Below are 1,053,050 nucleotides of genomic sequence, written 5' to 3'. Positions count from 1 at the left end.
GGCTGCTTTGCAGCCTTTCAAAAAGCGCCAAGAAAGCGCCGAACACCGAACCCGAACCCGGACTTTTACAGTTCGGGTTCGCTCAGTTCCCTTTCAGAGAACTGATGGCTTGTGCAAGCTGAGGTGGAGAGTCCCAAGCTGTCATTTCTTTGCCAAAAAGGCAGTGCCAGCCTTGCACACACATGTAGAACAGAAGGTGGGCCAGTCCTTGAGCCTGTTGGTGTCTGTCAAAGTGCATGGTAGCGCTGACATGTGGAGCTGTAACTAAGGTTAGGGACAATACATATCCTTTATGGCCCACTGGGTGAATGCGGTTCCTGCACAGCCACACCAGCAACTTGGCCAGGTGACGCTGCTACCACCTCCACGTTGCCACACCGTTGGTCCTGCGACAATGTCTGCCTTTATCTCGTCATCCTCCGCCGTGTACTCAGCCTCCAATTCAGGGACAATTCACAGTGCCCCTCCAGCATACCACATGTGCAGGGAACGGTGGTGTCACGCTGTTCTGCACATATTTTGCCTGGGCGAACAGAGTCACACAGGGGAGGAACTGCTCCAATGCCTTTAGCAAGAAATCGAATTCTGGCTTTCACCACACCAACTGAAATTCGGAACCATGGTGACCGACAACGGGAAAAACATGGTGTCGGCAATGTGTCAAGGAGGGCATACGTGTTCAATCTGGTTGTCAAGCAGTTCCTGAAGTCTTCCACCCATCTGCAACACATCCTAAAAATGGCCAGTAAACTTTGCATGCACTTCAGCCACTCATACACCGCAAACCACACCCTCCTTGAGCTGCTGCCGCAGAATGGCCTCCCCCAACATATGCTGAAATGCGACATTTCCACCCATTGGAATTCCCCCCTCCATATGTTGGACCGACTGTACGAACATAGAAAGGCCAAAAACGATTTCCTGATGATCCATGCAGACAGGAGTACTCCCCTGTCTAACTTCGATGTCAATGTGATGCCAATTGTAGCTCTTGTGTGACACCTGCCGTTTGCTCAAGCCCTTTGAGGAGGCCACGTTATTTGTCAGTCGCCTGGATTATGGGATGAACAATGTCATTCCACTGCTTCATGTCCTGGAACAGATGCTGGTAAATCTGGCTGGTTAAGGGACTGGAGATGTGGCGCCTAGATCTCATGGCCACATGAGCCCTGTGGTGGCTGAACTGGAGGAGGAGGACATTGGAGCACAAGCAATGTGTAGCGAATTGGGTGGTTTTTCTACACAGGTGACAGGAGAGGAGGAGCAGGAGGAGCAGGACCAGCCAGAGGAGCTACAGGGTGATGAGGCAGAGGACCCAGACACACCGTGGAAGTATGCAGTGGAGATGGAGGCAGGAAGTCCCTCCGAGTCACTGGTGCAAATGGCCTGCTGCATGGTCACTTGCTTGGGTAGTGACAGTCGAATTGTCACCATTCGGCAGAGGGATGACTTCTGGCTCTCCATCTTGTTGGACCCTCACTACCGGTCCAAAATGGGGGCCTTTTTTACACCCACTGAGAAGGAGGACAAACTGAACTACTTTAGAGACGTCCTATGTAGTTAGTTGGCCGCTGTCTATTTGAGCCATCCTCTAGCAGGTTTGACCGGGGTGACCCTCTGCGCTCACGTTCCACTGCCATGGCTGCTGGGGAGTAGAGGGGTGGGGTGGCGGGAGCAGTTCCAGCTCCATCAGCAGCAGGGCCATCTTTAATATTGATTGGACCCTCGGCAAGAATTTACTTAAGCCCCCTGGATCCCGCCTTCCCACACCCTAGCATTAGTGTTGAGCGAGCATGCTCGGCCGAACAGCAGTTCGGCTCGAGCATCGCTATTCTCGGCACATGGAAGTGTTTGTCCGAATACTGTGTATGCTTGAGAACAATGAAAATCAATGGGAGACCCGAGCATTAAACCAGGCACCCCCTGCTCTGAAGAAGAGAGTGTGTCTGGTTCACAAAAAAAGGTTAGAAATTGATGGAAACACCACCAAAATGGTTTGGAAACAGAATGGGGAGGATGTCTGGATGCATCTTGGAATCCCATTAACTATGACATACAATAGACAACCACACAAAGGCTATTCGCCAAAATCTAGGTATGTGCAAGCCAACAACCTATCCATGAAACAGATACAGTCAGCATACCTTACAATGGCAGCCTTGTGCACTATGAGACATTTAAAACCAGCTCTCATCTGACTAAGAACCAGTAAATATCAACGTTGCTTCATAACTGTTGGATGGCTTCAGTGGACCTGCGCACCTAGATCATTATCATTAGGGTGACAAAAAGTTTTCTGGTTGTCTTAACATAATATTCAATAACCTTTCTATACAGTTTTGTCATGTAAACTCATTTGCATAATCGTGTGCATATGCAAATTAGCTGAATCTGCTTGTTTTTCAACTGAAACACCATTTGCATGGAAAATTCGCAATAAAAATTCGCAATTAGAATATTTGCGATCAACACTACTCATGAACAGCGCCATTTATTTGATTCATAGTCTTATGAAAAGACTATGAATCCAATAGATGGCGCTGTTCATGACTCATGAACAGCACCATCTACTGGTTTCATATTCTTTATTTTTACATTCAAGGTACATATTGGATCAAATTACAGGTCACATTCCTTTTTTACAGATATGTGCAGTGAAAACAAAGATAAAACACATACAAACAGTGCAATAATCCTTTCCCTAAAAATTCTTTCCACCCCCCCCCCAACCCTCCACCCTTCTATACAAGTGATGTGGTTTAAAGTTTTCTTTTTATTATAGGTATTCCTGGAGGTGTACAGTGTCTCATTTCAGAGTTCATGGGGATTTATTGTCGTGTAGTCTTATGGTAGTGCATCTTTATGTAAGGATTGATTATGCTTTATATGTTATTGGTTACATAGTCTTATGACAAGACTATGAAACCAATAGATGGTGCTGTTCATGAGTAGTGTAGATGTCGAATATTCTAATCGCAAATTTTTATCTCAAACTTTCCATGCAAATGATTTTTCAGCTGAAAAATAAGGCAGATTTTGCTCATTTGCATGTCTTTCCCATATGCCCATGTTTATGCAAATGAGTTTACATGACAATCTATGAATATGCACAAGCCTGCTATTGTAAAGTGTGCTGACTGTATCTGTCGCATGGATAGATTGTTGGTTTGTACATACCCAGCTTTTGGCAAATAGCCTTTGTGTGGTTGTCTATTGTATGTGATAGGTAATAGGAGTCCAACATGCATCCAGACATCCTCCCCATGCTGCTTCCAAACCATTTTGGTGGTGTTTCCATCAATTTCTAACCTTTTTTTGTGAACCAGATGTCCTCTCCTCTTTAGAGCAGGGGGTGCCTTGTTTAATGCTTGGGTTCTCCCATTGATTTCCATTGTGCTTGAGTGCTCTGTAAAGCACCCGCGCACTTTGGTGCTCGATCAACACTACCTAGCATGCAATCACACCCTCCACCACAACACACATACCGAAAAAAAAAAGTCCACACACCACGTAGAGTAGTAAACTTTAACAATGATGAGTGGCCACTAGAGGTGTTCCTTGGCAGTGTTTACATTAAAAAGCTTGCAGAGACATGCTACAGACACCAGAACTACTATGTTTAGCTGTTTTGGTTATGGTGACTATAGTGTCCCTTAATATAGAGGGGAAAAAACAATCAACACAAAAGTATCAAATAAAATGGCTGTATCATTATTCAAAAAATTAAAAAAGTACAACTTCTGACAAAAATATAAAGTATCTTGCAGATTACTTTTTTTTTTTTTTTTACAATGTGCAGATACCGTAGTAATGTACTACTAACCCCTCCATCCACCCCTACATACAGGGTAATACAGCGCCACATACCTCTTACATCCAGTGACTAGAGTTGAGCGAACACCTGGATGTTCGGGTTCGACGAGTTCGGCCGAACTTTCGAAAAATGTTCGGGTTCGGGATCCGAACTCGACCCGAACTTCATCCCGAACCCGAACCCCATAGAAGTCAATGGGGACCCGAACTTTTGGGCACTAAAAAGGCTGTAAAACACACCCGGAAAGGGCTAGAGGGCTGCAAAAGGCAGCAAAATGTAGTTAAATCCCCTGCAAACAAATGTAGATAGGGAAATGATGAGTTAACATAAAATAAATAAAAATTAAACAATATTAATTGGAGTGAGGTCCCATAGCACAGAATCAGGCTTCAAGTCACCCACCAATGGAGAAGGTCACTTACTATTATTTTGACCACAGCACCCAGACAAAGGAGAGAGGTCCCAAAGCAGAGAACCAGGCATCATATCACCCACCACAGGAGTAGGCCACCATTTAGTTACTTTGACCCCTACACCCAGACGGAGGAGAGAGGTTACACAGCAGAGAATCAGGCATTTAGATCACCCACCACATGAGTAGGCCACCATTGAATCAGACCCCGGCAACCATGTCAGATGGCACAAGCATAAGCTTTATATCAATCAGCACAGGAGAAGGCGACTTTGACAGACTTTGACCCCTACACCCGGACGGAGGAGAGAGGTTTCAAAGCAGAGAATCAGGCATTTAGATCACCCACCACAGGAGTAGGCCCCAATTTAATGGGACCCCGGCAACCATGTCAGATGGCACAACCATCAGCTTCATATCAATCAGCACAGGAGAAGGCGACTTTGAAAGACTTTGACCCCTACACCCAGACGGAGGAGAGAGGTTTCACAGCAGAGAATCAGGCATTTAGATCACCCACCACAGGAGTAGGCCCCCATTGAATCAGACCCTGGCAACCATGTCAGATGGCACAACCATCAGCTTTATATCAATCAGCACAGGAGAAGGCGACTTTGAAAGACTTTGACCCCTACACCCAGATGGAGGAGAGAGGTTTCACAGCAGAGAATCAGGCATCATATCAACCACCACAGGAGAAGCCACCATTTAGTTACTTTGACCCCTGCACCCAGGAAGAGGAGAGAGGCACCACAGCACATATTCTGGCATCATATCAGCCACCACAGGAGAAGCCACCATTGAGTTACTTTGACCCCCGCACCCAGGAAGAGGAGAGAGGCACCACAGCACATATTCTGGCATCATATCAGCCACCACAGGAGAAGCCACCATTGAGTTACTTTGACCCCCGCACCCAGGAAGAGGAGAGAGGCACCACAGCACATATTCTGGCATCATATCAGCCACCACAGGAGAAGCCACCATTGAGTTACTTTGACCCCTGCACCCAGGAAGAGGAGAGAGGCCCCACAGCACATATTCTGGCATCATATCAGCCACCACAGGAGAAGCCACCATTTAGTTACTTTGACCCCTTCACCCAAACAGAGGAGAGAGGATCCACATCAGAGAATCAGGCATCATATCAACCACCACAGGAGTAGGCCACAATTTAATGGGACCCCGGCAACCATGTCAGATGGCACAACCATCAGCTTCATATCAATCAGCACAGGAGAAGGCGACTTTGAAAGACTTTGACCCCTACACCCAGACGGAGGAGAGAGGTTTCACAGCAGAGAATCAGGCATTTAGATCACCCACCACAGGAGTAGGCCCCCATTGAATCAGACCCTGGCAACCATGTCAGATGGCACAACCATCAGCTTTATATCAATCAGCACAGGAGAAGCCACCATTGAGTTACTTTGACCCCTGCACCCAGGAAGAGGAGAGAGGCCCCACAGCACATATTCTGGCATAATATCAGCCACCACAGGAGAAGCCACCATTGAGTTACTTTGACCCCCGCACCCAGGAAGAGGAGAGAGGCACCACAGCACATATTCTGGCATCATATCAGCCACCACAGGAGAAGCCACCATTGAGTTACTTTGACCCCTGCACCCAGGAAGAGGAGAGAGGCCCCACAGCACATATTCTGGCATCATACTAACCACCACAGGAGAAGCCACCATTGAGTTACTTTGACCCCTGCACCCAGGAAGAGGAGAGAGGCCCCACAGCACATATTCTGGCATCATATCAGCCACCACAGGAGAAGCCACCATTGAGTTACTTTGACCCCCGCACCCAGGAAGAGGAGAGAGGCACCACAGCACATATTCTGGCATCATATCAGCCACCACAGGAGATGCCACCATTGAGTTACTTTGACCCCTGCACCCAGGAAGAGGAGAGAGGCCCCACAGCACATATTCTGGCATCATACTAACCACCACAGGAGAAGCCACCATTGAGTTACTTTGACCCCTGCACCCAGGAAGAGGAGAGAGGCCCCACAGCACATATTCTGGCATCATATCAGCCACCACAGGAGAAGCCACCATTGAGTTACTTTGACCCCCGCACCCAGGAAGAGGAGAGAGGCACCACAGCACATATTCTGGCATCATATCAGCCACCACAGGAGAAGCCACCATTGAGTTACTTTGACCCCCGCACCCAGGAAGAGGAGAGAGGCACCACAGCACATATTCTGGCATCATATCAGCCACCACAGGAGAAGCCACCATTGAGTTACTTTGACCCCCGCTCCCAGGAAGAGGAGAGAGGCACCACAGCACATATTCAGGCATCATATCACACACCACAGGAGAAGGCCTCTTTCAGTGATTTAGGCCTTTGGACCCAGACAGAGGAGAGAGGCACCACAGCACATATTCTGGCATCATATCAGCCACCACAGGAGAAGCCACCATTGAGTTACTTTGACCCCTGCACCCAGGAAGAGGAGAGAGGCCCCACAGCACATATTCTGGCATCATATCAGCCACCACAGGAGAAGCCACCATTGAGTTTCTTTGACCCCCGCACCCAGGAAGAGGAGAGAGGCACCACAACACATATTCTGGCATCATATCAGCCACCACAGGAGAAGCCACCATTGAGTTACTTTGACCCCTGCACCCAGGAAGAGGAGAGAGGCCCCACAGCACATATTCTGGCATTATACTAACCACCACAGGAGAAGCCACCATTGAGTTACTTTGACCCCTGCACCCAGGAAGAGGAGAGAGGCCCCACAGCACATATTCTGGCATCATATCAGCCACCACAGGAGAAGCCACCATTGAGTTACTTTGACCCCCGCACCCAGGAAGAGGAGAGAGGCACCACAGCACATATTCTGGCATCATATCAGCCACCACAGGAGAAGCCACCATTGAGTTACTTTGACCCCCGCACCCAGGAAGAGGAGAGAGGCACCACAGCACATATTCAGGCATCATATCACACACCACAGGAGAAGGCCTCTTTCAGTGATTTAGGCCTTTGGACCCAGACAGAGGAGAGAGGCACCACAGCACATATTCTGGCATCATATCAGCCACCACAGGAGAAGCCACCATTGAGTTACTTTGACCCCTGCACCCAGGAAGAGGAGAGAGGCCCCATAGCACATATTCTGGCATCATATCAGCCACCACAGGAGAAGCCACCATTTAGTTACTTTGACCCCTGCACCCAGGAAGAGGAGAGAGGCACCACAGCACATATTCTGGCATCATATCAGCCACCACAGGAGAAGCCACCATTTAGTTACTTTGACCCCTTCACCCAAACAGAGGAGAGAGGTTCCACATCAGAGAATCAGGCATCATATCAACCACCACAGGAGTAGGCCACAATTTAGTTTATTTGACCCCTGCACCCAGGAAGAGGAGAGAGGCCCCACAGCACATATTCTGGCATCATATCACACACCACAGGAGAAGGCCTCTTTCAGTGATTTAGGCCTTTGGACCCAGACAGAGGAGAGAGGTCAGAGATTAGCTTCATATCCCCCAGCACAGCAGAAGACCGCTTTATTTGACTTAGGCCTCAGCACCCAGACAGAAGACAGAGGTAGCATGGCAGAGGTTATGGCTTCATGTCACCCGTTAGTTTAACCGGCCACTTTCATCTGGTTAGGCCCCGGCGCCCAGACAGAGAAGAGTTTCATTCAACTGTGGGTTTCATAAAATTTGTATCAAATAAAGAAGTGGCCCGTAGCACAACAAGACATGTTTTAGGCAGTTAATAAGGACTACTCTGCACAAGGGAGGGACAGGTCCTGTGGGATCCATGCCTGGTTCATCTTTATGAAGGTCAGCTTGTCCACGTTGGCTGTGGACAGGCGGCTGCGCTTGTCAGTAATGACGCCCCCTGCCGTGCTGAATACGCGTTCAGATAAAACGCTGGCCGCCGGGCAGGAAAGCACCTCCAAGGCATAACATGCTAACTCTGGCCACGTGGACAATTTCGAAACCCAGTAGTTGAATGGGGCCGAACCATCCGTCAGGATGTGGAGGGGTGTGCAGACATACTGTTCAACCATGTTAGTGAAATGCTGCCTCCTGCTAACACGTTCCGTATCAGGTGTCGGTGCAGATAGCTGTGGCGTGGAGACAAAACTTTTCCACATTTCTGCCATGCTAACCCTGCCCTCAGATGAGCTGGCCGTGACACAGCTGCGTTGGCGACCTCTTGCCACTCCTCTGCCTTCACCTTCCACCTGTTCCCCTGTGACATGTGGGAATGCTCTCAAGAGCGCCTCTATCAGCGTGCGCTTGTACTCGCGCATCTTACGGTCGCGCTCCAGTTCAGGAATTAAAGTGGGCACATTGTCTTTATACCGGGGATCCAGCAGGGTGGCCACCCAGTAGTCTGCACACGTTAAAACGTGGGCAACTCTGCTGTCGTTGCGCAGGCATTGGAGCATATATTCGCTCATGTGGGCCAGGCTACCCATGGGTAAGGACAAGCTGTCCTCTGTGGGAGGCGTATCGTCATCGTCCACCGTATCCCCCCAGCCACGCACCAGTGATGGGCCTGGGCTGCCACCCCGCTGTGAACTTGCGTCATCCTCGTCCCCCTCCACCTCCTCCTCCTCATCCTCCTCGTCCTCCAGTACAGTGCCTTGGCTGGCGACTTGTGAACCTGTCCTCTGCTGCTTAAACAAACCTCCCTCTGAGCCACTTCGAACAGACTGGCCCGAAAGTGTTAGAAACGAGCCCTCATCCTCCTCCTCCTCCTCCACCTGGGCCACCTCCTCTAACATCATTGCCCTAAGTGTTTTCTCAAGGAGACATAGAAGTGGTATTGTAACGCTGATAACAGTGTCATCGCCACTGGCCATGTTGGTGGAGTACTCGAAACAGCGCAGCAGGGCACACAGGTCTCGCATGGAGGCCCAATCATTGGTGGTGAAGTGGTGCTGTTCGGCAGTACGACTGACGCGAGCGTGCTGCAGCTGAAACTCCACTATGGCCTGCTGCTGCTCGCACAGTCTCTCCAGCATGTGCAAGGTGGAGTTCCACCGGGTGGGCACGTCGCATATGAGGCGGTGAGCGGGAAGGCCGAAGTTCCGCTGTAGCGCAGACAGGCGAGCAGCGGCAGGATGTGAACGGCGGAAGCGCGCACAGACGGCCCGCACTTTATGCAGCAGCTCTGACATGTTGGGGTAGTGGTGAATGAACCTCTGCACCACCAAGTTCAGCACATGCGCCAGGCAAGGGATGTGCGTCAAACCGGCTAGTCCCAGAGCTGCCACGAGATTTCGCCCATTATCGCATACCACCAGGCCTGGCTTGAGGCCCACCGGCAGAAACCACTCGTCGGTCTGTTGTTCAATACCCCGCCACAACTCCTTTGCGCTGTGGGGCCTGTCCCCCAAACATATGAGTTTCAGAATGGCCTGCTGACGTTTACCCCGGGCTGTGCTGAAGTTGGTGGTGAAGGTGTGTGGCTGACCGGATGAGCTGGTGGAACAGTGGAGGAGGAAGCCGAGTAGGAGGAGGAGGCTACAGGAGGCAGAGAATGATGCCCTGCGATCCTAGGGGGCGGAAGGACGTGCGCCAAGGAACTGTCCGCCGGGGGCCCAGCAGCCACTACATTCATCCAGTGTGCAGTTAGTGAGATATAGCGTCCCTGGCCGTGCCTACTGGTCCACGTATCTGTGGTTAGGTGGACCTTGCCACAAATGGCGTTGCGCAGTGCACACTTGATTTTATCGGACACTTGCATGTGCAGGGAAGGCACGGCTGTCTTGGAGAAGTAGTGGCGGCTGGGAACCACATACTGCGGGACAGCCATGGCCATCAGCTGTTTGAAGCTGTCTGTGTCCACCAGCCGGAATGACAGCATTTCAAAGGCCAGCAGTTTAGAAATGCTGGCGTTCAGGCCAAGGGCTCGAGGGTGACTCGGGGGGAATTTGCGCTTCCTCTCTAAGGTTTGAGATATTGAGAGCTGAACGCTGCTGTGTGATATAGTGGAGACGCTAGTTGACGGTGGCGGTGGTGGTGGTGTCGGTGGCACATCCTCTGTTTGCTGCTCGGCAGGTGGCAACATTCCTCTCGAGGCGGAAGCCGAGGCAGCAGCGGTAGAGGGAGCAGGGGGAGCCTCAGCGAGTGCCTGGTTTTTAAGGTGTGTACCCCACTGCAGTTCATGCTTTGCATGTAGATGCCTGGTCATGCAGGTTGTGCTGAGGTTCAGAACGTTAATGCCTCGCCTCAGGCTCTGATGGCAGAGCGTGCAAGTCACTCGGGTCTTGTCGGTAGGACATTGTTTAAAGAAGTGCCATGCCAGGGAACTCTTTGAAGCTGCCTTTGTGGGGCTGGGTCCCTGTTGGCGATGTCCAGTAGCAGGCGAACTCTGGGGGCGGCGGCTCGTCTGCTTTGGCCCCCTGCTCCCTCTTTGGCTTCGCTGTTGTCTCGGTCTCACCACTACCTCTTCCTCTGAACTGTGAAAGTCATCGCCACGACCTTCAGTCCATGTGGGGTCTAAGACCTCATCGTCCTCTGCATCGTCTTCCACCCAGTCTCCCTCCCTGACCTCCTCCTGTTCAGTCTGCACACTGCAAAAAGACGCGGCAGTGGGCACCTGTGTTTCGTCATCATCAGAGAGTCGGTGACTCTGCTGTGGTGGTATTCCCATGTCCTCTTCATCTGGAGACATAAGTGGTTGTGCGTCAGTGCATGGTATGTCTTCCTCCACTGGGGAAGGGCTAGGTGGACGCCCCTGGGAAACCCTGGAAGCAGAGTGTTCAAACAGAAGAAGAGACTGCTGCATAACTTGTGGCTCAGACCGTTTCCCTGATATGCTTGGGGGTGATGTGACAGACTGATGGGCTTGGTTTTCAGGTGCCACCTGTGCGCTTTCCGCAGAAGACTGGGTGGAAGACCATGTGGTGAACGTGCTGGAAGCACTGTCGGCCACCCAATCGATTAATGCCTGTACCTGCTCAGGCCTTACCATCCTAAGAGCGGCATTGGGCCCCACGAGATATTGCGGTACATTCTGCCGGCTAGTTGAGGGAGTTCGTTCCCTACTGTGTGCTCCTGGGGCCGAACGGCCACGTCCTCTACCAGCAACAGAGGCTCCACGGACACCACCACGACCGCGTCCTCGTCCCTTAATAGTATTTTTCTTCATTGTTGCGATTCAACTCGCACCACAATGAAATATATTATTTTTTATAAGCAAAATCCCCTCACTGGAATACTTTCAGTTTTTTGACTGTATGGATTACAGATGGAATGACTGTTATATGTGAGTACCGCTTTCTTTGACAGATTCTAGTATGGGTACATATATGTTTTCCCAACCCCAGCACATTAGTTTGCTAATTCCAGATGTATGAAACGCAGGCCTAACTGTATCTAGTATATTGAACGCCAGATAAACTAACTTGGCCTTTTTTAAATAAAAAAAGAATTCCCTCACTGGAATACTTTCAGTCTTTTGACTGTATGGATTACAGATGGAATGACTGTTATATGTGAGTACCGCTTTCTTTGACAGATTCTAGTATGGGTACATATATGTTTTCCCAACCCCAGCACATTAGTTTGCTAATTCCAGATGTATGAAACGCAGGCCTAACTGTATCTAGTATATTGAACGCCAGATAAACTAACTTGGCCTTTTTTAAATAAAAAAAATTCCCTCACTGGAATACTTTCAGTCTTTTGACTGTATGGATTACAGATGGAATGACTGTTATATGTGAGTACCGCTTTCTTTGACAGATTCTAGTATGGGTACATATATGTTTTCCCAACCCCAGCACATTAGTTTGCTAATTCCAGATGTATATAACGCAGGCCTAACTGTATCTAGTATATTGAACGCCAGATAAACTAACTTGGCCTTTTTTAAATAAATAAAAAATTCCCTCACTGGAATACTTTCAGTCTTTTGACTGTATGGATTACAGATGGAATGACTGTTATATGTGAGTACCGCTTTCTTTGACAGATTCTAGTATGGGTACATATATGTTTTCCCAACCCCAGCACATTAGTTTGCTAATTCCAGATGTATGAAACGCAGGCCTAACTGTATCTAGTATATTGAACGCCAGATAAACTAACTTGGCCTTTTTTAAATAAAAAAAATTCCCTCACTGGAATACTTTCAGTCTTTTGACTGTATGGATTACAGATGGAATGACTGTTATATGTGAGTACCGCTTTCTTTGACAGATTCTAGTATGGGTACATATATGTTTTCCCAACCCCAGCACATTAGTTTGCTAATTCCAGATGTATGAAACGCAGGCCTAACTGTATCTAGTATATTGAACGCCAGATAAACTAACTTGGCCTTTTTTAAATAAAAAAAATCCCCTCACTGGAATACTTTCAGTCTTTTGACTGTATGGATTACAGATGGAATGACTGTTATATGTGAGTACCGCTTTCTTTGACAGATTCTAGTATGGGTACATATATGTTTTCCCAACCCCAGCACATTAGTTTGCTAATTCCAGATGTATGAAACGCAGGCCTAACTGTATCTAGTATATTGAACGCCAGATAAACTAACTTGGCCTTTTTTAAATAAAAAAAAAATTCCCTCACTGGAATACTTTCAGTCTTTTGACTGTATGGATTACAGATGGAATGACTGTTATATGTGAGTACCGCTTTCTTTGACAGATTCTAGTATGGGTACATATATGTTTTCCCAACCCCAGCACATTAGTTTGCTAATTCCAGATGTATGAAACGCAGGCCTAACTGTATCTAGTATATTGAACGCCAGATAAACTAACTTGGCCTTTTTTAAATAAAAAAAATTCCCTCACTGGAATACTTTCAGTCTTTTGACTGTATGGATTACAGATGGAATGACTGTTATATGTGAGTACCGCTTTCTTTGACAGATTCTAGTATGGGTACATATATGTTTTCCCAACCCCAGCACATTAGTTTGCTAATTCCAGATGTATGAAACGCAGGCCTAACTGTATCTAGTATATTGAACGCCAGATAAACTAACTTGGCCTTTTTTAAATAAAAAAAAAATTCCCTCACTGGAATACTTTATGGCTTTTCACTGTATGGATTACAGGTGGACTGGTATTAGTAGGGGTGACACAAGCACACCCAAGTCCCTGATGTAGGATTTCTATGGCACAGACCACTATTACAAGTGATTAATGGACGTTGGGAGAGATTGTGCTGCAGCACTAGTCCCAAGATGGCCGCCGCCTATCAGCCCAGTAACATGTGCCACAAAATGGTCTGCACAACCTTTAAAAAAAATAGCCTTGGACTGTGCTGCTAAATCGCTATTGGTCTGAATCCCAGGTGTAGATGTCTGACTTGTTTGGAGCTTTGGAATGCACACTGTGGCAGCTTCTGCTGCAGCACTACAAGTCGCAAAATGGCGGCCGGCGGTCAGCCCAGGTACATGTGGATGGAAAAATCACTCTGGCCACTCTAAAAATAGCCAATCCCTATCAAAAAAGCAGCTCAGCTGCAGTTGTTCAGATGAATCACAGGTGGAGGAGAGAAATTTGCTTCCAGTTATTCAATTATCCCTGCCTATTCTCGCCCTAGCATCAGCTGCGTCTATCCCTGTTCTATTCACATCGGGAGTGAGCACGTCCCGACGTGCGCACAAGCTTATAAAGAGGCTGAGTCACATGCTGCACTTGGCCAATCACAGCCTTGCCAATAGTAGGCATGGCTGCGATGGCATCTTAGGGCAAGTAGTATGATGCATGTTGATTGGCTGCTTTGCAGCCTTTCAAAATGCGCCAAAATACATGCCGAACGACGAACCCGAACCCGAACTTTTACGAAAAAGTTCGGGTTCGGGTCCGTGTCACGAACACCCCAAAATTCGGTACGGACCCGAACTATGCTCGAACTGTTCGCTCAACACTACCAGTGACCTCTCTTTGATGTAGATGTTCTCTTACCTCATCTTCTCCTTTCAGACCTTCAGATCAGTACACCATTTGTCTGCCATTTCTCGTCTCTGCAGTTTGACAAACAAAATCTTAGTTTACTACTTTTCCATCATCCTTCCATCTTGTGGACAAATCATCCTACCACCCCCAATACTGTGCTCCCCAATACTATACTGCAGAAATAGATAAAACCCCTGATAATAGTAGTACCATGCAGATAGTGCCCTTCAATAATTATTGGCACAGAGTGCCCTAAAATAACTGTGCCCAGCAAATAGTGCCCCTGACACTAATAGTGTAAACATAACGTGCCCCAAAAATAATTGTGGTAAGCTAATACTGTGCCAAGGTGCCCCCACAGTAATAGTGCTCCCAAAAGTCCCACCAATAAGAATAATTTTTTGCTAGAGCACACATGGTAGTAATAGTGCTCCTACAGTGCCTCCAACATGTCCCCACTGTGCCCCAGAAGTAATAATGCTCCCAAAGTGCCCATACTAGTAATCATGTTCCCCATAGACCCCCAGTAGTGTTGATCACGAATATTCGAATTGCGAATTTCAATAGTGAATATTGGCACTTCGAGAATTCGCAAATATTTAGAATATTGCAAAATATATTCGTAATCGCGAATATTCATTTTTTTTTAAAAATACCAGTTCATGCGAATTTTATGCGAATTTTCGCAATCAAGAAAATAATCCCTGGAGATCATGAATTTGCGAATTCTCAAATATATGGCGAATATTCGCGAAATATTGCGAATTCGAATATTGCCCCTGCCGCTCATCACTAACCCCCAGTAGTAATAAAGCCCATCATAATGCCCCCCCAGTAGTAATTCTTTTTATGATGTGCCAGTGCAAAAAATACCCCCTTTTTATGCCCCCAGTTAAGCTAATGTCCCCATAGTGCCCCCATAATGTGCAAGTATAAAATACCCCTATATAGTGCCCCCAGTATATGCCCCCAAAGTGCTCCTCTCCCCCTTCTTCCTAGTGCCCCATAATGTACCAGTAAAAAATGCCCTATATATAGATGCCCTCAGTGTCCCCCATGATTTGCAAGTAAAAAATACCTCTTCTTAGTGCCCCCCATAGATGATCCCATAGTACTCCTCTCTCCCCTTCCCCATAGTACCCACCATAATGTGCCCCATTATAAAATGCCCCTATACAGAGCCCCCCATATAAAATACCCCTTCTTTGTGGCCTCAGTAGAAGGCCCCATAGTGTTCCTCTCCCCCTTTCCCCATATAAAATACTCCTTCTTTGTGGCCTTAGTAGATGCCTCCATAGTGCCCCCAATAATGTGCCAGTAAGAAGTGTCCCCACAGAGGCCCCCATAGTGCTACCCAATAATGTGCCAGTAAAAAGTGCCACCAATAATGTGCCAGTAATAAGTGACCCCATAGATGCCCCCACAGTGCCCCCCAATAATGTGCCAGTAAGATGTGCCCCCATAGATGCCCCCCAATAATGTGCCAGTAACAAGTGCCCTCATAGATGGCCCCCAATCACTTGCCAGTAACAAGTGCCCCCATAGATGCCCTCAGTCATGTGCCAGTAACAAGTACCCCATAGATAACCCCCAATCATGTGCCAGTAACAAGTACCTCCATAGGTGCCCCCAATCATGTGCCAGTAACAAGTACCCCAATAGATGCTCCCCAATAATCTGCCAATAACAAGTGCCCTCATAGATGCCCCCCCAATCGTGTGCCAGTAAAAAGTGCCCCCATAGATGGCCCCCAATCATGTGCCAGTAACAAGTGCCCCATAGATGCCCCCAATCATGTGCCAGTAACAAGTGCCCCCATAGATGCCCTCCAGTCATGTGCCAGTAACAAGTTCCCCCATAGATGCCCTCCAATCATGTGCCATTAACAAGTGCCCCCATAGATGCCCCCCCAATCATGTGCCAGTAACAGATGCCCTCATAGGTGCCTCCAATCATGTGCCAGTAACAAGTGCCCCCATAGATGCACCCCAATCATGTGCCAGTAACAAGTGCCCCCATAGATGTAACCCAATCATGTGCCAGTAAGTAGTACCATATAAAAAAATAGACACTTATACTTACCTCAATCAGGCTGGCAGCGATGCGGTGCAGGCCTCTTCCGGCCTGTGTCCCGCGATGTACGGCTCAGGCGGCTTGAGGAAGTCATCGCACCGCCTGCACCGGCCTCTGATAGGCTACAGGCTCTAGGCCTGCAGCCTATCAGAGGAACGGGGAAGCTAGATACCTCTCCCTCCCCCCCCACGCTATGCCCCCCATAGATGATCCCATAGTACTCCTCTCTCCCCTTCCCCATAGTACCCACCATAATGTGCCCCATTATAAAATGCCCCTATGCAGAGCCCCCCATATAAAATACCCCTTCTTTGTGGCCTCAGTAGAAGGCCCCATAGTGTTCCTCTCCCCCTTTCCCCATATAAAATGTGCCCCCATAGATGCCCCCCAATAATGTGCCAGTAACAAGTGCCCCCATAGATGGCCCCCAATCACTTGCCAGTAACAAGTGCCCTCATAGATGCCCTCGATCATGTGCCAGTAACAAGTACCCCATAGATAACCCCCAATCATGTGCCAGTAACAAGTACCTCCATAGATGCCCCCAATCATGTGCCAGTAACAAGTACCCCAATAGATGCTCCCCAATCATCTGCCAATTACAAGTGCCCTCATAGATGCCCCCCCAATCATGAGCCAGTAACAAGTGCCCCATAGATGGCCCCCAATCATGTGCCAGTAACAAGTGCCCCATAGATGCCCCCAATCATGTGCCAGTAACAGATGCCCTCATAGGTGCCTCCAATCATGTGCCATTAACAAGTGCCCCCATAGATGCCCCCCAATCATGTGCCAGTAACAGATGCCCTCATAGGTGCCTCCAATCATGTGCCAGTAACAAGTGCCCCCATAGATGCACCCCAATCATGTGCCAGTAACAAGTGCCCCCATAGATGTAACCCAATCATGTGCCAATAAGTAGTACCATATAAAAAAATAGACACTTATACTTACCTCCATCAGGCTGGCAGCGATGCGGTGCAGGCCTCTTCCGGCCTGTGTCCCGCGATGTACGGCTCAGGCGGCGTGATGAAGTCATCGCACCGCCTGCACCGGCCTCTGATAGGCTACAGGCACTAGGCCTGCAGCCTATCAGAGGAACGGGGAAGCTAGATGCCTCTCTTTCCCCCCCCCCCCACGCTATACCACTGGCCAGCGGGGCTCAAGAGGCAGCTGCCTTGGGCACCCCAGGGCAGCTGCTCCTTTTGCCCCGCATTAAAGACAGCCCTGATCAGCAGCAGCCTGAGTCTAGAGTCACTGATAAGCAGCTTGCTTCACCCCCATAGTGAAGAAACAACTCACCAGCAGCTAGATATAGAGCAGAACCTGAACCAGCAGGTGGTGGCATACTTGGAGTGAACCCTGCCACTCCACATTGAAGATCCGCTGGACTACTGGGCAGCCAAACTGGATTTGTGGCCGCAACTGGCCGAGTTTACCCTGCAAAAGATTTCCTGCCCGTCCAATAGTGTGGCATCAGATCGGGTGTTTAGTGCGGCGGGGGAGATAGTTACCCCAAGAAGAACTCGCCTGTCCACACAAAATGTGGAGAGACTGACCTTTGTCAAGATGAATCAGGCGTGGATCAGACAGGATTTCCACCCACCAATTCCTGATGCATCAGACTAGATCATACATGGTGCCACACCAACACTTTGACAAAAGACACCGGTTACTTCTGGCTACCTGCCTCAGCTACTATTCTGATGCTGCCACCCGCCTGAAGCCACACATCTGATGCCAAGTGCTCCTTATTTCACCCAGCATCTTCAGCTGCTACTGATATTACCACCCACCTCCACACTACAGTATGTCACCTTGCCACTCTGTGGCCTCTTGATGCTGCCGCCACCTCCACACTATGTCACGTTATCACTCTGTGGCCTCTTGATGCTGCCGCCACCTCCACACTATGTCACCTTGCCACTCTGTGGCCTCCTGATGCTGACACCACCTCCACACTGTCATTGTGCCACTCTGTGGCCTCCTCCTGATGCTGCCACCACCTCCAGACTCTGTCATTTGACCACTTTGTGGTCTCCTCATGCTGCTTCCACCTCACCACTATGTCATAGGGCCACTCTGTGGACTTCTCATGCTGTTCCCACCCACCCCACTTCATGACTGGGCCACTATTTTGCCTTTTGGCCTTGCTGACATCCTTATTTATTTGACCCGTCTTCTGATCTGTCAGAAGGAAGGAAAAATGAGACGCAGCTGTGTAGCGCTGTGAGGCCCATATGGTCCCAACAGAATTGGCTTGTGATTTGGTAGCCAAAAGCAGGAGTGGCTACAAAACACAGAAGACATGCAAATATTCCGTTCATGTGTCATCTCTTTTTTGCATCCACTCCTGTTTTTTTTTTTGGCTTTAGCAATACTGATGGATTACTGACCAAAAGCCGACCGAGTAAAGGCGGATGCTCCACAGACAGGATTGTTTTTTGCGGGTTATTGTTCTGACGGATCAGAGGAAGGGCAAATAATCAGTGACGTTGACACAAACTTACTGATGACACCCTCTCCACTCTGTCGGGGGACTCTACATGTATAAGTGTTTAATAGAACAGGTTCTGTTCACAACTATGTGGAATCAGCTGACGAGGGTGTAAAAGGAGTGCACTTTTGGCCCCGTGACTGCCCAAATAAGTGAAGTGTGCAGTGATTCTAAGAGCGACGCCTGTCACCTGCATGTTATACTGACTCACAGTATTATTTCACTACCACAGCAGACTCCCTATGCGTGTTACTGCAAGGCACAGTGTTCTACACCACTATAAAGGCTCTCAGCAGCCAGGAAATAACCATTTTAAACGCGATTCGCTGCAAATAAATTCGTATCGAACCGAATGTTTTTTTAAAAATTGGCGGACCGGCGAATCAAATTTTTTAAAAATTCGCTCATCTCTAGTCATTTTTTTTTAATGTCTGGACCGCACCACCGATAGGCTCAGGCGGCGTGGCCCTGGATCTATGTGGCGATGGGCAGTAGGAGATGAACGCTTCCATTGTGGAAGCACTCATCTCTATATTTATCTGTATCACCGTCCACAGGACGGCGATACAGATGTCTGCGCGGCGGTGGGGCTGGAGAGTGAGAGGCCGGCTTAGGTGGCGCGGGACACAGGCCGGAAGAGGCCTGCATCGCATCGCTGACAGCTGCATAGAGGTAAATCTTAGTTTTTTTTCAGTTTTTTTTATAGATTGCACAATATAGCAAAGAAGAACCATGAGGGCATCTAGGGGTATTTTTTTTACTGGCACATTATAGGGGGAACTTGGTGGCACTAAAGGGTCATTTCTTACTCCCTTATTTTGGGGGGACACTATGGGGGCATTTACTGGGGCACTATATATGGGTATTTTATACAGGCATGCGTTACGGGAACATTGGCTCAACTGCGGGGACTAAGAAGAGGTATTTCTTGTACTGTCATATTATAAGGAGAATTTTTACTATTAGGGGGTATTATGGTGGGCTTTACAACTACTGGGGGTTATGGGGAACATGATTACTAGTATGGGCACTATTATTACTACTAAGTGTGCTCTGGCAGAGAATTATTTCTATTGGTGGGATTTTGGGGAGCACTGTTACTGTGGGGGCACCCTGGCACAGTATCAGCTTAGCACAATTATTTTAGGGGGACATTATGTTTATACTATTAGTGTCAGGGTCACTATTTACTGGGCGTAGTTATTTTTTTTTAGAGCACTGTGTGCCAATAATTGTTGAAGGCGGCACTATCTGTGTGGTACTAGTATTTTCAGGGGGACTGTTTCTGCAGTAAAGTATTGGGGAGCACAGTATTGGGAGTGGCAGGATGGGGTGTTCGGAAGATGTGAAGATGATGGAAAAGTGGGAAACTAATGTCTGTTTGTCAATCTCTGTATGAAAAATCATCATGGTGGTCTGGTCTGAATGAAGAAGATGAGGAACGAGAACGTCTACATCAAAAGTAACCTCACTGGATGTAAGAGGTATGTGGTGCTATGTAGGAGAGGAGATGCGCTGGCTCCTCCCCTGCCATTTGCAGAAGGAGGATTCAGAGCTGGGCAGCTACAGTATAAGCATGTTGGTGGCTGCAAATGGGGCAGGGGCTTCGGCCTAGAAAGGATGGCCTATGGGTGCAGCAGGCCACGGGCAGGTGGCAGATGGTGCGGGGAACCATAGTATCCGGGGATGGAGGAGAGGGGAGGAGCTTCCTGGCTGTAGCCTGCTGTCGTCTATTGTATAATGTGAAGCAGGCAGTGCAGCCAAGGCGACCCTCCCCTCTCTGATGTGTAGAGACTCCACCCAGACCTACATACCTTAAATATCGTGCAGCTCCTCCTCCACTCTTCTTTTGGCGCCTCCAGGACTAGGAGGGAGGAAGTGAAGCTGCAACAGCTCCTACCACAGAGCTACATGGTGTGCAGTGTGTGAAACAGAACTGGATGGTGATTCCAGTCACAGGGAGGGAAGAAGAAGAGTTTGAGAACAGAAGCTTTATGTAGGAGGGGCGTATATCAATGGGCAGGGGCAAACATTTTTAAGACACATTTTTTTCCCTTGCACTCCCCCTAGACAAAATTGCTGGGTGCTCCCCTGCATGTGTGTCTGCTCCAGTAGGGCATTACCAATAGAGGCAGAACAGGCAGTCACTATGAGGCCCAAGAGGTTGGGGGTGTGGGTGACCTGCCTGCCTGTCTCTAAGGGGGCAGAAGTTTATGACAGGGCACGGGAACACCAATGAGACAGTAGAACGGTAAATGAGATTGCAATGACATCGGGTCTCACGGGATGACATGATGACATTGCAACACAGGTGTTTGTGACGTAATTATGTCACTGCGCGATACCCGATGCAGGAGGGCACAGGATGTATAAACTCAGGCCACTTCGCATTCACAGTGTTTATGCTATTAATCGGAAACAAATCCAAAATCTTTTGATTAATTTGTCAGATGAGTTTTTGTGAAATTGATGACGATTCTGATTCGTTTAGAATTGATTCACTCATCTTTAACCTATATAACCTGAATTAAAGTTTTTTTGTTTTGTTTTTTTGGTCAATGTACTGTAATCGATAAAATATTTTATATAAAAAATATTATCACAGTCAGTAGATTTTTAACCTAAGTATTCTGTTAAAGGTTTATGTGTCTTATGATCATCAAAACTGAAATTGCTGAATCGTTTGCAACGCTCTTTGTCTTGGCAAGTGTTTTGTTGTAACTATTTTTAGTATTCGTTCACTTCATTGAAGCTCTGACTTAGTATTCAACACAAGGAAATCCGCATGTATGTCTCATTTTTGTTTTAGTCATTAAGAGCTAAATAGAAATACTTATTCTGAATCATCTATTGGGCAGCACAGAAAATGATTTATAATGTCAATTTCCTATTAAAAATTGCATACAGATATATGTGCTGAATCATCACAGATAAGGAAAACGAAAGAAGTCCATGCTCATGTGAGTTATTTCGTTTTGATTATTTGGCCAGTCATATCACCATAATAAATCCAGTGACATCACAGAACAAGTATAATAGACACAGTGATGTCATTGTACTGCAATAAGAAATATTGTGATGTCACATGGATGATAAACAAAGTTAAAGGGGTTCTCCGGGAATTAATAAAATGAAAATACTTAAATATTACTTTATTATAAATATATTCCGAAATACATTTTATGTAGGTATGATGGCTCATTTTGTCTGGGAAGCAATCATTAGGGGAAATAAAATGGCTGCCACCCTATTAGTAGACACAAAACCTGTACTATTCTCACAGGAGGACAAGCTACTTCACAACACTGAGGTAAAGAGCTGCCTCAAACTCCTCTCTGCCATACTTGTCAGGGGTTATGGTCCTGAATACAGATGATAAGATCTTCAGCTGAATCTCTGTAGGAATGGAATTTATGAGGAGACATGAAGTACAGAGAGGATGGATAGGACAGACTGTGGTAATGGAGACTGCATACAAGTGCGGCTGCTCATTACCCCCACCTCCTCTCTGTACTTCATGTCTCCTCAAGAACTCCATTCCCACAGATTAATCTGAAGATCTTATCATCTGTATTCAGGACCATAATCCCTGAGAAACAGAGCAGAGAGGAGGATGAGGCAGCTCTTTAGCTCAATGTTGTGAAGTAGCTTGTCCTATTGTGTGATTAGGACAGGTTTTGTGTGTATTAATAGGACGGCGGCCATTTTATTTCCCCTGATGATTCTTCACTAGATAAAACGAGCCATTATAAATAATGAAAGGTATTTGGAAATATATTTACATTGAAGTAATATTTAAGTATTTTCATTTTCTTAATTCCTGGAGAACCCCCTTAAAGGGAATTCTGACAGTTTTCTATTGATGACCTATGCACCCTCATTGATCAACTGTTTTGGGAGGAGCACTCGGTGCTGGAGATGTGGTGTTTCAATGCCTGGTCCCAGCCACAGCTGCTCTATGTAACAGCTGATAAATGTGGATGCCAGGATTTAAAGCACCCAAATCTAATATTTATGACTCCTAAGGATTGGTCATCTGGAAAACCCCTTTAAGTAAATGCACTTTAATCGCAATGATGCTAGGATAGTCACAGTGATGTCACATCTAAGGGGTGTAGACTGAATGGCATTGGTTGGCACACTGGCAGTGGAAAAATAAAGGCTTCTATCTTAATGGTATTGAATTACATTACCAAGTTTACGGCTGATGTAGGAATAAGTAAATGTAGGAATAAATAAATAAAATTGATGCAGAATAAGTATCCCTACAATCTGCCTCCACTCTCCATGCCCTCTCCCTGCACTCTGCCTCCACTCTCTCTCTCCAATGTTCTTCTATTAATCATTTTCAGCAACACTGTCGCTAGCACATGAGCACTTGCCACGCCTCTCCCTATGCTCAGATCACAAGACAATGGCAGAAACCATGGGGGATGAAGCTTTTATAGGGCTGTGACATCACAGGGGATGGCTACCTGTGTATTGGCTTGCTGTATGGCATTATGGGTGATATTGCGTTCCCAGGCTTCTTACTTTCACTTTGCAACAGGTGCAGCAGCCATTTTAGTTACCATGAAGTGCGAGGAAATTTGGATTTGTTGCGAATCAAAGTTTTCCTAAACTTCGGACCGAATTCCGCTTTGAATGCTTCGCTTCACTCAGCACTATTGGAGAAGTCATGCAATAAGTATAATAGCCACAGCAATGTCACAGCTAATAGCAAAGAACCCAGCAGTGATTTCTCAGCACAAGGATAATATTATGTCCTAATATTTCATGTAACTTGGTTGGATTTTTCAGAATAGCTGTATACTGTTTTTGCTTCAAACTTGTTTTAAGTAAATAGTTTAGGCATCAGTGACGTACATACATATGAAGGGGACCTAAAGCAAATATTACATTGCGGCCCTATCTTTCAAGATAGAGTGAGTTATCTTGTCCCATCTCTTTCTCATGATCCTTGGGATAACTTCCCACACCTTGTTTGTAGGACCTATGCAGAATGGATCCCTTTACAGGTTTTCACCAGTCATGAGCGGCAGGGGCAATATTCTAATTTGCGATATTTCGCAAATATTTGGGCGAATATTCGTCATGTATTTGCAAATCCGTGATCTCCAGTCATTATTTTCTTGATTGCGAAAATCGGCAATCGGAAAATTTGCGATACGAAAAATTGCGATACGAAAATTCGTGATCAACACTACTCCTAAAGTCAACATTACTCCTAAAGTCAAATATAAGCAGTGAGGGATCATGAGTACTAATGAAAAAAAATCTAAAATATTCGCGATTACGAAGATATAGCACTATATTCTAGTGCCAATATTTGCGATAATAATTTGCGATTAGAATATTCGCGATCAACACTAGTTCTCACCACCCTTTAATAAAAGTAATTAAACAAACCTTACCTGGATCCCTTTTTCCATAATCCGCATGGTTCTTTTATAGGATTTACTCTATGCCGTTGATTAGAGATGAGCGAATATTTCAAAAATTCGATTAGGCCGGTTCGCCGAATTTTTGGAAAAAAAATTTCCTGGCTGCAGAGAGCCTTTATAGTAGTGTAAAACACTGTGTCTTGCAGTAACATGCATAGGGAGTCTGCTGTGGTAGCGAAATAATATTGAGTCAGAATGACATGCAGATGACATGCGTCACTCTTAGAATCACTACACACTTCACTTATTTGGGCAGTCACGGGGCCAAAACTGACCAAATAACTCAAGGATAAACTCAGCCATACAGGCCGATGTTAGCACCAAGAAGAAGTGCACTCCTTTTACACCCTAGACATAGATGTCTACAGAACCTGTTCTATTAAACGCTTATAGAAGTAGAGCCCCCCGACAGAGTGGAGAGGGTGTCAGCAGTAAGTTTGTGTTGACGTCACTGATTATTTTGCCCTTCCTCTGATCCATCAGAACAATAACCCCCAAAAAATGGATCCTGTCTGTTGAGCATCCGCTTTCACTTGGTCAGCAATCCATCAGTATTGCTAATGCCCAAAAAACAGGAGTGGATCCAAAACAGAGATAACCTCGTCAAGCATTCAAGAACCGCTGTGTTGCTGGTCAAGGCAGGACCGCTAGATGACACCGGGACCTCAGGCCTCTCGCTGCGACTCCTGCTGCCACACCTTCTTACTCTGCTGCTACCTGTGCCTATGCCAGAAACATTTAGGCCTCTGCTACTCCCCTGTGAAGGGCCTGGCACTTCTCTATCTGACATACTGTTAGATCAGATAAATAAATTAAAAGGAAATTAAAACACCCCAAAAAAAGTCTGTGGTGAAGTCTGTAATTTTCTCACTTCACCACACAACAGCTAATAAGCCCCTTTTTTCCCCACTAATACACGCAAAAAAGGGCTTTAGAAGATATAACTGCACTGCTGAACAGCAAATATATCTTTATTTTCCCACTAATACACGACAAAAGGGCTTTAGAACATATAACTGCACTGCTGAATAGCAAATATATTTTTATTTTGCCACTATTACACGCCAAAAAGGGCTTTAGAACATATAACTGCACCGCTGAACAGCAAATAGGCCATTATGTTTTTCCACTTATACACGCCACAGAAGGCTTTAGAACATATAACTGCACGGCTGAACGGCAAGAATATTTTACTCTTGCCACTAATACATGACAAAATAGGCTTTAGAAAATATAACTGCTCCGCTGAACGGCAAATGTATTTTTATTTTGCCACAATTTCACGCCAAAAAGGGCTTTAGAACATATAACTGCACCGCTGAACGGCAAGTATATTATACTTTTGCCACTAATACACGACAAAAAGGGCTTTAGAAAATATGACTGCTCCGCTGAACGGCAAATATATTTTTTTATTTTGCCACTATTACATGCCAAAAAGGGCTTTAGAACATATAACTGCACTGCTGAACAGCAAATAGGCCCTTATTTTCTTCTAGTTATACATGCCATAGAAGGTTTTAGAACATATAACTGCACCACTGAATGGCAAGTGTATTTTAAATTTTTCCACTTATACACTTCACAAAAGGGCTTTAGAAAAAATAACTGCACCGCTGAACGGCAAATATATTTTACTTTTGCCACTAATACACGCCAAAAAAGGCTTTAGAACATATAACTGTACCGCGGGCGTTACCGGAAGCTGAGGACTGAGGTTGGATTTCAGCACAGGTCTGCTAAGGATTTTTCACCCAACGCTGTCTACCCGATTGCATGTTTATTTCAACTCCATTTCACCTCTAAACCATTTAGCATACTCCCGGCTACATTTTGAGCCAACTCCGGTGAGTCTGCACATGCCCGACCCGGAGTTACGGCTCGGGCCTACTACCTGGGGCGAACCACGATCTATAGTACGCTCTTGTCTGAGGTTGCAAAAACATCTCCCGAGGCTACCCGACCACCTCCAGAGATCTCTATACTGCTAAGCACCTCCCGGGCTTTATCAAAGAACGCCGGCAAGACCTGCCAGAGGTACAGCCCCGGGCCTACCATACGCAAGACAAAGTGGACGCAGAGGCTCACCACTCAAGCAACCGGAACAATTCCATACCCGCTCCGGTCCAACAAGACCTCCAAACTTGTGCCAAAGACTCCCGTAGTGTCCTCACCGCTGCTGTGACCCTCCCGGTGAACGACACATCTGGCCTACCATCTTGCTCGGCCACATACTCCACCCGCTGCTAGCTCAACAAGATTTACAGACAAGTAAGCGGCACTAACAATAGAGTAAGCCCAATTCCGGTCGGGAAAGGAGGGGGGCCAGTCAAGAGGTCTCAAAACCACTACAGGCGCCATCCAGCCCCTCTCCATTAACCTCCACTTCATATGTTGGACTCTAATCCCCCGACCCCCCTTTTTTTATCCCTCAATAAGACACCCTTGATTATCCTGGGGTCTCTTACAAATACTCTCACTGTACTTATATAGGCACTGCCTAAATTTCTGAGGACCCACAGCTTGCAACTAAAGTCCTCATAAACCTCACCATTTAAAGGGCCATCAGCCCAATTTTTCTACTACTTACTATCTACTACCTACCAGGCAACTACCTGTCAACTCATCCACAGGGACCAACCCTGTCAGAGGAAGTCAGGGTGAAACCGAGCTGCCTCACTTGGGAACCAAGCCTGACAACCCCAGCAACTCTATAACAATAGATTTCTCGGGCTCAAGCAAGCAAACCCGGAGCATAAACATATGAGGATCCCATAGAAGTCTCCAGTTTAGACCCCCCCAGATTTGCCTAACTCCCGGGGGAACACTGGGGGCTAAGCCTCAAAATTAAAGGGCCACAGACCCAATTCTTTCAGTCTCTTCAATACCCATAAAAGAGGCGCAAACATGATGCTATAACTTTTACATCTTAGCTAATTGGGGCCATAATCAAGAAAAGATTCTAACCCCCATTTTCAACAGCCGCACAACATGTACAAAACCTCATCTTGGAATTACTAGATATGGTGAAAATTGGCCCCCACAAGTCCAATACAGGCTCTTTGGACTCTTTTGGACAGAAATATCGATCCTTCTCACTCTCTAAACCAATTTATTCAAACCAAACCTCCCGAGAGAGAGCCACAAATAGAGAACTCTCTCCCACTGATCAACAGGAGATGGAGAATGATGGAGAGGACATACAGACTGACAAAAGCCTCCCCATATCCAGAGCCTTCTAGGGGAAAGCCCTAGCTAAAGCCTTAGAACCAGTGATGAAGTAACTACAAGATATCAAACAGGATGTCAGAAACATAGGAGGTACAGTGGAGCAATTGGAAACCACACAGTCTCAACTAATTTTCTACAGGAACCTTTAGTTCCTGTCAGGTACATATAAATAAAAGAGTGAACTGGATGGAAGACCAGGAAAACAGAGCATGACGAAACAACCTACATCTAAAGGGTATCCCTGAATCAGTACCACCAGAAGCCCTACCTGATGCAGTCAAACAACTCTTCCTCTCCATCATCCACTCTTACTCGCTAGAGATCTCTGTTGAAAGGGCCCATAGAGCCCTAAGAGCTAAACCCCCACCATCCGATCCCCCGAGCGATGTAATTTGCCGCCTCTTCCATTCAAAAGTCAGAGATGACATCCTGCGCCTGGCTAGGACAAAACACCCCTGCCAAGATGGAGGGATCTACCATATCTATCTTCCAGGATCTAGCAAGAGTTACACTCTCTAAAATAAATATCCTGAGACCACTGACAGAGATTTTAAGAAGAAGTAACATCCCCTACAGATGGCTGTTCCCTTTTGGCCTCTCCTTGACACTAGAGGGAAAGAGACTAATCCTAAGAAATTACCTGAGATCCTACAACTACTAAAGATCACAGACTTGGGCATACCGGACTGGTCCCCGATACAAGACCTAACGGCACAGCCAACTATCCCGCCGCCGACACCATGGGAATTAGTGGGTGCAGAGAAGCACAGCAGAAACCGCAAATGTCAAGGAAAGCTGACACCTAGACGCATCGAAGTAGATCCCACGTGACCTCTTCAGCCGTAGAGTGATAAGTGCTATTTATCATATCAATAAGTTGTTATTAGGTTTATGCTTACATACCCTACAGTTACGCATATTATAATGTGTTGGAGTTGGCGGCGGGGGGGGCGCTTCAGCAAAGTAAGGGTCAATTCACCCTACATCAGACAGACCCTACCCTTTGAACTAGTTACTCCTCACCTGGGGAGGAAGATGTGTGCCTTGGCGTCACCTTGCCTCCAATCCCACTCTTACCCAGAGGGACAATAGACCAGACCCATTCTGCAGTACTAATCTAAAAGATTCCCAACATTCACTCAGATCCACCAGGACCATAGTCTGGCCGGTCACCCTCTCATCTCTAAATGGCTACACTTAAATTGAACTTGTTTAACACCAGAGGTCTTAATTTGGCAGTCAAATGCTCCCAAATTCTTCATAACTTTAAAAAAGCAAGAACAGACATCCTCTTCCTTCAGAAAAGATAAGACTCCATCATTCCATAAACATTATTTTTACAAGTGGTTCCATTCACACACTCCCACCAAAAACTCCAAAGGGGTATCAATTGCTGTGGCCAAACACGTCTCCTTCGACCTTATAAATTTACATATAGACCCAGACGGCAGGACACTTATCCTTATAGGGAGACTAGATGGAATAATGGTCACCTTAGCAAATATTTACGCCCCAAATACACAACAAGCCTCCTGGATCCGCACCACCCTAACTCTACTAGATAGCCTTAAGAAAGGGGAACTGATCAGAAGATAGATTTCAATGTAGCCCTAGACCCCCTATTAGATACCACATCTGGGAAATCCTCCCTCTCATACAAAACCCTCAAGCATATAAAAAAATCGTTACAACTTCTCTTGCTAAAAGACACATGGCGCTTCACCCAACCCACTGATAGGGACTGCACATTATACTCCGCCTCACATAACTCCTATCACAGGATAGATTTTTTTTTTATACAACAGACTCTCTCAACAAAGTGCAGTCTTCAGTAATAGGCTCAAGCAGTCACTCAGATCACTCTCCATTAGAACTGATCCTGAACATCCACACACACACGCAACCTCCAAACCATCCTGGCGCCTAAACGAAACTCTACTCTCCATGCCTTCGGTTCACTTTAAAATACTGGACCGCCTCAACCTCTTCTTCAAACAAAACCTGAACACAGGAACTTCCCTCCCGATGGTCTGGGAGGCCCATAAAGCTACAATCAGAGGGGAATTCATATCAACAGGCACATTTCATAAAAAACTAAGAGATTTACAAATAAAAAACATACAACTAGAGATTGGAAGGCTGGAAAAAACACACAAGCAATCGATCACCTCCAACATCTCACATCAGCATGTATGCAACTACGTGACTTACTAAACAAGAACGCCACAAAAGTCTACATGTCAGCAAAACACTCATTTTATGCACATGGAGAGAAGGCCTCAAAACACATGATGTCCCTTATTAAGAGACGAAAACCCTGCACACATATATCAGAAATCAAAACTAAAATAGGAGACATCACCAAGGACCCGGCAAACATAGAGGGAGAATTCATTGATTTTTTACTCCTCTCTGTATCAATTAAACTCCAAGGAACGAGGAGGAGATTCACAGGACCTCTCCATCACAAAGGTTCTATCACACATCACCTTACCCACACTTGCACCTTTAGCCCATGCAGAACTGCTTAAACCATTCACCCGGGAGGAGGTCCGGTCCACCCTGCGAAAGTGCCCAAAAAGCAAGGCTCCAGGCCCGAATGGTCTTCCTAGCTCGTACTATGAAGCTTTCTCCTCTGTCCTAATCCCACAGCTGACGGATACTTGCAACGCATATCTATCAGGGGTCCCCATGCCTCGTCAAGCTTTAGAAGCTTATATCACTTTAATTCATAAACAAGGAAAAGATCCTACCCAATGTGGCAGTTACAGACCAATACCATTGCTGGCAGGCAGGGAAGGGAAGGACAACACCATGAGAGTCTTGTCCTTAATACAGAACAGTAATAAATCCCCGTTAGTACTGTTGGGGACTGACGCAGTAAAGGCCTTTGACAGGGTGGGCTGGGCCTACATGAAGCAAATATTGAGCCATTTTAGCTTCCCACAAACTTTCATTGAAGCCATCTTTGTGATGTATTCCTGCCCCAACGCTAGACTACGCATTACAAGATCTTTATCAGCCCCGTTCAGGATATGTAACGGGACTAGGCAGGGATGCCCTCTATCCCCTGTCCTGTTAGTTTTGTCCCTTGAACCACTATTACAGTCAATTAGGGAACACTCAGACATCAGTGGGTACAACGATGGAAGTTTTGTACATAGTACAGCAGCTTATGCAGATGACATTCTAATGATCATAACAAGCCCAACCACAGCGCTACCCGCGTTACAGACGCTCCTGCACAATTACGGCCTTATTTCTAACTTCAAAATAAATGCTACCAAATGAAAGGCTATAGGGATAAACATCAGCAAGGAAGTAAGAAGCAGCTTACAATCTCGATACCCCATTTAATGGCCGTCCTCACACATTACATACCTCGGCCTTACGATTAGCCCAGCCTGAAAAGATATATATACTCTTAACTATGTCCCTATTCCACGAACATTCCAATCAATGCTGGAGTCATAGTCTCTCCCTTTCCTGTCTTGGATAGGACGTAAAAATCTTATTAAAGCAATACTACAGTACTTCCAAAATTACTATATTTATTTCAGACACTGCCAATTCTACTCCCAGTCTCATTTTTCGCCACAATTTAAAAACCTCATAAATAAGTTCTTATGGCTTGAAAAAAGACTCAGTTTAAACAATGCACTGCTCACTCAACATAAAACTAGAGGAGGTATGGCACTACCTTATTGGAGATTATATTATGAAGCAGTGCATTTGTCCAGGCTGATCCAATGGACGAGGACAGATAATAGCAAGCTTTGGGTTCCACTTGAAGAACAATTAGCAAACAGCCCATTGAGATCCCTTCTTTGGCATAGGGAGAAACAAACGCCTAGCCAACTTACACAAAACTCAATCACCCAGGCATCACTGAGAATTTGGTAGTCACACATGTGGAATCTCAGTCCCATCCTATCCCCACTCATGTCACTGGCAGACCTCGGAGAACTATACCTCGCAAAATACTCAAGCGTCGGTCTCAGAGTCTCGGAGTTAAAACTCATCCCGATTTACTCATTCTTAGACCCAGAAAATACAGAAGACCCACTAATCCAACTCGACTCAAACAGATGAACTGCTTAGTTCTGACAACTGCTGGAGATGCCTCCACTCAAAGGGATCATACCTACACATGTGGTGGATCCGCCCGGTAATTCAGCCTTTTTGGTCTGAGATACTAGAACTGACAAAACGCATTTGCACATTTGACAAACCCCATCGCCAATATCTGTACTGTTAAAGATTAGATTGAACGACATACCCCACACTAAACAAAGGCTCTTCCACTTTCTGAACGCAGCAGCGAAGTTGCTGATACCTCAATATTGGAATCAACAGACCTCACCTACTAAATATCAGTGGTTACACAAAGTAAACCACATTTATCATATGGAGGAACTTCCTGCATGGAAATCTAGAACACACACCAATTCCTAAAGATATGGAAGGACTGGTCAGCATACCGCTCAACTACACCCGCCCTATATGAGCTAACGGAGACAAACTGAATCTTCATTTGACCCCAATTCAACTCATTTGACCTCAGATTCTTCTCACTCTCGCCCTGGAGCCCTCACTACCCCAACCTTCTCCCCTCCCCAATTCACTCCGGATCGCTTGACACATTTGATACTAATATAGTTTGTTGAGCCATTGCATGTTATCCCTGCTCTATGTACTCTGTGATTATATTGTACTACAGTTATACTTGTTAAATCTTGAAAAATTCAATAAAAAGAGAATTGAAATGAAAAGAACATAACTGCACATCTGAACGGGAAATGTATTTTTATTTTTCCACTATTACACGCCAAAAAGGGCTTTAGAACATATAACTGCACCACTGAATGGCAAATAGGCCCTTATTTTTTTCCACTGCACCGCTCAAGGGCAATAAGACATAGAAATATTTCCTTGAAATAAACCCTATTAATGGCTGTATAAAACAGCACTTGCACTCTAATAAGAACGGGTTGCTGGAATTACAGAGCTATATAATGGATCTGCAGTCGGTGCAGCAAGGTGTAATAGGATTGTTCCTATTACCTAGGCTGTAATCTCCCCTACTGAACCCTGTTCAACGAAAATCCTGTGGAATGATTCCTCCCAATCCTTTCCCTACAGCTTGAATAAACTTTCCCTGCACTTGTAAATCACAATGAAGCACAATTAAGTTTTTTCTAGCACTGTCCCTAGCGCCTTCTGACATCTCTCCCTGCATTAAGTACACTGGAAAATGGCAGAATCCAAGATGGCTGAGGCTATTTATATGGCTGCGACATCACAGGGCTGGCTGCTGATTGGCTGCATGTATGACATTATGGGTGATCCCGCCTTCCTAGAGTTCCTTGCCCCATTTCCTCACACATACAGCAGACATTTTAGGAAAAAATGTGATTAGTTTTTTCCTGAAATTTTGATTGAGTTCCACTTCGTGAACTTCAATTCGCTAATCTCTACCTTTGATGTATATCCTCATTGAGACATCGATAAATGGGAAGGTATGGTAGACTCAGGAATGTGGGCCTAGATACTTTGCTGGCATTCTTTTTCAAATTTTGTATACATTTCACTAAATCTTTAGGAAAAAAAAACATGGGTATAGAGACTAAGCACTGATCTGGTCTGGGCAAGATTTTTGATTCACTAAAGTATGACAGCAAGTCAGTGATTTTGCGTGGTTTGGAATTTACGCGTTTTTCCAAATGTACCTTTCAGAGAACCTTTAGTCAGCATTTGTCATTGGCAAGCTTGGTGAAGGTCATTATTTTTGGATGAGCATTAAAACACATGAGCAATAATATTAATCTATCAAAACAACCAGAAGCCTTACGGAACCGAAATAACATTTTACCTACTTAAATTATAAGGTGTATTATAAAATAGCATGTCAAACTTTGTCTGTGCGATACAGTGTAAATAGTTTAGCTTTGAAATCTTTGACACATTTTCTTGCAGAAGATGAAATACTTTTGGTAAACCACTGTGGCTGAAGAGTGAACGCATAACATTACAACGAACTGGCAAACAAAGCTAATTTTCCAGATTCTTCGTAAAATATAGCTATATGTATTTATCTTAATATTTCAGAGTCTATGAAGGTGGAAATTTGTGGTTTTGGGAGCCAAGAAAAAATCAAGGTACATTAAACATTATACTTGTCCCATATGGGACAATGACAAAGTTCGGCCAAGATACTGTCATGTTGTGCATAGGAGAGCATACGGGTATGTATGGGAGAGGTCAGTGTTATGTGATGTTCTAGATCTTCTGTTGTTAAATTAACACAATGCAGAACAATCTATTATCCCTCGGTTTATGTGGATAATAACCAGGATATTATTTGATCAGAGGTGAACTTAGGACAAAAACATTTTGCCATTTTATGCATATAAATGTGTGTGCCTTACTGGTAATTGTTATAATTTGTGTAATATCTATCTATCTATCTATCTATCTATCTATCTATCTATCTATCTATCTATCTATCTATCTCTAATCTATCTATCCCTACCAATCCACTTGATTTAACATTAGTATGCATCTGTCCATGTAGAGCCATTTATGACATACAGATAGAATGAAAGGCTCTTTGTCATGTGTAGGAAGAAAGATATATCACAGGTATATTCCGTTTCCTGGCTATCAGGGAAGGAAGCAGAAGCAGCAGCATAGGCAACTTTTTTCCGGGACTTGGTACTGCATGCCTATCTGTTACAATGGGGACCTCTTGTCTGTTCCTCACTAACTCTGTTTCAGGCAGTTGCTATGTAACTGCATTGCCCCCGAATAATGTTCTGTTATTAACTTGCTTAGACCTGTTTCACATTTGCGGAAGGAGTTCCAGCAGAGAACAGTAATATTTGTCCAGCCAAATCCTGGCATATTTGCCAGATAGTGTCTGGATCTCTGCCAGACCCCATTCTAGTTAATGGGGCCAATGGGCATACCAATAACGGCCAGCAATTCTGGATCCAGAGAGCTCCAGAAGACTGTATTTTACCAGAACAGCCAGTTAGGCTTTAACATTTCTTTAGTTTCTGTGCCTCTTTGCAAGGTATAGCAAAAGCTGTATGCAGTTTGTTTCCAGAGTCATGAATCCTAGTTTGTATGTTTTGAGTACCCCCTAACATTTGGGGTTCTATGTTCTTATTGTTCTCTGTATTGCTGTGAATTCGGCTTTCTGTTTTCCATTTGAGTTTTGATTTTAAGTCTCTCTTGTTCACTTAGCAATTTCAGTTCAGTTTCTGCCAAATTTGATTATTTTTACCTACATGCATCGCTTTCCGCCTGTATGCCAGTGCCTTCTGCCTTCATTGCTGAACTCCATCTACCTCGTCCGTTGCCATCCTCATCCAGTTTTCTGTCATCTATCGGTAAGTTTAATATTCTGTATCTTATGCCTGTCAATCTACTTTGTGCTTTCTATATCTTTTCTTGTGACTGTTTGTTTATTCTGCTCTGGTCATATGACTCGCCATCAACGAGCATCATATGGACAGGCTCTCATTGTGGACAGCACAGAAGATTTGCCTAACAAGGGGACATGGCTTATGATATATAGCATACGGCACTGAATATTAACAAAAGCTGTATTAGTATCATATAATCCTTTTATATACACATCAATCTCAACTAGCCAGAAAGTGGCCAACTCTTTTTATAGTTTAGCGCTATAGTAGGGCCAGGCAGGGAATTCAGCCAGTTCCCTCCAATTCTCCAGATTCGGTTGTTAAAATAACTGGATCGGAGAACCGTGTTACCGGCTGAGTCCCAATCCGGTGCTCTGGCGGGAGCAGGGCAGCTGGAGATGTTCACTTCTATTGCTTCACGCACAGTTGATAGTTTAGCTCCTTAATTGGGTGGTATGTGTGTGTAGTGTATATATATAGTATATTTATGTATGTGTACCATGTATGTGGTGGTGTATTTATGTGAATGTTTGCTGCATATACAGTACAGACCAAAAGTTTGGACACACCTTCTCATTCAAAGAGTTTTCTTTATTTTCATGACTATGACTGAAAATTTGTAGATTCACACTGAAGGCATCAAAACTATGAATTAACACATGTGGAATTATATACATAACAAACAAGTGTGAAACTGAAAATATGTCATATTCTAGGTTCTTCAAAGTAGCCACCTTTTGCTTTGATTACTGCTTTGCACACTCTTGGCATTTTCTTGATGAGCTTCAAGAGGTAGTCCCCTGAAATGGTTTTCACTTCACAGGTGTGCCCTGTCAGGTTTAATAAGTGGGATTTCTTGCCTTATAAATGGGGTTGGGACCATCAGTTGCGTTGAGGAGAAGTCAGGTGGATACACAGCTGATAGTCCTATTGAATAGACTGTTAGAATTTGTATTATGGCAAGAAAAAAGCAGCTAAGTAAAGAAAAACAAGTGGCCATCATTACTTTAAGAAATGAAGGTCAGTCAGTCAGCCGAAAAATTGGGAAAACTTTGAAAATAAGGGCTATTTGACCATAAAGGAGAGTGACGGGGTGCTGCGCCAGATGACCTGGCCTCCACAGTCACCGGACCTGAACCCAATCGAGATGGTTTGGGGTGAGCTGGACCGCAGAGTGAAGGCAAAAGGGCCAACAAGTGCTAAGCATCTCTGGGAACTCCTTCAAGACTGTTGGAAGTCCATTTCAGGGGACTACCTCTTGAAGCTCATCAAGAGAATGCCAAGAGTGTGCAAAGCAGTAATCAAAGCAAAAGGTGGCTACTTTGAAGAACCTTAAATGTTATGTATATAATTCCACATGTGTTAATTCATAGTTTTGATGCCTTCATAGTCATGAAAATAAAGAAAATTCTTTGAATGAGAAGGTGTGTCCAAACTTTTGGTCTGTACTGTATATGGTGTATGTATATATGTATGGTGTATGTGCTGTCACGCACGTGTACGCCGTTGAGTAGGGAACCTGTTGTTAAAAAATTTGAATCCCAGCCCTGAGTAGGGCATAATTTAGTATCCATTAACATGCTTTTAACTTTCACACGCTTTTAAATGTTGCTGTCATGTTAAACATGGCAGATGCACAAAAAGCAGCAAATAAAGAATTACATGAGAATATCTTAAAAACAATATTAGTTACCATCTTTACACCAAAAGACTTGGTGTAGTCTTCATGGCAGAATGTGAGGATAAAAATAGCAGATAAATAGATGATGTATGTTGGAATGCATAGACTCAAAATAATATCAGCACATAATGTGGGAGTCCAGGTGCCCTGGCACAAGTTGAAAGGCTGACTCACTGTTGGTGTTGGCTATCCATTTTTCTCAATCTGCCTTCCAAACTAACCACATTGCCTGATTCAGTAACGCGTAGTTTAGAAATAAACACATGCTTGATGATATTATCATTCAAAGCTCGAGGATTAATGGCTTCATGACCTCTTTCTCTTGGACCACACCTAGGGTTGTCCAAAGTTCTGTCATCTTGGTTTGACTTCTCAAAATACACTGTATATTCCAGCAAGGAAGTATAATTATATTGTTCATAAATATTTGCTTGAAGTCAAAAAGCCTTTGAGCACATTGGATTCCCTAGTATCCTACAAGGTTCTTGCTAAATCATTATGACCATTTTTTATAATCTTAATTGGATTAGAATATGTAAATGTAGGTATACCTCAAGACAACTCTTCCCTTGCCAGTAGTACTAGACTCAGTTATTCAGCATAAATACCTTGGTGTTGCTTGATTAAAATACTCAATCCCTGAATGATTTGAGAAGCACTAGCGATGTCATCATGACAAAGATCTACATCTAACATGAATCGTTTGATATTCTTGAGTAGAAATTATTGCATTTTCCAAATTTTCTTTCAGGTCCCAATTGCTCTGAATAAATTTGGTCCTAATCGAAAGTGCTCCAATTGCCCTGAAAAGTTGTGAATGACATTCTGAGGTCTCCTGTATCCATCTCCTTTCATTAGTGATGATAAAGTGACAGCAACAAACAGTGTTTAATAACCCATGAAAGATGTCTTCTGACTTATAAAAATAATGGGCAAGAGGAATGTAAAAGATCAGGAAAATTTAACTAATTTGATTCATTTAGAATAAATTTGCTCATCTCTGTTTGCAGTACCCCAGACCTGGGGATATCTGCAATTGTTATGTTCTTATTGTTATGTAATGTACACCAGTAGATGGGGTATGGTTGGCAAGAATAGGGTTAACCACCCTGGTCCTCCTCTCTTGGTAGGAGTAGGCTGGTCTTACTTTCAGCCAAAAAGGGAGGTTCCAGCTAGGACAGTAACCAGCAAGACATAGCTTCACAGATCCTTCTGCAGGTGAGAGATATGGTTAAGAGACCCATCAACTATATAACATACAGGCGAGACCAACTCAAAGCCTGCATTACTCAGTGGACACATATATTCAAGTGCTTACAGCTTTTAGCCAGAAGTTTAAGGGAGAGTCATTTCCTATCAACAAGATAGCACATCAGAGGTGCCATTAACTGCCCCATCCAGCATCCATACCTCATCATGTGGGAAAAGAAATTGCACTTTGTAAAAACTACTGCTAGATGCCCTACAAGTTATATTTTGCACTGAGTAAAAGAATACTTTTATTCTTTTACTTCTGCATGAGTCTTTGAACCACCTTTCCACTGTACCTATGCCAAGGGAGCAACAGCCTGAGGGAATGCACCATGACAAAACATATCATCAGGGCCACTACCACTGCCATCCTCTGCACATAAGGAACTTATTGTATATTCTTAAGTTTAAAGTAGTTCAGTACTTAGCATTGAGAACCCCCAATTAATTAACATTCTAGAGTCTTTCTATCTTATCAAAGCTGTCTTTCCCTGCTTCATGAAGCATTTTTATTTTATTTACTTGGAGCATCTGATCTTGGCCTGCCCATGTAAACTGAACACTAATGGTAAATGTTCAGCAACCAGAAGTAGTCTACTGAATTTTTTGACTTGGTAGTGTGAATAGTAGTGTTGATCGAGCACCAAAGTGCTCGGGTGCTCTGGCCGAACACATCAGGATGCTTGGGTGCTCTACCGAGCACCCAAGTATAGTGGAAGTCAATAGGAGAACCCGAGCATTAAACCAGGCACCCCCTGCTCTTAAAAGTGTAGGGTGCCTGGTTCATAGGAAAAGGTCAGAAATTGATGGAAACACTACCAAAATGGTTCGGGAACAGCATGGGGAGGATGCCTGGATGCATCTTGGACTCTCAGGTCGCTGCTGGGAACGATGTTGTCCGAGTAGTACGCCACTTTTACAGACTGACAATAATTCGCACAAAACCGGAGATAAAACCGATTTAAGAGGAAAGTGAAAGGGCTGTCAAAAATTACAAGGAACCGGCAATCCAATACACCCTTTGTTACACATAAAGGAGGACATCATATTCAGCCTTGAAAAATTATGATTGATGGCCTGCTGTTGACCCTCAAAAACATTTGGAGCAAGGGCCTGCTGATCTGACCATCTAAAACATTATGGGCGAGGGCCTGCTGCCGCTTTGGTGACTCTAGATAACCTGGGGCCGATCACACGTCCCCCTGACGGCGACGATCCATTCGGATGTCTGCCCTATCAACTTTCGATGTTATTTTCAGCTCAAACCATGGTGACCACAGGTAACGATGAATCAGTGTTCGATTCCAGAGAGGGAGCCGAGAAACGTCTACGTCTACCACATCCAAGCAGGGCAGCATGCGTGCAAATTACCTATTAAAAAATTATATGTGAGAGCCTGCTGGTGAGCTTACTCTCTAAAAGGTTGTAGGTTAGGGCCTGCAGGTGAGCTAACTCTCTAAAAAGTTATATGCGAGGGGCTTCAGGTGACCTGACCCGGTAAAAGATTGTAGGTGAAGGCCTGCTGGTGAGCTGACCCTGTAAAACATTGTAGGTAAGGGCCTGCTGGTGAGTTTTAGTAGACCGCGCGTATTTCAGGTAACCACTCCAAATCAGAGTTTCCACTTCTGCATGTATGGGTAAAACATTAGTCTCCACAGGAATCCCTCTTCCTCCACTGACTCCTATAGGATACCAAAATCACACTGATAGTAAACGCATGGAACTGAGTGTGAATTGTACCCACATCACTTTCTGACCTGCTGCGGCTACTTATCCAGGCAACGTATCAGAAGATTTAGTTTTTTTGTTTTTGCCAAGGGCCTGCTGGTGAGCTGACCCTGTAAAACAATATTATATGTGAGGGCCTGCTGGTGAGCTGACCCTCTAAAAAATTATATGGGAGGACCTTCTGGTGAACTGACCCTGTAAAACATTGTAGGTAAGGGCCTGCTGGTGAAATGACACTGTAAAACATTATATGCAAGGGCCTGCTGGTGAGCTGACCCTGTAAAACATTTTAGGTGAGGGCCTGCAGCTGAGCTGACCCTGTAAAACATTATATGCGAAGGGCATATATGCGAGGGCATTATATGCGACAAATAAGCATGTTGATATGATGGAAGAGGAGAAGGAGGATGAGAAAAAGGAAGATTCAACCATATACCCTTGTGTGTGGTGGAATGGTTGCATGGGAATACAGTGTATTCAGTACATTATAAACAACACATTTAAAGTGCCTTTATGTTCATCAACTTTCCTCTGGTGAAGTCGAGAGGTCATGGTCAATCCAGGCCTTGATAATTTTTATAAAAGTCAACCTGTGAGCATTTTCAGTTGACAGTCGGATATGCTTATCTGTTATAATGCCACCAGCAGCACTAAATACCTGCTAAGACAAAAAGCTGGGGGCAGGGCAGGCCAGGTTGGGTCAGTGACTTTATCGTCCACCACCTACATCCATTGTACTCACCATCACCACCTCCTCAGACAGAGAGTACCATAGTCTCACTGCTCTTACCGTAAAGAATCCTTTTCTATGTTTGTGTACAAACCTTCTTTCCTCCAGACGCAGAGGATGTCCCCTCGTCACAGTCACAGTCCTGGGGATAAATAGATGATGGGATAGATCTCTGTACTGACCCCTGATATATTTATACATAATAATTAGATCTCCCCTCAGTCGTCTTTTTTCTAAAGTGAATAACCCTAATTTTGATCATCTTTCAGGGTACTGTAGTTGCCCCATTCACGTTATTAGTTTAGTTGCCCTCCTCTGGACCCTCTCCAGCTCTGCTATGTCTGCCTTGTTTACAGGAACCCAGAACTGTACACAGTACTCCATGTGTGGTCTGACTAGTGATTTGTAAAGTAGTAGGACTATGTTTTCATCACGGGCATCTATGCCCCTTTTGATGCAACCTATTATCTTATTGGCCTTGGCAGCAGCTGCCTGACACTGGTTTTTACAGATTAGCTTGCTGTTTACCGTGTTTCCCCGAAAATAAGACATCCCCCGAAAATAAGACCTACCTCTAGTTTTGCCTATCGCTGTAATATAAGGCATCCCCCCGAAAATAAGGCCTCCCCGATAATAAAGCATCCCCCGAAAATGATGCCTCCCCGATTATAAAGCATCGGCCGAACATAATGACTCCCCGATTATAAAGCATCGGCCGGACATAATGCCTCCCCGATTATAAAGCAAGCCACCCCAGAATGTAAGGAGCTCACTGATTGGCCGCAGCCGCCGCCAGGACAAGCTGCCGCCTTCTTCTGCTCGCTCTGCCCTGATGGAGTCTCACAACTTGGCTGGCACGGACACACAGGGGACGGGGTGATAGGTAGGGGGGGAATATCTGATGGAAGGTGGGGGATGTCTGGTGAAGATGGGGGGGGGACTAAAAACAGTAATTAAAATGACACAGGGTGATCAGAGGGGGGACTCAAAATGACACAGGGTGATCAGGGTGGGGAGGGGGATCATTTAAAATGACACAGGGGGATCAGAGGGGGGAATCAAAATGACACAGGAGGATCAGAAGGGGGTACTAAAATGCTATAGTAATCCCCCCCTCTGATTCTCCTGTACCATTTTGATTCCCCCTTCTGATCCCCCTGTATCATTTTAAGTGATCCCCCTCCCCACCCTGATACCCCTGTGTCATTTTGATTCCCTTCTCTGATCACCCTGTGCCATTTTAAGTGATCCCCCTCCCCACCCTGATTTCCTTTTTTTTTTGTTCAACAATAAATGTGTACCGTATTTTTCTTCATGGAAAAATAAGACATCCCCTGAAAATAAGACCTAGCACATCTTTTGGAGCAAAAATTAATATAAGACACTGTCTTATTTTCGGGGAAACAGGGGTATTAAAATTCCTAGATCCTTTTCCATGTCAGTGTTACCGAGTTTTTTTTACCATTTAGTATGTACGGGTGACTTGCATTATTCCTTCCCATGTGCATAACCTTACATTTGTCAGTGTTAAACCTCATCTGCCACTTATCTGCCCAAGCCTCCAATCTATCCAGATCCCTCTGTAGTAGTATACTGTCCTCTTCAGTGTTAATTACTTTACACAGTTTAGTGTCATCTGCAAAAATTGATACTTTACTATGCAAGCCTTCTACAAGATCATTAATAAATATATTGAAGAGAATAGGGCCCAATACTGACCCCTGAGGTACCCCACTAGTGACAGTGACCCAATCTGAGTGTGTACCATTAATAACCACCCTCTGTTTTCTATCATTGAGCCAGTTACTTACCCACATACAAACGTTTTCTCCCAGTCAGAGCATTCTCATTTAATATACTAACCTTTTATGTGGTACAGTGTCAAATGCTTTGGAGAAGTCCAGCTATACGACATCCATTGATTCACCGCTGTCAAGTCTAGAACTTACCTCCTCATAGAAACTGAATAAATTAGTTTGGCCTGACCGATCCCTCACGAAGCCATGCTGATATGGCGTTATTTGCTTATTTCCGTTGAGATGCTCTAAGATAGCCTCTCTTGGAAAACCTTCAAACAGTTTACCCACAACAGATGTTAAACTTACCGGCCTATAGTTTCCAGGCTCTGTTTTTGGACCCTTTTTTGAATATTGGCACCACATTTGCCATGCGCCAATCCTGTGGGACATTCCCTGTCAGTATAGAGTCCGCAAATATCAGAAATAAGGGTCTGGCTATGACATTACTTAATTCCCTTAGGATACGGGGGTGTATGCCATCTGGTCCTGGCGATTTGTCTATTTTAATCTTTTTAAGTAGCTGATGTACTTCTTCCTGGGTCAGACAGGACACTTTTAATGGGGAATTCATTTTTACATTCTGCATGTCATCTGACAGTTTATTTTCCTCATGTGGCGCAGCTAATTTCACTGTCCGCAGCGGACACAGTCTATGGAAAAAGTACACTGGATGTCAGATATTTTTTGGATGCGCACTCTTTACACTGGAGATGTGGCGCAGATAAGTATGTGAACCCTTTGGAATGATATGTATTTCTGCACAAATTGGTCATAAAATGTGATCTGATCTTCATCTAAGTCACAACAATAGACAATCACAGTCTGCTTAAACTAATAACACACAAAGAATTAAATGTTACCATGTTTTTATTGAACACACCATGTAAACATTCACAGTGCAGGTGGAAAAAGTATGTGAACACTTGGATTTAATAACTGGTTGAACCTCCTTTGGCAGCAATAACTTCAACAAAACATTTCCTGTAGTTGCAGATCAGACGTGCACAATGGTCAGGAGTAATTCTTGACCATTCCTCTTTACAGAACTGTTTCAGTTCAGCAATATTCTTGGGATGTCTGGTGTGAATCGCTTTCTTGAGGTAATGCCACAGTATCTCAATCGGGTTGAGGTCAGGACTCTAACTGGGCCACTCCAGAAGGCGTATTTTATTCTGTTTAAGCCATTCTGTTGTTGATTTACTTCTATGCTTTGGGTTGTTGTCCTGTTGCAACACCCATCTTCTGTTGAGCTTCAGCTGGTGGACAGATGGCCTTAAGTTCTCCTGCAAAATGTATTGATAAACTTGGGAATTCATTTTTCCTTCGATGATAGCAATCCGTCCAGGCCCTGACGCAGCAAAGCAGCCCCAAACCATGATACCCCCACCACCAGACTTCACAGTTGGGATGAGGTTTTTATGTTGGTAGCTGTGCCTCTTTTTCTCCACACATAGTGTTGTGGGTTTCTTCCAAACAACTCAACTTTGGTTTCATCTGTCCACAGAATATTTTGCCAGTACTGCTGTGGAACATCCAGGTGCTCTTGTGCAAACTGTAAACGTACAGCAATGTTTTTTTGGACAGCAGTGGCTTCCTCTGTGGTATCCTCCCATTCTTGTTTAGTGTTTTACGTATAGTAGATTCACTAACAGGGATGTTCGCATATGCCAGAGACTTTTGTAAGTCTTTAGCTGACACTCTAGGATTATTCTTCACCTCATTGAGCAGTCTGCGCTGTGCTCTTGCAGTCATCTTTACAGGACGGCCACTCCTAGGGAGAGTAGCAGCAGTGCTGAACTTTCTCAGTTTATAGACAATTTGTCTTACCATGGATTGATGAACAGCAAGGGTTTTGGAGATACTCTTATAACCCTTTCAAACTTTATGCAAGTCAACAATTCTTAATCGTAGGTCTTCTGAGAGCTCTTTTGTGTGAGGCATCATTCACATCAGGCAATGCTTCTTGTGAAAAGCAAACCCAGAACTGGTGTGTGTTTTTTATAGGGCAGGGCAGCTGTAACCAACACCTCCAATCTCATCTCATTGATATTTTTGCATCACCCTGATCGGGTGTCTGGGGTCCACAGCACACTCAGCTGTGTGACCCTAGACTCCCCCAGGGGTTCTGCAGCTTGACCCCCTGCACCCCCGCCATCACCCCACACCCTCCACACACATTTTTTTTTTTGTGCGCTGACTGTGGCCAGCACTTTTATTATCCGGCCACTGTTAACGCATCGCCCACCCCACCGCTGATCAGCTTCGAACCGCGGATAATGGAGTTTGAATCTTTATTTTTATTTTATTTTAAAAAATTTTAGGCTTTTTTTATTTATTAATTTTTTTCCTGTTAGGTTTAGGGTAACACCCGTGCCCCCACACGCACGCACATTAAATAAACTTTTACACACACGCACACACACACTCCCCTATGGCCCGCCAGATGTTCTCGGTCGAGGAGGCATACGCCCTGCTTGCATCCGACTCCAAGAGCCCCAGTGAGGACGAGGATGACCCCACTTTCCTCTTGTAATCTGCATCCTCCTCATCATCTAGTGATGATGATGAGCCCCCAAGGCGGCGGAGACAGTCAGAGCAAGGGGACCCCCATGCCAGGGACCCTGTGGCCCACACTAGTACGAGCAGTTCTTGGGCTCGTACTAGTTTTCCAGCCCACCAGATAAGTCTAAATGAGCCCCCTACTGGTGAACTTGCATTGTGTACCCCAGAGGATTTTGAGCCCGTGATTCCTGATTTTGTTGGCTAATCAGGAATCCAGATTCCCATAGTGGGCTTCACTGAATATGACTATTTTAGTTTTGTTTTTTTCAGTGATCACTTTGTGAATCTGATGGTGAAGCAAACTAACTTTTTCGCCCAACAGTTCATTGCTCAACACCCGGGCTCCTTTTTGGCTAGGTCCGATGGCTGGTCTCCGGTCAGTGCAGCGGAGATGAGGACGTTTTGGGGCCTCGTGCTGCACATGGGCCTAGTAAAAAAAAACTGTGTCAGGCAGAACTGGAGTGGGGATGTCCTCTACCAGACCCAACTCTACTGTATGGCCATGACACGTTCCCGTTTTGAGGCCATCTGGAAATACCTGCATGCAGTATGTAGTCCCCCCCCCCCCCCCCCCGGAGGTGATCCTGCCTATGACCGCCTGTACAAAATCAGGCCGGTCATCGATCACTTTAGGGCCAAATTTTTGGAGGCCTATGTACCTGGAAGGGAGGTCGCTGTTGATGAGTCTCTCATTGCTTTCAAGGGGAGACTCATTTTACAGCAGTATGTTCCCTCTAATCGGGCGAGGTATGGCATGAAGCTGTACAAACTTACAAGTTTTGTGTGTACGAGGGGGAAGATTCCTGTATTGAACCCCCAGAATGTCCCCCCACTCTGGGTGTTAGCGGGAAACTTGTGTGGGACCTTATGCACCCACTGCTAGATAAGGGTTACCACCTGTACGTGCATAACTTTTATACTAGTATCCCATTGTTCCAGTCCCTTGCTTCCAGATCCATGTCCGCTTGTAGGACCTTGCGGAAAAATCAACGCGGCCTCCCTACCCACCCCCTCCAGGTACCTATGCCAAGGGGTGAGACCCATGCCCTTACAAGTGGAAACCTGTTGCTGGTCAGATATAAGGACAAGAGGGATGTCCTTGTACTGTCCACAATTCACGGTAATGGCATCACCCCTTTCCCTGTGCGAGGTACTGCAGCAACGGTCCTCAAGCCCGATTGTATCGTCGACTGCAATCGGTATATGGGAGGAGTTGATCACTCTGATCAAGTCTTCAAGCCATATATAACGCCATGCGCAAAACCCAGGCATGGTACAAAAAAGTTGCAGTCTACTTGATACAGGTTGCCTTGTACACCTCTTTTTTGCTGTCCCAGAGCACTGGCAACATAGGGAAATTCCTGCAGTTCTATGAGGCAGTCCTCAAGGCCCTGATCTTTTCTGACCGGAAAAGAGCCGGTCAGAGTACCTCGGGAACTGGAGGTGCCTGGATCGTCCCTGGCCAACACTTTCTAGGTGTGGTCCCCCATACTGGAAAGAAGGGACGGTCCCCCCCAAAAAAAAAAAAAAGTGCAGAGTGTGTCACAGGAGGGGGATACGGAAGGACACCACCACTCAGTGTGACACGTGCCCTGATCATCCGGGTCTCGGCATTGACGTTTGCTTCAGGGAGTACCACACTTCCATGGAGTACTAAATTTATAATCCCCTTCCCCAATTTTATTTCTATTTGGACACAGACAATCGGCCAGAATTTTTTTTTATAAACTATGACTCTCATGACCTAACCCCTCAGATGAACACAGCCAAAAAAATAAAATAAAAACGGTGTAAAAAATTGCATTTTTATTTTATTTTTTTGACTGTGTTAATCTGAGGGGTTAGGTCATGTGTTATTTTTATAGAGCAGATTCTTACGGACGTGGCAATACCTAATATGTCTAATTTTTAAAATTTATTTAGGTTTTACACTATATTATCCCTTTTTAAACAAAAACAATAGTATCTCCATAGTCTGAGAGTCAGTTTTTTTAATTATTTTTAGCCAATTGTCTTAAGAAGAGGCTCATTTGTTGCGGGATGAGAGGACGGTTTTATTGGCACTATTTTGGGGTGCATATGACCTTTTGATCGCTTGCTATTACACTTTTTGTGATGTAAGGTGACAAAAAAATTGCTTTTTTTTTGTCACCTTACATCACAAAAAGTGTAATAGTAAGCAATCAAAAAGTCATATGCACCCCAAAATAGTGCCAATAAAACCATCTTCTTATCCCGCAAAAAATGAGCCCCTACTTAAGACAATAGGCTAAAAACTTAAAAAAAACTGACTCTCAAACTATGGAGATACTAAAATGTTGTTTTTTTGTTTAAAAAAGGTATTATAGTAAAAAACCTAAATAAATGTAAAAAAGTTGACATATTAGGTATTGCCGCATCCGTAAAAATCTGCTGTATAAAAATAACAGATGACCTAACCCCTCAAATGAACACAGTCCAAAAAAAAGGTGCCAAAACAGCTATTTTTTGCCATTTTTTTAATTTTAATCAATTTTTTACGTTAACAAAGCAAGGGTTAACAGTCAAACAAAACTCTATATTTATTGCCCTGATTCTGTAGTTTTCAAAAACACCCCATATGTTGTTCCAAACCATGTCCCAATTGAAGCCCCCCTGATGCACCCCTATAGTAGAAACTCCATAAAAGTGACCCCATCTAAGAAACTACACCCCTCAAGGTATTCAAAACTGATTTTACAAACTTTTTTAGCCCTTTAGGTGTTCTACAAGAGTTATTGGCAAATGGAAATAAAATTTCAGAATTTAAATTTTTTGTAATTTTGCATCAAATTTTTTTTTATATAGAGCAACCAAAAATCATATGTACCCTAAAAATAGTCCCAACTAAACTGCCACCTTATCCCTTTTTGGGAGTTTCTATTCTAGGGGTGCATTGGGGGGCTTCAAATAGGACATGGTGTAAATAAACCAGTCCAGCAAAATTTGCCTTCCAGAAGCCATATGGTGTTCCTTTGCTTCTGCGCCCTGTCGTGTGCCCGTACAGCAGTTTACAACCACATATAGGGTGTTTCTATAAACGACAGAATCAGGGCAATAAATATTGAGTTTGGTTTGGCCGTTAACCCTTGCTTTGTTACTGAAAAAAATTGATTAAAATGGAAAATTTGGCAAAAAATAGAAATTCTGATATTTCATCTTCATTTGCCAATAACTCTTGTGGAACACCTAAAGGGTTAACAAAGTTTGTAAAATTAGTTTTTAATATATTGAGGGGTGTAGTTTCCAAAATAGGGTCACTTTTGTGGAGTTTCTACTCTAGGGATGCATCAGGGGGGCTTCAAATGGGACATGGTGTAAATAAACCAGTCCAGCAAAATCTGCCTTCCAGAAACCATATGGTGTTCCTTTCCTTTTGCGCCCTGCCGTGTGCCCGTACAGTAGTTTACGACCACATATGGGGTGTTTCTATAAACTACAGATCAGGGCAATAAATATTGAGTTTTGTTTGGCTGTTAACCCTTTCTTTGCTACTGGAAAAGTTTATTAAAATGGAAAATTTGCCCAAAAATAAAAATTCAGAAATTTAATCTCCATTTGCCAATAACTCTTGTGGAACACCTAAAGGGTTAATAAAGTTTGTAAAATCAGTTTTTAATACCTTGAGGGGTGGTTTTTCAGACCTAAACTGGTTCTTAAAAAGTGGGTTTTGGAAAATTTCAGAAAAATTTCAAGATTTGCTTCTAAACTTCTAAGCCTTGTAACGTCCCCAAAACATAGAATGGCATTCCCAAAATGATCCAAACATGAAGTAGACATATGAGGAATGTAAATTAATAACTATTTTTGGAGGTATTACTATGTATTATAGAAGTAGAGAAATTGAAACTTGGAAATTTGCTAATTTTTCTAAATTTTTGGTAAATTTGGTATTTTTTTATAAATAAAAATGATTTTTTTGTTGACTCCATATTACCAGTGTCATGAAGTACAACATGTGACAAAAAAATAATCTCAGAATGGCCTGGATAAGTAAAAGCGTTTTAAAGTTATTCACACATAAAGTGACACTGGTCAGATTTGCAAAAAATGGCCTGGTCCTTAAGGTGAAAATGAGCCCGGTCCTTAAAGGGTTAAATCACACTGTCTGTCCCTTCCTCAGCACAGCTTTCCCTGACTAAGAATGAGCCGAACATGCATCATTGGCTGCTATATAGCACCCGATGATGCGTTCTGGACAGCCAATCACTGAAATGCCAGTAACCAAAATGGCTATGGCATTACAGTGAAGGCAGTACTTACCTGCACATTTATTGGCTGCATAGTAGCCAAGAAATGTGCGGGGTGGAGACTCGAGCATTGCGCTCGAGCATATGCGGTATTCGTCCGAATACCGCCATGTGCCGAGCATCGAGATGCTTGAGCCGAACTGGTGTTCGGCCGAGCATGCTCGATCATCATTAGTGAATAGTCTTATAAAGTTCCTTTTATAGATCTAAAGCCTATGGTATATAATAATCTCAACAGTTGGACAACCTGTGATCAGCTTATTTTTGGAAGACTTTAACAAAGTGGGGTTTAAAAAACAAAAGCTGAAGTCCCATCCATGGCAGGCAAGTTTTTTTTTTTCTTCAAAAAATTGTGTATGAGAATGTTAAGAAAGAGAGCCAGGATTAGATGGTACTCTGGGTCATTCAGGAGGGGAGGGATGGGTTGGGCAAAGGGTATTTCCTCTGCCTCCCCTCCCCGCCGGCAATTAACCCAAGTGATGGGTAGTGTATATGAACTTTTTTTTTTATGAGAATAATCTCATGGAATATTAGGGGATTGAGTAGGGGAATAAAGAGGGTGGCAGTCTTTGACGCAATACAAAGGTCTCTCCCCACCATAGTCTGCTTGCAAGAGACGCATCTGACAAGCGAGACTGTAGGAGGGATGAGTAGACCTTGGATGCAGTATTCCTTTCATTCAGTTTACTCATCATATGCGAGAGGTGTGAGTATACTAATACATCGAAATATAGATATCAAAGTAGTAAGAACTGAGATAGACAAGGAAGGCTGTTACATTTTTTTGGATTGCATACTAGAAGGGAAAGCATGGGTAATAGCAAACGTTTAAATACCGCCAACCTTTAAAACAGAGGTCCTACTTAAAATTAACGATCTTGCCCTCAAGGCGGGGGAAAAATCACTTTTGGTAATGGGAGATTTTAATAACATAATGGACGGTGAATTCGATAGATTAAGACTAGGGAATATGCAGGGGAAATGCACGGGATCTAAATTTAAAACTATTACAGAAGAACTGGGTTGGATCGATATTTGGAGAGCAATATATCCAAGGTTAAAGAGATATTCAAGTTTTTCTAAAACGCACAGGAGTTTATCACGGATTGATTTAGTTTTCACAAATAAAGGTTCATTGGATATTGAACGAGTTAGGTATGGAAAACGGGTAGAAGGGAAAGAAAAAGAGGGATGAACATAAGTATAGGATGGATAAACATAATGGGAATACACGATAGGATCTCGAGAGAGATTAGGGAATATTTTGATATAAACGAGGGTTCTGCTGAAACTAAGGTGGTTTGGGAGGCTGCCTTTATTAGAGGGATTTTCACAAAATATACAATAATACATAAGAAGGGCATAAGGAAGAAAATATTGGAACTAGAACAAGAGGTGGAGAGGTATGAAAAAAAATATGTTAAAGACCCCAAAGAACAAAAATATAAAGAATGACTAGATAAAGCAACCAAAATAGAAGATGAATTGTTTTTGCTGGCGGAACAACAAAAGGAAAACTACGTTAGGGATAATTACATCTATGCACATATACCCGGCAAAAAGCTAGCTGCCCTAGTAGCAGCCCAGACACAAAAAAATAACTATATACATTGTCTAGTAAATAATCAGGGGCAGAAAATTGTGGAGCAAACAGCTAAGTTAGATCTACTTAAGGAATATTTTGCAGATATATACTGTAGCAAGATAAAAGAAAATATGGCGCAAATACAGCAGTTTTTGGATAAAACCGCTATTACCTCATTAACCCCCAGAACAAAGGGAAGATTTGGAAACCCCCCTGGAACCCATAGAAGTGGATAAAATAATATCAAGCATAACTAAAAATAAGACCCCCGGTATAGATGGCATCCCGTTTGAAATTTACGCTCAATATAGAGAAATACTGATCCCAAAACTGCTAACAATGTGGGTAGCCTCCAGGGAGATGGGGAGATTGCCCGACTCCTTGAGGGAAGCCCTTATTACACTCATTTTGAAACCAGGGAAGCATCCCACCTTCCCGGATTCATATCGCCCAATTTCTCTGATCAACACCGATAATAAAATACTAGCACAGACTTTGGCAGCCAGACTTGGGGGAGTAGTGTCGACGTTAGTTGATGAGGATCAGTCGGGCTTCATGTCGGGGTAAACTACATCTGAAAATATCATCAGATATTTTATGAATGTCCAATTGGAGCCCACAAACAGGGGAGAACGCATGATTTTAACTATAGATGCTTTCAAAGCTTTTGATACCATAGAGTGGCCCTTCCTAATTGCAACATTGAAGAGGATGGGATTTGGAGACATATTTGTTTCTTGGATCAAATTGTTATACACCAAAATCTCTGCAAGGGTGATTTTGAACGGAGAACACTCGGATAATATAGCTGTTGGCAGGGGGGTTAGACAGGGATGTCCCCTCTCCCCCCTGCTATTCGCTATAGTCATGGAACCCTTAGCGGATATGATTAGACAAGATAAAGAAATTGTGGGTTTTAGGTTTGGATCCCATGAAGAAAAGATTGCATTATATGCAGATGATATTATGCTGCTTGTGGGCTCCCATGGATCACTAGCTAGGATTTTTCAGATATTTGATGATTATAGTAAATATGCTGGACTAAATATTAATTGGTCTAAATCGGCCTGTATCCCGATTGATCCCTTGAATAACTTAACACCGGGGCTATTGGAAATCAAGAGACCAGAGAAACCAGTAAAATATTTAGGAATCTGGATAACCCCCAATTCTAAGGATTATGTTCACCTAAATGTGCTCCCCAAAATTCAGGAAATTGGGAAGAAAATAGAGGTATGGAAAAAACTACATGTCTCAATGGCATGACGTATCTCCCTAGTGAAAATGTGCATTTTACCTTCCTTGAATTATATTTTGTGGAATGCGCCGGTATTAATTCCTAATAAAAATCTTTAAAGAAATAGCGTTGCTTTTGGCGGATCTGATATGGCGATGTAAAAAACCACGGATAAGAGCCCGAATACTATACGCCCGTGAGAGAGAGGGCGGGCTGTTGGTCCGAAACTTGGAACTTTATTTTTTCTCTGGCCATATCAGAAATATGCTAATATGGAGTAATACACAAAGATAAAAGACCATGATAGCAGGGATCAATAAAAAGTTGGACAAATGCAGCCTCTTCCAATTGGTGGAGGCTGACATTTTGTCACAACAGCTAATCACCAAAATACCGATATTTAGCCTGTGGGCTAATACCTGGAAAGAGGTAAGAGAATTGTGGCCACAGACCAGATTACATACTGATACCATATTGTGGGATAATACTCAACTTATAGAATTAAAGCGGATTGAACAGGGAATCTGGTGGAAATATGGAGTTTTTAGACTGGGTCAAATATGGAAGGAGGAAGATATTATTACATATCTGGACCTTAAAAACAAGTGTGGAATAGGAGATAGGGACATGAGCTTCTTCTATCTACAATTGAAACAAGCTTTAAGGAGGTGGTTGGGAGGGGGACACAAATTACCACCCTCCCACGCCCTCTAGCTAATATATCTAAATTAACTGTGGGGAAGAAACTGGTGTCTAGGATATATGAATCATTGTTACATCAAAAGACAGAAAAAAGAGCAATTAATTACCTAATGCACAAATGGCAGGATGTTCTTGAGTTTCAACGGGAAGAATTCTGGGAGAAGGCGATACAAGAAAAAAATAGGGTCTCAAATAATTTCTCTTATAGGATTACCCAATTCAATATATTATACAGTTTATATTACTCTCCCAAGAGCCTTATGAAATATTATAAACCCAAATAATTTAGTTGCAAAAAATGTGGCCAGATAGGGGTGGATGAAGTGCACTTATTGTGGACATGTATAAAGATCCAAGATTTCTGGCGGAAGGTAAATGAAAAAATAAAGGCATATCATGGGTTTAGTATCCCTAGGGAGTTTGAAATATGTATGTTGGGGGTAGTGGATAAGATAGATAATTTCAAACATCGTTCCATAGCCTCTAAACTTCTATTCCATGCTAGGAGGTGCATTGTTGGGCACTGGGGAGTTGGTGTGGTGCCTGTGGTCAGGTAATGGGAGAACCAGACTAGGGTCTCGCTTGTCAGAGAAGAATTCCACTTGGTGTCTATAAAAAAAAAACATAAATTTGCGGAATTATGGCAGAAATGGTTAAAAAACTAGATGAGGGGACACCCAGTGTAGGCGGGGGGATTTGGTGGTGGTGGGGGGATAGGGAGGATGGAGGCGGGGGGGAGATTTAAACGTATTTATTTATTTATTTTTCTTTCCAATCGGGGGGAAAGAGCAGCTGGAGAAGGGGGTTGGGCAATAAGTAAAGTTATGTATATATGTTTGTATGCATGCTGTTTTATAATACACTAATGTGATATGTTGTTTTATAATGTAATACAACTAAGTGATTGTTGAAGATGTATGGAATTTGAAACAACAATAAAGAAATTGTGTATGAGAATCAGTTGTGCATACTTCGGTGAAGGGGTTGTCCAGCCTTTACTAAATTATCTCAGCTGTTTATGTGTAGCTCACTGTGTATAGGACAGAGCTCAACACTGCAGCGCTGCTCCCAATGATTTCAATTGTGATGAGCTCTCTTCTGGTGTCGACCTCCAGCAACTGCGCTACACTAAACAGCAAATTGTCAGGGATGCAGGGTGTCAGACCACCACTGATTAGCTAGTGATGATAGAACTGCAATCAACTGTTTGTACATTGTACAGAGGAAGTGGGTCCTCCAGAGGGAGAGTTGCTTTATGCAGACACTATTATCATACTATCATTGGGTAAGGTGAGTCCAGATTAAGGGACCAACTCTATTACATTTATACGCCCTAAAAATACATATATAAAGTGATTGCCTAAAGTAAATAACATTTTTAATAGGCTGATATCTAAGAGCTACCATACTCTGCATAAAGCATCAGCAGGGCTTGTTGTACATGATCATACACATCACCCGTCATTTCACCCAGGACATTTCTAGATATATTTCCTTAATATCCAATTCTGGAGAGTGGGTTCTAAGCATTTTTGATCCTTAAGAAGGGACAGATGAACAAGCAAAACAGAACCAAGTCTTGTTTTCTTGTTTGCTGTAGTGAGAGGCACATGCATCTTAATACATTAGGCAAACCTCTGGCCCTTCATGAGTCGTAAACTTAAATCTACACAAGCTATGGTCTGGCGTAGACTTGAGGTATAATTTAATCCAAACTAAAATTGGTGTAATTTATAGTAAATAAGGGGGATTACAGCAGGCTCCATGCCTCACACTTTGTTCTATCCTCTTGCTACTTTAGTAAGGTGGTGAGAAACACAATAAGCTGTTTTTATGCCACAAAAGTTGCCACTTGTATGGTGAAAGAGCCTTTAATAAATCTCCTCCATAGTTTCCTGCCATGTGGTCACTAATGGGAATTACAAGTACTTGATTTGGATACTTGGGCAATTTATCAAGCTCCCTGTGCCTGAATTGTGAAGTCAAAACATTTTGCATAGGCCTCATTGTGGTAAAAAATTAGTGACTTTTTGCCCCTTGTCCACCATGCTCGCCACTTTTGTTAAAAAAATGCGTAGGGCGGGAGGGGTGGAGCTTAATCATATCAGCAAATTTACCATTTCTTGTGCCAGTTTTTTTGCACAATTAATGTTTATAACCTACGCCTGCTATCTGGCATAGATTTCATATTGTGGCACACAGACCTGACGAGAGACACCAAAAATATTAATAGGTGGTAATTGTGGCACATCTCATGCCATCGCAAACTAAATCAAGACTGACATTTCAAATATCAGTCTTAATAAATCCCCCCTTTGTTTCTTCCTGTCAATAATTCATGTAAAATGTAGACTCATGTGCTTTGAACTCTAGTTTAGGTGTGTCTGTGGAAAGTATTGTTGCCTTGCACTTGGGTTTAGATCTGACCATGGAAAGCATCTGCATAAAGTCTATATGTTCTCTCCATGTTTGTGTGGATTAGTCTGGTTTCCTTTCTCACTCCAAAAACATATTGAGAGGTGGAGGTACTGCAGTTCATGAGCCTCAATGGGGGCAGAGACTAATGGGAGTGGTGACTATCTCTGTACAGTGCTGTGGAATAGATTAGTGCTATAGAAAAAATAGTGTCATTAAATTACAAATACAGATGAGCAAATTGATTCTTTAGAACTAAAATTTGACAAATGGGGTGTTGAATTGAGAGAGAGAGAGAGAAAGAGAGAGAAAGAGAGAGAGAGAAAGAGAGAGAGAGAGAGAGAAAGAGAAAGAGAGAGAGAGAAAGAGAAAGAAAGAGAGAGAGAGAAAGAGAGAGAGAGAGAAAGAGAAAGAAAGAGAGAGAGAGAGAGAAAGAGAAAGAAAGAGAGATAAAGAGAGAGAGAGAAAGAGAGAGAGAGAAAGAGAAAGAGAGAGAGAGAGAAAGAGAGAGAGAGAGAAAGAGAAAGAAAGAGAGAGAGAGAAAGAGAGAGAGAGAGAGAGAAAGAGAGAGAGAGATTTTCCAGGCATTTAAAGCACTTTTGTTTAGGGTAGAATCGATTTGAACCAGATTAGAATTTCTAAGCTGATTCGGAGCATCTGACTCAATCTGAATTTTAGGAAATTTGCTCATCTCTAATTACAAATCATTCTAAAGTTGCATTATGTAGTTTAACAGAATGAGTTTAATTTTCTATAAATAAATACTCAGGTTGACTCCTGCACGTGTGCAGAAATCCTACGGTTTCCTCATAGATGCTGCAGAGCTGTATTCGCATAGCCTATACAGATAGACAGCAGGGAGCCATGCAGTATTCATGTGCAGCTGTACAGACTTTGTCATGGACAGTATGTTTGGAACTATTGTCCACTAGAAGTATTACTTCTTACATATGGTTTCTTTGAAGCATTCCACAATTTTTTTAAATCTTTAATGCACAGATTCCAACAGGAAAATGTAAGGCCAGTAGAAGCCCAATGCACTAGAATGGCAGTCCTATTATGGCTCTGTACAAAATTGGAGCTATAATATGGCCATGTCCATGGGCCTAAACCAAATTCTTGTTAGCTAACTATTGCACTTTATTAGATTAAAGTATCCCATTTAGCCGACCTCCCAAAATACCAAAGCATTATTCTGTTTAATCTATATTTAAATAGTAAATTAGTCACATATTTAACTTTTAGTGCAGGAAAAGCTAAATAATATCTATTAACTAGAAATATTTTTCCTCCTGCCTTTAATAACACAACCCCCAACTGACATATTTGGCTGTAGTGATCTTTTGGCAGCTCTTATGTCTGCTTAATTTGTTCTGTTGATGGGATTTCGCATCAGATCACAGTGAAAATGTACAAAGTCCGTCTATTAATGAGCCATTTTGTTTTTTGGCAATAGTCAAGTAAGCCCTTATGTGTGGACAGGATGCATATAAATGTTTAACTATGTTTAGACTGTGCAGAGTAAAATTGTAACTGTACGCCAAAACATACTCTAGTGTTGATAAATCATACATTATATATGTAGGAATTATATGGAATAATTCTTCAAGAGGCACTGATGTTTAGCTTGGTGGCACACAAAAGAAGAGGCTTTTAAGAATATAATTTGTTTCTTCAGGACCAATCCTCTAAAAGCAACATTAAAAAGTTGAATTGATTGCACAATATTAAAGGGGTTGTTTAGGATTTTCATATTAAAGGGCTATCCTCAGTATATGCAATCTTTATCAGATCAACAAGGTCTGATGCCCAGAAAATCAGCTGCTATGGGGGAGCGCTGGCTCCAGAAGTCAGTGCTGGAACTACACAGCGCCATTCATTGTGTAGTGGATGCAGTTGATAACTGTAGCACTGCTCCTATTCACTTCAGAGAGTTAAGTAGTTCCATCTCTAACTTCCAGCACTATAGCTACAAAGTGACAGGTGGCACTTATGACTAAATGAGAGTGAATAGTAGTCCATTATCATTCGTATGCTTTTAGAGAGTGGGAAATTCACTCACCTCCACTGAATGCACCAAACTCCATTTTGTAGTTTTTTCTAGCAAGGGGGGAACTAACTCTCCACCTTGCTCAGACACAGGCCTCCTACCCAGTTAAGCCAGTACTCTCTGCTCTGCACTGATGAGGGGCAATCACCCCGAAACAGCTGTCTGAAGATGAGGTGCTGGCTTATTTAATATCCAAGTTATGTCTCAAGGCTTATTCTAAGAGCTGAATATTGACTTATAGGATAGCTGCCTTACGTCTGGTGGCATTAGAGGCAAAGCTTGTTAACAGCTCATTTGCATTTCTTCCCTCCCGTAGTTTTTTCTTTAATGTTGGTAGAAATTCATTTAAATATCCTGTATAAGTGTTACTGGCAATGTTTGCGTAACCACTGTGCCAACCAACTGGTTTGACTTTGGGCTAGACCCAAGGGTGTTATCCTGGCAGTCCCCTGGTATTCATCCTTTAACTCAAGTACAAGAATCTGTACTTCACTGTAGGGGAGTCACTACCTCTTAGAACAGTACCAGTGTGGTTGGCTGCTGACCCATGGGAAGAGGTAATGGCTGACAAAGTTCATTTAAATCCGTGGACCAATCCAATGGTCAGGGCAGTCAGCACAGGAACAGAACAATGAACAGGCATAGGTCAGATATACAGGCAGGTAAAGGTATAAAAGCTTTTATGGCTGTAGCTAGATAGAAACCTATCAGATCTGTACAGACCATATGCATTGGCCAAGTCTGAAGGAATCAGCAAGGTTTAAATAGGAGCAGCTGATTAACAATTGGACACAGACATTCAAAAGATCAGAGAGCAGGAGAAGATTAACCCGAATGAAGCATGCCCACTGCAAGCTCCAAGGGACCAGTGACATACTGGATGGTCTCATAAAGAGCCTTTCTAGTGACAGAGGTCACCACCAAGGGCTTTTCCAGGAGGTGGATGGCTAACTGATAGTGTTGAGCAAAGTGAAGCATTCAAAGCAGAATTCGGTCCAAAGTTTAGGAAAACTTTGATTCGCAACAAAACCAAATCTCCTCGCGCTTCGTGGTAACTAATCAGGTTTTCCTAGAATGGTGGCTGCACGTGTTACAAAGTAAAAGTAAGAAGACCGGGAATGCAAGATCACCCATAATGCTGTTCAGCCAGCCAATCCACAGGTAGCCATCCCCTGTGATGTCACAGCCCTATAAAACCCTCATCCCGCACAGTCTCCCCAATTGTCCTGTGAGCTAAGCATAGAGAGAGACGTGGCAGACGCTAGGGACAGTGTTGCTACAATAATCCAGTGGCCATGTTTGATCCATCCACCAAGTTTGGCATCTCTTTTTAACCCTAATAGTTCCCTGTTGTGAATCCCTCACTTTTATTGCTTTGATGAAGGTTTTCCTCTTTAATATGAGTTGACAGGCTCTCCCAGAATGCTGCCACTAAAGCTTCTTTGTTCAAGGTCCCCTTACAGGACAGGGTACAGAATTTTGTGGCATAATGCCCAACATGCAGATCACCCTGGCAAAGTTGCAAAATGTAGGTAGGAGGTTGCAGAAGAGATACATCCAGGTTTGCCTCTCTCCCATAATGGATTAGCACAGACAAGGGCCGCGCAGGGCAGAAACAAGATCACAAAGATAATCTTGGCCAAATCAGAAGAAAACAGATGTGGTTGTAGTACAAAATGAGTAGGGCACTGATTAAGGAAGCCATGGTACAGCTTGGTATCTCAATCGTAACATGGAGGTAAAGTAGACTCTCCTGCAGACAAGACTTCAGGCGAAGATGAAGCTGCAGTATTGGTCAAGACTTTCTGGCGGGTAGACTTGTTGTGCACAAAATCCAACAGTCGTTTTTAGTGGTCAAGCTGTTGAGCTGGTTCCTGGCATACTTCGGGTAAGGTCAGTGGGATTGATGGCCTGTGCAAACTTTTACGGGCAATGGCTGTGAAAACAATGTGCCAACCAAATGATTTGGGCTGGTAAGGGTGTTATCCTGGCAGTCTCCTTGTATTCACCCTTTAACTCCTATACAGGAATCTGTACTCTACTGCAGGGGAGCCACAAGGCCGCTACCTCTTGAAATAGTCCCAGTGTGGTTGGCTGCAGACCCAAGGGCATCAGAGACACTGGTGCATGGCACTGAGGTAACAGAAAAACTCTTGTAGTCAGGAAACAGACAGAGGTCAAAACAAGAAAAGGTGCAAATCTGTGAAACAATCCAAAGATCAAGGCAGACAGCACAAGAATAGAACAATGAGCAGGTACAGGTCAGGTACAGAGGCAGGCAAATGGATAAAAGCTCTTACAGGCTCTGGATAACTAGAAAGAACTATTGGATCTGTAAAGACCAATTGCACAGGCCAAGACTAAAAGAAACAGCTAGGTATGTGCAGGAGCAGCTGACTGCAATTAGACAAAGCCATGCAGAAGCTTACAGAGCAAGAGAAGATTATTCCTAGCAGTGCCGAAGACATAGGTACAATGAATACAAGTTCTAATTCATACACAGGAAGCCAACACCTGTGCATGCAGGAAAGCAGCGACCGTTAACATCCAGTGTCACAACAAGTTACAGTCTGAAGAGGAAGATTAATTTGAAAGTTGGGGAAAATGGGCTTAGTTCCACCTCACTTCAATTAAAATGGAGCACGTGGAAGTATAAACTTGCCATTTCTCATTTGGCATCTTTTTCTTACACCACCTCATAGCTGCTATGCGTAGACACCAAAATGTGGTATATACAGTACAAGCCATGTTTGTTATTTTGAAGCAATTTGAGACAGGATCCAGGAGCACAATCTTACTCTCTATGGTTTTAAAGATGAAAATAAAATCACCAGTACCCTAATGAAATATGGTGAAATCTGACTGTTATCTTGCAGTCAATGGCATGATCAAATATGACTTCAAATATGAAGACAAGCGTTAAAGGTGGCCATACACAGATAGTTTTCAGCAATTTGTCCCAACTCCTCCGTACAAGCGCATGGTTTTCAGTGACATATCATTCACAGAAACACAGTCAGGACACCCCAAAACACTATAGATATGAGCACAGTCAGCCAACTTTAATCTAATGACACCCTTAATTTGATGATAGAGAACATGACAAGTGCTTTAGAAAATAGTGAACTTGAAAAATACACTGCACTTAAAATAACATTTGGAAAGTCACATTTTAAACTGACATCTAGACTATAAGAATGTGAGAAGTCAAAACTGTCATGAGTAGAACAAAAACTATAAATACCCAAAAGTGCACCTGTTGAGATTTCAGCATAGTCCTTCAATGATAGTGATGATTTACAAGTGTGTGAATGCACTGCTTCTGATTTATCAGCTACAGCGGCTGTCACAATGCCAACATAACCTCAAGTCCTCCAGTAAAAAAAAAGTAAGGAGAATGAATGTTCAGCTACTGGTGGTATTCTAAGCATTTAAATCAGTTGATCCTACAAGAACAGTGAATTTATTGTGCCTATTAAAAATGGTCTTTGGGGAGTCCTACCAGTCTCTTAGACATGCTTGATGGGCTGGTCTGTGGCTGACTGAGCTAACATCTAAGCAGCAGGGGAAGACTGTGTTCTGGAAACAGGCTGGTGTCTTTCTAATCCCTCCATGCCAACTGTATCCATCTCAGCCTGGTAGATTTAAAATTGGTTGATACGCTGATGGTCTGGGGACTGCAGTTGCCAAGAATACAGCACAGTAGAAAGTAACATGAGAGGGGATCAAGTAAGACATTGGGAGAAACATGTCAGCAAATTAAGTTCATTAGGTCAGGCCTGTTATAAATGGTGTAAAAAAAAAAAAAAAGAGCGACTCAGTGAATAAATTAATTCAACAGATGTTTTTTCAGTGACATTTGAGAATCATCAGGTCTGGCGAATACTAGATCATGTCCGGAAACCTATCAGTTCTCACAGTCTAAAATGAACAGTAATATTAATATGAATATTGGACCTCATGGGCCAAAACGTTTAGAAGAAATTACAACAATCAACAAAGACTTCATGAACAAAGCCTTTTTTATGATTAATGGCAGACTGATAATGATACCATCTGGCAACTGTCACATTTAGATCTTATAAACTTCTATATTCAAATATAATAGAATTTAGAGCTTGTTCAAAGTGTGGGTATTTTGTTTCTGGAATGACACGAAAGCTCAAAGCTCACCTTTAAGAATTTATTTTGGAAAATAGAATCCATTAGACTATGTTCACTAAACCTTCAGGAGATCCATCTTCCAATATTATCATATTCATTCCTGATTTTTATTACAAAAAAAATGGTATACGGGAGGAAACATTGCCTATACATTGTGTGAAACCAGCCTAGTCTGTAAAAATCCTACTCTCCATTAACTCAAAAATTTTAAAAGGGCACACCCATAAAAATGTTCTGAGTGCCACATGACTGCAGAACTTCTCTGGTCACATGCTGGTGCTGCTTGGGGCACATCACCATTGAGGTCAGAATGGCTTCAGTGTTCATCATCACTCCCAGGGACCAGAAGCAATAGGGATGGAAGCCTCAAAGCTGGAATGGAGGAGCTTTCAAAAAGTGTATTCTTTAAGCAGTTTTTTGGTGCTCTATAATTTTTGTTAAGGGTCAGACAACTGGGGAATTACCGCAATCTTGGACTACTAGCTACTGTAATACATAAGTAGTTCTGCAGATAAGGAGTCCAGATCAGAATGTTTTATTTTCATACTTCTCCTCGTCCCTGTGCTGTTACAGTTTAAAGCTGTGCTGAACTACATTGTCAGGACTGCTGTGCATTTACATATGTTTGCACAGCACAACAGTCCATACTTTGTATTTCAATGCAGCTGTGAGTGCTGAGTGCTGACAGTAGTGGCACAGGGAACAGTTGAATTTTTTTAAAAAAAAGTAGTGATCTTGAATTTTGGACTCCTTATTTGAGGACTTGTAATGTATTGCTGCAGATAATAGTCTAGAATCATGATGACAGATTCCCTTTAAGTCTAACAAATAATCTTATTCAGTATGACCAGAAATGCTTCAAAAGTGACATTCAGAATTCTAATACACTTGCTAAAAACAGCTAAAGACTTTGGAACTAAGACAATGGCCAACACAGCTCCTCAATAACTCACTGATGAGGAGACTAATGACAGCTAGATTGATAGGGTCACATAACAGATCTGCTCTGTCCACACTTTAGTTTCCGTTTTTTGTTTTTTGACTGATGATCTTTGTCATCAGTCTCAGTCCCATGGCAATGAATGGAATCCATGAACTGATAGTGTGGACTGAGCCTTTATGTCTCTCAATTGTCCAAATCCAAAACCATTTCCAAATACGCACAAAAATTGTAATAAATTAAGAAAATCAACTTTCCATCTATAATGTAGAATGTGATGCCTGAGCAACAAGACCTGGAGATACATCACTGAGATAATTCTGATGTTTCCACCAGCCTTCAGAATTGGACATCATCCGGCTTTGGTCTGTTATGATGGTAATTATATTCCGGATACTGAGAAAACAAGTGGTGCATGTCCACAATAATATTGCCAAGAGGCACAACATGTTTCAACAAATTCTTACACTGACACATAATACAGTTCATTGAATGAGAACCTTGCAAAAGAAACTGTAAGTAAACAGCTTAGGCAGTAATATAAATACATATTGAATACTGTATATGCATGTTCATGTTTACTTACTGCTCCTCATAAACACAATTCTGTACATGTCATTTACAGTGCCTTGCAAAAGTATTTACCCCCTTCACTTTTTTCGTGTTTTGTTACATTACAGCCTTAAGTTCAATGTTTTGTTAATCTGAATTTTATGTGATGGATCAGAACACAATAGTCTAAGTTGGTGAAGTGAAGTGAGAAAAATATATAAATAAAACTATTGTTTAGAAATAGAAAGCAGGAAATTGGCATGTGTGTATGTATTCACCCCCTTTGTTAGGAAGCCCATAAAAAGCTCTGGTGCAAACAATTAGCTTCAGAAGTCACATAATTAGTGAAATGATGTCCACCTGTGTGCAATCTAAGTGTCACATGATCTGTCATTACATATACACACCTTTTTCGAAAGGCCCCAGAGGCTGCAACACCTAAGCAAGAGGCATCACTAACCAAACATTGCCATGAAGATCAAGGAACTCTCCAAACAAGTAAGGGACAATGTTGTGGAGAAGTACAAGTCAGGGTTAGGTTATAAAAAAATATACAAATCTTTGATGATCCCCAGGAGCACCATCAAATCTATCATAACCAAATGGAAAGAACATGGCACAACAGCAAACCTGCCAAAAGACAGCCGCCCACCAAAACTCACGGACCGGGCAAGGAGGGCATTAATGAGAGAGGCAGCACAGAGACCTAAGGTAACCCTGGAGAAGCTGCAGAGTTCCACAGCAGAGACTGGAGTATCTGTACATAGGACTACAATAAGCCGTACGCCCCATAGAGTTGGGCTTAATGGCAGAGAAGAAAGCCATTACTTTCAGCTAAAAACAGTAAGGCACGTTGTGAGTTTGCGAAAAGGCATGTGGGAGACTCCCAAAATGTATGGAGGAAGGTGCTTTGGTCTGATAAAACTAAAATTGAACTTTTCGGCAATCAAAGAAAAAGCTATTTCTGGCGCAAACCCAACACATCACATCACTAGTGTTGATCAAGCATGCTCGGCCGAACACTAGTTCGGCTCGAGCATCGCGATGCTCGGCACATAGCGGTGTTCAGCCGAATACCGCGAGTGCTCGAGCGCAATGCTTGAGTCTGCTCCCCGCACGTTTGTTGGCTGCTACGCAGCCAATAAACGTGTGGGTAGATACTGCCACTCACTATAATGCCGTAGCCATGTTGGTTACTGGCATTACAGTGATTGGCTGGCCGGAACGCGTCATCGGGTGCTATAAAGTATCCGATGACAAGTGGTTCGGCTTAGTCTTAGTCAGGTAGAGCTGTGCTGTAGAAGGGACAGATAGTGTAGGGAATTGAATTAAATTTTTTTGTTAGGCAGGGTTGGTGTTAGAGACCCAAAAGTCCTTTTAAGGACTATTGTTGTGTCTGGCAGCAATATATTTTTTTTAGCGCAACCTGCGCTAAATTGCGTTCAATTGTAGAGACCCAAAAGTCCTTTTAAGGGTTATCTATTGTTGTATCTGGCAGCAACATATATTCTTAGCGCAACCTGCGCTAAATTGTGTGCAATTGTTAGAGACCCAAAAGTCCTTTTAAGGGCTATTGTTGTATCTGGCAGCAATATATATTTTTAGCGCAACCTGCGCTAAAAAGCTTGCAATTGTTTGGCCGCTGCAGACAGCGACATTATCTGCGCTACATCTCCTGTGTAACGTGTGTGCAGTCTAAAAATATCTGTGACATGCAGTGTACTTTTTCCGTAGACGGTCTCCTTTGCAGACAGTTATGTTACCAGTGCTACATCTCCTGTATAACGTTTGTGCATCCTAAAAATATCTGTGACATCCAGTGTACTTTTTCCGTAGATGCTGCAAACAGCAACATTATCTGCGCTACATCTCCTGTTTAACGTGTGCGCATACTAAAAATATCTGTGACATCCAGCGTACTTTTTCCGTAGATGCTGCGGACAGCGACATTATCTGCGCTACATCTGCTGTTTAACATGTGCGCATACTAAAAATATCTGTGACATGCAGTGTACTTTTTCCATAGATGGTGTCCACTGCTGACAGTTACATTACCTGCACTACATCTCCTGTATAACGTTTGCGCATCCTAAAAATATCTGTGACATCCAGCGTATTTTTTTCCGTAGACGCTGCGGACAGTGACATTACCTGCGCTACATCTCCTGTATAACATTTCCGCATCCCAAATATCTGTAACATTGACTGTCATTTTTTCTAAGCCGCTGGTGACAGCAGCGCAATTACCTGTGATACCTCTCCTGTATAACGTTTCTGCATCCCAAAAATCAGTGACATTGACTGTAATTTTTTTCTTAGCCGCTGGTGAGAGCAGCGACATTAGCTGCGCAACATCTCCTGTATAACATTAGCCGCTGGTGACAGCAGCGACATTACCTGCGCTACATCTCCTGTATTACGTTAGCCGCTGGTGACAGCAGCGACATTACCTGCGCTACATCTTCTGTATACAGTTAGCCGCTGGTGACAGCAGCAACATTACCTGCGCTACACCTCCTGTATAACGTTTGCGCATCCCAAATAGTTGTTACATTCCCTGTAATGTTTTATTAGCCGCTGGTGACAGCAGTGACATTACCTGCACTACATCTCCTGTATAACGTTTGTGCATCCCAAATAGCTGTTGCATTCCCTGTAACTTTTTATTAGCCGCTGGTGACAGCAGCAACCTTACCTGCGCTACATCTCCTGTATAACGTTTGTGCATCCCAAATAGTTGTTACATTCCCTGTAATGTTTTATTAGCCGCTGGTGACAGCAGCGACATTACCTGCGCTACATCTCCTGTATAACGTTTGCGCATCCCAAATAGCTGGGACATTCCCTGTAATTTTTTATTAGCCACTGGTGACAGCGACATTACCTGCGCTACATCTCCAATATAACGTTTGCACATCCTAAATATCAGTGACATTCAGTTTAATTTATTTGCGCATACACTTACAAAACTTGCGCTACTGTACATGTGACATACTTGCAAGCATATATTTAATATGCAGAAGGCGAGCAGTAAGGGACTGGGAAGTGGTCGTGCTGCTGATGGTGCACGCAGAGGCCATGGCCCTGGGCGCAGTGAAACTGTGCCTGCTGCCAGAGCACAAGAAACACACTCATCCACGATACCTAGATTCATGTCGGTTAAGCACCACCCTGTCTTCCACAAAGTCCTGTTTCAGTAGCCAAGAGTCTGGTCAACAGACTCCTCACCCTGATCCTCCTTCCTCCCACCATGGAGAGTCTTGCCAAACAAGTGATCCCATACTCGGATATTCCAAAAAGCTCTTTTCAGCACCATTCCTTCATTTGGGCCTCTCGACAAGCCCGCTTGAAGAGGGACATGAGGAAATCGTGTGCACTGATGCCCAAACTCTTTAGCATCCACAGTTACAAGAAGATGACGGTGGGAACTGCAATTATTGTTTCACAAGGTGGATGATGATGATGAGACACAGATGCCAATAAGTCAACGGCAATTAGTGTCTCAAGAGGTTGATGATGAGGATGAGACACAGTTGGCAATAAGTGAGGTTGTTGTTAGGTCAACAAGTCAGGAGGATGACGAGAGTGAGGAAGTGGAAGAGGAGGTGGTGAAAGATGAAATCACTGACCCAACCTGGGAAGGTGGCAAGCCGAGCGAGGATAGCAGTACAGAGGGGGAGGGATCCGAAGCACCACAACAGGCTGGAAGAGTCAGTGGGGTGACAAAAGGTAGAAGGAGGGCCACACCAAATAGGCCCACAACTGTTCCCCAGGGCACCCCCTTGTGGCAATCTCCCTTGCCAAGGGGTAGGTGTTCCACAATCTGGCGCTTTTTTTAGGAAAGTGCGGACGATAAAAGAATTGTCATTTGCAATATGTGCCGTACAAAAATGAGCAGGGGCGTGAACTCTAACAACCTCACCATGACCAGCATGATTCGCCACATGGCATCAAAGCACCCTAATAGGTGGGCCAAACGCCTGGGTCAACAATCAGTGTCTGCGGGTCACACCACTGCTTCCTATTCCCCTGTGTTACGTGCTGGCCAATCCCCTGTCCTGCAACTAGACCTTCGCAAGCACCATCAGCTAGCACATCCACTTCTGTATCCCAGCGCATCGTACAGATGTCCATATCCCAGGCCTTTGAACGAAAGCGCAAATTCCCAGCCACCCACCCACAGGACATAGCACTAAATGCGCACCTTTACAAATCACTGGCCCTGGAAATGTTGCCTTTTAGGCTTGTGGACACTGAGGCTTTCCGCAGTCTGATGGCGGCAGCCGTCCCTCGTTACTCAGTCCCCAGCTGCCACTATTTTTCAAGGTGTGCCATCTCCGCCTTACACCAGCATGTATCCCGTAACATCACCCTTGCCCTAACCAAAGCAGTTATTGGGAAGGTCCACTTAACGACTGACACATGGACAAGTGCTTTTGGCCAGGGACGCTACATTTCCCTGATGGCACACTGGATGAACGTTGTGGAGGCCGGGAGCGAGTCGTACCCTGGGATGGCACAGGTGCTACCGACGCCACGGATTGTGGGCCCTACTTCCATCAGGATTTCCGCCACCACCTACATTAGTGGCTGCAACCCCCTTCCCCTTCACCTCCTCCTCCACTTTCACCTTTGAATTATCATCTTGTAGCAACAGGCAGCCATCAGTCAGTAGCTGGAAGCAGTGTAGCACTGCAGTGGGGAAGCACCAACAGGCCGTGCTGTAACTAATTTGCTTAGGTGACAAACAGCACACCGCCGCAGAGCTGTGGCAGGGTATAGGGGACCAGACTGAGCTGTGGTTCTCGCCACTCAACCTAGACCCAGGCATGATTGTGTCTGATAATGGCCGTAGCTTGGTGGCAGCTTTGGAGCTCAGCAAGCTCACACACATACCGTGCCTAGCCCACGTGTTCAACTTAGTGGTTCAGCGGTTTCTCCAAACCTACCCCAATGTGCGCCGCGCGTGTGCCCATTTCCGAAAGTCATCTACAGCTGCCGCCGGTCTGGCAAAGCTGCAGCAGTGCTTGCAATTGCCAAATCATCAACTGTTGTGCGACGTGAGCACGCGCTAGAACTCCACGTTCCACATGTTGTCCAGGCAGCAGAGGGCAGCAGTGGAATACCAGCTGCAACACGGTCGTCATTTCTGTGGTAGAGAGAACTAGCAAAATAGTGCAATACCAGAAAGTACTTGTGGAAAAATTGCTCCAAAAATTGACAGCAGAGTACGTAGTTCCTTGGGCAACCAAGGAGGGGAGACGAGGGGAACACACAGCAGTTCCAACAGAGGCAAGACAACACTCTCCAAGGCCTGGGACAGTTTCATGACACCCAGCCAGCAACCTCACCCTGATGCGCTGCCTAGTGTCACAAGGAGAGAAAAGTTTTGGAAGATGGTGAAGGATACGTAGCAGACCGTGTCAGCGTCCTCAATGATCCCTCTGTGCCTTACAACTATTAGATGTCCAAGCTGGACACGTGGCACGAACTGTCTCTCTACGCCTTGGAGGTGCTGGCCTGCGTTTTGTCAGAGCGGGTATTTAGTGCTGCTGGGGGCATAATAACTGATAAGCGCATCTGCCTGTTAACTGAAAATGCTGACAGGTTGACTCTTATCAAAATGAACAAGGCCTGGATTGTCCCTGACTTCTCTACTCCACCAGAGGAAAGCAGCTGAACATAAAGGCACGTTAAATGTGGCTTTTATGGTGTATTGAATACACTGTATTCCCATGCACTAAATTCCCATGCACCTCTTCCACCACAAAAAAAGGGAATATGGTTCAAACTTCCTTTTTTTATCCTCCTCCTCCTCCTCCATCATATCAACATGCTAAGGGTACTTTCACACTAGCGTTATTCTTTTCCGGCATTGAGTTCCGTCCTAGGGGCTCAATACCGGAAAAGAACTGATCAGTTTTATCCCAATGCATTCTGAATGGAGAGCAATCTGTTCAGGATGCATCAGGATGTCTTCAGTTCAGTCTTTTTGACTTTTCAGGACGGAGATAATATCGCATCATGCTGCAGTTTTATCTCCGTCCAAAATTCCGGAACACTTCCCGGAATGATGGATTCGGCATTTTTTCCCATTGACATGCGTTAATGCCGGATCTGGCCCGAGTGTTCCGGCAAAACGGATCCGGTATTGCGGTCTGCGCATGCTCAGACCGTAAAAAATGTGAAAAAAATAAATGCCGGATCTGTTTTTCCGGATGACACTGCAGAGACGGAGCCGGCATTTCAATGCATTTGTCATATGGATCAGGATCCTGATCCGTCTGGCAAATGCCATCAGTTTGCATTTATTTTGATGGATTCGGCTCAGCAGCAGATGCTCACCCCTAATGTTTTAGATGGTCAGCTCAGCAGCAGACCCTCACTCCTAATGTTTTAGATGGTCAGCTCAGTAGCAGACCCTCACCCTTAATGTTTTAGATAGTAGGATCAGCAGCAGGCCTTCGCCCCTAATGTTTTAGAGGGTCACCAGCTGGCCCTTGCTCCTAATGTTTTTGAGGGTCACCAGCAGGCCAGCAATTATAATTTTTCAAGGGTGTGTAGATTTTATCTTCGGTTTAGTGCCAATTATTGTCAGCCTGTAAAAGTGGCGTACTACTTGGACAACATCATTCCCAGCAGCGACCTGGGAGTCCAAGATGCATCCAGACATCCTCCCCATGCTGTCCCCGAACCATTTCAGTGGTGTTTCCATCAATTTCTGACCTTTTCATGTGAACCAGACACCCTCCCCTCTTCAGAGCATGGAGTGCCTGGTTTAATGCTCAGGTTCTCCCATTGACTTCCCTTGTGCTCGGGTGCTCGGTAAACCTGATGGGTAACTGCCCCCGTCCCTTAATTAAAATACCTCTAAACGCCAGCTCAGAGGCAGAACCGGTAACCATGGGCAGATACCTGCCATATCAAACCCTAAAATTCAATCCCTGGGGAGTCCAGAGTCCCTTTGGCTCCCTTCCTAGCATGCCAGAGCCACCATAACCACCAACTCCAAGGACCCACCCCCGCCCACGACACAAGGGGGTGAAACCTCACCTCCTTGCGTCCCGCCACACCCGCAGAGCCAACTCAATTCCATCCTGTAAACCTGAACACCATAAATCAATACCCACCGCATTTAGATGTACCCTATCCCCCCTGAGGAACAACCCTTTTCCCGACTCCAGTTCCCTATGATGAACCGCAATACCGACATTCCTCACTACAAAACGGCCTACCGCCCTATTGACTTTTGTCTTCGCTTTATTCAGCCTCTCGACTGACCTAGCGTCCCTCCATTGCTTACGCGGCACCATATCCGACTAGACCGTCACCATTCCAGGACACTGAGCCCACAAATGCAGCAAATAGAATTTAATGTCCTTTGTGAGCTCTCGAAAGGGGAGCACCCCCAAACCGTTACCCCCTACATGTAAACACCAAGAACCCTGGTTACGTATCTAATCTTGCAAACTTGTGAAACTCCAGAAGAACCCGGCTTGACAACATTCCTCTCATCCCCAACCAGCGAATCACTGCAGAATCTCTTGGAAAACCCAACTGTCTACCATCTGGCCTGACCGCTGCTTGCAACGCTCCCCAGAACACGTAAGAGTGCCCCATAATCCACACCAAACATGCAGAACCACCTGGAAGAAGCACAAAATACCATACGTCAAAAGAAATGAAACAGCTCGCCACATGCTTCCAACCCCAATAACCATTACCCCCTTTTATAACAACGCCATCCTAACATAGGACCGGAACCGGATAAACTCCCATCGACTAATGCGACGAATAACTTCCTTATCCAACCCTCTCCTAGAATCTTCTGTGGCCGCGCCGATATGGAAGGATTGACCCCCAAACAATAAGGGGTCCCTATCCAGCCCTTATAGACAAGATTGGAATACTGCGATAAACTGGAAATGAGAAAGAAATGACCCGTCGTCATCAACCAACAACGGTCCAACCTCCCCAACCTCTTGCCCCCAAAACTCCCTAAGACACCGAACTGGGCATGCAGCCGACCCCACCACCTGATATAAAACCACCCAACAACCCTGACCCAACTGATCTGTTTTTGACCTCGTAATACAAAATTCCACCCTGTCATGAAATAAATCCACGTCCTCCCTCTGAAGCCCACCCGCTCTGCTCTTACTCGGACTAACCAATTCTCCAATGAGCAAAACCCCAAAGAAAGCAAAAGAAAATGCTAGCTTAAACAGCCTAACCTCACTAACTGACACACAAACCTTCCCCAACTGCTCCATCATATCCCCCAACAATGCAAATGAAACAGGCCTACACTGATCCACGCTGGCGACCGCCTCCTCCAACCCTTTAATGCCTGTAATAACCCAAATGATTTTGTCACATCCGATGTAGCCCGACACTTACAACCAAAAGCAACCCCTGCCATAAACGTAATCATTCTGGACACCGACCATCCCTCCTCTCTGCAGTGCCCCACAAAAAGCAACATCAAAGCCCCTTCTTCTAACCCACACCCCTGAAAACATCACCTCCATTCTTCCTATAAGCCCCATGCCTTCTTATACGCCACCCAACTCCCTGCTGACAAGGATCCCCTCACCAATTCTCTAACCGACCAAATGGCAGATTCCACACCTCCTGGGGATAGCTCGCTCCCTGCTCGTCTTCCTCCAGTGCCAGCACCCGAAATCGCTCCCACTGAAAACGAGAAAGCATCCGCAATTGAGTTCCTCACCCCTGACATGTGGGACGCAACTTTCCAAGCATTCAATGATAAACAACTCAAAACCAAATGCTGAAGCAATCACACAACCGGCGGTGACGAAGCCGAAACGAGATTAATGGCATCCACCACCCCCAAATTGTCACAATGGAATCGTACCTTCCTATTCCGAAAAAATTCCCCCCAAATGGACACTGCCACCACAATGGGAGTTCCAGCAACACCAGATTCTTCACCCAGTCTTCTTCCTGCCATCGCGTTGGCCACTCCCCTACACACCACCAACCCTGTAAGTATGCCCCAAAACCGTACCCCCCAGCTGCATCCATAAACAAGTCCAGATCCACCTGCATTTCAGCATCTTGACCACAAAAGGCCGCCATTTCCCCAGCTGAAGCCGACACTGAGCCAGCCCCAATCAGTGAACCCAGCATAGGGCCGCCATCTTGACCCCGCCGCCCCGTGGAAGGATCCTGGACTCCACTCCCGCGCCGGGCAAGGTGAGCCTGGCCTGTCCCACCTGCCGATCCTGGTCCCGATTCCCCGCCAGCTGAATCAGAGGCTGGGGTGCCCTATCTCCCCCGCCCAGGGTCCCGCCTTGCGATAGGATTCTTCCCGGCACGCGACCACCTGGCTCCACTGCTCCTACCTGCGGCGCGTGCCAGAGGGTCACTGGAGGGGCTCCTCACCTGGCATCGGACCCTCGGGGTTTCCTCCGGACTGAGGCGTGCCGGAGGCCTGGTCCTCCATGGCCACCCAAGGGGCCGTGGAGGCCGAGTTCCCTGACCCCGGAAGCAAGCAATGCACAGTCGCCTGGAGCCATTCGGGTCCCCTGATCTCCGCCGCCGCCCGGAGCTTTGCCAGCAGCACTTACACAGAGGCTGCACAAGAGGTACTTATGCAGAAACGGCCACACAAGAGGTACGCAACAGCTCTGACAGGGGCTGCTGCAAATCTGCTGTCCCCACAAGATGGCCCCTTTCCCGCACTTGCCACCCTTTATAAACCTTATACCCCTCCCCTGACGCACCGCGCACCCCCACACCACCAATTAACCCCATAAGTCCCAAAATCCACTCCCTCCAAGCCTCTCTCATGCCAGGGCTACCCCCAGGCTTGCAGCCCTGAGTCCGGCCTGTACTAGATCAGTGGGGTCCCAGCAGTCGGACCCCTATTAATCAGTTATTTATCCCCTATACTGGATTGGAGATAAATTTCATACTTTGCACAACCCCTTTCAATTAAGGGTTCTCTCCTGGTGACTCTGGATATAGTATACATTTTTTATGTATTGTTTGAGAAAATACATGACATCACAATTTTTTCCTATGGACATTACTAACCATAATTATTAACCAGAAGTTTCCCTGAAGACAACAAATTGAACAGAAATAAACCAGAAAACAATGACAATTAGTATAATTTTGTATAGTATAATTTTCTTGATGTCCTTGATGCAGACAGCTGTGGTAGGACACAGGTTTCCTGCCTGCCACCTCCTATCTGAACACTTTACTACTTGAAGCTACACAGACGAAGCTCCCATCCAATTTCCTTATTCATAATTTCCCATCCATCTATTCTCCCTGGTGAATATTAAACTTTAGGAGCAACTTGCTTGTCAGGCTGTGTATGGGATAAACAATACAAATGATTCAGATTGTAAATAATAGGGTTACAGAATGCAGGCCCTTGTTCAAGCCATTGAATGTAAAGCCAGAGGACATACTTTATGCTAACATGAGGTCTTGCTTAACCTTTTTGTCGTATCTTGACTTCAGTTGTGTATTGCCACGTTTCTAAGTTGTTCTGAGCATCTAATGAAGTTTTCCTGCAGCATTTCATCTATAACTTGCTTTCCTTTCAAAGACCATTGCAAAGGTCAAATCACCCTTGATATAATACAGGTCCAGACATTTCATGAGATATGTGTCCTGAGAAGCAGATGTAATATCTTGGTTGATGGGTAACTGCAATACTTTGAAATCTATTTAGGTAAGCTTTGGCTGTTAAGCCTCATTCACACGGATGCAACACAATGATGACAAAATAGAGCATGCATCCGTGCTAAAAACATGGACCCACGGACCGCGCTAAAGCACTAATGTGTCAATACACACATTAAAATGAATGGGGACGTGTGCTGTCCGTGGAGAACATGTACAGCACACGTCCGTGGAGCACTGAAGTGTGAATGATGCTTTATTGTGTAAGGAGATTATAAAGTAAATTCTTCAGCACCAAGCAGGATAATACCAGTAAACACTGCAGTGATTTGGTCAGTGTTTGGTCAGTGATTGTGAGTCATAACCAGGTGTGAGTCAAGAACACAAAACAGGTGCAAATCTTTTTGTTATACCGTATTTCTGTGTGGGCTCCACTTCTGGTTTTGACTCATAATGACTAATGGAAATTAGAGGCAAGCAAAGTTTTGAAAAATTCATTTCGGTCAATTCGCCAAATTTCTACAAGAAATTTGGTAAGTTAGGTTTATTCGTCACAAATAACAATAAATTGGGTGTACCCGTACATCACGGTGGCTGAGGAAATTTATGGAGCGGCAGCTCCATACGTGGCAGGTGTCGACTAGTATGTTAGTAGCTGCCATATAGTATGTTACAAGTACCCATCAAAAACTATCAGACTGCATGACGTATAAATACATTTTATTAACATAATTCATGGTTAACAATCCATACATAAAAACAAGTGCAGGGAAAAGGCGACACCCACAAGAGGAGACACAAATGAGGACTCAGTATATCTTTCACATATAGGCAATAATAAAGTGCATGTGCATGTGCATAGTGCAGAAGTCATCAGATACATGTAATACAGAGAATCAATTACCCATTATGTGTCTCCTCCAGGATGGCACCAACCCCGACGCGCGTTTCGGCGAACATTCATCTGGGGGGTGGCGTCATCTCCGAGGGACACACATTAAATACATCAACCGGCCAATCATAACCCACACCAAGCGATTAATAAATAGTGGACATCTGTGTACGTGGCACAAAAGAAAAAAGAAAGAAAAAGAAGGGGAAAAGCAGAGCTGCGTTACTGTGATGCGGTGTATCGTGTGGTGTCACGTGGTCGCACATCAGAAGACGAGATAGCCACGGCAAACCTGCGATACTTAGATCGCGAAAATGCCGATGGCATCAGACGCGGCATTGCGCATGCTTGGGCCCAACGCATCTCTATACACATATTATACATAGCAAAATTAATTAGAACAATGAATAGATGAGATACTGTTATAAACCGAAGCATGATCAAATACTGTGAATACATAATTAGACACATAACCTTAATACAATAAAATAGTTAAATTAAAGAAACATAAATAGATAAGTGACACAATTGTGAATGAAAGAGACAAATTACATAAATTAAAATTATTGTATACTAACCAACACAGTGAATATAATATGTAAAATACACTAAAAAAAATTAATACATGATTGGTGAACATAAATATTAATACATAATCAGCACATGGTATGTAAATAATGTGAGTGGTGCAAATCAAATGAATAAGTGTACATGATTCAAACAACAAAAACGTGTGAATTGTGATATACATATAATACCAATTATCTCATACATAGTGTAAGATCACAAAATTGTAAATAATTCAATACATAATTAATTAAACATAAATATTGACATGATCAAACAGTGCAGGATATATAAATAATATGTGCAATATAGGATTCAAGAAACATAAAAGTGTCTGCAGATAACTACTAATTATGGTATATATAGTGCTGCCCATAATTATTCATACCCCTGGCAAATTTTGACTCAAAGTTACTTTTATTCAACCAGCAAGTAATTTTTTGACGGGAAATGACATAGGTGTCTCCCAAAAGATAATAAGACGATGTACAAGAGGCATTATTGTGGGAAAAAAACATTTCTCAGCTTTTAGGCTACTTTCACACTTGCGTTCGGGGTTCCGCTTGTGAGTTCCGTTTGAAGGCTCTCGCAAGCGCCCCCGAACGGATCCGTACAGCCCCAATGCATTCTGAGTGGATGCGGATCCGCTCAGAATGCATCAGTTTGGCACCATTTGGCCTCCCTTCCGCTCAGCACGCGGACACCTGAACGCAGCTTGCAGCGTTTTGGTGTCCGCCTGGCCGTGCGGAGCCACAATGCGGCGCATTGCTTATAGCACAGACCTTTCACTTACCAGTAGGAGGAGCGCCCGGCCGGTCACAGACTTAGCAGGTAAGTATAATGCTTCTAAAATTGCTAAGTAACCATGGCAGCCAGGACTGCAGTAGCATCTGGTTGCCATAGTTACCGATCGGAGTCCTAGCGATTAAACTGGGACTCCGATCGGAACTCTCCGCTGCCACCAATGATGGGGGGTCGGTCATTTGAATTAGGGGGGGAGAAATGGGGGGGGGGCGGCCGCACTGGCCACCAATGAGTTAAATACAGGGGGGGAGGGATGGGGGGCCGGCCGCACTGACCACCAATGAGTTAAATACAGGGGAGGGAGGGAGTGGGGGCCGGCCGCACTGGCCACCAATAAGTTAAATACAAGGGAGGGAGGGGGGGCCGGCCGCACTGGCCACGAATGAGTTAAATACAGGGGAGGGAGGGGGGGCCGCACTGGCCACCAATGAGTTAAATACAGGGGAGGGAGGGGGGGCCGCACTGGCCACCAATGAGTTAAATACAGGGGAGGGAGGGAGGGTGTCACAGCCAGACAGCTGAGAAGCGCTCACAGGAGCTTCTCAGATCCTCCTCCTTGAATTTCTTTGTTTTGGTTTAGTTTCTCATCTCGTTAGTCTATCTCAGCTGTCATGCAGTTAGACTGATCGCTACCCTTTAAGTTCCTCCCCATAATGCAGTAGTGTGCGGCTGATACAACTTTCTGGAGTGTGTGTGCATGCTGTTCCCAGTTCCCACTTCCCACTTCCCACTTCCCTGTTCCCAGTCGTCAGTCGTCATTCGTTTGCAAGATAAGTGCGGTTTATGTATTTATGATTTTGTCTTTTCTGGATCCAGGTGACCCTGACTCCCTCCGTGTCAGTGTAGGGAGCCGGTGGTCGTGTCCCTTCACTATTGTAGGGTCTTCAGGTAATAGATAGCCGAGGAACGTGGATATGCGGCCATCCACCTTTGGGGTGTTCGCATAGGCTGAGCAGTGAGGGAGAGCGGCAGGTCTATTGCAGGGGTCTCCCTTTGTTCCTTAGTTGTGGATCCAGAGAGACATTGTTTATATGGTATTGTCTTGTTTCCTGTACACCATCCGTGACATTATCAGCCGCCAAAACCGTCTCAAGCATGGATCCGGTTTCACTTTTGGCTGAACGCTTTCAGGGTCTTTCTTTGGAGGTAGCTGATCTCCGTAAGACTTTTCCTCAGTTTCAAGTGACCGGTTCAGCTTGCGTTCATGGAGTTTGTGCTGAGCCTAAGATCTCGCTCCCGGATACGTTCTCCGGGGGTAGTGAGAATTTTGTGCGTTTTAGAGAGGCTTGCAAACTCCATTTTCGCCTTCTTCCCCATTCTTCTGGTGATGAAGAACGGAGGGTGGGGATCATTATATCGCTGCTCAGGGGTAACGCTCAGTCCTGGGCCTTTTCGCTGCCGGAGGGGGCATGGCCCCTTCGTTCAGTGGATGAATTCTTTTTAGCCCTGGGTCAGATATATGATGATCCGGATCGTATTGCTCTGGCTGAGTCCAGACTACGTCTGTTATGCCAGGGTAAACAATCCGCAGAGATATACTGTTCAGAATTTCGGAGATGGGCAGCAGATACGGGTTGGAATGATGCTGCACTCCGAAGTCAATTTTGCTATGGTCTTTCAGAGGGATTGAAAGATGCATTTGCCTTTCATGAAAGACCTACCTCCTTGGATTCTGCTATGTCTCAGGCTGTTCGTATTGACAGGCGTCTTAGAGAGAGAGGAGAGATCTCTCCTTCCTGTCATACTCAGTCCCGGGACAGTGCAGCGGTCTCATTCTGTGCACAGGGGTCTCAGTCGCTGTCAGCCCCTTCTGAGCAGGAGTCCATGCAGCTGGGGTTGATTGCCTCTGACAATAGAAGATTCAGCCCGCAGGGGAGGGTTTGTTTTTGTTGTGGAGGTATAAATCATCTGGCAAATGTTTGTCCCTCTAGGAGATTCAGGCAGTTTTCTGGGAGTAATAAAGAGACAAAAAGGAAAAAATCTTTTAAAAATGTTCCGTCTGTTACTATTGGCAGGGTTGAGGCGGAAATTGAAGGTTTTCCGTTTGCTTGTAGTTCCCGTTTTGTCCTGCCTGCTAGGATGGCGCTAGAGAGCAAGAGCATTTTTTGTGAGATTTTTGTGGATAGTGGAGCAGCTGTCAACCTCATTGATAATCAATTTGCAATAACTCATGGTTTCCAGGTATGCACTTTGGGAAAGGATATTCCTGTTTTTGCTATTGATTCAGCTCCACTTTCTCAGAAATCATTAAAGGGCATAGTTCACAATATCCGTTTAATTGTGAGTGATGCTCATGTTGAGGATGTGTCATGTTTCGTCCTTAGCGGTTTGCCTACTCCTCTAGTGTTGGGGCTACCCTGGCTCACTAAACATAACCCCACCATTGATTGGCAAGCGAGGCAAATAAATGGTTGGAGTAACTTTTGCAGAGAGAATTGCCTCATAACATCTGTTTCTGAGGTTTCTACTAAGACTGTACCACCTTTCCTCTCTGAATTTTTGGATGTCTTCTCTGAGAGTGGAGTTCAGGGTTTGCCTCCGCACAGGGAGTATGATTGCCCTATTAATCTCATCCCAGGCGCCAAGCTGCCTAAATCTCGTTTATACAATCTCTCCCAACCTGAGAGGGTCGCTATGCGGGCTTATATCTCTGAGAGTCTGAGAAAAGGACACATACGACCCTCGAAGTCACCTGTTGCCGCTGGTTTTTTCTTTGTTAAGAAAAAAGATGGTTCTTTAAGACCTTGTCTGGATTTCAGGGAGCTGAACAGTATCACTATTCGTGATCCTTATCCGCTTCCTCTGATCCCGGACCTGTTTAACCAGGTTGTTGGGGCTAAAGTCTTTTCCAAATTAGACCTAAGAGGGGCATACAACCTGGTTAGGGTCAGAGAAGGAGACGAATGGAAGACGGCTTTCAATACCCCTGAGGGCCATTTTGAGAATTTGGTTATGCCTTTTGGTTTGATGAATGCCCCAGCCGTTTTTCAGCATTTCGTCAACAGCATTTTTTATCATTTAATGGGAAAATTTGTATTAGTGTATTTGGATGACATTTTGATTTTTTCTCCTGATTTCAAGACTCATAAGGAACACTTACGTCAGGTCTTGCTCATCCTGCGGGAGAATAAATTATACGCGAAACTGGAAAAATGTGTGTTTGCGGTTCCAGAAATCCAATTTCTGGGGTTTCTTGTCTCCGCTTCTGGTTTTCGCATGGACCCCGAGAAGGTCCGCGCTGTGCTTGAGTGGGAGCTTCCTGAGAATCAGAAGGCGCTGATGCGTTTTTTGGGCTTTGCCAATTATTATAGGAAATTTATTTTGAATTATTCCTCTGTTGTTAAACCACTCACTGATATGACCAGAAAGGGGGTAGATTTTTCTTCCTGGTCGGTAGAGGCGCGTAAGGCCTTTTCTAATATCAAGGAGAGTTTTGCTTCCGCTCCCATCCAAGTACAACCTGATATTTCGTTACCCTTCATAGTTGAGGTTGATGCTTCTGAGGTAGGGGTGGGTTCGGTCTTGTCTCAGGGTTCCTCTCCTGCCAAATGGCAACCGTGTGCCTTTTTCTCAAAGAAACTCTCCTCCGCAGAGAGAAATTATGATGTGGGAGATAGGGAATTGTTGGCCATCAAGTTGGCTTTTGAGGAATGGCGCCATTGGCTAGAGGGAGCCAGACACCCTATTGCCGTGTTTACTGACCATAAAAATCTGGCCTACTTGGAGTCAGCCAAGCGTCTAAACCCGAGACAGGCCAGATGGTCTTTGTTCTTTTCAAGGTTTAATTTTGTTGTTACGTTCCGCCCTGGGGTTAAGAATGTGAAGGCAGATGCCCTCTCACGTTGTTTTCCGGGAGGTGGGAATTTTGAAGACCCGGGTCCCATTTTGGCTGAAGGTGTGGTTGTCTCTGCTCTTTTTCCTGAATTGGAGGCAGAGGTGCAGGCAGCCCAGTCAGAAGCTCCTGATCTTTGTCCTCCTGGGAGGTTGTTTGTGCCTCTCGCTTTGAGACACAAGATTTTTAAAGAACACCACGACACGGTCCTTGCTGGGCACCCGGGGGCAAGAGCCACACTGGATCTCATCGCTCAGAGATTCTGGTGGCCTGCGCTTTGTAAGTCGGTTGAGGGTTTTGTGGCAGCTTGCGAGACTTGCGCTCGTGCCAAGGTCCCTCATTCACGGCCATCAGGTCCTCTCCTTCCTTTGCCCATTCCTTCCCGTCCTTGGACACATCTGTCCATGGACTTCATAACGGACTTGCCTCGTTCCTCGGGGAAGTCTGTGATTCTGGTGGTGGTGGACCGTTTTAGCAAAATGGTGCATTTTATCCCTTTTCCTTGCTTGCCCAATGCTAAGACGCTGGCGCAGGCATTTATTGACCACATTGTCAAATTGCATGGGATTCCTTCCGACATAGTCTCTGATAGGGGCACGCAGTTTGTTTCCAGATTCTGGAAGGCCTTCTGTTCTCGCTTGGGGGTTCGGTTGTCATTCTCTTCTGCTTTCCATCCGCAGTCGAATGGCCAGACAGAGCGCGTCAATCAGAATCTGGAGACATATCTGCGCTGTTTTGTGGCGGAGAATCAGGAGGATTGGTGTTCTTTTTTGTCCCTTGCTGAGTTTGCTTTAAATAACCGTCGTCAGGAGTCCTCTGATAAGTCACCATTTTTTGGTGCATATGGGTTCTATCCGCAGTTTGGGACTTTCTCGGGAGAGGGCTCTTCTGGTTTGCCTGATGAGGACAGATTCTCCTCGTCTTTGTCATCTATTTGGCAAAAGATTCAGGATAATCTAAAGAGCATGAGTGAGAGATATAAGCGTGTGGCGGATAAGAGACGTGTGCCTGGTCCGGACCTGAATGTTGGTGATCTGGTGTGGTTGTCTACCAAGAATATCAAATTGAAGGTTCCCTCCTGGAAGTTGGGTCCTAGGTTTATTGGGCCTTACAAGATCCTGTCTGTCATCAATCCTGTTGCCTACCGTCTTGATCTTCCTCAGACTTGGAAGATCCATAATGTTTTTCATAAGTCCTTATTGAAACCTTATGTTCAACCTATTGTACCCTCGCCTTTGCCTCCTCCTCCGATTATGGTTGATGGAAATCTTGAATTTCAGGTCTCTAGGATTGTGGATTCTCGTCTTGTCCGCGGTTCCCTCCAGTACCTCGTTCATTGGGAGGGTTATGGTCCTGAGGAGAGGATGTGGGTCCCAGTGACGGACATTAAGGCCTCTCGTCTCATCAGGGCTTTCCATAGGTCCCATCCTGAGAAGGTGGGCCCTGAGTGTCCGGAGTCCACTCCTAGAGGGAGGGGTACTGTCACAGCCAGACAGCTGAGAAGCGCTCACAGGAGCTTCTCAGATCCTCCTCCTTGAATTTCTTTGTTTTGGTTTAGTTTCTCATCTCGTTAGTCTATCTCAGCTGTCATGCAGTTAGACTGATCGCTACCCTTTAAGTTCCTCCCCATAATGCAGTAGTGTGCCGCTGATACAACTTCCTGGAGTGTGTGTGCATGCTGTTCCCAGTTCCCACTTCCCACTTCCCTGTTCCCAGTCGTCAGTCGTCATTCGTTTGCAAGATAAGTGCGGTTTATGTATTTATGATTTTGTCTTTTCTGGATCCAGGTGACCCTGACTCCCTCCGTGTCAGTGTAGGGAGCCGGTGGTCGTGTCCCTTCACTATTGTAGGGTCTTCAGGTAATAGATAGCCGAGGAACGTGGATATGCGGCCATCCACCTTTGGGGTGTTCGCATAGGCTGAGCAGTGAGGGAGAGCGGCAGGTCTATTGCAGGGGTCTCCCTTTGTTCCTTAGTTGTGGATCCAGAGAGACATTGTTTATATGGTATTGTCTTGTTTCCTGTACACCATCCGTGACAGAGGGAGGGGGGGTCTGGGGTCTGCCCCCTGCTGCCTGGCAGCACCTGCCAGGCAGCAGGGGGCAATCATGTACACAGTTCTTTTAGTATATTCTAACTTGAAGCGTCCCCATCACCATGGGAACGCCTCTGTGTTAGAATATACTGTCGGATCTGAGTTTTCACGAAGTGAAAACTCAGATCTGAAAAAAAATAGTTATGCAGACGGATTCGTTCTGAACGGATGCAAACGTTTGCATTATAGGAGCGGATCCGTCTGTACAGACACCAGACGGATCCGCTCCGAACGCAAGTGTGAAAGTAGCCTATTTACATTTGAGCAAAAAGTGTCCGGTCCAAAATTATTCATACCCTTCTCAATAATCAATAGAAAAGCTTTTATTGGCTATTACAGCAATCAAACGCTTCCTATAATTGCAGACCAGCTTTTTGCATGTCTCCACAGGTATTTTTGCCCATTCATCTTTAGCAATGAGCTCCAAATCTTTCAGGTTGGAGGGTCTTTTTGCCATCACCCTGATCTTTAGCTCCCTCCACAGATTCTCAATTGGATTCAAGGCTGGACTCTGGCTGGGCCACTCCAAAACGTTAATGTTGTTGTCTGCTAACCATTTCTTCACCACTTTTGCTGTGTGTTTTGGGTCATTGTCATGCTGAAATGTCCACTGGTGCCCAAGGCCAAGTTTCTCTGCAGACTGCCTGTGTTGTGAGAATCCTCATGTATTGCTCTTTTTTCATGGTGCTGTTTACTGTGATTAGGTTCCCTGGTCCATTGGCTGAAAAAAAAAAACCAAAGCATTAGGTTCCCACCACCATGTTTGACAGTGGGGATGGTGTTCTTTGGGTTGAAGGCTTCTCCTTTTTTACGCCAAATGAAGGAAACATTATTGTGACTAACAATAAAATTTTTGTTTCATCTGACCATGACACAGAAGACCAGAAGTCTTCTTCTTTGTCCAGATGAGATTTTGCAAAGGCCAAGCAAGCTTTTGTGTGCCTTATCTGGAGAAGTGGCGTCCTCCTTGGTCTGCATTGTGCAGTGTCTGTTGGATTGTCTGCCTTGAGACATTACCACCAGCAGAGCCCAGATTCACCAGGATGGCCTTGGTGGTAATCCTTGGATTCTTTTTCACCTCTCTAACTATCCTCCTGGCCAGCACAGATGTCACTCTTGGCTTCCGACCACGTCCGCTGAGATTTTCCACAGTGCGAAACATCTTGTATTTTTTGCTCAAATGTAAATAAAATAAATCGTCTTATCTTTTGGTAGATAACTACAGTATGTCATTTCCCATAAAAAAAAATTACTTGCTGGTTGAATAAAAGTAACTTTAAGTCAATATTTGCCAGGGGTATGAATAATTATGGGCAGCACTGTATGTCATATGAATTATCACATACATAATGTGAAATCACAAAATAGTTTATATAAAAAAAGAGAATTGCAAAAGAAAATTGACGCACCAGTACAGAGATCAAAAGACTAAGCGACCGAACAATTAGAGATATAAAGAATAAAGTGATCCCAAGTGATACATCGAAGAATAAAAATAATAATAATAAAATTAAAAAAGTGTAATTAAAATATATTAAAATAAGGAGTATGCAGATCCAAGAAATGTCTATAAAAAAGACGAAAAGCCAGATGACTCATTAAGACCATTAGGACTTAGGCTACTTTCACACTCATGTTTTGTGCGGTTCTGTCATGGACTGATCCTTTTAGATAATACAACCGTCTGCATCTGTTCAGAACGGATCCGTTTGTATTATCTTTAACATAGCCAAGACGGATCCGTCTTGAACACCACTGAAAGTCAATGGAGAACGGATCCATTTTCTATTGTGCCAGATTGTGTCAGTGAAAACGGATCCGTCCTGGCACACAATGTAAGTCAGTGGGGACGGATCCGTTTTCGCTGACACAATAGAAAACTGATCCGTCCTCCATTGACTTCGGTTTGGCTCAGTTTCATCAGGTGGACACCAAAACGCTGCAAGCAGCATTTTGGTGTCCGCCTCCAGAGTGGAATGGAGACTGAACTGATGCAAACTGATGCATTCTGAGCGGATCCTTTTCTATTCAGAATGCATTAGGGCAAAAACTGATCCGTTTTGGACCGCTTGTGAGAACCCTGAATGGATTTCACAAACAGAAAGCCAAAACGTGAGTGTGAAAGTAGACTTAGCATGTTAAACTTCCAAATCCACTTACATTCCAATTGTGCCAATCTCCTTGGGATATCTCCACTACGCATATTCTTCAATACACAATATATGGCCCGAACTTTCAAGCCAGCCTGGTCACAGCAATGATGTAGTTTAAAATGCCTGGCAACTGGTTTCAACTTGGACTCATCTCTTTCATCTCTGTCAGATGTAATATCCCGAACGTGTTGCTGCACCCTAATCTTCAATTTTCTTGTGGTAAGGCCCACATACACTTTCGGACATGGACATATCGCATGGTAAACCACCGCTGTACTAGAACATGTCAAGCGGTGAGTGATTCGATAAATCTTCTCACCAGTAGCATCCGAAAAATCTACAGCCCTCACCATATTGGTGCAGGCTATACATTTACTGCACGGTACAAACCCCCACTTGGGCCTAGCAATCCCAGGGAAAATTGGAGGAATCCAATTGGTATAAAAGCTCTTTAACAGATAGTATTTTAAATTCTTAGATCTTCTTGCCACCAATGAAGGGCCCGAGGCGGCATATTTTGCCACAACTGGGTCCGTTAATAGAACCGGAAAATATTTTTTCAAACAGGCCCTCATTTCATGCCATCTAGAGTGGTAATTCGTTATAAACCTTGCTTTATCATCATCCAATTTCTCCTTCCTGGAGTAAAGTAGGCACAACTTTGCCATTTTATATGCAGTCTTGATGGATGGTTGACTGTACCCTGTATTCGAGAACCGTTGCCTCGGTTCTTCCGCACGTTCTTTAAATATTTTATCAGTAGAAAATATCCTGCGCGCTCGCAGGAACTGCCCGACTGGGATTGATCTGATCATCTGTGGAGGATGAGATGAGGAGGCATGTAACTGCAAGTTGACCGCTGTTGGCTTCCCAAAAACATTCGTCAGAATAAAGCAATCGGTCCCCCTCCGAAGTTGTACATCCAAGAAATGAATGACATCCCTATCAAACTTATAAATAAGTTTAATGTTCTTCATGTTATCATTCAAGGCTACAAGGCCAGATCAAGAACACATCATCGATGTACCGCGCACAAAAAATGGTGAGGTCCATCGATGGGTGCTGATCTGACAGAAAAAGGTCCCTCTCCAACAGTCCCAGGAACAGATTAGCATAAGAGGGCACACAAGGCACCCCCATCGCTGTCCCCTGGAGCTGTAGGTAGAAGGACCCATCAAAAATAAAAATAAATATGGGTTTAAACAAATTCCATTAGATCGACTAAAAATCTCCTCTTACCAATGTTCATATTTTCCCTCTCTAAAAAGTAGTCAGTGGCCTGAATACCATCCTGATGCCTGATGCTGGTATATAGTGACTAGTGATCGAATATCGGCCGGGACGGTTCGCGAACACGATCGCGCGAACGCGATCAAATGTTCGCGAACCGCAATTTCGCAACTCATATTTTCAGCCACCAAATACTTAGTAGAAGTGTACAAATAGTCCCACAACATGAACAGTGACATACTAGAGGGGGATAAATGACCAAAAAAATTAATCAGGGGACATTTGTATGCATCTTAAAGGGAAATTCTCTGAAATGTACCCTGTTGGAGCCTAGAAATTTTTTATTTTAGGCCATGGGAGTACGTTGTTCCAAAGTCGTTTGTCACTAAACCGCAAACCAATGCTGCACTACCCAAATGCACTATATAGAAAGTATATAATTGGTATTTAACCCCCCTGCTTCATTCAGTTTTTTTGGGGGGCAACTAGTAAATCTGTCGCTATCTGTAGCTGAGGTAACGCAGCAGAACCGCAAACAAATGCTGCACTACCCAAATGCACTACATAGAAAGTATATTATTGGTATATCACAACCCTGCTTCAATCAGTTTTTTTGTGGGGAAACTTGTATATCACACTAGTAGAAATTATTTGTTCCAATGCCGTTTGTCCCTATCTGTAGCTGCGGCAGTGCTTCTCAATTATTTTCTGTCATGCCCCCCCTAGGAAGAAGAAAACATTTCGCGCCCCCCGCGCGACTGTAAATAGTATCATTTGTCTATAAAATTGTTATAAGTACACCTCTGCATAACACTGTATCCTTATTAACGTATAAGAGAATAAAAAAAGAAAGAAATGTGGATCGGACACACACTTATGGGGGGATCTGTGGATAACGGACACTTATGGGGGGATCTGTGGATGACGGACACTTATGGGGGGATCTGTGGATGACGGACACTTATGGTGGGATCTGTGGATGACGGACACTTATGGGGGGGATCTGTGGCTGGCACTGTTACAGGGGGATCTGTGGCTGGCACTGTTATATATGTGCCATCCACAGACCCCCCACCCCATAACAGTGCCATGCACAGTGCCCCCCCCCCCAGGAAGAAGAAAACATTTTGCGCCCCCCGCGCGACTGTAAATAGTATAATTTGTCTATAAAATTGTTATAAGTACACCTCTGCATAACACTGTATCCTTATTAACGTATAAGAGAATAAAAAAAGAAAGAAATGTGGATCGGACACACACTTATGGGGGGATCTGTGGATAACGGACACTTATGGTGGGATCTGTGGATGACGGACACTTATGGGGGGGATCTGTGGCTGGCACTGTTACAGGGGGATCTGTGGCTGGCACTGTTATATATGTGCCATCCACAGACCCCCCACCCCATAACAGTGCCATCCACAGTGCCCCCCCAGCCCATAACAGTGCCATCCACAGACCCCCACCCCTTAACTGTGCCATCCACAGATTCCGTGTTCCCGCCGCCGCCGTTTAAAGTTATTAAACATGCCCCCCTCACTCCTAATAGTACCGTATATCCGAATTTCTTCTGTATAATGCCGGCAGGCAGGCCGGGTGGCCGGCGCGTCCCTCAGTGACGTCACTTGTCTGCGCCGCCTGCTTCATTCATATAGCAGGCGGCGCAGGCACGTGACATCACTGAGGGACGCGCCGGCCGCCCTGCCTGCCTGCATTATACAGAAGAAATTCGGATATACGGTACTATTAGGAGTGAGGGGGGCATGTTTAATAACTTTTAATTCAATAATACATTTTATATTAGTATACCGGAGGGAGCGGTGGGGCGGGGCTATAGTACAGTGACCGCACCGCCCCACCGCTATTGCCGGCCCCCAGCTCCTCCTCCCAGTCCCTCCCCCGGCCCCCGCTCCGTACATCGCGTCCAGCGCCTGCGCCGGCCTCTGATCCATTGTGGAAGCGCTCATCTCCCTGCCGCATATTACACTGCGAGCTGTCGGCCGCCCGGCGCCCCTGTTGCTATGGCGCCCTGTGCGGCCGCACAGCCCGCACACCCCAAAGGCCGGCCCTGAATGAGCCCCCCTTTACGGAGCCTGGCGCCCCCCCTGGGGGGCGCGCCCCACTATCTGAGAAGCACTGAGCTGCGGTAACGCAGCAAAACCGCAAACAAATGATGCACTACCTAAATGCACTATATAGAAAGTATATTATTGGTCTATAACACCCCTGCTTCAATCAGTTTTTTTGTGGGGCAACTGGTATATTACACCAGTAGAAATTATTTGTTCCAATAGCGTTTTGGCACTCTGTGTAGCTGCAGTATCGCAGCAGAACCGCACACCACTGCTGCACAATACAAATGCACTATAATATACTTTCTATGTTAGAAAGTATATTATAAGTATATTACACCCCTCAGTAAGTCAGAGGTTTATTTATAAAGCAGGGGGTATGTCCATGTTCTGAAACGTCTCAATTGTCCTGTACCACCTGATGGATGTGTCATGGGTCAAAGTTCTTCACAATGTAAAAGAATATGGCGCCGGCGAATATCACCATGTGTTCGCCCGTTCGGCGAACCACGAACGGGCAAAGTTCGCAGAGAAACGACCGCCGGGCGAACCGCAAGGCCATCTCTAAATGACTCAACGTCACATGTTACCAGGTTACCAGTACCATGTCTTCCTCCAAGTGTATCCCATCAACCTTTCTCAAAAAAATACCTGGGGTCCTGAATATAGGATGGTAAATTAACCATCATACCCTTGAGTTGTGAATCAAGGTAGTGCCCACCCCTCTCGGTTAAAGTACCACTACGAGAGATGATGGGTCTACCTGGAGGTACTTTGGCATTCTATATGCAACTATAGTATGTTAGCCAAACAGGGACTGTTGCTGGTATCGGGTTTGGCTGGTTAGGTGCATGGCACAATATGCAAATTATTGCTGTTGTGGCCTGCTATCTCCTGAAAATCCCCCTTTGTATAAATAATTACATAAAGGAACCAATAGTTGACCACTGTATACATTGTACCTAATAATTAAAGTTATACGTATCTTTAACCGTTGCATCCTGAAACTACATATGAAGAGTTTTTTCGTGGTGAAGCAGATGAACAGCAGTTGGATTCAGCAAACTGTTAAAAGAGGAGAGAAAAATGGTCAAGGGGCATTCTCAGAGTGACAGAAGAAGAAATCCCCCCCCCCCACCACACCCTCTAGTTGCAAACCCACTTCTCCAACCTCAATTGCTCTCCTGCCCTACAGGTGGAAGATCCTTCTTCTGCCATCTGATTTTCCCCCTTTTCCGCATCATCTAATGATGTCATCAGGAATATCCAGCTCCTCTGTCTGCATCTTGCTGACTTTTCTTGGATATGAAGACCGCAAAGGATGAGTTGGGGGAAGGAAAGTCAGCAAAAAATGAGGATGGTCATCATTGAGACATGGCCCCCCTAAGGGGTGCATAAAAAATTATTTCCATATTCTATTACATACTACTTCCATAGTTAACTACATGGAAAGGGAGGGACTGTAGTACCAGTAACGTGGCCAGATGCACATTCAGCTTCTGCACCATTGGATGAGTGTAAGCATACTGTTGTATTGTTGCAATCACTTCAGTGATCGAATGCTGTGGAAACAAGTGACAAGGAGAAGGAAAACTATCTGGAGCAAGAAACAACATTGAAGTCGATGGAAAGGAACAACAGCTTCCTTCTGCTGACATTGACGAGCCCTGACTGTTGGAGATGAGGTGTGGGCCACACTGACTAGTGATGAGCGGGCAATATTCAAATTCACGATATTTCGCGAATATTTGGATGAATATTCGTCATATATTCGAGAATTATTCGAGATTATTTTCTTGATTGCGAAAATCGACAATGTAATATGCGTGTATTGCGTGTGCGCAACACAGGTGTGGGTCACTGTTGCTACATTTTTCAAGCTGCTAGAAGTTTCCTGAGACTGGAGAAAATGGTTGGCATTTTAGAACATTACAATAGCTTTATATGCAGATAGAGTGCTCCAATATATTTGCGATTGCGAATATTGGCAATTAATGATGCGCATATTTTTGCGCAATATGTGCAACTTCACATTTTAGCAGGTCTGACTACATATTACTGATTGGTGCACTAAGTATTGTCACACTACCCAACACCCTGCACTGGAACCTATCAGCTACACTATATCACTATCTAACCTACACTGACTATCTCCCACTAACTATCTTTATTATATATATAAGCTAACTAACTAACTATCTAATGTAAATAAACAATATAGCACAGAGCACAGCAATGACACTGCTGTCTCTCTCAGAACTCTATAAAACTACAGAAAATGGCTGCTGGGGAGGTTCTTATATAGTAAGGGGTAGGAAATTTTCCTATTGGTTGCTAGGGATGTTGCTAAGCTCAGACAAAGACATTGCAGCCTTCTCATTGGCCCACAAGCAAGAAGGTAGGTTACTGATGAAAAAAAAATCTAGAATTTTTGAGAATACAAATATAAAGGACTATATTCTAAATATTTGCGAATTCTCGAAGTGGCGATATTCGCGATTAAAATTCACGATTCGAATATTCGCGCCCAACACTTACACTGACGTCCTCCAATGACTTGAAAAATTCCCACACTGGTGAGTATGGCATTTTTCCTCCACCACTGTGTAATGCCTGCCTGCTGCTGCTTTTATGAACCCGTGCACTTTTTGTGTGTTCCTCACAGGTAGTCACCCTAGTAGCAGACAGTGTACCCCTCCTGCGTTTGGCTGCAGATCTCCCAGTGGCAGCTCTGACCTGTTGATGTGGCTGCTTCCACCACCACCCTCCTTCTTCTGCTGCTACTTGTGCCCACTATAGAAACATTTTTGCTACTGACCATGCCTTTGAAGGTCCTAGGCAACTGTCTGTTGGTCATAGTGTACAGTAGTGATCGATATGTTAGACTACCCTTTAATACTGAGGCACAGTAAGTCTTTGTAAAAAATAACAGATTAACTATGAATGCTGCAGCAGTTGAACAAGATGCACATGGTGATATATTATACTTCCCTTTAATACTGAGGCACAGTAAGCTTATGTATAAAATAACAAATTAACTATGAATGTCACAGCAGTTAAACAACATGCATGCAGTGATTACACTTAACCTGCAGTGTCACTGCACTGTCCCTGCACTCTCCCTATCCAATATTCTTTTTAAACAGTTTTCAGCAACACTGTTCCTAGTGCATGAGCCCTATGCTCAGCTGACAGGGAAATGGAAGAGACAGCGCAGGGTTGTGACATCACTGGGATGGTTATCTGTGGATTGGCTTCTTACTTTCACCTTGTAACATGTTCAGCCGCCATTTTTGGAAAAACTGATTCGTTACCATGAAGGGCGAGGAAATTCAGATATGTGGCAAATTTTATTTTTCCTAAACTTTGGATTGAATTCCACTTTGAATGTTTTAATTCACTCAACACTAATAGAAATCAATGACCACACACTGTCCAAATCACTGAAATGTGAACTAGGCATAAATGGCACATTATATTACATAATTATGCTTGTTTAATTGTGGTCTTTCCCCATCATTGCATCCGCTTCATACAATGAAAAGCGATTCATGATTTAATTCATCATAAATTGAATTTCTTAACGAAGTTCGGCAAAACTTCGCTCATCGCTAAAATTAACTGAACTATGCACTTTTTGTCAGTTATACATTATGAAGACCAGTTATCAGCCTTCCATGAACTGACAAACAAACATCTTGGTGAGGAATTGTACACATTGTATATTAGAAGTGTTATCATTATACAGTGATAATAATTGATTTACACTTTGTTGGGACATGTGGGGTAATAGAACAAAAAATATTTTAATAGGTGGAATAAATTCTGTCTTCTTCTCTTTGAAAACATAAAGAGAGCCTTGCTATCAGAGCAATTATAAACATTAAAAGGGTTTTCTGAGCTCATAGAAAAAAATAGTACATAAATAGGTGTAAATATTCACTAGGTATTCCGCCATAGCTCATAATGAAAAATTTAGAATTTTCATTATCTTGCTCAGCATTGTGCACCACAGATGTTTTCATGCTGCCAGAGCTTGCTGTTTGTGAAATTTGTAAAGGACTACCATTTCCATAATTTCTCTCCCCTTTCAAGATATTGCCTTTATTTGGGTCTCATTTTAACAATAGAATACCAAAAAGTTAATGCTTAATAGGCCAGCTCCCATAGTGGCAGTGGTGTTTTTTTTTTTGGTTTGGAGTTTTTTACCTTTTTATTTTCAGTGATATTTGGGGATAAAGGGATAATAGTGTGGGATGGCATAATGTAAGGTAGCAAGACCCCTCTAGTTATTATTTCAGGTACTTTAACAGCTTTGCGTTACATTGATTTGGTCGTGGAACCATTGGTATGATAGTTTCTCCAAAGCATCCCAGGAGCTATTTTACAACAGGAAAATGCCAGGTTACATATTGTTTGTGCTACTGTGAGAAGCTTGCATGATCTAAATGTGCTACCATGGCCTGCAGCGTCTCTGAACTTGACTCTCATCGAGTACATCTGGGATGGTCATTGGTTGGCAATTGCAAAGGGAGCTGCCAGCAGAAGATCATGATGATTTTTGTGCCCTACTGTATTCATTGTGGCAGAACATACCTCTGATATCTATTAAAAACCTAACTGATAGCATGACAAGGTGTGTGAGTGTATGCATTTCTGCGTGTGGTGCTCATACTCGATATTTAACCCTCCTCTTATGTTAGCTTTCTGTTAGTATCCATGATGTTAATGGGTCGGTTTTGACCCGTGTCTTAAATCAGCCATAAAATACCCTCTGAACAATTATTTATCATCCAATTTGTTTCTTACCTCTTGGTTACCTTGTTAGGCTTCTTTATCCTTGAAAAGATTGGTTTCAATATTTTTGGTGTGACCCCTTAGACCTTTCTTTTGATAGCATACCTCTCATTTTCAAATTTAAAAAATGGTAAAATAAACCTCAATAGAATATTTACTTTATTTAGAGAAGCAGACAAGCAGGCAAAGAGATCGGCCCCTCCCTAACTACAGCTCACAGGGCTGAGAGGTGATTGGCTGTCAGTGTTACTAAGCAGAGAGAGTGTTTATGATTTCAGTTTTTGCACTTATTAGTGTCCTATAATCCTATATTATAACTGGGTCAGAATTGACCCTAACACCATAAACGTGTTAATTTTCACCACAGTATTTTATAATTTAGTGAAAAGGATTCTTTTTCTATTACATTGTTTAAATAGAGGTTCCTGACAAAGTAAAAAAAATCTTGATGCAATAAACAAATTTATGTGATACTTATAGATATTCAAAACCTGAAAACGGGTCGGTTCTGACCCTAACATAAGAGGAGGGTTAAGCAAATCGAGATGTTTTAAATATTTAGTTTCAATTTTTTTTGCATTTGCATATCATTAACATGTCTATTAATTTTGTGATTTTCATAACTCCATGACTTTTCCTTCTTGGTGTTGCAATTTCAATGTTGGGGAGTGTATGTACAGGAGTTTTGTGTTTTTGACATAAAAATTAGACAAATGCATCCTGTAAATGATCATTTCCAGTACATTTTGAGGGGCATTGTGGCATTAAAATGTTTATACTTTGTGTAAATTTTATGACTTTCTTGTCACTTTTCTAAAGTGGGAAGAAAAGTTGTGGTGCTTAGTGTGCAACTGGAGCCTGTCACCGCCTGCCAGATTTACTATAACTTGTGCTGTTTTTTTTGCTCACAGGGTGCCAGAGATGCGCATAATTTATTAAGAGGCATCTGCATCTTAATTAATTAGGCTTCTTACTCCAGAGCACAGGGAATCAAGTCTGGCATATGAGAACGACAGTCTTGATAATTGTCCCCTGATGTTTCCTTTATACACATCATTTATTTTCATTCATATTCGCTACCAGTTAAACAACATTAAACTACAGATATGTTTTGTTGCAAATTTTTGAAGCAGAAAACATTAGGAAATGTATATTCCAGAAGTAAATGTTCCATGAAATTTCAATACAATTTAGTAACATATTGTAATGGGCCATTGGCTGAGTAAATTATACGATGTACAACATAATTTGGTTACCTGTTATAGAAATCTAGAAAGATCTGCAGTAATTAGATGCTTCATTTCTATTTATAACATTGCTCACATAACATTAGTTTTTTTGCAGCAACTATGTTGGACTTTACTTGCTTGGTTTTAAAACCTTTTGTGTTATATTTTCACACAAAAAGCTAAAATGAATGCTTCAGCTTTATGACTAGAGGTTGTTCAACAGCTGTTTCAGTGTCTTTGATGGCAAGAATAGCATGGTCTGCAACAATATTCTTGCCTTCAGAAACACCAGAGTCCCAACCATTTTATGTCATAAATACCATGGTACTGTTACAAAGAAGAATGGGCTCAGACTGGTCCTCTGGGTAGCAGGTGTTTCTCCCAATGGAACCCTGAAATGAGAAGTGAGATCCTCTCTTTATAAAAGCTCCCTGCAGCCTACAGGTGGCAGCAATAATAATTAGTGTTTATTGTATTTATACGCCATGGGCACAGCCTAAAAAAGTATTGGTGGATTTTTTTTTTACTCGACTTTTCCCATTCACCTCCTCCCTTCAAAAACATTTTGATAAATCAATCAATAAATTATATGTACTCCAAAATTATTGTTATAAAAACTATGACTTAGGGCTCAAGCACACGACCATATGTATTTTGTGGCCCACAAAACGCGTATCCACAAAAAAACTGATAACATCCATATTGCATCCATTTTTTTTGCAGATCCCTTGTAACAATGCCTATCCTTGTCTGCAAAACGGACAAGAATAGAACATGTTCTACTTTTTTGCCGAATGGACATGCGGAAACGGAATGCACATGGAGTAATTTCTGTTTTTTATGCGGATCTGTTGAAGTGAATGGTTATGCATATGGACCTGTAATAAAAACGGAAACGAAACAGAAAAAATACTGTGAGCATATCCTCTGCATTCAAACTTCTAAATTTTGTCAAAAAGACCTGGGTTTTCTGTTGCAGAATCCAGATCAAATTCTGCAAACAAAAAACTCTGCCTGGATGAATCTTTACCTTAACTGCCGAATCTACACATAAACCTTGATTTTTCAGCTACCTCCACTCTGAAAAGAGACCTCTGGCAATGAGACCTTTTAAGGATTATTTGCTCCATCCATCCAGCGCTGTATGCGTTTCTTGCAACTGGAGTAAACTTTATTCATAAACCATCTGCACAAAAGTTAGTTGTCCGTTTCTTCCCAAGTTAAAAGGAACATTTGCAAAATATCTCCTTAATTTCTGAAAAATGCATGGGATAATTAAATTAAATTACGCATTTTTATCTTAGCAAAATCAAGAGTGTTTCCTTTCCCTTCCCTTTGTGTTTACTTTCCTGCAGTAGCTGACATCAAAATGTTTTCTGGAATGCTTGGGCTAAATAAGTTATGCTTAACTCAATATCTAATATAAATAGCCCCGGGCAGATCCAGCAGTACAATGATAAAAGCTAGAGTTTCTTTTAGTAGCTTGCCACACTTTACTGATATTGTATTTCTCTAATCACCAATCTTTATGTGCCTTCCTGACCCCGAGCTCTCTGTCCAAATAACTGTGTGCTGCTATCAAAGGCTTGTGTCACTGAAAGAGTGAATGGCTTTCATTTTTTCTTGCAAAACTTCCGGCACTTGGCATCTGCAAAGAATTAACCCAAGTAGACTTTTTTTTTTAATGCCGCCTCCTGGTCAGAGCCCTATCCAGGGGAAGTTGCATTTTCTGGAGTGAGGTCACTGTGGTCAGAAATAGCTGGACAGACACAATAATTTATGTGAATTTCAAACTGTTTTCTTAAATTAGCTTGGATTTAAGATCATGCTTTAATGCCCACACTGTGAATTTTCCGCAGGCAATTGTATGATTTATTAATGAAAATATGACACTGTAGCAGATGATAAATAAGTAAAATAGGCAAAAATAATAACATAACTGAAATATAATAAAGAGGAATATGTCGCACTAGAATGAGCAGGGAACAAGGTGAGGTGCACCCACTAACAGATCACCAAATCTGAAAGGGTTGTGATAAATAGATAAATAACAGTGGGGCACTCTCTAAAGTAATGGGAACAGTGGATGTTGATACATGAAAATTTTATTGATAGATCTAAAAATGCACGTTTCAGCGTTAATAATCAGTTATTCACAGTATTAATTAATTGTATATAGCAGCATGGATGGTAAAATAAGCATGCTAAAACATCATTATGAATAAGTATAAGTATAAAACACAATTAGCATTCAACAATAAAAGTCAATCTATAGAATCGATAGAAAATTTTGCCTCCAAAAATGTCTAAAAGTTCTTTTAAAAGCTCTGGATATCCACAAATGTTAATAACACTCCAGTTTCGATTATTAAAATTCCAATCTCAGGTCTCGATTAATAGCACCACTGATGAAGGGGTCAATCGCTCTAACCCCGAAACGCGTTTGGTAAATGGACCCCCATGTTTTGAACAGAGATTAAGACTTTCGATCGACTTTGGAGGTGAACAACTTAATGCTGTAACAATCCTGAGAACGCCGCAGGAGGTCTTTGCTGGACAAGGGAAGCTTACCTTCAGCGAGACTACGTGGACTTCCGGCGGTGGTGTGGGATTCTTTCGAGGAACAAGCAGCCCTCGGGACCGAAGCACCGACACATCCAGCAGGTGCAGCGAGACGAGGGTAGGAGATCTTTGTCAAAAATCCTCCACGTAAGATCGAATTGTCAGAATTAAGCGATCGCTTCTTGATAATTACAGCGGGACGCCGCTGTCTCAGGCTAAGGAGCGGGACACCGCTCTGTGCATAGCTACTGTTAATCGAGACTTAAAATCGGAGTGCTATTAATCGAGACCTGAGATTGGAATTTTAATAATCGAAACTGGAGTGTTATTAACATTTGTGGATATCCAGAGCTTTTAAAGGAACTTTTAGACATTTTTGGAGGCAAAATTTTCTATCGATTCTATAGATTGACTTTTATTGTTGAATGCTAATTGTGTTTTATACTTATACTTATTCATAATGATGTTTTAGCATGCTTATTTTACCATCCATGCTGCTATATACAATTAATTAACACTGTGAATAACTGAAATATAGTTTATCTGTCTGTCTATCTATATCACAAAAAAAATATAGATTTTCAGATTTATCTTTAAAACTAAGCATATGGAGATATTTAGTAAAATAATATAATAATCTTATTTAAAGGGCTAAACTGCAATAATATAAATGTAATGGAGATAAAATTAAATATTACAACTACAATAATGTATTGATAACTCTAAAAGTATGTTGCCTTAAAGAGGACCTGTTGTCACATTTATAAATGTATACAGAGAATTTTTCTGAATTGTCGGCTGCCCCACTATGTGTTAAATTTTTTTTATTCTAGCCTCTTTTTATTTCCAAGATCTGAGTCCTGATACTGTTATTGTCGAATACACGAATCCTTGGCTTTGCCAATCAGGCAGCAACCTGGAGTCTTCACTCAAAGAGGAGTGATTTTCAGCTCTTTGACACTGTCCTTGCAGGCCTCCTGTTCCTGATTGCTCCAGTCCAGTGATGCGGTGCAGTGCGTTCCCATGTCCAGATGATTCAAGGTGGATATAAGTGCAATGTGTGATCTTTTAATGGGAGATTCCACTGAGTATTTGCTTAAAAAGTGTTTTTTAGTCCACTGAGTATAATGGAGAGGAAAATTAGTCACAGAAGAAATCTGGAGGGGGTAGTCTTTTGAAGGGGTAGTCCTCTGGGAAGATTTCACTGTACTTACGAGCTTACAACTCACCATTTTGTCTGGTTTTATTTGCAGGGGAATAGTTTAAAGCTTCTGGGACAGGAGAAGAATCTGGTATTATTTTTTGTTTGCAGAGATACAGATGGATGAATGGATAGATAGATAGATAGATAGATAGATAGATAGATAGATAGATAGATAGATCAAATCTGAACCCGGACATATCCCCATTTTCACCCAGGCAGCCCTTTGATATGAGCATTGGAGCACTTCATGCTTTTTTATACTTCCATCCGCCTAACGGTGTTCCTGGTGACGTCACAGGCACTAATGGACGGGCTTTAGCGCTGACCTATCCGTTTTACAGGCTAGAGCAGCGCTAAAGCCTGCCCATTAGTGCTGGTGACATCACCAGGCTCACTTCTAGGCAAAAGTCTCCTGCTAGCTTATCCATAGAGAGCATGGCATGTCACCTGATCTCCAGAAAAAGCTGAATCGAGCAGGGAAAAGGAACGCATGAAATGCTCCGATCCTCATATTAGAGGGCCTGCCTGGGTGAAAATGTAGATATGTCCGGGTTCAACTCTGAACCCAGACAATTCCTTTAAGTACTGTAAGGCCTCTTTCACACGGGCGTTACAGATTGGGGCCGGATAGGATGCGGGTGCTAGTGCGCACACAATTTCAGTCAGTTTTGACTACGATTGCGTTGTGTGGTTCAGTTTTTTCCGCACGAGTGCAATGCGTTTTGCACGCGCGTGAGAAAAAACCTTATGCGGTACCCAGACCTGAACTTCTTCAATGAAGTTCGGGTTTGGATTAGTTATAGTGTAGATTTTATTATTTTCCCTTATAACATGGTTATAAGGGAAAATAATAGCATTCTTTAATACAAAATGCTTAGTAGAAGGTCAAATAACTCACCTCCTCCATAGCTGCCAGTCTCTGCTCTTTTTTCAGGACCTGTGGTGACGTCACTGATCTCATCACATGGTCCAATCACATTGTCAATCACCACGGTGATGGACCAAGTGATTGGATCATGTGATGTGACATCACCACAGGTCCTTGAGCCGGTAGCTCATGATTAAAGAAGTAAGAAGAGATCGGCAACTACGCGATCAAGAGGAGAAGGTGAGTTAATTTTTTTTTTTTTTTAATCCCTCAATCCACATTTTACTTAGCATTCTGTTTTAAGAATGCTATTATTTTCCCTTATAACCATGTTATATGGGAAAATAATAATGATCGGGTCCCCATCTCGATCGTCTCCTAGCAACCTTGCGCGAAAATCGCACCGCATCCGCACTTGGTTGCGGATGCTTGCGATTTTCATGCAAGCCCATTCACTTCTATGGGGCCTGCGTTGCGTGAAAAACGCACAAAATAGAGCATGCTGCAATTTTCACGCAACGCACAAGTGATGCGTGAAAATCACCGCTCATGGGCACAGCCCCATAGAAATGAATGGGTCCGGATTCAGTGCGATGCGTTCACCTCACGCATTGCACCCGCGTGGAAATCTCGCCCATGTGAAAGAAGCCTAAGGGTCCTGCTGTTATGGATAACTCTGTATCCATTGCAGTTATGACTTTGTGTCCAATTATCATAATATACCACCATACCCTGATAGAGCAGGGTAGTCTGCGGTCCCCATTTTTAGGTAACAGGACCATTTTATAAGCTTTGTACCTCCTTTAGCTCCATCCTTATTTCTATGCTTTCTGAAATGCTTGTAATTGAAGAATTTTCAGTAAATTTCTGTCCTAATAAATCTAACATTTCTTCATGTGAGTCAATTGTTACTAGAAACCAAGAGTTAAAGACATTCCTGTACAAGGCTAGGCATTTGGCTACTTACTTACTGTCCAGTCCTAGCTTTGATGAAACAGGGAAGCCCCATTTAAAGACTGCCAGAGAAGGCATCAGAACAGAAATTGACAGAGGAGTATCATAGTGAAACACAGTTATATGGGATTGAGATTTGCCACTAATCCAAAGTAATTTATCTTTATTATTAAAAGATAACAAGGCTTTGAAGGGCAAGCCCTGTTTATGCACACAGTAAGAGCTCCTCTAATGCAGTTTCCTCTATTACTTTTTCTTTTAATTAATTTATGTATGTCAAGATCAAGGGAGTCTATCATAGAAGATGAACTCCAGGACATGCACAAAATAAATCACCTCTTTCCAGCTCATATCCAGTACCCTGTAGATAGCTTACTGAGGAGATTTACTTTTACCTCTCTCTTTTTTTTTAAAAGGGAGGGAACTACTTGTCCTAGTCCTCCTTTAAAATGTTCTGTCATGTGCCTCTTAACACTTCTTATCAAGCCCCAGCATCAGAATCTGAAACAAACCAGCTCTTGACCAGTTCTTGACCTCTATATGCTGTAAGAGCACCTTTCTCTTCTGTCTTATATCTCATTAAAGTTTAAAAGAAAAATGAGGCAGAGGGGAAAAAAATCATTATAAAGCCCAAGTTAACAAGTACTCTCAAAGTCTGGGAGGGGAGTCTACTCTACCAGAAGACCATATAGGCATTTGAGAAGTTCAATTTTCTTAAGAGGGTTATTCCGAATTTTAAAACTGATGGCCCATCCTTAGTATAGGAAATCATAATTAGATAGTGGGGGGTCCAACTCTTGACACCCCCCACTGAACAGCTATTTGATGAGATTGCGGTGCTCCGATAAGCTGTCCTTGTGAGCTTTCCGTTCATTTCATTGCTCCATACTGTGTAATGTCATACTTTATACAGCAACTGTGTTGGGCACTGTAGCTTTTTTTTTTATTTTTATTTATATTTTTATTGTAAATTTTCAGTTGCAAACACAAACAGGGGGTAACAGGGTACCAAGTACATCACATCAGTTATGAGAGAGCAGCGGCAACACTTAGCAAGTGGTTCAAAAAGACTTATAAGATTGGATGAGGTGTGCAGGAAGAGTGTGCGGAAGAGAGAATTCAGATATACCCACATCCCTAGAAAAGGCGAATAGTGACTGTGCAAAAACTTTAGATATGTAGTCTCATTTATGGTGTGCTACGCAATGTAATCCAAATCTGTGAGACATTTGGCGTAATTCAGTGTACCCTAGAGCTGGTTGAATTCCCTAAGATCTTTGGAGCTCTGTAACTAGTCCAAAGGGACCACTTCTTGAGGAAAGACGTATGAGTACGTGCCTCCCACGAGGACATCTCCTCAAACCTATAAAGTTGATCCATTTTAAGGATCCACTGTTCCGTAGTGGGTACTGCGGGTTGTAGCCAGAGTTTAGGAAGCAAAAGACGGGCCGCTAACAATAATTGTGCGAAGATGAAGGGTATTTTTAAATGTTCCTTTCCTTGAGATAGGGATAAAAGAGCAGTCTGCGGGGATGGAAGAAGCAAGGTGCCACAGATCTTGTTAGCAATAGTGAAGATCTCACACCACCATTTATATATGAGTGGACATGACCACCAGATATGCAGGAAGGTCCCTTTCGCCCCGAGGCACCTCCAGCATATGTCCGAAGCAGATGCAGAGTATTTTGAGGTCTTATCTGGCGTGTTGTACCATCTAGTGAGGATCTTATAGTTATTTTCCTGGATTCGGACACAGCGAGAGGCACGATGGGGCGAAACCAGCAGTTTGGGTAGGAGTTCAAAAGGTATATTGGTATTCAAGTCTAACTCCCATTGTATCACAAATGATGGCTTGACTATCTGAGGTTGTAGCCATAGCTTACTATATAACTGTGAGGTAAGCCTTCTGGGAGCAGAGTGATGAGAAATCAATGCTTCAACCCATACCAGAGGGCGTATTAAATCACCTAGATTGATATGTTGTTTTAAGTAAGCTCTAAGATAAGCTACAGAAAGAAAATCTCTCGGGTGGGGGTTGAGATACGTGTTTGTGGCTTCTAGGTCCATCCACTCTCCCGTGGGTAAAGCCAGTGAGACTATAGAGATTGAGGAGGCCATCAGCCTTTGGGAAGTCGAGGTTCTCAAAGTGACTGGGGCCGTATTTAAGACATCCTTTACTGAAAGTAGAGGAGATGGGAATGGGATGGAGCAATGGGAGCATGTGAGCCACTTCCATGCCTCGATAGTAGCTTTAATAATTGGATAATAAAACAATGAACCAGAGAGGACCTGTTTGCGACCTAGAAGGAGTGCTCTGGCTGGGCTATTCAAGATATCTAGTTCTATTTTCACTGTTGGTGAAGATATAAAGGGGTGTAACCAGGCTACTGCTCGGGAAAGGAGGACAGCCTTACCATAAAGTTCTGGGTCTGGCAAGCCTATTCCCCCTGCGGATTTAGCCTTAGTGAGGAGGTTCAAGGAGAGTCTCGACTTCTTGTTGTTCCATATGAAGGATCTAAATTTTTTAATGATAGTGTTGTAGTAGTGTTTGGGGACGGGTATGGGTAGGACTTGTTGTAGGTACGTAAGGCGAGGGAGTATTAGGGAAGAGAGGAGGTTTTTGCGGCCAAACCAGGACAAAGTTGGGTTAGAGCGGGCCAAGTTGTCAATAGCTTCCAGTATTGATTTCTTTAAGGATATGTAGTTGAGGGCAAAAAGGTCAGTCGCTTCGGAACTAATCTTAACCCCTAAATAATTTATGGTGGGAGAGGACCAGTTGAAAGGGGAGTTCACCATCAGTTGCTGTTTAGTTTTGAGAGGAATGCCTACACAGAGGACTAGTGATTTATTGGCGTTGATTTTGAAGTCAGATATGTAGCTATATTTCTCAAGATGACCCTGAATAATAGGTAAAGAAATCTTTGGATTAACCGTCATCATAAGGACGTCATCAGCAAATGCTGCAATTTTTTGTTCCCTACCTCCCAAACATAGACCCACAATCTCCTGGTCCAATCTTATAATAGAAAGGAGTGGCTCTAAGGCTAGGATAAATAGGAGGGGTGATAAGGGGCATCCCTGTCGAGTCCCATTTCTAATAGGAAAAGGGGGGGATAAATTCCCATTGACCAGGACTGCGGCCGTGGCTTGTTTATACATGGAGAAGGTGGCTTGGACAAAGGAGTCAGGGAGGCCATATCTCAACAAAGCTAGTTTTAAATACAACCAGTTCACCCTATCGAATGCTTTTTCAGCATCCGTGCTGAGGAGAAGTAGAGGGGAAGATATCCGTTTGGCGTGACAAAGGGTGTTTATAACCCTAGTGGTGTTGTCCTTGCCTTCTCTGTTGCGGATAAAGCCCGCCTGATCTCCATGGACGAGTTGGGGTAAAAGGATAGCTAGCCTGTTAGCTAGCATTTTGGCCAGGAGTTTAAGGTCCATGTTCAGGAGGGATATGGGTCTATAATTTGAGCATAATTTGGTATCTTTTCCCTCTTTAGGTATGAGAGTGATGTGGGCCATAGTCATGTCTCTTGATAATGGAGTACCTAAAAGTGTCTGGTTGCAAACCTCTAGAAGATGAGGGAGAAGGAGCTCGTGGAAAGTTTTATAGTAAGATATCGGAAAACCGTCCGGACCCGGACATTTCCGGAAGGAATTTGATGCATAGCTTTTTTAAGATCATCTAAAGTGAAAGGAGCTTCTAGTGTTAATTTCTGCTTGGATGAGATGGTTGGGATGTTGGACGCCTCTAAGAAGGCTGAGATAGCAGAGGTATGTATTTCTGGGGCGTTTTTTGAAGGAAGATTATAAAGGTCATTGTAGAAGGATCTAAATTGGGCCGCAATCTGACTAGCAGAGAAAATAGGTTTCCCTTCATGTGAGGATAGTTGATGGACAAAATTTGAGGATCTTCTCCCTTTGATCCTATTCATTTAAAATTTTGTGGCTTTGTCTCCGTGTGCGTAAAATTTATGTTGGGAGTTCAAGTAAAATTTGGCCGCTCTAGATAAGAGTAGGGATCTAAGTTTAGCTCTAAGTTCTGAAAGGTCTCGTAGTTGGGAATCGTTGGAGTCTTTTTTATGGTTGGATTCAATTCTCTGTATGTTCTTTAGGATTTCATCTATTTCTTTTTCTCTCAGTTTTTTCTGGTGGGAGCCAATATTGATAAATTGTCCTCTGATTACAGGTTTGTGGGCGTCCCATAGGGTATTAACAGAAATATCTGAGCTTTTATTCAAGGCAAAGTATTCAGAGATGTGTTTGGAGATTATGTCTATTGACTCCTGGTAACCCAAAAGGGATTCATTCAGGCGCCAATTGAAGCATGATGGAGTTTCATTTGGGGCTGATATTGAGATAAATATGGGAGAGTGATCTGAGATATGTATGGAGCCTATAGATGAGTCCTTGCAAAGATGCAAGTGTTCTTTAGAAATAAACAGATAATCGAGTCTGTGGTAAGTGCCATGCATTGGGGAGAAGAAAGTAAAGTCTAGTGTATTAGGGTGATGAGAACGCCAAACGTCTATCATGTGTAGATTCCAGAAAGTGTTCCTGATGGTTTTAAGAGACTTATTAGAGTGGGACGATTTGTGTGAGGAGATGTCTATTTGCGGATTCATAGCTACGTTTAGATCACCCCCCAGAATTATTATCCCTTCTTTGAATGGTTCAATAATAGAGAAGATGTTGGATATCCAGCGAGAGTGATTAGAGTTGGGAGCATATAAATTAATAAAGGTATACGTTTGCGGACCTATAGTACCCTTAATTAGTATAAATCTACCTTCAGGATCTAATATTTGGTCTACGTATTTAAATGGAATTTTTCTCTGGAACCCTATACTAACTCCGCTAGAGGCTGAGGAGCTACCCCCACAGTGATACCAGTTGGAATAGTGAGAGAACCGCATATCAGGGTAGTGATTGAAGCGGAAGTGTGTCTCCTGAAGGAATACCACTCCAGCTTTAGCCTTCCTTAAAATGGCAAAGGCCTGACTCCGTTTAGAAGGGGAATGGAAGCCTTTAACATTGTAAGAAGCTACAAGTAAGTCAGCCATTGCATGTGAGATATGTGGCGTTACCTTGTAGCTGAAGAGGCACCCTCCAGGAGAGAGACATCACTTTTAGATGATCCGCCAGATGATATGATGTGAGAGTCATATGAAGGAGGAACTCATACTGCATTAGAGGAAGAGGCAGGTACCTTGGAAAGAAACAGGGGTAAGAAAACAACACAAAACAAATTAAATCATCAAATAAAAAGAGAACAGACATCATAAAATATGTCATAAGTAATAGGGGGGTAACTGGTCTATAGACCGAGATGGAGAACGTATAACGCCCAATAACGGGCTGCAAATGGGCCAGAATGGAAATTGCATACTGGAGTTATATACCAAACAATATATGGTGTGAAGCCGTAATAACAAGGAAAGAAAAGGTAAGCTAGATTATAACTATCAAGTAACAGCCTAGCTAAGCAGGTAAAAAGATAGGAGCACTTGACCGATTATTGCTCTTGAGAAAGGCTTCTAGGGGTGAGTTGGAGATTCCTTTTCTTGGAACGAGATGATTTCGGTGTACGCATCACTTCGAACTGAGCCACTTTAGGGAGGTCTGGCAGGTCTCTCAGATCTTGAAAAAGTTCCCAGTTCTCTATGGGTAGCGGTGAGATATTCAGAAGATCAAAGGCCGAGGTAAGATCCGTGTAGCAGGAAATATTAACTCTTTTCCCAGCAAATGAGAAGGAGATTCCGAAAGGAAAGGACCAACGGTACAGAACCTTATTGGACCGGAGCCAATCTGTCAACGGCTTGAGGGCCCTGCGCTTTTTGAGAGTTGAGGGAGCCAGGTCCTGGAATACTTCCAGCTTTGAATCTTCAAAAGCAAGATCAGGGTGATTTCGTGCAGCTTCTAGAATGGCGGTCTTTACTTGAAAATTCAGAAACTTACAGATGATGTCTCTGGGCGGTTCTGTTGGCTTAGGTTTGGGCCTCAGGGCTCTGTGCGCTCTTTCTATGATAACCTCTTGTGGGAAATCTGGGCCTAGTAGAGATCCGCATAAGGTGATTACAGTTGCTGTGATGTCTCCAGGGGTGACCGATTCAGGGATTCCTCTAAATCTCAAATTATTGCGGCGCCCCCTGTTATCTTGATCCTCAAGTGCGCAATGGAGATCATTAAGATAGGTAGAGCAGCGGTGAAGAGAGGCCGATACCGCGGTCTGGTGGTTCAGGGATGCCACTTGATAAGATTCCAGGGTCTCCACCCGCTCACCGATATGTCTCACCTCCTGTCTGCATGCTGCGAGCTCTGTCATAATCGGCTCCATTACCCTGCTGAGAGCCCGATCCAGATACCTTCTGGTAAGCGGTAGGTCGGAGCAGGCCTGAGTTTCCTCAGAATCACTTTCTCCCTCCGATTGCACCGGAGCGCGCTTCGGAGCATTGGGCTGCGGGGTCGGCGCCATCTTGGGTTCCCTGGAAGCGACCGTTGCTGCAGCTTTCTTCAAGAATTTCTCCATATCACCTCCAGATATCTGGCCTTTGGAGGTAGCAGGAGGGTCCCCTAGTCTGGGGTTACCGATTTTAACCATTCTCGCCTCTTTGTGCTAACAATAGCTGGCGTTAGGGACGTTTTCTCCTAGCAGAGCTCAGAGCTATGCGACCATCACTATCAGGCGCTAGCTCCGCCCCCCCGGCACTGTAGCTTTGTCCCATTCACTTGGGGGTTGACCCCTTAAATATTAACCCAAGTGTGTTTTTTTTTTTTTTTTTTGTATTATTATAGCCATAACTTTTAAATTTTTCACTTTACTTGGAAATTTGAGGTTCTTGTGCAATGAATTAACATTTTAAAGGGGTTTTATCATCTCAGACATTGGTGGCATGTTGCTAGGTTATTCCACTGATCTCAGATAGGTGCAAGTCCCACACCTATCTCCAGAACAGGCCACCAAAAGTGAAGGCCATTCATGTGCAGCATGCTCTCAATTCATTTCTAAGGAAGTTCTGAAAATAGCACACTATGCTTTTTTCATAGTGCGTTCTCCATTCATTTCTAAGAGACTTCTAAAGGTCCTGTTCTGGAGACAGAGATGGGACCTATCTGGCATTGGTGGCATATCCTGGTAATATACTACCAATGTCTGATTTGAGAAAAACACTTTAAGTATAATGTTGGGCTGCACAATTAAGTGTCAAAATTCTTGGAAAAAAAAAACATTTCTGCAAATTTAAAAAAAATGCAATTTCTTACACCATTTACAGTTCTCTGTAATTGCATTGATACATAGATTGAAGCTATTGTCTCTAATGGGATGATGTCAAATATATATTTTTGATTATTTAACATCTGTCTATTCTGTGAAACTGAGCAATTGTGTTTATTCATTTTCATATTTTTTCTATCTTGGAGCCTTAGAACTGAGGATGTAGGAAGCTTAATTGGTAAGAACAAGGGGTGTGGTTAGTGTCGCATGATCTGCTGATGTCAGGTCACATCCCGCTTCCCTAAGGCATGATAGGACAGTAGTCACATGATAAACCAGGAAGTTGTATTCAAACATGGGGTATAAGAGAAAAGTGCAAATGAGGTAAATTTAAAAAAACAAAAAAATCAATCCAAGGAGGAATGGGAACTAGATTAACTAATGAAAATATATGTTAGAGAAAAAGTATGTGAATTGCACAAACTCTTTAATTCCATTATAAGAAAATGAATATAATTCCCTTCTCATTTGTAAATATATTTTTTAAAACTGATGCAATTACATATTTTTACACAACATTATATTGCTACCTGTGCATATAAAATGCACAGGTATCTGTGCATTATTTGTGCCTGTTTTTGTCCATAAAATATTAGAATGGGCAACTCCAATGCTGGGTCTTTCTGGCAAGTAGAAAAGAGAGCCTTCTCCATTTTTCAGCACCATTATCAGAATTAAAAGGGATACTCATTAGTGATGAGCGGCAGGGGCAATATTAGAATTTGCGATATTTCGCGAATATTTTGCAGAATATTCGTCGAATATTCGCGAACTCGAATATTCGCTATATTCTACATTCTTTTTTTTAATACGAAAATCGGCAAGGAAATGATTGCGTAATATGCGAATATTACGCGATCAATACAGGCGTGGGTCAAAAACTAATATATAGCACTACAGAATATAGTGCTATATATTTGTTTTTATAATATTCATAATTTTCCCCATCTGAACACATGATTGGCCCAAAAGCAATTTAAGCAGGGAGGAATCATGACTTCAGATGAAAAAAAATGAAGAATATTCTAAAAAACTAATATATAGCACTATATTCAATATAGTGCTATATATTAGTTTTTTTTAGAATATTAGTCTTTTTTTTCCATCTGAAGTGAACAGTGTTCAGTGCTCACTTCAGATGGAAAAAAATGACAAATATTCTAAAAAATTAATATATAGCCCTATATTCAATATAGTGCTAAATATTAGTTTTTTTAGAATATTCATCATTTTTTTCCATCTGAAGTCATGATTCCTTCCTGCTTAAGTTGCTTGTGGGCCAATGACTCATTGGCCCACAAGCAATAAGCAGGGAGGAATCATGACTTCAGATGGAAAAAAATTCCAAATATTCAAAAAACGAATATATAGCACTATATTCAAAATATTCGCAAATTCTCAAAGTTGCGATATTCAAGATAAAAATTTGCTTTTTGAATATTTGCGCTCAATACTAATGCTCATGATGAACACAGGCTGGTAACCAAATATATTGACTTGGGTGTAACTCTGCAAGTGCAGAGGCTGATGTCTTCAGCTATAAGATCAGAAGAAGTAGGTAGTAGCACTGTGACACTGTGAGAGGTGGGACAGGAAGACGTGTATTCAAGTCCTTGTGGAACGTAGCATAATCTATTAGGATGGGAATAGTCAATGTTGTGATGGCAGGCTGAAAGGATGCTCCTGGTTGTGAATTACTTTTTAGAGATTGTCACAAATAATCAGCCCTGACAATGATAAGTACTACCAAAATCTGATAAGCAAATTGTGAAATTGTTTTACTTGTTAGGAACATGTGTGGGAAAAAACAATTGTCAATTATATATTTGATAAACTTTGTTAGGAATTTTACACTTTTACACTATGTAGAAAGAAAAAATGTCCTTATTATAGATTGGGTACTGACCATCACTTTTGTCACAGCTATACAATATCTTATTCCCCATTTTTAGATATGTCCTTATACCTTAGATGTACTATATGACGAATATAAGTCAATAAGGTCAACCCCGTTAAGAGTCGTCATAAAATGGATTAGGTACAGCTTTTATGACTGTCATAATTAAAACCTAAACAGGCCTAAACTTACTAGTTTTCATGGGGGCTATAATCTACTAAATTCTTCATTTAAAGGGGTTTGGTTTAGAAATCTTATTTTAAATGATCTGTAAGGGAATTCTGAGTTGATAGAGATTCCCTCTTTCGGATGCTCATCGATTAGCCAAAGTCTTACAAGGAGTGTTTCTAGAGGACCCATCACATCTATACATTACACAGACAGGCCATTGATTTCAGCTGTAAACCTTCATTTTACCAATGGTGGTGCGGAAAGATAAAGGAACACTTGCTGCCAAGTTCTCTAGAGATTGCATCTGATTTTTGGGAAACCCAGAAGCTTAACAATAAATGAACATCCTGTGATCAATACAACACAAGTTTTTCCCCTTTGACTTCATGTTCAAGTGAATTTTCTTAAAATGGATAACATAAAAAGAGAACTACAAGGCAGTTGATATCATGATTCAAGTGGATTTGAACCTGAAGTACCCAAGATCTGGGGATACTACTATTGTAAGTACAATTGATTTGCAATGTAATATTCATGTAATTTCACACTTCATGCTATAAACCTTGATTAAGAGGGACGGCCAGGGGCATCCGTATTGCGCCGCTAGAGGTAAAATTCTTGGACCTGCGCAAGACGAACCAAAACGAAAGCATTTGCAAAGAATGTTTTCATTAATCAAAAATGAAAGTTGGAGGTTCGAAGACGATCAGATACCGTCGTAGTTCCGACCATAAATGATGACATCTGGCGGCGTTATTCCCATGACCCGCCGAGCAGCTTCCGGGAAACCAAAGTCTTTGGGTTCAGGGGGAAGTATGGTTGCAAAGCTGAAACTTAAAGGAATTGACGGAAGGGCACCACCAGGAGTGGAACCTGTGGCTTAATTTGACTCAACATGGGAAACCTCACCCAACCCGGACATGGAAAGGATTGACAGATTGATAGCTCTTTCTCGATTCTGTGGGTGGTAGTGCATGGACGTTCTTAGTTGGTGAAGCGATTTGTCTGGTTAATTCCGATAACGAACGAGACACGTCCGTGATAACTAGATAACGCGGCCCCCGGCGGTGAGGATCGTGTTGACCAGACTCTTGGTTAGTGAGACTGGACCAGTAGGTGAAGGCCTGCTGGTGAGCTGACCCTCTAAAAAATGATATCCGAGGGCCTGCAGGTGAGATGACCCTGTAAAACATTATATGCGTGGGCCTACAGGTGATCTGACCCTGTAAAAGATTGTAGGTGAGGGCCTGCTGGTGAGCTGACCATGTAAAACATTATATGCAATGGCCAGCTTGTGAGCTGATCATCTAAAAAATTATAAACGAGGGCCTGCCGGTGAGCGAATGCTGTAATACATTGTAGATGAGGGCCTGCTGGTGAGCTGACCCTCTAAAAAATTATACAGTCCTGATCAAAAGTTTAAGACCACTTGAAAAATGGCAAAAAATCATATTTTACATTGTTGGATCTTAACAAGGTTCCAAGTAGAGCTTCAACATGCAACAAGAAGAAATGAGAGTAAGACAAAACATATTTTGAGCATTCAATTAATTGAAAATAATGATTAAACTGAAACAGGCTGTTTCTCAGCTGATCCAAATTTGAGGACCACATGCCTTTAAAAGGCCAAATCTGTGGAAAGATGTGGATTCATTGTCATTTTCTGTCAGGTAGTCACACGTTGTGATGGCAAAGGCAAAAAAACTCTGACTATTTGAACGTGGTCGGGTTGTTAAACTACATAAGCAGGGTCTCTCACAGAGCGCCATCGCTGCTGAGGTGGGACGCAGTAAGACAGTCATTTGGAATTTCTTAAATGATCCTGAGGGTTATTGAACAAAAAAGTCAAGTGGAAGGCCCTCGTCTGTGTGGTAACGACTGGGTTTTTCAACAGGACAACACTACAGTACACAATGCCCGCGGGACAAGGGACTTCTTCCAGGAGAATAACATCACTCTTTTGGCCCATCCTGCGTGTTCCCCTGATCTAAATCCAATTGAGAACCTTTAGGGATGGATAGCAAGGGAAGTTTACAAAAATGGACAACAGTTCCAGACAGTAGATGGCCTTCGTGCGGCCGTCTTCACCACTTGGAGAAATGTTCCCACTCACCTCATGGAAACGCTTGCATCAAGCACACCGAAACGAATTTTGGAAGTGATAAACAATAACGGCGGAGCTACTCATTACTGTGTTCATGTTTGGAAGTTGGATTTATGTTTTGGGGGGGTTTAGTTTTTTTTTGGCGGTGTGGTCCTAAACTTTTGATCATCTGAAAAACAGCCTGTTTCAGTTAAGGCTACTTTCACACTAGCGTTCGGGGCTCCGCTTGTGAGCTCCGTTTGAAGGCTCTCACAAGCGGCCCCGAACGGATCCGTCCAGCCCTAATGCATTCTCAGTGGAGGCGGATCCGCTGACAATGCATCAGTCTGGCTCCGTTTTGTCCTCCGCTCCGCTCAGCAGGCGGACACCTGAACGCAGCTTGCAGCGTTCGGGTGTCCGCCTGGCCGTGCGGAGGCAAACGGATCCGTCCAGACTTACAATGTAAGTCAATGGGGACGGATCCGTTTGAAGATGACACAGTATGGCTCAATTTTCAAACGGATCCGTCCCCCATTGACTTTCAATGTAAAGTCAAAACGGATCCGTTTGCATTATCATGAAAAAAAAAAATTAAATAAAATTTTTTTTTTGTTTTTTTTGTTCATGGTTATGCAAACGGATCCGTTCTGAACGGATGCAAGCGTTTGCATTATAGGAGCGGATCCGTCTGTGCAGACACCAGACGGATCCGCTCCTAACGCAAGTGTGAAAGTAGCCTTATTTGTTGTTTTCATTATTGAATGCTCAAAAAATGTTTTGTCTCACTCCCATTTCTTCTTGTTACATGTGGAAGCTATACTTGGAACCTTGTTAAGATCCAGCCATGCTAAATATGATTTTTTTGCCATTTTTCAAGTGGTCTTAAACTTTTGATCAGGACTGTATATGAGGGTCTGCAGCTGAGCTGACCCTGTAAAACATTATATGCGAAAGGCATATATGCGAGGGCATTATATGCAACGAATAAGCATGTTGATATAATGGAAGAGGAGACGGAGGATGAGAAAAGGAAGATTCAACTGTATTTAACTGTATGTCACAGATATGTTTTGGATGCGCACACTTTACACAGGAGATGTGGCGCAGCTAATGTCACTGTCCACAGCCGACACCGTCTACAGAAAAAGTACACTGTATGTCACAGATATTTTTTGGATGCGCAAACTTTACACAGGAGATGTGGCGCAGCTAATGTCACTGTCCGCAGCAGACACCGCCTACAGAAAAAGTACACTGGATGTCACAGATATTTTTTGGATGCGCACACTTTACACAGGAGATGTGGCGCAGCTAATGTCACTATCCGAAGTGGACACCGTCTACAGAAAAAGTACGCTGGATGTCAAATATTTTTGGATGCGCACACTTTACACTGGAGATGAGGTGCAGCTAATGTTGCTGTTTGCAGCAGCCTAACTATTGTACGCTATTTAGCGCAGAATGCGATAAAAATAGATATTGCTGCCACACACAATTGTCCTTAGAAGGGATTTTGGGTCTGTAAAGCTTTAGCTATTTAGCGCAGGTTGCGCTAAAAATATAGATTGCTGCAGCCACTCATATAGGTTTTGGTGGTAATAACAATTTTAAATCACTCCCTACACTGTCTGTCCCTTCCTCAGCACAGCTCTCCCTGACTAAGGCTAAGTTCACACGAACGTGTGTGATCCGTGGCCGTATTGCGGCCCGCAAATCGCGGGCCGCAATACACGGCCACAGTTCCGTGTGAATTCCGCATCACGGATGCGGACCCATTCACTTCAATGGGTCCGCTAATCCGGAATCGCGGAACGGCCGCACGGGACGGGACCCCTCGGAAGCACAACGGAGTGCCTCCTGGGGTTACGTCCCATTCTTCCGTTCCGCAAAAAGATAGAACAAGTCCTATCTTTTAGCGGAACGGCCGGATCGCGGACCCATTAAAGTGAATGGGTCCGCGATCCGATGCGGCTGACCTACGGCCGGCGAACGAGCATTGCGGCCCGCTATTTGCGGGCCGCTTCACAGGCACGGGTCACACACGTTCGCGTGAACCCGGCCTAAGAATGAGCCGAACATGCGTCATCGGGTGCTATATATACGCGTTCTGGCCAGCCAATCACTGTAATGCCATCAGCCAACATGGCTACGTCATTACAGTGAGGGTAGCATAGCAGCCAAAAAATGTGCGGGGCGGAGACTCGAGCATTGCACTCGAGCACATGCAGTATTCGGCCGAATACCATGTGCCGAGCATCGAGATGCTTGAGCCGAGCATGCTCGATCATCACTAGTGTGCACATCCAAAAAATATCAATGACATCCAGTGTACTTTTTCCGTAGACAGTGTCCGCTGCAGACATTACCTGGAGTACATCTCCTGTGTAATGTTTCCACATCCCAAATACCTGTGACATTCCCTGAAATTTTTTTCTTAGCCACTGGTGACATCAGCGACATTATCTGCGATATTTCTCCTGTGTAACGTTTCCACATCCCAAATATCTGTGACATTCCCTGTAATTTTATACTAGCCGCTGCTGACATCAGAGACATTATCTGCGGTATTTCTCCTGTGTAACATGTGCGCATCCCAAAAATATCTGTGACATCCAGTGTACTTTTTCGATAGACGTTGTCCGCTGCGGACAGTGACATTACCTGGGGTACAGCTCCTGTGTAACGTTTCCACTTCCCAAATAACTGTGACATTTCCTATAATTTTTTATTAGCCGCTAGTGACATCAGCGACATTATCTGCAGTATTTCTCCTGTGTAACGTTTACACATACCAAATACCTGTGACATTCCCTGCAATTTTATATTAGCTGCTGCTGACATCAGCGACATTATTTGCGGTATATCTCCTGTGTGACGTTTCCACATCACAAATATCTTTTTAAATTTTTTTGCGCATGCACTTACAAATCCTACGCTACTGTATGTGTGACATACTTTCAAGCATATATAACATTTAATATGAAGAAGGCGAGCAGTAAGGGACAGGGAAGTGGTCGTGATGCTGATGGTGCACGCAAACTGTGCCTGCTGCCAGAGCACAAGAAAAAAAAATCATCCACGAAATCAGACCAGTGCGACCAGGTGGTCGGTTGGATTGCAGCAGATAATGCTTCCAGTCGCTTAATCACCACCAAGTCCAGTCTCAGTAGCCAAGAGTCTGATCAAAACAATCCACACCGGATCCTCCTTCCTTCCACCATGGAGAGTCTTGCCAAACAAGTGTTCCCACACTTGGATATTCAGAGGAGCTCTTTTTAGCGCCATTCCTTCATTTGAGCCTCTTGACAAGCCGGCTTGAAGAGGGACATGAGATCTTGTGCCCTGATTCCCAAACTGTTGTGCATCCACAGTTACAAAAAATTTACGGAGGGAACAGCAATTAGTTTCTCACAAGGTGGATGATGATGATGAGACATAGTTGCCAATAAGTCAACCGCAATTAGTGTCTCAAGAGGTTGATGATGAGGATAAGACACAGTTGTCAATAACTGAGGTTGTTATTAGGTCAACAAGTCAGGAGGATGACCAGAGTAAGGAAGTGGAAGAGGAGGTGGTGGACGATGAAATCACTGACCCAGCCTAGGAAGGTGGCAAGCCGAGCGAGGACAGCAGTACAGAGGGGGAGGGATCCGCAGCACCGCAACAGGCTGGAAGAGGCAGTGTAGTGGCAAAAGGGAGAAGGCGGGCCACACCAAACAGGCCCGCAACTGTTCCAAGGAGCACCCCCTTGTGGCAATCTCCCTTGCCAAGGGGTACATGTTCCACAGTCTGGCGCCTTTTTGAGGAAAGTGCAGACAACAAAAAAATTGTAATTGGCAACCTGTGCCATACAAAAATGAGCAGGGGCGTGAACACTAGCAACCTCACCACCACCAGCATGATGCTACATGGCATCAAAGCACCGTAATAGGTGGGCCAAACGCCTGAGTCCACTATCTGTATCTGCGGGTCACAACACTGCCTCCCCTTCCCCTGTGTTACGTGCTGGCCAATCCCCTGTTGAAGGCGCAGACCCGGATGCCTCCTGCCCTGCACCTGGACCTTTGCAAGCACCATCAGCGACCACATCCACTTCCGTATCCCAGCGCAGCGCACAAATGTCCTTACCCCAGGCATTTGAATGCAAACGCAAATGCCCACCCACCCACAGGCGATAGCACTAAATGCGTCGCTTTCCAAATTACTGGCCCTGGAAATTTTGCCATTTAGGCTTGTGGACACTGAGGCCTTCCGCAGCCTGATGTCAGCGGCAGTCCCTTGTTACACAGTCCATGGTCGCCACTATTCTTCAAGGTGTGCCGTCCCCGCCTTACACCAGCAGGCCCTCACCCACAATCTTTTAGAGGGTCAGCTCACCTGCAGGCCCTCGCATATAATGTTTTTAAGGATCAGCTCACCAGCAGGCCCTCAACCATAATGTTTTACAGGGTCAGATCACCAGCAGGCCCTCACCTACATTCTTTGAGGGCCAGCTTATCTGCAGGCCCTCGCATGTAATGTTTTAGAGGGTCCGCTCACCAGCAGGCCCTCGCATGTAATATTTTAGAGGTTCAGCTCACCAGCAGGCCCTCACCTACAATCTTTTAGAGAGTCAGCTCATCTGTAGGCAAGACCTTAGGGGGAACCTCTGGGTGGGTACTATTTCTATTATGGAGACCAGTTGATACACTTGACAACTATTGTAGGCTAGGCAATGCTCCTATGGATTTCTGGGTAAAATATATGCAAATTATCAAGTCTAACATCTGCCAGCGTTAGATAGGTTTAGGAAAGCTAATTTGAATACCTTTCCCAGCAACCCAGAGGGGCATTGCCTGGACTACAATACTGCATACACATACTCTGCATAGTAGGGGCACTGACTAGTTTACAATACTGTGCATGCGTACGTGGCATACCATGGGCTCTCCATAATGAAAAAGAGTATATCTTAGACAATGCATATATATTGTTATGATTCAAATATCTCTCCTTGGTGAGAGTGGCTTAATCGGCACGAGAAGTCTTATACATGCTCTTCTAGAATTCTGGGAAGAATTGGATGCAAATGGGCTCTCAACAAGTTCTGCCTTTAATGTCACCATATATAGAGAAACACATGTCTCTGTACTAGTTTCTCTCTACTTGTAACCACATTTTTTGAACTTCAAATGAATCTTGTCTGGTTTACTCATCTTTAATATACAGGGTGGGCCATTTATATGGGTACACCTTAATAAAATGGGAATGGTTGGTGATATTAACTTCCTGTTTGTGGCACATTAGTATATGTGATGGGGGAAACTTTTCAAGATGGGTGGTGACCATGGTGGCCATTTTGAAGTCGGCCATTTTGAATCCAACTTTTGTTTTTTCAATAGGAAGAGGGTCATGTGACACATCAAACTTATTGGGAATTTCACAAGAAAAACAATGGTGTGCTTGGTTTTAACTTTATTCTTTCATGAGTTATTTACAAGTTTCTGACCACTTATAAAATGTGTTCATTGTGCTGTCCATTGTGTTGGATTGTCAATGCAACCCTCTTCTCCCACTCTTCACACACTGATAGCAACACCGCAGGAGAAATGCTAGCACAGGCTTCCAGTATCCGTAGTTTCAGGTGCTGCACATCTCGTATCTTCACAGCATAGACAATTGCCTTCAGATGACCCCAAAGATAAAAGTCTAAGGGGGTCAGATCGGGAGACCTTGGGGGCCATTCAACTGGCCCACGACGACCAATCCATTTTCCAGGAAACTGTTCATCTAGGAATGCTCGGAACTATATTGCTGGAAAAACTCAGGGAACGTGCCATCTTCAGTGCATAAAGAGGGAAACACATAATCATGTAGCAATTTTGCATATCCACTGGCCTTGAGGTTTCCATTGATGAAGAATGGCCCCACTATCTTTGTACCCCATATACCACACCATACCATCAATTTTTTTGTTCCAACAGTCTTGGAGGGATCTATCCAATGTGGTTTAGTGTCAGACCAATAGCGGTGGTTTTGTTTGTAAACTTCACCATTCACATAAAAGTTTGCCTCATCACTGAACAAAATCTTCTGCGTAAACTGAGGGTCCTGTTCCAATTTTTGTTTTGCCCATTCTGCAAATTCAGTGCGCCGATCTGGGTCATCTTCGTTGAGATGCTGCAGTAGCTGGAGTTTGTAAGGGTGCCATTTGTGAGTAGCTAATATCCGCCGAAGGGATGTTCGACTAATGCCACTCTCCAGTGACATGCGGCGAGTGCTACGCTGTGGGCTTTTGCTGAATGAAGCTAGGAAAGCCACTGATGTTTCTTCATTAGAGACAGATTTCATGCGTCCACATTTTGGCAAATCCAACAGTGAACCATCAACACAATTTCTATCCGCTCCTCATGTGTTAACCTCGGCAACATGTCAATTGCTGTAAACAAAGAGAAACTTGTAAATAACTCATGAAAGAATAAAGTTACGTTAAAACCAAGCACACCATTTTTTTCGTGTGAAATTCCCAATAAGATGACCCTCTTCCTATTGAAAAAACAAAAGTTGGATTCAAAATGGCCGACTTCAAAATGGCCGCCATGGTCACCACCCATCTTGAAAAGTTTCCCCCCCCTCACATATACTAATGTGCCACAAACAGGAAGTTAATATCACCAACCATTCCCATTTTATTAAGGTGTATCCATATAAATGGCCCACCCTGTATATCTTTCTAGGTGGTTTGTTAATTTCTTTTGGAGCTTAAATAATAAAGATGTCCCTGATTTTGCAAGTCTTCTGAAAAAAATGTTCAGCTGCTTTCCATTTTTACAGTATTCCCACCTATCAGCACTTTCCACCTCTCTGTTCTATCTCATTATAATGAAAAAGTCAGCATAGTCCAATTGGACATATGTTTCTAGTAATCAAATGTAGAGCTGTTCACCTTTTTAATCATGGACACAAAGTAAGCCATGGAATTGGTTTTGTAGGTCCCCAGTGGTCAGTGTGTTGTACAGTCTATTAGGATCCACCTCTAAGGTGATCCCAGAATAATTGTGTAACTGACACTTCTAAATGTAACCTAAAAGCCAAAAAGCCTCACTGATCTAAAATATGAGATGAGTCTGTAAAGTCCCAGCAAGCTTTACTGTTATATAACATGCTTTGGCTCTGTATTTTCTTTCTCACTGACTGCAGCACACTCAGAAATTCCACACATCTTGCATTAGAAATGCCATAACTCTGCTTCATTTTTGCAGTTTGACTGGTGAAATGTTTTTTTTCTTGAAAATGCAAAAGAGAACTCTATAATTTATTACAGCACCAGCAATTCAAGATGTTATGCTTGGATGATTTGCAAGCAGTTGGTTAACAACATTCCAGAACGTTTTGCTTTCATTGGCTACCAGGTTATTACCCTCAATTTCATTCTTTAAATCTGTGTTTAAAAACAGTTTAACAACACTTTGATTTTTTTTTAGAAGCAGTTGTGTGTTCTCCTCGGTAAGGTGCTGGGTAGCTTGAAAGAAAAAAAATCATATTTTTGGAAAGTCAAGTACATTGGTGACTAAACCAGATCTTCATGTTCATTTTTCATCTACTACATTGGCCACGAAACGTAAAAATGTAGTTAACACACACACCGGTTTAATAAGTAATTTTGTGCTAGTTAAAGAAGGATTTTTTAAATGTTCTTTTTATATTAAAAAGCATTTGACTACAGTGCAAAAAAAATATTGCCATCCATTCTGCAGAATCCTTTTTTATTAACTCATTCAGGATCAGGCCAAATTTTATTTTTCCATCTTAGGTTTTTTTTCTCCCTGCCTTCCAAAGAGCCATAACTTTTTAACTATTTTGTTTACATGTAGGGGGGGGGGGGGGGTATTCTTGGACAAGTTGTATTTTGTAATAGCACCATTTAATTTACCATATTTTGTATTTGAAAAAAAATCTGTAGGGTAAAAAAATGCATAAAAATAGGTAGGCACTTTTAGGTCACTTTCACACGAACGATACGGATTGTGTCAAGATGCATTCAGTTAAACTCATGCCATTTCACAAGCAAGTTCAATCAGTTTTGTCTGCATTTGTATTCAGTGTTTCAGACTCTTTCTGTGCAGATGCAATCAGTTTTGATGTGCTTTTCATGCGCGTGAAAAAAACTGAATGTTTACAGAGAACATCTCCTAGCAACCATCAGTGAAAAACACTTTGCATCCGGACTGTATCTGGATTACATCCGGATGCAATGTGTTTTTCACTGGGGCCAGGGCTGCGTGAAAAACGCTGAATATAAAAAAATGCAGCAATTCTCACGCAACGCACAGAGCCATTGAAATGAATGGGTCAGGATTCAGCGCAGGTGCTATGCATTCACTTAATGCACCGCACCCGCGCGGAAAAATCGCTTGTGTGAAAGGGGCCTTAGTAGTATAAGGTAGTCGCTTTGCCTTTCTTACCATTATGTTGACCGATGGTGGTTTTGGCGCATGTGCTGTTTAACTACTTGTGCTTGTGGTCATTGTGTACTGTCACATATGCTGCGGATGTGTACGTTACATCTTCTTTAACTTTGGCTATGGGCAACAGGTGCTCATGCGTTAACCACATTATCAAACTCATTTGTTATCACAAATCAGCACATATGTCCTTGAACTCTGTAAGCAAACAGAAACTTTTGTTTCACCATGGGACTGGGGGCACCACCATTGGACACATATAAGCTTACCTCTCTGCATCCAGTTTGCTATCTAGTTATATTACAAATACTACTGGTTGTATATAATGACGTTTGTTTTATATAAGTTTTGCAGCTAGTGTCAGACTGGGGTGTCTAGGGCCCACCAGTAAAATTTATTTAGGGTGCCCACCGTACAGATACATTCAAATATGACCTGCTCACACAGCAGCAAGATCCTACCAGATGATTGAATATGGGGATCCCTGCAGCGACTTTGAGAAGGTAGGTCCTGGGAAAGGAGGAGACTGGCAGCTTTCCTCTATACTAGAAGTCATCTCAGCTCTGATCGTGTCTATAATAATAAACTGGGGAGTTTCTCTAATAATCTATCAAATTTTTAGATGATCATATGTAGTGCAGTAAGTCTACTGTGTTACATGCCACTTGTGCAGGGGATGGGAGACTAGGGACCCAGCTTGCTCAGGGGCCCACTGGGGGATTCACCTGTACCCCTGTGGGCCAGTCCGAGCCTGTTTGCAGCCATATATTTGTTCACTGGCTACTGAGACAGCAGTAGACACAGGTAATACGCATGGTACAGAACACAATATGCAAGCCTCTAGACCTAGGACTGCAGTCACCTATATACTGGTCTATTTGTGGGTGATGCTAGGGATGCTTGTCCCTGTCCCCGCCTGCCATTGGCTGCTCCCCCCAAAACCGGATGTTTTTATCTGCACACATGGAGAAGCAGCAGTGGCGGTGCGCGGACCAGGAGCGGCGCAGGGAGTGGGGAGCCAGGTAAGTATATTCACTGTGAGGGGCCCAGGCATATGGGGGACATTTAATAGTCTTGGATAACCCCTTTCTTTAACATAGTGAAGGCGTGGATATTATATTGATCTTTTACATGGTATATTGTATACATAGTTTGTGGACTCGTTGTATATAAAGCCTATTGATGCAGGTTATACAATTTGGACCATTAGCCAGGTTCTATTTATTATGGGGATTTAATCCTTCATTTTTATTTCTTTTTTGCTCTAGTACAATAACAGGTTTGCATATATGAGAGGTTTCTGTATGGTTGTTTCTGTATACAGGATTCTAAAGAATGTTTTTTGACCCTACTTTGATTCTTGTATACAGGAAATTGAAAAAAATAGTTGTTTTTTTTATTATGCTCACTGTATGCTAAAAGAATGTCCTTGTATGGCAATAACAAATGTATATTGTTTTTATTTTGTTTTACTACTGTTTAAAAAATAAAAACCCTCAAAAAATGTTCTTTACATCGCCATATTGACACCCATAATTTTTTTTTACAGTTTTGTCTACACAACTGTGTGAGGATTTGATCTTTGTGGGACAAGCTGTAGTTTTCATTGGTACCATTTTGAACTACATATGAATTTTTGATCACTTTTTATAAAAAAATTTATGGGAGAGGCAGAATGACCAGTTTGATTTTCTTTTCTGTTGCAACGTTCACTATGCATGATAAATATTTTCATGCTATAATAGGGCAGTTTAAAATGCAGCAATACCATTTTTTATTGGTTATTTTTTATATTTAAAATTGGGAAAGGGAGATTTGAGTTTGTGTTTTTCTAAATATTTTTATTTCATTTTAGGGGACTGAAATATACAATATTCTGATTGCTTGTACCAAGGAATGCAATAGAATAATACTGCACCCTAGAGAGTTTTCACAGGCTTCATTTGTAGCCTTACCACAGGCAATGAGTATTTTGCTATGGTTTGGAAAGCCTTCCCTCAGATGTCTCGGTCACTATTGACCGGTGTACAATGACTGGGATTGGAGTCATCTCCTCTCTAGATCATTGCTAGAAGGTATCAGCTGTGTTGTACAGCTGGCACCCACTGTGTATGATGTGGGATCATCTTGTGAGCAGCTCCATACATCCCTTCTGCACCTTGTACATACAGTTATGCCTAGGCGTGGGAAGGGGTTAACAAATTCTAATTTACTTTACACTACATTGTACATTTCAAAATTGCTTGATTTATTAATAAGCGTTTCATGTCTCCCATAACATTGGTTTTGGAAGAACAGCCTCTTAGGCACTGAAAATGATTTTGTTATTTTTCATAGTTGTTTATTTTTGTTTTTAAAAATTTACTTTGTTTGTACTAATATAATGGTGTACAAAACAGATATGAGGGAATAAATACAATATAATGAGAGTTCTGGTAGGGAAAAAAAGAACAACACTAATCAAACACAGAACACAGACATTAAACCCCCAGATGATGTGGTCAATTGTGACCATGGTATCTAAGTGGTGAAAATCTGTAAGCGCTGCACTCACACTTGGAACAGATCCCCCTCACTGAGCCTGGGGAAGCTGTTCTATGGTAATATTAGGCCATAACCTGCAGGAGGCGGCATTACACTGGACTATACTAAATGCTCTATTTGACTATACATTTAATTATATTGCTAAATAGAAATTGCATGATGATTGCATGTTGTTAGACTTTTGGGGGGGGAGCTAAAAAAAAGTAAGAGTGAAAAAAAAAATGTAAAAAAATATATATAAATTCAAATTTCCCCCTTTCTCCTGCTTAAAAGTAATGATAAACAATCACAAAAAAATCAATATTACAGGCATCACCACATTCCAAAATGTCAGAATTATTAAAATATATATTTATTTATTTCATATGGTGGACGCCGTATCAGAAAAAATAAATAAAAATGGCCAATTTTCGTCAGTTCACTTCCCCAAAATTCTTTTACAAAAAGTGATCAAAAAGTCATCCACACTCCATTATAGGATCAACCACACAAAAATTTGCCTTCACACAGCTCCATAGACCTAACTAGAAAAAAGTTATTTCGTACACCATATAGCAATGTAAAAAAAAAAGTGGCATCTCTGTAATCATAGTTACCCAGAAAATAAAGATAGCTGGTCAGTTTTACCACATTTGGAATGCCATAAAAGCAAATCCCATATAATTGGTGGGATTGCATTTTGTTTCTTCCACCCTATTAGGAATTGTTTTTTCAGATTCCCACTACATTGTATGCAAATGGTGCCATTAGAAAGTACAAATTGTATAGAAAAAAACAAGCCCCTTACACAAACCAAAAAAAACAAATGCAAAATAGTTCGGTCTTTTAAGGGTTAAAATTTTACAAGATAAAAGATGCCACCAGAAATGCTTACAAAAATACTATAATAAACTGTTGAATTCCAAGCTTTTAAAAAGTCTAAAAAAAATAGCAGGTGTGAAGGAGACCTCACATAGCTTTCAGTGTCTAAACATAAGCCTGGGAGATGGTAGGATAATTCTAATTAGTCTGGTAAGAGCTCAGTTCCCAGTGTTGAGTCCTCATTTACATAGGAGTATTCAGACAGCATTTTGCATCAGTATTTGTAAGCCAATATACAGAAAAAGTACACATTTCACACATTGTTCCTGATGAATGCCTAGTCAGTTATCTTGCGTAAAGGGGCCTTTAGCATTCAGGGCAATTTGATTAGTAGTTTGGCACAAGCCAGCAAGTTATTGGCTTTTAGGTTATCAGTGAGTGGGCTTTTTTTTTTTTTTTTGCAAAAACACCACACACACAGAATCTGCTGAATCAAATAGGGAATTATGAAATGCATTGCAAACAGACCATTTTGGAGCATTTTTCTCACTTTTGTTGCATGTTCTGGATCCTCTACATTTTTATTTATTTTAATTTTTTTCTTGGTAGGGCATTTCTTCAAATTTTCTCATAGACTTCTCTATAGAGAAACAAACGGGGAAAAAAAATGTGCAACCAGAAAAATTACAAAAAAACATAAATATGATGGTGATTTTCGGGAGCTCCTAAAAACTGCCACAAAAATGATGTTTAAAGCAAGCCTTACGCTTATTTAATACGGTTAAAGAACAAATAGATTGTATTAAAGCAACTTTTAATGAAAGCTAAAACTGATTGCAAACATTTTTGGTATGAAATGTGTAAACGGAGCTAAAGTGTTTGTAAATCATGTGCACAGAGTGTTTTTCTTCCAAAAATAGCTGCATTCTTAAAGGGTTTTTCTCAAACGTTAAATATTGATGACCTATGCTTAGGTTAGGTGATCAATATCAGGTCATATGTGTTCAACTGTGAACACCCTCACCAATCAGCTTTTGGAAGGGGCCTTAGCATTTGACATCACATCTCTAAGGCCTCTTTCACACGGGCGTTGCGGGAAAATGTGCGGGTGCGTTGCGGGAACACGCACAATTTTTCCACGCGAGTGCAAAACATTGTAATGCGTTTTGCACTCGCGTGAGAAAAATCACGCATGTTTGGTACCCAAACCCGAACTTCTTCACAGAAGTTCGGGCTTGGGTTAGGTGTTGTGTAGATGTTATTATTTTCCCTTATAACATGGTTATGAGGGAAAATAATAGCATTCTGAATACAGAATGCTTAGTAGGTGATCAATTGAGGGTTAAAAACAAAATAAAAATATTAACTCACCTTCTCCTCTTGTTCGCGTAGTTCCCGGTCTCTTCTTTACTTCTTTAATGATGAGCTGTGGGCTAAAGGACCTTTGGTGACGTCAGATCACATGCTCCAATCACATGGTACATCACCATGGTGATGGACCATGTGATTGGAGCATGTGATCTGACGTCACCACAGGTCCTAGCCGATAGTTCATCTTTTGAGAAGTAAAGAAGAGATCGGGAACTACGCGAACAAGAGGAGAAGGTGAATTAATTTATTTTATTTTTTTTAACCCTCAATTGATCACCTACTAAGCATTCTGTATTCAGAATGCTATTATTTTCCCTTATAACCATGTTATAAGGGAAAATAATACAGTGAATAGACTGTCACCTAGCAACCATGCGTGAAAATCGCACTGCATCCGCACTTGCTTGCGGATGCTTGCGATTTTCACGCAACCCCATTCACTTCTATGGGGCCTGCGTTGCGTGAAAAACGCTGAATATAGAGCATGCTGCGATTTTCACGCAATGCACAAGTGATGCGTGAAAATCACCGCTCATGTGAACAGCCCCATAGAAATGAATGGGTCGGTATTCAGTGCGGGTGCAATGCGTTCACCTCACGCATCGCATCCGCGCGGAATACTCGCCCGTGTGAAAGGGGCCTAAGTTAAATGGCCTTTCTGCTGCTCTGTCCCATTGAAGTGAAAGGGACAGACCTATACTACAAAATACAATAGTTATATGATGTCCAAACACGTGGCCTCTTCAACCTGATCACCGGGTGTGCTTGGGAGCTATACCCCCAAAGTTCTGATATTGATAGTCTACCCTGGTACTTTATACATGTAAATTGTGTCCTCTACTATTAGTTATACTGATTTTCAAAGTCACCATAGAGTAGCCTGACCTCGTAAAAACACATGGCTGCAGGCCAAGTGCATTTATTCAGGTCATGAAATGTTAGGGAGATCTCTAATATCCATTTTCATTTTTAGTATAGAATACCATATTTACAATAATGCTACAGAACCTAAAGGTGGCCATAAACATTAGATGAACATCTGCCAAACCTTTTAATTTTGTCAAAACTGACCAACCATTTAATGTGTTTGAAGGTGGATTTCAACATGCTTGATACTTTGTTCTCACAGGAGATAAGCCACTATCAGAGGTGTCTTGCAGAGGCTTTCCTCTGTACCTTTTGAGAACATATGCACTTTTGGCCAAGCCATTGTGCATATCAGTGGGGGATGGGAAGACCTGTTGTAGGCTGAACCAGTATTTAGCAGACAGCCATGTTTGGGTTATGGAAAAAACAAATGGTGGCTCTCTCACTGTACCACTTCTGGATTGGTGCACAACCCCTCAGCACTCCCAATTGCTGATACGTAAGACTTTGGAAAAAACTTGGATAGGGGGTCACTCAAAATATCAGGCAAACACTTGGAGATGTATCCACACTCACTTTATAATACATAAATTACACAATAATAAATGCTACATAAAACATATCGTAAAATACAATATAAAAAACCGCTGGTATCCCAAATGTCTGTTGAGATTGTAACCACAATTAGGGGACCTATTTCAATCTAGCTGGAGGCTGACTGTGGGTCCCAAATAGCCACAATAGGGATAAGAGTTCCTCAAGTTGCCGTTTTGAAGAAAGTCACTCTTGCATTTGTGGGTATAAAAGTACTAGAAAAGTGGATCAATTGTACGTTACCATACCGGACCTTCGGTGAAGTCTCCCGCTTCCAAATGTGAGGCTGTGTGAAGCTCAGCAAGCTAGTACCGCACTATGGTAGTCGCTTCCTGCTGTGACCTTCCAGGACCTTACGTGGCGTCCCACGTGGTTCACTGTTTGGTCATGTGCTGGTGACGTCTTCTGCGCGGAGATTTCAAATCACCTGTGTCCGGTTTGTTGGTATATTTCGTAGATGCTGCTTGGATAATCCCTCACTGTTTCCCAAACGCGTTTCGGGGATGAGCCCCTTCTTCAGTGGTTAAACAGTGGAGATGAAATGTCCTCTTTATATAGTGTCCATGTTAAAGACATGTGGGTTGGGACATTGGATTAGCCGGGTGAGGGATATCTCAAAAAGCAGGAAGGAACCTGTATTCAGGGATCGGAGCTTATCATTAGACATTTGGGATACCAGCGGTTTTTTATATTGTATTTTACGATATGTTTTATGTAGCATTTATTATTGTGTAATTTATGTATTATAAAGTGAGTGTGGATACATCTCCAAGTGTTTGCCTGATATTTTGAGTGACCCCCTATCCAAGTTTTTTCCATGTTTGGGTTATGTCCATTTAAAGAAGTTGTCAGGGCATTACTAAGTGAAGTTGTGTAATTCCAGCGCTAACTTCCAGTGATGGAGCTAAATCTGAACAGCTGATCGATGGATGTGTGTGTAGGACCCCTGCTGATCAGCTAGTGATGGTCTATCTGAGGATAGGGCAAAGCTTAGTAAAGCCGAGACAAACCCTTTAAGGGCTACATTTCTGTCCATTATTGATTGAGTAAATGATTAACACATATGAAAGGTCATCATCCTGCTCATAAACAAGGTCTGCAGCATATGAGGTATGTATTATAGTGCTTTGCAGCACTTGAGACATAAACCTATATAAAACATATTTCAGCAGCTGCTGAAAAGTCACTAAACCACTAAAATACAGTGTCACTTTTTAATCAAAAAGGATCCAACCAAACAAAACATGTAGACATGTATGGCCAAGTCCTACAATATTAGTATCAGCAATGCTTCTCAAATAAATTATTTAAGCCAACATACACTATTGTCATTACAGAAATTGTGGTTCATGTTTTCAGTTAAAGGGGTTGTCTCACTTCGGCAAGTGTCATTTATTATGTAGAGAAAGTTAATACAAGGCACTTACTAATGTATTGTGATTGTCTATATTGGCTCCTTTGCTGGCTGGATTCATTTTTCCATCAAATTATACACTGCTTGTTTCCATGGTTACGACCACCCTGTAATCCATCAGTGATGCTTATGCTTTCAGGAGAAAATGCCAGCCTCTCTGGTGACCGGGACTGGGGGGGCTCACCTAAGCTGGTGCTTTTTTTTTTATAGCATGCAAGCATGGCCGCCGCTGATAAATTGCGGTGTGGTCGTAACATTGGAAACAAGCAGTGTTTAATGTGATGGAAAAATTAATCCAGCTAGCAAAGGAAGCAATATAGGTAATAAGTGCCTTGTAATAACTTTCTCTACATAATAAATGCCCCTTGCTAAAGTGAAACAACCCCCTTTAACTACAAATAGAAAAAGAATGGTCACTGTACTTTCAAGCAAACTTCATATAAATAAATAATCCAGGTGAATATAAGAAACTCTGTAATATAACAAATCAAGAGAAAAGTGCCCTTTTCTACCTCAAGCAGTCTACTCCTTCTCTCACCTCTCCATAGACTTCTATGGCCATCATGTGTCTGTGTCTATCTCACTGCAGCTCACTCCTCCTCACTCCTCCTCTCTATATAGACTTCTATGAGCATTAGACTTCTCTAGGCAGCATATAATATAATCCTTCAGTTAGCTGGCAGTCTGTCTTGTTGTTCAAGACGTATTCAGCAGAGAATGGTAATTAAGTATAGAGGAAAAAGAGACTTTATTTTCTGATTATATATTACAAAGTTTCTTATAATTACCTGTATTATTGATTTAAGCAGTGTTTTTACAGTGTCCATTTAAGGCTTTCTATCATGTATATGTTTAATGTGTTTTTTTCCCAAACACACTATATTATTTAAATGTTACAATGCATCAGCCTGTTGAAAATGTCTTCATAAAAAGATTTAAAAGTAAGCAACAATATTGTGCACTCGGCCAAACCAAGCTCATCTGCAGCCAAAACCATATTTTTCAGTAAAAGCCTTCTTTTACCCCTTTTACACGTCCTCCAAAAGCTCAGCTAAACACTAAAATGACCACAACCTTGTGTCACTAAATCTTATTTTCAAGGTGGCAAACCTCAAAACTTGCCCATGAATTGATCTATTTCACTTCATCATGGATTTTTTTGAATTTTTTTCCTTTTATGCAAGTACTTAATTCAAGACTCAGCTATTACTATGAATCTTTTAATGCTTCCCTCACCTCAAAAGAGTTGGCTATTCTATCAAGAGCTAATTTTTCTGTGTAGCCACAGAGCACATACCCCACCCACTAAAACAGAAGTAACATTTTCACCACAATTCTTACTTTACAAAACATTTGCTCTTTTCATGATAAGTACACACCAGAATTGTACACAGAATGGCATCTTGTGACACATTCTCTTTATTAGGAGTTACTGGGAATATTAACATTGAAGTGTAAAAACAAAGGAGCCAGCTATTAGTTAATGTACCAGACACTGGACAACCGGGGTTTCCTGGCTACCTCTTCTTCTCCTGTTTACTAACATTGCTTTAGGTTAGCAATGAGTGAATTGATTCAAACAAATCCATTTGTTCAGCATACTGGATCTTGTTCAAGAGGTTCCTCCCTCCCATTTGATTGACAGGACAGACATCTCGCCTGGCCCTGTCAATCTTGCGCCTGCTCTGAATAGCAGCACAAGCGCAAAGGTTCTGCTGCTGCTACCTATGTAGGGACTTGCATGTGCCGCTACCCAGAAGTGTAGCGGTTCATGAACAGTCACTGCTTCGGTATCAGCAGCAGAACCTCTGCATTTGTGCCACTACTCACAGCAGTGGCACAAGCGTGTGATTGACAGAGCCAGGCAAGATATCTAGCCTTGTCAATCAAGCAGGAAAGGGGGTGCCTCTTGCTACTTACAGTAAGAACTCTGTTTGCTGAATGAATCAATTTGTATGAATCAATTCACTCATCTCTATTTGGGGTAGTTGCTGTGCAATTGCTTTACACCTGAATCTGGGTCAGATTATCAATTTACTTCATCTGGTTGATTTAGGGGCAGTTTTTCATTGGTTAGCCTTCCTATAAATGTTCAGAGTTTCTTTTCTTCTGTACCAGTGATAGCATAAGCTTTGTGCATTTTTTTTATTCTTATTCTTAGTATCTTGTTCTAGTCCAGAGGTCAGCAACCTTCGTCACCCCAGCTGTTGTCAAACTACAATTCCCAGCATGCTCCATTCATTTCTATGGGAGTTCTGAGAAGAGCAGAGCAAATATGCATGCTGGGAGTTGTAGTTTCAAAACATAGAAACAGAAACATAGAATGTGTCGGCAGATAAGAACCATTTGGCGCATCTAGTCTGCCCAAAACATCTGGAGTGCCGGAGGTTGCCTACCCCTGTTCTAGTCTATTTAATTTGGGTCAGTGTGGTTCTCCTGCTTTTCATCGCTGCTACGAATAACATTTGCTGTTTGTCTCTTTGCTGAATTTTGTTTTTGATTTGTCTTGACTAGAGATGAGCAAATCATTTCCACTGAATCAAAATTCAACCCAAATTTTTGAAAAATGTGGAATCTGTAGAATCAGAATTTAATGTGATTCGATTCAGTAAATTTTGTGAGAGAGGGAGAGAAAGAACACCATAATGTAATTTATAGCTTTTCAAGAAGATTGAAGCATTTTCAATTTTGGGTTGAATCAATTTGAGTCAAAATCAAAACAGACAACTGATTTGGATGAATTGGACCTAATATTTCCAGAAATTCGTTAATTACTAGTCTTGACTGTCTTATTAGATTGTGTTGCAATGCAGGGTTAGTCTGTAATGGTTTTATTTCTACTCACTGTTATTCAGTATTCTCTACCCGTAATGTCATTACCATCTCCTGTTTGCCTCATTGCTGGACTGCTATCTCCTTTATTCATTGCCATCACCACTTGGTTCCTGGTGTCAATCAGTTAGTTTACTTCTGTATATTTATTTCCTGATAGAGTTAATATGTGCTTCATATATTTTCTATGTGACTCCCTAGTTGTTCTACAGTTATCAGAGTTATCTAAGGGGTATCTGAGTACCGGGGGACACAGTTAGTACTAGGGAAAGGCAACTGGAAAAGCTACCCACAGAGAACTATGGATCCATGTCGCGACATGACACCCCAGATCAAACTTAGGAGACCCAAGATATACTCATCATACACTATACTTCCCTAACTATACTGATTGTGAAATGGCCAGCTCCACCACTTAGTATTCTGAGCTATTTTTTCTAACTATTATTCAAGTTTTGGCTTATATTATGGGGCTTTATTGAACAAATTATTGATATTTTTCTATCACAAAGATGTGCAATGGTAGCTAATCAGTACAAAAAAGGGACTACCTTTATACACATGAGTTATATTTCTGTAAGACTGCTTCCCAGGAAGTACTTATCTTTCACAAAAGTTTTCTAAACTAAATTAGAGAAACCACTTTTCAATGTCAGGTTCCGAATATGATACTTATATATGATTAAAGCATTTATTGTTTCATTTGTCAATTTTTTGTAGATTTTTTATTTCTTTATTCCATATTGCTTTTTGTGTATAGCACATACATGAAATGCCAGTCTTGATAAAGTTCCCCCATATTTTGTAAACTGCAAAAGTGAATTAAAAAATTTGAGATTCCCACAATATGACACTGTAATCTGATCAAGAGTGTTAATATCAATGAAATTTGCTATATAAATACATGTACAATAGGTGAATAGCCTGTGTGCAAAATTCAATCTATAGAATACGATAGGCTCATGATAGAAGGAATATATATAGGCTTTGTGGTGATCAGCAGAGATCAACATAGGTCATAGAACTAAAATGACTTTAACACGAACATTTGCAATCAGTTTTAGCAAATAATTAGCTACTAAGTGGCCAGCTACCATTAATATTAGCAGTTTGGTCCTGAACTTAGCCAAATAAACAACATTTCAGCCACTTGTCCCTCAGAGAACTGCACCACTTTTGTTATAACATATAATACATACCATGCCCCAAGGATATTTAGCTTCCTGTTTAGGCTGCAGCATCCAAAGATGGTTAGCCACAAGGCAAGTATAAATAATACTGAAGAAGATAAATGTGGAATGAGATCTAAAACCAGTGATTCAAATGCCCAAATGTATTATTTATTTTATTCAATCTTATTATATCAACCATATAAAACACATAAATCAATTGCTGTTTGTTACTTTTGTATCAAAACTTTAGTGGAACTCAAAGAACCCACCTTTGGATTAATAAATATAAGTGCAGATGTGTTTTCTTTCCAAACTTTTAGAAAACCTACCCATAAAGACATCTATAGCCATCCAATTTTGTAAGAATGTCCCTTGTGTAGTTGTCCCAATCTTTCTTGTATCTATATAGTTATTGTGGTCCGCCAGCTTAAGAACCACTACCATAATGAAAACTATCTTATTTATTCATGCGAAAGTTTTGATCTCAAATGCCAACAGATGTTCCACTTTGGGTAACTGGTCAGTGAAGAGAGACCAAAGTCACAGGGGGTCTTCAAAAAGTCACAAAACAGGGTGTGTGTGTCTTTTTGAGGCCATTTACGTAACATTTTTGTCACTTTTTGCATTTTTATACTACTTTGTCCAGTTTTGAAAAGTGGTTGGGAAAATTAAAAATGCAAAATCCACTCCAGTAAGGGGATGGTGCAGGAAACTTGAATAGCATTTTTAGACAAAACTGTTCAATTTAAAGGGTAACTAATGGTGTTGAATGAAGCAAAGCATTCAAAGTGGAGTTCAGTCCAAAGTTTAGTAAAACATCGATTTGCAACTAATCTGAATTTCCTCATGCTTTTTCCTAAAATGGTGGCTATGACATGTTACAAAGTGAAAGTAAGAAGCCCAGGAATGCAAGATCACCCATAATGCCTTACAGCCAGCCACTTCACAGATAGCCATCCTATACACACACACACACACACACACACACACATATATACAGTTGCAAGAAAAAGTATGTGAACCCTTTGGAATGATATGGATTTCTGCACAAATTGGTCATAAAATGTGATTTGATCTTCATCTAAGTCACAACAATAGACAATGGCAGTCTGCTTAAACTAATAACACACAAAGAATTAAATGTTACCATGTTTTTATTGCACACACCATGGAAACATTCACAGTGCAGGTGGAAAAAGTATGTGAACCCCTAGACTAATGACATCTCCAAGAGCTAATTCGAGTAAGGTGTCAGTTAACTGGAGTCCAATCAATGAGATGAGATTGGAGGTGTTGGTTACAGCTGCCCTGCCCTGTAAAAAACACACACCAGTTCTGGGTTTGTTTTTCACAAGAAGCATTGCTTGATGTGAATGATGCCCCGCACAAAAGAGCTCTCAGAATACCTACGATTAAGAATTGTTGACTTGCATAAAGCTGGAAAGGGTCATAAAAATATCTCCAAAAGCCTTGCTGTTCATCAGTCCACGGTAAGACAAATTGTCTATAAATGGAGAAAGTTCAGCACTGCTGCTACTCTCCCTAGGAGTGGCCGTCCTGTAAAGATGACTGCAAGAGCACAGCGCAGACTGCTCAATGAGGTAAAGAAGAATCCTAGAGTGTCAGCTAAAGACTTACAAAAGTCTCTGGCACATGCTAACATCCCTGTTAGCGAATCTACGATACGTAAAACACTAAACAAGAATGGATTTAATGGGAGGATACCACAGAGGAAGCCACTTCTGTCCAAAAAAAACATTGCTACACATTTACAGTTTGCACAAAAGCACCTGGATGTTCCACAGCAGTACTGGCAAAATATTCTGTGGACAGATGAAACCAAAGTTGAGTTGTTAGGAAGAAACACACAATTCTATGTGTGGAGAAAAAGAGGCACAGCACACCAACATCAAAACCTCATCCCAACTGTGAAGTATGGTGGTGGGGGAATCATGGTTTGGGGCTGCTTTGCTGCATCAGGGCCTGGACGGATTATTACCATCGAAGGAAAAATTAATTCCCAAGTTTATCAAGACATTTTTCAGGAGAACTTAAGGCCATCTGTCCACCAGCTGAAGCTCAACAGAAGATGGGTGTTGCAACAGGACAACGACCCAAAGCATAAAAGTAAATCAACAACAGAATGGCTTAAACAGAAGAAAATACGCCTTCTGGAGTGGCCCAGTCAGAGTCCTGACCTCAACCCGATTTGAGATGCTGTGGCATGACCTCAAGAAAACGATTCACACCAGGCATCCCAAGAATATTGCTGAACTGAAACAGTTCTGTAAAGAGGAATGGTCAAGAATTACTCGTAACTGTTGTGCATGTCTGATCTGCAACTACAGGAAACGTTTGGTTGAAGTTATTGCTGCCAAAGGAGGTTCAACCAGTTATTAAATCCAAGGGTTCACATACTTTTTCCACCTGCACTGTGAATGTTTACATGGTGTGTTCAATAAAAACATGGTAACATTTAATTATTTGTTTATTATTAGTTTAAGCGGACTTTGATTGTCTATTGTTGTGACTTAGATGAAGATCAGATCACATTTTATGACCAATTTGTGCAGAAATCCATATCATTCCAAAGGGTTCACATACTTTTTCTTGCAACTGTATATATATATATATATATATATTTATATATAGTCTAGACTATTGATGGCTGAGTATCATCTGTCTATACCTCTATACAATGCCAACTCTTGAAAAACAATTCAGAATACACATCCATCGTTTTTTTATCACAACTTCAGTCCCCATTAGGATGTTATTTAAATGTAAAATAACATCTGGCTTGGACATCTGGCTATCCTGTGTCCTACTCTTTCTCCTCCTTTGCCCTGCTGGATCCAGGGTGGCCATGGGGTCCCTGCGCTGCTGTGACGGGGACACGATAGCAGGATCAGACCCCCAAAAGTGAGACAAAAAACAATGTGAAAAAATAAGTTAAAAAAAATAACGTTTTACAAAAAAAAATTAAGTTTCAAGTAAAAAAAAAAGCGTCCCAAAATAAAGTAAAATAAAAAATAAAAAAATTGGTGAAAGAATAAAAATAGATATATTAGGTATCGCCATGTCCATATCGACTGACTCTATAAAAATATCACATGACCTAACCCCTCAGATGAACACCGTAAAAAATAAAAAATAAAAACTGTGCTAAAAAAAAAAAATTGTCACCTTACATCGCTAAAAGTGCAACACCAAGCGATCAAAAAGGCATATGCCCCCCCAAAATAGTGCCAATCTAACCATCACCTCATCTTGCAAAAAATGAGCCCCTACCTAAGACAATCGCCCAAAAAATAAAAAAAACTATGGCTCTCAGACTATAGAGACACTAAAAAATGATTTTATTTGTTTCAAAAATGTTTAAATGTAAAAAATAAATAAAAAAATAGACATATTAGGTATCTCCGCGTTTGTAACGACCTGCTCTATAGATTATCACATGACCTAACCCATCATGTAAACACCGTAAAAAAAAATTATAAACAGTGTCAAAAAAGCCATTTTTTATCTCCTTACATCACAAAAAGTGTAATAGCAAGCAATCAAAAATTAATATCACCCTAAAATAGTTCTATTCAAACTGTAATCTCAGACAATTGCCCAAAAAATAAACTATGGCTCTCAGACTATGAAGACACTAAAACACGATTATTATTATTATTTTTTTTAAATGATATTATCGTGTAAAACTTAAATAAATGAAAAAGTATACATATTAGCTATTGCCACGTTTGTAATGACCTGCTCTATAAAAATATCACATGAACTAACCCCTCAGATGAACACCATAAAAAAAACATTGTCAAAAAAAGCAATTTTTTTGTCACCTTACATCACAAAAATTGTAATACCAAGCGATCAAAATCATATGCACCCTAAAATTGTACTAATCAAACCATCATCTTCTGCAAACATTTTTTATTTTTTTTACTTATGACAATTTTTTTTTATCTATGACAATTGCCCAAAAAAAAAAAAACTATGGCTCTCAGAATATGGAGACACTAAAACATGATTTTTTGTTTAAAAAATGCTGTTATTGTGTAAAACTTTAATAAATAAAAATTATACATATTAGGTATCTCTGCATCTATAAGAACCTGCTGTATAAAAATATCACATGACCTAACCCCTTGGGTGAACACCGTAAAAAAAAAAGTGTGTCAAAAAAGCCATTTTTTGTCACCTTACATAAAAAAAAGTGTAATACCAAGCGATCAAAAAGTCATATGCTCCCCAAAATAGTACCAACCAAACTTTCATCTCATACCAAAAAAAATGAGCCCCTACATAAGACAGTCGCCTAAAAAAATAAAAATAACCTATGACTTTCAGAATATGGAGACACTAAAAATTTGTCTTTTTCAAAAATGCTTTATTATGTAAAACTGAAACAAACAACCAAAAAAATTTGTCATATTTGGTATTGTCGCATCCGTAATAACCTGCTCTATAAAAATACCACATGATTTAACCTGTCAGATAAACTTTGTAAATAACAAAAAATATAAACAGTGCCAAAACAGCTATTTTTTTTGTTACCTTGCCTCACAAAATCATATGTACCCTAAAAGAGTAGCAACAAAACTGCCACCTTATCCCATAGTTTCCAAAATGGGGACTTTTTTTGGAGTTTCTACTCTAGGGGTGCATAAAGGAATCTTCAAATGCTTTCATGATAACTTAAAATTATCCCAGTAAAATCTGCCCTCCGAAAGCCATATGGCGTTTCTTTCCTTCTGCAGTCTTCCGTGTGCCCGTACAGCAGTTTACGACCACATATGGGGTGTTTCTGTAAACTACAGAATCAGGGCAATAAATATTAAGTTTTGTTTGACTGTCACCCTTGTTTTATTACTGAAAAAAATGGATTAAAGTGGAAAATCTGCCAAAAGAAAATAATTATGAAATTTTGTCTACATTTACCTTTAATTCCTGTGCAACACCGAAGGGTTACCAAAGTTTGTAATATCAGTTTTGAATATCTTAAAAGGTGTAATTTCCAAAATAAGGTAACTTTTTTGGAGTTTCTGCTCTAGGGGTACATCAGGGGGTCTTCAAATGTGAGATGGCAACCTAAAATTATCCCAGTGAAATCTGCCCTCCAAAAAACATATGGCGTTCCTTTCATTCTGCGCCCTGCCGTGTGCCCGTACAGCACTTTGCAACAACATATGGGGTGTTTCTGTAAACTACAGAATCAGGGTAATAAATATTGAGTTTTGTTTGGTTGTTAACCCTTGCTTTGTTACTGGAATTTTTTTTATTAAAGTGGAAAATTGGCCAAAAAAGTGAAATTTTGAAATTTCATATACATTTTCCTTTAATTTTTGTGGAACACCTAAAGGGTTACCAAAATTTGTAAAATCAGTTTTGAATACCTTGAGGGGTGTAGTTTCTAAAATGGGGTCATTTATGGGTGGTTTCTATTATGTAAGCTTTACAAAGTGACTTCAGACCTAAACTGGTCCTTAAAAAGTGGGTTTTGGAAATTTTCAGAAAAATTTCAACATTTGCTTCTAAACTTCTAACGTCTCAAAATAGAAAATGTCATTTACAAAATGATCCAAACATGAAGTAGACATATGGGAAATGTAAAGTAATAACTATTTTAGGAGGTATCACTATCTGTTTTAAAAGCAGAGAAATTTTGGGACAATTTAATATTTTTTTATAAATAAAAATGAAATATTTGGACTCAAATTTACCACTGTCATGAAGTACCAAATGTGACGAGAAAAGTATCTCAGAATTCCTTGGATAAGTAAAAGCGTTTTCAAAGTTATCACCACATAAAGTGACATATGTCAGATTAGCAAAAAATGGCCTGGTACTTAAGATGAAAAATGGCAGGTCCTGAAGGGGTTAATTGAGGCATCACATTTCACAATATAAATACTATAATCAATACAATCTATGTTGTATCGCATCACCTTTCTCTGAAGAGCCTCAAAAAAGTGCACAAAGGCAGTTTTCTTGCCCATCTGTCCCTAGGTATAAATATTTGACTTTATCTGTGGCTCAGACATACTTGAGCTAACCTTTCAGAAGTTGTGGTTAGCCACAGAGAGGGTGGGGAGTACTTTTTCTCTTCAAATTATCTTCAAAAGGATTTTCAGTTATATTTTATTTTTTTTAAAATCTCATGAGAATAAATTCAACTAAATCACTTAATTATATAGCTGAATGTTTGTATAAAGCACAGGAGAATGCAATGTAATTACTGAACAATATTTGAAGACTTTTAGAAAAGGAAAATTTTGGAATTCGGTTTGGGATCTTGGATGTAAAGAAATTATAGCTGTAATTATACAAGGTAATCTTATATGTTCCTACTATAAAAGAGAAATACTTTCAAATGTTCTGACCTGGTGAATTTATTGCTACAAAGTCCCAGAGACATGTGAAACGTGACATGTGAACTGAAAAGGAATACCAAATAGGAATAGCAAATGAGAATCATAGTTTAAAACATAAATACCAATTTCTTATTCAAATTGTGACTTGATTAGATAACTGAAACCCAGACTTCAGGACACAAGACATAGAATTCAAATGAGTAATTTTCTATCAGTTGTATTTTATAAAATGTGGATGGGTTTATTGATGTGTAATGTGGGTGGAACCAGATGTTTTCTTTGCAAGTTTACCTTAAAAAAAGAAGGCGAACACAGACCAAATTGCACAACATTGCATAAGCTTTTCCTTTTTGTCACTTCAAAGGGTACCATAGTTCAGATGGTTTTCACATTCTAAGGGGGCACCATTTTTTAAATATTGCAGTGATATGTACAGTTGTAAATTGTTCACACTCAGTGGCCCAGATTTAGTACTTCTCTTATTTGTAGCTAGTAAAATAAGTGGGTAAGGTATAAAATGCACTGCACCAGAAAAGTGGAGTGATATTACCTGTTTTATTTGGGGCGTAGGCATTTGCAACAAATTTATGACATATTTACACCATTTTAGGGTGATTTATGCCGTGCCCAGCAGTTTGTATTTTCTAAGAGTTGGCCCGATCTTTCGTGGGCAAAGTTACATTTTTGCAAGATTTATCATTGTAATAAATATAATTAGACTTTAGACTAAAAAATCTAAAGTTATTTGATGCAACAAATTTAGGCTACTTTCACACTAGTGTTAATATTTTCCGGTATTGAGATCCGTCATAGGGTCTCAATACCGGAAAAAAATGCTTCCATTTTGTCCCCATTCATTCTCAATGGAGAAAACTGAACCATCCCCCATTGACTTTTAATGGAGTTCATGACGGATCCGTCTTGGCTATGTTAAAGATAATACAACTGGATCAGTTTATAATGGATGCAGATGGTTGTATTATCAGTAAAGGAAGCTTTTTGTTGAACCCTGCCGGATCCAGCAAAAACGCTAGTGTGAAAGTAGCCTTAGCTAATGGTGTGTCACATTTTGAAAATTTGTCACAAAAATGGTTTTGAGCCAAGTATACACAAAAAAAAACTGCAAAAAGTGGAAAAGTGGCATATTAATACATTACCACTTTAGCCAGACAGTTTAGAAATGTGCCAAATTCATCACAGTGGCTGATGCTGGATGAAACATCTGGAGCATCTTTAGATTTTCTAGTCTAATGTTATACCATCTACTGTATATGTAGGCTTAGAGTATACTGAAAATCTATCCACATGACCTGAAAATATGTCTCTGAGTGCCAATCCTCTGTCCACCAAAATCTTTAGATAAGTTCTAAGTTTATTCAATCTGCGCCACATTTTTTGTGCCAGAATCATGGATTTCAGCCTCAAATGAATCTAAAAGCTTGACAAAAGTCATCCATGCCCACATTCTAATTTAAAATTGGGGAGCATTAGGGATATCAGGGAAAGCCATTCTTTTTGTGCATCTAAATAACAAAAGTGGCTAAAATCATATATAGCAAACTTTTGGCGCAAACAATGCCATAAAAATAAATGTGAGCCAGTGTGTATCTATGTGACACTCAGACTAGGTTACCTTACACAGTCTCTAGTGTTCAGCAAATCGAAGTGTCTGAAGTAGAATTCGATACGAAGTTTAGGCAAAATTTGATTTGCACCGATTTCGAATTTTCTGGCGACTTGTGTAACAAGTTGATTTTTAACTAAAATGGTGGCTACACGTGTTACAAAGTGAACGTAAGAAGTCTGGGAACATGAGATCACCCATAATGGCGCATGTATTTTATCTGGTTCTAAAGTGGTTCCTGAAGTCTTCCACCCAACTGCAAACATCTTGATAATGGCCAGGAAACTGTGCATGTTCTATAGCCACTCTTACATTGCAAAGCACGCCCTCCTTGAGCTGCAAAGGCAGAATAGCGTTCCCGAACATCACCTAATATGCAACGTTTCCACACGTTGGAACTCCACCCTCCACATGTTGGACCGACTATATGAGCAGAGGAAGGCCGTGAACGATCTCTTACTCCCCTGTTTAACTTCAATGTTAGCCAGTTGCAGCTCATGCGTGACACTTACCATTTCTAAGGCCCTTTGAAGAGGCCACTTTATTTGTCAGTCGCCAGGACTACGGGATGAATTATGTGATTCCACTCCTTCACGTCCTGGAGTAGATGCTGATAAAATCTTGCTGGCCAGGGGACAGGAGATATGGCGCCTACATCTCATGGCCACCTGAGCCATGTGGGGGCTGAACTGGTGAATATTAATGCACAAGCAATGCATACAGAAATAGGGGCGTTATCTGCACAAGTGACAGGAGAGGAGCAGGAGGAGTATGAGAAGCTGAAGGACAATGAGGAAGATCAGGCAAATGACCCCGCCACACCCGTGGCAGTATGCAGTGGAAATGGAGGCAGAGAGTCCCTTTGAGTCCCTTGTGCAAATGGGCAGATGCATGCTGAGTTGCTTGTGCAGTGACAGCCGCATTATCACCCGTCAGCAGAGGGATGACTACTGGCTCTCAATCATGTTAGATCCATGCTACCGGGTCAAAATCAGTGCCTTTTTTACACCTGCTGAGATATCCTATGTAGTCAGTTGGCTGCTGCCTATGTGCCCCATTGCCCCTCCTCATAAAGATATGACTGAGGGGCCCTCTTTGCTCACGCTCCTGGAAGTGGAGGGCAGGGACAGCACCAGCTCCGTCAGCAGTAAATTGAGTCTCCAGTCTCTGATGAGCGCGTTTCTTCACCTGTCTACTGAAGAAACCAGCCAGTAGAAGCAGGACATGGAGCAGAATCTTAACCAGCACGTGGTGGCATACTTGGACTGCACCCTGTGACCCATTATCCAAGATCCCCTGGACAACTGGGAAGCGAAACTTGAATTGTGGCTGCAGATGGCCGAGTTTGCCCTGGACAAGCTTTCCTCCCTGGCCAGTAGTGTGGCATTAGAGCGGGTGTTTATTGTGGCGGGGGCTATATTACCCCAAAAGATCTCACCTTTTAAGACAAAATGTTGAGAGACTACCTTTGTAAAGATGAATCAGCCAAGATTTTCATACACCGGTGCCTTATGCAACAGACTAGATCATTCTGGCAGTAATATTCTCTCTATATCTTTATAAATAGGAATCACGATCTCTGCTTCCTGTATTATTTTACACAACATTTGTGATACATACACAAAAAAAAAAACTTGGTTGAACATTTGTGACATAAGCACCTGGGTGACTTCTTCTAGTTTAAGTAAAAGATTAAATGGATTAAGGAAGATAGATATCCAGCCATACACCTGTTAGCAGTGTGCCTAAACCCTACATTGTAGATTTCTCCACAGAAGGATTACATAAATCCAATATGTCATGGAAATTATCAAGCAATTTATATGGAGCTAAAAGTTAAGATGTAAACTATTAAACTCTTATACTCGCAGCATCACTCAACAGGTCTTAAAGCATGTAGGACTTCTAAGACATTAACTCAGACATATATGACCTGGATAGAGCACATTTCATACAGCGCTAGTTATGAATGATCTTATATTTCCTGCTCATTTCGCTAATGGTGCTGATAAAGACACAATTCTATGGCTTAAACTGTTCTCATTCCAACCTGGCAAAACATATCTGTGTCAGAATCTGTTAATAGAATTTCACATCTCGCAAACTGTTTAGTCTCCCTATAAAAGATATACACCATGCTTATACAAGATGACCCAAGCTGCTTTGAAGTACACCTTTGCTAATTAACACTTCCAGAGGTGTAAGTTGAACCTCCTAAGGTCCCTAAACCTACTATGTGCCATTTATAATACTGGCGTCCTCTTATGTGGCAAAGGGAATTTTGGGCCTCCTTAGCATCAGGATTGGTGGTGGTACCTTTTCACCCCTTATAGCTACAACACTGAACCCAACATTAACAAACATTAGACCCAACATTAGCAAACTTGACTAAGGTTCAAAAAGCCAAGATTAGTGAGGGAAGTTAGGTAACCACCGCTATATTCCAGAAGATCATCTCTGTGAAGGTTCTCATTCATCCAGTTCATGGTATATCAGTAGTACTCAGAGCAACCAGACTTTTTCCACTTGTTTCGATAATCATCCAACTAGCTTCCTCAGTTATTTTGTCATAATTATTAGTGATGATTGAGCATGCTCGGCACATGGCGGTATTCGGCCGAATACCGTCTGTGCTCGAGCCCAATGCTCGAGTCTCCGCCCCACGCGTTTCTTGGCTGCTACACAGCCAATAAACGTGCAGGTAAGTACTGTCCTCACTGTAATGCCGCAGCCATGTTGGTTACTGGAATTACAGTGATTGGCTGGCCGGAACGCATCATTGGGATGATGCATGTTCAGCTCATTCTTAGTCAGGGAGAGCTGTGCTGAGGAAGGGACAGACGTTGTAAAGAGTGAAACTTTTCAGAGACCCAAAAGCCCTTTTATGGACTATTGTTGTGTGTGGCAGCAACAATATATATTTTCAGCACAACCTGAGCTAAATAGCTAAAATTTTACAGACCCAAAAGTCCTTCTAACGACTATTATGTGTGGCAGCAATATCTATTTTTAGTGCATCCTGCGTTAAATAGCGTACGATAGTTAGGCCGCTGCAGACAGCGACATTAGCTGCGCCACATGTTCAGTGTAAAGTGTGCGCATCCCAAAAAAATCTGTGACATCAGACTACTTTTTCCATAGATGGTGTCCGCTGCGGACAGTGACATTAGCATTGCCACATCTCCTGTGTAAAGTGTGCGCATCCAAAAAACATCTGTGACATCCAGTGTACTGTTTAAATAGACGGTGTCCGCTTCTGACAGTGACATTAGCTGCACCACATCTCCAGTGTAAAGTGTGCGCATCCAAAAAATATCTGTGACAACCAGTGTACTTTTTCCGTAGACTGTGTCAGCTGCAGACAGTGACATTAGCTGCGCCACATCTCCAGTGTAAAGTGTGCACATCCAAAAAATATCTGTGACATCCAGTGTACTTTTTCCGTAGACGTTGTCCGCTGCGGACAGTGATATTAGCTGCGCCACATCTCCAGTGTAAAGTGTGCGCATGTAAAAAATATCTGTGACAACCAGTGTACTTTTTCCGTAGACTGTGTCTGCTGCGGACAGTGACATTAGCTGCACCTCATCTCCAGTGTAAAGTGTGCGCATACAAAAAATATCTGTGACATGCAGTGTACTTTTTCAATAGACGGTGTCCGCTTCGGACAGTGACATTAGCTGCGCCACATCTGAAGTATAACGTGTGCGCTTAAAAAATGTATCTGTGACATAGAGTGTACTTTTTCCGTAGACGGTGTCCACTGTGGACAGTGATATTAGCTGCGCCACATCTCTAGTGTAAAGGGTGCGCATCCCAAAAATATCTGACATCTAGTGTACTTTTTCTGTAGACTGTGTCCGCTACGGACAGTGACATTAGCTGTGCCACATCTCCAGTGTAAAGTGTGCGCATCCAAAAAGTATCTGTGACATCCAGTGTACTTTTTCAATAAAAGGTGTCCGCTTCTGACAGTGACATAACCAGTGCCACATCTGCAGTGTAACGTGTGCGCTTAAAAAATGTATCTGTTACATAGAGTGTACTTTTTCCGTAGACGGTGTCTGCTGTGGGCAGTGACATTAGCTGCGCCACATCTCCAGTGTAAAGTGTCTGCATCTAAAAAATATCTGTGACATCCAGTGTCCTTTATCTGTAGACGGTGTCCGATGCGGACAGTGATATTAGCTGTGCCACATCTCCTGTGTAAAGTGTGCACATCCAAAAAATATCTGTGACATACAGTCTTCTTTTATAATAGACGGTGCCAGCTTCTGACAGTGACATAACCAGTGCCACATCTGCAGTGTAACGTGTGCACTGAAAAAATGTTTCTGTGACATACAGTGTACTTTTTCCATAGACGATGTCTGCTGCTGACAGTGAAATTACCAGCGCCACATCTGCACTGTAACGTGTGCGCTTCAAAAATGTATCTGTGACAGTGTACTTTGTCAATAGAGGGTGTCCGCTTCTGATAGTGACATTAGCTGCGCCACATCTCCAGTGTAATGTGTGCGTTTAAAAAATGTATCTGTGACATCCAGTGTACTTTTTTGCATAGACGCTGCAGACAGTGACATTACTGGTGGTACCTCTTGTGTATAACATTTCCTCATCCCAAATACCTGTGACATTCCCTGTAATTTTTTTATTAGCCGCTGGTGACAGCATTGATATTATCTGCAGGATGTCTCCTGTGTGACGTTTCCACATCCCAAATACCTTTTGAAATTTGTTTGCACATACACTTCCAAATCCTACGCTACTGTACGTGTGGCAGACTTTTAATCATAAATAACATTTAATATGAAGAAGGCGATCAGTAAGGGACGGGGCAGTGGCCGTGATGCTGATGGTGTACGCAGAGGCCGTGGCCCTGGGCGCTGTAAAACTGTGCCTGCTGCCAGAGCACAAGAAAAACTATCATCCACGATACCTAGCTTCATGTCCCAGTTTGCAGGGTGGTACAGGACACCACTCTTGAAGTCATACCAGTGCGACCAGGTGGTCGGTTGGATTGCAGCAGATAATGCTTCCAGTCGCTTTATCACCACCCTGTCTTCCACCAGGTCCAGTCTCAGTAGCCAAGAGTCTGCTGAACACAATCCTCACCCTGATCCTACTTCCTCCCACCATGGAGAGTCTGGGCAAACAAGTGATCCCACACTAGGATATTCTGAGGAGCTCTTTTCAGCACCATTCCTTGATTTGGCCCTCTCGCCAACCAGGCTTGAAGAGGAACAGATCTTATGCCCTGATTCCCAAACTCTTGAGAATCTCCAATCACAAGTAGTTGACAGTGGGAAACGGCATTTACTGTTTAATGAGGTGGATTATGATGAGACACAGTTGCCAATCACTAAGGTAGTGGTAGAAACTGTGCCTGCTGCCAGAGCACAAGAAACACACTCATCCACGATACCTAGCTTCATCTCCCAGCCTGCAGGGCGGCGCAGGACACTACTCTCGAAGTCAGACCAGTGCGACCAGGTGGTCGGTTGGATTGCAGCAGATAATGCTTCCAGTTGGTTAAGCACCACCCTTTCTTCCACAAAGTCTAGTCTCAGTAGCCAACAGAATCCTCATCCTGATCCTCCTTCCTCCCACCATGGAGAGTCTTGCCAAACAAGTGATCCTACATTCGGATATTCCGAGGAGCTCTTTAAGCGCCATTCCTTCATTTGGGCCTCTCGACAAGACCGCTTGAAGAGGGATATAAGGAGATCATGTGCAGTGATGCCCAAACTTTTGAGCATCCACAGTGACACGAAGATGACGGTGGGGAATGGCAATTAGTGTCTCAAGAGGTTGATAATGTGGATGAATTTCCTCAAAGAGGTTGATAATGTGGATGAGACACAGTTGTCAATAAGTGAGGTTGCTGTTAGGTCAAGAAGTCAGGAGGATGAGCAGAGTGAGGAAGTGGAAGAGGAGGGGGTGGACGATAAAGTCACTGACCCAACCTGGGAAGGTGGAAATCCGAGCGAGGACAGCAGTACAGAGTGGGAGGGATCTGCTGCACTGCAACAGGCTGGAAGAGGCAGTGGTGTGGCAAAAGGGAGTAGGCGGGCCACACTTAAAAGGCCCACAACTGTTCCCCAGAGCACCCTTTTGCGGCTATCTCCCTTGCCAAGGGCTATGTGTTCCGCAGTCTAGCGCTTTTTTTAAGAAAGTGCAGACGATAAAAGAATTGTCATTTGCAACCTGTGCCATACCAAAATGAGCTGCGCAGTGAACACTAGCAACTTCCCCACCACCAGCATGTTCCGCCACATGGCATCAAATCACCCTAATGGGTGGGCCGAACGCCTGGGTCCACAACTAATGTCTGCGGGTCACATCACTGCCTCCTCTTCCTCTGTGTTATGTCACATTCTGGCCAATCCCCTGTTCAAGATGCAGGCTCAAATGCCTCCCGCCCTGCACCTGGACCTTCACAAGCACCATCAGCGACCACATCCACTTCCGTGTCCTAGCGCAGCGTACAAATGTCCTTACCCCAGGCAATTTAATTCAAGCGCAAATACCCAGCCACCCACCCACAGGCTATAGCAATAAATGTGCAGCTTTCCAAATTACTGGCCCTGGAAATTGTAACGGTCGCGTACACACACACACAGGGGGGAGGGAAGTGACCACTGCGCTCCACCCTTACCCCTGGCCCTGCCTACTTGCCTCGCAAGTCCTAATGACAGGGGACAACTGGACGGCAATCCCTAGCTTGGAATAAGTGCAGGGACGACAGACAGACAAAAAACAGAACGAGAACGGACCGAGTCAATACCAGGAAAGCTACAAAGTACAAATGGAGCAAGCAGAGAATAGTCAGGAGAAGCCGGGGTCATAAATACCAGGAGAGTCGTGAAGTACCAAAGGAGTCAGCAAAGGATCATCAGGAGGAGGCCGGGGTCAGAATACCAGGAGAGCAGCAAAGTACACAAGGAGCAGGCAGAGGATCGTCAGGAATTCAGCAGGAGGTAAGTACGCCAGGAAAGACAAAATTGCAGGTGGAACCTAAATAACAGGCAATCTGTGGCCAGCAGATTGCCTGTTTAAATAGGGAGCTAGAGGGATCATGTGACGTGGCCAGCATCACATGACTCCACACAGACTACACAGCCGAGCACCGAGTGATCAGCTCGGTGCTCAGCCCTAAAACCATTAGCATGAATGCAGATAGATGCACGCATAGTATTATCAGGAGCGCGGGTGACGCTGGACGCACTGATGATGGGCGCGCGCGCGCTCCGGACGTGCCCACCTCGTAGACAGCGCCGTGACAGAAATGTTGCCATTTAGGCTTGTGGACACTAAAGCCTTCCGCAGCCTGCGTTATGCAGTCCCCAGCCGCCACTATTTCGAAAGGTGTGCAGTGCCTGCCTTACACCAACATATTTCCCGTAACATCTCACATGCCCTTACCAACGCAGTTATTGGGAAGGTCCACTTAACCACGGACACATGGACATGGTGAATCCGGCCAGAGACGATACATTTTCCTGACCGCACACTGGGTGAATGTTGTGGAGGCTGGAAGCGAGTCGTACCCTGGGATGACACAGGTGCTACCGACACCAATGATTGCGGGCCCTACGTTGACTAGGGTTTCCGCCAGCACCTACATTAGTGGCTCCAACCCCCACTTCTCCTCCTCCACTTCCACCTCCGAATTATCCACGTGCAGCACCAGTCAGTCATCAGTCGGTAGCTGGAAGCAGTGTAGCACTGCAGTGGGGAAGCGGCAACAGGCCGTGCTGAAGCTGATATGCTTAGGGGACAAACAGCACACCGCCGCAGAGCTGTGGCAGGGGATAAGAGACCAGACTGAGTTGTTTCTGATAATGGCCGTAACTTGGTGGCGGCTTTGGAGCTCGGCAAGCTCAGACACATCCCATGCCTAGCCCACGTCTTAAACTTAGTGGTTCAGCGGTCTCTCAAAACCTACCCTAATTTGACTGAGCTACTGGTGAAGATACGCCACGCGTGTGCACATTTCCGCAAGCCATCGGCTGTTTTGCGACGTGAGCACTCCACGTTCCACATGTTGTCCAAGCTTTGTGAGCAGCAGAGGGCAGTAGTGGAATACGAGCTGCAACATGATCATCGACTTTTTAGTCAGCTTCCGCTTTTCACAAGCGTGGAGTGGACATGGATGTCTGACCTCTGTGAGGTTTTAAGAAACTTTGAGGAATCAACACAGATGCTGAGCGGTGATAAGGCTATTATCAGCGTTACCATCCCACTTCTGTGTCTACTCAAATGCTCACTGCTCACAATTAAGGACGACTCTTTGCATGTGGAAGAGGTGGAAATGGGGGAAGACATTACACAGGGTGATAGCCATACCACCCTCAGTTCGTCTTCTAAGCACGAATTGGACAATGAAGAGGAGGAGGAGCAGGAGACGGTTGCCTCAGCTACAGAGGGTAGTACCCATGGAAGTTTAATTCCATCTGTTCAGTGTGGGTGGGCAGAAGAGGAGGAAGAGGATGAGGAGATTGAGAGTGAATTTTCTGATAACGACAGCAAAGTCTTGCCTGTTGGTACTCTGGCACACATGGCTGACTTCATGTTAGGCTGCGTTACCCGCGACCCGCGCGTTATACGCATTTTAGACAACACGGATTACTGGTTGTTCACCCTCCTTGACCCCCACTACAAAGAGAACTTCTCATCTCTCATTCCTGTGGTGGGGAGGACGAGCAAAACGGTGCAATACCAGAAGATCCTTGTTGAAAAATTGCCCCCAAAATTTAAATCTGACAACACTGGCGGCAGAGTCCGTAGTTCCTTGGCCAACCGAGGAGGGGAGACAAGGGGAACACACAGCAGTTCCAACAGAAGCAGGGCAACACTCTTCAAAGCCTAGGACAGTTTCATGACACCCCGCCAGCACCCTCACCCTGATGCACGGCCTAGTGTCACAAGGAGGGAAACTTTTGGAAGATGGTGAAGGAGTACATAGCAGACCGTGTCAGCATCCTCAATGATCCCTTAGTGCCTTACAACTACTGGCGCTCTACGCTTTGGAGGTGCTGGCCTGCCCTGGCGCCAGTGTTTTTTTTGAGCTGGTATTTAGTGCTGCTGGTGGCAATATAACAAATAAGTGTATCCGCCTGTCAACTGAAAATGCTGACAGATTGACAGGAAAGCTGATAAACATAAAAGCACTTTAAATGTGTTGTTTATAATGTACTGAATACACTGTATTCCCATGCACCCCTTCCACTACAAACAATGGTATATGGTTGAATCTTCCTTTTCTCATCCACCTTCTCTTCTTCCATCATATCAACATGCTTATTCGCCGCATATAATGCCCTTGCATATATACCCTTCCCATATGTTTTACAGGGTCAGCTCACCAGCAGGCCCTCGCTTATAATTTTTTAGAGGGTCAGCTAACCAGCAGGCCCTCACCTACAATGTTTTACAGTGTCAGCTCATCAGCAGGCCCTCACATATAATTTTTTAGAGGGTCGGCACACCAGCAGGCTCGCACCTAAAATCTTTTACAGGGTCACCTCATCTGCAGAACCGCACCTACAATCTTTCACAGGGTCAGCTCACCAACAGGCCTTCACCTACAATCTTTTACAGGGTCAGCTCACCTGAAGACCCTCGCAAATAATTTTTACAGGGTCTGCTCAACAGCAGGCCCTCAGCTAAAAGCTTTTACAGGGTCAGCTCACCAACAGGCCCACACCTCAAATCTTTTACAGGGTCAGCTCATCAGCTGTCACGATGGAGAGTGGGAGAAACTCCCCACTGTATTTTGCGGTCTGTTACTAATCCTTGACACAGGGAAAAGGTGCAGGTCACCTCCTACAGCCGCCCTAATCCTTACCCTGATCTCTTGACCGTATGAGCGCCCCCTAAAGGTGGGAGGGCTCATACACTGGAACCTGGATACTGCTGACCCTAATGGTCCCTTGCATAGGGGTAAGGAATAGGAGGCAACCGGTTCCTCAAGGACACAGACAAACCGGAGTCTCCAGTGGCCTAGTAACAGATGGAAGAAAGATAGATAGAGCAGCAACTGATTGGCTGGTAAGCACCAGGTAAAACACCAACACACCAGAACAACAAACACTTACCTGCTGCAGCAAAGATGGAACAATGACAACCAAACAACCTGGAACCTCCTGTGAACACCGGATGCAAGCTAGATCCAGGCAAGGCTGCTCCTAATCTTTTGTTCACACCTCCGGGAAACCAATGGGGCACCCTTCCAGCGGCATAGACAGACAAGGGGATGTCTAGCAACATGCCAGGCATAACACCAAACATGCCAGACAAGACATTACCACACACCCATAACATAAGCCCACACCAAACACAACAACAGGTAAGGGTAGGGGATAAAACATAGAAACAAGGGGGTGACATTGATGTTCAACTAGGATGGACCTAAGACTGGACAGATGGAATCCAGGAACATCAAGACTCCAACACACACACCAAGTCTAGAGACAAAACTAGATCTCAGGCTCAAAACACAAGGATAAATAAAGCCTAGAGACCACACCCAGTTCCACACAAAGGAAGACATTAATGCCACGACCACCAGACAGAAGGAGGAAACAACTTAAAGAGGAATTGCACACACAAGCTTAAAAGCAACACGTTGCCGCAGGCAACAGCATGCGTGGCAACCATGTCACGGCGCACACAACAAAGGCCGTGACACTGCCCCTGCATGCTATAACAACAACACATTTTCACAGGCAACTGCAAGCATGGCAACAGTGTCACGGCGCACACCAAAGGCCGTGACACCAGCAGGCCCTCGCATATAATGTTTTACAGGGTCAGCTCACCAGCAGGCCCTGGCATATAATTTTTAGCAGGGTCAGCTCACATGCAGGCTCGCACCTAAAATCTTTTTCAGGTTCAGCTCACCTGCAGGCCCTCACTTAATTATACCTAATAGGTAATTTGCGAGCATGCTGCCTTGCTTGGATGTGGTAGCCGTAGCCATTTCTCAGGCTCCCTCTCCAGAATCGAACCATGATTCCCCGTTATCCGTGGTCACCATGGTTTGCGCTGAAGATAACATCGAAAGTTGATAGGGCAGACATCTAAATGGATTGTCGCCGCCCAGGGGAACTTGCGATCGGCCCCAGGTTATCTAGAGTCACCAAAGCGGCAGCAGGCCCTCGACCCATAATGTTTTAGATGGTGAGATCCACAGGCCCTTGCTCCAAATGTTTTTGAGGGTCACCAGCAGGCCATCAATCATATTTTTTTTTAAGGCTGTGTATGATGACCTCCTTTATGTGTAACAAAGGGTGTATTGGAATGCCGGTTCCTTGTGATTTTTGGCAGCCCTTTCCCTTAGTGCATAGGCTTTATGAGTGTAGGAGTCCAACTACATGAACAATTGTACCACAATGTGAATGAGGCCCTCCTTTATGTGATATACAGGTTGCATCGGAGTGCCTCTTCCTTGTTATTTTTGGCAGCACTTCCACTTTATATACAAGTAAACATACAGGAAAGAATGTTTCCTAACAATTTTTCCTCTAAAATTGATTTTATCTTCGGTTTGGTGCGTATTATTGTCAGTCTGTAAAAGTGCCGTACTACTCGGACAATATCGTTCCCAGCAGCGACCTGGAAATCCAAGATGCATCCAGACATCCTCCCCATGCTGTTCCCGAACCATTTTGGTGGTGTTTCCATCAATTTCTGACCTTTTCCTATAAACCAGGCACCCTCCACTCTTCAGAGAAGGGCAGGGGGTGCCTGGTTTAATGCTCGGGTTCTCCCATTGACTTCCATTATACTAGGGTGCTCGGTAGAGCACCTGAGCATCCCGATGTGTTCGACCAGAGCACCCGAGCACCTTAGCACTTTGGTGCTCGATCAACACTAATTATTCTTTGCGTCACAGTAAAAAAAAAATTGCACCTTCAACGTAGAAGGCATATTGTGTGAATAAAATGATACAAAACCCCCATAAACTCAACATTAATTCCAGTTTGTAATGTAACAACCATGGACAACATCTGCATGGAGTTTGTATGTTCTCCCCTTCTTTGTGTGGCTTTCCTCCAGGTACTCCGGTTTCCTCCCACACTCCAAAGACATACTGATAGGGAGCTTAGATTGTGATCCCCATTTGGGACAACTTGATGCTATTTTCTGTAAAGCGCTGTGGAATATGTCAGCGCTATATAAGTGCGTAATAAATAAGTAATAAATAACAAGACAGGAAAGCAACAAGCCGAGGTGGGAATCACACTTTTGCAAGGAACTGTTTATCATAGATTTTCCACCTTTTGTATATATTTAACCATTTGTGGTCTCTCTGAACTTTCTTGCAAACAATATTCTTAACTACAAAGAATGAGGCACAGTTCAAAAGTGCAATATTGGTAAAAGTGGATTCATAATAATATCAAAGTGAACCTGTGTAATAAGAATAATGATGGAGATAGAGTTATAATATTACTTTTTGATCATCAGGATTTTCGGTTTTGTAAAGGCAAGTTATTAATTTAAAAAGCAATAAAAAGAATTTTTTTCCTGAAAACATAAACAAGGATTTGAAAGAGACCCTCTCAGTGCCCCTAGTCTGACATCCTGTTAACCCCCCCCCCCCCCCCGCCCCTCCGAAATGCCTTGAAGCACAGCTGCATAATTGACCTACGCTAGGTAGATATATTCGTCACAGGCTAATTCCTGTCTCCTTCTGCACCACTGCTTACATGCTCAGCAGTGATTTATTTCTATTTCATCCTGTGACACTACTATAGATACATATATATATATTATACTGTATGTATGTATATATATATATACATACATATACAGTACAGACCAAAAGTTTGGACACACCTTCTCATTCAAAGAGTTTTCTTTATTTTCATGACTATGAAAATTGTAGATGCACACTGAAGGCATCAAAACTATGAATTAACACATGTGGAATTATATACATAACAAACAAGTGTGAAACAACTGAAAATATGTCATATTCTAGGTTCTTCAAAGTAGCCACCTTTTGCTTTGATTACTGCTTTGCACACTCTTGGCATTCTCTTGATGAGCTTCAAGAGGTAGTCCCCTGAAAGGGTTTTCACTTCATAGGTATGCCCTGTCAGGTTTAATAAGTAGGATTTCTTGCCTTATAAATGGGGTTGGGACCATCAGTTGCGTTGAGGAGAAGTCAGGTGGATACACAGCTGATAGTCCTACTGAATAGACTGTTAGAATTTGTATTATGGCAAGAAAAAAGCAGCTAAGTAAAGAAAAACGAGTGGCCATCATTACTTTAAGAAATGAAGGTCAGTCAGTCAGCCGAAAAATTGGGAAAACTTTGAAAGTAAGGGCTATTTGACCATGAAGGAGAGTGATGGGGTGCTGCGCCAGATGACCTGGCCTCCACAGTCACCGGACCTGAACCCAATCGAGATGGTTTGGGGTGAGCTGGACCGCAGAGTGAAGGCAAAAGGGCCAACAAGTGCTAAGCATCTCTGGGAACTCCTTCAAGACTGTTGGAAGACCATTTCAGGTGACTACCTCTTGAAGCTCATCAAGAGAATGCCAAGAGTGTGCAAAGCAGTAATCAAAGCAAAAGGTGGCTAGAATATGACATATTTTCAGTTGTTTCACACTTGTTTGTTATGTATATAATTCCACATTTGTTAATTCATAGTTTTGATGCCTTCATAGTCATGAAAATAAAGAAAACTCTTTGAATGAGAAGGTGTGTCCAAACTTTTGGTCTGTACTGTATATATATATATATATATATTACACTATATATATATATATATATATATATATATATATCCCGGACCCAGCGACTTGTACCAACCAAACCCACCCGGGGTGTACCCTCTACGGGCCTGGCTCCGATATTCTGCTGGCGGTGTAAGGAGCTGGGCCATGTAAGATACTAACTATGGCTACAGTCAGTCGCTGTATGCCAGGAAGCTGTGTGCAGCAGGTACCCCAAAAACTCTAAACCACCTGTGCCAGGTGGAGGTAGGAGACACTCCAGCAGAGGCTCTGCTGGACTTAAGGAGTATGGTGTCCTTAGAAAGGGCTCCCCTGGTACAGTCAGCGGAGTATACTGGCCTGGAAAGTCGGGGTCATGTGCATCCATGGAGACTTTAAAGACTATCCCACCGACCTGGTGTCTCTAACCACAGGGGCTGGCATATGGGCTCACGAAGTGGCAGTTGCCCATAATTTACACTACAAACTTATAATAGGGAGAGACTTCCCGGGATTCCCGGCACTGTGGCCTGCTATGAGAGTGACTGATACCCATGAGACAGGGGTAACCCTAGCAGAGTGGCCTGGCTCAGGGTGGAGACCAGAACCCTGGGAACCTGAGACCGAAGGGCCAGCGGTAGGGGTGACTGCCACTTTGGTGGAAGAGGGGGAGACAACCCCGCTTAGTGTGATGGTGGGAGACGTTGAGGACTTGCCGCCGGGTCCTGAATTGGCAGACCTCAATGTCCCTGGGGATAATTTTAGTACAGCCCAATGTCGGGACCCAACCCTATCCCGAGCCTGGGAAAATGTGTTAATAGTAGATGGTGAACCGCAACATCCTGGGGCTGTGTTTCCCCGTTTTGTGGTTCATCAGGATATGTTGTATCAGGAAACCAACTACGGGGTAAGTAACATAGTAACATAGTACATAAGGCCGAAAAAAAGACAATTGTCCATCCAGTTCGGCCTGTTATCCTGCAAGTTGATCCAGAGGAAGGAAAAAAAAAAAAGTGAGGTAGAAGCCAATTTTCCCCACTTTAGGGGAATAAAAAATTCCTTCCCGACTCCAATCAGGTAATCAGACTAACTCCCTGGATCAACGTCCCCTCTCTAGTAGCTAAAGCCTGTAATATTATTACGCTCCAGAAATACATCCAGGCCCCTCTTGAATTCCTTTATTGTACTTACCATCACCACCTCCTCAGGCAGAGAGTTCCATAGTCTCACTGCTCTTACAGAATCCTTTTCTAAAGAATCCTTTTCTATGTTTGTGAACAAACCTTCTTTCCTCCAGACGCAGAGGATGGCCCCTCGTCACAGTCACAGTCCTGGGGATAAATAGATGATGGGATAGATCTCTGTACTGACCCCTGATATATTTATACATGTTAATTAGATCTCCCCTCAGTCGTCTTTTTTCTAAAGTGAATAACCCTAATTTTGATAATCTTTCAGGGTACTGTAGTTACCCCATTCCAGTTATTACTATAAGCCTAGTTTACAGTTGGTGGTCCCCAGGGTATATCGCAAGCTTGTGTTAGATCTAGCCCACCAACACGTTCTCGGGGCTCACCTGGGGCTGCAGAAAACTCAGGAACGTATTCTACAGCGGTTTTACTGTCCCAGCATATTCAAAGAAGTGGAAGAGTTTTGTAAGTCTTGCCCGATGTGCTTGATAACTAGCCCCCAGCCACATTTCCGTAGTCCCCTAGTACCTCTCCTGATTATCGAAGTACCGTTTGACCGAATAGCTATGGACCTCATAGGCCCAGTACCAAAGTCCGCCAGAGGGCATCAACACATCTTAGTCATGGTGGTGCCACTGCGACATACCTCAGCCAAGCTCATAGCTAAGGAGTTAATGGAGATGTTTTCCCGAGTAGGACTACCTAAAGAGGTTCTGACCGACCAAGGGACCCGTTTTATGTCCAAGGTGATGAGGGAACTCTGTAAGTTACTGCACATAAAACAACTACTGACGTCCATTTACCATCTGAAAACGGACGGTTTGGTAGAACGGTTTAACCAAACATTAAAAATATGTTGAAAAAGATAGTGTCTAAAGATGGGAAGCACTGGGACCTCCTTATGCCCTATCTCATGTTCGCAGTGCAAGAAGTACCCCAGGCCTCTACTGGGTTCTCACTTTTCGAACTGCTATATGGCAGACACCCTCACGGTCTCTTAGACGTGGCCAAAGAGTAGAGTTGAGTGAACCCGAACTATAAAGTTCGGGTTCGTACCGAACTTTAGGATTTTTGGACCCCGGACATTTCCGTAAAAGTTCGGGTTCGGTTTTCGGCGATTTCTTAGCGCTTTTTGAAAGGCTGCAGAGCAGCCAATCAACAAGCGTTTAACTGTGTGACCTTAGAAGCCATCACAGCCATGCCTACTAATGGCATGGCTGTGATTGGCCAGTGCAGCATGTGAACCAGCCTCTATATAAGCTGGAGTCACGTAGCGCTGAACGTCACTCTGCTGTGCTTAGTGTAGGGAGAGGATGATGCTGCTGCTGTGAGGAAGAGAATAGGACAGAATCTGTTATCATAACTCCAATTGAACTCAGCGATCTTCATAGATTTAGTTGTGTGGGTGCAGTGCACAATCTTTTTACCCTGCCCTGAGCTCAGTGACAGAGAAAAATAATTTTTATCCGTCTGTTAGTTAGGTGGGCGGCGGGGGCCATTTTATGCAAGCATCTGTGCTTTTGTGACATTCAAATCCAAGCTTGAAATACTGCAATAATAATCTTTTTTTTTTTTAAAACACCCTTTTTTGGCAATATCCTACATCTGGTGCCTTTGCAGGATTAGTCTGTGTGCAATTTAAGCTAGAAATACAGCTATCATTTTTTGGGTTTTTACAAACACCCTTTTTGGGCAAAATACACTATTTTACAGCCCTTGCTGCATCTGCACGTGTGAAATTTATGCATTATATACAGCTTTCATATTCTATTAGTAAAAAACACCCTTTTTTTTGCAAAATACTTAATATTCCAGCTGTTGCTGCATCTGTGATTGTTAAAAACAAGTTTTAAAAACTTCAATAATTTTCTGGCTTTGAAAAAACACCCATTTTTGTCAATATCCAACATCTGGTGCCTTTGCAGGATTAGTCAGTGTGCAATTTAAGCTAGAAATACAGCTCTAATTTTCTGGGTATTTAAAAACACCCTTTTTGGGCAAAATACACCACTAGATATTAGTGATTGTTGCACTAAGTATTCCTGGCTGTGACATCACACCCACTATGTTAGGTTACCCTGCAGAGTGGCCGAGCGCACGGCGTCATTGGTTGCTAATGCAAACTCGCTATGACGCCGTGCGCTTCTTGCCACCACCACTGTACAGTAATACACTTGTATAGATCATACAAGTGTATCACAGTACAGCGGTGGTGGCCTGTAAGCGCACGTCATCATAGTAACCAATGACGCCGTGCGCTTGTCCACTCTGCAGGACATCAGGACGGGTTTGTACGGTCCGTAGTTTTGAAAAAACACGCCCGTGTGCATGCGGTTTACTGTTACGGTTAGAAGGTGGGATTGTATTACGACTGTATGTGGGTGGGGTCTGAGCTATCAGATATTGTCCAACTAAGCAGAGATGTACCTGTCTAGTGAAGTGACGGTACGGTATGGGGTGTACAGCTGATTCGTGTCCCCAGGATGCACCCTGGGTAACTGTAAATGAACCATCAAATACTGGCGGTGCATGCGGCCTAAATCTAATATTTCCACCTCAAAGCATTAAATACTTTTTGCAGTTTACTTGAGTAAATTATTTTCAATACTATTATTGTTAAAAATGGGGCTTATATGCTTGCATTTTTCTCTTGCAGCGGATGTTGGTTCGGGGCTATGACCGCACCCGATCCCACGCCGAGAAACAAAGGATTGTGCGGTAGTTGGCCTATGAAATGTGGAGGAAAATGGGTCGCAAACACCGCCGTCTGGCCATTTTAAAAAAATGGTCAGACATGAAGAGAAGGCAGCCCCGTTTCATTAAAAGAATCCGGGACGAAAAATGCCCAGGTACATATGTAAATAACTTTTGTATGTTTTGCCAACACACAGTAATGTGTACAGTGCTAAGCAAAAGTATTCAACCCCCTTGAGTTCGTTCTTTTTTTTGTTGCCTTACCACTGGAATTAACATTGATTGTTTCAGGATTTCCATCATGTAATTTGTAGAACATGCCCACAACTTAGGCCTTCTTCTAACCACCTCCCGACCGCCGAACGCAGCGACGCGTCCTGGAGGTGGTTGATTGATTCCTCCTGGACGCGCCGGAGCGTCCTCTCGCGAGACGCGAGATTTCCTGAGAACGCGCGCACACAGGCGCGCACGTTCACAGGATCGGAAGGTGAGCGAGTGGATCTTCAGCCTGCCAGCGGCGATCGTTCGCTGGCAGGCTGGAGATGTGATTTTTTTAACCCCTAACAGGTATATTAGACGCTGTTTTGATAACAGCATCTAATATACCTGCTACCTGGTCCTCTGGTGGTCCCCTTTGTTTGGATCGACCACCAGAGGACACAGGTAGCTCAGTAATATGTAGCACCAAGCACCACACTACACTACACCCCCCCCGTCACTTATTAACCCCTTATTCACTCCTGATCACCCCAGATCACCCCATATAGACTCCCTGATCACCCCCCTGTCATTGATCACCCCCCTGTCATTGATAAACCCCTGTAAGGCTCCATTCAGACATCCGTATGATTTTTACGGATCCACTGATAGATGGATCGGATCCGCAAAACACATACGGACGTCTGAATGGAGCCTTACAGGGGAGTGATCAATGACGGAGGTGATCACCCCATATAGACTCCCTGATCACCCCCCTGTCATTGATCACCCCCCTGTCATTGATCACACCCCTGTAAGGCTCCATTCAGACGTCTGTATGATTTTTACGGATCCACTGATAGATGGATCGGATCCGCAAAACACATACGGACGTCTGAATGGAGCCTTACAGGGGAGTGATCAATGACGGAGGTGATCACCCCATATAGACTCCCTGATCACCCCCCTGTCATTGATCACCCCCCTGTCATTGATCACCCCCCTGTAAGGCTGCATTCAGATGTCCGTATGTTTTTTACGGATCCACGGATACATGGATTGGATCCGCAAAACACATACGGACATCTGAATGGAGCCTTATAGAGGGGATCAATGACAGGGGGGTGATCACCCCATATAGACTCCCTGGTCACCCCCCTGTCATTGATCACCCCCCTGTCATTGATCACCCCCCTGTAAGGCTGCATTCAGATGTCTGTATGTTTTTTACGGATCCACGGATACATGGATCGGATCCGTAAAACACATACGGACATCTGAATGGAGCCTTATAGGGGGGTGATCAATGACAGGGGGGTGATCACCCCATATACACTCCCTGGTCACCCCCCTGTCATTGATCACCCCCCTGTCATTGATCACCCCCCTGTAAGGCTGCATTCAGATGTCCGTAAGTTTTTTACGGATCCACGGATACATGGATCGGATCCGCAAAACACATACGGACATCTGAATGGAGCCTTATAGGGGGGTGATCAATGACAGGGGGGTGATCACCCCATATAGACTCCCTGGTCACCCCCCTGTCATTGATCACCCCCCTGTCATTGATCACACCCCTGTAAGGCTCCATTCAGACATTTTTTTGGCCCAAGTTAGCGGAAATTTTTTTTTTTCCTTACAAAGTCTCATATTTCACTAACTTGTGTCAAAAAATAAAATCTCACATGAACTTCCCATACCCCTCACGGAATCCAAATACGTAAAAATTTTTAGACATTTATATTCCAGACTTCTTCTCACGCTTTAGGGCCCCTAGAATGCCAGGGCAGTATAAATACCCCACATGTGACCCCATTTCGGAAAGAAGACACCCCAAGGTATTCCGTGAGGGGCATATTGAGTCCATGAAAGATTGACATTTTTTTCCCAAGTTAGCGGAAAGGGAGACTTTGTGAGAAAAAAAAATAAAAATAAAATTTCCGCTAACTTGTGCCAAAAAAAAATTAATTCTATGAACTCGACATGCCCATCATTGAATACCTTGGGGTGTCTTCTTTCCAAAATGGGGTCACATGTGCGATATTTATACTGCCCTGGCATTTTAGGGGCCCTAAAGCATGAGAAGAAGTCTGGGATCCAAATGTCTAAAAATGCCCTCATAAAAGGAATGTGGGCCCCTTTGCCCACCTAGGCTTCAAAAAAGTGTCACACATGTGGTATCGCCGTACTCAGGAGAAGTTGGGCAATGTGTTTTGGGGTGTCATTTTACATATACCCATGCTGGGTGAGAGAAATATCTTGGTCAATTGCCAACTTTGTATAAAAAAAATGGGAAAAGTTGTCTTTTGCCAAGATATTTCTCTCACCCAGCATGGGTATATGTAAAATGACACCCCAAAACACATTGCCCAACTTCTCCTGAGTACGGCGATATCACATGTGTGACACTTTTTTGCAGCCTAGGTGGGCAAAGGGGCCCACATTCCAAAGAGCACCTTTCGGATTTCACCAGCCATTTTTTACAAATTTTGATTTCAAACTACTTTGCACGCATTTGGGCCCCTAAAATGCCAGGGCAGTATAACTACCCCACAAGTGACCCCATTTTGGAAAGAAGACACCCCAAGGTATTTCGTGATGGGCATAGTGAGTTCATGGAAGTTTTTATTTTTTGTCACAAGTTAGTGGAATATGAGACGTTGTAAGAAAAAAAAAAATAATAATAAATCATCATTTTCCGCTAACTTGTGACAAAAAATAAAAAGTTCTATGAACTCACTATGCCCATCAGCGAATACCTTAGGGTGTCTACTTTCCGAAATGGGGTCATTTGTGGGGTGTTTGTACTGTCTGGCCATTGTAGAACCTCAGGAAACATGACAGGTGCTCAGAAAGTCAGAGCTGCTTCAAAAATCGGAAATTCACATTTTTGTACCATAGTTTGTAAACGCTATAACTTTTACCCAAACCATTTTTTTTTTACCCAAACATTTTTTTTTATCAAAGACATGTAGAACAATAAATTTAGAGAAAAATGTATATATGGATGTCGTTTTTTTTGCAAAATTTTACAACTGAAAGTGAAAAATGTCATTTTTTTTGCAAAAAAATCGTTAAATTTCGATTAATAACAAAAAAAGTAAAAATGGCAGCAGCAATGAAATATCACCAAATGAAAGCTCTATTAGTGAGAAGACAATGAGGTAAAATTAATTTGGGTGGTAAGTTGCATGACCGAGCAATAAATGGTGAAAGTAGTGTAGGTCAGAAGTGTAAAAAGTGGCCTGGTCATTAAAGGTGTTTAAGCTAAGGGGGCTGAGGTGGTTAAATTGGTTAATTGTAAAGCAAACAACTAATAGGACACAATAACAGAAAAGGTCAATGTGCATAACTATTCACCCCTCTAAAGTTAATACTTAGTAGAGCCACCTTTTGCGGCAATCACAGCTCCAAGTCGCTTTGGATAAGTCTCTATGAGCAACTTGCCACATCTTATGAGTGCTCGCTCATTACTCTATTACTACATTTGCCTTTAAGAGAGGGTGGGGTGATTCCCTCTATATGAGCTTGCAGCACCATACCTTAACTACTTGCTAGTGAGCCACCACAACCTACCACTATTTTTTGTACGCACTATTCACCCCTGTGTGTGAGCTCCTTTACAGTAGATTATGGACATTTGGCACCACATTGAAAGCAAAAAGGCGAAAGCAGAAAATTTTAAATTTGATGATATGCAGGATGATGTTTTTAGTAGCGATAAAGCTATGGCAGATGTCTTTAGAGAATTAGAGGGACTGCTACAGAAACAACTCAGACAGTATTGGGAGATAAGGTCCCTACAGCAGTATATAGAGCATGGTAAAATTCCTAAGGGGTTAATTTTGAATAAAACCCCAGCACAAGATCTCCTGGATGAGGAGTTTGAGGTGGAATGGAACAGATTACAATTTTCCTGTTCCATTTCACTCATGCAACTCATAATAAAAAGGAGAACAGCACTATTGGAAGTGCTGAATCAAGAAATTGGAAAATTAAAAGACCACCTTGAAAAATTCTCTAGAAATAGTGAATTTGAAATGTGGCAACAAAGACTCTGTAGTGGATTAGATAAAATTGAGAGTGAGATCATTAATAAAAAAAACTAAAAAACACCAGAATACACAGAGAAATCACCAGGGTGAAAGATCTGGGGAACAAATTCCCTTATCACAGAATGAGATCCCAAAAGGGAAGAAAAGGGAAGGGGATAGGGATCGGCAGGGCTTATCAGACAGCTACTCAATCTCTGTGACTAACAGATATGAGGAGCTGTCTGATCGGCATTTTTTCGATCATACCCCAGCACATCACAGAGCACGAATACGGCACAGAGAAAGGACACCTCCCAATCACAGTTTAGAATCACCGACACATCACTACAATTTAAGACCCAAGAGCACTTATCAATACCAGAACACAGGGAAGGGACAACATCACATATCACAGAGACAGGATCACCATGCACCCCAAAAGATGAACCACATAGAACAAGTAAGATACCAACACTCAAGACACAGAGGAGGGTCAGAAAGACAAGACGAAGTAAGAGGAAGAGACACATATCACAAAAGACATCACTAGCAACGGATCTCAGCGCAATAATTAACTTAAGTTCAACCACCCTGACTAAAACCCAAAATAATCTGTTAGAGAAAGGTCTGAAGTTTGCCCCCACCAATAAGATGGATAAATTCTCTACGTATATAGGAGTACAAAAACTAATAAGGAATATCTGCCTCAAAAAATATTTTATCAAAAATCCAATTGTGAGGAATGAGAAAGTGATAGTTGAAAAAAACGTAAAAAAGACAAAAAACCCTAACAAAAACCTCCTAAAAAATAAATCAAATATGTTCCCAAGGAGTGAAATCAGTAAAGAAATAGGAGCCTTTCAGAAGTGTGTAGAGGAAGATATTTGCAAACTAAAAGCTAGACCAAGAGCCACAAACAATCTTACCAGAGGAGAGTTTGAGGCATTGAAACTACTACAAAAAAACCACTCCATCACTATACGCCCCGCGGATAAGGGAGGTGCGGTAGTGGTGATGGACACAATTAATTATAATAGGGAATGTCTCCGACAACTCTCAGATGGGGAGACCTATCAAAAATTGGGGGGAGACCCCCTTGAGAGATTTGAGTTGGAGCTCAGGAGATACAGTATGGACGGATTGGATAATGGTACGATATCACAGCAGGAACTGGATTTCATTTTGGGCACACAGAGGAGGCTACCATGCTTCTACTGTCTGCCCAAAGTGCACAAAAATCCGAATGATCCCCCAGGACGCCCTATCGTCTCAGGGATTGGATCTATCACATCCAACCTGTCCAAATATATAGACGTACAGTTACAGCCAATAGTCAAGAAAACCAATTCCTATATTAAAGATACGACCCAAATCATACAGATTCTGGAAAACTTAGATGTCCAGACTGGATGGATTATGGGTACACTTGATGTTCAGTCACTTTATACTGTGATTGAACATCAGCAAGGAATTGATGCTGTAAAAATGCAATTAATAAGAGATGGCTCGTATGGAGCAATAAAAAAAGAGTTTATAACGAAAGGAATAGAGTATATCCTGAGCCACAACTACTTCTTTTTTGAGGGGGAATTCTTCCTGCAGAAGCGGGGTACCGCCATGGGGACCAGATTCGCCCCCAGCTATGCTAATTTATTCTTGGCCGAGTGGGAATATAACCACATCAAGCCAAGGCTGGGGACGGATCTGGCCCTGTGGCGCCGTTATATAGATGATGTGATCTTCATCTGGAAAAAGAGTAAAGAAGAATTGGAAAAATTCCTAGAAACAATCAATATTAATAATTTAAATCTGGTCTTTACCTCAAACATACAGGAGAGCACCGAATTCTTGGATTTATTAATCACACAATCTGATAATAAATATATATGTGAGACATTTTGTAAATCCACAGCTAGAAATAGTTATATCGATTTTTCTAGCTGTCACCTGCCGAAATGGCTGACAAATGTTCCCTCTGGTCAGTTCCGTAGGATTAAGCGGAACTGCACAGAGGGACATACTTTTGAGATGGAAGCCATTGAGATGAAAAGACAATTTATTGAGAAGGAATATCCTGAAAACTTAGTGGAGGAGTCACTCAACCAAATTAGGAAATTAGATAGAAGAGAGTTCTTTAATAAGGAGGACAATAAAGATAAAAATGAGATGGATAATGAGGAAGATAAAACACTAAATAAAGAAGCCATTAGAGTTGTTCTTCCATTTAATGAGAATTATAGGAAGATTCAGAAAATTATTAAAACCCATTGGCACCATGTGTTGAATGACAAAATTGTGGGACACTTACTCCCGACTGCTCCGACGATTACCTTCACTAGGGCACCCAATCTAGGTATCAAGGTGGCCCCTACCGTAAAACCGTGGAAACAGAATAAGTTGAGTTTTTCAGGAACTTGGCTGAGTTTGAAGGGTTTTTATAAATGTGGAAGGTGTATGGGTTGTAGAATGAATAAAAAACCCCGCCTGACGACTAATGTCCCCTCGACTCAGAACAACTATAATTGGGAGATAGAAGATTGTCTTACATGTGACTCCAGTGGAGTTATCTACCTTCTCCAGTGCCCCTGTAACAGACAATATATAGGACGTACCAAGAGGCCATTCAAAAAAAGAGTGGCCGAACATATTGCCAACATCAGGAAGGGGTACGATAAACATTCCCTATCTAAACATTATAAAGAGATGCATAATCAGGATCCATCAAGTCTGGTGTTTACGGCACTGGAGAAGGTGGAGAAACACTGGAGAGGCGGTGATTTTATCAGACAAATGTCTAGGATAGAATCCAGACGCATTTATGAATTTGGATCTCTACAACCGAAAGGCCTTAATTCGGAGTTGGAAATTTTTGGATTTATGTAGGTTGGATGTCTCGAGGCCGACGGCACGTCGCATGCTAGGCCGTCTATCGGCGCTGCGACGTGTCCTTGGCTCCGAGATACCCACCCTTCTTTCTCTATCAAATCCGAATAATTGTATCAAACTCTAGGATTCCTATGAAACTTTCAAGATTCCTCACATTTATTATTTATTGTTTTATATTCTTATATTGATATTTTAATCTTGAAAATTTGTTTAATAATATTTTATTATAAAAAGTCATTTTATAAGTGTTGGCAATCAGATATCAAGTTTATATTTCACATAATGATATATCACACCAATTGGGACATCTGGGCCAAAAAACGCATGTGTCCCCAAAAAACGCATAAAAAACGCATGGAAACTGCAAGAGGAAAGGGAAGGGAAAAAAAAAAAAAATTATATATTTTTTTTTTTTTTAAATCAAGGCTGTATAGAATTATCCCTTGATTATGTGGGAGGATTCCCTTGCAAACTGGGAGTAGCATGAACAACAGGTGTCCGAGATTTGGGAAGCAATCAAAGGAATGGATAAAAATGGAGGCAGAGCAGGCAGACACTTGACCACTGAGGAAGGGAGAGTGAATCTACCCGTAACGCGTATGGTGAAACAAGTGATGTACCTGCATTGAAAAGCCTCCGATAATACTGTATGGCCATACAGAAGAAAATCTCTACAGTAAAGGATTAACTATTCTTATCGTCGAAAGCTGCACCAAAGGAAATTGCGGAACAGAGTGGCAACTCCTGCGATCTTTGGAACTCCTGCGAAATTTAAACCAGCTTGCTGTATGGAGCGACTGAATAAGCCGGCAAATATTTAAAGCTCCATTGAAGCAATAGGGAGACAGCAGACGCTAGACGGTAAGCCAAACATCGATTTAAAGTTTTCTCCAATCCAAAGCTCATATCGAGCTTAAAAGGATCAGCTATAAGAGACTTTTCACATTATCAGGATTCCTGTGGACACTTTATGAACATATTGCGCTCCCAGTGAATACACCTACAACATTTTTAGTGACATTCAGTTTCCCAAATTGGGATAGAGCGCTAGAAGATAATACCCCCTCTTTCCCAAATAACAGCATATACTTGAAGTTTCTTGGTGTGATATATATTATTGAATTTATCGACACTATTGAGTCATATGAATATAGTGTTGATCATATCTACCACAATATATGTGATTGTAATGTATATTATTGCTACATTGTTCTTATAAATTTTATTACTTGTATTTTATGGGGATATAATAAATATTTTCTGCACATGTCAATTTGGTTGCCAAGTGTATGAGTGCTCGCTCATTACTCTATTACTACATTTGCCTTTAAGAGAGGGTGGGGTGATTCCCTCTATATGAGCTTGCAGCACCATACCTTAACTACTTGCTAGTGAGCCACCACAACCTACCACTATCTTACCACAGTCGTTTTTGCCCATTCCTCCTTGCGTTACCGATTCTGCTCCTTAAAATTTGATGGTTTGCGCTTGTGATTGTGAACAGCAATCTTTAAGTCTGAACACAGATTTTCTATTGGATTGAGATCTGGGCTTTGACTAGGCCATTCCAACACATTTACATGTTTCCCCTTAAACCACTCAAGTGTTGCTTTAGCAGTGTATTTGGGGTCATTGTCCTGCTGGAAGCTGAACCTACATCTTACCCTCAAATCACGCACACAGAGTGGTACAGGCAGTGGCGTACCAAGGGGGGGGCGGGGGGGGCGGCCCGCCCCGGGTGCCACTCACAAGGGGGGTGCCAGCCGCGACTGAGGATAAAAAAAAAATAAAAAAAAAAATAATAATAATAATATGTGGCGAGTGGGCCGGCCCAGGCGTGGCACTGTGATAGGGGCAGGGCTCCAGATGGTCTCTCCCTCCCCCTGTGCTGCTGCCGCCGCGGCGAATAAGAAGAGGGACAGGGCCGGGGGAGGGGCTGTGGCCACTGCGCCACCAATAAAGATAACTGAGCTGTTAATACAAATACAGGAGGCGGGTGCCGGAATCAAATAGCCGGCACCCGACCTCTATGACAGGGAGCTGCGATCAGCTGCAGTTAACCACTTAGGTGCCGCTCCCTGTCACAGAGGTCGGGTGCCGCTATTTGATTCCGGCACCCGCCTCCTGTATTTGTATTAACAGCTCAGTTATCTTCAGAGTGGCCCCCCCCCCCAGTATAATAAACATTGATTGTGGCGCCCCCCCCCATTATAATAAACATTGAGTGCGCCCCCCCCCCCCAGTATAATAAACATTGGTGGGCAGTGGGCAGTGCCAATGAGGGTTAAAAAATAAAAAATTAACTCACCTCCTCCAATTGATCGCGTAGCTGCTGCCGGTCTCCTTGTAATTTCTTCAGGACCTGTGGTGACGTCACTGAGCTCCAGCCTCTATCACATGGTACATTACCATGGTGATGTATCATGTGATGTATCATGTGATGAGCTCAGTGACATCACCACAGGTCCTGCGTCCTGAAGAAAAAGTACATGAGACCGGCTGCTACGCGATCAATTGGAGGTGGTGAGTTAATCTTTATTTATTTTTTTAACCCTCATTGGCACTGCCCACCAATGTTTATTATGTTGGGGGGGGGGGCGCACTGTGCCACCAATGTTTATTATACTGGGGTGTTGGGGGGGGCGCACTGCACCACCAATGTTTATATGTTTATTATGCTAGGGAGGGGGGGCGCACTGCCCACCAATGTTTATATGTTTATTATGCTAGGGAGGGGGGGGCGCACTGCCCACCAATGTTTATTATGTTGGGGGGGCACACTGCGCCATCAATGTTTATTATACTGGGGTGTTGGGGGGGGCGCACTGCACCACCAATGTTTATATGTTTATTATACTAGGGAGGGGGGCGCACTGCGCCACCAATGTTTATTATGTTGGGGGGGCACACTGCGCCACCAATGTTTATTATACTAGGGTGTTGGGGGGGGCGCACTGCACCACCACACCAATGTTTATATGTTTATTATACTAGGGAGGGGGGGCGCACTGCGCCACCAATGTTTATTATACTGGGGTTTAAGGGGGTGCATGTTTTTATTTTATTAAGGAAGGGTTAAGGGGTCTATTAAGGGGTGGTTAATGGGTTTTATTAAGGGGGGTTAATGGGTTTATTTCGTTAAGGGGGTGTGCAGAGGTTTATTATTTTATTAAGGGGTTTTATTTTTATTTATAAATATTATTGAAAACATTGAAAAAAGTTTGTGCATGTTTTCTTAACTTTCTTGGGGGGGGGGTGCCAAACAAAGGGTTCGCCCCGGGTGCCAAATGCTCTAGGTACGCCCCTGCGTACAGGTTTTGCTCAAGAATATCCCTGTCCATCTTTCCCTCAGCTCTGAGCAGTTTCCCAGTCCCGGCTGCTTGAAAACATTCCCGCAGCATGATGCTGCCACCACCATGTTTCATTGTGGGGATGATGTTCTTTGGGTGATGTGATGTGTTGTTGGCTTTGTGCCAGACAAGTGACAGACTGAACCATCACTGTGTCTGCAGTAGAAGCCTGAGGCCTGGCCTCCTTCCTACAGGCTTTGGACACAGGATTATGGAGACCCCCACTCTGACCTATTTGGTTGAGAGGGAACTATAAACCATGATTTTTTGGTTGAGTTTATAGGCCACATTTTTTGTATTCCCCATTAAAGTAGCATGGTGTGAATCCATAAACGCAATAAGGGTTAACTCTGCTCTGAGACTTCAAATTAATGTGTTGCTTTATTTGTCCCTTTGTCCTATTGTGTTAGTGATGGGATTAAGAAGTAGCCGACTCTGGTGTAGAGAATTAGATCATCCTATGATACACTGAGGAGATAATCCCATTCCATGGGTCTCCTCTCGCCCTATTGTTCCATCAAGACACTGTGAAGGGGATGTTTTTTTTCATACTGTTAATTTTGGATTGAGTTATGCGTCATAAAGCTGGCAGCCACTGCAATTATATATAGATCCATCCATATTGGAATATCTTTATAACAAATGTTCTTAAGATTTTGGAGTTGTTTATCTAAAATCTGAACATTTTGTGATCAAAAGACGTTCCTATTCCCTCCATTCGGAGAAGGCGACCGGCTGAGGTTGCGGAGGTAGAGGAGGAAGCGGAGGTGGAGGCCGGACCCTCCCAGCCTATTGAGCCACCCCCACCAGATGTAGGAGAAGTGAAGGAGGTGGAAAGTGCTGTACCCTCCAGCACCACCCCATCTCAGGACTCGGAGGACTCGGAGGTGATCACCAGCCCCCGGCAGGAGGGTAAATATGTGCACATAGCAACTGGACAATAACTCTTTAATCTACATTAAAACAATTGATTTAACAAATAAATAATATTCAACTCAATTGAACTATCATTAACTAACAAACAAAATAAATTTTAATGTACTGAAATATCACTAACTAATAAACCATATAACGATCATAAAGATCACTAACTAACGTATTGAGATTTAAATCGTCAATGTGTATAAAGACTTTAAATAAAAAAATTAAAAAAAGGTAAACAATAGACAAACAGACATATTTTGTACCGCCGTCTACATATCGACTGTCTCTATAAAAATATCCTATGATATAACCCCTCCGGTGAACAATTTAAATAAAAAAATTAAAACTAAACGAAAATATGAATTTATTCAACCTAACATCACTAAAAGTGCAACACCAAGCTATCAAAATAGGCAAATGCCCCCCAAAATAGTAATAGTCAGTGCATTCTGCTAAAAATGAGACCCAACCGTTAGACAATTGCCACATAAAATCAATAATTTGGCTCTCAAAATATGGAGACAGTAAAACATGAATTGTTTTTGGTTCAACAATGCTTTTATTGTGTAAAAGACCATTAACTATAAAATTAGGAAAAATAGTAGGTTTGGCCGCACCTGTAACAACCAGCTGTCTAAAAATATCATACCAAATAATCCCTTAGTTGGACACCTTTTTAAACAAAAATGTAAAACTGTTAAAAAAGGCAATTTTATGGACAGCTTTTCTCACAAAAAGGTGTAATAGCAAGCGATCATAAAGTCATATGCACCACAAATTAAAGGTTTAATAAGAGTTGCAAATAATGTTCATTTTTATTTTTTTTCAAACAGGAATGAAGACATGGAAGGCCAAATTGGCTAAAATGCAAAGAGCGCATCTCAATGATATGCGGGCCGTTCATGAGAGCTTGAAGGCCATGGAGGAGAGGCAACGCCAGGCCATGAAGATGATCATGCTTTTGGAAAAGTTGCCATAAATGACTTTTTTTTTTCTACTAAGTTATATAAATCGTTTGTACAGTTATAACGTGTATTGTATTTTTGTAATATTGCTCGGTTTTATTGTAATAGCTCGGCCTAAATCAGCCAGAACTGACAGCAGCCGGTAAATACATGTCAAATACATATAGGGTCCATTCACACGTCTGTTAAATGTGTCCACATACCACAATTGGGATGAACGTTTACAGACCCATTGATTTTAAATTCCAGTTCGAAAAATTAGGCATTCACAGGATACAGAAGTAAGTGTCAGCCATTACAGGCCACAAAAATTAGCCAACAGGCGTTCCCCTGACAGCAAATAACTTTGTATTCTGTTGCTGGTGGTACATTAGGCATTCACAGGACACAGAAGTAAGTGTCGGCCATATTATACCCCTGCAAAATTTGCCGACCGGCATTCTTCTGACAGCAAATAACTTTGTATTCTGTTGCTGGTGGTACATTAGGCATTCACAGGATACATAAGTAAGTGTCGGCCATTACAGGCCACAAATATTAGCCGACAGGCATTCCCCTGACAGCAAATAACTTTGTATTCTGTTGCTGGTGGTACATTAGGCATTCACAGGATACAGAAGTAAATTTCGGCCATTACAGGCCACAAAAATTAGGCATTCAATGGACATAAAAGGCATTTTATGCCGCTGTATTTACCGAAGACAGGGACCATAAATTGTTATGGGTGGTGGCGGATATGGGCTGTCATGAGGAATTTTAAACAAACATGGTCTACTGTTCACATGTGTTGAATTCCTCCGAGATCCATGCCTCATTCCGCTTATCGGTCATGATCCCCCCAGCTGCGCTGAACGTCCTTTCAGACAGGACACTTGATGAGGGGCAAGCCAACAGTTCCATTGCAAATTGTGCAAGTTCTGGCCAGAGGTCAAGCCTGCCCACCCAGTAGTCCAGGGGTTCGTCACTTCTCAGAGCGTCCAAATCGGCCGTTAACCTGATGTAGTCGGACACCTGCCGGTCTAGGCGTTCCCTGAGGCTGGATCCGGAGGACATCTGTCGATGGGTCGGCTGAAAGAATGTTCTCATATCAGAAGTGACCAACACATCTTTAAACCGCCCTCTTCTTGCAGTCGCTGTTGGATTGGTACCCACAACTGTTTCTCTGTGAGTTGAAACTCCTCTGCCAGCGCCAAAAAAAGCAGAATACAGCATTTCTCTAAGCAAGGCCTGGAAGTGCTGCATTCTGATAGCACTCTGTGATGGTGGTAACATTTCCACCATTTTTAGTTTGTACCGGGGGTCTAAATACGTTGCCACCCAGTACTGGTCCATGCCCTTGATGCCTTTTATACGGGGGTCCCTCTTAAAAGACTGGAGCATGAAGGCCCCCATTTGCACTAAACTGGAAGCGTTGTAGTGGCCTGGCTCCTGCTCATCTTCCAGGATAATGTCGTCCTCGTTCTCCTCCCACCATCCACGGACAACACCAGGGATCCCAGAAAGGTTTAAAGCATGCTCTTCTTGATACTCCTCCTCCCCGGCACCATCCTCCTCTGACTCCTCTTCAGACTCCTGTTGTTGACTTGTCTCAAATGGAGTAGCCCCCCCAGGGAATTCATCCAGCATTGCTACTTCTTCATCTTCCTGCTCCTGCTCCTCGACGGCTTGATAAATGACACAATGCAATGCACGCTCCAGAAAGAAGGCGTAAGGTACGATGTCACTGATGGCGCCCTGGCTGCAACTGACCATTTGGGTGATCTCTTCAAATGGCCCAGAAGTCTGCATGCATCGCGCATGAGCAGCCACTGGCCCGGTTAGAAAAAAAACAAGCTCCCAGAACCTGTCCTGCCGCAGAGTTCGTACAGGTAGACGTTAACTGCACGTTTATGCTGGAGCAGCCTATTGAGCATATACAAGGTTGAGTTCCATTGCGTCGGGCAGTCACAAATAAGACATCTTAAGGGCAGGTTGTGTCGCCGCTGGATTTCAGCAAGGCGAGCCATGGCCGTGTAAGACCTTCTAAAATGGCCCGCAATTTTCCTGGCCTGCCGCAAGACGTCCTGGACCCCGGGGTATTTGACAACGAATCGCTGCACGACCAAGTTCAGGATGTGTGCCATGCACAGCACGTGTGTCATTTTGCCCTGTTTCAGCGCGCTCAGCAGATTGGGACCGTTGTCGCACACCACATTACCAACTGTCAAATTGAGCGGTGTTAGCCACTGATCTGCCTGTGAACGCAAAGCTGAAAGGAGTGCAGGACCGGTGTGGCTCTTGGCTTCCAGGCCATAGGTTCTGGGGATCTTGGTTGGCGCAGCGGAAGAGACGGTAGCAGTGGAAAAGGAGGAGTCAGCCTTGGAGGAGAGGGAAGATGGAGTAGGAGGAGGAGAAGAAGAGGCAGGTCTGCATGCAATCCGTGGCGGTAAAACCAAATCTACACGGGTGCCACGGGTTACATGCTTGACGGCCGTCAGAAGGTTTACCCAGTGGGCAGTAAAAGTTATATACCTTCCCTGCCCGTGTTTGCTAGACCACGTGTCTGTGGTAAGATGTATCTTGGCACCGACACTGTGTGCCAGAGATACATTCACTTGCAGCTGAACGTGACCATATAGCTCTGGGATGCCTTTCTGCGAGAAATATTTCCTTCCTGAGACCTTCCATTGTGGTGTTCCAATGGCCACAAATTTTCGAAAGGCCTCCGAGTCCACAAGTTTATATGGCAGTAGTTGGCGGGCTATCAGTTCCGACAAGCCAGCGGTCAACCATTGGGCAAGAGGGTTATCCGGCGTCATCATTTTTTTACGCTCGAACATTTGGGCCATGGAAGCCTGCCTTTTTCCTGACAAACATCAGGTGATGGAAGGTGGAGTGGAGGACAATTGTGAGGAGAGAGGAGAAGGAGAAGAGCCTGGACGGTGAGAGCCTAGAGTGTGGCTTTGTGGGTTCTGACGGCGTTGCTCCCACTGGGCTCGGTGATGTAAAGCCAGGTGTCTTCTTAAGGCGGTCGTCCCTAGATGGGTGTTGGGCTTACCGCGACTTATGCGTTGACTGCAAAGGCTGCAGATGGCAACACTATTGTCAGCAGCTGACAAATTAAAAAAAGCCCACACTGCGGAGCCATGTGCCGGCGTCCTGGGAGCGCAAGATGTGACCGTACATGGTTGATGGCTCGCTCCTGATACATTAGCAGTCTGTTTTGTCCCTCCTGTGCAATGTAAGTTAGGCGTGCTTCTCCTCCCTATCTGCTGGTCCATTTCTCACTCTGAACTCCCCTCCTCTTCCTCTCCTGTGGGCACCCACTCAAGCGGAGGATATATGGTGGTGTTGGTGGTGGTGTCTTTGGGGGTGCACCCAGCAGAGAGTGAAGAGGGTGCAGATATAGAGGATGAGGAGGGTACAGAAGCGGAAGGCTGAGTGAGCCACTCAACCAAGTCTGGTGCGTCCTTTGACGTAATTGAACGCACCTTCTGAAACTTACCACTTTGGCTACGGCCTGGTGCTCCTGCCCTACCCCTACCACCCCTGCGGAAGGGCTCTTCCTCTGCCTGTCATTTTTTAAATGACCCGGCGACAAAAGTCTCTAGAGAAGCGCAGTGTATGTGGAAAAAGGTATATACAGTCCTGATCAAAAGTTTAAGACCACTTAAAAAATTGCAAAAAATCTTATTTTACATTGTTGGATCTTAACAAGGTTCCAAGTAGAGCTTTAACATGCAACAATGAGAGTGAGACAAAATATTTTTTGAGCATTCAATTAATTGAAAATAACGATAAAACTGAAACAGGCTGTTTTTCAGTTGATCCAAATTTTAGGATCACATGCCTTTAAAAGGCCAAATCGGTGCAAAGATGTGGATTCATTGTCATTTTCTGTCAGGTAGTCACACGTTGTGATGGCAAAGGCAAAAAAAACTCTCCCTTTTTGAACGAGGTCGGGATGTTGAACTGCATAAGCAGGGTCTCTCACAGCGCGCCATCGCTGCTGAGGTGAGAAGCAGTAAGATAGTCATTTGTAATTTCTTAAATGATCCTGAGGGTTATGGAACAAAAAAGTCAAGTTGAAGACCCGAAAAAACTTCATCAGCATTGAGCCGGAGGATCCAATTGGCTGTCCGTCAAGACACTAGACGATCCTCGACCCAAATTAAGGCCCTTACTGGTGCTGACTGCAGCCCCATAACCATCAGACGGCATCTGAGACTGAAGGGCTTCAAAAACAAAAAACGTCTTCAAAGACCTCGTCTCCTTGAATGCCACAGAACTCGTTTGGACTTTGCAAGAGAGCACCAAACATGGGACATTCAAAGGTGGAAGAAAGTTTTATTCTCTGATGAGAAAAAATTTAACCTTGATGGTCCTGAAGGTTTCCAACGTTACTGGCATGACAAGCAGATCCCACCTGAGATGTTTTCTACGCGCCACAGTGGAGGGGGCGACATAATGGTCTGGAGTGATTTTTACTTCAGTGGAACAATGGAGCTTCAGGAAGTGCAGGGGCGTCAAACGGCCGCTGACTATGTCCAGATGTTGCAGAGAGCATTCCTCATGACTGAGGGCCCTCGTCTGTGTGGTAACAACTGGGTTTTTCAACAGGACAACACTACAGTAAACAATGCCCGCAGGACAAAGGACTTCTTCCAGGAGAATAACATCACTCTTTTGGCCCATCCTGCGTGTTCCCCTGATCTAAATCCAATTGAGAACCTTTGGGAATGGATGGCAAGGGTAGTTCCAGACAGTAGATGGCCTTCGTGAGGCCATCTTCACCACTTGGAGAAATGTTCCCACTCACCTCACGCTTGCATCAAGCATGCCGAAACGAATTTTGGAAGTGATAAACAATAATGGCGGAGCTACTCATTACTGATTTCATGTTTGGAAGTTGGATTTCTGTTTTGGTGGGGGGTTTAGTTTTTTTTTTGGAGGTGTGGTCCTAAACTTTTGATCAGCTGAAAAACAGCCTGTTTCAGTTTATTCGTTGTTTTCATTAAATTGAATGCTCAAAAAATGTTTTGTCTCACTCCCATTTCTTCTTGTTGCATGTTGAAGCTCTACTTGGAACCTTGTTAAGATCCAGTCATGCTAAATATGATTTTTTGCAATTTTTCAAGTGGTCTTAAACTTTTGATCAGGACTGTAACACCCCGCTTCAATCTGTCGTTTTGGTGGCAACTGGTCTATAATCACACCAGTTTAAAAAAAAAAAAAATTGTTTACATTTTATCACTGTGTGTAGCAGAGGTAATGCAGTGAAAGCGGCTAAATTTCTTCAGTAGTGTATTCTTAGATAACACCCTGCTTCAATATGTCGTTTTGGTGGCAACTGGTCTATAATCACAACAGTTTAAAAAAAAAAAAGTTTTTTTTTTCCTGCAGCACCCAAATACACAATTTGAGTAGTATATTCTTAGATAACACCCCACTTCAATATGTTGTTTTGGGGGCCACTGGTATATCACACCAGTTCTAATACTTTTTTCTAATTGCGTTTGTCACTCTTTGTAGTTGCAGTATCGCTGCCGAACCGCTCACCAGTCACAATGCTGCACTATACAAATCCACTATAATATGCTTTCTATATTAGAAAGTATATTATAAGTGTATTACACCCCTATATACTGCACACCAATCAATAGCACACCTATACCAGTCCTTAAAAGGACTTTTGTGGACCTATCAGCTAGCAAATTGTGTCACTATTAACACTCTAACAGTCTGTCCCTGCTCCACACAGCAACCTCTCCCTACACTGACAAAAGACAGAATGTAAAATGGCAGCCAGATCCCGTCTATTTATAATGTAGGGGGTATGTCCATGTGCTGAAATGTCTCAATTGGCTGTCCTGTACCACCTGATGGATGTGTCATGGGTCAAAGTTCTCACAATGTAAAATGGCGCCGGCGAATATCTCCATATGTTCGCATGTTCGGCGAACCGCGAATCTGTAAAGTTCGCCGCGAACCGACCGCCGGGCGAACCGCAAGGCCACCTCTAGTAACGACTTTTGAAAACTTAACGAGGTTTCCAAATTCGATGCGTATCCCATGCGCCGGGTGGATGAGCTCATCGAGAGGTTAAGACAAGCCCGGTATCTTTCTGTTTTGGACCTCACGAAAGGGTACTGGCAGGTGCCCTTAACGGAGGCTGCCAAAGAGAAAACTGCCTTCATCACGCCTGAGGGGCTGTATTAATATAAGTTCTTACCCGTTAGTCTGCATGGCGCCCCCACCACTTTTCAGTGACTAATGGACATTGTGCTTCGTCCACACTGTCGATACGCTTCAGCTTGCCTGGACGATATTGTCATCCACAGTACCGACTGAGAAAGTCACCTACCCAAAGTGCAGGCTGTAGGGGACTCGCTTCGGAAAGCTGGCTATAACCCAAATGTGTGATAGGGTTAAGTACCTGGGGTATGTCATTGGCCGTGGAGTCATCAAACCCCAAGTGAACAAAATAGAGGCGATACGGAATTGGCCCCGACCTGTCACCACTAGGTAAATAAAGTCATTCCTGGGAATGGTGGGCTACTACATGAGGTTTGTTACCCACTTTGCTACTCTAGCCACGCCCTTGACAGGGCTCTTAAAGGGACAAAAATCAGTGATGGTTCGCTGGGATGATCGGGCGGAAGAGGATTTTGGCGTTTTGAAGTCGACCCTGTGTGAGTCACCGGTTTTAGTGACGCCTGACTTCAAGAGGGAGCTCGTGGTACAAACAGATGCCTCCGAAGTAGACCTCGGTGCTTTACTGTCTCAGGAAGTCAACGGGGAGGAGCATCCCATTGTCTTCCTAAGCCATAAGAGAGAGAGAGCGCCTGGCTATCAAGTGGGCACTCAAGTCCCCAAGATCTCAAGTGTATGAGCCAGGCCAAAGACAGGAATGCCTGAGTCACCAGATGGTTCTTGTCTCTACAGAACTTTAAGTTCTCGGTAGAACACAAAGCAGGCCGGTTGCAGGGAAACGTGGATTCCCTGTCCAGGGTGCATTGTCTGGTGTATGTCCACCTCCTCAGGGTTGAACAAAGGGGGGGGGGGGTATGTGACACAGTGAGGGGTTGTGTCTGGCAAGGCAGGTATTTTCCTCCAAGCATGTGTGGCTGGGCTGGTTTCCAGCCAGATTAGGTCAAATACCGGACCAGAGTTTAAGTGCCGGTTCGGGTTTTGGCAGCACCTGGCTGTCCTTAAATAGGCAGCTGGGCTCAGCAGAGATGTCTCTGTTTTGGGATCTGAGGCTTGGTGCCGTGCTGGAGGGCTGAGAGCCGCATGCTGGGGATACAGGGCCCCTAAAGCCTGCTGTGGACTACTGGAGGCAGAACTGCCAGCAAGATGACTTCTGTTATATGAACTTTCCATTGTGTGTGAATTAACACCAATACTGCAAAGTTACGTGCTGTTTTGTGCAATTGCCTCAAGTGTGAACTTGTATTTTGCCTCTGTACTGCACCCACATACCCTATCTACTAGAACGAAACCCCACAACATATATATATATATAGTATATCTACACTAGTGATGAGCGGCAGGTGCAATATTGGAATTTGCGATATTTCTCAAATATTTGGGCGAATATTCATCATATACTTGTGAATTTGAGAATTTGCAATTATTTTCTTGATTGCGAAAATTGGCAATGTAATATGCGTGTATTGCGCGCTCAATACAGGCGTGGGTCACTGTTGCTACATTTTTAAAGCTGCTAGAAGTTTTCTGAGACTGGAGAAAATGGTTGGCACAGCAGAACAATTACAATAGTTTTATATGCAGATAGAGAGTTCCAATATATTAGCGATAGCGAAAATCAGCAATTAATAATGCGCATATTTTTGTGCAATACGTGCAACTTCACCTTTTAGCAGGTCTGACTACATATTACTGATTGGTGCACTAAGTATTGTTGTGAACTTGTGACATCACAGCGCTATGTCTGTAGCATGTATGTATGGACAGCAGAACCTATCACACTACCTAACACCCTGCACTGCAACAGCTACACTATATCAGGATCTAACCTATACTGACTATCTCCCACTAACTATCTGTATTATATATATAAGCTAACTAACTATCTAATGTAATTAAACAATAAAGCACAGAGCACAGCAATGTCACTGCTCTCTCTCTCAGAACTCCATAAAACTACAGAAAATGGCTGCTGGGGGGTCCTTATATAGTAAGGGGTAGGCAACTTTCCTATTGGTTGCTAGGGATGTTGCTAAGCTCAGACAAAGACATTGCAGCCTTCTCATTGGCCCACAAGCAAGAAGCAGTGAGGGATCATGGATTCAGATGGAAAAAAAAATCTAGAATATTCGCGAATACGAATATATAGCACTATATTCTAAATCTTCGCAAATTCTCAAAGTGTCGATATTCGCGATTAAAATTCGCGATTCGAATATTCGCGCCCAACACTAATGGCCACCCCATCAAACCACACTAAAAATTGTGCCTCATAAATTTGTTGCAAATACCTAGTCCACTAATCCCCCTACAGTGCCCCCCTCCTTAAAATCTGACTTCCACAGCAGCCCACTCCATTAATTTTGACCTTCACAGCAGCCCACTCCTTTAACAGTGACCTCCACAACACAACACCCGCCCCCCTAACAAAGGCCTCCACAGCGGGGCATTATTGTCTTTAATTGACAGTATATAAAACCCCACAGAATTAGTATACACTTAAGGTCATGTAAGTTACATCAGCCTCTACAACAACATTGGCTAAGCGTCACAATCAAAATCATATTAATTCACACATAAGCTGTCTTATACTAAGAATGTCCTTCGTTGCCTATAGCAACCAATCAGAGCTCATAATAAGGACCTGTAGCAAAATAGAAGGTGATCTGTGATTGGTTGGTATATGCAACCTGATAAATATCCAGGCTAACTGCCACAACAGGCAATGGCTCCTGTGGTTTGGCGGTTAGGTTACTAAGCATATTTTTGGCAAATAATTGGAAAGTGCGGGGTGAAAATTTCCACTCAAAGCATAGTTTATGACGTTTCCCAAGTCACAGGGGGTGGCTGTGCAAAATATTGTGATTGTAAATGTGATGGTGCGGATTCCTTTAGCGGACAGACACACATACATACACTCAGATTTATATATTAGATATTTTTTTTAAATTGCCACCATATATGTCAAGAAATGTCTTCTAGAAACAATGAACATCTATTTTTATTCTTTAAGACCTTGATAGAAATGGATTGTTAGACAGGCCTTGGATACGTTTCTGTTATAATGACCTTTTGCTTGTACCATCAATTTATGCCATTGTGTTCAATGACGGTTCATTTTGTCATTTCTCTGTGTATCCTGATGTGAACTTTGTTTATGTGCTTGTATCCTTACTCAGTTCTGTTATTTTGAGTGTTACTCCTTCCCTGGCTGTGTGTGTCTACATCTGTTCAACTAATTGGTTCAGTAAGTCTGCTATATAGTCCTGAGTCCTGTGTCAGTTTGGTGGTTATCTATGACCTGCCCTGGTTGTGCAGTTATGTCATGTCTTTCTTTCATGTGTTGCAAAATGCCTTGCATTGGTTTGTTTTCTGTCTGCTTGTACCCTGTGTCCGCTCTATGCTTTCTATGTACTCTGCTTGACCTTGTCATGGATTGTATGTGCTCTTCACGATTCTGTATGGAGCTTAGTAGCCTTAGTAGGTCAGCTGCCAAGTACACCGGGACCATGCCAGGAGGTAGCGGTCTGGTCAGTGACCTGCAGCAAAGTTCTCATCACTGTACACGGGGTTAAAGGGTGAATATTGGAGAGGTGCCAGAAAAATGCCCTTAGAGTTTGACCCTACAACAAACCTGTTACTTGGCACAGTAGTTTTACAGTTACTGTCCGTACGCATGTACATAACAGTTTCTATGATGTAGATGACTTCCATAGTGTAGTTATTGTAATTTAAATAGTCTCATCTGCTTTAATATAACTTAGGTAGAACACTCATTTCATTGGATATGGTAGAAACAATTACAGGTATAACTTACAGTTGAGCAGGAGCTAAATGTAATGACCAGTTGACCACACTTTTCTTCTTCCTGGCTGGCCTCAATTACTGTTATGGTAGGGCGACATGGTCAGGTTTCCTGATGCAGTTTTGGAAGCCAAAATCAGAAGAGAATCATAGAAAGAGAAAAAGTATAAAAAAACAAATACAACTTCTCTTCGCTATTTTATTCATCCGGTATGAAACATCCTGATTTGGGATCATGATTACTGCAATCACAGAGATGAATACTGCTGGTCAATATGGATCCTTCTGATCTCCTCTACTCACATACACTGCTGATTCTGGCTGTTGCCTGTCCTTCTAACACAGAAATAAAAAAAACATTTTATGCTATAGGTTGAATTGCATAATTAATTTTTCAGACCAAGAATATTGGTTTCCTCCTCAATACTTTCTCATGAATCCCATCTCTTCCTTATTATGTAGTCCTGAACCCCTGACCTTAACTAAGGTATGGGAGGCCTGTACTTTTATGAAACGTTCTTCTGGGATGTTTTGTGGTTTTACGGATGAGTTAGTAGCTGTACCCCTGGAGTCATTTTGGCAGGCCAGCCACTCCTCAAACCTTCTCTATTTGGCTCTCACTGCAGTTTGATTGAGCCTCAAAAGCTTAGACATAGCTGTGTAACCCTTCGCAGACTTTACATATTTTAACAACTTTTTTTGATCACAATGACACTGTGTTCTTGAGAACATAATTTATAGACATCACAGATGAACAGTTTGTAATGGTCTTCAGCTTGTTTGTTGATCTGTCATAGAAGAAGCAAAAGGCCCCCATACACAATAGAATGTTGTTGGAGAAACTCAGCATGAATGTGTATGGTGAAGTTGTGAGAGTATAAACATTTGTCAACAGCTAATGAAAGAGTATGGGTACCTTAAAGGGAGTGTTTAACTTCAGATAATTTTTATAAATTAACTCTTCTCACCTAGCGGGACCATTTGAGGGAAGCATACATACCTTCTCCCTGACTTTGGGTTCAGCGCTGTTTGCACTGCACTTTGATCCTCCATGTAAACTTCTGGCATGGATTGGGGGTCATTTGCGTGGCTGCAGCCAATGACTGGCCACAGTGGTGACGTGTCCCACAAGTGGCACGTGACCCAGCAGTGGCATGTCACTTGAGGATCTAGGAATTTTAATAAACACCAAACTGAGCTGCAAAAACCAGTGTCAGGCAGCTGCTGCCAAGGCCAATAAGATAATGGGTTGCATCAAAAGGGGCATAGATGCCCGTGATAAGAACATAGTCCTACCACTTAACAAATCACTGGTCAGACCACACATGGAGTACTGTGTACAGTTCTGGGTTCCTGTAAACAAGGCAGACATAGCAGAGCTGGAGAAGGTCCAGAGGAGGGCAACTAAAGTAATAACTGGAATGGGACAACTACAGTACCCTGAAAGATTATCAAAATTAGGGTTATTCACTGTAGAAAAAAGACGACTGAGGGGAGATCTAATTACTATGTATAAATATATCAGGGGTCAGTACAGAGATCTCTGCCATCATCTATTTATCCCCAGGACTGTGACTGTGACGAGGGGACATCCTCTGCGTCTGGAGAACATAGAAGAGGATTCTTTACGGTAAGAGCAGTGAGACTATGGAACTCTCTGCCTGAGGAGGTGGTGATGGTGAGTACAATAAAGGAATTCAAGAGGGGCCTGGATGTATTTCTGGAGCGTAATAATATTACAGGCTATAGCTACTAGAGAGGGGTCGTTGATCCAGGGAGTTATTCTGATTGCCTGATTGGAGTCGGGAAGGAATTTTTATTCCCCTAAAGTGTGGAAAATTGGCTTCTACCTCACAGTTTTTTTTTTGCCTTCCTCTGGATCAACTTGCAGGATAACAGGCTGAAATGGATGGACAAATGTCTTTTTTCGGCCTTATGTACTATGTTACTATGACAAGTCACTGCTGCAGCCAGTCACTGACTACAGCAGCACATGTGACCACTGTCCAACCTGCATGCGGTGACAAAAAAGCAGTGAGATAATGGAGGACCCGTGGAGCCAGAACCAAGCTTTGAGGAGCAAGTAAGTATGCTTCACTCGACAAGTCCTGCTGGATGGGGAAGTAGAATGAAATTGAATCTGAGGTTGGACAACCCCTTTAAGGGTCATGAATGTGTTTTGAACTAATGCATGCTAAAGTTGAATGTTTTATTCATTTCAGATTTTGGTTGTCCTTTTTGAGGGGCATTAATCTTTTTATAGTACCAAAATGGAATAACCATTTCAACTTACAAAAGAAAATGGTTAAAAAAATAAATTTAAAAAAATGCAATGTGTATACTATAAAGTAGTTGGAACATCCAATGCAATTTACCACTTAAATATTCCTCTGTAATTCTAGTATAATTATATCAGCTGTGCACAGGTTACTAATTTACTGATGTAGCTCTTACTATCCAAAATAAAGATCTCCAATAAGCCCATGTGGATGAGCAACAGGAAACTTGTCCATGTTCAATGCGGAAACACAGCCAAGTGTTCAAATGGACAGCATATGGATTGAGTCCTTATGTGGTCATTTTTTCCCCCCACTGATTTGAATGAGTGAGTCTTGTGGAAAAAATGGATACAGATAGAACATGCTTCTATTTTCTCTGTATGGACCGATGGTCTGTAGGGAAAATAACCTATGTGAATATACCCTTACTGTTTAATGGGTGCTTGGCTATATTTGGCGCTCCCATAGTCATGAATGGAGGGCAGCCTCGAATCACGGTGCTTTGCGGGCTCTATTCTGAGTATAGGTGCGGGTCCCAGAGGTGGGACCCACACCTATCAGACATTGGGGTCATATCCTAGCGTTATGACCCCAATGTCCCAGATAAGAGTAACCTTTTAAGATTTTAAGCCTGTCTCTTTTACATGGCATCTGAATATGGCAGTAAATCAGTTGGGTGCAATATTTCAATTTTTGGTTAAATTTATGAGCAGAAGTCAGGAAGTGCAAAGCTGTAAGACAAGGATTAGTTTTGTGGTTTTGGGTAGGCTCTGCATCTTGTGGACACATTGTGGTTTTGATTTGAACACTGCCATTCTGGGTTTTTATTGCATTATTACAAGAAAATTTAGACTGGCATATTCTTATTCATAATCATAGTCATGGGTGCACATCCATAAGGCAAACATAATAAATAAAATAATAATGGCTGCACACACATATAAGCAGTAAAGCTGAGAAATGGGGATCATTCTAAATTCAAGTGGTACTATACCTACTATTGGAATCAATGGAAGCTCTTAGCGCACATTTTGATCAAACTTGTGTCGGGCCCATCCACCACGCGTCAAGGTGGCTTCCGCGGACGGGTCCCTATCACTAATATACCGCCTCTCTTGGACTTATCCAAGTCCACATTATCAGGGCAGTGAAGGAACCAGCTTCATTTGTACTTTGCTCAGAAGCTCCAGGCAGATGGGCATGTGCTCAGTCTAAAAGAGGCGCCACCCTCAGATAAATATTACAAGAAAGTTTAGACTGGCATATTCTTATTCATAATCATAGTCATGGGTGCACATCCATAAGGCAAACATAAATTAAAAAAATAATGGCTGCACACACATATAAGCAGTAAAGCTGAGAAATGGGGATCATTCTAAATTCAAGTGGTACTATACCTACTATTGGAATCAATGGAAGCTCTTAGCGCACATTTTGATCAAACTTGTGTCGGGCCCATCCACCACGCGTCAAGGTTTTTATTGCATGCAGAATGCATAATATAAATGTGTGCTTGCGCTGATAGGTGTAGAGCTTTGATTATTTTATTATTATTTTTATAGGAACACTCATATTTAGCACCACATTTGCTATTTAAGTATCATAGACACAATTATTTCAGTTCTTTGTCACCTTAAGAAAATAAAGTGGTACCCATTGACGAACTATTCAGGAACTTACAGCCTTCTATGAAAAGAAATCTACCATCAACCTTCCAACTTGAATTTACAGAATTTAGTCTCTAAGAACCTAGAACTTTTTTCACTTCTAAAAATAGAGCAATATGGCAGATTTACTAATAGTGCTGAAAATGTAGAAAGTGACAGATGCACCAGATTATTACAGTAGCTTTGGTGCATGACTTGAAATGTTTGACTAACTTTATATCAAGTATTGGTTTGCTTGCTTTGTAACTTTTTTTTTTATTATTGAAATGTAAGCACAAATGGTCACATTTCAGGCCATGCCCACTTTCCCACTAAGCCACTGCCCATTGGCAAGCTAGGTGCAATGGATTTTTCTGAAACTAAAGTACTCCAAATGCAGCAAAAGTACTCCAAATTGCAGCAACTTTACAAACAATAACATTAGTAAATGTGAGCCACTGTTGTCTTTGAACTGTAAGGAGTAGTATGGGGGGAATAGTCCAATGTAACCAGAATATATGTCTGTCTTTTAAGCTTGTTAAAATAAAAAAGGGAAAGGTATAAGTATTAAACTGAATTTATTGTATAAAATGGTTAAAATATGAGTAAACCATGTGACGCATTTTTGCAAAAAGCAGACTTACTCAGGCACACAGATAATAAAAATCCTGGTCTTATACCAAAACCTGGAAGTGAATCCTACTGAACACAAAGAAATTGAAAATACAAAAATTTACATTTCAAATTATAGCTAATGAAGGATAACTCCAGATTCGGAATAAGGGTAGTAAAATTCTTAGTATAATCTGTAATAATTAGTGGGGATAATGTATTAGGGAGCAATGCATTATAAAAATCTACAGCCTGTTAATGCTTAGGAAAGCAAAAAAAATCTGTCATAATAAAAAACTGTTAGTAAATAAGTGTCGTAAATAAATGAATGCATTGTGTTAAGAAATAAACTAAAATAATTAAATAGACAGTTTACATTAACAAATTAAGATAGGTGGAGGAAGAGGAATCGGTAGCGCCTCTGAAATCCAGTGCAAATTTAAGGGTGGAGGCTTAGCATGAAGGGGAACTAAACGATACTAGTGTTGTTTTGTGTGAAACCAGAGAAGTAAAAAAGGTAAAGGATAGAAAGACCGTTAAAGCAATCTGTTTACTATTCATATTCTGTATGATTAAAGCCTGTCAATGAAAAACAAACACCTGGAAATGTAATGTGATTTAGCTGAGAAAGTATAAACTGCTAGTGGTGCTTGGTCAAGGATCAAACAATCAAGGTGGTGCCCCATTTATTTTGGGTTCTGCAGCAAGGTATAGGTTGAGGCAGGGTCACATTAATACTGGATGGCATCTTCCTTTGCTGCATTACACACTACCACTCTGGCATGCTATTTGTCAAACAGATACTGGATATTCTCCTGTGGTCATTCCAAACTCTTTCAACGTATACCCATAGTTCAGCTAAGATGGCTGTTGGCTGCTGTGTATGGGAGATTTGTCATTCAATCCAGTCCCAGGCATTCTTGATAGAAGAGAGATCTGGTGATTGAGCAGGCCAGAGGAGCTGCTAGATACACTGAAGAGCATGTTGTGTTGCATGGCAATGTGTGGGCAGACATTATGTTGTTGGAACAACACATCTCCTAAGTAAAAAAAAGGCTGGTTCCACAATGTCTTTGACATATCGAAGGCTGGTCATTGTTCCCTCCACGAACATGGGAACAGCCATGGTAGCTAATAGAGCCCCAAACAATGACACCTGGTGCTGGTCCTGTGTGTCCCCATGCTATGCATGATGGCAGTAAGTGCTCTTCAGCCATCATGTGGACTCTGGGAGACGTTGCAGCTGGAGAACCAGCAAATATATGTAGTGTCCCACATATGTGTGTATGGTCCACTCCAAATTGTTATATATAGTATGATGTAATTTTTCACTATTCCTTTGTCTTTGCTGCTGAATTCCTATTACAGGCTGGTAACATGCATTACATATTTCCACTATTAGAGGTCTCCATCACACCATTTATATAGTGCAGCCACAGTAAGTGAAGGGGAGATTTAGCAGTTGGGAGTTAGGAGGAAGGAGAGGAGACAGTCTTGTCTCTGTTCTCCCGGGCCTAGCTAGGGGAACTAATTTACCTCAACATTTGATTCAAAGATTAGGACTATCTGATTCTACACTGTAGATTACCCTTCCAGGGTATAAAGTGGATTATCACTTAGAGGACCGCAACCTTTTAAAATAATGAAGCAGAGAGTTTGCCTGCCATGAGGGAGATCGCCCTTGGGTTGCTGGATCATTGAACTATAGACTATTGGCAAAGAAACATAACTGCCGTTTATCAGGTTTTAGTCACCTTTGCATTAGGTGGAGAGTTTCTAAGCTACAGGCTGCCCACCGCAATTAAGGACAGGAAGGTCATCTGTCAGAATACTTATTTACAGAGGATCTAAACTACTACTGAAAGGTTGAGTGATCAGAGCAAGATCAGGAACCAAGTACAAGTAAGGACATCACATCTACTAAAGTGAGCTGGAGATAACCTCTACACTTCACCTCTAGGAACCTGCTAATTTGGATTTGTAGCTTTACCCTTTTTGCCATCTGTATGCAAGACAAAGTGATGATATTGGATGCCTTACTACATCTGACAAGTAAAGTTCCTGTTTGGTTTAACTACTGCCTCACTTCTAATTCTTCTGCTCCATCTCTTAATTGCACCTTACGGTGCTGGCATCATGAACACAGGGGCCCAGCCACCAAAGCACCCTAAGCATACCCACTACCATCAAGGGCACCTCAATTTCCATCTGGCTGGTGTTCCCTGCAACCGAGAGTACCCCAGAGGATTTAGTGTTGTCTTCCCATCCACTGCACTGCCAACCCAGGGGACAACTTAACTGTGAGTAAATTAACTACTGCACCCACCGGCTCACCACCCCTACACTCACGATCCCCTGTGCCCCGGCACATTGCATATGCTTTGTAGTTGTTAGTGTTACGTAAACTGAAGTATCAGAAGTGAACTTCGATACAGATTTCAGGAAAAATTTGATTTGTCACAAAGCTGAATTTCCTTGCGCTTCGTGGTAACAAATCAATTTTCCCTAAGTAAACCTATATGAGGTGCCTGGGCATTAGGGGTTCATTATAAGGGTTGTATAACCCCTTTCAACTAGTTGTTTCTGTTGAGAACAGTAAAAGCCACTGTGCCTATTACATATGTATTCACTTGTATCCTACTGCCAACCTTGAGTAAGGGAGCCACATATATCTCTCATGAGCTAAAAAGATCCTTTGGCTTCCCTACGTGATAGAGGTAATAGAGGAATATGGTAAATTATCAGGTTATATGATTAACTGGACAAAGTCATCGCTCCTCCCGCTGAACCGGAAGGCTGTAGATGAAGGGAGGGGGATCAGCGTTCTGGCCCCTAAGGATACTTTGGAATATTTGGTAGTTAAGATTGGGGTACCCATAAATAGGTTTTACGAGCTGAATCTGGCCCCGGTATTGAATAAAGTTAAGATCAAGATAAGCGCTTGGCAGAAATTGATGTTGGCTCAGATAGATCGAATAGCATTGATTAAGATGATTATTTTGCCCATCGTCATCCGATATGTGCCTCCCGAATCTGGATTGACGATATATTTTTTCATAGATTGGAGACTCTGATAAACGATCTAATTTGGGGAAGGAAGAGGGTGCGTATAAAGCAGAGATACTTATGGTTGTTGGAGGAAGATGGTGGGTTGTCACTTCCTTTTTTTCAAGGTTATTATTTATGTGCACAGATACAGCGTTGTTGCTTTTTGAAAGAGAGTTTACTTCTACGCTATTTGACTAAAGTGATGGATAAACCAATAGAGAATATTTTTGCATGTTTGGAGACTGGGTATATGGGATTGGAGAAGTCCTTGCCGATCCCTTGTTCACTACAGAGGGTATGGAATAAGCTGAAGGATATCCTTAAAGTTTCTAGTCCCTTTGCCTTTACTCCTCTGTGGGAGAACAAGGGGCTGGCTGAATTCTTCAAAATTACAGATTTTGGTTATTGGTCACGTAAGGGTATTAATAAAGTGTCTCACCTTTTTTATTCGGGTCATTTTAAATCGCTTTGGGAATTTGGTGTCACTTATAGTTCACCACTAGACGTGTTTATGTATACACGCTTAAAACACACTTTTTTAGCCTCTAGGAATAGGGACTTCATTTTTCCACGAGAGAATTTATTTTTCGATTATTGTGATGCTCACAAGTACGAGAAGGTGAAGATCTCTGCATTGTACGCTAAACTCCGAACGGCATTGGCAACTGTTACTCCTTTTAATAGTCCAACTAAGTGGGAGCAAGAGTTGAATTGCTCTCCACTACAGTGGTCTTCCATCTATAAGAATGTGAAGAAGGCGTCAGTTTCCAATGCCCATAGATTAATCCAATTTAAGATTTTGCATCGATTATATTATACCCCAAAAATCCAAGGAATATTCCGTCAAAATAAAGCTAGGGAGTGTTGTTGCCCTAAATGTGGATATGTTAATGCCGACTATATACACTTGCTTTGGGGCTGTAGTAAAATCAAAAAATATTGGGAGCAAGTGTTCTCTTCCCTACAAAAGGAGTCCGCGTCGAATTACAACCCGGGCATTTTGACAGTGATTTTGGGATACTATCTCTCAGAAATGGAAACCCCCCTTCGGGTCAGACAGATATGGATGAGGGGTCTGATGGTCGCCAAAGCTATGTTGGTTAAGTATTGGGGCTCTGTCTCCCCGCCCTCGGTAAGCGAGTGGAGTTTATACCTTCAACAAATTAGAGTATATGAGGATATTGCAAGAAAGTAGGGGGTGTCACGCAAGACCTCTTAGGTATATTTAATGCTGTTTTATAGCTGATTGAATGGATTGGACGGCAGCCAATATGGGGGGGGGGGTATTATTAGTATAATTATTACTATATTGGGTGTAAACTTATATTGATCGGTACAACTTTGCCACAATGATGTTTATAATTATTGTGTTATGTATACTGACTTGATCAATATTGGACTTTGTACTAATTTGTAGTTTCTAAAATAAAATAAATATTCATAAAAAAAAAATAAAAAGATCCTTTGGTAAAGTCTGACCTTTTTACATACATCATCAGACTGCACTTTCCCTTAACTTAACTATAATGTAGGATATTCTCAGTTTTTTATGATTTAAGTATGATGAAATCTTTGAGACAAGTCTGCCAATATCCTGATAACTGGATGTGTATTGCCATTGAATGAATTCTATGTTGAGCTCTTTTCTGAACAGGCCACTTGTATAAGTTACTTGTCTGCCGCCTCATTTGTTTTGCTCCTTAAAATGCTTTGAAACTGCCCCAGAGAAAAATTGGCGCCGTCCACAATAAAAAGTATTATTCAAAATACAATCTAAGGTTAGTTGCTGCTCCCTGTCCAAGTGGTTAGCATTACCTCTTTAATCTTGATTTATGCTTGGCACAGAGAATGCATCTTATTTAACGCCATAATTTATATTGGACTTGATCAAGAAAGTATTTCCAATCTGAAAGCCTAAAATAATGGCGGAAACCGCCTATCTGATTATATTGTATGGGGAGATAAAGTGAACGTTCTATATTCTACAATGTAACACAACAGCAAATATTTTTATGCAAATCAATCAGTCTTGACGGAAGAGGAGATTTCACAAAATATGCCACAAAATCCAAGCTAGAAATCTGTCAGTGAGCTTTTTCCATAATTTTCTGTAGTTTTTCCAAAAGTGTGCAAATTTTTTGTAGTGTGAAATTAGAATTACATTGAAATCTATGAAAAAAATTGAAATCCACTAAAACACACATACTGTACAGTGCACAGCAGAAATATTACACAGATAATGTTTTCCCCATAAAATAAAATGCTGTAAATTTCCTCTTTAGCTTTTTTTCTAAATGAAAATATGCAGGTTTTACGTCATATTTAAACAGGTAGCTTTTATTGTATAAATTAGAATGCACACATTTTCATTTTTTATCCTGATTTTACACTTTACTTAAAGGGGTTGTGTCACAAAACATATTCTACAGTTTTCAAATCAGCACCTTGATCTGAATACTTTTGTAATTGCATGTAATTAAAATTTTTGCATATTCAATAAAATGAATCTGTATAGCGCCATCTGCCTTTGTTCTTTTACTTATTTTTTGTCCATTTCACTGAGCTGGTCGAACGTGCTCAGTTTAAATCTTAAATTGTCACCAATCATAGGTTCTGTTAGGGCTTGTTCACACGACCGTTGCCCCTCCGTGCCCGTGCTGTGGACCGCAAATTGCAGTCCGCAATGCACCGGCCGTGGGGCTGCCGCATGCAGATTGCGACCCCATTTGCGGACCCATTGTGAATGCCCCGTGTATTGCGGACCCGCCGTATGCGGGCTGCAATATGGCAACGGAGGGGCAACGGTCGTGTGAACAAGCCCTTAGGCTGCATTCACATCTCCGTTTTGAATATTAGCCTCCCTGATCCGGAGCAAATGCTAGGTTTCAGCCGGACATGCAACAGTTTTTGTCCAGCCCATGACCCGACTTTTATGCCAGAAATCAGATGGATCAACGCCGGACCTCATTGGAGTCGATAGGGATCTGGCGGTGAAGTAAGGGATCCGGCAACACTGAATCCTGTGAGATCCAGCAGGCTGCTCTCTGCTGGAACGGCCTGCCAGATCTCCTAATGGAGATGTGAACAAAGCCTTAGAAGCTGTGACAGTTACAGGGAGAGAGCTGCTGCAGAAAGGACATGCCCACTGAGCTGCCAGGCTAAAGAGAATCTAGCAGAACAATTGGAGCAATGAATCGGGAGATCTATTGATCCATATGAGGTACAGGGCTGGTTCTAGCTTTGTCAGAAATATATTGTCAGGTACTGTATGATGTCCTTTTTTACATCAATCATGGCACAACCTCTTTAATAGTACATATCTATATTTCAATACATTTATTTGTGGGATGAGCGCAATTCATCTTCTTAGAGTGTGACTCTACTTACGAATATACTTTAAAGAATGCCTGCCCAGTTGGGGTTAATGATATAATGGAGTTCCAGAAACGTTCTGGAACTTGTGGGCAGGTATAACTGATGGCCAGGGATAGTGACATTTCAAGGTATTTTACAGGTTCAGAGAAATGTCTGTTTTCTTCCAGTAACAGCGCCACATTTGTCCCATAGGTTGTGTGTGGTATTGCGCCTGAAACCCATTTACTCTAAAGGGGTTATGCCATGAATAACAGGAAGCAAAAATAAGGAGAATCAGACATCATATAGTACATGACATTCTCTTTCTAGCAAATCTATAACCAGCTCTTCATCTCACATGGACCCAAGATCTCCCCATTCATTGCTCCAATTATTGTTAGATTTTCTTTAGGCAAGCACCTCATGGTGTGTGTCCTTTCTCAGAAGGTGTGTCCTTTCTGCTAAGGTCTCTCCTTGTAACAATCACAGCTTCTAACGGTAGATACAGCTGGTGGCAGTTGATGGATGGAACTGAGCATGTGCGTCCACCTCAACCAGGTTGACAGAGAAATAAGGGTAAGAACAAACATCAGGCGGAGCTATACAGATAGATTTTATTGAATGACTCAGTGGCTGTACAACATTTTTAATTGCTTGCAATTACAAAAGCAATCTGATCCAATTGCTGGTTTGATGTAGAATATTTTTCAAGAGACTACCCTCTTTACTGGAACTGAGCTATGCTGCAAGACACAGCCACTGGACAAATGTAGTAGTGTTTGAGGGTTTTTGAAAAAACTGTCATATTTTTTAATCCTGCAAAGCCCTTTAAGCCTCAGGCCTCTCATCCATTAACAGGTATAATTAGCCTTTCATTTGTAAGAGTCCTAGGCTTTAGAGCCCACACTCCATACCTCATTTATTAACCAGAGACACAAAGCATCTCTATCTCCCTGAAGAACACAACACGTGTGCACTACATGAACAGACAATTGGTTCTTATGGGCATCATGCAAGGCTTTGTTTTCTCTGTGGTGCTCTCCAGGGGACTTGAACACTCACTGCTAGGTTCCCAGGCAGATCGCAGGGGGACAACTTGTGATCAGTTCATTTTGGTGGACCCTTGCAAAAAAAAAAAGAGATTGTCCAAAGGAAACCTCCTAGTTAGCAACAATGAGCCCAAAATTTCCCAAAGTAAAGGAGTCTTCTGAAACTTAGATATCGATGACCTATACTCCAGATAGATCATCAATTTCAGATTAGAGGGTATACAACTCCCGGAAACTCCAATGATGAGCTGTTGACAGCAGCCGGCGGTGCCAAAAACAACACGGTGGATAGTGCTGGAAGCAGAACCCAAGACTGTACAATTTGTGGCACCAGTGTATTGCTGCTCAGCTCCCATTCAATTAAATGGGATCTTAGCTGCAGTAGCCTGGCACGGCCTGGCTTCCAGCTCCGCACACTGTATAGTTTGCTATGCCAGTGGCTGCCCAAAACAGCTGATCAGTGGGGATGTAAAGTGTCGGACCCCATTTATTTGATATTGATGAACTATCCTGAGGAAAGGTCATCATTCTTTAGGCCTGGGGAAATGTCCTTAAAAATTTAAGATTTTCTATGTTTTTAGTTCCAATCTGGGCAAAATATCCTGACTTGTATGTGTTTTAAAGATAAATACTCCAAAATTTGGAAGATTTACCTGATTGCGGCCATTGTATTTCTTACATTCCTGTTTTCCCAACAAACCATTTCCAAATGAAAAATGTGGAGGTCAAAGTGACATCTTCCTCAGAGCCAAATCCTGAAAAATATGCAATTTTGGTAAAACAAACAGTGCGGATAGGAAAGGCTGCATAGGAAGATCGTGAGCGGCAAAACAAAGCCACAATATTGTCCATCTCTTGCCAGACAAAGAGCTTTAGAGGTTGAGAATGACATGCCTCAGGCTGGCACGTGATCCCAGTAATTAAATTAAATAACAGGAAACATGTTTTCCATACGACATTCCCTGGCCACACACAAACTGTAACAGTAAATCTTTTATGTTAAATTGGTCCGGTGAGAAGTCCCAGGCTTAAGAAATGTGCCAAAATTTGTGTTTATATAGTGCACATAAAAAGTAGCAAGTACACTAACTCCTTGACATTGCATAAGGCTACCTAAAGGACATCCAGATTTCATTTGTTTATGCCCTCTGGGCTTATTAAATTAAGCCATTTCAGCACTATGCAGAGGCTGCTCACACAGGCCGAGGGAAACCTGTTCATGCATCATATTCATTTTTCTTGTAATTAGAAAAGAAAATGTACTTTATTAAGTCCTATGAACACCCGGATAAGAGGGACATGAGAAAATGCTGAGGTGGGCCTGTCTGACCTTTTAACCTATGGCTCAGCACATTTGCCTGAGTAAATTGCCTGTCTCCTACCCCACACGCCCCCCAGGCTACTCTTCCGCTACCTAACCAATTGTACCTTTCATAAGACCCTAAACAAGCCATATATTTCTAATTGCTCTTATCACAGATATTGCTTGTCAATGAGGTCTAAAAGCCCCATGACACAGGCCAACACAGCAGGCAATTATCAAGAACAAACTGATCATTCCAGATAATTGCCTGCTTGTCAGAGGAAGTGAGAGCTGCAATTTCATGCAACTATCACCTCTGCTGAATAGACATGCAACAAATGAGCAGAAATGTGAAACACACGGTCAGGTTTCTTGATGCAGTTTTGGAAGTCAAAACCAGGAGAGGTAGTGTCTGTCCTTTATACTTTCTTTCATTTTATGACCACTCCTTATTTTGGCTTCCAAAACTGCATCAAGAAACAGGTGACAGTACCCTTAAAGTAAATCTGGAAAGGTTAATTTAATGGTCCTTCCACTTTCAGACTATTCACAACAGCTAAAGAAGCACCCCTGGATTTTTATTCTTTACCTATATGGCGCAGAACAGGCTATTATTAAAGAATAAGATAGAGGCTTTTGTGTAAGCCTTGTGTATACAGTCCACCTGTGTGCAATTTAAGTGTCCCATGATCTGTCGTTACATATACACTCCTTTTTTTTGAAAGGCCCCACAGGCTGCAACACCTAAGCAAGAGGTATCACTAACCAAACATTGCCATGAAGACCAAGGAACTCTCCAAACAAGTAAGGGACAATGCTGTTGGGAAGTACAAGTCAGGGTTATGTTACAAAAAATATCCAAATATTTGATGATCCCCAGGAGCACCATCAAATCTATCATAGGCAAATGGAAAGAACATGGCACAACAGCAAACCTGCCAAGAGACGGCCCCCATCAAAACTCACGGACCGGGCAAGGAGGGCATTAATCAGAGAGGCACCACAGAGACCTAAGGTAACCCTGGAGGAGCTGCAGAGTTCCACAGCAGAGACTGGAGTATCTGTACATAGGACGACAATAAGCCGTACGCTCCATAGAGTTGGGCATTATGGCAGAGACGCCAGAAGAAAGCCATTACTTTTATCTAAAAACAAAAAGGCACGTTGTGAGTTTGTGAAAAGGCATGTGTGAGACTCCAAAGATGTATGGAGTAAGGTGCTCTGGTCTGATGAGACAAAAATGTAACTTTTCGGCCATCAAAGAAAACGCTATGTCTGGCGCAAACCCAACACATCACATCACCCAAAGAACACAATCCCCACAGTGAAACATGGTGGTGGCAGCATCATGCTGTGAGGATGTTTTTCAGCAGCCGGGACTGGGAAAGTGGTCAGAGTTGAGGGAAAGATGGAAGGTGCTAAATACAGGGATATTCTTGAGCAAAACCTGCACCACTCTGATTTGAGGCTAGGACGGAGGTTCACCTTCCAGCAGGACAAAGACCCCAAACACACTGCTAAAGCAACACATGAGTGGTTTAAACAGGACCTTTCACTAGAATAAAAAATGTAAACTAAGTATACAGACATGGAGAGCGGCACCCAGGGATCTCCCTGCACTTACTATTATCCCTGGGCGCCGCTCCGTTCTCCCGGTATAGGCTCCGGGAGCTTCATATGTTCGGTTCAACTGGGTGGAGCCGGCGTCTCCTTCTTCTCCCAGGCTGTAGCGCTGGCCAATAGCAGCGCTCAGCTCATAGCCTGAGAGGTTTTTTTCTCTCTCAGGCTATGAGCTGAGCGCTGCGATTGGCCAGCGCTACAGCCTGGGAGAAGGAGACGCCGGCAGGCTCCACCCAGATGAACTGAACATATGAAGCTACCGGAGCCTATACCGGGAGAACGGAGCGGCGCCCAGGGATAATAGTAAGTGCAGGGAGATCCCTGGGCGCCACTCTCCATGTCTGTATACTTAGTTTACATTTTTTATTCTAGTGAAAGGTCCTCTTTAAGGGGAAACATGTAAATGTGTTGGAATGGCCTAGTCAAAGCCCAGATCTCAATCCAATAGAAAATCTGTGGTCAGACTTAAAGATTGCTGTTCACAAGCGCAAACATCCAACCTGAAGGAGCTGGAGCAGTTTTGCAAGGAATGGGCAAAAATCCCTGTGGTAAGATGTGGGAAGCTCATAGAGACTTATCCAAAGTGACGGAGCTGTGATTGTCGCAAAAGGTGGCTCTACAACGTATTGACTTTAGGGGGGTGAATAGTTATGCACATTTACTTTTTCTGTTATTTTGTCCTATTTGCTGTTTGCTTCACAATAAAAAAAATATCTTCAAAGTTGTGGGCATGTTCTGTAAATTAAATGATGCAAATCCATGTTAATTCCAGGTTGTGAGGCACCAAAATACAAAAAAAGTCAAGGGGGTGAATACTTATTTTATTTGATGTGTAATTTGTGGGTTGGCGGCCATCTTGGTTCCTTCTCCCGTCAGATATGGTTTTACAATTGAATCCTACATTTCCCATCATGCCTGGCTTTGCAGAGACAGAGGTGGGAGGGGGAGTCTCACCACAACACTGCTCCATGTCCTCTGAGACAGATTAGTGACACAGCTTCTGTCCCCTCACACTGCAAGGGCTCCATATTTTCCTGTGTGATGCAGCTTGAGCCTGTCTCCCCTCTCTTCCCTGTCATCTCTCTCCCCCTTACATGCAGGAGGCAGGAGACCACTGTGAAGCTATATCCCATAGATGTACAGTGGAGGGTCAGCACACACAGACCGGTTGTGAATGGAGCTGAGCGCCGTCTAGGCCACGCAACTGATAAATGATCATTTCACTGGCCTAGGGTAACCAGTGAGAAGGCAGCGGTGCTCACAGGAGCATCAGGCCTGCTCAAACAACTGATCGGCAAGGGTCCTAGGTGTCAGACCCCCACCTATCAGATGCTGATGAGCTATCCAAAGGATAGGCCATCAGTCATGAATAGTCGGATAACCCCTTTATGGTTCTGAAGATTGGAGTTGTAGTGAGTCAGTCATGTCACCTAAGTGACAAATTAGGTGACATAACTGATCAGCTGCTAACGACAAGGGCAGAATGAATGGGGGATATTAAAGATCAGTCAATTTAAAAAAAATTAAACTGGCAGGGCAGCTCAACAGAAAAAAAAACTACAGATAAGCCGAGTGTACTGGCAAAGGAAGCTGCAACCCGCGGTCCTCTTCCCTGTCTTCTGTGACACCCCCCCCCCCCTACAGGACAAGCAGCAAAAACATATTTACGCCTAGCCATGAAGTTTTGCGGGAGTGCGTTTGGAGCTCACATTGTACCAGGATGGAGACGAGCGCTCTAAGGTGCTAATTTACATATTATAGAACAGCTATTTTCTCAACATTGGAGCCACCTATGGAGATGGGACCAAGAGCATTACATTCAGCTGACAGGTGCACATCTTGCATGTCAGCTGGATTATTCCCTTTAAAGGGATATTGCAATCTTATAAAGTATTGCATCACTAGCATATGCCATCACTTTAGTCCTAAGGGAAGGGGCCACATTGCTGCCACTCTTTACTGTTCTTCCCTGCCAAGCAGCAATCCCAGCCACCCAGCTGTTTAGGACGTTGCAGTTGGCCACATTGGCAGTTTCTGCCAATCAATGCTCAATATCACACTCGTTCATGTTTTCATTTCAGGTTGAGAATGCTAACATGAACATGTACGTTTATCTTCTGTTTTTTTTTCATACTTTCTCTTTTATACATTCTTCTCTTCTTTATTGGATCTGAAAGTTTAGCACTGCTTTAGGTTTGTTATTCTCTTCCAAAGTAGCAATAGGCCCATTTTTTATTAATTTGTAGCTACCTTAAGTGAAACTGATATTAAATGAAATTATATTTGACCTACATTGTAGAAGCCATAACTATCACACATCTTCAGTTCAGATAGACTATTAATAGTAGTCTGTCACGTCATTTTCACCTATACAACTAAAAGCATTGCCCCACAAAAGATTGCAAACACATTCGAAACATACCTGTGTGTACTTTATGTCTTTATTCCATACCCAGAGAAATCAGCTTCCAAGTGCCCAGATAGGTAGGCCATGATGTTCCAAAGCAAACAAGACTAAAGAGGGGAGGGCTGCTTTGGCTGCTCATATCTCAGGATTGATAGCAGCTAGATTGGTAGCTAGCCTAGCTTTGTTCGAAAGCTGCAGGACATAAGGCAGTGATTCTGGTATTGTTTGAAAGCTTGGAATGCCCATATTTCTAGCTGCTACCAATCCCAAGATATGAGCAGCTAAAGTAGCCCTGCCCTCTTCAGTCTGGTTTGCTTTTGGAACTTGAAAAATCAAATCCCGCCCAGCTGGACACTCGGGAGCCAATTTCCAGCATAATAAAATCACTTTTTCTGGACATGGAATAAAGACACAGGTATGTTTGGAATGTGTTTGAAATCTTCTGTGGGGCAAAATTGTTAGTTATATTGGTGAAAATGATGTTACAGGCTCCCTTTAAGTTCGCACCACCATCACCAATCGGGCCACCAAACATAAGCTCCAGACATATGTAACCCTAAGCATAGACAAATGCCATTGACTGATCTTGAAAAAAAAAAAGGTAAACACAGATAGGATTTTTTTTATTTACTATAAATGTGAAGGTTTTTCCAATATCCGAAATGATTATTGCTATTTGTATACACTGTATGTGTCACGGCCTATGGTGTGTGCTGTGACACTGTTGCTACACTTGCGGTTGCCCGCGGCAACGTGTTGCTGTGTGAGCATGCGGTGGAAGTGTCTCCACCTTCTGGGTGATTGCCGTGACATGGTTGCCACGTATGCTGTTGCCGGTGTTAACGTGTAGCTTTCTATGCTTGTGCGTGCACTTCCCCTTTAAGTGGCTTCCTTCCCTTGTCTGGTGTTGGAATCGTTAACTCCCTTCCTAGTGTTTTGTTAACACTGGGTTTATGTGTGTGTGGGTGTTGCTGCTTGGGCTATTTAGCCTCTGCTGGATGCCTGAAGCTGGGGGGTACTCCAGCCATGGTGTATGCTGGAGCTATCCTCCTGGTCTTCATATTCCATCTGTCCAGTGAGGGCCACCCTTGTGGTCATTGATGTTCTTATGGTGTCTCACGTTTATTGCAGTTATGGGTGTCCTGGGTTCCTGTGTGGTTTGTGGTTTGTGCTGTGTCCTTTTAATGTTGGTGTGGACACCAGCACTTGTGCACGGGTTCCAGTCAGTGTGTCTGTGGCAGGTAAGGGTGTTACTGGTTTCACTTACCTGCCATCTTCTTATAGCTGTATGTGTTCCCCTCTCCTTGCAGCCTGGCCTCAGATAGAGACTCCTGTTCCTCCATTACTGGGATGAGCAGGTTGCCTCTCCCCTGCTCCTAAGTGAGGGATTACCAGGGCAACTTAGGCCTCTTTCAGACGGGCGTTGCGGGAAAATGTGCGGGTGCGTTACGGGAACACCCACAATTTTTCCGCGCGAGTGCAAAACATTGTAATGCGTTTTGCACTCGCGTGAGAAAAATCGCGCATGTTTGGTACCCAAACCCAAACTTCTTCACAGAAGTTCAGGCTTGGGATCGGTGTTCTGTAGATTGTATTATTTTCCCTTATAACATGGTTATAAGGGAAAATAATAGCATTCTGAATACAGAATGCATAGTAAAATAGCGCTGGAGGGGTTAAAGAAAAAGTAAAATAATTTAACTCACCTTAATCCACTTGCTGGCGCTGCTGGCATCTCGTCTGTCTCCTTCTTTGCTGAACAGGACCTGTGGTGAGCATTCATTCCAGGACCTGTGGTGACGTCACTCCGGTCATCACATGATCCATCACCATGGTAAAAGATCATGTGATGGATCATGTCATGACCGGAGTGACGTCACCACAGGTCCTGGAATGAATGCTCACCACAGGTCCTGTTCAGCAAAGAAGGAGACAGACGAGATGCCGGCAGCGCGAGCAAGTGGATTAAGGCGAGTTAAATAAAAATAAAAAATTTTATAACCCCTCCAGCGCTATTTTACTGTGCATTCTGTATTTAGAATGATATTATTTTCCCTTATAACCATGTTATAAGGGAAAATAATAATGATCGGGTCTCCATCCCGATCATCTCCTAGCAACTGTGCGTGAAAATCGCACCGCATCCGCACTTGCTTGCGGATGCTTGCGATTTTCACTCAACCCCATTCACTTCTATGGGGCATGCGTTGCGTGAAAAATGCAGAATATAGAGCATGCTACGATTTTCATGCAACGCACAAGTAATGCGTGAAAATCACCGCTCATGTGAACAGCCCCATAGAAATGAATGGGTCGGTATTCAGTGCAGGTGCAATGCGTTCAACTCACGCATCGCATCCGCGCGGAACACTCGCCCGTGTGAAAGGGGCCTTAGGGTTTCTAGGAATCCTGAGTATGAGTCATCCTACCATCGGGGTCCACTCATACAGTGAGGAGTCAGGGAGAGGATTAGGGACGCGGTAGGAGGTGACCTGCTCCCTTATTACTCCTTTTGGCCAGGCTGATCCCCCTTTACCCTCTGACACCGCACGGTGGGGGGTTTCCCCCACTCCCCGCCGGGACAATATGTTAGATTGTTGTTAAATTGTGTCAACAAAAGAAAAAAAAAAAAAAAACAATATTGTATTATAATCATTAACCGAAGAAAGAATATGGCTTTTAATCTGAGTACAAACACAAAAAAGAAACACAATAAAAAAGGAACAAAAACTTTATTTGTGAAAAGAATAGAATAACATAAAGTAAAATATAAACATACCAAGATAATTTATGTACAAAATAAAGCATAAAATCACCACTAGTGGTGAAAATAAATACATCGGATTAAACAGTAATATACACAAGTACCAAAGTAAAATATTATTTGAATTGTGCTAACCTTTAAATATGTTAATATTGTGTCTCTTTATTGATTCGGAGATTTTTTTTTTTATTGGATTTGAATCACATAAAAATAAATATAATTTTCAATTTTTTTTCGATGTACATGATTATTTAAACAAAATAAAAAATGGTAAATTAAACCCAAAATTCAAGCTTATTCAATATGAAAAAAAAAATTTGATTATGAATTTGATGAGCCAAATTGTTTTGGAAAAAAGTTTAACTTTTTCTCACGTCAAGGAGTTTGAAATCAGTGTTTTTTTATATTTTATTATTCTAGTATTTATCAGATCTTTTTAAAAAAAATCTGTTTAAATGTATGCAGTATATCTATCTGGGAGTGGCCAGGCTGCAGTGCTATAAGCAGCAACACACCATACACTGTGGAGCTGCCCATACACTGAGCCTGAAGCACTGCAGCCTGGCAGCCTGCCTTGGTGCACTGGTGGCATTGGCATTGCAACATTCCATTGATTAAATGTATTAACAGAAGAGTGTATTACCTCCTGTCCTCTATCCCCTACCTATATATCTGTCAGCAGTTTTGCATAGACAAAACTTCTGACAGACACCCTGTAAAATATTAGTAAACCTATTTAGCAGTGGTTTAAAACATTTGCTCATCTCTTTCATAATATATAAATATGTATGTCTATGTGTACCTTACCAGAACAAAAGATAGTTTTTGTAATCTACAAGCTAAATGTTTGCATACTATACATAAATTACTTCTGACATTAGCAGCTTTTTATTAAAAATACTTGTATTTTAGGTTTGAAGTCTTATCTACCACCATAGTCCCTCACATAACTGTTCATGGAGGAAAGTCGTTTTTAAAAACAATCCTCAACATGACAGTTAGCATCTATGCATGTATATAAATAAATCAAAATCCGCAGTACGTCACAAGGCATTTTTCTCTTCAGAAAATAAAGTATGCCTGTAAAAAGTAATATCTACTCATAAATGAGGTATACTGCAGATTTCAGGTGTTAATGCATTACAGAAAACAAAACAGATGCCATCTTAAGACACTCTGAAATATGTGGAAACCATGGGCCAGATTTATCATTCCTCTGACAGCTCACTCCACATTCACATATGGCTAAAGTCAGTTTTAGCCAGGTCAGATTTATGATCGGCCCTTTAAGACTGTAATAAATGTGGTTTGACGGTAGCAGTTTATCCGTCAGTAAGCAGCTTTACAAAAGTCGCGCATCTTTACCAAAAAGTCGCATGTTCTATTAAAAAGTCTCATAAGATAAGCATGGTCCTCGCATTTTTTTGCGACTTTTTTGCGACTTTTTAAATAGTCGCAATAGTAAATCTGTCTAGAGATTCATTTACATAGGAAAACACGCCCACTTTCAGAAAACTGGCGAGCATAGTGCAGAGCAGAAAAAAGTTGAAAATTGTTGCGTAGTTTTAGTGATTGCGCAAAAATTCGCGACATTTTCACTCCATTATTCTGACTTGAGCTAATGATAAATCTGGCCCCTTGTCTTCAATGGAACAGTGGTGGGAAAGTGATGGTCCAAGGAACGTATGCAGCCCCAGACCTGTTCTTCCATTGATGTACCATTCAGCAGGTATAATACACAGCTTGTTGCACAAATATATGGCTCTATCATATGGAGAATGTAGGTCTCATGTCTCTTGTTCACAACACAAGGGTGGTCGTGTATGCACAGACACCCTCCATGGTGAATGGGACAGATGAGAGAAGCACATGGGTGGCCACACTTGACTCTTCCAATTCAAACAAGGGCAAAAGACATTAGGGGGTCATTTACAACTCGTATGCTAGCTTTTGTTTTTAGGCAAACAAAGGGAAATTTGTACAAAAATATGCAACTTTTTGTGGGCATGGTCACCACTGTCCGTCACATTTACAATCATTTACCTCAGAAAAATAGCGTAAATTATAAATAAAATCTACACCAGCTCCTAGCTGGCATAGGTTTACGTTTCTGATGCACAGACACCAATGAAGCACCTCTTAATAAATTAGCCACATCTTACTCTGGCAGACATTTTACTGAGGTGGGAAACCTCAATCTAAGGGCTCATGCACACAAATGTATTTTGTTTCCGTGTCCATTCCATCTTTTTTGCGGACCGTATGTGGAACCATTCATTTCAATGGGTCGACAAAAAAAAAACGGAAGTTACTCCGTGTGCATTTCATTTCCTCATGTCCGTATTTCGGTTCCGCAAAAAAATAGAACATGACCTTTTATTGTCTGCATTACAGACAAGGATAGGACTGTTCTATTAGGGGCCAGCTGTTCCGTTCTGCAAAATACGGAATGCACACCGGTGCGTCATCCATATTTTTTGAGGACCTGTTTTTTTGCGGACCGCAAAATATATATACGGTCGTGTGCATGAGCCCTAAATGAGTAATTGAGCCATACTGACTTTAGAGAGCACCTGTTGCCTCTCCTGCCATGTCTGTTTGAGTAACTACTTGCATTCCTCACGTAGTAGCAATTCTACAGCATGTAATGACTCTATGCTGTGATATTGCACCGAAGGTACAGCTGGGTGTTACCAGTTAAGGTAACTATCTGCACTATCTAATCCGTGCTTCTATTGTCAGACTGTGCAGGGACATTTCCCCAACTAGTAACACCCGGCTGGTCTTTTACTGCAGACTGCTGGCAATTAATTTATAAATGTCTAATAGGAATAACAGAGGGATGGCACATCATAGAGTCATAAGAATAGATGCTCCAGCATTGTTATCACACAGGGAAAGCAAGTAGTAACTAAAACAGACATGTCAGGAAAGGTGACAGGTCCTCTTTAATATCAAGATTATTATAATTTAAAAAATCAGCATAGTTTTGAATGACTTAGCAGGACAGGTGAGCTTCTTCCACAAGGAGTCTGTACTACTTTATTTCCATGGTAGAAGCTGCGCCTTTATTTAACAAGCACCTTGTGTGCAGTCATTTTATGCAGTAAATCAAGAGCCAAAACATTAGAAATGAACGACTATTATTTATTTAGTCATGACGTGAATTTCTGTGGACACTGACCATAATCAGCCTTCATTGTGTAAAAGTACAAACATCAAGCCTAAAGCCAATAGATAGATCCTTGGCAGAACACGCTGAAATGTCCGAACTGGCACTTTGCTAATTAAAGTAATAAAACAGCTTATTTAATATGGATGTCTAAGTTATCAAGTCTTCTGACTCAATCAGATGGGCGTCCTCTGCTCAGTACTCTCATCTATCAGCCAGTGTAAAGAGAGGCTACAAAGCGTGTCCCTCACTTTGGAGGACCCGCCACAGCTCTGCATTATGTGGTCAGCCCATTGCTTTCTATAAGAACTGTTCAATGCTTTATTTCACCTTTGGTGGCGCTGTCGCAAAATTAACAAAGCCATGTTCATCTGATCTTGTGTCATCATGGGACAAGAGATCAGCGAACCTATTCATATAAATTGGTTCGTCTTATCAAGCACATCATGCAGAGTTCTGCAACGGTGACAGAGGTTCCTTGAAGCTGAGGACATTCCCCCTAACGCTTGATTGACGAGGCTGGACATTTCAGCCAGAGATGACAATCTTGCCCTTGTGCCGCTGCTCCAAGTAGAGGCGCAAGTGCAGAGGCTCTGCTTCAACTACTGGAAGTAGCGGCCTGGAAGTATAGCGGGACACGCATAGTCGTGGAGAGCCTCTACGCTTACACAGATACACAGAGTAGCGGTACAGGTGCGAGATAGTCAGGGTTGGTAGAGATGTCCATGTCTGTCAATCAAGCGGCAGGGGGCGCGTCCTCAGCTTTAGGGAGAACTTGTTGTAGGTGCAGAACTCTGCTTGATAAGCGGAAGCGATTCTTATAAATCAATTCACTCATCTCTACATGGGACCTTTCTAACAAAAAGGAACTGAGGACAACCCCTTTAATGAAGGTACAGTATATAGGTAACTCCCGGTATTAAGAGATATGTAAGAAAGCATGCGTTATAATGATGGCATACATGAAAAGTATCAGGAACATATGGTTTCCATGACAATAATAAATATAACTAAATCAATTTGTAATTGTCCTAGAAAAAGTCAAATATAATCTTTATTCTTTTGGTAGCATTGAAGAAAATAGGGTTTGTGACATACTCATACAGAATAAAACCATGTAAGGAGAGGGCTCTGTTCACATGTTGTAACCTTAAATGACTCTGTAACCTCAAATGACTTGATGGATGTCTCAAAAGAGGATATAAAATGTAAAGGAAATGTCAAGTCATGAAAATGTCAAGTCGTGCACAAATAGTCATCATGAAAACAGTAGATCCAAAATGAAGGCTTTTCGGGTTAAAGGTACAGGTGTAAGTGCTGGTAGAACAATCTTTTTGAAGTTCTTGGTTCTATAAAAAGAAGTCGTCTTTGTACTTGCTGCTGTCAGCAGGAGCTTGATGTCCCAAAGTAGCTGAGATCTTCAGAATAAGCAGAAGATTTGGGAAATAGGTTCCAAGGAGCACTGTGATTTTTAGTGAGTGGTCACAATATAAGACACTGAGAAAGAGTGTCCTCCACTTACAGAATGCGAGCAGGCTGCAAGTTCTCCTCTTGGGTGTGAAAAATATGTTGCTACACATACAAAAAAGTGAGAAGGGATGACACAGTTATTTCATTAGAATAAATATAAGGTGAAGATGTATTACAATTGTGCGTAGTTTTAAAAAAAAAATTGTAAGTAGCGGGTGCAATGACAGGGAGCTGCGATAGCGCAGCCCCTGTCATTGTACCCCTCAGATGCCGCGCTCATACATGAGCACAGCATCTGAGCGTACAAACAGTGTAAAATTAACATTAAAAAAAACAACATTGCATCAAACTTACCGCATCCATTTGCACGCGACGGGCCGGCCACCGCCATCTTGCTTGAAGATATCAGCCAAAATAACGTGCGGCGCGAGATTACGTCATCATGCCAGCTGGCTTGGGGACCGTCATCACGCCGGCCGGCGTGATGATGTAATCTCATGCCACATGGGATTTCAGACGAGATTTTCAAGCAAGATGGAGGCTGGCGGCCCTTCGCGCGGTAAGTTTGAATTTCAGGATTAATCGATTCGCTGACACGAAGCACAAGGAAATTTGGCTTCTAGGCGAATCGAATAATTCCTGAAATTCGGATCGAATTCCACTTCGTGGGATTCGATTCGCTCATCTCTACTCAGGGGGTTTGACACTTGATATAGGACTTTCTTTTAGCTGAGATTCTGACACATCACCAAGTCAAGGGGAGCATCAGGACCTCTATTCAAGTAATTTGTGGTAGGACCAACTCCATATTAACGGCTTCACCGGGTTACGATCTTTTGCTATGGCAGCCTGGGACCTTGTGAAGGCTCCCAGGCCTGCCATAGTAAACTACCTGTCAAAATTGTCACATAGACTGCAATAGTATTCTGTTGCAGTCTATGACATTATCAATCACAGCATTGCATGTTAAGTTTTTTCTATAATATCTATATAAATTCCCTAATATATAGTAACTTTATTTAAACATGACACTATATAAAATATACTGGTTTTTCCATCATTCACCTCCGTGTCATTAAATATAGCCATCAACTTTAAAGGGTAACTAAACCTTCACTGGGAAAGAAAAATGCTCCATGGGAAAAAATATGCAAAGAGGTATCTCCCAGGGAAAGAGAGCTCTTTTTAATATTCTTTAAATCCCTATGTGAGTCCCAAGTCAAAGCAGAAATGACAGATAAACAGATCTTGCAGTAAAACCTTTGCCTGTTACCTGTTGTACAAAGGCTGATTTTGGATTAGGCTCAGGATGTGTTTGAATGTCATCGTCACTGTCTGGCGGTTCTTCTTTCACCTTCACGGACTTTAGGAGTTCAGTTCTGAGATCAGTGCTGCTATGACTTCTTATGTTTCCAGTAGATAAAACCTTTTCTTCTCGCATTGTATAATCACTGTGATGTTCTTCTTCAGATTCGTCCAGTTGACTTCCGGGTTGGCGAAGTTGTTCAATAGATTTGGAAAGCAACTTTGAAAAAAAATGAAATAATGATATTAACTTCATCTAAGTAAATTGTTTCATAAAATATAGGGGGTCATTTATCATTTTAGGTTGTTTTTAGGTCAGTTTTAAGTCTGGCTTTGCTTTGTGTCCCTGCACCTAATTTATGAACTGGTGCAACTTAATAATATATGTGACGTGAGTGTAATGTGGTTTACTCCTTTAGGTGTAAATGTACACCAGGGGGTTGCCTGGTGTGGGTTGCGACTTTTTAGCGAATTTTGCAAAAGTCACACATAGTAAATGAGCCATAATCCAGAGCTAATCTCACTTTTAGCTCTTAAACATAGACCACTGTGGAAAATGGAGAGGATCGCGAAATGTCGCAAAAATGTCGCAGTTGCCATGGAAATGTTGCGGTTGCCATTCATTTATTACACCACAAAACGGACATATCTGATTTTATAAATGACCCCCACAAGGTTTTCAGAAATGATCATTATAAGCAGTGGAAGTAGATGATATGGAAGCATCAATGATAATCAGGAAAGCTTTGGGAATTTCAAATCCACTTGTTCTTTAGGAACTAAAGAGCAATATAAAGTCTGTAACCTAAAAAGTAAAACTTTTAAATGACATCATGTACTATATTTGTATATGACCTGTGGGGCCTCCACTGTATGGACAGCTTGTGCTTACTTAAATAACTGACATCACTGGTTAATCTTTAGCTTAGTCAACCTATGAACATATGTTTGAGGCAGGGTTGCCAACCAGAATTTTTCTTTTTTCTGGATTTTTTACGGGAAAATTGGAAGACCACATTGAATGATAGAAATTATAAGTAATACATGTCTATAGCTTAGGTGGATTCACATCACCGTTATGGATTACTTTTTTGTTTTCCATTATAACATGGTTATAACGGAAAATAACGGAATCCATAAGACGGAAGTCAAAACGGAAGCCTTTAAGAGGCATTCAGTTTTGATCCGTCATAATAGAAGTCTTGCTCTGCCCCACATCACGGACAAAAAAAATGCTGCTTGCAGCGTTATTCTGTCCGAGATGGGGACGCAACCAAACGGAACGGAATGCATTTCGGTACATTCCATTTCGTTCAGTTTTGTCCCCATTGACAATGAATGTTTTATTCCGCTATTGAGATCCTATGACGGATCTCAATAGCAGAATTGAAAAAGCTAGTGTGAAAGTAGCCTTAATATACTGATATGAAAGCATTAGCAGTCTATAGTGAGAGACGTAAGATGATGATAAGCACAATCACGATGATTGCTCAAGCACTGCTAGCCTCAAAAAATCACACACACAATTTTTTTTTAATGGACGCTGGAAAAAAGTGCCCTATTTTTATGGACTGTCCAGGAACTTCTGGACGGTTGGCAACACTGGGTGGAGGTATAAACTTGAGGATAAATAATCAATATCTACAACCCTTTTAGTGCAGTTTATATCAAGGCACAGACTATAATTACACAACTAATCATCTCTTTATGCCTACTTACTAGTTGGTAAATTTAGGGCATGTAAACCTTGTCCCAAGACTACCCAAACCAGGGACGACCCACTAGTGGCCAAGGCTGATACAAACACCATTGATTTTCAAACCGGGACTGTCTTTGAAGATTAGGGACAGTCTTTGCAAATTCGGAACAGCAGGCAAAAATGCTTTACGCAGCCAAAAACATTAGTGTTAGGGCTCATTGACACCAACATATATTTGAGTCAGCATCCGTTCTGCAATTTTGCGGAACGGATGCGGACCCATTTATTTTAATGGGGCCGCAGGAGAGGCAGACAGAACATTGTGTACTGTCTGCTTCCATAATTCCTTTCCAAGGCCCTGCAAAAAAGATAGAACATGTCCTATTCTTGTCCACAATTGCAGACAAGAATAGGCATTTCTATCATAGGTCTGCCCGTTCCGTTCTGCAAGATGTGGAACGCACATGGCCGTTATCCATGCTTTGCGGATGCGCAATATGCGGACCGTAAAAATGGATACGGTCGTCTGAATGAGCCCTTAAAGAGCACATTCAGGTACTGGTTGACCTTTTCGGAAGACACAGGCAACAGTAGAGACTTTACTTTTTTTAACTTTTGTCCTTTTTACCTGCTGGCAGCATCAGACATTTAACTAATACAATTATATAAGAGAAATACATATAAAGTAATGCCCTGATGTGTTAACTTAGTAAATTCAAGAAAAACACATTTATAATAAGTCTTTAAAATCTAGCCACAGCATAGAGGGTAAGAGTCCGACTTCTGGGACTCCTACCAATCACATGATCATTGATCGAGCATGCATGCTGCCATCTCCATGGGACCATCGAGGAGAATCCAGTGCTCAGCAGTGTCTGACAGCCCTATAGAAATGAACAGAGTGTCAGCATGCATGCTATACGGAAAGACACAGAATCGCCATTCCTGTGATAGGACTCTTATCACCTGAACTTGGCACAGCCCCTTTAAGCCTACAGTTCTAATGGTCCCGCCTCCTTTCCTCTACCCAAATATAAAAGCCTAGGGCAAATCTCTGAATGGCAGCACATATCTGGACATCTGCTAGATAGGTGGATCCAATTTATGAGGCCAGATAAGCAATATTTTAGATTATTTACTTACAGAATTGTCTTTTAAAGTGAACAAACAGCTTCAGAGCCAATGTGCAGATCATCTGTAAGAACTGCATAAACAGCAATTTATAAAATATAAGGGGTCATTTATCATTTTAGGTTGTTTTTAGGTCAGTTTTAAGTCTGGCTTTGCTTTGTGTCCCTGCACCTAATTTATGAACTGGTGCAACTTAATAATATATGTGACGTGAGTGTAATGTGGTTTACTCCTTTAGGTGCAAATGTACACCAGGGGGTTGCCTGGTGTGGGTTGCGAGTTTTTAGCGAATTTTGCAAAAGTCGCACATAGTAAATGAGCCATAATCCAGATCTACTCTCACTTTTAGCTCTTAAACATAGACCACTGTAAAAAAAAAAGGCGAGGATCGCGAAATGTCGCAAAAATGTCGCAGTTGCCATGGAATTGTTGTGGTTGCCATTACTTTTTTACACCACAAAACTGACATATCTGATTTTATAAATGACCCCCACAAGGTTTTCAGAAATGATCATTATAAGCAGTGGAAGTAGATGATATGGAAGCATCAATGATAATCAGGAAAGCTTTGGGAATTTCAAATCCACTTGTTCTTTAGGAACTAAAGAGCAATATAAAGTCTGTAACCTAAAAAGTAAAACTTTTAAATGACGTCATGTACTATATTTGTATATGACCTGTGGGGCCTCCACTGTATGGACAGCTTGTGCTTACTTAAATAACTGACATCACTGGTCTCCATATGCTGTAGGTGGCTTGTCAATATAGTGAGTAGTGTTGAGCAAATCGAAGTACACAAAGTGGACTTCGATCAGAATTACAGCAGAAATTTGATTCACCGCAAATCCAAATTTCCTCATGTTGCGAAACGATTTAACCTGAAATAGTGTAAAAAGACAAAAAAAATACTTACCTCATCCATTTTCTCGCGGACGGGCAAGCCGCTACCATCTTGCTTCAAGATCTCTCACAAAATTACGTGCGTGTCATCACGGGCTGATCAAGATTTCGCAACAGATCTTCAAGCAAGATGGCGGCTGGCCCATCGCGAGGTGAGTATGTTAATCTTTTTTCTCTTTTTACACTATTTCAGGTTAAATCGTTTTGCTACCATGAAGCATGAGGAAATTCAGATATCCGGTGAATCAAATTTCTCCTGTAATCCTGATCGAAGTCCATTTTACGCTGTGTCATCTATATCAGAATACGCCATCATGTATGCACCTACATTGCACCCACTACTTACAAAGAAATGTGCTTCGTGACAAAGTGATTTTTTTGTAAAATTTGCCGAAGCAGCCAAATCAAATTTTTTTATTCTTTGCTCATCACTAATAGTGAGGTATATGGCCAAGCTTACATGCAATCCTAAAATAAATACACTGCAAAGATACTTTAGTTTTAGTGTCAATTCACTGAGCACTAAATGATGCACTGATGGCAGGCCTTTATGTGCAGTGAAAGAGTTAACACAAGAGTCTCTGGAACCTGTAACAAAAAAAAACCTTTTAATAGGAAACAGCTATGCCAAGGGTTATCTGCTCAATTCTCACATAGCCGGCTTTGAAGTTAGTATTACAGTGCAGAACAGACGGTACTTAAGTGTGGTTTGTGGATGGACTGTGTTTTACTTTTGACATCTAAAAAGGAGTGGATTGTAATAATGATGGCTCGTAAAAAATTATACATTATTGCACTATATGCGTCTAATTGTTTCTAGCTGCATTTAAATATCAAATCTCTTTTAGAAATGTTATAAAATCAATGCATACCCATAACTTTGTCATGTTTATTACCTGTGTGCTGTGGCATAACTGCATTAATTAACCCAGTTTGTGTTTGCTTAATCTGTACTGTGACATCACTGCACGCTTTATTCTTGTATGATAATGCTCTATTTTCCTATTATGCCTATGCCGTGACATCACTGTGCAGATATTGCTGGGATTATTATCCCTGTACTGTGACATCACTGTGTACATTATCCCTGTACTGTGACATCACTGTTTACATTATCCCTGTACTGTGACATCACTGTGTACATTATCCCTGTACTGTGACATCACTGTGTACATTATCCCTGTACTGTGACATCACTGTGTACATTATCCCTGTACTGTGACATCACTGTGTACATTATCCCTGTACTGTGACATCACTGTGTACATTATCCCTGTACTGTGACATCACTGTTAGAGATGAGCGAATTTCATATTTTGAAATTCGTTCATGCTTCGTTTGGTAAAGCAGAATTGCGTTATGGATTCCGTTACCACAGACCATGACGCAATTCTATGATGGAATACATAACGGAATGCCTTTAGAGGCATTCCGTTATTCATTCCGTCATAATCGAAGTCTATGGCCTGCAAAACCGATCCATCCCGTTTCCGTTATGCAGGGGAGTCCTCTCTTGCATAAAGGAAACCGGACGGATCCGTTATGCAGGCCATAGACTTCTATTATGACGGAATGAATAACGGAATGCCTCTAAAGGCATTCCGTTATGTATTCCATCATAGAATTGCGTCATGGTCTGTGGTAACGGAATCCATAACGCAATTCTGCTTTACCAAACGAAGCGTGAACGAATTTCATAATATGAAATTTGCTCATCTCTAATCACTGTGTTTATTATCCCTGTACTGTGACATCACTGTATTTATTATCCTTGTACTGTGACATCACTGTATTTATTATCCTTGTACTGTGACATTCAAAAACAATAGGGGGCGCTCCCTTGTGAAATACCTTAGGATTCCCAGATAAGGACCCAACACTAGGAAATGACATGGTCTCTCCTGTTGAGAGGATAAGTCAGGCTGCTGCGCTTGTTCGCCGGGATCCTCCAGAGGGAGTCCGGAATACAAACAGGAACACGTTCGCTCAACATGGAGCAGAAAAATAAAAATAAAAGTGTCCTGCTCTGCTATCTATAAAATTATTTATTAAAAACATACATAAAACAGTAAAAATAAAAGGCTAGCTACTAGTCTCAGTGGCAGGCAATCACCCTTATCAGGCTGTAAAATAAAAATAAAAACCTGTGTATATTATCCCTGTACTGTGACATCACTGTTTATTATCTCTGTACTGTGACATCACTGTGTACATTATCCCTGTACTGTGACATCACTGTGTACATTATCCCTGTACTGTGACATCACTGTGTATATTATCCCTGTACTGTGACATCACTGTGTACATTATCCCTGTACTGTGACATCACTCTGTACATTATCCTTGTACTGTGACATCACTGTTTATTGTCCCTGTACTGTGACATCACTCTGTACATTATCCTTGTACTGTGACATCACTGTGTACATTATCCCTGTACTGTGACATCACTGTGTACATTATCCTTGTACTGTGACATCACTGTTTATTATCTCTGTACTGTGACATCACTATCTTTAATATCTCATCTCTATCTTTAATATCTAATGAGATACCACTGTGTTTATTATCAAGTTTCTGAGGTGTAGCAATGTACATTTTTAAGGGCCATAACCACTTGAGGTGCACAGGTTGCTGCTGCCTTAAGGCCCCTTTGTGTCACATCAGATGATACCTGTAGTATAAGTGTAAGGCCGATTCATTGGCCTGTATTTGTGGGAGGGGCTTGGCTGCCTACATCAGCGGCCGGCGCCCTCCCACACGTTTACGGCGTACAGAGTTCTAGAGTTCCGGAGCGTGCGTCGTACCTGACAATCCTGCCGAACAGGTCAGGTAAGTCGATGTCCGGTGGTGCGGTCGGCCCTGTTGGTAAGCGGGTCCCACGCTCCGGACCACTTCACATGCCCTCGTTCGTCCGACGGAGGTGGTGGAGCCGACGCGGCGCTCCCCCCTCCGCCACTTAGGTCGGGCGTGGTGGTCGCTCGCCGGCGGGGGGCGGGGCCATGGCCGGGAGAGACCGCCCCCGTCCACTTCTTCAGTCCACCTCCCACGCTCCATGTTCAGCCGATACTGCCCGCTCCCCCACGTGGTGGGCGTGCCCCTCAGCGGCGGGCCGGCCCCCTAGTTGGGGGGAGGCGCCCCTGCCATGAGCACTCCGTCGGGGAGCGGGGCGGCTCCATATGGCCCCTCCTTGCCACAATCGGGGTGGGGCAAGGCCACACAGGCCCCCCCTCCCGTCTCTGTCCAAGCCAGGAGGCACCACCGTGTCCCCACGCGGCGGAGATGCCCAGCCGGCGGTGGGTCGGCCCCTCTAAAAAGGGGGGCACCACCGCACTGAGCACTCCACCAGGGAGCGGTGGGCCTCCCACGCGGCACGTTGCAAATTGGTAAAGGGGGAAGGCTGCGCCAGGTTAAGCTTCCCCCGTTCCAAATCATGCCAGGGGGCAACGCCGTTTCCCCACGCGGTGGAGGCGCTCAGCCGGCGGAGGGTCGGCCCTCAGACGGCAGGAGGGCGCCCTCGCACTGAGCACTCCACCAGGGACCGGTGAGGCCCCCCACGCGGCATTCCGTTATCGGCAGGGATAGGCCCTCACCACCGGGGGCCCTCCCTGTGTCGGTTCATGCCTGAGGGCTGCGCGGCTCCCCACGCGGCAGGAGTGCTCAGCCGGCGGGCCAGCCATCGAAACGCAAGGGGCCCCCCCGCACTGCGCACCCTGCCAGGGACTCGCGTTAGCTCTCCACGTGGCACAAAAATTGTGTTGCGTGAGGCGCGAGCCGTTGCTCAAAGGTACCCCCCCCCACTTGGTCCTCGGTGCCAGGGAGCTCCGCGCTTCCCACGCGGCTCACGGTGGAGCACGGTGGGGGACGCAATGGCCCGCGCCTCACGCACACCTAAAGTCTGGCACGGGCCGCCGTGCTGCTTAGGTAGGTAGGGGTTCGTCACAAACGACAGACAGAGACGGGGGGTGGACAACGTCAATCAATGCCACCCCCATCCGTTGATCAAATCCACAGCCACAGCTTGTGCTCCATCAGTTGTACCCCGTGCATTGACTGGTTTCTTTGTGTTGTTTGTTTCCCAGGTCTGAGAGAAAAAAAAAAAAACACAAGAGAAGTCAGCCTAGGATTTCACTCGAGTTTTCTTTGGAACGAGGTAGTGGGGGTTCACACCAGTGGCGGGAGGTATTGATTGTTAGCAAGGGAGTGGTCTCATGCACTGTTTTACGTTCAGGTTGTTCCATTTCAAAAAAAAAAAAAAAAAAAACATCCGCGGGGTTTCAGAGCGCAGAGTTCCTGAGTTGGTAAGTAAGTTAGGTCTTCTAGTGTGTTCTTCCGGGTGGCGGTCCTGGCCACTCTTTCACGGCCGTTCTGGGGTTAGTGTGCGTGCTTCACAGGAACAGTGCACCTTTTCTACCACGTTGTCAAACAGCTTCACGGACACGGGTGGTCGCCCAGGGTAGTTGGTCACCTTGCGTTGTTGTTTCCACAGCTGCGATGTCGCACGCATCTGACATTATGGAAGCATCAGTGCATGAAAACGCTGCAGGGTCGTCCGAAGGGGGCAGTACGCTATCCCTGCGTGCATGGACTATTCCCAAGCTGATGGCGGAGCTGACGAGGCGGGGCGTTCCGTTCCCGGCGTCTGCCAGAAAAGCGGAGCTATACCGGCTATGGAAAGACTCCCTGGTGCCCAGCAGCAGTGATCCCCCCGCAACCACGATTCAAACGTCGCTGGCCCAATTACACCTCATGTTGAACAATTTGACGTCGGCCGTCACGTCCATACAGGCTAGACTAGAGTCAGTCGAGGCTCACAACTCAGCAGTATCGGTCTCTTCACCCGAGCCTCCGGTCGCCTCCACCTCTGCCGCGGCAGACATTCGTACTGCCCAGCCAGTCCCCAACGTGACTCCGTCTCATTTTGTCCCCATCAGCATCAGAAAGGACATCCTAGAGGGTAGGGACGTCAATCTCGCTTCTCTACTAATAGCCTCCAGGGACCTTTCTGACAACAAGGTCATAGCTTGCGGGGAAGTGTCGGTGGTCCTGAGAAGCCGCGACCACCGGCTCAATCGCAAATTGAACATACCAGAGTTCGTCATGGCTTTCAGCCTTTTCAGGGACGTCATTTGTACTGCCAGGCCGGACAGGAGGGAGGAACTAGACCTGTACCTCTTTCGGGTCACAGAATTGGGTCATAGGTATGGTGGGAACGCGTTCTATGATTACCACTGTTCGTTCTCAGCCAAAGCAGCTGCGGCCCTGTCCCAGTTTCAACATGTCACAGACTGGTCCGTCCTGGACACAGAGTTGTTCTGCAGACACTTTGCAGGCCTGAAAGCTCCCTCCTGTTCTGCCTGTCAGTCTATCTTTCACTCAGTAGAGTGGTGCCATAAGTCGGCTGTCAGCACGACATCATACCCCTCCGGCTCTTCAGCAGGACCACTCGACATCTTCAGACCCCCCAATTCGGTAGATAAACTAGGACGACCCATTGTCCAGTTAGGTAGGGCCCAGATATGCAACAATTTTAATTACGCGTCTTGTAATTTCGGGCAATGCCGTTTGTTGCATATCTGTACCAACTGCTTCAGGGCCCACCCCCGAGTAGCTTGCTCATTAAAATCGGTGAAGAATTACATGAGCGTGGTCAATACTAGTCGTCTACAGCTACAATTGCAAGGTCATCATAATCCAGGGTTTGCGCAGTTTCTGGTATCAGGGTTTCATGAGGGTTTCCACACGGGGTTAATCACGACCCCAGAGGTCACACACGAGTGTAGGAACCTTCAGTCAGCCGAAAGGAATCCTAGCTCAGTAGACACACTCATAGAGTCCGAGTTAGACAAAGGGTTCTTAATTGGTCCTTTCGAAGTGCCCCCATTTCAACGGTGGAGAGTCAGTCCCGTGGGGGTCGTCACAGGCAAGTTCAGTAAGAAGGAGAGACTCATCATTGACTTGTCTGCCCCACATGGTTCCCAGGTCCCCAGCCTCAACTCCCTCATTCCTTCGGAAGAAGTTGGTATGAGGTATTCTTCTATAGACCAGGCCATCGCCATCATCATGAAGACAGGTCCTGGGTCCGTGTTGTCCAAAGCAGATATATCGGACGCCTTTAAATTGCTCCCCATCATGCCAGCACTCTGGCAATGGCACGGTATCAGGTGGAGAGGCCTGTATTATTTCGCCACAAAACTCACCTTCGGTTCCAAGAGCAGCCCCTGGCTCTTCGATCAGCTGGCTCAAGCCCTTCACTGGGTTCTGGTACACAAGGTTGGCTGCGAATTCGTCATCCATTACTTAGATGACTTCCTACTGATTGAGAGGCCGGGGGCTGCTCCTCTGGGGCTAGGGAAGCTGCTAAGGTGTTTCTCCCAGTTGGGGGTACCAGTTTCTTCCAAGAAAGTGGAGGGCCCGTCCACCGTCATCACCTTTCTGGGCATCGAGTTAGACTCCCAACGCATGTTAGCCAGGTTGCCTGCGGACAAGCTAACGAGAGTCAGAGAAGTGATCCACAGGTTTTCAGTCACGTCAGTGGTCACTAAGACTGATCTTCAGTCGCTACTGGGCATGTTAAATTTTGCCATGCGCATCATTCCGCAGGGCAGAACGTTCATATCCCGCCTGCTGGCGCTCTTAAGCTCCGCCCCAGAACAGGACAGCCCAGTGCGTCTGGACAGTCAGGCTTTAGCGGATCTCTGTATGTGGGACCATTTTTTGGACCGGTGGAATGGGGTGTCCCTATTCGTTCCCGAGCTGTCGTGCCAGTCCCCCTTAGTCTTTTCAGACGCGGCGGCCGGCACAGGGTTTGCCGCTATATTTGGCACTCACTGGGTTGCAGACGGATGGCCTGCCGAGGTGGAACTAATCCCAGGGTTCCTCCAAACCTCGGCACTGTTCGAGCTGTACCCCATTGTGGTAGCTGCTCACATATGGGGCAGTCTTTGGGCGAATCAGTCCGTCCTGTTCGTGACTGACAACGCAGCCGTGGTAGACATCATAGACAGTGGGTCATCAAAGTCAAGTCATGTCATGTGCTTCCTTAGACGGTTAGTACAGCTCTCCCTACACCACCATTTCCACGTTCATAGCGCGCATATGCCAGGTGATCGAAACTTGGCTGCCGACGCCTTATCGAGAGCTAATTTTTCCCGTTTCTTTCAGGTCATGCCAGAGGCAGACGCGACAGGCGCCACCGTTCCTCCTCACGAGTCCTTAATGTTAGCGTAATCGACCACCTTGAGACGGCCCACGCTCTGATTCATAATTCCCTCTCGCCCAACACGACCAGAGCGTACCACACCGGGTGGAAGATGTTCCGCAGGTTCCAGGGGGAATGTCCTCAGGGGGAATCCAGTTTTCCAGATCACATCCTGGCGTTCATTGGCTATTGCCATTCAGTGCACAAGCTCTCCCACAAGCTCTCCCACAGTACGGTGAGGTCGTACCTAGCGGGTGTACAACATTTCCTCTCCGTTAGTCATCCCGAACGACCATCCGTGTTCGCCATGCACGCTGTCAAAGCCGCACTCAAGGGCTTAAGCAAATGCGGACATCAAGGCCAAGGGCGTAGGCAGGCGGTCACCGGGCCCCTTTTCCGCAGTCTATCCGACGTCCTGGACAGTAATCCTTTCGGGGTTTTGCCCAGCCTGGTACTCAAATCTATTTAGCCTTTTACGGCTTTCTGAGGCCTGGGGAGTTCACTTGTTCTTCCGGCAGTAGCAAGTTTCTCACGGTCAGCCAGCTGGTCCAGAACACCGAAGGGTTCACGTTACTGCTCAGGACGTCCAAGACCTCCCAGGTGGGCCCCCCTGTCCCGGTGTCCTTCTTTCCCACGTCACACCAATGGTGCCCCGTCACGGTGCTCCGTCAGCTACGGTCCGCCTTGTCGGGGTCTGGGCCTAACAGTCCACTGTTGCCCTTCGGGGTGGTTCCACTCACCACCCATCAGTTCGTATCCCACGTCAGGTCACTGGTGGCCAGCCTGGGCTGTGACCCCTCCACTATTTCAGGGCACTCGTTCCGCATAGGCGCTGCGTCAGCAGCATCCAAGAATCAAGTACCAGCACACGTCATTCAGAAATTAGGGCGTTGGCGCTCGGCATGTTTCGCCCGTTACATACCTCACCCCGATACTGAGATGTCAACAGCTTTTCAGAACCTGGCTTTGTAATAACCTCGCAATAAATTACTTTTGCCTATCAGTATGTTTTTTGCCCTCTTTCAGGTGTCCCTCCACGACGCGGTTGCGGCACAACTCTGACCGCTTGGGTTAGGTATCCCTGGTAGGGTCAGGTACGTACCTGGTGGCCACGACCACAAGTGTAAGGCCGATTCATTGGCCTGTATTTGTGGGAGGGGCTTGGCTGCCTACATCAGCGGCCGGCGCCCTCCCACACGTGTACGGCGTACAGAGTTCTCCCTCCCACCCAGCCCCCTTTTCCTGCTACTCTCAAAGGGGATGCCCTCTTTCAGGTGTCCCTCCACGACGCGGTTGCGGCACAACTCTGACCGCTTGGGTTAGGTATCCCTGGTAGGGTCAGGTACGTACCTGGTGGCCACGACCACAAATGGGAGCTGTTCTAGATTTTGCAGCATGACCCGGGATTGTTAGACTACACGTATGTTCCAATGTCATTTTATAAACAAGTATTAGTAATTTAACCCTGATGTATTATTATTATTTTTTTATAACCTTGTGTAAGTTTATTAATGAACGGAAACATTAAAAAGCTAGAAAAAGACTCCACAGGTGTCCATTCTTGCTATTCATACACAGTAACGTAGGACATTTTTAGGGGTGTAAATAGAAATGAGGGTACACGCCCAATCGATCCTGGTTCATGCTACCATCTTATATTTTTGTTCAGGTATTGTCCAAGAAGAACCTTGTGCTGCAGCCCCGTTTTCATAGTTCCCACAACAGCTGCACAGATTGCCTCCATTAACTGGACATCCTTAGGGCTCATGCAAGTTGTAGTTTTTGTCCGCATCCGATCTGTATTTTTTGCCGATTGGATGCGGACCCAGTTATTTCAATGAGGACGCAAAAGACGCGGTTAACACACCATGTGTTTTCTGCATTCGTAAACAGTGGTGGTCAGTTCGCAGTGTTCGCCAGCGAACACATGCGGGCTGCCATCTTTAGTAAGGTTAGACTCACCCGTCCGGCGATGCACAGGTAAGCCCTTACCTGTGACTGTGCCGCGAGCCGGTCTGAAATCAAATGCGGTCACCGGGAGCAGGCAGTTCCAAGAGCAGCCGCCGGGGGCCTTCATCGGGCTGTTCTCCGAACTGCCTGCTCCCGGTGACCGCATTTGATTTCAGACCGGCTCGCGGCACAGTCACAGGTAAGGGCTTACCTGTGCATCGCCGGACGGGTGAGTCTAACCTTACCAAAGATGGCAGCCCGCATGTGTTCGCTGGCAACACTGCGAACTGACCATCACTGTTCGTAAGTCCATTCAGCGACCTGCTAAAAAACTATAAAACTGTCCTATTTTTGTCTGTTTTGCGAACAAGGACAGGCCATTTCTACAGAAGTAAAAAAATAAATGGTGCCATGCACTTGGCCGATATATTCGTGTTTTGCGGATCCGCGATTTGCGAACCGCTAAAAATGGATACGGTCATGTGCAGGAAGCCTTAATTGATGCTTCATCAAGCACCTTTATCATACGTAAGGTAATATTTTTATCATTATTAATTTATTATTATTTAGTTAAAATATAAATCATTTATTATTAATAGAAAACAGAGACAATCATTGTTCTGATATATACGGCAGTATTAGAATAAAGGTTAGGAAAATGATCACTTAGGCCCCTTGCAGACGAGCGTGTCCGGATTATGTCCGGATCGGTTGCGGATGCTTTAAAATGAAAACTGCGCGATTTCGCAAAACAAAGCCATTCAGTTTTATTTTGTGATTGCGATCAGTTGTTCAGTTTTTATTGCGCGGGTGCAATGCGATTTACTGCGTTTTGCACGCGCGTGATAAAAAACGGAATGTTTACAAACAACATCTCTTAGCAACCATCCGTGAAAATGAAGCAAGCAAGTGTGGATGCGATGCGATTTTCACGCAGCCCCAATCACTTCTATAGGCACAGCGTTGCGTGAAAATTGCAAAATATAGAACATGCTGCGATTTTCACGCAACGCAAATGTGATGCGTGAAAACCAACGCTCATGTACACAGACTTATTTAAATGAATGTGTCCGGATTCCGTGCGGGCGCAATGGGTCCGGATTCTCGCTCGTGTGAAAGGGGCCTTAAAGAGGCAGCAGTTTGCTGCATAGAAATTAATTCGCTGTGACTGGAATCTACCTCCTTAATAGAAAAGCACAGTTCAGATTTCCAAACATTAATATTTCCACCCCCACTCAGATGGAATGTCACAATTTACATTGCAGGCACAGCTTCCGAGGTGTTTCACGTAGAGTGGGACCTATAGGTAAAATATCCACTGCGACCCTGTATGTCCCACATTGTCCATATCCTAAGTGACCCACTGTCAATGATGTCAGAAGGCCAAATAAAATTATCAAAATATTATTCTCAGAACTTTCCTAAAGTTATCAGGCATTCTTATCTGTTCATGTAAATATGTGATTGTTAAAAGACCACAAAGTACTGTTTATTTGTGTCCTGTTCAGTCTTGACTAAAAATGGATAGAAAACCTTTACTGATTAAACGTAAAATCTATTCATAAAACAATAGACTTGATATACATTCAGTCTGGGAAACAAACTAAAGAAGATTTCACTATAGATGTAGCAAATATTCAGCAAAGCGATGCAGGCTTATCAGGCTCCCTCTAGTGGTGAAACCAAGTTCTCCTTGTATATTAGGATTCAGATGAGTTTCAGAGTTAGAACTGCTGTCACATTTAGGTCTTTTTATGGTTAATATGTTAGAATATTTAAGCTCAATATTTCATTTCACAGAATGTAGACAACTGCAGGTGTAGACCAGGGGAGTTGTGGGCCTAAGGTGTTGCACCAATATAGATAGGATGCAGACATACCTTAAAGGGTTTCTGCCACCAGATTTAACCCGATTAAGCTAGCTGACATTAGCGATTTGTAATGTCCGCTAAACCTAACTAGCCTATTCCTACTTTTATCTATGCCCCCGTTACGCCAGAAATCTAACTTTTACAATATGCTAATTAGCCTCTAGGAGCAGCGGGGGGCGTTGTTCCTGCTCCTAGAGGCTCCGTTCTCCCACCTTTTGTTGCCTCCCTCCAAGTCCTGATTGACAGGGCCAGGCAGCGCTCGCATCTGTCTGCCAGCCCTGTGCTCTGGGGAAATCTCGTTCCGTTCGAGCAGTCGGCGCAGGCGCGGTGAGGGAAAGACGCTCGCAGGCTGCCAGCTTCCTCACCGTGCCTGCGCCGAATACTGAATGGCGCAAGATTTCCCCAGAGCACAGGGGTGGCAGACAGATGCAAGCGCTGCCTGGCCCTGTCAATCAGGATATGGAGGGAAGCGACAAAGGTGGGAGAACGGAGCCTCTAGGAGCAGGAACAACGCCCCCCGCTGCTCCTAGAGGCTAATTAGCATATTGTAAAAGTTAGATTTCTGGCGTAACGGGGGCACAGATAAAAGTATGAATAGGATAGTTAGGTTTAGCTGACAATAGCACATCGCTAATGTCAGCTAGCTTAATAGGGTTAAATCTGGTGACAGAATCCCTTTAAGTACAAAGCTATGAATGAAAGTAATGGGCCGCTATAAGCACTGGGTAGGTCGGGTTTTCAGGCTGTGATGGCAATAGTCAACACCAACAGGACCGCCACTTGCTATAAGACATGTGCTAGAGGTCCCTGGTGCGGCATCTTTTATCCCTGATGTAAGTGACTGTCATCCAGCATAACAATACAATAATAATGCACACATTTTTGTATATATTGTATTCATATTGCTCACTTTGTTCATCTGGATCTGCTGCTGATACTTTTTCTGCTTCTCCAGGAACTGCTGATGCTGCTGCTGAATGACGAGCTGCGCCAGGGTATTCTGAGGAAGGGGGGCAGACTGCGTCCTGTGCAGGGGTCTGTGGCGGGGAAGTTTGTGAACCACCCTCCCAGCCGGTGAAACTCTATCCTTTGATGTTAGTGGGGCCTGAAGAATCTGAGCTCCACCTGAGGAATCAATGAGAAAAAGAGTGTTTTTTAGCTGACGACATGGGAATTTCTAAAGATTATGTGAACATTTGCAATTAATTCTTAAGCATCTGATTATCTGATAATCAAATCACTGTGAAAGGGAAGAATTGTACAGAGTAGAGCTTTTTTTTTTATGAAGGTGGGTAAAAGAAAAACTGTTGGAGTCATTTATCAAACTGGTGTAAAGTAGAACTGGCTTAGGTGCCCATAGCAGCCAATCAGATTCCACCTTTCATTTTTCACAGCTCCTTAGGAAAATAAAAGGTGGAACCTGATTGGTTGCTATGGGCAACTAAGCCAGTTCTACTTTGCAGCAGTTTCATAAATGTTAGGCTACTTTCACACTGGCGTTTGGTGCGGATCCGTCTTGTATCTGCACAGACGGATCCGCACCGATAATGCAAACGCTTGTATCCATTCATAACTGATCCATTTGCATTATTCATTTAAAAAAAAGTCTAAGTCAAAACAGATCGTCCTGACTTACATTGAAAGTCAATGGGGGACGGATCCGTTCTCAGTTGCACCATATTGTGTCAGTGAAAAATGTATCCGTCCCCATTGACTTACATTGTAAGTCAGGACGGATCCGTTTGGATCTGCATTGTCAGAAGGTCACCAAAACGCTGCAAGCTGCATTTTAGTGACCATCTAAAAAACGCAACAGAGACCAAGCGCAGCCAAACTGATGCATTCTGAATAGATCCTTATCCATTCAGAATGCATTGGGGCTGAACTGATCCGTTTTGGGCCGCCTGTGAGAGCCCTGAAACGGATCCCACAAGCGGACCCAGAAACGCCAGTGTGAAAGTAGCCTTAGTTATATATACAATAAGGGCTCATGTACACAAATGTATTTTTTGTCTGTGTCCGTTCTCTTTCTTTTGCGGCCTGTATGCAGAACCATTAATTTAAAAAAACGGAAATGACTCTGTGTTCATTTCATGTCCGTATCTCCGTTCCGCAGCAAAAAAGAACGTGTCCTATTCTTGTCTGTTTTGCGGACAAGGACAGGCATAGTTACAATGGATCCACAAAAAAACAGATGCAACACGTCACACGGACGTCATCCTTTTTTTAGCAGATCCGTGTTTTTGCAGACTGCAAAACACATACGGTTGTGTGCATGAGCCCTAAAACCATAGAAATCCAAATCTGCTCAGATTAGAATACTTCAGATAAGCAGCATAACTTTTCTGAATGTATGGCCTGTTTCAGCACTGGTTAATAAACTGATGCCGAGATGATTTTTGGGACCAAATATACTTTATATTGGTCATTGCAGCTACTAAATTTGGAAACATCATCTGAAATCCCTCAGTGACCCTCGTCATTACCTGTGGCTAGAAGCTTCTGCTGCCGCATTTGTTCTTTGAGCAGTAGGTGCTGCAGTAAGGCCTGGTGGCTGCTGTTGGTCTTGCCCTCCAGCGGTGTGTGAGCTGAAGACACAGGGAGGGCTCCTGTGTAGGGTCCAGGGAGCGTTACCCCCTGCCTGGGCGCCTGAGGCTCATTCTTTTGTTTTTCTTTTAATGAAGATGAGGCCTGCAGCAAGAAAATCAGAGAATTATTCTAATCCCATTACATGGATGTTAGGGTACAAGTGTTGTACTATTCACCAGTAATGAATTGGTGACTGTATCTTAGGTGAAACACTTCAAAGGACATAGATGGTCAGTTGTAATAGAGCAGTGGAGCTCAGCTAACAGGAGTCTTCAATCTCTGATCGTCTTTGACCAAAGTGATCAAAGGTGACAATGTAGACAACCTGATATTAAATGAAAACATGAAGGATCCAGCATTTGTAGTGCTACAATGACTAAAGGGGCTTTCTAGGAATTACATATTGATGACCCATCATCTTCATTGTATACCAAAACAGCACAATGCACTGCACAAATCCAGTACTTAATAGTATCGCAGCTCAATCTTATTCTCTTGAATAGGACGAGGCTTCAGAAAGATCATGTGACTGATGGTGCGGGAGTCGGACCCCCACCAATCTGATATTGATGATCTAACCAGAGGGTGGATCATCAATATTCAATTTCCAGAAAACTTGTTTAATCTGATTCCACTAAGGGGAAAAGGATTAAGATAGATCATCAATTTTTCATTGATAGTGGTTCAGCTTCATTGACTCTGACGATGATCGCAATGAAGGGACCTGACCTCTAGTGCCGGGCAGAGCCGCTTGTGCAGATAAGTGGCTGTGTCTATGTAATTAAGGAAGAAATATCAATATTTAAGTTACAACACCCCATTAACATTGTATCATACACTTTAATGTTTCAATTTTAAGGGGTTGACCAGGATTTTTATACTGATGGCCTATCCTCTGAACAGCCCATCAATATATGATCTGTGGAGGTTCAACATCCAGGACCCCCGATGAACAACTGTTTGAAGAGACTGTGGTGCTCCGGTGAGTGCGGCGACCTTCTCACAACTTACCAAGCACAGAGCCATGTATTGTATAGTGGCTGTGCTTGGTATTGCAGCCCAGGCTTATTCACTTGAATGGGACTGAGCTGCGCCTAGGCCATGTGACCAATGTAGATGATGCCACTGACCTAGGAACAGGACGTAGCCCTCGCATGAGCGCCACAGTCTCTTCAAACAGCTGATTCATGGTAGCGCCAAGAGTTGGATCCCCATGTATCAGATATTGATGATCTACTCTGAAGATACAAAAATCCCAGGCAACCCCTTTAAGCTTATAACTATAATACCATAATTCTCTAGGTGCTCAAGTTGCATGGCTCTCGTATGAAGCTGTAAACCCCACTTTACAAATAGAAAGCGGCTTCTATATTATAGAAATGGAGCACCAACCGCTAAATAACTGTAGCGTTAAAGTAATAAGATTAAGTATAACTCCAAATTTGTATTTAACCAAAGAATAATATAATATATGTTCACTATAATTTACCAGGGTTTGAAGTAGCTCATTTTATATATATAAAAAATGGAATTATCATAAAACATGGCAGCAATACATGTACAACCCGGTCACAGACCAGAGAGGAATCTGTTGTTACTTAATGGCTCTTCACTTAGGATCATAGAAGAGTCCTATGCAAGAACTCCCTTTTAAAGATAACTATATACCTCCTCGTAATTACTTTATTGTCTCTAGGTGATGGAGTGAACACATTTAGGGGAATTTATCATGAGTCTGTGTTGGAGAACTTTATGCCATATTTATCAAATGTCTCATGTTACTTGATAAATTTGTCTTAGGGTCCATTCACACGTCCGCAATTTCGTTCCGCATTTTGCGGACCCATTCATTTCTATGGGGCAGCACGATGTGCTGCCCGGATCCGGAATTGCGGATCCGCACTTCCGGGTCAGCAATTCCGATCCCGAAAAAAATAGAACATGTCCTATTCTTGTACGCAATTGCGGACAAGAAAAGGCATTTTCTATGAGAATGCCGGTGATGTGCGGTCCGCAAAATACGGAACGCACATCGCTGATGTCCGTGTTTTGCAGATCCACGGATCCGTGGATCCGCAAAACACACACGGACGTGTGAATGGACCCTTATCCTTAGGCCTCATGCACACGACCGACCGTATGTGTTTTGCGGTCCGCAAATTGCGGATCCGCAAAAAAACGGATGACATTCTGCATGGCATCCGTTTTTTTTGCGGATCCGTTTTTTTTGCAGCTCCATTGTAATAATGCCTATCCTTGTCCGCAAACTAGAAAAAAATAGGACATGCACTATTTTTTTTGCGGAGCAACGGAACGGACATACTGATGCGGACAGCACACGGTGTGCTGTCTGCGTTTTTTGCGGACCTATTGAAATGAATGGGTCCGCATCCTATCTGCAAAAAAAACGGATCGGACACGGAAACAAAATACGGTCGTGTGCATGAGGCATTAGGCTGCAAAAAGGGATCCAAAAAAAATACGGATGACGTCCGTGTGCATTTTGTATTTTGCAGGACGGAACAGCTGGCCCCTAATAGAACAGTATTAGCCTTGTCTGTAATGCGGACAATAATAGGACATGTTAAATTTTTTTGCGGAACGGAAATACGGACATATGGACATACGAAAACGGAATGCACATGGAGTAACTTCTGTCTTTTTTGTGGACCCATTGAAATGAATGGTTCCTCATACGGTCTGCAGAAAAAAAATGGAACAGGCACAGAAAGAAAATGAGCCCTTAGGCTGGGTTCACACCTGAGCGTTTTACAGCGCGTTCCTACACGCTGTAAAACGCTCAACAGGCAAGAACCAATGTTTCCCTATGGGAATGGTTCTCACCTGAGCGTTTTACAGCGCGTACGATCGCGCTGTAAAATGCACGACGCCCCAAGAAGTACAGGAGCTTCTTTGGGGCGTCTTGTCGCGCGTTCCCGTACATAGACTTCCAGGATCGCGTATACAGAGTTCTCCATCCCGTACGCTCAGGTCTGAACGCAGCGTTAGACCTAACACTTTTGTCCAGAGAAGCTACTTCCGTTTTCCTACTCCACCCTCCTCCTGGAGTGAGATTGCGGCTATTTTGCGACTCAATGATAAACCTGGAGTGAAACTCATTACCATAGCTGACCACACCCATTTTTCCACCCACATTACATAACTGGAGTGAGTGGTGTAAAAATGCAAAAAAGTCGCAGAATTTGGTGCAATCGCTTGAAATCTTTGCATAAGCGAATGCAAAAAGTCACAAAAACCCTATTTTTGTTACTTTTTGGTACCAGAATTCTGGAGTGAGGCCTAGTTCACACGAACGTATGGCTTTTATAGTATTTTTCGGTCCGTTTTTCACGGATCCGTTGTTCCGTTTTTTGTTTCCGTTGTGTTTCCGTTTATGTTCCGTTTTTCCATTCCGTTTTTCCGTATGGCATATACAGTATACAGTAATTACATAGAAAAAAATTGGGCTGGGCATAACATTTTCAATAGATGGTTCAGCAAAAACGGAACAGATACGGAAGACATACGGATGCATTTCTCTATGCATTCCGTTTGTTTTGCGGACCCATTGACTTTAATGGAGCCACGACCCGTGATTTACGGCCAAATATAGGACAAGCTCTATATTTGTGCGGAACGGAAAAATGGAAATACGGAAACGGAATGCTTACAGAACACATTCCGTTTTTAATGCGGACCCATTGAAATGAATGGTTCCGTATACACTCCATACACTCGCAAAAAAAACGTTACTGTGAACTAGGCCTGAAGGTATGATAAATCAGGGCCATTCTCTTTACAATGCTGTGGAACACTGTTGAAATAATACATTGGCTTTGGCCTCCTATCAAATATATAATTTCCATACTGATGCCCCAATTGATAAATATGGAACTTTATTTAAGGGCATGCACAAGACCGTATTTTTGGTTTGCGTCCGATTCTCATTTTTTTGCGGATGCACACAGACCCATTCATTTTTAGGGGGCCGCAAATAATGCGGACAACACTCAGATGTCATCCGTGTGCTGTCCGTATCCGTGTGACCCTTTCTCAAATTATAGAACATGTCCTATCCTTGTCATGTCCTTATCCGTGTGACCCTTTCTCAAATTATTATCCGTTTGGTGGACAAGAATAGACAGTTCAATCAGGCAAATGTGACATGCACTATCCGTATTTTGGCCACTATCCGTATTTTGTGGGTCTGCGCTAGGCAGACAGCAAAATACATATGGTCATGTGCATGTAGCCAAAATGAGAAATAAACTGAGGAAGGCATTACTAACATAAAACTATCATTCGATATATAAAAACAAACCCTCACGTTATGTACTAAGGAATCAAAGTGCGATTTATTTTATAGGACTGAGGTCGGCTTTATGAATAAGGGCATTATGGATCAGGGAAACATATGGTTAAGGTACTTATTTTGTTTGGGGAGTAAATCAGATCTGGATATCATCACCCATTAATTGCTGTCACCGGGAGTTTAAGGATGAAGGAGAGATATTTTCTTGCTTTCACTCCCTTATACCTGGTTTCAGAGCGAGTGATAATAAATCCACAGTAGTTATTTAGTTTGGATGGGAGAACAACATGCATACAGTGGTATCACTCCAAGCTGACCTCTGCTGGGTTTTTTATGTTTGGGACTTCTAAGACAAACTCATGCATTGAAATGTACAATATATTGCCTGCCTAACAGCGCATTACCGGTCTGCTGTTCATACTGGCCGATGATGATTGTGTACTAGGTTCTGTTTATAACAGCCTTGTTTTAGATGTTTCACTGCTCTTTTTTTTTTTTTTTTACAAACACATCAATAAAATATAGAATAAAACACCAGTTTGTGACTATGTTAAAGTAAGGCACACCATACCTGTGGGCAACGACTAGCAGGAGAGGAACCATGACACATAGGTATTTTATACTATTTTTCCTACGTATATGTCTAAAAAAGTAATTGCAGAAACTGTTTAGTATAAAGAAAGGAAGAAGGAACTGGAATGCAGAGAGCACTTTACAGTGAGGCTCCGCCTTCTGGACACTTGCTGGCAGGGCTGGCGTCAGCACCCGGCATACCCAGGCAAGTGCCAGGGCCCACTGCTCCTGGGGGAGGGGGCACTGCACTGAGAACATGGCACATGCTGCCATCAGCGCGCACCATATTCTGAGCCAGCACAGTGTTGAAGGAGGGAGTCTCTCCCTCCTCACTGTGACACGGTTGCCCCTGCCACCAATAAGAAGAGCAGTGAGGAGGAGGGGAGGGGCCCATTGATCATAATAAAAGGGTTGGGGGGGCGCACTGCGCCATCAATGATTATAATTAAACTATTAATACAAATGTAGGATGCGGGGTTAATTGCCATGGATCGCCCTGCCCTGCTACATTTGTACCCTCCAACCCTAGTGTTAAAATCATTGGTGGCGCAGTGCGCCCCACTGCCCAGTATTATAATCATTGGTGTCACAGTGCGCCCCACCTCCCATTATTATAATCATTGATTGCACAGTGCGCCCCACCCTAGTATTTTAATCATAGGTGGCACAGTGCACCCCCCCACCCTAGTATTATAATCATTGGTGGTGCAGTGCGCCCCACCCCCCAGTATAAATCACTGGTGGCAGTGGCCACAGGGTCCCCTCCCCTCCTCCCCAGTATTCTCATTGGCGGCAGTGGCAGCTTCCGATCGGAGCCCAAGCAGTGAAATTGCAGGGCTTCAATCGGTTACCATGGCAGCCAGGACGCTACTGAAGCCTTGGCTGCCATGGTAAGCTGGAAGCACTGATTGGACAATGTCAAACTGTGCAAGGGCACACCCCAACTGGTGGCACCCACCTAGACCTTCATTGAAAACTGCCAGCAATTCACCTATATCTTCTAGCAGGATTAATACAGGAATTGTACAGCATAGAGCCATAAGAATAGATGCTCCAGAACCGTTATAACATGGGGAATGTCAGTAGTTACTAAAACAGACATGTCAGGAAAGGCGACGGGTGCTGTCTATGCAATCCTCTAATATATAGTAATATAGCAGCACTTTACAATTACAACAGTCCATCTGAAGGGTAAAGTAAATCGATACTAAAATAAATCAAATAAAAATAAGGTTATGTTCTAAATGCCTTTCTCTGTTTTTTTTTAGTAAACCCAATGGTAATTAAGAACTTCTGACCATCCATCATCTATTCTGCTCACGAATTTGAATTAGTCATTTGCATTAAATAGACCTTACGTCTAGCCCATAAAGCTCACTGAGCATCTGGAGACCTAGAACTGATCACATGGAATGTTAGGGAGCGGTGGCTGGAAGACACTGTCGGCCGGCCAGTTTATGGCGCTCCAATAACAGCACTGTCTTCCCACTAATATCACAGACACTATTAATAGGAGAACATAAAACACAATCCACATGTTTCATGTGATTTGCTGGCCATATTTCACAAAGCCTTTTAGGATCTGATTACCACTTCCCACATGAAAAGGTTTGTTTGGGACATTTCTGCGAAAAGCAATGTCAATTAGCATACAAATGCCGATGGATGATGGACAAGCCATAAATACTTTTTTATTGCAATGAGTTATTTCTCAATCCGGGAAAATGCTTTATAAAACAGTGTAATAAAATCTTAATGCAAGGACACATGCACACGATCATATCCGTTTTCACGGTCCACAAATTGAGGATCTGCAAAACTTAGATACCAGCTGTGTGCATCCCGCATTTTCCCCTGTGCTGTCCACATTAGAGATGAGAGAAGTTTTTGAAAATTTGATCCGGCTGCTTAGATAAATTTTACAAAAAAATTAGCTTTGTGACGAATTACTTTGTTACGAAGCGCATTTCTTTGTAAGTAGTGGGTGCAATGATAGGGAACAGCTATTACGCTGCCCCCCGTCATTGTACCCGTCAGATGCTGTGTTCGTACATGATCGCAGCATCTGATAGCAATAGTCTAGTGTCAAAAAAATATATATATATATATACCGTACTTACCTGATCCATTTGCTCGCGATGGGCCTACTGCCGCCATCTTGTTTGAAGATCTGGCGCGAAATCTCGCATGGCCTGAGGCGACATCACCGGGCATAGCATTTCGGCCAAGATCTTCAAGCAAGATAGCGGTGGGCGGCCCATCACAAGCAAATGGAGCGGGTAAGTATGATTTTTTTGTTTTTTGTACTATTTCATGTTAAGTCGATTTGCTACCATGAAGCACGAGGAAATTCGGCTTCATGGCAAATCGAAGTGGACTTCCATTCGCTCAACACTTGTCCACATCTTTTGCAGCTCCCTTAAAATATGCTCGTGTGCATAGGTTTTAGGCCCCTTTCAGACGAGCGTGAGTGTATTAGGTCCGGATGCGTTGCGGATGCGTTCAGTGAAAACTGTGCGATTTCGCAAGTTCATTCAGTTTTGTTTGCGATCGCGTTCAGTTGTTCAGTTTTTATCGCGCGGGTGCAATGCGATTCAATGCGTTTTTCACGTGCGTGATAAAAAACTAAATGTTTACAAACAACATCTCTTAGCAACCTTCCGTGAAATTGGGTGCGATTTTCACGCAGCCCCATTCACTTCTATGGGCCCAGCGTTGCGTGAAAATCGCTGAATATAGAACATGCTGTGATTTTCACGCAATGCACAAGTGAAGCGTGAAAACCAACGCTCATATACACAGACCCATTGAAATAAATGGGTCCCGATTCCGTGCGGGCACAATGCGTTCTCATCACGCATTGCACCCGCGCGAATACTCACTCGTGTGAATGGGGCCTAAAGCTGTATTGGAAAAACTGACAATGGAAACTGATTAATGAAAAAAATCTTGTATTTGAAATCTATGTATTTCAAATACCGTATGAGTTACAATTTTTCTTCTCTTTACTAGAGTTGAGCAAATTCATTCTAAGATAATTGAATTCAACCTCAACTTTCCCAAAACTCAGGTCGAATCTACATTTTTGGAGATTCAATTTGGGTGAGTTTCTCAAAATGAGATCAGTCATTTCTCAGATCAGAAGACAGGAAGGATGAAGAAAGAGGATCACAGGACCCCGGGAGGTGTCTGTATACACACCGGACGGGATTTCTCACCAAAAAGTGAAAAAATTTGGACCATTTGTTTCAACATAAAAAATCCTACAGTGCAGTTTATTTTTAAAGAGACTATTTGCTACCACCAGAAGCCATGCCTTTACCCATAGTCCAGGGGTCAGCAACCTCCGGCACTCCAGCTGTGGTGAAACTACAACTCCCAGCATGCTCCATTTACTTCTAGGAGAGTTCTGAGAACAGCCAAGCAAGTGTGCATGATGGGAGATGTAGTTTCACCACAGCTGGAGTGCCGAAGGTTGCTGACCCCTGCCATAGTCAAATATACTGGCCTGGCAATAAAGTGCTTGAAATTAGTTGCATACAGTTCTAGGAGAGAACTGGACCTTTTCTGGACCTTTGGAGCACTTTCAATTCTGGTCAAATCTTTTCAGACCCAAATCGAATCACTCAACTGATTTGGCCAAATAGAACATGATAGAATAGAATTAAAAAGAAATTCACTCTTCTCTACTCATTACTTTAAAATGCCCATAGATTAGTAAAATGAGCAGTTTATTTCTGGGGACAGGGAGTGCAGCCATAGTTGTAACTTTATTGATTACTGTTGAAAAAAGATGAGCAAATTGATCCTAAACTGATCAAATTCATCTAAAAATTATCCACATATTTGGATTCTGGACAAATGTTTTGTGATTCAATACAGACGAATTGCTCAAAATGATGCCTACAATTTTACAGGTCATAAGACAGAGAAGAAGGCATCTACAACAAATAGGGATCATTTGTGGGCTACAGGGGTCATTTATCAAACTGGTTGCCTATAGCAACCAATCAGATTCCTCCTTTCATTTTCCAAAGAAGCTGTCCAAAATTAAAGGTGGAATCTGATTGGTTGCTATGGACAACTAAGCCGGTTTTCTTTTACACCAGTTTGATAACTGACCCCCATTGTTTTAATTTACAAATGTGTTATTAAACAGGCAGCTCATCACCACCCTCTGCCATACATTTATCCATAGTCATATATGTTGCTGTCCCTTTGACATTACTAATGTGTTGTTGTTTTTTTGCATGATCATTAAAAAAAACTTTAAGGACCCATGACGTACATGTACGTCACAGATCCGGCCCCTAAACATGCATGTGCGAGCTGGCACCTTAGCCCCGGGGTTTCTGCCCCGCGGCACATGTATGCGATCCTACATCTTACCCTTCAGATGCCGTGGTGAAATGTGACCACGGCATCTGAGCAGACTGGAACCGGAAGTTGCACGCTTCCGGTCCGGTAACAGTGTTGCCCGGCTGAGATCGGGGAACCTGTTACCTTACACTAATTGACCGAAGCCTCAAGCAGGCTTCAGAGTCAATTAGATGTATATATCAATACAGGCCACTAGGTGGCAGCCTTGTATTGATATAGTGCAAATGAAGTCTTCAATGATGGCTATTTAGCCATCACTGAATACTATGGGCAATCAAATGATTGTCAGTTATTGTCACCCAAGGTGACTTAAAAAAAGAAAAAAAAAAGTTTTTACAAATATATATAAAAAAAACACCTAAACGTTCAAATCACCCCCCTTTCCTTAAAATAAACATAAAAGTACTTAACCAATAAAAAAAATAAACATTATGGGCATCGCCGCGTACGAAAATGCCCATACTATTAAAATATAACAATATTAATGGCATACGGCAAATGGCGTAGCGGTAAAAAAAATTAAAACAGCCAATTTGCCATTTTTTGTCACTTCAACTACCCAATAATTTTTTTATAAAAAGTGATCAAAAAGTCACACACTTAAAATTGGTATCACCGAAAAGAACAGATCGTCCCGCAAAAAATGAGCCCTCACACAGTCCCATACACATAACTACAAAAAGTTATAGGGGTCAGAATATGGTTCTGAAAAAAAAAATTTCCTCAAAGGTTTAAAAAAAATAATTCTGTATTAAAACGCAAGAAAAATTATACAAGTGTGGTATCGTTGGAACCGTACTGACCTGGAGAATGAAGATAACAATTTTACCGCATAATGTACAGTGTAATAAAAAATAAAAACCTTTATCAGAATTGCATTTTTCCCAACTCTACCCCATTTCGAATTTTTTTTCTGCTTCCTACTACATGGTATGCAACCGTAAATGGTGCCATTGGAAAGTACAACTTGTCCCGCAAAAAATAAGCCATCAAAAGGCTATGTGAATGGAAAAAATAAAAAATGTAAAAGTTTGGACTATGGGAAGGCGGGGAGTGAAAAACAAAAACTCAAAAATGGAAAATCCCAGGGTTCTTAAGGGGTTAAAAAGATTTGCACAAGAATTACTCATAGAAGTCTTATTTTCTGTCCATAGAAGCATTAAAGGCAAAATCTGTGCAATGTCCTTAAAGTGAATGGTGTGAGGTGCACTTACTTTATTGCTCTCTGTACATTTTTTTGTTGTCCAGTGAGAAAGGAATTTTAATGAGTATTTTGCAGCACATCATAATTACACATCTGTGTTTTTTCCTCAAATCTATCAGAGCTGACAACGAAAGGTTAAATGCTGGATGTGTGGTTCTGCCTGTGATATATCCTCTGTCCAGCCGCTTTTCTTTATAGATCTGTGGTTTTACTCCCACCACTGCCTGACCTGTCCCTTCCATTCATTACTGCCCTTCATCTCCTTTAGAATTAAATGCAGAATATATGAATAGATTTTTAAAACTTTACATTTTCTGAGTGGATGCTCATGAGGTCTCTGCTACATTTACTGTAGGACAACAGGGGCAATAGAGGTGTGGATGAGACTGGACTGAACAACAACAGAAGAAAAGTGCATTTTTTGTTTGCATTTTATTTTTGTTACTATTTCTCTAGGAAACCAAATGTCCATTATCTCATGTAAAAGCATCGTGAACGAGCTTTCAAATCTTTTAGTTAACAGCTTATTTTTTATCCCATTTTTTTGCCTTTATGGAAATGGGCTGCACTACAAATCACAGTTAGACAGTTTTACTATTCTAACTCATGGACCTACATATATTTGGACTGTGTTCAATCCTGAGCCAGATTTACACCAGAATTCTGTCGGTGCACCAAAACAGTCAGTGAGGAAACAGATTGGTAATAAAGATGAGCAAAAGTTGCTCAGCGTTTGCAGCAGAATGTATGCTATTGGGGTGCTGGCAATAAGCCTATAAAATGTAAAAACTTTTTTTTTTTTACAAAAAGAGCTGGCTGGCTGTTCATACATAGAAATATGTGTGTTTCTTTCAGGATTTTTGTAATGCAGAACCTGCCAGTAAGCCAACTGCCAACTGAGACAATGACCAGTTCCTCACTCACTCTCTACGCTAAGTTTTCCTTGATAAAAATTTACAATCTACCCAATTATATCTTCAACTCTCTCCATATAGTGCCCCTATATTGTCTTAAGTAACTGGCTCATGTCTGCACAGCTACAACACATCCTATCTCATCCAAGGCTGAGAACAAAATGTCATCTTGCTCATTCTCTCAGCCTCTGAACCAATCATGGCAAGCCCTTCACCCTCTCTTCCAACATCATATGATCCTCCATCTTCTTCTTTCTTGTCATTTTCCCCACCAGTGTTACCAGTAAAAGAGCACTGGCCACTGTTTTTGCATGATTCACCTTGAATTTATTTGGTTGATATACAAAAATGTATACGTTAAACGGATGCCTCAGACGGACGCTATACAGTGGCATCCGTTCAACATAGAGTTCCATTGTAAAAAATAAAAAAGGTACATTTTATTTTTTTACCGTTTTTTAACCTATACTTCAAACAGTTGCATCAAACGCAATGTGAACCCATCCTAACAGCTCCTACGGTCACTTCACTTAGGACATCAAGTCATTGTGGAGGCTGCAGTTGTCCACTGTGGAGGCTGTAGCTGTTCACCATGTTTATATGACATATCATAAGAGATGAGCAAATTGATTGAAACTAATCAAATTTGTCTTGAATTTACCAAGTATTTGGATTCCAGACAAATACAAATCTTTTGTTATTGGATTCAAACAAATCTCTCAAAAAGAAAGAATCAAGAAATCCATTTAATGAAGTTTACTTAATGCAAACATTTAGGGGTCATTTCAGGTGCATATGGCAGCGCAACAGTTATCTGTGACTTTTCCCCACTCACGCCAGGTCTAAAATTGTGGGCGTGTCGTGGGCGGGGAAGCGGGAAGTCTCATTCATCACTTTCTATGCCTGTTTTAGGCGTAGAAAATGGTCTAAATGTAAGACAACTAGGAAGCTGTCTTACATTTAGAGCTGGATGCGCCAAAGTTATGCAGAGGCCGGCGCCTCTTCATAATTTCCGAGGATCCACCGCGAGCTAATGGGCTTTATTAAGACCAGCATCTAAAATACCGGTCTTAATAAATATGCCCCTTAGACTGTTAAACATGCAAAATGGACCTTGAGATGTTAACACTTTACAGTAAAATGTAAGAAGATACTATAATTTAAAACTTTTTATATTCTTAGGTTCAAAGTGAAGGGTTAAATATACACTGGCGATCAAAATTAGAGAACAATTTATGAACACTTGATTTTTTCTGAAATAATGTAAATTACATTAATCATCATTTGAAGGATTTTTTGTAAGGGGTACAACATGCCATTAGAACAGTGTTTTCCAAAATAAAAAAAAGTATATCAACATAAAACCTTTATTTTTCCAAAAACCTGATGATCATAAGAGAAAAGCAATGACTGTAGCACAGAGAAAGATTCTAGCTAAATTTTCTGAAGGTTACAACAGTCACCAATCAGTAGAAGTGTACAGGCCCTTGCTTTGAATGACTTCAGCACATCTTCAGTCACAGGACATCACTAGTCTCTCACACTGCTCTGGTGTGATCTTGGTCCACTCTTCTTCCAGTCTCTTCAACAGTTCTGTGACTGTTGTGGGTTTCTTGACCATAACTTTGTCACCAAGCATTTTCCAGAGGTTTTCTATTGGGTTTAGATCAGGACTCTGGGCCGGCCATTTCATTGTTTTAATGTTTTCAGTTTCAAGGAACTGCTTTACACATTTTGCTGTGTGACAGGGGGCATTGTCCTGCATGAAAATTGCTGGCTGATTAAGTGATGAACGCAAGGAAGGAACCATGTGTTGGTAAAGAAGGTTCTGATACACACCTGCATTCACTCTGCCATGTAGCTATATGAGAGGTCCAACTCCTGCTGCAGAAAACATTCCCCAAACCATGACACTTCTTCCTCCACCTTTCACTGACTTCTTTACACACTTTGGGTTCAGTCTTTCCCCAGTTTGTCGATGAACATAATGTTTCCCATAAACCCAAATAAATTAAACTTGCTTTCATCACTAAAATGAACTCTGGAGCACTTCTCCTCCGTCCACACAACATGCTCCTCAGCAAAGGGGAGTTTAGCCTTTTGATTCTTTCTGCTAATGAGGTTTGGTCAGTGCAGAGTGGGCTCTCAGTCCAATGCCCTTAAACGTTGAGACCCTGTATGACTAGACAGATCCTTACCCTGTTCAGTGCTGAACTTGCGAGCAATTCCAGCTGCAGTGTTGAAACGATTACCCATGGAGATTCTCTGCATTATCCTGTCCTCTCTTGCATTTGTCTTTTGAGGGCGATCAGCCTTCTTGGGGGATTTGAATGAGTTTGTGATGTTGTAAAGATGCAATATTCTAGAAATCACAGACTTGGACCGACCAACTTCTCTTGCTATGGCTGATAGGGTCACCCCTTTCGCCTTCATCTGGTTTCAGTCACTTTGGAACAGCACGCCATTTTGGCAAAGTCAGTGAAAACTGGAAAGTTAGGCTGCCAGTTAAATAGGGTTTGTCAGATCATTAAGGAAATTAGCACCAGTTGCCAGATTAACACCAATAACGTGCTGGTATCTGAAAGTCTTCTCTAATTTTGATGAGTGTTTTTTTTCAATTATCTCATTTAAATTTTTATTCTGTGTTTTAGAATATATACAATTTATGAAATAATCTTTAAATACTGCTATTTTACTCATGTTAGGATATATTCACATGTAAATACTGGCGATCAAAATTAGAGAACAACACGCAATTTCTGAAATGTCAAGGTCATAGTGTAGTCCTACACTATGACCTTGACATTTCGGAAATTGCGTGTTGTTCTCTAATTTTGATCGCCACTGTATATTTACAGTTTGCATTTCTATACAAATTATATAAATTTATGCTCACTGGTGCAAAGGGACTTATATAAGCGCTGTGACTTGATGTATAGTTTTGCAATAGGGTTCCAAGGGGAATGCAGAAGTATACACTTAACAGCAATAGAAAAGATTGAACGACCTTTGGCTAATAGAGAAAACAAGATTGAAAGATTACTGGCTGATGGAGTACAAAATGATTGAAAGATTCCTGGCTGCAAAAGTACTGAATGCAGTCAAAAGAAGCAGAAAGTACATGACATGCTGAATATTAGATTACAAGATGTAGCATTTCATTGTAATACTCTTGAATGTTATAACAGAGCTATAGCTCTACAACCCCCCAACCCTTATCCAGGACATGAAGGACCCATTTCTTGGTCATCCATAAACCCTGTCCTCTGCTTTTTAGGAGTGAAAGGGAGTCTGACTCATCAGTTCTTTCTCCTTTCTTGCAATGCCTGTTGAGTGAAAGACTGGCTTAGGTTTCCACACCCCGTGTGGCCAACCAGATGTCCACCGTCTGCACTGACCCCATGGAAGTTGCATCAATAACCACAATGGTATGTACAACTGAATTTAGCATAGATTCCTAGATGGGTCTGTGGTGATCTACATACATTATGTTTAGCGGAACCACTGGAGGGCCATAATCTAGACATTAAAATCTGGCCCCATTGCACCTGTCTGAAGGCGGCCTAAAAGAGTTGTCCTTATTTCCACAATAAAGAAGTTATTAGATGTACTGAATATATTTATACTTCAGACAGAAGGGTGACCCTGTGTAAATGTTAGCTATGGTGGCAGCAGATAGAAAATATTATATCGTGAGAAAATAGGTTAGATGTAAAAAAAACACTTTCTCTTGAATCAATACAGTCTGACATATTTATATTAAATGTTCTACTTACACTGAGTTGAGGAGAAGCAGGAGGGAGTGCCAAGGTGATGTTGGGTAATGAAGGAGATGTGTATAAGCTTAGCAGATTCATTGACTTCTCATGATGTAGAATAAGTTGATGTGAGGTCAAATGCTGTAATAGAAGCAGTATAGAAACGGCATTAGTCTAACATCACATCGCTAGGTGAATAAAATCAAGTCAATGCAGCTGAAACTAAAATCTCTGGTTGGCTTTAAATACAGCAGATTCCCGAAATTGAATTCAACATATCCTACATATCTGTACATTGTATAGCGGCTGTGCTTGGTATCTCAGCTCAGCGCCATTCACTTAAATGAGACTGAGCTGCGCCTAGGCCTTTTGACTGATGAACATAACATCACATGGCCTAGGCTAATCTGTGAGAAGGCCATGGTGCTACTGCAAGCTCCGGTGCCTTCTCAAACAGCTAATCGGCGGGGGTGCCGGGTGTCAGACCCTCACCAACCCCCACCAATCAGACACTGATGACCTATCCTGAGCATAGGTAATCAGAGTAAAAAAAAAACAAAAAAAACTTTAATTCTAGCAATTGGTGAGGGTCACAGTAAGCTGGACTTTGGTGGCATACTGTACTTCTAAGACCTACTTTTTTGCTTTGATGACTCCTGTAATTATTGTCACAGCATGGCTCATGTATTGCCTGCTATTTTTATTTTTTTTCAAAGTTTATTCACAGTCATTTGTGAACATAAAAATGCTAATGATTTTCAGCTATCTGAAACCAACCTTAGTGGCACATGAAACCAGCCAACTGCCTAGATATGTTGAAATAGATGAGAGCACCTAAAAACTCACAGATACCTCCCTGGTTAGGTTTTCTCATAGTAAAACAGCAATATTGCCACTGTGTTTGTAATTTATCTTTGAGTTCCTGGAAATCAATTTAGCTCCACCATGTAAGATACTTCCATATTATTTCCACATGTGGCCTCACAATCTTCCTTGAATTACACTGTCTATTTTCGCCTTTTCTTCTGCATTACCACATAATAAGACCCACGTAGGCTCCATTAGCATTAGGAGCTATGGCATAATATTATCCCCAAGGGAGTCGCATCAATGAAAAAGAATACCCTGTGTAACAGTATGACAACAGTGACTGCTTTCTTCCCAAACAGAAAGCATATGGGTCTGCCCTAATAGACCACCTCCAAGAAGGATCCAGCACACATAGGATTCACTAAGTAAATATAATAACTTGTCAAGCATGTAGGGGTTGGAAGGGCTGCGAGTTGTGTAATGGATAAATCTGGGATATCAATTAACTTCAGAAAATAAATTTTGGTAATGTGTAACTGTCAGCGAAGAGCAAAGCAACACCAAAATACAGGATGTTAGTTACTCAAAAATGTAACCTTCATGGGCTAGTGTTGTTTTCAGATGCAGCCTATGGCTTGTCCCGGGGAGTAATGGGCCAGAGGAGATGGGACACATAAATTTCTGTTTGACATTTGTGTGCACCCAAGGGTGGAATGATAAACAAGAAAAGGTTGCACAGTAGTAAAAGGTGTTAAATGACTATATTTATAGTAAATCAAGGAACTAGTCATTCATTGTTCCATGTCACTAAACCACCTCCCCACCAGGATGGATGGTAGCTGTTAACCTTTTTATTAGTCTTAGGTGGCGCATCGTTATAACTAGAATGTAAAAGAAAAAGAGATGCTTCATGACTCCTAGAGGGGGCATTATTTTTATCAGCGGTCATAAGGGAAAATTCCTATATAGACAGAGTTAAAAATGAACATAGCTAAAGTAAACAGTTAAAAAAAGAAATACAGGAAATCAAATATGTAAAGTAGATATTGCGTACTACTGCATGTATATTAAAGGGGTTCTGTACTTAAAGGACATGTCCACCTTTGAACACCATTTTACAATACTTCTTGTATAAACATGTTATTTGGCAGTTGTATTACTTTTTCGATGAGTTATAATCTTGATTGGGTTAGCTCCTATAATGTGGTTGTGCTTTTCACTCTACTCAGATTACTATAGTGTGCCTCGTGTGAAGGATATACTTTCCACAGTAGGATGGTTCTGTGACATTTCAGCTCTGGAGCCTGCAATGCAGCATTGTGAATGCAGCTCTGGATTATAACACAGGTAAATGGAGTGGACTTTTCTTTCACAGACTTAGGCCTTTTTCACACGAGCGTGACGGATTAGGTCCGGATGCATTCAGTGAAACTCGCACCATTTTGCAAGCAAGTTCAGTCAGTTTTGTCTGCAATTGCGTTCAATTGTTCAGTTTTTTCCGCGCAGGTGCAATAGGTTTTGATGCGTTTTTCACGTGCGTGATAAAAAACTGAAGGTTTACAAACAACATCTCTTAGCAACCGTCAGTGAAAAACGCATTGCACCTGCACTTGCTTCCGGATACAATGCGTTTTTCACTGAAGACCCATTCACTTCTATAGGGTCAGGGCTGCGTGAAAAACGCTGACTATAGAACATGCTGCGTTTTTTCAGGCAACGCAGAACTGATGCGTGAAATAAAACGCTCATGTACACAAACTCATTGAAATTGATGGGTCAGGTATTCAGTGCGGGTGCTATGCGTTCACGTCACGCATTGCACCCGCGAGGAAAACTCGCTCATGTGAAAGGAGCCTTAAAGAGGTAGGCTTGTTTCCTATATCGATATCCTATCCTCAGAATAGGTCATCAATATAGGAAACTGACCATCCCCTGTAGTGGGATCTGCAGTCTGTGTTCACAAAGGGTGTGTTCACACTTGACCATTTAGCTGCATTTTTGGCACTTTTTTTGTTTTACTAATGTGTAAAATGTCATGAAAATGTTTTCCAGATTATAAGAAAAAATACACCTAAATATAGAAATAAAACCATGCATTAGTACAGCAAAGACCACACTTGTGAACAAGTCCTTGCAGGGGAAGATAAAAGTGGAACATAGTCACGTACACTCACCTAAAGAATTATTAGGAACACCTGTTCTATTTCTCATTAATGCAATTATCTAGTCAACCAATCACATGGCAGTTTCTTCAATGCATTTAGGGGGGTGGTCCTGGTCAAGACAATCTCCTGAACTCCAAACTGAATGTCAGAATGGGAAAGAAAGGTGTTGGTGCCAGATGGGCCGGTCTGAGTATTTCACAATCTGCTCAGTTACTGGGATTTTCACGCACAACCATTTCTAGGGTTTACAAAGAATGGTGTGAAAAGGGAAAAACATCCAGTATGTGGCAGTCCTGTGGGCAAAAATGCCTTGTGGATGCTAGAGGTCAGAGGAGAATGGGCCGACTGATTCAAGCTGATAGAAGAGCAACGTTGACTGAAATAACCACTCGTTACAACCGAGGTATGCAGCAAAGCATTTGTGAAGCCACAACACGCACAACCTTGAGGCGGATGGGCTTCAACAGCAGAAGACCCCACCGGGTACCACTCATCTCCACTACAAATAGGAAAAAGAGGCTACAATTTGCACGAGCTCACCAAAATTGGACTGTTGAAGACTGGAAAAATGTTGCCTGGTCTGATGAGTCTCGATTTCTGTTGAGACATTCGAGTCCGAATTTGGCGTAAACAGAATGAGAACATGTATCCATCATGCCTTGTTACCACTGTGCAGGCTGGTGGTGGTGGTGTAATGGTGTGGGGGATGTTTTCTGGGCACACTTTAGGCCCCTTAGTGCCAATTGGGCATAGTTTAAATGCCACGGGCTACCTGAGCATTGTTTCTGACCATGTCCATCCCTTCATGACCACCATGTACCCATCCTCTGATGGCTACTTCCAGCAGGATAATGCACCATGTCACAAAGCTCGAATCATTTCAAATTGGTTTCTTGAACATGACAATGAGTTCACTGTACTAAAATGGCCCCCACAGTCACCAGATCTCAACCCAATAGAGCATCTTTGGGATGTGGTGGAACGGGAGCTTCATGCCCTGGATGTGCATCCCTCAAATCTCCATCAACTGCAAGATGCTATCCTATCAATATGGGCCAACATTTCTAAAGAATGCTATCAGCACCTTGTTGAATCAATGCCACGTAGAATTAAGGCAGTTCTGAAGGCAAAAGGGGGTCCAACACCGTATTAGTATGGTGTTCCTAATAATTCTTTAGGTGAGTGTATATACCCATATTATATGGTTTAGTTTTAAATCACTGGGGAAGTAAGAATGATATATATTATTATTTTATTCATTTATTTTACTCATATATATATAATTGTGTACAGGGTTTACAAAATCCCATCCAGTTCAATGGAACATCTGATTATTATGGTAAATTACCACAGCAGAAAAACAGCAGCATCAACCCCTTCCTGAAGCATGTATTTTCCATTTTTCCGTTTTCGTTCTTCGCTTCCTGCCTTCCTGGAGCTATAACTTTTTTATTTTTCTATTCACATAGCCATATAAGGGCCTGTTTTTTATGGGACAAGTTGTGCTTTCTAATGCCACCATTTAATATGGCATACAATGTAGAGGGAAGCTGGAAAAAAATTTCCAAATGGTATGGAATTGGGGGGAAAAAACGCAATTTTGCCACAATTTTATGGGTGTTGTTTGACGGTGTTCATTATGCTGGAAAAATTGACTCATGATCTCCATTCTACGAGTCAGTATGATTATGATAATACCACACTTGTATAGTTTTTCTTGCGTTTTAATACAAAAAAATATATATTTTTACTTTTTTTTTTTTTTAAGTTTTCGTCATCACTGTATTCTGACCCCCATAACTTTTTTTTTTATAGTTGTTCCTATGGAGCTGTTTGAGGGCTCGTTTTTTTGCAGGACAATCTGTAGTGTTTGCTAATACCATTTTAGCGTGTGTATGACATTTTGATCACTTTTTATTCACATTTTTTGGGAAGTATACTGATAAAAAAAAGTCAAATTGGCCATTTTTATTTATTTTTCCGTTATGACATTCATTTTTTATATTTTAATACAGTTTAGTACAGTTTTCACACGCGGCTATGCCCATGGTGTTATTTTTTTTAATTGTTTACTTATTTTGATTTTGGGAAAATAATACGGTAATAGGTTTCTAAAAAAAAAAAATTTACTTTTTTTATGTCCCCAAGTGGACCCTAACTTGCAATCATCAGATTGCAATTTGTATAGAATAATGGAATTTGCTCCATTATTCTATAGAGAAATTGCTATATTACAATTCAGTGCTGCCACCTGCTGGCCTGAACTGTAATATACAATGCAGGCTCAAGCACAGGCCTAATACAGGCTGAGGCTCATTACCAGCAAAGAACGCTTTTCCCGATCTCCTCCAGGACAAAGCATTACTGCGCACGCTTCCGGGTTTCAGCCCTCTCAGACACCGTGGTCACATTTCACAATGACATCTGAGGGGTTAAATGACCACAGGTGTTTGCTGCATGAAACAGCAGGCACCCAGCAGCTATGGCGCCATCTTTAGAGACCCGACATCCCTCACAATGTTCAGTTTTCCTACTACAGAATATAAATCATGGCTACACGCGTCATATTACTCACTGCAGATTTATTGCACAGGAATCATATGCAGAAAATCTGCAACATTTTTAGTAGCAGCAAAGTGGATGATATTTTAAAAAATCTAGCGGATACCTACTGTGGATATTATCCTTTGCAATGTAAAGGCTGAAATCTAAAGGAAACTGGCATTTCCACAATGAATTCCAAAAAGGAATATGCACCATTTGGCGTAAAGTCCTCAGCATATACACCACTCATGGCCGTACCTTTTTCACATGGTCAGTGTTTGGTCAGTGATTTCCATCACTGATTGTGATCCAAAACTGTGGCAAATCTTTCCCTTACACCTTATGTCTGTGGAGGCTTCACTCCTGGTTCTGGCTCAAATACCTGATGGAAATCACTGACCAAAACACTGACGTGTAAAAGAGGCCTTAGGCTGGTTTCACACGGCATTGCGGGAAAAGGTGCGGGTGTGTTGCGGGAACATGCGTGATTTTTCCACGCGAGTGCAAAACATTGTAATGCTTTTTGCACTCGCGTGAGAAAAATCGCGCATGTTTGGTACCCAAAGCCGAACTTTTTCACAGAAGTTCGGGCTTGGGATCGGTGTTCTGTAGATTGTACTATTTTCCCTTATAACATGGTTATAAGGGAAAATAATAGCATTCTGAATACAGAATGCTAAGTAAAATAGGGCTGGAGGGGTTAAAAAAAAAACAACTTTTTTTAACTCACCTTAATCCACTTGTTCGCGCAGCCGGCATCTCTTCTGTCTTTATCTGTGAGCAATAGGACCTTTGATGACGTCACTACGCTCATCACATGATCTTTTACCATGGTGATGGATCATGTGATGGATCATGTGATGAATGCAGTGACATCATCAAAGGTCCTATTGCTCACAGTTAAAGACAGAAGAGATGCCGGCTGCGCGAACAAGTGGATTAAGGTGAGTTAATATTTTATTTTACTTTTTTAACCCCTCCAGCCCTATTATACTATGCATTCTGTATTCAGAATTCTATTATTTTCCCTTATAACCATGTTATAAGGGGAAATAATAATGATCGGGTCCCCATCCCGATCGTCACCTAGCAACCGTGCGTGAAAATCGCACCGCATCCGCACTTGCTTACGATTTTCACGCAACCCTATTCACTTCTATGGGGCCTGCGTTGCGTGAGAAACGCTGAATATAGAACATGCTGCGATTTTCACGCAACGCACAAGTGATGCGTGAAAATCACAGCTCGTGTGCACAGCCTCATAGAAATGAATAGGTGCGGGTGCAATGCGTTCAACTCACGCATCGCATCCGCGCGGAATACTCGCCCGTGTGAAAGGGGCCTTAGAGTGGTGATAGACATGTGGATATCATTCTTGATTAACTAAGATGGCCCCCATATCCTCCAGCTCTCAGCTAACGCCTTATTCACTTAAGTTCCAGGAGGACCCTCTTTCCTGATGTGTCATATAGGACGTATGCTGTACTGCTGCTAGTGTGGAGCCATTACAATATGGCGCTTGCACTTAGATGTTTACATAGTTCACATACCAGAGTTAGTAAAACAATGCACAATGCGCAGATGCCAAGTGTTATCTCTTTTCTTATTTTTACATTCTAGCCAATGGAACAATGCCACTAGCCTCAGGGGGGATGCAATCACGGACAAGAATAGGCATTTTCTATTATGGTATTATGGTTGCAGCCATGTGTGGTCTGCAAATTGCGGAACGCACATGGCTGGTATCCGTATTTTGCGGATCCGCTAATTGAGGACCCGCAAAGCACTGCGGCCGTCTGAATGGGCCCTAATGGTGATCAGATTTCTATGCCAATAATAATCTTTATATACTGCCAACATATTCCTCATTTTACTATGCTACAAAATATTTCATTTTATGTAAAACTTTTTACATTATTTTATTTTTACAGTTGTAAATTTTACGCTCTGGAAAGGGTCATGAAACCTCTCCAACCTATCACCTCTTTGAGATGATCATCCCTTCATCTACACTAGAATTTCTTTGGCCAATTTTCCATTCTATCGTATGCTACTGTCCATCTTCTTTGAAAGGACGATCCTTCTACAAAAAACAATTTTAATGCAATTGTGTGTGGCTGTCTCAAATAAGATTCACTGTATACATAGGTATATATACTTGAGCAACATTCATTGCAGATAAAATCCTGCTCAGCCTAGGATATAAGTGTGTTTTTGAGTAGATGGTATCAGCTAAGTTTGACTTCATCTGCCATCAAATGTCTTACATTCACGGATCCAAACCACAGAAAGAATGCTATATAAAAAAAATAAGACAAAAGATTTGGATCTTCATCGTGCAAGGCAGAAAAATATTTGGCTTCCTTTTGGCAGTGAAAATAAAATGAATTTCACCCAAAAGTAATGGAAAATGCAAAACCACAATCTCTAAGGCACTGTCAGGCTGAAATTTGATAAATGCAAGGATTGAAAACTTTTATTAATATCAAGCGTGACTATTATTGGATGTCCTACATGACGGTGAGCTCTACAATACAGAAATGTGTGTACCTGGAGCAGTAAGACCTTCATTATTGAACAATCACTTCCTAATTGACTAATTGTGGAGTAATGATGTCTTCATTCTTCTACCTCAATTTGACATCCCTGGTTCCTTATACAAAAGGGTTACAAGACGAAGCCACATGTTAGCTATCAGCGTAACATTATTTCTCTTCTGGCGTCCACAGGGGGCTACTAATCAGTGGGCAGGGGTCAAACACCTGCCCTCAGGATCACAGTTCACAAACCATTCATTTCTTTTGAATGGGAATGCTGGAAGTAGAAGTGTCTTAGGCTCAGGCTGTATGTCCTGCGTGTGACCTAAACTTTTCTGCTGTGCAAGCAATTTTATTTTTTACTGGAAGCAAAGATGTCGTAGAAACACAATGCCTGGAATTAGATTTTCTCTGGAAGAGTGATAAAATGGACTTCATCCATTCTGCAGCAAAACGGTATCTATATGGCGTTAACACTTTGATGATACATGAAGACTATCATTTGCCGATCATTATTCAACTTGTAAAAAATGAAATGAAATGCACTAAATTCATACAATGCTTACTAAAAAAAAAGGCCCATACAGTAGAATGTGTCCTAGACAGGACTCATTCTCTTTATCACACCAGACAGAAGGCATCTCTGGCACAACATTTTCGCCTATCGTAATTTTGCACAATCAAGAACCAAAAGCATGCTTGGGTTCTCTTCACATCTGCGTTGAAAAAGACAAACGCCATGAGACAACCTAGGGGGACGATTTATTTTTTGTGTGTGTGTTTCTATGACAGAATAGAAAAATTTAAATTAAAACTCAGGTGTGAACACAGCCTAACATCTCAAAACTCCATGAGTAATATTGGGTTTACACCGTTTATGGGTCTGTGGGAACACAGTGTGGGTCACCATCTGGTGCCTATATGTGGCACTTTATTTTCACCTAACAGTACCCATCTCCTTCAATAGCTGTCAGACGAACATTTGTTCAACCAACACCTATTTCTCCTGATTCTATCATACACATTCATGCTTGGATCAGCCCCAGCGAGCATATGTTTCCAAAGGCAAGAAAGCCACTGTCAGACACCTCTGGCAGCAGTTTATCACCTGGCAGAACAATAGGATCAACTTGCCTAATCCATCTTTCTCCCAACATCATCTGTCAAGGAGAGTTAGGAAGCACCGATACACGTTAGATTGTCGGCCAGCCCTGACAAACTTGGTGGGTTTTGCCGACGACTGTTAGAAGCACTGTAGAATATCTGAGTTATATGGCATGTGTTGGAACATGCCTTTGTAGTATATCTGAGATATACTCACGAATGGGCTTTGAGCAGTCTATGTTTGCCTATTTTAGATCTGTACAATAAGTCAGTGTGTTGAGGTATAAAAGAGAATTTGCCAAATTCAACATGCTCACATTTCAGATCTGCCCTCCACCGCAACCCACCTACTGTAAACTAAATTGGTTCTACACAGAATATTCCTTTCTCACATTCGAAGCTCCTCTGGACCCAGTCTGTTGGCTTGTATCAAACCTGACAATGAGATCCAGCAGTGATCACTGTCAGTAGACGATCAAACATTTCAACAGATATCATCTGCTGAAGTGATTTATTCCTCAATTTATATTCCCTTCTCAGAAACAAGGCATAGAAAAGGTGATGGGATATCTGAAATCATTTTCATTTTTTTGAATTTCATGCTTTATGTGCCACAGATTGCAGCAAATTCCACAAATGTGTTGTATGACAATTGAATTACTAATCTAAGGCTAGGTCTACACGACGACATTTGTCGCGCGACAATTTTTATAATGGCAGTCTATGGTGTCGCACTGCAACATGCAACATACTGCGACTGCGACAGTCGCAGAAAATCCATTCGAGATGGATTTTTCTGCGACTGTCACGTCGCAGTTGCAGCATGTCGCATGTTGCAGTGTGACACCATAGACTGCCATTATAAAAATTGTCGCGCGACATTGGTGCAACAAAATGTTGCGCGACAAATGTTGCAGTGTAGCTGTGCCCTATCTGTCGCGCGACTTATTGTCGTGCGACAAATGTTGTCGTGTAGACCTAGCCTAAGGCTGGATTCACAGCAGCGCTATTAGTTTCCACTGTTCTGTTTTAGGAGGAGAGCAATACAAATAATGAAAGAGCATTTGACACATAACTGAACCAAGGACCTACTGACTATAATTTGGTTTCTATTCAAGAGTCCGCTCCCTTAGTGGAAGGAGGCCTCGAATAAAGTGCAGCCTAAGCTTTAAACATTTCCACCAAAAAGTAAATCATAGGGCAAAAAATTATATATAAGTATAGATGTGATACAGATTATGGTACTAGGTTTCTGTCGTATCTACTCATCAGGGAAATCCATAGATTTATGTACAAATTATAACTCCTACCTCAGGATGAGGGTTAGTTGGCAAGACAGAGCTTTCGTTTTCCACACCCATGCTAACTGGACCATTACTTGGAGAACTGGGTCCTGATACTGGAGAGCTGCTACTGACTGAAGACTCTAAAGTACAAACAAAATGAACTAATAAATACATAGAATTGAGAAATATGCATCATAACATTGATTATGGGGTACAGACAGTATGTATTTGTCTATGTCTGGTATTGTCAATTTAGTAATGTGGACTGTCCACCTTGTCTTTTATGGTTTGCTAGTGTGCTACTGGCACAGTATAGGCCGCAAGCTAGAAGACTATATGAGGTCCCCATAGCAAAAATGTATTGTGGGTGGCTTTTGGTAGGTTGCATTGCTACACCCAATCTGGTACAGGCAGCCCTGGTGATTGTTTGCCCCTGACATAGGGTGTCTGCAACTAATATAAAAGTGATGAGGACATATGCTGAGCACCCTTTTTCCAAGGATCTCAGAGTAGTGTGCTTGCATATGAGTCCATAAGAATAAGCCTCCATATGCCTTTGTATAATATCAGCAGCTCACAGATATTTAGTATGGGTCCTTAGCATATCATAAGTGCCATCTTCAGATCCGTATAACACATATACATAATACAACAAAGTGTACGAGGCTGTAACTGTTAAGGAGTGTATCTCTTGCAACCAAACCATCTGCCAAGACTTCGCTGTTCAGCTGACATGGCTGCATTGTAAACAGAAAAGAAGGAAAGGCAGCCAGATATTCTTTTTCTCATCTCAAGCTGTGGTTTTTATCAGATTTTTCTTCAGTAGAGGCTCTATGACATAATAAGGATACCACCTCTATAAGCCTGGTGTAGGTAAAGCTCCTTTCACATATGTGCTCCCCGGCATTTGTACCTGGTATCGGCCATGCAGCGATATTTGTCCTGCCAAATCTTATCATAAATGCAGAGGAGCGGCTGGATTCCTACTGGATCCCATAATAGTTTGAAGAGTCCGGCGTAGCACTATCTGGCTGTGCCGAAACAACCTTGCCAGATTGCTCTGCTGCATATGTGGAAGCAGCCTTACCAAATGGCGCTACAATTGCATTGAACAAAGTCCTTCCCAGTGTTTTTGGTACAGAAGGTGCAGACATAGCAATAATAGTAGTGACTACTAGGTTCAGAGGACCACATGGCAGATGGGGCCCTGTTACACATTTTACATTAGGGCCAATAAGTTTCAAGTTATGGCTTTTGCATTTCCATACCACATCTTTCATAACAGAACACATTCAATAAATGGTCATGCCACAGTAACCTAGTTCTAAGTGAAGCACCAATGTTGCGTAATTATTTAAGAGAACCTGTCACCATGAAATGTAATGTAAGCTGCAGGCAGCATGTTGTAGAGCAGGAGGAGCTGAGCAGATTGATATATAGATTTATGGGAAAAGATTCAGCAAAACGCAGAATGTATTCCTGTAAATTCCTGCTCATTCTGGGCTGTGAAGTCCAGGAGGCGGTCCTATCAGTGATTGACAGCTCTCTCTGTATACACAGTCATATAGGGAAAGCTGTCAATCACTGATAGGACCGTCTCCTTGGGCTCCTGTTCAGACACCATGTTCAATGTGACAGGTTCCCTTTAAGGTACTGTCTTGACCACAAGAAGAACATTAGGAAAGGTCCAGCTACTAAAACAGCAACTAGCTCATGACGAAAACGTACTTAAAACACAACTTTAAATACCTACTGAATAAATAAAACTCCATGAAATAACAGACAGGATGAAAAAATTTAATAAATTATCTCTATATATGAACTGATGTACATAAACTATTAATATCAAAGATGAATGCTGCTGGCCATCTGGAATATCTGCAGCACCCAGCTTGTGGTCAGTCTGGTGCATAGAACTACTTATAACATATGGTGACCAGACGGTGGCAGGAAAAAAACATGGGAACCAGTAGTTTCATGCTTGACTTACTTTTCCTTACTACTGGGATTTTTGTGTCATGTTGATTTTGTATAGTTGTAGGTCTTGATAGATAGAGGACATTAGTGTACCTAGATGTGGAGAGTGGGAGCCTTTCATATTTTGTTTAATTGCTTTTAATCCCAACACCCCCCCAAAAAAAAAAAAAAAAAAGATTTTCCGCAAATTAAAAATAGTTACACCAAATACATAAGAGGTCACTGGAGGTTTGAGGGTTGTACAAGGAATTTTGTATTGTATCATTGTTTTACTGTGAATAAATGAACGACAGTTGAGGGAACTTAACTTTTTTACTGGATCCTGCGACCACAATAAAGCAAAAGGTCAAATTTTCAGACTGTAAAAAGATAATGGGTGTTCCAATAAAAAAAAAAAACTTGGAGCAATATTTGAACAGAGTCTTGTTTTTGCTATAGGACTAAGGACATTTGATTTGTTCTTGTGTCACCAAAGATAAACAAAGTAGATTTCCAAAGGTCATAATAACATGCTATCAATCTAGTGTGGAGGCTGCCACTGTGCTGCCCCTTTCTATGTCAACACATAAATAAAATGTCCATCCTGCCTCGATGTGAAAAAATGCATGGACTAAAGGACATTAACACTGCTTGCTTCACTAAGCCTAAAGTGTGTCTTCTTTAAATTTGGAGCACACAAAGAATATACTGTATATAAGTGTAGTGTCCTTTCATAAGATTACTGATAGGAAGTCCATGTATGTCCAAATAAAACTGGCTGAACTTTGAGATGTCCACTGGTCAGCTGAACGCCCGTATTGCCAAGAAAGCTGCTGTTTTATAATATGCAAATGAGCCCTTAGGAGCAACAAGGGCAAGGCTATTGCACCTTGTTGCTCCCATTGGCTCCTCTTACTGCCCTTCATGCTGTGCTCCCACCGCTAAGGGCGGGTTTGCATTACCGTTCCTAGTTCCGTTCTAGTGTTCCTTTATAACAGAGTTATAATGGAACATAACAGAAATTTAGGATGGAATGCAAAATGGAACCCTTTAACAGGCATTCCGTTACGCATGACGGTAAAAAAAAGTGCTGTCGACAGGACTTTTTTCCCGTCATGTATAATAGAAAAAAATGAACTGTTTTTGTGCCCATAGAAATGTATTAGGATGGAACAAAATGGAATGCCTCCTAAGGCCCGTTGCAGACGAGCGTGTCCGGATAAGGTCCGGATGCATTGCGGCAAACCCGCGCTAGTAGGGAAGAAAACTGCGATTGCGTTCCGTTATTCAGTTTTTATCGCGCGGGTGCAATGTGTTTTGCACGCGCGTGATAAAAAACTGAATGTGGTACCCAGACCCGAACTTCTTCACAGAAGTTCAGGTTTGGGTTCAAGGTTGTGTAGATTGTATTATTTTCTCTTATAACATGGTTATAAGGGAAAATAATAGCATTCTGAATACAGAATGCATTGTACAATAGGGCTGGAGGGGTTAAAAAAAATTATATATATTTAACTCACCTTAATCCACTTGTTTGCGCAGCTGGCATCTCTTCTGTCTTCTTCTTTGAGGAATAGGACCTTTGATGACGTCACTGCACTCATCACATGGTCCATCACATGATCTTTTACCATGGTGATGGATCATGTGACGGACCATGCGATGAGCGTAGTGACGTCATCAAAGGTCCTTTTCCTGTGCACAGCAAAGAAGAAGACAGAAGAGAAGCCGGGCTGCGCGATACAGTGGATTAAGGTGAGTTATATATATATTATTTTTTTTTTAACTCCTCCAGCCCTATTGTATTATGCATTCTGTATTAAGAATGCTATTATTTTCCCTTATAACCATGTTATAAGTTAAAATAATAATGATCGGGTCCCCATCCCGATCGTCTCCTAGCAACCGTGCGTGAAAATCGCACCGCATCCGCACTTGCTTGCGGATGCTTGCGATTTTCACGCAGCCCCATTCAATTCTATGGGCCCTGCGTTTCGTGAAAAACACAGAATATAGAACATGCTGCGATTTTCACGCAACGCACAAGTGATGCGTGAAAATCACCGCTCATGTGAACAGCCCCATAGAAATGAATGGGTCAGGATTCAGTGCGGGTGCAATGCGTTCACGTCACGCATTGCACCCGCGCGGAAAACTCGCTCATGTGAAAGGGGCCTAAAGGGTTTCATTTTGCATTCTGTCATAACCGAACACTATAACGGAATTAGGAACGCTAATGCGAACCCGCCCTAAGACTGACAGGCTAGGCAGTGAAAACATATTCACGCCTGGTCCTGAAGTCTCTTGGGAGGTGCAGTAAAGGGAGGGACACTGCTTATCTGCTCAGTGGTCTCCATTCCTTTACTGCGCATGTGCCAAATGTGCTCCTGTAAAACTTCAGCACCAAGAATGGATGTGTTTCAACTGCGTGGCTGGTTAGACTCAGCGGTGGGGGTGCAGCATGAAGGGCTGTGAGTGGAGCCTCTGGGAGCAACGAGGTGCAATGGCATCACTATTGTTGCTCCTAGGGGCTCATTAGCATGTTATGAAACATCAGTTTTCTTTGAAATGCAGGCACCAAGGAAGATGAGACCAAGACCGTGGCATTCAGCTAACCAGCGCATATCTCAAACGTCAGCCAGTTTTATTTGGACATATGTGGTGACAGATGACCTTTAATGCTTTATCTCACGTATCTCCAGCTCTGAAACTCTTCAGAAACACTCACATAGACATGTGTGACTGATATTAGTAAATCTGCTTATAATCTTCTCTTTTATAAGATGTTGCCTTGCCGTTAAGTGTTTTTTTTTTAATACCTTGGATATGGACATATCAATACAATATAAATTCTTACATAAATATACGGCAATATGGGAAATTTTAGAAACTAACCCTATAAAGCAGTTTCAGGACCAATATTATTTGTACAGTGATATAGACTTAGAGCATTGGTCTCCAACCTGTGATACTCCAGCTGTTGGGAAACTAATTCTCCCGCTGTGCTCTGGCAGCCTGTGGCTGTCAGACCATGATTTTGAAAATATAGGAAGTATTTTTGTTAAATTTATTATTATGGAGGTACTATAAAAACCAAATATGACGCAACATGATGGATGTTGGGAATAATAAAATTATTTGTATTCAATAATTTTTGTATACATTAGATCATACATACAATAAGCTGACTGTACCTGCCACCTCAAATATTCTCTTCTTATATGAACCTGTGACATTTCCATCTTTTCTTCTCAACAAAGGACTACTTCTTCTCTCTGCTACTTTTTGTTTTAACCGAGACCGAACCTTCAGGTTGGGTTCTGAAGCTGAAATTAATATAATTAAAAAAAATATTCAAATCGAATTACCAAATTCTGTTACATAAGGCAGACTTCTGACTGTACTGATAGGAAATGTGCCATCTGTTAATTGTGCAATTAATTATACAGCATTTTCAGTTACCCTAAACTTTGATTTATCCTTGAATTTGCCAAAAAGTTGACTAAAAGCAGAATAAGAGAACAAGTTCCAGCAATATAAAGACGGGTGTAACTATTGAACATGGCTATGCAAATATCAATACCAAAGTGTATCAAAATACAAATGGTTAAAGTTACCATAAAATATACTGAATTAAGTTGAATAGAACAGAGGATGACAATGAAGAAAAATATATGATAATGAAATAATTAAACTACTAAGATGTTTTAGCTATCACATAACAAACAGGATAAATGCATACAGGGAGATTTATCAGATCTGTCATTTTATATGTCACTTTTAATCTTTCCCTCCGTTTGCATCAGATGTGACACAAATATTAAGAGGTGCATGCCATTTGCAGGGGTTGTCTCACTTTAGCAACTTACATTTATCATGTAGATAAAGTTAATATAAGCCACTTACTAATGTATTGTAATTGTCCATATTGCCTCCTTTGCAGGCTAGATACATTTTTCTTCACATTATGCTTGTAATGACAGAATGTGGAGGTGGCGGCAGTATGAGGAGGCCACCGAGTGGCACAATGACAGAGTCAGGAGGTGGTGGCAGCAACATCAGTAGGAGGCCACTGAGTGGCACAATGACAGAGTGTGGAGGTGGCAGCAGTATGAGGAAGCCACCGAGTGGCACAATGACAGTCTAGAGGTGGCAGCAGCAGCAGCAGCAGTAGCAGCATCAGGAGAAAGCCAACGAGTGGCACAATGACAGAGTCTGGAGGTGGTGGCAGCATCATTAGGAGGCCACTGAGTGGCACAATGACAGAGTGTGGAGGTGGCAGCAGTATGAGGAGGCCACCGAGTGGCACAATGACCCAGTGTGGAGGTGGCAGCAGTATGAGGAAGCCACCGAGTGGCACAATGGAAGAGCCTGGAGGTGGCGGCGGCAGCAGTAGCAGCATCAGGAGAAGGCTACCGAGAGGCATAATGACAGAATGTGGAGGAGGAGGCCACCGAGTGGCACAATGACAGAGTCAGGAGGTGGTGGCTGCAGCAGCATCAGTAGGAGGCCACTGAGTGGCACAATGACAGATTCTGTAGTTTGCAGCAGTATAAGGAGGCCACCGAGTGGCACAATGACAGAGTGTGGAGGTGGCAGCAGCATAAAATTTGTTTTTCGACCGAAATACGTCCCAAATCTATTCGCCCCGCTGAAGGATTATTTTGAAAGTGTGTAGAAGTCACATGGGGTCCCCACACTGCAGATTTATCATTGAGAAATCATGGAGATTTGACCGCATATAACCGCAGCGCTGACCGCTGAATAAATTTAGTTTTTCGACCGAAATACTTCAATAAAGATTTTACCGCATATAACCGCCGCCGACGTGAACTGAGAATGTATTTGTCTTTTTTTACTGAAATAGGCCACTAAACGCTTTCAAGACACATAACCGCCGCCGACGTGAACTGAGAATGTATTTTTCTTTTGTACTGAAATAGGCCACTGAACGCTTTCAACACATATAACCGCCGATGACGTGAACTGAGAATGTATTTTTATGTTTGCACTGAAATAGGCCACTAAACGCTTTCAACTAAGGTTTAGCAAACCCGAACTGTAAAGTTCGGGTTCGTACCGAACTTTGCGGTGTTCGGCACCCGAACCCGAACATTTCAGTAAAAGTTTGGGTTCGGTGTTCGGGTAATATTAATATACCATCGGATCAGAGATTTCTCCAATCCCATGGTATATTTTAACTTTAAGCGTCCCCATCACCATGGGAACGCCTCTATGTTAGAATATACAATCGGATTTGAGTTAGATCGTGAAAACTCAGATCCGACAGTATATTCTAACACAGAGGCGTTCCCATAGTGATGGGGGCGCTTCAAGTTAGAATATACTGAGAACTGTGGACATAACGGCCCCCTGCTGCCTGGCAGCACCTGATCTCTTACAGGGGGCTGTAAGATCGTGAAAACTCAGATCTGAAAAAGCTAATACTATTATTTTCCGTTATAACCATGTTTTAACGGAAAATAAAAAAGTGAAGTTCGGGTCCCCATTGACTTTAATGGGGTTCGGGTTCGGGTCCAAGTTCGAATCAAGTTCGGGTCCCGAACCCGAACTTTTTTATAAAGTTCGGCCGAACTCCCCGAACATCTAGGTGTTCGCTCAACTCTACTTTCAACACATATCAACGCCGCCGACGTGAACTGAGAATGTATTTTTCTTTTTGTACTGAAATAGGCCACAAAACGCTTTCAAGACATATAACCGCCACCGACGTGAACTGAGAATGTATTTTTCTTTTTGTACTAAAATAGGCCACTAAACGCTTTCAACACATATAACCACCGCCGACGTGAACTGAGAATGTATTTTGCTTTTTGCACTGAAATACAAAATAACACATCTAACAGCCGCACTGACTGACTGCTACTGTCGCTACTTCCGTGAATCTCTGCACCACCACTTCCCGGGTAGGTAAACTGCGGCGAAGCAGGTGCTCTACCCCGGGCACGTTTGGCTCCCGACCTCCCACTGCTGCCACCCTGCTGACTCCCACCCATGCTTTCAACACATAAACCTCCGACATGAACTGAGAATATATTTTTATGTTTGCAACGAAATAGGCCAGTAAATGCTTTCAGCAGAAATAAATGCACCAGTGAAGTGCGTATATATTTTCCTTTCTGTACTGAAATAGGCCACTAAACGCTTTTGCCACAAATAACTGCACCAGTGAAGTGTGTATATTATTTTTATTTCTGTACGCTTTCAACACATATAACTGCCGACGTGAACTAAGAATAGTTTTTTTTGTACTGAAATAGGCCAGTAAACGATTTCAGCAGAAATAAATGCACCACTGAAGTGCGTATACACTCACCTAAAGAATTATTAGGAACACCTGTTCTATTTCTCATTAATACAAATATCTAGTCAACCAATCACATGGCAGTTGCTTCAATGCATTTAGGGGGGTGGTCCTGGTCAAGACAATCTCCTGAACTCCAAACTGAATGTCAGAATGGGAAAGAAAGGTGATTTAAGCAATTTTGAGCGTGGCATGGTTGTTGGTGCCAGACGGGCCGGTCTGAGTATTTCACAATCTGCTCAGTTACTGGGATTTTCACGCACAACCATTTCTAGGGTTTACAAAGAATGGTGTGAAAAGGGAAAAACATCCAGTATGCGGCAGTCCTGTGGGCGAAAATGCCTTGTGGATGCTAGAGGTCAGAGGAGAATGGGCCGACTGATTCAAGCTGATAGAAGAGCAACGTTGACTGAAATAACCACTCGTTACAACCGAGGTATGCAGCAAAGCATTTGTGAAGCCACAACACGCACAACCTTGAGGCGGATGGGCTACAACAGCAGAAGACCCCACCGGGTACCAGTCATCTCCACTACAAATAGGAAAAAGAGGCTGCAATTTGCACGAGCTCACCAAAATTGGACTGTTGAAGACTGGAAAAATGTTGCCTGGTCTGATGAGTCTCGATTTCTGTTGAGACATTCAAATGGTAGAGTCCGAATTTGGCGTAAACAGAATGAGAACATGTATCCATCATGCCTTGTTACCACTGTGCAGGCTGGTGGTGGTGGTGTAATGGTGTGGGGGATGTTTTCTGGGCACACTTTAGGCCCCTTAGTGCCAATTGGGCATCGTTTAAATGCCACGGGCTACCTGAGAATTGTTTATGACCATGTCCATCCCTTCATGACCACCATGTACCCATCCTCTGATGGCTACTTCCAGCAGGATAATGCACCATGTCACAAAGCTCGAATCATTTCAAATTTGTTTCTTGAACATGACAATGAGTTCACTGTATTAAAATGGCCCCCACAGTCACCAGATCTCAACCCAATAGAGCATCTTTGGGATGTGGTGGAACGGGAGCTTCGTGCCCTGGATGTGCATCCCTCAAATCTCCATCAACTGCAAGATGCTATCCTATCAATATGGGCCAACATTTCTAAAGAATGCTATCAGCACCTTGTTGAATCAATGCCACGTAGAATTAAGGCAGTTCTGAAGGCAAAAGGGGTCCAACACCGTATTAGTATGGTGTTCCTAATAATTCTTTAGGTGAGTGTATATTTTTCTTTCTGTACTGAAATAGGCCACTAAACCCTTTTGTCACAAATAATTGCACCAGTGAAGTGCGTATATATTTTACTTTCTATAATGAAATAGGCCACTAAAAGCTTTTGCCACAAATAAGTGCACCAGTGAAGTGTGTATATTTTTTTCTTTCTGTACGCTTTCAACACATATAACTGCAGAAGTTAATTGCGTATATATGTTTCTTGTTTGAAAAGATATAATCCACTAAAGGCTTTTTAACGTAGCACTTGCACCCCAAGAACAAATTGCTGGAATGACAGAGCTGTATAATGGCTATTTGGATCCCCAAATAATCTTTCCCTACATTTGTAAATCGCTTTTCTAGCAGTGTCCCTATAGCCTTCTGAAGTCTCTCCCTGCACTAAGATGCTGTGAAATGATTCCTCCCTATCTTTTCTTTGCACTTGTAAATTGCTTTTATGGCACTGTTCCTAGCGCTTTCTGACATCTCTCCCTGCACTAAGATGCTTGATGCTTGGTTTTTCCAATTGCTGTCCCTAGTGCCTTCTCACGTCTGTCCCTGCACTCAGAATGCTTGAAAATGTCTGACTCTAAGATGGCCGCCGTATATATAGGGCTGTGACATTACAGTGCTGGCTGCTGATTGGCTGCATGCATGGCATTATGGGTCAGCCAGTCTTCCCAGAGTTCCTTGCCCCATGTCCTCACACATGTAGACACCATGGTAGCTGCCATTTTAGGAAAAATTGCGATTCGTTACCACGAAGTGCAAGGAAATTTGCATTTGTTGCAAATCAAATTTTTCCTGAAATTCGGATAGAATTTCACTTCATCTGATTCGATTCGCTCATTTCTAGTCGTAACCATGGAAACGAGAAGTGTATAATGCGATGAAAAAATTAATCAAGGCAGCAAAGAAGACAATATGGACAATCACAATACATTAGTTAATGCCTTTTAGTAACTTTCTCTACATGATAAATGCCATTTGCTGAAGTGAGACAACCCCTTTCATTTTTATGGAGCAACTGTGCAGGTCTGTGTGGAAAAGGGTGCTAGTCTAGATTTAAGCTATAACTTATCGCAGGCATCTGATGTAGATTATGATAGATATGATGGGCCGCCTACTTCGGCCCCACACCACTTGCTGTTTTGAAAAGTGGCGAGGAATGCCTACAACCACCAAAAAGTAGCAAAATGTTGTGTAACTACAGTGTGTGCCACAACTACTACGTGTGTCACAACTTTTTGGTACCAGTTTTCTTGTGCAAAGGAAATGATACATTTCCTCCATTAGTTTCTAGAAAGGTTAACTGCAAACAAAGGCAGTTTCTGTCTCAATTCACAAACTCATCATATTTTATCTCACTTGAGGACCTGACCACTGACATAGGTAAAGTTTCTTCCCTGACTTGGTTCCCCTAGACATGTACAATCCAATTCTGTACTACTGGTTGGCTACCTTTCTCTGTAGAGTTAAAAAGAACTCTACAGAACTCTGTAGAGAGTCTCTTTTTTAGGTTTGACATTCCTACTCATTGTTATTTTTGTTGACAAAAGGGGGGCTAAATTTAATAATCAAAGTTACAAATTTATATGGTATATTTTATAAAACTTTACCATAAAATTTGATTTTTCTATTTTTACTTTATTTTTCAAAAACACTCCAAAAGATTGCCTCTTTAAAAAGACCACTGATAATTCAGGATAGAACTTCGTGTTCTGGATTTTCAATTATTTTATATACTACGGACATTGGCTTCTTCGAGTGAATAACCCCTCTTGACCATGTTTCCCAGTTTTTGGTAGTTGCCTTCATGAGGTTGGCCTGTATAAGAACAAAATTAGCTCTGGGCATAGAGTTCTGGTTTGTTATACTGTCCTGAAGACCATTGACTGAATTGCAAGACTAGTATACAGTAGGTGGTAGAAGGATTGACCTCAATGCAAGCTAATAAAGAGGAGCTAATGGTCTTTGCTGGTTATTTGTCATTTTGATTTGGTAAACCTTATCATCCAGAAATACTCTTTACATTTTTCAGTTAAAGAGAATTTCTCTGTATTATGCATAGAAAAAAATGGATAGAAATTAATTCTGAGAACAATATTTTACCGATAATATCAGACAAATAACCTGCATAACATATATATGGTTGTAAGTTGGTATGTTTACGAGTAAACAAGTGTCCCCTTTTCTCAAAGGAAATCTGTGCATTATCTTAATGTTTTCCTAAGATCAGTTTCATAGGAGATTTCCATACCAGTGACTGCCTAATGTGAGATGTAGTCCCTCAGCTCAGAGAAGAAAGCTGTTCAGTATTCACCAGAGGGATGTTGAACTTATGTGTCAATGTGTTTCATGCCCAGTGGCACTGATTGCCTTCCTATTTTTACCATACAGTTTTCACTTTGCATTTTAATCACATCAGCAGTAGGACTTTTTTTCATATCTCTGAATTTGCCTGCCTGCTGCGAAGGTAACCTTGCATAACATAAATTATTGAAATGAAAACATTCAATCTGGAATTGAAACAGAGGAAACATAAATATTCTGCAGACTTCTTTTTCTTCTGCAATTAACTCACAAGAAAATGAAATAATTAGTGCAAAAAAATACATTAATATTTGCAGATCTTTTTACACCACAAGGATGGAAAATCTATTTTTCTCATACTTAAAGAACGTTGGGTTACAGTTTGTCATACTTATAATCTCTGATTACATGTAACACCAGACAGTTGTTCTTTTTTTTTTTTTTTTAAATCTTATTTTATTGTTATGACAAACATGTTACAACAACAAGAAAAGAACAACATAGTACTCCAAATTCAAACATTGGTCGATAAGCAAGAATACAATAAAAAATATTGAGTGTTGAATATAATAAATTGGGTGCAATATGCAGGGTGACAACTTAGCATCATACATGTGTAAGCAGCTTCGATAGACTTAGTCTTGGTATCGCACATTTAGTTCCACAACTTTAGCTAACCAGACAATTTAACAATAAAGTAACTCCTTTTGTTCCTTAGAGTAACTCCTCTTGTTCCTTACCCCTAAAGCAACTTCTCTTAGTTATTGCGTTCCTTATGCCAATCCACCCATTTCACCCAAGTCAGCAAAAATTTGTCATGAGACAATGACTCCCAACTTGTCAACTCCTCTAGTTGGCATATCTCCTGAACCTTATTGACCCATTCTTGAAGACTAGGGGTTTCTTTGGATAGCCAATATTTAGGTATGAGCAGTTTCGCTGCAGCTATGAGGTGCGCCGACAATGAGTGTCTGGCAAGTGGGTAATTGCAATCTGGCAGGTTCAAGAGTGCTACGGACCAGACAGTTGTTCTAACATTGTGCCGCCATATTCGGTGACATAAGCAAAAGATACTAAAACTAGGCCCCAATGGTACTGGGGTATCCCACCCAGGATTAAAGGGCTTGATGTTTGCTTCACTCTCCACCCCCTTTTTATGACACTTGAGCTTAAATACTATGTACACATTTTGGAACAATTTGTTTTTTATTATTCCATTGTACTCATTATGAGGTAAATATTTTTTTTTCATTTAGTCTTTATTAAAAATATTGTGTCCTTTTTTCTGTACAGAGCTGAGATGTTCCACTAGCAGAATCTGAATTTTCTCTCTGCTCTGTCAAACAGGGAATGGATGGGCTCCTTATTTCTACTCTCAGACCTCATAAACACTCATCAAAGCCCAATCCTTATCTTACTGATAATTTGGCTTAAAAAGTGTTTATGACCTATTGGTAATTTAGAGATAAGGGTCATTAGATGACGGTACAAGGTGAAAGTGAAAGTAGAATTCACATAGCTAGAAAAACTGTTAAACCTTTGTGACATAACGGCTCAATATATTTAGTAAAGTTCAATTGAAAAAAATATTTTTAGCCCAAAATGAGTAAAATGCAATCATAAAAAAATTGACCCCAACAAGGTGTACATAGCCTTTAAAGTTGTATGTAGTATAGAGGCAGGACATGTAGATGGGGCCAGCTTTGGTTGTCCATTTCTACTTTTCTACTGGTTGGTGAGATCCTGTGCAGGACTCCCCTCTCCAGAGGAACAGTATTGTTAGCAAATCATGTGGTAGGGAATTTTCCAGGATTAAGAAACACCTACTGGGTGGGTGGTAAAAACTGACATCACGGGAGCCCATTTTGATATGACTTCTATATACACCACTGCTTGGGACAGTTCATTACCCTCTTGTTTGGTAACAGTGTCTTTTTCTGGTATGATAAATCCAATGTACATAGATTCTCGCCATTGAATAGAAAAATAGATGATACCAATGAGGGCTGAGTTATCTCTTTTCAAGGGCTCTTGACCAGCTGCATGGGCTGCCTTTATGGTGCATATGCCCTTGGCAATATTATCAAATCCCAATTTCAATCACACCAAGCTGTATTTTGCTTTATCAAATACATATTCAGCCAAGCAAATTCTCTTTACTGCTTGGTTCTGCACATCATGTTCCTAAAGAGTTTTCCTGCTGGTGAGGATGGTTGGCCCAAGCTTTGAAAAAAGTTAATTTTATTAATTATAAGGTTTTATACTGATCTTATTGGTTCTTTTCACATTACTTTAACTGTGAGGTGGTCAGGTGCTCCCCAGTTGGAGGTATGGTGCATTGAGCTGTGACAGAAAAGAATGCTCAACGGTTGCTCCTATCAGGTTTGTAAACACCACAAACTCATTGTGTGCTTATTTTAATGTTGTACTAGGCTCAGGAGACAACTTGCAAGATATATTGAGGTCATTTTTACGTATTTTTAAATAAATTATGACTAATGGTAAGGTTTAGGCATTACCATACTCTGACTAGTAAGGCAACATTAGAAAAAGATTAAAAGGGTTGTGCAATACTACAATATTGATGACATATAACCCTGATGGTGGGAATATACTTCCCGAGGGGATCACCAGGTCGCTATCTCTTGAGGAGGATTGGCACACAAAGCAGCTGGTCCAGGCAGACCAGGAGGTACCATAGCAGAGGTACCATAGCAGGGTACCAGAGGTATGGATGTAGTCAACAGGCCAAGTCGTAACCAGGAGTGACAGTGCAGGCCCGAGGATGAGGTAGAAGTGTAGTTGTACAAGCAATGGGTCAGGACAAGCAGCACAGATACAGGTCAGGCAATCGAGGTCAGCAAAAGGAGAGTTGAGTCGTAGCAGGTAAAGACCAGAAGCAGACAAGCGCGGGTCCGGAACACAGGAACTCAAGCACAGACAAATTCACCTTTTCAGGTCACAAGGACCTTCCTTTGACGCTCAGGCACCTGAGAAGGGTGCAGGATGACTGGGATTGGTCACACAGGTCACATGTGCAAGACCTTTAAAGAACAGGAAGGGACACACACCAGACCTTAATGAGGTGCTACAGGGAACAGGCATAAAGGAAACCATGGAATGAATTCCAGGAAGGACGTTACCTGCAAGGACAGATCCCAGATTGCGGCTGAGAATGGGAAGACACCTGCAACACATCAACGCAGCTACCTGCCCCATAATGCAGCCTAACACGGACAATAACAGGGAGGTGGCCAGGGAGGACAGTGCTCGCCGAAATACCAGAGCGGTGTATGGGATGAGCATCTGTAGTTACACTGCACTGCCTCTACAAGCAATATGATGAGCAGATAATAATGAAGCAGGATAGGTCATCAATATTGTAGCATTGCACAACCCTTTAAGAAACTTTACTATAAAGTGTTTTTTGAGATAGTGCTTTATCTATGGCCATGGGTTGTAGATAGTATTATGGATGTTTCCACCACGACTTCTCATGGGTCTTTTGAACCAAAAATTGGTCGACATAGAGTTCTCTGATGGGCCATATTATATCAATCTAAAACTAGTCTTAACAGTAACCACTGTTACTGGTGAAAGGCTGATTTTCATTGCTATATAATTGTCTTTTTTTTTTTTTTTTTTGCAGGTGCAGAATAGACTAGAGACGCTATCTGTCTTGGTGCACCTGATCTGAAGTATCTCTTCCAGCTCACATCCTGACATGTGGTATTCTTTATGCTAAAGTGTGCACATGTTTTTCCAATGAAAACTTCTATCTCAGTCTTTCCTTTTTATTTGCTGTGTACATATCTACTGAAATTAGTATCCCCCGCAGCAGCCCATGGTCAATTAGCTACAATGAAAACCTGCTGTTGCCAGAGACATTTTCCCTTGATGAATTTAAATAAACACAGTTCCTAGGTCCACATGATATTGGGAAGCACAGCACTTTCTTTCTGAGGACAAGAGCGACTAAAGTTACCTATGTAATGCTGAAAATAATATCTGTTTTTATCTATGTAGGAGTAGGCACTGTAAAGACGCAGCGCTGCGTGCTGACATGTAGACGCCACACTAGGAATAATCTGACTCTTTCTAAATTCAGAGAAATCACTCTTGCAAGAAGGAAAAGTTCATAGTCACAAAATGTGCAGAACTGAGCGGCACTGGATAAAAACTTGATTGGCAATGACTTTTATTACCACATATGGGTGTGTGGTCAAACTGCACTATAGAAAGGAATCTATTACATGTATGATCTATAGCAACTTCAAATTAAAAGGTTTGGGCAGTGGGTTTACTTGAATGGTCAGAGCAGTTGTAATTACACTGTGCCACCTCTACAAAGGAGAGGATGTGAGGGTAACTTTGAAGAGGAAGTGGCGCTTGCACAGCTGTCTGGCGAAGGTAGAAAAAAGGAATGCAAAAGTCACTCTACCAGCCTAGAGATCAAGTACATGGCTGTATTACAGCTTTGCAGAAGCTCAGAGTTGTATTAATCATTAGACCAGTGTTTCCCAACCAGTGTGCCTCCAGCTGTTGCAAAACTACAACTCCCAGCATGCCCGCACAGCCAAAGGCTGTCCGGGCATGCTGGGAGTTGTCGTTTTGCAACAGCTGGAGGCACACTGGTTGGGAAACACTGCATTAGACCCTTAGATCTTTAGAAAGCATATACGACAATGGGTCTTTACTGTATGACTGCATGACTCCTTTGAAAATTCAGACAGAATCCAACACGAAAATATATAGATGCTGATTCTAGAGTAAACATTATACAGCACTATACTATATACTGTGCTATGGCACTATATATCACAGCACTATAATATGGTGCTATATAGAGATACTATGGGGGAACTAAATTCTGTGGTAACCACAGGCTCCAAGCAGAGCTATGTGCATGAGCACTGACAGATTAAGTTACAGCCATAGGGATGAAAGAGTACAGCCAAACTCAAGAACCATGTCACGTAGATCTCAAATATGGCACCCAATAAAATCTATAGACTCTTATTGCACATCCATTAGCACAAAAGTTAAAAAAATCTTGGTAGCACCCAGTACCTAATTACAGAGGTATTATACCTTGTAGAATTGTTTCTAGGGGAGAAATGTGCATACCATACAATGTAATATAGACATCTAGCCACTCCACATGCATTAAACAAGTATGTACTAAAAACCCATAAACTATGGCACGTCATTAAGACCAAAAATACCTTGGTCTTTAAAGGGTTAAACCATAAAATGCAATACTTTGAAGATTTTCTGAAAACGAATTTGGGGGAAAATAATTGTTCGGCAATGAATCATTGAAACATTTTATCTTTTAGTTCATTTAAAGGGAATTTAGGAAAATATTTATTCAAAAATGTACAACTTTACTTACTGGTTGTAATAATACTCTTGACAAATAACTACCATTAGAACAAGTCTAATGAAAATATTTTCAGAAGTGTTCAGTACTATGGTGGATACTGGAATTTACACAAGAGACTTCTGAAATATTTGTCAAACATGACCTAATAACTGAGCGAGCTATGCGGGTAAAAAGGGGTCTTGTGGACTGGGTGCTGTTGAGTTGCTATGCACCAAAATGTGAATTATTTTATTGTGGGAGATTGTTGCTTCCTTTTCAATGAATTTGTTTATAGCACTCCTCCTCTGATTAACAACTGCTATAATTAAGGACATGTATCCCAAAGTGACAGCTATAGGCCCTTAGAGGGATTGGGCCCAGCCTTGGTTGATTCCATCAACTTTGGTGAGAACCTGTGCATGACTCCCCTATTCAGAGTAAAACTGTCCATACACTCAATAGTTCTTGGTCAAACAGCTATTCTGAATGATGTTGTGTATACTGCCATGCTTTGTTCAGCCTTAGGCCTCAAGCACACGACAGTATTTTTTCACGGTCCGCAAAACAGGGTTCCGTTGCTCCGTGATCCGTTTTTTTTCCCGTGTGTCTTCCTTGATTTTTGGAGGATCACCAGACATGAAAAGTGAAAATAAAAAATATAAGTCAAGTTTGCCTTGAAAATGATAGGAAAAAAACGGACACCCATTGACTTGAATGGGTCCGTGAACCGTTGTCCTTGAAAAAAATAGGACAGATCACGGACGCAGATGACAAACGGTGCATTTTACGAGTTTTCAGAAAATCACGGAAAACGGAACAACGGACACGGAACCCAACAACAGTCGTGTGCATGAGGCCTAACATACATTTATTTTAATGGGGAAAGGGTAACAAATCAGTGGCAGACACTTCTATCATCAATTTATGTTCCTTGAGAACAAAGAATCAGGCATGTTGAAATTCAAATGCAAATGACATATGCCCCTGACAAATGTCGGCCAAGCATTTCATACACAGGGGATGGCACACTGCTCCCACTCAAAATGGTACGTTGGCCAAGCTAAGTCGAATGTATTTGACCACCTTAAAGGGGTTTTCCGAGATATTTTAACTGATGGCCTGTGTTCTGAGAGATCATCAGTATCTGATCGGTGGGAATCTGACACCTGGGATGATCAGCTGTTTGAGAAGGCACAGGCCCTTCCAACTTTGCTTAGGCCATGTGAGGTCATGTTCATCAGTCACATGGCTTAGGCAAAACTCAGCACCATGGAAGTGAGTGGGGCTGAGCTGCGATATCAAGCCACTATACAATGTACGGCACTGTGCTAGATGAGGTGAGAGAAGGCCACGGTGCTACTGCAAGTGCGGGTGCCTTCCCCAACAGCTTCTTGGCAGTGGTCTCAGGTGTCTAACCCCCACCAATCAGATACTGATCAGCTATCCAGAGGATAGATCATCAGTTTAAATGTCTCCGAAAACCCCTCCAACTATGTTGTTAGTAAGTAAGGAGGTGAGGAAATCCCCAAGAGTTTAAAGAGTGAGACAGGTCATTGTCCTGAATAACCTCATACCATGATGGGGGCCTACTTGTAACTTCTGCTATAAGAACCTTTCTCTTCTATGTTCTAAATTGGCTCTAGTTGCTAAGTCTACTATCTTTCCATACATTTACCTTTACCATTACCTACTGTTTTCACTTTTGCTTACAAAAATCCAACTATGAAACCTATCATAGCTGCACTTGACAGATACAGGCATTCTGTTTTATTTTGGTGTCTCTCTTTAGTACTTTGAGTGCCAAATAGTGTACTTTGAATGGTCTTTTGCATTCGCTCATAAATACATGAGGAATTAGAAATTCACATGTTAAGACCTGCTTCACATATATCAGTTGTGGCCAGCCATTTTTTTATTTTTTATCCCGGAACCAGACACAACTGATATATGTGTAACGCACTGGTCCAGCATCTATAGACTGACAGCACCAGAACAAAAAATGTAGCATGCAGTGTTTTTTTTTTGTCCAGAGCAAATTGACATCTGTCATTGTAAGTGATGTGCCGGATGTAAGTGAACAATCCCATAGAAAACTATGGGATCGGTTTTGGCTTCGGTTCCCCTCTGATCACTGAATACAGGGAGTGCAGAATTATTAGGCAAGTTGTATTTTTATGGGATTAATTTTATTATTGAACAACAACCATGTTCTCAATGAACCCAAAAAACTCATTAATATCAAAGCTGAATATTTTTGGAAGTAGTTTTTAGTTTGTTTTTAGTTTTAGCTATTTTAGGGGGATATCTGTGTGTGCAGGTGACTATTACTGTGCATAATTATTAGGCAACTTAACAAAAAACAAATATATACCCATTTCAATTATTTATTTTTACCAGTGAAACCAATATAACATTTCAACATTCACAAATATACATTTCTGACATTCAAAAACAAAACAAAAACAAATCAGTGACCAATATAGCCACCTTTCTTTGCAAGGACACTCAAAAGCCTGCCATCCATGGATTCTGTCAGTGTTTTGATCTGTTCACCATCAACATTGCGTGCAGCAGCAACCACAGCCTCCCAGACACTGTTCAGAGAGGTGTACTGTTTTCCCTCCTTGTAAATCTCACATTTGATGATGGACCACAGGTTCTCAATGGGGTTCAGATCAGGTGAACAAGGAGGCCATGTCATTAGATTTTCTTCTTTTATACCCTTTCTTGCCAGCCACGCTGTGGAGTACTTGGACGCGTGTGATGGAGCATTGTCCTGCATGAAAATCATGTTTTTCTTGAAGGATGCAGACTTCTTCCTGTACCACTGCTTGAAGAAGGTGTCTTCCAGAAACTGGCAGTAGGACTGGGAGTTGAGCTTGACTCCATCCTCAACCCGAAAAGGCCCCACAAGCTCATCTTTGATGATACCAGCCCAAACCAGTACTCCACCTCCACCTTGCTGGCGTCTGAGTCGGACTGGAGCTCTCTGCCCTTTACCAATCCAGCCACGGGCCCATCCATCTGGCCCATCAAGACTCACTCTCATTTCATCAGTCCATAAAACCTTAGAAAAATCAGTCTTGAGATATTTCTTGGCCCAGTCTTGACGTTTCAGCTTGTGTGTCTTGTTCAGTGGTGGTCGTCTTTCAGCCTTTCTTAACTTGGCCATGTCTCTGAGTATTGCACACCTTGTGCTTTTGGGCACTCCAGTGATGTTGCAGCTCTGAAATATGGCCAAACTGGTGGCAAGTGGCATCTTGGCAGCTGCACGCTTGACTTTTCTCAGTTAATGGGCAGTTATTTTGCGCCTTGGTTTTTCCACACGCTTCTTGCGACCCTGTTGACTATTTTGAATGAAGCGCTTGATTGTTCGATGATCACGCTTCAGAAGCTTTGCAATTTTAAGAGTGCTGCATCCCTCTGCAAGATATCTCACTATTTTTGACTTTTCTGAGCCTGTCAAGTCCTTCTTTTGACCCATTTTGCCAAAGGAAAGGAAGTTGCCTAATAATTATGCACACCTAATATAGGGTGTTGATGTCATTAGACCACACCCCTTCTCATTACAGAGATGCACATCACCTAATATGCTTAATTGTTAGTAGGCTTTCGAGCCTATACAGCTTGGAGTAAGACAACATGCATAAAGAGGATGATGTGGTCAAAATACTCATTTGCCTAATAATTCTGCACTCCCTGTATATGTCAAGCGGCTCTAACAGATATTCATAAGTCCACGTAAATACTATCAGCATCCTATTTGATTTTTTAAACATTTCTAGTGTAAAACCATGTTGGGATGTACAATATTTGCTTTCCAAAATGGACACCGACCAACTCCTTTGAAGTGAACAGAGAGTAAGGAGCGGCTCAGCAGATTTCTTTTTAACAATCTGAGAAGAAATGAAGGAGTTACATTCACTGGTGATTGATTTATGGTGGGAAGACGTTTCTAATAAGGACATATTTATTTTATTAATATAGTGCTAACAAATTCTGCAGCGCTGTACAGAGATTGTCATCACTCACTGTTCCCATTGGGGCTCACAATTTGAAATTAATCAAGTATAAGTACAAGTATGTTTTTTGGAGTGTGGGAGGAAACCAGAGAATCGAGAGGAAACCATGCAAACACAGGGAGAACATACAGAATTCAAGCTATACTATGTATTGAATTACCTGTCCATCTGACCATTGGGAAAACTGTTCTTCATACATTATTTGGCTGCTGAGTACTTTAGTGTCAGGCTGCTTTATGTTAAACAATGTTTGTGGTCAGTTCCTGTGTTAGAGGCAGATGACACGGCGCTTCTGATGGTCTGTGGATGGAGAACAACTCCTACCTTTGTATCACTGTGATGTGTGCCAAGTGCAAATCAGGACTTAATGAAAAAAGACAGGAAGTGGGGGTAGAGGAGAAATCAGGACCTCTTGTAGAGTCTGCACTAGACATCGGTAACACGAGATTCAGGAAGTGCCATAGCTCTTCTTTGAAGATAGAATGAGGCCTTTTACAAATAGCTGATTTTATTACAGTTATTACTGTACATTCTTGAATGATGTTTATTTGACAAGCAGACTTTTTATATGAAACCTGATCAACTCAATGATGAACTTTCTAAACGCCATATTAATTACAAGGCTATGTGGAATTCTCTTCCTTGCTTTATTTCCTCCCTATCCATGAATTCTTCAAAATGAAACACTGGGATGCCGGGTTGACCAACCTGTGATTTCACTTGTAGCCACAGTGGTATACAAATAGAGTTTAGAGGTTCCAAATGCAATCAAATTCCTATGTCTAGAAGCTCATCTGCCATATAGGACAACAGTTCAAGTGGATGGTGCAGAGGTGCAATGTCCAAATTAATTGTATTGTAGGGTGACAGGGACTGTTGATGCAGTTGCAGTTTTGGTGCAATATTGAATTAAACGGGTTGTCCCACAAAAAAATATTCAACAGTTTTCAAACCAGCACCTGGTTTAATTTTGGAATTGCATGTAATTAAAAATTTAGCATAGCCACTAAGTTATTTAATAAAATGTATCCGTATAACGCCACCTGCTGTTTGTTTTTTCTTATTTCTTTGACCTGCTCACTGAGAAGGCCGCACATGCTCAGTTTCATCCTTGAACTTCCTGCTGAGCTGTGATAGGGAAAGCTGAGACACGCCCCCTGAGCTGCAGCAGAAAATACACTTCCCTTGAGCTGTCGGCTTGATATAAATCTAGCAGAACAATGAATATTGAGATCTCTGGATCCATATGAGGTACAGGACTGGTTCTAGCTTTGTTAGAAAGAGATTAATTTTTTTCATTAGTCATGGGATAACCCATTTAAAAAATACAAGAAGTGTACTTTGTGCCACCAGTAGAAACCCTCAGTAGAAATCTAATATATAAAGCTGAGTGTATGTGTGTGTGTATGTATGTTTGCTAAAGGAATCCATACCGTCACATTTACAATCACAAAATTTGGCACACAGGTACATCAGGTGTCCGGGAAGGTTTTAGACCAGGTCTCAGCTCCCTAGGACGTACTGTTCCTGAGATATTCCCAAAAAATGCATTAGCCAATAGAAGCTTGGTCACATAACCCTTATCAGCCAATAGAAGCTCGCAGGCGTTAGCCTCCACATACAAAGTTTTACTCAAGGTTTCAATAACAACCCAGCCATTTTTCTTCACTGCTGTAGGAGAGCTTTAAAGGAACTCTGTCACCAGGATAAACGTTATTGAAGTAAAGCCATGGCCTAATAGCACTTAGTACCTTATTTCAAGATGTGCCTTTGTTCCATCAATAGATGTTTTTATCCTCAGAAAATCCAGTTTATTTGGTATGCAAATGAGCCAGTAAGGTGCCCAAAGGGGCGTCACTCTTGCAGGAAGGAGCCCAGACACACCCCCTGCCACAATGTGTCCACCCTCAAAAGACGAACTTAAAACCCCTCCCCCAGGTCCCGCTAAGCCACTCCCCTGATACTGTTAGGCCATGCCCCCTCCCACTCCTCAGACAACAGGGATTGAAAAAATGAATGTAAAAATCAACTTCTGTCAGGTGCAGAGGTGGGAGGGAGGGTGACTTTCTCCCTGCAGCTCACACTCAGACACAGTGCTGCTGTCTTAGAGTGAGCCATTCAAAAGGATATGCATCCAGTTAGGCCACGTGTCCCCCCCCCCCCCACTCCTCAGCCGACAGGGATTGAAAAAATTAAGTTAAAAATCAACTTCTGTCAGCTGCAGGGGTGGGAGGGAGGGTGACTTTCTTCCTGCAGCTTACACTCAGACAGCACTGTGCCGCTGTCTGAGAGTGAGCTGTTCAAAAGGACATCCTTGTGTCTGTTCAGGTCCTGCACCAGATGGAGGACATGGAGTCTGACAGCCGGACTGTCCAGCCTAAAATTGGACCTCTGGCCACACTAGGGGCAGGCTGCTGTGGAGGTCACAGTTAAGGGGATGGTCCGCTATGGAGGTCAGTGTTAAGAGGCAGATTGCTTTAAAGGCCACTGTTAAGGGGCGGGTCCCTGTGGAGGTCACTGTCAAGGGGGTGGTGTGCTGTGAAACTCACTAATAAAGGGGAAGGCTGCTGTAAAGGTAAAAGTTAAGAGGGTGGGCTGCTGTGGAGGTCCAATTTTAAGGGATTGGGCACTGTGGGGGGTCAGTGTTAAGGGGTGGGGGCTGTGGAGGTCACTGTTAAGGGGGAGCCGTGCTGTAGATGTCACTGCTATAGTGGATAGTGTTGATATCTTTTAACGACACACACAAACATTAAATTAAATAGATTAAATATACCCAAGCGAAGCCGGGTCCTTCAGCTAGTACTAAATAAATAGCATAAGTTTATGGTTAAATGTATAGCACGCTGCAAATGTTATGGGATGAAGTGCTGGAGATCATAGCCACCTATATTTTTCAATACAGTTGTCAGAAAAGTATGCCAAGGCATATTAACCAGGTATATGCCAAACTGACAGTCTTTTCAATGTGTCTGGCCCATTATATGCCATGAGCATTTCCTATGGTATACACAATAAATGCAATGTGAACATATGCCAAAACAGACATCATATACCACATTCCTTTGCCATTTCTTTGAATGGTCTGAAGATAATCCAACAACAATGGCAAATGACAATGACAAATATTTGTAATTCGCTTTTCTTATAGTGACTCAAAGCACAGGGATGGTTGTGTGGCTGGGGCTACTCCCTGACAATTCATTGGCTGCCAGATAGGTACTGGAAACCACACAACGCACTCTAGGGTCAATTTGAGATCCTAAGTCTCCTTTATAAATGCTCTATGTGATGGCATCAGACACAATGGGGCAGATTTACAATTGAAAATGTGCCAGGTTTTTTTGTGCATTTTGCATCAGAAATCTGGCGTCCCTGCTTTGCATCACATTTACTGTTTTACACACTTTCTGAGCATTTTACACCTGATCCTACAAGGGATGACCTCCATGCCCAAAAATGTTCCAACATTTTGGCACACTTCTGAAGTGAAAGTATGCAAACTTGTAGATGGTGTGGCCTGCTTGATTAGGGGTGCCTTTAGGAAGATTTAACCACTTCTTGACATCAGCCTTATATGTACGGCAGATGCCTGGTGTTTAAAGATGATGCAACCGTGGACATTTAACCCCTCAGATGTTGTGGTTAAATCTGACGCTTATGGGTAAGGAACGCGGGCGAAGATCGAGGGAAACATTCATTCATAGTAATGAGCCCGAGCCTGTACTAAGCTTCCAGGCTCATTACTTGTATATTACAGTTTAGGCTAGCAGGTGGCAGCACTGAACTGTAATACAATGATAGTATATACTGTATAGAATAATGGAGCAAATTCCATTATTCAATACAAATTCATCATATACAAAATCCAAATGGCGACCAATAATGGAGCAAATTCCATTATTCAATACAAATTCATCATATACAAAATCCAAATGGCGACCTAACAAAATAAAGTTTTGAAAAATATAAAAAATATAAAAAAATATTTTAAAATTAACCCCCCCTTTCCGTAAAATCAAAATAAATTAACAATAAATAAAAAAATAACATCATGGGCATACCCATACCCAACTTATTCATCCTGAAGTTTTTGTGAGTAGTGTATATAATAGTTTACAAATCTAGGAAAGATCTATCAATAACAATGGACCAAGCTTAAGTTTATGGACTTACTTCAAATGTTTGATCATATTTAAATATTTTTGTGAAATTTTATTTTATATTGATAATACAGGTAAAACTCGAAAAATTTGAATATTGGGCAAAAGTTCATTTATTTCAGTAATGCAACTTAAAATGAGTTGCATTAAGGCAACTTAAAATTAAAATATTGTGCGAAGGTTCAATATTCTAGGCTCAGAGTGTCACACTCTAGTCAGCTAATTAATCCATACCCCCTGAGGAAAGGGTACCTCAAAATTGAGACTTTGGGGTTTCATAAGCTGTAAGCCATAATCATCCAAATTATAACAAATAAAGGCTTGAGATATCTCGCTTTGCATGTAATGAGTCTCATATATTAGTTTCACCTTTTAAGTTGCATTACTGAAATAAATGAACTTTGCACAATATTCTAATTTTTTGAGTTTCACCTGTATTGATGTTTCACAATAAAAAAAGGTAAAACAATGTAACAGAGTTTTTTTCCCCATATATCAGCGCCTCTTAAAATACATAATCTTTTTATAGTCAGTTGGTACATGAGTCAATAGTGATTAAAGCACAGCTGTGGTGAGTATTCCATGAGACATGTCCACCAGATGTTCTCTCTTATACTGAAACAGACAATTATAAATTCTACTTTAGTATTTCCTTGCGTTCACCAAAGAACATTTCTATGTCTTGAGGTATGTGACTATGCATGCTTTAGCTCTTAATATGACAGAATGCTATGGTCATTTCAGATTTTCAGTTTAATGGATCATCATACATCATTATTTTATAAGGAGGGTCAGACAAAGTGGATCTTCACTATCAAATGGGTATAACATTTATAGGCGCATTATAACATTACTGCCTTAGAAATGAAGGCTAGTTTCATAAAGGCTTTTATGTAATACATCATCTGGTCTTTGGTTGTGAGGTGCTCACAGTGAGTCCATGTACTGACTGGGTGTGCAACTTCACATCTGTATACAATGGTCACCAAGAACTTAACTCATTGACGACATTGAGACACATTACTAAAGTTTGGCTATTTCATTTCTGAGGTCACAGAAATTCCTGCAAACTGTCTATCTGCTAACAATAACCATTTTATAGTTTACATTTCCTTCAAAAGGAAGAAAATCAAGGCTCATATCAGATAGCCCTCTACCAGCTGAAAGAGAACAAATTTACATATTGTCCCACATAAACACACCTCAATACACCAGCTGCATCTCTTCAATGAGATCCAATGGTGTCCCCCCTTCCAGAACAGTTCACATTTAGAATTATTCATACACTACCATATATACACGGCATTGCCCTGTGTATCTCTATATAAATATTTTCTGATGATATTTATTACTTAGAAATACTCATCGTTGTCTTAGGCCAGATTATAGAAATAAAGAAAACATTCATTTTTGTAATAATGTTTTTTTCTCTCTCTACAGGCCCCCATGCACATTTAGTGCATTGCTGGCCAAACCTGTTATTTAGGCCAACAGTTTAATGTCTATGGGGAGCTCCCAATTCTCCCTCATCAGAGGATGTTGGGGGAGGGAAGGATCAGCTGAAATTAATATTTTTGTTCTTTGGCAGTGGCATTCTCCTCTCCCCCCATTACATCCACATTCAGCCAAGCAAAAAGTGTGTGTGTATGGGGGATCTGAGAAAAGTTGAGATAAATAGATTATTATTAAACAAACAGCTATTGAATGTGTATGACTGCTCGAACATGTTGGTTGTGCCTACAAACTTTACAAAACCCACTACTGCCCCAGGTTCCCATTCACAGAGGAAATATCTTTGCATCTGTTTTGGGAGTACCCATTTGCATAAAGTCTGTCGGATCTTACATCTCCTCTGCATTTAAGATTACCTCTCATCTCCCTACATGTGCTGTCTAAAAAATAAACTGTTGCCCATAGCAACCAATCACAGCACAGCTTTCATTTTATTGCATTGCTTCTTACAATACTGTAAACCAGTTTGTCTAGATTAGACAGCACATGAAGAGAGATGAGAGGTAATCTAAAATGCAGGGGAGATGAGAGGCAGAGTGTGAAGCAGTGCATCAGCAGTTACAATAACATTAGTGTATAAAATGCACACTGCATCATTGGTAGATTAACATTCTGAATCATAAAGGACCTTATGTATGAACAGAATGCAGGGAGAGGCAGATTGAAAAGAGATGTAGTAAAATGAAAGCTGTGCTGTGATTGGTTGCTATGGGCAAAACATGAAAGCTGTTCAGTGATTGGTTGCTATAGGCATCAGTTTGTCTTTTAGACAGCACATGCAGGGAGATAAGAGGCATACTTAAATGCAGGGAAAATGAGTGGCAGTGAGAAGCAGTTACATTGATTTGGATCATGAAGAGTATATGTACTAAATTTGGTTGAGATCCATCAAGAGCAAATAAACAATCCAATAAACTTTCACTTCTATATTTATAGATTACTTACAATTCATTTAGTTATTTATCTTCTAGAAATCTTGACCCTCAATTCTGCAGGCTTTTGAGCTCAAGCCTCCCTGCCTACAGTGCTGGTGCAATGTATGGACAAAGTTTGGTGAATCTAGTGATTTATATTCTGGGACTTTCAGTCTTTACACCATTCACAAAGCAGTTAGGGTAAGGGATCTGTCTGAAAATGAGTTTGCCAATAACCATATGCAGAATTGTGTATACAACTCTGAGTTATAATACAGGTTGTAAGTCAAAAATAGTAAAACATAAGTAATGCGACATAGTTACAAAGTTAATCAAAGTTTCTGTACATTGCATTTGTGTACTGTATATATACTATAAAATGATGTTCAAAGATGGACACACCCTTTACTGGGGCCTTATATCTAACTGTGAGCACACAAAACACACAACTATGTAATATCATAGTGTAATGATCACTGTTACAGTAAAGATGACCATGAACGATGGACAAACAGCCAAGAACAGCCGACTATCTCATTTGTATGGGGATATCCTGACTTTTCCTTGATGGCAGATGTTGACAGACAGAAACATACCCAACAGATTGTTCTCAAGTGCTCTCAAATCTACTAAACATCTCATCTCTCCTCAGCAGGAATAGCTTCTGCTGAATGAGTGTTCTGCATGAAAACTGTCTGACGTTATGGCCGGCTTCATAGTCTTTATAGTTTACAATGCTTATTGGCTAAAACTCTACTGAAAATATACCATGGATGCCTTAAATATTTTCCTTTTGATGGACAATATACTGTACAGTACACGAGCATCCATGATGACCCATGATGTTGGTTTCATGGATATGCACCTGTGATTCTGAAGGTTTTAGTCTACATTTTCTTGCAATATATTGGGGGTGGCATCCCTTTTAGACTGGACACGCCCATCTACCTGGGACTTCTGACCAGAGTACGTTTGTAGCTGGTTCCTACACTGCCCTGAATATTGTAGGCTTAAGGAAGTCCAAAGTGAGGCAGTTTCTTTAGTCATAGGGACCCATCTGCGGAAGCCACCTTGACGCCTGGTAGGTGGGCCCGACACGTATGTGCGCTAAGAGCTTCCATTCATTTATACTCATTTATAGTTGGTATTGTACCACTTTTATCTAGAATGACCCCCATTTCTTAGCTCTATTGTTTGTATATATAACGGTGTGCAGCCATTTTGTTTTTTGTAATGATGTTGGTTTAGAAATAATTAAACCCCATATATGTACAGATGTTCTTTTATCCAATTTTATTTCAGGAACAATAAATTGTATTGTAGACTGAAGATCTTAATTGCAATGGTTGACAGACACAATCCTACACGTTACCACTGCCATACAAAAATGATCATGGTTTAGTGTTTCTCCCTATATGACCAGCTTTCTCCAATTACTCGTGGTCTCTACCTCCAACTATGCATTTGAAAGTTGTGGACAAAATCTTCTCCACCACATTCTGTTTGTTCTATACATTCACACGGACACACTGTCAGGTTTTCATGGATGTTTTTCAACCTTTTTTGCAGCCATTCTCTGGACGTCTGTCTGTTTCTAATGGCCATTAAAAAATGGATTAATTAATTTGGCATTTTTTTAACTACCAGAACTGCAGGAACCTTGAAAGGCTCATTTAAGAGACAAGGGAGTGTTTAACTAATAATGTAAATGTGAAACCCTCAGTAACCACCCAGCCATTATCTGTAATGTGTGAATGTTACACAATGAAGGCATATGGTTCCTAGACAAAGACGCACATTTGTTCTTCATAAGTACAAATTACAGAAGTGCTGCTCCATCCCTGAGGGTATCTGATGCGTCTCTTTTCTTATCAAGGCCCTTTATTCTCGCCCTGGTAGTAAGATACATATGATGTAAAGAAAGTTCATTAAGAGTATAAGAAATAAATGAATTGTATGAACTCTACATACATTGGTAAACTACTACTTATGTTATGTAAGATATATATATTTAGCACAGTTTTAGGAATAGGGAATTAGAGTAGTACTCAACACAATGAGATTTAATTAATAGGATTCTATCTAAAACCAACTGGTTAAAATGTATTAGCATTAAACCAGCTTTTCTAGAAGTGATTTTGGACTTAAAGAGGACCTTTCACTAGTGTACAAACTAAAAACTAACTATATCTGTGGGCAGAGCGGCACCCAGGGGTCCCCCTGCACTTACTAGTATGTCTGGGCGCCGCTCCGTTCGCCCGGTATAGGCTCCGGTGTCTGCAGCTCCGTCTGTTGTACTGTACTGGCTATGAGCTGTGCGCTGCAATTGGCCAGCGCTGCAGCAAGGGACACGCCTCATACAAAAAATCAGTCCAGTACAACAGACGGAGCTGCAGACACCGGAGCCTATACCGGGCGAACGGAGCGGCGCCCAGACATACTAGTAAGTGCAGGGGACCCCTGGGTGCCGCTCTGCCCACAGATATAGTTAGTTTTTAGTTTGTACACTAGTGAAAGGTCCTCTTTAAGTTATTTATTTCAAGAGGTGAAGTTGGACATTTATTAGGATAAACCAAATTTAGCAACTTCTCCCCCTTTTTTAAATGTAGCAAAAAAGTGGGTAGGATTAGCAGGCAGGCATCTCTTAAAGGGCAGCATGGTGGCTCACTGGTTAGCACTGGTGCCTAGGTTCATATCTGACCAAGAACAACATATGCATGGAGTTTGTATGTTCTCCCTATGTTTGTGTTGGTTTCTTCACCCAGGTAGTATGGTTTCCTCTGACATTCCAAAAGACATACTGATAGGGACCTTGGATCCTGAGCCCCACAGGGGACATTGAGTGTCTGTAAAGCACTGTAGAATATGTCAGCACTATGTAAGTGAGTAAAATAAAAAGGGGTTAGAAAAACATGGTTGCCTTCTTCTAAAAACAGCGACAAACCTGTCCATAGGTTGTGTCTGGTATTGCACAGGCAATAATGTTTTTCTAATTCTAGACAACTTCTTTAATAATTCTGGCACAATTTACTCCAGTGGACTTTTGTTTAAGAATGGCATATGAACTTCTGATCATTTCTGATATTAGGTAAATTAATCAGTACTGAGCATTGTTAGCGTTTTACTATATATATATATATATATATATATATATATATATATAAAAAGAAAAAAGAATGGCGGCACCGTCCAAAAATGAACAGATGGGTGCAAAAAGCCCAATGGATGAAACAATCCCATACAGTATATATATTCCAAGAAAACGGGCAGCACTCCAGAAAAATAAAGTATAAAATTTTTATTCACCCATAAGGCAATGCAACGTTTCGGCTCAGTGCTAGAGCCATCCTTAAGCTTGAGGAAGGCTCTAGCACTGAGCTGAAACGTCGCATTGCCTTATGGGTGAATAAAACTTTTTTATACTTTATTTTTCTGGACTGCTGCCCGTTTTCTTGGAATATTATATATATATATATATATATATATATATATGTTATTCATACAATACACTGAAAATACATCATACAAAGCTATCCTCTAAATATAATAAAGCACAAATATCAATAGGAAAGTATAATAAATCATGTAGTGCTGACCGCTTTACTCCAGTTATTTGCATTAGAAAATAATATAACTTTCTAAAAAAAAGTTTCAAATTAGAAAGTTTATTTGTCTTATTAATTAAATTATAGATGACACCAGTTAAAAATTGTATTTAGAATGTAATTGGAAATTGATGTTAATTGGTCCTGTTTCTCTGATACGGTCGTTATGTTTGGGGATATTATTCCAGTCCCCTACAACTTAATTAGCCAAATATACAAGGCAGCCTTCCATCTGGTAGAGTCATTTAACAGGGATAATTTTGCAGCACCATAACTCAATGAGGCACAGAGGAAAAACTACTGAAATGCTATTTCCTTTGGAAGAGAATTATGTACAATTTCAGCGTGCTTAGAATTTCTAACAGCTAAACCCAACAGGGAGGTATCACTCTCATTTATATGACTTTCCCATGAGGACACCAACAGCAGAGAATAAAGCTTGTGCAATTTTTCAAGAACAACTAAAATATTTTGCTTTTGGACAGAAAATAATATTTTGCGTTAAGGTCTTTAAAATTTAGGAAAAAGTTTAATTAAAAGACATGAATTGCAAATTTCTATTTAATGAGCCAAAGCGAGTTGAATGTTGAAGCTATTGTTTAAAGCAGTTTTTAGCCGTTTTATTTTACTGTTTTTCCATTAGAAGATAATAATATAAAATTATAAACTGTATTTAGTGATAACCCTTTACAACCAGGTGAGGTAGTAAACATGCAAAATGATAAAAAATGAAAACAAACACAACTCAGCAAATAAATGATCTTTTTCCCTGACATTTTTAGTTCTTTTTTTATTTTTTTACTTTTTTAAATTGTTTTAACATTATTTATTTAGGATGTTGCTCTTTCGTGAAGCTCTGTTTTGAGGGATGTCATAAAGATACATGCCCACTATGAGCTACTGCATGTATGTAAACTATCAAGGAATCCCACCAACACTAAACACTAACCTACGAAGCTGTTCCTTCCGCCAGTCCCACCAAAAGAATGAGTATAATTGGATTTAGTGGGTTACCTTTACAATTTTCTACCAGCATTGTGGAACTATAGTGTCTAACTGATCCTTTTACTTGCTGGCAGTATCCACTGATTCACCAGGGTACCAGCTACTTCCTGCTGCCAGCTCCTAGTAGTTTTAGTCATTACATATTTATTGACACTTGCCTTTATGTCTTTAACAATTTGGGCACAAGTGGCATAGAAATTAAAGGAGCATTCCAGGATTTTGTTATTGATGAACTATCCTCATAAAAGGACATCAATATTGAATCAGAGGTGCCCACAGGCACTGGAAATATACAGTCATGCCCATTGTATAGTGGCTGGAGATGGTTACTGATTTCAGTGGGAGCAGCACTGCAGTAACCAGATCTGTCCCTTGCACAATGGATGGAGCTGTGTATTTCTGGTGCTGACTTCCAGCACTGGAGCTACACTGAAAAAGCAGAGGTTGGGGTATATGATCCCCGCCAATCAAATATTTATAGCTTATACCGAGGATAGGCCATCAATAACAAAATCATGCAATGCCTTATTAAGGTTCATTTTGAAGCAACATCATTTATCTAGTCTAAATGTATAGCCATTGATAAAGTGGAAGCCAACTTTTTGTGAGGACAGGGTATAAAAGCCACGTTACAAAAAGTCATCTGAACCCACTGGCTTGCAAATTATCTCAAGTTTATAGGGGCCTCCCAACTATCTCTCAACAGCAGATGTCATCATGCGGATTTAAAGTAGCCATTTTAGGAAAAATGATTTGTTACCACGAAACGCGAGGAAATTCGGTTTAGTTTAGAATCAAATTTTTCCTAAAATTCTGACTGAATTCCACTTCAGATGCTTCACTTAACTCAACACTAATGATTGCATTACCTTTAGTTATATACAATGAATCTGCTTTACATTCTATCATTTCTATTTCTTAGAAAGAATATTATTGAACTATTTCTATTTTATGCAGCATGTGTCAGTTCATCTTATATAGAAAAGCCAGGTTCCAGGGGTCACTGTTGTTTTCAACCAATCTTCATTGGTTTTCCTTATTTAAAAAGTAACAACGAACAAGCAGTTCTCATCATGAGCAAGATATTGAGATATGGAGAGCCCAGAGAAGCCGAAGTCTGCCAAGAGCAAAGCATTTAGCTGCATATGAAGGTTTCAGTGCTGAGTTTATTATTGTTCAGATGTAACATGCTTTACCTTCCAGTTTGTCTAGCAAAAAATGTTAAAAGCACAGAACATTATGAGGAGAACAATTATACAATGCAGCTTTCCTACTCTGATTGCAAGAAATTGGGTTAAAGGGAATCTGTCATCAGCGACCTCCCTATCCAACTGTTTGCATAGACACATAGCTGTGGTCCATCTGATAAAAGCGTGAATTTTAATTGTTGATCTGAGTCTCCATTCCAGAGTTTTCATACTTCTTCCTAATATGGAAAATAGACATTTGGTGCAACAAGAGCATCTCCTTTGCTCTCATTCCACCCAAACTTTACCCCCTTCTGTGGCCGCCAGGCAGTAGAAAAGCAGTGTGGGAGGGGCTGTCCACAGAAATGAGTGGAGGAGCGGTGCAACGAGAGCAACTGTGACGCTGCTGTTGAACCAAATGTTAGGAATGGACCCTCAGAGCAACAAATGTAAAACTGTGCTTTAATAGGGTGAACCACAGCTATGTGTCTAAACAAATGGTTGCATAGAGAGGCTGCTGGTGACTGTAGAAATATGTAAATATGTTGTGCCCCATGATGCATCATTTCCATTTGTAATTTTTCAAATAATCGTCTTAGTTACTCTTTTCTACGTACTCTTGGTGGTCACTATGCTTACAGTACTTGCCTGAGTAGGGATAGTGAGATAACATAAAGGACAAAGTGTCTGCTACAATGTAGAAACCATACTGTAGCCCAATATATATTTCTTTAAAATCAATACAGCAGAATACAGTAGTTTTATCTTGGTGAATGCACTCACAGATACACTATAGAGTTAAGATAAGGCTATGCAGAATATTATATGTATATCAAAGCTCATACTGTACTTATTTCTTTCATTGGTTGATCATTCAAAATCTGATATAATTTATACAAATATAAAAATCATTTAAAGCAGTTTTTGAGCCCAAGTCATTTTAAAAGGTCATTTCGTCTGATTCTTGGGAGCTCCCCACACACATTATAGTATTGGCTGAACCCGCTGTTTTTGGCAGGTTCGGCCAACAAAAAGACTATTGTGTATGGGCAACTTTAAAATCAAGAAAGTCCATAAACTTTACTAAGCCTGACACAAGTTTCAGTGTGTGTCTACTAGGCTTATTATATACTCATTACATATACCAATGGTGACAGAAAATGTGGCCTAAATTTTTTTATTGAATTTTATTTTTTATAATAAAAGGGGTTGTCTGGGCTTGGAGACCTCAGAGTTGACAATCCTTTGGGTCCTCCCCTGTCTCCCTTAACATAACAAACCACACTTACCTGCCCACTGTCCTGCCTCTACTCCATTTCCTCCTGCTTCCAGTCGTCGCAGGACCAGGAATTGGCTTGATCCCATGCCTGCTGTGGCTAATCACAGACCTCGTTAGTCTCAGTGGCTTAAATGGTACATCATTGCTGTGACATAGAGTTCATACTGCTGTGACTGCTGAGACCTGTGAATGGCCACAGTGGTCCTGCAGAAACTGGATGTATCCAGGAACACACCAGTAGCAGGACAGGTGAGAGGGGGTTGTAATATTTAGAAGATAGGTGAGGACCCCAGGAGTTGTTGGCTTTAAAGCTGGACAACCTCATTAACTACTGTATAAATTGAAGACCCCTATCCTGCATCGCCTATTGAATGATTCATAATTTCCAGCCCAATATGTAGGTATCTGCTCCTCCCTCTTCCAGTCTCCAGCTTGTTTTTTTCCAAACGGGGCATGGTCAGATGGAAAAATGGAAGGCAGCCTGCAGGACCGGAGCGACAGGAAGCAGGTAAGTATGGATGGGTCTTCAGTTAAAAGTTTTTTGTTTCAGGAAAACCCTTTTAAGATTTTTCTTATTTTTAAAAAAAATTACTATTAGTTTCTTGTAGAAAATGAAACTAAATCTTTTGACTGTACTTTAGATTTGATTTTGCAAGGCTCACTGTCAAAGTCCAGGGGCTTCAAAAACAACAACACAAAATGCTCTTGGCAGATAGTTGCCTTGCTCATGAAACAATGGCTGAGTACAAGTTCTGTACTTGATTTAAATAAATCATTATACTGCTTATTGGCTCTTGAGGTATTGTGTTATGTCAGCTTTGCTTAGCATACAAGGATCGAAAGCTCCAAGCTGTTTATAAGCAAAGTCTCAAATTATGTTGCACTTAATGTGCTGTTAAACCGTCTTTCACGATCTACAGAAAAGGTCAACTCATTGAAACGAACTAGGATGGAAACCATCAGGAAGAAGACATCTTTGTGGCACTGATTTAGAATCCTAAAGTAGTATTAAGTTTCTTGGGAAAGAAACGGATTAACATGTATAAAAAGGTCAAGAATTATTTTGTACTGTTGTTGTTTTGAGAAGGCTTGTCAGCAATGGGAACGGGGATTAAGTGCTCTTAGTTTTATTGTCCCCCTTTATGATTGGATATTTATTGCTCTATATCCTAATGCTTTTTGACCTTTCTCACAGATAGGACCTAGACAGCTAGGTGACATGGTCCACTGAAGCTCGTTAGGAATGTGATGTCTTCTGGACAATTCCTCCTTTAACGTCTAGGACTGCCAGACCTCTAGTGTCTAAAGGCTCCCTTGGGAACAAAAGGCAAAATGGAGCCACCAATGTCCTTTTATTATGTAAAGACTGTCTACTTCATGTAGGATGTGATATTGGACCGATAGATTCTTTAGAAATAGATGTCATAATATATTTTTCTTAATTATTATCAGATCTTAAAGGTAACTTTGTAGGGGACATATAGGGTCCGTTATCTCTGTGAGTCCCATAGACAGTGAATGATGCGCTGGTCACACATGCACACTGCTTCTCTAGTTACATAGGGGACTGAAATTCTCATTCAATCTTACATTTATCTCCTGTACTATGAATAGGTGATAAATATGGTTAATGGAAAACTCCTTTAAAGTAAGATCCCCAAGCACTGATCCCCAGAACTCTGTCTAATGGTGAACGTTTTTAAACATGTACCTTTCCATAGACATGCGATAAGCTGGTGGGGGGAGTGGTTTTCCAGTATTAGTGTGAATTTTGAAAAAAAGAAAAAAACTATTTGCAAAAATATTTTTTCTTTCAACACACTTATAGACTTGTTTCCATCACTGCTCACTCTGTTCCTCTAAAACCCTGATTAGTGATATAAAGTCCATTGAGTCATCACATCAAATAGTCATGGAGGACAATCATGGCATTGCACTGAGACGCTGCATTATATGATATCTCAGTGGATGCCATATTGCTACATAGTATTCTAAAAAGAGGCCTGGAGAGGGTCAAGAAGGCAATGGAAAGTCTGTAGACTGCAAGCATTTTTTCATTTTCTTACATAGAACACATTAAAAAAAAAGTTTCAAGGAGTAGAATATTGGTGACTCATCATCGGTATAGGTGATCAACATCTGATCGCTGGGGATACAACCATCGGCACCCACGCCAATCAGCTGTTTGAGGAGGTGGTGTGGTCTGGAGAGTACTTTGGCCTCTTCCTAAGCCTGTGACATCACACTCATCAGTCAAATGGCCTATGTGCAGCTCATTTCATGTGAATAGGCCTGGAATGTCTTACAAAGCACAGCTGCTATACAATGTATGGAGCTGTGCTTGATTTGCTGTGAGACGGCCGCAGCACTGGCAACTTCAAACAGCTGAGCAGTGGCAGGGAGTTACACCCCCGCAGATCAGATATTAATGACCTACAGTATTTTTCGCTTTATAAGACGCACCTGATGATAAGACGCACCTAGGTTTTTGAGGAGGAAAATAAGAAAAAAATATTTTGAACCAAAGGGTGTGCTTTTGGTAGGTTTTGAACTAATGGTGTCTGTGTATGCCGCACTGTTATGAGGGATCTGTGGATGACGCACTGTTATGGGGGATCTGTGGATGACGCACTGTTATGGGGGGATCTGTGAATGACGCACTGTTATGGGGGATCTGTGAATCACGCACTGTTATGGGGGATCTGTGGATGACGCACTGTTATGAGTGATCTGTGGATGATGCACTGTTATGGGGGGATCTGTGGATGACACTGATGGGGGATCTGTGGATGACACTGATGGGGGATCTGTGGATAACACTGATGGGGGATCTGTGGATTACACTTATGGTGCTCTGTGGATGACACTTATGTCATCCACAGATCCCCATAAGTGTCATCTACAGATCCCCCATCAGATGCATCAGTGTGGAGGGAGGAGGCGGAGACACTCATGGCGGGGTCCGGTGCAGTGATTCTACTCTAATACACCGGGCCCCGCAGCTGTTAAGTACATTCAATCCGATCCATATCTTAATGTATACCGTACTGTTCTGTACTTACTGTAGTACCGTATGTATAGCATTAAGACGGCGCAGACCGGCAGCTCCCTCGGTCATGCGCCGCCTGCCCGCCTGCCTGCTTATCTCACTTTATGAATGAACAGGCAGGCGGGGCAGGCGGCGCATGAGGAGAGAGCTGCTGGTCTGCGCCATCTTAATGCTATACATACGGTACTACAGTAAGTACAGAACAGTGCGGTATACATTAAGATATGGATCGGATTGAATGTACTTAAAGGGTTTCTATCACTTGGTATGACATAATTAGCTGTCAGACACTAGCGCTCTGCTAGTGTCTGCTCTGGCCAACCATCCTACTATAATCACTTGTGGGGCAGCGGTTTTGCTAAAAAACTAACTTTTATAAATATGCTAATGAGCCTCTAGGTGCTATGTGGGCGTCATTAGCACCTAGAGGCTCCGTCTACCTTCATACACAGCCACCGCCCAGCGCGTCCCTCCAGCCCGCCCATGTCCTCCTCCGTGTGACGCAGCGGCCGAATTCTCGCGCATGTGCCGTGCGCGGCTGTATTCGGCGCATTTGAGATGTGAGCTCAGAGCGGTCAGACATTCAATGCGCATGCGCCGAATACATCCGCGCATGCGCATTGAATGTCTGACCGCTCCGAGTTTAGACATCTCAAATGCGCCGAATACAGCCGCGCACGGCGCATGCGCAAGAACTCGGCCGCTGCGTCACACGGAGGAGGACATGGGCGGGCTGGAGGGACGCGCTGGGCGGTGGCTGTGTATGAAGGTAGACGGAGCCTCTAGGTGCTAATGACGCCCACATAGCACCTAGAGGCTCATTAGCATATTTATAAAAGTTAGTTTTTTAGCAAAACCGCTGCCCCACAAGTGATTATAGTAGGATGGTTGGCCAGAGCAGACACTAGCAGATCGCTAGTGTCTGACAGCTAAATATGTCATACGAAGTGATAGAAACCCTTTAACAGTTGCGGGGCCCGGTGTATTAGAGTAGAGTCACTGCATCGGGCCCCGCCATGAGTGTCCCCGCCTCCTCCCTCCACACTGATACTTCGCTGGCCGCGCTGTGCAGCATAGTGGCCAGTGCAGTATCTACTTTAAAAGACGCACGGCCATTTTCCCCCCACTTTTGGGGGGAAAAAGTGCGTCTTATAAAGCGAAAACAACGGTATATCTTTATTAAATACGGATGTGAAGTTTCTGTCAAGGATTCTGGCCATAAGGCTCTCTAAGGTTATCCCTTCTATTATTCATCCAGATCAGAATGGTTTTATCCCAAATAAGGGTACCTATTATAATCTTCATCAGTAAGGCTACTTTCACACTGGCATTTTGGTTTCCGTTTGTGAGATCCGTTCAGGGCTCTCACAAGCGGTCCAAAATGGTTTAGCTCTTAATGCATTCTGAATGGATAAGGATCCACTCAAAATGCATCAGTTTGCCTCCGTTCTATCCTTATTCCGCTTTGGAGGCAAACTGAGTCAAACGTCAATGGGGACGGATCCGTTTTCACTGACACAATCTGGCATAATAGAAAACGGATCCGTCCCCCATTGACCTTCAATCGTGTTCAAGATGAATCCGTTTTGGCTATGTTAAAGATAATACAAACAGATCCGTTCTGAATGGAGGCATGCGGTTGTATTATCTAAACGGAAGCGTTTGTGCAGATCCATGATGGATCTGCACCAAACGCGAGTGTGAAAGTAGCCTTATTTACGAACATTCAGTCCCCGAGGGAATCTCTCGCTCCATCCTGTCTTTGGATGCCTCTAAGGCCTTCGACAGGGTGGAGTGGAGCATCCTCTGGAAGGTTTTGGGTAGGATGGGTTTTGGAGATAGATTTATAGACATGATTAAATTATTATATAAATCTCGTTTTGGCAAGGTTGAATGTTAATGGGATCTTGACTTCTAGTTTTGGCTTGAATAGGGACACTCGACAAGGCTGACCACTATCTCCATTGCTATTTGATATTGATATCGAGCCTTTGGTTCTGGCCGTTAGACAGGATGTTAAAATCCGAGGGTTTGGAACATTAGGGATGGAAGATCGTGTCTCCCTATATGCAGATGATGTCTTATTTTTTTATAGAGTATACAAGTACCAAGTATAACTCTTCCAAGATTCATCTGCATGATTAACCATGGTTTCAGGTTTAGATATAAATTGGTCAAAAACTACCCTTATGCCACTGGACTTTGTACCCTCTAATGAAGATTTCTTGACTAAATTGAATGTTTATGACTCTTTCCATTATTTAGGCATGACTATATCCCCTAAGATTGAGGAGTTTTTACAGCTTAATTTGATTCCATTGGTAATTAAATTGAGGTAAAAAATCAGGATATGTCTTCGACTCCCCTTATCTAGAGCTGATAGAGTATCCCTGGTTAAGATGGTGGTTTTACCCCAACTTCTTTATATTCTTAGGAATTCACCTATATGGATAGAAGACAAGTTCTTTAAAATTATGGAGAGAATTATTAATGATTTGTTGTGGGTAAGGAAGCGTGTTAGGCTTAAATTGGAATATTTGTATAAACCATTGGAGCAGGGGGGCTTAAACTTCCCCTGCTTCAAGGGTTATTTTATTGCTGGCCAGTTATGGTGGTATCGTGAATGGCAGAAAAGTGCATTCTTCACGGCTCTGGTCAGGCGATCCTCTTATAATAACATATTTACCCTATTAGAATCCGGCCAATTGATTATACAGGATTATAGAGAGGCTAAAAAGTTATTATCCAAGTCTTGGGGTATCATTAGATCATGGTTGGGGGGTAAAGGGATCACTTCAACGCACCTCTCTTTGGTGTAACTCTTATTTGCATGTTTTAGGTGGAATAGCCGGGGATCAGTTTTGGCAAAAGAGTGGTATTTTATATCTCACACAAGTGGTGAAGAATAGAGAGATATTGCCGTTCTTAGATCTAGCACAATAGGTGGATAATTTATTGTGGTTTAGATATTTTCAGTTGCGATCGGCACTTTTTACTTTAAAGGACAAATCACTTTTAGAGATAGATACTTTTACCTTTTTAAATGAGTTGATTTCAGAGCAGAGTCTGAAGATTTCACATATTTACAAATTATTTCGTAAGGCACGATTTACTAAAATACAATCACTAGGACAAAGGGCCTGGGAAGTTGACTGTCCTAGTATTCAGCTAGAGGGATGGGGAAACATTTTCTCGAATTTAAAGGGACACTGACAGGCCCAATAAGCATATTTAGCTATATATATGACTGCACAGGTCTTCTAATGTGTATTAAAATCATATAAGTATACCCCCTGTCCACCTTATAAATACAGTAAACTCATGTTTTATAACCTGATAGAATTGCCTTCTTTCTGCCCAAGGGGCGGCGTTTCAGCTTCACTTTGCGCCCAGCCGCCCCCATCCGCCGTTTTGAAGCGCCGCCCGGCTCATCAATATTCACTTCGCTGGGCGGCTTCTGCTGTCCCCGACGTTACGAGATCCCGCGCATGCCCAGTAGAAAGCTATGGGATCTCTGAATGTCGGGGACAGCAGAAGCCGCCCAGCGAAGTGAATATTGATGAGCTGGGCGGCGCTTCAAAACGGCGGTTGGGGGGCGGCTGGCTGGGCGCAAAGTGAAGCTGAAACGCCGCCCCTTGGGCAGAAAGAAGGCAATTCTATCAGGTTATAAAACATGAGTTTACTGTATTTATAAGGTGGACAGGGGGTATACTATGATTTTAATACACATTAGAAGACCTGTGCAGTCATATATATAGCTAAATATGCTTATTGGGCCTGTCAGTGTCCCTTTAAGTTCACTGTCTCACAATTTTTATCACATTTTGGTACAATTTAATATTTTTTATAGATTATATGTCACGCCTTTATGGCTTAATAAATGTGGGCTAAGGGATAGTTCTAGATGTCCACGGTGTGATCTGCTACATGTTCTGTTCCTTCACAGAATTAAATCAATATTGGAATGGTATTTATAAATTTCTTATTTATAAATTAAAGCTACAGATCCCTTTTTAGGGTGGAATGTTTTACAGGTGAAACTCGAAAAATTAGAATATCGTGCAAAGTTCATTTATTTCAGTAATGCAACTTAAAAGGTGAAACTAACATATGAGACTCATTACATGCAAAGCGAGATATTTCAAGCCTTTATTTGTTATAATTTGGATGATTATGGTTTACAGCTTATAAAGACAATTTTGAGGTACCCTTTGCTCAGGGGGTATGGATTAATTTTCTGACTAGAGTGTGACACTTTGAGCCTAGAATGTTGAACCTTTTCAGAAAATTCTAATTTTAAGCTGCATTAATGCAATTCCTTTTAATTTGCATTACTGAAATAAATGGACTTTTGCACTATATTCTAATTTTTCGAGTTTCACCTGTATATTGAGTGATCTTTCTAAGCTAAGTAGTCATAAATATAAAAAGATTTTCATAGGTAGATTATTATTTCTGGCCAGACTCTTGATTACCGGGGTCTGGTTTTTACAATATACTCCTGATGTGAATACATTGATAAATCTGGTCAATAAGATTAAAAACTATGAGAATATTCTATATAAGCAAAGAAATGCTCAAGTGAAGTGGACCAAGATATAGGAGGCATGGAGTCTTTACATTTTGATGATATACCTCCCTTCCTATTATGCTCTTTCTTCTCTCCTGCTTTCTTTCTTTTGAGTGATAGTAAGATTTGAGATGCATCGCAAGGGTCTGGGGGGGGGGGATTGGTTTGGTTTATGGGGAAAGAAAAGTAGAATAATATTGTATTTTGAACCTGCACTAAAAAAATGAATTGTATTTGATTTATTCTAATAAAAAAAAAAAAATATATATATATACAGTGGGGGAAATAATTATTTGACCCCTCACTGATTTTGTAAGTTTGTCCAATGACAAAGAAATGAAAAGTCTCAGAACAGTATCATTTCAATGGTAGGTTTATTGTAACAGTGGCAGATAGCACATCAAAAGGAAAATCGAAAAAATAACTTTAAATAAAAGATAGCAACTGATTTGCATTTCATTGAGTGAAATAAGTATTTGAACCCCTACCAACCATTAAGAGTTCTGGCTCCCACAGAGTGGTTAGACACTTCTACTCAATTAGTCACCCTCATTAAGGACACCTGTCTTAACTAGTCACCTGTATAAAAGACACCTGTCCACAGAATCAATCAATCAAGCAGACTCCAAACTCTCCAACATGGGAAAGACCAAAGAGCTGTCCAAGGATGTCAGAGACAAAATTGTAGACCTGCACAAGGCTGGAATGGGCTACAAAACCATTAGCAAGAAGCTGGGAGAGAAGGTGACAACTGTTGGTGCGATTGTTCGAAAATGGAAGGAGCACAAAATGACCATCAATCGACCTCGCTCTGGGGCTCCACGCAAGATCTCACCTCGTGGGGTGTCAATGGTTCTGAGAAAGGTGAAAAAGCATCCTAGAACTACACGGGAGGAGTTAGTTAATGACCTCAAATTAGCAGGGACCACAGTCACCAAGAAAACCATTGGAAACACATTACACCGCAATGGATTAAAATCCTGCAGGGCTCGCAAGGTCCCCCTGCTCAGGAAGGCACATGTGCAGGCCCGTCTGAAGTTTGCCAATGAACACCTGAATGATTCAGAGAGTGACTGGGAGAAGGTGCTGTGGTCTGATGAGACCAAAATAGAGCTCTTTGGCATTAACTCAACTCGCTGTGTTTGGAGGAAGAAAAATGCTGCCTATGACCCCCAAAACACCGTCCCCACCGTCAAGCATGGGGGTGGAAACATTTTGCTTTGGGGGTGTTTTTCTGCTAAGGGCACAGGACAACTTATTCGCATAAACGGGAAAATGGACGGAGCCATGTATCGTGAAATCCTGAGCGACAACCTCCTTCCCTCTGCCAGGAAACTGAAAATGGGTCGTGGATGGGTGTTCCAGCACGACAATGACCCAAAACATACAGCAAAGGCAACAAAGGTGAGGCTCAAGAAGAAGCACATTAAGGTCATGGAGTGGCCTAGTCAGTCTCCGGACCTTAATCCAATCGAAAACCTATGGAGGGAGCTCAAGCTCAGAGTTGCACAGAGACAGCCTCGAAACCTTAGGGATTTAGAGATGATCTGCAAAGAGGAGTGGACCAACATTCCTCCTAAAATGTGCGCAAACTTGGTCATCAATTACAAGAAACGTTTGACCTCTGTGCTTGCAAACAAGGGTTTTTCCACCAAGTATTAAGTCTTTTTTTGTTAGAGGGTTCAAATACTTATTTCACTCAATGAAATGCAAATCAGTTGCTATCTTTTATTTAAAGTTATTTTTTCGATTTTCCTTTTGATGTGCTATCTGCCACTGTTACAATAAACCTACCATTGAAATGATACTGTTCTGAGACTTTTCATTTCTTTGTCATTGGAAAAACTTACAAAATCAGTGAGGGGTCAAATAATTATTTCCCCCACTGTATATATATATATATATATTTAAAAAAAAGACCTATCTTGAATGTAGGTCAACAATATTCTTATCCCGGAAAAACCCTTTTTGATTGGTCAAGATGAAAGATTTAGCAAGACTTGTGTCCACTTTTTATCGACTAATACCTTCGGTTTACATTTACAAGATAAGCATGATAATTAGTTATCTCCACACTGAGAGCTTCTATTATAGTAGATCATTAAAGCACCTACGTACGGTACTTCACCATTTTAGCAAGAGAAGTTTAATGCATCAGATCAACCCTATTTCCTAGGACTAGTTTCCCCTCTGACATTAACATTGAAGTGTGACCGTACTGCAAAATTGTACAGATTATCCACTTCCAAATAATTACCAGACACTAAGCAAACAACAAGTAACTGCTAATAGTCCTAAAACTGGATCCATATAAAGTTACTACATTGAACTGATGCCAGTTAAAATTAACATAACATTAAAGGGGTTGTGTCACTTCAGCAAGTGGCATTCATCATGAAGAGAAAGTTAATACAAGGCACATTATACACTGTTCGTTTCCATGGTTACGACCACCCTGTACTTTATTAGTGGTGGTCGTGCTTGCACACTACAGGAAAAAGCGCTGCCCTCTCTGGTGGCCGGGACCATGGAAACACACATAGGCTGTTTCTTTTCCTATAGTGTGTAAGTATGGCCGCTGCTGTATTGCAGAGTGGTCGTAACCACTGAAACGATCAGTGTATAATGTGATGGAAAAGTAAATCAAGACAGCAAAGGAAGCAATATGGAAAATCACAATACATTAGTAAGTGGTTTGTAAATGCTATTTGCTGAAGTGAGACAACCCCTTTAATGTAACATTGTATAATGCAAACACAATACACACATTAGTACACAGTTGTGTGTGATATGTTCCCAGGCTTTGGTTTAGCCCACTAGACCCGGTAGTCAACCATGGCCCAAGTTAACATGTCAGGATATTTAACCCAAAGGAGTTTCTGCTACTGGAAAAATTCCAGTGGTTCTGGAGTCCATACATTTACTCATCCATCAAAATGGCTAATATATTATTCCTCTAATAATTCACAGAATTATAATTAGTTGCGATCACTTGGTTCCCATAAATATACACAAGGCAGGGTCAATTAAACTATGCATGCATTTAGGATGTTAAGGCCCCCATAAACATGCGTGTATTGTCAGCTGATCCTACCTAGAATAGAGGGTTCAGCCGACACTGTAATGTATATAGGGAGCTTCCAAATCTTTCCCAATAGTTGATGTCAGGGGAGAGAAGGATTGGGAAAAATTAATAATATTAATAATATTTAGCCCAATACTTTTCTTCTCCCGGGACATAAGTGTCTGGCATAGGCTTTCTCTGCTCTCCCTATAGTATAGACATACACGTTTGGCAGAGATAGGCATGTATGTGTAAGGGGGAGATAACTGTCAGCTGAACAGCTAGTAAATGTTTATGGGGATCTTCAGATGTAACTGGAGCATTTTACCTCAAGAAAAAAAAAAAACAGTAACCTCAATGCTGTTAGAACCCATGGCACCAGTTCTTCAAAGCAGCCAAGCTAACCATTGGTCAATACTCAATAAGGCCAGGACAGTCATTTTGGAGACTAGAGCCCCTTGGTGTATGTGAAATGACAGACCTCTCAAAAACATTAATACATCTATTATGCACCTGGGGCGTAAAAACCCAAGGGCAGAATATAGAATATTTGACACAGTCCTGACCTCAGTATCTGAGGAAAGGGATTTAGGAGTAATTATTTCAGAAGACTTAAAGGTGGGAAGACAATGTAATAGAGCAGCACGAAATGCCAGCAGAATGCTTGGATGTATAGGGAGAGGTATAAGCAGTAGAAAGAGTGAAGTGCTTATGCCGCTGTACAGAACACTGGTGAGACCTCACTTGGAGTATTGTGCGCAGTACTGGAGGCCATATCTCCAGAAGGATATAGATACTCTAGAGAGAATTCAGAGAAGAGCTACTAAACTAGTACATGGATTGCAGGATAAAACTTACCAGGAAAGGTTAAAGGACCTTAATATGTATAGCTTGGAAGAAAGAAGAGACAGAGGGGATATGATAGAAACTTTTAAATACATAAAGGGAATCAACTCGGTAAAGGAAGAGAGCATATTTAAAAGAAGAAAAACTACCACAAGAGGACACAGTTTTAAATTAGAGGGGCAAAGGTTTAAAAGTAATATAAGGAAGTATTACTTTACTGAGAGAGTAGTGGATGCATGGAATAGCCTTCCTGCAGAAGTAGTAGCTGCAAATACAGTGAAGGGGTTTAAGCATGCATGGGATAGGCATAAGGCCATCCTTCATATAAGATAGGGCCGGGGGCTATCCATAGTATTCAGTATATTGGGCAGACTAGATGGGCCAAATGGTTCTTATCTGCCGACACATTCTATGTTTCTATGTTTCTATGTTTATTAGCTTGGAGGAGAAAGGTGCTCCTAATGAAGGGGTCCATAAGGCTGAACAGCCACAACCCACATCATTCAAGTGAAAAGCCTAATTTTATAGACTGGGAGCCTCAACTCTATTCACTCAACATTATCTACTCAGAAAAGACTGTGACGTACATGAGTACACTTTCACTCAAATTTCAAAACAAGAAAATTCATGGCTACCATTGTCCTCATGATTTATCATTAAGAGATAATTTTGTAAGAAATAAACTGAAAGTTATCCTATGAGATAACCACCAGTGGGAAAAATAAAAGATACATTTCAATGATGTCTACAGCTATGAGAGCCAAAGACAAGTCAGTGATAAAACTCTTGTCAAAAATGTAAGCATATGAAGTATTAAAATTTAAGCAAACATAAAATATAGAATTTAGTTTTTTAAATTCCCCTCCCAAACAGTGGTACCTGTGAAGAAATCCATACTTACCTGTTTCCAGCATTTCAGTTCCTGCTCCGTGGATCCCAAGCACTCGTCATTGGACTTCCAGTACTCGTCTGCCAACTGGCACTGCTGGGTCAAGATCCACCTCAATGGCAAAAAATCATATTTTACATTGTTGGATCTTAACAAGGTTCCAAGTAGAGCTTCAACATGCAACAAGAAGAAATGAGAGTGAGACAAAACATTTTTTGAGCATTCAATTAATTGAAAATAACGATTAAACTGAAATAGGCTGTTTTTCAGCTGATCCAAATTTTAGAACCACATGCCTTTAAAAGGCCAAATCTGTGCAAAGATGTGGATTCATTGTCATTTTCTGTCAGGTAGTCACACGTTGTGATGGCAAAGGCAAAAAAAACCTTCCTTTTTGAACGTGGTCTGGTTGTTGAACTGCATAAGCAGGGTCTCTGACAGCGCGCCATCACTGCTGAGGTAGGACGCAGTAAGACAGTCATTTGGAATTTCTTAAATGATCCTGAGGGTTATGGAACAAAAAAGTCAAGTGGAAGACCCCAAAAAATTTCATCAGCACTAAGCCGGAGGATCCATTTGGCTGTCCGTCAAGACACTGGACGATCCTCGACCCAAATTAAGGCCCTTACTGGTGCTGACTGCAGCCCCATAACCATCAGACGGCATCTGAGACTGAAGGGCTTCAAAAACAAAAAACGTCTTCAAAGACCTCGTCTCCTTGAACGCCACAGAACTGCTCGTTTGGACTTTGCAAGAGAGCACCAAACATGTTCAAAGGTGGAAGAAAGTTTTATTCTCTGATGAGAAAAAATTTAATCTTGATGGTCCTTATGGTTTCCAATGTTACTGGCATGACAAGCAGATCCCACCTGAGATGTTTTCTACGCGCCACAGTGGAGGGGGCGCCATAATGGTCTGGGGTGCTTTTTCCTTCAGTGGAACAATGGAGCTTCAGGAAGTGCAGGGGCGTCAAACGGCCGCTGGCTATGTCCAGATGTTGCAGAGAGCATTCCTCATGACTGAGGGCCCTCGTCTGTGTGGTAACGACTGGGTTTTTCAACAGGACACCGCTACAGTACACAATGCCCGCAGGACAAGGGACTTCTTCCAGGAGAATAGCATCACTTTTTTGGCCCATCCTGCGTGTTCCCCTGATCTAAATCCAATTGAGAACCTTTGGGGATGGATGGCAAGGGAAGTTTACAAAAATGGACAACAGTTCCAGACAGTAGATGGCCTTCGTGCGGCCGTCTTCACCACTTGGAGAAATGTTCCCACTCACCTCATGGAAACGCTTGCATCAAGCATGCCGAAACGAATTTTGGAAGTGATAAACAATAACGGCGGAGCTACTCATTACTGAGTTCATGTTTGGAAGTTGGATTTATGTTTTGGGGGGGGTTTGTTTTTTTTGGGAGGTGTGGTCCTAAACTTTTGATCAGCTGAAAAACAGCCTGTTTCAGTTTATTCGTTGTTTTCATTAAATTGAATGAAATTGAAAATGTTTTGTCTCACTCCCATTTCTTCTTGTTGCATGTTGAAGCTCTACTTGGAACCTTGTTAAGATCCAGCCATGCTAAATATGATTTTTTGCCATTTTTCAAGTGGTCTTAAACTTTTGATCAGGACTGTATGACTTGGGTGCTGGGTGCTATGATGGGGATTAATACCTGGGTATTTAGATACAGGGTTAAGGTAGTGAACTGAACCTTTATCCTGAGTAAAAAGTGTATCCACATTTAGAACATGCAGGAAGCTGAGTGACAACCAAGTATTAGCGAAATTAGTGGTTGTCCTCATAAACATCTAACATCAGCCAGAATGGACAATGCACATCCAGCTTTATGTGCAGACAGGGAATTGTGGACGTGATTGACTGGACTACACAAAACGGCCATCTAACCTATGCCCCATTAATGGTGCTCTACAAAATTGAGCAATAGCCAGCAGGGCATGTCTGGACCTAAAGTTGCAAAACAGACAAAAAGCTGCAAGCTCATAAAAAACACATTTTTGCATCTATAAAGACATTATTATTTTAAAAGCTAAACTGAGAAGAGGCCATTAAATGTGAATTAGCATGTCAGTAGCAGACAGGGATCAAAGTGACGCTGCTGTAGATAACCCATTAGGGAGGTGGTGTGAAATCTGATGTCCTGCAAGGGCAGTGAAGTTTCTTTGGCGGCACACAAACAAGCACACCCTTCCTGCAGCTACATTAATATATTAGGAAATGGCATAAATAGCAAATCAAGGCAAAATCTACCAATCCCAAGAGCCATGTGGTTTGACCAAGTCTCTTGATAGTGCCCAGGGCTGGCCAAAGTTGTTTGAGTCATGGACTGCACCCTTCTTGATTTCCATCAAGCCATTTTCACATCACTGTTTTGGCAATAACTGGATATTGGCGCATGGGGAAAAGGAAACATTCTCTTATGATCACAAAGGACGCGCAGGAAAGAAGACCTCCCAAAGTGATGTGAAGGAGGTTTATGTGTAAAGAGGTGCAACTTATGCAATTCTCTAATATATTTATGGAGAAGCTGAGCCTGCACTATAAACGGTATGCATTCACGTTCCATAGTGGGGGCTTCATTATAGCCAATGCACACTAATGATCTCTGAAGCCTGGAGGGGAAAGGGTTCAAAATGTCCCAATGTCCCCTCATGTCATAAGAGGAGACTAGATATAGTTGGGGGTCCAGTTTCCTACTTTTGCATTTGGGCCTACGAGCTTAAAAAGCAGTTGTCCCACAAAAAATAGTTTTTAAACCAGCACCTGGGTCAGAATATTTTATAAATGCATGTAATTAAAAAATGTATTATAACTATTGAGTTATTCACTGTAATCTAGCTGTATAGCGCCACCTGTTGTTTGCCCTTTTTCTAATCTCTCTGTCCTGCTCACTGAGATGGAAGCACATGCTCAGTTCCATTCTTCAACTGCCGCCAGCTGCAGCAGAAAGGACATGCCCTCTGAAAAAGGAGACAACGCCTGAGCTGCCAGCTTCAAATAAATCTAGCAGAACAGTTGGAGCAATGAATGAAGAGATCTCTGGATCCATGTGAGCTACTGGGCTGGTTCTAGCTTTGTTGGAAAGAGATTGTCATGTACTCGATTATGTGATTTTCGTTTTTTTTTCTACACCAATCATGAGATAACACCTTTAAGGTAAGCCTCTGACCACAGCCCGAGTTTTCTGATGGGATGTCAGCAAAGTTACGGAAAATGTTTACTTCCTTTTGCTTCTCTGTTGAAATGTAAGGCTACTTTCACACCTGCGTTAGGTGCAGATCTGTCTTGTATCTGCACAGACGGATCCGCACCTATAATGCAAACGCTTGTATCCGTTCTTAACGGATCCGTTTGCATTATTCATTAAAAAAAAAATCTAAGTCAAAACGGATCCGTCTTGACTTACATTTTGTGTCAGTGAAAAACGGATCCGTCCCCATTGACTTGCATTGTAAGTCAGGACGGATCCGTTTGGCTCCGCATTATCAGGCGGACACCAAAACGCTGCAAGCTGCGTTTTAGTGACCGTCTACAAAAAAAGCAACCGAGACCAAACGCAGCCAAATTGATGCATTCTGAACGGATCCTTATCCATTCAGAATGCATTGGGGCTGAACTGATCAGTTTTGGGCCGCATGTGAGAGCCCTGAAACGGATCTCATAAGCAGACCCAGAAACGCCAGTGAAAGTAGCCTAAAATGAACAAATCCAATAATGAAAATCTGTTAGGAAATTGCACTTTATGCCAAAGCCAATGTATCCTATATATTTTATAGGAATGAGCACTGGTGCCCATAGCTAAGGAAAAAGAGGCTTAACCTCAAGGGCAAAGGTGAAAGATTTCTGCCTGTCCATCACTGTAAGCATATACAGGGCGTCATTGTATGTCCAATGGACAGAGCAGGACAACAGTCCCTCATTGTCCCCAAGGCCTACAGCATAGCCTTGTGGCTACTTAAATGAGGCAAGGGTCATCTGACTCGTGTCGGGGTTCCTGTTTCTTTTCCTGATAAAACCAGCATAAAAACATAAGGGTTATGTGGCTGAGGGCTAGAATTAACTCTATTGTACTTATTCCTATCTAATAGGTAAACAGGGTGCTTCTGGATGTTGTTAAAATGTCATGTTAATGAATGAAATGTGGTGGAGCGAGTAAATCATCTACCCCATGGAAAATATACACCATACGCATAATGTTATCAAGGCCTGCAACCTATACATTTACCATCAATAGGAAAAATAGATAGATAGATAGATGTTAGATATTGTAGATAGATGATATATAATTGATAGATAGATGATAGATAGATAACTGTAGATAGATAGATAGACAGACAGACAGACAGACAGACAGACAGACAGACAGATAGATAGATAGATAGATAGATAGATAGATAGATAGATAGATAGATAGATAGATAGAAAGAAGATAGAAGATAGATAGATAGATACAGACAGATAGATAGATAGATAATAGATAGACAGATAGAAGATAGAAGATAGATAGATAGATAGATAGATAGATAGATAGACAGATAGAAGATAGAAGATAGATAGATAGATAGATAGATAGATAGATACAGACAGATAGATAGATAGATAGATGATAGATAGATAGATAGATAGATAGATAGATAGATAGATAGATAGATGATAGATAGATAGATAGATAGATAGATAGATAGATAGATAGATAGATAGATAGATACTGTAGATAGATGATAGATGATAATAGATAGATAGATAGATAGATAGATAGATAGATAGATAGATAGATGATAATAGATAGATGATAGATACTGTAGATAGATAACTGTTCTGGAAAAACGTATCTTGACGTGTATATATTGTTGACACTGATATTTTATTGCTCCAATTAATCTAAAATACAAAGCGCTGCACAGCTCCTGTGTAGACCCATGAGTTTCTATGGTAACAGACTACGGACAAACGCCGTGGGTCTCGTGTATGAGAATTAGTAGAGGCAAGGTGTTCATCACGATTTTGCATCTCTACCTAATTATGATCCATGACCAATCCGATCAAATAGCCGCACACTTCTCTATCCGATGTATTCCTTGAGATGAATCCCTCTTAAGCCATTTCTTTCCTATTCTCATCCTAGCAGCATTTACAGACACACAGATCTGCGACCACCACAGCGCAGAATTGTACTATTTGCTGGTTCATCCTATCGGGGCCTGTAGTGGGGGCTTACAATCTAATTTTCACATTTTTTTTGTCTTATTCCAACATTACGTGTGTTATTCTGTCTAGTAGGAAGAGCTGACTCTCGCTGCAGCGTTTTCCACTCTCGCTTGCAGGAAATCTTCAGTGTGACATGTATAATTGGTGGCCAATGATAACAAACCACACTCTACAGGAGCCTTTAAGGGAGCACCAGTTAATAGTGGGAGTATTTGCTAGGTATTCAGTCTCACAGCGGGAATGCAGGCTTTTCCCTGCCCACATGTTTACCCAGCTACACACATAATCATCCTTCAAGATTCATTTGCCATGTCTACATCTTTTCATCTGTTTAAGATATCTGCCCATTTACGTGTAATAGAAATGGACATAGGCTAAACCTGAAGGACAAATTCCCCACTCGGAGATTCTGATAAGGGAGGCATTTGGGACGTGTATTCCTTTCAAATGCCACTTCCATTAAACTTCAATAGAAGCCGTGCAGGACTTTTTCAGGGTACGGACATTTCTGCACCTATTCATGTTCTCAGCAGGGGTTCAGTAACTTTCACTTGATGCAAACACGATGTCCATCAGAAAATATAGAGCAGGACAGATCCTGAATCCCACTGGAACCAAAGGAAAACAGCAAGGATTTATCCTGGATTAGCCATCAAAGGGCGATGATATAAAGTGTTTACTATGGATGCTTGGAAAAGTGGAAAGACTTGGCTTATGTAAACTATTGTGTAGGTGAAATCCTTAAAAGCAGGACACTAAGCTAAGATTGTATTTCATTTACATGTGTGCATAAATTCTAATTTACTTAGGATCCTATTACATGTGCCCATGACGAGTCACTTGACGATATACAAATTAATCAATCAAAATTTAAAGGGCATCTGTCAGAAGATTTGTACCTATGACACTGGCTGACCTGTTACATGTGCGCTCAGCAGCTGAAGGCATATGTGTTGATCCCATGTTCATATGTGCCCGCATTGCAAAGAATAAAGTATTAATATATGCAAATGAGCCTCTAGGAGCAACAGGGGCGTTGCTGTTACACTTAGAAGCTCTGCTCTCTCTGCAACAGCTGCACCCTCTGCGCTCTTTAAAGATCCTTTAACATAGCCAGTGGCAAAGCAAAAGGGGAATGAATGATCATTATTATTTCCGTCCCCTACGGCAGCACATCTTCTGTTAAAGAGTTTGTCCACGAAAACTATTCTACATTTTTAACCCCTTAAGGACCCTGCCATTTTTCACCTTAAGGACCAGGCCATTTTTTGCAAATCTGACCAGTGTCACTTTATGTGGTGATAACTTTAAAACGCTTTGACTTATCCAGGCCGTACTGAGGTTGTTTTTCGTCACATATTGTACTTCATGACACTGGTAAAATGGAGTAAAAAAAAATTCATTTTTATTTATAAAAAAATACCAAATTTGCAAATTTCCAAGTTTCAATTTCTCTACTTCTATAATACATATTAATACCTGCAAAAATAGTTATTACTTTGCATTTCCCATATGTCTTCTTCATGTTAGGATCATTTTGGGAATGACATTTTATTTTTGGGGGACGTTACAAGGCTTAGAGGTTTAGAAGTAAATCTTGAAATCTCTCAGAAATTTTCAAAAACCAACTTTTTGAGGACCAGTTCAGGTCTGAAGTCACTTTGTGAAGCTTACATGATAGAAACCTCCCAAAAATGAACCCCTTCTAGAAACTACACCCCTCAAGGTATTCAAAACTGATTTTACAAACTGTGTTAACCCTTTAGGTGTTCCACAAGAATTAATGGAAAATAGAGATACAATTTCAAAATTTTACTTTTTTGGCAGATTTTCCATTTTAATATTTTTTTTCCAGTTACAAAGCAAGGGTTAACAGCCAAACAAAACTCATTATTTATGGCCCTGATTCTGTAGTTTACAGAAACAACCCATATGTGGTCATAAACTGCTGTACGGGCACACGGCAGGGCGCAGAAGGAAAGAATGCCATACGTTTTTTGGAAGGCAGGTTTTGCTAGACTGTTTTTTTGGACACCATGTCCCATTTGAAGCCCCCCTGATGCACCCCTAGAGTAGAAACTCCATAAAAGTGACCCCATCTAAGAAACTACACCCCTCAAGGTATTCAAAACTGAATTTACAAACATCGTTAACCCTTTAGGTGTTCCACAAGAGTTATTGGCAAATAGAGATGAAATTTCTGAATTTAAATTTTTGGGCAAATTTTCCATTTTTATATTTTTTTCCAGTTACAAAGCAAGGGTTAACAGCCAAACAAAACTCATTTATGGCCCCGATTCTGTAGTTTACAGAAACACCCCATATGTGGTCGTAAACTGCTGTACGGGCACACGGCAGGGCGCAGAAGGAAAGGAATGCCATACGGGTTTTGGAAGGCAGATTTTGCTAGACAGTTTTTTTGGACACCATGTCCCATTTGAAGCCCCACTGATGCACCCCTAGAGTAGAAACTCCCAAAAAAGTGACCCCATTTTAGAAACTAGGGGATAGGGTGAAAGTTTCGTTTGTACTAGTTTAGGGTACATATGATTTTTGGTTGCGCTATATTACATTTTTTGTTAGGCAAGGTAACAAGAAATAGCTTTTTTGGCACCGTTTTTTTTTTTTTTTTTTATTTACAACATTCATCTGACAGGTTAGATCATGTGGTATTTTTATAGAGCAGGTTGTCACGGATGCGGTGATACCTAATATGTATACAATTTTTTTTATTTATGTAAGTTTTACACAATGATTTCATTTTTGAAACAAAAAATATCATGTTTTAGTGTCTCCATAGTCTGAGAGCCATAGTTTTTTCAGTTTTTGGGCGATTATCTTAGGTAGGGTCTCATTTTTTGTGGGATGAGATGATGGTTTTATTGGCACTATTTTGGGGTGCATATGACTTTTTGATCGCTTGCTATTACACTTTTTGTGATGTAAGGTGACAAAAAAATGCTTATTTAGCACAGTTTTTTTTTATATTTTTTTACGCTGTTCATCTGAGGGGTTAGGTCATGTGATATTATTATAGAGCTGGTCGATACGGATGCGGCGATACCTAATATGTATACTTTTTTTTATTTATGTAAGTTTTACACAATAATATCATTTTTGAAACAAAAAAAATCATGTTTTAGTGTTTCCATAGTCTAAGAGCTGTTCACCTGAGGGGTTAGGTCATGTGATATTTTTATAGAGTCGGTCGATATGGACGCGGCGATACCCAATATGTATACTTTTTATTTTTAAACAAAAAAAATGATGTTTTAGTGTCTCCATATTCTGAGCCATAGTTTTTTTTATTTTTTGGGCGATTGTATCAGGTAGGGGCTCATTTTTTGCGGGATGAGGGCTTTAGTGCACCGAGGAATGGGCATAACCTCTCAGCTTTCCAGTGCTGGCCAAGCCCCTTATTTGTATAAAGAATAAAAATTTGGGAAATGCCTCGACAGGTGTCCACAGAACAGTTAACATTTTAATCAGCAGGATCAACCCTACCAGACAGCATGCCTGGCTTTATAGAGTTGATCCTGCTGACTGCAGTGGCATTTCATAATAGTAGTCATTATGCAAAATGTCAAAGGAGAGCTTAAGCTGATTTTCAGCGGCAGATATTCCTGCAATAAACCTGGCATGTGTGAGCACACCATAGGCCAAGCTGCTCTACAAGGTGTACCATACAGATATGAATATCTTAGTATTTAATAGCCATTAGGCCTTATTCACACAAAAGAAGGAAAAATGGCCGCCAATAGCAGTGCATAGATCCTTACTGTAACCGCCGCATGTCTCCTGTTTAATTCGGCATAGGCCTCATGCACACGACTGCTGTTTTGGTCCGCATCCGAGCCGCAGTATTTGCGGCTTGGATCCGGACCCATTCACTTTAATGGGGCCACAAAAGATGCGGACAGCACTCTGTGTGCTTTCTGCATCCATTGCTCCGTTCCGTGGTCCGCAAAAAAAAATATAACCTGTCCTATTCTTGTCCATTTTGCAGACAAGAATTGGCAGTTATATTAATGGCTGTCCGCGCCATTCCGCAAATTGCGGAACGTGCACGGACGCCATCTGTGTTTTGCGGATCCGAAATTTGCGGATCCGCAATTTGCGGACCGCAAAACACACAACGGTCGTGTGCATGAGGCCATATACAGATTTTTCTGTCTGACATGTTCCATCAGATGCCATTGGAGCATTGCTTCTAGGGGAGGATAGTTAAATAGAAATGGCATCTGACAATACATGGGGTGGTCTTGTATGACGCCTGGAAGACGAATGCCCCTACATCTCCCCGGTCTGCAGCTGCTGTACGAATGCCCCTACATCTCCCCGGTCTGCAGTCTGCATAATAAGGAACCATTGACTGTGTTAGCGCATATAACCAGAATTCAGATAATAAGCCTACCAGTTTTTCGTAATGGAAAATCGTCCTTGCAGTCTTGAGCCCCGGGTAAAGGATATTTGTAGGATGGAGAGGTCCCACTGAGAGGAGGAGAGCTTTGATCCAATGAAGTATGATGTGCTGCCCTGCAACATAAGTAACATAAGTAAGACTGGATTTTAGACATTAAAATCCTAAACTTTACTATCTTCCAGTATTTATTACTTGAATTATAGATGTAGTAAAGAAGTAAGAGGTAGATCTTGGCTACATGTCTGCCCATATAGTCACTACTCCTAGGAGCGCAGCTAAAGTCTCATGGGCCCTGATGCAAGAGTTCAGCTTTTGCCCCCCTTCCCTAAGTTCTTTGTGGCCAGGGGCAGGGAAGCACATACTGGCACATAGGGGCAAAAATTGAAATGACACCTCACCATGGCAAATTCTTGACCTAACCCCTTCCCTCCAGCCAGAGCTGTAACTTGACCAGCATGCACTTTCTATAATAATGGTGTTTTCTTATGCACCACAAGGGTCTTTGGGCCCCCTCAGGCTCCTGGGCCCGGTAGTGACTGCTACATCTGCACCCCCTATAGCTACACCCATGACTACTCCTTTATGTCACATGTCACTTCTAGACACTTTTGCATACACAGGTGTGAATAATATTACCAACTTTTTTATAATAGGTGGACATTTGATTAACTAGAGGGGTGCAGAATTTGTAGTCATATCAGGAATTTTGGCGCTTTTGATAGGTAAAAAAAGCATAAAGCACTCTGCTAGATAGGGAACAGATGTATTATAAATGGGTAGTATAGAGCAGGTAATAGTAAGAGGGCAGCACGGTGGCCTTGCAGTGCTGGGGTCCTAGGTTCAAATATGACCAAGGACAACATCTGTATGGAGTTTGTATGTTCTCCCCGTGTTTGCGTGGGTTTACTCCGGTTTACTCCCACACTCCAAAGACATACTGATAGGGAACTTAGATTGTGAGCCCCATTGGAGAAGGCTTGATGCCAATGTCTATAATGTGCTGTTGAATATAGTAGCGCTATATAAGTGCATACAATAAATAAACAGTACTAATGCTACTCACTATCTTCTCTTATAAATTGTATAGTAGATATAAACCCTACACTGGATTCCTTGCACTCAGTGGCACATGACCATTAGAGGTGCCTAGGACCTTGGCTGATGTTTAGTGCTCCTTTAATACATTGAGCTCGGCTATGATGCTGAAGCGAACAAGGCAAAATTATGAAGCGGCATGAAAAACATGCAACATGAAAAGAAAGCATTCAAGTGAATCAAATAGTTAAGAGGTAAGACTTTAGTTCAAAATATCTTCTATGATGAAAGGAACTGTGCTGTGTTGGACCATTAGTACATCATAAATTACCCCAAAGTTCCATAACATAGGCACTGGCTACTAAAGAGAAGTAGAAAGGCACAGTCCTATGATGTAATCGTACCGCTTCACATAAACCAGCTTCATAACCATAACCAGGCTTGTAAAATGAAACTACTGCTTTCAACACTACAATTTATTACAACTGAAGCCTTCTGAAACACGTAGAGCTTCTCCTCATGTATAGTCATTAATAATAATTTAGTTAATAATAATAATAATCATCAATGGAGAGTTTTGGGGAGGTTCTCACCACTGCCCTCCCACCTCTTCCAAGACCTGGAGTCACTTGACCCATATTCCTGTTAACTAGGTGGCTATTCATGCACAATGCCTCTCCACTAAAGTTTATGGAATATAGGGGAACTGTTGGCCGTACTGAGCACCTTCTTTATCTCCCAATGACTTTACTTGATTGACCTCTCGTTGATCAATCTTAGTGGCAAAACCTCAATTCATAATTCTGGAAAAGCTTAAGCTACATTCACATCTCAGCTAAAGGTAATCCGGTAGTCTTTTCTGCCAGAGGAACAGACTACCGGAGTTACTGTATCTGGCAGAGGCAGATACAGCCGCACAACGCCGGGTACTGCCAGACTCCCAGCAGTATTTCTCTGGCCGAAAGATGGCATTATTTTGGAAAGTGGGAGATCCCTGTTGGATCCCATGATAGTCATCGGGGATCCAGTAGTGTATGGTGGTATTTGGTTATGAAGGATACAGTAACTACAGTAGTCTGTTCCTCTGCTGGAACAGACTACCAGATTACCTTTAGCAGAGATGTGAAGTATTGTGAACCCAATAATTAAGATTTTATCAAATTTTATATCTAATAGTATAAACTGACATGAAACTGAGAAATTAATCATTACACAGTGCCCATTGGAATCAATGGGCATTCGGGTCTTGGACTTGATGAGTTCCCCAGGGATGCACATCATCCCTTGTCTTTTTTCAGTCCAGGTTCAACCTGAACTGAGAAGCTGAATAATCTGTTGCAGATTGATTGCCAGGTATGAGGCTACTACTAACAGATCGAAATTTGGGCTGGCAGGAGAGAAAAAACAGAATGGCTTAGCAATCAGATTTTTTTTTAAAGTGGACTGCAAAGGCCAAGGGTTTAAGTGTGATATAGGCAATAGGAGGTTGAGGTATTTGAAAATCACAATGCCTTCTCTACTACAAAGGATGGTGAGTTAGTGGTGGTGAGGTTCTTATGAGTTATGGGACATGCATCATGATCCAGCAACAGGAAGATCTTATTTTTTGTGTAACTCAAAGAACACCAGTGGTAAGGATTAGTGATGAGCAAGCACCAAAGTATTCGGGTGTTCGGCCCGAACACATTGCTATATTCGTGTGCTTGGCCGAGAATAATAGAAGTCAATGGGAGACAACCAGGCACCCCCTGTTCAGAAGACAAGAGAGTGTCTGGTTCATTAAAAAAGGTTAGAAATTGATAAAAACCCCATCAAAATGGTTTGGCAACAGAATTAAGAGGACAGCTAGATGCTTCTTTGACTCCTATTATGTACAACATACAATAGACAACCACATAAAGAGTATGTGCCCAATTGATCCATGACACAGATAACAGCCAGCATACCTTACAAAGGCAGCCTTGTGCACTATGAGATATTCCAAACCAGCTCTCATCTGACTGAGAACCAGTAAACCTCAAAGTTTTTTTGTACGTGTTGGATGGCTTGGGCGGACCTGCACACCTAGATCAATATCATTAGGGCGACAAAACGTTTTCTAATTGTCCTAACATAATATTCAATAACCTTTCTATACAGTTTTGTCATGTAAAAACTCATTTGCATAAACATGGGCTTATGGGAAAGACATGCAAATGAGCAGAATCTACCTTGTTTTTCAGCTGTCATAAGACTATGAAAACCAATAGATGGCGCTATGGAGTTATGAACAGCGCCCACTATTGGTTTTACAGTCTTATGACAAGTCTAATATTCTTGTCAGAAGACTATGAAACCAATAGAGGGCGCTGTTCATAACTTAATAACGCCCTCTATTGGTTTCATAGTCTTCTGACAAGAATATTAGACTGATTCCTATGGCAAGCTTACTAGCCTTTTGCATGGAAAATTCGCAATTAGAATATTCGCGATCTACACTAGGATGATATCTGACACTGGGAAAGCTGGGTAATAACTCAGTAATAAAATCTGAAACTGGGAAAGCTAGGTAATAACTCGCAATCTACACTGAGTTATTACCCAGCTTTTCCAGTATCAGATATTATCACTGACTTACTACATAATTATTAAATAATATTCGCTACATTGCTATATATTTGTTTTTTAGAATATTCGCAATATTCTAAAAAAATAATATTGTACATAATAGGAGTCTAAGACGCATCCAGCTATCCTCTTAATGCTGTTGCCAAACCATTTTGATGGGGTTTCCATCCATTTCTAACCTTTTTTTATGAACCAGACACCCTCTTATCTCTCGAGCCAGGGGTACCTAGTTGTCTCCCATTGACTTCCATTGTATTAAATTGTATTCGAGCACCGAATTATTCGGCTGAGAACTCGGATCTGCTGAGCATAGCGATGCTCGGGCCGAACAAGTATTTGGCCAAGCATGCTCACTCATCACTAGTAAGGATGTTAACATCCAGGAGTGTGCTTATACTAAGCTACGTTTGACCTATGTAAAAGTTATCTGAATCACTGTTTTTGTACTAAAACCCTAAAGGGGGTTTCCTCGTGTTTTCTGCTGATGACCTATTCTCAGGATAGACCATCAGTATGGGATCAATGGAGGTCTGACACCATTGCCAATCAACTGTTTGAAGAAGTCACGTGCTCTGGTGAGTACCATGGCTCCTTGCAGCTTACGAAGCATAGCGCTGTCCATTGGACAGTGGCTGTGCATGGTATAGCAGTTCAGCCCCATTCACATGTGACTTCACTGGTCTAGAAAAGGTTACTGGAACACCGCTGCCTCTTCAAACAGCTGAACGGCGGAGGTGCCAAGAGTCGAACCCCCACCAATCAGCTACTGATAAATTATCCTGAGGATTGGTAATCAGAATAAAACACTTGAAAAACCATTTTAACAAAACCTTAACACTACCTTTAAAATAACCCAAGTTCCTTGCAAAAATAAGACATTGAGATATGATGACATACGTGTACCAAAGCTTGGGGTGGCGGCCTATGGAATGATTGGTTCCGTTTGTAAAAATGTCTTTCGTTGCAGATTTGCTCAGGAGGAATTCTTGGAGCTTCAGCTTTACCTCGGTGCTGGCCACAGCTCCTGCAAACCCAAAAAAAAACACACCGCCAAACAGTGTTAATGATCAATGATAAAAGCAGGAGACTTCTCTACGCAAAACCAGAACACTTTGTGAGGCCCACAAGCCGGGATTCTAAAACTATAAATATGTAGTAATGGTAAAGGGGTTAAATGTGATTTAGGAAGTGTGACTTCATTTTGCTTGTTTCTAGGTAACAGCTTTGCACAGTATACACTCAGCGAGAAGGAAACTCCTATAAAAGTGACACTTTAATTTTGCTTCCCACACTATTTGTTTACCCATAGGGTAGTTGCGAAATGACTTACTGCCAGCATTTCAAATTAATATTGTAGCTGTGAAGACATAAAATACATTGAGTATGCTTTTGGAAAATGGATTAAATGCTCTCCCCTAAGGTCAATTAAACGTCAGTCTCAGTGCTAAATGAAAAACCTGCTGCACCTACATGGTGGGATGAGAGCAAGAAACTCAGCAATTAAAATAAAAAAATCGGTGTGGTTTCTAACAAAGTATTGGCCATTGTCGTCATTCCATTCTTGAACTTGTAAAAGGAAATTGTCACCATGACTGGCTCCTTTAAGGGTACTTTCACATTAGCAGCAGGGGACTCTGGCAGGCTGTTCCGGCGGGTGAACAGTCTGTCGGATCCGTCCTGCCGCTAGTTCACGTGTGCCCCCGAACTGTGCTCCGTCCCCATTGACTATAATGGGAGCGGAGTTCCGGCGGCAGCACTGCAGCGCGCGGCGAGAGGGAGCCGGACTAAAAGTACTGCCGCTAGTGTGAAACTAGTCTAAAAGGGTTGTCCGAAATTTTTAGATTGAAGACTTATCCTCAGGATAAGTCATCAATATCTGATCGGTGGGGGTCCGAGTCCCAGCATCCCTGCTGATCAGGTGTTTAAAGAAGCTATAATGCTCCTTTAAGTGCTGTGGCCTCTTCTTAAGCCAGTGATGTCATGTTCATCGGTCACATGGCCTAGGCACAGCTCAGTCTCATTCAAGTGAATGGGCCTGAGCTGCAACGGCAAGCACAGCCACTATCTAATGGACGGCGCTGTGCTTAGTAAGCTGTGAGAAGGCCACAGCATTGGCATTGATGACCTATGTTAAGAATAGGTCATCAACATCAGAATCTCAGAAAACTTAGTTAAAGGGGTTCTGCATTTTGTTTAAACTGATGAGCATATGAACTGATGAGCATATGATCGTTGGGGGTCCGACACCCGGGGCCCCCGCCGATCAGCTGTTTGAGAAGGCAGCAGTGCTCCAGCAGGGCCGTGGCCTTCTCACGGTTTACCGCTGGTCCAGGGACGTCACGACTAGTATCAACTGGCCTGGGCGTGGCTAAGCTCCGTTCACTTGAATGGAGCTCAGCCCCACCCACGCTAGTTGATACTAGTCGTGACGTCACTGGTCCGGCGGTAAACAGTGAGAAGGCCGCGGCCCTGCTGGAGCACTGCTGCCTTCTCAAACAGCTGATCTGTGGGGGTCCCGGGTGTCGGACCCCTGCCGATCAGAAGCTGATGATCTATCCAGAGGATAGATCATCAGTTAAAACAAAGTGCAGAACCCCTTTAATAATGGTATATTGTGACTGCAATGGCATCAAAGTCCCAAAAGTGTCTACCAAAATGAAGAACAACGTATGTGTGGTGGTTCCTATCTGCCAGGTTCTTTTCCTTTTATTGACATAAAATACACTCATTGGGATCTAGGACATATTTCCTCCATGTGAATGACCACATATAAGCAGTTCCATTTCCTCCAGTTACAGACCTCAAAATTAGGAGATTTTTTTTTATATGATTACGTTACTTTTTATTCATAGTTCTTATTTCAGACCAGCTCAGAGATATAGAAGAAACTAAGAGCACCATATACCATCTCCTGTAGCTGTCCACAAGTGGCTAGAAATCCCAGCGATGACAACATCTGCTTGTGCTTGACGCCTTTGCTGTGATCATAGAGTTGGCATCACAGTGGGGTGGTAATCCACTCCTTTCTTATAGAAAGGAAAAGGATATAAGGATTTAGGTTACTTTTACATTTGTGGCACAGCATTCAGTTCTCTGGATCCGGTATTGCCGGATGTTACCATACTGCCTACCAGCCCCATTAACTATATTGGGGTCTGGCAGAGAACCAGTTGCTACCCCGACAATATGCCAGTAATGCACACAATGGTTTTTGTCCAGCTGATTGCTGGAATTCTCTGCTGTAGGGCTATGCTGCAAATGTGAAAGGATAGTTATCCCTACCCTACATAGTCAATGGTGAGATGAGACACAAATATGTCACTGACTTTAGTTACTAGGTTTTCTTAACAAAGTGTAGTACTGTGTTAATCCCATAAATTAAAATAGTTTGACAAAAAATTAATTTCTCCTATTTAAATGGTAAAAAGTGTAACACAGCCTAGGTTTGCTATAACCAACCTATTAAGTATACAACAGCATGAATTACGTTCTCTGCTATTCTATAAGATAAGAAGTGTTCATCTTCAGAGAAAACTGCATGCATTTGTCTCCCTCTAGTGAGCAAGCACGTAAAGCACGGACTGTCAAAAATAGCTTCAGATCTTTTGGGTTCCTTTTCATTGAAACATCCTGCAGATATTTGTTAACCTCTAAAAATGTTCAAGGTTGATGAAGAGGGACGAAAAATGTTTGTTGTGTCTAAAGAAACCAGTACATCCTACTGAAGGAACATCTAAAAATACAAGTCATGTGAGGAAACAGTAGGACAAGGGCCTAAGGAAGTATCCAATAGTGCTAAAATTATCTGCATTTTCTTACTTGAGCCAATGATAACAACTAATAGATGGAAGCCACAGGTACATACTGTAACCAAAGAAACAATATTGTGATCTATCAATATTCTGTGTGTGCTGAGTTCCATAAGCTCAAAGTATCTACCACTGGGTTTCTTCTTTAATGAGTAGGTATCAAATTAAAAATAAAAAGTTTTCCAAATCTTCTTTCATCTCACTTGACTTTCTTAGCAGCCCCCATCATGGGAAGGATGCCCTCATAACCTGCCAAGAGAAGGAAGTGCTCTTCTGTGGGATCAGGAATTATTATCTTGGAAATCATTGTCATAGACCAGTCGTACAAACCTAAGTATTTTAAGAGAATGTCAGCTCAGAATGAACCCCCCCCCCCCCTCAAGACTACAGTAGGTGGTGTATAGTGTACAAAAAAACTGAGGTAAAATGCATTGAGAGGACTCCTCTTTGAGTCCTCTCCATTATATACATGATCTCGGGAGCAGGGTTGCCAACCGTCCAGAAATAGGCAACTTTTTTTTTTTTTCTTTTTCCTCCTGTGTCTGTGAAAAAAAATAGATGGGTCTGTGATTTTATGAGACTGATGGTACTTGACTAGATAATTTTGGTTGAAATTATAATTATTTTACGGCTCACAGTACATGGTGGTAATGAGTTCATATCAATATATTGAGCTATAGTCATGTATTACTATAATCTTTATCATTCCTTATGCTTTTTCCAATTTTTCCGCAAAAAATGCAGGCTGTCCAGAAAAAAAGAATAATTCTGGTTGGCAACTGTGCTAGGGAGTTCTCTCAATGCATTTTACTGCTGGTCTGTGGAAGCACTGCGTGGGAATGAAAGTGAGCATCAAGATAAAATTATATAATCGGAATCAGCATCAATTACACTATACACGGCTTACTCTAGTCCAGGCATGCTCAACCTGCGGCCCTCCGGCTGTTGTAAAACTACAACTCCCACAATTCCCTGCTGTAGGCTAATAGCTGTAGGCTGTTCGGGCATGCTGGGAGTTGTGGTTTTGCAACAGCTGGAGGGCCGCAGGTTAAGCATGCCTGCTCTAGTCTGTTGGGTGTTTCAGAGATGACAGACTCCCTTTAAAGAGGACCTGTCGCCTCTCCTGACAAGTCTGTGGTAGTAACCACTTGTATAATAACAATTCTGGAAAATCTCTTCTTATGATTCTATGTTGTGCTGTTCCTCTATTATACCTTCTAAACATTTATGAAATATTTGCCAGCTGTCTGCAATAAAGCTCCAACTTGGTGTTTCCAGTTGGGGGGGGGGGGTGTCGCTGCGCAGTCTGACACTATCCAATCAGTGCAAGGACATCTCCAACTGGTAACACCTAGCTGGAACTTTATTGATTGCAAATCATTCATAAACTTCTAGGTGGCATAAAAGACGCAGAGCATAACAGAGAGTCATAAGAATAGATGCTGATATTATATAGAGAATGCAGGTAGTTACTAAAAGATACATCCGGAGTGATGTTCAACCATATATCTATACAGTACAGACCAAAAGTTTGGACACACCTTCTCATTCAAAGAGTTTTCTTTATTTTCATGACTATGAAGGCATTAAAACTATGAATTAACACGTGGAATTATATACATAACAAACAAGTGTGAAACAACTGAAAATATGTCATATTCTAGGTTCTTCAAAGTAGCCACCTTTTGCTTTCATTACTGCTTTGCACACTCTTGGCATTCTATTGATGAGCTTCAAGAGGTAGTCCCCTGAAATGGTTTTCACTTCACAGGTGTGCCCTGTCAGGTTCAATAAGTGGGATTTCTTGCCTTATAAATGGGGTTGGAACCATCAGTGGCATTGAGGAGAAGTCAGGTGGATACACAGCTGATAGTCCTACTGAATAGACTGTTAGAATTTGTATTATGGCAAGAAAAAAGCAGCTAAGTAAAGAAAAACGAGTGGCCATCATTACTTTAAGAAATGAAGGTCAGTCAGTCAGCCGAAAAATTGGGAAAACTTTGAAAGTAAGGGCTATTTTACCATGAAGGAGAGTGATGGGGTGCTGCGCCAGATGACCTGGCCTCCACAGTCACCGGACCTGAACCAAATCGAGATGGTTTGGGGTGAGCTGGACCGCAGAGTGAAGGCAAAAGGGCCAACAAGTGCTAAGCATCTCTGGGAACTCCTTCAAGACTGTTGGAAGACCATTTCAGGGGACTACCTCTTGAAGCTCATCAAGAGAATGCCAAGAGTGTGCAAAGCAGTAATCAAAGCAAAAGGTGGCTACTTTGAAGAACCTAGAATATGACATATTTTCAGTTGTTTCACACTTGTTTGTTATGTATATAATTCCACATGTGTTAATTCATAGTTTTGATGCCTTCATAGTCATGGAAATAAAGAAAACTCTTTGAATGAGAAGGTGTGTCCAAACTTTTGGTCTGTACTGTATATATATATATATATATATATAGAAAGAAACCAAAAACGAAGCTCAGAAGCACAAGACCAAAAACAGTGGGTGCAAGTCCTCTCAGCCGCAGGCTAAGACGGCTATGAATAAGTATAGTTTCCAAAGATGAGGCAGCACTCCAATAGACGTAAAAAGTGGATCCTTTATTCCCCTCTGTGCAACGTTTCAACCGTCTCAATGCGGTCTTTCTCAAGCATAACAAAATGGTGTCATCTAGGGGTATATATACCCACAATACATTGCAAATAATAAACGTGACAATTATACAATCTTAAGACAATATAGCATAAACAGTACATTATATAGTGTAAAAAAACCCACATATTGTATAGCCAAGTGATCTATATTGCATAATATTTATCATAGTACAATACAGTGTGCAAACACATTTGATCATTGTGATAACAATCAAATAAGTTAGTTGACCAATATCCAATTCATCAAAGAAGTGTAACATCACCTGTGCATATAAATAAGTGCATATAGTTTAAAAACAAACTCACACCGGATCGTATGGGTCGGAGCGCCAAACTTCCGCGTCCTCACCGTCAAAGTGCGCATGTCCAAAGTCCCTGCCACGTCACCAGAAAGACGCCCCAAGCCGAGGAGCCAGGCGTCATCACCATGGAAACGTGTAAACACATGACCAGAGCGATAGACTCGTGACTCCTCAGGAGGGCGCGCCGGGTAGAACCACGCCCACAAGGCCGGACCCGCGTCGCCAGGCAACAGTGAAACACTGCTCCCCCGGCACCAGCAGTCCCGCAATGTGCATCGCGGTCCACCCACAGGTCACATGACAGGTACAGGCACCCGGGCACATAAAACGGCAGAAGAGGGGGAAATAACAGACGAGAGGAGAGAAAAAAGAGACACTGGCATCGCAACAATGAGCTATGTGGGTAGAAGGACCAAAAAAGGTCACTGTAATTTGTATATATATATATAAACCAGAGTGAACGTGGCTTGCATAAAGTATATCAGCACTGGAAAGAATAACCTGTGCCATACTTCCATAATAGGACAACAGGCCGGGGACCAAAAGGTCCCGCCGTTGTCACGGCAGAAACCCTGGTCCATGGAGGGCAAGGGATCAGAGACACGTCCATGCCACAGGTCCCAAACCCAAACACCGACCCTTCAGTCCAAGATAAGATAAACAGACCACCACTCCAGGTAGACAACATGATTATAGTAAACCCACACATCACATAGCAAAGCCAATATAGATGCGTCCAGAGATCTCTCCCATCATCATAATCCCAACATGGAGAAGCAGAAGAAGGCGCATACCGTCCACAAAAACCACCAGCGGAGCACCAATGATCTAGAGAAAGAAAAAGAGTAGTATATAAGCAATAAGACAGAGAACTATACATCTGTATGTAACTAATTGGTTATATATTAAATGACACCAATATAGAATTCACATACACCAGGACCTGACATAAAGAGGGACAACAGGGAATAGCAAAAGGCCCCATCCTATACTACACTCCACTTAAAATCAACATTGAGACCATGGGGTCTCAGTGTGTTGAGACGATGGATCCATCTAAGCTCACGTTGTTTGAGAGCCAATGTCCTGTCTCCTCCCCTTCTAGACAGAGTAATGTGGTCCACTAACATAAATTTCAAATCCTTCTCCCTGTGATTGGCCTCGACAAAGTGTTTAGGCACGGGCAGATCTTTTCTTTTTTGTCTGATGGAAAAACGATGATTGTTCAAACGTGCCTTCATGTCACAAGTGGTCTCCCCAACATAGAGGAGGCCACAAGGACAGGAGAGAACGTAGATCACATATGAACTATTGCATGTCAAGAAATGTCCAATCCCATACTGGGTCCCCGTGATAGGATGAGTAAACTCCTCCCCCTTGGTCATATAGGCGCAATTGACGCAGCCAAGGCAGGGATAGGAACCTACCCTACGAGGGCCAATATGAGACTGTACTAAAGTCTTGACAGGAATGTCCGCTCGGACCAACTTGTCCCGGAAGTTGGCAGGACGTCTATAGGAAAGCAGAGGTGGCACTGTCAAAGACATAACATTAGAAAAATTGCTCTTAAGTATTGCCCAGTGCTTACGGACAATCTGAGCAATCTGAACACTTTGTTCCGAATAGGTTGATATAAAAGGTATCCTCTCAACTTTATTTTGTGTAGCACCTAGAGATATCTGTGGATCTTTCACTTTATTGAGGTGTTTATTGATCACCCGAGTAGGGTAACCACGTTCCCTAAACTTGTGCATCATCTGAGAGAAACGAGTCGGGAGTAAATCTGGATCCTGCACCACCCTCTTAACCCTGAGTAGTTGACTGTAGGGTACAGAATTAATGATAGATCTTGGGTGACAGCTGCCATAATGCAGCAATGTATTACAATCGGTGGGCTTCGTGAAGATGTCAGTGGATAAATGGTCACCCACTATGGTAACTGTCATGTCTAGAAATTGGACATGTGAACTCGAGTGTACAAGGGTAAACCTGATATTTGGGTCCATGTGGTTCAAAAAGTCATGAAAGCTCCCGAGAGAGAGAGAGTCACCAGACCAGATGAGGAAGACGTCATCTATGTATCGCCACCACCCCAGCACATGGCTGAAGTGGTGGGACACATAGATAAGGTCCTCCTCGAGGGCCGCCATGAAGACATTGGCATAAGTCGGTGCCACATTAGACCCCATGGCGGTCCCTCGTAACTGGAGATAGAAGCTATCCATGAAAAGGAAATAGTTGTTCCTCAAAATCAAATCCAATAGCTGGACAAAAAAATCCTGACAAGATAGTGAATAGTTGCTGCCAGATAGCTGTCTCCGAACCGCAGCCAACCCCCTGTCATGGTCAATGGAGGTATATAGGCTAGTGACATCAAAGGATGCCAGGAGACAACCATCTGGCAGCACAATGTCAGAGATCTTGTCCAAAAAGTCGCCAGTGTCCCTAATGTAGGACCTGGCGCTTATCGCAAATTGTCGAAGTACTCGATCTAAGAAAATTGAGATGTTAGAAAAAATGGATCCGGTGCCCGCAACAATGGGGCGACCTGGTGGGTCCAACAATGACTTGTGAATTTTGGGAAGAACATATATAACTGGTGTGCGTGGCTAAGATACAGTTAGGAAGGAATAGAGCTCACCATCAATAATGTCCCGACTCAAAGCTGTGTCAAGGACACCCTTGATGCGTCTAACTATATCAAACCTGGGATCCCCAGTTAATACCCTGTATACACTCGAATCGCCCAATTGTCTTCTAATCTCCTGAATGTATTTGGGGGTGTCCATGACAACAACCTCACCACCCTTATCCGCCGGTTTGATGGTGAGGCTGCTGTCATGGCACAAACCCTCCAAAGTGACCATCTCAGAAGTAGTCATGTTAGGATGTCTAAGGGGCACATTGGTAACCTTATCACGTAGGGCGGCTATATCAATGGAGACAGCCTTCCTAAATGTGTCCAATGCAGATGAATTATTATGAGGTGAAAAATCACTCCTATTAAAAAGCCCAAAAGATTTAAGTCTCAATTCAGTGTCAATAGATCCTACAGTCGACTGCTCCACTGGAGGGCGACCTGCAAACCATACCTTAAGTTCGATGTTCCTGTATAGGCGCTGCAGGTCGACCTCCAGGTGGAACCAGTCAACCTTGGTAGATGGACAAAATGAAAGGCCCTTGGACAGTACATTAATTTGCACATCAGATAAAGGTACAGAAGAAATATTTACCACAGTAGAAACATTACTATTCATCATAGGGCCTGATTCCCCTTTCTGCGCAGTGCCATAGGTCTGGTCACTTTTGGAGACCTGGGATTTCCGCCATCTGTGGTGTCTTCTGCCACCCCGTCTGGTTCTCTGACTGTCACAGGGCCTATCCCTAAAAAAGACTTAGTAGATACCGGATTGTTGGTGGCCACTGGCCCAGGCTGTCCCGACTGGAGGTGTTTTTAGTTATTCGGACGGTGTGGAGGAAACTGTCTCTGAGGTGTATCATTTTGCCATGTATAGATTTTGCCTTTAGCATAATCATCGGCGTCCCGCTGCCATTTCTTCGTTTTAGTTGACTCCTGATCCTTGATGAATTTGGACAAGTGTTCCATGCAGTTATCATTATATTTAAGAAATTCATCCGGTCCCAACATCGCTTCCAAAGCGATCTTAGTCTGGTCCTGCCGTGTTCTGCTGTCAGCCAGTTCCTGTTGCAAATACTCCAAATTCAAAAGAATAATATCATATGCATATTTATTTGATATTTGAGTAAATTTCTGTGCATATGTAGAGTCACTAGGAAAGAGATTTGGTTTAAGCTGTGACCGAATCCCCCTAGGAATTCTGTGCTCCTTGAAATATTGACCGAGGGTCATCATATGAAGGTCAGTGGACGCTATTTTCTTGGCATCTGCCTCGAAGTTTCTTTTCAGGTCAATTAAAGTGGGTGTAGACAGAAATGCAGGCTCACTCACCAAACCCTGTAGAATCCTCTCCTCATCAGGATTCTCCTCACACCGTCCGAATAACAAAAAACACCTCCAGTCGGGACAGCCTGGGCCAGTGGCCACCAACAATCCGGTATCTACTAAGTCTTTTTTAGGGATAGGCCCTGTGACAGTCAGAGAACCAGACGGGGTGGCAGAAGACACCACAGATGGCGGAAATCCCAGGTCTCCAAAAGTGACCAAACCTATGGCACTGCGCAGAAAGGGGAATCAGGCGCTATGATGAATAGTAATGTTTCTACTGTGGTAAATATTTCTTCTGTACCTTTATCTGATGTGCAAATTAATGTACTGTCCAAGGGCCTTTCATTTTGTCCATCTACCAAGGTTGACTGGTTCCACCTGGAGGTCGACCTGCAGCGCCTATACAGGAACATCGAACTTAAGGTATGGTTTGCAGGTCGCCCTCCAGTGGAGCAGTCGACTGTAGGATCTATTGACACTGAATTGGGACTTAAATCTTTTGGGCTTTTTAATAGGAGTGATTTTTCACCTCATAATAATTCATCTGCATTGGACACATTTAGGAAGGCTGTCTCCATTGATATAGCCGCCCTACGTGATAAGGTTACCAATGTGCCCCTTAGACATCCTAACATGACTACTTCTGAGATGGTCACTTTGGAGGGTTTGTGCCATGACAGCAGCCTCACCATCAAACCGGCGGATAAGGGTGGTGAGGTTGTTGTCATGGACACCCCCAAATACATTCAGGAGATTAGAAGACAATTGGGCGATTCGAGTGTATACAGGGTATTAACTGGGGATCCCAGGTTTGATATAGTTAGACGCATCAAGGGTGTCCTTGACACAGCTTTGAGTCGGGACATTATTGATGGTGAGCTCTATTCCTTCCTAACTGTATCTTAGCCACGCACACCAGTTATATATGTTCTTCCCAAAATTCACAAGTCATTGTTGGACCCACCAGGTCGCCCCATTGTTGCGGGCACCGGATCCATTTTTTCTAACATCTCAATTTTCTTAGATCGAGTACTTCGACAATATGCGATAAGCGCCAGGTCCTACATTAGGGACACTGGCGACTTTTTGGACAAGATCTCTGACATTGTGCTGCCAGATGGTTGTCTCCTGGCATCCTTTGATGTCACTAGCCTATATACCTCCATTGACCATGACAGGGGGTTGGCTGCGGTTCGGAGACAGCTATCTGGCAGCAACTATTCACTATCTTGTCAGGATTTTTTTGTCCAGCTATTGGATTTGATTTTGAGGAACAACTATTTCCTTTTCATGGATAGCTTCTATCTCCAGTTACGAGGGACCGCCATGGGGTCTAATGTGGCACCGACTTATGCCAATGTCTTCATGGCGGCCCTCGAGGAGGACCTTATCTATGTGTCCCACCACTTCAGCCATGTGCTGGGGTGGTGGCGATACATAGATGACGTCTTCCTCATCTGGTCTGGTGACTCTCTCTCTCTCGGGAGCTTTCATGACTTTTTGAACCACATGGACCCAAATATCAGGTTTACCCTTGTACACTCAAGTTCACATGTCCAATTTCTAGACATGACAGTTACCATAGTGGGTGACCATTTATCCACTGACATCTTCACGAAGCCCACCGATTGTAATACATTGCTGCATTATGGCAGCTGTCACCCAAGATCTATCATTAATTCTGTACCCTACAGTCAACTACTCAGGGTTAAGAGGGTGGTGCAGGATCCAGATTTACTCCCGACTCGTTTCTCTCAGATGATGCACAAGTTTAGGGAACGTGGTTACCCTACTCGGGTGATCAATAAACACCTCAATAAAGTGAAAGATCCACAGATATCTCTAGGTGCGACACAAAATAAAGTTGAGAGGATACCTTTTATATCAACCTATTCGGAACAAAGTGTTCAGATTGCTCAGATTGTCCGTAAGCACTGGGCAATACTTAAGAGCAATTTTTCTAATGTTATGTCTTTGACAGTGCCACCTCTGCTTTCCTATAGACGTCCTGCCAACTTCCGGGACAAGTTGGTCCGAGCGGACATTCCTGTCAAGACTTTAGTACAGTCTCATATTGGCCCTCGTAGGGTAGGTTCCTATCCCTGCCTTGGCTGCGTCAATTGCGCCTATATGACCAAGGGGGAGAAGTTTACTCATCCTACTACGGGGACCCAGTATGGGATTGGACATTTCTTGACATGCAATAGTTCATATGTGTCACGGAACCATGAACCAGACGTACAACAAGAGATAAGTGAAAATAAGAAGGCTTTATTGAAAATAAAGCTGTAAAGCAAAAGTCCAAACGGATGGTGAAACCGAGCAGAGTCTTTGCGAAGCCAGGGGTCAGGAACCAGAAGGGTAGTCAGACGAAGCCAGGATCAGGAACCAGCAGGGTAGTCAGACGAAGCCAGGATCAGGAACCAGCAGGGTAGTCAGACGAAGCCAGGATCAGGAACCAGCAGGGTAGTCAGACGAAGCCAGGATCAGGAACCAGAAGCAGCAGCAGTCTTAGAAGCATGTGAACACAAGAGGACCAAGCAAGGAACTGAAGCCACAGACCTCCTATATATATGAGCTAGGCATCCAGCTCCTCCCAGGGGAAGGAGGAGCCGCAGGGTGGAAGGCTACAAGAAACCCAGGACCCAAGATGGCCGCCAGCACATGTCAAACGAAGGAGAGCAGCAAGCAGGTAAGACCATGACAGTACCTCCCCCTCAAGGGCCCCTCCTCCGCGGAGCACAAAACGGTTTCTGAGGGAAGCGTGCGTGGAAGGCTCGGAGCAAGGCAGGAGCATGGACATCTGCGGAGGGAACCCAGGAACGCTCCTCTGGACCATAACCACGCCAATGGACCAAAAACTGCAACCGACCGCGGACCAGGCGTGAGTCCAGGATATTGCTCACCTCATATTCCTCACGATTGCCCACTTGGACCGGACGAGGCCGAGGAACCGAGGAAGTGAAACGATTACACACCAGTGGTTTCAACAGGGAGACATGAAACACGTTGGAGATCCGCATGCCAGGAGGAAGCGCAAGGGCATAGGCTACCGGGTTTACCCTGCGAAGCACTCGGAAGGGACCAACAAAGCGAGGCGCCAGCTTGGGAGTGGGCACTCGAAGGTTGAGGTTGCGGGTGGACAACCATACACGGTCTCCGACCTGGTAGGAAGGAGCAGGCGCTCGTCTGCGATCAGCCTGGAATCTCTGGCGCTGCGCAGAGACCTCAAGGGACTTCTGGATCTGTACCCAAGAAGCACGTAGGACGGAAAGGTGATCCTCCACAGCCGGAATATCCTGGGGAGAGAATACCTCCGGTAACACGGCAGGTTGGAACCCATAATTGGCCATGAAGGGAGACGTCCCAGAGGAAGAGTTCACCGCCGTGTTCCTGGCAAACTCAGCCCAAGGCAGGAGGTCAACCCAATTGTCTTGGTGATCGGAGACATAGCAACGAAGGAATTGCTCCAAGGCCTGATTGGATCGTTCTGCGGCCCCATTGGACTGAGGGTGGTAGGCCGAGGAGAAGGATAGATGAATCCCCAACTGGGAGCAAAAGGCGCGCCAGAACCTGGACACAAACTGACTCCCCCGATCCGACACAATCTCCTTAGGCAAACCGTGCAACCGGAAGACCTCCCTGGCAAAAATCGTGGCCAACTCTTGTGCAGAGGGTAACTTCTTGAGAGGAACACAGTGGCACATTTTGGAAAACCGATCCACAATCATGAGAATGACCGTATGGCCTCGGGATGCAGGGAGGTCCACAATGAAATCCATCCCCAGGTGTGACCATGGGCGCTCCCCGGTGGCTATGGGTTGCAGAAGGCCCAACGGAAGGTGCCGAGGGGACTTACTCTGGGCACAAACGGAGCATGCCGCTACATATGCGGCGATGTCGGAACGTAGGGAAGGCCACCAGAACAGACGTGAAACAGCCCAGGACAGCTGATTCTTTCCAGGATGCCCCGCGGTCTTGGAGTTATGGTAGGTTCGCAACAACCGAGTGCGCAACTCCTCAGGCACAAAACATCTGCCGTTGGGTCTCCCAGAGGGAGCACCAGATTGAGCCGCCAAAATCTGCTCACCCAGGGGAGAGGTCAGGCTGGTGCGAATGGCGGCCAGGATCTGATTCGGAGGTATGACCGAAGTCGGAATCGACTCCTCCCTGGACAGCTCGGAGTACTGCCGTGATAAGGCATCCGCCCTGATGTTCTTGGAACCGGGTAGGTAGGAGACCACGTAATTAAAACGTGACAAGAACAGAGCCCATCTGGCCTGACGTGGTGTCAATCTCTTGGCCTCAGAAAGGTAGGTCAGATTCTTGTGGTCCGTCAGGATGAGAACCGGAACCACCGAACCCTCGAGCAAGTGCCTCCATTCTTTAAGGGCCTGCACGATGGCCAATAACTCCCTGTCACCAATCTGATAGTTGCACTCCGCGGAAGACAGTTTCCGGGAGTAAAACCCACAAGGAAGCAGAGGACCCTCTGGTGTTCTACGCTGAGACAGAAGGGCGCCTACTCCCGTCTCAGACGCGTCCACCTCGAGGACAAAGGGCAACCCAGGGTTGGGATGCGACAGAATCGGAGCCGACACAAAGGCGGACTTTAGGGCCTCAAAAGCTCGGATGGCCTCGAGCGGCCAGACCTGGGAATTACTGCCCTTCCTGGTCAGATCCGTGAGAGGCTTGGCCAGCATGGAAAAGTCCCTGATGAACTTCCGATAATAATTGGCGAAGCCCAAAAAGCGCTGCAGGGAACGAAGACCACTGGGCTGGGGCCACTGTAAGACAGCCGAAACCTTCTCAGGATCCATGGAGAACCCCTCAGCGGAAATGATGTAACCTAAGAAGGTTACCTGGGATCGGTGAAATTCGCATTTCTCAAGCTTACCGAACAGCTTGTTCTCTCGTAACCGTTGCAACACTCGTCTGACATCCAGAATGTGGGCCTCCATGGATTCAGAATATACCAAGATGTCATCCAAATAGACTACCACACACTGCTGCAACAGGTCACGGAAAACATCGTTGATGAATTCCTGAAAGACTGCGGGCGCATTGCACAACCCAAAGGGCATAACCAAGGATTCGTAATGACCGGTCCTGGTGTTAAACGCGGTCTTCCACTCATCGCCCGCCTTGATCCTTACCAGGTTATATGCCGCCCTCAGGTCGAGTTTGGTAAAGACCGTGGCCCCTTTAAGGCGATCGAACAGCTCGGAAATCAAGGGTATCGGGTAAGCGTTCTTGATCGTGATGCGATTGAGACCCCTGTAATCGATGCAAGGCCTCAACTCACCGCCCTTCTTTTTCACAAAGAAAAATCCAGCCCCTGCCGGGGACGAAGATTTGCGAATGTGTCCGCGTGAAAGCGCCTCCCTCACGTACTCCTCCATGGCCTCATTCTCCGCTACCGACAGTGGATAGACTTTGCCACGAGGAGGAACGGCACCAGATTGTAACTCTATGGCACAATCGTATGGGCGGTGCGGAGGTAGGGCAACCGCGCGCACCTTATCGAATACATCCCGGTACTCCTCGTATTCAGGAGGCAACAGAGAGTCCGAGGAAGTACACAGCAACTTGACAGACCCATGGATGCAACTAGCCCCACACTGCGGTGACCACGAGAGGATCTCGACCGATCTCCAATCGAAAGTCGGATTATGCTTCTGGAGCCAGGGGTACCCCAAGACCACCGAGTAGTGTGGAGACGAAATAACCTGGAGGCAGACCGACTCTCTGTGAACGGCACCAATGGCTATCCCCACTGGAAGGGTCTCATGAGTCACGTGTGGCGGCAGAAGGGGTCTGCCGTCTATCGCCTCAAGAGCCAGTGGGGAACCTCGAGCCTGCAGAGGAATGGAATTGGCGGCAGCGAACACACTATCAATGAACAAACCACCAGCACCAGAGTCCACCAACGCCTGGGTCGTCACCGAGCCCCCGACCCAGGAGAGGACAACAGTGATCAGTGGTTTGTCAACACGGGAAACCGGGGACGAGGAGACTCCACCCAAGATCTGCCCCCGACAGGATCTCACGGTACGAGCGTTTCCCGGACGGTTCGGACATGCCAACCGAAAATGCCCACCGAGACCACAGTACATGCATCGGCCCTCGCGTCTCCGGAGTGCCCTCTCCCCCTCGGACAGGCGAGCAAACCCCAGCTGCATGGGTTCACCCCCAGACAAGTCATCCCCAGGAGGCGTGGGAGGAGAGGGAGGCACGGGTGGGACAGCAAACGTAGGCACCAATCTGTTAGAAGACCTCCGCAGGTTCTCCTTAAAGGAAGGTCTCTCCCTGAGTCTGGTGTCAATCAAAATCAGGAAAGAAATAAGAGACTCGAGCTCAACTGGTAGGTCCTTAGCTGCAACCTCATCCTTCAAGGCATCCGAGAGACCATGAGAGAAAGCAGCGACCAGAGCCTCATTATTCCAGCCCACCTCTGCTGCCAGGGTACGAAACTCAATGGCGTATTCAGCTACGGATCGTGAACCCTGTCTGATGGACATAAGGAGCTTCGCAGCAGAGGCAGCACGAGCCGGCACATCGAATACCTTCCGAAGAGAAGCAACAAAACCGGAAAACTCGGCAACCACCGGATTGTTGTTCTCCCATAAAGGGCTGGCCCAGGCCAAGGCCTTGTCCGAGAGCAGCGAGATCAAGAAGCCCACCTTTGATCTCTCAGTAGGAAAGGCATGTGGCAGCAACTCGAAATAAATGCCCACCTGGTTAAGGAAACCTCGGCACTGAGTTGGCTCTCCCCCAAAGCGCTGTGGAAGAGGGGCAGAACCGGTCATACCCCGAAACACCGCAGGCGCAACAACAGGTGTCGGGGTAGACTCTGGCGCAACAACCGGAGCGGCAGTAGGAGCGAGCCCAGGAGCGACAACCGACCCATCGGCAACGGGAGCGAAATGAGCCGTGCGTTCAAGCAGGGTTTGCAACGCCACAGCGAACCGACCCAACAGGTGATCCTGCTGATCAAGTCTGGCAACCAGCGTGGGTAGCGAGGATGGCCCTGTACCGTCAGAATTCAGGGCTTGGTCCTAATGTCACGGAACCATGAACCAGACGTACAACAAGAGATAAGTGAAAATAAGAAGGCTTTATTGAAAATAAAGCTGTAAAGCAAAAGTCCAAACGGATGGTGAAACCGAGCAGAGTCTTTGCGAAGCCAGGGGTCAGGAACCAGAAGGGTAGTCAGACGAAGCCAGGATCAGGAACCAGCAGGGTAGTCAGACGAAGCCAGGATCAGGAACCAGCAGGGTAGTCAGACGAAGCCAGGATCAGGAACCAGCAGGGTAGTCAGACGAAGCCAGGATCAGGAACCAGAAGCAGCAGCAGTCTTAGAAGCATGTGAACACAAGAGGACCAAGCAAGGAACTGAAGCCACAGACCTCCTATATATATGAGCTAGGCATCCAGCTCCTCCCAGGGGAAGGAGGAGCCGCAGGGTGGAAGGCTACAAGAAACCCAGGACCCAAGATGGCCGCCAGCACATGTCAAACGAAGGAGAGCAGCAAGCAGGTAAGACCATGACAATATGTGATCTACGTTCTCTCCTGTCCTTGTGGCCTCCTCTATGTTGGGGAGACCACTTGTGACATGAAGGCACGTTTGAACAATCATCGTTTTTCCATCAGACAAAAAAGAAAAGATCTGCCCGTGCCTAAACACTTTGTCGAGGCCAATCACAGGGAGAAGGATTTGAAATTTATGTTAGTGGACCACATTACTCTGTCTAGAAGGGGAGGAGACAGGACATTGGCTCTCAAACAACGTGAGCTTAGATGGATCCATCGTCTCAACACACTGAGACCCCATGGTCTCAATGTTGATTTTAAGTGGAGTGTAGTATAGGATGGGGCCTTTTGCTATTCCCTGTTGTCCCTCTTTATGTCAGGTCCTGGTGTATGTGAATTCTATATTGGTGTCATTTAATATATAACCAATTTGTTACATACAGATGTATAGTTCTCTGTCTTATTGCTTATATACTACTCTTTTTCTTTCTCTAGATCATTGGTGCTCCGCTGGTGGTTTTTGTGGACGGTATGCGCCTTCTTCTGCTTCTCCATGTTGGGATTATGATGATGGGAGAGATCTCTGGACGCATCTATATTGGCTTTGCTATGTGATGTGTGGGTTTACTATAATCATGTTGTCTACCTGGAGTGGTGGTCTGTTTATCTTATCTTGGACTGAAGGGTCGGTGTTTGGGTTTGGGACCTGTGGCATGGACGTGTCTCTGATCCCTTGCCCTCCATGGACCGGGGTTTCTGCCGTGACAACGGCGGGACCTTTTGGTCCCCGGCCTGTTGTCCTATTATGGAAGTATGGCACAGGTTATTCTTTCCAGTGCTGATATACTTTATGCAAGCCACGTTCACTCTGGTTTATATATATATATACAAATTACAGTGACCTTTTTTGGTCCTTCTACCCACATAGCTCATTGTTGCGATGCCAGTGTCTATTTTTTCTCTCCTCTCGTCTGTTATTTCCCCCTCTTCTGCCGTTTTATGTGCCCGGGTGCCTGTACCTGTCATGTGACCTGTGGGTGGACCGCGATGCACATTGCGGGACTGCTGGTGCCGGGGGAGCAGTGTTTCACTGTTGCCTGGCGACGCGGGTCCGGCCTTGTGGGCGTGGTTCTACCCGGCGCGCCCTCCTGAGGAGTCACGAGTCTATCGCTCTGGTCATGTGTTTACACGTTTCCATGGTGATGACGCCTGGCTCCTCGGCTTGGGGCGTCTTTCTGGTGACGTGGCAGGGACTTTGGACATGCGCACTTTGACGGTGAGGACGCGGAAGTTTGGCGCTCCGACCCATACGATCCGGTGTGAGTTTGTTTTTAAACTATATGCACTTATTTATATGCACAGGTGATGTTACACTTCTTTGATGAATTGGATATTGGTCAATTAACTTATTTGATTGTTATCACAATGATCAAATGTGTTTGCACACTGTATTGTACTATGATAAATATTATGCAATATAGATCACTTGGCTATACTATATGTGGGGTTTTTTACACTATATAATGTACTGTTTATGCTATATTGTCTTAAGATTGTATAATTGTCACGTTTATTATTTGCAATGTATTGTGGGTATATATACCCCTAGATGACACCATTTTGCTATGCTTGAGAAAGACCGCATTGAGACGGTTGAAACGTTGCACAGAGGGGAATAAAGGATCCACTTTTTACGTCTATTGGACTGCTGCCTCATCTTTGGAAACTATATATATATATATATATATATATATATATATATATATATATAAATGCTTACAATGGTGTAAAATAAATTAAGGTAACTCACCACTTCCCAGATGCTCTCATGACGATGTCTGGCCAGTGACTGGCTACAGCAGTCACATGTCTATTGCATTGATTCCTTATTGATGGAGCTGAGGCAACAGAGACCAGAGGGGGGCCAGGGAGCAGCAGGGGAGCAGTAAGGTGAGCATTATTCTGTTTGTTATTTGACACCATTGTAAGCTGCTGGACAACCCTTTAAAGACTTTACCGTGTCCTCACAATCTGATGTTCCACAGGGCAATATGAAATCAGTGGGCACCATGCAGCCCTCCAATGTGTCTCTCAACCTGGTAGGGAACGGCCACACGGTCACGTTTCTGGATGCCGTTTTGGAAGTCAAAACCAGGAGTGAATTCAAAAAAAGAGAAGTCCTATCTGTCCTTTAAACTTTCTCTCTTTTTATGATCCAAAATATTTTTCAAAATATGAAAAGTAGCTGAGAATAATAAGAGAGAGAATAATATATTATTTTCTTGCCACTATCCCGTTGAAAGGAAAAGAGGAATGTGGATTTATGGGAAATTTGATCAATTGTGCGAAGGTCAAGTTGTCATATGTAGATTGTTTCGGTGTATAGTTCTTTGTGACAATCTGTCATGGACTGATTACAAATGCAAAGTGAAACTGGAGAAATGGATGACAAATGGAAGAATAATTTTGATGTTATAAAGTGAGTTCAGATTGGGCTTTTTTGCCTTTTTTTCTTGGTAATGAAAATGTATTACATCATAACGACCATATAAGGTGACTATAGCAACTTACTTTGGCATCCTTTATTTTTTTAGCAAGTATATATGTAGAGTTGCCCAAACTTTTGTAAAATTTTATTCAGCTGCTTCACCAAATTTTACAAGAATATCCACTTTGTGGCTTTTTAATTTCTTTGTAAGTAGAGGGTGCAATGACAGAGATCGACGATTGTGCCACTCCCCGTCATTGTACCCCTCAGATCCCGCTTTCAAACATGATCTCGGCATCTGATAGCAATAATCCGGTGTTAAATTTAAAAATGAAAAATAATAATAATAGCTGATCCATTTGCTTTTGACGGGCCAGCCGGCATGGTGATGTCATACGTCATCTTCAAGCAAGTCCTAAGCAAATAGATCAGGTAAGTATTATTATTTTTTTGTTTTTTACACTATTTCAGGTTAAATCGATTCACTACCCCGAAGCACGAGGAAATTCGGCTTCACGGTGAATCGAATGTATCCTGAAATTCAGATCGAATTCCACTTCATGGACTTCCATTCGCTCATCACTATATATATGGTTGCTGCTGACTAGAAATATTACCATTCATAGAGCTTTGAAGGATTTGCATACTCTAGATGTCCTGGAGAGCCATTGTTTGTGGCCCTCTTCACTAGCCCCCTTCCTGCTGACTGAAAACTACAGTATGGCAAGAGTGACATCTACAGGACACGAAAGAGTACTGCAAAATATATTATGCTTAGTGATGTCATTGATTTTAGTGATGTCATATATTGTTTTTTGTTTTTTTCTGCCACTAGTGTATTTAAAAAAAACAAACACCTAATGTGTTTCTCATCCTTAAAGGGGTTCAAGTAAAAATTTACATCACCAAGGGAACGTCCAGAACATTTATCTGGTGATCTCTTTTTCACCTTTCATCTACAGATCTGTTTATTCCTGGGTTCCTCTTCCCTCTTCCAAGATGGCTGCATCTTTTCTCAGAATACCTGATGCACACTATGCATCCGTAGTCCAAGACACGTCCTGCTTAGTTGCCCAGAGCAACCTTTAATTTTCCAAAGGAGCTGTCCAAAATGAAAGGTGGAATCTGATTGGTTGCTATGGGAAATTGAGCCAGTTCTATTTTACACCAGTTTGATAAAAGACCACATAGTTTTGTGAGAAAAGATTCAGTATAAAGAGTAATTTATATATCAAAAGGAGAAAAAAGGAACTGGATCGCACATCTACAATGCTATGCTTGGATCTAATTAAGCAGTACTGCGTGGTGGCCTTTGTTTCTGTGGCGCTGTGCTGGTGGGTTGGTGGGACCCAGTGCCATGGGTGGCATTGTCATACAGCAGAGGTGCTGTTTGACTCCTGGGTCCCGCCGCCTACTAGGGCAGTGCCGCTTTGTCACCGCATTGTGCTGCACCTTTTTGTCAGAGTAGGTCCCACTCAAAGAGGTGACCTTGGCGTGGTGAGTGGGCTTATGCCTTTTGATCAAAATGTACACTAATGCCTCTTGTACAGCATGCAGTATAGGGGGTTGTGCACTTAATTTTGCGCTGAGAAGCGAGTTTAATTAGATCTAAGCATAGCATTGTGGATGTGCGATCCAGTTCTGTTCTTCTCCCCTTGATATATAAAGAGTCATTTATGTATTTAAGGCCCCTTTCAGATGAGCAACTGTCTCGCTGCAGACTCGCAGCGCAGCACCCGGCCTGGACAGCCAGCATGGAATGTTTTAGATGACACTGACATAATGTCAGTTCATTCCAGAACTGTAAGTGTTACATATCATCATAAATCAATATAATGCTATGTGACCCCGGCAGTGCTGGAAGTCCTGGCCGGGTACTGCGCTGCGAGTCCGCAGCGAGACACTCGCTTGTCTGAAAGGGGCCTAAGTCTCTGCCCTTTCTGAGCTCAGTAGTCGGTCTTATCAGTGACTGACAGCTATCTCTGTAAACACACTACACACAGCTCAGAAAGAGCAGAGATTTAAATGTGTGAAGTCTTTTCCCACAAATCTATCTATAAATCAGCTCCGCTCAGCTCCTCCTGCTCTATAACATACTGCCTGCTATTGCAATATTTTCATGCCGACACTCGTCATTGTAAGCGTCCTCACAATAGCACAAATTTATCAAAATGTCGATTTGGCAACCATCTTTGTTGCCCATAGCAACCCCTTAAAATTCATCTTTTATTTCATGAATAGTTCTGGTACAGTGAAAGCAGCACTCTCATAGGTTGTCATGGGCGACTAGGCCAGTGTTTCAGAATTTTCAAGGACTGCAATATACTGTATATTCATTCTTAACTAATGACCATGAAAATGGCAGTACAAAACCCAGGATTCCTTGGGATCTATTTTACGCAAGTGTGAACAGCACCAAAGGCTAGTTTCACCCTCAAATTAAAATCTTCCTGCAGCCTATTATAGTTCATTGTATCCGGCATAGCCAGATACTGCCTTTCCCAACCATAGCCCATTGGCTACAATGGGACCTGGCGGGGATCCAGTCTGTTTCACTAATGCCGGAAACAGACTGGATCCCCATCCGGCTTCCATTACAGTCAAAGGGGCCTGGCAGTGCTCCGGGACCCTCTAGCTATGCCAGATACGATGAACTCCATCAGGCCATCCCTCTGTCGGAAGATTTTAACATTAGTGTGCAACTAGCCTAGGCCAGCCTCACACATTCATTAGATGGGAATGTCATTCAGCCAACAGATCTCTCTCCCATTTCCCTCCTGACTCCGCCATACGCATTTGGTTTGTCCGAGCATATATGTGTTGTCAATGGGGAGAGAGAAGAAAGACTCTGCCAGACACTTTTTCGGTGGCTTATGTCCTGGGAGATGAATGAGACTTCTCACTCCCAATACTATCTGTGGGTGGAGAGTCAGGAGCTCCTCATACACATTAGACTGTCGGCCGGACCCACTGTTCTTGGCTGGTTCGGACGACAATACACTAATGTGTATGGGTCCTTATAGGGGTTGTCCAACAAAAAATATTCAAAAGTTTTCAAACCAGCACCTGGATCTGAATACTTTTGTAATTGCATGTAATAAAAAATTTAGCTTAGCCACTGAGTTATTCAATAAAATGTATCTGTATAGCGCCACCTGCTGTTTGTTTTTTTCTTACTTCTTTGACCTGCTCACTGAGAAGGCCGCACATGCTCAGTTTCATCCTTCAACAGCCTCCTGAGCTGTGATAGGGAGAGCATGGACACGCCCCCTTAGCTGCAGCAGAAAAGACACTCCCCTGAGCTGTCAGCTTGATATAAATCTAGCAGAGCAATGAATGAGGAGATCTCTGGATCCATGTGAGGTACACGGCTGGTTCTAGCTTTGTTAGAAATAGATTGTCACATACATGATCTCTGTCATTTTTGTACATTAGTCATGGGAAAACCCCTTTAAATCTCCACAGCTTCAAACTGATTAAACGACATGTGTATAGAGGTGACATGACTGTTTCCTCTTACTTTCTTTGCCTCTCTCCTTTGGACGTGGGTGCATCATCTGCTGCTCCCGCCGGTGCCTCTCTGCTTCCTGCTCCTGTCTCTGCTGCTCCAATTTATGTTCTTTCTCTCTTTCTAAGATCTCCTGTTGTTGTTTCATCGCCAGTAATTCGTGCTGCAACTTGTAACCAAGAAAGGAGGGGAAAAAAAATCAATTTTAAAATGTTTTTTCTTTTTATACAAAGCAACAAGAATATAATAGATGAAGGAACTAAGAACGCTGTTAAGATTCAGTCCCAAATACTGTTCTCACTGGTCATCTGCGCCCCCTGCAGGACTGACTGGGTATGTTCACTTTATAGGAGTGATCTACAATTCTGGAGCATCTATGCTTATGGCTCAATGAAGTACCATTTCTGCTAGAAGTTATGATTGGATTACTAGCAGTTTGCAGTGAAGGTCCAGTTACCAGTTGGAGGTGTGTCCTTGCACAGTCTGACACTGACAGCACTGATTGGATAGCGTCAGATTGTGTAGGGACACCCCCCCAATTGGTAACGCCTATCTGGACCTTCATTGCAAACTTCTAGCAGGAATATTATAAGATGGCCACAACGTAAAGTCATAAGAATAGATGCTCCAGAATAGTTATTACAAGGAGAACGCAAGTAGTTGCTAAAAAAAGACATGTCAGGAGAGGTGACAGGTCCTCTTTAAATCAGCTTTCTTCACTCATGCTTTACACTGCAGGTCTGCTTCAAATTATTATAATTTTTTTTTTAAAGAAATGTATTTCTACTACACAATACAGAATAGTTATAAACTACTGTACCTGCATCTATACTACCAAATGAACCTTAATACAGGAGCTATACTAATAAGTAGAAGTACAGTATACAAGATATAACGTCAGAGAAGCGATGAAATGTGTAAGACTTGATTATACTGCATTCCCATCTGTGTGGACTCTATTATAAGTCAATGGGTTCTATCATCACTGGTGCCCTTTGCGGGACAGATACAGCGTCTTTCCTTTTATGATAGAAGCCATGATGCAGATGTAAACAGAGCCTGATAACTTTCATAACTTCTGATTATGAAGAAATGAACAACATCATCAGTAAATGACAGTCTGCATAGAGTCATTATACATTGAATAAAGTCAGGCAGCTCTGGTGGCACCTGCTACGAATTGGGACAGACTTTATTGGGTGGCGTCTGCAATATTTTCCCTAGAAACCCTCCGTGTCTACTGGAGCAGGGCTGTGAGAAATGGACAACAATTCTCATAACTTTTATTATCTCTGTATGTTTTATACCTGTCATGTGATCCCATATATGCTCATGCCATTCTGTGATTGTACGTGCCGTTCCGTCTGGGCCTGCAGGTGGAATACGCACTGACCTTGGAGGAAATCAGTTTATCACCTGAATGCAGAAAAACTTGCCCTTCGCAAGTGGTAATGAAGGTGGTTCCTGGAAATGCAGACAGACACTCAGACAGCACGGAACCTCGCCCAGCGGGGGTCCAGAAGCTTTTCAAATACAGTGCCAGAGGATGAAGAAAATATCTCATAAGCGATAACTCATCTCTGGTACAACTCACTGCATTGATCATTGCATTCTGTGTGATGTGGGCATCGTAGGGGGTCTAAACATCCCATCCCTGAAAGCCAGCATTCCCACATAACCAGTATCTCACCTCATGGGACAACCACAACCAGTCATGTGTGGTATCAGAACGATCGACCTGATAATATGTACATTATTAAAACATGTCCATTAGTGTGGACGGGAAGCCATGTTTTATTACTATTTCATGTCTACCAGCTGAATAGGAGACGTCCGTAGAATGGGTCCGCATCCGTTCCGCAAGTATCCGGAACGGGTGCAGACCTATTCATTCTCTATGGGGCCGGAAGAGATGCGGAGAGCACACTATGTGCTCTCCGCATCCGCATTTCCGGAGCGCGCCCCCCGATCTTCGGGTTCGCATGCCCTATTCTTCTTCGCAATTGCGGACAAAAATAGGCATTTCTATGGGGGTGCCGGCCGGATGTATTGCGGATCGCAATGCACTACGGACGTGTGAATGGACCCTAAAGCACATCTTTAATGGTTTTGCCTTGTGCCCTGAACGAGCCCAGTAACCTCCATTTTTTAAGTGTATGAGTGCGGTTTGCGTTACCATGTATTTGTTATATGTGTGGCCTGTGCCACTGTGAGCCTGCTTGCGAGTGGGGCGCTGTGAGGTTTTCTATGAGTCCTTAATTAATCGGTGTATTGATTTAAATGTCATAGATGGTGGCATCATTTTGGGGTGCATGAGAGGCTGTGTCAGGGTGTGATCGAGGCTCAATCTGAGGCCTATGTGTAGGGGCACGAGAGATTGAGTGCGTGACATAGATCGACCCTTGGCAGTCGCACCCGGGTCACGTGACAGGGCGGTTCCCGTACGTGACAAGGGCACTTTTTTTTGTCAGCATTAAAAAAAAAATGTTTTTTCAGACTGGTTCCATATGAGAACGTGTGGCATAGTAAGGGGTAGTTCACATTTTTGGCAGAAGCCATCTCTCATTGGTTTCAATGGGTAATTGCACTGCTATTAACCCTTTCACCCCCAGGGGTTTTTCATTTTTGTGTTTTCATTTTTCACTCCCTGCCTTTCCAGGGCCATAACTTTTTTCCGTTCACATAGCTGCATGAGGGCCTGTTTTTATTGCAGGACAAGTTGTACTTTCTAATAAGATCATTTAATATTGCATACGATGTAGCAGTAAAACTGACCTGTTATTTTCATTCTCCGGGTCAGTAACATTAAAGCGATACCACATTTGTATACTTTTTCTTGCGATTTAATATTGAAAAAAAAAAACCTTAGAAAATTTTTTTTTTCTTTTTATCTCCATATTCTGACCTTTATAACTTTTTTGTAGTTATGTGTATGGAGCTGTGTGAGAGCTGATTTCATGTGGGGCGATCTGTACTTTTTATTGGGGAGTGTGTGACTTTTTGACAGTGACAAATGAAAATCGTCCATTTTGAATTTTTTTTCCGTCTTGCGGTTTGGCATATGGGATAAATATTTTCATATTTTAATAGTAAATGCGTTTTCGCTCGCGGCGATGCCCATGGCGTTTTGTTTTGTTGTTTTGTGATTTGAATTTTTTTATATATTTAAAAGAACTATAACAAGCAATCATCAGATTACTTCTCTCATAGACACCAATACATTAGTATTCAAGTCTGTGAGGATTGCATTATGTTCCTATGGAGCCCTGCCACAGGCCTCCGAGGCCGCGGCACTCACCACCCAATCCCTGCTAGGGGGAGGCGTTGCACGCCTGGAAGTTCGTGCTTCCAGATTTTTGTGCTCCTAGGTTCCGTGGTCTGAGGGGTTAAATGTATGTGATCTATGTTATTGGGTGTTTACAACCATCTTTAAAGATCTGCCCTGCGCGATACATGTGCAGCAACCGGGTCCGCAGGGGAAACACCTGAGGCTATGGTAGGCTGATGGGGGTAGTAGTCGTTTGTACTCACGGTTAGCAGAGCCTCCCTGGGCCGGCAGTGCAGTGGATGGGAATACAGCACTAAATCCTCCGGGGCACTCTATATTGCAGGGATCACCAGCCAGATGGAAGTTGAGGTGCCCTGGATGGTTTAGGTGTTTAAGGTGCTTTGCTGGCTGGGCCCCTGTGTTCGTGACGCCAGCTCCGTAAGGTGCAAATGTTGAGTGTAGTAGTAGAAATGATGAGGAGTCGGTTGTAATCAAATAGTCGAACATTTACTGAATCAATTGTCTTCAGGTAGTTAGTACAGATACAGTTCATTTATATGGCATAAGTGATGAAATAGGTTCAGTAGTATTCCTTTTATCATGTTTAGGCAATTGTCAGTTGAGGAGTTCTCTTTAAGGCTGACACTTTAAAGGAAAGACTTCTGTAATTATTCTAAATCCAAACTATAGAACTCTGGTACTAAATATGCAGTTTTCTACTTATCTTGAGCTATCCAATAAGGGCGTTTCTCCCTCGAGGCAGGCAAACTCTTTGCAACATTATTTGCAGGATGCTCTCCTGAAGTATTCAGGTACACTATATTCCAGAAGGCTTCCAGTGAATAAGGATAATTATGGCCTTTAATCAGCCAGTCGTGTCCTGGAACTTGGAAAGTTACTCTTGGTCACTTGTGCTTGTGAAGTCCATAGGCCAGACTCAGCTCTAACCTTTACTAGGCTTGCTTCATATTTCGACGTAGACTTACTGTCCAGTGCTAAGCTGCTGTAACTACTCTTAGTTTGTCCTCTCCAGGATTGATCAGGTCCCAGAGGAAAGAAATTGCAGCTACATTGTGAATAAGGCCTGTTTCTCTCCTCCATACACTTGCTTTCCTCTTTACAACACACTACACTGGAATGCCCTGAGCTAGACACACCCCAAGCTATATATACTAGGTGGTGCAAACACCACCTAGGGGCAGATGGGTGTAATGACATTGCCAGCCTAATAAATAGGAAATACCATACATTGCAAATACATTAAATAAATATGCAGATGTTTAAAGTGTCCCTTTTACACACATATGTGGGATGCTGCACATGTATGGCGCTGGACGGGAAGGAGTTAAAGGACATGTTCCCACTTGTTACGGTTTCTGCATAGAAACTGCTGGAAACCATGCCAGGTGTCTGCATGGGGACTGAATATAGCCGCAGACAGATCCACAGCATGCAGATGAAAACCGCTGCAGAAACCTGAAAGTCAACAGGTCGAAAATCCTCCCTAGGCCTTATTCAGATGTCAGTGAATCACAGAATGTGCTGTCCATGTTCTCCATGCATAGCACACGTACCCATTGACTTTAATATGTTTATTCACACATCCGTGATTTTTCCACTGACCGTAAGTTAGTGGAGTAACCACGGAGACATGCACGATCTTGGTCCATGATGTGGACCAAACACAGCCATTGAAGTCTATGAAGCCATGAAAACCACTGACACAATATGGATGGCATCTGTGTTTGGTCAATGGTTTTCATGGCCCATTGGTAGAAGCTCTGGAAATTAATTTTCAGCCTAGCACTGTCTGTGGAATATGGATGACACATTGACTGCAAAAAACAGACGCAAGGACCAAACATGGATTCTTCACAGATATCTTCAGGGATAAACTACTGACCATCTTGTCATGGATGTCATCACGGACGTGTGAAAGAGGCCTTACAGTACAGCTCTGAGGTTGAACAGAGCTATGGTAGGGGCATGGACAAGGTAATAAGGATCAATTGCTGGCTTTCCCTATCTCTAAAACACCCTCCAGCTAGTTCCTGCGGCCCCACTGGTTATTCAGTGATTCTACTGGATATGGCTGGATTATATCTTGGAACATCGATGCACTTGTCCAAACCTATCTTAAAATACCCAGATTTTTTCCATTTTATTGACACAAACCTAGTGAATAATTTATTAATGTCTAGTTGTAACTTTCAGAATTACAGTCGTTAAAAAAAATGCAGCTTAAAGAATCAGAAGAAAATTGGGCAATTAAACAAATAAACTCTCTGCGTAATGCCTGTGTGGGAAAACAATGGGATCATTTCATCCTAAAAGAGAGCTTAGATCCTACCCAGGCATTAACCTGTCCCGTGCCAGGGCAATGGGTGGTACGCTGTGTCCCATACATCCCCAGCAGCTCATATTGCAAAACCTGAGCTTTCTTGGAAATCACATTTCTTTGTAAAGAACTTAATGGAAGCAATGCCCCGGGGAACCATTCACAGTCAGTTGTAAATGTTCTTGAGAGAAACATTCCTAGTCACTCTTTTCCTTTTTGGAAAACAGACAAGAAGAATGACAATGGAAGCCCTGTTAATATGAAAAATCTACTCAACTATGCAGGAAACAGATTTGCTGAATTAAAGAAAGCTGCTGCCCCATTGCTTGCTTAGAGGGGGTGGCCCTGGGACAATTTGACCAAAATCAAAAGCAATGTTAACCTTTCAGAAGTGGAGAGACATTAATCATGCACCGAGTGGCAACCTGTAATACTGCTAAACTGTGCGCGGGAATCATAGTGTATCACGGGAGCGCCACATTGTAGACACCAGATTGCACACAATATAATACATGGGTGGCCAACCTGGGGCTCTCCTTATGCCGCCGAACTACAACTCTCAACATGCACTGAAAGCCACACAACTATAACTAAAGTATCAGACATATCATCTTATGCGTAGCTGTAGACTGCAATAATACATAGTTTAATCGGCCTTCTGATATACCTGAATATAATATTGATACCGGTCTATTAATGCTAATCTAAGGCCCAGTACACACCATAGTATAAAATGCATGCGGTTCTAAAGGCCCAGAAAAATGTTGCATACTCTGAAAAATTTATGGAATCCACCTGACAAAGATGTGGAAACTTAAGGCTTAAGTTATCACCTATCCACATGAGTATTTGCCTTAACAGTGGGGGGTGGACAACTGTGGCCCTTATAATCATGAGACAGTGGGTACTGTGTCCCTTGGTATGAAGGAAGCAGTCATCGAGCCTATACTCTATTCATCTCTATGGAACTGGTGAAGAGAAGCCAAGTATAGCGCTCAGCTACTATAGCTCCATCAGTTCCATAGAGATAAATGGAGTTGCACATTCTGAACTGTTGCTCCATTCATGTGAGTGACACAGGACTCCCCTTCTTGTGATCAGTAGGGGCTCTCAGCAGGACTACTCCTTCAGTTGGACTGGAGTTGTAGCTTGATAGTTAAAATTGAAAAGTTGAGCTAAAAAAAAGTCTCTACACTAGGCTTACCCTGGTAATCTGCCCTAATGAGCAGATTCTCAGTAGGCTTGTGACATAGTGGGTCACCTGGCCTGTCTCTCTTAAAAAACTGTTTTGCTGCGATTTGTGCAAAATTGTGGCAAAACAAGAGAGCTTTCCTTCAACTTTGTGCAAATTGTGGCAAAAAGGGTGCAGGACCATAGTCACATTGCAAAAGTTCTACACCAGGACCACAAAGGAAGAAAAGAAGAAATAAAATGTAGATGACACAGACAAGAAGAAGGTGGAGGAAATCACAGAACCATAGGAACCATGTCCTTTAACGGGTTATTCACATGAGGGTTTTGCGGATGTATTAACCATCCGGATTACTTGCATGTGTCCCAGCCCAACCATTAGTTTAACTGACCTGAACTCACAGCTCACTCGTAGGGATTTCTGATGCTGTGAGCTTGGTTCAGTTAAACCAGTGGTCGGGGGGTCACCATGAGGAGCAGTATGTGAGAAAAGGGAGACTATAGAGAGCAGTATATGAGAAAGGGATCACCATGAGGAGCAGTATGTGAGAAAGGGGAGACCATGGGGAGCAGTATATAAGAAAAGGGGGAACATGGGGAGCGGTATGTGAGAAAGGGTGTACCATGTGGAGCAGTATGTGAGAAAGGGGAGACCATGTAGAGCAGTATGTGAGAAAGAGGGGACCATGGGAGCAGTATGTGAGAAAGGGGGGACCACAGAAAGCATTATGTGAAAAGGAAGGGCATGAGGAACAGTATGTGAGAAAGTGGAGACCATGGTCAGAAGTATATAAGAAAATGGGGACCATGGGGAGCAGTATGTGAGAAAGGGGGGACCATGGGGAGCAGTATGTGAGAAAGGGGGACCACAGAAAGCATTATGTGAAAAGGAAATGCATATGGAACAGTATGTGAGAAAGTGGAGACCATGGTGAGAAGTATATAAGAAAATGGGGGCCATGGGGAGCAGTATGTGAGAAGGGGGGGACCATGGGGAGCAGTATGTGAGAAAGAGGGGACCATGGGGAGCAGTATGTGAGAAAGGGGGGACCATGGGGAGCAGTATGTGAGAAAGAGGGGACCATGGGGAGCAGTATGTGAGAAAGGGGGGACCACAGAAAGCATTATGTGAAAAGGAAGGGCATGAGGAACAGTATGTGAGAAAGTGGAGACCATGGTGGGAAGTATGTAAAAAAAGGGGGACCATGGGGAGCAGTATGTGAGAAAGGGGAAACCATGGGGAGCAGTATATGAGAAAAGAGGGGCCATGGGGAGCAGTATGTTAGAAAGGGTGTACCATGGGGAGAACTATGTGAGAAAGGGGGGGAATCATGGGGAACAGTATGTGAGAAAGGGGACACCATGTTAAGCGGTATATGAGAAAGGGTGTACCATGTGGAGCAGTATGTGATATTGGAGAGACCATGGTGAGAAGTATGTGAGAATGGAAGCATTATGTGAAATGGAAGGGAATGAGGAACAGTATGTGAGAAAAGTACAGGGTGATTTGGTGTACCATGGGGAGCAGTATATGGGAAAATTTGGGAGGCAGTATGAGAGAAGGTAATTTGGTGAACCATGTTGAGCTGTATGTAAGAAATTTATTAGAAAGGTTCAGCAAAGATTGTCTAATCACAGGGTGTTCTGCTGCTAGGACACCCAGCAATTACTTTTTACTGTATGGGGCAAACCTGTCACGGCTGAGGATGGGGGAAATCCTCAGCCGTGTGGAGCCCGGTGATGTTTCGGCTGCTTGGCCATGTAGACAGGATTAGGGAGCAGGTCACCTCCTAAGGCATCCCTAACCTGACCCTAGCTCCTAGTTACATGGGCCAACCTTGATGGTAGGAGGGCCCATGCTCCGGAACCTAAAAGTCCCTGCTGGCCCTCAAGATGACCCTCACCTAGGAGCTGAGTAAGACAAGCCCACTCCTCCTAGACACGGAGGAGCAGGAGTCTCAACGGCCAAGCTGCAGGAAAAGGGGAGACATAAACAGCTCTATGGATATGGCAGGTGAACTAGAGTTCCACCTACCTGCCACAGCCTTGCTGACTGGATCCCTGTGTTAGCAGGGTGCAGATCATAAACGCATCCCCACACAGGGACCCAGATCCATAGCTGCACAAAGGGAGACATATAAAACATCACACAGACATCACACATAACTGGAAATAACTTAAGCACAATATGGTTATGACATTAAGGTTTATGACCACAGGGGTGGCTCTTACTGGCAGGTAATAAATACATGAGGCTGCTCTCAGCTAAGCATGGCTGAAGCAACCTGAAGGCCTGCAAAAGCAGTGAGGCTTTATAGGCCAAGAAGCCACACCCCACAGTCGGACACACCCAGTGATCACACACACTAGGAAGGGGATTAACCCTTCCAACACCAGGGAAGGGAAAACACCACTTAAAGGGAACGTGCACACAATAACATAAAACACAGTGCACACATCCACACATCACACACAAAACCGCATGCGCAGCGTAGCGAGCTGCATGGCACAGCTCAGCCCGCTACTCTGCCACATACATACTGTTGCCAGCGGCAACCACAGGTGAGGCCAATACCACAGCCCTCACCTGTGATTGAACACCAATGAAAACCGCTGACAACCGCATGCGGTTCAGGAGTCACGGTCATAGCCATGGCCGTGACAAAACCTGGCACAAGTGTTTGATTTCCCTGTAGTATCATCCAGGAGGGGGGACCCCCGCCAATCAGCTATATGAGAAGGCACTGGTTCTTGCAGCTTAGCCAAGGCCATGTAATGTCACGTGCATCGGTCACATGGCCTAGGCGCATGCTGCGCCGCTAATGGAAATGCCGCTGCCTTCTCAAACAGCTGATTAGTGGGAGTCCTGTGTGTCGGAACCCCACTGATCGGATACTGAAGACTTATCCAGAAGACAGATCATCAGTATTAGAATCTCAGAAAACCCCTTTAACTGCTCAGACAGTCTTATTCCCCTATGTCAGAGAGACCTAAGGTACTGCCGATGCTGATCGCCCTTTCGTCCTTCATTTATGAATAGAATACCAGAACTACAGCACTGTCATAAAACTGTGGTGCACAGGCAGATGAGTAAAAGGGATAGCAGAAGGAAGGAAATGTAATAATGCCGACTTCTACAGAATTTACTATCTGAAAAGTTAGGTGAAAACTCATGGAAAATTCTTATTATTATTACAATTATGTTTACTATTTATCACATTATTTTTATTATTATCCTCTAATAATAATCTCAGGTTTAGTACATATTTACTAGACATGAGGCTCAGAAAATCCAATGACGACCTGCACTCAAAAAAGGATATACTGAAATGTGAGCTTCTTGTGCTCCTAAGCCTAAACCTAGCGTTATCTAATAATGGGCTACGTCTTAGTCCTACGTCCACGTCGCTGAGTAAACACCACTTCACACCAAGACTTCCACAGACCACACAGCTCCTGGAAGGCCCTCGTCTCCCACAGACACCCAGTGTGTTTCCCTTTCCACTTTAATTTGCATTGGCTCCCAGCTGACATTAACAGGCTCCAAAACAGGCGGCGTTTGGAGGCTTAGGACGATTCCCTGACCGCTCAATGCCATTACTTTACAGCGTAAATATTGGCCTGCAATGAGATGTTAATTACTTTGATTTATACTTCATTCCTTCGGCTGGATTTTCCTGCCTCCGACCGCGGTCACGTGACTACTTTCAGTTTCACGGAGTGAATAAACATGGCTGTGGGATGATCTAGGGGTCAATATACAAGCATTTAGTCGGCTGCAGGATCTGATCCCTTTGCTTTGCTACTTGGAGAAGATTCAACTGAGTGACTCAAGGTTCAGATGAATAAATGTGCTCCGCTTTGTTACTGTGCAGATGGTCCACTTCTTATGAGACTGGGACTAAAGTTTTATGAAACAGCCATGATATCCAGGACCTAAGACAAAGATGTATATGTTTTACATCCTATCTAAGGCCTTATGCACATAAACCATGTCCGTATTTTGATCCGCAAACCACGAATCCACAAAATACGGACACCTTCCATGTGCACTCCGTATTTTTTATACTTCCATCACTAGAAAGGACTATTCTTGTCCTCAATACGGACAAGAATAGGAGATGTTTTACAATTTGCAGATCAGACATAAGATAGGGACAGCAAACTGATGATGGCTGTGTGCAATCCATTTTTTTTGCGGACCCATAGAAATGAATCGCCCTGTGTATAATTTGCAAAAAATACGGATCGGATACGGATGCAAAATACGGTCTTGTGCATTGGGCCTAAAAGTCTTGGTTGTTCAAGGAGACATTTCACAGGTCTAAAATTCTGACAAAGAAATAGCAAAATGTTCAGAAAAGTGGTAGTCCACATCACCAGTTTAAAAAAATATAACAATAGGGATGTCCAGTTCAGCCAAACTTGGCTCATTGGCAATCTGCGACTTCTCCCTGCTTATGTCAGTTCTAAAAAAGCGGACGCAGCATGGGCGGGGAAGGGCTGGTAGGCCCGTCTGACTTATCATTTTCTAGGCCTGTTTTAAGCCGTAGAAAATGGTTTAAATTTAAGCCAGCAAGGAAGCCGTCTTACATTTAGACCGGTGGTGGATGCCCAAAAAGTTATGTAGCCTCTTCATAACTTTGGAGGATCCACCGCCAGCGCACGGGGTCTAAAACGCCAGTCTTAATAAATGATCCCCATAGTTTGCAAGCTGAAAGAAGAAATACGGCCATCCAGTTCAGCCTGTTATCCTGCTGAGTTGATCCAAATAAATGGATCCCATGTTTAGTGTTGCTTGTATCAGTAGGAGAGCTGCGGCTTTCTGCTCCATCACAAACTGTCACTGCTGCCAACCAAAGTCCATGATTATTCTTCATCATATAGCAATTTTGAATTACCTTTGCCTAAAGCTCTGTGTTGTGCTGTTCTTCTTTTATTCCTCATACAAATAACTGGGTGTTACCATTTCTGTTCTGAAAGCGGTGTGTACTTGTGTTTGGACAGTGTCAGAGTTTGTAGGGAAAAAAACTCAACTGCTACCACTTACTTGTCAATTGATTCATACATTTCTAAGAGGAATAAGAGAGGAATGGCATCACACAGAGTTCTAAGAAAAGAAACTACAGAATTTTTATTTCATGTGGAATGAAGTAGTAGTAGTAGTACAGGCATGACAGAAGAGCTGACAAATCATCTTTAAAATGTAAATGTCATTTCAGTTTATTTTTTACTATAGTGCACGGACAGGGATTTTAAACAATTTAGTAATATACTTTATTAGGGAAAGGTGTTTCTTTTTACGATAAAACAGGGTGTAAAGAGTCTTCTTAGGAAAGCTCTAACTGTGATGCTAAGGAGAGTCTGTCTTCAGCGTTCTACTGAGTGCTGAAGACACCGGTGTGTAACAAGTCAGATAGGGGGTAAGGGACAGTGATAGTCAGGGGCCAGAAATTGGGGTAATGACAAGAGGCAAGCTGGAAGCCTCTGCATGTTACACACAGGAGTAGAATTTCTAGACAGTTTTAGGATGTGCCAAATTTATCAACCAAGCTGTGACTTTTGATACATTTGGCACACACTGCACAAAAAAAGGTATAAAAGATAAAAATGATACATTCCCCCAGTATCTCCTGATGTTCAAGAAGTTTTATAGCTGTCCGGAGTCTGGAGTGCACTGGGATCCTACAAGAAGCCCCTCAGCCTGCATGTGAATATCTGAACATACTCACTAGTCACTATGGGGTCAATTGTTAATTTTTTTAAAAAGTACTATTTCTTTGTCATTCCTTTACCTTGACTATTCCTTGGCTCCAAGCTTCAATTTTAGTCTGAATTAGAAATCTACCATTAAGCTTTAAAAAAATATTGATACTGGACTAAATAACCCTTAAACATAAGAGTAAACCCATCATTACAATTTCCATTCAGAGGTCTTTCAGGAGTAAAGTGAGCACTTATAGCTAACTAGAAAATGACACTATTTACGAGACAGATGAGGGAAACCATCGTTATGAACCAAAATGTCTAATTATCTTAGAAATATTGCACTTTCACATTTTCGAATGGAGCCACTTGGACAATGAAATCGCTACAAACCATCCCAGCGTCTTCCCAGAGGTAACACCAACAACACAGTCTTCTGAGATCATGGGGCACTAATATATAGCGTCCTGTGATCATGGAAGATTTCAGTGACGACTCTGTGGATAGCCATGAGTAGAAGCCAAGGCTGATGCTAACTTTATCATGGTGAGATAGATAGATAGATAGATAGATAGATAGATAGATAGATAGATACTGTAGATAGATGATAGATAGATAGATAGATAGATAGATAGATAGATAGATAGATAGATATATAGATAGATAAATAGATAGATAGATAGATAGATAGATAGATAGATAGATAGATAGATAGATAGATAGATTAAATAGATATAATATAGTGGCATCAAGTTTAGTAGCACTTTACATAGTACAAATAAGTGATCCAGTAGGCAGGAGTCCCATATGAGCTGATAATGTACAAGGAATAGGGAGTAGATGCAAGAGGTTTGGGGATGGAGTAAAATATAGAAGTTTTACAAATTTGAATGTAATCATTATCTTGTACACTCAAGTGTTAGACATTTTTCATATTGTACCAACTAATTACATCTACTTTACTATAGCCTTTAGTGTATATATGAGGCAATAACCACATAGTAAGGCACATAGGCGCAGGGAGCACATTTAATCCAAAACCAAACCAACTCCGTACAATGAAAGAAAAATATAACAGGCTTTATTTTAATTTTCATAAAAATCAACAGACTGGGCATATTTCAGGACATAGCTGTCACTTACACATTTCTGGTTCATTCTGCACCCTATGACAAAGGATTTTTATAAAGATTAAGTAAAGCCTGTTATATTTTACCTCTGGTGGCTAAAAGTGGTTAGATTTTTTGCAATAACCTGATTGTCCTATATTTTTCCCACTAGTGTTTTTGTTACTTTTTATAATCTTCCTTACTTATCAACGTTCCATTCACTTATTCCCTTATGTGCTTGTCCCTATACACATCTGAGCACATAAAGCTGTAGTATAAAGCATAAGAGAGGAAGAGAGCAGCCCAAAATTGTGTTTTTGCTGTTTTGTAGCTAAGTTGAAGTCACTGACCATGGCTGTGCTGTAACTGAGCAGAGCTAAAAAGTTGGCAATACCAAAATAAAATAAAAAATAATAACTCAGCTTTACCCCAGTGTAGTAATTTAATTTCATCCTAAAGCTTTACATTTTTCTATTGACAGAAGAGACCCTATTTAGGTTTACTTGGAATGGTAAAGTTTACATTGCTCATGTTCTTTTTTGGCTTGTGCCAACCCCACTTTGTAGAAAACCAGCCCCAATACCGGTATCACATCAGTTTGCGGTTTAGCACAATATAACTAACATGGATACCTTGAGGTGTTCCTGGAGCTGGGCCTGGTGTTGCCGGGTGAGGTTTTCATGCTGTTTCTGAAACTCAGCAATGAGCAGCTGCTTCTGAATTTGCTGTTGCTGCTGGATTAACAGGAGCTCCTGCTGCAGCTGCTTCTCCCGCAACATGGGATCTAAAATTGGCATCACTGTTCTCAGATCTGTCCTTAGATCCAGTGGTGTAACTGGGTCCAAACCTGTAGGAACTTCCGACTTGATATCTGAAATAAGAGCCAAACAGCAGATACTTTATTATTATTATCTTCTACAGAAAAGTCTAAAAACCAAGATAAGCGTTCAGAAGCTCAGATATCTGAAAATTGAGGTTAAGCACACTCTGATTAGCTGAGCAAAATCTAATACAGATCATATTCTGGCAGCCACAATTTAGTGTGCATATTACGTATATTACCTAGAACTCCCACACTTCAGCTTAACTGGATTTAGAACATCAAACGGTTCCATAGATATCTATGCTTGTATTCTAAAATGCTTTTACGTTAAAGGGGTTGGCTCATCTCAGACATGGATGGCATAGGATTGTTAGGATATTCCATGAATGTCAGATAGGAGCAGGTCCCAGAGGCTGGGCCTGAACCTATCTCCAGAACAGGTGGAAGGAGAGCATGCCACACATGTGGTGAGCTCTGTATTCATCATTAGTTCCATAGTGGTGAATGGATAGCGCACCGCATGGTCACTGTTCAATTAACCGCTATGGGGCTGCAGGAAATAGCAATCCTATAGTGGTGAACGGAGGGTGGCTGTGCTTGCGCAGCTGCTCTTCACTCGCTTCACGGGTCCAGTTATAGACATAGGAGCGGGTCCTAGAGGGTCCTCTGGGATCGCCACCTTTATGACATTGATGGCTTATCCAAGATGAGACGTCTCCTTTAAGTCTTCAAATTAGCTCTCCTCCCAAAGGAAGAAAACTCTCTCCAAAGCCACCTTTAGGTAGCTGATCTGTAAGTTAATGCCCAACCCACTAAAGAGCCTTGAAATATGAGGATGCCAAGCCAGAGTGTCCTCCAAACAGAAAATACACCCATCTGTAGACAGATGTTTCGGAGGTCTTACCCCTCGTCAGTACAGAGTAGGCTTCTGGTTGGCTGGGTTAGAAGCCTTTGATGTAGCTCTCTGGAGGGATGGGTGGTACAGTTTCACATTGAGGAGGTATAACAAAGCCTTCTTACCCAGCCAACCAGTACCCTGCTCTGTTCTGACTAGAAACAAGAACCCTGAAAAAGATGTTACAGGTGGCTGTATTCCTTTTTACATAGACTGTGCTTGGGTAAAATACCTAGTCAAGTATCAAAACTCTTTAATGGGTCAGATGTTGACTTTTGGGTTAAATACCTACAAGTAGCTTTATAGAGAGTTGTCTTCCTTCTAGGAGTGAGCTAATTTACATACATTTTCCCAAAGTGCAAAACTTGAAAAACTTCTTATGCCCGCAAGGAGAAGTAGAACCCCACTAGAGCTTCAAGCCTCTCACACCTTTATTGTTCTAAAATTTTAGCAGACTGCCAAGTACTGCCACAAGTAAAGCAACGCATCTCCGAAGAGGCTTGTCTGCATTCTGTCCACAGTCACTGGGAAGTGGTTAAATGCTATGAAGTCTAAGTATCCCATAAATATCTAATATGGGCCCAACTGTGGAGCAAGTTCATAAATAGGAATTACTGTAAGGGTCAATGTGACCACACGGGTTGATGACATTAAATGCATAATGTAAGACAAGATGACAGTAAAAATATGCATTGTTAATGGAAATGATCACTCTCCCTATAAATTGTGGTGATTATCTTCTGACCTATAATGCCGTACTGTTACTGGTACAGTCAAATAGACTAAATATACAGGTGAAACTCTAAAAATTAGAATATCGTGCAAAAGTCCATTTATTTCAGTAATGCAAATTAAAAGGAATTGCATTAATGCAACTTAAAATTTGAATTTTGTGAAAAGGTTAAATATTCTAGGCTCAAAGTGTCACACTCTTGTCAGCTAATTAATCCATATCCACTGAGGAAAGGGCACCTCAAAATTGTGACTTTGGGGATTTCATAAGCTATAAGCCATAATCATCCAAATTATAACAAATAAAGGCTTGAAACATCTCGCTTTGCATGTAATGAGTCTATCTCATATGTTAGTTTCACCTTTTGCATTACTGAAATAAATAAACTTTGCACGATATTGTAATTCTTCGAGTTTCACCTGTATTGGGGGAATTTGTGAAGTAAATTGCAACTTTTTGGGTTTTGCAACTTTTTGGGTTTATTTGAGCAAATATTTTGTAACATTTTGTATTTTACCCCACTTAGGAGGCACTTACACCGCATCCGTTTTGCAGTCCACAAATCACAGATCCGCAAAACATGGATTACGGCCATGTGCTTTCCACATTTTCATCTTCAGGCGACTCTTGCAATATGTAATGCATGGACAAATGACAAGAATAGGACATGTTCTATTTTTTTCGGAGGGGGCTGCGGAACGGACATAAGAATGTGGAGAGCACAAGGTGTGCTGTCCGCATCTTTTGCTGCTCCATTGAAATGAATGGGTCTGCATTCGATCCCCAAAAAATGCGTATTGGATGCGGAACAAAAATACAGAGGTGTTAATGCCTCCTAAGACTGTGTATACAGAGATAGCTGTCAATCACTGATAGGACTGCCTCCTTGACTTTAAAGCCATAAATGAGCAGGAATTTAAATGAATGAAATAAAAGTTTTGCTGAATCTTTTCCCATAAAACTATGGGACAGATTTATCATAAAGTTTTCTGGCATTTTTGCGCAAGAGGGACGGCCATACTGGACTTAGTATTAACCAATAGACCCGACAGAACAACAGATGTGCAGGTTGGGGGACACCTGGGAAATAGTGACCATAAAGTAATAACCTTCCAATTGTCATTGAAAAGAGTGTTTCTTCAGGGAGGAACAAAAATACCAAACTTCAAAAAAGCTAAATTTAGCCAACTAAGAGAGGCCATAGGCCTCAAAAATAAAAATACAGCCACAAAATGGGATATTTTTAAAACCATCCTAAAATCTAATTGTGAGAGGTACATACCTTATGGGAATAAAAGGTTAAGGAACAAGAAAAAAAAACTATGTGGATAAATAGAATTGTAAAGAAAGCAATAAATGACAAAAAGAAAACATTTAAATCACTAAAACAGGAGGGGAGCGAGGAAGCATTGAAAAACTATTAGGGAAAAAATAGAATATGTAAAAGACAAATAAAAGCAGCCAAACTAGAGACCGAGAGATTCATTGCCAAAGAGAGTAAAACTAACCCTAAAATGTTCTTCAATTATATAAATGGTAAAAAGTATAAATCTGAAGGTGTTGGTCCTTTACAGAGTAATGAGGAGGGAGTTGCAGACAGCAATGAGGAGAAAGCAAAGCTATTAAATACTTTTTTCTCCACTGTATTTACTGAAGAAAATAAACTGTCAGATGAAATGCATAATGTAAAAGTAAATTCCCCATTAAAAGTGCCCTGTCTGATCCATGAAGAAGTACAGCGGCGTCTTAAAAAGATTAAAATAGACAAATCGCCAGGGCCAGATGGCATACACCCCCGTATCCTAAGAGAATTAAGTAATGCCATAGCCAGACCCTTATTTCTAAAATTTAAGGACTCTATAATGACACGGAGTGTTCCACAGGATTGGCACATAGCAAATGTGGTGTCAATATTCAAAAAGGGTCCAAAAACAGAGCCCGGAAACTATAGGCCAGTAAGTTTAACATCTGTCATGGATAAACTGTTTGAAGGTTTTCTAAGAGATGCTATTTTGGAGTATCTGAATGAAAATAAGCAAATAACGCCATATCAGCATGGCTTCATGAGGGATCTGTCATGTCAAACTAATTTAATCAGTTTCTATGAGGAGGTAAGTTCTAGACTTGACTGCGGCGAATCAATGGATGTCGTATATATGGACTTCTCCAAAGCATTTGACACTGTACCGCATAAAAGGTTAGTATATAAAATGAGAATGCTTGGACTAGGGGAAAATGTCTATATGTGGGTAAGAAACTGGCTCAGTGATAGAAAACATAGGGTGGTTATTAATGGTACACACTTAGACTGGGTCACTGTCACTAGTAGGTTACCACAGGGGTCAGTATTGGGCCCTATTCTCTTCAATATATTTATTAATGATCTTGTAGAAGGCTTGCACAGTAAAATATAAATTTTTGCAGATGACACTAAACTGTGTAAAGTAATTAACATGGAAAAGGACAGTATACGGCTGCAGATGGATCTGGATAGATTGGAGGCTTGGGCAGAGAAGTGGCAGATCAGGTTTTAACACTGACACATGTAAGGTTATACACATGGGAAGGAATAATGCAAGTCACTAGTACATACTAAATGGTAAAACACTGGGTAACACTGACATGGAAAAGGACCTAGCAATTTTGGTGAACCGCAAAAAAAAACTGTGTTAGGCAGCTGCTGCCAAGGCCAATAAGATAATGGATTGCATCAAAAGGGGCATACATGCCCGTGATGAGAACATAGTCCTGCCACTTTACAAATCACTAGTCAGACCACACAGAGTACTGTGTACAGTTCTGGGCTCCTGTGAACAAGGCAGACATAGCAGAGCTGGAGAGGGTTCAGAGGAGGGCAACTAAAGTAATAACTGGAATGGGTGGACTACAGTACCCTGAAAGATTATCAAAATTAGGGTTATTCACTTTAGAAAAAAGACGACTGAGGGGAGATCTAATAACTATGTATAAATATATCAGGGGTCAGTACAGAGATCTATCCCATCATCTATTTATCCCCAGGACTGTGACTGTGACGAGGGGACACCCTCTGCGTCTGGAGGAAAGAAGGTTTGTACACAAACATAGAAGAGGATTCTTTAAAGGGAGTCTTTCACGCAGATTCACCCTGTTAACCTAATAACAGTGTTATGTCCACGGCATCCCCCCTATTAAAACTGTGCTTACCATTAGTTCCCTGCTAGCATAGTTGTGCAGAAAAACACTTTTAATCCGTATGCAAATGAGGCTGTGAAGGTGCCCAGGGGCGGCGTTACAAAGGCCGGTGCCCAGGCCCCTGGGTCATTTTCATACGAAGCCACTCCCCCTCCGCCGCGTCTGCCCGCCCTTAGTCTCTGCTCTAACCTCCCTCCTCCCGTCCGTAATCCCGCGCATGCGCCGATGAACGCGATAACGCACGGTAATCTGCGATGCCCCGGCCCGACTGTGCTCATTCAATGCACACGCTCCGATATCGCGTTCATCGGCGCATGCGCGGGATTACGGATGGGAGGTTAGAGCAGAGACTAAGGGCGGGCAGACGCGGCGGAGGGGGAGTGGCTTCGTATGAAAATGACCCAGGGGCCTGGGCACCAGCCGTTGTAACGCCGCCCCTGGGCACCTTCACAGCCTCATTTGCATACGGATTAAAAGTGTTTTTCTGCACAACGATGCTAGCAGGGAACTAACGGTAAGCACAGTTTTAATAGGGGGGATGCCGTGGACATCACTGTTATTAGGTTAATAGGGTGAATCTGCGTGAAAGACTCCCTTTAAGGTGAGAGCAGTGAGACTATGAAACTCTCTGCCTGAGGAGGTGGTGATGGTGAGTTCACTAAAAGAGTTCAAGAGGGGCCTAGATGTATTTATGGAGTGTAATAATATTACAGGTTATAGTTACTAGAGATGGGTCGTTGATCCAGGGAGTTATTATGATTGCCTGGAATTTGTTCCCCTAAAGTGAGAAAAATTGGCTTCTACCTCACAGTTTTTTTTTTGCCTTCCTCTGGATCAACTTGCAGGATAACAGGTTAAACTGGACAGATGAATTTTCAGCCTTATAAACTATGTTACTATGGTGTTTCTCCAATGCCTTGGTGAAGGAGGGGAGGGGGCAGGGTCAGTAGCCCAGCCATATTTATCATTTTCACCACCAATTTCTGTCATCAAATAACACTGAAATTTACTTCAGTCAGGGGCTGGTGTGAATATTACTGTTGATCGAGCACCAAAGTGCTCGGGTACTCGAGTAGAACAGTTTGGGATGCTTGGGTGCTCTACCTAGCACAATGGAAGTCAATGGGAGAACCCGAGCATTAAACCAGGCACCCCCTGCTCTGAAGAGGGGAGGGAGTCTGGTTCACATGAAAAGGTCAGAAATTGATGGAAACACCACTGAAATGGTTTAGGAACAGCATGGAGAGGATGTCTGGATGCATCTTGGACTCCCAGGTCGCTGCTGGGAACAATGTTGACCGGATAGTATGCCAAAGGCTGCCATTGTAAGGTATGCTGGCTGTTATAGTCTGAGTCAAAGATGCATCCAGCTATCCTCTTAATGCTGTTTCCAAACCATTTTGATGGGGTTTCCCTCAATTTCTAACCTTTTTTTATGAACCAGACATCCTTTTCTCTTCCGAGCGGGGGGTTCTCCTATTGACTTCCATTGTATGAAATTGTACTCGAGCACCAAAAGTATTCGGCCGAGCTCTCGGATCTTCCAGAATCTTCAGAGAATAGCGATGCTCGAGCCGAACAGCAGTTCGGCCCAGCATGCTCGCTCAACACTAGCCTTTATGTTCAGCCGCTTTCCTCTGGTGGAGTAGAGAAGTCAGGGGCAATCCAGGCCTTGTTCATTTTGATAAGAGTCAACCTGTCAGCATTCCCAGTTGACAGTCAGATAGTAGTTAAGCACAGAGGGATCATTGAGGACACTGACACGGTCTGCTGCATACTCCTTCACCATCTTCCAAAACTTTTCTCTCCTTGTGACACTAGGCCACGCATCAGGGTCAGGTTGCTGGCGGGGTGTCAGGAAACTGTCCTAGGCCTTGGAAAGTGTTACCTTGCCTCTGTTGGAACTGCTGTGTGTTCCCCTCGTCTCCCCTCTTCGGTTGCCCAAGGAACTATGTACTCTGCTGCCAGCGTTGTAAGCTGGAAATTTTTGGAGCAATTTTTCCACAAGGACCTTCTTGTATTGCACCATTTTGCTAGATCTTTCCACCGCAGGAATGAGAGATGAGAAGTTCTATTTGTAGCGGGGGTCGAGAAGAATAACCAACCAGTAATCGGTGTTGGCTAAAATGCGTATAACGTGAGGGTCACGCGAAAGGCAGCATAACATAAAGTCAGCCATGTGTGCCAGAGTATCAACAGACAAGAGGAGGATGACTCTCAATCTCCTCATCCTCTTCCTCCTCTTCGGCCCATCCACGCTGAACAGATGGAATAAACCTGCTGTGGTTTCTACCCTCTGTATCGAAGGCAACCGTCTTCTGCTCCTCCTCCTCCTCATCATCCAATTTGCGCTGAGAAGACGAACGGAGGGTGATCTGGTTATCACCCTGTGTACTGTCTTCCCCTCCTTCCTCCCGTCCTCCTTCATTGTGAGCAGCGAGTGTTTCAGTAAACACAGAAGTGGGATGGGTATGCTGATAATAGTGGCATCGCCGCTCAGCATCTGTGTTGATTCCTCAAAGTTTCCTAAAACCTCACAGAGGTAAGACATCCATGCCCACTTGTGAAGAGCGGAAGCTGACTGGAAAGGTGACGACCATGTTGCAGCTAGAAACCTCTGAACCACTAAGTTGAACACGTTGGCTAGGCATGGTATGTGTGTGAGCTTGTTGAGCTCCAAAGCTGCCACCAAGTTACATCCATTATCAGACACAACCGTGCCTGGTTCTAGGTTGAGTGGCGAGAGCCACAGCTCAGTCTGGCCCCTTATCCACTGCCACAGCTGTGCGGCGGTGTGGTGTTTGTCACCTAAGCAGATCAGTTTAAGCATGGCCTGTTGCCGCTTCCCCACTGCAGTGCTACACTGCTTCCAGCTACTGACTGATGGCTGACTGGTGCTGCAAGATGATAATTCAGAGGTGGAAGTGGAGAAGGAGGTGGAGGAGGAGAAGGGAGGGTTGTAGCCACTAATGTAGGTGGTGGAAAACCTGATGGAAGTAGGGCCCCAAATCCATGGCATAGGTAGCACTTGTGCCATCCTAGGGTACGACTCGCTCCCGGCCTCACCCAGTGTGCAGTCAGGGAAATATAGCGTCCCTGGCCACAAACACTTGTCCATGTGTCAGTCGTTAAGTTGACCTTCCCAATAACTGTGTTGGCCAGGGTCGTGACACATATTGGTGTAAGACAGGGACTGCACACCGTGAAAAATATTGGCGGCTGGGGACTGAGTAACAAGGGACCGCCGCCACCATCAGGCTGAGGAAAGCCTCAGTGTCTGCAAACCTAAATGGCAACATTTCCAGGGCCAGCAATTTGGAAAGGTGTGCATTTAGTGCTATGGCCTGTGGGTGAGTGGCTGGGGATTTTGTTCTAAGGCCTGGGGTATGGACATCTGTACGCAGAAGTGGATGTGTTAGCTGATGGTGTTTGCGAAGGTCCAGGTGCAGGGCAGGAGGCATCCGGGCCTGCGTCTTGGACAGGGGATTGGCCAGACTTTTGGCTACTGAGACTGGACTTTGTGGAAGACAGGGTGGTGCTTAACCGACCGGAAGCATTATCCGTTGCAATCCAACCGACCACCTGGTCACACTGGTCTGACTTCAAAAGTGGTGTCCTGCGCCGCCCTTCAAACTGGGACATGAAGCTAGGTATCGTGGATGAGTGTGTTTCTTGTGCTCTTGCAGCAGGCACAGTTTCACCGTGCCCAGGGCCACAGCCTCTGCGTGCACCATCAGCAGCACAGCCTCTTTCTCGTCCCTTACTGCTCGCCTTCTGCATATTAAATAGTATATATGCTTGCAAGAATGTCACACGTACACTAGCACAGGTTTTGTAAGTGTATGCGCAAATAAATTAAACTGAATGTCACTGATATTTAGGATGTGCAAATGTTATACAGGAGATGTAGCGCAGGTTATGTCGCTGCCACCAGCAGCAAAAAAATGAGACTGAATGTCACTGATATTTAGAATGCGCAAATGTTATAAGGAGATGTAGCGCAGGTAATGTCGCTGTGACCAGTGGCTAACAAAAAAATTACAGGGAATGTCACAGCTATTTGGGATGTGCAAACGTTATACAGGAGATGTAGGGCAGGTAATGTCGCTGCCACCAGCAGCAAAAAAAATTGACTGAATGTCTGAAAAATTTTACTCAAAATTGACTGAATGTCATTGATATTTAGAATGCGCAAACGTTATACAGGAGATGTAGCGCAGGTAATGTCACTAGCGCTAATAGAAAATTACAGGGAATATCACTGATATTTATGATGCGCAAACGTTATACAGGAGATGTAGCGCAGGAAATGTCACTGCTGTCACCAGCGGCTAATAAAAAATTACAGGGAATGTCACAGCTGTTTGGGATGCGCAAACGTTAAACAGGAGTGGTAGCGCAGATAATGTCGCTGTCCGCAGCATCTACGGAAAAAGTACACTGGATGTCACAGATATTTTTTGGATGCGCAAACGTTATACAGGAGATGTAGCGCAGATAATGTCGGTGTCTGCAGCGGCCAAACAATTGCAAGCTATTTAGCGCAGGTTGCACTAAAAATATATATTGCTGCCAGATGCAACAATAGTCCTTAAAAAGACTTTTGGGTCTCTAACAATTGCATGCAATTTAGCGCAGTTTGCGCTAATAATATATATTACTGCCAGTTACAACAATAGTCCTTAAAAGGACTTTTGGGTCTCTAATCGCACGCAATTTTGCGCAGGTTGCGCTAAAAATATATATTGCTTTGAGGCACAACAATAGTCCTTAAAAGGACTTTTGGGTCTCTAAAACCAACCCTGCCTAACAAAAAAATAAAATTCAATTTCCTACACTATCTGTCCCTTCTACAGCACAGCTCTCCCTGACTAAGACTGGCTGAACCGCGTGTCATCGGGTGCTTTATTGCATTCCGGCTAGCCAATCACTGTAATGCCAGTAACCAACATGGCTACGGCATTACAGTGAGTGCCAGTACTTACCTGCACGTTTATTGGCTGCGTAGCAGCCAACAAACGTGAGGGGAGGAGACTCGAGCATCGCGCTCGAGCACACGCGGTATTCGGGCCGAACACTAGTGGATATCAATACAGGTGCACGGACTGCTGGATGTTGCATCTAATTTATGAAGAAGCATAGGTCTCGTCATGAATTAGGTGCAGCCCACATCTGGTTATCATAGACCGGTGTACACCGTTGGGTTACGATAAATCTGCTTCAATGTATCAATCCGCTCAGGTTCTCCTCTATCATAATTATAATAATTAGTGTTAAGCGAATCGAAGTTCACAAAGTGGACTTTAATCCAAATTTCAGGGAAAATTTGATTCACCACGAAGCCGAATTTCCTTGTGCCTCGTAGTAACAAATTTTCTCTAAAATGGTGGTAAAAAAAAAATCATACTCACCTCATTCATTTGAAGAGTCTGCCGCGGCCACCTTGATTAAAGATCCCATGCGAAATCTTGTGCGCGGTGACGTAGAATTTCACCACACTGGCCAGCGTGATGACATCATGCACTGCACAAGATTGCTGGATCTTCAGTCAAGATGGCCATGGCAGATTGTTCGCGAGCAAATGGATAAGGTGAGCATTTTAATCATATATTTTTTTTTACAGATTAACCCCCTAACAGCCCTCAATGGTCATCTCAGATGGTGTGATCAGCGATGAATACGGCATTTGAGGGGTTCAATGACGGGGGGGGCGGAACCATCTCCGTTCCCCGTCATTGCACCCACTAATCACAAAGAAATTTGCTTTGTGACAAAGTAATTCATCAGGAAGCAAATACATTTTTTGAAATTCAGCGAAACAGCCGAATCAAAGTTTTGAAAGATAAGCGAAGAAATGCTACTGTACATCCAAAGCCGCTTCGATAGAAAAATTAGTCATAATACTGTACAGAGATTCGTCTCCGTACAGTATTAGAATGTATGGCCTCCGATGAGCCAAAGTAAGTTATTCACGAAGTTGCTTGAGACTTGAATAACTTCGGTAATTGATTATTACAGTGAAAAACCACTTTTTCACAGAAATAATCAATTACCGAAGTTATTCAACGAAGTCTCGCACGGCTTCGTGAATAACTTACTTTGGCTCATGGGAGCCCATACATTCTAATACTCTACGGGGATAAATTTTTTAGCTCATCTGTAATAATAATAATAATGATAATCTTTATTTATATAGCGCCAACATATTCCACAGCGCTTTACAATCATATATGACATGTTGCCGTCAGATTTCACTGTGTTTTTATGGCGACAGGTTCCCTTTAATTGCACCATATGAGCAGAACAATTTCATCATCATAAAAACAAACCAGTCAAGTGTTTTTTTTGTTTTTTGCAGCATTGCATCCTGGCACTTGTAGTTCAACAATTTTTTAATATTTGATAGGAAAAAAAATTACAACATTTAAAATTTTAATCTCCAGAAAACACAACGTTCTATTGTCCTATCATTTAAAAAGTAGAAGACAAATCGGTCAGCGTTTTTTTTTTTTTTTTACTTGGTGAAATAATTCCTCCTAAACTGTTTGGTTTGGTTTTCCAGACTAATCATTAAATTGTGAGAAATCGCTCTTAAGCTCACAAAAACTACTCTTGATTATAAATAATAGCCTTGAATTGGAAGCTAAAAGCAGGCGAGAGGCCGGCCCTCCATCCAATTCATTCAGCAGCAATCCACATTCCATTTGTCTAGACTAAATATAGCCCCGTTTACACAAGAAATCAATAGTATTTGCTGAGAGCACAGCAAAGGCATGAATATTTCATCAAAGGCAGGGAGTGCGGGAACGATGGCAATCAGTAAACTGACAGCTCTGTGCGGGCTTACTGCGGCCCCGCGGATGAGTCACACCAGGCTGGACAATGGTTTCCTCCCTGCAAGTCACAATCCGATTGAATGCCTCCTTCTATTTTTAACGGTAATTGTGTTGCGAGTGACAAAGCCTTATCATCTCGGAGCTCGGAGATAGATTTTCTTACATCTCCTATGACAGGATAATATGCCCTGCGAGAAGCAATAATAATAGCGGCGCGATGCCGCTCGCTGATCACATGCATCTTTTGTGTTTGTACCAGGCACCACATCACCAGATCCCAATTTTCAGACACGGCTTAATTACAGTCATTAACATGGCAACCTTTGCGTTAGCCAGAGGAGAAGCATCTGTCTGTATGTGAGAGTAGCCAAACGTTCAACCGTCGTCACTATCCTCCATCTGAAAACAGCATAATTAGGATGCAGATGTCACTCCTTCTTAAAGGGAACCTGTCACGTTGAACATGGTGTCTGAGATGAAGGAGCATGGTATAGAGCAGGAGAAGCTGAGCAGAATGATATATAGGTTTATGGGAAAATATTCAGGAAAAACTAGTGTTTTCTTCATTTAAAGGAAATGTGTCTGAAAAAAAGGTCTAGTTAAAACCAGATAGTAACACTTATCCTTTTTTCTCATCTGGTTTTATTTTCTGATTGCAGATTTTTTTTTTTTATTCTATTTCTTGGACATGATTATGGTGTCTGTTCTTAACAGCATTTAGAAAGCATTAAGAAAATCGCTTTATGGTAGCCCCATGGCCCACAGACACAGTTTTCTAGGAATGTTCTGTAACCTGTGCAGGAAAGAATGGATAAGCTCTGACAATCACATATTGTGAATGGAGGACTCTGTGTTATCTGTACACAGAGATTATATCATTACAGGCAGGATTAGAATGACAAATAAGCAGATAACTGCAGTAAAGTGATTTGTACAGAATTATTATTAGACCTAATGGCCAGTGAGAAAACTGAAGGATTATATGATTTTAGTTTAAATATACAGTGGATATAAAAAGTCTACACAGCCCTGTCAGGTTTCTGTGATCTAAAAAAAATGAGACAAAGATAAATCATTTCAGAACTTTTTCCACCTTTAATGGGACCTATAAACTGTGCAACTCAATTGAAAAACAAACTGAAATCTTTTAGGTGGAGGGAAGAAAAAATATAAAAATAAAATAATATGGTTGCATAAGTGTGCACACCCTTAAACTAATACTTTGTTGAAGCACCTTTTGATTTTATTACAGCTCTCAGTCTTTTTGGGTAGGAGTCTATATGCATGGCACATTTTGACTTGGCAAGATTTGCCCACTCTTTGCAAGAACACTCCAAATCTGTCAGATTGCGAGGGCATCTCCTGTGCACAGCCCTCTTCAGATCACCCCACAGATTTTCAATCGGATTCAGGTCTGGGCTCTGGCTGGGCCATTCCAAAACTTTAATCTTCTTCTGGTGAAGCCATTCCTTTGTTGATTTGGATGTATGCTTTGGGTCATTGTCATGCTGAAAGATGAAGTTCCTCTTCATCTTCAGCCTTCTAGCAGAAGCCTGAAGGTTTTGTGCCAATATTGACGGGTATTTGTAACTGTTCATAATTCCCTCTAGCTTAACTAAGGCCCCAGTTCCAGCTGAAGAAAAACAGCCCCAAAGCATGATGCTGCCACCACCATGCTTCACTGTGGGTATGGTGTTCTTTTGGTGATGTACAGTGTTGTTTCTGGGCCAAACATATCTTTTGGAATTATGACTAAAAAGTTCAACCTTGGTTTCATCAGACAATAACACCTTCCCACATGCTTTTAGGAGACTTCAGATGTGTTTTTGCTAAATGTAGCCTGGCTTGGATGTTTTTCTTCGTAAGAAAAGGCTTTCGTCTCGCCACTCTACCCCATAGCCCAGACATATGAAGAATACGGGAGATTGTTGTCACATGTACCACACAGCCAGTACTTGCCAGACATTCCTGCAACTCCTTTAATGTTGCTGTAGGCCTCTTGGTAGCCTCCCAGACAAGTTTTCTTCGCGTCTTTTCATAAATTTTGGAGGGACGTCCAGTTCTTGGTAATGTCACTGTTGTGCCATATTTTCTCCACTTGATGACTGTCTTCACTTTGTTCCATGGTATATCTAATGCCTTGGAAATTATTTTGTACCCTTCTCCTGACTGATACCTTTTAACAATGAGATCCCTCTGATGCTTTGGAAGCTCTCTGTGGACCATAGCTTTTGCTTTGGGATACGACTAAGAAAATTTCAGGAAAGACCAACTAGAACAGCTGAACTTTTATTCGGAGTTAATCGGAGGCACTTTAAATGATGGCAGGTGTATGCTGACTCCTATTTAACATAATTTTTAATGTGATTGCTTAATTCTGAACACAGCTACATCCCCAGTTATAAGAGGGTGTGCACACTTATGCAGCCACATTATATTCTTTTTTCTTTGTCTCTTTTTTTTACATCACAGAAACCTGACATTTTAACAGGGGTGTGTAGACTTTTTATATCCACTGTAGATATTGACATGCACAATTAAAAAATAACCATCCTATAACTCTTTTAAAATCTGTTAAACATAAAAATGCGATTTAAACAATAGGTCGTTTCTAATGAAACATTTCCCTTAAATTCCTGCTCATTCTGGGCTGTGAAGTCCAGGAGGTGGACCTATCAGTGAGTGACAGCGTTCCCTCTATGACTGTGTATACAGAGAGAGCTGTCAATCACTGATAGGACCGCCTCCTGGACTTCACAGCCCAGAATGAGCAGGAATTTACAGGAATGAAAAACAGATTTTACTGAATCTTTTCCATAAAACTATATATCACTCTGCTCAGCTTCTCCTGCTCTGTAAAATGCTGCCTGCAGATTAAGTTGCATTTGAATGGTGAGAGGTTCCCTTTAAAAGCACCTTTTTTTCATAGTACAATACATCTGTGAAATAGAAGAAATGAGACTTCATCAGCAATAATTCAGCTGGTAATAAGAGGAGACTTGTCACAGAGGGTGACATTAATTAATTAATTAATTAAAAGAGACTTAGGACTCATGCACATTAACGTGTGTTTCCCGTGCCTGTATTGCGACCCACATACAGCAGGTTTGAAATATATGGGCACTGGCAGTGTGCATTCCATATCACGCATGCGGACACATTGACTTGAATGGGTCCACATCTGCAAACAGGGTGCACACGGTGCCCGTGAATGGCGAACGGTGCACGTGAATTGCAGACCGCAATTTGCAGTTCACAGCATGGGCACAGGGCACACAAAGTTGTGTGAAGCAAACTATGCTGCACATTTATTAAGACCAGCATTTTAGACTGTGCATCCTGTGCCGGTCAAAATTTAAGCCAGATTCTGAGCTATCTTACAGTTAGACCATTTGCTACGCCTAAAACAGGTGTAGAACCATTAATCATGTAAGCACAATTCAAATATATGTCTCCAATTCACTAGGGCTGCAACATATAGGGGGTCATTTATGATCAGAGATACGTCTATATTAGGCCTATTACTGATGCAGATTACAGCGCAAAGGTTCTTTGCATCACAATCTCAGACTTTTCCCTACTCACGCCTGGTCTAAAAAAGTGGGCAAGACGTGGGAGGGGAAAGGGGCGGGACAGCAGGACCATTGATCATTGTTGATCATTCATCATTTTCTACGCCTGTTTTAGGTGTAGAAACTGGTCTAAATGTAAACCAGCAAGGAAGCTGTATTACATTTAGACTGGTGCTGGATACTCCGAAGTTATGTAGAGCCGATGCCTTTACATTACTTTTGCAGATCCACTGCCAGTTCTGGGGCTTATTAAGACCAGCGTCTAAAACGCCAATATTAATAAATGACCTCCATAGTACTTACACATATCATAATAAATAAATATGGAAAACAGAAAATCAAAAACAGGAATCGATTCATAAGCAATAAAGTGCAAGTGCAAATGTGAGGTCGACCAGGAGGTTAAAAAGATAAAGTGCATAGGAAATACAAAACAGTTAAGAAATCCAAAATGACACATACAGACCCATATTGCTGAAACACAAAGGGACAAATGGCTACCACACCACAAGGTTACCCCAATGCACGTTTCGCAGTCAGCTTCCTAAAGGGGTAATGAATAGTGTTGGTCGAGCACCAGAGTGCTCGGGTGCTTGAGTAGAACACCCAAACACAATGGAAGTCAATGGGAGAACCCGAGCATTAAACCAGGCACCCCCTGCTCTCAAGAGGGGAGGGTGTCTGGTCCACAGGAAAAGGTCAGAAATAGATTGAAACATCACTGAAATGGTTCGGGAACAGCATGGGGAGGATGTCTGGATGCATCTTGGACTCCCAGGTCGCTGCTGGGAACAATGCTGTCCAAATAGTACGGCACTTTTACAGACTGACAATAATACACACAAAACCAAAGATAAAATCGATTTTAGAGGAAAAAAATTGTAAGGAAACATTCTTTCCTGTATATTTACTTGGATATAAAGTGCAAGTGCTGCCAAAAATTGCAAGGAAGAGGCACTCCGATACAAGCTGTATATCACACAAAGGAGGGCCTCATTCACATTGTGGTACAATTGTTCAGGTAGTGGGGCTGCCAAAAATTACAACGAACCGGCACTCCAATACAACCTTTATTACACATAAAGGAGGGCATCATACACACCCTTCAAAAATTATGATTGCTGGCCTGCTGGTGACCATCAAAAACATTAGGAGCAAGGGCCTGCTACTGAGCTGACCATCTAAAAAAATTTGTGGACGAGTGCATGCTACCAAGCTGACCATCTAAAACATTTTGTGGGCGAGGGCCTGCTGCTGAGCTGACCTTCTAAAACATTATGGTTGAGGGCCTGCTGGTGACCCTCAAAAACATTATGGGTAAGGGCCTGCTGCTGAGCTGACCATCTAAAACATTTTGTGGGCGAGGGGCAGCTGCCAAGCTGACCATCTAATAAATTTTGTGGGCGAGTGCATGCTACCGAGCTGACCATCTAAAACATTTTGTGGGAGAGGGCCTGCTGCTGAGCTGACCTTCTAAAACATTATGGTTGAGGGCCTGCTGGTGACCCTCAAAAACATTATGGGTAAGGGCCTGCTGGTGACCCTCTAAAACATTATGGGTGAGGGCCCGTTGCTGAGCTGACCCTCTAAAACATTAGGAGCAAGGGCAGCCTAATAAGCATGTTGATATGATGGAGGAAGAGGAGGACGAGAAAAGGGAGATTGAACCATATACCCTTTTTAGTGATGGAAGGGGTGCATGGGAATACAGTGTATTCAATACACCATAAAAGCCACATTTAAAGTGCCTTTATTTTCAGCCGCTTTCCTCTGGTGGAGTTGAAAAGTCAGGGGCAATGCAGGCCTTGTTCATTTTTATAAGAGTCAACCGGTCAGCATTGTCAGTTGACAGGCGGATGCGCTTATCAGTTATTATGCCCCCAGCTGCACAAAATACACGCTATGACAAAACGCTGGTGGTATAGTGGGCCAGCACCTCCAAGGCATAGAGCGCCAGTTCATGCCACGTGTCCAGCTTGAACTACCAATAGTTGTAAGGCACACAGGGAACACTGAGTACGCTGACACGGTCTGCTACGTACTCCTTCACCATCTTCCAAAATGTTTCCCTCCTTGTGACACTAGGACGCGCATCAAGTTGAGGGTGCTGGCGTGGTGTCATAAAACTGTCCGAGGCCTTGGAGAGTGTTGCCCTTCCTCTGTTGGAACTGCTGTGTGTTCCCCTCATCTCCCTTCCTCGGTTGGCCAAGGAACTACTTACTCTGCAGCCAGCATTGAGAGCTGGAAATTTTTGGAGCAATTTTTCCACAAGGACCTTCCGGTATTGCAATATCTTGCTCATCCTCTCCACCACAGGAATGAGAGATGAGAAGTTCTCTTTGTAGCGGGGGTCGAGAAGGGTGAACAACCAGTAATCGTGTTGGCCAAAATGCGTACAACGCGAGGGTAAGGCAGCATAACTTAAAGTCACCCATGTGTGCCAGAGTCCCAACAGACAAGACTTCACTGTCCTCATCAGGAGGATGACTCTCAATCTCATCATCCTATTCCTCCTCTGAATCCACCCATCCACTCTGAACAGATGGAATAAAACTTCAAGGGGTACTACCCTCTGTAGCTGAGGCAACCGTCTCCTGCTCCTTTTCCTCCTCCTCATCATCCAATTTGCGCTGAGAAGACGAACTGAGGGTGATCTGGCTATCACCCTGTGTAATGTCTTCCCCCATTTCCACCTCTTTCACATACAAAGAGTCCTCCTTCATTGTGAGCAGCGAGCGTTTCAGTAGACACAGAAGTGGGATGGTTACGCTGATAATAGCGTTATCGCCGCTCACCATCTGTGTTGATTCCTCAAAGTTGCGTAAAACCTCACAGAGGTCAGACATCAATGCCCACTCGTCGCTTGTGAAGAGAGGAAGCTGACTGGAAAGGCGACGACCATGTTGCAGCTGGTATTCCACTACTGCCCTCTGCTGCTCACAAAGCCTGGCCAACATGTGGAACGTGGAGTTCCAGCGCATGCTCATGTCGCACAACAGTCGGTGAGCTGACAATTGCAAGCGCTGCTGCAGCATTGCCAGACCGGCGGCAGCTGTCGATGACTTGCGGAAATGGGCACACATGCGGTGCACCTTCAACATTAGCTCAGGCAAATTGGGGTAGGTTTTGAGAAACCGCTAAACCACTAGGTTGAACACGAGGGCTAGGCATGGGATGTGTGTGAGCTTGCTGAGCTCCAAAGCCGCCATCAAGTTACGTCCATTATCAGACACAACCATGCCTGGTCCCTTATCCCCTGCCACAGATCTGTGCTGTTTGTCACCTAAGCAGATCTGTTTAAGCACTGTCTGTTGCCGCTTCCCCACTGCAGGGCTTCACTGCTTCCAGCTACTGACTGATATGTGACTGGTGCTGCAAGATGATAATTCAGAGGTGGAAATGGAGGAGGAGGCAGAGGGGTTTGCAGCCACTAACGTAGGTGGCGGCAGAAACCCTGATAGAAGTAGGGCCTGCAATCGTTGACGTCGGTAGCACCTGTGCCATTCCAGGGTACGACTCGCTCCCGGCCTCCACAACATTCACCCAGTGTGCCGTCAGGGAAATGTAGCATCCCTGGCCAAAAGCACTTGTTTATGTGTCAGTCGTTAAGTGTACCTTCTCAATAACTGCGTTGGTCAGGGCACAGATGATGTTACGAGACACATGCTGATGTAAGGCTGGGACTTAACACCGTGAAAAATATTTGTGGCTGGGAACAGAGTACCGTGGGACAGCCGCCACCATCAGGCTGCGGAAGGCCTCAGTTTCCACAAGCCTAAATGGAAACATTGGAAAAGTACGCATTTTGTGCTATGGTCTGTGGGTGAGTGGCTTGGTATTTGCGCTTTCGTTCAAAGGCCTGGGGTATAGAAATCTGTACGCTGCGCTGGGACACAGAAGTGGATGTGCTAGCTGATGGTGCTTGCGAAGGTCCAGGTGCATGGCGGGAGTCATCTGGGCCTGCATCTCGGACAGGGGATTGGCCAGCACTTAACACAGCAGAAGAGGAGGCAGTGGTGTGACCCGCAGACACTGGTTGTGGACCCAGGCGTTCGGCCCACCTATTAGGGTGCTTTGATGCCATGTGGTGGATCATGCTGGTGGTGGTGAGGTTGCTAGTGTTCACGCCCCTGCTCATTTTGGTACGGCACAGGTTGTAAATGACAATTCTTTTATCGTCCGCACTTACCTCAAAAAAGCGCCAGACTGCGGAACACTTATCCCTTGGCAAGGGAGATTTCTGCAAGGGTGTGCTCCGGAGAACAGTTGTGGACCTGTTTGGTGTTACCTGCCTTTTGCCACCCCACTGCCTCTTCCAGCCTTTTGCGGTGCTGGGGATCCCTCACCCTCTGTACTGCTCGCTTGGCTTGCCACCTTCCCAGGTTGGGTCAGTGACTTCATCGTCCACCACCTCCTCTTCCACTTCCTCACTCTGGTCATCCTCCTGACTTGTTGACCTAAGAACTACCTCAGTTATTGACAACTGTGTCTCATCCTCATGATGAACCTCTTGAGACACCAATTGCGGTTGACTTACTGGCGACTGTGTCTCATCATCATCATCCACCTCGTGAAACACTAATTGCCATTCCCCGCCATCATCTTTTTCTGACTGTGGATGCTCCAGAGTTTGGGAATCAGGGCACAAAATCTCCTCATGTCCCTCTTCAAGCGGGTTTGGCGAGAGGCCCAAATTAAGGAATGGCGATGAAAACAGCTCCACGGAATATCCGAGTGTGGGATCACTTGTTTGCCAAGACTCTCCATGGTAGCTACTGAGACTGGACTTTGTGGAAGACAGGGTGGTGCTTAACTGACTGGTAGCATTATCTGCTGCAATCCAACCGACCACTTGGCCGCACTGATGTGACTTCGAGAGTGGTGTCCTGCGCTGCCCTGCAAACTGGGAAATGAAGCTAGATATTGTGGATGAGTGTGTTTCTTGTGCTCTGGCAGCAGGCACAGTTTCACCGCGCCCAGGGCCATGGCCTCTGTGTGCACCATCAGCAGCACGGCCACTTCCCCGTCCCTTACTGCTCGCCTTGCGCCAATTGAATGGTATATATGCTTGCAAGTATGTCACACGTACAGTAGCGCAGGTTTGGTAAGTGTATGCGCAAATAAAATACACAGAATGTCACAGATAGTTTTAGGATGCGCACACGTTAAACAAGATGTATAGCGCAAGTAATGTCGCTGTCACCACTGGCTAATAAAAAATTACACTGAATGAATGTTACTGATATTTCGGCTGCGCAAACGTTATACAGGAGATGTAGCGCAGGTAATGTAACGGTCCGCAGTGGACACCGTCTACAGAAAAAGTACACTGGATGTCACAGATATTTTTAGGCTGCGCACACGTTACACAGGAGATGTAGCGCAGATAATGTCGCTGTCACCAGCGGGAAAAAAATTTACACTGAATGTCACTGGTATTTTGGATGCGCTAATGTTATACAGGAGATGTAGCGCAGGTAATGTCGCTCCCACCAGCAGCAAAAAAATTTGACTGGATGTCACAGATATTTTTAGGATGCGCAAACATTATACAGGAGATGTGGCGCAGGTAATGTAACTGTCCGCAGCGGTCACCGTCTACGGAAAAAGTACACTGGATGTCACAGATATTTTTAGGCTGCGCACACGTTAGACAGGAGATGTAGCGCAGATAATGTCGCTGTCTGCAGCGGCCAAACAATTGAAAGCTATTTAGCGCAGGTTGCACTAAAAATATATATTGCTGCCAGATACAACTATAGTCCTTAAAAGGACCTTTGGGTCTATAACAAGTATAAAAACTAAAATATTGCTATTTCAATCCCATTATCTCTCCCTTATGCTCTCCAGCTCTCCCTGACTAATACTGAGCCGAACACGTGTCATCAGGTGTTATATAGCACCCGATGACGCGTTCCGGCTAGCCAATCACTGTAATGCCAGCAGCCAACATGGCTACGGCATTACAGTGAGGGCAGTACTTACCTGCACGTTTATTGGCTGCGTAGCAAACAAATGTGCAGGGAGGAGACTCGAGCGTCGCGCTCGAGCACACGCGGTATTCGGCCGAACACCACGATGTGCCGAGCATCGCGATGCTGGAGTAAAATTAGTGTTCGGCCGAGCATGCTCACCCAACACTAGTAATGAGCATGGGACTAACACAGATGTCTTCAGCTGCCAAGCGCACTTGTAACAGGTCAGCCAGTTCCATAGGTACAAATCTGCTGACAGATACCCTTTAAGTTTCCATGTGTAACCAAGAATGTGAGAGCAAGCAGAGATCTTGAAAACCATGAGGTATATTAAAAATCTAAAGAGGCTGTCATATTTTTAAGAAATTTCCCTAAGAGCATGTTTATATGGAAAGGTTTGCCGTGGACAGTCAGATTTTTACTGTGGATTACTGACACAACTTGTAGATTTCTTTCCACGCAGAATTCCTGTGATGCTACTGTACAAAGCAAATATCACACAGATTTTGGTGCAAATTCTGCAACAAAAATAACCGTCACTCGCTTGTCAAATCCTCCGCTTCTCCAGCACCTGTGCCCTGATGGACTGCACTGGTACTGCACATCACATGCGTTATTCAAGTGACTGCTGCCGCTGGTCACTTCCCTTAGAGGTGACGATAGCATGTACAGCCTGTGACTGACTGCGCCAGACACGTGAATGATAAAAAATCATGGAAACTCCTTTAAGTTTTAAAACCAGAAAACCCTTTAACTGCAAGCACATAAGGTACTGTATTTGCAGCGGCTAACTGACGTGTTCCCAAAACATATCACCAAGTACGGCATCAAAGCCCAGTCCTCACAAGGAATGTATGTCCTCAATAAGGCTTTATTACCTTAAAACAACATAGGCACTTTCTCCTGCCTGATTTTGTTCTAACGTTTAGTATTTTCTTTGCAAATTGAAAAAAAAAATCAGTGATTAAGACATTCTTTTAATATCGCTCTGACCGGAAAGGAAATGGGATGTGGTAAACAGTAGAATTCCTCCAGCTCCTTACTACTTCGCCATTACTAAAGCTCCGCTGTTTCCCAGTCACCTGGTGGTTGGTGCTTAGTCCCCTTTAGGCTTATGCACACGGCCGTTGTTTTGGTCCGCATCCGAGCCGTTTTGCGGCTCGGATGCGGACCCATTCAGTTCAATGGGGCCGCAAAAGATGCGGACAGCACTCAGTGTACTGTCCGCATCCGTTGCTCTGTTCCGTGGTCCGCAAAAAATATATAACCTGCCCTATTCTTGTACGCGTTTTGCGGACAAGAATAGGCAGTTTATCCATGGCTGTCCGTGCCGTTCCGCAAATTGCGGAACGCACACGGACGACATCCGTGTTTTGCGGATCCCCAATTTGCGGACCGCAAAATACTCAACAGTCGTGTGCATGAGGCCTTAAGAAGTAAAGACCCCTTTTAAGTATATACAATGGAAATTTGGCAAATAAATAGTAGCAATTTTACGTTTAACCCTTTATAGCTGCCTGATCTGATCACTTCAGGTCTGGCTCCTGTTATCACCTTATCACAGGGGAAAGCTACAGTTGGCGATATATTTCCCTTGGAGAGACTAATATTGTACATCAGCCACTGAAATGAATGACTGGCCTTGTCACCCATGGATGCGCCAGATCTACCAAAGCGGAGCTGCTGTGGATCATAAAAGGGTCAGTACGAGCCCAGGACTGCTCTCTGTAATGTCAGTGTGCCCTACAGCAGTGCTTCTAAGCCAAGTACCTTAAAGGGACCTTTTATTAAGTGATTGCCTATCCTCAGGGTAGACCATTACTAGCAGATTGGCAAGGGTCCAACACGTCCCACAACCCTGCCCTTAAGCTTTTGGGTAATATCTCAATATCTTCAATGGGACGAGCTCAGTCCACTACAAAATAGACAGAGCTGTCTGCTTTCAGTGCCGGACCCAATCAGCTAGTGATGACCTATTCTGAGGGTAGGTCATCACTTCATAAAAGGTGGACAACACCTTTAACAGAAAAAAAATCAAGTAACCCTAAATCTGTGATCATACACCATGGGGTACAATGAAAACCCTCTGGAGTACATAGATTATGGCTTGACAATCTAAGCCCTAGGGTATATGGATGCGGGATACCTTTATGAGACTTCCCCTTTAAAGGCTATGTACACCTTTGGGGGCATTTTTTTATTGCATTGGACTAATTTTGAGCTAAAAATCATTTTTTAAATTGGTCTTAATAAAAAATATGACGTCTTTTTTTCTGTACAGAGCTAACATGCCCTAGTAGCACCCATTGGATTTTCTGTCTTTTCCGTCAGACCAGGAGAAGACGGACTCCTTATCTCTGCTCTCTGACCTTATAAATACTCATTATAGCTAAGTTCTTATCTTACTGGAAAGAATGTGGCTTAAATAAGTGTTTATGGCCTCTTAGTTGTTTAGAGAAAAGGGTTATTAGATGATGGCACAAAGTGAAAGTACCAGTCACACCGCTAGAAAAACAGTTAACCCTTTGTGACAGAACAGCTCAATATTTTTTAACAATGGCCAATTGAAAAAAAAATATTTTTAACCAAAAATGACAAACATGCAATCAGAAAAAAATTGCCTCCGAAGGTGTACATAGCCTTTAACTAAAATAATACATCAGTGCAGGATGCATAAAAGTGTATATATTTGTTCAGTAATCATTTATATAGCACAACATGTTCTATGTAGTTATCACAGCCCCAGAGAAGCTTACATCACAAGAACCCATCCATAGCCTTAGTTAAAGCATGCAGAGAATAGTAGAGATATTTCAAATACAAGAAAAAAATCTTATGCGAATAATCAAAAAGATCAATTCTATTTAAGCGAAATATGAAAAATGAATCCCAAAACTCCCCTTTAAAGTACTCAGGATTTATTTAATTACAGGTTCATAGATTCTGCATTCACGGTATGTCTGATTGTAATTCTGATCTTGGACCACCCTCTGAAAAGCATGTTATTAAGACCAATGTAATGTAATATTAATGCACAGTTATTAGCGTTGGCATATACACAGTAATTCTATAAGATTTCTTCATAATTCTGTGTTTGACACACAAGACATTATGTGAAAGTGTACCCCACACCCGTCAGCAGCGCGGAGATTTAGCAGCACTCAGTTTCCACTAAGAAGGTATCCGTTTCTCAAGTAGTGTACTTTTTAAATTCACGCATTTTCAGAATGACAGACGTGATATATAATATCTTTATTCAAAGAAAAATTCACTTTGCATTTCCTTTGCTTCTATTCACCAAACAATATATATTTTGGGAACTGGAATGTCTCCCTGCCACTCAGTATATGGGACTGCCAGAAATAGCAGAGCGCTGTACTCTTGAGGATCACCCCTTTGGATAGGAGATAACTTCAAAAATTGGCACAACCTCTTTAACTGCAGATAAGATATCCTTAAAAAAAATGTTTTTTTAAATAATTATATAATTTCTCGCTCTCTAGGTCAAGAGATCTAAGATATAAAATAGATGATACAAATAGAAATATTAGATGAATAATGTTTATAATTTAATTATTCTATATAAGTGATTTTAAACAATATACACTCACCTAAAGAATTATTAGGAACCCCTGTTCTATTTCTCATTAATGCGATTATCTAGTCAACCAATCACATGGCAGTTGCTTCAATGCATGTAGGGTTGTGGTCCTTGTCAAGACAATCTCCTGAACTCCAAACTGAATGTCAGAATGGGAAAGAAAGGTGATTTAAGCAATTTTGAGTGTGGCATGGTTGTTGGTGCCAGACGGGCCGGTCTGAGTATTTCCCAATCTGCTCAGTTACTGGGATTTTAATGCACAACCATTGCTAGGATTTACAAAGAATGGTGTGAAAAGGGAAAAACATCCAGTATGCGGCAGTCCTGTGGGCAAAAATGCCTTGTTGATGCTAGAGGTCAGAGGAGAATGGGCCGACTGATTCAAGCTGATAGAAGAGCAACGTTGACGGAAATAACCACTCGTTACAACCGAAGTATGCAGCAAAGCATTTGTGAAGCCACAACATGCACAACCTTGAGGCGGATGGGCTACAACAGCAGAAGACCCCACCGGGTACCACTCATCTCCACTACAAATAGGAAAAAGAGGCTACAATTTGCACGAGCTCACCAAAATTGGACTGTTGAAGACTGGAAAAATGTTGCCTGGTCTGATGAGTCTCGATTTCTGTTGAGACATTCAAATGGTAGAGTCCGAATTTGGCGTAAACAGAATGAGAACATGTATCCATCATGCCTTGTTACCACTGTGCAGGCTGGTGGTGGTGGTGTAATGGTGTGGGGGATGTTTTCTGGGCACACTTTAGGCCCCTTAGTGCCAATTGGCCATCGTTTAAATGCCACGGGCTACCTGAGCATTGTTTCTGACCATGTCCATCCCTTCATGACCACCATGTACCCATCCTCTGATGGCTACTTCCAGCAGGATAATGCACCATGTCACAAAGCTCGAATCATTTCAAATTGGTTTCTTGAACATGACAATGAGTTCACTGTACTAAAATGGCCCCCACAGTCACCAGATCTCAACCCAATAGAGCATCTTTGGGATGTGGTGGAACGGGAGCTTCGTGCCCTGGATGTGCATCCCTCAAATCTCCATCAACTGCAAGATGCTATCCTATCAATATGGGCCAACATTTCTAAAGAATGCTATCAGCACCTTGTTGAATCAATGCCACGTAGAATTAAGGCAGTTCTGAAGGCAAAAGGGGGTCCAACACCGTATTAGTATGGTGTTCCTAATAATTATTTAGGTGAGTGTATATCAGAATTCAGCTTAAAGTGTAACTGTCATTCTTTTTTTATTTGTGTAATGTATAGGGGCAGTCATACTAACCATTTTTGTAATATACTTTAATTACTGCAATCGTACATTTCTATTAGAAAAATATCTCTAAAATTACCCATTTTGAGCCTTAGCGATGCTCCTCTGTCTTCTGTTTACATAACTGTGAAGACCTGCTCAGCATTGACTGTGTTATGTAAATGGAAGGCAGAGGCTCAAAATGGGCCACTTTAGAGCAATTTTTCTGATAGAAATGTATGATTTCAGTAATTAAAGTATATTACAAAAATGGTCAGTATCACAACCCCTACACATTACAAAAATAAAAAAAAGAATGACAGTTACACTTTAAATGAGCGTCTATGAGGGCTAAGGGGTGAAGAGAGAGGGGCTAAAGACTAATCCATATGGATTAAAGGGGACAAAAATTATTTTTATTAAATGAACCCCCCCCCCCCCCCCCCCCCCCCCAGTAAGAACCGTTGAGAGTTCTATGTCTACATACGCCCTGGCAGTCTATTTGGGACTTGTGGATCCTGAGCTATCTTCACCAGACTTCTGGTTCCTGCATGTAAACGTTCTGCATGGATAGGGTTACGTGTGCCGCTGAAGCCAATTATTGGTTCTGTGGTGATGTGTCCCCAAGTGGTACATCATCATTGGCGGCAGCGCGCAAGTGACCTGATCTGTGCAGGAAGTTTACATCCAAGGACCAGAAGTTTGGTAAAGACAACCTGGGAGCTATAGAGCCTGAAAAGAGCAGAGGGAAGCAGATAAGTATAGTTGCCTTTACAGGTCCTGCTAGGGGGAAGAACATTAAAAAAAACTTGGACAACTCTTTTAAGCACTGAATTTAACAAAACAGCAAGCAATGTATGTCAAAACATGTAGGTTTTTTTTCCCCTCCAATATCAGTACAATGCAATAAAAAATGTCTCACAAAGATGTCCATAGCATTTAACGCTAGGTTTTCATAAACCTAGGTTTCAATTAAATTGGCATAACTTAAAGTAGCTCTCCAACCCTTTACAAGTGATCGTCAGGGGTCTGACACTCTTCACCCCCCTACAAATCAGCTTTTCTGTTATAGCTCCAACACCGGAACTATACAGCTCCATCCAGGGCTGGACTGGGATTACAAAGCAGCCCGACACACAAACCTTACTAGCCCACATATGAGTGCATAAAGATAGCGGCACAGTGAATTTTGCTTTCCTTGGTCATACCCCTATATAAACCATCAATACCAGAAAGGAAATAAAAGTATAACAAAAAAATGACCAATCACATGGTCAGAGACATATTTTACCTCCCCTACATCTCCATATCTAATATATAAAGCTAAGTGTGTATGTGTGTGTGTGTCTGTATATCCGCTAAAGGAATCCACACTGTCGCATTTACAATCACAAAATTTGGCACACAGGTACATCAGGTGTCCGGGAAAGTTTTAGACCATGTCTCAGCTCTCTAGGACGTACCATTCCTGAGATATTCCCAAAAATGTATTAGCCAATAGAAGCTTGGTCACATGATCCTTATCAGCCAATAGAAGCTCGAAGACTGTTAGCCTCCACATACAGTTTTACTCCAGGTTTCCATAACAACCCAGCTATTTTTCTTCACTGCTGTAGGAGAGCTTTAAAGGAACTCTGTCACCAGGATAATCGCTATTGAAGTAAAGCCATGGCCTAATTGCACTTAGTACCTTATTTCAAGATGTGCCTTTGTTCCATCAATAGATGTTTTTATCCTCTGAAAATCCAGTTTATTTGGTATGCAAATGAGCCACTAAGGTGCCCAGGGGGGGCGTCACTCTTGCAGGAAGGAGCCCAGACACGCCCCCTGCCACAATGTGTCCACCCTCAAAAGACAAACTTAAAACCCCGCCTCCAGGTCCCGCTAAGCTACGCCCCTGATTTGGTTAGGCCACGCCCCCTTCAAAAATCAACTTCTGTCAGCTGCAGGGGTGGGAGGGAGGGTGACTTTCTCCCTGCAGCTCACACTCCGACAGCAAAGTGCTGCTGTCTTAGAGTGAGTTATTCAAAAGGACATGCCTCCGATCCGATTAGGCCACGCCCCGCCCACTCCTCAGTCGACAGAGATTGAGTGGTTGTTCATGTACACTAGCGCTCCACTAACACAGGCGACTCGGGGTCCCCATTCTCATAATCATGTAAATAGGCAATAAATGTTGTTTATAAGTAAATCTTTTTGATGTTCCACTAAAGAGAAAAAAGTCTTTTGATTACTAACAATTTCATATAAGTGTACTTAGCACACAAAATGTCATCTTGACCCAGCTCAATGCTTTTATAACCTAAAAGAAAAGCTTGTAGCCCACACTGTAAAATTAATAGGTTCTGTGAAACATACAGAATAGAAACATTCCAGTTCTACAGAATACAAATGTATGTAATTACTGTACAAAACCCATCGCTCCACATTTACTGGCTACTTAGGGTGAATATTTAAAGGATGCATGAGCCTTAATGACTGTAGGGCATTTCAGCTCTCAATCAAAGCTACACCTGCTGTATTTGTACATTTTTTTTGCCTTTTTCACTGACTTTTAAGCCCCACCAGGGACCAATGCAAAATTCTCAGGTACTTTTGCATAAACCCTGCAATTTCTCACCCTGTTTGTGATCTACACAGTCCCCAGAGACAAAGGTAGGCGTTCAGCTCGGGGGGGGGGGGGGGGGGGGGGGGGGGTAACACATCAAATCAGTGGGCCTCCCAATGCATTTTTACAACTGCAGAAGTGCATCCTAAGGCCTCATGCACACGACCGGTTTTTTTTCCGTTTACGGGCCGTTTTTTGCGTTCCGTATACGGTCCGTATACGGAACCATTCATTTCAATGGGTCTGCAAATGAAACGGAATGTACTCCGTATGCATTCCGTTTCCGTATTTCCGTTTTTCCATTCCTTTGAAAGATAGAACATGTCCTATTATTGCCCGCAAATCACGTTCCGTGGCTCCATTCAAGTCAATGGGTGTGCAAAAAAAAAGGAACACATACGGAAATGCATTCGTATGTCTTCCGTATCCGTTCCGTTTTTTGTGAAACCATCTATTGAAAATGTTATGCCCAGCCCAATTTTTTCTATGTAATTACTGTATATTGTATATGCCATAAGGAAAAACGAAACGGAAAAACGGAACAGAAACGGAAACACAACGGAAACAAAAAACGGAACAACGGATCCGTGAAAAACGGACTGCAAAACACTGAAAAAGCCATACGGTCGAGTGCAATAGGCCTAAGGCCGCATGCACACGACCGTGGTGTGTTTTGCGGTCCGCAAATCGCAGATCCGCAAAACAAGGATGGTGTCTGTGCGCGGATGCGGATAGCACACGGAGTGCTGTCTGCATCTTTGGCGGCCCCATTGCAGTTAATAGGTCCGCATCCGAGCCGCCAAAACGGCGGCTCGGATGCGGACCAAAACAACGGCCGTGTGCATGAGGCCTAAGGCCTCTTTCACACGGGCGTTGCGGAAAAATGTGCGGGTGCGTTGCGGGAACACCCGCGATTTTTCCGTGCGAGTGCAAAACATTGTAATGCGTTTTGCACTCGCGTGAGAAAAATCGCGCGTGTTTGGTACCCAAACCCGAACTTCTTCACAGAAGTTCGGGCTTGGGATCGGTGTTCTGTAAATAGTATTATTTTCCCTTATAACATGGTTATAAGGGAAAATAATAGCATTCTGAATACAGAATGCTAAGTAAAACAGGGCTGGAGGGGTTAAAAAAATAAATAAATCATTTAACTCACCTTAATCCACTTGCTCGCGATGCCCGTCATCTCCGTCTGACTCTTTTACTGTAAAGGACCTGTGGAGAGCATTAACTATAGTTTAAGGACCTGGGATGACGTCACTTTGGTCATCACATGGTACGTCACATGATCTTTTACCATGGTGAATCACCATGGTAAAAGATCATGTGACGTACCATGTGATGACCGGAGTGACGTCATCCCAGGTCCTTAAACTATAGTTAATGCTCTCCACAGGTCCTATACAGTAAAAGAGTCAGACGGAGATGACGGGCATCGCGAGCAAGTGGATTAAGGTGAGTTAAATGATTTTTTTATTTTTTTAACCCCTCCAGCCCTGTTTTACTATGCATTCTGTATTCAGAATGCTATTATTTTCCCTTATAACCATGTTATAAGGGAAAATAATAAGGTTAGGGTCTCCATCCCGATCGTCTCCTAGCAACCGTGCGTGAAAATCGCACCGCATCCGCACTTGCTTGCGGATGCTTGCGATTTTCACGCAACCCCATTCATTTCTATGGTGCCTGCGTTACGTGAAAAACGCACAAAGAGGAGCATGCTGCGATTTTCACGCAACGCAAAAGTGATGCGTGAAAATCACCGCTCGTGTGCACAGCCCCATAGAAATGAATGGGTCAGTATTCAGTGCGGGTGCAATGCGTTCACCTCCCGCATCGCATCCGCGCGGAATACTCGCTCGTGTGAAAGGGGCCTAAGGCTGAGTTTCCACACTGAAGTTTTGTTCAGGTTTTTTATTGAAGTTTTTTTTTAAGCCAAAACCAGATATGGGTCATAAAGGGGGAGAAAGCACTTTATATAGGACGGGTGCTACTACTTCTATTATACTCAGTGCAATCCTGGTTTTGGCTTAAAAAATGTCAACAAAAAATCTGAGTGTGGATCCCCAGCCATGTATTCCGAATGAGCAAGAGTGCCGTATACGCCGCTACTGTATATCTCAGATGTAATTTTCGTTAGTCACCATTAGGCTACTGCTGAGTTGATTTTGACCACAGATAACACAGTGATAACTCTCTGAGTACAAATAATGCAGTAGATGTCACCTGGAGTCCTATGTAACACCACAGGTAACACAGTGATAACTCTCTGAGTACAGATCATGTAGTAGATGTCACCTGCAGTCCTATGTAACACCACAGAAAACACAGTGACAACTCTCTGAGTACAGATAAGGCTACTTTCACACTGGCGTTTTGGTTTCCGTTTGTGATATCCGTTCAGGGCTCTCACACGCGGTCCAAAACGGATCAGTTTTGCCCTAATGCATTCTGAATGGAAAAGGATCCGCTCAGAATGCATCAGTTTGCCTCCGTTCCGCCTCCATTCTGCCCTGGAGGCTGACACCAAAAAGCTGCTTGCAGCGTTTTGCTGTCCGCTTGACGAAACTGAGCCAAATGTAAGTCAATGGGGACGGATCCGTTTTCACTGACACAATCTGGCACAATAGAAAACGGGTCCGTCCTCCATTGACTTTCAGTGGTGTTTAAGACGGATCCGTCTTGGCTATGTTACAGATAATACAAACAGATCCGTTCTGAATAAATCCAGATGGTTGTATTATCTAAACGGATCCTTCTGTGCAGATCCATGACGGATCCGCACCAAACGCGAGTGTGAAAGTAGCCTAATGTAGTAGATGTTACCTGCAGTCCTATGTAACACCACAGATAACACAGTGATAACTCTCTGAGTACAGATAATGTAGTAGATGTTACCTGCAGCCCTATGTAACACCACAGATATCACAGTGATAATTCTCTGAGTACAGATAATGTAGTAGATGTTACCTGCAGTCCTATGTAACACCACAGATAACACTGTGATAACTCTCTAAGTACAGATAATGTAGTAGATGTCACCTGCAGTCCTATGTAACACTACAGATAACACAGTGATAACTCTATGAGTACAGAAAATGTAGTAGATGTCACCTGCAGTCCTATGTAACACCACAGATAACACAGTGATAACTCTATGAGTACAGATAATGTAGTAGATGTTACCTGCAGTCCTATGTAACACCACAGATAACACTGTGATAACTCTCTGAGTACAGATAATGTAGTAGATGTCACCTGCAGTCCTATGTAACACTACAGATAACACAGTGATAAGTCTCTGAGTACAGAAAATGTAGTAGATGTTACCTGCAGTCCTATGTAACACCACAGATAACATAGTGATAGCTCTGTGAGGTTAGGTAATGTAGTAGATGTTACCTGCAGTCCTATGTAACACCACAGATAACATAGTGATAGCTCTGTGAGGTTAGGTAATGTAGTAGATGTTACCTGCAGTCCTATGTAACATCACAGATAACATAGTGATAGCTCTGTGAGGTTAGGTAATGTAGTAGATGTTACCTGCAGTCCTATGTAACACCACAGATAACATAGTGATAGCTCTGTGAGGTTAGGTAATGTAGTAGATGTTACCTGCAGTCCTATGTAACATCACAGATAACATAGTGATAGCTCTGTGAGGTTAGGTAATGTAGTAGATGGTACCTGCAGTCCTATGTAACACCACAGATAACATAGTGATAGCTCTGTGAGGTTAGGTAATGTAGTAGATGGTACCTGCAGTCCTATGTAACACCACAGATAACATAGTGATAGCTCTGTGAGGTTAGGTAATGTAGTAGATGGTACCTGTAGTGGCCTATGCCTGTTCCATGGGACTCCAAACTGCTGTCACCTCCTCCTCCTTGCCATGCTGCAGTTGTGTCGTCCTCCTCTTCTGGTGGCAGCAGGTTGGCAAAAGGAAGGAGGTGGTGCCAGGTGGGAGCCCCGCACAGAACTGTCTGAAGCTAGCTGGCATCAGGACATTAAGACTGAGCACTGTGGGCACTGTGGGCACTGTGGGCACTGCGGACTGGGCCTGCTCTATGTTCTGGGGCCCCCCACTCTGGCAATGCACACAGTGAAAATTGTGTGCATTGTCGGGGTGGGTGGCCCTACAAATTGGAGCAGGCCCAGTGCAACCTGGAGTCTGGGGCTGGGTCTGCAGCGGTAAGGGAACACGTCAGCATCTGTGTGCCCTTGGTAGCCTCCTCCTCGGTGGGCCCTTGGTGGTCCACCCCCCCCCCCCCACTCTGTCCCCTTTCAGCCTGTTTCCCAGGACTGTTGGTAACTATGCTTAAACTGTATGTCCAATTTTCTTGTTACTTGTCAAATTTACCAGGTCATGTGAAAAACTGACGGAAGCTCTTTAGTAAATGTGGGCTAATATGATTATATTATAAGAGAGAGGGGAGATACTGTACGTAACAAAGGGAAACAGTCTTTAGCACAGTAAGCAGATAAAGTGAAGAAGGAATGGAAATGTCACCCATATGCACAACATCTCATCCCTGCTCTGTGACTGTATGGAGAAGAATCCATGAAGCAGAGCTGGAACTGTGCATATGGGGGAATAATGCAGACTAACAGATACATAATAATAGATAGATAGATAGATAGATAGATAGATAGATAGATAGATAGATAGATATGAGATAGATAGATAGATAGATAGATAGATAGATAGACACAGATGAGATAAATAGATAGATAGACACAGATGAGATAAATAGATAGATAGATAGATAGATAGATAGATAGATAGATAGATACAGATAGATAGATAGATAGATAGATAGATAGATACAGATAGATAGATAGATAGATAGATAGATAGATAGATAGATAGATAGATAGATAGATAGATAGATAAATAGATAGATAGATACAGATAGATAGATAGATAGATAGATAGATAGATAGATAGATAGATAGATAGATAGAGATAGATAGATAGATAGATAGAGATAGATAGATAGATAGATAGATACAGATAATAGATAGATAGATAGATAGATAGAGATAGATAGATAGATAGATAGATACAGATAATAGATAGATAGATAGATAGATAGATAGATAGATAGATAGATAGATAGATAGATAAATAGATAGATAGATAGATACAGATAGATAGATAGATAGATAGATAGATAGATAGATAGATAGATAGAGATAGATAGATAGATAGAGATAGATAGATAGATAGATAGATAGATACAGATAATAGATAGATAGAGATAGATAGATAGATAGATAGATAGTAGATAGATAGATAATAGATAGATAGATATAGATGATAGATAGATAGATAGATAGATAGATAATAGATAGATAGATAGATAGATAGATAGATAGATAGATAGATATAGATGATAGATAGATAGATAGATAGATAGATAGATAGATAGATAATAGATAGATAGATAATAGATAGATAGATAATAGATAGATAGATATAGATGATAGATAGATAGATAGATAGATAGATAGATAGATAGATAATAGATAGATAGATAATAGATAGATAGATAGATATAGATAATAGATAGATAGATAGATAGATAGATAGATAGATAGATAGATATAGATGATAGATAGATAGATAGATAGATAGATAGATAGATAGATAGATAGATAGATAGATATAGATGATAGATAGATAGATAGATAGATAGATAGATAGATAGATAGATAGATAATAGATAGATAGATAATAGATAGATAGATAGATAGATAGATAGATATAGATGATAGATAGATAGATAGATAGATAGATAGATAGATAGATAGATAGATATAGATGATAGATAGATAGATAGATAGATAGATAGATAGATAGATAGATAGATAGATAGATACTGTAGATAGATAGATAGTAAAGTATAAAGGATGTTCTATGTTATTTATGTTATGTTTTCTATGTTCTGCCACAAGCTATATACTGTATATATTATATTATACAGCTGTTTATGGCTTTGTAACTTCCCTGTCTCCACGTAATGTATAGTTGTTGCCAGGTGATTAGCTGGAAGAATGTAGGGCCATAGTGTTAATTGTGCCCCTGCCGTCTCCTGCCCATCTCAGTAATGCACGGCGCTGCTCCTCATTGTATAACGCACCCTTCCTGTTAAATTACTGCAGCTCAGATTCACTGCCAACAAAGACCATCAGGAATTAAAACCACCTTCCACAGAGCACAAAGGTATAAACCCGCACTATGGCAGCAGCTAAGTACAATGATTAATGCTTTCATATACCTGTAATTTTTTGCACAGCATGTTCTTAATGGTTTGACTGTGAACTTAAGAGTCAAGAGGTTTTTATATTTTCTTTTCTTTTTTTTTCCTGATTTTTTTTTACATATTTATTTTCTCATGGCATGGGAAACGACAACTGCAATCCATGTCTCTTGTAAAGAACCGGTAATGATGGTATCAGGGATAGAGGATATAATAATTCATCCTTCTGATCATGTTATAAATGAGTTACTTTGATGGAGGTTGCAGACTGACGTTATATGTGTGTCTGGGATTTGTGTATCTGACTATTGGGATTCATTACACTGTAAACAACACAATCTCAGACTTTGTATTGAAATGTCCTGTTCCTCAATAAATCATTTAATGCTCATAATGTAATACCCCAGAGTGGTAATACCATTTCTGCACTCCACTACTGTCTCTAATGGTTAACATAAATGTCAGCTGTGTATAATATTATTTATGAAACTGTTATGTTCATGTAATATGCCTGGTTGACCAGCAGGTGGCAGCGCTTATGGCAGAGCTATCTTTAGACAGAATGGAACTTACCATTCCATCCGTTTGGGCAGAAGTGGGCCAGTCCTGTTTCCTACCAAAGGGAGGGGTTGCAGTTCTAGTCAATTCCAGTTTAGACTTAATAGTGGAGCTGAGAAGACATGAAATATGTAGCAGCAAGGGGTAAAAGTTCTCTGGCTGCAGCAGGAGTCTCTCCAAAGGGAAGTAGCTCATAGAGCACCCTGACTCCTTGCTAATTTACTTACTGTCAGGAGGGGGACAACAGCCAAATGCACCCCAATGTAGGGATGCCAGAACCGACCAAAAGTCGGGTAACTAGACCCAAGCAGAGTTTAGTACAGCTGAGAGAAAGCAAGCAAGCTAGCCTGCCAGCCCAGCAAAGAGAGAAAGCAGAGTTATCAAGTTTGCCTGCCAGTTTATGCCAAAACCTGGAACCAAGAGAAAGCCTGAATATTGTCTGGATGCAAGTTTACCCAGGTAAAGCTGCTGAACTTTATCAAGGTCTGGATTCAATATTTATTCTCCAACTCCACCATTAACTATGCCACACCACTCGGCATTCCTGAGACACGATCAGCCCTGGGGGGTGGCACGTTGCAAAAAAACATGTGAATATTAATCTTCAAAGTGGAAATTATTCTTGTCAAGTGTCCTTTTATAAAAGATTACCTAACGAGATAAGATGGCATTCTCCATACGGAAAGACCCCGATAAATAATCTTAGGACCATCGTACACAGGCCAATGATAGGCCAAGCGAGTGTTATGGGCTCCTTACACAGGCTGACAATTTAAACAATCACCCAGCAATGCTCGTTAGCGATGATCTGGCGGTGTAAATGCACCGCCAATCACCTGATATATGAGTAAAACGTTCGATCATCGGGAAATTGTATCTTTTGTGCAGCACAAAAGATCCTTGTTTCCCAGTGGTAGTTTTTGATGTGTAAACACGATCTGCTGCCGGGAAACAGAGAGACAGTATGGGGAAGAGCGATGTCATTAGCGATCGCACCTACCCATACTCTGGAGGAGCTGGAGGAGATCGGTGCATGTAAATGGACTGGTCTCCACCACCAGCAACAAGCAGATTGTTGGGAAGGAATGCTTCCTTCCCGGCAATCTGCTAGATCAGGGATCAGTAATCTTCAGCACTCCAGCTGCTTTGAAACTACAACGCACAGCATGCAAACATGCTCGGCTATTCTTCTAACTCCCACAGAATTGAATAAAGCATTCTGAGAGTTGTAGTTTCTGAACAGCTGGAGTGCCGGAGGTTGCTGATCCCTGTGCTAGATCGTCGTCCTGTGTAAAGGGACCATTACTAACATCGCTCATCCCCGATCATTGACCTGCATCAACATGGCAGCGATCATCTGTTGGAAGCTTGATAGCCCTTAGGAGGTATCCTACTAAACTACACCCACTTTTCTCACCACTTTTTTAAATGGTTGAGATAAGACAAAAATTGCAAATAGTAGGCACCAAAATGTGTGATTTTTTTATTTTCTTTTTTAACATCAAAATACTGTTGTAAATCCTTTGGTTATGGACATGAATCTAACGACTCCAGTCAGTGGGCAGAGCAGCAGTGGAGCAAATTTATCCTAAATATACGGATAAAAGAACATTTAAATTTTTGCCAGGCATAGATTTTCATAGACTGGCATACACCTATGTTCTAAGATAAATCTGCCTCATGTTTCTTTACAATAATGAGGGTCACCTACAAACATATATAAGCCAATTTTGGCGCATATTCTGTCGCACGCCATGTTGTGGCAGAATCTGAGACTTCTTTCCTGCTCACGCCAGGTCTAAAAAAGGGGGCATAGCATGGGTGGGGAAGGGGACAGGATGGCAGGCCCGTCTCATTCATCATTCTCTACACCTGTTTTAGGCAGAGAAAATGGTGTAAATCTACACCAGCAAATAAGCTGTCTTACATTTAGAATCGGTGGTGTATACGCTGGCACCTCTACATAACTTCGGCAATCCACCACCAGCACAAGGCCTTATTAAGACCAGAGTCTAAAATGCCGGTCTTAATAAATGTGCCCCAATGTGTACACCATGGAGAACCATGTCTTTTATTTCTCTTATAGAATATATGACAGCCATAACTGCATGTGGTGGGGTATGGGGGTTGTGGCAGAGAGGTAGTCATATTTAGAAAGCGTCCACTACTTTGGAAGGGCGAAATTAAGGCCCTCAGTTTGTAAGAATCTCTAAATGTATAAAGGCCTGATTGAGAGTTTCCCTTTAGGTGACAACTAAAAGCAATGGAGGAGATTTACCAAAACTGGTGTTACAATTTATTTCACCTTTCATATTTCAGAGCTCCTTTGGAAAATGAAAGGATCAATCTGATTGGTGGCTATGGGCAACTATGCCAGTTTTCTCTTGCACCAGTTTTGATAAATCTCTCCAAACATCTAGAATTCTGCCCTTGTCAAATGTCCATAATAATGTTTACACCAGACTGTGAGAATATCAGAGGATTTTCTGGTGGACCTGGTCTTGACACAATAACAACTCTCAAAGTTCCTGCAGAAGAGGACCCCATTTGAAGATGACTTTGGAGCCAATTGCTTGGCACTAGGCTCTATTTTTCATAAATCGGTTCACAAATAACCTATTTGACCTTATCGAGGGTAGAACATCAGAGAAGACTTGAAAGGAATGCTCTTCTCGGTACTAAGTATAGTATATAAAGTAGGAAAAATGACTTTCTATTTTTGTGGTTCTGCTGCACACTATGGTTCTTACTTCACCATAGGTTTGCCAAACATGAAGGCAAGGAGCCTAGAAACTTCCAAGCAATCTACGGGTGGATTCTTGGCATTGCTGGTTTACTTTTCGCTACCAACATTTTGATAAAGAGGTATCTGACTAAACTCTACAGAACCCTGAGTGAACAGAAAGTGCAGAGCTATTTCCAGAGCAATCATTTGATTTGATTTATAGTCCAGTGATTTCATATCCAGATTTTTCGTTTTCTTTACAAGGCTATTTGGTTATGATATTTTGAACATAGGAATATTAACCGTGCTTCACTCTGAACACACGTTGCCCTGCATGTTTAATGTACAGCAATTACCATCCAAATATAATGAAAATGAATTCTATAGGGAACTATTTATTTCTCTTTCAGCAGTTGAAGGGACTCTGGTCTTTCCAATACTCATGAATTGCAGGATTCCTGGAATGTTTTCCTTTTTTTTTTTTGTCTTCAATAAAATTTACCGCAGGCATATAAACAGAGCTGAGAGCCAAACCTGGAGAGGAATCAGGTTTTAGTGCTACAGTTAAACAGTCAAGAAAATTGAGTACAGCGTACAGATTTTGTCCTGGTATTCAGCATTATAGTGAGGGATTAGCGAGGATCAAAGACAAGGAACAAGTGACTGCTCACTACAGGTTACAGAGAGGCAGCCCCAATATATCAAGGTTATGTCTTGTGTACTCCAGAGTGCTCCATGGCTAACTTTTTTCATATCTAAAAAAATTCTATTATTTTACCTTGGTGGAGGTTTATAGCATCTTGGACCACATGACTGTCAGCTATATAGGAGAATGTGAGAGAACTGAGCTCCAAAAAAAATTACCACTCTCACATCAAAGTTTTTAAAACTAAAGATTCTAACGTTTTTTCCAAGATTTTTAGAATGAGGACCTATCCTCTGGATAGATCTTCAGTATCTGATCGGTGGGTGTGTGACACCCGGGACCCCCGACGATTAGTTATTTGAGAAGGCACTGGTGTTTGCAGTAGCGCTGCGGTCTTCTCTCAGCTTACTAAGCACAGTACTGTACATTATATGGTGGCTGTGATTGGTATCGCAGCTCAGCCCCATTCACTTCAATGGCCCTAGGCCACGTGACCAATGAATGTGACGTCACATGGCCTAAGCTAAGCTGTTAAAAGGCTATAGCGCAAATGTGAGCACCACTGCCTTCTGAAACAGCTGATTGCCGGGGTTCCTGGGTGTTAAACCCCCATCGATAAGACACTAAGGACATTGGTGGAGAAGGATAGGTCATCATTGGTAGAGTCCATGAGTACAGGCTAGAGGATAGGTCATCAGTATAAAAGTCTTTGAGAACCTCTTTAATGTTCCTTAATCCTTTAATAATAATTGTTTGTCTTAGTTTAACACAGCGATGAAGGGTTAGTAACAAAGTCAACACTTTCAACCACGAATGCCCCCCATTTACAGTCAACCTGATCACTTGCATTTATTTTATTTATATTTTTAAAGCTGGACATCTCGTAAAGTACCACACATATCGGGATATAAAAACTCTATTTAGGATACCGTGCTGATTCCCTGATGAAGGACAGCATACCTCCCTCCCCCCTCCTCCTGCTGTAAGATCTCGCGCGTGCGCACAGGGCTCTGCCTGATGCGTCCGTGCGGACTTCTCGATTTGGCTTCTTAAAGCGAAGTGCGCATGCGCCGGCACTTCGCTCAACCCAGGTATGACCTGCACTCTGGCGCCAGCCTCCCAGAGCCCTGTGCGCATGCGCGATATCTTACAGCAGGAGGAGGGGGGAGGGAGGGAGAGCAAGAGGCGGCACAGAGGATTAGGAGGCGTGCAGAAGTCTGGAAAGGCGGCGCTGGGCACGAACGGCGGTGGGTGCGGCCGGCACCTTGCATCCCTTGACATCCCCTTGGGCACCTTATTTCTTTGAGTGACAGGTTAGTAAAACCTGTTTTTTAGCAAAATAAGGCTACGGATCACATTTAGAAGCCCACATTAGGAATCCTGATGAGGCCCTGAACATCAGCATATGTTTAGCTGACAGGGGTGAAACCTGGTGACAGAATCCCTTTAACCACCTCCCGACCGCCTCCCATCCGGAAGGTGGTTGATTCATTCCTCCTGGACGCATCCGTGCGTCATCTCGCGAGACGCGAGATTTCGGTCAGAGCCGGCCAGCGCATGCGCATCGCGGGCCGGCAAAAGTTAAAGAACAAGTTCGCCACCAGCCTGCCAGCAACGATCATTGGCTGGCAGGCTGGCGATTTTCAAAAAATCCAATCACAAGCCATATAACAGATCATATTAGTAAATATGATCTGTTATATGGCTTGTCTGCTCCTCTGCTGGTCCTTTTCGTCGGTTGGATCCAGCAGAGGAGCAGACTGAACTGTGAGTACACCAACACTACACTGTAGCCCCAGATCACCCCCCTGCACCCCAATTAACCCTTTGATCACCCCTTTGATCGCCCCTGTCAATCACTAGTGAAAGGAAAAAAAGTGATCAGTGTAAACCAGGGGTGCACAACCTTTTTTGGTCTGGGGGCCGCATTGTCACATCGCTCTATTTCAAGGGGCCGCAAATAAAAAAATGTTGATCAGCGCTCATCTGCCTATTACACAAGCCAGTGCAAAGTGACTGGGGAGGAGTGATCACTGCCAGTCGTGCTGCAGATAATCGGACATCTTTCATCCTGATAAAATATGCAAATCAGCCGACAAATGAGCGATTCCTTGTTTATCGACTGATCAGCTGCACGATTATACTGGCCAGATATAAGCGCTCCTATGAACACTTGTTCCCAGTAATTGTCCCAAATATCGTGCTGCAGCATAGCCCCTGAAACCGAAGAGTTATACTTACCTGCTCCCCGCCTCTCCGGTTCTTCGAACTGCCCCCGCTGTTTACACCTGGCAGTGCATGGACATGGTCATACACCACTCCAGACAATGACTGGCTTAGGCGGTGATGTGGCCACAAGCAACGTGTCACTGCTGAAGCCAGTCATTGACTGGAGCCGTGCAAGTGACCATGGCCATGCACTGCCAGGTGTAAAAAGAGTAGGAACCGGAAGATGGAGGCAGCGCAGAGGACCAGAGCGGAGTGGAGCAGGTAATTATGAATTTTCTATTTCAGAGGCCATGCTCCAGGCCTCATTTTTACCAGAAAAGTGATGACATTTCCTTCCATCCTGCCTCCTATTTATAAATCAGCGGTTTCCTTCACTGCAGAGGACGGAGCTTACTGGTTATCACATCTCCTGCCAATCCAGTTATAGGCGTCCTGCAGTAACCAGTAAGCACATTACCTTGCTAGAGGGGAAGGCGCCTATTGGTTAACGCTTGAATGACCAGGCCCGAAAAGGCCTTAATGACCAGACACTTTTTTGTGATGTAGCACGCGTGGTGGTTCAAATGGTTGCAACTATCATATTTGTTGGACTACCAAGATAATTTTTGCAGCAATTTTTATTTGGGGGAAACTATACAAAACGTTTTTAAAAAGTATATATTTTTTCAAACTATGGCTCCTTATTCTTTAAATGCAAACTGCAAACTGACACCAAAATAAATTATTATAATTAGTTCTCTATTTTGTGTATTTTGCGATATAATATGAAAAGTTTCACGTGAATGGGGCGGTAATGGTGACGGTTTTGATTGGTGTGGGTGTCTTTTCTTTTATGTATGATTTATTTTTTTTACTTAATATATTTATGCTACATAATATGTCCCCCAAGAGGTCATAAAAAGACCTTGGGGGACACTGTCACTTTTTTAAATTTTGCACTTTTTCATAAAAAGACTGTGGTGGGACAGTGAACACTCTTTTATTAAGCACTTTTTCCTTTTTATTTTATTTTTTAATTTATTTAGTTTTCAGATTTTTTTTGTCTTTTTTTTTAAATATATTTTTACCACATATTTTGTCCCCAAGAGGTCACTGAAAGACCTTTGGGAGACAATAAGTGACTTTTTTTTGTACTATTTCCACTGTAACTGGAGCATCCAAAGGAGCCCCAGTTACAGGGAAAGCAGCCTGCTGCGGGGGCTTTGTACCAGGGCAGCGCTCCTCTGTTCCCGAGACACCCAGAGATCACGTGATCGCTGGGTCTACACTGCAGAGCGCTCATAGAGGAGAAGGCAGAAGCACTAATAAAGCGCTGTCTTCTCCTCGGCTTCCCCGCTCTCACTAATAGCCGGGGACCCTTTTCGCTCCTGCTACAGTGCACAAGCAAAACCTGTGATCCATCTGCTGTGCGGCGCTCTGTGCAGAAGCACAGCTGATTGCAGGATCAGCTGTGTTTCTGCCCAGCAGGGCGGGGGCCGCAAACCATGGCTCTGTTGTGCACCCCTGGTGTAAACTGTCACTTTTTTTTTTCACTGGTATTGACTGTTAGGTTTTAGGGATAGTTTAGGCCCCTTGGTTAGGTAGTTTAGCGTGGGTTAGCGCCCAGCCCACCGCACCGCAGTCACTTATTCGCTGTTTAGTGTATCGCTAATCAGCATTTGTACTTTTATAGTATCTGTAAGTGATCAAAACTGATCACGGTCAGATCTATAATAGTATTAGTGTCACCTTAGCTTGCCCTCCACCCAAAACGCAGTGTTTGCCCGATCAGGCCTGATCGGTCGCCCACACGTGCGTTCACCCACGCCCGCCCCTGCACATTCACTTTACACGCGCTGCGGCGATAAAAAAATCTGTTTTGATATTTTTTATCAACCGCAGCGGCCTCCGGTACTTCGCTAGCCTCCCCTTTGTAAGACAGGTTTGCTTTTTTTCTTGGGTAGTCTCAGGGAATACCCCTAAATTTAGTAGTCCAAAATGTCAAACAGGGGGTATTCTTCTGAAGAGGCCTACAGGATTCTGACCCAGTCGGATGAGGAATGGGAACCCTCATCTGACGAATCTAGCGGGTCAGAATATGAACCTGTAGAAAGCAGTGGCTCTCTGACCCAAAGTTCGGACGAGGAGGTGGAGGTCCCTGATAGCACCAGGCGTACCCGGCCCCGTGTCGCTAGACCACAGGTTACGCAGGATCCGCTTCAAGAGCAGCAGAGTGGGGCTGTCGCTGCCGGATCACATGGTGAGGCATACACCAGCAGAGCAGCCCTTCCTGGACCTAGTACCAGCACTGCCGTACAACATGGTGAAGTAGCGAGCACCAGAAGGGCAGTTGAAGCTGGTACGGTGGCACGTGCAGTAGTTACCCCGTCGCAGCCACCGCACAGACAGGCCCGTAGAGCCCCTAGAATCCCTGAGGTGCTGGCAAACCCTGATTGGCAGTCACCAACTTCAGCCGCACCAATAGTTCCCCCTTTTACCGCCCAGTCTGGAGTTCGGGTTGAGACGGCTCATATCGGTTCGGCCCTGGGATTTTTTGAGCTGTTCTTGACTGCGGAGCTCTTAGACTTAGTTGTGACAGAAACAAACCAGTATGCCACACAATTTATAACCGCAATCCCGGGAAGCTTTTATGCCCAGCCTTTCTGGTGGAAACCAGTCCAAGTTTCCGAAATTAAAATTTTTCTGGGCCTTCTCCTCAACATGGGTCTAACTAAAAAGCATGAATTGCGGTCATATTGGTCCACGAACCCAATTCATCACATGCCCATGTTCTCTGCTGCTATGTCCAGGACACGATTTGAGACCATCCTGCGTTTCCTGCATTTTAGCGACAACACCACCTCCCGTCCCAGAGGCCACCCAGCTTTTGACCGGCTCCACAAAATTCGGCCCCTCATAGACCATTTCAACCAGAAATTTGCAGATTTGTATACCCCCGAGCAAAACATCTGCATAGACGAGTTCCTTATACATTTTACCGGGCGCCTTGGCTTCAAACAATACATCCCAAGCAAGCGTGCCCGGTATGGGGTCAAATTGTATAAGCTCTGTGAAAGGGCCACAGGCTATACCCACAAATTTCGTGTCTATGAGGGAAAAGATCAGACCCTGGAGCCGGTCGGTTGCCCTGACTACCTGGGGAGCAGTGGGAAGACAGTCTGGGACTTGGTGTCACCCTTATTCGGCAAGGGGTACCATCTTTATGTGGACAATTTCTACACAAGTGTGGCCCTCTTTAGGCATTTGTTTCTAGAACGGATTTGCGCCTGTGGCACCGTGCGACCTAGTCGCCGGGGCTTCCCCCAACGGCTCGTTACCACCCGTCTTGCAAGGGGGGAGAGGGCTGCCTTGTGTAACGAAGAACTGCTCGCGGTGAAATGGAGAGACAAGCGTGACGTTTACATGCTCTCCTCCATTCACGCAGACACGACAATCCAAATTGAGCGAGCAACCCGTGTCATTGAAAAGCCCCTCTCAGTCCACGACTATAATTTGCTCATGGGAGGGGTGGAATTCAATGACCAGATGTTGTCTCCGTATTTAGTTTCCCGCAGAACCAGACGCTGGTATAAGAAGGTGTCTGTATATTTGATTCAATTGGCGCTGTATAATAGTTTTGTTCTCTACAGTAAGGCTGGGAGAACACGATCCTTCCTCAAATTCCAGGAAGAGATCATGAGAACCTCCTGTATCCAGAAGGTTCCGTGGCCCCATCCACCAGTGTAGTTAGCCGTCTACATGAGCGACATTTTCCCAATGTCGTTGCTGGTACCTCAACCCAACCGTCACCCCGAAAAAGATGTCGTGTCTGTAGCAGGAGTGGAATAGGGCGTGACACCCGCTATTTCTGTCCTGACTGTCCTGACCACCCTGCCCTATGCTTAGGAGAGTGTTTCCGGAAGTACCACACACAGGTACACCTAGCATAGGGATCACATCTCACCAGGACAGGCACACAGGGCTATTAGGGCCCATTCACTCACAGCTGCTGCAAACGTCTCCTTTCACATGGGACAAAGTGCATAACGTACTTCGCCACATCTTTGGGCTATTTGCGCTTTGCACATTGACCCATGGGGAAGGAGAGGTTTGTTCTATAAAGGTAAAAAAAACAAAAAAAAAAAAACACCAGTAAGCAAAAAGGTTAATGTTCAGTTCAAAAAGTTAAAGTTTATATGTTCTCTTCGAAAGTTAATAAAATTATTGTGTTGCGGCCTGGTTTTTTCTTTTTTTTTTTTTTTTTTTTTACCTTCCAGGTGGACCAACCGATCGACTAGCTGCAGCACTGATGTGCATTCTGACAGAAGCATTGCGCTGCTGTCAGATTACACGCAAGTCGGTGTATGCGGCGCTGCAAGACGAGATTTCTCCTCTGCAGTAAAAGATACGTTTGCCGAGGCTTGTGAGCTGAGGAGGTGGCGGTGTTCATATGCTTTGGCAAACACTTTGTATATAAAAAAATAAATAAAAATCCCGGCAATGATTTATTCATCCACATCGATTGATGTGAATGGAGAAATCTGGTTTGCCAGGGCATACGAGCTAAGTGGGTATGGATGTTGGGCGGAGCTCCTATGTCCTGGCAGACGCCTTTCCCCTCCTTTTTTTTTTGGCAGAGATTTTTTCATCCACATTGATCGATGCGAATGAAGAAATCTGTGCCGTTCATTTTTTTCTTTCAGCCCAGAGGCTGAACGGAAAAAAAAAATCTCATTACCCGTATGCTCAATATAAGGAGAATAGCAGAAACTCCTAATGCTGGCCATACATGTAATGATTGCGGAGACCCTCAAATGCCAGGGCAGTACAAACACCCCACAAATAACACCATTTTGGAAAGAAGACACCCCAAGGTATTCGCTGAGGGGCATATTGAGTCCATGAAAGATTGAAATTTTTGTCCCAAGTTAGCGGAAAGGGAGACTTTGTGAGAAAAAAAATCAAAAAAATCAATTTCCGCTAACTTGTGCCAATTTTTTTTTTTTCTATGAACTCGCCATGCCCCTCACGGAATACCTTGGGGTGTCTTCTTTCCAAAATGGGGTCACATGTGAGGTATTTATACTGCCCTGGCATTTTAGAGGCCCCAAAGCGTGAGAAGAAGTCTGGTATCCAAATGTCTGAAAATGCCCTCCTAAAAGGAATTTGGGCCCCTTTGCCCACCTAGGCTGCAAAAAAGTGTCACACATGTGGTATCTCCGTATTCAGGAGAAGTTGGGGAATGTGTTTTGGGGTGTCATTTTACATATACCCATGCTGGGTGAGATAAATATCTTGGTCAAATGCCAACTTTGTATAAAAAAATGGGAAAAGTTGTCTTTTGCCAAGATATTTCTCTCACCCAGCATGGGTATATGTAAAATGACACCCCAAAACACATTCCCCAACTTCTCCTGAATACGGAGATACCACATGTGTGACACTTTTTTGCAGCCTAGGTGGGCAAAGGGGCCCACATTCCAAAGAGCACCTTTCGGATTTCACAGGTCATTTACCTACTTACCACACATTTGGGCCCCTAGAATGCCAGGGCAGTATAACTACCCCACAAGTGACTCCATTTTGGAAGGAAGACACCCCAAGGTATTCCGTGAGGGGCATGGCGAGTTCCTAGAATTTTTTATTTTTTGTCACAAGTTAGTGGAAAATGATGATTTTTTTTTTTTTTTTCATACAAAGTCTCATATTCCACTAACTTGTGACAAAAAATAAAAACTTCCATGAACTCACTATGCCCATCAGCGAATACCTTGGGGTGTCTTCTTTCCAAAATGGGGTCACTTGTGGGGTAGTTATACTGCCCTGGCATTCTAGGGGCCCAACTTTTCCCATTTTTTTATACAAAGTTGGCATTTGACCAAGATATTTATCTCACCCAGCATGGGTATATGTAAAATGACACCCCAACTGAACACATGACTAAACAGGGCCTTTTCTGGGACGCAGCGAAAGCAGTACTGAGAGGCAGAATAATGTCGTACACGGCGGGAAAGAGAAGAGAGGAAAGGAATAAGTTTGAGGAAGCCACGATGCAGGTTCGGAAAACGTACACTGAGTTCCTTCTAAACCCCTCTGACTCTAATAAGTTACTCTGGGTAACAGCTAAGCATAACTTTGACTACTGTCAAGAAGGGAGGGAGAAGTGGGCCAGTGACTATCAGAGGGCTAAGTTCTTTCGCCTGGGTAATAAAGCGGGGCAGCTGCTGGCAAATTTAACACGCCCCTTTGCTAAGCAGCCATTACTACAGCCTCTTAAGGACGGGAGGGGGAAGTTATGTACTCAGCCGAAAGAGATAGTAGAAACCCTGGGGGACTTTTACCAGAAACTGTACCACAGTGACCCCTTTGAACCAAGTGATGCGAAGGGCCGATTGGACCAAGTTGATTTGCCGCAACTATCTAGGGACGCGGTAGAAAAGTTAAATGGTGAGATACGGGAGGAGGAGGTACAAGAGACCATAAAATCCCTGTCAAATGGCAAGGCACCAGGCCCCGACGGGTTCCCCGCGGAATTGTACAAAGCAATGCACCAAGAATTAGTCCCTACTTTGACCAGGTTGTTCAATAGCATTATGGAAGGGGGAAGCCTACCTGACACTGGAAAGATGGCCTATATCAAGGTCCTCCCGAAACCGGGAAAGGATTTGACCCAGCCAAGCGCGTATAGGCCTATATCCTTGATTAACCAGGACGTCAAGATCCTATCCAAAATCTTGGCTAATAGGCTGGCTACTTGCGTGCCTGATCTAATTGGCTCCCACCAAGTAGGTTTCATGAAAGGCAGGTCAGCGGTGACTAATGTCCGTAAAGTCTTGGCCGCCCTGAGCTCGAAGAAGGAAGGGAACAAGGGACCATGTCCAGCATTGCTTGCCATAGATGCCGAAAAGGCTTTTGACAGTGTTAGCTGGCAATGGCTGGACTTGGTACTGGATAGATTTAATATTAAAGGTCATTTTCGGAACTACCTTAAGGCACTTTATGAAAATCCCCAGGCAAGAGTGAATATACCAGGTTTCCTGTCCAAGTCCATTTCACTCAGCAAAGGTACGAGACAGGGATGCCCCCTATCCCCGTTGCTCTTTAATTTGGCCATGGAACCTATGGCTAGATGGCTATTGAAATCTGATGTCTTTGAGGGGATTAAAATAGGGAGCAGGGAGTTAAAGTTAAGCTGTTTTGCGGATGACATACTGTTATATCTGGGAGCCCCTGAAAGACAACTAGATAGAATATTAGAAGCCTTGGCCGAATACGGTAAGGTGACGGGATTCAGGATCAATATAGACAAGAGCCAGTTACTGTTTCTAGGACATGGACCTCACGGTGGGAGCCAATTGGACAATGGAGTGGAGATTAGGAAGGATTATCTGATTTACCTGGGCATTAAGATTGGACGTACTCCGAGCTCAATATATTCGCTCAATTATCCCCCTCTATTTTTGAAAATTGAAAAGGAGTTAGACAAATGGAGAGAGCTACCCTTATCCTTATGTGGGAGAGCGCATTTAATTAAAATGATGAGCTTACCAAAATTACTCTACCCGCTTCAAATTATCCCGCTATTGCTAAAACACGTAGATGTCATAAGGATCCAGAGAGCATTTAACCGCTTCCTGTGGAAAGCAAAAAGACCCCGTATTGCATATGCCAAGCTGACAATGCTAAAGTACGAAGGGGGGCTACAACTTCCAAATGTAAGACACTATAACTTGGCGTCGTTATTTAGGCATATACGAGACTGGGTGTGGGGGACAAGTCATTACTCGGCGACTATGTTCGAGAAGGAACTGGCTGGCAGGGAGAATTTGGAGGCCCTGCTACATTCCAAACTAAGGGACATCCCAACAAACATCAAGCAGGAGGTTTTACTAAAAGATACTTTAATGGCGTGGAAGGCGATTAGAAAGATATATGGGCTCCCCTATTATATTTCACCAAGGTTACCTTTGTGGTCATTGCCAGCGTTTCCCCAAGGTAGGGAAAATAGGCTATTCCAGACATGGAGAAGCAAGAACATTAGGAGACTTAGTGACCTGTTGCAGCATAACAGTTCTCAGTGGCTGTCCTGGGAGCAAGTGAAGGAGAAGTATGACCTTCCGGACACACAGTACCTGCCCTACCAGCAGATTAAAAGCTATTGCAGAGCGCAGGCGAATTCATTGGGCGAATCTGATAGGTTGGCATGGTTTGCGGCCCTACTGGGCAGTGATAGCTCCCCTATGTCTTTGTCAGACCTGCACCACAGGCTCCACAATATTCAAACAATAGGACTAGTTAAACAGGCCTATAAACCATGGGAAAGGGAACTCGCTGACCAAAACATTGGAAAAAAAATGAAAGAGGGACTGGAATGTCTGAGGCGAGCGACATATAATGAACAATGGAGGGAGTCGCAACTGAGACTAATGCACAGGGCAACTTATGCGTTCAATCTGTCCTATCAGGATGCGCCTACGCACTATTTGCGAGAATGCCCCAAGTGTGATCTCTCGAGGGCGGGGCTCCTGCATGCCATATGGGAGTGTTCAAAATTACAACCGCTGTGGCAGCAAGCAGTGGCGACAATAAAAGAGGTCTGGGGAGTGGTAGTGGGGCTAACTCCCCAACAATGCATCTTTCACTATATACCGAGGAACCAAGATGAGGAAATGGGATCAGTGGTTATTAAGGCAGGGGTGCATCTTTTGCTGATGTCTGTGAAAAAGTCTTTATTAAGACACTGGTTGGAAAGGGAGGTTCCATCATGGGATGAAGTGCTCGGAACGATGAAAGATATCCTCTATTTAGAAAGATTAGAAGTGGAACAGGACAAAGAAGTGTTAGTGGGGAAGTTCATGAGAAAATGGAAGAGTTTTGTCGAGAAGTTCTTATTCCCCTGTGAAATCAAAGAGCTGATGAGCCCATTCAAGCTGACCAAATGGTATTTGGAAGCGCAACTTGCTAACCGATTGGGGAAACTGGAGGTATAAGGAGATGCGAGTGATCTTAAGGAGGGGAAGAAGTAGCTCAAGAGGGTTATCCAATGACCAGACTAGGGTTCCAGGGGCGGGGAGATGGGGGTGGGGGGAAAAGTTTTATAAAATATAAGTGGGGGAATCGTACGGTGATGTATATTTGTGCAATTCCTATGTACTGCTTTATACCTGATAGGTTATCTGCTGGTGTGCTCATTGTATGATTCCTGCTACTTCAATAAAGCGATGTTTAAAAAAAAAAAATGACACCCCAAAACACATTCCCCAACTTCTCCTGAATACGGAGATACCACATGTATGACACTTTTTTGCAGCCTAGGTGGGCAAAGGGGCCCACATTCCAACGAGCACCTTTCGGATTTCACTGGCCATTTTTTACAGAATTTGATTTCAAACTCCTTACCACACATTTGGGCCCCTAGAATGCCAGGGCAGTATAACTACCCCACAAGTGACCCCATTTTGGAAAGAAGACACCCCAAGGTATTCCGTGAGGGGCATGGCGAGTTCCTAGAATTTTTTATTTTTTGTCACAAGTTAGTGGAAAATGATTATTTTTTTTTTTTTTTTTTTTTTCTTACAAAGTCTCATATTCCACTAACTTGTGACAAAAAATAAAAACTTCCATGAACTCACTATGCCCATCAGCGAATACCTTGGGGTGTCTTCTTTCCAAAATGGGGTCACTTGTGGGGTAGTTATACTGCCCTGGCATTCTAGGGGCCCAAATGTGTGGTAAGGAGTTTGAAATCAAATTCTGTAAAAAATGACCAGTGAAATCCGAAAGGTGCTCTTTGGAATATGGGCCCCTTTGCCCACCTAGGCTGCAAAAAAGTGTCACACATGTGGTATCTCCGTATTCAGGAGAAGTTGGGGAATGTGTTTTGGGGTGTAATTTTACATATACCCATGCTGGGTGAGAGAAATATCTTGGCAAAAGACAACTTTCCCCATTTTTTTATACAAAGTTGGCATTTGACCAAGATATTTATCTCACCCAGCATGGGTATATGTAAAAAGACACCCCAAAACACATTCCCCAACTTCTCCTGAATATGGAGATACCACATGTGTGACACTTTTTTGCAGCCTAGGTGGGCAAAGGGGCCCATATTCCAAAGAGCACCTTTCGGATTTCACTTTTTTGCAGCTTAGGTGGGCAAAGCGGCCCACATTCCAAAGAGCACCTTTCGGATTTCACCGGCCATTTATTACAGAATTTGATTTCAAACTCCTTACCACACATTTGGGCCCCTAGAATGCCAGGGCAGTATAACTACCCCACAAGTGACCCCATTTTGGAAAGAAGACACCCCAAGGTATTCGCTGATGGGCATAGTGAGTTCATAGAAGTTTTTATTTTTTGTCACAAGTTAGTGGAATATGAGACTTTGTAATAAGAAAAATAAATTAAAAAAATCATCATTTTCCACTAACTTGTGACAAAAAATAAAAAGTTATATGAACTCACTATGCCCATCAGCGAATACCTTAGGGTGTCTACTTTCCGAAATGGGGTCATTTGTGGGGTGTTTGTACTGTCTGGGCATTGTAGAACCTCAGGAAACATGACAGGTGCTCAGAAAGTCAGAGCTGCTTCAAAAAGCGGAAATTTAATTTTAGCCGTTTATACTTGTTACCTAAAGAAATACATTTTTTAGTGCAATTACTCAATGTGGATTTAAAACTCTCCCACTTATCCTCAATATTATTAAGTGACAGTAGCTGCTCCCAGTCTATGTCCTGAAATTCTGCCCTCAACCCAAAGAAATTAGCCTTTTTGAAATTTAGTTTCTTTGCTCTGCCTTTAGTTTCTTTGGTCTGAGCTTCTACAAACTGGCCCATAAAGTGGTCCTAAATCTTAAAAAAAAATATGATGAAGACAAGCAATAAAAATGTAAAGGAAACAGGATAGAAAACACAACTGACATTGACATAAGCAGAGAAACCATAATTACAGGTACCTAATAATGAAGTCTCCTATGTTCTAAAATCATCTTTTTGCAGTGCACCACAAAATATTAAAACTAACATGTTATCTAAATGTCTTCTGGACTGTCACGCTCTATTACCTATTGTCACAAGACTTAATAATGATACACTATTACAGCATGAATCACTGCTTCTAGAAATTAGTATAAGCATGGGCGGGAAGAATCATCTGAGATCTAGTATCTGCTCACGATCTACATGAGAGCCCACGTAGCACACCAATCCAACAAGCTCTGGGTGCGTCTTCCATAAAGGATTGTAGAACACATCATTTTTATTGAACATGTCTCCTTCAGGCCTCATGCACATGACCGTGTTTTTCACCTGTGTTCCTTCCACATTTATTGCACATAGCACCCTGGCCTATTCATTTCCATGGGGCCATGCACACATCTGTTTTTTTGCAGATCCATGTGATTGTTCCATTAATTATAGAATATGTCCTGTTCCAGTCCACATTGCAGACGAGAATAGTCATTTCTATTGATGGGGATGAGAAAAATACCCAAACTCTTTAATATCTACTAGATTTAATTGTAAAAAATTGTGTTGATTCCCATGACTCACAATTACAATTCACCAACTACACAAATTAGCAGACTAGTGGAAGGTTTGCCATAAAGGATCTCCTTGATGAGTGCTGCGCTCTTAGCAAACCAGTTATTAGGCAACAAGTGGTCACATACAGCACTTCTTCTGCACATTGGCCCTCTAGTGTATATGCCTGGACCAGTCCTTTGAGTATTTCTACCCATGCCTTGGTCATAGGCTCAATAGTTGGCAATTCCTATGCTACACGTCCCCCACACAGAAGTCTTTAGGGAATGTAAAGATCATTGAATTGTGATGAGAATTTTGTGACAGATTTGTATTCTTAGTCATTTACTGTTATTTATACTGGGGGTATCTGCAATTATTGTAATGTTATGCATTGTTCATGTTTTGGTCGTAATTTCAATTTATGGATATGGTTGGCAGGAACAGGGCTAACCACCCTGATCCTCCCCTTTTATTAGGAGTGGGCTGGATCTGCTTCTTGCCAGGAGGGGGAGTTCCAGTATAGAGACAGAGAGAATACACATGGCAGAGCTATTACTCTTGGAAGAGATTCCCCGGAGATAACAACTAAAGTCAGCCGCAAGAAAATACTTGAAAGACAAGACAGCAGAGTAAACAGATGAAAACCTGAATAATAGATACTGCTGTAAGGTGAGGGACTATGGCTCAGACACCCATCACCCAGACTACTACTAGGCCAATTACAATACAAGTTTAGACCTGATAGTAGACATCTACACCAACAAGTGCTAAGTTGCAGCCATCCAACCTGCCTCTATACTTCTTTACTGGTGTCCGAAATTGCACTTTGAATCCACTACTATTGAATGTACAGTAACTGAAGTTATACTTTGCACGTAGTATAAAGAGACTGTTATACGTTCACTTTGGGCCTCATTCTTCAAACTCCATTTCCACAGCACTGATCCCCAGGGAGCAATGACCTGAGAGAGTACACAGTGACACAACACTTCATCAGGGTCACTACCACTCCCATCCTCTGCACCAGCTTCTCTGGGGCTTGCTGCAGAGGCTGTCTGCATTTTTCCTTTTAATGCTGTTTAATTTAGCGATCTTCTACAATATACACGGAAATCCAATTATACAAATGTATGAGAAAGATCCATGTCTCTGGCTTTTATACGTTACACTGTTCATACACATTCAATAGCTGTCACAACCCCCTATAAACATACAAATACAACCTGTCAAGCATACATGTGTTCTGAATAGGGCGAGGGCAGTCAGACATTGTCAGTCTCCTAATTCACTGCCCCCCTCCTTCGTTAAGTTTTGTTATAAGTCCATGCACTTACACACAGCAATGGAGTCATGTTACTCACCTCTTCAGTTTTCTCCTCTGCCTTCTGCAGCAATAATAAAAAGCTTGCAGGTGATCAGGGCTTGTCACCTTGCAGCTTGCTAGGAGAATGGTTTAAGTCCTGTGCTTTCAATGTAAATTCTCTTAGCTATTTTAAGCTGCAGCTAAGAGCTAAAGCAGGAAACTGAAATTTATTCTAAGCTCTAGACATGTCAACGCTGCAAAACAAAGGTTCAATTTATAGGCTATCTCATTACGTAAAGTCAATCACTTGGTGTTAGGTGCAAGTTACCAGCATGATATTTGCACTGATGTGGCTGTTCTCAAGTAGACCTCCCTGTATTTAAATCCCCAGAGACGTACAATTTGTATTTGTCACACATGTCAAATATAGAGTCCTATCTTCTGAACTTGACTGGTGTATCTAAGGTAAGTGATGAAAATAGAGTTCTTGTACCCCAGCCACACAGGGGTTTCCCTGAAATAGGAAAAAAGGAATTACCATGTCTATTATGCATATTAATATTAATACATTCTGATAACATTAACCCATGAGATATTTGCCAACAGTTCTGATTTTCATAGGACAGTCACATGACCTAGCTGACCAAAAGGATGTTTATACTAATTGAATTTGAGTTGTGTATGCAGATAAGAAGGGGTGCAAATACCATGCAGTTTGGGGTTCATTAACTATATATATATATATGTTGAGACAATGAAGGGTATAGTCAAGGTGCGCAAGAAGTAGGTTCCTGTGCAGAGGCCACCCACCATCAGCTGATAGAGATACGTAGGGATATGTCGATGACTTTCCTTTCATCTGTGCCCCGTTGGACCTCACCTGCTTGGCTTTATCTTACACTTTTCATTAAAAGCTACATTTTACTCAGTGATATGATAAGAATTTGCATGGTCTGTTTTCTTCATTCATGTATTGATGTATGTTCAGTCCTATTTAGAGATGAGTGACGTTTTGAAAAATTTGATTTGGCAACATTGAAGTTAGCCAAGAAATTTGATTAGTTCCGAGTTAATTAATCACTAATCATTATAAATCAGGTATACCCAGGCCACTCTGCCTTAGGGTATAGCCACACAGCTCCCCATGAAGACTGCACTGTATAGACCTTCATCATTATTAATGGCCATGCGACACCTTTAAACAGAGGCTGTTGCTCGTATGGGGTCTGGCTGGTTAGCTGGGGGCACAATATGCCTATTATTGCTGTTCTGGCTTGCAATCTCCTGCAGGTTATTTGACAGTAAACACTGAATATTAATCTGCTCTGGCATACACACTTCTCCAACCCCAGCGGTCTCCTGCCCTACAGGTGGGAGCCCTTCTTCTGCCATCTGCTTTTCCTCTTTTTCCACATCATCTAATATCGATAAGAATATGTCATCAGGAACATCCAGCTCCTCCTCTCTCTACATCTTGCTAACTTTTCTAGGACATGGAGACTTTGAAGGATGATTTGGAAGAAGTAAAGTCTCCAAAAGATGAGGATGGTCATCATTAAGACCTGCCCCCCCTAAGGGATGCAGACTGGATGGTATTGGTTGGCACGCTGGCACTGGAAAAATAAAGGCTTCTATCTTATTGGTATTGAATTACATATGTTAGTTTACAGGTGATGTAGGAATAAATAAATAAAACTGACGCAGAATAAGTCTCCTTGCACTCTTCCTGCAGTATCCCTGCAGTCTCCTTGTACTCTACCTGCACTCTATCTCTATAATATTCTTCTATTAATCGTTTTCTGCAACACTGTCCCTAGTGCATGAGTGATTGACACGTCTCTCCCTATGCACAGCTCACAGTACATTGGCAAAGAAAACGCTCGGGATGAGGGTTTTATAAGACTGTGACATCACATCTGCGGACTGGCTGGCTGCACAGCATTATGGGTGATCTCACATTCCTGGGCTTGTCTCCTCTACAAAGTTTCGCTTTGTAACACATGCAGCCGCCATTTTAGGAAAAACTGATTCGTAACCACAAAGCGCGAGGAAATTTGGATTTGCTGCAAACCGAAATTTTCCTATACTTCAGACCGAATTGCAATTTGAATGCTTCGCTTCGCTCAACACTAGTCATATTCATACTCCTTTTTCTCCTCATAGACCTTTTAAGGAATATCTTGTCTAAAAACATACAGTACAGACCAAAAGTTTGGACACACCTTCTCATTCAAAGAGTTTTCTTTATTTTCATGACTATGAAAATTGTAGATTCACACTGAAGGCATCAAAACTATGAATTAACACATGTGGAATTATATACATAACAAACAAGTGTGAAACAACTGAAAATATGTCATATTCTAGGTTCTTCAAAGTAGCCACCTTTTGCTTTGATTACTGCTTTGCACACTCTTGACATTCTCTTGATGAGCTTCAAGAGGTAGTCCCCTGAAATGGTTTTCACTTCACAGGTGTGCCCTGTCAGGTTTAATAAGTGGGATTTCTTGCCTTATAAATGGGGTTGGGACCATCAGTTGCGTTGAGGAGAAGTCAGGTGGATACACAGCTGATAGTCCTACTGAATAGACTGTTAGAATTTGTATTATGGCAAGAAAAAAGCAGCTAAGTAAAGAAAAACGAGTGGCCATCATTACTTTAAGAAATGAAGGTCAGTCAGTCAGCCGAAAAATTGGGAAAACTTTGAAAGTAAGGGCTATTTGACCATGAAGGAGAGTGATGGGGTGCTGCGCCAGATGACCTGGCCTCCACAGTCACCGGACCTGAACCCAATCGAGATGGTTTGGGGTGAGCTGGACCGCAGAGTAAAGGCAAAAGGGCCAACAAGTGCTAAGCATCTCTGGGAACTCCTTCAAGACTGTTGGAAGACCATTTTAGGGGACTACCTCTTGAAGCTCATCAAGAGAATGCCAAGAGTGTGCAAAGCAGTAATCAAAGCAAAAGGTGGCTACTTTGAAGGACCTAGAATATGACATATTTTCAGTTGTTTCACACTTGTTTGTTATGTATATAATTCCACATGTGTTAATTCATAGTTTTGATGCCTTCATAGTCATGAAAATAAAGAAAACTGTTTGAATGAGAAGGTGTGTCCAAACTTTTGGTCTGTACTGTATATACCATTCAATGGATAACTGTTCTGACTCTTTCAACGCCTACAATCGGAATCCTCACCAATCTCAGAAACAGATGTTTTAGAGCTACCAGAGAGGATTTAATCGATTCTACACCAATCAAATTTTTACGAAATTTCCAAAAGATTCTGACATCAGCAAATCCAAAACTTTTGTGATTCGTCCTGCACTAATGACTCAAAGGGGTGGCCACCCTTTTATAGATCAGTCGGCAGAGAAAAAGGCATCTGCCACCAAAAAAAGGAAATTTTTTGTATATTTTCTAATGTTAGAAACTTTAGAAAGTATAAACAAATCCAAAACAGACTGTTTTACCACTGGCTACTATCCATTTACCCACAGACATATGTTGTCTTGGTGTTAATGGGCTTGAAAGGGGTGGGATACAGTCACAGGAGACCTCCGTGTCATACATTAATTTTCAGGGCTAACCAAATTAGACTTGAAATTAATTTTGTGAAATTTGCTGACCTCTACTCATAGTACACATAGTTCATCAAATTACCCCTTTAAGGAAAGAAACAACAGATAAAATGCTGGTTCTTGGAATCATAGATGTCCATCGATCATTCCATCCATTGTTTGCATTGTGGGTTCTAAATAACTACCTAAAAAAGATATTGTAATAAAAATTGGTGCTCAAATGTCTTTCTACAGTGGCAAGTAGTGTTGATCAAAGTTTTGAAAAATGTAATTTGGCTGCTTCATCGAACTTCACAAAGAAATTCGCTTTGTGACGAAATTCCTTCACCACGAAGCACATTTTTTTGTAGGTAGTAGGCGCAATGATAGGGAATTGCGATTGCGCCGCCCCCCTCCCCCCGTCATGGAACCCCTCAGCTGCTGCGTCCATCGCTGACCGCGGCATCGGAGAATAATAGTGAGGGCTTTGAGGGGTTACTCCATAAAAAAATATATATATAATACTCACCTTATGCATTTGAGTTTGAAGAGGCCGCCGTTGCCATATTGATTTAAGACACTGCGCGAAATCTTGCAAGGTGCATGATTACATCATCACGCTGGCTGGTGGAGTGACGTATAAGATTTTGAGTGGGATCTTCAATCAAGAAGGCCGTGGAGGCCTCTTCACAATCAAATGGATGAGGTGAGTATGAATTTTTTTTTTACTGCCATTTAAGGGAAAATTGATTTGTTACCACGAAGCACCAGGAAATTCGGCTCTGCAGCAAACCAAAAATTTTCCTGAAATTCGGATGGAAGTTCACTTCGTATACTTTCATTCGCTCAACCCTAGTGGCAGGTTTTATCAAAGTTGTAGGTGCTTAGATTTGCGGTCAGAATGTATCCCTGTGGGATTGTATGATATCTGGCATCAGAGCATGCCCTAAAGAAAGTGAAGACATCTCAGTGGTCCATTCAAGCTCCTCACAAAATAACTGGAGTCTGAACATACAAGGTACTGCAAGTCATACACAAGTTGTAGAACTTCAAAAGTAAAATAATAGATTCTGGGTGTGGATGGAGAAGATTTTACTGAACATCCCAGCATGGTGAGGTGGATTTACTGATCCAGTCTCATATTTAGACAGTGCTCCAGATTTATCCTAGTAGCTCACGCTGTATGATATGTGAGGTGCATCTTTAGGCACTTTTGTCTAACTTTACACCACCTATTACACTACATCCACATCTGGGGCAGACGTTGCGGCAGAGGAACAGAATACTAGACTTGCTGTATTTGACACAGCCAGACAACATCGGGGCAAACTGGATCTCTTTTCACTATAATGGGGTCTTTCTGGGTTCTGACATGAATGCCGGATTTCTGCCAGGAAAATACCTCTGCATATTAGGTGACGCTTTATATCCTATTCTGGATCGAGTGATTTAGACCTCCAGACCACTCTAGCGATGGACACTGTCTTCATAATTCAGAGCCCAACGATGATATCTGAGATTTGCCTTGTTTTTTTTCTATCCTCATGCAGCCACTGCCACTGTACACCTGGATATAACATTTATAGATTAACAAGGCTTACATGTAATTCCCATGAACCTGAAAAGATCACGTTTCATTGCATGTTCATGGATTTAGTCTCTGGTGAATAGATAAAATGAGTGAGCTGAAGGAGACATGCTCCTGTTAGGTGGAGGCAAAAGAGAAAAATAATAGGAATAGAATTCAGCCGGAAGAAAAATCGTAGTGCGCAATAAACATATTTAAGATGATGACTAATTTAAAATGCCTCCAATTTCAAATCTGAAATCTTCCTGATTTATTTATAGCCAGCGTAGTAAATTGATGGAAATGCACTTCTGACATTCTCATGTATCTCTGGTATATGCCGAAAGTTGTAGTGCAAGGTCTGGAGATGTCTTCAATCAGCAAAATGCAGCAGTTCTATACCTATATACTGTGTGTGCGTGTAGGTATATTCTATTTTTTATCTCATATTTATCTATCTACAGTATCTATCTACAGTATCTATCTACAGGGAGTGCAGAATTATTAGGCAAGTTGTATTTTTGAGGATTAATTTTATTATTGAACAACAACCATGTTCTCAATGAACCCAAAATACTAATTAATATCAAAGCTGAATATTTTTGGAAGCAGTTTTTAGTTTGTTTTTAGTTTTAGCTATTTTAGGGGGATATCTGTGTGTGCAGGTGACTATTACTGTGCATAATTATTAGGCAACTTAACAAAAAACAAATATATACCCATTTCAATTATTTATTTTTACCAGTGAAACCAATATAACATCTCAACATTCACAAATATACATTTCTGACATTCAAAAACAAAACAAAACAAATCAGTGACCAATATAGCCACCTTTCTTTGCAAGGACACTCAAAAGCCTGCCATCCATGGATTCTGTCAGTGTTTTGATCTGTTCACCATCAACATTGCGTGCAGCAGCAACCACAGCCTCCCAGACACTGGTCAGAGAGGTGTACTGTTTTCCCTCCTTGTAAATCTCACATTTGATGATGGACCACAGGTTCTCAATGGGGTTCAGATCAGGTGAACAAGGAGGCCATGTCATTAGATTTTCTTCTTTTATACCCTTTCTTGCCAGCCACGCTGTGGAGTACTTGGACGCGTGTGATGGAGCATTGTCCTGCATGAAAATCATGTTTTTCTTGAAGGATGCAGACTTCTTCCTGTACCACTGCTTGAAGAAGGTGTCTTCCAGAAACTGGCAGTAGGACTGGGAGTTGAGCTTGACTCCATCCTCAACCCGAAAAGGCCCCACAAGCTCATCTTTGATGATACCAGCCCAAACCAGTACTCCACCTCCACCTTGCTGGCGTCTGAGTCGGACTGGAGCTCTCTGCCCTTTACCAATCCAGCCACGGGCCCATCCATCTGGCCCATCAAGACTCACTCTCATTTCATCAGTCCATAAAACCTTAGAAAAATCAGTCTTGAGATATTTCTTGGCCCAGTCTTGACGTTTCAGCTTGTGTGTCTTGTTCAGTGGTGGTCGTCTTTCAGCCTTTCTTACCTTGGCCATGTCTCTGAGTATTGCACACCTTGTGCTTTTGGGCACTCCAGTGATGTTGCAGCTCTGAAATATGGCCAAACTGGTGGCAAGTGGCATCTTGGCAGCTGCACGCTTGACTTTTCTCAGTTCATGGGCAGTTATTTTGCGCCTTGGTTTTTCCACACGCTTCTTGCGACCCTGTTGACTATTTTGAATGAAACGCTTGATTGTTCGATGATCACGCTTCAGAAGCTTTGCAATTTTAAGAGTGCTGCATCCCTCTGCAAGATATATCACTATTTTTGACTTTTCTGAGCCTGTCAAGTCCTTCTTTTGACCCATTTTGCCAAAGGAAAGGAAGTTGCCTAATAATTATGCACACCTAATATAGGGTGTTGATGTCATTAGACCACACCCCTTTTCATTACAGAGATGCACATCCCCTAATATGCTTAATTGGTAGTAGGCTTTCTAGCCTATACAGCTTGGAGTAAGACAACATGCATAAAGAGGATGATGTGGTCAAAATACTCATTTGCCTAATAATTCTGCACGCAGTGTATAGTATGTATCTACAGTATCTATCAATCTATCTATATCTATCTACAGTATCTATCTACAGTCATTATATCACTGTAGTATAGAACGATATGAAAATTAGATAAAACTAATACTTTATTGTTTCCTTTCCTAGTGTCCTTTGATTCGTGCTCGTAGGGCCGGCACTCAGACATCTGGTTCATACCTTGAACAGATGGTTCTATGCAGGTCGGTCCCTATGGGCAGATGTTTATCAACGGATTAGCTTGTTAAATTTAGTCTAGGGCACACCAAGCTGGTTTTGCTGAGCATAGCACCTTGTCCGTACCACGGTGCATACATTGGTTGCATCAGTTCATTACGGCCGGATGGCCTAGTGGTGCATCCCTTTAGTAACGCACCAGTAGTGGACTTTCTAGTGACATATCCATATTGAGCGGTACCGCCCACTGCGGTTTTTCATGTGTCATCTTGATCCGTCTCACCACTATGAGTAGGTGGTCACCTAGAATTTTATATATAGGTTGTAGTTCCCCTTCCCCTTTCCCAATTTTTTTGAAACAATAAAGTATTAGTTTTATCTAATTTTCATAGCGTTCTATACTACAGTGATATAATTTTTGATGGTGGAACGCATACCCAACACTAGAAACTTGCCAGTGAATTGTCTATCTACAGTCAGGTCCATAACTATTGGGACATCGACACAATTATAAAATTTTTGGCTCTATACACCCCTACAATGGATTTGAAATGAAACAAACAGGATGGGCTTTAACTGCAGACTGTCAGCTTTAATTTGAGAGTATTTACATCCAAATCAGGTGAACGGTGTAGGAATTACAACAGTTTGCATATGTGCCTCCCACTTGTTAAGAAACCAAAAGTAATAATCATAAATCAAACTTTCACTTTTAAATACTTGGTTGCGAATCCTTTGCAGTCAATTACAGCCTGAAGTCTGGAACGCATAGACATCACCAGACGCTGGGTTTCATCCCTGGTGATGCTCTGCCAGGCCTCTACTGCAACTGTCTTCAGTTCCTGCTTGTTCTTGGGGCATTTTCCCTTCAGTTTTGTCTTCAGCAAGTGAAATGCATGCTCAATCGGATTCAGGTCAGGTGATTGACTTGGCCATTGCATAACATTCCACTTCTTTCCCTTAAAAAACTCTTTGGTTGCTTTTGCTTTGGGTCATTGTCCATCTGCACTGTGAAGCGCCGTCCAATGAGTTCTGAAGCATTTGGATGAATATGAGCAGATAATATTGCCCGAAACACTTCAGAATTCATCCTGCTGCTTTTGTCAGCAGTCACATCATCAATAAATACAAAAGAACCAGTTCCATTGGCAGCCATACATGCCCATGCCATGACATTACCACCACCATGCTTCACTGATGAGGTGGTATGCTTAGGATCATCAGCAGTTCCTTTCCTTCTCCATACTCTTCTCTTTCCATCACTCTGGTACAAGTTGATCTTGATCTCATCTGTCCATAGGATGCTGTTCCAGAACTGTGAAGGCTTTTTTAGATGTCATTTGGCAAACTCTAATCTGGCCTTCCTGTTTTTGAGGCTCACCAATGGTTTACATCTTGTGGTGAACCCTCTGTATTCACTCTAATGAAGTCTTCTCTTGATTGTTGACTTTGACACACATACACCTACCTCCTGGATAGTGTTCTTGATCTGGCCAAATGTTGTGAAGGGTGTTTTTTCTTCACCAGGGAAACAATTCTTCGGTCATCCACCACAGTTGTTTTCCGTGGTCTTCCAGGTCTTTTGGTGTTGCTGAGCTCACCGGTGCGTTCCTTCTTTTTAAGAATGTTCCAAACTGTTGTTTTGGCCACGCCTAATGTTTTTGCTATCTCTCTGATGGGTTTGTTGTGTTTTTTCAGCCTAATGATGGCTTGCTTCACTGATAGTGACAGTATTTTGGATCTCATCTTGAGAGTTGACAGCAACAGATTCCAAATGCAAATAGCACACTTGAAATGAACTCTAGATCTTTTATCTGCTCATTGTAATTGGGATAATGAGGGAATAACACACACCTGGCCATGGAACAGCTGAGAAGCCAATTGTCCCATTACTTTTGGTCCCTTAACAAGTGGGAGGCACATATGTAAACTGTTGTAATTCCTACACCGTTCACCTGATTTGGATGTAAATACCCTCAAATTAAAGCTGACAGTCTGCAGTTAAAGCACATCTTGTTTGTTTCATTTCAAATCCATTGTGGTGGTGTATAGAGCCAAACATTTTAGAATTGTGTCTATGTCCCAATATTTATGGACCCGGCTGTATATATCTACAGTATCTATCTATCTACAGTATCTATCTATCTATCTATCTATCTATCTATCTATCTATCTATCTATCTATCTACAGTATCTATCTATCTATCTATCTATCTACAGTATACAGTATATCTATCTATCCATTATCTATCTATCTTTCTATCTGTGCAAATGTTTAGAATCACTAAGCATGATTAAACTTTCATAGCCAATACAAACTATAATACAAATAGTTATATAGTCAATGCCATAACTTTGTATCTTTGTTTATTTATCAAACTTTACATTTCTCATAGAGTCCTTACATTCACCTAGATACTAGCATTTAAAAATATTCAGGGAAAGTTTCAACCCAGAACTTGTGATATCATGACTACTGTTCGATATTGCAGATGACCATGTAGAGCCACCAGCAGACACAATATAGTTTTATTTTGGGGCTAAAAGTGGATTTAATTAGTATAAGAACATTCATTACACCGTTTGGTGTCTACTTGCTTTGCTGGATTCATTCAGTCTGATGAGTTAGTTATTCACCTGACAGCTGCACTCAGGATTCCAATTGAGGTCCTCCCAATGATGTCCATAAAGCAGAAACCACCCCTCATAGAGGACTGCCCGTGCTGTACCCTAGTGGGGGCCCTGCAAAGGGTTAACTAGTAGGACTCAATGTTTGCCGTGTTAAATGTTTTAATTCATTGCTGTAATACTTCTCTTTCTATGCACTGTGTACGTTCATATCAATGGGCAACATAGGGTTAACTTTGGCTTACCAGGGTGATGGACTTGGTTTGCCCCCTGGTTAGTGAGTGTGTGAGAAGATCCATATGCGCCAGCTCCTGAGAGCTAGGCCCTAGGCCAGAGAACCTCTGACTCTGAGATAACAGCTGCCAGAGAAGTTGCTGTATTACTAGAGGACCCCTGAGAGAAAGAGACCAGTCATATTAGAAGGTCCAGAACCATCCAGGCCATGCATGCTTCAGACAGCAAGGTATTTGTTTTCTTGAGAGAAGATTGCACCTTGATATACTTTGGAACTATGCATTTTCCTGCTATATCCTATTATCAACTCAGTAAAGAGACTGTTATCTGTCAAAATGAACTGGACTGGTTATTCACTCCATTATCTGCTGGCCACTTCATCTGCAGTCCTGCCTTGCACCTAGGGTTGCCACCCGTACGGGAATGACCTGGACAGTCGGGGTTTGTAATCCTGTGCCCGGGTACAAGCCTTTCTCAGACCCGGGCACAGGATCAGCTGTGAATGATCATGATGGCGACAGGTGCAGGGCACAGGGAGATGAGCGCTTCCATTGTGGAAGCGCTCATCTCCATAGTCATCTGTATCGCAGTCCTCAGGACAGCGATACAGACGGCTGTGCTGCGGCAGGGGAGGGAGAGGCGTCTCCCTCCCCTGTTCCCCTGATAGGCTGCGGGCCTTGTGCCTGCAGCCTATCAGAAGCCGATGCAGGCGGCGCGATGACGTCATAACGCCGCCTGAGCCGTACAGCGCGATACACAGGCCGGGAAGAGGCCTGCATCGCATCATTGGAGGTAAGTAAAAGTTTTTTGTGTTTTTTTTTTTTTTTTAGAAGAGAGGCACCTGAAATTGGCACATATTGGGGAAGGGGTGGAAAGAGGCACCTTATACTGGCACATATTGTGGAGGAGGAGAAATGAGGCACTTGAAACTGGCACATATGGGGGAAGGGGGGGAGGCACCTTATACTGGCACATATTTGGGGGGGAGGAGAAAAGAGGCACTTGAAATTGGCACATATAGGGGAAGGGGTGGAGGGAGGCACCTTATACTGGCACATATTGGGGGGAAATGAGGCACTTGAAACTGCCCCATATGGGGGGAAGGGGGGGGGGAAGAGGGACCTTATACTGGCACATATTGGGAGGGGAGAGAAATTAGGCACTTGATACTGGCACATATAAGGGAAGGGGGGGAAGAGGCACTTTATACTGGCACATATTGGGGGGAGAAAAGAGGCACTTCTTACTGACACATGGGGGGCATCTATGGGGGCACTTCTTACTGGCACATTATTTGGGGGCTTCTACTGAGGCCACAAAGAAGGGGTATTTTATATGGGGGGCTCTGCATTGTACTAGTATTATCAGGGGATTTATCTGTTTCTGCAGTATAGTATTGGGGAGCACAGCGGAACAGTATTGGGGGTAGTAGGATGATTTGTGCAGAAGATGGGAGGATGATAGAAAAGTAGTAAACTAAGATTTTTTTTTGGTTGTTGTCAAACTGCAGAGACAAAAAATGGCGACAAAATGGTAGTCTGGTCTGAAGGTCTGAAAGGAGAAGATGAGGAAAGAGAACATCTACATCAAAGGAGACGTCACTGGATGTAAGAGGTATGGGGCGCTGTATTTCTGTAGTGACGGGATCAGGGGATCAGCGACCAGGGGTGGAGGCGGGGCATGGGCATGGCTGGAGGTGGGACATGGGTGGGGCCTGGAAGGGGGCCCTCTCTCCCTTCTGTTTGGGTTTGGCTTGAAGAAAAGGTGGCAACCCTACTTGCACCCAAACATCTAACATGAAGGGCACCACACCCAACACCAGGCAGGAGCCCCAACTCCAGAGGGAGATTGAAACTCTGAACTGTGACAAACTCTGAAGACAACAAGATACAGCAATCACTTGTATTAAAAAAGGACTGTATGTCAGATCTTGAGTTAACTAATTTGATCATTTTAGGCTGTATTCACATATGGCTTTTAATTAAAATTAAGATACTAAGCTGAATCTGTTGTATGATGGCGCTCACTGACTTGTCGCGCTTCCATTGAAGTATTTGTTCTTTTGACAGGAAGGAAAAAGCTGCATGCGGCACTCTCCTCACTGTTAACCATGGTGGAACCCCCTGTGGAGGCAATACGAACATAGCCTTATCTTCAAATAATACCTACAGATAAAAGAAGTACTTCTTATAATAGTTAATTCCAGAGATTTATGTCATTTCCAAAGGAAATGCCCAAAAGAAGAACAGGGCAAACCAAGGCAGCCATATGAGGTCACACATTTGAGGAGAGGATGTTATTCATGGTTGTGTCCATTGTATTTGACTGCAGATATGCCATAAACATCTAAAATGAGAATTCCCCTTTAAATGAAACATGTCATCAGTTTTATGCTGCCCGAACCAAGGGCAGCATGAACTACTGGCAGGGTCCCTCACAACAGACAGCAATGTTCTACTCCGTGGTTAGGTCTCTCCCTAAACACAAATAGAGAGAGACCTATTAACCATGCCAAGTAGGATAGGTAGGAGCCACACAAGAGACTCTTCTCCTTGGCCAAAGGTATCTAAAATACTTAACACTTGGTATCTTAACACTTCTTGGTTCAAGAAATGCAAGCCAGTTTGGATTAGCAAACTTTCACCTGTTTCCTCTGAAATGGAGCAGTGTTTCAGAGTAAAACTCTTCGTCATGAGGAACCCTAGGATTTCTTGCTGCCCATGGTGCGAGCAGCATGAATCTGATGACACGTTCCCTTTAAGAAATAATTCAATAGTCCTTTGGCGTGGCTCCAAAGCTTTGTTTGCTCCCTGTGTAGAGCCCTGCTCCACACGTTTTATATGAATAATGAGGACTCCTTACAATTACTCATGAATAGTAAAAAAGTCATTGTCAGAGCTTCGCTGTGTATAAGGACTACATGGAATAAATGGCACGTCCACAGTTGGCTGGCCCTTACAGCAGTTAAACAATTAGTTTGCATTAATCTATTTTCATAGTCCAATTAAAGCTGAACACAAACTCTGAATACAGTCTTGAATTGCACCAATCTCGACTAGGAGATAAACTGAAATTTACCATTTGAAAATCTTTATTCTTGCTGATGATTTCAATATTATTTTTCCTAATTAATTCAGTTGATGTGACTCCCATGTTTCTATTAATATTCCGGTAACACAAAAGCAGTAATTAGTTTTGGGCTTTGTGCCTAATGATGGTGCATGTCGAGAATAACAACTTTATTTTTAAACTGTCTTTCTCTGGTAAAATGTGAATCATCTTAGTCAAATATTTTTAGCAAGTGGTGAACAATTTGCTGAGGTTATTATTAACTATGTACCTATTATTCTACAATTATTAAACATGATTAAAGATGAAACGTAAGTACAAAGGGTTAATGCTTGCTCCTCCGTTGCGCTTGCCTATGTGCAGAGAGTATGCAGGACTTATCATTGCAAAACATTAAGCTGTTAATGTACATTAGAAGTAGAGCTGGCCGTAACTGTACAGTATGTTTAACCAGTGTTGTAGGGCTTTTTTAGGAATGAGCGAATCGATTCTACAAGAATTGAATTTGTTACAAATTTCCCAAAAGACTCTCATTTTGGCAAACCGAAACTGTTGTGCTTCATCCAGCATAAATCATTCAAAATGGCAGCAAACATTTTACAGAAGACTGAGAAGAAGGCATCTGCCACCAAATGGGATCATTTTTGGACTGTTTTTTAAATGTAAAAAAAAATCAAAATCAGACAGTGCAGTGTGTTATTAAACAGGCTACTATCCATTTAGCCATAGACATATATATCACTGTCACTTTGACATTACTAATGCTGTCTTGGTATCAAAGAGCTTGAAAGAGGTTGGATACAGTCCTAAGAGACCTCAGAGTGTTGTACACAATTTTTCAAGGCAGTTAGGGCACCTTTGATTCAGCCTGATTTTTTTCAGACTAGAGATAAATCAATTCTACCAATTTGAAATTTGTCCCAAACTTTTAAGATTAGTTTTGGGCAAAGTACAGATACCAGAAACACATAGGGGGTAGGGGGGTCATTTATTAAGACTGACATTTTAGTCTTAATAATCCCTATAGCTGGAAGTGATTCTGCCGGAGTTATGAAGAGGCTCTGGCCTCTACATAACTTCGGGGCATCCACCGCCAGTCTAAATGTAAGCCAGCTTCCTTGCTGGCTTAAATTTAGACCATTTTCTATGCCTAAAACTGGTGTAGAAAATTATAAATGAGACGGGCCTGCCGGCCCATCCCATTCTGCGCCAACACCATGCCCACTTTTTTAGACCTGGCGTGAACAGGGAAAAGTCGCAGATTGCTGCACAAATAACCTTTGCGCCTCAATCTGCGACAGATACGCCACAAAAAACTGGCGTATATCACTTGGTAAATGACCCACATAATGCTCCTTTGGAAAACGAAGATGCAAATTAGTCCTCTTCCAAAAACAAAATGTCTCTGCATAATGCTCCTTCAGAATAGGATGTGCAAACCAGTCTCCGTTCCAAAATGAAAAGAAAACTGAGTGTCTCGAGCAGCTATATTTTTAAATAGAGTTAGCTTAGTTGCCTGAGAGGTCTTGGTTGGGGGTCCTTATCGCAATGCTCCTCTGGATTTCTGGTAAAAAAAAAATGTAAATTAGCACATTCATATCTTCTGAAGCTTAGCTTTCTTTTCCTTTTTTGGGAAAGAGCTTAAAAAGCAAGTAACCACAGGGTGGAGGCTTAAACTCTGTATGTAGAGAGTATTGTCACCTGTACTTCTAAAAGGTGCTTTGCTCAGATCTTCCTTGAAATAACTGAGCAGGATTATTCAAATACATATATTTTTTAATTATTTACAGTGGTTGCCTCAGTACCGACTACGAAAATCAGGCTGTGATCGCTAGAAAGAAGTGACAGCCATACACCTAACAAGAAACACACTACAAAGAAATTTGAGAGAAGTGACAGCAGTGCTAGGAATATATGGTGGCAATTTTTCTCCTGACGGCTTTGCTCTATATTTCCAGAAGTTGTATGGATGAGTATTGACTACTACTTAAAAGGAGTTTCCCATCTTAAATATGCCACCTATGTGCGATATATATGCCAGGATATGCCATATATGTCTAATAAATGTGTACTCCACCAGTTGGGACCCAAACCTATCTTAAGGGCCCCCATAACTGCTGCGAACAGAGAGGTGGCTGTGCACGCTCCGCTCTCTCCATTCATTTCTGAGTGAGTTCCAAAAAGGTGAGCAAGTGTGCTTGGCTATTTTCTGATCTCCCATAAAAAGTGGATGGAGAGATTTTAGTATGCACTGCCACCTCTCCATCCATGGTGGCTGTGGGACTGGCGACAGGAGACCCCATTCCGGAAACAGACCAAGTCCCAGAGGTGGACATCTGTAGAACACTTATCCTCAAGATATACCATACAGCTGTTGGTGTGTTCTGGTGTGCACAGCCTATACAGTGGGTTCTTCACAACCAGCATCAAGCTCTACCCTACGCAAAACTGACTGATGAAGACTTTATATAGACTTGAGAAGCACTTACATTAAATGTTATATTACATAATGTCTGGCTGTGTTGCCTATCCATGTGATGCTTTTAGTAGCAATCTGGCGTATTAAAGGTTCCAGCTAATGCAATAAATGACAACGATAAACACTTTCCTCTCAGCTATTTGCGTCTGAGTGATCTTCTAGCACTGGGCGCAGATTATCATGAAACAAACCACCTATAAATAGTATCTCGTTGTCTGCTCTTGTTAATGTCACCCAAGTATTTGTATGCTGGGTGACAAGGTGGATCCCTTAGAAGACGAGTCAGAATTGCCCCAGAGCTTGCATCTTCACCCTGGCTTGTGAGAATGAGAATTTAAACATGATAATGTCCTCCCGTCCAAGCATCTTATCAGAGATGTTTTGGTAGCAGGCAGGAATTTGTGGTTTTCTTCATAGCGATCACATATAAACCAAATATGACAGAATGGCTGCTGGCTATAAATAGTCATTCCGGTGTACAGTTATATTAGGAGGTAGCTTAAATGGCATGATAATACCTAAGAGACTAATCTTAGACGTGCAATGGCATGAGATGAAAATAATTGTCTAAGAATAGCTGACCCAGGGGAGCCAGCCTGCTAAAGATATCCATAGACATAAGCTGCTTACGCTTTAATTTATTTAAGAATAAGCTTTAACAAGCTTTCCTTGAAAAGAATTTGTTGTTTTTCATTTTGCGAACGGTATTGATTGGTTACATCCATGTTCTTTTCTCAGGCCGTATTGTGTATAAATGTGAGAACAGTGATTAGCCATGTATAATGAATGACTTTCAGGGGAGCGTAATGGGCGAGATATCGTTTTTAATTGTAAGATCGATATATAATTGGACATTATTGTGTGTTGGCGTTTTTACGGCCCACATGCACACAGCCATTTCCTGTCAATGAAATATTGTATATTCTATAAAATAGGATATTCTATATTAAACTCTATTATTAGCAATATATCCAGTAAGGCCTCATGCACATGACTGCATACCGCGGATTCACAAAATACAGATGTGGTCCGTTTGCCGTCTGCATTTTTTTGGGCGAACCCATTGACTTCAGTTGGCCTCGGTCCACATTTTTCGGACATATTATTTTTGAGGAACGGATATACACATGTGGAAAGGGCACCAGTGATCCATGTGCTTTCTGCATTTGTATGTCTGTTCCTCAAAAGAATAGAACATGTCCCATACTTGGCCGCAAAATACGGACCACGGACCTATTGAAGTCAGTGGGTCCACAAATAATGCAGATGCAACACGGATCGCAAAATAAATACGGTTGTGTGCATGACGTCTAAAGCTAGATCTGGCAGGCTGTTCCCTGGATCCTGCATTGCCAGACACTACCTGAATGCACGCTGGCCCCATTATCTATAATGGGAACTGGAGGAGATCCAGCCACAACCCTTTAGATGTGCCGAAAATCAGGAAGAGAAATAACACTGTGCGCATTTGTCCTTTCAATTCCTGGCATGTTTGTGTGAAACTAGCCTAAGACATCATGATACCTCCATCCCCACGTACAATTTTCAGTGGGTTATTAGTATGTTATTGATAATAGTCCAGTTGACTTGGGAACTGTCATTGTGGTATATGTGGTCAGTGACCATTAATGATTACTCTTATCTGATGACTAAACTTTACAATATTGTTTGTTGATGTACGTATTTCACGTAGTTTTATACTCATTGCAGCTGATTGGCCAATGTAAATGGAACAAACAAGGGAATTTTCAAAGCCTAAATAATAAAGTAATATATTATGCTGTGTAGGTGACTACAGCATCAATAACAATCAGCTCATTGTCACTATTACATGCGTGTGATCTGTGGCATTCATGAGTGGGTGCAAGGAAAAAACCCTGGACCAGCAACCAGGTGGACATCCAAACAATGGAGATGTGGATCCAGCACTCCATGGAAAATTAAAAACAATATTTATTTCAGGCTATATTAAAAAACAGATATGAGTGCACTCAATCTGATTACAATTTCAAATCTATTATGGCTTCTAATCAGAGCATGCTTTAAATTTTCAGTCTATGATAACAGAGACACCAACCTACAAACCAGAGGGACCAACCTACAAATACTCCAGACACTTTACCGATGCTGAAGGTTTGAGCACCAAGTTGGAAGGCTTTGCTGCTTCAGCTCCAGGCTTATCTGTTCCAGCTGCTATATCCTGGAAGCCACTGTGCAAAATATGGGCACCACTCTCCATTTTGTATTTGGGGTTGCTTTTTCCAGCTTTTGGATGATAGCAAAAATAGAAAAAATGGCGGCAGATGCTAAACTATTAACACACCTCATAAAGTCACTGCACTACTGCACAATGATAGCATAATCCTTCTCTGTCCAGATATCTGGCTATATAACACAATGACAGCATAGTCCTTCTCTGTCCAGATACCTGGCTATATCACACGATGACAGCGTAGTCCTTCTCTGTCCGGATACCTGGCTATATCACACGATGACAGCATAGTCCTTCTCTGTCCAGATACCTGGCTATATTGCACAGTGACAGCATAGTCCTTCTCTGACCAGATATTTGGCTAAATTGTACAATGACAGCATAGTCATTTTATATCAAGATACCTAGCTATATTGCACAATTATAGCGTAGTCCTTCTCTGTCCAGACACCTGGCTATATCACACGATGACCGTGTAGACTTTCCCTATCCAGATACCTGGCTATATTGCACAATGACAGCGTAGTCCTTCTCTATCCAGATACCTGGCTATATTGCACGATGACAGCCTAGTCCTTCTCTGTCCATATACCTGGCTATATCACACGATGACAGTGTAGTCCTTATCTGTCCAGATACCCGGCTATATCACACGATGACAGTGTAGTCCTTTTCTGTCCAGATACCTGGCTATATCACACGATGACAGTGTAGACTTTCCCTGTCCAGAAACCTGGCTATTTCTCACAATGACAGCGTAGTCCTTCTCTGTCCAGACACCTGGCAATATCACACAATGACTGTGTAGTCCTTCTCTGTCTAGATACCTTCCTATATTGAACAATGATAGTGTAGTCCTTCTCTGTCCACTGTCCAGATACTTGGCTATATTGCAGCTCAAGAAAGATCTGGAGCTCATACTGGCAGTTACAGGAGTGTTAGATGGCATTGGCTATGTGTGGGAACTGGTAAACTACATGTATAATCCCCTTTGACTCGCTGTTAGAATACTTCATACTTCTTAATACAAGGGTAAAACTTTACATGGCTAATTATGACAACTCAACCAAAAAATATAGCAAAAATAACAGAAAATGTAACCATAGAATTACACTTCTGTATTAAATTAGTTCATAGAAATTGCAGAATACTCCTACGTAGAGGATACTGGAACTTAAAATAATCACTTTATTTATGAAAATGATGATTGCACGGAACAGTATGAGTGTGAGTAAGCACAACAGGGACTGAACAAAGGACGATTGTCCTCCTTTGTCTAGAGGAAGGTTAGCAAAAAGACTTTTATTATAGCAATGTCTTCATCTCAGAAATCATGCAGAAGCCACACTACATACTGTATATTAAATAGGATCTCCTATCCATATGAGATGAAGTTGGCTATTTACAATGCTAAACTCTTGTTTATTTTGGTGCATGCCGAGTTGTAAATTGTTACTAATGGGGTTTAGACTTGAAAATTCATGATGACCACTGGGGACCCCACTGACCCCCAGTAAATAAGAAGATCTGCAGAGCCAGGGCTGAATTCACTGCATTGTAAAGTTCCATTGTTATCTTTGCATATATGAATTAAATGGGTGTTTTGACAAGACAACTCCTTTAAGGCTCTCACTTTTTGTAGCACTTTTGATTTCTTGTCTTAAACTACATATAAGTCAATTTACTGCTTTGGACTACAGCTCAGTTAGTTACAATCAATCCAAAGTACCACACAAAGTCTAGATGTCCCTCCAAAACCAAGGCCATCCTGGCGGTAAGATGGTCGCTGGGGCTCTGGAACCTCTGGTAATCTGGTTTACCTCCAAGGTAGGCTGCTATAACTGAAAAGGAAATGTAGCAGACTAATGGGGTGTTAACATGGAGTCTGACAAAGCACAAACTGCTCTAGTGGATTTCCTCTCTGGATAACAGTGAGGAACTAATGTTTATGTCTCCTAGTAAGACCTATAGACGTGTCATCTTCTTGAGACAACACCTTTAGGGTATGAACACATGGTACGGTAGTGATCCGGTGGGGTTGTGGCTGCGCTGTGGTCAAGAACCGTGCAGCCAATTAGCCTGCAGCTGCCTTTCATTTAACTAATGAAGAACGCACTGTATAGTCGGTCTTCATTGCTAATGGCCGTGCGGCAACTTCAATACCATTACCAACGAAGACGGATTGTACAGTGCGGTCTTCATTAGTTAAATAAAAGGCAGCTGCAGGCTAATTGGCCAACGGTTCTTGACCGCAAAACAGCCGCAACCCTACCTGATCACTACCGTGCCGTGTGGTCATACCCTTATATTTATTCAGAATAGTCCAAGTCTCCAAGAATAGGCCTAGTGGGCCACCAAAATATTTTTGCGCTCCCATCAGATTTCTGTTGAAGTCACATAATTTTTGAGAAGAATTGTGCCATAGACCAGGATTCCTCAACTCCGGTCATCAGGGCCCCCTTGCCGGTCATGTTTTCAAGATTTCCTTAGTGTTGAGCAGGTGATATAATTAGTGTCCATCAGGACTTACCACAGGTATTCATTTTGTGGGATATTCTGAAATGATGACCGGTAGGTAGGCCCTGAGAACTGGAGTTGAAGAACACTGCCATAGACTATGCTGTTCCCGACATCAAAAATACCTCAACCTCGATGGAAAAGGGAAAAGTACTCATGTGAACGGAGCTTATTTGGCTCTGAAAGAATTAAGAGGTCTGGTATCTCATTTCTCACTAAAGAAATACTAAAACAGAACTAAAGAAAATAGGGAAGTTATGCATTACTATAATAAGAACGCTACTATATATACTGTGCATGCAAACCAGAAGTGATTGTATGTGGTCAGCATACTGCTCAAATCTTGTACATAGCTTACACAAAACGTAAGAGGAAGCTATCCAGACATCTGTATGTCCTTCTACAAATATGAGGACACTAAAAATACACTCTACCGCTCAGAGCTGCTAAGTACCAGTGGTAGATATGTTCAAAGTTACCTCTTAAATTTGCATGAGTTATTGTTTGCCTTATCTCGTTATTGAGAAATAAACATAAAACCCCGTCAAATTAGGTTAGGCTACAGTATAAAAACAATATACAGAATAGAAGCTAGTAGGATTTAATCACATAGAAAATGTACAGTTATAATACCTTTTAGAAGCCGGTGAATTCTGTAATGTTCCAGGTGAAATTAAACTACGATTAGAAGCCCTTTTAGGCTGCCTGTGCACAATGCGGTCCCGGCAGCAGGATCCATATGCTGTGCCGCATCTATAATTGTCGGACACCATCTGTACACGCTACTAAAAATATTTCAGGACCAAGGAGACTAGTGGTACTCCACTAAATTTTAGATAAAAACACAACATGGTGTGACTTGGGTTAAAGAGAGTCTGTCACCTCCCTTGAGTGCTATTAAGAGCAGCAATATATGAGTAGTATTACCCCTGAGTTGCTATTACTGTGCACTGGCACTGTAATACATTGAGACAATCTCTTGGCCCATGCTTAGGAGTCCTCTCTATTATGTGCTCACAGCTCAGAAGTCCTGGCAATTCATTACAACTCTGATTTGTGGGCGCACAGTGAGGGGAAGAGTAAGAGTGCACACATAAAAATTAACATTCTAGTCTCACAGGAGCAGTACTATTCATTTAAGTACAACTCCTAATAGTGTCTGAAGGAGGTGATAGTTTCCACTTAAATGCCCACAATAGCCATTTATTAAGTCTTAAGATTTGTGAAACATTTAGGAAAATGGCCTTGAGGCCAACCAAAAACATTGGGTCTGACACTTCTTAACATTCTATTGTCCTTCGAATTCACCTTAGAGTACGCGCTTTAGAAAATCCAGGCTTACCATTCTCTGTATCCTGACCTCTTTAGACCTTGACATCCTTATATGACCACTTCTCTCCCACCACTTGCCGCTATGACATCTCAAAACAAACTGAACTATTACTCGAGGCCAGGCAGGCTGGAATGACAATGAGGACAAAGAGGGGGCCGTACCCATCCTCCACCCATAAGAAGCCTAGGGTTCCGCGAACCCTTAACCTTACCCTAGCTTCGTTGACCACCCTAGTCGTGTTTCCTTACATCTAACTAGTAGACTCCATTCACTCTTTACATAGAAAGGAAAATGGCTGCTGCATATGTGAGGACATGGAGAAAGGAACTCTGGGAAGGCGGGATCACCCGAAATGCCATGCATGCAGCCAATCAGCAGCCAGCCAGCCCTGTGATGTCACAGCCCTATAAATAGCGTCAGCCATCTTGGATTCTGCCATTTACCAATGAACTTAGTGCAGGGACAGACGTCAGCAGGCGCCAGGGACAGTGGTAGAGAGAACACAAAATAATAATTTTCATAAGTCCCATAGTAGTGAGTGGAGAGCAAGCTGTAAAAGCTTGGGCAACCCTCCATTCACCATTATGGGACTTCCGAAGTTTTATAAAGGTGAATGGAAGGTGGCCGCACATGAGCGGTTTTCTTTCCCTCCACTTTGGGCCCCTTTCTGGAGAGGTGAGACCTGAACCTATCAGACATTTATAGCAGATGCTAGCAATATGCCATAAATGTTCCAGATGGGAATACCCCTTTAAGTGATGAATTCATAGGGCAAATACTATATAGTTCCACCATTTTACTTCCAATACATCAAAACGTGAGACTGTAACAGAGTATTTTACTCATTATGTGCACAATGCTAATCAGCTAATCTTATTTTTCAGATTAATTCTCTCTGTAACGATGTGTGGTAAGTTGTTCATTTTTACCTCAATTTATTGTAGCATTGACGTGTAGGTGTTTCTAATTATATGACTCCTAGATTACAGATTCTAACCACCCCGTTGATAGAAAAAGCCTTTTCAGGAAAAAAAAAAATGAGGGAGGCAAAGCAGTAATTATGGGAGCAGCATTAGGAGCGTATGTTGTCAAAATGTACAATGAGTAAATGTTAGGAAGCTTATCTGCGACACCCCTAACGGCTCCGAATATCATTTCTCAATGAAACCTTTTAAAAATGGTGATTTTTGGTCTTTACTGTCACCCACAATACAGTATGTGACAAAATTGTGCATTAATGGGTGAATGTTTATGGGAAGAAATTAAGAAATCTAACCTTTTCCATGTGTTTTATGCATTACCTTACACCTGCATGGCATTGTACTTTCATACACAGTCACATTTTAGTTATATGCAATCTAGGCTATCACCCTGGTACCACCATGGTGCACACCATATCTCTAGGGGGCACTCACACTTCCCTCATATTGTGTTGTTTAATCCGTCCAGCCCAGTCTATGGCAATAGCAATTTGTAATTATCATACAGAATACTACTATCCCCTCTCCCAAATCAGGGGTTCGGAGGGACCCTTAAAATGGACATGCCAACCTTTATGGCGTGTCTGTTAAAAAAAAGATTTGTATTCTTTATGGCATAACAATTCCAAAACATATTTTCTTAGAATTCTGTATTGTGCTATTCTTCATATTCCTCTGTTATTCCTTATATTAATGTGTAAGTAAACTGACAACTCAGTACTAGTATAGACTGTGTCCCAAAGTCAGTGTGTTGGTGGGAATCCACTCCTCTGACGAGGAAACTAGCAATGCCCAGTTGTCAATTCCTAATTTGATCCACAGCAGTTTACAAGTCTTTCCACCTGTGCTGGAGCTACAACTATACAGCTGATAGGCAAGGGTGGGGGTGTCGGACCCCCGCCGATCTGATATTGATGACCTATACAGAGGATAGGCCATCAATGTAAAAATCCTGGACAACACCTTTAAGATAAGTAAGATTGATTAAGAAAAAAAATTGACAAATCTGACAAATAGGAACTAGGGGACTGGGAGATAAAACTAAAGTAGAATCAAATATAACATTTCCAACAATTTAGACTTCTCTGGTCTTTTAAAGCTGCATTTTAGTCTATGGACTTTCTTTTATTAATGTATTTTAGTCTTTAGTCTTTCTTTTATTGGTATTTTAGTGTTTGGTCTTTTTTTATGAATGTGTTTTACCATTGTATTTTAGTCTATGGTCTTTCTTTTACTGGTATTTTAGTTTATGGACTTTCTTTTATTGGCATTTTAGTCTATGGAATTTCTTTTATTAATGTATTTTACCACTGTATTTTAGTCTATAGTCTTTCTTTAATTGGTATTTTAGTCTATGGACTTTCTTTCATTAATGCATTTTACCATGGTATTTTAGTCTATGGTCTTTCTTTTATTGGTATTTTAGTGTATGGTCTTTCAGTAATGTATTTTACCATGGTATTTTAGTCTATAGTCTGTCTTTTATTGGTATTTTAGTCTATGGTCTTTCTTTCACCACCGTTTTTTGTACATGTTTTGCAATAGCATCTTCAATGCATTGCTTGTCAGAGTAATTGCTGCTTATATACTGAATGTTTTAGAGTTGTCAAAATGGCAGCCCCCGGGCTATCCTTGGACAGCACTAATGTATGACAAGGTAATATAAGTAACCAAGCAGCTATGTTTGATCTACCTGCCATCTATCCATCATTAAAATAGCAATTCAGAAATAAAAATTTTAACAAACATTCAGAAAAACACAATAACACAAAGTCCTCATGAAGATATTGCTAATAAGGTAAAAGAAAGGACAAAGACACAACACGGTGGCAATAAGTGCGGTTACAATAACCTAGAACCTTTGTTTTTAGCTGGCCATGGATTAAATTAATACTTTTCCAAAGAGAATATGGTTTGAGGTAAGGGAAATTCAAGATGTATCATCATCATCATAGGAAGGCATGAAGATCTGCATGAGGAACATATAGATCTTTAGGGGTAGGGTCTATGTAAATGGTGAAGTGTTTTTTTTAGAGATCATCTAGACATGTGTTAAGGAAATGTCAAGTCAATAGAACAATCACATTGAAGCCCCACCATTCGTACATAATTTACAATGAATTTTAAAGAATGATTTTCCAGTCCACATGCTGTCCAAGTGTAGAATGGAGATCACCTGGACTGAGCACTGTCCCATTAAAGTTAGTGGGACAGTTCACACAAACGATTTTCCGCACGGACAATCAGCTCATGCACCACCCAGCTCCGATTTTCTCGCAATATTCAATCACTCAAGTGAATGGATCTGCGAGAAAAATGGATAGCACATGGACACCATCTGTCTGCGGTCACTTAAAAAAAAAACGAGTCTATGTTTTCCAGCCAAAACGTGGAGGAATTAACACTATTTGACTGAATTCACCTTAGACAAACAAAGGACACTTTAAAACAATCTTTAAACAAATTTCAAAAAATTCTTTTGGCGGCCCCCTGTAAACAAGCTAAACCCAGGGTAGAAGGGATAAGAAGTTGCCAAACCACTCTGGTGCTGCTTATCTCACCAAAAGGTTGTAGATATCAGAGTCAAGAAAATGAAAATGAACAGCCATGTTGAGAATACTGGACATACACACTTATAATTTATAACCTAAAGGACTCCATATTTTACATCTGCAATGCTCTGGTGAAGCTGGTGACGAGTGGGACTACAATGAAGAAATGAACAATGGGGTAAGGAGTGTATCACCATGACAGGAGATGGGGTATGTAAACTCGTTGCACGTTGTCACCACTGTGTCATGGCGCAGTTTACATTTATTATGTAACCATAATACCCCAAGCTATTCCCAAAAATATCCAGCTACAATAATGAAACACTACTCCATCTGCAATATGGAGCATCCAGAGAGGAAGCAGGATTTGTGAGTGGTTTCTGATATTAGACAGCAGGATGAAGGTATGTTATATTGCTGCACACCTGGACACTCTTGTATTATATTAGTCAGGCAATGAGGCTTTGGGCTTTCCATGTACTTCAATGACATATTATTAGAGGCAGGTGAAATAGGATGTATATGGCATGAATAATGTATGGGGTGACTATGTATTTTCCATATTCTATATACAATTGTCATGGACGCAGTGGTAGAGCTGTCCATTCTGATGAAGAAGTAGACAAAGACTATATTGTGATGAATTACTATTAAATCTCATTACCAAATGGTACGTACAGTACCTATGTCTATTAATATTAAAAGTATCCAAAAGTGAGGCCCATAACCTTGAACCCACATGCAGCCCTTCCATGGGCAACAGATAGAATTTAGGCATTCCTAGGCCTTTACCAAACTCTCAAAGTGTGTGGTAAGTGTACGTCTTACTGAACATCTCCCACACACTAGTAATGTCCTAATTAGTACTGTCCATCACATGAGGTAGACTGATGTACAGGTGGATTACGTGCTGCTGTGTTTACATAGATGTAGCAGGGCTGAGTAGTTTCACAGACTGTACTGTCTGCCATAATGTAGATGGCTTAGGCTGTGTTCACATCTCTGTCAGAGTTGATCCAGCTGCCTGATCTGGCATAAATGCCGGCTGTCGGCCGAACAAAAACCGCTGCATGCTGGGGTATTTGTCCGGCCGAAAACCGGCATTTATGCTAGAAAGGGGGCTGGATCACTGCCGGATCTCATTACATTCAAGGGGGATCTGGCGGTAAACTAGAGAATCTGTCAATAACGGAGATGTGAACGTGGCCTTAAATGCAGTCCTATGGAAATGATTTATTTCTTTTTCCCACTTATATAGTGCTGACATATTCCGCAGAGCTGTACAGACCTTATCATTGCTTTCTGTCTCCAAAGGAGCTGACAATCTAATTTCTCTTTGGAGTATGGGAGAAACCAGAGCACCCGGAGGAAACCCACGCAAACACTGGAAGAACATACAAACTCCATGCAGATGTTGTCCTTGGTCGGATTCAAACCTAGGACCCCAGCGCTGCCACCGTGCTGCCCACACGATAACACATGTTATCACATGAAATCACAGATAGCACATGATGATGTTATTAGATATATATCCACCTAGCGTCAAACCACCTGTGCATCAAATATCAATCTAAATATCCATATAATACATTATAGATAGAGAAGCACAGATTTCTATATATATATATATATATATATATATATGTGCATTAACAGCAACATTATATATGTGTATAAAGAAATGTATTAGATAGATGATAGATGGATTCTGATACATTGTCACATACAATATGAACTTAAATAATAGATATACATTTAAATGGAAAAGAAGACGAGAATCCAGAAATCCTCCATAAAGGAGAAGTTGTGAGATGCTGTGCGTTATAATGAGAGCATGCGGTTACGTCTTACCTGGGCTGATCATACTATGCATTCTGTGCTGTGCCAGGAGCTTGTCACGACCAGATACCCCATCTGAGGAAAAACAGGATTCACTCTCATAAATGGTCTGCAGCATATTCCAGTCACTGTGTGTAGTTCAGACACATGAAAGCTTCATCACTCTTCTGTATGGAAGCGACCCCCTCAGCAGTGTTAACTCCTCCACAGGGGGAGGAGGAGGCTCTCATACACTTTGACAATTATTCCATTTTTACACACATATTTACTGTGCTAACTACCCTCACGGATGCTGCTTCTGCAAGGAGCTGTCAGAGGCCAGGAGATGATACCTAGAATCTCTGGTTGTCCTGAGAGCAGGTGCAACAGGAGGCTGGAGCCTCAGGGTTTCCTCTGTCTCAGTAATGAAAGGCAGCATGAAATAAAAGGATGAAAAGCGTGAAAATAAAGCTGAGGACGGATAAATATGTCCGCTCTACTGAGAGAGGAACAAGGACACAGCCAGCAGCCCCCTGAGGAAGTGCGAGCCCTGTCCTGTATCTGTGGCTTTTCCTCCTTGCATGTGCTTCCTCCCTCTCGCCCTGTCTCGCTCCTTCTGCCTGGCTTTACAGTAAAGTTGGCTAAAGCTGGTGATAACTCATTTGCATGTGAATCAACAACAGCGTGGCCTACAGAGTCAAAAATAGAACAATGGCCAGCCCCAGCCAAAAATAGGTCAAGCAGGGCCGAGTGATCGGAGCCTACATTAATGGATTTAAAAATATCACAGCAAACACAGCTGTCCGGTCCCTGTCTCAGGAGGAACACAGCCAGTCCTCTAAGGTGCAATCATTAACATTTGACAAGTAGATAGACCTACTAGCCAAACCAGAACAGTACATGCTGACAAAGTATAGACCAATATGTAGAAAATAAAGAGGTGTAGCCTGAAGCCTCCTGAGATCCAAACCCTCTGAGAGGGCCCAAACTATTGGGAGTGTTTGTATAGGACTGTTGTCAGATGACCACCGTATATCTGAAGATCAGCTAGCTGGAGGTCTGGCTTCCAGACGCATGAAGACTGCGGTAGTTGTGAGGGTGAATAGGTTATAGTCCCATCTGAACCTTGATGTATGAGCTGGCCTAAAGGCCCTGTCCCTGTGGACCCTCTAACAGGGCACAAACTATTGGGACTCATTATGGGACTGCTGTGAGATGACCACTTTATGTGTGAAGATCAACCAGCTGGAGGTCTGGCATCCAGACATTTAAAAACTGTGGTAATTGTGAAGTGCATAGGTTATAGTCCCACCTGATCCCTGATGCATGAGTGGGCCTTAAGGGCCTGTCCCTCATGAACCTTCTAACAGGGCCCAAACTATTGGGACTGTTTATAGGACTGCTGTCAGATGACCACCGTATATCTGTAGATCAGCCAGCTAGAGGTGTGGCTTCCAGACAGTATGACGACTGTGGTAGCTGTGAGGGTACATAGGTTACAGTCTCATCTGAACCCTGATGCATGAGCGGGTCTAAAGGCCCTGTGCCCCATGAACCTTCTAACAGGGACCAAACTATTAGGACTGTTTATAGGACTGCTGTCAGATGACCACCGTATATCTGTAGATCAGCCAGCTGGAGGTCTGGCTTCCAGACAGTATGAAGACTGTGGTAGCTGTGAGGGTGCATAGGTTACAGTCTCATCTGAACCCTGATGCATAAGCAGGCCTAAAGGCCCTGTGCCCCATGAGGGCTAAGCAGCGTTATAAATGGACAATGCTGAGGTATCATGAAAACTATACCAAATACAGGAAACCAAATACCCATTCAATTGAAATGTTTTGTGTTGTATTTAACTCCTAGTTTGCTTCAATGGCTGAATCTGACAGTTAATAGGATTTGGATCCTCCTTTATACAGTGCTTCCCCTAATTCCTGTATTTGCATTTTGCTTCTTGATCTTCACTGTTTTTACATCATTTTTCTCTTCAATATATCATAAAGAAGCTTGAAACTTTTCTAGGAACCACATTAAAATGTCCCAAAAGAAGCCCACTTTCATGGTGGCAATAACCACACATATTAAAGGAGTTGTCCAGAATTAGACAAAGCTTTTTAATTCCAAAAAAACAGCGCCACATCTGTCCATGGGCTATTTCTGGTATTGCAGCTCAGCTTCCTTGAATTGAATGGGGATGAGCTGTAATACCACATGCAGTCTGTGGACAGGTGTGGGGCTGTTTTTAGAAAAAAAAATGCCAACTTTTTCTAGTCTTCAACAACCTCTTTAACTTTCATTTGTTTTTAAAATAGTTTTTATTGGGGGTGCAGAAGTAGCGATGCTGGGCTTTGTAGGCATGTCTGCCACATAAGAAGACACCAGTATTATAAATGGCACGTAGTAGGTGGGGGCTAATATAGATCTGGTATTTTGGTCCTGGAGCTATTTTTTTCCTTCTTGTTCACACAGTATTGTTTTTGCATGCATGTTTTTCTTTTTTTCTGAATTGGGAAAGGCCAGAATCACATACGTATTTTTGGTACAGATTCAGAAGTTAAACCAGTCTAAAGGGAGGTTACTACAGGGGAAATGTGGTGTTACATGGTAGCCAGTCAAATGAATGCCCAACCATGTAATCCATGGACAGACCAGGTCCACCACAGCAAAAATAAGCCTTTTTAGGAAACATTAAAGGGGTTTTCTGACATTGGACAAAATCTTACCAAAAGGATAAATGCCAAAACAAAATGCTCATTCTTAAAGTCCTGTCCTTCCCACTGAAGCCGGGGACTGACTGCGATATTCAGGCATTGTAAACAAAGCCTGGTGGGGAGGACATGAATGGGGGGGGGGGTGTAATATATTTTCCTGACCTGGCTACATTTTGTTTGATCTCTGACATCCACTTTAAGGGTATCAGTTCCATTCCTGGGGTTGTCCCTGTGGAATCTGTATGAATTTCTCCAAGCCCCGTTGAGATCAGTGGGTACAGTCGTAGGCATTTCTGCAACAAATTTGCCATGTTTGAATATACCCCATGACATCAGGCCGTAGTGCAGTACTGCAGTTTTTAAATTTTGACCAATAACAAGTTAGAGGCATAAAGAAGAGTAACGTAAAAAAGAATCTAAAAAGAAAATAGGGTTGTACACATCTCTTATAGTATACACATAAGGCTACTTTCAAACTCGCGTTTGGTGCGGATCCGTCTTGTATCTGCACAGACGGATTTGCACCAATAATGCAAACGCTTGTATCCGTTCATAACGGATCTGTTTGCATTATTCATTTTAAAAAAAGTCTAAGTCAAAACGGATCCGTCTTGACTTACATTGAAAGTCAATGGGGGACGGATCCGTTTTCATGTGCACCATATTGTGTCAGTGAAAAACGGATCCGTCCCCATTGACTTACATTGTAAGTCAGGACGGATCCGTTTGGATCTGCATCGTCAGGCGGTCACCAAAACGCTGCAAGCTGCATTTTAGTGACCGTCTAAAAAACGCAATGGAGACCAAACGCAGCCAAATTGATGCATTCTGAACGGATCCTTATCCATTCAGAATGCATTGGGGCTCAACTGATCCGTTTTGGGCCGCTTGTGAGAGCCCTGAAACGGATCTCACAAGCGGACCCAAAAACGGCAGTGTGAAAGTAGCCTAAAGAGGACCTTTCACCAGTTTTTACTTTATAAAAGCAATACCTCATTCTGTAGCCCATGTTCCCTAGATGTCATATCGCAAATTTTTTTCATGATATGCTCCTCCATTGCGCTGCTGTGTCCCTCGTTCTGTTTAGGCGCCCTGTATGCTAATTAATAGCATCGGAACAGGGAGGAGGAGACATCAGCTTTTCTCAGTGGGCGTCTCTTCTATCTGGCTGTGGCGCTGTCCAATCACAACGGAGCGCGTCACAGCCAGGTGAGCTGTTTTTTTTTCAATGGCTGTGATTGGACAGCGCCACAGCCAGATAGAAGAGACGCCCACTGAGAAAAGCTGATGTCTCCTCCTCCCTGTTCCGATGCTATTAATTAGCATACAGGGCGCCTAAACAGAACGAGGGACACAGCAGCGCAATGGAGGAGCATATCATGAAAAAAATTTGCGATATGACATCTAGGGAACACGGGCTACAGAATGAGGTATTGCTTTTATAAAGTAAAAACTGGTTAAGGCCCTTTTACACTGCCCAATATTCATACGAATGCTTGTTATAAAGGTGGAGCCGATTACCCAATGAATGAGCAAAACACTGGTGCGGTTGCCTAAATTATCATTTGTGGGCAGCAGAGCATGCCGTCTAAACAGCACTCTGCTGTCTCCAAACAATGATTGTACATGGGGACGAGCGATGACATTAACGATTCCTTCTCCCCATACTGTGGAGGAGATCTCCATGTAAATACAGATTTGTCCTCCAGGCGATTGTCCAGATGGAACTCTTCTTTCCCAACACTGTAATGCGGCCTTTATAGTATATTTCCAATTATTGTTGGTTCACCTGCACATTACAATAAAACAAAGATTGACGGGGGAGGGTTAAAACAAATCGGAAATGAGTTACCAAAGATAATGCTGTATAACTTTTTCTAGAAAGCCCAATTGTAATTCCCAGTTTGAACTCTGCAAGACTGAAGCCCCCAAACAACGCAAGTCTGTCAGCAAGTCACATTACAAATTATGGGTTGTGTGCATAAAACTATGGATGCGATGCTCTTCTCCCCCACACAAATTGCCTGCTAAGTACGTGATAAAAAAACCTATGGTTAGAACATGTCATCATCTTGTCTTCTCACTCACAGGCGGTCACCTCTAATAAGGTAGCGGTTAGAATCAAACCAAGTGCAGACCCCCACTTGAGATTTGGCCTCATATACAATCCCGTATAGTTAATGCTAATATTAGGTTTACTGTCTCTAGGAAATGATATGACAGTAGTTTCTTTTAAATGTATGCAGAATTTAAAGGGGCTGTTCCTCAACGATATGCTGATCACAGGGTGTAGGACCTTCAGCGAATAACTGTAATCCATTTGGGAATCCAGGAACAAGTGTTCATTTTCCCTGCAGTGCCTCCACAGGCAAAATGAAGGACTACACAGAGGTGGAAGATAACATATCCCTATCATCGCCTGAAGAGGCAGCCATCTTCCTATATGAGACACCAGTCTCTGGAACTGCAGATGGTACTTGTGAATGTGCACAACCAGCTCTTAACTACTACAAAGGGTGACTAGGATGTCAAACACCCCTGCGTCATTAGCTATATGAAATGTGTTTGAATATATAATGAATAGGACATTTCAAATGAAGTATTATTGCAAAATATACGCAATGAAAATATTGTTCAGTTTTTTTGTACATATATTTTCCTCTCTGGTAGCGCCCCCTGCTGTTTTTCATGTGGATGAAATATTGGTCCACCTTCTGCATTCAGTGGTGGACCAGACAAGCTCAGTAGCTTTCTTGCTCCCTTCCTCCTCTCAGTGCCAGGGTAGTGATCACATAGTGCAGCAGTGATGCCGCCCAAACAGCTTTCCTTAAGGCTTCATGCACACGAACGAATTTTGTTTCCGTGTCCTTTCAGTTTTTTTGCAGATAGGAGGTGGACCCATTCATTTCAATGGGTCCGCAAAAAATGCGGACAGCACACCGTGTGCTGTCCGCATCCATATGTCTGTTCGGTAGCCCCGCAAAAAATATAGAACATGTCCTATGGCATTGTTACAATAGATCTGGAAAAAAAAAATGATGCAACACGGATGTCACACAGACGTCATTCGTATTTTTTGCGGATTCGCATTTTGCGGACTGCAAAATACATACAGTCGTGTGCATGTAACAGATATTCCAGTTACATTAAGTTATCCCTTATCCACAGAGGATAGCTATTAGAAGATACCTATTAGATGGCAAATTTGTCCTGTCTCAATTGTTAATACCTTAACCAACCACCAGGGTTAGTATAGGCATCTGTCAGCAGATTTGTACCTATGAACCTGGCTGACCTGCTGCATGTGCGCTTAGCAGCAGAAGACATCTGTGTTGGTTCTATGTTCATATGTGCCCGAAATATGATGTTTTAAATTACATGCAAATGAGCCTCTAGGAGCAACAGGGGCGTTGCCTTTACACCTAGAGGCTCAGCTCTCTCTGCAACTGCTGCATCCTCTGCACTTTGATTGACAGGGCCAGGCAGTAAAAGCATCATCATGCCTGGCCCTTTAATCACTGAAAAGTAATGATGAAGCTAATAAATATAAGTCAAATATGTCCATAGCGCTGATACTAATCTGAATACAGTAGTAGCATTTACTATGAACTATAAAATCTAATAATTACAATAAAAAATAAAAAATAAAAATACTCCTTACCACCCTACTGCTGCGAATTATTGAAAAGTTTGATTGATTTATAAAAAAATTTGCTGGTGCAATGACAGGGAGCTGCAATAGCGCTGCTCTCCATCATTGTACCCCTCAGTGTAAAAACTGTGCAAAATTAACATAAAAAATAAATAAATCAAACTTACCGCCTCCATTTGCTCGCGACGGGCCGGCCGCCGCCATCTTGCTTGAAGATCTGGCACGAAATCTCGTGCAACACGAGATGATGTCATCACGTCGGCTGGCGTGGTGATGTCATACGTCACCATGAACAGGATCTTTAATGAAGATGGCGGCCCGTCGCAAGCAAGTAAGTTAGAATTTTTCAGTTTTTTACAATATTTCGGAATAAATCGATTCACTAACACGAAGCACGAGGAAATTCGGCTTTGAGGAAAATCTAATTTATCCTGAAATTCGGATCGAATTCCACTTCATAAGATTCGATTCGCTCGTCTCTACTGCTGACCCCAGCAAATCGGATCTACTGTATATACTGTAAGATATATATACTACAGAATATAGAAAAATTTATCTAGTCTACCATAAGTATCTCATTATCACATCATTGCTCTCTTATATAGGCACCGAGACTTATTGCCATTAAAACCTCTGAAATCTTTAGAACTGCATCTATAGAAAATTTTTGTCGATACAGACATTATGGGAGGTATAACAGTTTCTGGGCCTCAATGTAAAACCTGCAACTTAGGCTTTATTCACAGTTACGTTGGTATTCCAGTAGCTGATCCAACAGAGGGTCAGGAGTTCACCGTATCCGGCATTGTTGGATATGACCACATACCGTCAGATCCCCATTCACTATAATGGGATCTGGCAGGGTTCCAGACGCTTTTTCAGCATAAATGTGGGGTTTCTCCTGGATAAATACTGCTCCATGCAGAGGTTTTTGTCCAGCCAACAACCGGAATTTATGCCGGAACAGACTAAGGAAATGGTCTGCCGGAATGTCACCACAAGTGTAAACGGGGCCTTACTGAGTGCCAGTTATAATACTGGTGTCTTCTTAAAGGGAATGTGTCATCAGAAAAGGACCTGCTGTTCTAACCCAGGCCATTTTTTGCTAATCTGGCATGTGTCACTTTATGTGGTAATAACTTTGGAACACTTTTACTTATCCAAGCCATGAGATTGTTTTCTCATGACACATTCTACTTCATGACAGTCATAAATTTAAGTCAATATATTTCACCTTTATTTATGAAAAAATCCCAAATTTACACAAAATTTTTTAAAATTCGCAATTTTCAAAATGTTTATTTCTCTGTTTTTAAAACAGGAAGTGATACCTCATAAAATATTTATTACTCAACATTCCCAATGTCTACTTTATGTTGGCATCATTTTGAAAATATCATGTAATTTTTAAGGAAGTTAGAAATCTTAGAATTTTAGAAGCAATAACTTTTAAGAAAATTTCCAAAACCCCCTTTTTAAGGACCAGTTCAGTTATGAAGTCACTTTGTGGGGCTTAAATAGTAGAAACCACTCATAAACGAACCCATCTTAGAAACTACACCCCTCAAGTTATTCAAAACCGATTTTACAAACTTTGTTAACTCTTTAGGTATTCCACAAGAATTAAAGAAAAATGGAGATGAAATTTCTAAATTTAACTTTTTTGGCAGATTTTTATTTTAACAATTTTTTTCTTCTGCGCCCTGCTGTGTGCCCATACATCAGTTTATGACCACAAGTGGGGTGTTTCTGGTGTTTTGTTTGGCTGTTAACCCTTGATGGTTAACAGCCAAACAAAACACCAACAACACCCCACATGTGGTCATAAACTGATGTAAGGGCACACAGCAGGGCGCAGAAGAAAAGGAGCGCCGTATGGTTTTTGAAAGGCAGATTTTGCTGGACTGGTTTTTAGACACCATGTCCCATTTGAAGCCCCACTGATGCACCCCTACAGTAGAAACTCCCAAAAATGTACCCCATTTTGGAAGCTATGGGAAAAGGTGACAGTTTTATTGGTACTATTTTGGGATACATATGATTTTTAATCGCTCTATATTACGTTTTATGTGAGGCAAGTGTCACGAATAAAGGGGAGGAGAGGGACACAGAACTAGGCCTCAAGGCTAGGTAGAGAGGAAAGGTCACTTCGTAGGAAACCCCTAAACCTGGCCCTGACTCCTGTCAGTATGTATAGACCCCGAAGGTGGGAAAATACATATGCCGGAACCTAGACCCTAGGAGCCCTGAAATGCCCTTAAAGTAGTGAAAGATGAGGCTGCTGGTTCCTTCCCAGGTGAACGAACCAGCGTCTCCCTGAGGCCTAGTAACAACAAGCACAGGGGAACAACCAAATACAAAGAGCAGTACAACTTAACTTAAAGAAAATGGATGAGTAGGAACACAGGAAAGGTCCACACACCAACTCTTGCAAATCCAAGCAGAGAACATCAACCGCATGGTATGAAGTGTGAGACCAAACTAAATAGGGAATGCAGTAATGACCACAGCTGCAACTGACAAGAGGTGTGGTCATTACCAAGCAACAACACTGAGAATCATAAAACTGTCAGTTAACCCCGTGTGTAGCCAGTCTCTCAGATTTTCTAACCTCTGTCACAGGAGGTACCGTGACAGCAAGGTAACCAAAAAATGGCTGTTCTGGCACAGTTTTCATTTTTTGTTTTCATCTGATAGGTTAGATCTTGTGCAATTTTTAAAGAGCAGGTTGTTACAGACGCGATGATATCAGATATGTCTAGTTTCTTTGTTTGTTTGTTTCAGTTTTACATAATAAACATTTAAAAAAAAAAAAAGTTTTTGTGTCTCCATTTTCTGAACGCCATATTTTTTATATTTTTCAGCTGATTGTCTTGTGCAGGGGCTTGTTTTTTGCAGGAAGAGTTGAAGTTTTTATTGATACCACTTTTGGGTACATATGATTTTTTGATTATTCATTATTATACTTTATGGGGCAAGGTGACCAAAAAATTGGTTGTTTTGGCGCAGTTTTTATTTTTATTTTTTTACAGCGTTCACCTGAGGGGTTAGGTTATGTGATATTTTTATAGAACAGGTTGTTAAGGATGTGGCAATACCTAATATGTATAATTTTTTTTTTTTTTACACAATAATAGCATTTTTGAAACAAAAAAAATTATGTTTTAGTGTCTCCATAGTCTGAGAGACGTAGCTTTTTATTTTTTGGCCAATTATCTTAGGTAGGGTCTCATTTTTTGCGGGATTCGATGACGGTTTAATTGGTAATATTTTTGGGGCATACGCCTTTTTGATCGCCTGGTGTTGCACTTTTTCTGATGTTAGGTGACAAAAAATTGCTTTTTTGGCACGGTTTTTATTTTATTTTTGACTGTATTTATCGGCCGGGGTGATTCATTTGACATATTTATAGAGCCGGTCGTTACAGACGCGGCGATACCTAATATATGTGTTTTTTCTTTTTTTTTCTATTTTTTATTATAAAATCAGGGGAAAGGGGCATTTTTATCTTTTTTTACTTGAAACTTATTTAGTGTTTATTAAAAACCCATTTTTTTCCTTTTTTTTTTAAACTTAATTTCTGTCCCACTATGGAACTTAAACTTTTGGGGGTCTGATCCCCTCTGCAATGCATTACAATACATCTGTATTGTAATGCGTTGCCTGTCTACACAGAGTAATACACTAACAGGTTGCCTAAGAGACAAGCCTGGGGATGGATCTCGTGGGCTTCTGTAGAAGGCAGGTCCTGATGCCTTGCAAGGCATCTGGCTGCCTTCTCACCCATCGAGTCCCCACCACAGCAGCACGGGAACCTGATGGGCTCCCTCACCAGCCGCAAATACTTTCTATGCCGCGGTCGGGGTTAATCCGCCGACATCGTTGTAAAAGCCACAGCCGGGCTCCTGCAGTGATCGGGCGCGCACGCTCCAGTGCCCGCCCGATCACCATGACGTAATAGTACATCAAAATGCGGCAAGTCACCTGCCGCCATGACGTACTATTGCGCCATGTGTTGGGAAGGGGTTAAATTACTTTTTATGTTTAACATATTTTTAAATAATTTCTGATGCAGTCATTTTTTTTTAGCTTTTCATGTCACTTTTTATATTTAAACTAAAACCAAAAATCCTGCAGTTTTTGCACTGGCCACTATGTCTGATAATAGGCGCCACTTCTTGGTTTGTACAGATCACTTTACCGCAGTTTACTCATTCTAATCCTGCCTGTAATGATGAGGAGATATCACCTCTGTGTATAGATAAGTCAGGATCCTCCATTCCCAATACAGTAGGTGATTGTCAGAGCATATCTATTCTTTCCTTGTACAATGACCTCTGCACAGGTCACATAACATGCCTAGAAAACTGTCCCATAAAAGTCAATGGGGTCCCCCCTGACCATTGTGTCTATGGCCCATGCACCCTCCAGAACCATGTCCCAAACCAGTCTGCCACAAACTGTGACTAATCTGATATGATGAAGTTTCAAAAAACTCCAGCAAGTCATAAACTCATGAATACTTTCAGAAAACAATAGATATTGACAGTGACCTAAAGAATCCGATTCCTCACTACATCGGTCTATACTGTGTGAGGCCTTATTCTGAGTCATCAGAATCCAGACATGTGGTCATTCTCTAAAAATAATGTATATTCAAAAGCTAAATTAGACAATAGCTCATATGATAATGATGATGATGGTGATGATGATTATTATTATCTTCATCGAGTCCAGAATCTGGCATCTATTCTAATCTAATCCATTATCCCAACTAATGCAGATAAGCCTTCATTTACAATCCAGTAAAATGCCAGCGCATTGATAAATGTAGGAAAACTTGTGATTTTTCTGGAAAGTTGACAACTTCAGAACCAGGTTCATCTTATTGAGGTATGATTTAACAAGAGTTGGGTAAGTTTGACAGTCTTCTACTATTTTACAAAAATTAAATATGAGAAAGAATTTAGAGACCTGGATGTAGCAGAGCTAAGCTTAGAGAACGGTTTCTTTTTGCGAACATTGAGAACTTAAAGGATTCAAATTAATTCAGTAGGTTTTACTGAAAAAAAAAACAGATCCAAATATAAAGATCCAAATGAGCTAAACCGAACAACACTCAGCACTGCTACATACAGATAAATTAAATTCACACTGCTAATAATTAGAGATGAGCGAATTTTTCAAAAATTCAATTCGCCGGTTCACCGAATTTTTGGGGAAAAATTCGGTTCAATCTGAATTAATTCACGGCGAATCACGTTAAAAAACAGCTATTTCCTGGCTGCAAACATCCTTTATAGTGGTGTAGAACACTGTGCCTTGCAGTAACACGCATAGGGAGTCTGCTGTGGTAGTGAAATAATACTGAGTCAGTATGACTTGCAGATGACAGGCGTCGCACTTAGAATCACTGCACACTTCACTTATTTGGGCAATCACAGGGCCAAAACTGACCAAATAACTCAAGTATGAATTCAGCCTTACAGTTCGATGTACAATTCGATGTTAGCGCTGTGGGGATTCGCTCTGGTAGGCAGGTTAGCTGACGCAGTATAGAGGCAACCACAAAGTCTTCAACTTAAACAGTTCAGTGTTTATTTACACAGAAGGCAAAACAAAATGACAGTTCGCAGTCTTGTTGTTCACACCATGGAAAGTCCACAGAACAAAACATTAACCTTGTGAGCAGTTTTTCATCAGCGATCTCCAGCAGGCTTTAGGGGCCTGTGTTCCAGCATGCGGCTCTCAGCCATTTAGCACGGCACACAGCTTCAGATCCCAAAACACAGAGACTCCACAGCTTCATTGTTAGATGGAGGATACTCCACACCACCTGACAGTGCTGACTGCTTTCATAAGCCTCCCAAGATCCGGCCTGGAACGTGGGGAGTAAGAGCCGTCCCGGATCAGCTTTACAGCAATACTAAAGCCATACTAAACAGCTGAAGTTTTTAGACTGCAATAATGAAATTTCAGGAAAAAAACGTCTCTTACCTCACCAAGGCCAGGAACCTCGGTGACACAAACCATCCATCAATGACAACCCCTTGTTCCTTCCTACAGCGCCAAGAAGAAGTGCACTCCTTTTACACTGTCGTCAGCTGATTCCACATAGATGTCTACAGAACCTGTTCTATTAAACGATTATACAAGTAGAGCCCCTGACAGAGTGGAGAGGGTGTCAGCAGTAAGTTTGTGTTGATGTCACTGATTATTTTGCCCTTCCTCTGATCCGTCAGAACAATAAGCCACAAAAAACGGATCCTGTCTGTGGAGCACCCACCTTCACTCTGTCAGCATTTGGTCAGTAATCCATCAGTATTGCTAATGACCAAGAAACCAGGAGTGGATCCAAAACAGAGATAACACGTGAATGGAATATTTGCATGTCTTCTGCGTTTTGTACCCACTCCTGCTTTTGGCTACCAAATCACAAGCCAATTCTGATGGGACCATACAGGCGTTATAGCTGCTACACATAGAGGATCCGTTGTGCGTCTCATTTTTCCTTCCTTCTGACAGATCAGAAGAAGGGTCAACTACATGATGATGTCAGCCAGGCCGAAAGGCAAAATAGTGGCCCAGTCATGAAGTGGGGAGGGTGGGAACAGAATGAGAAGTCCACAGAGTGGCCCAATGACATAGTGGTGAGGTGGAAGCAGCATAAGGAGGCCACAGAGTGGCACAATGACAGAGTGTGGAGGTGGCAGCAGCATCAGGAGGAGGCCACAGAGTGGCACAATGAAAGTGTGGAGGTGGCGGCAGCATCAGGAGTCCACAGAGTGGCAAGGTGGCATAGTGTGGAGCTGGCAGCAGCATGAGGAGGCCACAGTGGTTAGGTGACATATTGTTGAGGTGGCAGCAGCATGAGGAGGCCACAGAGTGGCAAGGTGACATAGTGTGGAGGTGGCAGCCGCATGAGGAGGCCACAGAGTGGCAAGGTGACATAGTGTGGAGGTGGCAGCAGCATCAGGAGGCCACAGAGTGGCAAGGTGACATAGTGTAGAGGTGGCAGCAGTATGAGGAGACCACAGAGTGGCAAGGTGACATAGTGTGGAGGTGTCAGCAGCATGAGGATGCAACAGAGTGGCAAGGTTACATAGTGTGGAGGTGTCAGCAGCATGAGAAGACCACAGAGTGGCAAGGTGATATAGTGTGGAGGTGGCAGCAGAATCAGGAGGCCACAGAGTGGCAGGGTGACATAGTGTAGAGGTGGGTGGCATTACCAGTACCCGCTGAAGATGGTGGGTGAAAGAAGGAGCACTTGGCATCAGATGTGTGGCATCAGGCGGGTGACAGCATCAGAATAGTAGCTGAAGCAGGTAGCCAGAAGAAACCGGTCTCGTTTTTCAAATTGTTGGTGTGGCACCATGCATGATCTAGTCTGATGCATCAGCTATTGGTGGGTGGAAATCCTGGCTGATCCACGCCTGATTCATCTTGACAAAGGTCAGTCTCTCCACATTTTGGGTGGACAGGCGAATTTTTCTTGGGGTAACTATGGCCCCCCGCCGCACTAAACACCCGCTCTGATGCCACACTACTGGCCGGGCAGGACAGCTTTTCTAGGGCAAACTAGGCCAGTTGCGGCCACAAATAAAATTTGGCTGCCCAGTAGTCCAGCGGATCTTCAATGACGGCTGGATGTGCTTTGCGGTGTATGAGAGGCTGAAGTGCATGCAAAGTTTTCTGGCCATTTTTAGGATGTCTTGCAGATGGGTGGAATACTTCAGGAACCGCTTGACAACCAGATTGAACACGTGTGCCATGCACAGGGCCGGCGCAACCATATAGGCGAACTAGGCGTTCGCCTAGAGCACCGGCCTGCTGGGGGTGCCCTAGTGGGGTCCCCCTGACTGGGGCTGCAGCCCTGGGTGACAGGGCGTGCGGCTCCTGAGCCGCCCCCAGCGCCATTGCAGGAGGGCCAGGAGGTGGATGTTCTTTTTAAATATGGCAGAGCAGGCATCTGCTTACCCTGATGGCAGGTGCCTGCTCTGCCAGTAAATTACCAGAGGAGAGGAGGCGGGCGGCAAGGGAGGCTGTTCTAGCAGCTCCCCACTCCTCCCTCGTGCGCCCTCTGTGATGCCGGAATATGACGTCATTCCGGCCCCGGCATACTAAACGGCGCACTGGAGGACTGAGGAGCGGCACCACACTGGACCCCAGTGAGGTGAGTGTTTAAGTGTTTTACTGAGTGAGTGTATGCCTGTGTATTTATGTCAGTGAGTGAGTGAGTGTCTGTCTTTCTGTCAGTAAATGTATGTGTGTCTGTCATTGAGTGTCTGTGTGTGTATGTCAGTGAGTGAGTGTATGTCAGTTAGTGTGGATGTCTGTCAGTCAGTAAGTGTCTGTGTGTTTGTCAGTGAGTATGTGTATGTTTGTCAGTGAGTACATGTGTGTGTTTGTCTGCCAGTGAGTGAGTGTCTGTCAGTGAGTTTCCGTGTGTGTGTGTTTCAGTGGGTAGGTGTATGTCTGTCAGTGAGTGTCTGTCAGTGAGTGAGTGAGTGTGTGTGTCTGTCAGTGAGTATGTCTGCCAGTGAGTTTCTGTGTAAGTCATTCAGTGAGTGTCTGAGTGTGTGTCTGTCTGTCAGTGAGTGTATGTGTGTCTGTCAGTGAGTGTATGTGTATGTCATTCAGTGAGTGTCTGAGTGCGTGTCTGTCTGACAGTGTGTGTGTGTGTGTCTGTCAGTGAGTGAGTGACATGAGGGGGCTGCAAAATGGATCTTTGCCTAGGGCGGCAAAAATCCTTGCACGGCCCTGGCCATGCATGGCTAAGCCCTCCTTGACGCAGTGCCGACACCATGTTCTTCCCGTTGTCGGTAACCACGGTTCCGATTTTGATTTGTTGCGGAGAAAGCCAGGATTCGATTTCTTGCTGAAGGACACGAGCAGTTCCTCCCCTCTGTGACTCAGTTCGCCTAGGCAAATGAGGTGCAGAAAAGGGTGACAACGCCGCACATGTGGTATGCTGTAGGGGCACTGTGAATTATCCCTGCAGTGGAGGCTGAGTACACGGTGGAGGATGAGGAGGCAGAGGCGGACATTGTCGCAGGACCAACGGCGTGAGAATGTGGAGGCGGAAGCGGCGTCACCTGGCCAAGTTGCTGGTGTGGCTGTGCAGGAACCACATTCACCCAGTGGGCCGTAAAGGACATGTATTGTCCCTGACCGTAGTTACAGCTCCACACGTCGGTGCTGCCATGCACTTTGGCAGGGTCAAGGACTGGCCCAACTTCTGTTCTACATGTGTGTGCACTGGTGTGCTGGTACTGCCTTTTTGGCAAAGAAATGATGGCTTGGGACTCTCCACCTCGGCTTGGCACAAGCCATCAGTTCTCTGAAAGGTGCAGAGTCCACCACTTGGAAAGGGAGGGATTGCAGCACCAGCAACTTGGACAGGAGCGCGTTCAGCTTTTGCACAGTTGGATGAGTGCACGCATACTGTTGTCTCTTGACAATCGCTTCGGTGATTGATTGCTGACGGAATGAGTGATGAGGAGGAGCAGGCGCATCAGGACCAGCAGATGATGGAAAGGACAGACAGCTCCCTTCGGCTGAGGTGGTGGAGGTTTGACTGCCTGAAACCAGGTGTGTGCCACTGGGTGGTGCAGGTGTTGCTGCGGCAGGCTGGACTACCACATTGGAGCCACGGTTCTCCCAGGCCACTTTTAGGCGACGCTACATATGTTGACGCAGGGCCATAGTGACAACATTGGCACCCTGGCCACGCTTCACCTTCTGCCCACATATTCTACATATGGCCAGGTTCACCTCTTCCAGCTGCTTAACAGAAAACTGCCCAGTGGCGTAACTACCGGGGAAGCAGGGCCCGGGCTGCCAAGGGGGCATGGCGTCCCGGCAGCGTGTGTGAGAGACCTCCAAAGTCTGAGTGTATCAGAGGCAAAGCATTTACCCTCACAACCATAAAGGCTGCATTACAACTGAGTGAAAAAAAATGAGACTTCTACTGTTATAGCTGGCTAAGTGTACATCTATACACATGACAGCTGCCCCAACAGACCCAGCACTGCTATATCTCTATATGACAGCTGTCCCAGCACACTCAGCTCTACTATATCTCTATAAATGAGCAGCTGTCATGTGTATAGATGTACACTTAGCCAGCTATAACAGTAGAAGTCTCATTTTTTTTCAACCAGCAGCAAGGCATATCTTATGGTCTAGAGGTTAGGTGCTTTGCCTCTGATACAGAAGGTCGTGGGTTCGAATCCCAGCAGAAACCTTTTCTGAAATACAAGCACTGCCTCCATATATGGACATACAGGGCGGGACACAGGAAGAGGCTGCATTGCATCGCTGACATGGAGGTAAGTAGAAGTGTTTATTTTATTTTTTTAATACCCAACTGTTACTGCCATGGGGGGAGCGGGGGGCACTTGATACTGGCACATGGGGGGGGGGAGGCACCTGATACTGGCACATGGGGGGGGGAGGGGTTGGCACCTGGGGGGGAGGGGGGTTGGCACCTGATACTGGCACATGGGGGGGGAGAGAGGGGTTGGCACCTGATACTGGTACCTTGGGGGGGAGGGGTTGGCAGCTGATACTGGCACCTGGGGGGGGGGGGTTGGCACCTGATACTGGCACATGGGGGGGGGAGAGGCACCTGATACTGGCACATGGGGGAGGCACCTGATACTGGCACCTGGGGGGGGGAGAGGCACCTGATACTGGCACATGGGGGGAAGAGGGGTTGGCACCTGATACTGGCACATGCGGGGGGAGAGGGGTTGGCACCTGATACTGGCACCTGGGGGGGGGGTTGGCACCTGATACTGGCACATGGGGGGAGGCACCTGATACTGGCACCTGGGGGGGAGGGGGGGTTGGCACCTGATACTGGCACATGGGGGGGAGAGGGGTTGGCACCTGATACTGGCACATGGGGGGTGGAGAGAGGCACCTGATACTGGCACATGGGGGGGAGAGGGGTTGGCACCTGATACTGGCACCTGGGGAGGGGGGGGTTGGCACCTGATACTGGCACATGAGGGGGGGGGAGAGAGGCACTTGATACTGGCACTTTTTTTGTGGGGGGGGAGATGGCACTATGATACTGGGACATGTGGGGGGGGGAGGAGAGAGGCACTTGATACTGACACATGATGGGGGGGGCATTATGGGGGACACTAGGCCGGCAGCCTATCAGAGGCCGGACACTGAGGGGCATCTACTGGGGCACTATATATGGGGCATTTTATACTGGTACATTATGGGGGCACTAGCAGGAAGGGGGGAGAGGAGCACTATGGGGGAATTTACTGGGGGCACTATATAGGGGTATTTTATACTGGGACATTATGGGGGCACTATGGGGACATTAGCTGAACTGGGGGCATTACAAGGGGGTATTTTTGCACTGTCACATTATAAGGAGAATTATTACTACTGGGGGGGGGCATTATGGTGGGCTTTATTACTCCCCCATGGTATGACCCCCTAGTAGCAGCACCAGCCTCTCCCTGCTCTGCGACCCCACTGCCCCTTCTCCAAATCCTTATTATGAAATCTTTCTTATTAGGATAAAGCACAACATCAGCTCCGCCGAGCCCCCGACCAAGTGTGGAAGTGGTGTCCGAGATCCCCAAGGGTCAAGTAACTGTAAGTTTTCATGTGAAATATGTTTATGTTATACACATATAGCATCCACTGTGCCCCACAATATACAGTATACCGCTACACTGTGCCAAAGGAGTGGGGTTTACACAGGAGGAGGGAGGTGCGAAGCGCGCTGGGGGGGGGGGCCCTTACAAATATTTGCTGTGGGACCCAGTCACTTCTAGTTACGCCCCTGAAACTGCCACACCTCAGAGTAGGTGATTTTACCCCCAACACTACGCACTGACTGACTGCTGCCGCCGCTGCCTCCGTGAACGCGTGCACCGCTACTGCCCGGGCAGGTAGGCTCCCGCAAAGCGGGTGGTCTACCCCGGACACGTTTGGCTCCAGACCTCCCACTGCTGCCACCCTGCTGACTCCCGGCCACGCTAGCGACTTGCTGGCTCTGCTGCTGCCTCACGGGCAAGCTGCCATCCTCTTCTCCTGATGATTATGAAGCCCTTTCATCACCCGGCTCCCAAGTGCGATCAATTACATCATCATCATTGAGTACTGTCTGCACATCACTGATGTCCTCCTCAACTGTCTCTTGGTCAGGAGTCGGAGCCTGACCGCTCGCAACACCAGCTCCCATGCCACTCTCCTCATCACAACTTGCCCGCCTATCGGAGGAAGCGGCGGATATCTCCTCCAAATATTGGCTGGGCAGTAGATGCTGACTGTCCTCTAATAGCTCGTCGTTGCTGAAAAGTAGAGCCGAGCCTACGGCATATAATACTTCTCGCGGTGAGGGAACTGAAAATGACAGAGGAAGGTTCAGGACAGGTGGGGGCACAGGGCCTGCTCCCGGGCCATGCCAACTAAGCGTTGTGTCAGAGGAATACACCGACTCTTGGCTGTGGGTGTCTGATGTCACTTGAGAGGAAGTGGATGACCGAGTCAACTATTCAACAACTGCTGAGTTGCTGGTCAAGACACGACCGCTAGATGACACTGGGCGCTCAGGCCTCTCGTTGCGACCCCTGCTGCCACGCCCCCTTACTCTGCTGCGACCTCTGCCTGCGCAAGAAACATTTAGGCCTCTGACACTCCCCTGTGCAGGGTCTGGCACTTCTCTGTCTGACATACTGTTAGATCCAATCAATAAATAAAAAGGAAATTAAAACATCCTGTGACGGTCACGTACACTACACACAGGGGGGAGGATAGTGACCACTGCGCTCCACCCTCACCCCTGGCCCTGCCTACTTGCCTCGCAAGTCGTAATGACAGGGGACAACTAGACGGCAGTCCCTAACTTAGGATACGTGCTGGGAAGACAGACAAGACAAATAACGGAAAGTGAACGGACCGGGTCAATACCTAGAGAGCTATGCAGTACTAAGGAATGAGCAGAGAATAGTCAGGAAAAGCCGAGGTCAAATACCAGGAGAGAAACAAAGTACAACAGGAGTCCGCAAAGAATCGTCAGGTGGAAGCCGGGGTCAGGATACCAGGAGAGATGCGCAGTACAGGAGGAGCAGGCAAAGGATCGTCAGGGAACAGGATCAGGTAGTATTCAGTAGTCCAACAAATAGACAGGAACCTAGAATTAACAGGCAACCTGTGGCCAGCAGGCTGCGTCACATGACCGACAGACAGACAAGTCAAGCACTGAGTGATCAGCTCGGCGCTCAAGGCAGACCTAGGAGCAGGGAGCCTCCCAGCTAGCAAAGCCGCTCTGGGAATGAGGCCAAACACAGATCCTCGCTCCCAAAGCTAACCAGAGAGACCGAGTGCGCCTTTGGCGCCCCGTGACACAACCCAAAAAACTCTGTCATTTTTTTATTTCAGCACACAACAGCTAACAAGCCCTTTTTTTTACCACTAATACATGCCTGAAAGGGCTGTAATTTTCTCACTTCAACACACAATGGGAAATACTTTTTTTCCCCACTAATACACGCCAAAAAGGGCTTTAGAACATATAACTGCACCGCTGAACGGCAAATAGGTGCTTACTTTTTTCCTTTTATACACGCCACAAAAGGCTTTAAAACAGATAACTGCAACGCTGAGCAGCAAATATATATTTTCTTTTTCCGCTAATACACACCACAAAAGACTTTAAAACAGATAACTGCACTGCTGACCGGCAAATATATTTTTGGGTTTTTCACTAATACACGCCACAAAAGGCTTTAGAACAGATAACTGCACCGCTGAAGGGAAAATATATTTTTTCTTTTTCCGCTAATACACGCCACAAAAGGCTTTACAACAGACAACTGCACAGCTGAGCGGCAAATATATTTTTTTCTACCACTGTCCCTAGCACTGGCTGACGTCTCTCCCTGCACTAAGTACACTGGTAAACGGCAGAATCTAAGATGGCTGAGGCTATTTATAGGGCTGTGACATCACAGGGCTGGCTGCTGATTAATTGCATGCATGGCATTATGGGTGATCCCGCCTTCCGAGTGTTCCTTTCTCCATGTCCGCACATGTGCAGCAGCCATTTTAGGAAAAATTGCTACCATAAATTTGATACCATGAAGCGCGAGGAAATTCGTCTTCGGTGCAAATCAAATTTTTCCTGAAATTCAGAACAAATTCCACTTCGATTCGCTCATCTATACTAATAATCCCCCTATCACTTTCATTGATTGGAATGCATTTCTTTTCCAGTAATTCAAACAGATAGTAAGACCTGTTTCACAAAGGCTGTTGCAGCTTTCTGAATGTGGCAAAGGGGACAAAGGGGACGGACCCCTGAAACGTAGCTACCAGTGATGGCCAGTTCGCAGTGTTCGCCGACGAACACATGCGATCTGCCATCTTTATTCCCAAGCCCGGCGATGCAGAGGCAAGTCCTTACCTGTGCCTGCGCCGCGAGCCACTCTGAAACATATGCGGTCACCAGGAGCAGGCAGTTCCGAGAACAGCCTTCATCGGGCTATTCTCGGAACTGCCTGCTGCCGGTGATCGCATGTGTTTCAGAGTGGCTCGCGGCGCAGGCACGGGTAAGGACTTGCCTCTGCATCGCCGGGCTTGGGAATAAAGATGGCAGATCGCATGTGTTCCTCGGCGATCTGTGAACTGGCCATCACTGGTAGCTACATGCTTGCTAGGCACCACATGTGCTGAACCTCAGAAGGACCCTATGCACACAGGACTTTATCGATAAGTATAGACTTTGTGATACTATGTGCTTTTGACCATGAGTCATTCATGCATGCACTATAATGTGAAGTATTTTTGATAAAGAAACATAAAGAAGAAGCTTATTTGGTGCATTTTTAGTCTGAGTCTGATAATAAACTCATCATTGCTGAGGCGGTTGATTGGCTGTAGCGGTGATGTGATTAGATAAGGAATGTCATCGTCTCTGGTCCGGAAGAAACCAGAGATAGTGAAGATGGAGTAACGAGAACTGACTGAGCCCCAGAGCAATTTTTGAAAGGGGCCCCCTCCCAACCAGCAACTTTTGTGCAACCCTCTCCTCCCGTGCAACCAACACTCCTGTGGCTAATCAAGATTACTCTTTCAAACCAGGCCTGGTAGCAACACCATCCTTTTCTTACACGTATATACTGTATGTCATGTCATGTATATACTGTCACTGTATATAATGTCATCATGTAATACTGTTGCGGGGGCCCTGACAATAAATTTTTTTAGTCCTCCTCCCAGACGGGCCCCTTCTGAGTTCGGGCCCCATGGCAGCCGCTACCCCTGCTTCCATTATAGCTACACCCCTGGATGGAAGCCATTGTGCTGGAACAGCAGGACTTTTTGAAGGTGAGTAATGTTTATTGTTTTTTTTTTAACACTTTCCAGACGACCACTTTTATTTTTTGGATGTCTCTATGGAAATATATAATTAAGTTAATCTGCACATAATGTTGTGAAAAATCCTAAAATACAGTTACACTTTAACGACAGTACCTGAGTAGTTTCAGATCAGTAACAGCTTTTGGGGTAAAATAGAGGTAAGTCTTTGTTCCAAGAGGGAAGTGACTTTTTCTAAAAGTTTTAAATAACCTATATCACAAAAGTGAAAGAGGAACCTTCACAATGTATGTGCTAATATGTTGGATTATTAGGTAACACGCAGTACTCAGATTCAGGCTGTGGATTTTGAATATTCCTGTAGATAAATTTTATTTTTTATCTTTTATTTTATTGATTTATGATGTTGCAATTTGAGCAATTTCCTAAAAGGTTTTTCTGAGACTTTCCTACTGATGACCTATCCTCTAGAAAGGTCATCAGTATCTGATCAGCGGGGATCCGACAACCAGGACCCCTGCCGATCAGCTGTTTGAAAAAGCTCCGGCGCTGTGAGCGCCACTGCCTTCTCTCACCAAGCACAGCGCCGTACATTATATAACGGCTGTTCTTGGTATCGCAGCTCAGCCTCATTCACTTTGAGCTGCACCTAGGCCAGTGGTGGCGAACCTATGGTATGGGTGCCAGAGGCGGCACTCAGAGCCCTCTCTGTGGGCACCCTGGAAAACGTCTGTGGTGTACCAATATGCCTTAGACTTTTCCTGCCATTCATACTATATTGGACTGTAGTATTCAGGGTAAATTGCCATGTTGGCACTTTGCAATAAATAAGTGGTTTTGGGCACTTGGTCTGTAAAAGGTTCACCATCACTGACCTAGGCCATGTGACCCATGAACATGACATTTGAGAAAAAGGGAGGTCCCTCGAAACGTTGATACTGCACCCTGTCTTGAATGAACTTGCCCAGAGAAAGAGATACCAACTGAGTGCACAGGTGAATGCATGAAGAAGCCGGCACACTGAAACAAACCCGCAGCAAAGCGGAGCAAGCAAAATGGACTAAGGTATTTATAACTCGGTTTTTGATATGTGTTTTACCATTTTTCATCAAATAAAGGACAGTAATTTAATATATTGCTGGTTATATATATAACATATATGGACCCATGAACATGACGTCACATGTCCTAGGCAAAGCCGCGAGAAAGCCGTGGTGCTACTTCAAGCACCATTGACTTCTCAAACAGCTGATCAGTGGGGGTCCAGGGTGTTGGAGCCCCACTGATCCGATACTTACGGTAGAAAAGTCTCCCCTTTCACATCAAACTCAGGACAAAAGGCTATGGTGTGAAAGGCAGAGGCAATGCTGCTTCTACTCTCTTCTTGCTTGGATTCATAACATCGTGGGTGAGTTGGACCAAACCCCTGTTATCTTTTGGATACCTTGAAATGCTGTTCATCCCATACATTTGTTCAATTTTTCAGTTCGCCTTCTCGGGCTTTCCTTAATTGACTGCAGTGGTGACATGACAGTGCTATACCGCAAGTGATCGCTGCAGCCAATCACTGGCCTCACCAGTATATGACATAAGACTGTCAAGGCTAGTGATTGGCTGTAGCTGTCAAATGGGGTATACAGCGCGTCATCACTGCAGCCAATTAAACAAAGCCAAGCAGGGAGGACCAAATCAGCAGCACTAGAAGCAGAAGGGATTAGATGGGTGAGTATACCTTCCTTTATTATTTTATCACAATCCATGTTTTTGGGTGGGAAGCTTTATGAAATACTTAACCCCTTTAACCAGGGTATATAGGCCCCTGGAAAGAGCTGCTTCTGGACTACCATGTATATCATGGTTCCCCATTTGTTTTATAAGGTACCTTGTAGTACTACATTTCTTTTCTAGTGTGAAATGCAGAACAGTCAAGTTATCACCAGCATTTATAGAGGGGTTTGAAAAACCCCTTCAAGTCTATCATTTTTTTATTTGCTTAGGTAAAATGAGATTATGTATATAGTATATTTAAATACAGCATGATGATAGTAACCGAATTATATTAAATAAATACATAATAAATAATGACACATTTGCTCTGAATCTCTAAAAAGTGTTGCAGATGCTAAAATAAAAAACTTTTTTTTTTTTTTTGGGAAGTAAACTAACACTAAGTTGAGGGTAAAAAGTTATGTAAAGTATGAAGTATTATGTATGTAGGAATGAATGCTGTCTCCTGGGACTTGGCTTTCATATAAATATACATGTTCTCCTCCCAAAATAAGACTAGTAAATAGAGAAAAGGAACTGTCATCTATTCTATGTCAAGTCTAAAATATCACTGGAAGCTTTTGCTCATAAAGTGGTTTGAGTATCGCCCACGCACTGCCATCCTGGTATTCTATTTTCGTTGCTTGCTTCTCTAGCTGCGCTGCAGTTGGCTGATGCACTGTACGTTTGATATCTTGCAGTTTCAGTCCGTGGCTGAGAATAGATTACTGCTGCTGGTGTTTCTGTGTGTGTTTTCACTATGCCATTATTATTGCATTGAAGATTACACACTATAATTGCAGATGAGGTCATGGAAATTAATTGGAAACGTCTGCATTGACGAAATGTTGCAGTGGCGTAGGACGGCGTTGGGGTCGAAATTACAGCTCGTGGGATGACTTGTGCATGGTTCAGTGGCTGCCATTTTCATGTCATTTAGATTGCTACTCACGTTACCTCAGTGTGTCTTCTTTTAATTGCATTACAAATTATGTAATGTCTTTGCAGGGTGTAATTATAATGTCTGTCAATAAGCTTTAATTAGTCATCCTAGTGGTTCTGAAGAAAAGTGTGGAGCATAGAAAGTAAAAGGTAACTTAAACATGTGCATTGTGAAAGTTCTGAGATAAGTAACATGACTTTAAGAATTTTGTACATATTTTAGTTAAAGGAAAATGTGCCATCAGAGAATGACCACTTGTTTAAATAAAGTTTTCTGTTAAATATATATTTTTTAGGATTTTGGGTAATTTTTTTGTTTTAATTCATGTTGCAATAAAAAAAAAACACCTGGAATCCTGTTCTGTGAATGGGAAGGTCCCTTCAAGCAGTGTCGGACTGGGGTGCCTAGGGCCCACCAGTGGAATTAATTTTGGGGGCCCACCCTAACACTACTGTAAACAAATACGCATTACATGTATATTTTTCGGCCTCACGTGCATGAACATGTGCACTTTATCACACAACACAGCGTGCAGAACAGAATGCGTTGTGGATGCGTTCAGTGAAAACTGTGTGATTTTGCAAACAAAACCATTCAGTTTTGTTTGCGATCGCATTTAGTTCTTCAGTTTTTATCGCGCAGTGCAATGTGATTTACTGCTTTTTTGCGCACGTGTGATAAAAAACGGAATGTTTACAGACAACATCTCTTAGCAACCATCCGTGAAAATCTCATCGAATCCGCACTTGCTTGCGGATGTGATGCAATTTTCACGCAGCCCCATTCACTTCTATGGGGCCTGCGTTGCGTGAAAATTGCAGAATATAGAACATGCTGCAATTTTCACACAACGCAAAAGTGATGCGTGAAAACCACCGCTCATGTGCACAGACCCATTTAAATGAATGGGTTCGGATTCCGTGCGGGCGCAATGTGTTCGCATCACGCATTGCACCCGCGCGGAATTCTCGCTCGTGTGAAAGGGGCCTAAGAGCAGTGTCTAAAACACCGGTCTTAATAAATATGACCCTTTTTTTTAACTCCCTGCCTTCTGTGCCACTCACTCATGTACTTGCACACTTCTGTCAAAACGGCAGTTAAAAATTGGCCCATTGATTTCAAAGGGGTCCGTCTGGCTATCAAAATATCTAAATGTACAAAAAATAGGACATGTCCTATTTTTTGATGGCAGCTAAAAAAAACAACCAAGTGAATAGCCCCTATAGTCTGCAATGGTACTGAAAATGGCGGTCGTTTTCCATTATTGTGTGAATTGAACGTCATTCTTTTTTTTTTTTTTTACAAAGGAATGGGAAAGAAATTAAATCCATCGCTTTTCTTAGCTTTTTTATGCCATGCACTGTCCAGTGTAATGTACAGTGTGTAGCTCTCATTAGCACCATGTTACCATGATATATATAAAATACAGTTTGATTTTTATAACCTTTTTATTTTTTGGATGGAATGGAATTTCTTTTTGATCTTTGTGTTTTACTTGTGCCTGTGTTTCGTTCTAATACTGTACGGAGCAGGAGCTTCGTACAGTATTAGAATGTATTGGCTCCGATGAGTGGTACTTTGAAACCGAACAGGAAATGTTTTTTTACAGTACAAATTAATTTCTGAAGTTATTACATGAGACTTCCAAAAGCAACATCTTCGGCTCATTGGAGCCAATACATTCTAATACTGTACTGGGCTCCTGCTCCGTACAGTACAGTATTAGAACAAAGTTTTATGCGAATCGACTTCAGATGTTTCATCCGAAGTCAATTCGCTCATCCCTAATTCAGACCAATTTTTAAAGGGGTTCTCCAGGCATCCTGAGAAATACACGCATTCTGTGGACCTGTGGAAGAAATTTGGTTTCATTACTACTCACCTGTCCTTTGCTCTGTCAATACTCGATCAAAACTAATAGCCCAAACAAAATACACATAGAGTATGATATAAAATATATCAAAATTTGTTATAGACTATTCCAACTGATCCCCGTACTGTTTTTCACCTTTAATATTTATACATTTTATGTGATCATGTTTCAATAAATACATTTTGATACATTTTATATCATACTCTATGTGTATTTTGTTTGGGCTATTAGTTTTGATCGAGTATTGACAGAGCAAAGGACAGGTGAGTAGTAATGAAACCAAATTTCTTCCACAGGTCCACAGAATGCGTGTATTTCTCAGGATGCCTGGAGAACCCCTTTCATTTTTTTGCATACTGTATAGACTTTCAGTTGTCATACATGTATATACCGTAATATATTGATAATATATTGATAAACCTCATCACCAGCATTTACTGTGAGCGGTAAGGTGATGATAATTATCACCAAAATAATCTAGTCAAGTACCACAAGCCTTAAAAAAAAATCAATTTTTTTTTCATAGACACAGGAAAAAAAAACATCTATTTTTACTGACTGTCCAGAAAATTCTGGACGATTAGCAACCCTGTCCAGTGGCAATGTGGTGTCTGCTTCCCATTGTTTTCATGACTACACAGCTGCATCATTTACACCAGCCCTGGGAATGTCTGGCTGCTGGGTAAGAGGGTAAGGGTTAACAGGCACCACAGCTAGCCAAGGAATAAGAGATGGGAGGTGGAAGGGAGGCTCTAACTAGTAGTAATTCTTACAGCAGTGTCGGCTCCTCTGACCGGGAACAGGCTGGGAGGAGGAGCTTTCTTCTAGGCTGCTGTGTGCGGGACCACAGGGCTGGCAGCAGTGCTGCTCACAGTCTATCCAGCAAGCGCTGAGCTGCCCTGTAGTTCAAAACAGCTGATCACCGTCTGTGCCCTGATCTGCCTTGCGAGTCTGGAGTCCATGCAGAGGGAGGACTGTCACCCGCCCTGGCGCCCCCTCAGGAGTCGGACACATCTCTGTCTGCACCCCCAGGCTGCCTGATTATAAATATTAGCTTGCAAGCAAGGGGCCCACCGGGGATTTCACCGGCTCCCCGGTGGGCCAGTCCGAGCCTGCCTTCAAGTCTATTGTGTCTATGGCCTATGGCAGCTGCCATAAAGCATATCTCTATATGCTGTTAAAGAAGCACTCTCACAAAAATGTTTACTCTTTGACCTGTTAGACAGGTCTATGATATAAACTGTATTGAAGGTAATCTTCTTACCAGTGACTGTATTTGTGAGTTATAACCTCCCTTATGTTCCTCAGCTGTGACAACACTCTGACTTTCCAAATAACACAGCATCTTATATGTGGACAGGAAGTCAGTTTCTCTATGTATTCCTATGGGATCCCCAATGTCAGGAATGAATAGAGAGGCAACTGACTTCCTGTCCTGTGTTAGTTGGAGATCAGAGTGTTGGTCACATGACACAGCTGAGGATCAGAAGGGAGGGTATAACTCACAAATTCAGTTACTTTTAAAAAGATTACCATCACTACAGTTTACATCATATACCTTTCTAAAAGGTCAAAGAATAAAAAAATTTTGTGGGAGTGCTTCTCTAACAACAGCTCAGGCAGTATGGCAGCCCCCATAATCATGTTCAATTAATAGAATAAAATCAGAAAATAAAGAGAAGATAGAAAACAAGAATATATGTCACTATTTACGACTATTGGCAGTCCCAATTAGGATCATAAAAAAATATGCATTTATTTTATTTTTAATTGTAAATACTTGTGTGTCTGAATTTGTTAAATACAAAATTTTGAGCTGTCGCCATGTAAAGAATAAAGTGTGAGTGTGAGTATGGGTGGGGGGGAGTGACGTTGTCCTTTGCAATACAAAGGGGAAGCAATAAAGGCCCACTTTTCTCATGATGGAAGGCTGTGGTGGCACTAGAGGGAACCTGTGGAACACACTGTCCAATCTGTGGGTCTGGAGGAGCTGAAAAGACTGATATAACATTGTTATTAATTGATTGAAACCTCTACTAGCTCAGTGGAGGGTCATGTTCAGGATTGGCAGCTATTTCGCTATGAATGCACATACAAGGAAGGCTGTCAATTTGGGTTGACCAAACCCGAACTGTAAAGTTCAGGTTCGTACCGAACTTTACAGTGTTCGGCACCCGAACATTTTAGTAAAAGTTCGGGTTTGGTGTTCGGGTAATATTAAAGGGACACTAACAGGCCCAATAAGCATATTTAGCTATATATATGCATGCATAGGTCTTCTAATGTGTATTAAAAACATATAAGTTTAACCCCTGTCCACCTTATAAATACAGCAAAATCATGCTTGATAACCTAATGTAATCGCTCTTCTTTCTGCCCAAGGGGCGGCATTTCAGCTCCACATGGGCGCACACACGCACCCCAACCGCCGTTTTCAAGCGCCGCCCAGCTCATCAATATTCACTTCGCTGGGCGGCTTCTGCTGTCCCCGACATTCCGAGATCTTTCTATTTGGCATGCGCGGGATCTCGGAACGTCGGGGACGGCAGAAGCCGGTGAATATTGATGAGCTGGGCGGCGCTTGAAAACGGCGGTTGGGGCGCGTGTGTGAGCCCATGTGGAGCTGAAACGCCGCCCCTTGGGGGTTAATTGTGCGGATCACAGCCCCCTGTAAGAGATCAGGTGCTGCCAGGCAGCAGGGGGCCATACCCCCCTCCCTCCTCAGTATTAAAATCATTGGTGGCCAGTGCGGCCCCCCCCCCTCCCTATTAAAATCATTGGTGGACAACCCCCCTCCCCCCCATCATTGGTGGCAGCGGAGCGTCAGTTCCGCTCAGAGTCCCAGTTTAATCGCTGGGGCTCCCCTCAGCATTATACTTACATGCGCTGTCTGTGGCCGGCCAGCGCTCCTCCTACTGGTAAGTGACAGGTCTGTGCTATAAGCAATGCGCCGCACAGACCTTTCACTTACCAGTAGGAGGAGCGCCGGCCGGCCACAGACAGCGCACGTAAGTATAATGCTGCTAAAAGTGCTAAGTAACCATGGCAGCCAGGACTGCAGTAGCGTCCTGGCTGCCATGGTAACCAATCGGAGCCCCAGCTATTAAACTGGTACTCCGATCGGAACTGCCGCTCCGCTAGGGAGGGGGGTCTGGCCCCTGCTGCCTGGCAGCACCCGATCTCTTACAGGGGGCTGAGATCCGCACAATTAACCCGTCAGGTGCGGAACCTGAGGGGTTAATTGTGTGGATCACAGTCCCCTGGGGGCAGGTATGTACACAGTTCTTAGTATATTCTATCTTGAAGCGTCCCCATCACCATGGGAACGCCTCTGTGTTAGAATATACTGTCGGATCTGAGTTTTCACGATCGTGAAAACTCAGAACTGAAAAAGCTAATACTATTATTTTCCGTTATAACGGAAAATAATAAAGTGAAGTTCGGGTCCCCATTGACTTCAATAGGGTTCGGGTTCGGGTCCAAGCTCGGATCAAGTTCGGGTCCCGAACCCGAACTTTCTTTAAAAGTTCGGCCGAACTCCCCGAACATCTAGGTGTTCGCTCAACTCTACTGTCAATCATTGACTGAGATCACCCACTGGACTCATAAGCTAAGAGGGAGCAAGGATTTTGATCAATAAAATATAAGTTAACGTTTCCTGTTTAATTCATCTTCTTCATCTCCATCTACTCTATAGCATCCTACATGTGGATTGCACAGCATGTTCAACATGATAAGTTAACCATCAGCAGCTCCATGGTCCTCTTTCTCCTACAGAATGTTCACCCCTGCAACAATGAATGCCACTGCAGAATGTCTACTTTAGTCTAGCGCCAATTTACACAGCATCAGACTTGGCCATTACAGAGCCATATACATTACATAGAAGTTAGTAGATGGTTAAATAGCAGTTAAACAAACAATCCTCTGGTGAACAATTGTTTCACAGACACAGCCATACAGTCACCGCCAGTTCTGTGAGAAGGTCTGGCAGACGTTCTTCTCTTGTATGATGTTCTTTGTTTTGGTTTCACTTACTCATCTCCTTTCCTTCTGCCAGGTGTCACTTATTTAGACTAATCGTCTTCCTTTATATTCCCTCTCATACTGCCTCACTTTGCGGTTTATACTACTTCCTGGATGAAGTGTTCACTGCTGGAGGCTGCTTCTGCTGTTTGCTCAGATAAGTCCTTTACTTTATTGTGTTTCCTTGCTGGCTTGATTCTAGGTGACCCTGACTCCGTCCGTATTAAGTGCAGGGAGCCGGTGGTAGTGTCCCCTCACTATTATAGGATTTTCAGGTGTCACACAGACTTAGGTACGTGGGCATGCAATCGTCTACCATCGAGACCCTTGCATGTGCATAGCAGTCAGGGAGAGCTCTTAGGGTTTTATAGGGCTCACCTATAAGCTCCTTAGTTTGGGATCAAGCCAGTCGCTCGTTTATTCATAAGTTCCAGCTATCTGCAAACTTCACCTGTAACACATACGCATTGTAGTTTACATTGGGCGTTACAGTTGTTCAAACTGCCAATACATGTTCAATGAAACTGGGTAATGAACAAAAGATATTTCTGTGAATGTTCTTACAAAGAAACATCTTTTTCGTCTATCAGATGAAAATTTCACACATGGACAACTTCTTTTCAGACGATGATGGTCTGTCATCAGTCGACTAAAACTATCGTCCTTTCACCTGACGAGAGATTGTCAGTTTTGATCAACTTGAGACTCATGTGCACCTTTACCCAGTGATAGCATCAAGTTTCATCCAACTCAAGAGATTCCATTATAGATCCCCACATTGCCTGTCAGAATCCCACTAAACATTGCAGAAAGAATATAAGCTATGGTTAGGTCTGTAAGGTCTCTTCCATGGACCTTGGTTCTATGTAAGGTTTCAGACTTTGTTCCCATTCTGATTTTTTTCTAAGCTCTTTTTTTTTTCTTTTTTAGGTTGCTCTTCTTGGGTTGTCTTGGAAGACCATGCCTTCATGTATCTCCTTGGCTTTTATACAAGATTTTCTATGTTCACAAAGATATTTTAAGAATATTATAGTTTCTAAATCTTTATGTATTTGAATAATGGCTTCTTTTCCTTACTCTAACCTTCCTGTTATAATGATCTGATTCCTTTTTGTATATCATATTTTACCTTGTACATTAAAGCGCCTACAATACTGTGACATGTTATGTCAACTTTTTGTCTTCTTTTTCAAATGCTGGTTTTCAATAGAGTGCCTGAAAATGTTTCTATGCTTGAATTTTTGGATATTTTAGCTCTTGAAATGGAAATCTGTATGGAAATCTGTGCACTCAATAGTTCTGTTTCATCTAGATTATTAGGTATCTTTTTTGAAGGTTCCAAAACAGATAATAAAAAAAACATTTAAAAAAGTCTGCTGCTACAAGCAGGGGCGTAGTTAAAGTCTCTGGTTCAAGAGTTCAGCTTTTGCCCACCTTCCCTCAGTTCTTTATGGCCAGGGGCAGGGAAGCACATACTGGCACATAGGGGCAAAAATTGAAATAACACCTCACCATGGCAAATTCTTGACCTAACCCCTTCCCTCCAGCCAGAGGTGTAACTAGACCACCATGCACTTTCTATAATACCAGTTTCTTCTTATGTGGCACAAGGGTCTTTGGGCCTCCTCAGGCTCCTGGGCCCGGTAGTGACTGCTACCTCTGCACCCTCTATAGTATGGACTCACCTCTCTTCTATGCCAGCTTTTATGTAGTCAGTTTTAGTATTGATAAATGAAAAGAAGCCCTTATAACGTCTGTGTAGTTCTGCATGAGCTACTATGAGTCATATCGCCTGCATTACGCTGACTATCACCATCTTATTTATGATGTAAAGTAGAGTTGAAGAACAACAACTTATAACACTAATATATAATGTGTTGAATAGATGAATTTAAATTAAGAGTTTGCCTTGCCAGGGGTGTTCTGTTCCAATCTTGGCGTGCCGTGATTCCTATAGACACCAAAGCAAAAGATCCACAAGATGTGATTACTTAGGCTACTTTCACACTTGCGTTTTGGCTTTCCTTTTGTGAGATCCGGTCAGTGCTCTCACAAGCGGTCCAAAACGGATCCGTTTTGCCCTAATGCATTCTTAATGGAAAAGGATCCGCTCAGAATGCATCAGTTTGGCTCCGTTCCGCCTCCATTACGCTCTGGAGGCGGACACCAAAACGCTGCTTGAATAGTTTTGGTGTCCGCCTGACAATGCAGAGCCAAACTGATCCGTCCTGGCACACAATGTTAGTCAATGGGGACAGATCCGTTTTCACTGACACAATCTGACACAATAGAAAAACGGATCTGTCCCCCATTGACTTTCAATAGTGTTCAAGACGTTTTGGCTATGTTAAAGATAATAAAAACGGATCCGTTCTGAATGGATGCATGCGGTTGTATTATCGGTGCGGATCCGCACCAAACGTGAAAGTAGCATAAGGTTGGTTTCACACAACTTTACTGTGGATGCATTTCGCTCTTGTATTATACCGCATACGCCAGGCACCTGTGGGGTCTGAACACCCGGACTAACAATATTCCTCTGGAATAACATGTGCAGTTTTATTTTTGAACCAAAACAGGAGCGGATACATTGTAAAGGAGAAGTATCCATCTTTCTATTATATTTACTCTTCCTTGTGGATGCACTTCTGGCTTTGGTTAAAAAAAAACTGCCACAATAACTTCCTCTGTGATTCCAGCCTTATAGCAATACATGATACTGTTAGTTGGTGTCATGTCCAGATTAGCATCAGAATGGTGGCTTTGTGGTATGTGAAATAGTAACCAACAATGTACACTTTTGAGTTTGCATTAAAATTACATTTTAACTGCATTTAAAGGGGTTGTCCAAGTTTTTGTTTTTTTTTGCCTCCTAGTCAATGGGACCTGTGGAGAAATCCATACTCACCTGCTGCCACTACTCCGTGGCTCTCTTCAGTGGACCCTTGGTCCCGTCTGCACTGGCAGGGTCACACACACTGCTGCAGTCAATGACTGAATCCTGAAAGTCACTGCTGGGTTATGTGTTTCTCGGAAGCCAGTCATTGCGTGCAGCGGCGCTCATGAGTCCAGGGGCGTAGCTATAGGGGGTGCAGAGGTAGCAGTCTCTACCGGGCCCAGGAGCCTGAGGGGGCCCAAAGACCCTTGTGCCACATAAGAAGATACCAGTATTATAGAAAGTGCATGCTGGTCAAGTTATAGCTCTGGCTAGAGGGAAAGGGTTAGGTCAAAGATTTGGCATGGGAGGGTTGGGGGGGTCTACTGTTAAATTTTTTGCCACAGGCAGCATGAAGGCTATGTGCTTCCCTAGCCACAAAACACTGAGGGAAGGGGGGGCCCAAGTTGAACCCTTGGACCAGGGCCCATGAGCCTTTAGCTACCCCCCTGCATGAGTCCATCCATGCAGAGGTTGGCAGAAGGGGAATAGAAGTCCAGTGAAGAGAGCAGGGGGAGAGAGTTAGCAGGGATTTCTCCACTGGCATCAGAAATAACAGGAAAAGTTCCAGCGCCGCTGCCAAAGGATAAACCCAGGGGCGTAGCTAAAAGCTCATGGGCCCTGGTGCAAGAGTTCAGCTTGGGCCCCCGTCCCTCAGTGCTTGTTGGCAAGGGGCAGGGGAGCACATATCCTTCCTGCTGCCTGAGGCAAACATTGAAAGGGCACCCCCTCATGCCAAATTATTAACCTAACCCCTTCCCTCCAGCCAGAGGTGTAAATGGACCAGTATGCACTTTCTATAATGCCAGTGTCTTAGGTGGCACAAGGGTCTTTGGGCCCCCTTAGGCTCCTGGGCCCGGTAGCGACTGCTACCTCTGCACCCCCTATAGCTACGCCCCTGGATAAACCATCTTTTTATCAATCCAGAATAGATAAATAATTAAACTGGGAACACAGTAAGCACAGGTACAGCTGGGTGGGGGGCAAATACAAAAAAATCCTAGACAACCCCTTTAAGCATTAGGAACTAGTGTTATAGCTTATTATATGGGATATGCAATGATTGATGTAAAAAATGAAAATCCGACATGATTGATTTAGTACATGACAGTACTTTTTTTTTTTTTAACAAAGCTAGAACCAGCCCCATACTGCACATGGATCCAGAGATCTCCCCAATCTTTGCCTGGCAGTTTAGGGGATGTGTCCTTTCTGCTGCAGCTCTCTCTGTAATGGCTACAGCTTCTAACAGAACATATGGCTGGAGGCAATTGAAGATTTAAACTCGACCAGCTCATTTAGAGGGACAAAATAAAATAAAAGTGGCGCTATACAGATGCAGTTAATTGAATAGCCCACTGGCTATAATACATTTTTAATTACACGCAGCTACAAAAATATTCAGATCCAGTTGCTGGTTTGAAAAATGTAGAATGTTTCATGGCACAAACCCTTTAAGGGAGGCCTGTGGGGGCTGTTGTATTTCCTGTCAGCCCTCCCCCAGAGTAGAATAAACTTCCATCTAACTAAGGTTTAAAGTGTAATTGTCTTTTCAGTGTATTTTTAATATAGTATAGGAACAGGAATGTTAAACATTTTTTGTAATATACTTTATTAGGGCTCATGCACACGGCTGTTGCCCGGCCCTGCCTGTATTCGGCCATGTGCATGAGCCCTTAGGGAAAAGAAAGAATTGTGTTAGCAAAGCTCTAACTGAGCATTGCTAAACTGAATCCCCCATTTTACTTATCGCTGAAGACGCCTGGGTGCAGGGGTGGATTGGGGATCTTACAGAGAAACTTCCTGGTGGGCCGATGCCCAGTGGACCGGCCACTGGAAGTTTTTGGGGATGTATTTTGTGCTGCTGGCAGTAGTTTGGGATGGACTGTGGTATTTGGCTCTGTTGAGATGGTATAATGTGCCACCATATGGTATTGCTGGCCCTGCCTTCCATCAATTTAGACCCAAATATTTTTTCCAGGGCCACTTTAACCCCTTACAGACACATGACGTACCAGTACGGCATGTTTCCCGAGTCCTTAAGGACACATGACTTAGCGGTACGTCATGTGTTGTTCCGATCACCGCCGCCCGGTGGGCGGTGATCGGAACAAGGTGCCTGCTGAAATCATTGAGCAGGCACCTCGGCTAAATGCGCGGGGGGGTCCCGTGAACCCCCCGTGTCGGCGATTGCCGCAAACCGCAGGTCAATTCAGACATGCGGTTTGCGGCTTTTACCTGGTGCGGCAGTGGTGCCATCGGGTCCCCATGGGGCTGTGGGGGGGACCCGATGCCATGGAAGGCAGCGCGATGCCTTCCTGAGGCATCTGTGCTGCCTTCAGGTGAAGAGCCTGTGAGATCCAGCCCCCTGGATCTCACAGGCCCCGGAAGCTGTATGAGTAATACACACAGTATAACTCATACAGCCAATGAATTCCAATACAGAAGTATTGGAATGCATTGTAAAGGATTAGACCCCCAAAAGTTCAAGTCCCAAAGTGGGACAAAAAATAAAGTGAAAAAATAAGTTGAAAAAATAAAGTTTTCCCCCCAAAAAATTAAAAGTTTCAAGTAAAAATAAACAAAAACGTCATTTTCCCCAAATAAAATTAAAAAAAAATGGTAAAAAATAGGAAAAAAAAAAAGTATACATATTAGGTATCGCCGCGTCCGTATCGACCGGCTCTATAAACATGTCACATAACCTAACCCCTCAGATGAACACCGTAAAAAATAAAAACTGTTCTAAATAAACCATTTTGTTATCACCTTACATCACAAAAAGTACAACAGCAAGCGATCAAAAAGGCGTTTGCCCACCAAAATAGTACCAATCTAACCGTCACCTTATCCCTCAAAAAATGAGCCCTACCTGAGACAATCGCCCAATAAATAAAAAAACTATGGCTCAGAATATGGAGACACTAAAACATAATTTTTTTTGTTTGAAAAAAGTTGTTATTGTGTAAAACTTACATAAATAAAAAAAAAGTATACATATTAGGTATCGCCGCATTCGTATCGACTGGCTCTATAAAAATATCACATGACCTAACCTCTCAGATGAACACCGTAAAAAATTAAAAATAAAAACTGTGCTAAATAAACCATTTTTTGTCACCTTACATCACAAAAAGTGTAATAGCAAGCGATCAAAAAGTCATATGCACCCCAAAATAGTGCCAATCAAACCGTCATCTCATCCCGTAAAAAATGAGACCCTAACTAAGATAATCGCCCCAAAAACTGAAAAAACTATGTCTCTCAGAATATGGAGACACTAAAACATGATTTTTTTTTTGTTTCAAAAATTATATTATTGTGTAAAACTTATATAAATAAAAAGAAAATATCACATGACCTAACCCCTCAGATGAACACTGTAAAAAAATTTAAATAAAAACTGTGCTAAATAAACCATTTTTGGTCACCTTACATCACAAAAAGTGTAATAGCACTAGCGATCAAAAAGTCACACGCACCCCAAAATAGTGCCAATAAAACCGTCATCTCATCCCGCAAAAATCATAACCTACCCAAGGTAATCTCTCAGACTATGGAAACACTAACACATGACTTTTTTTGCTTCAAAAATTAAACTTACATAAATAAAAAAAAAGTATACATATTAGGTATCGCCACATCCGTGACAACCTGGTCTATAAAAATATCACATGATCTAACCTGTCAGATGAATGTTGTAAATAACAAAAAATAAAAACGGTGCCAAAACAGCTATTTCTTGTTATCTTGCCTCACAAAAAGTGTAATATAGAGCAACCAAAAATCATATGTACCTTAAACTAGTACCAACAATACTGCCACCCTATCCCTTAGTTTCTAAAATGGGGCCAGTTTTTTGGAGTTTCTACTCTAGGGGTGCATCAGGGGGCTTCAAATGGGACATGGTGTAAAAAAAACCAGTCCAGCAAAATCTGCCTTTTGAAAAACCGTATGGCATTCCTTTCCTTCTGCGCCCTGCCGTGTGCCCGTACAGCAGTTTACGACCACATATGGGGTGTTTCTGTAAACTACAGAATCAGGGCCATAAATATTGAGTTTGGTTTGGCTGTTAACCCTTGCTTTGTAACTGGAAAAAAATTATTAAAATGGAAAATCTGCCAAAAAAGTGAAATTTTGAAATTGTATCTCTATTTTCCATTAATTCTTGTGGAACACCTAAAGGGTTAACAAAGTTTGTAAAATCAGTTTTGAATACCTTGAGGGGTGTAGTTTATAGAATGGGGTCATTTTAGGGTGGTTTCTATTATGTAAGCTTCGCAAAGTGACTTCAGACCTGAACTGGTCCCTAAAAATTGGGTTTTTGAATATTTTTGAAAAATTTCAGGATTTGCTTCTAAACTTCTAAGCCTTATAACATCGCCCAAAAATAAAATATCATTCCCAAAATGATCCAAACATGAAGTAGACATATGGGGAATGTAAAGTAATAACTATTTTTGGAGGTATTACTATGTATTATAGAAGTAGAGAAATTGAAACTTGGAAATTTGCAATTTTTTACAAATTGTTTGTAAATTTTGTATTTTTTTTATAAAAAAAAATTTGACTTCATTTTACCAGTGTCATGAAGTACAATATGTGATGAAAAAACAATCTCAGAATGGCCTGGATTAGTCAAAGCGTTTTAAAGTTATCAGCACTTAAAGTGACACTGGTCAGATTTGCAAAAAATGTCCTTAAGGGGTTAAGTTCCCAGTCCGCCCCTGCCTGTTTGTAACATACAGCCTCTTGTCACTACCTCAGTCCCTGATTATGCCCATGTTCCCTATCCCTGCCCATCATCCCGCCTAACTTACTTGTGACACACAGACGTCTTCAGAGCTCGGTGGAACTGAAGACAGATTCTTCTTAGCAAGGCTCAGTTACAGCTTTGAGAAGAAGACATAAGAAACATCTTTCCTTAATAAAAATATATTACGAACATCTGTCGGGACAGTTCGCAAACGCGATCAAATGTTCGCGAACCGCAAGTTTGCGGCGGGTCCCATTCATTTTAATGGCAGGCGAACCTGAAAAACCTTCAGCTCATATTTGTAGGCAAGAAATAATTACTAGAAGTGCACAAATAGTCCCACAACATGGACAGTGACATACCAGATTTGAATTTGCGATCTCCATTCATTATTTTTTTCAATGCGAAATATCGGCCCTATAATTTTCGCGTTCGCGCATGTGCAAAATAGGCTCGACCTACTACAGCAACTGTTTCCACCAGACCGAAGTTGGATGCGATTAGAAAAGATGGTTGCCAACAATATAATATACAAGAAAGTATATAATTGGTATATAACACCCCGCTTCTATCAGTTTGTTTGGGGGGCGACTGGTATATCACACCAGTTATAATTATTTTTTCCAATACCGTTTGTCACTGTGTGTAGCAGAGGGAACGCAGCAAAACCACAAACAAATGCTGCAGTACACAAATGCACTATATAGAAAGTATATAATTGGTATATAACACCCCTGCTTCTATCAGTATTTTGGGGGGGGGGGGGGGGGACTAGTAAATCACACCAGTAGAAATTATTTGTTCTAATAGCGTTTGTCACTCTCTGTAGCTGCGGTATCGCAGCAGAACCTTACACAACTGCTGCACAATACAAATGCACTATAATATACTTTCTATGTTAGAAAGTATATTATAAGTATATTACACCCCTCAGTAAGTCACACCTATTGATAGCACACCTATACCAGTCCTTGAAAGGACTTTTGTAGCCCTATTAGCTAGGCGTTTGGTGTCCCTAACAGTCTGTCCCTGCTCCACACAGCAACCTCTCCCTACACTGGCAAAACACAGAATGTAAAATGGCGGCCAGATCGGGTTTATTTATAAGGTAGGGGGTGTGTCCATGTGCTGAAACATCTCAATTGGCTGTCTTGTACCACCTGATGGATGTGTCATGGGTCAAAGTTCTTCATAATGTAAAAGAATATGGCGGGCGCGAATATCGCCATATGTTCGCCCGTTCGGCGAATCGCGAACGCGCAAAGTTCACCGCGAAACGACCGCCGGGCGAACCGCAAGGCCATCTCTATCCGAATGTGCATAAAATCTCCATATCTGTATATTCCACTCAATTCACAACACAATAAATAGGATCGGACTATTTCATTTATCACAGAAAATAAACCGCTAAGCTGCTTTATTATAACCATTACATAAATTATAATCCCTGCTGGCGCAGATTTCATGAATAATAATAATTACTTGTAACTTGAAATACATAAAAATCCGACTTTACACGGAACAGTTGAGATTAGACTGACCATGGTCTGGACTGTGCATCAGCATACATGAATAGAAATACCTCCAGATAACGGACAGAGATAAAGCAGAAGACATGATTTATTTACCAAGGGGAATAGTAAACCACGCACAATGGCATTAAGTGTCAGCGCTCGGCTAATAGTCCGCACCTATAAATAGACTGCGCCTCGGAATTGTATTAAAAACCTAGAACAGAATGTCACCCGCTTTATAGCTCAATGTATTCATAGGCATAGCTTCAATGAATATTGCATAGTGCAAAAACACTGATCTGCTCCGGCTTCTGGCTGCACACGCAGGTTATGGATATGGGAGCATTTTACATGCAAAAATAGATTGCACAAAGGAAAAATAATCTCAAGAAACTATGAAGAAGTGAGTTACACGGTGTAAGCAAAGCGAGTATATAACGGAGAGGCAACCTCCGCTTAGGGTGACCACATTTCCAAACTGCCATTCAGGGACACCCGCCCCGGCCCCCCCGCACCCATGTCCACTCCCCAAAAAATATGATTTTTGATACTTTTAAAAAAAAATTAAGTCACTTAGTGACAGCGGCGTACTTTGTACTTACGCTGGCAAGTTCATTGCATCGAAGTTATGCTTGAGATTGCTATAAACATAACTGCCTGTGCATTGTTCAGTAATTTGTGATTGTGCCCTGCACACAATCACTGGCTACCTAAAACAGGTCATATTTTTAATGTGTTAGACATCTCTTAATCCCCTTTTATAGAGAGGGGGATCTGTGGATGACACTGCTATGGGGGGGATCTGTGGATGCCACATACCGTATATAGCATCTTATGCTATATGTGTCATCCCCAGATCCACCCCATGACAGTGTCATCCCCATTTCCCCCTCCATAACAGTGTCATCCACAGATCTCCCTCCCTATAACAGTGTCATCCACAGATCTCCATCCCCGCCTCTCACAGGAGTGTACATATATAAAAAAAGCATATTTCACATGAACACTTACAGTTACTTGGCTTGGCCCTTGGGGATCTCGGACGCCACTTCAACACTTGGTCGGGGGCTCGGCGGAGCTGATGTTGTGTTTTATCCTAATGAGAAAGATTTCATAATAAGGATTTGGAGAAGGGGCAGAGGGATAGCAGAGCCGGGAGAGGCTGGTGCTGCTACTAGGGGGTCATACCATGGGGGAGTAATAAAACCCACCATAATGCCCCCCAGTAGAAAGAATTCTCTTTATAATGTGCAAAACATACCCCCTTGTAATGCCCCCAGTTGAGCTAATGTCCCCCATAATGTGCCAGTATAAAATACCCCTATATAGTGCCCCAGTAAATGGCTCCATAGTGCTCCTCTCCCCCCTTCCTGCTAGTGCCCCCCATAATGTACCAGTATAAAATGCCCCATATATCGTGCCCCAGTAGATGCCCTCAGTGTCCCCCATAATTTGCAAGTATAAAATACCCCTTCTTAGTGCCCCCCGTAGATGACTCCATAGTACTCCTGTCAACCCTTCTCCATAGTACCCACCATAATGTGTTCCAGTATAAAATGCTACTGTACAGAGCCCCCCATATAAAACACCCCTTCTTTGTGGCCTCAGTAGATGCCCCTATAGTGCCCACCAATAATGTGCCAGTAATAAGTGCCCTCAATAACGTGCCACTGCCAGTAACAAGAGCCCCCCAATGTGCCAGTAACAAGAGTCCCATCACGTGCCAGTAATAAGCCCCCCATCACGTGCCAGTATTAAGCCCCCCATCACGTGCCAGTAATAAGCCCCCCATCACGTGCCAGTAATAAGCCCCCCATCACGTGCCAGTAACAAGAGCCCCATCACGTGCCAGTAATAAGCCCCCCATCACGTGCCAGTAATAAGCCCCCCATCACGTGCCAGTAATAAGCCCCCCATCACGTGCCAGTAATAAGCCCCCCATCACGTGCCAGTAATAAGCCCCCCATCACGTGCCAGTAATAGGCCCCCCCATTACGTGCCAGTAATAAGCCCCCCCATTACGTGCCAGTAATAAGCCCCCCATTACGTGCCAGTAATAAGCCCCCCATTACGTGTCAGTAATAAGCCCCCCCATTACGTGCCAGCAATAAGCCCCCCATTACGTGCTTGTAATAAGCCCCCCATTACGTGCCAGTATTAAGCCCCCCCATCACTTGCCAGTATTAAGCCATCATGTGCCAGTATTAAGCCATCATGTGCCAGTATTAAGTCCCCCCATCATCATGTGCCAGTATTAAGCCCCCCCATCATCATGTGCCAGTATTAAGCCCCCCCATCATGTGCCAGTATTAAGCCCCCCCATTGTAATAAGCCCCCCCATTGTAATAAGCCCCCCCATTGTAATAAGTCCCCCCATTGTAATAAGCCCCCCCAATGCCAGTAACACTATTGTAAAAAAAAAAAACAACAAAAAAAAACACTTATACTTACCTCAGTGTCAGCGATGCGATGCAGACTCTTCCTGTGTCCCGCGCTGTAAGGCTCGGGCGGTGCGATGACGTCATCGCCCCGCCTTCGCCGGCCTCTGATAGGCTGCCGGCCTAGTGCCTGCAGCCTATCAGAGGAAGGGGAAGGGACACGCCTCTCCCTCCCCTGCACCTCCGCTGGCACAGGCAGATTACTAAGGAGATGAGCGCAATGGAAGCGCTCATCTCCCTGTGCCCGGCGGCGGCGGCTCACTTGGGGGGGCATTTTAGTTGGGGGGGCACAGCATGATGTAGGGGGGGCCGTGGCCCCCTCTGGCCCCCCCCTGGCGACGCCACTGACTGGCAGGCAGTTGATTCCGGGACTCTCTATTGTCCCGGTTTGAAGGCTCCCGGGACACGGGACAAAAACGTAAATTACGGGACGATCCCGGGCAAACCGGGACACGTGGTCACCCTACCTCCGCTACTGCTGATGGGAACATATTCAGAGGTACCCTCCTCTTGGCAATTGCGTGGGTAGTTGAAGGGGTTTTCTGAGATATTTTTACTGATGACCTATCGTCAGTAGGGTTCCGACACCCGGGATCCCTGCCGATCAACTGTTTGAGAAGACACTGGCACTTGCAGCGTTCCCTAGGGCGGGTGACATCATGTTCATCAATCACAAGGCCTAGGCACAGCTCAGCCCCATTTAAGTGAATGAGTTTCGATACCAGGCGCTGTCAAATGGACGGTGCGATCAGGGAGAAGGCCGCAGCGCTACTGCGAGCACTGGTGCCTTCTCAAACAGCGGATCGGCGGGAATCCCAGGTGTTGGATCCCCACCAAACAGATACTGAGACCCAGGGCCGGTACAAGGCAGGGGCCGAAGGAGCGGGTGCCCTGGGCGCTACCATTTACGGACAGGAGGGGGGCGCAGGTGAAGTGCCAGCAGCAGTGGCGTCGCCAGGGGGGGGCCAGAGGGGGCCACGGCGGCGGCCCCCCCTACATCATGCTGTGCCCCCCCATGTGCCCCCCCAACTAAAATGACCCCCCCCCCCAAGTGAGCAGCCGCCGCCGGGCACAGGGAGATGAGCGCTTCCATTGCGCTCATCTCCATTGTAAACTGTCTGTGCCAGCGAAGGTGCAGGGGAGGGAGAGGCGTGTCCCTTCCCTTTCCTCTGATAGGCTGCAGGCAGGCACCGAAGTGGAGGAGAGGCCCCGCCCCCTAATTACTCCTGTTTACCTTTCTAAAGCTAAAGGACCTTTGATGATGTCATCACAGGTCCTGTAAGGGAACTGCACAGTGTAAAGTGTAGTTCCCAGGTTAGAACAGTGCATCTGCCAGGACCTGTGATGACATCATCTTCAACATCACAGGTCCTGCAGAATCTAGCAAAGGAACTGCACCAAAAATGGTGTAGTTCCTAGGTTTCAAAGGTACATCTGCCAGGACCTGTGATGACATCATCACAGGTCCTTCAACCCCTAACAGCAAGTATTAAAAGTTCACAAGCAGCTCTGTATTGATCCATACAGACTGGAATGGAGAGGTAAGAGGAGGTCCTCCACTTTTCATCATTTACCCCCCCCCCCCCTCCCTGCCCTGTTTTTACTCATTGCTCACTCATGTATACTACTTCAGACAGTTACCACTACCTCATGTACCTCACAGTGACTATAATGCATAACTGACCACATATTTCTATAAACACTGCATCTACAGTATTATACCTTCTATGTGTCACATCAATACACTGCTCTGTATATATATATATATATATATATATATACACACACATACATGCACACACACTGCATATATTACACAGTATTATACATGCAATATGTACAGATATATAGTATATACCGCAGTGCACTGATATGTGAGGTATGAGGTATAATAGATGCTGTGTGTACAGATATCAGTACACTTCTGTATATACTATATATGTGAGGTACGAGGTATAATAGATGCAGTGTGTACAGATATATAGTATATACAGCAGTGTACTGATATGTGAGGTACGAGGTGTCAATACACTGCTGTATTTACTATATACCTGTACACACTGCATCTATTATACCTGGTACCTCACATATTACACTACTGTATATACTGTATACACTGCATATATTATACCCCGTACCTCACATATCAGTACACTGCTGTATATACTATATACCTGTACACACTGCATCTATTATACCTCGTACCTCACATATTACACTACTGTATATACTGTATACACTGCATATATTATACCCCGTACCTCACATATCAGTACACTGCTGTATATACTATATACCTGTACACACTGCATCTATTATACCCTGTACCTCACATATCAGAACACTAGGGAATATACTATATACCTGTACACACTGCATCTATTATACCGCGTACCTCACATAACTGTACACTGCTGTATATAATATACATCTGCATCTATTATACCTCTTTTGTGTGCCAGGGCTGTTTTGTAATCCCATTCCGGCCCTGATGGCATAAATTATAAAACGCAGCAGCAAGAATAGTTCATGGAACAAAGGGAGGGGCTATAAAAGGGGAATGGGGGCCCAATTTAGATTCCTGCTATGGGGCCCAGTGATTTTTATGTACGCCCCTGGCTGCAGGCACTAGGCCGGCAGCCTATCAGAGGCCGGCGCAATGACGTCATCGTGCCGCCTGAGCCTTACATTACAGCGTGGGACACAGGAAGAGGCTGCATCGCATCGCTGACACTTAGGTAAGTATAAGTGTTTTTTTTTTGTTTTTTTTTACAATAGTGTTACTGGCACATTGGGGGGGCTTATTACAAAACTGGCACATGATGATGGGGGGGACTTTATACTGGCACATGATGATGGGGGGGAACTTTATAGTGTCTGTGACTTTCAAAGTCCCACAGTCCTTTGTTCTATTGCTTTAAGTATATTCTTGTTTTGAAACAACATTGATTCTTTCTTAAAACGGGGGGGGGCGCAGTTTGCCATCTTCGCCCTGGGCACCAAATGGCCTTGTCCCAGCCCTGCTGAGACCTATCCAGAGGATCGGTCGTGAGTGACTATAGATGGGAAGACCCTTTTGATTGGAGTCTGTCGACAGTTTTGATCATGCTCACCTGCAGACAGTGGCGGTCAGGGGTTGGAGAGAGCAGTACAAATATACTATTTAGTTCAGTGCTCAGTTATTTCTGGAACTCCCATAGAAATAAATGGAGCGGCTGTATGCATGCCAACTGACTGCTCTGTTATTTTTGGGGGCCTCCACTGGGTACGGAGTTCCCATTCTTGTGATTAGTGGGGGCCCCAGCCAGAGGTCGCAATAACGCCTGTACAAGCGTCAGAAAATAGGCTAATGTGTATGAATCCGCATTAAGGCTTTTCATGTAGTTAACCTGCAGGCTGTGAATCTCATGGGCAGCAAAGCAAGACTGCTGTTACCCAAAACATCCAATAGCTAAGCTCCTTACTGGCAGGTGTAGGGTTGGCAGCAAGTAAGGAGCTTGTTATTAGGGAGGGAGGCTGCTCATTGGCCAATATGGGCGCACTGCTTCTCCAGAGTCCCTGACTGTGTAGGCTAACTAGTGGCTGGCTGAGGAAAGATCCATGGAGATGGGAGAGCAGCCCCTGAGGAGGCCTACTGATGTCTGGGGACAAGCTGATAAGGAGCTGTGGACGGACAGAACACTGACCTTTGCTCTGCACCGGGGTAATGGGATCACTTAGAGTTCAGTGTGGCTGCGGAGCCAGCTGCCGACATCAGAGGTGGGGAGGTCGTCATCATACCTCTCGGAGTCTTAACACCGGAATGTAAAGTGCAATGCTAAACTCTCCTGTGTTCTAGCTGTGTTAGGTGCTCAGCCAGAGCCTGCTGGTGCAGTGATCAGTGAGTCAGAGGACTCACTGATCACTGCACCAGCAGGCTCCAGCTCAGGTGCTCAGCAAGAACGCTCTGGCTAAGTGCAAGGGTCTGCTAGTGCAAGCTCTGGCTCAGTTGCTCAGCCAGGGCCTGCTGGTGCAGTGATCAGTGAGTCAGTGTATTTGCCTCATATCAGTCTATATCATGTTAATGCAGTGCTTTGTGTATCCTGTATTTTTTTGCCCCATCAGCATCATCCCAGCATCGGTCAGCTCGGTCATCTCATATGTGGGCACTGGATCTACACAGCAGACCATTGTGGAGATAATCATGGTGCCGATGGGCCAATGTAACACTGGAGATGCAGAACACTGATAATTTGCCATTGTGGCTGCGTTATATTTTAAATATGATGGAGAAAACACGAGTTTTTGAATTTCACTAAATTCAGAAATGTAAAACTGTCTAAATGTACTATTTATGTATAGAAGACAATTCTAGAGTAGACTGGTAATGGTTCCTGCATAAATAGCACCATCCGAATGTTATTTAGACCTATGTATTCTATCTATTGATTACTTCAACTTTCGTACTCCTCTGCAGGCTAAAAATACTCCTCAAAAACGGTAAGGCTACTTTCACACTAGCGTTCGGGTGTCCGCTCGTGAGCTCCGTTTGAAGGGGCTCACGAGCGGCCCCGAACGCATCCGCCTGGCCCTAATGCATTCTCAGTGGAGGCGGATCCACTGAGAATGCATCCGCCTGCCAGCGCTCAGCCTCCGCTCCGCTCAGTGAGCGGACACCTGAACGCTGCTTGCAGCATTTGGGTGTCCGCCTGGCCGTGCGGAGGCGAGCGGATCCGTCCAGACTTATAATGGAAGTCAATGGGGACGGATCCGTTTGAAGATGACACCATATGGCTCAATCTTCAAGCGGATCCGTTCCCCATTGACTTTCAATGTAAAGTCTGAACGGATCCGCTCAGGCTACTTTCAGACTTAGAAAATTTTCTAAGTAATAATGCAGACGGATCCGTTCTGAACGGATGCAAACGTCTGCATTATCGGAGCGGATCCGTCTGATGAAACATCAGACGGATCCGCTCCGAACGCTAGTGTGAAAGTAGCCTAAGAGGAGTATTTTTACTCTTTCGGAAAAAAATGTAGTGCGACCTCTGGTCCCAGCAGTAGGACCCCCACCGATCTAATAGTTATCCCCTATCCCAGTGATGGCTAACCTCCGGCACTCCAGCTGTGGTGAAACTACAACTCCCAAGATGCACACTTGCTTGGCTGTTCTCAGAACTCCACAGTAATGAATGGAGCATGCTGGGAGTCGTAGTTTCACCTGTGGATAGGGCACAGCTTCACATAGCCAGAATACCTCTTTAAAAGCTGTAACTAGAGCCATAGATACATAGATGCATGTCAATCAGGGCCGGATTGGCCATAGACCCTACAGGGACATTTCCCGGTGGGCCGATGCCTAGGCGGGCCACTCAAGTCCTCCTCACAGCAGCCAGCTGGGTACACAATGGTGTTCTCTCCTACGCACCTGGTGCCCTCCTGAATTCAACTGTATTGACATCTTCAGGACAGCGATCCAGTTGAATACTGTGGTGCAGGTGGCGGTATTTTCTGCTGCACTTTGGTATTTGGTACAGCTGGGGTGGTATATTGCTCTGCATTATGGTATTGCTGGCCCTGCCTACATATGTTGCCTTGCTTTCTGTCAATTTGGACCAGCCTGCAACATGGGGCCACTTATGTTTTTTTTCCAGGGACACTTTTAGTTCCCAATCCGCTCCAGATGTCAATTGAACCTGCCCTTTTATATTATACAAATAAGAAAGTCATCATATTATTAATAATAATAGATTATAAATGCTTATGTACGACAAGAGGAACTCTGATACTGGAAACCCTTAGAACGTGCCACCTAAACCTCCCTTCCATACAAAGTCATTATCTTTATTCAATGTGCCCCTCGTGACAAGCTTTTCTATATGTGTTGATGCATTCATGAATATAGAAGAGCTGTACAATAAGTGCCTACTGGACACGATCCTTTATTAAAGACTTGATTTCCTATTCCAAAGTGATAATGAGTACCAGTTATCAGTCCGGCTAAAGCTCTGCATATGGCATATAGTAATTAGCCAGACAATTACAAACATAACATTGTCAGCTTTAATGCCTGTCTCTTAACTTCATACATGCGGCTGAAATGTATCATATGGTAATGCCTCCCATTCTCATTCACAAGGCATAGCCTGCCGCTTTTGTTTGCACAGCCCAACTAGCTGACGTCTATGGTGACCTTCTGCTTCCTGACAAGATGCAAGAGTCAATATCATTTGTTTGGAGAACTATAATACAATCATGGAATTGTATCGCTACTGAGATTGGAAAGCTGTCTCCTTTGTATAAAAGAATACTAATGCTAAGACGTGTTCAATCCTGCTTATTTAACAGATGTAGTAATTTGCTTGCTTGTTTTATGGAGTGATAGAGAATAGCTAATAAGGGAGGAAGGGATTCATCACAGTCTACTCCACTTTGGTCAGGTGCAGCAATGACTACTCCAGTACTGGCACACACATCCTGATGATAATCCATTCCAAAGAAGTGCATGTGCAGTGGATGCCTTCTGTTCAGATGCAAACCCACATAAAACCCTGGCGACTGATTCATCTTCACTCATTATGGATCTTCTGCCATGATCACTTTATTGTCCTTAAGTGCATTACTTTGTTGTCAGGCAGTAAAATAAAAAGGGTGATCTCATCAGCAATAACCCCTTACAAAATGCGGCCCCTGGGGCAATCAGCTGATCACCCCTGATCCTGCTCCCCTGGCAAACAGCCTATTTTCGCTGGGGGAAAGCTGCAATCAGCTAGGCATGTCTGCAAGTAAGTGTAATATTACATGGTGTCCATGAATGGCCATCGTTGTAATAAAAAGATGACTTGAGTCTGTCAGAAAGAGAAGAGTTTATACAGGACTCTCAGTTCTGGTTCATAGAGGGGGTCCCATCTATCATTTCCATGTGTTTTAATAAGGTATGTGGACAAAGGTGGTCGTTATAAGAAAACCCCTCTAAGCAGTATTTTTCTTTGCTATAATGGGACAGCATTATTTTTTGCACATAATGCTAGAGTCACAGAGGGTGGCTGGTGGACATATGCCCAGGTGCTGAGAGCCACAAGGGCATTAACAAGCCAAAATACCTTGACCAGGGTTCTTAGATACTTGGGCTAAGATAGGTAACTGAATATTTGCCCGCCACTATGTGAAAGAAAATATAGCTATATCTCTAGCTATAACTTCCAGATGAGCGAGTGTCGACCCACTGTGCCAAACCCCTTTGTATTCACTCTTTAAACCCTGTTAAAGGACCGGGTCTTTGCTGCAGGGAAACAACCGGACTGCTACCTCCTAGGATAGTCCTAGTGTAGCTGGTAACTGACCCACAGGGGCCAGGGACTCTGTTGCAAGCACTAGAAGCTCTGGATACAGAAAATTTACCAAAAATGCAGGAAAACAACAAGTATAGTCTGAACAGTCACTAAGACTTGAATGCAGGTTTCTGAGATTCAGGCAGCACACTTGAAGCAATGATGGTGGGAGACACTAGATACAGAGGAAGGCCGGGTGATGGTGAAGATACAGACGAGGCGGACAGGATGGCTACTTGGCAGGAACACAGAAGAGGCAGATGTACAGGGTTAACTTAAACACAGACAGAACTGAAACTGGAAATGCTGGAACACAAAGTACAAGCTGGAGCACAGACAGGAACAAACGCAGGGCAAGTACAAGCTGGAGCACAGACAGGAACAAACGCAGGATAAGTGCAGGTAAATCACAACAGCACTAGATTATCAGAACACCTTTTCTGGTCACCAGGGAACCTAAAGTTCAGACACCCTCCGGCTGGAGAGGGTGCCTTAAATAGCCAGCGGACCCCTACGCATTGGCTGGGGAAGAATTTGGAAGTGCACTGGCCCTTTCAGAGGCCAGAGGTTATCGTGCATGAACCCCAAGGAGATAGAGGCTGGAGCACAAGGCAGAAGTATGGAGGCAGCATCATTATGAGTAGCAGGGGTATCAAGCCCGCAGGGGAGACGCCCACATAGACAACTGACCTAACAATATTTATATGGTTAAAATATTAATGAAAGTTTCTCAAAATTCCCTTCAATTTGGGTGCAAATCAATTCTACCCAAATATGAGAGATATTTACCCACAGGAAGAGTCTTTCATGCCAAAAAGAACATAAAACTAAACTTCAGTTAGCTACCAGATGTTAGGTACCATGCTGCTATGTCAATGCTTAGCCTTTTGATCGGACCTCAAAGCCTGTCGTACATTGCCTCTCATCAGTGTAGAGCAGAAAGAACTGGATCAGACAAGAAGACTTGGTCTGGATCTGAGGGGGTACGATTTCTTCTTATGGAGAGCGCATAATAAGTGTGGGTGTAAGGAGTATCAGAGGCTGGACACTGCTCCTCTGGGTTTCTGGGAAAAAAGATTCAGAAATTAGCTTTCCTTCTTAAAGGAGAAGAAAGCTAAGGTTCTGTGCAGACTACATCCTTGTTGAAATGAATGGATGAATGAATGAATCCCGACCAAGACCTCTCACCTAGTTAAAGGGGTTGTCTCACTTCAGCAAGTGGCATTTATCATGTAGAGAAAGTTAATACAAGCCACTTTCTAATGTATTGTTATTATCCATATTGCTTCCTTTGCTGGCTGGAATCATTTTTCTATCACATTATACAATGCTTGTTTCCTTGGTTACAGACCACACTGCAATCCATCAGTGGTGGTCGTGCTTGCACAATATAGGAAAAAGCACCAGCCTATGTGTGCTCCCATGGTCACGGCAACCTGATAGGCTGATGCTTTTTCCTATAGTGTGTAAGCACGACCACCACTGATGGATTGCAGGGTGGTCTGTAACCATGGATACAAGCAGTGTATAATGTAATGGAAAAATGAATCCAGCCAGCAAAGTAAGTAATATAGATAATAGCAATACATTAGTAAGTGGCTTGTATTAACTTTCTCTACATTATAAATGCAACTTACTGAATTGAGACAACCCTTTTAAAGGGGTTGTCTCTAGTGATGATCGAGCATGCTCGGCACATGGCGGTATTCGGCCGAATACCGCATGTGCTCGAGCATAATGCTTGAGTCTCCACCCCGCATGTTTCTTGGCTGCTACGCAGCCAATAAATATGCAGGTAAGTACTGCCCTCACTGTAATGCCGTAGCCATGTTGGCTGCTGGCATTACAGTGATTGGCTGGCCGGAACGCGTCATCAGGTGCTATATAACACCCGATGATGCATGTTCGGCTCATTCTTGTGCTGAGGAAGGGACAGACAGTGTAGGGATTGATATACGAATATTTTTAGTAGAAAAACTTGTCAGAGTCCCAAAAGTCCTTTTAAGGACTATTGTTGTGTGTGGCAGCAGCAATATCTATTTTTAGCGCAAACTGTGCTAAATTGCTAAAACTTAACAGATCCAAAAGTCCTTTTAAGAACTATTGTGTGTGGCAACAGCAATATATTTTTTTTTGTGCAAATTGCGCAAAATAGCTAAAACTTTACAGACCCAAAAAGTCCTTCTAAAGACTATTGTGTGTGGCAGCAATATCTATTTTTAGCACATCCTGCGCTAAATAGCGTGCAATAGTTAGGCCACTGCAGACAGCGACATTAGCTGCGCCACATCTCCAGTGTAAAGTGTGCGTATCCCAAAAATATCTGTGACATCACTTTGTCAATACAGACGGTGTCCGCTTCTGACAGTGACATAACCAGTGCCACATCTGCAGTGTAACGTGTGCCCTGAAAAAATATATCTGTGCCATACAGTGTACTTTTTTGCATAGATGCTGCAGACAGTGACATTACCGGTGGTACCTCTCATGTATAACATTTCCTCATCCCAAATACCTGTGACATTCCATGTAATTTTTCATTAGCTGTTGGTGACAGCATTGACATTATCTGCGGGATGTCTCCTGTGTGACGTTTCCACATGCCTAATACCTTTTTTAATTTGTTTGCGCATACACTTCAAAATCCTACGCTACTGTACGTCTGACAGACTTTCAATCATATATAACATTTAATATGAAGAAGTCGAGCAGTAAGGGACGGGGCAGTGACCGTGATGCTGATGGTGCATGCAGAGGCCGTGGCCCTGGGCGCGGTGAAACTGTGCCTGCTGTCAGAGCACAAGAAAAACTATCATCCACGATACCTAATTTCATGTCCCAGTTTGCAGCGCAGGACACCACTCTTGAAGTCAGACCAGTGCGACTAGGTGGTCGGTTGGATTGCAGCAGATAATGCTTCCAGTCGGTTAAGCACCACCCTGTCTTCCACCAAGTCCAGTCTCAGTAGCCAAGAGTCTGCTCAACCCAATCCTCACCCTGATCCTCCTTCCTCCTGCCATGGAGAGTCTGGGCAAACAAGTGATCCCACACTTTTTAGCGCCATTCCTTGATTTGGCCCTCTCACCAAGCATGCTTGAAGAGTGACAGATCTTGTGCCCAGATTCCAAAACTCTTGAGCATCCACAATCACAAGAAATTAACTGTGGGAAATGGAAATTACTGTTTAATGAGGTGGATGATGATGAAACACAGTTGCCAATAACTCAACGGCAATTACTGTCTCAAGAGGTTGATGAAGAGGATGAGACACAGTTGTCAATCACTGAGGTAGTGGTTAGGTCAACAAGTCAGAAGGATGATCAGAGTGAGGAAGTGGAAGAGGAGGTGGTGGACGATGAAGTCACTGACCCAACCTGGGAAGGTGAAAAGCCAAGTGAGGACAGCAGTACAGATGGGGAGGGATCTGCTGCACCGCAACAGGCTGGAAGAGGCAGTGGGGTGTCAAAAGGGAGAAGGTGGGCCACTCCAAACTGGCCCGCAACTGTTCCCCGGAGCACACCCTTGCAGAAATCTCCCTTGCCAAGGGGAATGTGTTCTGCAGTCTGGCGCTTTTTTGAGGAAAGTGTGGACGACAAAATAATTGTAATTTGTAACCTGTGCCATACAAAAATGAGCAGGGGCGTGAACACTAGCAACCTCACCACCAGCAGCATGTTCGGTCAAATGGCATCAGAGCACCGTAATAGGTGGGCCGAATGCTTGGGTCCACAATCTGTGTCTACGGGTCACACCACTGCCTCCTCTTCCCCTGTGTTACGTGCTGGCCAATCCCTGTCCAAGACGCAGGCCCGGACACATGGACCTTCGCAAGCACCATCAGCGACAACATCCACTGCCGTGTCCCAGCGCAGTGTACAAATGTCCTTACCCCAGGCATTTGAATGCAAGCGCAAATACCCAGCCACCCACCCACAGGCCATAGCACTAAATGCGCAGCTTTCCAAATTACTGGCCCTGGAAATGTTGCCATTTAGGCTTGTGGACACTGAAGCCTTCCGCAGCCTGATGTCGGTGGCCATCCCGCGTTACACAGTCCCCAGCCACCACTATTTTTCAAGGTGTACCGTGCCAGCCTTACACCAACATCAAATGTGCCCTGACCAAGGCAGTTACTGGAAAAGTCCACTTAACCATGGACACATGGACAAGTGCATTTGGCCAGGGAAGCTACATTTCCCTGACAGCACAATGGGTGAATGTTGTGGAGGCCGTCAGCGAGTTGTACCCTGGGATGGCACAGGTGCTACCGATGCCAAGGATTGCGGGCCCGACGTTGATCAGGGTTTCTGCCAGCACCTACGTTAGTGGCTTTAATCCCCACTTCTCCTCTTCCGCCTCCTCCTCTACTTCCCCCTCCGAATTATCCACGTGCTGCACCAGTCAGTCATCAGTCGGTAGCTGGAAGCAGTGTAGCACTGCAGTAGGGAAGTGGCAAGAGGCCGTGCTGAAGCTGATATGCTTAGGTGACAAACAGCACACCGCTGCAGAGCAGTGGCAGGGGTTAAGAGACCAGACTGAGCTGTGGCTCTCGCTACTCAACCTAGAACAGGGCATGGTTGTGACTGATAATGGGCGTAACTTGGTGGCAGCTTTGGAGCTCGGCAAGCTCAGACACATCCCATGCCTAGCCTACGTCTTAAACTTAGTGGTTCAGCGGTTTCTCAAAACCTACCCTAATTTGCCTGAGCTACTGGTGAAGGTGCGCCGCGTGTATGCACATTTCTGCAAGTCATCAACAGCTTCCGCCGGTCTGTCATCGCTGCAGCAGCGCTTGAAATTGCCAGCTCACCAGCTGTTGTGCGACGTGAGCACGCGCTAGAACTCCATGTTCCACATGTTTGCCAGGTTTTGTGAGCAGCAGAGGGCAGTAGTGGAATGCCATCTGCAACATGGTCATCGCCTTTCCAGTCACAAGCGATGAGTAGGCATTGATGTCTGACCTCTGTGAGGTTTTAACTCCTTAAGGACCGGGCTCATTTTCACCTTAAAGGGAACCTGTCACCTGGATTTTGGGTATAGAGCTGAGGACATGGGCTGCTAGATGGCCACTAGCACATCTGCAATACCCAGTCCCCATAGCTCTGTGTGCTTTTATTGTGTATAAAAACCGATTTGATACATATGCAAATTAACCTAAGATGAGTCAGAGCTTGAAAATATGACTCTTCTCTGGTCACACAAGTAAGATATGACTCTTTTATGTTAATTTGCATATGTATCAAATCGTTTTTTTTACACAATAAAAGCACACAGAGCTATGGGGACTGGGTATTGCGGATGTGCTAGCGGCCATCTAGCAACCCATGTCCTCAGCTCTATACACAAAATCCAGGTGACAGGTTCCCTTTAAGGAACAAGCCATTTTTTGCAAATCTGACCAGTGGTGATAACTTTAAAATGCTTTGACTTATCCAGGCCATTCTGAGATGTTTTTTTCGTCACATATTGTACTTCATGACACTGGTAAAATGGAGTCAAAAAAATCATTTTTATTTATTAAAAAATACCAAATTTGCCAATTCTTTTTAAAAATTAGCAAATTTCCAAGTTTCAATTTCTCTACTTCTATAATACATAGTAATATCTACAAAAATAGTTATCACTTTACATTCCCCATATGTCTACTTCATGTTTGGATCATTTTGGGAATGACATTTTATTTTTTGGGGATGTTACAAGGCTTAGAAGTTTAGAAGCAAATCTTGAAATGTTTCAGAAATTTTCAAAAATCCACTTTTCAAGGACCAGTTCAGGTCTGAAATTACTTGAAGTCACTTTGGGAGGCTTACATAATAGAAACAACCCAAAAATGACCCCATTCTAGAAACTACACCCCTCAAGATATTCAAAACTGATTTTACAAACTTTGTTAACCCTTTAGGTTTTCCACAAGAATTAATGGGAAATACAGTAGTGCCTCCATCAGCCTAGTAATACTGCCTCATGTGCACAATATTTTAAAAAAGAGACAATTTAATTTTTTAATGCCCACTGCTTATTTTTATCCTACAGATCTTGCACATGGCTGTGGTTTTTTGTGTCTTGTGGAGAAAAAAACACTATACGGGATTGACACACAAAGCTAGTGGCAGCCGAGCTTGGCCTGCATTTGGCACCTTTCAAGTCTGCAGCCACAGTATCAGGGGTATGACCAGTTCCTGAGCTGACCACAATAGAAGCATATTTTGCCCTGTCAGTTCTTTTGGAGGTTTTGGCCATATTTTGCCTCCGCTATTTATTGCTGCTGAGACCACCACTCTTCTCCATCTCCTCAGCACTTCGATCTGGCTCTTGATCCTGTCCAATACACAGTAATCATCATACAGTCAGGTCCATAAATATTGGGACATCGATGCAATTCACCAATTTTTGGCTCTATAGACCACCACAATGGATTTGAAATGAAACAAACAAGATGTGCTTTAACTGCAGACTGTCAGCTTTAATTTGAGGGCATTTACATCCAAATCAGGTGAACGGTGTAGGAATTACAACAGTTTGCATATGTGCCTCCCACTTGTTAAGGGACCAAAGGTAATGGGACAATTGACTTCTCAGCTGTTCCATGGCCAGGTGTGTGTTATTCCCTCATTATCCCAATTACAATGAGCAGATAAAAGGTCCAGAGTTCATTTCAAGTGTGCTATTTGTATTTGGAATCTGTTGCTGTCAACTCTCAAGATGAGATCCAAAGAGCTGTCACTATCAGTGAAGCAAGCCATCATTAGGCTGAAAAAAAACAAAACAAACCCATCAGAGAGATAGCAAAAACATTAGATGTGGCCAAAACAACTGTTTGGAACATTCTTAAAAAGAAGGAACGCACTGGTGAGCTCAGCAACACCAAAAGACCCGGAAGACCACGTAAAACAACTGTGGTGGATGACCGAAGAATTCTTTATCTGGTTAAGAAAACACTCTTCACAACAGTTGGCCAGATCAAGCACATTCTCCAGGAGGTCGGTTGTATGTGTGTCAAAGTCAACAACATTTAAGAGAAGACTTCACCAGAGAGAATACACAGGGTTCACCACAAGATGTAAACCATTGGTGAGCCTCAAAAACAGGAAGGCCAGATTAGAGTTTGCCAAACGTCATATAAAAAAAACTTCACAGTTCTGGAACAACATCCTATGGACAGATGAGACCAAGATCAACTTGTACCAGAGTGATGGGAAGAGAAGAGTATGGAGAAGGAAAGGAACTGCTCATGATCCTAAGCATACCACCTCATCAGTGAAGCATGGTGGTAGTAGTGTCATGGTGTGGTCATGTATGGCTGCCAATAGACCTGGTTCTCTTGTATTTATTGATGATGCGACTGCTGACAAAAGCAGCAGGATGAATTCTGAAGTGTTTAGGGCAATATTATCTGCTCATATTCAGCCAAATGCTTCAGAACTCATTGGACGGCGCTTCACAGTGCAGATGGACAATGACCCAAAGCATACTGTAAAAGCAACCAAAGATTTTTTTAAAGGAAAGAAGTGGAATGTTATGCAATGACCAAGTCAATCACCTGACCTGAATCCGATTGAGCATGCATTTCACTTGCTGAAGACAAAACTTAAGGGAAAATGCCCCAAGAATAAGCAGGAATTGAAAACAGTTGCATTAGAGGCCGGGCAGAGCCTCACCAGGGATGAAACCCAGCGTCTGGTGATGTCTATGCGTTCCAGACTTCAGGCTTTAATTGACTGCAAAGGATTTGCAACTAAGAATTAAAAAGTGAAAGTTTGATTTATGATTATTATTATTCTGTCCCATTACTTTTGGTTCCATAACAAGTGGGAGGCACATATGCAAACTGTTGTAAATCCTACACCGTTGACCTGATTTGGATGTAAAATTAAAGCTGACAGTCTGCAGTTAAAGCACATCTTGTTCGTTTCATTTCAAATCCATTGTAGTGGTATATAGAGCCAAAAATGTTAGAATTGTGTCGATGTCCCAATAGTTATGGACCTGACTGTAGTCCTCACCCTATGTCACTGTGGGTTTCTTGGCCCCCTTCCCATTCCCTCCTCTATATTTGCCCTGAGTGTCACTCTCACAAGCCATCAACAGCGAGACTATCTTGAGTATCTTCTATAGCACAAGGGGTTTTGTTGCCTTCTTAGGAAAATAGGTGCCCCACTAAGGGGCAATGAAGACAGAGATGATGCAACTGAAAGGCAATTACTGGTGTTTTGTAGTAAAGCAGGGTGATGTAAGGGGATTAGTGTTGGTTGAGCACCAAAGTGCTCGGGTGCTCGAGTAGAACACTTCGGGATGCTCGGGTGCTCTACTGAGCACCCGAGCACAATGGAAGTAAATGGGAGAACCAGAGTATTAAACCAGGCACCCCCTGCTCTGAAGAGGGGAGGGTGTCTGGTTCACAGGAAAAGGTCAGAGATTGATGTAAACACCACTGAAATTGTACAGGAACAGCATGGGGAGGATGTCTGGATGCATCTTAAACTCACAGGTTGCTGCTGGGAACGATGTTTTTCGAGTAGTACACCACTTTTACAGACTGACAATAATACGCACAAAACCAAAAATAAAATCAATTTTAGAGGAAATATTGTTAGGAAACATTCTTTCCTGTATATTTACTTGTATATAAAGTGCAAGTGCTGCCAAAAATACAAGTAAGAGGCACTCCGATAAAACCGGTATATCACATAAAGGAGGGCCTCATTCACATTGTGGTACAATTGTTCAGGTAGTGGGACTCCTACACTCTTAAAGCTTATGCACTAAGTGAAAGGGCTGCCAAAAATTACAAGGAACCGGCACTACAATACACCCTTTATTACACATAAAGGATGGCATCTTACACACCCTTGAAAAATTATGATTGATGGCCTGCTGGTGGTCCTCAAAAACTATTGAAGAGAGGGCCTGCTGATCTGACCATCTAAAACATTAGGGGCGAATGCCTGCTGCTGATCTGACCTTCTAAAACATTTGGGGCGAGGGCCTGCTGCTGAGCTGACCCTCTAAAACATTAGGGGTGAGGGCCTGCTGCTGATCTGACCATCTAAAACATTAGGGGTGAGGGTTTGCAGCTGAGCTGACCTTATAAAACATTAGGGGTGAGGGTCTGCTGCTGAGCTGACTCTCTAAAACATTAGAGGCGAGTGTCTGCTGCTGATCTGACCATCTAAAACATTAGGGGTGAGGGCCTGCTGCTGATTTGGCCATCTAAAACAATAGGGGTTGTGGCTCTGCAGCTGAGCTGACCTTCTAAAACATTAGGGGTGAGGGTCTGCTGCTGAGCTGACCCTCTAAAACATTAGGGGCGAGTGCCTTCTGCTGATCTGACCATCTAAAATATTAGGGGTGATGGCCAACATTATGAACAAGGGCCTGCTGGTGACCCTCTAAAACATTATGGGCGAGGGCCTGCTAGTGACCCTAAAAAACATTATGGGTGAGGGCCTGCTGGTGACCCTCTAAAACATTATGGGTGAGGGCCTGCTGGTGACCCTCTAAAACATTATGGGCGAGGGCCTGCTGGTGACCCTCAAAAACATGGCGAGGGCCTGCTGGTGACCCTCTAAAACATTATGGGTGAGGGCCTGCTGCTGAGCTGACCCTCTAAAACACTAGGAGTGAGGGCAGCCTAATAAACATGTTGATATGATGGAGGAGGAGGAGGAGGACGAGAAAAGGGAGATTGAACAATATACCCTTTTTAGTGGTGGAAGGGGTGCATGGGAATATAGGGTATTCAATACACCATAAAAGCCACATTAAGAGTACTTTTATGTTCAGCTGCTTTCCTGGAGAAAGTCAGAGAAGTCAGGGGCAATCCAGGCCTTGTTCATTTTTATAAGAGTCAACTGGTCAGCATTTTCAGTTGACAGGAGGATACGCTTATCAGTTATTATGCCCCCAGCAGCACTAAATACACGTTCTGACAAAACGCTGGTGGTGGGGCAGGCCAGCACCTCCAAGGCGCAGTTCGTGCCACATGTCCAGCTTGGACACCCAATAGTTGTAAGGATCACTGAGGACACTGACACACACGGTCTTCTATGTACTTCTTCACCATCTTCCAAAAATGTTCCGTCCTTGTGACACTAGGCCGCGCATCAGGGTGAGGGTGCTGGCGGGGTGTCATGAAACTGTCCCAGGCCTTGGAGAGTGTTGCCCTGCCTCTGTTGGAACTGCTGTGTGTTCCCCTCGTCTCCCTTCCTCGGTTGGCCAAGGAACTATGGACTCTGCAGCCAGCATTGTTAGATGGAATTTTTTGGAGCAATTTTTCCACAAGGACCTTCTGGTATTGCACCATTTTGCTTGTCCTCTCCACCACAGGAATGAGAAATGAGAAGTTTTCTTTGTATCGGGGGTCAAGAAGGGTGAACAACCAGTAATCTTTGTTGGCCAAAATGCGTACAACGCGAGGGTGACGGGAAAGGCAGCCTAACATAAAGTCAGCCATGTGTGCTAGAGTCCAAACAGACAAGACTTTGCTGTCCTCATCAGGAGGATGACTCTCAATCTCCTTATCCTCTTCCTCCTTTTCTACCCATCCACGCTGAACAGATGGAATAAAACTTTCATGGGTACTACCTTCTGTAGCGGAGGCAACCGTCTTCTGCTCCTCCTCCTCCTCATCATCCAATTTGCGCTGAGAAGACGAACTGAGGGTGGTCTGGCTATAACCCTGTGAACTGTCTTACCCGATTTCTATCTCTTCCACATGCAAAGCTTCGTCCTTAATTGTGAGTTAAGTAGACACAGAAGTGGGATGGTTACTCTGATAATAGCGTTATCACCGCTAACATCTGTGTTGATTCCTCAAAGTTTCTTAAAACCTCACAGAGGTCAGACATCAATGCCCACTCGTCGTTTGTGAAGAGCGGAAGCTGACTGGAAAGGCAACGACCACGTTGCAGCTGGTATTCTACTACTGCCCTCTGCTGCTCACAAAGCCTGGCCAACATGTGGAACATGGAGTTCCAGTGTGTGCTCACGTCGCACAACAGTCGGTGAGCTGGCAATTGCAAGCGCTGCTGCAGCATTGACAGACCGGCTGAAGCTGTCGATGACTTGCGGAAATAGGCACACATGTGGCGCACCTTCACCAGAAGCTCAGGCAAATTGGGGTATGTTTTGAGAAACTGCTGAACCACTAGGTTTAACACGTGGGCTAGGCATGGTATGTGTGTGAGCTTGCCGAGCTCCAAAGCCACCATCAAGTTACGGCCATTATCAGACACAACCATGCCTGTTCCTAGGTTGAGTGGCGAGAGCCACAACTCAGTCTGGTCCCTTATCCCCTGTCACAGCTCTGCAGCGGTGTGCTGTTTGTCACCTAAGCAGATCAGTTTAAGCACGGCCTGTTGCCTCTTTCCCACTGCAGTGCTACACTGCTTCCAGCTACTGACTGATGGCTGACTGGTACTGCAAGATGATAATTCAGAGGTGGCAGTGGAGGAGGAGGCGGAGGAGGAGAAGGGGGGGTTGTAGCCACTAACGTAGGTGGTGGAAGAAAACACTGATGGAAGTAGGTCCTACAATCCTTGGCGTCGGTAGCACCTGTGCTCTGGCAGCAGGCACAGTTTCACTGCGCCCAGGGCCACGGCCATCAGCAGCACAGCCACTTTCCCGTCCCTTACTGCTCGCCTTGCACATATTAAATGGTATATATGCTTGCAAGTATGTCACATATACAGTAGCGCAGGTTTTGTAAGTGTATGCGCAAATAAAGTACACAGCATGTCACAGATATTTTTAGGGTGCTCACACTTTAAGCAGGAGATGTAGCACAGATAATGTCACTGTTCGCAGTGTCTATAAAAAAAGTACACTGAATGTCACTGATAATTTTAGGATGTGCAAACGTTATACAGGAGGTATAGCGCAAGTAATGTCACTGTCACTGTCACCAGCGGCTAATAAAAAATTACACTGAATGAATGTCACTGATATGTTAGGATCTGCAAACGTTATACAGGAGATGTCACCAGCGGCCAAATAATTGCGCTGAATGTCACAGATATTTAGGCTGGTCAAATGTAAAATAAGATGTAGCAGAGGTTGTGTCACTATCAGAAGCGGCACGCAATTTAGCGCAGGTTGCGCTAATAATATACATTGCAGCCAGATATAACTATAGTCCTTAACCGCCTCACGTCCGCCCATAGACTATAAACGTCCTATGGGTGGACGTCTATTTCTGACAGCACGTTTTAGAACGTCCTGTCAGAAATAGCAGCTGCACGCTAATCGTGCAGCTGCTGATCGGGTTGCCCGCTGTTAGTGACAGCAGGGCAACCCTAAGACAAGGCAGGGACAGTGCCCAGGTGTCCCTGCCTTCACGATCGCTGCAGACACAGCGCTCACCGAGCGCTGTGTCTGCAGAGAAGGAAGCGCTGTGCGCTTCCTGTTCCGGCCCGGCGGTCATGTGACCGCCGTGACCGGAGAGTGCAGGGGCTGTGTGAGGTCTCTCAGAGACCTCGATCAGCCCTGCTCTGAGGCTGTACAGCGCAGGATTGCTGCTGTACAGCCTCTCTAGGGGTGCATTTGTCCTGTAACTGGGGCTACTATGTCAGCCCCAGTTACAGGAGAAATCAACAGTGAAAAAAAAAAGAAAAAGTGAAGCAAATGTCCCCCAGAGGTCTTGTATGACCTTATGGGGGACGAAAAGTGTAAAAAAAAATAAAAAAAATAAAGGGTTGAAAAAATAAAATAAAATAAAGTTTGACATGTAAAAAAAAAAAAGTTCCCAAGTAAGGAATAAAAAAAATAAATTAAAAATAGAAAAAATAAAATAAAATAGACATATTAGGTATCGCCGCGTCCGTAAAAACCAGCTCTATAAAAGTATCACATGACCTAACCCCTCGGGTGAACACCGTAAAAAAAAAAAAAAAAAAACTGTCAAAACAAGCAATTTTTGTCACCTTGCATCACAAAAGGTGCAACACCAAGTGATCAAAAATGCGTATGTCCCACAAAATAGTACCAATAAAACCGTCACCTCATCCCGCAAAAAATGAGCCCCTACATAAGAAAATCTCTTAAAAAATAAAAAAAACTATAGCTCTTAGAACATGGAGACACTAAAACATAATTTTTTTGGTTTCAAAAATGCTATTATTGTGTTAAAGTGAAACAAATAAAAAAAAGTATACATATTAGGTATTGACGCGTCCGTAAAAACCAGCTCTATAAAAATATCACATGACCTAACCCCTCGGGTGAACACCGTAAAAAAAAAAAAAAAAAAACTGTGTCAAAACAAGCAATTTTTGTCACCTTGCATCACAAAAGGTGCAACACCAAGTGATCAAAAATGCGTATGTCCCACAAAATAGTACCAATAAAACCGTCACCTCATCCCGCAAAAAATGAGCCCATACATAAGAAAATCTCTCAAAAAATAAAAAAACTATAGCTCTCAGAACATGGACACATTAAAACATAATTTTTTTGTTTCAAAAATGCTATTATTGTGTAAAACTTTAATAAATGAGAAAAAGTATACATATTAGGTATCGCCACGTCCGTAACAATCTGCTCTATAAAAATGTCACTTGACTGAACCCCTCAGGTGAACGCTGTAAAAATAAATAAATAGAAACTGTGCTAAAACAACCAATTTTTTGGTCACCTTGCCCCATAAAGTGTTATAATGAATGATCAAAAAATCATATGTACCCAAAAATAGTACTAATAAAACTGGCACCTTATCCCCTAGTTTCCAAAATGGGGTCACTTCTTGGGAGTTTCTACTGTAAGGGTGCATCAGGGGGCTTCAAATGGGACATGGCATCTAAAAACCATGTGGAGTTCCTTTTCTTCTGCGCCCTGCCGTGTGCCCATACAGCAGTTTATGACCACATGTGGGGTGTTTCTGTAAACCGCAGAATCTGGGTAATAAATATTGAGTTTTGTTTGGCTGTTAACCATCGATGTGTTAAAGAAAAAAATTGATTAAAATGGAAAATCTGCCAAAAAAGTGAAATTTAAAAATTTGATCTCCATTTTCCTTTAATTCTTGTGGAACGCCTAAAAGGTTAACAAAGTTTGTAAAATCGGTTTTGAATACCTTGAGGGGTGTCGTTTCTACAATGGGGTCATTTATGGGGGTATCCACTATGTAGGCCCCACAAAGTGACTTCAGACCTGAACTGGTCCTTATAAAGTGGATTTTGGCAATTTTCTTAAAAATTTGAAGAATTCCTTCTAAACTTCTAAGCCTTCTAACGTCCTAAAAAAATAAAATGACATTTCCAAAATGATGCCAACATAAAGTAGACATATGGGGAATGTTAAATAATAAATATTTTATGAGGTATCACTTTCTGTTTTAAAAGCAGAGAAATTGAAATTTAGAAAATTGCGAATTTTTCAAATTTTTGGGTAAATTTGGGATTTTTTCATAAATAAAGGTGAAATATTTTGACTCAAATTTATGACTATCATGAAGTACAATGTTTCACGAGAAAACAATCTCTAAATGACTTGGATAAATAAAGGCGTTCCAAAGTTATTACCACATAAAGTGAGATATGTCAGTTTTGCAAAATTTGGCCTGGTCAGGAAGAGGGCAAAGGGCCCAGATGGGAAGTGGTTAAAAGGACTTTTGGGTCTCTAACAATTCCACGCAATTTAGCACAGGTTGCGCTAATAATTATATTGCTGCCAGATACAATAGTTGTAATATCACTACCTACACTATCTGTCCCTTCTTCAGCACAGCTCTCCCTGACTAAGACTGAGCCAATCACTGTAATGCCAGTAGCCAACATGGCTACGGCATTACAGTGAGTGCCAGTACCTCCGCGCACGTTTATTGGCTGCGTAGCAGCCAACAAATGTTCGGGGAGAAGACTGGAGCATCGCGCTCGAGCACACACGGTGTTCGGCCGAACACCGCGATGTGCCGAACATGGCGATGCTCGAGTAAAATTAGTGTTCGGCAGAGCATGCTCACCCAACACTACATGAAGTGTATAGTTGGATGTCATCAGCATAGAGATGGTACTGAAAGCCAAATCTACTGTCCGATGGGTACTGTGTAGAGAGAGAAGATGTAGAGGACCTAGGACAGAACCCTGAGGAACCCCATCATCAAGAGGAAGAGGAGAAGTAGAGCCAGAGAATGATACACTAAAAGAGCCGCCAGAGAGATAGGAAGAGAACCAGGAGAGAGCAGTGTCCTTAAGGCCAATTGAGTGGAGCATGGTGAGGAGGAGTTTGTGGTCTACCGTATCAAATGCTGTAGAGAGATCCAGAAGAATCAGTAGAGAATAGTTGCCATTCCATTTAGCTGTCGGAAGATCGTTAGACACTTTAGTAAGGGCAGTTTCTATAAAGTGAAGAGGGCGAAAGCCAGATTGTAAGGGGTCAAGAAGAGAATTAGCAGAGAAATAGCTTCTTTTTTTTTTTTGTAGTGGGGTTATAACAGAATATTTGAAAGAGGACATAAAGATACCAGAAGAGAGGTTGAATATTTTAGTAAAGTGAGTGATGATAGCTGGGGAGGGGCTGAAGAAGTTGTGAGGTAATAGGTTAGCTTGCAGTAACATACAATGCATTTAATAACAGATATAATAATTACATTATTGCAGTAAAATGCTTTTTCTGTAACAAAGAACGGTATCCTGCAATAATATGCAACACTTTCAATATAAAGGGTATGATGCACTGAAATGCTCTGAAATGCCCAATTACAAACAGCAAACAGAAAAAAGGGCCAATTCCTTAGTGTTTTCAGCAGAATTTATGCAATTCTGAAAATCTGAATTTCTTGCAGGACTTTGTAATGCAGAACTTGCCAGCAAGCTGTATGAAACAACTGAGACAGTGACCAGTCCCTCACTCTATATGTAGCTTTCCCTGATAAAACTCTAAAATCTGCCTGCATACTGCCCCTGATTGGCTGATCAGGCTTTCAGCCTCTAAGCCAATCAGGTATAGCCCCCCTCTTCCTCCCAGTGTCATATGATCCATTTGCTCCCTCCCTCCTATTTTGCCTTCCTGTTTTACAGTAAATTTCCACCATTCTCCGTTTTTACGCAATTCGTATGAAGCAAATCAAAAAACTTGGAATTAGTTTGACAGACGATTTTTTGTGAAATTTGTAATTAATCCAATTACTTTAGAATCAACTCGCTGATCTCTATATTTCAGATCTCTTACACTATTCTAAAACTGGTTAAAGCAGAACCTTTTTTTTGCCGTGAATTGTTGTCAACTGAACTGCAGGAACAGTAACGTAATGAAATCTACTCTCAATACAATTATACCTTTGTCTCCCACCCGCAGGCAGTAGTTGACAGTATAAGTGTTTACAAAATGAAGACTTCATTGTAAAGCTGCACTTTAAACAGAAATGCTACATGAATCAGGTGCTCTGCTTACTGGCGCTTAGCTGCGTAATCTGGCCATTAAAATCCTATTTTTATTTAGTAAAGTATGACGGCAGAGTGTTGAGCAAGTGCCGTATAATTAATGAGGGGGAGCCAAGCGCACAATGTAATAATACTTAGAGTCAATTTTAGCAACACTTATAAATCACATTAAAAGCAAACTTTCTGAGGATGAAAATATGCTATGATGAAGCATTTCTACTTCAAGACCACAAAATGGCAACATTATTAGTCCAAATCTAGATGTATAAAGCTATAAAGAGAGTTAATATGGAGTCATCAAATTGTAACGTGGCCTCATCCATAAAAATGTGTGGACAATAAGTGTCAGTGCTGCCCATAACAGCTAATCAGATTTAATTCATTCAGACTTTTGAAACATCTGCACAAGGTTCTCAATACTCTGTATAGTTAAATGGTTACAAGGTTGCAAACATATATGTCCATCAAGTTCAACTAAGGCATGGGTAGGGGTGCGACTTAGGGTAGTAGGAAACTTTTGGTTGTTCTCCCTTTTTTTTCTGACTTTTTGTTAGTTAAAAGTGACAGTTCAGCTCGTTTCTATGAGGTACACTTCCATCATAAAGGGATATTTTTCCAACTCAAAATTTATACAAGGTACCGTATTTTTCACTTTATAAGATGCACTTTTCCCCCCCAAAAGTGGAGGGGAAATGGCTGTGCGTCTTATAAAGCGATGGTGTCATTTTTACATGGCTGAGACTGATTTATCGCGGGCCGTTATGCTGCACAGCGTGGCAGTCTCTTTGTATGTAAAGTCTATTTCTTTAATGCTGAAGCAATCGCTCTCCTTTGATAAACTAGCCTAATTGCTTGAAACAGTACTCACTCTATGAATGCAGCGGTCTGGCGGGCTCGTGACGTCACACGCTGGCTGGACCGCTGCATTTATAGTGAGTACTGTTTCAAATGATTAGGCTAGTTTATCAAAGGAGGGAGATTGCTTCAGCATTAAAGAAATAGACTTTACATACAAATAGACTGCTGTGCGCAGAGTGTAATGGTACACATATTAATAAAGTAATGCTGTGAAACAAAGGGCCATCCATACATATAGCATCTTATGCTGGTCCCCCTCTTGCCCCTATGTGTCAAAACACACATCCACTATAACAGTGCATTATCCACAGATCCCCCATAACAGTGTGTCAGCCACAGATCCCCTATAACAGTGCATCATCCACAGATCCCCCATAACAGTGCGTCAGCCACAGATCCCCCATAACAGTGCGTCAGCCACAGGTCGCCCATAACAATGTCTTTCCCAGACCACCATTAGTTCAAAATCCTCCAAAAGCATACATTTTGATTCAAAATATTTTTTTTCTTATGTTCCTCCTCAAAAACCTAGGTGCGTCTTATAATCAGATGCGTCTTATAAAGCGAAAAATACAGTAATTTCTTAAATAATTTTGGGCTATTTTCATGTCACCGTTACTATATGTAAGAAGTTACCTGGAATCATCGTGGATGGAAGGTATGTGTCACCGAGGTTCCTGGCCTCGGTGAAGTAAGAGCCAGTATTTTATGTGTCAGCAGCAGCTATTGCTAATTGACACCTAAAGATTTAGCATGGCTGTTATAGCTGATCCGGGACGGCTCTTACTGGGAGTAGTCAAAAAGCTGGGTGGGTGACTACTCCCCATGTTCCAGGCCGAGTTTTGCGAGGCATAGAAACCAGCCATCACTGCCGTGTGTGGTTTTACCTCCCTCTGATAGTGGAGCTCAGGAGTCTGTGTGCTGTGAACTGAGGGCTGTGCTGGGATTTTAGGTTTGAATCGGGCTGGAGGACTCAGGGTCCTCTAAAAGCGAACAGGGTGTGACTTGATGAGGCTGAAAGGCTAACAGTGTGTGAATTAACACCCAGGAGAAAAGGTGACTTTTATTGTTTATGGACTTTTCTTGTGTGTGAACAAACACCAAGCCACCTGCGTTTTGTGATACACCTTATCTGCATTTTGTTATACACCAATGTGTGAATAAACACCGCTGTTTGATTCATGAACTGTGTACTTTGCCTCTATACTGCATCCGCTAGTCCTAACTACCAGAGCGAATCCCCACATATGCCATTGAAAATAAAATATAAAATATTGTCTTTCTGTAGCAGTCAACAAAAATATTAAAACCTCCTCTATAATTTGGTGATCAAATGTCAGTTTTTTGTTGCTGTGAGGGATAGGCCTAGATATAGATGTCCACAGAAGAGCATGGCATTGATTAGTGTAATGTGTGATGCACTAATTGAGTCTTTCTCTGGTCGCAGCGATAGTCTGATTAAAAAAGTTATGTTTGGACTTTTCTAAAAGTCCAAACAAATAGGAGTCAGGATGGGAAATAGAATAAATGGAGTGACTATTCCCCTGTTCAGGATCTTAATCTCTTGGTCAGAGCAGAAAGCAATTATAAAGAGCATTGCTTGCACATACTATGTGATTACCTTATTGCCAAGACACCCTTCTAACAAGCCATAAACATAAAGATACATTTTCTTCAGTTGGAAGGTAGTAAAAATTTCCCAATACTACAATACTACTCGTAGTCCAACTGACTCCAAGAACAACAAAGACCCTTGAACTATGTCATGCACTTTATGCCAGAAGTTAGCATTGATGGGATTATGAATGCTGTGAGATTAAAGGGGCCCATAGCACTCTACATATAACATTTGCCTCAATTTGGAGTTATATGTTGCCTTTAAAGGTGTTATCCAGCAAAACTATTCCTATGTAATGAACAGGGCCTATAAAATGAAGTATTATTTGCAATATACATGAAATAAAGGTTATTTTTTTTCTGTACTTCTGTATTTTCCTCTCTGGTAGTGCCCCCTGCGGCTTACCCTTCTGGTCCATATATATATTATTATATATATACAAGTCCTAATTGCAATGCATCCTGGTAGATGCAGGCACTTGAGCTTCTGCCCATCCACAGAAACGGAAGAAAGTCCTTTTAGATAAGTGAGTCAAATAGTTTTAAATTTCTGGGATATCCTCTTTTATTGGGGCTTTCAGTTGTTGTTGGCACAAGAAAAAAGAAAAATGTAAGAAGACTTGACAATAAAAAAAGAACATGCAGAGAAAGTACATAGAAGGAAAAGGCAGAACAGAAAATAAATTATTTTAGCATTATCAGATAATTAACCCTTGGCATGGTTATTTCCTACTAAAAAACAATATGGTTAGGAATGTATATTCTAATCAAATCAGTTCAGCTGACATTTCAAAGGTGCTGCAAAGAGCATTTTATGTACCTGCAAGCAATCAAAACTAATTAACTTCTGAGGAATCCAAATTGAAGTTGACCTGAACCCTACAATGAAAAAAGTCAATGGGATTACATATAATTGTATGTGGACACAGCAAATTTGATTGCCTTTGAAACAGGATCTCATCGAAAAGTTTTAAACCCACACAATCATTTCTACAAGGATCTACCTGTTTGTCTCCAAAGAATATGTGCAGAACTGGAAGTTGAATGATTAGTGTTATTGATCACCCACATCTAACCACCATAGAGGAAAACAATTACAAATGCATTTCTCAGAACTACTCAGACCTTATAAAAAGAGCAACATGATCTGACTTAGTTTTATGGGTCAAATGTTTGCCTCTGATCACAACTGTATTAACAATCTAAGACGTGGAAATAATTTTCAAGTACCTAATCCCTGTACCTTCAAGGGATTTAGACATATTTGTGTTCTTATTTCAGATTTTCAATGGACTGTAACAAAGTTTAAAAATGAAAATAACTTTGCTTCGAGTATCACATCTTCTAAACTGACAACATCATTCTTAGCCAAATAAATTATTATACACAATCCGGCCAAAACCTCCATTGTCAGTAGGACTAGATGACCATCTTTGTTCACCTCTCCATTGTGTACTTCGGTAGTCTGTTCCGGCAGAGAAACAGACTACCAGAGTTACAGTATCCAGCATAGCCAGACACCGCTGGACATTTAATAAAATGGGATCCAGTGGTTTTCCGGCAGCTTTCTGCAAAGGAAAGATGGCATTTATGTAAAAAAAAAACATTGGATCCCATCATAGCAAATGGGAATCCAGCAGTGTCCGATGGTGTCTGGCTTTGTCAGATCTTCAGATCTAGTAACTCCAGTAGCCTGTTTCTCTGCCGGAACATACTACTGGATTTACAATGGAGATGTGAACTTAGCCTAGTGTGTATTAGGTATTTGGCCAAAATCTGTTAGACATGAGAGTTTAAAAAGATTGAGTATATTTCATATCAATATGATCTATCTCTTGGTCTCAAGGAAGATAAGCTACTGTCAGAGATATATGAAAGTACGTAGCTTACTTCCTCTTCTCCTGAATTGAGTGTGCTGCATGGGTGGGTGAGGGGGGCTGGGAGGAATAGCTGAAGTTGAGCTATTCTTGCTATACAACTGCCCAAACATGCAGGACAAAAAGGCAATTATAATAAATGTAGGAAGAATGTTCATACAGAATATTCATTAAATGTGTAGAAATATGTAAAACGTAGCTGAAGTGGAGCCATTGCATCAAATTCAATTTGACTTAGGGCTACTCCTATGAGCATTATCTAAGGGATCCCTCTGGTTTTCACCCCTTCACCCCTGTACAGGTATCTGGACTCTACTGCAGGGGAACCACCAGGTTACTACCTTTTGAAGAAGTCTTTTTTAGTGAAAGCTGACACCGGTTGGTTAAGAGACACTGGTGAGTGACACCAAGAGAACAGGCAAAATTGTGAGTGACACCAAGAGAACAGGCAAAATTGTTAGTAGACAAGTTGAGGGTGGGCAGGGTGGGCAGCACAGTTTCAATATGATAAACAGATAGAACAAAGACTTAGCTCCATTAACAGCAAGCAGCTTGTTGCTTGCTGTTAATGGAGCTAAGTCTTTGATGTAGCTCTGGAGCCTAATAATAGGGAGGAGTGGTATCGCTTCATCTGCTTTTTCAAACTAACTAATTCGCAGATGTATTGGGACTCCCTCCTTGTATTTCACATGGAGGGTTTTCTAAAAAATACCACTTAATCCAATTGGGGTACCCTCGTGGATCTCTATTAGTAGCTCATTTTCTCTTCACTGTGCCAGTTTAACCTCAGGTGTGTGCATCAATCATACACTATATACACATATATACACATATACTTTTTCTTTCCCCTGACACATAGGGGAGTACATTGGCTCTGGCCGCAGTGAAACTTTATCTAACCCCTCTTGTGATAAGTAATTGGTGGTCAGTAATCTACATCATAATACATGTCCACCCCTGACGCTCAAGACCTACAGTGAGGAACAAAAGTATTTGAATACCCTGCGATTTTGCAAGTTCTCCCACTTAGAAATCATGGAGGGGTCTGAAATTCACATTGTAGGTGCATTCCCACTCTGACAGACAGAATAAATAAATAAAAATCAGGAAATCACATTGTATGATTTTTGAAGAATTTTTGAGAATTTATTTGTCTTGCACTGCTGAACATAAGTATTTGAATTCTGGCTCTCAAAGACCTGTTACTGTGCCTTTAAAAATTCCACCTATTAATCTAACTTAGTAGCACCTGCCTGAGCTCTTTAAAGACACCTGTCCACCCCACAGTCAGTCAGACGCCAACTACTACCATGAGCAAGCCCAAAGAGCTGTCAAAAGACACCAGAGACAAAATTGTAGACCTCCACAAGGCTGGAAAGGGCTACGGGGCAATTGCCAATCAGCTTGGTGAAAATAGATCAACTGTTGGAGCAATTTGTAGAAAATGAAAGAGGCTAAAGACTAGGGATCAACCGATATTGATTTTTTTTAGAGTTGATACCGATAATCGGTGAACTTTGAGGCCGATAGCCGATAATTTATACCGATATTTTATATATCATAATATATATTATATTAGTTGGTAGTCACTGAGGTGGTGGAAATTTACATTTGGCACTAGTATATTATAAATGTAAATTATACATTAATAAAGCCCTTAGTTGGTAATCAATTTATAATTTACATTTAGAATATATTAGTGCCAAATGCCAATTTCCACACCATCCCCCTCCTCACTGACTTTATTAACCCCTATCAGACCTCAGATCAGACCTTTATTAACCCCTATCAGACATCAGATGAATGATGAATAAAATAAAAAACTCCTCACCTCTCCTGTGCCGCGGCTCCTCTTCATCTTGTCTCGCTGTGTTCTCCGGTCCGTGCTGCAATGTCACCTGACAGCGTGCAGCGTCAGGTCATAGTGCGTGCACTACGTCCTGACGCTATTCGGGGTCAGGACAGTGCAGCGCGGGCACCATCAAAGAAGACCAGGGAGGGTGAGTATCAGAAGCGCTTGTTGCGCTTCTTCCCCACTCCCAGCACTCGGTGCATACTAGTGCGTGCTTCCATAATGGAAGCGCTCATTAGTGTTCGCTTTATACGCATTATCGGTATATCGGCAAGGTTAGATGCCGATACCGATAATGTACAAAATCCAGAATATTGGCCGATAATATCGGTACTTCCAATAATCGGTCGATCCCTACTAAAGACGACTGTCAGTCTCCCTCGGACTGGGGCTCCATGCAAGATCCCACCTCCTGGGGTATCACTGATGATAAGAAAGGTGAGGAACTACAAGGGAGGAGCTGGTCAATGACATGAAGAGAGCTGGGACCACAGTTTCAAAGGTCACTGTCGGTAGAACACTACGCCGTCATGGTTTCAAATCATGCATTGCACGGAAGGTTCCCCTGCTCAAGTCATCACATGTCCAGCGTCTGAAGTTTGCCAATGACCATCTGGATGATCCAGAGGAGGCATGGGAGAAAGTCATGTGGTCATATGAGACCAAAATAGAACTTTTTGGTCTAAACTTCAGGGCATTGTGATTGACAGGGCCAGGGAACGGAATCGTTCTCTGCTGGCCCTGCCTGGTAGCATTCAAAATCTGTCGCCTGCGCCGCGGCTGTACCTGTCTTCAATCGGCGCAGGCGCACTGAGAGCAGGACGCTCGCTCGGCCGCTCCATCCTCAATGCGCCTGCGCCGATGACGTCACATCTGCACCCGGCGCAGGCGCATTGAGGATGGAGCGGCCGCCTCTCAGTGCGCCTGCGCCGATTGAAGACAGGTACGGCCGCGGCGCAGGCGCCAGATTTTGAATGCTAACAGGCAGGGCCAGCAGAAAACGATTCCGTTCCCTGGCCCTGTCAATCACAATGCGGAGGGGGCGTCTTTAGGATCGGAGGATGCGGCTGCTACCAGCAAGTAGCCGCCCTACTTGCTGGTAGCAAAGTAATTTGCATATTTTAAAAGCATGTTTTAAACAAAATCTACAGGACCAAAATGATTAATTTGATTATGTAGGCATAAATCGCAGTGTGGGGATTATAAGTAAGCAAAAAAAAAAAAAAAGGTTTAGTGGGGTGAGGGAAGCCCTTTAAGGGTCACTAACTTTTCCAAAAATTTTTATGTTATAGAGACATATCAAAGGTTTAGATCAGTGGGCATCTGGGTGCTGAGACCCCCACCAATCACTAGAAAGAGGAGAGAGAAGCGTGCACAGCAAGCTGTCTCTCCTCACTGCTGAAGACAGAATCTAGAGGGGCCCATAGACTTCTGTAGAACCTGTCTCTAGCAGCGAGGAGAGAGAGCATGCAGTGTGTGCACTTCTCTCACCTTGTTCTAGAGATTGATGGGGGTCTCAGCACTTAGAACCCCACCAATCTAAACTTTTGATATGTCTCTATGACATATCAAAAGTTTTTGAAAAGTTAGTGACCCTTTAACAAACAACAGCAACATTGCAGTGTAAATGAATACTTACTTCAAGCCCTTGTGATAAATTAACCTTTATGGCTCTATAGTGTGGAGCAAGCATATCGTAGAACAAGTGCGAAAAGAAGCCAAAAAGCCATATAATGAAAGATTGAAGAACAGGATTAACATCTGAATTACTTTCTGCCAATCCTACAGCCACATATACATTCAGAGCTACTACAGCAGAGATAAGCCAAGATTATGAAAGTCTCCATGTTATCTGGTATTCAGCTGTTTGGAGCATATTACATTTTATTAGTTAAAGATAAGGAAACTATGGCTCTGTGGGTACTTTTACATAGGCAAATATTCTGCCTGTTAAGGAGCACCAGTCAATGATAACCGCATAACTAATTATCATTAGTATGGGGACAAACGATCTGCAATAAAATTGTTTGTACCCATACAGTTTTAATTTGTTGGCAGCACACCCCCTATTTACACAGGGCAATGTGTTGCTCACAAATAAGCATTTTTAATATGAGGTATCCCATGCAAAAAAGGTTGACTCCTTTTTTTGAACCCCAATAGTTAACCTATGGAGTAGTATTTTAAGAGTTACCAGACAGGGAGACAAAATGCTTTAGTACATCTGGAGTTTCCCAGAATCCTCTAGATCACTCCATGCACATCCATAGATTTCTATGGACTGGTATGATCAAATTTAATATACAGTACAGACCAAAAGTTTGGACACACCTTCTCATTCAAAGAGTTTTCTTTATTTTCATGACTATGAAGGCATCAAAACTATGAATTAACACATGTGGAATTATAAACATAACAAACAAGTGTGAAACAACTGAAAATATGTCATATTCTAGGTTCTTCAAAGTAGCCACCTTTTGCTTTGAACACTCTTGGCATTCTCTTGATGAGCTTCAAGAGGTAGTCACCTGAAATGGTCTTCCAACAGTCTTGAAGGAGTTCCCAGAGATGCTTAGCACTTGTTGGCCCTTTTGCCTTTACTCTGCGGTCCAGCTCACCCCAAACCATCTCGATTGGGTTCAGGTCCGGTGACTGTGGAGGCCAGGTCATCTGGCGCAGCACCCCATCACTCTCCTTCATGGTCAAATAGCCCTTACTTTCAAAGTTTTCCCAATTTTTCGGCTGACTGACTGACCTTCATTTCTTAAAGTAATGATGGCCACTCGTTTTTCTTTACTTAGCTGCTTTTTTCTTGCCATAATACAAATTCTAACAGTCTATTCAGTAGGACTATCAGCTGTGTATCCACCTGACTTCTCCTCAACGCAACTGATGGTCCCAACCCCATTTATAAGGCAAGAAATCCCACTTATTAAACCTGACAGGGCACATCTGTGAAGTGAAAAGATTTTCAGGGGACTACCTCTTGAAGCTCATCAAGAGAATGCCAAGAGTGTGCAAAGCAGTAATCAAAGCAAAAGGTGGCTACTTTGAAGAACCTAGAATATGACATATTTTAGTTGTTTCACAGTTGTTTGTTATGTATATAATTCCACATGTGTTAATTCAAAGTTTTGATGCCTTCAGTGTGAATCTACAATTTTCATAGTCATGAAAATAAAGAAAACTCTTTGAATGAGAAGGTGTGTCCAAACTTTTGGTCTGTACTGTATAATAATAATATAGGTCACCAAGCCTAACTAAAAGACCTGAGCAGGTTAAGATAAATTTAAAGGCTAGAAACACCTTCAGGGACAATTTATTAAATCATTTCATTTTACTAACTTTGGGCTAAAAAAAACTTTTTTCAATTGGTCTTTATTAAAACTTTTCAACAGTTTTTGTTCTACAGGATTAAGTCTATCTGTAGAATATCTTGCTTTCCGTAACACATTGAACCCGTCAGGTTGCTGCTCTGATAACTGGATGTATAGCCCTTATCTCCTAACTCCTGATATCTCATAAACTGTCACAGGTGAGGTATGGGAGGGAACACCACACTGACAACAGGAGGGAAGGGAAAAGCCACTAGGCCTCAATGCTAGGGAAAGGGGTAAGGGTCATCTCCTAAATAACCTTACTCCTTGCCATGTCTCCTATCCATATGGGCACACCCCCGAAGGTAGGAATGCCCATACACCGGAACCTGAGACCCTAAGGCGCCCTATAGATAAAGGCTGGGCATGAGGCGATCCACTCCTTCCCAGTTGAAGGAACCAGCGTCTCCCTGAGGCCTAGTAGCAGCAGACAAGGGGAGGGACAACAAAACACAAAGGAGCAAGACACTTAACTTCTGAAGAGATGGACGAGCATGGACTCCAGGGAGGACAACACACCAGCTCTTCCAAAACCCAAATGAAGCTATCAAATGCACAGCCAGAAGGGTGAGGTCAGACTATAAAGGGGAGGTGTGATTACCACTAAGTCACACCTGAAGCAAGGGGTGTGGTCAAGAGCAACAACAACAACTGAAGCAAGTAACCAAAGAGGCTGTTAGATTCCTTCACGTGTAGCCAGTCTCTTTGATCTCCTGACATCTGTCACAGAAGGGACCATGACATAAACTCTCATTAAGCCATATTCTTATTAGTTTATAAGCGTTTAGCTATAATGAGTGTTTATAAGCTGTTAGGAATTCAGAGATAAGGGCTACACATGAGCTTTAGGATCAGAAACCCAATGGTTCAGTGTGAAACTGAAAGCAAGATACTCTGCAGATAGTCTGAAACTTAACCCTGTAAAACATAAACTACAGAAAATTTTATTCCAATTAAAAATATATATTTGTAGCCCAAAATGAGCAAAATGCAATCATACAAAATTGCCCCAGAAAGTGTTCATAGCCTTTAAGAAATTATAAAATACTGGATTTACACCCAATACTTTGCAGCATTTTTGTAATGTTTTTGTTGAGGTCTTTTCTCTTAAATGTCCAAACTTCCTATAGCCAGAGGCTAATTGAAAGGCTGTAGTAAAACACAAAACACACAACATACAAAACATTTTGATTTGTGCCATTTTGTTGAATTTTCTTTTTATACGTGGTTAAAATGTTGAAAAAACATATATCTGAAAAAGCCAGTCACCGATTTACGATGTTTGTGCTATATTAAATGTTAATATATATATTTTTTTTAAATATAAGGTGGCTCTTTATTCCTAATAGATAAAATAGAATAATAACATAAAACGTCTGCAAATAAAGGAAGCATAGTCAACATTTAAATTAAGACAATAGCTCAAAATAGCATGCTAATATGCTTCTGTTACTTAATTGGATGATAGATAGATAGATAAATGAAACTGTATGTGGACGATTTATTACATTACCCGCCAGTGTAAATGGGCCCAGGAATTTTTTTAGTACATTTTCCCCATCTGTTAACTTTCAAATGGATGGGGTCACTGCAGCACTACAGCCAATGACTAGCCTGAGCAGTGAAGTGTCCCCAAGCGGCACGTGATCATGAAGCTTGGAAACACATCACCACTGAGACCAGTCAATGGTTGGAGCGGCATACCTGACCCCATCCATGCGGAAATTGACAGACTGGGACCAGAGTGGTAGGAAGAAGCCATCATTTGTTGTTTTGGTTGCAAACGCCTGTTCTAATTAGCTTTAGACTAATGTGTATGAGGACCTTAAAGCTGCTGTCATTTTGCAAACAGAGCAAGGGCAGTGTTCTGTAAAACTGTCATCAAAAACACGCAATATCAATGAAGCACAAGTGGTAAATAAAATAGTCTGATTTTTCCTGGTATTTTTGCACTGTTTCCTGCATTTCTATGTCTTTCATTAGCGGTAGTACTGTTTATTCACAGCTGGCTATCTTGTGGAATCTACTCTGATCAAAGCCCCACAGTCAGCCTGTTGTTTCCATTAGCAAAGACATCTAATACAAGATAAAGAGTGTGCAGGATGTTGCTATTTATTGGACACGTTGTGATTGTTCTTATGCAAAGTGCCATCATCAAGCTTTAATTCATCTGTGCGAGGAGAATAAAAAAGCAAACTAAACACTAAATATCAAACAGCTCGGCTGAAAACCCTGAGGCAGCTTTTATCATCAGTGTGTGGATAGTACATTGTACATGCAAGCTACTGCAGAGCTGGCGCCCAACAGGTGGCCCTTCAGTGCTTTACCTACTGTTACCCATGAGAAGAAACATGTGCTCACTGTATAGTTTACATTTAAAGGGAATGCGTCATCAGAAAATAAACCTTAACCAGCCGTCAGCTCCCTGCTCTACCTCTTACCCTGCGACTGGCAGTATGCTGGCAAGCTTGATAACTTGGCATCATTGCTAGTGTTGCTTAACCACTACTGCCTGCACGGCTACTAACCACTCTTGTCCCAGACTAATAAAACATAACTTTTACTTATTCATGTTTAAAACTGGTGAAATAATATATTGTGAGCTACCTAAAGGGTTAAAAACACTGTGCCCCATGAGACTTGCTGCGTGTAAGGGGTCAATACACCGCTCAACCATACACCATCATCCCAGCTGTATAAACAAGTTCAATACTGTGCCTGATATCTACTTGGCCCCCGTATCTGGGGTATATACACCAAAGTTAGATGAGCCTGATGGCAACATGTGTTATTGTATCAGGCACATAGATCACTGCAATAGCTCAATAGGGTCAGCAGATTAAAACCTAGATTCCGCCCCCCAACATGTTTCGCCAGCTATTCTGGCTTCATCAGGGGTATCGGGCAGACTTGAATACCTAACGCTGATGGGGGAATTTAACCTCTCATCTCTCACTTCCTGTGGGGGGAAGCACCAATCCAGAAGGTGTATGGATCGAACTAGTTAATTCTAACCTATCATTGCAATCCTTGTTGCAATGACAGGTTTGTGGCGTCACTTGAGGGGAAGGTCCAGAATGACCCGATGCGCAGTAGGAACCGCCGCACACACTTACCCTCCATGTGTGTCCTTTACCTCGTATTGCGCATGCGTTGGGACTTAGATGAAAAACCTCCCTACGCCAAGCCGATCGCCGCAAGAACTTATCTTCGGTTCGCACTCCCTGATTTTCTGCGCATGCGCCGGGACTGAAGGCTCAGAAAGAAGAGAGCGTACAGAGACTGCCTCTATCTCCATAATGCGCATGCGCTGGGACTTAGAGACCAGGAAAAACGGCAGTGGAAGGAGGCTCAAAACACTTAACCTCTAAACACCCCCACTAGTTGCTACTGTGCATGCGCCGGGACTTAGAGGGACCAAGCGAAGGAGGGTACTGCGGCTACTCCTATACTTTATTCATATTGCCACAAATTCATATGTACCTGCGCATTGCAAGGCAGGGACAATAAGGGCCATACCACAGGTATCTATGCTATTGAGCATGTACAGTCAGGTCCGTAAATATTGGGACATCGACACAAGTCTAAAATGTTTGGCTCTATACGCCACAACAATAGATTTGAAATGAAACAAACAAGATGTGCTTTAACTGCAGACTGTCAGCTTTTATTTGAGGGTATTTACATCCAAATCAGGTGAACGGTGTAGGAATTACAACAGTTTGCATATGTGCCTCCCACTTGTTAAGGGACCAAAAGTAATGGAACAGAATAATAATCATAAATCAAGCTTTCACTTTTTAATACTTGGTTGCAAATCCTTTGCAATCAATTACAGCTTGAAGTCTGGAATGCATAGACATCACCAGACGCTAGGTTTCATCCCTTGAGATGCTCTGCCAGGCCTCTACTGCAACTGTCTTCAGTTCCTGCTTGTTCTTGGGGCATTTCCCCTTCAGTTTTGTCTTCAGCAAGTGAAATGCATGCTCAATCGGATTCAGGTCAGGTGATTGACTTGGCCATTGCATAACATTCCACTTCTTTCCCTTAAAAAACTCTCTGGTTGCTTTTGCAGTATGCTTTGGGTCATTGTCCATCTGCACTGCGAAGCGCCGTCTAATGAGTTCTGAAGCATTTGGCTGAATATGAGCAGATAATATTGCCCGAAACACTTCAGAATTCATCCTGCTGCTTTTGTCAGCAGTCACATCATCAATAAATACAAAAAGAACCAGTTCCATTGGCAGCCATACATGTCCACACCATGACACTACCACCACCATGCTTCACTGATGAGGTGGTATGCTTAGGATCGTGACCAGTTCCTTTCCTTCTCCATACTCTTCTCTTCCCATCACTCTGGTACAAGTTGATCTTGGTGTCATCTGTCCATAGGATGTTGTTCCAGAACTGTGAAGACTGTTTTAGATGTCGTTTGGCAAACTCTAATGTGGCCTTCCTGTTTTTGAGGCTCACCAATGGTTTACATCTTGAGGTGAACCCTCTGTATTCACTCTGGTGAAGTCTTCTCTTGATTGTAGACTTTGACACACATACACCTACCTCCTGGAGAGTGTTCTTGATCTGGCCAACTGTTGTGAAGGGTGTTTTCTTCACCAGGGAAAGAATTCTTCGGTCATCCACCATAGTTGTTTTCCGTGGTCTCCCGGGTCTTTTGGTGTTGCTGAGCTTACCGGTGTGTTTCTTCTTTTTAAGAATGTTCCAAACAATAGTTTTGGTCATGCCTAATGTTTTTGCTATATCTCTGATGGGTTTGTTTTGTTTTTTCAGCCTAATGATGGCTTGCTTCACTGATAGTGACAGCTCTTTGGATCTCATCTTGAGATTTGACAGCAACAGATTCCAAATGCAAATAGCACACTTGAAATGAACTTTGGACCTTTTATCTGCTCATTGTAATTGGGATAATGAGGGGATAACACACACCTGACCATGGAACAACTGAGAAGCCAATTGACCCATTACTTTTGGTCCCTTAACAAGTGGGAGGCACATATGCCAACTGTTGTAATTTCTACACCGTTCACCTTATTTGAATGTAAATACCCTCAAATTAAGGCTGACAGTCTCCAGTTAAAGCACATCTTGTTCGTTTCATTTCAAATTTATTGTGGTGGTGTATAGAGCCAAAAATGTTAGAATTGTGTTGATGTCCCAATATTTACGGACCTGACTGTATATAATGCGAATTATACTAGTTTACAGACCCAGTATAAGAGACCCTTAGGGCTGCACAATTGTTCATAGTCCTCATATTATAGTGATGGTTATTTAGTATACAGTTTTCACACTATGTTACTATTACATTTGTAATGTTAGCCTGACAATCGCTTGTCACTTAAAAGTGACCTCAATGTATCATATATCTGTTGACTTCATAGCTTATAGCTGCTGTCAAACATAAATATGAGGAGATGTTGGCCCCATCTGGGAATACCTATATCCCGCTCTGTTTACTGCTCACCACAGAAGAAAGAATAGATATATTATTAGTACATTTAATAACCAAAATACATATATTATTAATAAGTTTAATAAATCAGCGTTTGTATCTGCTCACATTGGATTCTATTTTTTCAAAATATAGTGTGCTGTCTTCATCTTACAAAAATGATGTATAGGTGAAGACTTCATTTAGCCCATTAGGGCTGAGGCTATTTAGGCGGTAAATCCACCTTGTCTCTTCCTGTAGCAGGATTTTGTCTAAGTCCCCTCTCCGTGCCCCCAAGGTTTTTTTACAGACACCCCAAAACTTTAGGGATTTTGGGTCACCATTATGAAACGCTCTGACGTGTCTTGATATTGTTGTATCCGACTTGGTATTAATACTGCTTATGTGTTGGCAAATTCGTAGTCGGAATTCTTGAGATGTTTTGCCCACATACAGTTTGGGACACGGACAGAGTGCAATGTAAATAATGCCCGTTGTTTGACAGTTGATGAATTCCCTGATCTCATATTTTCTGTCATCCAGGGGGTTTGTAAACATGTTAAGTTTTTGTATGTATGGACAGAAGCTACATCTACCACATGGGTAGGTTCCTACTGTGCTGGACTTCAACCAGGTGGTTTTAGGTGGATCCGTGCTATGAAAACTATGCACTAAAAAGTCCTTTAGATTTTTACCTTTCCGGTATGTAATCTTGGGTTTAGATGACACAACCTCCCTAAGGTCATTGTCAGTACTTAGCACATGCCAATGCTTTTGTAAAATTTGGATCACCTTCCGGTGTTATGCATCAAAAGTGCCAATGCATCTTATTGGTGAGGTCTCAAATGTCATTTGTTTATTTTCTAGGAGATCTACTCGGTTGGTACACTTAGCCCTATGAAAGGCTTTATTTAGGGTCTTTTTTGGATACCCCCGTTGGTGAAAGCGATGCAACAAGGTGTTACATTCACTAGCCAACCCCAAATCGTCAGAACAGTTACGGGGTTTGCTAGTGAATGTAACACCTTGTTGCATCGCTTTCACCAACGGGGGTATCCAAAAAAGACCCTAAATAAAGCCTTTCATAGGGCTAAGTGTACCAACCGAGTAGATCTCCTAGTAAATAAACAAATGACATTTGAGACCTCACCAATAAGATGCATTGGCACTTTTGATGCATAACACCGGAAGGTGTTCCAAGTTTTACAAAAGCATTGGCATGTGCTAAGTACTGGCAATGACCTTAGGGAGGTTGTGTCATCTAAACCCAAGATTACATACCGGAAAGGTAAAAATCGAAAGGACTTTTTAGTGCATAGTTTTCATAGCACGGATCCACCTAAAACCACCTGGTTGAAGTCCAGCACAGTAGGAACCTACCCATGTGGTAGATGTAGCTTCTGTCCATACATACAAAAACTTAACATGTTTACAAACCCACTGGATGACAGAAAATATGAGATCAGGGAATTCATCAACTGTCAAACAACGGGCATTATTTACATTGCACTCTGTCCGTGTCCCAAACTGTATGTGGGCAAAACATCTCAAGAATTCCGACTACGAATTTGCCAACACATAAGCAGTATTAATACCAAGTCGGATACAACAATATCAAGACACATCAGAGCGTTTCATAATGGTGACCCAAAATCCATAAAGTTTTGGGGTGTCTGTAAAAAAAACCTTGGGGGCATGGAGAGGGGACTTAGACAAAATCCTGCTACAGGAAGAGACAAGGTGGATTTACCGCCTGAATAGCCTCAGCCCTAATGGGCTAAATGAAGGCTTCACCTATACATCATTTTTGTAAGATGAAGACACCACACTATATTTTGAAAAAATAGAATCCAATGTGAGCAGATACAAACGCTGGTTAATTAAACTTATTAATAATATATGTATTTTGGTTATTAAACGTACTAATAATATATCTATTCTTTCTTCTGTGGTGAGCAGTAAACAGAGCCGAATATAGGTATTCCCAGATGGGGCCAACATCTCCTCATATTTATGTTTGACAGCAGCTATAAGCTATGAAGTCAACAGATATATGATACATTGAGGTCACTTTTAAGTGACAAGCGATTGTCAGGCTAACATTACAAATGTAATAGTAACATAGTGTGAAAACTGTATACTAAATAACCATCACTATAATATGAGGACTATGAACAATTGTGCAGCCCTAAGGGTCTCTTATACTGGGTCTGTAAACTAGTATAATTCGCATTATATACATGCGCAATAGCATAGATACCTGTGGTAGGGCCCTTATTGTCCCTGCCTTGCAATGCGCAGGTACATATGTATTTGTGGCAATATGAATAAAGTATAGGAGTAGCCGCAGTACCCTCCTTAGCTTGGTCCCTCTAAGTCCCGGCGCATGCGCAGTAGCAACTAGTGGGGGTGTTTAGAGGTTAAGTGTTTTGAGCCTCCTTCCACTGCCGTTTTTCCTGGTCTCTAAGTCCCAGCGCATGCGCATTATGGAGATAGAGGCAGTCTCTGTACTCTCTCTTCTTTCTGTGCCTTCAGTCCCGGCGCATGCGCCGAAAATCAGGGAGAGCAAACCAAAGATTAGTTCTTGCGGCGATCGGCTTGGCGCAGGGAGGTCCTAAGTCCCAATGCATGCGCAATACGAGGTAAAGGACACACATGGAGGGTAAGTGTGTGCAGCGGTTCCTACTGCGCATCGGGTCATTCTGGACCTTCCCCTCAAGTGACGCCACAAACCTGTCATTGCAACAAGGATTGCAATGATAGGTTAGAATTAACTAGTTCGATCCATACACCTTCTGGATTGGTGATTCCCCTACAGGAAGTGAGAGATGAGAGGTTAAATTCCCCCACCAGCGTTAGGTATTCAAGTCTGCCCGATACCCCTGATGAAGCCAGAATAGCTGGCGAAACATGTTGGGGGGCGGAATCTAGGTTTTAATCTGCTGACCCTATTGAGCTATTGCAGTGATCTATGTGCCTGATACAATAACACATGTTGCCATCAGGCTCATCTAACTTTTGTGTATATACCCCAGATACGGGGGCCAAGTAGATATCAGGCACAGTATTGAACTTGTTTATACAGCTGGGATGATGGTGTATGGTTGAGCGGTGTTAGTGCACTCCCGCCAACCTATATACCCTATTGACCCCTTACACGCAGCAAGTCTCATGGGGCACAGTGTTTTTAACCCTTTAGGTAGCTCACAATATATTATTTCACAAGTTTTAAACATGAATAAGTAAAAGTTATGTTTTATTAGTCTGGGACAAGAGTGGTTAGTAGCCGTGCAGGCAGTAGTGGTTAAGTAACAAATAAACCCTTCCCAGATAGGGTCCTTTATAGGAAATAATTGCTAGTGTTGGGCACGAATATTCAAATAGCGAATATTAATCGCGAATATCGGCACTTCCAGAATTCGCAAATATTTAGAATAGAGAGATATATATTCGTATTTTCAAATATTCTAGATTTTGTTTTCATCAGTAACTTCCCTTCTTGCTTGTGGGCCAATGAGAAGGCTGCAATATCTTTGTCTGAGCTTAGCAACATCCTTAGCAACCATGCTGTGCCCTGTGCTTTCCACTCATTACATTACATAGATGGTTAGTTAGCTCATATATATTATACAGATAGTTAGTGGGAGATAGTCAGTGTAGGTTAGATCGTGATATAGTGTAGCTGATAGGTTCTGCTGTCCATACATACATGCTACAGACAGTGCTGTGATGTCACAAGTTCACAACAATACTTAGTGCACCAATCAGTAATATGTAGTCAGACCTGCTAAAATGTGAAGTTGCACGTATTGAGCCAAAATATGCGCATCATTAATTACCGATTAGAGCAATCGCTAATATATTTGAGCACTCTATCTGCATGTAAATCTATTGTAATGTTCTGCCATTGCAACCATTTTCTCCAGTCTCAGGAAACTTCTAGCAGCTTGGAAAATGTAGCAACAGTGACCCACGCCGGTCACTTTTTGCACAAAAAATCCCATCATTTTGCCTTTTTATGCCAAGTAAAAAGTGGGAAAGGTTCCAGAGGGATGAGGTAGGGCATGCTCTCCCCAATACCAAAATGCCTCAAAATTATTAACAGGTGTGCACCACTTGACGCATTTCACGCCACCACTAACTAGTCATGACTGACAGTAGAAATACTCACTAATACTACGATCTCTGTGTGCAAAATACAGTATGTGTTTTAGATTTGAGCCCCAGTAGTGACAGAGAATAATGTGAGCCATGACAATCTCTGCACAGCACTGATCTACACATACAGTGGATATAAAAAGTCTACACACCCCTGTTAAAATGTCAGGTTTCTGTGATGTAAAAAATTGAGACAAAGATAAATAATTTCAGAACTTTTTCCACCTTTAATGTGACCTATAAACTGTACCACTCAATTGAAAAACAAACTGAAATCTTTTAGGTGGAGAGAAGAAAACAAAAAAAAAACTTAAATAATGTGGTTGCATAAGTGTGCACACCCTCTTATAACTGGGAATGTAGCTGTGTTCAGAATTAAGCAATCACATTCAAAATCATGTTAAATAGGAGTCAGCATACACCTGCCATCATTTAAAGTGCCTCTGATTAACCCCAAATAAAGTTCAGCTGCTCTAGTTGTTCTTTCCTGAAATTTTCTTAGTCACATCCCACAACAAAAGCCATGGTCCACAGAGAGCTTCCAAAGCATCAGAGGGATCTCATTGTTAAAAGGTATCAGTCAGGAGAAGGGTACAAAAGAATTTCCAAGGCATTAGATATACCATGGAACACAGTGAAGTGGAGAAAATATGGGACAACAGTGACATTACCAAGAACTGGACGTCCCTCCAAAATTGATGAAAAGACGAGAAAAAAACGGTCTGGGAGGCTACCAAGAGGCCTACAGCAACATTAAAGGAGCTGCAGGAATATCTGACAAGTACTGGCTGTGTGGTACATGTGACAACAATCTCCCGTATTCTTCATATGTCTGGGCTATGGGGTAGAGTGGCAAGACGAAAGTCTTTTCTTACGAAGTAAAACATCCAAGCCAGGCTAGATTTTGCAAAAACACATCTGAAGTCTCCCAAAAGCATGTGGGAAAAGGTGTTATGGTTTGATGAAACCAAGGTTGAACTTTTTGGTCATAATTCCAAAAGATATGTTTGGCGCAAAAACAACACTGCACATCACCAAAAGAACACCATACCCACAGTGAAGCATGGTGGTGGCAGCATCATGCCAAGGGGCTGTTTTTCTTCAGCTGGACCTGGGGCCTTAATTAAGCTAGAGGGAATTTTGAACAGTTCCAAATACCAGTCAATATTGGCAGAAAACCTTCAGGCTTCTGTTAGAAAAGCTGAACATGAAGAGGAACTTCATCTTTCAGGATGACAATGACCAAAAGCATACATCCAAATCAACAAAGGAATGGCTTCACCAGAAGAAGATTAAAGTTTTGGAATGGCCTAGCCAGAGCCCAGACCTGAATCCGATTTGAAAATCTGTGGGGTGATCTGAAGAGGGCTGTGCACAGGAGATGCCCTCGCAATCTGACAGATTTGGAGTGTTTTTGCAAAGAAGCAGTGGGCAAATCTTGCCAAGTCAAAATGTGCCGTGCTGATAGACTCATACCCAAAAAGACTGAGTGCTGTAATAAAATCAAAAGGTGCTTCAACAAAGTATTAGTTTAAGGGTGTGCACACTTATGCAACCATATTATTATATTTTTATATTTTTTCTTCCCTCTACCAGTTTGTTTTTCAATTGAGTTGCACAGTTTATAGGTCCCATTAAAGGTGGAAAAGTTCTGAAATGATTTACATTTTTTTACATCACAGAAACCTGACATTTTAACAGGGGTGTGTAGACTTTTTATATCCACTGTATATTCACAATAGAAATAAATATGTTTTAATAATAATAATATAAAGCTGTTACCCCTATACTACAAGCCTAGGAGCCTAGCTGTTTCCAGTGGAAAGCAGAGGTAAGTCTTACTTGAGCCATTTTCAAGGGTGGACCTGAACGTGCTAAATTTCTTATAAAAAATGATACACAGTTGAGTCACATTATTATGACCACTTCCTACTTTCGATGTCGGCAGTGTGTAGTCCATGGAGGAAGTCACGTGTGGTGAGTTGACTTGGTGGGTATATAAAGTGTGTGATAGGCTGTCTGCACACATATCCCTGGTTGCAGTCATGGGTAAAAGGAACGATTTATCAGAGTTGTAAACACGGATGATTATTGGCTTTTGGGCCAAGAGTGGCAGTATTTCTGAAACTGAGCAGTTTGTGACCTGTTCTTGTACTGTGTGGTATAAGTGTATTGTGAGTGGACAAATTGCACCATTGTGAATAAGACATGTGGAAACTGTCTATGGCTGTGAAGGTGTGCAAGGGCAGACCAATATGCTATAATGGAGCACTTCACCCCGAAAATGAATCAGGGGGCTACCAAACATGTGTCTAAAACAGCATTTCAGTGAACTCTACTTCATATGAGGCTCCGATGCAGACAGATGGTCACTGCACCTCTGCTACCGAAGTTGCATCAGCAGAAAAGGCTTCACTTTTCGGATTGGAATTGGACTTCTGCTAATTGGCAAAAGATTGCCTTCTCCGATGAGTCATGTTTTCTGCTTCATTGAATGGATGGATGCGTTTCAGGCAAGAAACTTCACAGAACAAACACCTTGTAACTGTGAAGAACACAAGCTGGTGGTGGCAATGTTATGGTCTAGGGAATGTTTTCATGGCATTCTTTAGGCCCACTCATCCATGTGGAAGGCACTCTCAAGCAGCTTGGGTATGAATTCATCCTTGCAGATCACCTACAACAATACATGCTGATTGTTTTCCCTGCGGAGGATTGAATCTTCCAGTAAGACAATGCGACATGTCACATGGCTAGAAATGTCCAACTTTGGTTGGAAAAGCATGACCAAGACTTCCAAGTATAACCCTACCCCCCCCTAATTCCCCAGACTTGAACCCAATTGTACATCTGTGGGACCACTTTGATCATCTATGGATCCTCCTCTACACACTCCATCAGCGGTGGGATGCAGTCAGCATGGTTCCAGATACCTGTAACAACCTACCAGGACCTTACTGAGTCTTGCTGCCATCTGTTCTGCCCACAGCGGTTACTCTGGATATTAGCTGCTGGTCATAACAAATGTGACTTAGCTGTGTATATAAATAAAAATATAAAAAAATGATTATGAAACTATTCACAAAATAAGAACAGACTTTTCCGAAAGTTGAAACAAATGGTCTTTCTGAGCCGTGCATGTTAAGGAATGAGATAGAGGTTTTTTTTTTTTCGTTTTAAACAATTGCGATTGTTCTTTTCTGTTTGAAATTTTCTGAAAAGCATAAGGAAATCATTTGACCTTTTGATTTGCAAATGTTCAGCTGTAATACACAAATAATTATCCAGCGAAAAAAAGGAAAGAAAATAACAGCCCTGAAAAGACAGTCAGTATGCTAGCAGGACGCTACGCAGATAAGTGAACCAAAATAGGTTTAACAGTGTCACACCACTCACTCTTCCCTGCTGGGATATAAACAATGATCCCTTCACATGAAAAAATAATAAGTACAGTCTATTTAAAGAAAAGCCTTCACCTAATAGAAAGCCCAAATGTTTAAAAAAGATTTTGGCAGAACACTTCTGTTTTATATTGGCAAGACAGTAATAATGTATTATGTGTCACTGGCAATTTTCAGCTGCGCAGCAGTTTTATATGATAATTATCAAGCCACACAATTAAGAAACAACCGCAGAAATTTACTTAGAGATTTACTTTAAATTGCCTGGCTAAAATGTGACATTTTATTCTGCACGGAGTAAAATCCATAAAGGTAGAACTGTAGATTTCTAAGTAGATTGGACTGGATGTGCCAAGAATATAGGTATATCTCGAGCACTATAAATCTACTTCTACATGCATTCAGCATTTTAACAATTACCGTGCCTTTTTACGGAACAAATGGGTAATGTCCCATTATTTTTTAATTAGTTAGGGGTAAGGACTCTTCCACATGTCAGTGATTCACGTATGTGTTCTGTCCATGGTCTCTATTGACTTTAATATGTGTATTCACACAGTTACAGTGGTCCCTCAAGTTACAATATTAATTGGTTCCAGAACGACCATTGTATGTTGAAACCATTGTAACTTGAGTAATTGGTTCCAAAGCCCTAAAATGCCTTCAAAGATAAGAGAAAATGAAGATTTAAGAAAAATAAGCTGATAACTAAGACAGATAAATCAAGTCCTCACATATAACAGTCAGAGATAGATCCTAACTAGCAATAGTGTTGATTGCGAATATTCTAATCGCTAATTTTTATCGCGAATATTGGCACTTCGAGAATTTGCGAATATCTAGAATATAGTGCTATATCTTCGTAATCACGAATATTCAATATTTTTTTTCATCAGTACCAAAGATCCCTCATTGCTTTTTGCTTGTGGGCCAAGGAGAAGGCTGCAATATCTTTGACTTTAGGAGTAGTGTTGATCGCGAATTCTCGTATAGCAAATTTTTATTGCTAATTTTCCGATTGCCGATTTTCTCAATCAAGAAAATAATGACTGGAGATAACGGATTCTCGACTATATGACGAATATTCTCCCAAATATTTGCGAAATATCGCAAATTTGAATATTGCCCCTGCCGCACATCACTGAAGTCTAGCAACTAATACAGCTATTTACCAGAGAAGTGGCCTTGATTGGCTGGATCTGATCTGAGACATTGTATGTTGAATCTAGTTTCAATTTACGATGGGTCATAAAATACCATTGTATGTTGAAAATATTGCATCCTGAGGCCATTGTATCTTCAGGGACCATTGTATTTACCATGGACCATGGGTCAGTGGTAACACCATGGAAGCATGCCCTTTTTGGTCAGTGAAAATGGATCCTTCACGCACAATATAGTCTATGGGTGCCATGTTTCGGTGGGGGAGGGAAACACCACACCGAGCATAAGAGGGAAGGGGAGAACAGGGAGTCAGGCCTGAGAACTAGGGAAAGAAGATGGACACCTCCTAGTAAAACCCTAACCAAAATACTGACTATTAGTATGAAAAGACCCCAGAGGTAGGTGTGTTCATACACAGGAATACCTAAAGTCCTATCTAGCCCTATAGGAACCTGGTACTAATGGCAGGGATGAGACTACCTGTTCCTCCAAAAGGAAGGACGAACATGAGTCTCCTTCAAGCCTAATACAAACAATAGGGAAATGCAACACACAGAACCCAAACAAAATACAAAAGGGAAAGGAAAGACTTAACTTCAAAGGCGCAATGGAAGCACCAGGAACTCCGCCAAGATCCACACACCAGCAATCCACAACTGAAACTGAAGCGATAAACGCACAGCATTGTGATGGAAGAAGCAACAATAAATAAGAAAGGTTAAATGACCACATTAGCAACACCTGAGGCAAGAGGTGTGGCCATTACCAGAAACACAGACGCCTATTGATCCACAAGGAAAATCTGTCAGATCAAACCACGTGTTGCCAGTCTCACCGATCTCCTACCACCTGTCGCGGGAACGTCTTTGGAAATGGATCCATGAAAACCATAGACACAACAATGATGCCATCTGAGTTTTCACGGATCGTTGCTAGAAGATGCTCTGGAAACTAATTTTCACCCTAGCAGTGTCTGTGAAACACAGATGATGTACGGACTGGAAATCACGGCACCACAGGTTAAACACGGATGGATCATGGACAGGATCACAAATGAAGCACAGACCATGCAGTTACAGACATACCAGGGACACGTATGTTTGAATGAGGCCTAAGTAGCCCAGATAATTGTCATGTCAGTTATCAGTGCCCTTTTGTGTTGGCAGGATCAAATTACCACTGCTTGCTATGTGGCATCACACATCAAGAGCCTCCAATTTGGTAGGCTAGGAAAGAGACTGATGTACAGTAAGGAAATTAATAGTCGCATGTCCTGTGACCACAATAGGACATGATAGGGATTTAAAGTGGTTTTCCAGGATACATCAACATCCTTTAAAATAATAATTTATGAAGATAGCTGTAATTTTGTAATGTGCTTCTTTTTTATTGCTCCTATCTTCTGTTCTGAGCTGTAGTCACATGACCATGTCCATGCAGCTCTTTCTTATTTCCTATTATGTCCTGTCCATGTCAAAGCAGCAACAGGAGCAGTAGTGATAGGGGAGTGTTTATGTAACTATCTGAGTGGGAGGAGCTATAAACTAGCTGATGGTTGTTTGGGGCAGTGCTGGAGCTGTGGCAGAGAAAGAAAAAGTGCATCATGGGTTTGGTTGGCTAAAGCAACGGGAAGTGCCTCATACAGGATATAAACTAAAAAACCAACCAAAGCAGTGATCAGTTATTACACTAAAACATAACTTTTAATTCAACAATATTGAAAATAATAGGCCCTTAGGTGATATGATAGAACCCAGTAGCTCCTCATAGAGAGTCCCAAATGATAACTCAGCTAAAAAACTGAGTGCACGGCGGCACTTAATAAGGAAACCTTTGTTCCTACTGCTCTGTCATCAGGATCCATAAGGCAGCCAGTATCGAGGTAAGTAGGAATCAACTCCCTTGGAGGAAACTATATGCTGCAATAACTAATGGTATTATAGGGTCTAATATGTCCCTAATATGGCCCTGTGGTGGTATAACCCTAGCCACTAGATGTTAGAGCAGCCTCACCACAGGGCACTCGTCCTTAAAAGGGAGAGCCCGTCTGCAAAAGAACAATCATCAGGGGAATTAATCAGGATACAGATAAGAAAAACGAAGGAAGATTGTGGTGGGGATATTAATGATCCCAGCTCAAACCACTAACAATCAACAGTGTGATAAACTGTTCCCTCTATGAATGGCAAGGTGATACCAGTTATAACACACCTATATAACCATCCAAAAATTGTAAGGAGAAGAGGGAAAGGGAGCCTTAGATATAACTCCCTAGACTCTCATAAGGGCGTGATAGCAGCCGCAGGCAATGGATCACACCCACGCTGATAAAGGCACCAGCTTTTAAATGCTTACCAACTTCAGACCGAGGCCATGACTGCCGTGTACATCACGTTCTCACGTCATCATGCGAGCCGGACGTTGCCCGACTACGCATGCGCGAGGATGCAGGTGCCTGAGTGAGAAGCGTGATGACGTTAGTTTCAAATGATCACATCCTAACGTCAGAACGCACTAAATGACAGTGCGATCAGAGGCGAGTCAAGTTGCTGAGCAACCAGGGAACGTCCTCAGCAACCTACACCAATATGGTCCCAAATCAGGGCCGTGTTCCATAAAAAAGGCATTTATAGCGTCAGATAAAAATCAGAGACCAGGTCTGGGGAATAGAACAGTCAGCTTGTATATACACATTACTACAACTGATTATTAATGGAAGGTTGATTACTTCACAAGGAAAAAGAAAGAAGACAAAGGAATTTAAAGAGGAAAAAGGATTAACATACAGGGTGGGCCATTTATATGGATACACCTTAATAAAATTGGAATGGTTGGTGATATTAACTTCCTGTTTGTGGCACATTAGTATATGTGAGGGGGAAACTTTTCAAGATGGGTGGTGACCATGGCGGCCATTTTGAAGTCGGCCATTTTGAATCCAACTTTTGTTTTTTCAATAGGAAGAGGGTCATGTGACACATCAAACTTATTGGGAATTTCACAAGAAAAACAATGGTGTGCTTGGTTTTAATGTAACTTTATTATTTCATGAGTTATTTACAAGTTTCTGACCACTTATAAAATGTGTTCAATGTGCTGCCCATTGTGTTGGATTGTCAATGCAACCCTCTTCTCCCACTCTTCACACACTGATAGCAACACCGCAGGAGAAATGCTAGCACAGGCTTCCAGTATCCGTAGTTTCAGGTGCTGCACATCTCGTATCTTCACAGCATAGACAATTGCCTTCAGATGACCCCAAAGATAAAAGTCTAAGGGGGTCAGATCGGCAGACCTTGGGGGCCATTCAACTGGCCCACGACGACCAATCCACTTTCCAGGAAACTGTTCATCTAGGAATGCTCGGACCTGACACCCATAATGTGGTGGTGCACCATGTTGCTGGAAAAACTCAGGGAACGTTACAGCTTCAGTGCATAAAGAGGGAAACACATCATCATTTAGCAATTTCGCATATCCAGTGACCTCCAAAGACTTTTATCTTTGGGGTCATCTGAAGGCAATTGTCTATGCTGTGAAGATATGAGATGTGCAGCACCTGAAACTACGGATACTGGAAGCTGTGCTAGCATTTCTCCTGCGGTGTTGCTATCAGTGTGTGAAGAGTGGGAGAAGAGGGTTGCATTGACAATCCAACACGATGGGCAGCACATTAAACACATTTTATAAGTGGTCAGAAACTTGTAAATAACTCATGAAAGAATAAAGTTACGTTAAAACCAAGCACACCATTGTTTTTCTTGTGAAATTCCCAATAAGTTTGATGTGTCACTCTTCCTATTGAATAAACAAAAGTTGGATTCAAAATGTCCGACTTCAAAATGGCCGCCATGGTCACCACCCATCTTGAAAATATACATATACTAATGTGCCACAAACAGGAAGTTAATATCACCAAACATTCCCATTTTATTAAGGTGTATCCATATAAATGGCCCACCCTGTAGACCAATGAAAAACCGAGTTTGTAGAAGTGGGTTTTTTATAGATTGTGGTACATAGTTCATCCTATTGTCCCCTAGAAATACAGATGTCCAAGAATAGTAAGTGAGTTGGGTCCACCTCATAGGTAAATCTTAGGCTAATTTCATCACAGTTAAGTTTTTCAACAAACTGTGTGAAGGCAGAACTGGGGTCGTTCCAAATGATGAATATGTCGTCTATGTACCGGGCCCACAATAAAATGGCCCCAGTACTCGACGACATTCCCTCACCAAAAACAACGATGGATTCTCTCCAGCCCAGGAGTTGGTTGGCATAAGATAGTGCACAAGAACAAATCATCACTGTACCCCTGAACTGGTGGTAAATCCTACAGTAAAAAAGAAAGAAATTGTGCTTGAGCAAGTATAGTAATAATCTTAGCACAAAATTATTATGCTCAAAGTATTGTTGACCCCTCATACTCAAAAAGTGTTGGACTGCATTAAAACTAACTTCGTGGGGAATTTAGTAATACAACGCCTCCACGTCAATGCTGATAATAATGCCATCTAGCCTCTTGAGAAGATCCATTGTGTCCCTCGTGTATGATGGAAGCGATGTCATTAAGGGCATGAGGATCTGGTCGATATACAGTACAGACCAAAAGTTTGGACACACCTTCTCATTCAAAGAGTTTTCTTTATTTTCATGACTATGAAAATTGTAGATTCACATTGAAGGCATCAAAACTATGAATTAACACATGTGGAATTATATACATAACAAACAAGTGTGAAACAACAGAAAATATGTCATATTCTAGGTTCTTCAATGTAGCCACCTTTTGCTTTGATTACTGCTTTGCACACTCTTGGCATTCTCTTGATGAGCTTCAAGAGGTAGTCCCCTGAAATGATTTCACTTCACAGGTGTGCCCTGTCAGGTTTAATAAGTGGGATTTCTTGCCTTATAAATGGGGTTGGGACCATCAGTTGCGTTGAGGAGAAGTCAGGTGGATACACAGCTGATAGTCCTACTGAATAGACTGTTAGAATTTGTATTATGGCAAGAAAAAAGCAGCTAAGTAAAGAAAAACGAGTGGCCATCATTACTTTAAGAAATGAAGGTCAGTCAGTCAGCTGAAAAATTGGGAAAACTTTGAAAGTAAGGGCTAATTGACCATGAAGGAGAGTGATGGGGTGCTGCGCCAGATGACCTGGCCTCCACAGTCACTGGACCTGAACCCAATCGAGATAGTTTGGGGTGAGCTGGACCGCAGAGTGAAGGCAAAAGGGCCAACAAGTGCTAAGCATCTCTGGGAACTCCTTCAAGACTGTTGGAAGACCATTTCAGGGGACTACCTCTTGAAGCTCATCAAGAGAATGCCAAGAGTGTGCAAAGCAGTAATCAAAGCAAAAGGTGGCTACTTTGAAGAACCTAGAATATGACATATTTTCAGTTGTTTCACACTTGTTTGTTATGTATATAATTCCACATGTGTTAATTCATAGTTTTGTTGCCTTCATAGTCATGAAAATAAAGAAAACTCTTTGAATGAGAAGGTGTGTCCAAACCTTTGGTCTGTACTGTACATGCCTAGATTTTGACAGATACTCCCAACTCCTGACACGATAGGTCTACCTTTAATGGGTTTCGTCCCCTTATGAATTTTTGGCAGACTGTAAAATGTTGCTGCTATAGGGAAGCTGGGATAAAGAAAATCGTACTCTTCATCAGAGATCAGTTTTCTGTCTTTAGCGTCTACCAGTATCGCCTTGAGCTCCAGTAGGTATGAATCGGTGGGATTAGAGGCCAAAATTGCATAATTACCTCTGTCCCGAATAATTTGGGTACACATTGTTTGATAATCCGACCGATTCATAACCACGGTATTACCCCCTTTGTCAAAGGGTTTAATAATAATTGTGGGGTCGTCCCTCAAGGAGACAACTGCTCTCCATTCCTCCCTATTGTAGTTGGGGGCCCGATGGGGTGGGGATAGTGCCATAAGTTCTTCTGAGACTAGCTGTAAGAAAATATCTAGGCATGAAATATCTGTAACTGGGGGCAATTTTTTGCTCTTTTTTCTTAATGTGGTGAACGGGCCCTCCCCATCTAATTTAGTGGTCCTATCCGCTATGCTCTGTAGTAACTGTACATCTGGTAATAAATCTACTGGATTCCTAGGTCTTGGCACTTTCATCTATCATGGTTTTGAAAGAATTTGTGCCAACGTAATTTACAAACAAAAAGTTGTATATCTTGGACCCAGGTAAATAAATCAAAACGGCGTGTTGGGACAAACGGAAGGCCCTTACTAAGGACCGCCATCAATCTAGAGAATCTAACTAGCAAACTTAAAGCACATATTGAGGTAGCTAAGACGTTTGCACAAGATCCTGAGTTTAGTAATAAAGAACTCCAGTTACAAACATCAATTGAGAAGTTCCAGTATTTTCTGAGAGAAAGGAAACATAGGCAATTCAATAAGGATCTCCAGGAATTTAAAGAGAACAAATCCTACCTAGTCTTAAAAGATAGACCTCCAATTAGGGAGAACAACTCAGATATGTCCACCACTGAGACTGACGGTATCAGACAGCGAAGAACAACAAACGGGCCCAATGTTGAGTCAAAAAAGGAACCCCTCTAGGAGGGGTATAGGAAGAGGCAGGGGTGGAAGAGGTCGAGGCCATTCCACCAGGTCCGCCAATTCTTTTTTAGACCAGGGAGTGGCGTACCACCTCAGAAATCGTACGAACCCCCGAGAACAGATGGCCCAGAAGTAATTAATTTATCAGATAGGACTCTACTTGACATCAAAATGGCGGTCCTTAGTAAGGGCCTTTTGTTTGTCCCAACACGCCGTTTTGATTTATTTACCTGGGTCAAAGACTTACAACTTTTTGTTCGTAAATTACGCTGGCACAAATTCTTTAAAAACAGTGATAGACAAAAGTGCCAAGACCTAGGAATTCCAGTAGATTTATTACTGGATGTACAGTTACTTCAGAGCATAGCAGATAGGACCACTAAATTGGATGGGGAGGGCCCGTTCACCACATTAAGAAATAAGAGCAAAAAAATGCCCCCAGTTACAGATATTTCATGCCTGGATGTTTTCTTACAGCTAGTGTCAGAAGAAGTTATGGCACTTCCCCCACCCCATCGAGCCTACAACTACACAAGTGAGGAATGGAGAGTAGTTGTCTCCTTGAGGGACGACCCCACAATTATTATTAAACCCTCTGACAAAGGGGGTAATACCGTGGTTATGAATCAGTCGGATTATCAACATGTGTACCCAAATTCTTCGGGACACAGGTAATTATGCAATTTTGGCCTCAAATCCCACCGATTCATACCTACTGGATCTCAAGGTGATACTGGTAGACGCTAAAGACAGAAAACTGATCTCTGATGAAGAGTACGATTTTCTTTATCCCAGCTTCCGTATAACAGCGACATTTTACAGTCTGCCAAAAATTCATAAGGGGACGAAACCCATGAAAGGTAGACCTATCGTGTCAGGAGTTGGGAGTATCTGTAAAAATCTAGGCATGTATATCGACCAGATCCTTATGCCCTTCGTGACATCGCTTCCATCATACACGAGGGACGCAATGGATCTTCTCAAGGCTGGATCTTCTCGAGGCATTATTATCGATAAACATTCAATGCTGGCTAGCATTGACGTGGAGGCGTTGTATTACTAAATTCCCCACGAAGTTGGTTTTAATGCAGTCCAACACTTTCTGAGTATGAGGGGTCAACAATACTTTGAGCATAATAATTTTGTGCTAAGATTTTTACGATACTTGCTCACACACAATTTCTTTCTTTTTAACGGTAGGATTTACCACCAGCTCAGGGGTACAGCAATGGCGATGGGTTGCTCTTGTTCACCATCTTATGCCAACCTACTCTTGTTTTTGATGAGGGCATGTTGTCGAGTACCGGGGCCATTTTATTGTGGGCCCGGTACATCGACGACATATTCATCATTTGGAATGATTCCAGTTCTGCCTTCACACAGTTTGTTGAAAAACTTAACTGTGATGAAATTGGCCTAAGATTTACCTATGAGGTGGACCCAACTCACTTACCATTCTTGGACATCTGTATTTCTAGGGGACAATAGGACGAACTATGTACCACAATCTATAGAAAACCCACTTCTACAAACTCGGTTTTACATTGGTCTAGTAGCCACCCTACCCCTATCAAAAAGTGTATTCCAGGAGGGCAGTACCTATGTGTACGCCGGAACTGCTTTGAGAATAGTGAGTTTGCGAGACAGGCTCAGGATCTCTGGGAAAGGTTCCATTCTAAAGGTAATCCGGATAATGTGTTGCGACAGGCGTACCAGACGGTCAGATCGACACCTCATACTGAACTTCTGACCCATAAAGAGAAAAAGTTAGGGGATCACAAAATTCGTCTGATTGGTACATTTGATGGATGTCTGATATAGTGAGGAATATATTGAAAAAACACTGGCCAATTCTCCTTATGGACCCTGATATCCATGAGACTGTACATCATTACCCACGAATAACATTCAGGAATGGTCAAAGTCTCAGAGATATTTTTGTCCATAGCCACTACACCTCAGGACCCATATCCGGTACTTGGTTAGATTGAAAACCGGAGGGTTGTGTTAGGTGTGGTGGCTGTGTTGCCTGTGGTAAAATGAGGACCTCTAAGACATTTTTCCGCACCAACCTACAACGTACCTTCCATATTCGTGACTTTATTACCTGCCGAAGTCGTGGTGTGATCTATAAGATCACATGTGAGTGCAAAATGGAGTACATAGGCAAAATGAGAAGGGAGTTGCGAAGAAGTGTTGGAGAGCACTTTGGTGATATAGCCAATAAGAGAGACACGGCAGTGTCTAGAAATGTACATGAACATCATCAGGGAGACTCACGGTGCATTAGTGTTGTAGGTTTAGAACTGGCTAAACCACCCATCAGAGGGGGTGACTGGGACTGTGTCCTGTTGCAACGAGAGGCCTGGTGGACGTTTCTTTTGCGTACCGTTTCACCCACCGGATTAAATCACCAGCTGAATTTTAGCTGCTTCATTTGAACATTCTCCCTAAGATATATTACTCTAATTTAGGATTTAGGATTATTAACAGCGACCTTCCTTATATTTATCCTGTTGTGCTGGTTTATATGTTAATCCTTTTTCCTCTTTAAATTCCTTTGTCTTCTTTCTTTTTCCTTGTGAAGTAATCAACCTTCCATTAATAATCAGTTGTAGTAATGTGTATATACAAGCTGACTGTTCTATTCCCCAGACCTGGTCTCTGATTTTTATCTGATACTATAAATGCCTTTTTTATGGAACACGGCCCTGATTTGGGACCATGTTGGTGTAGGTTGCTGAGGAGGTACCCTGGTTGCTCAGCAACTTGACTCGCCTCTGATCGCACTGTCATTTAGTGCGTTCTGACGTTAGGACGTGATCATTTGATACTAACGTCATCACGTTTCTCACTTGGGCAGCTTCGTCCTCTCGCATGCATAGTCTGACAACGTCCGGCTCGCATGATGACGTGAGGACGTGGGGTACGCAGCAGTCATGGCCATGGTTTAAAGTTGGTAAGCATTTAAAAGCTGGTGCCTTTATCAGCGTGGGTGCGATCCATTGCCTGCGGCTGCTAACACGACCCTATGAGAGACTAGGGAGTTATATCTAAGGCTCCCTTTCCCTCTTCTCCTTACAATTTTTGGATGGTTATATAGATGCGTTATAACTGGTATCACCTTGCCATTCATAGAGGGAACAGTTTATCACACTGTTGATTGTTAGTGGTTTGAGCTGGGATCATTAATATCCCCACCACAATCTTCCCTCGTTTTTTTTTTTTTCTGCCTAAGTATCCTGATTAATTCCCCTGATGATTGTTCTTTTGGAATATGAAACGTGTAGGGACTGGGATTAGGATAGGGCCATATCAGGGCCAGCAAACAGGGAAAGGTTCCAGATGGCTCTCCCTTTTAAGGACGAGTGCCCTGTGGTGAGGCTGCTCTAAAATCTAGTGGCTAGGGTTATACCACCACAGAGACATATTAGGGACATATTAGACCCTATAATCCCATTAGTTATTGCAGCATATAGTCTCCTCCAAGGGAGTTGATTCCTACTTACCTGAATACTGGCTGCCTTCTGAATCCTGACGACAGAGCGGTAGGAACAAAGGTTTCCTTATTAAGTGCCGCCGTGTACTCAGTTTTTTTACCTGAGTTGTTATCATTTGTGAGTCTCTATGAGGAGCTACTGCGTTCTATCATATCACCTAAGTGCCTATTATTTTTTTATATTGTTGAATTGAAAGTTATGTTTACTGCATTAGTTGGTTTTCTGGATTTTTCAGTGATTTATGATATAGATATCGCATTACCTCTTTTCTTGTGTGATTTTTAAGGATATAAACTAACCTGAGGGATTTGTTAAGGCTGCGTTCATATCTCTGTTTTGGAGATCTGGTGTCACAAGGGTGTCACGACCTATCGCTGACCCTGTTGTGCCTGGGGTCAGAAGGTTGCAGCGGGTGGCTACCCGCTCGCTTTCAAGAGATCGCTCCATGACCTAGTGGTGGGAATGGATTCCGGTCCAGGTTTTGCTGCTTAGGTTTGCAATCCTTTTTGTCCCATTTAAGGATCTGTAGCTTTTACTTTCAGCTGTACTCTGTCAGCCACTCCCAGCTACTATATATTCTCCCTTTCTGCTTCCCTTGTTGCCAGATATAAGACCTTCATTCCAGATCTACTAATATGACCTTAGGTGGACAACTGTTGCTGTGGAGCCGTTGGAACTGGAGCTGTTGGATCTCCGGTTCACTCCTGTGGTTTGTCCTTTCCCTGTTGTTACCCTAGGTGTCAGTAGTGAGGATTAGTGCTCCCACTGCCCCATTTACTACCTAGGGCTTATTTCAGGGTAAGACAGGGACGAGGCACGTGATTGGCGTATGGGTTAGCAGCCCGTCTAGGGACATGAGGGCAGCCAGGTGCCTGATCACCGCCGGACCTCATTGCAGTCAAGAGGATCTGTCAACACCAGATCATGTGAGATCCGGCAGGCTGTTCCAGCACAGAATAGAGATATAAACAAAGCCTTGCATAGTTTACGGGAGAGTCCAAACTGAAAAAAAAAAGCATGGAGAAGATGTATCGGAGGTATGCAAATACATGAGCATGTCTGTATAATTCCATAGAAATCTGGAAAGCTCCTTTAGTTTTTTCTATGTCCTCTTGGTTGAGATGCAACAGACCACTACCTGCATCAAAAGCACTCACATGGATCACTGCCATAGGATCCTGCAGAGATATAAAATAACTGTGAGCAGTAACAAATTGGTCCTTTACAGGTCACTTTCTTTTGGATTTCATAGGAACATGGAGAAAGTGCATAGTCTTCCATGTGTATATGAGGACATGCCACAGTAGTGAATGTATATGCTGTATAAGGGCACTCTGGATGGGCACGCCCTAAATGGTACACTTCTTGTGTGGGAGGGGGCTCTGTATCGATTATAGTATATAGGGATAAAACTTTCTGGGTGGGGTGCTATTTATTGGAGCAATCTCTGGTAGACAAAACAGGGGCACACTTTGATTGTCACTGTATATACAGTGTATATGCAATTACTTATAATGGGGTAATTTCTGGCAGGTACTACTATATGGACACATAGGAAGCAGTTTATGGGAGGTAGGCTGTGTTTAATTCAGATGTTGTCAATGATTTTTTTAATTTGCTTATTCGTTATTAATTATGCAATTACCCTAATGTGCGTTACCGTATTTTTATCTGATACACTAGGGAGTGTCCTTACGACAGTGTTTCACATTAGGGAAGGAGTTCAGGAAAGTCCAGTCTTATTAAAGGGGTTCTCTAGGAATGATTTAAAATGGCAACCAGACACCTGTCCTGAAATAGGAGCAGGACTGGTTGTTTCTACTTGCAGAGCTGCAAGGGGGGTGAGAGGATGAAGCCTCAGTACACATCACACTCTGGTGCAAGGACAGAGAGCTGAGATTGTGCCACTCCAAGTAATTGTACCCCTCAGATGCCACATTCATACATGATCACGCATCTGATATAAATAACAGAGTGTACAAAAAAATAAAAAATTATACTTACCTGATCCATTTGTTCCTGACAGGCTGCCGGCTGCCATCATCTTCAAAGATCTGACGTGAAATCTCGGGTGGCCCGTGATGACATCATCACGCCTGGCGTGATGGCTGCAGCCGGCCCATCGCGAGCAAATGGATCAGGTAAGAAAGATTTTTTTTTTTTACACTGTTTCAGGTTAAACTGATTCGCTACCACAAATCACAAGAAAATTCGGCTTCGCGGCTAATCGAATTTATCTTGAAATTCAGATCGAAGTCCATTTTGTGGACTTCGGTTCGCTCAACACTAATTATCACCTATTGTTGAGCAGTGTAGTGTAGTGTGTGGTGAGACCTCATCCCCTAGACAGCTCTGCAAGTGGAGGCAACCAGTCCTACTCACATTCTATGGCAGGTGGCTGGCAGCCCTTTTAAATCATGCCCGGAGAACTCCTTTAAAGGGAACCTGTCATGTGGATATTTGATTATAATCTAACTCATTATATACAATCATTAACTACTAAAAAGTGCTTTAGATGTATTCACTTACTGGTGTGACAGATGGTTACCTCATAATATACACACTTTCTATTAACACAACAGGGACACTCTCTTCAGACCTTTTTCGAAAAACTACCGATAGAAACAATTTACTTCACTTTACCAGCTTTCATCCGCCAGCAACACTAAAATCACTTCCAATCTCTCAATTCAAAAGAATTGAAACAATTGTCCAGGATCCCCTTTTTTAAAAAAATTTGAGAAAAGAAGATGGAACAACGATTTAAAAACAGAGGGTATCCATAACACATCTTACATGAAACAAGAGATAGAAAGATTAGACGACCAGGTACTAACAACAAATAAATCCTGTTCGTACACACGTATCACCCTGCTACAAAAAAAGTCCTCAATGTCATTCGGGGACACTGGCCACTCTTACGGAAAGCTTTTCCACAAGTGGAGGAATTCCATAACTCTATCCTTCCATGCAACCGCAGACCAAGAAACATACGAGATAATTTAGTAAGGGCAGATATTGGTCCAGATACGCAATTACCAAAACAAATCTTTCTATCCACTCCCAAGAGGGGAACGTTTCCATGTTTACACTGTGCCCAGTGCACGCATATCCAAAAAGGTCCCACCATCTCACATCCACATTCTGGCAAAGCAATTGAAATTAGGGTTTCTTCACATGTGACTCCGATTACGTTATTTATATTATTAAATGCCCGTGCGGACTGGCATACGTAGGAGAAACATCACAGAAAATACGCAACAGAATCTGTCAGCACAAGTCTACTATACGACGAGAAAGCTTATTATTGCCAGTTCCCGCACACTTTCACAGCCATGGTCACTCAATTTCACAACTCAGATTTCAAGTGATTGAACATGTTCCACCACCACGCAGGGGAGGAAATAGAAGTAAAATCCTGAAGCTCAGAGAAGCGTACTGGATCCACTTACTACAGACCCTTAGCCCAAAGGGTATAAATAAAGAATATGAAATTCAGAGTTTCCTGTGAGAGATATTATCTGAATTGATATCCCATTCCATTTATCACCATGTAGAGATCTGTACTTTTAAGCATATTTTTGTATATACTAACATATATTTACTTTTCCTCCGTAGGCCCTATAAACCTCTTCCTGAATCCAAGTGCCGCATCTAGTATCCTTTCCCCCCCCCCCCCCCCCCCCCCCACAATTCACTGTTTATCACACTTTGATTGTCCTTATCTCTATTTTTTATATTTATTCTTCTTTTTCTTTTATTCTTCTTTTTCTTTCATATTTCTTACCCCATTTAATTATCTATATTACTTTTCCCTCATATTCATATTTTTATTTATTAATTTCCCCTCATATTCATATTTCATTTATTCTCCCCTGTTGTTATTATTAATCCCTTCTTAACTCTATATTATAGCTATATATAGCAATTTACTGCTTAAATCAGACTATATACTATATAATCCATGTAGGTATCCAATTTACTCTATCCTTAGGAGAGCTCAGAATCCACGGCCGGGCACTTCCGGCCTTTGGAACGCAACTTCCGGTCCGGATGCGTTCCATCGGCTGATGCACATCCGGCGGGTGGAACGCACGCTGTTTCACATGTTTAGAATAGGATCCGCCCACTTATTTGGGCGCGATCCTGTCCCCCCCTTTAAAACAAGCCATATGGAAATAGGATGTTACACCCATTATTGGTGTATTTGGAGCATAGCTCCGTTTCTACTGGTACAATTATCACCATTTTTTCACCATATCCACATCACTCTGCGGCACAAGTAAGGGATGGAAGGCCTTGTTTTTCTATGTTCTCTAATATTCACTTATGTCTCTTATGTTCTTATGAGGGGAAAAAAATGTATTGTATGGAAATGGGGTCAGGTTGTTGTCTGGATGTGAGAATATAGGAGTCATTAGGATAGCATGTAACCATATTAAATGCAGTGATATCTCATTAGGAGAAAATATGTACTAGACCTAAATATTGGGATTTGGAACTGGACATTTCCTCCTTAAATATACATTTTCAAGTTGACATGACGTCTCTGCGACATGTAATAGGCTGACGCAGTTTCCACCTTACATGGAAAAGTGACTTCTGACTATAGACGACCTCGAGATCCGGACAAGTATGTTCTACTAGATCGCATAGTCGGCATCTGTATCTTATATTATTATTATTTGCATTATTTTCATATTTTATTTTCGTATATTATTTATGTATTATTTTCTAGAACTATATGCTGTTTATCGAATATAGTATCTACATAGGGCTTGATTGTCATTTTTTTTGTAATCTCTTAGTGTCTGAGGAAGGCTTTGCATAGCCGAAAACGTTTACACGTATTGCCGTATGTTACTATGCTTCAATTTTGAAACAAAATAAAAGAAAAACACAAAGAACATTTCATTTATCTGCTGTGATCTTTGTAAAAATACACACAAAGATGCCACATGCCGCATGCTAATGAGCTGATTTGAGTCCAGCGTGATGTCAGTGAGTCAAGCGTTTTTTAAATTCAGAGCTATAGCCACTCCCCTGCCCACCTGCTGCTGATTCATATGGAAAATAACTGTCAATCAGCAGCAGGTAGGCGGGGAGAGTCAGGAGCTCATGAATATTCAGGACTCATCATTATCAGCTGGAGCATTTCAATACATGATGTTGGCAGATTGACTGGGTCAATTAAAGAAAGTGACCCAGCATTTTGCTAAGAGAATCAGTCACTTATTTATGTTGCCCTTAGTTAGGACACCATAAAACTGGTGACAGGTTCCCTTTAAGTTACATTTCTCCTATATTCAATTAATAAAACTTCCGAGACTTTTGAAAAGATGACAATTCTGCTGCAATATTTAAAAATGTGGATGTCAAAAGCAAAATATAATTGTACATTAATTCAATTAAGAAACCATCAGGCAGAGATTAGTAATCCAATTATATCATATGGGCTGGAATGAAAGAAAAACAAATGTTCCAAGATATTGTCAAGTAAAATATACACTAAATATTGATTCAGCTATCATTATTACACCAGCTCACAGAAATGGGATTTTTTTTTTAACCATTTAGATACTGAATTAATTATACCCATATCGCAGAAAACTAATGACAAACAATACACACATCAGTGCAGCATACTGCAGTGCAGCACATAATGCCCCCCAGCAGCACAACATACCACAGTGCAGTACAAAATATCTTACTAGCAGCACCAAACAAATAGGACTAAGCAGCACAACATACCTCCAAAGCAGCGCCAAACACCACATTGCAGCACAAAATACCAGTGTAGTAGCACCACATATTGAAGTGCAGCAGAAATACCTCCACAATAGCACCAGATACTACAGTTTAGCACAAAAAAACTCCCTGGCAGCACCAAATACTACATTGCAGCACAAAATACCTGTATGGTATAAGTTTACAGTCCATGCCACTTAGTAAATCTACAAGTGTGCACCCCACCTAGTATAAGACTGAATTCTCTTGGACCCACCAGAGGAAATGATTCTGAGGGCCCACCCTCTGTGTATATAGGACCCTATGGTCCCTGTTTTATTGAGGTCCATAATTGTCATTAATTATTATACTCGGTGGGCCAGTCCGACCTGTCCTAATCACACATTAGGATGGACAGGACAGACTGTGGTAATGTGGGGCTGTGGTAATGTAGACTGCATACAAGTGCTGCTGCTCATTAGCCACATCCCCACCCTCCTCTCTGTACTTCATGTCTCCTCATGACCTCCATTCCTACAGAGATTTAGTTGAAGATCATATTAAACTGTATTCAGGATCATAATCCATAAGTAGAGCAGAGAGGAGGATGATGCAGCTCTTTAGATTGCAGTATTGCAAAGTAACTTCTCCTCCTGTGTGATTAGGACAGGTTTTGTGAGTACTAATAGGATGGTAGCCATTTTATTTTTCCCAATGAGGGGTTGTCTATGGATTTTGTCCCTAAACAAAATGAGTCATTATAGCTAGAGATGAGCAAATTTCTAAAAAATTTAGTTCAGTCGGTTCGCCGAATTTTCCGAAAAGATTCGATACGAATTTATTAGTGGAGAATTGTGTTAAAAAACAGCTATTTTCTGGCTGCAGAGAGCCTGTATAGTGCTGTAGAACCCTGTGCCTTGCAGTAACATGCATGGGGAGTCTGCTGTGGTAGTGAAACAATACTGTGAGTCAGTATGACATGCAGATGACAGGCTAGAATCACTGCACACTTCACTTATTTGGGCAGTTACGGGGCAAAAACTGACCAACTAACTCAAGTGTGAACTCAGCCTTACAGGTCGATGTTAGCATCAAGAAGAAGCGCACTCCTTTTACACCGTCGTCAGCTGATTCCACGTAGATGTCTACAGAACCTGTTCTATTAAACGCTTATACAAGTAGAGCCCCCGACAAAGTGGAGAGGATGTCAGCAGTAAGGATTGTTGACGTCACAGATTATTTTGCCCTTCCTCTGATCCGTCAGGACAATAACCCCCCCAAAAAACGGATCCTGTCTGTTGAGCATCCATCTTCACTCGGTTAGCATTTGGTTAGTAATCCATCAGTATTTCTAAAGCCAAAAAATAATAGAAGTGGATCCAAAACAGAGATGACACGTGAATGGAATATTTGTATGTCTTCTGTGTTTTGTACCCACTCCTGCTTTTGGCTACCAAATCATAAGCCAATTCTGATGCAAAATAGTGACCATATCATACAGGACTTACAGCTGCTACATAGACCGGAATCGTTGTGCGTCTCATTTTTCCTTCCTTCTGACAGATCAGAAGAAGGGTCAAATAAATGATGATGTTAACCAGGCCAAAAAGGCAAAAATAGTGGCCTAGGGTAGGAACAGCATGAGAAGTCCACAGAGTGGCCCAATGACATAGTGGTGAGGTGGCAGCAACATGAGGATACCACAGAGTGGCCCAGTGACTGAGTGGGGAGGTGGCAGCAGCATGAGGAGACCACAGAGTAGTGATGTGGCAGCAGCATGAGGAGACCACAGAGGGACCCAGTGACATAGTGTTGACATGGCAGCAGCATGAGGAGACCACAGAGTAGTGTTGTGACAGCAGCATGAGGAGACCACAGAGTGGCCCAGTGACATAGTGTTGAGGTGGAAGCAGCATGAGGAGACCACAGAGCAGTCATGTGGTAACAGCATGAGGAGACCAAAGAGTGGCCCAGAGACATAGTGTTGATGTAGCAGCAGCATGAGGAGACCACAGAGTGGCCCAGTGACATAGTGTTGAGGTAGCAGCAACATGTGGAGACCACAAAGAGGCCCAGTGACATAGTGGTGAGGTGGCAGCAGCATGAGCAAACCACAGTGTGGCCCAGTGACATAGTGTTGAGGTAGCAGCAGCATGAGTAGACCACAGAGCGGCCCAGTGACATAGTGTTGAGGTAGCAGCAGCATGAGGAGACCACAGAGTGGCCCAGTGACATAGTGTTGAGGTAGCAGCAGCATGAGGAGACCACAGAGTAGTGATGTAGCAGAAGCGTGAGGAGGCCACAGAGTAGTGAGATGGCAGCCGCATGAGGAGACCACAGAGTGGCCCAGTGACATAGTGTTGAGGTAGCAGCAGCATGAGGAGACCACAGAGTGGTCAGATGGCAGCAGCATGAGGAGACCACAGAGTGGCCCAGAGACATAGTGTTGATGTAGCAACATCATGAGGAGACCACAGAGTGGCACAGTGACAGAGTGGGGAGGTGGGGGGAAATACCAGTACCAGCTGAATATGGTGGCTGCCAGTAGGAGCACCTGGCATCAGGTGTACAACAAACGGGTGGTAGCATCAGAATAGTAGCTGAAGAAAGTAGCCAGAAGAAACAGGCCTCTTTTGTCAAAGTGTAGGTGTGGCACCATGTATGATCTAGTCTGATGCATCAGGCACTGGTATTTAGAGATGGCCTTGCGGTTGGCCCGGTGGTAGTTTTACGGCGAACTTTGACCCATGTCACATCCATCAGATGGGACAGGACAGCAAGTTGAGATGTTTCAGCACATGGACACCCCCCCACCCTATCAAAGAACCCGATCTGGCAGCCAGTTTACATTCTTTTAAGGACTGGTATAAGCAGGGTGGTGTGATATAACAGTTGTGGCAAAAAAAATAATTGAGGGGTGTGATATCACTACTTCCACAAAATAATGATTAAGGAGTTCGATATACCTGCTTCCACCAAATATTGATTGAGGGGTGCGATATACCTGCTTCCACAAAATACTTATCAAGGGTCCATTCACACGTCCGTATGTGTTCTGCGGATCCGCAAAATACGGACACCGGCAATGTGCGTTCAGCATTTTGCGGACCGCACATCGCCGGCACTCTCATAGAAAATGCCTTTTCTTGTTCGCAATTGCGGACAATAATAGGACATGTTCTAGTTTTCGCAGATCCGAAAGTGCGGATACGCAAATGCGGATGCGGACAGCACATTCCAGCCCCATTGAAAATGAATGGGCCCGCACCTGATCCGCAAATTGCGGAACGGATGGGAACCCATTTTGCGGACATGTGAATATACCTGTTTCCATCAAATGTGAATTGAGTCCTGCGATATACCTGCTTCCACAAAATAATGATTAAGGGGTTTGATATACCAGCTTCCACAAAATACAGAGTAAGGGGTTTGATATTTCTGCTTCCACAAAATACTAATTGAGGGCTATGATATTCTTGCTTCCACAAAATACTAATTAAGGGGTTTGATATACCTGCTTCCACAGAATACTGATTGAGGGCTGTGATATACCTGCTTCCACAAAATACTGATTAAGGGGTTTGATATACCTGTTTCCACCAAAAATTTATTGAGGCCTGCGATATACCTACTTCCACAAAATACTGATTAAGGGGTTCGATATACCTGTTTCCACCAAATATTGATTGAGGCCTGCGATACACCTGCTTCCACAAAATACTGATTAAGGGGTTTTAGATACGAGCTTCCACCAAATATTAATTGATGCCTGCAATATATCTAATTCCACAAATACTGCTCTTCTCTAGGGACTTAGACACAGGGTCATTTTGAAAATGACAAGCAGAGGAAGAGGCAGGCCGTACCGCAGGGGTGGTAGGGGTCGGGGAGGTGCACCAGGCCATAGTCTAAGTGGGAAGTTAGAAAAGGCACGTGCGATTACTTCAAAGGGGGCACCAGAGTTGGTTGAGTGGCTCATTCACCCTCCCACTTCTGCACCCTCCTCATCCTCTGTATCTGCACCCTCCTCACTCTCAGCTGTGTGCACCTCCAAATACACCACCATCATAGCCACTCCACTCGAGTCAGAGGAATTATTTTCCCATCCATTCCCAGACCTTACCGATGCAGAGCCATTCTTGACATCCGATAAGGAAGAGGAGGTAGCAACGGCCACCACCCAGCGGTCTGACTACAGTACCCAGATCAGCCCAAGGAGGGAGGTACCCGCTGTTGCTGCCTACTCCGAGATCTTAATTGTTAGTGGTGGTGAAGGTGACGATGATGACGTGTCGATGGACGTCACGTGGGTGCCCACAGGAAAGGAAGAGTAGGGGAGTTCAGAGGGAGAGACGGAGCAGCAGATAGGGAGGAGAAGGAGGAGAAGCAGGCAGAGCTCGCAGGGCACAAGAGGCAAAAAGCAGACTGCAAACGTATCTGGAGCGAGCCATCTACCATGCACGGTCACTTCTGGCGCTCCCAGGACACCAGCACATGGCTCCGCAGTGTGGGCTTTTTTTAACATGTCAGCTGCTGACAATAATGTTGCCAATCTGCAGCCTGTGCTGTCAATGCATAAGTCACCGTAAGCCCAACCATCACTGAGCCCAGTGGGAGCAACACTGTCAGAACTCGTCAGAACTCATAAACTCACACTCCCAGCGCTCCACGTCCTGCCTCTTCATCTCCTCCTCTTACTCCATCCTCCGTCTCCTCCTCGGCTGACTCCTCCTTTTCCACTGCTACCGCTTCTTCCGCTGTGCCCCCCAAGCTTCCCAGAACCTATTCGACGTCCCAGGTGAGACATTGCCATGCTATACTGCGGCTGTTGTGCCTGGAAGCCAAGAGCCACACCGATCCTGTACTGATTTTAGCTCTGCGGTCACAGGCCGATTAGTAGCTAACCCTGCTCAATTTGACAGTTGGTAAAGTGGTGTGTGACAACGGTGCCAATTTGCTGAGCGCACTGAAACAGGGCAAAATGACACATGTGCCGTGCATGGCACACATCCTAAACTTAGTCATGCAATAATTAGTTGCTAAATACCCCGGAACCAGGACGTCTTGTGGCAGGCCAGGAAAATCTCTGGCAATTTTTGAAGATCATACACGGCCATGGCTCGCCTTGCTGATGTTCAGCAGCGACACCACTTGCCCGTCAGATGTCTGATTTGTGACAGCCCAACGCGCTGGAACTCCACCTTGTATATACTTGATAGGCTGCTCCATCAGGAATGTGCCGTTAACGACTACCTGTACGAACGCTGAGGCATGTCAGGTTCTGAGGAGCTTGGTTTCTTTTCACCGCGCCAATGGCTGCTCATGCGCAACGCATGCAGACCTCTGCGGCAATTTGATGACAAACTGGTCAGTCGCAGGCAGGGCGCCATCAGTGACATCGTACCTTACGCCTCCTTTCTGGAGCATGCATTGCGTCGTGTCATTGATCAAGCAGTCGAGGAGCAGGAGCAGGAAGATGAGGAAGTCGCAATGCTGAATTAATTCCCAGGGAGGGCTATCTGAGACAAGTCAGCAGGAGTCTGAAGAGGAGTCAGAGGAGGATGGTGGCTGGGCGGAGGAGGAGGACCAAGAAGAGCAAGCTTTGAGGGGGACTTTATACTTTTTGGGGATACTGGTGTTGTCCGTGGCTGGGGGAGGAGATCGAGGACGACATTATCCTGGGCGATGAGCAGGAGCCAGGGCGCTCCACCGCTTCCAATTTAGTGCAAATTGGGGGCCTTCATGCTCCAGTGTTTGAAGAGGGACCCTGTATAAAAAGCATAAAGGGCAAGGACCAGTACTGGGTGGCAAGACCCCCGGTACAAACACAAAATGGCGGACATGTTACCAGCATCACAGAGGGCTGGCAGAATGCAGCATTTCCAGGCCTTGCTGCGAGAGATGCTGCATTCTGCTGTTGCGGGTGCTGGCATAGGAATTTTCATCCACAGCAAAACACATGCGAGTACCAATCCTACCACGCCTGCAAGTAGAAGGCGGTTTGAAGATGTGTTGGTCACTTTGGATATGAGATCATTCTTGCAACCAACCCATCGACAGCCGCCCTCCGGATCCAGCCTCAGGGAACGCCTAGACCGACAGGTGTCTGACTACATCGGGTTAACGGCCAAAGTGGACACTGTGAGAAGCGAGGAACCCCTGGACTACTGGATGTGCAGGCTTGACCTGTGGCCAGGGCTGGCACAATTTGCCATGGAACTTTTGGCTTGCCCCACATTGAGTGTCCTATCCGAAAGGATGTTCAGCACAGCAGGGGGATCGTGACCGATAACCGCACTCGCCTAGCTCACGACAGTGTAGACTACCTAAATTTTCTAAAAATGAATGAGGCATGGATCGCTGAGGAATTTAACACATGTGATGACCACGTGTAATTGAATTTCCTCATGCCATTAAAGTGAACGGGGTCCGCCGCGAACGCGCGGTTCGCCAACATTTGATCGCGAACGCGTACTTTCCAGCCGATGTTAGTCCATCACTACTGGTGTTTGAAAATCCTGGCTGATCCACGCCTAATTCATCTTCACAAAGGTCAGTTTCTCCACATTTTGGGTGGACAGGCAAGTTCTCCTTGGGGAAACTATGGCCCCCGCCACACTAAACACCCGCTCTTTTGCCACACTGCTGGCAGGACAGGAAAGCTTGTCCAGAGCAAACTCAGCCAGTTGCAGCCACAAATCGAGTTTGGCTGCCCAGTAGTCCAGGGGATCTTCGATGTGGGGTGGCAGGGTGCACTCCAAGTATGCCACAACCTGCTGGTTCAGGTTCTGCTCTATGTCTACCTGCTGCTGCTGGTGAGTAGTTTCTTCAGTAGGCGACTCTAGACTTAAGTTGCTGCTGATGGAGTTGGTACTGCTCCTGCCCCCCCCCACCCCACACAGCAGCCATGGCAGTGGAAGGTGAGTGCAGCGGCCAACTGTCTACATAGGATGTCTTGATAGTAGTTCAGTTTGTCCTCCCTGTGTAAAAGGCCCCCATTTTGGACTGGTAGCGAGGGTCTAACATGGTGGAGAGCCAGTAGTCATCCCTCTGGCGAATGGCGACAATTCGGCTGTCACTACTACGCGATTAAATGTTCACGAACAGCAAGTTTGCGGCGGGCCCCATTCACTTTAATGGCAGGCGAACCTAAAAAACCTTTAGGTCATATTTGCAGCCACCAAATACTTATAAGAAGTGCAGAAATAGTCCCAGAACATGGAAAGTGACATACCAGAGGGGATCAATGGCAAAAATTCCCCCCAAAAATATATATCTTAATCAGGGGCCATTTTTATGCGTCTTAAAGGGAAATTCTCAGAAATGTGCCCTGCTGGAGCCTAGAAAATTTTTATTTTAGGCGACGGGAGTATGGTCCTTAAAAAATAGGCATTCACCTGACATAAAAGAAATTGTGATTATGTGGCTCAAGGTACATTATGCGGTCAATGGATAAAATTGTTACTGTAGGCCACTGGGGTACAGGCCCCAAACATTAGGCATTTACAGGAGAAAAAAGAACAAGTAATTATGTGGCTGGAGGTACAGTCAGGTCCATAAATATTGGGACATTGACACAATTCTAACATTTTTGGCTCTATACACCATCACAATGGATTTGAAATGAAACGAACAAGATGTGCTTTAACTGCAGACTGTCAGCTTTAATTTGAGGTATTTACATCCAAATCAGGTGAACGGTGTAGGAATTACAACAGTTTGCATATGTGCCTCCCACTTGTTAAGGAACTAAAAGTAATGGGACAAATGGCTTCTCAGCTGTTCCATGGCCAGGTGTGTGTTATTCCCTCATTATCCCAATTACAATGAGCAGAGAAAAGGTCCAGAGTTCATTTCAAGTGTGCTATTTGCATTTGGAATCTGTTAATGTCAACTCTCAAGATAAGACCCAAAGAGCTGTCACTATCAGTGAAGCAAGCCATCATTAGGCTGAAAAAACAAAACAAACCCATCAGAGAGATAGCAAAAACATTACGCATGGCCAAAACAACAGTTTGGAACATTCTTACAAAGAAGGAACGCACCGGTGAGCTCAGCAACACCAAAAGACCCGGAAGACCAAGGAAAACAACGGTGGGGGATGACCGAAGAATTATTTTCCTGGTGAAGAAAACACCATTCACAACAGTTGGCCAGATCAAGAACACTCTACAGGAGGTAGGTGTAAGTGTGTCAAAGTCAACGATCAAGAGAAGAATTCACCAGAGTGAATACAGAGGGTTCACCACAAGATGTAAACCATTGGTGAGCCTCAAATATAGGAAGGCCAGATTAGAGTTTGCCAAACGACATCTAAAAAAGCCTTCACAGTTCTGGGACAACATCCAATGGACAGATGAGACCAAGATCAACTTGTACCAGAGTGATGGGAAAAGAAGAGTATGGAGAAGGAAAGGAACTGCTCATGATCCTAAGCATACCACCTCATCAGTGAAGAATGGTGGCGGTAGTGTCATGGAGTGGGCATGTATTGCTGCCAATGGAACTGGTTCTATGGCAGCAGGATGAATTCTGAAGTGTTTTGGGCAATATTATCAGCAAAATGCTTCAGAACTCCTTGGACGGCGCTTCACAGTGCAGATGGACAATGACCCAAAGCATACTGCAAAAGCAACCAAAGAGTTTTTTAAGGGAAAGAAGTGGAATGTTATGCAATGGCCAACTCAATCACCTGACCTGAATCCAATTGAGCATGCATTTCACTTGCTGAAGACAAAAATGAAGGGAAAAGGCCCCAAGAACAAGCAGGAACTGAAGACAGTTGCAGTAAAGGCCTGGCAGAGCATCAGCAGGGATGAAACCCAGCGTCTGTGATGTCTATGCGTTCCAGACTTCAGGCTGTAATTGACTGCAAAGGATTTGCAACCAAGTATTAAAAAGTGAAAGTTTGATTTCTGATGATAATTATGTCCCATTACTTTTGGTCCCTTAACAAGTGAGAGGCACATATGCAAACTGTTGTAATTCCTACACCGTTCACCTGATTTGGATGTAAATACCCTCAAATTAAAGTTGACAGTCTGCAGTTAAAGCACATCTTGTTCGTTTCATTTCAAATCCATTGTGGTGGTGTATAGAGCCAAAAATGTTAGAATTGTGTCGATGTCCCAATATTTATGGACCTGACTGTATATTAGACGGTCATTGGATATCAATTTTACTGCAGGAAGTTGACTACAGTCCCCAAACATTAGGCATTCACAGGACAGAAAAGAACAAGTAATTATGTTGTGGCTGGAGGTACAGTTGCAAAAAAAAGTATATAAACCCTTTGGAATGATATGGATTTCTGCACAAATTGGTCATAAAATGTGATCTGATCTTCATCTAAGCCACAACAATAGACAATCACAGTCTGCTTAAACTAATAACACACAAAGAATTAAATGTTACCATGTTTTTATTGAACACACCATGTAAACATTCACAGTGCAGGTGGAAAAAGAATGTGAACCCCTAAACTAATGACATCTCCAAGAGCTAATTGGAGTGAGGTGTCAGCCAACTGGAGTTCAATCAATGAGATGAGTTCTGGGTTTGCTTTACACAAGAATCATTGCAGGATGTGAATGATGCCTCACATAAAAGAGCTCTCAGAAGACCTACGATTAAGAATTGTTGACTTGCATAAAGCTGGAAAGGGTTATAAAAGTATCACCAAAAGCCTTGCTGTTCATCAGTGCACGGTAAGACAAATTGTCTATAAATGGAGAAAGTTCAGCACTGCTGCTACTCTCCCTAGGAGTGGCCGTCCTGTAAAGATGACTGCAATAGCACAGCGCAGACTGCTCAATGAGGTGAAGAAGAATCCTAGAGTGTCAGCTAAAGACTTACAAAAGTCTCTGGCATATGCTAACATCCCTGTTAGCAAATCTACGATACGTAAAACACTAAACAAGAATGGATTTCATGGGAGGATACCAGAGAGGAAGCCACTACTGTCCAAAAAAAACATTGCTGCACGTTTACAGTTTGCACAAGAGCACCTGTATGTTCCACAGCAGTACTGGCAAAATATTCTGTGGACAGATGAAACCAAAGTTGAGCTGTTTGGAAGAAACACACAACACTATGTGTGGAGAAAAAGAGGCACAGCACACCAACATCAAAACCTCATCCCAACTGTGAAGTATGGTGGTGGGGGTATCATGGTTTGGGGCTACTTTGCTGAGTCAGGGCCTGGACGGATTGCTATCATCGAAGGAAAAATGAATTCCCAAGTTTATCAAGACATTTTGCCGGAGAACTTAAGGACATCTGTCCACCAGCTGAAGCTCAACAGAAGATGGGTGTTGCAACAGGACAACAACCCAAAGCATAGAAGTAAATCAACAACAGAATGGCTTAAACAGAAGAAAATACATCTTCTGGAGTGGCCCAGTTAGAGTCCTGACCTCAACCCGATTGGGATGCTGTGGCATGACCTCAAGAAAGCGATTCACACCAGACATCCCAAGAATATTGCTGAACTGAAACAGTTCTGTAAAGAGGAATGGTCAAGAATTACGCCTGACCGTTGTGCATGTCTGATCTGCAACAACAGGAAATGTTTGGTTGAAGTTATTGCTGCCAAAGGAGGTTCAACCAGTTATTAAATTCAAGGGTTCACATACTTTTTCCACCTGCACTGTGAATGTTTACATGTTGTGTTCAATAAAAACATGGAAACATTTAATTCTTTGTGTGTTATTAGTTTAAGCAGACTGTGATTGTCTATTGTTGTGACTTAGATGAAGATCAGATCACATTTTATGACCAATTTGTGCAGAAATCCATATCATGTCAAAGGGTTCACATATTTTGTCTTGCAACTGTATATTAGACGGTCATTGGATGTCAATTTCACTGCAGGCCAGTGGACTACATGCCCCAAAATGTATTCATTCACCGTACAGAAAAGAACAATTGATAATGTGGCTGGAGGTAAGTTAGGCGGTCACCGTATAAAAATTTTACTGTTGGCCAGTGGACTACATGCCCCAAAAATTATGCATTCACCATACATAAATGATCAAGTGATTATGTGGCTGGAGGTATAGTAGACGGTCATTGGATATCAATTTTACTGCAGGCCAGTACAAATAGATGTGAAATACATATGTTTAAAAGAACAACAAATATTAAATTGGATTAAAAACATGGCTAACGAAATCTTCCCTCTTGAAAAAACCCTACATGATAATAGTTGAAATTCGATAACACGTGGTCGTCACAGGTGTTGAGTTCCTCCGAGGTCCCAAACATTTGCCATTCACCGGACAGAAAAGAACAAGTAATTATGTGGCTGAAGGTATATTAGAAGGACATTCCATATCAGTTTTACTGCAGGCTAGTGTAGTACAGGCCCCAAACATTAGGCATTCACCGGACAGAAAAGAACAATTGATAATGTGGATGGAGGTACATTAGGCGGTCACCGTTTAACAATTTTACTGTTGGCCAGTTAGATTACAGACCCCAAAAATTATGCATTTAACGTACATAAATGATCAAGTGATTATGTAGCAGGAGGTATATTAGACGGTCAATGGATATCAATTTTACTGCAGGCCAGTGGACTACAGGCCCCAAAAATTATTCATTCACCGTACAGAAAAGCACAATTGATAATGTGGCTGGAGGTAAATTAGGCAGTCACCGTATAACAATTTTACTGTTGGCCAGTTAGATTACAGGCCCCAAAAATTATGCATTCCACCGTACAAAAAAGATCAAGTGATTATGTAGCCAGAGGTATATTATACAGTCAATGGATATAAATTTCACTGCAGGCCAGTGGACTACAGGCCACAAAATTTATTTATTCACCGTACAGAAAAGAACAATTGATAATGTGGCTGGAAGTACACTAGGCGGTCACCGTATAACAATTTTACTGTTGGCTAGTTAGATTACAGGCCCCAAAAATTATGCATTCACCGTACATAAATGATCAAGTGATTATGTGGCTGGAGGTATATTAGACGGTCAATGGATATAAATTTTACTGTAGGCCAGTGGAGTACAGGCCCCAAACATTAGGCATTCACCAGACAGAAAAGAACAAGTAATTATGTGGCTAGAGGTATATAAGACGGTCATTGGATATAAATTTTGCTGCAGGCCAGTACAAATAGATGTCAAATACATATGTTTAAAAGAACAAAAAATATAAAATTTGATTAAAAACATGGCTAACGAAATCCCCCCTCTTGAAAAAAAAACAAATGATAATAGTTGAAATTCGATAACACGTGGTCATCACAGGTGTTGATTTCCTCCGAGGCAACATTAGGCATTCACTGGACAGAAAAGGACTTTTATGCCGCTATATTTACCTAAGACAGGGATCATTATTTGTTCTGGGTGGTGGCAGATATTTGTCTGGCTGTCATAAGGAAATTCAATTAAACATGGTCATCACAGGTGTTGAATTCCGCCAAAATCCATGCCTCATTCATTTTTAGAAATGTGAGGTAGTCCACACTGTCGTGAGCTAGGCGAATGCGCTTATCGGTCACGATCCCCCCTGCTGCGCTCAACGTCCCTTTGGACAGGACACTCGACGAGGGGCAAGCCAAGAGTTCCATGGCAAATTGTGCTAGCTCTGGCCACAGGTCAAGCCTGCACACCCAGTAGTCAAGGGGTTCCTCGTTTCTCACAGCGTCCACATCGGCCGTTAACCCAATGTAGTCTGACACTTGTCGGTCTAGGCATTCCCTGAGGCTGGATCCGGAGGGCGGCTGTTGATGGGTTGGCTGCAAAAATTATCTCATATTCGAAGTGACCAACACATCTTCAAACCGCCCTCTTCTTGCAGGCGCGGTAGGATTGGTACTCGCAACTGTTTCTCTGTGGGTGCAAACTCCTCTGCCAGCGCCCGCAACAGCAGAATGCAGCATGTCTCGCAGCAAGGCCTGGAAATGCTGCATTCTGCCAGCCCTCTGTGATGCTGGTAACATGTCCGTCATTTTGTGTTTGTACCGGGGGTCTTGCCACCCAGTACTGGTCCTTGCCCTTTATGCTTTTTATACGGGGATCCCTCTTCAAACACTGGAGCATGAAGACCCCCATTTGCACTAAATTTGAATCGTTGGAGCACCCGGCTCCTGCTCATCGCCCAGGAGAATGTCGTCCTCGGTTTCCTCCCCCCATCCATGGACAACACCAGTGATCCCTGAAAAGTTTAAAGCCTGCTCTTCTTGGTCCTCCCCCCAGGCACCATCCTCCTCTCACTCCTCTTCAGACTCCTGCTGACTTTTCTCAGATGGAGTAGCCCCCCTGGGAATTCATTAAGCATTGCGACTTCCTCATCTTCCTGCTACTGCTCCTCGACGGCTTGATCAATGACACAACGCAATGCACCCTCCAGAAAGAAGGGGTAAGGTAAAATGTCACTGATGGCGCCCTGCCTGCGACTGACCAGTTTGGTGATCTCATCAAATGGCCGCAGAAGTCTGCATGCGTTGCGCATGAGCAGTCACTGGCGCGGTGAAAAAAAAACAAGCTCCCAAGAACCTGTCCTGCCGCAGAGTTCGTACAGGTAGTCGTTAATGGCACGTTTCTGCTGGAGCAGCCTATCAAGCATATACAAGGTGGAGTTCCAGCGCATCAGGCAGTCACAAATCAGACATCTGAAAGGCAAGTGGTGTCGCGGCTGAACGTCAGCAAGGTGAGCCATGGCCGTGTAAGATCTTCTAAAATGGCCAGAGATTTTCCTGGCCTGTCGCAAGACGCCCTTGACCCCGGGGTATTTGGCAACGAAACACTGCACGACTAAGTTCAGGACGTGTGCCATGCACGGCACGTGTGTCATTTTGCCCTGTTTCAGCTCGCTCAGCAGATTGGCACCGTTGTCGCACACCACTTTACCAACTGTCAAATTGAGGGGGGTTAGCCACTGATCGGCCTGTGACCACAGAGCTGAAAGCAGTGCAGGACCGGTGTGGCTCTTGGCTTCCAGGCACAACAGCTGCAGCACAGCATGGCAACATCTCATCTGGCACATCGAATAGGTTCTGGGAAACTTGGGGGATGCAGCGGAAGAGGCGGTAGCAGTGGAAAAGGAGGATTCAGCCGATGAGGAGACGAAGGATGGAGTAGGAGGAGGAGTAGAAGAGGCAGGCCTGCATGCAATACGTGGCAGTAACACCAAATCCACACAGGTGCCACGGGTTACATGCTTGACGGCCGTCAGAAGGTTCACCTAGTGGGCAGTAAAAGTTAGGTAACTTCTCTGCCCGTGTTTGCTAGACCACGTGTCTGTGGTCAGATGTATTTTGGCACAGACACTGTGTGCCTGAGATATATGAACTTGCCGCTGAACGTGGCCATATAGTTCAGAGATGCCCTTTTGGGAGAAATATTTCCTTCCGGGGACCTTCCATTGCGTTGTGCCAATGGCCACAAATTTTCGAAAGGCCTCAGAGTCTACCAATTTATATGGCAGTAGTTGGCGGACTAGCAGTTCCTAAAAGCCAGTGGTCAGCCATTGGGCAAGAGGATTATCCGGCGTCATCATCTTTTTACATTCGAACATTTGGGCCACGGAAGCCTGCCTTGTGTCCTAGGTGAGTTTTGGACTTACCACGACTTATGTATTGACAGCACAGGCTGCAGATGGTAGCACTATTATCAGCAGCTGACACGTTAAAAAAAAGCCCACACTGCGGAGCCATGTGCCGGTGTCCTGGGAGCGCAAGATGTGACCATGCATGGTGGATGGTTCGCTCCAGATACATTTGCAGTCTGCTTTTTGCCTCCTGTGCACTGTGAGTTCTGCCTGCTTGCCCTCCTTCTCCTCCCTATCTGCTGCTCAGTCTCTTCCTCTGAATACCCCTCCTCTTCCTCTCTTTTGGGCACCCACGTGACGTCCATCGACATGTCATCATCATCACCTTCACCACCATTGACATTAAAGATCTCGGAGTAAGCAGTAACAGTGGGGACTGATCTGGGTACTGTCTTCAGACTGCTGGGTGGCGGCCATTGCTACCTCCTTTTCCTCATCTGATGCCAAGAATGGCTGCACATCGGTAAGGTCTGGAAATTTATGGGAAAATAATTCCTCTGACTCGAGTGGAAGGGTTATGGTGGTGGTGGTCGTATTTTTGGGTGTGCACACAGCCGAGAGTGAGGAGTTGCTGATAAAGAGGATGAGGATGGTGCAGAAGCGGAAGGCTGAGTGAGCCACTCAACCAACTCTGGTGCGTCCTTTGACGTAATCGCTTGCACCTTCTCCGACTTCCCACTTAGGCGCCGGCTTGGTGCACCTGCCCGACCCCTACCACCTCAGCGCAACGGCTTGCCACCTCCAATGCCTGTCATTTTCAAAATAACCCTGTTCCAAAGTCCCACGAGAAGCGCAGTATTTGTGAAAGCAGGTATATGGATCCCCTTAATCAGTTTTTTGGGGGGCAACTATTATATCACACCAGTTGCAATTAGTTATTGCAATGGAATTTGTCCCTCTGTATAGCTGCGGTATCTCAGCAGAACTGCACACAAATGCTGCACAATACAAATGCACTATATATAAATTATTTTGTAGGTATATCGCACCCCTGCCTAATTCAGATTTTTTTGGGGGCAACTGGTATATTACACTCGTTGCAATTAGTTGTTGCAATAGCGTTTGTCTCCATGTATAGCTGCGGTATCTCAGCAGAACCGCACACAAATGCTGCACTATACAAATGCACTATATAGAAATTATATTATAGGTATATCGCACCCCTGCCTCAATCAGATTTTTTGGGGGGCAACTGTTATATCAAACCAGTTGCAATTAGTTGTTCCAATGGCGTTTGTCCCTCTGTATAGCTGCAGTATCTCAGCAGAACCGCACACAAATGCTGCACAATACAAATGCACTATATATAAATTATACTATAGGTATATAACACCCCTGCCACAATCAGATTTTTTGGGGGGCAACTGTTATATCAAACCAGTTCCAATTAGTTGTTCCAATGACTTTTGTTCCTCAGTATAGCTGCGATATTTCAGCAGAACCGCACACAAATGCTGCACAATACAAATGCACTATATATAAATTACATTATAGGTACACTGCTCAAAAAAATAAAGGGAACACTTAAACAACACAATGTAACTCCAAGTCAATCACACTTCTGTGAAATCAAACTGTCCACTTAGGAAGCAACACTGAGTGACAATCAATTTCACATGCTGTTGTGCAAATGGGATAGACAACAGGTGGAAATTATAGGCAATTAACAAGACACCCCCAATAAAGGAGTGGTTCTGCAGGTGGTGACCTGACCACTTCTCAGTTCCTATGCTTCCTGGCTGATGTTTTGGTCACTTTTGAATGCTGGCGGTGCTTTCACTCTAGTGGTAGCATGAGACGGAGTCTACAACCCACACAAGTGGCTCAGGTAGTGCAGCTTATCCAGGATGGCACATCAATGCGAGCTGTAGCAAGAAGGTTTGCTGTGTCTGTCAGCGTAGTGTCCAGAGCATGGAGGCGCTACCAGGAGACAGGCCAATACATCAGGAGACGTGGAGGAGGCCGTAGGAGGGCAACAACCCAGCAGCAGGACCGCTACCTCCGCCTTTGTTTAAGGAGGAACAGGAGGAGCTCTGCCAGAGCCCTGCAAAATGACCTCCAGCAGGCCACAAATGTGCATGTGTCTGCTCAAATGGTCAGAAACAGACTCCATGGGGGTGATATGAGGGCCCGACGTCCACAGGTGGGGGTTGTGCTTACATCCCAACACCGTGTAGGACGTTTGGCATTTGCCACAGAACACCAAGATTGGCAAATTCGCCACTGGCGCCCTGTGCTCTTCACAGATGAAAGCAAGTTCACACTGAGCACATGTGACAGACATGACAGAGTCTGGAGACGCCGCGGAGAATGTTCTGCTGCCTGCAACATCCTCCAGCATGACCGGTTTGGCATTGGGTCAGTAATGGTGTGGGGTGGCATTTCTTTGGAGGGCCGCACAGCCCTCCATGTGGTCGCCAGAGGTAGCCTGACTGCCATTAGGTACCGAGATGAGATCCTCAGACCCCTTGTGAGACCATATGCTGGTGCGGTTGGCCCTGGGTTCCTCCTAATGCAAGACAATGCTAACCTCATGTGGCTGAAGTGTGTCAGCAGTTCCTGCAAGACAAAGGCATTGATGCTATGGACTGGCCCGCCCGTTCCCCAGACCTGAATCCAATTGAGCAAATCTGGGCGTCACATCATGTCTCGCTCTATCCACCAACGTCACTTTGCACCACAGACTGTCCAGGAGTTGGCAGATGCTTTAGTCCAGGTTTGGGAGGAGATCCCTCAGGAGACCGTCCGCCACCTCATCAGGAGCATGCACAGGCGTTGTAGGGAGGTCATACAGGCACGTGGAGGCCACACACACTACTGAGCCTCATTTTGACTTGTTTTAAGGACATTACATCAAAGTTGGATCAGCCTGTAGTGTGTATTTCCACTTTAATTTTGAGTGTGACTCCAAATCCAGACCTCCATAGGTTGAAAAATTTGATTTCCATTTTTAATTTTTGTGTGATTTTGTTGTCAGCACATTCAACTATGTAAAGAACAAAGTATTTCAGAAGAATATTTAATTAATTCAGATCTAGGATGTGTTATTTTTGTGTTCCCTTTATTTTTTTGAGCAGTGTATATCGCACCCTTGCCTCAATCCGATTTTTTGGGCGGCAACTGGTATATCACACCAGTTGCAATTAGTTGTTCCAATGGCATTTGTCCCTCTGTTTAGCTGCAGTATCGCAGCAGAACCGCACACAACTGCTGCACAATACAAATGCACTATAATATACTTTCTATGTTAGAAAGTATATTATAAGTATATTACACCCCTCAGTATGTCACATCTATCGATAGCACACCTATACCAGTCCTTAAAAGTACTTTTGTGGCCCTATTAGCTAGCGTTTGGTGTCTCTATACTCTCTAACAGTCTGTCCCTGCACCACATAGCAACCTCTCCCTACACTGGCAAAAAACAGAATGTAAAATGGCGGCCAGATTGGGTTTATTTATAGGGTAGGGGGTGTGTCTATGTGATGAAACGTCTCAATTGGCTGTCCTGTCCCACTTGATGGATGTGTCATGGGTCAAATTTCTGCACAATTCAAAGAATATGGCGCCGGCGGACATCGGCATATATTCACCTGCTCGGCGAACAGCGAACATGCAAAGTTCACCACGAGACGACCGCCGGGCAAACCGCAAGGCCATCTCTAGTCCCTTCGCAAGCAAGTGAGCATGCATTGGGTCATTTGCGCAAGTGACTCGGAGGGACTCCCTCCCTCCATCTCCACTGCATACTGCCATGGTGTATCTGGGTCCTCTGTCTCCTCTTCCTCATCACCTTGTAGCTCCTCTGGCTGCTCCTGCTCCTCCTTTCCTGTCACCTGTGTATAAAAACCACCCATTTCTCTACACATTGCTTTTGCTCAAATGTCCTCCTCCTCCTCTAGTTCAGCCCCCACAGGGCTCATGTGGCCATGAGATGTAGTAGCCATGTCTCCTGTCCCCTGGCCAGCCAGATTTAGCAGCATCTGTTCCAGGACATGAATCAGTGGAATGATGTTGTTCATCCCATAGTCCTGATGACTGACAAATAAAGTGGCCTCCTCAAACAACCCGAGCAAACAGCAGGTGTCACACATGAGCTTCCACTGGCTAACACCGAAGTTACATGAGGGAGTACCTCTGTCCATCTGTATCATCAAGAAATCGTTTATGGCCTTTCTCTGTTCATATAATCGGTCCAACATATGGAGGGTGGAATTCCAACTTGTGAAAATGTCGCATATCAGCCTATGTTGGGGGATGTCGTTCTACCGTGGCAGCTCAAAGAGGGAGTGATTTGCTGTGTATGAGTGGCTAAAGTGCATGCAAAGTTTCCTGACCATTTTCAGGATCTCTTGCAGATAGGCGGAAGACTTCAGGTACAACCAGTGCAGTGCCGACACTATGTTCTTCCCGTTGTCGGTCACCATGGTTCCAATTTTGAGTTGTCGAGGAGCAAGCCAGGATTCAATTTCTTGATGAAGGACGCAGAGCAGTTCCTCCCCTGTGTGACTCTGTTCGTCCAGGAAAACTAAGTGCAGAACAGCGTGACACCGTCGTGCCCTGCACATGTGTTGTGCTGGTGGGACACTGTGAATTGTCCCTGCAGTGGAGGGTGAGGACACAGTGGAGGATGAGGAGGCAGAGGCAGACATTGTTGCAGGACCAACAGCGTAAGAACGTGGAAACGGAAGTGGTGTCACCTGCCCAAGTTGCTGGTGTGGCTGAGCAGAAACCACATTTACCCAGTGGGCCATAAAGGACATATATTGTCCTTGACCGTAGTTACAGTTCCACACGTTGGCACTGCCGTGCACTTTGGCAGACACCGACAGTCTCAAGGACTGGCCCACCTTCTGTTCTGCATATGTGTGCAGGGCTGGTACTTCGTTTTTGGCAAATAAATGACGGCTTGGGACTCTCCACCTCGGCTCGGCACAAGCCATCAGTTCTCTGAAAGGTGCAGAGTCCACCACTTGGAAAGGGAGGGACTGCAGCACCAGCAACTTGGCCAGGAGCACGTTCAGCTTCTGCACAATGGATGAGTGCACGCATACTGTTGTCTCTTGGCAATCGTTTCGGTGATCGATTGCTGATGGAATGAATGACGAGGAGTAGGAGGAGCAGGACCATCAGGACCAGCAGATGATTGGTAGGACAGACAGCTTCCTTTGGCTGAGGTAGTGGAGCCTTGACTGCATGAAATTGGGTGCGTGCCACTGGGTGACGTAGCAGTTGCTGCGGCAGGCTGGACCACCAATTCGGAGCCACGGTTCTCCCAGGCCACTTTATTGTGATGCTGCATGTATTGACGGAGGGCAGTGGTGCCAACATTGGCACCGTGCCCACGCTTCACCTTCTGCCCACAAATTCGGAAATTAGCCATGTTCACCTCCTCCTGCGGCCTAACAAAAATTTGCTACACCGCCAAGTATGGCGCCAACACTCCGTACTGACTGCCTGCTACCACTGCCTCCGTGAACCTCTGCACCACTACTTCCCGGGCAGATAGTCTCCTGCGAAGCGGGCGGACTACCCCGGGCACATTTGCCTCTCAACCTGACACTGCTGCCACCCTTCTGACTGGCGGCCACGCTACCACCTTGCTGGCTCAGCTGCTGCCTCATGCACAAGCTGCCACCCCCTTCTCCTGATGATGATGAAGCCACTTCTTCACTCGGCTCCCAAGTGCGATCGGCTTCATCATCATCCACTACTGTCTTTTTTACACTTATACACCCCAAAAAAGGCTGTAGTACAAAGTAACTGCACCGCAGAACGGCAAATAAGACGTACTTTTTTTACACTTATAAACCCCCAAAACGGTTGTATTACAAAGTAACTGCACCGCTGAAAGGCATTTAAGACGTACTTTTTTTTTTTACACTTATACACCCCATAAAAGTCTCTAGTACAAAGCAACTGCACCACAGAACGGCAAGTAAGATGTACTTTTTATTACACTTATACACCGCAAAAAAACCTGTAGAGCAATATAAATGCACCGCAGGACGGTAAATATGACGTACGTATATTTCCTATAAATACACCCTGCAAAACAGCACTTGAACCCCAATAATAAACAAGGTTTGCTGGAATTACAGAGGTATCATCTAATGCAAACCTAAAAACTCAAGAATAATAGCAATTTGGATCCCCAGTCAGTGCAGCAAGGTATAATAGAATTGCTCCTATTACCCACGCTGTACACTCTCCTTCTGCACTCTGTTCTGCTTTTATAGTGTGGATGATGCGTCCCTATGCTTTCCCTACACCTTGAACTGAACTTGCAAATCTTTTTTTCAGCACAATGAAGTTTTTTCTATCACTTCCCCTAGCTCCTGCTAACGTCTCTCCCTGCACTAAGCACACTGGAAAATGGCAGAATCCAAAATGGCTGAGGCTATTTATTGGGCTGTGACATCACAGGCGCTGGCTGGCTGCTGATTGGCTGCATGCATGGCATTGTGGGTGATCCCTTGTTCCCAGAGTTCTTTGCTCCATGTTCTAACAAGTGCAGCAGCCATTTTAGAAAAAATGTGATTCGTTACCACAAAGCGTGATGAAATTCGGCTTTGGTGCGAATCAAATTTTTCCTGAAATTTGGATCAAATTCCACTTTGTCAACTTTGATTCGCTCATCTCTAATTATAGCTAATAAAAGGTATTTGAGAATATATTTATAATAAAGTAATATTTACACATTTTTATTTTCCCAGAGAACCTCTTTAAGGAGAAATACTCCTATTTAACTTATCAAAGTAAAGCCTCTTCAGATAGCAGTGAATTTTAGTCAGGGATGAATTTGACATTTCTAGCCCCATCCCTCTCACACTTCAAAGTCCTGCACAAGAACCCCACTAAGCCCTCTGCCCCAGTCAACCAAATATGCTCCACCCCCATTCGCTTGCTAAGCTGCATTCTCAGCTTGAAACCTGGTCACTTCTGCTACTGCTCTATATCCCCCTACCCTCTGGACCACTGTGCAGCTGAACCAGATGTACAGGCAGTATGTCTGGCAGTTCTTGGCAGTGTGGGAATTTTTTATCAAGTCACAGGAGGACATTAGCGTTGCGGAATGCAGGATATGTGGGCAGAAGATGAAGCATGGGTAAGTGTCTTAATGTTGGCACCACAGCCCTTTGTCAACCCACAGGGCGTCACCATAAAGTGGCCTGGGAAAACCGTAGCACTAATGTAGTGGTGCAGACTGACGCAGCAACTGCTGTATCTCCCAGCAGCTCGCACGCCTTCTCAAGCAGTCAGGACTCCTCATCCTCAGCAGAAGGAAGCTGTCATTCCTTCCCTTCGTCTATTGCTACTGATGCTCCTCCTCCTCCTCCATGTCACATGTTTTGCCAGCAATCGATCACTGAGGCGATTGCAAAGAGAGCAGTGTGTGTGAACTTATCCAACGGTGCAGGAGCTGAACATACACCTGCCCAATTTGCTGGTACTACAGTCCCTTCCTTTGCATTATCATAGACTCTGAACATTTCAGAGAACTGATGGCTTGTGCCCACCCAAGGTGGAGATTTCCAAGCCTAAACAATCTGTACCAGCCCTGAACACATATGTTGACCAGTAGGTGCGCCAGTCCTTGAGCCTTTCGGTGTCTGCTACATGTCAGCGTTGACGTGTGGAGCTGTAACTATGGCCAAAGACAGTTTATGTCCTTTACAGCCCACTGGGTAAATGTGGTTCCTGCCCAGGCACACCAGCAACTTGGCCAGGTGGTTGCAATGCCGCCTACACATTGTAAACATCAGGATTTTAAACAGTTCAGAGTGGTCCTCCAGCATACCACCTATGCAAAGTACTGCGTTGTCACTGAGTACTTCTCTTCACCAGCCTACTGAAGAAACCACCCAGCAGCAGCAGGACATGGAGCAGAACCTGAACAATCAGGTGGTGGCAAACTTGGACTCCACCCTGTCACCCCAAATCCAAGATCCCTTGGACTACTGGGCAGCCAAACTTGAATCATGGCTGCAACTGGCTGTTTGCCCGTGGCAAGCTTTCCTGCCCAGCCAGTAGTGTGGCATCAGAGCGGGTGTTTAGTGTGGCGGGTGGCATAGTTACACCAAAGAGAACTTGCCTTTCAACACAAAATTTGAGAGATTAACCCTTATAAAGATGAATCAGGTCTGGATCAACCAGGATTTCCAGACACAGGTGCCTTATGCAACAAATTAGATCATTCCAACAGTAATGATCTGACTGTGATGTGCTGCCACACCAGGACATTGTGGCAAATGGACCGTTACTGCTGCCACTATTCTGCTGCTGTCACCGCCTGATGCCACACACCTGCTGCCTCTACTGCCACCTACCCCTACTGTGATCTGCTACTAACTTGTGAGGTTACTGCCACTGCTGACGCCCCCCCTCCATACTCTGTTCCGGGGCCACTATTGTGACTCTTCATGCGGTTGCCACCCTCAATAGTCTGTTAAGGAGCCACTAGTGTCCCTGTTTGGCCGTGTTGACATCACTGTTTATTTTTCCGTTCTTCTGATCCATCAGAAGAACCAAAAAATAACAAAAATAACAAAAACGGGTCCTGTCATTTGAGCGTCCAGAAGGCCTCTATCACATGGACAGTATTTTGCATCAGGATTTGAAAGCCAAAAGCAGGAGTGGGTCCAAAACACAGAAGACATGCAAATATTTCCATAACGTGTCATCTGTTTTGGACCCACTGATGTTTATGCCTTACCAATACTGATCAAATACTGATGCAAAAAAAACTGACCATATACTGACTGTGTGATAGGTCAGAAGAACAGAAAAATAAACAGTGATATGAATACAGCCTTACTGCTGACACCCTCCCCAGTGTCATGGGGCCACTACTTGAATTTTAAGCCACTGCACTGACATTGACATTGACCAGTAAGTCGGAGTTCACACTTCTGTTATTTGGTCAGTTAATTCCGTCACTTATTGTGAGGCAAATACGGGAGCCAAGACTACTCTCGGATTAGGTTTAATGAATAGATCTGCACCTGTTCTGTGGGTTTGGCACTCACCTGCATTGTGCTAACAATAACTGACCAAATAAGTGAAGTGTGAACTAAGCCTAGTAGTATATCTGTAAAGAATAAATCAAGGCAACTGGACTTACTGTAGATTTCTTGAAAACGTTTCACTCGTTCTTCAAACGAGCTTTCTCAATTCTGAGTGACTGTACAAGAATTCTCTGGGAATAAATATGTAACTGAATCAACATCTGGTAATTATACCCAGCATAGGGTCAAAGGTGTTGATTCCATTATCCTAATTGGAGTCAGTAGGTGATAATGACCTCCCAGAAAAAGGTGTCAAGACAGCATTGTATGTGGCAGACAATAGATGTCTAACCCCCCCGCCTCTATTCAAGCTTGGCTTCTCCATTTTTACGTAGATGGCCTCCTTCACACCTCGTTTGTACCAATCGGCCTCCTTATCCAAAACACGTACTTGACTGTCTTCAAAGGTGTGACCTGTTTCTTTTAGATGTAAGTACACGGCTGAATTTTGACCAGAGGCTTTGGCTCTTCTATCCTGAGCCATATGCTGATGTAGTTGTTGTTTTGTTTCGCCGATATACAGTTCTGAGCATTGCACTGGACTGCGTACACAATGTTGTCCATCTTGTGTTTAGGCATTGGGTCTTTTCGGTGAACCAGTTGTTGCCTCAGTGTGTTGCTGGGTTTAAAGCAGACAGGGATGTGATGTTTATTAAAAATCCTTTTGAGTTTCTCAGCTACATATGGGATAACCATATTCTTGCGTCTGTCATGCTTCTCGCCCTCACTGGTAGTCTTGGTGCCCTTTCTTCTCCTTCCTTCTGTTTTGACAAAGGCCCAATCTGGATACCCACAAGTTTTAAGTGGCCCTCTGAGGTGTTTGAATTCCTTCACCTTGGCCACTGTGCTGGTGGGGATTTTCTCTGCCCGGTGGTGAAGAGTCTGGATGACTCCGTGTTTGTGGTCTAGAGGATGGTGGGAATCAAATAGCAGGTATTGGTCTGTGTGTGTTGGTTTTCGATAGACCTCTATTCCCAGCTTCCTTCCCTCTTCCACTGTTCTAAGACGGTCCAGAAACACCAGTTTGTTGTTCTGCCTATCTTCCCGCGTGAAATTGATGTTATGATCCACTGAGTTGATGTGGTCGGTGAAAGCCTGTAACTCTTGTTTATGAATTTTAACCCAAGTGTCATCCACATATCTGAACCAATGACTCGGTGTAATTCCCATGAAAGTGGTCAGGGCTTTCTTTTCTACTTCCTCCATATACAGGTTCGCTACAATAGGTGAGGCTGGCGATCCCATAGCACAGCCATGTTTTTGCTTGTAGAACTTGTCCTTATACTTGAAGTAGGTGGTACTCAGACAAAGGTCCAGTAAGGCACACACTTGGTCTGGGCTAAGTTCTGTTCTGCAGCCTAAGGTGTTGTCTAGTAGCAACTGTTTCCTGACTGTTTCAATTGCCTCTGTAGTGGGTATGCAGGTGAAGAGGGATGTAACATCATAGGAGACCATTGTTTCTTCTGTGCCCAATACCAAGTTCTGGATTTTGATGGTGAAGTCCTGAGAGTTCTGTATATTTATTCTCTGGGAATAAATATGTAACTGAATCAACATCTGGTAATTATACCCAGCATGGGGTCAGAGGTCATTATACCCAATATAGGGTCAAAGGTGTTGATTCCATTATCCTAATTGGAGTCAGTAGGTGATAATGACCTCCCAAAAAAAGGTGTTAAGACAGCATTGTATGTGGCAGACAATAGATGTCTAACCCCCCCCCCCCACGCCTCTATTCAAGCTTGGCTTCTCCATTTTTACGTAGATGGCCTCCTTCACACCTCGTTTGTACCAATCGGCCTCCTTATCCACAACACGTACTTGACTGTCTTCAAAGGTGTGACCTGTTTCTTTTAGATGTAAGTACACGGCTGAATTTTGACCAGAGGTTTTGGCTCTTCTATGCTGAGCCATACGCTGATGTAGTTGTTGTTTTGTTTCGCCGATATACAGTCCTGAGCATTCCTCATTGCACTGGACTGCGTACACAATGTTGTGTTTAGGTGTAGGGTCTTTTCAGTGAACCAGTTGTTGCCTCAGTGTGTTGCTGGGTTTAAAGCACACAGGGATGTGATGTTTATTAAAAATCCTTTTGAGTTTCTCAGACACCCCAGCTACATATGGGATAACCATATTCTTGCGTCTGTCATGCTTCTCGCCCTCACTGGTAGTCTTGGTGCTCTTTCTTCTCCTTCCTTCTGTTTTGACAAAGGCCCAATCTGGATACCCACAAGTTTTAAGTGGCCCTCTGAGGTGTTTGAATTCCTTCACCTTGGCCTCTGTGCTGGTGGGGATTTTCTCTGCCCGGTGGTGTAGAGTCTGGATGACTCCGAGTTTGTGGTCTAGAGGATGGTGGGAATCAAATAGCAGGTACTGGTCTGTGTGTGTTGGTTTTCGATAGACCTCTATTCCCAGCTTCCTGCCCTCTTCCACTGTTATAAGACAGTCCAGAAACGCCAGTTTGTTGTTCTGCCTATCTTCCCGCGTGAAATTGATGTTATGATCCACTGAGTTGATGTGGTCGGTGAAAGCATGTAACTCTTGTTTATGAATTTTAACCCAAGTGTCATCCACATGAAGTCCTGAGAGTTCTGTATGTGATGTTGTGTGTTTCCAGTATTTTGCCACATTGTAGGTCACAGAGTTGATGCTGCTGACAATAGGCCTGAGAGGGGTTCCATCCTTATGTATCTTAGGAAGTCCATAAATACATGGAGGGGCTTCCCCAGGGTTGAGGCGATGATACATGGCCTGATCAATGATTTTGTCCTTTTCTAGTTGTTGTAGTAGTTCTATAACCTTCTTCTTGTAGCCACTGGTTGGGTCTCGTCCTAGGGCATCATATGTGTTGTTATCATCCAGGAGTGTGGTCACCTTGGCATCGTAGTCAGATGTATTAAGTACAACCGTGCATCCTCCTTTATCCACAGGCAGGATGGTAATGTTTGTGTCTTTCTTCAGGGATGTAACCGCCTTCCTTTCTTCTCTAGTCAAGTTTGAAGGAGGTGGTTTGGCACTGGCCAGAGCTGCAGACACTTTAAGGCGAAGTTGTTCAGCCGCACCCTGTGGTACTTTGTTGCTGTGGATTGAGGCTTCAGTGGCTGAAATAATATCAACTATTGGTATGGTTCTTGGTGTGGTTGCGAAATTCAACCCTATAGCAAGGACATCCATCTCAGGCTGGGTGAGAACCCGGTCTGAAAGATTCTGCACCCATTTCTCTTTGTTTTGCACTGTCCTTGTTTCCTCCTTTCGCCTCTATGTCAGTTCCTCACTGGTATGGCTGTTTGCAGTTCGGGATAACAAAATGCAGAACTTGTTCTTCTGCCTCTCCTTGCTCATAGCTGTGCATGTACTGTGAAATCTGCTACTTTCTTCCACGTTTCAGTGGGTAGCTGCAAAGTCAGCCATGACCTGGATAAATGAGAACCTTCACAGACATAAGCCTAGTAGTGACATACAGTCTTTCTACATCTAATAGAAGGGATTTAAATGCATGGGTTTGCACTGCCATAACATGGATTAAAAAAAACTTTTTTTTCTCCATTACTTTATTGGCGCTGTCCTTATTTTGTTCCGCTAAAGAGTCATTGGGACATCTGCAGGGATGCTTAACATTTATTATTATTTTTTCTTTACTAACGGAACTTGTATGCTTTTTTTGTGTTTAGCTAGGGGTTAGCTAGGAATGTTAATGGTCTGCACAATTATGCGCGCATCCATATATGTGACCTGCCTGTCATTCAGACACACAATTAGGCCCCTTGCAGACGAGCATGTCCGGATTAGGTCCGGATGCGTTGCGTCTGCGTTCAGGGAAAATCGTGTTAGTAGGTACGCAGTTGCAGTCAGTTTTGACTGCGATTGCATTCCGATGTTCAGTTTTTATCGGCGGGTGCAATGCGTTTTGCACGCGTTTTATAAAAAACTGACTGTGGTACCCAGACCCGAACCCGGACTTCTTCACTGAAGTTCGGGTTTGGGTTAGGTATTCTGTATATTTTATTATTTTCCCTTATAACATGGTTATAAGGGAAAATAATAGCATTCTTATTGTCCTTTGGCAGGTCCTGAAAGAAGAAAGAAGATGATGCCGGCTGCGCAAACAACAGGATGAGGTGAGTTTAATAAAAAAAATATATATATTTTAACCCCTAAAGCCCCATTTTAGTAAGCATTCTGTTTTAAGAATGCTATTATTTTCTCTTATAACCATGTTATAAGGGAAAATAATACTGAAAATTGACTTTTATCAATTTACTTACATTATCTCCTAGTAACCATGTGTGAAAATCGCACCGCATCAGCACTTGCTTGCGGATGCTTGCGATTTTCATGCAGACCCATTTATTTCTATGGGGCCTGCGTTGCGTGAAAAACAGAATATAGAACATGCTTTGATTTTCATGCAACGCACAAGTGATGCATGAAAATCAACGCTCATCTGAAAAGCCCCATTGAAGTGAATGGGTTCGAATTCAGTGCGGGTGCAATGCCTTCACCTCGCCCGTGTTAAAGGGGCCTTACTGTTTCGTTACCAAAAAGGACTAGCTATTTAATTTTCTGCGCTGCACAGTGATGTTCACCAAGATACATTCTCCCTAAAGTTTAACTGCAGGCTGGGATAGACCTGATTTTACGCACTTCATGACAAATTTGTTTGAATCAAAGCAAATTTTGGGGGAAAATTTGGCGAAGCGACTGAATTTAATTTGTGAAAACTTCGCTCATCTCTAATTACTACTCCTATTTTGCACTACAGTAAAGAGAAACGTCTATTCTTCTATTTTTGCCCTGGTTTCCTGACTCATACACCATACGTTCTACACACCATGCCTTGTACCCATCCAAACACCTACCATCAAGAGCATCCCAGCTACCATTAGACAGAAGCCCCAGAATCAGAGTCTGCCCTGAGGGAAGAAAGGGTACCCCCATTTTTCACTGCATGGCCCTAGAGAGCTACAGTGTGAGGACAGCCCCTGTGATCGAGACAGGCAGAGCCACTAGTCCTCTCCAATTTCTCATGGACTCGCTGCACATAGTCAAGAAATTACTCCTTTTTGGGGACAGGTGCCTTTTTTGTCTTCTGACCTGTAAAATGGTTGGTGCCATTTTGAGAGATTCATCTGAACCAAATCACAAGATATTCTTCAGCAAGCTTGTGTGTGCTACTATATCCATGCTCTAGATTTGGATCTGGCACCATATATATGCTGTAAGCTCATCTATGCATTATACTTATTTTGTTACCATATTTACAGGATGGGAGTGGTAGTGGCCCTGATGAGATGTTGTGTAAAGGTGTATTCCCTCAGGCCATTGCTTACTGGGGATAAGTGCAGTGGAAAGGTGATTTAAAGACTCAGTCAAGAAGTAAAAGGATTAAAGTCTCACTTTACTCAGTGCAAAAGATAATTTGTAGTACATTAAGCAGTAGTTTGTACAAAGTGCAATTTCTAGCAAAAGCTCATTAGGTATGGTGGTAGGCCAAGTTGCAATTAATGGCACCTCTGATTTTCTAGCTTGCTGATGACTCTCCCTTGAACTTCTAGTTGACTGCTGTAATTTGGCACTTGTTGATATACACTAACCTAAAGAATTATTATGAACACCATACTAATACGGTGTTGGACCCCCTTTTGCCTTCAGAACTGCCTTAATTCTACATGGCATTGATTCAACAAGGTGCTGATAGCATTCTTTAGAAATGTTGGCCCATATTAATAGGATAGCATCTTGCAGTTGATGAAGATTTGAGGGATGCACATCCATGGCACAAAGCTCCCGTTCCACCACATCCCAAAGATGCTCTATTGGGTTGAGATCTGGTGACTGTGGGGGCCATTTTAGTACAGTGAACTCATTGTCATGTTCAAGAAACCAATTTGAAATTATTCGAGCTTTGTGACATGGTGCATTATCCTGCTGGAAGTAGCCATCAGAGGATGGGTACATGTTCTCATTCTGTTTACGCCAAATTCGGACTCTACCATTTGAATGTCTCAACAGAAATCGAGACTCATCAGACCAGGCAACATTTTTCCAGTCTTCAACAGTCCAATTTTGGTGAGCTCGTGCAAATTGTAGCCTCTTTTTCCTATTTGTAGTGGAGATGAGTGGTACCCGGTGGGGTCTTCTGCTGTTGTAGCCCATCCGCCTCAAGGTTGTACATGTTGTGGCTTCACAAATGCTTTGCTGCATACCTCGTTTGTAACGAGTGGTTATTTCAGTCAACATTGATCTTCTATCAGCTTGAATCAGTCGGCCCATTCTCCTCTGACCTCTAGCATCCACAAGGCATTTTTGCCTACAGGACTGCCGCATACTGGATGTTTTTCCCTTTTCACACCATTCTTTGTAAACCCTAGAAATGGTTGTGCGTGAAAATCCCAGTAACTGAGCAGATTGTGAAATACTCAGACCAGCCCATTTGGCACCAACAACCATGCCACACTCAAAATTGCTTAAATCACCTTTCTTTCCCATTCTGACATTCAGTTTGGAGTTCAGGAGATTGTCTTGACCAGGACCACACCCCTAAATGCATTGAAGCAACTGCCATGTGATTGGTTGACTAGATAATTGCATTAATGAGAAATAGAACAGGTGTTCCTAATAATTCTTTAGGTGAGTGTAGCTGTCCAGTGTGTAATGCAGGCTTTGAAGTTGGTCTGGCTTGGGTGATATCTAGGTGATGGGTGTTTAAACCATAGTCCCTCACCTGCAGCAGGATCTGTAAAGCTGTGTCTTTGCTGACTGTAAATGCTGTAGCTTTTCAAGTATCTATTTTTGGTATTCTTGCAGTCTCTCTGAAGTAGTAGTCTCACAGGAGAATCGGATGTGAAGCTGATCCCTAAGACCCTTGGAATAGGAGCAGTTGGTCGTGCTTCCTTCCTCCTCGTTGTCCTAGATAGAACCCCCACCCCTTTTCCCTGGCAGAAGCTGTGGTTTGCTGGTCACTCTGCTATTTCACTCAGTAGATTTTGAGTTTTCCTGGTCTTCTTGCAGTCTCTCTGGAGCAATGGTCTCACAGGAGAGTAGAATCTCTTGCTCGTCCCTAAGACCCCTGGAGCAGGAGCAATTGGACATGCTTCCTTTCTCGACACTGTTCTAGCTAGAAATCCCCCTCCTGGCAGGAAGCAGGACCAGTCCACTCCTACCAAGAGGGAAGGAACAGGGTGGTTTATCCTGTCCCTCCCAACTATATATATTATCACGCTGGTTGTACATACATAACAATAAAATACATAACATAGCATAGCATGGCATTTGCAGATACCCCCAGGTCTGGGGTACTATTTGCCGCATGCCTACTTTATATTGGCATCATTTCTTAAACATCCTTTTATTTTAGAACATTAGATGTTCTAGAAGTTTAACAGCATTTTACAAAATGTTAAGACATTTTCTAAAATCTATTTTTAGGGAACAATTATAGTGCAGCAGATGGTGAAAAGTGGAAATTGCAATTTATAAGCAGATATGGCATTTCAAGGTCTATTATTTTATGCTTAGCTTGTGCGATCAGAGACACACACCTTTTAAATTGTTAGGTGGGTTTTCCCCAATATTAAAATGTGTATGTAAACTGCTGTTTGGCACAGCACAGGACTCAGAAGGGAAATATTACTTTTTGACATATGGAGCATAGATTTTGGTGGACTGGTTTGTCACTTTTTCAAGGACTCTAACATACCAGTAGTGTTTAAACCCCAAGAAATGACCCCATTATGGAAATGAATCCCCTTAGGGTATTTGTGTTTGGGGTTTACTGGTATTTCAGTTCATAATTTTGGGTCATATATACAGTAAACTCTGCAGAGTACATCCGGTATAATATTTTTGGAATGGATAATAAGCAGCAATTCCTCCACTGCTCTTCATTTTCACTGCGTCCACCATGTGGTAAAAATTATATATATTTTTTATTCTCCAGGTCGATATTATTACACAGTTCCAAATGTATACCTTTTTATGGTTTACCACATTTACACAGTAAAAGCAATAAATATTTTTAAAATAATGGCTTAGTTTTGCCATTTTTCAAAAACCTATTTTTTTTTATATTTTTCTCTATATGCAACTGTGTGGTACTATTTTTAGGTTCATAAAACTTTTTGGTCAATTTTTATTTAGCTTTAAGAGTTGGGAAGCAGAAGAAAGATAAAACAGCAATTCAGCCACTTTTTGGGGTTTTATTTTTTTTTACAGTATTTATGTGCGATATAAATGAAATGCTACTTTTAATCTGCTAGTCAGTATGATTACAGCAATACCAATTTTATATTGTTTTTTAAAAGTTTTACTATTTTTACACAATAAAAGCACTCAGTTAATAAAAAATCATGTTTTTGTGGTGTCATTTTCTTAAAGTTTTTTATTTTATTTATTTAAATTTATTTTATTTATTTTATTTAGTTTTATTTATTTTCTGAAGATAGTTATGTTAGAGTGTGGTTTTTAGCGCCATGTGTTGATATTTTTCGTTGGTACCATTTGGGATTACATATAGCTGTTTGGTCACATTTTGTTATGTTTCTTAGGAGGTAAGATGACCAACAACGACAGTTCTGGGATAATTTCTTATGTAGGATAAGGCTACATGCACACGAACGTTGTTTTTTTTTGCAGATAGGATGCAGAAGACCCATTCATTTCAATGGGTCCGCAAAAAATGCGGAAAGCACACAGTGTGCTGTCCGCATCAGTATGTCCGTTCTGTAGCCCCGCAAAAAAATAGAACATGTCCTATTCTTGTCCGTTTTAGGCATTGTTACAATGGATCCACAAAAAAAAGGGATGGCATACGGATCTCATCTGTTATTTTGGGCGGATCCGCAATTTGCGGACCGCAAAACACATACGGTCGTGTGCATGTAGCCTAAATAATATCATATTTTTATAGAATTTGTATTTAAAAAATTCACATGCGCTGCTGCAATTAGTTGTTTAAGGAGTTTCCCGTGCTGAATGGGTGATTAAACAACAGTAACCAGGATGTAATAAACAAAGTTAAACTATATGTCCATACCTATATGTTGTATGTAGGAAGTGCAGATGTACTTCCAATCGTGTTGATGTTTCTTTTCTTGAGATAACAGTCCTCCTTGGCGTCTTCTGCATCGACCCTCTGAGACTGCGCGGCTCCGGCCGGTAGCTAGCGCGCGCGGGGGAAGCTTACAGTTAGTAACTAGGAGCGTTCCTATGTGACGTCACACTCAACCAACGCATTTCGGAATATATGTATTCCTTAATCAGGAATAAGAAATCCTCCCAACCCACCTTGGTTAAATAGGCGTCTTGTCTCCATAGTAACAACCGCATCTCTTTTCTTCCTATTTGGAACCTCATTACTTCGGATTGGATTCATAGTTATCTCATGCATACAACATAAGGGTATAGGCTGGTTTTAAAATAAGGGCAAAAGTACATATATTCCAAAACGCGTTGGATTAATTCTAACCCTTACAGGCATCCGTACCTGAGTGTGACATCACATAGGAACGCTCCTAGTTACTAACCGCAAGTTTCCACTGTGCGCACCATCTACCGGCCGGAGCTGCACAGTCGCAGAGGGTTGATGCAGAAGTCGCCAAGGAGGACTGTTATCTCAAGAAAAGAAACATAAACATGATTGGAAGTACATCTACGCCTTCTACATACAACATATAGGTATGGGCATATAGTTTAACCTTGTTTATTACATCCTGGTTACTGTTGTTTAATCATATTTTTATAGTTCATGTACATACAGATGTGAAAATACCAATAGATTTTTTTAATTTCATTTAACTTTTTTTTAATTTTCCAGAAGTCAAGTAAATGTGTATAAAAGAGGTCTAGAGATTGGGACAAATGGATCAAAGATTTTGAAAACATTTAAATTATGACTGTGCCCACCTGCTCATGATGAAGCATCAATAGTCACCTGTCAAGTCTCTTATTTCAGCGGATATTTCCAGGAATTATGAACAAATGATATTACTGGTAATTGCTGGATAGGCAGAGATCTAATTGCCATTGCAGAACAATTCCCACTACACTATTTCTGAATTACTCATCATCACCATCCTGTGCTGTGATAGTACACTGGGTTCTCTGCGTTGGAGGCGTAAAATTTCCCATCCTGAATCAGTGCACTGAATCTGTCATGTAAAGTTTTATCTTTGCTTCTCTGTCAGATGCTAATTATTTCGTTTATCTGTGGACTCTTACAGGCGTTACAAATAGAATTGCTGAATACCAATTCAACTCAAAGGGGAAAGTGTGCTATCGATTGGGTTAATATTCATATAATACAGTCGAGTAATATTATTATGACCACCAGCTAATATCCAAAGTAACCACCATGGGCAGCACGGACATCAGATACACGGAAAGCAGCTATAAGGTCCCGGTAGGTTGTCACAGGTATCTGGAGCTATGCTGACTGCAGTGGATCCCACAGCTGCTGGATCAGGGTGGATCCATAGAGTAAACATGATGATTGAGGTGGTCTCACAGATGCCCAATTAGGTTCAAATATGGGGAATTAGGGGGCCAGGGTAGTACTTGGAAGTCTTGGTCTGGCTCTTTCAATCAATGTTGGACACTTTTTGCCATGGGAAATGTCTCATTGTCTTGCCAGAAGGTCACATCTGCCCCAGAGAAGACAATTAGCATGTATGGGTTGATGGATGGATTCATACCCAAATTGGTTGAGAGTGCCTTCCACATGGATGATTGGGCCCAGAGAATGCCAAAAAATATTAAAAGCAGAAACGTGACTATTCGGAGAAGGCAACCCTTTGCCAATCAGTGGAGGTCTGATACTGCCACAAATATTGAAGCCATTTCTGCTGATGAAACATCGTCCATCCGTCTTATTCAGAGCCCCATGCGCAGTAGAGTTCACTGAACTGTTCTTTTAGATGCATGTCTGGTAGCCCCTAGTTTATTTTGGCAGTGAGCTGCTCTACTGTAGCGTGTCAGTCCACCTTTGTTTACCTTCATGGCTGACATCTCTCACATCAATGGCACGTGGTGCTCTGCAGTTTCCACATCGCTTATTCACAGTGATGTCATTTGTCCGCTCACGTTCACCACACCACCATGTGAATAGTTTACAAACTGCGCAGTTTCAGAAATACTGCCATACTTGGCCCCAATGGCAATAATTATTCCTTTTTGCTGCTATTTCTCTTTTCATTTAGCAGTACTATGCCATTCAAACTTAAAAGGGTTGTCCCATGAAAAATATTCTACAGTTTTCAAACCAGCACCTGGATCTGAATACTTTTGTAACTGCATGTACTTAAAAATTTAGCCACTGAGTTATTCAATAAAATGTATCTGTATAGCGTCACCTGTAGAGTTGAGCGAACACCTGGATGTTCGGGTTCGAGAAGTTCGACCGAACTTCCCGGAAATGTTCGGGTTCGGGATCCGAACCCGACCCGAACTTCGTCCCGAACCCGAACCCCATTGAAGTCAATGGGGACCCGAACTTTTGGGCACTAAAAAGGCTGTAAAACAGCCCAGGAAAGAGCTAGAGGGCTGCAAAAGGCAGCAACATGTAGGTAAATCCCCTGCAAACAAATGTGGATAGGGAAATGAATTAAAAAAAAAAATAAAAAAATAAAAATGACCCAATATCAATTGGACAGAGGTCCCATAGCAGAGAATCTGGCTTCACGTCAGCAGAGAATCAGTCTCTTCATGCCATAGCAAAGAATCTGGCTTCATGTCAGCACAGAATCAGTCTCTTCATGCCATAGCAGAGAATCTGGCTTCATGTCAGCACAGAATCAGTGTCACGGCTGAGGATGGGGGAAATCCTCAGCCGTGTGGAGCCCGGTGATGTTACGGCTGCTTGGCCATGAAGACAGGATTAGGGAGCAGGTCACCTCCTAAACGCATCCCTAACCTGACCCTGGCTCCTAGCTACATGAGCCAACCTTGATGGTAGGAGGGCCCATGCTCCGGAACCTAAAAGTCCCTGCTAGCCCTCAAGATGACCCTCACCTAGGAGCTGAGTAAGACAAGCCCACTCCTCCTAGACACGGAGGAGCAGGAGTCTCAACGGCCAAGCTGCAGGAAAAGGGGAGACATAAACAGCTCTATGGATATGGCAGGTGAACAAAGAGTTCCACCTACCTGCCACATCCTTGCTGACTGGATCCCTGTGTTAGCAGGGTGCAGATCACAAACGCATCCCCACACAGGAACCCAGATCCATAGCTGCACAAAATCACATATAAAACATCACACGGACATCACACATAACTAGAAATAACTTAAAGCGACATTATGGTTATGACCACAGGGGTGGCTCTTACTGGCAGGTAATAAAGACATGAGGCTGCTCTCAGCTAAGCATGGCTGAAGCAACCTGCAGGCCTGCAAAAGCAGTGAGGCTTTATAGGCCAAGAAGCCACACCCCACAGTCGGACACACCCAGTGCACACACACACTAGGAAGGAGATTAACCCTTCCAACACCAGGGAAGGGAAAACACCACTTAAAGGAGATGTGCACACAATAACATAAAAAGGAAGTGCACACATACACACATAACACAAAACCGCATGCACAACGTAGCGAGCTGCAATGGCACAGCTCAGCCTGCTACGCTGCCACATACACACTGTTGCCAGCGGCAACCACAGGTGAGGCAAATACCACAGCCCTCACCTGTGATTGAACACCAAAGAAAACCGCTGACAACCGCATGCGGTTCAGGAGTCACGGTCATAGCCATGGCCGTGACAATCAGTCTTCATGTCATAGCAGAGAATCAGGCTTCACGTCACCCACCACTGGAACAGGCCACTGTCACACATTTAGGCCCAGGCACCCAGGCAGAGGAGAGAGGTCCCGTAACAGAGAATCTGGCCTTATGTCAGCACAGAATCAGTCTTCATGTCATAGCAGAGAATCAGGCTTCACGTCACCCACCACTGGAACAGGCCACTGTCACACATTTAGGCCCAGGCACCCAGACAGAGGAGAGAGGTCCCGTAACAGAGAATCAGGCCTTATGTCAGCACAGAATCTGTCTTCATGTCATAGCAGAGAATCAGGCTTCACGTCACCCACCACTGGAACAGGCCACTGTCACACATTTAGGCCCAGGCACCCAGGCAGAGGAGAGAGGTCCCGTAACAGAGAATCTGGCCTTATGTCAGCACAGAATCTGTCTTCATGGCATAGCAGAGAAGCAGGCTTCACGTCACCCACCACTGGAACAGGCCACTGTCACATATTTAGGCCCAGGCACCCAGGCAGAGGAGAGAGGTCGCGTAAAAGAGAATCTGGCTTCATGTCAGCACAGAATAAGTCTTCATGTCATAGCAGAGAATCAGGCATCACGTCACCCACCACTGGAACAGGCCACTGTCACACATTTAGGCCCCGGCACCCAGACAGAGGAGAGAGGTCCTGTAACAGAGAATCTGGCCTTATGTCAGCACAGAATCTGTCTTCATGTCATAGCAGAGAATCAGGCATCACGTCACCCACCACTGGAACAGGCCACTGTCACACATTTAGGCCCAGGCACCCAGGCAGAGGAGAGAGGTCCCGTAACAGAGAATCTGGCCTTATGTCAGCGCAGAATCAGTCTTCATGTCATAGCAGAGAATCAGGCTTCACGTCACCCACCACTGGAACAGGCCACTGTCACACATTTAGGCCCAGGCAGAGGAGAGAGGTCCCATAACAGAGAATCTGGCCTTATGTCAGCACAGAATCTGTCTTCATGTCATAGCAGAGAATCAGGCATCACGTCACCCACCACTGGAACAGGCCACTGTCACACATTTAGGCCCCGGCACCCAGACAGAGGAGAGAGGTCCTGTAACAGAGAATCTGGCCTTATGCCAGCACAGAATCTGTCTTCATGTCATAGCAGAGAATCAGGCTTCACGTCACCCACCACTGGAACAGGCCACTGTCACACATTTAGGCCCAGGCAGAGGAGAGAGGTCCCGTAACAGAGAATCTGGCCTTATGTCAGCACAGAATCTGTCTTCATGTCATAGCAGAGAATTATGCATCACGTCACCCACCACTGGAACAGGACACTGTCACACATTTAGGGCCCGGCACCCAGGCAGAGGAGAGAGGTCCCGTAACAGATAATCTGGCCTTATGTCAGCACAGAATCTGTCTTCATGTCATAGCAGAGAATCAGGCATCACGTCACCCACCACTGGAAAAGGCCACTGTCACATATTTAGGCCCAGGCACTCAGGCAGAGGAGAGAGGTTGCGTAAAAGAGAATCTGGCTTCATGTCAGCACAGAATAAGTCTTCATGTCATAGCAGAGAATCAGGCATCACGTCACCCACCACTGGAACAGGCCACTGTCACACATTTAGGCCCAGGCACCCAGACAGAGGAGAGAGGTCCCGTAACAGAGAATCTGGCCTTATGTCAGCACAGAATCTGTCTTCATGTCATAGCAGAGAATCAGGCATCACGTCACCCACCACTGGAACAGGCCACTGTCACACATTTAGGCCCCGGCACCCAGACAGAGGAGAGAGGTCCTGTAACAGAGAATCTGGCCTTATGTCAGCACAGAATCTGTCTTCATGTCATAGCAGAGAATCAGGCATCACGTCACCCACCACTGGAACAGGCCACTGTCACACATTTAGGCCCAGGCACCCAGGCAGAGGAGAGAGGTCCCGTAACAGAGAATCTGGCCTTATGTCAGCGCAGAATCTGTCTTCATGTCATAGCAGAGAATCAGGCATCACGTCACCCACCACTGGAACAGGCCACTGTCACACATTTAGGCCCCGGCACCCAGACAGAGGAGAGAGGTCCTGTAACAGAGAATCTGGCCTTATGTCAGCACAGAATCTGTCTTCATGTCATAGCAGAGAATCAGGCATCACGTCACCCACCACTGGAACAGGCCACTGTCACATATTTAGGCCCAGGCACCAAGTCAGTGGTGTAGTACAGTCGATATGAACCACATGAACTTTCACCAAATATCCAGTCTGCAGGTTTGCAATAGGGTCATACCAATATACAGGAGCTGCAGCAATGATCACTTGTTAAATATAGTTCCATATATTCATAAGCTGTTAGCAGAGAGTCAGGACATGCTAAATAAACCTCTTCAAATGTGCTATTAGATAACTGAGGAAAGTTTTAACAGACAGAGTCTTTACAGTGGACTCTTCCAGAAAGCCCCCTGTGTATTCTGCTACTTGGTTTGGTCTCCTCAGTGCAGATATTTACTGTGAAGGAGGTAGGATCTCTGTCTAAGTTCTCTAAAGCTAAAGTTCATATAATATATACCCATAATAGTTCTGTAGAATGTAAAGAGGTGACTGTATGTTTTTTAGCAGCCTTTAAACCCTGCAGCACATGCTAGGCTGAGTAGATGATGTACAGTTAGAGAGTCATGTGTTCTTCCTAAAATGGCTGCAAGACATGCTGTATTCCAGGTCACCCTGCTGCAATATCTTTGTAAATGATTTTCTCTTGTTCATTTTTCTGTATGCTTTGTTATATCCTGTAACATGTATGTGGGAATGTAATATAATGACTGCCTGTTATGATATAGGTGGGCTGGTGACCTGGCTGTATACCACATAGTGGCAGTGTTTCCCTGTTGTAATACAGGCTCCAGCCAAGTGCACTCCACCTCAATAAAGCTTTAAACCACTGAAGACCTGAGTGTCGTCCCTTAGAGTCCACTTAGAGTTTATGCCTGGAGGAGCTGGTGACCGAGTGAGTGTGAAAGCTGGAGGTGTCGCAGATGGTGCAAGGAAAAGAGGGTTACATTTGGTGCCGTGACTCGGATGTCATCATTCTGCTCAAAGTGACCAGTGAAGATACCTAAAGTCACCAGTGTGCGAGTTCTGAGGTGATTGTGCCACGGCGGAGCTGCTAGGCGGCAGATTGACCTTATTAGCGGTTTATATCCTCTCAGGAATAGAAGATAAGTGGACGAGCCAGAGCCCGCGGAAGAGCACGTGCCATGGGGCAGCCCAGCCAAGGACAGCCTGGACAGGAGCAAGAGGCTCAAGAACCTAGACGCATTGAAAGACCCCAGCAGCCACCAGCCGAGCCTTTGCTTGTGGGAAGAGGGCGCCAGAGAGGCCCGCCAGTAGTGGAGAGACCTCCGACTGATGTTCTGCAGCTTTCAGCTGGATTTCAGGACATATCCCTCGGAGAACGGGGTGGCCGCAGGCGTGACTTCCATGACCTTGGAGTGAACACCCGGCAGACCATTGAATAGAAATGTGAGACCTGTTTTTTTTTGCACTGTGTGACAGGTTAAGGTTTAATCTCAGAATCAGACTTCTATCTGCACGGTAGCGTGTGTCTTAGGTTTTTCTGAATGACACTATCAGTACCTTCAATGTAAGATATCCTTTTTGGGATAGATTTCAAGTAGGCCTCAAATACCAGAAACTAGTTATTTGGAGAATGGCAAATTTGGGAATAGTTTTTCAACCCAGAAAAAAAAGTGTGCTTTTACGGTCGCTACAAATAACTTGACCAGCTAAAACAGTACAGATTTGCTTGAATAGAAATGTGAGACCTGTTTTTTTTTTGCACTGTGTGACAGGTTAAGGTTTAATCTCAGAATCAGACTTCTATCTGCACGGTAGCGTGTGTCTTAGGTTTTTCTGAATGACACTATCAGTACCTTCAATGTAAGATATCCTTTTTGGGATAGATTTCAAGTAGGCCTCAAATACCAGAAACTAGTTATTTTGAGAATGGCAAATTTGGGAATAGTTTTTTAACCCAGAAAAAAAATAGGGCTTTTACGGTCGCTACAAATAACTTGACCAGCTAAAACAGTACAGATTTGCTTGAATAGAAATGTGAGACCTGTTTTTTTTTGCACTGTGTGACAGGTTAAGGTTTAATCTCAGAATCAGACTTCTATCTGCACGGTAGCGTGTGTCTTAGGTTTTTCTGAATGACACTATCAGTACCTTCAATGTAAGATATCCTTTTTGGGATAGATTTCAAGTAGGCCTCAAATACCAGAAACTAGTTATTTGGAGAATGGCAAATTTGGGAATAGTTTTTCAACCCAGAAAAAAATAGGGCTTTTACGGTCACTACAAATAACTTGACCAGATAAAACAGTACAAATTTGCTTGAATAGAAATGTGAGACCTGTTTTTTTTTGCACTGTGTGACAGGTTAAGGTTTAATCTCAGAATCAGACTTCTATCTGCACGGTAGCGCGTGTCTTAGGTTTTTCTGAATGACACTATCAGTACCTTCAATGTAAGATATCCTTTTTGGGATAGATTTCAAGTAGGCCTCAAATACCAGAAACTAGTTATTTTGAGAATGGCAAATTTGGGAATAGTTTTTCAACCCAGAAAAAAAATAGGGCTTTTACGGTCGCTACAAATAACTTGACCAGATAAAACAGTACAGATTTGCTTGAATAGAAATGTGAGACCTGTTTTTTTTTGCACTGTGTGACAGGTTAAGGTTTAATCTCAGAATCAGACTTCTATCTGCACGGTAGCGTGTGTCTTAGGTTTTTCTGTATGACACTATCAGTACCTTCAATGTAAGATATCCTTTTTGGGATAGATTTCAAGTAGGCCTCAAATACCAGAAACTAGTTATTTGGAGAATGGCAAATTTGGGAATAGTTTTAAATAACTTGACCAGCTAAAACAGTACAGATTTGCTTGAATAGAAATGTCAGGTCTATTTTTTAGGCGCTGGGTGACAGGCTCAACTTGCCCCTGATGTAGTATATGGCCAAAAAATAACCACACTATTGATGGTTAAATGCACTTGGGTGACACAGGCTCAGCCTGCAGCTGATGTAGTATATGGCCAAAAAATAACCAGACTGTTGATGGTTAAATGCACTTCGGTGACACAGGCTCAGCCTGCAGCTGATGTAGTATATGGCCAAAAAATAACCAGACTGTTGATGGTTAAATGCACTTCGGTGACACAGGCTCAGCCTGCAGCTGATGTAGGATATAGCACAAAATAACCACACTATTGATGGTTAAATACACTTGGTGATAGCTTGTGCTGGCGCACCACAAGTCACAAAATGGCCGCCGATCACCCCAGAAAAAAAGTGATCTAAAAACGCTCTGGGCAACCTCAAAAAAGTGAGCAAGTCAATACTAGCACTTCAATGATCCACAGCTGCAGATCGATCATAGAATGAAGTCTTTTGGAGGAGTTAATCACTGCCTAATCTCGCCCTAACGTCGCAGCTGCAACCTCTCCCTATGCTTGAATCAGCAGAGTGACGTGCAGCGCAACGTGACCCAAGCTTATATAGAGGCTGGGTCACATGCTGCACTGGCCAATCACAGCCATGCCAATAGTAGGCAAGGCTGTGATGGCCTCTTGGGGCAAGTAGTATGACGCTTGTTGATTGGCTGCTTTGCAGCCTTTCAAAAAGCGCCAAGAAAGCGCAGAACACCGAACCCGAACACAGACTTTTACGAAAATGTTCGGGTTCGGGTCTGAGTCACGGACACCCCAAAATTCGGTACGAACCCGAACTATACAGTTCGGGTTCGCTCATCCCTAGTCACCTGCTGTTTGTTTTTTATCTTATTTCTTTGTCCATGATCAGCGTGGGGGACGACGACTCCACACTGAACACAGGAGGGAAGGGGAACAGTAACTGGGCCTGGAAACTAGGGAAGAAACAGGTCACCTCCTAGACAACCCTAATGCGGGCTCTGACTGCCTATCAATATGAATAGACCTTGAAGGTATGAATATTCATAAGCAGGATACCTAGGCCCTGATTTCCCTATAAGGCCCTGGAATAAGTATAGCACCAGAGACAACCAATTCCAGCTGTAAGCTGTCCAGGCATGCGGGGAGTTGTAGTTTTGCAACAGTTTGATGGCCGTAGTTTGGGCATCCCCGTGCTATATGATGTCTGATTTTCATTGTTTACTTTAGTCATGGAATAACCCCTTTAAATACAAAATAACAAGACCTACAAGATAGATAAGTAACTGTTCTGTCTTCATACACGTTCACACAGTGTGCAGTCTGACATTCAGTATAAACCATTCCTGTCTTCCAAATAAGAGGACTATTCTCTGTAGTCTAACTTGTTTATTGGCAAAACAGGAGTAATGATATGGTAAAACTATAAGAATACAAATAGCTTGTATAAGTATAAAGCATACAAGATAGCATGTACAGCAGGAAGCATAGAACAGCATGTACAAAAACATTACATTAAGGGCTCATTCAGACGGCCGTATGCTGTCCGCAAAAATACTGAATGCTATCCGTTTTTTTGCGGATCCGCAAAAAAACGGGTCTGCAAAAAAACGGATAGCATTCAGTATTTTTGCGGACCCATAGACTTCAATGGGGCCATGTCCTGATTTTCACGGACAAGTATAGGACATGTTTCATTTTTTTTGCGGATCCGCAAAAAAACGGATAGCATTCAGTATTTTTGCGGACAGCATACGGCCGTCTGAATGAGCCCTAACTCTGAGCATATGTCCCAAAATGGCTGTCTATACATAGGATTACATATCCTATATCTAACAGCTACAACATGTTCCCTGAGTAACACTACAGCTAGCTAAACATCACAGCATAACATAATATCCCTGAGACAAGGTAGATCTCACTGACCAGATATACTTGCACAAAGATGCTGGGTTTTAAGAAGGAGAGCTGCATGGAACAGCTCTGCTGATGTCCTGTAAAATGGAGACTGGGATTCTCTTTCCCAGAATGCCTTGCACTACCCACAATGCTTAGCATCTCCCAACAATACAACAATCTTTATCAACAAGAAACACAAGTGTAATACATTTTTAATACAAAGATGCAACCAAAGCATATCAAAATGTCCTGTGTAAACGCAGCCTTAAAGGGGTGGTCCAGTGTTTTGGTCTTTATTACCTTTCAACCCCAACTTGCTATGCCTCCTGAAAAAATCACAGTCACCTGCTCCCTGTCACTCAAACCCATGGCTCCTTTCAACAGTGTTCTAGTACCCATCCAGTAAACTTCCAGAAGGACAGGGTCTTGAGGCAATGACTAACTTCAGTGGTGACATATCCCCCCAAGCAGCACATCACTGCTGGCTCACGTGCTGCTTGGAGACACATGAGTACGGCCAGTCATTAACTGCAGCTGCACATTTGAACCCATCTGTTCGTAAGACTGCTGAAGGGCGCCAGGGACTAAAGGAACCAGAGCAGAAAGGTAGGTAGCAGATAAGTGGCTTTCAATAGGTACAGAGGGCTGGGGTCGAAAAGTAAAAAAGTCCAAAGACAGACAACCCCTTAAATATACAGTAACTTTTGGACATTTATTGTTACTGCTGGCCAATTCTACATACAAATTAAACCAAAACTTCACCTACTGCTACAATTTTCACACAATTTGTTTTGTTATGTATTATGTATTCTACTGTTTATTTCTGGCTGTAGCTGCCAGGAAGGAATGGTTGGCAAGGAATAGGGCTAACCACCCTGTTCCTCTGCTCTTAGTAGAAGTGGGCTGGTCCTAGTCCCTGTCAAGAGAGGGGGGCTGTTATTAATACTGGCACATGGGGGGCTTTTAATACTGGCACATGATTGGGGGCACTATAGGGGCATCTACTGAGGCCACAAAGAAGGGGTATTTTATATGGGGCGCTCTGTACAGTACAATTTTATACTGGGACACATTATGGTGGGTACTATGGGGAAGGGGGAGAGGAGTACTATGGGGTTATCTATGGGGGGCACTAAGAAGGGGTATTTTATACTTGCAAATTATGGAGGACACTGAGGGCATCTACTGGAGCATTTTATACTGGTACATTATGGGGGGCACTAGGAGGAAGGAGGGTGTGGAGCACTATGGGGGCATTTACTGGGGGCACTATATAGGGGTATTTTATACTGGCACATTATGGGGGCACTATGGGGACATTAGCTCACCTGGGGGCATTGCAAGGGGGTATTTTTTGCACTGTCACATTATAAGGAGAATTATTTCTACTGGGGGGCATTATGGTGGGTTTTATTACTCCCCCATGGTATGACCCCTAGTAGCAGCACCACCCTCTCCCTGCTCTGCTATCCCTCTGCCCATTCTCCAAATCCTTATTATGAAATCTTTCTCATTAGGATAACACAACATAAGCTCCACCGAGCCCCCGGCCAAAGTGTTGAAGTGGTGTCCGAGATCCCCAAGGGCCAAGTCAAGTAATTGTAAGTTTTCATGGGAAATATGTTTGTTATACACATATAGCCTACACTGTGTAGTCTGTTCTATAAGCACCATTGTTTTGTTGCGGCGGACAGAAAATAATCTGAAAGTGCCCCTCCCGAGACCAGGCTCTGGATCCGCCACTGCAACAGACTACCACTAGGCAAGTAAGACCTAAGTGCTGAATTGCCACCAACCAACCTGCCTCCATATCCTTACTGGCGCCAGAGAGATTTGCATTTAAAGCCTGTTGCTACCGTATGCATTTAAAGTTCTACTTGCACTTAGTTAAAAGTTTGACCCTGGCCTCATTCTTTAGTACTACATTTCCACTGCACCAATCTCCAGGGAACAAAGGCCTGAGGGAGTACACCGCGACCCAACACATTATCATTGCCACTACTACTCTCATCCTCTACACCGACTCCTTAGGAGTTCACTCCATGGACAACAGAGTGTTAAATGGTAGTCGTGTCATAGCAAGACAATACATGGTTCAATGACATGTAATCACTTTGAGTAGATTTGATTTGATTTTGATCATTCTGAAATCTGTGCTGTTCATTGTTTTGCTCTGGCACCAGTGTGACCTAGAAAGTAGATGACATATTTATCACCCGAAAGCAACGACACTGTAATCCGGCCACTATCATAATGCATCCATTTCGAATCCATTTCTCATTTCTAAAAGACATAGCGGTATTTTTTTCCTTCTCTTGTCTCCTGTTTAATCACAGTATAAACCTGGGAAATGGATTGTTCTTGCATATTTCGTGCATGACCTAAGACGTGCCATCTTTATTTTTATTTCCCTTTCGTGACCTTTTGCTTTCCCTAAGGATCCAGTCGTGTGATGCATTGCTGCGCTTAAAATGGAAAAACATATATATTCCGTGAAGCTACTTACTATATGCATTATACATACCGCATTTATTACTTTATTTTGGATGTACCGTAAATAGTGAAGACGCTGCAAAAGATGGGTTTTCTTGGCTTGAGAAAATAATTCATTACCCTCAAGTCATCAGTTTTCAGTAATGCATGTGTCCGTCGTGAATAATGCCAACGCCTATTAACTCTACGGAATGGCAATAAAGGTTGAGTAAGAAAATAATTGTCGAGCAGATCAAAGAGAGGAGCCCCTACTGAGAGGTAAATGTATATACTGCCAATATTTCATCTTTCAGATCCATTCCGCCTCTTTAACCTAATATGAACGCTGTAAAGAAAAAAGGGCCCTGAAACTGTTATTGGGAAAGCCAAAAACTAATTAGTCAGAACTTCCCAATGTGTTCAGTGAAAAGTGACTTGGAATAATGGGCTACTTTCTGAAATTTTATAGGTTTACTGAGTCTAGTGTTCTCTGGTATTTCCTGTTGCTTTTGGTTGGGAAGATTGACAAAACTTTACAAGTCATCTTGAGTAACACACAAACCTTTCAATACAGGCAATAACTTGTGGTATCATAAAGTATAAAAGTGCACTTGAAGTTAAAATATGGGGGAGGAAAATATGTCAGCAAGGCAATAACTGTATATCACATGGCCATCAATATTCAGAGAGCTGGGCTTTCTCTGCTAGGCAATGTGCCAGAGGAACATACAAAAGAGGATATAAAATAAACTACAAAAAAAAAAGCAAACATGCCATACCATACACAGCGGATATATACGTACGGCTTGCTGCAGATACTTTAAACATTGACGACTGATATAATCTGATCTAAATGTGTATTCGAGGGGTGATATGAGGTGTGTGGGCTTTGTTTTCAGAAATATGAAGAATAAAATACTACTTAATAATCGCCGATTAATCGTACTCGTAAAAAATTGCTTTGCTCAAAAATGGCTCCCTTTGGACAAGATCACACAACTATAATAGTTAGAGCTGGAATATTAAAAGGATAGTCCGATCTGCATCGACATCCTTTAAAATAATCTTTTCTGAAGGTGGCTGCAATTTTCTAAAGTACTTATTTTACTTTTATTGCTCCTATCTCACATTCTGGGCTGTGGTCACATGACCACGTCCATGCAGTTTGTTCTTACTTCCTGTGATGTTGTGTCCATGTGTGTCTATGTAACTAGCTGGGTGGGAGGAGCTATAAGCTGTGCCTTGTTAGGGGTGGTGCTAGAGCTGTGGCAGAGAAAGGAGGAGTGCATCATGGGTTTGGTTGCATACAGCAAAAAGGAAGTTATATATACAGGATATTGCAAAATGATTTGTTTACATGGTGAAAACTGGGCAGGAGAGTCCAAATTTAAAAGTCTGGGGATATGTACATGAGGTGAGCAACTACATGAGCATATTTCTTAAAAACTATAGTAATCTTGGAAACTCTCTTTAAGACGGCTCATAATTCCAATGAACCAAACATACTATGTTTTTATGATGGCCTAAGTTTAGTTCAGCAGAACTGTGGTGGTGCCAGGTGTTGCTACCTTAAGCTTACATTAGAGGGGTAGATAATCTTGCAGATTATCAGTAACAAGCATTTGTATGAATGCTCATTAGCGATGATCTGGCAGTGTAATACTGCCGCCGATTACCAGTTGTTCATCAGAATCTTTCAGCAAGTCGCAGATCGTGCTGTCTAATCACAGTCTGCTGCAGGCAAATAATGATTTAGTATGGGGACGAGCGATGGCATTGTTGATCGCTTCTCCCCATACTGTGGAGGAGATTGCTGCCTGTAATAGCAGCATTAATATAAATGCTTAAAGGGAGTCTGTCACCACATTTCAGCATATTAGACCGATCAAATAGGGTTATATGATCCACCCAGAACTTAAAAACGGTACCTTTGTTGTAGAAAACGGACTTTTCTTTTAGCCGAAAATGAACTTATAAGGTTATGTTAATGAGCCCTCTCAAGTGCCCAGGGCGGTCTCTCAATCCTCGGAGCCCCAGGCAGCACCTCCTAAACGGCTCATAACCCCGCCCTCCGTGCGCCTCTGCCCGCCCGTTTACTCCCCTCCCCTGTCCTTTTCCACTGCGGCTGTGCGGTCCAAATCGTAGCGGGCGCATGCGCAATGAGATGCCCTCTCCTGGCAGGGCATCGCGATACCTACTGCGCATGCGCCCGCTACGATTTGGACCGCACAGCCGCAGTGGAAAAGGACAGGGGAGGGGAGTAAACGGGCGGGCAGAGGCGCACGGAGGGCGGGGTTATGAGCCGTTTAGGAGGTGCTGCCTGGGGCTCCGAGGATTGAGAGACCGCCCTGGGCACTTGAGAGGGCTCATTAACATAACCTTATAAGTTCATTTTCGGCTAAAAGAAAAGTCCGTTTTCTACAACAAAGGTACCGTTTTTAAGTTCTGGGTGGATCATATAACCCTATTTGATCGGTCTAATATGCTGAAATGTGGTGACAGACTCCCTTTAAATGTGACCTTAGGGCTCATGCATGTGACTGCATTAAGTCAATTTGTGACTTTTACAGAGCTATAATATGGCAACCATAGAAATCTATGGGATCAAACTGTACCTTCATATGCCTTTGATTGATTATAGCATAAAATAGCACACTCCAGAAATACATCCAGGCCCCTCTTGAATTCCTTTATTGTACTCACCATCACCACCTCCTCAGGTAGAGAGTTCCATAGTCTCACTGCTCTTACCGTAAAGAATCCTTTTCTATGTTTGTGTACAAACCTTCTTTCCTCCAGACGCAGAGGATGTCCCCTCGTCACAGTCACAGTCCTGGGGATAAATAGATGATGGGATAGATCTCTGTACTGACCCCTGATAAATTTATACATATTAATTAGATCTCCCCTCAGTCGTCTTTTTTCTAAAGTGAATAACCCTAATTTTGATAATCTTTCAGGGTACTGTAGTTGCCCCATTCCAGTTATTACTTAAGTTGCCCTTCTCCGAACTCTCTGCTCTTCAGTTCCCCCATGTAAACTAATGGCATGGCTGGGGGTCACTTTGGTCGCTGCTGTCAATCACTGGTTGCAGCATTGCACATGGCCCCCTTTAAGGGGCTCAAACATTATTAGACAGAATTGGCTTACTTGGATCACCATAGTATCGAATATGTATGGGGATATCTGACTCGTCACTGACAGCAGATTTTGGAAGAAATACGGATTGAGAACATTGGATTTCATCATGTCCATTCCTAGGTTCTTGAAAAAGATAAACCACCAGCAGAGATGTCTGATGGCAGCTTATTCCCTCTCCTAATTGAAATAAACATTCCTAAATCTTCATGTTTATGGGGAGTTGGGAGAACTGTCAGTTGCATGTTATTTAATGTGTATAGCCTTTAGTTACTATGTGCACTTTCCTTGCTGGGAGGTAGCTTAGGCGGGGTGCTGCCCAGGGCCGAACTGGGGATAAAAAACAGCCCTGGAAAAAGTTGCATACCAGCCCCACAGAGGGGGGGTGTCTTCACTATTTGGTGGAATAGAGGGGGGCCTGTACTATATTGTGGCACAAAGGGGAGTCTGTACTATCTGGGCGCACAGAGGGGGGGGTCTGTACTATATGGGGCACAGAGGTGCTGTACTATATGGGGGCACATGGGGGGGTGTACAATATGGGGGCACAGAGGAGGGAAATTTTAATAAATGTTATATTGTAGTATGACAGACTTGTATGACTTTAAAGGGGTTATCCAGTAATTAAAAATGTATCCCCTATCCACAGGATGGGACTCCCCCAGCGATCTCCAGAATGGGGCCCGTATTTGTCTTGGCAGACAGTGGTAGAACACTCAGCGCTGTCCCGCTATAGCCGGTGATTGGCTGAGCGGACTCCACACAGATGGGCACTGTAAGATTCATGAAGTCACTATAAACGCATAATGCAAGCAAGATGCAGCGTGTCCGAGCCTCCGCTACATAATGCACAAACATACAGCGCAGCCGGTTCCTACAGCCCTGACACAGCCGGTATTCTGCCAGATTCCTATACCTTAGCAGAATGCTATACCTGGAAGTGACGCAGCCGCAATGGAAGTGACGAGGCCGCACCGGAATCAGTTGGAGGAGGGTGTGTGTGAATCTGCGCAAGCGCAGATCCACTGGATTCGTAAAAATAATTGCACCACCGCGGGAGAAGCACTTACTTCATTTGCATGCGCGAAACCGCACCTACTTCATTTGCATGCGCAAAACCGTACTCCGCACTTGCGCACTCAGCTCTGCGGTGACCCCACCACCCTAATATCCTGCAATCACCTCTGCTATGTGGTGAGGCTGAACTGCTCCAGATGATGTGTCCGCGCGTGCGCACTCAGGGCTAGGGAGATCTGATGGAACATTTTGCACTGAAAAATCTACCTACCCCTGAGTGCGCACGCGCGGTGTACGGTTTTGCGCATGCAAATGATGTAGGTGCTTCTCCCACGGCGGTGCAATTATTTTTACGAATCCAGTGGATCTGCGCTTGCGCAGATCCACACACACCCTCCTCCAGCTGATCCTGGTGCGGCTGCGTCACTTCCGGGTATAGTATTCTGCCAGGTATAGGAATCTGGCAGAACACCGGGCCCAGTCATCAACCTTTTAAAGCTGTTGATAATTTTGTCTGGCTAGGGTTGAGAATTTATATGCGATCAGGATCATTTGTGATCAATGATAGAAAACTGTCTGCCAAAAGTTTGATCTCTCAGGTTGGATTTTTTTTCAGGCATTGTGAGTATGGCAGGACTGCTGAATGTGGCTGATCATTTGATTATATACTTGTGCCTCTAGCCTAAGACTGTGCTTCCTCAATGCTGCTATTGAAGTATTTTCATTAGAAGCATCAGTGTGGCTACTAGACCTGTCCTCAAGACCTCGTCACTTAGCCTCCTACCTGACAGCCCTGAACAGCCTGATGACAGCTCCACACAAGCAGCAGCTACCGGGCTAAAGGACCTTCTGTGATGTCATGATCACGTGATCAGTCACATGTGTGGGAGGAGTCAGGCTCCGGGCAATGTCTGTGCCAGAGCCTGCTGTTGGGGGGGTGGACTCCTCTGTTACTGCACCGGCCAAGGAGCTTAAGCCTCCTGCTGCCATGCAGCAGTCAGGGCTACCGGCCTAATGGGAATTTTCCCGGTATCCCGGTAGGCCAGTCCGGCTCTGGTGCTGCCTCTCCTTAAGGAGACCAGCTATCTGTGGAGACTTGGTGGCAATGCTTATTGGGAAAATATTATGCAAAGAGGTATCTCTCAGGCATAAAGAATGATATTGCTAGCACCACCTTTTGGAAGTGGCTCCCTATTGGTCAAAGTCTGACTTTTTAACAAGCCTTGGGCCATGACAAGGGAAAATAGACAAGCCAAATATCCTCCGGCAAGGCTTGTTAAAAAGCTGGACTTCGACTTATAGGGAGCCACTTCCAAAAAGTGGCGCTAGTGAGATGGTTCTTTTTGCCTCCAAGGTACCACTTTGCATTTGCTGGTAGGGGGAAGGGGAGCGTTAGGGAGCTGAAGTGGAGTTCAATAGTCTAAGTTAGACCAGATTCAGATGTCCATTTCAATTTCTGTCTACAAAACATAGGCATATTTGAAAGTCTGTACAGTGTCCTGGTATTTCTGTTCCTTTACCAGACCCATTCATTTGAATGAATATGTTTCAGACAGAAAAGAGACAAGAATTGTGTATGCTCGGCACAGACAGCACAAACTGAAGCATGAATAGCACCAATAACTTTAATGTTATGCGAGTGCAGTCTGTTTAGCACACGGATGGAAATTATTGCTATCTGAATTATGCCTATCCTTAGGACAGTTCAATATCAGATCATCGTGGGACCCAGTACCCCTTGCATTCAGCTTTTTGAACGGGTAGCGGCGCTTGTGTGAGCACTGATTTCTCTTCAATGTTTACCTGCCTGCCATCTCACTGCAGCAGCAGTGCAGAGTAATTACATTTTCCTCTCCATTCATGTTTATTATAGACAGTGGGCATGAAGCCGCTGTGCCAAGTAACTGATTTGCAGGTTTGCAGGTAGGCCAGTATGTGCTCCTGGCAGTCTCACTGCTGAGTTAGTTTTTGGAAAACCTTGGGCCGGGCGAGTGGTGTGACCGCACGGGCGTGTGTCTCCAGCAAGAAGAGGTGGGCGCCGTCGGCATCTATTTACAGGCTGGCAGCTCAGGCTAAGTTAAAACTGCTACTGTGCTTCATTGCTAATCTCTGGCTGCAGGCTCGGCTGTCCTGTAAGCTGTAAGGGGCAGGGCCTGGCAGCATGTCCGGAACCCCCCCAGACCAGTGTGCTGTGCAAGGTGACGTCATAGGCAGCGCTGCTGCGTGCGTCCATTGCTTCAGACGGGAGCAGAAGAGCACGGTGGGTGCCATTTTCTTAGTCTCTTCAGTCTCTCTGCTCACTCACTGCACTGGCACAGAATCCAGGGTGTCAGTCTCCTCAGCCTCCGGTCCTCCACCAGCAGATTCAGTCAGGAAGTGGCACTAGGCCAGCCCAGGGCCCAAGTTATGTACAGTTAGAGAAGTATTAGGTTAAAAATACAGACAGTATGACAGGCCTATACAGCTGCATAGTACATGTGCATATATATAATTATGCTCAGTGCTGTTACTGTATGTATAATTATACTCAGTCTCAAATAATACTATAGATAATATACTGAGTATAATTATAATTTATATGTACAGTAACAGTGCTGAGCATAATTGTACATATGTACTATGCAGCTGTATAAGCCTGCTATATATATATATATATATATATATATATACATACATGATGTTGCATAGCTGACACGTATATTGCCACATTAGTAAATATATATATCAGCTATGCAGCATACATACATGTCACATTATATAAATATATATTTATGGGAGAGGCTAAAGGCAAATGAAGAGGAGAAGCACCTACCCCTGCCCCTAAGCTGGCTGAGTTGTGCCGGGAGCCAGGAGCGAGGGTAAGCCTAGCAGTGGGCATACCCTAAAGGGAATTTGAAAAGAAAAGGGGGGGCGGGTGTGAACAGAAGCCCCCCGATGGGACAGGAATTGGCGCTTAAAAGGGGTCAGGCGCCCCTCCCTCAAATTCAGGCTGACTTTTTAGCCTTCCAACTTATGGGAGAGGCTAAAGGCAAATGACGAGGAGAAGTACCTACCCCTGCCCTAAGCTGGCTGAGTTGTGCCGGGAGCCAGGAGCAAGGGTAAGCCTAGCATTGGGCAAAAAGAATCGAGGAGACCGGAGCAGTGAAAAAATATTTAATTCCTCTCAGAGCACCAGGTTACAAAAAGCCTGGGAAATATCGACATTTGGGTTTGGAATGTACCTCGTAAAACAAGAGGAACGCCAACGACCCATGTTTTTAATCGCGTGAGCCGGGCAGGGCCGTCTTTAATATTGATTGGACCCTGGGCAAAAATTTACTAGGGCCCCCTGGATCCCACCTTAGCAGGCAATCACGCCCTCCACCACAACACACACACACAAAAATCCACACATCTGGTAGAGTACAGTAAATGACTGTAAATACTTCCAGTTCTGAAGACTCCAGCGGCTCAGGATCAGTGCTCTGGGCAGCTGGGCTCAGGCTGGAAGTGGGCACCGCTCTGCAGGAAGGAGACCAGGGCTCGGCTCACCCTAGTGTTACAATGCACCCCAGCACCCCACAGTATGCAGTATAGCACCCTATAGTATACAGCAACCCACAGTATGCAGTATATCACTCTATAGTATACAGCCCCACACAGTATGCAGTATAGCACCCCACACTATACAGTACCCCACAGTATATAGTAGAGCAGTATAGCAGCCCACAGTATACAACACCTCACAGTATACAGTAGAGCAGTATAGCACCTCACCGTATACAGCACCCCAAACTATACACGATACAGCACCCCACACTATACAGCCCCCCACACTATACAGTACAGCAGTATAGAACTCCACAATATACAGCACCCACAGTATACAGCCCCCCACAGTATACAGCCCCCACAGTATACAGTACAGCAGTATAGCACTCCACAATATACAGTATACAGCCCCCCCACAGTATACAGCCCCCCACAGTATACAGTACAGCAGTATAGCACTCCACAATATACAGTATACAGCCCCCCACAGTATACAGTCCCCCACAGTATACAGTCCCCCACAGTATACAGCCCCCCACAGTATACAGCCCCCCACAGTATACAGCCCCTCACACTATACAGCCCCCCACACTATACAGGCCCCCACAGTATACAGCCCCCCACAGTATACAGCCTCCCACAGTATACAGCCCACCACAGTATACAGCACCCACAGTATACAGGCCCCCACACTATACAGGCCCCCACACTATACAGCACCCCACTATACAGTAGTTTACAGTATATTAGCATAACAGCCCCTGTCACCTTTTTCTGAAGTAATCTTCACAAAAAAAGCTCCACCCATTATGACAATGTGAACTAAGTATACATACATGGAGAGCGGCGCCCGGGGATCTCACTGCACTTACTATTATCCCTGGGCGCCGCTCCGTTCTCCCATTATGCCCTCCGGTATCTTCGCTCACTAAGTTATGGTAGGCGGAGATTTCAGACACTAAGTTATGGTAGGCAGAGTCAGCCCTTGTTCTGCTGTAGCGCTGGCCAATCGCAGCGCGGAGCTCACAGCCTGGGAGGTTCTTTTCTCCCAGGCTGTGAGCTCTGCAATACAATTGGCCAGTGCTACAGCAGAACAAGGGCAGACTCCGCCTATCATAACTTTGTGAACGAAGATACCGGAGGGCATAGCGGGAGAACGGAACGGCGCCCGGGGATAATAGTAAGTGCAGTGAGATCTCCGGGCGCCGCTCTCCATCTCTGTATACTTAGTTCACATTGTCATAATGGGTGAAAGGTCCTCTTTAAGGCAAACTTCTGTCACAACACTCCTGGTAGGACCTTGAAGACCTCATAACCATGTGACCAGTAATATTGCTAGGTTACTGGTCACATGGTGATGATGTCATTTAAGGTCCTAGAGAATCACAGCTCACAGTACGCTGCCTGGAGTGCCGGCAGGCATGGCATGGCAGCACCCCCTGTGTAGCTGACAGCCTGACACCCGGGGCAGTGGCTAGCAGGGCTCAAGAGGCAGCTGCCTTGGGCCCCCCAGGAGCAACTGGGCCCGGGGCAGCTGCCCTTTTTGCCCCTTGGTAAAGACGACCCATTTGCCCCTTGGTAAAGACGGGACTCCATTTTTTGAAGCTGCAGATGCAGCCCCAATACGGAATGAATGCCCAGTGATGGCAAGCGGGTTATAACCGAGACCTGATGCCAGAGTCCTGATGTGACATATGAACTGGACAGAAGACAGGAAATTCCCATGGAAAGGCAACAGCGGGCCATCAGGGGGAGCATCTTGCAGCAGTGCTAGCAATTGTTGAAGGACCATGACCGGACACCAAACATTAGAAGTTCTGAAAAACATGACCTCGGTGGGAGGCCCATGTTGGTTGGACTTGATGGAAGGTAACCGGAGGACCAAATAGTCATGGACCCAGGACAATTGCCGCATCTGCAAAACCCTGATGCTTGGAGGTGGTACTAGTGAACTCGCCTGGCCTAAGGAAACCGTAAAATCCGAGGTACATAGCTGCCTTAATGACCAAGCTGAAAGAGTGCCCAAAAGGATGACCATCCAACGCGGAAGAAAGCCTCCTAAACATCTCGCCAGAGACAGGCTGTCTTCGGCCAGGAGGGGCATTCCCGCTCTTCTGGATTCCCCTAAGAGCAGCCTTGACTGCTTGTACCGAAAAAATAGAACCTCCGCTCGGACTGTGAAGCATGGGGCAGTGCTGTATTCCAGCTAAGTGCAGCTTAATAGTATTATAAAACAGCCTGAGGTTGCGATGACAATGGGCGATGAACGCCAGAATGTACAGTAGGTGAACCCGATTTTGTGTCAATCTCGCTGTATTTCTCGGCGAGATTGAGCACATACGAGCCCCATCGCGGGAGCCAGCGCCGAGCTGGCTTGCCGCGATGGAGACAGAGCCGTCATAGAAGCGACGGGAGATCCGACTTGGATTCCCGCCAATTCTACACGTGTGCGGCGTTTGTTATGAATCCTGAGGGGGAAGTCCCCGCCGGATTTTAAATAAAAATCCGGCCTGGGTCCCGCCCTCAGGAGCATACCGGGCCCTTAGGTCTGTTATGGGTTGTAAGGAGAGCCCCCCCTACGCCGAAAAAAACGGCGTAGGGGGTCCCCCTACAATCCATACCAGACCCGTATCCAAAGCACGCTACCCGGCCAGCCAGGAAGGGAGTGGGGACGAGCGAGCGCCCCCCCCCCCCCCCTCCTGAGCCGTACCAGGCTGCATGCCCTCAACATGGGGGGTTGGGTGCTCTGGGGCAGGGGGCGCACTGCGGCCCCCCCACCTCAGAGCACCCTGTCCCCATGTTGATGAGGACAGGGCCCCTTCCCGACAACCCTGGCCGTTGGTTGTCGGGGTATGCGGGCGGGAGGCTTATCGGAATCTGGGAGCCCCCTTTAATAAGGGGGCCCCCAGATACCGGCCCCCCACCCTAAGTGAATGAGTATGGGGTACATCGTACCCCTACCCATTCACCTGCAAGAAAAGTGGTAAAAACACAAATAAACCACACAGTGTATTAAAATATTTTATTTTTCTGCTCCGGAGGCCGCCCCCTGTCTTCTTTATTAGCTCTTTTACCAGGGGGGGGCTCTTCTTCTTCCGATATCCCGACGGGTCTTCTCCGCTATCCGGGGGGGTCTTCTCAACTCTCCGGGGTTCTCCTTCTGTCTTCTCCTTCTGTCTTGTTGTCTCCTTCTGTCTTCTGTCTCCGGGGTTCTCCTTCTGTCTTCTCCGCTATCCGGGGGGGTCTTCTCAACTCTCCGGGGTTCTCCTTCTGTCTTCTCCTTCTGTCTTGTTGTCTCCTTCTGTCTTCTCCTTCTGTCTTGTTGTCTCCTTCTGTCTTCTGTCTCCGGGGTTCTCCTTCTGTTTTCGCCTCTCTCTGTTGTTGACTCGGCGCACCCCGGTTCTTCGTCTCGCGAGACTCGGCGCACCCCGATTCTTCGTCTCGCGAGACGAAGAACCGGGGTGCGCCGAGTCAACAACAGAGAGAGGCGAAAACAGAAGGAGAACCCCGGAGACAGAAGACAGAAGGAGACAACAAGACAGAAGGAGAAGACAGAAGGAGACAACAAGACAGAAGGAGAAGACAGAAGGAGAACCCCGGAGAGTTGAGAAGACCCCCCGGATAGCGGAGAAGACCCGTTGGGATATCGGAAGAAGAAGAGCCCCCCCCTGGTAAAAGAGCTAATAAAGAAGACAGGGGGCGGCCTCCGGAGCAGAAAAATAAAATATTTTAATACACTGTGTGGTTTATTTGTGTTTTTACCACTTTTCTTGCAGGTGAATGGGTAGGGGTACGATGTACCCCATACTCATTCACTTAGGGTGGGGGGCCTGTATCTGGGGGCCCCCTTATTAAAGGGGGCTCCCAGATTCCGATAAGCCTCCCGCCCGCATACCCCGACAACCAACGGCCAGGGTTGTCGGGAAGGGGCCCTGTCCTCATCAACATGGGGACAGGGTGCTCTGAGGTGGGGGGGCCGCAGTGCGCCCCCTGCCCCAGAGCACCCAACCCCCCATGTTGAGGGCATGCAGCCTGGTACGGCTCAGGAGGGGGGGGGGGGCGCTCGCTCGTCCCCACTCCCTTCCTGGCTGGCCGGGTAGCGTGCTTTGGATACGGGTCTGGTATGGATTGTAGGGGGACCCCCTACGCCGTTTTTTTCGGCGTAGGGGGGGCTCTCCTTACAACCCATAACAGACCTAAGGGCCCGGTATGCTCCTGAGGGCGGGACCCAGGCCGGATTTTTATTTAAAATCCGGCGGGGACTTCCCCCTCAGGATTCATAACAAACGCCGCACACGTGTAGAATTGGCGGGAATCCAAGTCGGATCTCCCGTCGCTTCTATGACGCGCTTGCTGGGATGTGCTGTCACTATCCCAGTGAGTGCGAGATCTCGGCACCATGTTGCCGAGTATCAGCGCGACGCTGTCGTGCTAAAAACACAATGTCAGAAACACCTACTGTAGGAGATGTCGTCCAAGAAACCTTGCGGGTGAGACCTGGAGAATTCTTTATAAATTTTATAGCCGGCTTGATAATTCCTGGCAGTGTTGGAGGAGAGGGAATGTTGTATCAGGTTCCTGGAGTGAGAAAGGAGGGACTCTAATCCATCACATGGGAATTGAAGGCTGGGAGAGGGGACCCCGCGGGATCTGCTTCTGGCATCACCTGGAAAAAAAGGGGGTAATTAAAGCGGGACAGAACATCCGCAGCTACATTCTCGACTCCTGGGATGTGACTACAAAGCACATGAAAGTTATGGGTAAGGGAGAGCCAAACTAGTCTGCGGAGGAGGGACATGATCCTGAATGATTTCGCCCGGCCTTTCAAGACAATGTCAACCAATGCTTGATTATCGGTGACAAACATCACAGGCGCATTGGCTCACTGATGTCCCCACACTTGAGCAGCCACCACAATAGGGTAAAGTTCTAGGAGGGAAGAGGAGCTCAGACTTTCAGGGTCCGACCGGACTTCTACGTGCCACTGACCAGCCATCCAATGTGACCCAAAAATAGCTGCAAACCCGCGGGATGCAGCTGCATCCCAAAAAATGGTGGGGTATGACGGCCCCCATGAAAGCACAATAAGGGAAATGCCGTTCCATGAGGATAAGAACAGTGACCACATGGCCAAGTCCGCCCTGGCATGACTGTCCAGATGGACGATGCTGTCCTGGTCAGGAGCCGAAGGCAACAACTGGAGCAGCCTGGAGGTGAACACCCTGCCCTGTGGCATGATCCTGGAGGCGAAATGGAACTGCCCCAACAACGATTGAAGCTCGAGCCTGGAAAGATGGCCAGAGGACACGGCGTGGGAAATCACAGCCCGGCAACTAGCAAGTTTCTCCTCCCGCAGGCTGGCACCATCCGGATGGAATCCAGAATGATGCCTAGAAAAGTCACCCTATTGGCAGGGCCCTCTGTTTTGGCGTGGGCTACCGGGACCTGCAGGCTGAAAAAAAATTTGGAGCAGAGTAGCCAGATTGCCTGATCCGCCATGCGGACCCTCGATGATCAGGAAATCATCGAGGTAGTGGATGACCGTAGGCAAACCGCCATGATTGAGGAGGATCCAATGCAAAGCCTTGGCAAATTGTTCGAACAACCATGGATTACTCTTTGAACCAAATGTGAGTCTGTTCGCAAAATAGTAGCGACCAGCTCACCTAAGACCATAGTATCCCCATAAATGCGGTTGAATAGGAAGGAGCTTGAAGGCGTCTGCAATATCCGGCTTTGCCAACCAGGAACCCCTGCCAGAGATCACAACAGACTTAATCGCCTGATCAATAGAGGAATATTGCATGGAGAATTCCTCTGATGGGATGAGTGAGTTGAGGCTGGGTGTGGCAGAGGCATGAGGAGCGGACAGGTCATAAATTAACAGTTTTTTATTAGATAATTTTTTAGATACCAGGCCAATAGGATTAATGCGCCAGGAAGAAAAAGGAATAACCTCAAGCGGGCCAATGAGGAAACCCTTATCAACCTCAGACTGGAGCAACTCTTCAACTGCCGCCGGCTCCCCAGAGGCAGACCTCAAGTTACCACCTTCCCAAAACGTCTGAGGAAGAGCAATAAGGCCCATATGGAAGCCTTCCGCGAAACCAGACAGCAGGAATTGCACGAACCCTCTGTCATGATGATCCCGCAGAAGGACACCAAGCAGATCAAGATTAATGTCGGCGAGTCAGGACTGCTTGGCGGACCTCTTGGGACAGGCGGGACGAGGGTCAGACCTAAAGCACAATGAGCAAATGTGGAGAGCCCTGCAACCATTGAAGACACAATCGCTCGCATTAAAGTTGTTACAGACCTGGCTCCTACCCAGGTACACTATGGGGCGACCAAGCTTGTCAACCCCGGGGGCGCCCAGTTGGGAACCCGAGGGGCCGGGCAGGGACCTATCCTGAATGGGGTTGACAGAGTTAGGACACCAGTCTGAGGAGTAAAATATGGACTGGCACACTGTACATGAAGGGGCCCTAAGACCTGCAAAGTGGCGGCAAAAAAGCTCCATGTCAATGTTGGCCCAGTTGGTGGTAAACTGGAACTGAACCAGGGCAGCAGCAGCCTTAGCCGAAAAGGAGCGGTGGTAGTCGTAAAACGACGAGCCACCATACTTGTGCCCCAGATCAGTGACAAGGTAGAGGTAAGAGTCTAATTCCTCTCTCCTTCCAGGCTGAGCTGAACAAACGATGTCCCTAAAAATACTGAATGCCAACACAAATTCAGGGATGGAGAGCTTCCTGTTGAGCCTTGCGTCCTTGGCCTTTAGAACTAGAGAGACATCGCCACAGTTAATGACCCTGTTTTCAGGAAGGTCTTGTCAGGCGATAAGGATGGATGCCAAGTTCACATCCTTCCCAGCCAAAATATCTTTTTTGATACCATCCGGAATGAAATGGGAAGGAGCCACCTGGGGGGTGAGACTGGTAATACCTGGCAAAGACACCTGAGAAGCAATGGGCACTGCTGGAGTGTCTGACCCTTGGGTGGGCGCAGAGGCCCGAGACTCCGGCACCGTCACCCTGGACTGAACGTCCGCCACTGAGCAGACCAGGGAGTCAATAGTGGATTCAGTGGCATAGCTATAGGGGTCGCAACGGTCGCAATTGCCCCTAAGTCAAGCCAGGAGAACGCGGCCCGTAGGCGCAGCTGATAACTGTCTGAAATCAGATTCACAGGACAGGGGCGGAGCGGAGGCTGAGAGCCGAGCCCTGCGTGACGCACACTGTGCAGGGCAGGGCCAGGCGAAGTGATGAGGGGGAGCGGCTTCAGCCTTCAGTTGAGGTCGGAAGAGGAAGCTGCTGTGTGCAGAGTGCGGTGCTGCGAACTTGCGAGACGAGTGAGTGACTCACTGACTCTGACCTCTCTCCCTATCCTGCGAGACAGTCACTGACACTGACTGACTACTGACTTACTCAGGTGAGCGTGGCGCTGGCCCGGCGGCGTGATAAACTGCCCGAGCCCGACCATCCGACCGGGGTCCTGGTCCGGTCCAGACTCCAGTGAGTGACTGTCCCTGAGTGAGTCCGGGCCCCCCTGACCCGCCTGGTGGGAGCGCCAGTGGTAAATCCTGATAACTTAAGCAAGCCCAGACCAGTCAATACCCCCTTTAGGAAATCTCAGTCACTCTCGTCATCAGATGTGACTGCAGCAGGCCAGCAGCGATCGATCAGCCAGGTCTGCCAGGATTAATGTGCATAGCCTGCGAGGCCCCCCTTAGGCAACTGACAAACTGCCCCCCCTCAGTCTTAGGCAAGTGACAAACTGCCCCTCCCCTCAATCTTAGGCAAGTGACAAACTGCCCCCCCCCCTCAATCTTAGGCAAGTGATAAACTCAGCTCTGCTACATCTACAATGAGCAACTACAGCAAATGTAATGCCAAACTGCAGTTCCTTGTGATGCCTTGGATAGCTTCCACTGGACCCACAGCCTGTGGGTCCAGTGGAAGCTATCCAAGGCATCACATAGAATAGAGGAACTGCAGTTTGGCATTACATTTGTTGTAGTTGCTCATTGTAGATGTAGCAGATCTGAGTTTGTCACTTGCCTAAGAATGAGGGGGGGGGGGCAGTTTGTCACTTTCCTAAGGGGGGGCCTCCCACTGTGCACATTAATCCTGGCTGATCGATCGCTGCTGCTCTCACATCTGATGAGAGATTTCCTAAGGGGGTATTGACTGGCATTAGGGACGGGCTGGTGGATGAGGGCAGCCACCCGGTCCTGCCTATTGATCACCCAGTTTGCACTTAGCTATGCCCAGGCCCCATGCCAGGGGGTCCCTGATGTATTAACTGACCAATAACATGGATGGAGATCCCAGTGCCAGCTGCCTTGCTGGTGGACGATTGGCATATACGATCGTCCACCAGCAAGGCAGCTGGCACTGGGATCTCCATGTTCTTGGTCAGTTAATACATCATATTCAGGGATGTATTAACTGGCGGCGTGATAAACTAACACACCCCCCCCCCAGTCTGTGACTGTCCCTGCTGGCTGCTGCAGATGAGGAATCTCATCTGTCCCTCCCTCTTGACTGATTGACTGATAGGGCTGCAGGCTCTGGACATGTTGTGGGGCCCTAAAAAGTCTCCCTCCTGCACTGCTGCTACAATGGTAGAAGAGCAGAGTACATGTACTGCTACTTATGGGTTGCAGTGAATGCACAGTCTCTGTTCCAGCAGAGCCTCTGACTCTGAGCACATGCGCCACTAGGCGTGCAATTGTCCTGGTACGGCGAGATAGTGGCTGGGAGGAACAGACCGGTTCAGTCCTATCATATGTCTCACTGTCATAAAGCTAAACTAACAGGATTGTGCTCCACACCTGGTGATGACATACCGCCATATGTATGAAGTGTACTTCAATAAAAATAAAAAAAATTACTATTTTTAGATGGCATCCTTATCATCATTATTATTATGCACTTATTGGATTAAAATGTATTTTCTCTGTGAGATTTTAGTTCTGCAATTGGGCATGGTGGGCGTGCAGGGGTCTGGTGGTGTTAGGAAACGGTATTGAGGGTAGGGGGGGCCCAAATTGAACTCTTGCACCAGGGCCCATGAGCCTATAGCTACGCCCGAGTGGATTGTAATTGTGACAGCGACTGCTGAATGGACGTGATCCCTGACTGGACACCTGACGGGCTCGGGCTGGTCATCAGCAGTTTATACAATTCTGCCTTACGAGCAGAGGCCGGGTGAGGGATCCTTCTTCTGCTAAGTTCTGCGATGAGCTTGGGAATCGTCCAACTTCTCAGGGACATGATGCCAGACTGAGCTGAAACAGAAGTTTCAGGGACTGACATGGTGTCATCCACGTCTGAGGCTCGCGACATGCTCAACCTGAGGTTGCTGGATAAGACCTGTGAAGATGTCTTACTTAACCTGACCTAAGCCACGTGTCGGATGAATGGAACTGGCTAGAACCTGGAAGAAAAAGTAGGACATGCAGACCAACCAGAGCAATACCACTACCCGGCCGATAGGAAGAAAACGGAGCGAGCCGGGAAGTGAGTGAGTGCAGAGCATGGATGAGCGTGAGGTGGAGGAAAGAAACCGGCCCGTGAATGGGCAACCTCGAACCAGGTGACAAGAGTAACCGGACCTAAGCGGAGACACAAGGAGTAACCCAGAAATACCGCACCACGTGGCCCGGTGATGGACAGACCTGGCAGTGCCAGGAAAAAGTGAACCAGAAAGGAACAGGCTTGGGTGAAACAAGCGTGAAGGTGTAGATAGGGCCTGTGCGGATCAAGAGAAATATTGTGATGGATGGGAGGCCAAAGCCTGGACAGATCCGGCTGACAGCGGGAGACCCTGGAAAAACCCGGTATAGTAGACATGTAGGGAGACCAGACCTGAACGTACCAGGCAGAGAAGGAAGAACAGAGCCTGGGCGTACCAGGATTAAACTGACAGTGTGAAAGACAGGTCCTGGACGGACCCGGGGTAATGATACATAATAAATAAACCAAACGTACCCGTTCACAGGAGAACAAAATCTGGTTGAGTCAGAAGGAGGAATAACTGAGGAGATGACAGCCTGGGCGATCCAGGAGACAGAGGTAGGTACGAGCCTGGGCGATCCAGGAGACAGAGGTAGGTACGAGCCTGGGCGATCCAGGAGACAGAGGTAGGTATGAGCCTGGGCGATCCAGGAGACAGAGGTAGGTATGAACCTGGGCGATCCAGGAGACAGAGGTAGGTACGAACCTGGGCGATCCAGGAGACAGAGGTAGGTACGAACCTGGGCGATCCAGGAGACAGAGGTAGATATGAGCCTGGGCGATCCAGGAGACAGAGGTAGGTATGAGCCTGGGCATGCGCCCTATAATGCGGACTTTGAACACTGCCATGACCAACTCCTATAAATAACATAGAATGTGGGGCACATAGTTTATGCTGCATACCCCTACCCCGAGCAGCGTCATTATAACTATGAAATCTAACCAGCAAGCAGCCATAAAGCATGGAGAGGAGCAGGGGGGAGCGAGGACAGGGCAGGTAAAAACATGAAAGAACCAGGGCGCCACCTGTAAACTTAAGAGCACACATGCCTGATAGAGATTCACAGCGTGGAAGATTCTCAACGCTGGAATGCACGCCAACCTAGCGACCGGAAGCAGCGCTAATGAGGGGAAAATACATGAGCGCTGATCAGAGGTGCCTTGTGGTGGGGACGGGTACAGAGGAAAGATCTTACCCGTCTTAGAGACGCGTGCAGGCGTTGAATCGGATTGCAGGAAAGATTGTGAGGCGGCTCCTTATCCAGCGGATGTGAACAGAAGCGCCCCGATGGGACCGGAACCGGCGCTTAAAAGGGGTCAGACGCCCCTCCCACAAATTCAGGCTGACTTTTCAGCCTTCCAACATGTATATTTATGCTGCATAGCTGATACAAATATTTATATAATGTCTATGGCAGCCTTTCTATAATATATACAGAGTTGGAAGTCTGCCATGGGCAGTATAATGTATGTATATATATATATATATATATTACAGTGCCATGTAAATAACATCAGCCCCATCAATGCAGCCCCATGTAAATCACATTACCCCTCCCTCCCTTCAGCCCCTCCAACATACAGTCCCAGAAGCAAAGTGTACATGAATGAGATTTATCTAATCTCATACACATTTCTTGTACTGTATTTGGGCTCATGCATACGGCTGTTGACCAGTCGTTCTATTCATTCGGACCGCAATTTTCGTGCGGTTTCCACTGACTGATCCATCCACACCACAAAAAAATAGAACATGTTCCATTTTTTTATGGTGCGGAAGCACGGTGAGAAACCACACAGAAGCACTCCATGCTTCTGTGGGGTTCCGTGCCTCCATTCTGCACCACAACATTTATTCGTGATGCGGTGCACAAACGGCTGGGGTCCGTATACTGTGGACCCGCTGTTTGCGGCCTGCACACGTTCATGTGAATATGCCCTTAAAGAGGTTGTCTCACTTCAGTAAGTGGCATTTATCATGTAGAGAAAGTTAGTACAAGCACTTACTAATGTATTGTTATTACCCATGTTGCCTCCTTTGCTGGCTGGATTCATTTTTCTATCACATTATACACGGCTCGTTTCCATGGTTACAGACCACCCTGCAATCTATAAGTGGTGGTCGTGCTTGCACACTATAGGAAAAAGCACCAGCCTATGTGCGCTCCCATGGCCCCGGCCACCAGAGAGGCTAGTGCTTTTTCCTATAGTGTACAAGTACGACCACCACTGATGGATTGCAGGGTGGTCTGTAATCATGGAAACGAGCAGTGTATGATGTGATAGAAAAATGAATCCAGCCAGCAAAGGAAGCAATATCGATAATAACAATATATTAGTAAGTGGCTTGTGTTAACTTTCTCTACATGATAAATGCAACTTACTGAAGTAAGACAACCCCTTTGAGGAAGGGGGGGAGCTTTTTTTGTGTTCGCCCTGTTATTAAAATTCCCTAAAAACGGCCCTGCCCATATGAAGTGAGCCAGGAGGGTCCAAGGGCTGAGCTTGCTTTTATGGATAGGATTATGGATTATGGGCGCGTACTCACTGTGCTAACAGGTTTGACTTTGGGCTAATCCTAAGGACATTGTCCTGGTGGTGCCCTAGTATTCATTCTTTAACCCCTATTCAGGGATCTGGACTTCACTGCAGGGAACCAGCCAGCCGCTACCTCCTGGAGTAGTCAGGGTGCAGTTGTCACCTGACCCACAGAGATCCAAGACACTGTTGCGTAACATCAAAGGCTCATGCAGTACTCATAGTCAGAAAATAGGCTAAGGTCAGGGCTGGTAGGGTTCATGCATGTCCGTGAAAAATAGATCTGATGTTGAGATGGGGGCAATGGGGCAATTCGGTAAACAGGCTCAGGTCAGAACAGGAGGCATGGAACAGAATCGATCAGGCAGAAGTTTGGTACATGGGTAGTCAGACAGATAATAATCGCAGACAATTAACACGTCCAGCACTTTTTAGTTAGAAGATTTTTCTTTAGTTCCTTTATTGAATACGGTACAAAAAATGTGTTAAATTTAAAGATTAATTAAGATAATAATCGCACCTTCACTTGGTCAAATAGAGACTAGGAACCTAAAGCTCAGGCACCCTCCCACTTGGGAAGGGGCCTTAAGTACCCAGGAACAGCCAGCCATAGGTTGAGGAAGAATTTGGGTGTGCACGTGCTAGCCCTTTAGCAAGTTGGCAAAACCTGAATGTAAAAAATACTGCTATAATGCTGCTGTAATTGTAATTTGGTACATTCTTAAAGGGTTGTCTCACTTCAGCAAATGGCATTTATCATGTAGAGAAAGTTAATACAAGGCAGTTGCTAATGTATTGTGATTGTCCATATTGCCTCCTTTCCTGGCTTGATTAATTTTTCCATCACACTATACACTGCTCATATCCAGGGGTTTCGTGACCACCCTGCAATCCAGCAGTGGTGGTCGTGCTTGCACACTATAGGAATAAGTGCCAGCTTTTCTGGTGGCCAGGACCGTGGGAGTGCTCATAGACACGCATGCGCAGGAGCTCCTGTCTCATTCACTTTGTATCTGTCCTGCAGTAGTGCCCATAACCCCTGGAACTGAGCAGTCTTTAAGCACTACTGTAAATATCCTTAGATTATTTCAGTATCAGTGAGATTTGCAAGCTTTTTAGTCTTACTTTAGTGATTTTAGCAATAATGCTAATGGCCATTTTGCCCTACTATTTGTATATATATTCACCCCCTCCCTCTCCCGGAGATGTTGCCTCCATCCTTGCACACTCAGGTTTTATGTATCTATCTTGTCTCCATAAAGATTTGATGATTTTAGAATATTTGGTGATTACGTGTTTCTGGTGCAATATTTTGTGGGTTTATATGGTTATTATATGCACTCGGTACACTTTTGGTGTACATTAGTTATACAGCCGAAAGAATATGTGATATAATATACGGATAGAGATGCACTTTATATTGGATACATATATCTGTCTTGTTGACATTGTTGGTTTACCATACTAAGGCCTCTTTCTCACATGTGCGTCGCGGGTGAGGGCTGGATGCGTTCAGGGTGCATTGCGTGAAACCCGCGCGAGTAGGCACGCAATTTCAGTCAGTTTTGTCTGCGATTGCGTTCCGTTGTTCAGTTTTTTCCGCGCGAGTGCAATGCGTTTTGCACGCGTGTGAGAAAAAAATGAATGTGGTACCCAGACCTGAACCCGGACTTCTTCACTGAAGTTTGGGTTTGGGTTAGGAGTTCTGTTGATTATTTTCCCTTCTATCATGGTTATAAGGGAACATAATAGCATTCTTACTACAGAATGGAAACTAAAATGTCCATTGAGGGGTTAAAAAATAAAAAAAATAAGCTCACCTCATCCACTTGATCGCGCAGCCGGTATCGTCTTCTTTCTTCTTCCTGCAGTAACTGCAAAAGGACCTGCGATGACATCATCTCTCTCACCACGTGGTGAGCGCGGTGACGTCAGCGCAGGTCCTGCTGAATGAAGATAGAAGGATTTTCACGCAACCCCATTCACTTCTATGGGGCCTGCGTTGCGCGAAAAACGCAGAATACAGAACATGCTGCGATTTTCACGCAACGCACAAGTGATGCATGAAAATCACCGCTCATCTGCACAGCCCCATAGAAATGAATGGGTCCGGATTCAGTGCGGGTGCAATGCGTTCACCTCACGCATTGCACCCGAGCGGAATACTCGCCCCGTGTGAAAGGGGCCTAAGGGTATGGCCACACGTCAGGGTTCGGGATGCAGTTTTGGAAGCCAAAACCTTGAGTGAATTTGAAAAAGAGGAGAAGTTGCATCTGTCATTTAAACTTTCTCTCCTTTTATGATCCTCTCCTGATTCCGGCTTCCAAAACTGCATGCAGAAAACTGACTGTGTGGCCATACCATAAAAGTGAAGCATACACATTCATACTGAGCTGCATTGATTTTTCATGGGCTGCATACATTTTTTATGTACTTGACTAAAAATAAGCATAAATATAGGTTGCATATATATATATATATATATATATATATATATACTGTATATAATCCTACAGACTTTTTTGGGTTCTACTACAAGACATGCTGTCTCTTTGTAAGTCTAATATATCTGCTAGAAATATATTTGAACATTGAAATGCTAATTATAAGATGAGCATTTTACTTTGTAGCATCTCCTTTTAGCTTGTTTGCTTTTTCAGTGAGTAGACAGCAACTGTTGCTAGAAGGATGTTGATACACAAGGGAAGCATTTGACTGGAGTGAACGATTTGTTACTAATTTTTCAATATAGCATGAAAGCATAAACTGTGACGCAATGGGAACCTGCCTTCTGTCGGCTACAGTGCATGCTGCTATTTCCAGATTCCCAATGACTAAAATAGATGGCACCGCTTGTTTCTAACACACAGACATATCATCATAGATAAAATGGGGCTTGTGCAGGGTAACATTAAAAATAATGTACAATGCACCTACATAAAACAGACTAAAGTGCAGAAGTCAGAACAAATTCATCTCTAAAATGGGCTTTTAAAAATGTAGAGCTTCTATGTTAATAATGATCATTTATTTTAGTCTCCTATTATCGATTTATTTAGATATAGGTTAGCCTTGCGTGCTGAAAAATATAGATTCAAGAGAAAAAAGTATCTATTGTTATCCATCAGTTCAAGTCTATGAAGAGACTCAAGTTTTTGCCATCTCTGGCCTGGTGCCTTATGCATTAAAGGGGTTATCCCATGAATATCAGACATCATACAGTACATGACAATCTCTTTATAAGAAAGCTAGAACCTGCCCTGTACCTCACATGGATCCAGAGATCTCCCCATTCATTGATTTATATCCAGCTGACAGCTCAAGGGGGGTTTTGATGAAGTGATTCATCATTCACAATGCAATTTGTTTGTAAAATTTGGCGAAGCAGCCGAATCAAATTTTTAAGAACTTCGCTCATCTCTAGTCATGAATATGAGAAAGGCTCGGGTCTAACTTCCGGCACCTCCATTGATCAGCCGTTTGAGGAAGCCACGACACTCATTGGAGCTCTGATGAGCACCATGGCCTCCTCGCTGCTTACCAAGCATATCGCCATCTATTTGATACCGGCTGTGCTTGGTATTGCAGCTCAGTCCCATTCACTTGAATTGAATGGGACTGATCTGCATCTATGCCATGTGACCAATTAACATGTTGCCAAATGGCCTAGGAAGAGGCGTATGTACTCACAGAGCACCACAGCCTCTTGAAACAGCTGATCAGCAGAAGTGTTAGGAGTTGGACCGCCACCAATCTCATATTGATGGTAGGTCATCAATATGATAATCCCAGAAAATCCCTACTTGTCATTCCTGCTTTATGGCTACAAACCTGTAGGAGATATAGTCAGTGTCCCAGGTTTCTTTACCCCTTGGAAACTATCAATGGGTATAGATGTCTAGAAGATAGATCAAGCCCACTCAAACTCATAACTGGATGAAACTCTGCATTAATGGAACCATACAATGGGGGTGTCTAGGGGTCTCATTAAATATAGGAATAGCCCTTTATTGAAATAATGCAAAGTGGCTTATATTTGGGGTTCATAACATTCAAATGAGCTAAGGATTCTCTTAGGGCATGTTTACATGCTGTGGACCATGCACTACAAATCAGTGCTTGTTTTCTTTAGTAACAGGTAAGAGTTTACCAATCTCAAGCAAAAAAAGTACAAATTCAGGGGCTACAAAGAGATAACAGGTAACTAGAACATGGAGACAAGTTCATCTTGCCCCAGGTGGTCTATGTGTTTTCTGTGCTATGATGTAACAAATGTTTCACTGGAAATAGACTTTGTGTACTTCCACCATTTGACTTTATACCCTCCAACACTTTCCTGAACTTCTGACCCTGCAGAGCTATATCACAGTAAATTGTGTTCTCTTCATATTGTTGGTGTTTCATCCAGTTCTAGATGAGATTGGATTTGTCAGGTTTGCGCCTTCATTTTGGCAGATGACAGGACTAATTGTTAAAACTGACAACAAAAAATGAAACAGCCGCTGGGAACTTCGGATGCCTTTGAAAGAAGCAACGTCAATTACAGACTTAATTAGAAGGAGATGGCTGAATGACGGCTAATACTTAGCTGGTATCCACATTTGATGGAAGTAATGTTAATATAAGGTACAGTCGCTTTGATTTTATCTGTTCTGTTTTCTTTAGGGAAAGTAACACTTTAAAGGGCATCTGTCTGCAGATTTGTACCTATGACACTGGCTGACCTGTTACATGTGCGCTTGGCAGCTGAAGGCATATGTGTTGGTCCCATGTTCATATCTGCTTACATGGCTCAAATGAACTTTTAATATATACAAATGAACCTCTAGGAGCAACGGGGGCATTGCCCTTACACCTAGAGGCTCTGCTCTCTCTTCAACTGCTGCCCCCTCGGCACTTCAACCAATTTCATAGGTACAAAACTGCTAACAGATGCCCTTTAAAGTAAATATACATTTTTGGATGCAATTTTTGGGAAATCCTCATGCACATGGCACATCCCACAGCTCTGCATAGTCTACATTATATACAGCCCTATAATGTAAGTTATATGGCGCTGTAATATGGCACCCATAGCAGTGTATAGTGTCCATAGTGGACCTCTATATGTCTTTTATTTATGTTTTTACTTCTTTTTCTGACTTATTTTACATCAATGTAAAACGCACAGGGTGTTCCATCAGGTGCCGTATTATCCCCTGTGACCACTGCACCTGAAAGGCTACATATAATTTTCTGCTGTGAGCATGCCAACATGATCTGAATAGTGGACCAGCACCTATGATACCCAGATGGACATTCTGCCACCGATCAACTAAAGGCAAAGGGCTGAATGAAGAGAGTGAGCAAAAGGCAGTGTATGAATGTATCTGCATATATTTGGTATTGAGAATTGTGTAAGGGAGGGAGAGGTAATAATGAATTTATATCCAGTGCCTATCATGCTGAATAGAGATGAGCAAATTTCAAAAAAATTTGATTCAGCCGGTTAGCCGAACTCTCCGAAAAAATTTGCTTCCGGACTGCAGAGAGCCTGTTTATGGGTGTAGAACACTGTGCCTTGCAGTAACACGCATAGGGAGTGTGCTGGGGTAGTGAAATAATACTGTCAGTCAGTATGACATACAGATGACAGGCGTCGCTATTAGAATCACTGCACACTTCACTTCGGGGCCAAAACTGACCAAATAACTCAAGTATTAACTCAGCCTTACAGGTCGATGTTAGCGCCAAGAAGAAGCGCACTCCTTTTACACCGTCGGCAGCTGATTCCACATAGATGTCTACAGAACCTGTTTATTAAACACTTATACAAGTAGAGCCCCCTGACAGAGTGGAGAGGGTGTCAGCAGTAAGTTTGTGTTGACGTCACTGATTATTTTGCCCTTCCTCTGATCCGTCAGAATAATAACCCACAAAAAACAGATCCTGTCTGTGGAGCATACGCCTTCATTCGGTCAGTATTTGGTCAGTAATCCATCAGTATTGGTAATGCCCAAAAAAACAGAAGTGGATCTAAAACAGAGATGACACGTGAATGGAATATTTGCATGTCTTCTGTGTTTTCTACCCACTCCTGCTTTTGGCTACCAAATCATAAGCCAATTCTGATGCGACCATACAGGCCTTACAGCTACTACACAGACAGGATCCGTTGTGTGTCTCATTTTTCCTTCCTTTTGACCAATCAGAAGAAAGGTCAAATAAATGGTGATTTCAAGAAGGCCAAACAAGGACAATAGCGACCCTGTCATAGAGTGGGGAGGTTGGTAACAGCATGAGAAGTCCACAGAGTGGCCCTATGACAAAGTGGTGAGGTGGAAGAAGCATGATGAGACCACCAAGTGGCACCATGACAGGGTCTGGAGGTGGCAGCAGCATCAGGAGGCCACAGAGTGGCACAATGACAAAGGGTGGAGGTGACAGAAGTAGTATGATTAGGCCACAGAGTGTCACGGTGACATAGTGTGGAGATGGCAGCAACAGCAGCAGCATGATACCACAGAGTGGCAAGGTGAAATAGTGTGGAGATGGCAGCATCAGGAGGTCACAAAGTGGCAAGGTGACATAGTGTGGAGATGGCAGCAACAGGAGGCCACACAGTGGCATGGTGACATAGTGTGGAGATGGCAGCAACACCAGCAGCATGATACCACAGAGTGGCAAGGTGAAATAGTGTGGAGATGGCAGCATCAGGAGGTCACAAAGTGGCATGGTGCCATAGTGTGGACATAGCAGCAGCATGATACCACACAGTGGCATGGTGACATAGTGTACAGATGAAAGATCTGAAGTGATGCATCAAGCATTGGTGGGAGGAAATCCTGGCTGATCCACGCCTGATTCATCTTGACAATAGTAAGGGCCTGGCACTTCTCTGTCTGACATACTTTTAGCTGAACTAAATAAATTAAAAGCAAATTAAAACACCACTAAAAGCGGCAAATATATTTTTCATTTTTTTACTGAGATAGGCAACTAAAGGATTTGAAATTGGCAACGAAACGATTTCAGCGTAAATAACAGCAAAAGTGAACTGCATATATATTTCTCGTATTGGACTAAAATAGGCCACTAAACGATTTCTAAGTAAATAACAGAAAAAGAGAACTGCGAATATTTTTCTCTAGAAATATGACAAGAAACACTTTCAGCGCAAATAACACCAAATGTAAACTGCATCTATTTTTCTCGTATTGTAGTGAAATGTGACAAGAAACACTTTTAGCGCAAATAACAGCAAATATAACTTAATCCACTTGTTCGCGCAGCCGGCATCTCTTCTGTCTTGTTCTGTGAGGAATAGGACCTTTGATGACGTCACTACACTCATCACATGGTCCGTCACATGATCCATCACTATGGTGATGGATCATGTGACGGACCATGTGATGAACGCAGGGACGTCATCAAAGGTCCTATTGCTCACAGATGAAGACAGAAGGAGATGCCGGCTGCGCGAACAAGTGGATTAAGGTGAGTTAAATTATTTTTTATTTTTTTTAACCCCTCCAGCCCTATTTTACTATAACCTTGTTATAAGGGAAAATAATAATGATTGGGTCTCCATCCCGATCGTCTCCCAACCGCGTGTGAAAATCGCACCGCATCCGCACTTGCTTGCGGATGCTTGCGATTTTCACGCAACCCCATTCATTTCTATGGGGCCTGCGTTACGTGAAAAACGCACAAAGAGGAGCATGCTGTGATTTTCACGCAACGAACAAGTGATGCATGAAAATCACGGCTCATGTGCACAGCCCCATAGAAATTAATGAGTCCGGATTCAGTGCGGGTGCAATGCGTTCACCTCACACATTGCACCCGCGTGGAAAACTCGCCCGTGTGAAAGGGGCCTTACTTTTTTCTTTCACCCTCCCTAGTGCCTGCAAACACGTCGGTCCCTGAACAAAGTATGACAGTGAATAGCAGACTCTAAGATGGCCGCCGTATTTATAGTGCTGTGACATCACTGGGCTGGCTGCTGATTAGCTGCATGCATGGCATTATGGGTCATCCCGCCTTCCCAGAGTTCCTTGCCCCATGTCCTCACACGTGTAGCCACAATTTTAGCCACCATTGTAGCCGGCTAGCCGCCATGTTAGGAAAAATTGTGATTCGTTACCACAAAGCAAAAAGAAATTCGCATTCATTCACAATAAAAAAAAAAACGGAAATTCGGAACGAATTCGACTTCGTCTGCTTCGATTTGCTCATCTCTAATGCTGAACTTTAGCAGTCAGTGGTGTAGAGGGGGTCTCATTTGCATTCCTCAGCTTTTGGCACACACTACTTCGGATATTTCGTATTAGTAACACACATAGGCTGCTCCTGATTCATTATGAAATCACTTGTATTAACAATTCTGTGCTGCCTGCAACCCCTTTCCATAAAAGAATGTGTGACATTTCATCCATGGTGACTACTAGAGATGAGCGAATTTTCAAAAGTTTGATTCGGCTGATTCGCCGAATTGTACAAAAAATAAGCTTCATGACGAATTACTTCATCACGAAGCACATTTTTTTGTAAGTAGTGGGTGCAATGATAGTGTCACAGGGAGCCGGCGGTGCACTCTCTATTCGCAGCACCACCGGCATTCCGCACGCATAGCGGAGCGAGGATGCGGGCGGTGTACTCGTCTCCATGGGGACTAGGGAGGGGGCGGCGAGGATCCGGCTGCGCATGCCTCCTAGGCGTGGCCGGCGTCCTCTGTCCCTTAGACAACAAGCAGCAGGAGTGCTGAGCACCAATAATGATGATCAGCACTCGACTATGTTAGGCTGTGTTATGCGAGTCACGTGACGCTGGCCACGTGACTTAGTCTAGGCTATTTAAACTGGCAGCCTGCTGGCCACAGGTTGCCTGTGATTGGTCTTTCTACCTTCACCAGCGTTCCTATTTACCTTGCTATTGTGTTTGGAACTTGGCTTTGTTTCTGACCTAAACCTTGTTACCTCCTTGGAATTGACGTGACCTCTTCGCTTCTGACTTCGGTTTGTTTTGACCTTGCTATTGTGTTTTTCCCTTGTGTACCTGCGTAACCTCCTGGCTTTGACTTTTGCTTCCCTGACTGTTACATATTACTTTAGCACCCTTTAAGCCCCTGCATGTATCTAAGCTAGGGACCGCCGCCAAATTGTACGTTATCAGTTAGGACGGGCCGTGCAAGTAGGTAGGGACAGAGGTGCATGTGGAGATCAGGGCTGTCCTCTTCTCTCCCTATGTGACAGATAGGGAGCTGCGATAGCGCTGCCCCCGTCATTGTACCCCTCAGATGCTGCGTTCATACATGATCACAGCATCTGAGTTTAAAAACAGTGTTAAATTAACGTTAGAATTTTTTTTGATCAAACTTACCGCTTTCATTTGCTCGCGAGGGCAAGGTTACAAGGTTACATCATCACGCCAGCCGACGTGGTGACATCATACATCACCACGCATGGGATTTTGACCGAGATCTTCAATTAAGATGGCGGCTGGCGGCCCATTGCAGGCAAATGGAGGCGGTAAGAATTAATTTTTTTTTTTTTTATACTATTTCAGCTTAAATCGATTCGCTTACACGAAGCACGAGTAAATTCGGCTTCGAGGCGATTCTAATGTATCCTGAAATTCGGATCGAATTCCACTTTTTGGGATTCGATTCGCTCATCTCTAGTGACTACAACCCCCTCCAGACAGGGTCACATGCCAGAAGTAAATGATGGTGCTATGGATGAACCAATACCTAGATAACACTGCTTACTGTTATGTATGGGCAATGCTTTCTGTAAAATTCATTAAAGGGGTTTTCCAGTTTGATTCAGCATCATTTATAATAATCATTTAAAAAAGATAGCTGTAATTTTGGAATGTATTTCTTTTACCTTTATTTCCCCTATCTTCTGTTCTGGACTGTGGTCACATGACCATGTCCGTGCTGCTCTTTCTTATTTCCTGTGATGTTATGTCCATGGGCGCGTCAGTGATACGGGAGTGTCTATGTAACTTGCTTGGTGGGGGGGAGCTATAAACTAGGGGCGGTGTTGGAGGTGTGGCATAGAAAGGAGAAGTACATCATAGGTTTGGTTGGATACAGCAACAGGAAGTGCTACATACAGGATGTATCAAACCAGAGGGATTGGTTTACATGGTGAAAACGGGTCAGGAAAGTCCAAATTGAAAAATAGCATTTGGAAAATGTACAGGAAATAAGCAACTGCATGAGTATATCTGTTAAAAACCATAGTTATTCTAGAAAAGAAGTCTGCACCATCTTGCATCTACAGGGAAGTTTGCAATATGCTGGGGGGCTGTCCATGTGGAGCCTGGTCGTCATTGCTTACTGGAACGACATGTGGTGTATCCTTACCATTGCTAGTCTCTCCAACTATTCTAATTTCTTTAAAGTTACCCTGTGTTTAGCTTTATCTGCCTTAGGGTACTTTCACACTAGCGTTTTTCTTTTCCGGTATTGAGTTCCGTCACAGGGGTTCAATACCAGAAAAAAACTGGTCAGTTTTATCCCCATGCATTCTGAATAGAGCATTCCGTTCAGTTTGCATCAGGATGCATCAGTTCAGTCCCTCTTACATTTTTTGGCCGGAGAAAATACCGCAGCATGCTGCAGTTTTCTCTCCGGCCAAAAATCCTGAAGACTTGCCGGAATGCCGGCATTAATTTCCATTGAAATGCATTAATGCCGGATCCGGCCCCAAGTGTTTTGGCAAAACGGATCCGGTTTTGCGGTCTGCGCATGCGCAGACCTTTAAACATGAGAAATAAATAAATACCGGATCCGTTTTTCCGGATGATAATCGGAAAGACAGATCCGGTATTGCAATGCATTTGTGAGATTGCCGGATTCGGCAGGCAGTTGCGGCGAGTTCTGCCGCAAATGTGAAAGTACCCTTAGCTTATTTAGGCTGATCTTCGGACCCCCTGAAGAACCTAGTTTGGGTGTATAGGGGAAATAATTTTGATGAGTAATTCTAGAAAACCATAGTAATTCCCTCTGCATCTCCCCAAAAAACCTTTAACTCCCTATAAAAATGCACTTTTCTAAAGCAAGATGTATATACTATATACTGAAGCTGGTCTGCTGTATGTGGTATTTTCACAGATTATATAAGGCTGTTTTTTAAACCCCTTAATGTTCAGGCCTAAAATGATGGTGTTATTGATATAATTTTTGTGCTGCAGAAACATTTTTTGGTGTTGCTTGTTTTTTTTTTTTACGCTTTTTATGTTTACCACTAAATATAATATATAAATAAATAACGTGATAAATTAATTAATCTGCGAACAATAAAATGTATTTTAATGGTGGTATTTTGGTGGGAAATGTAAAAAAAAAAAATAATTACATTATGTACAATATTTTTAAAATACCATTATGGGATTACTATTTACAGCTTCTTTATTTCAGATTTATAATATATTACCACATTCCTGTATGCCAATACATTATACTCTGTGTCACTATGACATAGACTGCTGTTTGGGCAATACTAGTATACAGCCTGTTTACAGTATAAACAGCCCTGGGATCAATTATAGACCCTCAGGGATGATGTGGAAGACTCCCTCAAACTTCAGTTGGGTCATTGGGGAACTTCCTCTGACCCCCATCGGTGTAGCTGGAGCCTGTGGTAAGAACCAAGGCAGTTAGTGTGGCGAAACCAACCTCGCCACTGGGTGCTGGAGAAGCCTGGTTGCCAGCCTCTTGCCCCAGGATTATGGGCCCTCTCATCAGCCCATGCTAAACTTAAACCCCATGGCGATTTGACTGTGTTTGTTGCATCTGAGCGCTGTTTGGATATATTGAGCGCTCAGATCCAAGCCATCTGGGGGTATGTTAAATGTCTATATTTACTGTAATGGTTGGGACATTGTATATTTGAATAGTGATGTCTGTCCTTTTGTCCCCACGTGTGTATTGGCGATTTCCCATTGTCCTGAGAGATAATTGAATTACTCCTCGGTTGTCTCCAGGACAGAAGACATTGTTTAAAAATATGTATTCTCCTGCCTGTGATAATTACATCAACCCATTGTGTAAGGTAATTGTATCACAGGCAGAGGGGAGGATTTTGTATGGGAGTGTTTAAACTGTAAAGCTGTAAAGGATTGGCTGCTAGGTCATGTCCTCAGTTCCCAACCAGGTCCACGGGGGTGGTAACCTTGTTGGAAAATGTGTATAAGTCAATGCTTGTGTGTTCAATAAAGAGTTCCCGTTTTACATTCATCATAGAGCCTCGTCTCATGTGTATGGGGATTGCTATACGCTGTATACTCCCCTGGCTAAAACTCCTAGCTCTTGTAAGAGCTGTTCCTGCTCTCTGGATTTAGGAGAGGTTCACCCACTGGAGCCTGGAGCCTTGTTGTAGGTCCAGGGTGGGTAGGAGACGGTGAGACCTCAACCAAGCTTCGGCGGTTTGTGGGGTCTTCAGCGCTTACGGTGTCAAGTGGAGTGCTTGGAGTCCTCGGGAAGTACTAGGAGCATCATTCGACGGAGGTACCCTGTCGGGGTGCCAGGAGATCCGTTACAGTTAGTAACAGCCAGTTCTTATTGCTGGAGAGCTCCATTAGGCTCCATTCAGAAGTCCATAGAATGGATCCGCATCCATTCCGCAATTATCCGGAACGGGTGCGGACCCATTCATTCTCTATGGGGCCGGAAGAGATGCGGAGAGCACACTATGTGCTCTCCACATACTCATTTCCAGAACGTGGCCCTGATCTTCCGTAAAATAGAGCATGTCCTATTCTTGTCGGCAATTGCGGACAAGAATAAGCATTTCTTTGGGGTTGCCGGCTGGGTGTATTGCGGATCCCCAATGCACTACGGACGTCTGAATGGAGCCTTAAGCCGCTCAACTGCAGCAATGCCAAAAGACATTGCTGCAGACTGAGGTCCTGCATCAACTGGCCAAAGACAGTGGGTGGTCAGTAAGGAGTTAACAGACAATGTAGAATTCTTTCTTTCAAACCCTTCAACTAGTGTTCACCCACTTGATAAGCGCTTGAGTGTAATAATAACTGGGGCTTGATGCTTTACCAGCCTGGATTGGCACAAGGACTGCACATTTCTTTCCAAATTGATTATTGTATTGTTCTTGGATGTTCCAGATTATAATTTTTTTTCATTTCTTAAAAATATAAAAGATTTCGTAAGTAATGAATTCCATACACATTCCTTAATCAGCTAAAAAGGTAAAGCATTAAACTTTCCTCTGGCATTATTGGCAGGTGAAATATGCCTTTTTTATGATTTAGTAATAACTCTGAAACGAACTCCCCCAATCTTCACCCCTGCAAACCACCTGCACTTTTTAACAGCCCTGAATCCAGGATACCAGAAACTAATAAAACATTAACCTGCCAATTAACAACTAGGTAAAACTTCAACATTGGACAATATTTTGCTTGCTTTTATGAAGCTGCACACCTACATGAACTGCAAAGCACAACTACCCACGCTGAATTTAGATATTTTGTTATTACAGAAATTCGTCAGAAAAATAAAAAAAATCGATCCTGTATTTTAAGCATCCGTTCTGCTCATTTATGCACATTTGGCATCTGTTTTAGCCATTTCCGCCTGAGATCCGTTATGTTAGACAGAAAAAGGCCTGCATGCATACAGAATACAGGATCCATTTTCTGTTCTTCTGACGGATCAGAATGGAAACATAATTGGTGATGTGAACCCAGCCTTAATCCAATTTTTTTAAGTGGTTATCCCAAGGAGAGTGTCTTGTCTGCTGCAGCTCAGGGGGCGTGTCTCGGCTATCCCAATCACAGCTCAGGAGGCAGTTGAAGGATAACACTGAGCATGTGCGGCCATCTCAGTGAGCAGGTCAAAGAAATAATAAGAAAAGACAAACAGCAGGTGGGGCTTTACAGGTACATGTTATTAAATAGCTCACTGGCTATGCTAAAGTATTCAGATCCAGGTGCTGGTTTGAAAACTGTAGAATATTTTTCATGGGACAACCCTTTTAATAAAAAAATATTTAGGTCCATTAACACAAATTTGAAGATAGTTGCAAATTTCAGTTCAGACTTTTACACCACTTGTGATTATATTTCAAGTTACTGGATAAAACACAATCTGTCTGAGAAAATACAGATTTGTGTGCCTGTAGACAGAGGTGTTGATCGAGAAAGTATATTAAGGTATATCTGTGTACCGACATGCTCGGTAAATATGGGGTGCGGATCCAAAGATTCCAAAAAGTACTTTCCCATCCAGCACTATGGCCTCTTCATTTCTACCTGTTGGAGTTTTGCCAGTGCTATGGGATAGACTGAAAACTTCAGCTGAGTATGTTGACCTGAAAACAGAGTAGGTGTATTATTTGGATGCTTTTAACCCCTTCCAGCAAAAGCCAGTTTGGACCAAATGTGTCACTTTAACAGTAACTTTGGAACGCTTTTACTGATCTAAGCAATTCTAAGACTGTTTTCTTGTGACACTTAGTACTTTATGTTAATGGTGAATTTGCGTTGATATCTAAACTTTATGTATAAAAAAATCCCAAATTTACTGAAAATTTTAGGAAAAATTGAGATTTTTCGCAAAATAGTTATTAACATTACCCATATGTCTATTTTATGTTGGCATCATTTTGTAAATTTCATTTTTTTTTTTAGGATGTTAAAAGGCTTTTAATTTTAATTTTGGCCTTTTTAAGAATTTTATTTTTAGGACCAATTCAGTTCTGAAGTGACTTTGAGGGGCTTTCATAATAGAAACCACCCAAAAAGGGCCACATTTTGGAAAGTACACCCCTCAATTTATTCAAAACTGATGCTAGAAACTTTGTTAACCCTTTAGGTGTTCCACATGGAGGTGAAATTTAAACATGTCATGTTTTTGTGAAGATTTTCCATTTTAATAAATTTTTCTTAACACCAAAACAAAAACCAATATTTATTTCCCAGATTCTGCAGTTTACAGAAACACCCTCATGTGGTCGTAAATTTCTGTATGGGCACACGGCAGGGCGCAGAAGGAAAGGAGCGCCATATGGTTTTTGGATGGCAGATTTTGCTGGAATGGTTTTCAGGTGCCATGTCAAATTTGAAAAGAGGTACCCCTAGAAGGAAAGTGACCCCATTTTGGAAACTACACCACCCAAGGAATTGATTGAGCGGTGAAGTGAATGCTTTGACGTAACAAGCATAAATTTAGAAACACTTGCCTGTGAAAATGAAAAACTACATTTTATTTTCAATAAAATTATGCTTTAGCCCTAAATTTTGACAAGAAGTAACAGGAGAAAAAGCACACCACAGCTTGTTATAAAAAAAAAATTAAATAGGGCAACACTCCATATGTGGTCATAAACTGCTGTTTTGGGCACAGCAGCGTTCAGAAGGGAAGGAGCATTGGGATTTTCTAACATGGAATTTGCTAAAAATTTCTTTTACATGCCATGACATTTTTATTTTTTGTTGACTGAGCTGTGTGAGGGCTTTTTTTTGTAGGATGGGCTGCAGTGTTTATTTCTATCATTTTGTATTACATATTTTTTATCACTTTTTATACCATTTTTAAGGAGGTGAGATGGCCAAAAATTGCAATTCTGTCTGATTTATATATTTTATGCCGTTCCATATGCTATACATGATATGATGATTTTATTCAGTGGTTTGATATGGTTATGGAAATACCAAATTTATAGAGTTTATTTTATGTTTTATTACTTTTTCAGCATAAAATCACTTTAGTATTAAAAATTAATTATATTTTGCATAGCCATATACTAACATCCATAACGTTTTTATTTTTCAACCAATATAACTGTTTTAGGGCTTGTTTATTTCAGATAAGCTGTAGTTTTTATTGGTATCATTTTTTTAAATTACATTTTATAAAAAAAAATTGCCAGGCGAGGTGACAAAAACAGCAATTCCATCATTGTTTTTTTATTTATTTTTCTACGGCGTTCATCACACGGGATTAGTACCATGATCCTTTTATAGATCAGGTTGTTATAACAATACCAATTATGTGTAGTTAATTTTTTTTTCTTTTTTTTTTCAAGATCCAGTGGATTTAAATGATAGTGTACTGCAAATGCACTGTACTGTAAGTATTACACTGACACTAAGCCTGCTGATGGCGGTGGCTCTGTTCTTCTGTTTATTTATAAAAAAAAAAAATGTAATTCTACTTTTAGATTTTTACACTTTTTTATCAAGTTCCATTTGGATCTTCAAGTCTGATTGATGTACAGTGCACTGCAATAATAATCTATTGCAATGCACTGTACTGACACTTGCTGCTGATGGCGGCAGCTCCATTCCTGAGCCACCGCCATCACATACCGGGGGGCCGCACTTGGGACACTGGGAGAATGGAGGCATCTGGGACATGGGGACATAGATGATGGCTGATTTCAGGCTCTGATCTCCATAGTGGATTTTTACACTGCCGCACTCCCATTCTTTAATCTGCATAAACTAACCAATCAACATGATCACCGGCAAAAGACCACTCTGATTGGTCCCTTGCCTGCTTCTCCTGTGTCCCTGCTCTCGGTGAGAGAGGAGACTCCTGGGCTGTAACAATTTATTGTCACGGCTGTGTCATGGTTCAGTGGTAGTGGACCGCGACACTTTAGCCATGCATGCTTGTTGCCGGTGGCAACGTGTAGTTTTTAGCATGTTTACACACTTACCCTTTAACCCCTTAAGGGCTTATGACATACCGGTACGGCATGGTTCCCGAGTCCTTAAGGACCCATGATGTACCGGTACGTCTTGTGTATTTCCAATCACCGCCGCCCGGATCGTAACCTAGTGCCTGCTCAAATCATTGAGCAGGCACCTTGGCTAAATGCGCGGGGGGGTCCCGTGACCCCCCCCCCCCCGTGTCGGCGATCGCCGCAAACCGCAGGTCAATTCAGGTGATTGCAAAAATCATACCCTACCCAAGGTAATCGCCCAAAAACTTAAAAAATTATGTCTCTCAGACTATGGAAACACTAAAACATGATTTTTTTTGCTTCAAAAATGAAATCATTGTGTAAAACTTACATAAAATAAAAAAGTATACATATTGGGTATCGCCGCATCCGTGACAACCTGGTCTATAAAAATATCACATGATCTAACCTGTCAGATGAATGTTGTAAATAACAAAAAATTAAAACGGTGCCAAAACAGCTATTTCTTGTTATCTTGCCTCACAAAAAGTATAATATAGAGCAACCAAAAATCATATGTACCCTAAACTAGTACCAACAATACTGCTACCCTATCCATAGTTTCTAAAATGGGGCCACTTTGGAAATGGAAAATCTGCCAAAAAAGTGAAATTTTTAAATTGTATCTCTATTTTCCATTAATTCTTGTGCAACACCTAAAGGGTTAACAAAGTTAGTAAAATCAGTTTTGAATACGTTGAAGGGTGTAGTTTCTTAGATGTGGTCACTTTTATGGAGTTTCTACTCTAGGGGTGCATCAGGGGGGCTTCAAATGGGACATGGTGGCAAAAAACCAGTCCAGCAAAACCTGCCTTCCAAAAACCGTATGGCATTCCTTTCCTTCTGCGCCCTGCTGTGTGCCCGTACAGCAGTTTATGACCACATATGGGGTGTTTCTGTAAACTACAGAATCAGGGCCATAAATATTGAATGAATTTGGTTTGGTTGTTAATCCTTGCTTTGTAACTGGAAAAAAAATATTAAAATGGAAAATCTGCCAAAAAAGTGAAATTTTTAAATTGTATCTCTATTTTCCATTAATTCTTGTGGAACACCTAAAGGGTTAACAAAGTTTGTAAAATCAGTTTTGAATAGCTTGAGGGGTGTAGTTTATAGAATGGGGTCATTTTTTGGTGTTTTCTATTATGTAAGCCTCGCAAAGTGACTTCAGACCTGAACTGGTCCCTAAACATTTGCTTTTTGAAAATTTCTGAAAAATTTCAAGATTTGCTTCTAAACTTCTAAGCCTTGTAACATCCCCAAAAAATAAAATCATTCCCAAAATGATCCAAACATGAAGTAGACATATGGGCAATGTAAAGTAATAACAATTTTTGAAGGTATTACTATGTATTATAGAAGTAGAGAAATTGAAACTTGGAAATTTGCTATGTTTAAAAAAAAAGTACAATATGAAGTACAATATGTGACGAAAAAACAATCTCAGAATGGCCTGGATAAGTCAAAGTGTTTTAAAGTTATCACCACTTAACCCTTTAAGGACTTAGGACGTACCGGTACGGCATGGATCCCGAATCCTGAAGGACCCATGACGTACCGGTACGTCATGGCTTTAATTCCCGATTCCGGCGTCGCGGGGGTTAATCGGAACGGGATGCCGGCTGAAATCATTCAGCCGGCATCCCGTAACAACGCAGGGGGGGGTCATTTGACCCCCCCATATCGACGATCGCAGAAAACCGCAGGTCAATTCAGACCTGCGGTTTTCTGTGCTTTTAGACGATTCTGATCCCCGCGGTCTCTGACCGCGGTGATCAAACTTTTAAATGCCCGAAAAAAAGTTTTATTAACCCCCCTGCACTCCTGAATGATATTATGTGGGCGGGAGGTGCAGGGGGGGTGTCGCAGGCGGTGCGGGAGGCGGGCAGTGCGTCAGGCGGAATCCCCCGCCCGCCTCCCCTTGAATAATCGTTGGTGGTAAGTGGTTATACCAGGGTGTCAGCACATTGCTGACACCCTGGTATAAACAGCTGACATCGGTGATGCGATGTCAGCCGTTTAACCCTTTCCATACAGCGGTCCGTACGGACCGCTGTATGGAAAAGGTTAACAGCTCAGGGTGCTCCCTCCCTCTCCCATCGGGGGGCTGCTGTGCCTTTGCAGCCCCCCGATGGGAGAGGGAGAGAGCCCCCAGACAGCCCGTCGACAGCCCCGTCCTTACCCTTCCCCGTCTGCGAAGTTCTGACAACTGCTGAGCAGACGGGGAAGGTTCCCATGGCAACAGGACGCCATCTCAGGCATCCTGCTGTCCATGGTGCTGAACAGATCTGTGCTAAAGGCAGAGATCTGTTCAGACAAAGTGTAAGTAAAATACAGTGCAGTACAATATATATTGTACTGTACTGTATTATAGAGACATCAGACCCACTGGATCTTCAAGAACCAAGTGGGTCTGGGTCAAAAAAATGTAAAAAAAATGTGAAAAAAGTTAAGATGAAAAAAAAACACATTTATCACTGAATAAAAAAAAATTAAAAAAAATACACTACACATATTAGGTATCGCCGCGTCCGTAACGACCTGATCTATAAAACGGTCATGTTTCTTTCCCCGCACGGTGAACGCCATAAAAATAAAAAAATAAAAACTATGAGAAAATTGAAATTTTGCCCACCTTACTTCCCAAAAAAGGTAATAAAAGTGATCAAAAAAGTCGCATGTACGCCAAAATAGTACCAATCAAACCGTCATCTCATCCCGCAAAAATCATACCCTACCCAAGATAATCGCCCAAAAACTGAAAAAACTATGGCTCTTAGACTATGGAAACACTAAAACATGATTTTTTTTGTTTCAAAAATGAAATCATTGTGTAAAACTTAAATAAATAAAAAAAAAGTATACATATTAGGTATCGCCGCGTCCGTATCGACCGGCTCTATAAAAATATCACACGACCTAACCCCTCAGGTGACCACCGTAAAAAATAAAAAATAAAAACGGTGTAAAAAAAGCCATTTTTTGTCAACTTACATCACAAAAAGTGTAATAGCAAGCGATCAAAAAGTCATATGCACCCCAAAATAGTGCCAATCAAACCGTCATCTCATCCTGCAAAAAAATGAGACCCTACTTAAGATAATCGCCCGAAAACTGAAAAAACTATGGCTCTTAGACTATGGAGACACTAATCTAATCTGCCTTCCAAAAACCATATGGCATTCCTTTCCTTCTGCGCCCTGCCGTGTGCCCGTACAGCGGTTTATGACCACATATGGGGTGTTTCTGTAAACTACAGAATCAGGGGCATAAATACTGAGTTTTGTTTGGCTGTTAACCCTTGCTTTGTAACTGGAAAAAAATTATTAAAATGGAAAATCTGCCAAAAAAGTGAAATTTTGAAATTGTATCTCTATTTTCCATTAAATCTTGTGCAACACCTAAAGTGTTAACAAAGTTTGTAAAATCAGTTTTGAATACCTTGAGGGGTGTAGTTTCTTAGATGGGGTCACTTTTATGGAGTTTCTACTCTAGGGGTGCATCAGGGGGGCTTCAAATGGGACATGGTGTCAAAAAACCAGTCCAGCAAAATCTGGCTTCCAAAAACCATACGGCGCACCTTTCCCTCTACGCCCTACTGTGTGCCCGTACAGTAGTTTACAGCCACATATGGGGTGTTTCTGTAAACGGCAGAGTCAGGGCAATAAATATACACCCTTGCTTTGTTAGTGGAAAAAATGTGTTAAAATGGAAAATTAGGCAAAAAAATGAAATTCTCAAATTTCATCCCCATTTGCCAATAACTCTTGTGCAACACCTAAAGGATTAACGAAGTTTGTAAAATCAGTTTTGAATACCTTGAGGGGTGTAGTTTATAGAATGGGGTCATTTTTGGGCAGTTTCTATTATGTAAGCCTCGCAAAGTGACTTCAGACCTGTAGTGGTCCCTAGAAATTGGGTTTTTGTAAATTTCTGAAAAATGTAAAGATTTGCTTCTAAACTTCTAAGCCTTGTAACATCCCCAAAAAATAAAATATCATTCCCAAAATGCTACAAACATGAAGTAGACATATGGGGAATGTAAAGTCATCCCAATTTTTTGGGGTATTACTATGCATTACAGAAGTAGAGAAACTGAAACTTTGAAATTTGCAAATTTTTAAAAAATTTGGGTAAATATGGTATTTTTTTATGCCAAAAAATTTACTTTTTTGACCCAATTTAAGCAGTGTCATGAAGTACAATATGTGACGAAAAAACAGTTTTAGAACGGCCTGGATAAGTCAAAGCGTTTTAAAGTTATCAGCACTTTTGCAAAAAATGGCCGGGTCTTTAAGGTGTAATAGGGCTGAGTCCTTAAGGGGTTAAAGTTGTTGTCCCTTCCCATTCTGGTGGGAATGGGGTTAAAGTGTGAGCAAGGTGGAGCTGGGTGTGGGCCCTTATAGTACTTGGGCTTGGAGCCTGAGGTTAGTGGGACTTCAGCTTTTTTGAGGCATTATGCTGCCATCCTGGACCTTACCATGTGTCCAGTTTGAGGAAAACCTTGTTGGACATTGTCATCCCTTATGTATCCTTCATGTTCTCTACCTTACCTGTGTTGATGTTTGGTGTGGGTTTATGTTCAGGGTGTGGTGTACATCTTGTTGTAGTTTCATATCTGGTCTTTGGGGTGTTGTTCGTCCAGCAAGTATGCAAGGCGTTTCCCTGTGTGTTGTGCCTCCAGTGCGGGGGCTCCTGGGTTCCTCGGAGGGGGATCCGCGTTGACCACCTGCCTGCGGAAGTGGTCTCCAGGGTTTCCCGGAGGGGGAACCACTAGTCAGTAGCAGTTGTTGTTTCATCCAGTTGTTGTGGCAGGTAAGTGCTGTTGTTCCAGTGTGTGTTGTTTGCGCTGGGTGCTTACCTGCCAATCTAGTTTATGCTACTGTCTGCTCCTTTCTTGTTGCTAGGCCTGCTGGAGACTCCGGTTCATTCTTGTCGTAGGTCTCCTAGCCCTGACATTATTACCAGGGATCTCTAGGGTTAGTAGGGCCCGAGGTTCTGGGTATGAGCCCTCCCACTATTAGGGTTTGCTCATACAGTTAGTAGGTCAGATCTAGGATTTAGGAATGTGTTTATTCCTGTTTCCAGGCCTAGTGGCATATCCCACCAACCTACATTGTACTGGGTGGAGTTTCCCCCCACTCCACATCGTGACATTTAGTGTCTTAGCAACAGTTAACAGTATGGGCGTAATTGCAAGCCCAATTGCGTTAAATTACATGCAATCTGGACAATCTGGGTTCAAGGGGTTGGCTCATTTCAGACACTGATGGCATATCACTAGGATAAGCTATCAATGTCAGATGTGTGCAGGTCCCACCTCTGGGACTCCCTACTATCTTCAGAACAGGGCCTGCAAAGTAAGGGCTTAAGCACACGCACTTATTTTTTGTCCACATCCGATCTGCGTTGCAGGTCAGATGTGGACCCATTCACTTTAATGGGGCTGCAAAAGATGCTGACAGCACACCGTGTGCTGTCCACATCCGTATGTCCATTCCATGTCATCCGCAATAATACAGAACATGTCCTATTGTTGTCCTCAAAATGGATCGGGTTGTTCTATTATGGGCCGCTGCACACACGGCGGAACGCACATGGCCGGTGTCCCTGTTTTGCGGATCTGTAATTTGTGGACCCAAAACAACTATGGTCATGTGTATAAGCCCTAAACGAGAGCAAGTTGTGTATGGAAGTTCCAAAAACAGCCAATTTTGCTCGATCTGATATTTTCAGAAGTCCCACAGCTGTGAATGTAGAGGACACCGCACAACTGCAGCCACCACTCTGTTCACCACTATGAGACTGCCAGCTGGCACTCGCCTATTTTCTGAGCTTCCGTAGAGATGAATGGAGGGAGGCCACGCATTAATGCAAAATTTGCAACTTTTTGAGGGTTTTGTGCCCTGATTAACATTGTTCCAAAAAATGGTTGAGGCAGGAATAGTCAGTGCATAGCTGACCCAGCACATTTAATTATATTCTACACCAAGAAACTGTTGTAGATTATACATGAAATATACACTTTGCTGACGTAGATTTTAGTTCTGGTACACAGCCCTGCACAGATGCACCACAATAATTAAAAAGCATAAGCCTTAATAACTATGGCACATCTGATGTCATGGTAGATAGATTAAAGGGGTTGTCTCACCTTCATAATCCCCTTTCAGTCTATTCCTTCCCCCCCTTCGATATATTTATATTATCTAAACAAGATGTAAATCCTGTTATTGGCATATTTATACACCGATTTTACATGCTCATCTCTAGGGGTTACGGCCACCTCTACCATGTTAGTAGCGGTGGCCGCGCAAGCGATGTTACCGTCAAGTCTTCTGCTCCTCTCTGGCTGCCGAGGTGGCCGGGTTTCATGGGAGCGAGCGCACACAGACAATGGCGCATGCGCATTCACTCCCGGCCCCGGCCACCTCGCAGGGATGATTATCGCAGTTACAGGGCGTTCGCTACAGATGGGAGAGCATAATAATGACATGATCAGTGGGGAAGGGGGGAAGCATAATACAGACATGAATAATGGAGGAAGATGGGAGAGCATAATAATGACATGATCAGTGTAACGCTCCAAAGGGTGTGGACCCGCTGTGCCACTTACTGGTTTGGCTTTGGGCCAAACTTGGGAGCGGAATCTAAGTGTTCCCCTGGTCTTCACGCTTTATCCCACTCCAAGATGCAGAAGCTGGTCTTAGCTGCAGGGGATACACCAGGTCGCTACCGCAAGAGTGGTCCCGGTTAAGTGGCAGAATGCCACGGTGCAAGCACTGGGGATACAGGCAGGTGGAGCGAGCTGTCGCTGGAAGGAAGAAGCGCAGCAGCAGAGTCAGATGAAGCAGAGCTCAGTTAGTGATTTAGCAGAGCTGGAGCTGTTAGAACAGCAAAGCTGAATAGCACAGATGCAGCAGGTGTAACAAGCTGAACAGCAGACAGAGGCGTGGTTGACAATCCAAATCATACACCTTAGAGCAGCGAGGTACAGGAGGATCAGGCAGAGACGAGGTCAGGATACAGGCTAAGGTCGGAAGCAGGATAACAACACAGGAACTACGAGCTGGAACCTTCTCTGTAGAAAACTACAATATTGCTCAGGCATCACAGGAAGGGGGAACAGTGGCGTCGCCAGGGGGGGGGCCAGAGGGGGCCACGGCCCCCCCTACATCATGCTGTGCCCCCCCAACTAAAATGACCCCCCCCCCAAGTGAGCAGCCGCCGCCGGGCACAGGGAGATGAGCGCTTCCATTGCGCTCATCTCCATTGTAAACTGCCTGTGCCAGTGGAGGTGCAGGGGAGGGAGAGGCGTGTCCCTTCCCTTTCCTCTGATAGGCTGCAGGCAGTCACCGAAGTGGAGGAGAGGCCCCGCCCCCTAATTACTCCTGTTTACCTTTCTAAAGCTAAAGGACCTTTGATGATGTCATCACAGGTCCTGTAAGGGAACTGCACAGTGTAAAGTGTAGTTCCCAGGTTAGAACAGTGCATCTGCCAGGACCTGTGATGACATCATCTTCAACATCACAGGTCCTGCAGAATCTAGCAAAGGAACTGCACCAAAAATGGTGTAGTTCCTAGGTTTCAAAGGTACATCTGCCAGGACCTGTGATGACATCATCACAGGTCCTTCAACCCCTAACAGCAAGTATTAAAAGTTCACAAGCAGCAATGCATTGATCCATACAGACTGGAATGGAGAGGTAAGAGGAGGTCCTCCACTTTTCATCATTTACCTCCCCTCCATGCCCTGTTTTTACTCATTGCTCACTCATGTATACTACTTCAGACAGTTACCACTACCTCATGTACCTCACAGTGACTATAATGCATAACTGACCACATATTTCTATAAACACTGCATCTACAGTATTATACCTTCTATGTGTCACATCAATACACTGCTCTGTATATATATATATATATATATATATATATATATATATATATATAATCCCAAATATTGCAGCAGCACAGTCAGACGTTGTGCACTGGGTGCAATTCCTCACAGAGGCCGGCCCCTCCTCCAAGATATATACTTAACAAAATGACGAGGCAGCACTTCCAGCTTTAAGGTGACAGGGTGAAGCTTGATAAAGGCCTCATTGAGCAGGCCGAAACGTTGCCGGATTAAAGTCTATTGGGGTCTTCACCCTGTCACCTTAAAGCTGGAAGTGCTGCCTCGTCATTTTGTTAAGTATATATATATATATATATATATATATATAGATACACACACATACATGCACACACACTGCATATATTACACAGTATTATACATGCAATATGTACAGATATATAGTATATACCGCAGTGCACTGATATGTGAGGTACAAGGTATAATAGATGCTGTGTGTACAGATATCAGTACACTTCTGTATATACTATATATGTGAGGTACGAGGTATAATAGATGCAGTGTGTACAGATATATAGTATATACAGCAGTGTACTGATATGTGAGGTACAGGGTATAATATATGCAGTGTGTACAGATATATAGTATATACAGCAGTGTACTGATATGTGAGGTATGAGGTATAATAGATGCAGTGTGTACAGATATATAGTATATACAGCAGTGTACTGATATCTGAGGTACGAGGTGTCAATACACTGCTGTATTTACTATATATCTGTACACACTGCATCTATTATACCTCGTACCTCACATATTACACTACTGTATATACTGTATACACTGCATATATTATACCCCGTACCTCACATATCAGTACACTGCTGTATATACTATATACCTGTACACACTGCATCTATTATACCCTGTACCTCACATATCAGAACACTAGGGAATATACTATATACCTGTACACACTGCATCTATTATACCGCGTACCTCACATAACTGTACACTGCTGTATATAATATACATCTGCATCTATTATACCTCTTTTGTGTGCCAGGGCTGTTTTGTAATCCCATTCCGGCCCTGATGGCATAAATTATAAAACGCAGCAGCAAGAATAGTTCATGGAACAAAGGGAGGGGCTATAAAAGGGGAATGGGGGCCCAATTTAGATTCCTGCAATGGGGCCCAGTGATTTTTATGTACGCCCCTGCCTGCAGGCACTAGGCCGGCAGCCTATCAGAGGCCGGCGCAATGACGTCATCGTGTCGCCTGAGCCTTACATTACAGCGTGGGACACAGGAAGAGGCTGCATCGCATCGCTGACACTTAGGTAAGTATAAGTGTTTTTTTTTGTTTTTGTTTTTACAATAGTGTTACTGGCACATTGGGGGGGCTTATTACAAAACTGGCACATGATGATGGGGGGGACTTTATACTGGCACATGATGATGGGGGGGGACTTAATACTGGCACATGATGATGGGGGGGACTTAATACTGGCACATGATGATGGGGGGAGACTTAATACTGGCACATGATGATGGGGGACTTAATACTGGCACATGATGATGGGGGGGACTTTATACTGGCACATGATGATGGGGGGACTTAATACTGGCACATGATGATGGGGGGGACTTAATACTGGCACATGATGATGGGGGGACTTAATACTGGCACATGATGGGGGGGACTTAATACTGGCACATGATGGGGGGCTCATTACTGCCACGTGATGGGGGCTCTTGTTACTGCCACGTGATGGGGGCTTATTACTGGCAAATTGGGGGGCTCTTGTTACTGGCACTTTATTGAGGGCACTTATTACTGGCACATTATTGGTGGGCACTATAGGGGCATCTACTGAGGCCACAAAGAAGGGGTGTTTTATATGGGGGGCTCTGTACAGTAGCATTTTATACTGGGACACATTATGGTGGGTACTATGGAGAAGGGGAGAGAGGAGTACTATGGAGTCATCTACGGGGGGCACTAAGAAGGGGTATTTTATACTTGCAAATTATGGGGGACACTGAGGGCATCTGCTGGGGCACGATATATGGGACATTTTATACTGGTACATTATGGGGGGCACTAGCAGGAAGGGGGGAGAGGAGCACTATGGAGGCATTTACTGGTGCACTATATAGGGGTATTTTATACTGGCACATTATGGGGGAAATTAGCTCAACTGGGGGCATAAGGGGGTATGTTTTGCACATTATAAGGAGAATTATTTCTACTGGGGGGCATTATGGTGGGTTTTATTACTCCCCCATGGTATGACCCCCTAGTAGCAGCACCAGCCTCTCCCTGCTCTGCTATCCCTCTGCCCCTTCTCCAAATCCTTATTATGAAATCTTTCTCATTAGGATAAAACACAACATCAGCTCCGCCGAGCCCCCGGCCAAGTGTTGAAGTGGTGTCCGAGATCCCCAAGGGCCAAGCCAAGTAACTGTACGTTTTCATGTGAAATATGTTTATTTTATATATGTACACTCCTGTGAGAGGCAGGGAGGGAGATCTGTGGATGACACTGTTATAGGGAGGGAGATCTGTGGATGACGCTGTTATGGAGGGGGAAATGGATCTGTGGATGACACATATAGCATAAGATGCTATATACGGTATGTGGCATCCACAGATCCCCCCCATAACAGTGTCATCCACAGATCCCACTCTCTATAAAAGTGTCATCCACAGACAGCTGGACTTTTCTTCCCTGTTGTGGTTTTAGGTATTGGGTAAAGTATTGCAGCATTTCTAAGCGTACTTGTGTAAATGTATCGTTGTTATAGCTGCCCCCCCTACTTTTGTCCTGGCCCCCAGTGTGCCCCCCCAAAATTTGAAAGCTAGAGACGCCACTGAGGGGGAAGCACCCTTATAACTTTAAAACGCTTTGACTTATCCAGCCCATTCTGAGATTGTTTTTTCGTCACATATTGTACTTCATGACACTGGTAAAATGAAGTAAAAAAAATTCATTTTTATTTATAAAAAAATACCAAATTTACCAAAAATTTGTAAAGAATTGCAAATTTCCAAGTTTCAATTTCTCTACTTCTATAATACATAGTAATACCTCCAAAAAGTGTTATTACTTTACATTCCCCATATGTCTACTTCATGTTTGGATCATTTTGGGAATTATATTTTATATTTTGGGGATGTTACAAGGCTTAGAAGTTTGGAAGCAAATCTTGAAATTTTTCAGAAATTTTCAAAAACCCAATTTTTAGGGACCAGTTCAGGTCTGAAGTCACTTTATGAGGCTTATATAATAGAAACCACCAATGACCCCATTCTAGAAACTACACCCCTCAAGCTATTCAAAACTGATTTTACAAACTTTGTTAACCCTTTAGGTGTTGCACAAGAGTTATTGGCAAATGGGGATGAAATTTGAAAATTTCATTTTTTTGCCCCATTTTCCATTTTAACCCATTTTTTCCACTAACAAAGCAAGGGTTAACAGCCAAACAAGACTGTATCTTTATTGCCGTGACTCTGCCGTTTACAGAAACACCCCATATGTGGCCGTAAACTACTGTACGGGCACACAGTAGGGCGTAGAGGAAAAGGTGCGCCATATGGTTTTTGGAAGGCAGATTTTGCTGGACTGGTTTATTTATACCATGTCCGATTTGAAGCTCCCCTGATGCACCCCTAGAGTAGAAACTCCATAAAAGTGACCCCATCTAAGAAACTACACCCCTCAAGGTACTTAAAACTGATTTTACAAACTTTGTTAACCCTTCAGGTGTTGCACAAGAGTTATTGGCAAATGGGGAAGAAATTAGAAAATTTAATTTTTTGGCCAAATTTTCCATTTTAACCCATTTTTTCCACTAACAAAGCAACGGTTAACAGCCAAACAAGACTGTATATTTATTGCCCTGACTCTGCTGTTTACAGAAACACCCCATATGTGGTCGTACACTACTGTACGGCCACTCAGCGGGGCGTAGAGGGAAAGGAGCGCCGTGTGGTTTGTGGAGGGCTGATTTTTATGGACCGGTTTATTTACACCGTGTACTGTTTCAACCACCCTGATGCACCCCTGGAGTAGAAACTCCCTAAAAGTGAACCCATTTTGGAAACTGCAGGATAAGGTGGCGTTTTTTTTGGGACTATTTTTAGGGTACATATTATTTTTGGTTTCTCTATATTACATTTTTGTGAGGTAAGGTTGCCAAAAATTGAAATTCTGAAACTTCATCTCCATTTGCCATTAACTGTTGAGGAACATCTAAAGGGTTAGTAAAGTTTGTAAAATCAGTTTTGAATACCTTGTGGGGTGTAGTTTCTTAGATGGGGTCACTTTTAGGGAGTTTCTACTCTAGGGGTGCATCAGGGGGGCTTCAAAACTGACATGGTGTCAATAAAAAAGGCCATCAAAATCTGCCTTCCTGAAACCATGTCGGTCCTTTCCTTTTGCGCCCTGCCTTTTAGTGATACAGCAGTTTACGACCACAAATGTGGCGTTTCTGTAAACTGCAGTATCAGGGTAATAAATATTAAGTTTTGTTTGGTTGTTAACCCTTGCTTTGTTACCGGAAAAATCGGATTGAAATAGAAAAGTGCCAAAAATAGCTGTTTTGGCACCGTTTTTTGTTTTTTTTTGACCGTGTTAATCTGGGGGGTTAGGTCATGGAGTATTTTTATAGAGGAGATTCTTACGGACGCGGTGATACCTAATAAGTCTACTTTTTACAATTATTTAGGTTTTAGACTATATTATCCTTTTTGATACCAAATTTTTTTTTTGGTATCTCTAAAGTCTGAGTCATTTTTTTTGTTTGTTTTTTAGCTGATTATCTTATGTAGGGGCTCATTTTTGGCGGGATGAGAGGACGGTTTTATTGGCACTATTTTGGGGGCTATATGACTTTTTGATCGCTTGCTATTAAAAATTTTATGTAATCTAGGGGGTAAGGTCATGGGGTATTTTTATAGAGGAGATTATTACCGACGCAGCGATACCTAATTTGTATACTTTTTTAAAAAATTATTTTAGTTTTTAAAAAATTTTTGGGTGTCTCAAGTCTGAGAACCAGTTTTTTTATCCGATAGTCAGTGGCTAAATTGGGATATAAATTTAGTACTCCATGGAAGTGTGATACTCCCTGAAGCAACCGTCAATGCAGAGGCCCGGATGATCGGGGCACGTGTCGCACTGAGCAGTGGTGTCCTTCCGTATCGCCCCTCCTGCGACACACTCTGCACTTTTTGTCCGAAAAGATCAGGGCCTTGAGGACTGCCTCATAGAGCTGAAGGAATGTCCTTGTGTTGCCAGCGCTCCGGGACAGCACAAAAGAGTTGTACAAGGCAACCTGCACCAAGTAGACCGTGACTTTTTTGTACCATGCCCGGGATTTGCGCATGGCGTTATATGGCTTGAGGACTTGATCAGAGAGATCAACTCCTCCCATATACCGATTGTAGTCGACGATACAATCGGGCTTGAGGACCGTTGCCGCGGTACCTCGCACAGGGACAGGGGTGATGCCGTTACCATGAATTGGGGACAGTACAAGGACATCCCTCTTGTCCTTATATCTGACCAGCAACAGGTTTTCACTGGTAAGGGCACAGGTCTCACCCCTGGGGATAGGTACCTGGAGGGGGTGGGCAGGGAGGCCGCGTTGATTTTTCCGCACGGTCCCACAAGCGGACGTGGATCTGACAGCGAGGGACTGGAACAAGGGGGATACTAGTATAAAAGTTATCCACGTAAAGGTGGTAACCCTTATCTAGCAGTGGGTGCATAAGGTCCCACACAAGTTTCCCGCTAACACCCAGAGTGGGGGGACATTCTGGGGTTTGAATACGGGAATCTCGCCCCTCGTACACACAAAACTTGTAAGTGTACCCTGAGGTACTCTCACAAAGTTTGTACAGCTTCACGCCATACCTTGCCCGCTTTGAGGGAACATGCTGGCGGAAAATGAGTCTCCCCTTGAACGCAATGAGAGACTCATCAACCGCGACCTCCCTTCCAGGTACATAGGCCTGTACAAATTTGGCCCCAAAGTGATCGATGACCGGCCGTATCTTATACAGACGGTCATAGGCAGGATCACCTTGGGGGGGACATGCTGCATTATCTGAATAATGCAGACATTTCCGGATGGCCTCAAACCGGGAGCGTGTCATGGCCGTACTGTAAAGTGGGGTCTGGTAGAGGACGTCCCCACTCCAGTAATGCCTGACACTAGGTTTCTTGACTAGGCCCATATGCAGCACGAGGCCCCAAAATGTCCATCTCGGCTGCACTGACCGGGGTCCAGCCACCGGGCCTAGCCAAAAAGGAGCCCGGGTGTTGAGCAACGAACTGTTAGGCGTACAGGTTCGTCTGCTCCATCATTAGATTTACCAGTTGGTCACTGAAAAAATGACTAAAAAAGTCATATTAAGTGAAGCCCACTGTGGAAATCTGGATTCCTGATTGGCCTACAAACTCAGGAATCACAGGCTCAAATCGCTCTGGGGTACACCAGACAAGTTCACCGGCAGGGGGCTCGGATGGATTTAACTGGTGGGCCGGAAAACTAGTACGATCCCCAGAGCTGCTCGTACTAGGGTGGGCCACAGGGTCCCTAGCATGGCGGTCCCCTTGTTCCGCCTGGCGGCGTCTCCGCCGCCTTGGGGGCTCATCATCATTGCTAGATGATGAGGAGGACGCGGATGACAACAGGAAAGTGGGGTCATCCTCGTCCTCACTGGGACTCTCAGAGTCGGAGGCAAGCTGGGCGTATGCCTCCTCGGCTGAGAACGTCCGGCGGGCCATAGGGGAGTGTGTGTCTGCGTGTGCGTGTGTGTAAATCTTTATTTGGTGTGCGTGTGTGTGGGGGCACGGGTGTTCGCGTACTTATCCCTAAAACTAACAGAAAATAAAAAAGACTAACTAAAAAAAGGGGGGAAAAATGTGAAAAAAAAGTAAAGAAAAAAATCTAAACCGCTGATCAACCGTCCGAAGTTGATCAGCCGTGGGGTGTGCGATGCGCTAACAGTTGCCGGATGCTAAGAGTGCCGGCCACAGTCAGCGTACGCAAAAAAAAATAAAAAATGCCTGCGCCCCCAAAAAGTTGTGGGGGGGGGGGAGGGGCAAGCGGCAGGTGATGCAAAAAAACTTTTTTTACCACTAACTTTCCCTTTATTTTCCCTGTCTAGACCAACCTTTCCCTAATTACCTGCAGATACGATGGGGGGTGCTGGGGCACAGATCAGGTCCTGGGGCAAGGATGGGTTCTGGGGCACAGATGGGGTGATGCTGGCTCAGATCCGACACGTGCAGGCAGCGCTCCTCTCTCCTCGGGCTCCGGACACAAAAGGAGGAGGAGAGGAGCGCTGCTATCATTTGAATCTCCCACCGGCCCGCCCTCCTACCAATTAGAGGCGATCCTGAGAGGTGATGTCACCATCACCACTCAGGATCGCAGGATGGTGATTGGTGGGGTAAAATCACACCACCGATCACCATCCTGTTCTGGGTTATCGGGTCCTCAGAGACCCGAATAACCCGGAAGCGCAGCAAACCGCAGGTCTGAATTGACCTGCGGTTTGCTGCGATCGCCTATACGGGTGGGTCACAGGACCCCCCGGTGCATTTGCCCCAGGTGCCTGCTCAATGATTTGAGCAGGCACCGGATTCCGATCACCGCCCGCCGCGTGGCGTGATCGAAAATACACAGGGCGTACAGGTACGCCCTGTGTCCTTAAGTACCAGGACATAAGGGCGTACCTGTACGTCCTGTGTCCGGAAGAGGTTAAACAAACAGGACGCGTGCGGCTCCTACAAGGTGCAACTGAAGCTATCGCCGCCTGCGACAGTGCAGGAAAGCAGGTCCAGAGGCTGCAGCGGAGAGGAGGAGCCTTGTGTGCAGTTCGACTGAGGTACATAGCAGGGTGCGCTGCACGCTGGCGGGTGCCAACTGCCATTGTGACAATCAGTGAGGTGGGGGGGAGCCGAAAGCTGTTAGGAATAATGGAGGGAGATGAGAGAGCATAATAATGACATGATCAGTGGGGGAGGGGGGGAGAGCATAATACAGACATGAATAATGGAGGAGGGGGCCAATACATCTGAGCAGAAAGGACATAAAACTACATTGCAGGGAGGCAGTGACAGGGATAATAGAAAATAGGCAGAGTAAACTGTGTGTTGATGACAGGAGGGGGAACTTTTACACATCACACAGAACAGATCGTGACAAGCAACTTACCATTGGATGTCCCAATCAGCTGTGCAGCTCTCCCTGAGGCTGAATCTCCTCTCACAGCCTCGCGGTCGAGCACGCACAGACAAGGGGAGGGGTTACTTCCTCCCTGCCAGGCCTGCCTTGCTTTGCATCAGAGACTTCAGCCCCGCCCCCAGCAAGCAGGGAAGAGAGGCCCTGAGAGCAGCGAGGCAGCCAGCAACTAGGGAGGTGAGACAACCCCTTTAAGATTGGGGTCTCTTCCATATTTTGTGGTATTTTTCTCTACTTTATTTTTTTTGTAGGATATACTCTGTATGGTATTTCTTTGCATGGGTGTTCTATATCATTTCAAAACAATCAAGAAATGTGATTCCATAAAATGTAACTAATAGAGATGAGTGAATCGATTTGCTCATCTCTATTAGTTACATTTTATGGAATCACATTTCTTGATTGTTTTGAAATGATATAGAACACCCATGCAAAGAAATACAATGCAGAGTATATCCTACAAAAAAAGTAGTGAAAAATACCACAAAATATGGAAGACACACCAATCTTAATCTATCTCCCATGACATCAGATGTGCCATAGTTATTAAGGCTTATGCCTTTTAATAATTGTGGTGCATCTGTGCAGGGCTGTGTACCAGAACTGAAATCTACGCCAGCAAAGTGTATATTTCATGTATAATCTACACCAGTTTCTTGGTGTAGATTATAATTAAATGTGCTGGGTCAGCTATGCACTGACTATTCCTGCCTCAACCATTTTTTGGAACAATGTTAATCAGGGCACAAAACCCTCAAAAAGTTGCAAATTTAGCATCAATGCGTGGCCTCCCTCCAGTCATCTCTACGGAAGCTGAGAAAATAGGCAAGTGCCAGATTTTCTAAAAATTCAGGTCAAAACTGGATTTTTGGGGACTCAATTCGGGCAAATTTCTCAAAATGATGTCAGCCATTTTTCATCTCAAAATACAAAAAAAGATGAAGAAGGTGGATCACATGACCCCAGGTGGTGTATATGCCATTTGTCCCAAAAAAGCAAAAAACGTTTTCTCACTATTTAAAATATGACTGATTGGGCAGAATCAAATATGAATCAAATTTCAAGAAATTTGCTCATCACTAGTCACTAATTATTTTACATATTTGACATATATTGTAAAATAGAGGCAAAATGCATGAAGGAGGACTTTTGCATCAGTATTTCCAGTGTAAAACAATTCAAAGAGTGCCACCTAAAAACAGATGTGGAAATGTGGAGCACCAAGTGCCATTGATGTGAGATGTGGACATCAGCTACAAAGCTGCACAAGGGTGGACCGACTCGCTACAGTGGAGTAGCTCACTTACAGAATTAACTAAAGGGCTAGCTGTCATTTGTCTACTGGACTCTACTGCATATGGAGCCCCAAAGCAGATGGAAGGCCACTGCACCCCTACTAACAAAGTTGCATTTGCAGAAAAGACTTCCATTTTTGTGGCAGTATTGGTATTGGACTTCCTCTGATTGGCAAAAGGCTGCCTTCTCTGATGAGGCTGATCTTCTCTGATGAGTCTCATTTTCCGCTTCATCAAATGGATGGATGTTGGAACACAAGCTGGTGGTGACAGCGTTTTGGTCTGGGGAATATTTTTGTGGACTTCTTTGGGCCATCTCATCGATGTGGAAAGCACTGACAGCAAGTTCGGGCATGAATCCTTCCTTGCAGATCACATACACCCATACATGATTGTCTTCCTGAGGGGGGATGGGATTTTTCAGCAAGACAATGCGACATTTTCTTGCTGAAAACCTTAACATGTATAGCTTGGAAGAAAGACGAGACAGAGGGGATATGATAGAAACTTTTAAATACATAAAGGGAATCAACAAGGTAAAAGAGGAGAGAATATTTAAAAGAAGAAAAACTACCACAAGAGGACATCGTTTTAAATTAGAGGGGCAAAGGTTTAAAAGTAATATCAGGAAGTAATACTTTACTGAGAGAGTAGTGGATGCATGGAATAGCCTTCCTGCAGAAGTAGTAGCTGCAAATACAGTGAAGGAGTTTAAGCATACATGGGATAGGCATAAGGCCATCCTTCATATAAGATAGGGCCAGGGGCTATCCATAGTACTCAGTATATTGGGCAGACTAGATGGGCCAAATGGTTCTTATCTGCCGACACATTCTATGTTTCTATGTTTCTATGTTTCTATGACATGTCACATGACTAGAAATGTCTGACATTGGTCGGAAGAGTATGACCAAGACTTCCAAATACTACACTGGCTTCTTAATTCCCCAGACTTGAGCCCAATCTGTGGGACCACCTTGATCATCATGTTCACTCTATGGATCATTCTCCATTCACTGGAGCAGTGCAGACAGCATGGCTCCAGATACCTGTGACAACCTACCAGGATCTTAATGAGTCACTCACAGACTGTCTAGTGGCTTGTCCATGCTATACACTACGGTTACTCTGGATATTAGCTTGTGATCGTAATGATATTAGCTGGTGATGATAATGTGACACTACTGAATTTATGTGTATAGTCTATAGCGCTGCTCTCCTGCTTAATCAAGGCCATCAGTAGTACACCAGAGTGGTAATTTGTCATTAAATTCCCTGGTCTCTACTGATAATGAGATGACTCTTCTGACCCTATTCCAGAATATGCAGCAAAGCTAAAAAATCGATCATCAAAAGGAGAATTTTTTTTTGAAAGCCTCTATACCACTGGCTTAGAAAAGTCACACATTTTTTGCAAGCCCCATTTTGCAAAAAAAAATTGCAACATTTCCCCTGTTAAATAGTTCTTGCAACTTATGTACGTGGGTGAGGATAAGGAGGGATGCAGGAAATGTGTAGTCTGACAAATTTAACATTATCTATACCAGAAAATTGACATAAATTACAGTTGAAAGGCACACCAGCTTCCAGCTGGACTTCCCAAGATGCTGCATCTTGGGAAGTTGTGTATGTCTTAGTAAATTTGACGTATCTTATGTGAGCTGGCTTTTTACTAAGATTTGCAGATGAAGGGGCGATCTTACTAAATTTCCCTCAATGTGTGCTCCAGTGAGCCAGAATAAAAAAAATATGTTAATAATAATAATATAATTATGATTAAAGATAAAAAAAACTAAAACATTTGTGAAAATATTATTGTATTAAACAGCTGATTTAATAATATAGCACTTTCTGATGCTACATTCCCTTTAAAGGGGCATTCCCATCACAGACAATGGGGGTATATCACTAGGATATGCCCCCATTGTCTGATAGGTGCAGGTCCCACCTCTGGGACCCGCACCTACAACGAGAATGGAGCGGGGAGAGCTGTGGCTGGAGGACCCTGGATTTCCCGGGGTCTGTCCACCACCGAGCGCTGCTCCCTGCTGCTCCCATAGAAGTGAATGGGAGTGCAGACTCTACACAACCTTGTTCTTCAATAATTTTAACACCTTCCTGAGATCAGATGTACAGGTATACCATATGTTGCGTTTTTACATATGGCACCCACTCAGGAGCTGAGCGGGTTCCATAGCCACCTTGTGCCTGCTTTTTTACACAGCAGACATCCACTGACAGAATCCATGATTGCCAATAAATCCAGTCACATGCCTTCTGAAGGCTCTGAAGCCTGTCATAGCTGTTGGCAGAGCTTGATAGAAACGTAGTCAATCTCCCATGGCCTGAATTTTTTGGGAAATTTTTTCAAATATTAAAACAAAAGAAAACGCATAAAAATGTGGTATAGCTATAATCGTACTGACCCTTAGATTGAAAATAACCTGTCAGTTTTACTGCATTTTTACAGTGAAAATGAAACCCATAAAACTATGGCAGAATTGTGTTTTTTTTTCAAATTCACCCAATATGGAGTTGTTTTCCAACTTCTCCCTACATTTTATGCATTATTAATATTAATAATAGTATAACTAATATTAGAAACTACAACTTGTATAGTAAAAAAACAAGCTCTCATGCGGCTATGTGAATGAAAACATTTAAATATTATGGCTCCAGCAAGACCGTGGGAAGGGGTTAAATATATTTTTACATGTTTTGTAATAATCTTTCAACTTAAAGATTTTTCACATTTTCTTATTAAATTAAAGTATGACTAAACACTCATCAGTAGAAAATAAAAATTGTATTTTGTTTAAACAAACAAAAAAACTCGTATAACTGTCACAAGTCAGAATATTTTGCAACACTAATTTTTAAGATATTACATTACAGGAAAACAGTTGGGGGATCAAACATAGAGAGGTTTGGCTCATTTATTTAAATGTTAACCTTTCCAGCAATCCTTCAGGCGAAAGGGCGTAGTAGAGAGAGGCTATTGGAGTCAGAATAAGAAGTGGTCATTTTTCTTCATTAATAATGATTAGTATATAGCGCTGCATTCTCAGATGATGACTCAAAATGTTAGGAAGTTTGAATAAATATCCACTGAGTCCCATGAGTTTTGGTTTACTTTCAGCAAAGTTAGTCACTCTTAACTTAGGGAAATTCTCACTAGGAAAAGGGTTCCTTAATTTAATTCACAGCTATGGAAAAAAGGATTAACTATTTTATGACCCAATCATGCCAAAAATAATTGTTATTTTACCTTTTAAATACCAGTGTTCCTTTATATAACCTCTAGTTTTAAAAATGTAAGTCAAAAGGGCATTTAGAAACTGCCATATCTAAATAACTTGCCAACCTCTGTTTTTACCTATGTAAAAGCAGGCTTCTATTTTACCCTAAGTCCTCGAGGTCAAGCACTTAAATCATCACTTAGCAATATATATATATATATATATATATATATATATATATACCCTAGTGGTGGGAGTAATGTCTAATAAATTCTGGTAGGTGCAGCTCCCTTCTCCAACATTCACTATCTGAGCTGCTGTTCTCTTGTGCTGGACCCTGCACTGCTGTCTGCTGGTCCGTGTGATATCACTCCTGTCAGATTCAAACAGATCAGATGAGGATATTTTGGAGTCTGGAAAGATTGAGAACTGTTCATGGGATAATTTGATATTGGGTTCTTAGGCGGCACTAACTATATGGGTTTCCTAAAGACCATTATACTGTATATGCACAAGTTTAAATGAGGCTCTTAGGGTTCCACTTACAATTTTATGTGGGCCACTTTGGGAAACACTGTATTATGGGGTTATTTACTATGGGGTAATTTAAAGATCACCATCTGTATGCTGCTATTTATTAGGGATACAATATGTATAAAGCTATTTACTGTGGGGTACTTTAGAGGATAAACTATATGTAAGGCATTTTTTTTATTAGGGATCACTATATGGTGTTATTTATTGTAGAATATTTTAGGGGTTACTAGCTGCTACATGATGTTTTTTAATGTGAGTTACTGGGTGTCCCACTATTACACACTTTATGTCCCACTATTTCAGGGAGCAGTGTTTGCATGGCACTATTATTGGAGATGCTACCTGCATTGCAATGTCATTTGGGGGTACTATATTAATTTATGGAGTGCGGTGATTGTGGGCCAACGACAGCATGGCTGGCATAATCATGGGTGTTGGCACTACATTGAGTTTAAAAGCAAAGGGACAGCAGGACAACACTATTTTTTGCAATACAGTATCTGGGAACAAGCACACTACTGGGGTCAAGAAGTTTATTGGCAATGGAGGTAGCAATAGCATGAAAGTATTAAAGTGAATGTGGAGGTAGGAGAATAGCAGGTAGGGATGTGCTGTAAAAACAAGGAGCCAAATAAATCTGTGTACCAAGCCTAGCAGAGAGAAGTCACAACTGGAAGAATTCATCATGGCAGTCTGGACCATATGGAAAAAATTAACAATACTGTTACCTCAAAATAATTGCCTAGTGTAAATTGTCCTTTAATGGGACATATTCAGCCTAGTGCAGTGTAAGATGTAAACACAGCTCTGTGTTAAAAAAATAAAAATAATCTATATATATTGTAAGGGATCGCCTTTTATTCGGGGGTCATTCTCACAATGATCTTCATAACCACTGGGTTTTAGGTCCAAACAGTGCAATTTATTTTACACTCTTCATACACAACATGGCATAAAACAAAAGCCTGCCCGTCTGGGCTCTACCTAAACATAATAAACATCGTATCCCTAACTCGGCTATACGATAACGTTCCCACATGGAACCAGATGCGGCTTACCCCAGACATACAGTCCACCAGCCCTCAGGCTGTAACAAATGCAGTACCTTTGGAGGGGTTTGTGGTCTCCTGACTCTGACCTTTCAATGCTTGTTCCAGGGTGTCGCTGAGTCCCTCAAAGTCCAGGCTATTGCATAGCCTCGTGGCCCCTCAGCCTTGCCTAGCTGAGACCACACTGACAGAGCCTCACCAGGCCTCTGTCTGCACACTCTCCAGAGTGAGACACACCCAGGATCCAGTAGCAGGATTAAATAGGATCCCTGGACATGAGCATGTCTCAAGTCCCGGACTGGAACCTGGGGAAACAACACCTCAATGTTCACATTGCCACATATCCCCCCCCTCTGTTCAAACCTGTGAGGGTGAACACATGTACCAACTGGATGCTCGTGACAGGGCATCCGCATTATACTGCCATCTTCCGGCTCAACGTTCCCCCTGGAAGAGATGGCCAGCGTCACATGCTTCCCTTTATTTTGCCAGACCCAGGCCATCAGAGCTTGGTTTGTCATAAACACTGCCTTCCTACCTAGACTACAGTGTCTAAGGGCCTCTTCCATAATCTCTTCGCTGGAGAACTTAGCTTTCTGGCTTGCTTCTTTTCTAGATTTCTTCTTGGTCCCACAACCTTTAACTTCCGCAACCTTTACAGCCGCGGTTTCCACAGGGAGCTCCCGCCTCCTCCTTTTGTTGGAGATCCGGTTGGTCAGTTTTAAACCACCCTTCAGCTGCTCTAATGTCACCTGGATATCAGGCAGTAGATCCTTCAGCTCACTTATCTCCTTCTGATTGCAGCTGTACTGACACGTCTGGTCATCTAACACTGCCTGGGTATAGGTCTCAGTCACTAGGCTGACGTCTCCCCACTTAACTCTCGTCACGTCAGGTATAACTGTTGTCTGGTCGCTACTAGCAACTACTTTAATTTCGCAAGACCTTGACCTGGTAGCTTCTTTCTCTGAGTTGCCATCGGTCACAGCACATACGTCATATATACTGCTCTGGTCATTATCAATCCTGACCTCTAGGGGCACTGATGAGCTAACCCCCACCTGGGACACTTCCTTAATAACCAAAAAACACTGTGGCGACTGCATTTCCACCTCTGGTACGTGCGGTACACCCTCTAGCCCTATCATATTCTCCTGCACATTCAAACATTGAGCTGGAGCTGGGCTTTGCTCCACACTACTTATGTGCATTGCTTCAAATCTTTTGATCAAGTCATATAGATCTTCATGAAAAAGGACAGGTACAGGTTCTGCAGGAGTTTCGTCACTATCTGCAGAAGTATCTACCTTACCCCCCAGCAACAAAACGATATCACGGCCCAATAACACATTAGGTATACGTGAAACTGCATCACGAAGTTCACCAGTCCCAGATTGCACTGGAGTCTCACACTCAGGGAGAGCAACCGGACAGTCCATGCCAACTCCATGAAAGTCCTGCACATAGTTCTCAGACACCCGGCTGGCAGGTACCAGGATCACCTGGCTCTCTGCGTCCAACAACGCCTGGACTGGACTGCCCTTCTCCACAAGGTCACACATTGGTGTAGCAGTCTCTAGTCCTGGTGTTTTTACACCGACTGGCTCGGCAGATAGCAACTGCTGCCGGCTCATACCACAGCACAGGGCTTCTGAGGCATTAGGGCCCTGGTCAACAACATGCCCAACCTCCAGAGCCCTGCTGCCTGTCACTTTAACTGCTGTATACGAAACAACTGGAACGCTCTTACCCACAGCCGTCACGGGTTTGGTGCTTCCAAGTGCTGTACGCACTTTTCCCCAGCAGTCATCTTCCTTCTCCGGGATGTTGGGAACCTCCCATCTTTGATTCCTGGTCATAGGACAACCAGGTGCACACCTTCCCACTTGGCAACATCTCCAGCAGCACTCTCTCTGTTGCCGGACAGCTGCCTGCTGTCGTGGTTGGTTGCCCTTAGCAACAGCTTTACGGCATCTTCGCACATCCTCTCTAGGACTCTGTACACCTTGGCAGAAAACACTTGAACTCTTGAGAGCCGCACTGCTCTCTATCTCACTCTCTTCCCGTCGGTTGCCCTTGGCAACGGCATACACCACCTCTGCATCCAACCGCATCCCGAGAACCTGCAGTTCTTGGCTCCTAGTCAGGAGGTTACTGCCCAGTTCCTCTGCACAGCGGTTACCATGGGAAACACCCTGGGTTAGGACGTCTCTTTGTTTGTCCAACCCGCACATGAGCTTTTCCTGCTCCTGTTGCCACATCATTTGCCTTTGGCTAGCCTTCAGATTGGCCCGCATAAGCTGCTTGGTGAAATCCTCCATCCACCCCATAGCAACTGACAGTCCTCTAGCAACACACCAAAAAAAAAAAAAATATATATATTTTTTTCCAAACAGGTCAGTCTCTTTTCTGGTCTTCTGGCCCTTTAAATCTCTGCACCACAGCAAAAATAGTCCACAATAGCACGAGCAGCACCTGCTCCACCGAATAAACAGGCTTCCGGGCCTTTAAACTCCAGCACAGCAGGGTTCAGCAGCACCTGCTCTTTTTCTTGTTGTTGTCCCTAGCAACCGTCTGTTGCCCTTCTCTCATGGACAACTTGCCCGCATCCTCCACCAATTGTAAGGGATCGCCTTTTATTCGGGGGTCATTCTCACAATGATCTTCATAACCACTGGGTTTTAGGTCCAAACAGTGCAATTTATTTTACACTCTTCATACACAACATGGCATAAAACAAAAGCCTGCCCGTCTGGGCTCTACCTAAACATAATAAACATCGTATCCCTAACTCGGCTATACGATAACGTTCCCACATGGAACCAGATGCGGCTTACCCCAGACATACAGTCCACCAGCCCTCAGGCTGTAACAAATGCAGTACCTTTGGAGGGGTTTGTGGTCTCCTGACTCTGACCTTTCAATGCTTGTTCCAGGGTGTCGCTGAGTCCCTCAAAGTCCAGGCTATTGCATAGCCTCGTGGCCCCTCAGCCTTGCCTAGCTGAGACCACACTGACAGAGCCTCACCAGGCCTCTGTCTGCACACTCTCCAGAGTGAGACACACCCAGGATCCAGTAGCAGGATTAAATAGGATCCCTGGACATGAGCATGTCTCAAGTCCCGGACTGGAACCTGGGGAAACAACACCTCAATGTTCACATTGCCACATATCCCCCCCCTCTGTTCAAACCTGTGAGGGTGAACACATGTACCAACTGGATGCTCGTGACAGGGCATCCGCATTATACTGCCATCTTCCGGCTCAACGTTCCCCCTGGAAGAGATGGCCAGCGTCACATGCTTCCCTTTATTTTGCCAGACCCAGGCCATCAGAGCTTGGTTTGTCATAAACACTGCCTTCCTACCTAGACTACAGTGTCTAAGGGCCTCTTCCGTAATCTCTTCGCTGGAGAACTTAGCTTTCTGGCTTGCTTCTTTTCTAGATTTCTTCTTGGTCCCACAACCTTTAACTTCCGCAACCTTTACAGCCGCGGTTTCCACAGGGAGCTCCCGCCTCCTCCTTTTGTTGGAGATCCGGTTGGTCAGTTTTAAACCACCCTTCAGCTGCTCTAATGTCACCTGGATATCAGGCAGTAGATCCTTCAGCTCACTTATCTCCTTCTGATTGCAGCTGTACTGACACGTCTGGTCATCTAACACTGCCTGGGTATAGGTCTCAGTCAGTAGGCTGACGTCTCCCCACTTAACTCTCGTCACGTCAGGTATAACTGTTGTCTGGTCGCTACTAGCAACTACTTTAATTTCGCAAGACCTTGACCTGGTAGCTTCTTTCTCTGAGTTGCCATCGGTCACAGCACATACGTCATATATACTGCTCTGGTCATTATCAATCCTGACCTCTAGGGGCACTGATGAGCTAACCCCCACCTGGGACACTTCCTTAATAACCAAAAAACACTGTGGCGACTGCATTTCCACCTCTGGTACGTGCGGTACACCCTCTAGCCCTATCATATTCTCCTGCACATTCAAACATTGAGCTGGAGCTGGGCTTTGCTCCACACTACTTATATGCATTGCTTCAAATCTTTTGATCAAGTCATATAGATCTTCATGAAAAAGGACAGGTACAGGTTCTGCAGGAGTTTCGTCACTATCTGCAGAAGTGTCTACCTTACCCCCCAGCAACAAAACGATATCACGGCCCAATAACACATTAGGTATACGTGAAACTGCATCACGAAGTTCACCAGTCCCAGATTGCACTGGAGTCTCACACTCAGGGAGAGCAACCGGACAGTCCATGCCAACTCCATGAAAGTCCTGCACATAGTTCTCAGACACCCGGCTGGCAGGTACCAGGATCACCTGGCTCTCTGCGTCCAACAACGCCTGGACTGGACTGCCCTTCTCCACAAGGTCACACATTGGTGTAGCAGTCTCTAGTCCTGGTGTTTTTACACCGACTGGCTCGGCAGATAGCAACTGCTGCCGGCTCATACCACAGCACAGGGCTTCTGAGGCATTAGGGCCCTGGTCAACAACATGCCCAACCTCCAGAGCCCTGCTGCCTGTCACTTTAACTGCTGTATACGAAACAACTGGAACGCTCTTACCCACAGCCGTCACGGGTTTGGTGCTTCCAAGTGCTGTACGCACTTTTCCCCAGCAGTCATCTTCCTTCTCCGGGATGTTGGGAACCTCCCATCTTTGATTCCTGGTCATAGGACAACCAGGTGCACACCTTCCCACTTGGCAACATCTCCAGCAGCACTCTCTCTGTTGCCGGACAGCTGCCTGCTGTCGTGGTTGGTTGCCCTTAGCAACAGCTTTACGGCATCTTCTCACATCCTCTCTAGGACTCTGTACACCTTGGCAGAAAACACTTGAACTCTTGAGAGCCGCACTGCTCTCTATCTCACTCTCTTCCCGTCGGTTGCCCTTGGCAACGGCATACACCACCTCTGCATCCAACCGCATCCCGAGAACCTGCAGTTCTTGGCTCCTAGTCAGGAGGTTACTGCCCAGTTCCTCTGCACAGCGGTTACCATGGGAAACACCCTGGGTTAGGACGTCTCTTTGTTTGTCCAACCCGCACATGAGCTTTTCCTGCTCCTGTTGCCACATCATTTGCCTTTGGCTAGCCTTCAGATTGGCCCGCATAAGCTGCTTGGTGAAATCCTCCATCCACCCCATAGCAACTGACAGTCCTCTAGCAACACACCAAAAAAAAAAAAAATATATATATTTTTTTTCCAAACAGGTCAGTCTCTTTTCTGGTCTTCTGGCCCTTTAAATCTCTGCACCACAGCAAAAATAGTCCACAATAGCACGAGCAGCACCTGCTCCACCGAATAAACAGGCTTCCGGGCCTTTAAACTCCAGCACAGCAGGGTTCAGCAGCACCTGCTCTTTTTCTTGTTGTTGTCCCTAGCAACCGTCTGTTGCCCTTCTCTCATGGACAACTTGCCCGCATCCTCCACCAATTGTAAGGGATCGCCTTTTATTCGGGGGTCATTCTCACAATGATCTTCATAACCACTGGGTTTTAGGTCCAAACAGTGCAATTTATTTTACACTCTTCATACACGACATGGCATAAAACAAAAGCCTGCCCGTCTGGGCTCTACCTAAACATAATAAACATCGTATCCCTAACTCGGCTATACGATAACGTTCCCACATGGAACCAGATGCGGCTTACCCCAGACATACAGTCCACCAGCCCTCAGGCTGTAACAAATGCAGTACCTTTGGAGGGGTTTGTGGTCTCCTGACTCTGACCTTTCAATGCTTGTTCCAGGGTGTCGCTGAGTCCCTCAAAGTCCAGGCTATCGCATAGCCTCGTGGCCCCTCAGCCTTGCCTAGCTGAGACCACACTGACAGAGCCTCACCAGGCCTCTGTCTGCACACTCTCCAGAGTGAGACACACCCAGGATCCAGTAGCAGGATTAAATAGGATCCCTGGACATGAGCATGTCTCAAGTCCCGGACTGGAACCTGGGGAAACAACACCTCAATGTTCACATTGCCACAATATATATATATATATATATATATATATACACTCACCTAAAGAATTGTTAGGAACACCTGTTCTATTTCTCATTAATGCAATTATCTAGTCAACCAATCACATGGCAGTTGCTTCAATGCATTTAGGGGTGTGGTCCTGGTCAAGACAATCTCCTGAACTCCAAACTGAAGGTCAGAATGGGAAAGAAAGGTGATTTAAGCAATTTTGAGCGTGGCATGGTTGTCGGTGCGAGACGGGCCGGTCTGAGTATTTCACAATCTGCTCAGTTACTGGGATTTTCACGCACAACCATTTGTAGGGTTTACAAAGAATGGTGTGAAAAGGGAAAAACATCCAGTATGCGGCAGTCCTGTGGGCGAAAATGCCTTGTGGATGCTAGAGGTCAGAGGAGAATGGGCCGACTGATTCAAGCTTGATAGAAGAGCAACGTTGACTGAAATAACCACTCGTTACAACCGAGGTGTGCAGCAAAGCATTTGTGAAGCCACAACACGCACAACCTTGAAGCGGATTGGTTACAAAAGCAGAAGACCCCACCGGGTACCACTCATCTCCACTACAAATAGGAAAAAGAGGCTACAATTTGCACGAGCTCACCAAAATTGGACTGTTGAAGACTGGAAAAATGTTGCCTGGTCTGATGAGTCTTGATTTCTGTTGAGACATTCAAATGGTAGAGTCCGAATTTGGCGTAAACAGAATGAGAACATGTATCCATCATGCCTTGTTACCACTGTGAAGGCTGGTGGTGGTGTAATGATGTGGGGGATGTTTTCTGGGCACACTTTAGGCCCCTTAGTGCCAATTGGGCATCGTTTAAATGCCACAGGCTACCTGAGCATTGTTTCTGACCATGTCCATCCCTTCATGACTACCATGTACCCATCCTCTGATGGCTACTTCCAGCAGGATAATGCACCATGTCACAAAGCTCGAATCATTTCAAATTGGTTTCTTGAACATGACAATGAGTTCACTGTACTAAAATGGCCCCCCTCAGTCACCAGATCTCAACCCAATAGAGCATCTTTGGGATGTGGTGGAACGGGAGCTTCGTGCCCTGTATGTGCATCCCTCAAATCTCCATCAACTGCAAGATGCTATCCTATCAATATGGGCCAACATTTCTAAATAATGCTATCAGCACCTTGTTGAATCAATGCCACGTAGAATTAAGGCAGTTCTGAAGGCAAAAGGGGGTCCTACACCGTATTAGTATGGTGTTCCTAATAATTATTTAGGTGAGTGTATATATAGTCAGTAGAGATGAGCACATTGTTAAAGATTCTATTCTCCTGGAAACAAACCTTGCAAAACTTTAACCAGAGCGCTTAGGACACAAAGAGCCACTACTTCATCACTAGCTTACTAATTGATCTGGCCAAGAACATACGCTTGTGTGTCAAATAGTCCTATATAACCTCAATATTCTCTTTACACCATCTGATCCTGAGAACCTGATCCATAAGTCTTTCAACTGATCAGGTCTACCCAAACTCCCTCAAGATTATTACATACTTCTGGAATCACCTATTTCAGGAATTGAACTGAAAATGCTTCTCTCACATTCCCTCTCCTGTTAGCCAGAACTGCATAAACATCTGGTGCTGTTGGGATAATAGGAACAATAAAGGATACTCCAGAGTCCAGACATGTAGTTACATTGGAGTTCGATGTATTCATGAGTAGAGCAGCAACCCCTTCATCTGCATACATTGCAACCCGTCAATCACTGTGAGGAAAGTAAGAGTTGTTGGGGAGGCCTCATCTGAGTCATCTCCATTGCAAACCCTGATACATACAGGTTGTTACTCTTCTTGTTTGATGGATTCTTTTAAACACTCATCAATCCAATTCTGTATGGAATTCAAATCCTAGTAGGGAATCAATTCTGCCCCCTCTATAAATGATCACATTTTCAAAAACATCAGTAGGAAGATTGAAGTTCAGACAAAAGTGGACCTTGAACCTTGAGACATGACAATGGCCCTAGACATACCAGTAAATCCAGCAAAGTAATTCTGAATACAAAGAAATATCTCAGGAATATATAGACATGTTAGAAGGACACTATAGACACAGGTCATAAGATTATAGAAGTGTATAGACCTCTATCATGCGGTCTGAACATAGCCTTGCATAAATTATCTGCCAAACCTTTGCATATTAACATAACCAGGCTGTTTGTCTCTTATAACAGTATGGGATAAAAAGTTGATGGGTGATCAGACTAAAACACTTGAGGGAAAAATGTCTACCAATTGGCTTAACGGGACTCTGTCACCAGGAAACTCACTGATAAACTGGGCACATCGACCAGTAGGACTAGCACAGCAGAATGTAATCATAGCTTTTACTTCCATTCTGAAAATGCAAATGAGCGGTTAAAGGCGTATTCCTACCTGAGACATTTATGGCCCATAAATAAGATGTGCTATAAATTTCTGATTGGTGTAAGTCCAGTCACTCCTATCTCTTGAGCGGGGTCCCAAAATTAATGGAGAGTAAGCCACAAGTACACAACCATCCTCCATTCACAAGATGGCTTGGCTATTTTTGGATGTCCTGTAGAAGTAAATAGGATGCCGTGCATGCGTGATGCCTCTCCATTCACTTGATGTCTCTCCATTCAGTCTTGAAACAGGAGTAGATCTCAGAGGTGGGAACCTCACCTATCTGACAATTTTGGCATATCTTATCAATATTCCATATATGTCCCAAATGAAATAGTTATTTTATGTGCACCAAGGGTAACTCCAAGCCACTCTGTGCACCTTTGCTCCTCCTACTTCCTCTTCAACCCCCTCTCCTGACTGACAGGACCAGGTAAGACGGCTCTGCAGGAACCTGACTCCTCACTCAGTCAATCATGAAGAAGAGGGAGGGACTGACAGAGGAAGCAGGAGGAGCATAGAGCCAAAGTGGCTCAGGTCCAACCCCAGTGCACTTAACTGCTCAGTTGCTTATGGATTAAAAGCACTTCTTCTCCAGAATGAAAGAACGGATTGCCAAGTGACGAAATCATAACATTCAGCAGAGCTAGTCCTACAGCTAGTGAATTTCCTGGTGACTAGGGATGAGCGGCATAGGCTATATTCGAATTTGCGATATTTCGCGAACTTTTGGCCGAATATTCACAATAAATTTGCAAATTTAGTTATTGTTTACTTGATTGTGAAAATCGTCAATGTAATATAATCAATGTAATATATTAATATTCAAAACTATTCGCAAATACGAAATATATAGCACTATATTATAAATTTTCACGAATTCTTGAGTGGCGATATTCGCGATTCGAATATTCGCGCTCAACACTACTGGTGACCACACATCTATTCAGCAGTGATTGTTTTAAATCAAGTTGGAAATCCTTTTAGAGAGTTACGCCAGTGAGAAACATCTATTACTTCTTCACAAAATGGGCATAAATGGTAGAACAGTAGGGGTCCCCTATCACTGCGAAGCGTGGTGAGGAGGAATTTGTATGAAGCTACAGTTAACTCATTCAGGGGATGTCTCTTGCTCGAATTTACATGTTAAGTCACGTCTTCCATATTTTTTTTTTACCATAATCACTGTAGATATTGTGAAGTGATCCTGGTGTATAATTGTAAGGAGCGGCGCATGCACAGTAGCTCAGCGAATGAAGAAGAAATAGGATTTTATACTCTTCTGGCTCCTCATCACTGCAGGGAGATCCTAAACTATTTTTACCAATACCCAAGCCGTTCTAACACATTTCTTCCTCCAACATTTTGTCAGTTTCTTTCCCTGTCAAATGAAGCATTTTTTAAAACCCACACAACCAAATACAGGAAACACAGGACTCGTGCCAGAGGTTCCATCGAGCAGAGCCCAGTGTTATTATTGTTCACTTCTGCTCTAGAATTTTCCCATCATGACTTACTACTGGGCTTTGTCTCCCCGCTTGGAAAGGTTACCGCTGAAAACGTTTGCTTCATGTGAGGCCATGAATAAAATTAAGTGTAATTCCACTGAAGAGAAACCGCCAAGATTTTCAAAGAGATTGTGGTAAAATGTGACTGTCTGAAGCTATTTTCACTAAGGAAAGAATGTGTACAGATGCTGGCTCAGCAATTTCAATGACTTTTTTTTATGCACACACTTTAGAGTGATAATAATTACAAATGAGAGTGAGGAAAGAAAACGAAATCTTATATCTAATCTGGAAGATAAAATTGCAAAATGAAACATTTCAAAAATATGATGAGCCAGACAACACTTAAAGTGAAATTGTCACCACTTTTGTCCCCACTTTGAACAGAGTTGTGTACAGGTCATCCAGACAATGCCAAGGTTTGGGCTGGGGCTACACGGCGATCTTCGCTGCAATGTTACTCAGTGGGTGTGGACCCACTGTGTCACTTGAACAGATTTCACTTGGGGCAACTACCAAGAGCGTTATTTAAGTGACCCACCTGGACTTCACCCTTTAGCCTCCTTACAGGGATCTGACTGTAGGAAAAACAGCAGGCCACTAATTCTCAGAGTAGGCTCTTTCCAAGTAACAGCTGATCCATTGGGTTGAAGTGACACCAGTACCAAAACCATAGTCGGGGCAGGTTTAGTAAGTGCAATCAGATGCAGTATAAGGTCAGAGCGGGCAGTTTAGGGTGAAAACTGAGATCAGGCAGAGGTCAGGTCAGGCAGTGAAAGGTCAAATCTGTGAAACAAGCAGAAGTCGGTACACAGGCAGACAAATGTAGAAACAGCACACCTTTGCAGGCACCTAACGAACTGGATCAGGTAATCGGCAGCGCTTTGCACAGCAGATAATCGGTAACCAGCATTTCTATGAACGTTTGTTAGCGATTATCTGTCGGATTCTCGGCCTGTGTAAGGGGCCCTTTAAAGGAGTTATTCCTCGAAATGCATTACTATGCAATTTTTACCTTACATTACATGTTCTTGTCTGATAACACCCCCGGCTGTTTAAGCTTCAGGTCCACCTTCTCCTGTATTCAGAGATAGCCACATGCTTAGTAGCTTCCCTGCTCCCTTCCTCCCCTCAGTGCTGGTGTAGCAATGTTATAGAGAAGCAGGTGAAGCAGTCCAAACACCTTTGTGACGGTCACGTACACTACACACAAGGGGGAGGATAGTGACCACTGCGCTCCACCCTCACCCCTGGCCCTGCCTACTTGCCTCGCAAGTCCTAATGACAGGGGACAACTAGACGGCAGTCCCTAACTTAGGATACGTGCTGGGAAGACAGACAAGACAAATAACGGAATGTGAACGGATCGGGTCAGAACCAAGAGAACTACGCAGTACAAAGGGTTAAGCAAAGAATGGTCAGGAGAAGCCGGGGTCAAATACCAGGAGAGTAGAGAAGTACCACAGGAGTCCGCAAAGAGTAGTCAGGTGGGAGCCGAGGTCACAATACCAGGAGGGATGCGCAGTACAGGAGGAGCAGGCAAAGGATCATCAGGGAACAGGATCAGGTGAGTAATCAGTAGTCCAACAAATAGCCAGGAACCTAGAATTAACAGGCAACCTGTGGCCAGCAGGCTGCCTGTATTTATAGTGGGGTCTGAGGGTCATGTGATGTGGCCAGCGTCACATGACCGACAGACAGACAAGTCGAGCACTGAGTGATCAGCTCGGTGCTCAAGGCAGACCTAGGAGCAGGGAGCCTCCCAGCCAGCAAAGCCGTCCTGGGAACGAGGCCAAACACAGATCCTCGCTCCCGAAGCTAAGCAGCAGGTCTGCGGCTGATGGGAGACCGAGAGCGCCTTTGGCGCCCCGTGACAACCTTTCATTCATTCATCCCTACCTCTGAATTCATGGAAATATATAGCTATATTTCTCTCAAGACAGTGGAGAAGGAAAATGCAGGGGCTTGATCAGCTGCTGCCCACCCTCAGAAAGGGAAGAAAATCCTTGAAATATGTGAGTTAAAAACTGTTTTAAATCTGTGGGATAACTCTCTAATCAACATCAACCAAAAAGAGAGATTTTTTGGAGTGGTGGGTGAGGCATACAGCCACTTTTGCTATGTAAGGATGTCTATACTACTATTGCTTTATTAGATTTTTTGATTATCTACACTGTAAGCTGGCTCCTTATTCTTATATGTGTCTTTGACTTGTCTATTGTTGCTTTATTATATATATTTTTAACATGAATTTTCAGTAAAGATGGTATCTTGGATCTAGTACCTTTTGTTTGGTGAGATTACTCTAATCAAGCAGCCAGTGGGTGCCAAATGAAAGAGGGAGGGCGGGTCGGCCATCCGCCCTGGATGCCAGCTGTCAGGGGGTGTGCCAGATGCAATAAGTGCTTCCATCAATGCAAACGGAAGCACTCATTGCTAGAGCGCAGGGGAGCTGGTGGTCCTTTCACTTACTGACACCTCAGCTCCCCACTCTCCTTCCTTCCTCCAGACCAGCGCACTGAATGGTAAAGCTCCCTGCTTCATCAGTCATCCCTACAGGCACAGATCGCACTGCTGGACTGTGTAGAAGAAGCCCAGGAATCTGCCTGTGCACTCCTCCCACACAGTGCTGCAGCGCAACCTGTGCCTGCGGGAGATTGCTGGAAGGGGCACAATGTAAGCACAGAGGGGGAATTACTACGTGTGAAGGGGGCACAGAGAGGGCATTACTACTGTGACCTAGCATAATAAATGCTATGGGGCACAGAGAGGACATACTGTATCTACTGTGAGGGGGACACAGTGAGGGCATAACTACTCTGAAAGGGGCATAGAGAGAGCATAACTACTGTGAGGGGACACAGTGAGGGCATAACTACTCTGAAAGGGACATAGGGAGAGCATAACTACTGTGAGGGGGCACAGTGAGGGCATCACTACTGTGAAGGGGGCACAATGTGGGCACAACTACTGTGAAGGGGCACAGAGAGGACATAACTACTGTGATGGGGCATAATGTGGGCATAGATACCATGAAAGGGCACAATGAGGACATAACTACTGTGAAGGGGGCACAATGAAGGGATTACTACTGTGAGGGGGGCACAATATTTATAACTACTGTTATGGGGCACAGAGAGTGCATAACTACTATGAGGGGGCACAATGAGGGTATAAATACTGTTATGGGGCACATAGAGGACATTACTGTAAAGGAAGCACAATGAGGGCATAACTACTGTGAAGGCGGCATGAAGATGAAATAACTACCGTGAGGAGGGCAAAATGTGGACATAACTACTGTGAGATGGGCACAATGTTGGCATAAATACGTGAAGGTGTGCATTGACGGCATAACTACGGTGAAGGGGCACAATGAGGGCATAACTACTGTGAGGGGGCTCAATGTATTGGGGGGGGGGTCCAGAAAAAGGACCCACTCCTAGTGCCAAACATTTTAGGCCCTCCCACCACTGCAAGCAGCTGAAATGTTTTTCAGTGTTTCCAAGCCATGTGCTTCCATGAAAATAAATGGCACTTAATTATCTTTGAGGGTATACTGTGCTGTACATTGCAAAGCATGAAGAAAGATTCCTCCAAGAGACACGGGGGCACATTTATTAAGACCGGTGTTTCAGATGCCGGTCTAAATAAGCACCTGCGCTGGTGGCGGATCGCCGAAGCTATGTAGAGGAGCGGGCCTCTCCATAACTTTGGCAGATCCACCGCTGACGCTAAATGTAAAATAGCTTCCTTGTTGTCTTACATTTAAACAATTTTCTACGCCTAAACCAGGCACAGAAAATGATGAATGAGACAGGCATTTCCTAAAATGTGTTACCTTGTTAGTGCAACTATATCTGGTATATGTGAAGAATCAGATACACACAGACATTACATTACACACATTTGTAGCGTCTCTCATGCCTGGTAAAGAGCTGTCGGCAAACACAGGCTTTAATACATATTATGACATTGCATATAAAATAACACGGGGACCTAATACAGCTGTATTCCCACAATAAAAGCCGAAACGTCCACAGGATTTTGTCACAAACACCAGGTGCAAACGGAGAAAAACACAATGAGCTCAGGGGGGAAAGGAAGATAAATGATCGCTGTTATTGGTTTAAAATCCCCGTCACAAGTGAAGGCTCATTTATTATTAGGCAGCTCCATGTAACAGCCATGCTTGGTCCCCTGCCTGGAAGAATGTCAAGTTTGTCAAGCTGAAAATGTGCATTTAGAACATGGGCGCATTTTCCCTTTACTAATCCTAGGGTCAGTAGCATGAATGTCACTTTGAACATTTATGCGTTACCTTGTAGGAAAGCTTAGTTATAAATTTTAAAAGCATACCTAACCCTAACTTCCTGTTCACCTCCAATTTTAAGGTATTGAGGTTAGAAGTCAAAGGTCGTACCCCTCGTTCAATAAAAATCCTTTGCTGCCACAGTTATTACAAGTATTCCACATCCCTGCCAATTCCCCTGTGACATAAAGCACCATTTTCCTCTGCTTTTTTTGGGGCCCCTCTCTTCCTCTTTTATATAGTCGAAAAACAGCCTCCAAGATTCTTTCTTGTCCAGAAAGCCACGCTACGTCTTACTGAAATACGCAGACCATTAGCTAAAAACGAGAAAACAGGTTCACACACAAGACGTTTTCACAGAGCTGTGAATAGCATAACGTGTTTTCGACTCCCTCCCCCCCCCCCCCTTTCTTCTCTGAGAGTAACAGAGGTTTTATTCAGGGGGCGCACCTGTGGAAACCAAGCTTCCAGCACACACTGGATCATTAACAAAATGAGTTGTGTCAATAGGTTAGAGTCTCTAAGGGGAAGAAGGCCATATATCAAAAGAATAACATTATTTATTCTGTGGTAGATAAAGTGCTTGATTTAATGAGGCTGGCAATTGGTAAAAACAGTTAGAAAAAGAAAGCTTGTAAGAGAAGATAAAATATGCATTTCTGTTCAGCAAAAGAAAAAGTTAAGATTCTGATCACCAAAGGTAAAGATAGAATGTGCTGTATAATATATACCGCATTTGACAGGCAAAAGAAAAGTAAGTTATCATACACAGAGTCAGTGATAACTTGAATTTGTTACTTGCCGGGCAATTAAAAAAATGCTCTAAGGGCCTGTTCATACAGAGGATTTTGTTTCTGCGGCGGTTCTTCACTTTAGAAGCTGTGGACCCACTGGTGGCTTAGCTCCTATTATGTCCCTACCTTACCGACAGGCGCTCTCCAAAGCCGTCAGCATCTGTGTTCGGTCCCGTGTCCAGTGCCTCGTTGCCAGGTAACCAGGCGGGCCCTCTGTGTGCTGGAGCACAGACAAATCAGGAGTGATGTCATCATGTCACGGCCCATGTGACTTGGATATGTGATCAATGGTGCGTCCAATTTAAACAGGAAACTGCTGGCCACAGTTGCCTGTGATTAAAGGGGTTATCCAACCTCAGAAACCCCTTTAAGGAGTCTTTTCCACATATACCCTGCTATTTTTGCTTTGACCTCGGTGTGTTCTGTATACTAACCCTTTTGCCTGATGATTTGGATCTAATGATATTTCTTAGTGTGACCTTTTGGCTTGGTACGTTTCTGATTTGGCTTTAGATTAGATTGTCCTGGTATCAACTTTGGCTTGTACGAATCTGCTATCTTTAGTTTTGGTTCGGTTCTTGTTCTGTTTGTCCAAAACAACTAGTCTGTTATCTGCTCTGAGTATCTGTCACTACGTTTATTATTTTGGTCCTTTGTGCTGTTCCCTGTAGGTCCCTGGACCTAGTTAGGAAAGGACCACCATCCAGTTATGGGCCATCACCTATGGAGGATCAAGCAAGAAGGTAGGGATAGTGGTGTGGGTGAAGTTCAGGGCCTCACTGATCCCTTTAGTGACAGCTCCATTGAATGAGCTAACCCGTGAGTTGATAGCCAATGTGGCTTCAAGCAGTCATGTCCCTTTTTGGCATGGTCATGGCTTTAAACCACCGACCCGCAAACTGCAGCGCTGCCTCCCATTGAAAACATTGAGAGACAACAATTTCCAGTGTGATAGGATCCTAAAAAACCTTACGCTCCTGTAATTTGCCCACTGGCTCCTGGTATTGCCCATACGGCACAGGTAGGTGAGTGTTAGGTCCTGAGCTATTTGAGAGACCTTGGCGCGGTGCTCAGGCTCAGACATGTCCTCCACAGTAGGATATGTTGGCTAATCTCTCAATTTTAACATCAGTATGAGGGTTTAGTAAGACCGCAGAGTGCACCTGTCTTTGCAAATATTATTATATTGGTATATTGGTTATCACATCCACATAATTGCTATCTTGTGTAGGATGTCTATTGTGGTACTTGTGGTCCACTGCGGGCATCCTCCACTGTATGCATTTTTGCTGGGGATTGCCATTTGCAACGGGCCACAAGTGCAGGATTTGCTCCCCTGTATACACATGCACAACTGCATATGGGTTAGAGCGCTTCCTGCTTGTTTAACACCACACCATTTTTTCTGTTGGTATGTATATAGGATCCTAAAAATGTCTTGTAGTTTTTATTTTTTTATTTGCTCATATTTGGTAATTCGTTAAGAATCTTTAAAGCTATTCTCAGGACTGCTATTTGTTAAAATCGCAAAAGTGAATTTCATATCCTAAGGTTTTTAGATGGTGTCAACATCTAAACAGAAACTACGACATAGTACTGGGTCAGTCACATGACAGATACTGCTTGGGCCCTACGGACCCATTGACTTACATAGGATGGTCTATTGCAGGAATGCTCAATTTGCAGCCTACAGCTATTAGGGCATGCTGGGATTTGTAGTTTTGCAAATGGTTGGTTGAGCATCCCTGGACTCTATTGGGTTTCATTTCACTCCACATTTTATATGATGTCCTCTTTTCCAATACTATTTAGCTTTAAATCCTGTGTATAGAAATGTTGTTCTTGTTTTGGTACTAGGCCAGTTTCACATGGCTATAAGTTGGCTATATTTTAGCACCCCTATACTACTACTGAACTGATCACCTATGGGAAGTTCGACCACAGTATCAACAATAAAATGTGGCCATATTATAGGGCTGTGCAACCAGTTTAGACCAGATTAGTTAAATGCTGTTTTAGGTACATAAAAATATTTTTTAATTAAACAAAAACAGCCTATTTGTGAATTTTCCATGTAATTTGTAGTACAAAAATGGGTGGATGGTTTTCTGGATAGAAGTTTTTGAAGTCACTCCATGTATTCTACTTCCTGTCCTGGCTCTTTAAAGGGTTTCTGTCACCCCACAAAACTCTTTTTTTTTTTTTTTGGATAGTTAGATTCCGATGACATCATCGAAAGAGAAGACGTCATCGGCGCAGGCGCACTGAGGGAGTGCTGAGGAGACGAGCCTCCTCATCTCAGAGCGCCTGCGCCGAATGACCAGAGGCGCGCGATTTTTGAATTACTGACAGGGCCGGCCGGAGGAGGAGATCACGGCTGGCCCTGTCAATCAACACGGCGAGGGGGCGGTTTTCTGCTGCGGCTACCAGCAAGTAGACGCCCTACTTGCTGGTAGAGCCCTCATTTACATATTATAAAACTTCGTTTTATAAAGAATCGGCCGCATGAAAGTAAGTAAGACTATTATATTCTCCTATATCGCGCTATGAGGAATCTAACTATCCAAAAAAAAAAAAATGAGTTTTGTGGGGATCGCGTTCCGGAGGTGGCAGCCCTGCGCAGAGTCACGCATATATGCGTCATCTCGCGATGGCCGAGATTTCCTGTGAACGCGCGCACACAGGCGCGCGCGCTCACAGGAACGGAAGGTAAGAGAGTTGATCTCCAGCCTGCCAGCGGCGATCGTTCGCTGGCAGGCTGGAGATGTGTTTTTTTTAACCCCTAACAGGTATATTAGACGCTGTTTTGATAACAGCGTCTAATATACCTGCTACCTGGTCCTCTGGTGGTCCCCTTTGTTTGGATCGACCACCAGAGGACACAGGTAGCTCAGTAAAGTAGCACCAAGCACCACTACACTACACTACACCCACCCCCCGTCACTTATTAACCCCTTATTAGCCCCTGATCACCCCTGATCACCCCATATAGACTCCCTGATCACCCCCCTGTCATTGATTACCCCCCTGTCATTGATCAACCCCCTGTAAAGCTCCATTCAGATGTCCGCATGATTTTTACGGATCCACTGATAGATGGATCGGATCCGCAAAACGCATCCGGACGTCTGAATGAAGCCTTACAGGGGCATGATCAATGACTGTGGTGATCACCCCATATAGACTCCCTGATCACCCCCTGTCATTGATTACCCCCCTGTAAAGCTCCATTCAGATGTCCGCATGATTTTTACGGATGCACTGATAGATGGATCGGATCCGCAAAACGCATCCGGACGTCTGAATGAAGCCTTACAGGGGCATGATCAATGACTGTGGTGATCACCCCATATAGACTCCCTAATCACCCCCCTGTAAAGCTCCATTCAGATGTCCGCATGATTTTTACGGATGCACTGATAGATGGATCCGATCCGCAAAACGCATCCGGACGTCTGAATGAAGCCTTACAGGGGCATGATCAATGACTGTGGTGATCACCCCCCTGTCATTGATTACCCCCCTGTAAAGCTCCATTCAGATGTCCGCATGATTTTTACGGATGCACTGATAGATGGATCGGATCCGCAAAACGCATCCGGACGTCTGAATGAAGCCTTACAGGGGCATGATCAATGACTGTGGTGATCACCCCATATAGACTCCCTGATCACCCCCCTGTAAAGCTCCATTCAGATGTCCGCATGATTTTTACGGATGCACTGATAGATGGATCCGATCCGCAAAACGCATCCGGGCGTCTGAATGAAGCCTTACAGGGGCATGATCAATGACTGTGGTGATCACCCCCCTGTCATTGATTACCCCCCTGTAAAGCTCCATTCAGATGTCTGCATGATTTCTACGGATGCACTGATAGATGGATCGGATCCGCAAAACGCATCCGGACGTCTGAATGAAGCCTTACAGGGGCATGATCAATGACTGTGGTGATCACCCCATATAGACTCCCTGATCACCCCCCTGTAAAGCTCCATTCAGATGTCCGCATGATTTTTACGGATGCACTGATAGATGGATCCGATCCGCAAAACGCATCCGGACGTCTGAATGAAGCCTTACAGGGGCATGATCAATGACTGTGGTGATCACCCCCCTGTCATTGATTACCCCCCTGTAAAGCTCCATTCAGATGTCTGCATGATTTTTACGGATGCACTGATAGATGGATCGGATCCGCAAAACGCATCCGGACGTCTGAATGAAGCCTTACAGGGGCATGATCAATGACTGTGGTGATCACCCCATATAGACTCCCTGATCACCCCCCTGTAAAGCTCCATTCAGATGTCCGCATGATTTTTACGGATGCACTGATAGATGGATCCGATCCGCAAAACGCATCCGGACGTCTGAATGAAGCCTTACAGGGGCATGATCAATGACTGTGGTGATCACCCCATATAGACTCCCTGATCACCCCCCTGTCATTGATTACACCCCTGTCATTGATCAACCCCCTGTAAAGCTCCATTCAGATGTCCGCATGATTTTTACGGATGCACTGATAGATGGATCCGATCCGCAAAACGCATCCGGACGTCTGAATGAAGCCTTACAGGGGCGTGATCAATGACTGTGGTGATCACCCCATATAGACTCCCTGATCACCCCCCTGTAAAGCTCCATTCAGATGTCCGCATGATTTTTACGGATGCACTGATAGATGGATCCGATCCGCAAAACGCATACGGACGTCTGAATGAAGCCTTACAGGGGCGTGATCAATGACTGTGGTTATCACCCCATATAGACTCCCTGATCACCCACCTGTCATTGATTACACCCCTGTCATTGATCAACCCCCTGTAAAGCTCCATTCAGATGTCCGCATGATTTTTACGGATGCACTGATAGATGGATCGGATCCGCAAAACGCATCCGGACGTCTGAATGAAGCCTTACAGGGGCATGATCAATGACTGTGGTGATCACCCCATATAGACTCCCTGATCACCACCCCTGTCATTGATCACCACCCCTGTCATTGATCACCCCCCTGTCATTGATCACCCCCCTGTCATTGATCACCCCTCTGTAAGGCTCCATTCAGACATTTTTTTGGCCCAAGTTAGCGGAATTTTTTTTTTTTTTCTTACAAAGTCTCATATTCCACTAACTTGTGTCAAAAAATAAAATCTCACATGAACTCACCATACCCCTCACGGAAACCAAATGCGTAAAATTTTTTAGACATTTATATTCCAGACTTCTTCTCACGCTTTAGGGCCCCTAGAATGCCAGGGCAGTATAAATACCCCACATGTGACCCCATTTCGGAAAGAAGACACCCCCAGGTATTCCGTGAGGGCCATATTGAGTCCATGAAAGACTGAAATTTTTGTCCCAAGTTAGCGGAACGGGAGACTTTGTGAGAAAAAAATTAAAAATATCAATTTCCGCTAACTTGTGCAAAAAAAAAAATAATTTCTATGAACTCGCCATGCCCCTCATTGAATACCTTGGGGTGTCTTCTTTCCAAAATGGGGTCACATGTGGGGTATTTATACTGCCCTGGCATTCTAGGGGCCCCAAAGCGTGAGAAGAAGTCTGGTATCCAAATGTCTAAAAATGCCCTCCTAAAAGGAATTTGGGCACCTTTGCGCATCTAGGCTGCAAAAAAGTGTCACACATCTGGTATCGCCGTACTCAGGAGATGTTGGGGAATGTGTTTTGGGGTGTCATTTTACATATACCCATGCTGGGTGAGAGAAATATCTTGGTCAAATGCCAACTTTGTATAAAAAAATGGGAAAAGTTGTCTTTTGCCAAGATATTTCTCTCACCCAGCAAGGGTATATGTAAAATGACACCCCAAAACACATTCCCCAACTTCTCCTGAATACGGCGATACCACATGTGTGACACTTTTTTGCAGCCTAGGTGGGCAAAGGGGCCCATATTCCAAAGAGCACCTTTAGGATTTCACAGGTCATTTACCTGCTTACCACACATTAGGGCCCCTGGAAAATGCCAGGGCAGTATAACTACCCCACAAGTGACCCCATTTTGGAAAGAAGACACCCCAAGGTATTCCGTGAGGGGCATGGCGAGTTCCTAGAATTTTTTATTTTTTGTCACAAGTTAGTGGAAAATGATGATTTTTTATTTTTTATTTTTTTCATACAAAGTCTCATATTCCACTAACTTGTGACAAAAAATAAAAACTTCCATGAACTCACTATGCCCATCAGCGAATACCTTGGGGTCTCTTCTTTCCAAAATGGGGTCACTTGTGGGGTAGTTATACTGCCCTGGCATTCTAGGGGCCCAAATGTGTGGTAAGGAGTTTGAAATCAAATTCTGTAAAAAATGACCTGTGAAATCCGAAAGGTGCTCTTTGGAATATGGGCCCCTTTGCCCACCTAGGCTGCAAAAAAGTGTCACACATCTGGTATCTCCGTACTCAGGAGAAGGTGGGGAATGTGTTTTGGGGTGTCATTTTACATATACCCATGCTGGGTGAGAGAAATATCTTGGCAAAAGACAACTTTTCCCATTTTTTTATACAAAGTTGGCATTTGACCAAGATATTTATCTCACCCAGCATGGGTATATGTAAAAAGACACCCCAAAACACATTCCCCACCTTCTCCTGAGTACGGCAATACCAGATGTGTGACACTTTTTTGCAGCCTAGGTGGGCAAAGGGGCCCATATTCCAAAGAGCACCTTTCGGATTTCACAGGTCATTTTTTACAGAATTTGATTTCAAACTCCTTACCACACATTTGGGCCCCTAGAATGCCAGGGCAGTATAACTACCCCACAAGTGACCCCATTTTGGAAAGAAGAGACCCCAAGGTATTCGCTGATGGGCATAGTGAGTTCATGGAAGTTTTTATTTTTTGTCACAAGTTAGTGGAATATGAGACTTTGTATGAAAAAAATAAATAAAAAAAAATCATCATTTTCCACTAACTTGTGACAAAAAATAAAAAATTCTAGGAACTTGCCATGCCCCTCACGGAATACCTTGGGGTGTCTTCTTTCCAAAATGGGGTCACTTGTGGGGTAGTTATACTGCCCTGGCATTCTAGGGGCCCAAATGTGTGGTAGGGAGTTTGAAATCAAATTCTGTAAAAAATGACCTGTGAAATCCGAAAGGTGCTCTTTGGAATGTGGGCCCCTTTGCCCACCTAGGCTGCAAAAAAGTGTCACACATCTGGTATTGCCGTACTCAGGAGAAGGTGGGGAATGTGTTTTGGGGTGTCATTTTACATATACCCATGCTGGGTGAGAGAAATATCTTGGCAAAAGACAACTTTTCCCATTTATTTATACAAAGTTCGCATTTGACCAAGATATTTATCTCACCCAGCATGGGTATATGTAAAAAGACACCCCAAAACACATTCCCCACCTTCCCCTGAGTACGGAGATACCAGATGTGTGACACTTTTTTGCAGCCTAGGTGGGCAAAGGGGCCCATATTCCAAAGAGCACCTTTCGGATTTCACAGGTCATTTTTTACAGAATTTGATTTCAAACTCCTTACCAAACATTTGGGCCCCTAAAATGCCAGGGCAGTATAACTACCCCACAAGTGACCCCATTTTGGAAAGAAGAGACCCCAAGGTATTTCGTGATGGGCATAGTGAGTTCATAGAAGTTTTTATTTTTTGTCACAAGTTAGTGGAATATGAGACTTTGTAAGAAAAAAAAAAAAAAAAAAAAATCATCATTTTCCGCTAACTTGTGACAAAAAATAAAAAGTTCTATGAACTCACTATGCCCATCAGCGAATACCTTAGGGTGTGTACTTTCCGAAATGGGGTCATTTGTGGGGTGTTTGTACTGTCTGGCCATTGTAGAACCTCAGGAAACATGACAGGTGCTCAGAAAGTCAGAGCTGCTTCAAAAAGCGGAAATTCACATTTTTGTACCATAGTTTGTAAACGCTATAACTTTTACCCAAACCATTTTTTTTTTACCCAAACATTTTTTTTTATCAAAGACATGTAGAACAATAAATTTAGAGCAAAATTTCTATATGGATCTCGTTTTTTTTGCAAAATTTTACAACTGAAAGTGAAAAATGTCATTTTTTTGCAAAAAAAATCGTTAAATTTCGATTAATAACAAAAAAAGTAAAAATGTCAGCAGCAATGAAATACCACCAAATGAAAGCTCTATTAGTGAGAAGAAAAGGAGGTAAAATTCATTTGGGTGGTAAGTTGCATGACCGAGCAATAAACGGTGAAAGTAGTGTAGGTCAGAAGTGTAAAAAGTGGCCTGGTCTTTCAAGGTGTTTAAGCACTGGGGGCTGAAGTGGTTAACCTCCTCTTTGAACTTCTGGCATGTTATACAGTTTTGTTTAACTCACTCACTCATAGAAGATAAGGGGATGAGTGACTCAATTAGAGCATCAGACATTACATTGATAAGTGCAATGGTCTTCTGTGAGCATCTTTATGTACAGTAAGCCTAATGAGAACAACAGAGCTGTCATACTGTCAATCCAATTCTACATCTACTATTATACTGGCAGATAATATCTTCCTCTCACAACAGCAGTAAACTGACACAGGATTACCTATCTATATAGAAGGTCTTCCCATAAAACAGTCCTGATCTCCCTGCGCTGGAATAAAATGTGCCTAATTTATAAAGTGGCAGATGCTTCTTAATAATTTAGTTGCGTTTCTGGCCCTTCATGCGCCAGAAACTGAAGTCTATGCTAGCTAGGGACTGGTGTAGAATTCAGCAATATCTCATGCACACAAACATATTTTCTTTCCGCTTTCGTTCCGGTTTTTTTTGCAGACTATATGCGGAACCACTCACTTCAATGGGTCCGCAAAAACAACGGAAGGTACGTGTGCATTCCATTTCCGTATTTCAGTTCCGCAAAAAGGTAGTGCATGTCCTATTATTGTCTGCAAATCATGGTCCGAGGCCCCATTCAAGTCAATGGGTCCGCAAAAAATATGGAACACACACGGAACACATCCGTATGTCATCCGTATTTCATCCATATTTTGCGGATCCATACTGTAGAAATGCTATGCCCAGCCCATATTTCTCATGTGTTTGGTGATTAATAAGTTACTGTTTCAGTTTTTGACCCGCAAAAAATGGATCGCATACGGAAACCATACGGATATGTTTTGTGGAATAGCTGAACGGAAGAGGACTTAAATCTGAGAAAAATACCCCTCAAATACGGAACAACAGATCCTTGAAAAACGGACCGCAAAACGGTCGTGTGCATGAGCCGTAAGATATAGTAAATTTCGGCAAGCCATTCGAAGCCCCTCCCACTAATCCCAAAAAGTCACTAATTGTGCCACAAATATGGAGTGCACCATAATGTGTGACTATTTTTTACACAACTACTCTATTGTGGCATAAAGACATTGATAAATGTTCCCTAATATGTCGTATTGTATGGTATAGTACTGAGGAAGATAAAAGAAAACAGCCCAAAAAAAAAAAAAAGTGCTTTCTTTGAATATTGACTTAAAAAAATATCCTTTTCTGATAAAAGTATAGCTTTGAAAGACAAATCACTGCAGCAAACTTCACTGTATTAGGCCTCTTGCACACGACCATATGGCTTTTTCTGTATTTTACCATTCCGTTTTTCCGTTTGGTTTCCGTTTGTGATCCGTTTTTTGCAGATTGCAAACGGAAACAGAAGCATACAATAATGTTTAAACAGTAAGTACATAAAAAATTGGGCTGGGCATAAAATTTTCAATAGATGGTTCCGCAAAAACGGAACGGATACGGAAGACATACGGATGCATTCCGTATGCATTCGGTTTTTTTTTGCGGATCCATTGAAATGAATGGTTCTGTATATGGTCCGTATACGCTACGCAAAAAACAGAACCTCTTGCACATGAATGTATGGCTTTTTTTTGTATTTTGTGAAGGAGCCCAGCACTGCCTGCGTCCTCCGAATCTCCTCCTTGCTCACAGTTAGATTACCGTAATCTCGCGATGCGCGAGATCGCGCATGCGCAGTTCCTTCCCTGAGGCTGATGCCAGCACAGGGAAGGAACACTATACCGGCACTGTGCATGCGCGATCTCGCGCATCGCGAGATTACGGCAATCTAACTGTGAAGAAAGGAGGAGATTCGGAGGACGCAGGCGGTGCTGGGCTCCTTCACAGGGGGGGGCATGGCTGGGCACCAGGAAGGTTCGTACAGCCCCATGGGCTCCTTACCAGGGTCATTTACATACCTCTAAAATATTTTTTTTAACTAAATAAAAGGACACAGCCCTATAGGACATGTATATTGCGGACATTCTAGCGGCGATCTAGCCGTGCATGTCCGCAGCTCTATAACCGAAAACGAGGTGACAGAATCCCTTTAGATCTGACCTTTCTCAAGAACTGATAACTTTAAAGAATAACCACATAAATGTAATATTACAAGCAGACACTGCAAATGAATGTGATGCATGGATCAGTCAGGTCCACAAGAACGGCTCTTCATTCTGGCACAGAGAGGTTCAATCCCGATTGAGAGGCCACTTTTATGACACCCATATTCCCTAATACGCCATACAGACAGTGGTTCTTGTCATTTTAACCACCTCTTTTAACTCTCAAGTTTCAAGTTTTAAATGGAGCAGGGCTCTAACCCCTTCACCAACCAAGACAAGCATGTACATCACAGGTGCACGGGGAGTGTATGTAGTGAGTTCAAGAGCTGAGCCAAACAGGTTCAAGTGCCCTAGGGGGACTAAAAAAGTGTGAATAAAAAAGGTGCATTGAACCCCTTCCTGACATGTTTTTGCATTTAAATTTTTTTACTCACTGCCTTCCCAGACCCATGACTTTGTTACTTTTCTATTCACATGGCTATATGAGAACTTATTTTTTTGCGTGACAATTTGGAGTTTCTTATGGCACCATTTTATATTGCATACAATGTTATGCTGTGCTACCGCCAATTTTTCAAAGGGACTGAGGCTATCACGGTGATTGAACAGCCTTCACAATCTCAGTGCAGGGAAGCCATTTGGGTCCTGTGAGTGCAGCACTCCTGGTGAAAAGCCTCTCAGATGCCATGGTCACAAATGAACACAGTAGCTGAGGGGGTTAAATGTCGTGATCAGCGTTATCGCCAATCACAGACATTAGCTCTGGGTGTCTGCTGTTCAAAAATAGCAGAAACCCAGTGTCTATGGTGCCCGCTGCCCTCTGGAGTGGGCACAATTTTTAAAAACCTGACATCCGCCAAACATGTACAATGGAAGTTAAGAAGGGGTTAAAAAAATAAATTTTTGCCCTGCAAAAAAAAACAGCCTTCATAAGTCTACGTCAATAAAAAAAATATAAATAGTTATGGCTCTTGGAATGCACGGAGGAAAATGTCACTGGTCCTTGAAGGGCTAAATACTACATGTGTTGCATGTGTTTATAAAATGTGACATTCATACAAAAAATTTGTTTTTAATTTCTTTTGTCCAAAAATAAGGTAAAGTAAAGAGATTTGAATCCGCTTCCCTGTTTTGCATATTATAATTAGTGTTGAGCGAATCAGAGTTGATGAAGTGGAATTCAAACAGAATTTCAGGAAAAATTTGATTCGCCACAAATCCAAATTTCTTGCTGCTTAGTGGAAACAAATCAATTTTTCCTGAAATAGCGTTAAAAAAACCATACTCAGCTCATCCATTTGATCACGGAGTGAAAAACGCGGCAATTCTCGCGATCACTGATGACATCACCGCACCCGGCTAGCATGATGACATGGTGAAATCACACGACAGCGCACATGAGAATTGCCGCATTTCCTTCAATCAAGATGGCTGCTCTGGCCTCTCTGCAATCCAATGGATGAGGTGACTATGTCCTTTTTTGTTTTAACCCCTGAACGTGACTCTCAGATGCCACAATCAGCGCTGAACGCAGCATCTGAGGGGTTGAATGACGGGGCAGCAAGATTGCCGTTCCTCATCATTGCGTCCCCTCCATACAATGAAATGTGAATCGTAACAAAGTAATTTGTAACTAATCGAATTTCTTGTCGAAGTCCGGCGAAGCAGCCGAATCGAATTTTTGAAAACTTTGTTAATCACTAATTATAATACTTGCAGATGAAGAAATAATAGCTGTGCAATTATACAGGATGCCTCTCCGACTGTCCTGAAAAAAATAAAAAAGAGCACTTGGTTTCTAATACAACTGACACACCACTTAACACTTTACAGCATTTAGTGAAAATTGGTCTGTCAGGAATGTTCACAGAACATCATGTATTTAGCATCAAGGAAGTCTATGTTTTTACTCATAACACCGAAATGTCAATCTTTCTGCAAGGCTAATGAATCCTTCAAAGCTAGCCACATATTTGTGCCTGGAATGTCTTTTCTACAACATAGCATATCCAGTGTAGGGATATATTTACACTTAAATATGCATATTCACTAGTAGTATAAAGAATCCTTGGTTAACATTTGCAAGTTCTGTATTTTTGTATTTTTTGTTATTTTTTTATTTGGCATGCAATGTATTTGTGCTATGGTAATTCAGCTAAAATGATGGCGTCCCCTCTAATGACGAGTAGTGTAAATACTTAAATATTTTTTTTAAGGTATTGACATACATTTTTACATTTTGAAATACTGGTATCAAACATCTAGGAGCCAAGAAAGATCCTTACTACTTCACAGATTCGGGGCCATAACTTTTTTATTTTTCTGTTCACATAGGCATAGGAGAGCTTGTTTTTTTTTGCAGGACAAGTTATGCCTCGTTCACACAGTCCATGTTCGGTCAGTGATTTACATCAGTGATTTTGAGCCAAAATCAGGTGCAGCTCTAAACACAGAACAGGTGCAGATCTTTCCCTTATACCTCATGTCTGTAGAGGCTCCAGTCCTGGTTTTGGCTCACAATCACTGATGGAAATCACTGACCAAAACACTGGCATGTGAATAAGGCCTCATGCACACGACCGTATTTTTTTGCGGTCCGCAAAACGGGGTTCCGTTTTTCCGTGATCCGTGACCGTTTTTTCGTCCTTGGGTCTTCCTTGATTTTTGGAGGATCCACGGACATGAAAAAAAAGTCGTTTTGGTGTCCGCCTGGCCGTGCGGAGCCAAACGGATCCGTCCTGAATTACAATGCAAGTCAATGGGGACGGATCCGTTTGACGTTGACACAATATGGTGCAATTTCAAACGGATCCGTCCCCCATTGACTTTCAATGTAAAGTCAGGAGTTAATATACCAGGTTAGAATATACTAAAAGAACTGTGTACAAGACTGCCCCCTGCTGCCTGGCAGGTGCTGCCAGGCAGCAGGGGGCAGCCCCCCCCCGTAGTTAACACATTGGTGGCCAGTGTGGCCGGCCCCCCCCCCCCTCCCTCCCCTGTAGTTAACTCATTGGTGGCCAGTGCGGCCGCCCCCCCCCCCTCCGATGTAGTTAACTCATTGGTGGCCAGTGGGCCCCCCCCTCCCCTGTAGTTAACTCATTGGTGGCCAGTGCGGCCGGCCCCCCTCCCTCCCCTGTAGTTAACTCGTTGGTGGCCAGTGGGCCCCCCCCTCCCTCCCCTGTAGTTAACTCGTTGGTGGCCAGTGGGCCCCCCCTCCCTCCCCTGTAGTTAACTCGTTAGTGGCCAGTGGGCCTTCTCCCCTCCCTCCCCCTCCTAATTAAAATCTCCCCCCTATCATTGGTGGCAGCGGAGAGTACCGATCGGAGTCCCAGTTTAATTGCTGGGGCTCCGATCGGTAACCATGGCAACCAGGACGCTACTGCAGTCCCGGTTGCCATGGTTACTTAGCAATTTGTAGAACCATTATACTTACCTGCGAGCTGCGATGTCTGTGATGTCTGCGTCCGGCCGGGAGCTCCTCCTACTTGTAAGTGACAGGTCATATTTTTTTGACGGACAGGATACACGGATCACGGTCTCGGCTGCAAAACGGTGCATTTTCCGATTTTTCCACGGACCCATTGAAAGTCAATGGGTCCGCGAAAAAAAAACAGAAAATGGCACAACGGCCACGGGTGCACACAACGGTCGTGTGCAGGAGGCCTAAAGCCTTACACTTTCGAATTCCACCATACAATATTGCATACGATGTAGTGAAGTGCTTGAAAAAAATTCTAAACGGGATGAAATTGGGGGGAAAAGAATAAAATCCACAACATGGCGATACCACATACTGTATATATAGTTTTTCTTGCGTTTTAATACTGAAAAAATAAAAACCTTGAAAAAAAAAATTTTCTTTTCGTTGCCATATTCTGACCCCAATAATTTTTTTGGTGGTTATGTAGTTAAAGACTTATATTTTGTAGGGCGATCTGTACTTTTCATACATACCATTTTGTACCACTTTTTATCACATTTTTTTGTGGGAGGTGAAGTGACCAAAAATGGCAAATTGGCCTTTTATATTTTAATAGTATGGGCACTTTTGCACACGGCAATGCCCATGTGTATTTTTTTTTATTGTTTTTGTATTTTTGTTTTCATTTATTAGAAGGGGGAGTTATTTCAATTTTCATATTTTTTTTATTTTTAAACACATTTGTTTGTTTTTTTAACACTTTTTATAGAACTATAACAAGCAATCATCAGATTGCTTCTTTCACACACTTTAATGCAGTAGCATTGGGGTGAATGAGAAATACACTGTATTCCTGCAGAGCCCTGCCAAAGACAGGGGTTCCACAGGAACTAACGTGCGGCAACCTCATGTCACTGAGGAGGACAGAAGCTGCCACACACTGCATCTTCTCTATGGGGTAGCTGGAGCACACTCGTAAGCCCCCAGACTCCCTCTGTCTCCCATCGGCACCACGCAAATGTGTGTAAAGGCAGGCTGGGGTCCTATCAAGGCCCCAAGCCTACCTTGAGTAGTTTCCAGCAGGCTTCTCTTCTCTGGCGCAGCCTGCTGGTCAATGTCAGTATAGCACTGACGTTAAAATGCAATGCACTATAGCGACAATGCATTGCATTTTAAAATCCATCAGAATATTGTCTTTTATAGTCCCCTTGTGGGACTATTAAGTGATAAAAAAATTCTATTAAAAAATAAGTTTTTTTTCCGTTTTTCAATTTAAAAAAAATTGCAAAAAAAAAATCTCCCCCATATGTTTGGTATTGCCGCATCTGTAATGACACGGACTACATAAATATCATGTATCAATTATCCTCTACTGATTACACAGCATGATCTGCTGCCGGCAAACAATAATTTTTGTGTCTGCATGAATGTTCTTGTCACATCTGTGACAGGTCCCAGAAGGTCTGAAAGATTATCTATGCATTACTGATCTGACAGCCTCTTTTGGTTTCACTTTGTCTGTGTGTTGCTGGTATGTCCACACCTCTTGTTCAGGTGTGGATCATGTGACCTCTACCACACCCTATTTAGTCTGACTTTTCCCATCACTCCTTGCTTGGGATAGCTTAATTTGGTCTTGGAAGAGCTGGAGTGTGGTTCGTGTTAAAGTCCTGTTCATCCTTCATCCTCTGAAGTTAAGTGTTCCGCTTGTCGTGTTTTGTATATTCCCCCCCGGTTGTTTACTAGGCTTCAGTGAGACGCTAGTTCCTTCACCCGAGAAGGAACAGGTGGTCCCTGCCCTGTCATTATCTTTAGGGCATCTGAGGGTCACCGGGGTTTTCTAGGTTCCCGTGTATGGGTATCTCTACCATCAAGAGGTGCCCATACGGATAGGAGTTAGGGCCAGGAGCAGGGTTTTAAAAGTGGTGACCCTTTTCCTTCCCTAGCGGTGAGGCCTAGTGTCTTTCCCCTTCCTTCTTGATTGTCTTTTGGTGTTCTCCCCTACTACATCCGTGACAGTTCTATTACCCAATGAACAAGATAATAGTTAACGAACGTCTTCCCATGAGGGGATCCTGTGTTCACACATATAATGGAAAGGGACTCAAAGAGGAGTCCTCTCAATTAATTTTACTGCCGGTTTCTGGGAGCACAGTGTTTAAACACAAGTGAGTATGATGATAAACATTACATAACCGGACTTGGCATCATTTACAATATACCTTGTGTATATATACCATATTTATCACTTTATAAGATGCACTTTCCCCCAAAAGTGGGGGGAAATGTCTGTGCATCTTATAAAGTGAATTCTAGTGAGCGCTTCCATTACGGAAGCACTCGCTAGTATGCTGTAGGTGCGGGGAGTGGAGCACTGTGAGCGCTTCCTGCACTTACCCTTCCTGGTCTTCTTCCCTGGGGCCACCCTGCACTGAACATCCTGACCACGTCCTGCGCGCACTATGAGCCGACGCTGCAGTCAGATAACAGTGCAGCGCAAGTCCGGAGAAGACAGGGTAGCGCCACTTCTGCAGAGACCGCCTGACCTGGAAAGGAGCAGCGGATCAGGAGAGATAAGTGAAGTTATCTATTTTAAAAGTCTGATCTGAGGTCTGTTAGGGGTCTGGCATTGAAGTCTAATCTGAGGTCTGTTAGGGGCCTGACATGGAGGTCTGATAGGGGTCTGGTATGGAAGTCTGATCTGAGGTCTGATGGGAATCTGACATGGAGGTCTTATAGGGGTCTGGCATGGAAGTCTGATCTGAGGTCTGATGGGAGTCTGACATGGAGGTCTGATAGGGGTCTGGCATGGAAGTCTGATCTGAGGTCTTATGGGAGTCTGATAGGGGTCTGCCATGGAATTCTGATCTGAGGTCTGATGGGGATCTGACATAGAGGTCTGATGAAGTTCTGGCATGGAAGTCTGATGTGAGGTCCTGATATATGAGTCTGAACTGAGCTCCTGATATGGGGGTTTGATGTGAGGTCCCGATTTGGAGACGTTTTTTAAAGTGAAAAATACATTCTAGTTTCGCATTGTTTTGGAGCTGACAGATTACCTTCAACATGATTTTTAAAGGAAACTGTGACACCCAGTGTGTTACACTCACTGAGCACAGTCTAAACTAGTGTCAGACATACTGATTTCATTGGTGAAGAGTCACAGGCTGTCAGAGAAATCACGCTCCCTCCACGCACCCACCGATCGTTGACAGTTTTCTGCTGGGGAGAAAACCAATTAGAGATCATTGAATTGATTGCAAATGAGTTGGATTCAACCCAAGTTTTTGTTAATTTTTGGTGATTCAATTCGGGCAAACTATGCGAAGCAAAAGAAAATGATTTAATATAAATTTTTTTAAAAATGACTCTGCCAGCAATAAAGGGGATTTCAGCAGAAGTCATCAATATCAGACTGGAGGGCGTCTAACACCCAACTCACACCCGATCAGCAGTTTCTTGCGCTACAGGTGCCGGAACGAATACTTTAAACTGAGCCAGAAGCACAGCTCAGTTCACAGTACACTGCGTGCAGAATTATTAGGCAAATGAGTATTTTGACCACATCATCCTCTTTATGCATGTTGTCTTACATCAAGCTGTATAGGCTCGAAAGCCTACTACCAATTAAGCATATTAGGTGATGTGCATCTCTGTAATGAGAAGGGGTGTGGTCTAATGACATCAACACCCTATATTAGGTGTGCATAATTATTAGGCAACTTCCTTTCCTTTGGCAAAATGGGTCAAAAGAAGGACTTGACAGGCTCAAAAAAGTCAAAAATAGTGAGATATCTTGCAGAGGGATGCAGCACTCTTAAAATTGCAAAGCTTCTGAAGCGTGATCATCGAACAATCAAGCGTTTCATTCAAAATAGTCAACAGGGTCGCAAGAAGCGTGTGGAAAAACCAAGGCGCAAAATAACTGCCCATGAACTGAGAAAAGTCAAGCGTGCAGCTGCCAAGATGCCAATTGCCACCAGTTTGGCCATATTTCAGAGCTGCAACATCACTGGAGTGCCCAAAAGCACAAGGTGTGCAATACTCAGAGACATGGCCAAGGTAAGAAAGGCTGAAAGACGACCACCACTGAACAAGACACACAAGCTGAAACGTCAAGACTGGGCCAAGAAATATCTCAAGACTGATTTTTCTAAGGTTTTATGGACTGATGAAATAAGAGTGAGTCTTGATGGGCCAGATGGATGGGCCCGTGGCTGGATTGGTAAAGGGCAGAGAGCTCCAGTCCGACTCAGACGCCAGCAAGGTGGAGGTGGAGTACTGGTTTGGGCTGGTATCATCAAAGATGAGCTTGTGGGGCCTTTTCGGGTTGAGGATGGAGTCAAGCTCAACTCCCAGTCCTACTGCCAGTTTCTGGAAGACACCTTCTTCAAGCAGTGGTACAGGAAGAAGTCTGCATCCTTCAAGAAAAACATGATTTTCATGCAGGACAATGCTCCATCACACGCGTCCAAGTACTCCACGGCGTGGCTGGCAAGAAAGGGTATAAAAGAAGAAAATCTAATGACATGGCCTCCTTGTTCACCTGATCTGAACCCCATTGAGAACCTGTAGTCCATCATCAAATGTGAGATTTACAAGGAGGGAAAACCGTACACCTCTCTGAACAGTGTCTGGGAGGCTGTGGTTGCTGCTGCACGCAATGTTGATGGTGAACAGATCAAAACACTGACAGAATCCATGGATGGCAGGCTTTTGAGTGTCCTTGCAAAGAAAGGTGGCTATATTGGTCACTGATTTGTTTTTGTTTTGTTTTTGAATGTCAGAAATGTATATTTGTGAATGTTGAGATGTTATATTGGTTTCACTGGTAAAAATAAATAATTGAAATGGGTATATATTTGTTTTTTGTTAAGTTGCCTAATAATTATGCACAGTAATAGTCACCTGCACACACAGATATCCCCCTAAAATAGCTAAAACTAAAAACAAACTAAAAACTACTTCCAAAAATATTCAGCTTTGATATTAATGAGTTTTTTGGGTTCATTGAGAACATGGTTGTTGTTCAATAATAAAATTAATCCTCAAAAATACAACTTGCCTAATAATTCTGCACTCCCTGTATAGCGGTCGTGTCAGTTTACTGCTGCTTAGCTCCCATTCACACAGTCAATGTATTCCTGTAAGGTTCCTCTGTGAGGCACCGTATTCTCCCCTAGAAGCAATGCCCCAGAAGAGAACACCTCCATAATATGGCCCTTCTTATGGATTCCATATATATATATCTTTTAGATAGCTAAATTATTTACACAAAGCAAGCCATGCAATTGGTGCAGTCTCCATATTTTCAGTTGCACATAGTAAAAGAATGTAAGTATGCATCACTTTTATCACAAATATTACTGAAAAGCAGAATATCATGTTTATGCAAACAATGCAAGTAGTAGTAGTGCAGAACACCCAGCTCCCATTTTCAAGGCTGCTCTTAGCAGAGGGGCACTGGACCTGGACCCTGGGCTACAGCCATTAAATCCATTAAAATCCACTTAGCTAAACATGTCAAGCGTATAAATTGCTCTAAGTCAAAGAGCCAGATCTGCTTTCCTTTTCAACCTTGAAAAAATGGAAGGCAAGATTCGTCTAGTTGATGTGGCAAACACTGATTACTAGAAAATGTACCCGATGCTGGCCAGGTATAAAGTGTCGGTCTGCCTGTTTGTGTGTTCATTGAATTTAGTCCAAGTGCGCCCAGGAGGCCAATCCATGATTTTGTTTTCTTGTTTTAAAGGAAATCACAAGTATCCCTATATACCCCAGTAGTTATGATTTCATGTTTAACCTCCTAAATACCATGCAGCTAAAGTGTTATGAGAAGGAGTCAGAAGACCATGACAGAGCCTATACACTATGCACTACTCACAAAAAGTAAGAGATATTTGGATTGTGTGTGAAATTTCAGGATGAACCTAAAATGCACTCTAACGTTTACAGGTGAACTTAATGTGACCTTCTCTAAACTTGTGAATGCACATGTCCAACTGGTCAATGTTTCAGTACTTTTTGCACAACTTGCTGTTCTCTAACAAGGAGCTTAATGGAAAAATTCACAACAGGTGTTTGATCCATGAATCACCCAAAACATTTTCTGGTTCCATTAGAATAGGTATTTAAACAGTCCCCCTCATCATGCTGTTCATATTTTGACATCATGAGACCAAGAAAACACCTAACAATTGATCAACAGTACCTCACCACTGAACTTAGAGCGTCGACGTCCTTTGGCCACATCCCACACTGATGACCACTTCATTGTGAACAATGCCTTGCGGATCCAGATGATGAATGCAACACAACTCCAGGCACATTTAAGCGAGGTGAGAGCCACCCAAGTGTCATGTCAGACCATTCGAAACCCTCTGCATTATTTTTTGTGGTCTGCGTGCTAGGTGACCTGCAAGGGTACCTGACCACACCACATGGGCCAGAGAGCATCTACATTGGACAAGGGACCAATGGCCCTCAGTGCTGTTCACTGAGCAGAAATGATGGCCGCCAACTATGGTAGCCACAATGTTCTTGTGGTGCATGCGGTCCGTGCCAGCATCCTCCATTTTATGCGCCGGCATCCTTCATTGCCATTGTCTGCGGACCGCATGCGGGGGAATTGCTCACCCGGTTATAGACACGCTACAGTGTCTGGGTTTGGAGCATATTCAACCGTTTAGGCCACTTTTTTCAGTGAGTTTTTGTCTTTATGTGTATGGAATGTGCCACTTTATTTTATTGGTAACATACTTTTGCCCCTGGTAGCTTCTGTGTCACATGGTCTGTTGTGGGTGCGGCTCACAGCTTTATTTTACCTCACAATGCATTTGTGATACCACTATGGAGGCATGTGAGAGCCTGGCTGTGAGTTAATTGCATTGTTCAGACCCTGTTCACACACCACGGGCAAGTTAATTTAACTCACCTTAATCCACTTGTTCGCACAGCCGGCATCTCTTCTGTCTTCATCTGTGAGCAATAGGACCTTTGATGACGTCACTATGCTCATCACATGGTCCATCACCAAATTTGCCCATGTGAAAGGGGCCTAAGGCATTTGAATGCCTTTAGAGGAAAAGTGCAGTTGAAACCAGAAGTTTACATACACTATATAAAAAGACACATATGCATGTTTTTCTCAATATCTCACATGAAATCAGAATAAAGCTTTCCTGTTTTTGGTTAATTAGGATTACCATAATTATTATTATTTGCCAAATGCCAGAATAATGAGAGAGAATGTATTAAGGCATTTTTATTACTTTCTGCAAAGTCAAAAGTTTACATACATTTCATTAATATTTGGTACCATTGCCCTTAAACTGTATGAATTTGTTCAAACGTTTTGGATATCCTTCCACAAGCTTCTCACAATAGTTGGTCGGAATTTGGGCCCATTACTCCTGACAAAACTGGTGTAACTGAGCCATATTTGTTGGTTGCCTTGCTCGCACCTGCCTTTTCAGATTTGCCCATAAATTTTCAATAGGATTGAGATCAGGGCTTTCTGATGGCCACTCCAAAACATTGACTTTGTTATCCTTAAGCCACTTTGTAGCCAGTTTGGCAGCATGCTTCAGGTCATTGTACATTTAGAAGACCCATTTCCGCCCAAGCTTTAAAGGGACTCTGTCACCACTTTCTAACCCCCCCTTTTCAAAGTATTGTTATCTGCATGGCGCCCCTGTGATTATAAATGTGTTGTTAGAAGTTAAATTCGCCGTCTCCTTTTGATAAAAAGAGCTTTTATCTAACCTGTCAATCTTCTTGATAAGGTGCCCAGGGCGTTTCTTTTCGTCTCAATCTGCCGCCCGCCGCCGCCACCGTTGGTGCCCAGCTCCTCCCCTCATGCTTTCAGCGCCGCCTGAATGTAATCAAATACGCCTCCGGCTCTCTCTCAGTGCCCCCTCCTCCTTTTCAAAGATCCCGCGCGTGCGCACAGGCCTGTGCCTGATGCGCCCGTGCGGACATTTACAATCAGCCTCATTGAGCGAAGTGCGCATGCGCGCACTTCGCTCAACCTCCTCATCAGACGAGCACTGCAGCCGGCTGGCTGCAGTGCTCGTCTGATGAGGAGGTTGAGCGAAGTGCGCGCATGCGCACTTCGCTCAATGAGGCTGATTGTAAATGTCCGCACGGGCGCATCAGGCACAGCCCTGTGCGCACGCGCGGGATCTTTGAAAAGGAGGAGGGGGCACTGAGAGAGAGCCGGAGGCGTATTTGATTACATTCAGGCGGCGCTGAAAGCATGAGGGGAGGAGCTGGGCACCAACGGTGGCGGCGGCGGGCGGCAGATTGAGACGAAAAGAAACGCCCTGGGCACCTTATCAAGAAGATTGACAGGTTAGATAAAAGCTCTTTTTATCAAAAGGAGACGGCGAATTTAACTTCTAACAACACATTTATAATCACAGGGGCGCCATGCAGATAACAATACTTTGAAAAGGGGGGGTTAGAAAGTGGTGACAGAGTCCCTTTAACTTCCTGGCTGATGTCTTGAGACATTGCTTCAGTATTTCCACATAATCTTCTTTCCTCATGATGCCATCTATTTTGTGAAGTGCACCAGTCCCTCCTGCAGCAAAACAACTTCACAACATGATGCTGCCACCCCCGTGTTTCACAGTTGGGATGGTGTTATTAGGCTTCCAAGCTTCTCTCTTTTTCCTCCAAACGTAACGATGGTCATTATGGCCAAAAAGTTCCATTTTAGTTTTGTCAGACCACAGGACGTCTCCAAAAATGTAGGTCTTTGTTCCTGTGTGCATTTGCAAACATTAATCTGGCTTTTTTGTTTCTTTTGGAGTAATAGCTTTTTTCTGGCAGAGTGGTCTTTCAGCCCATGTTGATACAGTACTCATTTCACTGTGGATATTGACACAATCTTAACAGCTTCCACCGTCATCTTCACAAGGTCTTTTGCTTTTGTTCTTGGGTTGATATGCACATGTCGGACCAAAGCACGTTCATCTCTGGAACACAGAACCCATCTCCTTCCTGAGCGGTATGATCGCTGGACATTCCAATCTTTTGTACTTGCATATAACTGTTTGTACAGATGAACGAGGCACCTTCAGGTATCTTGAAATTGCACCAAAGGTTGAGCCAGACTTGTGCAAGTCCCCAATTCTCTTCTTGATATCTTGTCTGATTTCTTTAGACTTTTCCATGATGCTACACAAAGAAGCAGTGTGTTTCAGGTGTGCATTGAAATACATCCTTAGGTGTGTCTCTAATTAACTCAGATGTTGCCAAAAACCTAACAGAAGCTTTCAAACACATGACATCATATGGGCAATCCAGAATTGTTTAAAGGCATAGTAATCTTAGTGTATGTAAACTTTTGACATTGCAGAAAGTAATAAAAATGCCTTAAAACATTCTCTCTCTCATTATTCTGGCATTTGGCAAATAATAATAATTATGGTAAACCTAATTGACCAAAAACATGAAAAGGTTTATTCTGATTTCATGTCAGATATTGAGAAAAACCTGCATATATGTCTTTTTATATAGTGCAGGGCTCCAGACTAAAAAAAAATATCAAGGAGCCATTGGCTCTTAATCTGAAAAATTTAGGAGCCAAATTTAAATTTTTAGTTGCCAAATTTAAAATACATACAATTACGGTATAATAAAAAAAAAACACACGTCTTACCTAGGGTTGTCACGATACCAAAATTTGGACTCGATTTCGATGCCATAAAAAAGTATTGCGATACTCGATTCCACGTGAAAAAAATAAAAATAAAACACCAAAAAAGCCGCGTGCATTCCACATTTTATGGAATATCTGGACCATAATAGAACAGTCCTAACCTAATTTTTGTCGGGACAAGGTGACTAAAAAATGGCAAATTGCATGTTTTTTTTTTTTTTCTGTTACGGCGTTCACCGCATAGGAGATATTTTTTTATATTTTAATAGTTGCAACTTTTTCGGGCGTGGCGATATGTAATTTTTTTATTGTTTATATAACAATAAAACCTGGGTGCCAGGTATGGGATATGGCCGGCACCCGCAGCGCAACCTGCGTTTGTATTTAGCATAAACAATATTCATTGGTGGCGCAGTGGCCACAGCCTTTCCCCTCCTCCTCCCTGCTATCAGCCCATTGGTGGCAGTGGCAGCAGTGGTGCAGGGGGGAGGGACTACCTCCTTCTCCCCTGTGCTGCTGAGGAGAACATGGCACGCGCTGACAGCAGCGCGTGTCATGTCAGCTTGTGAAAGCGACAGAGCAGCGGCGGGTCTAGGCGCAAATGGCGACAAAACTACAAAGTCTTGTCGCCATTTAGCAATTCTAAGTCGCATTTGCGACCATTTTGGTCGCCATCTGGAGCCCTGTAGTGTATGTAAACTTCTGGTTTCAACTGCAGATGTCATATACACAATCATGCAAACACTTTGTCCAGACTGCTCTTGGGTGCCAAGGACCCAGGAACATATGCACATAGTGGGTCCTTTTTTCATAAGGAAACACTGTCAATGGGCTAGCTAGGGTTAGCATCACAGGTGTTTCATTTCAATCATTTGATTTCTTGTGTAAATGTTGTCTGTACTGACTGTGACATTCATGGGTAAACCAGTGGAGATTATAGCTATCTTTTATATCTTTTATATCTTTCCTATCCACGCCCCATTTATTTTTTGAAGATCCCAAGCAATTCCTTTACAGGGCATGTGCCATTATGAAAATGCAGTGTAATCTGCAGGAAGCATGTCCTATAGCAGGAGGAACTGAGCAGACAGATAGTTTTTCTTATTTTGAATCAAGGAGTAATTCCTATTAGTGACTGACAGCCGCCTATGAATTCACAGTCACAAAGGGAAGGCAATCGCTGAACAGCACTCCAAAGCCCAGAATGCACAGGCATTTAAGTAAATGAAATCCAAGTTATCTGGAACCTTTTCCCAAAAGAAATCAATTTGCTCAGCCTGTCCTGTAATATGCTGATAGTAGATCAGTTCAACATAACAGGTTCCCTTTAAATTATTATTTTAACCCGTAGGATACCAGCGCCGAACATGTACGGCGCTGGTATCAGGGTCACAAATCCCAGCGCCGTACAGCTACGGCGCTCTGATCAGGCGGGCGCAGGAGCTACGCCTGCCCCATTAGTTGCCGGGTTCCGACAGTCACTGATAACCTGACCCCTGCTGTATGCGGATAGTGGTGCGTGAAACACGCTAAAAAAGACCAAAGGAGAAGGCGGCCAAGTTCCCTAGGAGTTAATTAGGAAGAGGCTATGAAGTGGATCATAGAGACCCGTATAATGTAATCTATATAGACTTAGGTCTCAAAGAATAGAAATAGTCTTGCCATGTGCCCCCACAGCAGTTTACCACCACATATGGGGTGTTGCCGTATTCAGGAGAAAATGAGTAAAAAATTATGGGGTGATTTTTCTCCTGTTACCCCATGTGAAAATGAAAAATTTGGGGCTAAAGCAACATTTTATTGGAAGAAATTAAACATTTTATTTTTACAGCCAAGTGTTTCCAAATTCCGTAAAACGCTTAATATATTCTTTAAGGGGTGTAGTTTCCAAAATGAGGTCACTTTTTGAGGGTTTCCACTGTAGGGGTACATCAGGGTCTCTTCAAATACAAAATGGTGCCTAAAAACCATTCTAGTGAAATCTGTTCTTAAAATACATATGGCACTCCTTTCCTTCTGACCACTGCTACGTGCCCATAGAGCTGTTTACCACCACATATGGGGTATTTCTGTAAACTGCAGAATCAGAGCAATGTATATTGAGGTTTATTTTGTGTTGCAAGCAAAAATTGATTACCATAAAAAAAATCTACCAAAAAAGTGAAATTTTCAAATTTTAACTTCATTTTCCTTTAATTCTTTTGGAACACCTCAAGGGTTAACAAAGTTTTTTAACATCATTTTTGGAATAATTTGAGGGGTGTGGTTTCTAAAATGGGGTCATTTCTGGGTGGTTTCCATTACGTAAGCCTCTCAAAATCACTTTTTAACTGAATTGGTGCTTAAAAAAAATTAAAAAATTATATTTACAACATTATGCCAACATAAAGCAGACATATGGGGAATGTTGATTCATAACCATTTTATTAGATATTACTATCTGTCTTAAAAGTTGAGAAATTCAAATTTAGAAAATTGTGAATTTTTCCAAATTTTTAGTACATTTTGGATTATTTTATAAATAAAGGTGAAATATATTGACTTAAATTTAACACTGTCCTGAAGTACAATGTGTCACGATAAAACAATCTCAGAATGTCTTGGATAAGTAAAAGCGTTTCATAGTTATTACCACATAGTCACACATTTCAGATTCGTAAAAATCGGCCTGGGATTTAAGGTGAAAAGTGGCCCGGTATTGAAAGGGTTAAGCTATGCTGGGGGTCATCCAAGATTTTGAATTATCTCAGACCACCCCTTTAATGTTTGTTCTCTGCACAAAAACATAATGTAAAAACTCTGAATACAGTTTAATATGTTGTCCAAAGTTTATCATTATAATAAAACACACTGCGTGGTATGATTTTTTTTTGTGGTAGTGCAGTAGGTAGAAAACAGGTTATATTAAAGGGGTTGTGCAGCCAAAGGATTGACTCCAGGATATCCTAAGGATAGGTTATCAGTATCTGATCGGTGGGGCTCTCACTCCCGGAACTCCTGCTCCAGCTGTTTGAAGAGGAAGCGGTGCTTTCGTGATCGCTACTTCCTCTTCAAGATTACACTGCACATCGTCTCCCCTGCAGCAGCTGCGCAGTGAAACTACGAGTGCTCTTCCTATTCAAGTGTAGGGAAGAAGCACTTGTAATTACACCGTGCCTCCGAGGCGACACGTAGTGTGATCTCGAAGAGGAAGCAGTGCTTGTACGAGCGCTGCCTCCTCTTAAGATATCTGATCGGCGGGGGTGCCAGGAGTCGGACCCCCACTGATCAGATATTGATGACCTATCCTAAGGATAGGTCATCAATATGCACTGTCAGCACAACCCCTTTAATGTATACCTGTCCGGCGGATCCCAAAAGCACTCTCTGGCCCACATATACTAATCTTGTCTGAAATATAGGCAAAATATATGTAGAAAGTCTGAAAATGCATTAAATTTTGGCTGATGCTGGATGCTACATCTTGTGATCTTGTAGACTGTCTCGACTATAAATTAATACCAATTAGTTAGCTTGCACCGAAAATGTGTCCACATGCCCTAAAATTTTGACCCAATACACCAAAGTTCTGTTTTTGTGCCACAAAATCTGTCCCAAGGGTCACAATTTTTTCCAATCTAAATTGGTTTAATCTGCTCCACTTTTATGCACCAGGTTAGTGGATTTCAGCTTCAGAAATGTATATAGATTAGGCAGATAAGGGCTAAGATGCCCATATTCTAGTTAAAATTAAGAAATGTTGAGAATGTCTGGAAAAAAGTTATTTTTGGTGCATCTGAACAATAAATGTGTCTAAAATGAGGTGCACAAAAGTGCCAAAGGTGCAGTTTGCCACAAACCGTGCCAAAAAAGTGGCACAAGTGTAGTAAATGTAGTAAAACAAAGCTCTAAACTTCTGTAGACAATTTGGAGCAGTAGCTCATAGAAGATAACTGCCTCACAATTATAGACAGAGAATACAATGAAATGCATACACAGAGTAGAAAATATCTGCTGTAACTAATAAATAGTATATAGAGGATGCACTCCCTTAAGCAACCACAATATTTTCCATGTTTTGGAATAATTGTAAAATGTAAAAAAAATTAGGATCTAATCTAGGAGTGAAGAAGAGGGAGCTTCAGAAGATAGACACAGAACATCAAAGCTCACAGCCTAGTGGAGAAGTGATGTACAGCAAGAGTCAGAGGATTGGCAGGCGAGCTGGAAAACTGACAGTGACACCTGGCCGGCCGAAGAGTCTCTGTTTATGTAATTACAGCCTGAAAGATCCAGAATCTCAACACAACAAAGCCACCACAGAAACTGTGCAAAAGAGTGTAGAGGAGCCAATCTATCAGCGTCGCTCATCTGCTGACAGCTCATTATGAACTACTGATTATACTGTCATTTAATAGAAGAAAAGCCACTGCTATGAGGCTGTATGGTGGTTTCAATGTATAGATAGATAGATAGATAGATAGATAGATAGATAGATAGATAGATAGATAGATAGATAGATAGATAGATAGATAGAAAGAAAGAAAGAATGGTGGCTCAGTGGTTAGCACTGGTGCCTGGGTTCGAATCTGACCAAGGACAACAACTCCCTGTGTTTGTGTAGGTTTCCTCTGGATTCCTCCCACACTCCAAAGACATACTGATAGAGACCTTAGATTGTAATCCCCATTGGGGACAATGTGATGTTAATGTCTGTAAAGCGCTGTGGAATATAGTAGTGCTATAGAGGCCAGAGGAAGTGCAAGTGCACGAAACGGCCGTCGCCAGCTGATCACTCATCAGAAGCACGCTAATGTCCGCCCCAGCCCGCTGAACTTGTACTTGAAGTGTATGAATAAAGAAGGTTTTCGCAACACTTGGGTGAGTGCCGCTATCGTTATTCTATCTACTATACCATTTGCCACACTGTGGACTTTCTTGATAGCAGAGCACCACTGATTAGTGCAACCATCTGACTGAGTCGCACAGTTCCACGCTTGTGTACCTGATAGCGCTGGACATATCAGCAGTGCCGCCTCGTATTTCTTCAGATCCTTAATAGTAGTGCTACGTAAGTGCATAAAATAAATATTAGATAGATGTGAAATAGAAGTTGGGGGGGGGGGGCAGGAATGAAAAGAAATCTTGGTCAGCAACATGCAGTCTGTATTTATCGTTTAAAGGGGTTGTCCCATGGAAAATATTCCACAGTTTACAAACAAGCACCTGGATTTGAATACTTTGTAATTGCATTTAATAAAAATTTCTTCATAGCCACTGAGTTATTCAATAAAAAGTATATGTATAGTAGGGGTGGGCGATATAGACGATATGCGATATAAACTATATAAATTTGGCCAACGATAGAGATTTTGTTTATCGCCATATCGCGGTAGAACATGGCATGCGCCGCTCTCGGCTCGTACCATGTGATCCTGAGTCGGCACATGATTAAATCATTGGTGGCAGTGGCCCCAGGGTGGCAGCTTCTGATCGGAGCCCCAGCAGTGTAATCGCGGGGCTCCGATCGGTTACCATGGCAGCCAGGACGCTACTAAAGCCCTGGCTGCCATAGTCGGCTCCCTGCTGCTGTGTGTACTATGCACAGGGCAGCAAGGAGAGTGTGAAGTCCTATTTACCCTAATAGAGATCTATTAGGGCGAATAGGACAAGGGTTTTAGCCCCTAAGGAGGCTAATAGTTATTAAATAAAAAGTAAAAAAAAAAAGTTTAAACCCCCAAAATATAGAATATATTGCAATATATCGCACATGCTTAAAATTATATCACAATATAGATTTTAGGCCATATCGCCCACCCCTAATTAGCGCCACCTGCTTTTTATTCTTTTTATAATTTCTTTGTCCTGCTCACTGAGAAGGCCGCACATGCTCAGTTTCATCCTTCAACTGCCTCCTGAGCTGTGATAGGGAGAGAGGTCCAGCAGAAAGGACACGCCCCCCCTTACCAGCAGCAGAAAGGACACTCCCCTTGACCTTTCAGCTTGATATAAATCTAGCAGAGCAATGAATGGGGAGATCTCTGGATCCATGTGAGGTACAGGACTGGTTCTAGCTTTGTTAGAAAGAGATTGTCATGTACTATATGATGTCTGATTTTCATTTTTTACATTAATCATGGGATAACCCCTTTAACTCTATGTTCTATGCAGGGGATTTGGAGCTATGTACCAGTAAAACAGAGAAGATTTCACTATACAGATATATGCATACAGAATGGTGTTGAAGTGTGGACGTTATCTGCACACAACGTCTAGGAGAAAATGAGTAATGCAGCTTACAATATCTTTCCTGTTGTTTTGAATCTACAGAATGGAGCTTTATGTGTCAGTGAATCTCAGCCATATGTCACCCTATATAATCAAAGTCTCCTTCATTAAAAACCTGGCAAATAACTTGGAAAATTTCTGTTATTTAATTAAAAGTTATGTTTTTCACGAACAATTGAATGCAATGTACTTTTATATATATATGCCTAAAAGCAGAGAAAAAGTCTGATTCATATGAATTCATCAACATGGAAGTGGCCCTTAAGGCTACTTTCACACTTGCGGCAGAGTGATCCGGCAAGCAGTTCCGTCGCCCTGCCGGATCAGGCAATCTGCATGCAAACGGACAGGATTTGTAGACGGATCCGGATGTGGATCCGTCTCACAAATGCATTGCAAGAACGGATCCGTCTCTCCGTTTGTCATGCGGACAAACGGATCCATTTCAATTTTTTTCTCACATTTTTACCGGTCCTGCGAAGGATAGATCCTGCATTGCGGTATTTTTAATGCCGGATCCGGCACTAATACATTTCAATGTAAATTAATGCCGGATCCGGCATTCTGGCAACTGATCTGGAATTTTGAACGGAGATAATACCGCAGCATTTCCTTCGTCCAAAACGCCTTTCAGTGACTGAACTGATGACATCCTGATGCATCCTGAACGGATTTCTCTCCATTCAGAATGCATTAGGATAAAACTGATTATCCTACTGAGTTAAACTGAGAAAGCATTAGGATAAAACTGAGTTATTTTCCGGTATTGAGCCCCTATGACAGAACTTAGTGCCGGAAAATAAAAACGCTAGTGTGAAAGTACCCTAAGGCCTCATGCACACGACCGTTGTGTGCATCCGTGGCCGTTGTTCCGTTTTCCGTGATTTTCTGCGGACCCATTGACTTTCAATGGGTCCGTTGAAAACTCGGAAAATGCACCGTTGTTCATCCGCGGCCGTGATCAGTGTTTCCTGTCCGTCAAAAAAATATGACCTGTCCTATTTTTTTGACGGACAACGGTTTCAATGGGTCCGTGAAAAAACACGGATGCACACAAGATTGGCATCCGCGTCCATGATCCGTGGCCGTAGGCTACTTTCACACAGACGGATCTTCCCCCATCATTCCCCCAATCACCTTCCCCCATCATTGATGGCCAGTGTAAGTCAGGACGGATCCGTTTGGCTCCGCACGGCCAGTCGGACACCAAAACGACCCACGGATCACGGAACAACTGAAATCCGTTTTGCGGACCCCAAAAAAAAAGTCTGTGTGCATGAGGTCTAACTCTCACAGTCAAGCATTTTAGAGGATTACATTTGACACTGTTGGGGCGAGCAGTCCTCCTGAGATAATGACTGTTGACCTGTAATGTGCCTGTGACTTGCTGAACTACTGAAAAATACCCCAGTATGCTTATGTTATGCTATTATATGATATTATATCTCCCCACACGGGGTTGTATCACGAAACATATTCAAAATTTTTCACACCAGCACTTGAATATGAATACTTTGGAATTGCATGTAAAAAAAATCGAGTATAGACCGTGAGCTATTCAATAAAATGTATCTGTATAGCGCCACCTGCTGTTTGTTATTTTCCTTATTTTTTTTTATCTGTCTTACTGAGCTGATCACATGTGTTCAGTTTAAATCTCCAACTGCCACCAGCCATATTTTCTGTTAGAAGCTATGGCATATACAATGAGAGAGCTGCAGCAGAAAGGACACCCCCCCCCCTCCCCCCGAGCTACCAGGCTGATGATAATCTAGCAGACCAATTGGAGCAGTGAATGTGGAGATCTCTGGACCCATGTGAGGTACAAGGCTGGTTCTAGCTTCGGAAAGGTACTGTATGATTTTCATTTTGTACATAAATCACAGTATAACCCCTTTAATGGGAATCTGTCACCAGGGTATTGAACTATTATCTGCAGTAATATGTGAGCAGTATTGCAGGTAAGGAACGCAGATTGAAATTTTTTCATTTTCCTACTGCCCTCCATTCCAACAATGTCAGCGCTCAAAGCTGCGCTGAAATACACAGTGCAGACCACTGTGCCACACTGATATATTGGAGAGGACTCGTGTGCGCATGCACAGCCGTCCTAACAATATATTTCAGTGCAGCTTTAAACGCTGACAGCAGGAGAATGGGGGGGGGGGGGCAGTAGGGAAATAAAAAAAGAGATCAGAACTAGTTATTTGAAGTACTCCGCATGTATTACTACAGATGATAGTCCAAGACTGTGATGACAGATTCCCTTTAATACTTCCCATATTAGAGATTGGAGGCATATCGCTTCTACTGCTGGTAAAATGCCAGGTAGGGTACCTTAGAAAAAAAGTATTACACTAATATGGGTAAAGCAACCTGTGTGCCCGGGCCTAGGCAAGCCAAATCGAGATTGCTTACTCCTAGGGTGATGCTTCGTGCAACTCATAAACAAGGAAAAATATGAATGTTGCCTCTCAAAAGGACTGTGTTGTTTGACCATTCCAGCTTTTGGTGGGGGTATTGATTTAGGGTCCCGATCAGTAGGGGTCGGCACCCAGCACCCCCATTGATCAGCTGTTTCAGGCAGCTTTTCAAGCTTTGAAAAAGGCTCTGTCCATTGTGCTGTGGCCGGGCTTCATTACTGCAGCTCAGCTTCTATTAAACTAAATAGGAGACGAGCTGAGATATGCGGGTGCCAGAAACGACATAGTGGAAGGAGCCTTCTGCTTCCGGCTCTGTCTACTGTTTAAATTCCAGAGCCCGAAACAGAAGACTGGTGGGAGTACTGGGTGTCGGAACACCACCAATCCATTAGTGATGATCTATCCAGACAACAGGTTATCAATATCAAAAATATCTGAAGCTGCCCCTCCGTGGTGGCCAGCGCCGGCTGCCAGATTCTACCTTTAGCCCTACCTGCTGGCTTGGACCTGATGCTCCTAACCTTAACTAACACATAGAGCATCAAATCATTGTGTACCCAGCCAGCAGTACACCAGGAACTTTCCCTGCAGGGTCTTTAGCCAGTCCAACCCTGTTTAAGATTCATTCATGTCTTTGTCATTATTAAAAAACTGCATCAAACTGCTCTACACTAGATGTTAAAGGGGTTGTCCCATCATAACAACTTGTCCTCCATGCACACGATAGGAGATGGTGGTGGCCTGACTGCTGGGGCTAACATTAATCACAAAACGGAGGTGCCAGAGTTCCTGGAGTGAATGGAGCAGCAGTCACACATGTGCACTGCCAGTCCATTCAGCTCTAGGGGACTGCCAGAGATAGATGAGCAAGGTACTTAGCTTCTCTTTGGAAGTCCATTAAAGTTGAATGCATGCATGTGTTACCAATGCTCCATTTCAATTTAACATAGATAAAGCTTAATGGAAAAGCGTTACTAAAGCTGCGCGTGCACTTCAATAGCTTTGGCTGAAATCTATCCCTCCCAACTTCATCATACTTTGACTCAACCAAGCATTTATATATTCTCATTGGACAGTGGGGAGAAAACCTCTTATCTTCTGGGAATGCAAAAGGATTGGGAACTGAAGTTCAACAGGCTTGATCCGGCTCTTAACTGACAACATGTCGGTGGAGCTTCCCATAGACATACGATTGCTAGCTGGTCCTGTCAAAGACAGTGGCTTCAGCTTACCATAGTCCAACATCTAAGTTCATGCTTCCCTATGCTACCCAGTGGTATGAAGTGTAGTATAGTAATAGTAGAATAGGCAGTATGTTGTTTTTTTTTGCCTTTCTCAGCTTTCATACCTTATGCACCGGCTGACGACTGGTGTAATGTCCCGAGTGACAGAAGAGAGGCTCGTCACTGCCTTACCACCCTTCCCTTCCCCCTCCTCACTGTGATTGACATATTTCTCTCTACAAATTATGCAGTAGTGGACAGATCTTTCCTATCTCTATCCAGATGTCTTACCAATAAAGTCTCCATTACCTTTAGAACTTCCTCTCAACAACTTAGGTAGTGATAAATCTGTTGCTCTTGTATTTTTGCCTAACTGGAAGGATTTACCATTCCGAACCCCAAGAAACTTGGATGGTTGGCAATATTCCTTAAAAATGATATAAAATAAATAGTGAAAAGCACTATACGTTTATATACATGGCAAAAGAAAATGGTCCGGGTCCTTATAATTACAGGTGCTAGTTTGATTTTAAGTGGAAATGCATTTCAAGAAATACTAGAAAAACACTATAAAGATAAAGCTATGGTAAGGTAAACGAGCTCCAATAACCTATTTTCTCTACACTCGCCCAGGCACTGTTTATGATACACTGACTTAGACTCCAATGCACAATCCTAAATTAAACAAGGCTCGGAACGTATAAACATAAAATTAAATTACCGTTCTTGTTTCAGTCCACTTTATGCCATGGAAGAAAAACAGACGGTTTAGTCTCGTTCTCCCAACTATTACTTGGCAGGCTACGGGCCGTGACTTAAATGAATGCTTTCAACAAAATTGTAAACTCTAATACTAATTTTAAAGCATAGCATGACCTGCAGGAAAAAAAAAAGTCAAAAGAAAGTAGACGATTGTTTTTACAATTAAAGTAATATAAAAGGAAAGAAATTGTAATTAATGATAAGAGTGAGGTATGAGATTCAGAGAAATATCACAAAATGCCTCAGCTAGTATGACCGCTTACAGATCCATTAATTTTCAGGGTGTTGTACATATCAAATACAGAGGGGTGGATAGCATGAAAAAGATCCCATAGAATCCTATAGAAAGAGCATAGTACAATAAAGATGGGCTAAATGAGTGACGGACTGGTACAGAGGGAGAGAGGGCCCTGCCTGAGAGTGCTTGCAATCTATGAAGGAGGGTGAGAGGAAAGAGACGGCAGGAGAGGGTAGAAGCTGGTTATATGGTAGTGTTGTCGAGATGTTTTTTTACTGTGACTCTAGAAAAACCATAGCAAATTGCACCAATTTTGTGGTAGTCATTGTGAAAAGCCTTGACCGCTGCGTTTAAATATATCCTTATTGTAGGATCTCTAAGAAGGAGATAAAAACAAGCGATGCCAAATACTGACCCTCATAGGGAAGAGTGCAGGGGTCGGGTAGGTATACTGCTCAACTGATTTTGCTAGCGACTCTGGAAAGGGCATGTAGGATAGAGTCTGGCTACAGATAGGGGACCAGCAGGCAATATGCCAATCACTGCTAACAGGGTAGAATTCAAAACGGTCAAGAAGAAAGTCAAGCAATGCCAGGACATCAAGTGATTCATGACTTGTCGAAGATGCCATTTTTGCATTGGAACACTTTGCCTCTGAAAGTCTATGAATAAAAACCATCATTTTCTGATCTTGACCTTCCTCGTGGCCAATTTTATATTAATATTATTGTAGGATGTTAACTTGTAAGGGGGTTGTTATCAAGGGTATGTCTGAACTGAGCTTTTCACACAGAAACCTTAGATCTCCAACTCAGATCCCGCAGATTCAAGAGATTCTCAACCTGGAAATCACTTTTTCGAGCTGTTACCTGTTTAACTCATAGCTCGCTCATTCAAAGGTATCGCTTCTATGTTAAATGGATGTAAAGGCTGGCATCACTGTAAAAATGTCTATGCAGTATTAGAGCTGGAACATTTCAAGAAACCACATTATTCTTACTGTTCAACAAGAAGCCTGTTCTTGACAGTTGGAGTGCCTTATCAAAAAAAGGCCAATACCCAAGGACAGTGCATAAAAAGGCTTGACCCATTTATTGATGAGAGTGGTCTGTTAAGAGTGGGAGGATGATTTAAAGAAGCACAAATGGAGTTCAAATAGAAAGTCCTCTCATAATTCCTGGATGTTGTCATGTCACTTCTTTAATTGTGCAGCATTACCACAATAAAGTCAAATGTCAAGGAAGACTGTTTACTGAAGGAGCCTTCAGGGTAAAAAGGCTTATTAGCAGTGTCCTCTTCCAGTGCATCACTTGTCGCAAACTTCATGGGTCAACACAAACCCAAAAGATGGCTGAACTACCAGCAGACAGACTTAGTATAAAGCAGGGATGGCCAACCCGAGGCTCTCCAGCTGTTGCAAAACTACAACTCCCAGCATGCCCATACTACCTACAGCTATCACCCTACAGCAGGGCACGGTGGGAGTTGTAGTTTTACAACAGCTGGAGAGCCTCAGGTTGGCCATGCCTGGTGTAGAGCCTCCTTTCACCAATTTTGGACCTGAAGTTTTCGGACATTGGTCAGTCGACACACTACACACTAAAGGTGGCCAAGCCAACAGTAAACAGGCAGTCATATTTACATGCAGGGCCGGCGTTAGGGGGCAAACAGGGCAGTTGCCCAGGGCCCCCTTTCCAAAAGAGGCCCCCTGCTGTTAGATTCTTAAGTATCCCCCACACACCCCACGCACCAGAGCTCGGTGACAGGCCAGCATTATCCACAATCCTGATGCCACAGACTGGCATCAGGACTTGCAGTGTGGGCGCAGCTAACATAGCCCCGCCCCTATCTTTTGCCTGCACTTTCTCCATGCTGCAAGGCCCAAACGTCAGACTGGGATGACTGGGCCTTCTGCTGTGTCCAACCCACAGGCTCTGACCTCAGCTGCTGGACTGCAGGAGCTCCCAGGACCCTCCTATTAAAGCACCTGGTAAGTCCATCTAGTAAGAAGCATGCAGCAGTGTCTGTGGAGGGGGTGCAGAGCTGCTGGGGTCACACTCTCATTGTAGCAGCCCTGCACTGCCCTCAACTACTGATGGTCACTGATCTGTGAGTTCCCACTGTCATCTCTGTGTTTCCCCTGTGCCCCCTTCTGTGTGGTCCCTGTGCCCCCTCCTGTGTGGTCCCTGTGCCCCTCCTGTGTGGTCCTTGTGCCCCTCCTGTGTGCTCCCTGTGCCCCCTACTGTGTGCTCCCTGTGCGCTCCCTGTGCCCCCTCCTGTGCACTCCCTGTGCCCCCTCCTGTGCGCTCCCTGTGTCACCTCCTGTGCACATCCTGTGCGCTCCCTTTGCCCACTGTGTGTGATCCCTGTGCCCGCTGTATGAGCTCCCTGTGCTTCCTCTGTGTGTGATCCTTATGTGCGCTGTGTGTGCTCCCTGTGCCCCCTCATGCGTGCTCCCTGTGCCCCCTTCTGTGCACTCCCTTTGCCCCCTCCTGTGTGCTCCATGTGCCCCCTCCTGTGCGCTCCCGGTGCCCCTCCTGTGCACTCCCTGTGCCCACTGTGTGTGATCCCTGTGCCCCCTCTGTGTGTGATCCCTCTGCGCGCTGTGTGTGCTTCCTGTGCCCCCCCCCCCTGTGCAAGCTCCCTGTGCCTCTGTGTGAGCTCCCTGTGTTCTGTGGACTCCGTGTGACTCCAGGGCACAACCAAACTGCATGCTCTTGTGGTGCTTGTGACGTGGCCGTGTTGCGTTCAATTACCACATGGCTGTCTGGGCCATAGAGAGCTCTAGTTAAACTAATGAAGATGACATTGTTTAGGTGGTCTGCACTGTTAACGGGGTGGGGGGGGGCGTGGTGTTGGAGTATAGATTAAGAACCGGAGTACAAATTAGCAGTGTCTTTTTTTCCAGTAGTTAGGGGGAGCAGACCTGCTAATAAAGGAATCTGTAAAGCTATGTCACACATTGTAGCCGTATCACAGCCAGATACCCCTTAACAGTGTCCTCCACAGATTCCCCTATAACAGTGTGTCATCCACAGTAGGGTTGTTGCGATACCAAAATTTTGATTCGATTTCGATACCATAAAAAAGTATTGCGATACTTGATACCATTCAATACCACGCGGAAAAAATAAAACACCAAAAAAGCAGCATGCATTCCGCATTTTATGGAACGTCTGGCCCATAATCGAACAGTCCGATTCTATTTTTTGGGGGAACAAGGTGACAAAAAAAATTGTGAATCACGAGTTTTTAATTTATTTATTTTTCGGTTACGGCGTTCACCGCATAGGAGATTTTTATTTTATTTTAAATGTTTACCCTTTTTTGGGCGTGGCGATATGTAATATGTTTATCTATTTATTGTTTATATATTTTATATGTAAAATTGGGCAAGGGGGTGATTTAAACGTAATATTTTGGCGTTATTTTTTTTTTTACTTTTTATTTAATAACCATTTCCCCCTTAGGGGATAGAACCCAGGATCTTTTGATCCCTTGTCCTATTCACCCTTATAGAGCTATATTAGGGTGAATAGGATCTCACACTCTGCCTGCTGCCCTGTGCATAATACACACAGCAGCAGGGAGCTGTCACAACCCTTGGTTAAGTCGTGACTCTGTGTCTACACGTGCGGTTGCCGTTGGCAACGGTGTTTGCATGTGAGGCATTTTCCCTGGGTTGTGGTGTTTCCCGATTTTTGGTTTGCACAGGGTTAATGTTCTGTGATGGGTGTGACCTCTGGCCTCTTTATATGTTGGTGTGTTGCTGCCTGAGGTCAGAGTTTGCTTGTCAGCCTGTGTTGGAGCTTTGCTCCCTGGCTGTATGTTTGAGGTCTGTGTGAGCCACCCTTATTTGTGATTCTGTTTTCTTTGCTGTGTCTTTTGTCCCCTCCGGTGTGTTTCTGTCATTCCTCCCCCCACCTGGTGTATGTAGTTATGGTGTGGGTTTTGCTTGGAGGTTTGATTGTGGTGTGTGACGGCTCCGGAAGGGGCGTGCTTTCCCGGAGGGGTTAAGCGAAGGCAAGACTGTGGGTTTCCCAGCCTGGAGCCTCCGTCCATCTCGGCTGCGGCAGGTAAGTGTAGATAGCATTGTTATGTTGCTGTGTGAATTACCTGCCATACTGCTTAACCCATAACCTGGCATCCTGTCAGCTACTGGGCCTCTGAAGATGCCTGTCATCCGTGTCTCTGCCCTGTCAGGCCTAGGGCGTAGCAGGGATAGCAGGGTCCTAGGTTGGTGAGCATGAGCCCCCTTACCTTCTGAGGCGGCTCATGCGCTAGGAGTCTAGGGAGAGCTAAGGGTTACATTAGGAGGTGACCTGCTCCCTGTTCCTTGCTATCTGGCGTTGCAGCCACAGCTATTGCACGGTGGGGGGTTTTCCCCACTCCCCGCCGTGACAGGAGCTTACCATGGCAGCCACGGATTCATGCCATGGTAAACGATCTGAGCCCCAGGATTACACTGCTGGAGCTCCAATCACAACTGCCACTGCTACCAATGAGGAGGAGGGGAGACGACCCTGTGGCCACTGCCACCAATGATTATAATACTGGGGGGATTGGGAGGCACACTGTGCCACCCATGTTTTTAGTACTGGGGAAGGGGGGGCACTGCACCACCAATGAATATTTAGAATATAGTGCTATATATTCCTTATATCAAATATTTGGCATTTATTTTTCCATCTGAGCACATGATTCCTCTCTGCTTCTTGCTTGTGGGACAATGAGAAGGAAGCAATGTCAAGTTTACAACAATACTTAGTGCACCAATCAGTAATTTGTAGTCAGACCTGCTAAAATGTGAAGTTGCACGTAGTGCAAAAAAATATTCTAATCACTGCCGATTATCACAATCGCAAATATATTGGAGCATTTGACTCTATCTGCATATAAAGCTATTGTAATGTTCTGCCGTGCCAACCATTTTCTCCAGTCTCAGGAGAAACTCATGAACTTCTAGCAGCTTGAAAAATGTTGCCAAAGTGACCCACGCCTGTATTTTGCGTTACGAATTCGCATTACGCGAATTTTACATTTCAGATTTTTCGCATTCAATAAAATGATCTCTAAATTTGCGAATATATGACGAATATTCTACAAAATATTTGTGACATATCACGAATTTGAATATAGCCCCTGCCGCTCATCACTAGTCCCCCATAACAGTGTGTCCTCCACAGGTCCCCCATAATAGTGTCATCCACAGGTACCCCATAAAAGTGTCATCCATAAACCCCCCATAACAGTGTCATCCACAGATCCTCCATAACAGTGTGTCATCCACAGGTTCCCCCATAATAGTGTGTCATTCACAGGTCCCCCATTACAGTGTGACATCCAAAGGTCCTCCATAACAGTGTGTCATCCACAGGTCTCCCATAACAGTGTATCATCCACATGTCCCCCATAATAGTGTGACATCCACATGTCCCCCATAACAGTGTCATCCACAGGTCTCCCATAACAGTGTGACATCCACAGGTCCCCCATAACAGTGTGTCATCCACAGGTTTCCCATAAGAGTGTATCATCCACAGGTCCCCCATAATAGTGTGTCATTCACAGGTCCCCCATTACAGTGTGACATCCAAAGGTCCTCCATAACAGTGTGTCATCCACAGGTCTCCCATAACAGTGTATCATCCACAGGTCCCCCATAATAGTGTGACATCCACATGTCCCCCATAACAGTGTCATCCACAGGTCCCCCATAACAGTGTGTCATCCACAGGTTTCCCATAACAGTGTGTCATCCACAGGTCCCCCATAATAGTGTGTCATTCACAGGTCCCCCATTACAGTGTGACATCCAAAGGTCCTCCATAACAGTGTGTCATCCATAGGTCTCCCATAACAGTGTATCATACACAGGTCCCCCATAATAGTGTGACATCCACATGTCCCCCATAACAGTGTCATCCACAGGTCTCCCATAACAGTGTGACATCCACAGGTCCCCCATAACAGTGTGTCATCTATAGGTCCCCCATAACAGTGTGTCATCCAAAGGTCCCCCATAACAGTGCCATCCACAGATCCCCCATAACAGTGCCATACAAAGATCCCCCATAACAGTGCCATACACAGATCCCCCATAACAGTGCCATACACAGATCCCTAATAAGTGCCATCTATAGATCCCCTATAACAGTGCCATCCACAGATCCCCCTCATAACGGTGCCATCCACAGATCCCCCATAACAATGTGTCCTCCACAGATTCATAACAGTGCGTCATCCACAGATCCCCCATAATATTGTCATCCACAGACCACCATTAGTTCAAAACCCACCCATTTTGGTTCAAAATATTTTTTTTCTTATTTTTCTCATTACAAACCTAGGTGCGTCTTATGGGCAGGTGCGTCTGATAGGGCGAAAAATACGGGTACTATGTTTGTAGATGTATCAGGAAATTATAGAAGGTTTGGACCTTCTTGTATGTGATTGTGAATATGTTCAAATTAATTTGCTGGGTAATGGATATGTAGTGGAGGGACTGGTAGAGAATAAAGGTGGTACAGAAACAAGAGTAGAGTTTGATTACCCAGACAGCAAAGCTAAAGATGGATTGAATGGGGAGGGGGGGGGGGGGGCGAAATTGTTAAAAAAAAGAGGCCACAATGGAGTATGTTGCAATAGGTTATGTGAGATAATATGAGGGGATGGACAAGCATTTTGTAAATTGATTCGAGGTTGAGGAACAGGCAGATTCAATATGAACTATCAGATATATACTGCACTATTTACAGAATGATAAACACTACTAGAGGACATACATTATAGGTAGATATGAGAAAAACAATCAGATATGATGACAATTCCAAATTTTATTTAGTAGAGTTTAAAATAAGACCACATTTTATAGACTATTGACTCCTGTTGGAACAATGGGGATCCATGTTATGGATTGCTAGAAAAAGTAATCCAATATGCTATGCCACTATATATGAATCTAGTCTCTCATAATGGGCTGTTACTGAATTATAAATTGCAAACTTTTGTGGAAAAAGGCAAGCCAAGATCATGTTCAGAAAGTATTAACTGTAAGTGCCACTCCATATTTTCATGGTGTAGAAAGGAAATCTTGGCTTAGACACAATTAATTATGTTATCTACGTACTGGAACAGTTGGTCATAAACCAGGATTGTACAAATATATAAGAAAATAAATCAGTAATTCTGAGACTGTAACAGACTCAGCCACTGATGTGATAGGATAGATCTGTCACAGACACAGCAATTTGACACACAAGACAAGAGAAGCCAGTTTAACCGCTACAGCCCCAGTCCATTTTCCATTTTTGTTTTTCGTTTTTCACTCCCTTCCTTTCTGGATCTGTAACTTTATTTTCCCATTCACATAGCCATATGAGGGCTTGTTTTTTTGAGGGAAAAGTTGAAGTTTCCAATGGCACCATATTCTATTGCATAAAGTGTAGTGGGAAGCTGAAAAAAAAAAGAATGGGGTGGATTTGGAAAAAATGCAATTCTGCCACAGTTTTATAGGTTTTGTTTTTACAGTGTTCCCTACTGTATTGGGTAAAACTGACATGGGAAAGCTTCCTTAGTTTCTTTAGTCAAAATTGACCACAACATTCCAAAAACCTTTTGCAAAACTTCTATAGTGAAAAAGTGCACAATATGCATATTTTCCAGTGTCACCAGCAGCGTATATTTTGGCCTCAGACAATTGAGCCATTTTCTTCCAAAAAAATCTATAAAATCAGTAAGTTTGCAATAGATGTATTTTTCATCATCACTGTCAGCATATACTGTTGCCACATTCTGTGCCCAATATTTCCAATATGACTTTGTCTATAAACAAGGGCAGGCATTTGCCCTTATTAAGGCATTATTTTTAGACTGCTTGTTCAGAACAAGCAACTGGGAAAAGAATTCTAAAAAATAAAATAAAAAGATAGAAAGAGACCTCAGTGTCATACACAACTGATCAGGCCAATCTGAGCACTAGCGATTTGGATCAAATTTATTTGTACCCGAACTGAATCCTCTGACCGATTCCTTAGAATAAGACCTGAAATGACTTTAAAGCAATTATGTCGTCTCTAATGTATTCTTTTGTGATATCAAATGAAATCTAAAACAAATGTACTTAATGTTACAATTACAAAAAGAAAGCAACTATTTAAATATGTTTCTCATATTAAACATTATAAGGTTATAGTGCTCCATTTATATATGACAGCACTTCATTCCTCCTCTTTCCATAGATATGTTTGTAAAAATATCTGTTATCTTCACTAGGAGGTTGATCTGTATGCAAATTGCATTCAGGTCAATGTGTTTCTATCTGCACACTTACATATATACTGTGCAATAAAACCTATCCAAAAGTCCACCTCTTTCAGAAGCCACCTTTATCCAGATGAGATTTCCAGTGACCAATTTTCAGTTCCATCAAATATCATGTATACTGGAAATCTCTTTTGAGAGCAATATCCCCCTAGAAAACCATTTTTTATTCAATTTATGGTGGTCTTTTTAATATATATATATATACAGTACAGACCAAAAGTTTGGACACACCTTCTCATTCAAAGAGTTTTCTTAATTTTCATGACTATGAAAATTGTAGATTCACACTGAAGGCATCAAAACTATGAATTAACACATGTGGAATTTTATACATAACAAACAAGTGTGAAACAACTGAAAATATGTCATATTCTAGGTTCTTCAAAGTAGCCACCTTTTGGTTTGATTACTGCTTTGCACACTCTTGGCATTCTCTTGATGAGCTTCAAGAGGTAGTCCCCTGAAATGGTTTTCACTTCACAGGTGTGCCCTGTCAGGTTTAATAAGTGGGATTTCTTGCCTTATAAATGGGGATGGGACCATCAGTGGCGTTGAGGAGAAGTCAGGTGGATACACAGCTGATAGTCCTACTGAATAGACTGTTAGAATTTGTATTATGGCAAGAAAAAAGCAGCTAAGTAAAGAAAAACGAGTGGCCATCATTACTTTAAGAAATGAAGGTCAGTCAGTCAGCCGAAAAATTGGGAAAACTTTGAAAGTAAGGGCTATTTGACCATGAAGGAGAGTGATGGGGTGCTGCGCCAGATGACCTGGCCTCCACAGTCACCGGACCTGAACCCCTATCTGGATGGTTTGGGGTGAGCTGGACCGCAGAGTGAAGGCAAAAGGGCCAACAAGTGCTAAGCATCTCTGGGAACTCCTTCAAGACTGTTGGAAGACCATTTCAGGTGACTACCTCTTGAAGCTCATCAAGAGAATGCCAAGAGTGTGCAAAGCAGTAATCAAAGCAAAAGGTGGCTACTTTGAAGAACCTAGAATATGACATATTTTCAGTTGTTTCACACTTGTTTGTTATGTATATAATTCCAAATGTGTTAATTCATAGTTTTGATGCCTTCATAGTCATGAAAATAAAGAAAACTCTTTGAATGAGAAGGTGTGTCCAAACTTTTGGTCTGTACTGTATATATATATATATAGTAGGAAATGGACAGCACTTCCAATAAAAAATCGTGGTTTATTGACCCATGTGGGACAGTAAGGCAACGTTTCTGCTCGGACACAGAGCCTTTCTCAAGAGCCAAAACGTTGCCTCACTGTCCCACATGGGTCAATAAACCACGATTTTCTACTGGAAGTGCTGTCCGTTTCCTACTACATTTTTGGGTACGAAGTTACACCCTGGGACATAGCACCCGATGTACCTTTGTTAATTGGTGCTGCCATCCTTTCCTTATATATATATATATATATATATATATATATATATATATATATATATAAAAACGAAGAAAGGACAGCACTCCAAGTAAAAAAGTAGTGGTCTTTAATCACCCATGCAGATGGCAACGTTTCAGCTCAAACAAGAGCCTTTTTCAAGGCTTGAAAAAGGCTCTTGTTTGAGCTGAAACGTTGCCATCTGCATGGGTGATTAAAGACCACTACTTTTTTACTTGGAGTGCTGTCCTTTCTTCGTTTTTGTTCATCTGGGGTAAGCAGCGATATCCCTGGACGTAGCACCCATACTGCCTGTTTCCAGTGCCGCCATTACTCTTCCTTTTTTATATATATATATATATATATATATATATATGAGAAATAATTGATTATTTATACAAAATTATTTCTCTACTGTAGGGATCTGTACTCGCAGTGGGGTTGGCAATTGCAGATTTTCACGGAGACAGCAGGTTTTAAAGTCCAAACCGTGCTTTATTTGGTCAATTCAGCATAACCGATTAGCATCCAAGTTATAGCATTACTTAGTGAAGTAAAGTTACAGCACCAGCATAACATAACAAAGCAAAATAAATGCCTGCCCGTCTGGGCTCTACCTAATTCACATGTAATTCCTGTCTCACCTATAGATCACTGTTCACACCAGGGGAGATCCAGCTTCACACAGCTATACGGCCTCCTGGCTGTGACCAATATGACAACTTGGGGGGATCACGGTCCAACAGTCCTCCTAATTGTGACCACATGATGCCTCTCTCCAGGCTTCAATTGCCCTTTCGGTCTAACAGCCCTCCTGGCTGTGACCACACAAAGCCTCTCAGGCTTCCTTCTCTCCCAAACTGACATTCTAAGGTCTGCTTTATTCAACAGTGATGACCCAAGCAGGCCTCACCTGAGATCACCTCGGGCTAGGGGAGAAACCCGTGATGGAAGGGTGTGAACTGGGAAATTCCTCTGCTAAATCTATTTCCCATGCCAAAGAAATCCAGCCAATAGAAACCTAAACAAAGATCTCCAGCAGACTATGCTCTGCTGAAGCAAATGCATCTTTCTGGATTTTAGCAACCTCACCCAGCTAAGGAACCTGGGTGAGATATACACTCCCTTCACTAATTTACGATACACATCACCGCACTATATATGTAAAGATCTCAATTTCTGCTCATGTGTTCCATTGTATGCCGTGTGGGCTGGTTGCCGGGTACGTTTGGTGTGTATCTAGGGCCATGTGTCCGTATGGCAGTGCACACTCGCCTGTCTCGTGCATACTGACCTTGGCTACTTTGGTGTGAGCAAGTTCATTGTGCATGTCTCTCTCCTTCCGGTTCTGTTCAGCAAGGCAGGGGTAATTCCCTTGCTTGCTGTGTGCTCTGTATTCCAGGTAGGAGTTAACACCTCTTTCTGTTCGTGTGTACCTGTCTGACTAATGTGCTCATTATTGTCTGCTATATTAGTTTCTGAGTTCGGTGTCAGTCTTTGGATTTTGTCTTGTGAGTACTATGACCTGCCTAGGTTTTACATGTCTGCTATACCATGTGTTGCCGTGTTCCATTTGATATCTTTGTCTGTCCTTGTCTGAGTATTGACCTAGTCTGGGTGAAGTTTCTGTCTCAGTGTCCTAATCTATGTTTCTGCATGAACTTCTGTGTCTGAACTGTGACCAGGTTCTGAGCTTTGCAGTTCCCAACTGCTTCTGAGACTTTCCAATTCTGCCTTCGGTAGGAGTGTTTCACCGGAGGGAGGGCATAGTAACATAGTAACATAGTTTATAAGGCTGAAAAAAGACATCTGTCCATTTAGTTTGGCCTGTCATCCTGCAAGTTGATCCAGAGCAATGCAAAAAATACCCTTGTTAGGTAGAAGCCAATTTTCCCCACTTTAGGGGGAAATAATTCCTTCCTAACTCCAATCAAGGACTCAGAATAACTCCCTGGATCAACGCCCCATCTCTAGTAGCTATATATATTATTACACTCCAGAAATACATCTAGGCCCCTCTTGAACTCTTTTAGTGTACTCACCATCACCACCTCCTCAGGCAGAGAGTTCCATAGTCTCACTGCTCTTACCGTAAATGATCCTCTTCTATGTTTGTGTACAAACTTTCTTTCCTTCAGATGCAGAGAATGTCCCCTAGTCACAGTCACAGTCCTGGGGATAAATAGATGATGGGAGAGATCTCTGTACTGACCCCTGATATATTTATACAAAGTTATTAGATCTCCCCTCAGTCGTCTTTTTTCTAAAGTAAATAACCCTAATTTTGATAATCTATCAGGGTACTGTAGTTCCCCCATTCCAGTTATTACTTAAGTTGCCCTCTTCTGAACCCTCTCCAGCTCTGCTATGTCTGCCTTGTTCACAGGAGCCCAGAACTGTACACAGTACTCCATGTGTGGTCTGACTAATGATTTGTAAAGTGGTAGGACTATGTTCTCATCACGGGCATCTATGCCCCTTTTGATGCAACACATTATCTTATTGGCCTTGGCAGCTGCCTGACACTGGTTTTTACAGCTTACTTTGCTGTTCACAAAAATTCCTAGGTCCTTTTCCATGTCAGTGTTACCGAGTGTTTTACCATTTAGTATGTATGGGTTACTTGTATTATTCCTTCCCATGTGCATAACTTTACATTTGTGTTAAACCTCATCTGCCACTTCTCTGCCCAAGCCTCCAATCTATCCAGATCCATCTGTAGCAGTATACTGTCCTCTTCCATGTTAATTACTTTACATAGTTTAGTGTCATCTGCAGACATTGATATTTTACTGTGCAAGCCTTCTACGAGATCATTAATAAATGAGGAGAATGATGAATAGAATAGGACTCAATACTGACCCCTGAGGAACCCCACTAGTGACAGTGACCCAATCTGAGTGTGTACCATTGATAACCACCCTATGTTTTCTATCACTGAGCCAGTTACTTACCCACATACAGACATTTTCTCCCAGTCCGAGCATTCTCATTTTATATACTAACTTTTATGTGGTACAATGTCAAATGCTTTGGATAAGTCCAGATATACAACATGCATTGATTCACCGCTGTCAAGTCTAGAACTTACTTCCTCATAGAAACTGATTAAATTAGTTTGACATTACTGATCCCTTTTGAAGCCATGCTGATATGGCGTTATTTGCTTATTTTCATTGAGGTACTCCAAGATAGTATCTCTTAGAAAACCTTCAAAAAGTTTACTCACTATAGATGTTAAACTTACCGGGCTATAGTTTCCGGGCTCTGTTTTTGGACCCTTTTTGAATATTGGCATCACATTTGCTATGAGTCATTGCTTCCGTGTGGGCTGGTTGCCGTACACTGGAGGATGTGTAACTAGAGCCATGTGTTGGATTCACAGTGCTTGTCTTCCTCTGTTGTGTGTGTATTGACCATGGATTATTGTGGCTGTGAGCTGTACCTCTGTGACTTGTGTCTCTCTTCTGTCAGAATCTGTTCAGTCCTTGACATAAGTATTCAGACCCTGTACTCCATACTTAGTTGAAGTACATCTAACAGCTATTACAGCCTTCAGTCTTTGGTGTGATGCCACAGGGTTTGCACATCTGGCTTTGGGTATTTTCTGCCATTCTTCTCTGCAAATCCTCTCAAACTCTGTCATCTTGGACGGAGAGTTGGTGATTGTCCCTAAGCCACTCCTGTGTTGTCTTGGCAGTGTGATTAGGGTCATTGTCTTGTTGGAAAGTGAAACTTCAGCCCAGTCTGAGGTCCAGAACCTTTTTTATCAGGTTTTCATTAGGAATATCTGTGTTCTTTGCTCCATTCAACTTTCACTCAACCCTGACCAATATCCTTGTCCCATCCGTGAAAAACATCTCAACAGCATGATGCTGATTCCACCATGTTTTACTGTAGGGATGGTTTTGGGCAGTGCCTGGTTTCTGCCAAACATGATGCTTATAATTGAGGCTACAAAGTTTTGTCTTGGTTTTGCCAGACCAGAGAGTTTTGTTTCTCACAGTCTGAGTCCTTTCGATGCTTTTAACCTTCCATTAGATTCTTCTATCTGCACACAGAATCTCTAGATCTCATCCAGAATGACCATTGAGTTGTCACATCTGTTACCAAGGCTTTTTTCCCCAATTACTTAGTTTGGTGAGGCGGGCATCTCTAGATTAAGTCCAAGTTGTCGCAGACATCTTCCATTTAAGAATTATGTAGACCACTGTGCTCTTAGGAACTTTTAGTGGACAAAATCCTGTCTGTGAGCTTTACAGGCAGTTCTTTCATCCTCATGGCTTGATTTTTGCTCTGATATGCATTGTCAGCTGTAAGACCTTAAATAAACAGGGGTGTGTCTTTCTAAATCATGTCCAATCAACTGAATTTACCCTAGGTGGAATCCAATCATGTAGAAACATCTCAAAGATGATCGATAGAAATAAGAGACTCCCAGAGCTAAATTTCAAGTGTCATATTAAATTCTCTGAATACTTATGTCCAGGGAAAATGTACATTTTTTATAAATTTGCAAACATTTCTAAAATTACGTTTTTACTTTCTCATTATGGGATATTGACTGCAGATTGAAGGGGGGGGGGCGTGAAAGGGTCTGAAGACTGATTGAGAATGCATTTTAGTTCTCCATATGTAACTGCTATCTTATCTTTGATTCCAATATGTTGTGCCAAATAATATCCTATTAAACTGTGAATGTTGCAGAAAGTCTAATTAAAAGAGAATGTTGCCGCACTTAACCACTGATAATAAATTCTTTGCAAAATGTTATTATGCCAAACACTTAACTATTAATTCACCTCAAACTTTTAATTACTATTTTCCCCCATTAGGTAGTTTTATACATCTGTAAAGTAAGCTTTATTACTTTATGCTGCCAAAATTAGCTTTTTAGGTGTTGTCCAACTTTTTCCTGTAAAATATCATAAAAAACAATTCTATTCTCACCTATTTCTTTATTTTAATGGGGTTATTCCTGAAAAAGTATTGATATGCATTGAATATAGTATTTAAAATTAAGTATTATTGCAACATACATGCTGTTATCCCTCTGTTCCACCTTCTCCACATTCTCAGTAGCTTTCCTGCTCCCTTCCCCCTCCCCTAGTGATCACCTAGTGAAGCAGGTGAAGCAGCCCAGAAAGCTTTTATTCATTCATCCCTACTTCTGAATTCCTAGCTTTATCTCTCGAGACAGTGAATAAGAAATTGTGAGGCATTACATGCATGTGTATCTCTGGAGCTACATGTGAGCGACTATTTCCTATGTATTTTCCATCAAGAATTAATTGCAATGCATACTGGGAGATGCCGGCATTTAATAAACTGCTTCCCTCCAAGAAAAAAAGCAAGCAAGTCCTTAAGATTTTTTTTTTAATCCATGGGATAACTGCTTTAATCAAAACATGGAGTTTGACATTGACCAAATGACCAGGATGTTAGGAAGGTCAAAGGAGTTTTTTTGTTTATTTAATTGGAAAGTAAATTGAATAGGAGCTGTTTATTTTGGGATATCATATGGGGCATTTATCCAAGCTGTTGCATTGGATACATTAAAATGAACCAGAATAAGCACTGAGATTATTAGATCGTTGCACAGTGGACTGACGTTAGAACACTCTCAGACCTCATGGATAGGCTCTTATATATGGAGACTGTGCGATAGCTTCATAATATGCAGCTTAGGCACTTCTTTTAATGCTGTATGGTGCCTCCATACAGTATTATATTATGATGTTCCTCCTAACAGTTAATGCTTCAAGGTGGAATAGCTTCACAATGCAGCATCCCATGAAGTACAGAATGTCACAATATTTTTTCTCCCTACATACAGTGTATCATGGTGCATATCATGATTTGATTTATCTAACTTCTTTTTTTTTGGGAGGGGGATTTGTGGGATCAAGATGGAAGTTAGTTAGCTCCTGAGGCATAATTCATCACAGACCATTGCATCAGTGTTTTCTTTTTCTTTAGCCTAATGCCAACCTCAACATTTAGGCCATAAAGTTGTATGTATTAATTTCCTGTATCAATTTATGAGAGCAACCTATGGTATGTTGGAATCATCTGCTGAAACCCTGGCCTTCAAAGATCAAATACAATTATAAATATCCCTATTTGTTGTTTCTCAATTATAAGGAAAATAACCAAAAAACATGGTCACACACAGCAGCAGCATGTAATTTTGTCCGACACTCTCTGAAAGACTCTCTTTTTGGGACAGAATTTTTACAACATAGCTCTGGCCTCCATAATTTCATTTTTACACTGTGGGAGAGAATAGTATGTGGATCAGGAGATGTAGGCGAATTTCAATAACAACATTATTCATCTGGCTTTGTCACAGACTGCCTGCCAAGAAAGTCAAGTGATCTTTTCAGCTGTAAAATGTTCTAAAGACCAATATATAAAGGATACTTTAAAATATATTTGAAACAAAAAATATTAATAAGCCAACTTCCAGTCAACATGTAATGGACTATAGTGATTATCACACATTGAGATAAACCCTGAACCCCCAAAAAGTAAAAAGAATAAATAAATGTTAGAAACTTAAAAAGTTAAATTTTTGTTACTGGGCAACAGTGAAAATAGTTAACTTAAGACAGTTTTAAAAATCTTGGCAAGTGGTAACTATTTTTCCTATCTGATTATATTTATTTCTGTACTAAAATGTCACCATGAACAAATAATAACTCCCAGAAACTCCCTGATAAGATGATTACTAATTACCAATCAGGACATGGATATAAGAAAATATCCAAGTAACTAAATATCTTTTAAAGTCCAGTTAAAGTCCAATAAAATCTGAGAAAGGGATATTTTGCATACAAAATCTTGAAATCTAAGTCATAGTTTGTCAAACAGGATTTTGGAGACTCTGCAACAAAGTGGAATTAGTTTCTTAGGGCCCTTTTAAACTGGCCGAGGATCGGGTCATTGATTGAGAATGAAGATACCTACGAACACTTGTTCCCAGTAATTGGCCCATGTAAATGTGTTAATGATCACCAACCAGCATCAGGTGGGCCCACTGACAATTTCACCTGACCTTTTTGGGTGCTAGTGCCATGCTGCTTCTGTACTCTCTGCAATAAAGTAAGTTATGATAGTGAATGTGAAGACAGCCAGAAGAATGAACTGCTGTCTGGGGTTAGGGGAGCTCCACTGGTCTCAAAGCTCATTATCTCTACTCAGATCACTGTGTTATATGTGGTGTTAGGCTACTTTCACACTCACGTTTTGTGCGAATCCGTCATGGACAGATCCGTTCAGATAATACAAAAGTCTGCATCCATTCAGAACGGATCCGTTTGTATTATCTTTAACATAGCCAAGTTGGATCTGTCTTGAACACCACTGAAAGTCAATGGAGGACGGATCCGTTTTCTATTGTGCCAGATTGTGTCAGTGAAAACGGATCCATTCCCATTGACTTACATTGTGTGCAAGGACGAATCCGTTTGGCTCAGTTTCATTAGACGGACGCAAGCAGTGTTTTGGTGTCCGTCTCTAAAGCGGAATGGAGACTGAACTGATGCAAACTCATGCATTCTGAGCGGATCCTTTTCTATTCAGAATGCATTAGAATCCAAAATGATCCATTTTGGACCGCTTGTGAGAGCCCTGAACGGATCTCACAAACAGAAAGCCAAAACGCGAGTGTGAAAGTACTTACATAGGACTGCATGTAACATCTACTAAATATGTGCTCAGAGACTTACAGTATCACTATATTATCTGTGTTACACAGGACTGCAGGTCCCCTATATAAGAGTTGCTTTTCACTCTGGCATTTGCTGGGCACAAAATATTGGGCACAGAAACTGCATATCTGTATCATTTTTTGGGGCTGTATTTTTTTTTATTTCACCTCAGAGACTCTGCAGTTGTCGGTCAGTGCTGTATAAATCACCAAACTAAGCCTCAAAAACACATGGTGCTCTTTCTCTTCTGAACCCTGCACTGTGCCCAAACAGCAGTTTACGACCACATATGAGGTGGTTCCAAATTCAGAGAAAATTTGTAACAAATTATGGGGTGCATTTTCTCCTTTTATCCCTTGTGAAAATGAAAAATTTGGGCCTAAAATGATATTTTCGTGTAAAATATTTCACGGCATGTGTTTCTAAGTTCTATGAAACACTTGTGGGGGCAAAGTGCACACTACACCTCTTGAAAAATAAATTGGGGATGTAATTTCCAAAATAGGGTCATTTTTTGGGGGTTCCACTGGAGGGGTATGTTAGGGTATTCAAATATGACTTGGTGCCTGAAAATGAGTCCAGTGAAATCTGCCCTCCAAAAGCTATATGGCACTTCTTCTCTTCTAAACCCTGCTGTGTGCCCATACAGTACTTGATGAGCACAAATGGGGTGTTGCTTTATTCAAGAGAAAATGGGTTACAAATTATGCAGTGCATTTACTTCTTTTACCCCTTGTGACTATGGGGGCCTAAAGAGACAAGTTTCCTGTAAAATGCACACTACACCCTTTGGGAGTATGGTTTCAAAAATGGGGTCACTTCTTGTGGGTTTCCACTGTAGGGGTACATCAGGTTCTTCAAATGCAACATGGTGCCTAAAAATTGTTCGAGTGAAAAAACCATATGGCACATATGGGGTATTTCTGTAAACTTCAGAATCAGGGTAATAAATATTAAGCTTTGTTTGGCTGCTAATCCTTGCCATGTTACTGGAAAATGGAATAAAATGGAAAAGCTGCAAAAAAAGTAAAATTTAAAAAATTCCCCTCCCTTTTCCTTTAATTCTTGTGGAGCATCTAGAGGGATAACAAAGTTTGTAAAAATTGGTTTTGAATCATTTGAAGTGTTGTTTCAAAAAATTTAGTCATTTATGGATGGTTTCTGTTACGTAAGTCCCGCAAACTTACTTCATAACTGAATTGGTCCTTTAAAAAGTGGGTTTTGGAAACAATTTAAAAAATGTTAAAAATTGTTTAAAAAAATTCTAACATTTACAAAATGATGCCAACATAAAGTAGACATATGGTAAGTGAAAAGCAAGAACGATTTTATGAGGTACTAGCAGAAGATCCCGGCTTCACACGGGTATATTTAATCTATTTCATTTAATGTTTGTGTGTCGTTAACAGATATCAACAGTATCCACTATAACAGTGACATCTACAGTACCCCGCCTCTTTAACAGTGACCTCCACAGCAGCCTGCCCCTTTAACAGTAACATCCACAGCACTCTCCCCTTTAACAGTGACCTCCACAGCAGCCGCCCCTTTTTTTAGCGACCTCCACAGTCACTCTCATGAACAGCTCACTCTTTAGACAGCAGCACTGTGGTGTTTGAGTGTGAGCTTCATGGAGAAAGTCACCCTCCCTCCCACCCCTGCAGCTGACAGAAGTTTATCTTTACCATAATTTTTTAAATCCCTGTCAGCTGCAGAGTGGGAAGGGAGTGGCCTGACTGGGTCATGGGCGTGGCTTAGTGGTACCTGGGGGTGGGGTTTTTAAGTCTGTCTTTTGAGGGTGGCCTGAATGGCCACCTACCTTCCCCCATAACTGTGACCTCTATAGCACTCCGCTCCCTTAACAGTGTCTGGGTTGTTATGGAAACCTGGCGTAAAACTGTGTGTATGTGAAGACTAAGGACCTGAGAGCTTCTATTGGCTGATAAAAGTTATGTGACCAGGTTTCTATTAGCTAATGCATTTTTTGGGACTATCTCAGGAACGGTAAGTGCTAGAGAGCTGAGACCCGGTCTAAAACCTTCTTGGACACCTGATGTACCTGTGTGCCAAATTAGTGATTGTAAATGCGACAGTGCGGATTCCTTTAGCGGACAAACACACATACACTCAGCTTTATACACTGCCCTTGCAACAACAAAAAAGTCGCCACCAAAAATATTTTGCTGGACCGCCTTTAGCTTTGATTACGGCACTCATTCGCTGTGGCATTGTTTCGATAAGCAATGTCACAAGATTTATTTCCATGCAGTGTTGCATTAATTTTTCACCAAGATCTTGCATTGATGATGGTAGAGTCTGATTGCTGCGCAAAGCTTCCTCCACCACATCCCAAAGATTCTCAATGGGGTTAAGGTCTAGACATTGTGGTGGCCAATCCATTTGTGAAAAGGATGTCTTATGCTACCTGAACCACTCTTTCACAATTTGAGCCCAATGAATCCTGGCATTCTCATCTTGGAATATGCCTGTGCCATCAGGGAAGAAAAAATCCATTGATGGAATAACCTGATCATTCAGTATGTTCAGTTAGTCAGCTGACCTCATTCTTGGAGCACATACTGTTGCTGAACCTAGACGTGACCAACTGCAGCAACCCCAGATCATAGCACTGCCCCCACAGGCTTGTACAGTAGGCACTAGGCATGATGGGTGCATCACTTCATCTGCCTCTCTTCTTACTCTGATGCGCCCATCACTCTGGAACAGGGTAAATCTGGACTCATCAGACCACATGACCTTCTTCCATTGCTCCAGAGTCCAATCTTTATGCTCCCTAGCAAATGGAAGCCTTTTTTTCTGGTTTGCCTCACTGATTAGTGGTTTTCTTACGGCTAAACAGCTATTCAGCCCCAATCCCTTGAGTTCCCTTTGCATTGTGCGTGTGGAAATGCTCTTACTTTCACTATTAAACATAGCCCTGAGTTCTACTGTTGTTTTTCTTCGATTTGATTTCACCAAACGCCGATCACGATCATTCAGAATTTTTTTCCCGCCACATTTCTTCCTTGAATACGATGGGTCCCCACTATCCTTCCAGTTTTTAATAATGCGTTGGACAGTTCTTCACCCAATTTTAGTAGTTTCTGCTATCTCCTTAGATGTTTTCTCTGCTTGATGCATGCCAATGATTTGACCCTTCTCAAACAGACTAACATCTTTTCCATGACCACAAGATGTGTCTTTCGACATGGTTGTTTATGCAACTCATTGCACCAGTTTGGGTTAAATACCTTGTTGCCAGCTGAAAGATAATCGCCCATGCAGTAATTATTCAATAGGAGGCTCATAACTATTTGCTAAATCCAGGTGGCGACTTTTTTTTTTGCAGGCAGTGTATATTAGATCATTAACTATCATAAAAGCATAGAAATTCAAATTTCAAAAGTTTTTTTCTTAAATAAAGGTAAAACATATTGGATCAAATTTATCAATCTCATGAAGCACAATATGTCATGAGAATACAATCTCAGAATCACTTAGATAACTAAAAGCATTCCAAAGTTATTAGCACATAAATTCAGATTTACAAAAATCGCCTGGTCCTTAAGGTGAAAACTGGATTGGTACTGAAAGGGTAAAGCATAGTAGAGGCAAAATATTTCTGAGTAAAATACGAAAATGTTTCACTTATTGCATTTTGTTTCCATTTTAGTACTTCTGCTGTTCCCCAATTCAAGCAAAAGTAGGGTAAAAAACAATAAATATATATTATCCATTGTATGATGTAATACCAGAATATTATAAAAGGCATTTTCTAATTTCTATAGAGCATGTATATTTATAATAATTGGACCATTTAGGGGAAAAAAGCTTAAAGGAATGCTAGCGATAACTGACACAGCCTATATTATGTAGATGTAAACAAACTAAACTTCGTGGACAGAATTAAATTGCCAAAAAATGTACATGTGCATAGCTTATAATCAAGATCTTCTAGAAAGGCACAACACATACTTAAATGACATTAAAAAAAAATGTTTTCGAGCAACAGTGAACTTTTTACCACAGTTCATTGCAAAGCTGATTGCTTGGCTGCGCAGTGAAAAAAAGGGTCACATATGATCAAAGCAATTCTTTAAAAATTGTTAATGTTTGTTATAAACTAAAACTGGAAAACCAGAGATTAAATAATCAGCAGGCCTAAAACAAAGGCTTTTATTGTTTTCACTAGGTTTTGACCACAAGTACTTGGGTGCAGCACCTGGGGTATGTTATAGGGCAGGAGAAACATGCCTGGAGACTTAATAAGTGTTTTAATGATCAGTTAGAGTGCAGATTGCTGCAAAGCTCCATTGCACAACATATTTCATTGCATCAATTACAACTCAATTTGCTGCTTTCTGAATTCAGCACTGAGAGTTTTGAAACTGAATGACTGAACAATCATTAAAAGGGAAATGCAAATTGCAGTTTATGGAAGAGAAGCGAAAGAGAGAGTTTGTATCTTCATCTGTATTCCATCAGTCTAGTAAAGCAATGCATAAAATATCAAAGCAATGATTTTGATTGAGAAGTAGATTTTAAAGGACAATTTGTCTCCTATCTACAGGATAGAGGATAAGCAGCTTGAGGTCTGACTGCTCCAGATCATAAGAACCGGGTCCGTTCTCCATGTAATAATAAAGCTGTAGACACATATTCAAGTCCAAAATAGTGATGAGCGGCAGGGGCAATATTCGAATTCGAGATATTTCACGAATATGTGTGCAAAAATTCACAAATTCGTTATTATTTTCTTGATTGCGAAAATCGGCAATGTAATATGCGCGTATTGCGCACACAATACAGGCGTGGGTCCCTTTTGCTACATTTTTCAAGCTGCTAGAAGTTTCCTGAGACTGGAGAAAATGGTTGGCACGGCAGAACATTACAAAAGCTTTATATGCAGATAGAGTGCTCCAATATATTTGCGATTGCGCAAATCAGCAATTAATGATGAGCGTATTTTGACGCAATACGTGCAACTTCACCTTTTAGCAGGTCTGACTACAAATTGCTGATTGGTGCACTAAGTATTGTTGTGAACTTGTGACATCACAGCACTATGTCTGTATGTATGTATGGACAGCTACACTATATCACGATCTAACCTACACTGACTATCTCCCACTAACTATCTATATTATATACATAAACTAACTAACTGTCTATCTAATGTAATGACACAGGAAAGCACAGAGCACAGCAATAACACTGCTGTCTCTCTCAGAACTGCAAAAAACTACAGAAAATGGCTGCTAGGGAGGTTCTTATATAGTAAGGGGTAGGCAACTTTCCTATTGGTTGCTAGGGATGTTGCTAATCTCAGACAAAGACATTGTAGCCTTCTCATTGGCCCACAAGCAAGAAGCAGGGAGGGATCATGGGTTCAGATGAAAAAAAAATCTAGAATATTTGCAAATACGGATATATAGCGCTATATTCTAAATCTTCACAAATTCTCAAAGTTGCGATATTCGTGATTAAAATTCGCAATTCGAATATTCGTGTCCAACGCTAGTCCAAAACTCTATTAAACTGTATGGGACTGCCAGAAATAGTTGAGTACAAGTGCTTTGTGCTCACCAGCAGCCCGAGAAGTTTGAGCGGAGTGGCAGCACGCAATTCATTTTAGCATTTTTGTGGTGGTTTTTTTTGTGGCATTTTAAATGGTATTTTTACTTGTAACACTTTCAACGTGCATCGTTTTCTACATTGTTCAAATTCTATAGAGAAGCCTAGGAAAAAAATTATAGTAACAAAACTATGCATAGAGCAAGCTGCATTCTACAAAAAAATGTCCAAAGTACTACAATTGCCCAATTACAACTGGAGATGAGAAAATGAATTCTAGTTAATCGAATTTGCCACCAATATGGGCCAACATTTCTAAAGAATGTTATCAGCACCTTGATGAATCAATGCCACATAGAATTAAGGCAGTTCTGAAGGCAAAAGGGGTCCAACACCGCATTAGTATGGTGTTCCTAATAATTCTTTAGGTGAGTGTATATATATGTATATATATATATACATATATATACACTCACCTAAAGAATTATTAGGAACACCATAATAATACGGTGTTGGACCCCTTTTGCCTTCAGAACTGCCTTAATTCTATGTGGCATTGATTCAACAAGGTGCTGATAGCATTCTTTAGAAATGTTGGCCCATATTGATAGGATAGCATCTTGCAGTTGATGGAGATTTGAGGGATGCACATCCAGGGCACGAAGCTCCCGTTCCACCACATCCCAAAGATGCTCTATTGGGTTGAGATCTGGTGACTGTGGGGGCCATTTTAGTACAGTGAACTCATTGTCATGTCAGGTGCATTATCCTGCTGAAAGTAGCCATCAGAGGATGGATACATGTTCTCATTCTGTTTACGCCAAATTCGGACTCTACCACTTGAATGTCTCAACAGAAATCGAGACTCATTAGACCAGGCAACATTTCTCCAGTCTTCAACAGTCCAATTTTGGTGAGCTCGTCCAAATTGTAGCCTCTTTTTCCTATTTGTAGTGGAGATGAGTGGTACCCGGTGGGGTCTTCTGCTGTTGTAGCACATCCGCCTCAAGGTTGTGCGTGTTGTGGCTTCACAAATGCTTTGCTGCATACCTCGGTTGTAACGAGTGGTTATTTCAGTCAACGTTGCTCTTCTATCAGCTGGAATCAGTCAGCTCATTCTCCTCTTACCTCTAGCATCCACAAGGCATTTTTGCTCACAGGACTGCCGCATACTGGATGTTTTTCCCTTTTCACACCATTCTTTGTAAACCCTAGAAATGGTTGTGCGTGAAAATCACAGTAACTGAGCAGATTGTGAAATACTCAGACCGGCCCATCTGGCACCAACACCTTTCTTTCCCATTCTGACATTCAGTTTGGAGTTCAGGAGATTGTCTTGACCAGGACCACACCCCTAAATGCATTGAAGCAACTGCCATGTGATTGGTTGACTAGATAATTGCATTAATGAGAAATAGAAGAGGTGTTCCTAATAATTCTTTAGGTGAGTGTATATGTGTTCACAATACTGTTAAAAAATATCCAATTCACCAATTCATCAGGAGATCTCAATCTCTGAAAAAGTAACAGTCAACCAGACCTCTGATGGTATGGAATGTTCGCAATACAATGGTAACCCAAAAAAAATCTTCCAAGGGCCAAAGCAGTATTACCAGGTAGTTTTTAGTCTCAAGCGCAGGCAAGCGCTGATAACATGCAGAGCGGCGTCCCGCTCACTTGACACAAACAGCGGCATCCCGCTGTATAATCCACAGGATGCGATGGCTTATTGAAACAAACTGTCACAATCTTACCGGGAGGACCTCAGTGGACTTCGTTGCCCTCGACACGATAAGCCTCCTATGGAAATCGGGGTTCCGGTCTCAAAGGCTATTACTTGTGTTCAAATTCCGCGCCAACCTTTGAAGTACACGTGACCCCACGATGAGTCAGGGTTTCCTCCGTGTAGCGAAAGTTGTCTGAGCGGTTCGATATTTTTAGTAATAGGTTCCACGCCTTCTCGGCCGGTCGATGTGCGTTTTTTCTTCATTTCAGGATAAGGGGTAATACCAAACGCGTTTCGGGGTTTTAGAGAAATGACCCCTTCATCAGTGGCCAAATTTTATCCATTATTAATAATATCCCAATACTATAGAGAGTGCCCCACTATTATTAATATTATTATTATTATTTTTTTTCACTTGTCAGACTGGGTGTTGTCTGTCAGTGGGAGCACCTCTAAGTGATTCCCCGTCACCCGTATGCGACATATTCCCGATTTCATCTACACAAAACTGTCTCAGCAAACTACACTTTGCTGAAACCACTTCAGCTTTCTGGATTTCAGTTATCTCACCCAGCTGAGGTATCTGGGTGGGATATACATGCCTCCCAGCACTTATACTGTACACATCACTACATAGTATATATGTGTTTTCTGGGCTTTTACTTGCTGGTAGAGTTCAGCAAAGTTTTAAAAAAAACTTGATTCAGCTGCTTTGCAGAATTCTGTCAAGAAATTTGATTCATTCCGAATTGCTTTGTAATGAATCGCATTCCATTGTATGGAGCAGGCACAATGACGGGGAATGACGATTGCGCCGCCCCCTCCCCATCATTTAACCTGTCAGGTGACACGTTCAATGCTGATCATGGCATCAGAGAGTCGCATTCAGCTTATCAGGGGTTAATACAAAAAATATATGCGCTCACCTCCATTTGATTGCGGAGAGGCTGTCGCAGCCATCTTGTTTGAAGAAAATGCACCAATTGGGGCACATGCTTATGTGACGATGTCACCAAGCCTGCCTAGCGTGGTGATGTCACACATGAATGCGCAAGAGAATTCGTGCATTCCTTCAATCAAGGTGGTCGCAATGGCCATTTTGTGTTCAAATGTATGAGGTGTTTCAAGAGCTACTTCAAGAGCTACATAGAAACATAGAAACATAGAATGTGTCGGCAGATAAGAACCATTTGGCCCATCTAGTCTGCCCAATATATCTGAATCCTATGAATAGTCCCTGGCCCTATCTTATATGAAGGATAGCCTTATGCCTATCCCATGCATGCTTAAACCCCTTCACTGTATTTGCAGCTACCACTTCTGCAGGAAGGCTATTCCATGCATCCACTACTCTCTCAGTAAAGTAATACTTCCTTATATTACTTTTAAACCTTTGCCCCTCTAATTTAAAACTGTGTCCTCTTGTGGTAGTTTTTCTTCTTTTAAATATGCTCTTTACATTTACATTTACATTTACATTTAGCAATGTATTTGAATATTTTTTTCTGGTTCACTTTACCCTCAGAATCAGAAGAGTTCTATCAACAGTGGGACATTTGCACCATACTTTTCAAACATTTGTACCATCTACATCAGCTTGAAAAAGTACAATGAAAAGTGGCTGTGGCTTGCTGGTTAGAAGGATTTAGACATATTTTTGAATTGCGATTGGGAGGGGGGGGTGACTCAACCTTGTGTTGATTTTTCACATCAACAATGTCAGGTTCCCTTTAATAAATGTAGCACATCTTACTCCAGTGCACTTCATTTTAAGATTGACATATAAAATTTCACCAATGCTGCCTACAAATGAATATAATTGGCAGGTAAAAGTTCAACAATAAAAAATATTTTTAAATGTTTTAAATGTCATGTGTTTATTGTATGACCATAATCCAGCACATAGTTTTGAGCTGCAGTATCTGAGACCTAAAGCTGATATAACACAGTGACCGTACCTATAGTGCATTCATTATTTTGGGGGGCTTTAACTATCCAGATTGACTAGGGAACTGAAACCTGTAGATCTTGTAAAGGAAATAATAACCTTCCAATTGTCATTCAAAAGAGTGTTTCTTCAGGGAGGAACAAAAATATCAAACTTCCAAAAAGCTAAATTTGACCAGTTAAGAGAGGCCATAGGCCTAACTAACTGGGACAATGTCCTCAAAAATAAAAATTCAGCCACAAAATGGGATATTTTTAAAAGCATCTTCTACTCTAATTATGAGAGGTACTTACCTTATGGGAATAAAAGGGTAAGGAAAAAGAAAAGAAGAATGTGGATAAATGGAAATGTAAAGGAAGCAATACATTACAAAAAGAAAGCATTTAGATCACTAAAACAGGAGGGTAGTGCGGAAGAATTGAAAAACTATAAGGAGAAAAATAGCATATGTAAAAGACAAATAAAAGTAGCCAAACTGGTGACAGAAACATTAATTGCCAAAGAGAGTAAAACCAACCCTAAAATGTTCTTCAGATATGTAAATGGCAAACAGTTTAAACCTGAAATGAGGGTGGAGTTGCAGAGAGCGATGAGGAGAAAGAGAATCTATAAAAAAAAAAAAAAATATCCACTATATTTACTGAGGAAAATAAAATATCAGATGAAATGCAGAATGTAAAAGCAAATTCCCCATTAAAAGTGCCCTATCTGACCTAGGAAGAAGTACAGCAATGTCTTAAAAAGATTAAAATAGACAAATCGCCGGAACCAGATGGCATACTAAGAGAATTAAGTAACGTCATAGCCAGACCCTTATTTCTGATATAAGGACTCTATATTGACAGGGAGTGTTCCAAAGGATTGGCACTTAGCAAATGTGGTGCCAATATTCAAAAAGGGGTCAAAAATAAGAAAGCTTGGACTAGGTGAAAATGTGTGTATGTGGGTAAGTAATCAGTGACAGAAAACAGAGGGTGGTTATTAATAGTACACACTCAGATTGGGTCACTTTCACTAGTGGAGTACCACAGGGGTCAGTATTGGGCCATATTCTCTTTAATATATTTAGAAGGCTTGCACAGTAAAATATCAATCCAGTGCATCAGCAAGTGACATAATGTATAAAATCAAATTACACCTCCAAATTGCTACTCTAAAACCAATGTCCTCCTACCAGAGGAACTGATTCTGTTGGCTCACCCTATACTGTAGCTATATGAAGATGCTGCAGATTGGCCACATGCAAATGTATTGCTGTAAATCTACAGTGCAGATTGGACTGTAGTGCTGATTTTAAATTGGCAGCATGATTTGTGTTGGATTTTGTGTTGGATTTTATGGCGTTACCATGAACCTCAATTTGAAAAAAAAAAACCTGCATCAAAAGTTGCAACTACCTGTGTGACTCATTTTCCGTTTTTGGATGTTTTTTTAGGGCAATTTTTTATCTTAGAACAGTTTTCCAGGATTATAGACTTTTTTTTTTCTTCCAGTTCCTGGAACCTGCTGCACCTATTGAAAAACTCATACTGTACTCACCTGCCCTCCACAGCTCTGTTATGATACTTTGGCTCCTTCCGGCAATCTTCTGATCCCTGGCCTGTTTACTTTGGACCAGAATATAGACAGGGTCATGTGCACTGACCTCAGCAATGATGTTTCAATCAGCATGTCACCACTGCGTCACGTTCTGCTTGGGGACATTTCACTGCTGAGCCAGGGCACGAGAACGGTGCTGCAGGCAGCAGGTGAGTATGAGAACAGCAGAATCTGGGGCTAGAGAAAAAGGCCATGATCCTGGAAAGCACCTTTTTAAAACTGGAATCACACAAATACTGTAGTTTTTTGTGCAATTTTGGAGCCGTTTTTTAAGCAGTTTCTTGAGCCAAAACCAGTAGTAGATTGAAAAGGAATGGGAAATATAAAGAAAGGCCTGAGGGATCCGCAGCAGAAATCAAACACTCACCCACATTTTGCAGCTCTGCACATGGATTTAGCCCCATTCCAAGAAGCGGCAGAGTAAATTTCCCATTCCGACAATGGAGGTGGATGTTCAGCAAACTCCACTTGGATGTTAGTATGGAAGAGGCACTGAGATCTGGATGGAAAATCCACCGTGTGGACTGGATGAAACGCTAGCTGTGAGAATCCAGTTCAACCCTAGCGATTGCATTGAGCTGGAAATTACTGCCTCTTATTCACCTCCAATCTAGTAAATATGCCATTTTGCAAATGTAAGGAAAATATTAAGCCTCAACTTTCCTAATGTGATTATTAAAATACAATTTATCTGCAGTCAACTGATCCATAAAATGTATTAGTACAGCTAACATTTTCATTGTGTAATAATAGCTAACAGCCAGGGCTTGTATCTATGAAACTCAACATGAGTTAAATAACTGCATTCTAGCTGACTAAAGTAGTATAAATGCAACCATTAGCATCATCAGCTGTCAACATTATGGAAACAAATACAGCACCACTATTTTCTTTGGACAACATGCAGAGTGAAAAATAATTCGGACTGCTCAGCGCTGAGATGAAGTTCCATGAGATATTAAATCACTTTACAGTGTGCAATCATCCTTTTCTCATAAATTCAATTAACTTCACAAAATGTTATATTACTGAATTAAGCATTTTGGTGAAAAACAATGAACTGGATTAGCGAAGCTAGAGAAAATCCCACAAGACAAAATTACTTGCAATTATATTTTTATGTTCCATAAAATGTATGGTATGTTTTTAGGCTATAGGTAAGGTTTGCCAGTTAAACTTGAGCTGAATATGTTTATAAATTAGAAGTCAAAACTGCAATTCTAATTTTTACAATTAAAATCTGTATCAAGATTTCATTAAATTTGAAATCACTTTACCTTACTGTTTTAGTATAGAGTGAATGATTTTTCTTCCATTTACACACATAGAGAATATTAATGTGTTGAAAATTCTGCAGGTTGCCATTGGAAACAGATAGCAGTTTAGTTGCACACTGCAGTCAGATTGTATATAGAGAAAGTGCCTAGAATTTCAAAAAGAACTGAAGTGTGCTGAACTGCTATATAGTGTTCATTGCCTCCATACAACACTGCTTTCCACAGTGCTTTTAAGGGAGAATGAAACATCCCACAATTTGTGTCCAGGGGGGTTCAGAATTAGCCTTGATCTCAAATATTCTAATCACAAATTTTTATCGCGAATATTGGCACTTCGAAAATTCGCGAATATCTAGAATATAGTGCTATATCTTCGTAATCGCGAATATTCTAGATTTTTTTCCATCAGTACCCATGATCTCTCACTGCTTTTTGCTAGTGAGCCAATCAGAAGGCTGCAATATCTTTGACATCAGGAGTAGTGTTGATCGCAAATTTTCGTATCGGGGATTTTCCGATTGCCGATTTTCGCAATCAAGAAAATAATCACTGGAGATCTCGAATTCTCAAATTCGCAAATATATGACAAATTTTTACCCAAATATTTGCAAAATATCCCAAATTCAAATATTGCCTCTGCTGCTTATCACTGTTCAGTATGCCTTCAAATTATATTGGAGATGTACACAGGTAATGTACAGTATGAGCCCATAGCCTTCTATCGATACTGTATAGCATCACGCTATAGCCTTCGAATCAATTTGACATTGGGCTAGACCTGAGGGCTTTAACCCCTATACAGGGATCTGGAGTTCACGGCAGAGGAGCCGCCAAGCTGCTACCCCTTGGAATAGTCCTGGTGTAGTTAGCAGCTGACGGACAGGTCAGAAACGCCAAAGCAAGGCATCAGAAGCACAAGCGAGACAGAACCAGACAAAGAACTGGTTGGACACAAGAAAATCTAAAGCAAAACATGGACAGAACCAGACTGAGGACAAACGGGCAGAGAACATGCAAAATCTATAGAACAGACTTCAGGAAACAGTACAGTACTTGTGCAGAAACTTGACAAAACGGAACAGGTATGGAACTCTAGGAAACTGGTCAGGACAGAGTTCAGACCCAGCAGGTTCATACACAAAAACTTGGCAAGGCAGAACAGACAGGGACTAGAACTTGGGAATTCATTGGCAAACAGAACTAGGACAGAATTCAGACCATGCACGGGAACAGACTCACAAACATGGCAAACAACTGGATAACAGATAAAGTCAGCTGGCTGAAACACAGTAACCAAGGAACAGACTCACGGAATCCAGACACAGACAGAACATGGAAAGATCCAACAGAATCTGAGAGAATCTGAGATTGCACAGCCAGGGACAAGACACTAAGGGCATATATAGCAGATTTAACAAACTCATTAGTCAAATTAGATGCACACAAAAGACCAGAGAACATTAAATCATGCAATGCTGAACAGAGGAGAGATACAAGCACAATTCACACCCACATGTAGCCAAGGCCAGGTCCGACAGAACAGTGGCAACATGAATCGTCACTGAACAACGGCACAAAATGCAAACCCACAAGAAGCCAGCAGTACAGTGGCACAAGTGAAAGGCCATTAAAACAGAAAGAGAACATCTCCACTGTAAAGCAAGATGGTTACGATATTATATTAGGGAAAGACCAGGTAAACATAATAGAAGAGGGTACAACTAATTAATGAAAATACAGAGAAATCCCAGAGAAATACCTGCTGCAGTCCGCATGAGAACTGCAATTTGTGAGACTTTAAAATAGAAAATCAAGACTGGCTCAAATACATTGTTACTGTGTTGTAATTGCCAAATCAAAAACCAGATGTCACTCTGAGAATTTGTGGAAGGGCTGGAAATAGCTCTTTACTTATGACTTCAGCACATCATGACAGACTATGAATGGCTGTGCAAAGTAAAAAGGGGGGGAAATGAAGTCCCTATATGCCGAAAAATATAAAAAAATATAAGGGGCTATGAATACTTTTTATAAGTACTACTGTACATATTAAGTATTTCTTAACATTACTCAGTGGTGCTTGTAACCAATACTAGAAGACCTATGAACTAGCCATATCCCCAAGTCAGCGAATGCATATAGTGACTTGAGGAGGAGAATGCTTGCAGAGCTCCCATGAGTATGAAGGCCTCATCTCATGATTTAAAAGCTGAGAAATTACAAGTACAGTTCCTTAGAAGACAAAGAGGAATTCTTGTGCATCCACAAAAATGTCCAGCGGTTGTGAGCAGAAACAAAATGAATGGCATATTGTGTCCTGTCTGTTTTCTCTCTCACCCTCTCATGTCAAGGACAGCACATTCATTCCATTTCTTATATTCAGGCAGGGGGTTTCTTTGTATAACAATCAAAGAGAAATCCATTTACTACTATTTATTATATGTCGCTGACTGACCACAGCGTTTACATCCACCTAATATTGCTAATTTACCTGGTATCATCATCAGGACCATTCCAGTGCATTGTATAACACTTTATCTGAACTTATCATTGTTATCTTTTACTTTCATTGGAACATGTGGACAATTCCATAGTCTGTTCACAATGGCCAAGTAATAGCAAGTTGATCAGAGAAGTTCTCCCCATAACAGAAATGAAAGCAGAACTCTATCCTGTATTTCATATTCTTCTCCCTCTTAGTTCTGTGCCACGATCTGCACGATGATCTCATTTTGATAAGACATCATGAGCTGAGAGCTTCATACCTATAATACTACATTATATAGACACTTATTCAACTTTTAAATGACAATATCATTTAAGAATTTAAATCTGTTCAGAAAAACAAAAATAATTTAGAGGATAGTGACTGGCATGCCTCCCTAATGCTCAGATGGATTTTTTTTATTTAACTTTCAGGTTACTGTGAATTTTTAATCTTGTTGGGGTAGGCTGGTGGTTTTTAGGCATTAGTATGGCCACCTCACAGACAGTCTGAGTCCCTGGGGGAAGAGAACTGGCCTTCTGATTAAGTCACTTAAATCCTTTTATGGATATAGAGATTATTTTTATGTGTGGCAACTGCACCTCAGTATCCTATTTGCCCATGGAAGGATATAGAAGACAAAACTCATATTGCTCTTCATAAATGATAGCCTCTACTGTGGCAGTAATTCTACTGCTCCGATGTCTCTTTCTGTTAGACTCCATATCCCGCCTCATGACCAGTCTCGGCCTACTCTTTAACTTCATTTCCAGTAACAATGTTGGGTCTCCACTGGGCTCCTGACCACCTGCTCCACTTGCAGTCTTCTGGAACTTGCTCCTCCAAGGTACCACTCTTTCTCTAAGGCCTCTGGTACAACTATGACATTTCTTGTCTCATCATTCACCTGAGCTTTTGACATGGCTCCTCACACCCACTTGACCAGACCCTACTTGACTCCTGCTATATCTCTAATTTACGATATTGGGCTTTCATTAGGCACTTAAAAGCACCTCCCAAAGATGCCACAGCACATGTTATTGTTCTCAAACTACATTCCGTCACCGCAGGGTACCAAAACAGTTCCCACAGCCACCTTCTCTGTGATGGTGGACACAAGCAGTGCTCCCAGCATCATCTGCTCATTAAAAGAAGCAGTTAGCACAACTAAGACCACCCCCACCTCCTTGGGCACAAATGCCACACTTATGCACAAATACATTCAAAATACATATAACATAACAAAAAAGTGAAAGTGTTTTAACCTGGTTATACTAATGTTGCAAGCAGTGGACTACCCTTAATTAGAGATGTCCCGAACTATTAGCCGGCGAACAGTTCCCGGCGAACATAGCTTGTTCGCGTTCGCCGCAGCGGGCGAACATATGCGATGTTCGGTCCGCCCCCTATACATCATCATTGAGCAAACTTTGACCCTGTACCTTACAGTCAGCAGACACATTCCAGCCAATCAGCATACACTCCCTCCCAGACCCTCCCACCTCCTATCAAAAAGCAAGGACAGCATCCATCTTAGAATCATTCTGAAGCTGCAGTGTCACAAATTTGACTAAGTTGTAATCGCAATGCGATTAATACAGGTTATATTAATCGCATTGCGAATTCAACTTAGAGCTGGGTTCCTAATGGTTGTATTGCTAGAATATAACGAAGATTGAGAATATAGTGCTATATTCGTTATATTCGTCAATTCTAGCAATACAACCATTAGGAACTTAGCTCTAAGTTGAATTCGTAATGCGATTAATGCAGGTTATATTAATCGCATTGCGAATTCAACTTACCACACTCTGCGTCAACTACGTAATTTCCCATGGGAGTTTTGCCATGGATCCCCCTCCGGCATGCCACAGTCCAGGTGTTAGTTCCCTTGAAACAACTTTTCCATCACTATTGTGGCCAGAAAGGGTCCCTGTGGGTTTTATAATTCGCCTGTCTATTGAAGTCTATGGCTGTTCGCCCGTTCGCGAACATTCGCGGAAGTTCGCGTTTGCCAACGGAAAATTTTATGTTCGCGACCTCTCTACCCTTAATGGCCTTACCCTTACCATTGTTGTACATCAGATAAGGACCTATAAGCTGCTCCTATCTACTAGCTTCCAAGTCCTGATTAACAGGAGATACCGTACAGGTGAAAAGAAGGAGTTTGTGTTTCCTGTCATATACAGTACAATGAGTTATAAAGTACTGGGAGCAAGGTTGCCAACCATCCAGAGATTTCTGGACAGTCTGTAAAAATAGATTACTTTTTTCCTGCATCCATGTTGTTTTTTTTAGGTTGGTGGGACTTGACTAGGTTATTTTGGTGGTAATTATCATAATTTTACAGCTCACAGTACATGCTGGTAATGAGTTCTTATCAGTATATTGAGCTATAGATATTGTGGGATTTCGCTCTGGTAGACAGGATTAGCGGACGCAGTATAGAGGCAACAACAAGTTCTTTGGACCAAACAGTTCAGTGTTTTATTCACACTTTAGGCAAGTGACAAAACAAGCCGTCATAATCAAACAAAAAGTCACCTTGCGGTGTTGGTGTTAATTCACACCATATGGCAATTCTGCCTCAAAGAGTCCTTGACCATAGCAGCACCAACCTGTTTTCATACCGAACGGGTAGCAAGCCTTCATCCAGACACAAGGCTCCCAAATCCCAACACAGAACCCAGCTGCCTATTTAACCACTTGCCATCTGGGCCATTTACCCCCTTCCTGACCAGGCCTAATTTTGCAAAACTGACATATCTCACTTTATGTGGTAATAACTTTGGAACGCCTTTACTTATCCAAGTCATTCAGAGATTGTTTTCTCGTGACACATTGTACTTCATGACAGTCATAAATTTGAGTCAAAATATTTCACCTTTATTTATGAAAAAATCCCAAATTTACCCAAAAATTTGAAAAATTCGCAATTTTCAAAATTTCAATTTCTCTGCTTTTAAAACAGAAAGTGATACCTCATAAAATATTTATTACTTAACATTCCCCATATGTCTACTTTATGTTGGCATCATTTTGGAAATGTCATTTTATTTTTTTAGGACGTTAGAAGGCTTAGAAGTTTAGAAGCAATTCTTTAAATTTTTAAGAAAATTGCCAAAACCCACTTTTTAAGGACCAGTTCAGGTCTGAAGTCACTTTGTGGGGCCTACATAGTGGATACCCCCATAAATGACCCCATTGTAGAAACTACACCCCTCAAGGTATTCAAAACCGATTTTACAAACTTTATTAACCCTTTAGGCGTTCCACAAGAATTAAAGAAAAATGGAGATCAAATTTTTAAATTTCACTTTTTTGGCAGATTTTCCATTTTAATCAATTTTTTTCTTTAACACATCGATGGTTAACAGTCAAACAAAACAATATTTATTACCCAGATTCTGCGGTTTACAGAAACACCCCACATGTGGTCATAAACTGCTGTATGGGCACACGGCAGGGCACAGAATAAAAGGAACTCTACATGGTTTTTAGATTCCATGTCCCATTTGAAGCCCCCTGATGCACCCTTACAGTAGAAACTCCCAAGAATTGATCCCATTTTGGAAACTAGGGGATAAGGTGCCAGTTTAATTGCTACTATTTTTGGGTACGTATGATTTTTTGATCATTCATTATAACACTTTATGGGGCAAGGTGACCAAAAAATTGGTTGTTTTAGCACAGTTTCTATTTATTTATTTTTACAGCGTTCACCTGAGGGGTTCAGTCAAGTGACATTTTTATAGAGAAGATTGTTACGGACGTGGCGATACCTAATATGTATACTTTTTCTTATTTATTAAAGTTTTACACAATAATAGCATTTTTGAAACAAAAGAATAATGTTTTAATGTGTCCATATTCTGAGAGCTATAGTTTTTTTATTTTTTGAGAGATTTTCTTATGTAGGGGCTCATTTTTTGCGGGATGAGGTGACTGTTTTATTGGTACCATTTTGTGGGACATACGCGTTTTTGATCACTTGGTGTTGCACCTTTTGTGATGTAAGGTGACAAAAATTGCTTGTTTTGACACAGTTTTATATTTTATTTTTACGGTGTTCACCTGAGGGGTTAGCTCATGTGATATTTTTATAGAGCTGGTTTTTACGGACGTGGAAATACCAAATATGTCTATTTTATTTTATTAAATTTTTTCTATTTTTAACTTTTTTTTTTTATTCCTTACTTGGGGAATCGTCCCCCATAAGGTCATACAAGACCTCTGGGGGACATTTACTTCACTTTTTCTTTTTTTTTTTCACTGTTGATTTCTCCTGTAACTGGGGCTGACATAGTAGCCCCAGTTACAGGAGAAATACACCCCCCAGAGAGGCTGTACAGCATAATTCTGCGCTGTACAGCCTCAGAGCAGGGCTGATCGAGGTCTGTGAAAGACCTCACACAGCTCCTGCACTCTCCGGTCACGGCGGTTACATGACCGCCGGGCCAAAACAGGAAGCGCATAGCGCTTCCTGCTCTGCATACACAGCGCTCGGTGAGCGCTGTGTATACAGCGATCCAGAAGGCAGGGACACCTGGGCACTGTCCATGCCTTCTCTCTGGGTTGCCCTGCTGTCACTGACAGCGGGCAACCCGATCAGCAGCTGCACGATTAGCGTGCAGCTGCACTTTCTGAACTGATGTTCTGGAACGTCCATTCAGAAATAGAGAACCACCTCCCGGATGTTTATAGTCTATGGGCGGACGGGAGGTGGTTAAGGACAGCCGGCTGCTACCAAAACCCGGACCGGCACTTAAAATCCAGTCCGGTATTTGACCTCACCTGGCTGTAAATCAGCCCAGCAGCCTTTTGCTGGGAGGAAAATACCTGTTTTCCCAGACAAAATCTCTCACTGTGTCACTAAATGTATTACTTATAATCTCTATCATTCATTATGCTTGTCCAATTTGTCCATACAATATGTTGGCTGCCCTTGATTTTGGGATGAGTTGTCCAGAAAAAATAAAAATTATAGTTGGCAACCCAGACTGGGAGCTACCAAGAAAAGCACCTGGTAGCTCCTCATTTGATGTATAGCAGCCCGAAGAAAATGGCAGGATGGGATCACAAGTAGCAGGAACAATAGGTTATGTGTAGGTATATATGTGTGTTTGTAGTTTGTTAATATCTGTGCATATAGTGTGACAGGCATACCTCTCCATTACCATGTGTGAGTATATGAAAGCATGTCCGTGTGTACCAGCTTGAGCAAGTATGCAGTAAACCTGCTTTATTCTTTCAGGAATATTGGACATCACCAATGGACTTCCATTGAAGTCCTTAAACTAAAAATTCCCGGTCTTTTGCAAACAGATAAACCCTTTGGTTTCTATAAATAATTATTTCTGCCATTTAAATTAATGAGTGTTCCTGTGTGGCAAATTCAAGGTGCATTAAAGGCAAACCTAATATGGTCTGCCTAGAAGAAAGTCTGGAGATTCAAGTTCCTTTCGGGAAGGAATTTTTTTCCCCTTAAGTGAGAATAATTGGCTTCTACCTCACTTTTTTTTTTTTTTGCCTTCCTCTGGATCAACTTGCAGGATAACAGGCTGAACTGGATGGACAAATGTCTTTTTTCGGCCTCATATACTATGTTACTATAAATCCCTTTGTCATATATCGCCCTCTTAAGTGTAACCGCATCCTCTGTGCGACGCTGTCCCCCTGCTTACCGCCGCGCACCGTGCTCATCTGTGATCATAGTCTGTGCTTCCCTGTCTCTGCTGCAGCTTTGGGTTCTGTCTGTGTGGTTAGTATTACCTTTGAAGATTCCGCTCCACAACTTCCATTCAACCTGAACACTGCTTGAACTCGGCTTCGGTTGTGGCAGTACGCATCACTCTCTGGGCGGGGCTGAGTTGTGTCAGGTGATATCGTTAACCTATCCTGGCTCTCCTGCAGGTACTTTAGTAGCTCTGCCCTCTAGCAAGACGCCTCAGTGTCAAGGTCCTAATGTTGTGCTAAAGAGCTTGCTTACCACTCGTGTTCATAACTCCGTGCTTCGTTCCTGGACTTCTTTAACTCCTATCCCAGCCTGCTTACATCGCCTCTCCTGTTGCCAATCCGGATTGTCTGACCTTGCTCCTGTGCTGCCTGCCTTGACCCTTTGCTCGTCCTGACTTTGTCTCTGCATCATTCTCCGGTTTCTGTCTTGTTGCTCCTGGTCACGACCCTGCCTGGTTTACTATGTCTGTACTGTCGGTACCTTCACAGGTACCTCCTGGTCTGCCTTGACTAGCTGTCACTGACTGGTTTATGCTCCAGAGTAGCCCTTGGTAACTATCCTCACCATCAGAGGCTTTAGTGAAATCCGGGTAGTTGCTTAGTCACGCCCCTCTGGAGTATTACTAGTCAGTGGCACAGTGGGTTCACATCCGCTGTTCCGTGATATTAGGTTTTGCACTAGACCTATCATGGGCCATCAGTTTGCATGAAGGATTTCTTTAAGACATAGTGAGTGTCAAATAGTTCTAGCAGGTTTCTGAGTCTTGAGAACCCTTTATATGTGGGTTATATTCAGATGCCACTTCAGATACTTCCACTATTGCAAAATCCCTTGCATTGCATCATGTAGGAATTGAATGAAAATGTAAAGCTCTTATCTTGCAGTTTCCTTCTGCATATTTAAAGGTATTTAGTTTATATTTTGGATAAATCTTTGTGTACATTAGAAATGTTTGCATGAATTTTTCATTTGCTTGTTGTGACATACTATAATCACAAAAACTTTTGAAACTTTCATGGTCAAACTAGATCTAACAGATATCAATGTGTGTGGACTGCAGATGCTGACATCTAGCAGTATCGAATAGACCCCTTTCTACAAAATAATGCAGACATTAATTAACTGTCCTATGCAAACATATTTCAGCAAACCAGATGTAAGGCAACTCCAGTTGCTCTCATATTGTAAATTCCAAAAGACAGGAATGTTCTGGACTAAGATACTGTCTAGTTAATCAGCCTAAATTAGATTTTTGGAACTGCAAAGTTACTATATGGAAATATAAAATAAAATAAAACATAGCTAAACAAAAACATAATAAAAGAAAACAACAGCATTGTTAACGGTTGATAATGAAGTTTGCTGTACTTTTTGTGTATAGAAAAATCATCTCTAGAAATCTAGTACGTATTACCAGACCCATACACCAAAATATTTGGTATCTTATTGTCTATAAAGTGGTTTTCTGAAGGGAACATCCTGAGCCTGTGTCACTTCCTAAACTATTCATGCTTAAATTCTCTGGTCTTGTGCTGACTCCTATTCCTCTGTCTTCTGGTCCTTGGCTTGTTTTCTGGCCAGGGCGCATGGCCACATCCATGCTCTGGAAGAAAATAAGCCAAGGACCGTAAGATGGAGGTATGGGAGCCAGTTTGCAGGGCAACATGGGGAGGGAAAGTATGAATCGTACGGGAGTCAATGCCGGCTAGGAGTCTTTTCTTGATAGCTAATATTGTCCTTTAAGGCCTTTTATATTCTATAGTGACATACAGGGGCATAAAAAGTCACACAAAAATATATTCTAGTAGAACCTGTGACCACTGGGACCAATGATGTAAATGAGAACTAAAATAATTAGCTACCTCCCAGGCAATTGGCATTCCACATTATTATTCCTATGGGATTATTAGCATTTCTAGCATAATTTGCCAGTGTAGGATGTTTAGACTGTGTTCACATGCCTGGCTGTTGCTGAAGTTGGTCACAGGTTTTGCTACTTTGCTACAAATTTTTCTGTAAAAATTCTGCAAAAACTTGTAGAATGCCAAAGTATATAAAATGACAAAAGTACAGTAGGGTTCACAGAGGTCTATGGGAGCCATATTGCAGTTCTATACAACTCAGAGGCTGCATACAGCCAAGAAAAGCCACGTTCATGAGCCCTTGGGTAGTCCTGATGGTTTTTAATTTTTATTAGTACTGATTTAAAATTAAGCAATTTTCCATCAGATGCTATATTACAGAACTCAGCATTCCTTCTAGTGGCGAATATCTCCATCATACAGCACCACACAAAGAATCATATCATAGCACAATGATGTCCCAAATGGGTGCACATGGGCCTAAAGGTGTTGTAACGGTCGCGTACACACACACACAGGGGGGAGGGAAGTGACCACTGCGCTCCACCCTTACCCCTGGCCCTGCCTACTTGCCTCGCGAGTCCTAATGACAGGGGACAACTGGATGGCAATCCCTAACTTGGAATAAGTGCAGGGATGACAGACAGACAAACAACAGGACGTGAACGGACCGAGTCAATACCAGGAAAGCTACAAAGTACAAATGGAGCAAGCAGAGAATTGTCAGGAGAACCCGGGGTCATAAATACCAGGAGAGATGTGAAGTACCAAAGGAGTCAGCAGAGGATCGTCAGGAGGAGGCCGGGGTCAGAATACCAGGAGAGCAGAAAAGTACACAAGAAGCAGGCAGAGGATCGTCAGGAATTCAGCAGGAGGTAAGTACGCCAGGAAAGACCAAATCACAGGTGGAACCTAAAGTAACAGGCAACCTGTGGCCAGCAGGCTGCCTTTATTTATAGTGGGGAGTGAGGGTCATGTGACGTGGCCAGCGTCACATGACCGACAGACCAATCAGTCGAGCACGGCGTGATCAGCTCGGCGCTCAAGGCAGACTTAGGAGCAGGGAGCCACCCAGCTAGTAAAGCCGCCCTGGGAACAAGGTAAAACACAGATCCTCGTTCCCGAAGCTAAGCAGCAGGTCTGCGGCTAATGGGGGACCGAGTGCACCTTCGGAACCCCGTTACAGGTGTGCTCAGAAGGAGCAAATTTGTTGCATAAATTTCTGCAACTGAAAATTGGTTCTTTAAATCTCAACGTGGTTGTTTCTGAAGCATGTACATGATTGTTACAAATTCCATTCAGATATACAGATTTTATATTCCAGAAGGCAATGTAAATCAGATACACATAAACATACCCCTAAAAGGGGTTGACCACCTTCTACTGATTTATTAAAAATGTGCATAAACCGGCCATTTATTCTTCTAATTAATGTAATGTTATTACCAGAGCACTGGCAAGTCTTTATTTCTACAGTACCTTTCCTTCGTTGAGTACAGTCTAACTACAGTAAGTAGGTTGGGTTTCTGGTCCCAATATGACCGTTGATGAAGAGGCATATGATTAGACTTGCCTTCACTGAAGAACAATGTGCATGGCACTGTGCATATGCAATTCTCTAAAGCCTTGCACAATGTTATTCAGTAATCAGCGGCAATATTGGGACCAGAGCGCCATACGGAGACTGAGTTAGGGCTCATTCAGACGGCCGTATGCTGTCCGCAAAAATACGGAATGCTATCCGTTTTTTTGCGGATCCGCAAAAAAACGGATCTGCAAAAAAACGGATAGCATTCAGTATTTTTGCGGACCCATAGACTTCAATGGGGCCATGTCCTGATTTTCACGGACAAGTATAGGACATGTTTCATTTTTTTTGCGGATCCGCAAAAAAACGGATAGCATTCAGTATTTTTGCGGACAGCATACGGCCGTCTGAATGAGCCCTTAGACTGTACCTAACAAGGGGGTGGCACTATAGAAATGACTATAGAAATAATAACTTTATATTAGTAGGTGGATTACATGGCTGTTTCATGCACATTTGTAAAAATAAGTACAAAGAGGTCCAACCCCTTTAACGGTCAAATGTAATAATTTTTTTAGAGTGGTTGTAATTAAAATGTATAAAACTTTTATGTTATTACTATTAATATAACTCCTACGATAGGTAATAATAAAAGCAACACACAAAATAGATAACTTAGGACAATAAAAGAAAGAATGTTCTAAAGAGATTTCTAGCTTGGGAATATAGATTAGAGTTCTGTTTTTCTAACAAATCTGCGTTCTTTCAGACAGTACTGTCCATTTCTGTGGATATGCATCTTTATAGATAAATGGGCATATTAAGTAATTGTTATTCTAAATTGTCAGAATTTTGGTCCCATTTAGGAGAATAATAGGCTAAATTATTTGCACATGCGGAACATCAAAATCTTACAAAATGATAAGCGAGCATAGTTTTCTTCAAAGATGAGCTCAAAGCTACATGTGGAAAATGACAGAATTATTATTGTGATTATGCAGTATTTTTCTTTCTCTCTCTCTCTTTTTTTTTTTACAGACAATGAATCATTTCACACACCTGGCTAATGTATAAAAATGTACATTCGATTTTTTTTTACGGAAACGAAGAAAATTTATTTTCAGCAAAATCTATTGACTACTGCAGAGCTACAAGTTTTGTTCCAAGTAACAATTTACCGGCCGAATACTTGAGTTCTTGCATCATGTTTACCCTTTAACCCATGCACTTCTTGATCAATTTAAGGTTAGGCTAGGCAATGAGTAGTTACAAGCTGTGTTAAAATAATGCTAAAAGATTCTAGAACGTGTTTAATTTTTTTTATTGGAAGGGTGAAAGAAAACAACTGAGGGAATACAAGGACTTCTATATTATGAAACACAAAATTATTCCATATGTCTAAGTGAAAAATGCTTCGAAAATTATGAACTTGTCATTCAGAGAATGGCCCTCATGTACTGTAATACATTTTGGAAGTAATTTTCAGCGGATTTTGAGCAACACCTTCAACAAACTTTTTTTTCAGAAGCATGCGAACTGTAAAATTAGTGATGACACAAATGTTGGGAGTTGCTGATGAACTGTATCTTTACTGTATCTCACACTTAACGCAAATCTGTTGTTCAAAAAAGCCTTTTTTTATCAGGTTTTATTTCAAACATTTTAAATATTTTTGCAAATAGCTAATAATCTTTGATTTTCCATGACACTATCTATATTTAAAAAAATATCTGAAATCTCTCCATTTTCAAAAGGTTCACAATGGTTCTTATTATCATAGGGTAGGATTGCAAAGAAAGATGGCACCTAAAGCTGGAGGCAGATAACAGAGGACTACTGGCAATAGGTGACAGACAGTCCAGTCCCCATACTCTGAGCACAATGTCTACTGCACATATTACCCATAACACTCTCCCAGAGAAATAATTGGATTTTATTCTGATTGTGCTTCCTTATAAAAGTGCGAGCTGCAATGCAAATATGTGTATTGTTGTTGCAGGAATAATGGCTGTAGACCAGGGATACCCAACCTGTTGAAAAACTACAACTCCCACCATGCCCTGCTGTAGGAATATAGCTGTAGGCTGTCCAGGCATGCTGGGTGTTATAGTTTAGCAACACCTGGGGGCGGCCGCAGGTTGGGCATCCCTGCTGTAGACGATGGAATATATCATTATAATCAGTAATGTGAAACAATTGAGTAATGTCGCACTAGAATGGGGTGGAGAACCGCGTAGAGGTGCACCCACTAATCAGACAACACCCAGTCTGAAAATAGTGAATAATATAAATAATGGAAGTGGGGCACACTCTAAAAGTATAGGGATCTTTAATGACAATATTAATAATAACAATACATTACAATATCAGCAAGTATAAAATTGGATGTGAAGCAGCAGATAAAAATGGTACCGACAATAAAATGGGTAGTGAAATAAGATGGTTATAAAGGAATATACACTACAGCTATATAATAAACATTAAATCAGACAATATATTTAATAAATATAGATCCCAATCATAATTATACGAATATGTGCGTTAGATTCAAATATTCAATATAATAGTTCACTGGTTGTATTTTATATTCCATATAGGATTTGGGCAATAATATGGGTTATCCTCTCCCGTAGACAGTCCTCTATCACCACTATATATCAATGATCAAAGTCCCAAAGTCTCAGGCATATGCAGCTTAACTGTTTGATTATACAGCAGTCAGGCTGTTCATACGCACAGCGGCGTCCCGCTGTATTTGGAATAAGGAGCGATCGCTTGTTGGAGATATGCAAGTGCTTACCCGAGGGTCTTTAGGTGCTGGATCGTGGGCTCTCGACTCGGTAAGTCCGTGCTGTCTCCGGTCTATCTCCGGTCTCAAGAGCTAGTAACCAGATTTGAACTTTGGCGCCAGTGAGGTTTGTTTGCTCCACGTGGTGTAGTTACCTCTGGTATAATAGCAGTGGCTCACTTCGGCACCTCGCTGGTTAAAAGGCAATTTGTCCAGGCTTCCTCGGACTTGCAGGGTCTCTCCGCTTATTGGGGGGGATAGTACCAGACGCGTTTCGGGGATTTACAGAAATGACCCCTTCCTCAGTGGGTCTTGGCACTCTTTCACGGAGCGGATGCCACGCACGGCATCCGCTCGTGTGAACCCAGCCTAAGAGATCCTGAGAGAACCCATCGACCTTTAAGGGGTGTGTCAGGTTTCTGAGTTTTTTAAACCAAGCAGAATAGTGACATAGGTGATGGGGTCAGCTCTGATGATAAAATTCAGAGCATCAAAAAGCAACACAACTCTAATAGAACCTAACTATGACCTTAGGCTGCTTTCACACTCGCGTTTTGTGCGGATCCGTCTTGTATCTGCACAGACGGATCCGCACTGATAATGCAAACTCTTGTATCCGTTCATAACGGATCCATTCGCATTATTCATTAAAAAAAAGTCTAAGTCAAAACGGATCCGTCCTGACTTACATTGAAAGTCAATGGGGGACGGATCAGTTTTCAATTGCACCATATTGTGTCAGTGAAAAACTGATCCGTCCCTATTGACTTACATTGTAAGTCAGGACGGATCCGTTTGGCTCTGCATAGTCAGACGGCCACCAAAACGCTGCAAGCTGCGTTTTAGGGACCGTCTAAAAAACGCAACAGAGACCAAACGCAGCCAAATTGATGCATTCTGAACGGATCCTTATTTATTCAGAATGCATTGGGGCTAAACTGATCCGTTTTGGGCCGCTTGTGAGAGCCCTGAAACGGATCTGACAAGCGGACCCAGAAACGCCAGTGTGAAAGTAGCCTTACATTCAAAGACATGCCTAGGCTTTTCTTCATCGACAGCACAGATTCTGTTTGCTGTCCTTGGATTTTATCTAAATATCCAAGGTATGAGATGAGCAAATTGCTTAAACTTCTATTTGGATCCCACTTGGCTAAATTGCCCGTTCAATTTGAATAAATTCCATCGCGAATCTCCTTAATTCTCAAATAAAATAAAATTCTGATTCCAGCAAATCCAATTATTCTTTTTTAAATTCAGGTTGAATTTCACAATCAAATTTCATCTCTATACCTAAGTATGGCACCAACCCTGGCACTGAGCACCTGGGCACACTCCTATCTCCCTTAAATGGAACCTTTCATATTGAACATGGTGTCTGAGCTGCAGGCAGCATGTTATAGAGCAGGAGAAGATGAGCAGATTGATATATAGTTTTATGGGAAAAGATTAAGTAAAACTTACATATCTTTAACCTAAATTCCTGCTCATTCTAGATTTTGAAGTCTAGGAGGCGGTTCTATCAGTGATTGACAGCCTTCCCTCTATGAGAGAGCTGTCAGTCACTGATAGGACCGCCTCCTGGACTTCAACATCTAGAATGAAGGTGAATGAGATGCAAGTTTTACTGAATATTTTCACATAAAACTATATATCAATCTGCTCAGCTCCTCCTGCTCTATAACATGATGCCAGCAGCTCAGACACCATGTTCAATGTGACAGGTTCCCCTTAACTGTAACCCCTTAGCGACCAACCTGTTTTTGGCCTTACTGACCATGTGTTTTTCTTCCTTTTTTTCTCATCGTCTGTAACTTTTTATTTTTCCGTTTATATATCTGCATCAGAGATAGTTTTTCGCGGGAAAAGTTGTAGTTTTTAATGGCGCCATTTTTGGGGTACACATAACTTTCTGATTAACTTTTATTAACTCTTTCTGGGAGTGAGATGGGAAAAACAGCAATATTGCCTCTGCGTTTTTACATTATAAACTTTCCAGCGTTAATTTTCCGGTATAAATAACATAGTATCTTTATTCTCTGGATCAGTTTGATTACAGTGATACCAAATATATATCGTTTTTTATGTTTTAGTACTTTCTTTGCAATAAAACCCCCTTTTTTGAAAGGAAAAAAATCTTTTTGCATCGCTGGAGTTGTGTGAGGTCATGATTATTGCGGGACGACTTGTATTTTTCATTGGTATCATTTTGGAGTAAATGCCGCTTTTTGATCTCTTGTTATTACCGTATTTTTCGCCCTATAAGACACATCGGCCCATAAAGCGCACCTAGGTTTTTGGGGAGGAAAATATGAAAAAAAAAAATTTTAACCAAAAGGTGTGCTTTTGGTGGGTTTGGAACTAATGGTGGTCTGTGGATGGCACTATTACTGGGGATCTGTGGATGGCACTATTATGGGGGATCTGTAAAGGACACTGTTATAGGGGGATCTGTGAAGGACACTGTTATGGGGGATCTGTGAAGGACACTGTTATGGGGGATCTGTGGATGATGCACTGTTATGGGGGGATCTGTGGATGACGCACTGTTATGGGGGGATCTGTGGATGACGCACTGTTATGGGGGGATCTGTGGATGACGCACTGTTATGGGGGGATCTGTGACGGACACTGTTATGGGGGGGATCTGTGAAGGATACTGTTACAGGGGGATCTGTGGATGGCACTGTTATGGGGGATCTGTGGATGGCACTGTTATGGGAGATCTGTGGATGGCACTGTTATGGGGGATCTGTGGATGGCACTGTTATGGGGAATCTGTGGATGGCACTGTTATGGGGGATCTGTGGATGGCACTGTTATGGGGGATCTGTGGGTGGCACTGTTATGGGGGATCTGTGGATGGCACTGTTATATATGTGCCATCCACAGACCCCCCACCCCATAACAGTGCCATCCACAGACCCCCCAGCCCATAACAGTGCCATCCACAGACCTCCCACCCCTTAACAGTGCCATACACAGATGTCCCCCATTAAAATGTCACCCACAGATCCCCCCCCCCCCACCGCTCCAGTGCTGCAGTATACAAATATAAAATGTCTCATTCAATTAAAAGTGATTAAACATGCCCCCTCACTCCTAATATTACCGTACACCCTAACAGCTTCTGTACAACGCAGGCAGGCCGGGCGGCCGGCGCGTCACTCACTGACGTCACGTGCCTGCGCCGCCTGCTTCATTCATAAAGTAGGCAGCGCAGGCACGGGACATCAGGGAGTTACGCTTCCGCCCGCCCGGCCTGCCTGCATTCTACAGAAACTGTTAGGGTGTACGGTAATATTGAAAGTGGGGAGGCATGTTTAATCACTTTTAATTGAATGAGACATTTAATATTTGTATAGTGCAGCACTGGAGCGGCGGGGCCGGAGTACAGTGACTGCACCGGTCCCGCCGCAATTGCCGGCCCCCAGCTCCTCCTCCCAGTCCCTCCCTGCTCGCTCATACATCGCAGCCTGCGATGTAAAAATGCCAGCATTCGCCATATAAGACGCAGGGGCATTTTCCCCCCATTTTTTTTATTTTTTTATTTTTACAGCATTCACCGTAGGGGATAATTGACATTATATTTATGTAGTTCAGGTCGTTACAGACACGGCAATACCAAACATATGGGGGATATTTATTTTTTTGCAATTTTTTTCATTGAAAAGCGTATAACAGACAGTATTTTGATTGCATTTATAGTGCATAGCATTTTAATGGCAATGCTATTCTGACATTGACCAGCAGATTGCACCAGAGAAGCGCAGCCTGCTGGAAATTACTCAAGGCTGGTCTGGGGCCTACACGAGACCCCAGACAGCATTCACACACATTGTCATCCTGCGATGGCATTTGCGGGGTACCGATGGGAGACAGAGGGAGTCCGCTCCCTCTGTCAGCACTTTACATGCAGTGGGCGCCATTGCCCATGGCATGTAAAAGTGTTAAATAGCCCAGATTGGCACTCCTGTCAGCCCAGGCTGTTAGAGCAGGGCTGCGGCTCCCTGCTGCACAGGGGACCCGTGTAGCGCTTAGACTCGGCCGCTGTAAAAAAGCGGCGGCCCAGCCTAAGGCCCCTTAGTGACCGCCATAAAAACAAGTATGGGTGGTCACTAAGGGGTTAAGGTCTTCTTACACATACTTAAACCCTTTTCACCTCTTGGTCTAGACACAAGGACTTCTTAAGGCTACTTTCACACTAGTGTTTCTATTTTCCGGTATTGAGATCCGTCATAGGATCTCAATACCGGGGAAAAATGCTTCCATTTTGTCCCCATTCATTGTCAATGGGGACAAAACATAACTGAACAGAACGGAGTGCTCCAAAATGCATACCGTTACGTTTGGTTATGTTCCCATACCGGAGAGCAAACCGCAGCATGCTGCGGTTTTCTTTCCATCATGGGAAGCAGAGTAAGATGAATCCGGCATGACCACAATGCAAGTCAATAGGGACAGATCCGTTTTCTCTGCCACAATCTGCCACAATAGAAAACTGATCCATCCCCCATTGACTTTCAGTGGAGTTCATGACGGACCTGTGATCGCTATGTTACAGATAATACAACTGGATCCGTTCATAACGGATGCTGATGGTTGTATTATCAGTGATTTAAGCATTTTTGCTGAACCCTGCCGGGTGTGAAAGTAGCCTAAAAGAAAACAATTAGGCAGGATAAAGTTGTCATTGGCAGTAGATTAATTTAAAAGGGAACTAAACCCTGAAAAAACATAAATCATACACATAGATTTAATCCATAGCACACACACAGCTATGACTACAAGGTGCACCCCTCTGCTGTCATAAGAAGTTTAGGACAGAACAAGAACTTTTTCTATCCCCACTCTGTGCCATTTTCAGCTAAAGAACTGCTAGGTGAACATGCCTGACATCACACATACATACACACACATGCATACACACATACACATATACACACAGATACACAAACATATACACACACATACATATACATACATACACACACATACATACACACACATACATATACACACATACATATACACACATACATATACATACATACATATACACACATACATACACACACATACATACATACATACATACACACATACACATACATACACACACACACACATACATACACACACTCTTACATACACACTCTTACATACACACTCATACATACACACAAACACAGATACACACATACACACATACATACACACATACATACACACACACATACACACACATACATACACATACACACACATACATACATACACTCATACATACATACACACACATACAGTCGTGACCAAAAGTTTTGAGAATTACATAAATATTGGAAATTGGAAAAGTTGCTGCTTAAGTTTTTATAATAGCAATTTGCATATACTCCAGAATGTTATAAAGAGTGATCAGATGAATTGCATAGTCCTTCTTTGCCATGAAAATTAACTTAATCCCAAAAAAAACTTTCCACTGCATTTCATTGCTGTCATTAAAGGACCTGCTGAGATCATTTCAGTAATCGTCCTGTTAACTCAGGTGAGAATGTTGACTAGCACGAGGCTGGAGATCATTATGTCAGGTTGAATGGGTTAAAATGGCAGACTTGACATGTTAAAAGGAGGGTGATGCTTGAAATCATTGTTCTTCCATTGTTAACCATGGTGACCTGCAAAGAAACGCGTGCAGCCATCATTGCGTTGCATAAAAATGGCTTCACAGGCAAGGATATTGTGGCTACTAAGATTGCACCTCAATCAACAATTTATAGGATCATCAAGAACTTCAAGAAAAGAGGTTCAATTCTGGTTAAGAAGGCTTCAGGGCGTCCAAGAAAGTCCAGCAAGCGCCAGGATCGTCTCTTAAAGAGGATTCAGCTGCGGGATCGGAGTGCCACCAGTGCAGAGCTTGCTCAGGAATGGCAGCAGGCAGGTGTGAGCGCATCTGCACGCACAGTGAGGCAAAGACTTTTGGAAGATGGCCTGGTGTCAAGAAGGGCAGCAAAGAAGCCACTTCTCTCCAAAAAAAACATCAGGGACAGATTGACCAAGGGAGTGGGCTCACTCACAATTTTGCCCAAAAACACAGCCATGAATAAAGAATGGTACCAAAACACCCTCCAACAGCAACTTCTTCCAACAATCCAACAACAGTTTGGTGAAGAACAATGCATTTTCCAGCACGATGGAGCACCGTGCCATAAGGCAAAAGTGACAATTAAGTGGCTCGGGGATCAAAACTTTGACGTTTTGGGTCCATGGCCTGGAAACTCCCGAGATCTTAATCCCATTGAGAACTTGTGGTCAATCCTCAAGAGGCGGGTGGACAAACAAAAACCTATTAATTCTGACAAACTCCAAGAAGTGATTATGAAAGAATGGGTTGCTATCAGTCAGGAATTGGCCTAGAAGTTGATTGAGAGCATGCCCAGTCGAATTGCAGAGGTCCTGAAAAAGTAGGGCCAACACTGCAAATACTGACTCTTTGCATAAATGTCATGTAATTGTCGATAAAAGCCTTTGAAACGTATGAAGTGCGTGTAATTATATTTCACTACATCACAGAAACAACTGAAACAAAGATCTAAAAGCAGTTTAGCAGCAAACTTTGTGAAAACTAATATTTTTGTCATTCTCAAAACTTTTGGCCACGACTGTACACACATACACACACACATACACATACATATACACATACATACACATACACACATACACATACATACACACACATACACACATACACACACACATACACACATACACACACATACGGAACAGGAAGTTCAGGAAATGGGTGGGGCTTAATCAGCCGCACTGAAATGTAAGCCGATGAATCTGCCTGCACTGCCACAGCCACTTTCTCTCCCACTCCCCTGAGATCTATCACTTGCCTCTCAGCCTTTTCAACTTGCTTATTCCATCCCAGCCAATTTAATTTCACGCCATTTACCCATTGACACAGAGTGAAGCAAAGCTTAGAAGTGCTGAAGGACCTGTAAGGACCTGTGTGATGTCACAATTTGAGCGGAGCTCCTGTGCTGTGTGTGAGAGGTTATTGTTTCCATCTAATTTGTCAAATACTAGGAGTTGTAGTTCTTTCCTTATACTCACTGCCTACAATGTCCTCTGATAGCCTATAATAACATCCTAGATATTCTGGGAGTTGTAGTTCTTTTCTTTTATAACTCTATCCCTGTAATGTCCACTGTCGCCCCATAATAAGTCTGAACATGCTGGTAGTTGTAGTTTTCTCCTCTTATACCCCTCTCACTATAATGTTCCCAGATGCCCCATAATAACAGCCTTACACGCCTTAGTAAGAGCGACTATCACTAAAAGAAAGATGTAATAGATTTCTGACAGATATTCTGGCTTTAGTTCAGGATCTGTGGGTGTAAACTCTATGTGCGGATAAATGACAAAGGCTGATGCACAGCGCAACGATTATTAACAGAATACTGTGCGGATTCAGTTGTTCATGTAACAGATTGTGAAATTTTCCAACATTTCCAAGTGTAGATGACATTATTTCATTTGTGCTAGTTGCCTGTGAGCATAGCTTCATATCCATAATTAGTACTTTTGTTCCTAATGGGTAATCAAGGCAACCATTTTTACTTTTTAATTTTCCCAGTGCTTACAAAAGCAAAACTGAAGCAACTTGGCATTGGGTTTTAATTAAAAAAAATCCTATTAGTTTTTTTGACACCTCCTATGCAGACTTATGTGTTTCCACAGGAACAAACTATCAACAACCCCTGAGTTATCTGATTCTGCCCTTAAAATCCTTTCCACATGATCCCTAATGTCCCTAGCACACGTACAGTAGGTGAGTAAGAAATAAGTGTAACTGCAGGATCAGACTACTCAGGGTTTGTTTGTTGTCTGTTACCATGACGACACATAGGTCTGCACTGCACCTGTAGAAGGAAAGCAATAGGACATTTAGGACACATTTTTATTAACTCTATTAAATTGTTGATAATGATTCTTGCATGTTAACCTTCGGCCGAATGCTGATATTTGGCAATTTTGAACTTGTGAACGGCCTTACTAGTGTACAATATCATATGCTATTTGTTTTAGTTTAAAATAATTTTATTACAGAAAAACAAAGTTCTAACCCTTAATAGATGAAAATATTGTCCCCACACAGAGGGAATGGCTATAATGTTAAACTATATAATCGTAGGGAGGGGTACGGGTCACAGATACCATTTGCACATAATTATACACAGAAAGGCTGAATTCAACTTTTTAAAATCAATTTATTCACAGGAACAATCAAACCTTAAAATAATAGTCCATGTTGGGCGCAAAGGAGGAGAGCCATAGTTGTCAAACCATCAAAAACAGTTCCTTGGCGTCTGGAAAAATAGCAGTAAGCCTCTGAAAATCATTATTTTATTTGTATGGGCCACTACTATATTAAAGATAATATCTGGATTACACCATTGAAAAGTAATATGTTGCCAGTAGTATAAACTCTATCAGTTTGAGTTGAACATTAGGTCAGTTTTTGGTCTACTGCCTAAGGGGCATATTCTTAAAGGTCTGCAGAAGGAAATACCAAGAATCTCCTGAATTAAAGTGGTCTTCCAGGGGTGTAATACTGATTACCTATCCTTAGGAAAGGTCGTTAATATCAGATCGATGGCGCATGACTACCGGCGTCCCCCACAGATCAGCTGTTTGAATGGACAGGCACCGAACAACAGCACAGCCCTATACACTGAGAACTGTATGGTGGGGGAGCTAGGAGTCGGACCCCCTCCACTCTGATGACCTATCCTAAGTATACAGAAAGTCATCAATATTACAGTCACAGAAAACCCCTCAGGCTAGTAATTTGAGTCCAAATCGAGCTACTACAGAGCATAATACCAAATGTGGCATTTTGAGACCAGCAATTGACCATCCTTGCAAGCAATTGGGCGCAACACTTCGCCAGGCTAGGGATGCCTGACAACTACCTCTGCATAGAGTATCACAACAGGAAAACCAGATTTGTAATGGTTGGGCTCCAGCATCCTCCTCTCATCTTATCATAAGAGGCTTGGAATAGGGCTTAGGCTACTTTCACACTAGCGTTCGGAGCGGATCCGTCTGATGTTTTATCAGACGGATCCGCTCCGATAATGCAGACGTTTGCATCCGTTCAGAACGGATGCGTCTGCATTAAAACTTAGAAAATTTTCTAAGTCTGAAAGTAGCCTGAGTGGATCCGTTCAGACTTTACATTGAAAGTCAATGGGGAACGGATCCACTTGAAGATTGAGCCATATAGTGTCATCTTCAAGCGGATCCGTCCCCATTGACTTACATTGTAAGTGTGGACGGATCCGCTCGCCTCCGCACGGCCAGGCGGACACCCGAACGCTGCAAGCAGCGTTCAGGTGTCCGCTCACTGAGCGGAGCGGAGGCTGAACGCTGGCAGGCGGATGCATTCTCAGTGGATCCGCCTCCATTGAGAATGCATTGGGGCCAGACGGATGCGTTCGAGGCCGCTCGTGAGCCCCTTCAAACGGTGCGCACGAGCGGACACCCGAACGCTAGTGTGAAAGTAGCCTTAAAGGGGTATTCTCATCGTATTCATTAATGTCTGATAGATGTGGGTCTCATCTTTGGGACTTACACCCATCTCCAAGACAGATTTCCCCTGACCTCCATCATGCCTGGTGTCATGGCCGTGGTTGAGAATGGACAGGTGGTCTTGCAGCTGTGTCTCTCTCCATTTATTCCATGGGGCCCCCATTCTGGAGAGATGGAGCCTGCATCAATCACACATTTATAGCATGTCCTGTGTCTATGCCAAAAATGTCTAAGATGAGAATAGCCTTTAAAAGGATTACAAATTATGGAAATGATCCTGACCCTGCTCAGAGAATATAAGGCCAACCTTTCAAAGGTTGTGTAATGTGCGTGGCATTTAGATGGTCATAAATAGAGGTGGGACGAATCAAATTTTTTTTTAATCCGAATCCGAAAAGGTTCTCAATATATCGAATCTTTCAAATCTGGAATCCTAGGAATCCTGTACATAAGAATTGTGTAAACGGTGTAAGAAACAAAGTGATCCAAACACTTATGGGGGGGGGATGTGTGGATGACACTGCTATAGGGGGGATCTGTGGATGGCACTGTTATGGGGGGGATCTGTGGATGGCACTGTTATGGGGGGGATCTGTGGATGGCACTGTTATGGGAGGGATTTGTGGATGGCACTGTTATGGGGGGATCTGTGGATGGCACTGTTATGGGGGGGATCTGTGGATGGCACTGTTATGGGAGGGATTTGTGGATGGCACTGTTATGGGGGGATCTGTGGATGGCACTGTTATAGGGGGGATCTGTGGATGGCACTGTTATGGGGGGGATCTGTGGATGGCACTTTTATGGGGGGATCTGTGGATGGCACTGTTATGGAGGATCTCTTGATGGCACTCTTATGGGGATCTCTGGATGGCACTGTGATGGGGGGGATCTGTGGATGACACATATATAGCATCTTATGCTATGTGCCATCCACAGATCCCCCCCATAACAGTGTCCCTGCAGTTTGAATGACCCGCAATACTGGAGCTGGGGGCCGGCATCTGGATTAGGAATGACAGCGGGGACCGGTGCAGTCCTTGTATTCTAATGCACCGGCCCCGCTCACTGTAGTATAATCTTATCTAACCTGCATTGTTAAGATATAATAATCATGCATGTGTAATCCATCTATATTACTTATAACATTAAGTTCCGTAGCAGAGAGGAGGGAGAAGGCAGGCCGAGAGGGCTGGCGGGGCGTCACTCACTACGTCACACGCCCATGCAGCCTGCATCATTCATAAAGTGGGCGGCGCAGGCGCATGACGTAGTAAGTGACGCGCCGCCCGCCCTCCCGGCCTGCCTCCTCCCTCCTCTCTGCTACGGAACTTTATGTTGTAAGTAATACAGCTGGATTACACATAATTATTATATCTTAACACTGCAGGTTAGATAAGATTATGCTACAGTGATCGGGGCCGGTGCATTAGAATACAGGGACTGCACCGGTCCCTGCTGTCATTCCTAATCCAGATGCCAGCCCCAAGCCCCTCCTCCTTCTGTCGATACACCCGCCCACCGCGCTGAGCGGCATGGTGGCGGCCATGTATCATTAAGTTATATCGCGTCGCGGGATTCATCGGATTCGAATTTTACTAAATACGTCGGGATTTGAGTCCACGAATCCAACAAGATTCGAGGGATTCGTGGATTCAACGGATTCGTCGTCCCACCTCTAGTCATAAACTAATATTAATCAGCCATGGTGCAGTGCTTTGCTTTGAATGTGAGAAAAGCCTATAGTAAACCAATGTTCTGCATCTAAAAATGTTATTTTCCCGCCAACTTGGTACTTGTCAGGATCATTCCCTTCTGCTGTACATCCTTCAATACCTACTATATGGCAAATACCATAAAAAGCTTCCTCACTGGTACTGAGGGAATAAAATGCCGTGATGGAAGGAGGAGGGCAGTTGAATAACAGAATTGTAGAGTTTAATGGGTCCCCAGGCTACAAGAACTGAAGGGATAGTCAGGAAAGAGTGATTCCCGTAACATTCCTCAATCCTTTGTGGTATACAAAGAAAATATAATAATTTACATGGTGGAGCATGTCTGTTACAACCGAGACCCAGGAGGAAAAACATCCCCAGTTTTATTTTACGGGAATAGGTAATAATATGTCTGCTAGCAGCTGAAGACTTCCTCACACCTCGGCTGTCAGAGGGGCTGGTAAAAGGCTGCTTTTCAACACTATACAGCCCGTTCTGGTCGTACGTTTTACGAAATCTAAGCTGAAGGAGGTTGCATAGGGAGAAGCAAGATATTGTAAACTGTAACTCAAACCCGATCATTTACCTGTCTGTTGTTGTAGAAGGAAAGAATTCTAGCATTCAGGGAACCCCCCCCCGACATCCGCATGGAATAAGGGTAGGTGAACAACAAGACCCTCCGCGTATCCCACGGCAGAGACAGCTGTGCCGTGGTTACTGCTCTAGCTTAAGCTCAATTAAATGGAACTAAACAGCGAGCTCCCGCGACCTGTACAAAACAGCACATCAAAAACACTCGTCCACATGAACTGCAGCGTGGCCTCCGATTGAAAACTTCAATATCAGATCAGTGGGGATAGAACCGTCCCCCCAATCAGTTGACAATGGCGGAAACGTACCAGGGAACAGAGCTGGAAGCAGAAAGCTCCGTCCACTGTGTAGTGGCCACGCTGGGGTACTGCAGCTCACCTCCTGTTCAAGGGAATTAAAATGAATCAACAAAAAGCTGATCAGTGGGGGTGCCGGGTGTTTCATCCCCACCTATCTGATACTGATGACCTACCCTGAGGATAGCTCATCAATATGTAAAATCTCTTTAAAAATGCTTTTTCCTTAAACTGGTAATTTGCCAACACTGGCATATACTCATGGCAGTACACCATTATATACTCTCAGCACCAGCACAGAAAAATGAATCATTACACTAATCCCATTCAAATCATGGGGCTGCCCATATAATATACTGGTTTTCTGGGTCCTCCGAAGCAATAGCTCTGGATAATATCTAAGGGGCTTGATCAGAGACCCTCTCTATTAAAGGGGTTGTCCGGGTTCAGAGCTGAACCCAGACTTATTCCCTTCTCTCCCCACTCAGCTCCTCTAACATGAGCACCGGAGTCTTTCACGCTCCGATGCTCTCCCTTGCCTGTTTAGGTGACCTCTGCCTAGCAGTGTTTCTGATGATGTCACCGGCTCTGATCGGCGGGCTTTAGTGCTGCCCTAGCTGTTTTACAGGTTAGGGCAGCACTAAAGCCCACCGATCAGTGCGGGTGACGTCCCCGGGGTCACTGATAGGCAGAAGCCTCCGCCTAGCTTACCCTATGGAGAGCCCGGAACATCACCAGATCTCCATAGAAAGCTCTTGCCCAGTGCGATTCAGCCCAGGGCAAGGGAGAGCATTGGAGAATGAAATGCTCCGATGCTCATATCAGGAGGGCTACCTGGATGAAAACGAGGATATGTCCGGGTTCAGCTCTGAAGGCGGACAACCCCTTTAAGTCAAAGTTCTAGAACAGAGTATTTCAGAAAGTCAGAATAACCCTTTAAATATTTAAAAAAAATGTATTCTTCTTTCCAGCATCAGTCTCGTCTATGGGATGTGTCTTGTATGATACAGTAGCTGCAATACCAGACACAAACCATGAATAAGAGTGGCACTATTTTTGCATTCAAAAAAGCTTGCCTTTCTGTCTGATCTAATCCTATACAAACCCTTTATTTGCACCATACATTTAGAAGAATACATCCTATAGGGCCTTGGAATGATACAGTATTACTAGGGTCATACAATTCATAATTCACACTTTGTCTTCATTATCTTTCAGTAGACAATAACATTTTAGTTTGGAGGCGGAAATGACATTCAGTCGTTTTCTAGATAAAGAATAATAATGTCTCTAGATTGCCAATCTGAATAATGCAGATGTGAAGAACATTACACTAGCACCCTCTATTGGCAGCAATGTGTAATTTACTGATACCCAACCTGTTAAATCTTGGATTTTGTGGCAGTGCTGTTATTCTATTCTACATATTATTTTTACATATTTTACGTATTAGATCATATTATATTTTATTATATTAGCTTATTCAAATGCATTACATTTCTCATAGATCATAGAAAGACCTGTGTGCTATGCTAAAAAAATATAAAATATCATGTGTTTTATTGAATCATTTGTTCTTTTGTATTGTTTGGTTTTACTACTGTTTAGACTACTAGAAATTGACATTTATCAGCCCAGGGGCAGAGACCACTTTTGGCTCTTTAAAGAAGGACAAGTGATACCACTGTGCATGGCATTTGTGACATCACCAAGACAAAAAACAATGGGAAGCAATTCATTTTCTTAGGCTGGATTTACAGTTTTAGTGACGTTTTCGCACCTGCAGATATTAGCTGGAAGATTATGGAAATTCTGAAATGCAGAACACACGTGAATTTTTTAAAAAATTTTTTACTAGTGCCTTTTTTTTATCTGTGGCAATTTTTGTATCCCTGGTGTTTTTTTTTTTTTTAAGCAAAGCATTTTGAAGCAATGCCATATTTTCTGGCATTTTTTTTTCTCCTCTATAGGGAAAAAAACTGCCTAAAAACATCATCCACACATTTGTTTTGAACAAATAAAATGCCATAAAAACAAATGCAATATAAAAGAAAAATGTAAATGGCAAAAGATAAAAAAAAATGCCAGAGCAAATTTGTGTGTGTTGAGCCCCTAGGCAAAATGCACAGCAAGAACCAATCATGTATGATACCTTTCATGAATGCAAATATATTTGTATATTGACTTCTGAGCAGTATTGGGGTACTTTCACACTAGCGTTTTTGTTTCCCGGTATTGAGTTCCGCCACAGGAGCTCAATACCGGAAAAGAACTGATCAGTTTTATCCCCATGCATTCTGAATGGAGAGAAATCCGTTCAGTTTGCATCAGGATGTCTTCAGTTCAGTCACTGAACGGCGTTTTGGACGCAGGAAATACCGCAGCATGCCGCGGTATTATCTCCGTCCAAAATTCCTGATCAGATAGGATCAAATAGAAACAGATCCATTTGTCCTATGACAAACGGAGAGACGGATCTGTTCTTGCAATGCATTTCTGAGATGGATCCGCATCCGGATCCGTCTACAAATCCTGTCTGTTTGCATGCAGATTGCCTGATCCGACAGGCGACGGAACTGCTTGCCGGATCACTCTGCCGCAAGTGTGAAAGTAATCTTAGGCTGGTGTCAGGCTGTTTTTGTTTTTTTGCTTTTTTTAGTTGTTTTGTGGTTTATAGCACTTTTTTCCCCACAAGGTGTTTTCTGCAGCATTTTTTACACATAAAACGCCAGCTCCAGGGCAAAAGGCTTTTTTTGACATTTGAGATGCACTTTTGACATTTGAGATGCGCTTTTCGGTCAATGGCATTTTTAAATCACAGCATGATCTGGATATGGTGTTTTTTAATCTCTTTTTCTGGTATTTTTGTCCTATAAACATCCATTATTTTTTTATTTTATTTTTGTCTGCATGAAGCAAAGCAAAAGGAAATGTGTGTAGCATTTTTAATGCCGTTTTTGCCTGCTGTTTTTTTTTATAATGTATTTTCTAGTATTACTGTTCTAAAGAGGAAGCGATGTCAGAGGGTATACATGCTTTCCTACATAGAAATGCCAGCCATGCTAAAATCATGCCATTAAAAATGCTAGGTGCTTTGACAAAAACACAAGAAAACACAAGTCAGGCATTATTGGATGTCTTTTTTTGGGCCATAACAAAAACATAGTGTGGAAGCATACTTAGACAGATCATTTTTTTGCTGGTTTCCAATGTATGCAGCAAAATATGCAAAGAGGTATCTCCCTGAAAATATGTATCTCGCTTCCAGAAGGTGGCACCAGAGAGATGGTTCTCTTCCCCTAGGAGATACCTCTTTGCATACATTTTTCCCAAGGAGCATTGCCAATAAAGCTGGCCATACATTTGAGATAATGATCGGCTGCATCGTGGCTGATCAGTCATCCATTGGGATAGTTCATACGAATGATCCCACCAACTAAACTGCCCGACCAGGGAGTCATTTTTTTAAAATAAAAACAGACTCCCTGGTGCTTGAGCAAAATGGCAAGTGATTGGCTAAAATTAGCCGATCACACCATCAACATGCGGTTTCGGCCGATGAATGGCCAAAGTTTTCCAGTATTGTGAAAAACGTTTATGCTAGCTTTCTTAAGGCATTGCACTCTATACAGATGAGGGGTGCACTCTGAAACAGCTGTCTGCGGATGGATATTTGAGTTGGCTATTTTTCCTTATTGTGTCCCAAGGCTTGTTAAAAAAAAAAGTTGAGCTTTGATAAGGAGCCACTTTCAGAAGTTGGCGCTAGTGAGATAGTTATTTTGCTGTGACAGATTCCTCTTTACACATTTGAGCTTTGCAATGTACTATATTTGTTTTACCAATTCCTCTACAGACCCCATCTCTCCCCTCTGCTGCTATGGTGCCTTCAGGAATATTTGAAGTCCATAATAACAACAACATGGTTCGGTGACCACAATGGCCAATCACTGACTGCATCAATGACATTGACCATTGTGACATCTCCACTGGAACCAGCAATTGGCCGCTGCAGTCAACTGATGTGTTTTCCCTATCCATTACAGGCTATGTCTGGCATTGTAGGTCAGCCACATGGACAAGAGTGTCATTGCTCCTGGAAGAGAGAAGCCATGTTTTTCTAGTCCAGAACAACCATTTTAAAGGGATTCTCTAGGATTTTTAAATAATTTGCCTACCCACAGGATAGATCATTGATACAAGTTCAGCGGAGCTCCGACGTCCTTTAGTCCAGTACCTGAAATAGGCCTTGGAACTATCCATGGTGCAGTAGATGGACCAGGTTACTGCAGAGGTGCTTCCGATCACTTCAATGGAAGCAGCGCTGCAGTAACCAACTTTTTCCGCTATGTAAGGCCTCATGCACACAACCATATTGGGGGCCCAAAAGATGCAGACAACGCGCTGTGAGCTGTCTGCATCCACTTGTCCATTCCTTGGCCCTGCAAAAGAGATAGAGCATGTCCTAATCTTGTCCGTTTTGTGGACAAGGATGGGACATTTCCACAGGAGCAAAAAAGGGAATGGTGGAATGCACATGGCGGGGATCTGTGTTTTGTGGACTGCAAAACGGATACGTCATTTGCATGACACCTAATGGACAAAGCTGTAGTTCTGACACTGGAGCTGTTCCTGAACAGCTGATAGGCGGGGGTGTCGGATCTCCACCAATCGGATATTGATGGACTACCCTGGTCCCTGACAATAGGTCATCCATATAGAAATCCTGGTAAACCCCTTTAAAGCTCCTTTGCACATCATGTTGAGAAGATCTGTCATTTTCGATGAGAAGGAAGATTGGATCAAGGCCGGAGGGAGAATGGAAACATTCCTTATTACTTCCTTAGCAAATGTTCCTCTTCTCCCTTGTGCTGTGATCCGATCCTACTTTTTATGTAAAAGGCTGTATTATTGTATACAGCATATTTTATGAACCCGATTCATCATTCCCTACTCCTGCACACCATCTAACACAAGGATACGAGGAGTGCAATAACTCAGCATGGAGAAATTCCCTGTGACGACTCAGCCTACGTGACGGCATGTTAAAGCCCAGAGCAGGTGCTTCTCTCTTAGGAAGTTGAAGGCCCAATGTAAAGTAATTTACAATATGTGACCGTTACACACCATATGCGTTTGCTATGACTGATCCCAGCAAGATCTCATCCAGGGCAGGGCAAGCAATGAGGTATATATGACAGCTGAGCACAATGCAGCACATTCCACCCATCAGACCTGCAGCACACAGGCATTCCAGAGCTCCATCTCCAGGGAGAAGTCAGACTTCAAGTGTGAACATTCCTCATGTCATGGATGATTAACACCTCCAGGGAAAGTCGGCCCCTCTATGTGCAAAACAGGTTGCAAACCTGTGGGCTGATGTTGCTTTTTAGATTCATATAGATAACCATTTATCACAGCAGCCATCACATACCGCAGATACACGTAAAGCTGTATGGGACTGTGGTAAGATCATCACTGTAAAGATAAACGCCATTTACAGGAACCAAATCAAAAGATCAAATGGCGAGATCTGTTTTTACCATTTATCTGGTTTATGTGTCCGGGGGCAGGGGGTACATTCCCCACATGTCTGATATGCCTGTTATCTGAGCAATTGAACCTGAAATTGCTGTCAGTGTGCTCATTTACTTGGATTGATATAGATAAAATGGTAGAAGTACTGTATTATATAGTGACTTTGTGTTTTATTAGTGACCAGTGATGGTCAGTTCGCGGTGTTCGCCAGCGAACACATGCGGGCTGCCATCTTGACTCCCCCGTCCGGCGATGCACAGGTAAGCCCTTACCTGTGCCTGTGCCGATCTTAAATCAAATGTGGTCACCGGGAGCAGGCAGTTCCGAGAACAGCCGCCGGGGGCCTTCATCGGGCTGTTCTCGGAACTGCCTGCTCCCTTTGACCGTATTTGATTTCAGACCGGCTCCCGGCACAGGTAAGGGCTTACCTGTGCATCGCCGGACGGGTGAGTCAAGATGGCAGCCCGCCTGTGTTCGCTGGCGAACACTGCGTACTGAACATCACTGTTAGTGACACCAATCAAGATAAAGAAACCTCCATAACATCACCATCAGTGACTTTTATAGGCGCTAAATAATAATAATAATAATTAGAGATGAGCGAAATTCATATTTTGAAATTCGTTCACGCTTCGTTTGGTGGTAAAAGCAGAACTGCGTTACGGATTCCGTTACCACGGACCATGATGCAGTTCTATGACGGAATGCCTTTAGAGGCATTCCGTTATTCATTCCGTCATAATAGAAGTCTATGGGCTGCATAGCGGATCCGTCCCGTTTCCGTACATGCCTTCTTGTGGAAAACTGCATGGCTTCCCAAAAAAACGCCATAAAAACGCATGCACTAAAGTGCACTAGTTGCATCACATTATTATTATTATTATCGGCATGGTGGGGCTTTTGTGTAACTTTGGGTTGAAATAATGCAAATATTGATATAAATCATCAAATGATGTAAAAGTTTTCATTTGTCAGTGAAGAAGCTATTGTCAGATTACATACAGAATGCAAGGGGAGCTGAGACTACAAATCTGTCAGATGTGTGGACTGGGAATGTTAGAAGAGAGCGCTTTCGGCAACAACAAAGTCCCTTTCTATGCGCTCACTGTACTACTGGGGATTAGAACGGGGTCAGTATCCCATGACAGCACCTGCACAGTTATAAGCTAATATCCTGCATTAATCATATTCCATCTGAGTTTTAAAAGCAAATAAATAGCTGTGCGTGTCCTCTGACCCCTACTACAGAGAAGCCTGCACTTTATCTTCATGGCAAGCTAATCTTCCTCTCTGCAAGACAAAAAATATGATCAAGCATCCTGCAGCTGAAGTAAGAAGGCCAAGCCTAGGAATAAAATGCGTATTTCCAGGGAAGAAGGAGCAGTAAGTGAGGCCGGCAATCCAGTGTCTAGTTCAATTAAAGACGAACCAGAATAATCATATTTGATTCATAACATGTTGCCCAAGAATTTTAAATACTCATTAGGCCTCTTTTACACGGGCGTCGCGTGTCAGGGCCGGACAAGATGCGGGTGCGTTGCGGGAAAATGCGCGATATTTCCGTGCGAGTGCAAAGCGTTTCAATGCATTTGCACGCACGTGAGAAAAATCGGCATGTTTGGTACCCAGACCCGAACTTCTTCACAGAAGTTCGGGGATCGGTGTTGTGTAGATTTTATTATTTTTCCTTATAACATGGTTATAAGGGAAAATAATAGCATTCTTAATACAGAATGCTTAGTAAAATGTCCATTGAGGGGTTAAAAATAATAAACAAATTTAACTCACCCCATCCACTTGATCGCATAGCGGATCTCCACTTCTTTCTACTTTCTTCAGGACCTGGCTAAAAGACCTTTGATGATGTCACTGCGCTCATCACTGCACTCATCACATGGTCTATCATCATGGTGATTTTGGGAGTACATATAATAACTGGTATACATACATAATACAGACAATTGCACTAAGCACGAGTTACACGAGAACAAGACGAGTTACAAACTGGTACAGTAGGAGAGAGGGCTCTGCCTGTGAGGGCTTACAATCATCAAGGTATGGGAGAAGGACACAGTAGGAGAGGGTGAAGCTGGTCATTGCAGTATAGAGGCAGCAGGGTCACTAGTTGTAGGCTTGTCTGAAGAGGTGGGTTTTAGGTTTATTTTGAAGGATTCCACTGTAGGGGTGAGTCTGATATGTTGGGGTAGAAAGTTCAAGAGTGTGGGGGATGCACAGGAGAAATCTTGGAGGCGATTGTGGGAAGAGATGATAAGAGAGAAGGAGGTCTTGTGAGGATCGGAGATTGCGTGTGGGGATGTATCGGGAAAGTAGCTCAGAGATGTAGGGAGGCGACAGGTTGTGGACAGCCTTGTATGTATTTGTTAGTATTTTGAACTGAATTCGCTGGGCAATGGGGAGCCATTGAAGGGATTGGCAGAGGGCAGAGGCAGAGGAATAACAGGGTGAGAGTTGGATTAGTCGGGCAGCAGAGTTGAGGATAGATTAGAGGGGTGCGAGAGTGCTAGATGGAAGGCCACAGAGGAGGATGTTGCAGTATTCTAGGCGGGAGATGATGAGGACATGTACAAGCATTTTCGCAGACTCAAAGTTGAGGAAACTGCGGATGTGAGAGATGTTTTTGAGTTGAAGGCGGCAGGTAGTGGAAAGGGCTTGGATGTGCGGTCTGAAGGAGAGGGCATAATCCAAGTTTAAGTTTTAGAAAGCGAGAGGAGAAGAAGGAGGATATGGAAGATAGGCATTGTGGAATTTGTGTGTCGTCAGCATAAAAGTGATACTGTAAGCCATGGGACTCTATTAACTGCCCCAAGACGAAAGTGTAGATAGAGAAGAGTAGGGGTCCTAGGACACCAACAGAGAGATAATGAGACGAGGAGGAGGAGGTGGTGTGAGAGTGGGAGATGCTAAATGTCTGCTCCGTGAGGTATGATGTGATCCAGGAGAGGGCCAGGTCAATGATGCCAAGAGATAAGAGAGTTTGTTACAGAAGGGAGTGGTCGACAGTGTGAAAGGCAGAGGACTGGTCAAGGAGAAGGAGGACACAGTAATGTTTTTTGTTTTTGGCTGTTAGTAGGTCGTTGGTGACTTTGGTGAGGGCAGTCTCAGTTGAGTGGTGGGGTCGGAAGCCAGATTGTAGCCAGTCAAAGAGCGGGCAGGAGGAGAGATGAGAGGTCAGTTCAGAATGGGTATGTTGCTCAAGTAGCTTTGAGGCATATGGAAGAAGTGATATGGGGCGATAACTGGACAAGGAAGATGGGTCAAGTGAAGGCTTTTTGAGGATGGGTGTAATGGTAGCATGTTTAAATCCAGAGGGTCAGGTTGATGTACCAGTGTTGTCTGTTGATTTTTCGGGTTTTGTTGTGTGCGAGGAGGGCAACAGTGTCCAGAGCTGTACTTATTGTGGTGTTATTTAGGGTGGTGGCAGTATCTGGGTCTTGGAGGGAACAAATGGTAGAAAGTGGCAGAAGAGAGTCAAAGAGCAAGCGTAAGTCAAGATGTTTAAGGTTCCTGTGGGGGTGTGTTAGTGTGTGGACCGGGGGAGCAGCAGAAGAGATCAGTAAAGAGAAGGTGAGTAGGTTGTGGTCAGATAGGGGGAGAGGCGAATTGGAAAGGTTTGATAGGGAGCAGAGGCAGGTAAAGATAAGATCCAGAGTGTGACCATCTCTGTGGGTGGGAGCAGAAGACCACTGTGAGAGGCCAAAGGAGGAAGAGAGTGATAGGAGTTTAGAGGCAGCTGAGTGGCAGGTGTCAATAGGGATGTTGAATTCACCCATGATAATAGTGGGGATGTCGGCAGAAAGAAAGTGTAGGAGTCAGGTGTTAAAGTGGTCAAGAAAGATGGTCGCTGGGCCTGGGGGGTGGTAAATGATAGCTACTTGGAGGTTAGAGGGAGAGTAGATGCGAACAGAGTGTACTTCAAATGAAGTGAGTGTAATAGAGGGTGGCAGTGGAGTTGGGCTGTAGGAGCAGGTGTCTGATAGGAGAAGACCAACTCCTCCACCATGTTTGCTACCGGGGCAGGGAGAGTGAGTGAAATGAAATCCGCTATAAGAGGTGTCAGAGGGTGTCATCCATATTTCTGTGAGACCAAGAAAGGAAAGTTTTTGAGAGATGAAGAGGTCATGAATGTAGGACAGTTTGTTACAGACAGAGCGTGCGTTCCATAATGCTCCTGCAAGAGGAACCAAAAGAGCAGGGGTCAGAGGAATGGTTATTAGGTTGAAGGGGTTGCAGAAATTTGTAGAAGGAGATTTGTAGTAGGAGGTAGAGGTGATAGTGGGGATCTGCTGAGGGGGACCTGGATTTGGAGAGATATCACCAGCAATAAGAAAAAGCCGAGAAAGTGTTAGTAGGTGAGAATAAGAGAGGGCATGAGGTATCTGTGTGTGTTTGGGAAGGAAGTGTTTTACGTTGCCAAACAGGTTTGTGCAAGCGGTCAGATGAGAAGGTAAGATGGAGGGAGAGATGAATAGTTCCTATGCTGGGTGAATGGATGTGGGGGTATTTTAGGAGGTTTTAGAAAAGTGGGTAGAGTAAGATGAAAGATTGAAACATGGTTTGCATTTACTATTTCTGTAATTACCTTTGGTCCCCTTCTGGTGCAATTCTGGTATAATTCTGTATGTGCACTTAAAAAGTTGCACTTGAAAGATGTTGTATTGAAAAGACCAACGTCTGAAAGACCTAAGGACTTAGAGTTATACCACTCAGTGTTCAATCAAGTGTGAACAAGAGGTGAGGGGGCTACATTTGGCCTAATAAAGGGAGGACCAGATACAAGGCTGAAATAGTCAATGTAACCAAATACTCAATAAATCCAGCAGGAAAAGAAACATTAATAGTTCAATGCAGACATACCAGAGGATGAGAAGGAAAGATGAGGGGTGTGGACAATATCAGACTCTGGAAAAGTTGGGTGCAGCAGTTAGGTTCAAAGCTCAATGTTTTGGTAATCTGAATTTTATGTGATGGATCAGAACACAATAGTCTAAGTTGGTGAAGTGAAATGAGAAAAATATATAAATAAAACTATTGTTTAGAAATAGAAAACAGAAAATTGGCATGTGCATATGTATTCACCCCCTTTGTTAGGAAGCCCATAAAAAGCTCTGGTGCAACCAATTACCTTCAGAAGTCACATAATTAGTGAAATGATGTCCACCTGTGTGCAATCTAAGTGTCATTACATGATCTGTCATTACAGATACACTCCTTTTTTGAAAGGCCCCAGAGGCTGAAACACCTAAGCAAGAGGCATCACTAACCAAACACTGCCATGAAGACCAAGGAACTCTCCAAACAAGTAAGGGACAATGTTGTTGAGAAGTACAAGTCAGGGTTAGGTTATAAAACAATATCCAAATCTTTGATAATCCCCAGGAGCACCATCAAATCTATCATAACCAAATGGAAAGAACATGGCACAACAGCAAACCTGCTAGAGATGGCCGCCCACCAAAACTCACGGACTGGGCAAGGAGGGCATTAATCAGAGAGGCAGCACAGAGACCTAAGGTAACCCTGGAGGAGCTGCAGAGTTCCACAGCAGAGACTGGAGTATCTGTACATAGGACGACAATAAGCCGTACGCTCCATAGAGTTGGGCTTTATGGCAGAGTGGCCAGAAGAAAGCCATTACTTTCAGCAAAAAACAAAAAGGCACGTTGTGAGTTTGCGAAAAGGCATGTGGGAGACTCCCAAAATGTATGGAGGAAGGTGCTCTGGTCTGATGAGACTAAAATTGAACTTTTCAGCCAAAGAAAATGCTATGTCTGGCGCAAACCAAATACATCACATCACCCAAAGAACACCATCCCCACAGTGAAACATGGTTGTGGCAGCATCATGCTGTGGGGATGTTTTTCAGCAGCCAGGACTGGGAAACTGGTCAGAGTTGAGGGAAGGATGGATGGTGCTAAATACAGGGATATTCGTGAGCAAAACCTGTACCACTCTGTGCGTGATTTGAGGCTAAGACGGAGGTTCACCTTCCAGCAGGACAATGACCCCAAACACACTGCTAAAGCAACACTTGAGTGGTTTAAGGGGAAACATGTAAATGTGTTGGAATGGCCTAGTCAAAGGCCAGATCTCAATGCAATAGAAAATCTGTAGTCAGACTTAAAGATTGCTGTTCACAAGCGCAAACCATCCAACTTGAAGGAGCTGGAGCAGTTTTGCAAGGAGGAATGGGCAAAAATCCCAGTGGTAAGATGTGGCAAGGTCATAGAGACTTATCCAAAGCGACTTGGAGCTGTGATTGCCACAAAAAGTGGCTCTACAAAGTATTGACTTTAGGGGGGTGAATAGTTATGCACATTGACTTTTTCAGTTATTTTGTCCTATTTGTTGTTTGATTCACAATAAAAATTAAAAAAATCTTCAAATTTGTGGGCATGTTCTGTAAATTAAATGATGCAAATCCTCAAACAATCCATGTTATTTCCAGGTTGTGAGGCACCAAAACACAAAAAAAGTAAAGGGGAGTGAATACTTTTGAAAGGCACTGTACGATTTTTTTTTTTTTTAATGCCTTATTTTGCAAAAAATTATTTTATGTTTTTCAAACCAGCCCTTGGATTTAAATACTTTTGTAATTGCACGTGATTAAAAATTTTGTATAGCCACGAGTTATGCAATAAATTGTATCTGGGTGAGTGACCACTCAGGGGTCACTTAGCTCTCCTGGATGAACATCTTCTGGATAAGACGGTTGGCACACATCAAGAAGCCACTCCAATATAGATTCGGGTGCAAATTGGGCCAAACCAGCTTTATTATCTCTTGTCACAGCAAGGATACCCAGCAAATCTGAGGCAGGTCGTCTACACTTCACTTTGGGGCACTTATAATAAGACCAGTGTTTTAGACGGTCTCAATAAAGCCCTAAGCCGGCAGTGGATCCGCCAAAGTTATGAAGAGGTGCAGGCCTACAATAACTTTAGCGCATCCAGTGCCAGTTCTAAATGTAAGACAGCTTCCTAGTAGGGTTGAGCGAACCCAAACTGCAAAGTTCGGGTTCGTACCGAACTTTGCTAATTCGGGTACCCGGACCCGAACCCGAACTTTTTCACTGAAGTTTGGGTTCGGGTTTGGTGTTCAGGTGATTTTATTACTTTCCGTTATAACATGGTTATAACTGAAAATAATAGCATTCTTAAGATAGAATGCTAAATAAAATGGCCTTTGAGTCCCATAATCTAAGTTCCCTATCAGTATGTCTTTGGAGTGTAGGAGGAAACCAGAGTAAACCCACACAAACACAGTGAGAACATACAAACTCCATGCAGATGTTGTTCTTGGTTGGATTTGAACCTAGGACCCCAGTGCTGCAAAGCACCAGTGCTAACCACTAAGCCACCGTGCTGCCCATATCAAGTATAATCTGTTTTAAATCCAAGTAATACACCCTTAGTGGGGAGTGATTAGCTCCAAATCTTTGGGAACCACTATTGCAATAAAAGCATGGTCCCACCAGAGGATCCTCTAGTGGGACCATGCAGCAGCTGCATCCTTATCACTACAAACCCTTGTAATCTCCCTTCTCGTGATGTCATATAGTGATGAGCGGCAGGGGCAATATTTGAATTTGCGATATTTCGCAAATATTTTGTAGAATATTCGTCATATATTTGTGAATTCGCAAATTCGAGATGATATTTTTGATTGCGAAAATCAGCAATGTATTATTCCTGTAATAAGTGCGAAATATCGGTGTGGGGTAGGCAACTTTTCTATTGGTTGCTAGGGATGTTGTTAAGCTTTGACAAAGCCTTCTCATTGGCCCACAAGCTAGAAGAAAGGAGGGATGATCACCTGATGTGTACTGTGTTAAAAAAATATATATATATTCGTCATTACGAATATATAGCACTATATTTTAAATATTCGTGAATTCTCGAAGTGCCGATATTCGCCCAAAAAATTTGCTTTTTGATATTCGCGCTCAACACTAATGTCCTACCATATTCTCCACCGAAAGCTCTGTACTGTTCTGAAAGCCATCTATTTACTGCTCATTGTTCATATTCTGCGGCTCTGTTCACAGTGTGGAAAAAATAGGAGTACCCGCAGGAAACCTACAGAAACAAGTGGAAGCCATGCAAACACTACAGATGTATCCCCTGGACAGACTTCCACCTTGGACCCCCAGTACAGTGTGACTCACTGAGCGATCGTTCTGTCTGCATTATACATGGGACAATGTACCTCCTAGAAGGTTTTTTACCTTTCTCGGACACTCTTGCCACTTTTCCGAAAAAGCAGGCGGGGCGTAGGCGGGAGAAGGCAGATCTTGGGCAGGACCTCCATGGCCCTACTCATTTAACATGTGCCCCAGAAAACTGGCTGTACGTTACACCAGAAACCTACTCCAGCAACCGGCTACTGGATGGAGTAGATTTCTGTCCTGGTGCACAGTCAAACTGTCATGCGCCAAATTTATTAAGAACCATGTGCCTGGTAATAATTGTGGCGCATCTCACATCAGCGCTGGCCAAATCAAGAGCAACGTGCACAACAGCGATCTTGATAAATGTGTGGAACCACCCTATAGGCCAGGGGTGGCCAACCTGCGGCTCTCCAGCTGTTTCAAAACGACAACTCCCAGCATGCCCAGACAGCCTACAGCAGGGCATGCTGGGAATTGTAGTTTTACAACAGCTGGAGAGCCGCAGGTTGGCCATCCCTGCTAAAGGCTTTCACTGTGCTTAATATAAAGATACACATTAAAAATGTATTACACAAAAAATAACCATTGTTTCAAATGCAGATTTAGCAAATTCTAACTGGATTCTAATGTGTTAAATGTCCAAATAAAGTTAAAGTTTGCTACATCTGTACATTTAATTACCATATCGCAAAGGCTACCCGAAATTTATTTCAAACTACTGCCAACTTTGATGCTCAGTTCCGAGTCTTTGTTGTGAATGTCGATCTCCTGTTTCTCCAGTAGGGGGAGGTATAGCCCGCACTGCAGATTTCTTGAGTTACATTTAAAACCATATCAAAACAAGAGTAAATATTTCAACTCTGAAGGAGAATTTTTCTGAATCGATTAAACATGGACAGATCACATTAACCCTTTTGGGCTTGGTTTATAAAAAAGAAACACAATTGCTATAAAAGCACAGGCATTTTGAAAGTGAGTTCAGAGATAACAAGGACCTCCTTGAAATCTGTCCAAACAGTATAGTAGTTTAGGACCGCATTCATGGTGATAGATTCTCTTTCAATAGTTTATTTTTTTTAAAGGAAAATACTAAAATAAATCATAGAAAATCAGCATCTCTGCCTCAGTGTATAAAGTAGAATAAGAGAAGAAAAGCGCAGGTGATATTCAGGACAAAGATTCATAATGGGATCCAGACAGGCAAATCATAGTGAGGCCTCATGCACACGGCCGTTGCCCAGCCGTGCCCGTATTTCACCCCGCAAACAGCGGGTCTGCAATATGCGGGCACCGGCAACGTGCTCACTGAATCACCGCATTACATTTTTTTACCCACCCGTTTGGCGTTCTCCAAAATACCATTATTATTATAAAGCACAGAAATTTTTCGTACCTCTAGAAGTGTTTACAGTGTGAAAAGTGACTCCGGGCTCAGATCTAGTGCCTCTTCTGTCCATCGTAATGTGCTGCTGTTTGTACATATCATTTAGCTTCGGTTGGGATTTTGACCAATGTTCACATCTAACGTGCTGCCAAATGGAGAAGTGAAGAAAGGTCATAGAAAGAGCTAAAAATAAATGGAAGAAGTTGGAGAAGAGGCGCAGGAAAGGTGTTATATGTTCTGCTTCTAAAAAGCCGCACAGAAAAATAATTACGTTCTCGCCCTCCTTCCACTTCACTTGATAATGACCCTATATTTAGAAGGAAATGATGAGCGTATTTGAAGTAAATGGTTAGGGTTATGCAATATGCAGGCTGTGACTAAACTGGGAAAGTGCGTTATAACATTGTTAATGCCGGATTATCGCATGCTATAAAAATTGCTTTCTTTATCTGAAAATGCAATAAAAAGAAGTTTAACGAGTTCAACTGAAAAGGCGTGTTTTTTATTACATGAGTCTTTGAAAGCCATGACTTTTTTTTTTCTGTTCGGTTATGTGTATTTTTGTGACTTTTTTAGTGGGGCTTTATTTTTGTCATTTTTATTTTAGTATTTTTTATAGAAAAGGAAAAATGTAAAAAAAAAAAGGGAAATAATCAGTTTTTTTCACATTCTTTTTAATAGCATAACATGCATCTTAATTTTTTTTATTTATTATGGATCGTTTTGATATAAGGGATGCATGGTGGCAGGGTGTGTCGCTAGAACCTGCAGTATTAGGTGCGGTTGCATTTTTTTAATGATATTTTACTTTGTCTTTAGTTTTCATTTTTAAATTTTACACTTTTTGCCCCCCACAAGGTCATACAAAACCTCTGGGGGACATTTTTTAAAATTAATTGCTGATTTCTTTTGTAACTGGTGCTTACATATTAGCCTCAGTTACAGGCAGGCTCGGACTGGCCCACAGGGGAACAGGTAAATCCCCCGGTGGGCCCCTGAGCAAGGTGGGCCCCTAGTCCCCTATCCCCTGCTTAAGTGGCACATAGCACAGTATACTGACATATAGATTGGCTGGCTAAGATGCTATACAGTAGATTGCCTATATCTATATAAAAAACATTTAATGGTGGGTCCTAGAAACCCCAACCTGACACTGGTTGCAGGGAAGTGCGGCCCCCAGAGTGATTGTACACAGTGGCGTGTCTAGGGTGTTTGGCACCCAGGGCGGGTCCTTTCTCTGGCACCCCCCCCCCCCTCCAATACTTTAAAAAAATTGTAACCCCTCACAGTAGTATTGCCCTTATTGTACAACCTTCACAGTAGTTTTGTACAGATGTGTGCCCCCTCACAGTAGTTATGCCCACATTGTGCCCCCCTCAGAGTAGTTATGCCCTCTCTGTGCCCCTTTCACAGTTGTTATGCTCTCTTTGTGCCCCCTTCGCAGTAATAATCCCCATTGTGCCCCCTTCACAGTAATATTCCCCATTGTGTCCCCTTCATAGTAATAATGCCCATTGTGCCCACTTCATAGTAATAATGCCCATTGTGCCCCCTTAATAGTTATAATACCCATTGGGCCCCCTTCACAGCAATCTGACCCCCATTAGACCTCCAGACTCCCAATCAGACCTCCAGACCCCCCATTAGACCACTCCAGACCCCCAGTCAGACCTCCTGACCCCCCCAGTCAGACCTCCAGACCCCCCCAGTCAGACCTCCAGACTCCCATTAGACCTCCAGATATCAGACCTCAGATCAGACTGTAAAATAATACTTACACTCCCTGTCCTGGTTGTCACCTCTTCTCAGGGCCGGCGCAGCAGTCACCTGACCTCCTGCAGCGTCAGGTCAGAGTGCGCTCTGTATGTCCTGACTCTGCAGGCAGCCAGGACACAGCAGCGCAGGCCCTGAGAAGAGCGAGCAGGAGGACGGGTAGGTACTGGACAGCGCTCAGAGCGCTTCTCTCCCCATCCTCCTGCAGACTAGTGAGCGCATCCATTATGGAAGGGCTCACTACTAGTATTCCCTTTATAAGATGCAATGCATCTTATAAAGGGAAAAGCAATGAGCACTTCCATCTGTATTGAAGCGCTCATTGCTTTTGGCACCCCACTGAGAGCCGGCACCCAAGGCGGACCGCCTCCCTAGACACGCCACTGATTGTACAGTGCTGCCTCACTGCAGAGCTCATATAGGTCTGATAAGACCCAACAGCTCAAACAGACTCCCGACCCCCAGAGATCACGTGATCACGAGGACTGGAGCTGGAAGTGGCATTGTCACACTTGGTCAGTGCTGTGCTGTGTATAGAGCAATAGGGAAGGCAGGGATGGTAAAAAAAAAATGAAAGCCCTGCTGTAGTAGCTTCTGCAGCTGCGCAATTAGCCTCTGCACAGGCATTTTAAAACCTCCATGCAGAGACATGTGCCGACCACCCAGATGTATATAGTCAACGGGCAGTCGACAAATGGTTAAAAATACATCCTGCACTAAAAAAGAAATACAGTGCTAAAAATGGGCCAGATTTATCTCTAATGCTAAAAATAAAGCAGATCTGTCATCATAATATGGTGTCCTATTTCCGAGTAGCATATCACAATGACAGGACCATGAGACTATTTTACCAAAAAGGCACATAAAGCATATGTATAAGACAAAATACCGCTGGGCCTACATGCAGATCCATGGTAGGCTTCAGCATTGGTTGGGTGCAGGAGAAGGTGAGTTGAGGTCTCATAAATACAGCAGACGTATAACTATCAGCCCCGCTCTAAGGCTACTTTCACACTAGTGTTTTTCTTTTCTGGCACTGGGTTCCGTCAAAAGGACTCAATACCGGAAAAGAACTGATCAGGTATATCCCCATGCATTCTGAATGGAGAGCAATCTGTTCAGGATGTCTTCAGTTCAGTCTTTTTGACTGATCAGGACAGAGATAAAACTGCAGCATGCTACGGTTTTATCTCCGGCCAAAATACGGAGCACTTGCCTGAATGATCCGGCATTTTTTTCCATAGGAATGTATTAGTGCCGGATCTGGCATTCAAAATACCGGAATACCGGATCCGTCCTTCTGGTCTGAGCATGCGCAGACCGAAAAAAAGGTGAAAAAAATAAATGCCGGATCCGTTTTTCCAGATGACGGATTTCAATGCATTTGTAAGATGGATCAGGATCCTGATCAGTCGGCATACGTTTTAAACGGATCCAGCAGGCAGTTCCGGCGACGGAACTGCTTGCTGGATCACTCTGCCGCAAGTATGAAAGTAGCCTTACCTTAGTGACAATAATACAAATAGCTCATTAGTTTTTTTTTTTTTTATTCTGTTTAGTATAATAGCCGAGCATACCCCGTTCTGGTGACTAATGTGCTGCTTCGAAATATTGCAGAATATTGTTATGATGGAAACGGCAGATTTACAGAGAAACTTAATAACGAGTGCGGCAATTTTTTTTATGTGATTGCAAAATAAATCACTGTCTCTTAGAAAAAACATTTACTTTCAGGGGCCCAGATAAAAAGGTTCTAGGTCTATACATTTTAAAGCTAATCTCATCTTTGCACAAAGATTTTTTATTGTTTAAGTTGAGCACTTTTTAAATAGTCTAGAGCATGGATGCTCAACCTGCGGCCTTCCAGCTGTTGTAAAACTACATTTCCCATCATGCTAAGCCGTAGGCTGATAGTTGTAGGCTTTCCGGGCATGCTGTGAGTTGTAGTTTTGCAACAGCTGGAGGGCCGCAGGTTGGGCATCCCTGGTCTAGAGGTTTCCTAACATTATGCTGTTGTTGAGTCTGCCAGGAACAGTGTGCTGTCCAATCATTGTCAGCTCCCTTTGCTCTCCCCCGGCCATCTTAGATAGCAGTCGGGAGTAGAAAGGGGTTGGACATGACAGAGGGCATCTCACCCAGTCTGTACAGCATTTGGGTAGGTTCACATGGAGGATTTTATCCTCAACAAAATTCACTGCGTATCCCACGGAAGAAGCCGCTACGCTGTGCTGCAGGTTCTGCCAGAGGTTTTCATATGGAGCCACTGTGGGTTTAACTCCATTGAATGGAGATAAACCATGAGGTGGGTCCTGCTGCGGCTTTGCGAGGTAACCTGTACATTCTTGGCGCAGTCTTAAGAACCACGAGGGAAAACCCCTCAGCCGCATGAAATGCAACACAGCCACCCACTGACAACAATGGGAGGCGGTTTCAGTGCAGATTTGGCCCGGTTGCCCAAAAACTTCCCTTAGAGTGTAGAGAGGGATGAAAGCACACATGGTGGTCTGCAGGGGAGGGAGGCATGCCTTGTATCAGTGAACAGAGAGAGGAGAAAAACCAGACCACATCAGAAATCAGCGACCAAATCAGAATTTGTTCCAAATTTCTCAAAAAATGATTCACTAGATTCACTAACGATTCACCCACATGAGAAGTCCTACAAGTGCTACTTAGTGCACCAATCAGTAATATCTACTCAGACCTGATAAAATGTGAAGTTGCATGTATTGCGCAAAAAAATATGCGCATCATTAGGGTCAATTTGCGCAATTGCGAAAATAATGACTGGAGATCACGAATTCTAGAATTCACAAATTTATTGCAAATATTATATGAACAATTTGCGAAATATTGCGAAAACGATTATTGCCTATGACGCTCATCACTATTTATGAATAGGGCATGAGAAGGATGTGTCTTATCAATGAGACACATGGTCTGGTTGGTAGGAAGCTTTCTCAGATATCTTAAAAATAGATAATGTAGCAGCTGAGGTGTGTATTGGAAGGAATATTGTACCCCTATTGTAAGTGATTAAGAAATATTAGACGTCACCTTGGAGTTATGTGGCTAGTATAAATGGACTGTGCCTGTAGCCTCAGTAAAACAGATACAGTACACCTTAGCAGGAACTAGCACGCTTGCAAACCTATTGCTCAGGCACCCTCCCACTGGGAAAGGTGCCTGAAATACCTTGGGTTAGCCAGCCATTCGCTGGTGAAGAGTAGGTGTGCACTGGCCCTTTAAGAGCTGGAGGGAGTGCGCTTGCCCTACATGAAGAGGAAGAGAAGCCTTGCAAACATTCCTTAGCCTGTGTGGAGGGACAGAGCCATCCCGGCGGCCGGGCCCAACCAAAGCATGAGCAGGTCCAGCCTGCCAGGTAAGTTCAAAGGGGTTGTCTGGGTTCAGAGCTGAACCCGGACATACCCAGAATTTCCCCCAGGCAATTAGCATTGGAGCAGTTCATACTCTGATGCTCTCCTTTTCCCTGTGCTGAATCGTGCAGGGCAAAGGCATTTTGTGGAGTTCCGATGACAAACCGGGATCTCCTTCGAGCTGTCAAGGGAGGCTTCCGCCCAGCAGTGAGCCCGGTGACGTCACCGGCACTGATGGGCAGGCTTTAGCGCTGCCCTGGCCTATAAAACGGCTAGGGCAGCGCTAAAGTCCGCCCATCAGAGCCGTTGACGTCACCGAACACACTGCTGAGCGGAAGCCTCCGCTCGGCAGTGTGTTATAGTAAATAAAAGAGCTCCGATGCTCATGTCAGGGGGCTGCCTGGGTGAAATTATGGGCATGTCCGGGTTCAGCTCTGAACCCGGACAACCCCTTTAACAGAGTAGCAGCGACTCACAGCTGCTGCTGTGACATGAAAATTGCACAAGAGAACTGGGTTTCTTGCATTGATATAGATAAAATAATGGTGTATCTTACAATTGTTTTTATTTTAAGTTATGGAATAACTCCTTTAAGCAGTATGTGCCATTTGATAGTTGTAATACTCATACTACCCTTAAAGGGTGAAGACAAGGAGGCCACTTAGACTATGCCCTTGGGAGTAGCTCCAAGTCAAATCTGTTCAAGTGACACAGTGTTACAGCTAGCAATTCATTCATAATTTATAGCAGGAATAATAAGGGAATGGAACAAGAAAGAGTAATAACAATAGATGCTCCTGAATAGTTATTACAAGGGAGATGAAATTAGATGCTAAAACAGACATGTCAGGAGGGGTTACAGGTCCTCTTTAAACTTATTTGGATACATTTGGCAGAAATGCTCTGTTTTCTCTGAATTGCAAATTTATAGCAGACATTACAAAGCATAGCAGTGCGCTAATAAGAGGCGAAACATGTGTGGGTATATTCAACCTCAAGTGACAAGTGGTATCAGTAGCTGGAGGGGCTTCTATTCGCTGATAAGAATGATATTGCTAATATTAGCCAGCATTTCTTTTCTAAATCTCTCCCATATTTCCGTCCTATATTTCCTTTCTCCCATAGTCACGAATAGAGCAAACAGTTTATGAAAGACTAATTTTAGAGTCTTCACAGAATCTATCAGCGGGATGTGTGACTAAGGTCTCCTGCACACGACCGTAGGTGTCCCGTTGCCGTATTGCAGACCGCATTTGCGGATCCGCAATACACGGGCACCATTCCGTGTGCATTCCGCATCACGGATGCGGATCCATTCACTTCAATGGGTCCGCAAATCCGGAGATGTGTAATGGTGCGGAATGTAAGAACGGAACAGAACCCTACACAAGGACTACGGAGTGCCTCCGTGGGATTTCGTCCCGTACTTCCGTTCCGCAAAAAGATAGAACATGTCCTATCTTTTTGCGGAACGGCCGGATCGCGGACCCATTAAAGTGAATTGGTCCGCGATCTGCTGCGGCTGCCCCACTGCTCGTGCACAAATTGCGGGCCGCAGCACAGCCACGGGGCACACGATTTACATCTGTTTAATAGCTTCGCTGTTTCACTTTTTAAACTGAATTTCCTCCTTTCTGATACATATTTTTATAGGTTTATGCTGGGTTCACAGTGACTGAAAATCAACGAATCAACAAAAAAGGCAACAAAGCCGGTGGTGTCACCACGGACCCACGATTGGCGAAAAACCACTGATGTGGTTGAACATGGACGGCACACATCTATGATTCACTGACATATGAAAGAGGCCTAAGTCTATGGTGGTTAAATGGTTAACACTTGTTATATAGTTCGTTATTATTATATCGTTAAGATGGTGAAAGGGTTTTATGGTGTCGTCTAGGGCAGAAAAGTATACCTATAATTTAAATTTTATTTAAAGGGTTGTATTAGATCTAAAAACTTAAAAAAAATAATGATAATAATTTTGTCGGAAACTCATGGAATACCCCCAAAATAAACTATTACCAAAATTGTTTATTGTCATTAATGTTATTTGCTTCTATGTAATGTTCTGATGTATTGTATGGTATCCTTATAGTTTTGTATGGATAGGTCTAGGTTAACAATCCTGACTCTGCCCACCAGCATAGGGTCTAGTGTTAGCTGAGGAAGAGAGAGGAAGTCCATGTGCTCACTCCTTGGAGAACCAAGGCCTAAGTCCCAGAGAATCATTATCTCTGAGATATTTGGAGAAAGCAAGCCATCTGTACTTTACAGTACTCAAAAAAGAGAAATGGAAGAACTAGAAGGTCCAGAATCTGCATGGCCTAGCATTGAGGCCGTCAGTAAGGTGTTCGCTATTTAAGGCTGATAGAGACTTTACTGCTGTGAAAAGGAACATTGCTAATATGCACGTTCACACGTAGACACTGTCCTGGCCAGCTGTATCATAATCCTGCATCCCTCAGCCTGGAAATTACAGACACATTTTGCGAGATTCTTCTTACCAGCCTAAGGTTCTGCAGAGAGAGACTTTGGAAAGGAGAGGAGTACTACAACCCCACCATTGCTTATAGTCATACATTGCTATTGGGGAAGATTTGAACTGTGAATTGTTTTGAATTGTGTTTTGATACCATTGGATGTACTACAACTCGCATTCTGCAGTTTAGTAAAGACAGACTTACCTATTTTCTACTGCAGGCCTGGTTACTGACTCGGGCAGCAGAAAAGAAAGGTTTCACCCTCCTGTCACTGCCTGGCCCCAGGTAGGATTGGTATGAGGGCTGCCACTGGGATTTATGCGAAAAAGCTGTTGTAGCAAGAGCCACTACCACTCCCATCCTCCGCTTCGCTCCTCCTGGGCTTGTGGCACTGCTTTCTACAAGCATATTACTCCTGTCCTCGTTGGTAACATGTGCAGGAACGGCATGTAGCCCCTATTGAACAGTACTACAAAAATAAAAGCGTATGGCAATCGATTTAACGTTGCTCTACTGGGAACTCTTCCGAACAGCAGCAGGCCACTTTTTGAACAATTTAAAGGGAATCTGTAATCAGGAAATTCACTGTTAAACCAGACACAATGGGGCAGATTTCTAAAACCTGTAGATGGCGTAAACTTAGACAGGCTGGCTTGCCATGTACCAGATTTATCACTGGGGACAGGCACTTTTGTCTAATTCTACTATTGTCTAGAGCATTATGAGACAGCATTTTATGATAGATTTGTGGTGACAATCTGATGCAAAAGGCACATCTTGAGCCACTTCCACACCACTTTTCCTCTGTCAGAGGAAGACAGAGGAACAAGGGTGCACCGAGTGGCTTGAGCCTGTCCACAGTGCACTTAACTTCTCATTTGCATGTGTCTTCAGCTGAGGCCACCTTTGGTAGACAGGAATGTGACCATCTTTTGCTGCTCCGCAGACGCTCATTACAGGAAAGAACAGTGTATTTCTCCATGGTTAACTCTTAGAGAACTGGGCGAATTTCCGCTTTTGCATTTTCGTTTTTCAACCCGCACTCCCAGAGCCATAACTTTTATATTTTTCCGTTCACAAAGCCTTATGAGGGCTTATTTTTGGGGGGACAAGTTGTACTGTCTAATGGCACCATTTACGGTTGCATGCAATGTAGTGGCGTTCACTATGATGTAAAATTTGCCTGTTACCTTCATACTCCAGGTCAGTACGATTACAATACCGCACTTGTATAGTTTTTCTTGAGTTTTAATACTGAAAAAAAAAATTAAAACCTTGAAAAGAAAATTTTATTTTTTTTAACACCAAATTCTGACCCCTATAACTTTTTTGTAGTTATACGTATGGAGCGGTGTGAGGGCTCATTTTTAGGGGAGTTGAAGTGACAAAAAAAGGCAAATTGGCCTTTTTTCTTTTTTTTTTTTCATCACGCCATTTGCAGTGCGGGATTAATATTGTTATATTTTAATAGTAGGGGTAAAAACATGCAGTGATGCCCATGATGTGTATTTTTTTTATTGGTTAAGTATTTTTATTTTGGGGAAAGGGGGTGATTTGAACTTTTATTTTTTTTTATATTTGTTAATACTTTTTTTTAAGTCACCCTGGGTGACTATAACTGGCAATCATTAGATAATTTTATTTTTAATATATTTTATATAATTTTATTATTTATTTTATTAATTATAATTTTCAATATAACAATACAGTGCTGCCACCTAGAGGCCTATATTGGTTTTTCCACTAATAGCTGTCAAAGCCTGCCTGAGGAATGCTGTTACAGGAGCCATAGCTCCAACTTCCAAGCTGCTCAGATGCCATGGTCCCATTTGACCACGGCATCTGAGGGGTGAAATGTATATAATCAGCCTTATGGCTGATCGCATACATGTGCCGCAGGTCTCTGCTGTTTGAAACAGCAGAAACCAGGTGGCTATGGCACCCGTTGCATGTGCGGACGGGTGCTATGTTTAAAGACCCGGGGTTAAAAGATGGCCAAACCTGGTATTGGCCACCAACCTCATATGTAATGCAGGACTTTCCAACTATCCCCCAATCACAGTTGTCAGAGAAAGTGGGATCAGGCATGTTGAATTTCAACAATCCAGATCTTTTGTTCCCTTGAGAATACAAATTAGCCCCATATCAGCCAAACCAGAGATTTATCCAGAAGGAAAACACACTCACCTGTAGACAGCTGGTCTGTAGTTCTTGCAACTAATTGTACAGTAGGGTACTGGTTGGTTGGATGAGATTCCCTTGAAGCAGTTTGGGTGGGGTGGTCCTGGTTTTCACTGAAAAGATCCTGATGGTGTATGGAGACTTACGTACAGGCAATGTTCCATGGGAAAAAGTATGCCCATATCATAAATAGTGCCCTGCGTTTTACTGGCAAGGGTCAAGAGACCCGAAACAGCTGTCTACATATGAATGTCTCTTCCTTTTGCAAGAGTCTCTAGTATGGCTAATATTAGATAGTTTTCTTTCTTCTGGAGGAGAGCTAATGTGAATATTTTTACTCCAAAAAGTCTCTATGCACCACCTGGATCTACTCAATGATAAACAGAACCCATCCAGCCCCTAGAGCTTCATCAAAAGCATCTCATTTAACCAGCCAGTACCGTTGTGTCAATGACGAGGAGAAATGACACCAAGGACCGATTTCTGTCAAAAATGAATCCTTATTCTGTGATACAATTTTCAAGATCGGTGCACAAACAAGAAGGGATGTTAATTGCAGCATTTCAGCTCCCATCTGGAGCTATTCTCAAGCAAAGCACTAGGTGGGAGCTGAAATGTCACAATGGACATGAGTGTGTAGCTGTGGCTGAAGATCTGAGCCTGGAAAGAGTGCACTAGCTTTCCTTCCTTACAGGACTGCATGCTGCTTTCATCCCTTAGTTCATTTAAAGTTGAATTTTAATGAGGGAAACTTATCATAGTAAAAAAATAAAAAATAGATAACTGCACAATGTTTAAAGGGGTATTACATTCATTTAAAAAATATTTTCCAAGGGCTGAAATGGTTTTTAAAAATAAAAGAGCCTCGGCAGTTCCTCACTTGTTCCAGCAGTGCCTGGGTCCCCACTGAGATCTACTTCCTGCTAAAAGTCAGGCACAGCAGGAAGTGGCTGGGAATGCTGCTCAGCCAATCAGAACTACCTTGGCCAGTGATTGGCGGAGCAGCTTTCCCAGACACTTCTTGCTGTGTCGGGACATCATCAGGTAGTGGATGGTACCTTCTGAAATACAATGGCGGGGAACCAGCCCATCTTTTTTTATACTCCTGGAAAATGCGTTTAAACCAAACAACGGTCAATTGTGATGAGCTGCACGTAAAAGTGTGTTTCTACTCTAAATATGACAAAAAAAATTGGTTCAGCTTCTGATTATTCTACATTGTTGGACAGGTATCTTGTATAGTTTAGGAGTGTGGTTCTGTAAAATATGAAACAGGAGGTTATTTTTTTACCTTGCACACAATACACAAAAATACAATCATTAGAAGTCCTCTACATTCTGCAAAAGTGGAGCGCACAACCTAAGGAGAGCCATGCTACTTCCTCAAATGTATCAACGTTGAATCATAGAGAGGAAGGTTCACCTTTACCTGACCATAGCCCATTGTTTGACAACAATAGTGCCCCCATCGCAGTGCCACACTATCAGTTCCTCGCAACATTTCAAAGCAGAACTGTGCCAGCCACATGAGTGTCTGATAGCAGTCTCAATCACAGCAGTTCCTCAATGCAGTGCCAGCCACAGAAGTGCTTGCTTTTGCACTGCCATCCACAACAGTGCCCCCATTTAAACCTTCAGATGTGCCCATAGGCTGTCCTTCACCTCGACAAATGCCAAAAGAATGCCCATTTGGCCTCCATCAGTCTGGTATGTGCTGGTTTGCTATTTTTCTGTATGGCATAACTCAGCCTACTGCACTGTTCCATACATAAGCATCCAGTATATATTCTTTATATGGGTCTATGGATGACAGATGCCACTGTATGCCTCTAAGGAGTCAAGTCACAGTCTGTATTATAGTCTACAGCTACATTTACAATTCTGTTATTTATTACCAGTTGTTTATTACCACTTTTTGCAGGGGGGCAGTGACCTAACCAGAAAAGGTCATGTCTTATCTGGGAAGGGCTTGTTTCTGGTTTTCATCACCATCTTTTAAAATAACTATTTATGAAGGTCGCTGTAATTTTGTAATGTATTTATTTTATCCTTACTGCTCCTATCTTCTGTTCTGGGCTGTGGTCACATGACCATGTCCATGCCCTTCTTTCTTATTTCCTGTGATGTCGCGTCCATGAGCGTGTCAAAGCAGCAACACGGCCCAGTGATAGGTTGGCAGAGCTATAAACTAGCTGGGTATTGTTAGGGGTGGTGCTAAAGATGTGGCAGAGGAAGGAGAAGTGCACCATGGGTTTGGTTGGATACAGCAACAGGAAGTGCTACATCCAGGATGTAGACAAACCAGAGGGATTAGTTTACATGTTAAAATGGGTCAGAAAGGTCCAAATCTAAAAAAAAAAACATGGGGAAGATGTACAGGAGGTAAGCAATTACATGAGCATATCTGTAAAAAAAAAAAACATAGTAATTCCAGAAAACCTCTTTAATGTGCACCAATGTGCTTCAAAATTGTATACAAAAGTTAGCCAACCGGTAGTTTAGACAAAAGTGTCTAAAGATGCATATTTACATTGTCTAAATATTAACAGGATTAGTAAATTTGCCCAATATATTTAAGTAACTTATTCTATAAAATGTAGTTCAATGTTTAGTTTGAGGAGCAATTTTTAGGGTCCTTTTACACATGGCAAATACAGAACAGCTTTGAACGAGCACCAATCAATGATATTTAATGATATTCGGTGTGATACAAAGTGAATAGGGAATGAATGATTACATTACGGTTGTTCGTTCTCCTTTCATTGCATATTGTTGGCAGCACATCTCCTGTTTACGATCACCCAACGAATGAGAGTTTGGCCTTTTGTCTGGTGATCGACAGCACACCGGTGTGTTCCCAATAATTTGCCTGAAAGGGCACCCTTAGAGATCCTGCTTACACATGGCTCCATTACAATACTGAAGCTGAATGTCCTGTTAAATAGAGCCCACTAGGAAATTTGGTTTTGTATAGTTTGCATGAGTAGAAAATACATGAATGTTAAAAATGTGGCGTCAATTAAAACTTTTTCAAAGTAGGTCAAATTTGTTCTAAAAAGATTTAGATTCTATATTCAGTGTTAAAGAAAGGAGAGGGTGGCCGTGAACTAAAGGTGCTAATCACTTTTTGAGGGGGGGGGGGAAACAACATATTCTTCCATAAGTACTAATAGAAATCTATCACTTAAAATACACAGTCACACCTGTAGGTGTCTAACATTTAGTTTAGTCTTATTATCTCTCACAGTATGTTACAAAATGTTCTGTTTTATATACTTCATATACTTTTACCTGTTATGTAAGTTCTTCTAATTAAAGGGGTTAGCCACCCATGAAAAAATCATTTTGAAAACAGTTTAGAATGATGCAAAAGAGCAAATGAAGTCATACTCATCTTACCAAATCTCTGCCACTCTGGTATCCAAAGCTTCTCTGCTCTCCTGCAGGTCTTTACTTCCTGCACCTTCTAGACACATCTGACTACTACAGTCAATCACTGCCTGTAGAAGGTTGGCTTCAATGGTCACATGTTTGCGTCCAAAAGAAGAATGAGATCAAGACTGGTGGGGGACTAGTAAAGGGTCACACAATCATCTTCATAAGGCCATAGTCTAATAATACCTGTATGGCTAGGAGAACATCTAGATCAATGCCTGCTGTCCAGGAGATGACATCAGCAAACTACAGGTACCAGGAATATTATTATTGTTAGCATTATTTTCTGACTTTACAGTAGCTACCATGATGATTCTTTATTGTCCCAATGCAGATTTCAGCTCAAAATGCTCTAATTTTTCAAGCATTTGAGTTGAAATATTACATTGGGTCAATTAATAATCATCACTAGGGTGCTGCCTGTAGTATTGGATGATCTAAGGATTGGTGGACCAGGGTCTGAGAGAACCTTGTACCCTATATTGTTCTGGGTTCTGTGTACTATACATTTGTATTTCAGCATTGTGTTGACTCCTTGGATTCATCAATTATTCTCAACAAATGAAGCAAAAGATTTGGTTAAAAAGTCCCGGTCCTTGTTTTTTAAAGTTCTGTCTTCGGAAGTGATCATCCAGGGTTTTCTGATTGTTAGAAAGCTATCAATGATGGAGTATTCCCATCTCAGACATGTATGGCATATACACAGGATATCTCATAGATGCATGTTCCATACCATGTTGAGAAGGCAGGGGATATGGACCTGGCATAAGATTTATTTTAGGCTTGTGACCTCTGTTAAGCACGAGTCCCTATGGTTCTATACAGTGGAGCTGTGGACACTTTGGAGCACATTTATTAAGACCGGTGATTTTGACGCCGGTCTTAATTGTGCATCTGCTGCTGGAGGAAGAGCCAAAGTTATGTCGAGGCGCAACAAAAGTAAATTTTTGTTTTTTTATGCTCCCAAAAACCTTGTATACGTCCATATTAAGTCTGAAAAAAATAAAAATGTACAGTATGACCCCAAAGATTTCTATGGGTGCCATATTATGGTGTAAAGCAGTGAACAGCCATAATAAATTCATACAGATGAGTCCTTAGAGGAGTCAAACCCCAACACCCATGATGTCAGAAGGATCACATAACACAATAACAGGTCCATCTCGTGGGACCAAGACAGGCTGCCTGGTCACTGAAGGATCAGATTATATCATCCCACAGAAATCAATAGAGATGGGATTGCAGAGAGATAGCACATGAATGATTCAGAAGCTAGTAGTAAGTGTTATATGTCACCCCAACTGCTTTATTCACATCTATACTGCTCAGAACATCTCTATATGGTAGTTCTGAGCCTACTGACTGATTCTCAGTGAGTGAGAGCGAGTCAGGGAGCAGAATCTTCTGCCTCCATATGGGCAGACATAATGAGCAGCTAGTCTTCATCCACCAGTTCAGACCCCTGAGAATTAGAGACACAGAGCAGAATAAAAAGGGTAAGGCTAGGTCTACACGACGACAATAAGTCACGCGACAGATAGGGCACAACTACACTGCAACATTTGTAGCGCAACATTTTGTTGCACTAATGTCGCGCAACAATTTTTATATTGGCAGTCTATGGTGTCGCACTGCAACATGCTGCGACTGCGACGCAACAGTCGCAGAAAAATCCATCTTGAATAGACTGCCATTATAAAAATTGACGCGCGACATTAGTACAACTTAAATGTAGCGCGACAAATGTCGTCGTGTAGACGTAGCCTAAAACTTGCTAAAAATGACAAATACAAGTCATAGAATGGTCACCAGGGATAAGCGAATTTCATATTTTGAAGTTCATGTCCGGGTTCGTGTTGTGGTATTTACTGAATTGCGTTATGGATTCCTTTACCACAGACCATAGCGCAATTCCATGATGGAATGCATAATGGAATACCTTTAGAGGCATTCCGTTATTCATTCTGTCATAATAGAAGTTATGCTGGAGTCCTCTCCTGCATAACGTAAACCGGACGGATCCGTTATGCAGGCCATAGACTTCTATTATGACGGAATGAATAACAGAATGCCTCTAAAGGCATTCAGTTATGCATTCAGTCATGGAATTGTGTTATGGTCCATGGTAACGGAATCCATAACGCAATTCAGTAAATACCACAACACGAACCCGCACACGAACTTCAAAATATGAAATTCGCTCATCCCTTATGGTCACATATAGTGTTATTACTCCTGTATACACAGTTTATTCTGAAATGTTATCTGGAAGTACACGTGCACATTAAATCTTCACAAGATACATTAGAATTTACGATCTTAGATTATACATTAATTTATTATATTCATCTAAGTCCAAAGCAATTTTGTTATATCGCTTTTAGTAGAGGCTTTTTACAGACACCATTAATATATTGAACTGTTTCCTATAATTGACATAACCTAATGGCTGCATTTAGCTGAAAACAAGGAAATACCAATAAAAATTCATGAAAACAATCTGGCTGTTCCCAGGATTCGGCCATTTGGAGCAGCGTTGTGGTGTTCACACCTTGTTACAATAACAGAGGTGTTATTCACTGCTTAATCACTTCAGAACTGGCTGCACTCGAGTCCTATTAACGCTGCGACATTTATCATAGAGCCAATAAAAAACATTATTGCTGGACGTAAAATGTTACTGAGGGTCCTGCCTCACAAAACGCTGGGCCATTTTATTAGTCCTCAATGGAAACACGGAGTGTGAAAACACATGTTCAAAACTGAATAAAAGATAAGGAGTCCAACGTGTATCAAAGTATCTCCCATAGGTGAATTTCTGCATCAGGAAACCCAGCATCGTCAACAGCTTTATGAAATATTGTGAGGGAATCTATTTTGAATGTAATTGTTTGCGTTTTATAATTTACCTAACTTTGTATTTATAGCAGTCTACAGGTCCTGCTGTATCCCTGTGTATCCTTGACTTTACAACTAAACATCTGGAGGTGTTTTCTGTTGCATTTCATGAAATGTGGCATGCTCTATCCAATGTCGTATTACAGGTTTTTTCTCCCCTAGCAATATAGCTTATATACAAAGAATATATGGAGGTCCTATAGCAAATGGAGGTCCTATAGCTCTGTACTACTCCCTATACTCTACAGTGTGCCTGAGGCCTTAGGTCTCATTCTCACTTAGGGCTCATGCACACGGGCGTTGTGCATCCGTTCCGTGCATTGGGGACCGCAATTTTGCGGTCCCCAATGCAATGGCAACGTCCGTGCGGCGGCCAGGATGGATCAAGACCCATTCAACTTGAATGGGTCCGTGATCTGTCCGCACCGCAAAAAAATAGAGCAAGTTCTATTTTTTTGCAGTGCGGAGGCACGGACAGAAACACTACGGAAGCACTCCGTAGAGCTTCTGTGGGGTTCCAATCCGTACTTCCGTTCCGCATCTCCGTGATTGCGGACCCATTCAAGTGAATGTACAAGAGGCCTTACTGTGTGGAACATGAAGCCAATATAATTTTAAATTCACACCATAAGAACTGCCTACATACAAATATACAGCCTTTTCTAGTGGATGCTACAGAGAGTCCATTGCTTCATGGAAATTATATACAGTGATCTCTCGAGATACAATGACCTCAGGATACAATATTTTCAGCTTACAATGTTCTTTCCTGGGCCATCATAAGTTGAAACTAGACTCAACATACAATGCCTCAGACTCGTATCCAACCAATCAACATGAACATTTCTCTGGTAAAACCCCTGTATTAGTCCTTAGCGCCTCCTTACAGTACAGTGCGGTACTACATGTCTTGTACCACCCTCTGTCTGCATCAGGATGAGCAGCTCTTTTGGATGTCGGGGGAGCACAATATACAGGACCACCATTGCCCTGCTGTAGGCTGATACCTGTAAGCAGTCTAGGCATGCTGGGAGTTGTAGTTTTGCAACAGCTGGAGAGCCACAGGTTGGCCATTCCCGTCCTAATGGAACGCTCGGAATGGGAACTGAATGTGAAGGAAAAGACTTGATAGATAAAAAGGTGAGCAGTAAATAATAGAGAACATAGCTGGTGAAAAGTTTTCCTTCCCATCAGGCAGATTCGGCTCACCAGGCTTGGACGGGGGTTCTTTAGTCCTACCAGAGGAAATTACTCTCAGGGCCCAACCCTTATATCATCAACACAGTCTAATAAGATGTGACTCAAAGAAATAGGCCCTGGTGGCAAGTTATTAGCTCCAAAGTCAGCTCCAAACATTGTCTTTCTCCTGGCCTTGGAAGCCTGTGCCCACCGGAAGATCTTCTGGTACATTGAAGGGCCAGTCTGCCCTGGCCCTGTATCTAAATACCCTGACCAAGGCAACGTGGATGGTTAGCAAACCTCTTTGAGCACCCAGTAACGTGGATCACATGCCAATCAGCCGCCTGATTATGGCCTCAGGATTGTCTATGTAATTAGATTGTTAGTAGAAGGCTAAGCGAAGATAAGAGGTGTGAAATGTAATAAAAGGAGATGAGAATGAAGTAAACTTACCTTTGTTTTGCAAGTTCCAGATTTTGTCAGCCATCAGGTCTGCGCAGATAATGACTAGCTGAGCACCGGTATACGGGGGTGAACCTATGTAGTCTACAACTCCTGAGCAGTCCCACAATGTCCCACAATATAACACAGGATCATTTCTTCACTCCCATAACACGGAGCCTCCTATTCTGATTTACATACGGTGTAATTCAGGTGTTATATTTCTGGGAAATTTAAGTGTAAGATGTACAATACTGAATAAAATAATTATTAGAAAAAGAAAATCTTTATATTGCAGGCGCATTGAAGATGGTGTTAAATATGCAGTGAAAATAGATAAAAATATAACATTTCTACAATAACGCAGTGCTACAGTATAATTCAAGGGGTTGTCTAGGAGTAGAAAAGCATGACTGCTTTCTTCCAAAAACAGCGCCACCCCTGTCTATGGGTTCTGTCTGTTATTACAGCTAGGCTACATTAGAGTCAATAGGGCAAAGCTGCAATACCACACACAACCTGTAGACAGGGGTGGTGCTGTTTTTGGAAGTGATCAGCCATGTTTTTCTATTAATGGACAACCTCTTTAAAGGGTTTCTACCACCACATTTTGACCTAATTAGCTGTCAGACACTAGCGATCTGCTAGTGTCTGCTCTACCTAACCATGCTATTGTAATTCCTTTCTCTGCAGCGGTTACCCTAAAAAACTAACTTTTATTGCTATGCAAATGAGCCTCTAGGTGCTTTGGGGGCGTCTTTTCAGCACCTAGAGGCTCCGTCCACTCACCATGTCTGCCGTCCAGCTCGTCCCTCCAGCCCCCTAATCTCCTCTAGATTGACAGCCTCCATCGCGGCCGAATTCTCGCGCCTGCGCCGTGTGCATCTGTATTAGGCGCAGTGACTGTCAGACCGCTCCCTGCGCCGGCATCTCCACTGCTTGAGGCCGGGCGTCGTCTGTTCCTGGGAGCACTCTGATGTCATCGGCGCAGTGGAGATGCCGGCGCAGGGAGCGGTCCGACAGTTACTGCGCCTGCGCCGAATACAGACGCACACGGCGCAGGCGCGAGAATTCGGCCGCGATGGATGCGATGGAGGCTGTCAATCTAGAGGAGAGGGGCGGGCTGGAGGGACGAGCTGGGCGGCAGACATGGTGAGTGGACGGAGCCTCTAGGTGCTGAAAAGACGCCCCCATTGCACCTAGAGGCTCATTTGCATAGCAATAAAAGTTCGTTTTTTAGGGTAACCGCTGCAGAGAAAGGAATTACAATAGCATGGTTAGGTAGAGCAGACACTAGCAGATCGCTAGTGTCTGACAGCTAATTAGGTCAAAATGTGGTGGTAGAAACTCTTTAAAGGAAATTGATCTGATAGGTTTGATATATATAGAAATCTCCTATTACTCAATGGATATTTATATCATATCGTCCTCGCCTGATCCCACACTTGACTAAGAGATGATAGACAATGAGGGGAGTTGTGCATCCATAGAAGGTACTGCACAGGGCACCAGCCATCCTAAGGCCAGTCCTGCTTTGTCTGAGCTACAGATATTGACCTATACTTAGGTCGGTGGGGTCCAACATCTGGGCAATCGGCGATCAATTGTTTAAAGGGGCCGCAGCCCTCATGTCAACACTGCATCGTCTTTGATATTTACCTGCATGCCATCCCAAAAAAAATTTGCTTTGTGAAGATTTTTTGTAGCTTTTTGTAGCCTCTGGGCTCATGCACACAAATGTATATTTTGTCTGTATCTGATCTGCATTTTTTGCGGGTCAGATGCGGACCCATTCACTTTAATAGGGCTGCAAAGGATGTCTGTTCCGTGGCCCCGTAACAATGTAGAACATGTCCTATTATTGTCTGCGGACAAGGATAGTACTGTTCTATTAGGGGCCAGCCGTTCTGCAAAATGTGGAACGCACGCCACTGGTATCCATGTTTTTGCTGATCCACAATTTGTAGACCTCAAAACAGGCAATGGTTGTGTGCATGAGCCCTTTTTTTCCTTTTTGGCCAAATAATATATGTGAGCTCTAGCATTTTTTTTTTTTTTTTTTTTTTTTTTTTTTTTCATGCCTTGGATTTTTCTCCCCCCTTCTGATATCACTTTCTCTTAGCACAGTCTGTATTCTCCCATACTGCACTAAGAGGAAGTGATATCAGAATTTAAAAAAACACCACACACATTGCCACTTTGCCAGGCAAAAATATTAATGTAAACGGAAATGGCAGAAAATGAATTGAGGGCACAAACATCTACATCTGCCATTTCAAAAACATGCTATTGACCCAAAAATGTACCTCACATGTGATAAAATGCCATTACGAAAAAACTCTTGTTTGTGCTGTCTTTCTGCCCCATAAACTGCCAGGTATCTAGAGCTGGTGCTTTTTTTGCTTAAAATAATCACTGCAAAAAAAAGGCCAGTAAACAAAAGCAAAAAAAAAGCAAAATGCCAAAAAAGTGCCAAAAATAATCTGTATGTGACACAAGCCTTAAAAACAACTGTGTAAATGTATTATGTGTACTTTCCACTTCAAAGCTTATTGAACAATAAATGAAACAAAATAACAATACACCTAAAAACAAGTCCTCAGGCAGTAACATCAGTGAGAAAAGCCAGACCTTTAAAGGGTTAAATCCTTTTTTTCCCCCCATAAATATGGAAATTAGTTGCAGAAAAGCATCCTGGGTATGAGCTGCAACTTGAAGCCCTCTCACCTTAAGTGAAAAGAGACATGCTCATGGGGCACTCCTGGTCATTCAGTGTTAGGGACCAACCATCCTTTTCTTGGGGTTGAGCTACTGATCAATGAATGTTTAATGAGGTCAGTACTGCTAACACCACAGACAACACATGAGCATCACTAGTGTGCAAGCACTGGACTGGTGCAATTTTTGGAAACCCTTATTCTGTGTTTAAAAATAGGTTTATGTTTTTTGATAAACATTTCTTCTAAAGAATGTAGGTCCAGGTCTGCCCATGACTGGTGGTTTTTGGCTTATGCTTCTTTAACAGAATAGCCTGCTGGATGTTACCTTGTGCCTGCTGGCCTAATTACCTAGAATGGGAATCGGCTGCTACCTGGTAGCTTCTCTGCATTTTAACTAAGATCAAGTGTTGTATCGAGAGGTGCCCCGGGTACCCGGACCCTCGGCCTCTGGTGGAAGCTGTAGTTTATAGCTGCAGTAGAAGCCAGTGCTGCTATTGGGGGGACGGCTTAGGGCTCTTTCACACCTGCGTTGTTGTCTTCCGGCATAGAGTTCCGTCGTCGGGGCTCTATGCCGGAAGAATCCTGATCAGGATTATCCCAATGCATTCTGAATGGAGAGAAATCCGTTCAGGATGTCTTCAGTTCCGGAACGGAACGTTTGTTGGCCGGAGAAAATACCGCAGCATGCTGCGCTTTTTGCTCCGGCCAAAAATCCGGAACACTTGCCGCAAGGCCGGATCCGGAATTAATGCCCATTGGAAGGCATTGATCCAGATCCGGCCTTAAGCTAAACGTCGTTTCGGCGCATTGCCGGAGCCGACATTTAGCTTTTTCAGAGTGGTTACCATGGCTGCCGGGACGCTAAAGTCCTGACAGCCATGGTAAAGTGTAGCGGGGAGCGGGGGAGCAGTATACTTACCGTCCGTGCGGCTCCCCGGGCGCTCCAGAGTGACGTCAGGGCGCCCCAAGCGCATGGATCACGTCATCCATGCGCATGGAGCGCTCTGACGTCATTCTGGAGCGCCCCGGGAGCCGCACGGACTGTAAGTATACTGCTCCCCGCTCCTACTATGGCAACCAGGACTTTAATAGCGTCCTGGGTGCCATAGTAACACTGAAAGCATTTGGAAGACGGTTCCGTCTTCAAATGCTTTCAGTACACTTGCGTTTTTACGGATCCGGCGGGCACCTCCGGCAACGGAAGTGCATGCCGGATCCCAACAACGCAAGTGTGAAAGAGGCCTTAGTCCAGTGCTGCTATTTGGGGGACTGCTATTGGGGGGGGCGGGGGTGCTAATTCTCCTTTAAGAAATTGGAAGAAAACACCCATAGTCTTTACACACATGAATTTTATTAGATTGAATTTTTTTACAAACAGTGGCCAGACTTAAGCCTCATCCACATGTCCGTGTCCACGCTTAAATCCGTAAAGATGCCGATGATGGATCCGTGTAGGGTCCGCGTGTCATTTTTTGCTGTCTGTGTCTCATCCGTGTTTCACTGACCCTGCACAGCTGAAAAATAATTTTCAAAGCATCTCTTCCTAGTGATCCGTGAAACACGGATGGTATCCATGTTGCATCCGTGGTTTTCACGGACCCATAGACTATAATGGGCATGATGGATCCCTAAACATGCATCTGTGCTAAAAACACGGACCATAGTAAAAAACTGATGTGTGAATACACACATTAAAATAAATAGGGCGTGTGCTGTCCATGGAGAACACGGACAGCACACCTCCATGGAACACTGACGTGTGAATGAGGCTTTACTATTCCTATAGATGGTGTAAGCTTAGACAGACTGTCTAGACCTGCACCAGATTCATCACGGGGGTTCACACTCATACCAACTATTGGTTGCATTATTTGAGATAGATTTTAATGCTAGAATTTTGGCACAACTTAGGCAATGCCCGCTTTCTGCTCAGCCCAATTTGCACCACTTTTTAGATGGATTATTGTCCCAGACACATTAGTAAATCTGCCCTAGTGTGTTGGTTCACTAGCATTTTTTCCTTGTGTATATTCTCCTATAGAGAAGTTGATGTGTAAATGCGTGAACGTCAGCATTCTGTGTTTTTGAAAAAAAGCCAAAAAACTCCACTTGTTTCTGTCCAAAATAACGGAACCGCGACGGAATGCTGGTTTCTGTTTTATTTTATGAGGACAGATTAAAACGGAATGCCTTTTAAAGTGTTGCATTTGGCTTTCCATTATAGCAATTCCGTTATTTTCCATTTTAATTGCAGTTGAACAAAATACTATAAGGCCCCTTTCACACGAGCGAGTTTTCCGCGCGGGAGCAATGCGTGACGTGAACGCATTGCACCCGCACTGAATCCGGACCCATTCATTTCAATGGGTCTGTGTACATGAGCGTTGTTTTTCCCGCATCAGTTCTGCGTTGCGTGAAAATCGCAGCATGTTCTATATTCTGCGTTTTTCACGCAGCCCTGGCGCTATAGAAGTGAATGGGGCTGCGTGAAAAACGCATTGCATCTGCAAGCAAGTGCGGGTGCGATGCGTTTTTCACTGATGGCTGCTAAGAGATGTTGTTTGTAAACCTTCAGTTTTTTATCACAAGCGTGAAAAACGCATCAAAATGCATTGCACCCGCACAGAAAAAACTGAACAACTGAACGCAATCGCAGACAAAACTGACTGAATTTGCTTGCAAAATAGTGCGAGTTTCACTGAACGCACCCTGAACGCATCCCGACCTAATCTGTCACGCTCGTGTGAAAGGGGCCTAACAGAAACACCAGTACTGAAAATAAAAATGCTTGTGTGTCACTGTCAAGCATTCCATATTTCCCATAAACCTTCCGCTAACATCTGGAGCTGAGTGTTTTGCCTACAAAAAATTATTCACCAAGAAACAAAAAGTAGGAAAAAAATTTCTCTAAATACACTAATGCGCAAAAAAACGCAAGAAGAAAACTTATGTGTAAAAGCACATTAAAAGGGCTCATTCACACTTGCATGTTCTGGTCAGTATTTTGTAGCAGAATTTTGCGGGTCCAAAACAGGAGTGAAACAAAGTATAATAGAAAATATTTGTGCCTCTTCTGTATATTGAATCAACTCCTTATTTTGATTCTGAAGGAAAATACTGACCAATATATTGCCATGTGAAACCCATGAATGTGCGCTGCCGGCCGGTGCACTCTGCTCTCTGCCCTGCACCCCACCCCACATTTACATGTGTATAGACTAGAGTTTTCGCATGCACATGGTTGACAATAGAAGAGGCCCTTACATACAGGTAAATGAAATGAATAAGGCTTTGTTCACATCACCGTTCAGCCTTTCCGTTCTCCTGCCCCGTTTAGGTGCAGGAAAACGGAAAAGATGGATTTGGCACATAACTGAGCCGAACGGAGCCCACGGGCCCCATAAACTATAAACTCGACCTATAAAGCACTCGGCTGTTGCCCGACCGTTTCGTTCATTGGGGATCGCAATTTGCAGTCCCTAATGCACGGGTAACATCCGTGTGGTTTCCGCACGGTTTCCGAACCGCAAAAAAAAATAGAAGATGAACATTCAAGTGAATGTGGCGGACAAATAGCGCCACATTTATCAAGCTCGTCTGTTTTTAGGCATAAAATTAGATTGGTGTATTTCACTCGTCTGTCTCTCTTTTGCCGAGTATTTATGAAAAGTCACACAGCCGTTAATGTTATTAGTATTGTTATTAGTCTGACCTCTGGAGGTTTTTTTTCAACTAGACAGGTTCATATTCATTTAGACTGGTCTAATTTATTTGCGCATGAAAAAAGTTGCATCTGTGTGGAGAAAAGTCACATGTCACACGACTGAAAACACGAAGAAAAGTATGCCAGCCCTGAAGTGGAGTAGAAATTAGACTTTTCTTTCGACAAATTCAGGCACACCTACATAAATAGTATAAAAAAAAGTCGCAAAAGTTAGAAAACTTCTGAATTAGTGCAAAAAATCAAAATAGGCAAAAAAGGCAAAAAAGCCTCCAAAACAGGCGCAATTTCAGTAGAAAATGCGACAAAAAAAATAAGACTGTCTAAGGGCTCATTCAGACGAATGTACCTGTGTTGGAGACCGCAAATAGCAGTCCGCCATACATGGGCACCAACAAAGTGAACTTCGTGCTGTGGTGCGGACCCATCGGCTTGAATAGGTCCACTATCCGCATGTGCGGAGGCATGGACCCATGGAAGCTCTTCCAAGTGCTTCTATGGGCTTCTGATCCATGCCTCCACACTGCAAAAGACAGGACATGTCCTATCTTTTTCTGTATCTTGCAGGTTTCGGGCCTATTCAAGTCGATGGGTCCGCACCGCAGGACAGAGTTCACATGGCCAGTGCCCGTGTATTGTGGACCACAACACAGACATGGTGGCCATACATTCGCCTGAATGTGTGGTCAGTGATTTCCATCGGTGATTGTGAGCCAGAACCAGGTGCCGGTCAAAAACACAGAACCACTCCCGATTTTTGGCTCAAGTCACAAATGAAAATCACTGATCAAAACATTGAGGTGTGAATTAGGTCTTAGGCCTTAGAGTGTTACATCTTCCCCCCCCCTGTAATATGCTAATTAATTGCAGGAAAGCATCATGGGTATGATCACCAACTTGAAGTCCTCTCACCTTCAGGACTGTTTAATGCATTTTTTTGATTGAAAACGCCTTTATTACAATCAAATTGTCAAAACGTACATACTTAGTACTGCGACGCAGCACAGGCCACGAGAACTGTTTAACGCATAGGTTTTTAGTAGGTGAGTGTCTACAACCTGAAATGCCAATACAAGACTTCACATAGTAAAATTATAGTGAAAAGCCACATCTTAGGTACGGCTACATGGTGACACCATTCATTTCTATGGGATCACTGCTACACTGCGATCCTGGCTGCAACAGCTGTACCCTTAGAGTTAAATATTTACTTGTAATATGCAAATTATTAGCAGAACAGCATTCTGGGAATTGGGCCTAATTTGAAGTCCTCCCACCTTAACTGAAGTTAAAGTCCAAAACAAGACCTCCCAGCAGCATCAGTGAGAAAAGCCTTATTGTAAGAGGGCACATACAGTGGTCTTTTCCTTGGAATATGCAAATTGTTTGCAGAAAAGCATCCTGGGTATGAGCTGCAACTTGAAGCCCTCTCACCTTAAGTGAAAAGAGACATGCTCATGGGGCACTCCTGGTCATTCAGTGTCAGGGGCCAACCATCCTTTTCTTGGGGTTGAGCTACTGATCAATGAATGTTTAATGAGGTCAGTACTGCTAACACCACAGACAACACATGAGCATCACTAGTGCGCAAGCACTGGACTGGTGCAATTTTTGGAAACCCTTATTCTGTGTTTAAAAATAGATTTATGATTTTTGATAAACATTTCTATTAAAGAATATAGGTCCAGGTCTGCCCAAGTGCCCAAGACTGGTGGTTTTTGACTTATGCTTCTTTAACAAAGAATAGCCTGCCGGATGTTACCTTGTGCCAGCTTGCCTAATTGCCTAGAAAGGAATCCGGCTGCTACCCGATGAACGTGCTTGGAATCGGCTAGATAAAAACTGTTGCGTGCAGTGCTTTCTTTTTGTCCTGAATAAAAGGGGTGGGGCTTCACACGTTCCACTGGATTTACTAAAACTTACCCCAGAAACTAGCATAAGGTAGAGCTGAAGTCTACCACAGCCCCTGCCTGGCATAGATTTCAGTTTCTGGCGCACGGAGTGCCAGAGATGCAACTAATTTATTAAGAGGTATCTGCCTCCTAATAAAAGTGGCCCTAAAAATGCCAGACTAAGGCTACATGCACACGGCCGTATTTGTTTTGTGGTCCGCAAAAAAAAATGGATGACGTTCCGTATGGCATCCTTTTTTTTGCAGATCTGTGGGTTTTTTTTGTCAGTCCATTGTAATAATGACTATCCTTGTCTGCAAACTTGAAAAAAAATAGGACATGCACAATTTATTTTGCGGGGCAACTGAACAGACAAACTGATGCGGACAGCACACGTTTTTTGCGAACCCTTTGAAATGAATGGGTCCACATCGTATCCGCAAAAAAAACGGAGAGGACCAAACGCTGCAAGCAACATTTTGGTGTCCATCTCCAAAGTGTAACGGAGCCAAACTGGTGTATTCTGAGCGGATCCCTATCCATTCAGAATGCGTTAGGGCAAAACTGATCCGTTTTGGAACTGAAACCAAAATGCCAGTGTAAAAGTAGCCTAAATGACAAAAGGCTGTTTTCATTTTTGTCACATATTTAGAGTTAAAAATGAAATTGCAAATTAAAGTATTACATTTTTTAAAATTTTGGCACAAAATTAGCACACATGGGTGGCAAATGAAATGTCAAAAAGTTTTTTTTTGCTTTTTTCATTTTATTTTTGGAAGCCTTCACCTCCCATGATACTGAAGCTCCTGGAATGCAATGGTAAATCTACAACCAAGCCCCAACTTATACCAGTGTTCTTGTCAAAATAAGCAGGGTTTCAGAGATCGACTCATTTATCAATGATTCCTGATTAGAGATGAGCAAATGAATTCATATGACTCGAATTTGTTCCACAATCAGCTTTGGGCTGGCCCTGCTGCCCAAGAGACTCTCCCCTCCCACATGACTGACAGGACCAGACATCTTGCGACGTTGCTCGGAGTAGTGGCACAAGTGCAGAGGCTTTACTGTTGCTTCCTGAGCAGTGCAGATACTGACTGTGCATGCGCTGCTATGCTTTTTAGTATACCCAGACATGAGCAGTGCATGCACAGTTGGAGTCTGATTCGCAAGCAAAATCGATTTGGTCATCACTATGCCTGACACTTTGCTACTTGGACAGTATCGGAAAACATAGACATCTTTTTGTTTTTGCTGTACACCTATTGCAGAAACTGTATCTTGCAATGCCGTACCTTGCATGGATGCAGATCATGTAACCGTGGCCGGCTCCAGGGTCATGTGGGCCCTTGGGCGACAAATCTCAGTGGGCCCCCTTGTTGCATTTTTTTACATTTACATGTTCCCCTGTGGCTCCCACACCGTATAATGACCCCCAGTTCACCCCAGAAAGTATAGTGACCCCCAGTGGCCCCCATACAGTATAATGACTCCCCCAATGCCCCCCCACACAGTATAATGAGCTCCAGTCGTCCCCCACACAGTATAATGACCCACCAGTGACTCTCCATTCAGAATAATGACCTCCAGTGGCCTCCCATTCAGAAAAATGGCCCCCAGTGGCCCCCACACAGTATAATGACCTCCTGTGGCCCCCCATATAGAATAACAACCCCAGTGGCCCCCTCAGTGGGGTCATACTGTATGGAGGGGGCTCTGGTGGTCATTATACTGAATGGAGAGTCATTGGGGATCATTATACTAAATAGGGTGCACTGGAGGTCATTATACTGTGGGGGGGGGGGGGGGGCACTGGGAGTCATAGGGCTCATGGCAGCCGGACCAGCACCCGCATGAGAGCTGGCACCCAGAATGGACTGACCCCCCCTTCCCTCCTTGGCATGCCAATACACAGTGGGCCCCCCTCCATGAGCAGCAGGCCGTGGCACTTGATCAGGTATGCTGGGTGCTGATGCCGGACCTGCATGTAACTGCTAGGAGCCCTTAGGGTAAGTATTACCTGCACTGAGCTGCTTTCACTGCCTACCAACATAGTTGAACTTCCTGCAGTTGTCACTAGGGGGAGCTCACTGCATAGCGCCTACTGAGTTCTATTGTTGCTGTATAAATTCATATGTACTGAGCTCCCCCTAGTGGGAGCTGGCGTAGATTTCCACTTTAATTCTTGCCAGTTTCCTGGTGTAGTTTATATCAAATGTGATGATCTGGCTATGCCAGCTCTGCACTGCCCACTCACAACACCACTCTGCCCACTTTTTGGAAAATTGGCGACCAGGGCTCTAAACCCCCTAAAAGTAACAAAATTTAGTGCAGGTAAGACATGAACTTGGCACATTTGGTTCTCTGGCATGCAGGGGATAATAAATGCCCCTATGAGTGAAGGAAACTCACAGAAAACAGAGGTCCCATTATCAGGTGTTAATTTGGGAGAGTGGGGTCCATTCTAAATTTTGCCAGGGGGCCCTCTTATTTTGGAAACACCCTTGGCATCTTGTTGATAAATCTGGTGCACTGTGCCCCAAAGTTGGTGCACACGCATTAGTAGAACTCCTCTACTGTGTATTTTCCTCTGTAATGTGTCTATGTATAAAATGCAAAAATACAGGGTCATAAATGCAGATCAGTGAAAGCAGGAAGAACGGATATTAAGAAGGAGAAAGCTGGTGATCTACTAATATTACTGTTAGTATAATGTGCAGGATATAAGACATTTCAGCATATCCTGGGTATGACGTGTGTATGGAAGCATCTGAGATTTAACCCTTTAAGGACCCATGACTTAGCTGTACGTCATGGGTCCAATCCCTAAACATGGCGACTGCTCGCACGTGCAGCGGGCGCCTTAGCCACGGGGTTTCTGCTATTTTAAATAGCAGAGACCCGCGGCACATGTATGTGATCAGCGATAAGGCTGATCGCATACATCTTACCCTTCAGATATGCCGTGGTCAAATGTGACCACGGCATCTGCGCAGGCCGGAACCGGAAGTCGCGCACTTCAGAGTCAATTAGATGTATATATCAATACAGGCCACTAGGTGGCAGCCTTGTATTGATATAGTGCAAATGAAGACTTTAATGATGGCTATTTAGCCATCACTGAATACTATGGGCAATCGAATGATTGGCAGTTATTGTCGCCCAAGATGACTTAAAAAAAGTAAAAAAAAAAGTTTTTACTAATATTAAAAAAATTAAAATAAAAGTTCAAATCATCACCCTTTCCTTAAAATAAAAATAAAAATACTTAACTAATAAAAAAAAATAAACATCATGGGCATCGCCACGTGTGAAAATACCCATACTATTAAATATAACAATATTAATGGCATACGGCAAATGGCGTAGCGGGAAAAAAAAATAAAAACAGCCAATTTGCCATTTTTTGTCACTTCAACTACCCAATAATTTTTTTATATAGTGATCAAAAAGTCACACACACTTAAAATTGGTATCACTAAAAAGAACAGACCGTCCCGCAAAAAAATGAGCCCTCACACAGCTATAAAAAAGTTATAGGGGTCAGAATATGGTTATTTAAAAAAATCTTTTTTTCCTCAAAGATTTTTTATTTTTTTTCAGCATTAAAACGCAAGAAACATTAAACAATTGTGGTATCGTTGGAACCGTACTGACCTGGAGAATGAAGATAACAGGTCAATTTTACCGTATAGTGTACAGTGCAAAAAAAAAAAAAAAAACTTTATCAGAATTGTGTTTTTTCCAAATTCTACCCCATTTGGAATTTGTTTCCTGCTTCCTACTACATGGTATGCAACCGTAAATGGTGCCATTAGAAAGTAAAACTTGTCCCGCAAAAAATAAGCCCTCATAAGGCTATGCGAATGAAGCAGTAAAAAAGTTAGGACTACGGGAAGGTGGGGAGTGAAAAATGAAAACGCAAATATGGAAAATCCCAGGGTCCTTAAGGGGTTAATGATATGCATTTTTAAATATTTAACTGTTCTCTTTATTGTTTTCTTTGAACATTTTCTGTAGTTAAAGCCATTACACAGGCTCTAAACTACTTTTAATGAGGCCATTGTATCATCATTTTATTGTAATTAAAATGGAATAGGATGCGAGAGAGGAAACAAGCTAAGATTTCATTAATTCACACCATGAGCGCTATTTCAGATTTGCTGGCGCTGTATCCTCCCATCAAGTAACGTGTGTTTCCTGCTGGTAGAATGCCAGAGATGTACTGCAGGACTCTGTGCAATGAATCCTAGAAGTTACCTGTGTCTCCTGCGCAACAGAACTTTCCCCTTAGAATAATACTGTAAAATAAAATTACACGCACGGACTATAAACCAATTTAAATTAAATTAGCCCTAATATAGGCCCTTGTGGAAATGATGGCCGATGAAAGTAGTAGCGACAAGAACAGACCAACCAGGTAATTTCCTTGTCTTACTGTATAGTGCATTATGCACCATGTTTAAAGGGGGCCTGTCACTTTTTCAGACATGTAGTACATATTTGAATTACTTGTATCCCCCACTAATAATACTTCTACAGCATATTTCCTTAGGAACCCCATTCCACTGTTATTCCTAATGGCAATGTTACCATTGTGTTACCATTCCCCTTGTCAATGTCCCTACAGCCTGGTACAGCACTGACTGAGTGAGCAGGGACCCACGCCCAACTATTGACAACCGGCTGAGTGAGCAGGGACCCACGCCCAACTATTGACAACCGGCTGAGTGAGCAGGGACCCACACCCAACTATTGACAACCGGCTGAGTGAGCAGGGACCCACGCCCAACTATTGACAACCGGCTGTCAATGTACACTGCTCAAAAAAATAAAGGGAACACAAAAATAACACATCCTAGATCAGAGTTAATTAAATATTCTTCTGAAATACTTTGTTCTTTACATAGTTGAATGTGCTGACAACAAAATCACACAAAAATTTAAAAATGGAAATCAAATTTTTCAACCCATGGAGGTCTGGATTTGGAGTCACACTCAAATATAAAGTGGAAAAACACACTACAGGCTGATCCAACAGTCTGTGGTGCAATGTGAAGTTGGTGGATAGAGCGAGACATGATGTCCCAGATGTGCTCAATTGGATTCAGGTCTGGGGAACGGGCGGGCCAGTCCATAGCATCAATGCCTTCGTCTTGCAGGAACTGCTGACACACTCCAGCCACATGAGGTCTAGCATTGTCTTGCATTAGGAGGAACCCAGCGCCAACCGTACCAGCATATGGTCTCAAAAGGAGTCAGGCTACCTCTGGCGAGCACATGGAGGGCTGTGTGGCCCTCCAAAGAAATGCCACCCCACACCATTACTGACCCAATGCCAAACCGGTCATGCTGGAGGATGTTGCAGGCAGCAGAACGTTCTCCACGGCGTCTCCAGACTCTGTCACGTCTGTCACATGTGCTCAGTGTGAACCTGCTTTCATCTGTGAAGAGCACAGGGCGCCAGTGGAGAATTTGCCAATCTTGGTGTTTTCTGGCAAATGCCAAATGTCCTGCACGGTGTTGGGCTGTAAGCACAACCCCCACCTATGGATGTCGGGTCCTCATATCACCCTCATGGAGTCTGTTTCTGACCGTTTGAACAGACACATGCACATTTGTGGCCTGCTGGAGGTCATTTTGCAGGGCTCTGGCAGTGCTCCTCCTGTTCCTCCTTGCACAAAGGCGGAGGTAGCGGTACTGCTGCTGGGTTGTTGCCCTCCTACGGCCTCCTCCACGTCTCCTGATGTACTGGCCTGTCTCCTGGTAGTGCCTCCATGCTCTGGACACTACGCTGACAGACACAGCAAACCTTCTTGCCACAGCTCGCATTGATGTGCCATCCTGGATAAGCTGCACTACCTGAGCCACTTGTGTGGGTTGTAGACTCTGTCTCATGCTACCACTAGAGTGAAAGCACCGCCAGCATTCAAAAGTGACCAAAACATCAGCCAGGAAGCATAGGAACTAAGAAGTGGTCTGTTGTCACCACCTGCAGAACCACTCCTTTATTGGGGGTGTCTTGCTAATTGCCTATAATTTCCACCTGTTGTCTATCCCATTTTCACAACAGCATGTGAAATTGATTGTCGCTCAGTGTTGCTTCCTAAGTGGACAGTTTGATTTCACAGAAGTGTGATTGACTTGGAGTTACATTGTGTTGTTTAAGTGTTCCCTTTATTTTTTTGAGCAGTGTATTTATAACGTTGTACTCCACTTTCTCCACTTTTAATTATCAGGGCTAGGTATGATGCCATATTCACTGCCTGGGCTTGTCAATTAAAGTGCAGAGGGTGCGGCAGTTGCAGAGAGAGCTGAGCCTCTAGGAGTAACGGCAACGCCCCCGTTGCTCCTAGAGGCTCATTTGCATATATTAAAACATAATTTTTCTCAGCAATGCGGGCACATATGAACATGGGGCCAACACAGATGCCTTCAGCTGCCAAGTGCACATGTTACAGGTCAGCCTGTGTCATAGGTACATGTCTGCTGACAGATGGCCTTCAAAGAGGTTCTCTGGGATTATAATATTGATAGTGACACGCCCCCTTTCTTTGTCCTCAGGCTCAGACTGGTGAACAGGTGAATCCCCTGGTGGGCCCCAGCCTCCCCCCTGCACAAGTAGACTGTACTTCATACAGAAAGGCAACATACAGCATCTCAACCCACCTATGCATCAATATAAGAACTGGAGAGATTATTTAAAGGGGTTGGGCCATCTCGCACATTGGCTATGCTATTTACAGCAGTCCCATAAAAATTAATGGAGGGCGGCTGCAGATGTGCGGTCTTCTCTCTCTCATGTTGCAGGCTCCATTCTAGAAATGGTTGAGGGTCCCAGCTATCCTAGCAGTGTGCGAGATGGGCCAACCCCTTTAACAAACTACCCAGTTTGCAATTATAGATGCATACGGTGCCTGAGAGGTCTTCTAGGCACAGAGGAAGACCAGCCAAAATCCTCTTTCCCCGAGGACCCACTTTCTTGAAGTTGCTAAAGGAGACCCCATGATCAGACATCTTGCAGCGCCTTTCTGCTACCTGCCACTGTGCGAGCATGTGTTCAAGGCAAAAGCCCTAATTCTAGGCAGGAGGCAGTCAGCAGGATACTGACGGGATCCCCAGGAAAGAATAGAGGCACAGGCTAGACAGCAGGCTAGTAAAAAATGGTTTGCTGCCATTTTAGGGATTTGGGAAGAGGCTCAGGTAATATTGACATGTAGCTGTACAGTGGACCCCAGAATGAATTTTACTGGTGGGCCCTAGACACCCTTATCTGACACTGTTTGCCATGATTAGTGGGGGTCCTAATAATAATCTTTATTTATATAGCGCCAACATATTCCACAGGGCTTTACAAATCAGGGGTTCATGTAGAAACAGTCATAAATAACAGCAACAAACAAGTCAGTAATTATAACAAGAGGAATGAGGTCCCTGCTCGCAAGAGCTTATAATCTATGAAGAAATGGGGGTGACACAGAGGGTAACATGTGTATGTTTTGTGCAGTGGTCCGGCCATCTTAACACAATGGGGGACTAGATATAAGGCTACACCAGCCAGTCACCAGCGGTATCTGTAGTGCTTCTGCATGCATGGGGTGTGGTAGATACTGATAGATCAGGAGGAATCATTCTGAAGAGGGGGCGGTGAATGGAAAAGGGCAGGGGCGTAGCTAAAAGCTCATGGGCCCTGGTGCAAGAGTTCAGTTTGGGCCCCCCTTTCCTCAGGGCTTTGTGGCCAGGGGCAGGGAAGCACATAGCCTTCATGCTGCCTGAAGAAAAGATTAAACAGGACCCCTTCCCAATGCCAAATTCTTGACCTACCTCCTTCCCTCCAGCCAGAGGTGTAACTTGACCAGCATGCACTTTCTGTAATACCAGTGTCTTCCTATGCGGCACAAGGGTCCCCTCAGGCTCCTGGGCCCGGTAGCAACTGCACCCCCTATAGCTACGCCCATGGAGACGGGCAGGGGATGCGATACGCTAATCTAAAAATACGTGTTTTTAGGGAGCGTCTAAACTGCAGATGTTATGGATTAACCTAATTGCTTGGGGTAAGGCATTCCAGAGAATTGGTGCAGCTCAGGAGAAGTCTTGGAGATGAAAGTGAGAGGTTCGGATTATGGTGGATGCTAGTCATAAGTCATTAGCTGAACAGAGGGCAAGGGTAGGATGGTAGACAGAAATCTTGTACTGTATGGGCAACCAGTGCAATGACTGGCACAGGGTGGTGGAGGCATCAGAGTAGCGGTTAGACAGACAGATAAGCCTGGCTGCTGCATTCAGGATAGATTGGAGAGGGGGTAATCTGGTGAGGGGGGGAAATTAGTAATGTGTCACAGTAATGGAGATGAGAATGGATCAAGGCAACAATGATAGTTTCTGTTGTTTCCACAGTAAGAAAGGGTCGGATTCTAGAGATGTTTTTGAGGTGGCAGCATGAACGGGCAAGGGATTGAAAATAGGGGGTAAAGGAAAGATTAGTGTGCTGCCTAGGTGTTATGATAGTACCACACACAGAGAGGGCGATACCAGCCAGGTTTAGGTACAGTAGGTTAGTGAAAGGAGAAATTTAAGTGTGGCTTATTGTTGTCCTAGAAGTCAGAAGGTCCTAGAAGTCAGACCACCACAAATTTAAGATTGAGGCCCATCCTGGAACGTCTTCATCATGAAATGCTCTCTCCAGGTTCTAGAGATGTGGGAACAATAAGCTGCGCTTACAGTAAATCACAATGCAACCGTAACGCCTACTGGAAATAAGGTTGCCACGTTTGCAAGGTTACATGTGACAAGGTTTTCATTGAGTTGGTGTTGTGTTTGCAATTTTTCCATGACTTACCTGGTCAAATATTGCTGAACTAAATCTTTAGTACAATCTCTAATTTAAAGTATTACTCCCATTAAAAATATCATTTTGTACAGTGGTAATGTAGATGGGGTAAAAGGCCGTTCAGGTAGTTTTCTCACCAGGCACTTTATTCTTGAATTGCGCAATCCGTTCTGCTCCTCCATTGTGACACGTGACCCCCACTCACAATTTCCTTTTCACACAGAAACAATCAATATACCTGTATACGGCAATCCATTTTCAGCCCCTGAACTGTATCAACTAAAATGCAAAGAAAGTTTGTGTACTAGTGTTGAGCGAATTGAAGTGAAATGAATTGACTTCGATCTGAATTTTAGGAAAAATTTGATTCGCAATAAATCCGAATTTCCCTGTGGTAACGATTATTTTATTTTTTTCATAAAATGGCGATTATATGTGTTACAAAGTGAAAGTAGCCCTATAAAAGCCTCATCTTGAGTGGTCGTCTCCATTTCACTGTCAATTGAGCATAGGGAGAGATGTGGCAAGTGCTAGGGACAGTGTTTTAGAAAACTTTTAATTGTATATACACTGCTCAAAAAAATAAAGGGAACACTTAAACAACACACTGTAACTCCAAGTCAATCACACTTCTGTGAAATCAAACACTGAGCAACACTGAGTGACAATCAATTTCACATACTGTTGTGCAAATGGGATAGACAACAGGTGGAAATTATAGGCAATTAGCAAGACACCCCCAATAAAGGAGTGGTTCTGCAGGTGGTGACCTGACCACTTCTCAGTTCCTATGCTTCCTGGCTGATGTTTTGGTCACTTTTGAATGCTGGCGGTGCTTTCACTCTAGTGGTAGCATGAGATGGAGTCTACAACCCACACAAGTGGCTCAGGTAGTGCAGCTTATCCAGGATGGCACATCAATGCGAGCTGTGGCAAGAAGGTTTGCTGTGTCTGTCAGCGTAGTGTCCAGAGCATGGAGGCGCTACCAGGAGACAGGCCAGTACATCAGGAGACGTGGAGGAGACCGTAGGAGGGCAACAACCCAGCAGCAGGACTGCTACCTCCGCCTTTGTGCAAGAAGGAACAGGAGGAGCACTGCCAGAGCCCTGCAAAATGACCTCCAGCAGGCCACAAATGTGCATGTGTCTGCTCAAACGGTCAGAAACAGACTCCATGAGGGTGATATGAGGGCCCGACGTCCACAGGTGGGGGTTTTGCTTGCAGCCCAACACCGTGCAGGACGTTTGGCATTTGCCAGAAAACACCAAGATTGGCAAATTCGCCACTGGCGCCCTGTGCTCTTCACAGATGAAAGCAGGTTCACACTGAGCACATGTGACAGACGTGACAGAGTCTGGAGACGCTGTGGAGAACGTTCTGCTGCCTGCAATATCCTCCAGCATGACCGGTTTGGCATTAGGTCAGTAATGGTGTGGGATGGCATTTCTTTGGAGGGCCGCACAGCCCTCCATGTGCTCGCCAGAGGTAGCCTGACTGCCATTAGGTACCGAGATGAGATCCTCAGACCCCTTGTGAGACCATATGCTGGTGCGGTTGGCCCTGGGTTCCTCCTAATGCAAGACAATGCTAGACCTCATGTGGCTGGAGTGTGTCAGCAGTTCCTGCAAGACAAAGGCATTGATGCTATGGACTGGCCCACCCGTTCCCCAGACCTGAATCCAATTGAGCACATCTGGGACATCACGTCTCGCTCTATCCACCAACGTGACGTTGCACCACAGACTGTGCAGGAGTTGGCAGATGCTTTAGTTCAGGTCTGGGAGGAGATCCCTCAGGAGACTGTCCGCCACCTCATCAGGAGCATGCACAGGCATTGTAGGGAGGTCATACAGGCACGTGGAGGCCACACACACTACTGAGCCTCATTTTGACTTGTTTTAAGGACATTACATCAAAGTTGGATCAGCCTGTAGTGTGTTTTTCCACTTTAATTTTGAGGGTGACTCCAAATCCAGACCTCCATGGGTTAAAAAATGTGATTTACATTTTTTTTTTTGGTGTGATTTTGTTGTCAGCACATTCAACTATGTAAAGAACAAAGTATTTCAGAAGAATATTTAATTAATTCAGATCTAGGATGTGTTATTTTTGTGTTCCCTTTATTTTTTTGAGCAGTGTATATATAATATATAGGCGTATTTACCTAGTTTATCTGCTGCGCCATTTATACTTAATCTGTTCTGTTATATATAGACTTACTGTACATCAGACTCATTGTCAATAGTGTTAGGCGCGAATATTCAAATAGCGAAAATTAATCGTGAATATCGGAACTTTGAGTATTCGTGAATATTTAGAATATAGTGATATATATTCATAAATTCGAATATTCTACATTTTCTTTTTCATCAGTAACTTCCCTTCTTGCTTGTGGGCCAATAAGAAGGCTGCAATGTTTTTGTCTGATCTTAGCAACATCCCTAGCAACCAATAGGAAAGTTCCCCCCCCCCCTTATTATATAAGAACCTCCCCAGAAGCCCTTGTATGCAGTATTTTGCAGATCTGAGAGATATAGCAGTGTTATTGCTGTGCTCTCTGCTTTTCTGTGTCATTACATTAATTAGTTAATTAGTTAGTTGCATTGCTTGTTTTGTTTAACAGTCTTGTTCTCAGCCATAGCAACGTGCCCCTGCACTTTGGGATGTGCTGACTGACCCCCTTTTTCTTTGCAGTTTGTACTGGAGGTGTGGCTGCCTCCCCAGTCGTGCACTCCTTCCAGCTCGTCTGTCCCACAGGTTGATTTTAATTAGTGTTAGTATTTAGCTTGGCCTGCTCCCCCCCACTCACTGAAGCCATCTAGCACCAGGAGAGAGATAGTGTGTGGACTCTCATTGCAGTCCTTGGTGACCATGTGGCGCCAGGGGTGGTGTGGAGTGGGCCCGGCGTGCATGCTGGTAACTGCTTTCCCTGGATATAATGGATGCCATTTTGGCACCGAAAATGACGGAAATTCAGGCGGATCCAGCATGCAAGTGGAACCTACACTTTCTGAATTTTATGATAGCCGCTATGGCACATAACAGGTATATTTAGTGTTAGGAACCCGTCTAACTAGAAATTGCCTTGACGCTCGGCAGACGGGCTCGAATAATTTTGTACAAAACGATTTGCCAAGTATCTCTAACTTATTAGTTCAGCATTTGCTATTATGATGCAATTTTGTACCTTATTTGATTTGCAGTGAGCTGTTGCATTGCTTGTTTTGTTTAACAGTCTTGTTCTCAGCCATAGCAACGTGCCCCTGCGCTTTGGGATGTGCTGACTGACCCCCTTTTTCTTTGCAGTTTGTACTGGAGGTGTGGCTGCCTCCCCAGTCGTGCACTCCTTCCAGCTCGTCTGTCCCACAGGTTGATTTTAATTAGTGTTAGTATTTAGCTTGGCCTGCTCCCCCCCACTCACTGAAGCCATCTGGCACCAGGAGAGAGATAGTGTGTGGACTCTCATTGCAGTCCTTGGTGACCATGTGGCGCCAGGGGTGGTGTGGAGTGGGCCCGGCGTGCATGCTGGTAACTGCTTTCCCTGGATATAATGGATGCCATTTTGGCACCGAAAATGACGGAAATTCAGGCGGATCCAGCATGCAAGTGGAACCTACACTTTCTGAATTTTATGATAGCCGCTATGGCACATAACAGGTATATTTAGTGTTAGGAACCCGTCTAACTAGAGATTGCCTTGATGTTCGGCAGACGGGCTCAAATAATTTTGTACAAAACGATTTGCCAAGTATCTCTAACTTATTAGTTCAGCATTTGCTATTATGATGCAATTTTGTACCTTATTTGATTTGCAGTGAGCTGTTGCATTGCTTGTTTTGTTTAACAGTCTTGTTCTCAGCCATAGCAACGTGCCCCTGCGCTTTGGGATGTGCTGACTGACCCCCTTTTTCTTTGTAGTTAGTTAGTTAGTTAGCTATCTTATATACACTGCTCAAAAAAATAAAGGGAACACTTAAACAACACAATGTAACTCCAAGTCAATCACACTTCTGTGAAATCAAACTGTCCACTTAGGAAGCAACACTGAGTGACAATCAATTTCACATGCTGTTGTGCAAATGGATAGACAACAGGTGGAAATTATAGGCAATTAGCAAGACACCACCAATAAAGGAGTGGTTCTGCAGGTGGTGACCACAGACCGCTTCTCAGTTCCTATGCTTCCTGGCTGATGTTTTGGTCACTTTTGAATGCTGGCGGTGCTTTCACTCTAGTGGTAGCATGAGACAGAGTCTACAACCCACACAAGTGGCTCAGGTAGTGCAGCTTATCCAGGATGGCACATCAATGCGAGCTGTGGCAAGAAGGTTTGCTGTGTCTGTCAGCGTAGTGTCCAGAGCATGGAGGTGCTACCAGGAGACAGGCCAGTACATCAGGAGACGTGGAGGAGGCCGTAGGAGGGCAACAACCCAGCAGCAGGACCGCTACCTCCGCCTTTGTGCAAGGAGGAACAAGAGGAGCACTGCCAGAGCCCTGCAAAATGACCTCCAGCAGGCCACAAATGTGCATGTGTCTGCTCAAACGGTCAGAAACAGACTCCATGAGGGGGATATGAGGGCCCGACATCCACAGGTGGGGGTTGTGCTTACAGCCCAACACCGTGCAGGACGTTTGGCATTTGCCAGAGAACACCAAGATTGGCAAATTTGCCACTGGCGCCCTGGGCTCTTCACAGATGAAAGCAGGTTCACACTGAGCACATGTGACAGACGTGACAGAGTCTGGAGATGCCGTGGAGAACGTTTTGCTGCCTGCAACATCCTCCAGCATGACCGGTTTGGCATTGGGTCAATAATGGTGTGGGGTGGCATTTCTTTGGAGGGCCGCACAGCCCTCCATGTGCTCGCCAGAGGTAGCCTGACTGCCATTAGGTACCGAGATGAGATCCTTAGACCCCTTGTGAGACCATATGCTGGTGCGGTTGGCCCTGGGTTCCTCCTAATGCAAGACAGTGCTAGACCTCATGTGGCTGGAGTGTGTCAGCAGTTCCTGCAAGCCGAAGGCATTGATGCTATGGACTGGCCTGCCCGTTCCCCAGACCTGAATCCAATTGAGCACATCTGGGACATCATGTCTCGCTCTATCCACCAACAGACTGCACAACAGTTGCACCACAGACTGTCCAGGAGTTGGCAGATGCTTTAGTCCAGGTCTGGGAGGAGATCCCTCAGGAGACCATCCGCCACCTCATCAGGAGCATGCACAGGCGTTGTAGGGAGGTCATACAGGCACGTGGAGGCCACACACACTACTGAGCCTCATTTTGACTTGTTTTAAGGACATTACATCAAAGTTGGATCAGCCTGTAGTGTGTTTTTCCACTTTAATTTTGAGGGTGACTCTAAATCCAGACCTCCATGGGTTAAAAAATTTGATTTCCATTTTTACATTTTTGTGTGATTTTGTTGTCAGCACATTCAACTATGTAAAGAACAAAGTATTTCAGAAGAATATTTAATTAATTCAGATCTAGGATGTGTTATTTTTGTGTTCCCTTTATTTTTTTGAGCAGTGTATATAATACAGATAGTTAGTGGGAGATAGTCAGTGTAGGTTAGATAGTGATATAGTGTAGCTGACCATACATGCATGATACAAACATAGTGCTGTGATGTCACAAGTTCACAACAATACTTAGTTCACACAATCACTAATAAGTAGTCAGACCTGTTAAAATGTGAAGTTGCACGTATTGCGCCTAAATATTCGCATCATTAGTGCCAATTTCGCAATCGCAAATATATTGGAGCACTCTATCTGCATATAAAGCTATTGTAATGTTCTGCCTTGCCAACCATTTTCTCCATTCTCAGGAAACTTCTAGCAGCTTAAAAAATTTAGCTATAGTGACTCACGCCTGTATTTCGCACGCATTACGCGAATATTACATTGCCGATTTTTCGCGATCAAGAAAATAAATTTGAATATTGCCCCTGCCGCTCATCACTAATTGTCAACAGGCGGTCTAATATATACGTGCGTTTACCTAGTTCACCTTCTGAGCCATTAATTAATTTGTTGTGTTATACTTACACTAACTGTGCATCAGACTCATTGTCAACAGGCGGTCTAATATATAGGGGTGCTTATTTAGTTCATCTGCTGCGCCATTTATACTTTTAATCTGTTATACATAGATTCACTGTGCATCAGACTCATTGTGAACAGGAGGTCTAATATATAGGCGTATTTATCTAGTTCATTTATACTTAATCTCTTCTGTTATACATAGACCTACTGTACATCAGACTCTGTGTCAATAGGTGGTCTGATATAGGCGCATTTATCTAGTTCACCTGCTGCGCCGTTCATACTTAGTTACATGGTTAGATTACTGATTTAGTTACTGTACAATATAACCAACATACAGTTGCCTGGGCCCTCAAAAGAAAGGGCAGTAGCTAAAAGTAGCAGCAGAAGAAGGGGTAGTGGAAGCAGCAGCCGTAGCAACAGGCCAGAGCTGCCACTGTCATCCAGCTGTACTGGAATGGTTGACTCGCTCTTCAACATAATCTCAGGTGACAACAGATACACATAGCCAGGAATAAGTGGGTACCTCTGACACCACACTTAGTTGGCATGGCCCAGGAACAACCTCTGTGCCCTCACCTGTCCTGAAACTGCCTCTTTCTTTTGCTGCTCTTTCTGCTCAGTAAGTGATGTATGCTGCCAGCTCTGCTCCACTTTTCAACGAGGACGAGCTTAGTGAGGACAGTCAGCACCTACATACCAGCACAGACTTGGAGGAGAGGTACGCTGTGTACTCCCTTGGGGCGTGAAACTAGCGATGATGACAGTGGGGTGGAAGCATGTGTTGCAAGCAGTCAGGGACATGGCCATGAGACTGGTGAGGGTGACAAAATTGATAAACACAAGAGTAGTGGATGATGATGTAGTCAATTTTATGTTGGAGCCGGGTGAAGAGGGGGAATCATCATCATCATCAGGGGTGAGGTTGGCAGCACGCCCATGAGACAGTAGCAGGGTGGCAGTGTGCCGATGAGCCATCAGGGTGGAAACAGTGGAAGATCTGGAGACAAAAACGTGCCCGGGTTAGACCGGATGCTACTCAGGACTCAGGAGCCTACCTTTCAGGAAACAACTAGCGGTGCATGGGTTCATAAAGGCAGCAGGAGGCAGTCAGCACGGAGTGGTGGGAGTAAAATGCCACATTTGGCAGTGTGGAAATTTTTTATCAAGTCGCTGGCACCACGACCCTGATTCAACATATAGAGTGTCCATCAAGTGGCCTGGTTAAACCATGGCACTAATGTAGTGGTAGAGCCTGATGCAGCAACCGCTGCATCTCCCAGTGGCCAACATGCCTTCCACAGCAGTCAGAGCTCCTCATCCAGAAGGAAGACGTCGTCCTTTCCCTTTGATTAGTGCTCCTGATGCACCACCTCCTACTCCTACTCCTAGTCACATGTTTCGCCAGCCATTGCTCACAGAGGCAATTGCAAAGAGACAACAGTATGCGTGAACTCATTCAATGGCGCAGAAGCTGAACGTGCACCTGGCCAAATTTCTAGTACTACAGTCCCTTCCTATCCATGTAGTGGACATTGAACATTTCAGAGAACTGATGGCTTATGAGTCCCAAGCCGTCATTACTTTTCTGTACCAGCCCTGCACATGTATGTTGAGCAGAAGGTGGGCCAGTCCTTGAGCCAGTCCGCATCTGGTACAGTCCATTCCAACACTGATGTGTGGTGCTATAACTATGGTCAAGGACAACATATGTCCATTACAGCACACTGGGTAAATGTGTTTCCGGTCCAGGCACACCAGCAACGTGGCCAGGTGATGGCAATGCCACTCCACATTGGAATCGTGGGATTTCTGCACCAATGACCTATTCAGCCTCCACCTTGTCCTTAGCCTCCACTATAGGCACCATTCTGAGTGGTCCTCCAGCACACCACCTATGCAAAGCACAGCGTTGTCACGCGGTTCCGCACCTTGTCAGCCTGGGCGAACTGAGTCACACCGAGGAGGAACTGCTCCGCATCATCAACCAAGAAATCGAATCCTGGATGTCTCCTCGCCAATTGTAGATAGGAACTATGGTCACCAATAACTGGAAGAACATTCTGTCTGTGCTGCATCAGGGAGGACTGAGCCATGTGCGCTGCATGTCGCACGTCTTCAATCTGGTTATCACCCGGTTCCTATAGTCTTCCACCCAACTGCAAAATGTCTTGAAAATGTCAAGAAAACTGTGAATGCACTTCAGCCATTTTTACAGTGCAAAAAACACCCTCCTTGAGCTGCAAAGGCAGAATGGTGTTCCCCTAAAATCGCCTCATATGTAACGTTTACACACGTTGGACCTCCAGGCTCCACATGTTGGACCAACTGTATGAGCATAGGAAATCCGATTTCTTGATGATGCAGATGGATAGGACTACTCCCCGTTATAACTTTGACTTAGTGGCAGCTCATGCGTGACACCTGCCGTTTGCTCAGGCCCTTTGAGGAGGCCATTTTAATTGTCAATCGCCAGGACTATGGGATGAATGATGTCATTCCATTCCTTCATGTCTTGGAGGGGATGCTGATAAATCTAACTGGCGAGGGGACAGTCGCGGCCACCTGAGTCCTGTGGAGGCTGAACTGGCACACGAGGAGGATGAGAAGGAGCACATAAACCCCCAGGAATTCTATACAGAACTAGGTGGTTTATCTGCCCAAGTAACAGGAGAGGAGCAGGAGGAACTAGAGGGCGACAATTAAGACAACACAGATGACCCGACAGACTGTGGCAGTATGCAGTGGAGATGGAGGTAGGGAGTCCCTCCGAGTCCCTTGCACAAATGGCCCGATGCATGCTCACTTGCTTGAGTAGTGCCAGCTAAATTGTCACCATTTGGCAGAGGGATGACTTCTGGCTCTCCACCTTGTTGGACCCTCGCTACCTGTCCAAAATGGGGCCTTTTTTACACCCACTGAGAGGGATGACTACTGGCGCTCCACAATGTGATACCCTCACTACCGGTCCAAAAGGGTGCCCTTTTTTACACCTTCTGATGAAAAACTCAACTACAATTGAGACATCCTTTGTAGTCGATTGGTCGCTATTGCCCATCCTCATGAAGATCTAACCAGGAGAACCCTATGAGTTCACACTCCACTGCCATGACTGCTGGATGAAAGGGTACGAGCAGCACCAGCTCCATCAGCAGCAAATTAAGTCTTGAGTCTCTGATGAGCACTTTTCTTCATCTTCAGGTTTCATAGTTACCCAAAAGAGAACTCGCCTTTTAATACAAGATATTCAGAGACTAAACTTTATAAAGATGAATCACGTGTGGATCGACCAGGATTTCCTGACACCGGTGCCTGATGCAACAGATTAGATTATTCTGGCAATAATGATCTGACTGTAGTGTGCTGCCACATCATCAAGAAATTGGTCACGGGTTTCCTCTGCTCATACAGTCGGTCCAATATGTGGAGCATGGAGGTCCAAATTGTGGAAAAATTGCATATAAGGCGATTTAGGGGAACACCATTCTGCCTTTGCAGCTCAAGGAGGGTGTTTTTTGCACAGTAAGAGTGGCTGAAGTGCATGAACAGTTTCCTTGACATTTTCAAGACATTTTGCAGTTGCGTGGAAGACTATAAGAACCGGGTGACAACCAGATTGAAAAGAGCGCCATGCAGGGCCCGGCCAGTAGTGTGGTATCACAGCGGGTGTTTAGTGCGGCGGGTGGCATAGTTACCCCAAAGAGAAATCGCCTTTCAACACAAGATGTTGAGGACTAACCTTTTATAAAGATGAATCAGGCGTGGATCAACCAGGATTTCCAGACACCGGTGCCTGATGCAACAGACTAGATCATTCTGGCAATAAAAATCTGACTGTAGTGCGCTGCCACACCAGAACATTGTGAGAAATGGCCCGTTACTTCTTGCCACGTGCTGCTGCCACTATTCTGATGCTGCCACCCGCCAAATGCCACACGCCTGCTGCCTCTACTGCAATCTGCTCCTACTGTGAACTTCCACCATCTTGTGCTGTTACTGCCACTACTGTTGCCCCACTCACTCTGTTCTGGAGCCACTATTGTGACTCTTTATGCTGTTGCCATCCTCCTAATTCTGTTCCGGGGCCACTATTGGGACTCTTCATGATGTTGCCATCCTCCTCACTCTGTTCCGGGGCCACTATTGTGACTCTTCATGATGTTGCCATCCTCACCACTCTGCTCCGGGGGTACTATAGTGACTCTTTATGCTGTTGCCAACCTCACCACTCTGTTCCAGGGCCACAATTGTGACTCTTCATGCTGTTGCCACCCTCACCAGTCTGTTAAAGGGCCACTAGTGTCCCTGTTTGGTCGTGTTGACATCTCCGTTTATTTTTCCGTTCTTATGATCCGTCAGAAGAACAGAAAAATAGCAAAAAAACATAGGTCCTGTCGTTTGAGCGTTCATAAGTCCTCTATCACACGGTCAGTATTTTGCATTAGGATTTGATCATGATTTGGAAGCAAAAAGCAGGAGCAGGTCCAAAACACAGAAGACATGCAAATACTCCTGTTTTTGCCTTACCAATACTGATCAAATAGTGATGCAAAAAACTGACCAAATACTGAAAGTGTGATAGAGGCCATTGAAGTCCTGCATGCAGAACTTCTTTTCCATCCGAATAAAACCGATTTCAGTTGCAAATGGCCAAAACTCATGCAAATTGAGCATGAGGCCTGTATCACATGGTCAGTACTTTGCTTCAGGATTGGATCATGATTTGGAAGCCAAAAGCAGGAGTGGGTCCAAAACACAGAGCAGATGCAAATATTATTACAAATAATTATCAAATACTGATGGTTTGAAGGTGGACTCTCAAAATACAGGATCTGATTCTTTTTTTTCCGGGCTGTTCTTCTGATAGATCAGAAGACCGGAAAAATAAACAGTTATGTGAACAGAGCCTTACTGATGACAACCTCCCCATTGTCATGGGGCCACTACTTGAATCGTGAGCCACTGCATGGTTAAGTCCACACCGATAAGGCTGAGTTCACACTTCTGTTATTTAGTCAGTCATTTCCATCACTTATTGTGAGCCAAATTCAGGAGCCAAGCCTCTCAGATTAGGTATCATTAACCCCTTAAGGACACAGCCTTTTTTCACCTTAGGACCAGGCCATTTTTTGCAAATCTGACCAGTGTCACTTTAAGTGCTAATAACTTTAAAACGCTTTGACTTATCCAGGCCATTCTGAGATTGTTTTTTCGTCACATATTGTACTTCATGACACTGGTAAAATGAAGTCAAAAATTATTTTTTTTTTGCACAAACAAAATACCTAATTTACCAAAAATTTGAAAAAATTTGCAAATTTCAAAGTTTCAGTTTCTCTACTTCTGTAATACATAGTAATACCCCCAAGAATTGTGATGACTTTACATTCCCCATATGTCTACTTCATGTTTGAATTGTTTTGGGAATGATATTTTATTTTTTGGGGATGTTATAAGGCTTAGAAGTTTAGAAGCAAATCTTGAAATTTTTCAGAAATTTACAAAAACTCAATTTTTAGGGACCAGTTTAGGTCTCAAGTCACTTTGCGAGGCTTACATAATAGAAACCACCCAAAAATGACCCCATCTAAGAAACTACACCCCTCAAGGTATTCAAAACTGATTTTGCATACGTTGTTAACCCTTTAGGTGTTGCACAAGAGTTATTGGCAAATGGGGAGGAAATTTGAGAATTTAATTTTTTTGTCTCATTTTTCATTTTAACCCATTTTTTCCACTAACAAAGCAAGGGTTAACAGTCAAACAAGACTGTATCTTTATTGCCCTGACTCTGCCGTTTACAGAAACACCCAATATGTGGCCATAAACTACTGTACGGCCACACAGCGGGGCGTAGAGTGAAAGGTGCGCCGTTTGGTTTTTGGAAGGCTGATTTTTATGGACTGGTTTATTTACACCATGTCCCATTTGAAGCCCCCCTGATGCACCCCTAGAGGAGAAACTCCTTAAAAATGACCCCATCTAAGAAACTACACCCCTCAAGGTATTCAAAACTGATTTTACATGCGTCGTTAACCCTTTAGGTGTTGCACAAGAGTTATTGGCAAATGGCGATGAAATTTGAGAATTTCATTTTTTTGCCTAATTTTCCATTTTAACCCATTTTTTCCACTAACAAAGCAAGGGTTAACAGCCAAACAAGACTGTATCTTTATTGCCCTGACTCTGCTGTTTACAGAAACACCCCATATGTGGCCGTAAACTACTGTACGGCCACACAGCGGGGCGTAGAGTGAAAGGTGCGCCGTTTGGTTTTTGGAGGGCTGATTTTGCTGGACAGTTTTTTTTTACACCATGTCCCATTTGAAGCCCCCCTGATGCACCCCTAGAGTAGAAACTCCAAAAAATTACCCCATCTAAGAAACTACACCCCTCAAGGTATTCAAAACTGATTTTACAAACTTTGTTAACCCTTCAGGTGTTGCACAAGATTTAATGGAAAATAGAGATACAATTTCAAAATTTCACTTTTTTGGCAGATTTTCCATTTTAATATTTTTTTTCCAGTTACAAAGCAAGGGTTAACAGCCAAACAAAACTCATTATTTATGGCCCTGATTCTGTAGTTTACAGAAACACCCCATATAAGGTCGTAAACCGCTGTACGGGCACACGGCAGGGCGCAGAAGGAAAGGAATGCCATACGGTTTTTGGAAGGCAGGTTTTGCTGGACTGTTTTTTTTTACACCATGTCCCATTTGAAGCCCCCCTGATGCAACCCTAGAGTAGAAACTCCAAAAAAATGACCCCATTTTAGAAACTACGGGATAGGTTGGAAGTTTTGTTGGTACTAGTTTAGGGTACATATGATTTTTGGTTGCTCTATATTACACTTTTTGTGTGGCAAGGTAACAAGAAATAGCTTTTTTGGCACAGTTTTTTTTTTTGTTATTTACAGCATTCATCTGACAAGTTAGATCATGTGATATTTTTATAGAGCAGGTTGTCACGGACGCGGCGATACCTAATATGTATACAATTTTTTTTATTTATGTAAGTTTTACACAATGATTTCATTTAAAAAAAAAAAATAATGTTTTAGTGTCTCCATAGTCTAAGAGCCATAGTTTTTTCAGTTTTTGGGCGATTATCTTAAGTAGGGTCTCATTTTTTGAGGGATGAGATGACGGTTTGATTGGCATCTATTTTGGGGTGCATATGACTTTTTGATTGCTTGCTATTACACTTTTTGAGACGTAAGATGACAAAAAATGGCTTTTTTTACACCATTTTTATTTTTATTTTTTTACGGTGGTCACCTGAGGGGTTAGATCATGTGATATTTTTATAGAGCCGGTCGATACGGATGCGGCGATACCTAATATGTATACTTTTTTTTTATTTATGTAAGTTTTACACAATGATTTCATTTTTGAAACAAAAAAATCATGTTTTAGTGTTTCCATAGTCTAAGAGCCATAGTTTTTTCAGTTTTTGGGCGATTATCTTGGGTAGGGTATGATTTTTGCGGGATGAGATGACGGTTTGATTTTTACAATTTTGGAGTACATGTGACTTTTTTGATCACTTTTATTACCTTTTTTGGGAAGTAAGGTGGGCAAAATTTCTATTTTATCATAGTTTTTTATTTTTTATTTTTATGGCGTTCACCGTTCAGGTAAAGTAACATGACCGTTTTATAGATCAGGTCGTTACGGACGCGGCGATACCAAACATGTGTAGGGAATTTTATTTTTTTCATTTTTAATCAGTGATAAATGTGTTTTTTGATTTTTGCTTTATTTTCACTTTTATTCACTTTTTTTTTTACCCAGACCCACTTGGTTCTTGAAGATCCAGTGGGTCTGATGTCTGTATAATACAGTACAGTACAATATATATTGTACTGTACTGTATTTTACACTTTTTCTGAACAGATCTATGCCTTTTAGCACAGATCTGTTCAGCACCATGGACAGCAGGACTCCTGAGACGGCGTCCTGTTGCCATGGGAACCTTCCCCGTCTGCTCAGTACTGCTCAGAACTGCGCAGACGGGGAAGGGTAAGGAGGGGATCTGTCGGGGGGCTGTCTGGGTGCTCTCTCCCTCTCCATCGGGGGGCTGCAAAGGCACAGCAGCCCCCCGATGGGAGAGGGAGGGAGCTCCCTGAGCTGTTAACTTTTTCCATACAGCGGTCCGTACGGACCGCTGTATGGAAAGGGTTAAACAGCTGACATCGCATCGCAGATGTCAGCCGTTTATACCAGGGTGCCAGCAATGTGCTGGCACCCTGGTATACCCACTAGATGCCAACGATTATTCAAGGGGAGGCGGGCGGGGGATCGCGATCCTGCCTGCCGCACCGCCCGCCTCCCGCACCGCCCGCACCGCCCGCAACCCTCCCCCTGCACCTCCCACCGGGCTAAAATCACTCGGGGGTGCAGGGGGAGGGATACAGATCTATCTTAGGAATACTAAAGTTTCTGATCCCCGCGGTCAGGGACCGCGGGGATCAGAAACTGCAGAAATCGCAGCAAACCGCAGGTCTGAATTGACCTGCGGTTTGCCGCGATCGCCGACATGGGGGGGTCACGGGACCCCCCCGCGCATTTAGCCTAGGTGCCTGCTCAATGATTTGAGCAGGCACTGGGTTCCGACCACTGCCAGCCGCACGGCAGTGATTGAAAATACACAGGGCGTACATGTACGCCCTGTGTCCTTAAGTACCAGGGCACAAGGGCGTACCTGTACGCCCTATGTCCTTAAGAGGTTAAAGAATCTGCATCTGTTCTGTGGTTTTGACCCGCACCTGCTTTGGGCTGATAATAACTGATGAAAATAACTGACCAAATAAGTGAAGTGTGAACTAAGCCTAAGGGCTCATGCACACGACCGTATGTATTTTGCGGTCCGCAAAAAATACGGATGACATCCGTGTGCATTCCGTATTTTGTGGAACAGAACAGCTGGCCCTTTATAGAATTGTACTATCCTTGTCCATAATGCGGACAATAATAGGACATGTTATATTTTTTGGCGGAACGGAAATACGGACATACGGAAACGGAATGCACACAGAGTAACTTCAGTTTTTTTGCGGACCCATTGAAGTGAATGGTTCCGCATACGGTCCGCAAAAAAAACGGACAGACACGGAAAGAAAATACGTTTGTGTGCATGAGCCCATAGTGATGCACATTCATTCTACAGCTAACAGAATGGATTCAAAAGCCTGTGTTTGAACTGCCTCAACATGGATTAAAAGAACCTTTTTGTTCTCCACTACTTTATTGGTGCTGCCTCCATGTCCTTATTTTGTTGCACTAAAGACAGTCATTGAGACACCTGCAGGGGCACAGATCATTTTTTTTATTGTTTTACTGAAGACTGCTGTATGCTTTTCTTTTGGTTTAGCTAGGAATGTTAAGGGGCAGCACGATGATGCGCACGTCCATATATGTGACCTGCCTTTCATTCTGATGCACAATAACTGTTTCGCTACCAGAAAGGACTAGCTATGCATGTTGCTGCATGCTGCAATGCACAGTGATGTACTGTACACTGAGATACATTCTCCCTAAAGTTTAACTGCAGGCCAGGATAAAGCTGATTTAAAACGCTTTGTGACTAATTAATTCATAACTAAGCAAATTTTTGGGAGAAATATGGTGAAGCAACCAAATCGCATTTTTAAAAACTTCACTCCTCTAGTGTGTACTGCCAAACAAGAACAGCACAAACATTGTGGTTACTTATGGCACAGACGTTTTGCACATAGAAACCCAGAAGCCATAAGAAAGCTAGTTCGAAACCAGTTTGCTGAAAGTGTTAAAATAGACCAATGCAATCAGATGATGAAATGTAGAAGCTGCCTAAGGCTACTTTCACACTCGCGTTTGGTGCGGATCCGTCACGGATCTGCACAAACGCATCCTTTCAAATTATACAACCGCATGCATCCGTTCAGAACGAATCCGTTTGTATTATCTTTAACATAGCCAAAACGGATCCGTCCTGACACACAATGTAAGTCAATGGGGAAGGATCTGTTTTCACTGACACAATATGGCACAATAGAAAACGGATCCGCCCCCATTGACTTTCAATAGTGTTCAAGACGGATCCGCACCAAACGCGAGTGTGAAAGTAGCCTTAGGCAGCTTCTACATTTCATCATCTGATTGCATTGGTCTATTTTAACACCTTCAGCAAACGTGTGGCTCAGTTTCGTCTCCGCCTCCAAAGTGGAATGGAGGCGGAACGGAGGAAAACTGAGGCAAACTGATGCATTCTGAGCGGATCCTTTTCCATTCAGAATGCATTAAGGGCAAAATGTATCCGTTTTGGACCACTTGTGAGAGCCCTGAACAGATCTCACAAACAGGAACCAAAACGCCAGTGTGAAAGTAGCCTTAAAGGGTTTCTACCACTAGAAATACCGTTATGTAGCTGACTGATATAGCGATGCGCTAATGTCCGCACTACATAACAGTATGTTTCTAACATTAGTCCCTGCAGCCGTCCTAATAAAATAACCATTTTTATAATATTCTAATGAGCCTCCAGGTGCTATGTGGGCGTAAAATCAGCACCTAGAGGCTCGGTCTACTCACCCTTTATCCCACCCAGGTCCTCTGTTCTGTCCGCCCCGCTCCTCTTGATTGATGTCACGGTTCGCAGGCACAGTGAGTGAATGATGCGCTCCTGGTGCCGGATTCCTCACTGCATCTGCGCCGACTACGTCACAGTGAGGAAACCGGCATCAGGAGAGCGGCCTTCACTCACTGCGCCTGCGCCGAATACAGAAGTGAACAGCGCAGAAGCGGGATTTCGTCAGCGATGCTGCGAAACGTGACATCAATCAAAAGGAGCGGGGCGGGCAGAAGGCATAGCACCTAGAGGCTCATTAGCATATTATAAAAGTGCTTGTTTTATCAGAACGGCTGCAGGGAGAAATGTAACAAACATACTGTTATGTAGTGCTGACATTAGCGCATCGCTATATCAGTCAGCTACATAACGGTATTTCTGATGGTAGAAACCCTTTAAAGGGAAAATGTCCAGAAAAACATTTCCTAAAAATAGTGCCACAAGATCAGAGCAGCCACTTTATTTAAGAAAGAATCAAACTGTCTGTGAAAGCGGAAGCAGTATGCTGTTGCAGATCTACCAACAACATATTAGGCTGAAGCAATCACAATAGCTTGGTATACTCAAAATAGATTACCAAGTAAAGCTACTGAGAAAACTCCATATGAGTAGTGGAACAACAATAAACCCAAACTACACCATATACGAGTATTTGGAAGGAAGGCATTTGTATATGTTACCAAAGAAAAGTGTATCAAATGGGAATCCCATTCCAAGGACGATATCCTGGAAGGCTACAGTAAAACTCAAAAGGCTTACAGAATCCTTCACCCAGAGACCAGCAAGATAACAATAAGTAGAGATGTAGAGATTGATGAGAGTCATGTGTCATTCAAGTTTCATGACGTGACACCAATAGTTCAACCTAAACAAGAGCATCTTCAGTCACAATACAAAGGCAATCAGAAAGAACCTACAGAAATCTGGTTGGAGTAAACTACTGAATAAACAACAGAAGTACCAGATCAACCTCAAGTCAGAAGATCAACTAGATCAAACAAAGGCATCCCTGCTCAACACACAGTAGTCTTATATGGTCAAGACACTTCTGGAGTCAGAACCACGATCATGGGAAGAGATGCAACGATTACCTACACATGAAAGACAGAAATAGATTAAAGCCACTGATGAGGAAATGGAATCCCTTCAACAACTTCAAACATGGAAACTCACCGAGTTACCACAAGGCAAGAAAGCAATCAAATGTAAATGGGTTTTCAAGACCAAGTGTGATTCTGAAGGTAAAGCTCACAGATTTAAAGAAAGATTAGTTGCAAAAGGATATTTACAAAAATATGCTAAAGATATGATGCCACTTTTTCTTCAGTTGCCAAGCAGACCACATTCAGGACTCTAATGGCTGTAGCTGCTGTACACAAAATGACCATTAGACATTTATACATCAAAACCACGTTTCTGAATGGTGACATTGAAGAAGAGTTGCATATGACTCAACCTGAAGATTATGTCATCAAGGGTAAGGAGAATGTTGTTTGTAAGTTACAAAAGCTTCTATATGGCCTCAAACAATCAGCAAGAGCATGGAATACCAAAATAAAGAAAGTTCTGTTGGAAGAATGATTTAAAGGGAACCTGTCACCAGTTTTATGGTGTCCTAACTAAGGGCAACATAAATAAGTGACTGATTCTCTTAGCACAATGCTGGGTCACTTTCTTTAATTGACCCAGTCAATCTGCCAACATCTTGTATTGAAAAGCTCCAGCTGATAATGATGAGTCATGAATATTCATGAGCTCCTGACTCTCCCCGCCCACCTGCTGCTGAATGACAGTTTGTTTCCATAGGAACCAGCAGCAGTTGGGCAGGGGAGTGGCTATAGCTCTGAATTAAATATACGCTGGACTCAATGACATCACGCTGAACTCAAATCAGCTCATTAGCATGCGGCATCTTTGTGTGTATATTATGAGGTAACCATCTGTCACACCAGTAAGTGAATACATCTAAGGTACTTTTTAGTAGTTAATGATTGTATATAATTAGTTAGATTATAATCAAATATCCACATGACAGGTTCCCTTTAAAAGAGGTCAAGCAGATCCATGTTTGTACACAAGATGTGTGGATGGAAAATGGATGTACATTCTCCTCTATGTGGATGACATGATTATAGCTCAAGTTGAGAAAATAAATAAAATTCTCAATCAACATTTTGAAACAAAGGATCTTGGAAATGTATTATCAAAGAATTTAGATCCAAAGAGAAGAAGATGGAAGCTTTCTTCTTGGTCAGGGTGCTAAAATCACTGCAATTCTGAAACAGTTTGTAATGTTGGATGCTAAAGGTGTTTCTACTGCATCCTACTTGAAATTAGATAAGATGATCTGTTACCTGAAAATGAAGGTTACAGACAAGCAGTGAGGGCACTATTGTATGTAGCAAACACGACTCCCCCAGATATCACAGCAACAGTTGGAATTCTCTGCAGACACCTAAGCAAACCATGTCAAAGAGATTGGAACGCTGTTAAGAGTTCTTAGATCTCTAAAAGCAACTGTAAATATAAGTTTAAAGATATCTGCCTCAGGAGATCTTAAACTCATAGGCTATGTAGATGCAGATTAGGCTGGTGATTCAGAGGACTGTAAATCCACAGGTGGTTACATACTCAGGTTAGGTGAAAGTTCGATTTCCTGGTCTAGCAGAAAACAGGTTTCTGTTGCTTTGCCTTCTACAGAAGTGGAATATGTATCTGCAGCCTATGCAAGTTAAGAAATAATCTGGTTGAATCAACTCTTGCGAAAAATTATTTTATTGAATTTTAAAGTTCAAACAAATAGAAAGGGAAAACAATAATACAAAGTGTATTCACGGTCATGGATATTACAGTATGCATTAAACTTGCAAGCAGTGAGAAAATTAGCTAGAGAACCAAGCACATTGATGTAAAATATCATCACCTACTTAATTTGGTGGAACGAGGCATAATTGAGTTTGCTTGCTGTGAAACTGAAAAAATGGTAGCTGATACTACAGTATGACGAAACCACTACAAGTTTAACCACCTCAACCCCTATAGCTTAAACACCCTGAAAGACCAGGCCACTTTTTACACTTCTGCACTACACTACTTTCACCGTTTATTGCTCGGTCATGCAACTTACCACCCAAATGAATTTTACCTCCTTTTCTTCTCACTAATAGAGCTTTCATTTGGTGGTATTTCATTGCTGCTGACATTTTTACTTTTTTTGTTATTAATCGAAATTTAACGTTTTTTTTTGCAAAAAAATGACATTTTTCACTTTCAGTTGTAAAATTTTGCAAAAAAAACGACATCCATATATAAATTTTGCTCTAAATTTATTGTTCTACATGTCTTTGATAAAAAAAAAAGTTTGGGTAAAAAAAAAAATGGTTTGGGTAAAAGTTATAGCGTTTACAAACTATGGTACAAAAATGTGAATTTCCGCTTTTTGAAGCAGCTCTGACTTTCTGAGCACCTGTCATGTTTCCTGAGGTTCTACAATGCCCAGACAGTACAAACACCCCACAAATAACCCCATTTCGGAAAGTACACACCCTAAGGTATTCGCTGATGGGCATAGTGAGTTCATAGAACTTTTTATTTTTTGTCACAAGTTAGCGGAAAATGATGATTTTTTTTTTTTTTTTTTTCTTACAAAGTCTCATATTCCACTAACTTGTGACAAAAAATAAAAACTTCTATGAACTCACTATGCCCATCACGAAATACCTTGGGGTCTCTTCTTTCCAAAATGGGGTCACTTGTGGGGTAGTTATACTGTCCTGGCATTCTAGGGGCCCAAATGTGTGGTAAGGAGTTTGAAATCAAATTCTGTAAAAAATGACCAGTGAAATCCGAAAGGTGCTCTTTGGAATATGGGCCCCTAGGCTGCAAAAAAGTGTCACACATCTGGTATCTCTGTATTCAGGAGAAGTTGAGGAATGTGTTTTGGGGTGTCTTTTTACATATACCCATGCTGGGTGAGATAAATATCTTGGTCAAATGCCAACTTTGTATAAAAAAATGGGAAAAGTTGTCTTTTGCCAAGATATTTCTCTTACCCAGCATGGGTATATGTAAAATGACACCCCAAAACACATTCCTCAACTTCTCCTGAGTACGGAAATACCAGATGTGTGACACTTTTTTGCAGCCTAGGTGGGCAAAGGGGCCCATATTCCAAAGAGCACCTTTCGGATTTCACAGGTCATTTTTTACAGAATTTGATTTCAAACTCCTTACCACACATTTGGGCCCCTAGAATGCCAGGGAAGTATAACTACCCCACAAGTGACCCCATTTTGGAAAGAAGACACCCCAAGGTATTCCGTGAGGGGCATGGCGAGTTCCTAAAATTTTTTATTTTTTGTCACAAGTTAGTGGAAAATGATGATTTTTTTTTTCATACAAAGTCTCATATTCCACTAACTTGTGACAAAAAATAAAAACTTCCATGAACTCACTATGCCCATCAGCGAATACCTTGGGGTCTCTTCTTTCCAAAATGGGGTCACTTGTGGGGTAGTTATACTGCCCTGGCATTCTAGGGGCCCAAATGTGTGGTAAGGAGTTTGAAATCAAATTCTGTAAAAAATGACCTGTGAAATCCGAAAGGTGCTCTTTGGAATATGGGCCCCTTTGCCCACCTAGGCTGCAAAAAAGTGTCAGACATCTGGTATCTCTGTATTCAGGAGAAGTTGAGGAATGTGTTTTGGGGTGTCTTTTTACATATACCCATGCTGGGTGAGATAAATATCTTGGTCAAATGCCAACTTTGTATAAAAAAATGGGAAAAGTTGTCTTTTGCCAAGATATTTCTCTCACCCAGCATGGGTATATGTAAAATGACACCCCAAAACACATTCCCCAACTTCTCCTGAGTACGGAGATACCAGATGTGTGACACTTTTTTGCAGCCTAGGTGGGCAAAGGGGCCCATATTCCAAAGAGCACCTTTCGGATTTCACAGGTCATTTTTTACAGAATTTGATTTCAAACTCCTTACCACACATTTGGGCCCCTAGAATGCCAGGGAAGTATAACTACCCCACAAGTGACCCCATTTTGGAAAGAAGACACCCCAAGGTATTCCGTGAGGGGCATGGCGAGTTCCTAGAATTTTTTATTTTTTGTCACAAGTTAGTGGAAAATGATGATTTTTTTTTTTTTTTCATACAAAGTCTCATATTCCACTAACTTGTGACAAAAAATAAAAACTTCCATGAACTCACTATGCCCATCAGCGAATACCTTGGGGTCTCTTCTTTCCAAAATGGGGTCACTTGTGGGGTAGTTATACTGCCCTGGCATTCTAGGGGCCCAAATGTGTGGTAAGGAGTTTGAAATCAAATTCTGTAAAAAATGACCTGTGAAATCCGAAAGGTGCTCTTTGGAATATGGGCCCCTTTGCCCACCTAGGCTGCAAAAAAGTGTCTTACATCTGGTATCTCCGTACTCAGGAGAAGTTGGGGAATGTGTTTTGGGGTGTCATTTTACATATACCCATGCTGGGTGAGAGAAATATCTTGGCAAAGGACAACTTTTCCCATTTTTTTATACAAAGTTGGCATTTGACCAAGATATTTATCTCACCCAGCATGGGTATATGTAAAAAGACACCCCAAAACACATTCCTCAACTTCTCCTGAATACAGAGATACCAGATGTCTGACACTTTTTTGCAGCCTAGGTGGGCAAAGGCGCCCATATTCCAAAGAGCACCTTTCGGATTTCACAGGTCATTTTTTACAGAATTTGATTTCAAACTCGTTACCACACATTTGGGCCCCTAGAATGCCAGGACAGTATAACTACCCCACAAGTGACCCCATTTTGGAAAGAAGAGACCCCAAGGTATTCGCTGATGGGCATAGTGAGTTCATGGAAGTTTTTATTTTTTGTCACAAGTTAGTGGAATATGAGACTTTGTATGAAAAAAAAAATAAAAAAAAATCATCATTTTCCACTAACTTGTGACAAAAAATAAAAAATTCTAGGAACTTGCCATGCCCCTCACGGAATACCTTGGGGTGTCTTATTTCCAAAATGGGGTTACTTGTGGGGTAGTTATACTGCCCTGGCATTTTCCAGGGGCCCAAATGTGTGTAAGTAGGTAAATGACCTGTGAAATCCGAAAGGTGCTCTTTGGAATGTGGGCCCCTTTGCCCACCTAGGCTGCAAAAAAGTGTCACACATGTGGTATCGCCGTATTTAGGAGAAGTTGGGGAATGTGTTTTGTGGTGTCATTTTACATATACCCATGCTGGGTGAGAGAAATATCTTGGCAAAACACAACTTTTCCCATTTTTTTATACAAAGTTGGCATTTGACCAAGATATTTATCTCACCCAGCATGGGTATATGTAAAATGACACCCCAAAACACATTCCCCAACTTCTCCTGAATACGGAGATACCACATGTGTGACACTTTTTTGCAGCCTAGGTGGGCAAAGGTGCCCAAATTCCTTTTAGGAGGGCATTTTTAGACATTTGGATACCAGACTTCTTCTCACGCTTTGGGGCCCCTAAAATGCCAGGGCAGTATAAATACCCCACATGTGACCCCATTTTGGAAAGAAGACACCCCAAGGTATTCAATGAGGGGCATGGCGAGTTCATAGAAAAAAAAAATTTGGCACAAGTTAGCGGAAATTGATTTTTTTGATTTTGTTCTCACAAAGTCTCCCTTTCCGCTAACTTGGGACAAAAATTTCAATCTTTCATGGACTCAATATGCCCCTCAGCGAATACCTTGGGGTGTCTTCTTTCCAAAATAGTGTTATTTGTGGGGTGTTTGTACTGCCCTGGCATTTGAGGGTCTCCGCAATCATTACATGTATGCCCAGCATTAGGAGTTTCTGCTATTCTCCTTATATTGAGCATACAGGTAATGAGATTTTTTTTTTCCGTTCAGCCTCTGGCCTGAAAGAAAAAAATGAACGGCACAGATTTCTTCATTCGCATCGATCAATGTGGATGAAAAAATCTCTGCCAAAAAAAGAAAAAGGAGGGGAAAGGCGTCTGCCAGGACATAGGAGCTCCGCCCAACATCCATACCCACTTAGCTCGTATGCCCTGGCAAACCCGATTTCTCCATTCACATCAATCGATGTGGATGAATAAATCATTGCCGGGATTTTTTTTTTTATATATACAAAGTGTTTGCCAAAGTATATGAACACCGTCACCTCCTCAGCTCATATGCCTCGGCAAACGTATCTTTTACTGCAGAGGAGAAATCTCGTCTTGCAGCGCCGCATACACCGACTTGCGTGTAATCTGACAGCAGCGCAATGCTTCTGTCCGAATGCACATCAGTGCTGCAGCTAGTCGATCGGTTGGTCCACCTGGAAGGTAAAAAAAACAAAACAAAAAAGAAAAAACCAGGCCGCAAAGCAATAACTTTATTAACTTTAGAACAGAACATATTAACTTTTTTTAACTTTTTTAACTTTTTTACTTACCGGTAATTTTTTTTTGTTTAGTTTTTTTTACCTTTATAGAACAAACCTCTCCTTCCCCATGGGACAATGTGCAAAGCGCAAATCGCCCAAAGATGTGGCAAAGTACGTTATGCACTTTATCCCAGGTGAAAGGAGAGGTTTGCAGCAGCTGAGAGTAAAAGGGCCCTAATAGCCCTGTGTGCCTGTCCTGTGAGATGCAATCCCTATGCTAAGTGTACCTGTGTGTGGTACTTCCGGAAACACTCTCCATAGCATAGGGCAGGGTGGTCAGCACAGTCAGGACAGAAATAGCGGGTGTCACGCCTTATTCCACTCCTGCTACAGACACGACATCTTTTTCGGGGTGACGGTTGGGTTGAGGTACCAGGAACGACACTGGGGAAATGTCGCTCGTGTAGACGGCTAACTACACTGGTGGATGGGGCCACAGAACCTCCTGGGTAAAGGAGGTTCTCGATGATCTCTTCCTGGAATTTGAGGAAAGATCGTGTTCTTCCAGCCTTACTGTAGAGAACAAAACTATTATACAGCGCCAATTGAATTAAATATACAGACACCTTCTTATACCAGCGTCTGGTTCTGCAGGAAACTAAATACGGAGACAACATCTGGTCATTGAAGTCCACCCCTCCCATGAGCGCATTATAGTCGTGGACACAGAGGGGCTTTTCAATGACACGGGTTGCTCGCTCAATTTGGATTGTCGTGTCTGCGTGAATGGAGGAGAGCATGTAAACGTCACGCTTGTCTCTCCATTTCACCGCGAGCAGTTCTTCGCTACACAAGGCAGCCCTCTCCCCCCTTGCAAGACGGGTGGTTACAAGCCGTTGGGGGAAGCCCACGCGACTAGTTCGCGCGGTGCCACAGGCGCAAATCCGTTCTAGAAACAAATGCCTAAAGAGGGCCACACTTGTGTAGAAATTGTCCACATAAAGATGGTACCCCTTGCCGAATAAGGGTGACACCAAGTCCCAGACTGTCTTCCCACTGCTCCCCAGGTAGTCAGGGCAACCGACCGGCTCCAGGGTCTGATCTTTTCCCTCATAGATCCGAAATTTGTGGGTATAGCCTGTGGCCCTTTCACAGAGCTTATACAATTTGACCCCATACCGGGCACGCTTGCTTGGGATGTATTGTTTGAAGCCAAGGCGCCCGGTAAAATGTATTAGGGACTCGTCTACGCAGATGTTTTGCTCAGGGGTATACAAATTTGCAAATTTCTGGTTGAAATGGTCTATGAGGGGCCGAATTTTGTGGAGCCGGTCAAAAGCAGGGTGGCCTCTGGGACGGGAGGTGGTGTTGTCGCTAAAATGCAGAAAACGCAGGATGGTCTCAAATCGTGTCCTGGACATAGCAGCAGAGAACATGGGCATGTGATGAATCGGGTGCGTGGACCAATATGACCGCAATTCATGCTTTTTTGTCAGGCCCATGTTGAGGAGAAGGCCCAGAAAAATTTTAAGTTCGGAAACTTGGACTGGTTTCAACCGGAAAGGCTGGGCATAATAGCTTCCCGGGCTTGCGGTTATAAATTGTGTGGCATACCGGTTTGTCTCTGCCACGACTAAGTCCAAGAGCTCCGCAGTCAAGAACAGCTCAAAAAATCCCAGGGCCGAACCGATTTGAGCCGTCTCAACCCGAACTCCAGACTGGGCGGTGAAAGGGGGAACTACTGGTGCGGCTGAAGTTGGTGACTGCCAATCAGGGTTTGCCAGCACCTCAGGGATTCTAGGGGCTCTACGGGCCTGTCTGTGCGGTGGCTGCGACGGGGTAACTATTGCACGTTCCACCGTACCAGCTTCAACTGCCCTTCTGGTGCTCGCTACTTCACCATGTTGTACGGCAGTGCTGGTACTAGGTCCAGGAAGGGCTGCGCTGCTGGTGTATGCCTCACCACGTGATCCGGCAGCGACAGCCCCACTCTGCTGCTCTTGAAGCGGATCCTGCGCAACCTGTGGTCTAGCGACATGGGGCCGGGTACGCCTGGTGCTGCCAGGGACCTCCACCTCCTCGTCCGAACTTTGGGTCAGAGAGCCACTGCTTTCCACAGGTTCATATTCTGACCCGCTAGATTCGTCAGATGAGGGTTTCCACTCCTCATCCGACTGGGTCAGAATCCTGTAGGCCTCTTCAGAAGAATACCCCCTGTTTGACATTTGGACTACTAAATTTAGGGGTATTCCCTGAGACTACCAAAGAAAAAAAGCAAGCCTGTCTTACAAAGGGGAGGCTAGCGAAGTACCGGAGGCCGCTGCGGTTGATAAAAAATATCAAAACTGATTTTTTTATCGCCGCAGTGCGTGTAAAGTGAATGTGCAGTGATCAAAAAAAAATATTTTTTTGTCACTGCGGTGGGGCGGGCGTGGGTGAACGCACGTGTGGGCGACCGATCAGGCCTGATCGGGCAAACACTGCGTTTTGAGTGGAGGGCGAACTAAAGTGACACTAATACTATTATAGATCTGACCGTGATCAGTTTTGATCACTTACAGATGCTATAAAAGTACAAATGCTGATTAGCGATACGCTAAACAGCGAATAAAAGTGACTGCGGTGCGGTGGGGTGGGCGCTAACTGACGCTAACTACCTAACCAAGGGGCCTAAACTATCCCTAAAACCTAACAGCCAATACTAGTGAAAAAAAAAAGTGACAGTTTACACTGATCACTTTTTGTCTTTCACTAGTGATTGACAGGGGCGATCAAAGGGGTGATCAAAGGGTTAATTGGGGTGCAGGGGGGTGATCAGGGGCTACAGTGAAGTGTTTGGTGCTACTCACAGTTCAGTCTGCTTCTCTGCTGGATCCAACCGACGAAAAGGACCAGCAGAGAAGCAGAGAAGCCATATAACAGATCATATTTACTAATATGATCTGTTATATGGCTTGTGATTGGATTTTTTAAAAATCGCCAGCCTGCCAGCCAATGATCGTGGCTGGCAGGCTGGTGACGAACTTCTTCTTTAACTTTTGCCGGCCCGCGATGCGCATGCGCGGGCCGGCTTTGAGCGAAATCTCGCGTCTCGCGAGATGACGCGTATATGCGTGACTCTGCGCAGCGCTGCCTCCACCGGAACGCGATCCTGCGTTAGGCGGTCCGGAGGTGGTTAAAAAACTCAATCCAGCTCAGCTATGGGACTAACATGATGAGTAGTTGTTGAGTGTGGGTGTTGGAATCATGCTTATTGTTGTGTGACTGCCTGTTCCAGAAACAGTGTTATGTTGTTAATAAAATACTGCAAAAAAAAAAAAGGCAGGAAGGGGCGGAGACTCGCTGCACATGTACTGAGAGAGAGAGAGCTGAGAGGGAAAGGTAGCCAGAAGCAGATGTGCTGAGATTCTGATGTTACTGCAAGTTATATTCATATATTGCACTGTTATTTCAGAATAAAACCTTGTTGTTCCTCGTGCTACGCCTGATGGAGACCCGATTAATGCAAAATCAATCCTGTAAATAATCCTGTAATCTCCACCTCAATTGTTGTCTGCTTCTTAGTGCCCTGGAGCAATGCTACTATGCAAAGTCATCAAATCCCTACTTTATTGCACTTTGAAGGGTTGACTTACACTGATTTATCCTGTTGTGTGCACTTATACTGTTTCATATTGTTGAACAGCATTTGTATATTTAATGTAATATATCCTATTCATTTGCACTGTTATTACACTATAGCCGCACTGTGGAAAGGTTTAATGCCCAGCCAGTTAATACTGAGAGAGTTTATGACTTTTTATCTATGCAATGTTTTGGAGGGGGAAAAAACAGACACACTAACCTTTTGACTGTATGGTTTAGCTCTGTTGTTTAGGTCTGAAGATTTGTTTATGTCTGGAAAAGCTTAGTCATTCCCATATATTTGCATTGAAACTCTATACAAGTCTATCACAGACTAAGATTGTGAAAATTTTTCTGTTTAGGCTGTGCTTCTCCACGTCACCCACTCCACTTTGAAAATTGAGCAGTATGAAAATGGCCTAGGGCAGGGGTCAGCAAACTCTGGCACTCCAGCTATGGTGAAACTACAAATGCCAGCATGCACATTTGCTTGGCTGATCTCAGAACTTTTATAAAAGTTAATGGAGTATGCCTGGAGTTGTAGTTTTACAATAGCTGGAGTGCCCAATGTTGCTGACCTCTGGCTTATGGCAAAGAGTTTATTATATAGAGGAATACAAGTCACTTACTAATGTATTGTTATTATCCAAATTGCTTCCTGCTTTCTGCTGGATTCATTTTTCCATCACAGTATACACTGCTTGTTTCCAGAGTTATGACCACCATGCAATCCATCAGTGGTGGTTGTTCTTGCACACTACTAGAAAAAGCACTAGCCTATGTGCGTTCCCAGCCACCAAATATTCCACCACTTTTTTTCTATAGTGTGCAATCATGTGAAGGGGCAGTGTATAAAGTGATGGAAAAATGAATGAATTCACCCCATGGCTGAATTGGGATTGCTCAGATTAACTCTGAGAGAAGCACCTAAAAAACTGTCTATGCAGCTTGTAAAAAATTTGCCTACTTTTGCAAATGCCTATGTGTACCATCTGCTGAGTCACTTCATTAAAGTACATTTGACTTGTTTTCACCTAAAACTGGCCTCATGATTGTACTGCATCATGACCTACATGGCTACTGCCCTGCATCTCCAGGGACCTCGCCTTGCACCCCAAAACCCACCGACATCAACAGCACCCCACCTACCACCAGGCAGGAGACTCTAAACCAGGGTTTGCCCTAAGGGTAAGGGTGCACTCCTCTTTTCACTACACGATCCAAGGAGAGCCAGTGTGAGGACCACTTCCATGACTGACTACTTTTACTCCTATCCTCACCATCCCCACCATTCTGTCCTGTCCCTTCCTGGGCTTGCTGCGAATAGGTAGTGCTTTTTGGGTTTCTGGCACTTTTTGAAAAACTCAGCATGTTGAAGAGTGTGGCATTTTTTTTTTTTTCTGACATTTCGACATCTCTTTCTCTGTATGAGAAAAAGGCCAGAAAAAATGTGGTTCACGCAGTAATTTAGAAAACAAATACTGCAAAAAAAGCTGTTTCTATGGTCTTTCTTTAGTGCCTGAAAAATTCCAGACCACATACATGTAAGGACCCTAATTCAAGCAATTTACTGAACATAAATGCATTTCTTAAATTGACTACAAAACACTATAAAGCAAATGTCCAGGCCTACGCCTCATGCTTTGAGACAGAACGAGCAGCAGGTTGCTTTATTATTTGATTCTCTGAATTATGCTGTAGCTAACATTTTATTTTAAGATTTTTCTTTTTAGACTGAAGATAATCTTGAAACAGATAAAGCCATTAAAGTGAATTTTGACTGGCAGAACATGTGAAACATGACTCATTTACTATTCTTAGATCTCCAGTCCTTGTTCTTTTAGACAATATTGTACACTTATTACGTAAAGCATTATAGAAAAGAACAATGAAGAAATGTGTTTTCTAATGTGAAAAGCACATTTATAGAGATCCGCCACACGACTCAAGTTTAAGAAAATGTAACTTTGGGCCAGTCACATGTTTCTGTGCAAGTCAAGAGTAGCAAGATGTCCAAAATGCAGCTCACACGACTGAGAGTTTAGTGTACTTTTCCGCAAGTGAAATAGACCCCCACCAGGTTGTTGTTATAAGAGCAGATCATAAATGCCCTAATTTGAGGGGATCTCAGTGTTAAAGGGCTGTAGTAATCTACAAGTGAAAGGAACTGAAATGTAATACCAGATACAGAATATGAAGAGATATGACCCTTAGGATACATGCATACCATTTTTAATGGACATTTTTTTCACTGTTGCCTTTCTGAGAAACGGATGTTAAAAACCGACCCCATTCAATTGGGTCACTGCAATTTTTCACTGCAGTCAGGCAATGAAAAACGGACAAGATAGAACATGTTCTATTTTTTGACGTCTGTTATTCACTGGCCATCACAAAAAACTGCTGTGTGAATAACCCCATAGATCATCATTGGTCCTAAAACAAACGCGTGATGGCCGTTAAAAAAATATACATCACATGTCCGTTTTTCACTGTCATGTGCATGTAGCCTTAGGCTGTGTACATATCACCGTTTTTTTTTTCCGTTCTTCTGATCCGTCAGAAGAACAGAAAAGTAAACAAATAAACGGAGCCTGTATTTTAAGCATCCATTATGCTCAGTTATGCACATTTTGCCTCTGTTTTAGCCATTTCCATCTGAGATCCATGCGGGAATTTTTGGGGGCTTTTGGCTGGCTAAAATAACCAATCTCAGAGAGAAATGGCTAAAACAGATGCCAAATGTGCTTAACAGAGCATAATGGATGACGAATCAGAAGTACGAAAAAATAGACAGTGATGTAAACCCGGCCTAAGCTATTTTTTTTTACACAATTTTTGATAAATCTCCCCCATTGTTTGCAAAAAAAAAAAATACCATATAGAGAAGAAGCTGGAAAAAAAACATTGATCTAATAATATGCTGGTATTTTTCTTAGAAAAAACACACACAATAAAATGCATGTGCAAAAGATGGCTGCAATGCAAGCAGGACTTTTTTCCGTCTAAAATAACGGATCTCAGACTGAAATGGCTAAAAACAGATGCCAAATGTGCATAATGGATGCTCTAAATACAGGATCCATTTTTTTCTTTTTTTTTTCTGTTCTTCTGACAGATCAGAATGAAAAAATTTACGGTGATGTGAACCTGGCCTTAGTTGTCTATAGTAACCAATCAGATTCCACCTTTCATTTTACAAAGAAGCTTGAAAATGAAAGGTGGGATTTGACTGGTTGCTATGGGCCACTAAGCCAGTTTCCCTTTTTTCATTTTAATGCATCTCCCCCTGTATGTTTGCCCACAGTGTTTTTGGTGTTTTACTATAGAGAAGGAGATGTGAAAAAACTAAAATACAGCCAGAAAGATGAAAAAATTCCACCTACACCAGCAAAAATATACAGTATATACACACAGTTATGTGCAAAATAATAGCAGTCTAAGGGTACTTTCACACTTGCGGCAGGACGGATCCGACAGGCTGTTCACCCTGTCGGATCCGTCCTGCGGCTGTTTCGCCGTGCCCCCGGGCCGCCGCTCCGTCCCCATTGACTATAATGGGGATGGGGGGCGGAGCTCCGGCGCAGCACGGCGGTGCACGGCTTAAGGCCGCCGGACTAAAATTACTGCATGTCAGGTTTTTTAGTCCGGCGGCTTTCTCCGTGCACCGCCGTGCTGCGCCGGAGCTCCGCCCCCATCCCCATTATAGTCAATGGGGACGGAGCGGGGGCACGGCGAAACAGCCACAGGACGGATCCGACAGGGTGAACAGCATGTCGGATCCGTCCTGCCGCAAGTGTGAAACTAGCCTAACATCACTAATGTATTTAACTACTGTTTTTATTAGAAAAGATAATACAACATTGGAAAAAAGGAATGACTAGGTGTAGCCGAGTAATGGGCAACCAACAGAATCAACTGTCATGACATGCACACTGCCAATTGGGTGTAATTGACTCCTCCATACCGTAGAGGAAACCGCAGCAAGCTGCAGTTTTCTTTCTGTCATGGTATGCGGAGCAAGACGAATCCGTCATGACCCACAATGCAAGTCAATGGGGACCGATCCGTTTAACTCTATCACTATCTGACACAATAGAAATCGGATCCGTCCCTAAGGACTCGGCAAACGTCCTAAGTCCTTAAGGGGTTAAAATGGCAAACAAAACCCGAAACACGTGGTAGGAAAAGAAATACCACCATCTGTGTAGATCATAGAATAACAAGAATGGAGCAAAGAAGCATCCAATGATCAGCTCCAGGAAAATCAAAGAAAATCTTCAGTTACCTGTGAGTACTGCAACAATCAGAAGACGCCTACGTGAAGCCAAACTATTTGCAAGAAACCCTTGTAAAGTACCATTGCTGAGAAAAAGACATGTGCTGAAAAGGTTACAGTTTGCCAAAGAACATATTGGCTGGCCTAAAGATAAGAGGAGCAACATTCTATGGACAGATGAGAGCAAGATTGTTCTTATTGGGTCTAAAGGCCGCAGACAGTTTGTGAGACGACCAATAAACACTGAATTCAAGTCACAGTACACTGTGAAGACTGTAAACCATGGAGGTGCAAGCATAAGGCCCCTTTCACACGGGCGAGTATTCCGCGCGGATGCAATGCGGGAGGTGAACGCATTGCACCCGCACTGAATACCGACCCATTCATTTCTATGGGGCTGTGCACATGAGCGGTGATTTTCACGCATCACTTGTGCCTTGCGTGAAAATCGCAGCATGCTCCTCTTTGTGCGTTTTTCACGTAACGCAGGCCCCATAGAAATGAATGGGGTTGCGTGAAAATCGCAAGCATCCGCAAGCAAGTGCGGATGCGGTGCGATTTTCACGCACAGCCGCTAGGAGACGATCGGGATGGGGACCCGATCATTATTATTTTCCCTTATAACGTGGTTATAAGGGAAAATAATAGCATTCTGAATACAGAATGCATAGTAAAACATCGCTGGAGGGGGTAAAAAAATAAAAATAAAAATTTAACTCACCTTAGTCCACTTGTTCGCGTACCCGGCATCTCCTTCTGGCTTCATCTGATCTCTGTGCAGCAACAGGACCTTTGGTGACGTCATTCCGGTCATCACATGATCCATCACCATGGTAAAAGATCATGTGACGGACCATGTGATGACCAGAATGACGTCACCAAAGGTCCTGTTGCTGCACAGAGATCAGATGAAGACACAAGAGATGCCGGGCCGCGAACAAGTGGACTAAGGTGAGTTAAAAAAATTATAATTTTTTTTTAACCCCTCCAGCGATGTTTTACTATGCATTCTGTATTCAGAATGCTATTATTTTCCCTTATAACCATGTTAAAAGGGAAAATAATACTATTTACAGAACACCGATCCCAAGCCCGAACTTCTGTGAAGAAGTTCGGGTTTGGGTACCAAACACGCGCGATTTTTCTCATGCGAGTGCAAAACGCATTACAATGTTTTGCACTCGTGCGGAAAAATCGCGGGTGTTCCCGTAACGCACCCGCACATTTTCCCGCAACGCCCGTGTGAAAGGGGCCTAAGGGTTTGGGGATGTTTCTCATACCCTGGAGTCAGGCCCATTGATCGCATACCAGGCAGCATGGACCAGTTTGAATACATCAAAATATTGGAAGAGGTCATGTTGTTTTGGTTTTATACTGTATTGCTGCTTAATGTCTGTTCTTTATCCATATTTTATATATTCAGAAGTGTACAAATATAATACATTTTAGATATTAATACGTACTCCATTTGTAAGTGTGCCTGCTACTATTCGTTCATTTGTACATTTCAGACTGGGTGAGTCTATAGCAGCTGCACCTACCCATCTGGACTCTCGGTTGAGCAACCCAATACGATATTTTTGTTCATGTTGTTTTATGCTATAGAAGAAATGCCATTGAAATGGGTGATTCAGCAGGACAACGACCCCAAACACACCAGCAAGCGGGCAACATCCTGGTTCCACACCAGCTCGTGTGAAGTGGCCAGCCCAATCCTCAGACCTCAATTTATGAAGTGACATAAAAATGCTGTTTTTGATGCCAAACCCAAGAATGCAGAAGAACTTAGGAATGTAGTCCAGTCAGCTTGGGCTGGAATATCTGTTCGCAGGTGTCAGATGTTAGTTGACTCCATGCCACACTGATGTATAAATCAGAAATAAAGGTTATACAACTAAGCATTAGTTCAGGGATTATCAGAAAAGCTAAATCTGTAAACAATTTATAGTGGAAATATTCACATTCATAACTGAAAATGCAAACTGCTATTTTTTTAACAGTCTATTATTACTTATTGATAATGTGTTTAAGGTTTCATTTGGAATTGAATGTGCAGTGCTCCCAGTGACTTTGTGCCTATGGAAATAAATGCTATTATGAGGAATAAGCTTTTTCTTAGTTGTTTTAAACACACTGCTCTTATTTTGCACATAACTGTATGTCTATCTATCTATATACTATATATCGGTATACACTGATCGGTATAAACGCAACACTTTCGGTTTTTCTCCAATTTTGCATGAGCTGAACTCAAAGATCTGAAACATTTTCTACATACACAAAAGACCCATTACTCTTAAATTTTGTTCATAAAACTGTCTAAATCGGTGTTAGTGAGCACTTCTCCTTTACCGAGATAATCTATCCCACCTCACATGTGTGGCATATCAAGGAGCTGATTAGACAGGATTAATATTGCACAGGTGTGCCTTAGACTTCCCACAATTGCACGCTCCCTCAAACATTGCGACATCTGTGGCATTGTGCTGTGTGACCCAACTGCACATTTCAGAGTGGCCTTTTATGTCCATCCTAGTGTTTTCACACATAGCATATTTTTTTTTTAAACACCACAGTTTTTTGAGCCAAAGAAATGTCTCAATAGGGTGTGCTGACTGCAGAATTAACTACAGTCAGATGAACAAAACGGTCATGTGTGAATACACCCTAAGGTCTCTTTCACACGGGCGTCGTGCGATTTGGGGTGAGTTTTGTATGCAATTGCGTTTTGTATGCGATTGCATGGTTATAAGGGAAAATAAATTATGGATGGAGGGGTTAAAAAAAAAATAAAAAATTAAACTCACCTCATCCACTTGTTCGCACTGCACGGCTTGTCTTCTTACTTCTTCTTTGAGGATCTGGGAGGAAAAGGACCTTTGGTGACGTCACTGCGCTCATCACATGGTCCATCACATGGTCCGTCACATGGTCCATCGCCATGGTGATGGACCATGTGATGAGCGCAGTGACATCACCAAAGGTCTTGTGTAGCATGAATTCTAGTAATAAAAAGCTTTCTGTATCGCAAAAAACTGTTGCCATGATCTTTCCAGCTGACTGCTGCTCACATAATTTCTTTGGAGTTGGTGACACATTGTGCTTCCACTTGAATGGACTTTTTTTGGTCTCAGGATCATGGTGGTGGACCCATGTTTCATCACCCATAATAATTTGAGAATAGAAGTCTCCTGGATTTTATGGTATGTCTAAATTCTGGAGTTTTTTGCTCAGGCATTGACATTCTTGGCACCCACCGAGAACTGACTTTTGACATCATCAAAACATCATGAATGATCCTGGAAACTGTGCTAGCTGAAATGCCTAATTCATGAGCTATAACACTGACTTTGACCCCCAGATCTTCCAAAATCATGGCCTCCCCTTAACAGTACATTTCCTCTAAAGATGTCTTGATGGGTCTCCATGAAATGGGGTCATCTTCAATTGATTCCCAACCCCATTTAAATTGCTTGACCCAAAACTTTACTTGGTAGTAGGAATGTGCATCATCACCATATATAGCTGTGATGGCTAACCTCTGGCAATCCAGCTGTGGTAAAACTACAACTCTACTTGCTTGGCTGTTCTCAGAACTCCATAGAAATAAATGGAGCATGCTGGGAGACGTAGTTTCACCACAGCTGGAGTGCCGGAGGTTCGCCATCACTGATATATAGTAATCATCCTTCCATGGATTTCTTTAGGCTTCTTTTCTTCCTTTGTAAGGAATTTAATCATGGGAAAAAGCTTCAAATCGCTCACTTTCTTTGAAGACCCGCACTGTATTGCACTTGCCATCCTGTCACTTCCAGTGCTTTCATCTAACTGTACTACTACTGTGTATGTTGCATGTCTCAACCTGCACAGACAAGCTCAGCTCTCTAACACTGACAGAACATGCTGGGGTAGATAACTTATCGAACATCCCTCATAACTAGTTTAGTAACCCGCTCTCCTCTCTGCCCTCCTCCACAGCGCTGACTCTATCAGTACAGTTGCAGTGATAGTCAGTGAAGTGTGCTGCTTTCCAAATGTCCCTTGTGCTTCCTAGCAGGTCTCTCCCAGGTCTAAGCTGCTAGGGTGGGCAGTTGAACTCTGTTCCATAATGAAGCACTGTGTACTGTGCATAGAGGGTACTCAGCTAAGAGAGCACAGCCCTTCAGGAAGAATCTGCTTCCTAGCGAGTTATGTGATGATGCACATCTTCTGATCATAGGAAGTCATGAAGGGAAAAACAAACAGCTTCTTGGTGATTTATCTGAACAAGTGCTGTCTTCTGAGTAGTGATGAGCGGCAGGGGCAATATTCAAATTTGCAATATTTCGAGATTATTTGGGTGAATATTCATCATATATTCGCGAATGCAAGAATTTGTGATTATTTTCTTGATTGCGAAAATCGGCAATGTAATATGCGCGTATTGCGTGCGCAATACAGGCGTGGGTCACTGTTGCTACATTTTTCAAGCTGCTGGAAGTTTCCTGATACTGGAGAAAATGGTTGGCACGGCAGAACATTACAATAGCTTTATATGCAGATAGAGTGCTCCAATATATTCGCGATTGTGCAAACGGCAATTAATGATGCGCATATTTTTGCGCAATACGTGCAACTTTACATTTTAGCAGGTCTGACTACAAATTACTGATTGGTGCACTAAGTATTGTCACACTACCCAACACCCTGGACTGGAACCTATCAGCTACACTATATCACTATCTAACCTACACTGACTATCTCCCACTAACTATCTGTATTATATATATAAGCTAATTAACTAACTATCTAATGTAATGACACAGGAAAGCACAGAGCACAGCAATAACACTGCTGTCTCTCTCAGAACTGCATATAACTACAAAAAATGGCTGCTGGGGAGGCTCTTATATAGTAAGGGGTAGGCACCTTTCGTATTGGTTGCTAGGGATGTTTCTAAGCTTAAACAAAGACATTGCAGCCTTCTCATTGGCCCACAAGCAAGAAGGGAGGTTACTGATGGAAAAAAAAATCTAGAATATTCAAGAATACAAATATATAGCACTATATTCTAAATATTAGCGAATTCTCGAAGTGGCGATATTCGCGATTAAAATTTGCGATTCGAATATTTGCGCCTAACACTACTTCTGAGCACAGGGCTTGTGGGAGACGAGCTTCAACTCTGCAATCTCAGTTACATAATAAAGCTATAGTGTGCGATCCCGTGTGGTAATGGGAAGGGTTTACAGAAAGCCCGTCAGATGATGGATTCTCTTTAACACCACACAGGGCATTGGAAGCACGTGCAGGCTGTATAACAAGAATGAAGCAAAAAAATAAACACAACCAATTGGAGAAATAATTTTTTCACATAATAAACTAATCAGTAAATAAAAAATTGCAAAGGTGTTCATAACTTTTTTAACTGCAGTTGTAATGTAACCTGACATCATTTGCCACAAAACCCAACCCATTTTGCTTAATTTGTTTAAAAAGATATTCTCACAGAACCAGTATATTTCACACATGTCTTATTTCTCAATCCTGCACTGACATCCTGATTAAATACTTTAATGTTTTGCTATGCTTGAAATTTCTCATACTTCTGATGTGCTAATTAAAACACTTACAGAAATTCTCAGTATATACGACAGCTGAGATGACTGTATGATCAGTTTAATGTGTATGTGTTTAGATCCACAAAACAGCATTTAGAAGCTATGTTCATTTTAGGGGCTCCTGCATGCGACTGTATCCGTTTTTTTGCGGTCTGCAAATTTGGAAGCCGCAAAACACGGATACTGGCAGAGAGCCTGCCCCCATTTTTTTTTATTCTGCAGAAATGTCCTATCCTTGTCCACAAAAATAGGACATGTTCTGTTTTTTGCGGGGCCACGGATTGGACTTATGGATGCAGACAGAATTTGTTGTTGGTGTGTTGTCCGAATATTTTGCGGCCCCATTGAGCTGAATGGGTCCGCATCTGATCTGGAAAAAATGTGGATTGGATGTGGAGCAAAACTATGGCTGTGTGCATGAGCCCTAAGGCTGGTGTCACATGTGACTGATTAGCTGTGGATTTGCGTGGCAAATGCGTTGTACAGAACCAACAAAGTGGATGCGTACAAAAGATGCAACAGAAAGAGGTGGAGCATTGCATATTTGAAATCCACAGCTTGTCAATTTATACTCCCTTTGAAATGGGGCGGGTGAAATATGATGGCTTAGTCGCAATAAAAAATATATGTAATACATGCCATTTTGTTGCGTTCTTGCTGCGGAAGCACAGCTAAATCTGTAGATTGCACTTGTGAACCCAGCCTAAAGGAAGAGACATGTAGCAGCAGCCGCATGTGGCTGAAAACCACGTCCATGGTGGGCACAGTTGTGAAATTGTCACAGATACCAGTTTTACCTGTAAAACCGCACAACTATTAACAATCAAGAACGAGAAGTAAATATATGTATGTATGTGGCTTTTAAAAAAAATAAGTATTCATTGGCCCAGATTGACTAATCCTAAAGAAAGCGTTAGCTTAGACCGACTGTCTAGACCTGAACCAGATTTATCACAGGAGTTCAGGCTGGATGATGAATCTAGTGCCAGGATAGACACTTTTCTCTGACTCAATACCAACTATTGGTTGGCTTTGAGGCAGATTTTTACTTAAGAATTGTGGTGCAAATTTTGGCGCATCTTAGGCCCTGCTCACTTTCAGTCGGAAAAAAGTGTAGAAACCCTACATGCACCAAATTGCAGTAATATGGACCGATTTTTGGTGCAGACACGTTAGTAAATCTGGGCCATAGAGTGTACCACTGGGGACTTCATTCTCATAGAATTAGGCCTCATGCACACGACCGTTGTTTTATTCCGTTCCGCAAAATGGGGTTCCGTTGTTCCGTGATCCGTTTCCATTTTTGTTTCCGTGTGTTTTCCTTTATTTTTGGAGGACCGCCAGACATAAAGGAAAGTAAAAAAAAGTCTAAGACAAGTTTGCCATGCAAATGATAGGAAAAAAAAGGACGCGGACGCGGATGACAATCTTGTGTGCCTCCGCGTTTTTTAGCGGTCCCATTGACTTGAATGGGTCCGCGAACTGTTTTCCGCAAAAATAATAGGACAGGTTATTTTTTTTGACGGACTGGAACCACGGATCACGGACGCGGATGGCAAACGGTGCATTAGCCGAGTTTTCAACTGACCCAGGTGACATTGCAGGTGACATTGCAGCGCGGGCCGGAGAACACAGGGGAGCGCGACACCGGACCCGGAGATGAAGAGGAGCCGCAGCACAGGAGAGGTGAGGATTTTTTTTATTTTATTCATCTGAGGTCTGCTAGGGGTTAAATAAAGTCTGATCTAAGGTTTGATAGGAGTTAAAGTCTGATCTGAGGTCTGATAGGGGTTAATTAAAGTCTGATCTGAAGACTGATAGGGGTTAATTAAAGTCTGATCTGAAGACTGATAGGGGTTAATTAAAGTCTGATCTGAGGTCTGATAGGGGTTAAAAAAGTCATTGAGAAGGGGGATGGTGTGGAAATTGGCATTTGGCACCAGTATATTATAAATGTAAATTATAAATTGACTATCAACTAAGGGCTTTATTAATTTATAATTTACCGTACATTTATAATATTCGAGTGCCAACCACCTCAGTGACTACCAACTAATATAATATATAAAATATCAGTATAAATTATCCGCTATCGGCCTCAAAGTTCACCGATTATCAGTATCTGTATCAGCTCTAAAAAATCAATATCGGTCGATCCCTACACACAGGACGGATATCCTTAGAGGGTTTTGCTGCAGTTCAACAGCAGAATTTCCTCTGCAGATTTTGCTGTGGATTTGCTATTCATTGCGAAGAGTCTCAATGAGACCATTGAATGAGTCAGGTAGTAAACTAAAATCCATCTGGTCCACATCTTTTTATTTTTATAAAAAATGTTTCCGGTCCATCATATATTTTCTACTTTTTATGGTGTTATTTGCTGATTTTTAACATTTATCCTATTTGTGTTTATTATTTATGTTATTATTGAGTGTAAAAATTGTTTTATATATTTTTTTATTGTCCGTTTCCGGATTTTATCCTGTCTGGGTTTTGTATGTAGCCGGAACCTTGTGTCTGATGAAGAAAGCGTTACGCTTCCAAAATGTGTTACATGAATAAAGCAACTCTGTGGTATCCTGCGCTCCTCAGCTTGCTTCTTTTGGACATTTTTCTGCTATCTATATAGGAGGTATTATCATTTGTGTTGACTGCTACACAACAACATTTTTTTGTATTGTTTTAGTGATATAGTACTGCTACAGTTCTACAAAAATTTGTTTGCTATGAATATTCAGTAAAAAAGAAATACCCCTTTCTGCTGTCCCTTTAAATCTCAACCACTTTGTAGAATGCTGAACATTTTCCACATGCAATTCCGCACCACCCTACCTGCATCTTAAGGCCTCCTGCACACGACCGTATGGCTTTTTCTGTGATTTGCGGTCCGTTTTTCACGGATCCGTTGTTCCGTTTCTTGTTTCCGTTGTGTTTCCGTATGGCATATACAGTATACAGTAATTACGTAGATAAAATTGGGCTGGGCATTACATTTTCAATAGATGGTTCCGTTTTTTTGCGGACCCTATGACTTGAATGGAGCCACGGAACGTGATTTGCAGGCAATAATAGGACATGTTCTATCTTTAAACGGAACGGAAAAACGGAAATACGGAAACGGAATGCATACGGAGTACATTTCGTTTTTTTTTTGCGGAACCATTGAAATGAATGGTTCCGTATACGGACCGTATACGGAACGCAAAAAACGGCCAGTAAACGGGGAAAAAAACGGTCGTGTGCAGGAGGCCTAAGGCCTCTTTCACACTACCGTCTTTTTTTCCGTTTTGCGGGTCGTTTTTTGCGTTCCGTATACGGTCCATATACGGAACCATTCATTTTAATGGTTCCGCTAAAAAAAAGGAATGTACTCCGTATGCATTCCGTTTCCATATTCCCGTTTTTCCATTCCTTTGAAAGACAGAACATGTCCTATTATTGCCCGAAAATCACGTTCCGTGGCTCCATTCAAGTCAATGGGTCCGCAAAAAAAACAGAACACATATGGAAATGCATCCGTATGTCTTCCGTATCCGTTCCGTTTTTTCGGAACCATCTATTGAAAATGTTATGCCCAGCCCAATTTTTTCTATGTAATTACCATATACTGTATATGCCATACGGAAAAATGGAACGGAAAAACGGAACAGAAACGGAAACACAACGGAAACAAAAAAACGGAACAACGGATGCGTGAAAAACGGACCGCAAAACACTGAAATAGCCATACGGTCGTGTGAAAGAGGCCTAAGGCTGGGTTTACATGTGACTGATAGCTGCGGATTTGATGTTGCAGATTTAAGTGCGGCAAATCCACAGCGTTGTATGGCACCGGCAAAGTGTGTGAGATTTTAGGAAACCTCATCCATGCGCTGCATACAAGAATGTAATGTAAATTGCAGTGCAGATTTGAAATCCACAGAGTATCAATTTATGCTGCAGATCTCCCCAGGGGATTTCACCCTTTGTAATGGAGAGAGTGAAGTTCACCTGCTTTTCCGTAACATGCTATTTTTGTTGTGGTTTTTGCTGCGGAAACGCAACCAAAGCCGCAGCGTAGTTTTGAGCTGTATTTTCAGCCACGTGTGAACTTAGTTTTAGGGCTCATACACACGACCGTTGTTGTTTTGCGGTCCGTTTTTCAAGGATCCATTGTTCCGTATCTCATTTTTTTTTCTCTGATTTAAGTCCTCTTCCGTTATTCCACAAAACATATCCGTATGGTTTCCGTATGCGATCCGTTTTTTTTGCAGATCAGAAACGGAAACAGTAACTTTTAATTAATGACCAAACACATGAGCAATATGGGCTGGGCATAGAATTTGTGTGCGTTCCGTATTTTTTGCTGACCCATTGACTTGAATGGCGCCTCGGACCGTGGTTTGTGGACAATAAGGCTACATGCACACGACTGTGCCGTTTTTTGCGGTCCGCAAACCGTGGATCCGCCAAAAAAACGGAAGCCACCCGTGTGCCTTCCGCAATTTACGGAAAGAAACGGGCGGCTCATTGTAGACATGCCTATTATTGTTGTCCGCAAAACGGACAAGAATAGGACATGCTATATTTTTTTTTGCGGGGCCTCGGAACGAAGTGCCGTCCGCATCTTTTGCGGCCCCATTGAAGTGAATGGGTCCGAACCCGAGCCGCAAAAACTGCGGCTCAGATGCGGACCCGAAAAACGGTCGTGTGCATGAGGCCTAATAGGACGTGCACTACTTTTTTGTGGAACGGAAATACGGAAATGGAACGCACACGGAGTACCTTCCGTTGTTTTTGCGGACCCATTTGAGTGAAAGGTTCCGCATTCGGTCCGCAAAAAATATGGAACGGAAGCGGAAAGAAAATACGTTTGTGTGCATGAGCCCTAAATCTTTTTGAAGAAATACACCACAGCACTATTGTCTCCTAATACCGTTAAACCGTCAGCTGACAGTAATGTTACATATACAAACAAACACTTTCAATGTGTGATTCAGAATAAATTAACTCACAGAAGTAAAAATAGACGGGTAATGGTTTTAAGAGTCCGTGTGACTGAAACTAGCTGCGAACAGTCAAGAAAAAGAAATTACATAAACCAGATGGTTTTTGTTCTTTCGAGTGACATTCACATCTGATAAGAGGTACAGCTGTAAAACTGCATTAAGCAGGATGGGATGTTTGCTAAACATGTTTGATGATATCACACTGCATATTCACAAGGGTAAATGAAAAGGTAGATTTCAAATTGTACATTTAGCTTAGTGACTATGGTAGGGAAATGCAGATAGGAAATGACTTAAAGGCAGAGGTGGATTGGTCATAGACCTTAGAGGGAAATTTCCCGGCGGGCCGATGCCCTGGGGGCCGCCCAAGCGCCCCTCTATGCCATTGGCCAGGTACATAATGAGATCTCAGCGGTATTGGATGTTGTGAGAATCAGAAACTCATGTACCCGGCCAGCGACATGCCCTCCTGAGTGTCCCGCATCTCACCACCTAAGTCCCTGCTCAATAACTTAATCAGAGACAAGTGGAGAAGCACGGAAATTGATGGGCTCAAAAGAAGGACAGCTTTTGGGGGAGCCGTATATTGTGCTATGGTATTGCTGGCCCTGCCTATTTGTGTTGCCCCGCCTTCTGTCAATTTGGACTCCGCTACAACATGGGGCCACTTTTAGAAGTTTCTTTTTCAGGGCCACTATAAGCTCCCAGTCCGTCCCTGCTTAAAGGGGTTGTCCTCAAGATAGGTCATCAATATCAGATCAGCGGGGGTCCGACTCCCGACACTCTTCGTCTCAACCGCAGCAGTGATCAGGTGTAATTACATCTCGCTGTCCCATTCACTTCTATGGGACAGCTCCTTCCTGTCCAAGTGAATAGGAGGGAGCTGTGCCATTGAAGTGACTAGGATGGCTTAGTTGTAATCAGGGGCGTAGCTAGAACTAACTGGGCCCCATAGCAAATTTTTGGATGGGCCCCCCCAACTTAATGTACACACTCATACACGTACTCACCACATACATGGACGCACTCATACATACGCTCACCACATACATGGACGACCTTCATACACGCGGTCACCACATACATTGACGCACTCATACATGCGCTCACCACATACATGGACACACTTATACATACGCTCACCACATACATGGACGCCTTCATACATGCGGTCACCACATACATTGACGCACTCATACATGCGCTCACCACATACATGGACACACTTATACATACGCTCACCACATACATGGACGCCTTCATACATGCGGTCACCACATACATTGACGCACTCATACATGCGCTCACCACATACATGGATGCATTCATAAACATGCTAACCACCAGTGTCGGACTGGGGTACCTAGGGCCCACCAGTAAAATTTATTTTGGGGGCCCACCGTACGCATACATTCAAATATAATAAATAATCTAACAAGTTTTTATATTAACATAGGCTAGTTGAGGTGCTGTACGATGAATATATGTATGTAGTGCAGTAAGTCTACAGTGTTATGTGCCACTTGTGCAGGGGGTGGGAGACTAGGGGCCCACTTTGCTCAGGAGCCCACCGGGGGATTCCCCTGTACCCCTGTGGGCCAGTCCGAGCCTGCTCACCACATACATAGACGCACTAATACATGCGGTCACCACATACAAAGACGCACTCATACACGAAGTCACCACATACATAGAGGCACTCATACACGTAGTCACCACATACATGGATGCACTCATACATGCAATCACCACATACATCGACGCACTCATAAACACACTCACCACATACATGGACACGCTGATACATGCACTCACCACATACATAGATGCGTTCACCACATACATGGACACACTCATACACAGTCACCACATGCATGGATAAATTCATACACGTGCTCACTACATATATAGACGCACTCATACACGCGGTGACCACATACATAGACGCACTCATACACGCGGTAACCACATGCATACAGCCAGTCTTCTCTACACTAGCTTCGTGCTGGGGTGAGGATTGATTCCATGACGCTCTGCTATTGGCTGGTAGCAAGTGTCATAGTAGGCTGCCAGCCAATAGAAAATAAAAAGCAGTACTGGCAAGAGCTCTGCCAGTACTACGGATACCAGAGTAAAAACGGGCCAAAGGAGGAGGAGACAGCAATTTGCTGCGGGTGAGGGAGCCCATCGAGTCCCCGCGCTGCTGTGGAGGGGACCCGATGGGTGACAAGGTAGCCCGATGCCGTGCAGAGTCTGCCCAATGCCTTGCACGGCATCGGGACCTGCCTTCTACGGGTGCTGAGGAGATCCAGCCTCAGGCTGGGTCTCCTAGGCAACCTGTTAGTGTATGACTCAGTGTCATACACTAACAGGCAATGCATTACAGTACAGATGTAATAGAGGATATCAGACCTCCAAAAGTTGAAGTCCTAGAGTGGGACATAAATAAAGTTTTTAAAAAAAATGTTTTTAATAAAAAAAAATTGTTTCAAGTAAATAAAAAGAAAATAAACGGCCCTTTCCCCAGATTTCATAATAAAAAATAGAAAAAAAAGGAAAAAACACACATATTAGGTATCGCTGCATCCGCAATAACCGGCTCTATAAATATATCATATGATCCACCCTGTTCGATAAACACCATAAAAAAATTAGATAAAAACTGTGTAAAAAAAAAGCCATTTTTGTCACCTTACATCACAAAAAGTGCAACACCAAGCGATCAAAAAGGCGTATGTCGAACAAAATTGTACCAATAAAACCGTCACCTCAACCCGCAAAAAATGAGACCCTACATAAGAAAATCTCTCAAAAACAAAACTATAGCTCTCAGAACATGGAGACACTAAAACATATTTTTTTCCAAATATGCTATTGTGTTAGAATGAAATAAATAAAAAAAAGTATACATATTAGGTATCTCCGCATCCGTAACAACCAGCTCTATAAAAATATCACATGACCTAACCCCTCAGATGAACACTGTAAAAAAAATTAAATAAAAACTGTGTCAAAAAAAGCCATTTTTGTCACCTTACATCACAAAAAGTGCAACAAGTGATCAAAAAGGCGTATGTCCCTCAAAATGGTACCAATAAAACCGTCACCTCAGACCCTACCTAAGACAATCGGTCAAAAAATAAAAAAGCTATGGCTCTCAGACTATGGAGACACTAAAACATCATTTTTTGGTTTCAAAAATTCTATTATTGTGTAAAACTTAAAGAAAAAGTATACATATTAGGTATTACCATGTTCGTAACGATCTGTTCTATAAAAATATCACATGACCTAACCCCTCAGGTGAACTCTGTAAAAATAAATTTTTGTACCCAAAAATGGTACCAATAAAACTTGCACCTTATCCCCTAGTTTCCAAAATGGGGTCACTTTTTGGGAGTTTCTACTGTAAGGGGGCTTCAAATTGGACATGGCATCTAAAAACCAGTTCAGCAAAATATGCCTTACAAAAACCATATGGCGTTTCTTTTCTTCTGCACCCTGCTGTGTGCTCTTACATCAGTTTACAACCACATGTGGTGTGTTTCTGTAAACCACAGAATCAGGGTAATAAATATTGAGTTTTGTTTGGCTGTTAACCCTTGATGTGTTAAAGAAAAAAATGGATTAAAATGGAAAATCTGCTAAAAATGTGAAATTTAGAAATGTCATCTCCATTTTCCTTTAATTCTTTTGGAACACCTAAAAGGTTAACAAAGTTTGTAAAATCAGGTTTGAGTAACTTGAGGTGTGTAGTTTCTACAATGGGGTCATTTATGGGGGGTTTATACTATGTAAGCCTCACAAAGTGACTTCAGACCTGAAGTGGTCCTTAAAAAGTGGGTTTTGGAAATGTTCTTAAAAATTTTAAGAATTGCTTCTAATTTTCTAAGCCTTCTAATGTCCTAAAAAAATAAAATGACATTTACAAAATGATGCAAACATAAAGTAGACATATGGGGAATGTTAAGTAATAAATATTATAATTTTATGAGGTATCACTTTCTGTTTTAAAGGCAGAGAAATAGAAATGTAGAAAATTGCAAATTTTAAAAATGTTTGGGTAAATTTGGGATTTTTTAATAAATAAAGGTAAAATATATTGACTCAAATTTATGACTATCATGAAGTACAATGTGTCATGAGAAACAATCTCAGATTGGCTTGGATAAATAAAAGTGTTTCAAAGCTATTACCACATAAAGTGACACATGTCAGATTTGCAAAAAATGACCTGGGCAGAAGAGCGAAAACTGGCCCGGGGTAGAAGGGGTTACTATATCAACTTACTTGAATAATGATATTATTTTATTATTTGGAGCAGTGCACGAACAGTTGCTGATCCGGAAACTGAGCCTCCGTGCTTCTGCCACTACTGGGAGCACAGTCACAGGTACGAGTTTATCAGGGCTGGCCGAGATTTCTGGCCCTGTCAATCAAGTGTCGAGGGTAGGGCCCTCAGCTTCGGGGACACCCTCTTGCACATGTATAACTCTGGTTGATGAAACGCATCGATTTATATGAATCTATTTGCTCATTACTATTATCAAATAATACCACTGTACCAGGACTAAATATTACCACTATACAGTCGTCAAATATTATCTTCATACTGCTGCCGAACAAAACACATTATACCAGGGGTCAGTAACCTCCGGCACTCTAGGTGTTGTAAAACTACAACTACCAGAATGCACACTTGCTTGTCTGTTTTCGGAACTCCCAAAGAAGTTAATTACGCATGCTGGGTGTGGCAATTTCTCCTCTTATCAGGTCCCCCCCCAAACTAACATTCCCTATCTTGAGAGACTTCCATGGGCAGCATGTAATCTGATCCTTTACTTAGCTGACAGTCCATCTTGATCACTTACAGTAAGTAGGAGAATGTTAGTTTGGGGGGTTGAGGAAAAGAGCCTAATAAATGGAGAAAGAGACAAAAAGTTTCTTATATTCACCTGCACTATTAATTAATGCAAAGTTGTGTGACAAGTTAGAAAACCCTTTTAAATCCCATAATTAACAGGTGATATTTCTCTGATTGTAGCCATTCACTTTTCCTACCTTTTCCGTTTGACACAGACCGTCATGAAATCTTCTTAATGCCAGAGTTTGATGCCCAGCCATCTTTAGCGCCTCACTTTTCTAGCACCCTTTCCACCTTTCACCACCTACACAAACTCCCCATCCTGCGGCCCCCCACTTCTGTGCTTATTGCTGTCCATTTGACCATATCACTGTACCTGCTGTGTTGCTCAGTGCCCCAAAATACTGTTCTTCAGTAATAATATAGTCAGATCTAAAGTTACCCCAAGAAATAGTGCCACACCAGCAATACCCCTGAAAGTACAGTTCAAACCTGTTGATTGACAAAGTGGTTCCACACATATTACCGCAAGTGGCCCAGGAAGTTTTTTCCCAATCCAAAGGCAAATTCTTCAAGTAAGCAACTTTTTATTTTTATCTGTATGTAGTTACAAATGTTACTGTTCTCTGCCATGTAAGAACATGATGCCTTATCACGAGGAAAAAACATAGCTTAGTTAACCCCAGTTTATTCAGAAAAACTCCTATAAGGTTAGTTGCACATTTGTGGCGGAGGTTCCACTAAGGTCCTCCATTCCAGATTCCTGTAAAATAGCAGGTAGGATGGTGGAATCATAAAAGAAATCCAATGGACCCCATTACAGTCAATAGGACCCATTGAGTGCCATTGCTGTCCGACATATGAAAAATTTAGGACTTCTTTATTTTTCTTGTAAAGGAACAGCAAAATAGAAAAAGGGGTTGTCCGAGTTATATAACAAAAATAAAGCACTGTAAATCTCATGGTCAGCAATATCTGCATAAGCTAATTTTAAGCAAAGGAAATTATATTTACTCATTTACCTAGTTCGGTTCTGGCCCTTTGTTGACATGCAGTTGCATAGCTGGGGGGTGTAGCAATAATCTCTGAGGTTTTCCTCATGAATATTTGTGGGTGTCAACAAAGACTGCTTTTTCCCCTCACCCTGTTCTGCAAAGGAAGTGAATAAAAATGATGCCCTGCCTGATGGGATACTTGTGTAGGACCTCAAGTCCCAGCTGTACAGTACAATGTAATTGCTGATACACATGGAATATTCCCCCTACCTGTTCTTGTGCAATGCTCTGCAGACGCCTTCCTCACAGCCAGCAGAAGAATACAGCAGAAGTACAGTACAGTCTTTGTCAGCTCTGTGTTTGCAGGGAGAAGAGTAAGGGAGGATCCTGTGCACACTATTTGTCACTTCGGTGCCTGGAGAAAAGGAAACTCTGAAGCTGCTCAGCACCTGAGGCAGAGCCTCCAGCCCTCAACCTGTGCTGCTGATGGTAAAAGGGGTTAAACTTTGCTGAAGAATCTAGTGGGAGGGCGGGACACAGGGCAGACAGCTCAGCCAGCAGATTGAGCAAGTGCAGGGGTCATGGCTTATCTCTCCAACCAGCACAGCCTTCAAAGTGACATCATTAGAGCAGGGAAAGTAGCTGACATCATAGTGACACAGAGTCATGTGACACTCTAGCGCTAACACACTAACTAGGAGCAGGGGTGCACCACCAATGAGGCCAGGTGAGGCGATCACCTCAGGCAGCACCAGGTAGAGGCAAGAGAGGGGCAGCAAAAAGGCCATGGGCTGAAGGGAAGGGGTTAGGTTAAGAAATTGGCATTGGGGAGGGAGGGGCGTTGTTTCAGTTTTCGCCTCAGGCAGCAGAAAGGGTAGATGAACCCTGGAGAACAGGGCCACTGAAGATGAATTAAGTGAATTGAAAACCCCTTACATTTGCTTAGTTAGAAACATACAAAGAACAAAAAAAATAACTTGGACAACCTCTTTAATATAATGCATGATTTACAGACAATTCTATTCCCTATGTTATTTCTTTAATGAATAATCTACTTTTGGTACTTTTCATGCATAAATGTTTTCAGTAAATCCATTTGAGAGGAAATAGTTATTATGTTCTTAACCAAATCACCAGCACAAAAACATAATTTTGATTGAACAGCCCCTATTAGAAGAAAGTCAGCTGAGGCAACACGACATATAACGCATGCTATTATTGGAATAATGAATCACATAATGCTTCCTGTAAGAAACAGCCTCTTTCAAATTACCTTTGTGCATTTTTGTAATCAGCAAATGGCAGAGCTTAGTAAATAAATGTTCATGAAAAAAAGACTTGTATTTTATAACTTGACTGGAAAAACATTAACCTCTTTATCTTACACACATCCTGTATATAATTCACACAGAGAAAAGCATGGCTTGTGTAAGCTACAATACACAATTCTGACAATCATAAAAATGGAAAAGTTTATCCACTTTACAAAATCAATTTTCATATGCTCTATCAGGGAACTGTTACATAGTTACATTGTATGCTTGAAAAAATGTCTATAAGTTCAACCAAAGGATGGTTGGGGATATGAATTAATGGGAGAGGGTATTCTCTGATGGTATTCACCTATCAACCCCCATTTTCCTAATGGCACACCTACAAATGATCTGAGGTTGGACTTCAAGGGGTATCCCATCTCAGAAACTGGGGGCATATCACTAGGATATCCCCCCAAAGTCTGACAGGTGTGGGTCCCACCTATAGGGCCCACACCTATACTTAGAATGGAGCCCACAAAGCACTGGCTTGGCTATTTCCAGCAGTCCCATAGAAGTGAATAGAGAGGTGGCCGCGCTTGCACAGTACGCTTCCCATTCATTTCAATGGGATTTCTGAAAATAGCTGATCCTGCTGCTCTGCTATTTTCAGTGCTCCTATAGGAATGAATCGAGGACAGCCACGCACGTGGGCTCCGTTCTAAGTTCTGGTCTCAGCGGTGGGACCCACACGTATCAGACATTGGGGGTATATCCTAGCAATAGGCTCTCAATGTTGGAGATAGGAATACTCCTTTAAAGGGCACCAGGCTACCATAGCAACCCATCAGAACCCCACAATTTCACCACAGAGGGTCTGATCAGTATCTAATTTCTCAGATGACAAGATTGCTATTGACCACGGCATCTGAGGGGTTAAATGACTGGAATTGGTGTTATACCAGTCATTACCAGGGGTTGTCTGCTGCATTAAACACCTGGCACCCGTCATTTATGCAGTGGGCTCAGTTTGTGAACTCGCTCCATACATATACCATGTGCGTATGATGGATATATCCATCACATAGAGAGGTTAATGTTCTTTTCAAAGGGCTTCTGTCATCAGAAAGATCCTTATTAAACTGGACTTTAGATATGTGCTAATGCCAACTTAATCTTTGTCCCATCCTTCTATGCGAAGAATTAACTTTTATTTTATGCAAATGAGCCTCTAGGAGCAATGGGGGTGTTGCCACTGCTCCTAGAGGCTCTGTTCTCCCTCCTCTCGCTGCACCTTCATCATGTTGATTGACAGGGCCAGGCAGTGTTCAAATTATGTTTATGAATAATGACCCCAAATATCAGCACATGCCTCAATTTAAGGGGACAAGCCAAAATTATCGGTAGCACTTAATCATTAGCAATTACCGTATTTTTCGCTTTATAAGACCCTTTTTTCCCCCAAAAGTGGGGGGAAATGGCAGTATATCTTATAAAGCGAATACAAATTCCATTATGGAACTGCTCATGTATGCAGGAGGCAAGCACTACTAGCGCTGGCCGTACTCACCGCTCCCTGGTGTTCTTCTGGGCCTCGTGCTGCACTGCATACAGTGTCAGGACGTAGTGCATGTAGGCGCGCACACGTCCTGACGCTGTGCGTTGTCGGGTCCCTGTGCAGAGCAGGGCCTGAAAGAAGAGCAGGAAGCAGTGGGTACCACAGAGGTCAGTATTGGGCCCTATTCTCTTCAATATATTTATTAATGATCTTGTAGAAGGCTTGCATAGTAAAGTATCAATTTTTGCAAATGACACTAAACTGTGTAAAGTAATTAACACTGAAGAGGACAGTATACTACTACAGAGCGATCTGGATAGACTGGAAGCTTGGGCAGATAAGTGGCAGATGAGGTTTAACACTGACAAATGTAAAGTTATGCACATGGTAAGGGAAGTCCAATAAGATAATGGGTTGCATCAGAAGGGGCATAGATGCCCGTGATAAGAACATAGTCCTACCACTTTACAAATCACTAGTTAGACCACACATGGAGTACTGTGTACATTTCTGGGCTCCTGTGAACAAGGCAGACATAGCAGAGCTGGAGAGGGTCCAGAGGAGGGCAACTAAAGTAATAACTGGAATGGGGGGACTACAGTACCCTGAAAGATTATCAAAATTAGGGTTATTCACTTTAGAAAAAAGACAACTGAGGGGAGATATAATTACTATGTATAAATATATCAGGGGTCAGTACAGAGATCTCTCCCATCATCTATTTATCCCCAGGACTGTGACTGTGATGAGGGGACATCCTCTGCGTCTGGAGGAAAGAAGGTTTGTACACAAACATAGAAGAGGATTCTTTACGGTAAGAGCAGTGAGACTATGGAGCTCTCTGCCTGAGGAGGTGGTGATGGTGAGTACAATAAAGGAATTCAAGAGGGGCCTGGATGTATTTCTGGAGTGTAATAATATTACAGGCTATTGACTAGAGGGGGGTCATTGATCCAGGGAGTTATTCTGATTGCCTGATTGGAGTCAGGAAGGAATTCATTTTTCCCCTAAAGTGAGGAAAATTGTCTTCTACCTCACAGGTTTTTTATTTTTGCCTTCCTCTGGATCAACTTGCAGGATGACAGGCCGAACTGGATGGACACATGTCTTTTTTCAGCCTTATGTACTATGTTACTATGTTACAGTAAGTACAGGAAAAGCACGCCGTCAGAGCAGGAGAGGTACAGATGCAGCCGAGCTAAAGTTGATAGTTAACGCATTAAGTAAAGAATGTCAAGAAAAATAACTAACTTTTCAATGGATTTCAAGGGCTTTTGTCACAAAATAACCAAAATAACACTGTGCCATGTGTTACCAGAGTCAAGTTTAGCTTGGCTACATCTGTAAGTTTATTTATTTATTTTAAGTCTGATCTGAGTTCTGATACAGATTGAGGGGTCTGATCTGAGTTCTGATACAGATTGAGGGGTCTGATCTGAGTTCTGATACAGATTGAGGGGTCTGATCTGAGTTCTGATAGAGATTGAGGGGTCTGATCTGAGGTCTGATACAGATTGAGGGGTCTGATCTGAGTTCTGATACAGATTGAGGGGTCTGATCTGAGTTCTGATACAGATTGAGGGGTCTGATCTGAGTTCTGATACAGATTGAGGGGTCTGATCTGAGGTCTGATAAAGATTGTGGATCTGATTTGGGGGTGTGATTAAGACTGGGGGGTCTGAACTGAGGTCTTATGAAGATTGGAGTTCTGATCTGAAGTCTGATTTAAAAATATTTTTCCTCCTCTAAACCCTAGGTGTATCTTACAATCAGAAGTGGGACACCCACCTATCTGACATTGATGGTATGTCCCAGATGGGCCAACCCGTTTAAAATAAAATACAGCCCCTATTGCAATCTTAGAAAAAACAGCTTCCGTCTCCACCTGAAAATGGTTCTTTACAGAAAGAGGTCTGAAGCCATGGAATGCTTTACTTCAGTATATGGTCTTATAAAAAAAGAAAAAAAGAAAACTGCTTTACATATCCATTGAATAATGATCCAGCATAATCACCACTGGGATTCAATAAGAATCTTTCACTTTTAGAGGACACTACATGATACAAAATATTACAACAATATTACCCTTGCTTGTTGGGAGCATATGACATAATCAGGATGTGAACATTTCCTTAATGACCTCACTGTTTTATTAAGCAAATAACAATGCCCCGATCCATTCTCCCTTGCTGAAACTTGGCATTAGGTTTTTTGCTGTGGGAATTAATAAGTCCTTTAGAAAACCCATTTCTCTGGGGTGAAGTGCGGTTGTTTTCTTCATGGAAGTGTTGTGCTGGAAGTCCTTGTTGCCACACAAGGGCCTTCACTTTGCATCATTCATCATTAAGAAACATTTGAGATACATTACTGTAGGGAAAGAAGGAATGATGGAAGGGAACTATACCACTCAAATGCTTGTAGAAAATTTTAGCAAATGTAACCAAATTATTAGCAAATCTCTAGGGGTAAATTAACACAAGGATCATTATACAAATGAAGCAACATATCCAGCTGCTAGTCAGCGATGAGGCCAAACACGGGAAGTAACATAAAATGAAATGCAATCGTGAAAGTCTATAGGAATTTTCTCTAATGACTAATTGCCCGTGGTATCCATAGGCTAGGTATCAGGCAGAGCAACGCCAATAAAGGGGGTCCATTTCCACTCAGACATAGGTGCAATTAGAGATGATGTGGATGCCTCAAGGGGAGGTTTTATCCTTGCTGGGTTCTTTATCCTCTTTCTGCAGCATTACTGTACTGTGGCATCACGTGTTTCTCTTCCGATTCTGTGATCTCACAGTGTATATGATGACCTTTCTTGTTGGCAATATTCCTGTGCTACGATATCATGGTTTAATGTTCACTGTACTGTGACATCACAGTATGTATAGTCACTGTGCTGTAACTTCACTGATTAGATTATGCCTGGGCTGTAACATCTCTGTACACATTACCCCACTATTATAACATCACTGTGTGCATTATTCCTATGCATTATGGACTCTTTACACAAACCAACTTTGGAGACAATTATTGTGAGAAAACTTTTTGTTTCCGATAATTGCCTGTTTGTCAGAGTGGTGAAAGCTGCATTTACATGCTGCAATCATCTCCTCTGTATGGGGACGAGCGATCACTACAGTGATTGCTTGTCCCCATAAAGACTTGTTGTTTCTGGGCATCTTATCATTATTTCCATAGGATGATCTGCCCCCTAGAAAAAATGATTTTGGTGTCTACATTCTTACACCCAGTCAACAAACGTTTACTCATTCATTGAGTAATCGGTGGCACTTTTACACAGGCCAGTTATGTGGAACCAGTGTTCATAAGAAAGTTGATTCCCTAAAATAAGCCCAAAAAAACAGCCCTGGGGCCTTTAGGCAAACTAAGCCCAAACATCATAAAGGGTCCTTTAGGCAAACTTAAATAATACACTGCTGATAATTTTTCAGCACCTGCTTAACCTTCAGGTGCCTCTGATTTTCACACAGGTGCAGTACCACAAAGATATTCTCCCCTAGAGACATTGCTTCTCTGGAATGTTACAATACACGGACAAGGAGGCACAGTGAGCCAAACAGACTACAATACTAGATCATACTGCAGATCTGATTTGCAGTCCATGTGTAATATCACAGACTTGGGGATACTACAGTTGTAAATCGTTCTGTATTATAATGTTATGCATTGTTTTTTATGTATACAGTGGGATGCGAAAGTTTGGGCAACCTTGTTAATCGTCATGATTTTCCTGTATAAATCGTTGGTTGTTACGATAAAAAATGGCAGTTAAATATATAGGAGACACACACAGTGATATTTGAGAAGTGAAAAGAAGTTTATTGGATCTACAGAAAGTGTGCTATAATTGTTGAAACAAAATTAGGCAGGTGCATAAATTTGGGCACTGTTGTCATTTTATTGATTCCAAAAACTTTAGAACTAATTATTGGAACTCAAATTGGCTTGGTAAGCTCAGTGACCCCTGACCTACATACACAGGTGAATCCAATTATGAGAAAGAGTATTTAAGGGGGTCAATTGTAAGTTTCCCTCCTCTTTTAATTTTCTCTGAAGAGTAGCAACATGGGGGTCTCAAAACAACTCTCAAATGACCTGAAGACAAAGATTGTTCACCATCATGGTTTAGGGGAAGGATACAGAAAGCTGTCTCAGAGATTTCAGCTTTCTGTTTCCACAGTTAGGAACATATTGAGGAAATGGAAGACCACAGGCTCAGTTCAAGTTAAGGCTCGAAGTGGCAGACCAAGAAAAATCTCGGATAGACAGAAGCGACGAATGGTGAGAACAGTCAGAGTCAACCCACAGACCAGCACCAAAGACCTACAACATCATCTTGCTGCAGATGGAGTCACTGTGCATCGTTCAACCATTCGGCGCACTTTCCACAAGGAGATGCTGTATGCGAGAGTGATGCAGAGGAAGCCTTTTCTCCGCCCACAGCACAAAAAGTGCCGCTTGAGGTGGGCTAAAGCACATTTGGACAAGCCAGCTTCATTTTGGAATAAGGTGCTGTGGACTGATGAAACTAAAATTTAGTTATTTGGACATAACAAGGGGCATTATGCATGGAGGAAAAAGAACACAGCATTCCAAGAAAAACACCTGCTACCTACAGTAAAATATGGTGGTGGTTCCATCATGCTGTGGGGCTGTGTGGCCAGTGCAGGGACTGGGAATCTTGTCAAAGTTGAGGGACGCATGGATTCCACTCAGTATCAGCAGATTCTGGAGACCAATGTCCAGGAATCAGTGACAAAGCTGAAGCTGCGCCGAGGCTGGATCTTTCAACAAGACAACGACCCTAAACACTGTTCAAAATCCACTAAGGCCTTTATGCAGAGGAACAAGTACAACGTTCTGGAATGGCCATCTCAGTCCCCAGACCTGAATATAATTGAAAATCTGTGGTGTGACTTAAAGAGCGCTGTCCATGCTCGGAAGTCATCAAACCTGAATGAACTAAAGATGTTTTGTAAAGAGGAATGGTCCAAAATACCTTCAACCAGAATCCAGACTCTCATTGGAACCTACAGGAAGCGTTTAGAGGCTGTAATTTCTGCAAAAGGAGGATCTACTAAATATTGATTTAATTTCTTTTTTGTGGTGCCCAAATTTATGCACCTGCCTAATTTTGTTTAAACAATTATAGCACACTTTCTGTAAATCCAATAAACTTCTTTTCACTTCTCAAATATCACTGTGTCTGTCTCCTATATGATATATTTAACTGACATTTTTTATCCTAACAACCAACGATTTATACAGGAAAATCATGACGATTAACAAGGTTGCCCAAACTTTCGCATCCCACTGTATGGCCGTTTGTACCAGTAAGTATGTGGATAGCAAATGTTGGCACAGAACAGGGTCAACGACCCTGTTCCTCCCCTCTTGGTAGGAGTGGGCTGGTCCTGCTTCCTGCCAGGAGGGTGGAGTTCCTGTTGAGAGACAGAGGAGAGAGGACGCTTACTGCAGAGCTCCTGCTCCTAAATAGGATTTTTCACAGAGCTCTGCTTACTCCAAGCCTCAAGTGAAGTATTGAGATGCTAGACAGCAGAGTCAACTGCTACAACCAGCATTAAAGACACTGCTGAAAGGTGAAGGACTATTCCTAAGACACCCATCACCAAGGACGTTACTAGGCAAGTACCTAAATTGCCACCACCCAACCTGCCTCCATAAACTTTACTGGTGCTAGAGAAGATTTGCACTTAAGATTTGCTGCTATTGAATGTATTAGTATGTTGCCCTTCGTTACCCTTGTTTTTTTGCCTCATTCTTCAATACTACTCTTCACCGATCCACAAGGAGCAATGGCCTGACACTGACACAAAACTTCATCAGGGACACTACCACTCCCATCCTCTGCACAGGCCCCTCTGGAGCTCGCAGCACATGTGCCTCCATACATTATAGGTGTTTACAAATAGGTATGTGATATTTATTGTGCAGTTTTACAGCCTATTCGACAAATGATCAGTAGTCAGTAATTGGGGCCATTGCTAATGGATGGATATACAATATACATAAGGAGGTTTGGAACTAAGTGAATGCAGGCTGGCCTAATGACTCCCTATACACAACCCTGGGACAATATAGGAACAAAGGGGAACCATTTAAAAAAAATATATAGCATAAACTTGCATTAGCACTTTTATTCGAATGTGGTCCTGTAATGAGACACCACTTATGTAACAAGTCAGTTGTTGAAAGATTTCCCTCCTAGATACAGTATTCTACCTTCAACTGTGAGTGATATTATTGCATAGTGGAAGCATTTAAGAACTACAGCAGCTCAGCCATGAATGAAGACCACATAAAGTTACAGAGCGGGGCCACCGAGTGCTGAGGAGCATAGTGCATAATTGTTCCCAATGCTCTGCTGGTTCTATAACTGGAGAGTCCAAACTGCCTCTGGCATTAACATCAGTACAATAACTGTTCACTGGGAGCTTCATGACATTGGGTCTAGTGACCGAGCAGCTGCATGCAAGCACAATGCCAGGTGTAGGATGGAGTGGTGTAAAGCACCACAGCACAATCTGCCACCCAGAAATGATGATTTAGGTGACTGCATCAGTGATCCTTTAAGTGAGGCAAACAATTGTTCATTGGGTGATTGACAGCACCTTTACAAGGAATGTTTCTTCCCAATAATTGCCCGCATTGTAAAGGAGCCACTAGTTCTCCCTTAGACCATATGCTCTCCTTGTCTTATAGGGCCGTGGCAAACTGCCCCACGCTATCTTCCTCAAGCTGTACTTGGCACTGGAGTCACCAACGTCCAGTAGGTCCAGATACGGACTGTTTGCTGTGTTTGGTGTCTTAATGCCGCAGTGCACCCTGACCCCAAGGTCACAGTTTTTTATACAGTGGCAAAATGGACACTCTAAGGGTCCATTCACACATCCGTGTGTGTTTTGTGGATCCACAGATCCGCAAAACACGGACAACGCATTTTGCAGACCGCACATCGCCGGCACTTAATAGAAAATGCCTAATCTAATAGAAAATTCCGGACAAGAATAGGACATGTTACTTTTTTTTCGGGATCGCAATTGCGGACCCGTAAGTACGGGTCCGCATTTCCGGATCCAGGCAGCACATTGTGCGACCCCCTAGAAATGAATGGGTCCGCAATTCCGTTCCGCAAAATGTGAATGAAGCCTAAGAATGAGCCTTTTCTGCAGGCTGCACTCATATACAATGCAAAGAATGAAATGGGGGGTTAGTAAGCACATCCCAGTGCACAGGTGCACGTCGCCCATTCCCTGAATTTAATGGAGGCCAGTATGGCACCAGCGGAGGTAATTTAACATAGGATCCTGTCCTAAAAAGGTTGCCTTGCCAGTGGTGGACAGGCACAAGTAATTTTGTACAAAATGTATGTGCCAAGAGCTTTACATTTATAATGTAGCATTAGTATATTTCCTATGGTGAGTATGGTATCATTGTACGTATTTACTTTATTATTTGTGTTTGCAGAGAGCTATTGCATTTTGTTTTTTCTCTCATATACAACTCACACTCACACAGCCCAAAACACACTTCCTGTTCACTTCCAAACCTAAGCAAGTCTCCTTTTCTGGCGCAGTATGCGTGGGTGGGAGGGGGGAGAGGGGTATAGCATTCAATATTTACCCTAGATTAAGACAAACCAAGCTACAGCACCAACTATTGACCATGGGGTTTGTCATTTTACCATAAAATTTCCTAATGTATGCCTCACAATTTTTTCTGCTAGCTGAGCCTCGAATGCAGATGTGAACCTGAAACTTGTAAAAGAGGGATCACATCACGTTTTATGCCTCTGTTTGACGTATACGTTAGAAAAAAAAGAAACAAAAACGGAGCACACCATGTTCTTGTATCCTGCAGAGTCCAGTTAAAAAAGTATACTTTTTTTTTTTTTTTTTACAATGGAACTCTATGGTGAATGGATGCTACTGTATGACAGTCAGTCTGAGGCATCCGTTTAACGCATACATTTTTTGTATACGTTAAACGGATGGGAAAAACATGATGTGAACCCACCCTTAACCTGGAAACCAAGAATTGGAAATAGTGACCACCATGGGGCAACCATTTGTCGCTGCTGTAAGAAATTTATTGCATGGTATGATCAGTCATTTATGTGTCATGCACCCACAGAAAGTACAGGATGACGGTACCTTACCGTACCTAGAACCTGCTGATTGTACTAACAAAATGCAAATCCAAGCAGTTATCCGAGCCGTGAGATATTTTTTATCTTAGCAAATAACAAAGTCGGCTGGCATAATGCACCAAGCAGGTCTATTTCCTGCACTGCAGTTCTGATGACACAAAGGGCCCTGGAGAATCAGTCGCAAGAGAATAAAGGTACAAAAATATTGTCTCAAATAGCAGGTCCAAAACCCCAGTGGTGATTAAACCAGATGGTTCTATTTTAGAAAAGCACGCCTTGTGAGACATGAAAGAACAATCAAAAGCAATGCCCACCCTTTGGCACCGCAAGACAACTAAGGACAAGACATACACCCTGTGTAACTGTATGAATGACTTATCTACGGTGGGGGCATACCATGTACAAGGAGCTACTGCCGAGCCGATATTAGAAGTACTGTATTACAGCACTATTTCAAAGACGGTTTCTGAAAGGCAGGAGTCATTCGGATTCTGTAATAAGAAACATTAAAGCTCCCAGGTTGTATATATATTCCTACTGTTCATGATCTAGGTTAACTTTTATGAGGTTATTATATTAGAGGAGATGTATCTGCTACGGCACTACGAGCAGCGTAATTATAATACTACGGATAATAACTTCAGCAATAATGGAATGACACACCACATCTATTATTTCAGCAGTTTACAGCTCTGCATATCCTCTTCCAGTTGGATGTCATTGCCAGCTGTCACAATATACATTATTTTCACACTAGAACATAAAATACTCAAGCGCTGTAGTGATTTCATGCCGTGGGAAGCAATTTCAACAACATCACAATTTTAGATATTTTGTGCAATCGACTGGTGAAAAGATTTTATCAAATTCACATCATACGTTTTACTGATCTAGGGAATAATATATTTCTGTATCTAGGGGGGAAATGTTCTTCTGTTATGTTATAGATACCTGTGAGAAAATTACATTAGTAAATTATCTCAGACCAGCAGTGACTTACAAACTGAAATTGCGCCGTATAGGGAGGTCAACTTACTTTGGCACTGCTTAGAGATTTCTGTTACTGGAAATACAGTACGACATAACAGTTTAAGAAAACTGCTACTGCTTATAAATCAGAAATGTGTAAGCAGTGCCAAAGGTGCCCCATAGAGTCCTTTTATTCTGGTGATCTAAGATCGCAGACTCCAATAGTTTGATATCTAGGACATAACAATCATTTTGAAATCCCTCTTTAAACTAGACAACAAAAGGGCTTTGGTGGTCTTTAGAATGCTACGCCCCATTGCCTTCTAACTTAGAGATCCAAGTCTCTCTGTCAGAAGACTAACTTTAAGGCCACTTTCACCTGGCCAGTATTTGGTCAGTATTTCTCATCAGTATTTGTAAGCCAAAATCAGGAGTGGAACCTACAGTGAAAAAGTATAATGGAACGTTTTGTACCCCTTCCGTGTTTTGCATCCACTTCTGGTTTTGGCTTCCAAATACTGATGAGAAATACCGACCAAATACTGACCGTGTGAAAGTGACCTAAAGCTTAGATCACACGTCAGCATACTGACCGTATGAAAGTGACCTAAAGCTTAGATCACACGTCAGCGTTTGGTCATTGATTTCCATCAAAACCAGGAGTGGGGCCACCAAAGAGATATGGTGTAATGGAAAGGTTTACTTAACTTGGTTCTGGCTCACAACCACTGAAGAAATCCCTGACAACTAGGCCTAAAGGCCTTTTTACACAGGCTGAGAATGCGCCAGATAATCACTAACTAGCTGTAACGGATCTCCTGGCACCCCGACCGGGTACCTCCATTGATGGATGCTCCTAGCGCTTCCCGAGGACTCCAGGCACTCCACTTGACACCGTAAGCACTGCAGACCCCACAAACCGCTGAAGCTTGGTTGAGGTCTCGCCGTCTCCTACCCACCCTGGACCTACGACAAGGCTCCAGTGGGTGAACCTCTCCTAAATCCAGAGTGCAGGAACAGCTCTTACAAGAACTAGTAGTATAGCCAGGGGAGTATAGCAAATCTTCAGCGTATAGCAATCCCCAGTGTCGATCAGTTACCCAAACACCAGCCTCAACATGATGAAGGGTAAAATAGGAACTCTCTTTATTGAAGATCAACTCAGTATATATACAGTTCAAGAAGTCTAAAAACATAACGCAATCAACCATGAACAACATGCAAACAGACATCTTCACCCCCTCCATAATGAATGAATGGGAAGAGGAGACACATGTGATGGGATTATCTCTTGAGTGTGTCATAGGAGTCGGCTGCTATTATAATCAACTATCCTAATCCCATCACTAACACAATCGGTGGGAGTCTCAGTGCAGAGTTAACCCTTTTTGTGTTGCTGAATCCACACCATGCCTTTTTAATGGGCAATAGGAAATATGTGGCATATAAATTACACACATAAATCAGGGTTCATAGTTCCTTGTAACCCCAAAAGGTCTGAGGGGGTCTCTTTAGTTCTGGGTCCATAGTCTGTAGGAAGGAGGCTGGCCCTCAGGCTTCTCCAGCAGCCCCAGTGACGGTTCAGTCCGTCACACTAGCATTCATAGGAACACTCGTTAGGAATTATATGGCGGTGTAAAGATGTAATCGATTACCTAATGAAAGAGTGAAATGCTCGTTAAGTGGGTAATAGGATAGTTAGTGCGGACACCTAAATCATTGTTTTATGTGTCTGGCAGCAGATCATTCTCTCTTCAGCACTCTGCCGCCAGCAAACAATGATTCTGTATGTGGATAGGCGATGGCATTAACCATACTGTGTAGGAGATTGGTTCCTTCCCAACAATCGCCTCCTAAATTGTCCCATGTAAAGGGACCTTAACAGAGCATGGACTTGAAGTAAAAGCCACAAGATGCTCACACCATCTTACGAACCGCTCATAATTTATCTGACAACTGGTAAGATGTACGGTATAGAGGTTTTTCTTAACTCTAGTATTACCTAGTGATTGCAGCTGTAGGCTAAAATAGGATCTGACATTTCTCCCAACTTGTCCCCTTTATTAAATACTTGTATCCCTATGAAATGACAAATTTGGAGCATCTTTCCTTACAGCTCTGAATTATGCCATTCTTTATTGCGGAGATGAACTTAGAAAAAAGAGAGATGGACCATTTGTAAAATCCCATTTATAGATAATACAAAGATGAATAAGAAACTCAGCCACTTAGGTGATCAGCCGCAGTGGGATTACAGGCTTGTACCATCTGTATCAGTCTTTTATTCCAGATTTCAGCAGTAATTCTGCATCAAATAAACCCGCTAATTAAAGGATTGCTTTTCTTTTTCTCTCTAACAAACAAAATTGCTGTTTTGAATACTTGGTTAGATTTTTCTAACAGGAAATACACAAATACTCGTAGGTCCAACAGCCTGACAAATCCAGAGAAACTACTATATATAAAAATTCCAGACTCCTGTCCTTCATAGTCTTACTTGACTTGAAGTAATATATAAGCATATGTGTAGATTGTAAGCCCTAGCAGGCATAGTCTTCTCTGCCTCTGTGCTGGTCCCTCTCTCAGTTCATTCATGGTTATTGCACTTGTGTTTGTATTAAATGATGTATGTTAACACTGTTAACATGCTTGGCATATACGTGTACGTTGTAAAAGCATCCAGCGTATATATGCCGAACATATCCATAGGCTCCCATTCACCAGAGGCCAAAAGAGTGTCGGCATACTTTTTTTTCACTATGTATAGGGAAGTATGCATACGGATTTTTTATCACTGTGGCCAATGAGCGATGCCTACCACTGTAAGGCTTTCATCGGATGTATACATCAGAGAATACTTATCTGAATAGAGCCTAGAGTATATACCATATTAACAATTCTACTATTTGTGCTTTATACAGCTCTTAATATGCCTGAAAAGTCCCTCAAGAAATATGACACAATTAGAGGGAATCTGTCACCCGGAAATTCACTGGTAAACCAGGTGCAATGCACTGTAGGACTAGCTCTGCTGAATATAATGATACCTTTCACTTAGTGATCTGCTGCTTCATTCTGGAGAAAAAGTACTTTTAATCCATATGTAAATGAGTAGTTAAGTGCACTGAGGGCGGGCCTGAGCCTTCCTTCCTCTGCCAGCCCTCCCTCTCTGTTTTGCATAGCAGGAATAGGTAAGAGCACTATGTAGGAACCGTTCCATGTCAATCAAGGAGGAACGGGAGGGTCTAACTTGGGTCTGGCTTGGGCCTACCCTCGGTGCACTTAACTGATCATTTGCAATATAAAGAATTCTACAGAATGAAGCAACAGATTGCTCAGTGACAGGTATCATTACATTCAGATAAGCTAGCTGTACAAGCCTTGTGTGGGGTTTAATAGTGAATTTTCAGGGGAAAGATTTCCATTAAAGAAGAATTAATGCAAATCTCATCTCAATATTCGAATCTACTGCTCTTTACACTTTCACAGTCTAGGGGGAGAGGGGAATTTTTAAAGACAGTTTTGTACCAAATTAATCAAATGTCATGTTGATGTTTGTTACATTTGGTGCATTTTTAAGTGTAAATGTTCTGTTGTTAGATGTTACTGCGCTTCCTATACAACCCCATTAATTAAGATTGCAACAAGGAGGCCATGATAAATCCCCCTTATGTGTTCCACATGTTGTACTTGTTTCAGTACATATATATGCAGTGCCTTCAAAAAAGGTAGTCATACCTTTAACTTTTTCACATTTTTCACTTTACATCCACAAACTTAAATGTATTTTATTGGGATTGTATGTGATAGACCAACACAAAGTAACAAGTACCCTGTATGTGTGAGGTAAAAAGAAAATGATACATGGTTTTCAAAAAATTTTATAAACAAAAATCTGAAAAGTGTGACGTGCATTTGTATTCAGCCTCCTGTACTCTGATACTCCTAAATAAAATTTAATCACAGCTAAGACGATATCCCGTCAGAGGGAATAATAACCACAGGTGGTGTATAATCCAATAAATGTAATCACAGGGAACGACCTGTTTAAAACGTAGCCTTTAATCTAATTTAGATATAAAATAACAAAAACTCCCACAAAACATACATAGAAAAGAACAAAAAGAAGATATATCCTTGATGACATGGAAGATGATACTTGTGATCGTCCAGAATAATACGGGTCAGAGATGGACGGTATGGACAGAGGTGGAGTCTAATCTGTCCCTATTCCTGGCCCTGGGCTAAATAGCCCTGCCTGAAAACGGAATAGCCGCCCTGATAAGGACGATCCCGTATTCTGGAACCTCCTTGTAACACCTGAATAGACCCTGTAATCCTGATGGTTCCCTACTGTGGGGTCTGCTCTAGGCACACAAAACAAAAAAACAAGTATAGATAACCAGTAAAGAGAGCAGCGAACCAGCCACATTCATAGATGCTCAGTGGTGTGGGTGGAAGGCCGCCATCAATAAATATGTCATAAAGGATGCACAGGCAGCCCAAGATATGGCTATCTGTGACTGTGCATCATCAAATGGACGAAATCACTGTGCAGACCCCACACACCACTATCGATGTGCGACGTCAAAACACAATGAGTCGCCGTTCACATTTGTACATATCAGTGTATACTAAAGATATGTATACACGTACGGCACCAGAAGCACTACATATATCAGTATGCAATCAGGTGCCAGTGTCCCTACGGCACCAGAAGCACTACATATATCAGTATGCAATCAGGTGCCAGTGTCCCAGTGCTCTCTTTACTGGTTATCTATACTTGTTTTTTTGTTTTGTGTGCCTAGAGCAGACCCCACAGTAGGGAACCATCAGGATTACAGGGTCTATTCAGGTGTTACAAGAAGGTTCCAGAATACGGGATCGTCCTTATCAGGGCGGCTATTCCGTTTTCAGGCAGGGCTATTTAGCCCAGGGCCAGGAATAGGGACAGATTAGACTCCACCTCTGTCCATACCGTCCATCTCTGACCCGTATTATTCTGGACGATCACAAGTATCATCTTCCATGTCATCAAGGATATATCTTCTTTTTGTTCTTTTCTATGTATGTTTTGTGGGAGTTTTTGTTATTTTATATCTAAATTAGATTAAAGGCTACGTTTTAAACAGGTCGTTCCCTGTGATTACATATACTCCTAAATAAAATCCAGTTTGAACAATTGCCCTCAGAAGTCACCTAGTTAGTAAATAGACCCCATCTATGTATAAGTTATTTTCAGTATAATTATAGCTGTTCTGTGAGGGCCTCAGAGTTTGTTTAGAGAACATTAGTGATCAAACAGCATCACGTAAACCAAGGAACACACCAGACAGGTGAGGATTAAAATTGTGGAGAAGTGTAAAGCAGGGTTAGGTTATAAAAAATATTCCAAGCTCAGAACATCTCACAGAGCACTGTTCAATCCATCATCTGAAAATTCAAGGAGTATGGCACAACTGCAAACCTACCATGCCATCGCCATCCACCTAAAATGACAGCCCAGGTAAGGAGATAACAAAATAGAGAAACAGCCAGCCCAGGACACTCTGGAAGAGCAGCAGAGATCCACAGCTCAAGTGGGAGAATCTGTCCACAGGACAACTATTAGTTGTGTACTCCACAAATCCTGCCTTTATGGAAGCGTGACAAGAAGAAAGACATTTTTCAAAGCAATTTATAAGAAGTCCCATTTGCAATTTGCCACAAGCCATTTACAGGACACAAGGTTAAACTTTTTTGCCTAAATGGTAAACTCTATGTGTGGAGGAAAACTAACACTGCACATCACCCTGAACACACCATGCCTTTCTTCAGCAGGGACAAGAAAGCTAGTCAGAATTGGTACGAAGATGAATGGAGCTTTCTTGGAGGGAAACCTGGTAGAGGCTGCAAAAGACTTGAGACTGGGGCAGAGGTTCACTTTCCAGCTGGCCAACAACCCTAATCATGCAGCCAGAGCTACAATAGAATGGTTCAGATCAAAGCATGAGATAGAGAGATGTTTCTTAATATATACGTGTTGTCTAAGGGTACCCTTTCTCATTATGGAGACCCCCTAGTATGCTGAGTACATGTGCTCATAAGCTCCTCTGGGTTTCTGTAAAAGAAAATCAAATTTCAGGTCAATAGTCGCACATATTGTTATGGCGGCAAAACTAGTCATAACGAGACATTGGAAATCGGTGGACACTCCCCATATAAAAGAAGTCTGGCAGGCTGTGAATAACACTTGTTCATTCGAACAAACTATTGCAAGGGTCCAGGACAAACTTCATACATACCACTATAGATGGGATGAGTGGTTGAACAGTACCTACTATTGCTCTCAGTCTTGAGGGCTGTTTCTGCATTGTTTTGATGTGTTATTTGTCTTTATATTATTGTTAGACTTTTCTATGTTACTATTCAACTCACTTATCATTTTTGTTCACTTCGGTGATATAAGTTTATTATGCGACTGTAATCAAGTCTGAACTCCTATATTTGATATTTTCTCTGTATCATGGAAAAGTATTTTTTGTTTTATTTGTTTTAAAAAACTTTAATAAAAAGAATTTTACAAGAAAATCAAATTAGCTTTCCTAAACCTATCCGATGCCAGCAGATGTATCCTCATTTATAGGATAGACAATGCTCCTCTTGATTTCTGTGGAAAATATATGCAAATTATCATGTCTAATATTTGGCAGCATCAGGAATTAGGAAAGCTAATTTGAATACCTTTCCCAGAAACTCAGAGGGGCTTCTGCGCATACGTACTTGGCATGCTAGGGTCATCGCTCTCTTTCAACAAATTCATTTAAAAAAAATAATAATAATTTGGTGAACTTTAAACAAAACGAATCTTGCCTTATTCACTCATCTCTACTCCAGATCATGTACATATTTCAAATAATTTGTCTTTGTGTCACTAACAATTATATATTGTTTAATAAGTATATGTAAAGCAACGGTAAAAAACCCCATCTCTGTGCTTAGGTTTTAGTGTAATATAATGGTTGCTTTGTTTGGAGCAACAGCAAGTCCATTTGTCTATAAAATTATGTATCTTCCTATAACTGATGAAGGTTGAGACAGTACTACCACCTTATCTCTCCATGCACAGTGAGTTTTACTCCTGGTGTCTGTCTCATTCGACACAAAGAAAGGAGAGCAGAACATTCTTGAAAGAGAAGCCTGTGACATCCCTGGGACCACTAGTTATCTACATGTACCACCATGACAATCTGCCATATACTGTTCATCAGCTGCCACAGTGACACAACCGAGAAAATAAAGTATTGTGTCTAAAATTCACAACACCGTTAAACATGTCATAGCATAACATTAATCACTTTACAGGTTTGAACAGTCCAGAAATGTGTAAATTGATATTTAATTATATCAGAAGTCTGACCTGGATGTGCTGTGGAGCTCACGGTTGGAGAAGACATGCTGCCCAAGTGTGATAGAGATCAAATCCAAGATCTTGTAGTGACAGTGAAAGTGGTTTCAATGATTGGTAATTCAAATGAAGGATCTGCAAACCAGAAAGCAAAATTTGATCTGAACTATCATAATTATAATCAACTCCAGTATAAGGTATATAACCATATTTCGGCAGCACAGTTAAAGGGCATCTGTCTGCAGATTTGTACCTATGACACTGGCTGACCTGTTACATGTGCGCTTGGCAGCTGAAGGTATCTGTGTTGGTCCCATGTTCATATTTGCCCACATTGCTGAGAAAAATGAAATTCTAATATATACAAATGAGCCTCTAGGAGTATTGGGAGAGTTGCCGTTACACCTAGAGGCTCTTCCCTGTCTGCAACTGCCGCATCCTCTCCACTTTACTTGACAGGGCCAGGCAGCGAAAAAGTCATCACGCCTGGCCCTGACTTCTCTTGAAGTCAATCAAATTGGAGCAGGCACAGCAATTGCAGAGAGACCAGAGCCTCTAGGTGTAACAGCAATGCCCCCATTGCTCCTAGAGGCTAATTTTCATATATTAAAATGTAATTTTTCTCAGCAATGCAGGCACGTATGAACATAGGAGCAACACAGATGCCTTCAGCTGCTAAGTGCACATGCAACAGGTCAGCCAGTGTCATAGCTAGAAATCTGCTGACAGATACCATTACAGACCCTTTAAAACTGAGGATATCACTGTTACAAGGCTATTTGTACGATAACACACATTTTCTTCTGCTAGAGAGAGGGAAAACAATAAAAAGCCCAAATTTACAACCTACTTACTGAAGTATTTATTGATATGATGCCTGCTAAGGCCTCTTCAGACCAGTAGACCAGTGGTAGGGCATGGATTTGCATCTACTATAACACAAACATGGAAAAAATACTAAGAAGGCAAAGTTATCATTTCCTGTGTGTTTTATGTCAGTTTTAAGCCTGTCTTTGATTTTTTTGTTTTTTGCTGTGCCAAAGTTTTATTAAAGTGGCGCATATTAAAAATAAATTTGGAAGTAGTGGTTTCACCTCGGTCAGTAAAAGCATGCCAGGGAGTTCCCTAGCAGAGATGCAACTTTTTTGTGAGGTTTTTTGTGAGGTTGTTGCTAAACAAAAAGCCGGCCGGGGACGCGGTATGAGATCCCCATGACAACTAACCACTCCCAAACACCACGTCACTTCCGCATCAGAGCGGAGCATAGCCAGACCGTCCGACGCAATAAGCAGGATCTGTCTGCGCATGTCCCCGCTGCGAGGTAGACAGGTGATAGACAAGGGGGGAGTGTCAAGAATGCGCCTGGCCCTCACCAGCCTACTGGTCAATTCCATGCAGGGGAGGAGCGAGACGCACAAAAAGAGACGCACAGCTCCACAACGCCGCCACTGCCGCATGATCGATACAGGTGAGAGCTACTGCCTTCATCACCTGAACATCCTCGTCATTCCCTGAAGAGCCACACCTGGCGAAACGCGTCGGATGAAAAAGGACAACAACCGATAGAGAGGTAAGAGCATAGGGACTCTTAGTACAGGCCCGAGGTTCCTGAGGCTGGGGGTCGTCTTTTTCAAGACGAGTGCTCCGACTACAGCCATTAAGGCTATCACCCCGACTAGACTAGGTCAAGTAGGGTAAGGGCATAGGGACTTCTAGTGAAACTAACTAGGTTCTCCCCCTATATTCTAATTAGCCTTCTAGACAGATAAGCTTAAACCACTACTGTGTAACTGGTCCCTCTGCTCCCTCTCTCTAATACAAATAGCGCAGTAGTTTCATTAAACTCAGCCGTCTCATCATTATTTTAAAATGATAAAAATAAAAGATTATTCTTAATAAAAATAAAACAAGGCATACTCAGTCAATTAACAATATTTATTTGAGACCACTGAGAACACTTTATAGTGGGTCTATTCTATAGACACCTACTATAAACATATGACATAGCTCTAATTTATGGTAAACGCAAATGGCAGGCTTTTTGTCCGCAAGCCCTAACCTGGAAGCCTGGGCTACAGAGGCTAGAAGTGTTTTTTCTGACACTGATTACATTCAAACCAACTCAATCACTAGTATAAAAAACGTATTCAAAGACCTCACAGGGGCATATAAAGATTTGATTGTATCCTGGTGGGAAATACAATCCCTGGACCACTATCTTAAGGAAAAAATTGTCCCAAAAGGCCTCAGAATTAATCTAACCCCGGCAGACAGACTGAGAAGCACAAACCTGATTAAAAAGTGGGAAGAAGAAGCTACAGCCAGCTCTCACAGATTCATGCGCTTATTACTAGAAGAAGAAAGACTGAATCTTGAGTGCAAACAGAAAAAAGTGGATAACCTCAGGGAGCAGGCACTTAGATTTAAAGACGAGGCTCAATTTTCTTTAAAGGAGGAACAACTACAAAACACCATTGAGAGGTTTCACTATACGTTCAGAGAACGCAAACATCAACAGTACGTACGAGACTCCACAGAATTTAAAGAGAATAGAGCCTATCTTTTTGTAAATAAAATACAACAAAAAGAATCAGCTAGTGAAATCTCCTCCTCAGAAGCAGAGGGATCTGAAATTGAACAGGTTAGAACAAAAGGAGGCAGGGGACAGAAATATAAAGGAAAAGGAGGCAGGGGGAGACCAAGAACAGCATATAGGAATACCTATAACGAGGGATACTCAACATGCAATATTCAGGGACCTATACCCACCTCCTCATCATCAGCTGGTTCATCAACTTTTTTGGCCCAGGCCCCCACACAAATGCCTTATCATCTAAGGAACAAAGTGTAGGGGGGCACACAGAATATACTAATTCATGCAGTAAAATGCAAATCATAAATCTGTCTTCATACAACCTATCCCGTAATGATACATCTCTGTTGAGTAAAGGCTTGTCATTTGTCCCCACAGTCCAATATGACACTTTTGAGTGGAGTAAGGATCTAGCGTTATTTACACGTAAACTGCTTTGGCACAAACACTTCCGCCTGCAGGATCGTAAAAAATATGAACAACTGAATATGAATCCCAGGGAACTAGAGGCCACACTGACCCTAGTTGGGCTATTGGAGGAGGGGGAGAGAGATAGAGCAGAGGGTCCCTTTACAGAACTCAAACTGAAAAGCACCCAAATGCCACCACCCCTACCAGACTCCAGCATATCAATATTCCACAAACTAGTATCCAGGGACCTGGAACTAATCAAAACAACTAAGGGACTCTCAAACTTGAGTAAGGAAGAACACCAAGCATTAATAACGCTGGAAAAAGACCGGAACTTAACAATTAAACCGTCAGACAAGGGAGGAAACTTGGTCATAATGGACCAAGATGCATACAAATCGATGTGTCTAGACATCCTGAAAGACAGGGATACCTATGAAATCTTACTAAAAGACCCCGGCCCCACATTTACTCTGGAACTTCGGCAAATACTACTCAAGGCACTAAATGACAAACTAATTGACCAGTCAGAAATAGACTTCCTTCTGCCAAAATACCCGGTCCTAGCCACTTTCTATTCCACACCCAAGATCCACAAAGGGACAACACCACTTAAGGGACGCCCAATAGTGTCAGGTGTGGGCAGTCTAGGACAGAATGTAGGTATCTACATAGATAAAATCATCAAACCCTTTGTAGAAACACTACCGTCGTACATACGTGACACCTCTGATCTCCTACTGAGACTCAGTGGTGTAAGTATGGACGATCAAACCATGCTGGTGTCAATAGACGTCGAGGCCTTATATAGCTCGATCAAACATGATCTAGGAATAAAGGCAGTAGAAAGCTACCTGAGTATGAGAGACATCAGACAATCTCGACACAATCAGTTCTTACTTGATTTATTGAACTTCAGCCTCACTAGGAACTATTTTGTCTTCAATGGCCACTTCTACCACCAGCTCAGGGGCACCGCGATGGGCAGTTCTTGTGCGCCATCGTATGCTAATCTGCTCCTGGGCTGGTGGGAAGCCAATATCATTGGCTCAGAAGAGATGGAAAGATGGCAAGACAGGATAGTACTATGGCTGAGGTTCATCGACGATGTCTTTATAATGTGGCGAGGAACGGCAGAGGAGTTTGGGGAATTCATGGAGATAATCAATGACAATACTATGGGCCTGAGATTCACATCTGAATATAGCCGTGATACTCTAGCTTTTCTGGATGTGCTCATTGAAAGAGGCCCTAATAACAACATTATCACTTCGGTATACCGTAAAAAGACAGCAACAAACAGTCTACTCCGTTGGGAAAGTGCCCATCCCTATGCTCTGAGGAAAGGCATACCAAAGGGTCAGTACCTTAGACTCCGGCGTAACTGCTCCACTTTTAAAAAATTCAAGAGTGAGGCAAAGGAGCTAAGGTACAGATTCAGAGACAGAGGATACCCGGATGGTGTACTCAGAGTGGCCTACGAGGCAGCTGCCTCAGAGAAGAGGGATGGGCTGCTTATTCCAAAGAATAAAAGGACAGACTACACTGCCCCCGCCAGGAATACCCGCATTATAGGGACCTTTGATAATGCCCACCAACAAGTTAGGCAGATTTTAACTAAACACTGGGACATACTAAAAACTGATCCTGATTTGGAGGATATAGTAGGACCATATCCACAAATAACTTATAGGAAGGGGAGAAGCCTGAAAGACAGATTGGTTAATAGCCACTACCTACCCCCTACTAACCCTGAGAACTGGCTATCCAGGAAACCTACAGGCACTTTTAAATGTGGTAGGTGTCTGGCTTGTAGCCAGATAAAGAAAACCAAAACATTCACGTGCTCACAAACGGAGAGAGAATATACCATCCGTGACTACGTGAATTGTTTAACCATGGGGGTGGTATATCTGGCACAGTGCTCCTGTCCCCTAGACTATGTAGGGAAGACAAAGAGAGAATTTAGGAGACGCATCAGAGACCACTACAATGATGTTCAAAACAAAAAAGATACATCAGTGGCACGGCATATCAACCAATGCCACGATGGTAATACGGCATGCCTTCAGTTTATAGGTATCCAACATGTCCCTAAACCCAGGAGGGGGGGGGACTGGGACAAACTAATCCTGAAGGCAGAAGCCAGGTGGATTTATAGACTGAAGTCAGTTACACCTAATGGCCTCAATGAATACCTCTCCTACAAACCCTTCCTATAAATATACATTATACGTATGGAGGAGAATCCCAATTGGCCCTCTATGGTATATATAGGTATTAAAATGACAAGCAAGAATGTGTCCATGTATTTATGCATTAAACTATAACCAAAAATGTAAATATGTCTGCGATAAAAATATCAATATGACAGCAATCAAACAATTCACAAAATATAATATAAGGTTAAAGATATGATAGTACTCTATAAGCAATGCCCATTTAGAGTGTATTTTTCTAATTTTGAACAAATTTACCCTAACTATCAATACCTTTCAGGCAAAAGTAATCTTGCTAAACAAAAAGCCGGCCGGGGACGCGGTATGAGATCCCCATGACAACTAACCACTCCCAAACACCACGTCACTTCCGCATCAGAGCGGAGCATAGCCAGACCGTCCGACGCAATAAGCAGGATCTGTCTGCGCATGTCCCCGCTGCGAGGTAGACAGGTGATAGACAAGGGGGGAGTGTCAAGAATGCGCCTGGCCCTCACCAGCCTACTGGTCAATTCCATGCAGGGGAGGAGCGAGACGCACAAAAAGAGACGCACAGCTCCACAACGCCGCCACTGCCGCATGATCGATACAGGTGAGAGCTACTGCCTTCATCACCTGAACATCCTCGTCATTCCCTGAAGAGCCACACCTGGCGAAACGCGTCGGATGAAAAAGGACAACAACCGATAGAGAGGTAAGAGCATAGGGACTCTTAGTACAGGCCCGAGGTTCCTGAGGCTGGGGGTCGTCTTTTTCAAGACGAGTGCTCCGACTACAGCCATTAAGGCTATCACCCCGACTAGACTAGGTCAAGTAGGGTAAGGGCATAGGGACTTCTAGTGAAACTAACTAGGTTCTCCCCCTATATTCTAATTAGCCTTCTAGACAGATAAGCTTAAACCACTACTGTGTAACTGGTCCCTCTGCTCCCTCTCTCTAATACAAATAGCGCAGTAGTTTCATTAAACTCAGCCGTCTCATCATTATTTTAAAATGATAAAAATAAAAGATTATTCTTAATAAAAATAAAACAAGGCATACTCAGTCAATTAACAATATTTATTTGAGACCACTGAGAACACTTTATAGTGGGTCTATTCTATAGACACCTACTATAAACATATGACAAAGTTTTATTAAAGTGGCGCATATTAAAAATAAATTTGGAAGTAGTGGTTTCACCTCGGTCAGTAAAAGCATGCCAGGGAGTTCCCTAGCAGAGATGCAACTTTTTTGTGAGGTTTTGAATGAGTCATAAAAGTAATCTACTCAGCTAACTTGACCTTAAAAAAGACTCTACTTTTGAAAGTGGCAAAGTATGGCGCAGGGGATCAAATGTCGCCAAATTTTGCACAAATAAAAACTGCGCCAAAAAATCTAACAATTTTTTTACACCACAAAAGTGGCACACCACATTGGATAAATGTCCCCCTAAATGTAATGTACTGTAGAACTCAGGGACTGCAATGTGGTTTGATGTTCTGATCATAGGCTTGCTTAAAGAAAATGTAGACTATAATATACCGTAAATAGGGATTGAACTCCCTTGTGTAAACCTTTGATGGTAATTTACTAATGCACAGTGTGCTTTACAAAATGTATCTCTATAATGCAGAAGCACTTTACAAAAGGAGACTGTAAATGAAAGGCAGACAGGAAGAGCACAGACTGGATGGAAAGGGGTGACAACTCTCTATTTTTTGGAAAATTACAAAGTATGTGGTGTAGTATAAAAAGACCAAGTTAAGAGGCTGTTTGTGCCCCTTAAAGCTAGGACTCCAAACACACAATCAGCGCCCTATCCACTGACTTCTTGATGAAGGTGAGCTTGTGCTGATACATAGAAGCCAACCTGACCATGCAGAGCTTCTGAAATATGAACTATTAAAAAGAAATAAAATGGTAATAAAAATATTCACAAATAAGAAAAATCACTGGCGGATAAACTCTGAATGCAATCCAACGTGAATCATACCAAAGAATTTTTCAGTTTTTGGTATTTATGTTTTTAGTGATTTTTATTACAATTCTGTTTATTTTGCAATTATAACATGTTTTAACTTTAAGTTTTCAGTATCAGACATTATGGGGTTTTAGTATATATTAATTAGATTAGACCTCTTCACAGAAAGAGAAATCTATTAGCCTGTAACGGACATTTTCCATCTGGTGAAGATAGACCAATGGATTTTTCCATTCTTTTTTTAAGACAATGGTAAATAGAAAAATATCCCCTCGGACTTAATTTTTATTATTTAATACACTTGTGTTATAATGGATGGATAATCTAGATGGAATCCCATGAGAAAAGCTTCCTGGCAGAACTGAAATTCACCTCTTGACTATATTTCATGAAAAGAAAATAATTGAACACATTGTTCTCACCTCAATATGCAGAGTAAAGCTCAGACACTCATTCTCATTCAGTTCTCTAGCATTATATATATATATATCGACTTTTGGGAAGTTTCTATATTACAAAAACACACTTGAAACATTTACAATTAAAGATTAAAGGGGTTGTCCCATGACAACCCGTTCTGTGCATTTTAAAACTGTCAATCAGGTTATAAAAGTAAGTTGGATGAGGATCCAACGTTTGGGACCCTCACTGCTGCTAATAACAAAGGGCCCTAAACCCCCCATTCCTGGCCAAAACCACGTTGTACACATACTAGTATTACCACTGGTATTTAATATCAACACATAAATTGCAACAAGTAAAACATATTCTTTATTAAATTACTACGGGGCCCTTCTTCACTTAGGGGGCCCTATTCTGGAGACAGGAGAAGGTCCTGTATCCTAACAATATGCCATAAATGTTAGAATGGGACAACACTTTAAGCCCATTTAAACCCATTCTATTAGATGTGCTAGCTTAGTCTTAGTGACTCCTCTCCACACCTCTTTCGCTGAAGTTAATAGGTCTTCCTTCAGCCAAGTCTACATCCAGGACTGTGGCCCTAACCTCACATGAAGGCTGCAACCAGGGTGCCACGTGGCAGCCTCCTATCAGTGTAGCTTTAGGTCATGTGCTGTATACAGCTACATCACCGATGCAGGCTGTCAACCCAAACCGGAGGTGAGAACCGGGCATCAGTGCTGAAAACGGCAGGAGATTTGGTGGTGAGTAATTTTACCACATGGGGCACCGAGGGCGTTTTCTTATACATACACCCTTGAGCAGGGATGGCCAACCTGCGGCTCTCCAGCTGTTGTAAAACTACAACTCCCACCAGGCTGATAGCTGTGGGCCTGCTGGGAGTTGCATTTTTGAAACAGCTGGAGAGCCTCAGTTTGGCCATTCCTGCCCTAGAGCCTAATGCGTAAAAACTGTTCATGTTGCGTGTAACAGACAATCAGATTCAAGCTTTCATTTTTTTTCTGGAAAAGTGAATTTGATTAGTTGTTATGGACAAGACTGACACTTTTTTTGTTAGAAATGTTAGCTTTTTGTTACTGGGACCCAAGGAATTAAAGGTGATATTGATGATGATGACCTATCCTCAGGATACAATAAAATGGGCAGTAAAATGTCAATGATATATGTTCTACTTATATAAGTACTGTACTGTTTATATGTTTTAGAGGCAGTGTGAGCTTCTAAGCTATTCACAGCTGCGGTGAGTTATCTAGAGGATTAAAAGATTAATAATGAGCTTTAGCCAATTGGTTAAAATAAAAAATGATGTTACATCCACCGTTCTCCAGTGCCCATCCAGTCCTCCTGACGGTATACAGCACATGACCACTGCAGCGGTCATGTGCCGTACACCTGCGCACCAATGTGCACATCACTGACACATAGACCTCTGATGTCAGTGAGTGGCTGCAGTGGTCACGTGCCATATTCCAGTACATCAGAGCTGCAGTCTGTAAACAGGAGGACTGGTGGAGCAGAGAACAGCACTGGAAAAAAATAAGTATAACATCATTGTTTTCGTTTAAGCCAATTGGAGGGGGGGCTTGCCCAGAATTTTAAATTTATCTCGAAAAACCTTTAAGACAAAAGAAGTTTTCATTATACATAACAATATTGCCATTTCTAGTAGATAATGCTTGCTGGTGATAATGACTAAGCAATGCACTTTCTGTATAGAGATGGAAGGAAATACATCCAGATAAGGAAACTTTTTCTACACAAAGATGTTGCTGTCAAAATCTTTACTTATAAATAGCTTTATTCTCTCTGGGCAGTGGCTGTGCATGAATAATTCTAGGCTGTGAAGTTTATGAATATTATATCCATATTTCTTTCTGATCCCATCATCAAGGTCAACACACTTTCCTGCATTCTGGATTGCATGTCTAATTTATCTCTCAGGGAATATCACGATTCAATTCTTATTTTTAGTAACATCTACAAAGATAAAAATTTCAAAACTTTATGAATTATGCACCGCTTTATATTCTCGTGTGGGTGGCTAATGACTGAAGTGACGGGAATCAATAATCTATGCACCTAAAAATGTGACAAAGCAGGAAATTAGGAAATTTCTTCATTGCCATGTGTATGCTTCATATCAGTGGCATAACTAGAGTTCTATGGGCGCCAGGGGAAACTTTGGATCACCACCCCTCCCCCCATCTGTGGTGACCGTGATCGTTACACCCCTCGTCTTCTGTAATAATACCCCCCCACACTAATGTACCTATAGTGCCCACAGTAATATCCCTATAGTGCCCTTCCATGGACCCCAGTAATGTTCCTTACTGCCCCTAGTAATGTCCTTTTCCTGCCCCCAATAATGTCCCCCACTGCCCCCAGTAATGTCCCTCACTGCCTTTAGGTAATGTCCCCCACTGCCCCCAGTAATGTCCCTCACTGCCTCAGGTAATGTCCCCCACTGCCCCCAGTAATGTCCCTCACTGCCTCAGGTAATGTCCCCCACTGCCACAGGTAATGTCCCCCATGGCCCCCGGTAATGTCCCCCACTGCCCCCAGTAATGTCCCTCACTGCCTCAGGTAATGTCCCCCACTGCCACAGGAAATGTCCCCCATTGCCCCCAGTAATGTCGCCCGCTGAACCAAGTAATGTCCGTCAATGACCCAAGTAATGTCCTTCGACTTCCCCAGTAATGTCCTTTCACTGTCCATGGTAATGTCCCCCACTGCCCCATGTAATGTCCCCCACTGTCCCCAGTAATGTCCCCCACTGCCCTAAGTAATGTCCTTCCACTTCCCCAGTAATGTCCCCCACTGCCCTAAGTAATGTCCTTCCACTTCCCCAGTAATGTCCCCCACTACCACCGGTAATGTCCCTCACTGCCCCAGGTAATGTCCCCCACTGCCCCTAGTAATGTCCCCCACTGCCCCTAGTAATGTCCTTCCACTTCCCCAGTAATTTTCCCCACTGCCACCGGTAATGTCCCTCACTGCCCCGGTAATGTCCCTCACTGCCCCCGAGTAATGTTCCCCACTGCCCCTAGTAATGTCCCCCACTGCCCCAAGTCTTCACTCACATATAACGGAACCCAGCACTGTACTTCAGTCTGGGCACTATCAGAGTGCTCAAATCAGCTGCATCACATGTAGTACAGCATCTATCAGACCCCAGCACTTCCCTACTAGAATGATTCACAAATTAAGGGAGTGGGCGAAGCCTAACCAATGGTAGTCAAGCCCCACCCACCCTGAGTGATGCTGTACTACATGTTATGCAAGTGAGTTAAGTGCTCTGACGGGGCCCGGCATGAGGTACAGTGACAGTGCTGGGCCCGTTGTACATGTGAGCACAGCAGGCCCCCTCCCCCCACTTCGTATGGACTGTCATTGCTCTAATCATAAATGAAATAAGGTTAGTCAAGGCCACAATCCTGTCTCAGGGATCAGACCTCCACCTGACCTCTATCACTTCCACACAGGGAAGATGTAGCTGTATTTGCACATGGGGCCCTCCACTGAAGTCTGTTGGAGTCATGGAGACCCTTAGACTTCAATGAAGAGAGCCACACAGGGGTGAACTGACCATAGACCCCAAGGGGAAAATTCCTGAGGGGTTGATGCCCAGGAGCCACTAGCTGGGTATATAAGGAGCTGAAGATCTCAGCTTTAATTAATTCTAAGAGCATCAAGTACTTATACATCTGGCTGACAACCGCCGGTGCCCGCCTGAATTTAACTGTATCACCATCCTCAGGATCATGACCCAGTTGAACAGGGCAGTGAGGGTGTCAGTATTTTGTGCTGCATTGTTGTATTTGGTTATGCTGGGGCGGTGTTTTGTGCTGCACTACAGTACTGCTGGCCCTGCCTCACATTCTGTCAGTCTGGATCTGCTTACAAAATGGAGCCATTTTTTTACTTCCAGGGCCACTTTAAGTTTCCAATCTCTCCATGGAGCCATATACAGTCGTGGCCAAAAGTTTTGAGAATGACACAAATATTAGTTTTCACAAAGTTTGCTGCTAAACTGCTTTTAGATCTTTGTTTCAGTTGTTTCTGTGATGTAGTGAAATATAATTACACGCACTTCATACGTTTCAAAGGCTTTTATCGACAATTACATGACATTTATGCAAAGAGTCAGTATTTGTAGTGTTGGCCCTTCTTTTTCAGGACCTCTGCAATCCGACTGGGCATGCTCTCAATCAACTTCTGGGCCAATTCCTGACTGATAGCAACCCATTCTTTCATAATCACTTCTTGGAGTTTGTCAGAATTAGGGTCCATTCACATGTCCGTAATTTGGGTCCGCATTTGTTCCGCAATTTGCGGACCCATTCACTTTCAATGGGGCTGGAACGGATGCAAATCCACATTTCCTGGATCCGCATCCGTTTTTTCGGGATCCGCATCCGTTTTTTCGGGATCCGTTTTTTCGGGATCCGCAACTTCATTCCTGTAAGAAATAGAACATGTCCTATTCTTGTCCGCAATTGCGGACCAGAAAAGGCATTTTCTATTATAGTGTCTGTGATGTGCAGTCCGCAAATTGCGGATCGCACATTGCAGGTGTCCGTGTTTTGCGGATCCGCAAAACACTTACGGACGTGTGAATGGACCCTTAGTGGGTTTTTGTTTGTCCACCCGCCTCTTGAGGATTGACCACAAGTTCTCAATGGGATTAAGATCTGGGGAGTTTCCAGGCCATGGACCCAAAATGTCAACGTTTTGGTCCCCGAGCCACTTAGGTATCACTTTTGCCTTATGGCACGGTGCTCCATCGTGCTGGAAAATGCATTGTTCTTCACCAAACTGTTGTTGGATTGTTGGAAGAAGTTGCTGTTGGAGGGTGTTTTGGTACCATTCTTTATTCATGGCTGTGTTTTTGGGCAAAATTGTGAGTGAGCCCACTCCCTTGGATGAGAAGCAACCCCACACATGAATGGTCTCAGGATGCTTTACTGCTGGCATGACACAGGACTGATGGTAGCGCTCACCTTTTCTTCTCCAGACAAGCCTTTTTCCAGATGCCCCAAACAATCGGAAAGAGGCTTCATCGGAGAATATGACTTTGCCCCAGTCCTCAGCAGTCCATTCACCATACTTTCTGCAGAAGATCAATCTGTCCCTGATGTTTTTTTTGGAGAGAAGTGGCTTCTTTGCTGCCCTTCTTGACACAGGCCATGTTCCAAAAGTCTTCACCTCACTGTGTGTGCAGATGCGCTCACACCTGCCTGCTGCCATTCCTGAGCAAGCTCTGCACTGGTGGCACTCCGATCCCGCAGCTGAATCCTCTTTAGGAGACAATCCTGGCGCTTGCTGGACTTTCTTGGACGCCCTGAAGCCTTCTTAACAAGAATTGAACCTCTTTCCTTGAAGTTCTTGATGATCCTATAAATTGTTGATTGAGGTGCAATCTTAGTAGCCACAATATCCTTGCCTGTGAAGCCATTTTTATGCAATGCAATGATGGCTGCACGCGTTTCTTTGCAGGTCACCATGGTTAACAATGGAAGAACCGGACCAAGGAGCCTGAGGGGGCCCAAAGACCCTTGTGGTGCATAAGAAGACACCAGTATTATAGAAAGTGCATGCTGGTCAAGTTACACCTCTAGCTGGAGGGAAGGGGTTAGGTCAAGAATTTGGTATAGGGAGGGTGCCGTTTCAATTTTTCCTTCAGGCAGCACAAAGGCTATGTGCCTCCCTGCCCCTGGCTACAAAGCACTGAGGGAAGGGGGGCCCAATCTGAACTCTTGCACCAGGGCACATGAGCCTTTAGCTATGCCATAGTGATTGTCAAAGTAGTCTTTGTTGCCCATAGCAGCCAATCAGAGCTCAGCTTTTATTTCTTAAATTGTTCTGGTAAAATGAAAGCTGCCCTGTGATTGGCTGCTATGGGCAACAGGGATAGTATTGCTGAATCTGCCCCACAAGGCTTCATCTGCAGTTCCTCTACACGGCGTACAGTACCACCAGATTGTTATTTACTGCAAACATGTAATAACCGCTTCCTCAGAAGTCGTGCTCACTGTCTGAATATGAAATATTCATTGCAAATGTAATAATGCCATCTCTCCAAACCAGTATAAATCACAGCATGCCCAGACAGAGGCCTGGTATTGACAGGCATCTATAAATAAAAGCTTTTCAGAACAGATGGCGGCACTTATAATGTGATATATAATGGCACATTCACCAACAGTGCATCCGTTCAATCCCTCTTCAATATTATATATTATTTTTGTAGAAAGAATTATTGTACTCCATTAGTTACACAACTTCAATATATTCATGCCGCATTTGTTACTAATGTGCTTACAGAATAAAGGAACATTTGACTCCATCCCATGTGTATTGAATGGGAGATCTGAAGCTGCTTAAAGGGGAATTCCACCTAAATGTATCCACTCACATCAGTATCAACAGATCTCTACTGTGAAACCTTGAAGCCAAGCTGAAGAGGTTCTGATGTGCTACAGGGTGATCCCTGGTCCTAAATCCACCAGATCCACAGTGATCCAGGCTTCTCATATGACTAAATGACATACCGACAGAGCGTGCACAAGCATCACATCCACCACTTGGATTGACAACAATGATTACATTACTATCATAGTGTTTGCTTTACAGGGGTGATTGTTTTACAATGGAAGCCCCTGCCCATTACGTACATTTTGAACCCTCAGGCAATGTGGGCAACAACAAGGAACCAAGGGCTACTACTGAAATATCCATAGTCAGAATTTAGATGTTAAGTTACCGAACCCAAGACGTCTTTTGGCGCTGGTAGGCGGACACAGATGTGTTTTGATCAAAATATATCGGCTGAGAGTCTCGGACTATATCATATCAGAGTGGGGGTTTAGTCCATATATAATCTTTGCATCTATTGCATTATTTATTTATTTTTATATTTTAATAAATGTAGCCATGCACATCCGCATATTCATTTATTACATCACACAGGATTTATTTTTTCTCTTTTTCTGTGATTTTTGTTTGGTCTGTACTATATACTTGAAGGAGTGGGACCTTCAAGTGTGAATGCACTTCTATTTTACCCTGGGAGTAGCATTTTTGTGCACTTTTGCCCCACCTATCTTAAACGTGACCTTGATTAGGTGGTACATATAGCTGTGTGTGCTCCTCCTCTCATCGGTTGCTGGATGCACATAGACTAGGAGCAGCACACCATATGTGCAGGGTCTGCTCTCCTGAACATAGATGGCCAACAGTATAGGTAGGTGTAGAGTAGGCTCTGCCTGAATGAGACCACCTTGGCGCTGGTAGGTGGGCATAGATGTGTTTTGATCAAAATGTATCGGCTGAGAGTTTCAGATTTTATCATATCAGATTGAGGGCTTAGTCCATTATAATGCTTGCATCTGTTGTGTTTGTTGTTTTCTGTGGTGATTCTTTTTCATAAATGTAGCCATGGACATCCGCATATTTATTTATCATATCGTGCAAGATGTTTTTATCTTTGTTTTTTATCTATTCTCTGTGATTTTTGCTTAGTTTGTAGTATACACTTGAGGAAGTGGCACCTTCCAGTGTGTATGCGCTTCTATTTCATCAAAGGAGTAGTATTTTTGTGCACTTTTGCCCCGTCTATCTCATAAGCGAATTTGATTAGGTGGTACATATAGGTGTGTGTGCTCCTCCTCTCATCGGTTGCTGGATTCACATAGAGGTAACTAGAAGCAGCACACTATATGTGCAGGGTCTGCTCTCCTGAATATAGATGTGCCACGGCATAGATAGGTTTAGAGTAGTTCCTGCCTGACTGAGACTACCTGGGCAGGGGTAGGTGGGCACAGATGTGTTTTGATCAAAATATATTAGCTGAGAGTCTTGGATTTTATCATATCAGAGTGAGGGCTTAGTCCATGTTTGTATAAATTGTGTTAGTGCATAATTTTCTGTGATTTTTCTTTTACAAAAATTCTTTTCAGCCTACATTTAAGGCTTTGTTCACACTGCCCAAGAGAACTTCCAGTTGGTTTCCATCAGAGGTTCCTCTACTTAGAACAGCAAGAAAAGTGCAGTATACATTAATTTTCTTACCATCAACATGACGACAATCTCGCTGAGCCCTTTATAAGTCTATAGGGTCCAATGTAGTGTTGATCGAGCACCAAAGTGTTTGGGTGTTCTGGTGCTCGAGTAGAACACTTTGCGATGCTCGGGTGCTCTACAGAGCACCCGAGCACAATGGAAGTCAATGGGAGAAACCGAGCATTAAACCAGGCACCCCCTGCTCTGAAGAGAGGAGGGTGCTGAGTCCCACTGAGGTCTATGCAGAAGATTGCTGTACAGTGAGGGAATCCCCCAGTGTAAGTCCGCAGCTTAGGAGTCCCTGCTTTGACTCCATATATAGCTATGTCCATATATGGAGTCAGTGCTGGGGGACACCCAGTGTATTTAAATCTAATTTAGCCTCTATTTCTGAAAAGTTTCTGCCAGGATTTGAACTCACAACCTTCTACATTAGAGGCAAGGACTTTAACCACTCAGCCTCAAAGCTGAATGATAAACTACGCCAGAAAAACCTCAGAGTAGTTTGTCGTGTAGTAAGTATTCCTATATAGCAAAAGTATCATTTCAGATTTCAGTGCAGGTTAACATGTAGCTGTATAGCGTAGTGGTTAATGTAGAAGGTTGTGCGTTCAAATCCTGGCAGAAATGTTTCAAAAATAGAGGCTAAACTAAATTGATATAGTTTATATATTTTTTTGTAATTGTAAAAAATGTATGGCACAAAATAAATGTGTAAATACTAAATATATATATATATATATAAATATATATATATATATATATATATATATATATATATATATATAAAATCATACTTCTGATATATCTGAATGCATAATATGTGGGAAACTACTACTGATGTTTTTAGCCATAATATATTTACATATATTATAATATATTATATATTCTAAATATATAATAATATATATAAACATTGTTGATTTTGTAGTTACATAAGGAACACATTTATATTTCACAGTAATAAAATAAACTATCCTGTTCTCTATGTGTACCCTTCCAGGGAATCAGAAGGGCTCCAAATCAGCCAAGTTATAAAATGGCACAGTATGGAAAATATCAGCATACCAGGACATATTTACAACTGAAAATGGGGCGTGTTTTTTTTTTTTGTGCCATGGTGTACATGTTTTACACTGCATTTATCAAGTGTTTTAGACACTTTTCTAACCTTTTTACGCCTCATCTGACAGGGGGTGCAGTTAGCAGAATAGTGTGTGTTTGAATGTGATAGGGGTGTGCCCTAAATACAGTTGTGAACCCTTTGGAATGATATGGATTTCTGCACAAATTGGTCATAAAATGTGATCTGATCTTTATCTAAATCACAACAATAGACAATCACAGTCTGCTTAAACTAATAACACACAAAGAATTAAATGTTACCATGTTTTTATTGAACACACCATGTAAACATTCACAGTGCAGGTGGAAAAAGTATATGAACCCCTAGACTAATGACATCTCCAAGAGCTAATTGGAGTGAGGTGTCAGCCAACTGGAGTCCAATCAATGAAATGAGATTGGAGGTGTTGGTTACAGCTGCCCTACCCAAATAAAAAAATCACACACCAGTTCTGGGTTTGCTTTTCACAAGAAGCATTGCCTGATGTGAATGATGCCTCGCACAAAAGAGCTCTCAGAAGACCTATGATTAAGAATTGTTTACTTGCATAAAGCTGGAAAGGGTTATAAAAGTATCTCCAAAAGCCTTGCTGTTCATCAGTCCACGGTAAGACAAATTGTCTATTAATGGAGAAAGTTCAGCACTGCTGCTACTCTCCCTATGAGTGGCCGTCCTGTAAAGATGACTGCAAGATCACAGCGCAGACTGCTCAATGAGGTGAAGAAGAATCCTAGAGTGTCAGTTAAAGACTTACAAAAGTCTCTGGCATATGCTAACATCCCTGTTAGCGAATCTACGATATGTAAAACACAAAACAAGAATGGATTTCATGGGAGGATACCACAGGGGAAACCACTGCTGTCCAAAAAAAAACATTGCTGCACATTTACAGTTTGCACAAGAGCACCTGGATGTTCCACAGCAGTACTGGCAAAATATTCTGTGGACAGATGAAACCAAAGTTGAGTTGTTTGGAAGAAACACACAACACTATGTGTGGAGAAAAAGAGGCACAGCACACCAACATCAAAACCTCATCCCAACTGTGAAGTATGGTGGTGGAGGCATCATGGTTTGAGGCTGCTTTGCTGCGTCAGGGCCTGGACGGATTGCTATCATCAAAGGAAAAATCAATTCCCAAGTTTATCAAGACATTTTGCAGGAGAACTTAAGGCCATCTGTCCACCAGCTGAAGCTCAACAGAAGATAGGTGTTTCAACAGGACAACAACCCAAAGCATAGAAGTAAATCAACAACAGAATGACTTAAACAGAAGACAATATGCCTTCTGGAGTGGCCCAGTCAGAGTCTTGACCTCAACCCAATTGAGATGCTTTGGCATGACCTCAAGAAAGCGATTCACACCAAACATCCCAAGAATATTTCTGAACTGAAACAGTTCTGTAAAGAGGAATGGTCAAGAATTACTCCTGACCGTTGTGCACGTCTGATCTGCAACTACAGGAAACATTTGGTTCAAGTTATTGCAAGTGAATGTTTACATGGTGTGTTCAATAAAAACATGTTAACATTTAATTCTTTGTGTGTTATTAGTTTAGGCAGACTGTGATTGTCTACACTGCGTGCAGAATTATTAGGCAAATGAGTATTTTGACCACATCATCCTCTTTATGCATGTTGTCTTACTCCAAGCTGTATAGGCTCGAAAGCCTACTACCAATTAAGCATATTAGGTGATGTGCATCTCTGTAATGAGAAGGGGTGTGGTCTAATGACATCAACACCCTATATTAGGTGTGCATAATTATTAGGCAACTTCCTTTCCTTTGGCAAAATGGGTCAAAAGAAGGACTTGACAGGCTCAGAAAAGTCAAAAATAGTGAGATATCTTGCAGAGGGATGCAGCACAAAAACCAAGGCGCAAAATAACTGCCCATAAACTGAGAAAAGTCAAGCGTGCAGCTGCCAAGATGCCACTTGCCACCAGTTTGGCCATATTTCAGAGCTGCAACATCACTGGAGTGCCCAAAAGCACAAGGTGTGCAATACTCAGAGACATGGCCAAGGTAAGAAAGGCTGAAAGACGACCACCACTGAACAAGACACACAAGCTGAAACGTCAAGACTAGGGATGAGCGAACCCGAACTGTATAGTTCGGGTTCGTACCGAATTTTGGGGTGTCCGTGACACGGACCCGAACCCGAACATTTTCGTAAAAGTCCGGGTTCGGGTTCGGTGTTCGGCGCTTTCTTGGCGCTTTTTGAAAGGCTGCAAAGCAGCCAATCAACAAGCGTCATACTACTTGGCCCAAGAGGCCATCACAGCCATGCCTACTATTGGCATGGCTGTGATTGGCCAGTGCACCATGTGACCCAGCCTCTATTTAAGCTGGAGTCACGTAGCGCCGCACGTCACTCTGCTATGATCAGTATAGGGAGAGGTTGCAGCTGCGACGTTAGGGCGAGATTAGGCAGATTAACTCCTCCAAAAGACTTCATTCTGTGATTGATCTGCAGCTGTGGATCATTGAAGTGCTATTATTGACTTGCTCACTTTTTTGAGGCTGCCCAGATCGTTTTTAGATCACTTTTTTTCTGGGGTGATCGGCGGCCATTTTGTGACTTGTGGTGCGCCAGCACGAGCTATCACCAAGTGTATTTAACCATCGATAGTGTGGTTATTTTGTGCTATATCCTACATCAGCTGCAGGCTGAGCCTGTGTCACCGAAGTGCATTTAACCATCAACAGTCTGGTTATTTTTTGGCCATATACTACATCAGCTGCAGGCTGAGCCTGTGTCACCCAAGTGCATTTAACCATCAACAGTCTGATTATTTTTTGGCCATATACTACATCAGCTGCAGGCTGAGCCTGTGTCACCCAAGTGTATTTAACCATCGATAGTGTGGTTATTTTGTGCTATATCCTACATCAGCTGCAGGCTGAGCCTGTGTCACCCAAGTGCATTTAACCATCAACAGTCTGATTATTTTTTGGCCATATACTACATCTGGTGCAGGCTGAGCCTGTGTCACCCAAGTGCATTTAACCATCAACAGTCTGATTATTTTTTGGCCATATACTACATCTGGTGCAGGCTGAGCCTGTGTCACCCAAGTGCATTTAACCATCAACAGTGTGGTTATTTTTTGGCCATATATTACATCAGGGGCAAGTTGAGCCTGTCACCCAGCGCCTAAAAAATAGACCTGACATTTCTATTCAACCAAATCTGCACAGTTTTAGCTGGTCAAGTTATTTGTAGTGACCGTAAAAGCAGACTTTTTGTTCTGGGTTGAAAAAGCATTCCCAAATTTGCCATTCTGAAAATAACTAGTTTGTGGTATTTGAGGCCTACTTGAAATCTATCCCAAAAAGAAAATCTTACATTGAAGGTATTGATAGTGTCATTCAGAAAAACCTAAGACACACGCTAGCGTGCTGATAGAAGTGTCATTCTGTGATTAAACCTATAACTGTCACACAGCGCAAAAAAAAACAGGTCTCACATCTCTATTCAACCAAATCTGCACAGTTTTAGCTGGTCAAGTTATTTGTAGTGACCGTAAAAGCAGACTTTTTGTTCTGGGTTGAAAAAGCATTCCCAAATTTGCCATTCTGAAAATAACTAGTTTGTGGTATTTGAGGCCTACTTGAAATCTATCCCAAAAAGAAAATCTTACATTGAAGGTATTGATAGTGTCATTCAGAAAAACCTAAGACACACGCTAGCGTGCTGATAGAAGTGTCATTCTGTGATTAAACCTATAACTGTCACACAGCGCAAAAAAAAACAGGTCTCACATCTCTATTCAACCAAATCTGCACAGTTTTAGCTGGTCAAGTTATTTGTAGTGACCGTAAAAGCAGACTTTTTGTTCTGGGTTGAAAAAGCATTCCCAAATTAGCCATTCTGAAAATAACTAGTTTGTGGTATTTGAGGCCTACTTGAAATCTATCCCAAAAAGAAAATTTTACATTGAAGGTATTGATAGTGTCATTCAGAAAAACCTAAGACACACGCTAGCGTGCTGGTAGAAGTGTCATTCTATGATTAAACCTATAACTGTCCCACAGCGCAAAAAAAAAACAGGTCTCACATCTCTATTCAACCAAATCTGCACAGTTTTAGCTTGTCAAGTTATTTGTAGTGACCGTAAAAGCAGACTTTTTGTTCTGGGTTGAAAAAGCATTCCCAAATTTGCCATTCTCAAAATTGTGGTGAACGGGAACAATGAGGAAAACATCTAATAAGGGACGCGGACGCGGACGTGGACATGGTCGTGGTGGTGTTAGTGGACCCTCTGGTGCTGGGAGAGGACGTGGCCGTTCTGCCACAGCCACACGTCCTAGTGAACCAACTACCTCAGGTCCCAGTAGCCAGCAGAATTTACAGCGATATTTGGTGGGGCCCAATGCCGTTCTAAGGATGGTAAGGCCTGAGCAGGTACAGGCATTAGTCAATTGGGTGGCCGACAGTGGATCCAGCACATTCACATTATCTCCCACCCAGTCTTCTGCAGAAAGCGCACAGATGGCGCATGAAAACCAAGCCCATCGGTCTGTCACATCACCCCCATGCATATCAGGGAAACTGTCTGAGCCTCAAGTTATGCAGCAGTCTCTTATGCTGTTTGAAGACTCTGCTGCCAGGGTTTCCCAAGGGCATCCACCTAGCCCTTCCCCAGGGGTGGAAGAGATAGAATGCACTAACGCACAACCACAAATTTTTCCTGATGATGAGGACATGGGAATACCACCTCAGCACGTCTCTGATGATGACGAAACACAGGTGCCAACTGCTGCGTCTTTCTGCAGTGTGCAGACTGAACAGGAGGTCAGGGATCAAGACTGGGTGGAAGACGATGCAGGGGACAATGAGGTCCTAGACCCCACATGGAATGAAGGTCGTGCCACTGACTTTTACAGTTCGGAGGAAGAGGCAGTGGTGAGACCGAGCCAACAGCGTAGCAAAAGAGGGAGCAGTGGGCAAAATCAGAACACCCGCCGCCAAGAGACTCAGCCTGCTACTGACCGCCGCCATCTGGGACCGAGCACCCCAAAGGCAGCTTCAAGGAGTTCCCTGGCATGGCACTTCTTCAAACAATGTGCTGACGACAAGACCCGAGTGGTTTGCACGCTGTGCCATCAGAGCCTGAAGCGAGGCATTAACGTTCTGAACCTTAGCACAACCTGCATGACCAGGCACCTGCATGCAAAGCATGAACTGCAGTGGAGTAAACACCTTAAAAACAAGGAAGTCACTCAGGCTCCCCCTGCTACATCTTCTGCTGCTGCCGCCTCGGCCTCTTCTGCTGCTGCTGCCGCCGCCTCGGCCTCTTCCTCCGCCTCTGGAGGAACGTTGGCACCTGCCGCCCAGCAAACATGGGATGTACCACCAACACCACCACCTGCGTCACCAAGCATCTCAACCATGTCACACGGCAGCGTTCAGCTCTCCATCTCACAAACATTTGAGAGAAAGCGTAAATTCCCACCTAGCCACCCTCGATCCCTGGCCCTCAATGCCAGCATTTCTAAACTACTGGCCTATGAAATGCTGTCATTTAGGCTGGCGGACACACACAGCTTCAAACAGCTCATGTCGCTTGCTGTCCCACAGTATGTTGCTCCCAGCCGCCACTACTTCTCCAAGAGAGCCGTGCCTTCCCTGCACAAACAAGTGTCCGATAAAATCAAGTGTGCACTGCGCAACGCCATCTGTGGCAAGGTCCACCTAACCACAGATACGTGGACCAGTAAGCACGGCCAGGGACGCTATATCTCCCTAACTGCACACTGGGTAAATGTAGTGGCGGCTGGGCCCCAGGCGGAGAGCTATTTGGCGCACGTCCTTCCGCCGCCAAGGATCGCAGGGCAACATTCTTTGCCTCCTGTCTCCTCCTCCTCCTACTCAGCTTCCTCCTCCTCTTCTTCCACCTGCTCATCCAGTCAGCCACACACCTTCACCACCAACTTCAGCACAGCACGGGGTAAACGTCAGCAGGCCATTCTGAAACTCATATGTTTGGGGGACAGGCCCCACACCGCACAGGAGTTGTGGCGGGGTATAGAACGACAGACCGACGAGTGGTTGCTGCCGGTGAGCCTCAAGCCCGGCCTGGTGGTGTGCGATAATGGGCGAAATCTCGTTGCAGCTCTGGGACTAGCCGGTTTGACGCACATCCCTTGCCTGGCGCATGTGCTGAATTTGGTGGTGCAGAAGTTCATTCGCAACTACCCCGACATGTCAGAGCTGCTGCATAAAGTGCGGGCCGTCTGTTCGCGCTTCCGGCGTTCACACCCTGCCGCTGCTCGCCTGTCTGCGCTACAGCGTAACTTCGGCCTTCCCGCTCACCGCCTCATATGCGACGTGCCCACCAGGTGGAACTCCACCTTGCATATGCTGGACAGACTGTGCGAGCAGCAGCAGGCCATAGTGGAGTTTCAGCTGCAGCACGCACGGGTCAGTCGCACTGCGGATCAGACCCACTTCACCACCAATGACTGGGCCTCCATGCGAGACCTGTGTGCCCTGTTGCGCTGTTTCAAGTACTCCACCAACATGGCCAGTGGCGATGACGCCGTTATCAGCGTTACAATACCACTTCTATGTCTCCTTGAGAAAACACTTAGGACGATGATGGAAGAGGAGGTGGCCCAGGAGGAAGAGGAGGAAGAGGGGTCATTTTTAGCACTTTCAGGCCAGTCTCTTCAAAGTGACTCAGAGGGAGGTTTTTTGCAACACCAGAGGCCAGGTACAAATGTGGCCAGACAGGGCCCACTACTGGAGGACGAGGAGGACGAGGATGAGGAGGAGGTGGAGGAGGATGAGGATGAAGCATGTTCACAGCGGGGTGGCACCCAAAGCAGCTCGGGCCCATCACTGGTGCGTGGCTGGGGGGAAACACAGGACGATGACGATACGCCTCCCACAGAGGACAGCTTGTCCTTACCTCTGGGCAGCCTGGCACACATGAGCGACTACATGCTGCAGTGCCTGCGCAACGACAGCAGAGTTGCCCACATTTTAACGTGTGCGGACTACTGGGTTGCCACCCTGCTGGATCCCCGGTACAAAGACAATGTGCCCACCTTAATTCCTACACTGGAGCGTGATAGGAAGATGCGCGAGTACAAGCGCACGTTGGTAGACGCGCTACTGAGAGCATTCCCAAATGTCACAGGGGAACCAGTGGAAGCCCAAGGCGAAGGCAGAGAAGGAGCAAGAGGTCGCCAACGCAGCTGTGTCACGCCCAGCTCCTCTGAGGGCAGGGTTAGCATGGCAGAGATGTGGAAAAGTTTTGTCAACACGCCACAGCTAAGTGCACCACCACCTGATACGGAACGTGTTAGCAGGAGGCAACATTTCACTAACATGGTGGAACAGTACCTGTGCACACCCCTCCACGTACTGACTGATGGTTCGGCCCCATTCAACTTCTGGGTCTCCAAATTGTCCACGTGGCCAGAGCTAGCCTTTTATGCCTTGGAGGTGCTGGCCTGCCCGGCGGCCAGCGTTTTGTCTGAACGTGTATTCAGCACAGCAGGGGGCGTCATTACAGACAAACGCAGCCACCTGTCTACAGCCAATGTGGACAAGCTGACGTTCATAAAAATGAACCAGGCATGGATCCCACAGGACCTGTCCATCCCTTGTGCAGATTAGATATTAACTACCTCCCCTTAACAATATATTATTCTACTCCAGGGCACTTCCTCATTCAATACTATTTTTAATTTCATTTTACCATTATATTGCGGGGCAACCCAAAGTTGAATGAACCTCTCCTCTGTCTGGGTGCCGGGGCCTAAATGTGTGACAGTGGCCTGTTCCAGTGGTGGGTGACGTGAAGCCTGATTCTCTGCTATGACATGAATACAGATTCTGCGCTGACATAAGGCCAGATTCTCTGTTACGGGACCGCTCTCCTCTGCCTGGGTGCCTGGGCATAAATGTGTGACAGTGGCCTGTTCCAGTGGTGGCTGACGTGAAGCCTGATTCTCTGCTATGACATGAAGACAGATTCTGCGCTGACATAAGGCCAGATTCTCTGTTACGGGACCGCTCTCCTCTGTCTGGGTGCCGGGGCCTAAATGTGTGACAGTGGCCTGTTCCAGTGGTGGTTGACGTGAAGCCTGATTCTCTGCTATGACATGAATACAGATTCTGCGCTGACATAAGGCCAGATTCTCTGTTACGGGACCTTTCTCCTCTGCCTGGGTGCCTAGGCCTAAATGTGTGACAGTGGCCTGTTCCAGTGGTGGGTGACGTGAAGCCTGATTCTCTGCTATGACATGAATACAGATTCTGCGCTGACATAAGGCCAGATTCTCTGTTACAGGATCGCTCTCCTCTGTTTGGGTGCCGGGGCCTAAATGTGTGACAGTGGCCTGTTCCAGTGGTGGGTGACGTGAAGCCTGATTCTCTGCTATGACATGAATACAGATTCTGCGCTGACATAAGGCCAGATTCTCTGTTACGGGACCTCTCTCCTCTGCCTGGGTGCCTGGGCCTAAATGTGTGACAGTGGCCTGTTCCAGTGGTGGGTGACGTGAAGCCTGATTCTCTGCTATGACATGAATACAGATTCTGCGCTGACATAAGGCCAGATTCTCTGTTACGGGACCTCTCTCCTCTGCCTGGGTGCCTGGGCCTAAATGTGTGACAGTGGCCTGTTCCAGTGGTGGGTGACGTGAAGCCTGATTCTCTGCTATGACATGAATACAGATTCTGCGCTGACAGAAGGCCAGATTCTCTGTTACGGGACCTCTCTCCTCTGCCTGGGTGCCTGGGCCTAAATGTGTGACAGTGGCCTGTTCCAGTGGTGGGTGACGTGAAGCCTGATTCTCTGCTATGACATGAAGACAGATTCTGTGCTGACATAAGGCCAGATTCTCTGTTACGGGACCTCTCTCCTCTGCCTGGGTGCCTGGGCCTAAATGTGTGACAGTGGCCTGTTCCAGTGGTGGGTGACGTGAAGCCTGATTCTCTGCTATGACATGAAGACAGATTCTGCGCTGACATAAGGCCAGATTTTCTGTTACGGGACAGCTCTCCTCTGTCTGGGTGCCGGGGCCTAAATGTGTGACAGTGGCCTGTTCCAGTGGTGGGTGACGTGAAGCCTGATTCTCTGCTATGACATGAAGAGACTGATTCTCTGCTGACAAGAAGCCAGATTCTTTGCTATGGCATGAAGAGACTGATTCTCTGCTGACGTGAAGCCAGATTCTCTGCTATGGGACCTCTGTCCAATTGATATTGGTTCATTTTTATTTTTTTTATTTTAATTTTAATTCATTTCCCTATCCACATTTGTTTGCAGGGGATTTACCTACATGTTGCTGCCTTTTGCAGCCCTCTAGCTCTTTCCTGGGCTGTTTTACAGCCTTTTTAGTGCCCAAAAGTTCGGGTCCCTATTGACTTCAATGGGGTTCGGGTTCGGGACGAAGTTCGGTTCGGGTTCGGATCCCGAACCCGAACATTTACGGGAAGTTCGGCCGAACTTCTCGAACCCGAACATCCAGGTGTTCGCTCAACTCTAGTCAAGACTGGGCCAAGAAATATCTCAAGGTTTTATGGACTGATGAAATGAGAGTGAGTCTTGATGGGCCAGATGGATGGGCCCATGGCTGGATTGGTAAAGGGCAGAGAGCTCCAGTCTGACTCAGACGCCAGCAAGGTGGAGGTGGAGTACTGGTTTGGGCTGTTATCATCAAAGATGAGCTTGTGGGGCCTTTTCGGGTTGAGGATGGAGTCAAGCTTAACTCCCAGTCCTACTGCCAGTTTCTGGAAGACACCTTCGTCAAGCAGTGGTACAGGAAGAAGTCTGCATCCTTCAAGAAAAACATGATTTTCATGCAGGACAATGCTCCATCACACGCATCCAAGTACTCCACAGCGTGGCTGGCAAGAAAGGGTATAAAAGAAGAAAATCTAATGACATGGCCTCCTTGTTCACCTGATCTGAACCCCATTGAGAACCTGTGGTCCATCATCAAATGTGAGATTTACAAGGAGGGAAAACAGTACACCTCTCTGAACAGTGTCTGGGAGGCTGTGGTTGCTGCTGCACGCAATGTTGATGGTGAACAGATCAAAACACTGACAGAATCCATGTGTCACGGGGTTCCGAAGGTGCACTCGGTCCCTCATTGCCCGCAGAACTGTTGCTTAGCTTTTGGAATGAGGTTCTGTGTTTGACCTCATTCCCAGGGCGGCTTTACTAGCTGGGTGGCTCTTTGCTCCTAAGTCTGCCTTGAGCGCCGAGCTGATCACTCGGTGCTCGACTGGTTGGTCTGTCGGTCATGTGACGCTGGCCACGTCACATGACCCTCACTCCCCACTATAAATACAGGCAGCCTGCTGGCTACAGGTTGTCTGTTAATTTCTAGGTTCCTGGTATTTGTTGGACTGCTGAATACTTACCTGATCCTGTTCCTTGACTATCCTTTTGCCTGATCCTCCTGTACTGCGCATCCGTCCTGGTATTGTGACCTCGGCTCCCACCTGACTACTCTCTTAGGACTCCTCTTGTACTTCTCTGCTCTCCTGGTATTTATGACCCCGGCTTCTCCTGACAATTCTCTGCTTGCTCCATTTGTACTTTGCAGCTTTCCTGGTATTGACTCGGTCCGTTCACGTCCTGTTGTTTGTCTGTCTGTCATCCCTGCACTTACTCCAAGTTAGGGATTGCCGTCCAGTTGTCCCCTGTCATTAGGACTCGCGAGGCAAGTAGGCAGGGCCAGGGGTAAGGGTGGAGCGCAGTGGTCACTTCCCTCCCCCCCTGTGTGTGTGTGTACGCACGCGACGGTTACAGATTAGCAGGCCCAATAACCACTGTATTATGAATCCTCTGGTGACCCTGACTGACTATGTCTCTAATCTGACGCAGATGGTGCAGGAGTTAGGGGAAAAACTCTGCTCTTTTGAGTTAGGGCAAGGCTCTTCCACTCCTCAGGCCTCCAGTCCGCATTTTGAGCCCCAGATTAAGCTCCCAGAAACCTTTTCTGGAGACCGGAAGAAGTTTCTCTCTTTTAAGGAGAGTTGTAAACTTTACTTCCGTTTGCGCCCCGTGTCCTCTGGCCCCGAGAGTCAACGCGTGGGCATTATCATTTCCCGATTACAGGGTGATCCCCAGGACTGGGCGTTCTCTTTACCTGCTGGCGCCAGTTGTTTATATTCTGTGGAGGGGTTCTTTCAGGCCCTAGGTACCCTCTATGATGAACCAGACAGGGCTCTAGTAGCCGAGACGGCTCTAAAGGCACTGGTTCAGGGCAATTTACCAGCGGAGGATTATTGCACCCAATTCAGAAGGTGGTGTGTCCCCTCAGGATGGAACGAACCAGCCCTGAAGAGTCAGTTCAGGTCAGGTCTGTCTGATAAATTAAAGGATCTTCTGGTCAGTTATCAACTTCCAGAGACCTTAGAGGAGATGATGACCCTTGTTGTCCGACTTGACCGACGGGTTAGAGAGAGACGACAGGAACAACAGTTCTCTTCCCAGATGGTGGTCCAGCCAGAGGCCTATCCCAGAGACAATGCTGAGGTCTCCACCGAGGAACCCATGCAGGTTGGCATGACCCGAGGGAATCTTCGCCGCAGACGTGGAGAATGCTTTTACTGTGGAGATTCTGACCATTGGATCAACCAGTGTCCTAAGAAGGTCCTCTCTGTCAAGTCTCCTAAGGCAAGGCAACCTAAAGACCAGGTACACCCTGAATTTTCTAAATGTAAGCTTTCGGTACCCATTACGATTTCTCTGGGAGTAGATAAATGGGCGGGTAAGGCCTTTATTGATTCTGGCTCAGCGGCTAGCTTTATTGACTCTGAGTATGCTGTTAGATTGGGTATTCCTATGTTTGCCTTACCAACTCCTATCCATGTCATGGCTATTGATGCTACTCCTCTTATTGGTGGTACGGTGAGCTTATGTACCTCGGAGATTTCTCTAACCGTGGGTGTGTGCCACTCAGAGAGATGTTCGCTTCTAGTCCTGGAGAACCTACCTGCTGAGGTGGTACTAGGGTTGCCTTGGCTCCGACTACATAACCCCACTATAGATTGGTCCAATGGGGAGTTGGTGAGATGGGGGCCCTAAGTGTGACTCGTGCCTGTCCGTGGTACAGGCTGGGGTCTCAGTAAAGTCTGATACTTTACCCTCTGTTGTTAGAGAATATTCTGATGTATTCTCATCACCAACCCCAGAAGTTCTACCCCCCCATAGACCTTATGATTGTACCATAGAGCTAGTAGAGGGGGCCAAGTTTCCTAAAGGACGAATTTATAATCTTTCTATGCCCGAACGCAAGGCCATGGAAGATTATATTAAGGAGAGCCTTGGTAAAGGGCATATTAGACCTTCTGTCTCTCCTATGGGGGCGGGGTTTTTCTTCGTTAAGAAAAATGATGGTGGTCTTAGGCCATGTATCGATTACCGGAGATTAAATAAAATCACTGTCCAGAATAGATACTCCCTCCCATTGATTCCGGATTTATTTAACCAGGTCCTGGGGGCAACCTGGTTTTCCAAAATTGACCTGAAAGGGGCATACAATCTAATCCGAATCAAGGAGGGAGACGAATGGAAGACGGCGTTCAATACTCCGGTAGGACACTTTGAATATCAGGTGATGCCTTTTGGACTCAGCAATGCCCCAGCTGTGTTCCAAAACTTCATGAATGACATTCTTAGGGAATTCTTAGGTAAATTTGTTATTGTCTATCTTGACGACATTTTGATATTCTCTCCTGACTTCGAATCCCATGTGTCTCATGTTAGACAAGTATTAGAGGTGTTGAGGGAGAATCAGCAATCCGCTAAACAAGAGAAATGTGTCTTTGGTGTGCAGGAGATTCTGTTTCTAGGGCATGTTCTGACTCCTCACGCCTTCAAGATGGATCCTGGTAAGGTACTAGCAATTAAGGAATGGGTAAGACCTACATCCTTAAAGGCCTTACAACGGTTCTTAGGTTTCGCCAATTACTATCGTAAATTTATTATGAATTTTTCCGTAATTGCTAAACCGTTGACCGACCTTACTAAGAAAGGGGCGGATTTGGAGAATTGGTCTACTGAGGCCATTTCTTCATTTAAAAAATTAAAAAAGGCATTCAGTAGCGCTCCCATTCTGATCCAGCCTGATCAGGAGAAACCTTTTATTGTGGAGGTGGATGCGTCCGAGGACGGCGCAGGAGCAGTCTTTTCACAAGGTCCTGCCAGCCTCACTAATCTGAGACCATGTGCCTTCTTCTCCAGGAAATTCTCTCCCACAGAGAGAAACTACGACATAGGGAATAGGGAGCTGCTGGCCATTAAATGGGCATTTGAGGAGTGGAGGCATTTTCTGGAGGGGGCAAGGCATTGTGTAACTGTTGTCACTGACCATAAAAACCTTATGTTTCTCGAGTCTGCTAAGAGGTTGAATCCCCGTCAAGCCAGATGGGCTCTGTTTTTTACTCGTTTTGATTTTTCCATCACGTTCAGGCCGGGAAGTAAAAATGTGAAGGCGGACGCATTATCTCGGAGCTTCCAGGCTTTTCAACCGACTGAGGTACCACCTGAATCCATCCTACCAGCAAAAATCTTCTTAGCAGCTCTTACCCAGGATATCTCGGCTCGCATTAGGTCGGAACAACATCTGGCACCGGTATCCACCCCAACAGATAAGTTGTTTGTTCCCGTACAATTTCGTCTCCAGCTGTTGGGTGAGTGTCACGATTCTGCCTTTTGTGGACATCCGGGTGTTGAGGGCACTAAGGATCTGGTTTCTAGATCTTATTGGTGGCCCACTCTAACTAGGGATGTCAAGTCCTATGTGTCAGCCTGTGAGGTTTGTGCCAGGTCCAAGACACCTAGGACTCGCCCTGCTGGTAACCTACGACCCCTACCCATTCCCAGTAGACCCTGGTCCCATATCTCGATGGACTTTATAACTGACCTACCGCTGGCGGAGGGTAAGACTGTAGTGTGGGTAGTGGTGGATAGGTTTAGCAAGATGGTCCATTTCATTCCCCTGTCTAAACTCCCGAATGCCAAAACCCTGGCGTCTATTTTTGTGAAAGAAATTGTTCGATTGCATGGTATCCCGGAAAATATTGTTTCGGACAGGGGTGTGCAGTTTGTGTCCAAATTCTGGAGAGCCTTCTGTCAAAGATGTAAAATTTCGTTGTCTTTTTCTTCCGCCTACCATCCTGAGAGTAATGGGCAGACTGAACGCCTTAATCAGTCTGTGGAACAATTCCTGAGGTTGTATGTTGCTGATGACCAGCAATTATGGGTCAAATTCCTTCCATTGGCTGAATTTGCTCTGAATAACCGTGTCAATTCTTCTGCTGGGGTCTCCCCTTTCTTTTGTAACCATGGTTTTCATCCCCGTTTTCATTCTGGGTCGTCCGTCTCCTCCTCTAACCCTGAAGCTGATAAACTCTCCTCCGAACTGTGCACAGTTTGGGCCCGGGTTCAATCGAACCTAGAAAAGGCTCAATGTTCTCAAAAACTCAAGGCCGATAGGAGACGTTCAAGGGGGGTAAACTTTCAGGTTGGGGATAAAGTATGGTTGTCCTCCAAGAATCTATCTCTCAAGGTAACTTCTAAAAAATTTGCTCCTCGTTTTATTGGACCATATAAGATCACGGAAGTGATTAACCCGGTATCTTTTAGGTTGGAGCTGCCCGAGTCATTCCACATTCATAATGTGTTCCATAAATCTCTGCTTAAAAAATATTTTGAACCGGTAGTACCATCAAAAGCCTCGCCTCCGCCAGTTCTTGTTAATGATGCTGTCGAGTATGTGGTGTCTAAAATAGTGGATGTCAGGAAGGTGCGTAATTCCTTGCAGTACCTGATTCACTGGAAGGGGTATGGACCTGAAGAGAGATCTTGGGTACCTGCCAGGGAGGTTCATGCTCCTAGACTTGTTCGTAAATTTCATTTAGAACACCCTGAAAAGCCATCGCCTGAAGTCTTGGGTCCGGTGGCCCCTCGTAAAAGGGGGGGTACTGTCACGGGGTTCCGAAGGTGCACTCGGTCCCTCATTGCCCGCAGAACTGTTGCTTAGCTTTTGGAATGAGGTTCTGTGTTTGACCTCATTCCCAGGGCGGCTTTACTAGCTGGGTGGCTCCTTGCTCCTAAGTCTGCCTTGAGCGCCGAGCTGATCACTCGGTGCTCGACTGGTTGGCCTGTCGGTCATGTGACGCTGGCCACGTCACATGACCCTCACTCCCCACTATAAATACAGGCAGCCTGCTGGCTACAGGTTGCCTGTTAATTTCTAGGTTCCTGGTATTTGTTGGACTGCTGAATACTTACCTGATCCTGTTCCTTGACTATCCTTTTGCCTGATCCTCCTGTACTGCGCATCCGTCCTGGTATTGTGACCTCGGCTCCCACCTGACTACTCTCTTAGGACTCCTCTTGTACTTCTCTGCTCTCCTGGTATTTATGACCCCGGCTTCTCCTGACAATTCTCTGCTTGCTCCATTTGTACTTTGCAGCTTTCCTGGTATTGACTCGGTCCGTTCACGTCCTGTTGTTTGTCTGTCTGTCATCCCTGCACTTACTCCAAGTTAGGGATTGCCGTCCAGTTGTCCCCTGTCATTAGGACTCGCGAGGCAAGTAGGCAGGGCCAGGGGTAAGGGTGGAGCGCAGTGGTCACTTCCCTCCCCCCCTGTGTGTGTGTGTACGCGACCGTTACACCATGGATGGCAGGCTTTTGAGTGTCCTTGCAAAGAAAGGTGGCTATATTGGTCACTGATTTGTTTTTGTTTTGTTTTTGAATGTCAGAAATGTATATTTGTGAATGTTGAGATGTTATATTGGTTTCACTGGTAAAAATAAATAATTTAAATGGGTATATATTTGTTTTTTGTTAAGTTGCCTAATAATTATGCACAGTAATATTCACCTGCACACACAGATATCCCCCTAAAATAGCTAAAACTAAAAACTACTTCCAAAAATATTCAGCTTTGATATTAATGAGTTTTTTGGGTTCATTGAGAACATGGTTGTTGTTCGATAATAAAATGAATCCTCAAAAATACATGCCTAATAATTCTGCACGCCCTGTATTGTTGTGACTTAGATGAAGATCAGATCACATTTTATGACCAATTTGTGCAGAAATCCATATAATTCCAAAGGGTTCACATACTTTTTCTTGCAACTGTATGTGCACCAAAAAATGTGGCGTAACGCTAAGCTAAATTGTAGTGGTGTAAACTTAGACTAGACGTTCTAAAAATGCAGCAGATTTACCATCCAGCATCATCCACTGTGATACGTCTGGCGCAGTTTAAAGGGAATTTGTCACCAGAGACCTCCCTATCAAAGTGCATAGACCACATAGCTGTAGTTCACCCGATTAAAACACAGTTTTTCTCCAGTTGATCCCAAACTCCGTTCCTGAGTTACGATACGTTTTACTAATATGCAAATTAGGCCTTTGGTGCAATGAAGGCGTCACCATTGCTCTTGTTGCACCCAAGTGCCACTCATTTTTATGGCCAGTCCTTCCCTGTCTGCTTTAATTGACTGGGCCAGGCAATAGCAAATTAGCGGTGGTGGGGCTGGCCACAGAAAGGAGTGGAGTTTGGGTGCAACAAGAAAAATACTGATCATGCCCTCATTGCACCAAAGGCCTAATTTTCATGTTAGAAAAATGTATCATAACTTGGGAATGAAGACTCAGATCAGAAACAGAAAATCAATGGTTTAATCAGGTGAACTACAGCTATGTGTCTATTCAAACAATTTGATAGGATGGTCGCTGCTGACAGGTTTCCTTTAAGACTGTCTATTTACAGTCTCTTACTTTTAGAGAGTATTAGTAAATCTGCCTCATTATGTCGGTTCTCTAATGCTATTTAGTTATTACTTTTTCCTATATTAAATTACTGGAAATGTTATGAATTATATATAATTTTTAAGACTATACTTTCCATTATGCAAATGAAGCGCAAGTTTTAAACAGACACCAAACAATCAAGGGCATGTTAGGATATCCGAGCTCAGAAATCTGCAGACATACACTCACCTAAATAATTATTAGGAACACCATACTAATACGGTGTTGGACCCCCTTTTGCCTTCAGAACTACCTTAATTCTACGTGGCATTGATTCAACAAGGTGCTGATAGCATTCTTTAGAAATGTTGTCCCATATTGATAGGATAGCATCTTGCAGTTGATGGAGATTTGAGGGATGCACATCCAGGGCACGAAGCTCCCGTTCCACCACATCCCAAAGATGCTCTATTGGGTTGAGATCTGGTGACTGTGGGGGCCATTTTAGTACAGTGAACTCATTGTCATGTTCAAGAAACCAATTTGAAATGATTCGAGCTTTGTGACATGGTGCATTATCCTGCTGGAAGTAGCCATCAGAGGATGGGTACATGGTGGTCATGAAGGGATGGACATGGTCAGAAACAATGCTCAGGTAGCCTGTGGCATTTAAACAATGCCCAATTGGCACTAAGGGGCCTAAAGTGTGCCCAGAAAACATCCCCCACACCATTACACCACCACCACCAGCCTGCACAGTGTTAACAAGGCATGATGGATACATGTTCTCATTCTGTTTACGCCAAATTCGGACTCTACCATTTGAATGTCTCAACAGAAATAGACACTCATCAGACCAGGCAACATTTTTCCAGTCTTCAACAGTCCAATTTTGGTGAGCTCGTGCAAATTGTAGCCTCTTTTTCCTATTTGTAGTGGAGATGAGTGGTACCCGGTGGGGTCTTCTGCTGTTGTAGCCCATCCGCCTCAAGGTTGTGCGTGTTGTGGCTTCACAAATGCTTTGCTGCATACCTCGGTTGTAACGAGTGGTTATTTCAGTCAACGTTGCTCTTCTATCAGCTTATATCAGTCAGCCCATTCTCCTCTGACCTCTAGCATCCACAAGGCATTTTTGCCCACAGGACTGCCGCATACTGGATGTTTTTCCCTTTTCACACCATTCTTTGTAAACCCTAGAAATGGTTGTGCGTGAAAATCCCAGTAACTGAGCAGATTGTGAAATACTCAGACCGGCCCGTCTGGCAGCAACAACCATGCCACGCTCAAAATTGCTTAAATCACCTTTCTTTCCCATTCTGACATTCAGTTTGGAGTTCAGGAGATTGTCTTCACCAGGACCACACCCCTAAATGCATTGAAGCAACTGCCATGTGATTGGTTGACTAGATAATTACATTAATGAGAAATAGAACAGGTGTTCCTAATAATTCTTTAGTGAGTGTACAAGCTAAATAATACAATTTACAAAGTTCGTGATTCACCAAACATGCGAACATATGGCGATATTCTTTTGCTTTGTGCCGAACTTTTACCCATGACACATCCATCAGGTGGGACAGGACAGCCAATTGAGACATTTCAGCACATGGACACATCCCCACCCTATAAAAGAACCTGATCTGGCAGCCATTTTACATTGTGTGTTTTGCCAGTGTAGGGAGAGGTTGAATTGTGGAGCAGGGACAGGCGGTTAGGGACACCAAACGCTAGCTAATAGGGCCACAAAAGTCCTTTTAAGGACTGGTATAGGTGTGCTATCAATAGGTGTGATATACTGAGGGGTTTGATATACTTATAATATACTTTCTAGCATAGAAAGTATATTATAGTGCATTTGTATTGTGCAGCAGTTCTGTGCGGTTCTGCTGTGATACCGCAGCTATATAGAGGGACAAGCGCTATTGAAACAACTATTTGCAACAGGTGTGATATACCTGTTGCCCCAAAAAAAACTGATTGAGGGGTGTGATATACCTTCTTCCACAAAATACTGACTGAGGGCTGCGATATACCTGTTGCCCTAAATAAAAAGGGTGGTGTGATTTAACTGTTGTGGCAAAAAAAAAAATTGAGGGGTGTGATATACCTGCTTCCACAAAATACTGATTAAGCGGTTTGATATACCTGCTTCCACCAAATATTGATTATGGTCTGCGATATACCTGCTTCCACAAAATACTGATTAAGGGGTTTGATATACCTGCTTCCACCAAATATTTATTAAGGGCTGGGATATACCTACTTCAACAAAATACTGATTAAGGCCTCTTGCACACGACCGTATGGCTTTTTCAATATTTTGCGGTCCACATAAAACGGATCCGCAAAAAATACAGATGACGTCCGTGTGCATTGTTTTTTGCGGAACGGAACAGCTGGCCCCTGATAGAACAGTACCATCCTTGTCCGTGATGTGGACAATAAAAGGACATGTTCTATCTTTGAACGGAACGTAAAAACGGAAATACGGAAACAAAAGGCATACGGAGTAACTTCCGTTTTCTTTGCGGATCCTTTGAAATTAATGGTTCCTTATACAGTCCGTATACGGAATGCAAAAAATGGAACGTATACGGAAAAAAAAAGGTTTGTGTGCAAGAGGCCTAAGGGGTTCAATATACCTATTTCCACCAAATATTGATTAAGGCCTACCATATACCTGCTTCCACAAAATACTGATTAAGGGTGTCTTCTTTCCAAAATGGGGTCACTTGTGGGGTATTTATACTGCCCTGGTACTTTAGGGGCCCTAAAGCGTGAGAAGTAGTTTGGAATCCAAATGCGTAAAAAATGCCCTGTGAAATCCTAAAAGTACTCATTGGAATTTGGGCCCCTTTGCGCACCTAGGCTGCAAAAAAGTGTCACACATGTGGTATCGCCATACTCAGAAGAAGTGTTTTGGGGTGTATTTTTACATATACCCATGCTGGGTGAGAGAAATATCTTTATATATTTTTTATACAAAGTTGTCAATTTACAGAGATATTTCTCTCACCCAGCATGGGTATATGTAAAAAGACACCCCAAAACACATTGCCCTACTTCTCCTGAGTACGGCCATACCACATGTGTGACACTTTTTTTCAGCCAAGATGCGCAAAGGGGCCGAAAGTCCAACTAGTACCTTTTAGGAGAGCATTTTTTACGCATTTGGATTCCAGACTTCTTCTCACGCTTTAGGGCCCCTAAAATTCCAGGGCAGTATAACAACCCCACATGTGACCCCATTTTGGAAAGAAGACACTCCAAGGAATTCCTTGAGGGGCATGGCGAGTTCATAGATTTTTTTTTTGGCACAAGTTAGCGGAAATTGATTTTTTTTTTTTCTCACAAAGTCTCCCTTTCCGCTAACTTGTGACAAAAAGTTCAATCTTTCATGGACTCAATATGCCCCTCAGCGAATACCTTGGGGTGTCTTCTTTCCAAAATGGGGTCATTTGTGGGGTGTTTGTACTGCCCTGGCATTTGAGGGTCTCCGCAATTATTACATGTATGGCCAGCATTAGGAGTTTCTGCTATTCTCCTTAGGCCTCATGCACACGACCGTTGTTTGGGTCCGCATCCGAGCCCGCGCTTTGCGGACAAGAATAGGCCTTTATATTGCCGGCAAATTGCGGAAGTCAACACGGCGCCTTAAGTTTTTTGCGCATCCGCAGTTTGCGGACCGCAAAAGACGGCACAGTCGTGTGTATGAGGCCTTATATTGAGCATACGGGTAATGAGATTTTTTTTTTTCGTTCAGCCTCTGGGCTGAAAGAAAAAATTAACGCCACAGATTTCTTCATTCGCATCGATCAATGTGGATGAAAAAATCTTTGCCAAAAAATGTGAAAAAAAAAAAAAAGCTGCGATCGCTAATAAAGATCCAAAAAGCTCAAAAGTGATCTTTATAGCGCCGCAGCGATTTTACGGTGTTTTTGCAGTGATCAGAAAAAAAAACATTTCTGTCACTGCGGTGGGGCGGACTGAACGCAAGTGTGCGCACAAGATCAGGCCTGATCGGGCGAACACTGCGTTTTTTGTAGAGCCTAAGGTGACCCTAATGTACTGATATAGATCTGATTGCGATCAGTCTTGATCACTTACAGATACTATATAGTACTAGTGCTGATTAGCGACAGCGATGACGCTAATCAGCGACTAATCAGTGACTGCGGTGCGGTGGGCGCTAACTACCTAACAAGTGGCTAACTAACTGGCGTTGATAAGGGACCCTTAGGCCCTATTCACATGTCCGCAATTCTGTTCCGCATTTTGCGGAATGGAATTGCGGACCCATTCATTTCTATGGGGACAGACTTTGTCCCGCTCAGGTCCGGAATTGCGGATCTGCACTTCCGGGTCCGCACTTCCGTTCCGCAAAAATATAGAACATGTCCTATTCTTGTCCGCAATTGCGGACAAGAAAAGGCATTTTCTATATAGTTCTGGCAATGTGCGGATCCGCAAAATGTGGAAAGCACATTGCCAGTGTCCGTGTTTTGCGGATCCGCGGATCCGTGGATCCGCAAAACACATACGGACGTCTGAATGGAGCCTTACAGGGAGGTGATCAATGACAGGGAGTCTATATGGGGTGATCAGGGGTTAATAAGTGACAGGGAGGGAAGTGTAGTGTAGTGTGGTGCTTGGTGCTACTTACAGAGCTGCCTGTGTCCTCTGGTGGTCGATCCAAGTAAAAGGGACCACCAGAGGACCAGGTAGCAGGTATATCAGACGCTGTTAACAAAACAGCGTCTAATATACCTTTCTGATGTAAAAAAAATCGCATCTACAGCCTGCCAGCGAATAATCGCCGCTGGCAGGCTGTGGATCAACTTGTTTAGCTCACGATCCTGTGAGCGCGCGTTCACAGGAAATCTCGCATCTCGCGAGATGACGCGTATATGCGTCCTGGAGGAATAACCCGGCCGCCTGCAGGACGCATCCCTGCGTTAGGCGGTCGGGAGGTGGTTAAGGGGTTTGATATCACCACCACCACCACCATAGCCCTTCCACTCGAGTCAGAGAAATTGTTTTCCTATCCATTCCCAGACCTTACCGATGCGCAGCCATTCTTGGCATCGGATGAGGAAGAGGCGGTAGCAACGGCCACCACCCAGCGGTCTGACGACAGTACCCAGATCAGCCCAAGGAGGGAGGTCCCCACTGTTGCTGCCTACTCCGAGATCTCAAATGTCAGTGGTGGTGAAGGTGACGATGACGTTTCGATGGACATCACGTGGGTGCCCATAAGAGAGGAAGAGGAGGGGAGTTCAGAGGTAGAGACAGAGCAGCAGAGAGGGAGGAGAAGGAGGAGAAGCAGGCAGAGCTCGCAGGGCACAGGAGGCAAAAAGCAGAGTGCAAATGTATCTGGAGCGAGCCATCCACCATGCAAGGTCACTTCTGGTGCTCCCAGTACACCGGCACATTGCTCTGAAGTGTGGGCTTTTTTTAATGTGTCAGCTGCTGAAAATAGTGTTGCCATCTGCAGCCTGTGCTGTCAACGCATAAGTCGCGGTAAGCCCAACACTCACCTATGGACGACCGCCTTAAGAAGGCACCTGGCCTCCCATGACCGAGTCCAGTGGTAGCAATGCCGTCAGAAGCCACAAAGCCACACTCCCGGCGCTCCACGTCTTGCCTCTTCTCCTTCTCCTCCCATTTGTCCTCCACTCCACCTTCCACCGTGCCGTCGTCATGTTCATCTGGCACAAGGCAGGCTTCCGTGACCCAAATGTTCGAGCGTAAAAAGTTGATGATGCCAGATAACCCTCTGGCCCAACGGCTGACCGCTGGCTTGTCGGTTAGCCCACCAACTACTGCCATATAAACTGTTGGACTCGAAGGCCTTTAGAAAATTTGTGGCCATTGGCACACCGCAAGGGAAGGTCCCCGGAAGGAAATATTTCTTCCAGAAGGGGATCCCTGAGCTATATGGCCACGTTCAGCGGCAAGTGTATATATCTGGCACACAGTGTCGGTGCCAAAATACATCTGACCACAGACTTTTACTGCCAATTGGGTGAACCTTCTGACGGCCGTCAAGCATTTAACCCGTGGCTCCCGTGTGGATTTGGTGTTACCGCCAAGGATTGCATGCAGGCCTGCCTCTTCTTCTCCTCCTCCTACCCCATCCTCCGTCTCCTCCTCAGCTAACTCCTCCTTTCCACTGCTACCGCCTCTTCTGCTGCGCCTCCCCAAGCTCCCCAGAACTTATTCGACATCCCAGGTGAGACTTTGCCAGGCTGTGCTGCGGCTGTTGTGCCTGGAAGCCAAGAGCCACACCGGTCCTGCACTGCTTTCAGCTCTGCGGTCACAGGCCGATCAGTGGCTAAACCTGCTCAATTTGACAGTTGGTAAAGTGGTGTGCGACAACGGTGCCAATCTGCTGAGCGTGCTAAAGCAGGGCAAAATGACACACGTGCCGTGCATGGCACACGTCCTGAACTTAGTTGTGCAGGAATTCGTTGCCAAATACCCTGGGGTCCAGGACGTCTTGCGGCAGGCCAGAAAAATCTCTGGCCATTTTAGAAGATCTTTCACGACCATGGCTCGCCTTGCTGACGTTCAGCGGCGACACCACCTGCCCGTCAGACGTCTGATTTGTGACAGCCCGACACGCTGGAACTCCACCTTGTATATGCTTGATAGGCTTCTTCAGCAGCAACATGCTGTTAACGACTACCTGTATGAACTCTGCAGCAGGACAGGTTCTGGGGAGCTTGGTTTCTTTTCACCGTTCCAGTGGCTGCTCATGCGCAACGCATACAGACTTCTGCAGCCATTTTATGAGATCACCAAACTGGTCAGTCACAGCCAGGGTACCATCAGTGACATCGTACCTTACGCCTTCTTTCTGGAGCGTGCATTGCGTTGTGTCATTGATCAAGCTGTTGAGGAGCAGGAGCTGGAAGATGAGGAAGTTGCCATGCTGAATGAATTCCCGGGGGGGCTACTCCATCTGAAACAAGTCAGCAGGAGTCTAAAGAGAAGTCAGAGGAGGATGGTGACTAGGGGGAGGAGGAGCAGCAAGAAGAGCAGGCTTTGAGGGGAACTTTAAACTTTTCGGGGATCCCTGGTGTTGTCCGTGGCTGGCGGGAGGACGACATTCTCCTGGGCGATGAGCAGAAGCCAAGGCGCTCCACTGCTTCCAATTTAGTGCAAATTGGGGCCTTCATGCTCCAGTGTTTGAAGAGGGACCCCCGTATAAAAGGCATAAAGGGCAAGGACCAGTACTGGGTGTCAATGTACTTAGACCTCCGGTACAAACACAAAATGGAAGACATGTTACCAGCATCATAGAGGGCTGGCAAAATGCAGCATTTACAGGCTTTGCTGCGAGAGATGCTGCATTCTGCTGTTGCGGACGCTGGCAGAGGAATTTCCACCCACAGCAAAACAGGTGCGGGTACCAATCCTGCCGCGCCTGCAAGAAGAGCGCGGTTTGAAGATGTGTTGGCCACTTCGGATATGAGATCATTCTTGAAGCCAACCCATCGACAGCCGCCCTCCGGATCCAGCCTCAGGGAATGCCTAGACCAACAAGTGTCTGACTACATCGTGTTATCGGCCGATGTGAACGCTCTGAGAAGCTAGGAACCCCTGGACTACTGGGTGTGCAGGCTTGACCTGTGGCCAGAGCTGGCACAATTTGCCATGGAACTCTTGGCTTGCTCCTCGTCGAGTGTCCTGTCCGAAAGGACGTTCAGCGCAGCAGGGGATCGTGACTGATAAGTGCACTCGCCTAGCTCACGACAGTGTGGACTACCATTTCTAAAAATGAATGAGGCATGGATCTCGGAGGAATTTAACACCTGTGACGACCACGTGTAATTGAATTTCCTCATGCCAGCTCACACATATCCGCCACCACCCAGAACAAAGAATGGTCCTTGTCTTATGTATATACAGCGGCATAAAAAGCCTTTTCTGTCAGGTGAATGCCTAATTTTTGGGGCCTCTACTCCAGTGGCCTACAGTAAAATTTTTATCCAGTGACCGCCTAATGTACCTTCAGCCACATCATCACAAGTTCTTTTCTGTCAGGTGAATGCCTAATTTTTGGGGCCTGTACTCCAGTGGCCTACAGTAAAAATTTTATCCAGTGACCGCCTAATGTACCTCCAGCCACATCATCACAAGTTCTTTTCTGTCAGGTGAATGCCTAATTTTTAGGTCCTGTACTCCAGTGGCCTACAGTAAAATTTCTAACCAGTGACCGCCTAATGTACCTCCAGCCACATCATCGCAAGTTCTTTTCTGTCAGGGTAATGCCTAATTTTTGGGTCCTGTACTGGCCTACAGTAAAATTTTTAGCCAGTGACCGCCTAATGTACCTCCAGTCACATAATCACAAGTTTTTTTCTGTCAGGTGAATGCCTAATTTTTGGGGCCTGTAATGGCCTACAGTAACATTTTTAGCCAGTGACTGCCTAATGTACCTCCAGCCACATAATCACAAGTTATTTTATGTCAGATGAATGCCTAATTTTTGGGGCCTGTACTCCCGTGGCCTAAAATAAAAATTTTCTAGGCTCCAGCAGGGCACATTTTTGAGCGTTTCCCTTTAAGACGCATAAAAATGGCCCCTGATTAAAATACATATTTTTTGTGGGAATTGTTGCCAATGATCCCCCTCTGGTATGTCACTGTCCATGTTGTGGGACTATTTGTGCACTTCTAGTAAGTATTTGGTGGCTTCAAATATGACCTGAAGGTTTTTCAGGTTCACCTGGGGCCCACCGCGAACGCACGGTTCGCCAACATTTGATCGCGAACGCGCGGTCGTGTTCGCGAACCGTCCCGGCCAATGTTTGTCCATCACTACTCAAGATAAGCAGATAAGTGAGCAAAAATAGTTTTCCGTTTGTGGGATGGCCCCTTTATGTACAAGAGGCTAGAGTTGTCATACAACTTTTTCAGAAGTTCATAGACTTGTCCACACTTAGGCTACTTTTACACTAGCGTTTTTGCTGAATCCGGCAGGGTTCAGCAAAAACGCTTCCGTTACTGATAATACAACCATCTGCATCTGTTATAAACGGATCAGTTTGTATTATCTTTAAAATAGCCAAGACGGATCCGTCATGAACTCCATTGAAAGTCAATAGGGAAAGGTTCCATTTTCTATTGTGTTAGAGAAAACGGATCCATCCCCATTGACTTGCATTTTGGGTCATGACGGATCTGTCTTGCTCTGCATCCCAGGACGGAGAGCAAACCTTACCATGCTGCGGTTTGTTCTCCGGTATGAGAAGGGAACGAAATGTATTTTGGAGCATTCCGTTCTGTACAGTTAGGTTTTGTCACTATTGACAATGAATGGGGACAAAACAGAAGCGTTTTGTTTTTTTTCGGTATTGAGACCGTATGACGGATCTCAATACCGGAAAATATTAACGCTAGTGTGAAAGTAGCCTTAGACAGCCATTTAAAAAATTCTTAGTCATCCTATGCAATGCTTCATAATGGGCCCTATCTGCCATGTTCTCCTAGAAGTACCCATCTAATAAAAAAGACTGCCTAAACCCCTTTATAACAGACGTGCTGTAGAAATCTTCATACAAAACCATGAGAAAATGTTGTAGGCATCCACATGCAAACCAGTAATTCAAACCTTTCATGAAGGTAGAGAACTCTTTAGAAGAGATGGAGAAAGCTAAACATAATAAAAAGTAGTATTTGTATATTTTTATATGGACTGGTTTTCATCAACTTATTCCTATAATATTGTAATATAGAATATTTGGGATATTCTCACTCTGTTCTAACTTTGTAACAGGTGCTCTTGTCTCCATACTGCTACCCAAGCAACCTAGTTTTATTTGAGTCAAATAGGATGATGCAGCTGTTCTGTAATGGGTCACGACTTCAGTTTTCTTTATTTCAGCATACTAAAAATGTACCGTATTTCTGAAAAGGGAGTAAGATTAATGTAATATCATTCTAGCCACATATGAGTCGACATAAAAAGTGATGATGGTGCAGATAAATGTAATTCACCAGGTTTTGCAGCTTTTTGCTTTTGCTTTTATAAACAAGGCACCTGTAAAATATTTTTTCATGACTCATATTTTACAATAATATACTACTGAACTGAAATATCAACCTCCTGTATCATATGAGAGTAGGGTTGAGCCAAACGAGCTTCGGATCATAGATCCGAAGTTGCTTCAGTCAAAAGTTCATTTGAATGCTATATGGAGATCCGTCTCCGTACAGCATTCAAACGTATGGTCTTTGGCGAAGTGAAATTCTTTATCTCTGAAGTCTCGCAAGACTTCAGTGAATAACTTTAGGCATCAATTTTTAAACTTGAAAACCATTTTAAAACTTGATTCCGAAGTCGGCTTCGGTACGGCTGATACCTTGGTACGAAAGCCGACTTCAGATTCAGGTTTTAGAATGGTTTTCAAGTTTAAAAATCAAAGTCTGAAGTTATCCAGCAAATTTCACCTCGCCAGAGACCATACATTTGAATTCTGTTCGGAGATGGATCTCCATACAACATTCAAACAATGGCCGAAGCGACTTTGGATCTTGGATCCGAAGCTCACTTCGCTCAACACTATATGAGACTAAAAATGTCCAGACACTCAATTTATGTCTTTTTAATAACACAGTAAGAAAAATGCAGAAAACATGAATATTGTCATGTCCTGTTATAGTCAATGGTTCTCTAATATTTTATTGTCTCTGTCATCTCCGTAGTGGAGTCCTATTTAAAAAGGTTGTTCCATTACAACAACTTATTCCCCATACACAGGACAGGGGAGAAGTGACAGTTTGGTGAGGTTCGACTGCTGCAGCCTTCGCTGGTCACTAGAATGGGGGCCAGTTTTCCCCCATTTAACTACAGCAGTGAACATACAGATGTAGCAGGGTTAGCACTCAAACTCTTAAGTCAAATTTCTTAAATCATCGTGTTATCTTGAAACAAAAGCCATTGAAAAGCAATTGAAGGTGTTTGCTTAGTTTAGATAACACATCTCAGAAATCTCAGAAAGCATGATTGTTAACTCTACTACATCGATACATGCGGGTTGACACTAGGCCCCATTGTAGTAATCAGCAGGTGATCCAACAGTCAGACCTCCCCCAATCTAACACTTATCTCTTGTGGATAGTATTCAAAATAGAAAAATGTCCACATGCAAATAGATCACACCTGATTGCAGTAAAATACCAAAATCAATTTATTTAGTACTACAAACTCAGGAGGACACAAACTACAAACAAAAACACTTAAAATTCCTGAAGATTATTGGAAGTGCTATAAAGGAATAGTAAGGCACCCCCCAAATACCACAGCAATGGAAACCCTGATAGGATAAGATCTTCCCCAGTAAAATATATCAATAAAGTGGAAGTGCAAAATCAAAAAAGATCACAAAACAAAGCAACAATATTGTGGTATCAAAGTGCAAAAATAAGTCAAAATGAACATACAGTGTATTTGGAAAGTCTTTAGACCCATTAACTTTTTTACATTTTGTTATGTTGCAGCTTTGTGCTAAAATTATAAAAATATTCATCCCCCTCCAAATCAATCTGTACTCACTACCCCATAATGAGAAAGTGAAAACAAAATTTTAGCAAACAAAACAAACAAACAACATTTTGCATGGATATAAGCATTCTCTTGATTCACATTTTTCTTGATCATCTTTGAGAAGTTTCGACATCTTGATTGGAGTCCACTTGTAGTAAATTCAGTTAAGTGGACATGATTTGGAAAGATACACCCCTGTCCATGTACAGAGCAAAGCATAATAGAGCCAAACACAAACCATGGGGAGGACAAAACTGATTGTAGAGCTCAGAGACAGGAGAGTGTGGAGGCACAAACTCCCCACCAAACTACGTAATCGGGGAAGAAGGGCTTTGGTATGAGAGGTGACCAAGAACCCAATGGCTGAGCTCTAAAGATCCTGTGTGCATATGAGAGAAATTTCTATAAGGGCAACCATCACTGCAGTACTCCACTAATCTAGGTTTTATGGCAGATGGTTAAGAAAGAAACCTCTCCTCCTTAAAAATCTTATGAAAGCCTGCCTGGCGTTTGCAAAAAAGCACCTAAATGATCTGAGAAACAAGATTCTCTTGTCTGATATGTCTGGAGGAAACCAGGCTCTGCTCACCTGCCCAATACCATCCCTACAGTGAAGTATAGTGGTGGCAGTATCATGCTGTGGGGTGTTTTTTTTAGCAGCTGGGACACAGAGACTGGCCAGGGATGGAGGAAAGCTGAATGGAGCAATGTGCAAAGAAATATTTAATGAAAATGTGATCCAGAATGCTCTGGACCTCAGACTGGGCTGACGGTTAACTTTTCAACAAGACAATGACCCTAAGTACACAGCCAAGACAACATTCGAGTCGCTTAGAGACAACTCTCTGAATGTCCTTGAGTGGCCCAGAAAGACTCCTGACTTGAACCCAAATGAAAATCTCTGGAGAGACCTGAAAATGACTGCGCACTGACGCTCTCCATCCAACCTGACACAGCTTGAGATGATTTGAAGAGAAGAATAGCAAACCTTATGGTATCATACTCAAGAAGACTGGAGGCTGTAATCGCTGCCAAAGGTGCTTCAACTAAGTTCTGAGTAAAGGGTCTAAATACTTATGTCAATGCAAGAATATAATGTTTCCTTTTCAATACATTAATAAAGATTTCAAAGATTCTATTTCCACTTTGTCATTATGGGGTATTGAGCGCAGAATGATGGGGAAAACCTTGAGGCTGCAACATAACAAAAAGTTAATAAAGTGAAAAGGGTCTGAAGACTTTTCGAATGTATTGTACGCATGAAACAAAAAGACTAAAAAAGGTATAAAAAAAACATGGTGCTAAACATACAACCGATTACACCAAAGTGACAATGGGGGGAGGGTCTCACAGTAAATGTACAGTAAATGTACCGCCACTCACCCAATTAACGAGCAAAGTGCTTGTTCATCAGATAATTGTATTTTTTGTGCAGCACAAAAGATAATCGTTTCTTATTGGCAGATTGTGCTGTGTAAATACGATCTGCTGCCGGGAAACAACAAGATAGTATGGGGAAGAGAGATGGCATTAGCGATTGCTCCTCCCCATACTCTGGAGGAGATCGGTGCATGCAAATGCACCTCTCCTCTCCGCTAGCAATCAGTAGATTATCGGGAAGGAACCCTTACTTCCTGACAATCTACTAGATTGCCGTCTCGTGTAAAGGGACCATAAGAGTGCTGTGGGCAAAACCCCACGCATATCACTGCTCAGAGAGGAAGGACTTGTGCTGAATCTACTGCAAAATAAGCCAGCCAATAGATGATATTAAGTTAGACAAAAATGTCGAACCATGCACCAAAGATAAGTAGATAGGTAGAGATGATGGACATAGATAGATAGATGCTCCTAGAACCTGCTATATGGTAACATAAGTTGTAAATGTTACCTAGTAACAGTAATTTGAAACTTTCACAACTTTCAAAAATTACTCTATTATATCTGTACTAAAAAATTCCCGTCAGTCCCATTGAGTTTGGATGGAGCGGCAACACGCATGTCCGACCACCACTCCACACAAACATATAACCAAATGCAACAGCATTCTGCAAACACTGAATTTTACTAATACTATACTCACTATATAAATTAATATGACAGACTTAACAGATACATTTTGAACAAAATCATTTGTGCGCATCCACTACAGGAAGGTGACCACTTTCTATGATGACTTCTCTCCTATTTTTTTTTAATTTGTCCCACAGCCAGCAGTACCTGGGAAGAAATCCATACTCATCCTCAGAACTCAATTCTGGCTCCATAACTCTATTCACTGGAAGAGAGTGAAGAAAGTCTGGGAGCTAGGGAGCTGGAACAGAGTGGCGGGAATAGGTGAGTATGGATTTCTCCACAGGTACTGGCGGCCTGGGGGAAGGGGGGAGCAAATTTTTAAAAAGTTAATAAGAAATGTACTTAAATTATATGATGGGCATACCTTTTTATCTTTACATTTATATTTAAAATTGTCCATACCACTCCCTCATCAGACTTCTACAGAAACTTTACTACAGAAACTAAAAGGCTGCTGCAAGACTGCTTTCCGCCTGGGGAAAAAATGCCTGGTTGACACTCAGGGGGATAGATCCCTATTGACATATAGAAAAGAATATTAGTGATGAATCATTGAATGCCACCCCTTAATGTAAAGGATACACTTATTTAACATACATTTTAAGATATCTCCATACATACTGTTCCAAGTATAGGTCTCACTGTCTACCATAAAACAGATTAATTTGTTCATTAAAATCCCATGTTTTGCCATCCAGCTCTCCTCCAGAAGGCAGAAATATCTCTCTAAAGCCATCTATAGGAGTTACCCTGTAAGTCAGTGTTCAGCTCATTAAAGAGCCTTGAAACATGACTTGGGTTATCAGCCAAACCACAGTCTCCTCAGACAGCAATTCCAGGGTTCTTGCCCATCATCAGAACAGAGCACGGTACTGGTTGGCTGGATGAGGGCCCTTTGAAGTAGCTCTCATGGGGATGGGGTAAGTATTATTTTTCCTTGCAGAGACACCAATCTTAACACACAGTCATGTCATGAAGGACAAGTAAACTTAGTTCTACTAAACTCTATTTGGAGAGGAAGCTAGTTACTTTCTTCCTCACTGATGTCATCATTGTCCTACATTTCTTAACACTCTTTGTTTTTTGACTGATCGAGGTAAACCTACAGGAAGTAAATTATTCCAAGAGCTGTGTGCTGAGCTGTGAGCTTTCATAGACAAATGCATTTTAAAGGAAGTCTGTCACCAACATATTCACTGTGAAACCATGCATCATTTCTTGTAGGGCTAGCTTAGCTTAAAGTAATCCTACCTTTGACTTAATGATCCATTGCTTCATACTTGAGACAAAGGACTTTAAGTCTGCAGTATATGGAAGCAAGCAGGTAATACACTCAGGGTGGGCCCAAGCCACTCTGTGCGCCCTTGCTCCCCCTGCTTGGTCTGCCAGACCCTCTCTCTTCTTCTTGATTGACAAATCCAAGGTCCTGCATTGAACTTTTCATCCTTACTCTGTCAATCAAGAAGGTAAGGGATGGCTGGAAAAAGAAGCAGAAGGAACAAGGAAGCACAGAGTGACTTGAGCACACCCTCAGTGCACTTAACTGCTCATTTGCATATGTTTTAAAAGTACTTTTCTTCCGAATAAAGCAACAAATTGCTAAGTGAGGAGTATTATTATGGTGAGTTGAGTCATAGAAAGCATTGTGCCTGGTTTAACAGTCAATTTTCCGATGACTGACTTTCTTTAACTCACTGATTTCAAGACAGGTCTCGCACTCTGTGCCCATTGACTCCACAGTTTGGGAAAGGAAGGTTCTCCCCGATAAAAACTAAAAGGGGTCACAAAAGGCAAAGTGGGAAGGATTATCAGGGTGCACAAGGAATGTAAATAGCAACTCCTTGAGAGCTAATATGGCTGACAATCATAACTACTTCCTGTCTCCAGAAAGTGAGGGCAAGGGATGTCTAGAGAACACATGGTTGACCTCACATGAGAAAAACCTTACATTTATGGAAAATAAATGAAGGTAGATGTAAATGCTTTGTTAATGTTAATATTGTATAACTTCATATTTCTGGGCTTTTCCAAGGGAATTTGTCTGCCACAATTAGTGATATTTACAGTTTTGATCCAGAACGGTTTTTGCTATTCTTTGATCTATTCTATCCAGAAAAACTGGATACTTTATAATGAATCATTACAGATGTGTCACAGATTCTGTAAACACAGAAGTCAAATTGCCTTATAACGAAATCTATACATTTTTTAATGTTATCAACAAACAATATATTATACCCCAAAAAAGAAGAAAATTGTGGGTAAAATTAGGTTTTAATTCATAGTAAAAAGTTATCCTATGTGGTCAAAAATGTGGGACTGGTTGTTGATTACAGAGTAAAAAGGAAACAAAGGGGGGCATTTACTATCCAGAAATATGCCTATATTAGGTGTATTTCTGGCACAGATTGCTGCGCAAAGGTTATCTGCGTCGCAATCTGCAACTTTTGCCCGCTCATGCCAGGTCTAAAAAAGGGGGCGTAAGGTGGGTGGGGAAAGGGGAGGAGCCAGAAGACTCGTCTCAGTCATCATTTTCTATGCCTTTCTTAGGAAGCTGTCTTACATTTAGAACTGGCACTGGATGTGCCGAAGTTATGTAGAGGCCTCGGCCTCTAAGACCGGCATTTTAGACGCCTGTCTTAATAGCCCCTTTAGGTGGTGGTGGATCTGCCAAAGTTATGTAGAGGTGCCTGCCTCTACATACCTTTGGTGAATCCACCACCAGCTAAAAGGGCTATTAAGACTGGTGTCTAAAATGCCAGTCTTAATAAATGACCCCCAATATGTTTAAAACCACTCTGCATGGTATAAACACATAAAAAGGCGTTATCACCTCACTGACCTCCTGCTGCTCACTTTCAGAGGCTGCTCATTCTACTACATTATCCTCTGTTTCCTGCTGCGGCAATAATGTCCCAACACAGGGATATGTGACCATTGCAGCCAATCACTAGGCTATTTTTAAAATGGGATTGCAAACAACACAAACACTTTAAATGTTTTATGACTAACATAGGTCTGCCCATTGCTTCAAGTTCACCTAAGTACTAAATTTGCATCTGAATCTGGGTTGCCAGATTGCCCAGCTTTGCCTGATTAATTAGGGTGGAGTGCTGATTCTTGAGACTATTTAGGCCTCTTTCACACGGGCGTTGCGAGAAAATGTGCGGGTGCATTGCGGGAACACCCGCGATTTTTCCGCGCGAGTGCAAAACATTGTAATGCGTTTTGCACTCGCGTGAGAAAAATCGCGCATGTTTGGTACCCAAACCCGAACTGCTTGGGATCGGTGTTCTGTAGATTGTATTATTTTCCCTTATAACATGGTTATAAGGGAAAATAATAGCATTCTGAATACAGAATGCATAGTAAAACAGCACTGGAGGGGTTAAAAATAAATAAATAATAATTTAACTCACCTTAGTCCACTTGATCGCGGCCCGGCATCTCCTTCTGTCTCCTTTGTTGAATAGGACCTGTGGTGAGCATTAATTACAGGAACACGACCTTTGATGACGTCACTCCGGTCATCACATGGTACGTCACATGATCTTTTACCATGGTGATTCACCATGGTAAAAGATCATGTGACGTACCATGTGATGACCGGAGTGACGTCACCACAGGTCCTTTACCCAGGTCCTGAAGAAAGGAGACAGAAGGAGATGCCGGCAGCGCAAACAAGTGGACTAAGGTGAGTTAAATTATTTTTTATTTTATTTTTTAGCCCCTCCAGCGCTATTTTACTATGCATTCTGTATTCAGAATGCTATTATTTTCCCTTATAATCATGTTATAAGGGGAAATAATAATGATCGGGTCTCCATCCCAATCGTCTCCTAGCAACCGTGCGTGAAAATCGCACCGCATCCGCACTTGCTTGCAGATGCTTGCGATTTTCACGCAACCCCATTCACTTCTATAGGGCCTGCGTTGCGTGAAAAACGCAGAATATAGAGCATGCTGCGATTTTCACGCAACGCACAAGTGATGCGTGAAAATCACCGCTCATGTGAACAGCCCCATAGAAATGAATGGGTCGGTATTCAGTGCGGGTGCAATGCGTTCAACTCACGCATCGCATCCGCGCAGAATACTCGCCCGTGTGAAAGGGGCCTTATAGGAAGGCCTCATTCCACTCTGGTTGTTGGGTATATTGTTTGCCATGTGCATGTCCTCACACATTGTTATTCAGATCTTGTTCTAGTTTAGTGTGTATTCTGGAATCTGTAGTTCCATTAAGTCTAATGTGTTTTCTGTGTATTTTGGAGTATGTAGTTTCACAGAGTTTTGTGTGTTGCTGTGTTTGTGGTCGGTCTGTTGCTGTGTTGTTTATGTGGTTTATGAAACCATCTGGTTGTTGTGCAATTTAGCCCTACTGTAAGTCCTGGGGGTAAATGGTGACTGCTATAAGTGAGGTCCAGTTTTGAGGTCCTGTGTACAACTTCATACGTCATTACAAAAGGATATGAAAACCTTTAGATGAAAATTTATGACCAAATTCATAAATTAGCTTAGTTGACCATTCATGAGAGGAAGGGCTAAAGACCAAACTAGAACAGGCCAGTGTGACAGATTTGCTAGTGAATGGCATTCTGCGCCTGCTATGTACTGAAATAAATGTAGTCTGCATAAGCCAAATGGTCCAAAGTTCTTGTACTGCAATGGCTGATAATCAATATAAGCATCATGTTGATCCTACAGGTGGACCTCTACCTATCATGTTGGCACTTAGAATGGTGGGAAACCAACTTAATGTCATGGTAATCATAATGATAACGATAATAGTTTACTTGCTATATGGGCCTTCAGAAATGTAAGTATTTTATGTCTTAAGTTGAGTAATGTGCTTTGCTTTATAGTTTTTGAACCAGATTTAAGTATGTTTATGTTGTTTGCTGTATCTGCGTTTCTAACGTTTGTGGTTGCTCTAGAAAACAGTTGACCTTATTCACAGATCTGTGTCGATTTTCTGTCCATGATGTTTTTCATTTGTGACGATGTGCGTGTTATGCTCACTTTTGTTCCATGTGACTTTTTTTTCCCTCTGTGTGTCATCCATGTGAAAAAAAAAGGAATGTGGCCCATTTACCATGACCTGAATCCTGCAGTGAACTGATTGGCTGAAATAGGGATTTCCTGAGCGTCTCCTAGCAACAGTCCATGCAAAATAAACAGGACAATAGGTTTCAGCGAATCGAGCTTAGGATCATAGCTTAGTTTAAAATGCTGTTTCCATACAGCATTAAAATGTATTGGCTCTGTGGAGGAAACCTTTGTCTCGCCTGAAGTTGCGCAAGACTTCGGCGAATAACTTCAGTATTCCTATCTGCTTAGTTAAAAACATTTTAAAATAGGAATCTGAAGTCGTGTTTAGTACTTGCTGGTACCTACGTGCCAACCCCGACTTTGGATTCCTATTTTAAAATGTTTTTAAATAAGCAGATATGAATGCCGAAGTTATTTAACAAAGTCTCAAGCAACTTTGGGGCCTCCACTAAGCTAATCCATTTTAATACTGTACAGTATCGCTCAATCCTACCAGACACGAATGGCATCCGTGGACCCATAGACAGGAATGGGTGTGTTTAGTGCATGCTCCTGTCTTTTTTTCTGCAGATCAAAGGTCTAACTATGCCCATTGAATTCAACAGATCCAAGCTCCATCCATGGAGAAGACAGACAGCACATGTCCATGATTCAATGATGTGTGAATAAGGCCTGTCGTCAGCTCCCACAATACACTGCTCCCTTGTTACAGAAAGCCAGCAGAATATCTGAATATGACAAAATGCATAAACCCTATCACATACTGTAACTTAGGACTAACAAAAGATAAGCAGAGCAAACTAATTTCCATGTTATGTGGAATTTATCCTTAGAAGTGTGAATGCATAGTTTTCGGCTAAGGGTGGTTGTCTAGGAAGATATGTAAATCCTTTACTTTGCATTCAAATCTTCATCATTTTGTAGGATTGGGTGGAAAGTTTTCATTTTAGATGTCAAAGTCGTTTCTGCATAAATCAACTAAGCAGTTTAATTAAATTCCAAAACTCAGAGATTCATCCATCGTTTCTGTAGCAACTTCATTTACATTCATTTGCTTTATATCTGGTGGCTAATACCTAGAAACTCTCTGTTTCTGGTTGACACACAGGTTTTTAGTGGTGTTTTTAGAGCCATTTTTGCCCATGCGGTTTTAGGTGCAATTTTTGCTCTAAGCACACCACCTGGATTCAATCAGAAATATAAACGGACGACTTTACTTCTTCTTCCTGCTGGATCAACTACTGGGTTTGGCTAAAAAATGCTGCATCAAAACCCGCTGTGGCATTTAAAAAAATAATAATTTAAAACTGCTGTGTGTGAAACTGCCTTTGCTATGGCACAAAATCTTTTGCTTTCTTCCTGATGAGTAGATGTTATCCAAAAATTCATGCAAATGGGGCTTAGCCTAAATACCAGATACAGCCCATAGGTAAGAATGGCACTGTTTTTTGGGGAAAAAATTTATAATGAGGCAATCCTATAGATCAGGGATGCCCAGCCTGTGGCCCTCCAGCTGTTGTAAAACTACAAATCCCACCATGCCCTTCTGTAGGCTTATAACTACAGGCTGTCCGAGCATGCTGGGAGTTGTAGTTTTGCAACAGTTAGAGGCCTGCAGGTTGGGCATCCCTGCTATAGATGGTGCAAACTTAGGTTGTCTAGACCTGTGCTAGATTCATCACAGGTGCTTAGGCTGGATGATAAATGTGGTGCACGGCCAGACACATTTGTTTGATTTTATACCAACTTCGGTTGGCATAAAACATTGAGTAAAATGTTGCATTTTAGGCCACACCCCTTTGCCACAAACCATGCCCAGCTTCTGGTAAGACACGCCCTTTTTTCTGATGGTGCAGAAAGTTTTTCTGAACCTAAGGCCCCTTTCACACAGGCAAGTATTCAGCGCGGGTGCAACGCACTGAATATGAACACATTGCACCCGCACTGAATCCTGACCCATTCATTTCAATGGGACTGTGCACATGAGCGATGTTGTTCACACATCACTTGTGCGTTGCATGAAAATTTCAGCATGTTCTACAGTACAGACCAAAAGTTTGGACACACCTTCTCATTCAAAGAGTTTTCTTTATTTTCATGACTATGAAAATTGTAGATTCACACTGAAGGTATCAAAACTATGAATTAACACATGTGGAATTATATACATAACAAACAAGTGTGAAACAACTGAAAATATTTCATATTCTAGGTTCTTCAAAGTAGCCACCTTTTGCTTTGATTACTGCTTTGCACACTCTTGGTGTCACGAGGGTGTCGAGGACCACGCCTGACTCCGTTATACCCGGGGTCAGGAAGTCGCAGCGGTTGGCTGCACGCTCTATTTAAAATAAGGCTGTTTTCCTTTTGGTAGCTTTCTGGGTTTGCTTAGCAAACCCTTTTGGCTCACTCAGGGATCCGTAGCTCCTTCTCCTCAGCTGTTCCTTGTCCAGCACTCCCAGACCTCCTTATATTTCTCTCTCACACTTCTCTGGTTGCCAGAGATAGAGCTTCCTGCCTCGACATCTATTCTGACCTTCTGGAGCTGTGTTGCTGCGTTCGCTGGTAGTTGGTCCAGTACGCTACCCTCCAGATCCCTGTTGGACCTTTTTGGTTTATTGTGGTCGCCCACCTGGGTGTATGTGTTTGCATGTTTTGTCTGTCCTCTCCCTGGTGTTTCCCTCTTAGTGATAGTGGTGTGGACTAGCGATCCCACCGGCCTGTTCACTATCCAGGGCTCATATTAGGGAAAGCCAGGGTTTAGGCACGCGATCGCCGCACGGGTGAGGAACCCGTCTAGGGACGTCAGGGCAGTCAGGTGCCAGCCGCAAGGTGAGTTAGGGGTCACCACCTTTCCCTCTCCCTTGGGCAGGGCTTTCCCTGTTTTCCTCCCTGTGCGTGTCGTCAGTCATTACATTATCTCTGGCCATTATTTTGTGTAGGTAAAAAAAAAAAAAAAAAAAAAATTTTTTTACCTACTTAGAATCCAGTATGGATCAAATTGCTGCTCTGTCCAAACAATTTCATGGCCTGTCTTTGGAGGTGGTAGGATTGAAGGCGTCGGTCCTCCAGCAACAGCAGCAATTACAACTGACTGCAAGCCCAGCGGTTGCTACTGGTAACCAGGTTGTTGCGGAACCCAAGGTCCCTCTCCCTGACAAATTTTCTGGGGGAAGGGACAAGTTTTTGACATTCCGTGAGGCCTGTAAGTTATATTTTAAACTGTGCCCTTACTCCTCTGGTAATGAAGATGTCACGGCCATGGCTATGACCGTGACTCCTGAACCGCATGCGGTTGTCAGCGGTTTTCATTGGTGTTCAATCACAGGTGAGGGCTGTGGTATTGGCCTCACCTGTGGTTGCCGCTGGCAACAGTATGTATGTGGCAGCGTAGCAGGCTGAGCTGTGCCATGCAGCTCGCTACGCTGCGCATGCGGTTTTGTGTGTGATGTGTGGATGTGTGCACTGTGTTTTATGTTATTGTGTGCACGTTCCCTTTAAGTGGTGTTTTCCCTTCCCTGGTGTTGGAAGGGTTAATCCCCTTCCTAGTGTGTGTGATCACTGGGTGTGTCCGACTGTGGGGTGTGGCTTCTTGGCCTATAAAGCCTCACTGCTTTTGCAGGCCTTCAGGTTGCTTCAGCCATGCTTAGCTGAGAGCAGCCTCATGTATTTATTACCTGCCAGTAAGAGCCACCCCTGTGGTCATAAACCTTAATGTCATAACCATAATGTCGCTTTAAGTTATTTCTAGTTATGTGTGATGTCCGTGTGATGTTTTATATGTGATTTTGTGCAGCTATGGATCTGGGTCCCTGTGTGGGGATGCCTTTGTGATCTGCACCCTGCTAACACAGGGATCCAGTCAGCAAGGCTGTGGCAGGTAGGTGGAACTCTTTGTTCACCTGCCATATCCATAGAGCTGTTTATGTCTCCCCTTTTCCTGCAGCTTGGCCGTTGAGACTCCTGCTCCTCCGTGTCTAGGAGGAGTGGGCTTGTCTTACTCAGCTCCTAGGTGAGGGTCATCTTGAGGGCTAGCAGGGACTTTTAGGTTCCGGAGCATGGGCCCTCCTACCATCAAGGTTGGCTCATGTAGCTAGGAGCCAGGGTCAGGTTAGGGATGCGTTTAGGAGGTGACCTGCTCCCTAATCCTGTCTTCATGGCCAAGCAGCCGTAACATCACCGGGCTCCACACGGCTGAGGATTTCCCCCATCCTCAGCCGTGACAGAAGATCAGCGGGTGGGGGTTGTTATTTCCCTGCTGCAGGGGGATCCGCAGTCTTGGGCGTTCTCTTTACCTACTGATTCCCAGGCTCTTCGGTCAGTGGATGAGTTTTTTGGGGCCTTGGGTCTCATATATGATGACCCTGACCGAGTCGCCCTGGCTGAATCAAGATTACGGAGACTCTTACAAGGAGAGCGGCCGGTAGAGGAGTATTGCTCTGAATTCCGTAGGTGGGCTACGGATACCCAATGGAACGACCCGGCTCTCAGGAGTCAGTTCTGCTCTGGGTTATCCAAAAGGGTTAAGGATGCGCTTGCATTATATGAGACCCCCTTTTCCCTTGATGCGGTTATGTCCCTTTCTATCCGAATAGATAGACGCCTTAGGGTCAGGTTGAAAAAACCGGAGCAATTGGTAACCCCTCCCAAGCAGCAGTTAGTCTGTACAGACTTAGACGAGCCTATGCAGCTAGGAGGAACTACTCGTCAGGTCCGTCCTCCTGAGGCTCGCCGTAGGCGTGGGGTTTGTTTTTTTTGTGGGGAGAGGGGTCATTTCATTAATGTCTGTCCTTCTTTCCTCAGAAACAAAAGACCGTCGGAAAAACTACTAACTTCAGGCTGTGTGGAGGATGTCAGCCGGGGGGTATACGTTTCCTCCATACGTACATCGCAATTTGTGTTGCCAGCGGTTATTATTTTTGGTGATAAGACGGAGACTATTTCTTTCTTTCTAGACAGTGGAGCAGGGGTAAATTTGATAGATGCCCATTTTGCCCGCACTTTGGGTTTGTCTCTCTGTACTTTACAGAGACCCATTCCCATATTCGCTATTGATTCTGCTCCCCTGTCTCAGAGAAACCTCACGCACATGGTTCATAATTTACACCTTCGGGTAGGGGACCACCATGACGAGATGCTTTCAGGTTATGTTCTGGAGGGGCTTCCCACTCCGGTAGTGCTGGGTCTTCCCTGGTTGGTAGCGCACAATCCAGTGGTGGATTGGCAGGCCAGGGAGATATTGGAGTGGAGTGAGCAGTGCAGAGAAAATTGCTTAAATAGCAATTGCTTAGTCGCCTCCATAACTACCCTACCTACATTTATTTCGGACTTTGAGGATGTTTTTTCTGAAAAGGGTTGTCAGAAGTTACCACCTCATCGTCCTTATGATTGCCCGGTTAACCTTATTCCCGGCGCAAAATTACCCAAGACCAGGTTATATAATCTTTCGGGTCCAGAGAGACAAGCCATGAAAGATTATATCTCCGAGAGCTTGGCTAAGGGACACATCAGACCCTCTTCTTCACCCGTGGCTGCCGGGTTTTTCTTCGTTAAAAAGAAAGATGGGGGCCTGCGTCCTTGCTTAGATTTTCGCGAATTAAATCAGATAACCATCCGAGACCCATACCCTCTTCCTCTCATTCCTGACCTGTTTAATCAGATTGCGGGTGCTAGGTGGTTCTCCAAACTTGATCTTAGGGGTGCCTACAATCTGATTCGTATTAAGGAGGGGGATGAGTGGAAGACAGCGTTTAACACCCCTGAGGGGCATTATGAAAATCTAGTTATGCCTTTCGGTCTGACCAATGCTCCTGCCGTCTTTCAACATTTCGTTAATGACATTTTTAGTCATCTAATCGGCAGGTTTGTGGTAATATACCTAGATGATATTTTAATTTATTTGTCCGATCTGAAAACACATGAGGTGCATGTCAGACAAGTACTGCAGGTCCTACGGACGAATGAATTATATGCTAAAATTGAAAAATGTGTCTTCGCCGTTCAGGAGATACAATTCCTGGGTTATTTTTTATCTGCGTCAGGTTTCCGTATGGATCCTAGGAAGGTCCAGGCAATTTTAGATTGGGATCTTCCTGAGAACCTCAAAGCACTACAACGGTTCTTGGGCTTCGCGAATTTCTATAGGAAATTCATTAAAAATTATTCACTTATTGTAAAACCGCTTACTGACATGACTAGGAAGGGGACTGATTTTTCTAAATGGTCTGACGCCGCTAAAGTTGCTTTTTCCTCTCTAAAAGAGAGGTTTACCTCAGCACCTGTACTGGTCCAACCTGATGTCTCTCAGCCTTTTATTGTTGAAGTCGATGCGTCAGAGGTGGGAGTGGGGGCGGTGCTGTCTCAGGGTCCGTCTCCTGGCAAATGGCGTCCTTGTGCTTTCTTTTCTAAAAAACTATCTGCAGCAGAAAAGAACTACGATATTGGCAATAGGGAACTATTAGCTATTAAACTTGCGTTTGAGGAGTGGCGTCATTTCTTAGAGGGGGCAGTCCACCCTGTCACTGTAATTACGGACCACAAAAATCTTCTGTACCTCGAATCAGCTAAGCGTCTCACCCCTAGACAGGCTAGGTGGTCGCTATTTTTTACCAGGTTTAACTTTGTGATTACCTATCGTCCTGGGGCAAAGAACACCAAGGCTGATGCACTATCTCGTTGTTTCCCTGGAGGGGGTAATGTGAGTGATCCGGTACCCATTCTTCAAAGAGGAGTGGTTGTTTCTGCGGTACACTCTGTTTTGGAGGGGAAGGTGTTAGAGGCCCAGGGGGACGCCCCGGTCTCTTGCCCCTCAGAGAAATTGTTTGTACCGTTGAACTTACGTTTCGAATTATTAAAGGAACATCATAATTCGGCACTTGCTGGGCACCCGGGTAGTAAAGCAACCTTGGAACTATTGTCTCGTCGTTTTTGGTGGCCAAGGTTGCGTCAGGATGTATTGGATTTTGTGTCTTCTTGTTCTACCTGTGCGCGCGCAAAAGTTTCACATACACGTCCTGCAGGGTCTCTATTACCACTCGTCATTCCCAATAGACCGTGGACACATCTGTCAATGGATTTTATCACTGACTTACCTTTGTCTGCGGGTAAAACAGTTATTTTGGTAGTAGTGGACAGGTTTAGCAAAATGGTACACTTCATTGCGTTACCCGCACTACCTAATGCTAAGACTCTTGCTCAGGTATTCGTCAGTGAAATCGTGAAGCTTCACGGGGTCCCCTCCGATGTTGTTTCGGATCGGGGTACCCAGTTTATTTCTAAATTTTGGAAAGCTTTTTGTTCTCGTTTGGGGGTACACTTGTCCTTTTCCTCTGCTTTCCATCCTCAGTCGAATGGACAGACTGAGCGTACCAACCAAAACCTTGAGACATATCTAAGATGTTTTATGTCTGAAAACCAAGAGTTGTGGTCATCATATTTACCGTTAGCTGAGTTTGCCATAAATAATCGTCGTCAGGAATCCACTGGCAAGTCACCATTTCTTGGTGCATATGGTTTTCATCCCCAATTCTGTACTTTCAAAGAGGGGGGGTCTTCTGGGGTTCCCGAAGAGGAACGGTTTTCGTCATCTCTTTCATCGGTATGGCAGAAGGTGCAAGCTAACTTGAAAAATATGGGAGGTAAATACAAATGCATGGCTGATAAGAGACGGTTGCCAGGTCCAGACCTAGGAGTGAATGACTGTGTGGTTGTCTACTAGGAATATTAAATTGAAGGTTCCCTCTTGGAAACTGGGTCCTAGGTTTATTGGCCCTTACAAAATTGTAGCCATCATCAACCCCGTGGCTTTTCGCCTGGAGTTACCTCAGACTTTTAAAATTCATAATGTTTTTCATAAGTCGTTACTCAAAAAATATGTTCCACCTCTAGAACCATCACCGCTGCCACCCCCTCCTGTTGTCGTGGATGGTAACCTAGAATTTCAGATATCCAAAATTGTTAATTCTCGTCGGGTCCGCCGCTCTCTTCAATATCTAGTGCATTGGAGAGGTTACGGTCCCGAGGAAAGAATGTGGGTTCCTGCGTCTGAGGTAAACGTCGACAGGTTAGTTCGGGTTTTTCATGCCTCTCATCCTGGGAGACATGGTCCTGAGTGTCCGGAGGCCCCTCGTAGAGAGGGGGGTACTGTCACGAGGGTGTCGAGGACCACGCCTGACTCCGTTATACCCGGGGTCAGGAAGTCGCAGCGGTTGGCTGCACGCTCTATTTAAAATAAGGCTGTTTTCCTTTTGGTAGCTTTCTGGGTTTGCTTAGCAAACCCTTTTGGCTCACTCAGGGATCCGTAGCTCCTTCTCCTCAGCTGTTCCTTGTCCAGCACTCCCAGACCTCCTTATATTTCTCTCTCACACTTCTCTGGTTGCCAGAGATAGAGCTTCCTGCCTGGACATCTATTCTGACCTTCTGGAGCTGTGTTGCTGCGTTCGCTGGTAGTTGGTCCAGTACGCTACCCTCCAGATCCCTGTTGGACCTTTTTGGTTTATTGTGGTCGCCCACCTGGGTGTATGTGTTTGCATGTTTTGTCTGTCCTCTCCCTGGTGTTTCCCTCTTAGTGATAGTGGTGTGGACTAGCGATCCCACCGGCCTGTTCACTATCCAGGGCTCATATTAGGGAAAGCCAGGGTTTAGGCACGCGATCGCCGCACGGGTGAGGAACCCGTCTAGGGACGTCAGGGCAGTCAGGTGCCAGCCGCAAGGTGAGTTAGGGGTCACCACCTTTCCCTCTCCCTTGGGCAGGGCTTTCCCTGTTTTCCTCCCTGTGCGTGTCGTCGGTCATTACACTTGGCATTCTCTTGATGAGCTTCAAGAGGTAGTCCCCTGAAATGGTTTTCACTTCACAGGTGTGCCCTGTCAGGTTTAATAAGTGGGATTTCTTGCCTTATAAATGGGGTTGGGACCATCAGTTGCGTTGAGGAGAAGTCAGGTGGATACACAGCTGATAGTCCTACTGAATAGACTGTTAGAATTTGTATTATGGCAAGAAAAAAGCAGCTAAGTAAAGAAAAACGAGTGGCCATCATTACTTTAAGAAATGAAGGTCAGTCAGTCAGCCGAAAAATTGGGAAAACTTTGAAAGTAAGGGCTATTTGACCATGAAGGAGAGTGATGGGGTGCTGCGCCAGATGACCTGGCCTCCACAGTCCCCGGACCTGAACCCAATCGAGATGGTTTGGGGTGAGCTGGACCGCAGAGTGAAGGCAAAAGGGCCAACAAGTGCTAAGCATCTCTGGGAACTCCTTCAAGACTGTTGGAAGACCATTTCAGCGGACTACCTCTTGAAGCTCATCAAGAGAATGCCAAGAGTGTGCAAAGCAGTAATCAAAGCAAAAGGTGGCTACTTTGAAGAACCTAGAATATGACATACTTTCAGTTGTTTCACACTTGTTTGTTATGTATATAATTCCACATGTGTTAATTCATAGTTTTAATGCCTTCATAGTCATGAAAATAAAGAAAACTCTTTGAATGAGAAGGTGTGTCCAAACTTTTGATCTGTACTGTATATTCTGCGTTTTTCAAACAATGCTTGTGGATGCTTGCGATTTTCATGCAGCCCCATTCATTTCTATGGGGCATAGAAATGAATGGGGCTGCGTGAAAATCGCAAGCATCCACAAGCAAGTGCGGATGCGATGCGATTTTCACGCATGGTTGCTAAGGAGACGAGGGATGAGCGACCCGGGACCCCATTTGCTTTATTATTTTCCATTATAACATGGTTATAATGGAAAATATTAGCATTCTTTAATACAGAATGCAAAGTCAAATGTCAATTGAGGGTTAAAAAATAATACAAACATTACTCACCCCATCCACTTGATCGCGCAGCCGGGATCCTCTTCTTTGTTCTTATTGAAGGACCTGCAAAAGGACCTTCGCTGACGTCACCGCGCTCACCACCTATCCTTTCCCAGCCTCCCTTTCACCATAACCCCCCTCCTTAGAAACCTCTTTCAAGCAGTTAATTCCCAGAGACACCCTCTCTAGTTTTATACCAGGTTGAGAGAGTGCCTTATTTATCGTGTCCACTTTACTAGTCCCTTAGGCATGTTTCACCGTATGTTCCTTTTGGTGTATAGAGCCTTCTTTATGATGCCAGTGATCTGGGTCTGGGGACAGGGCCGTTCGGTCCTTGTCTTTAGTTCCAGGTCCAACAATCATACGCTTTTAACAAGTAAAGTTACACTCAAACACGGTTAAAATACCCAACTTTCCCCCCTTATGTCTTTGCAGTCATTCTGCTCACTATGTTTGTTTTCTCATTATTGTTATGTTACTTTTGTTAAAAATAGGTCACCAGTACAGTACATCTTCTGGAGCGGGTCACGATCTGCAGGGTAGTCTACAGGACACACCAATACTTGCCTTTGATGGATGAGTACCTTTATCAAAATATACACATCTTGATTTGTAGCACACTCCTGGCTCTCTTGATGACCCAAAAGGCTGACATAAGAATAGCTTTCTACAATGTACGGGGCCTAAATGCTCCTTCTAAACGGACAGATATTCAGAACATTAAAGAGATACAGAGCTACGGTATTATTTCTATAGGAGACGCACTTAAAATTGAACCACTTTCCTAAACTCACATATTCATACTTGTCTCAATGGTACCACTGTGGATCCCCTCCTCCAATTCCAGAGGAGTTAGCATAGGCTTCCAAAAGAAAGTCCCCTTTCAACTGATAGACCGAAATACAGACACTGAAGGTAGATATATAATGATTAAAGGGAAGATACATCAGCACCTATATACATTAATAAATGTATACGCCCCTAACAACAAGCAAATCTCGTGGCTGAAAGATGTCTTGGAGGTGGTGGACTCAGTGGCGTGCCCAGGGGGGCAGTCCGCCCCGGGTGCCGGCTCTCACGGGGGTGCCAGGCCCAGAAGCAATGAGCGCTTCCATCAATATAGCACATAGTTCCCTGCCTGCCCTTCGCCAATCACCGCCATAGGCTTCAGGCCTAGTGGGCCTGAGGCCTATACGTTAGTGAAATCCCGGCGCAGGCGTGCACGATGACTTTGACTGTGCCGGGACGCGCCTTCCTCTGTGAGCAAGCACCTGGACATAGGTGAGTATTTAGCTTTTATTTATTTTTTATTTTATTTTTTTCTTTTATGTGCCAACTTTAGGGGGAAAAATATTATGGTGGGATACTTTGTGGGGGCAAATTATTATGGGATGGATTACTATGTGGGGGCAATAATTATGGGAGTGATTACTATGTGGGGGGTAAATTACTATATGGGGCAATGTGGGGGAAACTACTGTGTGGGGCAAATTACTATATGGTGGAAGTGGGGGGCAGTGTGGGGAAAATTATTGTGTGGGGCAGTGTGGGGGAATTTACTGGGTGGGGGCAGTGTGAGGGACACTACTGTATGGGGTCAGTGTGGGGGAAATTACTGTGTGGGGCAGTGTGGGGGAAATTACTATATGGGGACAGTGTGGGGGAAATTACTATATGGGGACAGTGTGGGGCAAATTACTATATGGGGAAGTGTGGGGCAAATTACTATATGGGGAAGTGTGGGGCAAATTACTATATGGGGCAGCTTGGGGGAAATTATGATATGGGGCAGTGTGGGGGAAATTACTGTGTGGGGGCAATGTGGGGAAAAAATTACTGTGTGGGGGCAGTGTGGGGGAAATTACTGTGGGGGGGCAGTGTGGGGGAAATGATTGTGTAGGGGCAGTGTTGGGCAAATTACTATATGGGGGCAGTGTGGGGCAAATTACTATATGGGGGCAGTGTGGGGAAAATTACTATATGGGACAGTGTGGGGGAAATTACTGTGTGGGAGCAGTGTGGGGGAAATTACTATATGGGGGCAGTGTGGGGGAAATTACTATGTGGGGGCAGTGTGGGGGAAATTACTATATGGGGCAGTTTAGGGCAAATTATTATATGGGGGCAGTGTGGGGAAAATTACTGTGTGGGGGAAATTACCGTATTGGGGCAGCGTGGGGGGCTTTGCTATTGGGGAGGCACTATAGGGGCAATTCTATTATTTCTGGGGACACTATACAGGGATTATTGCCTGGAGCACAATCTAGGGTGTCATTATTACTGGGGGAATTCTAGGGGACATTAAAGCTGCTGTGGACACTATAGGGACATTTGGGGTAATTTATCAAACTGGTGTAAAGTAGAACTGGCTTAGTTGCCATAACAGCTAATCAGATTCTACCTTTCATTTTTGACAGCTCTTTTAGAAATCCAGTTCAACTTTACACCAGATTGATAAATTACCCCAATTATGTCTACTGGGGTCACAATTTTTTTTTAGCAGTATAGTACCTGGGACATTGGGGAGCACAACAGGCACAGTATTAGCGGTGGCAGCAGGACGACACTGAGGGGACACCAGGATGAGGAGGTTAATGGAAAAATTGAGAAATCTAGCGTTTCTGTGTTACAAACTCTGTAGAGACGAGATGTGCTTCTTCATGGCGGTCTAACGGAGGAGAAGAGGAAAGAGAAGGTCTACATGTCAGGAGATGTCCCTGGATGTAAGAGGTATGTGGTCAAGTATTGGGGGAGGGGGTGCCAGAGAAAGTACCCACCCCGGGTGCCAAACAGGGAGTCACAATACTCAGAGGGGACTTCAACTTAATAATAAACCCATTACTAGATTCCTCCTCACGTAAATCCGCACATTCCCAAACTTCCCTTCGCTCCCTAACTTCCAAGCTTTGGAGAGCCCATCTTGTAGATGTGTGGCGAACCATGCATCCAGACACCATAAATTATACATTCTCTTTTTCAGTACATGGCTCTTATCAACGCCTGGACTACCTCTTTGTCTCAAAAGAGCATCTCCAGCAGTGCACGGAGGCGGACATAGGTTCTTTTCTTCTGTCCGATCATTCCCCAATCTACATTTCTTTATCTGCTCCCAAAAAACAACATACCTTCCTGACATGGCGTCTAAATGAACAATTGTTGGGAAACCCCAACACTAAATCTCGCCTACAGCAGCTGTTGGAGGATTATTTTTCTCTGAACAAACCCCAGAAATCTCTCCACAAACACTTTGGGAAGCTCATAGGGCCTTTATCCGTGGTCATTGTATTAGCATAGGTGCACATATTAAGAAAGACAGAAATAAGAAGATAGATGCTTTATACAATAAAATTAGACGCCTGGAGGTAGTTCATAAACAATCCTTATTACAAACACAGCTGACTGATTTGAATAATTATAGACACACTCTTAAGAAACTTCTGAACACCAAATCATCAAAATTTTATCTTCACTCTCAGCAGAAGATTTTTGTTATTTAGAGGGTTAAGAAGAGAAAACTGAACAACTATGTGCACAAACTCAGTAATCCCTACAGCTCTTTAACATTTAACTCTAATCAAATAGCCGCCCAATTTAGGGACTTTTACGAAACATTATATAATCTGGATTCCACACAACAGACACAAAGTGCAACTGGGTTTATTCCCCCCACTAACCTTTTTCTGGAAGGTCTTGACCTCCCGACACTTTCTGATACAGACAAACAACATCTGACATCTCCTTTTACTTTGGAAGAACTCAAAGAGGTTATTCAAAAGTCTCCAAAAGAAAAGAGCCCAGGACCTGACGGACTACCAATCCCCTATAACTTTTCATTCCAAAACACCCTTATTCCACACTTACTTCCCATTTATAATCTAGCTCTAGCAGATAAACCTCTATCTAGGGAAATGACCAAAGCGCATATATAACCCTTATCCCGAAGGAGGGCAAAGACCATACTCTTTATCCAAATTATAAGCCCATTTCCCTTCTCAATATTGACTTAAAAATTCTAGCCAAGATGTTGGCTAGATGCCAAGATTAGCAAATAGATTGGCAAAAATCCTTCCAAAGCTGATCCATAGGGACCAGACCGGTTTTATTAAAGGAAGAGAGGGAAAGATACTAAACATTCTACATTATGCAAAAAGGAAATCTATGCCCCTAGTCCTTCGATAGAGTCAAATGGTCCTTCATGAAACAGGTCCTCACAACACAGAAATTTCCAGACCCCTTCCTTCATGCGATTGATGCCATGTATACTAACGCTTCCGCTTCAATCTCGGTTAACGGTACCCTCTCCAGTCCCTTTCAAATCCAAAATGGTACCCGTCAGGAGTGCCCTCTCTCTCCCCTACTATTTGTCCTGACTATAGAGCCACTTTTACAAACAATCAGATTAGACAAAGAATTAAAGGGAGTAATGCTAGGTGACCAGGAGCACAAAACTGCCGTATTTGCGGATGATTTTTCTGATCATGATACAGCTCTTCCCAAAATCTATCAACACCTAGAAAACTTCAGCAGACATTCCAATTTTAAGGTGAACCACAACAAGTCCCTAGTCATTAGTACCGGCCTCTCCATATGCCATAAAAACCAGTTGGAACAAAACTCCCCCTTCAATTAGTCTTCCTCTCACTTAACAGATTTAGGTGTGAAAATTAGCAATGAACCCAATCAACTATTCTCGTTAAACTACGTTCCCCTAATGAAACATATCTCTGATACTCTTAAAAACTTAGATTTGCCTATACTATCTTGGTTTGGTAGGAAAATATCCTTATGTCATTGGTTTTACGTAAACTGACTTATCTATTACAAGTACTTCCCATTTCTGTCCCGACTTCATACTATATTTCTCTAAGGTCACTTTTTAGATCATTCATTTGGAATAAAAAGAAAGCTCGCCTCTCATACAAGTCCCTCAGCCATTCTAAGAAAACAGGCGGGATCGCTCTCCCGGACCCTGAACTTTATGGTAAAGCAGTTCTTCTTTCTAGGGTTGTAGACTGGCTGAGAGCCCCACCCCATAAATCCTGGGTCTCCATAGAACAGTCATTAATCGATTCCACATTCAGGGCCCTTTTACTTGGACACGGATCCCTCTTACCTCTCCCCCCTAGCGCCACTCCTATAACTAAAGCTACTATAGCAGCCTGGAAATGGCTACAGGAAACACATTATTCTGTCCCACACCCCTCCCCGATCCTTCAAGTTAGGGATATATTTTATCTTGCCCCTAAAGCTCTCTTCGAAGGTTAGCCCAGGTCATCCAGAGACTCCCTCATCTGGCTGCGTGACCTTTTTAGGACACTCAGATACCATCCTTGGCTGATTTGAGCAGCAAATTATGAATCCCTACATCACATAACAACTCTCTATACTTCCTCCGAGCATACTTATCACAACATATCAATCTGGGTGACTTATACCGACCTCAGGTCTGATCAGCAACTCTCAAAGCCCTCCTAAACTTAGATCACAATTATACAACAGATTGAGAACCCCAGCGACAAATTCAACCCCGGCATAAATCATATTATGGGAATGGGACCTGAACCACTCATTCTCCATCTCCGAGATAAACACTATCCTAATTTCCCCTCCAGATGTGTTAGACTCTAAGAGAATGGCTACAAAGTCATTACGAGATGGTATAAGACCAATTGTCCCATTACTTAACAAGTGGGAGGCACATATGCAAACTGTTGTAATTCCTACACCGTTCACGTGATTTGAATGTAAATACCCTCAAATTAAAGCTGACAGTCTGCAGTTAAAGCACATCTTGTTTGTTTCATTTCAAATCCATTGTGGTGGTGTATAGAGCCAAAAATGTTAGAATTGTGTCGATGTCCCAATATTTTTGGACCTGACTGTATGTGGTGCAGCGTCCATCTCATGAACTAGCGCTCTTAAATATGTACCCCCCAAATCAATGAGCTACTAATTTGGGCTTATTTAAACACCTAATATGCACAGCTAGATTCCTCATCCCGAAATACTGGTTCTCGGCTGAAGTCCCTTCATTAGAACAATGGTCGCTTAAAGTAGACCATATCCATAGATTTGAAGAAATCTCTTCTTGGGAATTGAGGACATACCAGAGTTTTATTAAATTATGGCATGAATGGAAAATACACAGAGGTTTTGGAAACTGAGTCCGGACCTCGGATATTAGAAGTTAAACACTCAACATACGTAATGGATCTACTTGAGATAGATCAGACATCCATATCTCCCTCTATCCATCCATCCTTGTGACCCCCTCAGACCAGACCTTAAAAAGATATAGATTATCCTTTGTTCCGAACATGTAATAATTTTCTTTCATAAGAAATATGACTTACCTATGACCATGTTACAATGTTTTATTACCTTTATCTGGAGGACTGTTTTTCTTCTCAACTGTATGTAAATTACTTTTTGTAGTCAAATATATATTTTTTAAAAAAGGCACAAAATAGAGTTTTGTGACCTTTTTGGGCTTATTTACACAAAAATTTTACAACATTTAGAATTTTCACACCATTCAGTCCAGTTTTGAACAGTGGGTGAGGAAGTGGTTATGATTAGCTATGTTAATCAGTTTCACTCCAGATTTACCAACTACAACTTTGTAAAAAGTCACAAAAATTGTCCTAATTTTACTTCAGCAAAGGGGTTATGATATCTCAAGATGTTAGACTTGATAACGCACCAAATTTATCAAACATTGTGCAATGCTTGATAATTTTTGCGCAAAATACAGCAACGCAGACACCTTAAAACTCACTTTACAAATTTCCCTTATGGTAAATCTCTCCCTAATCATTTAAATGTTTTTATGTTTTTATAGCTTTTTTTTTTAGCCAAAGCAAAAAATCGATTCAAAAGGATGGAGAAATATGAAGGCAGGATTCATACTTTTTCCTTCCTGCTGGATCCACTTCTGGCTTAGGCTAAGTTCACATTTGCATTGGAGGCTCCATTTTCAGATTCAGTCAAAAAGACCGGACGAAAAAGTTCTGCGGGACATTTTTCTCTAGTACAAAAACAGGATTCCGAACAGAAACTCAACAGACTCCATTCGTGTCAATTTGGGTCAGTAATGTGCATTATCCAGCACATCCATTATTTTTGCTGTTCTGCTCTTCTAACGGAACAGAACAATGGAAACATAAAACCATGGTGTGAAAACATCATTAAAAACGGCAATGAAGCTTTGAAAAAAATACTATGTGTGAAACCACCTGAAAGATGCATTCCAGCTCAAATCATTTATCACCTTTCCATGGACAGATGATAAATGTAGCATCAGGTACAAGAGTGAATTTATTCTATGGCCTAATAACATTTGTTATTTTTCTGTCTACTTCTTTAGTTCTTTGGCAAATAGTTGTAGATTTTTTAAATGGCATACATATATTTATATTATTTTAGTACAGAGAAAATGTATGAAAGTACATGAAAAAAATTATTACAAGAAACAATTTATTTATGAAAAAAAAGTGTTTTTTAAAATAGTTATGCTATTTATTATTGGAGAGCATAACAACTTTCCTATTTATTTATAGTAAAGGCACTAACCCTTAACATAAAGGATAGTCAATGGACATCCCATTGATTTGGTAAGTGATCACCTACCAAATATTTTTACATATAGACCTACAGAAATGAGCAGTTAAGACACTGGCATTATAAAACGCACCTAACAATTATGTACAATAGATGATAAAGATGGTCCATATAAGACCTTTTTGAATCTATATTGTGAAGAATTGGTGGTGGTCCATTTAATTTTCTGGGCTATATTTTAAATGAGTTGTCCACAGGACAAGAGATAATGTCTGATCGGTGGGGGTCTGACAGATGAGGCCCACCACAGTTATGAAAACAGGGGCCAAGTTCCCCCATTTGAATGCAATGGCAGACACTCATGCATGTAAGCCGCTCTATCCGACTCTATGGGACTGCTGAAGATAGTCAGGTTCAAGTACTCAGCTGTCTCCGGCAGCCCCACAAACTTGAATGGAGTGGCATGTATGTCTGCCACTTCATTCAATGGGGGAACATAGACCCCCATTCTCGTGAATGGTGGAGGCCCCAGCAGCCGGAAACCCACTGATCAGACACTGGTTTACCCCTTTAATGTTTACAATTAATACTCTCCAGAGCGTTTGAGCCGTTTCATCTATAGATAGATAGTTAGATAGACAGACAGACAGACAGATATGAAATAGAAAAGATAGATAGATATGAAATAGAATGAAGATAGATAGATAGATAGATACAGATAGATAGATAGATAGATAGATAGATAGATAGATAATTAGATAGATACATACAGTATATACATACAAATAGATAGATAATAGAAAGATAGATAGATAATAGATAGATATGAAATAGATAGATAGATAAATAAATAGATAGATAGATAGATAGATAGATAGATAGATAGATAGGAGATAGATAGATACAGACAGATAGATAGATAGATAGATAGATAGATGGATAGATAGATAGATAGATAGATAGATAGATAGATAGATAGATAGATAGATAGTAGAAAGACAGATAATTTACTATTACTGAACATGTGACCTTTTTCTATCGGATGGGCTGGTATTAATACATCATAGAAAACACTTCAAATTTCAATCCTTTAGGGTCACAGTCTATAAAACCAGCTACAAAAAACATGTTGCATGGTAATTAAACTCAGCATGGCATAAAGTAATATTTTCGTACATGACAAATATAGCAAGTTGAAAGCCAGAAACACAGGCGGCCTCCTCAGCACCAGTTATTTTACTTGTAAGATAATAGCAGAAATTACATGTTGAGGGGAAGGTGCTCCACCTGTTTCCTACCTACTGGTCCCTCTGAGACTCCCGAGTGGAAGATTTAATTACATGTGATCACATATCCCTTACTGCTGCCTTCCTTTGACCTAAACATTGATTTGTTTTTCACTAAACCAACAAGCTGGGGTATTATGTCATCGAACAACAAGTGGTTATTAATCCCTTGCGCCGCTGCTCCTCATTTCCATTCTCACTATTCTGCTATTAAATTGAGTTCCTGTAGCAGAGCGCGATGGCAGCTGTATGGCGGTACCTGACTGCAGAAATCCATTGTCAGACAATAGAAAGAAGCATCTTTGAACTCCTTGATCCCCAGAGTGCATGACTTAGACTAAGAATCCTACTCTCATTCATCAGGATTTCTACCCTGCCCTATCCATACAAACAGGGGTATCAGACGTTAAGTGTAAGCAGGTTAACTTTTCTGCAAAAAAAAAAAAAAAAAAGCACATCAGTAAAAATGATATAAAACATATAACCTAGGGACATTTTGCCAAAAAAAAAACTTATTGAGCAAAAATCCTCCAAGGTAATAGATTCTTTTCATTCCATGGGATGCAGAAATTGATGCAACTGCTATCAAAACTTGGCGAATCCGTCTCTCACTAGCAATTAACCATCCATGCAGTGACTCAGCACCGTCTACTCACAAGGGGTTAATAAACAGTTCTAGTGCCTGCACTGTGCTATATACCATAGAACAACTTACCTTTCTGGTTATTCAGTAGCTTGATAATGAACTTCCTAATGCATCTGCATCATCCATCTTCACCAAGGAGACAAGGGATATGGGAGGGAGTAGGCAGAAGACGTAAAGTAGTTTTGGGCGCTGCAACTTCCCAGGTTACAGGAGCATTGCAGAGCTGGAGACCAGACTTGATGAGGTTTTGAAATCTGCAGATAGAGAGGGAAAGGATGGGTGAGGATGGGAGGGAGAGAAAGATCTGATCACAGCCCGTGGCGACACGAGTAGGATTTGCTAAAAATAGCAGCTCAATAGAGAGAGGGAGAGGCCGGCTGAGCCAACAATCGTGGATCAGTTTCACAACACGGGCATTGATACCGGCAGCATCCACATTATTAAGCACGCACGGGTGCAGGCGAGCTCCTTGTACACTAACGTGTCAGCGTTAACGGCCATTTTTTTTTATTTGCCAGTCAATCTGGGTAGCTGATGGCTTACATAAGGTTTCATTAAGGGGGTCAAGTGTCACTCACCTGCACAGGTGGAGGTGTCACTTACTTATACCATGCTGCATTAATATGCACATATGAAGAGCAGCATATTTCTATCAGGACTGTCTAGCAGTAGAAATACAGCAGCTCTGGGTGAATTGATTTCCATTCACAACTACAACTGACAGGAAGCTAATGCCTGTATACGATAAACATATGATCTTCCTCCTGCCTGCCGTTTACTGCGTGTGGTCAGCTAGTAGTAGAGGTAGCGCAGTATAGAGTGCGGTATCATGTATGTACTTCTCACATTCATCAGATCCAGTACTAGTCACCATTCTAAGAGGATAACCACTCACTAAAGAAAAAACTATCACGTCTGATACATGTTATTAGTATGTGAACAGATTTCAGGTGGTTGGACCAGACTGTTTTGGTACCGGTCACAGATTATGATCTTGGATGGCCCGTTGTATGATAAAAAAAATATGTAATTTCACTGGAACAATAGTCTATCAAGATCATGCCTCATATTCCCATATTTTAAATGAAAAGGGAACCTGTCAGCAGTGTGAAGCTGCCATAACCACGGGGAGAGAAAACAGAGGCCAACAATTGCTAACGTGAATGTGGCTAGAATTTGGCTCAAATACACCAAATATGGCTCAATTTGGCACATTTTAGTTTTAGACCTATTTTTATGAATCTGTACCAAAATTTGCTGCAACATTTCGCCAGAATGTTAGTGCAAATTATGATTAGTAAGTCGTGTAAAGTTAGACAAAAGTGTCTAACCATGTAGACAATTTATCATCCAGATGAGCTACTGCGATAATTTTGGCATATCTTTAGACTAAGTTTACACTGTCCATATTGTTTTTTAGAATAGCCTGGTGGCTTAGTGGTTAGGATTGGGGTTCAAGGTTTGAATCTGACCAAGGACAATATCTGCATGGAGTTTGTAAGTTCTCCCCATGTTTGCGTGGGTATCCTCTACTTTCCTCCCACACTTCAAAGACATATAGAATTTAGATTGTGAGCTCCACTGGGGAGACCAAGTGATGATAAATTCTGTAAAGCACTGTGGAACATGTTGGTGCTATGTAAGTAAAATAAATAGAGTGCATGACTTGGGGAGAAGCGTCCACTGGACAGCACGCTCCCCTCACTATCCCTGCTTGGTTTCATAGACAGGTCTCTCCTTATTGGTATATAGGAAGAGTCTTGGCAATCAAGCTTAGTTTACAGGGAAGAAGTTGGGGAAAAGCTGTCCAGCAGACACTTCTCCCTGGGCCAAGCACTATATAACTATGCTCAATGTTTTAAAGTAAAACATAGCTTATTGTTATGAGACAGCCTGTTGCTGTTACATGCTATCCATAGCTGCCAACTGTCCCAAATTCCCCTGGACTGTCCTTGATTTTTAGAGACAGTCCTGGCAAATGTGCGCTGTCCCAGGCTGAAATGGGCGGGGATAATGCAAACCCTGTCCACAAGTGGGTGTTTCAGGTCGGTGTTGGGGCATTTACCAGATAGATGGATCAACCGCGATGCTAGGGAGGCTCCCCCCCGTCCCCGCCTGCCATTGGCTGCTCCCCCCCGACACCTGATGTTTTCATCTGTGTACAGGGAGAAGCAGCAGCGTGGTGCAGGGACCAGGAGAGGCGCAGGGAGCGGGGAGCGAGGTAAGTATATTCCCTCTGAGTAGCCCGGCACATGGGGGGGCTGTTTGTGAAATTGGATAACCCCTTTAAGGGACTTGTGACTATTTAAAGGGTTTCTGTCATCAGAAAAATGGGTATTAACCTGGCTGACATTAGCGATGTGGAAATGTCAGCTGAACATAACTATATTTGTCCCATGTCCCTATGTGCCGCCATTATTTAGAAAAAAACGAACTTTTATAATATGCAAATTAGCGTCTAAGAGAGGGTTGGTCTCCTGTCTGCCGGGGAAATCTCACGCCTGCACCGTTCCGTTCAGTATTCAGCGCAGACGCAGTGAGGGAAGGACGTTCGCAGACAGCTGGCTTCCTCACTGCGCCTGCGCTGAATACGTCGCAGTGAGGAAGCAGTTTGTCAGCGAACGTCCTTCCCTCACTGCTCCTGCACCGAATACTGAACGGGACGGGGCAGGTGCGAGATTTCCCCGGCAGACAGGAGACTAACGCTGCCCTGGCCCTGTCAATCAAGTGTAGAAGTGCGTGGAAAGAGGTAAGCGAACAGAGCCTCTAAGAGCAGGTGCAACGCCCCCTCTGCTCCTAGAGACTCATTTGCATATTATAAAAAATTGTTTTTCTAAAAACCGGCGGCACATAGTGACATGGGACTAATATAGTTATGTTCAGCTGACATTAGCACATCGCTAATGTCAGCCAGGTTAATACCCATTTTTCTGATGACAGAAACCCTTTAAGTGGAAAAAATTGTTGCAAGTCCCCTTTTTAACCAGCCATGCTATTATTTAGTCGCACGGCCGGTTTTACTCTGTGTTTGCCAGTTGGGCGGGGCAAGGGAGGACCTGGGGCATGCCAGAGGACTGTGACGGGGCTGGGACTCCGGCCCTGGCAATTTTACTAACATTTACACCAGGCGTAAATGTTGGCAAAAGCATATGCCAGTCAGAGGCTGCTGTAGTTTTATCATCAGGCGCAAGGACTGCCATAGAGTTATGATGAGGCACACGCATTGTCATAAATTAGACAAATCTTAGGGCAGTGCAGAGGGTAAACGAAGACCGGCGTAAAAATCTAGCCTTATTAAATATGCCTCCTGTATAAGCCTACGCCATCTTTAAGATTAGTAAATCTGGGCCACTGTGTCCACACTATCTTATGCACATGCTGTAGGTGCAGCCAGGGTTGGGCTTGGCATTTCAGGGGCCCCAAGCAAAGTCTGGGGGCCTGAATCAAAGATACTTTTGTATAGCAAAATACTGTATTTTTAGTACATCCACCATGTATCTCCATATACAAGACAATGTATAACTTATACCAGGTGTACATATATAATTATTTATAGGAGATGCCCAGGCTAGAACAGTATGGTCCATACCACTATATACAAGAAGATGTATAACTTATACCAGCTGTACATATATCATTTTATACAGGAGATGCCCAGGTTATACCAGCAAGGTCCATATCACTACATACAAGAAGGTGTATAACTTATTCCAGCTGTGTGTATATATATATATATATATATATATATATTATATTAGACCCCTGCTACAATAATGGTCTATATACAGTATGTAGACCATATATAGACACTGCAGTGATATTATATCATGTAAGTAAGGCATTTAAGTAGAGGCAGGAAATTGTGATTTCCTCATCTCAAACAATTTGTTGAAACAAAAGGTCAATGTCTTAATAACTTGTCATGTGGCTTTGAGCATTAATTACAGCTTGACGACGTCTCATGCTGTTCACAAGTCGACTTATTGTCTGCTGAGGCATGGCATCCCACTCTTCTTGAAGGGCAGCCCTTAGGTCACTGAGGTTCTGGGGTACAGAGGTACGAGCCTCTATACGGCGACTCAGCTGATCCCATAGGTTTTCAATCGGATTCAGATCTGGAGAAAGTGCAGGCCACCCTATTTGAGGTACCCCAGGCTCCAGCAGCCGTTCCCTAATGATTTGACCTCGATGAGCTGGCGCATTGTTTTCCATGAAGATGAAATTAGGCCTGTGTGGTTCATACAGAGGCACAATGACTGGATTAGTGATGTTATTCAAGTAGTATGGGCTTGTTATTGTACCATTCACAAAGGGTAGGGCAGTTCTGTATTGACTAGACACACCTGCCCAGACTGTAACACCACCATTAGAGTTGAGCGGGCACCTGGATGTTCGGCTTCGACGGGTTCGGCCGAACTTCACAAAAAAGGTAGAGTTCGGGACCCGAACTTGACCCAAACTTAACCCCGAACCCGAACCCCATTGAAGTCAATGGGGACCCGAACTTTGGAGCACTAAAATAGCTCTAAAAAAGTAATGGAAAGGGCTAGAGGGCAGCAAATGGCAGCAAAATGTGGTTAAGAGCATGGCAAGTGCTCTGCAAACAAATGTGGATAGGGAAATGACTTAAAATAACATAAAATACATAAAAATAAAAAATAATAATCTTGATCTAGGAGGACGAGGTCCATATGGAGTAGGAGGTTGAGGAGGCGGTGGATGTGGCAGTGTAGGTGGAAGCGGCGGTGGAGGAGGAGGAGGTAGCCAACACTGGTTTTTGGTTTTAATTTTTATTTATTTATTTTTGTTTAAATTAGGGTACACCCCAAAACATTGGGAAATATAACCTGTGATAACCCCCTCCAGCCGTGCTAAACAAACGTTCAGACAATACACTGGCTGCAGGGCAGGCCAGCACCTCCAAGGTGTAAAGGGCAAGCTCAGGCCATGTGCCCAATTTGGAGACCCAGAAGTTGAAGGGGGCAGACCCATCAGTCAGTACGTGTAGGTGTGTGCACACATACTGCTCCACCATTTTGCACGTCCCAATGATGTCCACGATCCAATTGGATACCTGCTCTATCAACTTTCGATGTTCTTTTCTGCGCCTACCATGTTGATCACGGTTAGCGGCGAATCAGGGTTCCACGGCGGAGAGGCAGCGTGAGATAGGGATACCACATCCAAGGGAGGTCAATGTATGAAATTAAATGTAATCGAGCGGAAATGTGGGACAAATTATTGAAGCCGAAGCTTCCAAATAAAGGAGGGGGCGCGTGGCAATTACCCATTCCCGACTCGGGGAGGTAGTGACGATAAATAACAATACAGGACTCTTAAGATGCCCTGTTATGATTAATAAAAAATTATAGGGAATGTCACTGGGTTATTTTGGATTTGGAAACGTTAGACAGGAGAGGCACTGCTGCCGCTTTGTTGACTCTAGATAACTTCTGCCTGATCGCACATCCCCGTGACGTCCACGATCCAATTGGATATCTTCTCTATCAACTTTCGATGTTCTTTTCTGCGCCTACCATGTGGATCACGGTTAGCGGCGAATCAGGGTTCCACGCCAGAGAGGAAGCGTAAGAAAGGGATACCACATCCAAGGGAGGTCAATGGCTGAAATGTAATCGAGCGGAAATGTGGGACAAGTTGTTAAAGCGGAAGGATCGAATGAAAGGAGGTGGCGCGTGTCAATTAAAGGTAAATTTTAGAAATTTAAGTCCCTGTCACCTATGCAGAGCAGGGGCTTTTCATCGGCAAAAATGGGTTAATGTCACCCACCAATGGAACAGACGATTTTTAAAAATTTCGGGCCCTGTCAACTATGCAGAGCAGGGGTTTATTCACAGAAAAACTGGGTTCATGTCACCCACCAGCTGAACAGACGATTTTACAAAAATTAGGTCCCTGTCACCTATGCAGAGCAGGGGTTTGTATACGGCAAAATTGGTAAAATGTCACCTGACAATGTAATAGACGATTGTTCGAAATTTTTTGTCCCTGTCATCTATGCAGAGCAGGGGTTTATTCACGGCAAAAATTGTAAAATATCACCCAAGAATGTAACAGCCACTTTTGCACCCTGCTCCCTCTTTTGCTGTGCTGGTGCCTCTGTGCAACCACCGCCTCTTCCTCCGAAATAGACAGGTCACTCGCATGACTTTGATTCCATGTGGGGTCTAGTATCTCATCATCCTCCACATCATCTTCCACCCACTCTTTACCCCTGCCCTCCTTGTAGGTCTGAAAGCCACAGCAGTTGGCACCTGTGTTTTGTCATCATCAGAGACGTGCTGCGGTTGTCTTCCCATGTCCTCATCCTGAAACATAAGTGGTTGGGCATCAGTGCACTCAATCTCTTCCACTTCTGGTGCAGGGCTATGTGGATGGTCCATGGAAAGCCTGGCAGCAGAGTCATCAAAAAGCATCAGTGCACTCAATCTCTTCCACTTCTGGTGCAGGGCTATGTGGATGGTCCATGGAAAGCCTGGCAGCAGAGTCATCAAAAAGCATAACAGACCGCTGCATGACTTGGGTCTCAGACTGCTTGCCTGATTTGCAAGGGGGTGAGTTGAAAGACAGATGCCCATGGGCTGTAGGTGCCAACTCTGATCTTTCAGCAGGGCACTGGGTGGGAGACAATGCGAAGGAACTGTAGGCACTGTCAGCCCCCTAATCTACTATAGTCTGTACTTGTTCTGGCCTCACCTGATTCGTACTGTCCTAAATGCAGCAAAGGCCCCAAATGTAGGGTCTTGCCAAAAATGGGAGGTTTTTTAAACCCAGAATATAATTGCAGTATTTAAAGCTTGCATTTCACTGTGACAAATGCAGCAAAGGCCCCAATTGTAGGGTCTTGCCAAAAATGGATGGTTTTTTAAACCCAGAATATAATTGCAGTATTTAAAGTTTGTATGTGACTGTCACAAATGCAACAAGGGCCGCAAATGTATTATCTTGCCCAAAATGGATGTTTTTTTAAAACCAGAATATAACAGCAGTATCTAACACTTGTATTGGACTGCCAGAAATGCAGCAAAGGCCACAAATTTATTATCTTGCCCAAAGTGGGTGATTTTTTAAACCCAGTATATAATTGCAGTATTTAAAGCTTGTATTTCACTGTTAGAAATGCAGCAAAGGCCCCAGATGTAGGGTCTTGCCAAAAAATGGGTGTTTTTTTTAAACCCAGTATATAATTGCAGTATATAAAGCTTGTACTTCACTGTGACAAATGCCGCAAAGGCCCCAGATGTAGGGTATTGCAAAAAATTGGTGTTTTTTTAAACCCAGAATATAACTGCAGTATTTAAAGTTTACATTTGACTGTCACAAATTCAGCAAAGGACCTAAAATGTATTATCTTGCAAAAAAATGGGTGTTCTTTTAAACCCAGTATATAATTGCAGTATTTAAAGCTTGTATTTCACTGTGACAAATGCAGCAAAGGCCCCAGATGTAGGGTCTTGCCGAAAATGGGTGTTTTTTTTAAACCCAGAATATAACTGCAGTATTTAAACCTTGTATTTGACTGTCACAAATGCACATCTGCTGTGCTGGTGCACTGAACTTCCTCAAAATGACCGCCGACGCCCACCTAACTAACAGACGGATAAAAGTTATTTTTCTGTGTCACTGGGCTCAGGGCAGGGTAAAAAAAATGGTGCACTGCACCCACAAAACAAAATCGCTGTAGATCGCTGAGTTAACAAGCACTTCTGATAACAGATTCTTTCCTATTCTCTCCCTCACAGCAGCAGCATCCTATCCCTAAACTAGTAAGAGCAGAGTGACGTGCAGCACTACGTGACTCCAGCTTATATAGAGGCTGGGTCACATGCTGCACTGGCCAATCACAGCCATGCCATTAGTAGGCATGGCTGTGATGGCATCTAAGGGCACACGAGTTAAACGCTTGTTGATTGGCTCCTCTGCAGCCTTTCAAAAAGCGATATTAACTCACTGAATACCGAACTCGAACCCTAACTTTTACTAAAAAGTTTGTGTTCGGGTCAGGTTCGCTCAACCCTAACCACCACCAAATGCTGATCTGGTGACAACAGTGGCTGATGCATAGAGCTCTCCTTGACGTCTCCAACATCGTTGAAGGCCATCATGTCTGCTCAGCGTAAATCGACTTTCATCACTGAACAGTACTGAGGCCCACTGGTCCCTCGTCCGTAGATGCCCCCTGGCCCATGCCAGGGACAAAACGGAAGCGTTTTTCTCCTCTGTCAGATCTCAATACCGGAAAAGTTAAACACAAGTGTGAAAGTAGCCTAAACCACTGATTGACCAGCATGTAGTAAGTTCAAACCTTGTAATAAGTTATGTGTTCCATATCAGACCACTACATCCTTGTCCATACATATGCTGTATATAAACAAGCACTGTAGAATCGTCTGTACTCATGGTCCAGACTCAGGCCCGATAGTATATTAAAGCACATGTTCTTCTCTGTCTTGTGGGTCAGAATCTAGGAGAGTGCATTCAAGACCCTTGCTACATGGGGTGCAATGACACCCAAGCCTGGTGCCAAAAACCCATCTGCCTTATAAGAAGACACCAGTAATATAATGGCCATGGTAGGTGTGGGCCTCATTGCAGATTTTATATTGGAGCCCAGGAACTTTAAAGGGTATGAACACCTTTGGAGAAAATTTTTGTTGATGATTGCATTTTACTCATTTTTGGCTAAAAATAATATTTTCAATTGGCCTTTATTAAAAATATCGAGCCTTTCTGTCACGAAGGGTTAACTGTTTTTCTAACTGTGTAACTACACCTTGTAAAGCCCTATGGGGGAGATTTATCAAAACTGGTGTAAAGAAAAACCGGCTTAGTTCCCCATAGCAACCAATCAGATTACACCTTTCATTTTCCAAAGGAGCTCTGAAAAACGAAAGGTAAAATATGATTGGCTGCTATGGGCAACTAAGCCAGTTCTACTTTACACCAGTTTTGATACATCTCCCCCTATGTGTTGGTTGATGTCTCCAGGAAGATGTTAAAATCATTGACCACATATGACCAACACACTGACACACATCCTGTTAAGATTTTGGGAAGACATTTGTAACACCCCAGAGTTGTGTTACTACACGCCTCTACCCCGCTACTGTCTTCTAAGAGCCTATACATTGTCATCTGATGTAATTTACGTCTTCGCAAATGTGCATGAAAAACCTATGTTAAATTCCATTTTCTTTGTATTTTCACCAGCAAGTGGCAGCAATGAATTGGTAAGGAACTAGTTACAGTTTAGTACATCTAGGCTGGAATGGTTCATTCCAGCTTAGCTCTCCCTCTGTGGAGGTGTGGACTGGTCCCACATCCTGCAGCTTGGTGTCACGGATGTAGTAGGGGAGAACACCAAAAGACAATCAAGAAGGAAGGGGAAAGACACTAGGCTTCACCGCTAGGGAAGGAAAAGGGTCACCACCTATAAAACCCTACTCCTGGCCCTAACTCCTATCCGTATGGGCACCTCTCGATGGTAGAGATACCCACACATGGGAACCTAGAAAACCCTGGTGACCCTCAGATGCCCTAAAGATAATGACAGGGCAGAGACCACCTGTTCCTTCCCTGGTGAAGGAACTAGCGTCTCACTGAGGCCTAGTAAACAACCGGGGGGGGGGGGGGGGGGATACAAAACACGACAAGCGGAACACTTAACTTCAGAGGATGAAGGAAGAACAGGAGTTCAACACGAACCACACTCCAGCTCTTCCAAGACCAAATTAAGCTATCCCAAGCAAGGAGTGATGGGAAAAGTCAGACTAAATAGGGTGTGGTAGAGGTATGTGGACATACCAGCAACACTAATGCATAGATAATCTTTCAGACCTTCTGGGACCTTTCACAGATGTGACAGTACCCCCCCTTCTACGGGTAACCTCCGGGCACCCAGGACCGACCATATCAGGATGAGCTCTGTGGAATGCTCTCACCAGACGACTAGCATTAACATCGGTCGCTGGAACCCACATCCTCTCCTCTGGTCCGTACCCTCTCCAATGAACGAGATACTGGAGGGATCTCCGGAGAACTCGGGAGTCCATAATCCTGCTGATCTGAAATTCTAAATTGCCGTCCACCATGACAGGAGCGGGAGGCAAGGAGGACGGCTCAACAGGTTCGACACATTTCTTTAGCAACGATTTAGGAAATACGTTATGGATTTTCAATGCCTGAAGAAGTTCAAGACGGAAGGCTACAGGGTTAACAATGGCAGTGATCTTATATGGACCAATAAATCTTGGGCCCAACTTCCAAGAAGGTAAGTTAAGTTTAATGTTTCTTGTAGACAACCACACAGAATCACCCACTTTCAGGTCCGGACCACTCATACGTCTCCTGTAAGCCACACGCTTATACCTGTTGCCCATCTTTTTCAGGTTATTTTGGATTTTCCGATAAATAAAAGACAAAAGGAAAATCGTTCCTCCTCAGAAATGCCGGAAATTTGAGCACCAGAAAATGTACCAAACTGTGGATGGAACCCATGTGCCCCAAAAAACTGTGACTTATCAGTGGATTCCTGTCTACGGTTATTTATAGCAAACTCAGCTAACGACAAAAATGAAGACCACTCTTCCTGATTCTCTGAAACAAAACATCTCAAGTAAGTCTCCAGATTCTGATTAGTGCGCTCCGTCTGTCCGTTCGACTGAGGATGAAAAGCCAAAAGAAGGACAATTGTACACCCAGACGAGTACAGAACGCTTTAGAGAATCTGGAAACAAACTGAGTCCCTCTATCGGACACCACATCAGAGGGAATGCCATGTAGTTTCACGATGTTGTCGACAAACACCTGTGCAAGAGTTTTAGCATTGGGTAGACTAGGTAATGAAATAAAGTGTGCCATTTTACTAAAACGATCTACAACCGCCAGAATCACAGTTTTTCCCGAAGAATTCGGTAAATCCGTGATAAAATCCATGGATAAATGGGTCCAAGGTCTGGACGGGATGGGCAATGGAAGCAGAGAGCACGTGCACAGGTACCACAGGCTGACACATAGTCCTCAACACACTTAAGCAACCCCGGCCACCAAAATTTGCGAGAGATGAGATCGACAGTCGATCTACTCCCAGGGTGCCCAGTAAGCACCGTACAGTGATGTTCCTCGAACACCTTGTGACGTAATTCGGAGGGAACAAACAACTTCCCCGGAGGACAAGAGTCCGGAGCATCCTCCTGTGCCTCCAACACCCTGGCCTCAAGATCAGGATAAAGAGCGGATATGACTACCCCTTCAGATAAAATGGGACTAGGGTCATTAGACTCACCCCCCCCCCCCAGGAAAGCTATGCGACAAAGCATCCGCCTTGACGTTCTTAACCCTGCCTTGGGTTCAGTCGCTTAACCGACTCCAGGTAGGCCAGATTCTTGTGATCCGTAATTACTGTAATAGGGTGAATTGCTCCTTCCAACCAATGCCGCCATTCCTCGAACGCCAACTTAATGGCCAGCAATTCCCTATTCCCCACATCATAATTTCTTTCAGCAGTAGAGAGTTTTTTAGAGAAAAATGCACATAAGCGCCATTTACTAGGTGAAGGACCTTGCGACAAGATTGCTCCTACCCCTACCGCGGACGTGTCAACCTCAACAATAAATGGGTCACGTCCGGTTGCATCAGAATAGGAGCCGAAGCAAATCATTCTTTCACAGCAGAAAAGGCCTGTAATGCCGCATCAGACCAGACAGAAATATCCGCACCCTTCCTAGTCATGTCTGTTAAAGGTTTAACCACCGATGAATAGTTCAAGATAAATTTATGGTAGTAGTTGGTAAACCCCAAAAAACGCATAAGCGCTTTCAGATTTTCGGGTCGATCCCAGTCCAACACGGCACAGACCTTCTCGGGATCCATACGAAAACCTGAGGATGAGAGCAGGTAACCCAGAAATTGCACTTCCTGTACAGCAAATACACTTTTCCATCTTAGCATAGCAGGTTTTCAAAATGACCCTCAGGGGTATTAAATGCGATCTTCCACTCATCCCCCTCCTTGATCCTTACCAGATTATATGTCCCCCTCAGATCCAACTTAGAGAACACCTTGGAACCGACAATCTGACTAAACAAATCCGGAATCAAAGGAAGGGGGTAAGGATCACGGACGGTAATACGATTGAGCTCACGGAAGTCCAGGCATGTTCTCAGGGTACCATCTTTTTTCTTTGCAAAGAAAAACCCAGCAGCCACTGGGGACTTGGATGGTCTAATATGTCCCTTTGCCAAACTCTCGGTAATATTCTCTCGCATGGCCTTTCTTTTGGGTTCCGAAAGATTATACAACCGAGATTTGGGCAATTTATCTCCGGGAATAAGATTGACGGGACAGTCATACTCCCGGTGCGGAGGCAACTCCTGATTACCACTCTCAGAGAAAACATCAGAAAATTCTGAAATTAACGAGGGTACAGTTTTAGTGGTCACCATGAAGAATGATGTATTAAGACAGTTGTCCATGCAAAAATCACTCCAATCGAGAATCTGTATCGCTTGCCAGTCGATGTTAGGGTTAAGTTTGCTTAACCACCTCCGGACCGCCTAACGCACGGATGCGTCCGGAAGGTGGTTGATTCATTCCTCCTGGACGCATCCGTGCGTCATCTCGCGAGATGCGAGATTTCCTGTGAACGCGCACACACAGGCGCGCGCGTTCACAGGAACGGAAGGTAATCGAGTGGATCGTTCGCTGGCAGGCTGGAGATGTGATTTTTTTTAACCCCTAACAGGTATATTAGACGCTGTTATGATAACAGCGTCTAATATACCTGCTACCTGGTCCTCTGGTGGTCCCTTTTGTTTGGATCGACCACCAGAGGACACAGGCAGCTCAGTAAACTAGCACCAAACACCACTACACTACACTACACCCCCCCCCCGTCACTTATTAACTCCTTATGAACCACTGATCACCCCTGATCACCCCTGATCACCCCATATAGGCTCCCTGATCACCCCCCTGTCATTGATCACCCCCCTGTCATTGATCACCCCCCTGTAAGGCTCTATTCAGAGGTCCGTATGATTTTTACGGATCCACTGATACATGGATCGGATCTGCAAAACACGTACAGACATCTGAATGGAGCCTTACAGGGGGGTGATCAATGACGGAGGTGATCACCCCATATAGACTCCCTGATCACCCCCCCTTGTCATTGATCACCCCCCTGTCATTGATCACTCCCCTGTAAGGCTCCATTCAGACGTCCGTATGTTTTTTACGGATCCACGGATACATGGATCGGATCCGCAAAACACATACAGACGTCTGAATGGAGCCTTACAGGGGGGTGATCACCCCATATAGACTCCCTGATCACCCCCCTGTCATTGATCACCCCCCTGTAAGACTGCATTCAGATGTCCGTATGTTTTTTACGGATCCACGGATACATGGATCGGATCCGCAAAACACATACGGACATCTGAATGGAGCCTTATAGGGGGGTGATCAATGACGGGGGGTGATCACCCCATATAGACTCCCTGATCACCCCCCTGTCATTGATCACCCCCTGTCATTGATCACCCCCCTGTAAGGCTGCATTCAGATGTCCGTATGTTTTTTACGGATCCACGGATACATGGATCGGATCCGCAAAACACATACGGACATCTGAATGGAGCCTTATAGGGGGGTGATCAATGACAGGGGGGTGATCACCCCATATAGACTCCCTCATCACCCCCCTGTCATTGATCACCCCCCTGTCATTGATCACCCCCCCTGTAAGGCTGCATTCAGATGTCCGTATGTTTTTTACGGATCCACGGATACATGGATCGGTAAAAAACATACGGACATCTGAATGGAGCCTTATAGGGCGGTGATCAATGACAGGGGGGTGATCACCCCATATAGACTCCCTGATCACCCCCCTGTCATTGATCACCCCCCTGTCATTGATCACCCCCCCTGTCATTGATCACCCCCCTGTCAGGCTCCATTCAGACATTTTTTTTGCCCAAGTTAGCGGAAATATTTTTTTTTTCTTACAAAGTCTCATATTCCACTAACTTGTGTCAAAAAATAAAATCTCACATGAACTCACCATACCCCTCACGGAATCCAAATGCATAAAAAATTTTAGATGTTTATATTACAGACTTCTTCTCACGCTTTAGGACCCATAGAATGCCAGGGCAGTATAAATACCCCACATGTGACCCATTTCGGAAAGAAGACACCCCAAGGTATTCCGTGAGGGGCATATTGAGTCCATGAAAGATTGAAATTTTTGTCCTAAGTTAGCGGAAAGGGAGACTTTGTGAGAAAAAAAAAATTAAAAAATCTATTTCCGCTAACTTGTGCAAAAAAAAAAAAATTCTATGAACTCGCCATGCCCCTCATTGAATACCTTGGGGTGTCTTCTTTCCAAAATGGGGTCACATGTGGGGTAATTATACTGCCCTGACATTTTAAGGGCCCTAAAGCGTGAGAAGAAGTCTGGGATCCAAATGTCTAATAATGCCCTCATAAAAGGAATGTGGGCCCCTTTGCGCATCTATGCTGCAAAAAAGTGTCACATCTGGTATCGCCATACTCAGGAGAAGTTGGGCAATGTGTTTTGGGGTGTCATTTTACATATACCCATGCTGGGTGAGATAAATATCCTTGTCAAATGCCAACTTTGTATAAAAAATGGGAAAGGTTGTCTTTTGCCTAGATATTTCTCTCACGCAGCATGAGTATATGTAAAAAGACACCCCAAAACACATTGCCCAACTTCTCCTGAGTACGGCGATACCACATGTGTGACACTTTTTTGCAGCCTATGTGGGCAAAGGGGCCCACATTCCAAAGAGCACCTTTCGGATTTCACAGGTCATTTACTACTTACCACACATTAGGGCCCCTAGAATGCCAGGGCAGTATAACTACCCCACAAGTGACCCCCATTTTGGAAAGAAGACACCCCCAAGGTATTTCGTGAGGGGCATGGCAAGTTCCTAGAATTTTTTATTTTTTGTCTCAAGTTAGCGGAAAATGAGACTTTGTAAGAAAAAAAAAAAATTTAAAAAAATCATCATTTTCCGCTAACTTGTGACAAAAAATAAAAAATTCTAGAACTCGCCATGCCCCTCACGGAATACCTTGGGTGTCTTCTTTCCAAAATGGGGTCACTTGTGGGGTAGTTATACTGCCCTGGCATTCTAGGGGCCCTAATGTGTGGTAAGTAGTTTGAAATCAGAATCTGTAAAAAATGGCCGGTGAAATCCCGGAATGTGGGCCCCTTTGCCCACCCAGGCTGCAAAAAAGTGTCACACATGGGGTATCGCCGTACTCAGGAGAAGTTGGGCAATGTGTTTTGGGGTGTCATTTTACATATACCCATGCTGGGTGACATAAATATCTTGGTCAAATGCCAACTTTGTTAAAAAAAATGGAAAAGTTGTCTTTTGCCAAGATATTCTCTCACCCAGCATGGGTATATGTAAAATGACACCCCAAAACACATTGCCCAACTTCTCCTGAGTACGGCAATACCACATGTGTGACACTTTTTTGCAGCCTAAGTGGGCAAAGGGGCCCACATTCCAAAGAGCACCTTTCGGATTTCACCGGCCATTTTTTACAGATTTTGATTTCAAACTACTTTGCACGCATTTGGGCCCCTAAAATGCCAGGGCAGTATAACTACCCCACAAGTGACCCCATTTTGGAAAGAAGACACCCCAAGGTATTTCGTGATGGGCATAGTGAGTTCATGGAAGTTTTTCCACTAACTTGTGACAAAAAATAAAAAGTTCTATGAACTCACTATGCCCATCAGCGAATACCTTAGGGTGTCTACTTTCCGAAATGGGGTCATTTGTGGGGTGTTTGTACTGTCTGGCCATTGTAGAACCTCAGGAAACATGACAGGTGCTCAGAAAGTCAGAGCTGCTTCAAAAAGCGGAAATTCACATTTTTGTACCATAGTTTGTAAACGCTATAACTTTTACCCAAACCATTTTTTTTTACCCAAACAGTCTTTTTTTATCAAAGACATGTAGAACAATAAATTTAGAGAAAAATTTATATATGGATGTCGTTTTTTTTGCAAAATTTTACAACTGAAAGTGAAAAATGTCATTGTTTTGCAAAAAAATTGTTAAATTTCGATTAATAACAAAAAAAGTTAAAATGTCAGCAGCAATGAAATACCACCAAATGAAAGATCTATTAGTGAGATGAAAAGGAGGTAAAATTCATTTGGGTGGTAAGTTGCATGACCGAGCAATAAACGGTGAAAGTACTGTAGGTCAGAAGTGTAAAAAGTGGCCTGGTCATTAAGGGTGTTTAAGCTAAGGGGGCTGAGGTGGTTAACCATGGTAAGCCCAACACCAACGGAGCAGGCAGACCCTCCAATACATAACAGGAGATAGATTCCTGATGCAAATCACCCACTCTTAAATGAATGTCATTCACTACCTGCGACAGACATTTTTGGGTGAGAGGTGCTGAGTCAATTGCAAAGACAGAAATACTTTTCTCTAATGCATTAGTAGTCACCCATGAATGCGTACAAACTCTCCATCAATCAAGTTAACTCCTGCCCCACTGTCGATAAATGCTTCGATTTTCACAGTTTTGGACTCTAGCGCCACCGTCGGCAGTCAGGAGGAAAACGGGTACTACCAGTAAAAGACAAATGTAGGTTTTCTTGCTCCCCATCCACACCACCAATAGTAATTTGAGGATTAAAAGGTTTTTTTCTTTTTGTTTACACCTGATGCTGCAAGTACGAACAAATGTTTCACAAAATGTCCCTTCTTGCCACAATAAAAGCAGACTCCTTTCACATGACCCAAGCTTTTGCCAGGAGTAGCTCCTCCTAACTGCATAGGCTCATCACAAGGCGCAACTACCAGTGTCTCTCCACCATAAGTGTCAAAGGAAGCAGTACCCTTATTGGACAGTACCTCCTGAAGGTGAGGACCCCTAGATCTCTCCCTCAGGCGTCTATCTAGATGTACAGCAAGGGACATAGCTGCCTCCAATGACACAGGATTTTCATGAAAGGCCAACGCGTCCTGCAGTCTCTCAGAGAGATCCTGACAGAATTGACTGCGGAGAGCAGGATCGTTCTACTCAGTATCGGTAGCCTATCTCCTAAATTCAGAGCAATAGGTCTCCGCGGAACGATCTCCCTGCCGCAAACTCCGTAACTTGATCTTCGGCCTGAGAGATCCGATCCGGGTCATCGTAGATGAGACCCAAGGCTCTGAAGAATTCATCTACCGACCGGAGGGAAAGTGATCCGGTCGGCAGAGAAAAAGCCCAAGATTGGGCGTCCTCTTTAAGCAATGAAATAATCATACCCACTACGTTGACACTCATCCCCAGAAGAGTATGGACGCAGCTTTAAGTATAATTTAAAAGACTCCCTGAACCGTATGAAATTGTCACTACCCCTGGAAAACCTGTCCGGGAGAGCCACCTTGGTTCAGGACAGGCCTGGGACCCACCACCGTAACCAGCAGCCTGTGGACTCTGAATCTGCAAGACAGTTGCGTGGAGGTCTGCTACCTCCAAAGTCAGATTCTGCATCTGTTTGACCAGTGCAGACATAGTATCCATAGCTGCACAGATCAGAACACAAATAACAGTATGGGCTTGGGATAATGTCACGGATGTAGTAGGGGAGAACACCAAAAGACAATCAAGAAAGAAGGGTCTCACTGAGGCCTAGTAAACAACCGGGGGGGGGGGGGGGGGGGAAGGATACAAAACTACAAAACACGACAAGCGGAACACTTAACTTCAGAGGATGAAGGATGATTAGGACACTTCAATACAAACCACACTCCAGCTTTTCAAGAATTAATGAAGCTATCCCAAGCAAGGAGTGATGGGAAAAGTCAGACTAAATAGGGTGTGGTAGAGGTCACATGATCCACACCTGAACAGGACGTGTGGACATACCAGCAACACACAGACAAAGTGAAACCAAAAGAGGCTGTCAGATCAGTAATGCATAGATAATCTTTCAGACCTTGGGTGGGGAAGGAAGTTAGGTCAGTGTGCCAGCCACCCCTGTTGGGGAAGGCTGTGTGATAGAGTTCAGGAGTCCCCCTGCATAGGGAAAAAATCCAGGATTTTGTCTTGGCTGAGACATTGATCATATTCCCAGTCTGAGCACTGCAGCCTCAGCTGGATGACAAGAAAGCAGAAAACCTCTAAAGTTCCAGGACGAAAGCATTCCCTGAGAATATATCTGTGAGTAAAGTCCAAAGACCTAGGAGAAGCCATATTCCTCCTCAGCTAGTCAGTCCCCACAAAGCAGAAGATATAGAGAAGCGCAGAAGATAAATTCCTGCCACAGTTACAGAGCTACTAAGCAGACGTCTTATCCTGCAAGCTCCAGATTTATAGTGCAGAAGATTTATTCCTGCCAACCATTGCCAAAACCTGCTGGGACCAAAGACCAAAGCTGTATTCTGTTTGGATTCAAGTTATCTTCAGTAAAGAAAAGTTTGAACTTCATCTAAAGGTCTGGACATCATTTCTGCTGCAAGATTCCTCTATTACTCCTACTATCACTAAACTAAAATGTGTTGCAAGTGAGCCAGGAGTCCAGCAGTACCCAGGTAGGAGAAACCGTTGACACAATTATCACCACCCATAGAGACATTATAGGCCATTACACTACTCTGGCATTCCTAACCTGGGACGTGCGTTATAACACCTTGGGAGGGCCCTGCAATTGGCATCACGAACAAACTACAAACTATTATCCACCCATATCCTGACCCACTGCATAAGTGGCGTCAGCATACCCCGTTCCTGGTCACTGCACATTAAAGAGTAACTAAACTTTTGTAAAACTTTCATTAAAAATGTTCTAAATAGCCCCAAATTTTTCTAATTTACAGTCAGGTCCATAAATATTGGAACATCAACACAATTCTAAGATTTTTGGCTCTATACACCGCCACAATGGATTTGAAATTAAACTAACTAGATGTGCTTTAACTGCAGACTGAGATTTAATTTGAGGGTATTTACATCCAAATCAGGTGAACGGTGTAGGAATTACAACAGTTTGCATATGTGCCTCCCACTTGTTAAGGGACCAAAAGTAATGGGACAATTGGCTTCTCAGCTGTTCCATGGCCAGGTGTGTGTTATACCCTCATTATCCCAATTACAATGAGCAGATAAAAGGTCCAGAGTAAATTTTAAGTGTGCTATTTGCATTTGGAATCTGTTGCTGTCAACTCTCAAGATGAGATCCAAAGAGCTGTCACTATCAGTGAAGCAAGCCATCATTATGCTGAAGAAACAAAACAAACCCATCAGAGAGATAGCAAAAACATTAGGCGTGGCCAAAACAACAGTTTGGAACATTCTTAAAAATAAGGAACGCACCGGTGCGCTCAGCAACACCAAAACAACTGTGGTGGATGACCGAAGAATTCTTTCCCTGGTGAAGAAAACACCATTCACAACAGTTGGCCAGATCAAGAACACTCTCCAGGAGGTAGGTGTATGTGTGTCAAAGTCAACAATCAAGAGAAGACTTCATCAGAGTGAATACAGAGGGTTCACCACAAGATGTAAACCATTGGTGAGCCTCAAAAACATGAAGGCCAGATTAGAGTTTGCCAAACAACATCTAAAAAAGCCTTCACAGTTCTGGAACAACATCCTATGTACAGATGAGACCAAGATCAACTTGTACCAGAGTGATGGGAAGAGAAGAGTATAGAAAAGGGAAGGAACTGCTCATGATCCTAAGTATACCACCTCATCAGTAAAGCATGGTGGTGGTAGTGTCATGGTGTGGGCATGTATGGCTGCCAATGGAACTGGTTATCTTGTATTTATTGATGATGTGACTGCTGACAAAAGCAGCAGGATGAATTCTCATGTGTTTCAGGCAATATTATCTGCTCATTTTCAGCCAAATGCTTCAGAACTCATTGGACAGCGCTTCACAGTGCAGATGGACAATGACCCAAAGCATACTGCAAAAGCAACCAAAGAGTTTTTTAAGGGAAAGAAGTGGAATGTTATGCAATGGCCAAGTCAATCACATGACCTGAATCCAATTGAGCATGCAATTCACTTGCTGAAAACAAAACTGAAGGGAAAATGCCCCAAGAACAAGCAGGAACTGAAGACAGTTGCAGTAGAGGCCTGGCAGAGCATCACCAGGGATGAAACCCAGCGTCTGGTGATGTCTATGCGTTCCAGACTTCAGGCTGTAATTGACTGCAAAGGATTTGCAACCAAGTATTAAAAATTGAAAGTTTGATTTATGATTATTATTCTGTCCCATTACTTTTGGTCCCTTAACAAGTGAGATGCACATATGCAAACTGCTGTAATTCCTACACCGTTCACCTGATTTGGATGTAAATGCCCTCAAATTAAAGCTGACAGTTAAAGCACATCTTGTTTGTTTCATTTCAAATCCATTGTGGTGGTGTATAGAGCCAAAAATGTTACAATTGTGTTGATGTCCCAATATTTATGGACCTGACTGTACCTTATCAAACATTATTGTTCCTTAAAATCATTATTGTAGTATAGCACATTGCTAGTCCTGTACCAATGTGCTATAGAGAGCCTTGATCTGAGTGGAGTGGGCTCAGGCTGGAGCCTGCTCCATTAAATCCTGGCATAGAACATCTGTACAGGTTACCGAAGTGCTGTGTCAGAATTCACCCTAGCTTGAGAGGGTGCACAGGCAGGAGCAGCGATGTTTGCTCAAGCCTGTGCAGCGTTCGCTGAAGCCACTAGTGAAATCCGTATTCGTCTAACATGGCAGTACTGTACTATAAACCATGTAAGGACCCAGAGCGCAACATGTAAACCTAAAAATCCCAGCACACCACTGTAAGTATAAATTAAAAAAGGTCTCTACATTGGTAGTAAAGGTCAGCAGTGCAGTCAATGTCAAAACACCTGCTTTAATCCAAAAGAGTGATCTTCTCACCAACAAGGGTGCCTTAACACTGCAGATTGCAGAATTGTCCACGACCAAAAATCTGTTCCATTCACTTGAATGGGACAGCAACATGGATTTCTGCAAGTCCCATTTAGGTGAATGGAACTGATTTTCAGTTGCAGAAAATTCTGCAAAAAAAATCTGCAGCATGTAGAGGCAGTTCTGTTAGTGTTAGGTACCCATCTGAAGAAGCCACCTTGATGCCTGGTAGATGGGCTCGACACACGTTTGATCAAAAATGTGCCCAATTTTTTTCATGTATAGTGTAGGTATAATACCACTTTAATTCAGAATAATCCCTATTCCCCAGTTTTACTGTTTGTATGTTTAATGTTGTGCTGCCATACCTTTTTTTTTTTTTGCTTTCTGCATGCTAGCTTCATGGATGTGCATCTGTGACTATGAATGTGCTAGTCTAAATTTTCTTGTGGCACCCCAATGGAGGCACTGTCCTCTTAATGGTCTCCTCATAGCGTCCTCATTGACGGTCCCTCTTGTTAGACTAGTATGGATCACCATAAGTTGCTGTAGATGGCCACACTGCAGCTCCTCACACTTTCAGAACACTGTTTACCAGCTGGAGCTGTGTATCTTGGATCATGATCCGCCAACAGTCACAGAGTCCACTTCACTTACAAACCATCACTTAACAACATCATAAGGCCTCTTTCACACTACCGTTTCATTATTTATTTTTTTCGTTTTGGGGGCCGTTTTTTGCGTTCCGTATACGGTCCGTATACGGAACCATTCATTTCAATGGGTCCCCAAAAAAACGGAACACATACGGAAATGCATCCGTATGTCTTCCGTATCCGTTCCGTTTTTTTAGGAACCATCTATTGAAAATGTTATGCCCAGCCCAATTTTTTCTATGTTATTACTGTATACTGTATATGCCATATGGAAAAACGGAACGGAAAAACGGAACGGAAACGGAAACACAACGGAAACAAAAAAACGGAACAACGGATCCCTGAAAAACGGACCGCAAAACACTGAAATAGCCATAGTGTGAAAGAGGCCTAAGGGTGCATTCACACAGTGCAGCTCCAGCGCAGCCTCTGACTGCAGTAGCAACTCGCCAGTATGCATTAAACACCCAGCATTTCATGTGATGGGTTAATTTATATTCTGTTTGCAGAGAGAAACAATAACCGTTTGAGCAGCTTGTTTGCTCTCTGTTTTTACCATATTTATGTTTTTTTTAGCACTGTACTAGATTCATGATTTTACACCCAGGACTTTGGGTGCCTATTTGAGCAGGAAAACAGCATAATTGATTGTAGTATACAGTATATTCGAATTAAGTATTAGAAACATCATTTGTGGGCTATTTAGAACATTTGAAAAGAAAGTTTTACAAAAGATTAATTACTCTTTAATATACAGTATATTGCAATACAATGCAGTGTGGCTATTTTAAAACATGTTGTGTACCCCAGCTAGCTTCAGTGAGTGCAGTGTTCCCAACAACACTAAGGCCCCTTTCACACGGGCGAGTTTTCCGCGCGGATGCGATGCGTGAGTTGAACGCATTGCACCCGCACTGAATCAGGACCCCATTCATTTCTCATGGGGCTGTTCACATGAGCGGTGATTTTCACGCATCACTTGTGCGTTGTGTGTGAAATCGCCAGCAAGCTCTATTTTGTGCATTTTCACGCAACGCATGCCCCATAGAAGTGAATGGGGTTGCGTGAAAATCGCAAGCATCCGCAAGCAAGTGCGGATGCAGTGCGATTTTCACGCACGGTTGCTAGGAGACTATCGGGATGGGGACCCGATCTTTATTATTTTCCCTTATAACATGGTACCACTGATGAAGGGGTCAATTTCCTAAACCCGAAATGCGTTTGGTATTAACCCCCATGATTGGATTACAGACACACAACTTTTCGATCGATTTAGGAGGAGCAGGACTTATTATTTTATAGATCTGATAATGCCAGCCGCACGAGGTTCCCTGCTGCACAAGGAAAACCTGTACTTCCAGCGAACCTACGTGGACTCCCGGTGTTGGCGTGGGATCTTCTGAAGACTAACAGCCCTCGAGACCGGAGCACCGATACATACAGGAGGCGCACCATGTAGACGGTAGGCGATTCCATTGAAGCCCTCCGGGTAAGATCGATGTGTCTGCAACAATAAGCGATCGCTTTTCGAAATATACAGCGGGACGCCGCTGTTTCAGTTTAGGAGCGGGACGCCGTTCTGAATATAACCAGCGCTGACTTGCACTTTAGATTGGAGATCAGTTGATACAATTTTAAAACTGGAAGCTATCTGATTTTATTACAAGACCCGGAGGCTCGCATTGCAATTCTCCTTCTTTACTTCTGACCAATAGCAGCAAAGAAAATAGAAAAATATTGAAACATGTGATCAACCCCTCCCCATAGTCCCCCTATAACAGGCCACACCGCCTGCAAAACCTCCTCTTTCTTTGCTGCTGACCGCATATAAGTAGTGTGATTTATTGATCTGTCTTTGTGACCCACATATCTAGTGTTTTATTTTGGGGGTTTTAGTTTTTATCTGTACTTGTTTTCCCCCTTTTGGGGCTATTCCAGAGTGTATATTATATATATGTATTCTTGCCCCTGTGTTTTATTAGGTTTTCCCTCTCATCGCCTGTTTTGGTTATCTAGGAGTTAATTTGGCGCCTTCCCTCTCTTTATGTGGAGCGCTTTCATCCTTATCTTCCCTTGTTCAGCCTTACTGTGACCTCTTCTGTTCCTCCCCCCCTCGTCGGACGGACCATTTTCCCGCCGCTTCTTACCTCAGTGCGGCTGTGGCGGCTCTCCCTCTCATACTTGCAGGCGCGCCCGTGATCTCGCGAGATCTCGGGCGCTTCCGCTGTACGTCTGTGCTGATCGGAGCTGCCTGCTGCCTCGGCTCGTTCCTCGGCTTTTTCTTTCTTTCAGGTTTTCGGCTTTATCCCCTTTTCTTACTGGCCTGGGGCAAATCCCCATCGCCAGTATATATTAACCTCAACTAGCATATTAACCCTCAACTCCCCGATCGCCAGCATATAGCAGAGCTGGTTCAGTGTTACATATTATATAGAATTTTCACCAGTCTCAGTCATATCTTACCAACAGGTCAATATGCCAAAAAATGTGCATAGTGGCCAGGGCCCTGCAGAAGAGGACGTTCCTCTAGCTGAATTAACCCCTTCGGGGGAGGATGGTCATGCTCTGGCCCCTGGTGATCAATCCTTTGATTTTCAGGCGTCACTGTCAAACGCCATTGCTGCGGCCATGGGGTCTATGACTTCGGTCATTTCCCAAACAATTGCTCAGGCCCTTGCTGCCCATCCTGCTACCTCCCAAACCCCGCAGCCCGTCATGGTGTCCTCACCCACCGGGCCAGGGCCATCTGCCTCCAGAAAAAGAAGTAAGGGTGATGATGTTTCCACCAATGTTGGCGCGCTTGGTCCGCGCAAGAGAGCCTGTACGCGTCAGGCAGAACGCACGCGCAACTGGAAATGTGCTAGAGCACAGCAGGATTTGGATTCCGACTCTGATGTCGGATCCGAGGAGGAGGCCATGGATGACGCCTTTGAGGAGGCAGAGGAGGACCCATCAGGGGTCATAGATGATAACCCCCTACCCGGGTGTAGCTCCCTAATGTCCACTGCAGAAGGAATGCCTGCATCTTTAACGGACCCCTCTGGGGAACCCTTGTTCGACCCAGATTCGCTCCACCACCCCCGCTCGGCTGAGTGGTTACCGTTGGAGCACGTTTCCAAATATTTGGAGGCTAGAGTGCGCTGCCCTCTTTCCAAAGAGGCTCGCAATAAGCTTAGGGCGGAATGCCCCAGACCTGTCATCCCTAATAGGGTATGCGAGACTCCTGCTGTCGACCCCAAAATGACGCAGTTCCTCGCAAAATCCGGCTGGAACCCGCGTAGGGGTCTGGAGTCGGCGTTAAGGTCTTGTCAGGATAAGCTCCTTGACATCTTTGGGCCGTTAGCTAAACTTTTTGACCTGGCGGAGGTAGCAAAAGCAGAGAATAAGCAGGTTGACCCTGTCGAATTGCGCGAATGGGTACAACGTGCCATTTGCATAGCAGGAAACGTAAATACGTCCCTGGCTATAGAAAGGCGTAAAGCCATTCTTTTCAAAATCGAACCCAAACTATCCAACCTAGCTCTTACGGAGGCCGGTAAAGAGGCCCAGGGCCTATTATTTTTGAGAACCTTTCATTAAGGACCTTGGGAGGTTTGTGGGGGCTTTCACTGCCCTAGACAAGGCCCAAAGCTCTATGAAGAGAGTCTTTCACGGTAGGGTCTCTACCAGGGCCGGCAGCTTCAGGGGCCGCCTGTCCGGCCGTGCCCAGTTTCAGTCCCGTGGTTCGGGCCGAGGCTCCTTCTCTCAGAGATCTACCTTCCAGGAGCATAGACGGGAGCCGTCATCTTTCTTCCCTTCACGAGGAAGTTCCTGGCGTCCAAGAGGATACAGAGGAAATCCTAATTCCAGACGTCCCTACGGTGAGTCTACCAACTCATTTCAATTCTTTAAATGCTTGTGTAGGGGGCAGACTACGTTTTTTTTCTCCAGCTTGGTCCCGTATCACCTCAGACCAATGGGTCTTATCCACGGTCAGGGGTTTCCACATCGAGCTGACGTCTTCCCCGCTGTCCATCCCACATCCACACCCTGTAGTGCTGTCAGCGGAGAGCCGCATACTGGTCGACTCAGAACTGTCGGATCTTGACCGCAAAGGAGCCATAGAACCGGCTCCTGTGTCCCCTTGCGTGGTGATCAGAAACATATTTCTAGTGGCAAAGAAGGGGGGCCAACTTCGGCCCGTTATCAATTTACGCGCCCTCAACGCGTTTGTCAGATACCGCCATTTCAAGATGGAGGGCATCCATCTCCTTCGGGACCTTCTACAGATGGGCGATTGGATGGTCAAGTTGGACTTGAAGGACGCTTATCTTACTGTCCCAGTAGAGGACGCGTCCAGAAATCTTCTCTGTTTCTCTTGGCAGGACAGGATTTGGCGGTTCACGTGCCTCCCATTCGGCCTCTCTTCAGCTCCCTGGTGCTTCACCAAGCTGATGCGCCCGGCTATGGCATGGTTACGCAGTCGAGGAGTTCGTCTCATCGTATATCTGGACGACATTCTGATCATGGCCCAGGATCGATCGGTACCGCTGAATCATCTGCACTGGACCATGGATCTTCTGGCGGATCTGGGTTTCCTCATCAATCAGGAGAAATCTTGCCTCACCCCGTCTCGCGAGATGGAGTTCTTGGGTTTTCTGGTGGATTCCACGGCGGGAACACTCAGCCTACGTCCGGCCAAGGTTCGATCAATACGGAAGGAATTGTGCAAAGCCAGGTCATCTGCCCAGATCCCTTTGCGCCAACTAGCCAGGATCATAGGTCTTCTGGCCTCATCTACCCAGGCGGTTTTTCCGGCTCCGCTTCACTATCGGGCTCTTCAGCGCCTGAAAATTTCCCACCTACGGGCGGGAGTTTCCTATGCGGATTGGATCTCTCTGGACGAGGAGACCAAGGAGGAGCTATCCTGGTGGATCCACAATTTGCAAGCTTGGAATGGCAAGGCTATCTTCGGCCATCGTCTGGATTTCGTGGTGGATTCGGATGCCAGCCTGTCGGGCTGGGGAGCTCACTGCGAGGGGATCACAACTGGAGGCGGTTGGTCAGAGGCCGAGGCAGGATTCCATATCAATGCGCTGGAACTGTTGGCTGGATCATTTGCGATCAAGAGCTTCACGAGGGACACGGCCAGATCCTGCATCCAACTACGCATGGACAATGTGTCAGCGGTGAGGTACATCAACGGCATGGGCGGAACCCGTTCCACCATCTTGTCTCGTTTGGCGAAGGATTTCTGGGACTACTGCCTAGACAAGGAGTTGGTTGTTTTGGCGGAATATCTTCCAGGAGTCCAGAACATTCATGCGGATTGGAGTTCTCGGTATCTTTCCGATTCCAGCGACTGGCAGTTAGATTCAAGGGTGTTCCGTTCCTTAATGTCAGTTTGGGTCCTTTCTGCATCTACCTGTTTGCTTCCCGTCTGAACTCGCAACTACAACGCATTTACAGCTGGCGCCCGGACCCGGAAGCCGAAGCGGTGGACGCGTTCCTGCAGGATTGGTCCAGAGATCTGCTCATACGCATTTCCTCCATTCCAGCTGATTCCCAGGACCCCTGATTCAAGTAACGACGTTATTCGGCGGATCTGTGCTGCTGCTGGTCCCGTTTTGGAACTCCCAGTCGTGGTTTCTCCCACCTTTTGGAGATGTTGATAGAGATCCCGTACCTGCTCCCGACATCTCAGACTCTCCTCCGAGGTCCGAATCACCAACTACATCCTCTTCTATTAGACGGATCCCTGCGCGTGCTGGGCATGTCGGGGTTTTCGGTCAGGAACCTGGGAGGTCCCAGGTGTTTCGGGAACAGCTAGAGTCCTTTGGAAAATGCATGGGCCCCAGGCACCAGAAGATCTTACAGAGTGCCCCACTGTTATTCACTATTTATTTTCTCCTCTTTCAGATTGGGTGTTGTCTGTTGGTGGGTGCACCTCGCGTTGTTCCCTAGTCACTCTTGTGCGACATATCCCTGTTATTTACCAAGTTTTTATTTATCCTGTTTCTTTCACTGTTTATTCAGCTTGTATAACTATGTTGATGACTTGTTGAATTTATTTTGTCTCTACCTTTAGAGGGTATCTGTCAGCAGATTTGTACCTATGACAGTGGCTGACCTGTTACTTGTGCACTTGGCAGCTCAAGGCATCTGTATTGGTCCCATGTTCATATGTGCCCACATTGCTGAGAAAAATGATGTTTTAATATATGCAAATGAGCCTCTAGGAGCAACGGGGGCGTTGTCATTACACCTAGAGGCTCTGCTCTCTCTGCAACTGCTGCACCCTCTCCACTGTGAATGACAGGGCCTGGCATCATCACACCTGGCCCTGTCAATCAAAGTTCAGAGGACGTCGCAGTTGCAGAGAGAGTGGAGCCTCTAGGTGTAACAGTAATGCCTCATTTACATATCTTAAAACATCATTTTTCTCAGCAATCGGGCCACATATGAACATGGGACCAACACAGGTGCCTTCAGCTGCCAAGTGCACATGCAACAGGTCAGTCAGCTTCATAGGTACAAATTAGAGATGAGCGAATCGAATCCCACAAAGTGGAATTCGATCCGAATTTCAGGATAAATTCCATTTGCCTGGAAGACGAATTTCCTTGTGCTTCGTGTCAGCGAATCGTTTTAACCTGAAATAGTATAAAAAACTAAAAAATTCAAACTTACCTCCTCCATTTGCTCGCGACAGGCCGCCAGCCTCCATCTTGCTTGACGATTTCGGCCGAAATCCCATGCGGTTCGAGATTACATCATCACCCTGGCTGCCGTGATGACGTCATATGTCACCACGACAGCTGGCGTGATGGCGTAATCTCGCACCGCACATGAGTAGGGTATTGTCCATTCCTCGTGTGCCTCTTACCAAACCCCTTTCAAACCCCCTTTTACCAATTCAAGCTAACAATAACTCACTGAGACCAGTTTGGATTTAAATGGCCACAGCAGCCGTTTATTAATAAATACATAACATAAATAAACATAACACCAGTTGTTTAATTCCCAGCGAGGGAGTCCTTGAAGCCCCAGAACTCGTTATCACAACTCTCCAAACAGGCCCATCCATCTTGCCTCCAGCCGTAAAACACCAGCTCGGAGACCATCTGACGGACCGCCTTTTACACAGCCAACCGTCCAACCATGGGAGTCCAGCCCCACCATTGAGGCCCTCCCATTTTTTCCGAAGTATCCGTACCACCAACTTCGAGGACCTCCCACCGCCAACGACTCGCAAACTGACACCTCCCTCAGGCTTGCGCGTTCCTCCACGACCTCAAAGGCCCTCTCAATCCCTTCTTGCAGACCAAGCGGACCACAGATCAATCCCCACAGCATTTAAATGTACTCCATCCACCCTCCAAAAAGCCCCCACACCCGGCTCAAGCTCAATATGACGCACTGCCACTGCCCCATTCCTTGCCATGAATTTCCCAAAATCCTATTGACCTTCACCTCGCCTTGTTAAGGACGCTCCACCGACCTCGCCCCACGCCACACCGGCGAGGCACTATGTCCGACCAAACTGTTTACCATGGCAGGGAACATAATTATTGCATCCCCTAATCAACTCCCTAACCGGCTTACCCCCCAAGTCATTCCCCCGCCGCATGTAACACCAATACATCCGGAGGACTACCCAACCGCGCATACCGGTGAACCTCCTTCATAACCCCTTCCCACAACATACCCCTTACCCCATCCAACGAACAACTGCAACATCCGATCAAACCCTAACTGCCTTCCATCCGGACGAACATCCGCCCTCAGCGCCCCCCAAAACACAAAGGAATGTCCGAGTATCCACACCAACGCGGGCCTATCACTGCAGATATATACAAAGAAACACAAGACTCCATCATTCAACATGCATCATTAACCAACAAACCCACCTACACATAAGACCTAAACTCGCTGATTCCCATCTCCCAATCGTTTAATCACTCATCACTCATCCCTGCCTCTTGCCGCTCATGTGGCGGCACCTACCTGAACGAATGCCCAGTAAAGTCCTCCGCTGCAATACTCACTCTACATAGGTCAGCGCTTAAACAAACCGCCACGAACTGATATCGCGACAGTAGACCGTCCCTCATGCCTAGCAATGGACCCGTTGATGTCATAACCCCCAAAATCTTACTCCGCAAGCACTGCACAGGGCACATAGCACAGCCCGGGACCTCAAAGCAACCGGACAAAACTGCCATTCCCTCCCTGTCCGTCGTAGACCATACGATCCTAATGACAACCCTGTCCCCCGCTAGCCCAACATCCTCCTTCAACAAACCACAACCAACAGACCGAACACTGCCACACACCAATTCCCCCAAACGAAATGACCCAAAAAACGCTAAAGAAAAAGCAACCCTGAACAGTTTTACCTCCCAAACTGATCGACAACACACCTCCACTTGCACACCCAATTTTACCAACAATTCAAAAGAGACTGGCCTCCTCCTGTCCTCCGCCCGCTTCCCACGCCTCCAACCCAAAAAAGTCTTTGTCACATCCGGTAACCCCTTCAACTTGAAGCCAAAAAGCAAGTCCCGCCATCCATCTATTAATTTTTGCAACAGACCATCCCTGCTCTTTTACATGCCCCAAGAACAACAACAGAGGAGTCTCCCCCTCATCCACTACCACCCCCAAATCCTCACACCACTTCTGCCATTCACTCCACGCTTTACCGTAAGCTACCCACGTCCCAGCACTCATTGAGTCCTGCAGCAACCTTCCTATGGTACCTCCAACAGCTCCCACATCGAATCCGGGCACACCAACCCCTCGCTGTCCGCTCCCGGCGCCAACTGCCGAAACCGCTCCCACTGCGAACGAGAAAGGGCATCAGCAATATCATTAGACACACCCGGCACATGAACAGCCACAATCCAAGCATTCAGTGATAAACAAACTAAAACCAAATGCTGCAACAAACGAACTACAGGCGGCGATGACGCTGTCATGGTATTAATGGCCTGTACAACCCCCAAATTATCACAATGGAATCTAATCTTCTTATTCCTAAAACAATCCCCCCATAAAACTACCGCAAGCACAATTGGGAAAAGCTCCAATAACGCCAGGTTCTTAACCCAACCCCGCTCCACCCAAGAAATAGGCCAACTCCCCGCACTCCACTGCCCATGACAATATACCCCAAAACCTGAACCCCCAGCCGCATCTGAAAACAAATCAAAATCGAAACTATCCACCGTCTCCCCCAAAACCAACGCCCTACCATTAAAATGCAGCAGAATTTCCGCCCAAACCGCCAAATCCCTTTTAAGCTCCTTACCCAACCTGACAAAATGATGCAGGGCCGTAACACCCGCCGTAGCCCCCGCCAACCGTCGACAAAAGATCCTCCCCATCGGCATAATCCTGCATGCAAAATTGAGCTTGCCCAACAAAGATTGCAAATCCTTCAGCCTAATCTTCACTGCCCTCCGCGCCTGCTCCACCACCAGCTGCAGATCCTGTACCTTCTCCTCAGGCAAACGACACTCCATCCTGTCCGTGTTAATCATAATGCCCAGAAAACTCAACTCCGAAGTAGGACCCACAGTCTTCTCTTTTGCCAATGGTACCCCAAACCTCCCAAAAACCGACTCTACCGTGCTCAACAACACCAAGCAAACCTTAGACCCTGCCGGGCCCAAACAAAGGAAATCATCCAAATAATGAATTATGGATGAACAACCCGAAACGTCCTTAACAACCCACTCCAAAAACGAACAAAACGCTTCGAAATATGCACAAGACACAGAACACCCCATCGGTAAGCATCTGTCCACAAAGTACTGTCCATCCCAGTAGCACCCTAACAAATGCAAACTGTCTGGATTCACAGGCAGGAGCCGGAACGCCGCCTCGATGTCTGTCTTAGCTAACAGCGTCCCCACCCCTAACTTCCGTACCCAACCTACCGCCGCGTCAAATGAAGTGTATGCCACCGAACAAAGCTCCGGATCAATACTCTCATTGACTGATGCACCCTTCGGGTATGACAAATGATGAATGAGCCGAAACTTATTCGGCTCTTTCTTAGGTACAATCCCCAAAGGTGATACACGCAAACCAGCCAGCGGAAGCTCTGAATAAGGACCGCCCATTCTCCCTAAAGCAACTTCCCTGGCCAACTTATCCGCCACCACCTCCGGGTGTTCCAATGCCGAGCGCAAATTCCTCTTCCTCATAACCACAGGCAACGGTGCCGATGGTATAGAAAAACCCTTATTAAACCCGTCCCTCAAAAATTCTGCCACCCCTCCTTTTGGATACCTACTTAAGTAGGGCTCCATCCTTTCCACCTGCACTGGAGTCAGGCCCTTTTCCAGCCGCATCCCCACCTCTCTGTCTGTTAGCTCTAAAACACCTGTTGGCCCCATGGGAACCTCCACACCCTGAACACTCGTGCTTAAATCTGCACTTTGACCCAAACTTACAATTCCCTTCATTAAAAAGGAAACAGAGCCCTTTGGCGGAGGCGACCGAGAATGCCGACTGCCCAGATCCCCCCGACTCACTCCGAAAGGACTGCCCCGCCCGTACAGGAGCCATCACCCTCATCCATAACCCAATATCCTTATGATCCCACCTTATGCTGCTACGAACCGCCATCCTCTGCCGAAATTGCTCGTCATACCGCAGCCAGCCAGTCCCCCCATATACCCGCCAGGCCTCCCCAATCGCATCCATGTAACAAAAGAGAGACGAACAACACTCCGGCTTTCGCTCCCCAACCACGCTAGCCAAAATAGCAAAGGCCTGAAGCCAATTAGAAAAAGTCCGCGGGATCAGACGAAACCTCCGTTTTTCTTCCTCCTCCTTTTTTCCCTCATCTCTTTTTACCTTATCCAAGTTAAACCTCTCCAAAGGGAGCAAGGAAAATATTTCTACATATTCCCCCCTCCAAATCCTCTCCCGCAACTCCTGCTTTAAATGCGCCCCTAGTGGCCCCTCAAAGCATACATATACCTCGCCACGCGCCCCGTCCTCAACTACCTGCTTATCCGCCTCCCCCCCACCTGTGTCTGCACCGACACCGAATCACACGCTCTGCCAGCCGCCTCACCAACCGCCCTGCCACCCCCGGCCCCCATCCCCCACGCCTGCATCGGGGAAACACCAGCCCCACCAAAACCTGACATCCACCCCGCCAAACTCTGAAAAAACTGCCCCAAACCTTTTCCCAGGTCCCCTTGTGACCCTCCCATCCCCCCTGGGCAACCCGCCCATGGATTAAGTGCCCCCCCAACCCCCTCACCTGGCTGCCGGGGGGCTGTGAACCCCGCAGCCGAAGATCCTGCCTCCTGATGATCTTCTGGCACGCTCCCATCCTCCTCTCTTCTTGCCAGGGACTCCTCACTTGTCGCCGCAGACATCCCAGCCAGCCGGCTGGATGCGTCCTGACCCGACCTTCCTCCGTGGGCGGAGCCTCCGCCATGATGTCCGTCCACCGCCTCCGGCCTGTGCACCACCACCGGCTCCATGCGCACAGCCGCGATTAAACCGACCTCACTCCCTCGCTGAGCGGCCTCCCCTGGATTAGGGGCACCCGCCGAACCTGGTCCCGATCCCACATCTCGCGATGCTGAAGGCGGGGGAGGGATCCCACCGCCTGAAACTGGGCCCCGCCGTGCATTCTGATTCCTCCCGCTCCGGGCGGCACTGGCAACCGACACCTTGCCAGTCCCCGGTCGCGGAGGGTCCCCGGAGGGGCTCCGCACCCGGCGCCGGGCCCTGGGGATCACCTCTGGACTAAGGCGCGCCGGCGGCCGTACCCGCCGCGGCCGTCTCGCCCGTGGCGGTGAGCTGACAGTACTCACCGCTGCCCCCTGGAGCAGGCCGGACACCTGCTCCTGCAGCCATTCGGGTCCCCGGACCTCAGCCGCTGTCCGCAACTGCTGGATAATCTGATCCACCGCCTGCATGATGTGAGTGATAGTTTCTCTCCTCAACTGACTGATCTAAAATGGCGCCGGTTACCTCCCCCTCTTATAACCTAACCTAACAGCCCACCCACTCTACTCTCCACCCACCATCCTTTCAAACTCCTTAACATGTCGGCCTCCCCTCAACTGCGTCCCCAGTACGGCCTCACTGGATTTCGGCCGAGAGCTTCAAGCAAGATAGAGGCGACCGACCCGTCGCGAGCAAATGGAGGCAGTAAGTTTGATTAAAAAAAATTATTATTGTTAATTTTACACTCAGAGGGGTACAATGACGGGGGCGGCACTATCGCAGCTCCCTGTCACTGCACCCGCTACTTTTAAAAAAATGCGCTTCGTGACTAAGTAATTTGAATGAGGGTACGTGACCTACTTCAATGGCACAAAAAGAAGAATGGGACTGTTGGGAGAATGATATTGATTGTACTCATAGGAACGAAGCCTTGCATCTGGCAGCAGCTTTTTCCCCATTTAAAACGTATGCACGCTCAGCCGAGCAGGCAAGTCTATGAAGGAAGGTGTCTGCAGGGTTAGCTGGAGGCTGAGTGTTTGGCATGTGTATGGCCAGCTATACCCAAAAATTATTAACCCCTTCACACAAAATACCATATATGTACAGCATTTGCATGCAGGGGAAGTATGGAGCAGGCTCATGAGAAAAGCCTACTCCATATGCTGCAGGTGCTGGCTGTATAAGGGTACGACCACATGGCATGGTCGTGATCCGGTCAGGTAGTGGCTGCGACGACCAGGCCACAAGGGGGTGTAGTGAGTGCACGGTAAGAGTGGTGGTGGATGTGCCGAGTGGGTGCAGCAGTTGTTGTACTCCCTTTTCTGTATCTCCCTGGGCCGGCGTGCAGTGGAGGGGAAGACAGCACCAAATCCTCCGGGGCACTCTCCACTGCAGGGAATACCAGCCAGATGGAAGTTAAGGTGCCCTTGATGGTAATTGTGTGACGCTTTGGTGGCTGGGCCCCTGTGTTCGTGACGCCAGCACTGTTAGGTGCATTTAGGAGATGGAGTAGATGAGAGAGGCAGTAGTTGAACCAAACAGGAACTTTACTTATAGTTTGTAATCTTTCAATTAGTAGCATTCAAAAGCAGTACTTTGTCTTACATGAAGTTGGTAAAGATGATAAAGCTGCAAATCCCAATTATCAGGCTCTGTGTGGTGACAAATGTAGGTTCCAGGTCAACTTATGCAGGAGTGATGATGATGCTTTACTTGGTTCCTGATCTTGCTCTGGCTATTCAGTCTTGCAATTAATATGGATCCTCTGGTACTAAGTATACAACCTAAGGGCGGTCTACCTCATGGCAAGCAAACTCTCTGCTCCATTCTTAGAACAGGTTGTCTGAACTATAGTCCTAGTAGTGCCTGGCCTTGACTCTGCTTCTGGATTCCAAAAGTTCAAGTTGCTTACCTCCTGGGCAAGGCCTAGGAGAACAGAGACAAGTCTGTCTCCTCTCCTCCTCCTAACTCCTCACTCCTAATCTCCTACTCTAACTTCCTGTGGCTGACCAATATAAATGGTGTTATAGTGACCTCTAGTGTTGGTAGTGTGTAATGCATTTTCACCAGCCTGTAATAGGAATTAGCAGCATTGACCAAGAAAATACAGTGATTAGTGCAAGATGACATGAAAGGGCATATAACAATTTGGAGTGGGCCCATATACACATAAGTGGGAGACTACATGGCCAGCTGCGATCAAAAACACTGCGGGCCAATTAGTCTGCAGCTGCCTGATATTTAACTAACCGCACTGTATAGGAGGTACAAATTCTTAATGGAAGAGCAGCACCTTCAATACCGAGCGGCCATTAAGAGTCCCCCTAATCAGAGTCCCTATGGCAAAATCGCAGCGCTCAGATTAGTTGCTATGACAGTCTGGATTCTGCTTGACAGGCACCCAGTAAAAATCCCATAGACTATAATACTATAGCACTGCATTCAATCAGGGGAGCTCATATTCAATTATGTTTAAAAAAAACACACACACAAAAACATTAAAAAAAATTCCAATCACTTGCTTACCCAATTTTAGACATAAAAATAACAATAAAAAAATTTAAACATAGTTGGTATCCCCATGATGAAAAATGTCATAAGCATTAAAATCTAAAAATATTTTAAATGCATAATGAAAAGAAAGGCGCAATTCACCTTTTTTAGCTACCTTGCCTACCCCCAAAAACGGTAAAAAAAATATCAAAAAGCCATCTGTACCACAAATTGGCACAATAAAACTACAGTTTGCACACAAAAAAACAAACTCTCAACATTTTTGTAGACTGAAAGAAAGGATGTGGGCGATACAAAGCAAATGTAAATTTTTTACAAGGCTTTCTTTTTAAGTAGTGAAACATAAGAAAAACGTTATAAATGTAGCATTACCATAATCGTACTGATGCACAGAAATACAGGGAGTGCAGAATTATTAGGCAAGTTGTATTTTTGAGGATTAATTTTATTATTTGAACAACAACCATGTTCTCAATGAACCCAAAAAACTCATTAATATCAAAGCTGAATATTTTTGGAAGTAGTTTTTAGTTTGTTTTTATTTTAGCTATTTTAGGGGAATATCTGTGTGTGCAGGTGACTATTACTGTGCATAATTATTAGGCAACTAACAAAAAACAAATATATACCCATTTCAATTATTTATTTTTACCAGTGAAACCATATAAACATCTCAACATTCACAAATATACATTTCTGACATTCAAAAACAAAACAAAAACAAATCAGTGACCAATATAGCCACCTTCTTTGCAAGGGACACTCAAAATAGCCTGCCCATCCATGGATTCTGTCAGTGTTTTGATCTGATCACCAATCAAAACTTTGCGTGCAGCAAGCAACACAGCCTCCCAGACACTGTTCAGAGAGGTGTACTGTTTCTCCCTCCTTGTAAATCTCACATTTGATGATGGACCACAGGTTCTCAATGGGGTTCAGATCAGGTGAAAAAGGAGGCCATGTCATTAGATTTTCTTCTTTTATACCCTTCCTTGCCACCACGCTGTTGGAGTACTTGGACGCGTGTGATGTGGAGCATTTCCTGCATGAAAATCATGTTTTTCTGATGGATGCTGACTTCTCCTGTACCACTGCTTGAAGAAGGTGTCTTCCAGATAACTCAGTAGGACTGGGAGTTGAGCTTGACTCCATCCTCAACCGCCCAAAGGCCCCACAAAGCTCATCTTTGATGATACCAGCCCAAACCAGTACTCCACCTCCACCTTGCTGGCGTCTGAGTCGGACATGGAGCTCTCTGCCCTTTACCAATCCAGCCACGGGCCCATCCATCTGGCCCATCAAGACTCACTCTCATTTCATCAGTCCATAAAACCTTAGAAAAATCAGTCTTGAGATATTTCTTGGCCAGTCATGACGTTTCAGCTTGTGTGTCTTGTTCAGTGGTGGTCATCTTTCAGCCTTTCTTACTTGGCCATGTCTCTGAGTATTGCACACCTTGTGCTTTTGGGCACTCCAGTGATGTTGCAGCTCTGAAAATATGGCCAAACTTGTGCAAGTGGCATCTTGGCAGCTGCACGCTTGACTTTTCTCAGTTCATGGGCAGTTATTTTGCGCCTTGGTTTTTCCACACACTTCTTGCGACCCTGTTGACTATTTTGAATGAAACGCTTGATTGTTGGATGATCACGCTTCAGAAGCTTTGCAATTTTAAGAGTGCTGCATCCCTCTGCAAGATATCTCTCTATTTTTGACTTTTCTGAGCCTGTCAAGTCCTTCTTTTGACCCATTTGCCAAAGGAAAGGAAGTTGCCTAATAATTATGCACACCTAATATAGGGTGTTGATGTCATTAGACCACACCCCTTCTCATTACAGAGATGCACATCACCTAATATGCTTAATTGGTAGTAGGCTTTCGAGCCTATACAGCTTGGAGTAAGACAACATGCATAAAGAGGATGATGTGGTCAAAATACTCATTTGCCTAATAATTCTGCACGCAGTGTAAGATCTTAATGTACAGTGAATACCGTACACACAAAACCCTCCCAAATAATTGCAGAATTGTGTTTACTTTTCAATTGTACCCCACAAAGTATTTATTCGCGTTTTGCAATAAAAGATATGGAAATACAACTTGCCCCACAAAAATAAGCCCTCAAATGGCTATGCAAACTGAAAAGTAAAAAAGTTATTGCGGGGGACGAAAATATTAAAATGCAATGAAAAGTGGCACAAACAGTCGATTTGAAAACCGCGGAAATTTAATCCATGCCTCACCATTTGGTGATGTCCAGAATATAAGCTTGAATGAACCTTATCAAGTAGCGTTGTACAGTAAACAGCACTCAAGTACATCAAGGATGTTACGTGTGGGGTTGACAAGTCAGCGAGGTCTGCAAGGGGCAGAACTATGGCTGAAAAATGGTCTCCATTTTTTTTTTTCTTTAGACATTTATGAATGGGATATAAAATATGCATTCCAAATATTAACTAAATAGTTAAACATGCTCGGCGAGCTGTAATTGTAGACTCGGAGTACTTCGAAAAAGCCATTTAACAATCTTAAAACCTTTTAGTACCAAACACTACTGGAAATTGAAAGATCACAGTAATATCATGATTACAATAAACAAATTAATATTGCATGGGATTTAATATGAGCAGGCCAATTTCCTGAATAATAAACTATGGACTAATCTGAACGCTCATTTGAAGCTCATGGAGGAATCAGTTAAAAAAGTACAAAGTGCATTTGAGAACACAACATAAAATACAATCATACATAGAAATACACTGTAGTATAATAACCAATCATGTCAGTGTAATTATCCTAAACTTATGCTATTGAGCTTGTGTATGGAATGATAAACACTTTATCAAATCACATTTCATAAATCATTTTATCCTCTATGGTGGTCTTACCCACTAAACCAGGCAACCACAATTCTATCACAGTATAAAGTAACACATAAGAACAATCTATGCATGTTTATATGTGAATTCATTGTCCCATGTCTACTAATCTGAGTGTGCCTAATGTCATAATTTGCGCTGGCTACACAATTAGTAAATCTGCATTGATTTTTAAAGGGAGTCTGTCAGCAGTTTTGACAACACTAAACTGCTAACAGCACTATGTAGGGGTTGGGGAGACAAACTTACCTTTTGTGGAACCTTTTTCATCAGGAGTAGTGACCATATGAATTTTAAATGATGCCAGATTCTGCCAGTGCACTGGAGGTAGAGATTCACTATGGGGAAAAAAAAAGTTATGGGTGCCAGAATATGGTGACACAAAGGAGCACGAAAAAAACAGCCTTCTATGTTTTTTTTTTAAGTAGTAAACATGCTAATAAATTACTAGTTATTATTTGGTATCTCCATAATCGTAGCAAAACCGCAGAATAAAATTCTAAAGATAATGAAAACCTTGGAAAATATTTCTGTGCAGTGGTCACTGTAAAAATGAAATTCTAAAAACAATGGTGTATTTGCAGTTTTTTCACAGTCACTTCGAAAATGTCTAAAAAAAAATGTTACATTAGGTGTAATCCAACAAGGTGCTCTTAAAAAAAACTAGTCATTCTGCAAAAAAAAAAATGCATTCTGCATGCCAACTGAAAAATAAAAAAGTTACGGTTTTTGAAATGTGGAGAAAAAGAATTGCTGCATGTCTGCCTGACCCCCATGGTAAAGTCAGCTAAGGCCTGGAATACATTTAAGGTTAAAAAAAGAAAAACACCCTCCTGTTTACTGGAGCTATGTTCCAGCGATGAGGGTCCCACACCCCTGATTCAGGTCTTCTGTGGACTGGAAGTGTGACATCCTGTCTGTGGTTACGTGTGCCACTGCAGCCATGTACTGGCCTCTGTGGTGGCATGGCCCCTAATAGTGAATGTGATGACACTTTCGGACCACAGGAGACCTAAGGCGGCAGGGATAGTACTCTCAGAGCTGGAACACATCCTTAGGGATCGGACAACCTATGAAACTATGTTGTGTACTAAGGGGCTATGTGGTTTCTAGGATGAGGTAAAAGAATTTAGGGGGTCATTTATCAAACAGAGATACACCTAAATTAGGCGTATTTCTGGTGCAGATTGAAGCACAAAGGTCCTTTGCACCACAATCTGCGACTTTTCCTCGCTCATGCCAAGTCTAAAAAAGTAGGCGTCGTGTGGGTGGGGAAGGGGTAGGAGTAGAAACTGGTCTAAATGTAAGACTGCTAGGAAGCTAGTGATACTAGTCATGACATCACTGGGCCTGCGGTAAACAGCGAGAAGGCCACGGCGCTGCTGGAGAGCTGCTGCCTTCTCAAACAGCTGATCGGTGGGGGTCCCGGGTGTCGGACCCCCGCCGGTCAGAAGCTGATCTATCCAGAGGATAGATCATCAGTTTAAACAAAGTGCAGAACCCCTTTAAGACTGGCATTTTTAGACCTGGCATGATCAGGAAAAAGTTGCAGATTGCGGCGCAAAGGGCCTTTGTGCTGCAACCTGCACCATAAATACACTTAATATAGGCGGATTTCTGATAGTAAATGACCCCCAATATGCTTATAGTCCCAGAACAGCTAATAGTAGTGTCTTCAAATAAAAATGTCAGTTGTCTCATGGTTACCCTGCAAGGAGTTTTCGGCAATCTGACCAGAAAGTAATATAGAAATTATTATTGGGTGGTTTTATGTAGTTGTAAATGGAGCGTATACATCGTTTACATCTCGCTTTATGTTCAGATATGAATATGAACCATGGTAAATCTGAGCTTAAGCTGGCCAAAGACCCGCATGGACATGGTCACGTGACCACAACCTAGAAAGCAAAAGAGGAACAATAATGCTAAAAGAAATACATGACAAAAGTACAGCTACCTTCCTAGATGATTATAAAGGATGCTGATGCCAACTGAAAAGAGGGGTTGTCCAAGGTTAGAAAAAGATATTTGCATCCTTCTAGTGCGACACCTGTCCGTGTTACCTTTAGGGCTCATGCACACGGCCGTGGCCATATTGCATACAGTTTTTTATTATTATTATTATTATTATTATTATTATTATTATTTCTAAACTTTTATTTTTTTGATCAATAACAATATTTTTTTTTAAAGTCATTTGTTTTTGTGTTTCCACATTCTGAGAACTGTTCCTTTTTTTTTTTTTTTTTTACTATTGTCAAATCATTATGAAGTCTTGTTTTTTGTAGAATAAGCTATACTTTTCATTAGTACAATTCTGGTGTATATACTACTGTATCGCAGTGCATTATAGCTATAAGCATATGACTGCCAGCCAAACTATTAGGCCCTCCTCTAAGGGGTTAAACATCTGGGACTGGAGTTATCTCTGATCCTGGATGTTGCAGCAGAGTGCCATATATATATATATCTGTTATAGCTGACACCCACTGCTGATGCTCATCACTGCATCGTACATGTATGGCAGAGAGAATGCTGTGCTATACATGTACAACACAGAGCAAGAAAGGGTTAATGTTAATAGTCACTGATGCCAGTCACTGCACTGGTTAGCCATACAGTATATCATATTGTCACCCACAAAGCTCTCCACAGTGCTGCACCCCTATATCTTCTCCCTCATCTGTCTGCCACCTTACTGTGCTCTCCATTCTACCAATGATCCAAGACCAACATCTTCCATAATCCGAATTTTTCACTCCCGTCTCTTGAACTCTGGAGTTCTGGACATCTGGAATGCAGACCCCAGACAATTAGGTTAAGTCCCAATGACCAGTTTTAAGCATTCCCTAAAAACACAAAATCATTTTAGGGTGCCCTATCACATTCCCTAATATAATCCTCCCTCCCCTCAACATTATTCTTTATCAGAACCAGCAGCAGTATCTCTGTCTCTCTCTCTCTCTCTGCAGCTGCCCCCCCAACTTGTAGATGTCAAGTCAACAGCATTGACAGAACTTCCAGAAACATGAATCAAATTTTTATAAAAATAAAATAAAATAAATAAAAACGATGTGGTTCTGTGGCCAAAACAATACAGGGTTAAATACAGGGTAAATGCACACAAAAAAGTGATTTTATAAAAAAAAAATGAACTGAATTCTGTACTGATTAACCCTTTCTACCCCTGAGGTTTTTGCGTTTTCGTTTTGCACTCCCTGCCTTCCCAGAGCCATAACTTTTTTATTTATTTTTGTTCACATAGTCGTATGAGGGCTTCTTTTTAGCGAAACAATTGTACTTGCCAACCCCACTTTTTAAAATTGCATATGATATAGTAGGAAGCAGGAAAAAAAATCTCAAATAGGGTGGAATTGGAAAAAAAAACTATTTATGGATTTTTTATTTTCGACATTCGATGCTATAAAATGACCGGTTACATTCATTCTACAGGTCAGTTCGAATCCAGCGATACCTTATATGTATATATTTTTTTTTGCATTTTGATACTGATAAAATAAAAACCTTGGGAAAAAAATCTGTTTTATTTTTTCGTCACCATATTCTGACCCCTATAACTTTTTGGAATATAAATTGTGCAGTTAGTCAGTACAACTTGTGCCGCACAAAGGAAGTCCTCATACAGCTATGGGAATAGAAAAAAAAAGTTATGGTTCTTGGAAGGCAAAGAGGAAATATCTATAGCAAAAAAATTTAAACTGGAAAGGTCATCATTAGGCCTCCTGCACACGACCGTATACGTTTTGCGGTCCATAAACTGCAGACAAGCATATAGGAATAGGACATGTTCTATAATTTGTGGAATGGATATATGGAAGACATCCGAGTGGTGTCTTTTTTTTTTTTTTGCAAACCCATAGAAATGAATGGGTCCGTGTGCGATCTGCAAAAAAATTTGGTTGTGTGCATGAGGCCTTAGCAGATTGATGGGGGTCCAACGCCAAGCACTTCTACCGATGAACTGTTTTTGGCAGCCGGCAGTTGCACTTCCAATTTGCAACGAGTAACTGTAAGGCCCCTTGCAGATGAGCGTGTCCGGATTATTTCTGGATGCGTTACGAATGCGTTTAGTGAAAAATGCGCGATTTCGGAGGCAAAGTCATTCAGTTTTGCCTGCGATGGCGTTCAGTTGTTAATTTTTTATCGCGTTTTGCACGCGTGTGATAAAAAACGTTGCATCCGCACTTGCTTGTGGATGCGATGCGATTTTCACGCAGCTCCATTCACTTCTATGGGGCCAGTTTTGCATGAAAATCTCAGAATATAGAACAAGCTGCGATTTTCACGCAACGCACAAGTAATGCGTTAAAACCAATGCACATGTACACAGACCCATTGAAATGAATAGGTCCAGATTCCGTGCGGGCGCAATGCGTTCGCATCACGCATTGCATCCGCGCTGAATACTCGCTCGTCTGCAAGGAGCCTAAGGCCTCTTTCACACGGGTGTTGCGGGAAAAGGTGTGTTTTGCATGCGCGTGAGAAAAATCGGCATGTTTGGTACCCAAACCCGAACTTCTTCACAGAAGTTCGCGCTTGGGATCGGTGTTCTGTAGATTGTATTATTTTCCCTTATAACATGGTTATAAGGGAAAATAATAGCATTCTGAATACAGAATGCATAGTACAATAGCGCTGGAGGGGTTAAATTTAAAAAAATAATAATTTAACTCACCTTAATCCACTTGATCGCGCAGCCCAGCATCTCTTCTGTCTTCTTCTTTGCTGTGTGCAGGAAAAGGACCTGTGGTGACGTCACTCCGGTCATCACATGGTTCGTCACATCTTTTACCATGGTGATGGATCATGTCATGACCGGAGTGACATCACCACAGGTCCTTTTCCTGCACACAGCAAAGAAGAAGACAGAAGAGATGCCGGCTGCGCGATCAAGTGGATTAAGGTGAGTTACATTTTTTTTTTTTTTTTTTTAACCCCTCCAGCGCTATTGTACTATGCATTCTGTATTCAGAATGCTATTATTTTCCCTTATAACCATGTTATAAGGGAAAATAATAATGATCGGGTCTCCATCCCGATCGTCTCCTAGCAACCATGCGTGAAAATCGCACCGCATCCGCACTTGCTTGTGGATGCGATGCGATTTTCACGCAGCTCCATTCACTTCTATGGGGCCTGCGTTGCGTGGAAAACGCACAAAGAGGAGCATGCTGCGATTTTCACGCAACGCACAAGTGATGCGTGAAAATCACCGCTCATGTGCACAGCCCCATAGAAATGAATGGGTCAGGATTCAATGCGGGTGCAATGCGTTCACATCACGCATCGCATCCGCGCGGAAAACTCGCCCGTGTGAAAGGGGCCTAACAGTACAGCAAGGGTTTGAAACAAATGTCCGGATTGTACAAATGGGAAATATTTGCACTGGTACAGTACAAAGGTGGTAACTGGAATATGTTATTTAGGTGCAATGGCAATTAGTACAAATGCTGCCATGATTCATACTTCCACCAACCATAAACTGAAATCCTGTCTAGGTTCCTTACTTCTACAACACTTTCAATCATTTTCACATATCACAAGCGTAAAAAACATTTGAATCCACCTAGGACTTGAAATATCACAATGCTTATAAATAGAGAGGTGCTTTCTTTCATGTGTTAAAAGGATTTTTGTTGAATATCGTCGTTTCACTAATGTTCTTCTGTTCTATTTATCAATTTCCATTACTATGAAAATTTGATAGTATGGAGCTATTTGTCTCCAAGGTAACTCAAAATGTAGATGACGTTCGCAAAACCCCTATAATCGAGCATTAACCTGGAAGGGTTTGATGCTCAGATACAATGCCTCTTTAATGTTTTAATGCAAGAAGTATATGTGGTTCTTAAGATATAACTAGTCAGATATGGCACATAGAATGGTGTAGTTAGTACTTTGTATTGTTTAAGACTCTGTTTAGACACTTATTTTATTACAATTGGCGTATGCATATTTATGCAGAACTGTAGCTAGCACATCTTCACCTAGGGCAAAGATTCGGTGCATTCGGTGCCCAATCCCCTATACACACACACATACACTTAAAACGTATATAAATTTGCCCGCCCCATAAAATGTTATTTGTGGTCAGGGCGACGGCCCCTGGACGTAGGAACTAGAGCTAACCTCAGGCTGGGAAATGCCGGGAGCCCGTAGCGAGGATAGGCCTAAAAGGGGGCCTATCCTTAAGGAAGAGCTAAGAAAAGGGAAGGGAGGGAGGGGTACCTGGCCGTACGTCCCGTCCCCTGACCTGCGAGGGGGTTAATATAGCCAAGGGGCGCGGCCTCTGCCCCTCCCACAAATACAGGCTGCACGGCAGCCTTAACTACTTGTGGTCAGGGCGACGGCCCCTGGACGTAGTAACTAGAGCTAACCCCAGGCTGGGAAATGCCGGGAGCCCGTAGCGAGGATAGGCCTAAAAGGGGCCAAAAAGGAGACCCAACCATACCATCAAACACTCATTGCACCGTACAGGGCAAGTGAACCGAAAGCATCACGGATCTCCGAACGGAGGACTTGGACCATATCTGGAGAACACGACTACCTCCAGCGTCCCATGCACGGGGGGCACTTGATACTGGCACATGGGGGGAGGGGGGTTGGCACCTGACCTGATACTGGCACCTGGGGGGGGTGGGGGAGAGAAGCACCTGATACTGTGGATGGCACTGTTTAGGGGAGGGGGATCTGTGTATGGCACTATTTAGGGGAGGGGGATCTGTGGATGGCACTATTTAGGGGAGGGGGATCTGTGTATGGCACTATTTAGGGGAGGGGGATCTGTGGATGGCACTATTTAGGGGAGGGGAATCTGTGGATGGCACTATTTAGGGGAAGGGGGTCTGTTGATGGCACTATTTAGGGGAGGGGGATCTGTGGATGGCACTATTTAGGGGAGGGGGATCTGTGGATGGCACTATTTAGGGGAGGGGGATCTGTGGATGGCACTATTTAGGGGAGGGGGATCTGTGGATGGCACTATTTAGGGGAGGAGGATCTGTGGATGGCACTATTTAGGGGAGGGGGATCTGTGGATGGCACTATTTAGGGGAGGGGGATCTGTGGATGGCACTATTTAGGGGAGAGGGATCTGTGGATGGCACTATTTAGGGGAGGGGGATCTGTGGATGGCACTATTTAGGGGAGGGGGATCTGTGGATGGCACTATTTAGGGGAGGGGGATCTGTGGATGGCACTATTTAGGGGAGGGGGATCTGTGGATGGCACTATTTAGGGGAGGGGGATCTGTTGATGGCACTATTTAGGGGAGGGGGATCTGTGGATGGCACTATTTAGGGGAGGGGGATCTGTTGATGGCACTATTTAGGGGAGGGGGATCTGTGGGTGGCACAGAGGGGGGGGGCATAATTTTTTTTTGCTATGGGGCCCATGCATTTCTAGCTACGCCCCTGCCTAGCTCTGATTAATGAGAAGTTGGTAGAAAACAAAGCTGTTGTATTCCTGCAGAACCCCAGCTATTGTGTGTGTATTTTGCATGTGAATGTTATTTTGTTAATTTTTGATTGCCTATATAGCACCAACATATTTCACAGCTACCTGCAGAGATTCCAAAATAGAAGGTTTCTGACCATGCAGTCCTTAGCCATAGCATACTGTATGTAATGTGCATCTATCAGACCTGTGACTAAGGACCACATGGTTAAAACATGTTACATATGGAAGTCTTTTAATCTCTCAAAGGGGTTCCTATTCACTTGAATAGGAAGGAGCCGTACCATAGAAGTGAATAGATGGCTTTTTGTAATTACATCTGCTCACTGCAACGGTGTCGACAGTGAGCAAGGTAAAAAAGAAAGGGACAGCAACTTTAAAAAAAGAAAAAAATTGATGAGCGAATTTAGAAAAAATTCGATTCGGCCAGTTTGCTGAATTTTTAGAAAAAATTTGGTTTGATCCGAATTTATTAGTCGCAAATAGCGTTAAAAAACAGCTATTTCCTGGCTGCAGAGAGCCTTTATAGTGGTGTAGAACACTGTGCCTTGCAGTAAGAAGCATAGGGAGTCTGCTGTGGTAGTGAAATAATACTGTGAGTCAGTGTGACATGCAGATGACAGGCGTCGCTCTTAGAATCACCGCACACTTCACTTATTTGGGCAGTCATGGGGCCAAAACTGACCAAATAACTCAAGTGTGAACTCAGCCTTACAGGTCAACGTTAGCGTCAAGAAGAAGCACACTCCTTTTATACCGTCGGCAGCTGATTCCACCTAGATGTCTACAGAACCTGTTCTATTAAAAGCTTATACAAGTAGAGCCCCCCGACAGAGTGGAGAGGGTGTCAGCAGTAAGTTTGTGTTGACGTCACTGATTATTTTGTCCTTCTTCTGATCCATTAGAACAATAACCCCCAAAAAACGGATCCTGTCTGTGGAGCATCTGTCTTCATTCGTTCAGCATTTGGTCAGTAATCCATCAGTATTGCTAAAGCCTAAAAAAAACAGGAGTGGATCCAAAACAGAGATGACACGTGAATGGAATATTTGCATGTCTTCTGTGTTTTGTACCCACTCCTGCTTTTGGCTACCAAATCATCAGCCAATTCTGATGCAAAATAGGGACCATGTCATGCAGGCATTACAGCTGTTACATAGACAGGATCTATTGTGTGTCTCATTTTTCATTCCTTCTGACAGATCAGAAGAAGGGTCAAATAAATGATGATGTCAGCCAGACCGAAAGGCAAAATAGTTGCCCAGTCATGAAGTGGGGAGGGTGGGAACAGCATGAGAAGTCAACAAAGTGGCACAATGACATAGTGGTGAGGTGGAAGCAGCATGAGGAGATCACAGAGTGGCCCAATGACAGAGTCTGGAGGTAAAAGCAGCATCAGGAGGAGGCCACAGGGTGGCATAATGAGTGTGGAGGTGGCAGCAGCATCAGGAGGCCACAGAGTGGAACAATGACAGAGTGTGGAGGTGGCAGCAGCATCAGGATGAGGCCAAAGAGTGGCACAATGACAGTGTGGAGGTGGCAGCAGCAGCAGCATGAGGAGACAACAGAATGGCACAATGACAGAGTGTGGAGGTGGCAGCAGCAGCAGCTTTAGGGGGAGCTCACAGAGTGGCACAATGACAGAGTGTGGAGGTGGCGGCAGCAACATCAGGAGGAGGCCACAGGGTGGCACAGTGACAGTGTGGAGGTGGCAGCAGCATCAGCAGGCCACAGAGTGGCAAGGTGACATAGTGTTGAGGTAGCAGCAGCATCAGAAGGCCACAGAGTGACAAGGTGACATAGTGTGGAGGTGGCAGCAGCATCAGGAGACCACAGAGTGACCCGGTGACAGAGTGGGGAGGTGGGTGGCAATACCAGTACCAGCTTAAGATGGTGGGTGAAAGAAGGAGCACTTGGCTTCAGATGTGTGGCATCAGGCAGGTGGCAGCATCAGAATAGTAGCTGAGGCCAGTAGCCAGAAGAAACCAGTCTCTTTTGTCAAAGTGTTGGTGTGGCACCATGGATGATCTAGTCTGATGCATCAGGAATTGGTGGGTGGAAATCCTGGCTGACCCACGCCTGATTCATCTTGACAAAGGTCAGTCTCTCCACATTTTGGGTGCATAGGTGAGTTCTTCTTGGGGTAACTATGGCCCCAGCCACACTAAACACCCGCTCTGATGCCATACTACTGGCTGGGCAGAACAGCTTTTCCAGGGCAAACTCTGTCAGTTGCGGCCATGAATACAGTTTGGCTGCCCGGTAGTCCAGCGGATCTTTAATGTGGGGTGGCAGGGTGCTGTCCAAGTATACCACCACCTCAGCCATGGCAGAGGAACGTGAGCACAGAGGGCCTCCCTGGTCAGACCTGCGAGAGGATGGATGATGGAGCAGATAGGCAGCAGCCAACTGACTACATAGAATGTCTTTATAGTAGATCAGTTTGTCCTCCATCTCAGCGGGTGTAAAAAAAGGCCCCCATTTTGGACAGGTAGCAAGGGTCCAACAAGGTGGAGAGCCAGAAGTTATCCCTCTGCCGAATGGAGACAATTCTGCTGTCACTACGCAAGCAAGTGAGCATGCATCGGGCCATTTGTGCAAGTGACTCGGAGGGACTCCCTGTCTCCATCTTCACTGCATACTGCCACAGTATGTCTGGGTCCTCTGCCGTGTCTTCCTCATCGCCCTGTAGCTCCTCTGGCGGCCCCAGCTCCTCCTCTCCTGTCACCTGTGTGTAAAAACCACCAATTTCGCTACACACTGCTTGTGCTCCAATGTCCTCCTCCTCCAGTTCAGCCCCCACAGGGCTCATGTGGCTGTGAGATCTAGGCGCCACGTCTCCAGGCGCCTGACCAGCCAGATTTACTAGCATCTGTTCCAGGACATGAAGCAGTGGAATAACAGTGTTCATCCCGTAGTCCTGTCGACTGACAAATAATGTGGCCTCCTCAAAGGGCCTGAGCAAACGGCAGGTGTCACGCATGAGCTGCTACTGGCTGACAGCAACGTTACACAAGGTAGTACTCCCGTCCGCTTGGATCATCAGGAAATTGTTTATGGCCTTTCTCTGTTCATACAGTCGGAGCAATATATGGAAGGTGGAATTCCAAAGGGTAGAAATGTCGCATATCAGCCTATGTTGGGGGATGCCGTTCTGCCGCTGCAGCTCAAGGAGGGTGTGCTTTGCGGTGTACGAGTGGCTGAACCGCTTGACAACCAGATTGAACACGTGTGCCATGGCTCAGACCTCCTTGACGCAGCGCAACACAATGTTGGCCCTAAAAACAGGTTTTATGCAAACCCAAATTGCAGAGACCTCTCCTGAACATTTCCCTGGTTGCTTTTAAATGACAGAAGTGAGGAATCTTGGGCACACATAGACCCCGTCCACTACTTCTCCAGACACTCTGTCACAGTTGCTTGTATGTCCACACCTCCTGTTCAGGTGTGGATCATGTGACCTTTACCTCCCCCTATTTAGTCTGACTTTACCCATCACTCCTTGCTCTGGATAGCTTCATTTGGTTTTTGGAAGAGCTGGAGTGTGGTTCTAGTTGAAGTCCTGTTCATCCATCATCCATCAGCCTCAGAAGTTAAGTGTTCCGTTTGTTGTATTTTGTATTCCCCCCCACCTTTGTTGTTTACTAGACCTCAGCGAGACGCTGGTTCCTTCACCAGGGAAGGAGCGAGTAGTCTCTGCCCTGTCATTACCATTAGGGCATCCGAGGGCCACCAGGGTTTTCTAGGTTCCTGTGTATGGGCATCTCTACCATCAAGAGGTGCCCATACGGACAGGAGTTAGGGCCAGGAGCAGGGTTGTATAGGGGGTGACCCTTTTCCTTCCCTAGCGGTGAGGCCTCTGATACAGAAGGTCGTGGGTTCGAATCCAGCAGAAACCTTTTCTGAAATACAAGCACTGACTCCATATATGGACATACAGGGCGGGACACAGGAAGAGGCTGACATGGAGGTAAATTAAAGTTGTTTTTTTTTTTTTTTTTTTTTAATACCCGACTGTTACTGCCATGGGGGGAGCGGGGGGCACTTGATACTGGCACATGGGGGGAGGGGGGTTGGCACCTGACCTGATACTGGCACCTGGGGGGGGTGGGGGAGAGAGGCACCTGATACTGTGGATGGCACTGTTTAGGGGAGGGGGATCTGTGGATGGCACTATTTAGGGGAGGGGGATCTGTGGATGGCACTATTTAGGGGAGGGGGATCTGTTGATGGCACTATTTAGGGGAGGGGGATCTGTGGATGGCACTATTTAGGGGAGGGGGATCTGTGGATGGCACTATTTAGGGGAGGGGGATCTGTTGATGGCACTATTTAGGGGAGGGGGATCTGTGGATGGCACTATTTAGGGGAGGGGGATCTGTTGGTGGCACTATTTAGGGGAGGGGGATATGTGGGTGGCACAGAGGGGGGGGGGGCCATAATTTTTTTTTGCTATGGGGCCCATGCATTTCTAGCTACGCCCCTGCCTAGCTCTGATTAATGAGAAGTTGGTAGAAAACAAAGCTGTTGTATTCCTGCAGAACCCCAGCTATTGTGTGTGTATTTTGCATGTGAATGTTATTTTGTTAATTTTTGATTGCCTATATAGCACCAACATATTTCACAGCTACCTGCAGAGATTCCAAAATAGAAGGTTTCTGACCATGCAGTCCTTAGCCATAGCATACTGTATGTAATGTGCATCTATCAGACCTGTGACTAAGGACCACATGGTTAAAACATGTTACATATGGAAGTCTTTTAATCTCTCAAAGGGGTTCCTATTCACTTGAATAGGAAGGAGCCGTACCATAGAAGTGAATAGATGGCTTTTTGTAATTACATCTGCTCACTGCAACGGTGTCGACAGTGAGCAAGGTAAAAAAGAAAGGGACAGCAACTTTAAAAAAAGAAAAAAATTGATGAGCGAATTTAGAAAAAATTCGATTCGGCCAGTTTGCTGAATTTTTAGAAAAAATTTGGTTTGATCCGAATTTATTAGTCGCAAATAGCGTTAAAAAAACAGCTATTTCCTGGCTGCAGAGAGCCTTTAGAGTGGTGTAGAACACTGTGGCTTGCAGTAAGAAGCATAGGGAGTCTGCTGTGGTAGTGAAATAATACTGTGAGTCAGTATGACATGCAGATGACAGGCGTCGCTCTTAGAATCACCGCACACTTCACTTATTTGGGCAGTCATGGGGCCAAAACTGACCAAATAACTCAAGTGTGAACTCAGCCTTACAGGTCAACGTTAGCGTCAAGAAGAAGCACACTCCTTTTATACCGTCGGCAGCTGATTCCACCTAGATGTCTACAGAACCTGTTCTATTAAAAGCTTATACAAGTAGAGCCCCCCGACAGAGTGGAGAGGGTGTCAGCAGTAAGTTTGTGTTGACGTCACTGATTATTTTGTCCTTCTTCTGATCCATTAGAACAATAACCCCCAAAAAACGGATCCTGTCTGTGGAGCATCTGTCTTCATTCGTTCAGCATTTGGTCAGTAATCCATCAGTATTGCTAAAGCCTAAAAAAAACAGGAGTGGATCCAAAACAGAGATGACACGTGAATGGAATATTTGCATGTCTTCTGTGTTTTGTACCCACTCCTGCTTTTGGCTACCAAATCATCAGCCAATTCTGATGCAAAATAGGGACCATGTCATGCAGGCATTACAGCTGTTACATAGACAGGATCTATTGTGTGTCTCATTTTTCATTCCTTCTGACAGATCAGAAGAAGGGTCAAATAAATGATGATGTCAGCCAGACCGAAAGGCAAAATAGTTGCCCAGTCATGAAGTGGGGAGGGTGGGAACAGCATGAGAAGTCAACAAAGTGGCACAATGACATAGTGGTGAGGTGGAAGCAGCATGAGGAGATCACAGAGTGGCCCAATGACAGAGTCTGGAGGTAAAAGCAGCATCAGGAGGAGGCCACAGGGTGGCATAATGAGTGTGGAGGTGGCAGCAGCATCAGGAGGCCACAGAGTGGAACAATGACAGAGTGTGGAGGTGGCAGCAGCATCAGGATGAGGCCAAAGAGTGGCACAATGACAGTGTGGAGGTGGCAGCAGCAGCAGCATGAGGAGACAACAGAATGGCACAATGACAGAGTGTGGAGGTGGCAGCAGCAGCAGCTTTAGGGGGAGCTCACAGAGTGGCACAATGACAGAGTGTGGAGGTGGCAGCAGCAACATCAGGAGGAGGCCACAGGGTGGCACAGTGACAGTGTGGAGGTGGCAGCAGCATCAGCAGGCCACAGAGTGGCAAGGTGACATAGTGTTGAGGTAGCAGCAGCATCAGAAGGCCACAGAGTGACAAGGTGACATAGTGTGGAGGTGGCAGCAGCATCAGGAGACCACAGAGTGACCCGGTGACAGAGTGGGGAGGTGGGTGGCAATACCAGTACCAGCTTAAGATGGTGGGTGAAAGAAGGAGCACTTGGCTTCAGATGTGTGGCATCAGGCAGGTGGCAGCATCAGAATAGTAGCTGAGGCCAGTAGCCAGAAGAAACCAGTCTCTTTTGTCAAAGTGTTGGTGTGGCACCATGGATGATCTAGTCTGATGCATCAGGAATTGGTGGGTGGAAATCCTGGCTGACCCACGCCTGATTCATCTTGACAAAGGTCAGTCTCTCCACATTTTGGGTGCATAGGTGAGTTCTTCTTGGGGTAACTATGGCCCCAGCCACACTAAACACCCGCTCTGATGCCATACTACTGGCTGGGCAGAACAGCTTTTCCAGGGCAAACTCTGTCAGTTGCGGCCATGAATACAGTTTGGCTGCCCGGTAGTCCAGCGGATCTTTAATGTGGGGTGGCAGGGTGCTGTCCAAGTATACCACCACCTCAGCCATGGCAGAGGAACGTGAGCACAGAGGGCCTCCCTGGTCAGACCTGCGAGAGGATGGATGATGGAGCAGATAGGCAGCAGCCAACTGACTACATAGAATGTCTTTATAGTAGATCAGTTTGTCCTCCATCTCAGCGGGTGTAAAAAAAGGCCCCCATTTTGGACAGGTAGCAAGGGTCCAACAAGGTGGAGAGCCAGAAGTTATCCCTCTGCCGAATGGAGACAATTCTGCTGTCACTACGCAAGCAAGTGAGCATGCATCGGGCCATTTGTGCAAGTGACTCGGAGGGACTCCCTGTCTCCATCTTCACTGCATACTGCCACAGTATGTCTGGGTCCTCTGCCGTGTCTTCCTCATCGCCCTGTAGCTCCTCTGGCGGCCCCAGCTCCTCCTCTCCTGTCACCTGTGTGTAAAAACCACCAATTTCGCTACACACTGCTTGTGCTCCAATGTCCTCCTCCTCCAGTTCAGCCCCCACAGGGCTCATGTGGCTGTGAGATCTAGGCGCCACGTCTCCAGGCGCCTGACCAGCCAGATTTACTAGCATCTGTTCCAGGACATGAAGCAGTGGAATAACAGTGTTCATCCCGTAGTCCTGTCGACTGACAAATAATGTGGCCTCCTCAAAGGGCCTGAGCAAACGGCAGGTGTCACGCATGAGCTGCTACTGGCTGACAGCAACGTTACACAAGGTAGTACTCCCGTCCGCTTGGATCATCAGGAAATTGTTTATGGCCTTTCTCTGTTCATACAGTCGGAGCAATATATGGAAGGTGGAATTCCAAAGGGTAGAAATGTCGCATATCAGCCTATGTTGGGGGATGCCGTTCTGCCGCTGCAGCTCAAGGAGGGTGTGCTTTGCGGTGTACGAGTGGCTGAACCGCTTGACAACCAGATTGAACACGTGTGCCATGGCTCAGACCTCCTTGACGCAGCGCAACACAATGTTGGCCCTAAAAACAGGTTTTATGCAAACCCAAATTGCAGAGACCTCTCCTGAACATTTCCCTGGTTGCTTTTAAATGACAGAAGTGAGGAATCTTGGGCACACATAGACCCCGTCCACTACTTCTCCAGACACTCTGTCACAGTTGCTTGTATGTCCACACCTCCTGTTCAGGTGTGGATCATGTGACCTTTACCTCCCCCTATTTAGTCTGACTTTACCCATCACTCCTTGCTCTGGATAGCTTCATTTGGTTTTTGGAAGAGCTGGAGTGTGGTTCTAGTTGAAGTCCTGTTCATCCATCATCCATCAGCCTCAGAAGTTAAGTGTTCCGTTTGTTGTATTTTGTATTCCCCCCCACCTTTGTTGTTTACTAGACCTCAGCGAGACGCTGGTTCCTTCACCAGGGAAGGAGCGGGTAGTCTCTGCCCTGTCATTACCATTAGGGCATCCGAGGGCCACCAGGGTTTTCTAGGTTCCTGTGTATGGGCATCTCTACCATCAAGAGGTGCCCATACGGACAGGAGTTAGGGCCAGGAGCAGGGTTGTATAGGGGGTGACCCTTTTCCTTCCCTAGCGGTGAGGCCTCTGATACAGAAGGTCGTGGGTTCGAATCCCAGCAGAAACCTTTTCTGAAATACAAGCACTGACTCCATATATGGACATACAGGGCGGGACACAGGAAGAGGCTGACATGGAGGTAAATTAAAGTTGTTTTTTTTTTTTTTTTTTTTAATACCCGACTGTTACTGCCATGGGGGGAGCGGGGGGCACTTGATACTGGCACATGGGGGGAGGGGGGTTGGCACCTGACCTGATACTGGCACCTGGGGGGGGTGGGGGAGAGAGGCACCTGATACTGTGGATGGCACTGTTTAGGGGAGGGGGATCTGTGGATGGCACTATTTAGGGGAGGGGGATCTGTGGATGGCACTATTTAGGGGAGGGGGATCTGTTGATGGCACTATTTAGGGGAGGGGGATCTGTGGATGGCACTATTTAGGGGAGGGGGATCTGTGGATGGCACTATTTAGGGGAGGGGGATCTGTTGATGGCACTATTTAGGGGAGGGGGATCTGTGGATGGCACTATTTAGGGGAGGGGGATCTGTTGGTGGCACTATTTAGGGGAGGGGGATATGTGGGTGGCACAGAGGGGGGGGGGGCCATAATTTTTTTTTGCTATGGGGCCCATGCATTTCTAGCTACGCCCCTGCCTAGCTCTGATTAATGAGAAGTTGGTAGAAAACAAAGCTGTTGTATTCCTGCAGAACCCCAGCTATTGTGTGTGTATTTTGCATGTGAATGTTATTTTGTTAATTTTTGATTGCCTATATAGCACCAACATATTTCACAGCTACCTGCAGAGATTCCAAAATAGAAGGTTTCTGACCATGCAGTCCTTAGCCATAGCATACTGTATGTAATGTGCATCTATCAGACCTGTGACTAAGGACCACATGGTTAAAACATGTTACATATGGAAGTCTTTTAATCTCTCAAAGGGGTTCCTATTCACTTGAATAGGAAGGAGCCGTACCATAGAAGTGAATAGATGGCTTTTTGTAATTACATCTGCTCACTGCAACGGTGTCGACAGTGAGCAAGGTAAAAAAGAAAGGGACAGCAACTTTAAAAAAAGAAAAAAATTGATGAGCGAATTTAGAAAAAATTCGATTCGGCCAGTTTGCTGAATTTTTAGAAAAAATTTGGTTTGATCCGAATTTATTAGTCGCAAATAGCGTTAAAAAAACAGCTATTTCCTGGCTGCAGAGAGCCTTTAGAGTGGTGTAGAACACTGTGGCTTGCAGTAAGAAGCATAGGGAGTCTGCTGAGGTAGTGAAATAATACTGTGAGTCAGTATGACATGCAGATGACAGGCGTCGCTCTTAGAATCACCGCACACTTCACTTATTTGGGCAGTCATGGGGCCAAAACTGACCAAATAACTCAAGTGTGAACTCAGCCTTACAGGTCAACGTTAGCGTCAAGAAGAAGCACACTCCTTTTATACCGTCGGCAGCTGATTCCACCTAGATGTCTACAGAACCTGTTCTATTAAAAGCTTATACAAGTAGAGCCCCCCGACAGAGTGGAGAGGGTGTCAGCAGTAAGTTTGTGTTGACGTCAATGATTATTTTGTCCTTCTTCTGATCCATTAGAACAATAACCCCCAAAAAACGGATCCTGTCTGTGGAGCATCTGTCTTCATTCGTTCAGCATTTGGTCAGTAATCCATCAGTATTGCTAAAGCCTAAAAAAAACAGGAGTGGATCCAAAACAGAGATGACACGTGAATGGAATATTTGCATGTCTTCTGTGTTTTGTACCCACTCCTGCTTTTGGCTACCAAATCATCAGCCAATTCTGATGCAAAATAGGGACCATGTCATGCAGGCATTACAGCTGTTACATAGACAGGGTCTATTGTGTGTCTCATTTTTCATTCCTTCTGACAGATCAGAAGAAGGGTCAAATAAATGATGATGTCAGCCAGACCGAAAGGCAAAATAGTTGCCCAGTCATGAAGTGGGGAGGGTGGGAACAGCATGAGAAGTCAACAAAGTGGCACAATGACATAGTGGTGAGGTGGAAGCAGCATGAGGAGATCACAGAGTGGCCCAATGACAGAGTCTGGAGGTAAAAGCAGCATCAGGAGGAGGCCACAGGGTGGCATAATGAGTGTGGAGGTGGCAGCAGCATCAGGAGGCCACAGAGTGGAACAATGACAGAGTGTGGAGGTGGCAGCAGCATCAGGATGAGGCCAAAGAGTGGCACAATGACAGTGTGGAGGTGGCAGCAGCAGCAGCATGAGGAGACAACAGAATGGCACAATGACAGAGTGTGGAGGTGGCAGCAGCAGCAGCTTTAGGGGGAGCTCACAGAGTGGCACAATGACAGAGTGTGGAGGTGGCGGCAGCAACATCAGGAGGAGGCCACAGGGTGGCACAGTGACAGTGTGGAGGTGGCAGCAGCATCAGCAGGCCACAGAGTGGCAAGGTGACATAGTGTGGAGGTGGCAGCAGCATCAGGAGACCACAGAGTGACCCGGTGACAGAGTGGGGAGGTGGGTGGCAATACCAGTACCAGCTTAAGATGGTGGGTGAAAGAAGGAGCACTTGGCTTCAGATGTGTGGCATCAGGCAGGTGGCAGCATCAGAATAGTAGCTGAGGCCAGTAGCCAGAAGAAACCAGTCTCTTTTGTCAAAGTGTTGGTGTGGCACCATGGATGATCTAGTCTGATGCATCAGGAATTGGTGGGTGGAAATCCTGGCTGACCCACGCCTGATTCATCTTGACAAAGGTCAGTCTCTCCACATTTTGGGTGCATAGGTGAGTTCTTCTTGGGGTAACTATGGCCCCAGCCACACTAAACACCCGCTCTGATGCCATACTACTGGCTGGGCAGAACAGCTTTTCCAGGGCAAACTCTGTCAGTTGCGGCCATGAATACAGTTTGGCTGCCCGGTAGTCCAGCGGATCTTTAATGTGGGGTGGCAGGGTGCTGTCCAAGTATACCACCACCTCAGCCATGGCAGAGGAACGTGAGCACAGAGGGCCTCCCTGGTCAGACCTGCGAGAGGATGGATGATGGAGCAGATAGGCAGCAGCCAACTGACTACATAGAATGTCTTTATAGTAGATCAGTTTGTCCTCCATCTCAGCGGGTGTAAAAAAAGGCCCCCATTTTGGACAGGTAGCAAGGGTCCAACAAGGTGGAGAGCCAGAAGTTATCCCTCTGCGGAATGGAGACAATTCTGCTGTCACTACGCAAGCAAGTGAGCATGCATCGGGCCATTTGTGCAAGTGACTCGGAGGGACTCCCTGTCTCCATCTTCACTGCATACTGCCACAGTATGTCTGGGTCCTCTGCCGTGTCTTCCTCATCGCCCTGTAGCTCCTCTGGCGGCCCCAGCTCCTCCTCTCCTGTCACCTGTGTGTAAAAACCACCAATTTCGCTACACACTGCTTGTGCTCCAATGTCCTCCTCCTCCTCCTCCAGTTCAGCCCCCACAGGGCTCATGTGGCTGTGAGATCTAGGCGCCACGTCTCCAGGCGCCTGACCAGCCAGATTTACTAGCATCTGTTCCAGGACATGAAGCAGTGGAATAACAGTGTTCATCCCGTAGTCCTGTCGACTGACAAATAATGTGGCCTCCTCAAAGGGCCTGAGCAAACGGCAGGTGTCACGCATGAGCTGCTACTGGCTGACAGCAACGTTACACAAGGTAGTACTCCCGTCCGCTTGGATCATCAGGAAATTGTTTATGGCCTTTCTCTGTTCATACAGTCGGAGCAATATATGGAAGCTGGAATTCCAACGGGTAGAAACGTTGCATATCAGCCTATGTTGGGGGATGCCGTTCTGCCGCTGCAGCTCAAGGAGGGTGTGCTTTGCGGTGTACGAGTGGCTGAACCGCTTGACAACCAGATTGAACACGTGTGCCATGGCTCAGACCTCCTTGACGCAGCGCAACACAATGTTCTTCCCAAAGAACTTTAATGTCACACCGGTGACAGGTTTTAGAAGGTCTAAAAGATTATCTGCACATTAGTGATCTGACAGCCTCTTTTGGTTTTAGTTTCACTTTGTCTGTGTGTTGTGTAAGGGATTAGGTAGCGGGGCTGTTGTCTCCTGGGTAGACAGGCACAGTTTAGCAGGCACACCGAAGAAGTTGCAGTCCACACGGCAGGAACTTCTTTAAACTGACCTCAGCCAGTTTTATTGTCAGGTTGATGTACAGAACATAAAATATAACAAACAAAAATCCTAAGCCTGTCCGGCTCTAACTATACAGCATGAAGCCTCCCTGACCAAGTGCCGGCCTTATACCAAGCACCTAAACAAAATAGCAAAGTCCATACCTCTCGAAGTGCTCTCACAGGCTCCATGCAGGTAACCTGTTCCCAGGCTAAGAGAGCTGTGGAAAATGGGTAAAATTAGACTCCAGCACTCACTTTTTTTCGAAGTATCAAGTTCTCCATTTATTCAGTTACACACGGACAGTACAGGGCTCAAGAATTCTCTTGGTACAGGCTGTTTTTGACGCGTTTCGAAAAGTCTTATTCGTAAAAGTGGAGTGCAGTTGGCGCTCTCAGGTTTAAATAAGAAGTCAAGTGTGCTTGGTAGACTCTATAATTGCTCCCACCTGTGACTGTGCACTGGGTGGAGAGAAGGAATAGCACGGGGCAATCATAGTTACTCCCCTTTGCGCAACACTTGTTCTAAATAGTTGCCACCTGGAGCGTCAAAATCATTCCAGTCAAGTATCTAACATACATAGAGTTACATAACATTTCATTAAAACCAAAATTGTTTCAATATGTACAGATATCTCTTTCAGCATATTGAAATTTCATAGCTAAGAAAAAGAAAAAACTGAAAAAAAAAAAAAAAAAAAAAAAAAAAAAAAAAAAAAAAAAAAAAAGAAACAGATAGATGAAAGGAAGAAAAGAAAACTCTGCTAGGAAAAATCATTGCATTGAGTAGGGATCCATTCACATTGTATGTGCGTTATTTCTCGATTTATCTTTCAAAAGAAATTATTGAGAAAAATGTTCATAGTTGTGTGCACTAACATGGTACATGCATAATATGAATGCAGACAGTGAGAGGGAAGGACAACAAAAAGGAGCATAAGTACATACACACATCAAACCATCTGCCGCCGCAAATTAATAAAAATGCATAATCTCCCTTCTCAAATTGAGGCCCTTTGGATATCTTGTCTCCAACTTAAAAATCCAATAGGCCTCTCTCAGATTAACTTGATGTTTTATGTCTCCTCCTCTGATGGATACTTTTACATGTTCTATAGCATATGTTTTGAAGTATTTTAAGCTACGGTTATGTCTGTCAATGAAATGTCTGGCAGCGTTTGATATATTGGTATAGGAGGGATTGTTTATATAATTAAGGTGTTCTAAAATACGGTTTTTAAATTTCCTTATGGTACATCCTATATACATTTTATTGCAATGTTCGCAGAGAATCACATAAACTACTGCCTTTGTATTGCAGTTAATGTAGGACTTTATGTTATAAGTCTGTGTCTGATCTGCATTACAAAAGGTTTTTATATTTTGTACATAGTTGCAGGTTCGGCAGCGCTGGCTGCCACAACGTGTAAAGCCCTTGTATGTCAACCATGTATCTGCTTGTGGACAAGATTCACGTATAAACATGGATGGAGACAGGGAATTCCCTATTGTTTGTGGTCTTTTAGAAACGATCCTACAACCCTCTTTGAGCACCGTGTCAAGTATATTGTCCTCATGTAGAACTGGAAGATATTTTCTAACAATGTTGCGGATTAAATTGTATTGACGACTATATGTCAGTACTAAAGTGGGTTGTATAGTTTTCTTTTCATTTGTGTTATTTTCTTTTAGCTCCTCTTTTGTACTTTTTAATTCCGCACACTTGTGATTTGTACTTCCAGTATAAACTGCTTGTTTTTGAATTCTTTCCTTTCTGCATTTTTCTCTGTCAGATTTATCTTTGGTTATTTTGTTGTGTTCGTTTGTATTTTTGAAGAGCAGTGTTTCCCTGCACTTATTTTTAGCTATTTGTAATCCTCTTGAAACCATCCACTCTGGATATTTTCTTTCCAATAGGCGTCTCCATATTATATGGCATTCACGTCTGAAGGCCTCCAGTGTATTGCAGTTTCTCCTGGCCCGTATAAATTCTCCTACTGGAATAGATTTAATGGTATGGTGGCAGTGATGACTGTCAGCTCTTAGAATTGTATTCCCCGCAATTTCTTTGCGGTACGTTTCCGTCTGGATGACTTTATTGGGAATACCTGTGAGTTTTAAATCCAAAAAATTCACCATACTGGAATCCTCATTATATGTAAATTTGAGGTTGTAGGTGTTATTTTGTATGTACTGTATGAACTTATGTATGGCAGGTACATCGCCACTCCATATTATGAGCAGATCGTCGATGTACCTGCCATACCAGTTCAGACAGTGGGCAAAGGGATTATTAACATTGTATATGTATTTTAGCTCCCAGTAAATCATGGTTAAATTAGCAAGGGCTGGGGAATATTTAGCCCCCATTGAAACACCTTTTGTTTGAAGGTAGAACACATTGTCAAATAAAAAGTAATTATGGCACATAAGGAAACGGGTTACATCCAGGACATAATTTATGAAGTCATCCCCATAGCCACTGCACTTGTGGAGATGATACTCCAACGCTTCAAGTGCAATGGAATGTGGGATAGAGGGATATAATGCGACCACATCTACCGTCAACCATTTATATTCAGAATTCCATTTTTTATTATAAAATGATCGCAGAACTTCTGATGTGTCCCTGATGTAACCCGGTGTCCTTTTAACCATAGGTTGGATTATGCAATCCAACCAATTGCCTAGTCTTTCAGTTAAAGACCCTATGCCACTAACTATAGGGCGGAGCGGTGGTGGATTAATCTTTTTATGCATTTTAGGGACTGCATGCATGATTGGGGTGATAGGGTATTTTACATTCATGTAGTCATGCTGTTTTTGTGTAATATGTGAATGATTTAGACCTGTTTTCAGGATATTTACATATTCCATTTGATATTTTGTAACGGGGTTAGACACAAGTTTAACATATGTATCATCCTCTCTCAAAATTTGTATCATCTGTTCATAATATACATCCTTATCTAAGACAACAACGGATCCCCCTTTGTCTGCCATTTTTACAATTATTTTTGAATTATCAGCTAGCTCTTTAAGAGCTTGTTTTTGTTCTCTGGAGACATTGTGGGATACGCTGGCATCTTTGAGAGTGTCATGCACCTGTTTCAGCTCCTTCTCAACCAATTCCTGAAATAAATCCATATTAGGAGTACGAGACATAAGTGGATAAAAGGAAGGATTTGAAGTTTTGAAACTATACATGTTGAGAGGACCAATAGGATTAACAGGATTAATTCCATGTTCTTGTTCCCCCTGGAGATCCTCCAGGCATGTCAGAGTCAACTGCTCCTGGAATTCCATTCCAACATATTGGTTATACATGGTTGGAGTATCCGACACGCTTGGAGGATATCCAGGGGGAGGAACATCAAAGAAATGTCTAGCTACCGTAAGTTGTCTGATAAATCTATTAATATCCAGCAGTGTCATAAATAGATCAAAGTTTACACTAGGTACGAAATTTAAACCCAATCTTAATACATTGATTTGTTCTTTTGTTAAAGTCTCTTTGGACAAATTGATTACATCGTTATTGCAGGTGTATATTTCATCAGCTTTTGGTACATTAATTACCTCCTCTTTTGCCGGGTTGCCATTGAGTGTCCTTTTTCTATGTTTGCGCCCCGCTCTCCGGATTCGTTTTTTGCCGGAGCTGATTGGTAATTTCTATTTGGTTTATTTTTTTTGTAGTAAGAGGTTTTGGGTCTCATTGTTTCGTTTGTTCTTTCTTGAATGGAATCCTGTGTTGAATCAAGGGACAGATCACTGAGTTCCATGGTATCCAATTCTGATGAGAAATTCACTTTAGGTGAATACCCCTGTCCTTTATTTCTTTTATTGGTTCTGTTCTTTTTTAGAATCGATTTGGGGGTGGTGGAGTAGGGGTTTTCCCTTCTACCCCATTCATATATCTGGTCATGCTTGTAGTCATATAAATCCCTTTGGAATTTTTTGTGCTTCATTTCAACAATATGTTCTTCCATTACTTTTATATTAGCAATTATATCTTTTTGTAACATTTCATATTCCATAGTATTTTCCGGTCTATTTAGTTTCAATTTCAATGCATTTATTTCCGTTTGTAAATCCTGCAATTTTTCCCCCTCATACCTGACAATGAGTGTCATAAGTTTCGTGGAGCAGTCTGTCAGTATTAGGTTCCATTCAAGTACAAATTGCTGTGAGAAAACAGTGGTGGGAATTTTCTTTATGCGTAGTCCTCTTGGGATCATATTTTTTTCCAAATATTTAACCAGTGTGGTATGGTCCCACCAAAGTCTGGTTTCCTGATTGAGAGCTCTTTCAAATTGATTTATATCCGTAGCATTGGATGCATTTTGCGGTGCATAATTATCAGTGTCCGAAAAAACTTGATTTGCTTTAGATCTCCTTTCCGGTGATGCACAAAAAGCCATAGCAGAGTTCGCACTAATCAGCCTTACCAGATGATATACTGAGAAAAAGGAGCCCCTTATCCGTTGAATTGTGTTTTTTTTTGTTGTGGAGGCAGCTTACTTCTTTGCGGATCGGTGAGTCACGGTATAAAAAGTCCTTTTTGAGGTTAAAATGTATACTGTGGGATACCAGCTCACTATATCTGCGGTAGGAATGTATCCGCGTGCTCGGTGTCCTGGTTTTTCAACCTCCTTGTTCAGGTACATAGAAAATGGGTAAAATTAGACTCCAGCACTCACTTTTTTTCGAAGTATCAAGTTCTCCATTTATTCAGTTACACACGGACAGTACAGGGCTCAAGAATTCTCTTGGTACAGGCTGTTTTTGACGCGTTTCGAAAAGTCTTATTCGTAAAAGTGGAGTGCAGTTGGCGCTCTCAGGTTTAAATAAGAAGTCAAGTGTGCTTGGTAGACTCTATAATTGCTCCCACCTGTGACTGTGCACTGGGTGGAGAGAAGGAATAGCACGGGGCAATCATAGTTACTCCCCTTTGCGCAACACTTGTTCTAAATAGTTGCCACCTGGAGCGTCAAAATCATTCCAGTCAAGTATCTAACATACATAGAGTTACATAACATTTCATTAAAACCAAAATTGTTTCAATATGTACAGATATCTCTTTCAGCATATTGAAATTTCATAGCTAAGAAAAAGAAAAAACTGAAAAAAAAAAAAAAAAGAAACAGATAGATGAAAGGAAGAAAAGAAAACTCTGCTAGGAAAAATCATTGCATTGAGTAGGGATCCATTCACATTGTATGTGCGTTATTTCTCGATTTATCTTTCAAAAGAAATTATTGAGAAAAATGTTCATAGTTGTGTGCACTAACATGGTACATGCATAATATGAATGCAGACAGTGAGAGGGAAGGACAACAAAAAGGAGCATAAGTACATACACACATCAAACCATCTGCCGCCGCAAATTAATAAAAATGCATAATCTCCCTTCTCAAATTGAGGCCCTTTGGATATCTTGTCTCCAACTTAAAAATCCAATAGGCCTCTCTCAGATTAACTTGATGTTTTATGTCTCCTCCTCTGATGGATACTTTTACATGTTCTATAGCATATGTTTTGAAGTATTTTAAGCTACGGTTATGTCTGTCAATGAAATGTCTGGCAGCGTTTGATATATTGGTATAGGAGGGATTGTTTATATAATTAAGGTGTTCTAAAATACGGTTTTTAAATTTCCTTATGGTACATCCTATATACATTTTATTGCAATGTTCGCAGAGAATCACATAAACTACTGCCTTTGTATTGCAGTTAATGTAGGACTTTATGTTGTAAGTCTGTGTCTGATCTGCATTACAAAAGGTTTTTATATTTTGTACATAGTTGCAGGTTCGGCAGCGCTGGCTGCCACAACGTGTAAAGCCCTTGTATGTCAACCATGTATCTGCTTGTGGACAAGATTCACGTATAAACATGGATGGAGACAGGGAATTCCCTATTGTTTGTGGTCTTTTAGAAACGATCCTACAACCCTCTTTGAGCACCGTGTCAAGTATATTGTCCTCATGTAGAACTGGAAGATATTTTCTAACAATGTTGCGGATTAAATTGTATTGACGACTATATGTCAGTACTAAAGTGGGTTGTATAGTTTTCTTTTCATTTGTGTTATTTTCTTTTAGCTCCTCTTTTGTACTTTTTAATTCCGCACACTTGTGATTTGTACTTCCAGTATAAACTGCTTGTTTTTGAATTCTTTCCTTTCTGCATTTTTCTCTGTCAGATTTATCTTTGGTTATTTTGTTGTGTTCGTTTGTATTTTTGAAGAGCAGTGTTTCCCTGCACTTATTTTTAGCTATTTGTAATCCTCTTGAAACCATCCACTCTGGATATTTTCTTTCCAATAGGCGTCTCCATATTATATGGCATTCACGTCTGAAGGCCTCCAGTGTATTGCAGTTTCTCCTGGCCCGTATAAATTCTCCTACTGGAATAGATTTAATGGTATGGTGGCAGTGATGACTGTCAGCTCTTAGAATTGTATTCCCCGCAATTTCTTTGCGGTACGTTTCCGTCTGGATGACTTTATTGGGAATACCTGTGAGTTTTAAATCCAAAAAATTCACCATACTGGAATCCTCATTATATGTAAATTTGAGGTTGTAGGTGTTATTTTGTATGTACTGTATGAACTTATGTATGGCAGGTACATCGCCACTCCATATTATGAGCAGATCGTCGATGTACCTGCCATACCAGTTCAGACAGTGGGCAAAGGGATTATTAACATTGTATATGTATTTTAGCTCCCAGTAAATCATGGTTAAATTAGCAAGGGCTGGGGAATATTTAGCCCCCATTGAAACACCTTTTGTTTGAAGGTAGAACACATTGTCAAATAAAAAGTAATTATGGCACATAAGGAAACGGGTTACATCCAGGACATAATTTATGAAGTCATCCCCATAGCCACTGCACTTGTGGAGATGATACTCCAACGCTTCAAGTGCAATGGAATGTGGGATAGAGGGATATAATGCGACCACATCTACCGTCAACCATTTATATTCAGAATTCCATTTTTTATTATAAAATGGTCGCAGAACTTCTGATGTGTCCCTGATGTAACCCGGTGTCCTTTTAACCATAGGTTGGATTATGCAATCCAACCAATTGCCTAGTCTTTCAGTTAAAGACCCTATGCCACTAACTATAGGGCGGAGCGGTGGTGGATTAATCTTTTTATGCATTTTAGGGACTGCATGCATGATTGGGGTGATAGGGTATTTTACATTCATGTAGTCAGCACGCGGATACATTCCTACCGCAGATATAGTGAGCTGGTATCCCACAGTATACTAAGAGAGCTGTGTCTGCATTCTCAGCCTTATATCAGGCTAGCACACCTGAGGAGTAATTACCTGACAGCCCAAAACCCGGACTGTCCGGATGGAGTGGGGCCCACCCTTCTCTCCCCACTCCAGCAACACAGGCCCTAAAAACAGGTTTTATGCAAACCCAAATTGCAGAGACCTCTCCTGAACATTTCCCTGGTTGCTTTTAAATGACAGAAGTGAGGAATCTTGGGCACACATAGACCCCGTCCACTACTTCTCCAGACACTCTGTCACAGTTGCTTGTATGTCCACACCTCCTGTTCAGGTGTGGATCATGTGACCTTTACCTCCCCCTATTTAGTCTGACTTTACCCATCACTCCTTGCTCTGGATAGCTTCATTTGGTTTTTGGAAGAGCTGGAGTGTGGTTCTAGTTGAAGTCCTGTTCATCCATCATCCATCAGCCTCAGAAGTTAAGTGTTCCGTTTGTTGTATTTTGTATTCCCCCCCACCTTTGTTGTTTACTAGGCCTCAGCGAGACGCTGGTTCCTTCACCAGGGAAGGAGTGGGTAGTCTCTGCCCTGTCATTACCATTAGGGCATCCGAGGGCCACCAGGGTTTTCTAGGTTCCTGTGTATGGGCATCTCTACCATCAAGAGGTGCCCATACGGACAGGAGTTAGGGCCAGGAGCAGGGTTTTATAGGTGGTGACCCTTTTCCTTCCCTAGCGGTGAGGCCTAGTGTCTTTTCCCTTCCTTCTTGTTGTCTTTTGGTGTTCTCCCCTACTACATCCGTGACATTATCCAGAACCAATACCGCCATTTTTTGTTCTGATCTGTGCAGCTATGGATGCTATGCCTGCACTGGTCGAACAGCAGCAGAATCTGACTTTGGAGGTAGCAGACCTCTGTGCGATGGTTTTGCAGATTCAGAGTCCACAGGCTGCTGGTTCCGGTGGTGGGTTCCAGGCCTGCCCTGAACCGAAGGTAGCTCTCCCGAACAGGTTTTCCGGGGGTAGTGACAATTTCATCCGGTTCAGGGAGTCATGTACATTATAGTTTAGGCTGCGTCCATACTCTTCTGGTGAAGATCGTGTGGGTATAATTATTTAATTGCTTACAGAGGACGCCCAATCTTGGGCTTTTTCTATGCCGACCGGATCAATGTCCCTCCGGTCGGTAGATGAATTCTTTAGAGCCTTGGGTCTTATCTGTGATGACCCAGATCAGATCTCTCAGGCCGAGACCAAGTTACAGGGTTTGCGGCAGGGAGAATGTTCTGCGGAGACCTATTGCTCTGAATTTAAGAGATGGGCTACAGATACAGAGTGGAACAATTCTGCTCTCCGTAGCCAATTTTGCCAGGGTCTCTCTGAGAGACTGCAGGACGCATTGGCTTTTCATGAAAATCCTGAGTCATTGGAAGCAGCTATGTCCCTTGCTGTACGTCTTGATAGATGCCTGAGGGAGAGATGTAGGGGTCCTCACCTCCAGGACGTACTGTCCAATAAGGGTACTGCTTCCTCTGACACTTATGGTGGAGAGACACGGGTGGTTGTGCCTTGTGATGAGCCTATGCAGTGAGGAGGAGCTACTTCTGGAACTACTGGCAAAAGCTTGGGTCATGTGAAAGGAGTCTGCTTTTGTTGTGGCAAGAAGGGACATTTTGTGAATATTTGTCCGTACTTGCAGCATTAAGGTGTAAACAAAAAGAAAATAAAGTTTAATCCCCAAATTACTATTGGTAGTGTGGGTGAGGAGCAAGAAAACCTACTTTTGTCTTTTACCGGTAGTACCCGTTTTCTCCTGTCTGCCGAGGTGGGGCTAGAGTCCAAAACTGTGAAAATCGAAGCATTTATCGACAGTGGGGCAGGAGTTAACTTGATTGATGGACAGTTTGTACGCATTCACGGGTTGACTACTAATGCATTCGAGAATAGTATTTCTGTCTTTGCAATTGACTCAGCACCTCTCGCCCAACAATGCCTGTCGCAGGTAGTAAATGACATTCATTTAAGAGTAGGTGATTTGCATCAGGAATCTATCTCCCATTATGTGTTGGAGCGTCTGCCTAATCCGTTGGTGTTGGGCTTACCATGGTTAAGCAAACATAACCCTAACATCGATTGGCAAACGAAACAGATTCTCGATTGGAGTGATTTTTGCATGGACAACAGTCTTAATGCATCGTTCTCTATGGTTACCACTAAAACTGTACCCTTGTTCATTTCTGAATTTTCTGATCTGTTTTCTGAGAGTGGTAATCAGGAGTTGCCTCCGCACCGGGAGTATGACTGTCCCGTCAATCTTATTCCTGGAGCTAAATTGCCCAAATCTTGGTTGTATATACTTTCGGAACCCGAAAGAAAGGCTATGCGAGAGTATATCACCGAGAGTTTGGCAAAGGGACATATTAGACCATCCAAGTCACCAGTGGCTGCTGGATTTTTCTTTGTAAAGAAAAAAGATGGTACCCTGAGATCATGTCTGGACTTCCGTGAGCTCAATCGTATTACCGTCGGTGATCCTTACCCCCTTCCTTTGATTCCGGATTTGTTTAGTCAGATTGTCGGTGCCAAGGTGTTCTCTAAATTGGATCTGAGGGGACATATAATCTGGTAAGGATCAAGGAGGGGGATGAGTGGAAGACTGCATTTATTACCCCTGAGGGTCATTTTGAAAACCTGGTCATGCCCTTTGCGTTAACCAATGCTTCTGCGGTTTTTCAACACTTTGTCAATTACATCTTTCATCATCTGGTGGGGAGGTTTGTCGTCTTATACCTTGATGACATACTAATTTATTCGCCTAATATGGAGACTCATCAGGATCATGTGAGACAGGTGTTACAGATCCTAAGAGAGAATAAGTTGTATGCTAAGATGGAAAAGTGTGTATTTGCTGTACAGGAAGTGCAATTTCTGCGTTACCTGCTCTCATCCTCAGGTTTTCGTATGGATCCTGAGAAGGTCCGTGCCGTGTTGTACTGGGATCGACCCGAAAATCAGAAAGCGCTTATGCGGTTTTGGGGTTTACCAACTACTACCGTAAATTTATCTTGAACTATTCATCGGTGGTTAAACCTTTAATAGACATGACTAGGAAGGGTGCTGATATTTCTATCTGGTCTGATGCGGCATTACAGGCCTTTTCTGCTGTGAAAGAATGTTTCGCTTCTGCCCCTATTCTGGTGCAACCGGACGTGTCTCAGCCATTGATTGTTGAGGTTGACGCGTCTGAGGTAGCGGTAGGAGCAATATTGTCGCAGGGTCCTTCACCCAGTAAATGGTACCCATGTGCATTTTTCTCTAAAAAACTCTCCACTGCTGAAAAGAATTATGATGTGGGGAATAGAGAATTGCTGGCCATTAAGTTGGCGTTCGAGGAATGGCGGCATTGGTTGGAAGGAGCAATTCATCCTATTACGGTAATTACGGATCACAAGAATCTGGCCTACTTGGAGTCGGCTAAGCGACTGAACCCAAGGCAGGCCAGATGGTCATTGTTTTTCACCAGATTTAACTTCATCGTCACTTACCGCCCTGGCGTTAAGAACGTCAAGGCGGATGCTTTGTCATGTAGCTTTCCTGGGGGGGTGAGTCTAATGACCCTAGTCCCATTTAATCTGAAGGGGTGGTTATATCCGCTCTTTATCCTGATCTTGAGGCCAGGGTGTTTGAGGCACAGGAGGATGCTCCGGACTCTTGTCCTCAGGAGAAGTTGTTTGTTCCCTCCGAATTACGTCACAAGGTGTTTGAGGAACATCACTGTACGGTGCTTGCTGGGCACCCTGGGAGTAGATCGATTGTCGATCTCATCTCTCGCAGATTCTGGTGGCCGGGGTTGCGTAAGTGTATTGAGTACTATGTGTCAGTCTGTGGTACCTGTGCACGTGCTAAGGTGACACATACTCGGCCTTCCGGATCTCTGCTTCCATTGCCCATCCCGTCCAGACCTTGGACCCATTTGTCCATGGATTTTATCACGGCTTTACCGAATTCTTAGGGAAAGACCGTGATTCTGGTGGTTGTCGATCGTTTTAGTAAAATGGCACACTTTATTGCATTACCTAGTCTACCCAATGCTAAAACTCTTGCGCAGGTGTTTGTCGACAACATCTTGAAACTACATGGCATTCCCTCTGATGTGGTGTCCGATAGAGGGACTCAGTTTGCTTCCAGATTCTGGAGAGCGTTCTGTACTCGTCTGGGTGTACAATTGTCCTTCTCTTCGGCTTTTCATCCTCAGTCGAACGGACAGACGGAGCGCACTAATCAGAATCTGGAGACTTACTTGAGATGTTTTGTTTCAGAGAATCAGGAAGAGTGGTCTTCATTTTTGTCGTTAGCTGAGTTTGCTATAAATAACCGTAGACAGGAATCCACTGATAAGTTGCAGTTTTTTGGGGCATATGGGTTTCATCCACAGTTTGGTACATTTTCTGGTGCTCATAATTCTGGCATTCCTGAGGAGGAACGATTTTCTTCTTCTTTGTCTTCTATTTGGCGGAAAATCCCAAATAACCTGGAAAAGATGGGCAACAGGTATAAGCGTGCGGCTAACAGGAGACGTATGAGTGGTCCGGACCTGAGATTCTGTGTGGCTGTCTACAAGAAACATTAAACTTAAGGTACCTTCTTGAAAGTTGGGACCAAGATTTATTAGTTCATATAAGATCACTGCCACTGTTAACCGTGTTGCCTTCCGTCTTGAACTTCCTCAGGCATTGAAAATCCATAACATTTTTCATAAATCGTTGTTAAAGAAATGTGTTGAACCTGTTGAGCCGTCCTCCTTGCCTCCCGCTCCTGTCATGGTGGACGGCAATTTAGAATTTCAGATCAGCAGGATTGTGGACTCCCGAGTTCTCCGGAGATCCCTCCAGTATCTCGTTCATTAGGGAGGGTACGGACCAGAGAGAGGATGTGGGTTCCAGCAACCGATGTTAATGCTAGTCGTCTGGTGAGAGCATTCCACAGATCTCATCCTGATAAGGTCGGTCCTGGGTGCCCGGAGGTCACCCGTAGAAGGGGGGGGGGGTACTGTCACACCGGTGACAGGTTTTAGAAGGTCTGAAAGATTATCTGCACATTAGTGATCTGACAGCCTCTTTTGGTTTTAGTTTCACTTTGTCTGTGTGTTGCTTGTATGTCCACACCTCCTGTTCAGGTGTGGATCATGTGACCTTTACCTCCCCCTATTTAGTCTGACTTTACCCATCACTCCTTGCTCTGGATAGCTTCATTTGTTTTTTGGAAGAGCTGGAGTGTGGTTCTAGTTGAAGTCCTGTTCATCCATCATCCATCAGCCTCAGAAGTTAAGTGTTCCGTTTGTTGTATTTTGTATTCCCCCCCCCCCACCTTTGTTGTTTACTAGGCCTCAGCGAAACGCTGGTTCCTTCACCAGGGAAGGAGCGGGTAGTCTCTGCCCTGTCATTACCATTAGGGCATCCGAGGGCCACCAGGGTTTTCTAGGTTCCTGTGTATGGGCATCTCTACCATCGAGAGGTGCCTATACGGACAGGAGTTAGGGCCAGGAGCAGGGTTTTATAGGTGGTGACCCTTTTCCTTCCCTAGCGGTGAGGCCTAGTGTCTTTTCCCTTCCTTCTTATTGTCTTTTAGTGTTCTCCCCTACTACATCTGTGACATTTAAGTTCTCGGTAGAACACAGAGCAGGCCGGTTGCAGGGAAATGCGGATGTCCTGTCCCGGGTGCACTGTTTGGCATGTGATCCCCCTCTCAAGGTTGAACAAAGGGGGAGGGTTATGTGACACAGTAAAGGGAGTTGTATGGGGAGACAGGTATTTTCCTCCCAGTGTGTGGTGCTGGACTGATTAGCGGCCAGGTGGGGTCAAACACCGTACTGGACACAGGTGCCAGTCTGGGATTTGACAACACCTAGCTGCCTTTAAAAGACAGCTGGGTTCAGCAGAAAGGATCTCTGTATTGGGATCTGAGGCTTGTGCTGGGCTTGGACGTCTGATACCAGTGTGAGGGGAAACAGGCCGCCTAAAGTCTGTTCATGGACTCTTTGAGGCAGAACTGCCAGCTGGGTGTAAACTAACACTAATGTGACTTTTTGTTTATAAACTTGCCAAGAGTGTAAATAAACACTGAACTGTTTGATTTAAGAACTGGTTGGTGCCTGTATACTGCGTACGCTTATCCTGTCTACCAGAGCGAATCCCCACAATGCCAAAAAAGGGCTTTAGAACATATAACTGCATCGCTGAACGGCAAATAATATATATTTTTTGCCACTAATACACGCCAAAAAGGTATTTAGAACATGTAACTGCACCGCTCAACGACAAATATTTATTTTTTTGCCACTAATACACGCCAAAAAAGGCTGTAATTTTCTCACTTCACAACACAACGTCAAATACTTTTTTTGCCACTAATACACGGAAAAAAAAGGGCTTTAGAACAAATAACTGCACCGCTGAACGGCAAATAATATATATTTTTTGTTGCCACTAATACAAGCCAAAAGGGCTTTAGAACTTATAACTGCACCGCTGAACGCCAAATATATATTTTTTGCCACTAATACACGCCAAAAAGGGCTGTCATTTTCTAATTTCACCACACAACGGCTAATAAGCACTTTTTTTCCCACTAATACAAGCCAAAAAATGCTTTAGAACATATAACTGCACGGTACAAGGGAAAATAAAGCTCCTTTCACACGAGCGAGTATTCCACACGGGTGCAATGCGTGATGCGAACGCATTCCACCTGCACAGAATCCGGACCCATTCATTTCAATGGGGCTGTGTACATGTGCGTTGGTTCATTGCATGAAAATCGCAGCATGTTCTATATTCTGCGATTATCAAGCAACGCTTGCCCCATAGAAGTGAATGGAGCTGCGTGAAAATCGCATCCGAAAGCAAGTGCGGATGCAATGCGTTTTTCACTGATGATTGCTAGGAGATGTTTGAAAACCTTCAGTTTTTTATCACGCGCATGAAAAACGCATCAAAACGCATTGCACTCGCACGGAAAAAACTGAACAACTGAACGCATTTGCAGACAAAACTGACTGAACTTGCTTGCAAAATGGTGTGAGTTTCACTGACCGCACCCTGAACGCATCCGGACCTAATCCGGCAAAAGGTGAATGGGGCCTAAGATGTAGAAATATTTCCTTGTAATAAACCCTGTTAATGGCTGTATCAAACAGCACTTGCACCCCAATAACAAGAACGGTTTGCTGGAATTACAGGGCTGTATAATGGCAATTTGGATCCGCAGTCAGTGCAGGAAGGTGTAATAGGATTGTTCCTATCACTCAGGCTGTAAACTCCTCTACTGAACCCTGTTCTGCTTCAATACTGTGGAATGATTCCTCCCTATCCTTTCCCTGAACTTCTATACAGCAAAATAAAAGTTTTAAAGTCTTTCCTAGCATTGTCCCTAGCGCCTGCTGACGTCTCTCCCTGCACTAAGTACACTAGAAAATGGCTAAATCCAAGATGGCTGAGGCTATTTATAGAGCTGTGACATCACAGGGCTGGCTGGCTGCTGATTGGCTGCATGAATGGCATTGTGGGTGATCCCTCGTTCCCAGAGTTCCATGTCCTAACACGTGCAGCAGCCATTTTAGGAAAAAATGTGATTCGTTCCCACAAAGCGTGAGGAAATTCGGATTCGTTGTGAATCAAATTTTTCCTGAAATTCGGATCAAATTCCACTTCGTCAACTTCGATTCGCTCATCTCTAATCTCCATATTCTGACCCCCATAACTTTTTTATAGTTATGTCTACCAAGCTTTGTAGAGGCTCATTTTTTTGCAGGACGATTTGTAGTTTTTATTCATACCATTTTGGAGTGTGTGTGGCTTTTTGATCACATTATATTACATTTTTGGGGGGAAAGTGAAGTGTTGAAAAAATAGCAAATCAGCCAATAGTATGGGCATTTTTGGACACAGAGATGCCCATGATGTTTATCTTTTTATTGTTTATGCATTTATTTTTTATTGTAGGGAAAGGGGGGTGATACATTTTTTTTTTTTTTTTTAAAGAATGTTTTATTTTTTTTTAGCCTGTCTAGAAGGCTACAATATTCACTAATTAGATTTATTTTAGCTTATACTGTAGTTCTATAGAACTACAGTATAAGTTCAATTTGCAGTTATCCTATGTTGACCTGCCACCTGCAGGCCTCCATAGTAACTGCAGCTCTAAAACACCGATACTCACCCGGAAGTGTGCTTCTGGGTTTGTCTCCACTTAGATGCCATGGTCACGCTTGACCACAGGATCTAAAAGGTTAAATGCCTGCGATCAGCATTATTGCCAGTCGCAGACATTAGCCACAGGCGTCTGTTGTTTGAAACAAAGACCCGCTGATTATGGCGCTTGCTGCGCTCGCGAGTGGGCACGATATTTCTAAAGACCCTGGGAGTCTAAGGGTTAATACATAACATGTAAAACAATTGCCTAGAAATGAAAGAACCCAGCTATACATTTGCGCTTCCAGCGACCTTGACGATTTTTAGTCGCCTCTTGAGATCCAAGCATCATAATTTGAAACACAGTGCAGATAATACCCAAGGTTATTGAACATATTGCAGAATAATTGTGAATAATTCACTGGTCTTGTACTCAACAATGTAGATTCTCACTTGTAATAAATGTATTAAAAAGGATAACCTTGAAATGTGTTCCAGATAAAACGCAAATAACAATTAGCAAAGTGCGTTATTTGCACGGTGCATTAAATTATGATTGGGTTGCAGGTTCTCTTGCTGGGCATTAATTGCATTACATCAGACGGCGCTCTGCTACGCGCTCTGCTTACATATTGGTACAGAGTTTAGCTTTTACAGAATCCTTTTACCCTGCACCAAAAATATATATTTACTGTAACTACATTGCATATTTTATTCTTTGGTTTATTGAAATTGTAAAATAAATTGCAGTCACCATGATGACTGGGAAATACATGTTGCAAATATATTAGATAAATGTCAGCATCAGTGTTGCTCGCAAATATTCGAATCGCAAATTTTTATCGCGAATATCGGCACTTCGAGAATTCGCGAAGATGTAAAATATAGTGCTATATCTTCTTAATCTCAAATATTCTAGATTTTTTTTCTTCAGTACTACTGATCCCTGTTTGCTTCTTGCTTGTGGGCCAATGAGAAGGCTGCAATATCTCTGTCAGAGCTTAGCAACATCTCTATCAACCAATAGGAAAGTTGCCTACCCCTTACTATATAAGAACCTCCCCAGCAGCCATTTTCTGCTGTTTTTTGCAGTTCTGAGAGAGAGAGCAGTGACATTGCTGTGCTCTGTGCTTTGCTGAGTCATCTGGAGCCTTATTCAATACATTAGATAGTTAGTTAGCTCATATATATAATACAGATAGGGGGAGATAGTCAGTGTAGGTTAGATAGTGATATAGTGTAGCTGGTTCCAGTGCAGGGTGTTGGGTAGTGTGATAGGAATTACTGTTTCTCTGCTGTCCATACATACATGCTACAGACATAGTGCTGTGATGTCACAACAATACTTAGTGCACCAATCAGTAATATCTACTCAGAACTGCTAAAAAGTGAAGTTCCATGTATTGCGCCAAAAAATATGCGCATCTTGCCGATTTGCGCAATCGCTAATATATTGGAACACTCTATCTGCATATAAAGCTTTTGTTCTTCCTCACAGTCACGAGAGTTGCTGCCAACCATTTTCTCGAGTCTGAGGAAACTTCTGGCAGCTTGAAAAATGCAAAAGTGAGCCACGCCTGAATTGAGCGCGCAATATTACATTGCTGATTTTCACAATCAAGAAAATAATGATGAATTCTCGAATTTGCGAATATATGGCGAATATTAAGCCTTGAATTCGCGAAATATCGCAAATTCAAATATTGCCTATGCCGCTCATCACTAGTCAGCATCTGTCAGCAGATTTGTACCTATGAAACTGGTTGACCTGTTGCTTGGAAGTTGAAGGCATCTGTGTTGGTCCCATGTTCATATGGGCCCTAATTGCTGAGAAAAGTGATGTTTTAGTATATGCAAATTACCCTCGGAGCAACGGGAGCGTTGCTGTTACACGTAGAGGCTCACCTCGCTCTGCAACTCCTGCACTCCCTGCATATCGATTGACAGGGTCAGGCATAATAATGTTTACATTGCCTGGCCTTGTCATAGTGTGGAGGGCGCGACAGTTGCAGAATGAACAGAGTCTCTAGGTGTAATAGCAACGCCTCTGTTGCTCCTAGGGGGTCATTTGCATATATTAAAACATCATTTTTCTCAGCAATGTGGGCACATATGAACATGGGGCCAACTCAGATGCCTTCAGTGGCCAAGCGCACATGTAACAGGTCAGCCAGTTTTACAGGTACAAATCTACTGACAGATGTCCTTTATGGCATATCGTTAGGATAGATAGATGCAGGTCCCACCTCTGGGACCCACTCCTATTTCCAGAATGGGGCTGCCATAGTGAGGGGGAGCATGTCGCGCATATGCAGCGTGCTTTCCATTCACTGCTATGAGAGTTCTAAAAATAGCTGAGCAAGCTTATGCATGGCTACCTCTCCATTCACCTACAGTATATGGAACTGCTAGAATTAGCTGAGCCAGGACACTGCTATTTTCAGAACAGCCATAGCGGTGAACAGAGGGTGGCAGCCCATACTTGGCTACTCTCCCTTCACTTCAGAAGGACTGTTCTGGAGACAGGGTCAGACTTTTCTGACATTGATTGCATATCCTAGCAATATTATTATTACTACAGGGAGTGCAGAATTATTAGGCAAGTTGTATTTTTGAGGATTAATTTTATTATTGAACAACAACCATGTTCTCAATGAACCCAAAAAACTCATTAATATCAAAGCTGAATATTTTTGGAAGTAGTTTTTAGTTTGTTTTTAGTTTTAGCTATTTTAGGGGGATATCTGTGTGTGCAGGTGACTATTACTGTGCATAATTATTAGGCAACTTAACAAAAAACAAATATATACCCATTTCAATTATTTATTTTTACCAGTGAAACCAATATAACATCTTAACATTCACAAATATACATTTCTGACATTCAAAAACAAAACAAAAACAAATCAGTGACCAATATAGCCACCTTTCTTTGCAAGGACACTCAAAAGCCTGCCATCCATGGATTCTGTCAGTGTTTTGATCTGTTCACCATCAACATTGCGTGCAGCAGCAACCACAGCCTCCCAGACACTGTTCAGAGAGGTGTACTGTTTTCCCTCCTTGTAAATCTCACATTTGATGATGGACCACAGGTTCTCAATGGGGTTCAGATCAGGTGAACAAGGAGGCCATGTCATTAGATTTTCTTCTTTTATACCCTTTCTTGCCAGCCACGCTGTGGAGTACTTGGACGCGTGTGATGGAGCATTGTCCTGCATGAAAATCATGTTTTTCTTGAAGGATGCAGACTTCTTCCTGTACCACTGCTTGAAGAAGGTGTCTTCCAGAAACTGGCAGTAGGACTGGGAGTTGAGCTTGACTCCATCCTCAACCCGAAAAGGCCCCACAAGCTCATCTTTGATGATACCAGCCCAAACCAGTACTCCACCTCCACCTTGCTGGCGTCTGAGTCGGACTAGAGCTCTCTGCCCTTTACCAATCCAGCCACGGGCCCATCCATCTGGCCCATCAAGACTCACTCTCATTTCATCAGTCCATAAAACCTTAGAAAAATCAGTCTTGACGTTTCAGCTTGTGTGTCTTGTTCAGTGGTGGTCGTCTTTCAGCCTTTCTTACCTTGACCATGTCTCTGAGTATTGCACACCTTGTGCTTTTGGGCACTCCAGTGATGTTGCAGCTCTGAAATATGGCCAAACTGGTGGCAAGTGGCATCTTGGCAGCTGCACGCTTGACTTTTCTCAGTTCATGGGCAGTTATTTTGCGCCTTGGTTTTTCCACACGCTTCTTGCTACCCTGTTGACTATTTTGAATGAAACGCTTGATTGTGCTGCATCCCTCTGCAAGATATCTCACTATTTTTGACTTTTCTGAGCCTGTCAAGTCCTTCTTTTGACCCATTTTGCCAAAGGAAAGGAAGTTGCCTAATAATTATGCACACCTAATATAGGGTGTTGATGTCATTAGACCACACCCCTTCTCATTACAGAGATGCACATCACGTAATATGCTTAATTGGTAGTAGGCTTTCGAGCTTATACAGCTTGGAGTAAGACAACATGCATAAAGAGGATGATGTGGTCAAAATACTCATTTGCCTAATAATTCTGCACTCCCTGTATCATTTATTATAGCGCCATTTATTCCATGGCACTGTACATATGAAAAAGGGGTGTATAAATAATATAAAACAAGTACAATAAGCATGAGCAAGATAATTTACAAACTAGTACATAAGGAGAGACGTCCCTGCCCGCGAAGGATTACAATTTACAAGGCATAGGAGAAAGATACAGTAGGTAAGGGTAGAAGCTACTTATAAGGCAGTATAGTGGCAGCAGGGATACTGTAGGTTGTAGGCTTGTCTGAAGAGATGGGTTTACAGGTTCTATTTGAAGGTTTCCATGGTAGGCGAGAGTCTGATATGTTGGGTTAGGAAGTTACAAAGTATAAGGAAAGCACTGGAGAAATCTTGGAGGTGAATATGGTAAATGCTGATAAGAAGAGAATAGAGAAGGAGGTCTTCTGAGGATCTGAGATTCTATGTGAGAAGGTACTTGGCGATAAGGTCACAAATACATGGAGGGTACAGGTTGTAGATTGCCTTCTATGTCATAGATTATGTTTTGTACTAAATTATCTGGGCAATAGTAAGTCAGTGAAGGGATTGGCAGAGAGAAGAGACAGAGGAGTAATGGGGGGAGAGGTGGATTTATCAGGCAGTAGAGTTTGAAATGTATTGGAGAGTGCTAGATGGGAGGCCACAGAAGAGGATGTTGCAGTAATCCAGGCAGGAGATGATGCGGGCATTTACTAGCATTTTTGCAGAGTCCTGGTTAAGGAATGTGCGGATTCGAGAGATATTTTTGAGTTGGGGCGGCAGGAGGTAGAAAGGTCTTGGATGGGTGGTTTAAAGGAAAGAGCATAATCATAGGTTATCCCCAGGCAGCGGACTTGTGGAACCATCAAACATATACACTTACTATTTGTTCATAATTGGGGTTACAGAACAGCAGTAGGATGTAATAGCACACACTGTTCATCATGCAGGAATAGAAGCTATGCCAGACTCCCACTTCACCGGCGGGGATCAAAGAACGCTACAGTCTGGAGAACAAACTTAAAATGTTATTTATTTGACAATGTAAAAAGCGTAAAAATATAGCAACTGCATTTTATCCCTTCACTGCTCCAAAAAGCAATTAAATAATTTTTGAGGCAACAATTAAAATTATTATAAAAAATTATTTACATTTCACTCTGCAGTCATATGTGTGAACATACAGTATGAAACATTATTATATATTAGCGGCTCACCACCCTGCTCACTGTGAAAAAAGGTGCTCTGTCTATATGACTCACCCTGTCAAACTTAATGGTACGTATAATATATTATGGAAGGCAGGCACTCTTCACTTGGAATTATCCAGAAACAATGGGTACATATAATAATGGTATTTATTAGTACAACTTATATATACAGTACAGACCAAAAGTTTGGACACACCTTCTCATTCAAAAAGCAGTAATCAAAGCAAAAGGTGGCTACTTTGAAGAACCTAGAATATTACATATTTTCAGTTGTTTCACACTTTTTTGTTATGTATATAATTCCACATGTGTTAATTCATAGTTTTGATGCCTTCAGTGTGAATCTACAATTTTCATAGTCATGAAAATAAAGAAAACTCTTTGAATGAGAAGGTGTGTCCAAACTTTTGGTCTGTACTATATATATATATATATTAAAAGGAAATAAGATACAATAAAATAAAAATGACAAGCCACAATTACTGTGGATAGATGTGACACTTCAGCTACACTAGAGGAGCTATATAATTGATAGCTTATCACATACATGGCAAAATGTGGACTATAAATAGTATAATGCTAATGATAGATTTCTATTTACTCTTATTATGTATACATAATGTATATCATTATACCAAAAATGTCATAGATAGCATTGATTATAAAGTTGCACATGTGATAGATCAAATAATCCAGAATGGTATGGTCTGTAATTGATGTCTGTCACATGTACAGTAAGATCAATATTATTGTTCAATTAATCATTTCTGTGTTTATCACCAAAATCACACATATGTAAAAGTAAAGATATAATTGAACTTATCGCTGATATCGCACATATATGAGCATGAGGGTACAAGTATTATCTTAAGAATAAGATTTGAAACTTTGTAACTAGGGTTAAGCGAACCCGAACTGTAAAGTTCCGGTTCGTACTGAACTTTACGGTGTTCGGCACCCGAACCCGAACATTTCAGTAAAAGTTTGGGTTCGGTTTTCGGGTAATATTAATATACCATCGGATCAGAGTTTTCTCCAATCCGATGGTATATTTTAACTTGAAGCATCCCCATCAACATGGTAACGCCTCTATGTTAGAATATACCATCGGATTTGAGTTAGATCGTGAAAACTCAGATCCGACAGTATATTCTAACACAGAGGCGTTCCATAGTGATGGGGACACTTCAAGTTATAATATACTGAGAACTGTGGACATAACGGACCCCTGCTGCCTGGCAGCACCTGATCTCTTACAGGGGGCTGTGATCCGCACAATTAACCCCGCAGGTGCCGCACCTGAGGGGTTAATTGTGTGGATCACAGCCCCCTGTAAGAGATCAGGTGCTGCCAGGCAGCAGGGGGCAGTTATGTACACAGTTCTTAGTATATTCTAACTTGAAGCGGCCCCATCACCATGGGAATGCCTCTGTGTTAGAATATACTGTCGGATCTGAGTTTTCACGATCGTGAAAACTCAGATCTGAAAAAGCTAATACTATTATTTTCCGTTATAACCATGTTATAACAGAAAATAATAAAGTGAAGTTTGGGTCCCCATTGACTTCAATGGGGTTTGGGTTCGGGTCCAAGTTCGGATCAAGTTCGGGTCCCAAACCCAAACTTTTTTTTAAAGTTTGGCCGAACTCCCCGAACATCTAGGTGTTCACTTAACTCTATTTGTAACACATCTTAGAGAAAAGTGCTATCGTCCCCACCTTCCAGAAGCCTTCCGTCCCCTTAGCCCGCCTGGAACATCTCTGTAAATATTCAGAAACTTCCCCAGTCACCAAAAAGTATAACTAGTATACAAAGGACGGTAGAAGACTGTGTGGGGGTCATGTTAGAGCCTCACTACCTGACATCTGCCTGTCACAGAGCACAGCTCTTACACCACAAGGAGAAGAGCCTGCTATCTCTAAAAGCATGGCTAGAGGACATTTTTTTAAAAATTGCAAAGGGAACAAAAAAAATTCAAAATCTATACAGTAGGTTTGGTTTTTGTAAGAATACTGTACATTGGTACACTGAAAAATAAACAATAGTTACCTAGAAATTTTGGGTGGAAATACTGTTTAAAGGTTGGGAATAAATGATGAAGATATAGCAGGACGCAGGGTTCCATCATATTTTTTCATTGTGTTTCCATTGTGGAGCACTAAGTGCTATTGTGGCTGAAGGGACTTATTTCTGCATCCTAGGATGAATAATGTATTTATTGTGATCCATAGATGCATTGTTCGTCTATATGTACTGTACATTAATGGACTTTTAGGGTAGTGTCTAATGCAAACAGTAATGCAATCAACGTACACTGAGGATTGTATGAGGAACCGATGCAATTTCACAGAGTGATGATCGCTATCACAACCTTTATGTTTGTTGAGGTGCAAGCGCCGATCAAGCAGGCAATAATCGATAAGGGACCGTTCCTTCCTGATAACTGCTTGCTCGTCAGTGGAAGAAAGAGCAGCATTTACATGCAGCAATCATCTCTACAAGCGATGGCTGCTGCCATGAGGTTGAGGTTATATGCACCGACCAAGCAGGCAATTATCGGGAAGGGATCTGAAAACTGCCTGCATGTCAGTGAAGGTAAGACCTGCATTTACATGCAGCAATAATCTCTACTGTACTGGGATGTAGCAGTAGCCATTACTCATCCTCATAGAGATTCTATATTTTTGGCCAGCAGATTGTTGTTCACACAGCACAGGTCTGCTTTCCAGAAACAATGATTTAGGCGTCTGCAGAAATTATAATTTCACCCTATGAACAAGCATTTTGCTTGTTTGTTGTGTGATCAGCGGCACCTTTACACAGGTCAGTTATCGGGAACGAATGTCTATACAAATGTTCCTTTTTGATTGTCGCTGAACAATTGCCCTGTGTAAACCCGCCAGTAGAGTTCCCCTTTGGAGGTTCCTCCATCAGGTCCACATTCCAACAGGTCTCCTCTGATCATGTAAGGCATGAACTCTGTGTTCTTTTTATATGCACATTTGTATGGAATAAAACCTATACCAAAGAGCACCAGGGAAAACAAACAGACATATTCAAAGGAAATTAGCACTGATAAAGGCTAAGCTTGGGAACCATGCATGGGTGCTGTCTGACAAGCATTTCCTCTTAGTAAGGGCTCATGCATAAGACCGTATGTATTTTGCGGTCCGCAAAAAAATGGATCCGCAAAAAATACGGATGACGTTCGTGTGCCTTCCGTATTTTGCGAAACGGAACAGCTGGCCCCTAATAAAACAGTACTATCCTTCTCCGTAATGCGGACAATAATAGGACATGTTCTATTCTTTTGTGGAACGGAAATACGGACACACGGAATGCACACAGAGTAACTTCCTTTTTTCTGTCCCTGAAGTGGAAATCCAGCAGAGAAGATAGCAACAAAAAGCAAGATATTTACAGCAGTACTGCTTTTATTTAGATCTTTCATTTTACAACTTCCCTTGGTGACAGTCACAGCATATTTTGACAGTTTTTACTGCCTTTAAACTTAATGAATAATTTTTACATGTCAAAAACTGTAAGTCTAGTAATTGTACATTGCTACATTAGTTAAGTTTAAAAGTTCTAAACTGCCACCTAGTGTTCACTAGATTTTTTTTTAAATCTTTGCAGTTATTACAAGAGAAGTGAATGCCATTTAGAACAGTCTGTGGAATAAGTCGTTGCTGGTGAAACAATGTGAATCTTCATCATATAATTGAAACATTTCGGACCACAAATGCTTACAAGTGCTGCACTGTTCTAAAATGTAGTAAAAGAGCTGATAACGGCTACTGTGGTCCATTTAAAGGGTTTCTATCACTTCGTTTCACATAATTAGCTGTTAGACACTAGCGATCCGCTAGTGTCTGCTCTGCCAAACCATCCTAATATAATAGGTGTTGGGGCAGCCGTTTTGCTAAAAAAAAGAACTTTTATTAATATGCTAATGAGCCTCTAGGTGCTATGGGGGCGTCATTAGCACCTAGAGGCTCCGTCTACCTTCACAAACTGCCGCCGCCCAGCGCGTCCCTCCAGCCCGCCCATCTCCTCCGGAATGCGATCCTCCGTGTGAGCGTATGTATTCGGCGCATGCGCAGTGAATGTCTGACCGCTTCCCTGCTCAGACATCTCCACTGCGCCTGTGCGATGACGTCACTAGATAGAACAGAGCAGTACAAACATTCCTTTTGTGTAGCTTTTATTATCAGGAGTAGTGTGAATATGAAGTTTAATTTTGCTGTTGTAACTGCTCAGGAAGTGGAGCTTCACTATAAAGTGCTCTCTGCACTCAGCTGCTTCACAGCCCTTCCCCTGTGCTCTGAGTACCAGCTGTAGTCATCTCCTGTAAAGACGGTTCGCCCGGAGGTCGTTTCGCGGCGAACGCATTCGAAATTCGTGGAACATGCGAACATATGGTGATATTCGCACGCACACCATATTTTTTTGCATAGCGCCGAAATTTGACACATCCTTCAGGTGGGACAGGACAGCCAATTGAGACGTTTCAGCACATGGACACACCCCCAACCCTATAACAGAACTGGATCTGGCAGCCATTTTACATTATGTGTTTTGCCAGAGTAGGGAGAGGTTGCATTTTGGGGCAGTTAGGGACACCAAACGCTAGCTAATAGGGCCACAAAAGTCCTTTTAAGTACTGGTATAGGTGTGCTATCGATAGATGTGTGATATACTTAAAATAAACTTTCTAACATACAAAGTATATTATAGTGTATTTGTATTGTGCAGCAGTTGTGTGCGGTTCTGCTGCGATACCGCAGCTATATAGGGGGACAAACGCTATTGTAGTGACTAATTGCAACGGCTGTAAAATACCTGTTGCCCCCCAGAAAAATGCTTGAGACTGCGATATACCTTCTTCCACAAAATGCTGATTGAGGGATGCCATATACCTGTTTCCACCAAATACTGATTGAGGGGTGCTAAATACCTGTTTCCGCCAAATACTGATTGAGGGGTGCCATATACCTTCTTCCACAAAATACAATTTGAGGGGTGCTACCTTCTTCCACCAAATACTGATTGAGGGCTGTGATAAACCTGCTTCCACAAAGTACTGATTGAGGGGTGCCATATGAAAAAAGGAAACTAAAACAAGGAGTTACCAAATTAAAAATAAAAGGAAGGTATATGGAAGAAGATAAAGAACTAGCTGACTGCTTCAATGAATACTTCTGTTCAGTTTCTACAAAGGAAAATGAAGGAAAAGGACCTGAATTAGGAAGGAAGACTAATGAATCTTTTGATGCATGTGTCTTTACAGAGGAAGAGGTTCTAAGTCAGCTGTCTAAAATTAATACAAATAAGTCACAGGGACCCGATGGGATACACCCAAAGCTATTAAAAGAGCTCAGCGGTGAACTAGCAAAACCATAAAAAATGTATTTAACCAATCACTGGTAACAGGAGTCGTCCTAAAAGATTGGAAATTAGCAAATGTTGTGCCCATTCACAAGAAAGGTAGTAGGGAGGAATCGGGCAACTATGGGCCAGTAAGCCTGACATCAATAGTGGGGAAATTAATGGAAACCATACTTAAGGAGAGGATTGTGGAAACATCTAAAATCCGATGGATTGAAAGATGAAAACTGCATGGGTTTACATCAGGGAGATCATGTCTAACTAATCTTATTGATTTTTTTGATTGGGTGACTAAAATAATAGATGGCGGAGGTGCAGTAGACATTGCTTATCTAGACTTTAGTAAGGCTTTTGATACTGTCCAACACAGAAGGCTTATCAATAAATTGCAGTCTTTGAGCTTGGACTCCCATATTGTTGAATGGATTAGGCAGTGGCTGTGAGACAGACAACAGAGGGCTGTAGTCAATGGAGTATATTTAGACCATGGTCTTGTTACCAGTGGGGTACCTCAGAGATCTGTTCTGGGACCCATATTGTTTAATATCTTTATCAGCGAAATAGCAGAAGGCCTCGATGGTAAGGTGTGTCTTTTTGCAGATGACACAAAGATTTGTAACAGGGTTGATGTTCCTGGAGGGATACACCAAATGGAAAAGGCTTTAGGAAAAGTTGAGGAATGGTCAAAAATCTGGCAACTAAAATTTAATGTTGATAAGTGCAAGATAATGCACCTGGGGCGTAAAAACCGAAGAGCAGAATATAAAATCAGTGATACAGTCCTAACCTCAGTATCTGAGGAAAGGGATTTAGGGGTCATTATTTCAGAAGACTTAAAGGTAGGCAGACAATGTCATAGAGCAGCAGGAAATGCTAGCAGAATGCTTGGGTGTATAGGGAGAGGCATTAACAGTAGAAAGAGGGAGGTGCTCATGCCACTATACAGAGCACTAGTAAGACCTCATTTGGAGTATTGTGCGCAGTACTGGAGACCATATGTCCAGAAGGATATTGATACTTTGGAGAGAGTTCAGAGAAGAGCTACTAAATTAGTACATGGACTGCAGGATAAAACTTACCAGGAAAGATTAAAGGACCTTAACATGTATAGCTTGGAAGAAAGACAAGACAGAGGGGATATGATAGAAACTTTTAAATACATAAAGGGAATCAACAAGGTAAAAGAGGAGAGAATATTTAAAAGAAGAAAAACTGCTACAAGAGGACATACTTTTAAACCTTTGCCCCTTTAATTAAAAAATAATATCAGGAAGTATTACTTTACTGAGAGAGTAGTGGATGCATGGAATAGCCTTCCTGCAGTAGTGGTAGCTGCAAATACAGTGAAGGAGTTAAAGCATGCATGGGATAGGCATAAGGCCATCCTTCATATTAGATAGGGCCAGGGGCTATTCATAGTATTCAGTATATTGGGCAGACTAGATGGGCCAAATGGTTCTTATCTGCCGACACATTCACATGTTTTTATGCTTCTATATACCTGTTTTCGCAAATACTGATTGAGGGGTGTCATATACCTTCTTCCACAAAATCCTTATTGAGGGGTGCTATATACCTGTTTCTGCCAAAAACTGATTGAGGGGTGCTATATACCAGTTTCCGCCATATATTGATTGAGGGGTGCTATATACCTTCTTCCACAAAATACTGATTGAGGAGTGCTATTGCTATATAGCTTCTTCCATCAAATACTGATTGAGGGCTCTGATACACCTGCTTCCACAAAATACTGATTGAGGGGTGCAATATACATGTTTTCGCCAAATACTGATTGAGGGGTGCTATATAACTTCTTCCACCAAATACTGATTGAGGGCTGTGATACACCATATTCCACAAAATAATTATTGAGGGGTGCCTTACACCTTCTTCCACAAAATCCTGATTGAGGGGTGCTATATACCAGTTTCCGCCAAATACTGATTGAGGGGTGCAATATACCTTCTTCCATCAAATACTGATTGAGGGCTGCGAAACACCTGCTTCCACAAAATACTGATTGAGGGGTGCCATATAACTGTTTTCAACAAATTCTGATTGAGGGGTGCTGCATACCTGTTTCTGACAAATACTGATTGAGGGTGCTATATAGCAGTTTCCGCCAAATACTGATTGAAAGGTGCTATATACCTTCTTCCACAAAATACTAATTGAAAGGTGCTATTGCTATATACCTTCTTCCACCAATTACTGATTGAGGGCTTTGATACACCTGCTTCCACAAAATACTGATTGAGGGGTGCCATACACTTGTTTCCGCCAAATACTGATTGAGGGGTGCCATATACCTTCTTCCACTAAATACTGATTGAAAAGTGCTATTGATATATACTTTCTTACACCAAAAATTGATTGAGGGCTGCGATACACCTGTTCCACAAAATACAGATTAAGGCATGCCATATACCTGTTTCCGCCAAATACTGATTGAGGAGTGCTATATACCTGTTTCCGCCAAATACTAATTGAAGGGTGACATATACCTTCTTCTACAAAATCCTGATTGAGGGGTGCTATATGCCTGTTTCTGCCAAATACTGATTAAGGGGTGCTATATACCTGTTTCCGCCAAATACTAATTGAGGGGTTCTATATACCGTCTTCCACAAAATACTGATTGAGGGCTGCGATACACCTGCTTCCACAAAATACTGATTGAGGGGTGCCATATACCTGTTTTCACCAAATACTGATGGAGCGGTGCTATATACGGTACATGTTTCCACAAAATTCTGATTGAGGGGTGCTGTATACCTGTTTCGGCCAAATACTGACTGAGGGGTGCTATATACCTGTTTCCGCCAAATACTGATTAAGGGGTGCTATATAACTTCTTCCACCAAATACTGATTGAGAGGTGCCATATACCTGTTTCCGCCAAATACTGATTGAGGGGTGCCATATACCTTCTTCCACTAAATACTGATTGAGAGGTGCTATTGATATATACCTTCTGCCACCAAATACTGCTGCGATACACCTGCTTCCACAAAATACTGATTGAGGGGTGCCATATACCTTCTTCCACAAAATACTGATTGAGGGGTGCTATTGCTATATACCTTCTTCCACCAAATACTGCTGCGATACACCTGCTTCCACAAAATACTGATTGAGGGGTGCCATATACCTGTTTTCACCAAATACTAATTGAGGAGTGCTATATACGGTACCATTTTCCGCGAATTTCTGATTTGGGGTGCTGTATACCTGTTTTGGCCAAAAACTGATTAAGGGGTGCTATATACCAATTTCCGCCAAATACTGATTGAGGGGTGCAATATACCTTCTTCCATCAAATGCTGATTGAGGGCTGCGAAACACCTGCTTCCACAAAATACGGATTGAGCGGTGCAATATAACTGTTTTCAACAAATTCTGATTGAGGGGTGCTGCATACCTGTTTCCGACAAATACTGATTGAGGGTGCTATATAGCAGTTTCTGCGAAATACTGATTGAGGGGTGCTATATACCTTTTTCCACAAAATACTAATTGAAAGGTGCTATTGCTATATACCTTCTTCCACCAATTACTAATTGAGGGTTGCGATACACCTTCTTCCACAAAATTCTGATTGAGGGTTGACATATACCTGTTTCCGCCAAATACTGACTGAGGGGTGCTATTTACCTGTTTCCGCCAAATACTGATTGAGAGGTGACATATACCTTCATCCAGAAAATCCTGATTGAGGGGTGCTATATACCTGTTTCTGCCAAATACTGATTGAGGGGTGCCATATACCTGTTTTCGCCAAATACTTATTGAGAGGTGCTATATACGGTACCTGTTTCCGCCAAATACTGATTGAGAGGTGCTATATACGGTACCTGTTTCTGCCAAATGCTGATTGTGGTGTGCTATATAGCAGTTTCCGCCAAATACTGATTGAGGGTTGCTATATACCTTCTTCCACCAATTACTGATTGAGGGCTGTAATACACCTGCTTCCATAAAATATTGAATGAGGTGTGCTATATACCAGGTTCCGCCAAATACTGATTGAGGGGTGCTATATACATGTTTCTGCCAAATACTGATTGAGGGATGTTATATACCTGTTTCCTCCAAATACTGATTGAGGGGGGGACATATACCTTCTTCCACCAAATACTGATTGAGGGCTGCGATACACCTGCTTCCACAAAATACTGATTGAGGGGTGTCATATACCTGTTTCTGCCAAATAATGATTGAGGGGTGCCATATACCTTCTTCCACAAAATCCTGATTGAAGGGTGCCATATGCCTTTTTCAACTACATACTGATTGAGAGGTGCTATTGCTATATATCTTCTTCCACCAAATACTGATTGAGGGCTGCAATACAACTGCTTCCACAAAATCCTCATTGAGGGGTGCTATGTACCTGTTTCCGCCAAATACTGATTGAGGGGTGCTATATACCTTCTTCCACAAAATACTGATTGAGGGGTGCTATGTACCTGTTTCCGCCAAATACTGATTGAGGGGTGCTATTGCGATATACCTTCTTCCACCAAATACTGATTGAGGACTGCGATACACCTGCTTCCAAAAAATACTGATTGAGGGGTGCTATATACGGTACCTGTTTCCGCCAAATTCTGATTGAGGGGTGCTGTAAACCTGTTTTCGTCAAATGCTGATTGTGGGGTGATATATAGCAGTTTCCGCCAAATGCTGATTGAGGGGTGCCATATACCTTCTTCCACTAAATACTGATTGAAGGGTGCTATTGATATATACCTTCTTCCACCAAATACTGATTGAGGGCTGCGTTACACCTTCTTCCGCCAAATACTGATTGAGGGGGGCCATACACCTGTTTCCACCAAATACTGATTGAGGGGTGTTATATACCAGTTTCTGCCTAATACTGATTGAGGGGTGCTATATACCTTCTTCCACAAAATACTGATTGAGGGGTGTTATTGCTATATACCTTCTTCCATCAAATACTGATTGAGGGCTGCAATACACCTGCTTCCACAAAATACTGATTTAAGGGTGCCATATAACTGTTTGACAAATACTGTTTGAGGGGTGCTATATACCTGTTTCCGCCAAATACTGATTGAAGGGTGCCATATACCTTCTTTTACAAAATACTAATTGAGGGGTGCTATTGCTATATATCTTCTTCTACCAAATACTGATTAAGGGCTGCGAATCACCTGCTTCCACAAAATACTGATTGAGGGGTGCCATATACCTGTTTCCGACAAATACTGATTGAGGGGTGCTATATTCCTTTTTCCGCCAAATACTGATTAAGGGGTGACATATTCCTTCTTCCACAAAATCCTGATTGAGGGGTGCTATATGCCTGTTTCTGCCAAATACTGATTGAGGGCTGCGATACACCTGCTTATACAAAATACTGATTGAGGGGTGCCATATACCTGTTTCCACCAAATACTGATTGAGGGGTGTTATATACCTGTTTCCGCCAAATACTGATTGAGGGGTGCTGTGAAGAAATCCCCCATTTTCTAAAGTGACCGGCAAAAACACCCAAACTTATGGAACTATTTTGGACAGCCCACCCAGGGTGAACCGGTCACAGAAGACTTCCAAGTCTCTTTGAGAACCCCTAAACAGATCTGGGTGAAATTTGAATATTTTGATCACCCAGATCGGGGCTATCAGGGGACATATGATTTGTGGGGATACCTCCTGTATAAAGGGGTGTTTCAGATATTGGGGAAAACTGTGACTTTTCTGCCTAGAGATAATCAAGTTGTTACTTTATCAGACTTGATTATCTCCAGGACTAGGGGAGGGCATTGTATGTTTATGCTGGAAGGGTTTTATGTTTCCATTGTACTTGATTGGCTATACTGTGTCCCTCCCTGTGGGATGTCCCCTTGCATGGGGACTTGCATAAAAGCCTGTGTGTGTTAATTAAAGCGTGTACTATTTGTACCCTTCTTCTTGACTTCGGCTGATGTTTGGGGATTCGCATGCTTTATTAAGGGAATCATCTTAAAAAGTTATTGGCATTTCGTATGGAATTCGTCTACTTCAACTGCCGAACGGAGCGCTATATTCACCAGGCGCGGGCGGTTCGGGAGGAAACTACCGAATGTGGTTTAAAGATACTTGGTTTCCTTACAGGTGCCATATACCTTCTTCAAATAAATACTGATTGAAGGGTTCTATTGCTATATACCTTCTTTCTCCAAATACTAATTGAGGGCTGCGATACACCTGCTTCCACAAAATACTGATTGAGGGATGCCATATACCGTTTTCTGCCAAATACTGATTAAGGGGTTCTATATACCTGTTTCCGCCAAATGCTGATTGAGAAGTGCTATATACCTTTTTCCGCCAAATACTGTTTAAGGGGTGCCACATACCTTCTTTCACAAAATACTGATTGAGGGGTGCTTTTGCTATATACCTTCTTCCACCAAATACTAATCGAGGGCTGCGATACACCTGCTTTCACAAAATACAAATTGAGGGGTGCTATATACCTGCTTCTGCCAAATACTGATTGAGGGGTCCTATATAACATCTTCTACCAAATACTGATTGAGGGGTGCCATATACCTGTTTCCACCAAATACTGATTGAGGGGTGCTATTTACCTGCTTCCGCCAAATACTGATTGAGGGGTGCTATATAACATCTTCCACCAAATACTGATTGAGGGCTGCGATACACCTGCTTCCACAAAATACTAATTGAGGGGTGCCATATACCTGTTTCTGCCAAATACTGATTGAGGGGTGCTATATACCTGTTTCCGCCAAATATTGATTGAGGGGTGACATATACCTTCTTCTACAAAATCCTGATTGAGGGGGGCTATATGCCTGTTTCTGCCAAATACTGATTGAGGGGTGCTATATACCTGTTTCCGCCAAATACTGATTGAGGGGTTCTATATACCGTCTTCCACAAAATACTGATTGAGGGCTGCGATACACCTGCTTCCAAAAAATACTGATTGAGGGGCGCCATGTGCCTGTTTTCACCAAATACTGATGGAGCCATGCTATATACGGTACATGTTTCCACGAAATTCTGATTGAGGTATGCTGTATACCTGTTTCAGACAAATACTGATTGAGGGGTGCTATATACCAGTTTCTGCCAAATACTGATTGAGGGCTGCGATACACCTGCTTCCACAAAATACTGATTGAGGGGTGCCATATACCTGTTTCCACCAAATACTGATTGAGGGGTGCTATTTACCTGTTTCTGCCAAATACTGATTGAGGGGTGACATATACCTTCTTCCAGAAAATCCTAATTGATGGGTGCTATGTACCTGTTTTCACCAAATACTGATTGAGCGGTGCTATATACTGTACATGTTTCCGCAAAATTCTGATCGAGGGGTGCTGTATACCTGTTTCGGCCAAATACTGATTAAGGGGTGCTATATAACTTTTTCCACCAAATACTGATTGAGGGGTGCTATTGCTATATACCTTCTTTCATGAAATACTAATTGAAGGCTGCAATACACCTGCTTCAACAAAATACTGATTGATGGGTGCTATATACCTGTTTCCGCCAAATACAGATTGAGGGCTGCGATACACCTGTTTCCACAAAACACTGATTGATGGGTGCCATATACCTGTTTCCGCCAAATACTGATTGAGGGGTGCCATATACATTCTTCTACTAAATACTGATTGAGATGTGCTATTGATATATACCTTATTCCAGAATATCCTGATTGAGGGGTGCTATATACCTTCTTCCACAAAATACTGATTGAGGGGTGCTATTGCTATATACCTTCTTCCACCAAATACTGCTGCGATACACCTGCTTCCACATAATACTGATTGAGGGGTGCCATATACCTGTTTTCACCAAATACTGATTGAGAGGTGCTATATACGGTACCTGTTTCTGCCAAATGCTGATTGTGGTGTGCTATATAGCAGTTTCCGCCAAATACTGATTGAGGGTTGCTATATATCTTCTTCCACCAATTACTAATTGAGGGGTGCTATGTACTGGTTTCCGCCAAATACTGATTGAGGGGTGCTATATACCTTCTTACACAAAATACTGATTGAGGGGTGCTATGTACCGGTTTCCGCCAAAAACTGATTGAGGGGTGCTATATACCTTAACTCCAAAAAAATGGCTGTCGCCAGCCAAAGTGTGCACTGCACGGCCACAAATGCACAAAATCCTATAAATGCACAGCACATACTGATTGAGGGGTGCTATTGCTATATACCTTCTTCCACCAAATACTGATTGAGGGCTGCGATACACCTGTTTCCACCAAATACTGATTGAGGGGTGCTATATTCCTGTTTCCGCCAAATACTGATTGAGGGGTGAAATATACCTTCTTCCACAAAATCCTGATTGAGGGGTACTATATGCCTGTTTGTGCCAAATACTGATTGAGGGGTGCCATATACCTGTTTCCGCCAAATACTGATTGAGGGGTGCCATATACCTGTTTCCACCAAATACTGATTGAGGGGTGTTATATACCTGTTTCCGCCAAATACTGATTGAGGGGTGCTATATACCTTTTTCCACAAAATACTGATTGAGTGGTGCTATTGCTTTATACCTTCTTCCACCAATTACTGATTGAGGGCTGCGATACACCTGCTTCCAAAAAATACTGATTGAGGGGTGCCAAATACCTGTTTTCGCCAAATACTTATTGAAGGGTGCTATATACTGTACCTGTTTCTGCCAAATTCTGATTGAGGGGTGCTGTAAACCTGTTTCCGCCAAATGCTGATTGTGGGGTGCTATATAGTAGTTTCCGCCAAATACTGATTGAGGGGTGCCATATACCTTCTTCCACTAAATACTGATTGAGAGGTGCTATTGATATATACCTTCTTCCACCAAATAATGATTGAGGGCTGCGTTACACCTTCTTCCACAAAATCCTGATTGAGGGGTGCCATATACCTGTTTCCGCCAAATACTGATTGAGGGGTGACATAAACCTTCTTCCAGAAAATCCTGATTGAGGGGTGCTATATACCTGTTTCTGCCAAATACTGATTGAGGGGTGCTATATACCTTCTTCCACAAAATACTGATTGAGGGGTGCTATTTCTATATACCTTCTTCCACCACATACTGATTGAGGGCTGCGATACACCTGCTTCCACAAAATACTGATTGAGGAGTGCCATATACCTGTTTTCGCCAAATACTGATTGAGAGGTGCTATATACGGTACCTGTTTCCGCTAAATGCTGATTGTGGTGTGCTATATAGCAGTTTCCGCCAAATACTGATTGAGGGGTGCTATATACCTTCTTCCACAAAATACTGATTTAAAGGTGCTATTGCTATAAACCTTTTTCCTCCAATTACTGATTGAGGGCTGTAATACACCTGCTTCCATAAAATACTGATTGAGGGGTGCTATATACCAGGTTCCGCCAAATACTGATTGAGGGGTGCTATATACAGGTTTCCGCCAAATACTGATTGAGGGATGCTATATACCTGTTTCCTCCAAATACTGATTTAGGGATGCTATATACCTTCTTCCACAAAATACTGATTGAGGGGTGCCATATAACGGTTTCTGCCAAATAATGATTGAGGGCTGCCATATACCTTCTTCCACAAAATCCTGATTGAGGGGTGCTATTGCTATATACCTTCTTCCATCAAATACTGATTGAGGGCTGCAATACAGCTGCTTCCACAAAATACTGATTTAAGGGTGCCATATTACTGTTTTCGACAAATACTGTTTGAGGGGTGCTATATACCTGTTTCCGCCAAATACTGATTGAGGGGTGCCATATACCTTCTTCTACAAAATACTAATTGAGGGGTGCTATTGCTATATATCTTCTTCTACCAAATACTGATTAAGGGCTGCGATACACCTGCTTCCACAAAATACTGATTGAGGAGTGCCATATACCTGTTTTCGCCAAATACTGATTGAGAGGTGCTATATACGGTACCTGTTTCCGCTAAATGCTGATTGTGGTGTGCTATATAGCAGTTTCCGCCAAATACTGATTGAGGGGTGCTATATACCTTCTTCCACAAAATACTGATTTAAAGGTGCTATTGCTATAAACCTTTTTCCTCCAATTACTGATTGAGGGCTGTAATACACCTGCTTCCATAAAATACTGATTGAGGGGTGCTATATACCAGGTTCCGCCAAATACTGATTGAGGGGTGCTATATACAGGTTTCCGCCAAATACTGATTGAGGGATGCTATATACCTGTTTCCTCCAAATACTGATTTAGGGATGCTATATACCTTCTTCCACAAAATACTGATTGAGGGGTGCCATATAACGGTTTCTGCCAAATAATGATTGAGGGCTGCCATATACCTTCTTCCACAAAATCCTGATTGAGGGGTGCTATTGCTATATACCTTCTTCCATCAAATACTGATTGAGGGCTGCAATACAGCTGCTTCCACAAAATACTGATTTAAGGGTGCCATATTACTGTTTTCGACAAATACTGTTTGAGGGGTGCTATATACCTGTTTCCGCCAAATACTGATTGAGGGGTGCCATATACCTTCTTCTACAAAATACTAATTGAGGGGTGCTATTGCTATATATCTTCTTCTACCAAATACTGATTAAGGGCTGCGATACACCTGCTTCCACAAAATACTGATTGAGGGGTGCCATATACCTGTTTCCGCCAAATACTGATTGAGGGGTGCTATATTCCTGTTTCCGCCAAATACTGATTGAGGGGTGACATATCCCTTCTTCCACAAAATCCTGATTGAGGGGTGCTATATGCCTGTTTGTGCCAAATACTTATTAAGGGCTGCGATGCACCTGCTTCCACAAAATACTGATTGAGGGGTGCCATATACCTGTTTCCGCCAAATACTGATTGAGGGGTGCCATATACCTGTTTCCACCAAATACTGATTGAGGGGTGTTATATACCTGTTTCCGCCAAATACTGATTGAGGGGTGCTATATACCTTCTTCCACAAAATACTGATTGAGGGGTGCTATTGCTTTATACTTTCTTCCACCAATTACTGATTGAGGGCTGCGATACACCTGCTTCCAAAAAATACTGGTTGAGGGGTGCCAAATACCTGTTTTCGCCAAATACTTATTGAAGGGTGCTATATATTGTACCTGTTTCCGTCAAATTCTGATTGAGGGGTGCTGTAAACCTGTTTCCGCCAATGCTGATTGTGGGGTGCTATATAGTAGTTTCCGCCAAATACTGATTGAGGGGTGCCATATACCTTCTTCCACTAAATACTGATTGAGAGGTGCTATTGATATATACCTTCTTCCACCAAATACTGATTGAGGGCTGCGTTACACCTTCTTCCACAAAATCCTGATTGAGGGGTGCCATATACCTGTTTCCGCCAAATACTGATTGAGGGTTGACATAAACCTTCTTCCAGAAAATCCTGATTGAGGGGTGCTATATACCTGTTTCTGCCAAATACTGATTGAGGGGTGCTATATAACTTCTTCCACAAAATACTGATTGAGGGGTGCTATTTCTATATACCTTCTTCCACCAAATACTGATTGAGGGCTGCGATACACCTGCTTCCACAAAATACTGATTGAGGGGTGCCATATACCTGTTTTCGCCAAATACTGATTGAGAGGTGCTATATACGATACCTGTTTCCGCCAAATACTGATTGAGAGGATCTATATACGGTACCTGTTTCCGCCAAATGCTGATTGTGGTGTGCTATATAGCAGTTTCCGCCAAATAGTGATTGAGGGGTGCTATATACCTTCTTCCACAAAATTCTGATTTAAAGGTGCTATTGCTATATACCTTCTTCCACCAATTACTGATTGAGGGCTGTAATACACCTGCTTCCATAAAATACTGATTGAGGGATGCTATATACCTGTTTCCTCCAAATACTGATTGAGGGATGCTATATACCTTCTTCCATCAAATACTGATTGAGGGCTGCGATACACCTGCTTCCACAAAATACTGATTGAGGGGTGCCATATAACGGTTTCTGCCAAATAATGATTGAGGGGTGCCATATACCTTCTTCCACAAAATCCTGATTGAGGGGTGCCATATGCCTTTTTCAACTAAATACTGATTGAGAGGTGCTATTGCTATACACCTTCTTCCACCAAATACTGATTGTGGGCTGCAATACACCTGCTTCCGCAAAATACTGATTGAGGGGTGCTATGCACCTGTTTCTGCCAAATACTGATTGAGGGGTGCTATATACCTGTTTCTGCCAAATACTGATTGAGGGGTGCCATATACCTTCTTCAATTAAATACTGATTGATGGGTGCTATTGCTATATACCTTCTGTCACCAAATACTGATTGAGGGCTGCAATACACCTGTTTCCACAAAATACTGATTGAGGGGTGCTATATACGGTACCGGTTTCCGCCAAATGCTGATTGTGGGGTGCTATAAAGCAGTTTCCGCCAAATACTGATTGAGGGGTGCTATATACCTTCTTCCACAAAATACTGATTTAAAGGTGCTATTGCTATATACCTTCTTCCACCAATTACTGATTGAGGGCTGTAATACACCTGCTTCCATAAAATACTGATTGAGGGGTGCTATATACCAGGTTCCGCCAAATACTGATTGAGGGGTGCTATATACAGTTTTCCGCCAAATACTGATTGAGGGATGCTATATACCTGTTTCTTCCAAATACTGATTGAGGGGTGCCATATACTTGTTTCGGCTAAATACTGATTGAGGGGTGCTATATATCTGTTTCCGCCAAATACTGATTAAGGAGTAATATATACTTGTTTCCACCAAATTTCTGATTGAGGGCTGCGATATAACTTCTTCCACAAATACTGCTCTTCTCTACGGACTTAGTGTAAAGCCCATGCCCTTGCTGTGGACCGCAAATTGCGGTCTGCAATGCACAGGCACCATGCGTGGGGCAGCCGCATAGGGATCATGGACCCATTCACTTGAATGGGTCGGCGTTTCCTCAGTTCCGCAAAAAGATAGAGCATGTTCTATTTTTTTGCGGTGCGGAGGCACGGAACGAGACCCCAGGAAGCACTCCGTAGTGCTTCCGTAGTGTTCCGTTCCGTGCTTCCCTTCCAGGCACCATGCGTGGGGCAGCCGCATAGGGATCATGGACCCATTCACTTGAATGGGTTGGCGTTTCCTCAGTTCCGCAAAAAGATAGAGCATGTTCTATTTTTTTGCGGTGCGGAGGCACGGAACGAGACCCCAGGAAGCACTCCGTTGTGCTTCCGTAGTGTTCCGTTCCGTGCTTCCCTTCCGCATCTCCGGATTTGTGGACCCATTGAAGTGAATGGGTCCGCATCCTTGATGCGGAATGCACACGGAACGGTGCCCATGTATTGTGGATCCGCAAATGTGGTCCGCAATACGGCATCGGGCAGCACACGTTTGTGTGAACGAGCCCTTAGGCAGAGGGTCATTTGGAAAATGACAGGCAGAGGAAGAGGCAGACCGTTTCGCAGGGATGGTAGGGGTCGGGCAGGTGCACCAGGCCGGAGCCTAAGTGGGAAGTTGGAGAAGGCGCGTGCGATAACTTTAAAAAGCGCACCAGAGTTGGTTGAGTGGCTCACTCAGCCTTCTCGCTTCTGCAACCTCCTCATCCTCTGTATCTGCACCCTTCTCACTCTCTGCTGTGTGCACCCCCAAAGACACCACCACCACCACCATAGCCCCTCCACTCGAGTCAGAGGAATTATTTTCCCATCCATTCCCAGACCTTACTAATGCGCAGCCATTTTTGGCATCGGATGAGGAAAAGGAGGTAGCAACGGCCACCACCCAGCGGTCTGACGACAGTACCCAGATCAGCCCATGGAGGGTGGTCCCCGCTGTTGCTGCCTGCTCCAAGATCTCTAATATCAGTGGTGGTGAAGGTGACGATGATGACGTGTTGATGGACATCACGTGGGTTCCCACAATGGAGGAAGAGGAGGGGAGTTCACATGGAGAGATGGAGCAGTAGATAGGGAGAAGGAGGAGAAGCAGGCAGAACTCGCAGTGCACAGGGGCAAAAAGCAGACTGCAAATGTATCTGGAGCGAGCCATCTACCATGCAGGGTCACATCTTGCGCTCCCAGGACGCCGTCACATGGGTCCGCACTGTGGGCTCTTTTTTAAAGTGTCAGCTGTTGATAATAGTGTTGCCATGTGTTGCCTGTGCTGTCAACGCATAAGTCGCGGTAAGCCTAACACTCACCTAGGGATGACCACCTTAAGAAGGCACCTGGCCTCCCATCACCAAGCCCAGTGGGAGCAACGCCGTCAGAACCCACAAAGCCACACTCCTGGTGCTCCACGTCCTGCCTCTTCTCTTTCTCCTCTCTCCTCCCATTTGTCCTCCACTCCACCTTCCACCGTGCCATCGTTGCGTTCATCTGGCAGAAGGCAGGCTTCCGTGGCACAAATGTTCGAGCGTAAAAAGTTGATGACGCCGGAAAACCCTCTTGCCCAATGGCTGACAGACTCCATTTAATTTGTCACAAATGGCACATAATACATGTGGCACAAGTCATGACATACTAGATACACCTCTCGCACTTTAAGGGGGATCTCAATTTGGACATTCCAGATTTATTAGATTGTCCTGCCTGTGGGTCCCCGAGAAATAAGCTGTAACTTGTAGGGGAGCTACCCAGTTTGTGTTCAATTAATATGCAGCACTCCCATAGAAGAAATAAAGCACTATACAGTTACACTTTAAAGAGTTATTCCAAGGCTGATATTTAGAATATAATTTTATTTTAAGTACACTTGCATTTTTAATTTGGTCTCCAAGTCTAGATTCTCAGCTGATCAGATGATCATGGAACTGCCAGATCTTCTTTATGACTTGATGATGCCACATACATTGGTCACATGTCCATAACTCTGTTATGATACTGCACTAATGTATATATCATCCAGGATGAGGTGTACATGTGGCAGGGATACATTCCTTAATTGCTATGCATGTCCTGGGCAGGAGGGGTTAATACTGGAGCAAGGCTAGGAGTAGCTGGTGTATATTCAGTGAACGTGGAAGTGTAGAGTGCAGGTTGAGAAGAAGGGAAAGCTTTACTGTAATGCAGTGTGTGAGTTAGGGCTCATGCACACAACTGTTGGATGTTTTGCGCTCTGCAAATTGCAGATCCGCAAAACATGCATTTTGCTGAACAGAATGACCTGCCCCTAATTGAACAATCCTATCCTTTTCTGTAATGAAGACAATAATAGGACGTGTTCTATTTTTTTTGCAGAATAACCATGCAAACATGGATTGCACACAGAGTTAATTCTGTCTTTTGCAGCCCCATTGAGGTGAACGGCTCCGCATACAGGCCGCAAAAAAACAAAACGGACACAGATAAATAAAAATTTGTGTGCATGAGTCCTTAAAGCACCCTACTCTCCTGACATGCTAATAAAACATAAGTGGCAAACAGAAACAAGAAATGTAGCACCCCTTTGGGCAGCCCTTGGTAGGCAGGGTGTATGGTGGTTCTCACCTCACTATGGCACAGTGCCTCCACCCAAATGTTGCTTGGAGCTCTATAGGATAGCAGGAGTGTCTTCCTCTTCTGCCAGTGGCCACCTCAGAAAACCCCTGCCCAGCTCAGTACAAACACTCACCCCAGGATGTTAACTGATCAACAGGTTTATTTGAGAAAAGGTGTACAATGGTGAAGAACATAAAGATAATGCAATAAAAGGAACAAAGCATTCTGTCTAAGGAAAACTCCTTGTGAAGAGGGTGGGCTATCTGTAACAGTAAGCAGTGATGGTGGCCACACACACTCCCCTTTGGAAGATAAAGACATTATACTCTTCCCAGCTATCTACTCCTAGCACTCAGCTAACTATACCCTACTGTCTAGCAATTAACCCAGTCCGAACGTTGGAGCCCGGTTGCAGAATCCATTGGCACGCTAATGTTAGTGCACTTATGATTGTCCTGCCCGGGAACCAGCTGGGGGCTGCAGCATTCAGAAGCTTGGATGGCAGTGGGAGTCAGGGCAAAGATCCTCCTGGGATGCTGGCTTGGCTGTAGTGGTAATGCAGCAACTGAGTTTTCTCTTCTCACACTGGAAACACAAGGGCTGCCTGGGCTGTGCTGTAGGGTTAATGCAGCAGCTAAACTTTCCCTTCTCATAGAGGAGCTGTCAGGACTGTTCTGTGATGTCTGGAGCAAGTGCTTATGGGATTTGTAGTCCATTTCACCTCAGAAGAATCGGCACTAATGCCTGCTGCTGTGAGTCCCTGCTTGGGACTATCCACTAGACCCACTGCTTTCTCTGCAATGGTTACAGAAAAAAAAGGTATGAAATCATCTCTATTTAACTGAGAAACTAGTTTTCATTATTTATATTTTCAAGTCCCCTGTCTTCCAAAGTGAGAGATGCTGTCTGTTGCCTCTATCAGTCTGGATAATAGATAAAGGTTATGAATAGTGTTGATCGAGCACAAAAGAAAGGACGAACAGAAGTCTCCCTCAGACCTTAATACAAATGACGGGGAAATGCAACACACAAAATAACCCAAACAAAAAAGCAAAAGAAAACACTAAGGCTGGGGTCTCAACAGGCAAGAACCAATGTTTCCCTATGGGAATGGTTCTCACCTGAGCGTTTCACAGCGCGTACGATTGCGCTGTAAAACGCCCGACGCCCCAAGAAGTACAGGAGGAGTACATAGACTTCCGGGAACGCGAGACAATGGGCGTTCGCTTGTTCCGGAGCCGCGTCTGTAAACGCGCATAAAATCGCGCATACAGAGCGCTCCATCCCGTACGCTCAGGTCTGAACGCAGCGTTAACTTCAAGTGGCTATGGCAGCACCAAGAACTCAGCCGAGATCCACACCCCAGCTATCCACAACTCCAACTGAAGCTCTAAACCGCATAACATAGTGGGGGAAACAACAATAAATAGAGAAGGTTATATGACCATAATAGCCACACCTGGGGAAAAAAGGTGCGGCAAGCACCAGAAACAACACAGATGTCATTTGATCCAAACGGAAACATGTCAGATCAAACCACGTGTTGCCACCTGCCACGGGAACGTCCGTGACACCAACCAAACCCATGATACACTTCTCCTTTCTGTACCACAGTCCAGCCCTGCCCCTAACAATGCCCAGCTAGTTTATACCCCCTACCACCCAGCTAGTTACACTCCCCTATTGCTGCCCCTGTTGCTGCTGTGACAAGCGCATGGACATAACATCACAGGAAATAAGATGATGACTGCTACCTTCATAAATGATTGTTTTAAAAGATGTTGATGCACGCCAGAAAACATTAAAGTGGTCTTCCAGTTTGCATTAACATACAGGGTGTCCCATGAAAAAGTAGCTCGCCTCCAGCGATGACAAGATGAAGCAAGTGGATTGTTTTTTTTTTATTACCCACAAGTCACAAAAAATGCAGAAAGTGGTCCCATTCAGGTCTCTGCATCTTGGGGCACGTCGGATTATGTTGGCCGATACTGTTTGTGATGCTGCGGATGGTGTTTGTGATGTTTCCCTTGAGTTCATCCAGCGGATATGGATTGTTAGCGGACATTTTGGAATGAATTGTGGATTCCGTGTTATCTATATAGAGGTGTTACTGGTCATTGTAATTCTGCCTGTGGTGATAATCATAATGGCTACTGAAAAATTACCTGTGCAGAACAGGAAATCAAGACCTATTATTAGGCCTAGTGGCCAGTGTGAACATTTCAGGATTATATATCTTTTTATTAAATATAAATACTGACCTGGAAAATGTTTTTTTTTAAAAAATCACACATAAAAAAACATGTTTAACGAATGTAATTTTAACAGTTGGTTATTTTCTGATTACACATTCCATTTAAACTTAAAAGACACATACGACGCAAAAACAGATAAACTTCCCACTAGGGGGAGCACACGGACCAACAAAATACAGCATACTATCCATAATAACAACAATAATAATAATCTTTATTTATATAGTGCCAACATATTCCACAACATATTATTTATTATTATTATAGCGCCATTCATTCCATAGTGCTGTACATATGAAAAGGGGTATACATACATACATAATACAGACAATTGCACTAAGCATGAACAAGACAAGTTACAAACTGGTACAGAAGGAGAGAGGGGCCTGCCCGTGAGGGCTTATAATTTTACAGAGTACATGTATGATTTTGTTTGTACATTACATAGCAACAAGGCCCTGCTCACAAGAACTTACAATTTATGAGGATGTAGGAGCATAAAATATAAAAAGAGCTTGTTTTGTACAATGGTCCAGCCATCTTAATAGAAGAGTACATATAAAGCTGAATGAGCCAGTCACTAGCTACTATCTGTTTCTGATTGCATGGGGTGTGGTGGATGTTGTTGGATGAAAGGATCTGAGGCAAAATGTTGAACAAGGGTGATTTAACCCCTTAAGGACTCAGCCCTATTTCACCCTAAAGACCCGGCGATTTTTTGCAAATCTGACCAGTTTCACTTTAAGTGCTGATAACTTTAAAACGCTTTGACATATTCAGGCCATTCTGAGAATGTTTTTTCGTCACATATTGTACTTCATGACACTGGTAAAATGAAGTCCAAAAAATACATTTTTATTTATAAAAAAATACCAAATATACCAAAAATTTGAAAAAAATAGCAAATTTCCAAGTTTCAATTTCTCTACTTCTATAATACATAGTAATACCTCCAAAAATAGTCATTACTTTACATTCCCCATATGTCTACTTCATGTTTGGATCATTTTGGAAATGATATTTTATTTTTTGGGGATGTTACAAGGCTTAGAAGTTTAGAAGCAAATCTTGAAATTTTTCAGAAATTTTCAAAAACCCAATTTTTAGGGACCAGTTCAGGTCTGAAGTCACTTTGCGAGGCTTACATAATAGAAACCACCCAAAAATGACCCCATTCTATAAACTACACCCCTCAAGGTATTCAAAACTGATTTTACAAACGTCGTTAACCCTTTAGGTGTTGCACAAGATTTAATGGAAAATAGAGATACAATTTAAAAATGTCACTTTTATGGCAGATTTTCCATTTTAATAATTTTTTTACAGTTACAATGCAAGGGTTAACAGCCAAACCAAACTCAATATTTATGGCCCTGATTCTGTAGTTTACAGAAACACCCCATATGTGGTGGTAAACTGCTGTACGGGCACACGGCAGGGCGCAGAAGGAAAGGAATGCCATACGGTTTTTGAAAGGCAGATTTTGCTAGACTGGTTTTTTTGACACCATGTCCCATTTGAAGCCCCCCTTATGCACTCCTAGAGTAGAAACTCCAAAAAAGTGGCCCCATTTTAGAAACTACGGGATAGGGTGGCAGTATTGTTGGTACTAGTTTAGGGTACATATGATTTTTGGTTGCTCTATATTACACTTTTTGTGAGGCGTTTTTATTTTTTGTTATTTACAACATTCATCTGACAGGTTAGATCATGTGATATTTTTATAGACCAGGTTTTCACGGATGTGGCGATACCTAATATGTATACTTTTTTTTATTTATGTAAGTTTTATACAATGATTTCATTTTTGAAGCAAAAAAAACATGTTTTATTGTTTCCATAGTCTGAGAGACATAATTTTTTCAGTTTTTGGGCGATTACCTTGGGTAGGGTATGATTTTTGCGGGATGAGATGACGGTTTTATTGGCACTATTTTGGGGTGCGTGTGACTTTTTGATCGCTTGCTATTACACTTTTTGTGTAAGGTGACAAAAAATGGTTTATTTAGCACAGTTTTTATTTTTTATTTATAGAGCACTTTATTTGGGGAAAATGATGTTTTTGTTTATTTTTACTTGAAACTTTTAATTTTTTGGGGGGGGGACTTTTTTTTTCAACTTTTTTTTTTCAACTTTTTTTTTTTTTCAACTTTTTTTTTTCACTTTATTTTTTGCCCCACTTTGGGACTTGAACTTTTGGGGGTCTAATCCTTTACAATGCATTCCAATATGCCTATGCGCGTATCATCAGCCTCTGTTACCGCCAGAACGTATAGTCACCATCCTTCGGCTACGGATTATCAACATAGTCCCCTGACGAACCAAGCTTTTGTACTTGGGGAAACGCGTCGGGACACTTCTTTTTGGATATTCCATATCGGAATTCACCATCAACAGGACAATCCCTCTTGTCCTACTTACCAGCAGCCTACCTGAGGAACTTGAGAAAGCATTAGGGTCATGTTAGGGGTAAGTAAAGGGTTAGTCATCACATATCCTCCAGGATATTGAACCCTCCACACTTGCATATATCATCAAAACGTAAGTGCTGAGGCTTTACCTTCTCTTATATCAATTGAACCTCCTTCACCTTAATGTTCAGGATAGGTCTGCGTGTAATCAAATCTGGCATACTAACCAATATCATAGAAATAATTGGAATGATGCTCTTTTATTATTAATGATTAAAAGTTATTTTTTAATAGGTAGCTATATAACGCTGTGATATTATTTATTGATGATAGCGTACCACTACAATATATGACACTCTGTGATTGCACAGTAAGAAAAGGGCAAATTCTAGAGATGTTTTGAGGTGCAGGTGACATGAGTGAGGCAGACAACTGAATATAGGAGTGAAAGAGAGATTAGAATCATACAAACATAACCAAGACACAAGACAAGACGGTGGGCATGCTGCCTAGGAGTTATGGTAATACCACACACTGATAAGGAAATACAGTGGTCCCTCAAGTTACAGTATTAATTGGTTCCAGGAGGACTGTTGTATGTTGAAACCATTGTAAGTTGAGTAATCAGTTCCAAAGCCTGAGATAAGAGAAAATGATGATTTAAGAAAAATAAGCAGATAACTAAGACAGATACAACAATCCCTTACATATAACACTCAGGAATAGCTACTAACAACTAATACAGCCATTTTACCAGAGAAGTTGCCTTAATTGGTTGGATCTGATTCTGAGACATTGTATGTTGAGTCTAGTTTCTAGACTGTGCTGGTAGATCTATTTGGGCAGTCATATGTTTAGCCTAGGCACCAGTTCACAGCCTATAGGTGCACTGATGGGTCCAGGGACCTAGAACAAAACTGGAGGGAACTATTACATACTCAGTCATTGGAGGTGGTCCTTTAGTTATGGGTGGCCCTGGTCTCCATTGACCTATTTTTTGTCTCTGGATCATATATTAGTTCGACCTATACAGAGTTTTTCGACACATAATGGGCATATCATTTTTATTGGAGTTTAAATAAAATATTAATTTTCTTTTCGTGTTCTCTCTCTAGGCAGTGAATTTGATTTATAAGTGAGACCCAGGGAGGATGCTATCTTGTTCAGGGTGCTTTTGAGAGTATCATCGTACTATTTTGCAGCCAGGTCAAGACAAGAGAAGAAAGAGACCGGAGACAATGAGTACTGTAGGGGGTCTAATAGTTTGTAAGGATTACTCATAAACATTTGAATAATTTAGTGCTGTCATCTTACTTTTTTCTTTGTACAAAAAAGGCAAAAAAACATTTCAAAGGACATAGTGGCATAGCATGGGCTGCCAGCACCCGGGGCAAGCCAAGTATTGCCCCCTCCCCCCCCCCCCCCAACCTATGGACACGCCCCTTTTTAAAAATAATACAGTAGATGTTACCTGCAGTCCTATGCAACACCACAGATAACACAGTAATAACTCTCTGAGTACAGATAATGTAGTAGATGGGTGTGAGCCCCCAGAATTCAGAACACACACAGTGTGACCTGAAATCTGGGACCAAGCTGCTACAGTGTGGGCCAAATTCTATATCCATCACCCTCAAACCCTACCGTAAACAGATATGTGGATGGACATTATTATATACAGGAGAATACAGCACCATACCTGTTACATCCAGTGACATCTCCTGTGATGTAGACTTTCCTCAGCGTCTTCATTCGGAGATAAGACCGCCATGACACCTTCCTTTAGCCGCATCTCGTCTCTGCAGAGTTTCACAGAAAATGTTTTAGATTCCTCACTTTAATATCATCCTCAGATAACAAACCCCCACCCCACCCGTAGTGCCTATAAGTATAATGCCCTCTGTATACTTATAATATAAAATGGCAACTCTGTATTATTATTATTATGATTGCCCCCTCTGTATTATTATTATTAATATTATAATGGACCCCTCTGTAGTATTATTGTCCCATGTAAAATACATCACTCTCCTGCCTTCAGCCCCTCCAGCATACAGTCCCATGTAAGATACAACCTTCCCCTGCCTTCAGCCCCTCTAGCATACAGTCCCATGTAAGACACATCACTTTCCTGCCTTCAGCCCCTCCAGCATACAGTCCCATGTAAAATACATCACTCCCCCGCCTTCAGCCCCTCCAACATACAGTCCCATGTAAAATACAAAACTCCCCCTACCCTCAGCCCCTTCAGCATACAGTCCCATGTAAATATCACACTTCCTCTCTTAGCCACCTGCCTTCAACCCCTCCAGCATACAGTCCCATGCAAGATACATCACTCCCCCTGCCTTCAGTCCTTCTTGCAAACAGTCCCATGTAAAATACATCACTCCCCTGCCTTCAGCCCCTCTAACATACATTCCCATATAAAATACATCATTCCCCCTGCATTCAGCTCCTCCAGCATATAGTCCCATGTAAGATACATCACTCTCCTGCCTTCAGCCCCTCCAGCATACAGTCCCATGTAAATAATATCACCCTCCCTCTCTTCGCCGCCTGCCTTCAGCCCCTCCAGCATACAGTCCCATGTAAGATACATCACTCCCCCTGCCTTCCAGCCCTTCTTGCAAAGAGTTGCTGGTGCTGGTGAAGGATGACCAGAGACAGTACTGCCCAGAGGATGCCATCTCTGCTGTCCATATACCAGGCCTACCACCAGTATTACCCCTTCATATACCGCCTGCATGCCTGGTCCCCCTGACCAGGTGCTATATGAAAGGGTAATACTGGTAGGCCTGGTATATGGACAGCAGAGATGGCATCCTCTGGGCAGTACTGTGCTGGTCATCCAGCACCCTGACTGCCATCTGCTTGGCCTGGCTCTCATGGCACTTAACTGCCTGCTGCTTGGCTATCAGCAGTGAGTGACAGTCAGTGTCACAGTGTGACTGAGTCACTCCCTGAGTGTTAGATGTGGGGTGAGTCCCACACCTAACACTCAGGGAGCTGTCACACTTACTGCGACACTGACTGACTCACTGTCAGTGTCGCTCGACGCTCATTCAGGCTGCCTGTGGTGCCGGCTCCGCAGTGTCTTTCCCCCCTGGAAGGTGGGTGGAGCTTCGTACTGCCGTGCTCCTTATGTTAATACCGCTCCTCACTCTGCAGCGCTGCGCAGTGCGCAGCAGAGCGAAACTCATTCAGTTCACAGATTTTTTGCGCAAGCAGCCAGCGCCCCCCTGCAGTCTGGCGCCCCCATGCTACGCCACTGAAAGGACAAGCTATTGAGAGATACTCTCCACAGGACCAGATTGGTCCACCAGAGTAGCAGAAGATCCTCCGGTGGACCCAGGCTCTGATGTCATAATGAGCCCCAATAGGTCAGGAGGGAAAAAAAACATTTGGCTGCCAATGGAGCTAATCAGTTGCCACCCCAGTCCAACACTGATGCTCTCCCTTCATTATGTTGAAGCAGTACCCATTCAATGTAATCTGAAGACAAGTCTTGTCCTGCAAAATTTTGTTCATATTAATAAAAAAAAAAGTATAGTTACTCCTCTTGCCTGGATTTAGCATGAGTCCTGGACGGGGGTTGTGGTCAAAGTATCCTCCCAATCCTGAGCACAGTTCACACATGGAAGCAGAGTACATACGATGTATGCATTTTGATTCAATTTGAATTTAAGCAATTCATGTTAGCAGCATACTTTCCATATCATATCATCAATAGCAGCACAAAAACCAAGTGCACACAACAGTAGCAATGTCTATAAGACTCCGCACGACAATTGATAGATACTAACATATGTATATAAGAAACTAAAGGGTGATCCTACAGTACAGATTAAGACTGAAATTGATTTGACTCTTAATGACGAGTTGGTGGGTTGTATTATTGATAAAGATCTGTATAATGCATTAACCAATAAGTGCCCAAGGGTGCCTGTGTTATACTGGTTGCCATAAGTGCATAAAAGTATGAGTGATCCACTGGGGAGACCAATCTCCCCAATAGGCTACCCCAGCTGAGATTGAGGAAGCTGTTCTATTAAAGCGATAGGCTGGAGCCTTCCTGAGGTTCCGATGCCCATCATGAGCAAACCGGATGGACAGATCCGGCATTCCGGTATTTTGAATGCCGGATCTGGCACTAATACATTCCTATGGAAAAAAATGCCGGATACGGCATTCAGGCCAGTCTTCAGTTTTTTGGGCCGGAGATAAAACCGTAGCATGATGTGGTTTTATCTTTTGCTGCGGTCCACATGCGGTGGGACTGCTCCCCCAATGAGAAACACGTTACAGTGTTTGGGGTTTGAGCAGCTCCCCCATATCTGCCACAACCAACAGGGATCCGGAGGGTAATGCTCTGGTACGACAACCAGGGATAACAGCAACTCAGCTCCAGTGGGTCAGTATAGAAGTCCAGGCAGGAAGCTCTATATCTGGCAACCAGAGAAGTGGGAGAGGGGAATATAAGGAGGTTGGGAGTGCCGGACAAGAAACAGCTGAGGAGAAGAAGCTACGGATCCCTGAGTGAGACAAAAAGGATTGCAAGGCAAACCCAGAAAGCTACCATTAAGTAACAGCGCGATCTTTAGACATAGAGCGCACAGCCACCCGCTGCGACTTCCTGACCCCGGGTATAACGGAGTCAGACGTGGCTCTTGACACCCTCGTGACAGTATGACAGCCATCTCCAATTGATAAAAATGTAATTGGCAAATTTGATTTGATTCAACTTTATGGTCATTACACATGTATAACTACAGAGTAACGAGATACAGTTTGCATCTAATCAGAAGTGCAAAGAGCAGCAAGTGCAATAAAAACAGGTTATATACAGATAAGGGGAGTGTAGAAGGTAGGAATAGTTATGTACAGATTATGTACAAATAAGTTAAGTATACAGGTGTTTATATTGCTATACAGAGAGCAAATATACAGATGTACTATGGACAAATATACAGATGTACTGATGTATACATATATACAGATATGCTGATGTGCTAATGTATAAGTATATAACACAGACTTATGCTATGACAGTCTCCCAAACTATAGCAGTAACCAATGTGAACATTCAGTGAATATTGAGAATGAATGACAGTCATGATCATGGTCATAGGGAGGGATGGAGGGGAGGAGGAGTGTAGAGGGTTAAATGAGTGTGGATGGAAAGGTTCATCGGGGACTGAGTTCAGTAGAGTGACAGCTGTGGGAAAGAAGCTGTTTCAAAACCTGCTGGTTTTAGTCTAAAGGGTTCTGTAGCGCCTTCTAGAGGGAAGGAGCTGAAAGAGTTTATTGGCAGGATGAGTGGAGTCTCTAAGAATGATGCATGCCCGACGTAGACCTCTCTTCTTGTGAACATCCTCAATGGATGGAAGTGGAGTCCCTGTGATGCGTTGGGCAGTTTTCACCACCCGCTGCAGTGCCTTACGGTCAGCCACAGAGCAATTCCCATACGAAACTGTAACACATTGACACAAGTTGGTCAGGATGCTCTCTATCGCACAGCGGTAGAAGTTACCCAGTATGTCAGCAGACAGGTGGTTTTTCTTCAGTGTCCTCAAGAAAAAGAGGCGCTGATGCGCCTTCTTGACCAGGCTGGAGATGTTGGTTGACCAGGACAGATTCTCAGAGATGTGGGTCCCCAGGAACTTGAAACTGGAAACCCGTTCAACAGCCGTGCCATTTATTTGGATGGGGTCATGGGTGTCTCTTTTCTCCTTCCTGAAGTCCACAATGAGCTCTTTTGTTTTGCTGGTATTCAGGAGCAGGTTATTGTCAGCGCACCACACAGCTAGGTGCTTTACCTCCTCCCTGTAGTCAGACTCCTCATTGTCACTGATGAGACCGATCACCCTGGTGTCATCTGCAAACTTGATGATGGAGTTGGATCTATACCTAGGCCTGCAGTCATAGGTGAAAAGGGAGTAGAGGAACGGGCTCAGCACACAGCCCTGTGGAGTGCCAGTGTTGAGTGTGATGGTGGAGGAACAGTTATTTCCTGATCTAACATGCTGGGGTCTGATGGTCAGAAAGTCCATGATCCAGTTACAGATATGGTTACTGATTCCAAGATCCACAAGTTTAGTGATCAACTTGGAGGGAATGACTGTATTGAATGCTGAGCTGAAATCAACAAACAGAAAAGAACCTCCCAGGCTGTGAGCTCTGCGCTGCGATTGGCCAGCGCTACAGCAGAACACGGACAGACTCCGCCTACCATAACTTAGTGACCGAAATCTCTGCCTACCATAACTTAGTGACCAAAGATACCGGAGGGCATAGCGGGAGAACGGAGACGCGCCCAGGGATGATAGTAAGTGAGATCTCCGGGCGCCGCTCTCCATGTCTGTATACTTAGTTCACAATGTCAGGATCGGTGAAAGGTCCTCTTTAAACTCCTTCACTGTATTTGCAGCTACCACTTCTGCAGGAAGGCTATTCCATGCATCCACTACTCTCTCAGTAAAGTAATACTTCCTGATATTACTTTTAAACCTTTGCCCCTCTAATTTAAAACTTTTTCCTCTTGTAGAAGTTTTTCTTCTTTTAAATATTCTCTCCTCTTTTGTCCCTCAGCCACTGACTAAGGCTACTTTCACACTAGCGTTCGGGGCTCCGCTTGTGAGTTCCGTTTGAAGGCTCTCACAAGCGGCCCCGAACGCATCCGTACTGCCCCAATGCATTCTGAGTGGATGCGGATCCGCTCAGAATGCATCAGTCTGGCACCGTTTGGCCTCCGCTCCGCTCAGCAAGTGGACGTTCGGGTGTCCGCCTGGCCGTGCGGAGGCAAATGGATCCGTCCAGACTTACAATGTGCAGACACCAGACGTATCCGCTCTGAACGCAAGTGTGAAAGTAGCCTAATCCATTCAACAATATGGGAGTCCAAGCCCAAAGACTCTATTGATTAGCCTTCTATGTGGGACAGTATCAAAAGCCTTACTAAAGTCTAGATAAGCGATGTCTACTGCACCTCCGCCATCTATTGTTTGTCCCCCAATCAAAAAAATCTACAAGATTGCTTTGACATGAATTGGATCTCCCTGAAGTAAACCCATGCTGTTTTTCATCTTTCAATCCATGGGATTATAGATGTTCCACAATCCTCTCCTTAAGTATGGTTTCCATTAATTTCCCCACTATTGATGTCAGGCTTACTGGCCTATAGTTGCCCGATTCCTCCCTACTACCTTTCTTGTGAATGGGCACAACATTTGCTAATTTCCAATCTTCTGGGATGACGGCTGTTACCAGTGATTGGTTAAATAAATCTGTTAATGGTTTTGCTAGTTCACCGCTAAGCTCTTTTAATAGCTTTGGGTGTATCCCATCAGGCCCCTGTGACTTATTTGTATAAATCTTAGACAGCTGACTTAGAACCTCTTCCTCTGAAAAGACACATGCATCAAAAGATTAATTAGTCTTCTTTCCTAACTGAGGTCCTTTTCCTTCATAAAGACTGAACAGAAGTATTCATTGAGGCAGTCAGCTAGTTCTTTATCTTCTTCCATATACCTTCCTTCTTTTGTTTTTAATTTGTTAATTCCTTGTTTTAGTTTCCTTTTTTCATTTATGTATCTGAAGAATGTCATATCGCCTTTTTTCACTGACTGAGCTAATTTCTCTTTTGCCTGTGCTTTAGAAGCTCTTCTAACTTGCTTGGCCTCTCTCTGCCTAATCTTATAAATTTGCCTGTCATCCTCCTTTTTTTTTTTTATAATTACTAAATGCTCTCTTTTTGTTTTTAATGATTTTGGCCACTTCTGCTGAGTACCACAGTGGTCTCTTCCTTTTTTTGCTTTTACTGACAAGCCTAATGCAATTATCTGTTGCCGTCAATAGTCCAACTTTTAAGTAGTCCTTTTTTTCCTGGACTCCATTGAAACTGTTCCAATCTGATAGGGACTCGTATATCACTAATCTAATTTTAGAAAAGTCTGTTTTTCTCAAATCTAAAACTTTTGTTTTAGTGTGGTGTGACTCAGTCACTGTACTTATAGTAAACCACACTGACTGGTGATTACTAGGTCCCAAGCTTTCCCCTACAGTAATATCAGATACCAAATTCCCATTTGTGAATACTAAATCTAAAATGGCCTCCTTCCGGGTTGGCTCCGTAACTACTTTCTGTAGAGATAATCCCAGTAGGGAATTTTGAATATCTGTACTCCTGGCAGAACTAGCTATTTTGGTTTTCCAGTTTACATCAGGAAGATGAAAGTTTCCCATAATGATAACTTCCCCTTTGAATGTCATTTTAGCTATTTCATCAACTAGTAGATCATATAATTCTTTGACTTGGCTAGGTGGTCTTTATATCACACCTACACGAGTTACCTTATCATTATCAAGCTGCAAGGTAACCAAAACTGACTCTAAATTGGTCTCGCTAACTTTTATCAAATTAGATTTTATGCTATCTTTCACATACAGGGCCATCCCTCCCCCTTTCTTGCCTTTTCTGTCTTTCCTATATAGAGAGAACCCTGGTATTGTTATATCCCAGTCATTACTCCCATTGAACCATGTCTCAGTAACAGCCACTAAATCTATATTCTCAGATGCCATTATAGACTCAAGTTCATTGATTTTATTCCCTAAACTGTGAGCTTTTGTAGACAAGACTCTGAGCTTGTCATTTCTTAACCTCTGTGCTACTGGCATCTTCTGGCATTGTTCTGGTGGACAGTCGACTGCTGGATTATCACCCTTTTGCCCCCCTTTCCTAGTTTAAATGCTCCTTAGCAAATACTTGGACCTGTTCACTGAGGACATTCGTTCCCTTGAGAGAAAGATGCAAACCATCTTTCTTGTACAGTTCTTTTCCATTCCAACGAGAGCTAACATGAGACACAAAGCCAAACCCTTGGTTCAGACACCATTCACCAAGCTATACATTGAATTCCTTTAAATTAGTTGTTTCAATGGCGTTTTTGTCCCTCTGTATAGCTGCGGTATCGCAGCAGAACCGCACACAACTGCTGCACAATACAAATGCACTATATAGAAAGTATATTATAGGTATATCACACCCCTGCCTCAATCTGTTTTTTTGGGGGGGCAACTGGTATATCACACCTGTTGCAATTAGTTATTCCAATAGCGTTTGTTCCTGTGTATAGCTGCAGTATCGGAGCAGAACCGCACACAACTGTTGCACAATACAAATACACTATAATATACTTTATATGTTAGAATGTATATTATAAGTATCACACCTATCGATAGCACACCTATACCAGTCCTTAAAAGGACTTTTGTGGCCCTATTAGCTAGCGTTAGATGTCCCTAACAGTCTGTCCCTGCTCCACACAGCAACCTCTCCCTACACTGGCAAAAGACTGAATGTAAAATGACTGCCAGATCGGGTTTATTTATAGGGTAGGGAGTATGTCCATGTTCTGAAACGTCTCAATTGGCTGTCCTGTCCCACCTAATGGATGTGTCATTGGTCAAAGTTCGGCGCAATGCAAAAGAATATGGTGCCGGCGGACATCGCCATATGTTCGCATGTTCGGCGAATCGTGAACGAGCAAAGTTCGCCGCGAAACGACCGCCGGGCGAACCGCAAGGCCATCTCTAATCTCCACATTCATTGCTCTGCTAGATTTATATCAGGCTAGCAGCTACAGGGGAGTGTCTTTTCTGCTGCAGCTAAGGGGGCGTGTCTCTGTTCTCCCTATCACAGTTCAGGAGGCAGTTGAATGATGAAACTGGGCATGTGCGGCCATCTCAGTGAGCCGGTCGAAGAAATAAGAAAAAAAACAGCAGGTGATGCTATACAGATAAACTTTATTGAATAACTAATTGGCTATGCCAAATTTTTTATTACATGCAATTACAAAAGTATTCAGATCCAGCTGCTGTACAATATTTTTCGTGGGACAACCCCTTTAAGAGTAATTGGAGGATTTTAAAAAAACAACCCTCTCATTGGACCAGTTTTACGGTAAACTCCTAAATGTATTTTCCCTAAAGCACACACAAGAGCAAAATAGTACATAGGAGTTTAAAAAGTGACAGAGAGGGATGATCCAGAGGCTCTTTACATTGTGCAGCTTTAGCACAGGGTGCAAAAAATGACCACCAAAAGGAAAATGTGTGAAAACTAAAAAAAACATAATTTCAACTAAGAATACAGGATACGTGGCAATTTGACTTGTGAACATGCTGGTGTGATCTATGTACTGGATGGTCCGTGTGGGCTCCAGTATGTAGGGCGCACCATGCGGAAATTAAAAACCTGTATCCAAGAACTTATCAGAAATATCAAGAGTTGGAAGCACACACAAGGGATAAGACCCCCTCTAAACTCATTTCACTTTTTTTTTAATAAACATCTGATAAGGGTTGCACCATGTATCGAATTATTGATATCTAATCGATACTTTTGTACCGGTATCGATTCAACATCAGGATTTGCCTTTTACCGATACTAGGCTGCGCTACTGTCGCTCCCTGTCATAGAGGTCGGGTGCCGGCTATGTGATTCTGCTGCCGGCACCCGCCTCCTGTATCTGTATTAAACTTTAGTTATTTTCATTGGTGGCGCAGTGCGCCCCCCCCCTCTTCAGTATTAAAAACATTGGTGGCGCAGTGCTGCCAGGTCCAGCACACATAAAGCCCAGCCCCTCTCCCGAGAAGCCCCCTCCTTACGGACATCTCTCTCACCAGGAGGAGCTCTAGAGTCTGGACTAAACACTACATTGTGGTTACAGGACCTGTGGTGATGTCACAGTCATGTGATCAGCCATTTGTGTGGGAGGAGTTAGGGGAACACAAGCTCCGTGTTTTTTTTGTTTTCCCCAAATCCTTACCTCTTCTCCCCATACCCTTCCCCATCAGGTCCCTTCATCCCTCTTCCCCTCCCCTCTTATGTTTTAACGGAGTCACACTTGAAGGGGTGCCTTTTAATTCCATGTGCTACTTTCTATTTATTAAAATGTAACATTTATTGAATCCATATTATAAATACCTACTGAGTAAATAATAAAGATTAAAAAATATCAGCAGTGTCACATAGTTTCTTTTTGTCTTTATATATCAGTAGACGCTGTTTCCTTCACAGTATGAATAAATAGCTAAGGGATGTAGTGAACCTTCCCAGCGCCCTCATACATATAAGTTCACTCATATTCTGTCCCTACGCCATGTATCATTTTCCTTATGCTGTTCATTAGTTTTTAAAACTATGTGCACCTGCTGTTTAAAAATAAGCTCAAACACTGCCCCCCGACATGTTTCGCCAGCTAATCTGGCGTCCTCAGGGGATTTGGGCAGAATGTGTTTGAGAGAAGGGCGGAGACGGTGTCTTAAATAGTGCTGAGCTCAAATATTCGAATAGCGAATATTAATCGCGAATATTGCAACTTCGCTAATTCGCGAATATTTCAAATATAGTGCTATATATTCGCTATTTCGAATATTCGTCATTTTTTAACATCTGAAAACATTATTCTTCCCTGCTTCTTTCTTGTGGGTCAATGAGTCATTGGCCCACAAGCAACTTAAGCAGGAAGGAATCATGTTTTTATATGGAAAAAAAAATGCAGAATATTCAAAAAAACTAATATATGGCAATATAGTGAATATATTCGTTATTTAGAATATTCTCATTATTTTTTCCTAATCTGTACAGTTGTTCGCATACTCCTGCCTGACAAGCGTCCCCGTCACCATGGGAACGCCTGTGGGTTAGAAAATACCATCGGATCTGAGTTTTCCCTGAGATCGTGAAAACTCAGATGCGATGGTATATTCCACAGGCGTTCCCATGGTGACAGGGACACTTGTCGTGGAGCAGTATGCCAAAGTGGAATAACAGTACACATTGAAAAAAAATAATAATACGAATATTCTAAATAACGAATATATTCACAATATTGCTATAACTTCGTTTTTTAGAATATTCGTCATAGTCTAAAAAATGAAGTTTTAGCAATATAGCGAATATTCGAAAATACACATATAGATTGCAATTTAGCTAATATAGTGCTATAGTATTTTTAGTGTCAATTTTTACCAAAACTGAAGTTCAGAAGAGACAAAAAAAATTAGACTATAAAAAAAAAGATTATAGCACTATATTAGCTAAATTGCAGTCTATATGTGTATTTTACGAATATTCACTATATTGCTATAACTTTGTTTTTTTAGACTATGACGAATATTCTAAAAAAGGAAGTTATAGCAATATAGCAAATATTCGCAAAATACACATATTACCCATAGCCAACCAATAGGAAAGTTGCCTTATACAGTTAAAAGAAAATCGCAATACGCAAATAATTAAATCGCATATTATTTGCGATAAATAGAATAATGACGAATATTCGATTTAGACGAATATTCAATCCAATATTCGCGAAATATTGCGAAATCAAATATGGCACCTTCCGCTCATCACTAGTCTTAAACCCTCTGATGCTGACGTTAATCGCATGGTTAGCTTATCGCTATTCTCAATCTTAGGCTACATGCACACGACCGTTGTGTGTTTTGCGGTCCGCAAATTGCGGATCCGCAAAACATGGATGACGTCCGTGTGCGTTCCGCAATATGCTGAACGGCATGGACAGCCATTGATATAACTGCCTATTCTTGTCCGTTTTAGGCATTGTTACAATGAATCTGCAAAAAAAAACGGGTGGCATAAGGATGTCATCTGTTTATTTTTGCGGATCCGCAATTTGTGGACCGCAAAACACATACGTTTGTGTGCATGTAGCCTAAGGAGAATGATACATGGCATAGGGACAGAATATGAGTGAACCTACATGAGCGCGCTGGGAAGGTTCACTACATCCCTTAGGGTACTTTCACACTAACGTTTTTATTTTCCGGCGAGATCCGTCATAGGGTCTCAATACGAGAAAAAAATGCTTCAGTTTTGTCCCCATTCATTGTCAATGCATTCTGTTCTCATACTGCAGTTTGCTTTCTGTTCTGGGATGTGGAGCAAGACACAATCTGCCACAATGGAAAGCTGATCCGTCCCTTATTGACTTTCAGTGGAGTTCATGACGGATCCGTCTTGGCTATGTTAAAGATAATACAACCGGATCTGTTCATAATGGATGCAGATGGTTGTATTAACAGTAACGGAAACGTTTTTGCTGAACCCTGCCGGATACAGTAGAAAAACAAGTGTGAAAGTAGCCTTAAAGGGCTTCTGTCACCCCCCAAACAGCAATTTTCAGTATTGGACTTAATATAATTGCTAATGTACGCAGAGTCCATATATACCCCTCTTACCTCTGGCTGTGCTTTAAATTCTTAAAAAATAGTACTTTTGTGATATGCAAATTTCTTCACTACCAGCAAGTTGGGCGATTACTTGCTGGTAGCCGCCGCATCCTCGGTCTAAAAAAACGGCCCCTCCTCCACTTGATTGACAGGGTCAGCGAGCGCTCTCCTCCTTCCGCTGGCCCTGTTTGCAGCTGAAATCCCGCGCCTGCGCCGTACCGGTCCTCATTCGGCGCAGGCGCTCTGAGAGAAGGACGCTCGCTTGGCTGCTCCTTCCTCAGTGCGCCTGCGCCGATGACGTCAGCCCTACACGCAGAAGAGAAGACGCCGGTATTGTGATTGTCCATATTGCCTCCATTGCTGGCTTTATTCATTTTTCCATCACATTATACACTGCTTGTTTACATGGTTACGACCATCCTGCAATCCAGCTGCAGTGGCCGTGCTTGAACACTATAGGAAAAAGTGCTGGCCTCTTGGGTGGCCGAAACCACGGGAGCACTGATAAGCTGGTGCTTTTTCCTAAAGTGTTCGAGCACGACCACCACTGCTGGATTGTAGGTGGTCGTAACCATGGAAACGAGCAGTGTACAATGTGATGGAAAAAATGAATCCAGCCAGCAAAGGAAGCAATATGGACAATCACAGTACATTAGTACAGGTGAAACTCAAAAAATTTGAATATCGTGCAAAGTTCATTTATTTCAGTAATGCAACTGAAAAGATGAAACTAATAGATGAGATAGACTCATTACATGCAAAGATATTTCAAGCCTTTATTTGTTATAATTTGGATGATTATGACTTATAGCTTATGAAACCCCAAAGTGACAATCTCAGGTCCCCTTTGCTCAGGGGGTATGGATTAATTAGCTGACTAGAGTGTGACACTTTGAGCCTAGAATATTGAACCTTTTCACAAAATTCTAATTTTATGTTGTATTAATGCAACTCCTTTTAAGTTGCATTACTGAAATAAATGGACTTTTGCACGATATTCTAATTTTTTGAGTTTCACCTGTAAGTGCCTTGTATTCACTTTCTCTACATGATGAATGCCATTTGCTGAAGTGAGACAACCCCTTTAAATATCCGATTGTGGGACCACCTGAAATGTGTCCATCCTCCTCTCTGCACAGGAAGAGATAACTGTTTTGATGTCTCATAAAGTGGACCCATTTTCGTATTGGCTTGCATATGCTTTTTGTAACATCTAAAAGATTTATGACAAAAAAATAATGAGTTGGAGGCACACAGTCTGCCATTACACTTCAAACAGTGACACGGAAGGATTAAAATGGATCGGACGGGAGCTAGTTAAGAACAAATGGCGCGGTGGAGATCCGATAATCCTATAATCTTAATACATTGCAGCCCAGGGGCCTGGATATAGAACTGGACATTAAATCATGCGGTGCAGGGTAACAATGCGGTAGATCAATAATCAGAAAGACTAGGCTTTCTTCAGTTTGGGCAGGTTCAGTTCCTTATTGTTAGTTACCAGCTTAATAGAAGGTTCCTCTTCTGGGCAATGTTCAAGGTAACCCGAAGAACAAAGGAGAGTCCTCGCCCCATCCCGTTACCTACTATACCAACGTAACACGTTTTTCTGAATTAGAATACTATCTATAACCCTATGTGAGAGAGGGAGGAAGATGGAATCCCACTCCTGATAGGCTGACAAAGTCACGTGACTATGGAAAGGGGCGGAGCACGGGGTTTTAAGTTCTATTTTTCTTATAAGATTGGACATTTTATGATAGAAAAAGTGTTTTAAGAGTTTTTCTTTTCTTTTGATGCCATTTATCAAACAGGTGTAAAGTAGAACTGGCTTAGGCTACTTTCACATCTGCGTTTTCAATTCAATAGTGGATGAAAACGCTTCAGTTTTGTCCCTATTCATTGTCAATGGGAACCAATCTGAACGAAACGGAGTGAACCAAAATGCATTCCGTTCCGTTTGGTTGTGTCCCATCGCAGACAGAATAAGGCCTCATGCACACGACCGGATGTATATTGCGGTCAGCCAAAAAAGGATCCGCAAAAAATACGGATGACGTCCGTGTGCACCCCGTATTTTGCGGAACGGAACAGCTGGCCCCTGATAGAACAGTCCTATCCTTGTCCGTAATGCAGACAATAATAGGACATATTCTATTTTTTTTTGTGGAACGGAAATACGGACACGGAATGCACACTGAGCACCTTCCGTTTTTTTGGTGGACCCATTGAAATGAATGGTTCTGTATACGGTCCGCAAAAAACCCGGAACGGACACGGAAAGAAAATACGTTTGTGTGCATGATCCCTGAGGCTGAGTTCACATCACCGTTCAGCCTTTCTGTTCTTCTGCTCCGTTATAGGACCAGGAGAACAGAAAGGACAGATTCAGCACATAACTGAGCCGAATGGAGCCTACAGACCCCTCAGACTATAATGGGGTCCGCTAGGTTTTCACTCAGAGGAAGATTTTTGAAGCAGAGACAAAAGTTGTGCTCCCAGGACTTTTGTCTCCGCTTCAAAATCTTCCTCTGAGTAGAAATCTAACGGACCCCATCATAACAGCTGATCGGTGGTGGTCTCAGGTGTTGAACCCCCAGCGATCAGATACTGATGACCAATCTAGAGGACAGGTCATCAGCATCAATATCTCAGGAAACCCTTTTAACATTTTTTAAAATGTATTGCTGATTTCTCCCGTAACTGCTGACTTATGAGCTACAGGTTGAATACGGCCCCCAGAGAGGTTGTACAGGGCTGTGCAGCCTCACTGCAGAGCTGATCTGGGTCTGATAAGACCCAGCATCTCCTGGTGATCACATGACAGGAGCAAAAGAGGCACTGTGGCTTTCTGATCTCTATACACAGCGCTCATTGACTGCTGTGTATAGAGCGGTGGGTTAGGTTTAGGGTTTTTCACAACCCCTGCCTTCTCTGTGGGAAGCCCTGTTGTCACTGCCAGATGTTTTTTTTTTTCTGTCTGGATTAATAATCTGTGTCACGACAAAAAAAAAAATATATAAAGTCATTTTTCAAACTGGTGTAAAGTAGAACTGGCTTAGTTGCCCATAGCAACCAATCAGATTCCACCTTTCATTTCCCAAAGGAGCTGTCAAAAATGAAAGGAGGAATCTGATTGGTTGCTATGGGCAACTAAGCCAGTTCTACTTTACACCAGTTTGAAAGATGACCCATAATAATGTTCATTCTAGGCACGGACTCCAAAAACAGAAGAAGACCTGCAACAACTTGTATATGGGGAGCTATGCAGAAATAAGAGAAGCCAAACCAAACTTCCTATAGCAGCAGAAAGTATAGACAAAACCCTCCAGCCATCACCTCCGACCCAGGGCTGAAATGTCTCCATTCACACCGTGCGTAGCTTCTTAGTAGCTCTGGGATCCCCAGGCACGGCTGTGATGAGATTATACAGCAGATGGATCCGTCCAGGAACCACCAGCGTGCTGCAAGGAGCA

At 43.2% G+C, this 1,053,050-nt stretch overlaps 1 protein-coding gene and 2 non-coding genes across 6 annotated transcripts; 2 read left to right on the top strand and 1 right to left on the bottom strand.

The window, feature by feature from the left end:
* Nucleotides 1-199,575: 199,575 nt before the first annotated feature.
* Nucleotides 199,576-757,527, bottom strand: HDAC9 (histone deacetylase 9). Of its 4 annotated transcripts, none has more exons than XM_040433683.1 (14): nt 757,422-757,526; nt 427,179-427,241; nt 345,883-346,121; nt 331,651-331,807; nt 308,275-308,401; nt 303,727-303,848; nt 251,959-252,090; nt 246,833-246,948; nt 236,381-236,503; nt 221,119-221,323; nt 219,543-219,757; nt 203,849-204,100; nt 199,929-202,677; nt 199,576-199,880 (listed from the first exon to the last, which is right to left on the bottom strand). In XM_040433683.1, the coding sequence occupies exons 1-13, from the start codon at nt 757,507-757,509 to the stop codon at nt 202,624-202,626; spliced, it is 1,893 nt and encodes a 630-aa protein (XP_040289617.1). In that variant the 5' UTR covers nt 757,510-757,526; the 3' UTR covers nt 199,576-199,880; nt 199,929-202,623. The 4 variants fall into 4 exon arrangements, with proteins under 4 accessions (XP_040289617.1, XP_040289618.1, XP_040289619.1 ...); XM_040433684.1 differs by lacking the exon at nt 757,422-757,526 and adding an exon at nt 427,448-427,734; XM_040433685.1 differs by lacking the exon at nt 251,959-252,090 and having other exon boundaries at nt 757,422-757,527.
* Nucleotides 757,528-777,964: 20,437 nt separating this feature from the next.
* On the top strand, nt 777,965-778,091 carry LOC121003000. The gene has a single exon (XR_005779397.1). It is a non-coding gene; the product is annotated as a U4atac minor spliceosomal RNA (small nuclear RNA).
* A 5,021-nt stretch (nt 778,092-783,112) lies between these two features.
* On the top strand, nt 783,113-783,239 carry LOC121002999. The gene has a single exon (XR_005779396.1). It is a non-coding gene; the product is annotated as a U4atac minor spliceosomal RNA (small nuclear RNA).
* The last annotated feature ends 269,811 nt before the right edge of the window (nt 783,240-1,053,050 follow it).

This window comes from Bufo bufo, chromosome 5 (assembly GCF_905171765.1).
Source record: "Bufo bufo chromosome 5, aBufBuf1.1, whole genome shotgun sequence".
In the NCBI taxonomy this organism is placed as follows: domain Eukaryota; kingdom Metazoa; phylum Chordata; class Amphibia; order Anura; family Bufonidae; genus Bufo; species Bufo bufo.
This window is presented reverse-complemented; position numbering and strand designations above follow the sequence as displayed.

Bases quoted from the DNA above. Each gene is read 5' to 3' on its own strand.
- HDAC9 (XM_040433683.1), bottom strand. From the start codon at position 757,509: ATGTACAAACAGCAGCACATTACGATGGACAGAAGAGGCACTAGATCT. The intron at 236,504-246,832 runs GTAGGAGTTATA...CTTCTATTACAG, and splicing joins CAACTAACCCTCATCCTGAG to CATTTGACCTCACATCAACT. The intron at 202,678-203,848 runs GTAACAGGCAAA...TTGTATGTGTAG, and splicing joins AATCAGCCTTTGTACAACAG to CAACATATTTTTCACACCCA.